We start from the raw sequence: 1,050,610 nt of genomic DNA on the forward strand, positions 1-1,050,610 counted from the left end.
TCTGTGGGTCCACAGCCAGATGTCTGGTGGTGGACCTGGGGCTGCTGTTGGTCAAGAGGGACAGCCATCAGGGAGAAGAACTGGACACAGAGTGAAGAAGAGCAATGACAAGGTGGGACCTGGTGTCACCTCAGAGGCTATTTGTCACTACATCTAACCATGACAACCCTTGGTTTGCTCTAACCTAGAACTGTAAGGGAAGGGGATTCTGGGAAATATGATCCCAACTGACCAAGTCTGCAAACTACACACTGTCACTTTAGCAAGCTAGCAGCTTCTTCACTGACACAGCTCGGCCAGCAACTGGCCCAGCACCAGGACAGAAAAGATACTGAGTGAATGGACAGACAAAAAGGCTGAAAAACATCTTTCCACTGATGGGAGCAAGTTTTACTGCCCTGGAAATTGGAAGAGAGTAGAAAGCTACTAAGAGTTTTCCTGCCAGGATGGGATATAAGACATCTTTTCTTATCAAAGGAGAATTTAGGTGGACTCAGTTCAGTCTTCACTCTGAACTGAGGTATGATGTTAATTTTATGCTCGTTTCCCAATGCACTTTGATATAGCCAGATTTTTTTAACCTTTTTTTTTCAAGAAGGCAGAAGCACATGCATATTTAAAGAGTTCTTTTAACATACAGTTATCTGTGGAGAAATTACCTTAAAACAAATTTTGAAGACTCTACACTGTTAAAATGTACAAATTCATTATCAGTGTTACTTAGAATAGCTCCTTGGAAGGGATCAAATGTTTATTAGACTCAATGAATGTATGCTCGAGTGATTTATTTTCTCTACCTTTATTCACTTCTTTAAAGAAAGTGCTGAGTGGTATAATATTTCAAGGTCTTAACCACTTTTTATCTTGGAAAAACAAAAAAAGACAGAAAATGTTTGTCATTCCAGGAGCATAATCGGTTGAGCCGGCACACAATGACATAGTTAATTCACCAACGGAATTTGTTGCCATAGCTCCAGTGAGGGACAGGGTAGATTAAACAATGGGCTTTTTCACAAGTGCAGCTTTCACCCCAACCTGCCTGTCCCAGCACAACAGGCCATCCTAGCGCCTGTCCGGAGCACAGCAATTGTCAATGAACAACAGCCAAGAGGGGACAAGAGGAGGCTTGTGGTGCATAAAGCAAGAGCGCCCAGCAACTTGGATGTCTGCTTATCCAAAAACTGGGACGCTGCTAGTTCCTCCGGGTTTATCTTCGAGCACAGGGCACAGAGAGCGGGCTTGACCTTTGGTCAAGTGCTCTGGGCACAAGAAACGAAAATCTCACCCTCTGACTCAGAGGCCCCCAGAGAAGAGGGAGAGGAGATCAGGAGCAGACATGGTGGGCCACCAGGGACGCACCATGAAAGAGGAGACCCGCGACAATTGCACTCCCAAATTTTGGCGCAAGGTAATTTAGATGCTTTCTTACTGATTTGGTTTCATTTTGTTTTGTCACCTCTTTAAATATCAAAGGAGGTTCAAAAAGCAAAGTCCTATGTCTCTAAGAGTGTATTGGACCTGTGCTAATTCATCAAGTCACACTAAAAATGGAAACATTATTCTCTCCAACTTAAAGTGATCAAAATGAAATATTGTGGTCGCTATTTGCTTATCTCCTTACTGAGTCTGCAAGCTCTCTGAATAGAGTTGGATGACAGGAACAAATTCTGTTTCTTAAAAAAAGAAAAGTCAAATAAATATGAGAAAATGTAGGTGGTTCAAGGGAAGAATGATGCTGTGGGAGCCTGAGTTTTAACAAAATGTTCATTATGCTACTAGCCTATAAAATGAAAAATTCTCCTAATAGAAATGCCACAAAGTCCTGACAAGAACATCCATTTCTGAATTCCAAGCTATGCAGTCATCCCATGAGTGAGAACACTTCATATGGTTTTTGTTTTTGCTCTTGCTTTCTGGCGTCCAGGGGAATGTGCATTTTAAAACCAAGTGCTTTCTAGATGGAGAAAGTTTGGGCAGTGGGGCAAAATGCTAAGAGGGACTCCGGATGATGTGGAGAAGTGATTTAGGGCCATGGGAAGTTTCCCAGCGATGACGTAATTTCTCTGCTTAACAGCAAAGCCAGTGTGACACGGTCCCCTGAGAGTGGTTTATCAGGCATCAGGAGGATATCAGCCCTGCTATTTCCTGTCCCAGCATTCTTCAAAGGATCCTCCTTCAAAACCTTTCCATGCCCCTTGGAGCGGCTGTGGATGGCTGGTGTAAACATCATTTGCCTCACAAAGTAATCTGGGTCCACATCCGCCAGGCACTTGCATGCTAGACCATTTCCCCCTTCCCTGGTTGCTACCAAGTTATCTCAGATTTGGAGAAATTTGCATGTTGAAGACATGCATGAACTTCACCAGCTCACTTTATTGAGGGAATGGAGGAATTGGGGAGCATTTATTTAGTCACTCACCCATTCATCCATGTCTCATTCTAAAAATAGATTTGAAGGGATGTCAAAGGAATTCGATTCACAAGTCCTTGACTGGTGTAGAAATGGAAAAATGAGATGATCTGTCTAGGTTCCAGCCATGTAGAATTTAATCTGTGCAAATCTCACTCCATACTCCCATACCTTTTGTTAATTGAAAAGTAGACAAAGGCCTCTAATTTCATGGGTCTCCCAATAGCATCACTTTTTATCATAATAATAGCTAAAACTATTAATCCTAACTAGGTGGCAGGCCCTCCGCTAAGTACATTACATGCCTTATTTCCCTTGATTATGTTTAACAAAAAGGCTCAAACTCTGAACCCCTAGCCTATCCTGCTAATTTGTGCCCCAGTTCCTCCTAGTGAAATGGAATGGGTTTATTTAACCTTCTTGGGCAATCAAGATGAATTACATTATTAATTGGAACAATAATAGAGATGTGATTGCATTAACATTTTTTACCACGCTTGGCAGTTTTCAAAGTACTTTGCACATACCCGTTGACCTCGACTTCCGTAAATTCAACTTTCTGACCACTGGCACTTTTGTGCACCATACATTGATAACCCCCAAGCTGACATGTGACTGTTTCTGACCATTGCTAATGGTACTGCTTACCAGCCAACAGCTACAAGCATTGCCATCGAGCGTTGTAACCGGCAGGTGAGGATAATTAGGGATTCAATAATATTTTTGAGCTCTGTGAGCATGAAAATTTTCTTCAAACAAGAGAATTGATTATTCACGTCTCGCGTATTTAACTCTGATACTTATTTGGAAATAAGAGAATGCCCGAACATCATTTCGGCCTACCCCAAATCCTCAAAAGCAGATGAATTCAGTTGCTCAGTCGTACTAGCTGCATTTCAATTGCTCAACAGTCAACATGTGGCTAGCGGCTATATATATGGATAGCACAGATAAAGAATATTTCCATCATCACAGAAAGTTCTTTTGGATAACTCTGCTTTCAACCATAATGTCTCTTTTAGATCTGTTGACACATGTCCTCGAAATATATTGCAGCTCTGTTACAAGTAATACAGATTTTAAATTGTACAGTAAAATCTCATTCATTTGAAGTCTCCTCATTTGCATAGCACCAAGTTAACTTTGATCTGCAAATGAATAATATAGATAAGAGTCAAGGAAACTGTTAAACACACTTCAGAGACCAAAGATTTTTAAGCACCATCAAATAACTTCAGAAGCACTCACTTATATGCAAGCAATGGATATGATGATTACACATCATTTTTATTTATTCATTAAAACGGGGATCCCCTAGGGTGCCCTGGTAGGAAATAATGTGGTTAGCCCAGTTTTTCCTAGCATCCCTTCTGCTATTTTTAAATTCTCTGTAAAACCATTTTATACTACTCATTTACCTCCCTCTCTCCCTTTGATCACAAGGTAAATTGGTAGCATAAAATATTTTCACACTGAATTTGTTACTAGCTCAAGATACAATTCCAAATTCCTCGCTTCTTTCACTATATCCCGTGATTCCCTAGAATCACTCTGTTTCTGGGGGCGCTGTGTGGAGCCTGGCATATACTGGGGGTTCAATAAATATCTGCTGATTGGCTGACAAAGTCAGTTCTTTAAAGATGCCACTTAGTGAGGTGGATTCCGATTTTCTCATTTGATTCAAATGGAAAACTGCCTCCAGCTTCTTTTCTCCTTACAAGCCTTTGTTGCTAAAACTTCAAGGTGAGATCAGGGCTTCCTGTTTGTGAGAGATAGATTACTCCTGGGCATTCAAGTGGAGGGAAGAGTGGGATCTGGCCTGAGGATCTGGCAACTACTGGACATTAGTCCAGCCCTGCAGTCCTGAAACATTTTATTGGGCACATTTGCCAGGTACTGTGGTGGTTCGAGGTAATAGAATTTTGAGTTAAGAGAAGAATGGCACTTCTAAATGGTATTTCTAAATCCTCAGTTGAGGTGGTTTCTTCCAGCTTGCCTGGACTTTTCATACCAAGCAATAACAGCTTTTTAGCAAAAATAAAACCCAATTCCTCACTTTAGCAGTAAGCTTAAAAGAATATGATTTGTCACTTTCTTGTCTCCTTTAAGGAAAATTCCTTAGTCTGCAGACCATAAACAAAGAAAGAAAAGGTAATAAAAGCAGGTGTAAACGCGCATTAAAGAGTTTATTTGGAGGGAATTAAGCAATTTAGAATCCTCCAAATTTATCAAGTTTAGATATCTAAGCATTTTTTAAAGCCACTTAAAAGGAAAGCAAAGATTGCATTTTTACTTTTGCTTCCGAAGCATCATCAGGCCTTCCTTCCACTCATCTCTCTGTAATTCCTACACATTAACCCTAATATTACAGGAATAAGCATGCATTTGCACAGCCTTCAGCCAATTCAAAAATGTTTCTGTCTTCTTCAAAAATCTTATGGTGGGTTGATCCAAGGGCCACACATCCTCTTAACTCAATTGGCAGATACAAAATCTACTATAAGCTACTCTCTTGATAGTTTTCACACTGAAAATTATTGACAACTGGAGCACATGCTCCATCCCTGTTACATCTGAATCCGGGTCCCCAGTGTGCACTAAGCTGTGTGGACCAGAGCTCTTCTCCATCTACTGTGGCTCTCTAAGGCAAACCTGGGCAGTCCTGCATCTTCTAACTCCTCACTGGCTCGATGAAATAACGCAATTAGCATTCAAAAAGATGTGGAGGGCCACAGTGGCTCACCAGGCAGAGTTCTCCCCTGCCTTGCCGCAACCTGGGTTCCATTCCGGTGCCTGCCCATGGGAAAAAAAAAAAAAGATGTGGAGCAAGAGGCTGGACTTGTGTCTGTTGTGAAACCTGGTGTTTCCTTAGTCAGACCAGTGCCGAGAACTCGGGAATCTTACTGGTTTCACTGATTTTTTTATTCTCAGGGACTTAGAGCCAGCTTTCAACTACGATGGGGTAAAGAAAATGTTGGAACTGGCATAAATTTAATTTTGTCCTATTCTCACAATCAGACCTCATAGTGTGAAAACGTACACTTTGTTTCAATTCTGCCCAAGTTTATTAGAACATTTTAAAGTTCTCTGTCTTTTCATGAGCTGTAAATTCTGTGTGTATGTGTGTGTGTCTCTGTCTCTCTCTCACACACACATATGTGCACACATACACGAGTCAGGAGAAAAAGAATAACAAATCAGAAACTATGGTCCAGGACAAAGAGAAAAATAATAATTTTTCCAAATCTCTTTCCCTTAGTTACATCGTTTTGAGTCATAAATGAAAGCATAGAAGTTAAAAGATAATTTAATGATAATTGAAAGCAAAGATGTGTATGATTAGAATTTTTAACAGTACCATTATGTTTACTAAAAAAAAAAAATTTTTGATCTTTAAGAATTTGTCCTACTGGACAATATATTCTCAATCATCTTAGATACATGGCTCCTGACATAGTGTAGGTGCTTAGTAAATATTTGTTGAATGAAAGAGAGGAATTTAAATATAGCTGTTTAATCTATATCCTCCTTTGCCCAGGGAGGGTCCTGAGTTTGTCCATCTAGGGTCATCTTTAGGTCCTCCAGAAGATTGAATGAGTTTTAACCCAGCCTTGCAGGCATGGCTCCATGTTGAATCATGGATCAGGCAACTTCAACCTGATTCCAGCCTCTAAATTGATTGGCTTTATCATTAACACTGGCAACAAAGATGCTGTGATCATTAATTCTGTGCTGGTTTGAATCTGTGGTGGACCCCAGAAAAGCCATATCCTTTAATCCTCATTCAATATTGCTGGCTGGGAGATTTGTAATTACCCATGGATAATTACCAATTGTGGGTGGTAACTTTTGATTAGATGGTCTCCATCCACTCAAGGTGGGGTTGCTTATTGGAGCCCTTTAAGAGGGAACCATTACTAACACCAATCTTACTCAAACTTTTCAAAAAAATTGAGGAAAAAGGAATCTTCCTAACTCATTTTATGAAGCTAACATTTTAATACCAAATCACATGATCGTCTTGATTGATGCTGAAAAAGCATTTTACAAAATTCAGCATCCTTTTCTGATAAAAACACTCCAAAAGATAGGAATCAAAGGTAACTACTTCAATATGATAGAGGGAATATACGAAAAACTGATAGCCAGCATCGTACTCAATGGAGTGAGACTGAAAGCCTTCCCCCTAAGATCAGGTACAAGACAAGGATGCCCACTGTCACCACTATTATTCAACATTGTGTTAGAAATTCTAGCTAGAGCAATAAGGCAGGACAAATAAATAAAAACATATGAATTGGAAAGGAAGAAATAAAACTCTCATTATTTGCAGATGATAAGATACTATACTTGGAAGATTCTGAGAAATCTACAGCAAAGTTACTTTAGCTAATAAACAAATTCACAAGGTGGCGGGGTATAAAATTAATGTGCAAAAATCAGTAACATTTCTATACACAAACAATGACCTAGCTAAGGAGTCAGTTAAGGAAAAAATTCCATTCGAAATAGCAACTAAAAGAATCAAATACTTAGAAATGAACTTAACGAGGGACGTAAAGGACTTGTACACAGAAAAGTGCATAACATTGCTAAAAGAAATCAAAGGAGATCTAAATAGGTGAAAAGGCATTCCCTGCTCATGGATAGGGAGGCTAAGTATAGTTAAAATGCCAGTTCTCCCCAAATTGCTCTACAGATTCAACAGAGTACCAATCCAAACTCCAACAACCTACTCTGAAGATTTGGAAAAGCTAACTACCAAATTCATCTGGAAGGGAAAGAGACCCCGAATAGCTAAAAACATCCGAAAAAAGAAGAACGAAGTGAGAGGAATAACATTCCCTGACTTTAAAACATATTATAAATGTTTTATAATTTATAATTTAAACAACATGGTACTGGCACAAAGATAGAAGCATTGATCAATGGGATTGAATTGAGAGTGCAGAAATAGACCACCAAATCTATGGTCGACTGATTTTTGACAAGGCTCCCATTCCTCCCATAGTCTTTTCCAGAACGGGTGTGGAAGAACTGGATATCAATGGCCAAGAGCATTTTTCATGGGCAGGCACCGGGAATAGAACCCGAGTCTCTGGCATGGCAGGCAAGAACTCTGCCTGCTGAGCCACCATGGCCTGCCCTGGTCAACTGATTTTTAACAAGGCCCCAAATCCACTGAATTGGAACAAAATAGTCTTTTCAATAAATGGGCGTGGGAGACCTGGATATCAATAGCTAAAAGAATGAAAGAGGACCCCTATCTTACACCCGACACAAAAATGAACTCAAAGTGGATCAAACACCTAAATATGAGAACTAGCACCATAAAGCTTCCAGAAGAAAGTGTAGGGAAACATCTTCAAGATCTAGTAATAGGAGGTAGCTTCCTAAACTTTACACCCAAAACACAAGCAACAAAACAAAAAATAGATAAATGGGAACTCCTCAAAATCAAATGCTTCTACACTTCAAAAGACTGTCAAAAAAGTGAAGAGGCAGCCAACTCAATGGGAGAAAATATTTGGAAATCACATGTCAGACAGAAGTTTGATTTCCTGTATATACAAAGAAATCATACAACTCAACAACAAAAGAACAAACAATCCAATTATAAAATGGCCTAAAGATATGAATAGGCATTTTTCTGAGGAGCAAATACAGATGGCTCAAAAGCACATGAAGAGATGCTCATTTTCATTGGCTATAAGGAAAATGCAGATCAAAACTACGAGATACCACCTCACACCTCTAAGAATGGCTGCTATTAAACAAACAGGAAACTATAAATGTTGTAGAGGAAGTGGAGAAACTAGGACACTTATGCCCTGCTGGTGGGAATGTATAATGGTACAGCCACTATGGAAGACTAGGTTCCTTTGGAAACTAAATACTGAGTTGCCCTATGACCCAGCAATAGCACTACTTGGTATATACCCAGAAGAGCTGAAAGCAGCGACACAAACAGGCATTTGCACACCAATGTTCATAGCAGCATTATTCACAATTGCCAAAAGAAGGAAACAAACCAAATGCCCATCAACAGACAAGTGGATCAACAAAATGTGGTATATACATATGATGGAATATCATGCAGCAGTAAGACGAAATGACGTCCTGAAGCATGTGACAAGATGGATGGACCTTGAGGACGTAATGCTGAGCGAAATTAGTTAGACGCAAAAGGACAGATACTGCATGATTTCACTTTTATGACCAACACAAAAGTATAATCAGAGGCTCATAATATAATGAGAATATATTCTCTCTTGAGAATATTAATATAGAATATAGGGCACTTAGAGATACGTAGAAGCTAGAGATGGGTGAACCGTTAGCTAATGAGGTTGAACTCCAATGTAAGGGAATAGATAGGAGTGAAGGTGGTTCTGTAGTGGGTCTATAAATAATATTATCATATTGAAGATGAACAAGATTGAAAGGGATTGTATAGGCTTGCGTGTCTCACTGACTCACACTACAAATATGAAGGAGTTCTTGTAAGAATTACTTCAAAGATATGATTCTTGTATAAAAACTGTTTAAGTTCAGGGTACAGAGGGAAAACTGCTATTGCATGCTATGAGCTATGTTCAAAAGGAAACCATCCCCTCCCCCTACGTGGGACATGACATTCAGGGTCTCCCTGGTGACGTGGGAGAGGACTCCCAGGGATGAATCCAGACCTGGCACCAAGGGATCAACAATTCCATCCTCACCAAATGGGGGAAAAGAAGTGTAACTAATGAAGTATCAGTGGCAGAGAGAGGTCAAATAGAGTCGAGAGGCTACTCTGGAGGTTGCTCTTACGCAAGCTTCAGGTAGACCTTGCTACCTATCATAACCTGCCAACCCCCAACCAGGACCATTCCAGTTAATCCTAAAGAACATCTAGGGCAATTTATAAGATTCTACAAGGGTTCCATGTACTAGAGTAACCTTCCAGAAACCTACAACCTCCAGATGGGTCCCTGGTCTAGATAAATCCTGACACCTAGCCCAGCCTCTCCAGAAAATCAGATAATTCAATCTCCCTACCCCATATTAGTGACAGACCATCTCAATATCAAAAATTTTAAATTGCCATAGCCCAAACAACCCCAAAGAGACGGATGAAACTATAAAAGGTGATGGTAGAATAATACATAGAAGATAGTACTTAACAAATGAATATGAACGCTGAATCATTAAATTGATATCTCTTTTAGTCTCCAGTATTTTAGAGCAGTTAGAAGTAAAAACCTAAAATTGTGAAATTGTAATCCATTTCAAAGTCTGAAATATGTACTACAACTAATTGTGGTTCTGTGCTTGGAAATTTATAGCGTTTTGTATATATGTTATTGTTCACACACAAAAAAAGTCGATTGTGATGATAAAAAAGTATTTAAGCCCTCTAGCCTCCTATATTCTGGAGCAGCTAGAAGGAAAAATATGAGAGGATTGCAGGGTAGCCCATGACAAACTCTGGGATCTATATTGTGACCACTTTTTGAAGAGTACTTTGAAACCTATTGCTTTTTTATTTCTTTGCTTTGTATATATGCTATACTATACAATAAAAAAAGTCAAAAAAAAAAAAAAAGAAAGAAAGAAAAAAAAAAAAGAGGGAACCAGTGTGGAAAAAGCTTTAGAGCCCATGCAGCTAGAGACCTTTTGAGATGAAGAAGGAAAACACCCCCCCAGTGGAGCCTTATGAAACAAGAAGCCTGGAGAGAAAGCTAGCAGACCCCATGATTGCCATGTGACTTTGCACTTGAACAAGAAACCCTGAACTTCATTGGCCTTCATAAACCAAGGTATCTTTCCCTGGATGCCTTAGATTGAACATTTCTATAGCCTTGCTTTAATTTGGACATTTTAACGGCCTTAGAACACGTAAACTTGCAACTTAATAAATTCCCCCTTTTAAAAGCCATTCCCTTTCTGGCATATCTCATTCCGCAGCTTGCACAAACTCTACAAGTTTCTCTGCCCCAAACGCTGCCAGACTTCTAGGTTTGTGATGTCTGAAACCCAGGCCAGACCTACTTAGAAACATCACAGCAGATTCACCCTCCACTAACTCTTCCTCAGTCTCCCCAGGGATGGGCAAGAGCTGGACCAGCCTCCAAGAGGGATGGGTAAGACTTGTACACATATGTATCCCATAAATTCTTTTCCATGTGACTACCACAGCTTTCCTTAGTATGGCAATTGGAGGACTTTCTTCAATGACGTCCAAAGAATTCAAGACAAAAATGGAGAATTAATAAAAGAGCATGATATAGTTTTCTCCATTATACAAGCCAGGAGTTATAATCACCAAGAGGCACAATAGAAGCCTTCTTATCCTATGCAATAGGAGCCTGTAGTCAGTTAATTGAGAAAAAATGCTTATAATGGGAACTCGTTCAAAAAACGATAAATACATACATTAAACATTTTATTTCAATTTAAAATAAATATATTATTAATTTGCCAATCCATTGATTGAGCCACTGATTAGAGCTCTGTGTTGTCTATTTTTCATTAGTCAGACAAGTATGCATTGTCTATTATTTCCATTTTTGGTTTATTCTAAACGTAGTGAAAACTTTAAGGTACTTTCACAACACCCTCGGTGACGAATCCTAGATTTTTTTTTTTATGATTTTGTCCCCCCTCTCTTTTATAACCATAAAAAGAGTTCTTGCCCACACCTAATTTAAAGGCAATTTTTAAAAGCAACTTGCCTATATCTTGTCTTTTCAAAAATAATTATTTAGTTTACTCAAAAGCAACTCTTCTTCTTCTGCAATTTTATCAATTTGCATAGTATCTAATTAAATTATATAATTACAGCGACAAGTATAATGGGCATAAATAGGTTTGGGAAAAAGCTCAGTTAACTCTTGGAAAATGTATAAATCAACTGGTGGGAGCAAAGGTACCCAGGCATTGGGTAGATGCCTACTAGACTATGTAGCTCCTTTGCATGCATGGTGATTTTTTTTATGCAATGTTATTGAGATATATTCACATACCATATAATCATCCAAAGTATACAATCAGTGTCTCACAATATAATCTTATGGTTGCACATTCATCACCAAAATCAATTTTAGAATATTTTCATTACTCCAAAAATAAATAAATATATAAGAACACCCAAAACATTCCATACTCCTTATCCACCATTATTTGTTTGTTTTTTTCATACATATTTTCTTATTCATCTGCCCATCACCAGATAGAGGGAATATCAGTCATAAGGTTTTTTGTTTGTTAACAAAAGATATACTTTATGAATATGGTCACAGATAAAGTTGAAAAGGGATGGAAAAAGATTATATTGTGCAAAGCAAAGAGAAAGTTCACCTACTTAGTTTTTTTAATCAGATAACATTTTTTAATTGTAGTAAAATACTCATAACATACAATTTACCATCTTTAACAACAGTTAACCAACGAACAATTCAGTGGCATTAAGTTCATTCACAATATTGTGCAACCACCACCACTATTTAGTTCCAGAACTTTTTCATCTCCCCAAGTGGAAATTCCATACCTATTGAGCAATCATTTCCCATCTCCTGCCCCCCCGCCCCCCACCGCCCCTAGCACCCACTAATACTTACCTTTTAGTGTCCGGCTTTTTTCACTTATGATAATGTTTTCAAAGTTCATGTTGTGGCATGGATCAGAACTTCATTCCTTTCTTTTTTTTTTAAACATGGGCAGGCACTGGGACTCGAACCCAGGTTGCCGGCATGGCAGGATAGTTCGTTCCTTTTGGTGGCTAAATAATATTCCATTATATAGTTATACCATAATTTGTTTATTCTTCATCTGTTGATGGGCATTTGAGTTGTTTGCACCTTTTGGCTATTGTGAATACCGATGTTATGAACATTCATGTATGAATTTTTGTTTGAACTTCTGTTTTCAATTTCGTGGCTATATACCTAAAAGTGGAATTTATTGGGTTATATGGTAACTTTATGTTTAATTGTTTGAGAAACTGATAAACTGTTTTACACAGCATTTGCACCCTCTTGCATTCCTACCAGCCATGTGTGAGGGTTCCATTTGCTCCACATCCTCACCAACACTTGTTATTTTCCTTTTTTTTTAAATGGCCATTCTAGTGAGTATAAAGTGGTTTTAATTTACAGTTTCCTAATGACTAATGATGTTGAGCATATTTTCATGTGCTTGCTGGCCATTTGTATATCTTCTTTGGAGAAATGTGTTTTCAATTTTTAAATTGGGTTGCCTTTTTGTTGTTGCACTGTAAGAGTTATTTATATATTCTGTACACAAGTACCTTATCAGATATATGATTTGCAAATATTTTCTTCCATTATATGGATTTTCTTTTCACTCCCTAAAGAGTGTCCTCTGATATACAAGAATTTTTAATTTTGGTGAAATCCAATTGGACCTCTTTTTTCTTTTGTTGCTTATATTTTTGGTGTCTTACTAAAAAACTATTGCCCAATCCAAAGTTATAAAGATATACCCCTAAGCTTTATTCTAAAAGTTTTATAATTTTAGTTCCTACATTTAGGTTTTTTCTTCTTTTCCACTCATTATAATTTTTTTCAAAAATTATAGAATTTTAAAAATATTTTTATTGCTAAAACAAAACAACATACAAACATGAACATTCTTAACATATGATCATTCCATACTTGGTGTATAATCAGTGGCTTACAATATCGTCACATAGTTGTATATTCATTACCATGATCATTTCTTAGAATATTTGCATCACTCCAGAAAAAAATAAAAAGAAAAAACTCACACACACCACATCCCTTATCCCTCCCTCTCATTGAAAACACTTTTATTTCCAACTATCCAATATATTTTAACCTTTGTTCCCCCTATTTTTTTCTATACCCCTTACCACTCTGTTTCATTGATCACTAGCATTTCAATCTACCAAATTTATTTTAAAATCTGTTCACCCTATTATTTATTTACTTTTAATCCATATTTTTTACAAAGGAGCATCAAATACAAGGTTTTCACAATCACACAGTCACATTGTGAAAGCTATATTAGTATACAATCATCTTCAAGAAACATGGCTACTGGAACACAGCTCTACAGCTTCTGGCACTTCCTTTTAGCCTCTCTAATACACCTTAAACTAAAAAGGGGATGTCTATAAAACGCATAAGAATAACTTCCAGGATAACCTCTTGACTCTGTTTGAAATCTCTCAGCCACTGACACTTTATTTTGTCTCATTTCTCTCTTCCCACTTTTGGTCGAGAAGGTTTTCTCAATCCCTTGATGCTGAGTCCCAGCTCATTGTAGGATTTCTGTCCCAGGTTGCCAGGGAGGTTTACACCCCTGGGAGTCATGTCCCATGTAGAGAGGGGGACGGCAATGAGTGTGCTTGCCAGTGTTGGCTGAGAGAGAGAAAGGCCACATCTGAGCAACAAAAGAGGTTCTCTGGGGGTGACTCTTAGGACTAATTTTAAGTAGGCTTAGCTTATCCTTTCTTGGGGATAAGTTTCATCATATATCTATTTTGATGCCATGGAAGCTAGACTTTAAGGCAACAAGTATTAGGAGATCTAAAGGGAATCATTTCATAATAATCAAAGGGTCAACATTACAAGAAGATACAACCTAACATTGTATGCATCTAATTTCACAGCCTCACATTATATCAAACAAAAGTTAACAGAACTGAAAGAAGAAATAGACAAGTTCGATGTCATAACTGATTTTTTTTTTGTATGCTGTATGGCAGGGGTCACGTTTCATTCTTTTTCCATGTGAGTGTCCTCTTATTGCAGCACCATTTGTTGAATTTTTGCTCGTTTTGATTTTTTATTGTTTGTTTGTTGGGCCGGGAATCAAACCCAGGTCTCCCACATGGCAGGTGAGAATTCTACCACTGAACTACCATTGCACCCCCCTCCCCAGAATTGAATATTTTAAAACATTACTCTAAGTAACTGATAAAACAAGTAGATAAAGATCAGTAAGGGATAAAATATTTGAACAACACAATTAACTTGGCCAAATACACACATATAAATCCCTATATTCAACATTTGCACAATATACACTCCTTATAAGTGCACATGAAACACTTGCCAAAATAGACCATTTACCAAATTGATTATTCACCAATGTAGATCATATGCTATGCCATAATGCAAGTTTCAACAAATTTCGAAGGACTGAAATCAATGTATGGTGAATTTCAATTGGATTCTGAACATTGTTGCTGGGTACTATTGTATTCCTTTAAATTGTGTTAGGTTGTGTTGTGGCACACAGCTAAGTTACTTGGAATCACTTGAATCCTTTCAAGCTTTGCTTTTAAGCTTTTTAAGGACAAATTCAAAGCAGCCTTTAGTCTAGGAATACTTTATCCCCACTACTAAGATAATATCCTTCTGAAGATTCTCCAATAAGGAGACAAAATGTTTACATCTATATTTTAAGTGGTTATTAAATATGCAACCATCCAGCCATTAAGAAAAAGCACATCTCCAAAAATGACCTATAATAACTATACTGGACTCTTACATTGGATTATTCCTATAGAGTTGAATTAAGAGTAGCTTAGTAACTTATTAATTAGAACTTAGTTATGAGGTAGTGAAAGGACTATTTTTGCATAGCAAATTAATGTATGTTGGAATCCACAGTTTAAAAATGGTGGGTTCTTGGGTTTTCTATTTTAAGTTTTAGAGTTTAAAAAAATAAGACACACTAATAATCTAAACTATATTTCCACCTATAACATCTGGTCACCATGGCACTGGTTTGAACTCAGGGAACTCTGCCAGAGTTAGTACCTGAAAGATAGGTATTAAACACTAAGCCATGTACTTGGATTGGATTCTATAAAGTTCCATGAGTAAGACTCCAAATGTCAAAAGATCTAGTCTCAGGCTAATGAAACAAGATATTTACTGTTGGGGCCCATTTTATCCAAGTACCTCAAAGTGCCCAGTAAACGCTAATCAAATGGAAATTAAATTATATCCTCAGGACACAGGAAAGCATTGGTCTTTTAAAAACTCACAAGAAGACTCTAGAGCCAACTAGCAATTTACAGAGCAATATGTTAAACTATGCCATAGAAATATAATCAACAAAAACCAGACTGTGGGAAACTGCAGGACAAATGACCCAGTTTCTTCAACAACAAATTAAGGGAAAAAAAGAGAGATGGAAAGGGAAAGTTATAGGTTAATAGACTTAAAGGAGGTATCAATCAGTTACAATATCTGAACCTTGATTCAAACAAACTGTAAAGAAAAATTAAGACATTTATGAGACAATTAGAAATGTAAATGCTGTCTTGATATTTGATGACATTAAGGTATTGTGAATTTTTTAGGTATGATAATGGTATTGTGGTTATAGTTATTTTAAAGTGCTTATTTAGAGTTACTATGTTAGGGATCCCTGTGACAGGATTGAGGATTCACAAGGCGTGGTGCCACAGTGGCTCAGTGGCAGAGTTCTCACCTGCCATGCCAGAGACCCGGGTTCGATTCCCGGTGCCTGTCCATACAGAAAAAAAAAAGAGGACTCACAGAACTCAGCATATAATTACAGTCACAGCAAAAATGTATTATAGTAAAAGAATACAAAGCAAAATTACCAAAGGGAAAATGTACGTGAGGCAAAAGTCTGGAGGAAGCTAGGTATAAGCTTCCAAGAGTCCTCTCCCAGTGGGACTCACACAAAATATACTTAATTTCCCCAGCAATGTGTTGTGACAACATGTGTGAAATTTAATAATAAATTATGTTAAACATAAATATAATGAAACCATGTTTTAGCTTGTATTATGCAAGGGTGGAAAAAACAGCTAAAAGCCCAAGAGTGAACTGTCAGCTTCACAGGCTTCACTGTGTGGTCCCTCACTCCAGCACCCGCAATATGACAGCGCGAACTGCAACAGACAGAAAAAAAAATGATACACGGAGGACCAGCCCAAATCAGCAATACAGACCCACACATTTTCCCTCTAGCATATGAAGAAAATTGTTCATCACTGAATGGTGCCAACCTTGGTCTCCAAACAAAACATGTTCATGACTCATCATCAATAAAATATTCCCTAAAAGTGAATATGGCTTTTTGGTATGACATTTTGCGAATCCATCTCCACTCTCACACCCAATTCTCAATATGGCCAAAAACATAAGATGAAATCTCTGTGTGGGGACTAGAACAAAGCTTAGAGATGTACAAAGGACCAAAAGTCTCCTTGGTTCTGTAGTAAAATACACAGATCTTTCCTGCCAGACAATGGGAAAGCTTATCAACTCCATAAAGTATACCATCATCATCATTTAGCAGTGACTTAAAAGTATACTATAGTATTTAGTCACAGACTTCCTTTAAGATAACATTCTGATTAAATAAAAGAGTGTTATTTCTTACTATCTGTCATCTAGGTGCTAGGAGTCAAGCTCCTGAGCAAGTATTAAGGTCTCTGCTGAATTTTGTTGTTTTTTTTTGGGGGGGGGGGGGGAGGGAATGCATGGTCTGGGAATCGAACCCAGGTCTCCCCCATGACAGGTGAGCATTCCACCAGTGAACCACCTGTGCCCCCTCTGCTGACATTTTTATCTTCTTGAACACATCAATACCTAGGAAACTAACTATTGCAGAGACTATATAATAAATGTTAAAAACTGACAATGCCATAGATCCCAACAGTTGTTAAAAAAAAAAAAAAAAATTCTACCTGATGCCTTATCTACTTGTCAGAAGCATTCAGAGCACTCTTAGGACTTCTAAGAGGAAATGAAAAACATGGGTTAATCCTGCAGATTGAGGAACTTGGAGTTTACTTAAGGGAAATCACTACTGTTCCTCTTTGGACATAAAGTGTTAATGTAATAGTAATCAGAGCAGGATGGAAATATTTTTGCGTCTGTCTTCCATGCCTCAGGTCAACTACATTATTTACCTAGCACCTACTTTGTGGTAGGAGCTAATTTAATTTTTTTGAGATATAATTCATGTACCATAAAATTCACATTTTAAAGTGGTTTTTGGTATATTCACAAAGTTGTGCAAACGTCACCACTAACTCCAAAACATTCTCATCACCCCCGAAGAAATTCCATACCCATAAGCAATCTCTCCCCATTCCCCCTGCCCCCTAACATCCCCAACCCTAGGCAACCGCTAATCCACTATTATATGGATTTGCCTATTCTGGACATTTCATATAAATCTTTTGTGCCTGGCTTCATTCACTTAGCATATGTTTTCAAGGCTGGTATTAGTACTTCATTCCTTCTTTTCTAAAAAATGTTTATTAGGACTTCAGTATAGCCTCTACCCAGATGCCCAGATTTAATAACTTTTAACATTTTGCCACATTTGTTATATAATTCTATCTATCCATCATCTATCTATCTATTATTATTATCATCATCATCATTTTCTAAACATTTGTGTAGGTTGCATGCATCATAGTCCTTGAATATTTAATTCTTCCATGTTCTTTTCCTAAAAACAAGGATATTGTTAAGGTCAAGGTCAAGAAATTTAACATTGTCATTAAGCACAAAGTCTATATTCCAATTTTTTTCAATTGTCCCAATAATGTCCTTTTGGGTCTTTTCTCCTCTGTTATTAGATCCAGTCCATGATCACATATTGCATTTAATTGCCATTGTCTCTTTAGTGTCTCTCTCTCTTTTTAAAATGTGGTAACACATACACCACATAAAATTTCTCTTCTCAATTTGTGCATCCCAAGCATACAATTCAGTGGGATGAATACCATCATCACTATCCATTATCAAAACTTTTCCATCACTCCAAGCAGAAGCCCTGCCCCCATTATGCATTAACCCACAGTCCTCTTTCCACCCCCTGCCCCTGGTAACCAGTAGTCTACTTTCTGTCTCTATGGAATTGAATAGTCTAGTTATTTCATATAAGTGGAGTCATACGATATCTGCCCTTTTGTATCTAGCTTATTTCACACAAAATGATATCCTCAGCCCTGGCACCATGGGATCAATAATGCCATCCTGACCAAAAGGGGGGAAAGTGTAACAAATAAGGTATCAATGGCTTAGAGAGTTCAAATATAGTCGAGAAGCTACTCTGGAGGTCACTCTTATGCAAGCTTCAGGTAGACATTGCTACCTATCATAACTTGCCAAACCCAAGCTTCAGTTAGACATTGCTACCTATCATAACTTGCCAACCCCCAACCAAAACCATTCCTCCAACCCTAAAGAACACCTAGGGCATTATATAAGATTCTACAAAGATTCCATGCACTCGCGTAACTTCCCAGAAACCTACAACCTCCAGATGGGTCCCTGGACCAGATAAGTCCTAAAACCTAGAGGGCCCAGCCTCTCCAGAACATCAGCTAGTTCCATCTCCCAACCCCATATTATTGACAGCCCCTTCCAACATGAAAAAGTTAGAATGGCCATAGCCCAAATACCCCTAAAAAGTGGAACAAAGATCAAAGGTGATGGTGGAGTTACACAGAGAAGGTTGGGTTTAACAAATGAGTGAGTGCTGAATCAATATATTGCTATTTCTTTTAGTCTCCAGTACCTCAGAACAGCTAGAAGTAAAAATCTAAAATTATGGAACTGTAACCCACACCAAACTCTGAAATCTGTTCTACAACTAATTGCTGGGCTGGGCTTTGAAATTTATTGCTTTTTTTGTATATATGTTATTTTTCACAAAAAAGAAAGAAAAAAGTGTATTGTGATGATAAAAAAAGTATTTATTCCTTCTAACCTCCTATATTCTGGAGCAGCTAGAAGGAAAAATCTGAGATGATGGTATGGTAGCCCATGACAGACTCTGGGATCTGCCCTGTCACTACTTGTTGAAGAGTCCTTGGAAAACTATTGCTTTTTTCTTTCTTTGCTTTGTATATATGTTATATTATACTATTTAAAAAGTTAAAAAAAATGATATGCTCAAAATTCATCCATTTTGTAACAGGTATGAGAATTTCATTTCTTTTTGTGGCTGAATAATATTCTAATACATGTATATACCACATTTCCACATTTTGTTTTTCCATTTCTCTGTTGATAGACATTTGGGCTGCTTCTACCTTTTGGCTATTGTGAATAATGCTGCAAGAAATATTGGTGCACAAATATCTATTTGAGTCACTGTTTTCAATTCTTTTGCATATATACCTACAAGTGGAATTGCTGAGTCATATGGGACTTCCGTGTTTAATGATCTGAGGGACCATCAAACTGTTTTCCACAGAGGCTGCACCATTTTACATCCCCACCAGCAGTGTATGAGGATTCTTATTTCTCTACATTCTCCCTAGTACTTTTTATTTTCCATTTTTTTAGTAAGAACCGTTCTAGTGGTATGAGGTCGTGTCTCATTGTGGTTTTGATTTGCATTTCTCTAAAGGCTAATGATGTTGAACATCTTTTCATATGCTTGTCGGACATTTATGTATCTTTGGAGCAATATCTGTTCAAATCCTTTGCCCACTTTTAATTGTATTCGTCTCAAAGACCCATCTTTGTCCCAAAGCAGGCTTTCTCAATTTTGGCACTATTGACATTTTGTGCCAGAAAATTTTTTTTGTAATGGAGGGCTGTCCTATGCCTTGTAGGATGTGTAGCAGGATCCTTGGCCTCTGTCCACTAGATGACAGTAGCATCCCCTAAGTTGTAACAATCAAATATGTCTCCAGACATCGTAAAATAGCTCCTGGGGTGCAGGAAAAATTGCTCCCAGTTAACTAAAAGATCCTCTTAACTGAGCAGCTAAAAAACACTTACATGAAAACATTACTCAATTTTAGTGGCGTAGTGGAGGCAGACGCCAGTCTGAGTGGGCTGAAGATGATAAAAGAACGTGGATCCTGGGGGTGTGAACTCCTCTTCCCAAATCTCTGGTGGGTGACTGGGTTAACAGTACAAAAGAGAAAAATCAAGGTTTCAGATGAAATTCTGGTAACATTAGGAGATGAACAATGATTCGACACAATAACACAGAAGGAGTTGCACGATTGTAAACGAAAATATTGGAAGGGTGGTATATCTAGAACTAATAGAGAGTTTTCTGTGAGCTGCTTTCTGGGGAACAGAATCATCCTTGGCCCTTTGAGGCATGTGTGACTGTTTCATGGTCTTTCCTTGTTAGATGAGTCTCAGCTTCATTTTCTCACATTAGTCTCATCTCTCAGTGGGGATGTACACATCTGTCTCAATAATACATTGTTTGGTTGCAAGAAGCAGACCCACTAAGCTAGCTTTCTCAGTACGGTGATTTCTTTTTCTTTTTTTTTTGGAAGGCAAAAGAGTATCTAATGAGAATCCACAGAAAGCTGGAAAGTGGGGCTTTTCAAGAATGGGAACCCGGGCAGCTTTCAGAGGCCCTCAGAAGGGGTTGTTTGTGGACATAGTCACTATCTAATCCTCTACACACCACTCAGCTTTGACCCATTTGGTGTCTATCTCTTAGTTTTAATTCCTGAAAGAGGGAATATGAAAATCTGAGAAGCCATTGAACAGGCAGTGGCTTAGCTCTCTTAATCAGGTTGTCCCAACCCAATTCCCTGGGCAGTGAGGTGGGACAGTTTTCAGGGAGGGGGTGGAGTGGGGGCGAGGGAGAAACACAGAAATAGAAACCATATTATAGGTCCTTAAGCCATTCCACCCCCAGTAAAGAGATTTTTCCTGCTTTTTCTTCTTCTCAAACATTTCCCCCCACTTCCTCCAAAACCACACAACACACCTTGCAGAAATGGTTTTACTACTCTTTACCAGTTGAGCACATAGCTTTCACCACCATTAACCTAACTCTTTCAGTGCATATGGCTGTGATCTTGACCTCCAATAATCCTGACTTTAGAAAGGGGGTGGGGGACAGATGCATAATGGTTTCTCATTAATGATGACATGGTAGGCAGGCTTCATCTAAAGAGACGGGCTATTTTAACAAGAGAAATAATCTGCTGGGGAGCAGCCACCTGAATCCCCTTCATCCCGACCCGAATCCATTGGCATAACAGCCGGGAATAAACACCGCAGAATTGTCGGGAGATGGTACATCCCATTAGTTAATAAAGTGATGCCCTGCCTTCACAGTCTATTAATTAAGAAGGTAATCAGTGCTTGCTTCAAATTTGGTATTTGAAACTCAAAGGCAATAAAATAAAAACACTACCCAGATTTCTTTTGTCATAAAGAAATGAATAACAAATTAGGGTCACAGAGCTAGAGTAATCACATTTTGAATGATTTCTCTTGAGCATGTCTTTAATAACCTGTATTGTTCGGTAGGAAGAAGAAAGGCTGAGTTAATTATTCAGGAAAGTCTTCATTAAGGAGTTTTAGTCACATTAGTGTACTATTTCTCAACCTTGGTACTATTGATATTTTGGGCCAAATAATTCTTTGTTGTGGGGGGCTGTCCTGTGCATTGAATGTTGTTTATCAGCACCCCTGGTCTCTACCCACAGTAGTACCTTAGCCCCTCCCCTGCCCAACGCCCCCACCCCACCCCACCCCCACCCCCAGTCTCCAGCAAGGGCTGGCAGCCAAACATGCCTCCAGACATTGCCAAGTGTCCCCTGTGGGGCAAAATCACCCTCAGTTGAGAATCACTGCATTAAGCACTTACATTTCTTCTCACACCATTCTCCATCCTCTCCACCGCCCCCACCCCCACCCCTGGCGCCCTCCAGGGTTTGCTGTTTAAAACCCTTAGAAACAAACATTTCCTACCAGGGCCATTCACATTTTCTAGGAAATTGTTTGAAAAGAAATTGGCCAGATGAAAATTATGTGTCCAGATAACAGGAAGGACCCTTTGCATTTCTGTATTGAAAAGCAGCACACAAAAAGAACAAAGGTATCTATTTAAGGCACTCAGCCAAACACTTTACTTATATTAAATCTCCACAAAACCCTCAGGGGCATTATTAACCTTATTTTATTGTTGAGGAAATTGAGCATTAAAGAGGTTAAGTAATTTGCTCAAGAACATACAGTTTGAAATTCAGTAGTGGAGCCACAAGTTCGAGGGCAAAGTTTGTGTGTTTCTGCATATTGCCTCCATGTATATATTTACAGTGCCAAACAGCTAATAAAGTAAGGTAATCAGTTTTCATCTTTTTAAGAAACATATGCAACTTTTATTAAGGAGAGTTTCAGACATATACAAAATTAGACAAAACAGTATATTCCCATTTGTGCTGTTCATGTTCCCCTCACCCAGCTGTAACAATGACCAACTCATCACCAATCTTCCGTCTAGAGCTGCTTGACCTTGGCGCTATTGACATCTTGGGCTGGATTGTCCTTTCTCTTGCGTGTCACACACAAGACAAGACAACGTAAAAGCCAAGGTGTTCCTCATTAGACTGGTAAAAATACTTTGAGATTCAGTTTATTACTTACAGAGGCTGCGAAAGAAAGGGTGCCACCTTCCAGTGGTCCCCGTCCCACACACCAAAAAAGGGGAACACTGGAACTCCCATTGCCAAGGGGCCCATTGTAGATTGCAACTGATAGGCTTTCTATTCCTCAGCTCTACTCTGAAAGCCCCATATATCAACAGAACCCGGGAGGCCATGAGAAACCACCACATTACAGCCTCTCAGGGGAGATAGGGAGGCGAGAATGAGACATCATTGGAACAGTTCTTCACAGACTTCTCATCTTCTCACGTTCCAGGAGGATCACAAGGCTTTCTGCCGAGACTTAGATGAGCTGTGGTCCACGCCTTAAGTCATAGCCTGCATGACCTATGTGGACACGTTCAAGGTTATCAGGGTGCCAGGGCAGAGTTATTTTGTTACAGGGGAGGACTGTCCTGGGCAACGTAGGATGTTTAGAAGTATCTCTAGCCTCAACCCCTCTGTTCTTATTGGATATCATCAGAGAGCACAATCATCTTACAAGGGTTATTTTTTATAGCTTGAAACAACCAAAAATCAAATCAAGTTCGAAAGATGAATGGTAAAACCTCTTTGGATCCAACAGAGATAATAAAATAACTGATTTTCATGAGTGGAGTTGTAAAGTTGCCGTGATGAAAATTTCAAGAGGATTATTCCAAAAATGTTTTGAGCAATGGTATAGGCTAGGTATGTGGTAGGTATGCGACAGGTATGCGGCCTATGTTTTGAGCAATGAGTTCTAGGGACTGACATGGTTCAATGCTAAAGGTTTTGCTTCTTTTGAGTTCCTGTGGTCAAATGCTGGGGTGAGGTTACTCACATGTACTATTAACAAGCCATTTGACATAGTCTCTCACCTGGCACTAAGTAGACTAGGTATAGATGATTTCATGGGTGGGCAATGGTGGCGCAGTGACAAAGTTCTCGCCTGCCATGCTGGTAGACCCAAGTTCAATTCCTGGGGCCTACCCATGTAAAAAAAAATGTAAAATGATTTCTTCTGGATATTTTGAAGATTTTTTACCTAGCCAGCTTCTTGGGACACATTCATTGATTAGGTTTCTCTCTTCAAGTGCAAACAAAATAGAGATTCTTGAAAAACGGACAGCTTAATAGTTTTGGAGTAAAAATCCATTGTCTTAAAGTCTTTCATCATTTCTGCTTCACTACAGTGGCTCTGAGCTTTTTGAGGGGGGGGCAGGAAGGGAGTTTGAGTCTGAACTTGAAAAAATTCTGTTGCCACACCCCCAAGTCAATTAAACCAGAATCTTGGGGTGGGGGTGAGTGGAAACAAGCATCAGTGTTGAAAGCTTCTCAGGTGACTCGTACAACCAAGGCTGAGAACCTTACGATATGAAGCAGAGATGGTGATAAACTTTATTAAGATGTGAACTTAGTCCCTTAAAGTGTGTTAGGCTCTCTTTTTTCAAGAATGAGGTATTTGACATACTTGTGGGCTTCTGGAAAGATCACTTCTCACGAGTAATGCCCATGATTTTTCAGAGATTTACATTTCACTTATGGAGAAGAGAGCCTGGTGCCCCCACTTTTGCTTGTATTACAGAGGAAGAACCCATTCAGTGCTACGGTTTGGAGGATTTATTAGAGGATGTGGAGACATTATCTTGAACATGCATTTTGTGATGACATCTTCCACTGCTCTCTACTGAATGAGTCAAATATGAGATTTATAGGGGCTCGATAAAAGGCTTTATCTAGCCAGGTTGTTGTATTATTAAATGTCAAATAAAGTAAATGAAAAGCTTTCAACATGAAGGCTATCCAAAGATTGTAAAACAAGCAGAGCGTGGGAAATGTTGAAATGCCGAGGTAGCATGCAATGAGCAGGGGCTTTGAAGTCCGAGAGACCCAAGTTTGAAACTTGGCTCTGCCATCAGTTCTGTGACCTTGGGTAAATTACTTAACCTTTCTTATCTGTAAACTGGGCATGATGCCTGCCTAGTAGGGTTTCATAAATTATTAAGTATTAATTTTACAGTCAATGCATTGGCCAGAATATCTGGAGATGAGATACCAGGTCCAGCTCATGCTAAGGAAGGTATGATAGGCAGAATAATGTTCCTCCAAAATTGTCTATGTCCTAATCCCTGGAATCTGTGAATATTATAATTTACATGGCAAAGGAATTTTACAGGTGTGATTAGGTTAAAGATTTTGAGATGGGAGAAATTAGAGATTATACTGAATTATCCAGGTGGGTCGAATGTAATCACAAGGGTCCTTTTAAATGAAAGAGGGATGTAAAGAGTTAGAGAAGATGTGATGACTGAAATGGAGATTGGAGTCATACAATTGCTGGCTTTAAAGATGGAAGAAGGCCATGAGCCAAGTAATGCAGGCAATCTCTGAAAGCTGGAAAAGGCAAAAATAGATTCTCCCTCTGAGCCTTCAGGAGGAATGCAACCCTGCCAATACGTTGATTTTAGCCTGGTGAGATCCATTTCAGACTTCTGACCTCCAGAACTGCATGATAATAAATTTGTGTTGTTTTAGGACACTATGTTTGTAGTAATTTATTGTAGCAGGAATAGTGCACTAATACAGATTAAGCCAAAACCCTCTTGAGCACTCAAAGATTCTGAGTGAAGGTTTTACAAGATGAAGAGAAACTTTGGAGACCATGTCATTCAAAATCTATTAGGGTGAAGTCCAAGAATTATAATAGTTTACTTGTGAATGAATTTATCCAGCTCCAGCATCAGATGGTCTTAATTACTCGCTTCCCACTAAAGCCCATTGGTATCACATTCAGAAGGCCCCAAGTAAAATCCTGAGGCCCCTGCAGCAGTTGTTGCAGTACTGGTAAACTGTGCCTGGTGGGAAAGCAAGCAGGAAGAAAGCTGGTTATGATAGATCAGTAGCAAAGATAGACAACACTTTAGGAGTGTCTGAGAAAGTGTAAATTTGTTCAGCCATTCTGGAGGACAATTTGGTAAGTATCCAAAAAACATGTATCAAAAGCCTTAAAAATGCAAGTACTGTGACTCAGCAATTCAACCTGTAGGATCATTTATCCTAAAGAAGAAAACCTGGAAAATGTGCATCTCATTTGCCTGCTTAAAAAACCTTTCATGGTTCCTATGATTGCTTATAGAATAACATTTGGGGAGACAGGTGGGAGACAGGTGGGAGGTAGTACATCCACTTAGGAAGGATAATTAAGACTGGCAGATGTTTGTACTGGGGGACACTTGGTCTATCTTGAACTTGGTTAGACTATTAACCTCTAAAGTCCCTCAGCCACTTTTGCTACATTTGATCTTTTTCATTAAAATCACTAAAACTGTGATTGTGACTAACAGTTCCAATGTGAAGTCGGTGCCTGGCCTTGTCCTTTTATCATAAATGATCATCCAATTTTGTGGATTAAATAAATTAAAATGGCATACGTGCATGAAATTGAGCCATTAAGTTTAAAATTACCTATATTCTTATGCTTATTCACTGACATTCAGATAATATGCTTGGCACACAAAAGTTGTGGATCCAAATTATGCTCATATCCAAGTGAGGAACCTTTATTCATATGTTTTCTTGTTGTATTGTTGATTTCAGTCACGAGCCTGGACCCAGACCCCATCAAAGAGGGACCAAAATTCACACAGCATTCTTGAGTGTGATGGCGGCTGCATTTGGAGTTTTGATTAAACTGCACTACATGTGTGATTATTACTTGTAAACAGATGATTAGATATTAATTAGACAATAAGTGATTGTAAAGCACTTAGAAAATAAAAGTGTTTATAAATACCACCAAGAAATAGCAACAATAATCCTTTACTGACTACACAGCTGCTAATGTCAATAAGAATGATTTATTCCAGCTAAGGGCAACTTTAATTTATGCAAAAAGCTGCCATCATATCTGTTTTGCTGCAGCAAAACAAAATATGATACATTTACAACTGATTTGATCGCCAACATTTAGATAAATGTGTCTCATTTTAATAAAAAATATATCTCTTTTAGGACCTTCTCAAACTCAGGTACAACCATTAAAGTATGGTGTTCTTGAGTGCTGTGCTAGTTTGAAACTGTTGTGCACTCCAGAGAAGCCATGTTCTTTAATCCTAATTCAGTATTGTTGGGTGGGATCTTTTTTATTGTTTCCATAGAGATTGTGGGTGGAAACTTTTGATTAGGTGGTTTCCATGGAGATATGTCTCCACCCATTCAAGGTGGGTCCTTTATTAGAGTCCTTTAAGAGGGAACCATTTTAGATAAAGCTTCAGAGCTGACACAAACATTTGGAGATGCAGAAAGAAAACACTTCCGGAGAAGCTGTTTGAAACCAGGAGCCAAAGGATCAGGAGATGCAAGCCATGAGCCTTTCCAGATTGTTTGAGTCAAGGTACCTTTTCCTGGATGCCTTAGTTTGGGCATTTTTATGACCTTAGAACTGTAAACTTGTAACTTACTCAATTCCTTTTATAAAAGCCAACCCATACTGGTATATTGCATTTCTGGCAGCATTAACAAACTAAAGCAAGTGCTAAGAATTGGAGCTCCCCTATTGTCCATCTCTCTGACTTAGGTCAAATATTTATTTCTTTTAAAAGATAAGATATAAGATGACATTTCACTAGCAGTATTTTCATTAATGCAGTAGGTTTGTCATATCTGGCCTGTCTGGTTACTTCCCATAACCTTAAAACCAACTGTGCTTAGAATCAATACAGTTTGGTTAAATGAATGAGTGAATTCTTTTTTAGTTATTACAAAAGTTGGGCAGGGGGGAAATCCATCTTAAGAATAAAATAAAGTGCTTTTATTCTATCTTTTTTTTTCTTCAAAAAAAAGTTTTAAACTCTAAGACTTTCTATATCTGATCATTATTTTTTTTCCACTATTGACCTACCGGTGAGTCTAGGAATGCATGTATGCTAATTTTTTTGTCAAAAGTAAATTCAAATGCCAACAATGAGTCCAAGTCTATGATTGCACAGGTATGAAATGAATTGAATGAATGCAAGTGAAGAATGCTTCATGTAACATGAATTCAGTACAAAAGGGGTGAATGGGGTTATACTGGATGATAAGTTATGCATGAGTTAGCTCAGCCACCTTGTTAATAAAGGAAGTCTAACTATATCAAAGAGTGAGGCAGTGTAGTTTGGTGGGAAAGTGTTGTGCTTTGATTGAGGAGACCTGGGTTCAAGTGATGCTTCTACCACTTACTGTGTGACGTTGGTCAAGCCTTTTAATCTCTCTGAATCCTGTTTCCTTATTTGAAAATTGTCAGTACTGCATTAAAACTGCTATGACATAATTCAATGTGTAGAAGTACTGAATGATGAAATACTTAACAATGCAAAATATTTATAATGCCATTATTTTCCTGGAGTGGGCGAAAGGATTTATGCATGCTGTTATTACTTAATATGGTGAAGTTTTTTTCTGGACTAGTCAGCCTTTGGCCACATGTGGACAACTGGGAAAGTGGCTCCAGATAGAGCAATAAAAGCGATGAAATTCCATAGGTGGTAATAATGGTTTTCGGGAAGTCATAAATTCTGACAACTTTATTCTGTTTTCTCCATTTCCTTTCCTTCTGTGTAATGTATTTCCTGTTCAGTAAATCTGAGGCAGTGAGAAAATATGAATAAAAAAGGGAAGGGAAACATGGAAGAAAATAATACAGTCCAGAGTGGTGGTGAAGGGTTTGGAATGACGGAGGCTTTACATGTGCCTTTCTTGATAAATATTAAGAACAGTATAATACATAGGGCATACAAATTCTAGTTAAATAATTTAAAAAAATTGTAGGGTTGTCCTAACATTTTTATACAATGGATATGTAATGTCTAACAGCATGACTAGATTAAAGATATAAAAATAGAAGAGAAGGGGAAGGTATTTTTAAAGAAGAGAAAGCTTAAAATTACTGCCTACTTAAAAAATGGGCTAAAAGATATTTATATATGATCTTATGACTCATTTTTATCCACATATGATGAGGATATGGAAGGTAGTTTGCCATAAGAAACAGATCATATCAGAACTTTATTGTGGGGCCCTCAAATGGTGTCTTAATTTGAGATTCCTAAGAAGCAGACTCTGAGACTAGGATTCAAATGCAAGTAGTTTGGTTAGGAGGTGATTCCAAGAAACACCCATAGGGGGTTGGCAAGTGAGTCAAGGAAAGGAAAGCAAACACAACAGGGCGCACTGTCAGACAAGCTACCACTGTGGGCAGTTGGAACTTAATCCCACTGGGGGAACTCTGGGAGGGTGAGGGCCACAGGAACTGGGGTATTTTTGCACCAGCTCCTGTCAGTCATTGGTTGAGAGCTCTTGGGAGGTGTGGGCTGTGAATTCTCTGGCACTTCAGACCCACCTCATTGGTGGTGGTGGTGGTGGTGGTGGGAAGGGGTTTCCAATGGCTCTAGAAAGCCCTTAGGCAGGGAGCTGCAGGCAGCGACCCTTGGCAGTGGGCCAGGTGTTAACCACAATGGTAGGGCCTAAGGGGATATGGGCGGGGTTCTGACAGAATCTGCTATGTATAGATTATTTTAGTTCTTCCCAGCAGAACTTTGGCAATGGCATTTGCAACAATTTGGTATTATTGATGTAAAGACCGCTTGTAGGAAGAGCGATGACTACATGTCATTTGCAGGTCTCTTCCAAACGAAAGCAAACTCCTCCATGGCTTGCTTTCCTCACCTGCAAAATGGAACAACTGTATCTATTTGATCAGAAGTGATAGGGATAATAGGTAGTCTATAAGCACCTAGCCTAGTGCTAAGAATATAAGAAGTGCTCAATGCGGCCTAGAAATAATGATGGTTTTAGGAGCAGCACTGACCTAATGAGCTCTTGCAGAAGGTGTGCCTGACTTGCAGAGGTTACAAGGCTCCGGAGCCCTGTCCCGAAATGTTCCTGGGAAGTTTCTGAACAGTCTCCCCCTAATACATTTCTTCTGCCTCCCCTTACTGGGGAGACCTCTTTCCCCCAGCTTTGTTCCTCAGTTTCAGCTTTCTTGATTCCTCTCCCTGAGCTCCGTGCAGCTTTCTATTTGTTCTCTTGCTAACCATAGCCTGCCTGCCCCATCCCACCCCTGGACCCAACCCTTGACGTCTTTGAGGGTGGAGTGGTGCAGGGGAGTAACGTTTATTATTATTTTTTCTGATTATACAAGTTATATGTGCTTATTTGTGTATACTTGTTGGAGATACAAAAATATAAAAAAGAAGACAAAAATCTCCCATAATCCCGCAGTTTAACAATTTTGCTGTTACCATTTTGGTATATTTCCTTCCAGTGCTTTTTTCTATGCATGTACATATTACATAACTGGGATTATTTTTTAATCATATTGTGTAGCCTGCTTTTCTCACCTGACATCATAATGTTAACACGTTCCTATAACATTAGAATTTCCTCAGAAACATGACTCAGTGCTCCTATTGCTGTAAATTCTTTTTTGTCTTTTAAAAATAATTCTTCATTAAGCATCTGTGTACATGAATCTTGGTGTGCCTCTCTGATTATTTCTCAGGGGATAAATTCCCAAGTGGAACCATTGGGTCGTAAGGCATGAACATTTTAAAGGCTGCTAGCATATACTGACAAATATCCTTCGTGGAGTTTTAAACAATTTTAACATGTGTATAGATTTGCGTAACCATTACCATGGTTAGGATATAAAACACTTCTATCACCCTAAAAAAACCTCCCTCTTCCTATTCCTTTTTAGTCATTCTCCCCCAACCCATAACACCGTGAGGGTTGTGGAATATTTGTATATTCCGTGTGTGTGTGTGTGTGTGTGTGTGTGTGTGTGTGTGTGCATTGTGTGGAACTGATCATTCCTAGTTAATCATCTTGATAGCATTACAATGTCCCAAGTTAAAATAAGCCATTCAGGTATAATTAAGGGAAAATTCCCGAATCAGGTCGCAGTAGCAGCCACAAGTCACCACAGCAAGTGACTCTGGTAGAGACTCCTCTCAGAGTAGTGGCTGAAAAAAGTCTATTTCTGCCATCAGGACTGCAGGACATTCTGGGGTTCAAACAGAGAGAGGCAAGAAGAAGCCAAGACTAGGCTGAATGGAATTAGTAGAATGGAATTAGAGAGCTGACTCTCAAGGCAATTAAAGAGACCTCTGAATTGTGAGGTTCAAGGATTTGGGCTGAATATGTGTCAGGTGTGACTTGGATTTCGCACAGAGTGGTACTGACAGCTAAGGCTGCGCCTTGGGTGATGCAATGAAGATACTCATCTTAGGCAGAGATAGCATCTTGGTTCAGTGGTGGGGGTGGGGGTGATGAGAAAGGGAGGGAGAGCGCATCTGCCTCCTTTGAGTTAGAAAAGGAAAACAGCCTGGCTCTGGGAGAATATCCAGGATCTTTGGTAAGAGATGTTCACGAAAAACCTGGCTAGATATCTGGACTCTGCTAAATAAGCAGGTGAATGAGTGTGCCTCCCTCTCTAGAGAGGGAATTAAATGATCAGCAAGGATCCTGGTGGTCAGTTCAGTGGCCCAGAACACTGTGCAATTGGGGGGTGGTAGTTTGGAGCTCTTATGTACCCCAGAAAATGCCATGTTCTTTTAATCCATTCCTGTGGGTGCAGACCCATTGTGTGTTGGACCTTTTGATTAGGTTGTTTCAGTTGAAATGTGACTCACCCAATTAAAGGTGGGTCTTAATCCTTTATTAGAGTCCCCTATGAGAGGAGTTTTGGACAGAGAGAGAGGCACACATACACAGAGAAACACCCATAGAGCACTTGGAGAGAACAGGAGCTGAAAACATCAAAACTCAGGAGCAAAGGACCAGCAGACGCCAGCCATGTGCCTTGCTATCTGTCAGAGAAACCCCAGATGCCAGCGGCCTTTCTTCAGAGATGGTATCATCCTGTTGATGCTTTAATTGGGACATTTTCATGGCCTTAGAACTGTTAATTTGTAAACTAATAAATCCCTATTGTAAAAGCCAGCCCATTTCTGGTATATTTCATTCTGGCAGCTTTGGCAAGCTGAAGCAAGGGGTGACGTGCTTTCCAAAAGGAACAAGTGTCTCCAAGACACTGCTTCTCAAACTTAAGCATATCTCAGCAATGCCTGGAGGATTTGTCAAAACGGATTCCTGGGCTCCACCCCTGAGTTTCTGATTCAGTAGGTCTGGAATGGAAGTGAGAATTTCTAACAAGTTCTTAGGGATGCTGCTTCTGCTTTTCTAGGGACCACACTTTGAGAACCTCTGCTCTAAGGCAGAGACAGCATTGGGATTCGAATAACAATCTCACCCCCACATCACCCAGTGTGGCTGGGCATGGGGCTCTTATTTAACATTTGTACTGCAGGGCTCGGCTCAAGGTTGAAGGTCTTGGAAGAGCTACACCTGCAGCTTGTGGTGTTTTGTGCTTCCTGGAGGGCAAATGGGACAGGGAAAACCTAGCCCTTTTTCAGGTGACTCAAGCATCACTGGAATTCTTACCCTGCTGGAATTTTCTGAATAGGCAATAATGCTGTCAAGTGATGTCATTCTAATTTAAAGTGGCAGGCTCTATAACAGTCAAACTGTGAAAATCTCTACTGTGAAATCCTTTTTTTCTTCTTCTTTTAGGACTAGGTCTGTTTTCTTATTTGAGAAATAATAAAAATATCCCCTTACATTACTATAGCACATTCTAGCTTGTAAAGTGCTTTCACATGATATCTAATTTGTTCTCCCACAGTTTAGAGAGGGAGGCAGGATTGGTAATTTGGTCCCATCCTTTGGATCTCAAAGTATGGTCCCTGGACTTAGCACTGGGCCTGCACTTAATAAATGTTAGCAATTATCATGATTTCTATTGATGTTATTGACAGTGTGACATTTCACTAAATGAATTCCTTTGTAAGTTATTTTCTTTGAGTCTTCAGAATGCCCCTCTGAAAATATGGCTATTCCTGGACAATTTAGACATTAAGGCACATCAGTCTTTAATGCCCCTTCTCAGACAGTTCTTGGATTGCCAGGAGGATTTGGCTGAGATCTGGCTGCTTAGGAAATGGGTCTCAGGATTGGTAAAATGGGAGGCAGTGTATTGAAGAGCAAACTTGAGCAAGACTTCCTTCAGGAAGTTGGGAAGAGCTGGGGAGGGGTGTGTGGGGGGGAATGCCTGAGGGAGGAAGCAATTAGGGAGGGCAGCCAAAGGTGGGATGCAGGTTGTCAAAGACAAACTTCATCTGCTTTAAAGTTCTTCCTTAAAGCATCCCCAGAGGAAGCTCTAGGGCTATGCCGGGCCTCAGGGGGCTCTCTCAGCGCTCAGGTGGCAGTCCAGGAGTGAACTCTGAAGCCCACAGTGAATGCCCTGAGAGACCCTCCGAGGCCAGCTGGCAGCTGTGGGTACAGTGAGTTTGGGTTCAGAAGTGACTTTTGTCTTCAGGGCAACTCTTAATTTGGCAAATACTCTGACTATAGCACATTATACACTCATGCCAGGGTCATAGTCCTTTATTAGTGGAGGGCTGCTGTGTTCTTTCTCCAGCCCGTCTCGGGCCCTTCAGGAAGTGGTTTTATCTTATCTGGGTAGTGCAGCCCGGGTTCCTTGCCCAGGATGGACGGAGACCTTTGAAAGTGAATTAAACAGAAGAAACAAAAGCAGCAAGTTCAGACCCCTTGGGCACGGCCGGCCAGCCAATGGGACCCGGCCGCTCCCCGGCGGAGTGGTACTATGATGACAGTAGCCAACCAGCGCGCTCCATGCAAATGAGGATACTGTATCCCGCACCAGCCGCTCCAGTGCCGACTGGTTGTTATAGTGATAAACTGAGGCCTTGCCGCTGGGGTTCTCCCGTAGAGAAAGGGGTGCGGGGAAGGGGAGGGGACCCCTTTACTTTCCCCAGGGAAGACAAAATCAAAGAAAGAAGGGAAGAAGGAGTGAGATGGGGAGGGGAGGGGAAAATACGTGACAAAGAAAACATTCTGTCTGGGAGGAGGCTCACAGAGAGTGTAGAGCTGGAGGGAGCATTTACTGGCCATGCCAGTACTTACTGATGCTGAGTCAGAAACAGGTATCCCAAAATCCCTTTCCAATGAGCCTCCCTCAGAAACCATGGAGGAAATAGAGCACACATGCCCACAGCCTCGACTGGTAAGTAAAGACAAAGGATGCAAATGTATGCGTGGCTATGGCACAAAATTGTTCCTTATGCTCCCGCAGCCAGCGAGGAAAACGATGCTTAGAGGATTTTCATGTAAATGAAAATGGAGCTACCGCCTAATCCGTCTCAGCTGTTTATACTTAGCTTCTGTACCGGGCGCTGCTCTCAGCTTACAAAGCATTATTGTATTGGCTGGGTAGGAAACGGGCTGCTTGGGATGTGCCTTGTTTTTGTGTCTTGGGAGGAGGGAATGGCCTTTTTCCTTCGAGGTGGAGTCTTGTCTGAAGATAAAAATCCTGCAGTGTAATTTAAAAATGGAATTCTCTTCGCAAAGCTCAGGGAGAGTCCCTTGTTAAGTTTGAAATCCTAGCCTAGGAATGATTCTGTCCTCAACTGATTTGTGTGCCTAATGCCAGTTTGGGGAGAACGAAAACGAAATGGAAGCAAAACTTCCCCATTTATTTGAAAATTTAAAAGTAAATAAATAAAAGAGTCCCTCAGTGCTGTATTTGGAAACAATGTGCATTTTAAATGAATTGGAAAATTTTCCAGAGTCGGTTGTGAGGGTGTCTCTTCAGGTAGTGGAAACCTGGGGGAGCTACATTTATTCAGCAAGAAGCTGCATGCATTTAATAATGAAAGTGTGGAGCAGTGCAGTCAGAGGACCCATCCTCATGGGATGGAAGAGCTTCCTTTCATCTCAGTAACTGGCATCCCAAATTTGGTCAGTTTCCCTGCCACTGGCCATAATCCCTTAAGTAGATGTGGAAGTTGATTCTCACCCACCTCAGGTTGTGTCAAAACCAAAAATACCAAAGGGGTGGTGGGTTTTCTGGGGCCTAAAGTCTTGTGGAACTTGGGGAGCCCTCTCTTTAAACCCTCAAATCCATGAGATTCACTGTTAGAGCTGTCCTCTCTCTAGCGATTTCCCCAAACTTGGCCCAATTTATAAGGTGCAATATTTTGATTGGCTGTGGAGTCTGACCCTGGGAAGAGGTTTGTTTAGGATTTTGTGATAGGGTATTTTCTGTGACACCCCCCAAAATGAGGGCTCACAGATTCAAAGGCCAGCCCATTATGGGAATGTCATTTCTTAAAAAGCTTAATAAGAGTTCAAAGGCAGCCTTGGAACAACTTCCTAAAGAGCAAGGAAACGAAAGAAGTTCTATTAGAGCTCTAAGGGCTTTGGTTCTTCATGTCTCTATGTTTTCTTAAAATATATTTTGTTATGGGTAGTTTAATATTTACTACCCAGCATTTAAGCTACTTGCTGAAGGACATACATAATATAATATCTATGTTCTCATGGGATGCAAGTCATCCCAATAAGTTTGTTACTAAGGGATTCCTATGAGCCACTAAGAATCTCAGAATTTTTAGCACTGCGAAAATTTGAACCCTGAAAGTCTGTTTAAAGATCACCCAAAACATCTTTTATAGTAAATTCAATGTCCAAGTTTACATCACATACTTTAATGACGGAGGTAAAGGGCAGCGGAGAGAAGCTGTATCCAGCTCCAGCTAGTGTATATCATTTGTCTCTTGCATCTACTTCTTTCCCTTCAGTTTTCACGTCTTAGCTGTTTTGCTCCTTGGTTGTTTCTGCCTGAGAAATAGGGAGAGGAAATGAAGGAAAGGAAGCAAGTGCAAGTTGCTGTTCACTTTTACTTGTGATATCTCATTGGGTGGTAACTCTCAAGACCTATGCAAATCTGTCAGGGTTACATCCCGCCTCCATGCTCATTTTAGAAATGAGTAAACTGAGGTTCAGACAGGCAAGTGAATTCCTTAAGGTCACATGGCTACAAAAGTGCAGAGCTAGGATTTGAACCCAGAGCTCGACACCCCAAAACTGGATGGATCTTTCCCCTACAGCACACTGGCTCTTAAGTGAGATTAATTCCCTTCCTGTCTTTTTGGCAGTTATGGTTTAAGGTGTGTGCGCATCCGTGCAGGGACAGTAGGGATGTGCAGAAGTTAAACTGTGGAAGTGATTACTTTGATCTATTTTGATAGAACTTTCCCATGCCATCCATCATTATTATGGACTACTGAAAATTGATTCTGTTTAAATAGGGGCTGTAACCAATTTATAAACCACTACTTATTTTTTTCAGTACCTTTTCTCTTATCAGCAAACTTTATTTGACCAGGCCACTGTAAGGGTGTATTCTAAATTCGGATTTATACTTCAGAGCCCAACTTTCCTTTGTTAATGATTTCTCTTTAAGAACAAAAGCACGTCTTAACTACTCAACAATGTTTGTTGATGTAGAGAGAGTGAATGCAAGTGAAAATATTAAGTTGGCATTTCTAGTATGGTTTTCAGTGGTCTTTGTTGATTTTATAGTTGTATTAAGATCTTGACATCAACAGGGTATGGCTGCTGAATTGTTTAACTAATTTTGAAAAGCGCATGAAGGATTTGAAAGGGGCTTGCTTAGGGAGGCAGCGTCGCATTTAGATATTCTATCAGAGGCCAGTCTCCTTCTCCCAGTTGTTACCAAATTTGAATTCAGAGAGTTTAGAGGAAATGGGACTCAATAATGAAACATTGTCTTTAAAAGAATCTTAGCAATTACCAAAGCGGTTCTAATTGTGTTGGCTGAGGCACACATTGGCTCCCCAAGCTCACTCTAACTTTACCAGAGATATGGAAAAGGAAATTTCTGGATATAGAAAGGACCACAAAGGTTTGTTTCAAGGCCCCTAATGTGAACCTATGTCACTGAATGTTATTGTCTATAAATACGATTTTAATTTAAATCTCAGCAATTGTGTCACATGCTCTTTTAGCACAGCACGTGAGACAGGTGTGTTCAGTGTTTCTGTACCTGTGTCCACATGTGTTTGCCTATATTATTTACAGTGAAGGTTGTCCATTATGATGTGATACAATTCAGCCCACATTGACTGAGAACTTACTATGTGCTGAGCTCTGAGCCATCAAGCATTTTTTGGTCTAGACCTTCCAAGGAAGAGACAGATGCATAAACAGTTTCAATACAGTTTGATAAGGGCACAGCAGTCTGAGAGGTGTGTGACCAGATGCAGTGGTGGCAGAAGGGAGAGGGCAATACACTGCCTGAAGAACATGTCAAAGTTTACCAGGTATAGATGCTGAATAGAAACCCATCTTGTCAACACTATGTCCCTGGTCTCTAATACAGAGTTTAAAATTCCAAGGTGGTGAAGGTGTATGTGTGTGTGGAAACTGGCATACCTAAATAAACAGGACTTTAAAGCCATCTATATTTTAAATCCGTGTAAGGAGCAAGTTGATAATGATATTGTGGATATGATTGAATCAGGTTTCAAGGGGAAATTTTTCTGAAAGTTATAGATGTAGTATTTTCACTTGACTTATTTTTCGTTGGAGAAAAAGATAAGAAAGGTGGGGAGTAAGTAGAACAAAATAAAGCAGATTTTTAAAAATAGAAATAACAGAAAATGATCTAGATTTTATGATAGAGCTGGTATCTTAGGAATGTGGACTTATCACCCTTATCTCTTTTCCATGGTGCTTGGGTTTGAGATGTTTCTGAGAACTCTTTCCATGGTTATGATTCTTGGTCCTCAGTTAATTTTCAGTTCCTTACTATTTCCCTGCTTAAATGTGATGCAAGGTGACTCATAAGGTTGACAGTCAAGAACGGAAGCTGAGTGGCCTTGGGTGGTAGGATGTAACAGTCTTCCTTGGAGTATTAACTCTTGAGGGATGAGGACTCCTGGTAAGTGAGGACTAAGTTTTCATAGCTCCCCAAATTCTCAGACTATCCCAACAAATCCTCCATAAACTCTTTCTAATAAACCTCAGCCATCCCGAAGGGTGTTTGCTTGAGGGCTTAGTTAATGACCTTGGTTAAGCTATACTAGGTGTATGTTCTGCTGTCAGAAGGAAGTTGTAATTCTACTCAGTAATAGCTACTTCTGTGAAGATGAATGTGTCATGGATCAACTGAGATGGCCTTGAAAATAAGAAAAGAGGGCTGGTTCGATATGCCACGTTAGCAGGAGTTCGTTTCGGGCTTTACTTCAAAGTGGAGCAGTGCCAAGAGACTGCTGTCTTGCAGAAGGTACATTATGTCAGCTGGGAGGTAGGATGCTCACCCACTAGTGCTCTAAAAGATGATCACATTTCCAGAAGCATCAACGTCTTCCTTTACTAGTATCACCATCTATTTAGCCATTACAAGCAGTATACATTTTATTTATTTATTTTTTGTTGTTGTATTTTTATTTACATGGGCAGGCACCGGGAAACGAACCCGGGTCCTCTGCATGGCAGGCAAGCATTCTTGCCTGCTGAGCCACCGTGGCCCGCCCATACAAGCAGTATACATTTTAAAAGTGAGGCACTCTTAATGTGCTATGTAGGTGAAAATAAACAGACATGAGATTCCTTGGGCATTTACTGTGTTCAACTGGGAAATTCTGTCCAAGGCTATTATTAGATATCTTCCTGCTGGACTCGGTCCAAATGCAACATCCATTTCTTGCAGGTTGATGATGGTTAGACGTATTGAGCATGGAATCAATGGATTAGTTTCTTCCATTGTTTTAAGTTTGTGCTCTCACTAATCCCCACCTCCCCATTTGTTTAATGTTAAACTCCTTATGGAAGAGGTAAATCTAAATTAAATATAAAATATAAGTATGTTCTTTGCTTTATTTTGGTGTTAAAGCATATGGAAATCAAAAGGGTGCATATACCTTCATTCAGGCAGCGAGGGGTATTAAAAATATTCAGTGTTGCAGGGCTTTAGACGTAACAGGGAACTCGGTCCCCTACCTACCCCTACCGGGAGCCATAGTTAGCCAGGTGTTTAACAACTTCCATAATAGCAATGCACCAGGTGCTATGGAGAGAAAGAAAAGAAGCAAACCCACAGTCCTTGCCCTTAAAGATCATTTCCATTTAATAGAAGGTAGTAGTTTGGTATGTGGAAACATGCCAGGATACTGAAATCTCTTAAGAGAGCTTTTTTGTTAGTTTGATTTTAATATATTGGACTTTCTTAAAGGCTATATTTTATCCATTGATACTTCCTACAAGGGAGAACTCTGTTAACCTGATCCCCAAGTTTAAAAAGTCCCTACATTTGAAGAAAAGATGCAACTTGCTGATATCCAAATACATTTTGGACATGGAAAGGAATGTGTATTTTTACAGGGATTTTTTTAATGCAATTTAGATGAGATATATTCACATACCATATAATCATCCAAAGTGTACAATCAATGCTTCAACAGTATCATAATATAGTTGTGCATTCATCACCACAATCAATTTTTAAACATTTTCATTACTCCAAAATATACGTATAAGAATAAAAATAAAAAGGAAAAGGAAAAGGAATACCCAAAACATCCCATGCCCCTTATACCCAATATTATTTATTTATTGTCTTTATTTATTTCACATAAATAAAAGACGTACATTGGATAAAGGGAGTGTCAGCCACAAGGTTTTCACAATCACAAGGTCACACTGTAAAAGCTATATAGTTACACAATCATCTTCAAGAATCAAGGCTACTGGTATACAGTTCAACAGTTTCAGGTATTTCCTTCCAGCTATTCTAATCCACTAAAACTAAGAAGGGATAGCTATATAATGCATAAGAATAATCTCCAGAATGACCTCTGGACTCTGTTTGAAATTTCTTAGCCACTAAAACTTTATTTTCCTTCATTTTTCTTCCCCTTTGGTCACGAAGGCTTTCTCAATCCCACAATGCTGAGTCCAGGCTTATTCCCAGGAGTCATGTCTCATATTGCCAGGGAGATTTACACCCTTAGGAGTCAGTTCCCACATAGGAGGGAGGTCAGTGAGTTCATCTGCTGACTTTGACTTAGAGAGAGAGGCCACATCTGAGCAAGAAAAGAGGTTCTCTGGGGGTGACTCTTAGGCATAATTATAAGTAGGCTTAGCTCCTCCTCTGCATAAGTAAGTTTCATAAGGGTACAAGATTGAAAGCTGGGCCTATTAAATCGGTAGTCCCCAATGCTTGAGAGAATATCAGGAATTCCCCAGATGGGGAAGTTGAATATTCCCACATTTTCCCCCAAATCCCTAAAGGGGCTTTGCAAATACTTTTTAATTCTCTGCCCAAATTACTCTGGGATGTATCAGGGTATCATACTAACTTGTACAAACCAACAAGAGCTCACTCCCTATTCAAGGTTCCATGTAGTTATGGTGTTTGAATAAACTGACCATGTAAGATAAATTAGTGTGCTACAGAAAATATAAATTTTGTACCAGATAAACATCTCTTCCTTTGGTTTCACACAGTAGTTGAAGTTTTCAAAACCAATCAATATTATCCTTTACCCTTTATTCTGATTTACCTTAGTCCTAACTAGATCTGCTTCATTCACATCACAAATTGAAGTCTGATCTCTTTTTCAACTTTTTTAAAACAGCTGCTTATATGGGCTAAGGCCGACTTTCATAGCTGCAGAACTCTGGATCTGAGTCTCAGGTGTAACACAGATACCCAAAGTTTCAGGGACTGACCAGGTTATACACGAAGAGCTCAGCATCTCAGAATTTAGAAATAAGCATTACAACTCAGGAATAGATGTGCCTGCTGTAAGAGCTTACAATCTAAGAACCTTTACAACAAGCCTTCCACTTTGCAGGGATCTTAAGCCCCTATTGTGAGTGTCACAACACTCTGGCCTCCACAGCTGCACTGTCCAATAGAGATACAATGCGAATGACATGTGAAATTTAAAATAGTCTTGTAGCCACGGTTAAAAAAGTAAAATGAAAGAAATGAAATGAATTTTAATAATATATTTTATTTAACCCAATATATCCAATGTTTTATTTCAACATATAATTGATATAAAATTTATTAATGAGATATTTTACATTTTTTCTGCACACTGAGTCTGAAATCCAGTACATATATTGCGCTTGCAACACATCTCAGTTCAGCTTACAATATATATTCAATTTTTGCATAAGCCCCAATAATGTCCATCTGAGCCTTTTCTCCTCCTTTATTAGATCCAATCCAGCATCATGTATTGCCTTTTTTTTAAAAAAAAATGCAATTTTATTGAGATGTATATTCACATATCATATAATTATCCAAAGTGTACAATTAATGGTTTACCTTGTCATATAGCTGTGCATTCATCATCACAATCTATTTTTGAACATTTTCATTACTCCAAAAAGTTAAAATAATAATAAAAATAAAAGTAAAAAAGAACACCCAAAACATCCCATACCCCCTATTATTTATTTATTTTTGTCTTATTTTCTTACTCATCTGTCCACACAGTCGATAAAGGGAGTGTCAGCCACTAGATTTTCACAATCACATGGTCACACCTTAAAAGCTATATAGTTACACAGTTATCTTCAAGAATCGCGGCTATTGGGATTATAGTTTAACAGTTTCAGCTATTTCCCCCTAGCTACTCCAATACTCCACAAACCGAAAAGGAATATCTGTAAACTGCATAAGAATAACCTCCAGAATGACCTCTGGACTCTATTTGAAATCTCTCAGCCACTGAAACTTTGTTTCATTTCTCTTCCCCCTTTTGGTCAAGAAGGCTTTCTCCTTCCCACAATGCCAGGGCCAGACTAATCCCCAGGGGTCATACCCCACGTTGCCAGGGAGATTTAAACCCCTGGGAGTCATGTCCCATGTAGGGGGGGAGGGCAGTGAGTTCACCTGCAGAGTTGGCTGAGAGGAAGAGAGGCCATGGTAGGGACTTCTACCTGGAGGTGTCTTCTGGGGCTCATGAGGGAGTTCTGGGCTGGAGCTGTAGATCTGAGAGACATCAGCATGGAGGAGATGGTGCTGACATTAAGGGAGATTCTGAACTGAGAAGGAAGAGATTGGAAATAGTTGGCTAGCAAGAGTTCCTCAGGATAATCCTGCTATAGGATTAATTCTAGAAAATACCTGACCTGGAGCTATCCTATCAGGTTTTTAGAGGGGTGGGGGTGGAAATAGAAAAGTTATAATTAAAGCTATTAGAATCCTTCTTATATCTGTCTATCTCCACATGAAGTCAGGTTAAATTAATCTACTTTACCTCAGCATCTTTCCAGGAGAGAAGACCAAGGAACACCATTTAAAGGGCCTGTACGGTAAGAATCACAGAAAGAAAACAGAGGGATATTTCATGAATAGCCAGAAGATGGGAGTTGGGGGTGGGGGAAGAGCAAGGACAGGTTGAGTTCCATGGAGGGAATATCCCATAGAGCAAAATGCAGCAGAGCAATCAAATCAGATAAAAAAGGAAAAGTCTCCTTTGGATTTAGAAAGAAAAGGAGATGATGTTTCAATGGAGTGATGGGAGCAGAAGCCAGAAAGCAGTAGGTTGAGGAGACTCTAGGAGATGGGGAACTAGAAGCTTGCCTGTGAGGGGAAACAGAGTGTATAATACTCGGGGGTAGATAAACGAGGGTTTAGGATCCAGAGAGGCTAGCTTTTCTCCTTCTGTCCATCCTTCCATCCAAGATGTCAAAAATATGACTTGGCTTATTCTTTTAAGGTGGTAGCTCTTTAACAGTATGATAAAAGGAAAGCTATTCATGTATTTTAGGATCTCACAGCTTTATTGAGGCACTCTTCAATCAGGCAGCATCCCCTTCAGAAAGTAGAAGAGAGCTCCACCGAGGGGAAGGAAAGGGGGAGTTCAAATAGTGGGGACATGGAAGTAAGTGAGGAAATGTTCTGATTCACTGACATGAAGTTTCCATTTTACATGGGGAGGGGGGTGGCACTTACAAGGTCAGGAGCAGTTATACATTGATTCGTGTGCCATGTTTGTCCATTGTCTCTCTACTGGACCCAAACTAGTTTTATTACCAGGTTGTTGCTTATCAACAACCCTGTAGGGTAGGGTGTGTTCTCTTTTCTTGGAAAACCCCTGCAGCTCAGTTGGTTTTGTCTTCTGAACAAACCCTTGTGGGAAAGGGGTCTTCTCCCAGCAATGTCCAATGTAAGCCGCCATTTTATTTTACTTAAAAAGTGGAAGGATTGGTTTTAGGCAGGAAGAGAGAAGTCTCTTCCACTGTGGTAGTGAGGAAGGCTGTGGTAGTGAGGATGGATGGATTTGGATAAAAATAAGTTATGAGGGGAAGGGTATTGAAACTTGAAGACCTCTCTTAGCTGACAACCTTTATTTCCTCTGTGAAGGGAGAAAGAAGGTTATATGGTGAGTTGGTTTTGGCAGTCTCAGAAGTGTAGTGCTGGGATTTCCTGAAAGGTCAGGCCTAGACCTCAGTGTATTTCATCTCTAGAGGCCTCCAGCCTGCTGGAAGGGAGAGGTGGAAAAGGCTGGGTTGGCTCTTGATCAGATGTGGCAATGATGAGAGGAAATGAATCCATTCCTTTGTTTCCTCTGGGGCTCCACACCAATTTCCATCAAAGCAGATCCAGATCTGGAACCCTAGGATGAATTGGACTGGCACATAGCAAAAGGGCTGGTGACCAGGGAGGCAAATACCATGAAGCTTGGCAGGGCCCACAATTTCATTATAGTGTCAGTTTTGCTGTTGAATTATTGTGTGAGTTTAAGCAAGTTGCTTCTCTCTGGACCTCAATTCTATTACCCAGGATGGTTGGGAGACATGGCCTTCTCAAGATGTAAGAGTGTGATTCTAGTCCATGGTTTTGTGCTCTGTTTGACCTGAAGCTCCTGTCAAAAGTCAGAGTTACCCAATTCCTCACCTCATTTTGGTTTTATCCGTTTGTGGTAAAAACAGGTTGAGTGATCATATGGTAAGACACATTAGCTAAATATAAATGCCAAATATTCACAAAGCACTTTGGAATTTTCTTCTTCTTTTTTTTTTTTTGTATGCTGTACGGTGGGGTCACATTTCATTCTCTTTCCATGTGGGTATCCCATTATTGCAGCACCATTTGTTGAATTTTTGTTTGTTTGTTTTTGTTGGTTTCTTTGTTTGTTTGCTTGGGAAGTGCTTGGGCCGGGAATCAAAATCACTTTGGAATTTTGCGCAGATCATCTCTGTTGCCTTCTGTTTTATTGTTCAGATGCATTCTTCAGAAAGGCTGAACGAATGCAGAATCATATTTTGAATGTGCTACTCATTGTTTAAAGAAATCTGTGTTGTCTATTTTTAATGTGAACAACAGCCTCCCAATTTGTTTTATAACACTGAAGTTTGAAACTTTGGGTTTTCTTTGAGATGTGGCAGCACGGCATTGAGCTGTCTTTAACTGATGCTATCCATCTAATATTTGCAATGACATAGTCCAACAGTGGGTCAGGCCATAGTACTGAAACTCATGCTTCTTTAGCTGGTGCCTGCGCAAAGCGTCTCAGTGCCCCTTAGTGGAATAAATGTGGAAAAAGGATTTATTCTGACTGATCATCAGGGGCAGGATGAAAAGGAGAAAGCAAGGAAGGTAGGAACAAACTAAGTCATTGCAAGCTAGACCTATTTTCTTCCAATAATCTCCCAGGTAACAGCCTCTACCTTGCTAGGATCTGATTACCCGTTGCTGGTCCCAGACCATAGCATTATTGTTTTAACATTCCTACCTTCCTCTTTATCCCAGCATGAACCAGGCTGTATGGGAAGCTGGGGAAGCTGACCTTGCTTGGGGATAAAGAGACAGTTTAACACTCAACGATCTTGAAGGCAGACTTGAAAACACAGTGATTAGAAAATAAAGCAGTGAGCCCTGGTCGTGTGCGCCTGTGTAATAATGTGCAGGGCGCACAGGGCTGGCCCATTGAGCAGGATTCATTTTCATATAATCTCCCCCTCCTGCCAAAATCTTTGACTTGGTGTTTTTGTTTTCAACTCGTTAATTCATGCACGCTGAACCTGACATCAGTGTAAAAAGATGCTGAGGGTTATTTAAACTGGCATTTAAGCAAAATAACAACAATAATAATAGGTTAATAGAAGCATCATGAATGATATGTACTGCTTATTGCCAGTCAAATGATGTTGAAAGCTGTTCCTGGTACACGCCAGCTTCTGTGCCTCATCTCTAATGTGCCTAATATCGACTGTAGGCACAGTCACATAATAATAAATTCTATTGTAACTCCAGATTGTTTAGTTATAAGGTAATTGTGCTATACTGGATTCAAGGCTTGAGGTCCCAGTCACTCATTTTTCTCCATGGGCAGTTGGGGTATTGGGACAGCTCTTATACTGCACACTGCGTTAGGAACTGTGCTCAATGCTTTATATGTGTTATCTTATTTAACCAGGCTACAGACATGTGAAATAAGAATTACTAGTCCCCATTTTATAAGTAAGGAAACTGAGAATTAAGTAATTTCCCAGAGATCACATATTAACTGATGAAACTGAGATGTACAATTAGGCTTGGATGACTTCTAACGCTCCTTGTTTCCACTACATACAGTTCTCAAACATCAGGGAGCAAAAAGCCACCTGCTTAAGCTCCCAGATGATTAAGAAGCAAGATATACTTGGATGTACATTGAGAAATGCTTTATATAGCTCTCCCATGTCTAGAAAACATTTACTGCTTTCAGGAGTGGAAAAATATCTAATGTCTTCAATGTCTTGGCAAATATGGACATTAAAGGTAAATATTTTTGACTCAGCAGTTCCACCCTTAGGAAATTTGTACATCTGGGTACCAAAAGACAAGTATTACAATGTTCTTAGCAGCATTATTCACAATAACTCCAAACCAGACACTACCCAATTGCCCTTCAGAAGTAGAATGGATAACTGAACGGTAGTATATTCACAAAACATAATGCTATACAGCAACGAAAATGAAGAATCTAAAACCATCTGCAAAAATGTATAGGAATCTCACAAACATAATATCAAATGAAAGAAGCCAGACACACAAAAAATATGCACTACATAATTCCATTTATATGCAATATAAAAGCAGGCCAAGCTAATCTATGATGCTAAAAGCCAGGATATTGGAAGGGGTGCAGGGTGGGGGTGGCTTCTTGGGTGCTGGCAATGATCAGTTACTTGATCTGAATGCTGGGTGTGTTCAGTTTATGGAAGTTCATTGAGCTGTACACTTACGATATGTCTTCTTTTCTGTATGTACATTATTCTTTAATACAAGGTTTAAAGATATTCTGACCGTGTTAATAGAGAAACAGTATACTCTCCAAAGATTCTCCGTTTCCAAATAACACTGGTGATCCAATAGATAGCACTCTAGGGAATGGTATCAGATCCTACCTAACATTACACCTCTTGGCCTCTAACAGAGCTTCAATGTGCTTAGTTAGCCCTTCCAGAGGTCAGTATCCCCAGCCCCAAAGAGAGCCCAAGGAAGCAGCAGAAATAAATTTGCCATATTTCTTGGATCAGACCATCCCTAGTATGGTAATCTGTGAATTAAAACCTATGGTGCCCAATTTATATACTTTTTCTATCAATGGTCTGGTCTCCCAAGTCAGACAGTTTTTGGGCTAAGAAGGAAGTGGATGGAAATGGTTAGCTAGCTAGAGTGCCTCCTGATAATCCTGCTGCAGGCTAATTCTAAGAAATAACTGACCCTGAACCATCCTATCAGGTTTTTAGAAGAGCTATAGTTAAAGCTATTAGAATCCTCAGATATGCTTAGCACTAGCTGAAATCTGGTTAAATTAACCTACTTTATCCCAGAATCTTTCCAGAGTGGAACTCTGAGGAACACCATAGGAAGAGCCAATAGAGAAAGGACCACAGAAAGAAGACAGAAAATAGCTGGGAGTTCAGTGAGGGTAGGGGAGCAGTCAAGGGCAAAGCAGTCACCTCATTGGTAGTTACCCTACACAGTGTTCTCATAAAGCAATTGTTTTTATCAAAGTTGTCACCCGCTTTGTGGAATATATCTTCTATGGAACATCTTTCCTTTAGCGGCTCAGAAAAAAAGTCTTTTAATATTGAAATAGAATCTAGAAAATACCTCAAGCTGAGATATGTTAGAAATATCAGTACTTCCATCCAACTGTAGAGCAAACCTCCCACACTGCATAATTTGTTCTAATGCTTGTTTCTTCAAATCTTCAGCAATGTTTTCTATATGTCTTCTAAATATATTTGCTGACAAAGGGATGCATTTTAGTTTGACGTCAGTTTTTTTCTGTGCATTAGAGCAGCCAGTTTTCCTGTGGCATGAAGATCAAGTGTTTCCCCCAATGCTATGGGGGACTTTCGTTTTCTCTCATTTGAATTAAGAAAACAAACAAACAAACAAACAAAGGCATCTTCTGAGCAGTTATCATTACATAGAACGGCAGTTTGTGAAGTACTGGATTGAGTATCACGTGACTTGAAACACTGCTGAAAATATCTTAGAGGTTTGCCTTCGTGTTTGGGATGTTTCCTTTTAAATTTTCATGGGATCACAATAGCATCATACCACCATTAGCTAATATCCCAAGGTACGATATATTCTCAGGCTGAGGTTTAATGCCAGCAGATATTTCAAATGGTCTTCTGTGGGATAATTTGTGATTTAGCTGCCTTGTCAGATCTGATTAGGCCGCGTTGTTCACACCTTGTGATGTGGCTAATGCAGAGCTCACACAAGGAATAGAAGGGTCCACTCTGCCATTTTCTTTTTGTTTGCCTTATGCTTGCCTTATTAGTATTAGCTTTGATTTCTTATTTCTTAGCAGAAAATGTTTTAAGCAACTTGCTGATCTTGAGAGCATTGCTTTAGTTAGAACTAGATCATATAATACATAATGCACTTATCCAGGCACAGGAGAACTGCAATATATTGCAGTAAGCTGAAAGCAAATGAAAATGTCAGACAATCCAGGCTACCCTTCTCTGTTGTGCAACTCATGCTTTCCCTTTAAGACACCTCCCGTACTCTAAATTGACAGAGACGGGGTGCCAGTGTAAATCCATATATTAGGATGAGATTGTAAGTACAAGTTTTGCACCGAATGGATTATCCTGCCATCCCACTTTACAAAAAACAGGTCTAGATAGTCTAAATCTTATTCTTGGATGCAGTCATCAGGGAGAGAACTGCATCCCCCCCCCCCTTTTTTTTGCCCTGGCAGGCACCAGGAATTGAACCCGGGTCTCTGGCATGGCAGGCGAGAACTCTGCCTGCTGAGCCACCGTGACCCACCCAAGAATTGCATTTTTAGATTGCATGTTTAGCACCTTGTAGAAATGCTTTTTCTGAACTGCGTTTTGGTTCTGGGGTGCTGCCTTGCATGGAGGGCGAAATAGAAACACATGTAAAAAACTGAGGTTGTATTTACCACTGGGTTCCTGTTCAGTGTCGCTACAGCATCACCCTGCATGCCCTTTAATGAGGCACTGCAGGAGGAATTTCTCTCAGAAGTCAGCATCAGGAAATGCTGTGTTTCTCCTCGATAGCTATTTCATTTTTTGCTTAAGGACGGTATTGACTTTGTCTTCCTCTTTGCTTTGGCTGCTGGGAACACAAAACCATTTTTATAGTCTACCTCTCTGAAATATAGAGGACAACCATATGCATTCCTGTATGCTCATTTCTTCCCTGACCTTTTTTTTTTTTAAACAAACACGTATTCCCCACCCCCCCACCCCAGATCTTGCAACTATTATTTAAAATGTAAAATTTTTATTTTTAAAGTCATCTCAATTCCTCTGGGGGAAAGAGATGGGATGTGAATAAGATATGTGATTATTATTGATGTTCTTTATAAACTCCTTAAGCTCAGCTGTCTAAGAAAAATTGATTTAGGGTATGGGATTTTTTATCTGTAAGTGAAGATAATTTTTTTCTATTATTTATAGCATCTGTGCATTTCATTGATCTAAGATGCCATTAATTATAAGATACACTTCAATTTCAGAGATGTTCAATATGAGAAAAGGCCAACGCTGATTTTAAGAGAAGTTTGTAAGACCCCTCCCAGTGTAGATTTGTTATAATGTGGGGGGAATTTACAACCAATGAAGTCTAGTATTATTTATAGCACAGAGACTTTTCTAGCTATTTGAAATTCACAGCTGTGGGGCTCAGAAGGTGGCCGGGAGGGATGGTTTGGGGGTGCTCAGTGTCACCAAGATGCAGGTGTTTACACACTGTTTTCAAAAATGGACTTCTATGGGGGACGTTGCAAAATGTGCTATTTAAAAAGACATTTAAGATAATTTTTTAACTGCGCTATTGTTTTGCTGTTAGCTAACTTCAGTATGCTTAGTCTCAACAGTTTAAAAATGGGCAAAGGACAGCTTATTCTCGGAAGAAAATACAAATGGCTAATAAACATTTAAAAATGGTCAATCTTTCTCGTAATCAAAATAATGTGAACTGAAACAACAATGTGCCATTTTTGGGTCTATAAAATTGACAGAGATAATACTCCCTTCAAGTGAGATGGCAGCTAGATAGGCGCTTTCATACATTGTGATGGGAATATAAACAGTACAGCCTTTCTAGAAGGTAATTTACCAATACGTATTAAAATGCATTCAAATCCCTGATCTAAGTAATTCGGCTCCTAGGCATCTGTCCTAGGGAAATAATCAGAGGTTCGGGATTATGTTTAGAATGTTATTTATATTAGTAAAATATCAATGACTCTTAATATTCAAAAATAGAGAAATAGAAATATTTAGATAAATTATGGTTTATCTATTCAGTGGAATGTTTTACAGCTATCAGAACTAGTGAGGTTGGAGATTATGCCATGATATGTTAAAATAACCATGACATACCAAATGACAAAAACCGTCTTTGTGGTAAGATTCCAAAGTTGTTAATATGTATATATGACATATAAGAAAGCCTGAAAAGAAGTATAGAAAATGTTCTCAATGGCGAGTATGTTTTCCTCTCTGTATTTCTCCAAACTTTCTGTAATATATATTATGATGATGATAAGAAAAAGTTATGAAACATTGACAAGTATATTTATTTTCCTATAAAGTGAGTTTAGAACTTATTCTTGTCTTTATCAATAAGCATTCTCTCTCCAGTGATTTTTTCCCCCTTTTTTTTGATTGGAATGTTGTAGGTTTACAGAAACATCACACATAAAATACAGAGTTCCCATGTAATACCCTGTTATTAACACCTTACATTAGTGTGGTACATTTGTTACATTTTATGAAAAAACATAAAACGATGCTCTTTTTAAAAGAACAGTGTTTTTAAAATTTCCTCATTCAACAAATATTTCTTGAGGATCTTCTCTATGTCAGGTACATCCCTGGGAAGTAGAGATACAGCATTGAATATGACAGACCAAGTCCTTGCTTTCTTGGATTTTCCATGGTAGGGGCCAGAGACTAACCATAAACATGCAAGTTTCCTCATCTGCTGACTTGGAACTCTCTTCTACCTGCATTCATGCCTTTGATTGAATGAGTGAATCTAGTTAATGGCATAAAATATCATTTATATACTGATGGTACTGAAGGCCTTAGAGGGAAGGTCACGGAGAGAGAGGAAAAGTGGAAACCGCCTTGGAATTGGGTAGAAGTTGGAAGCATTATTTCTATAATGCTTGATAGAAAAAGCCTAGATTGCTTTGAAGAGAAACAATTGTTGGTAGAAATATGGATGCTAAAGGTACTTCCATTGAGGCCTTAGAAAGAAATGATGAATGTGTTACTGGAAACTGAAAGAAAGGTGATCTTTGTTTTTAAGTGGCAGAGAACTTAGTGAAATTGAGTTCTGATGTTTGATGGAAGGCAGAACTTGAAAGCTATGAACTTGGTATTTATCTCGAGAGATTTCCAAGCTAAGTGTGGAAGGTGCAACCTAGTTTCTCTTGTAGCTTATAATAAAGTATGAGAGGAAAGTGATAAGCTGAGAAATGAACTTTTAAGCACAAAGAAACCGGAAAATTCTGAACCTATCCAGAGAGTGTGTTCTGAGACTAGGACCAGAAGCAGCTCCATCAGGGGCTTCACTGAGTTTCTGGTAAGAAGTTCCTAGAGAGTAGGGGTCCATGTGAGGGTTTAAAAGGCAGCCATTTCAGAGGAAGTTGGGATTGGAAATGCAGTTATACAGGAAGAATGTGTGGAAAGTCCTTCTGTCTGTTGTTTTCGATACCTGCAACTCTGTGATTGGCCACCATTACCAGCAGTTTTATGCTAAGTTCTGATTGGTAGATTGGCTTGTTTTCTAATTGGTCCAGTTGTCAGCCAGTGATGCACGTTGTAGGAGCAGAGGTTCTATCAACCATTTTTTTTGCAGTCAAGTAATGTTTGCATTATATATTTTACATAGTGCCTAATAGCTTTTGTTTTAAGTAAATATTTGACAATGTCCAATTAGTGATTCTACAAATGATATGTTCCAGTATATATATACTGTCTTCCCCTCTAAAACGGCTGATGGGAATATACTGTAGTATAGTTTATATAACCAGAACTCATGTGACAAATAGACACCATGTGCACATATAATGACTGAGTGTTCTGTTATTTTAAATTAAGTAGAAGTTTTATTATGGCCTATCTCCAAGCACATTTGAGGTCCAGGCACTTGGCCAGGGCTTCTTAACCCTTCAGAATCCTCACTCTTCGTTGCTAAACGTAAAAATCACACGTTGGGTGTATGGATGGTTCAGTGGCAGAATGTTCTCCTTCCATGCTGGAGACCCGGATCCGATTCCTGGATCATGCACCAAAAAAAAAAAAAAAAAAAAAAAAAAAAAAAAATCACAAGTGCAACCTTGGCCCCAAATTTGGAATATGGTTTCCTGTGGGGGGAGCGTCTATCTTCTGATGCTCTCCATCAGTCCAAAAGTTTAACTTATGATCTGCATGTTAAAAAACCTGGGTTTTCTTTCCAAATAAGAAATTATGTTATAAAATTGAATAGGCCTTTTCAAACTAATACCTCCTCCCTTTCTAAAAGGGCCACCCTTCACCTTTGAGAATTGCTGCCCCAGAGCCAATTCTGTTCCTTCCCTTCTTCTCTCCTCCATTTAACCATCCTCCAAACATCTAGCATCATATTACACCCGTAGCATGTGCTAATCAACACTCGATGATGTGATCTAGAATCTAAGCTGAGGCTTGCCAGTAACTATATGTAAGGCATTTGATCTGCTTCACTAAGTCTGAGTGAAAATAATCACATACTATTTTATTTTTTCAATTAGTTGGAGCTCTACTTCTCTTATCATCAGGAAGTCCAGTATCTTTTTTTTTTTTTTGCGTCCTCTTCCTTCTACTTGTCTAAGAATCCTGAGAGTTTCCTCAGTTCAAAGGGAGTAAAAAAGGTAATTGAATCTGAGATCTATCACTACTGGTGCTTCTTGCTGCTACTTAGTGTCACTATTGAAGGCAAGTCCTGGACAGTTCAGTGGAGATAATGGTGTCTACTTCACAGAGTGTCGTACAAATTAAGTGAGCCCATACATTTCAAGTGCTTAGCATATAGATGAATACATGGCACTAAGTAGGCACTTAAATGAGTTAGCTTTTATGTTATGTGTTATTGGGCCTCAGTTTTATGTCTTTTGCAGAGCTGAGACGAGCCTCCCTCTGGCAAATGGTGAGGACCAGATGGAGGCCTTGGTCCCCTGGAGGCTGGGAGATGGCCTGGAAGCTGGTTTGCCCAGTCCCTGCCCCTCCCTGGATCCTTTGGCTCTTACTTGTCTGGCAGTTGGTTTGCCCCAACATGGAGGAAGCAGAACCTGAGTGGCAATGCAACTCCTTTGAAATCAAAAGACTTATTCTGGCTAAGAGAAGAAGGAGCTTTGTGCTATAATCTTGGGTGTCTGGGCTGAGGAAATTCTGTCTCAGGTCATGGGGCTGGTTAGTGGTAGCTGGGCCTTAACCAAGGTACGCCAGCTTGCAGAGCTTGACTCTCAGCCCAGGGGCTGTTCTGCTTTACTTAGGAAGGCAATTTCCTTGAGAGTAAGGCTGCAGCTGCCTTATTTTTGTATGCTCTTCATTCTAAGCACAGCGCTTTGTACATAACAAGAAATACTTCTTTGTATCAACTGTTGTTAAAGACACTTACATGCACACATATGCACATGAATATATGAACTCTCTCTGCCTTCCATCTCTTCTGAGCTCCTTTATTCACTATTTCTAGGCCACAATAATTAAGGACAAAACACACAGTACACATATACATTTTCTTCACCTTTGAGTAACTATTGTTTCTCTGCAACTTTCTAAATCTCTGCTTTAATTATCAGATTTCACATCGTCTAGGATACACCTTTCTTGGAAAATACACCTTATGTCTTTAATAAACTCAGTTACTAGCACATACAACATCTTCAAATAGTGATTTATTTTGGATCGTGTGAAACAGATTCACCATCCACATTTATTGAAGTATAATGAATCATTAATATAAGTTAATCCTTTGCCAGTGGGTGGTTAATCCATTCACCATTTGGGTTGTTTCCTGAAAGTTCATTCACTAGTCAGTTTGCTCGTTTTCTGGGGGAACTACATCATCCATTATTATATCACAATATATAGCATTATATGTTATGATATATAATAATGAATAATAATAGCAGTAGTAATAATTGCTACAATTTTTTGAGCCCCAGGCACTTTACATACATTATCTCTATTTTTCACAACACATCTGCAAGACAGGTACTATTATACCCAATTTAAAGATGAAACTGAGGTTCAAGTAAGTTAAGGAACTTGCTTTAAGAGCACACAAGGTCAAATACATTTCTTGACCTACCTACAGCTCCTGCTAGAAGGGCAATGACAGGTCACTCATGACCTCACTTGCCTCTCCTCCTCCCTACCCAGCCATACCTGGTGGGCTCCAGAGTTGGTGCCTGGCCCGATGCCAGCCAATCCTGGTTGGGGCCTGGTTTGAAAAGATGAGCTCAGCCAATCAGATTTTCCCTTGGGAATCTGAATTAGGAAACATGGAAAGAAGCAGAGTTGGTAGAAACAGGAGCTGGGTCTGAAAGGCTCAAACAATAGTTGTTGAAGGAGTATGGTGAAGGGAAGCCAAGGGAGGTTGAGGAGGCCATGATGGGCCGCATTCAAGCTTAAGTTATGGGGGAGTGGAAAGCAAGCAGAAACTCTAATGTAGTGGAAGGATATAGAGTAAATGGAGGTGGAACAGAAAGAAGCACATGCAGAGAGTGGCCGAGTTGGTGCAGAGTACTCTGGTACTCTGGTGGCCACGTTCTACTCGTTTCCTCCTTTTCCCTAATTTCTGTGCCAGAGTAGCTTTAAAATAAATCTTTTATCCCTTGCTCTAACTTCAGTGAGTGCCAGTTCCATTCAGCCAGAAGAGACAAATTAGAATACACAACCAGTAAGTTCTGAAAATTTGAACCCAGATCTGTCTTTGGAGCTACACAGCCTCTCCTCTTTGTCAGTGCATCCCTTTGCCACATTACAAATGCTGCTGGTCCACCATAGTCCACAAGGTCACCTTAATTTGTGTGAGAAAGAACTGATATGGACTCACATTTTCTTTCTTCTTTTAATATTTTTATTGAGATATCCTCATGCACCATACAGCCCATCCAAAGTATACAATCAGTGGCTCACAAACATCATCACATAGTTGTGTGTTCATCACCATGATCATTTTTAGAACATTTGCATCTCTCCAGAAAAAGAAATAAAAAGAAGAGAAAAGAACTCATATATCCCATAGCCCTTATCCCTCCCTCTCATTGACCACTAGTATTGCAATCTACCCAATTAATTTTTACCTCTGGGAATCATGTCCATGTAGCAGTGGGGAGGGCAGTGAGTTCACCCTCCGAGTTGCCTTAGAGAGAGCGGACTCATGTTTTCTGAATCCTTGTCCTAAGTCTTGGCCTGCTTCCAGAGCGCTGGAGGAGACAGTAGGGTGTAAGGAAGATTCGGGAAACTGGGAGGTCTCCAGACAACACCAAGTTAACGTGTTAAGGAACACCTGTCTCTGTCTCGAAGAAACAATCCATGCAGTGATATGAGTAATGTTTACAGTTACTAGTCAACTTCGGCTTTAAAAATAGCAAGGATAATATAGTGATGACTTGTGGTGATGATATAGTTCAAGGACTACAAATGGACAGGTCTGGATTGCATTTGCCCTGTTTACTAAAATACCCTTCACTTTTTCTTCCTCTGTCTGGAGAGAGTGAGGTTTTCATTTTAAGAGACTGGCTAAAAAATACAGGGCCACTTCCTGGGCGTGCTTCCAAGTAACTACATCTTTCTCACAGGGCTCTCCAGTGGCTCAGCCCAAGCTGCTCGGGCGGAGCCTCGCAGCTGTTGTTGGCTGTTGCAGCTACCTCAGGAGCAGTTCTCTTCAGCCCACTGGAATTGCTGTGATTTTAGGCCTTCCTGGGACACGGACCAGGCCCTTGGTCTTTGTACTGAAGAGACATCCAAGTCTATGATTGGCCAGGCTAGTGTGTGTGTGAAGCACTGGGGATGTTATGCCCTGTTTCTGACTATGGCATTCCTTCCGGGTATCCCAGTCTTTTGATGAGTCTGAATGTTTGAAGACGGACTTCACTGACTGTGAAATGTTCAAAGCTGAGCATTGTGACTTTCCAAGGGCACGCAGGTATATATCTTTTTTAAAATTTTTTTTTATTAATCAAAAAAAAGAAAAGAAATTAACACAACATTTAGAAATCATTCCATTCTACACATGCACTCAGTAATTCTTAGTATCATCACATAGATGTATGATCGTCATTTCTTAGTACATTTGCATCGATTTAGGAAAAGAACTAGCAAAACAGCAGAAAAAGATATAGAATGTTAATATAGAGAAGAGAATTAAAATAATAATACTAATAAAAATATATATATATAAAAAAGGAAAAAGAAAAAAGCAAAAACCAAAAGATACAAACAAACAAACAAAAAACCATATTTCAGGTGCAGCTTCATTCAGTGTTCCAACATAGTTACATTACACTTAGGTATTATTGTGCTGTCCATTTTTGAGTTTTTGTATCTAGTCCTGTTGCACAGTCTGTATCCCTTCAGCTCCAATTACCCATTATCTTACCCTGTTTCTAACTCCTGCTGGTCTCTGTTACCAATGATATATTCCAAGCTGATTCTCGAATGTCGGTTCACATCAGTGGGACCATACAGTATTTGTCCTTTAGTTTTGGGCTAGACTCACTCAGCATAATGTTCTCTAGGTCCATCCATGTTATTACATGCTTCATAAGTTTAGTCTGTCTTAAAGCTGCATAATGTTCCATCGTAGGTATACGCCACAGTTTGTTTAGCCACTCATCTGTTGATGGACATTTTGGCTGTTTCCATCTCTTTGCAATTGTAGATAATGCTGCTATAAACACTGGTGTGCAAATGTCCGTCTATGTCTTTGCCCTTAAGTCCTTTGAGTAGATACCTAGCAGTGGTATTGCTGGGTCGTAATCCATTCTGCCATTCTATGTCTTTTGATTGGGAAATTCAGTCTATTAACTTTTAGTGTTATTACTGTTTGGATAATATTTTCCTCTACCATTTTGGCTTTTGTATTATATATATCATATCTGATTTTCCTTCTTTCTACACTTTACTCCATACCTCTCTCTTCTGTCTTTTCGTATCTGACTCTAGTGCTCCCTTTAGTATTTCTTGCAGAGCTGGTCTCTTGGTCACAAATTCTCTCAGTGACTTTTTGTCTATAAATGTTTTAATTTCTCCTTCATTTTTGAAGGACAATTTTGCTGGATATAGAAGTCTTGGTTGGCAGTTTTTCTCTTTTAGTAATTTAAATATATCATCCCACTGTCTTCTAGCTTCCATGGTTTCTGCTGAGAAATCTACACATAGTCTTATTGGGTTTCCCTTGTATGTGACAGATTGTTTTTCTCTTGCTGCTTTCAAGATCCTCTCTTTCTCTTTGACCTCTGACATTCTAACTAGTAAGTGTCTTGGGGAACGCCTATTTGGGTCTATTCTCTTTGGGGTGCACTGCACTTCTTGGATCTGCAAATTTAGGTCTTTCATAAGAGTTGGGAAATTTTCAGTGATAATTTCTTCCATTAGTTTTTCTCCTCCTTTTCCCTTCTCTTCTCCTTCTGGGACACCCACAACACGTATGTTTGTGCGCTTCATATTGTCATTCAGTTCCCTGATCCCCTGCTCAAGTTTTTCCATTCTTTTCCCTATAGTTTCTGTTTCTTTTTGGAATTCAGATGTTCCATCCTCCAGTTCACTAATTGTAGCTTCTGTCTCTTTAGATCTACCATTGTAGGTATCCATTGTTTTTTCCATTTTTTCTTCTTTGTCCTTCACTCCCATAAGTTCTGTGATTTGTTTTTTCAGATTTTCTATTTCTTCTTTTTGTTCAGCCCATGTCTTCTTCATGTCCTCCCTCAATTTATTGATTTGGTTTTTGAAGAGTTTTTCCATTTCTGTTCGTATATTCAGCATTAGTTGTCTCAGCTCCTGTATCTCATTTGAACTATTGGTTTGTTCCTTTGACTGGGCCATATCTTCAATTTTCCGAGCATCATCCATTATTTTCTGCTGGTGTCTGGGCATTTGATCAGATTTCCCCGGGTGTGGGACCCAGCTGGTTGAAATGTTTTTCTGTGAAATCCCTGGGCTCTGTTTTTCTCTTCCTGCCCAGTAGGTGGCGCTCGTGGTGCTCATCTGTCTGCGGGGCCCACCAGTAAAAGATGCTATGGCTCCTTTAACTTGCCCATCCGAATCTCGCAGTCGGCCCGGAAACCGCGCGTGGAGGCGGGGGTCGCCGGCCGCCGCGGCTTGGGGGAGTGCCAGTCCAAATTGCCCAGCTGGCCCGAGACGCCAAGCGTGGCGGGAGGGCCCCGCTATCCAACGTTCCCAGTCAGACCGGGGAGCCACGTGCGTGGAGGGGACCCCAGTTGCCAGCCTCCCCGGCTGGGAAAACGCGCACCCCTCGGGTATCTCACCGCAGCGGATTCTCCCTGCCCGTTCAGCCGTTCCAGAATGGGGTTCGCTGTCTTTTTGGTCTCTGTCGTGGCTCCGGGAGCTGTTTCGTATTGTTTCTGTTTCTTTAGTTGCTTTTCTGGAGGAGGAACTAAGACCCGCGCGTCTTACTAAGCCGCCATCTTCTCCGGAAGTCGCAGGTATATATCTTAACCTTTTGAGTTTTAGCTTCCTTTTTTATGAAATAGGGGTAGTAATACTTTTTCCGTAGGGCGTCATGAAAAAAAACATAACTTACCCGGAGTACCTCATTGGTACCTGGCATAAAGTACACGCTAAAGAGCTCTTATTATTTCTGAAGCATCCGTCGAGAAAAGAGATTTCAACGATGGTGTCCCTGGCTTTATTTCTAACAGTATAATATTTCTCTGAAAGACTCTGTGGATACGTTCTACTTCTTCATCATGCCTCTGTGGCCAACGGAAATAAAACTTCAGGGGAAGTTGGTGGCAAAGGAAAATTAGTCAGAATATATTCCCTTTCTCTTTTTTCCTTCTAGACTCTGACTGCACCCGCCCCATTTGCAGATGAAACCAGCTGCCAGTGCCAAGCTCCCCACGAAAGACTGACCATTGCTCAGGCTCGCTTAGGAACACCAGGTGAGGATGTACTTGTTGTTCCTTTAATGGGCCCTGTCTTGACAGTTAACATATCCAAAAGGCCCAGCATTATTTGAGCACCATCTGTTTTCAATCAGGAGGTTGGGTTTACAGATTAAGTCACAGCACAGAAAGGTAAATATCAACATTGATACACTAGACCAACCAAAGTAACTAAATAAAAGGTGCAACAGAATACAGGAATTTGAGCCCCACCTCTGTACTAGTTCTACAGTCTTGGGCAAAGTGTGAAAACAATCTGAACCTGTTTCCCTAGGTGCAAAATGGGGATGGTGATACCTGCTTCACAAGGATTTTGTGAGAAATAGATTTGGTTAAAAGTTCAAAAGCATTTTGTTAACTGAAAAGGCTTATTCGAACCTAAGCTACTATAATAATTACCATTTGTAAAAGCTTGTGTGTGCTTTTTTAAAATAAACGTTTGTGTTTTTAAAGAGTTTCTCCAAGCATGTGTAAATTAAAGAGAGTGGGCTCTGCTATAAAAGTTTGTTCATTCATTCATTCACTCCTTTAGCACATATCAGAGGATGGATATAGACGAGATTTAAAAAGCATTATAAGGGACTCAAACAGATACTTGCATACCAATTTTCATGGAAGTATTATTCACAATGGCCAATAGGTGGAAATGCCTCAAGTGCCCATCACCAGATGAATGTATAAACAAAAGGTAGTATAGCCATACAATGAAATATTATTCAGCTGTAGAAAGGAATGAAGTTCTGATCCTGCTACAACATGGATGAACTTTGAAAACATTATGCTGAGTGAAATAAGTCAGGTACAAAAGGGCAAATATTGTATGATTCCACTTATATGACTTAGATTATACATATTTGTAGAGACAGAAAGTAGGTTACCATGAGCCAAGATGAGGGTGTGGTGGGAGTGGGCAAATGGGGAGTTATTACTTAATGGATTCATAGTGTCTGTTTCGGGTGATGAAAAAGTTTTAGTGATTGGTGGTGTTGATGGCAGCACAACATTGTCACTATAACTAATGCCACTGAATTGTATACTTAAAAATGGTTAAAATAACAAGTTTTATGATATATAAATGTTCTAGTTTGAATCTGTTATGTACCCCAGAAAGGATTATGTTCTTTTAATCCATTCTCATGGGGGCAGACCTGTTGTGGGTGGGACCTTTTGATTAGATTGTTTCTATGTAGATGTGACCCTTCCAATTCAAGGTGGGTCTTAATCCTTTACTGGAGTCATTTGAGAGAGCTGAGGGAGAGAGAGAGCTTAGAAATGTCCCGGGAGAAACAAGCAATGACCTACAGAATCCCAGAGACATTTTAGAGAAAAGGACTGACAGACATCGCCATATGTCTTTGCATATGACAGAGGAAACCTGATCCCATTGGCCTTTCTTCAGAAAGGTATCCTCTTGTTGATGCCTTAATTTGGACATTTCCATGGCCTTAGAATTGAACTTGTAACTTAATAAATCCCTATTGTTAAAAGCCAACTCATTTCTGGTATATTGCATTTCAGCAGCTTTAGCAAACCAAAACAAAAATATGTTACCACAATAAAAAATAAACAAACTATAAGGTATCACCTCCATTTCCCAAAATCTGTCACTGCAATTAAAGAGACAAGACATCTAGATATGAACTATAAAGCACCAGTAGCATGCATGCATGGGCTTAAGAGTTAAATACTGCCCCACATGATAAATGACAGTTTATTGAAGGGCAAATTCATTTGGCCTGGAGCAGACAGGCAAAGCTGCAGGGAGGTCACAGACTTTAGTATATATGTTTGGGAGAAGATTTATACTCTTTGGGCAGAATATGGAAGCGTATTCTGGGCAAGCAGAACAGGAGGTGAAGGCAAAGAAGCAGCGAGTTGTGTAGGAGTAAACGAGTGGTGTTTCTGTTGATTGGTATGGAGCAGGGCAGCTTTGAGCTATTTAAGATGATATAGTTCCCATGTTTATATAGATCTACTTCTAGATGTTTTATTCTGGTGTACTGATCTTTATTTCTATCTCTGACAGTACCTCACTGTCTTAGTTAACTTGCCTTTATTGAATGTCTTTAAACTGGGTAGAATGTAATAAGGAGGAGGGGTGATATGGGGTATAGGATATTTGGGGTTTTCCTTATTTCTATTTCTGGAGTAGTGCAAATGTTCTAAGATTGATCATGGTGATGAATGCACAACCATATGAAGGTATCTTGAACCATTGTATACTTTCGATGTATGGTATATGAACTCAATAAAATTACATCTGAAAAAAAAAAACCTAAAGGAAAGATGGCATAACACAATGATCCCACTCACCATTTCAGAAAGAACTACCAACCCAAACTTAATAGAACCTATGGAACAAAAGACAGTTTGCTTAGATAGTAATAATAACTAATATTTATTAGGTCCTTACTCTATATGAAGTTCTTTATATGTACTGGGTCATTTCACTATCACAACTCTGTGGTCAGTATTTTTAGGATTTCACAGGTGAGGAAATTAAGCCCAAGAGCATCAGAGCTAATAAGTGGCAGTGGTTCTCACTAGAGCGTGCATCAGCATCACCTGGAAGGCTTGTTAAGATGCAGATTGCTGGGCCCCACCATCAGGGTTTCTGATTCGTCCACCTAGGATTCGCCTCAAGAATTTGCATCTCTAACAAGTTCCCACGTGATGCGAATACTCTGGTGACCACACTTTGTAAACCACTGGTAAATCGTAAAGCTAGGGTTTGAACTCAAACTTGTTTTGGATTAGGGTTTGAGTACTTAACCACGACACTCTACTTTCTCTTCAAGAATAGCCTTTGAGAGGTGAAGTAAGGTGGAGGAAGGTGAGCTTCTTTTGAGAAAAGCCAGATGCTCGGGAGGTGGTTCAAGCCAGCTAAGCCTGTTGATCCCAAACTTTAGTGTGCAGAGAATCATCTGGTAGCATGATAAAGAAGTAGCTTCCTTGCTATCCATCCCCACCCCCAAATTTAGAACAAGTCCCTGGCATCTGTGTTTTTAGCCAACAGTGCACTTCATTCTGAAGATGGTGGTCTACAGACCACACACTGAGAAATGCTGACTGAGCAATAAATTCAAGGCGGGCAAATGAAAGTCCAGGTGGTTATGGAGAGAATAGATTTGACCTAAAATTAAAGGATGAGTTTCATGCTCATAACAAACAGTAAAGGACGCTACTTTTTTAGAGAAAGGAAAGGGAAATAGCATTTACTATATATCTGCTAGATACAATGCTTTTATTCTCACTTAGTTCTTACGAAGACCAGGTGAGATGGCTGTTATGATGTCCTTTTTACAGATGAGGAAAATAAGGCTTGGCAAACTTTAAAGTAACTGGTAAAATATCCTAGTCAACTGACTTGGTAGAGCTAGGATTCTACCTCAAGTCCCTTAACATCAAACTCATGCTTTGTCTACTGTAAGAGGCCACTTCCAAGACCACGGTAATGAAGCAAAACACACTCAGGCTTTGAATTGGAGCGTGGAAGGTGTGTGAACTAGACAGACAGGCAGTAGCTGTAATTATATGCATTGGCAGGACTGTCTGCCAGGTTCACTGCTGTTTTATTATGCTCTAGTGAAGTACTTGTCATGTAGTGTTTGCTCAATAAATATTTGTTGAGGGAATGAATAAGTGAATGAGTGAATGAATGAAAGCTTAACACAAGAAAAGAAGCTCGTCCTCTGGAAATGGAGAGAAGTATAATCTGGTCTGATGTTTTGAAGCATCGAACTAATTAGGTGAGATTGGATACCTGCATGTTGTCTAACCCCCAAGAAATTTAAACTCTGAAAATCAAGCTAGAATAAAATGATGGTGTGTTTTGAAATAGCTGTGTGGTGGGCTCTGGACAACTTGGGTCACTGCAGGAGGATAGAAATGGAGCAAAGGTAGACTCCTGGTCTTTAGAAGAGAAATTCTCCGCCTCTTAAGTGGTGGCACTGGGAAGTTATCCAAGAGAATTTGTGATGTTGAGGGGCTCCTGGCTGGGGAAATTTCTGTGAATAATTTCTTGATTTAGAACTTTGAACATCAGTGTTAAGATGTGATAAGAAGTTAATTCTTTGATTACCTGGAAGACACACATTGGTTTTAGGCCACTCTCTGATAACTGTTGTTATATTAGAGTGGTGTTTCTCAAACTTTATTGTGCTTAGAGTCACCTGGAGGGTTTGTTAAAATACAGACTGATCAGTTCCATGCCCAGAGTTTCTGATTCAGTAGATCTGGGGTGGGACCCCAGAATTTGCATTTCTAGTAAGTTCCCCAGTGATATTGATATTGTTGGTCCTGGGACCATGCTTGGAAAACCACTGCTTAAGAGAAACAGTTCACAGTGGTTGGAGGGAGTGACAAGGAGATCATCCAAATATTATAACTGTTGAAGAATCATGCTGTTAGTAAAGCTCAGAGTTAAAAAAAAATCTTGCTGCTTGACTATTATTTAAGAAGCAAAAATATCATTACTTGTTTTTTGAAGGGTTTGGTAATTGTCAAGAGAAGTAAGCACCCACCTTTTTGGTAATTGTGATACTGTCTTGAACATTCCATCAAAAGGCAAAACAGTTCCAACAAGTTTGGAACTTGTTGAGCATGTTAGATGTATATATTCATGTCTTTCATTAAATTGGGGAAGTTTTCGGCCTTTATCTCTTTGAATATTCTTTCTGTCCCTTTCTCCTTTCTCCTCCTTCTGGGACTCCCTGAATGCACATATGAGTTTGCTTGATGGTATCCCGTAGGTTCCTCAGGCTCTGTTGAAATTTCTTCGTTCTGCTCCTAAGACTGATCATTTGAGTTGTCTTTATTTTCAGGTTCATTGATTCTTTTTTCTGCCAGCTCCAATTTGCTATTGTGTCCCTCTAGGGAATTTTTAATTTCTGTTACTGTGGTCTTCAGCTGTGTTTTTTTCCTTTTCATAATTTTGTTTCTATATTCATATTCTCTTTGTGTTCATTTATCATTTTTCTGATTTCCTTTAGTTCCTTGTTCATGTTTTCCTTTAGCTCTTTGAGCACATTTAGGACCATTTTTTAAAAAGTCCTTGGTATGTCCCTGGTCTGCTCCTCCTCATTGATGGTTTCTAATGCTTTCATCTCCTTTGTCTAGTCCATTGCCTCCTGTTTCTTTGTATGTTTTGTAATCCTTGTTTAAACCTGGAAATTTTGATATTTTAAAACATTATTGCTGGAATTTAGACTCTGAGACATCTGTTCTTAAGCTTGTATCCAGCTAGTGCTGACAGAGCTTTTTTTGAATGCCAGGAGCTAACAAAAAAAATTAAGAAGAGGGGGGAAAAAACACTTTTCCAAATCTTTGCAGATTGATCTATGTGAGCGCTCTCTTTCAGGGCTTAGCCAAACAACAAGCTTAGAGGATAGCTTTGAGGCCAAAGTATAGGGGCCTCTCTGTCTTGGTCCCAGGAATTACCCTATTTACATGGATATGAATATCCATGTAAATGAATATCCATGCTTTCCTAGGAAGCAGTTTTCTCACAGTCCTGGGCTATATGTTCCACAGCCAACAAACTCTTGCCCTGGGCAGCCACAAATTGACTGCTTTCCCACAGCATTTTGTTGAAAATGTTTCCAGTGAATTCTTAGTTCTTCTAGTTATTTATGTGGACTTTGGTTCTGCCATGTATCAAGTTATTTCTTTCTCTTTTATTTTCCACTTTAATCCCTGCCCAGAACCTCCAGTCCTTCTTTTGCTTTTGGTTCTCTGGGTTTCCATATACATTGTAGTACTGAGGGAGAAGGTGTTCATGTATAGAGTTGTGGAGGTATGAGGCATTGGTAGTATCTAGAGTGACAACTGGGTGTGCCTTACAAAAGTGACCCTGCCATCATAGCCACATCTTTTTTTTTCCCACCTTATTCACTAGACTGAACACAACCCATTTATTATGATAATCCCTCCTTGTGTCAGGGCATTGGGAGACAAATGGTGAAATAATATTACTATTGCTACGTTAACCATGAATATATATGCGAAAGTAAACTTTGAAGGGATGACCCAGGAACAATAACTGGGAAGGAGTTTAAAATATACATTGGAAAGGTAGAAAAATATGAAGAAATCATTAATGGTTCCACTAGTGTCAAGCAAACAAGTTTGGGGTTGTGCTTAGGTTCAGAAATTGTGAAAAGCATTTTATTTTGTCACTGCAGAGGACTGAAAAATGGCATCCTGCTGTCTCATAAAGCAAAAGTTACCCCGAGCTTTTCTATTGTGAAATAAAAGAACCAACTTTAAGGCCAGAAAGGAAAAGGGAAAACCATTAATAAATTCATTGTAAACTAATTTATACCGAAGTGAATAACAAGAAGTATGTTTTATAAACTCACTAGCCATATTTTATGACTTAATATAATTGTCTATAATATGTTTCACATGCTTAAGTCTGTCCAAACAGGGGCTGGGGTATATATTACAAGAGAGGTAAAGACAAGCTCTGTTAACGTTTCTTAGCTCTTTGACGTTGGTTGTATGATATTGGGTGAAGTATATGATATTGGGTAAAGTGCTTGACTTTCTTTAACCTCCTTTGCCCCTCTCTAAAATGGGAATAATAAGTCTATTTTTCACTACCTACCTCATAGAATTGGTGCAAGGATTAAGTGAAATATCATATGTACTTTATAAATTATATGTATTTTTAAGGCACTGTTGAAATGTAGGTTGTTAATAGCCATAATCAAAGTTGAATAATCACCTTTCTATTGCCTGAATATGAAGCAAATACTAGTAAACACCATGATAACATGCCCCACAATAATGTGAATATAATGGAATTGGCACCTGTCTCCTGTCTGGCCACATGGTAGCTGTATGTTTAACTTTTCAATCAACTATCAAGCTATTTTCCAAAGTGAATGTACCATTTTACATTCTTACCAGGAGTGTATGAAAGTTCCAGTTGCTCAATGTCCTCACTGACACTTGGTTTGGTCAATATATATTTTTAAATTTTAGTCACTCTAGTGGGTGTAAAGTGGTGTCTCGTTGTGGTTTCAATTTGAATTTACTTAATGACTATGATGTTGAACATCTTTTCACATGCTTATTTGCTATCTATATATTAATTTCCCTTGATGAAATGTTTTCAAATATTTGTCCTCCTTTTTAATGAGTTGTCTATTGTTGAGTTTTAAGAGTTCTTTATGTATTCGTGCTATACCAGATATATATTTTTGCGAATAGTTTCTCCTAGTTCGACTCGTCTTTTCATTTTTGTAAAAATATCTTGTGAAGAGTAAACATCTTTAAGTTTTGAAAAAGTTCAGTTTATCAATTTTGTTTTATAGTTTTGTCCTTTTGGGGGCCCTATTTCAGACATTTTTGCCAAACCCAAGGTCACTAAGGTTTTCTCTTGTTTTCTTCTAGAAGTTTTACAATTTTAGCTCTTACCTTGAGGTCTCTGATACATATTGAATTAATTTTGGGTATATGATGTGAGGTTAGCATAGTCCCCTTCACAATTCCATTATTTGTGTTGAATGACTTAAAATAATTTGGAAAGTAAAACCCAAGAAGCTAGACTAATCAGATTTCCCCCACAATATTTGTACCCTGCTCCCTATTCATGTCCATGATCTGCAGCAAGTATTCAGCATCATTTTCATGTATGCATAATTTATTATATGTAAATGATTTGAAACACAGTTGTCAATGTGTTGTATATAAACATGCATTTTATTAGAAGATCACATTTACCTGATATACCTTATTCTGACCATTCAGGATAAACAGGAATTTATTTCAAATACTTTTCTTTTTTTACACAGATCTCACCGACTTATTGCTTTTCTTTTTTATAATTTTTTAAATTAACAAACCAAAACAACATACAAACACAAACATTCTTAACATACAAACATTCCATATATAGTGTACAATCAATGGCTCACAATATCATCACATAGTTGTATATTCCTCACCATGATCATTTTTTAGACCATTTGCATCACTCCAGAAAAAGAAATAAAAGAAAAAAGAAAAAACTCATACATACCATACCCCTTACCCCTCCCTCTCATTGACGTCTAGTATTTCCATCTACCCAGTAGATTTTAACCTTTGTTCCCCTATTTTTTTCTGTACCCCTTACCACTCCCTTTCATTGATGGCTAGTATTTCAATCTACTCAATTTTTTGTAACGTTTGTTCCCCCTATTATTTATTTATTTTCAATCCATATGTTTTACACATCAAATACTTTTTAAAAAATTTATAGTTATCTGTGGGTAGAAAGACTGTACTGCCATTGTATTCATTTTCTATGATGCGTAGCAAATTACCACAGATAGTGGCTTAAATTAACACACACACATTATTTCATAGTCTTCATGGGTCAGGAGTCTGAGCCCAGCTCAGCTAAGTTTTCTGTTCAGGGTCTCACAAGGCTGTGTGTAAGTTATCACCCAGGCCTTAGCTATCATCTGGAGACTTGCTTTGTGAGGGGTGTGCTTCCAAGCTCACTCAGGTTGTCAGAATTTATTTCCTTGTGACTATCAGATCAAGGGCCTGGATTCTTGCTAGTTGTTGAACAGAGGCCACACTGAGCCCCTAGATGCTGCTTACAGTTCCTTGTCATGTGCCCCCTTCCGTGGGTCCTCCTCACAACATGGCAGCTTGCTTCTTGAAAGCCACCAAGGAAAGAGAGGGAGTCTGCAAGCAATACAGAGCTTTATACCACGCAGCATAGTGACGGCAGTGACATGCATCACCTTGCCATATTCTGTTGGTTAGATGCAAGTCACAGGTCCTACCCACACTCTTGGGGAAGGAATTACACAAAAATGTGAATGCCAGCAGGAGAGGACCATTAAGAGCCATCTTAGAGTCTGCACACCGCCAGGAAATAGTTGAGCTGATCATTGTCAAAGCTCCAGCTTCACAGGCCAGTACTTCCCAACATAGATGTACCCGAGAATCTCCAAGTGCCTTAAAAGATGTCCAGAAAATCTCAAACAAAAGATTAAAACAAATAGACATACAAACTAACAAAAAGGCCATATTCGACTAAAAAATAAGTTTTATTATAGAGAATTTCAGGCCTACACAAAAGTAGAGCAATATACGAATCCTTGACATGTGTCACCCATCCCCAACAACCACCAGTCTTGGCCCATACATGCCCCCATCTGCCCTCTCCTAAATTATTTAGAAAAAAATTATAGACTTCCTATCATTTCATCTATAAATATTTCTGTATGTCTGTCTAAAAAATAAGGACTCTTTTTTAAACCAAACCACTATAGCGTAATCTCACCTTAAAGAAATTAACACTAATTCTTTAATATCAAATATCCAGTGTTCCAATTTCTACTTGTTTTATGTCCTCATTTTATTTATTTATGTATTTGTTTATTTATTGGCACAGGCAGGCACTGGGACTCGAACCCGGGTCTCTGGCATGGCAGGCGAGAACTCTGCCACTGAGCCACCATCACACTGCTCTATGTCCTCATTTTAAAAATGTAGTTTGTTTTAACCCCAATGCAAATAATGTCCACACATTACATTTGGTTGCTGTGTCTTTTAAATCTCTTTTAATCTATAGGTCCCCCTTCCATCTCTCTCTTTCTCTCTCTCTCTCTCTTTTTTTTAAAAGTTTATTTGTTGAAGAGGCTGGATTCTTTTTTTTTTTTCGCACAGTCTGGAAACTGCTGACACACTACAATTTTTAAAAGTGAGCTTATTGCAAAATCAACTCCACAAATACTCCTCAAAGATTTACTAAATGGCCTTTTTCTCAGTAATTATGTCATCTTCCTTTACTTTTTTCCTCCCTGCTTCCTGAATTCATTTCTCTTGATCACCTCTGAATCAATAACAAAAAGTTCTGCAGAACTGCCATCTGCTTTCCCCTGGGGTTCATATCTTAAAACAAATTTTCCTTGATTGAATTCAAATTGAATAAGAGCATTGAAACCAAGGATCCCTCATTAGACGGTTTGTTATTTCAAAGCGTTTTCTGTTTAATGTGCCTTATTTAGAATACAGTCTAATCCTGCAAAGGCAACTCTGTTTGTTCAAAATGGTATATAATTGGAAATAATTGTAATTCCCTATCTTGTTTTTCTATTAGAGAAATTTAATTTATTAAAAAATATTGTAACATCTGAATTTATTAATGTAATATCCTTTTTCTTTAAGTTCCAAATTAATGAGGTTGTACTATATCAAGAAATAATCACAATTTAAAATCTAAGCCTTAAAAATCAAGAGAAGCTCATGTTGATTTATTTCTTTTTAAAATTATTTTATTAGAGAAGTGGTAGGTTTATTGAAAAGTCATAAAATAGATAAAATACAGAGTTCCCATATACCACCCTATTATTAACATCTTGCATTAGTGTGATGTACTTGTTACAGTTCATCAAAGAACATTTTTCGAACTGTGCTATTATAATCCATTGTTTATAATAGTGTTCACTATGTTGTACGGTGCTGGTTTTTTTTAACGTTTTTATTCTAGTAACATATACAACCTAAAATTTCCCCTTTTAACCACATTCACATATGTAATTCAGGGCTGTTTATTACCTGCACAATGTTGTGCTACCATCACCACCATCCATTACTAAAACTCTAACTCTCAGCCCAAATAGAAACTCTGTACAACATTAACTCTCCATTCGCTACCCCCAGCCCAGCCCCTGATAATCTATTCTCCAGATTCTGACTCAATGAGTTTGCTTATAATTATTTCCTATCAGTGAGATCATACAGTAATTGTTCTTTTGTGTCTGGCTTATTTTGCTCAGCTGATGTCTTCAGGATTCATCCATGTTGTCGTATTTATCAGGACCTCATTCCTTTTTATGGCTGAATAACATTTCATTGTATCTACATTTTGTTTTTCCATTCATCGGTTGACGGACACTTGGGTTGCTTCTAACTTTTGGCAATTGTGAATAATGCTGCTGTGAATACCAGGGTGCAAATATCTGTTCGAGTCTGTGCTTTCAATTTGGGGGGTGGTGTATACATAGAAGTGGGATTGCTGGGTCCTATGGTAATTCTTTACTTAGCTTCCTAGGATGAACTGCCAAACTGTCTTCCATAGTGGCTGCACCATTTTACATTCCCACCAGCAATGAATGAGTGTTCCTCTTTTTCCACATCCTCTCTAACGCTTGTAACTTTCTGTTTAACAATTTTTTTTAATAAAATCAATATAGCACAGGAATGTATTTGAACTGCAAGAACCTAGTTTAAAAAGTCAATAGGAACCTTAGGCTTATAAAGAAAACCTAGCAATCCCTTTGCCTACCTGTCCCCACCCCTCGTTCTTGCTCTTTGTAACTGGTGCTCACCACTTGACACTCAACTTCCAAAATGTTGACAACCCTCATCCACTGCCATTCATTGTCTTTCTTGTTTTCTCCGTACTTGGAGGATTATGCCTTTTTTTTTCTTTCCTACATGGGCAGGCACCGGGAATCGAACCCGGGTCTCTGGCATGGCAGGTGAGCTCTCTGCCTGCTGAGCCACCATGGCCCGCCTGGATTATACCTTTTTAACTGTTTCTCTGTAATTTGGGGAGGGTGTGGAGATCAATGTGTGTGTTCAGTTTGCCACTTAAAAATTTTTATTAAAAAATTTTTTGTTAAAAAAGTTGTGGGTTTATAGAAGAATCATGCATAAAATACAGATTTCCATATGCTGCCCCACTACCAATGCTTGCATTGGTAAGGAAAATTTATTACAATTGATGATAGTGCTTTTTTTCTAATTCTATTTTTTTTAACAATAGTTAAATTTGTTACAATTGATGAAAAATTATTTAAGTGGTACTATTACCTATTGTTCATAGTTTACATACGGGTATTTTCCCCCCATATTTCCACTCTATTATTGTTTTTATCATGCATATCTTTATTTTATTACTCATCTACCCCTACTCTAGATAAAGGGGGTATCCATCATAAGGTTTTTACAATCACATGGTCACAAGATGAAAGCTGTGTAATTATATAGTCATTATGAAAGATCAAGGCTACTGGATTACAGTTCAACAATTTCAGATATTTCCATCTGGCTGTTCTAATACACTAGAAACTAAAAAGAAATACATATATAAGGCATCAATAGTCATAATCATTTGTTAAATCCTAACTTCTCAGTTATGCTTTCTCCCTCTCATTTGATCGTTCTCTCACTCTTCATGGATATCTGGACAATGACTATTCTAACTTCTTCATGCTGAAAAGGAGTGTTAGCCTTACGGGGTAGAGGAAGAAAACTGGTTGATGTTCTTGGAGTGACTGATACCTCTCAGTTTCAGGGCTTATCTGGCATAGAAATGATCTGGAGGCTGTAAGTTTCTGAGAAAATGAACTTAACAGGTAAAATTTTTATAGAGTCTTAGAGCCCAGGGTATTCTTTAGGATTTTCAGGAATACTGTTGTTTGGGACTTGGCAAACAATGGCAATTTACAATATCTGGCTGAAGTTTGTATGTGGTTCACAGTATCATCGTATAGCTGTGCATTCATCATCACAAGCAATTTTTGAACATTTTCATTACTTCAAAAAATTAAAAGTAAAAGTTAAAAAGAAAACCCAAAACATCCCCTGACCCCAGCCCCATATTATTTATTGATATTTTGTCTTTATTTTCTTACTCATCTGTCCATATACTCGATAAAGGGAGTGTCCATCACAGGGTTTTCACAATCACATGGTCATACCTTAAAAGTTATGTGGTTATACAGTTATCTTCAAGAATTAAGGTTATTGGATTACAGTTCAAACAATATCAGGCATTTCCCTAAAGTTACTCCAATACACCAAAAACTGAGAAGGGATATCTATATACTGCATAAGAATGATCTCCATAATGACCTCTAGGCTCTATTTGAAATCTCTTAGCCACTGAAACTTTATTTTATCTAATTTCTCTCTCACCCCTTTTGGTAAAGAAGGCTTTCTCAATCCCACTATGCCAGGGCCAGGCTCATTCCCAGGGATCATGTCCCACGTTGCCAGGGAGATTTACACCCTTGGGCGTCGCATCCCATGTAGTGGGGAGGGCAGTGAGTTCATCTGTGGAGTTGGCTTAGAGAGAGAGGCCACATCTGAGCAAGAAAAGAGGATCTCTGGGGGTGACTGTTAGGCATAATCATAAGTAGACTTAGCTTCTCCTTTGCAGCAATAAGTTTCATAAGGTCATGTCCCAAGCTCAACGGCCTGGCAGTCAACTTGGCAGTCCCCAGTGCTTGCAAGAATATCAGGAATTCCCCAGATGGGAAAGTTTAATATTTCCACTGTTTTCCCCAGTTCTTCAAGGGGACTTTGCAAATAAATTTTTATCTTCTGCTCAAATTACTCTGGGATGTATCAGGGCATCACAGTTAAGCTGTACAAACCAGCAAGCTCTCAGTCCCTATTCAGGTTTCCATGTAATTATGTTGTTTGAATAAGCTGACCATATAGGTTAATTTAGATGTTGTGCTACTGAAAACATAAATTTTACTGCATCTTTATTTTGTCTCACTTCTCTTCCCTTCCCCTTTTTGTTTAAGAAGGCATTGTCACTCTCATGATGCCAGTCCACACTCATCCCTGGAAGTCATGTCTCACATAGGGGTGGGTGTGGGGATGGGGGACTAAAGTGAGTTTATTTGCAGAATTTGTTAGTTTGTCATGTTTTACTGGTAGTCATCATTTTCCTTTATTAAGAACACTGCTGTGGCCACATACATCTCCTTCCTTCTTCTCAATACAAGAACAAAATATCTCTCTGTGGTTTGTAACAGTGGAGAAGAGGTGATGGGGCTTTTAGGGCAAGATCACTTTGATATAGGAAAGTACTTATTTCTCCTACCTTACCCTTTTTGGATCCTCTTCTTGGATTTTTGCTTTCCACTTTTGTCAAAGGTCCAGAAAGTTGTAAAAATTGGAAAAAATAAATGGAAATTTTCAGCAAAGGTAACAAGCAAATTCCAGACTATTAGGTTGCAACCTCCTTTTTCACCTACCCCCAAGTTAAAAAGAATAATCTTGTCACTTGCTTCATCTACTAGATTGATGAAATCTTTCAATGTCCCACCCCACCCCCTAAGCTCTGTCTCAGATTTAAAGGGGATGAATCTTGAGTCTGAGTCAGCCTGCAGTGTCGCCATTCCAGAGTGGTCCTCTAACTCCCAAGGGGCTGTGGTAAAGTGTGTCCCTCTTCCTCTTGGGATGGCACTGCCCAGGGCACTGCATGCCACTGGCACTGTGTGTCTGTTGGGGCCTCTTCACTCTGGATCTTTCTCCTTAGGAAGGACTATGGTGTTGGGTGTTCACCTCCAACCCTGAGTACCCATCCCATGTGCAACTCTTGCTCCCTGACTCTTGTCCCTAGCGGCATGTGTCCCCCATTTCTTAAGTTATGGAAGAAATTGGAGAGTAACCTTTGCACCATGATATGGTGACAAATGTTTAACAACCGGCCCGGGGTAGGGGGTGGGGAATAAGCCCTGCTTTATAGCTTCTGCCAATTTCCATTGTGTAAATATTCCTACTGTGGCTGATTTCAGGCTTGGAGTTTGGAAGAAAGGTATACAGTGGGCTCTTGTGAGCAATATGAGCAGATCCCAGGAACCCCTCTGCCGTTGGGCACTTGGGGGTCTTCATTCAAGGTTGCCAAACACAAGGATGAAGTTATTTGTCTTTTCTTCCGACTTCCTTAGCTACTCCTGCCTTGATATTCCTGCTGGGCTGGTTCTGTCACCTCTTTGGTTATGTCTGGTCTGTCTGAATCTGCCAGCTCAGACACTCCCCAAAGCCCTGTATTTGTCTTTCCTGTTCGCTAAAAAGGCACGTTTCGGTTTGATTGGAATTTTGTTATATATATATATATATATATATATATGATTTACTCTGCTTTGATGACCTCAGAAGAACCTCTTTTAAAAATTAATTTACAGGCAGAGTTCTTGCCTGCCATGCTGGAGACCCAGGTTCGATTCCTGGTACCTGTCCATGCAAAAAAAAAAAAAATTAATGCACTGAAATGAAACTGTTAATACATAGAGATCGTGTCTTATCTGGATAAACTTTCTTACAGTGCTGTACTGATAGAAGAAACAGGTAACTGGGATTCCTTATTCTGCTGTCCTGTTGATATTGTTTTCTTTCTTCCACAGTTGACAGGCCTGTCAGAGTATATGCAGATGGAATATTTGACCTCTTTCATTCCGGTCATGCAAGGGCACTGATGCAAGCAAAAACACTGTTCCCCAACAGCTACTTGTTGGTAGGAGGTAAGAAGTGTATTTTCTCTCTATCTGGAAAACTCCTTTATAATCTGCTTCCTGAAAAGGGCCCCCCCTCTGCATTCCATCTTTAAACCCTCAAATTGTTAATGTTTTCAGTTCAGCCCATATTGGCTCACTTGCTCACTGCCCGAAATTTAAAATGACATTTAAAAAACCATAAGGGAAATTATATCATGGCAAAGTACACCACTGATCCTCAGAAACAGAGAGACTAATAATATCACCAGGGGTTAACTGCTTCATGTTGTCCATTAATGCCTTTCTCCTTGTGTGTGTGAGGCATGATCCAATTTATGTTTTTAAAATTTTCGAGAGGGTTAGGAGAAAAGCAGTATTATTCTGAGTTTAAATCTCTGGGAGCCGAAGGGTTCAGGATAATTAAAAGGCAAGCAAGATTATTGTCTATTTCCTTTGCATGAACCACAGCAGTTAGGACGATTTTGTACTGAAAGTTGTGGCTTCTCACACTCCCAATTAATTGAATTTATGTGTAGCACTTTAAAGAAATGGATATTTCATGTAGTCGGGTCATCTTGATTCACAATGAAGGGACTGACTTACCTCATAAGTTTGAGGAGAGGGAAGGGTAGTTTGCTGCAGAGTGAAATTTTCCTCCTTTGGAATATGATAATGTAGAGGCAAAAGGTGAAGTTTTGTCTGTGAGGGGGTGTTCCATAAAAACACAGCTGCTTTGATAATCAGAAAAATTGATGTGGAGCCAAGAATTAAAGTAAAAGAGGAGGAGGAAAACTCTCACAAGGAGTCCTGAATTTATGAGCAACCATGGTAAGTGGGCCACAGGGTCATTACATCACTCTCAAGTGCAAGGAGCTGATGCATTTGAGGAGGAACCTTCTTGTGTGCTGGGTTCTGAGACAAGTGTTTCCTAGGGTTGCTGCTTATCTTCTGTAGTAGATTTACAAAGAAAAGCGAATGTCCCATCTATGGCTGTCACTTGCATGGGTCCTCCATGGAAGCTAAGAGCATGTTACCAGATACCTCAGGCATGCAGAGTGAGGTGGTGGTTTCACTTAGTTCACAGGTAATGCTTAAAACTAACATATCCACAGATCCCTGGTTCTCAACTCTGTTGGACCCAAAGCCCCTTCATACACAGCTATATTGAAAGTGGCAACTTAGCCAGTTGTGCCAGTGTGTTTAATGGCACTTCTACCACTCACTGAGGTAGCTGAAACAAGATATCCTCACACGTAACTAAAAAATGAGTAGGTAATACTTTAAGTGATGTAATGGAAAAATGAGTGGAAGGAAATTTATAGTAAAATAATATGTATTTAAATACGTAAATGTTCAGATGAAACTATAGTATAAGGTGATGCTTGTCTCTGTTTATAACGAATAAGCTTGGAATTAAGAAAAATAATCTCAGAAGCCATTTCAGACAAGTTTGGGAAAAGAAAAGGGCAGAGAAGTTGGAGAGACCCTAAAATAAAACTGACACGAAGAGATAGAACCAATTTCACTTGTATATGATCAGAAAAATAGGAGAGTTACCTTAATTGAAGGAAGAATAACATGCCGTGATCATCCATAGATCTTCAATGTGTAGAAAATAAGAAAATGTGATATTCTCACAAATGAGCTGGGCCAGGATAACTTGCCATGGTATGACGTGGGATGGGGTAAAGAGAAAGTATCACAAAACACTTTTTTCCTCTTGAAATCCCACCACATCTTGAGGCATGTGTTCACTTTGTAAACATATGGACCATGGAGACCATGTCCTTCAGTAGGTAACAGAGGCTAAAGTATGGATGGGAAATGAAAATACTACACAAGACTATAAGGAAGCAGTACGTAGACTTCTGGGGACACTCGACAGTATGAATAAAATCTATGGGCAACAGAAACAATAATAAAGAATTTCAATTGTTATTTTCTGCATAGACGTCTTATCATTGTCATTCTCTTATGTATGGGATGGCTGTACCATGGAATATTTTTCAGCCCATTTATCATTAAAATTCAGTGGCATCTTATATTTCATATGCTGCTCTTAAAAGATTTTATTTTGAAGCAAATTCCAACTTACCAGTCAGTTCTCCACTCCAATATTGGTTTAATAATATTTGATTCTGAGTCTGTTAAAAGGAGTCTCCAACTTCCTGCTACGGGCTGTGGCACTCAAGCCCCAGGATTGGTGTGTTTTTTGGAATGTGATTTCCCAAGCAGTGAACATCTTTTGGGAAAATTATGAAAAAAACAAAATGCCATGTTCCTTTGATGAACACAACAGTTGCCCTCCTCCAAAATTCAGCGTCTGTCACAGCTGTTCCCTAAATACTTTGTGATTGTATGTAAAATGTTAGGTTCTAGGTGCAAATGATTTTCCATAATTCTGCAGGGTCATTCAGAAATCCTATGGGTTGTAGGCAAATTTTGATAAATAATTACTATATGTAAACATGAATTTGATTAGCAATGTATCTCTTAATGAGACAAATGGGATCTCATTATTTGTGGATGTGTTTGTAGATAAATATAACTTATTGCTGGAATGTGACAAAGTTTAATGTGGATTATCTTCCTGTTCCTTGTTTTACATGTAAGTGCTGAAATATTTTTATTTATTTATTAAAAAATTAACAACAAGCAAAAACATTAACATATCATTCTGTTCTACATATATAATCAGTAATTCTCAATATCATCACATAGTTGCATATTCATCATTTCTTCGAACATTTACATCTATTCAGCAAAAGAAATAAAATAACAGAAAAAAAAAGATTATACGTACCATACCCCTTACCCCTCCCTTTCATTAATCACTAGCATTTCAATCTACTAAATTTATTTTAACATTTGTTCCCCCATCATTTATTTTTATTCCATATGTTTTACTCATCTGTTGACAAGGTACATAAAAGGAGCATCAGACACAAGGTTTTCACAATCACATACCACATTGTGAAAGCTATATCATTATACAATCATCCTCAAGAAACATGGCTACTGGAACACAGCTCTACATTTTCAGGCAGGTCCCTCTAGCCTCTCCCTTACATCTTGAATAACAAGGTGATATCTATTCAATGTGTAAGACTAACGTCCTGGATAACCTGTCGACTCTCTTTGGAATCTCTCAGCCATTGACACTTTGTCTCATTTCACTCTTTCCCCTTTTGGTCAAGAAGGTTTTCTCAATCCCTTGATGCTGAGTCTCAGCTCATTCTAGGGTTTTTCTCAATCCCTTGCTGCTGAGTCTCAGCTCATTATAGGATTTCTGTCTCACGTTGCCAGGAAGGTCCACACCCCTGGGAGTCATGTCCCACTTAGACAGGGGGAGGGCGGTGAGTTTGCTTGATGTGTTGGCTGGAGAGAGAGGCCACATCTGAGCAACAAAAGAGGCTCTCTTGGGGGTGACTCTTAGGCCTAAATTTTAAGTAGACTTGGCCTATCCTTTGTGGGGTTAAGTTTCATATGAACAAACCCCAAGACTGGGGCTCAGCCTATAGCTTTGGTTGTCTACACTGCTTGTGAGAATATCAAGAATTCAACCTGGGGAAATTGAATTTTTCCCCATTCTCACCATTCCCCGAAGGGGGCTTGCAAATACTTTTCCACTCACTGATCAAATCACTCCGGGATTCATCAGGGCATCACTCTGGACAAACCAACAAAATCTCATGTCCTACCCAAGATTCCAAGCACTCACGGTGTTCAACCAAGCCATCTACATAAGTTATATTAAGAAATGCTTAGTCAAAATATAAATTTTATACCAAATAAACATTTTTTGCTTTAATCTCACACATAAGTTGACATTTTAAAATATTAATTACCATCTATTTTCAGCACCCTGCAGTAATGACATTCCTATGTTCTTCTGCATGCAAAAACATTTTTAAAATTTGTACATTTAGTCACTATTATTATACACTCTAGGCATTTCCTAGATTATACTATCTCAGTCTTTATCATCTATCTTTCTTTCTGATTTCATTTATAGTGCTGAAATATTTTGTTCATACAAGTATATATGTAGGTGGGGACACACGGAGTTTTGTTATAGTGATGCCACTCAAACCTTTGAATTCCTTTTAAGTTAAGTGTCAAAAATCACAAAAATAATTTCTTAGTATTGTCATCAAAAATAACTTTTTTTCTGATTTTAATATTTTTATTGTAAAAACATAACAAATGAAAAAGAAAAAGCTCATATATACCATACCCTTTCCCCTCCCTCTCACTGACCACTTATGTTTCCATCTACCCAATTTATTTTAACCTTTGTTCCCCCTATTATCTGTTTATTTTTATCCATATTTTTTATTCATCTGTCCATACTCTGGATAAAAGAAATATCAGACACAAGGCTTTCAAAATCACACAGTCACATTGTAAAATTATACAATCAATTATACAGTGTTCAAGAAACATGGAAAACAAAACAAAAGAAACATGGCTACTGGAACACAACTCTACATTTTCAGGTACTTCCCTCTAGCCACTCCAATACACCTTAAACTAAAAAGGGATATCTATATAATGCGTAAGAATAAACTCCAGGATAACCTCTCAACTCTGAAACCTCTCAGCCACTGATGCTTTATTTTGTCTCATTTCTCTTCCCCCTTTTGGTCAAGATTTTTTCAATCCCTTGATGCCTGGTCCCAGCTCATCCCGGGATTAAAAATAACTTTTAATGATCTATCAAGTGACAATTTGTTAAGTTCCTTCTTCAAATCTGTTAGAAGCAGTGGGTTACAAATGACCTGCAAAGGATTTCTTACCAACCATTAGAATCATTCCCTTTTTCCCTTTCTGGGAAATATATCAAAAAGGCTTTACCAGGACTTATCAAATGACTCTTAATTATAACTCTTACTCTTTTACTTGAAAGAAACTTATTCGACAAGATACACTCAGAAAAGATTGGGAAAAGGGTATGTTGGTAATTTCATTACACCATTGCCAACATAATAATTGTTGATAAAATGCTTTTATCATGTGCTTTAAACTTTTTTTTAAAAAACAAAACTTTGGAGCTGTAATCTTAGCTTACTGAATTTGTAGGAAACACCATCTAACCTAATTGACAAAGCCAGTCCTCATTGTCAAACTTACTAAAAACTTAGGAATTTAAAAGAAGTCTGAGTTCACTTTTCAGTTCAAATAATTGTATTAATGTGTTTCCAGAAGCTTTATAAAAACCACTGAGAAATAGATTTATATAATGCATAAATTATATTCATTGTTTAAAATAGTATCAGTTGTGAAGATTAAAATGATGTAGAGCTAATATGTTATAAACAAAACAATAAATCAATGTGCTTAATTTTTAGTAATGTATTATAACTTACAGATAAAATTTTAAGATATTTAAAATGAGAATATGATTAAAAGACATGCTATTCCTTCTCTAAATATTGATGTATATATCAAATTCTAGTGTTTGGCTCTTGGAAATAAAATCAAATATAAAAATCAGAAATCATGTAATTATATTTATTACGTATCACAGCTAAACTTTTCCTATGTATTTAGTGATATAAAAGGTCATTTATTGTTAAAAAGTGATTGGCCTGATAGCATATAATTTTATTTTTATTATGAGGAGACAGAAAAAAGCATTTTATAAGATGAAATAAGACAGAGATTATCTGTAAATGGAATAAATATTGTGTGATGAGTTGATAAATGGTTTTTGAACTTCCTTTTTAAGTAAAGCATTTGAAATATGAAAAAGATAATATAAATATTTTATCCATATGTTTATACCAATATATACTGAAGATTTTGATAACTCCAGATAGTATTCCACTTATATTTCTAAGATGCGGTGGTACCAGCTTATACAGCTTTGGCTTTTTGACGTGATTTTGAAATGAATAGCTGGGAAAAAAAAATGCTTACTCTTAGCTATAAGAGAAAAGCCATTTTTAGGATTTAATATGCGTTTTAACAATAGCTGGAAAAATGCTTACTCTTAACTACATGAAAAAGCCACATTTGGCATTCAGAATTTCTTTCCAATGCTCCTTCTGCTTTGAATTCCTGGGTCTTATCCCTCAAAATCCGTGTGTTCCTTGTCAATAGTGAGGAGAAGGAAAAGGCAAAAATTGTTGGGCAAAAAGTTGCTTCATTCCTCCTTTGCCATAGTTAGTTTTCTAACATCAGGATTCCCCCATAACATTAATGTGTGTAAGACATGGAAAAATAAGAAGGTTTTATAGGGTCCTGTGCTTTGAATAGTCATTAAATGAGGTTTCTGTTTTGTTTAGCTGGACACTTAACTTTTCACCCCTTGCAATGCAATATAGTAAGGTTTGGAGTGGTGCTTTTCTTTAGTAAAGTGGGGTAAGAGTAGTTTTGGACACAGACTTTCTCAAGCCCATTAATTTTAGGAAAGGGTACCTTGGAAGTTGAACACCTGGAAATTGATTCCTTTAAAACTATTTGTGCTTGAATACTTCTCTAAAAGTCTTCGTGTATCCCCAGGGGTTTGTGTACCCTAGTTGGAAGATCTTTGCCTTAGACTGTCTTTCTTCAGTATCACAAACCAACTTAATGGCAGACAATTCTATTCTGAAGAAAAGGTAGGGAAATGGTTTCAGTTTGTTAAAGCTGTTGGAAGGCAATATACCAGAAATGGGTTGGCTTTTACAATGGGGATTTATAAGCTTACAAATTTACAATTCTAAGACCATGGAAATGTCCAAACAAAGGCATCAACAGGATACTACCTTCTCTGACGACTAGTTGCCAGCAAGCTTGGGCTCCTCTGTGAGACAGCAAGGCACATGGTCACGTCTGCTGGTCCTTCTGTCCCAGGTTTCGTTGTTTCTGTTTTGGGCTTCTCCTTCTGTAACTTTTCCTCTACATTCCTCTGGGTGTTTCTCTGAATTTCACCTCTTTTTTTGTTTTGTTTGTTCTTTGTTTTTTTGGTGTTTTTTTTTCTTTTTTTATTAATTTTTAAATTTTTAAAAAAATATAACAACAAACACAAACATTCTTAACTTATCCATTCTACATCTTAACGTTCCATTCTACATATATAATCAGCAATTTACAATATCATCACATAGTTGCATATTCATTATCATGATCATTTCTTAGAATATTTGCATCATGAATTTCACCTCTTTGCTTCTGTATGTGTTTTATCCTCTTGTAAAAGACTCCTGTAAGAGGATTAAGACCCACCTTGAATGAGGTGGGCCACATCTTAATTGAAATAACTTAATCAGAAGGTCCTATCTACGACAGGTCTGCACCCCCAGGAGTGGGTTAAAAGAACATGGTCTTTTCTGGGGTACATAATAACTTTAAACTACCACATAGACCTTCAAGAATAGTTATTCCATGCTGGCTGCAAGACTGTCTCTTGACAGTAGTGTGCAGTTGGCAATGAAACATTTAAATAATGAGTTGAAAGAGCCTGACGGATGAATTGTGGGCCCTCTTCCATCTTTGGGTAGGGATTGCACTGGAAGGAGTAGGGCTTTGCTTCTGAAACTCTGATCTGGGTACGTGTATGGACAGGTACCTGGTTGAGACCTTGATGGGAGAGATGATCTGGATCTGAAACAGTTTAAGAATAAGAGTCACTGAATACTCACCTCTGCCACCCACTGGAGGGAAATAAGAAGTAACAACAAACATACTACTACTATTGAAGATATGAATATTAGTCCAGAACCTTGGGTTTATGCTTGAAGGAATTTTTTTTAACTTTTTTATTGTAGTATCATATATACAACTCAAAAGTTCGCATTTTAACCACTTTCAAGTGTACGATTCAGTGGTGTTATTGTCACAAAATTGTGCTACCATCACCAACATTCATTACCCCAACTTTTTCATCATCTCAAATGGAAACTCTACACCCTCACCCCACCCCAGCCCCTGGAAGCCTGTTATCTATTATCTGTCTTTATTGTATTTTAATTCAAATTAAATATTCCTGTGAGACTCTATCCTGCCTGGCTGGTGGGACATTCAATCTTAGTCATTAATGGGCTTGCTTCACCTCCCCAGAGTCAAACAAGTATCCAACATGTTTACAGAAATGGGAGGGGGCTTCCAGTTTTTAGCCCATCATGTTTTTTTTTTTAATTTTTTTTATTGCATAATATAACATATATAAAAAGCAAAGAGAAAAAAGCAATAGTTTTCAAAGCATTCTTCAACAAGTAGCTATAGGACAGATCCCAGAGTTTGTCATGGGCTACCAGACTATCCTCTCAGATTTTTCCTTCTAGCTGCTCTAGAACATTGTGAAAAATAACATGTATACAAAAAAGCAATAAATTTCAAAGCACAGTGTGACAATTAGTTGTAGAACCAATGTCAGAGTTTGATATGGGTTACAATTCCACAATTTTAGGTTTTTACTTCTAGCTGCTCTAAGATACTGGTGACTAAAAGCAATATCAATATGATGATTCAGCATTCATACTCATTTGTTAAATCCTACCTTTTTTGTGTAACTCCACTATCAGCTTTAATCTTTCTCCCACTCTTTAGGGGTATTTGGGCTATGCCCATTCTAACTTTTCCATGCTGGAAGGGCTGTCAATAATAAGGAATAGGGAGATAACCCATCATGGTTTTTGTACTGCCCTCCCCATCTGAGTCCAATAATTGTTAGAAGGGTGGATCCATTGTGCCTTTGCAGGCTAGTCATCCACAGTCTGTGCCCAGGAGAGACCCCTAGTGCCTAGCACACCATATCCTGATCCCTCTTTAAGTTCTACCACTGGCTCCTGCTGCTCTTTGAGATCCACAGACTTTTTGGCCTCTTCCCTATTTGGAGGGAATCTTCTATCTCTTTGTCCTTCTCCTCATAGAACTCCCCACAAGGAGCTGTGGCTTTGGGCAGCAATGCAGGCTGCCTACTAGGAACTTGAGCTTCTTAGCTTCTGCAAGAGAGAGTTTATGAAGTGATCAGACTTCGAATAGAGATATGAATGAAGCTGATCTGGATGGGACTAAGGTAAATCAGAATACAGGGTAAAGGACGATATTCATCCATATTTTAAAACTTCAACTTGTGTGTGAGACTAAAGGAAGAGATGTTCATTTTGTGCAGAATTTATATTTTGGGTAGTACATTTCATAATTTAACTTGTATGGTCAGTTTAGTTGAACACCGTGGGTACATGGAATCTTGAATAGGGTGTGAGATTTTGTTGGTTTGTCCAGATTAGTGTGATACCCCAATATATCCCAGAATAATTGGGACAGTGAATAAAGAAGTATTTGCAAAGTACCCTTGGAGGGACTGGGGAGAAAGGAGGAAATATGCAACTCCCCCATCTGGAGAATTTCTGATATTTTCACAAGCAGTGGAGACAACCAATTCAATAGGCTGGGCCTTCAATCTTGGGGTTTTTACCTATGAAACTTATTTCTGCAAAGGATAGGCTAAGCCCACTTAAAATTAGGCCTAAGGGCCACTCCTGGAGAACCTCTTTTGTTGCTCAGATGTGACCTCTCTCTCTAAGCCAACTCGGTGGATAAACTCACTGCCTTCCCCGCCACTACATGGGACATGACTACAAGGGGTGTAAATCTCCCTGGCAATGTGGGACATAACTCTCTGGATGAGCCAGGCTCCAGCATCAGGTAGTATTTTTTTTTAATATTTTTATTGCAATACCTTAACACACACATACAGTCCATCTAAAGTATACAATCAATGGCTTACAATATCATCAAATGGTTGTGCATTCATCACCATGATCATCTTTAGAACATTTGCATCACTCCAGAGATAGAAAGACAAAAGAATTCATACATCCCATACCCCTTACCTCTCCCTCTCACTGACCACAAGTATATCAACCTATGCCATTTTTTTTTACCCCTTATCCCCCCAATTATTTGTCTTTCATCCTTATTTTTTTTTTCATCTGTTTACACCCTGGATAAAAGGAGCACCAGAAACAAGGTTTCCACAATCACACTGTCACATTGTAAAAGTTATATCTTTATACAATCATCTTTAAGACTCAAGGCTACTAGAACACAGCTCAACAGTTTCAGGTACTTCCTTCCATATACTGTAATATACCATAAACTAAAAAGGGATATCTGTATAATGCATAAGAATAACCTCCAAGATAACCTCTCAACTCTACTTGAAATCTCTCAGCCACTGACACTTTATTTTGTCTCATTTCTCTCTTCCATCTTTTGGTCAGGAAGGCTTACTCAAAGTCCCATGATGCCAGGTCCTGATGAATCTCGGGAGTTCTGTTCCACATTTCCAGGGAGATTTACACCCCTGAGAGTTGTGTCACACGTAGAGGAGAAGGCAGTGAGTTCACCTGCCAAGTTGGCTTAGAGAGGCCACATCTAAGCAACAGAAGAGGTTCTCTGTGGGTGATTCTTAGGCATAATTATAAGTTGGCTTAACTTCTCCTTTGCAGAAATAAGTTTCATAGGAGCGAACCCCAAGATCAGGGGCTCAGCCTATTGATTGGTTGTCCCCACTGCTTGTGAGGAGTTCCCCAGATAGACAAGCTTAATATTTCCCACTTTCTCTCCAGTCCCCCAAGGGGAATTTGCAAATAATTTTTTTTATTCTCTGCCTAAATTACTCTGGGATGTATCAGGGCATCATACTAACTTGTATAATCCAACAAGATCTCACACCCTATTCAAGATTCTGTGTAATTATGGTGTTCGAATAAAGTGACCATACCAGTTAAATTAGATAATGTGCTACCCAAAATATAAATTTTGCACCAAGTAAATATTTCTCCCTTTGGTCTCACACATAAGTTGAAGTTTTAAAATAAAGACAATATCGTTCTTTACCCTGTATTTTGATTTACCTCAGTCCTTTCCAGATCAGCTTCATTCATATCTCTAAGTCAAAGCCTGATCACTTTTTCAACTTTTTAAACAGTTCCTATATGGGGTAATGCTGACTTTCATACCATAAGAGCTCTAATTCTGAGTCTCAGGTGTCACATAAATAACTGAAGTTTCAGGAACGACCAGGTTATACCCAAATACTCAGTATCTCAGAATTCAAAAAAAACAGTTACAACTTCTGAATATATGTGACTGCTGTAAGAGCTTACAGTGTTAGGACCCTTTGCAATAGGCTTCAACCTGATAGCCTGTGCTCTCAACTTCATTTCTCCAAACTTGCGTGCTATAGTTAGTCCGTATGAGTGAGGCATGATAATATTTGTCTTTTTCTGACATATCATTCAACATACTGTCCTTAAGATTCATTCACATAGTTGCATGCTCTACAACCTCATTCCTTCTTGAAGCCGCTTAGTAGTCTGTTGTATGTATGCACCATAGTTCTCCCTTCCCTTCCTCAAATATTATATCCTTAGGCCACCTCCATCCATTGCGAATCACCGAACATAAACACCAGCGTGCAAATGTCCATTCGTGTCCCCACACTCGGTTCCTCCAGGTCTGTACTGAGCAGTGGGTTGCAGAGTCATATGGCAACCCCATCCCTAGCCTCCTGTGGAACCACCACACTACCCTCCAGAAGGGCTGCACCTCTCAGTTTCCCTACCAACAGTGGATAGGTACATCTCTTTCTCCGCATTTTCTCCAGCATTTCTTTCTCTCTGTTCATTTTCATTCTCACATCATAGTCCAACCTAAGTAAATAGCCATGCCTTCACCACCATAATCTGTATGAAGACATTTCCTTTTCTTCCTCAAAGAATCCATACTACTCCCCATATCTCCTGCTTGTTGATATTTAGTTTTGGCTTAATGCCTTTCTTACCATCAGGTAGTAGTTAAGTCCTAAAAGAACATTTTAAAAACCTTAAATCAATTTCTGTATTGTATATTTTGGTCCATATATAGTTCCTATCTGTGGAGTTAGAAGCCAAAGTAGTTGGTGAAGCAATACATAGTCATTATGGCCTTCCTGCCTACTTTCCTCTCGCTAGGCGTGATGAGTGATTCAAAGATAGGTAAGGTTTTTACTGAAGTTGTTCATAATATGCTTCAGAGGTTTTCAAGCATTATGTGCACCAGAATCATCCCTGAAGTTTCTCAAATATAGAGCTTCCTGGGCCCTATCCTAGATCCACTGAATCAAAATCTCAGGCAAATTTATTTTCAGCACGTTCCTTAGATGGTTGACAGTGTTTTAGTAATGTGAATTACTACAATAGAAAACATCTTAGGAAATATGAGTAGGAGACATATGCAGATGCATATGTATCTAGAGACATTAGTCGCTCATTTGCATGTATATTGTGGAAATGTGCCAGTAGATAAATATACGTCTATTATTTTAAATAATCATAAATATTTATTGTGTATCTATATAGCAGGCACTGTTAATTAATTTAACAAATATTTGTTTAAGAGCCTACCATGGGTCAAGTACTCTTCATCAGAGAATGAAACACACAAAAATCACTGCCTTCAAGGAACTTACACTTTAGTAGAACACCAACTCTAAACAAAATGAAATATGACAATTATGTGATGATGAGTGCTGTGCCAAGAAGTAAAGTGGGGAGGGTATGGGCACTGCCAGTGGTGGGGGTAGGATTACAATTTAGAATAGGGTGGTCAGGGAAGATGAAGGGCTAGAGGGAGTGAGCCCTGAGTATATTTGGAATACAGCTGTTCTGGATTTGGGGAACAGGAAATTCAAAGGCCCCGAATGAAGAGCAGCATCCCTGGTAGGTTCAGAGAACAACAAGGAAGCCAGGGACTGGGTCACAAGAGGGGATATTGTCATAGAGGTGAGGAGTGGGCGGAAGTGTGGGTCCTGTAGGGGCCTTGTAGGTTGTGGGAGGAGGAAGATGGAAAGGGTCTGAGCCCAGAATGACAATCTGACAAGTTTTAAGAGGATCATTCTGGCCAATGAGAACAGGCTGTCAGGGGTGGGCAAGGCTGGAATCAGGAGACCAGTTGGGAGGCCACTGAAGTTATCCATGGGAGAGCAGGTGAATAGGCCAGGATGGGAACAGTGGAGGTGGTGAGAAGAGCATGGCTTCTGGGTACATTTTGGAGGCGGAGCCAGCAGTTTTGCTGGTGGATTGAATGCAGGGTGTGGGAGGACAGAGGAACCCATGACGACTCCAAGGCTTAGGCCTGAGTATTTAGACGGATTGTATCGCCGAGAAGGCAGTTGGATATAGGGGTCTGGAGTTAAGGGGAAAGGTCCAGGCTGGAGATATACATTCGTGGAGTATTGCATATTTTAAGACCTGAGGCTGGGGGAGGTAACCAAGGGAGTGAGTGAAGACAGAGCAGAAGGGTGAGGGCTGAGGCCTGGGGCATTCCAATGTTTAGAGGTTGGGGAGATGAGGAGGAACCAGCAAATGAGGCTGATAAGGAAGAACTGGTGGGGTAAAAGAAGACCAGGAGAGAAGGGGGCTTGGAAGCCAAGTGCAGGAAGAGTTTCATGGAGGAGTTATTGGCTATGCCAAATGCCGCTGAGGGTCAAGTAAGATGCTAACTGAGAATTGACCATTAGATTTCATAATGTGGTACTATTGGTGACCTTGAAAGGAGCAATTTCAGTGGAGTGGTGATGGTGAGAGGTTGATTGGAGTGGACTCACAAGAGGATGGGAGGAGGGAAATTAGATATAATGAGTGTGAAATGCTCTTGAAGGGTTTTGCTGTAAAAGGATCAGTGAAAATAGAAAAAGGGGAAGTGACTCAAAAGAGAATTTTTCAAAGAGGGGATAAATAGCAGTGTGTCTGCATGCTGATGGGAATAACCTGGTACAGTGGGAAAATTTGATGATGCGGGGGAGAGACGGGTATTGCTGGAGCAGTGTTCTGGAGTTGACAAGAGGGACTTGGGATCGAGTACCCATGTAGAGCAGTTGGCCTTATATAGAAAGTATGATTGGTTATTTATGGTGACGGGAAGTGTAGAAGAGTAAATAAGTACAGATGCTGGTAGCTGGACAGATGTGCTAAATGCTTTGCATTATCTTCACAGCAACTCTATGGGGACACTGTTACCCCATTTTATAGGTGAGGAAATTGAGGCAGAGAGGTCACATAGACAAAAATTGCCAGATCCAGGATTCCTATCCGTGGTCCAGCCCAGGCAGTTTAGTTTCAGACGCCATCATCATCTGTCTCTTTATATGTGGAATTTTAAGAAAATGTATTTAGTGCCTGATCAGTTGAAGGCATCTTTAAGAACATTATGGTATGTAGTTTGAGGAAGTAAATATTACACGTCTACCATTTGACTCTCGGCACTTTCTTAAACAATAAACTTTATATTTTAGAACAGTTTTATATTTACAGAAAAATTATGAAGAGGGAACAAAGTTCTTATATACCCTTCATTAACATCTTATAATACTGTTAATTATACCTTTGCTACAATTAATGAAACAATGTTAATATGTTATGAACTAAAGCCCATACTTTATTCCAATTTCCTGAAGTCCTTTTTTTCTGTACTTCTAGACACTTTTTGTTGGTGTTGTTTGTTTGTTTGTCTTTGCATGGGCAGGCACCGGGAGTCAAACCTGGCTCTCCCGCATGGCAGGCGAAAACTCTGCCTGCTGAGCCACCGTGGCCCGCCCGTAAACACTTTTTAATGAGCAAACATGAAGGCCTCACATATACATACATACTCTTCTACTTCCTGTTTGTCCTGGCATCTCCTAGGCAAATGGGGATGCAGATAACATCTGCCTCCAACTTATTATGAAAATCTGAAAATACATGTATCAGGAACCAGGTGTGGGGACTTGTCTCAGAAGTAGTTGTTCAATACATTTGTTCCTTCCCTGACCCCTCACCTCACCAAGCACTAACTGCTTGGAGCAAAATGGTTCTTCCAAACAGAACCGGAGATTATTTCTTTGCCTGTCTTAGGAATTAGTTAGGTTGTGCCTTGTCCTGCCTTCAGTGTGTCATTGTGTCTTAGGAGAATCAGAAAATGTGGGTATCTCTGAGTAAGCCTGGGTTTTCCAAGGATGGGCTTCGGTCATCATTTGATTCCAACAGAATCATCACATTTCGGTTTTTAAAACATGGCTTCTACACTTAAACTTTGTGAATTTGTTGTATGGACATACAGCCTTAAAGGAAAAGCTCATCTTGGGGGGCAGTCAGGGTGGTTCTGACAACTGACAGCCAGACCCTCAGCAGTACTGGGAAAGAGGGATTGTGCCCGCAATGACATTTCTTTCTGATGTGTGGGAAACCTTAGAAAAGTTGCCTTTGCCAACTCAAGAATGTATTCTGGTTAGAATAGTGAATCATTTATTTTCTTGGTTTGTTTCAAATTATTTGAATACAAATCCTCAAAAATTCCTTTCTAAGGCAGATAGTGGAGCTGTGACCATCCCCATTACAAGGTTCAGGAGCCTGAGATCTAGAAAGGATAAGAAATGTGGGAAGGATGAACTGTGCTAGTTGGACCTTCTATTTTATGACTTTCTCCTCTTGATTGATGTGTACTGACTAGACCTCAATCCAGGGAACAAGAAGTATGTCTGTATATACATGTATGTCTGCACACATGCATGTGAATCACACTTGGGTTACTAAGTACAATGATCTAGTAAAGGAATTGGAACTGATTGTTCAAACCTTATATAATTCAGTTCTCCTGGTTCATTTCCTTTTTCTACCTTCTCTGTTCTTGTGGTCATTTTATTTCTGATGAGTAATTATCATTTAAGGATTGGATAGGGAAATAAGATACGAAAGTCACATTTGGTAGTGTGGAGAATTGTTTTAATAAAAGCCACAGTTGTAAGAGAATGCAGTTATCATTGGCACTAAAATGAAATTCCAAATTGCAGGTAGATTTTAGTTTGCTTCACTCTCCTGATCCTTTGTTCCTGTAAAAAAAAAAAAAAAAAAGAGGAGTTTGATTATGGCATGCACCTAGCAATGCTGTGCTCCTTTTGTCTTGCTGAAGAAGCCATGCGTGTACCAATGTGGCCGTGAGCCAGGTAAAAGCATCTAACACGTTTGCCTGTTGCAGTTTGCAGTGATGACCTCACCCACAAATTCAAAGGTTTCACCGTGATGAATGAAGAGGAGAGATATGAAGCTCTCAGACACTGTCGGTACGTTGATGAAGTCATCAGAGATGCTCCATGGACACTCACACCAGAGTTCCTGGAAAAACACAAGGTATTTCCCCTTCTTTTATGTTCTCTAAGTAGTAGGAGAGGGAGTCTAATCCTGTACTACAGCCTAGACCACAGAAAGCCCAAGGACTCTTCCAATTCCTAAAAGAGGTAACTTCAGGAACAATCATGTGGTATCACCACTCTTCCACCCAGCTCTGGGAGTTGGTATCTTCTCACTTCCTTGAGTACCGTCTGTATTTCTTCCTAACTGTGGGACTCTGAGCAATAGTTAACCATTCTCACCTGTAAAATGGGATGATAATGGCACATTCCTCATGGGGTTGTTTTGAAGATTTAATGAGATAATCCAAGTAAAGCACTTAGAACACTGTCTGGCCCATAGCAAGAGTTCCAAAAATGTTAGCCACCACCATCATCATCATCATCGTTGTCCTCTCCCCTCCTCCCCCCCTCCTCCTCATTATTGTTGGTGTTAATAAATCCACATGCATCACCTTTCATGGAACAGATGAACACGCATCTTGTCCAAAAAGTCAGGGGTTAGCCTTTAAAGAAAGAATTTTGTATATGATTTTGTGACCCCAAGAAACAGCTTACACTGACATAAGATTTTTATTAGTTGAAAACACCAAGAGTTCTTTTGATCTGCATCAGATTATGTGCTTTGTATCTCCCTACGAGCCCCATTGGGAGTTATTCTTTCCTTTTATAAGCAGTACAGAAAAATAAGATTAAGCTGTTCCCAGAGTTTTCTTTTCTATTTTTAAATTCACGATGTGAAAGAGAATGGAGAACACTGATAAATGTGCATGGGTAATAGCAGTGGAGACAATTTCCCAGCAAGAATAAAGAGAAAAAGGAAAAATTACAATATGATTATTTCCAGCAATCACCAACACATTTTTACTAAGCATCTATTGTATACTCAACTTATGTTAGGCATAGTGAGAGATACTAATAATGATAATGATGGACGCCTATTATTGACTGTGTACCATGTGCCCAGCACTGTGCTAAAAGCATTACTATTAATCTCATGGCTACCCTGAGAGGCAGCTGTTGTTCTTGTTATGCTGCTGCTGCTATGATGGTGATTATACATTAGAGAGGAGGGAGAACTAAATAAGAGTAGAATTAATAAAGTAGTCTGAGTAATAAAAATAGAATGACTAATAATAAACATTTACTGAATACTTACTGTGTAACTGTTGTTAGTTTAAGCATCCTTGCATTTATTACCATATATTATGTCACTTGATCCAGTGGTTCTCAATTGGGGGCAAGTTTTCCACACCTCCCTCCACCCTCCAGGGGACATTTGGCAATGTCTAGGGACATTTTTGGTTGTCACAACTAGAGGGGTGCTACAGACATCTAGTGGATAGAGGCCAGGGATGGTGCTAAGTATCCTACAATGTTTAGGACAGCCCCCGACAACAAAGAAGTATCCAGCCCAAAATGGCACTGGCACTGAGGTTGAGAAACCCTGATTGAATCCTTACCAACAACTTATGAATTATATAGCTAGTAATGATGGAGCAGGAATCATTCCCAGGCAACCTAAACTACCACTTTTAACTACTTCTCAAGGGGGAGTGAAAAGCCTCATTATAAAGGGCTTAGAAAGCCAGGCCAGGAGTTTTTACTTGATGTAGAGGGAGACAGGGAGCCAGTGAAGATCAGCAGGCATGCGGATAACAAAAAGAAAACTGTATATAAGGAGGAACTCCAAGTGGAAGTGGGATGGCTTGGAGAGGAGAGCTCTTCCAGGGTGGAAGGCCAGATATAAGTGGGTTGGAATTATCTAGATTGACAGGGACCTGTATTTGGTGTAATAGTGATGGAGAGGAAGTGATGGGCACATGTGAGCACACTCGTGCACACATGTCAGTGGAACATATGATCTATGTGGTGTGGGGAGGGAAAGAAGGCTGATTCCAAGGTTTTGAGCCTCTCTAACCTGGGGAGATGGAGGTATCGTTGGAAAAGGGCACCTGTTTCACAAGGATGAATTTAACTCTGGAGAGATTGACTTTGAAGTAGCAGCAAGAGAGGTGAAAGAAAAGAGCTGCAATGGGAGTTAAGAAAGCTAGTTTCCCAGCTGCCCACTTCCTACTCCCAAACCACTAATAAACCGTGTAACACTGGCCAAGTCTTAAACAGTTTTCTTGTTTCAGCGGCCTGTCACCCAATGGAAATAATAGTATATGCTCTCCCTACCTCACAAGGTGGTTGTGAAGATCAAATGGTAAAAGGAATGTGAAATTCATTTTTACCATATAGAACATGACCTAAGTGTGAGGGCCTGTTGTCCTGGGTGGGATGGGAAATGGAGAGTTGAGCTCCTCATCATAGCAGAGATGATTAAAATCTGAAGACTGAATGAGATCTCTGAAGGAGAAACTTTAGAGGGAGAAGAACAAACGGGAGGGGAAACCCTATCAGAGGTAGGAGAAGAAAGTGGGACCATCAAAGGAGAGAAAAACATTTGTTTTTCTAGCTCTATCTCATGGAAATGGAGACAGCTGGGGATACCTTTCAGTCAAGAATTCAGACCCACGATATAAGTTTGGCATAAAAGTGCCTGATTTCAAAAAGCATTTTGGGGGTACCAGTCTCCTTCAAATCCAAAAATGTGTGCACCGATCCTTGTAGTGACATCACTCCTCTCTTTCTTTAACAGATTGACTTTGTGGCCCACGATGACATTCCGTATTCCTCTGCTGGTTCTGATGACGTTTACAAGCATATAAAGGAAGCAGGTAAGGAGTTGTCCTCCTGTTTGCTTGCCTACCAAGTAATCAGGTTTATAAGATATATGTGCTGTAGGACTGCAGCACTTAGATACAGGGCCTTGGAATTTCAGGGGTCTCCCAAGCAGCTTCCACAACGCTGTGTTGGCATGTGCTGTGCCTCAGTCTCTACTCATGACTCAGATGCCATTTGGGCATTTATATAGGAATTCAACTAAGCAGCAAACTGTTCAACTTCAGGTTCGAGTCTTGACTTTAGGATCCATCTGACTAAAATCACAGGATCCTGTTGCTTAAAGGGCATTCATTTTCCTCACAATTAAGTCATTACAATGAAATAATTTTATACTCTCAAGAAAGTTCCTTCCAGAAGAAGACAGTTAACTGGCTAACGAAATGGACTCCTTATCTCCAAAGTCATCCCTGCCATATTTTTAGTGTCATTTTGTCACTTGATAGTAAGATCCTCAGGTACCACCAGCAGAGGCAAAAAGTAAATGGATAAACATTTGTGGAATCAGGTAAAGTATTTCCTTTCTGAAACTTTTTTTTTTAAAAGAACACTTTTTGTTTAATTGTGAAAAATAACATAACACAAAAAAGCAATAAATTTCCAAGTGCATTTTAAAAAGTAGTTATGCAATAGATTTTAAAGTTTGGTATGCGTTACAGTTCCATGATTTTTCGTTTTGTCTTCTAGTTGCTGCAAGACCTGGAGAACAAAAGAAATATCAATATATTGTTTCAGCAGTCATATTCATTGGTCAAATCCTATCTTCTCTATTATACTCTTCCTTCTCTTTTTCTTTGTGAAAAATAGCATATGTACCAAAAAAAGCAATAAATTTCAAAGTACATTGCAACAATTAGTTATAGAACAGATTTCAGGGTTTGGTATGGGTTACGGTTCCACAATTTTAGATTTTTACTTCTAGCTGTTCTAAGGTACTAGAGACTAAAAGACGTATGAATGTACTGATTCCCCACTCACACTCATTTGTTAAACCCGACCTTCTCTGTACAACTCCACCATCCCCTTTGATCTTTCTCCCACTCTTTAGGGGTATTTGGGCTATGCCCATTCTGACTTTTTCATGTTGGAAGGGGCTGTCCATACTATGGGATAGAGGGATGAAACTAGTTGATGTTCTAGAGAAGGTGGCTCCTCTGCATTTCAGGACTTATCTGGCCCAGGGACCCATCTGGAGGTTGTAAGTTTCTGGAAAGTTACCCTAATGCATGGAACCTTTGTAGAATCGTATATAATGCCCTAGGTGTTCTTTAGAATTGGCAGGAATGGTTTTGGTTGGGGTTTGGCACATTATTAATACTAGCAATGTCTAGCTGAAGCTTGTGTAAGAGTGACCTCTCGCATAGCCTCTCAACTCTATTTGAACTCTCTCAGCCACTGATACCTTGTTTGTTACACTTCTTTTTCCCCTTTTGGTCAGGATGGCATTGTTGATCCCACGGTGCCAGGGCCAGATTCATTCCTGGGTATCATCTCTCTTTCTGAAACTCTTAAGCAATGTCATGGAAGGCAGAGATTGTGCCTGACTTTGGAAGCTGTCACATTTGTCATGAAGCTTTTCTGTTAAGGTTAGGGAATTAAAGGGCAGCTGAAGACAGGGAGGCTCACTTTCATCACAGGCTCTGTGGAGTTAATTCCTTTATCAATATCAGTTATTCCTTCTCTTCCTGCACCCACACTGCTGATGGGTCTGGGGAAATGGCTGTTGGGGCATCATAACAGATGCGTGGTTTCTAGCTTCAGCATCTTCTCGGTGCTCCTTGGTAATCTTTTATCTAGTCTTTTCCCCCTTCATGCCCTTATTTCCCACAACCCCTGATATCCGTACTTCCTCCTACTGCATCCTGAGAAAGTGGGGGAAAGTTTTCCTTCCCAGGCTAACCTCTTTATCTGAACCTACCTTATCCCTTCCCTGAAGCCTAGCTTCTTTAATTATTCCTTCTCTTTGATATCTAAGGTTCTCACTCTCTAATTGTTACCTGCTTCCAAACATATGGAAGTCTACAAACACAACCAGACTACCCACATTTTTCCTTCTGCTGTCCTTCCTGCCTCTTTCTTGTTACTCACTTAGTCCTGCCCTTCCCTGCAATTTGCTGATTCACCTCCCTGACACTCCTCAGCTACCTGCACTCTGACTCTCACCCCACCCTTCCTAAGGTTTGTGATGATCTTTGAACCACCAATCCAATTGCCTCTTTTCAGTCCTCCTCTGGGCATATTGACTCTGCTGACCACTCTTTCTTAGATGCTCTTGTCCTTCTTCACTTCTGGACTGTCACTCCCTTCTACTTTTCTTTGGTCTTTCTGACCAATCCTCGGTTTAGTTAACAGGTTTCAATTCCTCAGTCCTACATAGCCTCTCCATCTCCCCAACCTCACTACCTTCCACCGGCCCTACACTTCAGGTACATGGAACCCCTCCCAGTTTCCAGAACATGCCCCAGCTTAGTGCCTTTGCTAAGCTGCTCTCTGGGCTTGGAATACCCTTCTCCTGAACTTCTGCTCCCTACTCAGAGCCCATACTGGACATCTCTCTTTCCCTGGGGCACTATTCAGCCCTCCCCTGCCCTCCTCAGACACATTTTACACATAGACCTCCTTTTCAGCTCTCCTCTCACAGCATCTTCATGGGTTCCTCGTGAGCATGCGCCTCACTAGAATGTAGTGCCACAAGAACAGGGACATCTTTCATCCATCTTTGAGTCCCTAGCAGTCCCTGGTACATTTTTAGTGCTCATTAAATGCTAGCTGGACAAAAGAGTGGTTATGGAGTGGGATAGTATATTAACTAGTGTTCTCTAGAGAAACAGAATCAGCAGGAGATATTTGTAAATATAAATTTTATAAAAGTGTGTCATGTAACTGTGGGGATGTAGAGTCCAGTGTCTGTAGGGCAGGCCACAAGCTGGCAGCTCCAATGAAGGTCCTCAATGAACTCTTAGGAGAGACTGGCTGGCTGAAGCAGGAAGAGTGATTATCTCTTCTGAATCTTCCTTGAAAGCCTTCTGGTGATTAGATTAAGCATCATTCATTGCAGAAGACACTGACTGCAAATGCAATCAGCTGTGGATGCAGCAGACGTAATCATGATTTAAGTCCATGAAATAGCCTCATAGCAACAGACAGGCCAGCCCTTGCCTGACTTGACTACCAGGTACCACCACCTGGCCAAGTTGACACATGAACTTGACCATGACAGATGGACAACTACCTTCATATGAAGCCTGTCTGCAAGGGCTCTTCCCTCCACAAGGTGAAGAGAGCAGCTTACCTAATTTGGGTACAATTTGGGACTTTTTTAGAATTTTTCATATTATTTAGATGTAAGAGGTGATATTTGGGTGTGAATTATATGGACCTTTGCATCCAATTTCTGTTTGCTTTCCAATGAAATTTTGGCCTCCCAGTCCCTCACACACCCCTTTATTGAAAGAGATGTTGACCACAAGTGCTAAATTACTCCAAAACATTGTAGCCTCACAGACCAGTAAAATCCCAGTGAAAGAGGCAAGGGCTCATCATTTCTCTTGTTTCAAAAATGACTATGATCTAAGTGAAAGATCTTTAATTATATCTATGAGTTTGTGTTTTTCTTGCTCTATCTTATGACAGGCAACAGAGCAAAACTCAAGTTATAAATGCTCTTTTGTGGCAAATGTATAATGAAAAATAGTTTCTGCTCCGCAGTCACCACCCAGCACTTGTCATTTTCCTAGGCTGAGACTATAAGTCAATGCCACAGGGTTTCAGATAATCACCTAAGAATTAAATAAATTCAATTGCTGGGATTTTAAAAATATCCTCTGAATTTATCAATTTGGAATACACTTAAAAAGATAAATGGGAAGAAGATAATTACTTCTATCTTCTTTTAGAGTCAGATGGCTTTTTGACCCTAAAAATGAAGATGTCTGAGTAAAGGGAGAGGGCGGATTACTTAGCGTCTCCATTTCTCTTCCTTCATCCAGCTACTTTCTATAGATCTCCCTTTAGCCTTTTTGCTGCATGAGAATCTTGGAGCAAGGAAGAGTTTGGGGAAGGGATGGACTGGGATTAGCATTTTAGCTAAAGATAAGTGCAGAAATAGATTTCTGATGACTTAGTCTGTTTTCTGCTATTTACTGTCTACCACATACCTTGTCTAGGTACCTGTTTTAGTTTGTAAAAGCCGCTGGAATGCAAATATACCAGAAACAGAATGGCTTTTAAAAAGCGGAATTTATTAAGTTGCAAGTTTATAGTTCTAAAGCCATGAAAATGTCCAAATTAAGGCAAGGCTGTAAAAATGTCCAAACTAAGGCATCCAGAGAAAGACACCTTGGCTCAAGAAAGCTGATGACATTCAGGGTTTCTCTCTCAGCTAGAAAGGCACATGGCATAGTCTGCTAGCTTTCTCTCCAGGCTTCTTCAACGACTTCCCCAGGGGCATTTTCTTTCTGTTCCTCCAGTGGTCTCTGGCTGTGTGGGCTCTGTTGGTTCTGAAGCTTTTTCCAAAATGGTTCCCTCTTAAAGGGCTCCAGTAAGCAACCCCACCTTGAATGGGTGGAGACACATCTCCATGGAAACCATCTAATCAAAAGTTACCACCCAAAACATCTCTATAGAAACAATCGAAAAGATCCCATCCAGCAATATTGAATGTGGATTAAAGGACATGGTTTTTCTAGGGTATATAATAGCTTCAAACCAGCATAGCTCCAGATATGCATCCATGCATACCTTCATACATGCATTAAACCATTATCTGGCAAGGTACAGACAATCTAGTTTAGTAAGTTATCATTTGCTTTACTTCGGGATTTCAAGAAGTTTACATCCCATGTTATACTAGGGCTGCCCCCATGGTTGACATGTGTCATCAGAATCATCTTCCCGGACCCCTGGAACTCTACTCATGGAGCTCCCATCTTCCCCAACCCTCAGCCTGCTGCTGTTATGGCCTTTTCCTGGTACTCAAAGACTTTCAGATTCTGGAGGTAGAATGGACTTTAAGAGATGCCAAAACCAGCATCCCACTCCCTCCTTGACATCACTGCCAGCTCTGGTAGAAATGATGCGTGTGCATATCTCACAATGGGGAATTCCCTGCCTCCTAAAGCAGCCAGTTCCCTCTTTGGAGAGTTTTGACTCTCATTTGTTAACCCATGAATCCTCCAAATGCATCCACAAAGCCAGGAATTGTCTTAGGGAAAATGGGAATGGGATAAAAATATGAACAAGACATAGCCTCCAACTTTGAGAAGAGAGCAGAGATGGATGTAAATAATTACAACATAATGTTAATAGGACTGTGATGGGCTTTATACAACAGGTAGGGAGGTGTGTTCAAAGGTGGGAGTGTACAAAGAAGTGTAGCCTGTTTGGAGGAAAGCAAAAGTGTTAATGAGTATAAGGTATGCAAAGGTAAGGACAGAAATGAACACTGGCAAGATGTGTTGGTTTAGACTTAATTCTGTATATAACATGGAGCCAGACACCACTCTGAGGCAGGAGAGTACCATGATCAGGTCTGTTGTTGGGAAAGGACCAAGTGGGGACCAAAAGTAATTTCTGTAGCTGAACTTGCTTAGGAATCCTATTTATAGATGATAGAAAAGAACATGCCTGGTATTCTAGGTTTGTACTTAGATTCTAAGGAGTAAATTTTTTGCTTTTTTCTCCTGGGGTTCTGTGCAAGTTTCTTGGGCCTATATTTTGGCCTGGCATAGGGTCAGCCATCTCCCCCTGCCTACCAGACCCCGAGCTGTAGCCCTCTGATGTTCAGCTACCTCCTCCATCTTTCCCCCTCCACCTCCTGCTTGTGCTCACCCCAGCCTCACTTCAGCCCTTACCTGTCCTTGCATCAGACACTGCAGGATTCCCTTCCCTGTGCTCCAGTGACCCACCTATAAGTCACGTTGATCTTAAATCTCTGCTACCATTTATGCACCTCTGTGGGTCCTCAGGAAATTTTAAAATACCCTCCATAAACACAGGCAGTGGAGGGGATCCATGTCAGGCTTGTCTCCCCATGTCAGCAAGGCCTCCACATGTTGGCATGGGATCTCTGTGAGGCAATTTCCTCCCAAAGTTCCTGCTGGGAAACAGGGTGCTGGCCCCTATGCTTTGATCTTTCTAAAGGGGTTTCTTCACTGTGCCTGTCCCTGGAGTTTGAACTTGAATGGGGGCAGGAGACAGGCCCCATTCACACCCTCTTGCTCCCCAGCTACATCTCCCTCCCCCTGAAGTGATGGAGCTCTGTCAGCACTTACAGGGCCTCAATTCAGCCATGAACCCTAGAAATGAAAAAAACCTTGGATAATACTTCAGAAAATTTTTCTGTACATGTAATGTGCTTATTTTTCCCAATGGTGTTTTTGTTGGTTCATATCCTTTTGGGGCCTTAGAAAAGGCTTCCTCTATGGCCAGGAGCATTGAACAAGAATAGGAGGTCAGAAATTCTCAAGTCTAATCTTGTTTTTTGTCTTTCTTTTTGAAATTTTACTTCATAGAGCATGTTTTCTTTCTTTTTTTTTTCATGCCTCTTTATTATTTATCTATACCCCTCCTCGGATAGAGGGAGTGTCAGTCACAAAGTTTTAACAATTATACAGTCACAAGATGAAAGCTATATGATTATACAATCATTATCAAAGATCAAGGCTGTTGGATTACAGTTCAACAATTTTAGGCATTTCCTTCTGGCTATTCTAATACATTAGAAACTAAAAGAAATATCTATATAATAAGTCAGTAGTCATACTCATTTGTTAAATCCTAACTTTTCAGTTACAACTCCTCCCTCCCATTTGATCATTCTCTCAATCTTCAGAGTTATCTGGGCAATGACAGATTTAATATCTTCGTGCTAAAAAGGGGCATCAGCCTTATGGGGTAGAGGAATGAAACCGGTTGATGTTCTTGGAGAGACTGGTACCTCTGGCTTTTAGGGCTTATCTGGCATGGGAGCCACCTGGAGGCTGTAAGTTTTTGTAAAAATGAACTTAATTGGTAAAACTTTTATAGAGTCTTAGATACAGCCCAGGTTATTCTTTAGGATTTTCAGGGATGCTATTGGTTGGGGTTTGGAAATTTGCAATATTTGGCTGAAGCTTGCATAACAGTAACCTCCAGAATGACCTCTCAACTCTATTTGAAATCTCTTAGCCACTGAAACTTTATTTTGTTTCACTTGTCTACCCTCTTTTGGTCAAGAATCTCCTTATGCCAGGGACAGGCTCATCACAGGGAGTCATGTCCCATATTGCCAGGGAGACTTATACCCCTAGGAGTCATGTCCTACTTAGGGAGGGGGAGGGTAGTGAGTTTATTTGCATGGTTTGGCTTCGAGAGAGAGGTCACATATGAGCAACAAAAGAGGTTCTCTGGGGGAGACTCTTAGGCATAATTATAAGTAGGCGTAGCTTCACTGTTACAAAAATAAATTTTATACGAGTAAGTCTCAGGATTGAGGGCTTATCTTGTTAAATTGGGAGTCCCTAATGCTTGAGAAAATACCAGGAATTCTCCACATGGGGAAGTTGAATAGTTCCACAGTTTTTCTTCAGTCCCTCAAGTGACTTTGCAAATACTTTTAATTTTCTGCCTCAAATACTCTGAAATGTATCGTGGTATTGAATTAACATGTACAGAATAACACCAATCTTGTTTTTTAAGGAGTCCCAGGAAAGATAACCCCATATACTTTAGACTTGGAATGCTGCTGACGAATACTGGGGTCAAAGCACACAAACTGGCCGATGTGTCAGTTCCATTGAGATGGCTTATGGCATGGAGGGATTAATACCTTTTTAAGTCTTTGTAAAATCTGAATGGTAAGGTAGCTTCTTCTTACCTAAAATTGTCATGAAGGACCTGGTATAGACCAGAGATTGTCAAACTGATGTGTTTCTACAGATCATCTGCAGGGTCTTGTTAAAATGGAGATTGTGATTCAGTAGATCTGATAAGTAGGGCTGAGGTTCCCATTTGTAATGAACTCCCAGGTTGTTAGATGCAGCAGGTCTGTAGACCTCACAAAAGGTGCAAGGATCTAGATCAGAGATTCTAGGTCAGCTGAACTACCCCCAGGGTTAATTGAATCACTGTTCCCTGGGGTGATAGTTCCTCAGCTGACTTGTAGTATAGGAACAAGTGCTTGGTGGTTGTTTTACTTCTGGGTAAGATCTAGTGAGCTAAGAAAATTTGCTGTCTCAGTTTGCCAGGTCTGCTGTGACAGATACTACACAATGGGTTGGCTTAAACAGTGGAAATTTATTGTCTCATGGTGTTTGGAGTCTAGAAATCTAAAATCAAGGTCTTGACAGGTCATTCTTCCTCACGCATTCTACAACATTCTGGTGCTGGCTTGCCACAGTGCTTGGGGTTCCTTGACTTCCATCTCTGCTTCCAGCACATGGCTTCTCCTTCTGGCTTCTACTTCTCCTGCTCAGTCATCTGTGTCTCTGTCTAGATTTCCTGTCCTCATTAGAACTTCAGTCATATGGATTAAGGCCTACTCTAATTTAATTTGGCCTCATCTAAATAGGATCTTTGAAGTTCCTATTCACAAATGAGCTCACATCTTAACTAATCATACCTTCAGAGGTCCTATTTACAAATTGGTTCACACCCACAGGAACACAGATTAAGATTTGAACATGTTTTTTGTGGGGAACAGGAGTGGGTCTCCAACAGTCTGCTCTTTGGACTCCAAAAGATATGTTCTTCACACATGAAGATACATTTACCCCATTCCAACATCCCAAAAGTCTTAGTCATTTCAGTAACAACTCTCTTTTTTTAAAATATTTTTATTGACAAAACAACAACCAAAAGCATTCTTAACATACAAACATTCCATAATGGTGTACAATCAATGGCTCACAATATCATCACATACTTGTATATTCATCATAATGGTCATTTTTAGTACATTCGTATCAATCCAGAAAAATAAATAAAAAGAAAAAAGGAAAAACTCATGCATACCATACCCCTCACCCCTCCCTCTCATTGACCACTAGTATTTTCATCTACTCAATATATTTTAACCTTTGTTCCCTCTATTTATTTTTTTAATCCATATTTTTTACTCATCTGTTCATACCCTAGATAAAGGGAACATCAGACACAGGTTTTCAAAATCACAGTCACATTGTAAACATCAGTAACAACTCTTAAATCCAAAGTCTTATCAAAATCAGTTATGGGTGTGGTGCAAAATTCCTCTTGGTCTGTGGACCCGTGAGACCTAGAAAACAAGTTATCTGCTTCCAAAATGCAGTAGTGGGACAGGCATAAGATAGACGTGCCCATTACAGAATGAGGAAATTTGAAAGAAAAAAGGGTCACAGGTCCATGCAAGTCTGAAACCCAGCAGGACAAGTGCCATTAGATTCCAAGGTCTAAGAGTCTCCATGGATTGATGCTTTATCCTCTGGGCCTGTTGGAGTTGTTTTCCTAATTTTAGGCATCACATGTCAAGTTCCAGTTGTTTAAGGTGTAGGAACGGATTCAATATTTTTCTTAACTCTAGGAAATAAAATATCCTTATTCTAGTTACCTTTTGTTGCATAACAAATTACCCCCAAATGTAACAATTTACAAGAGTCATTTTATCTTACTCATGATTTTGTGGGTCAGGATTTTAGCAAGGACTTGGCTGCGTGGATCTTGTTTGATGTTACTCAAATCGTTGTAGTTAGATATCATTGGGCTGCAGTCATTTGAAGGCTTGACTGGGCTCAGAGTCCCAGATGACCCACTTCAATGGCTAGCTGCTGTTGTTGGCTGTCAGCAAGAAACTCAGTTGGGTTGTCTGTCACTGGAACACCTATACATGGCCTCTCCATGTCTTGCTTGGGCTTCTCACAGCATGGTGGCTGGGTTCCAAGAGTGAGTGTTCTAAGGAAGGAGTATCCAGACAGCAAGCAGCCTTGGCAGAAGCTGCAAGGATTCTTCAGAACCAGTATTGGAAGTTGCACAGCATCACTTAAAACACATTCTTTTTGTCATAAGCAAGTCAATAAGGCAAGTTCACATTCAAGGGGCCATCTTTAATCCACAACAACTTCCATTTCTAAATTGAATAGTCAGGCAATATTTTTCTGGCCCTGGAGCACAGGCATAAGATTGTGTGTGGCTGTTCATATGCACAAGGGTCCTTCCCTGTGGTCTCTTAATCTGCTCTGCTAAGTCCTCACCAGAGGGAGAGTCATTGCGTAGATCTGTTTGGGTTCCAGGTAAAGAAGGATTCATTGTGGGAGAAAGATGCTCAGCAATGTTCTGAGCATCCATATTTGGCTTTTATACTCTAATTGTGGTTTATTTTGAAAGTGAAAAATCATGTCAAACAAAGCCAGAGATATCAAGGCTATGAATTAAGCTTTACAGCACTCTGCTGTGCTTGTCAGAGCCACATGTCAAAATCCCTAGCAAAGCTGGATGAAAAGATGGAGCTTAAATTAAATAGACTGTAAGGTCCACATTACTCATCATCATTCTAATATTGCCTACTACTGTTGAAAGTTTCCTTCATTAACATGTACTTTGCTGCTTCTTAAAATAGCTCCATAACCAAACGCTGCAAGTCTGAAAAGCATGATAAAAAAGGTTCTCTGATCATGCTCATTACTGAATATTTTTAGCAGAGCAATAATTAGGATTTGGAGGAAGCTGGGTGCCTCATTATATCAGCAGAGGGCTTGGCTTCTTTTAGAGACCTACCTCCCAACCAGCCAAAGCACATCTCTCCCCAACCCCAACCCCGCTTTCAGTTACTCAGCCATGGAGAGAGCTCATCCTCAAGCTTCGTAGAAAGGATGAGCTTATGTCACAAGTGTCTAAATGACTTGCTAAAATCTGTTAGCAGCTGGAAAAGCTTATTAACATTTCAGCAGGCAGGAGTGTGGGTGAAATAGCTGCCTGCTGAAAGATTGGCTAGACTCCTTACCAGAAAGCTCTCCATTGCTTCCACCAGGGTGGGGATGTAGTCCAGCTCAGGACCACTTAGGGTTCCTGTGTCCACCACAGGCCCCTGCACAGCTGGGTCAGTTTGGGTGCTATTTATATCCACAAGTTTAGATGTTTGCCTCCTCTGTGTTCCATTTGGTTTCTGATATTTGATTCTATCTTCATAGAAGGTAATAGAAGAAGTTTTTGGCCTAGTGAGTCCTCTGAGCCACATAACTTTAGAAATTAGATGCTTTGTCTCTTTAACATCAGCAGTGCCACCCTGCTGCTGATATGACCTGGGAATGTACAGATGGTATCAGAATAAAACCTCAAAGGGACACCATAACAGGGGCTGCAAGACTGAAAAGTTCAGATATGTCCATAGAACCCGAAAGGGTTAGATTTGGAAAGCTATTTAGAGATCAGCATATATCTAGTCATTCATTCAACAAATATTCCTAAATTACCTGCTTGTCACCCAGTGCAGAATATAAAAGAAGAGACAAGACAGGTACAGTTTCTTCTCTTGTGTGGCTTATAGTCAAGAGGAGAAGACAGTTATTGAACAAGTTGTTTTTATAAGGATTTGGAGTATTTGATGGAAAAGAGCAGAGGATCATGGGAGGGAATAACAAACAGGAGAGACCTAATCAGGAGATTGAGAGATTTCCTTGAAGAAGTGACACTAAAGCTGAAACCCAGTGCATGACCAAAAGTCTATGAAGTAGAGAATGTGTGGTGGTGGAAGAGGGGGGTGGGGGAGGGCAGCACTTTCAGAACATTGAATAAATCCGGTGTGGTTGAGGTGAGGCAGGGTTAGCCTGTTGCTCAGTTCCACAGACTATAATGAGAATGATGCCTTGGTTTAAGGAATGCAAAGGAGAGGGTCTGAGATGAGACTGGAGAGAAAGAAGCATAGGGAAGAGATAATGTGAGCTGTTGCAGAGCCAAGTTAAGAGTTTGAATCTAAATCCAGTAGAAGGACAGTGAAGGGTTTTGAGTGGGGCAACTGACTGGCATTTAGGAAGGTCATCCTGGCTTCTGCATGGAGGATGGGTTGAAGGAGACAGAAACAACATTGCTGGAGACCGGTCTTGTGGCTTTTGCTGTAATCTTCGAACAAGATGGTATTGGATTGGTTTAGGATGGGGGATGGAGCAAAGTGGATGAATTGGGGAGACGTTTAGGAAATAGATTGGTGATTAGAACTTGATTGGGTGTGAGGAGTGAGGGGGAGGAAAGCAGTGAGGGTGAGTCCCGTGTCATTTTGTCCAGCCACTTTGTTACCTGAGGAGACAGGTTAAGTCACTTGCCTTCAGAGGGTTTCAGTGACTTGCCCAAGTCTGCAAACTGAGGGCCCAGTTCCTCTGTCCCCAGGCTCTCTCATACTGTCCCATGCCTGATGTCTCTGACTGAGTAGGCATAATGATGTTAGGTGGAAGGATCTCAGTTGCCAGCACATCATTTCAGTTGACAACGGAAGTGTGAATGAAACCTGATTCATGTCTTTGTTAATGTTTGTGACTTCTTAGTAGTCCCGTATTGGTACACCCAAATACATGTTTGAGGACCTTGAAGAGGTTCTATTAGAACTTGGCATTCTCTGTGCTTGATTATTTTTGCTTGATCCGATGCATTCTGGATGAAAGGGCTTTTGAATGGTGAAACCACCATGCACAGTAGACTGTTCTTAGGGAGATAAAATTATCTAGCACCCCACTGGCATGTCTTTAGGTCAGAGACAACAGAAATAGTACACTCTTTCTCCTATTTCCTTTGCTATAATCTCTCACAGGCTTCTTTGGAGGCAGAAGCAGTAGTGCTATGATCTCATTCATTGACTCAGCTGTTATTCTCCATTCACTTATTCATTCAGTTTGCATTTATTGAATACCTCCCACATGCAAGACACAGGGGCAATGAGCTAGGTGCTGGGGATTCAGAGAAGTTAAGGTATGACCTGTGCTTTCAAAATGTTCCCTTTCTCCAAGGAGACAGATACAAAAAATACTTTTGTTAATGGGAGACAAGTTTACCTCCTCAATGTTGTGAATTCTGCCAGGTGATGTCGGAAGGACTTCCCAGGGGCATGATCTTGAAGCTGGACCTTGCAGGACGAGAAAGAACTCTGCAGCGGATGTGGGCAGGGAAGGGAGGTCCAGGGCAGAAAAGAAGAGCTTAGCATCAGCACATGCCAGGAGCCAGGAGTGTGGGTGGACATCATGGGGGGGGGGGGGGGCGAGTCCGGGCCAATGAGCAGGCAGAGTGTGTGGGAGGGAGGGAGCGTTCAAAAGCGAGGCTGAAAGAGGCGGCGTGACCAGACGTGAGGACCTCATGGCACACCTGGGCACTGCATCTTTGTCCAGGAAACAAGTGCCATTAAAGAAAACAGTTCAACCAGGGCTTTCTTAGTTTTTCCCTCTTTGTCTCCTCTTTACTATCTGCACAGGAATGTTTGTTCCAACGCAGAGGACAGAAGGCATCTCAACATCAGACATCATCACCAGAATTGTCCGCGATTATGATGTTTATGCCCGACGCAACCTCCAGAGGGGGTACACAGCCAAGGAGCTGAACGTCAGCTTTATCAATGTGAGTGCGCCCCCCTGTGCCCTCGGAGTGCCCCCGCTTCACCCCACCACTAACCACCCCCCCATCACTAATGTACACTGAGCACCTACTACGTGCCATGTGGGGTTCTAAACACTTTACATTTGTTGTCTCATGTAACCCACACAACAACCTAAGGATGTATTAGCCCCATTTTACAGATGAGGAAACCAATATCCAAAGTTAGCCGAGGAACACAGGCAGTGAGCTTGGCATTCTATAAAGGAGCTGCTTTACCTCCCTCCCCTCATGCCAACCTGCCCACGTAGAGTTCTCGGACCTGGATGAAGGGGTTCTAGGAGGGCTGCCCTTTGTGAAAGGCGAGAGTTGTCTTCTGCTGAAAGGAAGGAGGGCAGAGATAATGAGGAGCTAAACCTTGAGAAAACGCTTTCTTGTTTTAACATGAAAAAAATTTCATTTTACTAAGGCCTTATAGATGCTCATTAGAAACCTTAACAGCCGTTTTTTATCGTCCAAAGAAATTACAGCTGTTTAAATAAAGCCTAAAGTCTTTGGCTTCCTTTTGTATTTCTGCCGTATTGTTCTCACAGAGCTGCTGTTACTTTAATAATAGAGCAACTGTTAAAACAATCTTTAAAACAAGCAAAACAAGCTGTTAAAAAGCAAAGAGGTTGCTGGAGGTGAGGTTAGTGAGTCTGGACAACTGTATTTACCTGGGCTCCAAGGAGCTGACAACTTGATTAAAACAGGATGTCGCCATAATTCAGAATTTCTACCTGGAAAAAAAGATACTGTATGTTCAAAGGGTAAATTTTCTCCCAAACTAGATCCTTATAATTATGTGTGGCTATAATTATGAAGCAGCTTACACCATTGATCACTGATACTTTTGAAATAGGAGGCAGTGTTATTGAGTCAGTGATTATCAGTTGAGCTCATGAGTCAGGGAGTGTTGCGACTACAGGCTCTGTGATTTTGTACCAGCCAAGCCACAAACTGAAAAGTGCCAGGTTCGAATGGCATCAGAATGAAATGATTATTTGTCATCCTAGAACAAAACCCTGTTATTTAAAAAAATTTACCTGTTTCTTAAAATTGAATTCAGTCAACCATCTAAGCATGTTGAGCCATTTCCAAAAGTTTTGCTCACTCTCTTTAAATGGCCCTTAGATGAGTCACTTAGCTCAGGGACCCTGCAGTGCCCTGTGGACGTGCCTTGTGGCCTTTCTTAGGACAACAAATCTGGCTGCAGTTCAGAGGTGAAATCAAATGTGTGAGAGAGACGTGTATATATGAATCATGGAAGTTCACAGGAGGTAGGAATCTGATGGGGTTCGGTCACCCAGTCGAATTCTGATGTAGAGATGAGGAAGGCTGGACCCTAAACTGGCAAAGGTCCCTCAAGTGAAGGAGAGATGGAGACAACAGCAGCTCCCCTGTCTCCTGACTCCTAGTTCAGTGCTCATTCTACTATTCCATGGCTGCCCCTAAGAGCTGTACCTAAGAACCATTTCCAGTGCAGAAAGAATGGTAGAAGAGAATAATATATAGACAACAGCTAGCAATTACCGAGAGTATATCATGGGTTGATCTAAGTGTTTCACCTGGATTATCTCATTTAACCCTCATAATAAGCCTATGATGGCAGGTATAATGACTATAGCCAACATATATATGAGGGAACAGAAGCCCAGAGAGGTTGAACAACTCACTCAAGGTTACATGGTAAGTCATGGAGGGCAGAGCGACCTCCCGTAGCATGTCTGCACGCATCTATAGCTGAGGGCTAACGCACATAGCTCCCACCCCACCCTTGAGGCTTCAGTAAGGTATGGAAGGTTGAAATTAGGGAATCCTAACCCAGTTTTGCAATATTCCAGGTATCTCAAAAATTCTAATCTATGAAATGAGTTTTACTCCCATATACTAAAGAAAAGTTAAGGCTTTCCTCCTTTAGGAGAAAAGGTATCAATGATTTCATGAGAGAAGACCTTTGTCCCATGTTATTTTCATTTTCATGAAAATGAAATCATTTTCATGATTTTGATGCCCTCATCAGGTAATGCAGGTTAAATGCGGTTGTCATTTAATAGAACCAAAAACAGTTAACACATGTGGCGCCTTTACTAAATACCAGGCTTTGTACATGATCTAATTGTCACATCAGCCTTATGAGGTACGTATAATAATTACACTCATTTCACAGATTAGGACAAGTGGGGTTTAGAGGTGACACAGAGCTTGGCCAACACACATTGGCCTCTGGGCACATAGCTAGACAGCATTGCTACATAAAGGCTATAAATTCCAGTCCAGAGATGCTATCAGAACAAAAGCTTTCTCCATCACCAAAGAAGTAGATGCAGTTCAATCCCCTTAATGGAAAATATCATTACAATGAAAATTTCAGTATAACGGATGGGTTCTAAGCCTAGCCAGTGGCCCACTTATTTCAGGAAACATTGATTTTAATAATATCCCATTGTAATGGGGAACTCGGGCAGCCTCTGAGTTGCCATTCTGTGCAAAATTCACACTTTTGACTAAGTCCCAGAAGAACTGGGTGGGATATTTGCCCAATAGCTACCCATAATAAAGGGTAAATATATATATATATTTATTCCTCTCTTAAATATGTGACTTTAACTCATAGATGCTTAAAAGAAAGAGACCACTAAAAACTACCTTTCCTTCCCATTTACATATCCAAATTGGCTAACGACAAATGACTTTTCCTACAAAAAAATGTGCCTTCCCCTTACTCCAGCCTTTAGGAAATAGGAACATCCTGACTGTCCAGGTTAGGAAAAAGCACAACTCAAATGAAATGTGACTATCGGTGTGGATGATTGATCTCTCTTGTGCCCTCTTGGATAAATCTGTTTCTTTCTTCCTCAATTTTTGACCAGGAGAAGAAATACCGTTTCCAGAACCAGGTGGACAAAATGAAGGAAAAGGTCAAAAATGTGGAGGAAAGATCAAAAGAATTTGTTAACAGAGTGGAAGAAAAGAGTCATGACCTAATTCAGAAGTGGGAAGAGAAGTCAAGGGAATTCATTGGAAACTTCCTCGAACTGTTTGGCCCTGATGGAGCATGGGTATGTAATTATTTCACTTCATCCCACAATGACACACGTTTTCAGTTTATCCTGCTTTTCATCGAGCCACTCAAGGGTATCCCTTTTCTCAGTCCAATAAGTGACTTTCTTTTTGGGCATCAGCCTGAGTGACTTCAAGTCTGTGTCATTTCCTTATCTAGCTTGTACTTTTTACTCGCTAATATGGCACCCAACAAAACCTGAGACCAGTTCTGGTCTTTTTCCTGTATTTTATTCAGAGCTTAGAAGCCATTGGGGCCTTGTCAAATGTCTACTGTTGCAGGGGTTGGTTCCATAGTTCATGCTAGTTTCCCAGTTGGAGGCGATGCAAAGCTTGTGGAGGTGGGGGTGAAGGGGGTCAGTGGCAGCACAGAGCTTGGGTTGCAAGACAAGGAAAACAGACTCTTGGATCAATGACTAGCATTTGTGATTTGGGGAGGAGGCTGCAAAAGAAATGCTCTTGCCTCAGTCAGGTTCCGCTGTCAGAACTGATCAAAAGAGAGAGAAGAGGTGGGATTTTGCCTCTCATTGGTGCCCATCATATCCTGATTCCCCCCTGCTTTCCCATGGCATGCAAGTGTTGGGATAAGATGCAAGAGCCTTAGGAGACTGGGCCCAGTTCTTGCAGAGCATGGGGAGAGGCCACAGTGAGACCAAAAAACGTGCCAGGCACAGAATTTTGTTGGGACTTAGGAACAGGAGAGGTTTTTCCGGTGACGGCTGTTCTTGAAGTCAGCGCTCTGCAAAGGCAACAGAAATGTATGAAGCAATATATGATTTCAGAACAAGGCATTCCACATAGTACAAGAACTCTGAGTCTCTAGTAGAATCGTTAAAGGGGCCTAAGACCTGATGTTTACTAAGGCTAGTGCTTAAGACTAAGGTACAATCAGCCGTTGTTTATATCCGTAATTTTGCTCTTTCCCCTCTGATGAGATTGTTTACTTTCTTAACCTTTGTCCTTGGCTAAAACATGTTTGTTAGAGCTTTTAGGATGGGCCCTCTCAGGGACTGAGGCCATGATCTGTATCTTAAAAGTGAGAAAATAAAATGTGCAGAAGGTGTCCTGACCTAAATTTTACAGACAACTCTGAGTGATAACAATGGAAAGGAAAAAAGACAATTCTGGGAGCCAGCTTGTATTCCTTTGGTATTTCTTTTGTGCACGTACTTCCAAAGTAAATAACCAGTATTATTAGCTGAGTTGATTGGGGCCCCATGAAAGAGGTACTTTTAAAGCTAACTTTCCTTTTAAAACAGAAATAAGTGGTTCCATTTTATAATAGATTTCCTATTATGACATGAGAAGTCTCTAACTAAATCCACTTCGACTTTTTAATTTTACCAATGGGTTGTCAATGCCGCTTCTCTGCTCATTTGAGGTTGTTCATTATAGGGTTATCAGAAAGTAAAACACTCAATTAGGAATAGAAAAAGAACAATGTTGGGAAATTGGAAGAGATGCTTTGGTTAAAGCTTAAGTGGTCTCTAAGTGATTAGAGAGGTGGGTGCTATAGGCTACCCATGCCCTATCTGTTGGATCTCAGGAGTGTGGGAGAGTGTGCAAGGGGCTGCTTGAGCCCTCAATGGCTTCTAGAAAGAGATGGTTAAGAGGATAGGGACCAGAGGCTGGGCCCCTTTTTCATTTTCTCCAGGCCTATAAAAACTTTCGGATCAGGTCAGTTTAGTCCATGGGACATTTATTAATCATCTACTGTATGCATGGCACTGTGGAAGACACAAAGGCAAATAAAGGGCAGACCATTTTCTCTGGAATTCTATGGTCTTTATAACATGCAGGCTGAAATGTCCCATTAACCTAGTGTGCAGTGTAACATCCACATTTTCACAACTAGGTTTGGAGATTGAAGAAAGAGTGAGTGGCTTTTTAAAAAAACTGTTTATTTTGAAGTACTTTCAAATTTACAGGACCGTTAACAACAGCAAAAATTACAAATCCCACACAGAGAACTCCAACACACCCCACCCTCCAAATATCTGGATCCACCAATTTTAACATTTTGCCACATTTGCCATGTCATTCTGTCTATCCATCCATCTTTTTATCTATCTATATCAATCTGTTTTCTGAACACTTGAGTGTGGGTTGTATACATCATGCTCCTTGCCATGTCCCTTTCCTAAGAACAAGGATATGTAACTACCTTAAGTACAGTTTATCAAATTTAAGAAATTCAACATTGATATATAGCTTATAGTTTATTTTTCCTATGTCCCAATAATATCTCTTTGAACATTTTTACCTCCTTTGCAAGACACCATCCAGGACCATGTATTGAATTTAACTCCCACTGTCTCTTTGGTTGCTCTTTCTTTTTTTTTTAATTGTGGGAAAATATATACAACATAAACTTTTCCATCTCGATTTCTCCCAGGCATACCATTCAATGGGATTAATCTCATCCACAATATTTTGCTACCATCACCAATATAATAGTCATTATATTGCAGTATCCTCACTACCTTCCATTGCTAAAACTTTCCCATCTCCCCAAACAGAAACCCTGCACCCAGTATGCATTAACTTCCCATCTGCCCTACCTCCCACCCCTGGCAACCTTTACTCTACTTTCTTTCTCTATGAACTTGCATATTCTCTGATATTTTCTTAGTAGTTACCATGAGGCTTAAACTTAACATCCTACATCTGTAATAATCTCTTGCTTTGATACAAAACTAAATTCAATAATATACACACACTATGTGTCTATACTTTTCTGTCACCCCAGCTCTGTGTAGTTCTTGTCATAAACTACATGTTTATACATTAAGTCCCAAACCACAGATTTCTCATTACATTTTATGCATTTGCCCCTCAGATCATGGAAGAAGTAAAAAGTAGAGTTACAAACCAAAATTACAACAGCACTGGCATTTACCCATGTTGTTACCCTTCTTGGAAGATATGTATTTCTTCACGTGACTTCCATCTATTGTCTATTGTCCTTTCCTTTCACCCTGCAGAACTCTGTTTAGCATCTCTTGTAGAGCTGGTCTACTGGTGATGAACTCTATGAGCTTTTATTTACCTGGGACTCTCTTAACTTCTCCCTTATTTAAAAAAAATATTTTTGTTGAGAAATCTTCACACGTATACATTCAATACATGGTGTGCAATCAATAGCTCACAATATCATTACTTATATTCATCACCATGATAATTTTTTGCACATATACATCATATTTTGCATCAAATAAACATCTCTCTCTTTAGTCTCACACAGAAGTTGAAGTTTTAAAATATGGACCATATCATCCTTTACCTTGTATTCTGGTTCACCTTAGTCCTATCCAGATCAGCTTCATTCATATCTCTACTCGAAGTTTGATCACTTTTTCAACTTTTTAAACAGTTTGTGTATGGGGTACTGCAAACTCTCATAGCTTCAGAGTTCTATCTCCATCATTTTTGAAAGATAGTTTTCCCAGATATAGAATTCTTGTTTGGCAACTTTTTGCTTTCAGCACTTTAAATATGTCATCCCATTGTCTTATTACTTCCATGGTTTCTAATGAGGAATTGGTATTTAATCTTGAGGCTCCCTTGTACATGACATGTTACTTCTCTCTTACAGCTTTCAGATTTCTCTTTTTATCTTTGCCATTCGACAGTTTGATTATAATATGTCAATGTGGGCCTATTTATGTCTATCCTGCTTAGAGTTCAATGAGTGTCTTGGGTGTGATATTTATGCCTTTTATTAAATTTGGGAAATTTTCAGGTATTATTTCTTTTTAATCTTTTCTCTGCTCCTTTCTTTCTTTCTTCTCTTCTTGGGACTCCTGAAATGCATAATTGATGATGACCCACAGATTTTCTCAGGCTCTGTTCACTTTTCTTCATTCTTTCTGCTCCTTAGACTGAATGATTTAAATTGTCTTATCTTCAAGTTCTCTGATTCTTTCTTTAGCTGCTGTTGAACCCCTCTAGGGCATTTTTTCCCTCAGAATTTAGAATTAACAGTTACATCTCCTGAATATACGTGACTGCTATAAGAGCTTACATCAAGGACCCTTTACAAGAAACTCCAACCTGATAACCAATATTGACTTTAGTCCACAGAATTTTTATATTTTAGTTAATCCATATGATTGAGGCATGGTAATATTTGTCTTTTTGTTCCTGACATTTCATTCAACATACAGCTCTTAAGTTCATTCACCTAGTTGCATGTCTTACAACTTCATTCCTTCTTGCAGCCCCTCTAGGGCATTTTTAGTTTCTGTTACTGTGGTCTTTAACTCTATTTGGTTCATTTTCATTTCCTTATTGATATTCTCTTTGTGTCCATCTTTTATTTTCCTGATTTACTTTAATTATTTGTCCATGTTTTCCTTTAGCTCTTTAAGTATACATAGGACCTTTTTTTCTATAGCGCTTTTTAAAAAACCATTTTTATTGGGAAATCTTCACACACATACATTCCATGCATAATGTACAATCAGTGGCTCATAATAGCATCATATAGTTGTGTGTTTATCACCATGATAATTTTTTAGAACATTTGCGTCACTCCAGAAAAAGAAAGAAAAAGAAAAAGAAAACACTCATACATACCATACCCCTTACCCTTCCCTCTCATTGTCTATTAGTATTTCCATTTACCCAATTTATTTTACCCCTTATCCCCCCTATTATTTATTTATTTTGTATCCATGTACATATTTTGTATCTCATCTGTCCATACCATGGATAAAAGGAGCATCAGAAACAAGGTTTTCATAATCACACAGTCACACTGTAAAAATTGTATCTTTAAATAATCGTCTTCAAGAATCAAGGCTACTGGAACACAGCTCAGCAGTTTCAGGTACTTCCCTCCAGCCACTCCAATACACCATAAACTAAAACAGGATATCTATATAATACATAAGAATAACCTCCAGGATAACCTCTCAACTCTGTTTGAAATCTCTCAGCCCCTGAGACTTTATTTAATTTCTCTCTTCCCCCTTTTTGTCAAGAAGTCTTTCTTGTTCCCATGATGCCAGGTCCCTGCTCATCCTTAGATCAGATCCCATGTTGCCAGAGAAATTTACACCCCTGGGAGTCATGTCCCATGTAGGGGGTGGGGAGTTGGGCAGTAAATTCATCTGCCTAGTTGGTTTAGAGAGAGAGGCCACATCTGAGTAACAAAAGGGGTTCTCTGGAGGTGACTCTTAGGCCTAATTTTAAATAGGCTTAGCCTGTCCTTTGCAGGAATAAGCCTCGTAGGGCAAGCCCTATGAATGAGAGCTCAGCCTTTTGAATTTGTTGTCTCCACCACTTGCGAGAATATCAGAATACCCCAGGCAGGGTAGTTGAATGTTTCCTCCTTTCTTCCCAGTTCTCCAAGGTGACTTTGAAAATCCTTTTTTTATTCTCCTTATTTAAGATTCCATTAATTATGGTGCTCAACTAAACTGAGCATACAAGTTAAATTAGATAGTGTGCTACCCAAAATATAATTTTTGTACCAAATAAACATCTCTCCTTTTGGTCATACACAGAAGTTAAAGTTTGAAAATACGGGCCATATCATCCTTTACCCAGTATCCTGATTTACCTATCCAGATCAGCTTTCTTCATGTCTCTAGACGAAGTCTGATCACTTTTTCAGCTTTTTAAACAGTTGCTGAATGGGGTAATGCTGACTTTCATAGGTTCAGTGCTCTAATTCTGAGTCTCAGGTGTCATATAAATACCTGGAGTTTCAAGAAATGACCAGGTTATATACAAACAGCTCAATATCTCAGAATTTAGAAGTATCAGTTACAACTACTAAATATATATGACTGCTGTAAGAGTTTATAATCTAGGAACCTTTACAGTAGGCCCCAACCTGATAATCTATGCTCTCAACTTCAATTCTCTGAGTTTGTATATTATAGTTAGTACATATAAGTGAGGCATGATAATATTTGCCTTTTTGTTCCTGACATTTCATTCAACATACAGTCCTTAAGGTTCATTCACCTGGTTGCATGCCTCACAGCTTCATTCTTTCCTGCAGCTGCTCAGTAGTCCATTGTATGTGAACAGCTCAGTTCCCCCTTCCATTTCTCAGTAGTTGTACCCTTAGGCCACCTCCACCCATTTACTGCTAACACTGCTGTTCTGGACACTCTTTATACAAGAATCATAACTTTGAAGTAATTCTTACAAGAACTCATCCATATTTCTAGTGTGAGTCAGTGGGACACATAGGTCTATACAACGCCTTTCAATCTTGTTCACCTTCAATATGGTAATATTACTTCTAGACCCACTAGAGAACCACCTTCACTACTACCTATTCCCTTACATTGGAGTTCAACCTCATTAGCTAATAGTCCACCCATCTCTTGTCTCTTATGATGTCTTTACATTTAAAGTCTATTTTGTCTGATATTAGTATAGCTACTACTCTTTTCTTTTGGTTACAACTTGTATGGAAAATCTTTTTCCATCCTTTCACTTTCAATCTATTTGTATCCTTGTGTCTAAAATGAGTCTCTTGCAAGCAGCATATAGCTGGATTATGTTTCTTAATCCAAACTGCCAATCTGTATCTTTTAATTGGTAAATTTAGTCCGTTAACATTCAGTTATTAATGAAAAGGCATTTCTTGATTCTACCATCTTATGTTTTTTTATTTTATTTGTCAGATCTATATATTCTTTTCCCTCTTATTCTTTGTATTCTTTAAATCATCCTTAGTGGTACACTTCAATTCTGTGCCCTCCTCCAGACCTCCCTCTCTTGTCTTTTTTTTTCATCTGGCAGAACTCCTTTTAGTATTTCTTATAGGGCTGGTCTCTTGTTGACAAATTCTTTCAGGATCTCTTTGTCTGTGAAAGCTTTAATCTGTCCCTCAATTTTAAAGGACAGTTTGGCTGGGTACAGAATTCTTGGCTGGAAGTCTTTCTCTTTCAGGATCTTGAATATATCATAGCACACTGTCTTCTCGCCTCCAGGGTGCTAGTTGAGTAGTCTGAACTTAGTCTTATCTGACTTTCCTTGTATGTAGTAGATTGTTTTTCTCTTGCCACTTTCAGGATTTTCTGCTTCTCTTCAACAATTGACAGACTGATTAGTATGTGCCTTGGGGAAGGCCTATTTGGATTTATTCTGTTTGGAGTTCTTTGGGTTTCTTTGACTTGTATTTTATGTCCTTTAGAAGGGTTGGGAAGTTTTCCCCCATTATATCTTCAACTATTCTTCCTAGACTTTTACTCCTCTCTTCTCGTTTTGGGACACCAATGATTTTTATATTTTTATATTTGTGCACTGTGTTTTGTCCCTGACTTCCCATTGAGTTTTTTTCCATTTTTTTCCCATTTGCTGTTTTGAGTCTTCGAAGTCTTCTATATCACTTATTCTTTCTTTGTCTCTTCAAATCTAGTGTTGTATGCCTCTAGTATGTTTCTTATTTGGTCAACAGAGTCTTTAATCTCTGTGATTTCTGCTCTTTTTCTATTTATTCTTTCAAATTCCTCTTTGTGCTCTTCTGCTGTCTTCTTGATCTCCTTTCTGTCATTTGCTATCCCACTTGTTTTATTAAGTAGAGTTGTATGAACATCTTTGATTAGTTCCAATGCCTGTGTCTCTTCTGGTGTTTTAATTTGGCCATCAGGCAGGACTATATCTGTCTGCATTGTGACATGCTTAGTGATCTTCTGCTATCTTTGTGGCATGTAAATATCTTGATTGATTTACTCTGGGAGTTGATTTTTTTCAGTAGTCTAAGGCCTTATGTTTGTGAGATGATTGTACAGCAGGGAGCAGGGCATGGGGTGGAGCATTCAGTGCGATGATGTGTTTCAGGGCAGGTATAGGCGCAGGTTGGAGATGTTACGCTGATGCTTGTGAACATGGGTACCCAGTGGCCAGGGAGGATGTTGTTGTGCGGGTGCACTGTTCTGGAGGGCATAATCCTGGTGTGCACTGGTCTAAGGCACAGGGCCCTTTGTGCGCATGCATAGAGCTGTGGCAGCAGGTCAGCGTTATGCCTTCATGGATTGGGGGCAGAAGTGACCAGGCTGTGCAGGTTGGCACTTTCTCAGAGCTGGGAAGTGAGGCTGAGGCCTGTGTGCATGCATGGTTCTAGGACTGCTGTAAGATGCAGTTCCCAGAGCTGAATGACATGACTGGGGGCCTGTGTACATGCACACATCTGGAAGTGCGGTGAATGGATGGGCTGAGCTCTGGGAGGGCAGGGTGAGGCTGTGTGACATTGTGGGCAGGGGGCCAGGGTAGCCTAGGTATAGAGGTTAGTGCCCACAGCCCTTAGGTGCTGGCAACAGCCTGCAGGGAACAGGGAGGGGCTGGTAGTGCTATGGAGGGGTGCAGGAGATGTGGGTTGGGCTGCACTTGGGTTGGGGGTGGGGGCGCTTGGAGTGTGGGGAATGGGAGCGGGTGACGGGGTTCAGGTGCATGGAGTGTGGGGTGAGTTGCCAGTCACAACTGCACCCGTGAGGGTAGCACACCCAAGGAATATGGCCTGGCTGACTTCTAGTCCTGTGTATCTGTCTGTGTACTCCCGCAGGCTCCGTGCCTCCATGCCAGGCTCCAGCTTTCTGCGTCTCAGTTCCTCAGCCTCTGCAACCAAGGCTGCCCTGTGTGGTGCAGAAGGCTCCTCCAGGTCAGCCACACTTCCAAATTCCTGTCTCAGTCGCCCTCCTGTCCCTTCTCTAACTTTTCCTTGGAGCAGAGCCAATCTCAAGCTGCTCTAGTCAGCCACCTTCCTGGAAGTCCTCCCTCTGTTCATTTTTAAACAATTTTATTCACATGTCATACAATCCAACCTAAGCAAATATACATGCCTTCGACACCATGATCTATATGGAGACATTTCCCCCCCCATAGAATTCATACCCCTCCCCCATGCCCCCCACTTGACATTTAGTTTTGGCATAATGCCAAACATTCAGTGGAAGCATATTACAATGTTACTGTTGACTATAGACCCTAGCTTGCATTGATTGTACCTTTTCCTGTATACCATCCATTTTCAACACTTCACAATGTTGACATTCATTTGTTCTCCCTCATGTAAAATATTTTTTATATTTGTACATTTAATCACCATCATTGCATAGGAACATTTTTTTAAAAGTCTTTGTCTGGTATGTTCCAAATCTAGTCCTCCTCCTCATTGGTGGTTTCTAATACCTTAATCTTCTCCTTTGCCTGGATCATTGCTTCCTGGTTTTTTTTTTTTGTAATTTTTTTTTGTTGAAACCCAGACATTTTGAATTTTAAAGTATAATCACTGGGATTTAGACTCTCTGGTGTCTGTTCTTTAAGCTTGTATCCAGCTAGTGTTGTGTTAGAGCTTTCTGTGAATGCCTAGCACTAACACACACAAAGAAGGAAAATAAAACACCTTTTGAAGTCTTTGCAGATTCACCTGTGTGAGTGTTCTCCTTCAGGGTTTATTTTATATAGTGAATTTAGAGAATAGCCCCAGACCAAAGCATAGGATCCTCCCTGATCCTTTCGGAGCATGTATCTTGTTTTAGGCATGTGGGAGTGGCCCTAGGGGTTCCTCCATTTACATGGTTCTGAATATCCCGTCTCCCTTAAGGAATAGTTTTCTCGCTGTCCTGGGCACTGTACTATATGTCCTATAGCCAGCAATTCTTTACCCAGGCCGTATGAGTTGATGGCTCTCCCACAAGATTTTAGGGAGAGCGCTGTAAACTGTCTTTTACATTCAGGGCAAATTCTAAGACAGTTAATCCCTCAGGCTACCACCACCAGACAGATTGAGCCAGACATCTCAGTATGTTCACAAGGATTACTCTGTTCCCTCTAGAACTGGCACCAGGAATCTATCTGTACTGGTAGTGTGGGCTGACACGGTGAGGGGTTGGGGCAAGAGCTAGCCAGGACACCCCAGGAGCCTATTGCCTTTAAGTGACCTTTTTTTTGATTCAGTGCTTGCCTTGTTATTGTAGTCCTTTAACAGTTTTCTTGAGCTTTGAGAAATATGTTTCTGCTAGTTCTTGCTGGTTGTTGGAAACTTCTGTTGGGGATGGAGCCGTAGAGCATCTCACTCTGCCATCTTGACCAGGGCAGGCAGAGCTAGTGTTTTTTGTAATGCAATTTTACTGAGATATATTCACATACCCTATAATCATCCCAAGTGTACAGTCAGTGGTTCACAGTATCATGATACAGTTGTACATTCATCACCACAATCAATTTTTTTTGAGTGCTATATGGCGGGAGTTACATTTCATTCTTTTTTCATGTGAGTATCCTGTTATTGTATCACCATTTGCTGAATTGGTTTTTGTTTGGTTTTTGTTTGTTTGCTTGTTTGTTTTGTTTTGGGGAAGTGCATGGACTAGGAATCAAACCTGGGTCTCCCGCATGGTGCGTGTGAATTCTACCACTGAATTACCCTTACATCCCCACAATCAGTTTTTGAACATTTTCATTACTCCAAAAAAAAAATACAAGTAAGAATAAAAATAAAAAGAACACCTAAAACATCCCATGACCGTATCCCCCTGATTATTTATTTATTTTGGAATTTATTTTCTCACCCATCTGTCCATACCCTGAGTAAAAGGAGTGTCAGTCACAGGCTTTTTGTAATCTCATAGCAATACCATGAAAGCTATACAGTTTTACAGTCATCTTCAAAAATCAAGGCTGCTAAATTACAATAGATTCAGGTATTTCCCTCTGGCTATTAGAATACACAAAAAACTGAAAAGGGATATCTATATAATACATAAGAATAACCTCCAGAATGACCTCTCAACTCTATTTGAAATCTCTCAGCCACTGAAACTTAATAGTTTCATTTCTCTTCCCCCTTTGGTGCAATCCCGCAATGAGAGGGCCAGTCTCATCCCCGGGAGTCATGTCCCATGTTGCCAAGGAGATCTGTACCCCTGGGAGTCATGTCCCACGTAGGGGGGAGGGCAGTAAGTTCATCTGCCGAATTGGCTTAGAGAGTGGCCACATTTGAGCAACAAAAGAGGTTCTCTGGGGGTGACTCACAGACATAATTATAAGTAGGCTTAGCTTCTTCTTTGTAGGAATACATTTCATAAGGTCAAGTCCCAAGGTCGAGATCTTGGCCTATTGAATTGGGAGTCCCCAATGCTTGTGAGAATATCAGAAATTCTCCAGGTGGGTAAGTTTAACATTTCCACATTTTCCCCCAGTCCCTCAAGGGGACTGCAAATACTTCTTGATTTACTGCCCAGATTACTCTGGGATATATCAGGGCATCACACAAACCTGGATAAACCAACAAAATCTCATATCTTACTCAAGATTCCATGTACTTATGATGTCAACTAAATTGATCATACAAATTAAATTAAGTAATGTACTACCCAAAATATAAATTTTGCACCAAATAAACATCTCTCCCTTTGATCTCACATAGAAGTTGGGGTTTTAAACAGTCAATATCATCCTTTACTGTTTAGCTTGATTTGTCTTAGTCCTAACTATAAAAACTTCATTTATATCTCTAGTTGAAGTCTGACCTCTTTTTCAGCTTTTTAAACACTTGCTCTATGGGGTAATGCTGACTTTCATAGCTATAAAACTCAAGCTCTGAGTCTCAGGTATCACAGAGATACCCAAAGTTCTAGGGAACGACCAGGTTATACACAAAGAGTCAGCATCTTAGAATTTAGAAATAACAGTTACAACCCTGGAATAGATGTGATTGCTGTAAGAGCTTACAGTCTAGGAACCTTTACAGTAAGCCTTCTCCTAATAACCTATGCTCTCAAATTCAATTCTCTAAAGTTTTCACATTATAGTCAGTCCATATTAGTAAGGTGTTATAATGTTTGTCTTTTTATTTCTGGCTTATTTCCCTCAACATTCTGTCTTCAAGTTTCATTCACTTAGTTGCATGTCTCACGACTGCATTCCTTCTTGCAGTCACCCAGTATTCCATTGTATACACCACAGTTTGCCTTTCCTTTTATCAGTGTACCCTTAGGCCACCTGTATCCATTGCAAATCGTGAAGACTGCCACCATAAACACCAGTGTGCAGATGTCCATTCGTGTCCCTGCTTTCAGTTCTTCCAAGTAGATACCTAATAACGGGGTTGCGGGATTATATGGTAATCCTATATTTAGCCTCCTCTGGAGCCATCACACTGCCCTCTGGAGGGGCTGCACCATTCTACTTGCCTACCAACAGTGAATAGGTACATCTCTCTCTCCATGTTTTCTCCAGCACTTGTATCTTTTTCGTTATTTGTCTTTTTAAACATTTTTAATCGTGAAATATAACATATGTACAAAAAAGCAATAAATTCAAAGTACATTGTAACAAGTAGTTATAGAATAGATTTCAGAGTCTGGTACAGGTACAGCTCCACAATTTTAGTTTTTTCCTTTTAGCTGTTCCAAGACACTGGAGACTAAATATCAATATAATGATTCAGCAGTCATACTCGTTTGTTAAATCCTAACTTCTCTGTTATAACTCCTCCTTCTCCTTTGATCTTTCTCCCAATAGTTAGGGGTATTTGGGCTATGCCCATTCTAACTTTTTCTTGTTAGAAAGGGCTGCCAATATTATGAGATAAAGGGATTGAATTAGTTGATGTTCTTGGAGAGGTTGGTCCCTCTAGATTTCAGGACTTATCCGGCCTAGGAACCCATCTGGAGGTTGTAGTTTTCTGGAAAGTAATCATACCGCATGAAACTTCTGTAGAATCTCAGATAGAGCCCTAGGTATTCTTTAGGGTTGACAGGAATGGTTTTGGTTAGGGTTTGGCAAAAATAGCAGTATCTAGCTAAAGCTTGCATTAAGAGTAGCTTCCAGAATAGCCTCTCAACTCTCTTAGCCTCTGATACTTTCTTTTTTTTTTTTTTTTTTGCATGGGCAGGCACCTCTGATTCCTTATTTTATTGCACTTCTTTCCCCCCTTTTGGTCAGGAAGGTATTGTTGATCGCATGGTACCAGGTCCAGGCTCATCCCTGGGATTCATGTTCTCTGTTGCCAGGGAGACTTTCACCCCTGATGCCATATCACACATAGGGGCGAAGGTAATGATTTTATTTGCAGCATTGGGCTTAGAGAAAGAGAGGCCACATGTGAGCAACAAAAGAGGTTTTCTGAAAGTAACTCTTAGGCATAACTATAGGTAGGCTTAGCTTCTCTGATACATAAATAAACTTCACAAGAGCAAGCCCCATCAAGGACTTTGCCAATTTACTTGGGAATCCCTAAAGTTTGAGACAGTGTCAGGTTTCCCTGGTGGAAATTTTTTTTTTAACCTTTGATCATTCTGTTCTACATTTATAATCAGTAATTCACAATAACATCACTTAGTTGCATATTCATCATCATGATCATTTCTTGGAACATTTGCATCTATTCAGAAAAACAAATAAAAAGAAAACAGAAAAAATTTATATATATCATACCTCTTACCTCTCCCTTTCATTGATCACTAGCATTTCAAACTAAATTTATTTTAACATTTGTTCCCCCTATTATTTATTTTTATTCCATATGTTCTACTCGTCTGTTGACAAGGTAGATAAAAGGAGCATCAGACACAAGGTTTTCACAATCACACAGTCACATTGTGAAAGCTATATCATTATACAATCATTTCAAAGAACATGGCTACTGGAACACAGCTCTACATTTTCAGGCAGTTCCCTCCAATCTCTCCAATACATCTTGACTAACAAGGTGATATCTATTTAATGTGTAAGAATAACCTCCAGGATAACCTCTCAACTCTGTCTGGAATCTCTCAGTCATTGACACTTTGTCTCATTTCACTCTTCCCCCTTTTGGTTGAGAAGGTTTTCTCAATCCCTTGATGCTGAGTCTCAGCTCATTCTAGCATTTCTGTCCCACGTTGCCAGGAAGGTCCACACCCCTTGGAGTCATGTCCCATGTAGACAGTGAGGGTGGTGAGTTTGCTTGTTGTGTTAGCTGGAGAGGCCACATCTGAGCAGCAAAAGAGGCTCTCTTGGGGGTGACGCTTAGGCTTAATTTTAAGTAGACTTGACCTAGCCTTTGTGGGGTTAAGTTTCATATGAGCAAACCCCAAGATTGGGGGCTCAGCCTATAGCTTTGGTTATGGTGGTAAAGTTTAATAGTTTCATATTTTTTCTCCTGTCCCTCAAGGGACTTCGCCAGTTCTTTTTAATTATTTGTTCAGAGTTACAAGCCCTTATTCCCATTCTGGGCTCCATGTGTTTGGGTTGCTTAAATGAGCTATCCAGACAGGTTAAGTTCAAGTATGTGCTCCTATAGAAAATTTAGGCATTGGACAAAATAAACCTCTCTTCCTTTGGTCTTATATAGTAGGTGAACTTCTAAAATACAGACAGTACCCCTTGTGCTTGTTTGAAACTGTTATGTACCCGAGAAAAGCCATGTTCTTTAATCATTTTTCAATATTGCTAGGTAGGGGGCAGGCCACGGTGGCGCAGTGGCAGAGTTCTCACCTGCCATGCTGGGGACCCGGGTTCGATTCCCGGTGCCTGCCCATGTAAAAAAAAAATGAATATTGGTAGGTAAAATCTTGTTGATTAAGTTGTTTCCATGGAGATGTGACCCACCCAATTATGGGTGGGACCCACTGATTAGCTGGTTTCCATGGAGATGTGTCTCCACCCATTCAAGGTGGGGTTGATTATTGGTGGAACCATTTTGGAAAAAGCTTCAGTGCTCACACAACCAGAGACCTTTGGAGATGCAGAAGGAAAATGTTCCTGGGGAAGTCCTTTGAAACAAGAAGCCTGGAAAGAAAGCTAGCAGATATTACCATGTACCTTCCCAGCTGACAGAGGTGTTCTGGACCTATCAGCCTTTCTTTTTTTTTTTTTTATTAATTAAAAAAATTAACTAACACAACATTTAGAAATCATTCCATTCTACATATGCAATCAGTAATTCTTAATATCATCACATAGATGTATGATCATCATTTCTTAGTACATATGCATCGATTTAGAAAAAGAAATAGCAAGACAACAGAAAAAGAAATAAAATGATATAGAGAAAAAATAAAAATAAAAATAAAAAATACAAAAATATATAAGAAAAAAACAACTATAGCTCAGATGCAGCTTCATTCAGTGTTTTAACATAATTACATTACAATTAGGTAGTATTGTGCTGTCCATTTTTTTTTTTTTTAGAAATCATACCATTCTACATATGCAATCAGTAATTCTTAACATCATCACATAGATGCATGATCATCATTTCTTAGTACATTTGCATCGGTTTAGAAGAACTAGCAATATAACCGAAAAAGATATAGAATGTTAATATAGAGAAAAAAATAAAAGTAATAATAGTAAGAACAAAACAAAACAAAACAAAACAAAAACCTATAGCTCGGATGCAGCTTCATTCAGTGTTTTAACATGATTACTTTACAATTAGGTATTATTGTGCTGTCCATTTTTGAGCTTTTGTATCTAGTCCTATTGCACAGTCTGTATCCGATCAGCTCCAATTACCCATTATCTTACCATGTTTCTAACTCCTGCTGAACTCTGTTACCAATGACATATTCCAAGTTTATTTTTGAGTGTCGATTCACATCATTGGGACCATACAGTATTTGTCTTTTAGTTTTTGGCTAGACTCACTCAGCATAATGTTCTCTAGGTCAATCCATGTTATTACATGCTTCATAAGTTTATCCTGCCTTAAAGCTGCATAATATTCCATCGTATGTATATACCACAGTTTGTTTAGCCACTCGTCTGTTGATGGACATTTTGGCTGTTTCCATCTCTTTGCAATTGTAAATAACGCTGCTATAAACATTGGTGTGCAAATGTCCGTTTGAGTTTTTGCCCTTAATTCCTTTGAGTAGATTCCCAGCAATGGTATTGCTGGGTCGTATGGCAATTCTATATTCAGCTTTTTGAGGAACCGCCAAACTGCCTTCCACAGTGGTTACACCCTTTGACATTCCCACCAACAGTGGATAAGTGTGCCTCTTTCACCGCATCCTCTCCAGCACTTGTCATTTTCTGTTTTGTTGATAATGGCCATTCTGGTGGGTGTGAGATGATATCTCATTGTGGTTTTGATTTGCATTTCTCTAATGGCCAGGGACATTGAGCATCTCTTCATGTGCCTTTTGGCCATTTGTATTTCCTCCTCTGAGAGGTGTCTATTCAAGTCTTTTTCCCATTTTGTAATTGGGTTGGCTGTCTTTTTGTTGTTGAGTTGAACAATCTCATTATAAATTCTGTATACTAGACCTTTATCTGATATGTCGTTTCCAAATATTGATTCCCATTGTGTAGGCTGTCTTTCTACTTTCTTGATGAAGTTCTTTGATGCACAAAAGTGTTTAATTTTGAGGAGTTCCCATTTATTTATTTCCTTCTTCAGTGCTCTTGCTTTAGGTGTAAGGTCCATAAAACCGCCTCCAATTGTAAGATTCATAAGATATCTCCCTATATTTTCCTCTAATTTTTTTATGGTCTTAGACCTAATGTTTAGGTCTTTGATCCATTTTGAGCTAACTTTTGTGTAGGGAGTGAGATATGGGTCTTCTTTCATTCTTTTGCATATGGATATCCAGTTCTGTAGGCACCATTTATTGAAGAGACTGTTCTGTCCCAGGTGAGTTGGCTTGACTGCCTTATCAAAGATCAAATGTCCATAGATGAGAGGGTCTATATCTGAGCACTCTATTCGATTCCATTGGTCAATATATCTATCTTTATGCCAATACCATGCTGTTTTGACCACTGTGGCTTCATAATATGCCTTAAAGTCAGGCAGTGCAAGACCTCCAGCTTCGTTTTTTTTCCTTAAGATGTTTTTAGCAATTCGGGGCACCCTGCCCTTCCAGATAAATTTGCTTATTGGTTTTTCTAATTCTGAAAAATAAGTTGTTGGGATTTTGATTGGTATTGCATTGAATCTGTAAATCAATTTAGGTAGGATTGACATCTTAACTATATTTAGTCTTCCAATCCATGAACACGGTATGCCCTTCCATCTATTTAGGTCTTCTGTGATTTCTTTAGCAGTTTTTTGTAGTTTTCTTTATATAGGTTTTTTGTCTCTTTAGTTAAATTTATTCCTAGGTATTTTATTCTTTTAGTTGCAATTGTAAATGGGATTCGTTTCTTGATTTCCCCCTCCGCTTGTTCATTGCTAGTGTATAGAAATGCTACAGATTTTTGAATGTTGATCTTGTAACCTGCTACTTTGCTGTACTCATTTATTAGCTCTAGTAGTTTTGCTGTGGATTTTTCCGGGTTTTCGACGTATAGTATCATATCGTCTGCAAACAGTGATAGTTTTACTTCTTCCTTTCCAATTTTGATGCCTTGTATTTCTTTTTCTTGTCTAATTGCTCTGGCTAGAACCTCCAACACAATGTTGAATAATAGTGGTGACAGTGGACATCCTTGTCTTGTTCCTGATCTTAGGGGGAAAGTTTTCAATTTTTCCCCATTGAGGATGATATTAGCTGTGGGTTTTTCATATATTCCCTCTATCATTTTAAGGAAGTTCCCTTGTATTCTTATTGTTTGAAGTGTTTTCAACAGGAGAGGATGTTGAATCTTGTCAAATGCCTTCTCTGCATCAATTGAGATGATCATGTGATTTTTCTGCTTTGATTTGTTGATATGGTGTATTACATTAATTGATTTTCTTATGTTGAACCATCCTTGCATACCTGGGATGAATCCTACTTGGTCATGATGTATAATTCTTTTAATGTGTTGTTGGATACGATTTGCTAGAATTTTATTGAGGATTTTTGCATCTATATTCATTAGAGCGATTAGCCTGTAGTTTTCTTTTTTTGTAATATCTTTGCCTGGTTTTGGTATGAGGGTGATGTTGGCTTCATAGAATGAATTAGGTAGTTTCCCCTCCGCTTCGATTTTTTTGAAGAGTTTGAGGAGAGTTGGTACTAATTCTTTCTGGAATGTTTGATAGAATTCACATGTGAAGCCGTCTGGTCCTGGACTTTTCTTTTTAGGAAGCTTTTGAATGACTGATTCAATTTCTTTACTTGTGATTGGTTTGTTGAGGTCATCTATGTCTTCTTGAGTCAAAGTTGGTTGTTCATGTCTTTCCAGGAACCCGTCCATTTCCTCTAAATTGTTGTATTTATTAGCATAAAGTTGTTCATAGTATCCTGTTATTACCTCCTTTATTTCTGTGAGGTCAGTAGTTATGTCTCCTCTTCCATTTCTGATCTTATTTATTTGCATCCTCTCTCTTCTTCTTTTTGTCAATCTTGCTAAGGGCCCATCAATCTTATTGATTTTCTCATAGAACCAACTTCTGGCCTTATTGATTTTCTCTATTGTTTTCAATTTCATTTATTACTGCTCTGATCTTTGTTATTTCTTTCCTTTTGCTTGCTTTGGGATTAGTTTGCTGTTCTTTCTCCAGTTCTTCCAAATGGATAGTTAATTCCTGAATTTTTGCCTTTTCTTCTTTTCTGATATAGGCATTTAGGGCAATAAATTTCCCTCTTAGCACTGCCTTTGCTGCGTCCCATAAGTTTTGATATGTTGTGTTTTCATTTTCATTCGCCTCGAGGTATTTGCTAATTTCTCTAGCAATTTCTTCTTTGACCCAGTCGTTGTTTAGGAGTGTGTTGTTGAGCCTCCACGTATTTGTGAATTTTCTGGCACTCCGCCTATTATTGATTTCCAACTTCATTCCTTTATGATCCGAGAAAGTGTTGTTTATGATTTCAATCTTTTTAATTTTGTTAAGACTTGCTTTGTGACCCAGCATATGGTCTATCTTTGAGAATGATTCATGAGCACTTGAGAAAAAGGTGTATCCTGCTGTTGTGGGATGTAATGTCCTATAAATGTCTGTTAAGTCTAGCTCATTTATAGTAATATTCAGATTCTCTTTTTCTTTATTGATCCTCTGTCTAGATGTTCTGTCCATTGATGAGAGTGGTGAATTGAAGTCTCCAACTGTTATGGTATATGAGTCTATTTCCCTTTTCAGTGTTTGCAGTGTATTCCTCACGTATTTTTGGGCATTCTGGTTCGGTGCGTAAATATTTATGATTGTTATGTCTTCTTGTTTAATTGTTCCTTTTATTAGTATATAGTGTCCTTCTTTTTCTCTTTTAACTGCTTTACATTTGAAGTCTAATTTGTTGGATATTAGTGTAGCCACTCCTGCTCTTTTCTGGTTGTTATTTGCATGAAATATCTTTTCCCAACCTTTCAGTTTCAACCTATGTTTATCTTTGGGTCTAAGATGTGTTTCCTGTAGACAGCATATAGAAGGATCCTGGTTTTTAATCCTTTCTGCCCATCTATGTCTTTTGATTGGGGAATTCAGTCCATTGACATTTAGTGTTATTACTGTTTGGATAATATTTTCCTCTAACATTTTGCCTTTTGTATTATATATATCATATCTGATTTTCCTTCTTTCTACACTCTTCTCCATACCCCTCTCTTCTGTCTTTTTGTATCTGACTCTAGTGCTCCCTTTAGTATTTCTTGCAGAGCTGGTCTCTTGGTAACAAATTCTCTCAGTGACTTTTTGTCTGAGAATGTTTTAATTTCTCCCTCATTTTTGAAGGACAATTTTGCTGGATATAGGAGTCTTGGTTGGCAGTTTTTCTCTTTTAGTAATTTAAATATATCATCCCACTGTCTTCTAGCTTCCATGGTTTCTGCTGAGAAATCTACACATAGTCTTATTGGGTTTCCCTTGTATGTGATGGATTGTTTTTCTCTCGCTGCTTTCAAGATCCTCTCTTTCTCTTTGACCTCTGACATTCTAACTAGTAAGTGTCTTGGAGAACGCCTATTTGGGTCTAATCTCTTTGGGGTGTGCTGCACTTCTTGGATCTGTAATTTTAGGTCTTTCATAAGAGTTGGGAAATTTTCAGTGATAATTTCTTCCATTAGTTTTTCTCCTCCTTTTCCCTTCTCTTCTCCTTCTGGGACACCCACAACACGTATATTTGTGTGGTTCATATTGTCCTTGAGTTCCCTGATACCCTGTTCAAATTTTTCCATTCTTTTCCCGATAGTTTCTGTTTCTTTTTGGAATTCAGATGTTCCATCCTCCAAATCACTAATTCTATCTTCTGTCTCTTTAAATCTATCATTGTAGGTATCCATTGTTTTTTCCATCTTTTCTACTTTATCCTTCACTTCCATAAGTTCTGTGATTTGTTTTTTCAGTTTTTCTATTTCTTCTTTATGTTCAGCCCATGTCCTCTTCATGTCCTCCCTCAATTTATCGATTTCATTTTTGAAGAGGTTTTCCATTTCTGTTCGTATATTCAGCATTAGTTGTCTCAGCTCTTGTATCTCATTTGAACTATTGGTTTGTTCCTTTGACTGGGCCATATTCTCAATCTTCTGAGCGTGGACAGTTATCTTCTGCTGCTGGCGTCTGGGCATTTAGTCAGATTTCCCTGGGTGTCGGACCCAACAAGGTTGCAAGATTTTTCTGTGAAATCTCTGGGTTCTGTTTTTCTTATCCTGCCCAGTAGGTGGCGCTCGTGGCACACGTTTGTCTGTGGGTCCCACCAGTAAAAGGTGCTGTGGGTCCTTTAACTTTGGAAAACTCTCGCCGTCCGGGTGGTTCGCTAGCCGAAGCGGCTTCGAAGAGTGCCAGCCGGCCCGGGGTCCGAACGCGGGGAGGGTCGCTGGCCGCCGCAGCCCGGGAAAGCGCCCGTCCGAATTTCCTAGTCGGCCCGGGGTGCCAAGCGTAGCGGGAGGGCGCCAGCTGCAGCGGCCCACCCGGGAGAGTGCACGTTCCCGGGGAGTCACGGGTTTGGAAGGGCCCCCCCCCCCTCACCGTTCTCCGCGGCCTGGGGATTTCCGATCCAATTCTCTCAGTTGGTCCAGGGGGCCGCGCGTGGTGTGGGCGCCAGCCACCGTGGTTTGAGGGGACCTCCTGTCCAATTCTCCCAGCCGGCCCGGGAAGGGGGAAGGGAGTGACTCCGGCCGCTTGCCGCCCCGCCCGGTGAAGCCCGCGCCCCTCGGTGATCTCACCAGAGCAGGTTCTCTCAGCCAGCCAGTCGTTCCAGGATGGGGTGCGCTGTCTTTTTTGTCTCTGTCGTGGCTTTGGGAGCTGTTCTGTGTCGTTTCTACTCCCCTAGTAGCTGTCCTGGAAGAGAAACTAAGATCTGCGCGTCTTACTAAGCTGCCATCTTCTCCGGAAGTTCCTATCAGCCTTTCTTGAATCAAGGTGTCTTTGTCTGGATGCCTTAGTTTGGACTTTTAATGGTCTTAGAACTGTAAACCTGCAACTTAATACATTCCCTTTTTAAAAGCTGTTTCATTTTTGGTATATTGCATTCTGGTAGCTATTCCATTTCTGTTATATTGCATTCTGGCAGCTGTTCCATTTCTGGTATATTGTATTCTGGCAACTTTAGAAAACTGAAATACCCCTGTAGTCTGATTTACCTTAATCCTGATCTGATTGGCTTCATTCTTTTCTCTAATTGAAAGTATGCTCTCTTTTTTGGTTTATCAGTTGTTGTATGTGGCAATGCTGACCTTGAGAACTGTAGAACTCGTGGTGTGATGGTGGCTCAGGGGCAGAAGTCTCACCTCCCATGCCAGAGACCCGGGTTTGATTCCCTGAGCCTGCCCTTGCCAAAAAAAAAAAAAGGTTGATCATCAAATGACATAATTCTGTTCAAAAAAAGAATGGAACTGCAGAACTCATACTCTCATACTCTGAGTCTTAGGTGCCACACAGGTACCCAGAGTTCCAGGGAAATGCCAGGTTATACACATACAGCACAGCATCTCAGAATCTAGGAATAACAATTACCACTCTAGACTAAATGTGACTGCCATACAATTTAGACCCCAATTTTCTTATAAGTATTTTCTAAAAGAAACCATATAATATTCTTTTGTTTCTGGATTATTTTGTATCACATTATGCCCACAGGTTCATTCATCTGGTTGCATGCCTCATGACTTCATACCTTTTGTAGTCACCCAATATTGATCAAATGTATATACCACAGTTTGCTATTCTGCTTCTCAGTCAGTGTATGCTTTAGCCACCTCCATCCATTAGGCATCATGTATAATGTACAAAGTCAACAATCTATGTCTCATTCTAAGTTGTACAATTATCAAGACTCTCAATTTTAGACAATTTTCAGTGCTCCCATGAGAAAAATAACCAATAAACATGCCATCACCAAATGAAAAATCCAAACTTCCCCTTAACTTTTGTCCCACCCCACAATTATTTACCCCTGGTATTGTTGTGGTATTGTGGATGACTGCTTGTTAAACAAAGACCATAGCATGCAATAGTAGTTTTCTCTCTATACTCCTCTATTATTTACTCTTTGTACAAGATTCATACCTTTGAAGTAGTTCATGCAAGAACTTATTTATATTTTTGGTATTAATTGGTGGGCTATATGGCTCTATATAACCCCTTTCAATCATGTTCACCTTCAATATGATAATATTGCTTGTTCTAGTTTGCAAGCTGCTGGAATGCAATATACCAGAAATGGAACGGCTTTTAAAAAGGGAAGTTGCAAGTTTACATGTTATAAGGCTGTGAAAATGTCCAAATTAAAGCAAGGCTACAGAAATGTCCAATCTAAGGCATCCAGGAAAAGATACCTTGGTTCAAGAAGGCCGATGATATTCAGGATTTCTCTCTCAACTGGAAGGGCACATGGCGATGTCTGCTAGGTTTCTCTCCAGGCTTTTTGTTTCATGAAGCATCCCTGGGAGTGTTTTCCTTCTTCATCTCCAAAGGTCTCTGGCTGTGTGGGCTCTAAAACTTTTTCCAAAATGGTTCTGTCTTAAAGGGCTCCAGTAAGCAACCCCACCTTGAATGGGTAGAGACATCTATCTAATCAAAAGTTACCACCTACAACTGGGAGGGTCACATCTCCATGGGAACAATAAAAAAGTTCCCACCCAACAATATTGAATGAGGATTAAAGGGCATGGCTTTTCTGGGGTTCACAACAGATTCAAACTGAGGCTTTAGTTATAGACCCACTAATGAACTGCCTTCACTTCTATCCATTCCGTACAGTTAAGTTCAACCTTATTAGCTAACCTATCACTCATCTCTAGCTTTTGTGTATCTCTCAGTCCCCTATGTTCTATATTATAAACCTCTGAGTTTACCATTACCAAGGCCATAATAGCAAAATCATACAGTATCTATCCTTTTGTGTCTGGCTTATTTCACTCAGAATTAAGTCCGCAAGCTTCATCCATCTTGTCCTATGTGTTAGCACCTCATTTTGTCTTACTGTTGCAGAATATTTGATTTGTTAATGTGCTGTATTATATTTGATTGATTTTCTTGTGTTGAACCACCCTTGCATTCCTGGTATAAACCCAATTTGGTTGTGGTGTTCATTTCTTTTAATGTGTCATTGGATTTGATTTGCTAGTATTTTGTTGAGAATTTTTCAATCTGTGTTCATTAGGGAGATTGGCCTATAGTTTCCCTTATACCATCTTTACCCAGTTTTGTTATCAGAGTGATGTTAGCCTCATAAAATGTGTGTTCTAGTTTGCTAGCTGCCGGAATGCAATATACCAGAAACGGAATGGCTTTTAACAAGGGGAATTTAATAAGTTGCTAGTTTACAGTTCTAAGGCCGAGAAAAATGTCCCAATTAAAACAAGTCTATAGACATGTCCAATTTAAGGCATCCAGGGAACGATACCTTGGTTCAAGAAGGCCAACGACGTTCAATGTTTCTCTCTCAGCTGGAAGGGCACATGGCGAACATGGTGGCATCTGCTGGCTTTCACGTGGCTCTACCAAAAAGGGACTCTCTCCAAAATGTTTCCTCTTTTAAAGGATTCAGTAAGCAACTCCACCTTTCAGTGGGTGGAGACACACCTCCATGGAAATCTAATCAAAGGTTACCACCCACAATTGGGTGGGTCACATCTTCATGGAAACAATCAAAATGTTCCCACCCAGCAATATTTAATGAGGATCAAAGGGCATGGCTTTTCTGGGGTCCACCACAGATTCAGAATGGCAGAATGTGTTAGGTAGTGTTTCTTTTTCCTCAATTTTTTGGAAGAGTTTTAACAGAATTCACGTTAGTTGTTTTTGGAATGTTTGATAAAATTCCTCTGTGAAGCCATCTGGCCCTGGGCTTTTCTTTGTAGGAAGATTTTTGAGGACAAAATGAGTCTCTTTACTTGAGATTGGTTTTTTGAGATCTTTTATTCTATTCTTCATGAGTCAGTGTAGCTTGTTTATGTGTTTAGAATTTGTCCATTTAACTTGTCTAGTTTGTTGCAATATAGTTATTCACAGCATCCTGATATGATTTTTTTAATTTCTTCAGGGCCTATGATAGCGATCCCCCTCTCATTTCTGATTTTGTTTATTTGCGTCCTCCTTCTTTTTTTCTCTGTCAGCCTAGCTGATTTTCTCAAAGAACCAACTTTTGGTTATAGATTCTTTCTATTCCTTTTTTTATTATCTAATTCATTTAATTGTGCTTTAATCTTTCTTATTTCTCTTCTTTGATTTGCTTTGGGGTTATTTTGCTATTCTCTCTCTAGATCCTCCAGGTGAGCAGTTAAGTTCTCGATTTTTGTTCTTTCTTCTTTTTTTTAAAACTTTTTAATTGCTATATGTTATATATTTGCATACCATGTAATCATCAGAAACAGTGGTTCACAATATAATCATATAGGTGTGTATTTATCATCACAATCAACTTTTTCCTTTTTTGTGAAAAATAACATATACACAAAAAAGCAATAAATTTCAAAGCATACCACAACAATTAGTTGTAGAACAGATTTCAGAGTTTGGTATAGTTACAATTCCACATTTGTAAGTTTTTCTTTTTTTTTTTCTATGCTGTATGACCAGGGTCACATTTCATTCTTTTTCCATGTGAGTATCCCGTTATTGCAGCACCATTTGTGAACTGTTTCTTTTGTTTGTTTGTTTGTTCTTATTTGTTTTTTGGGGGGAAGTGCATGGGCCAGGAATTGAACCCAGGTCACCTGCATGGCAGGCAAGAATTCTACCACTGAACTACCCTCGTACCCCCCACATTTTAAAGTTTTTACTACTAGCTGCTCTAGGACACTGGACATTAAAAGAAATATCAATATAATGATTCAGCAATCATATTCATTTGTTAAACCCTACCTTTTCTGTATAACTTCACCATCACCTTTGACCTTTCTCCTACTCTGTAGGGATATTTGGGCTATGCCCATTCTAACTTCTTCATGTTGGAGGGGGCTGTCCATAATATGGAATGGGGGATGGAACTAGTTGATATTCTGGGGAGGCTGGCCCCTCTTTATCCAGGGACCCATCTGGAGGTTGTAGGTCTCTGGAAAGTTACCCTAGTGCATGGAACCCTTGTAGAATCTTATATAATGCCCTAGGTATTCTTTAGGGCTGGCAGGAAAGCTTTTGGTTGGAGTTTGGCAAGTTATGATAGGTAGCAATGCCTAACTGAAGCTTGTATAAGAGTGACCTCTAGAGTAGCCCCTTGGCTCTATTTGAACTCTCTCAGCCACTGATACCTTATTTATTACACTTCTTTTCTCCGTTTTGGTCAAGATGGCCTCGTTAATCCCACAGTGCCAGGGAGTCATCTCCCACACTGCCGGGGAGACTTTCATCCCTGGATGTCATGTCCTACATAGGGGAGAGGGCAACTTGCAAATTTGGGCTTAGAGAGAGGCCGCATCTGAGCAACAAAAGAGGTCCTCTGGAGGTTTCTCTTAGGCATACCTGTAGGTAGGCGAAGCTTCTTCGCTACATACATAAGCTTCCCAAGAGCAAGCCTCAAGATCAAGGACTTGGCCTATTGATGTGGGTGCCCCTAATGTTTGACATAGCACCCAGAATTTCTTTGGTGGTAAAGTTTAACAGTTGCGTATTGTTTCTCTCATCCCTCAAGGGACTTTGCCAATACTTTTTTGATTATCTACTTAATATACTCTGGGATGTATCCAGACATTACATTAAGCTATACACGATTTAGGGTCCTCATTCTTATTCTGGGCTCCTTGTGTTCGGATTGTTTAAATGATCTATTTAGGTTCTGAACAAAATAAACTTCTCTTCCTTTGGTCTTATAGAGTAGATGAAATTCTAAAATACAATGCCTTCCTTACCCCTGTATTCTGAATTACCTTAATCCCGATCTGATCAGCTTCATTCTCATCTTTAAATATGAGGCTATATATATATATATATATATATATATATATATATATATATATATAGCCTCTCAAAATCCAGAAATAAGAATTACCAATACAAACTACATGTGACTTTTATAAGAGTTTACAAGGTAGGCCCTGATTTTGTTTTCTAAATGAGACCATATAATATTTGCTCTTTTGTTTCTGGCTTATTTTGCCTCACCGAATGTCCCACATGTTCATTCATAATGTTGCATACCTCACAACTTTGTTCCTTTTGTAGTAGCACAAAATTTGCTCATATGTACATACCATTGTTCATCAATGTACTGCTCAGTGTGTCTTTCAGCCACCTCAATCCATTGGGCTTCATGTATAATGTCCAAAGTCAACAGTCTATCAACACTCTCCATTTTAGGTAATTTCATTGTTCCCAAGAGAAAGACAACCAATAAACACACCCTCACCAAATAGAAAATCCAAACCTCCCCCTAACTCTTGTTCCTCCTCCCATTATATACCCTTGGTATTGTTGCGGTACTGTTGATGTTTTCCTGTTCAACACAGCCCAGAGCATGCAATAGCAGTTTTCTCCCTATACCCTGAAATTATACACTTTTTGTACAAGATTCATACCTTTGAAGTAGTTCATGCAAAAACTTTTTAATATTTATTTTGTTAATCGGCAGGACACATGGGTCTGTACAACCCCTTTCAATCATGTTCAACTTCAATATGACAATATTACTTACAGACTCACTAGTGAACCACCTTCACGTCTATCTATTCCCTTACAACTTAATTCAACCTCATAGCTAACCGTTCATCCATCTCTAGCTCCCATGTATTTCTAGGTCCTCTATTCTGTATTATAAACCTCTGATTTTACATTTACCATGGTCATAAAAGTGGAATCGTGCACTATCTATCCTTTTGTGTCTGGCTTATTTTGCTCAGCATTATGTCCTCAAGGTTCATCCATTTTGTCTTGTGCTTCAGGATGTCATTTCATCTTACTGGTGCAGAATATTCCATCATATGTGTTCTAGTTTGCTAGCTGCTGGAATGCAATATGCCAGAAACAGAATGGCTTTTTAATAGGGGAATTTAATAAATTGCTAGTTTACAGTTCTAAGGCCAAGAAAATGTCCCAATTAAAACAAGCCTATAGAAATGTCCAATCAAAGGCATCCAGGGAAAGATACCTTGGTTCAAGAAGGCCGATGAAGTTCAGGGTTTCTCTCTCAAGTGAGAAGGCACATGGCAAACACAGTCAGGGCTTCTCTCTCAGCTGGAAGGGCACGTAGCGAACATGGTGTCATCTGCTAGCTTTCACTCCTGGTTTCCTGTTTCATGAAGCTCCCCGAGACTTGTTTTCCTTTTTCATCTCCAAAGGTGGCTGGCTGGTGAACTCTCTGCTTCATGGTGCTGTAGCATTCTCTGCTCTCTCCGAATCTCTTGCTTTCTCCAAAATGTTTCCTCCTTTATAGGATTCCCAGTAAACTAATCAAGACCCACCCAAATGGGTGGAGGCATGTCTCCACCTAATCCAGTGTTAACAACCACTCTTGATTGAGTCACATCTCCAGGGAGATGAACTAATTACAGATTCAAACATATAGTACTGAATAGGGATTAGAAGAAATGGCTGCCTTTACAAAATAGGATTAGGATTAAAACATGGCTGTTCTAGGGTACATACATCCTTTCAAACCCGCACAATATGTATATACCACATTTTGTTAATCCACTTGTCTGTTGCTGGGCACTTAAATTGTTTCCATCTTATGGCAATTGTGAATAATGCTGCTGTGAACATCTGTGTGCAAATATCTCTTTGTGTCACTGTTTTTAGTTCTTCTGGGTATATCCTGAGTAGTGGTATTGCTGGGTCATAGGGCAACTCAATATTTAGTTTTCTGAGAAACTGCCAGGGATGAGTCTGGTCTTGGCACCGTGGGGTCAACAATTCCATCCTGACCAAAAGAGGGAAAAGAAGTGTAGCTAATAAAGTATCAGCAGCAGAGAGAGTTCAAATAGAGTCGAGAGGCTACTCTGGAGGTTGCTCTTACACAAGCCTCAGTTAGACACTGCTACCTCTCAAAACTTGCCAAACTCCAACCAGGACCATTCCAGCCAATCCTAAAGAACACCTAGGGCAATATATAAGATTCCACAAGGATTCCATGCACTAGAGTAACTTTCCAGAAACCTACAACCTCCAGATGGGTCCCTGGACCAGAAAGTCCTGAAACCTAGAGGGCCCAGCCTCTCCAGAACATCAGATAGTTTCATCTCCCTACCCCGTATTATCGATTTCATATTTCCAACATGAAAAAGTTAGAATTGCCGTAGCCCAATAACCCTTAAAGAGATGGATAGAAAGATCAAAGGTGATAATGGAGTACAGGTAGCAGCTGTACCATTATATATTCTCACAAGCAGTGCATAATTGTCCCAATTTCTCTACATCTTCTCAAACATTTGTAGTTTCCTGTTTAATAGCAGCCATTCTTACAAGTGTGAGGTGGTATCTCATTGTGGTTTTGATCTGCATTTCCCTTATAGCCAATGAAAATGAGCATCTCTTCATGTGCTTTTTTTTTTTTACTTTTTTTTATTGTATAATATAACATATTATACATACAAAGTAGAGAAAGAAAAAAGCAATTGTTTTCAAAGCACCCTTCAACAAGTAGTTACAGCACATATCCCAGAGTTTGTCATGGGCTGCCATACGATCCTCTTAGATTTTTCCCTCCAGCTGCTCCAGAATATAGGAGACTAGAAAGAATAAATATTTTTTTTATCATCACAACTGACTTTTTCCCCCCTTTTTTGTGAAAAAATGGCATATATACAAAAACAATAAATTTCCAAGCGCAGCACCACATTAGTTGTAGAGCAGATTTCAGAGTTTGGCATGGGTTACAATTCCACAATTTTAGGTTTTTACTTCTACCTGCTCAATGATACTGGATACTAAAAGAGATATCAATTTAATGATTCAGCAATCATACTCATTTGTTGAATCCTATCTTCTCTGTATAACTTCACTATCACCTGTGTATATGTCCTTTACATCCGTAGTTAAGTTCATTCCTATAATTTCTTTTAGTTGCTATTTTGAATGGAATTTTTTTCTTGGGTCCTCAGGTCATTTCTTTTGTATAGAAACGTTACTGAGTTTTGCACATTAATTTTACATCCTGCCACCTTGCTGAATTTATTTATTAGCTCAATTATCTTTGTTGTAGATTTCTCAGAATTTTCCAAGTATAGTATCATGTCATCTGCAAATAATGAAAGTTTTGCTTCTTCTTTTCCAATTTGAATGCCTTTTATTTTTTTTTTTCCTGCCTGATTGTTTTAGCTAGAACTTCTAGTACAATACTGAATAATAGTGGTGACAGAGGGCATCCTTGTCTGATTCCTGATCTTAGGGGGAAAGCTTTCAGTCTCTCACCATTGAGTACAATGCTGGCTATGGGTTTTTCATATATGCTTTTTATCATATTGAGAATATGATACTTTTGAGTCTTACCTTTTGAAATGTTTTTATTAGAAGTGCATGTAGAATTTTGTTGAATGCTTTTTCAGCATCAATGGATATGATCATTTGATTTTTCTCTTTTGATTTGTTAATGTGCTGTATTACATTAACTGATTTCCTTGTGTTGAATCACTCTTGTGTTCATGGTATAATTCTTTCAGTGTGTCGTTGTGCTTGATTTGCTAATATTTTATTGAGAATTTTTGCATCTATGTTCATTAGGGAGATTGGCCTGTAGTTTTACTTTTTTATAGCATCTTTACCCAGTTTTAGTATTACAGTGATGTTAGCTTTATAAAATAATTTAGGTAGTGTTTCTTTTTCCTCAAATTTTTTGAAAAGTTTGAGCAGAATTGGTGTCAATTCTTTTTGGAATGTTTGATAAAATTCTCCTGTGAAGCCATCTGGCCCTGGGATTTTCTGTACAGGAGAATTTTTGAGGATTGATTGAATCTCTCTACTTGTGATTGGTTTGTTGAGATCTTCTATTTACAGTGTAGCTAGTTTATGTGTTTCTAGGAATGTTTCCATTTCATCTAAGTTGTCTAGTTTGTTGGCATATAGTTCTTCACAATATCCTGTTACGATTTTTAAAATTTCTTCAGAGTCTGAAGAAATGATCCCCTTCTCATTTCTCATTTTATTTGCAGAATTTCTTTTTTCCTTTGTCAGCCTTGCTAGTGGTCATCGTCTTTATTGATTTTCTCAAAGAACCAACTTTTAGTTTTATTGATTCTTTCTATTGTTCCTTTGTTCTCCCATTCATTTAATTCTGCTTTAATCTTTGTCATTTCACTTCTTCTATTTGCTTCGGGGTTAGTTTGCTGTTCTTTCTCAAGTTCTTCCAGGTGAGCAGTTAAGTCCTCGATTTTTGCATTTTCTTTCTTTCTTTTTTTAATATAGACATTTAGGGCAATAAGTTTACCTCTCAGCACAGACTGCCACATCCCATAGGTTCTGATATACTGTATTCTCATTTTCATTCATCTCCAGGTATTTACTGATTTCTCTAGCAATTTCTTCTTTGACCCACTGGTTGTTTAAGAGTGCTCTATAATCTCCATATATTATCTGAGAGGATGGTATGGTAACTGTTCTAGTTTGCTAGCTGCTGGAATGCAACACATCAGAGACGGATTGGCTTTTAATAAAAGGGGATTTATTTTGTTAGTTCTTCAGAGGAAGGGCAGCTAACTTTCCACTGAGGTTCTTTCTTATGTGAGAAGGCACAGGACAGTCTCTGCTGGCCTTCTCTCCAGGCCCCTGGGTTCCAGCAACTTTCCCCGGGGTGATTTCTTTCCCCAGGGTGATTTCCCCATCTCCAAAGGCCTGGGCTGAGCTGTGAGCACTGAGATGAGGTATGCTGAGCTGCCTACGTTGAGCTCTCTCATTTAAGCACCAGCCAATTAACTCAAACATCATTCATTGCAGCTGGCACGCCTCTTAGCTGACTGCAGATGTAATGAGCAACAGATGAGGTTCACGTATCATTGGCTCATGTCCACAGCAACAGAACTAGGCATGTTCACCTGGCCAAGTTGACAACTGAATCTAAATACCACAGTAACCCATGACAAAGTCTGGGATCTGTCCTGTAACTACTTGTTGAAGAGTGCTTTGAGAACAATTGCTTTTTTTCTTTTCTTTGTATATACGTTATACTATACAATAAAAAAGTTAAAAAAAAAAAAACTTTATACACAAAAAAATCTCCATATATTTGTGAAGATTTTCATTCTTTGGTGGTTATTGATTTCTGTCTTCATTCTATTTTGATCAGAGAAAGAGCTTTGAATAATTTCAGTGTTTTTAAATTTATAAAGACCTGCTTTGTGCCCCATCATATGATCTATCCTAGAGCATGTTCCATGAGCACTAGAGAAGAAGGTATATCCTGGTGTTTTCGGGTGTAAGGACCTAAATATATCTGTTAGGTCTAATTCATTTATCATATTGTTTAAGGCCTCTACTTCCTTGTTGATCCTCTGTCTAGTTGTTCTATCTATACAGGTGAGTGTTGTATTGAAGTCTCCTACTATTATTGTTGAAATACCTTTTGCTCCCTTCAGTTTTGCCAATGTCTGTCTCATGTACTTTGGAGCTCCTTGATTGGGAGCATAAACATTTATGATTGTTGTATCTTCTTGGTGAATTGACCCTTTTATTAATATATAGTGTCCTCCTTTGTCTCTTATGATGTCTTTACATTTAAAGTCTATTTTGTCCAATATTAGAATAGCTACTCTGTTTTCTTCTGGGTACAGCTTGCATGGAACATGTTTTTCCATCTTCTCACTTTCAAATCTATTTGTAGTCTTGGGTCTAAGATGAGTCTCTTGCAAGCAGCATATAGCTGGATTATGTTTCTTAAACCATTTTGCCAATCTGTATCTTTTACTTGGTATATTTAGTCTGTTAATATTCAGAGTTTTTCTGTAAAGGCATTTCTTGAATTCACCGTATTATCCTTTTGATTTTATTTGTCAGCTCTATATATTCTTGATCCTCTTTCTCTTTTTATCCTTTAAGTTACCCCTTCTGGTGCTCTTCAATTCCTTGCCCTCTCCAGAACTCCCTTGCCATTTTGTTTTTCCAGACAGCAGAAGTCCCTTTACTGTTTCTTGTAGAGCTGGTCTCTTGCTGACACATTCCCTCAGCATGTTTGTCTGTAAAAATTTTAATCTTGCCCTCGCTTTTGTAGGACAATTTGGCTGGGTACAGAATTCTTGCCTGAAAGTCTTTGTCTTTCAGTATCTTAAATATATCATGCCACTGCCTTCTCGCCTCCATGGTGCTAATTGAGTAGTCTGAACTTAGTCTTATGTGGTTTCCCTTGTATGTAGTACATTGTTTTTCTCTTGCCAGTGGGGGAGGGGTGCCAGCCTCTGCAGTTTGGGGACTTTACTTACAGTTCTGCTCTGTGATCTTGGCCTTTCCACCTATTCCAGACTGGTATATGATGTGTGTCTGGTCACAGAAGCCCCTCAAACAGTTGTTCCAGACAGTTCCTGGCTATTTACTAGCTGCTCTAGACAAGTAACTATATTCTACACCTTCCTAATTCACCAATTTGCCCTGCCTCACCAATGGAATTATATAAGCATTTATTTGCTTACAGGGGTCCAGATATGTGTCTCTGCCAATAAACCCTGCTAGCATAACTCAAAGGGCTGCATGCTTCCCCAACTTGAAGTAAGTAAAGGCAGGGAAAGGATATAATTTCATAGAAACCGCAGACCTGACTCATTTCAGGCCCCCAGTGAAGGTGAAATAGTAGCTAGAATTGTTCTAGGGGAGTCTTTGGTGACAGCGAGCTGTGGTGATTTTTACGAAATGAAACCCAGCTTAAAGACTGGAGGTTTTTCTTTTTTAAAACTTGCTATTAGTGTCAAAACTGTTATTAACGTTAATTTACTGTATCAGCCAGCCTTAGACATTACTTTTTTCTGTTGACATTAAAAGTACAGGAATAGTTACAAGGATGTTAAACGCTAAGATAAGTAATTTGCTTTTCATGAATTTGCTATTATTATAATAATTCTTTATTTGTGGATTGGGACTGGAACTTATTTCTTTAAATAGAGGTTCTGCCTTACCTGCAAATACAGTACCAATGCAAATAGTCCAAACTTGGAAAGGTAAAATAGAAGGATTTCAGGTACAAAATTTGGCATAATGGGGGTTGATATGAAGCATGTAGGTTATAGTGGGTACTGCATAAATGTTTCTGGATTGAGAAAATGTATGAATGACTGGAAGGTTGGATGTGTGATAAAGAGCTACTTAGAGAATCTTCCAGCATCTTCAAGGTATACGTTGAGGCCTAAATCTTCCAAATATATTACATACATACCAACATCCTTAGACTTTTATTGTTTATGGTTCTGGATACTGGAGTTGGTTGTAATCTGGTGTTTGGTGGATCAAAATCAGCATGCTTGGTTTGCTTGGCCTTCAACAATGTTTTTAACTTTCTTTCAGGGAGAGTATTAGCTCTCTAGTTTGCCACAATTCTACCATTCTCCATTGTTCTGTCCTCAAGCCTTATTCACACATTTATGCTTCCCACTGGGTCCCAGGGAGTTTTTGAGTTTGCTCCTCATGCTATAGAGTCTTTATGTTTGAAATACTCCATCTCTGGGTGGAAAGTGATGGTGAGGGCGGGCCGCGGTGGCTCAGCGGGCAAAGTGCTTGCCTACTATGCCGGAGGACCTCGGTTCGATTCCCGGCCCCAGCCCATGTAACAAAAACGGAGAAACAGAATACAATAAAACAAGAAAATGTTTAAAAATGTTTCCCTTTCTTCCTTCCTTCCTTCCTTCTATCCTTCATTCCTTCTCTCTGTCTTTCCTTTAAAAAAAAAAAAAAAAAAAAAAAAAAAAAAAGAAAGTGATGGTGAGAGTGATGGTGATTAATATTAATGTTGTTGTTACTATCTAGAAGTTGTGTAGCAGTTTTAACTCTTTTTCTGAAGTTCTTTCACATTGACTCTCTCCATTTTAGTCATTTAAGAGGAAGTACTAGAGTGTTTTATGGCTAAACAAAGGCTTGGATAAATTAAGAAGCTTTCTCATTTGGAGGTGCTGGGATAGAGCTTGGAGTCAGTGTTTTTTCCAAGATGGCCCTATAGCCTTCATGATCAGAATTTCTACAAGGTGTAGTCACTTTGTGTCACTCTGCTTTGGTCAGGGCATGGCATTGTGGAGAAACTGAAATCTACCAAACCTCTCTAAGGTGCTTCAGGTCAAGTTACCTAAATTCAGGACCAGTACTGTCTGCCTTCTACTCTACTGTTGTCTTCAGGCTTCCTAAGCAAACAATAATGCTGTCTGTGGCTGTATTAGTTATCTGTTGCTGTGTAACAAATTTTCCCAAAATTCAGTAACTTGAAACAACAAATGTTTATTCTCTCACATGGTTTCTCAGGGTCAGCAATGGGGGAGCAGCTTAGCTGGGTGGTTATGACCCAGGGTTTCTCATGAAGTCACGGTCAGGATGTCAGGTGGAGCTGCAGTCATCGAGTCTAAAGGTGCTGCTTCCAAGCTCACTCATGGGGTTGTTACCCGGAGGCCTTAGTTCCTCCTTGGCTACACATGGACCTCTCCACAGGAGTGTCTGAATGTCCTCAAGACATGGCAGCTGGCTTCCTCCAGAGTCTAGTGATAGAGAAGAAAAGAGTGCCCAAGACAAAGCCCACAGTTGTTTATCACCTAGTCTCAGAAGTGACATACCATCACCTCTGCCATATTGGTCCGGCAGACTACCACACTGGCTTCGGAGAATTTGAAGCAAGCAATATACTTCTCATTGCTATAACTGAAATTATTTGTTCCCACTTAGTCTGACTGGCGGGTCAGCAGAGCTCAATAGGTTAATTTCAATCTCATTGCCTATTATTCTACTTATTCAACTAGCATTTTTACTTATAACTAGTCTAGACCCATACTCAGAAGGCAGTCTATTACCCAACAGAGACTTGGTGTTACCTTTTTGGAAGGTGTGTCTCTGAAAGACAGGAGATTTAAAGCTTTCTTGCCATGTTGGAGAGGATGCTGTTAATCTTCAAAATGACACAATGTTGTAGTCAAGGGACCAGGGTCAGAAAATGCTGGAGCTGCTTTGAGGGTTTTGTTTTGTGGTAGAGCCTTCCTAACAAAATGTAAAAAAAATGTTTGAGTCTCCTGAGCAAACACATTCTCTATAAACACTAGTACCCCACCCATATATGCTATTTTTTAAAAAATTTATGTCATTTTGACTCAATGACTCAAAAAAAAAATCATTTCCTGTTTGAAATGAAGTGGGTCTGTTTTACTTTATCATATGAGTACCAGGAGAGAATGACCTAAGTTATGTGTAAGTTTTTAGTCATCTTGAACCAGTAAACTCTCCCCACTCCAATCCAATCAATCTGGTAGACCCCTATGCCAACCAGACAGGCGTTGGCCATCCAATACATGAGATTACCTTTGTAAAAAACCTGACAGTATGTTCATTTTTTTTTCAAAGATTACATTTACATAATGTGAGGGCCACTGCTAACTCTTAAAGCCATTTCAATTTTGAGAAAAGAAATATAAAAAGCAGTTTTGTTGACGGTGGTGCGATGGTAGCTCAGTGGCAGAATTCTCACCTGCCATGCCAGAAACCTGGGTTTGATTCCCAGTGCCTGCCCATGCAAAAAAAAAAAAAGCAATTTGTTCTGAATTAAATGTCCCACTTGAGAGTTTTTGATAGCTGAATTTAAAAAATTGTCTTCAAATAAATGCATAAGTAAAATGTGACTCATCATGAAACGCTTCTTACCATGGAAGTAGCTAATTACAAGAGAGGTGGTCAGGAATAGGGGCTCGCTTCCTAGCTGGATAGCCATGGACAAGTTCTTTTGCCTGTCCGGGCCTCAGGCACGGCATCTGTAATATAATAAGAGTTGCTGCCTCCTAGAGTTGTTGGGAGGATTCAGTTGGTGCACACTTGAAAGCCCCTAACACATCATCTGACCCCCTGGCCTATGTCAGGCAGGGTCTATAGGTTAGTTGTTATTGTTGATCAATTTGGCCAGAAGTGAAACAAAGACCCAAACTAGAAGGAACTAAGATTTGTTTTTTTCATTTCTTTCTGGCAGATATGCCAGAATATCTTTGTAATATGAAAGCTTTAAAAGGCATCTGTCAAGACATTTACTGCCTCTCTAGATATTTAAAACTTTTTAAAATGGAAAACTTTGTAGGAGGGAAATAAAAAATTACTTTGATGTGGACAGGACTATAAATGAGATTATTGTAGGGGGGACTTTATAAAAGGAAATCTCTTTAATACAGTAAAAGATTGAATTTAAATACCTTTTCTCTTTGAAAATTCCATGGTCTTCATTATTTTCTTCTGCTTCTAAAGTGCTTTTCTTCCCAGGAAGCTCATTACAAACTGTCTCCTGACCTGATGCAATTCGGCTCCTTTGCAGGGGAACCGCCCTTCCAAATGCACTAGAAACAGATCAGAGAACTAACACATCGAGGCACCGAGTTGTTTGGGGTGGCTATCACATTTCCCCAGGTGCTACACAATTGTTTATCATTAGGGATTCAAATTCTTTCATCTCCGTAGGCGGAGTATTCTCAGTTATGGGCTTGAGTCAAACTACAGTAGACAAGTTGTAGATTCTTTGGAAAGCAGGCTTCTAATGGAAATGCTGACATCCATTAACAGCAGGAGGGCTAATGGCTGCCACTAAAAATATACTTAAAGATTACAGTAATAAAAACAGATTTTAAAGTGCCTGCGAGAAGTTCAAGGATTTTTTTTTAACATTGCCGTTAATAGTAGGCCAGCGATCATTTTGGCATTTGATTTTGTCTCACAAATGGGCTGAATCTAAGTTAATGCTATTGTACTGTCTCATTTTTTTCTTTTTGATTTTGACTTGGAGTGGTGGTTATCTCGTGACAGAACTATCAGTGCCTTTACTGAAGGTCAATAATTGGTATGTTTGCAGAGAATTATAGAATTTTAAATATGGAAAGGATCTTAGCAATCAGCAAATTGTGTCTGCTAGAATAAAGTTGGGGCTTTAAAAAAAAACAACAGGCTAGAGCCTTTGAAGGAAAAATGAGTGCTTAAGGCCTTAGGTAATCTGTGGCAGTGCTTTGTATTTTCTCACCTGTGTTGTTCGTTGCCTTATCTCCTTGCTTTTGTTACCTAAGTTATAAAAGTAGGGTGTTTAGCATAGAAATATTAGAAAGAAAAGAAAAAAGGGAAAAGAGGACTAAAAATCACTTGCAGTCTCATCATACAGAACAGTTGCTGTTAATATTTCGGGGTCTCACCCCAATCTTCTTTCCATCTTCACATATATACTTCCTTTTCCAAAACTGGGATCACACAGGACATACTATTCTAAAATCATTTTTACATCATGACAGTTCATGAGTGTTTTCAGGTATTTCTTAAGAGCCTGATTTTCATCAGGACCTTAGTATATCATCTTAGAGCTGTAAAAGATTTCTTTAACCCACTTAGGGAGCTTGCAGTTTTTATTGGTTATGACATTGCAATGAATATCTGTCGGCACAATAAATACTTACATCTTTGACCGTCTCCTCAGGCAAAGTGTTTTTGTACCTATTGCCAAATTACACCCCAGAAAGGTACTACTATTTTGCCATGCCACCAGCTTTCTTAAGCCCTCACCAACACTGGCCATTACAAATTAAAAAAAAAAAAAAAAATCAGCAATCCGATGTGCTAATAAGAAGGTATCTCTTTTAGTCATTTGCATTTGTCTGGTTATTAATGATACTGAACATTTTAGACTTCATTTCTAAATGTTCATTTTTGAATTGTATGTATGTCTCTACCCATCTTTCTTTAGATAGTACTTATTTGAGAACAGTTTTATTGACATATAATTCACAGACCATATAATTCATCCATTTTAAAGTATACAATTCAGTGGTTTTCAGTAGAGTCATAAACATGTGTAATCACCATAGTTAATTTTAGATCACTTTCATCAATCAAAAAAAAGAAACGCTGTGTCCTTTAGCTATCCCCCACATGCCCATTTTTCTATTGAGGTTTTTTTTCACCTTTTTACTGACTCATAAGCTCTGCTTCTATACTAAGATCTATAACTTGTAATTAAATCTCAAGATTTCCCAGTTTTTCAAATGATTCAATCTTTTTTATTTTAAACTTTAAAATGCTGAGTACTTAGGAAATGAACAAACAAAAAACGTCAGAGGCAAGTAACATGGCAATGTAGGACATTCCCTGGAAAATCTTCCCTCAGAAACAGCTAATAAAAGGACAAATCCCAGGTGCTTGGAATTCTGGAGGATGACTGAAACTTGGAAAGGACTCCATAAATGCTGAATTGAAGAAAAAAGAAAAGAAAATACCGAAAAAGGTAGGAGATCTATGACCTGGATCTGCCAGTCTGGACCCCTTCCACTTACTTGGTCCCATGCAGCTCAAAAGTCACACACAGCCCAGATGCCTAGACACAGACCATAGAGCCACTCACGGTAGTGAGTTAGAACACCATGCACATCCAGGCACAGGGCCCTCGGTCCATAGAGACCCAGAGCAGCACACAAGCAGCTGGCGAGCACATGGATGCAAAAGGACCCCAGGAAATAAGAGAGACCATGGCAGAGCTGTTGGCAAGAGATCCAACACCCAACCCAGTCTCTCATTACTGTATCACCTAAACTACAAAATGGACTCTTCTGGACACTGAACTCCCCTCCTCTCCGGATCCCTGGGGCAGGATTCCCTAACAGTGAAGTAAGGTAGACAGAATAAGGCAGGATGGGTCCCAGAATTGGAAAGTATAATGAAGAAAAAGGTGCACTGAAGAAGGGATAGAAGTTAAATTACATGATCTGGGGAGAAATTTTTACTCAAAAACAAACAGAACAGATCAGGATTCCTGGAGAAGGAAAAAAGAAAAGAATCTTCTGGAGGTGAAACAACTGCACATAAAAGAGCAATGTAAAAACTTATGCCACATGTCCAGGGCAAGAATCAGGTAGAGAAGGCATGAGAAAATCTGAACATTTAAACTCAAGCTACTCTAAAGGTCCAGTATAAGTTGGACCAAGTGTTAAAGAAGAGCCTTAATAATGATGAATAATAAAACCCTAGGCAATAGAAACTGACCTTCAGAGTAACACAAAGTAATCAGATGCCCAGACATCAGCAAAAATTTACAAGCCATAGTAAGAAACAGGGAGATATGGCTCAATGGAATGAATTAAAATTTCAGAGGAGACACAGAATTTGGAGCAGCTAATCAAAGAAGTTCAAACAAATCTCTTAAATCAATTCAAAAGGAAGGAAAATCTGACTAAAGAAAAAGGATATTAGGATTAACAATGTGTGAGCAAAAATAAGAATTTGAAAGTACAAAAAGAAACATAACAGAAATTATGGGGATTAAAGGCACAATAGAAGAGAATAAAATACACTAGAGGCACACAATAGCAGATTTGAAAAGGCAGAAGGAAGAAACAGCAAACTCAAAGATAGGACAGTTGAAATCATACAATCAAGAGACATAGAGGAAAGACTAGAAAAAATTGAGCAGAGTCTATGGGACTTGAGTGACAGCATGAAGTATACCAACATATACATCATGGGAGTCCCAGAAGGAGAAGAAAAGGGAAAGGGGGGCAGAAAGAATATTGAGGAAATAAGAACTGAAAATTTCTCAACTCTTCTGAAAGTCATAAATATACCTGTCCAAGGAGTACAACATACTCTAAAACAGGATAAACCCTAATAGACCTACTCTGAGACACATTCTAATCAGAATTTCAAGTGCCAAAGATAAAGAGAGAATTATGAAAGCAGCAAGGGAAAAGCGATTCATCACATACAAGGGAAACACATTAAGGCTAAGTGCCGATTTCTCATCAGAAACCACGGACGTGAGAAGGCTGTGGTATGATATATTTAAGGTATTCAAAGAGAAAAACTGCCAGCCCGAATTCTTTATCTGTCAAAAACTGTCCTTCAAAAATGAGGGGGTATATAAAATATTCACAGATAAACAGAAACAATTTGTCACCAAGAGACCTGCTCTATAAGAAATGCTAAAAGGAGTTTTGCAGGTTGAAAGGAAAAGACAGAAACAAGTGGGGGAAGTGAAGATCTTCAGAAAGGCAACTAAAAGGGTAAATCCCAATAGTACTATATCCTCAATATATAACTCCACACTTTAATTCTGTAAGAGTTAAAGTACAATTGGATAAAAAATAGTAATATTTCCTGATAAGGGACATGCAAAATAAAAGGAGATAATGTGGGATAAAGGCAACATAAAGAGGCAAAACAGAGGGATATGGGAGTGTAGAGCCTGTATGCTATAGAGCTATGTTAGTATCTTTCAAATTAGTAGGTTATAGGTGTAATACAAACCCCAAGGTAACCATAAAGAAAGTATTTAAAATGTATACAGAAATGGAAATGAGAAAGGGATTTGTCAGATATGTCACAAAAGATTAATTGTACAGAAAAGGAGGCTGCAATAAAAGAAAAGAGAGACTAAAAAGATTTAATATGTGTGATAGTTTGAAGCGGTTATGTACCCCGAAAAGGGCATGTTCTTTCAATCCATTCCTATGGGTATGGACCTATTGTAGGTGGGACATTTTGGTTAGGTTGTTGCAACTCAGATGTGACCTACCTCATTCAACGTGGGTCTCAATCCTCTCACAGGCGTCCTTTATAAGAGAGAGAGAGAAAGAAGCTAAAAGAGATGAAATTAAGAGAAGTTTAGAGAAAAGGCCCAGGAGAAGTTAACAGAGGACCCACAGAAAAGGAATGTTCTTAGGTTTAAGAACATGTCTTTCCCATCTTGATTGAGGTGGTCCACACCTAAACTGAAGTAACCCTATCTGTGGTAGTTAGGTTCAGGTGTCAACTTGGCCAGGTGAGGGTTCCTAGTTCTGTTGCTGTGGACATGAGCCAATGGCATGTGAAGCTCATCTGTCACTGATTACATCTGCAGTCGGCTAGGAGGTGTGCCTGCTGCAATGAATGATGTTTGATTTAATTGCTCTTAAATGAGAGAGCACAACGTAGCACAGCCCAAGCAGCTCGGCATACCTCATCTCAGCACTTGCAGCTCAGCCCAGGCCTTTGGAGATGCAGAAAGGAATCACCCTGGGGAAAGTTGTTGGAACCCAGAGGCCTGGAGAGAAGGCCAGCAGAGATCATCCTGTGCCTTCCCATGTAAGAAAGAACCTCAGTGGAAAGTTAGCTGCCTTTCCTCTGAAGAATTAATTAAATAAATCCCCTTTTATTAAAAGCCAATCCATCTCTGTTGTGTTGCATTCCGGAAGCTAGCAAACTAGAACACCATCAGAGGTTACTTACAAACTTCATCATCAGTTACTTACAATGAGTTCACACCCACACTAATGGATTAGGTTTAAGAACATGTTTTTTTCTGGGGTACATACAGCTTCAAACCATCATAAGACATATAAAAAACAAAGGATAACATTGCTGAAGTACGTACTGCCTTTACAGTAATAACACTAAATGCAAATGTATTAAACTCCCCAGTCAAAAGACACAAATTGACAGAATGGATTTTAAAAAAAGGCATGAAGCAACTAGATAGTGTATACTTAGATCTAGAGACACATCAGTTGAAAGTGAAAGGATGGAAAAAAGATAGTCCATGAAAATAATAACAAAAAGAGAGCTGGGGTAGCTATGCTAATATTGGACAAAACAGACTTTAAGTCAAAAGCTGTTATAAAAGAGAAAATCCGCCAAGAAAAAATAACAATTATAAATATTCATACACCTAACCACTGTGCCCCAAAATGCATTAGGCAAACACTGGTGAAACAGAAAGGAAAAAAAGACACCTCAACAATAATAGTTGGAGACTTCTATTACACCCCTTTCATGACTAGACAGAACATCTGGACAGAAAATCAATAAGGAAACAAATAACTTGCATAATATGATAAATGAACCAGACCTGACATACATATATGGAACACTGTGTTCCCAAAACAGCAGGATACACATTCTTCTCAAGTGCCCATGGATCATTCTCCAGGATAGATCACATGATGGGTCACAAAACAAGTCTCAATACATGTAAAAACACTGAAATTATTCAAAGCATTTTCTCTGACCATAATGGAATGAAGTTGGAAATCAGTAACAGGCTGAGAACTATAAATTCCAAAAATATACGGAAGTTAAATACACTGTTAATCAATGGGTCAAAGAAGAAATTACAAGGGAAATAAGCAAATCCTGAGATGAATGAGAACAAGAACACAACATATCAAACCTTATGGGATGTAGTGAAAATTATCTAAAATTGACAGTGATAATGATTGTACAGCTAAGTGAGGCTACTGTGAAACACTGTTTATTTTGGATAGAATATATACTATATGAATATATCTCAACAAAATCTGTAGATTCAAAATAAACAGAAAGATTCAACTGCTAGGGAAAATGTGGAGAAAGAGGTATACCTATTCAATGTTGTAGGGTAGCAAAATGGGGCAGCCCCTCCAGAGGATAATGTAGTGGAGCCACAGGAGGTTAAATATAGGGTCGCCATATGAGTAGGCAATCCCATTACTGGCAATAGACTCGAAAGAACGGAAAGTAAGGACTCGAATAGACATTTGTACACTGATGTTTATAGCGACATTATTCATGATACCCAATGGATGGAGGTAGCCATAAGGTCCATTGACTGAGAAGCAGAAGAACGAACTGTAGTGTATACATATGATGGAACTGTGTGGCTACAAAAAGGAATGAAGTTATGAGGCATGCAATGAGGTGAATGAATCATAAGGCCATTATGTTGAGCAAAAAAAGCCAGAAACACAAGGACAAATATTGTGCAATCTCTTTTAGAAAATACTTACAAGAAAATTATGGCCCAGATTGTAAGCTCTTACATCAGTCACATTTAAGCATTAAGTGTCATTCTAAATTCTGAGATTCTGTGCTATATGTATGGCCTCGTATTTTCCTGGAACTGTGGGTACCTATATGACATGTAAGACTCAGAGTTGGAGTTCTACAGCTCTGAAAGCCAGCATTCCTACATACAGCAACTGTTAAAAGAAAGAGATCAGGCTTCGATTAGAGAGAAGAACAAAGCCAATCTAGTTGGGACTAAGGTAAATCAGAATATAGGATAAAGGATGATATTGTCTGTATTTTAGAACTTAGCCTACTGTATAGGACCAAAGGAAGAGAGGTTTACTCTGTCCCAAACCTAAATTTTCTGTAGCACACAATCTAACTTAACCTGTCTGGCCAGTTCAGTTAAACAATCTAAACACAGGGAGCCTAGAATGGAGAACGTGGTCTTGCAATTCTGTATAGCTTAATGTGATACCCGGATACATTCCAGAGTATGTTGGGCAGATAATTAAAAACTATTGGCAAAGACACTTGAGGGACAGGAGAAAAAATATGGAACTATTAAACTTTCCCACCTGGAAAATCCCTGATACTCTCTCAAACATCAGGGATTCCCTTGATCTTGAGGCTCACTTTTAGGAAACTTATTTCTGTAGTGGAGAAACTATACCCACCTAAAATTATACCTAAGAGTTACTTCCAGAGAACCTCTTCTGTTGCTCATATGTGACCTCTCTCTCTAAGACCAACTCTGCAACTTAAAATCATTACCTTCCTCCCTATGTATGACAAGACATCCAGGAGTATAAGTCCCCTGGCACCTTGGGATTAACAATGCCTGCCTGACCATAGGTGGGGAAAGAAGTGTAACAAAATAAGGTATCTGTGCTAAGAGATTTCAAATAGAGTTGAGAGGCTATTCTGGAGGCTACTCTTATGCAAGCTTCAGCGAGATATTGCTAATTGCCATGGTTTGCCAAACTCCAACTAACAGTATTCCTGTAAACCCTAAATAATACCCAGGGCTCTATCTGAGACTTCATAAAAGTTTCAGTAACTAAAGGCTAGATAAGCTCAGAAACCCAGAGTTACCAGTCTCTCCAGGAATATCAAGCAGTGGCAACCCCCTACCCCATAATGTCGACACCCCTTTTCAGCATGAAGAAGTTAGAACAGTCATTGCCCAAATACTCCAGAAGATTGGGAGAAGGATCAAAGGAGAAGGAAGAGTTACAATGGAGAAGATAGGATTAACAACTGAGTATGATGGCTGAATCACTGTATTGATATTTCTTTTTAGTCTCCAGTTTCTTAGAGCAGCTAGAAGGAAATGCCTGAAATGGTAGAACTGTAACTCACACCATACCTTGAAATTTGTTTTATAACTACTTGATGAAATGTTATTTGAAATTTATTACTTTTTTGTGCATATGTTATACTTCACAATAAAAGTATTTAAAAAAAAGCTTATGGGATATACTGTGAGCCACTGACTGTATAACTTTGGATGGTTTCTATGGTATGTGAACAGATCTCAATAAAACTGCATTTAAAACATTATGGGATATAGCAAAGGCAGTGTACAGAGGGGAATTTATAGCTTTAATTGCTTACATTAAAAAAGGAAAAAACTGACATCAAAGACCTAACTGCATACCTAGAGGACCTAGAAACAGAACAGCAAGCTAAACCCAAATCAAGTATAAGAAATAAAAAATATGAGAACACAGATAAACGAGAAAGAGAATAAAAATGGAGAGCACTAATAAAACCAAAAGTTGGTTCTTTGAAAAGATCAATAAAATTGACAGACCTTTAGACTGACCAAAAAAAAGGAAGAAGAATGCAAATAAAATCAGAATGAGAGGGAGGACATTACTATTGACCCCAGAAAAAGAAAAAGGGTCATAAGAGGATATGATGAACAACTGTATGCCAACAAATTAGACAACCTAGATGGTTGGAGAAATTCCTGGAAACATACAAGCAAAACCTACACAGACTCCAGAAGAAACAGAAGGTCTAAGCAGACCAATTCCAAATAAAGAGATTGAAGCAATCATCAAAAACCTCCCAATGAAGAAGAGCCCAGGACCAAATGGCTTCATAGGTGAATTCTACCAAACATTCCAAGAATGAATTCCCATTCTGCTCAAACTGTTCCCCTAAAATTGAAGAGTAGGTTACACTACCTAACTCATACTATGAGGCCAACAGCACCCTAATACTAAAACAGATAAAGATACAAGAAAAGAAAATTACATACCAATTTCTCTTATGAATATAGATGCAAAAATCCTCACCAAAATACTAGCAAACTGAATCCAACAGCACATTAAATTATACACCATAACCAAGTGAGAGTTATCCCAGATATGCAAAGGTGAATCAACATAAGAACATCAACCACTGTAATACACCTACATTAGCAGAACAAAGGGAAAAAGGCATCTGACGAAAGCCAGCATCCTTTCTTGATGGAAACACTTAGAAAAATAGAAAGAGAAGGAAACTTCAACATGATATAAGAGGCATATATGAAAAACCTACTGCTAACAACATACTCAATGCTAAAAGACTAAGATCAAGAATAAGCCAAGGATGCCTATTGACACCATTGTTATTCAACATTGTACCTGAAGTAACAGTCAGAGCAACTGGGCAAGAAAAAGAAATAATAGGCATTAAAAGTGGAAATTAAGAAGTAAAACTTTCACTACATTTAGATAACATGATCCTATACATAGAAAGTCATAAAAAGTCTACCACAAAGCTTCTGGAGCTAATAAATTCAGTGAAGTGGTGGGGTACATGAAAACACCTCCAAATCAATAGTATTTCTATATATGAGTAATGGGCAATCTGAGGAAGAAATCAAGAAAAAAATCCATTAACAATAGCAGCTAAAAGAATCAAATAACTAGGAATAAATTTAACCAAGAATGTAAAGGACTTATACAAAACTTTGCTAAAAGAAATCAAAGATCTACTTAAATGAAGGACATTACATACTCACCGATTGGAAGACTAAATATTATTCAGAAGTCAATTCTACCCAAAATGATTTACAGATTCAAAGCAATCCCAATAAAAATTCCAACAGCTTCTTTTGCAGGAGTGGAAAAGTCAATCAATAAATACCTTTGGAAAGGTAAGGGACCCTGAAAGCCAAAAATATATTGAAAAAAAGAAGAATGAAGTTGGATGATTCACACTTCCTGACTTTAAAACTTAGTATAAAGCTACAGTGTTCCAGACAGCATGGTACTACCACAAGGACAGACTTATAGACCAATGGAATCAAATTGACAGTTCAGAAATCAACCCTCACATCTATGATCAATTGATTTTTGTTTTTTGTTTTTCTTTTTAAATTTTTTTTAAAAATGTAACAAACAAATGCAAACATTCTTAACTTATGATCATTTCATTCTACATATATAATCAGTAATTCACAATATCATCACTTTAGTTGCATATTCATCATCATGATCATTTCTTAGAACATCTGCATCAATTCAGAAAAAGAAATAAAAAGACAACAGAAAAAAACTTCATACATACCATACCCCTTACCCCTCCCTTTCATTGATCACTAGCATTTCAATCTAAATTTATTTTAACATTTGTTCCCCCTGTTATTTATTTTTATGCCATGTGTTTTACTCGTTTGTTGATAAGGTAGATAAAGGAGCATCAGACACAAGGTTTTCACAATCACACAGTCACATTGTGAAAGCTATATCATTATACAATCATCTTCAGGAAACATGGCTACTGGGACACAGCTCTACATTTTCAGGCAGTTCCCTCCAGCCTCTCCATTACATCTTGACTAACAAGGTGATATCTACTTAATGCTTAAGAATAACCTCCAGGATAACCTCTCGGCTCTGTTTGGAATCTCTCAGCCATTGACACTTTATTTTGTCTCATTTCGCTCTTCCCCCTTTTGGTCGAGAAGGTTTTTTTCAATCCCTTGATGCTGAGTCTCAGCTCATTCTAGGATTTCTGTCCCATGTTGCCAGGAAGGTTCACACCCCTGGGAATCATGTCCCACAGAGACAGGGAGGGTGGTGAGTTTGCTTGTTGTGTTGGCTGGAGAGAGAGGCCACATCTGAGCAACAAAAGAGGTTCTCTTGGGGGTGACTCTTAGGCCTAATTGTAAGTAGGCTTGACCTATCCTTTGTGGGATTAAGTTTCATATGAACAAACCCCAAGATTGGGGGCTCAGCCTATCGCTTCGGTTGTCTGCACTGCTTGTGAGAATATTGAGAATTCAACTTGGGGAAGTTGAATTTTCCCCCTTTCTCACCATTCCCCGAAGGGGACTTTGCAAATACTTTTTTATTCACTGTTCAAATCACTCCTGGATTTATCAGGGCATCATTCTGGACAAACCAACAAAATCTCATGCCCTACTCAAGTCTCCATGTACTTATGGTGTTCAATTAAGCTGTCTACATAAGGTATATTAGGAAATGCACTAGTCAAAATGTAAATTTTGTACCAAATAATTTTTTGCTTTAGTCTCACATATAAGTTAAATTTTAAAAATATTAATTACTATCAATTTTCAACACCCTGCAGTAATGACATTCCTATGTTCTTCCTCATGCAAAAATATTTCTTAAATTTGTATATTTAGTCACTCTCATTATACACTCGAGGCATTCCTAGATCATACCATCTCAGCCTTTATCGTTTATCTTTCCTTCTGATTTCATTTGTGCCCCAAGCCCTCCTCCCTCTATCATTCTCACATTCAGCTTCATTCAGTGTTTTAACATAATTGTATTACAGTTAGGTAGTAGTGTGCTGTCCATTTCTGAGTTTTTACAATCAGTCCTGTTGCACAGTCTGTATCCTTTCAGCTCCAAATACCCAATATCTACCCTATTTCTATCTCCTGATGGTCTCTGCTACCAATGAAATTCTCCAAGTTTATTCACTAATATCAGTTCATATCAGTGAGACCATACAGTATTTGTCCTTTTGTTTCTGGCTAATCTCACTCAGCATAATGTCCTTAATGACCAATTGATTTCTGACAATGCTCCCAAGTTCACTCAATTGTGAAAGAGTAGACTCTTTAACACATGGAGCTGGGAGAACCAGATATCCATATGTAAAAGAATGATAGGGGACCCTTATCTCATACATATACAATAATTAACTCAAAATGGACCAAAGACCTAAATATAATAACCAGGACTATAAAAGTCCTAGAAGAAAATGTAGGGAAATACCTTGTATTAGGCAATGGTTTCTTAGCCTTTACACTCAAAGTACAAGCAATGAAAGTAAAAATAGATAAATAGGGACCTCATCAAAATTTAAAACTTTTGTGCATCAAAGGAATTTGTCAGAAAAGTGAAAGACAACCTACTCAATGGGAGAAAATATTTGGAAACCCCATATCCAATAAGGGTTAATATCCAGAATAAATAAAGCAATCTTACAACTTAACTATAAAAAGAAAAACAATCCATTTAAGAAATGGGCAAAAGCCTTGAATAGATATTTCTCCAAAAAGTATAAGCCAATGACCAAAAAGCACACAAAACAATGCTCAACATCACTGGCCATTAGGGAACTGCAAATCAAAACCACAATGAGATAATTAAAAACCCACTAGAATCGCTACTATTAAAAAACAAACGGAAAATTACAAGTGTTGGAGAGGATATATGGCCCTCTGTACTAGTGCCCAGTCCTCCCCCAGTCCCCGCATACCCCTCCTCATATCTCAGATTAGATATCGCCACCTCCTTTACCCTCTTCTTCCCCTTCTTCCTGTACAGTGCCTGGTACCCAGATGGTCTCAGTAATGGTTTGTAAAGTGAGTAACCCAAATGACAAGCAAAGTCTAACACGGTTATTATGAGAATTGTCTCTCTGAGACAGTTTAGGATCAAAAGATTAGACTGAGCTGCTAGGAGCTGAGGCTTGGCTACAAGCAATTGAATGAAATGAGGGCAAAGTCCAGGTTGCACAGACACTGTTCAGAAGTCGGTCGAACAGAGCATCCAGGGGCTGAGCAGTTGGCACAGGGCAGAATGCCAGGGAGGCTGGCAGTCCCGAGAGGCCAGGTAAGCAGGGGCTTAGGGCCAGGACAGGGTTTTCCTGAAGGCTGAAGGACAGCATCAGGAAAGGGTTCAGTTATGAAAGCACGGGACAACAGTCACCAAGGTCTCAAAGTGGAAAACCCATCTGACCTCTGAAACCCCGTCCCCCTGTAGTAGTCTTTCTCACACCAGTAAACAGCACCGCTGGGTTTTGAATTTCACAGGCCAAAAACTAGACTCACTTCAGTCCTCTTCCTCCCATACCCCACAATTCATCTGTGCCAGCAAGTCTTTTTGGCTGTACCTTCAAAATAGAGCCAGACCACATATTGTAATATGATGCCATTTATATGACTTTCTGGAAAAGGCAAAACTATAGGGGTAGAAGTCAAATCTGTTGCCAGAGGCTGGGGAAGGGGTGACTACAAAGGGCCATGCAGGAGTTGGTGGGCTGACAAAACTCGTCTGTACCTTGACTCTGGTGGTGGCTATATAACTGTGTAGGTTTATTAAAACTCACAGAACAGTACACTAAAAAGGGTGAATTTTATTGGAAGTTATACCTTAATAAATATATGGGGAAAAATATACTTGGAATCCAACCATGTCTCACTGTCTTCATCCTGGTCCAAACCATCATAATCTTGAATTCTTATCTCAATGGGCTCTTAACTGTTCTCCCTTCTCCTGCCTTGCTTCATGGTAGTCTCTTGCCAGCAAAGCAGCCAAACTGGAACTTTTAAAACAGAAGTCAAGAATTCGTTACTCATTTGCTCAGAACTATCCAGCGGTTTTTCTTCTCTTCAGACTAAAAGCCAGAGTTCTCACATGGCCACCAAGACCCTATGTGAAACAGCCCCGTTATTTCTCTGGCCTGATCTTTTCATAATATACTCCCCCCAATTCTGCTCCCCACCAATTCACTCTGCTGTAGCCACAGTGGCCTTCTTTGCTCTTCCTTGAAAATGCTGTGCATTTCCTCTGAGTAAAAGGCAAAGTTCTCACAACGGCCATCAAGACCCTACATAACACAGCCATCTGTCCTATCTCTGGTGATCTCCTTCTAATGCTCTTGGTCCTAGGAGCTGCCATAACAAAGTACCACAAACTGTGTGGCTTAAAGCAACAGAAACATCTTGTATCCTATTTCTGGAGGACAGAAATTTGAAATCAAGGTCTTGGACAGGACCAAGACATCTCTGAAACCCATAGGGGAGAATTCTTCCTTGCCTCTTAGCTTCTCATGGCCCCAGGCATTCCTTGGCTTATTGGTGGCCAATCTTCAAGCTCTGCTTCCATCTGCACATGGCCATCTTCCACTGTGTTTCTTCATCTCTTCAAAGGTCTGATTTACAAACAGATTTACACCCACAGGAATACAGATTAACACTTGAACATGTCTTTTGTGGAGGACATGATGCAATCCCCAAAACGTACCATAAACAGTCTTAGAAGACATGGAATGTAGTATAAGTCAATCTTTGTAGGCACATATGTATACACAGATACTTCTAGAACTATTTTTTGGGTATGGTTCTCCTTCCTGCCTTTCTTTTTCTTTTCACTGTCACCTCAGGTTGCTCAGTTAACAGATGTCTTCTCTCAAATTTCTCTTTAGAAGCAGATGTTCCAGGAGAGGAGTAGCCGGATGCTACAGGCCTTATCCCCGAAGCAGAGTCCTATGAACAGCCCAACCCGGAGCCGTTCTCCTTCTCGCTCCCCATCACCCACCTTCTCGTGGCTCCCGAACAAAACCTCTCCACCCTCCTCACCCAAAGCAGCCTCAGCCTCGATCAGCAGTATGAGTGAGGGGGATGAGGATGAAAAGTAAAGGCTGCTGGCAGACACCAAGAGCCACACCACACAGGGTGGGGGGGGGGGGGAGGGGGGTCACAGGGCATGCCTGGGTGGTTTTTGCAGGGTAGTAATCACAGAAGCTACAGCTAGGCAGGGAGACCCTGAACTCTGATAAAGGAAGATCTTGAGACAAGTTCTCCCTTAGTCTCCACTCAGCCCAAGACTTGGGCTCAATATGGGGGCAGGGGGGACTTCCAGCTGAACAACGTTCTTAGCATCAACTAGATGCTAAGAACTCACTTCATCCTGGTTAAGGGAAGAAGCCAAGTGCCCATGGGAGACTTGAACAGAGCAGGGTATTTTTTTGCTTCTGGTCCTTACATCCACCATACCAAGTAAACCAGCAGTGGAAGCGGCTAATCCCTCAACCTGCTACTTCAGGCCACATATGGGCCCCTGCACGTTGCCTCTCGCCACCCAAGCTCTGCCAGAATAAAGTTGTTTTCAATAGAGGTGGCAAAGTGCTTCTGAAAGAGTCAAAAAAAAATTCCAACCACCTCAGTCCAGTCATAGACCTGATGTTGCTACATATCAGTTCTCCAACAGATTTTGGAGATTGCTCATACACAAAGCCTTGCTATAGGCCAGATACAAAAGGTCATTTAATGTGAACGTAGCTTCTTATTCAAAGGACAGTTCTGCCGGAGAACGCCACATAAGGCCTAATGTGATCCAGGTTGTATGTTTTCATCATTGAATTGATTTCATTGTTTTCTAGAAATTACATTAATCTGTGAGAAATGCAATGAAGAAAAACATATATGCATATGTGTGTGTGTGTGTGTGTGTGTGTGTGTGTGTGTGTGTATTTGAGCAGAAGACAAATGTCTCCTGAAGCTATTCCTTAAAGAATGCTATTATGGGATGGCTTTTCCCATTTCTAGCCAGTTAACAGTTTCATAGACCTCAAGTACCATTTTGACATACCCAACCACATAGTATACTGATAGGGGTGCTACCTGCATGTATCTGTTCTATGTATGCTCTAAATATGCCACCCAGGGTGTATGCCATATGCAATATGAATATACAGTGGTGGTATTTTACAATATACTCCTCTCCCGCTTTCCACCCTAATACCCAGCTGAAATCCTTGGTCTAAGGAACCATCTGGTTTCCTTGTGACTTGGGCACTTTGTCAAAAACTCATCCCAGATTTCCACAGAAGAAATGTTTTATCCCAAGCAAGATATTAGTATGCTGTTCTCATGGCCTTCCCATAACACTTTTTTTGGATGAAGATTATGAAGAGTTTTATGCAGAACTCTGGGAACCTTGGTTATGATCGCAGTATCTGAAAATCTAGGTAGTATTGTACTTCTTCCTTTGTCCCAGGTTTGCCAAATATAATGAAGACTCAAAGCATTCCTCCTGAGTTATTTGAAATTAGTGCTCCCTAATTACATGTAGGAAATGAGCAAGAATTCCTTTCCACGTGAGTGCAAAAGGGAATTTAGAACCAAACTGGTAGGTAAAAATAGGCATTGCCTGGCTATTCCAGCAAAGCCAGAGACAGAGCTGGGGCCTGATGAGCAGAGGCCCAAACAGCAACTTGTGGGCAGAGCTCAACATCTCTTGTGACAGAAGCACTCCTTTCAAAAGCCTTGGGAACCAGCCATCTAGGTGTCAAGAGGGACAACCAGTGAAGGAAGGTGGCACGTCTTTCCCCTTGTATTAGGGTCGAACTACCTCCCTGCTCAGATGAGTGGCTGTTGAGAAGCAAAACTATGAGGCTAAGCTGGCCTGAAACCCTTGTTCCTTGGCACTTTCTCCAGAACTCTGTAAAGCATTCACCCAAGACAGACAACTGCCAGGAACATGGCACATGAGAAGAAAAGTTCTTTTGCAGTCAAGGCCCAGCACATTGCTCTGCAGAGAGAGGCAAAAACCCCATATTCTTCCACTGTGCCCACATGGTCTTCCAGCATGCATCCAGGACAGACGGTGCTGGTGTAGTCAGGCAGTTCATACTTGTAGCAGTGAAAGAATGAGGAGACCAACAGGGCAAGGAAAGGTAGTGAGAACAAGGGAATTAAAAAGAGAAGAGGCACCTGAAGAGCAGAAAAGTGTATTAAAAAATATCTTCTCTCTTAAACCATTGCAGGACCTTACTTTGTAGGTGAAACACTACCTTGGGGAGGCCTTTTATGTCCTTACCGTGGCCCAGGGTAGAATGATCCACTTTTTCCAATCCTGCTTGGGAGCAAATAGTGTGGGTTGACCTATCAGGCTGAATAGAGATTTGCAGACCTTACATGCCATACTGACAGGTGCCACCTATGTGACTCCGATTCAGTGCCAGCATTGTTGCCAATTATAGGAAATGACCAATGCCTGGGATATTCCAGGGATAGGCCAAAACAACTCACAAGGGGGTTCTGCTAAATCTCAGCCTGTTTCCCTCTAACCTCTGATGATACCTCCTCACCCCCCTAAGGCTACAAGTTACTGAGAAGGAATGAGGAAAGTCTCCAACCCCAACTTCTTGGCTATTTCCTAGTCTCTTCCAGCCCCAACTCCCCAGCTTTTGGAAGGAGATGGCATTGCTCTTGGTTTGGGCCAGTCAGTTTTAATGGTTGTGAGCAGTTAAGGCTGGAATGGGAGATACAATATGATACAAGCTTGGAGTGGTAAGCAGAGATAAAGATAAGCAAAAGATTCCTTTTGTCCTGGAAATGGAAGCTTCAGACTGAGAGGGGCTAGAGGACAATTATTTAGGCTTGTGGAAAAGGGTAGGTGATGAAAATAGGAGAAAATGAGGCTGAAGTAGGGGTGGGAGAGTAGTTTTCTTCTCCCTTTCCAATGCAAACTCACAGGGCTAACAAGTGAAGAAGGAAGTGTTTGTTTTATACAGATCCAAGGTGAGCGGATATGTATGCAGGATTTGAATTCCCTCCCTCTCTAGCTTCCTTCACTTTAGCTGCCACATCCTTCTTAGGGGTACCCTAAAATCAAATGTTCATCCCTCCACCAGCTAAGAAACCAGGGTGCAACCATAGCATCTAGTCACATCGGCCTGTTTCTGGCAAGACCAGCTCCTGCAGGCTGGGACTTTACACAGGCAGAGGAAAGCTCACCTCAAGAGGAACAAAACACAAGTCAGCCTTCTGATGCTACTCCAGGTGGAAGACACAACTGTGGGATTGAAATCTTGCTCTGTGCCTTAGGCTACTAGTTGCTGCGATTCCATCCTTTGAAGGAGGCCGGGAAAGACATAGGTTTGCTCTCCATCTTCAGGGCTTATTTTAGCACCCAGTCATACCCCAGGAAGAGGTAGAAGATGGCATCACTGGCTCAGCTGAATCAGATGAGCCCATGTCTAGCAGATGTTCATGTTTCTCAGCCATCTGGTCAGCACTAGTCTTGCCCACTGGACTTTTTTAAAAACGGATTAGCTCATGAGGCATTTGCAACACATACTACTCTCTAGATGAGCTTTTTTGTGTGTCACTGCAATGTGTCCAGGGACAAAGCCATAAGAAGTATATGCATACATATGAATATACTGTACATATAAGACAAGAATACGACAATGTGTCTGGGTTAAAGCACGACCTTATGCTCAAGCATTTGCTCTGGTGCTGAATAACACGAACTATTGAAATCAGCCCCCTCCTCACTCCTATCCCACGCCTGCTCTCAAATGGAATATGACATTCCCAACCCATTTACAAATAAACGGATGCAGAATTGCACTTTTGCTTGTCATGTTTCTTAAAAGTATGCTTCTGTGTTCCTATGTATACGCTCTAGCTCAGTGTGGAAAAACCCAGGCATAGTAGCAGCTGTTCTGGTCTACTGGCTGTCTCTCACCACCTGTGGCAGCAGCACTTTAGAAGGATCTGGTTCTGTGCAGGGCAACTTCTTGGAATTGCCCAAAGACTCACATCTGACCGATCACCTAGTGAGGAACAGACCCACCTGAATTGAAGCTCGACCACTAACTTGCTTTGTGACCTTGAACAAACCACTTTACATCTCTGGCCTCAGTGCTTGCTTCTGTAAAATGAGGGGGTTGAAGGAAATGGTTTCTGAGGCCTTATTTGCCTGTAAAATCTCTGAATTTATGAGACACCCTGAATTGCCCCCTAGTTTCTCCCAGTTATGCTGCTGTCACTGAAAGACCGTGAAAAGTGCTTACCTCTCATGAGTGGAAAGCTGGAGAAGTGCTCTTCCAGCTCCCTGGGCCTCCACACACTGACATCGTGGGTAGCTGGTTTCACGCCAAAGCCTCCACATCCTGGGTAGCACGATACAAGGCTCTTGCATCCCATCCACCTAACACTCTTCAAGTGTGCCTGAAATTTGGGAAGTGGCCATTTTTACTGCTTTTCCATCTTTGGGAAAAGCTCCTTTGATTAGCTGAGGCAGACGAGAGATAGAGGTGGAGGTAGTAAATGAGGATCCCAAATTGCACTCAAGCCCTCAATCAACAGAGTTCAGGAGCATCCATTAACTCCATTTGGAGAGGCTTAGCTCTTTGAAATGACAACACCTCTGATATTAGCTTAGGCTCTAGAAGAGATAAAGCCAGGCCTATAGTAAGCAGGGGAATTAATTTAAAAACGGAATACCTATTAACCCAGATAACTTGGCTTTGCCACACAGCTCAAGCATGTGTCTTGGCAAGCTGTATTTACAGCAAGTCACAGGGTTCTTCTTGACTTCCATGAAATCTCACAAGTATGCTCAAGGCAAAAACAATCAGCTCCAAGGTGGAATAAAACTCATGTTTAATAACCCTGATATTTGCCCAAAACTGAGTTAGCCTTTGTTATTAAACATAGCCCTGGGGAAAGAAAACCTGCATACCATCAAAAATGTTTATGCATACACAAACTGTACATACACAGTCCTCCTGTACTAGAGTCATTGGCTACTGGAGTTAAATGCTTAAGCAACTTTTCCAGGTATTCAGGAGAACCTAGTAGAAAAAAACACTCTCAAAGAAATACTTTTCAGATAGAGCTTGACAGTTCATAAGCACCAAAGTATATGCTGTGATCAAATTCTTTAAGAAAATATCAAGTAAGAACCAGTAAAATCTGAAAATATCATGAAGAGCATAAATAGCTTTCGGTGAGCTACCAAAGCCTCGGGAGCATGCTCCTTCCTTGAGGGCCATAACAGGTTTGGGGCACTGTGTGGAATAGTTTAAACTCTCCTAATTGGGCAGAAGCTGTTCCATGGATGAGTTGATCATACTAGATCTCACCCTAGATTCTTTGATTGCAGGATGGCTGGCTGGCCTCTCTCATCTGAATAACAAGACATTTGTTGTCATAAACTGTTATTTCATTACTGGTTTAAGACCTAGGAGAAGAGCAGTTTGCATATAGGCAGCTCCATTCCAGGTATTGGGCTAAGGTGACAATAATAATCTCTAACCTTAGAAACAATTATACTATTGTAATAAGCTGTTAAGAACTGTCAAAAGCTTCTGCATCAGTACTGCTGTTGAAATGAACGTGTTTATTTTGTTGAGGACTGGCAAATTCGGTTTGGACAAGAATGCCAGGGAACAATGAGTAGCATGAGCTCAGCGTAGAGTTTCCTGCACAGGAGGAAACTGTAAGGATGCTTAGTTGCTCCAAATCGATAAGGTCTTTTCTCCTTTTTAAGTATCAGTTTACCCATTAAACAGCACATCAAGAAAATTGCAAGGATTCTAGGCCTGCTCTGTGCCAGTCACCTGATGTGACTACATCAGTGGTTTTCAATCATGTCACAAATTAAAATCTCCTAGAGGACTCAAAAAATTACTTTTCAGAGACCCTCTGATGGGATGGACTTGAAGTGGGGGGAGGGCAGGACATGGAGATTCCCATGTAGAGGCAGGTTGAGAACCTCTGGGGTATGGTAAATACTTCAACTCGGGGGACAAAGTGAGGCTCTGAGAGTACCTGGATTCAATGAGGCTGGCTATCAATGGCTTTGTGCAGCAAAGGTGAGACATGAACAGGAAAATGCCTACATGATTTTGTTATTTTCTTATCCAAAGAGAGACTATTATATTGATGAAGATGTCATCAATGGGAGAGATTCCCATTGCATAAGGGATTCACTTTAAAACCTTTAGAAATTAATGTCAAGGTTGTTGTTAAGCACCCAGCCTGGTGACTTGAAAATGGGTGCTCAATGCTGTCTGATAAAGTACACTCCACGGAATGAAAAGGCTGTAAATAGCTGTGCTGTCCAGTTTCATAGCCACTAGCCATGTGTGGCCATTTAAATGTAATGAAAATGAAATAAAATTAAAAGTTATATCAGCTACATTTCATGTGTGCAGGTGGCTAGTGACAGCCATATTGGGCAGCACAGAGACAGTACAGAACATTTCCCTCCTCAAAGGGTTCTAGGGAAGGGTGTGGTCTACAGAAATCCTTCCCAGAGGCAACCCCTCCTTCACGATGCCTTATGATTTATTCATGTGATCAAAGTATAAATCTGTGTGGCAGTATGAAGTAAACATCTAAAAATATTATCAGCAGATAATCATTCGTAAACATGGCATTATAAAGTCATGCAGAAAGAATTTTGAAAAGAAGGAAAGCAAAGTAAAGATGTATACCAAAGTGCAATGCTCTGTAACAGCTCCATGGATTCATAGAACCTCGAGTTGGTCCCTTTATGAGTTGACTTTGAATGTACTTGAAGAATTTCAAAATAGGGCAGGAGGAGCTGCTACAGAAATGCTATCCTAAATCGTGAATTATGTGTTAGCACGGTGGCCAACATGATAAAATACAGGAGGATCATTTTTAAAAGTCTGACCAAGAGGTGCAATGATAGTTCAGTGGTAGAATTCTCGCCTGCCATGCAGGAGACCAGGGTTCAATTCCCGGCCCATGCACTCCCCCCCGCCCCCCCCCAAAAAAAGTCTGATTAAAACCAGGGCAAAATACATCATAACAGGAAAGCAGTTGGTTAGTAATTGCTTTCCATTTTAGGGTTTAAAAGTCTTCATAAAATATTAGATCTGGAAAGAACCTTGGAATTGATGTAGTCCAAACCTCTAAATTTAGAGATGAGGAAACTGAGGCTCAGATAACATCTAACTGGTTAGATTAGAATCATTCAAACCCAAGTTTTTCCCATCAGATTTTCTACAACTTTTGCTTACTGATGAACGTCCGAGATGACAGACATGAGATTTTCATGTTAATCAAGAAGGAAGGAGAGACAGGGAAAGAGGGAGAAAGGACACCCTCTCACCATTAAATGCTTAGTAAAAGAATGACATTGCTAATAACTGAAGACTAACATCTCTTAATTCAGGAAGCACACAACTGCAGCCTAATACCTTCACGTGCAATGGATTCTGGTATTGATGCTGCCCTGGTTCTTAAGAGATCACAGAACCAACAGTCCCTTAACTGGAAAATTAGTTTATCTTCTACATATTCCGTATGGTAGTAGCACCCTAACTTTTGCTTTTATAAGAATTCCTCTGGGACATTTGCTAAAATATAGATCCCAAGGCCCTAACCCTAAAGAATCTGAATCAGCAGAAGTGAGGTGGAGCCCAGGAATGTGCATTTCACTCACATACCAGGTAATTCTAGCATAGGTGGTCCGTAGCCAGGCCAATGGTAGTTTCTCCAGGACAGTCCTGGCTTACATCTTCCGTCCCAGGAGAATTATCAATAGTCCTTATTTTCACTTAAAAAAGTGTCCTGGTTTGAATGATAGATTACATGGTTCCCCTTCCCCTATCCATGGACCATATTTTTTAGTGAAAAACTGCTCTAAGGGTTTACTTTTAAGCAGCTCCCTTATTTTGCCCACAGAATGTTAAAAAAGAGAAAAAGGTAAACCCGATGTTCTCTGTCACAGAGCATCTAAATGACCAATTTTTCCTTCAATTGACTGTAAGAATTTAAGTAAGCCTCCCTGTTCATTTCTAACAACCGGCAAAGGTGCTTGGTGCTGTTAACTTACTGAACTTCAGAAACCCAGTGAGTAGAAGACGAAGCTTGCAGGAGAGAGTGAGGAGAATACAGACCAGAGGCCAGGAAAACAGCACACCGATGCACAGTGAATCAGGACTACCATTTTATTGTTCTGATTATTGTAGTACAGATTGTCCATGTGCTCCAGGAATAGAGTGCCTATGATAGACAACACGGATTGTTCCGGAAACTTACAGGAAACAGTATCTGTGCTACATGCTTCTCCAGTTACCGTCTTACAACCTCAACAACAGAAAAAGGCTTTTCTCCTTGAAAAGTGCAGTGACAAATTACCCCAAACCAAAGTCATCCTTCACTCATGACAGTGTGTACCAGTCAGGCCACAGGAACAGCACAGAAGACAAAGGGGCCAGGGCTCACTCTACAACTACAAGGCAGCTTGCCAACACTGGACACAGCCAACATTTATCGCCGTAACTAAGCTGACAGATGCACAAAATAAACCAGATCATATTCTGACTTATGAGTACAAACATTATAATGAACTTTTATTTCATGTATTTAGTTAATGTTTTTCTCTTATCAAATCACCTATCATTCCCAGTTTATATATTATTTTTATGAGTTAAGGAGTTATGATTGAAAAAAAAACCAGCAAAGCAAGTAACTTTACAGTTAATCTCAGTGTTAGAGATGTTCATGATGGTATGCTTTACTCTGCAATGGAGTTTCTTATTTGGTTCAAGCAATGCCTAAGTATTCACAGATACAGTGTTCTAAATTGGGGAAATAGTTAAATTTCACACACGTGTGTTCTTTTGTGAGGCGGTAAACAGATGGTGTGGTATGTATATAAATCTGAATTACAATCGCAAATGATTTTAACACCAAGGAACTCTGCAGAAATGAGAATCAGCTAGGATGCTAAAGTGAAATGTTACATTCTTTTCAAAAAAGCTGTCATGTTGTCCAGGGATTGACCCAAGCACAACCCCAGTTTTTAGAGTGTAGCATCCAGTTCTGGCACAGTGCAGCATAAGAAGAGACAACAGTTACTGTCAAGATGAGCATAAAGGAAACGGAGGCAGCAATTTAACTTGATTAGTTGAACAGTGAAAAAAATATCTACAATTTTAAGATATTCAGTGCTTTACTTTTTTGTAGGTAAACCTCTCTTTGGCCACTCAAAGTCAAAATGTATTTAGTTTGTTTAGTCTTCAAGTTCAAGGATGTAGACAATTTATGTGCAAATTCATGTTACTACAATAAAAGTTTTGTTTTGTTTTTTTAAAAAGTGCAAAGCAGGACACCAAAGGACTTTATGTGATGCTTTCTGCAGAATGAGTTACACATGCACCCAGAGAGAAAGGTAGCAGATCCCAGATCTTGAAAATCCCCTCGGTTTTTTGTTCTATGCTGGTTACAACAGCCGGGCAAACCTGCTTCCTGACAGCAACCGGCACCCGCGGCTGAGAAGCCTGGGACTCGGCCTGTCTGCTCTTCATTGGCAGGCAGTCTCAACCCTTTTCAGACCCCTAAGGTTACAGCCCTTAGCTGCATATATTCCAAAAATTTATTCTAATTAAACATGCGGGATATTAACCTCAGCATTCTTGTGCCTTTAAAGGCAGAAGTCAGTTCTTAATAAAAATATAGTGCCTTTTAGAATACTGTTTTAGGTTTCCCCCAGTTACAAAAACTAATGGTTCAAATGGCAAAAGGAAAATGGATTTTATAAGAAAAGGTGCCACAATATAAGATAACAATGTATACTCAACCTATTTTCAAGAACCCTTTTTTCATACCTTGTAAAACAGCATGGCTAAATAGTGAATCCCTTTAACTACCAATGAGAGGTGACTCATGCAATTGCCTTTTTAATGCCCAATACATTAAAAACAGAGCTAGAACTGAATGTCAAGGTTCTTTTTTTTTTGCCTCTCAAAAAGAATCCAAGGTAAGAATATTTTTAAACATGGAATAGAAGTTTGCCATTTTCAACCGATATGGAAGGGAACGTTGAATGTAAGAACACCTAAGCCAGTCATAAGTGCCACGGTTAGACACTACTTCACTAACCGTAGGGCAAACACACCGCTTAGTACAAATATGATGTTTGACATTGATGTTGTTTTGATCTATTCTGCAAGGTTGTGCAGAGAATTCTAATCAACAGGCCACCTAAAGGGTAGCAGGGAGTTTTAATTAAGGGAATGTTATTTTAAATGAAATTTTATTATTCCAAAGGGATTAAATTACAATGAAAAATAATCATCACTGAAAGACCAAGAAGCAAAATTATATAAAAAAATTACAGTGGATTTTTTCTCTATAAAAATTTAAGATATGGGAAATGAAAAGATCTTTATTTACCTACTAGACAAAGGAAATTTGGTTGTCATTTACCATGTAAAAGCTTAAAGGGCACGTAATCTGAGTAGGGATAAGGTTAAGGTTCACGTTTCTTGGGTCATCTTGTATTTCTGAGATGACAATACTTCTGAACTCTAGCTCTGGAGACTTAGACAAGAACCGTCAAATCTGAACGCACTGTGATAGAGGTGTAGAGTTCCATGGGGAATCTTAGAGGCTATTCCCTGAGACAGTCAAGGGTAATGAAAATGTAATTCTCTGAATATCAAAATATATATATACATATATATAATCAATTTGCTCTCTTTACTTTTCCCTTTAAATAAATTACCAAGAGAAAAAACAACAGTTAACCATTATAACCTAAACCTTTTTGCAAAGGTTCATTTTTAAAAAATGAGCATTTATTGAGAAGCCAGGTACAGGCAAGATGCTTTCACATATATTCTCTCTCTTAGTGTGTCTTCTTAAAATGGTAGCCTCTTTAAAGATTCATAAACAAACAAACAAACAAAAAAAAAACAGTTCTTCCAATTTAAACAAACTTAATGGAATCTACAATAATTGGTTAATAATTAGTTGCATTTAAAGAATGCAAGTGTAATTCTTTACTTTTGGAAACTATAACATGAAAAAGTTAAGCAAACAATGGAATCTTAAAATGATTAAAACTTTTAAAGAATGCAATTGCAATTCTGTACTTCTGGAAAACTATAATGTGAAAAACAAATCTAAAATACCTGTCTATGTAAATTAAAGCTTAAGCCATGGTATTCAAAATTAAAATGATTTACATACTCCACTACACTTTGTGTTTTTTAAGTAATTAACCTTCCTGAGACTGATTTTGTTCTCCTTAGTGTTTGCTTAACTAAAGTGCTTAATAAAATTTCTACAGAATATATTACCCTCACCATAGATGAATATTATTTTGAACTACAATCTGACAAAAACCTAACTACATTTAATTATGCTTGATTAATCCAAATGTCACTGAGAGATTTATAGAACACAGAAATATTTTCCAGGTTAAGTTCATACTCTTTTTCAACGAAAGCTTCCTGGATCTGGTATTATCCAATTTTACCATCTTAATCCTTTAAGATTTTTTTTAAAAATCCCATGAGAAATAGTCCCAATATTCCAAACTGGACCATGGGACTCCAGACATCAATCTCTTGTTTCTTATCATTTTCAAGAAATATGCAGACCTCCATAAAAGACTTAAATTGCCACTTCAGATTGGGAGGCAAGCTATTCCTGTAGAGTTGACAATACTGAAGGGAAAAGGATGGAGAGGTAGGAAGCCAATCCTACACCTTGGATGTCTTGACTCAAAGAAGTACAAATACCGTTAAGGACTTCTTAGTTACTGTAAGAATATTAATGAGAGGTGAGGGGTGTAGGCACTTAATAGCGAGTGTTAGAGACTTCCTTTCGGAGACTTATAGTAACCATACCCTAAGGTGCTTTTATTTATATGCAAATAAGCCCACTTAAAGGGTAACAAATTGACCCTACCTATGGGAATAATTAAACGCATCACCATCTCCTTTATCCTATCAGTTAAATCCCCTGATGCTGGGTCACTCAGCTCTACCGCCCCTCCCAGCCCCCACCCCAGGAACCAGGCAGGCAGGTGTGCAGACTGAAATGTCCTGCCACTGTTCCCTCTGAGGAAAGAGGGGCCTCAAAGGCAGCTGGTACCTGTCACAACCCCAGTCAAGGTTGCACCCAGCCTGGATCACAGGGAATTCACGTTCCTATTTTAGAAACAGACAGAAAGGCAGAAACAAAGGTTCCTCAAGAATTCCTTGACCACAATATTGTCAATTCCTTCATTTTCTGTGGGTGAACACAGGGAAGCCTTCTCTGATAATCCTCTCCTCCACCTCTAAAGTTTGGAAACATTCAACAAGGTCTCTCCTTCTGACAAGTTGCTATTTGAACTCCAGTATCATCACCCAGATACCAGTGGGATATTTTTATTTAAATAATGACTTCTGAAGCCCTAAAAAGGCCTATCTTGAACCTGCTGTAACTGTGGTCTTATTATACGGTAACAGCAGCCCACACCACTCAATGAGATTTGACTGCAAATGTTGGCTTCTCTCACCTGACCGCTGTTCCCTGTGGGGCAGCGAGACCGGGAAATGAACAGACGCAGTCTCCTCCTCTGTCTACCCAAAGCCACAGAGCAGGGGCCACGGCAGTCACCTGCAAAGCCAGGCACAGAATAAGAATACCTGCTTTCTCAATTCAGATCAACAAACACAATGGTGGCAAGGATTCTGGAATCACCAACACTTCCTCGACTAAGGCACACATCTGTCCATGATGAAAACATTTAGGTTTGGTGCCCAACACCCCCCACCCCAGCTTAATTTTTCTCCATAGCACTTATCTCCCGACCGTATTATAAATTTCTCTCCTTTGGTTTCTAGACTGTTTACTGCTACTTGAATGTTAGCTCCACGGGGCAGGAACCTGTCTACTCTGATCACTGCCATATTCCCAAGCGCTTAACAGTTTCTAACACATAGTCGACACTCAGTATTTTTTAAGTAGAGGGTTAAACACAGCTTTCCTTTCTATGACTCCTCTGTCTGCCACCTTCATTTCATCAGTCTGTCTTACCTGTTTAGGCACCCATATTCAATTCTTAACTTCACATCAAGGCAGAAACCAGGGCAAAGACTCTGTCTGAAGGCACAGCGTGGGGCGGCATTTTGGTGCATAAAGCAAGGCTGTCACTTGTGCTCCTCGATCATTATGCTGGAGCTCTCAAAGTGAGAAAGGTCTACTGCTAGTCATCCAGGGAAATGTGCTGGCCACTGACAAAAGGAAGCTTAAATCCAATAAGCATACCCAATAAAATCCCCAACCTGAATAAAGCGACATTACCTGTGATCTACCTGCAAATGCACTTGCTAAATATTAACCCATGTCCTTCTACAGCGGGTCCCAGACCTACAAAGCATTTCAGTGCATATTCATGAATGACAAAAATGATCCTGATGAGGTCTATTTCTTCATGAACCAAATCGTAACATGGTTGGATAAGACAGGTAAGAAAGGTGTCACAGTAAAGCTCTCGGAAGGATTAACACCCTCAGTTTGACAGCTCAACAGACAACCTGTTAATGAAAAAGTTTATGGTTCTCTTGACAACTCTGATTATGTGCTAGTTTGAAATATTCTGTTGCTTCTAATTAATTAAAAACTATCAATCGTTGATAACTTAAATTCATTAAAATTGTACATGTCCCCTACTTTCAAACGAGAAGGTATTGATATCTCCAATCAAAGAAATAGGAAGTTAAGTCATCTTTCCACACAGAACAATAAACAAAAATCCTTTATTGATTACGTTGTTAATGGTTCTTTCCTGCTATAGTAATATTGGTTCCTACTGTTTACTAACATAGAGATTATGAAAGACATTAGCTTTGAAGTTAATGTTTAAGCACTTGGACTGCTGAGTAAGAGGGCAGAATAAATGCACATTTACATAAGTACTCCTGCCCTCCAACACACACATCCAAAAATTGATGAAGGAACTGTCTATAGGGAAACTAGTAAAAGCTACAACCCCATACCATGGACTTTTGGGGAATGTTGATGAATGCAAGGAAGTTGGGGCTATTCAAAGAAAGAGTCTCATGTTTGGCAGGAATTTTCTCCTACTCTTAAGTAGGCCACAATTACTGGACAGTTAATGAGAAGGTTCCAACAGTCTCTACTAGTAATTTCTCAACTTGGAAAAACAAGGACTGGGAGCAAGAGAAGCTGACAGCACTCTGCACAGGCACATTCCAGACCCAGTGGGAAGGGAAGTTGGCTGAAGGCAGATGTCAGGCGTACTGTTTGTGTTCTTCCCACTAGCTTCCTAAACAGAAAGGAGAGCATGGAGCAGAAGCAGAGGAGAGAGACAGAAACTCAGGAGCCAATCACCCACAAATGCTGACTACATATAATCCAGCCAAGAGGGAGAAGTCTGGACCCTACCAAACTCCTGCTAGGGTGACATTTGGCAGAAATGGGGGAAATCCGAGAGAAGCCCCTCTCCCCCAATGGGACACAGACACACAAAGACACGCAGACACACACCCAGGGCAGATGATTCAACAGCATCCACAGAAGGCACTCAGAGACAATATACCCCACAGAGGCTTTGCTTCACTCATTTCCCCACATCAAAATAGCACAATAAAAAAACAAATAGTCTCCACAATTACAATCCATCAACATCTAATCTTACAGATCAAGTTCTAAGGTGATCATTCAAACACTTTCTATCTACAAAAGGAGGAGTCAAGGAGGCTTTATTTCTTCTTGGACAAACAGAACTGGTTTCACTCAAAGGCAAATAATAAGTAGATAAAGCCATCGTGATACCTGTGCAACAATATAAAAGTAAAACAACAAGAAGAAAAGGAATTAAAGCAGCAAGACAGCTCAATGTACTCTGGAAAATGGATGATTTCAGACACGAAGAAAATTTCCAAGAATGAAATAAGGAATCAAAAAGGACAACGTAACCCAAGGAAAATGCTGCCAGAGCTAATGAAAGAAACTGAGATAAAAAACAAAGCTGTAGGCAGTCAAGTATAGTTCAGTGGTAGAATTCTCACCTGCCCAGCAGGAGACCCAGGTGCAATTTCTGGACCATACACCACCGAAAAAAAAAAATAACCAGAAACAAACAAACAACAAAAAAGCTGTAACAGCAGTTGAAAGCCATATTAGGAGCATCAAGGCCTGGGATCACCACAACAGAAATCTGAGTCAATGAAATAGAGGCTGAGACTTGAAAAAAAAAAATCACTCAGCATGAAAAAAAGACAAGGAAGTGAAAGTGATCAAAGGAAAAATAAACGTGAAGGACATACCAGAGAGCCAAATAAGGGCAAATCCTCAAAAAAGACTACAGAATAAACCCATATGAAATACAGTGAGAACCGAATGTATCTAATGCTATGTACAGGAAAAGCTAAAGACAGCTGTCAAGCCTGGGACATACTGGAATGAAGTTACAGAATTTTAAGGAGAAATAAAGAATCACAAATGTCCAGGGCAAACAAGCAGATCACCTAAAAAAGGGAAAGCAAAATCTGTCTGACGTCAGTCCTCTCAGCACCACCTGTTACTAGAAGACAAGGTAATGTTGCAAATAATCAAGGGGGAAAGGATCTGAACCAGGAATCCGCCAGCCAGCCAAGTATTTTATAAGTAATGGCAACAGAAATACATTTGTAAATATGCAGGAGAATCTAACTAAGCTATAATCCAGTCCACCAAAAATAAAAGCACCAACTCTCCAATGTGGAATCTTTATATAAAAGGGCTAGCAATGAGCACTGAATTCATTCAAACATAGAATTAAGTCTAAATAACCATAGCAATTACCTACGGCTATACTCTTTAAGCTGCTTGTCTTTCAAGGTAAAAGCTGCCAGATCTATTCAATTACCTCCTCTTACTAACTATGCCAAAATGAAAACACACAAAAGACAACCTATTCTGAATGGAATTATCTTGTACTCTCTAAAATTTTGGTTTATATCTTACCCTTGAGAGTTAGAACACCCAAGAAATTCCTCAAAAGAGATAATGCTAATTACCGGGTATATTGTTGAGAGCACCAACCTAAGAAGGAGAAGACCCAACTACTCACTTTGGTTCTTCCATTTACCTGCCATGCCACTTTGGCAAACCACTAAACTGCTGTGGGACTCATATGAAAAAGAGAGATAATAATACCTACATGCTCCACCCCACCCCCAGCACTGTGAGCATCAAATGGGATGGGGTATGCTACAGTTCTTTGTAATCTCTCAGCAAGGCTACAAAACCATGTCACTGTTTGGATCAAAAGAAACCAATATTTTAAGGGGTCAAAACCAGATATTCAGAGACAAAGAAAGGATCAGATAGCTCCTGTGCATTCATCCTTCCTTCCATATCTCTGCATTTTAAAATTATTTCTTGCCACTATACTAAGGCAATCCACAGTTTCTGACCTGGATTATTTTGAACTTGGAAACAAGGAAGTCAAAGATTTTGAAAGATGTTGCCCCACTGCCCGAGGTAAATGCCTGTCAGTTTTCATCCTTTCATTCAATTAATACTTATTAAGCACCAACTATGTATCAGGAACATGATAGAGAAAACCAGACAGAGAAATACAGAGGAACAGGGAGCACTCACTTGATTTATCTGAAGTGGGGGCACTTTGTATTTATATTACAACCTGTGTGTATAAATTTGACCATCTGCTTATAAACACACCTAGCAAACAGCCAAAGAGATGTGCCTACGTTCAGAGAATCATGTACAGTTGGCAAAAAAAAAGGACAGAAAAATATCTGCTAAAGAAGCTGGTAAAACTGAGAATGCAAGATGTTTCGGAAACTTTTCTTGTGGTTGCTTTAGGAGCAAAGTTAAATTTTTAATGCAGAAAACAAAGACAGGAGAAACACCATTATACTGGGGTTACACAGATATGAGTAAGTCCAAGAACATATGAGTCAATGACTCTCACTAACTATTAAGACATTGAAATCATTTCTACTTTTGAAAAAGACTTGTAAAGGGAGGAATGTGATAAGATTTTCCCACATCCTATTTTCTATATTCAATCTCTTATAAGGTGTTTGTTGTTAGCGCATAACAATCAATGGGCATTCCTGACACAATATAAACACTGACGGAACTAGGCAGCAGGCTACCTGAATCTGCTGGCCCTCTCACCTCTAGAGTATATCACAGATGAAAATTGTAAATAAGTATAGTCAGAAATGGAGGCCTAGTAAGATACCAATATATTATCGAATGTTTATAAAGAAGCTAAGGCCTTTATTTTTACATCTTTCCCACGACAAGAAAATAATCATGTGGAACAGCCCCATCCCCACAACATGAACTTAGTCCTCAAACCAACAGGGGATATACCAAATTGTCATATTCTAGGAAGTATATTGGTATTCCTTTTACCTGAATAATTATATATGAGTTCTCTGATAGATACTTTTCAGGGTGGAAGAGAGATCTTTCTAAAGAGGAAGGAAAGTGCGATGAGCTCAGATAATATAAGTGAAATGAAAGAAAATCAAATCCAGTGGAACTAAAAGAAACAGATGTAATCACCCCATGCAGCTGGGCATAGCTATCTTATGACTGAAGAACAAGGAGTTCTTTGCAAGTCAAAAATTGCAAATCAGTGGGACTCAATACTTAAAAATTGGACTGAAATATTTATGAGAACATTAAAAGATGGGAGAAATTAGAGTAGATAATGTATATGAAAAATTGTAGTGAAGAGAAACACATCCTGTAGAGCCGTATAAGAATGCCAATTTTTATGGGGACTCTCAGACAGGTTCCATTTCTAAAGGTAAATATAATATGGTTCCTCTTTCCTTAATCCAAGTCCTTGCCTCTTCTGCCAAATTCCACTTCCAACTTTTAGCAAAAAGTATAAGATGGTTGAAAATCAGATTGAGCTGATAATTCTTAAACTGGCTAAAATTAATGAAAATGAAAATATAAGGACCTAGGCATTTAAAAAAATTATAAATAACTTTTCCTTTATATAGTCCATTTCACAACTAGTAAAGTGCATCAAACAGGAACTTCCAATTCCTTAGATGACTACAAAGGCATATGACAAAGATACAGTATTAGATGAAGCTTATACATAAGCTTTTAAAAACTCCATTTCCCACTCTTTACAAACTTAATATTGACCAGAAGGCAGTTTTTCACTTAAGATCTTTGTAAACCAAGCAGTTAAGTGAAAACTTCCAAGACAACTTTTGGAACACTTTAATCAACAGACTGGAAGTATACAAATGGATTTTCAAATAGAACCAGTGCTTCAAAGAATGTGCTCTAACACGAAAATGTCCATACCTCACAATGAGAACCAGCCAGATGGAGGAAGGTAAAAGATTAAATCAGAGTGTGGAGGCTGGATGCAGTGAGAGAGAAAGAGCTGAAGGAATGATTTATCAAAACAAGCTCAACTGATATCTTCAACTTCCAGAATCCCTGGGCCCTAACTGGTGATTTATGACAGACATGGTATTTGGTCACAAAGAACAACAGTGGGTATCTGCTATGTCTGAAATGGGGAGAGAGCACAGAACTCTGTGAAGATTGGAAACAAGTAACACTATGATAATACGGTATAGGGTATGAGGCTGTGAGAGCCCCAAGGGGGCTCTGTGCTCATTTGTGCCAGGCGCCAATCACAACACAGAGCAAGGTACCATGAAAAATTACTCAAGATACCAGTTTAGTGGAAGAGCTAGAGTAACTAAAGAAAGGGCTTCCAAGGAAAAGGTCCAGCTGACAGAGAAAATACATCTTCAAGCACTGGGATAACTAAGGTGCCAAACTCAGAGTAGGTAGAAGGAGTCTTCTATGGTTGACTTGCAGAAGTTAATCTTTCTTCACAGAGAGGACCAGAGCATTCAGTTCTCTAGACAGTTTTATTGGTCTTGACCTTGTCCCTACAAAGAAAATAAAAGTAATATCCATATGAATTTATGAGTTCCATCACCTCTATTTTACTCAGGACTTATACAGAGCATTTAGTTACAGTGACAATTCAAAAACCTTGCCTTATCTCAAGATTATTTGATGGTTTCTACAGAAAAAAAATTACCATTTAGTAACTTACATATACTTTAAAATAGTTCTTCACTCAGTTAAAAACCTGATTAGAAAAATGAGGAAATACTGCTAATGTATATAGGATTCCTCTTTTGGGGTGATGAAGAAGTTCTAAAATTAGATACTGATGAGGGCTGTGCAATTCTGTGAACATAATAAAAACTACTGAATGTTATAACTTTAAAAGGGTGAATTTTGTGGTATGTGAATTATATTTCAATAAAGCCATTACTAAAAAAATCTGATTGGAAAATATATTTTCTCAAAATCTCTCATATATAAACATCTAGGGAATTTACCACACCTACTAAATATTTTCCCCAAATCTTCACCAATTATCAAATTTATAAAATTTAACACTTTCGTCGGGCTAAGCATTTCAGAATTTTAAAACTTGCTTTCTGCCAAAATATGTCTAATAATGTATTAGAAATTAAGACTTATACCCTGTATATTAACAAATGATATTGAAACAATATTCAATTTGTTGTGTTTTTTCTTTTACAACCTAATTGGAACTTATTATTTCTGAAGACTGCTTTCTGCACTACTCAGATTATTCTACCTATCAGAGAAATAGTTTGAATTAACAGGTTATGTTGATGCCCAACATGCTATTTCACTTCTATACAGAGAAAATGGAATCAAGGGAAATTGAGCCAAGTGTTTTAGCTTAATCTTAGCTGGGGAGGGGATGAGGAGGGGGATATAGTTCATGATTTGAGATGAGGTGGCCAGTCCACCAATACTGTACAGAAGCCCATCACTACATTTCCACAGAAAAAAACAAATATCAGTATGAGATACCTTTATATCATTCAGTGGAAAAGACCAATGCTACTGCAATGGTACAAAAAAGCTATATAGAATATATTTGCCTATAAATACTTTTCTGTTACATTAAGAACCAAGGTTTTCAGCAAACCTGTGCCTAAACTATACTTCAATGATGCTTTTTTTTTTTTCATGGGCAGGCACCAGAAATCGAACCCGGGTCCTCTGGCATCGCAGGCAAGCATTCCTGCCTGCTGAGCCACCGTGGCCCGCCCTTCAATGATGCTTTTAAATGGAATTTACTTGGCTTTTATTTTCCTTTTTAAAAACTTGGTTTTAAAATATACTGCTTTTTGTTGGCTTGATGAGTGTATGATATAAATTGACATTTAAGAATCAAATTAATCTGTTAATTCAGCTATTCATCTGGCTATAACTGCCCTTACTTTGCTGCCTGGGATAGCTCGTTTATTATTTATCATTTTGCTCTGTTTCAGTTAAGAATTCTTTTACTTTAAATTTCTTGACTAGTTTTAGTAAAAAAAATTATGTTTAAGCTGTATTACCCCTCACCTTACTATCTCAGGCAATGTCCAAAATCTCCTCACAATTTGATCTAGTGAATAAAGCTGCTGTCTTCTTAAAGGGAAAGGACAGCAGAGGTGACCTTCTACTTCTGACTTAATCAAACTTTCATTTAAAAGTTAGTTTATTTTTGGAATTTTTTTCTATATGCAATTTCTAATTTAAATATGAATTATTTTGTGATGCTTAAAATTTCTCAGATTTGAGTATTTGCTTTAAAAAAAAAAAAAAAAACAAGGTTTTCAGGGTATGAAGAAATATATCCAAATAAAATATATGAAGGAGAAACACGTCAATGATAAAACAGAATAAAAAATTCAATGTGAACTTCTGATTTTTTTTAAAAAATAAATATTTTATAGGTCTGTCCGGAGAAAGGTCCTATAAAGGATATAATGAGCACTCCTGGCTTCCAACTAGATCTCTAATATTCATTAAAAGGAAATTATACTTTGACAGAAATAGCTGATTCCAGGACAGGGCAGGGGAAGTATAAGATGAACCTAGGATATCATCTTGAGGTGGAAAGCAAGGAGGCTTTAAAAAACTAATTTTGGCAATGGAATGTATAGGATCCAGCTCAAAATAGCTCCCATTGGCCAAAGGTGTACCAATCTAAGCATCAAAAAGAACAATTACCATTACATATAATAACATGGATGAATTTCACAGAAAGACAGACATGAACAAATACAACCATTTTTCCTTTTATGTTAAGTTCAAGAAGAGGCAAAACTTACTTATGGTGATAGAAGGGAAAATAACGGGTACTTTACATGGGAGAGGAAAAGAGTTTGAATAGAAAGGGGTCTTTTGGAGTGCTAGAGGAGGCAGAGATGTAAAAATTCATCATGCTACAAATAAGACTTGTATACTTTATGTATATATATATTAAAATAAAAATAATATGGACTCAATAAAAATAAATATGGACTGAAATATATCAAAGCAATGAAAATCTATAATATCCATAATAAGACTCAAAACAAAAGCCAGAAACTCATTTGTCACCATTTAAGGTAGCTTTTAAAGCAAAGTCATACCTTGAAAATTGGTAATTAAAAGGAAATACTTAAATTCTTATCCTTTGCCTTGACTGGAGGAACTTTGGTTCAAGGTACCCAAATGGCCTTAGTTAATGAGGAAGAGCTTTACTTTACAGGAGTATATCAGTTAATAATTGTCAAAAAAGTAGTATTTTTAAAAATATTGCCAAGCCACAAATACTAATAAAAGTATGTGTTCAGGTCAAAATGATCAACTGGTATAAAAACCATTAAGTGAATGGTGATGGGTAACTGTACATTCATACAGGGCCAAAATAATACCACACAGATTACTTCCTAGTTGAAAAGGAATAAGAAAGTCAACACCTAAACCACAGTCAATCTCAACATCACTAAGGATGGAGCAACTAAATATCATGGATCTCATAGTATAATTTTGCAACAGCACTTAAGAAGTATTCTAGGAAAAAAGTGCTTAATTTGAATCCACTGAATCTTTAGATCAACTTTCAGTTTACAAGAAATACAGGGAATGGGGAACAAACTAAATGACATTGCAAAGAAGAAAAACAAAAGGAGGTGGGACATTTTGCATGTCTCTCGAGAAAACAGAATTATTCTAGATTAAAAACAAGTTGAGATACAACCAGAAGTGTCATGTGATCCTTGAATGTACCCTGGTTTAGACAAATCAAATTAAAAAGAGAATTTTAATGACACGGAAATTTATCGATATGGAAAGGGGGTGACAGTTAAATGAAACAGGTTATAAAACGGTATGTTAGTATGATTTCGTTTTTTTAAAAAATAACAATGGTAGTATCTGGCTTGTGGGAATCCAGTGGCCTTTTTTTCTCTTTTTTTGCTTATATTTTATAATATTTTACACAGCACATCTGTTGCTTTTATATTAATAAAAGGTTATTTTAAAAATTGTATTGTGGTAACATATATACGTGTGTATATACACACACACACATAAAAATAAATAACTCAAAATTTCACCTTTTAACCACTTTTAAGTATATAATTTAGTGGTATTTAGTCACAGTGTTGCACAACCACCACTACCTCTTATTACTAAAACTTTTTCATCACCTGAACTGAAACCCATACTCATTAAGCACTGAAACCCATACTCATTAAGCAATAATTTCCCCCTCCCCTTGATAACTTCTAAGCTACTTTCTATCTCCGAATTTGCTTATTTTAGATACTTCATGTAAGTGGAATCATACAATATCTGTTCTCTGTGTCTGATTTACCTCACTCGACAATGTTTTCAAGGTTTATCCATGTTGTCGTATTTATCAGAACTTCATTTCTGATAAAATGTTATTTTCAGTTAAACAAATAAACAAAATCCTTACTGCTACTAGTAGAGTGTGAGCTTACAAGTAGCTAGAAGGAAAAAAAGTTAGAAACTAAAGATTGAATTATGTCCCTTATTACTATAAATCAGTGAAATTCACTATTCTGTGATTATTAATAATTTAACTTAATTTGTTTAATTTCCATCCACAAAATCTCTTTATAGAGTCTTCTGAAAATCTTTTACGGAAGACAACAAATTGAAAACTCAATTACTTTTTAAATAAAATTCATAGCAGGACAAGCCCTTGCTTCCTGCTGTTAAGACCGCTCACAGCTCTACAGTCCTAAAACAGAGGGTCTCCATTCAAAAGGCCACTCTGACTACCCAAGTTTTGCTAGACTTCCTGTCTGAGGTGAAAAATTTGTTTCAACCTATCTTTCCCTAAGGTTCACTTTGCTTTTCCATCGATAAATTTGCAAAGAACACACGGCTGAAAAATCTCAACTGTCTGACTGGTACATTCTGGAAGAAAAACAATGTTTTATAATAAAATTCAAAGTGGAAAATTACTGTTTAGCCCTGTATTTTGAAGCATCTCTGGGTTCTCTGCTAGGATTGCTCCAATCATCAGCTTCAGGTGTGGTCTTGTAATGGCGCCATGCTGACTTATTAAAGACTGGTAGTCTCTCAAATGATTCACTTGAAAGAGCCTATTGGAAAAATAAAAATATACAACAGAGGGCCACAGTGTTATTTTTCTCACGTGAAATACAAACTCAAAGTTTACTATTTAAAACATTACAAACTATAACATATTTGTGCAACTACATTAAAGTTACCTTTTGGTAGTTTACTTAGATTGGACAGGATAAAATTAAAGTATAGCTAAAGGAAACATTCTACTAATTCAAAACCAGTACTGAAGTATAAGGGGTAGAATAAAATATTTTAATTCAGTTAGTACTGCTTTGAAATACTCAACTGTCTTGACTGTAGGGCCTTAGCTCAAGTGCTATAATTCACAGGGCAACTGTTCTCCCAAAGGGCCCAGAAAGAAGTAAAGTTTCACACATACCAGAGTTACAAACATAAGCCCATAAAGTAATATCAAATATCACTTCACTTAGATGCACTGGCATCTAAAACAAATAGTCCAAATAACTGGTTGAATTATGGTATAACATATAGTAACATACTATAAAGGAATGAGTCAGTTCTATAAGAATTTGTATGGAAGGATCTCCAGGCCATATTGGGAAATACGAGAACGTCTTATGCTTATAAATGCAGAATCAACTCTAGAAGGATCCACCAGAAACTGGTACCCATGGGTACATCTGGGGAAGAGAACTGGGTGGCTGAGGGACAGTGGTGGGAGAAGCTTGGTTTCCCCTTCTGTAGCTTTTAAATTTTATGCTATGTGCCTATATTACCTATTCAAAAATACTCCAAATAATCTCGAGTTTAGAAATAAAAGTTCAACAACACTAATGAATGAGAAAAACTGTTATTACAGAGGACTTTGTTATTAGGTTGACCTTTTATATAACCATATTATGATTAGTGAATTCTTATAACTTTGGGAAAGTTAGGATGTTTTTAAAGCAAAAGACTAAAGATATCAGTTTATGAAAATCTTTTAGGATTAGTCCTTTCAATTTAAGCAATTTAATAAAATCACAACTTAATTAAATCACAATTTTAAAAGAATATTTTTGTTGTGAAATATATATACAAAAAAAAAGAAAGACGTAATAATTTCCAAAGTATACTTTAACAAGCAGCTACAGAACAGATTTCAGAGTTTGTTATTAGTTGCCATTCTACTACTTCAAATTTTTCCTTGTAGCTGCTCCAAAACACTGGAGGCCAAAAGAAATAACAACATAATGATTTAGCAGTCATACTGATTTGTTAAATCCAATTTTCTCTGTTATAACTCCTTTGATCTTTTTCCCAATCTAGAGGGATCTTCTGGCAATGCCCAGTCTGACTTTTTCATGCTCAGAAGAAGTGCTGGAACTGAAGGTTAGGAGGATCTAATTAGTTGATAATCTTGGAGAGGCTGGTCCCTCTGGATTTCAGCATTTATCTGGCCTAGGAACCCTATAGAAATTATAGGTTCCAGGAAAGCAAACTTAGTGCATGAAACTTTTATAGAGTCTCAATTTGAGTCCTAAGTGTTATTAAGAGTTAACAGGATGGTATTGGTTGAGGCTCACAAACCATGGCAGTTAGCACTATCTAACTGAAGCTTGTATAAGAGCAGCCTCCAGAATAAGCTCTCTATCTGATCTCTCTTAGCCACTGATGCCTTATTTTATTGCACTTCTCTTTCCCCTTTCCGTCAGGAAGGCACTGTCAATCCCATGGTGCCAGGGTCAGACTCATCCCTGGGGGTCATATCCCAAAGTCAGGGAGACCTTCACCCCTGAATGTCATGTCCCATGTAGTGGGGAGGGTAATAATTTTCCTTGCAGAGTTGGGCTTAAAAGAGAAAGAGAGAGGCCACATTAGAGCAACAAAAGGGTTTTCCTGGAAATAATTCTTAGGCTTCGTTACATGTAGTCTTAGCTTCTTCACTACAGAAGTAAGTTTTATAAGGGCAAGCCTCAAAATCAAGGGCTTGGCTTATTTTCTTGGGAGTCCCCAATGGTTGAGAGGATACATGGGGTTTCCCAGATGGGAAAATTTAATAGTTTCTTTTTTGTTGTTTTTCCTTTGGACCCCATCACAACTCTTTTAAAAAATATTTTTTAAACATTTTTTAATTGTGAAATATAACATATGTACAAAAAAAGGAATGAATTTCAAAGTACATTGTAACAAATAGTTACAGAACAGATTTCAGAGTTTGGTATAGGTTATAGTTCCACAATTTTAGGTTTTTCCTTCTAGCTGCTCCAAGACACTAAAGACTGAATGAAATATCAGTATGATGATTCAGCAGTCATACTCATTTGTTAAATCGTATCTTTGTTGTTATAACTCCTCCTTCTTTGATCCTTCTCCCAGTCTTGAGGGGTATTTGGGCTCTGCCCTTTCTAACTGTTTTCATGCTGGAAAGGGGCGTTGGTAATATGGAATAGAGGGATGGAACTAGGTGATATTCTTGGAGAAGCTGGTCCCTCTGGATTTCAGGACTTAACTGGCCTAGCAACCCACCTGGAGGTTGTAAGTTTCTGGAAAATAATCTCAGTATATGAAACTTCTTCAGAATATCAGATAAAGCCCTAGGTGTTCAGTAGCACTCTTAATTTTAGACAATTTTCATTAGTCTCTAGAGACAAAGAACTAACAAACACAACTTCACCAAACATCAAATCAAAACTACCCCTTATCTCTCGCCCTCAACAAATTGGTTATCCCTTGTAGTGCTGTGGTAGTTGATGTCTTCCTGTAAGCTAATGGCCATAACATGCAATTTTAGTTTACTCCCTATACCCCTGTACTATTACTGATTATTTGCCCAATATCCAACCTTTGAAACAGATCATGTGAGAACTTATTTATAATTATAGATTTAATCAGTGGATACATGGTACTATATATCCTCTTTCAATCTTTTTCACTTTCAATATGGTAATATTATCTATAACCCCATTAATTAGTTACCATCACTTCTATCTGTTCCCTTGCATCTAAGTTCAACCTCATTGGGTAGACTTTCCTCTATCTCTAGCTTCTGTGTACCTCTAGGCCTGCTATATTCTACACGTAACCTCTGAGATTACCTTTACCAGAGTCATGATAGCAGAATCATGCAGTGTCTATTCTTTTATGTCTGACTTACTTTGTTCAGTATTATGCCCTCAAGGTTCATCTCCACATTGTCATATGCTTCAGGGCCTCAATTTGTCTTACTGCTGCAGAATATTCCATTGTATGCATATACCACATTTTGTTTATCCACTCATCTGCTGATGGGCATTTGGATTGTTTCCATCTTTTGGCAATTGTGAACAGTGCCACTATGAACACTGGTGTGCAATTGTTCGTGTCACTGCCTTCAGCTCTTCTGAGTATATATCGAGTAGTGGTATTGCCGGGTCTTAGAGCAACTCAATATTTAGTTTTCTAAGGAATCGCCAAACTGTTTCCCATAGCAGCTGAACCATTATACATTCCCATCAACAGTGAATAACTGTTCCAATTCCTCTACATCCTCTCCAACATTTGTACTTCTCTGTTTGTTTAATAGCAGCCACTCTTACAGGTGTGAAGTGGTATCTCATTGTCACCTTAATTTGCATTTCTCTTATAGCTAATGAAGATGAGCACCTCTTCATGGGCTTTTTAGCCATCTGTATTTGCTCTTAGGAAAAGTGTCCATTCATATCCTTTGCCCATTTTGGAACTGGGCTGTATAATTTCCTTTGTGTACACAAGATATGAAGCCTTTATCCAGTATGTGGCTTCCAAATATTTTTTTCCACTGAGTTGGCTACCTCTTTACCTTTTTGACAGTCATTTGAGACACAGGAACTTCTGATTTTAATGAATTCCCATTTATTTTTCCTTTCACTGCTTGTGCTTTAGGTGTAAAGTTTAAGACACTACCTATTACTAGATTTTGAAGATGTTTCTCTATATTTTCTTCTAGAAGATTTATGGTATTGGCTCTTATATTTAAGTCTTTAATTCATTTTTAATTATTTTTCGTATAGGGTGTAAGGTAGGACTCTTTTATTCTTTTGGCTACTGAGATCCAGATCTCCAATGCCCATTTATTGAAGACTATTCTGTCCCAGTTCAGCGGATCTGGGGATCTTATCAAAGATCAATTGTCCATAGGTTTGTTGGTCTATCTTCACACTCTCATTCGATTCCATTGGTCGATACTTCTATCTTTGTGCCAGTACCATGCAATTTTGACCACTGTGGCTTTATAGTTAACCTTTAAAGTCAGGAAGTGGCAGTCCTCCCATTTCACTTTCCTTTTTAAGGATACTTTTAGCTATTTGAGGTCTCTTTCCTCTCCAAATAAATTTGATAACTAGCTTTTCCAAGTCTTCAAATAGGTTGCCGGGATTTTTCTTGTTATTGCATTGAATCTGTAGATCAATTTGCATAGAATTGATATCTTAATGACATTTAACTTTCCTGTCCATGAACATGTAATGTCTTTCCATCTATTTAGGTCATTTTTTAAAAATTTCTTTTAGCAATGTTGTGTAGTTCTCTGTGTCCAAGCCCTTGACATCCCTGGTTAGGCTTTTTCCTAGATAGCTAATTCTTTTGGTTATTTTGAAGGGAATTTTTTCCTTGTCTCCTCAGATAGGTCATCACCTGTGTATAGAAACTGATTTTTGCGCATTAATCTTGTATCCCACCACTTTACTGAGTTTATTAGCTCAAATAGCTTTGTCGAAGAGTTCTCAGGATTTTCCAAGTATAGGATCATCATCTGTAAATAATGAAAGTTGCACTTTTTCTTTTCCTATTTGGAAGCCTTTTATTTCTTTCTCCTTTCTAATTGCTCCAGCTAGGACTTCTAGCACAATGCTGCGTAATAGTGTTGACAATGGGCAGCCTTGTCTCCTGCCCAATCTTAGGGGGAATACTATCAATCTCTTACTCTTAAGTATAATGCTGGCTAGGGATTTTTCATAGGCCCTTTATGATACTGAGGTAGTTTCCTTTGAGTCCTACCCTTTTGAAATGTTTTTTATCGAAAAAGGATGTCAAGTTTTGTCAAATGCTTTTTCAGCATCAACTGATATGACCATATGATTTTTACCTTTAGATTTGTTAATGTGCTGTATTATGTTGACTGAATTTCTTGGGTTGGACCACCTTCATTCCTGGCATAAATCCCACTTGGTTGTGACCTATAGATCTTTTAATTGTCATTGGATTTGACGTGCTAATATTTTGTTGAGAATTTTTGCATCTCTGTTCATTGGGGAGGCTGATCTGTAGATTTCCTTTCTTGTAGCATCTTTATCTGGTTTCAGTATTAGAGTGATGCTAGCTTCATAAAACAAATTAGGCATTGTTCCTTTTTCCTCAATTTTTTGGAAGAGTTTGAGCAGGACTGGTATTCGTTCTGATAAAATCCCCCTGTAAAGCCATCTGGTCCTGGGCTTTTCTTTGTGGGAAGATTTTTGAGGGCTGACTGAATCTCTTTATTTGCAATTGGTTTGTCGAGATCTTCTATTTCTTCTCAATAGAGGTAGTTTGTGTGTTCTTAGGAATTTATACATTTCATCTAAGTTGTCTAGTTTGTAGGCATATAGTAGTTCATAGCATTCTATTATGATTTTTAAAATTTCTTCAGAATCCATGGTAATGACCCCCCTCTCATTTCTGATTTTGTTTATTTGCGTCCTCTCTTTTTTTCATTGTCAGCCTAGCTAGGGGTCCATCGATTTTATTGATTTTCTTAAAGAATCAACTTTTGGTTTTATTGATTCCTTCTATAGATTTTTTTTTCTCCAGTTCATTTATTTCTGCTTTAATCTTTGTTATTTCTCTTCTTTTATATGCTTTGGGGTTAGTTTGTTATCTAATTTCTCCAGGTGAGCAGTTAAATCCTCAATTTTTGCTCATTTTTTTAATATAGGCATTTAGGGCAATAAATTTCCCTCTCAGCACTGTCTTTGCTATATCCCAGTTCTAATATGCTTTATTCTCATTATCACTCATCTGCAGATATTTACTGATTTTCCTAGCAATTTCTTCTTTGACCCACTGATTATTTAACAATATGTTGTTTAATCTCCATATATTTGTTTAAGCTCTGGTTATTTGGTGATTATTAATTTCCAGCTTCATTCTGTTGTGGTCAGAAAAAGTGCTTCGGGTAATTTCAATCTTATTAAATTTATAAAGGCTTATTTTATGTCCCAGCATATGATCTATCCTGGGGAACATTTCATGTGCACTAGAGAAGAATGTATACCCTGGTGTTTTGGGATGTAATGATCTATATATGTCTATTAGGACAAATTCATTTATCACATTGTTTAGATTCTCTATTTCCTTGTTAATTCTCGGTCTGGTTGCTCTATGTATAATGGAGATTGGAGTATTGAAGTCTCCCACTATTATTTTGAAACTTCTATAGCTTCCTTCAGTTATGCCAATGTTTACCTCACATACTTTGGAGCTCCTTGATTGGGAGCATAAACATTTATGATCATCATTTCTTCTTGGTGAACTGTCCCTTTTATTAATATGTAATGTGCTTCTTTGTCTTTTTACGATGTCTTTACATTTAAAGTCTATTTTATCCGATATTAGTATAGCTACTCCTGCTTTCTTTTGGTTATGGCTCACGTAGAACATCTTTTTCCATCCTTTCACTTCCAATCTATTTGTGTCCTTGGGTCTAAGATGCATCTCTTATAAATAGTATATAGATGGATTATATTTTTTAATCCATTTTGCCAATACATACCTTTTAATTGGTGAGTTTAGAATGTTAATGTTAAAAGTTATTACTGTAAAAGCAGCTCTTGGATCTAACATCTATCCTTTGGTTTTAATTTATCAGATCTATATATTCTTTACCCTCTCTCTCTCTTTTTATCCTTTAAGTTACCCTTACTGGTACTCCTCAATTCTGTGCCCTCCTCTAGACCTCCCTCTCCAGTCTTTTTTTTTTCTTCAGCTGACAGGACTCCCTTTAGTAATTCTTAGAGGGCAGGTGGCTTGTTGACTAGTTCTCTAGTCAACAACTAGTTATCTTCGAAGATTATTAATCTCTCCCTCAATTTTGAAAGACAATTTGGGTTGTTGTTCAGTCAAGACAATTCTTGACTGAAAGCCTTTTTCATTCCGGATCTTAAGTATATCATACCTCTGCCCTCTTGCCTCCATTTGCCAGTTTGATTTGTCTGTTTCTTGGAGTAGGCCTATTTGGATTTATTCTATTTGGGATTTGCTGAGCTTCTTTGATTTGCTTATTTATGTCTTTTATAAGGGTTGGGAAGTGTTCCCCAATTATATCTTCAACTAACCTTCCCATGCCTTTATCTTCTCTTCTCCTTCTGGGATACCAATGATTCTTATATTGGTGTGCTTTTTGTTGTTCATCATTTCCCTGAGATCCAGTTCCATTTCTTCCATTTTTCTTGCCATCTGTTCTTCTGTGTGCTCTAGTTCAACTGTTCTGTCCTGTAGCTCACTTATTCTTCCTTCTGCTTCTTTGAATCTGCTATCATGTGTCTCTAGTATATTTCTAATTTGGTCTACTGTATCTTTCATCTCTGTGAGATCTGCCACTTTTCTATTTGATCTTTTGAATTCTTCTTTATGGTCTTCTAGTGTCTTCCTAATTTCTGTATAAAGATTCTTGAGTAGTTGTTCCATATTCTGTGTCTCCTCTATTGCTTTGATTTTGGTCATTTGGTTGAGCCATTTCTGCTTGGATTTTCATGTGCTTTGTGATTTTCTGTTGTGCTCTGGGCATATGACTTTCTTAATAAGGTTATTCTGCAAGTTGGTTTCCTTCACTCATCTGAAGTTTTGTATTTATTTGGTTTTACACTGAAAGTTTTCTATTGCAATTGGTTCCCCTGATCTCATGTAGGCAGTACAATTCAAGTTGAGGGTCTATTAAAAGCTAGGCAGGAGTGCACGGCAGTTCAGTGGCAGAATGCCCACCCACCATGTGGGAGACCTAGGCTCAATTTCCAGCCTGTGTATCCCCCAAGACAAAGAATACAATATGTATTTTTGAAAACACACCTCAGCAACAGCAGGCCCTGAAGTCAGAAGGAGAACATCCCAAGCTATATTGGGTATGAACTCAGACTGATGTCCACCGATAAGAAAAAATTTCAAATAATAAATAAAAATAGAAATATATAAAAATAAAAATAAAATAATTAGAACAATAAAACATAGAAGAAATACATTTAAAAAAACAAAACTGAGTTTGCCTGACTGCACTTACCACTTCTTCTCAGCAGGTGGCATTCCTGAGACACTGCCTCCCCTAAGGTCTGCCCCACCTCAAATGCAGTTGGGAAGATGGCATGTGCAGTACGGCAGTGGGATAGGGGAGCTGATCACAATGCCCAATGGATCCACCGTTCACCACATACAACAGGATAGATATTTGCAGGTGTTGCTGGCCCCAGAGCCACATGAGGAGGTTTCCCCAGCTAGCAGCTGAGGCAGGCAGAAGTGGAGTGATGGTCCACTCCCTTGGATTCACACTTCCCCAAGCACTGACACCTGCCCCCGGGGGGGGGGGGGGGGTCATGGCGATCAGATCCACCCTGCTCTGCTCATCCTAATCTCCCTGCTTCTCTTCTCCCTAAGAAATATTGAAGGCCCTCTTCAATCATTCACCCCAGCCCCATCCCCACCCTATGACTGCAATCCTGGTCATTTTTTCCCCATTCCCTGGTGAATCCAGCCTACCCTACTCCACCATCTTTCCAGAAGCACAATTTGTTTTTAAAAAGCAACATTTTAACTTTTATATCTCCATGTTTCTTATTCTGCTATACTTCTGCATAAAATCAAGGATAAGAGATAACATTTTTCACATGAAATGTAAGTAAATGTGAGCTCTATATAGGAGATGATAAAGTGTTATTCTTCATTTGTTTTGGGAAATTACAGCTTTAAAAAGTAAAGATTCCTTCATAGTAAGAGAAATAGAATGTAGTACCTTCAAATAAATTACAGCATCAGTACCCACTCCTTCCATGGAATAAAGTTTCAGATCTCCTTGAAAATATCTAGCATACAGACGAGAAATTGGCAAACCATAACCAAATCCAGCCTATTGAGAAAAGAAAATTAATACAATGAAACAGGCACACAAATGCTTACCCGTCTGGTATGAGGAGCATTCAGAGAAGATTAAAAATAAATTCGTGATTCAGATTTAAATCACATAAATTATTGATTCTTTATAATGACTGGTTATGCTCATCTACTGCAAGCAATCTTTTTGTTTTCACCCAACAAGACACTTTAGATGTATTTGGAAAGTAAAAGAAATGTTTCAAATTTTGATTATTTTTCATACCAAGTGAGATTTGATCTGGTAACAAAAATAGCCCACGTCATTTTAATGTTTTGAAATCAGATTTGCCTGCTCTTTGAAACAAAAAAAAAACTATAATTAGTAGCACAGGAGTTCAAATCTACCAATAAACAAGGCTAAAAACGTTGAAAAAGAAAATAATTTTCTGAGAGACTACTTCCCAGCGTTCTGGAAATGCTACAATATTTTGTTATATTGTAGTCCATATTATTTTAGAGACAAAAAAATCTAATACCCTCCCATATCTCTATATCACAAAACTCTCTGTGTTGGTAACAGGTTGCTATAAAAAACTAAACAAAAAAACAACACTCAGATATTTACAAGAACAAAAAGAACACTTGAGACTAATCTTTTGGGGTATGGGGGAAAGATGTCAATCCACGAAGCTTCATCAGTTCTGACAAAGTCTACTGGCAAAGTTAAGGAAGGAGGACAGTGGTCTGAACCAAGCTAAAACATGCAAAGAGTGATGATTGCATGGGTTTTGGGTGCAGACAGACCTAGGTTTAAATCCACTTCCTGTGGAACTCAGAGCTGTTTACTCAATCTCTGTGAGACTGCTTTCTAATTTGAAAATGTAATAAAAAGCTTGACTCAGAGTATCTACAAGGATTAAGTGATTTAATAAATGCAAAGGCTTAGCACAGTGTCTAACACATGAAAAAAACTAAATAAATGGACGATGGTATTATGGCTACTATGGAGCAGCAATTTTACCACATTACATGAATTTCTGCCATTTTCTAAGATCTCGACTTGATACCTTCCACAAGACAGGGCCTAATTTAAAGGGCTGGGTGTGTGAAAGTGTACCCTGTCATTTAAAGGCTTAGTACAGATTGAATGTGGCCAGTAGTAAAGATAAGATAACCCTTATGGTAGATTAAATTATCTATCCTAGGAAAAAAAACATATTCTTAATCTCATTCCTGTGGGTGTGAGCCTATTGTAAACAGGACCTTTAAAGTTGGGTGTGACCAAGTGAATCAGGATAGGTCTTAATCCTATTACTGGAGGCCTTACAGCGGAGGACACAGAAAGAAACCAAGGAGAAGCAGCCAGAAGCTGGAATTCAACCGAACCTGAAAGAAAAAGTAGAGTGGCTCCCCAGGTCACAGGGAAGGCCAAGGAAGCCAAGGATCCCTGGGAGCCAGCACCATACAGTCTTCAGCAAGAAAGTATCACCTTGCTGACACCTCAATTTTGGACTTCTAGCCTGAAAACCAAGAGCTAACAAATTCGTGATGTTTAAGCAAACCCATTGGGTGGTATTTGCTAGCAGACAGGCAAACCAAGACATCCATAGTAATGACTGAAGTAATCACAGCAAAGAAAACAGCATACTCTAGGACATCTGCCTCGTACATTTAAGCAAGGCACAGAGCCTTCCCTCATGTCTAACAGGGAACAGCAGAGGACATGGCAGCCCAACACAATGATGAGTATGAGGAAACGGGTAAGTTCAGAGTGCTATGGAACACAGAAGTGGAGCCTCTAATTTGGATTTGGTAAGGATCAGGAACGTTTTCCCAGAGTGTCAAGGGAACAACAGGAGTTAGCTAGGTGGACATTCCCCCAAAAAGAAAAGTTTCAAGGAACAGAGGTATAAAACTTTAAGCTGTTTGGTGAGGAAGTTATGTTTTCTAGTAGTGAAGATCCACATGCTCAACTTTACAGCTGAGGACATACTAACTGGGAGAGATACTAGTGGAAGCATTTCCTCAAAAGGAGAGGCAACATAGTACACTGAAAAGAACATAGACTTAGCCAATTCCAGTTGTGCTATTAATTAGCTCGGTGACCTTGAGCAAGGTACTAATCCTTTTAGGACTCCATTTTATTTCTTCACCTATAAAATGGGAGGCTGGACACAATTTTTTAAGGTCCCTTACTTCAACTCTTCATTAAAAATAGAAAAAAAGCTTTAACACTATTGTCTGGGTGCTATTTTAAGACCTAGAAAGACAATCCATTTTCCTTTTAAACAACTGGAGAAGGTTCTAGATTGTTTATAATGTCTTTTTTTTCCTTTGACATTTAAGTAGCTACCAGAGCCTGGTCATTAAAATTTGATATTTCATGAATTTTCTGGAATTCTATATAAATGACTTTCCCTCCATCTTCAACATGCTGAGTTAACAAACTGTCTGGAATAAATGATGCAAAGTGTTTGATTTTTATTCATACAAATAAAATATAATCTTACATGCTTATCAGTCAGGTAGGACTCTAAAATGAAACTTAATTCATACCCTGAACCATTTTGCACACTGATACATATGTTGCTATGTTTAATGACAAAGGGCCCAGTTGTTGTTTGTCAATTAGAAACACTCAGCAGGGGAAGAAAGTGTGGCCCTACCAGGATCTAAATGCTACCATGGTAACAAGAGGCTTTTCTCCTGGCCTTAATAGGGCTCTTCAGAGTTAAGACAGAAAGGGCTCTGAAAATGCATATAACACCTACATGTTTTGTGCGAATGTTATTTAATATAAAAATGTTCATGTTTTCATAATTTAACATTTTAATTATATAAACAAATTTGATGATGGAAGTTCAAAGGCTGAGTGATTTTGGCCAGGACTAAGCTGCAGCTATATACTTGATCCTGTTCCTTTGTTCATTTACTATTAAACTTCCATCCCCTCTAAGAGCACTAAGTGGTAAATGGTGCCCCGGTAGCAGTCTTGCCACAGTGATGTGCTTTTTCTCTGTATTTGGGAGCAACATCCCAAAACAGAGTTTCTTAAACATAAACTAGAGAAGAAATCTAAGTCCAAAGGATTCACAAAGAAAGTAGCATAGGCATAAAATTAAAATAAACTGTCACTCTTCCAAACCATTCAGGAAACATTCTAATTCAATGAGGCTAGTGCAACATTCTGGGGAATGAACCAGATCTCTCTGAGTCCCTTCCAGTGTCAAATTTAAGATGCTTACCAAAGGGGCGGCTCTTGTAGGCTCCAGGCTGGGTCTAGGAGCAGTTGAATACATGTAGTTAAAAAGACGATCTATTTTTCGAAGTGGAACACCACCACCTTGGTCACTTATCTGCAATGTACAAATTAAAAAACAAAACAAAACAAAACTAAAAAGTCAATCTATACCATCATCAAATAAAGTACATTATCAGATTGTTCTAAAAACTCCTAATGGCTCTGAACCCCCAATGAAATATGGTTCCTTTGTGAACAGCATGAAACAAAGAAAGCAAAGTAGTGCAGTAGAATCTAACAGGCTTGGTTTGGAGTCTTGTTCAGCCTCAGTTTCCTGAATAGTAATGGGGTTCTAAAGTTTAAACAGGCAACAAACCAAGGATCTAGCACAGTACTTACAAATAAGACACGTAATAAATATCAGTTTCTTTCCCTTTCCTGTGACTTTTCAATGTCTAGATATCATTAAATTAACTGATAATTAAAGTATAAATATAAATAAAGCAGTTACCTTAATGGATAAATCTTCTTTTCCCAAAGTAACAAGGGTCTTAACAGCTGGGTAGCCCTCTTTTCTATCTTCATATAATTCTACTGTTGCTCTCATTGAATTCTAAAATAAGAAGACCTTTTTTTTTTAGCATATCACTGACTTGCAAATCACACTTTTAAAAAAGAAAGTATAGGATTGCTTTCATACAACAATTCTTTTTGTGGGGCAAATATCAGTTGGGTATCTTTCTCCCACTCTAAATAGTTTAGCTAAACATGTGTTTGGAGCAAGGAAAAAAACATTCCTGACACTTAATTTCTCATCTAGTTTTAGCCCCATCTACCATGTTAAATATTTCTTTCCCTTTTTTTTTTTGCTTTTGCTTTAGGGTATTTAAATTATTCAAACTCTCTACCCAAGAGGAATGTTTTTATCACATGTGATGAGGCTGCAGAAACTGATTTTTGCACTTCAAATCCTATTTATCAGCCTGCATTTATAGAGCACCTTTCCTTTAAAGAAGACAGACTGAAAAGATTCATGCTTCCCATAAAAATTAATTGTTGGGCTGAAAAAAACATAGACTAAATCTCAGTTAAAAATTCTGAAAAAGCCACAGCTGTTGAAGAGCAAGTTCACAATTGAATGCCCATCTCAACCTTAAAGTGTTACATCAGTAACATTATAATTTTGGGAGGCAAATCAGCATCACTGATTTTTCAGGTGTTCAATTTAGGGTTTTACACACTGGAAGAAATGAAATTTTAGCTCAAATACCTTGTGCCTATAATACCACTACTGTAAATGCCACTAACTACTGGTTAACCAAAGCAATAGCTTAAACGGCAGAGAGTCCAAAGAGTCTTTTCCTTGTCCTTTTTGGTCCAGATCTTCCCCATCTCTCCCCTCTGCCTCTCAATTCTTCTGAATTGAATCAAATATGTAAAAGGTTCATAGCATCTTTCAGGATTAGAACAACCACTAATGCATCAGTACAGTTGTTCAGAAACAAATATGTATCGACATGTATTTAGTTTTATCTGGCTACTATTAATAAAGTCTTTGCCAGGTTTGGAAACTAAAAAGCTTCTCTAATCTCATAACAGAAGAAAAAAACAGTATGGAGTTTACATAAAATCACCAAAGTACAATTAAGTTTTAAAATCAGTATGTATTAACAAAAAACTATACTGTATACAGTAATTCTTCATCTCACAGTGTACAAATGATAAAACCCCACAGGATATCAGAAATAGAATTTTTAAAATGGTTATGCAAAACCTTTTTCTTATGCTAATCTAATGAATCCATTATGCCCTGAATTGAAGTAATTTAAAATGAAGACTTCTTTCTATGTTTTTAAATTTCACTTACCTTGAACAACTCAAATAGCATGTGGAACAGATGTGAGGGCACATAAACTACCTGAATAGGTTTGTCTGGAGCTTTGGCTGAAAACAGAGACAAAATCGTCAATGAATAAGGACCCAAACTAGAGGAAAGTCAAGAATGATTTTTGCATTCTATGTTCCCCAAGTACATAAAAAAAGAACTCTATAAAAGCCAATTTAAGTTTCCACCTCTGAAGAAGCAGGTCTACAAAAAGCATATGTTTTGGAACTGAGCAAATCTGGGTTGAAATCCCAACTCCTTCACTTACCAACTATATGACCTTGGACCAATTACTCAATCTCTTTGACATTCGATTTCTTCCTGTACAGAATTGGAATATTATGTCCTATATCACAATGTTTTCAGAGTTACATAAGATCATCTAAGTATCACCCAGTGTTTCTCAAGGGGGTGAGTGCCCCTGCCACTGGGCCCAGTGGTAAACCAGGGAAATGGGAAGCCACAAGAGAAAAGGGATACATTCCAGCAAATTAGCCTAAATAGCAATGCCAAAATTTTGTTAAATTACAACAAACAAGGCATACCATATAGCAAGATAAAAGGTTCATGTAACATTTTCTGCCAGCAGCTAGTACACAAACCCCCAGAGACCTACAGTCCTTTTCCATGTATCAGGTATCCTCTGAGGAAAATTTGAAAAACATCAAGCATTAAGAACAGCGTGGGGTATAGAGGTGCTCAAAAATGTACTTCCTCCTCTTTGTGACCCAAACCCACTTAAACTGAAACTACCTGAGCTTTCTCAAGTAGAATAGACATATCCTCCCATGTTATAATTTCAACTTAATCACTCTCACTAATAAGATAAATAATTAACGATTATATGAATTAGAGTTAACATTGGTTTGATATCTAACAATTTACAAACAGCTTTCACATATATTATCCAATTTAATCCTCATAACAACACTGCACAGTTTACAGAGTGGGCAACATTATTATAGGTGAGGAAACAGACCTTAGAGGGGACTTGCTCACAAGAACAGAAGAGGTGCTGAAATTGGACACCTGATCCAAAATCTTTGATTCTGAATCCTGAACCTTCTGATGATCAATTGGTTTTAAAATTACAATATATGCAAATGGCTGAAAACCTTTTCTGGGAGAAAAGAAAAACAACCCATCTCGCCCCCCAAGCCATTACTATTTCTGCATTGGTTCTTTCGGTTGATAATATTTACATTCTTTTCTGTAACCCTATTTAACTATTCTATACTTTGCCTATAGATTCTTTCAAAAAGCTGAAAATCGATGGTACTGGTCACATTATAATTAGGTAAATATCACTGCAGTGTGGCTATCACAGAATCCCTAGACAACATTTCCTTCCCTATAAATCCATTGACATGATTCATGTGACACTTAAAGGAGATCGCTCTCAGCTTAAAGTGAAATGGATTCTCTTTTTTTTTTTTGAGCATCTCTGATTGCTCAAAACCATGCTATGCTTTTTGGTTGCCCTAAGAACTGTCTTTCTTCCTATAGTTTTGTACTTTTCATGGAGTTTCTAACTACCTCTCCTTTTGGGTAACTGGAATGAGAAACATAAGGCTTTCTTCACCATATTATTAAGATCTTCCAGCTTCTTACTTATTATTTCATGGTATCCATTCCATTCTTCAGGACTTTTCAAATCAGGATTTACTGCTTTCCAAACACGCTGCATAGCCATCACCCTAAAATTGTTTTTGGATGAAGTTCTAGAATGTTTCACTATTTTATATCTATATTATATACACCATCAAGTAAGTCAGGAAACCCACCCCAGAAAGGTATGCAAAAAGAGATACATTTCTCAATCTTTACCCATATGACTCACTTGAGTAAAGGTTTGGCTAGATACAAAATTCTGGGTTCAAAATAATTTTCTCCTGGAATTCAGAAGGTCAGTCTTCTGGCAATGACAGTACAGCTGATGAGTTTAATGCCAGTCAGGTTTTTGTTTGTGCTTCTGGCTTTCTCCCAAGGTCTGATTCACCTTGGTCATAATATTTTTATTTAGGAATAAAGAACTGGATTGATCAGTTGAGGCAACTGGTTTTCACTTCCTCTGTGGGGCTCTCCCCTAAAAGAGAAGGTTGACTTGGAGTTCTGTGTACATGTGATCAAGACTTTACAGCAGTCTTTAGGATGAGCAGGTAGAAAGTTGGTCCCCCAAATGCTCAAATGAAGAGGGTTTTACTTGAAGATGCCAACACTCGCATGAACAATCCTAGCTTTACCCAGGTTGTCTCTTGAAGAGAGCACTTTAATTTTTATCCAGAGGAAAAGTCCTGTGGCTGTTTGTAGCCAAAGCACTGCCAGAGTCAAGCATTTCCCATTATCCCTCCAAGCTCTTTTACAGACCAGCTTTCAGTTAACTCCTGCCTTTTGGCTTTCCCTTCTCACCACTCAGATCTGTTCCCAGAGTACCATCATTCAAGGTTAATCTTAGGCAAATCAGGTGCCATCTCTATTGCAGCTTCTTCCTTTGTGGCTTCTTCTGTTCTGTTCTATTAATCACCATACTTCCAGCTGGTCAACCTCTTTCAGAAGTTAGGTTTGTGGTCCACAGTTGACACCCCCTGGTTTCCCTTGCTGTTTTTCTCTGTATTCTTTTACTGTCATTTTAATGGGGCCAAGGAGGAAGCTGAATGCTTAGTCTGTCTTGCACCAAAATGTATGATTAGTTATATAAACATCCTCCTGAATTCAACTTTCTCATGCCAAATTTCAAGAAAAACCTAATCTTAAAATACCTTTTTCAGTCTTTTCTCAGTTCAACCAACATTCTCTAGGGGTCATATGAAGCCATGCTCAATTATTTGTACTTTCTTTGGGAACAATATAGTTTAGATTTCTTTCCAGTCTTTTAATATTAAATGTTTTTGTCCATGAATCTTTCCTATTCCAGGGTCCAATGGCTTTAATAGGTCCAATGGAGCTATTAAGTAATTGTTCCTTAAGAGATGTTTGTTGACTTTCTAAAATTAGACACAATGAATTATGAATTTTCTATCTAAGGGCATAGTTTAAAATGTCAATGGAAAAAAATGGTCCAGGTTTTTCACGCTCAAGACTCAAGAAAAAATAGTCTCTATTTTGCAGTCATTGTTCCAAAAACCGTTAGTTGAAACAACATTTAATAAATAACAATATAAGACTACTTAGGATATAAGGAATTTTATTTTTACATAGTTCTATTAAAAAATGAAACTGTCAGCCAAGCAGAAAAAATACATTTCAGAGAAAAAGTTCCTGGGCATTTAAAGACAGCTAATCAATTTCCAAAGCCAATGGAAAAAGCTGTTAAATACAGTAGACAGTGTGGTTCAAGGTCAGACAGAATTGGATCAAGTCCTGACTCTGGCATTTAATAGCTGCATTAAGTTATTTAACCCATTCAGGTCTCAGCATTCCATCTCTGAAACGGGGACAGTGCATGCTTCACTGGGTTAATGTCAGGATTACATGAGATAATGGTAATAAATTAGTTTACACAGAGCCCTGCCACACAGTAAAGCACTCAATAAATGTTGGCTAGCAGTATAACTAATAATTTCTGAAGTATCAACAGAGTTACCAGAAATGGCTTTTTGATAGTTATACATAACTGCTTAACTGAAAATATCCAATATAGGTAAACTCGAGGTCAAACGTCCCAGAATAAACGCATACCTTTCCTATGAGCCCTTCTATGATCAAGTGTTCTAGTTTGCTAGCTGCCGGAATACAACATAACAGAAACGGAATGGCTTTTAAAAAGGGGAATTTAATAAATTGCTAGTCTACAGTTCTAAGGCTGAGAAAAATGTCTCAATTAAAGCAAGTCTATAGAAATGTCCACTCTAAGGCATCCATGGAAAGATACCTTGGTTCAAGAAGGTCGATGAAGTTCAGGGATTCTCTCTCAAGTGAGAAGGCACATGACGAACACAGTCAGGGCTTCTCTCTCGGCTGGAAGGGCACATGGCGAACACGGAGTCATCGGCTAACTTCCTCTCTTGGCTTCCTGTTTCATGAAGCTCTCTGGGAGGCATTTTCCTTCTTCATATCCAAAGGTCACTGGCTCATGGACTCTCTGCTTCGTGGTGCTGCAGCATCCTCTGCTCTCTCTGAATCTTTCATTCTCCAAAATGTTTCCTCTTTTATAGGACTCCAGCAACTTATGAAGACCCTCCCAAATGGGTGTTGTCACCCAATACAGCTTAACAACCACTCTTGATTAAATCACATCTCCAGGGAGATGATCTGATTACAGTTTCAAACATACAGCATTGAATAGGGATTATTCTACCTTTATAAAATGTGATTTTGATTAAAACATGGCTTTTCTAGGGTACATACATCCTTTCAATCCAGCACACCAAGTAAACACAGCATGAGCTGAAAATTTTTATGTTTCTCACCAAACCCATAGTATGAATCACCTCTTGACAAGAAAGCATAATCCAGCAATGATAGGGGCATGCAAATAGGTCTTATCCTTTCCAAGCCAAACCTGTCTTACAGTAGCCACTCTTTATTAAATGTCCACTATATGCCAGGTGCTATACTTGAGGCACTAGAGTCATTACCTCTATCCTTCCACTGTCCTGAACGGTGAGCTCACAGATGAGGACGCTGATTCTTACAGAGGCGAAGTGACTTGTCTAAGGTCCACATCTTTTAAGTGTCAGATTCGGGATTCCCACTGGCCGGCTAGCTACAAAGCTCACATCTTTCCCCTAAGCGATGCTGCCTTAACATAAGGATGCAGTTATGATAAAACCATCTCTGTCTTTGCAGAAACCAATCATAGGTTGCCACAGATGGCTAGTCAGAAATACTTTAAACCTGATACAAGATAAATAAAATACTGTTATTTTAACACTTCCGCTAAATGTTTTACAGAAAGGATCATAAAGGAAATTTACTATAGCTTTCCCCCAATATTGAGAATTCTAATGATTACTGGTGAAAACTGATGGTGTTCCAACAGTATGTTCTACATAATCCTAGTTTCTACTCTGTCAGGTACTTAGACAGGGAAAGAAAAAAATGTCAATTCAGAAACAAAAGATTTTGTCAAACTAATGGAACTTAAAGTCCCACGTATTAACAAATTGTTCTTTTGGATTAAAGACAGCCTCACTCATACTGAATTCCAGAGCATCAAGCAGCAAGTAGTGTCACTCGGACTAAATCCTGAAGGGGGATGCTATACTATATGCTAATTTACATTGGCTCTGAAAAGTAATCTATTAAGAATCTGGATCTGACATCTCCCTAGAAAACTAAGGAAGCTGTCATAAAGCAGGAAACACATATGCTCTCTTGTTATAAAGCACCAACGTCTACTTAAGGACCAACCTCCAATCTGTACCTCTTACACACAACTTTTTACAGCTAGAGCAATTTCTTAAACATGCTCTCAAAGAACTCTGGCATTCAAGAAATCATATACATATATATCAAGCAAAGCAACAGAAAACTAGGGGCTACCTATAACAAACAGTGTCCATCTATCTTTGTGGTAGCAAATGTGGCTTTAAAAATCACTCACGATGTAAAGCCTAAGAAACCACTGCCTAACACAAGGTCCTGAAAAACTTTCCTTATATTTTCATCTAGGAGTTTTACAGTTCTGGATCTTACATTTAGAACCTTGATACATTTTGAGTTTTGTGTTTTTTTTTGGTATGCTGTGAGGTAGAAGTGTGCCTTCTTTATTTTACAAATGGGCATTCAGTTTGACAAGCACCACTTCTTGAAGAGATTGTTCTTTCCCAATTAAGTGGTCTTTGCGCTCTGGTCAAAAATCAGTTGGAGGGTGCATGTGCAGTTCAGTGGTAGAATGTTTGCCTGCCATGCAGGAGACCTGTTCGATTCCTGGCCCATATACCACGAAAATAAAAATAAATAAGTTAGCCATAAATGTAAGTGTTGATTTCTGAGCTCTTAATTAAATTCCATTTGTTTATACATCTGTCCTTGTGCCTGTACCATGCTGTTTTGATGACTGTGGCTTTAAAATAAGTTTTAAGATAGGGAAGTGTGAGTCTTTCAACTTCATTCTTTTTCAAGATGGCTTTGGCTATTTGGGACCACTTATCCTTCCATGTAAATATGATGATTGTCTTTTCTATTTCTGCAAAGAAGACTTTTGGAATTTTCATGTGGATTGCGTTCAGTCTGTAAATTGCTTTAGGTAGAACTGACATCTTGACAATATTTGTCTTCCAATCCATGAACATGAAATGTCCTTCTATGCATTTAGGTGTTCTTTGATTTCTTTTAGCAATGTGGTATAGTTTTTTGTACACAAATGTTTCACATCCTTGGTTAGATTTAATCCTAGATATTTGATTCTCTTAGTTGCTATTGTAAATGGCTTTGTTTTCTTGGCTTCTTCTTCCTGTTGTTCATTACTAGTGTATAAAAACACCACTGATTTTGGGTTGCTGATCTTGTATCCCATCACTTCAATGAATTCATTAATTAGCTCTAGGAGCTCTGTTGTGGATTTCCCAATATCTCCTGTATATAGGATTATATGATCAGCAAACAGGGAGTGTTTTACCCCTTCCTTTACAAAACAATGCCTTTTATTTCCTTTTCTTGCCTAATTGCTCTGGCTAGAACTTCCAATATAGTGTTAAGTAACAGTGGTGACAGCAGGTATCCTTGTCTTGTTCCTGATCTTACAGGGAAAGCTTTCTTTCACTATTAAGTAGGAGGTTAGTTGTAGATTTTTCATAGATGCCCTTTATCAAGTCGAGGAAGTTTCCTTCTATTCCTAGTTTTCTAACTGTTTTTATCAAGAAGGGGTGTTGCATTGTGTCAAATACCTTTTCTGTGTCAACTGAGAAGATCACGTTTTTTTTTTTCCTGTTCTGTTCATGTGGTGCATTACATTAACTGATTTTCTTATGTTGCACCACGCTTACATACCTGGAATAAAGCCCACTTAATCATGATGTATAATACTTTTGAGGTGCTGCTGTATTTGGTTTGCTAGCATTTTTTGAAGATTTTTGCATCTATGCTCATAAGGAATATTGGTCTGTAATTTTCTCTTCTTATGGTATCTTTTCTGTCTTTGGTATTAAGAGTGGTATTGAACTCAAACTGAATTAGCGGATCTTCCCTCCTCTTCAATTTTTTTTGGAAGAATCTGAACAGGACTGGAGTTAATTCTCCTTGGGATGTTTGGTAAAATTCCCCTGTGAGACCATCTTGTCCTGGGCTTTTCTTTATTGGGAGATTTTAAATCACTGAATCAATCTCTTCACTAGTTATTTGTTTGTTGAGATCTTCTATTTCTCCTTATGTCAGTGCAGGTAGTTTGCCAAAGCAAAAACAACAAAAGTGAAAATAGATGGATCATCAAAATTAAAAACTCTTGTACCTCAATAGGTTTTATCATGAAAGTAAAACGACAACATATACAATGGGAAAAACATCCGGAAACCATATATACGATAAGGGTTTATTATCTAGAATAGATAAAGAAATCCTACAACTCAGCAGCAAGAAGAAAAACAACTCAATTTGAAAATAGGCAAGAGAGGGGGCCAAGATGGTGGCTTAGTAAGGTGTGTGCATCTTAGTTCCTCCTCCAGAACAACTACTAAATAACCAAAAATAGTGCAGAACAGCTCCTGGAGCCACGACAGAAACTGGACACACAGTGTACCCCAGTCTGGACTGGCTGGACCTGCTGCGAGACTCTGCTGCGGTGAGCTCCCCGAGCGGCGCACGCTTCCCCGGGCCGGAGCAGCTGGCAGCCGGCGGTGCCCCTCCCTCCCTCCTTCCCGGACCGGCTGGGAGTCTCAGGGCTGGGAGTCTCAGATCGGCGAATTTCCCAAGTCGCGGTGGCCAGCGACCAGCGCCCCTCCCTCCTTCCCGGACCAGCTGGGAATCTCCGATCAGCGAATTCCCCAAGCCGCAGAGGCCAGCGACTGGCGCCCCTCCCCCACAGGCGGCTTCCAGGTCTGGCGGGGGGTCTCAATCAGCGAATTCCCCAAGCCGTGGCGGCCGGTGACCGGCGCCCCTCCCCCACAGGTGGCTTCCTGGTCCGGCGGCGGGTCTCGATCAGCGAATTCCCCAAGCCGCGGCAGCCGGCGACCGGCGCCCCTCCCCCACAGGTGGCTTCCTGGTCCGGCGGCGGGTCTCGATCAGCGAATTCCCCAAGCCGCGGCAGCCGGCGACCGGCGCCCCTCCCCCACAGGTCGCTACCCGGAGGGAAAGGAAAGAGTCTCCAACAGTAGCGGGGCCTGAGTCCAACCAAACACCAACAGTGGCGTTAAAGGACAAATTCTGACTACTAGAAGTAGGCCCCCAGCTCAGGCGAAACTGATCAAGGCGGAAGTCGCCTATTGGGCTAACTGAAAAAGAGGAAAGGGGGCGAAACAGAGCGTTCTGCGGCTGTTTCTATGGAGGCTTGGTTGCCTCTGGGCTCAGCGCCGGGATTACACAAGTTGCAACTGCCCCAAATGCAGAAACAGGCTTCTTTCAGGGCTCTCTACCACCTGACCCTTCCACAGGGGAGGGGTGAAATGCAACTCAGGCGGAATCCCTCTCTCAAGGAATTCAGATCCCAGGACTTCGCAATTTGAAGCCATTAAAACTAGCCTACAACCTTTTCTCTGTCTCCACCATGCACACAGCAGGGAGAGCCTTTCAAAGTTAAAGGAGCCACAACATCTTTTGCTGGTGGGACCAGCAGACAGACAAGCACCACATACTGGGCAGGATAAGAAAAACAGAGCCCAGAGACTTCAAAGGAAAGTCTTGCAACCTGCTGGGTCTCACACTCAGGGAAATCTGATTAAATGTCCAGACACCAACAAAAAATAACAAATCACACCAGGAAAATTGAAGACATGGCCCAGTCAAAGGAACAAACCAATAGTTCAAATGAGATACAGGAGCTGAGACAACTAATTCTGAATATACGAACAGAAATGGAAAACCTCTTCAAAAACCAAATCAATAAATTGAGGGAGGACATGAATAAGGCAAGGGATGAACAAAAAGAAGAAATGGAAAGTCTGAAAAAAAATCACAGAACTTATGGGAATGAAAGATACAGTAGAAGAGATGAAAAAAACAATGGAAACCTACAATGGTAGATTTCAAGAGACAGAGGTTAGAATTAGCGAACTGGAGGATGGAACATCTGAAATCCAAAAAGAAACAGAAACTATAGGGAAAAGAAAGGAAAAATTTGAGCAGGGGCTAAGGGAATTGAATGATAATGTGAAGTGCACAAATATACATGTTGTGGGTGTCCCAGAAGGAGAAGAGAAGGGAAAAGGAGGAGAAAAACTAATGGAAGAAATTATCACTGAAAATTTCCCAACTCTTATGAAAGACCTAAAATTACAGATCCAAGAAGTGCAGCGCACCCCACAGAGAATACATCCAAATAGGCGTTCTCCAAGACACTTACTAGTTAGAATGTCAGAGCTCAAAGAGAAAGAGAGGATCTTGAAAGCATCAAGAGAAAAACAATCCATCACATACAAGGGAAACACAATAAGACTATGTGTAGATTTCTCAGCAGAAACCATGGAGGCAAGAAGACAGTGGGATGATATATTTAAATTACTAAAAGAGAAAAACTGCCAACCAAGACTTCTATATCCAGCAAAATTGTCCTTCAAAAATGAGGGAGAAATTAAAACATTTTCAGACAAAAAGTCACTGAGAGAATTTGTGACCAAGAGACCAGCTCTGCAAGAAATACTAAAGGGAGCACTAGAGTCAGATACGAAAAGACAGAAGAGAGAGGTGTGGAGAAGAGTGTAGAAAGAAGGAAAGTCAGATATGATATATATAATACAAAAGGCAAAATGGTAGAGGAAAATATTATCCAAACAGTAATAACCCTCAATGTTAATGGACTGAATTCCCCAATCAAAAGACATAGACTGGCAGAATGGATTAAAAAACAGGATCCTTCTATATGCTGTCTACAGGAAACACATCTTAGATCCAAAGATAAACACAGGCTGAAAGTGAAAGGTTGGGAAAAGATATTTCATGCAAATAACAACCAGAAAAGAGCAGGAGTAGCTATACTAATATCCAACAAATTAGACTTCAAATATAAAATAATTAAAAAAGACAAAGAAGGATACTATCTACTAATAAAAGGAACAATTAAACAAGAAGACATAACAATCATAAATATTTACGCACCGAATCAGAATGCCCCAAAATACGTGAGGAATACACTGCAAATACTGAAAAGGGAAATAGACACATCTACCATAATAGTTGGAGACTTCAATTCCCCACTCTCATCAATGGACAGAACATCTAGACAGAGGATCAATAAAGAAATAAAGAATCTGAATATTACTATAAATGAGCTAGACTTAACAGACATTTATAGGACATTATACCCCACAACAGCACGATACACCTTTTTTTCAAGTGCTCATGGATCATTCTCAAAGATAGACCATATGCTGGGTCACAAAGCAAGTCTCAACAAATTTAAAAAAATTGAAACCATACACAACATTTTCTCAGATCATAAAGGAATGAAGTTGGAAATCAACAATAGGCAGAGTGCCAGAAAATTCACAAATACGTGGAAGCTCAACAACACACTCTTAAACAACAAGTGGGTCAAGGAAGAAATTACAAGAGAAATTAGTAAATATCTCGAGGCGAATGAAAATGAAAACACAACATATCAAAACCTATGGGATGCAGCAAAGGCAGTGCTAAGCGGGAAATTTATTGCCCTAAATGCCTATATCAAAAAAGAAGAAAAGGCAAAAATGCAGGAATTAACTGTCCACTTGGAAGAACTGGAGAGAGAACAGCAAACTAATCCCAAAGCAAGCAAAAGGACAGAAATAACAAAGATTAGAGCAGAAATAAATGAAATTGAAAACATGAAAACAGGGAAAATCAATAAGACCAGAATTTGGTTCTATGAGAAAATCAACAAGATTGATGGGCCCTTAGCAAGACTGACAAAAAGAAAAAGAGAGAGGACTCAAATAAATAAGATCAGAAATGGAAGAGGAGACGTAACTACTGACCTCACAGAAATAAAGGAGGTAATAACAGGATACTATGAACAACTTTATGCTAATAAATACAACAATGTAGATGAAATGGACAAGTTCCTAGAAAGGCATGAACAACCAACTTTGACTCAAGAAGGAATAGATGACCTCAACAAACCAATCACAAGTAAAGAAATTGAATCAGTCATTCAAAAGCTTCCCAAAAAGTAAAGCCCAGGACCAGACGGCTTCACATGTGAATTCTATCAAACATTCCAGAAAGAATTAGTACCAACCCTGTTCAAACTCTTCAAAAAAATTGAAGTGGAGGGAAAACTACCTAATTCATTCTATGAAGCCAACATCACCCTCATACCAAAACCAGGCAAAGATATTACAAAAAAGAAAAACTACAGACCAATCTCTCTAATGAATATAGATGCAAAAATCCTCAATAAAATTCTAGCAAATCGAATCCAGCAACACATTAAAAGAATTATACATCATGATCAAGTAGGATTCATCCCAGGTATGCAAGGATGGTTCAACATAAGAAAATCAATTAATGTAATACACCATATCAACAAACCAAAGCAGAAAAATCACATGATCATCTCAATTGATGCAGAGAAGGCATTTGACAAGATTCAACATCCTTTCCTGTTGAAAACACTTCAAAGGATAGGAATACAAGGGAACTTCCTTAAAATGATAGAGGGAATATATGAAAAACCCACAGCTAATATCATCCTCAATGGGGAAAATTGAAAACTTTCCCCCTAAGATCAGGAAAAGACAAGGATGTACATTATCACCACTGTTATTCAACATCGTATTGGAGGTTCTAGCCAGAGCAATTAGACAAGAAAAAGAAATACAAGGCATCAAAATTGGAAAGGAAGAAGTAAAACTATCACTGTTTGCAGATGATATGATACCATACGTCGAAAACCCTGAAAAATACACAGCAAAACTACTAGAGCTAATAAATGAGTACAGCAAAGTAGCAGGTTACAAGATCAACATTCAAAAATCTGTAGTGTTTCTATACACTAGCAATGAACAAGCTGAGGGGGAAATCAAGAAACGAATTCCATTTACAATTGCAACTAAAAGAATAAAGTACTTAGGAATAAATTTAACTAAAGAGACAAAAGACCTATACAAAGAAAACTACAAAAAACTGTTAAAAGAAATCACAGAAGACCTAAATAGATGGAAGGGTACATACCGTGTTCATGGATTGGAAGACTAAATATAGTTAAGATGTCAATCCTACCTAAATTGATTTAAAGATTCAACGCAATACCAATCAAAATCCCAACAACTTATTTTTCGGAAATAGAAAAACCAATAAGCAAATTTATCTGGAAGGGCAGGGTGCCCCGAATTGCTAAAAGTATCTTGAGGAAAAAAAACGAAACTGGAAGTCTCATGCTGCCTGACTTTAAGGCATATTATGAAGCCACAGTGGTCAAAACAGCATGGTATTGGCATAAAGATAGATATATCGACCAATGGAATCGAATAGAGTGCTCAGATATAGACCCTCTCATCTATGGACATTTGATCTTTAATAAGGCAGTCAAGCCAACTCACCTGGGACAGAACAGTCTCTTCAATAAATGGTGCCTAGAGAACTGGATATCCATATGTAAAAGAATGAAAGAGGACCCGTATCTCACACCCTATACAAAAGTTAACTCAAAATGGATCAAAGATCTAAACATTAGGTCTAAGACCATAAAACAGAGGAAAATATAGGGAGATATCTTATGAATCTTACAACTGGAGGCGGTTTTATGGACCTTAAACCTAAAGCAAGAGCACTGAAGAAAGAAAGAAATAAATGGGAGCTCCTCAAAATTAAACACTTTTGTGCATCAAAGAACTTCATCAAGAAAGTAGAAAGACAGCCTACACAATGGGAGACAATATTTGGAAATGACATATCAGATAAAGGGCTAGTATCCAGAATTTATAAAGAGACTGTTCAACTCAACAACAAAAAGACAGCCAACCCAATTACAAAATGGGAAAAAGACTTGAACAGACACCTATCAGAAGAGGAAATACAAATGGCCAAAAGGCACATGAAGAGATGCTCAATGTCCCTGGCCATTAGAGAAATGCAAATCAAAACCACAATGAGATATCATCTCACACCCACCAGAATGGCCATTATCAACAATACAGAAAATGACAAGTGCTGGAGAGGATGCGGAGAAAGAGGCCCACTTATCCACTACTGGTGGGAATGTCAAATGGTGCAACCACTGTGGAAGGCAGTTTGGCGGTTCCTCAAAAAGCTGAATATAGAATTGCCATACGACCCAGCAATACCATTGCTAGGTATCTACTCAGAGGACTTAAGGGCAAAGACACAAACGGACATTTGCACACCAATGTTTACAGCAGCATTATTTACAATTGCAAAGAGATGGAAACAGCCAAAATGTCCATCAACAGACGAGTGGCTAAACAAACTGTGGTATATACATACGATGGAATATTATGCAGCTTTAAGACAGGATAAACTTATGAAGCATGTAATAACATGGATGGACCTAGAGAACATTATGCTGAGTGAGACTAGCCAAAAACTAAAGGACAAATACTGTATGGTCCCACTGATGTGAACTGACATTCGAGAATAAACTTGGAATATGTCATTGGTAACAGAGACCATCAGGAGATAGAAATAGGGTAAGATAATGGGTAATTGGAGCTGAAGGGATACAGACGGTGCAACAGGACTGGATACAAAAACTCAGAAATGGACAGCACAATACTACCTAATTGTAATGCAATTATGTTAAAACACTGAATGAAGCTGCATCTGAGGTATAGTTTTTTTTATTTTTTTAATTTATTTTTATTTTTATTTTTTCTCTCTATTATCATTTTATTTCTTTTTCTAAATCGATGCAAATGTACTAAGAAATGAATATGCATCTATGTGATGATATTAAGAATTATTGATTGAATATATAGAATGGAATGATTTCTAAATGTTGTGTTAGTTAATTTTTTTAATTAATAAAAAAATAATAAGAAATAAGAGGGGGAACAAATGTTAAAATAAATTCAGTTTGAAAGGCTAGTGGTAAATGAAAGCGAGGGGTAAGGGGTATGGTATGTATAGTTTTTTTTCTCTATTATCATTTTATTTCTTTTTCTGTTGTCTTTATTTCTTTTTCTAAATCGATGCAAATGTACTAAGAAATGATGAATATGCAACTATGTGATGATATTAAGAATTACTGATTGTATATGTAGAATGGAATGATATCTTAATGTTTTGTTTGTTAATTTTTTTAATTAATCAAAAAAGTTAAAAAAAAAATGGGCAAAAGACTTGATTTGCCATTTCTCTGAAGAAGACAGACAAATGACCAAAAGAACATAAAAAGATGCTCAACATAGTTGGCTAGTAGGGAAATGCAAATCAAAACCACAGTGAGATACCATTAAGATGCCATTTCACCCACACTTGTATGGTTACTATGAAAAAAAAATGGAAAATTACAAGTGTTGGAGAGGATGTGGAAAAATAGGAACATTCATTCACTACTGACAGGAAGGTAAACTGGTGCAGGTGCTGTGAAAAAAAGTTTGGCAGTTCCTCAGAAAGGTAAGTATAGAATTACCATATGACCCGGAAATCCCACTTTTAGGTAGATACCCAAAAGAAGTGAAAGCAGGGACTTAAACAGTTATTTCCACAATCATGTTCATAATTGGCACTGTCTATAACTGCCAAAAGATGGAAGCAACCCAAGTGTCCACCAACCAAAGGCTGGGTAAACAAAATGCACTATATGCACACAATGTAATATTATGAAGCCATAAAAAGGAATGAAGTTCTGATACATATGACAACATGGATGAACCATGAAGACATTATGTTGAATGAAACAAGCCAGACACAAAACGATAGATACTGTAGAATTTCACTGATAAAAAATAATTAGAATAAGCCAACTTAAAGAGTCAGAACCTAGAATATAGGTTCCCAGAGGATGGAGTGAGGGTAAGGCACAGGGAACTAAGGCTTAAAAGGTATAGGGTTTATATTTGGTACAATGGAAAACTTTTGGTAATAGACAGTAGTGATAATAGTGCAACCCTGTGAATGTAATTAACAGCACTGAAATATGTATCTGAACACAGTTAACGAGGACATTTTACATTTTTATATATGTTACTAGAATAATTATAAAAAAAAAATCCATGGAACTGCACAACCCAAACGGTGACCCCCTAAGTTAAATCATGGACTACGTGCTTTCACCAATTATAACAATGTATCACACCAATGCAAGGCGTTAATTATAGGGCACTATACAGAAATCCTATATTTTATGTACGATTATTCTGTAAACCCACAACTTCAATAAAAAAGGAAAGAAGAAGAAAAATCATTCATGAGATATTGGCAAAAATATTTGCAAAATCTTCTTATGGTGGGGTGAATTGCCCAGCATGACAGCCTGGCTGGTAATAAATATGCTGACACAGCTGGTACCATGGAATGAGCAAGAACAGGCTTACTGCTCTGGACTTCAGAATGAGTGAGGCTGCCATTAATGCAAAAGAGCAATTACTGCCTGCGAATTTACATTCCATTGTTTGACAAATATAAATCTGGACAGTTAGGTAAGGTGCAACTTAGTCAGTAGGAAGATATAGGATTTTAGCAATTGTCCTTCGACAGCAGACTAAAGTCTTTTTTCATTTTTATTTCATTATAAAAGAATTACATTTTTTGGCATATTTTAGGGAGGGAAATTGATGGTATATTTAATTCTAAATGCCCATACCCTAAGATTCAGTCATTCCGTTTCTAGGAATCTAACCTACAGAAATACTTTCATGTGTTCACAAATTTTCCCACCCTCCAAACACACACACTCACCTTTCATTGCTCATTATATTTAATATAGGAAAATTTGAAATCCTAAATGTCCACCCATAGGGAAATGGCTAAATAAATTATGGTAATCTATACTATGGATAATCTGTAAATGACATTAATACAAGCACAGATTTTCAAGGTGAAGCCAAAAACGCAAGCTATAGAACATGTATACTTTAAACCCCATTTATGTGAAGAAAGAAAACTCGGTATGGGACTGAAGGCGGTGCTTTCATTTTTTTGTTTGTTTTGCGATTTTTTTCTTTTTGTGTGTTTTTGTTTATTTGCTTTTTTTACTCTACATTTCAGTATAGTCTGTATTTTTACAATGAGCATGTCTTTTGTAACTTATAAAATTAAAAGTACAAGTTTAAAGGTAATGTAAACAAATACATAACCATATGAATAATACAAAAATGAGCTACAGTGCTCACTTCGGCAGCACATATACTAAAATTGGAACAATACAGAGAAGATTAGCATGGCCCCTCTGCAAGGATGACACTCAAATTTGTGAAGCATTCCATATTTTTAAAAAAAAAAAGAGCTACAAACCCACTCTCTAGGGAGCTGTTGTTTATATTTCGGTAATATAAATCCTTGAAAATATTTTCCAATGAAATTGTATGATTACAAACTTTCATAGCCTGCATTAAAAAAAATCAACTTCTCCCAGATATTATTCTTTGAAAGCATTATTTTTGCATGGCTGCATACTTTGCTATCGTCTTGGGTGTACCATATTTATTTAAATAATACTTTATTTTGGAAAAATTGGGTTTTTTTTCTATAAAACCACTCTGGTCACCATTCTTGTACATAAATCTATGCACATCTCTATTTTTTATATAATTTTTAATATTTTGTTATAAAAATTTTTCTGTGGCCAAATATGGCCATCATTTATTACTTTACCAGGCCAAAGAGAAAGAACAGTGTTAGCATTTTTGAGAAAGGCTGTACCAATTAAACTTACACCAGAAATGTGTAAGTGTTGGTAAGAGAGTATTTAAAGTATTAAAATGTTTTGATCATTGCTATTTTGAAAAACAAAAACAGGATTTATCTGTGTTTTTGTTTGTACTCTTTGATTAGTAAAGCTAAACATGCTTTCATTTGCTTATTAACTGCTCGCATTTGTTAGAGAACTGCTTGTTTATACCTCTGTGCATTTTTCACCTTTAGTACTTCTGTTCCAAGAACTCTGGAGACTAATGCATTAAACGTTCTTGAACAAAATTTCCTTGCAACAAAACACCTTGGTTAACTTTGTCTAAGGTATAGAGAAAGTTTTAAAAAGATATGAAAGATGAAAATGCAATAGAATTTTACACCTCACTGAAATACAGCTCAGGTATAATCACTTTTTTAGTCAGCATCTTTGTATTTAAGGTTAAAATTATTTTTCCCTTACCATTGAATTCTTCAATTTCCAGCTCTGGAGCTACCAGGTAATACTGTTCACAGAGCATCTTGGCTGTTTCATATGCATCTACAAGGAAAGAAAAAAAAGTTTAGTTGCTGCACTAACAGAGGCACAAATATGTTTATATGGTATATGAAGATAGATAAATATATAGAATAAAAAACAAGAAAAATTTCTAAACTGACAGATTTAGAATTAACCAACTATTGCCTTACAAAATTAGAGCCTTTTCTGGAATTGTCATGACCAAACCAAATTTTCTCCTTCCTTTAAGTTTTAATGACCTTAAATCTGTCTTAAAATTGAAAGTGTGAATTAATGACAGCACAGCTAGCCCTATAACAAAAGGCATATTTGTTTAACTTTTAAGTACTACCTAAAAAGCATTTTTCACAAAAATCTATTAACACCACAGAACCAAATTCAATTGTAGCCAAAAAGATACATGTTGTGATTTCAAAAATAATAATGCTGTCTTAGAACTTGCCAGAGTTATTTAAAAACTAAATATCAATAAGCATTTGTTGAATAAATGAGTGCTTCCATGAGCCATAAAATTTAAATTACTTGAGACACTACTATTGCTTAAAAATATCTTTTAAATTAGTTCAAGGTATCAGATTGGGGTTGATATTTACCATTAAAGTATGAGAAGCAACACTTTGCTTTTGAAAGGAAAAAAAAAGCCTAGGGTAACAAACTCAGGGCCATTACAGAAATAGCTGGAAGAGAGAATTTAGGGGGCTGCATCCCAAAGGATGGGGAACAAATTCATAAAGCAAAAGTCCATTCACAGATATTTCGTGGATGACTTTTCCCTTGAACTACAAAGTATTGGAGGTCTAAGTTTGTGTTACACTTGTTAATAACTCTCATACATTCAGTATAGTGTCTGTAGAGACAAGTATTCCATGGTTCAATAAAATTTAAAACTTTTTAAAAGCAGCTTTATTTAGATATAATTCACATACCATAAAATCTTCCCATTTAAAATGTTGAGAGTCGATGTTTTTTGTATATTCAAAGAGTTGTACAATCATGATCATAATCCAATTTTAGAACTTTTTTATTTTGGAGGGGGTGGTACATGGCCTGAGAATCAAACCCGGATTTCCAGCATGGAAGGTTAAGTATTCTACCACTGAACCATCCATGTGCACCCTCAAGTTTAGAACATTTTATCATCCCCCAATAAAACCCCAAGACAACAACTGGCGGTCACTACCCCCCCACCACGGCCCCCAGCCCTAGGCAAACACAGATCTACTTCCTGTCTCTGTAGATTTGCTAGTCTGGACATTTCACATAAATGGAATCACACAATAAATGGTCTTTTGTTACTGGAACCTTTCACTTAGCCTAATGTTTTCAAGTTTCATTCATACTGTAGCATGTATCAGTACTTCTGTTTTTATGGCCAAATAAAAGTCCATTGCATAGCTTAAATTTTAAGTATTCCCACCTAACAGTATTTTTCATAAAAATCTATGAGCTTACACATTTTGCTTACATAGTTAACATACATTTGGGTCATTTCCACTTTTTGGCTATTATGAACAAGCTTCTATGAGCATTCATGTATAAGATTTGCAAGGACATATGTTTTCAATTCTCTTGGGTATAGTCCTAGGAGGGAATTGCTGGGTCCTATGGTTACTCTTTTAACCTTCTGAGGAACAGCCAGACTCTTTTTCAGAGCAAGAGGATTTTTTTTTTAAGTTTCACCTTTGTACTTTCTAAAGAACAGATATTCGATTACTTGAAAATGCTTCATGGGCACATGCGAAATTTCTCAACAGGTTATCAGCTCTTTGTAGACAGTTTCATACTTCTTTTATATTCCTCACATCAATACTTTACATAAAGTAGACACTTAAGATTCAAGAGGTAAGAGTAAGAAGAGAAGGAAGGAAAGGAAGAAAGAAATAAGGGTAAAAAATAAGCCCCTCCTACGGAGGACGTGCCCAGAGCTCGTGGAGTACTTGGGCCACGTGCATTAAATTGGGAGGACTTCCGGAAAAGATGGCAGCTTAGTAAGACGCGTGGATCTTAGTTCCTCTTCCAGAACAGCTACTAGGGGAGTAGAAACGATACAGAACAGCTCCCGGAGCCACGACAGAGATAAAAAAGACAGCGTACCCCAACCTAGAATGGCTGATTGGCTGGGAGAAACCGCTCCGGTGAGATCGTGGAGGGGCGCGGGCTTCCCCGGGCCGGGGCGGCAAGCGGCCGGAGTCCCTCCCTTCCTCCTTCCCGGGCCAGCTGGGAGAAGTGGACAGGCAGTCCCCTCAAGCCGCGGCGGCTGGCGACCCCCCCCACGCGCGGGCCCCCAGACCAACTGGGAGAATTGGTTCAGAGACGCCCAGGCAGCAGAGAATGGTGACCGGGGTCCCTTCCAGACACGTGACTTCCCGGTCCGGCTGGGAACGGTGCACTCTCCCGGGCTGCGGCGGCTGGCGCCCTCCCGCCACGCTTGGCGCCCCGGGCCAACTAGGAGATTCGACAGGCGCTCTCCCAGGCTGCGGCCGCTGGCAACCCTTCCTGCGTTCGGATCCCCGGGCCGGCTGGCACTCTTCCAAGCCGCTTCGGCTGGCGAACCTCCCCCACAGCGAGAGTTTTCCAAAGTTAAAGGACCCACAGCACCTTTTACTGGTGGGACCCGCAGACAAACGTGTGCCACGAGCGCCACCTATTGGGCAGGATAAGAAAAATAGAACCCAGAGATTTCACAGAAAAATCTTTCAACCTGTTGGGTCCAACACCCAGGGAAATCTGACTAAATGCCCAGACGCCAGCAGAAGACAACGGATCACGCTCAGAAAATTGAAAATATGGCCCAGTCAAAGGAGCAAATCAATAGTTCAAATGAGATACAGGAGCTGAGACAACTAATGCTGAATATACGAACAGAAATGGAAAACCTCTTCAAAAACGAAATCGATAAATTGAGGGAGGACATGAAGAAGACATGGGCTGAACAAAAAGAAGAAATAGAAAAACTGAAAAAACAAATCACAGAGCTTATGGAAGTGAAGGATAAAGTAGAAAAGATGGAAAAAACAATGGATACCTACAATGATAGATTTAAAGAGACAGTAGATAGAATTAGTGATTTGGAGGATGGAACATCTGAAGTCCAAAAAGAAACAGAAACTATAGGGAAAAGAATGGAAAAATTTGAACAGGGGATCAGGGAACTCAAGGACAATATGAACCGCACAAATATACGTATTGTGGGTGTCCCAGAAGGAGAAGAGAAGGGAAAAGGAGGAGAAAAACTAATGGAAGAAATTATCACTGAAAATTTCCCAACTCTTATGAAAGACCAAAAATTACAGATCCAAGAAGTGTAGCGCACCCCAAAGAGAATAGACCCAAATAGGCATTCTTCAAGACACTTACTAGTTAGAATGTCAGAGCTCAAAGAGAAAGAGAGGATCTTGAAAGCAGCAAGAGAAAAACAATCCATCACATACAAGGGAAACACAATAAGACTATGTGTAGATTTCTCAGCAGAAACCATGGAGGCTAAAAGACAGTGGGATGATATATTTAAATTACTAAAAGAGAAAAACTGCCAACCAAGACTCCTATATCCAGCAAAATTGTTCTTCAAAAATGAGGGAGAAATTAAAACATTTTCAGACAAAAAGTCACTGAGAGAATTTGTGACCAAGAGACCAGCTCTGCAAGAAATACTAAAGGGAGCACTAGAGTCAGATACGAAAAGACAGAAGAGAGAGGTGTGGAGAAGAGTGTAGAAAGAAGGAAAGTCAGATATGATATATATAATACAAAAGGCAAAATGGTAGAGGAAAATATTACCCAAACAGTAATAACCCTCAATGTTAATGGACTGAATTCCCCAATCAAAAGACATAGATTGGCAGAATGGATTAAAAAACAGGATCCTTCTATATGCTGTCTACAGGAAACACATCTTAGATCCAAAGATAAACATAGGTTGAAAGTGAGAGGTTGGGAAAAGATATTTCATGCAAATAACAACCAGAAAAGAGCAGGAGTGGCTATACTAACATCCAACAAATTAGACTTCAAATGTAAAACAGTTAAAAGAGACAAAGAAGGACACTATCTACTAATAAAAGGAACAATTAAACAAGAAGACATAACAATCATAAATATTTATGCACCGAACCGGAATGCCCCTAAATACATCAGGAATACACTGCAAACACTGAAAAGGGAAATAGACACATCTACCATAATAGTTGGAGACTTCAATTCACCACTCTCATCAATGGACAGAACATCTAGACAGAGGATCAACAAAGAAATAGAGAATCTGAATATTACTATAAATGAGCTAGACTTAACAGACATTTATAGGACATTACATCCCACAACAGCAGGATACACCTTTTTCTCAAGTGCTCATGGATCATTCTCAAAGATAGACCATATGCTGGGTCACAAAGCAAGTCTCAACAAATTTGAAAAGATTGAAATCATACACAACACTTTCTCGGATCATAAAGGAATGAAGTTGGAAATCAATAATAGGCGGAGTGCCAGAAAATTCACAAATACGTGGAGGCTCAACAACACACTCTTAAACAACGAGTGGGTCAAAGAAGAAATAGCAAGAGAAATTAGTAAATACCTCAAGGCGAATGAAAACGAAAACACAACATATCAAAACTTATGGGACGCAGCAAAGGCAGTGCTAAGAGGGAAATTTATTGCTCTAAATGCCTATATCAGAAAAGAAGAAAAGGCAAAAATGCAGGAATTAACTGTCCACTTGGAAGAAATGGAGAAAGAACAGCAAACTAATCCCAGAGCAAGCAAAAGGACAGAAATAACAAAGATTAGAGCAGAAATAAATGAAATTGAAAACAGTAGAGAAAATCAATAAGACCAGAAGTTGGTTCTATGAGAAAATCAATAAGATTGATGGGCCCTTAGCAAGATTGACAAAAAGAAGAAGAGAGAGGATGCAAACAAATAAGATCAGAAATGGAAGAGGAGACATAACTACTGACCTCACAGAAATAAAGGAGGTAATAACAGGATACTATGAACAACTTTATGCTAATAAATACAACAATTTAGAGGAAATGGACGGGTTCCTGGAAAGACATGAACAATCAACTTTGACTCAAGAAGAAATAAATGACCTCAACAAACCAATCACAAGTAAAGAAATTGAATTAGTCATTCAAAAGCTTCCTAAAAAGAAAAGTCCAGGACCAGACGGCTTCACATGTGAATTCTACCAAACATTCCAGAAAGAATTAGTACCAACTCTCCTCAAACTCTTCAAAAAAATCGAAGTGGAGGGAAAACTACCTAATTCATTCCATGAAGCCAACATCACCCTCATACCAAAACCAGGCAAAGATATTACAAAAAAAGAAAACTACAGACCAATCTCTCTAATGAATATAGATGTAAAAATCCTCAATAAAATTCTAGCAAATCGTATCCAACAACACATTAAAAGAATTATACATCATGATCAAGTAGGATTCATCCCAGGTATGCAAGGATGGTTCAACATAAGAAAATCAATTAATGTAATACACCATATCAACAAATCAAAGCAGAAAAATCACATGATCATCTCAATTGATGCAGAGAAGGCATTTGACAAGATTCAACATTCTTTCCTGTTGAAAACACTTCAAAAGATAGGAATACAAGGGAACTTCCTTAAAATGATACAGGGAATATATGAACAACCCACAGCTAATATCATCCTCAATGGGGAAAAATTGAAAACTTTCCCCCTAAGATCAGGAACAAGACAAGGATGTCCACTATCACCACTATTATTCAACATTGTGTTGGAGGTTCTAGCCAGAGCAATTAGACAAGAAAAAGAAATACAAGGCATCAACATTGGAAAGGAAGAAGTAGAACTATCACTGTTTGCAGACAATATGATAGTATACGTCGAAAACCCGGAAAAATCCACAACAAAACTACTAGAGCTAATAAATGAGTACAGCAAAGTAGCAGGTTACAAGGTCAACATTCAAAAATCTGTAGCATTTCTATACACTAGTAATGAACAAGCTGAGGGGGAAATCAAGAAACGAATCCCATTTACAATTGCAACTAAAAGAATAAAATACCTAGGAATAAATTTAACTAAAGAGACAAAAAACCTATATAAAGAAAACTACAAAAAACTGCTAAAAGAAATCACAGAAGACCTAAATAGATGGAAGGGCATACCGTGTTCATGGATTGGAAGACTAAATATAGTTAAGATGTCAATCCTACCTAAATTGATTTACAGATTCAATGCAATACCAATCAAAATCCCAACAACTTATTTTTCAGAAATAGAAAAACCAATAAGCCAATTTATCTGGAAGGGCAGGGTGCCCCGAATTGCTAAAAACATCTTGAGGAAAAAAAACGAAGCTGGAGGTCTCGCGCTGCCTGACTTTAAGGCATATTATGAAGCCACAGTGGTCAAAACAGCATGGTATTGGCATAAAGATAGATATATCGACCAATGGAATCGAATAGAGTGCTCAGATATAGACCTTCTCATCTATGGACATTTGATCTTTGATAAGGCAGTCAAGCCAACTCACCTGGGACAGAACAGTCTCTTCAATAAATGGTGCCTAGAGAACTGGATATCCATATGCAAAAGAATGAAAGAAGACCCGTATCTCACACCCTATACAAAAGTTAACTCAAAATGCATCAAAGATCTAAACATTAGGTCTAAGACCATAAAACAGTTAGAGGAAAATGTAGGGAGATATCTTATGAAACTTACAATTGGAGGCGGTTTTATGGACCTTACACCTAAAGCAAGAGCACTGAAGAAGGAAATAAATAAATGGGAGCTCCTCAAAATTAAACACTTTTGTGCATCAAAGAACTTCATCAAGAAAGTAGAAAGACAGCCTACACAATGGGAGACAATATTTGGAAATGACATATCAGATAAAGGGCTAGTATCCAGAATTTATAAAGAGACTGTTCAACTCAACAACAAAAAGACAGCCAACCCAATTACAAAATGGGAAAAAGACTTGAACAGACACCTCTCAGAAGAGGAAATACAAATGGCCAAAAGGCACATGAAGAGATGCTCAATGTCCCTGGCCATTAGAGAAATGCAAATCAAAACCACAATGAGATATCATCTCACACCCACCAGAATGGCCATTATCAACAAAACAGAAAATGACAAGTGCTGGAGAGGATGCGGTGAAAGAGGCACACTTATCCACTGTTGGTGGGAATGTCAAAGGGTGCAACCACTGTGGAAGGCAGTTTGGCGGTTCCTCAAAAAGCTGAATATAGAATTGCCATACGACCCAGCAATACCATTGCTGGGTATCTACTCAAAGGACTTAACAGCAAAGACACAAACAGACATTTGCACACCAATGTTTACAGCAGCGTTATTTACAATTGCAAAGAGATGGAAACAGCCAAAATGTCCATCAACAGACAAGTGGCTAAACAAACTGTGGTATATACATACGATGGAATATTATGCAGCTTTAAGACAGAATAAACGTATGAAGCATGTAATAACCTGGATGGACCTAGAGAACATTATGCTGAGTGAGTCTAGCCAAAAACTAAAGGACAAATACTGTATTGTCCCAATGATGTGAACTGACATTCGAGAATAAACTTGGAATATGTCATTGGTAACAGAGTCCAGCAGGAGTTAGAAACAGGGTAAGATAATGGGTAATTGGAGCTGAAGGGATACAGACTGTGCAACAGGACTAGATACAAAAACTCAAAAATGGACAGCATAATAATACCTAATTGTAAAGTAATCATGTTAAAACACTGAATGAAGCTGCATCTGAGCTATAGGTGTTTTTTTTTTGTCTGTCTGTCTTTTTTTTGTACTATTATTATTATTTTTATTTTTTCTCTATATTAACATTCTATATCTTTTTGTGTTGTTTTGCTAGTTCTTCTAAATCAATGCAAATGTACTAAGAAATGATGATCATGCATCTATGTGATGATGTTAAGAATTACTGATTGCATATGTAGAATGGAATGATTTCTAAATGTTGGGTTAATTTCTTTTTTTTTCTTTAATTAATAATAAAAAAAAAGTAAAAAAAAATAAGCTCCAAATAATTTAAATATGTTAAAATTTGACAATATGAACCCCAAATAATACAAAGATAAGGTTAGGGTATGTTCAGACAGTAAGTTTTGATTCACTTAACTTGAATTGCTACCAAATTAAAAATTTAAATATTGCTTAGCCTCAGAGTAAGAATTCTAATTTATTAAACTCTTAGAATTAAATCACTATATAGAATCACCGAGATGTTAAAATGACTCCATGACAAGACGATTTAATGAGGAATAGCAATAAGAAGAGGAACGTTTTCTTAAAAGAATTGATTTTTTAAAGAAAATAGACATTTAATTAGGATTGAACTTAAAATCTAAAAAAGTTAAAATTTAGAATTATACCAAATTCAAAAGTTTTTTTAAACTTATAATAGGCCCCAACAAATACCTGTAAAGTACTCTTAAAAAGAAAAAAAAAAAAATCAGGACACTTTTCTTGGCTACACCACCAAACAATGCTACATCTCCACCTAGTGACATGATAACAGCAAGACGACCAAGAACTTACAAGGCCACTATTGTAGTTTGCTAGCTGCTGGAGTGCAATGTACCAGAAACAGAATGGCTTTTCAAAAGGGGAATTTAATAAGTTACAAGTTTACAGTTCTAACGCATGAAAATGTCCAAATTAAAGCAATTCTATAGAAATGTCCAATCTAAGGCATCCAGGGACAGATTTCTTGATTTAAGAATGTCAATGAAGTTTTTCTCTCTCAAGTGGAAAGGCACATGGCAAACATGGTCAGGGTTTCTCTCTCAACTGGAAGGGTACAGGGTGAACACGTATGGGGTCATCTGCTACCTTTCTCTCCTGGCTTCCTGTTTCATGAAGCTCCCTGGGAGGCATTTTTCTTCTTCATCCCCAAAGGTCACTGGCTGGTAGACTCTGCTTCTCATGGCTATGTCATTCTTTTCTGCTCTCTCTGAATCTCCCTTTTATAGGATTCCAGCAAAGTAATCAAGACCCACCTAGAGTGGATGGAAACATGTCTCCACCTAATCCAGCTTAGATGGCCACTTGTTTTTTTTAATTAATTTTCCAATTTTTTAAAAAAATATAAGACAAACTATTTTTTATTAATTTTAATTTTTTAAAAAAATAGAACAGCAAATAAATGCAAACATTCTTAACTTTTGATCATTCCGTTCTACATATACAATCAGTAATTCACAATATCATCACATAGTTGAATATTCAACATCATGATCATTTCTTAGAACATTTGCATCAGTTCAGAAAAGAACAGGGGGCACGTGCTGCTCATATGCCTTTTCTGGGGCACATATGGCTTCAAACCATCACAGGGTGTGTTCCCTCTTCTTCAATTTTTTTTTGGGGGGGAAGAATTTGAGCAGCACTGGTGTTAATTCTTCATGGAATGTTTGGTACAATTCCCCTGTGGAGCCATCTGGTCATGGACTTTTCTTTGTTGAGTGGTTTTTGATTATTGATTTACTCTCGTTACTCAGCAACTGGTTTGAGATCTCCTATTTCTTCCTCAGTCAGCAAAGGTAGTTTCTGTGTTTACAGAAATTTTTCCATTTCATCTCATTTCTCTAGTTTCTTGGCATACTGTTGTTCATAGTATTCTCTTATAACCCTTTTAATTTCCTTTTATTTCTTGGCTGGCAGTTGTTTTTCCTCAGTGATTTAAGTATTTCAACCCACTGCCTCCTACCCCTCATGGTTTCTGATGGGAAATCAGCACTTCACGTAATTGGGACTCCCTTATACACAACACATTATGTTTCTCTTGCAGCTTTCAGAACTCTCTTCTTGTCCTTTACATTTGACAGTTTGATTACCACGTGTCTAGGTGTATTTCTCTTCAAGTTGATCCTGTTTGGTGTTCAACGGGCTCCTTGGATGTGAATATTCACATCTTTTGCCAAGCTTGCGAGGTTTGCCGTCATTAGTTCTTTGAGTAATATTCCTTCAGTTCCTTTCTCTCCTTTTCCCTCTGGGACTCCCATAATGTATATACTGATATGCCTGATGGTATCCCACAGGTCTCTTAGGCTATTTTTGCTTTTTCTAATAGTTTTTTTCTTTCTGGTTCTCAGCCTGACTCCTTTCAATTGTCCTGTCTTTGAATTCACTGACTCTTTCTTCTGTTAGCTCTGATCTGCTGCTGAAACTATCTTGGGTAATTTTCATTTCAGTTATTGTGGTCTTCAATAGTTCTGTCTGGTTTCTTTTTAAAAACTTATATCCCATTGAGATTCTCATATTATTTATTGTTTTCCAGATATCATTTAGTACTTTCTCTGTATTCTCCTTCCTCTCCTTGGGAATAATGAAGATCATTTTTCAAGAACTCTTTGTCTGGTATGTTAATAGTCTGGTCTTCTTCGTTTACATTTTCTGGATTTTTATCCTCTTCCTTTGGATGACTGTGCTAGTTTCAAAGTATAATGTACCCAGAAAAGCCATGTTTTAATCCTGACCCAATTTTGCGGAGCCAACCATTTCTTTTCATCCTGATTCACCACCACAGGGCAGAAACTTTTGATTAGATTATCTCCACAGAGATGTGGTGTGCCCAACTGTGGGTGTAGCCTTATGATTAGATGGAGATGTGACTCCACCCATTCCAGGTGGGTCTTGATTAGTTCACTGGAATCCTTTAAAAGAGGAAAACATTTTGGAGAGAGCTTAGAGCTGACAGAGCAGAGCTGACACAGATGCCAACACCTGGAGAACAGAGACACAAATGTTTGGAGTAGCGTGGAGCCCAGCACACATCACGAGATGTTAAGCAAGCCAGAACCTGGAGAGAGCCAAGGGAAGCCAAGAGATGAAAGCCAGCCCTGGAGAAGTACAGTGAGGAACCCCCGGAGGAACAGAGGATGAAAGCAACAGAACATAGGCGCAAGAGACCAGCATATTGCAGCTATGTGTCTCCCCAGCTGACAAGCATCCCTGACCCATCTGCATTCCTTGAATAAGGGTTTCTTTCCCTGGATGCCTTAGTTTGGACACTTTCACTGCCTCAGAACTGTAAACTTGTAACTATTAAATTCCCCCTTTTAATAAGCCATTCCAGTTCTGGTATATTGCTTTCCAGCAGATTGCAAATGAAAACAACGGGCTATTATTTCCTGTTTCTTGGCTGTCATGTAATCTCTTAATTTTTTTTTTCAGTTAAGCATGGGCAGGCTCCAGGAATCTAACCCAGTCTCCAGCGTGACAGGTGGGAATTCTGCCACTGAGCCACCGCTGCACTGCCCTGCTGTGTAAACTTTTGTTGACACTGTACATTTTAATATTTTAAGCTGTTAACCCTGGGATTTTATCTCTGAGCTGTTTCTTGCGTTTGTATCCAGCTAGTTTTATGACAGAGATTTTTTTTAGTGCAAGTTGCTAGCAAAACCAAACAAACCAATGCAAAAAACACCTTCCACTGTCTTTTCAAATTATCTTTGGGTTGGCTGGTGCTCTCCTTCAGCATTCAGGCCTATTAAGGTTAGCCCAAGGCAAATGTAAAGTGCAAGGTTCTACCTGTCCTTTCTGGGCCTATTCTTATTAGTGGCTTTAGGAGTTCCCCTGTTTGTAGCAATCTGAATGCCATGTCCCATCTATCCTCTAGGAAATACAACTTCTTCCTCTTTCAGGTGCTTCACTACAGGACTTAAGCAGGTAAGACTTTGCACCAGGTCAACCAACTCAAATTGTTTCTTCCACAGCTTTTGCTGTCTCAAGCTGCTTTTGCCTGGAGGGCAAATTCTGGGAGGGGAGTGGGTATCAAGGAGGATTGGAGATCCCTGGGTCAGTCTTTCCAACTACAACAAGGCCAGGGACCCATAAAGGGAGCACTAGCTAGCACGGCTACTGCCCCGAGGAGGGGCTGAGGGAGGAGCCAGCAAGTGTGCCAAGAGCTTCTACTATGGCCTTTTAAGTTACATTTTCTTGGTTTGGTACTTGCCCAGTAAATGAAACCCTTTAACTATTTTCCATAGTTTTGAGGAAGGGTCTTTAAGGCTCCTCTACTGCTTTTGCCCAGAGCAGGTTGGAACAATGTCTGCCCACAGAGCCAGGCCCCCAGCAATCTGAAGTAGCTAATCAAAAGCAGTGATCCGTGCATTAGACTGTACACCTGGGGAACTTGGGGAACTTGGTCTTTATACCCCACCCTGGCACAAGCAAGCTGTACCAGGTGTGGGGGTTGAGTTCTTCACTCCTGCCTGACATGATTCTGGGGGATAGGTGATGGTAGCCACAGCTCAGAGAGCAGAATTCACTGCTATTTACTGCAATTTACCAGCCTCTTCCTCCCACTCTTCCCTGGATGCTACACAGTGCCCTACTAGATTGTGGAGTTCCAAAATAGCTGATTCAGACAATTCCTGCCTGTTTAGTAGTTGTTCTGGTGGAGGACCTGATTCTGCCATCTTCCCACACCTATAAATGTTTCTTGAACTAGGGAGCAGATCTCTGTTACTTGAAAACAGAAGAGTCCTAAGTGAGAGCACAAGAGATTTCTGAACTAGAATAATGACATGCTCTGAGGGTGCCATTTGTATGCTATTATTCTAAGCATTTAAGTTTGTACCTTTAAAATAATCCTACCACAGGACTTTCCATTCAAGTGCCTAGTTTCTTACAAAGAAGAGAGAGAAAAGAGTCACAATGGAAGGCACCTCCCAGAGGATAACAGGAACAGCTCTGCAACACTAATTCTAGCATTCACTACCATGAGTCTATAATTTGCAGATGTGTAAAGGTATATATTAACATGCTAAATAAGCAGGAGAAGGCATGCTTCAGGGTTCTGCACAATCAATTAATGTTACACAAGATGCACCTCACCTTTATACATTTATACAACTAGCTAGTCAAAAATAAAAATATTGTCCCTATCCTTCTATAGGAAAGTCTTCTGTAGTCTTTCTCAACAGATTTAAGTATGTGGATCATTGTCAGTTCATTAAGCCTTCTTAAGGCTGTAAAACACATGTCTACACACACACAGAGGTCATTTGGTTTGGACATATGGCTGTGTTTAAACCATGCAGGATCTTTGCAGCTAATAAACAGTAAAGCTAGCATTAAATCCCAGAATCCCTACTTTTTCTACATTAAGCTTTCTACAATAAAATGAAGAACATGCTTGCTATAGAGACACTTAGCAAATTAACTGAGAAATCTCAAAGGATTCAGAGAGCAGGTAAAAAGCTAGCACATTTCTGCAGGAAAAAAAACAGAGCTAGCACAAAAATACCAAGTACTCTAAAAAGAAGAAGGGGGCACTAAGAGTAAAAGAGAAGCTGACATTCATTTCTTCTTCTCCTTGACAACACTTGGGATTGGTAAGAAATGCTGGTAAAACCTAGGGCTTTTGAGACTTTATGATTGTTGCCCCTACACCATTTAGATGTACAGACTCCAGTGCCTTTTAGCTAAAAGACAGAAGAATTTCTGGGCCTTTTGACCATTGGTGGACTCTGATAAGCTCTGATAAGAGAACTTGCCTGTTCTCTATAAGGCTTATTTTAAGTTAGAGAGAGCTGCTGTATAAGAGTTGGGCCAATATGGAATGAAGCAGAAAGCTGTTAAAATGTGCTTAGGTTGACAGGGAGAAAAAAAATCTTTGGGTTCCCTCCTAAGGAATCCATTTCACTATGACAGGAAAGGTAACTGATTGAGGGTCAAAACTCCACTGAGGAAAAAAGATTACACACTTGGTTGGAAAAAACATTTGAATACACAAAGATTATCAGATACAGGAAAGACTCCTACAATATTGATACAGAGGGTAGGATAGAGGTTATGACTACCAGTTACTGAATTCATCCAGGAAGGTAGTATGTGATGGCTATTAGTGCTGGAGATGGGGAAATACACAAAAACTATGGATTTCAGAGACAAAGATTTATGCACAATATATGCAATTCAATACTGATTTGTAAATTCGGTATGGATTCAAACTATAAAACAATGTTCTGGCTGGGTCATGAAACAGGTCATTTTTATTCTCTTCTTTCCCACATTTTCTAAATTATCTTCAATAAGCAATTTTATGATTTTGGTAATATGGTATTAGCTCTCTTAACTGATCCAACTAGAAACAGGAGTAAGGTGATGAACAAAAATGCTGGAAAGTGGGAAATGTGATTAACATTAACTTAAAATGCACATTTGAATATATAATTTATTCATCTGCTAATCATTTCATAGAAGGTCAAAGTTCTTTTTTTTAATATGGATGTCTGGGGTTACAGATCCTCTTTCTGGGATAAATGCTACATCTATGAATTCCAATTCCTATTTCTTTAAAGTATAATAAACCTAAAGACACTTGTGAAGCAATCCGAGCACAGATTCTTCTATTCTTCTAAGACTATACCATCATCTAATAGTTATATGGTTTTACTAATCTATACTTAAAGAGACTTTATTTTATTGAATCTTAAACATTCAACTTGATTTTAATGAAAATAAGTCTTTTTTGGGGATATCTGTATTTCTTCAGTTTATCTAACATTTAAAAAAATTAGGTATTCACAACAGGTAGTATAACTTACACCAATGACTTAGGTACAAATAAGTGATCCTTACTAAGCATAAACTTCACCAGATGGAAGTATGAACGTATTATAGAAAATATGTACAAGCCAAGAATATTTAGTATTCTCAGTATAATTTATGAAGGGAATAAAGGATGCCATAAGAGTTGATTATGAGGGTGTTGCTTTACAGCGTTTATGTATTTTAGAATCTGAAACCATCCTCCACTGTTTTTCTTCCTTAAGGGAAGAGGCTGTTGAGAGATGAAAAACGTGTTTGAAAGATGCAGTGGGGAATGAGGAGTATACCAGTCTTCCTTCTTACTTCCTAAGTGTGGGGGCAGCACTGTGTGTGTGTATGTGTGTGTGTCTATGTGTTAGGGGAAGTGGGTTCTGAGTGGTAGAAGTGCATGGAGAAGTGAATCCAGATTTTAGTTACACCAAACAAGTGGTAGAATTTAACAACAGGATGTAGTAAACTTTTTTCAGAGTACAACAGTAGTTTCCTCGGGTATAAAGTAAAAAAGGGGAGGAGAAAGAGTGAAGATAAAGTGGGTGACTGAGCACAACAAGAGGGAGGAGAAAAGGGATTTCAAAACCCATGGTCATAACTCTGAACAAAAAGGACAAAGAAAGAAGGCATCTCTATGTGGTAGACTTTAGGCAAAAACTTCCATTTTTTTTTTTCCTTTCACATATTTATTAAACCACTTTGCATATAATTTTTGGCTTGTTTTGGTGCAAAGTTCTGTAAGAGGAGTGATGCAAAAGTATATGAGTAATTCCAGACCTTTAGAAATTTACACCCCAATTAGAGAGATCAACATAAGTACAGATAATGACAAAACCCAGTAACATGCAATAAGTACAAGAGCAATACAGACAGCAAGTGCTGTAAAATGACAGAATAGTTGCCTCAAGGGTCAAGTCACAGCAGATTCCTCATCCTAGTGTCCTACGACGCACATAAGTTCTGTGTAATCTCATTAACAGTTTCACAGAACCCCAATGCTAGTTGTACTGATTCTTGGTTAAAATCTTCCTAAACTTAGTGGAGAATATTACTTGTGAAGAAAAAATGAGATAACAATCAGTATGTTTTAAAAACTTGATTATGAAGAATTTCAAACATATTCAAAAGGAGAGGGCACAGGAGAATCAATCCCCACAAACTCATCATTAGCGCCTCAACAATTTTCAACATATCCCCAATCATTTTTTACCTCTCTCCTTTTATATAATTTGAAACAAATCCTACATGGCATTTTATATCACCTGTAAATATTTACAATAAATTTCTGGAAGTTAGGACTTTTAAAAAAACTTAACCATAATACCAATATCACACCTAAAAAAGTTAACAATATTTTTTTATGTCAAATATCCAAGGTTTAAATTTTCAATTGTCTTATAAATGCCCTAAATGGTTCTAAAAATATTTTATAATTTATGCCAGAAATAAAAGTACAAGGCACCAAGCTATTACAATCAATGGTATAAATTGAAAGCTAAAAGACTTGTAAGTATGATATCCAAAGGAACATTACCAATAAACTTTGTTTCTAGCTCTTAATGGTATGCTAGCACTGTTTTCAGGGGTGCTACATATATTAAATGATTTAACCTTATGATATAGGTGAATTCCCAATGGTGTCATTTTACGGATGAGAAAATCGAGGCAAAAAGAGGTACCATGGGTGAGCCACGGTGGCTCAGCAGGCAAGGACGCTTGCCTGACATGCCAGAGGACCCGGGTTCAATTCCTGGTGCCTGCCCATGTAAAAAAAAAAGAGGTACCATAACATGCCCATGATCACCCAGTTAACCCAAATGTCCAACAGCTGATGAACAGGTAAAGAAAATGTGGTCTATCCATATAATGGAGTATTATTCAGCTATAAAAAGGGAGGAAGTACTGATACCTGCTATAACATGGATTGATCCTTGAAAATATTATGCTAAGTGAAAGAAGCCAGTCACAGAAAACCACATATTATATAATTTCATTTCTATAAAATGTCCAGAATAGCAAATCTATAGAGACAGAAAGTAGATTAATGGTTGCCTAGGGCTGAATGGCAGGGGGAGGAATGAGGAATGACTGCTAATGGGTACCAGGTTTCTTTTTGGGGTAATAAAAATTATTCTAAAATTGAATTGTAGTGATAGCTGCACACAACTTTGAATATAATAAAATCCACTGAACTGTACATTTTTAAAGGCCAAACTGTATGGTATATGAATAAGACATCAATCAATAAAGCTATTTTTTAAAAATAAATTATCAAAAATTGACCAAACCAAGAGATATTTATTGTTCATCTATGCAGGCACTATAGTAAATCCTGACCTCAAATTGCTTACAGTTAAAAAGAAAAGACACACAGGAAATATATATTAATGTACTTTTGTTTTATGGCTTTTGTGCCTCTTCTGTAAGAGGTAGCTGACTATCTGAGCCTACTTTTCTGGTTCATAAATCATTAGACTAAGCTAAATGAACACATAAGCTTGACAAGACCAATTCCTCTCTTCTGCGCTCCTGCCCCCCACCTAGAGGTCTGCAGAGGCTATGATCAATCACAGGGTTGTCTTGCGAGAGAAACCTATAGGATTCTCAGGAAGCTGAGGTTGGGCCTAGTCACCTCATAACTGAAATAATTTGAGTAAATATTTTCTAACTAAACAGAGGCCAGCACAGCTTGATAATCCTAGACTAAGGTAAGGTCAATAGACATGGAACTTTCTCCCTAGTTTAGGAATGTCCAGGATAAACAAAGAGCTCAAGTTTTCCTTAGCCATGGCTGCTAAAAGTCTGGTCTGTTACCCCACTGGACTATGTTCTTGGTCCTCCAAACTCCAATAGCAGGGGTCACTCTGCTTGAGGTGGGCTTGAGAGCTTTACCAAGGAGACGAGGCCCTCCTCTGCCTCTTACTTAGCTGGCACAGTTTAGAAAAGTGTTAGCAACAGAGATTCTTGATGAAGACTGGGGAGACTCGTGGTCATGATAACTTGTATAGGGAATGTTTCGAGGAAGGAGATGAGAGCAAGAGGAGGAGATAGAATCTGGGGAAGGGGATACTTTGGAGAATGGCGGCCACATAGAGTAACCATAAAACTGGAGACCTGGGTTCAAGTCCCAGACCATGCACCAAAAAAAAAAAAAAAAAAAAGAGAGAGAGAGAGATTAGAAAATTGAAGAAGTACTGGAACCTGGTGGATCACTTACAACAGCAACAATTTTTGGAGCCAGCACTTATCTTAAATGAATAATGAGGGAACTCTGGTTCAAATTCAAAGTGCCCAGGTATCAGGGACTCATGATCATAGGGTGCTATTCTACCCTGAGTCTACAAGAACAGGCTCTAGCTCAATGGCCAATAAACCTGGGAAGTCCACATGTCATGTATATTCTAAAACCAGGGATGCATATCAGAAAGATGTTTAAATTCTACAAATATGTGAATCCAGCATAATTCTATAATAAGGACTCACAGTCTCTGAAATGCTCAGATAATAAGGACAATCAAAATTAAAAACCTTACTTAAGGTAACAAACTACTGTTTAAGATGGAACTACAAATAAAGTGTTAATCTATGAAATAGAAACTCACGTTTTGCGCATAACTAATCACACATCTTCTCCTGAATTGCTCAGAAAGAATGTGTCATATTTGGATCAAGTAGATTGGGACCAGCGTTGTCAGCAGACAATTTAACAATATAACCCTCTAATCAAGCTACTTCAGTTAATTAACAATCCTATTTGAACTACAATGAATAACATTATGTTGCTTTCCTTACCTTTCACTACATCAGCCACGCTACAAGTGGGATCAATACTTCCTATGTGTTTAGGATGAGCAGGATTAGGGTCTCCACCAAAAAGAAGTGCTAAACAAACACAAAAGAAAAAGAAGATTAAAAAAAAATAGTAAGCTAGGATGGTCAAACAGAGGAAATACAAGAGTTTTTAAGTTCTGAAAAGGTTTCTCATATTTGTAACAACCATTTTAGCACCCACAGCAACTTAGAGAAATAGAATACACAAATGATAAGATATGAAGTCTATCAGACAACAAAGGAGGAAGGGCACACTTTAAGACCAGTCAGTTGCAATTAGCAGGTTCTAGAACAGTGACACTTGCCAGATGCCCAACTTCTCCCCTACCCAGTATGACTTGGACAAAAAACTTATTTTCATCTTTAGCCAAGTTTGCCCGCCTTCTCCATACTATGCTATTTATTCCAACATTCACTAAATATTTAGAATATTGCAGTCTGCACCATTTGGATAGGTCTGCAAAATGTTTTCACTGTGAACTTTTCAAATGCCTCCATCATGGAGACTCATTTTCAGTGTAGTATGTACAGACAATATTTGTACAAGTGCATTCAAATAATTTCACAATACACAAAATTTGCAAAGTTTTACTTCTGAAAAAAAGCCTAAAGAAAAAGTTAATCTGAATATAAATGTTTTTAAGTGTGCTTATTTTTTAAGTCAAGCAAAATTGGGAAAAACTTAAGACTCCACAAGAGGATAATGCCTGTATAAAATTGGAAAATTTTTAACTGTGAAAAATGGCATTCATGGGCATTAGGCCAATACATAAAGTTCCAACCTAATAAGTGGAAGAAAAACAGAGGTATATGAGCTTAATCTACCACCAAAAACTGCATACATGTTTACATACATATTTAGATCAGAGAGAAATTTTAGTTATCTCAGTAGTTTAGTTAAATAGTATTTAGGTTCTTTTTTTCCTGTAAATTCTCAGATATTTCTATTTTTAAAAGTTATATACTTAGAACAAATCTGTATTTAATAGCTGCATAAAATTAGTTTATCCCAGTATATAAATCAGTAAAATAAAAATGCTCTGTCCACTTTCCAATTCATCAAAAGAGAATCAACTGGAATCCAGACATGTTGATGCTTTTTTGTAAAAATTATGATTTTTTTTTTTTTTTTGCATGGGCAAGCACCGGGAATTGAACCCAGGTCTCCGTCAATGAATAGCTTTTTATTAGATAGGATTTACTTAGGAAAAACGGAACTAGAAACGAAATTTTTACAGCTAAAAATGCAGGTCAGTAAATTAAAAGTGAAGCAACAGGAAAATATTTGGGAGGAATAACTCCAGTTACCTTTGCAAAATTGCAAAACCCAAACCCAACTTACTGTGCTGGTTAATAAGCATGCGGAAAGAGATGCGGTTGGTATAAAACCGATCCAAAAAATACTGGATATTACTGCTAATAAAAGGATCAAATCCATATTTCTCCTTGTATTCAATCACTCCCTGGGCCATTGTAGGAACCACATCATTATGTCTATTTCTGACTTTAATCAGGACTTGTAGAAAGCTGTGGGGAGGGAAACAAAAAGATTTGGTTTTTATATCTCATGAGCTCATGGACTGATGATGCAAAGATTTCCCAGCTCCATCCCCAGACTATTTATCTGCTGGTATTTTTATGGGTAGAGACGTTATTACCATTACATACTACAAGGAGGTACTCACAAGAAACTGAAGTTCTACACAAGTTCTTGCTTAAAATTTTCCTTCTATAGAAACTCTTCTTTCAGAGATAGGAAAAGTAAAAAGTTCTAGTAAAGAAAAAAATGCTCAAATATCTTTTTAGGAAGCAAATATCTTTTTGGATAAGTAATTGCATGTAATGCAGACTATAAATGTTTCTTGAATAAATAATTTAGACCATATCAATATTTTTTCTGACAACCTGGGGACAATCCACAAAAATCTCCAAAGATTTATTAATGGAGTCAAATCAATGAGGCTATATATTCCAAAATAATGCCAACTTTTTAAGAGTAAAATTTTAAAATAAATTTCTCACAGCAATTAAAATGTTGTGATGAAATATAGATAGAATAAAGGCAATTAAAACATACTTTTTCTAGTATTCTGGTATATTAGTGTAAAGACGCATGGGGTCTAAGAACGGTAACTAAGAACAAAAAGACAAGTCAAAGGACCCAAATAAAAATGAGCATACAGATAAAGTGACATTTCAAGTCCGTAGAGAATAATAAAATCAATAATCAAATTAATTGGGACAGCTGGCTAACAAATTAAATCACATCCTAATTTCAAATGTTAAACCAAAAAAATGGATTAAAATGTAAGAGAGTAAAATCATAAAAATGCTCAATGAAAGTCATGTAAATAAGTATATAATCTTGGGGTAAGGATGCCTATTCTAAGATTAATATCTGAGGTAGAAATCATGAAAAAACAGGTAACTATCTAGAATTTCATCAATTCTATAGGCATACACATTATAAAGTCAGAAAAACAAAGTGTAAACTGGGAAAAATATATATGCAAGCGTCATTATCCTTCATAAAGGAAAAGACAATCATCCTAACAGAAAACTAGGCAAAGAATCTTATAATAATGAAAAAATCGGCCAAAGAGGAAAAACAAAGGCCAGTAACTTCATTCTCACAAATATTAAAAGAAACAAATTAAAACAATGAGACACCAATTTTCCACGTATCAGACTGGCAAATAACTAATGTTAGCTACAGTATGGAAAAATAAGTCTTGATGCTTTGCCTGTGGAAACCTAACTTTAGATGCATCTCCCTGGGCATTTTAACAATGTGTATCAAAAGCCCAAAGAAAGTCATTCCATTTTCAGGAATTGACTGGAGGAAAATAAATGGGACAAGGAGACTAGACATATTTAAAAGCCGCTCTTTTAGAACAGTATTTATAGTAGCAAGAAAACTACAAACCTTTCCAAAGTTCAATGACAGGGGGTCGAATGCATGACCTGTCTATAGATAGACTGTGCTGGTTTGAAACTGTTATGTAACCCCAGAAAAGCCCATGTTCTTTTAATCCAATCTTGTGGGAGCAGTCCTATTGTTGGGTGGGAGCTTTTGCTTGGGTTGTTTCCATGGAGATATCACCCCACCCATTTAAGGTTGGTCTTGATCAGCTTACTGGAGTCCTTTAGAGGGAGACATTTTGCAGAAAGCCCAGACGCTTGAAGAGGGAAAGCGCTCCAGGAGATGCTAAACTAAGAGATGAATTCCAATTTACCCTGGGGAGCTAAGAGAGGACCCAGAGACACTTAAAGAGAGAGAAATGCCCTGGAGACAATAAGAGAAGTCCCACAGGACACAAAGAGAACCACTGGAATCAGAAGCTGAAAGCAACAAACCAGAGGCAGCCAGGTGCCTTTCCAGCTGACAGAGATGTTCCAGATGCCGGTAGCCTTTCTTCAGAGTTTAGGTATCATCTTGTTGATGTCTTAATTCGGACATTTTCATGACCTTAGTACTATAAATTTGCAACCTAATAAATCCCTTTTGCAAAGCTGATCCATTTCAGGAATACTGCATTCTGGCAGCTTTAGCAAACCAAAATATGGATTACTATGAGACTACTAATAATGGTAGAGATCTAGAATTAAGACTTTCCTTTTTTTTTGTAAAAGTATTTCATGCATATAAAAAAATTGTCTAAAAGTCACTTCTGGAGGACCTCTTTTGTTGCTCAGATGGCCTTACTCTCTCTAAGCCCAAATATGCAAGGGAAATCATCGTCCTCCCCACTACATGGGACATGACATCCAGGGATGAAAGTCTCCCTGGGAGCATGGGAGATGATTCCCAGGAATGAGCCTGGCCCTGGCCCTGTGGGATCAACAATTCCATGCTGACCAAAAGAGGGCAAAGAAGTGTAACAAACAAGGTATTAGTGGCTGAGAGAATTAAAACGGAGTCGAGAGGCTACTCTGGAGGCCACTCTTACACAAGCTTCAGTTAGACATTGCTACCTATCATAACTTGTCAAACCCAAGCTTCAGGTAGACATTGCTACCTATCATAACTTGCCAAACCCCAACCAAAACCATTCCTACCAACCCTAAAGAAAACCTAGGGCATTATATAAGATTCTACAAAGGTACCCTGCACTAGAATAACTTTCCAGGAACCTACAACCTCCAGATGGGCCCTTGGACCAGATAAATTCTGAAATGCAGAGGGGCCAGCCTTTCCACAACATCCCCTATCCCATATTATCAACAGCCCCTTTCAATATGAAAAAATTAGAATGGGCATAGCCCAAATACCCCCAGAGAGTGGAAGATTAAAGTTGATGGTGGGGTCATACAGAGAAGGTAGGGTTTAACAAATGAGTATGAGTGCTGAACCATTATATTGATATTTCTTTTAGTCTCCAGTATCTTAGAGCAGGTAGAATAAAAACCTAAAACTGTGGAATTGCAACCCATACCAAACTCTGAAATCTGTTCTACAACTAATTGTTGCAATGTACTTTGAAATTTATTGCTTTATTGAATATGTTATTTTTCACAAAAAAGAAAAAAAAAGAGGAAGAGGAGTATAACAGAAAAGACAGGATTTAACAAACGAGTATGACTGCTGAATCATTATATTGATACTTCTTTTCCTCTCTAGTGTCTTGGAGCAGTTAGAAGAAAAACCAAAAAATTGTGGAACTGTAACCCATACCAAACTTTAAAATCTGTTCTACAACTACTTGTTAAAATGTACTTTGAAATTTATTGTTTTTGTATATATGTTCTATTTCACAATTGAAAAAAAGTGAAAAAAATTAATGCCTAGGAAAAGTATGGGATGGAGGGAAACTGTTAACACTGGTTATAACCCTGGCAGTAAAAATTTGGGGTGGCTTTCTTTTTACTTATCTAAACAGTCATTTTTCTCAATGATGAAACAGCATTTCTGTAACAAATACATACATACAAAGATAATAAAGATGAATAAATCAACTCAAATTAGAAGGCCATAATTATCACAAGAAATTTTATAATGGAAAATTTGTTTTTTATGAATATTAATTGATAAATTAAATATTACTAAGGCAAAATAATTTATTGTACTAGAGAAGCACCTCAACTTATCTCACAGGAGGAGACTTGTCCTCAATGGTTCAATTCTCAGAATACGTCCTGATCTTCTGGTGCTCTTTAAAACTTTATCATTATGATAAACATGCTTGTTCTCTAGGCTATTTTCACTTTAATAAGCTGATTTCACTAATGGTGATTCCTATATAATCTATCACTGAACAAAAACCGCTATTACTCACTCATTTTTCACACTTTCCCTCATCAGGAGTATTGAGTTTTTCAAATCCCAACTATCTTGCTAGCTAAATGTACCTGGGCAAGTTACCAAACCTCACTGAATGAGAGCTATTATCATCATGATCTATCATACACTGTATTCAGCACTTGACAGTTTACAAAGCAGGCTCATGTCCATAAATCTCATCTAATTGATAACCTGTTCCACCAACTGACACAAGACTAAGGAAAGACACAGCAGAAATGTAATATTGCATACTTCCACAAATCTATATCTATGTAATTTGGAGCTATAGAGGTCAGTCAATCCTAACTTTTAGAATTTCAGCAAAATGAACTGTTACCAGTTAAAGACTTGAGAAAACAAAGTTCCTGGATTCAACCCATTTAATATCTTAATAGAACAACAGTGGCTTATCGAGGAAAATACTGCGTCTGGAGCTCTAATCCATTGCTTCCTTTCTATATTTCACAGATTCATTTGTAAAAATACCTAGCAAAGTACAAAACATGTCAGGGAATTTTTCCTCATTATAAAATTATAATTTACAACTAAACTTGCATTAGCCACTCTTAGCTCAAACTGGCAGTATGATACATTGTAAAGAGCAATGTACTAGGGAAAAGAAAACATGACTAATATATCCAGCTCTGCTAATAACTAATTTTACAATCATGAGAAAGTCATTCCACATCTCTGACCTCAGTTTCCTCATCTGTAAACTGACAGGGCTGGGTTAAAGGCCTCCTAAGGCTGCTTGGATAACCTGTTGTTTCTCTACTTCTTTTTGCAGAACACCTGAATGTGAGATATTCATTCTCACAACTGTATGGACTAGGCTAGGTTTATACTTAGAAATAAACTCCTCAGCAAAACAGGCCTGCCACTGATTATTTAGGGATCTCCACAGTAGACTATTTGCAGAAATGGTGTGAATTGTAACCAACTGAGTTCTGCCCCAATGTTATAGAAACTTATAAAGACTCAGTTCCAGAAGACTCAAAGAGACTAGTGGTTTGTGTGTGTGGAGCCTGGCCTAAAAGCAGTCTAAACCTCAGCACATCTTCCTTGACAGGCAGATGTACATGTGGCTGATTGAACAGAGGACTTTCCTAGTCCTAGCAGCCACACGTGATATACTTATAAACACCCAGCTTTTTTTTAGGACACATCAAATGCATCCTTGTAACATCTTTGTATTATTTCAATAAATAGCCTTCTTAGGTGGAAAAAAAAAGCCTGACAAATGCATTTACACATGTATACATGAAACAGAAGGAAATTAATGTGAAGGGTTTACTGAAAAACTACTGTCAGAGCTAGGGTGAGTGTTTCCTAGTTAAACAAAAATTAAAACCAGAAGTGATTTCTATCAGTATGAGAATTTAGTAGTCTTTGTATATAACAGCAGCAACAGAATTCGGGTTGTTATACAAAAAGTACACTTTTTTTTCCAAAATTAATCCATTATAGTTCTTTTGAGATTTTTAAGTTGGAAAGGACTGAATAGATAAATTCAGGCATATAGTAAGGACACTACATTCTTAAAACTACCACTAGGTGGAACATTTACTGCAATATTTATAGTGAATGCAGGGCTCACCTTGAAATCGTGAAGCATAATTTGGATTGTCATCAATCCTTTTGTACCATGTTAAATTCTTAACCTCAAAATTTTAAAAATGCAATATTGAGCTGTTACCCATAAAGAAACCTAATGCTTTCATGCATATTGTATTTCTTGGTTCCTAATGACATGAGTTCCATTTATCAGAACTTCTTTTAATTATGTACTTTTACCCTCAGGTAAGTTTGGCACTATACTTACTTATCCAAAACCCGCTGATCCTCAGGGCTCTTATTTTCATATTCTAAAAGCTCAAGGAAGCTCTGCATATACCTAAAAAAAGAATTATTGTGTTAGTTACCTACTCAGCATCCTTTTTTTTTAAACCTCTTTCAGCAGTGGCTTATCAAGGAAAATACTGCATCTAGAGCTTAACTCCAAATTTTCATTCAGGTACCCATTCCATGCCCGAACCCAATGCAGCCCAAGTGCTTTAGGGGAAGCTGATACCACTCAAAGCTCCTGGGTAGCTTGATTTTCTATGGCTAATCTCATTTCTCTTGCCACTAATTATCCAATCTAAACCTATCACTGTCCAGGTCGAAGCCTATAACTGCATCGCATTTCCCTGAACACAGGGTTTGGTAAGGAAGGGGCATATGCCTCAATTTAGGTCAGTAAAATAAGAGGGAAGATTCATTGGAGGTCTCTGGTAAAAAATTAACTTGCTCAGCTGCTATACAGTGTTTTATGTTGATGTGAAGCCTGGAACTGCTGCAGCTATTCTGCCCCCAGGAAGAAATCCAGCCTTAAAATAAAGCTGACACCATGGAAAGCAAGGCCTTGATAACCTCAGGAATCTAAGAATCAAACCAACACTGAAAGCTTATCCTATAACTAGGACCTTATAGCTGCATGAGCCAATTTATCGTTTGAGCCAGGTTTCACTATAATTTTTGCTACATGCAGCCAAACATATCCTAAATGATACAGCAAGTCTACAGTTTGATTAAAAAAAAAGTACATAAAAATTTATGTGACACTGAAGTATACTCTAAGAGCTTAGAAACTAGATAAAAACAAAGTTCCTTCTCAGAATTAAACTAATTTCATCGACATGTAATGCAGAAGACTGCCTTTTAGACCTTCAGAAACAGCCTCTAGATAAGGAACAGCTACATATCTCAATTAGGACCAGTATAAGAAATATCATGCACAACATGAAGATCTGGAGAATACAGGAAAACAGGGTCCACAGAGACATTATTATAGCAGCCACATCCAGACAGGACTTGTTGAATCTGGTGAGGATTCAGATATTCCCATTACTTAGTGGTATGGGCCTTAACATGTCCTGAAAGAATTATCCCTTTATTCTAATTAGTCTAACAATCAATTACAAGTAATCCCATTATCTAGCTCTGGATAGAGGAAGAAGATTCTGAAGTAACTAAAAACGACTGTTACTTATAAAAATAAACAGGAATGCCATTTAATTAAGCAGTCCCACATGAACTTTGTGACAATGCATTTGATACTAATGTGTGCTCATCCCCAGATATATACATATATTTAAGCCTCTGGACACATAAGGCTATGGATTAGATAGTGCTAAAATCATCGGGTAAAACCACTCTCAGACGCTAACGTCAGCAATCCCTTGGTGATGTCCTCTGCCCTGCCACATACAAGCAAAATTTTAGTGAGTCATCCCATCCCTTTCAGGGTTGCTCCTTTCTGAACAGGGTAATTCACTTTTAAAGTTTAAAAAGAAAAGTCATTCAAAGTTTAAACAGCAAAGTCGTAAGTAGAGAAGAATCAAAGATTATGCTGAGATGCCTAGGCTGAAAGTCAAGAGAGCAATGAGAAGACATTCTGACTGAGGGGGCAGAGGTGGGATTTACAGCCTGTTACATGTAAGACCTACTTTAAAAAAGATAAGGAAATGATGACTAAATACAATTTATGATCCTGAACTGGACTCCAAAAATCGGAGGGTAGAGGGTATGGGGGAGTGCTAAAAAGAATATTATGGGGCGGGCCACGGTGGCTCAGCAGGTAAGAGTGCTTGCCTGCCATGCCCGAGGACCCGGGTTCGATTCCCAGTGCCTGCCCATGTATATATATATATAAAAAAAAGAATATTATGTAGGACAATCCTCACTACAACGCTCTTTCCCCGCCCTCTCCCCTTAGTTACTATATGTCTCCTGTTAGAAAACCTCTAATGATGACCTTGAAGCACTAAGGATGTCTCATGCAAACAAGTACTCCTTCTGAAACAAATTATTAATTTAGGGTAGCAAATAACTGACTATTATAACAAAGTCACAGGCACTGTCCATCTGCTCCTCCTGGGCTCTAAGGACCCTGCACCTCACACAGTGAGGAGCTACTGCTTGCCTGGAAATGTGACTGGACACCACCTCTATAAGACCACTCACAAGACTGTTCTCAGATGATTTTTTCTTAGCCCCAAGAATGTATTACAACTAATATTATTGAGGAATGGCTATTCAATGTCCATTCTCTTTCAGAAGCCTGGTCTCCATTAGCCCTGTAAATATGAGCGAATTAATAGTTCCATTCTCCTTATATTTATCCACATTGTTCCTTTACTCTCAGCTGCTCTTCCTGTCAACTACACCTGTCAATTTGACCCACCCATCAAGGAACAGCACAAAAACCACAACTGACATCTTTGCTCCCCTCCTGTGTATTTCCACAGCATTTTCTCTGTACTTGAGAACACTTATCCCATGTGGCCTCCCAAACTCCTTGAGCCATGTCTTATTACCTCAGTTTTCTCCAAGTGACTACTACCTTTTATTCTAGAGTAGATATGCAAATGTTTCTTAAATATGTGCACATCCTCCTCTAAAAATGCCCAGGCAGGCTGTCCACTTTTACATCCTGCCACTTGCTGACCTCACCCTATTTACCTAGTTGGTAGTTCAGTCACAAATTCAACTTCCTCAATTAAATAACATATGCTTTAAGCTTTGGAGCTATAACTTTACATTACATTCAGCTAAGATTTTTCATACTTTTAAAAGGGCAAACGAAGCGCATCAGGTAGCTGATATTTTTCCAATCTGAGCTTCCCTTTTAAATGACTTAATGTGTTTTAATAAGGTACTACCTTCAAGGAACTCCTTTAAAAGGAATACAAAAGGGCCAAGACTGAGACTTGATAAAAGCAGCAAACATCCTCCTACTCAAAGGATTGCTGTTCCTTTATATTTTTCTGTACTTTTCCATTCCTTAAATAATGAGCATAAATCAAATTTAACCAGAAAAACAAAATTTGCAAAGTCAAGAAAGTATCTAGTAGAGTTTAGAAATACTTGCATCAGAACAACTTTAAGCTGAACAGTCTGCAATAAAAGAAGCAACACTTAGTTTCCTGAAAAACCCTGCTATGCCAAATGACTCATTCCCAGCTAGACAGTACATGTACTTTAAACAGAGAACAGTCCCAATGCCAAATATTCAGAGCATTAGTAGGAAGACCCACTTTAGGCCACTTTATTTACTTACCAACTCTGAACCAATCCCACCGAAGGCCGGTTAAGCAAGTTATCTGGTAGAAGATTCACTTCTCTCATTGTGTTAGCCAGTCGCACAGGAAGCTCCTTTCGCAGAAACATATATGATGTTTTCTCACATGCATTATCTCTCCCTATTAAGAGATGAAAAATGTTCCATGATTTTACAATCTAGCGCAAGTATCAAGGAGGTGCTCTAATGGTAGCATAGTTACTGGTTAGGAAAAGAAAAATAGTCTTGCAGTTTCTAGTTATTTTTTTTTCTCTGAAATAACAAGTTTAAGAAAACAATTTAATTAGAATTGAAAAAACAACATTTATTCCTTGAGAATCATTTTTTCCTTAACACAAATATGTTTCTAGTGTTACCAGCAATAATACAAAAGTGATCAAAGATAAAATCTGAATTTGTTTTCAAATAAACACTGTGGGGGAACTGCCAAGTACAAAAATACTAGTACATGTAAATCCACTCCAGTTCCTGGGGCTCCCCAAAGGCAACAGATCCATTCACTCCACACGAATGCACCTACTATGCGCCGACTATCTCCTAAGATTTTCTTCCAAAGTGTTTCTTTAGGGACCACAGTTCTACCACTCAGGGACGTAGCCACAGACCACCTGACCCCAACGGCAGGACTCTGACTGATACACAGGACTTGGATGTGTCAGAAAAACCAGCCCATGGGAGTGCTCAGAAGCAGAAAGATCTACTCTTAAGGAGGAGATCAGGGAGTCTTCTGGAAGTTACCCTGAACTGGTTGTGCATAAAGTTTATGTAGACAGGATACAGTGAGAGAAAAGGTATCTGGCCACCTGAAGCGGGAAACCTAAGGAAATCCTTGCTACCATGTGGCCAGAGTATTTCTAGGATTGGTCTTCCCCACAACTCCCAGCCCTGCTGTAAACCTGATGATAGCTGTAGGATGAGGAACATGACAGAAGGGACATGAACTTTGGGGTCAGAAATGTGTTCTCGTCCCATCTTCTCCATTTGGGGGCTGTGAAACTTTTGGTAAGCTCCTTAACCAATCTGAGTCTCAGTTGCCTTATCTGTAAAATGAGGATGAAAGTTTAATTTTTGTAAAGACTAAACCTAGAAAGGTACATGGAACCTGATACACAGCAAGTGTGCAATAAACATTAGTTCTTCTTCTACCCTCAGTGATACTTATGGGTCTATCCCATCTCCCTCACACCTCAATGACCTTCCTCATGCTCCATAGTCCCTGGAGGTCGTTCTCAAATGGGCAACATCAGGGCTGGGCCAGGCCCAGAAAGGGAGAAGCAGAGCTCATCTAACAATTTTTTTCCTCCACACTCTTATTCTTCCACATGATAAAGGCAGCAAATTAGGGATTCAGAGATAACAGAAACTTTTTAACACTTTCAGCCAATTTCTGCTTTGTTCCTTTCTTCTTTCCACTGAACAAGACTTGAAATAAAGAAACTCACTCTTGAAAGTCATCTGTAGAACCTTTCTTCACCATTGGTCCCTGTCTCCCTTTCTCCAGTTTCAAAAAAGTTAGAATAAAAGATTAAAGTCTTAAACAATCCAGCACTCATTTCCTTCATTCTAAGCGAATATACTGAAGGTCTGCAGTAAATCTTTAACTAATTATGATTCTGTCTTCGACTCTTAGCACTTTCAATTCACTGAATACCATATCCACTCCAAGTAAGGGGGTATATGTGAAATATCCCAGCAACACCAACTCTATGCACACTTATTTGGCCTTAGACTACTAACATTTTTTTAAGCACACCCCCAATTTTATTCCCTTTGTTCAACAGCCCAGGATGGGGGGTTAGACTACTAACATTTAAAATGACTGTTTATTTTGCTTCAGCTTATACATATTCTTAAAAGTTCTGTATACATATACTTTTTAAAGACAAGATCATTTTAAATGCACTAAAAATGCTGATATTTAAAAAGAATCTCAGTGAATCTCATGATAAAATGAAGGACCTATTATCTAATTAAAAATGTAAATCCAGATGTTCACATACCAGGAGAAATACTTTGCATCCTGGTTAAATATAACTTTTTTAAAGCACAAAAGAAATGCGAAGGTTCTTACCATGGGAGAAGGGAATTATGGGATGGGAAAGAAAAGGAAGATCCCTGTGGTGTTGAACGGAAACTGGAGTAGCAGTATGAAGGAATTATTTTAAAAACTATCTGACTTTTGTGGGTAGCGAAAGTTTACGAGTATACATTTCCAGGTTCACCGCAGCAAATCAGAAGTCCAAGGAAAGGGTGAAGAGGGAGAACGATGAGACACAACAGTTGACTTACAGTCGCAAAATGGCAAGTATCAGGTCCACCATCTATCTCTTCTCTGAAACCCAAGGGGCTGGATGGCTTCAGAATGTAAAGATTTTCAGGTTTTAGGAAGATAAAAAGGTATATATACCATACATTGTATAATATGGTATATTATATAGACACACTATATTAGCAATGAAATATGTGAACATTTACACTGAGATCAAGTATAGCCTCAAGTCAGTTCAGATCAGGTTTTGCCATGACATGACTTTTGGCACCAAACTCATGAAAAAAACATTCCATTTTTCGAGCTTTTTTGGACTTCAGAATTCAGATAAAGGTTTGTGGTTCTGTAGGTCAGTAATGACCAAGTTTGATGCTGGAGTTAAGATTCACCTGGGTTTGAATCTTGACTCAAGTACTTACAAGCTTTATGAACTTGGGCAAGCTTTTTCTTTTTTTTTTTTTTAAACACTTCCATGCCTCAAAGTAACCATCTACAAAATAAGAATAATATAGTACCCATTTTATGAAGGTTGGGGTGAGGATTGAAAAATGCTTAATATTTAACATTGACAAGTTCTTAAAACTTGGCAGGAAGGGCTCATTACATAGCTATTCCTAATGATAATGAAATGATAAAGTGGAACAGTCTGAGGTCATGTGGCACAAGATGAAATGGGCTGATACTGGTAAGCCCTGAGAGCATGACTGCATTTTAACTTCATGCAGTCTGTGCTCATGTAATGTTTCTACACAGTTACAAGAGGATCCAAGTATGTTCTCTATTCCTCCACTCAATATTTTAAAGTTAAAAAGTCTTGAAATGTTTATATTGGTAAACTCCGAACCATCTGGAAAATGCAAAACTAGGCAAGATTTCAGATAGCCAAGGTCAATTTCAGGAAGCATTTTATTCTAACCTTGGAGTAGCAGCCTTTTATAAACTAGTGTGAAAAAAAAAACACTTTATTTCTTCTGTCTCTATATCCCCATGGCATCCGCCACAGTGCCTCGCATATGGTAGCTTCTCAATTATTTATTGGAAGAAGAGATAATGCTTTTAAAAGCTTATAGTTTTAAAAACAGAGTAGCTGAAAAATCTCATTTTTTGTCTACTACATCCTAATTTAGCTTTAGGGACAAATTCTCTGTACTCAGATACTTTAATTACACATCAGCTTAAAAGGGAGATAAGACTTTTTAGTTAGCAAACTTAAAAATAAATACAAAAGGTCTGTTTTTTTTAACCTTTCTGTGGCTTTCCTCATTTCGTCTAAGTTAAAAAAATGTCATCCTATACACTGATGCTGGATACTCAGTTTAAACCAAAAGGGCTTTATGTATTACTTTAGCCTAGGTCATAACAACATTTTAAAAGTAAATTTACCAAAGAAAAATCTTTTGATCTTAATGGAATGTTCTCTCAAAAGAGTTCTGGTTTTATAAGTCATCTGGCATACTGAGTTTTCCAGGTATTTTTACAGTTATTTGATGTCATTATTTTACACTTACTTGACTTCGTACATTTCTTAAGTTTTATTTTCTATTTTTATTCTGCATTTCTCAATATACTTTACCTCATAAAAACTTACCAATTAATTCTTTCTCATTTATCAGTTTAGAAGATAAGGAAACAAAGAGTAAGGGGTTGGAAAATACTGACTTAGTGAATGAAAGTCACTGACTTAAATTTACTTGTATATTTCTTCAGTTTTTCTTCTTACTTTAATAACCCTTTATTCTCTTCCGTTTTCTGCTTGTTTTATATTTTACCCTTTCACTGGAAAGTTAAAGGCAATTACTACATTTGTAAAAGATATGATTTGCTTTGTTTAGAAAGATTACATTCACCAAGACATAGGACGAATAGACACAGAAATACAAATGACTTTCAATTTAATACAGCCCTCCCGAGCAAGGGTGGGACTATAAGATGGCCATTGACAAGCAACATCAGACTAGCCTTTTAGGAACAAGAGTACACAGATTTGTGATTCTTTATACCTAATTTTCATGGTGGCCATTATTTCTGGTGAGTCTTTAATCCTCTTTTCTGCTAATTTACAGTAAGCAGAAAAAATATTTCTTCACTTAATGAAGCAGCCTGTTAGAAAATATCTTATAATTAAAGCAGAGGATTGAGGACACATTTTGTTCTTTTCCCATCAATCAAGACAACACCCCCCTAAATGTCAAGCCATCTCTATGGGATACTTGAAGGCTACGTTCACGTTACAGCTTTAGCACTTGATGGGAAGCAAGGTGTCTTTTGAGGGTGGTAATAATGGGAACAGGGAGTGGAAAAGGAGAGCAATAAATGGAAAAATTATGGCACCCAATACCAACAGAATAATCAGCTCATTCTAATAATGCTACTTTTTCTAAATATTGTAAATTAAATATTGACACTTGCAATGTATTTTTCCCATTAATCATATTAGATGGGCAAAATATTATAACTGAGAAAATAATATTTTAGGGCTAGCTCTTTGACATTTTCTCAAGTTATAACATTTCAATATTTTGAAAACATTGAATTTTAGACACCTAAGTAATTAATTCTTAGATTTGCCAGGAATAAACAATAACTAATTGAATAGTACCTCAAAAGAAACAACCTGAAGTTTGAATACGGAGCTGTCAAATTATTGTGAATGTCCTTCCGAAGAATCCCTTATTTTTCTAGCTTCACTAATACTTTCAAAATGTTTTACTTCATGTCCAGAAGTAGTATTTCACTGCCTGAGAAGTTTGACAGTTTTCTTTACTTTGGGAAAACTCAAATTTTAAGAGCTCAAAATAGGTGGTAATTTTGGGTCCACCAAACTTGGGATTGCCTCCACTCTAGGCCAGACTGTGTGATTTGGTTATTATGAATAATAGTTAACCAAAAATTTCCGAGACGAAGAGTCAAAGACTGGGGATTTCATATACACTTTCTTCCCAATCAAATTCAATGTCTCAAAAAGATCCGGATATTACACTATTTCTTTTAACCTGGTGTGCTATTATGCTCACAGATGCTGTGGGGTCAGGAATTCAGATAGGACATAGGAGGGATGGTTTGTCTGGGTCCTCACAGCTGGGAAAACTTGAAGGCTGGGGGTGGGGAGGCAGTAACTAGACCAGGGGACTAGACTCACATGTCTGACCTTTAGGCCAGGATTACTTGACAATTAGGATAGCCTACTGGAGCACTGTTGAGCAGCCTCACCATTGGCTTGGCTGCCTCAAGCATGGCAGTTTTGAATTAGTTGGATTCTTACATGGTTTTAGTAGTCAAAGTGGAAACTACGCGGCCTTTTTATGACTCAGCCTCAGAAATCACATGGCTAGCTCACTTCTGCCACATTCAACTGGTTTAAGCAGCTCCAGTCTGCAATAGACTCAAGAGGAAGGAAATTAGATTCCCCTTTCTTGATGGAGAAGTGGCAAGGTCACACAGTAGAAAAGTATTGTCACACCCACCTTTGGAAAATATGATCTGCCATAAGATGTTAATGAGAAGCTGTAGTTGATTTATTTCTCAACTTACATTTTAAGGCACTTTTCTATTCCCTGAATTTGTTTCCTCTGAGGTTGTTTTTTCTCATTTATCTTAGTCTTTTTTTTTTTCTCACTGTAGGCTTTCCTCAGGTACCTGGTGATCCCTGGTTAGTCAGTTATGTTTGAAAGTAAGACTGACTGGCCCTGCAGGACTTCAGGAGGAGTGAGCTCCCCAAATACCTGCTTGCATGGGGCTTTTCTGTGGGGTCCTACACCATACCAGCTTCCCTGATCAGGTGTCTTTAGTGAAGAACCTTTTTGCCTAGGGGTAACTGCCCACCTACTAAAGTTTTAACAGTCAGGGTAGAGGATAACCCTTCTACTTATAGACTTACAGTTACTTATTCCATTTTCATCTAGCCAGCCCTGTCATTTCTGCCCTCTAACCATCATACTGCAGTACTCAGGTGCGAGCCCCTCCTGGGCTCTGCTGTACATGGTAGCAGTCTTCTTTGCCACAGTGACTCCTGAGTATGTTCTAGACCTGCACTGTCCACTATGGGAGCTGTTCTAGTTTGCTGGCTGCCAGAATGCAACACACCAGAGACAGATTGGCTTTTAACAAAAGGGGATTTATTTTGTTGGTTCTTCAGAGGAAAGGCAGCTAACTTTCCACTGAGGTTCTTTCTTACGTGGAAGGCACAAGATGGTCTCTGCTGCTCTTCTCTCCAGGCCCCTGGGTTCCGACAACTTTCCCCGGGGTGACTTCTTTCTGCATCTCCAAAGGCCTGGGCTGAGCTGCTGGTGCTGAGATGAGGAATGCCGAGCTGCTTATGTAATTAGCAACAGATGAGGTTCACGTACCATTGGCTTGTGTCTGCAGCAACAGAACTAGGTATGCTCACCTGGCCAAGTTGACAACTGAATCTAACTAACACATGTCCACCCCTTGTCAACTTGGCAACTTCAAGCATCACCTTAAACAGGTGCAAAAAATTCTGTTCTTGCTGTGGACCTGTGAATCTCAAAACAAGTTGTCTGGTGCCAAGATGCAAAGGAGGATATTCACAGGATATAGGTTGTCATTTCCATAGGGAGAAATTGGAAGAAACACAGATGTAAAACCTGCAGGGTAAGCGCCGTGGGATCTCAAAGTCTGAAAGTCATTTATCCTTCGGCTTTAGAAAGTGGCAGTCCCACCCCTTCCAAGGGCCTATGCAGTGGCCCACCTCTTTCCAAATCAACCTCGGGGAACATCAAGGAGACCACCTCTGGGCTCCCCTCTCTCCAGGCATCAGGGCCACCCCTGGGCTTTCTGCCATTTCTGGGGCACACGCTCAACCCCTGCACATGGTGGCAGCCAGGCTCTCCCAGTCCCCCAAGGAGCGTGCTATGCCTTTTTTAAGGCCCAAGGCTGCACAACTCTTCCACTGCAATGAGAGGGGAGACTCATCCTCGCCCTTCAGGGTAAACTCACCCTCTCCATGTATATGGGTGGGTCCACTCTCCTGGCCGAGGTTTCTTGGCTTCAGACCCGAGCTTCCATGGTTCTTACTCTGCAAACTCCAATTTTTCCCTTTTGTGTCCTCCTTTGCCAAGGTTGGCAGTGGTTCCATTTACACCAACAGTCTCTTCAAGCCCTCCAGGACTTCTCCATCATTCTCTTCACGGTTCCTCCAAAATCTTCCCTTTAGCCATCCCAAAACTGTTCCAACATATCTGGTATTTGCAAACCGCAGCAGCACCCCACTCTCCGGTACCAAATCTGTTCTAGTTAGCTAGCTGCCAGAATGCAACACACCAGAGACAGATTGGCTTTTAATAAAAGGGGATTTATTTTGTTGGTTCTTCAGAGGAAAGGCAGCTAACTTTCCACTGAGGTTCTTTCTTACGTAGAAGGCACAACTTTCCGACAACTTTCCCCGGGGTGACTTCTTTCTGCATCTCCAAAGGCCTGGGCTGAGCTGCTGGTGCTGAGATGAGGAATGCCGAGCTGCTTATGTAATTAGCAACAGATGAGGTTCACGTACCATTGGCCTGTGTCCAGCAACAGAACTAGGTATGCTCACCTGGCCAAGTTGACAACTGAATCTAACTAACACAGGAGCCATGAGGGGAAATTTGAGTATTTATTTATCTGTATGCTGTATGGCAGGGTCACATTTTATTTTTTCCATGTGAGTATCCCGTTATTAAAGCACCATTTGTTGAATTTTTGTTTGTTTGTTTTTGTTGGTTTCTTTGAGAAGTGCATGGGCCAGAAATCGAACCCGGGTCTCCCACATGGAAGACGAGAATTCTACCACTGAACTACCCTCGCACCCCCAGTATTTGATTTTTATAATTATACTAATGATAAATTCCCCAAGTGAGATAACTGTATCATGGTTGGCAGGAGAATGTTCTTATGCTTAGGACACACATATTTAAATATCTAGACGTAAAGAGTCACGATGTCTGCAATTTATTTTCAAATGGTTCAGCAAAAAAATGTGTTTTTTGAGAGAAAGAAATAGAGAGAAAGGGAGGGAGACAGAAAGAGCAATGGAGGGGGTGAGAGAAAACAAATATAGCAAGATAACTGGTAAATCTAGAGGCACAGTATACATGGGTGATACTCACTGTATTACTTTTTAAACTTCTCTTAAGGTTTGAAATTTTTCCAAATAAAGGTTGAGGGGTAGGCATGGAAGGCATTGAAAACAACCTAAATATCCAACAATAAGGGAAGAGTAAAATAAATTACATTACTGTATATTTACACGGGGAGACATGCAGTCATTAAAAATGGTGTTTTAAAGAAAGCACAGTCTTTGAAGAAAGTCTTCCTATAACTAGAGTCATTCTATTATTTTAAAATGGAAAAAAATCTCCAATAGAACATGCTGCTATATGCAAATCCTTCTAATGGGGTCTAAAACCCATGGCACCCACATGTAATAATTTTTTTTTTTTTTTTACATGAGCAGGCACCGGGAATCAAACCCGGGTTTCTGGCATGGCAGGAGAGAACTCTGCCACTGAGCCACTGTTGCCCACCCTCCCACATGTAATGATTTTCATCCTTACAGGAAATGATGAAATTCATAGGTCGTGACAGTTCTTAACTAAGGTAGTTGGGAGTTACTGACTCCTTCCCTGAAGGACACACATCTGTGCTGAGAGAAAACGAGTTGTGTGCACTAGCACCTTGATCCTCTCTCTTTAGAATTTCTGTTTGCTTGCTCTTTTGAACTCTATATCTTCATAAGCAGTGAGAACCCGGCCTCTTTGTATTCCAAATAAAACCAAAGCGAGTTGTAAATGGATTTCATCCTAGGCCCAGAATTTGTGCCCTCTGCTTGGGCAACCTCTCTGTTGTTGCCCTTATTCCTGAGGTCTATGTCCAGGATTCCTCAGATAATGGAAGATTCCATCAGCACAATACCTGACACATTGTAGGTAGTTAATAAGCATTTTCTGATTTGAACTGAAAATTAAAGTATCTAGTAAGTTTAAATATAAACTTATGGTAGCAAATAAATGCAAGGATTTAAGACAACAATTGCTGATAAAGGTCAATTCCTCTTACAGATCATTTCATTCCACATATTTGGTTAAGGATATTCGAATTCTTAAACTTAAGGAAGAACCAAAAGTTAGGTAGGAAAGAGAAAATAAAGTAGCAGTAGCAGTCAATACAATGTGCTGGGCCAGAGAGTAAAAAGAGTAGCCACATATCAGAACTGACATAACAAAGAGAGCTTTGACCAGCCAGACCATGCGCATAACAATTGTAGTAAAAGCCACCATGCAGATCCATATCAACCTAATTCTAGATGTGGGTTTAAGATCTAATCCTGGTGGGGACAACCAAATCAATAGGCCAAGCCCTCAATCTTGGAGTTTGCCCCTATGAAATTTATCCCGGCAAAGGAAAGGCTAAGCCTACTTAAAATTAGGCCTAAGAATCACCCCCAGAGAACCTCTTTTGTTGCTCAGATGTGGCTCCTCTCTCTCAGCCAACATGGAAAGCAAACTCACTGCTCTTTCCCCTCTACATGGGGCATGACTCCCAGGGCAATTCTAGGATGAGCTGGGACTCAGCATCAAGGGATTAAGAAGACCTTCTTGACCAAAAGGGGGAAGAGAGAAATGAGACAAAATAAGTGTCCGTGGCTGGGAGATTTCAAACAGTCGAGAGGTTATCCTGGAGGTTATTCTTTTGCATTATATAGATATCCCCTTTTTAGTTTATGGTGTATTAGAGTAGCTACAGGGAAGTAAAGTAAACTTTACTGAAACTGTAAAGTTGTGTTCCAGTAGCCATGTATCCTGAAGATGATTGTATAATGATATAACTTTTGCAATGTGACTATGTGATTGGGAAAACCTTGTGTCTGATGCTCCCTTTATCTAAAGTATGGACAGATGAGTAAAAAATATAGATAAGAAATAATAATAGGGGGAACAAAAGGTTAAAATAAATTGAGTAGATTGAAATACTTGTGGTCAATGAGAGGGAGGGGTAAGGGGTATGGTATGTATGAGTTTTTTCCTTTTTTCTTTTTATTTCTTTTGCTGGAGAAATGCAAATGTTCAAAAAATGATCATGGTGATGAATACACAACTATGAGATGATACTGTGAGCCACTGATTAAAACTATGTCAAGAATGTTTGTTATGTACAATAAATATCTTAAAATATCTAAAAAGATCTAATCCTGGCAAGTAACAGGATGCCTTGCTGTCATGGAAGCAAGAATACTTAAGTAAAGGTCAACCTGTATCCATCTTAAAAGTTAATTGAACGTGTTTTTTGGTATTTAAAAATAAATAAATAAAATTTAAAAATTTTTTAAAAAGTTAATTGAGGCAAAATGTTTAGCTAGCCAGTAAAGTGAATGAAGGGAGTCCAAAACCAGTCAAGCTCAAAGCATAAATGAGTGAAAGTGCTATGTTTCTTGAAAAATGATCAGTTAATATGGCTGAGACCTTCTGCCAACAAACTTAACGACAACTAATCTTCAAAGATAAGAGCTCCCTACCCAGCTTTTCTTCTTAGCAGAAAGCTAATTTCATCCAGGACATGCTGTGTCACCAACTTCCCATAATAAAAACACAACCGGCATTTACTGAACACCTAATATGCACCATGCATGGTGCTGCACTTTCTCAGTTTCAACACTGCAACAACCCTATGATCAGATGCTCTCATCTCTATTTTACAGATATGGACACCGAAGCATGGTAGGCTTAAGTGATATGTCCAAGGGCACACTGCTGGTAGGTACCAGAATTTAAGACTTGAGTACCAGTCTGTAATACTTCTCATATTCCCAGAGACAACAGACAGACTAATAAGGAGTGGGCTTCAGAATAAGAATAATTTAACATTTCACTCTATAGTAGTCCAAGAATAACTTTTTCTTTCACTATCTGCCAGACAAGCTCTAGACATAAAGGACTGTCTTGTTTTGTTGTAAGTAAATGGAATGGGTATAAACCTGATAGCTCTGAAATTATAAAACTAGATATTCTAGTTTGCTAGCTGCCAGAATGCAATATACCTGAAACAGAATTGACTTTTTAAAAGGGGAATTTAATAAGTTGCAAGTTTACAGTTCTAAGGCTGAGAAAATGTCCCAATTAAAGCAAGTCTATAGAAATGTCCAATCTAAGGCATCCAGGGAAAGATACCTTGATTCAAGAAGGCCAATGTAGTTCAGGATTTCTCGCTCAAGTTAGAAGGCACATGGTGAACACAGTCACGGTTTCTCTCTCAGCTGGAAAGGCACATGGCGAATACAGCATCATCTGCTAGCTTTCTCTCTTAGTTTCCTGTCTCATGAAGCTCCCCAGAAGGCATTTTCCTTCTTCATCTCCAAAGGTCATTGCCTGGTGGACTCTCTGCTTCTCGTAGCTATGTCATTCTTTTATGCTCTCTCTGAATTTCCCTCATTCTCCAAAATGTTTCCTCTTTTATAGGATTCCAATAAACTAATCAAGACCCACCCGAATGGGTGGAGACACATCTCTACCTAATCCATCTTAACAACCACTCTTGATTGAATTACATTTCCAGGGAGATGATCTAATTATAGTTTCAAACATGTAGCGCTGAATAGGGGTTAGAAGAAACGGCAGCCTTTACAAAATCAGATTAAGGTTAAAACATGGCTTTCCTAGGGTACATACATCCTTTCAAACCAGAACACCAGATTATGTTTGGTATGAAGAATTACATTAGGGGCAATGGTATATTATGTTGAATTGAAAAGAGCATAGGCTTTAGAGCTCAATCTACCTGAATTTTAACCATGGTTTTGCCCCAAACCTTGCTTAGGGAAGATACTTAAACTTCACTGAAGTTTCAGCTTTTTCATCCAAGAAATGGAAGCATCCGTTTTACCTGGATGTTGTAAGAATTATAGCTAAATCTTCCTACTACTCTGTCTAGCAAAAAATGATGTGCAAATGTAATGTCTTCACCTCTTAGAAAGAATAATTTCTGGTTAGCTTTGGAAGAGGTGTTAAGTTAACAACTAGCTCATGGTTTGGACAGCTTCTTCATTACTCAGTGTGGACACCAAGGGCCCAGGCTTCCCCTCTACACTAAAAATAAGTTACTGTATGTAGCCACCTACGTGATGTGGCAAAAGTTAAAAGTCAACAAACCCCCTCAGGAAGGAAAACAATGTACAGACAGTAATGTAAACTACTTATTTTATAAAACATTAAAACTTCTCTCCCCGATATGTTGATAACAAATCACCAAACCCTTGTTTTATGAAACCTTGCTGAAATTCTGTTCTCATACCCTATAGAATGCTCTTGTCTTGAATACTTATAAATTGTTCCTTTCACCCCCTGCCTTTGCAGAGCATGCTTTCATAATTTCCAATGGTTGCCACCAGGAAAGATTTTCTCCTGTTCATAAGTCCTAATAAAACTCATGTTTAACTCTGTGCCAGATGTGTTCTTTGGTATAGGGCTGCATGGACCCAAGCCCTTCAAGAACTGAGCTGGAACAATTGGTGAGCCAGCCAGAAGATCAAAAAGCCACCAGTACCAGCCAGGAGACCAAAGAGCAGCTGGCCACAGCAGGCATGAGTCCTAGAAAGGGAGAATTAGTGGGGAAAAATCCAAAATTCGCATATATTGTCCATGTGGAGAGGGGTAGCTGCCCCCCTAAACAAATAAGGACCACTGAGAGAATATGAGGATGCCCTGAAAACTCTGGTGGGCTTGTTGTTTTACAACAGATAGCAGGACAACTACATTTTTAAAAAAAATAAAAAAACAAAACCACCAAGTAGCAGTGGCCATAGCCTAGTCCCTTTTAGGAGTCTTTCACAGAGCCACAAAGGTAGACCAGGTGGCAAAAGCAACAGGCCACCATCCAAAGGAGGAATTAAAACTAAAAAGAAATACATACCTTGCCCAGGTAGAAATGGAGGCCTCTCCAACTGATCACCTGTACTGAGTGAATGGTCAGTTAGAAACTCTTACATGCAAATCTGCTTGAGTCAGAAGCAGTAAGTTGCCTCCAGCTCAAGTTGGAAGGATTTTAGCTACTCTGGGACAGGACCCCAAAGCTTAGGACATCACAGACTCCTCCTCAGAAGAGGAGAAATGGGAAGTAGAGGAAGCTAAAGAGTCCCAACAAATATGCCCCTTAAGATAACAAAAATAGAAAGTGTCACAAGATCAACCCCCTGGCATTCAGCAATTCCAACCTCCTAAATAAAAATTACACATTACTATGAAAGATACTTCTGCTGAATTGGTGATTTAGGGCAGCAGTATACACAAAAAGTAGGTAGTCCCTACCCAATTGGCTTCTGAGGGTGTGGAACACCGAAGCAGAGAGTAGTGCCTTCTGGAGTAGATAGCAATAAATTGGTGTCTATTCTCTTTTCTACAACAACGCTTGTACACCACTTCAGCTGATGCAAAACCACCTTGTTATTAGTATGGCTAATTGACAGGTGTAAAGCTGCATGGCCTAATGAAAGGGATATAGCATACAATATCACACACACACTGGCAAAATATGAAGGAGCTACAAAATATCTTAGGAAGCTAGGAATAAAACACACAATTTATGCAACAGCTTTCAAAGTTCCTGATACTGAAGCATTTACTGCAAAAATGAAAAACACTGTATTACATACTACCCCCAACAATTACTATGAGCCTCTTGCATCTAGCCTAAGTCCGCTAGTAAGGCAGCCCATTTCCTTTGATGCTCAAGCTAGAACTGACCTCAGAGATTAGGAGAGGCTATGGGAAAAGGGTGTGGGAGTAAAGGCAATGAAAAAGGCTCCCCATGAGCATGACGGCCCTAATCAGGCATCCTGCAAGCAGATATGGGCAGATCTCATTGCTGCAGGCACAGAAAGAAAGGCTATAGATAGGCAACCTAATACAGTCCCAATAAAATTATGAAGCAAACTGCCTAAGGACCAAATATTTACTAATGTGAGCTCCCAAGCTTCTGAAGGAAAAAAGTCAGAAAACAAACAAGCAAACAAACAAAAAACCACCATTCAAAGCCTGAGCCTGGGAGCCCTTCGCTCCCTTGAAGAGGCTTGGCAGCCCCTTTCCCTCTTCCGTAGGGGGGATGTCTAGATCCCCAGGTACAGGTAAGACCAATAGCCAGGGAACCTGGGGATAGGAGACCACATGTAGAATTAACCAGCAGCAAGCGTTGGCAATAGAAAATACGGGAGCTAAAAGTACCTTAATCTATGGGAATGTAGCCTGATTCCAAGGGCCAGTATGGGCTATAGACCGCTATGGGGAGAAAATGATCCAAGCAAAGCCACACATTCTAACTTTACAAATTAGGAGACTGCTCCCCCACAAGTATATATGGCATATATTTTCCGTATACCAAAATACATTTTAAACAGTAATCGTCTACAAAATACCATGCTGCAAACCACTATAAAGGAATTCTGCCTCTGGTGTAAAGTAATTAAAGCAGTACTGACAGAACAAGCTAAACCATCCTCTTTAAAAGTACCCCTGCCTCAGAGTGTTGTAGTTATAAAACAATATAAACTTCCAGGAGGGCACCAAGAAATCTCATCCACTATAAAAAAGTTGAAGCAGATTGGGATAATAAGGCCCACCCATAGCCCTTTCAATAGTCCTGTATAACCAATATAAAAAACCTAATGAAATGTGGTGTATGATGGTAAATTATCAGGAGTTAAGCAAAGTAACACCACCACTGCATGCTGCAGTCCCAAACATTACTAGTTTATTACAAAAAATTAGTACCCAATTGCGTCAATATCATTTTGTATTGGATTTTGCTAATGCTTTCTTTAGTATCTTTCCCACAAAAATCAAGCCTTCACTTGAAGAAGGCAACAACGGACTTTAACTGAGCTTCGCCAAGGTTATGTACGTCGTCTGACCATCTGCCACGACTGGTCTCATGGCAAAGGATTTGGCTAAGTGAAAAAGTCCCACAAGTATAACTCTATTTCACTATATTAATGATGTCACATCAACCAGTAAAGCTCTTTCAAAATCACAACAACAAAAAAAACTCAAGCTCAAAACTCAAACCTTAAGAGGTGGGGACAGGCAGTCAATCATGGCAAGCTGCAAAGCCGTGGCTGCTCTGTCAAATTCTTAAGTGTTGTTTGGCCAAGAAAGACAAAAACCATATCTTCTGCTGTAACTAATAAAGTGCAATGAAATCCTGAAACCTAGAGGGGCCAGCCTTTCCTGAACATCAGCTAGTTTCATCTCCTTACCCTTTACTATTGATAGCTCTTTCAATACGAAAAAGTTAGAATGGGCATAGTCCAAGTACCCCTAAAGAGCGGGAGAAACATCAAAGGTGATGATGGAATTATACAAAGAAGGTAGGGTTTAACAAACAAGTATGACTGCTGAATCATTATATTGATATTTCTTTTAATCTCCAGTATCTTGGAGAAGCTCAAAGTAAAAACCTAAAATTGTGGAATTGCAACCCAAACCAAACTCTGAAATCTGTTCTACAACTAATTGTTGTGCTGTGTTTTGAAATTTATCGCTTTTTTGTATATATGTAATTTTTTGCAAGAAAGAAAAAAATGTCTATTGTGATGATAAAAAATATATTCTTTCTAGCCTCCAATATTCTGGAGCAGCTAGAGGGAAAAATCTGAGATGGCATGGTAACCCATGACAAACTCCGGGATCTGTCCTGTAACTACTTGGTGAAGAATGCTTTGAAAACTACTGCTTTTTTCTTTCTTTGCTTTGTATATATGGTATATCATACAATCTTAAAAGTTCAAAAAAACAAAGGGCAACGTTTCCCCACATCTCAAATGCCAAAACAACTAATGGCTTTTTGAGGTTGTTGGGGTATTGGAGTACTTTTGTTCCTCACTTAGCACATACGTTAAAACTTTAAGTTTCAACTAAGAAAGCCAGTAACTAAGTAACTTTCTTTCAACTAAGAAAGCTGGGAGTAAGATACCTCCCAGCAGGCTGCTTTTAAAAAGGCAAAAAGGGCATTTGGCACAGCACAGGCACTGGGGGGCATAAATCCATACTTGCCCAACCAATTGGATGTAGCCAGCACTATTATTCTAGGTAGGGTCTGTGACAAAAGCAACATTCTAAATGAATGCCCCTGGCTTTTAGTCATAAAAAAGGGCAAAACTGAGATACAATCCCCTGGGAAAGCAACTGTATGCTGCATATTAATGCCTTACTGCAAGTAAAGGGACTGACGCGAAGGTGCCTGGTCACCTTAAAAAACAGCCATCCCTATTCAAAGACAAATAACCAACATAACTTCTAAGCCATGCTCTGGCAGTGTCCAACTTAGCATACTGACCAAATGAAGAGCCTATATGCTATAGGGCAACATTTTCAATACCAGTCCCTGAGTTCAAAAATGCACAAAAGTCTTAGACCAGTGTCCTATATAGAAAATTCAACAGCTAAAGTCATTGCACCTAAAATAGCTGTTAAAATGCCCACTTATAAAAGGCATGGGTACCATTCCCAAGTCTACTTAGCAAGCTGATGAATCTGCTAGCAGGCAGTCTCCCACATGAACAACTGTGGTAGTACAACCCAGTACTGACACTATATGGGGGGAGACTGGCACTATGCAAAGCAGTCAACGGGCTAAGTTAAAAGCAGTATAGATAGTAATAGTGCATGAACAAGGAGACATGCAATCTATCTGTACCGACAGCTGGGCTGTTTACAAAAGCCTTATGACCTGGACAGCAACCTAGAAACAAAAACAATAAGCAGTTATAGGTTGTCCCCTCTGGGGACTAAAATTGTAAAAAGACATCTGAGATGCCGGCCAACAATAAAGCTGTCTATTGTGGCCCTCCTCCCACTACCAACACGCTACCAGGGAATGTGGAAGCAAATACATTCACACGGGTTCAGAGCAGCACCGCTGAAATCAGGGAAGCAGTGGTTTAGCTTCATCAGAACAGTGGAAACCAAGAGTATCAAACCCTGTGGCATTTGGCCCAGCAGTTACAGCTGCCAGTCACGTGTCAGAAGCTAGTGGACATCACTAAAAAGTGTCCTTCGGGCAGGCCACGGTGGCTCAATGGCAGAGTTCTGGCCTGCCATGCTGGTGACCCGGGTGAGATTCCGGGTACCTGCCCACGTGAAAAAAAAAAATGCACTTCATGCTCCCTGAGTCAATGATGTAGGCTACCACATCAGATGGAACACATTGGCCGGTCACAAATCCTAGTGACCCAGTAGCAAATAGATTACATCAGTCCCTTTTGCTCTCAAAGGGGGTAAGTTATGCTTTTACTGACATGGGACATGGCTACAAGACTGTTGTTAGCTTTCCCAGTGGGGAAAGCTAGCCAACGGGCCACCATCTGATGTCAAAAAAGTGAGCACTCTGCATGAAGTGCCTACACAAACAGTAATTGGGGGCCCCCTTTCACTGGGCAAATAACCCAATCCTAGGCCATGAATCAAGACTCATGCCCTACAATCTCACAGGTACAGGCCTTAATACAAAATAGCTTGTTAAAAGAACAACTAAAAAATAATAAAAAGTCCTTGCAGCAGTGGATTAAAACTCTCTATCAGGCCTTAACTAGTTTGAATGCAACACTGCGGACTGCAGTACCTGCCCCTATTAAAACACTGACGTCTGAACCAATGCAGGCCCTAAAAATACAAGTCAAAGAGCCCACTGCTTTGCAGCCAAAAAGGAAAAATAATAATAATTTATTGTTGCCTGTGCCTCAAACCATACAAAATAGAGAAAATGAGGTGAATTAGCTTTAGTGCTGGCCTATGCAGCTGCATTAGTTAAAAATCCTAAGTCCCTGGGGAATAGGAGTCATCTAAAATATTGCAATAAAACTTCAATTTATATAAAAAAATACCTGTTAAAATCCTTATCACCAATTTGGGGCCTTCTATTCCCATGGGAACCTTAAGTATGACTATGTGGACCCTTCTTATACCCAAATTAACAATTAATGTAAGGAGAGGACTCTCAAAATTTATGGGGTGGGGCAGAATACCTGGTATTTCAAACTTCCCCACAATGTTCCTCTGCCTGGTACCTCATTATCAACTAATGAAACCCTAACACATATATTATTAAATCAGCAAGAATTACCCCTTATTGTTCCCCATAAACAGCTTTCTTTCCTCCCACAACACCCTAAAAAACACCTTCCTACAGTGGGCTTCAGCAGTAACTCATACCCACAATTCAACCCAATGTTGGGTTTACATGAACTTGCCATCTTTGGGTGCCACCAGCCTTCCTTGGACTGTGACCCCTGCAAACTGATCTGCGTGAAATACTGTGCTGGCATAGGAGAATTCAACACATCAGGAAATCTGGAAAAAATCTCATTTAAAACTGAAATCCAACTACCGTCCTACGACAAAACCAAGACCTATATCTTCTCCCTTTTATAGGATCAGGTGAACAAGTCCCAACCTGTGTTAAGCTATGCTGTATATGATGAATTTAAGGTAGCTAACAACAAAAGCTGTAACAATAAACCATATTATTCCATTTGTATGGAAGAACATAATGGAATTGGGTAGCCACCCCCCAAATTGTACAATTTTGCTATTAAGCGACAAAGCTTTTCTATTGGCAAATATTTCCAACCAATGTAGGGTATATCTTTCCCCTAAAAAATAGTTATACACCTCTGGGCAATATAGTTAGCCCTATTTACCCTACAACTGAACAGACTGTTGTACATGGGGACAAGCCTATGCTCCTGCTACCTTTTATGACTCTTTACCCCATACTCCTAGTAATTGAAAAATAGTTAAAACTAAAATAAAATGCACTCCCTAATAGTATTATCCTTTAGCCATTTTTACACCAAGTGGAACTGCAAGTTACTGAAAGACGTGGAACTGCAAGTTACTGAAAGACGTGTGGCAGCCTTAGCCAATCACACTGCCCAAGCACTTAGTCATTAAAAATTAACTAAATCCTTACTAAATAAAAAGACCACACAGCTTAGAAAAGTAATTTTACAAAGTAAAATAGCCTTAAATATCCTCACTACAGCACAAGGCGGCACCTATGCCTTAGTTAATGTGCAGAGCTGTATACATATTCCTAATCATTCACACAACGTTTCACAAGTTTTAAATCACATGCAAAACACATACATAATACTGATATTATTATCAGTAGACCTCTTGTCTAAAAGGTTTAAGTAGACCCCTTGTCTAAAAGGTTTAATTTCCTTTCTTGGCCATAGTAGCATCTCTTTGTAAAGTTGTTATTTCTGTGCGAGGGACTCCTAGTCTTTTGTTAAATATTTATGTAACATATGCTACATAGATACGTACGTTATTGTAGCATATGGATGCGATGTCTGTCCTATGGTCAACATAGACTGCTGCGTGGGGGTGGACTGTGGAGACCCAGGGCCCAAGCTACCCCTCCATAGTAAGTTATCGCACATAGCCACCTATGTGACCTGGGCAAAAGCTAAAAATCAACAAACCTCCTCAGGAAGGAAAAAAAGGTACAGATAATATCATAAACTATTTATAAAACATTAAAACTCTTTTTCCCTGATATGTCAATAATAAATCTCCAACTCCTGCGTCATGAAGCCCTGCTGAAACTGTTCCCATACCCTGTGGAATGTCCTTATCCTAAATCCTTATAAACTGTCCCCTGCACACACACCCTCCACTTTTGCAGAGTGCTACTTTCATATTTTTTGAACAGCCACCACTGAGAAAGATCTTCTCCTATTCATAAACCATAATAAAACTCATGTTTAATTCCATGCAAGATGTGTTCTTTAGTCTTTGGGCTGCATCAACCTAAGCCCATCGGGGTTGGAATACTTGGGCCCTCTCCTTTCTCGTGTGTAAAACTGGAGACGCTGGACAGCTGATTTCTAAGCTCAAGCTCCCACTAAATGAATCTAAGAGGATAAGATTTTAGTTTGTACCTCTAAACTTTAGATATTCTTCTTACATCAACCTTACCTAATAATGTAGGTTCGTGGAGTAAACAGCCAAGGAAAGAAGCATACACATTTACATTTGTTCTTCTATTTGTATTCTCTATCCAAAATGCCTCTGAAGTCCCTTGGTAAAGAAGACAATTGGGTTAACACCTCATGCATGCCCAGTAACCACCTTAAAGAAACCTCACCTATCACAAATCTTTAAGGGAGTGATAGGGGCAGCAGGAAAGCATGTCACAAACTTATAGGATTCATAAATTTTGGCTAGCTTACATACCTTTATACATTTGTCCCAGGTTCTCATTTACCTATAAACTCCTCAAAGGCAACAACTATATCTTGGCATTTTTCTAGGGCTCCTCAGTTTCCACTTCATTTCAAACCCAAAACATTCAACTAATGCTGAGGGCTTCTTAAACTCTTATTACCCTTTAGCATCTCAACAAACTCTATCTCCCAAATTAGTTTATATCTCTTAGTTTTGGACAAAAATTTTGCCTGATCAAACAGAGGTTCTTAACTTTGGAAACACAGTACAAACACCCGGAAAAAATACCACTGCCTAGACTCTACCCGAGATAGATAAATGGTTTGCAAAGGGTGCAGGCATCACTCGTTTTAGGAGTTCTCCAAGTGATTCTCACCAGCAGCCAGGACTAAGAACCACTGAGTAACATCTAATCAAGAAAATTCAACAGTGAAAAAATCAAAGCAGTCCCAGGCTCAGACAGTGGTTATTAAGCACACAAAACTGTTCTATTTACACATCTATTTTTAGTCTCTTTTCAAATTTGAGCTTTGTTCCAGTCTCAGGACACCGACCACAAACACATCATAGTCTGTAAGAGACTTTTAAACATTATCAACTACTTTTTTTCCTTTTCTCCTTTTGATGCTCCTAAATGGGGAAGATAAAAACTAAACAAATTTATGAAGGAAATGACTGTACTTCAGGATGTAGAAACTCTTGACAAGTAATGACAGTGCACTTGTCAATCCTTGCCTCCAGTTTGTTCTGTTCACATACTAGGCCCAATCCCTACAGTGAGGTTTAATGACCTTAACTGTATAATAGGTAACCTATTATATCTATCTCACTGCAGAGTGAGGTCCCAACCCAGGTGGTCAGAGACCGGGTTCTACCACATACTGTACATGTAGGTAATTTCTTACCTGCTCTAAACAGTTCCCTAATTTGTAAAGTGGAAATGACTTTTGTGGCAATTTAATGACACCAGTTTTTTGTATCAAGTACAGGTGAGTACTCAGTAAATGCTAGTTGAATTGACTGAATCGTTTGCAATTCCCACATTTTAATTTCCTTCTTAAACAGCTTTACTAATGCCAAGCTCAGGTAAAGAAGCTGGAACATGAGTTCATACGCTAGAGATGAGATGGTGGAAAATGTGCAAAGAGCACAAATCACAAGAAGCAGCACCCCTGTGTATGTGGGGCAGTTTCTAGAGAACAGGAGACGGAAAGCGAAGGACCTTTCTCCTAGAGGAGTTTGTTTCAAAAAAAAAAAAGTGTTCATTTGGGTACAATTACATGACCAGCATAAGAATGGTGAAATGGCAATTACCACTTTGCTTTCTATTTAATCTCAGAATCAAGAGGAGAAATTAACCAAATTTATACAAAGCCCAAAGTCAGGTATTAAGAAATACTGCTATCAAGCTTAAGGAATCCTTGTACTCTACCAGAAGAGATCCAAGGAAAGGTCAGATAGAAGCTTGAATATGCTCTGGTCTATGAAAATGTCACTATGGTTGGAAAAAAAGCTATGCATATTACAAATTTCAAAGAGCCCTGTTTTCTGGTCAATGACACATGGGGAAAACATCTCATTTCATGGTTTGGGAAAATATTAGCGATCTCAGAAATTTATTCTCAAAAGTAAAAATATTATTTACTGCTCTCTATGCCCTGGTAAGAAAGAAAGCAACCCTGGTACAGCTCAAATAGTTGACTGGAAACACAGGTCAAGTCTAAGAATGAAAATACAGTCATAGCTGCTTGGGTGATTTGCTGAAGGTTTTACTGAGGGAACATAAATATCAACTTGTGTAAACGTAATAGTTTGCTGTAAATTTCTGTGTCATTCATTTATCTCAGAGTAAAGATGAGACACTGACCAGGAATGGGGTTCTCCTTGAGAAATATGAAGGAGACCCACCATGGAACACCATCAAACCCAGGTCCAAAGGGAAATATGGAGGTAAACTTGTACCCCATGCCATAAAAGTGAAATTGGCTAATGGAAGATGTGGCAACCCGTGATCTGACAGTTTGCATGACAAAGGTGGAAAACCTCCAAACACTGGTAACTCATCCACAGTCCCCTTAGCATATTTTTTTATTATTAATTAAAGAAAAAAAGAAATTAACAACAGAAAAAGATATAGAATGTTAATATAGAGAAAAAAATAAAAATAATAATAGTTAAAAAAAAAGAAAAGGAAAAAGAAAAAAAGACAAACAAACAGACAGACAAAATAATATTTTATAGAAGTTGACTAATTTATCAAAAAGTGGGCAAATGTTTTCAGTTTTAAAGTAATAAGGAGCTGCCCTCACCAAATTTCAACATAAATTATAAGGCAAAAGTTAACAAAAGATATTCAATTAAAATAAGACGAGTTGTCCTATTGAATAGAATTCACAAATAGAAACTCTTCTGTGAACACAATGTATGCTAAACCAGAAACAAGAGAAATATTTGCGGTCTTAATAACTGTTGTGCAATGAGACAGTAGAATAGAGCAAAAGTGAGTTATCTACAAAACTCGGATCAGAAATAGCAATAAATTCCAGATAGATTTAATTACAATTTACAAATTCTGCTATAGATGATAAATCTTACTAAGCTAAAAGACAGCACTGCAAATCACCTAGGTGATACCAAATATATAAAAGCTCAGACTGTGCGCTAAATAAAACGGAAACCAATGTACAATATTAGCATATATAAATATATGGGCAAAAAACTGGAAGGGCTATCACAAAGATAGATGATAGAATTATAGGTGGTTTTCTTTCCAGGTGTCTTTAATTTTATAGTTTGATAATTACTTTACCAAAGAAGGGAATAAAGTGGGAAAATAATATTATACAGCACAATAACTTAATATGCAAAATATACACAAATAATTCATTCAAATAAATACCAGATTCCAGTCGCTAAATGGTCAAAGGCACTTTACACCCAACAAATGTAGAGAATCCACGGGGGTGGGGGATTGGGGATGGGGTGGACTTTTAGCTTCTATGTTACCTATTACACAATTAAAATCATTAAACCTCATTTTGGCAGGGTTGTGGAGAAACAAAATGTACACTTACACCTTGCTGACAGCCCTGTAAATTAAAGCTAGAAAATTCCTCCAAAACCTTTCACATGGTAATTCCACTCAGAGGCCTAAACTCTACAGGGTAACTACTAAGTACCTGGTGCTAACCCCAAAGTAACATCCCAGAGAGCCAAGGTTTAGTGTTGCTAACACACAGGAAAAACAGAGTTTCATCACCTAAATGAAAATCAAGAGCAAATCACTGTCCCACTTCTTTAAACAGGGAACTAAATTATCTTAGATCGGGGGTCAGCAACCTTTTCCATCAAGTGCCAGATCGTGAATGTTTTGGCTTTGCAGGCCACACAATCTTTCGCAACGACTCATCTCTGCTATTGCAGAGAGACAGAAGCCACAGACTATATATAATCAAAGGGGGTGTGGTGACTGTGTTTCAAGAAAATAGATGATTTGTCTTAGATCATGGCATTGCTAAAATAAACGGATTTACCCAATTCCAAAATCAGATTATCACAGAAGTTTTAAAAAAAAGCAGGAAGGGCAACGGTGGCTCAGTGGTCGAGTTTTCGCCTGTCAAGCCGGAGACCCAGGTTTGCTTCCTGGTGCCTGTCCAAGTAAAAAAATAAAAAAGTGAATTCCCATACAATATAAGGAAAAGAAGAAGCCATGATAGTTTCTGATTCCACCCAATAACAAAACCAAGGTTTCCCAAATTTTGGCACAGTCTGTTCAACTTTCCAAAAGCTTAAGGAAAGGAAACCACCCAGTCATCAACAGATCAAAAGCGTGGCTGTCTCCTCACTTCAAAAGCACACAAAACTTTTTGAAGTGTGGCAAAGACGCAGAAGCTATACTTTCAGTGCCTCAGAGCAAATCCAGAGGCTGATAAATCAGGTTATGCTGAAATTCAGTGCAATCAGATCTTAAAGGTCCCAAAGTTCAATTTAATTCTTTCTTTAAATTTAAATATTGAGAAAATGCAGTAAACCAAATTAGTTATCTTTACCTAAATTGTCTTTTCTCTCTTTAATTCTGAATATTTGGCTTCCAGTCTGCAAACAGAGTAGTCTAATTCTTGGCAATATTTTATAGTAGAAAAATCTTACCGCTTAGTACAGGAAAGGTGTGTCATGTACATATATAAAGGTTCAAAACAAACACACGGAAACAGAAAGCAACTGTTTTCCCTTTTTCCTAACAAGGCTTAAAGAAACCTCCTCATCTTTTCCAGGAGCAAAACCATTGTTCTCCCCAGTAGTAATCAGGCTTCAGGGAGCACAATGATTTAAAAAACTGAGACTTTGCAAAGAACAGTCATGTGGAACTAAAGTCAACTTCTCAGTGGGTACTGGAAACTTAAAATACTTTCTAAAGGAAAAAAGAAGGCAGCTGAGCCCTTAAACCTCAAGAATAGTAAGAACAGGGAAACTAGCTGCTGCCTTATAATAGCTAGAGACTCCAAGGTTCACAGGCAGAGGCTGTGTGATTATGGCAGAAATCAAAATATGGGGTTCTGTGAAAGGCAGTGTGGTTGTCAGACAACCTGCTGATTTGGGAGCTGCTACATTTAATTGTGGTGACACTATGGAAGTTTAAACTTCTATAACAACTGCCTAAGTTAACATAATGCTTAACAACCTTTACATGGGGTCAGGCATGCCGTCAGCCATCAACACTACGTATCAGCAAACTAAGTTGATGAAGCTAGGGGAGGTTTCAAAGAGGTAAGCTTTGACCTCGGGAAAGAGAATTTGGAATAAAATGAAATGAGGGAGGACCAAATACTTCATACAAATGCAGCTGTGCAAAAGACAGGTGCAAAATAATTGGGAAATAAAACAAATAGGAAATAAGTCTGCAGAGAGGGGATAAGAGTGGTTAATGAAAGAGCCAGAATGGAGAGGGTGAAACTGAAAGATGAAAAGCAAGTCCAAATGAAAATATGAATCATTTCCTACCAAGTCATTCATCATTCAGAAGGTTCTATCTTTAATTTATCTGAGAACACTTCAAATTTTCCTTTCCTTATATCACTACAAGAACTTTTAATTCATAACAACTACAGAACAAGAAGTCAAAACTCTTACAAATATACAAGGAACCACCATAACATTAACTGTCATTGAAAGATAATAAATAGGTCCAAAACAGAGATTAGGGCTACAGAAAAAAATGGAGCAAGGCATGTAACAGTTATATCAAGACATAAAAGTAAATCAACAGGGGGGCCTAGATTATAAGCTTTTAGAGCAGACACATTAAGTCCGGAGTGGTGATTATTATTTCTGGATTTTGAGAGGTTGTTTTATATATATAACCTGGTATTTAGAGATAAGAACAAAGCCGAATAGGTTGGGGTTAAAGTAATTCAGAACATAGGGGTAAAGAAGACAGTGTCCATATTTTAGAACCACACATACTCTTTGAGACCAATGGAAGAAAGGTTTATTTGATCTGGAACTGAAATTTTCGGTAGCGCATCATCTAATTCAACCTATCTGTACAGCTCATTTGAACAACTGAAACACAGGGAGCATAGAATAAGAAAAGAGCTCCTTTAATCCTGTATAGATTATTATAATGCCTGGAAACATCCTAGAGTATATTAACCACATAATCGAAAAGTATTGGCAAAGTCCCCTGAGGGATGGGAGAAAGACTATGGAACTATTAAACCTTAACATCAGGGAATCCCCTGATACTGTGTCAAACCTTAGGAATACCCAAATCAATAGGCCCTGCCCTCGATCATGAGGCTTACTCTTGTGAAGCTTATGCAGGTAGCAGAGAAGCTTAGACTACCTATAGGCATGCCTAAGAGTTACTTCTGGAGGACCTCTGTTGCTGCTCAGATGTGGCCTCAGTCTCTCTAAGCCCAACTCTCCAAGTGAAATCATTGCCCTCCCCTCTATGTGGGACATGACATCCAGGGGTGGAAGTCTCCCTGGCAATGTGGGAGAGGACTCCCAGGGATGAATCCAGACCTGGCACCATGGGATCAACAATTTCATTCTGACCAAAAGGGGGAAATAAAGCGTAATTAATAAAGTATCAGTGGTAGAGAGAGTTCAAATAGAGTTGAGAGGCTACTCTGGAGGTTGCTCTTATGCAAGCTTCAGGTAGACCTTGCTCCCTATCATAACCTGCCACCCCCAACCAGGACCATTTCAGCCAATCCTAAAGAACACCCAGGGCAATATATAAGATTCCACAAGGGTTCCAAGCACTAGAGTAACTTTCCAGGAACCTACAACCTCCAGATGGGTCCCTGGTCCAGAGAAGTCCTTAAACAGCCCAGCCTCTTCAGAACATCAGATAGTTTCATCTCCCTACCCCATATTAGTGACAGACCCTTCCAATATCAAAAATTTAGAGTTGCCAACCCCCAAACAACCCCAATGAGAGGTGTGGAAGGATCAAAGATGATGGTGGAATTATACATAGAAGATAGGACCTAACAAATGAATATGAATTCTGAATCATTAAATTGTTATCTCTTTTAGTCTCCAGTATTTTACAGCAGTTAGAAGTAAAAACCTAAAATTGTGAAATTGTAACCCATGTCAAAGCCTGAAATATGTTCTACAACTAATTGTGGTGCTATGCTTCGAAATTTATAGCTTTTTTTGTATATGTTATTATTCACAAAAAAGAAGGGGAAAAAAGTCGATTGTGATGATAAGAAAGTATTTAAGCCCTCTAGCCTCCTATATTCTGGAGTAGCTTGAAGGAAAAAGAAGAGAGGATCATATGGTAGCCCATGACAAACTCTGGGATCTATTCTGTAACCACTTTTTGAAGAGTGCATTGAAAACTACTGCTTTTTCATTTCTTTGCTTTGTATGTACGTTATACTATACAATAAAAAAAGTTTTGAAAAAATCTATATTCATGAAAAAAAATGTAAATCAACAGGGCAGGCAATAGTGATTCAGTGGCACAGTTTTCACCTGCCATGATGAAGACTCAGGTTCAATCCCCAGTGCCTGCCCATGTCAAAAAAAAAAAAGTAAATCAACAAATATTTATTTTGAAGATTGAAAACTGATGTTTCCATTACCTCTAGTAAGTAATTAATATATACTATTTAAAGCTACACCATCCAACAGAAATTAATGCATGCCACATAACTAATTTTAATTTTATTAGCCATATGAACACGAAAAAGAAACAGGTGACACTAATTTTAATAATTTATTTAACCCAATATATCCAAAATGTTGTTTGAATATGAATCAATATAAAAAAGTGTTAAGATATTTTAACTTTTTTTTATACTGTCTTCAAAATCTGGTGTATATTTTATACTTACGAGCATATCTCAATTTGGAAACTAAATCTCCATCAGAAATAAGTGACTTGTAATTATGTTTCATAAAATTTACAGATTCTTGTACCTAAATTATTCTAAACATACTTAGAAGTTTTTCATTGAACTGAATGGAGTATCAGTTTTCTTTTTCTTTTCTTTCTTTTTGGGCATGGGCAGGTTCTGGGAATTGAACCCAGGTCTCCAGCATGGAAGGCGAGAATTCTGCCACTGAGCCACCACTGCACCACCCTAGTTTTATAATTTAAATTAATTCAGTTTCTTAGCCACACCAGCCTTATTTCGTGCTCAATAGGCACAGGTGGCTAATAGCAACACACTAGACAGAGAAAGTCTAAAGAAACAAAGTAATAATTATAAAGATAACCACAGAAACAAACAATTCATATACATGTGTTAAAACAAATATGATATAAGCAAAGCAAATATACAATATGGTAGAAAATTTTAAGGTATTAAAAACCGAGAAAAATAAAATTACAGATGATGATGGGTTTGTCATATCAACAAACATAACTAGGTTCAACTTACCACATAAAAGAATAAGACTGACTCACAAGGAGAAACCCAACTGTTGGGAATTGAATCATGTTCCCCACAAAAGGCAGGTTCAGGTCCCAACCTCTGTCACTTGTGAGTATGAACCCTTTCGTAAACAGGACCTGTGAAGATGTGATTAGTTAAGGTGTGCCCACACTGAATGAGGGTCGGCCTCAATCCAATATGGTTTATAAACAAAGGAAACTGGACGCAGAAAGAGAAGTCACGCAGAGCAGCCAGAAGCTGGAAGTCAATAGAATATAGACGAGAAAGGAGAAAACACTATCATGAATGATAATTCAGACAACCATTTCTGATCACAATGCAACAAAACTGGAAATAAAATTAAAATGCAGAAAATAATCTGGAAATTTTTTAAGTCTCTCAACTCATTCATAGCTGGGGGGAAAAGGATCAAATATTATATATCAGCTGCTAAAGCAATGTTCAGCGTAATAACGGTAGTCTTAAATACTGAATTAAACAAAAAAGAAAAGAAATTATCTGATTCAAAAACTTGAACAACAAAATAAACCTGAGGAGCAACTAAAGGGACAATGACAATTAAAGGCAATATATGATTCTGGCCAGGATCTAACAAGGAAGGAGAAAAGGCTCAAAAGGACCTTACTGGGATATATTTAAAAATCAGAATATAGATTTTTAACCTTTATATCAGTGTTAAATTTCTTGAACATGAACTACACTCAAGGGGAATGCATAAGTAAATATCCTTGTTCTTAGGAAGTATTAAGTGTTAAAAGAGCATGATGTATTCAACCTACAGTCAAGTGTTCAGACAATGGATTAATAGATACATAGACAGACAGATACACTGGTGGATAGACAGAATGTTATGGTAAATGTGGGAAAATGAATCTGGGTATCTGGGGAGATAGGGGTATATAGGAGTTCTCTGTATGAGGTCTGGATTATTTTTCTAACTGTCCTATAAGTTTCAGAGTATTTCAAAATTAAAAGTTTAACATTTTAAATAAATAAATAAGCCTGTGGCAATCAGAGAGAGTAAAATAAAAGCAGACATTAATGAACCAGAAAACGAAAGTCATAAAACTAATAAATCTAACCATTAAACCATCAGCTAACCTAAAAAATGGTGGGGAGGGGGACACAAATACAAAAATAAGAAATAAAGGGGAAATAACCACAAAGGAAATTAAGACTGGTAAGAAACTACTAGTTTAGCTATGCAAACTGGGTTAAAAACTCCATGATTAGAGTAATTTCCTAGAAAAATATTTCAAAACAGACTCTAGAAGAGACAGAAAATCTACATAGATCAATAGGACAGAATAAAGAAAGCTGTCAAAGAGCAATATTCCCAAAAGATTTTATAGTAGGATTCTACCAAACCTTTAAAGAACAGATAATTCAAAAGATAAACTGGTCTGAACATAGAAAATAATTATTTTTCTGAAACAAGCGTGACACTGATAAGAACATCTAACAAAGACTGCATATACACACATCCACAGACAATTATCACAGGAATATCAGTATAATGAGCCCCAGTGTTCATCATATTATCCTCTCTACTTCCATATGTTTAAAATTCCCCATAAAAAGACTAAAATAAAAAAATTTTCACCCAAAGGCAAAAGAAAATTCTATCTACCATTTTTTACCTATTAAAAGTTTGACAACAGTGTTGAGAGCAGAGGCATTCTCAAAACATCCAGTGAGAGGGTAAAAAGGTAGCATCTAAGGAAAGCTATTCAACAACATTTATTGAAATTACATATGCACATACCCTTTGATACTGTAATCCTATATTTAGGCATTTTTCTTACATATACATTCACATATGCATGAAATGAAAATGCACACAATATGCGGTAGCAACAGTTGTGATAGAGACTGGAAATAGCCTACTATCCATCAGTAGGGAATTGGCCAATGAATTACAGAATGCCAATATAACCAAATTCCCAGGAACCATAAAAATGAAAAAGGTAGTTCTCCTCAGGTAAAGATATAAAAAGCTCTCTAAGGTATTAAGTTTAAAAAGCAAGGTACAGACAAAGGTATAATAAGCTATTGTTTATGCCAGGGAAAAAAAAGACTAGTGGATAGACTCAGGAAGCAGGCTTTTCGCTCTATGTTCCTTTTGTACCATTTGAGTTTTGAACCATATAACTGTAACCTTGGACCAAAAAAAAATTCTCATTTAAAATAAATTCCACCCTTTGACATGTAATATTGACATTAAAAACCATTAATCCATTGAGAACAGTTAATATTCTCTGTGCGGAAGGCCATATTTCAAAAAAGGACTCAGTTCAAAAAATTATTTTAAAGGGCATAGAGAAATACTGCACACAGAAGATCTAGATTCAGAAGACCATCAAATTAGAGGTTCTCAACCTGGTTATGCTGCTTTAATATCTGGGGATCTTCGAAAAAATCCCAACATCTGCACCCCAACCCAGACCAGCAACCTAAGAAATTCAGAGAATGGGGCCCAGGAATGAAAACCATTAGTCTAAATGCTTTAAAACTGTGGTTCACAACAGGGGGTGATTCTTATCCCAAGGGCATTTTGGCAATGACCAGAGAAATGTTTGTCACAACTAGGGGTGGGATGCTACTAGCATCTAGTAGGTAGAGGCCAGGAATGCTGCTAAACATCCTAAAACACACAGGACAGTCCCAGCAACAAAGAATTATCTGGCCCATACAACATCAATAGTGCTGAGGTCAATAAAATAAAATCATTGCTTCAGAAGTAACTTATCAGTTTTATTCTTTACTTTAAAACAAGGGAAAAAATATCTCTTTGTTTACTAAAGTGGGATACCATTAGCAATACGAAGCTATTTTAGTGGCTATAGAAACTATGATTTATTTATTGTTATATGGTTATAACAAATACTACCAACATAAAAAAGTTCTGTGTATTTTCTGTCTCTGGTCCCTGTCTAGTTACTCTAGTCAAAAGTTTCTATCTTGTTTGTAAGGGAGCTAGAGAGAAAGTCATAAAGTTCACAAGCTAGAGCCTGCAGGTCAAAGTGGTCCATTCATCTATTTTGTTTGAGCCACAGGTCTTTTAAAATATACTGAATTGATGCTGATCAGCTGCAGCTGAGGAGGGGCTGCCCTTCTGCAACATATACCTGGGAGTTTACTACAGTCTCCACCTGGCCAGCTTCCTTTACTCATTTTCCTGCTCCCCACTGGCCCTTTAAGCATTTGAGTTGATGCTCCCCCGCAGTGTTCCATCATAAAGGGGCAGGCGACCTCTTTACTCCTCTTCCTCCTCACCTTCAAAATATCCCCACATTCACTCACAAAACTCCCACAACAGTCGCTAAAACAGAATTTCTCTCAAGAGATACAGAAAGGGAGCGGTAGAGATGGGCTTTGCATGACAATTCCCCTGTTTTAGGTGTCTTGTCGATTAAAGACAGGCTGGTTGCCACCTGATTGATCACTGGGTTTTACAAACCAGGCTTGTGATCCAAGGAAATTCCACTATAGTTATATATATAGCTTTTCTGTGAGTTTCCTTATAAGGAAAACACTTAAATTATTAGGTTTCTCCCAATATCCTAGATTAGTGTAGGCTTCCACCCCTCCCAAAATAGGTCAGAAACCTTTTATGGGAAATATCTATCAAAAGATTTGTTCATTAAAAAAAAAAATGCCTCATTCCTTTTCCTTTGAAATTACAATCATATAGTTTAGGAGGTGTACTTTCGAGATTACCAGATACACTCCATACATTTCATTAATGAGGAAAATTAGCCCCAGTGAGGTTAAGTCACTTATCCAAGGTTATACCATGAGCTAGTGGCAGAGCCAGAATTAGAACATTTGTTTCCAGATACCAATCCCACAGGTTTTCCACGATAACACTATCCTCTCCTACCGTGGTGTTCCTACTCAAATAACATCCTTGCCAAGCCACCTATTAACATGAATAGACACTAGATGCTATTGAAATAACCCAAAATTCAGACAAGCTATTAGCACTATCATTTCCATTTTGAGGGTGGAAGGAAGGAACTAGAAGTTTCTGGGTTCCTTTTGTTCCTATTATTGTAAAAAAAAAAAAAAATAACCTGTCTCAGTTTACCCTAATGAAAGGCTGGTACCTTTAAAATCTTCTCCAAAACCACAAATTAGACATGGGGAAGAATGCCTATTTATAGCAACTGCTACATTTTCTTTCTAAACTCTGAAGTCAGGAAGCTGCCTCAAATTTCTACAAGTCCCCAAGTTGCCAGGAATGAAGAGTACAGTAGAGTAAAACGAATGAAAAGCTTTGGGGAGTGGAGTTTAAGATGCAAAGATCAACAATTCATTGAACTTTGTCTCTCAACATTCTTGAGCAAACTGGTTTCTTAAAAGTCAATTTGGTCTCAACTTTTGATTTTTGTAAGTATGGACATCACTCTTTGCATATCAGGTCTTCCCCAAATATTCTACCTACTCCACAATTTAGTTTGTATGCCCAGTTGACACCATCCCTTGATATTTACATAAATTCATTAATTAAACAGACACCCTCATTACTTTCCCTTGAGAGCTTAGGACATCTTTTAATGCTTGGTTTGATTCTCCCTCTGGGATGCCGAGCTCTAGTCTGAGACCCTGGGGCGCACATCTGTTTTACTTTCAGATGTTTCACAGTCAACTCCCTCGCATTCAGCAATGCGAGTTTTCGCCTCACGGTTGAAACTGAGCCACTCCGAGAAAACAATCTGGTTAACAGGAGCAGGTGGGATCTATTTCCCCTCGCACTTAGGCCTCAGGTAGTTTAGAGATCTGGTGTTCTGAGCTCCCACCTTAATCCGTGGAAGTGACCCACCAGCCCACCCGACAGGGGAGAAGGTGGGTTGTACATAAAAGGGGAGGCAGGACGAAAGGACTGGCAAAAAGACCGGGTTGTGGTAGACCCTGGTCTGACAGTACAAGCCCACATGTCCGCTCTTCCCCAGCATCTGAGGCGTCCACAGTCCAAGGCCTCTAACTGTTTTAACATAACAAGATGAAGACAACAGTTCGAGTATCACGGCTCCGGTCACACAGCAGGCACCTCAGAGAGGGGACAAAATGTTATTGCATAATTTATTCAACCTCCAGCCGTTTCTGAACAGTTTTTGCTCAACCAAAATTATACAAGAAGACAGTAAAAAGCCACCCACATTCCGCTCCAAAGTTTTAAGGGCAGTGATATTTGTGTAAGGTACATTCAAGCCAACGAAGGCAGGTTTGGGGAGTCCAGCCCGGGATGAGGGTCCTGGAACGGTTCTACTGTTAAGACCCCGGCCAGGTGTACGGGTGCCGGACTCTGCCCCTCCGCTCCCTGCAACCAGAGCCATCGAGAGAGGCCCCCCCCCACCCCCTACATCCCCGAGCCCTGTCGGCGTTTCCCACGGACTTGGCCCCGCGGCTGTGGGGCCCCACGGCGGCCAGGAGGACAGCGGCCCCCCACGTCCCGGCTGGCCTGGCCGGGCGCCCCGCACTCACCGAAGTCCAGGAACTGCTTGATGGAGAGCGGCGACGGGGAGAAGCGAGAGTATCGCTCGATCTGCTTCGGCACCGGCTGCTTCAGCAGCCACTGGAACAGCCGCATTCTCGCCGGGGTGGCTAGCAGACCCGCCGAGACGTCTCGGCGACCGCAAGTGTCAGTGCAACAGAGCGGCGAGGGTCAGGCACGTCCGCCAGGCGCGCAGCCCGACTCGAGCTTCGGCCTCGGCCCCTCGAGTGCAGCGGCCGAAGCAGCTCCGCGGCCGCCGCCGGCTGCCCGCGGCTTCCCCGGGCCCCGCCCAGAGGGCGGAGTCAGTCGCCGCACGTACGCAGCGCGCTAAGGGAGCCGGGGGCGCGAAGGGCGCGAAGGGCGCGCGGCCGTGCAACCGCACGCGCCTGGCGCTGATTGGCCGCCTCCACTTCGCCTTTCCTCCGGTTCGGGGCTGCGCGGCCTGCGCCTCTCTTCTTCCGTCCCCCTCCCTCCCTAGGTCCCGAACTCCGCCCCCGGCTGAGTCCTCCGTAGGCCAAAGGTGGCCTAGGTGCAGGGTTCCCTCGGAGTCTACACCCGGAATCGGATCCTACGCGTCGCGCAAGGCCCTTGACAACCAGCGCACCTCTTCCGGAGGCCTTGCTAGGGACCGGCTGACTGTTGCGCTTCAGGGTGTTAGTTGCATCTTGACACTTGAATGTTCATGTTCTGTTTATCCCTTAACTGTATTGGTTGTTTCTTGCCCTTCCACCCCTACCCACACCTTTGGTCAGGAGTAGATGTAAACTCACTGATTTAGATTCATGCCCCACCCCCCCACCCCCGCCACCTTTGAAAAGGATGAATTGTAAGGTCACCCACTCTGTTTTGTGGGCTCCCCTCTCCCCATGTAAGCCGCCCTGCCACCGTGACCCGCTCTCCCCACCCCACCCCCGCGCCAACGCATTTGAACGCGATTGTTAGGTCACCGACTCTCTGTCCCGAAGCTGTCGCGTTCCCCCGCCCCCCACGCCTACCCATTGCATCAACACCGTTGGATAGGCTTAATTGTTAGGTCAAGGGCTCTGTTTCATGCTCCCCTGGGCTCTCCCAGGCTGCCAACCTATCCCAACACCTTCAGACAGAATTAATTGGAGGATCACTGAGTCTCTTTTTTATGCCCACCCCCACACACCACCATTGGGCATGATCAACTCTAAGACCACTGACTCTGTTTTTTTTGTTTGTTTTTTTGTTTGTTTGTTTTTTCTTTTTTTATTAATCAAAAAAAAGAAAAGAAATTAACACAACATTTAGAAATCATTCCATTCTACACATGCACTCAGTAATTCTTAGTATCATCACATAGATGTATGATCATCATTTCTTAGTACATTTGCATCGATTTAGGAAAAGAACTAGCAAAACAACAGAAAAAGATATAGAATGTTAATATAGAGAAGAGAATTAAAATAATAATACTAATAAAATATATATATATAAAGGAAAATAAAAAACAAAAACAAAAGATACAAACAAACAAACAAACAAAAAACTATATTTCAGGTGCAGCTTCATTCAGTGTTCCAACATAGTTACATTACACTTAGGTATTATTGTGCTGTCCATTTTTGAGTTTTTGTATCTAGTCCTGTTGCACAGTCTGTATCCCTTCAGCTCCAATTACCCATTACCTTACCCTGTTTCTAACTCCTGCTGGTCTCTGTTACCAATGATATATTCCAAGCTGATTCTCGAATGTCGGTTCACATCAGTGGGACCATACAGTATTTGTCCTTTAGTTTTTGGCTAGACTCACTCAGCATAATGTTCTCTAGGTCCATCCATGTTATTACATGTTTCATAAGTTTAGTCTGTCTTAAAGCTGCATAATATTCCATCGTAGGTATACGCCACAGTTTGTTTAGCCACTCGTCTGTTGATGGACATTTTGGCTGTTTCCATCTCTTTGCAATTGTAGATAATGCTGCTATAAACACTGGTGTGCAAATGTCCGTCTGTGTCTTTGCCCTTAAGTCCTTTGAGTAGATACCTAGCAGTGGTATTGCTGGGTCGTAATCCATTCTGCCATTCTATGTCTTTTGATTGGGAAATTCAGTCCATTAACTTTTAGTGTTATTACTGTTTGGATAATATTTTCCTCTACCATTTTGGCTTTTGTATTATATATATCATATCTGATTTTCCTTCTTTCTACACTTTACTCCATACCTCTCTCTTCTGTCTTTTCATATCTGACTCTAGTGCTCCCTTTAGTATTTCTTGCAGAGCTGGTCTCTTGGTCACAAATTCTCTCAGTGACTTTTTGTCTATAAATTTTTTAATTTCTCCTTCATTTTTTTTTTTTTTTTTTTTTTTTTTAAAGGAAAGACAGAGAGAAGGAAGGAAGGATAGAAGGAAGGAAAGAAGGAAGAAAGGGAAACATCTTTTAAACATTTTCTTGTTTTTATTGTATTCTGTTTCTCCGTTTTTTGGTACATGGGCTGGGGCCGGGAATCGAACCGAGGTCCTCCGGCATAGCAGGCAAGCACTTTGCCCGCTGAGCCACCGCGGCCCGCCCAATTTCTCCTTCATTTTTGAAGGACAATTTTGCTGGATATAGGAGTCTTGGTTGGCAGTTTTTCTCTTTTAGTAATTTAAATATATCATCCCACTGTCTTCTAGCTTCCATGGTTTCTGCTGAGAAATCTACACATAGTCTTATTGGGTTTCCCTTGTATGTGACAGATTGTTTTTCTCTTGCTGCTTTCAAGATCCTCTCTTTCTCTTTGACCTCTGACATTCTAACTAGTAAGTGTCTTGGAGAACACCTATTTGGGTCTATTCTCTTTGGGGTGCGCTGCACTTCTTGGATCTGCAAATTTAGGTCTTTCATAAGAGTTGGGAAATTTTCAGTGATAATTTCTTCCATTAGTTTTTCTCCTCCTTTTCCCTTCTCTTCTCCTTCTGGGACACCCACAACACGTATGTTTGTGCGCTTCATATTGTCATTCAGTTCCCTGATCCCCTGCTCAAGTTTTTCCATTCTTTTCCCTATAGTTTCTGTTTCTTTTTGGAATTCAGATGTTCCATCCTCCAGTTCACTAATTGTAGCTTCTGTCTCTTTAGATCTACCATTGTAGGTATCCATTGTTTTTTCCATTTTTTCTTCTTTGTCCTTCACTCCCATAAGTTCTGTGATTTGTTTTTTCAGATTTTCTATTTCTTCTTTTTGTTCAGCCCATGTCTTCTTCATGTCCTCCCTCAATTTATTGATTTGGTTTTTGAAGAGTTTTTCCATTTCTGTTCGTATATTCAGCATTAGTTGTCTCAGCTCCTGTATCTCATTTGAACTATTGGTTTGTTCCTTTGACTGGGCCATATCTTCAATTTTCCGAGCGTCATCCATTATTTTCTGCTGGTGTCTGGGCATTTGATCAGATTTCCCCGGGTGTGGGACCCGGCTGGTTGAAAGGTTTTTCTGTGAAATCTCTGGGCTCTGTTTTTCTTTTCCTGCCCAGTAGGTGGCGCTCGTGGCGCTCGTCTGTCTGCGGGGCCCACCAGTAAAAGATGCTGTGGCTCCTTTAAATTGCCAATCCGAATCTCGCAGTCGGCCCGAGAAACCGCGCATGGAGGGGGGGGGTCGCCGGCCGCCGAGGCTTGGGGGAGTGCCGGTCCAAATTGCCCAGCTGGCCCGAGACGCCAAGCGTGGCAGGAGGGCCCCGCTATCCAACGTTCCCAGTCAGACCGGGGAGCCACGTGCGTGGAGGGGACCCCAGTCGCCAGCCGCCCCGGCGGGGAAAACGCGCGCCCCTCGGGTATCTCACCGCAGCGGATTCTCCCTGCCCGTTCAGCCGTTCCAGAATGGGGTACGCTGTCTTTTTGGTCTCTGTCGTGGCTCCGGGAGCTGTTTTGTATTGTTTCTGTTTCTTTAGTTGCTTTTCTGGAAGAGGAACTAAGGCCCGCGTGTCTTACTAAGCCGCCATCTCCTCCGGAAGTCCCACTGACTCTGTTTTGTGACCCCCCCATACACATACCGTTGGACAGGATCAATGCAAAGCCACTGATATTCTCATACACCACCATAGGACAGAATTAATCGTCAACTCCCTGACTCTGTTTGGTGCTTTACAACCACCACCACTACCTTTGGACACAATTCTACTCTTATACCATGTTGAGTATTTGTCTGCCTAAGAGTGATCTTGAGGCAGAATGATTGAGGACTGATCTACTTGGGGCCTAGTGAAAAAATTTTAAATTGATATGTATATATATATCAGTATATACTAGGCCCCAAGTAATCTACTTCATTCCTAAATTCAAAGTTTTCTTTCAAATAAATAGTAATTTTTCAATCTTGAGAAAAAAAAGAGTGAACTTGAACTCAGGGCTCAGCAAATGAAATATTTTATTGCTTGATGTGAATGTATGAACTACTGCTTGCTTTAAGAATTTCCACCAAACCTTGACTTTATTTCTGATAATGTGTAAACATCACCTAAAAGGAAAAGTAGAATTTTTTAAAATTTTAATTCTTTTTTTAAGAATTTACCTTTTTAAGAAAAGGTCAAAATGTAACTGGAAACCACTCCTTTGGTCTGATTGGACTGGTTTTCTCCAGTGAATGAGGTTTTGGGTGTGTAGCTATTTAGCATTGGTGCCTTTATTGGGTATTCATGCACCCAATTCTATGCTTAATAAGCAGTTGTATTTCCACTCTCTGGATTAAAAAAAGTAATGCATGTACCCAAAGACATCCAGTGGTCTTCCTGAATTTGCAAATTTTCCAGTACATCTTGAGCAAGTTGTTGGTGGTATGTAGATTACCATGTTTTTTCCATTCAAATCAAAGCCTAAAAGATACATACCAACAACTAGTTTAATAGGGAGCCTTACCAGCAAAACAAAGAAATTCTGTAGGTGTGCAAGGGCAGAGAAAAAGAATATCTGCAGCCTGCATTTCATCCAATGATTTTCTCAGATGTTACCAAGAGGTGGCATTTAATTGGTGGCAGTTGTGGTAGTTGGTAAGCAGGAAGTTCTATTTGGTGAAAGGGAAGTTTTCCCAACCTAAGCAGCAAAGCCCTGCTATTCTTTCTGAGCTTGCAAATCAAGCCTTTCACTCCTTCATTTTCTACTGCACAAAATGCAACTTTATGTCTATGTATCTTGCTGATTTGATTACTTGAACTTTCCTGTGCCTAATTATATCCATGCTTTTCCAAAAAGTGGCAAAGTCCTAGAAGTTGGGAACAGTATGAGAGAGCCTGTTATAATGAAAACTGTGCTCGGCCAGTGCTCAGATGGCACAGTCCTAACCTTGGTTCTATCATCAACTAGCCGTGTGACTCAGACAAGTCACCTAGCCTTTCTTTTTTTTTTTATTAATTAAAGAAAAAAAAAGAAATTAACCCAACATTTAGAAATCATTCCATTCTACATATGCAATCAGTAATTCTTAATATCATCACATAAATGCATGATCATCATTTCTTAGTACATTTGCATCGATTTAGAAGAACTAGCAAAACAACAGAAAAAGATATAGAATGTTAATATAGAGAAAAAAATAAAAATAATAATAGTACAAAAAAAGGACAAACAAACAAACAGACAGACAAAAAAAAAACCTATAGCTCAGATGCAGCTTCATTCAGTGTTTTAACATGATTACTTTACAATTAGGTATTATTGTGCTGTCCATTTTTGAGTTTTTGTATCTAGTCCTGTTGCACAGTCTGTATCCCTTCAGCTCCAATTACCCATTATCTTACCCTGTTTCTAACTCCTGCTGAACTCTGTTACCAATGACATATTCCAAGTTTATTCTCGAATGTCAATTCACATCATTGGGACCATACAGTATTTGTCTTTTAGTTTTTGGCTAGACTCACTCAGCATAATGTTCTCTAGGTCCATCCATGTTATTACATGCTTCATAAGTTTAGTCTGTCTTAAAGCTGCATAATATTCCATCGTAGGTATACACCACAGTTTGTTTAGCCACTCCTCTGTTGATGGAGATTTTGACTGTTTCCATCTCTTTGCAATTGTAAATAATGCTGCTATAAACATTGGTGTGCAAATGTCCGTTTGTGTCTTTGCCCTTAAGTCCTTTGAGTAGATACCTAGCAATGGTATTGCTGGGTCGTATGGCAATTCTATATTCAGCTTTTTGAGGAACCGCCAAACTGCCTTCCACAGTGGTTGCACTGTTTGACATTCCCACCAACAGTGGATAAGTGTGCCTCTTTCTCCGCATCCTCTCCTCACCTAGCCTTTCTGTGTCCCATTTACTTCTTATGTCTGTCTGATTTCTCTCACGGGCATTTGTGACAAGCCAATAAAATAAATCACATCCAATATAAACACAAGATATTGTTACGCCTCTTTTGTACAGCAACATATGTTTTTACATGATAGATTTAGCTTCTGGCAAAGTCCAGAAGCTAAATCAAGTGGGTTGATTTCACTGTGGGTTGTCGTGTCTTGAAAGAAATAGAACTTGATGAACTTTTTTTTAATATCGTGATCTAGCACAGGCCCCACTCCCAGTGGTTCTCAAAGTGAGGTTTCTGGATCAACAGCTTTTGTATCACCTGGGAGTTTGTTAGAAACGTAAGTTCTTGGACCACACTTTAGACCTACTGAATCAGTAACTCTGGGAAGGGGGCCTAGCAATCTGTTTTAACAAGCTATGTGGGTTTTAGAGATATGTCTACAAATTCTTCAGTGTTCCTGCCCTTAAGAGGTAGAGCTTAATTCTCCTCCCCTTGAGTGTGGGTTAGACTTAGTACTCACTTCTAACAGAGTATGGCAGAAATAATGAGATATCACTTCAGATATTAGGCAATAAAAGGACTTCAGTCCTACAAAATACCTGGCCAGTACTCCTCAAGGAGTGCTGTCGAGGTCATAAAAAACAAGGGAAGTCTGACAAAATGTCCCAGTCAAGAGGAGCCTAAAGAGATACAAATAGGGCCATGGTGGCTGAGCAGGCAAGAATGCTGTCCTGCCATGCCAGAGGACCTGGGTTCAATTCCTGGTGCCTGCCCATGTTAAAAAAAAAAGAGAGAGAGAGAGAGATACAAATAAAAGTAATATGGTATCCTAGTTGGAAGTCTAGAACAGAAAAAAAGATGTTAGGTAAAAACTAAGGGATCAAGAATAAAGTATGGGTTTTTGTTAATAACAAGTATGAATATTGGTTTATTAATTGTGACAAATATAGCATACTAATGTAAAATGTCAAAAGTAGGGGAAACTGGGTACAAGGTATATGGGAACTTTCTGTACTATCTTCTCAATTTTTCTGTAAATCTAAAGCTTCTAAAAAACTAAAAACTATTTTTTTAAACAGATTGTGACTTCCATCTCGCCGCCCTCTCTCTCCCTCTCTTGGCTCATTGGCTCCTGGGGAAGCCACTGCCATGTTGTGAGGCAGCCCTGTGAAGAGCCCACCAGGGTGAGCTTCGAAGCAGATCCTTCTCCAGTTGAGCCTGAGGTGACTCTAGCTCTTGCTGACACCTTATTGCCATGAGAATCCCTGACAGAACTATTTAGCTAAGCACTCCTGAACTCCTGAGTCACTGCAGAAAGGTTTGTGGTTTGTTGTAATAAATGTTTGTTGTTTCCAGCTGCTAAGTTCTGGGGCAATTGTTACACAGCAATCGTGAACTGATATACAAGCCCTTCAGGTAATTCTGATGTATACTCAAGTGTGAGAACCACTGTCCTACCTTATACACTCTAACCCAGCTCCCTATTTCTTCTAGCTCATGCCTCAGATCTCAGCATAATTGTCATTTAAACATCAAGGGAGGCCTTCCCTGATCTTAAAGAAGATTTGTTCCCCCTGCTATCTGGTTTTCTGATTCCTTAACACCTCTCAGTGTAACACTCAAAATACTCTGTTATAATTTGAGTAATGCTATCTTCCCCAGGAGACTTAAACCCTGTGAAGGTTGGAAGCAAGTCTGTCTTGGTCTCTCACTAGTGCCTGGCATAAGTACCAGTCAAATTTTAAGTGCACAATGAATATTTATTAAATAATTGAAAACCAACAAAAGTAACCACAAAAACTACCCCAGATAGCTGCTTCTCAGCAGCTCTCAATGGCAAAAGCAGTAGTTTTCTGAGTAATTCAAGCAATAATGGGCATTTAATCAAATTGTATATATTATAAGGCCATAACTGAAAGTTTAAAATGGATTGAAACAGATGATGAAAAAAAATAATTCTTGGTTATCTCATTGTTGATTAGTAGTTGGTAGATCTTGTCATAAAATGCCTCCATCATCACTTGACTTGGCTATGAAATCCTGCTCACCCTGTCTTTTCCTCCTTCTCCGTTAACTTCCAAATGAGATTTATTGAGCACCTACGGTATGCTATGCGAAAGTAACCATGTTGTTTCTCTACAGTAAATCTGATGAGCTGATAGCCTCATTTTAAAGGTGAATGGGGTGGGGTGCAAGAGTAGTTCAAAGGTAGAATTCTCATCTGCCATATGGGAGACCCAGGTTCGATTCCTGGTCCATGTACTTCCCAAACAAACAAGCAAACAAACAAACGAAAAACCAACCAAACAAACAAAAATTCAACAAATGCTGGTGCGATAAGGGGATACTCACATGGAAAAAGAATAAAATGTAACCCTCATACAGCAAACAAACAAACAAAAAAGATGTCTGAACTAAGACACAGAAAAAGGATAAAATGATATGTTTAACTGCACATGAAGATTAACCAAAGAATGAATGGGTACTAAATCAGCAGAATGGCTTTTTAAAATATTTTTATTGATAAATTTTTACACACATACATTCTATACATGGTGTACAATCAGTGGCTCACAATATCATCTCATAGTTGTGTGTTCATCACCATGATCATGTTTTAGAACATTTGCATCACTCCAGAAGAAGAAATAAAAAGAAAAAACGCATACATACCGTACCCCTTACCCTCCCTCTCATTGACCACTGTTATTTCCATCTACCCAATTTATTTTATCTTTTGTCCCCCCTATTATTTATTTTTATCCATATTTTTTACTCATCTGTCCCTACCCTGGATAAAAGGATCATTAGACACAAGGTTTTCATAATCACATAGTCACATTGTACAACCTTTATCATTATATAATCGTCTTTAAGAATCAAGGCTACTGGAATGCAGCTCAACAGTTTCAAGTACTTTCCTCCAGCCACTTCAATACACGATAAACTAAAAAGGGATACCTATACAATGCATAAGAATAACCTCCAGGATAACCTCTCAACTCTGTTTTAAATGTCTCAGCCACTGAAACTTTATTTTGTCTCATTTCTCTCTTCCCCTTCTTGGTGAAAAAGGCTTTCTCAATTCCATGATGCTGGGTTCTGGCTTCCCGGGATTTCTGTCCTATGTTGTCAAGGAGATTTACACCCCTGGAAGTCATATCTCACATAGGGAGGAGGGCAGTGAGTTCAGCTGCTGAGTTGGCTTAGAGAGAGAGGCCACATCTGAGCAACAAAAGAGGTCTCTGGGGGTGACTTTAAAAAAAATTTTTTATTGTATAATATACCAAGTACTCTTCACAAGTAGTTAGAGAACAAATCCCAGAGTTTGTCATAGGCTACCATACCATCATCTCAGATTTTTCCTTCTAGCTGCTCCAGAACATGGGAGGCTGGAAAGAATATTATTTTTATCATCACAATCGACTTTTTTGTGTGTGAAAAATAACATATACAAAAAAAAGCAATAAATTTCAAAGCATAGATCTACAATTAGTTGTAGAACAGATTTCAGAGTTTGGTGTGGGTTACAATTTCACAATTTTAGGTTTTTACTTTAGCTGCTCTAAGATACGGGAGACTAAAAGAAATATCAATTTAATGATTCGATAATCGTATTCATTCGTTAAACCCTACCTTCTCTGTATAACTCCATCATCACCTTTGATCTTTCTGTCCCACTCTTTAAGCGTATTTGACTATGGCCATTCTGACTTTTTCATGTTGGAAAGGGCTGTCAGTAATATGGGGTAGAGAGATGGAACTAACTTGATGTTCTGGAGAGGCTGGGCCCTCTAGGTTTCAGGACTTACGTGGTCCAGAGACCCTTCTAGAGGTTGTAGGTTTCTGGAAAGTTACCCTAGTGTATGGAACCTTTGTAGAATTTTATATATTGCCCTAGGTGTTCTTTAGGATTGGCAGGAATGGTTTGATTGGAGTTTGGCAAGTTATGATAGGTAGCAATGTCTAACTGAAACTTGCATAAGAGTGACTTCCAGAGTTGTTCTCTGGGGGTGACTTTTAGGCCTAATTTTAAATAGCCTTAGCCTATCCTTTGCAGGAATGAGATTCATAGGCATGAACCCCAAGATTGAGGGCTCAGCCTATGGATTTGATTGTCCCCACTGCTTGCAAGAATATCAGAAATTCTCCAAATGGGGAAAGATGAATATTTCCTCCTTTCTCTCCAGTTCCACAAGGGGTCTTTACAAATACTTCTTTACTCACTGCCCAGATTACTCTGGGATACATTGGTGCATCACACTAACCTGGACAAACCAACAAAATCTCACACCCTACTCAAGATTCCATGTACTTATGGTGTGCAACTAAACTGACCATACAAGTTAAATTAGGAAAATGCACTACCCAAACTATAAATTTGCAACAAATAAAAATCTCTCCCCTTGATCTCACACAGAAGTTGAAGTTTTAAAACATGGATATCATCCTTTACCCTGTATTCTGATTTACATTAGTCCTATCCAGATCAGCTTCATTCATATCTCTATTCGAAGTCTGATCACTTTTTCAACAGTTCCTGTATGGGGTACTACTGACTTTCATAGCTTCAGAGCTCTAACTCTGAGTCTCAGGTGTCACATAAATACCATAAACTTCTGGGAATGACAGGGTTATAAACAGCTCATATCTCAGAATTTAGATAAAAGAGTTACAACTCCTGAATATATATGACTGCTGTAAGAGGTTACAATCTAGGACCCTTTACATTAGGCCTTGTCATGGTCAGGTTCATGTGTCAACTTGGCCAAGTGGTGGTACCTGTTTGTCTGGTTGGGCAAGTGCTGGCCTGTCTGTTGTGATAAGGACATTTCATAGAATAAAATCATGATCATGTCAGCTGCATCCACAGCTGATTCCATTTGTAATCTGCCAAAGGGGAGTGTCTTCTGCAATGAATGATGCTTAATCTAATCACTGGAAGCCTTTTAAGGAGGATTCAGAAGAGACAGGTTCCATTCCTGCTTTGGCTGGCGAGCCTCTCCTGTGGAGTTCATCCAGACCCTCCATCGGAATCACAGCCTGCCCTGCGGATTTTGGACTCTGTGTTCCCACGGTCATGTGAGACACTTTTATAAATTTTATATTTGCGAGTGTTCCCTGTTGATTCTGTTTCTCTAAAGAACCCTAACTAATACAGGCCTCAACCTGATAACCCATGTTCTCGACTTTAGTTCACTGAGTTTTTATATTATAGTTAGTCCATATGATTGAGGCATAATAATATTTGTCTTTTTGTTCCTGACATTTCATTCAACATACAGTCCTTAAGGCTCATACACCTAGTTGCGTGCCTCACAACTTCATTCCTTCTTGTGGCTGCTCAGTAGTCCATTGTATGTATACAGCATAGTTCCCCCTTCCATTCCTCAGTCGTTGTATCCTTAAGCCACCTCCATCCACTTTGGATCATGAACACTGCCGCCATAAACACCAGTGTGCAAATGTCCATTCATGTCCCCACACTCACTTTCTCCAGGTATATACTGAGCAATGGGGTTTCAGGATCATATAGCAATCCCACCCCATCCTCCTGTGGAACCAATCCAACCTAAGCATACAGACATGCCTTACTACCATAATCTATATGAAGACATCTTTTTTTTCTACAAAGAATTCATACTCCTCCGCTATGCTGCCCCCCCCCCACCTGTTGACATTTAGTTTTGGCACAATGCCTTTGTTACATTCAATGGAAGCATATTACAAGGTTACTGTTGACTATAGACCCTAGCTTGCACTGATTGTACTTTTTCCCATATACGATCTCTTTTCAGCACCCTGCAATGTTGACATTCATTTGTTCTCCCTCAGGCAAAAATGTTTTTTTATTTGTACATTTAATCACCGTCATTATCCACTCTGGACATTCCTAAATTATACCGTCTCAGTCTTTAACCTTTATCTTTCCTTCTGGTTTTCTACATGACCCTGGCCTTTCTCCCTCAATCATACTTACTTTCAGCTTCATTCAGTTTACTTATATTATTGTGCTACAATCAGGTAGTATTGTGCTATCCATTTCTGAATTTTTACAATCAGTCCTGTTGCATAATCTGCATTCCTTCAGCACCAGTTGCCCAATCTCTATCCTATTTCTATCTCCTGATAACCCGTATTCTTAACTTCAATTCTCAAAGTTCACTCATTAATGTTAGTTCATGTTAGTGAAACCAAACAGTATTTGTGCTTTTGTTTCTGGCTAATTTCACTCAGCATAATGTCCTCAAGGTCCATTCACGTTGTTACCTGCTTCATGACTTTATTCTGTCTTGCAGCTGTGTAATATTCCATCATATGTATATACCACAGCTTGTTTAGCCACTTGACTGCTGATGGACATTTGGGCTGTTTCCAGCTCTTGGCAATTGTGAATAATGCTGCTATAAACATTGGTGTGAAAATGTCTGTTTGTGTTCTTGCCCTCATGTCCTCTGAAGAGATACCTAGCAATGGGATTGCTGGATCATATGGCAATTCTATACTTCTTCCTGAAGAACCACCAAACTGAGCAGTTGTACCATTTTACATTCCCACCAATACTGGATTAGTGTACCTCTTTCTCCACATCCCCTCCAGCACTTGTCATTTTCTGTTTTTTTGATAATGGCCATTCTAGTGGGTGTCAGATGATATCTTATTGTGGTTTTGATTTGCATTTCCCTAATCGCCAATGAAGTTGAGCATCTTTTCATGTGCCTTTTGGCCATTTGTATTTCTCTTCTGAGAAGTGTCTGTCCATTTTTTAATTGGGTTGTTTGTCTTTTTGTTATTGAGTTGAAGAATCTCTTTATATATTCTGGATACTAAACCCTTATCTGATATGTGGTTTCCAAATATTGTCTCCCATTGAGTAGGCTGCCTTTTTAATTTCCTGACAAAGTTCTTTGATGCACAAAAGTGTTTAATTTTAAGGAGTTCACATTTATCTATTTCTTTCTTCAATGCTCATGCTTTGGATGTAAGATCTAGGAAACCACCTCTTATTACAAGATTTATAAGATATTTCTCTACATTTTCTTCTAAATGTTTAATGGCCTTAGCTCTAATATTTAGGTCTTTGGTCCATGTTGAGTTAATTTTTGTATAGGGTGTGAGATATGGATCCTCAGAATGGATTTTTTATAGTGAGACTCAGATATTGCTGAGAATTAAAAGTAACTCTGGAAGGACAACTTGTTTTTGTCCCTTCTGCCTGGTATATATTCAGTAAATATAAATGTTCAGTAATTTAAAATTACATATATTAAATATTCAGTACTTAAAAAACTGATTTGCTTAAGATGCACAACATATAAATGGCAAAGTCTGGATTTGAATCCAGGTCTCCAGACTGTCAGTTTTATGTTCTTTCATAATACTTGCTAGCCTTTTAATTTTAAGAGTGGGTTAGTTGGAAAATGAGAGTGTTATGATGAATAAACTAGGTTTATATGTTTAATCAAATATGTGTGTGGTCTGAAGTTGTAGCTCTATTCTCCCAAGTGATTAGATTCTTGGTTTCTTTGACAAACTCATTTGCTTGGTCCAAACCCTCTTAATGGGTCAGGAAACCTCTGTCAGCTGGGTAGACATGTGGCTGGCATCTGCTGGTCCCTTGCTCCTGGGCTCCATTGCTTTCAGCCTCTGTTTCTGTAGAGGTTCCTCACTTTGTTTCTCCAGGGCTGAATTTCATCTTCTAGCCTCCCTTGGCTCTCTCCAGGTTCTGTCTAGCTTAGCATCTCATGACGACATCTGCTGGGCTCCAAGCATCCCCAGACATCTGTGTCTCTGTTCTCCATGTATCCATATCTGTGTCAGCTCTGCTGTGAAGTTTCTGTCAGCTCTGAGGCTTCTGTTGTTTCTTTAGGTTCTGTTGTTTCCGTCAGCTCTGAAGTTTCTTTACAAAATGTTTCCTCTTTTAAAGGATTCCAGTAAACTAATCAAAACCCACCTGGAATGGGTGGGGTTCACATCTCCATGTAATCAAAGGCCACATCCACAACTGGACGTGCCACTCTCTGTGGACATAATTTAATCAAAGTTACTGCCCTACAATATTGGATTAGGATTAAAAAGAAGTAGCTGCTCCCACAAGATTGGATCAGGAGTAAAACATGGCTCTTCTGAGGTAAATAATAGATTCAAACCGGCACACTTGCCCTTATGAAATCTATTTCTGTAATGGCAAAGCTAGGCCTACTTATAACTATGCCTAAGAGTTACCCCCAGAAAACTTCTTTTGTTGCCCAGAGGTGGCCTCTCTCGCTAAGCCAAACTCTGCATATAAACTCACTAGCTTCCCCACTACATGAGACATGACTCCCAGTGATGTAGGTCTCCCTGGCAATGTGGGCCAGGACTCCCAGGGTTGAGTCTGGCCCTGGCATAATGAGATTGATAATGTCTTTTTTACTAAAACGGGGAAGAGAGATGAAACAAAATAAAATTGCAGTGCTAAAAGAGTCAAATAGAGTCAAGAGGTCATTCTGGAGGTTACTGTTATGCAAGCTTCAGCCAGATATTGCAAATTGCCATGGTATGCCAAGCCCCAACCAATAGTATTCCTGAAAACCCTGAAGAATACCCGGGGCTCTAAGACTCTATAAAAGTTTTATCTGTTAAGTTTATTTTTCAGAAATTTAAAGCCTCCAAATGGCTCCTGTGCCAGATAAGCCCTGAAAGCCAGAGGTACCAGTCTTTTCAAGAACATCAACCAGTTTCATTCCACTACCCCATAAAGTCAATACCTCTTTTCAGCATGAAGAAGTTATAATGGTCATTGCCCAGATATACCTGAAGATTGAGAGAATGATCAAATGAGAGGGAGGAGGTATAACTGAGAAGTCAGGGTTTAACAAATGATTATGACTACTAACTTATTATATAAATATATCTTTTTAGTTTTTAGTGTATTTGAATAGCCAGAAGGAAATACCTGAAATTGTTGAACTGCAATCCATTAGCATTGATCTTTCATAATGATTGTGTAACTAGAAAGCCTTTATCTTGTGAACATGTGATTGTAAAAGCCTCATGACTGACACTCCCTTTATCCACTGTATGGGTAGATAAGTGATTAAAAAAAAGACATGCATGCAAAAATAATAATTATAGCCTGGGAATATGGGGAAAAAACAATATAAACTATGGACAATAGTTGATAGTACCACTTTAATAATCTTTCATCAATTGTAACAAATGTTATTACTGTTAAAAAATAGTAGAATTACAAAAAGAGTGCTAATCAATTGTAACAAATTTTCCTCACCAATACAAGTGTTGGTGGTGAGGAGGTATATGGGAATCCTGTATTTTATACATGATTGTTCTGTAAACCCAAAACTTCTCTAATAAAAATTTTCAAAAAAGATACGTGGCACAATCTAAATACTAATGAACTTAATTCTGAGTGCTAGCTGTGACTCTTGGTTCAGTGTTGGGCACATGACCCTATTCATGAGGAGACATTTCCTGGGGTTCCTGTGAAAGAAACTTGTTTGCTATTCTTAGGAAACTCTTAGAAGTACATCTCTCCATCACTCTCTCTCTTTTCTTGCTGTCTTTCTACCTCTTGTCCATCTCTGAATGTACACAAGGAAGCATGTGGCACGAGGAGTAGTTAGTTAACCACTATCTGTGACCAGGAAGCCAAGCAGAAATCAGAAGAAACTGGGTCCATGATGACTTAGTCCAGTGGCTAAATCAAACCAACCTGGACAGGCCAAGACATTTCCTTAACGTTTTATGTCAGCTTGAGTGGATTCATGGTGCTTGGAGGCAAAAGCATGCTAACTTTTGCACCAAGCGTTCTGAAGACAACTTGTACTTACACACTTCTCAGATAAGGACAAAACCCCAATACCAGCTGCTGTTGGGCATCTTTCTGGCTCTGCACATCGGGACTCAAAATCCAGATTTAATATGATTAAAAAAAAAAAGTAATGTTTCTTGTACCCAAGTGTTAACGAAACAAAATCACCTCCTATAATATCCAGAAGGAAAACAATAATGAAGTATGGTTAAGTAAATCATGGAAGATATACTCAGTGATTCATTATACTGTCATTAAAAATTCATTATCTGAAGTCAATAAGGAGAACATGGAAAACGCAGATGCCATAATAAGTGGAAAAGGGCAAGGTACCAAATTATGTATTGAATTTAAGCTCAATCATGAAGAGATCACCAAAACTTTTTCATAAAAAAAAATGTGGAAGGAAATAGAGGAAAATTCCAACAACTCAACAATCACAAAAGAATGCTTTGAATGATATCATGGTTAGACTGACATTTAGGAAAGCCTTGAAGTTCGTAGGTGGGAAAGTGTGCAAACAATATGAACCAACGATAGGTATTCAATTCTCCTTTACCGCAAAAAGATAAAGGTTAATTAGACAGAGACATTTCAGAATCAACTGCTCTTCTATTTTTTATCCAAACCTTGATCTTATCTGCTTCTATTAATATTTACTTAGTCACCATAATTAACTGAGCGTGAAGCATTATTTGCAGTGGACTCTGACATCTAAGCTGCCACCTTTTATCTGCAAAACTTGGCATTTCTTACATCAACAAAGCTAGTAAAACCTTCATCCATCCAAGCTGTTTGCCACAGTGCTCTCTGGCCCCCACCCCCAGCCATCACGGCTATCTACCGACAGTGACAGCGAACTCACCTCACGTCAGTAGCTAAGGTTTCCTAAGATTTCTATCAGGGAACATTGTGTAACTACCTGGAGGGTCTCATTCCTAGGCCACTGGAGTCTTATTGTCAGCCCCAATTTTTCACTATCCCCATCCCTCTATTTACCCCAAGTTTCTGGAGGCTTGAAAGCTTTGACAAAAAGAAAAACTTCTGCTCTAGGATAATCTATCCCTTGTATTATCTGATATATGAGACAACAATGAATTAATGATACCAAAGGAACAGGACTGGGGTCAAGCTCCTCCCACAATTTGAAATGTGCCATAGAATAAAAAAGGCCAGGTTTCAAAATCTGAAGATATTCAATCTTGTTAGAACTGCTAGAGCTGCACTGCCCGGTAAGGTACTACTCACCACATGTGGCGACTGAGCACTTAAAATGTGGCCAGTCCAAAATGAGATGTCCTGGAAATGTAGAATTCACACCAGCTTTTGAAGATTTAGTATGAAAAAAGAATGTAGATTATCTCACAAGTAATTTTTACATTGATTACATATTGAAATAACATTTTAGATATATTGGTTAAGTAAACTGCATGACAATTTACTTTCATCTGTTTCGTTCAACTCTTTTAAGTGTGGCTTCAAGAAAACGTAAAATTACCTTTGTGGCTCACATTTGGGGCTCACATTATATTTCTGTTGGGCAGCACTGTGCTAGATATATTGCAAGGTGTCCCTTATACTCCTGTTTATGTGGGACAGTAGCTAACATTTGTTTCTGGAGCTCTTTGTGTCAGGGCTTTGCAAGGTACACTTATCTCTTTTAATCCTCATATCCATCCTGTACAGCCCACATGATTATACCCTTTTATAGATGAGAAAACCGAGGCTCAAGGAAGTTTAGTAACTTGTCCCAGGTGAGCCACAAAGTTTGGAACAACCAGTAAATTCAACTCTGGATTATTGTTCAAGGTGTTATCCAGTTGCCAAGGCTTTTTTCTCTCAGCCATGATTTGAAGTCCTATGAAGCACAGGAAATGATGCAAAAAAAATGGAAGTAGACATGTTCTTTAAAATTGGAATTTTAATTGCATAGACAAGATTTATTCAATAAATAAAACTATACCTCCCTAGTTCTTGATGCCGAGTTTACAAACAAATGGCTGGTGATGAGTGACATAGAATTGCCTTCCTTTTTATCTAACCAGAACTCGGAAAGAGTTTTAATGGTGCTGGTTGAAGATCTAGACTTTCCCCACAGAAAAACAAAAGATTCCTATAAGTATTTGCCTATGGTTTTAGATGCAGCAAGAAGAAAAGTTTGCTAGTATTATGGATTGAATTTGGAAACATGATCTTTGGAGATGTTATTACTTAACTTGAGGCCAAACTGGTTGGGTGAGCCCTAATCCAATATGATTGGTGTCCTCCTAAGAAGGAGAGAGGAGACACAAGACATGGAGGAACACCATGTGATGATTGAGATGGAATTTGAGGATAAGGTGAAAAACAGCAGAGGAATGAATGGGAACAGGATGGGATGCTTTTGCCTCAGTCCCTTGGGGGAAGAGAACACCCTAGCTAACATCTGGGTGATACATAAATCAGAATTATTGGTGAAAGCACCTAGGTGAGAGCCTGCTTTAAATGCTTAAAATGGGTTCTTACATTAATATTTCCAGAGTTCTGTGTATCAAGATCAAAATGCCACCCACCATCTATGGGGATCATAGATACAAGCATGCCTTAGTTTGGTTTCTCCACAAAGAAGACCGTGCGCAAGTCACTTATTTGAGAGATGATGCCAGAAAATACCACCAGGGGAGTAAGGGAAACAGCCCATAAAGGCCTTGTTATCATGCAAGTTGCCATGAGTAAGTGGAGCCTCATTCCACCTGGGAACTCTTGGAAACAGCATAGACACACATCTCAGAGTTATTCTCCCCAAGAGGCAAGGGAGCTGGGATAGTTGTACACCAATTCCCATCAGTCATTGGCTAAGGATTGCTCCTGGGCAGGGGGAGGCAATTCCCTAGCACTCTGGCCTGCTGTGTGTACTACCCAGAATTTTATCATTCTCTGGCTCTTATTGCACATATATGTATGCTTATATTATTTCATTTTGATTGTTGTGAATTTCACAAAAAGAGTATTGTGCTGTTGGAAGGCTTCCGGAACTAGCTTTTTTCACTCAGTATTATGTTACAAAGATTCACTTTATGTTATGTGTGTATCCATAGGACATTTAAGTTGTTTCTAATTTTCTTTTGTTTTCTTCTCTTCTTTCTTTCTTTCTCTTTTTTCTTTTTTCTTCTCTCTCGTTCACTCACTCACTCGCTCGCTCGCTACTACAAACAGTAAATAATTCTGCTATGAACATTTTTGGACAAATTTATATACCTAGGAACGGAATGGTTGAATAGTAAGGTATGAGAATGTTTAACTCTACAAGACAATGCAAATTGTTTTCCAAACTGATTAAACCAACTTATGTTCCCACGGATAAACAAAAGATTTTGTTAATCCACCATCCTCTTTAAGACTTGGTTTGTCAGATGGTTTCATCTAATGCTCCAGTTCTTGGTGTGGATGTTGGATTTGTGAATGTTCATAATCAATCAATTTTTCTAAAAAAGACAGCCATGCATGGGCCAGTGTATCCTGAGCCCAGGATTGTTATTGATTCATTTCTATGCAACTGTGGACCCCTTTCCCAAATGACAGAATCCTAGATGCTGAACAATCTCTATAAATGTGTACAAATATATGAGCCCAATTAGGGCTCGAAGAGCAAATCTTGTTCTAGGTACAATTCTGAGCTGGGCAGCATCTGCTTCCATGTTAGTACTTCTTTCTCCAGAGAACCTTTCCTTTATGCTGCATCCACCTGACCAATCCCTGCCTACTGGGCCTGAAAAGTTCTCCTTGCTTCAATAGTTTTCCTTCCCCCTTCCCCAGAAAACATAATTGTTTGGTGCCACATTCCTTCAAGACACTACTCTTTTCTGGGACTGATTCCAAGTGCAAACTTTAGGCACCGTAGCAAAGAGATTGGGTTGACAATTTTGATTGGGTGGGCCTTTTGGCAATCCTTGTGGTACCAGGAAGGTCATCGTCCATCCCCATTAAGGTGTTGGATTAGCCCTATGCACTGGTCATCCCTACTTGGTCATCCCACCAGATTAAGCAGTTCTGCTATTTAACAACTGTGTGGTTGTAGGCAAGTTTTCTAACTTCTCTGAGCTTTGGCTTTCTCATCTGGAGAATGGGAGTAACAAAGCCTCCTTCAAAAGTTTGTTGTGAGAACTGGAGATGGTACCCTTCCAGCCCCAGTAAACTTTTCATTATGGGGGCTGCTGCTTTTGTTTCAAAATACTCAAGTATGGGTGCATGGGTGGTTCAGTGGTAGAATGCTTGGCTTCCATGTGGGAGACGCAGATTCGATTCCCAGACAATGCACCCCCCCCCCCAAAAAAAGTGTGACAGTATAACATAGGAAGACATCTGACCTCAGAGTGCCAGGCTTTGCACCTGCCACTGACTAGTTTTGTGAGTTCGTAAAATGAGAGGGCTGGGCTTCAGTTGATCTTTAAAAGGGAGATCATGTCTATGAGAAGAGCTCTGACTACAATGCTAAATTATTTATCAATGCCAATATAGTCATCCTTGACATTGTTCCTCAAGTGCTAACTTATTCAGTAGATCCTGAGGGAAGAGTTGGGACAAGTACTTTCTCAGGAAGTGAGGGGAAATCATTTTATTTTACTTGAGGGAATATTTTCTAAATTTGAAGGGCAAAGGAAATAGTGAAGAGAATGGGGCAATAACAACCCCCAGATTTACAAACAGAAGCTATGTTTGTGCTCAAAACATTATAAAGAACTCTGATTTACTCACTGATTACTCCAATTATCTTTTCACCACCCTACAAAGTAAGTTTATTGCATGAGTCAGCTGTATTCTGTTTCTCTTTGTATACTCCTTATATAACCTTCTCTTCTTTCATTTCTTGCCCTCAAAATGACTTCATTCTTTCGCTGTATTTTTTTTTTCTCTTGGCATTCCTGCTGTTGCACTGGTTTCAGTGAGAAAATTGCTCTGGTCTGTGTTAAGTTTGATGTGGCAGCATAACTTGAGGAACAGCTCTCTCCATTCCTATACCATGTTGCCTCGTAGGGTAGAAGGTTGGACTCCTATGTATACCTCATAGTCATGGTCGAAGAACTCCATCTGTTTTAGGCCTAAGTGGAATTTCAGGAGACCGTAAAAATACAGGAAAATTTTCTCTTGCCACTGTTTAAACCTTCAACCTGAATCAACTCTCATTGTTTCTGATATTCTTCCTGGCCTCTCATGAGGTTAGGAGACTAACCTAGAACCTCGCCTTATACCTTTCCATGAACCCACCTACCTAGTTAATGCCCTATTGTCCTTTGTCTGCTCACAGGACTGGCTGTGTCTCTGATGAAGAAATACTGTATACATATTGGACAAGAAGCAGCTGGAATGAAGTGTTGATTAACTGAGACCCCCTGGAGATAAAAAATGTCTCCAACAACACTGAGAGAATGAAAAGAAGAAAGAGATGAGTGAGTGAGCTCATGGTTCAAGTTGCAGAATGACCAAGACCTGAGACAGAGATGGCAGCTAGAGAAGGCTAGAGAGCTAAGAGGAAGAACGAGTGACTGAGGAGCAATTCTGGCCACAGGAGACAAGTGTACAAGGAGGCATGGCTAAGGTCCAGGGGGCCTGGAGTTCTGTCCACCACCTACATTGTTTTTCTGGGAGGACAGTGTGTGTATATATGCATGTCATTGGTGGTGGCAGTAGTGCATGTATTTCAGCCTCTTCCCAACAGAGTTTCCCATTTGACCTCTCATTGCCATGTAGCTTTTTCTGAAGACCCTGTTCTTATTAACACCTGTCAGCAACACTCGGAGGAGTTGAGAATTCCTAGGTTCTGTCCCCATTTCCCTGCCATACCAACTTCATTCTAAAGTGACCAACAATCTTCAATCCAAGGGATACTTTTTGGTCCTTCTTCTCTTTTCTCTTTTCGTTTTTTAATTAATTTTCTTGTTGTGGTAATGTGTATATAATACAAAATTTCCCATTGACAATTTTTAAGTGTACAGTAGTATAAATTACATTTGTAAGGTTGTGCTACCCTCACCACCAACCATTACCAAGACTTTTTCATGACGCCAGTAACTCTGCGCCCATTAAACAATAACTCCACCTAACCTCTCCCCCTGGCCTCTGTTAACTTCTAATCAACTTTCTGCCTCAATGAATTTGCTTATTCTAGATAGTCCATACAAGTGGAATCACACAATATTTGTCTTTTTGTGCCTGCCTTATTTCACTTAACATGATGTCTTCAAGGTTCATCCATGTTGTAGCATGCATCAGAACTTCATTCCTTTTTTGGGTCAAATAATGTTCCATTGTTATGTATATGCAATATTTTTGTTTATACACTCATGGACACAGGTTGTTTCCAGCTTTTGGCAATTGTGATTAATGCTACTATGAATACTGGTGTACAACTATATTTGTTTGAGTTCCTGCTTGCAGGTCGTTATTTTTCTTGAGGTCATGGTCACTTCTCCTTGTTGACAAATACTCTTTCTTTGAATTCGGTGACTCCATGCCCCCTCCTCGGTTTTTTCTCCTTCCTCTTTTTCAGACTTCTGCTACTTTGCTTCATCTTAGAATTCCTTAGGGCTATTTCCTAGACCTTCTTCTGACTTGCTTCTTTCTTCTTAGGCAATCTCCACTATCCCCATGCTTCATTTACCACTTAAATTCTGGCTCCCAAATATGAATGTCCTGTCCCTGCATATTCAAATGCCACTAACTAAGTTGTTTAAACTAAGAACCTAAGAATCATCTCTGGCACCTCCCTCTCTCTCACTTCTCACATTCCATCAAACATCAGGTCTTTGGAATTTATGTCCGAATAGCTCTTGAATCCTTCTGCTTATCTCCATCCCAACTGCCACTTGCCTGGGCAGGGCTACTATTAATTCTCACCTAGACTACTATTAATGCTGGCTTCTCAGCATCTTTTCTTGCCCCCCCCCTTTCATTCTTTCATCCACTGCAGCCTGAGTGATCTTTTAAAATGTAAATGTTTTTATTTGCCAAATGTAGCACCCCTTCGATGACCAATATGGCCCTGCTTGATCTAGCTGCTACTTCATCTCTCTATCTCCTCTTGTACAACTCTAGCTCTTATTCCGTCTGTTCCAGCAATACTGGATTTACTTCAATTCATGAAAATGCAATGCTTTGCCTGCCAACAGCTTTTGGCTATGCTCTTCTTTCTGTCCAAAATGCCCTTTCCACCCCTACCAACCTGAGATAGCTAACTCCTACTCATCCTTAGAGTCTGTCTTAAACATCACTTCCTCAAGAAAACCCTCTCTGTCCATCTAGATAGACTGGGTTCCCCTTTTAATCACTCTCATGGCACCATGAAGTACTATTTCATAGCGCATTGCATACTTGTAGTCAATGGTTTAATGCCAGTCTTCTTCTCATGGCTATATGTTGCATAATGGCAGGGCCCGTGTCTGTTTTTCTTTCACTGAGGTCTCCATTCCCAGTGCAGTGTACAGCTACTAGCAGGCTTCTCGATAAAACTATGTACAGTGACTGACTCTCTGAACATTCTCACCAAACTATTCTTGTTGAATTGTAAATACCCTATTGAGTTTCCTCTATATTCCTGCTGTACCAAATTATCCCCAAATTAGTGGCTTAAAACAACACAAATTTATTCTCTTACAGTTCTGGAAGTTAGAAATCCTAAAATCAAGATGCCAGCAGGGAGGCTTTCCTTCTGGAGTCTCTCGGGCAGAATCCATTTCCTTGCCCTTTCCAGCTTCTGGACACTTCCACACCATTCTAACCTCTGCTTCTGTCATCCCAGCTCCTTCTGTCACTCTGACTCTCCTACCTCCCTCTTATAAGTACTCTGGTGATTACGTTGAGCTCACCAGGATAATCCAGGATAATCTTCCCCATTTCAAGATCCTTTACTTAATCACATCTACTAAGTCCCTTTTGCCATGTAAATAATATTCACAAATTCCAGGGACTAGGATGTGGACATCTTTGAGGGGTCATCCTTCAGACTACCAGACCCCCACTCCTCAGACAGTAAATTTTTCTTGCAAAGTTTCTGGAACAAATTCTGAACTTTCCTACAAAATACACACCATACATACTCCATGTACATTATGATACTAGCCACATTATAACTCTCCTCCTGGATTCTCTTGTAATTAGTTTCCATTTGTCTTTCCTCGATTGTGTACATAGACTACACAGTGTGTCTGCATACACACAATCCTCAGGTGTGCTTAGAATATTCTTCTGGATTCCTGCGTCCTTGGTGAGGAAGACAGAAAGGGAATGAAGCCCAACAAAGCAGCTGAAGCGACCTTGGCTTGCTTGATATCTGCCATGCAGACCTCAAATCTACCATCCAAGCTGTTGCTTTTCTGAGCATGGCTCAGAGGATGGTCACAAAGTATCTCAGGCAGAAGAGTCTTAGCCAGAAACTGCGATTGAACATTTTCAGATACGTTTGTAATCTGTGAAACAATGTTCAGAAAGTGCACAAATGGGCGTGGAAGAACAAAGGATTTCCTAATACAAATCATATGCATCTTAAGCATTTAGATTTACTTGACATGAATGAGACTAAAAGAACCCTTATCCTCAAAGTACTACCTATGGACCACCGTACATGTCCACCTCAGAATTAGGGTGGGTGGAAACACTCTGCACTAGATATTGTCTTGTCTTGTTTTACACTTCCATCACGTGCTTTTTCCAGCCGTTATGGAAATGAAACAGAAGACATTTGCTGCTGACAGCACTGAATGTACTAAGGGAGTGGGAGGTTGGGAGAGTGGTGAATCTCTTGTTCCCAACAGGCACAATCTACTCCCCCTGCAGTAACCAATTCTCAGTTCTTTAACCCTTACTCCCTTCTATAAATTTTCACTTTGCAGATATTGTGTCATTTTCCAAGTTCTGATTATTTTACCAGTATAAGTTTTCCACCGGGGCAAGAAGGAGCCTGAAACATTTTCCTACACTCTTTTTACTTTTATTAAAATAAAAACTATCTTGAAAAGCTCTAGGCAAGTTCTATATCCTCTGTCTCTGAGGGATAGACATATCTTTGGTTTGATCTAGTCATAATATTTTAGAGCTTGCAAGGAATTTAGAAGATCAAGATAATTTGGTCCACCCCCTCATTTTGTAGATGAAAAAGCTGAGGCCTAGACAAGGGCATACCCATCCCTGCTGTTGACAGTTTCATAAGGCCATAAGAAGTATCAACAAAGATGCTACATATTCAGTTGATAACAATCATAGAGACAGTTGACAAACAATAAGTTTAGTCTTCACTGTTTCAAGGTTTTGTGATAATTAGACCTGAGCTAAGCCAAAGTTTAAACATTCTATGAAAGAAAAGCTTAGAAAGCAATTCATAGGTGTCAAAAGATTATAGAATGTATCATTTACCAATTTCTAAGAGCAAACTGTTCAAAGGACACTTGTTTTTATTTATACGCAGCTATACTTCTGATTTAAAAATAGTGAATCATTAAAACGGGCCTTGCAAAACCTCAATTTAGAATCATTTTGTTAATTATTTAGTTTTCATCGTATTCTCAGACATTGTAAAATTATTTCTTTTAAACAATGAGGCTCAGACTTTTCATTAATCCAGCCTGAGCATCCCTTCGACTGACTCTGAATTCGAAGGGTTTAACTGCAGGGCTTCAAAAGGGAACCAGAAATTGTGTGGCAAGGCTGACTTTCCTCCAGAGGACCTGCCTTTACTCACCTTCAGTGATCTTTGGACGCTTTTGCTTTGATGAGCGAGGAGGACAGAGTGTTCGGGAATTTGTTTTTCCCACCAATACTAATGTAGTACTTCTAATAGCAAACCCTATTTTTACAAATAATTCTGTCAGATGAGAACTGACAACTAGGTAAGTAATTGCAAAGCCCCGGGAGCAGCCCTTTGTCCCTCCTGACTGCAGCCCACACACGACTGTCCCAGCGAGTATCCATCACCAGCTCTCTGGGAAACAGTGCATGTGACAGGATCTGGTTTAAACTCTGAGCCCCTAGGAAGGCATTCAAGAAAGTTCCCTTACTTTTTTGTTAATTGCAAAATAAAAACTGATTCTAACAGAGAGTTCTTTCCCTGGTTTAGGGCAGAGTTTGTTCTCTGAAAAGTACCTTCTTTCTTTGGATTGGGTCCCTGTATTGAAAAGATATTTTCACATTGCCTATGATTTTATCGCACTCCTCCTTCCCTTGAATCTACGGTTGCCAGATAAAATACAGAATACCTAGTTAAATTTGAATTTCAAATGAACAACAAATACTTTTTAGTGTAAGTATGTCCCATGTACTACTTGGGACACAGACATACTAAAAAAATCATTAATTACCTGAAATTCAAATATACCTGGGTTTCCTGCCTTTATTTATGATGATGATGATGATAATGATGCTAATCTGGCAACTCTACTTGAATCTGTTCTTCTAACTTGGTTTTGTTCTTGTTCCTAAAGTTTTATTTTAATGGGACTTCTTCCCAATTTCATTCTCCTCTTAACAGTTTTTCCTTTACCTTCTGCTTATGTTGGGGGGGGATGCGTTAGATTTTAGTGATTTGGGATTGCAGTGGGAAGGCTTCTATATAAAAGGGCTCAGAGCCACAGACCTTTTCTGAAACTCTACTCTCAGAAAGGACTCCTGTAAGTTAAGAACTATTGGTTCTCTCTGGTAATTCTAAAACACCCCTAGGAGACATTAACACAATAAGTGACTAATACCTTAATAGAAAAGCCAATAATGATTTTAAAATTCCATCCATCTCCATCTGCTTTTTTAAATAAGCTTCTTCTTTTTAAATTATTCTTTCTAAAAAAAATTTTTTGCAGCTTTATTGAGACATATTCACACACCATATAAGCCATCTGAAGTATACAATCACTGGCTCACAGTATCATCATATAGTTGTGCATACAACCCCATGATTGATTTTAGAACATTTTCATTACTCCAGAAAAGGAAAAAAAATAAAAAGGAAAACCCAAATCCTCCCATACTTCTTATCCTCCCCTATTATTGATCTATAGTATTGGTGTAGCACATTTGTTACCGTTGATGAAAGAGTATCAAAATATCACTGTTTATAGTCCATAGTTTTCAATAGTACATTTTCCCCATAAACCTCTCTATTATTTGCTCCTAAAAGTAAAATACATTTGTTCTAGGTCATGAAAGAACTTTTTTTGTGTTTGTACAGTTAATCACGGGCATTGTCCACCACAAATTCACTGTGTTATACAGTCCCATGTTTTAGCTTCCAGCTTTCCTTCTGGTGACGTACATGACTCTAAACTCCCCCTTCCCACCACAGTCACACACCATTCAGTACTGCTAATTATTCTCACAATACTGTGCTACCTTCCCCTCTGTCCATTTCCAAATGTTTACGTTCAACCTAGTTAAGCATTCTGCACATATTAAGCAACCACTCCCCATTCTTTAGCTTCATTCTATATCCTGGTAACCTATATTCTATATTTTATGACTCTGAGTTTCCATATTATAATTAGCTCATATCAGTGAGCTCATACACTATTTGTCCTTTTGTGTCTAACTTATTTCACTCAACATAATGTCTTCAAGGTTCATCCATGTTGTCAGGACTTGCTTCAGGACTTCATTCCTTCTTACTGCTTAATAATGTTCCATTATACATTTATATCACATTTTGTTTATCCATTCATCTGTTGAAGGACACTTGGGTTGTCTCCATCTTTTGGCAATTGTGAATAGTGCCGCTATGAACATTGGAGTGCAGATGTTTGTTCCTGTCCCTGCTTTCAGCTCTTTTGGATATATACGAAGTAGCAGGATTGCCAGGTCATAAGGCAGCTCTGTACTTAGCTTCCTAAAGAACCGCCAAACTGCTCTCCAGAGTGGCTGTAAACGTTCTTTTGAATTATACCATACAAACAGAAGTGTGCCCAATTAGCAAGTACACAGCTGGATGAATCAAAGGGAGCATACCCAAGTTACCAGCACACAGATCAAGAAATACAACATTACTGGCTCCGCAGAAGCTCCCCTCATGATCCTCCCCATTTATTTCCCTTTGCCCAAGATAACCACTATCCTGATCTCTACAAATAGCCCATCTGCTTTTAAAAAGATTCTAGAGTAATTAAGGGAAAAAAAAGTTTTTGAGAACCTTTCCTTCTGACAGGATCTTTTAAATCAGAAAAGAATTTGACAACGCCTACCAAGGTGACTGGCTCACAGTAGAAGAGCACACACAGGTTTTGCTGATTCGGTTGACTGAGGGCCTCAGGCTTGCCTTGTGAGAAGTGCTGAGGAAAGAAAAGAGCAGGAGGGAAAGAAGTGTGGAAGTGCTGAAAAAAACATCAGCCACTTTGCAGTCTTGTCAAAGGATAACCTTGCATATTTATTGCAGGTCTTTTCATTGATGATGCATTTTTTCTCCTTCACTGTGTTGACAACATGATCTGTAGGTTCATATTTGAATCCAGCTCAAAGTATACATTTTTGTTGTTATCGTGCGCAGAGCACAAACTGCTTATTTTCTTCCCGGGTGAGACAATACTTTATTGCCAATATGTATGAGATGAGAATAAACAGTTGTGCTTGTTAATGCTTGCTCCCACATTCGTTAGCGGAGAATTCTGAACTCAAGGAAATTTAGATTCACTTCATTTTAAACCTGTAGATTTGATCCATTGGACTTTTTTTTTTTTTATTTTTTTAATTTTTTTTTTTTTAAAGAGAGAGGGAGGAAGGGAAGGAAAGACAGAGAGAAGGAAGGAAGGATGGAAGGAAGGAAGGGAGGAAGAAAGGGAAACATCTTTAAACATTTTCTTGTTTTATTGTATTTTGTTTATTTGTTTGTTTTTTACATGGGCTGGGGCCGGGAATCGAACCGAGGTCCTCCGGCATGGCAGGCAAGCACTTTGCCCGCTGAGCCACCGCGGCCCGCCCCCATTGGACTTTTTGATTATGTGCTTTCCCAAGAGGATCACCAAACGTTTCCAAGAACAAATGACAAAGCTGTAAGCATTGTGATCAGGGAAATGGATAAAACTGTTATTTTAAACCACAAATGCTACTGACTGGGGCTGGGTTGAACAATCTTTTTACAGTCTCAAAGCCAAGAGAATATGATATGCCAGCCTTTGATGTTGGATGGTAGGCAGATATGCCAGGTGCCTTGAAAACAGAAAAAGCATTGTCATATTATGCTAAGGGTTATTTATTTAGATCAGTGGTCTCAACCCTACAGACCCAATGAGCCCTTTTATAACACATATTTAGTAGCCCCCCTTATTAACCTGAGATGAAATTCATACCTCCACACATAATTTTGAAACTTAATAAAATGCTCCACCAGGAAGAGAAATAAAGGGAAAGTGATTTATAATAAAGTAACATGTGCCACAAAATGTAAAGCCCCCAGCATGGCAACATAGAGGACAAAATAAAGTCTCAGATGCTTATACTAATCATGCCATCACTGTGAGGGTGACAGCCAGAAATGCAGGCAGACACATGTTGCTCTGACATCCCAACATGGTGAGCAACTCTTAGAAAGTTATGAGCAAAACTGAATGCTAGCATCCTTCAATTTTTACAGTTGTTGCATTCGTGGAAAATTAGGTGGATATTTTCACCTACATGAAAGTCATGCAGAACATGGGACAATTTCCCATTCTAGTCTCTGTGTGTCCCACCCTTTAAATACCAGTAGTGCCCCCCAATCATGTGACAACCCCCCCAAAAATGTCTCCATTGATTTCTAAAACGGCCTCCCACTCTGTGGACAATATCACCTCCTATTTAGAATTTCTGATTTAGAGTGAAATATTTTATTTGCAGAAGCACTTTTAAAATATCAAAATACATAATTGATAAAAGAATCCACATTCTCAGTGACTACCCAATTTGTGAGTCACATTCCTTTGCATTTTTTAAAAAATAAACTGATCTTTTATTTTACAATCCCACCGAAAAGGAGTTTCCCAGGTCTGAGCTAGTAAGATCATCCAGAGGGTCAATATATAAAATGACGTAGTAACTTTTTCTTAGAATTACTTATGCAGTACTTTAGTCATTAAAATAACAGATTGACAAAAGGACAAGCAAAGAGCAAAGCCCTCCAGCACGTCTCATCAAGAAATGCAATTTATTGAGAAAATATGCATTACAGATCCAGGATAGCAATAAATATTATAATTATTGCTTTGTTCCATTTTTGCAGTTATTATGTTTAATTGTATTTTTCAAAAATGTTCAGTCAGCGTGAAAATTCTTCATTAGAGAGAAATATAAATAAAATATCCTACAAACGCCATCACTGGCAGTCTATAGAACACTGTCTTCAGGTGGGGTTTCCTGAGTCATGGTGCCACTGATTTGCTGGCACCAGCTGGTACTGGTTCCAAAGAGCCAACTATGAGTCTCTTCCCAATACTACAGGCTATGATGTAAAGCCAGTAGGTTGCAATCAACCATGATGGGAATATTCATACCATGAAAACTGGCAAATGCCACATACCACCCCCCACCCCCCAAATCCCACTTTCGGAGAGCCGGTTGCTAAATATTAACCAGATACCACTGCATTGAGCTGGCTTATAGGAAGGAATATCCTGTTACAGAAGTATAAAAAAAGACTCTGTTACAAACCTTTTGGGAAAAGATAAGTCCAAATTGTGCTCTCTAATGTTTGAGCAAATTCTGGTTAGGTGCTAAATTATGGCTTATAAATGCCAAAGGAACCTAAACTAAGCAGAAACATTCATTCACTTATTAATTCAAATGTCAATTTAGTATCAACTATACATAAAACAGCCTCTTTACATCCTTCCCAGAACAAGACAAACTAGAAAATAAACAAGTACGTAATTTGCAATGTACTGATGTAGATGCTGCCAGTTCAAAAGAGATCATTAAACATCGACGGTAATGTTTTCAATTTTATTAAAAGGATACTAACATGTAATAAACACCATGCCAGATGTACAGATATTAACTGGTGTAATCCTCACAACCACTCTGTAAGGTTGGGAGACAATACTGAGAATTATTTACCTCTACAAATGGCAATTTCATAAGATTCCACCTAATATTATTTTTTCCATTTTACTGATAAGGAAACCGAGATCCCAATATATCATGTAATTGCCACTGTTAAACAGTAAACTACAGAGCCAGGATTCCTTGCAGAGCCCCTGTGCTTCCAACCACACAAACTTTCTTCTGCCAAAAAAAATGATTGCTAAACTCATTGAATATGTTGCATGTACAGAAAGAAATCCTCAAATTGAACTGTAAATAACTCACAGTAAAAGAAATTAACAACGTGTTTTGCCAGATAACTAAACGTTGACTTCCTGGGTTTCTTAATCATGCATTTTAGAAATAATCATTAATTGTTGATAGCTTTTAGAGACAAAAACATTTTAATATAGATTGCAACCATTGTTCAACTTCTGCTTAAGAAATTAATGTTTAATTTCTACTTAACAAATGACTTTTTAAAAATGCTATGCTATTACTAGTACAAACTGTCAAAGTTCTTATATTCATAGTTGTGATTCACAAGCCAATAGAATGATCAGTGTTTCAGAAAAGAATTACAGTTGTATATGCTTGAACCAGAGGGTATGAAACAGGAACGTCACCATCTTTTTTTATTACAACCTACAATAAAATCGTGACATATAAACATATGCACACATATAATTGAAACAACAGCTTCATGAAAATTGTGACTCTTGAGATGTGCATGTTTTGGTTTGCTAAAGCTGCCAAAATGCAGTATACCAGAAATGGACTGGCTTTTAACAATGGGAATTTATTAGTTTACAAGTTACAATTCTAAGGCCATGAGAATGTCCAAATTAAGGCATCAACAGGAGGATACCTTCTCTAAAGAAAGGCTGCCAGCATCTGGGACACCTCTGTCACATGGGAAAGCACATGGCTGGTACCTGCTGGACCTTCTCTCCTGGGTTTCATTGTTTTCACCTTCTGGCTTCAGTGGCTTTGTCTCTCAGCAACTTCAGGGGTTTTCTGTCCAAACTTCTCTGGGTTTCTCTCTCTGAGCTCTCTGGGCTTTTCCTGTGTCCTTTATTCTCTCATAAAGGACTCCAGTAAATGGATTAAGATCCACATTGTATGGGATGGGTCACATCTCAAGTGAAATATTAACAAAAGGTCCTACCCACAATAGGTCTGCACCCACAAGAATGGATTAAAAGAACACTGCCCCCCAAAAAAAGAACATTGGCTTTTCTGGTATACATAATAGCCTCAAACTACACAGTGCATACATTGATATTTTCTCCTCTATTTCATTTTTAAATGATGGACACTTTTTTTTTTTTTGCATGGGCAGGCACTGGGAATTGATGACCACTTCTTAGTACATCACAACTCACTAAAGTATTGCAACCCACAGCTTAAAAAATACTGCCTTAGAGACCTCATCTACATTCCCCGTATGTTATTGCTTTCCCTCTGGTTTACTCTGTTCTTTTCATTTAGAATTTTGGCCCCTGACTTACCAGCTTCCTTTATTCTTCAATAGATATTTACAAATCACTTGCTATGTGCCAGACACTGTGCCAGGTGCTGGGGATGCAATGGCTTTATATTCACATCCTGGGATCCCTAATCCAATAGGATTACTGTTTCGATCATGATTAAGTACCTGTCAATGAGTTTACCACCCAGTGGTCGAACCAACATCTATTCAATCAACACACAAATAAATGAAAACTGTGATTAGTGCTACAAAGGAAAGGTATCAAGATAGGATTTTAACCCAGTCAGGGAAGACTTCCTTGAAGAAGTGGAGCCTGAGCTGAGTCGTAAAGATATTTTCTGTTCTAGTCTATTCAGGTCTAGCCCAGTTTCATTTTAAAATGCTGGCCATTTACTCATCATCCCCAGCCCTAGGCAATCACGAGTCTACTTTCCATCTCTATAAATTTGCCTATTCTGGATGTTTAATATACATGGAATCATACAATATGTGGTCTTCTGTGTCTGGCTTCTTTCATTTAGCAGAGTGTTTTCAAAGTTCATCCATGTTGTAGCATTTATGGCCAAATAATATTCCATAATATGGATGTACCATATTTTGCTTATCTATCCATCAGTTGATGGACATTTGGGTTGCTTCCATAGCTATGAACATTCATGTACAAGTTTTTACATGGACATATGGTTTAATTTTTACTGGGTATAAGCTTGGGAGTGAGATTAGTGGTCGTGTGGTAACTCGGTGTTTTGCCTTTTAAGGAACTGCCAGAATATTTTCCACAGTCACTGCATCATTTTACATTCCCACCATAAGGGAATTCCAATTTTTCCATATCATAACCAGTACTTTTTATCTGACTTGGTGATTCTAGCCATCCTAGTGGGTATGGAGTAGTATTTTATTGTGGTTTTGATTTGCATTTCCCTGGTGGCTAATGATGTTGAACATCTTTTTTTTTGTATGCTGTATGGTGGGGGTCACATTTCACTTTTTTTCCATGTGACTATCCCACAATTACAGCACCATTTATTGAAATTTTTTTTTCGGGGGGAGTTGGAGGGAAGTGCACCGGCCAGGAATCGAACCCAGGTCTCCCGCATGGCAGGCAGGAATTCTACCACTGAACTACCCTTGCCCCTCCCCCACCACACCATTTGTTTTGGGGAATTTGCTATTTTCTTTGGGGAATTATCTATTCATATCATTTGCCCATTGTTATGGATTGAATTGTGTCCCTGAAAATAGATATGTTGAAGTCCTAATCCCCCCATACCTGAGAATATGACCGTATTTGGAAATGGGGTCATTGAAAATGGAATTAGTTAAGTTAAAATGAGGTCAGACTATAGTAGAGTGGGCCCTTAATCCAATATGACTGGCGTCTTTATAAGAAGGGGAGAAGAGACACAGACTGACAGGGGAGAATGTCAGGTCATGACTGAGGCAGAGATTGAAGTGCTACACCACTGAGCCAATGAAAACCAAGGATTTCCAATAAATATTAGAAGATGGAAGTAGCAAGGAAGGATTCTCCCTATAGGTTTCAGATGGTGCATGGCTCTGCTTACACCTTGATTTTGGACTTCTAGCCTCCAGAACTGTGAACGATAAATTTCTGCTGTTTCAAGCCACCAAGTTCATGGTACTTTATTACAGCAGCCCTAGGAAACTAAGACATCTATGCTTTAGTTGGGTTATTTATCTTTTTATTATTGAGTTATAAGAGTTCTTTATATATTCTGGATACAAGTCTCTTATCAGATATATGATTTGCAAATATTTTCTCCCATTCTGTGGGTTATCTTCTCACTTTCTTGATGGTGTCCTTTGAAACTCAAATTTTTTAATCTGATAAAGTTTCAACCCCCTATCTTATACCATACTTCCCTGATCTCCTCAATCATCACCTCATTTCACCTCCACAATGACCTTGACATCACCTGAAGCTGTTTGAATCCTGCTTTCTTAAATCTCAATATTCTCTTCCGAGTCCAACCTCTCATTCTTCTAGCTTCTACCTTGTTTCAGCACATCTGCTCTGAAAACTCTCTAAGACCTCCCCAATCTTCAGTCCTTGGTTTTCTCCATTTGCCACACCTATCCTTTCCCAACTTTCTCATCTTCCACTTTTCTCTTATCCAACCAAGACCTTAAATAAACAATGCTGCAAACTCTCCATCCCCAGCATATTCTACTTCTTTGCCTTGTTCCCTTTTTGCTACACTTGTTCTGCAATCTCCAACTATTTATCAATCCAATCATCTGCCTCCTTTTCTACCGCTACTAATAGCAGTGTTGAAAAAGTCATGCAACCATATGCACTGGTAACACTCCTGAATCGTGTTCTCCAACATTAGCTCTCAAACCTGACCTACAATCATTTTGTTGACCTGCTTTAGCTTCCTCTCCCATTCCTTGATGTCAAATCTACTACTCCCCACCTCACTCATGCCATTCACACCACACTGTCCCTTGAACAAGCTGAGATCACTTGAGTCTTCTTGGCGCTTACTGTTTCCTTCTCAAACATTCAGCTACTGGATCCTTGAATGGCTAGAAACGTCTCATCATTCAGGTCTCAAGTCAAAGGTCATCTGTTGAGAGAGGCCTTCCCATCCACTCTGTGTAGTGTTGTTCCCTTCTTCCATCACAATCACATTATGCTGATTTATGTTCTTGACCTGTCTTATCTGTCTGGAAAATTCTTAGTCATGCTTCTAAAACCCTCTCATAAGGCCCTGCATTGAGCTCTCATGCCCATGTAGAACTCTCTTACAGGGTTGCTGTTGTTTGTTAAATACAAGCCTATGTTCCCTTCCAATTCCAATTCCTCGTAGATAGGTGTGACATCTTATTCCCCTTTGTCTCCCTCAGCATGCCTTTTACAGGGCAAGTCCTCAATATTCGGGGAAGAGAGGTGCAGAAACCCCTTATGCATGAAGTGAGGGATCTATCTGAGAGCGAGAGTGTTGTTTCAGGACTATTCTCATGGCCAGAATGAGTCTCAATGCAAAGAGTAGTGGGTGTTGACTGTTGGAACTGGGGCCAGTGTACATGAAAACAGTGAATGCTGAGGGTTATGAGTAGGGCACCACAGCGTTCACTACAGATAGAGTATGCAGGCTTGAGCATGGTGTTTTAGTTCATTTTGGTGCTTTTTAAAAAGTGGTTTTAGTGATTTCCATTTATAGTTAAAACTCTCCTTAAAGTTGACTTTATACCTACCATTTTTTAGCAGGTACACTTTTCACTTGCATGCACTTGCCCCCATATGCCCAGGGGCTGTGCTCATGCTGTTGCCAGCACATCCTTCTTCTCTCCCTCCTCCTTCCTAGAGGTTGTGCCTGGTTAACAGCAGGGCCAAATCCTCAGTGCCCAAGCTGCTTATTCTGGTATGACCTGTTGTCTGATTTTGGTGAATGTGGTTCAGGAAAGGCAAAAAGACGGCCTGGGCTGGTATTACAGCAGAAGGGACTGATGCCTTCAAAGCATTCCTACAAACAATCTGATCCAGTTTTATACTTGTAGAGCATGTTCCCCAGGCAAAGAACAAAAGACCAAATGCACTTAGTCACTCTAGAAGGGAAACTGGCAGTTTGTCTTCCAAGAGGACTTGGCCTCCTCCTCTCCTCCTCCTCCCAGACTCTTGAAATGAAGTCTTCTTTCCTGAGCAAGTTTCAAAGTCCAAAGAATGATTGTAAGGTTTCTAACAGGCAGTTTATGGCACAAAAACACTTGGTGGAGGAAACAATAGCAAAGTCAATGCTACCTTGACTTTTCCATGTGGTTATATAATAAAAGGCCAAACTGCTGTCTCATACAGACCTGTGAGAAGGCCAGGCAAACAGCTCCGCACACATCTGTGCCCTTCGTGGCTTGGAGGGTGAAGGAAGGAATGCCCTTCTGGATGGCTGAATGATCGGAACTGGGGAGTCCCTGCGCCTCTGCGCACCTTAATGAGGACTTAAAAAGGCACCACTTCTTCTAGGATCGTGTAGCCCAGGCGGGGACCCACAGCTTGGCAAGTGGGCTGTGGGCTGTATTTCAGCTCCCACTCGGCTCCCTCTGCCAGGGGTTTGTGAGTGGGACATATTACACACAGTGCACCTTGGAACCCCATCTAAGGACTAGTGGAATCTTTCCCCACCCCCACGGGGGACTGTCACAGGCCACTCCATTCCGGTTGGTCTACAGTTTCCTCTTTATCTCTAAGCGCTTGGCTCAAGACTCCAAAAGATTATTCTTTCCACTTCAGAGGACAGCTTCTAACTCCGGCCTCAACTGGATCCCTTTAAAAATTACCTGGAAATCCCTCCCTCTTCATTTTGGTTATTTGACCTATATTATTTGATTAGCCATATCAGCCTTTCCCCTGGACAATGCTATACTGCTTACATCCTCTGCAAAGTGGCACCTATTTGTGTCAGGGTGTCTGGGGAGGTACACTAACTTTTTTTTTTCTTTTTGTAAGTGAAAAGAAAATAAGCTTAAAGAGAGGGGCATGTCAGATTTGCATACGTAGGGGAATTTGCATAAGAAGCCCAGGTGCCTTCTGGGAGGAGAGTAACCAAGACCCAGGCTCAGAGATACAGTTCTCAAACCTGTGGTATAGATCCAGATGACTCTAATGGAGGACCACAGCAGAAAATGAGACAGGAGATAGGGAGATTGGGGTTGATCCCTGCACTGGATAGCACTGTTGAAGGAAAGCAGGTGTGTCCAGGGGGCAACAAACACCAGACATGTGCTAACTCAGTTCTCCTGGTAGCAAACTACCCCTCTCAGGAAGAAGTTGTATGAGCAAATCTAGAGAGCTGTGACTTTCAGGGTCTGGCCACATTCGGGGTAGACACCCTGACTGAGAATGGAATGCCCTGGCTAGGTGTAACACTGTAGTTATCTCCCCAGCAAGGTCAAGGACACTGTGTTCAGGGGAGGGTCAGCACGTGGAAGTTTCCTGGGAGTGCCAGCCTTCAATAGTCTCCAGCCTGATGATAGGATGACATACATGGTCACATGCAAGTTCACTGCAGAAATCTTCCTATGGTGATTGCCATTCCAGCAGTAGACAGAAAAAATTCAGGACAGGAGCTTTGGAAATAAGTAAGCTTTGTGGGGGGTTGGGGGGCATTCCTGGGGATCAAAATTAAAAGGCCTCATCTCAGGAAGGAGAGGAGGATATACCAGAGATAGGGGTCTGAGGCATTTAGTTAACATTTACAGGAAATATGACTTCATTGGCTTCTCATGCTGTGGAAGTGAGACATATATATCAGTTCTTTTGATTCCATTATGAAACATGACATCACACCATGCTGCAATTGTTGCATGTCCTTTGATACTCCTGGGAGGGTGGTACTCTCAACATCTTAAAGAGCCTTTCTCTCCAGGTCTTTCTCCTTTCTATCTGAACTTTTTTCTGTATTAAAAGTTTACTATGTATTGGAACTTCTGGGGCCTCAAACCTCAATTTCAAATCCTATTGCTAGATGAACCCCTGCACCAAGGTATCCTACAAGAGTTCCAAATACATCATCAACTCCCCTGGAGTAGTCCCTCCTTGAAGATTTTCTGTTTTGATTGGTGGCCTACCACCTTCACCTCTTAGGATCATCCTTTCCTCTGCCTCTTCCCACGCCCACACAGTGAACTACCAGTCCCACAGATCATCTCCTCAACGGTCTCCACGTGTCCTTCCTTCTTATTTGCTCTGGTCCAAGTCCTTATCATCTATCTCTCTGGACTATTACTACTACTTCTAACGGCCTCCAATTTCATTCCTCTGAAATCTAGAATTTTCTTTCTAGAATGAAAATCCAGTCATATTATTCTTATATGAGTCAGAATTTGTAGCCGGTAGCAGAAGTGGCTACAGTGACTTTGAGCAGAAAGGGTTTTAAGTGGAAGGACTGGAGGCACAGGCTTGAAGCCAATTCTTTAAGAACAACTCCCAGAACAACACTGCAGAGCTGTCCTACCTGCTCTGTCTGCAGGGAACCTGAGAGTGAGGAAGCTGCCCTCTCAGCAGCTGGTCCAGGATCGTCAACCTCAGATGTATTCTGGGGATCAGAAAGTTATGACTGCAGATTTACTGTAACCTGCACCCAAAAATAGAGGCTCCCCAAGATGCTCTCTTCCCCTTAAATTTGTTCTGAATCATGATCACATCTGATTGGTGAAAGTTAAGTTACACAGCTGCAAGGGAGTCTGAGAAATGTAGTTTGCAGATTTCTAGACACTGCTATACATAAAGACACACTGAGAAGATGCAGAATAATCATTTCTATCAGAATCCCCCTGTTTGAAAACCCATGACATAGTAACGGTTTCCAAACCATTTGGTAGACGTGGAGACATCATGAGATGTTCTTGAACCTCCTTGCATGCCACTCGTTTACTGTGGACTGAAAAAAAATTCTAACTTCAATATATGCGTTCACCTATTTTTCAAACATGGAAGCAATTGTGATTTTTAAAAATCACCTAAAAGTCCTTACAAACACCCTGTTTCTCACCCACATACCCCTCTCCTCTGCCTAGAATGGGAGTACTGTCTACCTCCTCTCTTGCCAATTCCTATTCATCATTTCATATAGCCATGGCTTCCACCTCCGCTGGCCCACCTCCACTGGCCTGGTAAGTGATTTTCTCTAATTCCCTTACGCTGCAGTAGATAATTCTCATCTGTTCTCCTCATAATATCCTGGGAAGTTAGAATAACGATAATAAAATAAAAGCTAACTTTTATTGGCTTGCTTTGTGCCAAGTCCCATGAGGTATGTACTTTTATTACCCCATTTTACAGATGAGAACACTGGGGGCAAACAGAGGTTGCATAACCTGCCCAAGGTCATACGTGTGTTAGTGGCAGAGCTAGACACTGCCTAAGCAGACTGGCTCCAGAGATCATGCTCTTGGCCAATATCTCATTTCCTCTCATCCTATCCACTATTGTACTTCCCACCCTGCAATCCATATCTATCTGTCTAATCTATATCTACCCACCTACCTATCTAGATACAGATATTTTCATTTGTTAGTCATTCTCCTCCACAAATAACCAGTGTCTTTCTATGATGTTAGAATGAAAGAAAAAAAAAGTCGAAAGTCTATCTTTCCTTCCCAATATACTGTCCAAATCCCTTGATCCTTCCTTCTCTCATCCTCCACCGTCTGTTAACACAAGGACTGTTTTCTCTGTCAGCAGAGAATACCAGACTAAATTACAGAGCAGGCTATGAAATTGCTACCCTCAGCTCCCTTCTTTGCCTGTTTTCTATAAAATAGATTCTTTCTGTTGGTTATATAAATATAAGACAGAACCCACCACTTCTTCGAAATCACGTGGGGAAATGTACCATCAGCTCTGAGCTCTGCCAGAGCAGACCTCCTGGCCAGGATCCACCAAGGACTCCTCAGGAAAGGATGGGTTTCCTGGGAACTCCAGCCCACGCATCAGCATTCTAGTGTGAACATTTAGGAGAGCGAAATTAGGGATGGCTGGATGTTTCCCTAGGAATCAGAAGGTATTTCCATCTGTCTGTCTTTGCCTTCCTTGTTAATTACCCTAACACAGACCACACCGGCCTTTGTTTCCTTTGCCTCAGTACCAAGGAGGCTCAGCATACACTTACCAACATCCTCACCATGTAAGCTAGCTGCACATTCCTTCTCCTGGGTGTCAGTCACACACCTTTGACACCCTGCAAGTGCCAACTTACACTCGTCCCTCTTCTTGCTCTGCTCAAACGTCTTTCTTCTTTTTCTACTTTAAATGTCTCATACGGTCAACCCATATGTTTGGACTCATAAACCAGGCATTTTCTTTTCCTTCTTCAAGGTAACTTATAAAAGAAACCTTCTGTAAACATCTCTTAAGTATGTTGTCTGTGCCCCTGTTTGAGATATCCTGCCAGCCCCTACAGTGCCCTTCCAAAGGCTTGTATCCTTTGTAGAAACAGCCAGGGAACAAATCGGGGTCAGGCCTGATGGTTTTGCAAATATCTCTTGCAAAATTTACACATCTGCAACCATCTTTTCTTCCAGTAAGCAGGCTATTTTATCAAGGCACGTCATCTTCAGGAGAGGTAGGAAAGCACATCAAATATGCTTAAGGAGTGACATTAGTATCTCAGTATTGTTTTAAAACATCTGAAGTCCCATTCAGCCAAAATGACCCAGTATACTGCAACCATCTTACAGATTTGTCAGTTCAATCTAGGGAGATGGTGGGATATTGTCAAAACAGTGTTGCGTAAGCCCTCTGAGGAAAGCCAAAAATAAAAATAAAACTGTAAAAAGTCAGTGTGAGTTATAGAAATATTATAGAGTCAATGAGACCTGGCATTTACTCCTCAGCTAATGTCCATGCTGAGCAGCACATCTACAAAAGCCAAAGAGAATCTGAGTTTAGAACACTGGATCTCAGCCTTGTTTGCACATTGGAATCACCAGGGTATTTTAAAAAAAATCTTGATGTCCAGGCCATACCCCAGACCAGTTAAATAAGAATCTTTGGGAATGGGTACCAGGGATTGCTAAATTTTAAAGCTCCCCAGAGATTCCAATATACAGCCACGTTTGAAGTCCACAAATAGAACATTTGGCCCTTGCTCACTACTGCTAAGGCCCAACTCTCCGGTTGCCCACTCATCTATCAAAGCTACACTAAAGGTGGAAACTCAAGGTAGAGCTAATGCTCAGGTGAGGGCTAAAGGTTACCAGACAACAGAGCGAAAGTGGGACAGCTGAGAAACAAACAGAGAATAGAGACCTGAGTGCATATTAACTGGCAGTTTGTGATGTCCTTACTATCCCTGATCCAAAAAGGGATGTTGGATTTACCAATATGATGTGTTGCCAGCTGATATTCAATTGAAAATAGAAAAAAAACATTCTAACCTCTATATGTATATTCATATATATGGGACCCAAAGACGCTTCTGAAGTACTGGTCATGTTCTATTTCTTGAGCTGGGTGCTAGTCACACAGATGTATTAAGATCATGAAAATATGCCCACCTGTACATTTACAATATGTGCGATTTTATATTTGTGCATTGTGCTTTAGGAAAAAGTTTTAAAAAGAGAGATCCTACATTGGTCATTGAAAAAAGGTCTTAGATGCTGTCAAAAATCAAAAGCCCATCAGCTTGCTTAATGTAATGAGTTTGATAATAACTCCAAATTAGAAACAATTGAAAGAATAGGGACTTGGTTAAATAAATAAAGTCTCAGCCATACAATGGAATACTGTGCAGCTATTAAAATTTTATGTTTTAAAAGACTTTCAGGATGATGGCGGCTCAGTGGCAGAATTCTCGCCTGCCATGCTGGAGAACCAGGTTCGATTCCTGGAGCCTGCCCATGACAAAAAAACAAAAACAAAACAAAACTGTCAGGATGTGGGAAATTGCTCACACTCTATTTTGAAGTTTAAAATTGGGTTATAAAACATTTTTATACATATATTACCTATAACTATAAATTTTGCTATGCATACAGCTTTCTGAAATAAACAAACTTACTGGGCATATTTGAGAAAGAAAGACAGACAGGCACTGTGTATCTAGGACCTGAATTCCAGTCCCAACTCAGCTATTTACTAATAATTGCACTTGGCCAAATTGCTCAGCTTTTTTTAAAAACAGCTTTATTGAGATATAATTCACATATCATATGCTTCATTCATTTGAGTGGACAATTTGATGGTTCTTAGAATATTCAGAGTTGTTCATCCATCAACTCAATCCAAAGTTACACCATTTCATCACCCCAAAGAGAAACCCTGCAAACATTATCGTGACTGGCTTCTTTAACTTAGCTTAATGTTTTTAAGGGTCATCCATGTTACAGCATGGATCAGAACTTCATTCCTTTTTATGGCTGAACAATATTCCATTGTGTGGATAGACCACATTTTGCTTATCCATTCATCAGTGGATAGACATTTGGGTTATTTCCATTTTGGGGCTATTATGAATGAAGTTGCGATGAATATTTGGGTACAGGTCTTTGTGTAGACATATGTTTTCACTTCTCTTGAGTATATACCTGGGAGTAGAACTGCTGGGGATACGTAACTCGATGCTTAACCTTTTGAGGAACTGCCAAACTGTTCTCCACAGCAGTTGTACAACTTCACATTCCCACCAGAAGCATATGAGGGTTCAAATTTCTCCACATCCTCACCAACACTTGTTATTGCATGTTCTAGTTTGCAAGCTGCCAATATGTGAAAAACCAGAAATGGAATGGCTTTTAAAAAGGGGAATTATTAAGTTGCAAGTTTACATGGTCTAAGGCTGTGAAAATGTCCAAATTAAGAAAAGCTTATAAAAATGTCCAAATCTAAGGCATCCAGGAAAAGATACCTTGGTTCAAGAAGGCCGGTGTAGTTCAGGGTGTCTCTCTCAGCTGGAAGGCCACATGGTGAAGTCTGCTAGCTTTCTCTCCCGGCTTCTTGTTTCATGAAGCTCCCCCAGGGGTGTTTTCCTTCTTCATCACCAAAGGTCTCTGGCTGCGTGGGCTCTCAATCTTTTTCCAAAATTGTTCTCTCTTAAGGGGCTCCAGTAAGCAACCCCACCTTGAAAGGTTGGAGACACACCTCCATGGAAACAATCTAATGAAAAGTTACCACCCACAATTGGGTGGGTCACATCTCCATGGAAACAAAGAAGTTCCTACTCAGCAACACTGAATGAGGGCTTTTCTGGGGTTCACAACAGATTGAAAACTGACACATTGGGGGACTTTTTTATTATAGCCACTCTAGGGTTATGGAATGGTGTTTCATATGGTTTGATTTGCATTTCCCTGGTGGCTAACGATGCTGAGAATCTTTTTATGTGCTTATTGGTTATTTTCTTAGGAGAAATGCCTATTCAGATCCTTTGCCCAGATATTTTTTTTAACTTTTTTTAATTGTGAAATATAACATATATACAAAAAAGCAATAAATTACAAAGTACATTGCAAAAAGTAGTTAAAGAACAGATTTCAGAGTTTGGTATGGGTTATAGTTCCACAATTTTAGGTTTTTCCTTCTAGCTGCTACAAGATACTGGAGACTAAAAGAAATATCAACATAATGATTCAGCAGTCATATTCATTTAGTTAAATCCTATCTTCTCTGTTATGATGCCTCCTCCTTTGATCTTTCTCCCGATCTTTAGGGGTATTTGAACTATGCCCATTCTAACTTTTCATGTTGGAAGGGACTGTTGATAATATGGGATGGGGGATGGAACTAGTTGATGTTCTGGAGAGGCCAGCCCCTCTGAGTTTCGGGACTTATATGGCCTAGGATCTCATCTGGATGTTGTAGGTTTCTGGGAAGTAATCATAGTGTTTGAAAACATTGTAGACTCTCAGATAAAGCCCTAGGTGTTCTTTAGGCTTGACAGGAATGGTTTTGGAAGCCATGGTAAACAGCCTCAGCTCCACTTTTTTTTTCTCTCTCACTTTTTTATTGTAAAATATAACATATATACAAAACAAGCAAAGAAAAAATCAATAATTTTCAAAGTACATTTCAATAAATAGTTAAAGAACAGATCACAAAGTTTGTCATGGGCTACCATTCCACTACCTCAGATTTTTCTTCTAGCTGCTCCAAAACATTGGAGGCTAGAAGGAATATTAATATAGTGATTCAGCAGTCACACCTGTTTGTTAAATCCTATTTTCTCTGTTATACTTTCTCCTTCTCCTTTGATTCTTCTTCCAATTGGTAAGGATCTTTAGGCAATGTCCCTTCTGACTTTTTCATATTGAGAAGGGGTGTCCACACTAAAGGATAGGGGGATGTAATAAATTGATAAGCTTGAAGAGGTTTGTCCCTCTGGGTTTCACGATTTATATGACCTAGGAACCCTCTGGGAATTATAGGTTCCAGGAGAGCATGAAACCTTTATAGAGTCTCAGTTCCAGCCCTAGGTGTTCTTAAGAGTTAACAGGAGTGATATTGGCTGGGATTTAGCAGACCATGGTAATTAGCACCATCTAACTGAAGCTTGCAGAAGAGCGGCCTCCAGAATAGCCTCTCAACTCTATTTGAACTCTCTCAGCCACTGATACCTTATTTTGTTACAATTCTTTCTCCCCATTTGGTCAGGAAGGCATTGTCAATCCCATGATGCTAGGGCCAGACTCATCCGTGGGAGTCATATCCCACGTTACCAGGGAGACTTTCACCCCTGGATGGTAGTGGGGAGGGTAATGATTTTCCCTGCAGAGTTGGGCTTAAAGACAAAAAGGTCACATCTGAGCAACAAAAGAGGTCTTCTTGAAGTAACTCAGGCATAACTATAGATAGTCTTAGCTTCTCCACTACATAAATAAGCTTCACAAGAGCAAGCCTTAAGATCAAGGGCTTGGCCTACTGACTTGGAAGTCTCTAATGTTTGAGACAGTATCAGGGGTTTCACCAGTGGTAAAGCTTAATAGTTCCCTATTTTTTCTCCCATCCCACAAGGGACTCTGCCAATGCTTTTAAATTATCTGCTCAACATACTCTGGGATGTATCTTGGCATTACATTAAGCTATACAGAAACACAGGGCCTTGTTCCTGTTCTGGATGCCAAAAGTTTGAATTGTTTAAATACGCTATCTAGACAGGTCAATTTAGATTATGCCTTACAGAAAATTTTGTTTCTAGACATAAAAGACCTCTCTGCCTTCAGTCTCATATAGTAGCTTAAAGTCCAGAGTAAATATACTATCATATTTTACCCTGCTTTTAAGGCCCTTTAATTGATTGACTCAGTCCCTCTGAGATTACCTAAATAAAAATAAATAAATAATAGGGGGGATAAGGGGTATTGGATGTCCTTTTTAATTTTAATTTTTATTTTTTTTGGAGTAATTAAAATGTTCAAAATTGATTGTGGTGGTAAATACACAACTATATGATGATACTGTGAACCACTGATTGTATACTTTGGATAATTATATAGTATGTGACTATATCTCAATAAAATTGCATTAAAAAAAGAGGGAGGGTTAAGGGGTATGGGATGTATGGGGTTTTTGTTCCTTTTTCTGGAGTAATGCAAATGTTCTAAAAATATCATGGTGATGGATAAACAACTATGTGATGATATTGTGAACCACTGATGGTATGTTTTGGATGGATTGTATGGTGTGTGAAGATATCTCAATAAATTACATAACAAAAGATCATCACAGGGTTAGATCACACAACTGTGTAAATGTATGAGAAAACACAGAAATGTACACTTTAAAATGGGTGAATTACATGGTATGTGAAATATAGCTCAATAAAACTGTTTTTTTTAAATAAAAAAGTGGGTTAATTCCACGCTTTGGTGATCTAATTAAAAAAAAATAGATGTGGGCTTCTTCTTCAAAAAAGTCAGTTTATGAATGTGTTTTACTAGGCCTGGGAAGACAGAACAGAAGCTATAGCGCATGAGAAACATGGTGCCAACTTATGCTAAGCCTTGCACAGTTCCGTTCTCTCAGGTAGAAGTATACTCAGGTAGAGTATACTGAGTATACTGATACTCAGGTAGAAGTATCAGTAATTTCTCCATGGCTTCATTACTGCCTCTGTGCCATAGACCAATTAATGTTTAGATGCCTCAGCCAGCCACCAGAGGAAGAACACAATCTGTGCTAAGAGCCCAGGAAGATCCTCAGGCCTGTAAGAGGGTTTTATGATGCAAAACCTGGTGCCGCCTAAGAAAAACCATGTCACCTCCAACCTGCTCTCTGTCTTCTGTGTACTCAAGTAGCTCTGGCCGGCAGGCAGCTGTTAGAGCTCAGCAACAGAGACAAATAAGTAGGTGGTGAGGTGTTTTTGTTTATTTTTTTAAATAAAATGTGTGGCGAGGGCTAGAGTGTCCCAGCAGTTTGGAGCAGGGTGAGATCATTCTGAGCTGGAACAGTTTAGACAAGGCCCTGGAGGAAGGGAGGATGAGCAAAAACATGGCTGCAAATGGGCACGCATCAGCATCAAGAACAAACAAAGAGTTGGAGGAGGTAAGAGACAGGGTTGACTAGAGCAGAGAGGGTTCTGGAAAGTTTGGGCAGATATGGAAGGGTGGGTGCAGGTCAGGAAAGCTCCTGCAGGAGAGGTGGAGGAAGGTGGACTGGATGCAAGCAAACCATGGCCTCCACAGTAGGGTGTGCACACCTCAGGCTGTGTTCAAGATGATCCATTGGGGTGGGGGAAGAAAATGTTATAACTTCTTTTAATTTTAAGTCCAAAGAATAAGAAAATAAGCCTAACTACATAAGTAATATATGGACTGATGCCACCCGCATCTGTAGACCAGACAGCCACAAGACAAGAACCTGGCTCAAGTTATCTCGAAAACAGAGTGAAAGTTCCTCAATGGGGGTGGGGGGTGGGGATGATGAGCCCCATCATTTGCTTTCATAATTTTGCAACACATCGCAGTAATCCTACAGCAAATGGTGGGATTAGAATTTGAGCTGAGACCTCCTTGACTCTAAATCCCACATTTTTGCCACTGCACTATGTGCCTAGGGTCTTGGGCATGAGCCAAGTGGAATCAGAGAACTGAAGACAAATTTCACATACTTTCCAATTTTGCTCTAAAGGCTCCTCCCAGGAAGTGATGGTCAAAGAGCCACTGGGAAGGTACTCTGAACTTTCTCAAATCATTCCAGAAGCCACATAGATTCCCACAGCACCAATTTCTAAAGTCAAAACCTAGGCCGGGTAACATGCCAGGGACACAGATCTGAGACAAGATTTAAAATCCTATGAAAATGGCTTTTATCTATTCTTGCCCATTCTTCCCCATCCCCTGAGAACATGCAAATCCAGAAATAATTTACTGAGCACTTCCTATGTGCCAGATTCTGCATTCAGCATTGGGTAGATCTACATGAAATTTACAGTATGGGAAGAGAGGTAGACATTAAAAAATAATAATGAAAAATATAGATAAGGTTATGACAGGGGATTCAAGGAGGTTTCAGAGAGAAAGCAGAGGAGACCTAGTTTGAGACTGGGGTGTGGGGAGTGTCAAAATGTCTAAAGCAATGAATCCCCCAGCGAGGAATAGTACTAGTGTCAGTAGACCTAATGTCTAACCCAAAGCATGTATTGTTGGCGCCTTCAGGCATGAGAAGAGCTGGGTCCTGCTTATACTGTGCTTGGTATATCGTTTTTAAGGAGGGTGTTACTTCACTGTGATGTTTATAGTGGTTCGAATTCTTAATCCTTTGCAGTCTATTTGAAAACATATAAATAAAATAAACACACCATATGGTTCTAAGCTTATTTTTTCCCCTAGGAATAAACTCGATTTAAGCTTTCTGTCAGCCGGCTGTTCCAACTATCACAGTCTAATGATTAAAACCCATGTATTTTATGCTGCCAGTCGGTAAAATGGCAGGGGGTATGCTCAGATTATACTGTTTAAAGGCTGTAAAGCTTCCTTATCTCCTGGTTACAAAAATGTTTGCCTTTTGGTTGACTAACTGATTTTGAGGCTCACTTGTAACAGTGCTAATTCAGGTTGGAAATCATTAAACAAAATGAAAGCTCCTGGTTTAAGATACTGCCATCAGAAAACAAAACACTTCTTGCTATTGAGTGCTCATCAGTTTCTCACTCCTATTAAAAATAATTCTTTTCCTACGTGGAAGCCCAGACCAGGCGTTTATTAAACAGGCTCAAAACACTTGCCAGTCATCACCTCGTTAATCCTCACACTCTTCCCTGTTAAACAGGGACAAGTGTCATTATGCCACACTGGGCCAAGATGGGAAAGAGTGCAGTTCGGTGGGCAATTATAGGTCTTAAGGGAACAAACAGGGCACTCAATTCCCACTGAAGTATCAAAGTTGAATCACAGAATAATAGAGTATTAAGCCTGGAATTTTCCATAAAGATGGAGAGGCAGGGTTTAAAAGCAAGTGCCCTGGAGGTAGCTAGGGCTCTGCTCAAATAGACGCTCTGATTGTTAGCCTCTTATGGAAGATTTTGAACCCCTTTATGCCCTGTTTTCTCATCCATGAAAGGGAACTAGTGAAAGTATCTGCTTCACAGTATGATTGTGAGGATTAAATGAGATCGTGCATGTGAAGTGCTTAGCAAAACACTCCATAAATGGTAGGTTATAATTAGGATCAAGTTCAATTCCCCAGGAATTTTAGAGATGAAGATACTGAAGTCAGAGAGGTTGTATGATTTGCCCCTGACCCCAGGGTTAGTTCGGGGCTAGTGAAGGTAGGAGAGACAATCTAAACCTTATCTTTCAAGTGACAAATTAACAATGATAACCAGTCCCATAGACAATGTCTTCTTAATTGAATAAAAAAGCCCTATACACCACCTGACAGCCTAGGGCAGAGCCATCCCTCTCTCCACCCACACCCCTTTGTACTAACCTAAGAGTCAGAAGAACTTGCATGAGTCGCCTCATCTTTTTAGGCTTCTGTTCACACTCTTGAAAATGAGGGGTTGGCTTGGCTAAATCCACATAGGGTCCTCTACAAATGCATGCAAACTTTGTTGAAAGGGATCCAAGGCTTTCATGGTGGACTCTGAGACCCAAAGAAAGTAAAAACTATTACAAATTCTCAGGTCTCTCTGACTGTGAAATTCTGTGGCTCTTAGAGTCAATAATGGCCCAGCTGGGCTATCTTTATTGAATACACCTGCTTTCTGAGCAACACCCTTTTTCAGCATTGAACATTCCAAAGCAGCATCACATTTTATTTCACAACAAAACCCAAAGCAGGCATTCTGGCTCTGCTTTTGTAGAACTCAGGATACAGAGAAAAGACGCGGCTTTCAAGGAATCACACAGCCATTTAGTGAAGCCAGACCTCTGCAATCCTTGAAATAGAGGGATAAAGGCATGGTAAGGGTTTTAGGAATAAAGAAAATGAATTTCCTATCATGGTGTGAAGGAATGGCAAAAACAGTCTGAATAAATTTTCCCAGGAGTAAAGAGGAAGTGGATAATGCAAATTATGTCAGTTGGGAGCTCTAGGAAGGAGATGGTGAGGCAGGGTTAGGAATGCAAAGTATCTTTTTTTGGGGGACAGGGAGAGTAGCACCTGTGAAAAATAAAGGGAAAGAAGCAGGACTGGTTAGGGGAAATCTTCTGAGCACAGTGCAGCTTTGACACCTGTGAAAGGGAAGGTGCGTGTGGGGCACAGAGAGCCAAATTGGGCAGGGAGAGTTTCAGACCACAAGGTGGTCATGTAGGTCCAACAGAGTCTCTGCCAAACCCATGGGGGCTTCTGAGCAGGACTGCCCAATTTGAGGAGTCCCTCATTTGACAGAAATGACTAGGCCCAAGAATCCCTGCCACACTCAGTCATTGGCTGGGCACTGCCCAGGAAAAGTGTGGCTTCCAGTCAAGAACCAACATGGAAGCTGACAGGTAACTGCACTCATTACAGCTGAGCGGCAAGTTCTTTCTTAAAGGGAGATCTGGGCCATGCACTTCCATAGCATCACTCGATTCATTTTTGGTGCTTTGGGAACCAAATGAAAGGCAGGTATCTCTGATTCCAGTGGAAATAAGGGCCATTTGGTCAAATATCAGCAGAAGATTTCATTAATTACCAGAGTAATGTGTTACCAGGTACCAGGTACCAGGTACTGCCCAACAAAGGCCAATTATTTGACTAACTGGCAAGTCTTTGATAAGGAAGATGTATCTGAAAACTGCAAACATCACGAATGGATAACTCTAAATAATGCTTAACCCAAACTCTGATTTCCATGGAAACGCCATAGGGCACAGCTGCCTGATTTGTACATCTGAAGTCTGGCGCCTGATCTTACATCTCTTTCCAAGAAAGAGATTTGTCTTTGGATCAGATCCCAGGTGATTGGTGATCTTTCACCCTCTCCTCAGACAGTTTTGTTTCTATGGTTGGAGAGTACCAGATCTTGAGCAAGTCTCTTTGGAGAGCACCTTATAACTACTCTCCATTGCCTGAAAAGTTTCTGTGAGAGGCCTTAAGTTGTGGCTCAGCTCTGGCTCCTGCTTGTCACTCTGGGTCATGGGGAAAGGCAGAGAGACTAACAGGGGCCAGGATGCCTGTCAGTTAGAATAAGTTTGGCTGCAATTAACAGGAAACCCTGATGCAAACTGACTTAATCGATAAGGAAATCTCTTACCTTACATAGCAAGAAGTCCAACTCAGGTGGACCCAGGTGTAATGCAGCCTCTCCTTGCTATACTTGTTGACTTGTTCTGAGGCTGATTCCTCTCATGAGCACAAGATGGCTGTCTGGATGGCAGTTTGAGCTATGTGCTTCCCTGCTGATAAAGAATGGCAGGGGGGAAAGGAAGCCTCAAGGGCTTTTCTTTATCCTGACTAGGCCAGCCTGGGTCATTGCCATGTGCTGTTTGGCTTAGATTAATCAGGATTCCCCTCTTGAGTTGGAGGTGTGGTAGATACCATGACAAAAAGGGAAATGGATGTAGGATGGGCAATCAACAGTGTCCACTACAATTCCCATGCAGAACCATTCTTCAAAAGAGTCTTTATAATATTCGGCAAGTACCCATGCCTGGGAATGTCTGGTAATAGCAGATCTACTGACCTCAAGAATTTGCATATCAAAAACCACAAACGAATTTCCATATCTATCAGAGATTTGAAATGATCACTGGGGTAAAAGTTGCTATGACTTTTTAAAGCACACAAAGATTAAAAACCTCATTTTCAGCCCTACTAGATATCCATCACCAGGCTTCTCAGCAGGGTGAGGTACCAGCTTCCCATAGGAAAGGATTCTAGGGCTAGGTCCTAAATGATGAATGAGGTGGGGGCAGGGATAATCCATCCAGGCTGCAGGGATAGTATTAAAAGACCCAGAAGCACAAGGGCAAACTATATTTGGGGAAAAGAAAACACCTTATGTAGCTGGAATGAAGGGTGTTTAAGAAGATGGGAGGACATGAGTTGGTAAAAGCTTGTCAACAGCATTAATGCTAAATTAAGAATATCATTGAATATCACTGGCCAGACATCAGTATGTATATGGGGCCAAAATTAATAGTAGCACTGGAAAGCAGTTAGATTTCAAAATGCCTAGATTTTTTAGGCCTTCATTGAGGCTCTGCTCATTCACACAATCTTTTGGCTGGATATATGCCCATTCTTAGGTTACAGACCAAAAACCACTCAAGCAATCTTGGCCATCAGTGTGCTTCTGGCCAGAGAGTCACAGCCTTGCTTTATAATACCAGGGCTATAGCTCATTATATACCAAAGATTGTCATAAAGTTTCAAATCCAAATTCATTTGTTTAAAAATGAGGATAAATTGAGCTGGCTGCCATGGACTCAGCTGAACAGTGTTATCTAGTGTCATAAGTACTAAGGGGCAGAAATGTTCTTCTGGAATAGTAGCATGGAGCAATTGGAAACTTTTCCTACCTTTCTGGCTATGCTGTTCTTGGCAGTATAGCCTCTAAGCCTAACTCTCTGGCCTTTCCAGAGATTCTGAAAGCTATTTAACATTTTGAATAAACCCCTTAAAATAGCAATAGTGGGTTCTGATGTCGGCAACTAAGAACCCTGATGGATTCAGAAAAACAAATGTTAAAAATTCATCCAACGACTTCCTGGAAGATGGCAGCTTAGTAAGACGCGCGGATCTTAGTTTCTTCTCCAGGACAGCTACTAGGGGAGTAGAAACGATACAGAAAGCGCCCAAAGCCACAACAGAGATAAAAAAGACAGGGTACCCCATCCTGGAACGGCTGGCTGGCTGAGAGAAGCAGCTCGAGTGAGATCACCAAGGCGCGCGGGCCTCACCGGGTGGGGCGGCAAGCGGCCGGAGTCACTCCCTTCCCCCTTCCAGGGCCGGCTGGGAGAATTGGAGAGGCGGTCCCCTGAAACCACGGCGGCTGGCGCCCACACCACGCGCGGCCCCCCGGACCACTGAGAGAATTGGATCGGAAATCCCCAGGCCGCGGAGAATGGTGACGGGTAGGGGAGGCCCCTTCCAAACCCGTGACTCCCGGGGAACGTGCACTCTCCCGGGCGGGCCACTGCCGCTGGCGCCCTTCCGCCACGCTTGTCGCCTGGGCGACTAGGAAATTCGGATGGGCGCTTACCCGGGCTGCGGCGGCCAGCAACCCTCCCCCCATTCGGACCCCGGGCCGGCTCGAACCCTTCCAAGCCGCTTCGGCTAGCGAACCTCCCGGACGGCGAGAGTTTTCCAAAGTTAAAGGTCCCACAGCACCTTTTACTGGTGGGACCCGCAGACAAACGTGTGCCACGAGCACCACCTACTGGGCAGGATAAGAAAAACAGAACCCAGAGATTTCACAGAAAAATCTTCCAAACTTTTGGATCCAATACCCAGGGAAATCTGTCTAAATGCGCAGACGCCAACAGAAGATAATGGATCACGCTCAAATAATTGAAAATATGGCCCAGTCAAAGGAACAAACCAATAGTTCAAATGAGATACAGGAGCTGAGACAACTAATGCTGAATATACGAACAGAAATGGAAAACCTCTTCAAAAACGAAATCGATAAATTGAGGGAGGACATGAAGAAGACATGGGCTGAACATAAAGAAGAAATAGAAAAACTGAAAAAACAAATCACAGAACTTATGAAAGTGAAGGACAAAGTAGAAAAGATAGAAAAAACAATGGATACCTACAATGATAGATTCAAAGAGACAGAAGATAGAATTAGTGATTTGGAGGATGGAACATCTGAATTCCAAAAAGAAACAGAAACTATCGGGAAAAGAATGGAAAAATTTGAACAGGGTATCAGGGAACTCAAGGACAATATGAAGCGCCAAAATATACGTGTTGTGGGTGTCCCAGAAGGAGAAGAGAAGGGAAAAGGAGGAGAAAAACTAATGGAAGAAATTTTCACTGAAAATTTCCCAACTCTTATGAAAGACCTAAAATTACAGATCCAAGAAGTGCAGCGCACCCCAAAGAGATTAGACCCAAATAGGCGTTCTCCAAGACACTTACTAGTTAGAATGTCAGAGGTCAAAGAGAAAGAGAGGATCTTGAAAGCAGCAAGAGAAAAACAATCCATCACATACAAGGGAAACGCAATAAGACTATGTGTAGATTTCTCAGCAGAAACCATGGAGGCTAAAAGACAGTGGGATGATATATTTAAATTACTAAAAGAGAAAAACTGCCAACCAAGACTCCTATATCCAGCAAAATTGTCCTTCAAAAATGAGGGAGAAATTAAAACATTCTCAGACAAAAAGTCACTGAGAGAATTTGTGACCAAGAGACCAGCTCTGCAAGAAATACTAAAGGGAGCACTAGAGTCAGAACCAAAAAGACAGAAGAGAGAGGTATGGAGAAGAGTGTAGAAAGAAGGAAAGTCAGATATGATATATATATAATACAAAAGGCAAAATGGCAGAGGAAAATATTATCCAAAGAGTAATAACACTAAATGTTAATGGACTGAATACCCCAATCAAAAGACATAGATTGGCAGAATGGATTAAAAAACAGGATCCTTCTATATGCTGTCTACAGGAAACACATCTTAGACCCAAAGATAAACATAGGTTGAAAGTGAAAGGTTGGGAAAAGATATTTCATGCAAATAACAACCAGAAAAGAGCAGGAGTGGCTATACTAATATCCAACAAGTTAGACTTCAAATGTAAAACAGTTAAAAGAGACAAAGAAGGACACTCTCTACTAATAAAAGGAACAATTAAACAAGAAGACATAACAATCATAAATATTTATGCACCGAACCAGAATGCCCCAAAATACGTGAGGAATACACTGCAAACACTGAAAAGGGAAATAGACACAAATACCATAATAGTTGGAGACTTCAATTCCCCACTCTCATCAATGGACAGAACATCTAGACAGAGGATCAATAAAGAAATAGAGAATCTGAATATTACTATAAATGAGCTAGACTTAACAGACATTTATAGGACATTACATCCCACAACAGCAGGATACACCTTTTTCTCAAGTGCTCATGGATCATTCTCAAAGATAGACCATATGCTGGGTCACAAAGCAAGTCTTAACAAATTTAAAAAGACTGAAATCATACACAACACTTTCTCGGATCATAAAGGAATGAAGTTGGAAATCAATAATAGGCAGAATGCCAGAAAATTCAAAAATACATGGAGGCTCAACAACACACTCTTAAACAACGAGTGGGTCAAAGAAGAAATTGCAAGAGAAATTAGTAAATACCTGGAGGCAAATGAAAATGAAAACACAACATATCAAAACTTATGGGATGCAGCAAAGGCAGTGCTAAGAGGGAAATTTATTGCCCTAAATGCCTATATCAGAAAAGAAGAAAAGGCAAAAATGCAGGAATTAACGGTTCACTGGGAAGAACTGGAGAAAGAACAGCAAACTAATCCCAAAGCAAGCAAAAGGAAAGAAATAACAAAGATCAGAGCAGAAATAAATGAAATTGAAAATATGAAAACAGTAGAGAAAATCAATAAGACCAGAAGTTGGTTCTATGAGAAAATCAATAAGATTGATGGGCCCCTATCAAGATTGACAAAAAGAAGAAGAGAGAGGATGCAAATAAATAAGATCAGAAATGGAAGAGGAGACATAACTACTGACCTCACAGAAATAAAGGAGGTAATAACAGGATACTATGAACAACTTTACGCTAATAAATACAACAATTTAGAGGAAATGGACGGGTTCCTGGAAAGACATGAACAACCAACTTTGACTCAAGAAGACATAGATGACCTCAACAAACCAATCACAAGTAAAGAAATTGAATTAGTCATTCAAAAGCTTCCTAAAAAGAAAAGTCCAGGACCAGATGGCTTCACATGTGAATTCTACCAAACGTTCCAGAAAGAATTAGTACCAATTCTCCTCAAACTCTTCAAAAAAATCGAAGTGGAGGGAAAACTGCCTAATTCATTCTATGAAGCCAACATCACCCTCATACCAAAACCAGGCAAAGATATTACAAAAAAAGAAAACTACAGACCTATCTCTCTAATGAATACAGATGCAAAAATCCTCAATAAAATTCTAGCAAATCGTATCCAACAACACATTAAAAGAATTATACATCATGACCAAGTAGGATTCATCCCAGGTATGCAAGGATGGTTCAACATAAGAAAATCAATTAATGTAATACACCATATCAACAAATCAAAGCAGAAAAATCACATGATCATCTCAATTGATGCAGAGAAGGCATTTGACAAGATTCAACATCCTTTCCTGTTGAAAACACTTCAAAAGATAGGAATACAAGGGAACTTCCTTAAAATGATAGAGGGAATATATGAAAAACCCACAGCTAATATCATCCTCAATGGGGAAAAATGGAAAACTTTCCCCCTAAGATCAGGAACAAGACAAGGATGTCCACTATCACCACTATTATTCAACATTGTGTTGGAGGTTCTAGCCAGAGCAATTAGACAAGAAAAAGAAATACAAGGCATCAAAATTGGAAAGGAAGAAGTAAAACTATCACTGTTTGCAGACGATATGATACTATACGTCGAAAACCCGGAAAAATCCACAACAAAACTACTAGAGCTAATAAATGAGTACAGCAAAGTAGCAGGTTACAAGATCAACATTAAAAATTCTGTAGCATTTCTATACACTAGTAATGAACAAGCTGAGGGGGAAATCAAGAAACGAATCCCATTTACAATTGCAACTAAAAGAATAAAATACCTAGGAATAAATTTAACTAAAGAGACAAAAAACCTATATAAAGAAAACTACAAAAAACTGCTAAAAGAAATCACAGAAGACCTAAATAGATGGAAGGGCATACCGTGTTCATGGATTGGAAGACTAAATACAGTTAAGATGTCAATCCTACCTAAATTGATTTACAGATTCAATGCAATACCAATCAAAATCCCAACAACTTATTTTTCAGAAATAGAAAAACCAATAAGCAAATTTATCTGGAAGGGCCGGGTGCCCCGAATTGCTAAAAACATCTTGAGGAAAAAAAACGAAGCTGGAGGTCTCGCGCTGCCTGACTTTAAGGCATATTATGAAGCCACAGTGGTCAAAACAGCATGGTATTGGCATAAAGATAGATATATTGACCAATGGAATCGAATAGAGTGCTCAGATATAGACCCTCTCATCTATGGACATTTGATCTTTGATAAGGCAGTCAAGCCAACTCACCTGGGACAGAGCAGTCTCTTCAATAAATGGTGCCTAGAGAACTGGATATCCATATGCAAAAGAATGAAAGAAGACCCATCTCTCACACCCTATACAAAAGTTAACTCAAAATGGATCAAAGATCTAAACATTAGGTCTAAGACCATAAAACAGTTAGAGGAAAATGTTGGGAGATATCTTATGGATCTTACAACTGGAGGAGGTTTTATGGACCTTAAACCTAAAGCAAGAGCACTGAAGAAGGAAATAAATAAATGGGAACTCCTCAAAATTAAACACTTTTGTGCATCAAAGAACTTCATCAAGAAAGTAGAAAGACAGCCTTCACAATGGGAGACAATATTTGGAAATGATATATCAGATAAAGGTCTAGTATCCAGAATTTATAAAGAGATTGTTCATCTCAACAACAAAAAGACAGCCAACCCAATTACAAAATGGGAAAAAGACTTGAACAGACACCTCTCAGAAGAGGAAATACGGATGGCCAAGAGGCACATGAAGAGATGCTCAATGTCCCTGGCCATTAGAGAAATGCAAATCAAAACCACAATGAGATATCATCTCACACCCACCAGAATGGCCATTATCAACAAAACAGAAAATGACAAGTGCTGGAGAGGATGCGGAGAAAGAGGCACACTTATCCACTGTTGGTGGGAATGTCAAAGGGTGCAACCACTGTGGAAGGCAGTTTGGCGGTTCCTCAAAAAGCTGAATATAGAATTGCCATACGACCCAGCAATACCATTGCTAGGTATCTACTCAAAGGACTTAAGGGCAAAGACACAAACGGACATTTGCACACCAATGTTTATAGCAGCATTATTTACAATTGCAAAGAGTTGGAAACAGCCAAAATCTCCATCAACAGAAGAGTGGCTAAACAAACTGTGGTATATACATACGATGGAATATTATGCAGCTTTAAGACAAGATAAACTTATGAACCATGTAATAACATGGATGGGCCTAGAGAATATTATGCTGAGTGAATCCAGCCAAAAACTAAAGGACAAATACTGTATGGTCCCACTGATGTGAACGGACATTCGAGAATAAACTTGAAATATGTCATTGGTAACAGAGTTCAGCAGGAGTTAGAAGCAGGGTAAGACAATGGGTAATTGAAGCTGAAGGGATACAGACTGTGCAACAGGACTAGATACAAAAACTCAAAAATGGACAGCACAATAATACCTAATTGTAAAGTAATCATGTTAAAACACTGAATGAAGCTGCATCTGAGCTATAGGTTTTTGTTTTGTTATGTTTTGTTTTGTTTTGATTTTACTATTATTACTTTTATTTTTTTCTCTATATTAACATTCTATATCTTTTTCGGTTATGTTGCTAGTTCTTCTAAACCAATGCAAATGTACTAAGAAATGATGATCATGCATCTATGTGATGATGTTAAGAATTAATGATTGCATATGTAGAATGGTATGATCTCTAAATGTTGGGTTAATTTCTTTTTTTCCGTTAATTAAAAAAAAAAAAAAAGAGAAGGGGTAATTGGAGCTGAAGGGATACAGACTGTACAACGGGACTGGATATAAAAACTCAGAAATGGACAGCACAATACTACCCAATTGTAATGCAATTATGTTAAAACACTGAATGAAGCTGCATGTGAGGTATAGGTTTTTTGTTTTTGTTTTTTTTTTTCTTTCTATTATTGTTTTAATTCTTATTCTGTTGTCTTTTTATTTCTTTTTCTAAATCGATGCAAATGTACTAAGAAATGATGAATATGCAACTATGTGATGTTATTAAGAATTACTGATTGTACATGTAGATTGGAATGATTTCTAATTGTTTTGTTAATTCTTTTTTTAATTAATAAAAAAAAAAATTCATCCAATAATGTTGCCATGTTCCCAAAAGTTTGAGAACTGATGTCTCAGAATAATTTTTCAAGATACAAGTAACTCTGCAAATTCTTGCAAAATAAGAATGCTGTCAGGTCTTCTGCATGTGCATTTACTTCCAAGAATGTCAATAATCTTCAGAATGAAGAATGTTAATAGGCAAGGGATCTGTTAAAACAGAGATTTCTATTTTGCAAACACATTTCTGGCTGTTTCCTCTGTGGTGTAACTAAAAACCTAATTAGTGGATGCCTGGCATAAGATGAACCTCAAACTTGGACCTTTCCCTTTATAAATGCCATTATCTCTTACTGTGAATTTTATAATTGTGAGGCTAAAACACCATGTAAAATCTACTTACTGTAATCAGAAATCTCCAGAAGCCTTGACACAGTGTTTTGTATACTGGACTGGCAGGATGAAAACTATTTATAGTGATTAGAAATCTCCCTAGAAGGGTGAGGGAATAGAAATGTCATTGAAAACAAAAATGTCACATGCATGAATATTGCAACAGAGTGACAAAATCTGCCCACTTCCTTCCATTATGTAATGGACAATGGTAACTATTATACAATTAGTTCACTCTTTTTAATCTCAAAGGGGAAAACAGATGGTGCCATGAATTTCAGGGTTACTGGAATTTGGATAAACTCCCTCTCTAATGAAATTTCAACTTACTTTAACAAGAACTACTTAGAGACTCATAACGTCAGTCATGCATTTATATTTTATTTTTATGCTGAGGCTTCCTTAAAGAAAATCTGTACCTCAAACAAATATGACATGAAGGTGCACATCAAATCCAGAGACTTCCACCACATGAGTGTTGGCATTTGAGAATATATGAGCTATTCATTTTTATGTTTGTTTTTTTTTTGCCCCACATTTACTTTGCCACTGGGGTGTCAGGCTTTGTCTTCCAATTCAAGTGAGGGCCACTAGCATCATCTAGAATGCAATGCTTAAGCCCTTATCTGCAAGGACTAGTAGAAGTCAACTTATTCCTTCTGTCTTGCTTTTCTCTTATATGATAGGAATCCCTCGGGATTTTTCGTGTACCAGTCTGCAAATTCCTGCCTCTTTTTTGTGAGACCCAGCACTCATAACAACTTCTTGGCCAATTGGACATCAGTTGCCTACCAGACTACCAGACCAAGGCAACATTGCAGCTGATAAGACCACTTACCTCACCATAGCTGCCAAAGAAGTGTAGACTAAGATGCTAGGTGATGTGAGAAAGAACAAAGCCAGTGGCCAGGGCTCTTTGGGCCCATCCACATGGCCACTTTACTAAGCTAAACCTGTCCTAAGGAGGACTATACTAGGACAAGTTAATTGGTGCCCCACATCCCCAGACCCAGGAATACTGCTTCTGACTCCAAACTATAGCCAGCCCACTGCTCCACTCTCCCCATCCCCCATAGTAACTGCATTGCAGAGTCCTGTTGCCATTTCCTGCTCTTACTGTTTGTTCTTTGTCATTTAGGTCCCCTTTAACAGATTTCATCACTACATTTCAGGGGAAGGCTTGATGTTGACAGTCCCTTCTCTTCCAGAAGGCTCTCGGCCTTCTTATGCAAAATTTCCCCAGGAGCCTGCCAGCAACTTTTAAGCCCTGCATATCGTGAGTTTGCTGAAGGAGGAATTACCTCTCTCTCGCTCTCTCTCTCTCAGGATGAGGTGGGATGGAATTAGGGTCAGGTAGTACTATCAAGGTGAAAAGACTTAGAATATTCTTCACCACAATTTTCTCCACAGGCAGTGGATTTGCCACCTCTGAAAACAATGACCTTCATTCAGTAATCCAATCTTTCTCACCCCTATTTGTCTTTAGAGCGAGTCAACTGTCCATGCATTTTAATAAAGCATAATTGCCCCTAAACACAGGGGAAGACCGGTTGGGTCCAGGTTTTGCAGTGAGGCATCACGTTAAGCCTTAAAATCCATCACCCTCCAGAATTCCTTGATATTCCTCAGTAGAGAATGTGCTACGTTTTGAAGGCGCTGTAACCATTTGCAGAATGTGTTTCTGTGTGCGTGTGTCTGTGTCTGTGTATGTGTGTGTGTGTGTGTGTGTGTGTGTGGTAGGTGGGTACACATAACTCAACTGTGGGCAGGAAGAAAGATGCAAAGGCTGAGAACCAGGTTGGTGACCTTTGGGTGACCTCCAGGAGCAGAGGACCAAGTTCTGAGTATTCAGTGGAACATTCCAAGGTCACCCAGACACTGACTGATACATTATACCTTCCTGAAAGATAATAGCATTTCCCAGAGACAAACAATAGCTAACTGTCAAATGTCTATCCACAGGTTTCAAAGATGTGATCTAGATTTGAAAATCCATCCAAGATAGGATTATACTTGGTGACACTCTCCCAACCAAAAACATTTATCAAGAGCTTCCTATGTGCTAGGCATGGTGTTAGGTGTTAACAATTTCATGTCATTTGAACCATCCAACATGCTGTGATTATAGTTTTAAAAATTCTGTGAATGAGAGAGCTGAAATTCAAAAGCGCTTCCCCCAAATCAAATGGCTCCTTAGTGAAAAGTATGGATTTCAAATCCAGGTCAGGCTGCTAGCTAAGAGATGTGTGCCTACTACAACATGAGACTGCAGCACCTAGAATTTTCTGCTTCCTTCCTTGACCCTTTGCAATGGAGGTGCTGGCAGCCTTAGTGGATGGATAAACAAGGATGATGGGTGACCTGTGTGCATGACTAACTATGGTAAGGAAAATGGGCAGAAAAATGGCCAGACCAGTAAATAGATGAGCAATGTAATGGAGAAATGGAGGAGTCAACTCCAGCACATTCCCAGTTGTGGCATAGCTATAAAAATCTGGAAAATGTTTGCTTTACGATACCAAATTTAAGAATAACTCTTATCTCCCTTTTCTGTCTAAAAGGCCCAGGGCTGGTTCATTAGTGGACTTGAACAATGAGTTCAGGGTCAAAAGAAGATTCCTGGGTAATTCAATTTGGTATGCATGTGGTGTGGCAGATTATATTCTTGTTCTCCAATTCCTCTCACTAGAAGTAGAGTATATTTCCCCACTCCACTGACATTGAGCTTGGCCATATGACATGCTTTGGTCAATGGGATGTTGGGTCTTGCAGCATCTACTACCAGTTGGTAGATGCAAGCAGAGGTTTGAATTGTGCCTTGGCAGTTGGTCTTGTTCTTTTGTACTTCTGTCATGAGCATAACATGGCCGAGGTAGCCTGATTGCCCAAAGAGGCTGAGATATTTGGAGTAGACGTAGACCTAGCTTGCACCTTAGAACCAAACCCAGTCAAAGCTAGCTTAGATAAACAAATCTCCAGATGTGCAAGTGAAAAGAAATGATTGTTGTTTCAACATAATTGATGGGTTTGGGAATGTTTTGCTGTACATCATAATTAGGCTGACAGATGCATGTGGATATATGGGTATAAGCACTCCTTGGCAGTAAGTATCTAAGAACCATGCATTTACATACATGAAAAGATAGTGAAAGGGAATACTAAGGGAATATCTCCTGCTTGGCTTTTAATTTTTTTAAAACTAAACTGTAGAACAGCTGTTTTTACAATGCCAATGTTGTGACTGAGATACTTCTAAAGGTACTTCTAAAGGTACTGAGATACTTCCAATGGATGACACATAAAAACCCAGTTTCCTCCTGGATATCATGTGTAACTAGAAGTCGCAATGATGTAGAGACAGCTGTGGTGGATCTAGAAAGGATTGGCTATGGGATCAGACTAATGGTGTGCTGTAACAGGCTTGTACCAGCTTGCAGGAGCTGCTTGTTACAGTTTCAGGAATTTTTCAAGCCATCTGTTAAACACAGTCACTGTGCTGGTTTGAAAGGATATATGGACCCTAGAAAAGCCATGTTTTAATCTAAATCCCATATCATAAAGGCAGAATAATCCCTATTCAATACTGTATGTTTGAACCTCTAATTAGATCATCTCCCTGGAGGTATGATTTAATCAAGAGTGGTTGTTAAAATGGATTAGGTCAAGGTATGTCTCCACTCATTTGAGTGGGTCTTGATTAGTTCCTGAAGTCCTATAAAAGAGGAAACATTTTGCAGGATGGGAGATTTGGAGAGAGCAGAGAATGCTGCAGCACCATGAAGCAGAGAGTCCACGAGCCAGCAATTTTGGAGATGAAGAATGAAAATGCCTCCCGGGGAGCTTCATGAAACAGGAAGCCAGAAGAGAAAGCTAGCACTTGACACTGTACTCACCATGTGCCCTTCCAGCTGGGAGAGAAACTGTGACAGTGTTCACCATGTGCCTTCTCACTTGAGAGAGAGAGACCCTAAACTTCATCGGCCTTCTTGAACCAAGGTGTCTTTCCCTGGATGCCTTTGATTGGACATTTCTATAGACTTGTTTTAATTGGAACATTTTCTCGGCCTTAGAACTGTAAACTAGCAACTTATTAAATTCCTCTTTTAAAAGCCATTCCATTTCTGGTACATTGCATTCGGGCAGCTAGCAAACTAGAACAATCACTATTAAAAATTAAATTATATAGACTTACACTTGAACAAGTTTATTAAAAACAAATGTAATAAGTATTCAAAACCCATTACTTCCTTATTATTTCACTACATGTCACTATTATCTATGTGCTTTAGTTTATTTATGTCTATTGGACCTGTGTACCATAAAATGGGATGTTACTCTACTTCTCTCCCTAACTCCAAGTACAGTGATGTCATGTTGGTAACTTGAGACTGGATACTATGGGAGTATTTACACCATGGAAAACAGCAAACGCTAAAAATCAGAGTTCGATTTATGTGTTGTCGATTTAAGAAATTAAGGAAGAAAATGGTAATAACAGATTAAACTTTAAAGTGTGTCATGTCTGTAGCCACTACATTGTGGATAGCACAAACAATTTAAGAAACTATTCTTACAGTATTCAGAAACTATTAGTCAATTCAGCAAAAAAGCCACTCATGTTATTGAAGAATAAAATTCTTTCTTGTTTTACTCATTAAAGTAAGTGAAAATACCAACCAACATTTCTGTAGGAACTATACTCATTCATCACGTGTAACCAGAGGTTGGCTACAAATACAAGAGTTTGGCAAAAATCAATGAATGCACTGGAATCAACTGGCTTATGGAATTTACATTAAGAATATTGTACATATTATTGGTAAATTGTGTGTTATACATCCTTTATATCAGTGAAATTTATAATACATTTATGTACATGCGTGTGTATTTTTTTGAGAACTGGTTGTTAAACATTTACCAGCAAACCACTGGGTTAGACCAGCTTAGATTTATATCACAGCTCTGTCAACTGAGTGACCTTGAACAAGACATTTAGTCTCTCAGAGTTTCAATTTTCTCATCTCTTTATAAGAATGACAATGCATCCTAATGATCTCATGGAATTGGTAAAACATTCTAATGAGTCTGGAAGTGAGGGCCATTTGTAAATCACACAAATCCACTTATGGGTTATGATTATTGCAGGCTATGTAAACTTGGGCAAGTTACCTAACTTTTCTGAACCTCATTTTCTTGTAAAATGGAGACATTGTCTACATCACCAAGTAGTTGAAGCTATTGAGTGAGATGACAACATATGTAAAAGTGTTTTGTGAACTGTGAGGAGCTATTTATTTAGAGTGAGGTGTAACAATGGTCCTTTGACCAGCAAGGTTCTGTCCCCAGCCTCAATCCTGCGCCACCTGTATTCAGCCCTGATCCTTCAAAGACCAATTCAAATGCTACCTCCTCTCTGAAATCCTCTGCTCACTGTCAGGGGTAAGCTGGATCCCAGCCCTGCATCTCATCCCCTCCATACCGGTGACTACTGGAACTCACCCTGAAGCTCAACCCTGTCCTGTTACTAGAGAGGATCCTGTGGTGCTGCTCTTGTAAGAGGTCACCTGACTGTGGTTACATCTAAGTTGGTGACTCCCGGGCTTCTTCCCTGTTCCCAGATACTGCCTGGGTATGGCTCCCCACCCCCCACCCCAGGCTGACCCCAAACCCAGCTCCTGTCATGGGAGTCACTAACCTCTAACCCTAAATTTACCTTAACCCCTAACTGCTAACCCTAATCCAAACCTCTAACACTAACTTTAACTTTAAATCCTGAAGTAATGGTGACCTAAACTCTTATTGCTAATCCAAACACCAAACTCAATCCACAACTCTAACTCCAATTTTCTACCCTAACCATAAAATCAACCCTCACAAATAATTCTAACCCCAACCCTAATCCCAAATTCTAACCCTTTAACCTGATCCCTAACACCCAGTCTCTCTGTCTAGGATGCTCAGCTCACCTGCTGCAATTACTTCTCCATGTTCCCACCCAGGTCCAGTTGCTTTTCTAAAGCAGGAACTGCTAGGTCCCGAATTTGTTAGGCCAGGCTGGGCCAACCAGATGGAAACTCTTTCATCTACACTTGGAGGTTCTTTAAGTGACTGAACTACATCTCCCTCCCTACTCCATCCTACTCTCAGGAATGGGTCATTCCCCAGTCCAATCCTGAAATAAGATACTAAACTTCAGTTATTTGGGAATTTAAAAAAATGCTTCTTTCAATAATGTTAGGAAAACTAGGCAGCCTGCTCAGCCACTTAACTCTGGGGCTTGCTTGCTCTGTTACCTAATGCCTTATTTAAACTTTGGCAAGTTACTTAACTTTATGCCTTGGCTTCCTCATCTATAAAACGGGTATAATAATAATACCTTTCTCATAGGGTGGTTGCAAGGATTAAATAAGCCAATACATAAAGCACTTAGAACACTGCCTAGCACCATGGTAACCACTTAATAAGTGTTTGCTTTTGTTAACATTTTTATGACTCTTACCAAAGAAAAAGTATACATTTTTCCTCTTCAGACTCCCACTTACTTTGATAATGGGGGGGGGGGGGGCCGAAATATGCTTATTTTAGAAATTTTACAAAGAACAGAAAAGTACAAAGAAGAAGAAGAAAATAACCCACATCCAGCCAATTACTTACATTTTGAGGACAAAGGATAATTTGACTCTGTTAAGAGTCTGCATTTTAGTAGATTTTCAATTGCTGCAGCCATGCCCAGCCAAGCAAAGCTGTGCTTTGATTTTATTTTTCTCTTGGCACGCAGCTATAATTCCAGGCATAGCATGAGGTCTCTGTGTGTTTGTCTTTTCCCTAGGTTGGAAGCTCCTGAAGGAGAGGAACAGTGTCTTTTTAATCTCTGTATCCCCATAACGTCCAGCACTGAGCCAGGCCAGAAATGGTGCTCTCTAAATGACCATATGCATGCTTTCCAGCAACTGTACCAGTTTGGAATCCTGTTTCACAGCCTTTTGCTCAGAAATGCAAGTTTCCAATAGAACTATCCTTGAAGTTAAATGTAAGGAGAAAAGAAACTGCCTGTGGGATTTAGTGGCATTCTGTCGCACCTCTTCTCACAGATCTGAAAAAAGGCTGTTGGCTAATTTCAAATGTTCTTTCCACATGGTACATGCTTCATTGCAGTAGTGATTTTCCACTTGCAGGTACAAAAACGAAAAGCAGACTGGCTAAAGCCATGCCCTCACAGAAACATGGCATTTGTTCTGAGCTTATTCTTTCAGCTAGCCAAAGACCTGCCAAAGACCACAAACTAATGGAGGATTCTTTTGGAACAAAGGTAACTGTACTCAAATAGACATTGTTCCCTCTTAAGGAAGCTTACCAAGTGGCAGCAAGTGCCATCTAAACAGTAAAATGAGAAAAAGGAAACTCAAGGATGAATGTGACACAGCACATGGTTTCTTAAAAATTGTTTTTGAGAAAATTTTGGAAGGAGCAAGAAAGAAGAATGGATGGACTTGTCAATTTCAGCTGACAATTCTGCTTTCCATCTCAGCCCACGCCTACCCTCCCCTTTTCTTTTGATGTTCTTTTTAGTTGGCCTAATGCTTGCAGCAGAGAATTGATCTAAAAGAGCTTTTCCCTTTCCAGAGAGGTGTTCTTGTACAAAACCAATATATTCTTACTGGAAGTGAAGTAGGGAACAGACCCAATAAAAGAATGAATGTGCAAGCTTACAATCCAAAAGAAGAACTGGCTCTTTCCGCAAATTATGAGCTGCTTTTAAAACACACAGGGTGTCAGCAGAGGCAGAAAATATATGTATGTGTATCAAAGATAAGCTTGCGTATTATATAAATCTAGGCATCTGCCTCTAAACGCTGGTAATTAAGAAGTAGAAGAAAGTAATCAAAGCTTAACTCTGTATACCAAGAGCCAGGAAAGTGCCAGGGCTGTTTCGTCACTGGTATTTTTCCTCCCCCATAATAGATTATCTTCCCTCTTCCACAAGCATTTTACAAGGCTATGTTTAGAACAGACGTCAAAACTGAGAAACCAACTCACAAAGCAAGAGTTTCCCAAGGGTGTCATCTTGTGGTGCTTCTATATATTACATCGCTTCTAACTGATACAGACACAGCTAGAAAAAAGAAGCAAGCAACCTGAAATCAGTTCTTTAAGGATTTAAAAACTTGAACCTTAGGAACCTGGCATTGGATCGTGTGTGGCAAATATCAAACACACAGGTGTTGAGAAATGGTTAAATTTAAAAATGCTGCCACAAGATGGAAATCATTAATTAGGAAACAAAGTCTTGGGTTGGTTCAACACTCAGCTGATTTCATGAGTTAGCACATCCTGGTCCATGTTACATTTTTGTATCGAACCATGAAAATACTTAACAAAAGGCCACTGGGAAGAGGTTCATGAAAATGCAACTTCTAGAGGAAGATTTAGAATCACTGCATTTCAGAAAAAGAATCCCCTCAGACATGGGCTTCTTAACCTGGGGTCCAAGGTCCTGCTTTAGGGACAGTGAACTTCTTGAAATTGAGCATAAAACGAGGTGTGTTTGCATATGAAAGAATTTTAATGCAGACAGGATCCATACTTTTAATCCAATTCTCAAGAGGGTCCATGACCTAAAAAAAGATTAAGAACTAATCTTGAGATCCCAGCCTAACTTCATGCCATGTATACAATTCTGTCCAGAGTTGCTGCCTTCATAGATTCAATTACTCTCAGTTTGATCTTTACAGTTTTAGAGACATCATTACTTTGAGGCAGTTTTTTCAGAGCCAAAATTGCTTCTAAAGCATTTAGAAGTTAAATATTGAATTGGACTTGCTTTTCTGTTAGTGGGTTAACACTGTTAGTTCTCCTTGCCGCCCTACCGCAAGATAGTCTAATCCTTTTCCAATTGCCGTCCCTTCACATACTTGATGCTAGCTCGGCTGTACTTTCTCCACCCCACCACTTAAACTTCCCCTTTTCCGGGGTAAACGTACCCAGCCCCAACACTTTCATTTGCCATAGTTTTTAGATCCTTCATTTCCTAGGTACCCTCTTCCCTTTTTGAGACAATACTTTGAAAACTGGATGTACAAAACTGAACACACTATGCTCAGTGACAGCCCCCTCCACCCACAGGCCACCTGACTTGAACTTACTCAAAACACCTGGGGATTCTTTGTTATTTATGCACCTATCTTGTCTTTCCTCCGTTCTGGTTTAAAGATCATCCCTCCTTAATAAAGAAGAATTTATTTGAAAAACCAGAAAACAAACTACAAGTTATGCGATTCTTTCTCCCTGACATTTGCTCATATCACTTCACTCACTCCAAGCAGATCTATCCTTTCCTTATTTTATTTCTGGTTCAAATATAGCATAAAAGCTTCTTCTGTTGCTATCATTAGCATTTTTTTCAAATCCAAGCTTATTCTAGTCTTTGAATTTCCATTCTGATAAATTTATGACATGTTTTATGTTTAACCTTTAATGGTGTCAGGTTTTTGTACATATTCCTTTGAAACCAAAGCTATTGAAAGAGCCCTCTCTGCAACATCAATAGTTTCTTTAGATGCTGTCCCATTTTCTCTCTTTCCCAGCTTTCTTTGTGGTTAAATATTATGAACAGATTTTCTCTTGCTAGTTTTTATCTTTTGGACCCTCTCGCCATGAGCTCATGCCCATCTTTTTTGTGAAGTTTTGAAATCTTCTTTCCCAAACTCTGGAGACATGACTAAGGATCCTTTTTTTTGGCTATGTCAAATTTTTCTATTACCTGGTCATTTTCTCTTGTTTGCCATCATTCTCACTATCACCTCACCAATGATAATTACTATTAGCGTCAGTTTCCCACATCACTTAAGAAGAACAATAAGGAACAAAAGATGAACAAGCAGACAGTGGCAAGTAATCAAGACCAGAGATGAAGTCAGGAAGAAACTAATAGAAAAGTCAGTACAAGAAGGAATTTTATGAACTCTAACTGTGAATCACAGCTTTTATCTTGGACTTTGATGCAATGCTGGCAGGGGTGGATTTCCAGAGATCAGAACTTGGTCCCAATAGTCAGCAAAGGAGTAACAGAAAATGTACAAGGCAAGTGTGGATGGAAGCTCTTCTCTCGTTCTTATCTTGGGTAAACTAATTAGGGGATTACCAGCAACAAATCTCCTGCAACCTCATGAACTGGAGAACCTGGAGTTCTCACAATCCCTTGGCCAGGATGGTCCCAGAAATCTGGCCTGGCTGAGCACAAAGGCTGAAGGCATCAGTGCCTAGCACTGAAGGACTGAGGACTACCTCAGACAAAGCCTGCCCTTCTAGCTTCAGAAAAGCAGACCCACTGAAGTGCCTGCTGCCTGCAGAGTTTATGTCAGGTGGATGAACAATACCCACCCTCCCTAGCAGGCACTGTAGGTGTTCTGCCTACTTATCTAACTAAAGGATATCAGGAAAACAATGAACCTCAATATAGAGATAGAAATTGTAAAAGGAACCAAACAGAAATACTGGAGTTGAAGACCACAATAACGGAAATGAAAAATTCTCTGGAGGATTTCAATAGTAGATTCGAGCTACCAAAAGACAGAATCAGTGAACTCAGAGACAAGATAATTGAAATGATTTAGGCTGGGCAGAAGAAAGAAAAAAAGAACGAATAAAAAGGCAATAAAGTCTAAGAGACTTTTAGGACACCATCAAGCATACACATTATGAGAGTCTCAGAGAAGAAAGAGAGAAAGGGGCAGAAGGAATATTCAAAGAAATAATGGCAGAAAACTTCCCAAATTTAATGAAAGACATGAATATGCACATTAAAGAATTCTAACAAACCCCAAACAGAATGAATTAAAAAAGAACCATGCCCAGACACATAGTAATCAAACTGCAGAATGCCAAGGACCAGGAGAGAGTTCTAAGAGCTGCAACATAAATGTGTTATGTACAAGATGTCTCAGTAACTTTAAGTACTGATTTCTCATCAAAAACCATGGAGGTAAGAAGGCAGTGGGATGGAATATTTAAAGTGCTGAAAGAAAACAAATGCTAATCAAGAATTTTATAGTGGGTGAGACTGTCTTTCAAAAATGAAGGCGAGATTATGATACTCCCAGATAAATAAAAGCTGAGGGAGCTCACCACCACTAGAACCACTAGACCAACCCTACAAGCAATGCTAAAGGAAGTTCTTCAGACTGAAAGGAAAGAACACTAGACAGAGGATTGACGTGGCATAAAGAAAGAAAGACCTCGGGCAAAGGTAACCACGCGGGTAATTATAAATGCCATTATATTTTTTGGTATGTAACTCCACTTTTTACTTCTTACAGCTTCTACAATGAAGATACATGAAAAGTAGAGATAAATCTATGGTTTGGGATATACAATGTATATAGATATAATGCATAACAAGTATAACAAGAAGGTGGGGGGACAGAGGGGTAGAGGAACAGTGTATGTATATGCTTTTAAAATTAAGTGGGCATCAAAATATATCAGAGGGTGCGTGGGTGGTTCAGTAGTAGAAGGCCCACTTTCCATGCAGGAGACCCAGGTTTGATTCTTGGACCATGCACCCCCCCCTCCCAAAAAAGACATTGAAAATTAAAGACCAAATAGCAAAATGGCATAAAAGTCCTGCATAGTTACTAGTAAATGGATTAACTCTCCAGTCAAAAAGCAGAGATTGGGGAGTGGAAGGGTGGTTCAGCGGTAGAATTCTCGCCTGCCAAGTGGAAGACTCGGGTTAGATTCCTGGCTTTTGTACTTTCCATACAAAGAAACCAATAAAAACAAACAATTCAACAAAGGGTGCCGCAATAATGGGATACTCACATGGAAAAAGAATGAAATGTGACCCCGCCATACAGCATACAAAAAAAAAAAAAAAAAAGCAGAGACTGGCAGAAAGGATAAAAAAGCATGAACCAACTATAGGTTATTTACAAAAGACTCACTTTAAATTCAAAGACATAAGTAGGTTGAAAGTGAAAGGACGGAAAAATAAATACCTTGCAAGTGGTAACAAAAAGAAAGCTGGAGTAGCTATACTATTATGAGATAAAATAGACTTGAAGTCAAAAACTGTTATACTGTATTCTAGAAGAGGGGTCAACTCAACAAGAAGACATAACAATTATAAATATATATGCATCTAATGGAAGAGTCCCAAAATATATGAAGCAAACATTGATAGATTTGAAGGGAGAAATAGATGGTTCTACATTAAAAGTAGGATACTTCAATATATCACTTTCAGTAAGGGATAGAACATCTAGTAGAAGATTAATAAGTAAATGGAAGACTTTAATGATAGTCTAAACCAACTCCACCTAACATATATATATATATATATATATATATAGAAAACCTCACCCAACAGCAGCAGAATATGCATTCTTCTCTAGTGTAGCTGGATCATTCTCTAGGTTGGACTATATATTAGGTCATGAAACAAGTCTCAATAAATTAAAAAATTATGGAATCATGCAATCTATCTTTGTCACCCACAATGGAATGAATCTAGAAATGAATAACAGAAAAAAAAAACTGGAAAATTCACACGTGGAAATTAAACAATGCACTCTTAAACAACCAATGGGTTGAAGAAGACACCACTAGAGAAATTAGGAAATATTTTGAGACAAATGAAAACAAAAACACAAGTAAACCAAACTTATGGGAAGCAGCAAAAGTAGGGCTGAGAGGGAAGTTTATAACTACAAATGCCCACATTAAAAAAGGAGAAAGATGTCAAATCAGAGGCCGAATCTCACAACTGGAGGATCCAGAAAAAGAAGAGCAAATTAAACCCAAAGTGAGCAGAAGAAAAGAAATAAAGATGAGTGAAGATAAATGAAACAATTTCAAAAAATAGAGAGAACCAGCAAACCAAAAGTTGGTTCTCTGAAAAGATCAATAAAATTGACAAACCTTTAGCTAGATGGAGAAAGTCTTTCATATCTGAAAGGGAATATTACACCAACCCCACAGAAATAAAAAGGATGTTTACAGGATGCTGTAAACAACTGTACACCAACAGGTTAAATAAACTAGATGAAATGGGCAAATTCCTAGAAACCCACAAACTACCTACACTGACTCAAGAGGAAATAGAAGATCTCAACAGACCAATAACAAGTAAAGAGATCGAATCAATAATTAAAAACCTCCCAAAAAAGAAAACCCCAAGACTAGATGGTTTCACCTGGTGAATTTTACCAAACATTGCAAGAAGAATGAACACTAATCCTGCTCAAACTCTTCCAAAAAACAGAGGAAGGAACACTTCCTAACCCGTTCTATGGGCCAACATCACCCTCATACCAAAGCCAGATAAAGATACCACAAGAAACGAAAATTAAACACCAATATTTCTTATGAATGTAGATGCAAAAATCCTCAACAAAATACTAGCAAATTGAATCCAACAGCACATTAAAAGAATTATGCATCATGATCAGGTGGGATTTATCCCAAGTATGCAACGGTGGTTTGGCATAAGAAAATCAATTAATATAATATACCACATTAACAGAATGAAGGAATTGAATTTATGCCGAAAAGGCATTTGACAAAATCCAGCACCTCTTCTTGATAAAAATACTCAGAAAACTAGTAATAGAAGTAAACTTCCTCAACATGATAAACGGCATCATTGAAAAACTCACAGGTATAGATACACAATAGATAGATAGATAGATAGATAGATAGATAGATAGATAGATAGATAGATAGATAGACAGATAGATAGATAGATAGACAGATAGATAGACAAACAGAAAGAATGATATGGCAAAGGTGGCAAAATATTAAAATTGGTGGATCTGGGTATCTGGAGGTCTAGGGGCATGTTGGAGTTCCATTTATGGGGTTTGTATTATTTTTACAATTATTCTGTAAGTTTGAAATTATTTCAAAATAAAAAGTCAAAACAAAAACCCATTCAACAATCAATGTTGAAAACTGAAAGCTTTCCCTCTAAGATCAAGAACAAGACAAGGATGCCCACTGTCACCATTGTTATTCAACATTATACTTGACATTCTATTTGGCAAGAAAAAAGAAATAAAAGTCATTTGAATTGGACATGAAGAAGTGAAACTTTCCCTATTTTGGGATGACATGATCCTAAATACAGAAAATCCTGAAAAATCCACAACAAAGCTACTAGAGCTAGTAAATAAATTCAGCAAACTGACAGGGTACAAGATCAATGTGAAAAAAACTCAGTGGTGTTTCTATATACTAGCAATGAACAATCTGAAGGAGGAAATCAAGAAAATATTCCATTACTAATAGCAACTAAAAGAATCAAATGTCTATGAATAAATTTAATCAAACATGTAAAAGACTTGTACACAGAATACCATAAAATATTGCTGAAAGAAATCAAAGAGAACCTAAATAAATGGAAGGATATTCTGCATTCATAGATTGGAAGAGTAAATATATTGTCAAGATGTCAATCCTACCCAGAGAGATTTACAGGTTCAGTGCAACCCCAATCAAAAGCCAAACATCCTTCTTTGCAGAAATGGAAAAGCCAATCATCAAATTTATATAAAAAGGTAAGGAGCCCTGAATAGCCAAAAACATCTTGAAAAAGAAGAATGAAGTTGGAGGACTCACACTTTCCAATTTTAAAATGTATTACAAAGCTACAGTCATCAAAACAGCATGGTACTGGCACAAGGACTGCCATATAAACCAATGGAATAGAATTGAGAGTTCAGAAATAATTCCTCACACTTATGGCCAATTGAGTTTTGACAAGGGTGCCAAGTCTACTCGATGGGGAAAGAATAGTCTCTTCAACAAATGGTGCTGGGAAAACTGGATATCCAAATACAAAAGAGGTGGACCCCTGCCTTGCACCATATACAAAAATTTACTCAAAATGGATCAAAGATCTACATATAAGAAGCAAAACTATAAAATTTCTAGAAGAAAACATGGGGAAGCATTTTGGGACTTTGTGTTAAGCAATGCTTTCTTAAACGTTACAACAAAAGCACGAACAACAAAAGAAAAAATAAATAAATGGGACTTCCTCAAAATTAAAAACTTTTGCGCATCACAGGACTTCATCATGAAAGTGAAAAGACAACCAACAGAATGGAAGAAAATATTTGGATTTGTATCCAATGAGGGTTTAATATCCAGAATATATAAAAAAAACCTACAACTCAACAACAAAAAGACAACCCATTTTAAAAAACGGGCAAAAGACTTGAGTAAACATCTCTCCTAAGAAGATATACAAATGGCCAATAAACACATGAAAAGATGCTCATCATAATTAGCCATTAGGGAAATGCAAACCAAACCACAATGAAATACTACTTCATACCTACTAGAATGGCTACTATTTAAACAAAACAAAAATTAACAGGTATTAGAGAGGATGTGGAGGCAGAGGGAGATTGCTTCTTCTGGTAACAGAAGCCCCTTGGTCATGTGGAACTAACTGCCTTTTCCCTGACTTTGTGTGTTCCCTGTCCCACTGAAGACAAGGGTCAGCATGTCATCAAAGCCTGACTAATCATAATGCTCCATCTCACCAGCTACTAGAGGTTGGTGAATGACCCAAGTAGAGCCAAACAGATTCTTCCCTGGAATCTTATCTTTCTGTTCCACCCTTGCTTGCTTCCTTCCAATCATCCATCTGTCCATCTATCTATGTATAGTGGAAGACAGAAGGTTCTCTTCTCTGTGGGGTCAACTAAGTTAGGATTCTTGAGTTTTGCAATCTCCCTCTACCACGTGAAGGAATAGCTAGGAGATAAAAAGACCAACACACAGAGAGAAACAGAGCTGAAATGGAAAGGGGGAGTGGCAGATGATCCCTATGATGTCATTTGTCTCTGAGACAAGCTCGACCTCAGGATTTGCCAGTTTCCAGAGGCAATAAATCCTCCTTCTTGCCGAAACTGGCTTGAATTTCTATTACTTGCACTAAAAATGGCATAGTGCAAAAGGACTGACTGACAGAAAACACACACTCAGACCCATGCTAACCTACCCTTTCCCTCCCATGAGAGTCACCACCACTTTCTCCCAGTCTCTATCTTAACCAACTGCTTTCAGAGAAAGCTGTAATCTCATATGCCCCCAGAGAAATGCTCCATTATTGTGTAATTTTAACATTCTAAATGCTAGTGTAGAATATGAGAAGGAGCAATTCTAAGCTTAAAAATGAATTTAGATCAGTATATTATTAAAGATTGTATTTTAATTTCCATTTTAATACATTCTTTAATAATATTCATAATATATAAGGACAAAGTTTGACTTTTCCCCATTTAACAAGTGATGCATGCTGCTTAATTTATTTTAAATTAAGTATGCAAGAAAGAGCATGGTTTATCTACAAATTCAAAATGACATATTAATATTGTGTTTGGAGACCAAGTGTGTATTAATATGTAGATTGAAATTTAACTGTGTGTTACAGCCCTCCAAACTGCTTCCATGACCTGATATTTGGAATTCTTGAATTTTGCACTTTAAAAAATCAATTACTTTATTATTATAATTTTCATGTTTTGTTTCTAAAAGAGGAGACATGAGTGCTTTCTGGCTGCTATATGCAAATACTTCTCCAGAAATAACCCACTGTGGGTTTGGATAATTTTATTCCCAATAAAGGAAAAGCCAAATTGGATAAAAAAATTTTTTTTTTACTTTTGCTTTGAAGAACAAGAGTTATCTTGATGTACTAAGAAATGATAATATAAATGTACCTTATAGGTCTGAGATGAAAATTCAGAATTATTGTTTTTATGTATCTCATTAGCTCATTCTATTTAAATCATGTTCCTGATGTGCCCTCTCTTAAACCAACAACCCACTGTGAGAGTAAATTAAATAACAGGATAAAAAAGAATTGAAAACTGTAAAATGTTTTCAATTTCAAAAAAAAAAAAACAACAACAACAACAAAACACAAACCCCATAGCAGGTAAGGTAGTTGGCTGAGTGATAAAGCCAAGTGCCTGATGCCTGAACAGGCCCAGCTGCTCCTCACTGACTGTCACACACACCTAATTGATACTTGGAGGGTTTTATGGTTGGAAGTAAAGCAGATTCCTACATCGCTTTTAAAATCATACATCTCAAAATACTTTTACAAACCCCTGGGTAAGGGGGTTAAGTATCAAAATTGAAGTTGGAAATCTTGGATTCATATCCATCTTGCAGCAACTCTGTGACCTTAGGCCAGTCATGTTCTTTTTCTGCTGCTCAGTTTATTTACATATAAAGGAGGAATTTTAAAGAGCCCAAACTCGTTATCATGTTAAGCTAGGTCAAGGACATGTCACTAAAGCAGTGGTTTTCAAAGTGTAGCCTCCAAATCAGCATTCTTGACCTGGGTATTTGTGAGAAATACAAATTCTCAGACCCCATACCAGATCTACAGAATCAGAAACTTTGGGCCTGGAGCCCAGGAATCTGGGTTTTAACAAGTCCTCCATGACATGTGAGAACCTGCACTAAGCATAAGGCAATTCCTCCAGCCAACAGTTTCAATTTCATGCCTAGTTCTCGTATCTCTCATGGACCTGCTTATACTTAGAGTTATCGTGAGGATAAAATCCTAGGTGGATGTGGAAATGCTTCTGCAAACCCCTATAAAGACATAAAAGATTCGTTTCTTTGGAGAAATGCTAGTCAGAGAATTTCACAACTGATTCTGCATGAACTCTGCATGATGAGTCCAGTACAGGGACAATTCCAAAAGGCAATGCTCCAAAGGACTCTTTTCTTCTGCGGTATTTGGGAAGCACTTGTATTTGTATATGTAAAGGAGGATGAGACAGGGGGTCAAAAGCTTGCTAGACTAGAATGCATGCCTGAGGATCTGGCTACAGGAATATATTCTTAGTTTGCTGTAGAGCAGCACTGTCCAATAAAACTTTCTGTGATGATGGAAATGTTTTATAATCTATGCTAACCTGCACTGTCTAATATTATAGCCATTAACCACAAGTAGCTACTGAGTATTTGACAATATGGCTAGTGCAACCAAGGAACAGGATTTACATTTTTATTTCATTTTAATTAAAATGTTTAGTTTTAATTACATTGTTTAATAAAATATAAACTGCCACATGTGCTAGTGGTTACCATATTGGGCAGTCCAACTCTAGAAAATTGCTTCAATCCTGAAGAAATGGCAATCCATATCTTAACACTAGAAGTTGTATGGAGGAGCAACCAAACTCATATCCTTTATCCCCATTTCTCCTGATCTTTCCGATCCCATAGACATTTCACAAATCTTCCTGGAGGCAAGATCCACTGGAAGTTGTTGAAAGCTAGCAAAAGCTCTCTGCTCTTGCATCCCACAAACCCCTGGGTAAGAGGGTTAAGTAGAGAAAAAAAGACTAGCTGAAAACCTTGAAAATGTTTGAACTGAGATAAACATTCAGGAGAATATCTGGCTGATGAATACTCACAATGAATCATTGAGTTCCATTTCCCAGATGTTACAGGTAGGGTTGCCAAATAAAATTAAGTATGTCCAATGAAATTTGAGTGTCAGATTAACAAGAAACACTTTTTTAGTGTATGTTCCAAATATTGCACAGGACATACTATGCTTAAAAAAGTATTCCTTGATTATCTGAAATTCAAATTTAATTGGGCTATCTTTTTTCTTATTTGCTATATCTGGGGACCCTAATTACAGATTATTTATCAGTGACATTGACCTTGACTCCTCCAATGGAAAATTTGATTAAAATGTCCTCTATCCATGACCAGAGGAAGCAGATTTGACCTTATCTGGGCCAGAAAGAGCACCTGTTTTTTATAGGCAACTTTTGGAGGAATATCAGCTGAGAAAATCAATGTAACAAATGACTAAAAAGACAGACTTGTGCTAGCATTCACATGGTCACAGTTATTTCTCAGCGAATGAATCCATCCTCCACAGACAGGTTTGTGATGGGAAATGGGAGGCAGCCCAGAGAGCCTAATTTAGCCAAAGATAATTATGGATTTGGGGCATGACCCCAGATACTAGGACTGTATCAGGAAGAAATGGTATCTTTGGGTCATGCTGCAATGCTCTTCCTTCCATCCCTAATTACTTAATCCCTTAATCACCTCTGTGAGTGATGTCATCTGTAGATATTTTTAAAAATGAGAAAGACCCAGATTCTTTCCTTATGACTACACTTATGATTTTGCTTTGCTTCAAAAAAAACAAACAGAAACAATCTGGCAACTAGAATATTGCTAGTTCTCAGGAAGCCTTAATAATATATTTCCAACAACCCTATAATTTCAAGATGTAATCAAATAGAGGTGCCTATATATCTCCACTTGCTCTTGCCCTTACTCTCTGCCATAACTCTCTTCTTTTGGTATTGATAAGAAACCAGTTCTTCAGACCACCAGGCTCATCCTTGATATAATTAAGAAGGTATTATTTTACACTTACTTATTAAGTAGATATTTGATTAAATCATTTTTAAATAAAGGAAGGGATTTTTTAAATAGGCACGCCTTCCCCAGGAATAGCAAAGAAAGCAAGGATGGCAAGGATGGTATTTTTATGAAGTAAATGTCATTCTAGGAGGCAGGTTGGGTCTTATAAAAGCCAGGCTCTCCTGTTTCCATGAATGTCCAGGTCAAAGAGTAATGATGGTGGTTTTCTCTTTTTAAAGAAGGATTTAATATAACAAATATAACCAGCAGGTTTTAAAACGAATCTTAATAACATTGTGTCTAGACCATCACCTTTGATATTTTCCTATTTTCTCTATTGCTTAAAATACCCACAAAGATATATATTTAGTTTGGAGAGCTGGTGATTTAGGAACAAATGGGCCTCTAGCAAGAGATTAGGTGATGCAATTGCTCTCTTCTCCCTCCTCCCCCCTCTCACAGTGTCCTTCTCCGTCTTTCCTACCAATTTGACTAAGAAAGGGTATCAGGTCTGGGAGAATGTTGGCATTCTGCCCTGAGAATCTGAGTATTTGTACTGGCTTCTCTAAGAATAGCTCAGGTTTTCATTTGGAAATACATCACTCATCCTGGAGGGCTGCCATGTGATTGGCACAGACTGGTTCTCAACATGTGGGTGGTCCCTGCCCCAGCACCATCCAGCATCACCCGGGAAATTAAAAATGCAAATTCTCAGGGCCCACTCAGACCAACCTGGATGACGTTGTGTTACCTGAGTAGCCTAACCTTTCTGTTTTTCCTTTTTTTAACCTTTCATACTTCTCTTTCTTTCTTCAGAAGCAGAGCACCCTTCTTCCCAGCATATTAATTTCTTTTCCCAAAAAAGTAGAACAATGGTTCTCAAAGTGTGGTTCCAGGACCAGAAGCATCAGCCTTACCTGGGAATTTGTTTCAGATGTGGAGCAGGTCCCACCCACCCATTCACCCAGATTTATTGAATCAGAAACTCTGAGGGTAAGGCTCAGCAATTTGTAATTTAACAAGCCCCTCAGTAATTCTGATACACCCTCACTGAGAAACGAGATGGCGTAGTCCCTGCTGTTGAGCCTATCCTGTTCTGAGAAGCCAAATAGTGACCACAGGCTTGCTAAAACCAGCCAAATGAGTAGTTTACAAGCCCATGGGGTTTTATTCCTTAATCGGTCTGCCTTGTCCTCAAAAAGGTATTAAAACAAGCAGTAAATGCTGCTCACAGTGTTACTTTGTAGATATAAATCAGTGTTTTACAAGAGGGTTCATTTCGGGGAGGTGCTTCCACAGGCGATTGGGATCTGTGTGGATGGAGCGGCGAGTTAGAGTCATGGATTTGAAAATGCCTCCTGTCCCTTAATGTAGACAGATGAATTAGGGTATTTTATAGAATTGGTGGAACAATCTGCCAATATTTGGATTTACACCCATTTTTACAGTTTCTCATTTGAGAGTCCATTCATTTAAATATCACTGGGGAGAGATTTAAACTCTCAGACTTTAATTTAAAAGGTTAATGCTAATTTAGTTTTTCAATGGATTTATACACTGATGCAGATGGAGGGGTATTATTTCAAGTATAGTGACTATGAAGCTATGATTTTATCCACAGGCTCTCCCCCTCCAAGCCCTCCTTCATATTCCTGTAAGAGTAATTGTGCTAAACCACAGGCCCAATCATAGCATTTTCCCCAATGGTGGTCCCCCAATATTTATCAAATTAACTTCATACTTCTCATCTGGCATTCAAGACTGAAGCTATAGTTATTAGGTTGAACCATATGAAATTGCCATTTCAATGGGGCAAAAATGGTCAAATATCTGCAATTTCATCTGGTTCAATGTAATATTATCTACTTCATTTATAATTTCCTAAATTTCTCTATAGACTTTTTCTCTTCCATATCGTAAGATTAAAGCTTCTTGTAATTTGAATGCTTAACCTTGAAATTACCAGCCTTAACTGTAGATAAAAATCTCAGAAAGATAAAATTAAGAGAAAATGTTCCCTCTCCTCCTACAGTTCAAAGGTGCAGACACTATTGTGTGACACAAAGCCAGTTTAGTGTCATAAAATTAGAATTGGGAACATTCACTCAAGTATTCATCCCACTCTCCTGGCCAGTGTGGAGCCTTTCTTTAGAATGTGGGAGCACTTAATGCTTTTTGTTTCCAGCTTTGGGCATTAGCAACTCTGAGATAACAGGAAAAGTTCTATTGCGTACACAAGCGTGGGCGTGCACACACACCTTCCCAGCCTTCTCCCATCCTTGCCTATGGGTGCTTACATAAGAGCTCTGGCTTTGCCCTCTCATTCCAATGGGAAAGGGCAGAAGGAAAAGGGCAGTTACATAGAACAGAAAATAAAAGCTATGATCCTTTGGAATGGTGTTGTAAAAAAGAAAACCTTAGCTTTTAAGATACTTGGATTTCCGAGCTTGGTGGTCTACAACTCTGATTGGCATCTTCTTTGATCATGCGTTGCTCTGGTAATAAAAATACTTAAATTGTCATCCTCTTTTTTCTGTAAGGTAACAAATATTCTTGTGAGATTTCTTTGTTAAGTGGAAGAAGAGTTTTAAAATTTTTTTCTCCCTTAAGCACCAAGGAGTCTTAAAGCCCACAACCCTGTTGGACTCATTCAAATAGTGGAGTCTTTTTTCTCATTTAAATTAGCGAGAAGATCCATGATATGGGGCCAACCTGTCATTTCAGTCTTATCCTTCACTTCCCCTCTGCACATACTCCAAGCTTCAGCTCCTCTTCTGTGCTTATCATCCTATACCATTCCTCTGCTTGTCTATTTCTTGGCGTGGAACGTACTCCTCCCACCCTCATCCAAGCCAGGATCCAAGCCAAGGTCATCTCTTCTGTGAGGCTTCCCCCAATTCCAGCCATTAACACTGATCTTTAACGGTATTTGCCATAGTCTCCTCGACATGGTTATTTGTAAGTGGACTTTAAGCCCACTGAGGACAGAGAATGTGCCTTACTCTTCCTCCAAGTACCTTAGCAAAAGGCACATAAGCAAGCTGTCAACAATTTGACAGCTTGAAGAAGTCTCCTACAATTGATACTAAGGGTCATTTTGATCTAATTAACCTCTTAAAACCCCAAACCACGCTTCTTCTGTACTGTGGAAGATACCTTTAGACCACACCTTCATACCTTGAAGATTCTAGGGTCCGATTCACTGTCACTCTCTCCAACACTACGCTATTAAGAATTCTCAGTGATTTCGGTATCAACACAGATCATCGTTCCAATAGCCAGACTTTCAGGTCCTTGACCTCCTCCCCTCCAATGGAGCATGTCCTCCACCCACCACAGGCAGCCACTCTCACGGTTTCACCCTAGGCCTTGTCATTACCAATAACTGCAAATTCTCTATAATCTCAACTTCAAACATCACACTCTCCAAACAATACCAACAAAATAATTGTGGTTTCTCAAACAGTATGAGGAAGACACAGCCACAAACAACACTTCCTTAAAATAACTCCTTTCTTTCTCCTCTTCTTACTTCCAGGAGAAGCTCTGACTTTTCTGTATAGGAGCAGCTTAGAGACAAGAGTACCCTGCTTGGAAGGAGGAAGTGCATTACAGGATTTATCCTGAAGCTCTATTTGCATAGCACTTGGCACAATTCTAAAAGAACACCACTTTTCCCTATCAAAGAATGCTCCCCCCATAGAGATGATGGGGGTGGAGGGCTAAAGCTCCCCAAGCTGCCTCCCACCCTCCACACTGACTTTTTACCCAAGTCTTACAATAAACTCTTCAGAAAACTCGCCACAAACAGTCTGAAAAATTTCTCCCACCAGCCCTAGGTCTCATTTCTTTTCCTTCTGCCCTTTCCCATTGGAATGAGAGGGCAAAGCCAGAGCTCTTATGTAAGCACCCATAGGCAAGGATGGGAGAAGGCTGGGAAGGTGTGTGTGCACGCCCACGCTTGTGTATGCAATAGAACTTTTCCTGTTATCTCAGAGTTGCTAATGCCCAAAGCTGGAAACAAAAAGCATTAAGTGCTCCCACATTCTAAAGAAAGGCTCCAACCAGCCAATAGAAACATCCTCTCAGAGTTTACTAAGAGATGGGACAACCCTTTTCCAGTCTATATAAGGAGAGGAAAGAAGGGAGTTGAGTGTTTCCGGTGAGAGGCTGCCTGGAAAGGGGAGGAGAGGGGAGAACCCCCAAAGAATTACTCAAGGAGGATGGGGAGATCTGCACGAAGGGAAGGTTGCCATCTAGTTCCCTGCCAGAACGGTGATGAGCTGCACAAATCCACAGGCCCACCCTGGAGTCTTGGGAACTGCTTATGAGAGAACTCTTGGGAGAGGTGGGTTCTATGTGAACCTGGAGTCTGGTGCCCCCTTGTGGTAGAGAAATATCTGACTGTGAGAGGATTAAAAGGTACTGAGGAGCAAGCAGTGACTAGCTTGGAAAGAAAATGGGAACATCACTCCCACTTTAATCCCAGACCTCAAAGCCTTCAGAGTGTGAAAAAGGACCTCAGCAATTTTCAAGATGCCTGTGGTGGCACACAGGGCTTAGAGGGCTGTCCAGGAGAAGGGATACAGACCCTGGAGAAAGGGTTGGGAGTCAGCATAGCTGCTCTTCTCTGAGGGAGGCCTCGAAGAAGGAAGAGATAAGGAGCAGCTGGACATTGCAACCTCGGAAAAAGAACAGCCCCCTGCATGGAGACCCCCACCTCAGCAGATCAGACCTGGGAAAGGACCATTTCTTTCTCCTTTCTCTCCTCTTTGCCCCCAAGACCAGAGGATATGATATGGAAATTGTAATTGGGGCTGGTCAGCTTTACCAACTAAGAGAGTCCAAAAAGTTATGACATCTGCCTAGGGTGTCATTAAAGAATAAGAAAAGAGACTTGGCGTTACAGGGTTGAAAGCAGAGATTGGAAAAAATGAAATTGTTTCACATATTCACTCTACCACCAAGTTGAGACCCTTCAACAAGTTAGTTACATGGCTCCAGACACAAAGCATGGGCTTCAGAAGTAGACAAGAGAGGGGGCTCAAATATCTACTTGATTACCTAGGGCAAGTCCCACTTGGGCCTCTTTTCTTTGTTTGTAAATGAGGATAATACCTAAAGAACTTTAAAAGGTTGTTTAAAAGATTCGAGGCAGTGTGTAAAAATTAACAGAAACCACTACTATTAATTTATGCACTTGTTTACACGTGTAGGGACATGTTTCACCCAGTTTCTGTTGACAAAAGACTTTAGTCTATGTCAAAAGAAAAGTAAACAGAATTAGTCAAATAGAAATTGAAAATAAGGAACAGGAATGCTGAAGTGTAACCACAAATATAAACTCAATGATTTGAGCTTCAACTTCGGTTTTGAGTTTCCTGGCAGCCAAGGTAAAAAGAGAAACCTGAGAACTTGCACAACTCTAGCTATCAGAAAGAATGAAAGATACTGCATTCTGAGAGTAGACAAAGGTTATCCTGGCTCCAAGTTTCATAAACAATGTCTCAGGTGGAATTTTTCTGCATTGGCTTGCAAATTACCTGAAACCTTGATTCTTCTTTACCATGGGTTTCCAAAGTGTTAGAATTAGTGACACTGTATTTGGGACTGGGACAAATAACTGAAGGTGGATGACCCAGATTCCACTTCAGATCACATAGGTATTCTGCAGCAATGACTATCCTATAATTCTTCAGATTCTTTCAGATAAGATCTCCCTAATACATTCATCACGAGCTCATCCAAAGGACATCTAGAATCACACCCAAAGAAATGTTTTTATTTATATCTCATGTAGAGTCTTTCAACTGAGGACAGATTTAAGCAGAAGTATAAATGTAGTTTAGAGAAAATAGCTAAATTCAAAAGATTCGTCTCTTTTCCCAGATCCAATTCTGGCCTAAAGGTCACACCACTCTACCTTCAAAGGCCATCGTCACATGAAGTAAATAGCCTTTGCCAAAAGTACCATGGGTGAGCTTGCCTACCGCAAGCCCACAGGCATCTCAACTAATCTGCATTTGCTGACACGGGTTTCCAGGAAAGATGCCAAAATAAGATCCTGTCCTCCCTCACCTGTACTTGAATCCCCACATAGGTTTTGCTTTTACCATATGGTAATTATTTCCAAATCACAAGTGCAAACACTCACTCTGATTGGAAAATTAGCAGATTCCAAACTCAGGTAATTTGTCCCTAATGAGGAACTTGTTGAACTGAATTTAACAATTAACACACACACCCTTTGCTGCCTGTGGCTATGTCAGTGAAGCCAGAAAGAAGAAAGGGCAAGCCAAGGGCCAAGGCATAGCAGGACTCAGGGCACAAGATGAAGGCTAGAATGCAGAATGTGTGTAATAGGGCTATAGGAACATCAGGAAGTTGACTGTTCAGATGGATGTATATATAGCCAATTTCAAATATTTGCCAAAGTAGAGAGAATAATATAATAAACTGCCATATACCCATCATCAGGTCCTACAATGATCAACTCATGCCTAATTTATGCTCGAGGAGCTAGCGACCCAGAAGATGGATGCAAAGGAGTGAAAAGAGTGAAAGAGCTGGTGGTGCTTCTCTCTCTAGCTCCCTCAGGTCCCAACTTTAATCCTGGGATGGGTAGCATCATCCTTGTAGTCACATTGCACATGGCAGCGCAGAGTCTGGCAAAGGTGATACTTGTTTTACAATCTCTACTACCCGCCTTGCTCCACAGCCAGAGGCCACTTGATCTCCACCTGCAGATCCCAGCCCGGGTGACCTCAAGTAGTAAGGATTCCAGAGAGCTCAGGCCCACCACTTGGAATCAGCATCATCACTCTCACTCCAACTGTGTGCTCTGATGATCAGCAGCTGCCTTGTCTCAAGAAATGGTACCTAGTTCATGCCTGAGGCGCTTCTCTATAATCTGCATTGTTCCTTCCTCCCTCCAAAACTGCTCTGTACCAGGACTCCCAGGGGTGTAAATCTCCCTGGCAATGTGGGACAGAAATCCTAGAATGAGCTGAGACTTGGCATCAAGGGATTGAGAAAATCTTCTCAACCAAAAGCAGGGAGAGAGAAATGAGACAAAATAAAGTGTCAGTGGCTAAGAGATTTCAAACAGAGTCGAGAGGTTACCCTGGAGATTATTCTTACACATTTTATAGATATCCCCTTTTTAGTTTAAGGTGTATTAGAGAGGCTAGAGGAAAGTGCCAGAAACTGTAGAGCTGTGTTCCAGCAGCCATGTTTCTTGAAGATGAGTGTATAATGATAGAGCTTTTGCAATGTGACTGTGCGATTGTGAAAACCTTTTGTCTGATGCTCCTTTTATGTACGATATTGACAGATGAGTAAAAAATATGGACTAAAAATAAATAAATAATAGGGGGAACAAGTGTTAAAATAAATTGGGTAGATTGAAATACTAGTGAACAATGAAAGGGAGTGGTAAGGGGTATAGAAAAAAATAGGGGGAACTAAGGTTAAAATCTATTGAGTAGATGGAAACACTAGTGGTCAATGAGAGGGAGGAGTAAAGGCTATGATATGTGTGAGTTTTTTTTTTTCTTTTTATCTCTTTTTCTGAAATGATGCAAATGTTCTAAAAAATGATCATGGTAATGAACATACTACTATGTGATGATACTGTGAGCCATTGATTGTACACCATACATGGAATGATTGTATATTAAGAATGCTCATGTTTATATGTCGTTTTGGTTTGATAATACAAAATAAATTTTAAAAGAGTGAAAAAAAAGAAGTTATATGAGAGTCAGATATTAAAGAGATCACAAAATTGTAAAAAAATAACCTGCTCTGTCCAAACCAGTAGCCCCAAGCCACGTGTGGCTACTGAGCACCTGAAATGTGGCTAAGAGTGACTAAGGAGCTAATTTTTAAATTTTATTTAATTTTAATTAAAATTAAAAACTGGTATTTACTGGAAAACTTCAAAGTATTTCTGGAATGTGAATTTACTTCCTCAGCTGTAAATTTTAGAAAATCCAAACACAGATCAAGTATTTCTCATGAAAATTTAGCATCCGAATTGAGACATGCTGGAATTATATGGAATTTAAAGATAGTAAGAATAAAAGAATGTTAAATGTGTTATTAAGAATGTTTTAATATTGGTTGCATGTGGAAATGATGCTATTTAGGATATTTTGGACTAAATAAAATCTTTCATTAAAAGTAATTTCACTGAAAAGAAAAGTAATTTCACTGTTTTCCTTGTTAAAATGTTGCTACCAGAATATGTACAGTCACATGTGGGGCTCACATTATGCTCCAATTGGACAGCACTGCTCTAGGACTAAGGTCTTCCCTTCAACTTGCCAGTCTCCTCAAGGAGTATGATTCCATTCCCATCCTCCCACACGTGGCAAAGGCCCCAATTCTGCATACTGGAGCTCTCTGGGGCCAGCTGCTTTCCCAACACCGCCTCACTACCAGTGCACTGCCATTAAGTTCTGAAGATTGGTGTGTAGAAAGCTAATTTCAGATGAAAAATAAGGACATCACCTAGTTCACAGGAACTTTGCCTTGTTCAAATACTTTGAAGTAAGGTAGGGTCCCTTATGAAGATACTAGCTGGCTATGTTTTGTGAATAAACTTTTCGTTCATTTTAGTATCATGAATGAAAAGTGATGTTTTAAGGACCTTTGTTAAATGAAAGCTTTTTACCTGAAAACAGGTTCAATATCCTCATTAGTTGATGGATGGTCTCCTTCACAAGTGGCAACACCTTTGAATTGCAGGTTCCAGGAAAGTGATTTAGTTGTGTGAAAGATGAAGGGATGCTGGGATGGACATAATTCCTGCACGTTAAAAAAAATAGTCTGCTTTAAGTTACAAAATGAGAGTTTTTCCACTATATATAAAAGTAAAGTTCTGCATATTTACTTTTCCTAATGATCAACTAACATTTATGATTGACTGAAAACTGCCATAGCAGTCCATTAAACAGTCTGAAAGACAGAATGAACTAGCCCAAATAGTACTAAAACCCCAGATACTCTCAAAGGTCCAGAATTTTAATTTTTAGACTTGAATGTCTAAAACTTTAAAAATAATAGTTGTTAAATATTGTGGGGGGGTTTCTTCCCTTTAACTATTTGACAGATGAGGAGAGCGTGCAAACAAACATAATAAATATTCAGTTATCTAGTAAGGCTGATTCAACAAATATTCTAATAAATAAAGATTACCACATAAACCATTAGAATAAATAAAAGGACAACAAAATATATTTGATGCAAAAGGGATACCAAAAACAAAACTACGTTTCTTTGATAATTTAAAATGTATTTTATTATCTTACATCAGGATCATCAAGAAAAATCAACGATTAGTAAAACTCAAAATGGGGTTTAAAAGAAAATTTCAATTTTGCTAGAACTTTTCAGAAATATTATGGGCATGGAAACATGACAATATTATAAAATTTCAATTTTGCTAGAACTTTTTAGAAATCTTATGGGTATGGAGACATGACAATATTATAATGACAAGTTAAAACTTAACTATTTCAATTCATAGGAAAAAAAGACCAAAAACAGTGTGCCACAGTAGTAAGTGCAATAATTTTATCTGGATCGTGAGATTATGTTTGACTTTATCTTTACAACTTTGAGTTTTGCACATTTTCTATATGGAACAAGTATAACCTTTATAATGAGAAAAACATGTTCATTTTTCTTTTTTATATTTTTAAGAGAAAGTTACTCTTATAGGTAGAACACTGACCTCCCAAAGACATCCAAATTCTATCCATGGAACTGAAAATATGTTACTTTATATGGTAAAAGGGAATTAAGGCTGCAGATGGAATAAAGGTTTATAATCCAGAGGCCTTAAATAGGGAGACAGTCCTAGAAAATCTGGGTGTACCCAATGTAGTGACAAGGATCCTTCAAGTGCAAGACGAGAACTCAGCCCAACTTCACTGACTTGGAAGGAGGAAGGGGTCACGACCTAAGGAATACCTCCCTCATACCAGGGTGCAGTATTAGGAAACTCACTAGGACAGATCTCAATCATGTCCTGTAATATATGACCATCAGTTATAAATATATTGATATCCATCTATATGACTCTTGAATCTCTCTCAACTAGTTTCAAACTACAGCAGAGATGTCAGTTACTACCTCCTCTCAAACACCAACATATAGCTAAATGACAGACTGCCATGTGTTGTGGCGTCTCTCCAAGAGATTACCGGGGACTGGCCTATTGTCCTGCCCTCAGTGGGGCAATGGTGAGAGCAGTATGGTAAAGAAAGGACTCTGATCCCAGGAGGCTTGGGTCCAAATCCAGGTTCTGACACTTCTTAGCTGGGGGACGATGAGCAAATTACTTAACCTCTAAATGCTTTGCTCCTCATCTATAACTGCAACTTCATTAAATGGTTCTTGTAAGGACTGAGTTAAAACATAAAAGCAGAGGGAACGGTCCCAGCACATCCTTTAGTAAGAACATAAAGGAAAAAATTCTTCTATTTTACAGGCTAGGTGTTTTTCAAAACGAAATTAAAGCAACTACATACATTTTTACTAAAGAGGAAAGAATGAAATCCTAGATATGAAGGATTACTTCACTACATTTTATGGAAAAAAGATAATTAACTACCTGAAACATGACAAAGATTCTATCAAAATAGTACTATCCCTTACCAGTAGGAATAAACTTGGCTTTGTCTACTCAACAGATGCCTTGGTGATATTTTGGGGAACCAACAATAAATCAATAAATCAAAGGACACTATTGGTATTAGTTGGGAGATGGGAAAGGTGGGAACAGGACCCTGGAGATAGCCGGTCCAAGCAAGGAACCTAAGGTGTTTCTGTTACTTTTCAGAAATAAACAGAAGTTTCTTAGTAAAATATGGTGGTTTTATTCAAGAGTTTGTCAAAACAGAAATATAGAATGGAATAATAGCATTTTCATTTTAAATGATTACTTATAAATAAATCAAATATTTCTTTGTACATACACAACCAGGACTTCATGGGTTGGCCAATGTATTTCTCTTGGAATCTTATTCTATCATCTCTTTGGGCTATGTACCGATCTCTGATTTGTAATAGGGTTATAAGCCACTAACACCTTGAGCCTTCTGCTATTTGCCATTCTTTCTCTGGGGTACTCATATTTATTTACATATTATTCATTTTTCTACTGAGACTTTATGTCACTGCCCGGCTGCGTTATATTGCTCAAGGATAAAACAAGATGAGATTCAGATGAGACCCTGAAGTAATTTATTTTTTATCGGTGTCTGTATTCTCCCCATCCCACCAAGGGCCTGACATAGTATGAGGCACGAGGGAAGTCCTCCCTACCTAGCTGTTTGAATAAACAGAAGTCTGGGACTTTATTTCCATGGTGATGCTCTTTCCTCTTCATTGGTGTGGCAACTGCATCTAACTACCAACCTTGGTGGGGATTGTTAGCAGGAAATAAACAAAGACCACCAAACAATAACCTGAAACAACTGAATTTATTTGCTTGTCTGGGAAGGGAAATCCACATAAATCAAGCGCAAGTTCAGCCAGTGTAACGTGCAGTACTTGAAAGGACTAAGATATAGGGAAAGAGGAAGGCAGTAGCCAAGTATGGCAAGATGCTGAGTTCACCTCTTTGGCTGGCTTCTAAGGGCAAGTGTAACCTCTTCTTTGATCTGGTCACTGCACTTCTCAAAAATACAGGCTCCCTTCTCAAAGAGGCCTAGACTGGGTTACATACAGCTCTAACGGGCTCAGTGTCACTTGGTTGGAAAATGTGATGTGTTTGCTTGAAGTTCGGTGAATCTTTAACAGGATTGGTAGCATGTTAGTATAGCCAGGTTAATCAAGTAAGATCACCAATTAACTGTCTTTTCACAAATGTCTTTGGGAACTAGCAAACCAAATTTCCCTTTTCTTTAGGGCAAAAGGCAAAGACAAGAGTACCTAGAAATTCAAATTTTATACTGTTCTTCAAAGTTGCAAGACAGCAAAATTTGAGAAGCATAGCAAAGTTCTGGGATCTTTTGAGTCACATTCAAACAAGAAAGAAGAAAAAAGAGACGGAGTAAGAGACTGCTGAACAAGTAACAACAAGCAAAGGGAAGAGAAAAAAAGAGGAGAGGGTTTCCATTAAGTATCTATCAAGGTGACAACATTACAAGCAAACAAAGATGCTTTTCAAATGTGCAGGTGTTCACCTGTTTGCAAACAAGCTAGAATTCTAAGAAATATAAATAATTTTATAAAGAGAGAGAAACGAGATGTCCCATAAGTGCTAGTGACCAGTGAGGTGCAGATGCTGGGCTCTGCAAGGGGCACTGAATGCAGATGGAACCTTCTAAAGGGTTAGGGACTCTCACCCAAGCATACCTGCCACCAACTCCATCCGCACAACTGGAGGTCTCTGATGTTATGGACCCGTCAATGGTGGCATCTTTCTGTAGCTTAAAAACAACTTTTTTTCAAAATGGATCTTAAAAAATGAATTTGATACATTGTGCATAAATTTTTTAAACTAAAAAATTATATACATATATATCAAACTATATTTTTCTGAAAGATGTTCCTAGTAGTTTTTAGGTTACGTCAGTATATAGGATTTTTAGTACATACTGAGGAAGCATTTTTAAAAACAGTGACTTAGGCACCACACATAGCTCATTAAATGACTTCCTTGCTTTCATTTTAAAATCATAGGGTTGTGCTTCTTTATCATGTTTGTATATCCAGCAACATAAACTACTGACATAGTAAAAAACAAAAATGAAGTAAAAACTCTATTTCTTTGTTTCAATGCTCTAGTATTTTTTTTAAAAAAAGAGGAAAGAAACAATGTGAGACTCAAGACTTTGGAGTGGGCAGCTTGCCTCCCTTCATTTTACCTTTGGCCTGGCTGCCTGTATGCTGAGGCTGAAGCTGCAGTGGCTGAGCTGCTGGAGCTGCTGACACAGCCACCGGAAGCTGCACAATTCTCAATTGGTATACCTGCTGCTGCTGCTGTGGAAAGGCAGGGAAGAACTGGAGTCGCCGCTGAGGAAGGCTTTGCCGGGGTCTCTTCTGGGCAGAGCCAGGCTGAGACAACATGGTTGGCTGGGACTGCACAAAAGTCCCTATTCCGGCGACGTTAAGAAGAACAGCTGGCTGAGAGGATAAGGCCTGCCCCTGACTGGCAGAGCATTGTTGAGGACGCTGTACCCCTGACTGTTGAGGAATAAAAGCTGTTGGTTGCCAAAGTGGTTGTTGTGGAGCTAGATGAGAGAGCTGCTGCGGCTGCTGTGGCAGAGTGTTCAAAATAAATGAACCTTTTGGTAGCTGGAGCAGAGTTAAGGGCCTGAGATTGGAAGTATTTTTTAAGACAAGGGAAATGCTTCCTTGAGAGGCTGGCTGCGCTGCCGCTGGCTGCGCTGCCCCTGCCACTGCATTTGGTAGGGTACCTCCTGAAGGTAGAAGATTGATTCCTACAGGAGTTGTGGCAGCAGGGGTACAGCTCAGCACAGGGTTTGACCCACTCACGAAAGTCTGTGTTCCACCAACTGAGCCCACTACATTGACCAAGTTCAGTCCAGCAGAGCTGCCCATGACCTGGGTGTTCGTGGCTCTCTGTGACGAGCTGGCAGGTGGCTGGGTGGCTGGAGAAGGCATGCTGGCTTGACTGGGATTCACTGACAACTTCAAAGATGTGGTGGCTCAGAAGCAGGAGGAATTGGAGATTTAAAACAGCTGCTTGCCTGTTTTGCAGTAAAACTGTTACTTGAGGAACGAGTTGCTGAGCTTGAGGGAAGTCTGGTGGGTGGCAGACGACGTCTCACTCCCTTTCCTGATACTGAAGACTTAACTGACACACATTCCTTCCCTAAAGAAGGGTGGTTCAGACTGGCTGAGCCACTGGAGGTGTGTGGCATCTTGGCTGGACTTTTGGCTTCCTTCTGGACCAATTCCTGGTACTGACTGAGTTAACACTCAAAATCAGTCTTTGGTCCTATCATGAACCAATCTGAATGGTCATCTGTGGAGTAGTGGCAGGGAGGTATCTGGCTACCACTGTCATCATCTTCTGTATATGGCTGTATTTTCCCAGAGATAAGTGGGTCATCAAGTGACTGCGTGACGGTCAGCTTTGGTTTCTGATACTGATTGCCAGCTTCACACTCAAATTCATAATCATCTTTTAGATCATGGGCTGGCCAGACTGTCAGTTGTGAGTCCTCAGATATGACAGAGTTTTCCACCTTAACATATTGCTCCACATCCACTTCCGAAGGTATGGCCAAATTACAGGGACTTTCTTTCCACATATCTACACAGTTTTCTGCTTTAGAGATTTTGAGGTGGTAATGCTCACCTGCATTTCCTTCTTCACTTTGTTGGGAAGAAGTCGCCAATAGTTGAGGAGGAGGTGGACAGTGAGACAGCTCCTGCTGCCGATTCAGAGAGGTCCAAGAATACCTCTTGAAATTCTGTTTCATTGGGGGAGTGTTCATCTTTTGCTTGTTATACAGCAGTTTGTTTGCAGTGCAGGCTACGGATACCGAAGGATCAAGACACAGAGGTTCAGCTGTAGCTAAGATCACTTGGCTCTCAAGCAGAAGTTTGTCTTCCTGGTTCCATTTATGGTTATCACTTGTTATTGAATTCACATCACTAAGTAAAGTCTGCATTGTTGGATGTAAGAGAATATGTCTACTTTGGTAACCAGGAGATTTCCTATTACTGCACTGCCAATAGTCACGTATTTCTGCTACGACACATCCAGAATGAAACATATTAACGTGAGATTTTTCTAGGAGATCAACCAAAACAGGAGGCAGTTCTTCTGCATCCAAGTATTCAAGCAATTCCTCTTGTTTATAAGGCACCTGAATTGTCTCAGTATCTGATCCATTTCTTCCCCTGATTACAAGGGTATACCCCCCATTTCCTGGGTAGAGGTTAACAACTAAACATGGCAATTTCTCTTGCTCAACAAGCTCCTCTAACAAGCTCACATTGCTTTTTAAATTCTGGGCAACCTCGGGCTCTTTTTCACATTTCTCAACACATATGTCACAAAGTTTTTGAGATATAGATTTTTTCCCACTAGATAAGTCTTTCCTTTCAGGAGGTCTCTGTTGGGGACGTTCAATGACATTTTCAGTATGATCCAAAGCTAGTTCTAAAGCTCGTTCCATTGTAGGATAAACTAAGGGGCCTAAAAGACAAATAATACGTGTCGATGAAGTGGGTGATAACCATGTCTTTAATACGACCACGTATAACACTAAATATGCCTCAACTCCACAGTGAAAAGGAAGGACTGGTTTTACTACAGATACCGAGTAACCCGTCCCCAAAGAAACACCACAGAATAATCTCACTAGCTTTGGAAAACACCTGTACCTGGGCGGGCAGCGGCCGCGATGGGTCTGGTGACCGAGCCTCGTGACAGGGCCTAGCGAAGGAGCCCGAGCTGGGCCGGAGGCGTCCTGGTGTAGCGTTCTAGTCCCCACAGCGCCGTCAGTGCATCTTGCACGCAGCACGCCCGCCACAGCGCGTCGGCCGCATGTCGGCCGCACACAGCACGTCGGCCGCACACAGCACGTCGGCCGCACGCAGCTTGCTTTGCCCGTACTCAGCAGGACACCGAGGCTTCCTGCTCCTCTATCATCTGAGGCTCGAGATCCCCAGCCTGCACATCTGTTGCAAGCCCGCGCTCTGACTGGTGGGCTGGGCCAGGCCTTTTGTTTTCAATTTCATATTAGAACCCTACGCATAAGGGCACAAGCACACAAAGAAAAAAAATAAATGCATTGTTTGTATAGTTTTAATGTATGCTAATTTCTGAGGAATGCCATTGTTGGGAATCATATGGAAGCTTATTATTGGTTTTTTTGGACCTTACCAAGAATTCTTCACTGTTTTAGGAACTTCCTGTCATCGTGGCAGGACTACACCTGGTATCTATCACCCATTCAGCACACCCGAATGAGTCCACATTTATCGCTTCTGCATTGGCGGGAACTATATTTTGGGTGCAAACATCTGACTTCTTCATTGGATTGTCCCAGTGATCTCCTGCCGAAGCGTTTTCCTCTTATGCATAATTAGGTTCCTTTTATATCCTTACTAGTAGAGCTAGGCATTTTGGTGTATTTCATTTTTTGTAATGTGGTAGGTATGGACTGCAGTTCAGGATAGTAAAGGTTCCTTAAAGTCTTAGTTTTGAAAGGTGATGTGGGTCTGGTAGGGTTGAGAACGTCTTTTGTGATGAATCATTTTAAATGATTCAATAACTGGCGACCATAGCTAAGGTCCTAAATGATGGATTTGGAGTGATATGATCGTGTCTTAGATAATTTATGGGCCATTGTTTTCCATTGTTTATGTGCCTTGAATTCTGCCAGCCATCTCTGAAAGGTTTTAAAAAAGAATCTTCTGGGCAGGCCATGGTGTCTCAGTGGCAGAGTTCTCACCTGCCATGCTGGAGATCTGGGTTCGATTTCTGGAGCCAGCCCATGCCAAAAGGAAAAAAAAAATCTCTTGTTTAGATCTTACTTAATATGACATTCATAGTAAAGTTCCAGTCGTGATAAGAGTCCAGGGTATATTGGTGAAACCCTGAATTACAGACTGCTTTAAAATAAATGTGGACTTATTGCTAATGCCAGTTATCATTTTACATATTACAATAGATACAGCACATTGAAGTAGGATTAAAATTCCTTGACTAGTAGAATTTCTTATAGATGACCCTCCTACTGGACTGGAGAAGAATGATTTTCTACTAGTATATCCATTGTCTTTGTGCAAATGAAAACTTCTGGAGTACTTCAAGGGGGCTTGAAAACAGTTTAGTTTCTCAACTCTTTAAGCATACTTCCCTGACTGTTTTCTTCCTCCACATGCCCATATTTAGACTATGAAGAACTTGATAATTAAATAGTAATTTGCTATCCAATAATCCAAATATCCAACTTTAATAAAGCCTGACTTCATGAGATCCTAGCTGCATACATTCCAGTAGTTGAGGATGAATTTGAGCTCTGATCCACTTTCAAACATGACATTCTTCCAACTTGAATACGTGAACTTAGCTGCCTACCAGATTCTTCCAGATATCACACATCCCCTTCACTTTGGGCCTCAGGGATTTGCATTTGAAAAAGTGTTAATTCCATAACAGTATTCCATTTGGGTAGAGAAACTAATTAGAAAGGGAAAGCTCTGCTTACTATTTATCTGAATTGGAGATTTTGTTGAATGTGACATGTAAGGATGTAGAAGGGCCCTCAGGGGAGTAGAGCTGTGTCCTGGGGAGGTTATAGCTTGAAAAGAGAAAGATGTCTAAGGCTTCTGCTGGCTGCTCCTAGCCTATAGATTAGACCTCCTAGCTTCCTAGCCTGGCAGAGGTGCAGGGCTGGGCCTAAGGAAGAGAAAGTGTGCTGTCTAGGGCATAAAATTCAAGGAGATGTTCACTCACTCTCAGGGAGGTATGAGTCCCCCTGCAGGGTCCAGACCCTTGGTACCTCATTTGCCTCACCTTAGTCCCAGACCACCAAACAAGGCCCTTCAACACCTGGAACCTATCTAGTCCCCAGACTCATTTCTCTCCTCTCTTTCACATGCCACAGACAGGCCCAGTCTTCTCTTGCCTCCATACCTTCCTCGAGGCCTATGCCTGCTTTTTCACCTGCTGATCTCCATTTATCACCTCAAATATCACTTCCTAACCTCCTCAAAGCATGCCTCTTTCCCTCTTTGATGCTGCCAGCCATGTATGCCTTATGCCTTATTAGAGCCAGGCATCATAATGAAATGGAATTAAGTGTTTGCACTGTCTCTCCATGCCCAGCCTCTGAAGTCTCTGAGGGAAGAAACTATGTCTTTTCTATCTTTGTTTAGTCACCAAATTGGTCAGTGTTTAGCACATTATAGGCACTCTGGAATGAATGCATGAATGAATGAATGAGTAACTCCAAGCTTCAACTAATAGAACTCTTGTGAAGTCAATTTTATCCCTTTTTAAAGATGAGGAAGGTTCCCTGGGACAGGTCACCTGACCCCTGTGTTATAGTATGCCAGGGTTTCTCAAGCTATGCACTATTGACATTTGCTGTTGGGGGCTGTCCTGTGCATTGTAAGATGTTTACCACTATCCCTGGCCTCTACCTGCTAGATGCCAATAGCACGCTACCCTCAGTTGTAAGAACTGAACATGTCTCCAGACTTCCAATTGTCCCCTTTGGTGGGGGCAAAACCACCCCCCATTATAGAACCACTATACTACCCTGACTTGCAAACCATGAGTGTTACCTCAGTGCAGCCCCTTAGCTAAGGTCCCAGGTTTATCTTGCTTTGTAGAGAGATAAATCTGTCAACCAGTGATAGGAAGGAATAGATGTTCAATTGTTGCTTTGACCTTGCCTCAGGTTGTGTTCCTCCAGAAGCAGACCCTGAGACAAGGACTTGAGCACAAGTAGTTTATTTGGGAGGTAATCCCAAGAACCACTGGCAAGGGAAAGGGCAACGGACACTGGGAATGGAAAGAAGAAAACATAAAGTGTGTTCGCGAGCAGAAGCCTGCTGTGGATAACTAGTCCCTGCTGGAGACCTCTAGGACACAGTGCAGAACAAGGCCCAGAGTTGTTCTTCCCTGGAGATGAAGAGACTGAGGCAATCATCCTTCAACTTACATCTCGCATTGGCTGAGGACTGCTGCCCCTGACACTTCTGCCTGCCATGAAGAGGGCCACAGATGCTGATGCGGCCCAAGGATGCCCTCAGAGAGTTGCAAATGCTTGCAGGAAGACTCTGTCCCTGTGTCCAGAATGGTGAGTGCCAAGGGGAGAAGGGCAGGCACCAGCAGCATTTGTCACACCAAAGGCTGAAGATAAGTGGGAGAAGTTGTCCATTCCTTCTTAATCATGTAGGAAAATGAGCTCTGTTATATATCTGGGCATTCAGAGAAGGGAAATTGTACTCCATCCAAGTGAAATGGGAGATTTCATGTGAGTTTACTTTTTAGCAATTACAGCCAAGAAGGCCAAAAATGGAGGGTGTGACCTACTCCGTACTCTCCAAGGGAGGGCCTCAAGGCTGCTGGGACCCCAGCTGCCTTGGACGAGGTTCTGAACCCGGATGTGTGTGTATTCCAGCACGCATTAGTTGACCTGGCAATGCTTATCATGACTTGGCCATCCCCTTCATTTGAGCTGCCTAATTGCATGGCCCTCCCACAAGATGAGTTTTATTTCTAATTATATTCTGAGTGCATACCCTCCCTGAGCCTTCCAAACACGTTAATGAGCACGCCGACTGATTATAAGGACTCTGACTGCAGCCCACCCTGTCAGCAGCTCAGGGGAGACTAGCACATGCTGAGAAAAATGCATGGCTGCACGAGATAGGCTAGAGGAAAAGAGAATTGAATTAATTGCAAAATAATTGTCCTAATTTCCAGGCAGCGAACTGGTTGGTTCTATACCCATCAAGGGTCAAGCATGGATTATTTTTATTAACATAAAAATTTATTCCATACAGTAAAATTCAGCCTCTTCAGCGTACAGTTCTGTGAAAGCTGACAAATGCATACAGTTGGGCAATCAACATATAGAACTGCTCCATTTCCCCCCAAAATTCCCTCAGGCCCCATAGGAATCAGCACCTTTTCCCATCTAGAACCCCTGGCAGCCATTAATATCTTCTGTCCCTATAGTGTTGCCTTTTCCAGAATGTCACATGAGTGACAGATCATACAGAATACAGGCCCTAGGGAACTGGCTTCCTTCCCTATACAGTGAAGATTCATCCAAGTCGTGGGGTGTAATAGTAGTCTGTTCCATTTTAGTGCCGAGTATGGTTCCATTGTATCGATGGACCTGAGTTTGTGACCCATTATCCATACACCACATGAAGGACGTTTGGGTTGCTTCCCTTTTTAGGCAATTATGCATAAAGTTGCTATAAGCATTCACAAACAGAGATTTTCTGTGAAATAACTTTTCATTTCACTGGGGAAATATCCAGTAGTGGCAATATTGTTTCATATGGTAAGTAGATGTTTAATTTTATAAGAAACTGCCAAATTGCTTTCCAAAGAGGCTGTACCATTTGTATTCTAAGAACAACGTACGAGAGATTCTGGCGTTTCATATGTTTTTCAGCACTTGGTATTGACATGTTTGTTTTGTTTTAAACCATTCCAATAGTATATCTCACTGTGGGTTTTAAATTTGTTTCTTTTAGTAACATATATACAATCTAGAATTTCCCCTTTTAACCACATTCAGATATATAATTCAAGGTGTTAATTACATTTACACCATCATCCATCATCCACTACCATAACTTTTCCATATATCTTTTCATGAGGTTATAAGCCATGCATTTGTTTGATGAAGTGTTTGTTTAAATCTTATATATTGCTGTATATATTCATTATGTATTGTAGATACATATCCTTTATCAGATATGTGTTTTGCCAACATTTTCTCCCATGAATGTAGTCCATCTTTTCATTCTTTTAACAATGTCTTTTAAAGAGATGAAATTCTTAATTTTAATGAATTTCAATTTATCAATTTTTTTTACGGATTATTCTTTTTTTTTTTTTTTTTTCATGGGCAGGCACCAGGAATCAAACCTAGGTCTCCAGCATGGCAGGCGAGAACTCTGCCTGCTGAGCCACTGTGGCCTATGGATTGTTCTTTTGATGTCTAAATCTTTGCATACCCCGAAGTCACAAAGGTATTTTCCTATATTTTCATCTAGAAGTTTTACAGTTTCAGGTCTATGATCCCCCTTTGAGTTCATTTTGTATAAGGTGTGAGTTAAGGATCCATCTTGCACATGGGTGCCCAACTCTTCCAGCACCATTTTTGAAGAGACTATCTTTTCTCCATTGAACTGCATTTGTGCTTTGTAAAAAACCAATTAACCATATATGTGAGGGCCTATTTCTGGATTCTCAATTTTGTTCCACTGATCTATTTGACTATGTTTGTATCACTATCAGTTCTTAATTACTGTAGCTTCGTAATAAGTTTTGAAATCAGAGAGTGATATTGCTCCAACTTTGTTTTGGCTTTCCTAATTCCTTTGCCTTTAGAAGTTTTAGAATCATCTTGTTGATTTCTCCAGAACATGGGGCCCAAACCTGTTTTCACCAATTATCTGTGCCCTTTGAGCAAGTTATTTAACTCTTCCATGTCTCTGTTTTTTTTTTTAATTAAAATAATTTTTTAAACATACATACAAACATGAACATTCTTACCATATGATCATTCTGTTCTACATATATAATCAGTAATTGACAATATCATCGCATAGTCGTATATTCATCACCATGATCATATCTTAGAACATTTGCATCAATTAAGAAAAAGAGATAAAAAGAAAAAAGCAAAACTCACGCATACCATACCCCTTACCCCTCCCTCTCATTGACTACCAGTATCTCCATCTACCCAATGTATTTTAGCCTTTGTTTCCCCTATTTTTTTATACCCCTTAACACTCCCTTTCATTGATCACTAGCATTTCAATCTACTAAAGTCATTTTAACATTTGTTCCCCTATTATTTATTTATTTTTAATCCATATGTTTTACTCATCTGTCCATACCACAGATAAAAGGAGCATCAGACACAAGGTTTTCACAATCACACAGTCACATTGTGTAAACTATACCATTATACAATCATCTTCAAGAAACACGGCTACTGGAATACAACTACATTTTCAGGTGATTTCCTCCAGCCTCTCCAATATATCTTAACTAAAAAGTTGATATCTATATAATGCATAAGAATAACCTCCAGGATAACCTCTCGACTCTGTTTGAATATGCCTCTGTTTTTTAATTTATAATTGGGATGATGATGAGAAAGCATAATTCACTTAGTTGTTTTGAAGCTTAAATGGCATAGTATATAAAAAGTATGTTCAGAGAACAATGCCTGGTACATAGTAAGAACCCAAACGTTAACCTTTATTTCCATTACTACTGCTTTTTGTGATTGCCTGAGAAAACTTTTATTTTGTTTCCTGGGACAATGGTGAACAAGTGAAAATTTAAGAGGAAGATTCCGGTTTTTTCTAACATGTGAACTGCAGCCATGGTGAGGACACTAGACTGGCTCAGGGTGAGATTGCGGCAGGAAACACATTCTAAAATGATTGTAGTACCCTGAGAGCAACCACTGATAGTCAGTGTTAGTGAAGATATGGTGAAATACTTGAGTATTCCTCAGGTAAATTGAACAGGACTTAATTGGTTGTAGGAATTAAAAACAAGAAGAGTTGAATATGACTCAGAGTTGCTGACTTGAAAAGATGGAGTGAATTCTGGTCTTGGTGTCTTACATAATTCTTTTTTTTTTTTTTTTTTGGTCTCAATTGTAGAAAATGGGGATTGGTGACATTCTTTGGACTGTAAAATGCCATGAAGGCAAGGACTGCTCTTATTCACTGCTGCTTTCTCTGGGCATGTACATTGCCTTGCACATAACTAGGTACTTGTGCTAGACCGGATAATGGCCCTCTAAGGATGTCCATGTCCTAATCCCAGAACCTGCAAATTTGTTAACTTACATAGCAAAAGGGACACTGCGGGTGTGATTAAATTAAGTTCCTTGACATGGTGAGTATCCAGATGTACTCAGTGGATTATCCAGATGTACTCAGTGTAATCACAAGGGTCCTTATAAGGGAAAGAGGGAGGCAGGAGAGTCAGAGTCAGAGAAAGAGAGAGATCTGAAAATGCTATGCTGCTGGCTTGGAAGATGCAGGAAGTGTTGTGAGCCAAGGAATGCAGGCGGTCTTGGGAAGCTACAAAAGACAAGGAGATGGATTCTCCCCTAGAGCCTCTAGTAGGAATGCAGCCTTGTCCACATCTTGATTTTAGCCTAATGGGACCCACTTTGGACTTCTGACCTCCTGGACTGTAAGGTAATAAATTTGCATTGTTTTAAGCCACTAAGTTTGTGGTAATTTGTTACAGCTGTAATAAAAAATGGATATATGTGTTATGTGATGGATGGTTCCAAGAACTAGGAAGGGCCTTCATTCTGCTGCTTGCAGTTCACTGAACCACTGAGTTTGCAGCACTCCCTAGCTCTGTCTAAAGAGGAATGCTTGATTGTCAAGTTTCTGATTGAAATTGAGGGGGAAAGCATGCAAGCAGACTTTTCCAGAGCATCTAATAGCATCCCTCTTTAATTTTTATAAAATGCTTTGTTTCCAAGATTTCAAATCTCAGAAACAAATAAATAAGAGGTACAGGGTCCTTTGGGGTGCCAACAAACCTAACAGTAGCTGAGCCAACATAAAGGTAGGAACTCGGGCTCTGAAGCCAAAAAGGCCTGTTTCAGATTCCCGGATCTTTCCCAGTTATGCGAACGTTGATGAGTTTTAAAACCTTTCTGAATCTCCATTTCCTCTATGTGAAACTGGGAATCTGAGAATAGACTCCGAGAGGATTACGGCATGTAAACCATCAGTACACAGTAGCACTCAATAAATGTTAGCCATTGTCATTCTGTAAAGTTGAGAGCAGGTAATCTCAGTTTACATTAACATCTCAGTTTACACAATCATCACAGGGTTATCCTTGTCTCTGGTTTACATACTGGGCAGGGAGATGGAGGAGCTGAGTGTAAGCTGTGATTTGAAGTCAGAGAAGAGTTCGCAGTGGGTGTGCTGGGAAAGTGACAGGCTGATAGGCCTGCAGAAATGGAATGCTCGTTCCCACCCACCCAGAGCTCTGAGGGGAACAAAAGGAGTTGGCAGGTTCCTCCTCCTCCTCCTCTTCATCCTCTTCCATCCCATTAGCAGTGGCCTTGGAGAACCACACCTGTAAACAACCCTGTTAACAAGAGCTGCATCTTGATTTTGAGTTTTCCCAAAAGACAAGCTTTATCTTTCCCTTTAAATTAAATGGCATACATATGTTACCACAACTTTTTTTAAGTGCTGCCTAGAAACCCTTGGACTTCCTAACATGTGTATGAAAAAGTGAAGATATTCTAGCAATGAGTTTTCTGCTTTTATCTGTTTTCCCCCCTTCTAATTCATCCCAAGGTGAGGGACCCATTCAACTGAGGCTTACAGTCTATTAGAACATCAGGTAGTAAACCTTCAAAATTCTGAAAAGAGGAAAATCACAAGAAAATGAACAGGTCTGGAATTTATTCATATCCATAAACTCATACTGGAAACAACATTCAGCATGAGGATCTGGAGGCAAAATAAGATCTGCACTATCTCTCAAAGACTCAGTTACATTCACTACACCATACCTGCTGAGACAGGAAAGTGGACTAGTGCAACCATGTAAAAGATTTCCAAGGACAAGGGTTAGAGCCCAAAATGGTTTTCATTATCCACAATACTCTAGTGTCTAAACCAATCCACATATTGCATGGTTTTATAAGAATTATCAAATGTAGCTCAGAAAATTAACTTATATTTATATATTTAATAGAATATAATATTTATATATTTAAAATTATATTTAGCACTCTGAAAAATAAAATATCTATATAAATGTGTGTATATATTACAGTTTTATGTAGCTATAGTAAAATTTTACATGTATTATTTAATAGTGTACATATATATAAGGTAAATACACACATATAAGATACATATAAACGTGTAAGAGAAAATAGCAGGCCTTGGTGTACATATAATTCTAATATTTATGTAATTTAATTATTTATATATTAAAATTATGCATATATTGAAGCTTGCTATTTTACCTTATGCAAAGGAGTTCCTGTAGACAAAATACCTCCTATTTAGTCACCCAACATTTTGGAAAGAGTAAAAACTTAAAATATATTTGAAAGGAAAAATATCATATCATCAGATCCATTTTAATAAGGCTGACTAATGTTACTAAGTATATAACACTCTCTAATACTAAATTACAGTCAGAATGTATTGCTCAGAAGAGATAATCCCAACTATAATTTTAGTTTTGTCAGATACAAAAGCTGGATATGCTTCCTGGCCTACATTTTTTCTGGAAAGATTGTTCATTATCCATTCATCTGGCTCAGAGAGTCAGTGCCTTTTACCATCACCATTTTGATAACAATCTGGTTTTTACAAGGCCAAGGTATAAAGGTGTCATCTCTTCTAAGAGCCTCTCACATCTGGTGCGATGCTTAAACTCTAAGTGCAACTCAAGTGTTACCCTCCCCTACTCTCTTCAAAGGTGACGTCTTCCTATTATATTTGGAAAAAAAGGGGGTTTGTAGTCAGTCTGCTCCCAAGTCATCTACCTGACACCTACTTCGTGAGCTCCTGCTCTGGGCCACCACCTGCAGTTGTGTCTCCCTCCAAGAGGAGATGCTGTGACTGAGCAGTGGGAAATGATATGGGATAGGCCACACTTCTGTAGTGCCCTGCCATTGAAACCGCTACAGCACCTTATGATAATACATTTAAGGTTTTATTGACTGATTTGGGGGTAACTTAATGACATTACAAGGTAGGAAAAACAATTTAACTGAGTGCTTTTGTAATGCAAAGGAAAAGAACAAAGGACATTAAATACTTCATCAGGGAGGGTGGGGTCCTTTTGAAAGCAAATCCCAGTTCTCAGACTTGCTCCCCAGTCTCTGGGCCTACTCTCCTCTCACCCTTCCAAAGACAGAAAGAGCTCTCTTCTTCAAATGTGTTCAGTATACGTTTTCACTCCACCTTAGGGAAAATCCCCTCCCTACCCTCATTTATATCATCTGAGGTATATCACCTTCTTTAGTGGATATTATTTGTGCTCCAGCCAAATCCGTTTGGAGCCCTTTTACAGTTTCTGCAGAATTTGGCTTCTGTATGCTTTTTTTTTCAGTTGATTGTTTTAGTATTATAATTTTTAAGGCAGATGTTTAAAAAATTGTTTTTAGTCACACAGCATACAATCCATCCAAAGTGTACAACAAATGGCTCTCAGTATAATCACAGTTGGGCTTTCATCACCACAATCAATCAAAGAGCATTCTTATCTTCTGTATGCTTTTGCTTCTAATGGGCCATACCTGAGACTCTTTTTTTGGAACAGTACTCTTGGGCTACTAGAACTGCTTTGAAAGGTCAGAAATAGCCAAGGACAGACAGGCACAGAAGCATGAAAGCCCAACTTTCTGACCTTAAGATAGGACAAACTGAGAGGCATAACACACTTTAGAGCTCTCTTGCAGGATCAGGCCAAGGTTGGGTCTGTGCCTCATATCATACCTTGGCTTCCTCCCCTTCCTTGCCCCACTTTTCCATCCCTTTGCAGATCTTCCTTGGGAGTACTTACTTACAAATCACTAGCACACAAATCATCACCTCTGGGTCCACTTCTGGGGGACCTACCTGTGGTGATTTGAAGCTGTATGTACCCTCAGAAAGGCATGTCTTAAATTTAATCAATTCCTGTGGGTGTGGACCCATTATAAATAGGGTATTTTAACAAGGCTACTTCAGTTAAAGTGTGACCCACCTCAATTAGGATGGGTCTTAATCCTCTTTTGGAGCCCTTTATAAATAGGATGAATACAGAGAGAGAGAGAGAAAAGCCACAGAAGCAAGAAGCTGAAAGCAACGAAACCCTGAAAAGAAGGAGAGACCAGCAGATGCTGCAATGTACCTTGACATGTGACGTAAGAGTCCAGGATCACCTGCAGCCAGTTTTCAGGAAGAAAGCATCGTCTTGATTTGGACATTTTCACAGCCTCAAAATTCTAAGCTTATAAAAACTAATAAATTCCCATTGTTAAAAGCTGACCCATTTCATGGTCTCTGCATCAAGTATCCTAGGAAATTAAAACACCACCTAAAGCACGTTTCTACATATTGTAAAAGGCTTCATAATTCTTGAGCAGTATATTCCTAAAGTCCAGCAGAACAGTCCAAGTTCTCTCATGTAATAAATATGTCAAATCCTCTTGAGGTCTCTGTCCATCAGGATGGGATGAAATCAGCCTCTTTATTTTTCCAGCCCCCAGTGGGTAAATTCTGGGCGAAATAAAACCTGTTGCAAGGGCAGAAATTAATTCCCATCAACAAATCAATAATAGGATTTATTAAATTAATTCCCAGCAATAAATCAATAATAGGACTTATTAAATCCTATTAAAGAGGACAAACTTTCCCAAAGGCAATACAACTTGCAAGGTTGTATTCTACTCAAAATTAACATATTATATAATTAGACCAAGCAGATTCCACTCCCTTCTTTCACTTCCTGCCCAGATGCCAGCTGTGGAGCAAGTTGCTACAATGGCACATCATTGGAACTCAGGTTCAGGACGCAACAGAAACTTTCAGCAAATGATCTCTTTGTTACTTACATAGCACAAACTGTCCAAAAGAGCAGGGGAAGAAATCCCGGTCATGGTGGGTCTCCTGGGATGGCAGAAAACTGCTCAGGTTGGGTGGGTAGATAGCAGCTCTGCTTTAAGTTGGAAAAGAGAGACCACTCCATACAGTTTGATTGTGGTTTTTATATGCCTCCGGGGGAGGGGTCCTGCCACTCAGTATTCCCGTTCTGATAAGCATCTGGGGCTGCTTGTTCTGTTTTCAGGGTTTAAGATCTGGCCGGGCCTTTGTATTAGACTTAACCTCTCCCCCAGGTTGTGGAATGGCTCACAAGAGAAAAGGAGGGGAGGGTAGCAGAAGGCCAGAGGGTGACCGCTTAGCCTGTGTGCATGACTTCAGCAGAGAAGGAGGTGGGGAATAGGTGAGGTCTGGGCAATGGCAGCTTAACAGGTGTCTGTAACTTCCCTAACACCAATAGTACATAGGAAACTAGCTCAGTACAAGCCCTTGTAGAAGAACAAGCTGTCTACTTTGGGGGGCACTTTTAGTGGTGCAAAGACTAAGCAGAGAGTTTGAAATTAACCATTTTCTTTTCTTTGGTTCAGTGGTTCTCAAAGTGTGGTGCCAGGACTACAAACATCAGCATTATTTGGGAACTGGTTAGAAATACAGTGCTCCTGCTCCATCCTAGACCTACTGAATCAGAAACCCTGGGGGTAGGGGAGGGGTCCAGCATTCTGTATTTTAATAAGTCCCCCAATGATTCTGACACACACTCAAGTTTGAGAGCCATTGCATTTGTTAAATCAGGCATCTTCTGTCTTTAATTTCTGTAAACAGAAAGGGGGCATCCAAATAATGTAGGAGATCCCTAACTAGCGTAATGCCCTGAGATTAGGATTGAGGGTTACGGGGTTGTTGTTCTTCCATCTGCATAAGCAACTCAAGGCAGCTCTAAACTAAACCCAAGCAGACCCAAGAGTACTTTGTGATCTGGTGGTAGGGGACATGGTAACAATGGTAACATTTTACAAAGGAGAAGACTAATTGGAATAGTAAATTGCTTTTGCCTCCCAAGGAGTGGTCTGTGGTAACTTTTCAGGTTCCAGAAAATAACATTTTAACCATTAAAATTTATCATCTCACTATAACGAATTTATGCTCTATCCGGGGCTCTCAAACTCTTTGTAAAGTTCCAAGTGGTTTGAGGACAGGGCAAGTTTCTGAGAAAGGAATATGGACTCCTAAGATTGCAGGTATAAAAAGGCTACCTTTCGTAGGAGCAGAATAATAGAAAAGGTGGGGCTGGGCTAGGGGTGGGAAGCTCAATACCAAGAGGGATAGGAGGGATGGGGAATGTGGTCCAGCAATGTAGAAATGGAGTTTTAAATTAAGACCCATTCTTTAAATAAAAAAAAAAAAAAAACTTTTTATTCTAGTAACATATGCAACCCCAAATTTCCCAGTTTAGCCACTTTCAAGTATACAATTCAGTGGTATTAATTGCATATAAAAACTATCATTGGGTGGGCCACGGTGGCTCAGCAGGCAAGAATGCTTGCCTGCCATGCCAGAGGACCTGGGTTCGACTCCCAGTGCCTGCCCATGTTAAAAAAACAAACAAACTATCATTTAAATCACCTCTGGAAGTACAACCATGTAGAATTCATTTAAAAAAAAAGGTAAAACATTTTGGCTCCTAGACAAATGGCTTTTTATTCTAGATGTAGAAAAGTACACTTTTAGTTTTTTTTTTTTTTTTTTCACAAGTTCTGGATTTTTTCTTCATCATCTCTTTGCTCTTTCTGATCTGCTAGGTACTTTCCTTGACTTTTCCAGCTAGAGACATATGCATGTCTCAGATCACCCCATGCTTCTCTAAGCACAGCTTTTTTTTTTTTAGAGAAGTTAAAAGTTTACAGAAAAATCACGCAGAAAATACATAGTTCCCATATACACACTCTATTATTAACACCGTGTGTTAGTGTGGTACATTTGTTACAATTGGATAGAATATTATTTTAATTGTACTATTAACTATAGTCCATGGTGTACATTAGGGTTCATTGTGTTGCACAGTCTGTTGCGGCGTGGGGCTTGCCTTGCCCGACCGCACTGGGGTCTCGTCCTCGGGTGCGGTTCGGCTGGAGAGCGGCGTCAGCCGAAACCACGGGGCTCGAAGGTCTGGAGGGCGCGCGAGCACAATAAACCGAGAGCAAAGAAGATTTGCAGCAGTTTATTGCAGGGGTAGCTCGCGGAACCTAGCTGGCTGGCAAGGCTTACAGGCTAGGCTCCCCAGAGGGGGAAGCACAGGGTATATATAGGGTTGGTGAAGGGGCGGTAACATAGGCGGGGAAACTTTGACGGACGGCTAGTATGGAGTATGTGGATTGGTTAAGGGGGTGTGAACATGGGCCAATGAAATAGCTTGAAGATGTTGCTAGGCAGAGAGCGAGAGGACGAAGGTTGGGCCAATCGGAGAGTGAGAAGACAGTGGTGCGATGTGAGGTCAGCAGTTGCTAGGTGGAGGGTTAGATTAGCAGGGCTTGCAAGATCGAGAGATGTTTGGACATGTCAGGGCATGTCGAGGCAAATAAGAGGAGACAGTTTTTGAATATATGCAGCAACAGTCCTACATTTTTTTTAAAATTTTTATTCTAGTAACATATGTACAAACTAAAATTTCCCCTTTCAGCCACATTCAAATATATAATTCAGTGCTGTTGATTACATTCACAATATTGTGCTACCATCACCACCATCCATCACCAAAACTTTTCCATCACCCCAAATAACAACTCTATGCAATTTAAGCATTAACTACCCCTTCCACTCCAGCCCCTGGTAACCTGTACTCTAGTTCATCACTCTGTGAATTTGCTTAATCTATTCATTTTATATCAACCTAAGCACAACTTTTGAGGTCATTGGTGATGAAAAAACAAGAAAGACTTTGAGACATAGTAAGTATTAAGGTGAGGGCGCAATAGGTAAACCTGATCCAACACAGCACTCTTGGGGGGTGGAGCTTTCAGATTAACTATCAAAGAATAATTCAGAGGCAATTGAAGTATTCAGAATTTACTAGTGTGTGGGAAATAAACAAGGAGACTCTCAGACCAAAAACAAGGGTGGTGCTTATAAAAGCAAAGCTGGTGTAATTACATTAATTGATTTTCTTATGTTGACCCACCCTTGTATACCTGGGATAAAATCCACTTGATCACAGTGTATAATTCTTTTTATGTGCTGTTGGATTTGATATGCAAGCATTTTGCTGAGAATTTTTGCATCTGTATTCATAAGAGAAATTAGTCTATAATTATTTCTTGTAGTATTTTCTCTGACTTTGGCATGAGGGTAATGCTGGCCTCATAGAACTAATTAGATAGTGTTCCCTCCTCTTCAATTTTTTGAAAGAGTTTAATAAGGGTTTGTATTAATTCTTCTTGTAATGATTGTTATAATTCACCTGTGAAACCATTTGGTCCTACCTTTTCTTTGTTGGAGGTTTTTGATGACTGATTTAATCTGTTAACTTGTAATTGGTCTCTTGAATCTTCAATTTCTTCTTGAGTCAATGTAGGTTATTCATGTGTTTCTAGGAATTTGCCCATTTGTTTAATTTGTTGGCATACAAATGTTCATAGTATCTTCTTACGATTCTTTTTATTTCTGTGTGATTAGTGGTCATGTCCCCGCTCTCATTACTGATTTTTATTTATTTGCATCTTCTTTTTTACCTTATCATATGTGCTGGTTTGAAAGGAAGTATGCCCCCTAGAAAAGCCATGTTTTAATCAAAATATCATCTCATAAAATTAGAATAATCTCTATTCAATACTGTATGTTTGAAACTGTAATCAGATCATCTCCCTGGATGATGTGATTTAGTCAAGAACGGTTGTTAAACTGGATTAGGGGATGACATGTCTCCACCCATTTGGGTGGGTCTTGATTGCTTTATTGGAGTCCTATAAAAGAGGAAATATTTTGGAGAATGAGAGATTGAGAGAGAGCAGAATGACATAGCCACAAGAAGCAGAGTCCTCCAGCCAGTGACCTTTGGAGATGAAGAAGGAAAATGCCTGCCGGGGAGCTTCACAAAACAGGAAGCCAGGAGGGAAGACGCTAGCAGATGATGCCGTGTTCGCCATGTGCCCTTCCAGATGAGAGAGGCACCCTGATGGTGTTCACCATGTGCCTTTCCAAATGAGAGAGAAACCCTGAACGTCATCGGCCTTCCTGAACCAAGGTATCGTTCCCTGGATGCCTTTGATTGGACATTTCTATAGACTTGTTTTAATTGGGACATTTTCTCAGTCTTAGAACTGTAAACTAGTAACTCATTAAATTCCCCTTTTTAAAAGCCATTCCGTTTCTGGTATATTGCATTCCGGCAGCTAGCAAACTAGAACATCATACTAGTTAAGTGTTTGTGAATTTTACTGATCTTTTCAAAGGGCCAACTTTGGTTTTGTTAATTCTCTCTATTGTTGTTTACTTTCTATTTCATTTATTTCTGCTCTAGTCTTTGTTATTTCTTTCCTTCTGCTTACTTTGGAATTAGTTTACTATTCTTTTTCTGTTTCCTCCAAGTGTTCAGTTAGATCTTTGATTTTACCTCTTTCTTCTTTTTCAATGTAAGAGTTTAGGGCTATAAAGTTCCCTCTTAGCACTGCCTTCACTGTATCTCATAGGTTTTCATATGTTGTGATCTTATTTTCATTGATCTCAAGATGTTTACTGATTTCCCTTGAAATTTCTTATTTAACCTACTGATAGTTTAAGAATGTTTTGATTAGCTTCCATATATTTTTGAATTTTACTGTTCTCTACATGTTGTTGATGTCCAGCTCCATTCTATTATGGTCAGAGAAAGTGCTTTGCATGATTTCAATCTTTTTAAATTTATTGAGACTTGTTTTGTAACCCAACATGTAGTCTTTCCTGGAAAAAAATCCATGCACACTTGAGAAAAAATATATATCCTGCTATTTGGGGTGAAATGTTCTGTATATATCTGGTAGGTCTAGTACATTTATCACATTATTCAAGATCTCTGTTTCCTTATTGATCTTCTGTCTGAATGTTCTATCTATTGATGAAAGTGGTATAATGAAGTCTTCAACTATTATTGTAGAGGTGTCTGTTTCTCCCTTCAGTTTGCCAGTGTTGGCCTTGTGTACTTTGGGGCACCATGGTTAAATGCATAAATATTTATGATTGTTATATCTTCCTGGTGGATTGCCCCTTTCATTAATATATAGTACCCTCCTTTGTCTCTTATAGCAGTTTTGCATTTAAAGTTTATTTTGTCCAATATTAGTATAGCTACCCCTGTTCTTTTTGGTTACTATGTGCAGTGGCATGTATTTTTCCAAACTTTCACATTCAACCTATTTGTGTCTTTGAGTTTAAAGTGAGTCTCTTGTAAACAGCATTAGATCATGCTTTTTTTTATTCCATTCTACCAATCTGAGTCTTTTGATTGAGGATTTTAATCCATTAACATTTAATGTTATTACTGTAAAGGCAGAACTTACTTCAGTCTTTTTTATCCTTTGGTTTTCATATGCTATATATATATATTTTTTGTTCTCTCTTTTTATCTCTTTAGTTACCCTTACTGTAATCTTTATTTCTTCACACTACTCCAAGCCACTCTCTCCTGTCTTTTTTTTTTTTTCAGCCTGATGCACACCCTTTAACATTTCTTGTAGGGCATCCTTGTTAATCAAGTCTCTCAGTTTCTGTTTATTTGTGAATATTTTTAAGTCTCCGTCAATTTTGAAGGACAGTTTTGCTGGATAAAAAATTCTTGGCTGGCAGTTTTCCTCTTTCAGTACCTTAAATATACCATACCACTGCCTTCTCAATTCCATGATATCTGATGAGACATCAGCACTAGTCTTATTGCAGATCTTGTATGTGATGAATTATTTTTCTCTTGTTGCTTTCAGAATTCTATCTTTATATTTGGCATTTGATATTCTGATTAGTTTGTGTCTCAGAGTAAGTTTGTTGGGATTTATTCTGTTTGAAGTACATTGTGCTTCTTGGACATATATAGTTATGTCTTACATAAGAGTTGGGAAATTTGGGGCCATTATTTCCTCAGATATTCTTTTTGCCCCTTTCCCCCACTCTTCTCCTCCTGGGACACACATGACATCCATGTTTGTGCGTTTTGTGCTGTCATTCAAATCCTGAGACCCTCCTCAAATTTTTCCATTCTTTTCTTTGTCTGTAAGACTTCGATTGTCCTGTCATCTACTTTGCTGATTCTTTCTTCTGCCTGTTGTATGCTTCTAGTGTTTTTAAAATCTCTTTTACTGTGCCTTTCATCCCCATAAGTTCTGTTATGTTTCTTTTTATACTTTCAAATTCTTCTTTATGTGTACACATTGTCTCCTTAATATCCCTTATGTCTTTAGTCATATTTTCCTTCATCTCCTTGAATTAATTTAGGAAATTTGTTTGAACATCTTTGATTAGTTGTTCCAAATTCTGTCTCTCCTCAGAAATTTTACTTTTTCCCTTGAATGGGACATATCTTCCCATTTCTTAGTACAGCTTGTAATTTTTTGCTGATGTTTAGGCATCTGAATATCCCAAAAGGGAAACACCACATGATCATCTTGATTGATACAGAGAAGGTGATTTTCAAAATCCAGCATCTTTTCTTAATAAAAATACTTTGAAAATAAGGAATAGAAGGGAGTTTCCTCAACATGCTAAAGGGCACATATGAAAAACCCAGAGCTAACATTGTACTCAATGGTGAAAGACTGAAAGCTTTCCCTCTAAGACCTGGAACAAGACACAGATACCCATTGTAATCACTGTTACTCATTAAGCTGAAATTTCAAGCCAAAGCAGTTAGGAAAGAAAAAGAAATTAAAGGCATACAAATAAAAAAGGAAGAAGTAAAACTTTCTCTATTTGCAGATGACATGATCCTATATATAGAATGTCCCAGAAAATCTACAAAAAAACAAAAAACAAAAGATACCAGACCTAAGAAACAAGTTCAACAAAGTTGTGGGATAAAAGAACATCAACCCAAAATCAGTTGTGTTTCTATAAACTGGTAATGAGCAATCTGAGGAGGAAATCAAGAAAAATAATCCATTTATAATAGCAACTAAAAGAATCAAATACTGAGGAATAAATTTAACCAAGGATATGAAGGACTTGCACCCAGAAAACTACAAAACATTGCTAAAACAAATCAAAGAAGACCTAAACAAATGGAAGAACATTCTGTGTTCATGAATTGGAAGACTAAATATTGTTAAGATATCAAGTCTACCCAAGTTGATTTACAGATTCAACGTGATCCCAATAAAAATTCCAAAAGTCTGCTTTGCAGAAACAGAAAATCCAATTACCACATTTCTTTGTTAGGCTAATGGGCTCTAAATAGCCAAAAATATCTTGAAAAAGGATAACAAAAGTTGGAGGATTCACATTTACTAATGTTAAACATATTACAAAGCTACAGTGATCAAAACAGCGTGTTACTGGCATAAAGATAGATATATTGACCAATAGAATTGAATTGAGAGTTCAGAAATAGAACCCTACATCTATGGCCAGTTGTTTTTTGACAAGGCTCTCACAGTCCACTCAATTGGATAAGAGTAGTCTCTTCAACAAATGGTATCGGGAGAACTGGATATCCATATGCAAAAGAATGAAAAAGAACCCCTATCTCAAACCATATACAGAAATTAACTCAGAATGGATTAAAGACCTAAATATAAGAACCAGGATTATAAAATTCCTGGAAGAAAATGTAGGGAAGCATCTTCAAGATCTTGTGGTAGGCAATGGTTTCATAGACTATACATCCAAGGCACAAGCAATGAAAGAAAAAAAAAGATAAATTGGAACTCCTCAAAATTAAAAAGTTTTGTGCATCAAAAGAATTTGTCACAAAAGTGGAAAGACAACCTACTCAATGGGAGAAAATATTTGGAAACCACAAATCTGATAAGGGTTTACTATCCAAAATACATAAAGAAATCCTACAACTCAACAATAAAAAGGCAAACATCCTGTACCGATTTGAAGCTTTTATATGTACCCTCAGAAAAGCCAAGTTCATTAATCCTTATTCAGTATTGCTGGGTGGGATCTTTTTTATTGTTTCCATGGAGATGTGACTCACCCAATTGTAGGTGGTAACTTTTAATTAGATGGTTTTCATGGAGATGTTGTTTCCACCCATTCATGATGGGGTTGCTTACTAGAGCCCTTAAAGAGGGAACCATTTTGGAAAGTGCTGACAGAACCAACAGAGCCCACACAGTCAGAGACATTTGCAGAGTAAAAAAAAAAAAATAGCCACCAGGGAGGCCTTATGAAGTGAGAAGAGAAAGCTAGTAGACATCGCCTTGTGCTTTACTAGCTGAAAGAGTTGAAAGAACCCAAAGATCCCAGCAAATGCCAACCACATGACTTCCTAGTGACAGAGCTGTTCAGAACGGCATCAGCCCTTTTTGAGTGAGGATAATCTCTTGTTGGTGCCTTAATTTGGACATTTTCATGGCCCTTAGAACAGTAAACTTGCAACTTAATAAATTTCCTTTTAAAAGCCATTCCATTTCAGGTATATTGCATTCTAGGAGCTTACAAACTAAAAGACCACCCAGTTAAACATGGGCAAAAGACTTGAATAGACATTTTTCCAAAGAGAAAATACAAATACATGAAAAGTGTTATTAGCAAAGTATTACTAGTAATTAGCTAGTAATTACTAGCTAAACGTTTCTAGCAATTAGGGAAATGCAAATCAAAACCATAATGAGATATCATTTCATAGCCACTAGAATGGCTAGTATTAAAAAATCAGAAAACTACTAGTGTTAGAGAGGATATGGAGAAATAGGAACACTCATTCATTGCTGGTAGAAATATAAAATGGTGCAGCCACTGTGAAAGATGGTCTGGCAGTTCCTCAGAAGCTAAGTTTAGAATTACCATATAATCCCACATCCTGCTACTAGGTATATACCCAGAAGAATTGAAAGCAGGGACTTGAACAGATATTTGCTCACTGATGTTCAGAGCAGCATTATTCACAATTGGTAAAATATGGACATGACCCAAGTATCCATAAACTGATGAAAAGATAAACAAAATGTAGTATAAACCCACAATGGAATATTATTCAGCCATAAAAGGAATGAAGTTCTAATGCATGTGACAACATGGATGAACCTTGAGGACATGATGTTGAGTAAAATACACCAGACACAAAAGACAAATATTGTATGATCTAACCATTATGAATTAATTTTAGTAAGCAAACCCAAAGAGTTAGAATCTAAAGTATAAATTACCAGAAAATAGATTGGGGTTAGAGAATGGCGGGAGTTGATGCTTAACTTGTACAGAATTCCTATTTAGGTTAATGGTAAAGGTATAGAAAAATGATGGTGATGGTAGCACATTATTGTGAGTGCAATCAACAACACTGAACTATAGAGGTAAATGTGGTTAAAAGGGAAAATTTTAGAATGTAATATGTTATTAGAATAAAAATTAAAAGTAAAACATAAGAAGCACACTATACAACACAGTGACCCCTAAAGTATAAGAATGTTCTTTCATGAATTATAACAAATGTACGATACTGATGTAAAAGTAGTGATAATAGGGTAGTATATGGAAAAATAAACCAAATGTAAATTATGGATGATAGATAATAGTATGATTTTAATAATCTTTCAGTTGTAACAAAGGTAACTACTATTAAAAATAGTATAATTGTTTTTAAAATACTATTCTTTCATCAGTTGTAACAAATATTCCACACTAATGCAAAGTGTTGGCAGTGAGGTGATATATGGGAATCCTATATATTATGCATGATTTTTTTGTGAAACCACAATTTCTCTAATAAAAAAAAAGCAAAACTGGAAAGTTTCACAAAAGAATGATTGATTGAACAAGGCCAAGCTTCTCAGTTGAAGACTGGTTTATTGTAATGAATCAGGGCCCAGACTAATTACTGAACCCCTGTGGTTTTTAGGAACTTGTTGACACATCAAGTCTGTTAGGTTGACCGCAGGTAGCACAATTGAGTCATAGGCTGCAAAGAGTTGCCATTTCCTCAAGTCATTTTGTGGCTGATTCAGACCAGTTTTCCAGTTCCTTTTAGTGAGGTCCTGACCATACGCTATCTTGCAATTTCTCATACCCTCCAGGCTCAAGATTCCGCAAACAGTCAATCATATTAAACCCAAGTTTTGTCACTGTGATTAGGAATGTTTCCATAATTGAAAGTTGATGGTTCTTATCTGAAGGGAAAGGACATTAAGTGGGCAATGTAGAAAATAATGTTTCACTATTTGAACACATTCATTGTCATGTTCAACTTCTTTATGTAGGACACAGTGAAAAACATAGAACCTTCTACAAAGGATTTACCAATTTTGAGGAAAATATCTATTTCTTCACTTATATTGTACAATGTTTCTGTTCACTGGGTTTATTTTTTCCTGTCAGATCTCCTAGACAAGGGGTTGGCAAATTATGGCCTGTGCCTTTTTGTAAATGAAGTTTTATTGGAACACAGCCATACCCATTAATTTATGTATTGTCTATGACTGCTTTCACTCTACAAAGGCAGAGCCGAGTAGTTGTGATAGAAATTGTATGGCCTACAAAATCTATTTACTACCTGGTCCTTTGCAGATAAAGTTTGCTGACCCTGTCCTAGACCATAAACAGTGCAAATAATAAACTTTATTGTGATAGTCTCTTGTGTGCCTTGAAAACTTGTATTTCCTATACTGAATGCAGTATTCAGTCAATAAGAAGAAGCACTGAGCATAAGAGAACTGGACAGGTAATAGCTAATTCTCGGGTTGGTTTTCTCTACGCAAGTGGTTCAAATCTGCCCAGAATGCAGAATTGCCCAGAATGCAGAATTGCTACAATAATAGCTAAAACATTATTTAAAATGACCTCCAATAATACAAAGAACTATTGCTATGTTTGTTATTGTTTTTTAATTTTATTTTATAGTGCCAGGCTTCAGGGTGTTAGAGGAAATTTAAATATTGGAGAAATTGACCTCTTCTCTTGGTTTTTGAAATTCCTTAGTGATCATTTATAGGCTTTAAGGTGGTTCTTTTAAAAGAATTTCTCTGAAGATACTTTTCAGAGGAGAGGTTAGGCTGCTCCCCCAAAGTTGCTTAATCCACAGCCCTGCGGGTGTGAATTTATTTTAAATAGAACCTGTTGAAAGTGTTATTTTTAGTTAAGGTGTGGCCAACTGAATCAGGATACATTTAAATCCATATTACTGGAGGCTTTATAAAAAGAGGAAACCAGAAGGACAAGTTGGAGAGAGCTGTACAGGAAGAAGCCAGAAGTCAGTAGAAACCAGAAGAGCCCACAAAAGGAGAGCACATCATCATTTGATGGGAGTCAAAGACGCAAGCCAAGGAACACAAGGATTGCACGCAGCCAGCACCAGAACACTCCAGATTCTGGGAGAAAGCAAGTCTTGCCAATATCTTGATTTGGGACTTCTTCTAGCCTCAAAACTGTTAGCCAATAAATCCTTGTTGTATAAGACAACCCACTGTATGGTATCTGTCATAGCAGTTGGGCAAACAAAGACAACTAATCTTCCAAAAATGTTCTTCTGGCTCCTTGCTGCCCTCAGGTCTTCCATGATCTGGCCCCTACCTGCCTTTCCAGACTCATCTATTCCCATTGTGTAATAGTTATGCCAAGTAGCTTATGCTTTTGGAATACACTATGCTCCTATGCCTCCATGCCCCTTCATGTGTACCTTTTTCCCCTAACAGCTTTTTTGACATACAATTCCCATACCAGACAATTCACCTATTTGAAGTGTACAAGTCAATGGTCTTGGTATATTCACAGAGATGTGATCATCATCACAATTGATTCTACAACATTTCTGTTACCCCTAAAAGAAACATACGCATTAGCAGACATGACCCATTTCTCCCCAGCACTCATTCCCAGCCCTAGGCAACCACTAACCTACTTTCTCTCTCTATGGATTTGCCTTTTATGGACATTTCATATAAATTAAATCATACAATATTTGGCCTTTTGTGTCTGGCTTCTTTACTTTAATGTTGAGATATGTATCAGTACTTTGTTACTTTTTATTGATGAAGAATATTTCATTGTATGAGTAGACCACATTTTATTTATCCAATCAGTTGATGGACATTTGGATTGTTACCACTGCTTGGCTGTTATGAAGAATGCTGCTATGAACATTCATGTACAAATTTTTGTATGACCATATATTTTCAATTCTCTTGGATATAACTAGGAGAAGAATTGTTAGGTCATATAGTAACTCCATGTGTAACCTTTTGCCAAGCTATTTACCAAAGTAGCTGCACAATTGTTTGTCTTTTATAATACCAGTTTTATTCATACACTATACAATCCATCCTAAATGTACAATCAATTGCTCATAGTATAAGCACATAGTTATGCGTTAATCACTACAGTCAGTATGAGAACATTCTCATTTCTTCTGAAGGAAAAAAATCCCATCCCCCTTTATCCCCTTATTATTGACCCTTAGCTTTGGTATAGTGCTTTGCTACAATTAATGAAAGAATATTACTATGTTACCATTAACTATAGACTTTAGTCCACATTAATTGAATTTTTCCCATATAACACCCTATTATCAACGCCTTGTAATAGTGATGTACATTTGTTCTAGTTCATGTAAGAACTCCCTTATATTTATACATTTAACCACCATCATTGCCACTCTGGGTTTTGCTAAGTTATACAGTCCTGTTTTTAGCCTCTAGCTTTCCCTCTGGTGACAACATATACAACTCTAGCATTCCTCTTTCAACCATACTTACACTCTACTTTGTTAATTACACTTACAGTATTGTGCTACCATCAAATCATATTGAGTTATACAGTTTTACATTACTGCCAATGTTGTGAGGTTTCAAGTTTCTCTACCACCTTGCCAACCCTTGTTATTATCAACCTTTTTTATTCTGGTGGGTGTGAAGTGGTACCTCATTATGGTTTTGATTTGCATTTCCCTGATGACTAATGATGTTGAGCATCTTTTCATATGGTAATTGTTCATTTGTATATCTTCTTTGGATAATGTGTAGCTTTTTGTTTTATTCTCTTCCTTGACTTGAACTGTCCTTCCTCCACTTCAGTTTCCATCCCTGCTTTACCAGGAAAACTTCTACTTATCTTTAAAACCTTGCTTAATCATAATCTTCTCTCTGAGACCTTCCTTGACTCTTTTAGGCAGCACTATTCCCTGTCTCCTTTGGGACACTCTTGTATGCTCTATATATTGGTGGTTGGGTGGTATATGGGAATCCTATATGTTATGCATGAATGTTCTGTAAACCTACAACTTCTCTAATTAAAAAAAAACAGAATTATTGGCTATACTTGGAAATGCTCTGCTCCACTGAGATCAGGAACAGATCTCCCTATTGCTGGTTACCTCATACTAGGAGGATCTGCTCCTTCTTTGCATAGTATGTCAGATTTCCCTAACATTTAGGACAAAGAGCCTCTAGATTCTTTAAGTTCAGAATGCAATTGATAAGAACCTCAGAAAAGGTTGGAAGAAAGCGAACTGGAAAATCCATCATTTCAGCAAAACTTAAGAATTGGCTGATGAAGGATAAAAGCCAAACTTTTTTTTTTTACATGGGTAGGCACCAGGAATCGAACCTGGGTCCTCTGGCATGGCAGGCAAGCATTCTTGCCTGCTGAGCCACCGTGGCCCACCCCCTTTTTTTTTAATTTTATTTTTTAAAAAGCCAACATTTAATTAAAGGATTTCCAAATGCCCATCATGGTTACAAATTGCTATTTGTTAAATTTCTCTCCCCCCTCCCCCAATTTGCTGCATTTGCAGGATCCCTCCTAAATATTATATTGTATTCTCTGTAGCAACTGTTAATTAAAAGTCACCTATGGTGTTTTGATTTGATTATGGGCACCATCATAGCACAATCTAAATAGGAAGGATTATGTTTGTTTCTGTGGTATGAGAAACATAGTGGTTTTTAATTGCTTTTTTGAATTAGCTTATTTGGAAATCATTTCAGACTTGCAAAATGTTGTAAAAATAAAAATAGTACAAAGAAACCTGAATACCCTTTACCCACATTCATTTATATGCTCTCTCCCTGTCTCTCTGTCTCTCTGTCTCTCTGTCTCATACATACACACACACACACACACACACACACACACACACACACACACACCTTCATTTTTATCTGCATTCCTTTCTATGTAATGCATCTTTTTTCAGGCTGTTTTTAAACAATTGGATTGTGATGCATGTCGTAGTTTTCTTCATGCTTCTCATGATTGGGATTCAGTGAGCTTTTTGGATTTGTGGTATGTACCTTTCAAGAAATTTGAAAAATTTTTGGCCATTATTCTTTAAATATTTTTTTGGCCCCCTCCATCTGAGACTCCAAATACATGTGTATTAGGGCACTTGAAAATATCCCACAGCTTATTTATGCATTGTTCAATTTTGTTCCAGTCTTTCTCCTCTCTGTGTTTTATTTTGGGTATTCTGCTATGTCTTCGCGTTCATTAAGTTTCTCTTCCACAGGGTCTAATCTGCTGGTAATCCTATCCAGTATATTTTTATCTCTAGAACTTCAATTATAGTGGTTTTTTAAAAATGTTTTTCATGTCTCTCCTTAATGTGCTCATGCTTTCTTCTATCTTCTGGAATATATGGAATATATTTATGATGGCTATTTTAATGTCATCTTCTAATTCTATAATGTGGGCCATTCCTGTGTCTGTTTCTATTGATTGACTTTTTCCTTCATCACGGGTAGTACTTTTCTGCTTCTTTGCATACCTGGTAATTTTTCCACTGTATGCTAGACATTGTACATGTTGTTAGGCGCTGCATTTTTGGTAGTTTTTGTTTTTTAGAGATTTGCTCTGGGGTGAGTTAAGTTTCTTGGAAACAGTTTGATTCATTTAAGCCTTGCTTTTAAGCTTTGTTAGGCTGTATCAGATCAGGGCAGCCTTTACTCTAGGGCTAGATTGACACCACTATTGAGGTAACATCCTTCTAAGTACTCTACCTAATGCTCTGTATGTTATGAAGGTTCTCAAATCTGTCTGTTGGAAAGATGATGTCCAAGAACTGTTCCACTTGATCCTTTGTGGTGATTATTTACCTTGCCTCAATTAGACTCCTTACACACATGTGCTGATCGATACCAGGCTGAAGATCCCAGTGAAAGCCTCTGCAGATCTCCATAGTTCTCTACCTGGACAGCGTTCTCTCTGGTACTCTATGCTGCATAATCTAGACACCTTGGTCTCTCCAAATTCTCAACTCTGCCCCTCAACTCAGGGAGACTGGAGACTCTGTTTGGGTTTTCCCTCCCTGTACTGCAACCTGGAAATTCTCTCCAGGAAGTATTCTGAGGCAACTGTAGGGTTTACTTTGTTTCTTTTCTCTGAGGGATCTTTATCCTGTGCTGGCTATTGTTCAACATCTAAAACTGTTGCTTCATACAGTTTATCCGATTTTTTTTAGTTGTTTAACATTAGGAGAATAAATCTGGTCCCTGTTACTCCAGTAATCTATGGTCCATATTCCAGTTTTGTTAGTTGATCTAATAATCTCTTTATGGCATTTTTACTTTCACTCCAGTATAGAGTTTACTCAAGGGTCAGGTATCACATTTAGTTGTCATGTCTTTTTAGCCTCCTTTAATCTGGAACATTTCTAAAGCCTTTCTTTGTCTTTTATGTCATTAATATTCGAGAAGAATACTGCCCCTCCCCTTTACCTTGTGATTGGGCCTGTCTGATGTTTTTTCATGATTAGATTCAGGTTATATATTCTCAGTTGAAATACCACATAGATGATGTTGTATCCTTTACTGGATACCATATCTGGAGCTATACAATAACCAACTCTCCTTCACTGGTGATGTTAATTTTAGTCACTTTGTCAAGGAGTTGTCCAATTTATTTACTGGATAATTTTTTTTTCCACCTTAGCAGCTAATGAGCAACCTGTGGGGGGACATTTAAAGACCATGCAAATACCCTGCTCTTCATCAAAATTTCCACTAGATTTAATATCCATTGATGATTATTACCTGATACAATCTTTATATCATGGTTGTGAAATGATAATTCTACAGCTCTAGCACTCCCTCCACATTGACCAATCAGCCCTTGGCATTCTTCTGTAAGCTAGTAGAAGAACCCTCTAGAGTCTGTGATTATTTGTTACACAGCAAAAGCTAAGTGACATATTAGAGAAGATAATCCTCAAAATATCCCACGTTATATAGGTAAAATGGGTATCATTTTCCCCATTTGAGCCCTCAACCTTGGGATTCACCCCTATGAAACTTATTCCTGCAAAGGATAGGCTAAACCTAATTAAAATTATGCTTAAGAGTCACTCCCAGGGAAACTGTTTTGTTGCTCATTTTTAAATGTGGATGTGAGAATCAGAGAAACCAAGGGATTTATTCATAGTCATATAGCAAGTAGGTGGAAAAGCAAGAATTCAGAACCTAGGTCTTTAGTATTTGATTCCAGGGCCCCTTCCACCACATCTCTAAGTAAAGTTGACTTGAAGAATGGAGCTCAGAGCATTCTTATGAGAGTCACATGCTCAGTCAATGCTCCTATTGCAAATGGTTGCTGAGTTGCAGGCTCCAGTTGGGTCACCTAAAATTGCAACTGCTTTCAGCCTTCCTTCCTGGAAATCAACAAACTTGGGGCAGAGAGCAGAATCGGTATGGGCTATACTGCATGTGTCATTATAATTGTTTGCAGTAGTAGCCAATTTATTTTCCATTCCTGAGGCAATAACCAATTGAAGCAATGTGGGCAGTTAATAAAAGTAATTTGGGGATGGGGTGTAAGGGTAGTTCAGTGGTAGAATTCTTGCCTGCCATGGGGGAGACCCGGGTTCAATCCTGGTCCCTGCACTTCCAACAAGCAAACAAAAAGCAAAAAAAATAAACAAACAAAAATTGAACAAATGGTGTACAATAACGAAATACTCCCATGAAAAAAGAATGAAATGTGACTCCCACCATACAGCATTCAAAAATAAATACAATAATTTTTGCAGTGAATAAGGAAGTGTTTGCAAAGTCCCCTTGGGGGACTGGGGAGAAAAGGGGAAATATTCAGCTTCCCCATTTGGAGAATTTCTGATATTCTCGAAAGGAGTGGGGACAACCAAATCAATAGGCTGAGCCCTCAATCTTAGGGTTTATGCCTATGAAACATTCCTGCAAAGGATAGGCTAAACCTAATTAAAATTATGTCGAAGAGTCACCCCCAGAGAACCTCTTTTCTTGCTCAGATGTGGCCTCTTTAAGCCAACTCTGCAGGTGAATTCACTGCCCTCCCTCCTACGTGGGACAGGCATAAATCTCCCTGGCAATGTGGTACAGAACTCCTGAGATTTGCCAGGATCTGTCATCATGAGATTAAGAAAGTCTTCTTGACTAAAAATGGGAAGAGAGAAATAAGAAAAAGTAAAGTTTCAGTGGCTGAGAGGTTTCATAGTCGAGAGATTATTCTGCAGGCTATTCTTGCATTATATAAATATCCCTTTTTAGTTTATGGTGTATTGGAGTGGCTAGAGGGAAGTACCTGAAAATGTTGAGCTGCGTTGTAGTAGCCTTATTTCTTGAAGACGATTGTATAACTATATAACTTTTACAATGTGACTGTGTGATTGTAAAACCTTGTGTCTGATGCTCCTTTTATCCAGGATATGGACAGATGAGTAAAAAAAATATTAAAATAAACAAATATTAGGAGGGATAAAGGGGTAAAATACATTTGGTAGATTGAAATACTAGTTAGTCGTCAATGAGGGGGGTAAAGGGCATGGTATATAGCACTTTTTTCTTTTTATTTTTCTGGAGTGATGCAAATGTTCTAAATATCGTGGTGATAAATACACAACTATGTGATGATTTTGTGAGCCACTGATTGTACATCATGTATGGACTGTGTGAAGATTTGTCAATAAAAATATTTTTAAAAAAATAACCAATCGAGTTCAACTCACAATTTTTTACAAAATGAAAAGCATTTTTGTGTTCTTTCCAGTTAAGAACTATCTGCTTCACTTTAAAAGAATAACAACCAAACAAAATAAGAACTACAGAATTGTAATTAAGGTCAAGCATTTGATAAAGTGGAGTTGGTATTTCTTTTCTTTTTTTTTTTTTTCTAACATGGGCAGGCACCGGGAAATGAATCCGGGTCCTCTGGCACCGCAGGCAAGCATTCCTGCCTGCTGAGCCACTGTGGCCCGAGTTGGTATTTCTTAATGTCTTCCTAAAGAGGAAAAAAATCATTAAAAAGAAATATAAAGACTCCTCTGAGCTGCCATTAAAGGACTCAAATTTCCTTTAATTTAGGAAATACCAATAATCACATTAGTTCAGAATTGAAAAATATTAATCACTGAAATACTTATTAAAATACAGAGTCCTGGACTCTACCATAGACCTGCTCAATAATAACATCCAGAGGAAGAACCTGGGAATTTATTTTTAACAGGCAATCAGGTGATTCTCATGCTCAACTAAGTTTGCATTTAGCTAATGCAGAAGCAAAGAGGAGTTATATGTTGTGGTTTTAAAAATAGTTAGCTCTAGTCCTGATGCTTTAAGAAAATCATGTGATTTCCTCGGTCCTCAGTCTTCTCACATGTAAAACGAGGACATTGGACCTGATGCTGTCTAGAGGAGGCAGATTGATCTAGTAAAAGACACTGAAGCTTCAAAGTGGCGGTTCTCAATCCTGGCCACACATTGCAATCCCCTGGGAAACTGCTGAAAGTAACCAATGCCCAGGCATCACCGCAGACCAATTAAAATAGAATCTCTGGGGGTTGGTTCCAGGTTTTGGTATTTTTAAAGAATCTCCCCAGGTGACTTTAATGAATAGCCATGGTTGCGCACCACCGCTTCAAAGGCTGACTCCAACCATGATAGGCAGGATGGTTTTGATTAGTTTCCCTGAGCCTGAATCCTTGTCTGTGAAATGGGAATCATATCACCTACCTTACATGGCCCATAGCTAATATTTATTGAGGGCCTACTGTTATGATTCTAAGGTCTTTTCCCACCTTAAATCACCTGCTATGACTCAGGAGAAAAACTCTCTAATGAATGAAAGACATTCAAAACAGCCCTTGCTGCCAACAATATCACCATCCAGAATGAGAAGGGCCAGTAAACAGTTTTGAGATGGGGATTGAGGAAGTTCATTGAAGATATCACTCAGAGAAAGCAGTTCTTTCTAAATGAATTCCAGGACAGTTTCCTTGGCCCTAATGTTAGGTCTGTGGAGTTCCAAAGAAAACTCACCTGCTGATTGGCATGTCGGGCAAAAACAGCAGTAGTGGGGACCTGAACTGGTCTTGAATTACTGTTTTCAAATTGGCTGGCCTATTGTTTGCTGGCCACATTCTTTGATCATCATCAACAGGCTGTTGGGGATTACGATGGCAGAGAAACCATGAAAGGAAACAGCTGGCTTAAAGACACCAAGAGACAGAATATGGCTTTCAGAGTTTAGAAAAGAAAAGGCTGTTCTTAAACAGTTGGATTTAGAATTTTAATTTCTGGTTAGCTCTATAGTTTTATTGTTCATAGCTTCCCAGGGGTAATATCCTTGCCATACACTGAATCTCGCAGGCTGGCTTAGCTGGCCCCAACCAGCTCATGTGGTATATGTACAGTAGTCTCTTCCTGGATGGTAGTTTTTCCTCAACTCCATGAAAAACTTGTAAGGTCAGTAAAGATGTATTCCTGGACCCACAAGTTCCTTTTGTTTCTTTAGTGTGAGTCTCCTTCTCACCTACCTCAAGACACGCCTGTTTTCTCTCTTTCCACCTCACCCTACATTTCCCAAACAGGAATGATTTGAAGCTCATTTGTTATTTTTAGGAGGTTCAAGGATCTTCTGAAATCCATCCATTGGAACCCTGCTGGCAAAGGTCTATACCTCAGGTTGACCTGTGCACATGCCTCCATGAAGGTTTTTGGGGATTCCAGTCCTGACTCTAGGGTGTCCAGGCAACCTCTAGACCTGTTAAAGCATGCAGGATCCCAGTGAGCCCTCCAACAGATGAGGTTCCAAGGGTGTCCTCAGGCTTTCTCTGCAAAGCTGAATATTTTGTTGATATAGCAAGTGGCCACAATTACTGATGGGACAAAGTGACATGAGTTGAAATGCTGAGACAGAGGTAGATATCCTGCTGCTGAATTTCCAGGCTGGCACCACAAGCAGTGGTGAGACCACACGCTCCTCCTGTTCATGCTATGTCCTTCTAAGAAAGAGCAAAGAGAGGCCTGGAACTGCAAACCAAGTTGCTAAACCACAAGGCTTACATGCCCAGAAGACAAATTCAGGCACAAGGAAATTCCTGAAGCTTGTCCCAAGTTAACCCCTGCAAGTTTGGGAAAATCTAGTGTGTACGCATGTCTGGATGACTCTAGGGCAGTCCAATTTGTACAATGTTGTCCTTCATGGCCCCCCCACAGCCCCACCCCCAGAGTCAATCCTTGGTTCCAGATTGGCTCCCCATTTACCCACAAGCTCCAAGGTTTTGGGCCGCCTGACATCCCCATTTCTTTCTTATCTGGGCCTCTCGCCTCCTGGGCCCTAATGTAGAGCAGAGCGGTTTCCCAAATAGTCTCCTTTCCTTGTTATTTTTCATTCAAGCACAAAACAATTTACAAGGTAATTGAGCATTTTCACTGTTAGCAGTCACCAGGAAACACATAGACATTTCAAATTATTCAAGAACTTATAAAGAAAACTGGTTGTTTTTCTGGTTTTTGCTAAAATGGGAGTCACCTGTCTTAGGAGTAAATCCCACCCAAAGACCAGCCTGATAACGTTGTCCCCTTCCCTCAGGGAGAGCGTTTCCACACCTTTCCTTCCATCCCTGTCCATGCAGATGTGGGCCTGATAGGTGACGTATTAGGACAAAGAATCATTGGTATTCGCTTGTACCGAACCTTCAAGTCCTGACAAATTCAATTCAGTCTTTTTTTTTTTTTTTGGCTTTTAGATGAAACTTCAACTTGCATCTTCAGCTTTAATGATTCCTTCCTTGTTTATACGGAAAAAATCAACTTGAACTACAACCTCTCCCTTTAATGCTCTTTGGAAACTTCCATAGCAGGCTCCGCACGCCTCTGCTCAAGAGAGGGGGAACACATTCTTAGAATTGGTTTTCTCCGGGTCTATATCCCTCTTCTTGAACAGAACAAGGCTGAATGTTTTCATTCATTCTACCCCAGAGGGAAGAGGAGAACCAAAACCTGATAACATTATTATTGGTAAATGGGAACTACATTGCCTTAATGAAATCACCTTGTGCCAAATTAGTTTTCCTGTACTAAAGCAATCTATACTTAAGAAAAATTTGTTTAGTTATTTTTAGAAAGGTTTTTATAAAAAATATTTTTATTAATAAAATAACACACAAACACACAAACATTTTTAACATACAAGCATTCCATACATGGCATACATTCAATGGCTCACAATATCATCACACAGTAGTGTATTCATTGCCATGATAATTTTTTTTAACACTTGCATCACTCCAGAAAAAGAAATAGCAAAAGAAAAAAGAAAAAACTCAAACATACCATACCCCTTATCCCTTCCTCTCACTGACCACTAGTATTTCCATCTACCCAATTTATTTTAACCTTTGTTTCCCCTATTACTTGTTTTTTTAATCCATAATTTTTACTCATTTGTCCATACCCTAGTTAAAAGGAGCATCAGATAAGAGGTTTTCGCAATCACACAGTCACATTGTAAAAACCATATCATTATACAAACATCTTCAAGAAACAAGGCTACTGGAACACTGCTCTAAAGTTCAGGCACTTCCCTCCAGCCACTCCAATGCACCATAAACTAAAAAGGTGTTATCTATATAATGGGTAAGAATAACCTTCAGGACAACACCTCAACTCTGAAATCTCTCAGCCACTGACACTTTATTTTGTCTCATCTCTCTCTTCCCCCTTTTGGTCAAGAAGGTTTTCTCAATTCCTTGATGCTGGGTCCCATCTCCTCCTGGGATTTCAGTCCCACGTTGCCAGGGAGGTTTACACCCCTGGGAGTCATGTGCCACATAGGGGGGGAAGGCAGTGAGTTCACCTGCAAAGTTGGCTTAGAGAGAGAGAGGTCACATCTTAGCAACAAAAGAGGTTCTCTGGGGGTGACTCTTAGACTATAATTCTAAGTGGCTTAACCCATCTTTTGCAGGAATAAATTTCATAGGAGCAACCCCCAAGATCAAGGGCTAGGCTATTGATTTAGTTGTCCCCACTGCCTGCTAGAATATCAGAAATTCTACAAATGGGGAAATTGACTATTTTCCCCTTTCTCCCCATTCCCCCAAGGGGATTTTGCAAATACTTCTTTATTCACTGTCCAAATTTCTCTGGGATTTATTGGAGCATCACATTAACCTGGACAAACCAACAAAATCTCATGCCCTGTTTAAGATTCCATGTACTTATGGTGTTAACTAAACTGACTACACAAGTTAAATTGGGAAATGTACTACCCAAAATATGAATTTTGCACCAAATAAACATCTCTCCTTTTAGTCTCACACAGAAGTTAAAGTTTTAAAACACGCATGATATCATCCTTTACTCAGTCTTTTGATATACCTTTAGTTGTATCCAGATCAGCTTCATTCATATTTCTACTCGATGTCTGATCACTTTTCCAACTTTTAAAACAGTTTCTGTATGGGGTAGTGCTGACTTTCATAACTTCAGAGCTCTAACTCTGAGTCTCAGGTGTCACATAAATACCCGAAGTTCCTGGGAAAGACCATGTTATATAGAAAGAGCTCAGTATTTCAGAATTTAGAATGAACAGTTACACCTCCTGAATATATGTGACTGCTGTAAAAGCTTAGAATCTAGGACCCTGTACAATAAGCCCCAACCTGATAACCCATGCTCTCGACTTTAGTTCACCGAATTTTTATATTACAGTTAGTCCTTATGATTGAGGCATGATAATATTTGTCTTTTTGTTCCTGATATTTCATTCAACATACAGCTCCTAAGATTCATTCATCTAGTTGCATACATCACAGCTTCATTCCTTCTTGTGGCTACTCGGTAGTCCATTGTATGCATACACCACAGTTCTCCCTTCCATTCCTCGGTCGTTGTACCCTTAGGCCACCTCCATTCATTGTGGATCATGAACACCGCTGCCAGAAAGACCAGTGTGTAAAAACGCCAGTGTGTAAATGTCCATTCATGTCCTCACATTCAGTTTCTCCAGGTATGCACTGAGCAACTGGCTTTCAGGATCATACGGCAACCCCACCCTTAGCCTCCTGTGGAACCAGCACACTGCCTCCAAGGGCTAGACCTCTCATTTCCCTACCAACAGTGAATAGGTACATCTCTCTTTCCACATTTTCTCTAGCACTTGTTTCTCTGTTCATTTTTAAACAGTTTTGTTCACACATCGTACAATCCAGCCTAACTGCATAGACATGACTTTGCTACCATACCATATCTGAAGACATTTCCTTTTCTTCCACACAGAATCCATACCCCTTTCCCAATGCCTCCACCTGTTGACATTCAGTTTTGGCATAATGCCTTTCTTACATTCAGTTGGAAGCAGTTACTGATTTAAGCTACTGACCCTAGCTTACATTGATTGTACTTTTCCCCATATACTATTTTCAATACCCTGCGATACTGACATTCATTTGTTCTCCCTCATGCAAAAAGATTTTTAATTTGTATATTTAATCACCATCATTGTACACTCTAGCCTTTCCTACATTGTATCATGTCAGTCTGTATCCTCTATCTTTCCTTCTGGTTTCATATGTGCCCCCAGTCCTCCCTCTATCATACTCACATTCAGCTTCATTCAGCGTCCTTACATTATTGTACTATAATCAGGTAGGATTGTGCTATCCATTTCTGAATTTTTACAAATCAGTCCTGCTGCACAATCTGTATTCCCTCAGCACCAACTGCCCAATCTCTTTTCTATTTCTATCTCCTGATAACCTGTGTTCTTAATTTTAATTCTCCGAGTTCGCTCATTAATGTTAGTTCATATTAGTGAGACCATATAGCATTTAATTTCACTCAGCATAATGCCCTCAAGGTCCATACATGCTGTTAGATGCTTCATGACTTTATTCTGTCTTACAGCTGCATAATATTCCCTTGTATGTATATACCACAGCTTGTTTAGCCACTCATCCATTGATGGACATTTGGGCTGTTTCCATCTGTTGGAAATTATAAATAATGCTGCAATAAACATTGGTGTGCAAGTGTCTGTTTGTGTCCTTGTCCTCATGTCCTCTGAAGAGATACCTAGCAGTTGCTAGATCATATGGCAATTCTGTACTTAGCTTCCTGAGGAACCGCCAAACTGCCTTCCACAGCAGTTGTACCATTTTACATTCCCACCAACAGTGGATAAGTGTGCCTCTTTCTCCACATCCTCTCCAGCACTTGTCATTTTCTGTTTTATTTATAATGACCATTCTAGAGGGTCAGATGATATCTCATTGTGGTTTTGATTTGCATTTCCCTAATAGCCAGGGAAGTTGAGCATCTTTTCATGTGCCATTTAAGCCAGTTGTATTTCCTCTTCTGAAAACTGTCTGTTCATATCCTTTGCCCATTTTTAAATTGGGTTGTTTGTCTTTTTGTTGTTGAGTTGAAGAATCTCTTTATATATTCTGGATACTAGACCCATATCTGATATGTGGTTTCCAAGCATTGTCACCCATTGTGCAGGCAGCCTTTTTACTTTCTTGACAGAGTTCTTTGATGTACAAAAGTGTTTAATTTTGAGGAGTTCTCATTTATCTACTTCTTTCTTCAGTGCTTGTGCTTTGGGTATAAGATCTAGGAAACCACCTCCTATTACAATGTTTATAATATATTTTCCTCTAAAAGTTTTATGGTCTTGGCTCTAATGTTTAAGTCCTTGATCCATTTTGAGTTAATTTTTATATAAGGTATGAGATATGGATCCTCTTTCATTCTTCTGCATATGGATATCTAGTTCTCCAAGGACCATTTATTGAAAAGGCTGCTCTGTCCCAGGTGAGTTGGCTTGATTGCATTACCAAAGATCAGCTGTCTGTAGATGAGAGGGTCTATATCTGAACACTCTATTCCATTCCATTGGTCAGTATATCCATCTTTATGTCAGTACCATGCTGTTTTGACCATGGTAGCTTCATAATATGCTTTAAAGTCAGGTAGTGTGAAACCTCCCACTTCATTTTTCTTTCACAAGATATTTTTAGCTATTTGGGGTACCCTTCCTTTCCAAATAAATTTGGTTATTGGTTTTTCTATTTCTGAAAAGTAACTTTTTGGGATTTTAATTGGTATTAAATCAATTTGGGTAGAATTGACATCTTAACTATATTTAGTATTACAATCCATGAATACGGTATGGCCCTTCCATTTATTTAGGTCTCCCATGATATCTTTTAGCAATTTCTTGTAGTTTTCTGTGTATAAGTCTTTTGTATCCTTAGTTAAATTTGCTGCTAAATATTTGATTCTTTTGTTTGCTATTGTAAGTGGAATTTTTTACTTGATTTCTTCCTCAGATTGTTCATTACTAGTGATAGAAACACTACTGATTTGGGGGTGTTGATCTTGTATCCTGCCACTTTGCTGTACTCATTTATTAGCTCTAGTAGTTTTGCTGTGGATTTAGTGGGGCTTTTTTTTACATTTGAAGTTATATCAAGGAAGTGATTTTGCTATTACCTGGTTTAATTGTTAGTAATCAGCTGCCAGATTAGAAATAATGTTTAGCTAATTGGTTAATAATGTTTAGCTAATTGGTTATCTTCATAGTTGAAAAGGCTAGAGTTGCCGTTAACTGAGATGGAGAAGACTGCTGGGTGGTTTTGTATTGTGTAAACTTAGCCAAATCAGAATTACACTTCCTAGAATTCCCTTTTCTGTATGGTTCTGGTTTAAGGTTGACCAAAAGAGAAATTTTCATGAGAGCTAGAAGGCAGAAATGAAGCAGCTGCCATTACTCTCTGAAGGTCCGTACAGGGTTCCAGGCACCACAGCAGCTCACACACGTTATCACTGATCCACTGACTCAGATAGAGGGGGCAGCAGCTGGGCCCACAGCTCTTCCAGCTCCTACTAGATCTCCTTCTTCAGCTTCTCTGAGTCTTGGGCCAGGTACGTGTATAGTTCTGTGGCAAAAGGCTCCAGCTCCTTCTGTAGGTAACCTACATTGTTAAGGTTAGAGGCAGGATCCAGACTATCCTTGAAGGTTCCAGTTGGTCCTTGCTCTCTCTTGCTTCATGCCCAGAGTTTCTTCCCTCTGCCTGTTCTACTGACCTACAGTGATATGGGGCTCATCTCCAGATGAGGCAATGACTGTCTATGTAACTTCTTCACCAGCTTCCTTTTGTGATCCTTGGCTAGTGACTTTTCTCTGTTCCTCCAAACATCCTCTTTGAACCCTTTGCTTCTTTAAATTCTCCCACAACTCTGGAAAGTCTGCTCCCTATAAATAAATAGCTTATTCCATATCACTCATATGATTCAGCTTCCCTGATCAAATCCCCCCGGTATACTCCCAGAGGAGCAAGTTTGGGTAGAAGATCAGTTTGGATGTGTTAAATTTTAAATTCTGTTAGGCATCTAGGGGGGGATTTTGAATAGGAGTTTGATGTTATGCATCTGGAATTCAGGGGGAAGGTCCAGCCTAGAGATATAAATTTGGGAACCATCAGTGTATAGATGGTAATTGAAGCCATGAGACTAGATGTGATCATCGAAGGACTCACTGTAAATAGAGAAAAGTGTAAGAACCAACTCCAGGGGTGCTCTGACATTAAAAATAATAATAATAAGGTGCAGAGAACACACACTGAAAGAACAAATACTGAACGATGACCAAAGAAAAAATATTAAAATTAGCAAAAGTTTTCAATTTTTGAATAAACCCAGAAACTTAGGAAATGATTAGTGATTGTTTATCAGGCACATGTGTAAGAAAAATATATATTTGCTAGTTTTTTTTAAAATCTACTTTCTAAATATCAAACAATGTTTTTGTTTGCATCTCTCCCACTGACTAGGGACTCCATTTATCAATCACCTCCAATGACAGATTTAGAGAATTTGCAAAACAATTCAGGAGCAATCATAACTGCAATTGTGGCAAAAGCAAAAATAAAATAAAAATTTAAAATTACATCTATCCTTTGATCTGTCCTGGAAATTGAAGTATGAAGTGTTTTGTGGTTTGGGAATCGCTACTTCATTTCTCCAAGCCTGGTTTTGTGATACCATAGTGCTGCGGTTCTTAACTGGGGGCAATTTTGCCCCCCAAGGGACATTTATTCATGTCTGGAGACATTTTTTGGTTCTCACAATTTGGCAGCTGGTGGCATTTAGTGGATGGTGGCCAGGGATGCTGGTCAACATCCTATAATGCACAGGGCAGCCACATTGGCACACACACACAACAAAGAATTATCCAGCCCAATATGTGAATAGTGCTGAAATTGAGAAATCCTGACTTAGGGCACGGCAACTTATCTCAGGGAGTAGCGTGAGGGTCTCAAAAAAAAATCAAAAGCAGAACAAACTCCAATTTTATATATTTTTCAGAAAAGTCATAAAAGGGAAAGGGGCAAGTGGAAGAAAAGATAGGAGAATAGAGTTCACAATAAGGGAAAAGATAAATATGTTGCGTAACACTGACGGGCTCTGAGAAATCTGTAGAGTTCGATAACCTCCTAGCAATAGGTGTGGGGACATTGAATGATGCAGATTTGCTGGGGTAAGTTATTTTCACTCAATCTCAGAGAGTACAGGGTTTCCTAGGATTTGCTTTACTGTATCTGGGTCCTAATAGTGGAAGAAACACATTTCTCAGGGCAAGTGATGGAGGGTTAACCCAGGGATAAGACCAACATACACTGTACCTTAAGCTTCCCCAGCCTTTGCTCCCTCAACTTCCAAGTTCCCTGGCTAATCCTTCTAATTAGCCGCAGCAAGGGAGAGGTGGCAAATTCCATTGCTGTGGCAACACATGATCCTTCCAGGAAACCCACCAGGAGGCTCCTCAGGGAGTGATTCACTAGTGGCCCTCAGTACTCCTTGCTCTGCTTCTCTGTCTTACTAGGATGGAATGCTTTCAGCTCCTTGTGGCTTCTGTGCTAATTACCTTTGTGCAGAAGCTGACAACATTAAAACTCCAACAGGGTAACATGAGCCCTGAAGAAAAGCTAGCCCCTGTACCAGTTGACTTAACCTTGCTCATTCTCCCAATGTCTTCATTCCTTCCATTACCTCTAAGTAGATGATCCTTCCATTATCTTTAAATGGATAACTGAAAGTTATACATAGTCTGCCCTTACCATAAAAACCAAGGCGTTAGCTGCCAGGAATGCTCCAGGTTCCACTTAAAAGTTGCCCATTAGGACTGGAGATGTTTAAGCACTTTCCAACCCAGATGCATTGGTAAAAGTACTTGTGTTTGCTGTTGCAGGTTGCGTTCCTTGGGAAGCAGACACTGAGATGGAGGTTAGCATGCAAGGTGTTCATTAAATCGTGCCCTTGGGATCAACAACCATGGAAGGGAAGGGAAGGGAAGGGAAGGAAAGGAAGTAGGACTGAGTAGAGGGAGAAGAACAGCTGTGGCACAGACTCGGCGACAGCCACAGTCAATGTCAGGGGAGCTCTGGAGCTGCAACAGCCCCACAGAGTTGTCCCAAGTGGGCAACAGAGAGCTGGGCCTCCATACTGCTGCACAGTTCCATTGCTGGATGTGAGCCATCCACGGAAGGGGTGAGTCTGTGGTCTAGTTCTCTGCAGCTGAGGCAGTCCCTAAAAAGCTGATAGCTGAAGGCAGGTGCCAACAGAACTGCCAGGTGCTGAGCCAAATCCTCCATTAAAATGCAATCTGGGTAGTGCATAACCTTCACTACCACATTAACTCTTTTAGTGAAGAACCGGATTTGGAGACAGGGAGTCATAATTGAGGCTCTGTTTTTTCATTCCTTTTTTTTTCCCATTTATTTATGCAGAAATATTTCAGTGCTGTATTAGTTTTCTAGTGCTATCATATTAAATTACCACAAACACAGTGACTTCAAATAACACACATTTATTATCTTATAGTACTGGAGATGAGAAATCCAAAATGGGCCAGCATGTCTACCTTCTTTCTGGAGGCTCAAGGGGAGAATCTATTCCCACGTCTTTCCAAGCTTCTAGAGGCTACCTGCATTCCTAGATCATGGCTACTTCTTAAGCCAGAAGCATAGCATCTTCAAATCTCTCTCTCTCTCTCTTTCTGACTATGACACTCCTGCCTTAAATATTCCCTTATAAGGACCATTGATTGACATTTAGGTCATCCAGGTAATCCAAGATAATCCATCCCATCAACTCACCCCCTTAACATGATCAAATCTGCAAAGTTCCTTTTGCCCTGCAAAGTGATAAGTTCTCAGGTTCCCCAGATTCAAACATATATATCACTACAGGGCCATTATTCTGCTTATCACAAGTACCTACTTCATGCAAAGAATTGTGTATGTCCAGGTAACCAGCAGGGAACAATAGCATTCCTGGCTCTTATGGCAGCTTACAGTTAAAAGAATAACACCATCCCCACTCCTCCTACTGACTGAGGAAACAATGATTGAGGATTATGTACAACCCAAAGACCAGAAATCACTCCATCTTTTCAAGTCAGCAACTCTGAGTCAAATTCAACTCTTTCCTTGTTTTAAACTCCAGCAACCAATTAGTTATCAAGTCCTGTTCAATTTACCTGAGGAATACAATATTTCACCATATCTTCACTAACATTGACTATCATTGGTTGCTCTCAGGGTACTGCAATCACTTTATAATGTGTTTCCTGCCACAATCTTACCCTGAGCCAGTCCAGTGTCCGCACCATGGCTGCAGTCAATATGCTAGAAAAAAAAGCTACTTTTCCTCTGAAAACTTTCGCTCATTCCTCCATTGTTCCAGGAAACAAAACAAAAGGTTTCTCAGGCAATCTCAAAAGGCGGTAGTAAGGGAAATAAAATTAACGTTTGGGTTCTTACTACGTACCAGGCATTGTTCTCTGGACATACTTTTTATGTACCATGCCGTTTAAGCTTCAAAACAACTAAGTGAATTATGCTTTCTCATCATCATCATCCCACTTATAAGTTAAAAAAACAGAGGCATAGAAGAGTTAAATAACTTGCTCAAAGGGCACAGATAGTTGGTGGAAATCAGGTTTGGGCCTCATGGTCTGGAGAAATCAACAAGATGATTCTAAAAAACTTCTAAAGGTAAAGGAAACTAGGAAAGCCAGAACAAAGTTGGAGCAATATCACTTTCTGATTTCAAAACTTATTATAAAGCTACAGTAATTAAGACAATGTGATGGTAACGCAAACATAGTCAAGTACATGAGTGAAACAAAATTGAGAATCCAGAAATAGGCCCTCACATATATGGCTAATTGGTTTTTTGTTTTTTGTTTTTTTTTATTAATTAACGGAAAAAAGGAAATTAACCCAACATTTAGAAATCATACCATTCTACATATGCAATCAGTAATTCTTAACATCATCACATAGATGCATGATCATCGTTTCTTAGTACATTTGCATCGGTTTAGAAGAACTAGCAACACAACAGAAAAAGATATAGAATGTTAATATAGAGAAAAAAATAAAAGTAATAATAATAGTAAAACAAACAAACAAACAAACAAAAACAAAACAAAAAAAACCTATAGCTCAGATGCAGCTTCATTCAGTGTTTTAACATGATTACTTTACAATTAGGTAGTATTGTGCTGTCCATTTTTGAGTTTTTGTATCTAGTCCTGTTGCACAGTCTGTATCCCTTCAGCTCCAATTACCCATTATCTTACCCTGTTTCTAACTCCTGCTGGACTCTGTTACCAATGACATATTCCAAGTTTATTCTCGAATGTCCGTTCACATCAGTGGGACCATACACTATTTGTCCTTTAGTTTTTGGCTAGTCTCACTCAGCATAATGTTCTCTAGGTCCATCCATGTTATTACATGCTTCATAAGTTTATCCTGTCTTAAAGCTGCATAATATTCCATCGTATGTATATACCACAGTTTGTTTAGCCATTCTTCTGTTGATGGACATTTTGGCTGTTTCCATCTCTTTGCAATTGTAAATAATGCTGCTATAAACATTGGTGTGCAAATGTCCGTTTGTGTCTTTGCCCTTAAGTCCTTTGAGTAGATACCTAGCAATGGTATTGCTGGGTCGTATGGCAATTCTATATTCAGCTTTTTGAGGAACCGCCAAACTGCCTTCCACAGTGGTTGCACCATTTGACATTCCCACCAACAGTGGATAAGTGTGCCTCTTTCTCCGCATCCTCTCCAGCACTTGTCATTTTCTGTTTTGTTGATAATGGCCATTCTGGTGGGTGTGAGATGATATCTCATTGTGGTTTTGATTTGCATTTCTCTAATGGCCAGGGACATTGAGCATCTCTTCATGTGCCTTTTGGCCATTTGCATTTCCTCTTCTGAGAGGTGTCTGTTCAAGTCTTTTTCCCATTTTGTAATTGGGTTGGCTGTCTTTTTGTTGTTGAGTTGAACAATCTCTTTATAAATTCTGGATACTAGACCTTTATCTGATATGTCATTTCCAAATATTGTCTCCCATTGTGTAGGCTGTCTTTCTACTTTCTTGATGAAGTTCTTTGATGCACAAAAGTGTTTAATTTTGAGGAGCTCCCATTTATTTATTTCCTTCTTCAGTGCTCTTGCTTTAGGTTTAAGATCCATAAAACCACCTCCAATTGTAAGTTTCATAAGATATCTCCCTACATTTTCCTCTAACTGTTTTATGGTCTTAGATCTAATGTTTAGATCTTTGATCCATTTTGAGTTAACTTTTGTATAGGGTGTGAGATATGGGTCTTCTTTCATTCTTTTGCATATGGATATCCAGTTCTCTAGGCACCATTTATTGAAGAGACTGTTCTGTCCCAGGTGAGTTGGCTTGACTGCCTTATCAAAGATCAAATGTCCATAGATTAGAGGGTCTATATCTGAGCAATCTATTCGATTCCATTGGTCGATATATCTATCTTTATGCCAATACCATGCTGTTTTGACCACTGTGGCTTCATAATATGCCTTAAAGTCAGGCAGAGCGAGACCTCCAGCTTAGTTTTTTTCCCTCAAGATGTTTTTAGCAATTCGGGGCACCCTGCCCTTCCAGATAAATTTGCTTATTGGTTTTTCTATTTCTGAAAAATAAGTTGTTGGGATTTTGATTGGTATTGCATTGAATCTGTAGATCAGTTTAGGTAGGATTGACATCTTAACTATATTTAGTCTTCCAATCCATGAACACGGTATGCCCTTCCATCTATTTAGGTCCTCTGTGATTTCTTTTAGCAGTTTTTTGTAGTTTTCTTTATATAGGTTTTTTTGTCTCTTTAGTTAAATTTATTCCTAGGTATTTTATTCTTTTAGTTGCAATTGTAAATGGGATTCGTTTCTTGATTTCCCCCTCAGCTTGTTCATTACTAGTGTATAGAAATGCTACAGATTTTTGAATGTTGATCTTGTAGCCTGCTACTTTGCTGTACTCATTTATTAGCTCTAGTTTTGTTGTGGATTTTTCAGGGTTTTCAACGTGTAGTATCATATCGTCTGCAAACAGTGATAGTTTTACTTCTTCCTTTCCAATTTTGATGCCTTGTATTTCTTTTTCTTGTCTAATTGCTCTGGCTAGAACCTCCAACACAATGTTGAATAATAGCGGTGATAGTGGACATCCTTGTCTTGTTCCTGATCTTAGGGGGAAAGTTTTCAATTTTTCCCCATTGAGGATGATATTAGCTGTGGGTTTTTCATATATTCCCTCTATCATTTTAAGGAAGTTCCCTTGTATTCCTATCTTTTGAAGTGTTTTCAACAGGAAAGGATGTTGAATCTTGTCAAATGCCTTCTCTGCATCAATTGAGATGATCATGTGATTTTTCTGCTTTGATTTGTTGATATGGTGTATTACATTAATTGATTTTCTTATGTTGAACCATACTTGCATACCTGGGATGAATCTTACTTGGTCATGATGCATAATTCTTTTAATGTGTTGTTGGATACAATTTGCTAGAATTTTATTGAGGATTTTTGCATCTATATTCATTAGAGAGATTGGTCTGTAGTTTTCTTTTTTTGTAATATCTTTGCCTGGTTTTGGTATGAGGGTGATGTTGGCTTCATAGAATGAATTAGGTAGTTTTCCCTCCACTTTGATTTTTTTGAAGAGTTTGAGGAGAGTTGGTACTAATTCTTTCTGGAATGTTTGATAGAATTCACATGTGAAGCCGTCTGGTCTTGGACTTTTCTTTTTAGGAAGCTTTTGAATGACTAATTCAATTTCTTTACTTGTGATTGGTTTGTTGAGGTCATCTATTTCTTCTTGATCAAAGTTGGTTGTTCATGTCTTTCCAGGAACCCGTCCATTTCATCTAAATTGTTGTATTTATTAGCGTAAAGTTGTTCATAGTATCCTGTTATTACCTCCTTTATTTCTGTGAGGTCAGTAGTTATGTCTCCTCTTCCATTTCTGATCTTATTTATTTGCGTCCTCTCTCTTCTTCTTTTTGTCAATCTTGCTAAGGGCCCATCAATCTTATTGATTTTCTCATAGAACCAACTTCTGGTCTTATTGATTTTCTCTATTGTTTTCATGTTTTCAATTTCATTTATTTCTGCTCTAATCTTTGTTATTTCTTTCCTTTTGCTTGCTTTGGGATTAGTTTGCTGCTCTTTCTCCAGTTCTTCCAAGTGGACAGTTAATTCCTGCATTTTTGCCTTTTCTTCTTTTCTGATATAGGCATTTAGGGCAATAAATTTCCCTCTTAGCACTGCCTTTGCTGCATCCCATAAGTTGTGATATGTTGTGTTTTCATTTTCATTCGCCTCGAGGTATTTACTAATTTCTCTTGCAATTTCTTCTTTGACCCACTTGTTGTTTAAGAGTGTGTTGTTGAGCCTCCATGTATTTGTGAATTTTCTGGGACTCCGCCTATTATTGATTTCCAACTTCATTCCTTTATGATCCGAGAAAGTGTTGTGTATGATTTCAATCTTTTTAAATTTGTTAAGACTTGCTTTGTGACCCAGCATATGGTCTATCTTTGAGAATGATCCATGAGCACTTGAGAAAAAGGTGTATCCTGCTGTTGTGGGATGTAATGTCCTATAAATGTCTGTTAAGTCTAGCTCATTTATAGTAATATTCAGATTCTCTATTTCTTTATTGATCCTCTGTCTAGATGTTCTGTCCATTGATGAGAGTGGTGAATTGAAGTCCCCAACTATTATGGTATATGTGTCTATTTCCCTTTTCAGTGTTTGCAGTGTATTCCTCACGTATTTTGGGGCATCCTGGTTCGGTGCGTAAATATTTATGATTGTTATGTCTTCTTGTTTAATTGTTCCTTTTATTAGTAGAGAGTGTCCTTCTTTGTCTCTTTTAACTGTTTTACATTTGAAGTGTAATTTGTTGGATATTAATATAGCCACTCCTGCTCTTTTCTGGTAGTTATTTGCAGGAAATATCTTTTCCCAACCTTTCACTTTCAACCTATGTTTATCTTTGGGTCTAAGATGTGTTTCCTGTAGACAGCATATAGAAGGATCCTGTTTTTTAATCCATTCTGCCAGTCTATGTCTTTTGATTGGGGAATTCAGTCCATTAACATTTAGTGTTATTACTGTTTGGATAATATTTTCCTCTAACATTTTGCCTTTTGTATTATATATATCACATCTGATTTTCCTTCTTTCTACACTCTTCTCCACACCTCTCTCTTCTGTCTTTTCATATCTGACTCTAGTGCTCCCTTTAGTATTTCTTGCAGAGCTGGTCTCTTGGTCACAAATTCTCTCAGTGACTTTTTGTCTGACAATGTTTTAATTTCTCCCTCATTTTTTGTCTGACAATGTTTTAATTTCTCCCTCATTTTTGAAGGACAATTTTGCTGGATATAGGAGTCTTGGTTGGCAGTTTTTCTCTTTTAGTAACTTAAATATATCATCCCACTGTCTTCTAGCTTCCATGGTTTCTGCTGAGAAATCTACACATAGTCTTATTGGGTTTCCCTTGTATGTGATGGATTGTTTTTCTCTTGCTGCTTTCAAGATCCTCTCTTTCTCTTTGACCTCTGACATTCTAACTAGTACGTGTCTTGGAGAACACCTATTTGGGTCTAATCTCTTTGGGGTGCGCTGCACTTCTTGGATCTGTAATTTTAGGTCTTTCATAAGAGTTGGGAAATTTTCAGTGATAATTTCTTCCATTAGTTTTTCTCCTCCTTTTCCCTTCTCTTTTCCTTCTGGGACACCCACAACACGTATATTTGTGTGGTTCATATTGTCCTTGAGTTCCCTGATACCCTGTTCAAATTTTTCCATTCTTTTCCCGATAGTTTCTGTTTCTTTTTGGAATTCAGATGTTCCATCCTCCAAATCACTAATTCTATCTTCTGTCTCTTTAAATCTATCATTGTAGGTATCCATTGTTTTTTCCATCTTTTCTACTTTATCCTTCACTTCCATAAGCTCTGTGATTTGTTTTTTCAGTTTTTCTATTTCTTCTTTTTGTTCAGCCCATGTCTTCTTCATGTCCTCCCTCAATTTATCGATTTCATTTTTGAAGAGGTTTTCCATTTCTGTTCGTATATTCAGCATTAATTGTCTCAGTTCCTGTATCTCATTTGAACTATCGGTTTGTTCCTTTGACTGGGCCATATTTTCAATTTTCTGAGCGTGATCCGTTATCTTCTTCTGGCGTCTGGGCATTTAGTCAGATTTCCCTGGGTGTTGGACCCAACAGGTTGAAAGATTTTTCTGTGAAATCTCTGGGTTCTGTTTTTCTTATCCTGCCCAGTAGGTGGCGCTCGTGGCACACGTTTGTCTGCGGGTCCCACCAGTAAAAGGTGCTGTAGGTCCTTTAACTTTGGAAAACTCTCGCCGTGGGGGAGGTTCGCCAGCCGAAGCGGCTTGGAAGAGTGCCAGCCGGCCCGGGGGTCCAAACGCCGGGAGGGTCACTGGCCACCGCAGCCCGGAAGAGCGCCCGTCCGAATTTCCTAGTCGGCCCGGGGCGCCAAGCGTGGTGGGAGGGCGCCAGCCGCTGCAGCCCGCCCGGGAGAGTGCACGTTCCCAGCCAGACCAGGGAGTCACGTGTTTGGAAGGGACCCCCCCCCGGTCACCATTCTCCACGGTCTGGGGATTTCCGATCCAATTCTCTCAGTTGGTCCAGGGGGCCTCGCGTGGTGGGGGCGCCAGCCACCGTGGCTTGAGGGGACCGCCTGCCCAATTCTGCCAGCTGGCCTGGGAAGGAGGAAGGAAGGGACTCCGGCTGCTTGCCGCCCTGCCCGGGAAAGCCCGCGCCCCTCGGTGATCTCACCGGAGCTGGTTCTCCCAGACAGTCAGCTGTTCCAGGATGGGGTACGCTGTCTTTTGATCTCTGTCGTGGCTCTGGGAGCTGTTCTGTATCGTTTCTACTCCCCTAGTAGCTGTTCTGGAGGAGGAAAGGTGAGGGTGGCAAGGCTGTCGAGGACGGTGGCGGAGGAGCCAGTGAAGGCGGAAGAGGGCACGGTGGTGGTTGGAGAGCCACTGGAGTAGGAGGAGAAAGGGAAGGATAAGATGGCAGATGGAGTGCCGCCGGAGCAGAAGGGGAAAGAGAAGGGCAAGATGGCGGCGGGAGCGCCGCCTGCGGAGAAAGAGGAAGAGGAGGGCTAGATGGTGGCGGGAGCGCCGGTGGAGAAAGAGGAAGAGGAGGGCTAGATGGCGGTGGGAGCACCGGCGGAGAAGGGGGAAGAGGAGGGCTAGATGGCGGCAGGAGCGCCGGCGGAGAAAGAGGAAGAGGAGGGCTGAATGGCGGCGAGAGCGCCAGCAGAGAAAGAGGAAGATGAGGGCTAGATGGCGGTGGGAGCGCCGCCAGCGGAGAAAGAGGAAGAGGAGGGCTGGATGGCGGCGGGAGTGCCGGTGGAGAAAGGGGAAGAGGAGGGCTGCTAATTGGTTTTTTACAAAGTACAAAGGCAATTCAATGGAGAAAGGACAGTCTCTTCAAAAAATGGTGCTAGAATGCTTGGACACCCATGCACAAAATTGATCCTTCACTCACACCTCAAATGTTATACAAAAATAAACTTAAAGGGGATTACAGACCTGAAACTATAAAACTTCTAGGAGAAAACAGGAAAATATCTTTGTGACCTTGGGTTATGCCAAGATTCAGACCCCAAAAGAACAATCCATAAAGAAAAAGTGATAAATTAGAATTCATTAAAGTTAAAAATTTCATCTCTTTAAAAGACACTGTTAAAAGAATGAAAAGATAGACTACATTCATGAGAAAAAATATTAGCAAAACATGTATTTGATAAAGGCTATGTATCTAGAATACATAACGAATATATATAGCAATATATGATTTAAACAGACACTTCATCAAACATAAATGCATGGCATATAACCTCATGAAAAGATACGTTGTTAGTCATTAGGGAAATGCAAATTAAAACCACCATGAGGGTGATGGAAAAGTTTATGGTAATGGATGATGGTGATGGTAACACAACATCGTAAATGTAATTAACACTCTGAATTATATATCTGAATGTGGTTAAAAGGGGGAAATTCCACATTGTATACACGTTACTAAAAGAAACAAATTTAAAACCCACAATGAGATGTACTACTGGAAGGGGTTTAAAACAAACAAACTTGTCAATACCAAGTGCCGAAAAACATGCGAAAAACCAGGATCTCTCATACGTTGTTCTTAGAATACAAACAGTTCAGCCTCTTTGGAAAACAGTTTGGCAGTTTCTTAAAAAATTAAACATCTACTTACCATATGAAACAATATTGCCACTCCTGGATATTTCCCCAGTGAAATGAAAAGTTATTTCACAGAAAACCTCTGTTTGTGAATGCTTATAGCAACTTTATGCATAATTGCCTAAAAAGGGAAGCAACCCAAACGTCCTTCATGTGGTGTATGGATAATGGGTCACAAACTCAGGTCCATCGATACAATGGAACCATACTCGGCACTAAAATGGAACAGACTACTATTACACCCCACGACTTGGATGAATCTTCACTGTATAGGGAAGGAAGCCAGTTCCCTAGGGCCTGTAGTCTGTATGATCTGTCACTCATGTGACATTCTGGAAAAGGCAACACTATAGGGACAGAAGATATTAATGGCTGCCAAGGGTTCTAGATGGGAAAAGGTGCTGATTCCTATGGGGCCTGAGGGAATTTTGGGGGGAAATGGAGCAGTTCTATATGTTGATTGCCCAACTGTATGCATTTGTCAGCTTTCACAGAACTGTACGCTGAAGAGGCTGAATTTTACTGTATGGAATAAATTTTTATGTTAATAAAAATAATCCATGCTTGACCCTTGATGGGTATAGAACCAACCAGTTCGCTGCCTGGAAATTAGGACAATTATTTTGTAATTAATTCAATTCTCTTTTCCTCTAGCCTATCTCGTGCAGCCATGCGTTTTTCTCAGCATGTGCTAGTCTCCCCTGAGCTGCTGACAGGGCGGGCTGCAGTCAGAGTCCTTATAATCAGTCGGCGTGCTCATTAATGTGTTTGGAAGGCTCAGGGAGGGTATGCGCTCAGAATATAATTAGAAATAAAACTCATCTTGTGGGAGGGCCATGCAATTAGGCAGCTCAAATGAAGGGGATGGCCAAGTCATGATAAGCATTGCCAGGCCAACTAATGCGTGCTGGAATACACACACATCCGGGTTCAGAACCTCGTCCAAGGCAGCTGGGGTCCCAGCAGCCTTGAGGCCCTCCCTTGGAGAGTACGGAGTAGGTCACACCCTCCATTTTTGGCCTTCTTGGCTGTAATTGCTAAAAAGTAAACTCACATGAAATCTCCCATTTCACTTGGATGGAGTACAATTTCCCTTCCCTGAATGCCCAGATATATAACAGAGCTCATTTTTCTACATGATTAAGAAGGAATGGACAACTTCTCCCACTTACCTTCAGCCCTTGGTGTGACAAATGCTGCTGGTGCCTGCCCTTCTCCCCTTGGCACTCACCATTCTGGACACAGGGACAGAGTCTTCCTGCAAGCATTTGCAACTCTCTGAGGGCATCCTTGGGCCGCATCAGCATCTGTGGCCCTCTTCATGGCAGGCAGAAGTGTCAGGGGCAGCAGTCCTCAGCCAATGCAAGATGTAAGTTGAAGGATGATTGCCTCAGTCTCTTCGTCTCCAGGGAAGAACAACTCTGAGCCTTGTTCTGCACTGTGTCCTAGAGGTCTCCAGCAGGGACTAGTTATTCACAGTAGGCTTCTACTCGCGAACACACTTTATGTTTTCTTCTTTCCAGTCCCAGTGTCCGTTGCCCTTTCCCTTGCCAATGGTTCTTGGGATTACCTCCCAAATAAACTACTTGTGCTCAAGTCCTTGTCTCAGGGTCATTGCTTCTGGGAGAACCCAACCTAAGGCAAGGTTAAAGCAACAATTGAACGTCAATTCCATCCCATCACTGGTTGGCAGTTTGCCTCTCTGCATAAAGATATGTGTGAGCCAAAGCTAAGGGGATGCATTGTGACAGTATTCACAGCATGAAAACTACCCATTAAAAATAGGCAAATATATTGAATAGACACTTCATCATCAAAAATATATGGTTGGAAAATAAGGTCATGAAAATATACTCAAAATCATTAGTCACTAGGAAGGGCCAATTTAAATCACAATGGGAAACCCTAGATACCTATTAAAATGGTTTAAAACAAAACAAACCTGACAGCACCAACTGTTGACAGGGATGGCGAGCAACTAGAATCTCATATATGGCTGTTGGGAATACAAACAACAGGCAGGCAGCAGGTGGTAAGGGGTCTCATTTACAAACTGGACTACGGTGAGGAAAGTGAGGCACCCAGGGCCTGGACCCTGCAGGGCTCACACATCCCTGAGAGTGAGTGAACATTTTCTTGAATGTTATGCCCTAGACACTGTACTTGCCTCTCCTTAGGCCCGGTCCTGTGCCTTTGCCAGGATAGGAAGTTAGGAAGTCTAACCTGCAGGCTAGGAGCAGCCAGCAGAAGCCTTAGACTTCCTTCTCTTTACTATAACTGGCCTTGAACACAGCTCTACTACCCCAATGGCTCTTCTGCATCCTCAGCCACTTCTTACCCAACTTAATCTCCAGCTCAGGTAAATAGTAAAGCACAACTTTCCCTTTGTAATTAGTTTCTCTACCCAAAATGAATACTGTTAGGGTAGAGACTTTGCAGACTTTACAATTTCCCGAGATCAGAAAGTGAAGGAGCTCATGGTTTGTGACGTCTGGAAGAGTCTGGTAGGCAACCAAGTTCATTTACTTATTCAAGTCGGAAGAATAAGGTCCTGCTTGAATGAGGATCAGAGCTCAAATTTATCCTCAATTACTGGAAAGTATGCAGCTAGGATCTCATGAATTCAGGTTTTATTCAAGTTGGATATTTGGATTATTGGGTAGCAAAATATTATTTAGTTATGAAGTCCTTCATAGCCTAAATTTAGCCATTGGAAATAAAAAGACAGTCAGGGAAGGATGCTTAAAAGAGCTGGGAAGCTAAATAGTGCTCAAAAAGTTCCTTGAAGGGTTCCAGAAGTTTACATTTGCACAAAGACAACAGATATATGAGTAAAAAATCATACTCCTCTATTCCTGAAGGAGGATCTTAAGAAACTCTGTTAGTGAAGGAATTTTTAATCCTACTTCAATATGCTGTATCTATTGCATTATATAATAATCATAATTGGTATTAGTCATAAGTCCACATTTATTTTAAGGTATTCTGCAATTCAGGGTTTCACCAATGTACCTTGGACTCTTATCAGACTGAGACCTTCCTATAAACAACATAGTGTAGATCTAAACAACAAGAGATTCCTTTTTTAAAAGTATCAAAAAGGGCTGAAGATTTCAAGGCACATAAACAATGGAATGCAATGGCACATAAATTTATCTAAGACTTGATCTCCAAATCCATCATTAGGACCTTAGCTACGGTCTTTAGTTATCAAATCATTGAAAATTTAATGTCATCAAGCAACAGATGTTTTCAATCCTACCAGACCCACATCACCTTTCACAACTAAGATGTTAACGAACCTTTACTATCCTGAACTGCAGTCCATACACAAAATAAATTACCTACCACATAACAATAAATAAATAAATAAATAAAAAATAAATAAAATCGCCCTAACTCTACTAGTAGGAACATAAAAGGAAGCTAATTATACATGAGAGGAAACCACTTTGGCACGATATTACTGGAAGATCCAATGAAGAAGTCATATGCTTGCACCCAAAATATAGTTCCCAGGTATGCAGGAGCTACAAATGCAGCTTCATTCCGGTGGGCTGAATGGGTGATAGATACCAGGTACAGTCCTGCCGTGATAACAGGGGATTCCCAAAACAGTGAACAATTCTTGGTAAATTCCCAACAAAACCAATAATAAGCTTCTATATATTTTCCCAACAATGGTATTCCTCGGAAATTAGCATACATTAAAAGTATGCAAACAATGCATCTATTTTTTTCGTGTCCTTGCATCTATTTTTTTTGTGTGTGTCCAATACATCTAATTTTTTCTTGTGTCCTTGTGTGTAAGTTTTTAGTATGCAGTTGAAAAGAAAAAGCCCAGCCCCAACCCGCCAGTCTGAGTGCAGACGCGAAACCAGATGTACAGGCTCGAAATCTCAAGCCTCAGGTGTCAGATGAGCAAGCAGCTCGGGGCTGTGCTATATACGGGCAACGCGTGCTTCATGCGACCAACGTGCTGCGTGCATGCGGATGACGTGCTGTGACGTCTCACTGTGGCGGGCGTGCTGCGTGCAAGACGCCTGAAGGGCGCCTTGCGTTCTAGAACACCGTGAAGTGTTCTGCTCAGCTACGGTTCCTTCACGAGGTCCTGTCCCGAGGCTCTGTCACCAGACCGATTGCGGCCGCTGCCCTCCCAGGTACAGGTGTTTTCCAAAACTGATGAGATTATTCTGTGGTGTTTCTTTGGGGGCGGGTTACTCAGTGTCCATAGTGAAACCAGGCCTGCCTTTTCACTGTGGAGTTCAGGGCATATTTAATACTATATGCGTTCACATTAAAGACGCGGTCATCTCCCGCTTCATCAGCACGCATTGTTTTTCTCTTCTTTTAGGCCCCTTAGTTTATCCTACAATGGAACAAGCTTTAGAACTAGCTTTGGATCGTGCCGATGATATCATTGAAAGTGTCCAACAGAGACCTCCCGAGAGGAAGGACTTACCTAGTGGGAAAAAATCTGTATCTCAAAAACTTTATGACATATATATTGGGGAATGTGAAAAAGAGCCCGAGGTTACCCAGGATTTAAGAAGCAATGTGAACTTGTTAGAGAAGCTTCTTGAGCAAGAGAAATTGCCATGTTTAGTTGTCAACCTCTACCCAGGAAATGAGGGATATTCTCTGATGATTAGAGGAAAACATGGATCAGATTCTGAGACAATTCAGGTGCCTTATGAACAAGGGGAATTGCTTGAATACTTGGATGCAGAAGAACTGCCTCCTGTTTTGGCTGATCTCCTAGAAAAATCTCACATTAATATGTTTCATTCTGGATGTGTCGTAGCAGAAATACGTGACTATCGACAGTGCAGTAGTAGGGAAACTCCTGGTTACCAAAGTAGACATATTCTCTTACGTCCAACAATGCAGACTTTACTTAGTGATGTGAATTCAATAACAAGTGATAACCATAAATGGAACCAGGAAGACAAACTTCTGCTTGAGAGCCAAGTGATCTTAGCTACAGCTGAACCTCTGTGTCTTGATCCTTCGGTATCCGTAGCCTGCACTGCAAACAAACTGCTGTATAACAAGCAAAAGATGAACACTCCCCCAATGAAACAGAATTTCAAGAGGTATTCTTGGACCTCTCTGAATCGGCAGCAGGAGCTGTCTCACTGTCCACCTCCTCCTCAACTATTGGCGACTTCTTCCCAACAAAGTGAAGAAGGAAATGCAGGTGAGCATTACCACCTCAAAATCTCTAAAGCAGAAAACTGTGTAGATATGTGGAAAGAAAGTCCCTGTAATTTGGCCATACCTTCGGAAGAGGATGTGGAGCAATATGTTAAGGTGGAAAACTCTGTCATATCTGAGGACTCACAACTGACAGTCTGGCCAGCCCATGATCTAAAAGATGATTATGAATTTGAGTGTGAAGCTGGCAGTCAGTATGAGAAAGCAAAGTTGACCATCATGCAGTCACTTAATGATCCGTTTATCTCTGGTAAAACAGAGCCATGGACGGAAGATGAAGACTGTGGTAGCCTGATACCTCCCTGCCACTCCTTCATAGATGACCATTCAGATTGGTTCATGATGGGATCAAAGGCTGATTTTGAGTGTGGACTCAGTCAGTACCAGGAATTGGTTCAGAAGGAAGCCAAAAGTCCAGCCAAGATGCCACACAGCTCCAGTGGCTCAGCCAGTCTGAACCACCCTTCGCTAAGGAAGAAACGTGTGTCAGTTAAGTCTTCAGTAACAGGGAAGGGAGTGAAACGTCGTCGACAACCCACCAGACTTCCCTCAAGCTCAGCAACTCGTTCCTCAAGTACCAGTTTTACTGCAAAACAAGCAAGCAGCTGTTTTAAATCTCCAATTCCTCCTGCTTCTGAGCCACCACATCTTTCTTGGAAGCTGCCAGTGAATCCCAGTCAAGCCAGCATGCCTTCTCCAGCCACCCAGCCACCTGCCAGCTCATCACAGAGAGCCACAAACACCCAGGTCATGGGCAGCTCTGCTGGACTGAACTTGGTCAGTGTAGTGGGCTCAGTTGGTGGAACACAGACTTTCGTGAGTGGGTCAAACCCTGTACTGAGCTGTACCCCTGCTGCCACAACTCCTGTGGGGATCAGTCTGCTACCCTCAGGAGGTCCCCTACCAAATGCAGTGGCAGGGGCAGCGCAGCCAGCAGCAGCACAGCCAGGGGCAGCACAGCCAGGGGCAGCACAGCCAGGGGCAGTACAGCCATCTTCTCAAGGAAGCATTTCCCTTGTCTTAAAAAATACTTCCAATCTCAGGCCCTTAACTCTGATCCAGCTACCAAGAGGTTCATTCATTTTGAACACTCTGCCACAGCAGCCGCAGCAGCTCTCTCATCTAGCTCCACAACAACCACTTCAACAACCAACAGCTTTTGTTCTTCAACAGCCAGGGGTACAGCATCCTCAGCAAGGCTCTGCCAGTCAAGGACAGGCCGTATCCTCCCAACCAGCTGTTCTTCTTAACTTCACCGGAGTAGGGACTTTTGTGCAGTCCCAGCCAGCCGTGTTGTCTCAGCCTGGCTCTTCCCAGAAGAGACCCCAGCAAAGCCTTCCTCAGCCGCGACTCCAGTTCTGCCCTGCCTTTCCACAGCAGCAGCAGCAGGTACACCAGTTGAGAATTGTGCAGCTTCCGGTGGCTGCGTCGGCGGCAGCAGCAGCTCCAGCAGCTCAACCACTGCAGCTGCAGCCTCAGCATACAGGCAGCCAGGCCAAAGGTAAAATGAAGGGAGGCAAGCTGCCCACTCCAAAGTCTTGAGTCTCACATTGTTTCTTTCTGCTTTTTTTTATAAACAAAAAAGCATAGAATTGAAGGGATTTTTTATAGAGTTTTTACTTCATTTTTATTTTTTTACTATGTCAGTTGTTTACATTGCTAGATATACAGTGTTGGTACAGAAGCACAGCCCTATGAATTTAAAGTAAAAGCAGGGAAGTCATTTAATGAACTAGGGGTGGTGCCTAAGTCACTGCTTTTTAAAAATGGTTTCGCAGTGTGCTCTAAAAATAGTATATAATGAAGTGACCTAAAAACTACTGGGAACATCTTTCAGAAAAAAATGTAGTTTGGTACTTGTTTGTTTAGTGTAAAAGATTTGTGCAGTGTGTCAAATACAATTTTAAAAATCCTTTCTGAATAAAAAAGTTTATTTTTTAACTACAGAAAAGTGCCACCATTCACACTTAACACCTAGTACATCAGAGACCTCCAGTTGTGCAGATAGAGTTGGTGAGAGGTATGTTTGGGTGAGAGTCTCTAACCTTTTAGAAGGTCCATCTGCATTCAGTGCCCCTTGCAGAGCCCAGCATCTGCTCCTCACTGGTCACTAGCACTTATAGGACATCTCATTTCTCTCTCTTTAGAAAATTATTTACATTTCTTAGAACTCTAGCTTGTTTGCAAACAGGTGAACACCTGTACAGTTGAAAAACATTTTTGTTTGCTTGCTTTTCCCCCCCATGGGCAGGCATCGGGACTCGAACCCAGGTCTCCGGCATGGCAAGTGAGAACTCTGCCTGCTAAGCCACCGTTGCCCACCCTGTTTGCTTGCTTTTAATGCTGTGACCTCGTTATATCCTTAATGAAAACCCCCTCCTTTTTCTTCCTTCCCATTGGTTGTTCTTACTTGTTCAGCAGTCTCCTACTCTTTCATTTCTTTTTTCTTGTTCTTGTTTCAGTGGGACTCAAAAGATCCTAGAAGTTTGCTGTGCCTCTCATATTTTTCTCTCTTGCAACTTTGAAGAACAACATAAAATTTGAATTTCTAAGTACGCTTGTCTCTGCCTTTTGTCCTAAAGAAAAGGGAAATTTGGTTTGGTAGTTTCCAAAGACATTAGTGAAGAGACCGTTAACTGGTGATCTTACTTAATTAACCTGGCTATACTAACATGCTACCAATCCTGTTAAAGATTCACCGAACTTCAAACGAACACATCACATTTTCCAACCAAGTGACACAGCCCGTTAGAGCTGTATGTAACCCAGCCTGGGCCTCTTTGAGAAGGGAGCCTCCACTTTTGAGAAGTGCAGTGACCAGTTGCAAAGCAGTTACACTTGCCCTTAGAAGCCAGCCAAAAAGGTGAACTCAGCATCTTGCCATACTTGGCTACTGCCCCCCTCTTTCCCTATATCTTAGTCCTTTCGAGTACTGCACAATACACTGGCTGAACTTGCACTTGATTCATGTAGCTCTCCCTTCCCAGACAAGCAAATAAATTCAGTTGTGTTTCAAATTATTGTTTGGTGGTCTTTGTTTATTTTCTTCTAACAGTCTCCAGCAAGGTTGATGCTTTGTTGGAACTGCCGCACTGATGAAGAGGAAAGAGCATCACCCTGCAAAAATGTCCCAGACTTCTGTTTGAATAAACAGCTAGGTAGGGAGGACTTCCCTCCTGCCTCATACCTTGTCAGGCCCTAGGTGGGATGGGGAGGGTACAGACACGGCTGTAAGTAAATTACTTCTGGGTCTCTACCTCATTTGAATCTCATCTTGTTTTATCCTTCAGCAATTTAACCTAGATGGGCAGTATGATAAAGTCTCAATAGAAAGATGAATAATATGTAAGTAAGCATGAATATCCAATAGAGAGAATTGTAAATAGCAGAAGGCTTGAGATGTTAGTTTTTTGTTTTGTTTTGTTTTTTTGCATGGGCAGGCACCGGGAATCAAACCCGGGTCTCCGGCATGGCAGGCGAGAACTCTGCCTGCTGAGCCACTGTGGCCCACCCAGGATGTTAGTTCTTTATAACCCTATCACAGAGATCAGGACACAGCCCAAGATGGAGTATTACTGAATGCTCACTCCCCCAAATATTACCAAGGCATCTGTTGAGTACACAAAGCTGAGTTTATTCTTACTGATAAGGGACAGTACTACCTTGACAGAGTCTTAGTCATGTTTCAGGCAGTTAATTATCTTTTTTCATAAAATCTAGTAGAATAATCCTTCATAGCCAGGATTTCATACTTTTCTCTTCAGCAAAATACAGTTTTGTTTTTACTACAAAATCAGTTGCTTCAATTTCATTTCAAAAGACACTTAGGCTGTAAAATTGAGGAATTTTTTCCTCTGTGTTCTTACTATGTGCTGGGCCCCATTCTCTCTGCTTTACGTGTTTACCTTGCTTACTCCTTACAAGAACCATGTAAGGAAGTTTCAATTATAGAGGAGGAACCAAGTATTGGGAAGTTAAGAAATTTGCTAATTGTCCCCCAGCTAATAAGTGTCAGAGCCTGGATTTGGACCCAAGCCTCCTGGGATCAGAGTCCATGTTCTTTACCACACTGCTCTCACCAGTGCCCCACTGAGGGGTGCCTGGACCATGAGTCAGATGGGGTTGGAGCAGAGTGGGGAATAGAACTTCCCCTGAGCTCAACTTCTCATGGGACCTCTGGCTGCCTTCCCTTCACAGAAGGGCACATAACTTCTTTTTTTTTTTTAGAAATCATACCATTCTACATATGCAATCAGTAATTCTTAACATCATCACATAGATGCATGATCATCGTTTCTTAGTACATTTGCATCGGTTTAGAAGAACTACCAACACAACCGAAAAAGATATAGAATGTTAATATAGAGAAAAAAAATAAAAGTAATAATAATAGTAAAAAAAAAAAAAACCCTATAGCTCAGATGCAGCTTCATTCAGTGTTTTAACATGATTACTTTACAATTAGGTATTATTGTGCTGTCCATTTTTGAGTTTTTGTATCTAGTCCTGTTGCACAGTCTGTATCCCTTCAGCTCCAATTACCCATTATCTTACCCTGTTTCTAACTCCTGCTGGACTCTGTTACCAATGACATATTCCAAGTTTATTCTCGAATGTCGGTTCACATCAGTGGGACCATACAGTATTTGTCCTTTAGTTTTTGGCTAGACTCACTCAGCATAATGTTCTCTAGGTCCATCCATGTTATTACATGCTTCATAAGTTTATCCTGTCTTAAAGCTGCATAATATTCCATCGTATGTATATACCACAGTTTGTTTAGCCACTCTTCTGTTGATGGACATTTTGGCTGTTTCCATCTCTTTGCAATTGTAAATAACGCTGCTATAAACATTGGTGTGCAAATGTCCGTTTGTGTCTTTGAAGGGCACATAACTTCTAATGGATTCTGTGAAGAATCAGGAAGGGTCTGAGATTTTACTTTGTATGCAAGCTGAAGAGGCCTGCAGTTTCTGGATGCTGGCAGAAAACACAACCTTGTGTCAGAGACAAAGAACTTGATTGCTCGTGGCACACTAGGCAGCATGAGCTTCATGTTTGCACCACCTCCCCTTGCCCTCCAGGTCCCATGGGGGTGACACAGAGGTGGGCCCAGGTGGATGCTGCTCATGCAGTGGATGTGTCTCATAGCTGAGGAACTCGGAGCTTAGAAATACAGTCTTTTAAAAGGGACAGCAAGCAAATCTGCCCAATGTTTGCTCTAGAGGGAGACATTATCCTTATAATACTGGTCAACAACAAATTCACCCTCAGCTCCACACAGAGACACTATATCATCCCCAAAATACTACATTTTCCAAACTTCCTTGAATAGTTAGCCCAGAATAAAAGCTGCCAGTACCTCTGCTCACACATGCAAAAACATGGCATAAATACAATATGGAAGGAATAAAAGTAAGTATATCAGTCACTTCAGTAAATGTGAATGGACTCAATTCTATTCAAAGATGAAGAATGTCAAAATGAGTTTTTAAAAAACTCAGCTAAATGGTAATTTCTAAGAAATAAAGCGATAGCAGGCAAAGGGGTAGCAAGCAAATGCCATTCAAAAACAAATGGCATCCATCAACAGACGAGTGGCTAAACAAACTGTGGTATATACATACGATGGAATATTATGCAGCTTTAAGACAGGATAAACTTATGAAGCATGTAATAACATGGATGGACCTAGAGAACATTATGCTGAGTGAGTCTAGCCAAAAACTAAAAGACAAATACTGTATGGTCCCAATGATGTGAATCGACATTCAAGAATAAACTTGGAATATGTCATTGGTAACAGAGTCCAGCAGGAGTTAGAAACAGGGCAAGATAATGGGTAATTGGAGCTGAAGGGATACAGACTGTGCAACAGGACTAGATACAAAAACTCAAAAATGGACAGCACAATAATACCTAATTGTAAAGTAATCATGTTAAAACACTGAATGAAGCTGCATCTGAGCTATAGGGTTTTTTTTACTATTATTATTACTTTTATTTTTTTTCTCTATATTAACATTCTATATCTTTTTCTGTTGTGTTGCTAGTTCTTCTAAACCGATGCAAATGTACTAAGAAACGATGATCATGCATCTATGTGATGATGTTAAGAATTACTGATTGCATATGTAGAATGGTATGATTTCTAAATGTTGGGTTAATTTCTTTTTTTCCGTTAATTAATAATAAAAAAAAAAACAAATGGCAAAAGACTCAGTATTTTTTTTTTTTAAGACTCAGTATTTTTATAAATGGCTATATTATCAGGACAGGAGAATTTTAAGATGCAAGAACCTACATAGGCTGAAGAAGGACATTATTTAATGACAGAAGATACTAATTTAAGAAAAGAAGCAATTGTCATGAACTTGTATGTTTGAAACAACATAGCAGCTAAATATATAAAGAAGAAAGTCCAGGACTTGTTATTAAAGGATACAGGTTGGGAAGAGAGGAATAAGCTTGAAAAGAAGGGTGAGAAGGAATGGCCAAAGACATAGAGTAAAATCAGGAAGATGAGAAATGGTAACAGAATCCCTTGTACCCTGGGAATAATCCCTGACCCCAGCAACAGTGGTCAAACTGACTTTCCACCCAGGGTCAAAGAAGATAATGCCTGGTGGTCGCACTCCCTTCCCCTCGGGTAGTCTGACAGAGATGCACCCCTTTTCATACAACCCTCCGTTCCTCTACAACTGCAATCTGTAACACATTGTAATTGAGATGCACAGTGCAAAATTTGGTTATTTTATCTAAATGGGAATTCTGTAGGCTTGAAGTGTTGTTAAGATAGGAGCAGCTCACCAACAGCCAATTCTCCAAGATTGAAGTCGGGTGGAAAACTGGGCATATTTGAGGGGGCCATCTTTATGTAAGAGTTGTGCGGGGTCAGGAGATAGCCACTTTAGAACACTGCTCTGTGTAAAAAAGGAATAAAACATTTCTTTCTCAAAAAAAAAAAAAAAAGAAAGAAATGAGCAGCTGTCCAATGTATGGGTAACAAAAGTATGAGGAAATAAAGAGTACCCATTATTTCTCTTTAAAAGATGCATTTGACTTCCTGAGACTTAAAAAGTAAGCCCAGGTTAAGGTCATTCAGAATGCAGGGATAAGGAAGACATTGTCTGTATTTAAGAAACTCATCTACTCTTTGAGACCAAAGGAAGAAAGGTTTATTTTGTCCAGAACCTAAATTTTCTGTAGCACATAATCTAATTCAACCTGTCTGGATCGATCATTTAAACAATACAAACACAGGGAGTCCAGACTACAAATGAGGGCCTTTAATCCTGTATAGCTTAATGTAATGCCTGGATACATCCCAGAGTATATTAAGCAGATAATCAAAAGTATTGGCAGGCGATGCAACCGTGGTTCAGTGGCAAGAATTCTTACCTGTCAAGCTGCAGACCCAGGTTCGATTCCCATTGCCTGCCCATATAATTGGCAAATTCCCTTGAGGGATGGGAGAAAAATGTGGAACTATTAAACTTTACCACCAGAGAAACCCCTGATACTGTGTCAAACATTAGGGATACCCAAATCAATAGGGCAAGCCCTTGATCTTAATGCTTGCTCTCGTGAAGCTTACGTATGTAGCAGAGAAACTTAGCCTACCTATAGGTATGCCTAAAAGTTACTTCTGGAGGACCTCTTTTGTAGCTCAGATATGGCCTCTCTCTCTCTAAGCTCAAATATGCAAGTGAAACCATTGCCCTCCTCCCTACATGGGTGATGACGTACAGCGGTGAAAGTCTACCTGGCAGCGTGGAAGATGACTCCCAGGGACAAGCCTGGCTCTGGCACCATGTGATCAACAATGCCATCCTGACCAAAAGGGGGAAAAGACATATAACAAATAAGGTATCAGTGGCTGAGAGAGTTCAAATAGAGTTGAGAGACTATTCTGGAGGTCACACTCTTACGGAAGCTTCAGTTAGACATTGCTACCTATCATAGCTTGCCAAACCCCAACCAAAACCTTTCCTGCCAATCTTAAAGAACACCTAGAGTGTTATATAAGATCCTACAAAGGTGCCATGCATTAGGGTAACTTTCCAGAAATCTGCAACCTCCAGATGGGTCCCTGGACCAGATAACTCCTGAAATGGAGAGGGGCCAGCCTCTCCAGAACATCAACTAGTTCCAACCCCCATCCCATATTATCAACAGCCCCTTCCAAAATGAAAAAGTTAGAATGGGCATAGCCCCCTAAAGAGTGGGATAAAGACCAAAGGTGATGTGGAGTTGTACAGAGAAGGTCAGGTTCAACAAATCAGTATGATTGCTGAATCATTATATTGATATTTCTTTTAGGCTCCAGTGTCTTAGAGCAGCTAGAAGTAAAAACCTAAACTTTTGAAATTGTAACCTATATCAAACTCTGAAATCTGTTCTACAACTATTTGTTGTGATGTGCTTTGAAATTTATTGCTATTTTGTATATATGTTATTTTTCACAAAAAAGAAAAAATATTATTAGGTTTAGCTATAACATTTTAATCAGGTATTAGTTCAGGGATGGTCAGCTAGTGGTCTAATAGGAAGCCCACATTCCAGAGGAGACAACTAGAGTTTATTCTGTTTTCTGTAATATCAAGAGTAATAGCCTACTCCCTGCTAATCAGAAATCGGAATATCAGAAACAAATCTCTGGTGTTTACTAGTATTGGTTGGCATAATGAATGTTATATATTGAAAATTAAAAGTGGTGAAATTAAAAAAAATTTTTTTTAAGTAAGACCATGTGTTAAGGCAATGTAATGTATCTTACCCTCTAAAAATCCCTTTTACTCTATTGACTAATTAGGGCTCTATACTTACTGTCAAATTTTAGCAATAATTTTAGGGAGTTTTATCTAATATCTAAAGGAAATATGACTATTTAATATTGGCAAATACAGGTCAAATCCCATTTCTGTGTTCTGATTATATATATTTTTTCACATATATTTTTTCCACAAACATAATGTGCCTTCTTCAGCTTTTGCTCCAACAAAAACAGTGATGCCCCTGAATATACAGGTTGCCATGGTGATATCCTTTGCTACTTCTGACTCATAGATATGCCTCCATTTCACAACTTAGGAAGCTCCAAGTCACCCAACTAGGTTATTTCCATAGAGTATTTCTTTCTGGAAATTTGGATGGTAAGACTTTTTTTTTCTTTTTCTCCTTGTCCCAGCACAAGCACAAGATCTATTTAACATTAGACTACACCAAAACATCTTTCCTCTGATCAGCCATTCCCTAACCAAGTTTGTACATTTAGCCTCTCCCTTCCCTCAGGGTTGGTAAGGAGTAGGTCTTATTACCAAAGGGGATCAGTCCTAGAGGTGGTAGAGAGCCAGTAGCCCCACATGGCTAGCCACTGTCCTTACCAGGCTGGAAGTAGGGTGAGGCAAGTGAGGCACTCACTCCCAGTCTTATGCAAGTGCAAGGTCAAATGTTTATTTTAAAAGTTGATATTTTGTTCATCATGTTTTTTTTGCGTTAATTTTCATTTCTAAAAATATCACATTAAAATATTTTTATCTTGATTACTGAATTATTTGGCACCCTTTTACATTTTGCACAAGTGCCTCGCTCTCCTCACCCTAGTCCCAAGCCCAGATCCTTTCCATCAGGTTCCCCTATCCCTCATGCAAACAGACCTTAATGGGCCCACTCCTCAAATCATCAATTCATATCCATTCTGAATCCTTCCTGGGTATCCAGTTTAGGCCCCCAGCTACACATAGATTATTGCTACTTAGTTTTATCATATTGTTCACTAATTTCTGTATTTGGCTACTTTTCTTAGACAATTGTTTCATAAACAATTTTCCTTGTTTCTGGGTTGCCTTCATTATGTTTTTTAACAGTTGTGAGCTGATCCATTCAGTTAATGCACATTAAGCTACTTAACTATTCCTCTGTTATTGGATATTAGATTACTTTTAATTTCTAGCTATAGCAGTATAACAAAGGAGAAAAGGAGTTTATTATTTAAAAACCATGCTTAGGAGGTGGACATGGGAAAATAAATCTCTATATAGGCTGCTGCCTTTGTGAATGAGAAAGAAAATAACTTGATTAGATGGCTCCTGTTTACTGGAGCCCATTAATGAGTCTTAGGATTTGTAAAGGAGCTGGGTGTTGGGATAGAGACTTGAGGGAGGTAAATTGCTCTGTATACTTAAATGGTTTTTTGGGTTTTTTTTTTTTTTGGTTGTTTTAGGGTTTGGGTTTGGGGTTTTTTATTTGTTTGCTTTTATTGTGTTTTTCCAATGGGCTTCAGAGAAAAAAAGAATGAGGGTTGAGCAACTTGGCAGGAAACTGGAGTCCAAGTTGGAAGAAGTAGTGGAGGGGTGTTTTTAAAGAGAGATCTAGGATGTTGAATTAAAGGTAGATCTATGGAGCTACAATGTAGACCCCTTGCTATTACTTCCAGATTCTCAGTGAAAGTCTACCATAGTGTCAAAAGCTGACTCAAAGGCTGGAGGGAACTGCCTGAAAATGTGGAGCTGTGCTCCAGTGGCCATGTTTCTTGAAGATAATTGTATATGATATGGCTGTCTCAGTGTGACCGTGTGGTTGTGAGAGCCTTGTGTCTGATGCTCCTTTTGTCTACCTTATTGACAGACAAGTAAAACATATGGATTAAAAATAAATAAATAATAGGGGAAAAATAAAAAAAATTAAAAACTGACTCAAAGATAATTATAGTTAGTCAATAACACACTATTTTACGTGCATATAAGAGAAACCATTAATAGATCAGTTACATTTAACAAAGGCAAAGACAGGATATATATAGGAAAAATGGGAAAAAGGAGAGAAGAAACTGCAGACACTTAAAAATGATTAACTTTATTGTCCTTTCCTTGGGCAAGATGCTGATCAGCTAGCAGCAAGCAAAGAGAGCAGTGTTATGTCTACCAGCCAATGACCACCAGAACACACTTAATGTCAAAAAAAATAAAATAGCATTGTGGGGAAGGGACAAGTGATAAGGGGTACTTTTGATTTGATAGTTGGTGACATTGTGTTTGTCGGTCCTTTGTCATTACGGACCAATGTAAATTGTCTAAAATTGAGAGTGCTGCTGATTGTAAAACCAAGCGAGGATACTTTGAGGCATGGTTTATTTATTTTGGACATTATCCATGATGACCAATATATGGAGGGAGTTGACGGATATGTTGACTCAGAAGCACAATGTCAAACAGTGATACATTTATATGACGAAATATGGTGTGGCTACAAAAAGGAAGGACGTTGTGAGGCACACAGCAAACTGAATAAACCTTGTGGACAATGTGTTGTGCAAAATAAACCAGAAAAAAAAAAAAGAATAAATATGCTAAGGTCTCTCTCAGAAAATACTTACAAGAAAATGGGAGCCTGAATTGTAAGACCTTATAGCAGCCACACTTAGTCTGAAGTTGTAAATGTATTTCTAGATTTCGAGACACTGAGCTATATGTGTATCAGCTGGTATTTCCCTGGAACTTTGAGTAACTCTCTGGCACCTAAGACCCAGAAATGGAGTGCTGCAACCCTGAAAGTTAGCATAGCTATGTATAATAACAGTTAAAGTAACCAAAGGAGAGATCAGGCCTCAATTAGAGTTTAAAACAAAGCCAATCTGGCTGGGTCTGTGGTAAATTAGAATAGAGAGTAGAAGACGATGATGGTGTATTTACTCTAGACCTTCAGCTACTGTATGAGACCAAAGGCAGAGAGATTTATTGTGTTTAGAACCCAAATTTTTAGCAGTACATAATCTAATCACCCTCTCTGGATAGTTCATGTAAACAACCCAAACTCCTGGAGTCCAGAACGGGAGCGAGGCCTTGTAATTCTGTATAGCTTAATACAGTACCAGGATACATCTCAGACTATGGTGGACTGATAATGAGAAAGTGTTAGTAGAGTCTCTTGAGGGTCTGAAGGGAAAATGCATATATATATTTAATAGTTCCATATATATATGGAACTATTAAAATTTTCCATCTAGGAAACCCCGGGTACCCTCTCAACCACTGGGGACTCCCAAGAAAATCAGTCAAGCCCTGGATTTTGAGGCTTGCCCTCATGAAACTTATTTCTGTAGGGAAGAAGCTAAGACTACCCATAACGAGGCCTAAAAGTTGTTTCCAGGAAGCCTTTTTGTTGCTCAGGTGTGTGTGTCTCTCTCTCTAAGCCCAACTCTGCAAGGAAACTAGTTGCCCTTTCCCCCAGTGGTACAAGCCATTCAGGGGTGAAAATCTCCCTAAAAATGTGGGGTATAATTCCCAGGAGATGAGTCTGGCCCTGGCATCATGGGATAGACAATGCTTTCCTGACCAAAAGGGGGAAAAGAATTGTAATAAGTAAGGTATCAGTGGCTGAGAGAGTTCAAATACAGTCAAGAGGCTACTCTGGAGGCTACTCTGATGCAAATGTCAGCTAGATATTGCTATTTATCATGGTTTGCCAACCCCCCCCCAACCAAAACAATTCCTGCCAACCCTAAAGAACACCTAGGGCACTATCTGAAATTCTACACAGGTTCCACACACTCTGATTACTTTCCAGAAACCTACAACCTCTAGATGGGTTCCTAGGCCAGATAAGTCCTGAAATGCAGAGGGGCCATCCTCTCCAGAACATCAACTAGTTCCATCCCCCATCCCATATTATCAACAACCCTTTCCAACATGAAAAAGTTAGAATGGGCATAGCCCAACTATCCCTAAAGATTGGGAGAAGGATCAAAGGAGAAGGAGGAGTTATAACAGAGAAGATAGTATTTAACAAATGGGTATAACTGCTGAATCATATTGATATTCCTTTTAGTCTTCAATGTCTTGGAGCAGCTAGAAGGAATAACCTAAAATTGTAGAAGTGTAACCCATACCAAACTCTGGAATCTGTTCTGTAACTAATTGTTGCTTTGTGCTTTGAAATTTATTGCTTTATTTGTACATATTTTATTTTTCACAATAAAAAAAAATAAGGCATCAGTGGCCAGGAGAGATCAAATGGAGTTAATAGGCTACTCTGGAGGCTGTGCTTATGCAAGCTTCAGATAGATAGTGCTGATTGCCATGTATTTCTATTTTTTTTTTTTTTACACGGGCAGGCACCGGGAAGCAAACCCGGGTCCTCTGGCATGTCAGGCAAGCATTCTTCCCTGCTGAGCTACCGTGGCCTGCCCTGCCATGTATTTCTAAACCCCAAACAACATCACACCTGTTGACCCTTAAGAATACTTAGGACTCGAACTGAATTTCAGTAAAGGTTTCATGCACTACATTTGCTTCCCTGGGACATATAATTCCTGGAGTATTCCTAAGTCAGATAAATCCTGAAATTCAGAGGGACTAGCCTCTCCAAAACTATCAATTAATTTTATACCACTATCCTTTAGTGTAGACACACCTTCTCAAAATGAGGACGTCAGAATGGCATTATCCAAAGATCCCTATAGATTGGGAGAGGGTTTAAGGGAGAAGGAGGAAGTATAATGGAGAAAATGGGATTTAACAGACAAGTATGACTGTTAAATCACTATAATGATGTTCCTTCTGGCCTCCAGTGTTTTGGAGCAGCTATAAAGAGGGATCTGAGATGGTAGAATGGTAGCCCATGACAAACCCTGGGATCTGTTCTATAACTACTTGTTGAAGTGTGCTTTGAAAATTACTGCTTTTTTTCTTTCTTTTCTTTGTATATATGCTATATTTTGCAATAAAAAGTTAAAAATAAATAAATAAAATAATTAGATTTGTTAAGTTGCTACAGCAAATAAGAACTCACTCCAAAAGAACCAAGGGGGTATTTCAAAGGAAAGGGAGAGCCCTCTTACAGGATGTGGGTATGTGTTGACGGATTCTAAGGAGAGTTTAAGGAAGCAGGAGCAAGTTCTGAATCAAATGTTGTCAAAAAACAAAGGTAATGTAGTTATTGGGTACCTTAATTTTTATTTGAGATGTGGGGAGATTAAGATAGGGCTAGAATGATCTACTGCAAAGGTATGATTCTTGTAAAAAGAGTATATAAGTTCGGGGTATGGGGAAAAACTGCTATTGCATGCTATGCACTACGATTAACAGGAAAACATCAACAGTACCACAGCAACACCAGGGGTAAATAAAGGGAGAAGATACAAGAATTAATGTGAGATTTGGATTTTCTATTTGGTTAGGGTGTGTATATTGATTATATTTCTCTTGGGAACATTGAACTTATCTAAAATTGTAAGTGTTGATGGACTGTTGACTTTGGACATTATACATGATGCCCAATGAATGGAAGTGGCTGAAGGATGATGCACTGACTGAGAAGTAGATTGGCAATGATGGTGTATACATATGATCAAATAGTGTGCTTTTATAAGAAGGAACAAAACTGTGAGGCATGCAACATTGTGAATGAACCTGTGGGATATTTGGTGAGGCAAAATAAGCCAGAAATAGAACAGCATATATTGTATGTCTCCCTTAGAAAATGCTTATAAGAAAACAGGGGCCTAAATTGTAAGCTCTTATAGCAGTCACATTTAGTCCAGAGTGGTAATTGTTATTTCTGGATTTTGAGAGGCTGTTTTATATATGTATAACCTGGTATTTAGAGATAAGAATGAAACCAGTCAGGTCAGGATTAAAGTAATTAAGAACATGGGAAAGGAAGACATTGTCTGTATTTTAGAACCACATCTTTTCTTTGAGACCAAAGGAAGAAAGATTTATTTTGTCCAGAACCTAAATTTTCTGTAGCACATAATCTAACTCAACCTGTCTGGATAGATCATTTAAATACTCCAAACTCAGGGACTCCAGAATAAGAATGGGGCCCTTAAATTCTGTACAGCTTAAGGTAATGCCTGGATACATCCCAGAGTATATTAAGCAGATAATCAAAAAGTATTGGCAAAGTCTCTTGAGGGATGGGAGAAAAAAATATGGAACTATTAAACTTTACCACTGGAGAAACCCCTGATACTGTGTCAAGCATTAGGGATACCCAAATCAATAAGCCCTTGATCTTGAGGTTTGTTCTTGTGAAGCTTATGTGTGTAGCATAGAAGTTTAGCCTACCTATAGGTATGCCTAAAAGTTACTTCTGGAGGACCTCTTTTTTTGCTCAGATATGGCCTCTCTCTCTCTCTAAGCCCAAATATGCAAGTGAAACCATTGCCCTCCCCCCTACATTGGACATGACATCCAGGGGTGAAAGTCTACCTAATGGCATGGGAGATGACTCCCAGGGATGAGCCTGGTTCTGGCACCATCGGATCAACAATGCCATCCTGACTAAAAGCAGGAAAAGAAGTATAACAAATTAGGTATCAGTGGTTGAGAGAGTTCAAATAGAGTTGAGAGACTATTTTGGAGGTCACACTCTTACACAAGCTTCAGTTAGACATTGTTACCAATCATAGCTTGCCAAACCCCAACCAAAACCTTTCCTACCAATCCTAAAGAATGCCTAGGGCATTATAAGATTCTACAAAGGTGCCATGCATTAGGGTAACTTTCCAGAAATCTGCAATCTCCAGATGGGTCCCTGGACCAGATAGGTCCTGAAATGGAGAGGGGCCAGCCTCTCCAGGACATCAACTAGTTCCATCCCCCTATCCCATGTTTTCGACAGCCCCTTACAACATGAAAAAGTTAGAATGGATATATCCTATCCCAAATATCCCACTAAAGAGTGTGAGAAAGATCGAAGGTGATGGTGGAGTTATACAGAGAAAGTGAGGTTTAACAAATGAGTATGCTTGCTAAATCATTATATTGATATTTCTTTTGGGCCCCAGTGTCTTAGAGCAGCTAGAAGTAAAAATCTAAAATTGTGAAATTGTAACCCGTACCAAACTCTGAAATCAGTTTTACAACTATTTGTTGTGATGCGCTTTGAAATTTATTGCTATTTTGCATATATGTTATTTTTCAAAAAACAAGTCAGTTGTGATGATAAAAAAGATTATCAGTTTCAAAACTACATCTACAATAGAAGGGACAAAAAGGTCAAACCTAAAACAATATATTTGAAGAGACAGAAGAAAGAATTAGTGAATTAGAGGACTGGAAATCTGAAATCTGGCACACAAAAGAAAATATAGGGAAAAACATGAGCAGGGTCTCAGTGAATTGAGTGACAACCGAAAATGCATGAATAATATGTGTTGTGGGTTTCCAGAAGGAGAAGAGAAGGGAAAAGGAGGAAAAAGACTAATGAAGGAAATAATCACTGAAAAATTCCCATCTCTTAAGAAAGACATAAATTACAGATCCAAGAAGTGCAGCATACCCAAACAGAATAGATCTGAATAGACACATGCCAAGACACTTATTAATCAGATTGTCAAATATCAAAGAGAAAGAGAGAAATTTGAGAGTAGCAAGAGAAAAGCAATACACCACATACAAGGGAAGCCCAATAAGACTGTGTGTAGATTTCTCAGCAGAAACCTTGGAGGCAAGAAGGCAGTGGCATGATATACTTAAGATTATAAATGAGAAAAACTGCCAACGAAGAAGTCTGTATCCAACAAAGCTGTCCTTCAAAAATGAGGGGGAGATTAAAATATTTTCAGACAATCACCGAGAGAAATTGTGACTAGGAGACTGGCTCTGCAAGAAATTCTAAAGGGAGCACTACAGGCAGATAGGAAAAGGTAGGAAACAGAAGTCTGGAGAAGGGTGTAGAAATGAAGACTATCAGTAAAGTTAAACAGAGAAAAAAAATTAGATATGACCTATAAAATCCAAAAGACAAATGGTAGAAGAAACTACTGCCTTTACAGCAATAACGTTAAATGTTAATGGATTAAACTCCCCAATCAAAAGACATAGATTGGATGGGCCATGGTGGCTCAGCAGGCAGAGTTCTAGTCTACCATGGCAGAGACCTGAGTTTGATTCCCGGTGCCTGCCTATGCAAAAAAAGAAAAAGAAAAGGAAAGACATAGACTGGCAGAATGGATTGAAAAACAGAACCCATCTAGATGCTGTCTATAGGAGACTCATTTTAGACCCAAGGACAAAAATAGGTTGAAAGTAAAATGTTGGGAAAAGATGTTTCATGCAAACAACAATAAAAAAAGAACAGGAGTAGCTATACTAATATCAGCTAAATTAGACTTCAAATGCAAAGCAGTTAAAGGAGACAAAGAGGGACACTTTGTATTAATGAAAGGAACAATTCAACAAGAAGACATAAAAATCATAAATACTTATGCATCAAGCCAGATTGCTCCAAAGTATATGGGGCAAAGACTAACAACACCGAAGGGAGAAATAGACACCTCTACCATAATAGTTGGAGACTTCAATTCCCCACTCTCATCAATGGATAGAGCATCTAGACAGAGGATCAATAAAGAAACAGAAAATTTGAATAATATGATAAATGAACTAGACTTAACAGACATTTACAGAACATTACGCCCCACAACAGTCAGATACACATTTTTCTCAAGTGCTCATGGATCATGCTCAAGGATAGACCATATTCTGCAACATAAAGCAACTCTCAATAAATTTAAAAAGATTGAAATCATACAAAACACTTTCTTGGATCATAATGGAATGAAGGTGGAAATCAATAACAGGCAGAGGGCCAGAAAATTCACAAATATATGGAAACTAAACAACACACTCTAAAACAATCAGTGGATCAAGGAAGAAATTACAAGAGAAATCAATAATATCTCAAGAAAAATAAAGATGAAAACACAACATATCAAAATTTATGGGCTGCAGCAAAGGCAGTGCTAAGAGGGAAATTTATTACCTCAAATACCCATATTAAAAAAGGAGAAAATAGCAAAAATTGAGGAATTAACCGTTCACTTGGAAGAACTAGAGAAAGAACAGCAAACTAACCCCAAAGAAAGCAAAAGGAAAGAAATAACAAAGATTAGAGCAGAAATACATGAAATTGAGAACATGAAAACAATCGAGAAAATCAACAAAACCAGAAGTTGGTTCTTTGAGAAAATCAATGAAATCAATGGACTCTTAGCTAGGTTAACAAAAAAACAAAAAAGACAATGCAAATAAATAAATTCAGAAATGGAAGAAGAGATATAACCACTGACTCAGCAGAAATAAGGGAGGTAATGAGAGGATACTATGAGCAACTATATGCTAATAAACTGGACATCGTACATGAAATGGACAGCTTCCTAGAAAGGCATGAACAAACAACATTGACTCAAGAACAAATAGACATCCTCAACAAACCAATCACAAGTAAAGAGACTGAATTAGTCAAGAAGCTCCCAAAAAAGAAAAGTCCAAGACCAGATGGTTTCACATGTGAATTCTAGCAAACATTCAAGAAAGAATTAGTACTAAACCTGCTCAAACTTTTCAAAAAAATTAAAGAGGAGGGAAAGCTACCTAATACATTCTATGAAGCCAACATCATCCTGATATCAAAGCCAGACAAAGATACTACAAGAAAAGAAAATTACAGACCAATCTCTCTACTGAATATAGATGCAAAAATCCTCAATGAAATACTTGCAAATCGAATCCAGCAGCACATTGAAAGAATTATACACCATGATCAAGTGGGATTTATTCCAGGTATGCAAGGCTGGCTCACCATAAGAAAAGCTATTAATGTACTATAACATATCAACAAATCAAAGCATAAAAAGCACATATCATCTTGATTGATGCAGAAAAGGCATTTGACAAAATTCAACATTCTTTCTTGATGAAAACAATTCAAAGGATAGGAATAAAAGGAAACCTCCTCAACATGAAAAGCTCACAGCTAACGTCATCCTCAATGGAGAAAGACTGAAAGCTTTCCTTCTAAGATCAGGAACAAGAGAAGGATGCCCACTGTCACCATTGTTATTCAACATTGTGCTGGAAGTTCTAGCCATAGCAATTAGACAAGAAAAAGAAATAAAAGGCCCAAATTGGAGAGGAAGTAAAATTCTCACTGTTTGCAGATGACATGATACTATATGTCAAAAATCCCCAAAACTCTTATAGCAAAGCTATTAGAGCTAATAAACTGAGTACAGCAAAGTGACAGGGTACAGGATCAATCCCCCCCAAATCAGTAGTGTTTCCATACACTAGTAATGAGCAATCTGAGAAGGAAATCAAGAAAAAAATTCCATTTACAATAGCAAACAAAAGAATCAAATATTTAGAAATAAATTTAACTAAGGATACAAAAGACCTATACACAGAAAACTACAAGAAATTTCTAAAAGAAATCATGGAAGACCTAAATAAATGAAAAGGGATATGATGCTCATGGATTGGAAGACTAAATATAGTTAAGATATCAATTCTACTCAAATTGATTTATAGATTCAATGCAATACCAATTAAAATCCCAAAAACTTACTTTGCAGAAATAGAAAAAACAATAACCAAATTTATTTGGAAGGGAAGGGTGCCTAAAAATATCTTGAGAAAGAAAAATGAAGTGGGAGGTCTCCTACTACCTGACTTTAAAGCATATCATGAAGCAACTATGGTCAAAACAGCACAGTAATGGCATATACTGACCAATGGAGTCAAATAAAGTGTTCAGAAATAGACCCTCTCTTCTATGGACAATTAATCTTTGATAAGGCAGTTAAGCCACACCACCTGGGACAGAGCAGCCTCTTCAATAAATGGTACTTAGAGAAGTAGATATCCATATGCAAAAGAATGAAAGAGGATCCATATCTCACACCTTATACAAAAATTAAACTCAAAATGGATCAAAAACCTAAACATTAGAGCTAAGACCATAAAACTTTTAGAAGAAAATGTAGGGAAATATCTTATAAAACTTGTAATAAGAGGTGGTTTCCTAGATCTTACACTCAAAGCACAAGCATTGAAGAAAGAAATAGATAAATGGGAACTCCCCAAAATTGAACACTTTTGTGCATCAAAGACCTTTGTCAAGAAACTAAAAAGGCAGCCTGCACAATGGGAGACAATATTTGGGAAAACATATCAGATATGGGTCTAGTATCCAGAATATATAAAAATATATTCTTCAACTCAACAACAAAAAGACAACCCAATTAAGAAATGGGCAAAAGACATGAACAGACACTTCTCAGAAGAGGAAATACAAATGGCTAAAAGGCACATAAAAAGATGCTCCACTTCACTGGCTATTAGGGAAATACAAATCAAAACCACAATGAGATATCATCTGACACCCACTAGAATGGCCATTATCAAAAAAACACAGAAAACAACAAGTGCTTGGAGAGGATGTGGAGAAAGAGACACCCTTATCCCGCGTTGGTGGGAATGTAACATGGTACAACCCCTCTGAAAGGCAGTTTGGCAGTTTCTCAAGAAGCTAAATATAGAATTGCCATATGATCCAGCAATCCCATTACTAGGTATATATTCAGAGGACCTTAGGGCAATAACACAGACATTTGCACACCAATGTTTATAGCAGTATTATTTATGATTGCCAAGAGATGGAAACAGCCAAATGTCCATCAATGAATGAGTGGCTAAACAAGCTATGGTATATACTTACTATGAAATATTGTGCAGCTGTAAGACAGAATAAAGTCATGCAGCATGTAACAACATGGATGAACCTTGAAGACATTATGCTGAGTGAAATTAGCCAGAAACAGAAGGACAAATACTGTATGGTCTCACTAATATGAACTAACATTAATGAATGAACATTGAGAACTGAAGTTAAGAATACAGGTTATCACCATAAGTACATGGAATCTTGAATAGGGCATGAGATTTTGTTGGTTTGTTCAGGTTAGTGTGATGCCCTGATAAATCCCAGAGTGATTTTGATAGTGAATAAAGAAGTATTTGCAAAGAATGGGGAGAAAGGGGAAAATATTCAACTTTCCCATTTGTAGAATTTCTGATATTCTCGCAAGCAGTGGGGACAATGTGATTTCATTGATTTATAGGCTGAGCCCATGATCTTGGGGTTTGCCCCTATAAAACTTATTCCTGCAAAGGATAGGCTAAGCCTACTTAAAATAGGCCTAAAAGTCACCCCAAGAGAACTTCTTTTGTTGCTCAGTTGTGGCCTCTCTATATAAGCCAACATGGCAAGTGAACTCACTGCTCTCGCCCACTATGTGGGACATGACTCCCAGGTGTGTAAATCTCCCTGGCAATCTGGGACAGAAATCCTGAGATGAGCCAGGACCTGGTATCAAGAGATTAAGAAAACCTCTTGGCAAAAAGGGGAAGAAAGAAATGAGAAAAAATGGAGTGTCAGTGGCTGAGAAATTTTAAACAGAGTTGGGAGGTTACCCTGGAGGTTATTCTTATGCATTATATAGATATCCCTTTTTAGTTTATGGTGTATTGGAGTGGCTGGAGGGAAGTACCTGAAATTGTAGAGCTGTGTTCCAGTAGCCTTGTTTCTTGAAGATGATGGTATAATGATACAGCCTTCACAATGTGACTGTGGATTGCAGAAACCTTGTGTCTGATGCTGCTTTTCTCTAGGGTATGGACAGATGAGTAAAAAATATGGATTAAAAAATAAATAATAGAGGGGACAAAGGTTAAAATAAATTGGGTAGATGGAAATACTAGTGGTCAGTAAGAGGAAGGGATAAGGGGTATGGTATGTTTGAGTTTTTTCTTATATCTTTTTCTGGAGTGATACAAATGTTTAAAAAAATGATCATGGTGATGAATATACAACTATGTGATATATTGTGAGCCATTGACTATATACCATGTATGAAGTGTTTGTATGTTAAGAATATTTGTATGTTTGTGTGTTAAGTTTTATCAATAAAAATATTTTTAAAAAGGAACATAGGTTATTAGAAGATAGAAATCAGGTAGAGATTGGGTAATTGGTGCTGAAGGAATACAGATTGTGCAACAGGACTGACTGGAAAAATTCAGAAATGGACAGCACAATACTACCTGATTGTAGCACAATAATATAAGTACAATGAATGAAGCTGAATATGAGTATATGATTGAGGGGGAAGGGCTGGAGAAACGTTGGAAACCAGAAGGAAAGATAGAGGATAAAGACTGAGATGGTATAATTTCAGAATGCCTAGAGTGGACAATGATGGTGATTAAATGTACAAATAAAAAAACTTTTTGCATGAGGGACAACAAATGAATGTCAACATTATAGGGGTTTATTTATTTATTTATTTATTTATTTTATTAACAGAAAGAAAGAAAAAAGGAAAAAAAAAGAAATTAACAACATTTAGAAATCATACTGTTCTACATATGCACTCAGTAATTCTTAACATCATCACATAGATGCATGATCATCGTTTCTTAGTACATTTGCATTGGTTTAGAGGAACTACAACACAACAGAAAAAGATATAAAATGTTAATATAGAGAAAAGAAATAAAAGTAGTAATAATAATAAAAACAAACAAACAAAAAATCCCTATAGCTCAGATGCAGCTTCATTCAGTGTTTTAACATGATTACTTTACAATTAGGTATTATTGTGCTGTCCATTTTTGAGTTTTTGTATCTAGTCCTGTTGCACAGTCTGTATCCCTTCCGCTCCAATTACCCATTATCTTATCCTGTTTCTAACTCCTGCTGGACTCTGTTACCAATGACATATTCCAAGTTTATTCTCGAATGTCCGTTCACATCAGTGGGACCATACAGTATTTGTCCTTTAGTTTTTGGCTGGACTCACTCAGCATAATATTCTCTAGGTCCATCCATGTTATTACATGCTTCATAAGTTTATCTTGTCTTAAAGCTGCATAATATTCCATCGTATGTATATACCACAGTTTATTTAGCCATTCTTCTGTTGATGGACATTTTGGCTGTTTCCATCTCTTTGCAATTGTAAATAACGCTGCTATAAACATTGGTGTGCAAATGTCCGTTTGTGTCTTTGCCCTTAAGTCCTTTGAGTAGATACCTAACAATGGTATTGCTGGGTCGTATGGCAATTCTATATTCAGCTTTTTGAGGAACCGCCAAACTGCCTTCCACAGTGGTTGCACCATTTGACATTCCCACCAACAGTGGATAAGTGTGCCTCTTTCTCCACATCCTCTCCAGCACTTGTCATTTTCTGTTTTGTTCATAATGGCCATTCTGGTGGGTGTGAGATGATATCTCATTGTAGTTTTGATTTGCATTTCTCTAATGGCCAGGGACATTGAGCATTTCTTCATGTGCCTCTTGGCCATCCGTATTTCCTCTTCTGGTAGGTGTCTGTTCAAGTCTTTTTCCCATTTTGTAATTGGGTTGGCTGTCTTTTTGTTGTTGAGTTGAACAATCTCTTTATATATTCTGGATACTAGACCTTTATCTGATATGTCATTTCCAAATATTATCTCCCATTGTGTAGGCTGTCTTTCTACTTTCTTGATGAAGTTCTTTGATGCACAAAAGTGTTTAATTTTGAGGAGCTCCCATTTCTTTCTTTCTTTCTTCAGTGCTCTTGCTTTAGGTGTAAGGTCCATAAAACCGCCTCCAGTTGTAAGATTCATAAGATATCTCCCTACATTTTCCTCTAACTGTTTTATGGTCTTAGACCTAATGTTTAGATCTTTGATCCATTTTGAGTTAACTTTTGTATAAGGTGTGAGATGCGGGTCGTCTTTCATTCTTTTACATATGGATATCCAGTTCTCTAGGCACCATTTATTGAAGAGACTGTTCTGTCCCAGGTGAGTTGGCTTGACTGCCTTATCAAAGATCAAATGTCCATAGATGAGAGGGTCTATATCTGAGCACTCTATTCGATTCCATTGGTCAATATATCTATCTTTATGCCAATACCATGCTGTTTTGACCACTGTGGCTTCATAATATGCCTTAAAGTCCGGCATCGCGAGACCTCCAGCTTCGTTTTTTTTCCTCAAGATGTTTTTAGCAATTCGGGGCACCCTGCCCTTCCAGATAAATTTGCTTATTGGTTTTTCTAATTCTGAAAAATAAGTTGTTGGGATTTTGATTGGTATTGCATTGAATCTGTAGATCAGTTTAGGTAGGATTGACATCTTAACTATATTTAGTCTTCCAATCCATGAACACGGTATGCCCTTCCATCTATTTAGGTCTTCTGTGATTTCTTTTAGCAGCTTTTTGTAGTTTTCTTTATATAGGTTTTTTGTCTCTTTGGTTAAATTTATTCCTAGGTATTTTATTCTTTTATTTGCGATTGTAAATGGGATTCGTTTCTTGATTTCCCCCTCAGCTTGTTCATTACTAGTGTATAGAAAAGCTACAGATTTTTGAATGTTGATCTTGTAGCCTGCTACTTTGCTGTACTCATTTATTAGCTCTAGTAGTTTTGTTGTGGATTTTTCCGGGTTTTCAACGTATAGTATCATATCGTCTGCAAACAGTGATAGTTTTACTTCTTCCTTTCCAATTTTGATGCCTTGTATTTCTTTTTCTTGTCTAATTGCTTTGGCTAGAACTTCTAACACAATGTTGAATAATAGTGGTGATAGTGGACATCCTTGTCTTGTTCCTGATCTTGGGAAAGTTTTCAATTTTTCCCCATTGAGGATGATATTAGCTGTGGGTTTTTCATATATTCCCTCTATCATTTTAAGGAAGTTCCCTTGTATCCCTATCTTTTGAAGTGTTTTCAACAGGAAAGGATGTTGAATCTTGTCAAATGCCTTCTCTGCATCAATTGAGATGATCATGTGATTTTTCTGCTTTGATTTGTTGATATGGTGTATTACATTAATTGATTTTCTTATGTTGAACCATCCTTGCATACCTGGGATGAATCCTACTTGGTCATGATGCATAATTCTTTTAATGTGTTGTTGGATACGATTTGCTAGAATTTTATTGAGGATTTTTGCATCTATATTCATTAGAGAGATTGTTCTGTAGTTTTCTTTTTTTGTAATATCTTTGCCTGGTTTTGGTATGAGGGTGATGTTGGCTTCATAGAATGAATTAGGTAGTTTTCCCTCCACTTCGATTATTTTGAAGAGTTTGAGGAGAGTTGGTACTAATTCCTTCTGGAATGTTTGATAGAATTCACATGTGAAGCCGTCTGGTCCTGGACTTTTCTTTTTAGGGAGCTTTTGAATGACTAATTCAATCTCTTTACTTGTGATTGGTTTGTTGAGGTCATCTATTTCTTCTTGAGTCAAAGTTGGTTGTTCATGTCTTTCCAGGAACCCGTCCATTTCATCTAAATTGTTGTATTTATTAGCGTAAAGTTGTTCATAGTACCCTGTTATTACCTCCTTTATTTCTGTGAGGTCAGTAGTTATGTCTCCTCTCCCATTTCTGATCTTATTTATTTGCATCCTCTCTCTTCTTCTTTTTGTCAATCTTGCTAAGGGCCCATCAATCTTATTGATTTTCTCATAGAACCAACTTCTGGTCTTATTGATTTTCTCTATTGTTTTCATGTTTTCAATTTCATTTATTTCTGCTCTAATCTTTGTTATTTCTTTCCTTTTGCTTGCTTTGGGATTAGTTTGCTGTTCTTTCTCCAGTTCTTCCAAGTGAACAGTTAATTCCTGCATTTTTGCCTTTTCTTCTTTTCTGATAAAGGCATTTAGGGCAATAAATTTCCCTCTTAGCACTGCCTTTGCTGCGTCCCATAAGTTTTGATATGTTGTGTTTTCATTTTCATTCGCCTCAAGGTATTTACTAATTTCTCTTGCAATTTCTTCTTTGACCCACTTGTTGTTTAAGAGTGTGATGTTGAGCCTCCACGTATTTGTGAATTTTCTGGCACTCCGCCTATTATTGATTTCCAACTTCATTCCTTTATGATCCGAGAAAGTGTTGTGTATGATTTCAATCTTTTTAAATTTGTTAAGACTTGCTTTGTGACCCAGCATATGGTCTATCTTTGAGAATGATCCATGAGCACTTGAGAAAAAGGTGTATCCTGCTGTTGTGGGATGTAATGTCCTATAGATGTCTGTTAAGTCTAGCTCCTTTATAGTAATATTCAGATTCTCTATTTCTTTATTGATCCTCTGTCTAGATGTTCTGTCCATTGATGAGAGTGGTGAATTGAAGTCTCCAACTATTATGGTAGATGTGTCTATTTCCCTTTTCAGTGCTTGCAGTGTATTCCTGATGTATTTAGGGGCATTCCGGTTCGGTGCATAAATATTTATGATTGTTATGTCTTCTTGTTTAATTGTTCCTTTTATTAGTAGAGAGTGCCCTTCTTTGTCTCTTTTAACTGTTTTACATTTGAAGTGTAATTTGTTGGATATTAGTATAGCCACTCCTGCTCTTTTCTGGTTGTTATTTGCATGAAATATCTTTTCCCAACCTCTCACTTTCAACCTATATTTATCTTTGGGTCTAAGATGTGTTTCCTGTAGACAGCATATAGAAGGATCCTGTTTTTTAATCCATTCTGCCAATCTATGTCTTTTGATTGGGGAATTCAGTCCATTAACATTTAGAGTTATTACTGTTTGGATAATATTTTCCTCTACCATTTTGCCTTTTGTATTATATATATCATATCTGACTTTCCTTCTTTCTTCTCCATGTCTCTCTCTTCTGTCTTTTTGTATCTGACTCTAGTGCTCCCTTTAGTATTTCTTGCAGAGCTGGTCTCTTGGTCACAAATTCTCTCAGTGACTTTTTGTCTGAGAATGTTTTAATTTCTCCCTCATTTTTGAAGGACAATTTTGGTGGATATAGGAGTCTTGGTTGGCAGTTTTTCTCTTTTAGTAACTTAAATATATCATCCCACTGTCTTCTAGCTTCCATGGTTTCTGCTGAGAAATCTACACATAGTCTTATTGGGTTTCCCTTGTATGTGATGGATTGCTTCTCTCTCGCTGCTTTCAAGATCCTCTCTTTCTCTTTGACCTCTGACATTCTAACTAATAAGTGTCTTGGGGAACGCCTATTTGGGTCTAATCTCTTAGGGGTGTGCTGCACTTCTTGGATCTGTAATTTTAGGTCTTTCATAAGAGTTGGGAAATTTTCAGTGATAATTTCTTCCATTAGTTTTTCTCCTCCTTTTCCCTTCTCTTCTCCTTCTGGGACACCCACAACACGTATATTTGTGCGGTTCATATTGTCCTTGAGTTCCCTGATACCCTGTTCGAATTTTTCCATTCTTTTCCGGATAGTTTCTGTTTCTTTTTGGAATTCAGATGTTGTATCCTCCAAATCACTAATTCTATCTTCTGTCTCTAAATCTATCATTGTAGGTATCCATTGTTTTTTCCATCTTTTCTACTTTATCCTTCACTTCCATAAGCTCTGTGATTTGTTTTTTCAGTTTTACTATTTCTTCTTTATGTTCAGCCCATGTCTTCTTCATGTCCTCCCTCAATTTATTGATTTCGCTTTTGAAGAGGTTTTCCATTTCTGTTCGTATATTCAGCATTAGTTGTTTCATCTCCTGTATTTCATTTGAACTATTGGTTTGTTCCTTTGACTGGGCCATATTTTCAATTTTCTGAGCGTGATCCGTTATCTTCTGCTGGCGTCTGGGCATTTAGTCAGATTTCCCTGAGTGTTGGACCCCACAGGTTGTAATATTTTTCTGTGAAAACATTATACAGTTTTGAAAACAACTGGTATATGGGAAACACTACAATCAATGCAAGCTAGGGTCTGTAGTCAACAGTATCATTGTAAAATTCTTCCACTGAATGTAACATTCAGTGGCATTATGCCAAAACTAAATGTCAACAGGTAGGGGCATGGGGGAGGGGTATGGATTCTTTGTAGAAGAAAGGAGATATCTTCATATAAATTACGGTAGTGAAGGTATGTCAATACATTTAGGTTAGATTGTATGATGTATGAATAAAACTGTTTTAAAATGAACATAGAGAAACAAGTGCTAGAGGAAATGCAGAGAAATAGATGTACCTATTCATTGTCAGTAGGGAAACTGAGAGGCACAGCTCCTTGGAGGGCAGTGTGGTGGTTCCGAAGGAGGCTAGGGGTGGGGTTGCCACATGATCCTGAAACCCCATTGTTCAGTATATACCTGGAGAAACTGAGTGTGGGGACATGAATGAACACACACTGGTATTTATGGTGGCAGTGTTCAAGATTCACAGTGGATGGAGGTGGCCTAAGGGTACAACGGCTGAGGAAGAGAAGGGGGATCTATGGTACATACATACATACATACATACAATGGACTACTGAGCTGCCGCAAGAAGGAATGGAGTTGTGAAGCATGCAATTAGGTGAGTAAAGTGTTAGGAACAAAATGACAAACATTATTATGCCTCAATCATATGGACTAACTATAACATAAAAACTTGGTAAACTAAAGAGTATGGGTTATCAGGTTGGGGCCTATTGTAAAGGGTCCTACATTGTAAGCTCCTACAGCAGTCACATATACTCAGGAGGTGTAACTGTTATTTCTAAATTCTGAGATACTGAGCTGTTTGTATAGAACCTGGTCATTCCCAGAAACTTCAGGTATTTATCTGACACCTGGGACTCAGAGTCAGAGCTCTGAAGCTCTGTACCCCATAGAGGAACTGTTTAAAAGGTGATCAGACCTCAAGTAGAGATATGAATGAAGCTGATCTGGATAGGACTAATGTAAATCAGAATACAGGGTAAAGGATGATATTGTCCATATTTTAAAACTTCAACTTCTGTGTGAGACCAAAGGGAGAGATGTTTATTGAGCACAAAATTTATATTTTGGGTAGTGCATTTACTAATTTAACTTGTGTGGTCAGTTTAGTTGAACACCATAAGTACATGGAATCTTGGATAGGGCGTGAGATTTTGTTGGTTTGTCCAGGTTAGTGTGATGCCCCGATAAATCCCAGAGTAATTTAGGCAGTGAATAAAGAATTACTTGCAAAGTCCCCTTGAGGGACTGGGGAGATAGGAGGGAATATTCAACTTCCCCATTTGTAGAATATCTGATATTCTTGCAAGCAGTGGGGACAACCAAATCAATAGGCCGAGCCTTCAATCTTGGGGTTTGCCCCTATGAAACTTATTCCTGCAAAGGATAAGCTAAGCCTACTTAAAATTAGACCTAAGAGTCACACCCAGAGAACTTCTTTTGTTGCTCAGTTGTGGTCTCTCTCTCTCTAAGCCAACTCAGCAGGTGAACTTATTGCCCTCACCCCCTACATGGGACATGACTCCCAGGTGTGTAAATCTCCCTGGCAACATGGGACAGAAATCCGGAGATGAGCCGGGACCCAGCATCAAAGGATCGAGAAAGACTTCTTGATCAAAAGGGGGAAGAGAGAAATGAGACAATGTAAAGTTTCAGTGGCTGAGAGATTCCAAACAGAGTTGGGAGGTTACCCTGGAGGTTATTCTTATGCATTATATAGATATCCCTTTTTAATTTATGGTGTATTGGAGAGGCTAGAGGGAAATACCTTAAGTTGTTAAGCTGTGTTTCAGTAGACTTGGTTCTTGAAGATGATTAAATAAAGATATAACTTTTGCAATGTGATTGTGTGGTCGTGAAAATCTTGTGTCTGATGGTCCTCTTATTCAGGGTATGGACAGATGAGTAAAAAATATGGATAAAAATTAAACGAATAATGGGGGAAGAGGGTAAAATACACTGGGTAAATGGAAATACTTGTGGTCAATGAGAGGGAGGGGTAAGGTGTATGGTATATATGAGTTTTTTCTTTTTATATCTTTTTCTGGAATGATGCAAATGTTCTAAAATATGATCATGGTGATGAATACATAACTATGTGATGATATTGTGAGTCATTGATTGTACACCATGTATGGAATGTATGTGTGTGAAGATGTCAATAAAATATATTTTTTAATTAAATCTAAGTTAAATAAATTTACTAACTTCCATGTCAAAAAATTGTTAAAATTTTATTAATAAGTATTAGTATGCTACCTAAAAATTTCTGCTATATAACCTGCAATATGATATTGAGTTTGCTAAAAAAAAAAACTAGATTATAACTGAATTTATTTGACATTGTTTTATATTTTAAATCAACATTCAAACTCATATTTTCATTCTTATTAAGTAAATAATAATGAAACCTTAAAAAAAGGGGGGGGGGCTAGAATTGTCATTGATAAAAGAGCAGCAGTGAGTCCTGTTTGTCAAAAGTGTTTGGGGTGGGGGGTCGTTTAATGATTCTCCTGGTTGAGGAGTTGCCGTATTCTGTCTGGTTCCGAACATAGTCATACAGTGGCCTTCTCTGGATGTTATTTATTTTCATTGAGTGCTATTTATGTTCAGTTGGGAACATCTGCTAGCTGCCAACAGGGCTATTTTTCATTTACTCAGAACTTTGCTTTGTCCAAGGGCAGATAAAATCAGCCCACAGGATATTAATCTCTAGAGTCCAGGTCCACCCAAATCAGGATAATCTGCCCTAGGATGGCTGGATTGGTTATCAAAGAGATAAGTTTAGTTTTTCTTGGGTGCTCCAGGAGATCCTGAGAGTTTTTTCCAAAATGGTTGAGACAGTTTTTGCTCTGCGCATGTCAGTGCCCTTTGATATAGCACCAGCATTTCAGTTATGCCATTTCCCTAACCCAGTTTTTCTCAATGGATGCAAATGTTGGGTCTTAGCTTCATTTCTTTCCAAATGGAGAGCCTGACATCAGAGCTTGCATGCAGGTAGTTCACTGTGGGGAGTGATCCCTTTTGGCATGTGTGGCTCAACTACACCGGGGACCACCTGAGGGCCTGTATAAGAGGCACCTTGGAATAGTCCACCCTAAAGACTGGAGAGGGGAGGATTTATCCACAGGTCTCAGCCCTCATGGCCAAGGACTGCCCCTAACACTAATGCCTTTATCTTTCAGGCCAGTGGATTTGCCAGAAGAAATGAACAGACCCCATAGGTGTCCCCTGCCTAGGAGATTTGAATATTTAATCAGTATTTGAAGAACCACTGAATAAATGAAAAAATGCTCTGGTATTTGGCCCCTGAGAGTTTTCAGTGACATGTATGATAACCTCATTAGCAGGATCAGGTCCCAAATAGGTTTAGTCATGTTGATACAGTGAACAACCTTACACTTGACATGACTTTGTATGGCTCTACCTCAACACCCCTTGCTTCTTGGAACTTTCACTTGTTAGTGATTCTTACATTTTCAGAATAAATTCCAAGCACCATATCCTTTCCTCCCACTGTTATGCATACTTTATGGCTAATAAAGAGATCAAGGATGAATAAGTCTATGAGAAATGAAGTGCAATTCCTGGCAACACCTTGCAGGTTTTCTATCCTGTGTCCCAAGCCCTGAGGGTGTGGGCTAAGCTGGAGGTTTGTCTAACTCTCCTGGGAAGTAGACCCCTGAAGGCCTTTCTGTCCTTGGGGGTGTCAGACAAGTGCATTCCCCCACAGACCAAAGTCACTCTCAGCTCTATAATGTGAGGGAGAGTAAAGAAAAGGTTTATCCTGCTCTTATGCCACTGTATAGGATACACACCCTCTTGGGCATCATCATCTGGAGAATGTACCTCTTGTCTTCAGTAGTGTAACTCCAACAAAACTCTAGACAGTAAAGCTTAAGCATTCAACAGATTAAGAAAGACTGGCCAAAATGAAAAGGAGCCCAAAGTATAATGATTGAAACTGGTATTATACATAAATAGCTGGACCAGTTTTTCTCTTGTTCAAAACCCTATTCTTTTGGAAGCAATTTTCTTCCACTTCAAACTCCCTCATTATATACCCTTTCATTCAAAAATGTTAATTCTCCCTCTTCTTGTAATTTAACCATCCGCTAATCATTTCTGAGATGGAAACACATATTCCTAAGTGGAACTTTTTTGTAGAGCTGAATTAAGCAGTCTGTGAGTTTGTTTCTCCTGATTCTTATATAATGGTTAATAGAATTTCAAAAAAAGAACTTTTTCAAAGTCTGAAAAACTATCCATAATAATGTTTTTGTGTAAACTAAACTTTTTTTTTGGCCAGATGGAGGTTTATATCTCAGGAATTAAAGTGAAAAAAATGTACAACATAATACAAATATGTTAACCCAAAAGGACATTTACATAAATGATTTAACGGTTGATAAAAATGTAATGCTCAAAAATGGACCAAAAACCTAAATATAAGAGCTAAAACTATAAAATTCTTAGAAGAAAACATAGGGGAAAATATTCATGACCTTGGATTTGGCAGTGGTTTCTTATATGTGACACAAAAAGCATAGGCAATGAAAGAAAAAAATAGATAAATTGGACTTCATCAAAATTTTAAAATTTTGTGCATCAAAGGACACTATCAAGAAAATGAAAAGACAACACAGAGAATGGGAGAAAATATTCTCAAATCATGTATCTGATAAGGGATTAATAACGATAATATATAAAGACCTCCTATAACTGAATAGAAAAACAAAACCAAAAAAATCCAATTTAAAAATGGGCAAAGGATTGAATAGACATTTCTGCAAAGAAGACATACAAATGGCTGATAAGTATATGAAAAGATGCTCAACATCATTAGTCATTAGGAAATGCAAATCAAAACCACAGTGAGATACCAGGTCCCACCTACTAGAATGGCTATAATTAAATTTAAAAAAAAAAGAAAATAACAAGTATTGGCAAGGATATAAAACTGGAACCCTTGAACATTGCGGGTAGCTATGTAAAATGGTTCAGTCACTGTGAAAAACAGCTTGTTCCTCAAAAAGTTAAACACAGAATTATCATATGACCCAGCAATTCCATCCCTAGGGATATACCTAAAAGGACTGAAAACAGGGACTCAGATAAATACTTGTATACCAACGCACATAGAAGCATTATTCACAATAGCCCAAAGATGGAAACAACCCAAGTTTCCATTGACAGAAGAATGAGTAAGCAAAATGTGGTATATGCAATCAATAGAATATTATTAAGCCAGAAAAAGGAATGAAGCTCTGATACATGCTACAATATGGATGAATCTTGAAAAAATTATGCTAAATGAAAGAAGCTAGTCTCAAAAGGACAAATAGTGGAGGATTCCACTTAAGGAGATATCTAGAATAGGCAAATTCATGGAGCCAGAAAGTAAATTAGATGTTGCTAAGGGCTGAGGGAGGTGGAGTGAATTGAGAGTCATGGCTTAATAGGTACAGAATTTCTGCTTGTGATGGTGGAAGTTTCTGGAAATAGTGGTGATGGTAGCACAACATTGTGAATGTACTTAATGCCACTGAATTGTACCCTTAATACATTTTAATGCAGTTCAATTCTCTTTTCAAGTAAAAAAATAAAACAACAGAGATATATATTCTAGCCTTGGGTGTTCTGGTTGCTAGCTAAGCAACCCTGGGCAAATCACATGTGTCAGCATCTTCCACCAAATGAGTCCATTTATAACAAAATTGATAGAAATTGGATCAAAAAACAAGAAGAAAATAGTAAAGTTTTATTTGGAAAAGAGAATATCAATGTAATGGGACATTGAAGAAGACAGATATTCTCTCTGTGCTTTTCTCTGTCTAATCTTCTCTAGAGCACAAGGGATGATCTAATCAGAGTGATTTATGGACTTAAAAATCACCCTCACAAGGATGTCAGCAGTGAGTAATACCAGCAAAGGCTTTCCTGTGTATGAACTTGAGAGGTAAACCAGGAATTGGTTCCAAATTATATATCCTTTATAAATTTGAAATAGAATCTACATATCGTCAACTGTTCTTACTGAGACCAATATCATCCTTCATGACTCTGAAGCAGCAATGTTAAAGAATGGAGAGTTTTGGTGAACCTCCACTCTTCTGCCCTCACACACACACAAAATAACTTCAAGACTATAGAATATATATTATAAATAAATAATAGGGGGAATAAATGTTAAAATAAATTTAGTAGATTGAAATGCTAGTGATCAATGAAAGGGAGTGGTAAGGGAAAAAATAGGGGAAACAAAGGCTAAAATATATTGGGTAAATGGAAATACTAGCAGTCGATGAGAGGGAGGGGTAAGGGGTATGGTATACATCAGTTTTTTTCTTTTTATTTCTTTTTTTGAATTGATGCAAATGTTCTAAGAAATGATCATGGTGATGAATATATAACTATGTGATGATGTTGTGAGTTACTGATTATATACCAAGAACGGAATGATCATATGGTAGAAATGTTCGTGTTTGTATGTTGTTATGTTTAAAAAAAAGAAAAAGAAAAAAGAGTAGCAGGTACATAGGGCTGTCCCCATGTACAATGTCCAATCCAGTTAAGGGGCAAGTAGGGCCAACCATTTTGCTAACAGATGATAGGTCCCAAGCTCAATATCTCTATACCCTGCCATTGGAAGAGGCTGCCATTTTCCAAGGGGATGGTCAAATTACAAAACTCATTAGGCAACGACTTCATGTCCTTGTACCCTTCAATTCACTCCATGCAGACAGGTGCCACTTTGTGGATAGTGTCAGTCTCAGCAGTGAGTCATCCTACACCATCAAATACTGAATACCCAAGTACAGGCTGGGATTTGTTGACTTGTTCTCGAACCAGAGAGTATATATATAGGAATAGGAGACAGCCTTCGGGTTGATGTGGAGAAAAAGAAGGATTTTTTCCAAACTTGCCACTGGTGTGTGTTCTGCCAGGTTAGCATTACATCCCACATTGTTTGGTTGGCAGGAGAGACAGTTGAAGGGAAGTCAGTGGCACTGGACGACGGCAACCTATGTGTAACAACAGAAGCCCACTCTAGAAATGTGTTTCCCACAGTACTAGGAGTGAAAAGAAAGATGTCTGTGGGAACAATAAGGGGCAAATCATGGCAATCTAACAGCATGCCTGCTAAATTTCTATTGATGGATAAAAGGGTCCCTGGTGAAGGTATGTTGTGGGGGGGCTTCAGAAGGAAAAAAAAAAAAGACTATAGAATGCATGGTGTGGTAAATCACATAGATGACTCAATTCTTCACCCATCCCTGTATCCCCCCGGTCATTGCCATATGATGTTGTCGTGTTTTCCTGCTGTAGTGCTCAGCCAGGTGCAGGGCCAGCTATATGATATGCAGAGCTCAGTGCAAAATGAAAATGTGGGACATTTTGTTAACAACAATAAATGAGGGCTATTAAGTGTACTAAAATAAAAATGTTTTTTTCTTTCTTCTACAGTCTCTTTCAACCTGTCATAGTGTTTTCTATTTGTTATTTAATGTCATGCTAAGTAAAGTAAAATTAGAATCTTAAATTCTTAGCATGAATTTTACTGTTCATCTTTATATTGTGTGAGAACTGGGACACCTGTGCAAAGTGCTTGAGGCTGGGACACGTGTGCAAAGAAGAACATGCCACTCTCTTCCCTGTGCTAAGGATTCCTAGAGTGTGGAAACAGTAGCATATTTATCTTTGAACCCCCTGTGTTAGGTGTGTTGCCTGGTACATAATGAGTAATAAATATATATTTAAAGGAGGAAGAAAGGGAGCAAGGAAGAAAATGAGTTTTAAAAAGCAGTTCTTCCTGCAAGAATGTAGAGAAATTAGAATGTTCATACACTGATTGTAGGAATGTAAAATGGTGCAGCCACTGTGGCAAAGTGTTGGGGGGTTCCTCATATGTTACCATATGAATCAGCAATTCCACTCCTAGGTAAATACCCAAGAGAATTTAAAACATATGTTCCTGCAAAAACTTGTACACAAATGTTCTTAGCAGCACTGTTCTTAACAGCAAAAAGTGAAAACAACCCCAACGTCCATCCATAAATGAACTGATAAATGAAGTGTGGTAAAGCTATACAATGGGATATTATTTAGCCATAAAAAGGAATGAAATTCTGATGCATTCTACAACATGGATGAACCTTCAAGACACTGTGCTAAGTGGAAGAAGCTAGACACAAAAGGCCACATATTGTATATACATTTATATGAAATGTCCAGAATAGACAAGTATATACAGACAGAAAGTAGATTAGTAGTTGCTGGGGATTAGAAGGAAGTGGGGGTTGGGGGGCTGGGAGGTGACTGTTAATGGGTAAGGAGTTGTTTATTTTTTTCAGGGAGGTGAAAATGTTCTAAAATTGACTGTGGTGATGGTTGTTAGAGAGGATGGGTGGTATTGCTGAGGAATGTGTTCGGATATCCATGAAAGGATACCGTCTGCTTCCTTGGTACCCACACAAAGGTTTTATCTGGAAGTGGATGTGGAGTTAACTGGTAACATGTGACCAATATGTTACTGTAAAGTTTTATGCCCCCTTAAAGGTCTGCAGCTACCTGGTTACTTTGACCCTTAACTAGGCTGTGGTTTTAGAAGCAGCAACCTTCCCTCTCTGCCCGTCTTTTGCTTCATCACAAGAAAGTTTTCCTTTGTGGCTAGAGGAGGCAAGTCTGGGGTGGGAGGGTGAGACTTGATTCCTGTTTCATTGTTACCACCTTAAATGTTGGTGTTCTCCAAAGATCCGTCCCTTTACACCAGGATTTCTCAACTTCAGAACTTCTGACATTTGAGGCGGGATACTTCTTTGTTTTGGGAAGGTGACCTGTGCATTTAGCAGCATCCCTGGCCTCTACATATTAGATGTCAGTAGCATCCCCCTACCCAGGTTGTGATAAACAAAAATGTCTCCTGACAATGCCAAATTGCCCCAGTTATGAATCACTGTCTTACATGCTTTCCCTTGGAAATGTCAATCTCATTACTTTAACATCTAACTCCATGAAAGTGACTCCCCAATCTACACTTGTAATCCTAAACTTCCCTCCAAACACTGATTCTACATTTTCACTTTTCTGGTTCCTATTTCTACCTGGATGTTCTTCTGACACATGGAATTCACTATGTCCTTAACTGAGCTCATCATCTTCCCTCCCAAACTGAGTTCCCTATCTCAGTATGTGGCACCTAGGTTAGCCAGTTTCAGTCTGCAGAATGTGAACTAGAAAAGGATCCCCAACTGAGGAGGTGGGTGAGGGCTGAAACCCAGACACACTCTGCTCACCAAGTCAAGCTCTATGGAAGAAGGGACACTTTTTTCTACACTGTACAAAGGTACTGTAATGGCTAACTGCAGCCCTGGGGCACCACTATCACCCTAGGTACTCAGTGTGGCCACTTGGGTATAGTTGGCCCATTATTTTCTTCCTCAATGACTTTCCCTACTCCATGTTCACCATCATCCCTGAATGTCAAAATCATATTTTTCCCTGAAGATACAATGCAAATGTTGCCACCTCCATAAACCTCTGAACCACTTCCTCTCCTGCACTCCCACCAAATTTGTCAGCTCTTTTCCGTCTGAATTTTCAAAGCACATTGTCATACCTTTATTGTGGCATTTACTCCTTTCTACTTGGTACCTAGCTACTTCAGTACAAGTTGCCATTACTAGACTAAACTCCTTGAGATAGGATCTACATCTTATTCATATTTAGTTGCCTGAAAATGTCTAGTTCAGTGCCTTAAGCATAGAAATATGCTTGCTGAGTTACTGGATGATGGATTGATTGTGGTTGGCTGGGTGAAGGGCATTATTTCACCCATTGGATTGACACCTAATGTAGTCAGGACGTGTGCATCAAGCAGTCAGATACCCCATAGAAACTCGGTTATTGTTCCAGGTATGGCTCAAAAAACACATACAATGCACAGCACTCAATGAAAAACACTGCATAATTTCACAGCCATGGAGCTTAAATGAAAAACTCCTCTTGAATCCTTACAAATATAACCCAGATGAAGCCTCGATGGCTGTCAGAGATTAAAGTAAACTTGGCTAAAACTCCAAGTTTCACGGACAATGAAGGTTTACAGCCCTTCCCACAATTTCTGCAAATTCCTAACTCTCTACTTCATAGTCCTGATTTGTTGTCCCCGTGTGTATTCTTGATTTCTTTCCTTGTCAAAGTTCAGACTCTTTACCAGTCCGATGCACAGGATCCTTTATCTCCATCACAAGCATTTTGTGAATTTAGAAATTTACTAAAGATATGGGAGTTACACAATACATCCCATAACTTTTTTTACTTTTCTCTTCCGCCTCCACCTCTGGTTGAAAACACAAATTCTTTTCCTTGTCTCATGCTGGGAAGTTCTGTTTGCAAGCAGGGCCCTTGCAGTCTCAGCCTCTACTCTAAGCAGACTTATTTAAAAATTTATGAAGGAAGAAAGGAAGGAAGGGGGTGGGGATTAGGATCGTCTAAGAGGAATTTTTATGCCAGCTGTTTAGATAATACCATTTTCTTTCTGTTGAATTTTGTAAATGTTCATAATAGGTTAAAGTTTGAAGTTCTCTGAGTAGGAGAAAAATTTAGCAACAGCCTTCAGTCCACTGACTGTAGATTTCCTCCAAATCCTTGGCTGCCTTACCAGAGTGAAGCAGTCCTCTTCTCAAGTTTACATTCAATTATAATTGCAACAGTCATTTGATTAAGCTCCCCCTTTGTCATTGTCTTTTCTTGGCAACATTTCCTTGGCTCAGCTTGCTTGCTACAGGCCACGTGTGAATCACAGAGAATTTGTGCTTAACTGTGGTGAAACCATAGGCAGTTTTTGTTTATTCCCAGAATCCATTCCAAAACAGCTGTTAAATGTTCATCCTTGACTTTTGTCATCATATATCAGAGAATTTTAACAGCAGCACCTTCTGTTTTTAATTCTCCTGATGAAAAAAAGAACTCCCCAAGTGTGTAGGTGCTAGTTAATGACTTATTTCCTCTCATTTCCTTAATCAGGAAATTTCATAGTTCAGCAGCGGCAGGGTTCCCATTAACATGGTTTTGACCTAAGCCAAGCTGTGGGAAACACTTAACCATGAAAACAGCTTGTTTTGCAAGCAACTGTATATTCTGAACCCAGACGGACCAGACCAGGAGCTTCTATTTGACACAGTGGTAGAGAAAGCAAGTACATTTTTCATGGCTGGAGATGGTTCCTTCTCTAGTAGAATCAATCTGTCGATTGCATGAATTGGCTGGTAGGATTTGCTTTTGGAGATTTCCTTCTGTAAAACTGGCATTGAATGATGGACACATTCAATATCTTATGTTATGAAAGAGCACTCAGAAAAATCTAGATGAATCGTGCCTTATCTTGGTGCAAGGTATTTCTTAGATTAGAATCATTGCTTCAAGGCTAACAGCATACCAAAATGGCCATTTTTCTCTAACAGAGCCGTGTTTAAATTGCTTTTTACCATGGGTTTTCAAACCGTAGCTATCATTGGGATAACCTGAAGAGAGCTTTGAGAGAAATACTAATAACTAAATGCTACCCCTAAAGATTCTGATTCATTGGTCTGTGAAGGCTGGTGTTGGTGTTTTTAAAATACTCTCTAGGAGATTCTAATATACAGCCAGGATTAGAACCCCCTTTGTGAATATCACAACTACAGACAGACTTTGAGACCAAATACATTTTGTATGGTGAGTATACACATTGCAATAAGTCAACTACTTTTATAATCGCCTGCCTTTTAACTAGAATTTGTCCTTCTATCAGAGATAAATTAACCCATGACAAATCATCTCTGGCAAACCTCACACTTGCTTCTGTGCACTCGTTCTCACCCTCTCTTTCTCTCAGCTAAGGGAGATACAAATCTAATTTTCAGTCTCCCCCATCTTTTAAAGACCAAAAACCTCCCAGGCCAGTTCAGACTGCCCCTAGTGGATCTGCTTGCATAACACACATATCATCCCCTGTTAGAGTAAGTTATGGTTCTCCCTTTTCTTCAACAACTTATGGGGGTGGGGGGTGGGGTCACCAAAATGTGAAATATAATGAGGAAACTCTTAATATCCCAATTTGCCAAATGGTCTTTGTCCAGTATTCTCCATTTCAGGAAATGGCCCCCAAATCTACCTCCTTATTAAACAAGTAACTAGTACTCTTCTTTCCTTTCTCTCACCTCAAATTTGGTCAGTTCAACCTCCAAGACATAACTCACATTCACCTACCTTTCACCTCCATGGCCACCTCTGTGTTCCAGGCTATCATCACCTCCCACCTTCATACTGCAATGGCCTCCCAACTTCAGTCCCCACACTCAGCAGCCCAAGCAATCCTTTTATATAGTGGTTTATAAACCACTTTTCTGCTTAAGGCCATTACTTTTTTTTTTTTTTGTATGTTGCATGGTGGGGTCACATTTCATTATTTTTCCATGTGAATATCCCATTATTGCACCACCATTTTTTTTAATTGAATTTTTTTTTTGTTTGGTTTGGTTTGTTTGGGAAGTGCATGGGCTGAGAATTGAACCCGAGTCTCCGTCATGGCAGGCGAGAATTCTACCACTGAACCACCTGTTTACCCCCATTACATTTTAAATTGTGTAAAATCAAAACTCCTCAGTATGGCCTACAAGGCCCTCCATGACATCACTGCGGCCACCTATGCCTAAACCATTGCTTAGGCCCCTCCCCCACTTCTTCAGCTGGCTCCCACCAGGCTGCTCTCCCACCCATTCATGGAGCATGACAAGCTCACCCTTGCTCAGGGCCTTTGCTCTGGCTGCCCCCTCAGCCTGCAACACCCTTTCTCTAGCTCCTTGCTTGGCTGACTCCCCCTTGTCCTTCTGGAATCAGTATAGTGGCCCCTCTTCAAAGAGGCCTTCCCTGACTATTTTATCTCTGTCATAGCATTTCTTTCCTCTTAGTAGTTATCTAGTTCTGTAACTATTTAATAGACCTAGTTGTCAGTTTCCTGTCTCCCCCACTGAAATAGAAGATTCAGGAGTATAAAGACTTTGTCTTATTAATTCCCAACACATAATAGAATATCTAGCACATGGTAGGGACACAACAAATATTTATTGGATCAATGAAGAAGTAACCAGGAAGAGGAGCAGAAGGAACGGACTGAACTATACATATCTGAGACAACCCATCTTGCATTAACTAAAGATTGAGTATAGCTTTTGATAAAAGGAATGTCAGCTTTTACTTAATATGTCTAATATGCCCATTAGCTATTGCTGACACGTTTGTCACAATAGTTATTTTCTTAATGTGTATCACTTAGGGCTCTAGTTATGAGTACAGAAAACAGCATAAGCTAAACTTAACCAAAATGAAAGAATCCATTATAAGGCTGCTTGTCTGCATCATGGAACATACTGGCAGGCAACAAGTGGAGACAGGGGCTAGTATCAAGAAACACAAATTGTTGGGAAGCTGGGGAATATGCCATCTCTGTCTTTCACATCTGCTTTTCTCTTCACAACTATTTCATTCTCTGCAATTCAGCTTCTGCACACCTGCCACTCACAGTTTCTGAGTTTTTACATCTCTGCTCTCCTAGAACTCATACAGACTGTCAAGCTCAGAGAATTGAACCTCCAAATTTCCTGAGAAAAAGATTCTGATTGACCTAGCTTGGGTTAGGTGTTAAACCCTGAACAAATATCTGTGACCAATGAGATGCGAATAAATGTACAAAGACCACCTCCCAGCATTCTTACCTTGAAAAATGCTGATGGGGTGATTGGAGGGACAATTCCTAATGACAGGGAATCACTGGCTTTTTGGCCAGGTACATACCCCAAATAAGTATCCTCTAGAGGATTTGAGTTGAGTTATCTTCTGGGGTATGTGCATCTTCCCATCTACCTGGGCAACTTTTCTCTCTTACCCCTGATAATTCATTTATATCCAGAGGATCCCAGGTTTGGCCTCATTCTTTTATTCCCAGTGGCTGACAAGTATTGAATTGCCACCTTATGAGAAAGAAAGAAGGGAAGAAGATAAATCCTCTCATGGCACAGAAAGAGGAGAATTAGATCAAGGAAAGAATAAGTATATATTAAGCATCAAAGTGTGATGGATTATTTCTAAGAGGAGAATTTGATCAAGAAAAAAATAAGTACACAGTAACATGAAAGCTTGATAGTATATTTAAGTTGTTACCTTTGATTCATCTTTGTCAAACCAAATGACTCAGCCACCAAGAAATTCTTTTGTGATATGATCAATCTTACTTTCTGGCTAATAGGCCAAGTTCAAATGATGATATATTTTGAAATGTTGCATTGGTGGAGCAGCCTGTTTCTCTGCCCTTATGCTCAGGTTTATGTATCTTCAAATCAATAGAGACAGACCCATCACTATGGTTGAATAAAAATAGGTAGTTGAATTTGAGTGTAGGATTTTAAGTTTTGATGGAACAATGTTGTGCAAGATAGAACAATAGGTATATATATATTTTTTTGCTACAAAAGCATATTTAACCATACAGAGAAACATAACTTCACTTTGTATAGGATGCTCCTCCTAATATGTTTCCTACATGCTGATGGTTACAATTCCTGCCAGGTATACCCACCCAAGATGAAACTTGGGAAATGCTTGAGGGAGATTGCTGCCCAGGGAGCTCTTGAGAAGAGAAACATACTCCATTTTACAGAGGTTAGAAACAATAATGTAAAGTCTGGTAACAAGGCTAACAGTGGAGGAAATTTATTGGTGTAATCACCCTTCCATTGCCTAAGGGGCCACCCCCAAGTAATTAAAGTTATATGAATGGCTGCCTTAGAAAAATTTCCCTCGATCCAAAGTGATATACTAAATAGTTATACTAAATGGTTTCCTTCTGACACCCAATGTCACCATCATAAATGGGGGCAAAAATGGACTAAATGCATAACATAAATGATCTTTTAAATAATGTGGTCCACCTTTGAGGATTGCATGTGTAAGTGACCCCTAATTCATTACTAAACCAACAGCTGTGTTTTGGACTACCATGAGTATCTGCAACACAGATCCCACACTCATAGAAACACATGGATGTTACTTACTATTGGCAATTGGCAGGAAACTCAATCACAAATGCACACCAATTTGAACAAGGAGGTCCATGCAACTGCTTACCAAACAAATTGGCATATATTTTGGCCATAGCAATATATAAGTTGACAAATGTATCCTCACATTAGGCTTGCGTCCAATAATAGGTATATTTTTTAGAAAGCCTTCCCTAAAGGCAATATAATAATATTGGTTAATATTCTGGTTTTATAGATTAATGATTCAAACTCTGGTTTCTGCCTCTTTACTAGCTGTGTGATTGTCAACAAAATATTTTTTATTTTCTACTTAAATGGGAATGTTAATAGTACTTGCTGGGTAAGACTTGGGTAAGGTTTAACTCATAAAATGGATTGTAGCAGTTAGCAATTGTGCTTGAATGTGAGAAATGGAACCCCTGACTAAAAAATGGCTTCAGCAGATCAGGTGATTTTTTTTTCCTCACTCAACAAGAAGCCCAGAAGTAGGTAGTCCCTGGTCTTGGTTAAGGGTCTCAAGGAATTCAGAGCCAAGGTGTCTATAGTTCCTGTGACCTTTCTGTCATGATCCCAAACTGGCTGTTGAATCCTCAGCCATCATGTCCATATTCCTAGCAGAGGGAAAGAAGAATAGGTGGTGACTGAATCAAGAAAGCTAAAACTGGGCCTAAGCACCATGTTGTAGAAGTGAAGTAGTAGCTGGGCTGCTCTTGGGCCCCTTGCTGTTTTGGTCTCCCTGTCAGGCTTCCTACCATCTTCCTAGTGGAAAAATAAGAAAAGATGTCTGAACCAAAGATGAAAATGACAAGCCTATTGAAATACCATCAAAAGAAAATGAAACAGTTCTGCTGTCCATGGTTATGGTCCAGTTTCCAGGGGTATGTGGTCTGTGCTACAGGAATCCCAGTGTCTCAGTATATGAGAGGTGTCCAGCTAGTAGAAGGAATTCTGCATACACCTGATGCCAGCTGGGGAAATCTGGTATACATTGTCAACTATCCCAAAGATAACAAAAGAAAAAATGAAACCGATGCTTCATCAGCAGTGAAAGTGAAAAGTGCAGTCCAGAAAAACATCTGATTTAATAGTGTTGAGCCTTCCATGGAAAACAACTGAAAAGGATCTAAAAGAATATTTTAGTACCTGTGGAGAAGTTCTTATGGTGCAGGTCAAGAAAGATATTAAAACTGGTCATTCAAAAGGGTTTGGCTTTAATAGGCTGAGTCCCCAATCTTGGGGCTTGTTCATATGAAACTTAACCCCACAAAGGATAGGCTAATCCTACTTAAAATTATGCCTAAGACATGAGATTTTGTAGGTTTGTCCAGAGTGATGCTCTGATAAATCCCAGAGTGAATTGAACAGTGAATAAAAAAGTATTTGCCAAGTCCCTTTGGAGGAATGGCGAGAAAGGGGGAAAATTCAACTTCCCAAGTGGAGAACTCCTGATATTCTCACAGTGAGGACAACCAAAGCAATAGGCAATGTGGGACAGAAATCCTAGAATGAGCTGGGACTCAGCACCAAGGGATTGAGAAAACCTTCTCAACCGAAAGGGGGAAGAGAGAAATGAGACAAAATAAAGTGTCAATGGCTGAGAGATTCCAAACAGAGTAGAGAGGTTATCCTGGAAGTTATTCTTATGCATTAAATAGATATCACCTTGTTAGTCAAGATGTAATGGAGAGGTTGGAGGGAACTGCCTGAAAATGTAGAGCTGTGTTCCAGTAGCCATGTTTCTTGAAGATGATTGTATAATGATATAGCTTTTGCAATGTGACTGCGTGATTGTGAAAACCTTGTGTCTGATGCTTCTTTTATCTATCTTATGGGCAGATGAGTAAAACATATGGATTAAAAATAAATAAATAATAGGTGGAAGAAATGTTAAAATAAATTCAGTAGATTGAAATGCTAGTGATCAATGAAAGGGAAGGGTAAGGGGTATGGTATGTATGAATTTTTTTCTGTTGTCTTTTTATTTCTTTTTCTGAATTGATGCAAATGTTCTAAGAAATGATCATGGTGATGAATATACAACTATGTGATGATATTGTGAGTTATTGATTATTTAACAAGAATGGAATGATCATATGGTAAGAATGTTTGTGTTTGTATGTGGTTATGTTTCATAAATAAAAAATATATATTTTACTACTACCCATTCAAAGAAAACCTTACAATGCTACTGAAGAATATAATGAAGACATGAATATCTGTGGAAATAGATGATGTGTTTATATAAGGAGATTCAATATAAAGATGTCATTGATTCCTATATCAAACTACATGTAATACAACTTCAATAAACATATCAAGGAGATTTTTTTAAAAAGGGCTTGGCTTTGTTCATTTTACAGAATATGAAACCCAAGTGAAAGTAATGTCACAGCACATGTGATAGATGGATGATGGTGTAATTGTAAACTTCCTAATTCTAAGCAAAGCCCAGATGAGCCTTTGAGAAGCAGAAAGGTGTTCACTGGGTGTTGTACAGAGGACATGACTGCTGATGAGTTGCTGTAGTTCTTTTGCCAGTATGGAGAAGTGGTAGATGTCTTTATCCCCAAACCATTTAGGGCTTTTGCCTTTGTTATATTTGCAGATGATCAGATTCACCAGCCTTTTTGTGGAGAAGATTTGATCATTAAAGGAATCAGTGTACAAATATCCAATGCTGAGCCAAAGTTCAATATCAGTAGACAGAAAGAAGTGGAAGATTTGGTGATAAGCCAGGTGGCTTTGGGAATCAAGGTTGATTTGTTAACAGTAGAGGGGGTGGAGCTGGATTTTGAAATAATCAAGGTAGTAATATGGGTGGAGGGATGAACTCTGGAGCTTTCTGCATTAATCCAGTAATGATAGCTGCAGCCCAGGCAGCATTGCAGAGCAGCTGGGGTATGAAAGGGATGTTAGCCCGGCAGCAGAACCAGTCAGGCCTATCAGCTAATAATCAAAGCCAAGGCAACATGCAGAGGGAGCCAAATCAGGCCTTTGGTTCTGGAAATAACTCTTATAGTGGCTTTAATTCAGGTACATCATTTGGCTGGGGTCAGCATCAAATGTGGGGTCAGGCAGTAGTTTTAATGGAGGCTTTGGCTTAAGCATGGATTCCAAATCTTCTGGCTGGGGAATGTAGATGCGGATTGTGATTGATTGGTATAGACTGGTGGGAATTCCATTTTTCTTAATTCATGGTAAGTGTATTGTAAAATACATATGTATTAAAATTTTCCAGAATTGGTTTGTGCAGTGTGGAGTATATTCAGTAGTATTTTTCACATTTTTTCTTTAGAAAAAGGAAGCACTAGAAGAATTTTATAAGTTTTGTCACATGAAGAGCTGAACTATTGAGTGGTTGAAAGTGAACTGCTGTTTGCCTGTTTGGTGAACCAACACACAATTGATATCAAAAGGTTTCTTCTGTAATATTTTATCTCTGGATTTTTCAAGTGAATCCTTTGCATGTTCCAAATGGAAACCATTGATTAGAACTACTCTGTTTTCTCCTTGTTTTAAGTTGAACCCCACCATATGGATTTTTCCTTCGGAAAATCTCTTTTTTTTGAAGATCATAGTGTCAAAATATTTGGTTGTTTTGTTTTTGTTTTTTAACACTTGTCTCCCCTCATATAGAAAAGTACATGAAGACTTCATTTATTCTCTGCAGTTCATCTCATTTCAAATGTTTATGGAAATATGAAAAAGTTAGAATGGGCCTAGCTCAAATACCCACAAAGAGTGGGAGAAAGATCAAAGGTGATGGTGGAGTTATACAGAAAAGGTAAGTGTTCTAGTTTGCTAACTGCCAGAATGCAATATACCAGAACTGGAACAGGGGGATTTAACAAGTTGCTAGTTTACAGTTCTAAGGCCATGGTAATGTCCAAAAGCAAGTCTATAGAAATGTCCAATCTAAGGCATCCAGGGAAAGATACCTTGATTCAAGAAGGCCAATGAAGTTCAGGGTTTCTCTCTCCACTGGAAAGCATGTGACGAACAGAGTGACGTCTACTAGCTTCCTCTCTGGGCTTCTTGCTTCATGAAGCTCCCTGGGGTGTTCTCCTTCTTCATCTGCAAAGGTTGCTGGCTGGTGGAGATAACTTAAGTTTCCAACCTACAGTACTGAATAGGGATTAGAAGAAACGATTGCTCCCACAAGATTGATTAGGATTAAAACATGGTTTTTCATATTTGCAAATCCCCTTGGGGAAATGGTAAGAAAGGGGGAAAATTCAACTTCCCCAAGTGGAGGATTCTTGATATTCTCATAAGCAGTGGGGACAACCAAAGCAATAGGCTGAGCCCCAATCTTGGGGTTTGTTCATATGAAACTTAACCCCACAAAATATAGGCTAAGCCTTCTTAAAATTAGGCCTAAGAGTCACCCGCAAGAGAACCTCTTTTGTTGTTCAGATGTGGCCTCTTTCTCTCAGCTAACACGACAAGCAAACTCACTGCCCCCCACCTCTCTATGTGGGACATGATTCCCAGGGGTGTGGACCTTCCTGGCAACGTGGGACAGAAATCCTAGAATGAGCTGGGACTCAACACCAAGGAATTGAGAAAACCTTCTCAACCAAATGGGGAAAGAGAGAAATGAGACAAAATAAAGTGTCAATGGCTGAGAGATTCCAAACAGAGTTGAGAGGTTATCCTGGAAGTTATTATTTTTTTTTCTTTTTTTTTTATATTTTTTATACTGGCAGCTGTGAGGGAAAGTGGGAGAGAAAGACAGGGAGGGAAGGAGAGGGAAGGAAGGAGAGGGAAGAACAGAAAGGGAGACAGACAGACAGACAGAAGGTGGGACAGAGGGACTGAGAGAGGAAATGAGACAGTCAAAAAGAGAAGCAGCTACAGACAGGCAGAGATAGGGGAAAGATGCACAGGGGGAGAAAGATAGAGGATGGAAGTTATTCTTATGCATTAAATAGATATCACCTTGTTAGTCAAGATGCAATGGAGAGGTTGGAGGGAACTGCCTGAAAATGTAGAGCTGTGTTCCAGTAGCCATGTTTCTTGAAGATGATTGTATAATGATATAGCTTTCGCAATGTGACTGCTTGATTGTGAAAACCTTGTGTCTGATGCATCTTTTATCTACCTTATGGACTGATGAATAAAATATATGGATTAAAAATAAATAAATAATGGGGGAACAAATGTTAAAATAAATTTAGTAGACTGAAATGCTAGTGACAATGAAAGGGAGAGGAAGGGTTATGGTATGTATGAATTTTTTTCTGTTTTCTTTTTATTTCTTTTTCTGAATTGATGCAAATTTTCTAAGAAATGATCAAGATGATGAATATACAACTATGTGATAAAAAAGAATGTTAATATTGTATGTTGATTGGTTTTATTAATAAAAATTAACAAACAAACATGGCTTTTCTAGGGTACATAAATCCTTTCAAACCAGCACAGTAGGGTTTAACAAACAAGTATGATTGCTAAATCATTATATTGATAATTCTTTTCGTCTCTAGTATCTTAGAGCAGCTAGAAGTAAAAACCTAAAATTGTGGAATTGTAACCCATACCAAACTCTGAAATCTGTTCTACAACGAATTGTGGTGCTGTCCTTTGAAATTTATTGCTTTCTTGTATATAGTTATTTTTCACAGAAAAGAAAGAAAAGTCGATTGTGATGATCAAAAATATTTACTCCTTTTAGCCTCCTATAATCTGGAGCAGCTTGAAGGAAAAATCTGAGATGATGGTACGGTCGCCCATGACAAACTCTGAGATCTGTCCACTAACTACTTGCTGAAGAGTGCTTTGAAAACTATTGCTTTTTTCTTTCCCTGCTTTGTATATATGTTATACTATACAATTTTAGAAGTGTAAAAAAAATATTTATGGAAGAAGCACTTCACTAAAAGTAGTGCTGTAAATATCCTGCTGTAGGAATACTTCTGTCTACATGCTTTCTCATTCAAGAATTCAACATCATGCTGTACAGGCTGTGTCTTTGACTGGATGTTCCATTTTTATCCTCTACTCTTTATTTCATGGAGTCATATCAACGCTATGAGTACAAAGCTGTGATATGGAATCAGAAGGCTGTTTGAACTTTTGAAACTTTGTGTGGGATTGATGGAAGGCTAGTATGAGTGAGAAAAAGGAGAGAGCGTGTGCAGAGACTTGGTGGTACATAATGGATATTTTTTAAATTGGTGAGATTTTTTTCTCAGTCCTGTGACTTTGATGAGAGAGTGTGCAGAGAGCAATGATAGCATATGATGTATGAACTTTTTTTGCATTCAAAGGACAGCCACATCTATTGGAAAACTTTAAGTGAGTTTTATTAAGTAACCCGTTAGTTGAATGCGTTAAGTGAAAGCGAACTTGCATTTCCCCTCTCCCTTTGTCAACCGCCATGAATGCTGTATGGTGTGTGCTCTTCTGTTACTGACATGTAAGTGTGGCAATGTGAGCCGAAGCTGATGGGGTGAGAACATGGACTGAGCCTGTGGTGTGCTTTGCAGGAGGAGTAGGTGAATACGGAGTTCACCAGTGAGCTCAGGGTGTCTAAAAGAAGGGTGTAAGTTCTAATGTCTGTTAATACCCATAAGAATGCTGTTTGCTGCCGTTCTGTGTCCTGTGCTTGGCTGCTTTTAATAAGAGTTGTCAATATTGGAACTTCTTAAATAAAACTGATTTAAATAAAAACAAAAAAGAAAGCAAAAGCTATTGCACAGCGGTACGACGGTGGCGCAGCGGCTTCATTCTCGCCTGCCATGCTGGAGGCCGCGGTTGGATTCCTGGTGCCTTCCCATGTGAAAACAAACAAACAAACAAACAAACAACAACAAAAAAAACTATTGTAGATGCTTAAGTCAGGGAAGGCAAACTGCTGTAAGAAATAAGCCCTGCTCACCAGTGGATTAACCCCATAATAGTTATATATATATAACTGTCTCTCCCCTATAAGTTAATTACTCAGCGCTCTGGTATATTGAGTGCTGAACCTGGAATCAGGACAACTGTGTTTAAATCCTAGCTTGAACCCTTATTCTCTTCTCTGAGCCACAGTTTCTTTATAAACATGGGAAGGGTTAAATCTGCCTCACAAGTTTGCTGTGTGGATTAATTGAGACAATGAGCTCAAATGGGCCAAAAGCATTATTTAACACATACTAAGTACACATTATATATATTAAAACAGAATCTCAAGTGGAAACAACCCAAATGTCCATTAAATGGATAAACAAAATGTGGTATATTTATACAATGGAATATTTTTTTGGCACAAAAAAGGAATGAAATACTGACTCATGCTACATGGATGAACCTTGAAAACATTATGCTAAGAGAAAGAAGCCAGACACAAAAGGACAAATATTGTATGATTCCATTTATATGAAATATCCAGAGTAGGCAAATCAATAGAAATAGAAAGTAGGTTAGTGGTTGTCTAGGGCCAAAGGGAGAGGCAAATGGAGGGTTAATGGGTACAGGGTTTCTTTGTGAGGTAATGAAAAGGTTTGGTTTTTTTTCTTTTGAACGATTTTATCCACACACCATACAATCCATCCTATCTGTACAATCAATGGCTCCTGGTATAATCACATTTACCACCACATCTTTATAAGAACATTTCTATTTCACCTGAAAAGAAAGAAAAAGAAAATCCCATACCCCCCTCCCTTATATCCCCCTCTTATTGACATTTAGCTTTGGTATAGCGCCTCTGTCACAATGAAAGAATATTACAATGTTGCTGTTAACTATAGACCTTAGTTTGCATTCATTGCATTTTTCCCATATACCACCCCATTATTAACACCTTATAATAATGACATACATTTGTTATAGTTCACATAAAAACTTTCTTATATTTGTACAATTAGCCACCATCACTGTCCACTCCAGGTTTTGCTAAGGTATACAGTCCTGGCTTTATCCTCTAGCTTTCCTTTTGCTGTCATAATGCTCCTAACCTTCCTCTTTCAACCATACTCACACTCAGTTTTGTTCATTATACTTACAACCACACAGGATTCTGCTATCCATTACTGAACCTTTGCAATCAACCTCATTAAACAGATGAAAAGGTTTTTAAATTGACTGTGATGATGGTTGCACAACCCTGTGAATATACTAAAAAACACTGTGCTGGTTTGAAAGGATGTATGTCCCCTAGAAAAGCCATGTTTTAATCCTAATCCCATTTTGTAAAGGCAGCCGTTTCTTCTAATCCCTATTAAGTACTGTATGTTTGAAACTGCAATTAGATCATCTTCCTGGAGATGTGATTTAATCAAGAGTGGTTGTTAAACTGGATTAGGTAGAGGCGTGTCTCCACCCATTCGGGTGGGTCTTCATTGGTTTACTGGAGTCCTATAAAAGAGGAAACATTTTGGAGAATGGGAGAGATTCAGAGAGAGCAGAGCAGAACGACATAGCCACGAGAAGCAGAGTCCACCAGCCAGCGACCTTGGAGATAAAGAAGGAAAATACCTCCCAGGGAGTTTCATGAAACAGGAAGCCAGGAGAAGAAGCTAGCAGATGATGCTGTGTTTGCCATGTGCCCTTCCAGATGAGAGAGAAACTCTGACTGTGCTCACCATGTGCCCTTCCACTTGAGAGAGAAACCTTGAACTTCATCAGCCTTCTTGAACCAAGGTATCTTTCCCTGGATACCTTAGATTGGACATTTCTATAGACTTGTTTTAAATTGGGATATTTTCTCGGCCTTAGAATGGTAAACTTGCAACTTATTAAATTCCCCTTTTTAAAAGCCATTCTGTTTCTAGTATATTGCATTCCAGCAGCTAGCAAACTACAACAGACCCTTTTTTACCCACCAGTTATAAGCCAAGAATATGGATATTTGAAGACTTTCTCTGCAGAGAGGGGGGCTAAACAGAGGAGAGAGCCCTTTCCCAGTGAGATTAGGACATGGAAACAGGAAATGGAGGAGAAAATGGCAAGTAGAGGGTTCCAGAGAGCCTAGGCTATGTGTGTATAATGCCGGGCAGCCTGCCCAATAGATAATTAGAGAACAATAGATCTTAGTTGTCACCAATGTCCGTAGTCAGGTAAGTTTCCTCCTCTCATGACAGAGGTCCTAAAAACTTTCCTTCCTTTCTCTCTAACAATGATTCCTTTATGTTTTCCAACAATATTTTTAGGATGATATTACAGTTCATTGACGATTAAAGGCTTAAATTTGTTTAAAATGGCAAGAGAGCTTCAGTTTTTATTTTGTTGGACTTTGGTTTCTCCTCAACTGGCATCATCTGCCAGCTTTCTCTCCTGGCTTCCTGTTTCATGAAGCTCCCCAGGAGGCATTTTCCTTCTTCATCTCCAAAGGTCACTGGCTGGTGGACTCTGCTTCTCGTTGCTACGTCATTTTGCTCTGCTCTTTCTGAATTTCTCTTTCATTCTCCAAAATGTTTCCCTTTTTTATAGGACTCCAGAAACTTATCAAGACCCACCCAAATGTATGGAGACATGTCATCACCTAATCTGGCTTAACCACCACTCTTGATTAAATCACATCTCCAGGGAGATGATCTGATTCCAGTTTCAAACATACAGTATTGCATAGGGATTATTCTGCATTTATGAAATGGGATTTTGATTAAAACATGGCTTTTCTAGGGGACATACATCCTTTCAAACCAGCACAGGGTCCCAAGGTCTACATATGGGGAGGAATACCTTGCCATGTGCTGCAATCCGACTGTACTTTGGGTAATAAAACAGATGGCCCTTTTTGCTCATTTATATTTATCCTCTCTGCACCCAGAAGTGGAAGGATAGCAGAGATGATGGGGAGGATCTGGATACCAAAGCATGGGCAATTGGAACATTATTGAAAATTTTATTTTCAATTCTTAAAAACGTGGGTTCTGGAAATCACAGACAGGCGAGCTAGATGCTGATCCCCAGCACTGGTTTTGAGTGAATTAATAGTTGATCATCAGGAGTTAACATGGGGTTGTTCCTAATAGGTTCTGCATGGACTGATACAATGAACACCAGGAACTACTTTTCCTAGGGTAAGGAACTGGGCGGGGGGGGGGAGTGCTAAGCCCTAGTACTACTTCTTCCACTGACATGTTACCTGGCCTCAAACAGGTAATTTCATTCTCTTGTCCTCATTTTCCTCACCTATAAAATAAAGTTTTGGCATTGTCTCTCTCCAAGGTTTCTTCCAACTCTAGGATTCCAAGGTACACATTTGAAGTCATGTCAACTAATTTTCTTTCTTTGAGGAAAAGCATTTCTAGGCTGATCAATTAGGAAAATGCTGTAGGTTTCATGCCATCGGATAATAGTAGATAGAGGCCATTGCTTAGGTGCTTAAAGAACTACCTCCATATCCGGAATGAGATCCAAAGTGGTAAGTCCCAAATTTCTCTTATTGACCCTAGACAACATTTTTAATAATTATTTTTTATCAGCAATGTGAAGGAATGCATATCAAAATTTCTAAGAGAGTTGGAGTAGCTATGTTAAGCAGATGAGCCTGGTGCTGGCACTATGGGATCAACAATACCATCCTGACGAAAAGGGGGAAAAGAAATGTAACAAGTAAGATATCAGTGGCTGAGAGAGTTCAAATAGAGTCAAGTGGCTACTCTGGAGGTCACTCTTATGCATGTTCCAGTTAGAATTGCTACCTACAATACTTGCCAAACCCCAACCAAAACCATTCCTGCCAATCCGAAAGAATACCTAGGTCAATATATAAGATTCTACAAAGGTTCCATGCACTAGGGTAACTTTCCAAAACCTACAACCTCCAGATGGGTCCCTGGACCAGATAAGTCCTGAAACGCAGGACTTCCAGAACATCAGCTAGTTCCATCCCCTTATCCCATATAATGGACAGCCTCTTTCAATATGAAAAAGTTAGAACGGGCATAGCCCAAATACCCTTAAAGAGTGGGAGAAAGATCAAAGGTGATGGTGGAGTTATACAGAGAAGGTCGGGTTTAACAAATGAGTATGTATGCTGAATCATCATACTGATATTTCTTTTAGCCTCCAGTACCTTAGAGAAATAAAAACCTAAAATTGTGAAATAGTAATCCATACCAAACTCTGAAATCTGTTCTACAACTAATTGTTGTGATGTACTTTGAAATTTATTGCTTGTATGTATGTATGTTAAAGAGAAAGAGGAGTATAACAGAGAAGATAGGATTTAACAAATGAGTATGACTGCTGAGTCATTATATTGATATTCCAGTATCTTGGAGCAGCTAGAACTAAAAACAAACAATCGTGGAACTGTGACCCATACCAAAGTTGAAAATCTGTTCTATAACTACTTGTGAAAATGTGCTTGGAAATTTATCGCCTTTTTGTATATGTTATATTTCACAATTTAAAAAATTTCATAAAAATCAGATGAAGTAAATCTGAAGGCAAAAAAATTACAGAAATAAATCTAATAATAAAGCTTCAAAATATGTTTGGTAAAAATGAACATAATTAAAGGAAGAAACAGATAATCTCACAACCATTGTTGGAGACTTCAACACCGAACGCTCAACAAGACAAAGGACAGCTAAACAACACTTTCAACCAATTTGAACTAATTGATATTTGTGAAATACTACATGCAACAAGTGCCAGTGTACATATTCTTTTCGAGTGTACATAGTCTGTTCATCAGGAAACACCATATGCTGAGCCACAAAACAAGTCTCGGTACATTTTAAAAGAATGAAATATGGACTATATTCTCTGACCAAAGTGGGATTAAAGTACAAGTCAATGACAATAAGATAACTAGGAAAAACTCAAACAACACTTTTTTTGTTGTTTTTTGTTTGAAACTGAAGAGTATTTTATTATTTCTCAAAGTAAATGAAGTAATATTTTTTACAGCATTTTTGCATGGGTCTTTAAATCTGCAAGACAATAACTACAAAGTAAAAGTTGAAATTAAGTTGTTTTATAGCAATAGTTTTATTAAATTAAGAAAAATATATGCCTATTTAAATAAGAAGATGAGAAATAAAAATTTATATGCAACCCAGGTGGATTTGATTTATGATAAACATTTGACTTGAGGTGAAAACAGTCCCAACTTAGAACTGCTGCCATCAATCTGGACTATTTAAACTGCAGCTAGATTTTTGTTTATTTTAGGTTTGTTTGTTTTTACTTTTTTTATTATATAATATAACATATATATAAAGCAAAGAAAGAAAAAAGCAATAATTTTCAAAGCACTCTTCAACAAGTAGTTACAGGACAGATCCCAGAGGCATATCAAATTTTTAAGGTTAGTGCAGACACTTTGGATTAACCCTGGCATTTTCAAGAGCTTTTCATGGACAGGTGCAAAGATTTAGTCAAAGGATGCTCATTGGAGTGGCAAAAATTGGAAATAACCTAAATGTAGACCTTGGATGGAATGGGAGGTAGGTCTCGGTATGATAGCTATTAAAGGTGTTGATGTAGAATATTTAATACCTTCATAAGATGCTCACAATATAGGGTTAGTTGTTTGGTTTTTTTTTTTAAGTGAATTTTATTTTGCTATACCTTATTTGTAAAACTATTTATAACATAAGGCTGGGTGGAAATATCAAACTGATAGCCATATGGTTATTTTTGGGGTAGTAAAATCACAGGCCATGTAACCATATATATTTTTATCATCTGCACTTAAAATTTTTTCAACAAAAAATTTATGTCTTTTATAATCAAATGCACAACATGTAAGAGACCTAAGTGGAAGAAATGTTAAGATGTATCCTTATTTTTTTAGGGGGTATCTTTAAAACCTTTAAAATCTTCTCACTAGTCACAATAGCCAAACAGTGGAAACAACACAAATATCCATTGTGCTGGTTTGAAAGGATGTATGTACCCTTGAAAAGCCATGTTTTAATCAAAATCCCATTCCGTAAAGGCAGAATAATCCCTATTCAATATCGTATGTAATTAGATCATCTCCGTGGAGTTGAAACCTTATCAAGAGTGGTTGTTAAACTGGATTAGGGGAGGCGTGTCTCCACCCATTTGGGTGGGTCTTGATTGGTTTACTGGCATCCTATAAAAGAGGAAACATTTTGGAGAAAACTACAGATTCAGAGAGAGCAAAGAAGAATGACATAGCCACAAGAAGCAGAGAGCCCACAAGCCAGCGAACTTTAGAGATGAAGAAGGAAAACGCCCCCCGGAGAGCTTCATGAAACAGGAAGCCAGGAGAGAAAGCTAGCAGATGACGCTGTGCTCACCATGTGCTCTTCCAGCTGAGAGAGAAACTGTGACTGTGTTCGCCATGTGCCTTTTCACTTGAGAGAGAAACCCTGAACTTCATCGGCCTTCTTGAACCAAGGTATGTTTTCCTGGATGCCTTAGATTGACACTTCTATAGACTTGCTTTAATTGGGACATTTTCTCGGCCTTAGAACAGAAAACTAGCAACTTATTAAATTCCCCTTTTAAAAGCCATTCCATCCCTGGTATATTACATTCCGGCAGCTGGCAAACTAGAACATCCATCAGTAGATGAAGGGATAAACAAAAGGTGGTCTATCCATACAATGGAATAGTATGCAATCATAAACAGGAATGAAGTTTTGATATGTGCTACAACATGGACAAACCTTGAAAACATAATAAGTGAAAAAAGCAAGACACAAAAGGTCACATATTATATGATTCTATTTACATGAAATGTTCAGAGTACGCAAATCTATAGAGATGGAAAGTAGGTTAGGGGTTGCCAAGGACTGGGGAGGGAGGAATGGAGAATAGCTGCTTATGGCTCTGAGGTTTTATTTTAGAGTGATGGAAATGTTTTGGAACTAGATACAGGTAGTGTTTGCACAATGTGGTGAATGCACTGAATGCCACGGAATTGTTCACTCTAAAATGGTTAATTTTATGTTAGTGAATTTCACCTCAATTCTTTTAAATCTTGTCTTCTAAATAACTTTTTATTTCTAAATAACTTTTAAGCTTCTTAAGATAAGAAGTCAAATCAATCCCACAGACAAACCCACCAAAGGGTATCAGGTTAAACATACTAGAATATATGTACAATGGAGAAAAATGGAAAACAAATTGTACATGTCCATTATTGGTCTTAAAAATTTATGGAATATCTTTATAATTATGGAATACTGCATAGTCTTGTAAAAGGACATGGACCCAGAGAGGTCTTGTTAATGTATAACAATTACATTAGTCAGTGTCCTCCAGGAAAAAAAAAAGAATCAACAGGAGATGGAATGGATGGATAGAGATATTTATTATAGGAATTGGGTCATGTGACCATGTGGATTGGTGAGTCTGAATTCTGCAGAGCAGGTCGCAAGTTGGAAACTCCTATGAAAGTGGAGTGGTATTCCACAGGAGAAGCTAGCTGACTCAAGTAGAGATACACATTCTTTCTAATTTTTGAAATTCTCAGTTTTCACTTTAAGTACTCCGATTGATTGGCTGAGGAGACTCTTCTCATTGCTAAGGGCAACTCCTTTGTTGATTGTAGATGTAATCAACTGACCAAGGATGTATACTCACCAACAAAATACCTTCAGGCCAGTATTTGCTTGACCAACTGGATACTATAACCCAGCCACATTGATAGATGAGATTAACCATTACAATGATATAGTATCAAGTTTAAAAAGCAAGTTGCTTAACTCTTTGCATAAAATATTACCTGCATTATTGGAATGATTTCTAATTGTTTTGTTAATTCTTTTTTTTAATTAATAAAAAAAAATATTACCTGCATTGAATTATATTTTGAACGTGGTTAAAAAGGAAAATTTTAGATTGTATATATGACACAAGAATAAAAATTTTAAAAACAAAGCAAAAACCATAGGATTGTGCAATACATACATTGAACCCTAACGTAAACCAGGGACTATAGTTAATAGTATAATTATAAAAATGTTCTCTCATCAGTTGTAATAAATATACCACACTGTTGCAAGGTGTTCATAATAGAGTGGTATATGGTAACTCTGTATTTTATGCATGACTTTTCTGTAAACTTACAACTTTTCTAATGCAAAAAATGTTTTAAAGTTTGTAAGGTTACAAACCTAAAGGAACAACTGTCAAAAGTAATAAACAATAAATCTCATTGGACAACAAACAATTGTCAAATCAGGTCAAAACAAATCAATGAAATTTACCACATTTAGTTTAAAAGACAGGTTGCATAAATATAGAATTGGGGGCACCTGGATTACTAGCACTAGATGGCAGGACAACCAGGTGACCTTTAAAATCCCTTCCAGATCTGAGATTCTGTGCTCTCATCCTGGGATCAAATACTGTGTTTGAGAGAGAAACTGCTCTAGTTTTTAAAATGAACTACTTTGTCAAGTGTATGAGTTTCCTATTGCTGCTATAACAAATTTTCTCAAACTTAGTGGCTTAATGCAACACCAATTTATAATCTGAATAGTATTGTGGGTCAGAAGTCTGGCACGGGTCCCACTGCACTAAAATCAGTGTGTCAGCAGGGCTGTGTTCCTGTCTGTAGGCTCTAGGGGAGAATCTGTTTCCTTGTCTTTTCCAGCTTCTAGAGTTCTTTAGCTCACAGCTCCTTCTTCTTCCTCCAAAGCTAGCAATAGCAAGCTTTTTTCAAGTACTTTTTCCATTACATCTCTCTGACCTCTTTTTCTGCCTTTCTCTTCCGCTTTTAAGAACGCTTGTGATTACATTCTGTTGACCAGGATAATCTCCCCATCTCAAGGCACTTAACTTAATCATATCTAGAAAGTCCCTTTTGCCAAGTAAGGTAAGTTGTTCACAGGTTCCAGGAATTAGCATGTGGACTTTTTGGGGATGGAAGGGGCATTATTCTGCCTACCATGAGGTGCCAGTTTGAAAATGTTATGTACCCCAGAAAAGCCATGTTTTATTCCTGAATCAGTCTTGTGGAGGCAGCCGTTTCTTTTAATCCTGTTTCAATACTGCTGGATGGAAATTTTGACTAGATTATCTCCACAGAGAGGTGATGTGCACAATTGTGGGTGTGACCCTTTGATTAGATGGAGATGTGAGCTCAGGAGCAAGGGACCAGCAGCTGCCAGCTGCCTGACTCCCCAGCTGACAGAGGTGTTCCTGACCCATCAACCTTCCTTGAAATAAGGTATCTTTCCCTGGACATTTTTATAGGCTTAGAACTGTACATTTGTAACTTATTAAATCCCCTTTATAAATGCCATTCTATTTCTAGTCTATCACATTGCGGCAGCTTGCAAACTAACACACAGGCTAAACGTCTGATCTCTTTCTCTGAACTTTGGGTTGAATTCTGAGATTAAAGGGCCATTTCTATCTTGTAGGACAAATCCGCCAATTCCTGGAGCAAATTTTTGCTGTTAGCCTATCTCCTTCCAGGCTCTTTGTTCAACATCTTGGAGTTTCTTTAATTAGGAATGGAATGAGAGTTCCTCGATATACACAGAGGCCCTCACCTCACAGATAACAATGACTTGTCTCCATTGTTAGCACTATTCTCTGCCATCACTGGCAGAAGTAACTCTATTGGTTTCTTTCCTAGAACCTAAATTTTTTCAAGGGGAATAGCATCTTTTTTTTTTTTTTTTTTTTTTTTTTTAGGGCACCAGGGACCAACAATCACCAGCTGCCAAAAATTATGCTTCTGAAATCTCTTGATGTTGATTCCACATGAAGAGCAGCCGAATCACCCTATGTGTGCCATTCATGAAAGAAGACCCTTTTTAGCATCTATTTTTAATTAAACATTTGTATTGTGAAATATAACACATATACAAAAAAGTGATAAATTTCAAAGTACAGCTTAACAAGTAGTTATAGAACACATTTCATAGTATGGGCTATAGTTCCACAATTTCAGGTATTTCCTTCTGAATGCTCTAATGTCCTAGAAACTAAAAAGAAATATCTATATAATGATTCAGTAGTCATAATCATCTGTTAAATCCCAACTTCTCTGTTACACCTCCTCCCTCTCATTTGGTAATTCTCTCAGTCTTCAGGGATCTTTGGGCAATGACTATTCTAACTTCTTTATGTTGAAGAAGGGTGTCAACATTATGTGGTAGGGGGATGCAACCAGTAGATGTTTTTGGACAGACTGTTTCCTCTAAGTTTTAGGGCTTATCTGGAATAGGAACAGTCTGGTGGTTTGAAGTTTCTGAAAAGTAAACTTAATAAGTAAAACTTTCATAGAGTCTTAGATAGAGCCCTGGTCTTCTTTAGGGTTTTTCAGGCATACTTTTGGCTAAAGCTTGGCATACCATTGCAATACGTAATATCTGGCTGAAGCTTACATAAGAGTAACCTCCAGAATAACCTCTTGACTCTATCTGAAATCTCTAAGCCACTGAAAACTTATTTTATTACATTCCTAGAACCTAAATTTACAAGTAAGTGTTCTTTTCACAGGTCAAATTTGGCAAGCCACTCAAGGACCTGTTGTAAAACTGTCCATAAAATTATCCCTGCAATGTTCCAAAATAATAGTAAACATGAAGATACCTCTTCTCTTATTGCTCAACCCACTGTTTAAACTTGTTGCCTAGTGAAAAAAAGGAAGTGAGAGCAGATATTTTGATCTGGCATACTGCCACATTCCTGGCTCATGAATGCAAAGAGAAGGAAGACCCAGAACCTGCCTTCAAATATATTTGAATTTGGTTGACAACAGTGTAGGTGGAGGATGAAGTAGGAAGAACTAGTGCACCTCAGAATCGTAACTCCAGATGCCTTCAAAATCGCCTGGTGTCCCTGGCATGTACCTCTTCATATCCCTCTCCAGATTTTTCATAACTTCAGCATTGTTTGTGTGCATTGTTCCAAGGACAGTTTCTGTGGTTCCCTCTTCTTCCCTCTACCTCTGTCTTTCGGTGAGGAATACTTGTTTTTCAAGTGACCTTTTCCTGGCCCTGCTCAGCCCCATAATCAGTAGTCCATTTCTTCTGTTTCCAGCTGCCCTGGGGTTAAATACAAATGTCTGTTATATTAACAGGAAGAAAATGGAACTGAAAGAAAGTTTGCCTAATTTGTAAAGTAAAAATGAGATTCGATCTCAGTAGCTTATGTATTATTCTTGAAAGGACTGGGTTTTACATCGATCATCTTTTCCGTGGCAGTCAAGTGTGGAATGTGGCAAAGTTAGAAATGTAATTGTGTAGACATAAAAAATTGCATCTTTATAACCGTCATTGGGACACTTTTCTCAAGATGCTATCTCAGAGTCCTTCGGAGCAATAACTGTACCTATTGAGAATATAACAGAAGCAACTTAAATGTTATGCCTCGTCTAGTTCTGGTAAGGCTAATGTGCTTCAGAGCAAGTCTATTGCTCATGACATAAGGTACTCTCAGAGAGGTTGGAAACGCTTCAAGACCATTAAAATAAAATGCCAGTCATTCCTGCTGTTCAAATATTCTTCAACTTCTAAATTAAGGCACCTAAGAATGTAATTGTGTTATTCTCTCTGATAGCTGGAATCTATCTAAGCCAAATGCCTGGGAATTATGGACTATTGGGGGGCTACAGGAGTCCAGAAGACAAATGAGGTGGATAAAACATGTTATTTTTGTACTGGCACGTTCAACATTTGTACTCCGTTATCGTTTATGTGTTAAAATGTATTCAAAGACTAAAGTGCTTCAAGTGTCTCTCCTTCACTGAATTGAAAAAAAAAAAGATTGGGGAAATGCATAAACCACCTTGGGATCTAAACCTAGAAATCTGAAAGAGAGAGAAAGAATCACATACCTTTACCCGGAATTATTTTCCCCACTAAATTTTCTCTAGAGTCGATTGTCCTTTTTTTTAAAATATTTTTTGATTGTCCATTTTTGAATCAGGAAGCTGTCATCTTGATAAAGCAGTTCCCCCACAACTCACAATTCTCTCCAAGATCAGCAAGTGAGACCACAGTCTGAAAAAGGCATGCTGGATCAGAAAAGGGCAATTTTAAAAGCAAATGCTGTGAAAGATGAGGCTTCCCTATCACACGGGGAAATTATGTCTGTTTAATGCCTGCCTTAGGAGGGGTACACTTTAGGTTCAGGGACCCCATTGGCACATCAGGGCTTTGACTGGGACACGGTGCCAATTCGAGCTGTCACAGTACAGGGAGGGTAAAAAGCCCAAATCAGTTTCTATTCTTTAATAGAAAGCAATACTGTAGTTTAAATTAGCAAGGCGCTGCTGAACCACTATTTAAAATGCATTTGCACTGACATCCCAAGAATGGATTTTTTTCCTTGTTTAATTGCACTGTCAGTGTGGAGCACTTTCACTTAAAACCACTCTGAGGTAGACCTTTTAATAGAAAGTGACAATTTAAATTGCCATGATAGCAACGTAAATGGTGCTTAAAGTCGTTACTAAACTGATGTCGCAGTTGGCTCCAGACCAGTTTGTTAAAGATGAAGAAAAGGTATTGGGGGAAGGGAAGAAAGTAACTAAATGGTGAATCACTAATTCCTTTTATGTTCATTGTAATGACATTAGCTGTGATGAAGTCATCTGGCTCCCAATGGATGCAATGTGCATTTCTATTGAACTCCACATCCTTCCCTTCTAATAGCACCCTGCTTAATGCCTGCTTCGAAGGACTTGCTCCAGTCCATGGCACTTATTCCTCTGCAGTGACTTTGTTTTCTTGCCTTCACTCTCATGGTCTAAAGAGAGAGAAGCTGTGGATTTCATTGGCGGGTTTGAGTTCTGAAACGTAAGGGCTAAATTTACCTAGTGCCTTTCTTTATTCTTCCTTAAAGAAGCCAGAGATTCTGTTGGCACTCCTTGGAAATTACTGTTGCAAGTCTTCAAAAAGCGCTGTCCCCAGAGCTGAATGTCATGTGAGTGGAGACCAAGGTCACCTGAGGGGTACCACTGACCACATGTGATTGGTTTCCCCAAACCAAATGGCTTGCCATTCTTGTGTGGCAGCATCGGGGGCCCGGCGGGTAGGGGGCATCATAAAATCTCAAGCAGTCCTGAATCTGTGAACCTGGAAAGGAGCTCAGAAGTAGGTTTAGGTTCAGTTGGGCGCACTGGAAAAAGTAGGAGTAAGAGTCGGTGGGGTTGGGGGGTATGGAAGAGGAACAAAGAAACCTGTGAGACCGAGTGCCCACTCATTCACCTTCACAGTCTCTTGCTCATCTGTCTTGGATCTGAAACATATCCCCTTAAAAATTAATCATTCAAATTTTTAGGATTGGGTTCACGGTAGGGAAACAGCTTCACATTTTAAACTGAAAATGTTATAGTTAGTGTGGGGTTTCTGAATTGTTTCTTGACAACACACAATATAAGGGCTCTGCGAATGACTCTACACCCTCCAAATTTTCCCCAAACCAGACATTACAATTTCTGAAATTACCTTCGCTCAAAATCAGAGGTGACCATGATGATTATCAGGGGCATGACATTAGGGTCCTAACTTTGGGGTCTAGGGATGGGCTCCAGGAAGACCACCCAAAGAGGCAGATTTTGTGTGTATGTGTGTTTTTGTGTATTCGTGTAGATGGGCATTCCTGAGGAAAGAGCTCACTTCATTTCATCATACTTTCAAAGGAGTTTGCCAGCCAGAAGTAAAGAACCACTAATCCAATCTTACTTTACTAAAAGCTAGAGAACAGAGGCCCAGAGAGGGGGTTGATAAGCAAAGGACACACTGACAGCTATTGGCTGGCTTCCAGAACTCTGTCTCTGATTCTCAGTCTCAAACTACCTTTTTAATTTTTGATCTTCACAATTCTTCCTCCTTTTGTAAAACAATGGATACTGCAATGTTGCACTTTTCTGAAAGCTGCTTTCCAGACAACCTCAACTGTCCCTGGCATAGGCAAAAGAGGCCTCAGAGCCACTGAAATTACTGTCACAACACAACACTCATGCACTTTGGTCTGTGAAAGAAGCCCCAAGAGATCTTCAAAAACACCACTCCTTTATTCAACAAATATTTGTTGACCTAAATACTTATGGATGCTTTATTTATACATAATTCTAACAAGTTTTGTCATCTGATTTCACAAATAATGACAAGAAGTTAGATGAAGGAGGACTCCAAAAGGCAGAGCTATTGATCCAGAATTGTGAAATATTCACTTACAGAAAAGGGAGAGCAGGAATAGCCAGGGATGTACAGCCGAGAATGATGACTGTGAGTCTTGAAGCAAACATATTCTGTTTGTGAACACAGGGTTGAGCAGAGTACATTTTGGAGAGCTCTTCCTTTAAAGGAATAAAAAAAGAATAAAGTTCCAATACATGTGACAACATGGATGAACCTTAAAAACATGCGAAGTGAAAGAAGCCAGGCATAAAAGATCATGTATTATGATTTATATATCCATTTATAATCCATTGATAAAACATTTCCAGAATAAGCAAATTCATAGAGACAGAAAGTATATTATGGTTGCTTAGGGGTGAGGAGGATGGGGAGATAGAAAGAATGATAGCTTAAGGGTACAGAGTTCCTTTTACAGGGGATGAAAATATTCTAAAATTGGCTTTGGAGATGGTTGTATAACTCTGTGAGGATACTAAAAATCATTGGATGGCACACTTTAAATATGTGAGTTGTATGGTATATGAATTGTATCTTAATAAAGCTGTTATTAAAATAACATACACCACGTGAATGCTTAAAGCCTAAGTTTTAGCCCTTATGAAAAGACTGATTTCCCTTCAGAGTCAAATTTCAAAGCCTGACAGCTCTTGGAGAGGGGGTAACACATCAATTCAGTTCACACTGGGCTCTTAGTGATGTCTGCTTTTGTTGTAGTAAAGAAAAAAAAAAGCTACAGGAAAATCAGTCGGAGAGCACAGAAAATATGACCAGAGGCAAAAGAGCTAAGAAGAAAAAGAAAAGGAAGATAATTCTAGCAACAGGGATTTGGGGAGGATGTGTGATACGTATAACCGTGCTGTGTTTTGACATAGTGTAAATAAGCATGTTTTGCTTTGAAAGACTGAGTTTTATTGAAGGAAACCAAGTCCTGGTGTCCAGAAAATGGGGTAGTCAGTCTCGTGTGTTTAAGGGTCAAAGAGGAGAAACTGCTGAGGAGAGGTGCAGAAGACAATATAAAAGTCTTAAGAGAGGGTATGAGAAGGTATGTCCCCCTCCATTCCCCTTAGGGGCTATAGAATGAGTTCTCTGATGCTGTTGAGATTCCCAGGCTGGGAAAAGAGAAAATAGTAGTGAGTTTCACAAAGTGGGGGTTCTTGGGCCAACCTGGGCACTTCTGGGGCATTAGGTCACTGGAGGGGACCAACTTGTGACTGTGACCTATGGGTCAACTGCCCTGGTTGAGCAGATCATGGAGGAATGATGGGAACAGGGCTTGGGAACTTCGTAACAGCAACACCAGCAGCACTAGTTAGAAGGCATGGGGGACCAGTGCTCCACATGATGCTGGGAGGGAACAAGGACCAACCAGAGCAGTGCCAGCACCTGGTAGACAGTCAGCTGGAGTCTCCCATTTGGACTGTGTAAGCCCCATATTGTCCTCAGACCCCCTAGAGAGGCATGGAGGAGCCCAAGAGATTGATACTAGATATCTTGCCCACCTGGCACTTGTAAACCTGGATCTATTTTAATTTAACTTGGAAAAATAGAAGAGATGTGATGTGCTTTAACTCTGAAGTTTGTGATGCAGTTCACACTGGTTGCAATGATAAGAAGCTCTAAAAATTGAACAGAACTTTGAATTTATGAAGTATTTGCATAAGCATTATTTCATGTGGTCCTCACAAAAGTCCTGTGAAATAGGCAGGCAGATTGACGTCATTCTTCCCACTTAGCAGATGGGGAAACAGACTTAATGAACTGAAATAAATTGCCCGATATCATATACTTAATAAGTGGTGGAGCTCTGGCTCCAGTCTGGGGTTTTGACTCTTGGTCTTGTAGCCTATTATGCCATAATGTCTATCAATATAAAGGGGATACATGGGCCCCCAAGTAAACTTCAGATTTTGTCCTGGTGCTGGCTTCGAAGGAATGCTAACTGTCCAGAACTTTATTCCTAAGTAACATGAGCAGTCTCATAATAGTTCTCTTTGCCTGTAGGCTCTCCCCCAGGCAGTTTGACCCGAGTCACTTCTCTTGCATTGGTAGGGGCACTTTCCCTCCATGCAAGCTGGTCTCTGGGGTGAGGTTGGCCCAGTCCCGTTCCACACATGAAATGCCTCCTATTTGGATCTCTTTGCCCCCTGACCAAATCCTGCCACCTTCCTTTCCCATGCCACTCACTTCTGAACTCACCACTTCACATAAAAGTGGTTGCTACACTTTGCTTGTTGGGATGTGTTTCAGTTTGCAAAAGCTGCCAGAATGCAAGCTACGAGAAACGGATTGGCTTTTACAATGGACATTTATTAACTTACAATGTACAGGCCTTAGGCTGTGAAAATGTCCAAAATAAGACATCAACGGGACAATACCTAGACTCTAAAGACAGGCTGCTGGCATCTGGGATGCCTCTGTCATATGGTCAGTGTCTGCTGGTCCTTCACTCCTGGGTTTCATTGCTTTCAGTTTCTGGTTCCAGTGGCTTCCTCTTTGAGCTTCTGTGAGTCCTCTCTTAGCTTCTCCAGGGCTTTGCTCTATGAGCTTCTCTTCATTTCATCTCTTAGCTTCTGTGTGTGTTTTATCTTCTTATAAAGTGCTCTAGTAGGGGGATTAGGTCCACCTTGAATGGGGTGAGTCACATCTCAATTGAAAAAACCTAATAAAAGGTTGGGGGGCCTGATAGCAACATAAGAAGATATATCAAGTGAGCAGTTGGGTGTACAGGTCTGGAGTTCTGGAGATAGGTCCAGGCTGGAGAAATGAATTAGAGAGCTAGCATATTGGTATTTAAAGCTATGAGACATTAAATGAGATCACCTAGAAATTGTGAGTATATACAAAGAGGTCTAAGGACTAAGCTTCAACACTTGGAAGTTGGGAAGATGAGGAGGAACCAACGAATAAAATAAGAAAGAATGACCAAAAGGAGAAAACAAAAGAGGTGAGTGATGTATTGTGGAGGCCAAGGAAAAAAGTATTTCAATGAGAAAGTGAACAATGTGGCAAATGCTGCCACTAAGGACTGAGAAGTGATCACTGGACTTAGCAATGGGACTTGGGGCATTTTGGTAAAAAGGACCAAACCTAATGGAATGGGTTCATAGGAGAATTAAAGTAGAGAAATTGGAGACAGAGAGTAGAAACAACTCTTTCGTGAATATTATTATTTAAGATGGAAGAAATAACAGCATGTTGTGCGCTGACATGAATGGTCCAATAAATAAAGAAAAAAATGATGATGCAGTACAGAGGTGGATTGCCACAGCCATGTCCTTGAAAGAAGATAGAATCTAGTGCACAGATGGATGGGTTGTTCTTGGCCAGGAGCATACACAAGTCATCCATGCTCTTGGAGACAGCGTAGAGCATATAAGTGCAGATGCAGAGATGCAGGTGGGAGGGTAGCTGTGGTGCTGGGAATTTGTAGTTCTCTTCTAAATATTTCCTTTTTTTTTTATTGAAGTAGGAAGCAAGGTCGTCAGCTAAGAGTGTGAAGATAGGGGAAGAGATGTTGAAAGTTTGGGGAGAAAATTTTTTAAATATCCACTGCTTAATTTTGCTTGAATTTCTACGAGCTGGGGGCAAGCTCTTTATTCAGTAGTTAGAGCCCTGGAGTGAACTAAAGGTTTAAGTTCACAGTGAGATCAGTGTTCACAGATGGCAGGGAAAAGGAGAGCACACAGGACCTCAAGGTGCCTGCAGCAAAACAGGAGGTACCCTGAGCAGACAAAAGGTTCATCAGGTAGGGACTGGAGATGGCAGTTATTTACCATGGGGGCAGAAATGGAGCCCATCGTGAAGTTTGTCAGTACCTCCAGAAAACAAAAGATGAAGAACACTCCCTCCATCTTGCCCATTTGCTCCCTTCAAATGGAACATAGGATGTAGTCTAGTAGGTCGGAAAGAAATGTTAATTCGCAGGGTCCCTGTAGCTCTGGATGGTATGCCCAGCTCTTCTGTTAACAAAGGTGAAAATGGCAGTGGGGGTGGGTGGGTGGGGGGGAAATGCTATGCAGGAGAGAAGAATATCCTGTTCTCACTTCTCCAGGAGCTCCTTGTGTACTGAAACAATGGTTCTCAAGTGTTGGATTAGCAGCAGCAACTTCACCTGGGAAATTGTTAGAAACACAAATTCTTGGGCCCTACCCAAGATCTACTAAATCAGAAATTCTGAGGGTGCAGCCCAGCAAGTTGTGCCTTAACAAGGCCATTCTGATATACACCAAAGTTTGAGAAATACTGCTTTAAGGAAGCCTGGGAAAAGTTTCCATCTACTCTTATCCAGTACTGCCACCTATTGGGCAAGCTTTTCAGATACTGTGACGTTAATATAAACACACAAGGAATTTCCTTTTATTTTATTTTTCTATATTTAGACCACGTCATCAATTAGAAGAAAAAAAAAAAACCTCTAAAGACTCTTGATCTTATGCAAACACTAAATTTACATGGCTGAATTAATATCTTTATACCTTCATATTTTGTTTTTTCATAAAACATTTTGTGCACACTTTCCATGTATTAGCCCAATGGAATATCTAGTCACCATTTTTATTGTAACATTTAGTATCCCATCATAATGAAATTACATAGTCACAGTGACCACATATTTCAAGGTAAAAATCTGGACACATGGTCTGACTGAGCATAAATAAACAGATGGAGACATGATCTAATATTTGGAATTAATATTATCCTAGACAATCTTAGAAGTTTGTTATCATATCACAAATTACTCAGTCATACCATATATGGTTTTATATTTCTTCTCTTTTTTCAGTTTTTAGTAGTTGCAATTAATAAAGCAATAAGTATCTTTGTACAATAAACTAAGGTGGTTTTGTCCCTAGTAATTTCTTTGGGATTACCGTCTCTAAAATAAAATTTCTAGTCCCTAAAGTTATAACTTCACAGCTTCAGTTAAAATAATTTTTAAAAACTACCAACAATACAAATACATAAGGAAAGAATTGGTAAATTGTGGTTAAGTCATCACATTTGCTGTTGTGCAGCCATCATAAATTATGTTTACAACAAGCTTATAACAGCTGATAGTCATGGAATTTTGTCAAGGTTCCTGGCTTCCCAGCATCTTTGGAACACTCCTCCTATGTTGCTCATGCCTCCTTGATAGAAGCCAGAAAATTTGTTTTCTCAGCTTCCCTTGCAGATAGATTCATGCATGACCTAGTATTCATCCACTAGGCACATTCGAGTAAGACTTAGATTCAAAAGTGAGTAATCTGCAACAAAAAGACAAACAACCCAATTTAAAAATGGGCAAAGGATGGCGGGCCACGGTGGCTCAGCAGGCAGAGTTCTCGCCTGTCATGCTGGAGACCTGGATTTGAGTCCCAGGGCCTGCCCATGCAAAAAAAAAAAAAAAAAAAAAAAAGGCAAAGGACTTTAATGAACATTTCCCCAAAGAAGATATACAAAAGCCAATGAGCACACAAAAAGATGCCTAACAGCATTAGCCATTAGGGAAATACAAATCAAAATCACCAAGAGATACACCCCATGCCTGTTAGGATAGCTGTTATTTACAAAACGGAAAATAACAAGTGTTGACAAGAAAATGGAGAAATAGGAACCATCGTGCATTGCTGGTAGGAATGTAAAATGGTGCAATCACTGTGACAAACAGCTTAGCAGTTCCTCAGAAAGTTAAGTACAGAATTACCACATGACCCAGCAATTCCACTTTTAGGCATACACCCTAAGGACTTGAAAACAGGGACTCGAACAGATATCTATACCCCAATTTTCACAGCAACATTATTCAGAATAATCTAAAGATGGAAGCAACCCAAGTGTCTATCAATGGATGAATGGATAAACAAAATATGGGATATTATTTGATCATAAAAAGGAGTGAGTCTCTGGCCCATGTACCTCCCAGAAAATAAGTAAAACACACAAACACAAAATTCAACAAAATGGTGCTGCAATAACAGCATACTCATATGGAAAAGGAATGAAATGTGACCCCTACCATGTAGCATACAAAAAAAAGGAATGAAATTCTGATACATGCTATAACATGGATGAACCATGGAGGTATCATGCTAAGTGAAACAAGCCAGAACAAAAAGACAAATATTATATGATCTCACTTATGTGAAATAGTGGAATTGGCAAATTCATAGAGATGGAAAATAGAGTACAGGTTACCAGGGGTCGGGTGGGGGTGGAGGGGAAATGGGGTTAATGGATGCAGAGTTTTTATTTGGGGTGATGGGAGAGTTCCGGTCATAGTGGTGGTAAGTAGTGCAACATCGTGGATGTGATTCTTACCACTGAATGGTATGCTTGGAAGGAGCTGAGAGGGGAAAAGGTATGCTGTATATGTTTCCACAACTTTTTTAAAAAGAACAACCGCAGAGATGATGACAATTAAATATAACCTATGATTCTGGACTGGATCTAACAATGAAAGAGAAAAGGCTCAAAAGGACGTTATGGGGACACATGAAAGGACTGGACTATAGACTTGAAAACTGTACAATTGTATAATTATGTGATTTAACATAACCTTGTTCTCAGGAAATGTAGGAAAAAAAGTTCATGGATCTGGGTATTTCGGTGGAGGGCATGAGGCAGCTCCCAGTATTGGCCTTGTATTATTTTTGCAACTGTCTTGCAAGTTTGAGATTATTTTCAAATAAAAACTACTTGTTTAAAATCAGCAGAAAGCTGCTACCGTTCCCATGGCTGAAGGGAAAACAGGAAGAGCTTATGTTGCCAGAACCCAGTATCCAGAGCCATCTGATAAGAACTAGAACCACAGCAGAGGCTATCCAGCAGGAGCTGGGGTGGAGGCACAGGGGAAACAGGGCCACAGCCTGGGGTGCAGGCAAAAATATCAGTCAACATTTGACTTTGATCAAAGATGCATGTTGTAATCTCTACTACCACTACAGCCCAGCCATTTTAATCCTAGGTAAAAGCCCTAGAGACAGTTGCGAAAACATGCATCAAAAGAGACGTGCAAGAATGTTCACAGCAGCGGGATTTGACATAGCCCCGAAAGTCAACAGAGAATGGTTACGTAAATTGTAATATATTCATCCAATGGAACAGGATAGAATCAGGGGTTTCCACAGAGTCTCTGTAAGTGCAGTTGTTTGAATATCTTTCCCAGCACTGCCACTAGAATAACCGAACAGACTTGCCTCACTCCGTTTAAGATTAAAAGATTAAAAATTCCAGAAGAATGAGTCACTCTCACATAGTTTAGACCACATGCTGGCCCTTGGCTCTACTGCAGAGATTAGAGGAAGGATCTGGCAGATGGAGCCTTCAGGGCCTCTTTAGCTTCTGTAGTTCTGCCAGACGCTCGATTTATCATTCCACCTAGATTATACACACCTAGGGAATTCCCCAGAAGTAATTTTTGCGGGCTGTTAGGAAGGACCAGTGAATGCTGGGTGGCGGCCCCCACCCTGAAACAGCCCATCCCTTCGGTTGCTTAATATTCACGTAACTTTGCTTCTCACATATACACTTCCAAATATTCTGAGGCCTAAATTAATATTATGCTCCGGCATATGACAGAAAATGTCTTCACACTCTCCAAAGAGAAACATCCCAAAGTCTCCCCAGTTTCTTCATCTAGCTCCAAAATAAGGATCTTTGGATTGGGTCTGTTCTTCTAACGCCATCACAATTCTGTAACCTATGGGCTAAGTAGCAAGTTTAACCATCTTCATTTATATTGAGGAGGACAAAGTCAAAGAGATGGGAAATGCGTTAAAATGCGTACACATATTCGACAAGAAAAAAATTTGAGTATGGGCAACAGTCTTTGTTTTTGCAACTGGCCATGAGGTTTTCCTCCTCCGTTCTGTGATCCTAATTCCTCTTGCCTTGCTCGTGTGGGGTGTCTCCACACTAAATCCCTGAGGGTCTATGCCTGTCTGTGGAGGGGTCCCATATTCTCCATTAACCCCCTGAGCTCCACCCATCCTCTGCCCTGCCCCCATAGTATGATAGCATTCTATTTTTCACTGATAATAAGGGTCAATTCGTCAAGCCACCATCTTAATCCCCTCACTTTTGCTTTCACATGGTAACATTGGGAAGAGGCAAGGAGTTTGTGTACCAGACGGGCCCAGCGGCTTTCCTAGATCATAATGACCTGGTTGAAACCAATGGCTCCTTCTCACCCCAGAGTAAGAGGCTGCACTGTGACCTCAATTTCTTACACGCCCTCCCAGTGCTGTCAGCATGGGACAGCTGATGTTCTTAGAACTGGTATGTAGCTCCTCTGAGGAGCTGGCACCCAAGCTCAGATCCATCCCCCCACCTCCCAAAATGCTGCTCTCATAGGAGCCCTACCAAAAAAAAAAAAGCGGGGGGGGGGGGGAGAATCTGTTAATAAATATATGAAAAGATTTTTCAACCTCACTAGCAACCTGGGAATGCCAACTAAAACAAGATATGCCCGTTCACCTACTAGCCTGGAAAACATGGCATGTGGACAAGGTGTAGGGTAAACAGGCACTTTCTTACTGAAAGAAGCATTAATTGGCACGACCACTTTGGTGGGCAATTTGGCAGTGTCTCCAAGATTTAAAAATGGGCATATCATGTGACGCAGAATTTCCCCTCTTAGGTGTCCAGCCTAGAGAAGCCCCCTCTGGCTTAGCGGGGGAAACGAATGCTCATTACAGCACTGTTCATAATAGGGAAACCCTGGAAACAACCTAGAGGCTTTCAATAGGAAAGTACATAGGCAAAATGTGGTCTTCTCATCTAATAGCTAAGAGCGAACTTGAGCCATATGTACCCACAGAAATCTCAAAACTGGATGAGATAATTGAGTGAAAAAAAGCCAGGAATGAAAAAGTCAACAATATCACAGGAGAACATCATTTTTATAAAAACAAAAATGTGCACGTTTATATAATTTTTTAAGGTCTGGAAAGATTTACTCCAAACTCATAACAGGTTGTGGGGGCGGGGGGCTGAAGAGGGACCTGGGTCAATTCAAACAGAACTCTATTTTTAAACTGTTATGCATTTATTTTCACAAGGAGAATGTGTTTGTGTTTTTCTCTTATAACTGAAAATTATTTATGAAAAAATAATGCACGTTAAACTGGAAGGACGCTCATCTGAACATGCTCACTGACCCAGTGTGCAAAAGAGTCCTGCCTTTTGTGACATCCTCTTTTCAGAACTACAAAGCAAGTGGCTCTAGAAGCTTCCAGGAGTACGCCGCTGGAGAGGCAAGGTCTAAACAGGCTAAACAGGCAGACCCAGTAGAAAGTCTTCACTAAGTTTTCGCAAGCCAAATTCAAATAGGAAAACTTCTGGAGCTCTTTTTTTTATTATTTTTTTAATCAGTCAAGACGTGTGAGTCAGCACTGGCCCCTGGATTAGTTATCTCTTGCAGCAGAACTGGATGGCCTGAAACAAGAACATTCACTTAAAGATAATTTCTGTGGGTCAGGAATCTGGGCGCAGCTTAGCTGGGCCTCTGGCTCAGTGTCCCTCGCAGGCAGCCTCAAGGTGTCAGCTGGGGCTGCGGTGATCTCAAGGCTCCACTGGGGAAGGATCTGCTTCCAAGCTTGCTCACATGATTGCTGGCAGGATTCCGTTTCTCACAGGCTGTTGGACTGAGGGCCTCAGTTCCTCCCCGGCTGCTGGCCGGACGCCACCCTCAGTTCCTTGCCACGTAGACCTATCCACATGTTAGCTGAGAACACGGCAGCTGGCCTCATCAGGGCAAGCCAGTAAAAGGCACCAGAGAAAGATACTGAGCGATCGTGACAGGAGGCACAGGCCTTTGTAATCTAATCACAGAAGTAAGGCCTCGTCACTTTCATCTTGTTCTCTGCACTGGAAGCAAGTTGCTGGGTGCAGCCCACACTCTGGAGGAGGGAATTCCACAGGGGCAGGGCGTGAATACCAGGAGACATCTTTGAGCCCTGCTTCAGAAGCTGCGTACCACAGCCCCCAAGGGAATTCTGGGCTCTGTTTCTGGTGTGTTGAAATGCGGCAGATGGAGGTGGGGGTTGGGAGAGGAAGAAAGAGAGGGCCCCAGGAATGGAGGAAATAGTATCCCAAAGAGACCTGAAAGAGAATTCCTGATGTTTTTATAAAAAAAATTAGTAAATCCAGTAGGTGTCACCCTTTGCTATGAACATGTCCCCATCCCCTTGAGAATAGCAGTTTGTGATACCCTGGCAATAAAGGGATCTTAGGAGCCGATCAAATATTTTTGTTAATGGGAATTACCACATATACCATATTGATGACTGATTTTCAAAGAAGAATAATAAGATATTTTGGCATCCTAAGTGATTTCTATGATTTTCTTTTAAAAATTTCATGTAGACTTAGTTTTGTATGGTGACAAATGATATATAACTGCATGTAAAACTTTTGCATATAAGCCAGGATCTGAGTATTACTGGCTAGGAAAGCAGTCATTTTAAGTTAAGGACACCTCAACTCAGCATCATGACTGATAAAATCGTGTATCTTGTTGCCATTTGTGGCTAACAAAATACTGTACTTCCAGAAAAATGGCCATACCATTCCCAATGCATCAATTGCCTCACTTTTAAATGTTTCTTCATATGGATAGATTCTCTAGATTATTATAATATTAAGAGCAATCTAGCAGTGTTTTTCAGCCTTTAGGATGAGACTTACTAGCGGGTCACAAGATCAACTTGATGTGCCTTCCCATGTGACAGTGAAACCCCGGACGTGATCAGCCTTTCGTGAGTGAAGGTATCCTCTTGCCACTGCCTTAATTTGGACATTTTCATGGCCTTAGAACTATAAATTTATAACTGCTAATGGCAGCATTAGCAAACTGAAACTGTGTAAAATATATTTCTTCTTAGAGGCCACAGTAAAAAAAAAATTGCAACGCACTGATAACAGTAATTTCTTATCACATCGGAATATTCTGCATGTTCCCTCCACTTAGACATTAAAGCCTGTGGGTGAGAAGGAGCTTACACCCTGTGCCGGTTGGAATCTGTTGCGTACCCCAGAAAAGCCAATTTTGATATCCTGGGCTTCCAGAAAGGGAGACCCAAGAGAACAGTGTCCCATATGAGGATTTAACCAAATATGGAAGCAGTCAGCCATTACAGAAAAAAACAGGATTGGAGATGGAGTTATGCAGGAAGGACTTGTAGAAACTTCTTTTGTCTGATGGGCACAATCTGAGCATATTGCATGGAAAGCCAACAAGAGTGTTGTGGGATCTGTATAAATGGAACCATTGCCAGTCTGGACTAAAAGTCTCAGAAAAGGGACAAAGTGAAGGTAAAATGTCTTCAGAGGCAGCACCATAGAAGATAAGGTCTGAAGACAACAGACCTTGGGTCAGGAGAGCAGACCCACCCAAGTACTTGGAGAGGGTGAGTTTGCCCCGAAGGCAGAGGATGGGCCTTCCACCTCGTTGCAGTGGAAGAGTAGTGCCACCTCAGGCCTTGGAGAGGGTGAAGCACATTCCTTGGGGTTTAGGGAGAGCCTGGCTGCCACCACATGGAGGGGTTGAGTATGTGCCCCGGAGATGGCAGAGAGCCCGGGTGCAGCCCCGATGCTTGGAGAGGGTGGAGCCAAGTAAAAGGTGGTCTCCCCAATGTCCCCTAAGGGTTGCATTCAGAGAGAAGCAAGCTGCCACGTAGGCCCTTGGAAAGGATGTGATTGCTGCTTTCTAAAACCCTGAGGAGAAATGACCTCAGATTTTGAAATCTAAGGAAGTTTCCCTTGCAGGTTTTCGAAACTGCTTGGGTCCTATGACCCCTGTGTTCCTTCCAATTCCTCCCTCTGGAAATAGAGGTATTTATCCTATGACTGTCCCGCATTTGTACATTCTGATTTTTACAGGTCCAGAGTCAGAGAAGAATTTTGCCTGTAGCTGATTTCGAGAAGATTTTGTACTGTTTCTGACTTTATCTCGTATTTGTGCTGTAACTGAAATGGTTTAAGGCTTTTTGATAATGGTACGGAATGACTGTATTTTGCATTTGGAAAGAACATGTCTTTTTGAGGTCCAAAGGGTGGAATGTGCAGATTTGACTATGTTGTGTATCCCAGAAAAGTGAAGTTCTTTAATCTTCATTCAATATTGCTGGGTGGGAGCTTTTTTATTGTTTCCATGGAGATGTATTTCCACATTCAAGGTGGGGTTGCTTACTGAAGCCCTTTAAGAGGAAACCATTTTGGAAAAAGCTTCAGCGCAACCAGAACCAACAGAGTCCACACAGCCAGAGACCTTTGGAGATGAAGAAGGAAAACACACCCAGGGGAGCTTCATGAAACAAGAAGCTGGGAGAGAAAGGTAGCAGATGTTGCCATTTGCCCTCCCAGCTGAGAAAGAAACCACGAACTTCATCGGCCTTTCTTGAGTGAAGCTAACCTTTTGTTGGTGCCTTAATTTAGACATTTTCATGAACTTAGAACTGTAAACTTGCAACTTAATAAATTCCCCCTTTTCAAAAGCCATTCCATTTCTGCTGTGTTGCATTTCAGCAGCTTACTAACAAGAACACACCCTTTCAAGGCAGTTTCCAGGCATTTGGATAAAAACTGCAAACTGATTACATGTACCTAAATCCTTTCCAAATGCGTGGAAATAATAAGAAAAAAAACTTTAAAAAAATATTTATGTATAACACCACTAGAAAGCAAAATACTGAAAACGAGAAGTTTTGAGGAATTCCTGAAGAAAAAAAACAGGACATGGGATCAAATCTGTGATCCAAACAAACCCAAGAGGGGACTAAGGAAGCAAGATATTCAGAGGCAGTGGATATAGTGAGGGATTCATGGAGCAATCATCTGCGTGGTTATTTAAAGGCTCTCTCTCAAATCTCTGTCATGAATTCTCTATACCCAGGGGCTTGTGCTGAGCACTGGACAGTAGGAACCTTTACTGTCTGCCTAAAACCAACAAACACCAAGAGAGAGAGGCAGCCAAGCATCCCCACTCCACTCCTGCCCCATAATTCTAGAAACAAGCTCCAATATCAGAACCAGAATCCACAGCCAGACAAGTGGGAATTCTCAAACACAAATGTGAGCAAACAAAAATCACAAAACATCTGAGGAAATCTAATGCCATGAAAGACAGGCACTGAGCTCACCCAGCACAAGAAACACCAGAGGAAATGCACATGGAGGGATCGTTTTGTTTGTGGGTTTTTCCATACCTCTCCTTCATCTCAAGGATGAGATAGTAGAAGGAGGGTTTTAAAAAGTCATTAAAAGCAGAGCAGAAGACATGTATTTCAGTATGAACCTTTCAACAATGTTTCAGTATGAAACAAGATCCATAGAAGGGTCTGATGGCTTTGTGACAATTTCACCCAGCCCTCATAGTACCATGATGGTCTCTTCCATTGTCCATCTCCACTTTTGGGACCTAAAGCTTTCTCCTCCCCCATCCAGCAAGGGAACTGGGAAGAGGAGACGGGAACATTGATGGAGAATAGAAATATGGTCCTCGAATCGTGGCCTTTCAGTTCTACCAGCTGGACACAGGTATGCAAATGAGTGGAACTGGTGAGGGACAACACTCCAAGCTCTTGTTTAGGCTCCAAATATCTTGGATTGTAAAGAACCAATTTGTGTGTCTGCCTGACTGAGATTGTGGGCATGCTGCCCCTTTTATACTCCAATCACCCACAAACTCTTCTTTTCCCCCAAGTAGAAGACAAAGAGAGGGAAAATGGATGCATGGGATAGTTATCGATGACCCTGTCTCTTCCCCAAGAAGATAACAGGCACAGAACCTGGATTACATTTTGGGGTGCTACAAGCCATCTTTGGGGTCTTAAGGTGTAGTATTCCATTGCACTTCAGATTAAAACTTTCGTTTTAGGCCCAAACAATAAAACGTTTTCACTGTGAGTGTTGGACTGTCAAAAAAATGAACAGGAGTCACTCAGATCCAAGCCATGATAGATCTGACTCTAACCCCAGAGAGCTCAAGAGAGGGACATCATGAAGTCTGGAGTCACAGTGGCAAATTGTGGGAGACTCTGCTGTTTGGAACTGCATACCAGAGAGAGAACCAAGCATATTTGGCATACTATCAGTCTACCAAATTAAGGAAGTCTGAAGTTGTAAATCAGAGGCCATTGCAAACCTAAGCCCCCAAAATGTCCAGTTTCTTAAGAAATTGAAGCCATTCTTGGATGAGGTCAGGGTGTCTGGGACTACATGCCTGTATTCTTTCAGGGCCCAAGGAGCCTCCACCAGAGCCACTGCCACCCACCCACCCCTGGGTATAGCAGCCTCTGTGTGAGGCTTGTGACAATTACAGGCTTTGAAATCACTGGTGTAGAATACTTGCCACCAGAAACATAATGAATTAGTGAGAAGTACCTCTTAAGATATCAGATTAAAAGATTTTGACCTATGATCAGAGGTGCCATTTTGGTTAAAGGGTAGATGCCCCAAGAACTGAGCATCACTTAAGTGGCTCCTGTGTTTGGAGTGTTCGTGGACCCAAGGTCACCAAAATTGTTCTTTTTTTTTTTTTTTTTTCATATTTGCTTCACAGCCCCAGAGAGAATGGCAGAAAAGGACAATTGCTGCAATTCCACTTTATTGACACTTGGTGGTGAGAAGGGAAAAGGTGTGCTACCTCTTTGTTAGGTTATTACAGCAGACATCTGCTGGGGGAAGAAGCGAGCAAAGCTAGAAGGTCCAGAAGCACCAGGAGCAGAGGTTCCTAACCTCAGCTTCACAGTGAGTCACCTGGGGAACATTATGAAAAATACTGATGCCTGGGCCCCTCCTTCAGAGATTCACGTTCACTCGGCCCGAGCTGGGTCCCAGGCAGAGAAACTTTTCAAATGCTCCCAGGTGAGTCTAATGTACAGCTAGAGTTGAGAGCTACTGAGCTAGATTAAGGGCCTGGAATCCCAATTTACTGTCAAGATTCATTAACTACACTTAGACTTCATCACAATCTGACTTTTCATTGTCGGTGAAGCTAACTTGAGGAGGAGAAAAAGGCTACCTTATATGTTTCCCAAAACTAAGGTTACATAATAAAACTCAGACTGAAGATTCTGCAGTAGATCTAGGGGAGATCCCAGATAAGCAAGATCCAAGTGATTTAGATAAGCAGGGCTCCCCCTCCCAAGAGTTTAGTTGCAAGACTGCACCCAAAATTTGTTTTCAATTGAACAAGAAGAACCACAAGGGTGGTATTTTGGCTTGCTAAAACTGCCAGCATGCAATACACCAGAAATGGATTGACTTTTATAAAGGGGATTTATGAAATTACAAGTTAAAATTCTCAGGCCATGAAAATGTTCAAATTAAGGCACTAAAAAGAGGATAACTTCACTCAGGAAAGCCCAATCAAATCCAGGGTTTCTCTGTCAAATGGGAAGGCACATGGTGATGTCTGCTGGCCCTTTGCTCCTGGGTTTCATTGCTTTCAGCTCATGGTTCCAGTAGCCTCCTCTCTGAGCTTCTGCCTGTCTCCAAGCATCTCCAACCCCCCGTCACTTGGTTTCATCTCTCTCTGCCCTCTCTGTTGGCTCTGAGCTCTCTCTCTGTTTTCTGCCTTTTATTCTGTTCATACAGGGCTCCAGTAAAAGGATTGAGACCCACCCTGAGTGGGTGGGGTCACATCTCCATCTAATCAAAAAGTCCCACCCACAACTGGAAACAACCTAATCAAAAGGTCCCACCCAAACAATAGGTCTGTCCCCACAAGATTGGTTAAGGATTAAAAGAACATGGCTTTTCTGGGGGTACATAACAGTTTCAAATCAGCATAGGGGTGACAGTGATTATATGGCCACTCATGCCCTGGCATTTCGGAAACTCAGGCATTTCATTTGTGAAATGAAACCTAAAATGCTACCTCTGAATATCTGGGAAGTTCTATATGACCTGGGTTTGCTGTGAGTTGTAAAGAAAGAAGGTGAGGCTTCGGCAGCCTGCAAACATGAAGATACCTGCTCAGTGCACATGTTCCCGTTTTCATATTACATAGGACAAAATTTTTGGAGTGTTCTGCCACTCCCTAGCTCTAAGGTTTGTGAGAAGGAAACATGATGAACTCATACTCAGCCTGGCAAGGTCCCCAGGATGTCAAAAATTAATTAAACTCGCCCCAGCAGGAAAGGACAGAGACGTTACCTCTGGGTGTCACTATTGAATATTGGGATTCTCTTTACAGAGACCTCCAAATAGTCCTTGGGGAAAGTGGAGCAGGGACAAAACATTTTTGTAGTGTGAGTATTCACATTCTTTCCTCACTGTGCTCAATTTCTAAGGGAGAAAGATTCTTCTTCATGTTAGAGTTCTTGGGTTTTCCTTGTATTGAGGAGAATCCACAGGAAAACACAAGGAAGAGATAAAAAGGTAAAGAACCTGGAGATAGAGAGTTGGGAGAAGAAGGGGCAAAGGAAAACAAAAGAATCCATATGGACTAGATATTAGTGGGGATTTGAGAGGGCTGGAAAATGAGAGTGGGAGAGAGATTTTCAGAGACCTAAAGCTAAGCTGTAGTGTATTAGGAAGGCGCCAGTGGGAAGAAAGAATATTTATGATGTTAGGTAGGTATTAAAAATACATTTCCTCTTTGGTTTTTCTCAAAAGACTAAAGCTGTAAATTACTTGTCATGGATTTTGGCTGCTGACCTAGATTTCTTTGGACGGATGCTTTGCAATAAATGACTCACAAGAGGCCCTGACTTATAAGACTTTTAAGAGTAGATGTAATAAACAGAAGATGACTTAAAATTGAGCATAATTAATATCTGGAGAAAGAAGAGAGGCTATCGCAATCATAAAACAAGAATGGACTATTAAGAAAGTCATTAAAGATTTGGAAAACAAAAATTTGAATGTAAAAAAACAGATTTTTTTTTTGAGTGATTTTCTTGGAACACAATGCAAAAAGGGGCTGGAAGGAAGATGAATGTAAAAGAAAAGAGAAGGCTCGCGCTGAGAGGTAAACTGCTAGGGCGCAGGTAGGTGGTGGAGGTGGGGGGCCCCCCCGGCGTGGGCGAGTCCCCAGTCGCCACCCGTGGAGCCCATGGAGCGCGCGGATGGTCACCGTGCAGCACCTGCCGGAAATGGCCGGAATTTGGGGAGCGCGGGGAGGGAGAGTGTGAACATGGCAACACCCTGACGCCCCCCCCCCCACCAGCCCGGTGCCCAGCCCCGGGCTGCAGCACCCAAAGCCCCCACGGAGTCTGCAGCTGGGACAGGAACAACGACGGCGGCACCAGCCCTGCCAGTGGGTCCGCACGCTCTGAGCTAGAAAAGAATCGACCAGCTCATCTGTGTCCGTGTGTAGAAGGCTTAAAAGTGCTGATTCCGCTCGAAGCACTTTTAACATCTGATAATGCACCAGTATGCCCAAGACTTGGTTGGCTCAACAAAGCCAAAGCCCGCATCAAGAAAAGTGAAGAACCCTAAAGGGAGAGCCAGCGCCAGCTCCAAGACTTGGCACATGAACAGAGATTTTTAAATCAGCGAGGGGAACAGCTGCAGGATCTTCCCAAGATGGATGGAATACAAATGGACGGCACTGGATCAAGTCTTCAGATAGTTCTCATGCAGAGCGAGAGGAAACTGAACTGCATTTGAAAGCAGGGAGTTCTCTCATGGAGAAGGGGACAGTATATATCGGTCCCACCAGCATCAGTGACATGGAGGACCACAGCTTCCTGCAGAGTACTGGGTTACCTCCAGCCCAGCATCAAACTTTCTTTCACTTCCTAGTACCCAGCAGGATGTAACAGAAAGCCACTTCAATTCAAGCAGTCTCTTCAGTTGTGTTCATGAAACAGTCTCCTCTTTAAAACTCAACAAGACAAAACTACGCTTGAAGAAGAGGATCAGAAGAGCTGATTTAAGCAAACAGTTAGCAAAATATTTGGGCTGGAGCTTCCCCAGCAAGGACAAATACTCATATTGGAAAAATCACAATTTCTAATGGCAGCAGAAAACTCATGTGTAATCTCCTCGGTTTTATTTCCTTGATTGAAAAGAGGACGTTGGAGAATCCATCCCCTTTTGCTTTTCTAGTTGGCTCACACCACATTGAGGAAGCACATTAAAGGATATGGCTCTGAACCCTTCCTCAGCTTTAGGGTCGTTAAAACAAACAAACAAAAAAAAAACCTACAGTAGTGACAAGACACAATAAACAAGCATTAATCTTGTATAGCTACAGCTGTTGTAACTCAGCCTGGGACAGCTTATCATGAAAATTGTGGTGGGGGAGGGAGAAGAAGAAGGCGAGGGATGGGGAGGGGAAGGAGGGAAGGAGCTCATTTCCTGCTCTACAAAAGGTGAGACACCCATGAAGCCTGTTGAAAGGGATCATCAGACAGCCGAGTTTTCTGGTGGATTCCATGCTAAGCAAGCTAAACCTTATCCTGCATTGTCATACATTGTTAGTACTAGGGCACCAAACTGCCATTCCCTAGGCCCTGGGCAGCACAGGGCAGTCCATGCATGACAGCTATGCCATCCAAGACCTATGAGTACAGATTGGGGTGGAGATGGGGGGTGGCCAAAGGGGAAAGCACCACGTGCCTCTGCGCGCATTAACCAGGAGAGCTATGCACACAGAGAAGCAGGCCAGGGGGCTGAGCCACGGCAGCATTTTTATTTCAAGTTTTGATCACTGCTTGTAGGTGTCGAAAACCAAATCTACAACTTTTTAAACTTGTCCATAAAAAAAAAAACATAGATGTCTTTTATAGTGGAAAAATCACATGGGCAATTATCTATTTTGATGCAACATTTGATAATGATAAAACACCTCACACCTCATTCTCTTTATAATGCACAAGATGAATGAGGTCTAGATTAGGTAGAAAAAAGTTCAATGCCAATTTTTTATTTTATTTTAGAATCATTATCCTTTACCAGCTTTTAACCATCTGATACCTGTAACAGGTGCTATCATAGTTAACATAGTTAAGGTCAGCACTTGTCTCATTTTAATGTAAAGATTTGCTTGCATTTTCCTCCAGGCAGTCTCTGTGCTTCTTTACAGTCTCACTCTGCAGGTGCTATTGTTGCTCTTTGAATATTTTCAGAAATGTTATTTTCCTTTAAAGTGAAATTTCTAGCCTCCACTGTGGTGCCATGTATTCCCTTTGTCTTTTAAACTCCAAGGTTCCCCTCTGGCCCTCTCCCTTACCCCAGGGAAGCCTTCTGGGATAACTTACCAGCTGCTGTTTGAACTTTGTATACTTTAAATACTTTAACTTCCCTTATGAGGCAGGTTAGATAGGGAAGGAAAGAACCAATGAAAAGTGCAGTTCATCAATCCCTTATTAGCAAAACCAGAGAGGGAAGGGCTCTTCCAAGTCTTTATAATGCAGGAATCCCAACCTCAGAGCACTTCTCCTTTGGAGAACACTGGAGCTCTCCCCCTTCCAGTACATACCTTCACTATGCATTGAACTTTTTGGCAGTACACACTGACTAGTCCCTGGATTCTTTGGCTGTATACACTGACTAGTCCTTGGATTCTTTCCTGTGGCTGAGTCAAGAACACTCACCGCGTCAGCCCCTGATCAAGGTCTGGACTTCTTAGAGAACTCCTGGGGCTCTCCAATGTTATATAGTTTTTTTTTTTAATGTTCCAAAAATATTTAATTTCTGTGTACCAGGTTCATAAAGAATACCTTATAAGAACAAACAGGGTGAAATTTTTAAAAGAGATTATTGTGTGAGCATATGTATGAAGGCTATAATTCTTTTTAATTAAGCATCTTCTGATATATAAAACAAGAACAAGATAAGATTTACTTTTTTTAACAGTATTACTTGGTGACATATTAAATATTTATTACTATACATTAAATCTATAAGAACCAGTTTAATATACTTCTATGGTAACTTTACTATTTTAATTTTAAAGACAAGAAGAAAATCAAAACCTCTGAACTTATAATTTTCAACGTGAAAGAATCAAAGAATGGTTGTAATTTAAAACAGTATCGATAAAGCAAATTCTCCTGATTATTAATGGATGCTACTGAAACGGAATAAAGTATAAAAATCTTATTTTGTTCTTAATTTAAAGTTGCCAGTGAAATCAATTATAAATATTTATTCTGAAAGATGCTACTATGAACTCAGGATGCACATTCAAATATTGATAATGACTATTCAAAATTAAATTTACAGAATACCTAAAAAATGGGTTTAATAAAAACCTGCAGGCAGATTTACAATATTCATTTGCGATGATTTTTTTAAAGACTTAGAAGGCCACGGTTTTAATTCTAGCTTTAAAATCATCTCCCTTAAGTGTTTTCAATTGTCCCATGGCCATAAACCAAACAACGAAATAATTTCAAACAATCACTGATAATATTTAGGCAAAAATTCTCATGTGTCAGTACTTTCAATGTTGTATACACCAAATTATAGAACAAAGACAACTATAAAGAAGATACAGTCACTATTTTCATTAACAGCACAACTGTATAACAGTAAGCCAAGTTTATATTCAACCATCAAGTGTGGTTCTCCCATTACTTCACTTTGTGATGGATCGTTAAGAATATCTTCAAATCCAATAGTCTCATCTTTACCCCTCAAAATGTCCAGTGAAAAGTTTGAGCTAGGACGAAATGGAAGCTGCTGAACCTGCTACACTGCTTTGAATTCCATCTGTAATTTTAGTGGAGCAAACAGACCCTGGATGTTTCTCAGTGTGGAAAAATTCACTTTATCTTGGTTGAGCTGGAAATTCTTTTCTGATAATTCAAGATGATGACTGGGCAAAAGTTCATTTTCACACAAGAAAATCCTTTCCAAAGAAGATCTTGACTTTCCAAAGGGCCACTTACTGAAAGTTCAATAACTGGAACACCGTCCTTTAGCTGAGATCCAAGTCCTCCGGCATTCCTCTTCAGCCCACTGTGCTTACCGCCTTGCCATCACAGTTACTTTTGGAAAACGCTTTATGATTTTCATGACTTATTGCTGATTTTAATGGGTTGCTAATTTCATTCCTATAGTTTTAGTTTATATTTTAGATAGAGAAGGAAGAAGGAAAAAAAAAGACAACAATATTTAGCAAAAATAGTTGAGAGAGAACAAGGACAAATCCAGAAGTATCAGCATTGATCTAATGAAAGTACCAGAGGAGCAAAAGAAAGAAGCGATGAAAATTTCCCAGAGGTAGAAAAAAAAGATCAGTTTTCATATCTACAGGGAAGGAGGGAGGAGGGAGTGACACCAAGACCCATAACAAAGTTCCTCACTCAGGTCAGCACCTGACAAATGCAATGCCAAGTAGGATAAACTTTAAAATATAATTTTGACTAGTGCATTTCCTAATATAAATTATGTGGACAGTTTAATTGAACATCATAAGTACATGGAACCTTGAGTAGGGCATGAGATTTTGTAGGTTTGTCCAGAGTGATATCCCGATAAATCCCAGAGTGATGTGAACAGTGAATAAAAAAGGATTTGCAAAGTCCCTTTGGGGGAATGGCGAGAAAGGGGGAAAATTCAACTTCCCCATGTGGAGAATCCCTGATATATCACAAGCAGCGGGGACAACCAAATCAATAGGCCAAGCCCTCAATTTTGGAGATGGTTCATATGAAACTTCTCCCTGCAGAGGATAGGCTAAGCCCACTCAAAATTAGGCCTAAGAGTCACCCCCAGAGAACCTCCTTTGTTGCTCAGATGTGGCCTCTCTCTCTCAGCCAACACTACAAGTAAGCCCACTGCCCTCCCCCTCTCTACATGGGACACAAGTCCCAGGGGTGTAAACCTTCCTGGCAACGTGGGACAGAAATCCTAGAATGAGCTGGGACTCAGCATCAAGGGATTGTGAAAACCTTCTCGACCAAAAGGGAGAAGAGTGAAATGAGACTAAATAAAGTGTCAATGGCTGAGAGATTCCAAACAGAGCAGAGAGGTTATCCTAGAGGTTATTCTTATGCATTACACAGATATCACCTTTTTAGTTAAGGTATATTGGAGAGGCTGCAGGGAAATGCTTGAAAATGTAGAGCTGTGTTCTAGTAGCCATGTTTCTTGAAGATGATTGTATAATGACATAGTTTTTGCAATGTGACTGTGTGATTGTGAAAACCTTGTGTCTGATGCTCCTTTAATCTACGGTATGGACAGATGAGTAAAACATATGGATTAAAAATAAATAAATAACAGGGGGAACAAATGTTAAAATAAATTTGGTAGATTGAAATGCTCATGATCAATGAAAGGGAGTGGTAAGGGGCATAGAAAAAACAGGAACAAAGGCTAAAATATATTGGGTAGATGGAAATACTAGTAGTCAATAAGAGGGAGGGGTAAGGGGTATGGTGTGTATTAGTTTTTTTTTTCCTTATTTCTTTTTCTGAATTGATGCAAATGTTCTAAGAAATGATCATGGTGATGAATATACAACTATGTGATAATATTGTGAATTATTGATTATATACCAAGAATGGAATGATCATATGGTAAGAATGTTCGTGCTTATATGTTGTTATGTTTAAAAAAATGTTTTAATTAAATATATATTTATAATTATATATTTATCACACACACACATATATATATAGTGGTGAACTATTACAGCATCAAGGATAAAGAAAGAAATTCTTAAAATTTCCAAAGAAGAATGATAGATTGCCTTCAAAAGAAGTAGAGTAAAGTTGTCATCAGAATTCTCATCAATACCTCTAAATGCTATAAGACAATATAGCTTCAACTATTAAGAATGAGAGCAGAATAAAGACATAGTCAGACATGGAAGAACTCAAAGTTTACTTCCCAAAACTCTTTTCAGGAATTTAGAGGTTGTGTTTCAGTGGGTGAGACAACCTCTATTTAAAGCAACAGCAAATACAAGCCAGGAAAATAACACAGAATTCAAGGGTAGCAACTACACCAACAGACCTGAAGAGAAGCCACACTAGATTGGAACAGGGGAAGGAAGCTCCCTGCGAAAAATTTTTGTGAATAAAATCCAGCCAACCAAATGCCACATCAAAATAAAGAACTCAAAACTGGCACTGCAATGGTAAAATGACCGACAGAAAACATTATATCCATACAAATATAGAATTAACATTAAACAACTTTGGAAATATGATTCTAGAATGGAATGCAAATTGCAAACATCTTGATGAAGAAAAAGTAATAGAGTAACCAACAAACAATAAAAGGTAGATTTTCTATTTCTGGCAATAGTGGACTAACTTTTTGCATACTAACTCTCTCACCAAGGCAATCAGAAAAATCAGGCAAGATCTTTTTAAAAACCTGTTTGAAGGTATCAGAGATCTACCAATGCAATGAGGACTTGAGAACCAATATCCAAAAGAGATGAGAAGCACATAAAGATGGAACCAACGTTTCTTCCACTCAAGGCATTAACTGAGTCTAAAGAAGCAGGTGAAAGGCTGAAAAGCTTTGCAAAAAGTGAAAGCAGGGGTGTAAGGGTAATCCAGTGGTAGAATTCTTGCCTTCCATGCAGGAGACCGGGGTTTGATTTCCCGCCCATGCACGTCCCAAAAACAAACAAGCAAACAAACAAACAAAAATTCAACAAATAGTGCTGCAATAACAGGATACTCATATGGAAAAAAAGTGAAATGTGACCCCAGCCATACAGCATACCAAAAAAAACAGTGATGGCACACAGACTGAGAAGCCAAACAGTGCTTCCAACAGTCACAAAAGGATAGGGGGAAATTTGAGTTTAGGGTCAACCAGGAAAGAGGATCTTGATAAGTACCCCATGCTTTCAGCTGGATTTTCTGAATGGCCAGATACTAAGAATAAGGAAAATTCAGAAATACAATCAGCCCTCAAAAAGACTTATTCCTATCATAAAATTACCTTACTCCCTGGTTAGATTGAGGTGTACTAATCTAAACGGAACTGCCATCCTGTATTTACTTTAAAATACATTGTACAAGAAAATGATTCTTTTCATACACAATGGCAGACATTCAATGAAAAATTATTTTAAAATTTCAGGTCAGGATGGAGTAAGGACAGAAACAACCAAAAACACGGTAAAAATATGAAAGAAAGGTTTACAAAACACTGGACATTAACCAATGGGAGACAGTGATTGGGAGGGCTGGGGAGAAAACAAGGTGAGCCCTAGGATTGCCCCTAGTTTGCTGCCTTGAAAAAGTTTCCAGGCCACAGTTCACGGGAGGGGAACTCAGCATAGCCTAATAGACTCCATGAGTTGTGCAAAAGAGGCTGAGATTCTTGGGAGATCAAAGTAGCTAGAATCTGAAGGAATGAATATTGGAGAGAAGAGCATGCAAAGAGAGAAAATTTCAGATAACCACAGAAGGCCCCCTTGAGTTTTCAATAGAGTACTAACTAGCACAAGCACATTAGGAACTTCTCCAAAGATGGGGAAAGAACCATCTGAAATAAGAGAGAATTTTACTCAGAGTTTACAAAGGGCCAAGAATACTGTCTCTTCCTACTAGCCAGACTGAAAAAAAAAATAATTCCTAGGGAATTGGGTAAAGTACTAAAAGAATCTTGGGGCTAATTAGCCTTACACTAAAACACTACTCATGCCTTGAAAAAAATCTTAAAAGCAAAACCTCAAAGGATCAAATTGTTTCCAAGTAACTTTACCCTGTCCCAGAACAAAGTTCAAGAATATTTATAGGGGGTTCATTTCCCAGAGCATGCACAACCCCCCCCCAAAGAATATTTACAGGAATATAAAATTATCTAGGACTCAATAAGGTAAAGTTCACAATATCTGCTATCCAGTAAAAAATTATCAGTCATGCAAAGAAATAGGAAAAAGTCACCTGTAAGAGGGGGAAAAAAGTCAATCAATCAAAACTAAACCCAAAATGGCACAGATATTAGAATTAGAAGACAAGAACATTACAAGACTTGTAACAATATTTCATATGTTAAAAAAAAGACACCAGTTTTCATACTTAAAATAATACAGGCATGGAAGACAGTACAGAAATATTTTTAGAATATTAAAAGAATAAAAAGTCAACCTAGAATTTATACCAAGTGGAAATGTCTTTCAAAAATGAAAGGAACTGGGGGCATGCAAGGGTAGTTCAATGGCAGAATTCTGGCCTGCCATGGAGGAGACATGGATTCAATTCCCAGGCCATGCACCTTCAAAAAATAAAATCAATAAATGGTGCTGAAATAACAGGATACTCACATGGAAATAAATGAAATATGACCCCCACCATACAGCATAACAAAAAGAAAAAAGAAAGGAACCAAGGAAACCCCTGATACTCCCAAGAAAATAGGCCAAGCCCTTCATCATGAGACTTGCTCTTGTGAAACCTATTTCTATAGTGGAGAAGATAAGTCTACCTAAAATTATATCTAAGAATTACTTTCAAAAAACCTCTTTTGTTGGTCAGAGTTGGTCAAATGCAACTCTGCAAGTAAAATCATTACCCTCCCTACTTCATGGGACATGACATCCAGGGGTGAAAGTCTCCCTGGCAATGTCGGACATGATTCCCAGGGCCTGGCCCAGCAACATGGGATACATAACACCTTCTTGACCAAAAGGAGGAAAGGAAATGTAATAAAAGAAGGTATCCGTGAGAGTTCAAATAGAGTTGAGAGGCTATTCTGGAGGCTACCCCTGGCTCACTTCAGGGCAATACGGCTAATTATCAGGGATTGCCAACCCACAACCAAAATCATTCCTGTCAAGCCTAAACAACACCTAGGTCTTCATCTGAGATTTGACAAAAATTCCAGGCACAATGATAACTTTCAAGACAGCTACAAACTCCATATGGGTTCTTAGTAAGATAAGCCTTGAAAGCCAAAAGAGACACCCTATCCAACAACATCCACTAGTTCCATTTCCCTACCCAACATTATCAACAGCTCAATCCAACGCGAAAAAGTTAGACTCAGTATAGCCGAAATACCCGTAAAGATTGGGAAAATGATTAAAAGAGAGGGAGGAGTTATAACAGAAAATATAGGATTTCGGAAATGAGTATGACTGCTGAATCATTATATTGATATTTCTTTCAGTCTCCAGTATCTTGGAGCAGCTAGAAGGAAATACCTGAAACGGTGGAAGTGTAACTCATACTGAACTCTGAAATCTGTTCTATAACTTCTTGTTACCATGTTCTTTCAAATTCATGGCTTTCTGTATATATGTCCTATTTCACAATAAAAAATGCTTGAAAAAAATGAAAGGAAATTTTTTTTTTTTTTTTGCCTACGATACCAAAATATGTTAAAGGAAGTCCTTCAGGCAGGAGGAAAATGATAACATACGGATCTATCCACAAGAAAATTAAGAATTCCAGAAATGGCAACCACATTGGGTAAGTATATTATATTCTTTAATTATTTAAAAAAATTTAAAAAGATAAATTGAGTTTAAACAAAAATAAACTTATGGGCAGTTATGGCATACGTAAAATTAAAATGTATGAAAAGAATAGGACAAAGGCCCAAAGGGGTGGAAAGGAAATAGGGTATACTGTTGTAAGGGTCTTATGCTATAAGTGGAGTGGCATAATATAATTTGAAGGCAGACTCTGTCAAGTTAAAGACGCAGATTTTGAACTCTAAACCAGCCACTGACATAACAAATCAAAGGATTACAGCTCAGGAGCACGTAAAATGGAATCATAGAAAATATACAATCCAAAAGAAGGCAGATAAAGACACGAAAGGGAAAAAAGAACATGGGGGAAAATTAAGAACGAACAAAAGATGATATATTTAAACGTAACCATATAAATAATTACATTAAATGTAAATTGTCTAAACACTACAGTTGAAAGGAAGAGGTGGTCAGATTGGATTCTATTGTTTTACTTTCCACATTCTATTTACAGTTTAAGACGAACTTTAATCCCCAAATCACATATCCACACACCCATTTCCTTTTAGATGGTTTCACTTAAACTTAAATGTGTGGTTTGTTCAACAAATATTTACCATGTCTCTTACATGTAACACACAGGAACAGCTTTTAATCCAAATTCATTGACACCCCCAACATTTTTTGTCATTATCAATACAGGTATCTAAACAATCCGGAACATATTTTTGATACTAGCAGTAGTCAGCACCCACAGTGCTTCAAGCATTAACACAATTTGCAACACTATCCACGGTACCTGCTACTTTAACCTATTTAAACTGCAGTTCTCTCACTAAGCAAGTGGAGAAAGCACGTCATTTATGTTTCTCCTCCTTGAAGTTAGGTTTCAGACACACATACCCTTCCACAGCAACCTGACACTTCTTGCCACGCTTTCATCTTGTAAACCTGAATTCTACTTTGACTAGTCTAGGTTTATGCTAACTGGCAGTGGCTTGATAAGGGAAAACAAGAATCGTGCTGCATCTGTCCTCCTGTAAACTGAAAATCTAATGGGTGTATGTATATTAAATATATCCTTACAAACGTCCAGGGCATGTTTACCACCTGGAATTCTTTTACTTACTATGTGGGTATTCTCAATCGTGATGTTTAACGAAGACAAGAGAGGAGGGTTGTTGATTTAAGACCAGTTTGAGAACCACTAAAATTAATTGTTATCTTTGTCTTTCTGGCGGCTGTGGAAGCTTCATGTTTTCTTTGGACATGATAGACGTCTTAGCTCTTGAACTACAACTTTAATGCTATACGCATGTTGCCGTTTTCCTAACACTGGTATGCTCCGTACATCCACCGTTCCACTGGAATGATTTATTCCATTCATATTAATTTTTGTTACAAATCTAAGTGATGAAGCAGCTTCTGGGTAGCTGGGTCCAGATTCTACTTCCAGGTTAAATATTCTGTTTCCGTGATTTGTCAGTGGAGACCGCCATCTTGCCCCGCAGCCGAACGCAGCGGCGCGTACGCACACATGTCCGGCGACGCCGTGCGTCACTTCCTGGAGCCCACTTTCGATTTGAGAAAGGCCAACCCACAGCGGGCTACGGTGGCTCAGCAGGCAGAGGTTGCGCCTGCCATTTCGGAGACCCGGGTTCGATTCCTGGTGACTACCCATGCAAAAAAATAAAAAAATTTTAAAAAGGCAAACCCAACCATATGTCGCCTACGAAATAAAACAGAACACCGTAAACGTAAATACAGAGTCATAAATAGCTTAAACATAAACGAACGGAAAAAGATATCCCATGCGAATACTGATAAGAAATCTGGGGTGGCTGTATTAATATCAGACAAAGTAGACTTCAGAGCCAGGAGAAAAAGACAGATGCACAATTATAGCCGTCGATTTCCATATCCTTCTCTTGCAATACTTGATAGAAGAGGCCGGCGGAGCATGGAGGCGCGCAGCGCGCCGCGGCGGGCAGGCGATCCAGGCTGGGACAGGCTGCTGGCCGCGGGGGCTGGAGGGCGCGATGCGGCCAGCTGGAGACTTGGACCCCTGCGACCAAGGTCTGCTGAGAACAGACCCAGTACCGGGGGAAGGAGAAGATGCTGCTGCCACAATCAGTGCCACAGAGGCCCTGTCGGAGGAGGAGCAAGGAAGAGCTCAAAAGAGAACTTGTAAAGAAAGGTAGAAGAGGAAATCCAGACTCTGTCTCAAGTGTCAGCAGCAAGAGAGAAGCACCCAGCAGAGATATAAGCGGAAACTCGGTATCAACTCATTACAGGACCTAAATTAGCAGAACATCGCCAAAGGGTGCCAAGATGGGACAGCAGCATCTACACACAGGAAGGCATCTGAAACCTCGTCTCGGGCTGGACAGAAGGCTTCAGCTGCTTTTTCATCTACTGGATCAGTTCATCGCCAAAAAGCCGGAAGATGTAATAAAAACTCACTCAAATCATTCGAAGAAAAGGTTGGAAACTTAAAGTCCAAAGTAGGGGGGACCAAGCCTGCTGGCGGTGATTTTGGAGAAGTCTTCAATTCGACTGCAAATGCTAGCGCCACGGCCATGGAACCTCTCACAGAGCAGATACAGGAGAGCCTGTGAGGTTCCTTCCCTTTTCCTTCTACCCACTGCCAGATGCTGCAGGCGCACTCCAAACACGTTCATTACCACGCCTTTATACCAGATGTGCTTTGATTTAGCTTTACATATTCCTTTGACCAACAGGAGGCAAAAAACCTTTTTTTTTTTTTGGGGGGGGGGGAGCAGGCACCGGGAATCGAACCCCAGTCTCGGGCATGGCAGGCGAGAACCCTGCCTGCTGAGACACCGTGGCCCGCCCGCTAAAAAAAAAAAAAAAAAAAAAACACTTTTAAAAGAAATATCACCTCTATTGTTGGGAAACACTCTTCAACGTGCATATGAGGCCCTTTACTTAGGAAACGTCGTTGTAAAACCGCTTGTACCATCCGGGAAGACTCGCTAGAATGATCTTAGAAGGTGCCACGTTATCACAGTTTCTTTCCTAGTTTATAAAGATGCTTTGGATTTGGGAGGCCAGTTTGATCTTTGCCTTCTATAAAATTTTCCTTTTTCCTCTTTGAACCTCTATATGTTTGATTGCTACCTAGAATTTTTCTTGTAATTTTCCTGAGTTCTTTTAGTGAAGTTTTGATGTAATTTTCTTTACCTCCAAGGGAAGAACTACCAGCTACAAAAAGTATTTTTGAATAAGCTCTGTTTTGGTATGAGGTACACATCTTGGGTGTCGCAGACACTGAGCTAAGTAAACCAGCTCTGTGTCCAATTTGTTATGCTTATAGGTGCTGATAGGTACAATGATAATGAAATACTCGGTGACTTGAAAATAGAATCCCCACATCTTTTGTTTAATATCACGTGTGGCAGGAGCCATTTCTGTGTATCTGTTATTATGGCACTCATATTAATGCCGTATATTGAGGTGACAGTTCTCCCCAAATAGAGCTACAGAATCCAATCAAAATCCCAGCAGAATTGTTTGAATATATGCACAAACTGATTCTAAAATTTTTGTGGAAAATCAAAGGATCTAGAGTAGCCAAATAAAATAATACAAAGCTGGAGTAGTCACGCTTACAGACTTATTGTAAGGTTACTTCAAGATTTACTATAAGGCTGTAGTCTCCAGGACAATGTGGATTGGCGAGGGATAGGTCGAGGAATGGGACAAAATTGAGAGTACAGAAAGAAAACCACTTAGGTACAGCCAATACTGATTTGTGACAAAGGTACAAACTCAATCCAATGAAGCAAAGAGAGTCTTTTCAACAAATGGTATTGGAACAAATGGACATTCTATTTTTTGCATAAAAAAAATGAGAAGAAGAAGAAAACTGAACTTCAACCTAAACCTTTCAACGTATGCAAAAATTAACTCAAAATGGATCATACATTTAAATCTAACTGTAAAACATGACACCTCTAGAATAAAACAGAGAAAATCTTCTTAAACTGCAGTCGGGCAAAGGGTTCTTAGGTAGGTCATCAAAAGCATAATCCACAAAAGAAAAAAAATGGAACTATTGGGCTTCAAAGTTTAAAGCTTCTTATCTGTGAAAGGCACTGTCAAGACCATGAGAAAACAAGGTACACACAAGAAGAAAATGTTACAAATCATCTCTCTGACAAAGGACTTGTAGCTAACATACATAAAGAAACTCATAATGTAACAGTAAGAAAGCGAAAAGCAAGAAGATTTTTAAATGGGCAAAGTACATTAACTGACACCTAACCAAAGAGAATATATGAATGGTAAATGAGCATATGAAGAGAGATGCTCCGTATTGCTAGTCATTATGGAAATGCACATTGGAGCCACAATGAGATAGCATTACGTACATTTCAGAATGGCTTCAAAAAGAAAACTGGCAAGACCAAGGGCTGACAAGGATGCAGACTTACTGGGTCTCTCATACATTGCTAATGGGAATACAAAATGGTACAGCCACTCTAGGAAACAGCTCGGTAGCTGCTAATAAAGTTAGAAATACACTTATCGCGTTACTCAGCTAACCCATTCCTAGGTATTCACCCTAAATAAATGACAACTTATATTCACCCAGAAACCTGTACAGGAATGCTTATAGCACCTCTGTTCACAATTGTCAAAACTGGAAACAACCCAAATGTCTTTCATTTAGAAATGATTTGTGGTATATCCTTATAATGTGATACCACTCAGCAGTAAAAAATAGACAATGGATGCACACAACAACATAGATGAATCTCGAAGGCACTACGCTTTGTAGTAAAAGAAGAGTAAAAGAACCCACGCTCAAAAGGTCACATACTATACGATTACATTTACATGATATTCTGGAAAAGAGAAAATCATAGCGATGGAGAACAACAAATGACTGATTGACAGAGGTTAAGGGTGGAGTGAAGATGTGATGAAAAACGGGCACATTAAGGAGATTTGGTGGGATAGTGCAATCTTTCTGTACCCGGATTGTGGTGGCAGTTACACAAATCTATACGTTTGTTGAAACTCACAGCTCTGTACACCAAAATAAAGAGATAAGTTAATTCAATCGAAGAGCCAGTTTTAGTGGATGTTAACTTTGCAAAGCTTCATAGACCTGTACACTAGAAAGGTCAATTTTACATTATGTTGTTTTGAAAATAAAGTAAAATGGGAAAAAAATACAATGAGATTCCACCACATACCTTCCAGAATTGCTAAAGTGAGAAAGACGGACCATCACAGCCGTTGGGGACGATGTGTGAAAATTGGACCTCTTAAATGCTGCTGGTGGAGTTGTTAGATGGTTACATCCACTTTGGAAAAGAAGGTTTGGCTGTGTCTAAAATGTTAAACATAAACCTATTGTACAAACCAGTCTTTCCACGTAGGTACTTACCCAAAAGAAGTGAAAGCTTATGCCCACACAAAGGCTGTACATGAATGTTCATAGCAGCCTGATTTCTAATAGTCCAAAGCTGCAAACAACTCAAATATCCATCAGTAGGGAATGGATAAATAAATTGTGGCATAGGCATACCATGGACTACCACCCAGCAATTAAAAGGAGTGAGCTATTCATACATGCAGCAATATAGAGGAATCTCAAGATAATCATGCTGAGTGAAAGACCCCAGACAAAAAGAGTACATACCGTATGTGCCCGTTTGAATCTGTTGTGTACCCCCGAAAAGCCATGCCCTTTAATCTTGATTGGATATTGCTGGGTGGGATCTTTTTTATTAAGTTGCTTCTATGGTGATGTGACCCACCCAATTGTGGGTGGGACCTGTCGATTAGGTGGTTTCCATGGGGATGTATCTCCACCCACTCAAGGTGGGGTTGCTCACTAGAGTCCTTTAAGAGGGGAACCACTTTGAAAAAAGCGGCAGAGCCCCCACAGCCAGAGACCGTTGGAGACGCAGAGGGAAAATGCCCCTGGGGAAGCCTTATGAAACAAGAAGCCAGGAGAGAAAGCTAGCAGATTTTGCCATATGCCTTCCTAGCTGACAGAGGTGTTCCGGGTGGCATTAGCCTTTCTTGAGTGACGGCAACCTCTTGTTGGTGTCTCAATTCGGACGTTTTTTCCACCTTGGAACTATAAACATGCAACTTAATACATTCCCTTCATAAAAAGCCATTCTGCTTCTAGTATATTGCATTCCGGCGGCTTTAGCAAACCAATACATTGTATCTTTCCATTTATATAAAATTCTAGAAAATGCAATTTGTCTATAGTAGCAGAAAGTAGATCAGTATTTTCCTGGGATGAGTGAGAGGGCCAGAGAGCAGAGGAACGGATTACAAAAGGCAGAAGAACATTTAGAATGGGAATAGCCCAAATAACCCTAAAGAGTGGGAGAAAGACGATAGGCGATGGTGGAGTTATACAGAGAAGGTAGGGTTTTAACAAATGAGTATAAGTGTTGAATCACTATACGGACATTTCTTTTAGGCTCCAGTACCTTAGAGAAGCTAGAAGTAGAAGCCTAAACTTGTGGAATGGTAACCCATACCAAACTCTGAAATCTGTTCTACCACTAATTGTTGTGATATACTTGGAAATTTATGGCTTTTTTCTACATACGCTTTTTTTTTCCCCACAAAAAAAGAAAAAACAAGAGAGAAGGAGGAGCATAACAGAGAAGATAGGATTTAACAAATGAGTATGACTGCTGAATCATTATATTGATATTTCTTTCAGTCTCCAGTATCTTGGAGCAGCTAGAAGGAAATACCTGAAACGGTGGAAGTGTAACTCATACCGAACTCTGAAATCTGTTCTATAACTTCTTGTTACCATGTTCTTTCAAATTCATGGCTTTCTGTATATATGTCCTATTTCACAATAAAAAATGCTTGAAAAAATGAAAGGAAATTTTTTTTTTTTTTTTTTTTTTGCCTACGATACCAAAATATGTTAAAGGAAGTCCTTCAGGCAGGAGGAAAATGATAACATACGGATCTATCCACAAGAAAATTAAGAATTCCAGAAATGGCAACCACATTGGGTAAGTATATTATATTCTTTAATTATTTAAAAAAATTTAAAAAGATAAATTGAGTTTAAACAAAAATAAACTTATGGGCAGTTATGGCATACGTAAAATTAAAATGTATGAAAAGAATAGGACAAAGGCCCAAAGGGGTGGAAAGGAAATAGGGTATACTGTTGTAAGGGTCTTATGCTATAAGTGGAGTGGCATAATATAATTTGAAGGCAGACTCTGTCAAGTTAAAGACGCAGATTTTGAACTCTAAACCAGCCACTGACATAACAAATCAAAGGATTACAGCTCAGGAGCACGTAAAATGGAATCATAGAAAATATACAATCCAAAAGAAGGCAGATAAAGACACGAAAGGGAAAAAAGAACATGCGGGAAAATTAAGAACGAACAAAAGATGATATATTTAAACGTAACCATATAAATAATTACATTAAATGTAAATTGTCTAAACACTACAGTTGAAAGGAAGAGGTGGTCAGATTGGATTCTATTGTTTTACTTTCCACATTCTATTTACAGTTTAAGACGAACTTTAATCCCCAAATCACATATCCACACACCCATTTCCTTTTAGATGGTTTCACTTAAACTTAAATGTGTGGTTTGTTCAACAAATATTTACCATGTCTCTTACATGTAACACACAGGAACAGCTTTTAATCCAAATTCATTGACACCCCCAACATTTTTTGTCATTATCAATACAGGTATCTAAACAATCCGGAACATATTTTTGATACTAGCAGTAGTCAGCACCCACAGTGCTTCAAGCATTAACACAATTTGCAACACTATCCACGGTACCTGCTACTTTAACCTATTTAAACTGCAGTTCTCTCACTAAGCAAGTGGAGAAAGCACGTCATTTATGTTTCTCCTCCTTGAAGTTAGGTTTCAGACACACATACCCTTCCACAGCAACCTGACACTTCTTGCCACGCTTTCATCTTGTAAACCTGAATTCTACTTTGACTAGTCTAGGTTTATGCTAACTGGCAGTGGCTTGATAAGGGAAAACAAGAATCGTGCTGCATCTGTCCTCCTGTAAACTGAAAATCTAATGGGTGTATGTATATTAAATATATCCTTACAAACGTCCAGGGCATGTTTACCACCTGGAATTCTTTTACTTACTATGTGGGTATTCTCAATCGTGATGTTTAACGAAGACAAGAGAGGAGGGTTGTTGATTTAAGACCAGTTTGAGAACCACTAAAATTAATTGTTATCTTTGTCTTTCTGGCGGCTGTGGAAGCTTCATGTTTTCTTTGGACATGATAGACGTCTTAGCTCTTGAACTACAACTTTAATGCTATACGCATGTTGCCGTTTTCCTAACACTGGTATGCTCCGTGCATCCACCGTTCCACTGGAATGATTTATTCCATTCATATTAATTTTTGTTACAAATCTAAGTGATGAAGCAGCTTCTGGGTAGCTGGGTCCAGATTCTACTTCCAGGTTAAATATTCTGTTTCCGTGATTTGTCAGTGGAGACCGCCATCTTGCCCCGCAGCCGAACGCAGCGGCGCGTACGCACACATGTCCGGCGACGCCGTGCGTCACTTCCTGGAGCCCACTTTCGATTTGAGAAAGGCCAACCCGCAGCGGGCTACGGTGGCTCAGCAGGCAGAGGTTGCGCCTGCCATTTCGGAGACCCGGGTTCGATTCCTGGTGACTACCCATGCAAAAAAATAAAAAAATTTTAAAAAGGCAAACCCAACCATATGTCGCCTACGAAATAAAACAGAACACCGTAAACGTAAATACAGAGTCATAAATAGCTTAAACATAAACGAACGGAAAAAGATATCCCATGCGAATACTGATAAGAAATCTGGGGTGGCTGTATTAATATCAGACAAAGTAGACTTCAGAGCCAGGAGAAAAAGACAGATGCACAATTATAGCCGTCGATTTCCATATCCTTCTCTTGCAATACTTGATAGAAGAGGCCGGCGGAGCATGGAGGCGCGCAGCGCGCCGCGGCGGGCAGGCGATCCAGGCTGGGACAGGCTGCTGGCCGCGGGGGCTGGAGGGCGCGATGCGGCCAGCTGGAGACTTGGACCCCTGCGACCAAGGTCTGCTGAGAACAGACCCAGTACCGGGGGAAGGAGAAGATGCTGCTGCCACAATCAGTGCCACAGAGGCCCTGTCGGAGGAGGAGCAAGGAAGAGCTCAAAAGAGAACTTGTAAAGAAAGGTAGAAGAGGAAATCCAGACTCTGTCTCAAGTGTCAGCAGCAAGAGAGAAGCACCCAGCAGAGATATAAGCGGAAACTCGGTATCAACTCATTACAGGACCTAAATTAGCAGAACATCGCCAAAGGGTGCCAAGATGGGACAGCAGCATCTACACACAGGAAGGCATCTGAAACCTCGTCTCGGGCTGGACAGAAGGCTTCAGCTGCTTTTTCATCTACTGGATCAGTTCATCGCCAAAAAGCCGGAAGATGTAATAAAAACTCACTCAAATCATTCGAAGAAAAGGTTGGAAACTTAAAGTCCAAAGTAGGGGGGACCAAGCCTGCTGGCGGTGATTTTGGAGAAGTCTTCAATTCGACTGCAAATGCTAGCGCCACGGCCATGGAACCTCTCACAGAGCAGATACAGGAGAGCCTGTGAGGTTCCTTCCCTTTTCCTTCTACCCACTGCCAGATGCTGCAGGCGCACTCCAAACACGTTCATTACCACGCCTTTATACCAGATGTGCTTTGATTTAGCTTTACATATTCCTTTGACCAACAGGAGGCAAAAAACCTTTTTTTTTTTTTGGGGGGGGGGGAGCAGGCACCGGGAATCGAACCCCAGTCTCGGGCATGGCAGGCGAGAACCCTGCCTGCTGAGACACCGTGGCCCGCCCGCTAAAAAAAAAAAAAAAAAAAAAAACACTTTTAAAAGAAATATCACCTCTATTGTTGGGAAACACTCTTCAACGTGCATATGAGGCCCTTTACTTAGGAAACGTCGTTGTAAAACCGCTTGTACCATCCGGGAAGTCTCGCTAGAATGATCTTAGAAGGTGCCACGTTATCACAGTTTCTTTCCTAGTTTATAAAGATGCTTTGGATTTGGGAGGCCAGTTTGATCTTTGCCTTCTATAAAATTTTCCTTTTTCCTCTTTGAACCTCTATATGTTTGATTGCTACCTAGAATTTTCCTTGTAATTTTCCTGAGTTCTTTTAGTGAAGTTTTGATGTAATTTTCTTTACCTCCAAGGGAAGAACTACCAGCTACAAAAAGTATTTTTGAATAAGCTCTGTTTTGGTATGAGGTACACATCTTGGGTGTCGCAGACACTGAGCTAAGTAAACCAGCTCTGTGTCCAATTTGTTATGCTTATAGGTGCTGATAGGTACAATGATAATGAAATACTCGGTGACTTGAAAATAGAATCCCCACATCTTTTGTTTAATATCACGTGTGGCAGGAGCCATTTCTGTGTATCTGTTATTATGGCACTCATATTAATGCCGTATATTGAGGTGACAGTTCTCCCCAAATAGAGCTACAGAATCCAATCAAAATCCCAGCAGAATTGTTTGAATATATGCACAAACTGATTCTAAAATTTTTGTGGAAAATCAAAGGATCTAGAGTAGCCAAATAAAATAATACAAAGCTGGAGTAGTCACGCTTACAGACTTATTGTAAGGTTACTTCAAGATTTACTATAAGGCTGTAGTCTCCAGGACAATGTGGATTGGCGAGGGATAGGTCGAGGAATGGGACAAAATTGAGAGTACAGAAAGAAAACCACTTAGGTACAGCCAATACTGATTTGTGACAAAGGTACAAACTCAATCCAATGAAGCAAAGAGAGTCTTTTCAACAAATGGTATTGGAACAAATGGACATTCTATTTTTTGCATAAAAAAAATGAGAAGAAGAAGAAAACTGAACTTCAACCTAAACCTTTCAACGTATGCAAAAATTAACTCAAAATGGATCATACATTTAAATCTAACTGTAAAACATGACACCTCTAGAATAAAACAGAGAAAATCTTCTTAAACTGCAGTCGGGCAAAGGGTTCTTAGGTAGGTCATCAAAAGCATAATCCACAAAAGAAAAAAAATGGAACTATTGGGCTTCAAAGTTTAAAGCTTCTTATCTGTGAAAGGCACTGTCAAGACCATGAGAAAACAAGGTACACACAAGAAGAAAATGTTACAAATCATCTCTCTGACAAAGGACTTGTAGCTAACATACATAAAGAAACTCATAATGTAACAGTAAGAAAGCGAAAAGCAAGAAGATTTTTAAATGGGCAAAGTACATTAACTGACACCTAACCAAAGAGAATATATGAATGGTAAATGAGCATATGAAGAGAGATGCTCCGTATTGCTAGTCATTATGGAAATGCACATTGGAGCCACAATGAGATAGCATTACGTACATTTCAGAATGGCTTCAAAAAGAAAACTGGCAAGACCAAGGGCTGACAAGGATGCAGACTTACTGGGTCTCTCATACATTGCTAATGGGAATACAAAATGGTACAGCCACTCTAGGAAACAGCTCGGTAGCTGCTAATAAAGTTAGAAATACACTTATCGCGTTACTCAGCTAACCCATTCCTAGGTATTCACCCTAAATAAATGACAACTTATATTCACCCAGAAACCTGTACAGGAATGCTTATAGCACCTCTGTTCACAATTGTCAAAACTGGAAACAACCCAAATGTCTTTCATTTAGAAATGATTTGTGGTATATCCTTATAATGTGATACCACTCAGCAGTAAAAAATAGACAATGGATGCACACAACAACATAGATGAATCTCGAAGGCACTACGCTTTGTAGTAAAAGAAGAGTAAAAGAACCCACGCTCAAAAGGTCACATACTATACGATTACATTTACATGATATTCTGGAAAAGAGAAAATCATAGCGATGGAGAACAACAAATGACTGATTGACAGAGGTTAAGGGTGGAGTGAAGATGTGATGAAAAACGGGCACATTAAGGAGATTTGGTGGGATAGTGCAATCTTTCTGTACCCGGATTGTGGTGGCAGTTACACAAATCTATACGTTTGTTGAAACTCACAGCTCTGTACACCAAAATAAAGAGATAAGTTAATTCAATCGAAGAGCCAGTTTTAGTGGATGTTAACTTTGCAAAGCTTCATAGACCTGTACACTAGAAAGGTCAATTTTACATTATGTTGTTTTGAAAATAAAGTAAAATGGGAAAAAAATACAATGAGATTCCACCACATACCTTCCAGAATTGCTAAAGTGAGAAAGACGGACCATCACAGCCGTTGGGGACGATGTGTGAAAATTGGACCTCTTAAATGCTGCTGGTGGAGTTGTTAGATGGTTACATCCACTTTGGAAAAGAAGGTTTGGCTGTGTCTAAAATGTTAAACATAAACCTATTGTACAAACCAGTCTTTCCACGTAGGTACTTACCCAAAAGAAGTGAAAGCTTATGCCCACACAAAGGCTGTACATGAATGTTCATAGCAGCCTGATTTCTAATAGTCCAAAGCTGCAAACAACTCAAATATCCATCAGTAGGGAATGGATAAATAAATTGTGGCATAGGCATACCATGGACTACCACCCAGCAATTAAAAGGAGTGAGCTATTCATACATGCAGCAATATAGAGGAATCTCAAGATAATCATGCTGAGTGAAAGACCCCAGACAAAAAGAGTACATACCGTATGTGCCCGTTTGAATCTGTTGTGTACCCCCGAAAAGCCATGCCCTTTAATCTTGATTGGATATTGCTGGGTGGGATCTTTTTTATTAAGTTGCTTCTATGGTGATGTGACCCACCCAATTGTGGGTGGGACCTGTCGATTAGGTGGTTTCCATGGGGATGTATCTCCACCCACTCAAGGTGGGGTTGCTCACTAGAGTCCTTTAAGAGGGGAACCACTTTGAAAAAAGCGGCAGAGCCCCCACAGCCAGAGACCGTTGGAGACGCAGAGGGAAAATGCCCCTGGGGAAGCCTTATGAAACAAGAAGCCAGGAGAGAAAGCTAGCAGATTTTGCCATATGCCTTCCTAGCTGACAGAGGTGTTCCGGGTGGCATTAGCCTTTCTTGAGTGACGGCAACCTCTTGTTGGTGTCTCAATTCGGACGTTTTTTCCACCTTGGAACTGTAAACATGCAACTTAATACATTCCCTTCATAAAAAGCCATTCTGCTTCTAGTATATTGCATTCCGGCGGCTTTAGCAAACCAATACATTGTATCTTTCCATTTATATAAAATTCTAGAAAATGCAATTTGTCTATAGTAGCAGAAAGTAGATCAGTATTTTCCTGGGATGAGTGAGAGGGCCAGAGAGCAGAGGAACGGATTACAAAAGGCAGAAGAACATTTAGAATGGGAATAGCCCAAATAACCCTAAAGAGTGGGAGAAAGACGATAGGCGATGGTGGAGTTATACAGAGAAGGTAGGGTTTTAACAAATGAGTATAAGTGTTGAATCACTATACGGACATTTCTTTTAGGCTCCAGTACCTTAGAGAAGCTAGAAGTAGAAGCCTAAACTTGTGGAATGGTAACCCATACCAAACTCTGAAATCTGTTCTACCACTAATTGTTGTGATATACTTGGAAATTTATGGCTTTTTTCTACATACGCTTTTTTTTTCCCCACAAAAAAAGAAAAAACAAGAGAGAAGGAGGAGCATAACAGAGAAGATAGGATTTAACAAATGAGTATGACTGCTGAATCATTATATTGATATTTCTTTCAGTCTCCAGTATCTTGGAGCAGCTAGAAGGAAATACCTGAAACGGTGGAAGTGTAACTCATACAGAACTCTGAAATCTGTTCTATAACTTCTTGTTACCATGTTCTTTCAAATTCATGGCTTTCTGTATATATGTCCTATTTCACAATAAAAAATGCTTGAAAAAATGAAAGGAAATTTTTTTTTTTTTTTTTTTGCCTACGATACCAAAATATGTTAAAGGAAGTCCTTCAGGCAGGAGGAAAATGATAACATACGGATCTATCCACAAGAAAATTAAGAATTCCAGAAATGGCAACCACATTGGGTAAGTATATTATATTCTTTAATTATTTAAAAAAATTTAAAAAGATAAATTGAGTTTAAACAAAAATAAACTTATGGGCAGTTATGGCATACGTAAAATTAAAATGTATGAAAAGAATAGGACAAAGGCCCAAAGGGGTGGAAAGGAAATAGGGTATACTGTTGTAAGGGTCTTATGCTATAAGTGGAGTGGCATAATATAATTTGAAGGCAGACTCTGTCAAGTTAAAGACGCAGATTTTGAACTCTAAACCAGCCACTGACATAACAAATCAAAGGATTACAGCTCAGGAGCACGTAAAATGGAATCATAGAAAATATACAATCCAAAAGAAGGCAGATAAAGACACGAAAGGGAAAAAAGAACATGGGGGAAAATTAAGAACGAACAAAAGATGATATATTTAAACGTAACCATATAAATAATTACATTAAATGTAAATTGTCTAAACACTACAGTTGAAAGGAAGAGGTGGTCAGATTGGATTCTATTGTTTTACTTTCCACATTCTATTTACAGTTTAAGACGAACTTTAATCCCCAAATCACATATCCACACACCCATTTCCTTTTAGATGGTTTCACTTAAACTTAAATGTGTGGTTTGTTCAACAAATATTTACCATGTCTCTTACATGTAACACACAGGAACAGCTTTTAATCCAAATTCATTGACACCCCCAACATTTTTTGTCATTATCAATACAGGTATCTAAACAATCCGGAACATATTTTTGATACTAGCAGTAGTCAGCACCCACAGTGCTTCAAGCATTAACACAATTTGCAACACTATCCACGGTACCTGCTACTTTAACCTATTTAAACTGCAGTTCTCTCACTAAGCAAGTGGAGAAAGCACGTCATTTATGTTTCTCCTCCTTGAAGTTAGGTTTCAGACACACATACCCTTCCACAGCAACCTGACACTTCTTGCCACGCTTTCATCTTGTAAACCTGAATTCTACTTTGACTAGTCTAGGTTTATGCTAACTGGCAGTGGCTTGATAAGGGAAAACAAGAATCGTGCTGCATCTGTCCTCCTGTAAACTGAAAATCTAATGGGTGTATGTATATTAAATATATCCTTACAAACGTCCAGGGCATGTTTACCACCTGGAATTCTTTTACTTACTATGTGGGTATTCTCAATCGTGATGTTTAACGAAGACAAGAGAGGAGGGTTGTTGATTTAAGACCAGTTTGAGAACCACTAAAATTAATTGTTATCTTTGTCTTTCTGGCGGCTGTGGAAGCTTCATGTTTTCTTTGGACATGATAGACGTCTTAGCTCTTGAACTACAACTTTAATGCTATACGCATGTTGCCGTTTTCCTAACACTGGTATGCTCCGTGCATCCACCGTTCCACTGGAATGATTTATTCCATTCATATTAATTTTTGTTACAAATCTAAGTGATGAAGCAGCTTCTGGGTAGCTGGGTCCAGATTCTACTTCCAGGTTAAATATTCTGTTTCCGTGATTTGTCAGTGGAGACCGCCATCTTGCCCCGCAGCCGAACGCAGCGGCGCGTACGCACACATGTCCGGCGACGCCGTGCGTCACTTCCTGGAGCCCACTTTCGATTTGAGAAAGGCCAACCCGCAGCGGGCTACGGTGGCTCAGCAGGCAGAGGTTGCGCCTGCCATTTCGGAGACCCGGGTTCGATTCCTGGTGACTACCCATGCAAAAAAATAAAAAAAATTTAAAAAGGCAAACCCAACCATATGTCGCCTACGAAATAAAACAGAACACCGTAAACGTAAATACAGAGTCATAAATAGCTTAAACATAAACGAACGGAAAAAGATATCCCATGCGAATACTGATAAGAAATCTGGGGTGGCTGTATTAATATCAGACAAAGTAGACTTCAGAGCCAGGAGAAAAAGACAGATGCACAATTATAGCCGTCGATTTCCATATCCTTCTCTTGCAATACTTGATAGAAGAGGTCGGCGGAGCATGGAGGCGCGCAGCGCGCCGCGGCGGGCAGGCGATCCAGGCTGGGACAGGCTGCTGGCCGCGGGGGCTGGAGGGCGCGATGCGGCCAGCTGGAGACTTGGACCCCTGCGACCAAGGTCTGCTGAGAACAGACCCAGTACCGGGGGAAGGAGAAGATGCTGCTGCCACAATCAGTGCCACAGAGGCCCTGTCGGAGGAGGAGCAAGGAAGAGCTCAAAAGAGAACTTGTAAAGAAAGGTAGAAGAGGAAATCCAGACTCTGTCTCAAGTGTCAGCAGCAAGAGAGAAGCACCCAGCAGAGATATAAGCGGAAACTCGGTATCAACTCATTACAGGACCTAAATTAGCAGAACATCGCCAAAGGGTGCCAAGATGGGACAGCAGCATCTACACACAGGAAGGCATCTGAAACCTCGTCTCGGGCTGGACAGAAGGCTTCAGCTGCTTTTTCATCTACTGGATCAGTTCATCGCCAAAAAGCCGGAAGATGTAATAAAAACTCACTCAAATCATTCGAAGAAAAGGTTGGAAACTTAAAGTCCAAAGTAGGGGGGACCAAGCCTGCTGGCGGTGATTTTGGAGAAGTCTTCAATTCGACTGCAAATGCTAGCGCCACGGCCATGGAACCTCTCACAGAGCAGATACAGGAGAGCCTGTGAGGTTCCTTCCCTTTTCCTTCTACCCACTGCCAGATGCTGCAGGCGCACTCCAAACACGTTCATTACCACGCCTTTATACCAGATGTGCTTTGATTTAGCTTTACATATTCCTTTGACCAACAGGAGGCAAAAAACCTTTTTTTTTTTTGGGGGGGGGGGGGAGCAGGCACCGGGAATCGAACCCCAGTCTCGGGCATGGCAGGCGAGAACCCTGCCTGCTGAGACACCGTGGCCCGCCCGCTAAAAAAAAAAAAAAAAAAAAAACACTTTTAAAAGAAATATCACCTCTATTGTTGGGAAACACTCTTCAACGTGCATATGAGGCCCTTTACTTAGGAAACGTCGTTGTAAAACCGCTTGTACCATCCGGGAAGACTCGCTAGAATGATCTTAGAAGGTGCCACGTTATCACAGTTTCTTTCCTAGTTTATAAAGATGCTTTGGATTTGGGAGGCCAGTTTGATCTTTGCCTTCTATAAAATTTTCCTTTTTCCTCTTTGAACCTCTATATGTTTGATTGCTACCTAGAATTTTTCTTGTAATTTTCCTGAGTTCTTTTAGTGAAGTTTTGATGTAATTTTCTTTACCTCCAAGGGAAGAACTACCAGCTACAAAAAGTATTTTTGAATAAGCTCTGTTTTGGTATGAGGTACACATCTTGGGTGTCGCAGACACTGAGCTAAGTAAACCAGCTCTGTGTCCAATTTGTTATGCTTATAGGTGCTGATAGGTACAATGATAATGAAATACTCGGTGACTTGAAATAGAATCCCCACATCTTTTGTTTAATATCACGTGTGGCAGGAGCCATTTCTGTGTATCTGTTATTATGGCACTCATATTAATGCCGTATATTGAGGTGACAGTTCTCCCCAAATAGAGCTACAGAATCCAATCAAAATCCCAGCAGAATTGTTTGAATATATGCACAAACTGATTCTAAAATTTTTGTGGAAAATCAAAGGATCTAGAGTAGCCAAATAAAATAATACAAAGCTGGAGTAGTCACGCTTACAGACTTATTGTAAGGTTACTTCAAGATTTACTATAAGGCTGTAGTCTCCAGGACAATGTGGATTGGCGAGGGATAGGTCGAGGAATGGGACAAAATTGAGAGTACAGAAAGAAAACCACTTAGGTACAGCCAATACTGATTTGTGACAAAGGTACAAACTCAATCCAATGAAGCAAAGAGAGTCTTTTCAACAAATGGTATTGGAACAAATGGACATTCTATTTTTTGCATAAAAAAAATGAGAAGAAGAAGAAAACTGAACTTCAACCTAAACCTTTCAACGTATGCAAAAATTAACTCAAAATGGATCATACATTTAAATCTAACTGTAAAACATGACACCTCTAGAATAAAACAGAGAAAATCTTCTTAAACTGCAGTCGGGCAAAGGGTTCTTAGGTAGGTCATCAAAAGCATAATCCACAAAAGAAAAAAAATGGAACTATTGGGCTTCAAAGTTTAAAGCTTCTTATCTGTGAAAGGCACTGTCAAGACCATGAGAAAACAAGGTACACACAAGAAGAAAATGTTACAAATCATCTCTCTGACAAAGGACTTGTAGCTAACATACATAAAGAAACTCATAATGTAACAGTAAGAAAGCGAAAAGCAAGAAGATTTTTAAATGGGCAAAGTACATTAACTGACACCTAACCAAAGAGAATATATGAATGGTAAATGAGCATATGAAGAGAGATGCTCCGTATTGCTAGTCATTATGGAAATGCACATTGGAGCCACAATGAGATAGCATTACGTACATTTCAGAATGGCTTCAAAAAGAAAACTGGCAAGACCAAGGGCTGACAAGGATGCAGACTTACTGGGTCTCTCATACATTGCTAATGGGAATACAAAATGGTACAGCCACTCTAGGAAACAGCTCGGTAGCTGCTAATAAAGTTAGAAATACACTTATCGCGTTACTCAGCTAACCCATTCCTAGGTATTCACCCTAAATAAATGACAACTTATATTCACCCAGAAACCTGTACAGGAATGCTTATAGCACCTCTGTTCACAATTGTCAAAACTGGAAACAACCCAAATGTCTTTCATTTAGAAATGATTTGTGGTATATCCTTATAATGTGATACCACTCAGCAGTAAAAAATAGACAATGGATGCACACAACAACATAGATGAATCTCGAAGGCACTACGCTTTGTAGTAAAAGAAGAGTAAAAGAACCCACGCTCAAAAGGTCACATACTATACGATTACATTTACATGATATTCTGGAAAAGAGAAAATCATAGCGATGGAGAACAACAAATGACTGATTGACAGAGGTTAAGGGTGGAGTGAAGATGTGATGAAAAACGGGCACATTAAGGAGATTTGGTGGGATAGTGCAATCTTTCTGTACCCGGATTGTGGTGGCAGTTACACAAATCTATACGTTTGTTGAAACTCACAGCTCTGTACACCAAAATAAAGAGATAAGTTAATTCAATCGAAGAGCCAGTTTTAGTGGATGTTAACTTTGCAAAGCTTCATAGACCTGTACACTAGAAAGGTCAATTTTACATTATGTTGTTTTGAAAATAAAGTAAAATGGGAAAAAAATACAATGAGATTCCACCACATACCTTCCAGAATTGCTAAAGTGAGAAAGACGGACCATCACAGCCGTTGGGGACGATGTGTGAAAATTGGACCTCTTAAATGCTGCTGGTGGAGTTGTTAGATGGTTACATCCACTTTGGAAAAGAAGGTTTGGCTGTGTCTAAAATGTTAAACATAAACCTATTGTACAAACCAGTCTTTCCACGTAGGTACTTACCCAAAAGAAGTGAAAGCTTATGCCCACACAAAGGCTGTACATGAATGTTCATAGCAGCCTGATTTCTAATAGTCCAAAGCTGCAAACAACTCAAATATCCATCAGTAGGGAATGGATAAATAAATTGTGGCATAGGCATACCATGGACTACCACCCAGCAATTAAAAGGAGTGAGCTATTCATACATGCAGCAATATAGAGGAATCTCAAGATAATCATGCTGAGTGAAAGACCCCAGACAAAAAGAGTACATACCGTATGTGCCCGTTTGAATCTGTTGTGTACCCCCGAAAAGCCATGCCCTTTAATCTTGATTGGATATTGCTGGGTGGGATCTTTTTTATTAAGTTGCTTCTATGGTGATGTGACCCACCCAATTGTGGGTGGGACCTGTCAATTAGGTGGTTTCCATGGGGATGTATCTCCACCCACTCAAGGTGGGGTTGCTCACTAGAGTCCTTTAAGAGGGGAACCACTTTGAAAAAAGCGGCAGAGCCCCCACAGCCAGAGACCGTTGGAGACGCAGAGGGAAAATGCCCCTGGGGAAGCCTTATGAAACAAGAAGCCAGGAGAGAAAGCTAGCAGATTTTGCCATATGCCTTCCTAGCTGACAGAGGTGTTCCGGGTGGCATTAGCCTTTCTTGAGTGACGGCAACCTCTTGTTGGTGTCTCAATTCGGACGTTTTTTCCACCTTGGAACTGTAAACATGCAACTTAATACATTCCCTTCATAAAAAGCCATTCTGCTTCTAGTATATTGCATTCCGGCGGCTTTAGCAAACCAATACATTGTATCTTTCCATTTATATAAAATTCTAGAAAATGCAATTTGTCTATAGTAGCAGAAAGTAGATCAGTATTTTCCTGGGATGAGTGAGAGGGCCAGAGAGCAGAGGAACGGATTACAAAAGGCAGAAGAACATTTAGAATGGGAATAGCCCAAATAACCCTAAAGAGTGGGAGAAAGACGATAGGCGATGGTGGAGTTATACAGAGAAGGTAGGGTTTTAACAAATGAGTATAAGTGTTGAATCACTATACGGACATTTCTTTTAGGCTCCAGTACCTTAGAGAAGCTAGAAGTAGAAGCCTAAACTTGTGGAATGGTAACCCATACCAAACTCTGAAATCTGTTCTACCACTAATTGTTGTGATATACTTGGAAATTTATGGCTTTTTTCTACATACGCTTTTTTTTTCCCCACAAAAAAAGAAAAAACAAGAGAGAAGGAGGAGCATAACAGAGAAGATAGGATTTAACAAATGAGTATGACTGCTGAATCATTATATTGATATTTCTTTCAGTCTCCAGTATCTTGGAGCAGCTAGAAGGAAATACCTGAAACGGTGGAAGTGTAACTCATACCGAACTCTGAAATCTGTTCTATAACTTCTTGTTACCATGTTCTTTCAAATTCATGGCTTTCTGTATATATGTCCTATTTCACAATAAAAAATGCTTGAAAAAATGAAAGGAAATTTTTTTTTTTTTTTTTTTTTGCCTACGATACCAAAATATGTTAAAGGAAGTCCTTCAGGCAGGAGGAAAATGATAACATACGGATCTATCCACAAGAAAATTAAGAATTCCAGAAATGGCAACCACATTGGGTAAGTATATTATACTCTTTAGTTATTTAAAAAAATTTAAAAAGATAATTTGAGTTTAAACAAAAATAAACTTATGGGCAGTTATGGCATACGTAAAATTAAAATGTATGAAAAGAATAGGACAAAGGCCCAAAGGGGTGGAAAGGAAGTAGGGTATACTGTTGTAAGGGTCTTATGCTATAAGTGGAGTGGCATAATATAATTTGAAGGCAGACTCTGTCAAGTTTAAGACGCAGATTTTGAACTCTAAACCAGCCACTGACATAACAAATCAAAGGATTACAGCTCAGGAGCACGTAAAATGGAATCATAGAAAACATACAATCCAAAAGAAGGCAGATAAAGACACGAAAGGGAAAAAAGAACATGGGGGAAAATTAAGAACGAACAAAAGATGATATATTTAAACGTAACCATATAAATAATTACATTAAATGTAAATTGTCTAAACACTACAGTTGAAAGGAAGAGGTGGTCAGATTGGATTCTATTGTTTTACTTTCCACATTCTATTTACAGTTTAAGACGAACTTTAATCCCCAAATCACATATCCACACACCCATTTCCTTTTAGATGGTTTCACTTAAACTTAAATGTGTGGTTTGTTCAACAAATATTTACCATGTCTCTTACATGTAACACACAGGAACAGCTTTTAATCCAAATTCATTGACACCCCCAACATTTTTTGTCATTATCAATACAGGTATCTAAACAATCCGGAACATATTTTTGATACTAGCAGTAGTCAGCACCCACAGTGCTTCAAGCATTAACACAATTTGCAACACTATCCACGGTACCTGCTACTTTAACCTATTTAAACTGCAGTTCTCTCACTAAGCAAGTGGAGAAAGCACGTCATTTATGTTTCTCCTCCTTGAAGTTAGGTTTCAGACACACATACCCTTCCACAGCAACCTGACACTTCTTGCCACGCTTTCATCTTGTAAACCTGAATTCTACTTTGACTAGTCTAGGTTTATGCTAACTGGCAGTGGCTTGATAAGGGAAAACAAGAATCGTGCTGCATCTGTCCTCCTGTAAACTGAAAATCTAATGGGTGTATGTATATTAAATATATCCTTACAAACGTCCAGGGCATGTTTACCACCTGGAATTCTTTTACTTACTATGTGGGTATTCTCAATCGTGATGTTTAACGAAGACAAGAGAGGAGGGTTGTTGATTTAAGACCAGTTTGAGAACCACTAAAATTAATTGTTATCTTTGTCTTTCTGGCGGCTGTGGAAGCTTCATGTTTTCTTTGGACATGATAGACGTCTTAGCTCTTGAACTACAACTTTAATGCTATACGCATGTTGCCGTTTTCCTAACACTGGTATGCTCCGTGCATCCACCGTTCCACTGGAATGATTTATTCCATTCATATTAATTTTTGTTACAAATCTAAGTGATGAAGCAGCTTCTGGGTAGCTGGGTCCAGATTCTACTTCCAGGTTAAATATTCTGTTTCCGTGATTTGTCAGTGGAGACCGCCATCTTGCCCCGCAGCCGAACGCAGCGGCGCGTACGCACACATGTCCGGCGACGCCGTGCGTCACTTCCTGGAGCCCACTTTCGATTTGAGAAAGGCCAACCCGCGGCGGGCTACGGTGGCTCAGCAGGCAGAGGTTGCGCCTGCCATTTCGGAGACCGGGGTTTGATTCCCGGTGACTGCCCGTGCAAAAAAATAAAAAAATTTTAAAAAGGCAAACCCAACCATATGTCGCCTACGAAATAAAACAGAACACCACACACCCTATTCCTTTTAGATGGTTTCACTTAAATGCGTGGTTTGTTCAACAAATATTTACCATGTCTCTTACATGTAACACACAGGAACAGCTTTTAATCCAAATTCATTGACACCCCCAACATTTTTTGTCATTATCAATACAGGTATCTAAACAATCCGGAACATATTTTTGATACTAGCAGTAGTCAGCACCCACAGTGCTTCAAGCATTAACACAATTTGCAACACTATCCACGGTACCTGCTACTTTAACCTATTTAAACTGCAGTTCTCTCACTAAGCAAGTGGAGAAAGCACGTCATTTATGTTTCTCCTCCTTGAAGTTAGGTTTCAGACACACATACCCTTCCACAGCAACCTGACACTTCTTGCCACGCTTTCATCTTGTAAACCTGAATTCTACTTTGACTAGTCTAGGTTTATGCTAACTGGCAGTGGCTTGATAAGGGAAAACAAGAATCGTGCTGCATCTGTCCTCCTGTAAACTGAAAATCTAATGGGTGTATGTATATTAAATATATCCTTACAAACGTCCAGGGCATGTTTACCACCTGGAATTCTTTTACTTACTATGTGGGTATTCTCAATCGTGATGTTTAACGAAGACAAGAGAGGAGGGTTGTTGATTTAAGACCAGTTTGAGAACCACTAAAATTAATTGTTATCTTTGTCTTTCTGGCGGCTGTGGAAGCTTCATGTTTTCTTTGGACATGATAGACGTCTTAGCTCTTGAACTACAACTTTAATGCTATACGCATGTTGCCGTTTTCCTAACACTGGTATGCTCCGTGCATCCACCGTTCCACTGGAATGATTTATTCCATTCATATTAATTTTTGTTACAAATCTAAGTGATGAAGCAGCTTCTGGGTAGCTGGGTCCAGATTCTACTTCCAGGTTAAATATTCTGTTTCCGTGATTTGTCAGTGGAGACCGCCATCTTGCCCCGCAGCCGAACGCAGCGGCGCGTACGCACACATGTCCGGCGACGCCGTGCGTCACTTCCTGGAGCCCACTTTCGATTTGAGAAAGGCCAACCCGCGGCGGGCTACGGTGGCTCAGCAGGCAGAGGTTGCGCCTGCCATTTCGGAGACCGGGGTTTGATTCCCGGTGACTGCCCGTGCAAAAAAATAAAAAAATTTTAAAAAGGCAAACCCAACCATATGTCGCCTACGAAATAAAACAGAACACCACACACCCTATTCCTTTTAGATGGTTTCACTTAAATGCGTGGTTTGTTCAACAAATATTTACCATGTCTCTTACATGTAACACACAGGAACAGCTTTTAATCCAAATTCATTGACACCCCCAACATTTTTTGTCATTATCAATACAGGTATCTAAACACCTAGATACATCATAGTAAACCACACGGATTAAAACAAATGGGGGTTGGTGGTGGTGCTGATTATCTTACATGGAGCAATAGTTAGACCAAAAGCAAGAATGGATCCAGAAAACAATATAATCAAAGTAACAATGAACCTTGAATTCTCCCCTAAAAATATCTGAATTAAAGATCACAGAAATGAATTTTAGACTACCAACAACTGAGAAAACTTTCCATCCATGGACATGTAATAAAGGAAACTCTAACGTGTGTCCTGGCAGAACAAAAATGCTAACAGAGAGAAGATCAGAGATGCAGGAAGAACATCAAAACCAGTACATATGGGCCGTGCAATGGTGGCTCAGTTGCAGAATTCTCACTTTCCATGCCAGAGACCCATGTTCAATTCCCAAAGCCTGCCCATGTAAAACAAAGAAACAAAAAGAATCAGTACATAAATGGGTAAAAATGAACATTGACTTATATAATAAAAACAATAATATCTTGGATGGTTTTAAACAATGAGAACTAAAATATATAACAGTTAAATTTAAGTTCGGGAAATTTGATGGTTAATTTCATGTGTCAACTTGGCTAGATTATGGTGCCCAGTTGTTTGGTCAAGCAAGCACTAGCCTGATACTATAAGGGTATTTCTTAGGTGGATTTGCATCTATATTCAGTTCATTATACTATGGCTGATTGCATCTACAGTCAACAAATATTGTCCTCAGCAATGTGGGGAGTCTCCTCATCCAATCAATTGTAGGTCTTCAAAGCCAGAATTGAGAATTTTAGAAACCAGAAAGAATTTCTGCCTCTTTTTCACCAACTAGCCTCTCCTGGGGAAGTCAACTTCATCTTCATCCACATTACCAGTTTATGACCGCCCTACAAAATTCAGATTTGTCTGTCGGGCCTGGATGAGACAGAGGTCACATGCTTGCTGCAGAGATACAGCAAAGCTATCTCTGTGGGAATAGGCACCTAATGTCCTGAAAAGGCTTAAGTGTTGCAAAGCTGCTTGAGCCTGGGTGGAAGGAGGCCTTGGGAAACATGTATAACTTTTGACTCATCCAGTCACAAGGAAGCAGATGGTTCAGCTCGTGCTTCCTCTCCCACATTCTTTACTTACTTTTTTTTTTTTTTTTTTTTTTGCATGGGCAGCACTGGGAATTGAACCCAGGTCTCCGGTATGGCAGGCAAGAACTCTGCCCGCTGAGCCACTGTGGCCCACCCTTTCGTTACTTTTTTGACTTTCTTTACCTCACAGCCCTATAAAATAAACTGTGCTGAACCTCTTGGGGTTTTTGAGTGTCTGTCTGAGCTCAGAGTCCCAGCTGGTCCCAGTTTTAACTATATCTTTGTGTGTTACGTTTCTTTCTCAATTCCCCGTCACCTCCCTTCAGTTCCAACTCTGAGCTGTGCTGGTCGTGGCATTTGCCAATTCCCCATAGTTGCATGAAGCCAATTCCTATATACGCTGGTTTGAAAAGATGTATGTATCCCAGAAAAGACACGTTTTTTTAATTTTTATTTTTTAGAACTTTTTTTATTAATAAAACCAATCCACATACAACACGAACATTCTTAATATATAAACATTCCATTCTTTGTGTCCAATAAGTGGCTCACAATATCATCACATAGCTGTATATTCATCACTATGATAATTTCTCAGAACATTTTCATCACTCTGGAAAAAGAAATAAAAGAAAAAAGAAAAAAACTCATACGTAACATACCCCTTACCCCTCCCTCTCATTGACCACTAGTATTTCCCTCTACCCAATTTATTTTAACATTTGTTCCCCCTATTATTTATTTATTTTTAATCCATATTTTTTACTCATCTGTCCATACCATAGATAAAAGGAGCATCAGAACAAGGTTTTCACAATCACGCAGTCACTTTGTGATCATCTTAAAGAAACATGGCTACTGGAACACAGCTCTACAGTTTCAGGTACTTTCCTCTAGCCTCTCTAATACACCTTAAACTAAAAAGGGGATATGTATATAATGCATAAGAATCACCTCCAGGATACCCTCTCAACTCTGTTTGAAATCTCTCAACCATTAACACTTAATTTGTCTCATTTGTCTCTTCCCCTGAAAAGCCATGTGTTAATCCTAATCCTATTTTGTAAAGGCAGCCATTTCTTCTAATCCCTATTCAGTGCTATATATTTGAAATTTTAATTAGATCATCTCCCTGGAGATGTGACACAATCAAGAGTGGTTGTTAAGCTGATTAGGCAGAGAAGTGTCTCTACCCATTCCAGGTGGGTCTTGATTAGTTTACTGGAATCCTATAAAAGAGGAAATATTAGGGAGAAAGGCGGTAGATACAGAGAAAACAGAGAAGAACAATATAGCCATGAGAAGCAGAGAGTCTACCAGCCAGCAACCTTTGGAGATGAAGAAGGAAAACACCTCCCAGAGAGCTTCATGAAACAGGAAGCCAGGAGAGAAAGCTAGCAGATGATGCTGTATTCGCCATGTGCCCTTCCAGCTGAGAGAGAAACTCTGTGTTCACCATGTGCCTTCTCACTTGAGAGAGAAACTCTGAACTTCATCGGCCTTCTTGAACCAAGGTATGTTTTCCTGGATGGATGCCTTTGATTGGACATTTTTATAGACTTGTTTTAACTGGGACATTTTCTCGGCCTTAGAACTGTAAACTAGCAAATTATTAAACTCCCCTTTTTCAAAGCCACTCTGTTTCTGGTATATTGCATTCCAGCAGCTAGCAAACTAGAACACTATAATAAATCTATATATCTATATCTTGTCAATTCTGTTTCTCAGGGGAACCCTGAGTAACACAGGGGCTAGTTAAGGTGTTCTATGGTCATTACATTTTCTCAGAGCCGTGTAAAAGTACCAGCTAACATTCGACTGTGAGAAGTTAGGGAACCATGATATAATATCTGGGGTAACCACTATTCAAATAGTAATAGGAATTTCTTTTACTTGCAGATGAACAGTGTGCACTGTGGGTAGATTGTAAATGGTATCATTGGGGTAAGAGTGTTATATGACAAAGAGACTGTCAATCTTCTTTCCTATCCCCCATCTGTATCTCATGCAGTTCGCTTAGAGTAGGTGCTCAATAAATGTTTATTGACTCAATGAACACGGGACACAGGTAATTACAACCTCCATGAGTTTTGTTTTGTTTTTTGCCTTACATTTTTCTTTTATTCATTTTTTTCTGGACAATTTCAGACATGCAGAAAGGAGGAAGAATGGTATAATAAATTCCATATACCCAACACTCAGCCACAACAACCATGGACCCATGGCAGGCCTGCTCCACTCATTTGCCCACTCCTGTATTATTATTATTTTTTAAATAAATATTTTATTGTCAACCTTAAACTAATATACAAACATTCTTGACATACAAACATTCTATACATGGTGTACAATCAAGGGCTCACAATATCATCATATAATTGTGTATTCATCACCATGATCATTTTTTTTGGACATTTGCATCTCTCCAGCAAAAGAAATAAAAAAGAAGAAACTCATACATGACACACCCCTTACCCCTCTCTCTCATTGACCACTAGTATTTCAATCTATTCAATTTATTTTAACCTTTGTTCCCGTATTATTTATTTTTATATCCATATTTTGTACTCATCTGTCCATACCCTTTATAAAAGGAGCATCAGACACAAGGTTTTCACAATCACACAGTCACATTGTCAACATTATATCATTATACAATCATCTTCAAGAAACATTCCATGAGTTACGAAAGTCCTTTCTCTTAGTTTTCAGAAGGAAAAAGAAATGTTGCAGCCACTTTGAAAAACAATCTGGCAATGCCTCAAAATGTTAAACATGGTCATTATGCTGAATGAAATAACCCAGACACAAAACGCCAAATATTGTATGATCTCACTTATATGAAGCATCTAGAATGAGCAGATTCATACAGACAGAAAGTAGATGAGAGTTTACAGGAAGGTGGGTAGTGAAAAATAAGAGTTATTGTTTAATGGGGACAGAGTTTCTGATTGGGTGATGGAAAAGTTTTGATACTTGATGGTGATGATGGGAGCATATATTGTGAATGTGACTAATATCACTGAATTGCAAGCTTAAACATGGTTAAAATGAGAAATGTTATGTCACATATATGTCACCACAATACTTTTAAAGTTTAACATAGAGTTTACCACATGACCTAGCAATTCCATTGCCAAGAGAAATGAAACCACACATCAATGCAAAAACTTGTCCATGACTAGTCACAGAAGCATTAAAAGAGAACCAAGACTGGCATCACTCTACTTGTAACACTTAAGTTCGAAAATAGTAAAACAACATCTATAAACTAGAAAAGAAAAGGGACTGTGACCAAAAGTTTATCCACTGCCCCCGCCAACTAAGATATCATCTGTCACAAGGCAAAAATAATTGTTTGGGGGCGGTGGTGAGAGGGTAGTTCAGTGGTAGAATTCTCACCTACCATGCGGGAGACCCAGATTTGATTCCAGGACCCTGCACTTCTCCAAAACAAACAAACAAACAAATTCAAAAAATGGTGCTGCAATAACAGGATACTTACATGGAAAAAGAATGAAATGTGACCCCCACCATACAGCATACGAAATGATAATAATGATAATCATAAAATAAAAAATAAAAATATTAATAATAATTGTTTGGGGGTAGTCAAGGCATCAGAGAGAATATATATACCCACATACCAGATATAAGGGAAGAAACATGAGGTGTACATCACTCTAATGACAATTTATTTGGCACAGAGATGTCAAAGGAGGAAAACTGAAATGGACATGTAAAAGCAATAGCTATAAATTGCTAGACACGTCTAAACAGATCATGATAATGTGACTGAGAACGTCATGCAAGAGATAAGAAAGGATTGTTGAAATCATCCAAGTGCGTTAAAGGAGACAAAAATAGATGCTGTGTAAAAGGTATAATCACGAAGAAGATATATCAAACATCTATGTAACGAAAAACCAGAGAAGCCAAATACATAAAGCCAAACTTGAAAAACAAGAAAACGGCATAAAAACACCAGCATGGTGGGAAACTTTAGCATATTTTTAAAAAATTAAAAAAATCAAGTAGTCAAAAAATAGCAAGGATATACAAGATTTGAATAACATAGTCAACAAGCTTAATTTTGCCTATAAATTTATACTTATAAATGGAGAGATATGCATTATACTAACACGTCCATGCTATTTTTCCAAAAAAAAGAGAAAAACTTTATTATGCTCTTGCTCAAAAAGTAAACAAAGAAAATCCAAACAATGTAGAGATTTGTACAGGCCATACTTTGAATCCAAACCAATAAAATTAGAAATCAACACGAAAGACATTAATTTAAAAATTGACTACTTGGAAATTAAATGCTACTGTGAAGAAGAAATCAAAACTGATATGTAAGACCATCTAGAGAATTATGAGAGGGAGCAATTCCTGTGCCAAAGGAAACGTACAGCCTTCAAAGACTGCATTTAAAAAGCAATAGCTAAACTTCTGTGTTTTAGCTTCCGAGGCTGCTCATACCACGAAATGCGGCGGGTTAAACAATGGGAATTTATTCACTTACGATTTTGAGGCTGGAAAAAAGTCCAAATCAAGGTGTCTGAAGGTGATGCTTTTTTCCCGGGACTGTGGCATTCTGGGCTGGCTGCCAGCGAACTTAGGTCCTTAACTTGTCACATGGCAAGGCACGTGGTGGCATCTCCTGGCCTCTCCCTTCTCTTCCGGTTCCACTGGGTTTCAGCCTCTCTCTCTCTCTCTCACTCTCTCTCTCTCTCTCTCTCTCTCTCTCTCTCTCTCTCTCTCTCTCTCTCTCTCTCTCTCTCTCTCTCTCTCTCTCTCTCTCTCTCGTCTGAATTTCATTCTGCTTAATAAGATTAAGGCTCATCTAGATTGAAGTGGGGCCACAGTTTAACTGAAGCAACCTCTTCAAAAGGCCCTACATACAATGGATTCACACCCACAGAAATGGATTAAATTTAAGAACATGTTTTTCTGGGGTACACACAGCTGGCAAGCCAGCACACACCGAAGGCCTGATTAAAGAAAAAATGAGAGAAAACAAAATATACAACGCTCAGGATGAGAATGGTGATATAACCAGAAAGGCAAGAGATTAAAATAATTACAAGAGAATATTACGTGCATCTCGCTGGCAATAAACTGAAAATGTAGCAAAGTGGTTCTGAACCTTGGCTGCATGTTGTAATCACCTGCGAGCTTGAAAAAAAATACTGATGCCTGAGTTCCACGCCCAGACATTCTAATGTAATTGCTCTCAGGTGTGGCCTGGGAATTGTAAGGGCTCCCCGACAGGATTCTGGTTTTCATCCAAAATTCAAAACCACTAAATTCCTCCCACAGAGCCTGGACGCTCAAAGTGTGATCCTCTGACAGGCAGCTTGCCAGAGAGCTTGTTAGCATTTCAGAATCTTCGGCCCCACCCCAGGCCCCGGACTCCGAGTACGCATTTTTACAATACCTGCTCCCCAGGTGATTTTTATGAACATTAATATATGAGAAGGACAGATCTACGGAAAATGGATGGTCTCCAAGGGAAATATAGACAACAAAATTTATTTAAGAAGAAAAACGGATGGACCAATGAATGTAGAAGCGATCAGAAAAGTAAAGACCGCTCATTTATAAAGAGGCCTTAGACCCAAAAGCTTTCACAACTGTGTTCTATCTAGTCTCTAAAAATCAGATAACACCTGTGATTTTTTTTAACCCCTGTGATTTTTAAACCGTTCCAGATTATAGAAAAGTTACCAAATTAATCTTATGGAGCTAGTGTTAGATTAAAATTCAAACCCGATAGTTCAAAACAAGAAATTTCTGGAATTATGAACAAAAATACAAAAATTCTGAATAAAATGCTAGCCAATTTAAGCAATAATATATTTAAAGGAGAATAAAAATGCCTAAGTAGAATACTTTTAGTCTAGAAATACAAGTATGGTTTTACTTTAGAAAATCTACCAATGTAATTCAATGTACTTTAACGCCAACAAATTAAAAGAGATAATCATATTGATAGGTAGCTGAAAGCCATTTGATAATATTAGTCATTCCTAATAAGATCTCTAAGTAAATAATAATGGAAAGAAACTAATCTCAGTAAAGGCTGTTTTCCAAAACCAGCATAATAGTCAATGGTTAAATAAAGTACTGCTATTAAAATCAAAGGCGACACAGGCAGGTTTGCTATCACCACTATGTGTATATTACTCAGCCTTGTTTTAGAAGCCCTATCTAACACGAGACAAAAAAAGAAAATAATTGACATCTTTTTGTTTTATGATCACTCACAGATTCAAGAGTACTAAGGCACAGTCAAACTTGGGAAGATAATGTGGTAAATTAGGGTACATGAAAGATATATAAAAATAAACAGCTTTTCTCTGTACTCTGGCAGTATTTAGGTAGTTACAGAAACTACAAAGTACTTAGGAAAAGTATAGGACTTATAAGAAGAATGTAATAAAATTTTATTAAAGAAAGTAAAACAAGACCAGAACAAGTGGAGAAACATGGATGTGAAGACAATATGATAAAAATGTCACACTCAAAAAAAAAAAGTCAGGCTCAATTTAATATAGAATATTTATAGCAATTTGAATAAAAATCCCCATGGGTCTTTCATGGGAAACACGGTAAAATTATTTTAAATGTCAAGAAGACTATGAAAAAGAATGGAACCAAAGAGGGATTTACCTTCTAGATACTAAAGTTAATCACAGATTACTGTGTGTAAAACAATATGGTTTTAGCACAGGAATAACAAATAGGTCTGTAAAAGGAATAGACTCCAGAAATAAATCCGAAGAGATATATGAACTTAACGCAAGTGTCATTTCAATTCATGGAGGTAAAGGATGACAATAAATGGTACTAGAATAACTGGCTCTCTGTCCAAGAGAAGAAAGAAACTAACCTCTACCAAGCAGCATATACCAATAAAAATCCAAATAAAATTTTAAAAACTATAAAAATATCAGAAGAAAATCTAGGAGTATATTTGTAAAAATCTTGGGGGGTAGAAAACACCTTTTTGAGCAAGGCAGGAAATCCCAGATATCATAAGGAAAAGCAAACATATTTGATTACACAAATATGAAAAGCTTTTGTTTATCTAAAGATAACATAAGGAAAAGTACATGGCAGTATTAAATGTTCAAGGAGCATGATATATACAACCTCCTCTCAAATGTTTAGAAAATAGATGTATTGATAGACCAAAGATCAATTTAAGAGAGAGAGGGAGAGGGATAGGGAGATGGGTGGATGGATGGATGGGTGGATGGATGGATGGATAGAATGATATGGCAAATGTGGCAAAATGTTAAAGTTGGTGGATCTAGGTATCTGGATGGGGGGTAGGTCGGAGTTCTCTGTGTGAGTTTTGTATTAATGTGCAACTGTCTCAATTAGAGATAACAAAACGGGGCCAAGGTAAATCAGAATACAAGGGTAAAGAAAGACATTATATTTTAGAACTTCCCTACTGTATGAGCCCAAAGGAAGAGAGGTTTATTTTATCCATAACCTAAATTTTCTGTAGCACATAATCTAACTCAACCTGTCCAGATAGCTAATTTAAACAACCCAAACACATGGAGTCCAGAATGGGAACGAGGCCTTGTAATTCTGTATAGTTTAATGTAATGCCTGTATACATCCCAGAGTATGTTGAGCAGATGATTTTAAAGTATTAGCCAAGTCCCTTGAGGAACAGGAGAAAAAATATGGAACTATAAAACTTTACCATCAAGGAAACCCCTTATACTGTCTCAAATATTAGGGACTCCCAAGTCAATAGGCCAAGCCCTTGATCTTGAGGCTTGCTCTTCTGAAGCTTATTTATGTAGCAGAGAAGCTAAGCCTGCATATAGTTATGCCTAAGAGCAACTTCCAGAGGACCTCTTTTGTTCCACAGGTATGGCCTCTCTCTCTTTAAGCCCAACTTTAAGTAAAATCATTACCCTCCCCCCTACGTGGGACATGACACCCAAAGGTGAAAGTCTCCCTGGCAACATGGGATATGACACCCAGGGATGAGCCTGGCCTTGGCACCATGGATAGACAATGCCTTTCTGACCAAAAGGGGGGAAAGAACTGTACCAAATAAGGTATCAGTGGCTGAAAGAGTTCAAATAGAGTCAAGAGGCTATTTCGGAGGGTACTCTCACACAAGCGTCAGCTAGATATTGCTACTTATTGTGTTTTGCCAAACCCCAACCAAAACCATTCCTACCAACCCTAAAGAACACCTATGGCTTTACCTGAGATTCTACAAAGGTCCCATGCACTAGGATTACTTTCCAGAAATCTACTACCTCCAGTTGGTTTCCTAGGCCAGATAAGCCCTGAAATGCTGAGGGCCAGCCTCTCCAGAACATCAATTCGTTCCACCCCCCTATCCCATGTTATCGACAGCCCCTTCCAACATGGAAAAGATAGAATGGGCATAGCCCAAATACCACTAAAGAGTGGGAGAAAGATCAGAGGAGAACGTGGAGTTATAACAGAGATGATAGGATTTAACAAATGAACATGACTGCTAAATCATTATACTGATATTTCTTTTAGTCTCCGTGTCTTGGAGTGGCTAAAAGTAAAAACCTAAAATTGTGGAATTGTAACACATGCCAAATTCTGAAATCTGTTCCACAACTAATTGTTGCAGTATGCTTGAAATTTGTTGCTTTTTTGTATATAGGCTATGTATCACAACAAAAATAGATAAATAAATACTTACTGGAAAAATAAATAAAAATAACCCTGTGATAGATGATGTCTGTGGTGAATAGTACAAATATAAGAACGTTCTTTCATGAAATATAACAAATGTATGACACTATTACAAGGTGTTAATAATAGGTTAATAGTAGGGCATTTGGAAAAAAATACACCTAATACAAAATATGGACTATAGTGATATTTTAGGATATTTTAGGATTCTTTAAATATAAAGAAATCTATAGGGACAGAATTAGATTAGTTGTTATGTCGGGCTGGAGAAGGATAGAGGGATAGAGAGGTGACTGCTAAGGGTGTGGGGTTTTTCTTTTTGGAGTAATGAAAATGTTCCAAAGTTGATTGTGGTGATAATGCACAATTCAGTGATTATGCTAAGAGCCACTGTTCTAGTTTGCTGGCTGCCAGAATGCGATAATGGCTTTTTAAAAAGGGGAATTTAATAAGTTGTAAGTTTACAGTTCTGAGGCTGAAAAAATGTCCCACTTAAAGTAAGTCTATAAAAATGTCCAAATTAGGGCACCAACAAGAGGTTACCTTTACTCAAGAAAGGCTGACGAAGTCAGGGTTTCTCTCTCAACTGGAAAGCCCCATGGTGAACATGGCAACGTCTGCTACCTTCCTCTCCAGGCCTCTTGCTTCATGAAGCTGCTCCAGGGGCATATTCCTTCTTCATCTCCAAAGGTCTCTGGCTGCGTGGGCTCTGGTAGTTGCATTGGCACTAAAAGGGACTCTCTCCAAAATGTTTCCTCTTTTAAAGGACTCCAGTCAAGGCCCACCTGGAATGCATAGTGTCACATTTCCCTCTAATCAAAAGTTAATACCCACAATAGGGTGAGTCACATCTCCATAAGGACAATCAAAAAGCTCCCAGTCATCAACACTGAATGAGGATTAAAGGACATGACTTTTCTGGAGTCCACCACAGATTCAAGCTGGCACATTCACTGATTGCACACCTTGGATGGTTTGTATAGTATATGAATATATCTCAATAAAACTGCTTTAAAAATAATAGCATATACAATAACAAGATAAACCATTGACTAGAAAAATGCTCAACCAATGTATTAGAAAGTTGATAGGCCTAATGTGCAGAAGATCCCAAATAGAAAAGGGGGCACAGGATTTGAACAGGCAGTTGCAGAAAAAAACTCAAAGGGTCATCAGACACTTGAAAGTATCACTTTACTAAGAGACAGCTCAAAACAAATCAAATTTGATTGCATATTCTTTTTTTTTTTAAAGCTGTGAAATTGGCTATAATATCCAAGTAAGACAGAGGGGAATGGACCCTCCTATATATTGCTGTGGGTGTGTGAATTGTTACAATCCTTCAACCTTCAACATTCAACACATATTTATTCAGCACCTCCTATGCACTGTGCTGTTCTAAGTGACCAGCGATAAACAGACAAAATTCCCTGCGCTCCTGGAAGTTACATTCTGGCAGAAAATAATTTGGTAATATCTAGTAAAATTTTCAAAATAGCACATATCCTTTCACTTGGCAGTTGCATCTTGGGAGAATCCATCCTACAGAAATCAAAGCACAGGTATGTAAGAATTATAGATATGCACAAGGAGAGTTACTCCAGCATTCTTATAGTGGCAGAAAATTGGAAACAACCTAAATGTCCATCAATAGGGGAGTGGTTGAATAAATTATGGCAGGTCCCATCTGTGGAATGTTATTCAGCTATTAAAGATAATGACACAGAGCTCAGTCTATTGTCCCAGATGGATGGACAATATATTAAGTGACTTGTAGAGCTATGCATTCTCATTTGGGTCAAAATTTTGAAATTCCCCAGAGCATTCTCTCACTCTCTTTATATAAATATGTATCTTTGTACAGGTTTGTAAGAGCATGGAGGAAAGGTATAGAGGAACATAAATACAGAAAGTTAATTATGGTTATCTCAAGGAAGTTGGCTTAGAAGAAGTGAGGGGGTGAGAGCATTTCGTTTGTCTTTATACCTCTTTTGTATCGTAAAGCATCTGTTATAATAACATACATTTTGCAATTGAAAAATTAAAATTAAATCTCAATAAGGATATCTTATGAAGGATAATGATGTTTTGGGTAATGGGACTGAGGAAACTTTCCATTCTTCTTTGTACCATCCTGAATTTTCCAAGTTCTCTACAAAATGCATTTTTTTAAAGTATGTGCATTACAATATTCTAAGTACATTGAACAAAACTGAGTGTGAGTGTGGTTTGAAAGAGGAAAGCTAGGGGTATGTATGACACCAGAAGTAAAAATAGAAGATAAACACTGTATAACTTAGTGAAACCTAAACTGGACAGTGATGGTGATTAATTGTACAAATATAAGAATGTTTTTACATGCGGGAGAACAAACGAATGTCAACATTGCAAGGGGTTGAAAATGGGATGGTATATGGAAAAATACAATCAATGCAAATTAGGGTCTATAGTTAATGGTATCATTGTAATATGTTTCCATTAAATGTAACAAAGATGAACATCAGTGAGAGGAGAAATAAGGGAGGGGTATGGAATTCTTGGTGTTGTTGTTTCCATTTTATTTATTTTTTGTTCTTTATTCATTTTTTCCCTCTTCTTTGTGGAAGAAATGGAAACGTCCTTATATAGAATGTGGTGGTGAATGCATAACTATGTGATTATTCCGGGAGCCACTGTTTGTTTACTTAGGATGGATTGTTCGGGGTGTGAATAAAACTGCTTAATAAATAAACAGAAAGATGCAAGTGCTGGAGAAGTTGTGGAGAGAGATGTACCTATTCACTGTTGGTGGGGAAGTAGAATGGTGCAGCCTCTCTGGAGGGCAGTGTGGTGGTTGCACAGGAGGCTAAGTATAGGGTTGACATAAGATCCTGCAATCCCATTATTAGGTATCTACTTGGAAGAACTGAAAGCAGGGACATGAATGGACATTTGCATACTGGTGTTTATGGAGGCATTATTCATGATTTGCAATGGATGGAGGTGGCCTAAGGGTACATCAATTGATGAACGGAAGGGCGAACTGTAGTGTATACATGCAATGGAATATTGAGCAGCTGCAAAAAGGAATGCAGTTGTGAGGCATGCAACTAAGTGAATGAAACTTGAGGACAGTATGTTGAGTGAAATAAACAAGAACGAAAAAGACAAATATAACACCTCACTAATATGGACTAACCATAATGTGCAAACTCTGAGAATTGAATTCGAGAGCATAGGTTATCAGGGGAAGGCTTATTGTAAAGGTTCCTAGATTATAAAATCTTACAGCAGTCACATGTGTTCCTGAGTTGTAATAGTCTTTTCTAAATTCTGATAGGCAGAGCTCTTTGTGTATAACTTTGTCGTTTCCTGGAACTTTAGATATCTGTGTGACACCTGAGGCTCAGAGCTAGAGTTCTGCAGCTATAAAAGTCAACATTACTCCATACAGCAACTGTTTAAAAAGCTGAAAAAGAGATCAGACTTCAATTAGAGATATTAATGGAGCTGATTTGGCTAGGACTAAGGTAAAACAGACTAAGGGTAAAGGATGATATTAACTATGTTTTAAAACTTCAACTTCTGTGTGAGACCAAAGGAAGAGATGTTTATTTGGTGCAAAATTGGTATTTCCTGTAGCACACTGTGCTGGTTTGAAAGGATGTATGTACCCTAGAAAAGTCATGTTTTAATCTAAATCCCATTTCATAAAGGTAGAATAATCCCTATTCAATACTGTATGTTTGAATCTGTAATTAGATCATCTCCCTGGAGATGTGATTTAATCAAGAGTGGTTGTTAAGCTGGATTAGGTGATGACATGTCTCCACCCATTTAGGTGGGTCTTGATTAGTTTCTGAAGTCTTATAAAAGAGGAAACATTTTGGAGAATGGGAGATTCAGAGAGAGCAGAGCAGAATGACATAGCCACGAGAAGCAGAGTCCATCAACCAGCAACCTTTGGAGATGAAGAAGGAAAATGCCTCCCGGGGAGCTTCGTGAAAGGAAGCCAGGAGAGAAAGCTAGCAGATGATGCCGTGTTCACCACATGCCTTTCCAGATGAGAGAGAAACCCTGACTGTGTTCGCCATATGCCCTTCTCACTTGAGAGAGAAACCCCGAACTTCATCGGTCTTCTTGAACCAAAGTATCTTTCCCTGGATGCCTTAAGTTGGACATGTCTATAGACTTGTTTTAACTGGGACATTTTCTCAGCCTTAGAACTGTAAACTAGCAACTTATTAAATTCCCCTTTTTAAAAGCCAGTACATTCCAGAGTAATCTGAGCAGAAAAATTTAAAAAAGTATTAGCAAAGCCCTCTAGGAAAGACTGGGGGGGGGGGGGAATTTGGAAATATTAAACTTCCCCATCTTGGGAGAGATATTCTCCCAAGCATGGGGGACTCTCAATTTAATAGGCCAAGCCCTTGACCTTGTCGCTTGCCCTTATAAAACTTATTCCTGTAAAGGAGAAACTAAGACTACTTATAATTATGCCTAAGAGTCACTCCCAGAGAACCTCTTTTGTTGCTCAGATGTGGCCTTTCCCTTTAAGCCAATTCCACAAGTGAGCTCACTGCTTTCTCCCCTACATGAGACATTACTCCCAGAGGTGCAAATCTCCCTGGCAATGTGGTACATGACTCAAGGAGACGAGTCCGGCCTTGGCATTGAGGGAGTGAGAAAGCCTTCTTGATCAAAAGGGGAAAGAGAAATGAACAAAATAAAGTTTCAGTGACTGAGAGATTTCAAATAGAGTCAATCGGTCATTCTGGAGGTTATTCTTATGTAGTATATAGACATCCCTTTTCCGTTTTTGGTGTATTGGAGTAGCTAGAGGGAAATACCTGAAACTAATGAACTGTAATTCAACAGCCTGATTCTTGAAGATGATTGAAATACTATAGAGCTTTTAAGGTCTGACCATGTGATTGTGGAAACCTTGTGACTGACACTCCCTTTATCCAGTGTATGGTTGGATAAATATGAAAAAAAAAGGCAAAAATAAATAAATAATAGGGGGTATGTGGGGTGTATGGAATGTTTTGGGTGTTCTTTTTCACTTTTTAAAATTTTTATTATTTTTTTGAGTAATGAAAATGTTCAAAAATTGATTGTGATGATGAATGCATAGCTATATGATGATGCAAAAGAGGAAGCTAAGCTTACTTATAAATTATGTCTAAGCATCACCCCCAGAGAACCTCTTTTTTGCTCAGATGTGTCCTCTCTCTCTAAGCCATCTCTACAGGTGAACTCACTGTCCTCCCTACTACGCAGGAAATGACTCCCAGGGGTGTAAATCTCCCTGGCAAGGTGGGACATGCCTCCCAGGGATGATCTTGGCCCTGGTATCATGGAATTGAGAAAGACTTATGGACCAAAAGGGGGAAGAGAAATGAAACATAATGAAGTTTCAGTGGTTGAGAGATTTCAAACAGAGAGGTCACTCTGGAGGTTATTCTTATTCAGTATATAGATTCCTTTTTTAGTTTTTAGTGCATTAGAATAGCTAGAAGGAAATACCTGAAACTGTTGAACTGTAATTCAGTAGCCTTGATTCTTGAAGATGATTATATAACTATAGAGCTTTTATGGTGTGTGCTGGTTTGAATCTATTATATACCCCCCAAAAAACATACTTCAATCCTGACCTAATCTTGTGGGGGCAGCCCTTTCTTTTAATCCTAATTCAATACTGTAGGTTGGAATCTTTTGTTTAGATTCTCTCCATGGAGTTGTGACACACCCAATTGTATTAACTTTTGATTAGATGGAGATGTAACTCCAGCCATTCCAGGTGGGTCTTGATTAGTTGACTGGAATCCTTTAAAAGAGGAAGCATTTTGGAGAGAGTCAGAAACAACACAGCCTACAGAAACTACAGAAGCCTCAGAGCTGACAGAAAGTTCACAGCAACTCTGATAGATTCGGACATGTGGAGAACAGAGACATGGATGTTTGGAGATGCTTGGAGCCCAGCAGACATTGCCATGAGATGTTAAGCAAGCCAGAACCTGGAGAGAGCCAAGGGGAGCCTAGATGAAAGCCAGCCCTAGGGAAGTAAAGTGAGGAACCCCCACAGGAACAGAGGCTGAAAGCAATGGAGCCCAGGAGCAAGGGACCAGCAGATGCCAGCCACGTGACTACCAAGCTGACAGAGGTGTTCCAGATGCATCAGCCTTTCTTTAATTAAGGTATCTTTCCCTGGGTGTCTTAGTTTGGACATTTCCATAGGCTTAGAACTGTAAACTCGTAATTCATTAAATTCCCTTTTTAAAAGCCATTCCATCTCTGGTATATCACATTCCGGCAGCTTTCAAACTAACACATGGTGTGACCGTGTGATTGTGAAAACCTTGTGACTGACACTCCTTTATCCAGTGTATGAGTAAGAAAATAGAGACAAAAAAAAAATAGAGGGAGGATAAAGGGTATGGAATGTTTTGAGCGTCTTTTTAATTTTTATTCTTTTTTTTTTTTGAGTAATGAAAATGTTCAATAAGTGATTGTGATGAATGCACGACTATATGATGATATCGTGAACCAACTGATTGTATACTTGGGATGATTTTATGGTATGTGAATATATCTCAATTAGAAAAAAGTATGTGAATTAAAAAAACTTAAAAGGCAACCAGTAGAAATGGAAAAATGACATTTGAAAAGAAAATCATTGAACACAGAATTGTTACTGTGGTCACAAGATGGAAAAAATATGGCTATGGACTAATATGGGAAAAGCACGAAGACAAACAATCCCTTTACCAAAGTAGGTGGTATTGTGGGTGATCATTTTTCCAATTTTTGTTATGAAAACATGCAATAAAAAGTTGCATGGTTTTCATTTTTTTAACCTTTTTTTAATTGTATAATACAACATATATACAAAAGCAAAAGTTTTCAAAGCACTCTTCAACAAGTAGTTGAAGATCCCAGAGTTTGTTATGGGCGACCATACCATCATCTCAGATTTTTCCTTCTAGCTGCTCCAGAATATAGGAGGCTAGAAGGAATAAATATTTTTTTATCATCACAATTGCCTTTTTTGTGAAAAATGATATATATACAACAAAGCAATAAATTTCAAAGCACAGCACAATTAGTTGTAGAACAGATTTCAGAGTTTGATATGGGTTACAATTCCACAATTTTAGGTTTTCATTTCTAGCTGCTCTAAGATACTGGAGACTAAAATAAATATCAATTTAATGATTCATGGTTTTCGTCTTTGAATAGTAATTTTGCTATTTAAAAATTATTTTTTGGAGGAAAAAATAAAGCATACTGCCTTGGGAGAAAAAGGCATTAAACTTTTGAAAGTTTGTCACAACCACCATTCAACGAGGGAGGAGAGAAGGTCAATGGGAGAAAGACTGACACAAATATGAAGACTGGAGGTAAAAAAAAAAAAAAAAAAGTTCACATTTTGCTGGTATGCTAATGCGCAAGGGCAACCCAGAATTGGACTTATTTTATTACAATAACACAAGGGAACCCTTCTCTGCCTTTCCCCTCCCAGGCTGTTGAGGATGCTGCAGCCATCCCCTACTATGTGCTCCATTTCTCTGGTGGGAGACCAACCTGTCTCTCCATTGCCCACCTGGAGGAATGTAAAGTAGGCCCATGCTGTCAGGTGACTGGATGCATTAGTCAAGGCCTTGATTGGAGGGAAATAGGTAGAGCCATTTTGGCCCCCTGGTCTCCTGATCCAGCTTTATTCTTATTTAGTCACACAATTTGTGGTTTCTTGTGTCCATTTTCAATATGGTTAGAACCCAGAATGGAGGAAAGCCATGATTAGCACTTCCAATCCCCAAGAGATGGCTTTGCAATAGCCCTCATTTCAAAGAATCTCAGGCAAAAGGGATTATGTATTTAGTCAAACACAAGCATAAAGGAAAAGCAGAAACTTGTTTCTCTTGGAAAACAAAATAACATTGTCTAGTTAATTATTCAATTTTAGTCAATGTGTTCAGAAATTTCTGTGGTAATTCACAGTGAAATGCCGTTTAGAATTCCTAAATAGTTTTCTGTAGCATAGTGTCCTAGTGGCTCTGTAATATTGACAGGTCACTATGACACCAGATCCTTTGTGTTCACTATTACAAGCAATAGAAGTAACATGGGAGACCAAGTGGGTAGGGAAAACAAAGCAAGGAAAACAATTTTTAATTTTGACCTCAAACTTAAATAATAGACTAAGTATTTCCATCTGGGATGTCATGAAAATAATTTTAAGATCTGAGTAGGTACAGATGTTATACTTCTGTGCAACGATAACTTTCGTTGGCACCAGAAGTGCTGAACTACTCAAGGGGTCACATCACTTGCAGTTTATAAAGTATTGGGGAGTATTAGTTGTGTAAGTTAAGCCTCATTTCCATGTGTCTGTGTGTATGTCTTGTCTATAGCCAACACTCCACTAGGGTAACTTAAAACAAAATAGGAATTTATTTACAACAATAGCAAAGATGTCAAAATAACAGGAACAATATATAACAAATCCAAGAATTATTTTGTGAAAAAGGCAAACAATATATACATGATGAAACAAAAGTTAAAACAAAATCCATAAGGGCAAACTTAATTTTGACCTTATCTAAACAGATGCAGAATGTTGCCAAAATGTTTTCAAATATGAATTACTTAAGTAAACCTGGGGCAATGAAAAACAACACACACTCACACAGAAACCTTTCAGCCCTTCTCTCTTACTTGCTAAACCCTTCCTCTGAATTCTTTTTACCTTTGAGGAATGTAACTTATAGAGGCCAAATAAGATTTATGATTCAGGCTATTTACATGTACACAAAGGGGTATAATTCTTGACTGGCAGGCCCACACTTTAAGAAGGGTAAACAAAGGGGTAAATTATCTGGGTCCTATTTCACCTTCACTGCTTATTTCTGGTGTTTTTTTAAAATTGTTTTTTGTCTATCATGCAAAATGTGGCACTGGTAATTTTTTAAGTTCCTCAAGTGCTCTAAACAGTGTTTCCCAACTTGTGCATGCGCCAGAATCACTTGGAGAAAGTGTTACAACACAGATCCCTGGGTCCCATCTCCAATTTCAGAATCGTTGGGTCTGGGGTGGGACTGATAATTTGCATTTCTAACAAGTTTCCAGGTGATGCTGGTTCAGCTCTACTCAGGTCACACTTTGAAAACCACTGCTCTGAAATAACACTCCTTTTAAGACTTTGGTTATGGTTTTCCTTATGTGAATCCTAGATTTTATGGGAAATAAAGGAAATGGTTAATGCCGAGATTTCCAGAGAACAGGGCAGCGCAGACTGGTTGGAACCACAGGCCAAGCTAGGTATTATCTGTCAGGCATTTTACTACAATTAATTTTTTCAGCGTGCTATAGTTTTATCTGATTTATGGCCCTGGACATTAACTGATGCACCATGTTCTAGCAATCATTTAATGCATTTTGCCTTATTGGGAAAACACATAGTTGAAGAGCTGCAGAGTCTCATTTTATGAATCAAAGATAGCTCAAACGTGTCATCTTATTCTCTCTTGGCTCCCGATAACTGACTTAAGTTTCCCATTTTTACTATGACAATCACCTATTCTCTAGTATGCTAGTGTCTACTACAGCCCTCCAAACTGAGCACAAGGAGGTACTCCAGGGCAAGGTCTTCTGCTGTGGAGCTGGAGACCATCCCCACAGATTAAATGTGCTTCAGATTTATACTGAAATGAACTTTAAGTGCTCTGCTCTCAAAAACCACTTTATGCATGGGAGCTTTATCTCCAGGGAACTGAGGATGCTAGTAAAACAAATCCTTTATGGAGATAAAAGAAAAAAAGTGAATTTCAGGGACATGCTCATCAAAGAGTCACCAATTACTTCTTAACTTCTCTGAAATATCACTTGCAAATTCACAGGCCTGAAATATTATCAGTATTTGCATCCACGTTACAAAATTCAAAGCAATCAAGCATTTTGCATTCCATTGCTGTATAAAGTGAATTAAATGAAAATAATCCACTGCTTTTGCTGTTTATTAGGTTTACAAAAACTGTACATTTTTTTCTTAAGAAAAAGCATTAACTTAGTACTGGTATCAAATAGACTAAATATTCATTAACAGGAAAATATTCTGATTTTTATTTTTGCACGTTATTCTCAAATACACAATTACAGTAATGTCACACATCCCTATATGATTTTCTTTTTATGTATTTTACTTTTTTTTTTACAAATTGTACAGAGCAAGGGACATACAATATTTAATAGGATATTTCTACAGAACAATAACTTATTTTATGTCCTTGTAAAAATCTGTACCTCTTTAAAACATTTAACTGAAACATCTGTTTTTTAGCTTTGCTAATCAAAAGTGTTTTAAGAATTAAAACTAGGTTATAACTAATGTCAGTACATAACAGTGACTACAATTTCATTTTCTCTTTATACAGACAAATACATTTTATCATATTCACTTGACCAAACCCTTAAATACCTTTTAAAGGTTTCATATTGTGCTTTAAAAAGAAAAGAACTGTGTATGATTCCAGACTATATAAGAGAAATATAAAGTGTGTAAAGTGTTGTTCTTTATCTTTCAGTTTATTTAAAAAAATATAGTTGAATGACCAATTATTTATATTTTCTGTATTAATCTTACAGGATGTTTTAAAATTCTTAAATTTCCACTTTCACTTAAGTGTTTTCTTTTACATTGTTTCAGGGAAAAATAAAAACTAAGGGAGATTTTAAAGGTTCTCACAAAAAAACGGACAGAGCTTTCAAGAATAGTACTGCAGGGCAATGAATGACACAACTGTAAGTTACTTATTTAAAAAAAAAAAGGCATGTTATGGGGGTCAAGAGGGTACAGGAATTCCAAAACCCATCCTGTGGCTCTGACTGCTATTTAGGACAGAGTTCCTACTAGCCTAAAGACTTAGAACAAGACTAACTCAATCTAGCACTTCAGAGGCTTGCCAAACACCAAATACTTAGAATTCTAGCCCTATAATTATAACTCCTGAATACAAATATTCATATCAAGGAGAGAGATGAAAGGTAAAATCTTGACAGCAAGGAAGGGATGGAGCACCATAGTGGAGTGGCAAGGTAGCTAACGAGTAGGAAGAAAATTTCTAATCTCCTACGACATGCCAGATACATAAGTGCCAAGAGCCAACATAAGGGACCCCCAAAAGTATTTTCTGTTCTCCAATACCCATATTAATATAACTAAATTCTAATTAACTGAATTAACTTTATAAATTTATGACTGATTTGTTTTAAAAATGTCAACTTTCAATGAAAAACAAACTGTGAAAGACTTGGTGATATTCCAAATAAGGCCTCAGATTAAACACACTTTTATCTTCTAATCAAAAACCAACATGAGTGTTACTTTTTTTTTAACGTTTACTAACTGTAACTGTCTAAGAAATAACTAAGCAGGCTGAACTTGCCAAGTGTTAAGTGGTAATTAGCACCCATTCTGGTACATGGGGCCATTGCTTCCCCCTTACATGGTGAGACAGAGAAGTCTCTCATGCGCTTCTCAGGGTAAAACGGGGGAGTTAAATCTGGGTAATCAGCTTTTCAGAAAAATATAAAGGCATGAAGCTGAAATTGTATGAAAAAATTCTATCTAGAAACATCTTAACTTCTATTTTTCAATTACCAAAGATATTTAAAAGAAAATACCTTTATTCTTTAAAAATACTAGTGTCCTTATTTTCCTTCTATTTCTTCACCTGAGTAGTCTCTCTGAAGAGCACGATTTACAAAACGCTCTCTCATGCATCCCTGGATCTTTCATGTTATTGTAAATTTAATACTTTTCATTATAGATTTTAAACAACTACTACTTGGGGTTGTGTGTATAAATATGTAAAATAAGCAATACACACAGATACATGTCATATATATGTGTATAGATATATATAAGTCAGGGTACATTTACATATATAAAGTTGCAAAAGATCCTATGAGCCATGAATTACCTCTAGGAGAGTCCGAAATTCAGTCCTCAGTAAGTTTCATTTATAGCACACAACCATTCCAAGACAAAGCAGCACAGAAAGAATAATAAAAAAATACAACAGGAAAAGCAAAAATTTTCAAAAAAAAGGGTCACTAAAAGTTTGCTATGCTGACAAAAGATGTAAATACTCAAAGGAAAGCCAAAAGAAATATATTTTGTCTGTTAAACAGAAAGAAAATTAAACACGAACCCGGCACTGTTCTTTACTCAGCAATGCTAGGGATACAAAAGCTCAAATGGAAACTTACAATGTCATGTGGTTTGAAAATATCAAGCAAGATAAGTAAATGACTTCCATGTCAAGATAATTAGACCTGACCGTAAAATCTCCCATTTGTATTAGTAGATGTCTCTGACGATTTTATTGTGAGAAATTTGTGAAAAAAATGAGTCAACACGAATACTTTCAGAGTTACCAATCTACAGTTACCTTAACTTTAAGTTAAATGGTCTTAGAAGAAGAGTACCATCAACCATCAAGGTATGCAAGGTAAATATTTAAATAAATATAAAACCTCTAAGATAGAAAGATTCAGTATAGAATCAGGGATTACTTTATTAAAAGCAACTTGCTTGTTGCCACTTTTCCCCATTTATTAAACAAACTGAATAGAATTCAGAACACACTATTGAACAAAATGTAAAAAAAAAAGTTAACTAGAAGCAATAATTCTATTTGTACACAGCGTAAATCAATATACAGTATTGTATGTGAACGAGACTGATAGGCTTTAAAATGAAATTTCTGCTTCAAGGCCAATATCTCTACAAAAGTCTGCAGAAGAATTGTTAGGGCAGGCCAACTTCTTTATGATGTCGCATTATGTGCTGATTCTTTTCTGAAGGTCTTCGGAACCCTTTCTTGCAGTACTCACAGCGGTGAGGATAGTCTTTCGTATGAATGGAAATAACATGTCGTTTAAAGCCTGAGGCATCCGTAGTGCTATACTCACAGTATTCACACTGATATACTTTCCTGCCACTGTGAGTCTTCATATGCTTTTTAAGCTCGTTCTGTTGCCTAAATCCTTTTCTACATCTCTTACACCTAAATGGAAGATCTTTTGTGTGAACTGAGAGAATATGGCGACTTAGAACAAATGGATCTGCAATCTTAAAGTCACAATGTCTACACTGGTGCATTTTTTTACCCTTGTGGGCAGCCACGTGTTTCTTGAGTTCTGAAGGCCTGTGAAAGCCTTTATCACACATGTCACACTTGTGCGGGTAGTCCTTTGTGTGAACTGAAATTATGTGTCGTTTCAAATCACTTGAGTTCGAACTCTTGTGGTCACAATGCAAACACTGGTGTGTTTTGCTTTCTTGGTGGATAAGAGCATGTTGCTGCACCTCTTTGGTATCTGAGAAAGTCAGAAGACAAATGTCACACTTGAATGGCATTTCTTTACTATGCTTAGTTTTTACGTGAGTTTTCAAGTTAGAGGAGTCTGCGGATCTATATTCGCAGTACTGGCATTGGTACGGCTTTTCCCCGGTGTGGATTCGCATGTGCTTTTTGAGTTCTGAAGGATGACGAAAACCTTTGCCACATTCCACACAAATATGAGGAAAGTTCTTGCTGTGGACTGCCAAAAGGTGACGATTCAATAACCCTTGTTCAGCAGTCTCGTATTCACAGAATTTACACTTGTGCATTTTGTTGGCTCCTTTTTCCTTATGCACCATTTTGTGGGTAAACAAAGCCCCAGCATGAGAGAAATGCTTCCCACACTCATCACATTCAATGGCCTTCTCTGCCTTGCTGGTCAGCTTGTGGCTCTCTAGGTGGTTGTGTAAACTTATCTTCTTATTGGTAGTGTAATCACAGTCAGTACAGCGGTATTTCTTCTTGGTGAGGTGTTCAGGATGGTTTTTCATGTGCCTCTTCAAGAAACCTCTCGACTTAAACTTCTTCCCACAAATCATGCAAGGATAGACTGTCAAGGGGTGTCCATCAGGGCCAATAATTATTGCTAAGAAAAGGAAAAGATAGGAGCATGAGTTATCAAAGTTTGGTCTTATTTTCTTCAAGAATTTAAATTGCATATTCTGAACATTATTGGGCAAGCACTTCTAAGTTAGGCTGTTTGCTACTTAACATTCCTTTAATTATTTTTTCAACATAAGAGATATAGCAAGCTAGTCATAAAGAGAACCTGGTGTGGAAATTTCATTCACTATTACTGTACCAATCTTACTCCCTCCAGTTTAAAAAAATAAGTTAATAAATATGTAACGTCTTTCAACTAATGATTTAAGCTATAATGATTTAGAAATCTGTGGAAAATCATTCATAAAAAATAAAGTTTTTAATCAAATTTTTTGCTTTGATTATTCAAAACAGCCATAATTTATGTTAATTTACATTAAAGCCTAATATACCCACAAAAATTTTAAAATGCAAATCAGTATACAGGAGTAGATAAGAAAGTCACAGGACTGAAACAACTGTCCCACTGCTCTGTAAATTACGCTGGCTTTATGCTGATCCAGTGAGATTCCTTAAATTTATTAATTTAGTTTTAGTTATTGCTCATAACATATTTGAGGGATTTCTTTTCACGTCCACCGAAGATCACCTGAGTTTTAATTTTCTTTTATTGTGTTTGAGCCATTGCCTGTTTCTTTTTATCCAAGGAAATCATTCATGAATATCACTGAATTCTTAAAATTGTATTTTCAAATCCAATACACAAAAGCTACTAAAAATGCCACCACAATCCCTCTGTGGATACATACTAGAGCTTAAAAGTGCGCAGAGAATGCTGCGCAGGGAACTTGTGTGCCCTCACCTGTTTGGTACTGCCTGGAATCAGGTCTTCTCCTTTTCTTTGGTTTTTGTTTAGCCAGCCTGCCGAGCCCAGCAGACTCATCTATGTGCAAGAGGGCACTTGCAGTGCCATTCCGGTTTTCAATTCCATCAGAATTATTACCTAACAATGTGCATTAAAAAACAAAATTATACAGTATTATAAATTATAAAGAATTAGGGATTCTTTATTAACTGCAACAATGAAAAATAAGCCATGATACTCATGAATGACAGAAATTCTCCATTTTATATAATGGGTTTTATAAACATGTTTATAGTAAGGAAATGCCTAGCTTCCAAATCTAAAAAAACACGTCAGTATTTTGCCCCATGGACTCCCTTGCGGTCTCCCAAAATTGTAAAGTCATAGGCCAGATATAATCAAGATAAAAAGTTTCAGCTTGAAAGCCTGTGTACTTCTTGCAGTACTTCCTTCTATGTAATATAACATGAAGGAAATTCCTGTTAAAAATAAAGACAAAAAGTAGACTTTATAATCTTCCTCTACTCTTATTGAAATCAAATAACCATTACAGGGTATTGGTATTTCAGATTTCTGAAACCTAAGATCACAAAAACATTTTTTAAGTCATGAATTCATGTTCAAGAACCAACCAGCTCAATCCTAAGAGGCGTTATACTGACTTACCATAAGCTGCTGCCCATGCTATTGGCATGAAGGTTTTAATTTCATTGTCATCCATTTGTTGTTCGTGGGCCGCTGCAGCTGCTGCAGCTGCAGCAGCATCTTCCTCTCCTACGATCACTTCCATATAAACTTCATCGGCGATTTCGGCAACATCTAAGCAGAAAATTGTAAAATTTTTGTGACAAGGTTTACAGAAATCATAAGGATGATGTTTTGATTTGAATTCAATTAAAATTCACACAGAAAGAGGGTTCAAATGTCACATACCTAGAACACTGCTTTCACATAATAAGTACTCAATAAATACTTGCTGAATGAAACATTAATTTCTTGGCTTTCACTAGAATTTTATTTTAAAGCAACATTCTAAGCATACATGAAGAATCACTGATGTTTTCCCTTAGAATATGGCAGCATAATAATCTCTATAATAATTCTACTTGCTTCCTTCAAATAGTGTCTGCATACAAAAGAAAAAGAACTTACAGAAACAAAATTTTCTCCCACAAAAAGGCCACCTACTTACTTAAATCTTCATCTTCTTGCTGAGAGTCATTTACAGTCATATAGACCATCTTTTCCCTTGGAACACGAATACCGCTATTCTGATCAAGTAGTTCAACTCCATGGTCATTCTCAGGCTCACTCTCCACAATGTCTACTGTTCCACCTATCAGGGAAAATGACAGTCCCAAGGATTTATTTGAAAATTTCATTTCCATCTGCTTCACTTATTACTTTTGACAAATGTTTATATTACTACATTGGAATTTTTTATTAAAAGTTATCTGATCATGGTAATGAATGCACTGCTATGTGGTAATATTCTGAGCCATTGACTGTATGCCATGGAAGGACTGTATGTATGTGAAGATTTCTCAAAAAAAATATTTAAAAAAAAAAGTTATCTTCAGAAAATTGCAAATATTTTCAAACTAAACAACCCAAAAGTAATCAGGTTGAAGAATTCGGATCAGAATATATAATATGCTGAAGGTTTTCTTTTACCTAAGTCATCCTCTCCAGGGTCAGCTTTGAAAATGTAAACTTTGATAACCTCAGGGCAAGTGCCATCCACTTTACAGGGATCAATTTCTGATTCTGCATCCATGGTCATTCCAGAGGAACCATCATGTTCTATTTTACCAGCATCATCCACTAAAAAAGGCAGGAAATACATCAAAAAATAGTAACAGCATATATTTCAGTAAAATATTGCTATTTTCCAAAGTCCTTTCCACAAATACAACCTCTAATTTGGTTCACGTAAAATTGGATGCTTTTTACCTAGACAAAGAGAAGAGTCAATAAATATATTTCTAAAGACTTCTCAAGTTGATATCACAAATTAAGGCAAAAACACTCCACAAACAGAAAGCCTGTAGTAGTCTAGAAAACTAATCGAAATAATGAAAAAATATACTTAGCCTTTTGTAAATCCATAAAATACAAGCATTACTAATTTTAAAATATTTTTATAATATTAAAATAACCTGGAAAGAGTATTTTGGCAGTAAAATCAGGAAACACAAGTCTTAATAGGACTTGAATATTATATGATCTTATCTATTTCCATTAAAATAGTGCGTTTAAAAATTATCAAAATGTGATTGCTACATCATTAAGAAGCAGACAAGTTCCTCTCAATATGTATTCTGTGTATCTCCAAATAACTGTGGAAACTGCTATGTAATTCATCCCTGTATTGGAAATTCATATTATGTATTAAAATATAAAGAAAGTTGGTAATAAAGAAACCTATTCAACTTCAAACATTATATATAGGTATATATACACATACATGCCGAAAGATACCCTACAAAAAGATGGCCAATGTAAATTCTAATTTAATCTTAAAACTACACACTTTACATATATACAGTATATACATACCCATAATACATATACAAGACACATTCACTTTAGTTTATGACAGTAATGAGCCTAGGTCCATGCTGGCAAATACAGCAATATATAAAGTCAAACAGACTGTCATATACTCATTGCCCTCCTTAATAAAGGTAGACTGTGCTATGTTAAAAAGAACTGAGAAAAAGGAGAGAACATAGCCATGTGATAAGAGGCAAGGATATAAGCCAGGAAACCCCAAGGAGTGCCAGCAGCCAGCATCAGACTGTTACAGGGCTTGGGAAGAAAGCATTGCCTTCCTCTTGCCTTGATTTTGGACTTCTAGCCTTAAAACTGGTCTGGGGATCAGCCAGATCAGTTGTATGCACAACACAGCTTTGGATGTACAGAAACAGTTATAGCAGGCTTGAGCTTTATCCCACTCTAGCACAGTCCTTGAAATAACTTTTGCTTTAAAAAAAAAAAAAAGAGACAAGAGGGAAGAGGGGCCTGCCCCAACCAAGATAGCACGGAGTGAGATGCTTCAGGGATTCATCCTTGAACAGAAACTGAACAACCAGCAAGAACTATCAGAAACATTTCTCAAAGCTCCAGAAAACAGGTAAGGGACTGCAATAACTGGGTAAGCACCAAATCAAGAAAAAGGCTACTTAAAAGTGGTAAGATCTCATAGTCTCCAGGGTGGCCCCTCCGCAACCTCTCACCAGCTCAGCACAAAGCTGGTCTGTGCTCCCAATGAGGATCCCTGGTCCCAGTTTCAGAAGCAGCAGAGTAACTCTCAGACATATACTAGAAGCATGTATATCTGGCCCAATCTGGTAGCCTGAGGGACTCCCCATCCCAAAATTTGCCCTGCAAGTAGATGTCAGTTCAGAGAGCTCTCTTATAGTAGGCTGTGGGAGAGCAGTCAAATTGTGCTGCCTGGGGCAAGGGATTACTGGCTGTAGGACATATAGTGCAGTGCCCAAGACCATGAGAAAACTGTTTCCTAGGGAAAAGCGGATATTCAGAACTGTGTACGTGTGGTAAATCCTAGGGCCACACGGTATCCCAAGATAAGAAGTATCCCAGAAAGGATCAGGAAGGTCCCTATGCTTTGGCATGGAGCTATTCTCTAAACTTACTGTAAGGATAAACCCTGAAGAATATTTGCACAAGTCAATCTGCAATGACTGGGGAAGGTATTTTCTTTCATCTTTCCTCCTTTTTTTTTCTAGTTACCTCCTGGCATTCAAGAAGAACTCTATCATAACAGCAGATGTATACGAGCTTAAAACATTGCAGAGTCTAAATTTCAGTCATAAAACACTAAAATATCAAAATGTCCAAACTTCATAAAAGATTACAAAACAAACACAGAAGCAGGAAGCAATGGTCGAGGCAAAGGAGAAGATTAAAGCATTAGAAATCACCAATGAGGAGGACCATACCTGGAATATACCATAAAAAACTTTAAAAAAATAGTCCTAAATATGCTCAAAGAGTTAAAGGAATACATGAACAAAGAACTAAAGGAAATCATGAAAATGACAGATGAACACAAAGAGAATATCAACAGTGATATGAAAAGGAACCAAAGAGAGCTGAAAATCACAAGGGATTCAATACAGCAGACTGGAGCTAGCAGAAGAAAGAATCAGAAAACTTAAAGATAAGACAAATGAAATTATTCAGTTTGAGGAACAGAATGAAGAAAGAAGAAAAGAGCCTGAGGAGCCCATGTGACATCATCATGCATACTAATATATGCATTGTGGGAGTCACAGAAGGACAAGAAAGAAAGGGGCAAAGAGAATATTCAAAGAAATAATGGTTGGAAGCTTTCCAAATTTAATGAAAGACATGAATATACACATTCAGGATACTCAAAAAACTCTGAAAAGGATATACCCAAATAGATCCACGCCATGCCATATTATAATTAGACTATCAAATGCCAAAGATAAAGAGAAAATTCTGAAAGCTGTAAGAGAGAGGCAACATATCACATATATGGGAACCTCAATAGGATCAAGTACTGATTTTTCATCACAGGAAATCAGGGAGGCAAGAAGGCAGTGGGATGACATTTATTTTAAAATAAAAAAATAAAAGCCAACCAAGAATTCCGTATCTGGTAAAACTGTCTTTCAAAAATGAGGGAGATTCCCAGCCCATGCACTTCCCAAGAACAAACAAACAAGCAAAGAAACAAACAAAAATTCAACAAATGGTGCTGCAATAACGGGATAGTCACATGGAAAAAGAATGAAATGTGACCCCCCCCCACTATACAGCATACAAAAAAAAAAAGAGGGAGAGGTTAAGACACTCCCAGATAAGCAAAAGCTGTAGACCATGATCTGTAGACTGGCCCTTCAAGAGTTGCTAAGTTCTGGGTGGGCCACGGTGGCTCAGCAGGCAAGAATGCTTGCCTGCCATGCCCAAGGACCCAGGTTCGATTCCCGGTGCCTGCCCATGTTAAAAAAAAAAAAAAAAAAAAAGAGTTACTAAGTTCTGCAGGTTGAAAGCAAAGGACAATAGACAATGGATTGAAATTTTGTGAAGAAATAAAGATCTCCAGGGACAGTAACAATATGGGTAAATATAATTCCCAGTACTATTGTGTTTTTTGTTTGTAACTCTACTTTTTAGTTCCTACAGGATGTAAAAGGCAAATGCATAAAATGTAATGGTGTTTTTGTTTGTATGTTAAGTTTTCTCAATAAAAATATATTTTTAAAAATGTAATGGTAAGTCAGTGGTCTTGGACTCATGTATAAACATGTGATTTTTGATACGATGTACATGAAGGCAGGGGGACAGAGGGAACTTTAGGAACATAGTGTGTGCATGTTCCTGAAGTGAAGTAGGTACCAAAGCAAATGAGAATGTTATAGGTTTAGGATGTTGAATGTAAGCCCTAGGGTAACTACAAAAAAAAAAATCAGAGAAAATGCAAGCTCACAGAGAGACAGAATTTAGAGTGCAGGTTGCCAGGGGGAGAGGGGCAAGGGCAATGGGGAGCTCATGCATAATGGGTGTAAGGTTTCTTGTTTGGGGAAGATAGGAAAGTTTTAGTAATAGAAAGTGATGAGGGTACTGCAAAATTGTGAAAGTGATTAATCCCAGTGAATGGTATGCTTGGGAGTGGCTGAGACTATAAAGTTTAGGTTGTATATATGTTCCCACACTTAAGAAAAAGAAAGTGCAACTAAAGAGACAATTTAACAATTAAATGCAATACATGATCCTAGAAGGGATCTAGCAAGGGAGGAGAAAAAGTTCAAAGGGACATCACTGGGTCATAAGAAAACACTGGAATATAGACTGTAAGCTTTATATCAATGTTAAATTTCTTGAACTTGATAACCCCATTTAGGATGGTTACATAAGCAAATATCCTTGGTCTTAGGTAATGTATACAGTAATACTAAATGTCCAAGGAGTGTGTTATATACAACCTACACTTAAGTGTTTAGAAAATGGATTGATAGATTAGAAAGATGAATGGAGAGATAGGTGGATAGATTATCATTCAAATGTAGCAAAATGTTAACACTGGTGGATTTGGGTCTTGGTAAGGGAGGGGAAGAGTGTGTTGGAGTTCTCTAAATGGGTTTGCATTATTTTTGTAACTGTCCTGTAAGTCTGGATGTATTATAAGATAAAAAGTAAAAAAAAAAACAAACCAGTAGCCTTTTTTTGCAGAAATGGAAAAGCCAAACTACAAATTCATAAGAATTGATAAGAAGCCCCAAATAGCCAAAATCATCTTGATAAAGAACAAAGTTGGAAGGCTCACACTTCCCAATTTTAAAATTTACTACTAAATTACAGTAATCAAAACACTATGGTACTGGCATAAGGACAGAGGTATACTCCAATAGAACAGAACTGAGAGTCTAAAAATAAACCCTCACATCTACAGTGAACTGATTTTTGACAAGGGTGCCAAGTTCATTCAATGAAGAAAAAACAGTCTCTTCAATGAATGCTCTGGAAAAACTGGATTTCCACATGCAAAAGAATGAGATTAGACCCCACCTCACAGCATATACAAAAATTCACTCAAAGTGGATCAATGACTTGAACATAAAAACTAAAACCATAAAATTCTTAAGACTATAAAATAGAATAAAATTTTTTAGACCTTGGAATTTTGAAATGGATTCTTCAATATGACACCAAAAGCAAGAGCCTCAACAACAAAAATAAATTGGACTTCATCAAAATTAAAACAACCTCAACAATGGGAGAAAATATTTGGAAATCATATATCTGATAAAGGTTTAGTATTCAAATATAAAAATCTGCTAAAGCTCAACAACAAAAAGACAAACCCAATTTAAAAGTGGGTGAAGGTCTGGGATCTGTCCTGTAACTACTTGTTGAAGAGTGCTTCGAAAACCACTGCTTTTTTCTTTCTCTGCTTTGTATATATTTATATTATACAATACAAATTTTTTTTTTAAAGTGGGTAAAAGACTTGAATAGATGTTTCGCCATAGAAGATATTCAAATGACCAATAAGCATATGAAAATATTGAAAAAGAACAAAGTTGGAGGACTCCCACTTCTCAATTTCAAAACTTATTATAAAACTACAGTAATGAGGATGGTGTGATACTGGCATTAAGAACAGATATACAGATCCATGGAACGGAATTGAGAATCCAGAAATAAATCCTTACATTTAGTCAAGTGATTTTTAACAAAGTGTCAAGACCACTCAATGGGTAAAGAATAGTCTCTTCAACAAATGGTGCTGAGTCAATCTTGATGTAAAGGATGGATTTGTGCCCTTACCCCACTCTATATACAAAAATTAATTCAATATGGATCAAAAACCTAAATTTAAGAGCTAAAACTATTAAATGCTAAAAAGGAAACATAAATAAAAATCTTTGTGACCTTGGATTAGGCAAGTTTCTTAAATATGGACAGGAAAAGCATAAGCAACAAAAGAAAATATAGATAAATGGGACAGCAACAAAATTAAAAACTTTTGTGTATCAAAGAACATCATCAAGAAAACAAAAAGACAACCCATGGAATTGGAGAAAATACTTGCAATCATATGTTTGATAAGAGACTTGTTTCTATGAAATATAGAGAACACTCTCAACTCAGTAATAAAAATAACCCAATTAAAATATGGGCACAACAAACTCTTGAGAATTGAATTTGAAAGCACAGGTTATCAGACAAAGACCTATTGTAAAGGTCCCTAGATTGTAAGCTCTTACAACAGTTACATCTATTCCAGAGTTGTTACTGATATTTCTAAATTCTCAGGTGCTAAGCTCTTTGTGCATAACCTGGTCGATCCCTGGAACTTAGAATATTTGTGTGACACCTGAGACTCAGAGCTAGAACTGTGTAGCTACGAAAAATCAACATTACCCCATAAAGCAACTGCTAAAAACAATGAAAAAGTGATCAGACTTCAATTAGAGATATGAATGATGCTGATCTGGGTAGGACTAAGGTAAAGCAGTCTAAAGGGTAAAGGATGATATTGACTATATTTTAAAACTTCCAACTTCTATGTGAGACCAAAGGAAGAGATGTTTATTTGGTGCAAAATTTATATTTTCTGTTTCCTGGCTCTAATTTTACCGATATGGGTCTTATCTTTCACTGCCTCCCTGTCTCAGAGAAGGAGACACAGTTTTCCTCTCTAGGACTCACTGAACAGCCCTGGACCCCTAACCCTTCCCATCTCTGAACCTTGCAGCTCGCCCTTCCTTTCTCTATCTTCATTCTCTCTATGTCCAATGGTTTACTTCCTAAAAGCCTATAAATACGCTTAATACATTTTCACCATCCAGTCAACCCTCAAAAGCTATACACTTGACTCTTCTGTCCTGTCATGGCAAAAATGGCAATTCACACAAACCAGTTCACCTATTACACTTCCGTTAATTTCTCAACATCTCTATCTCCTCTCCACCCGCCCATGCTTTACTGAGCTATTGATATACCAAGAACCTCCTAATTAATTGCCCAATGAAAAAGCCTGCTCTCTCCCCAGTGGCTGACACTTCTAGAAATCTCTTTATCCTTGACAGTGCTGAAAACACAGTCTAAAGGTTTTTCTTTTCCTTCTCTTCCCAAAACCCTCTAACGTTCATGGGTTTTCTCCTGTGCCTACTTCTCAAATACCCAAGGGATCCATCCATAATTAACACACTTATTCTACAAGCACTCTCTGGGGACTGCCATCCATCTCCATAGAAAATACTACCTATATCCATCCTCTTGTTCCAAATTTCTTCCTCTAGACACAATCTCTCTCAGAAGCATCAAATTCTTTTTTTCAAGTGTCTGGAAAAAATATCCACCAGACTGTCCTTAGCAAGCATTTGAACTTTTAATAGGTCCTAAATCATTTGCTTCCCTACCAAATCTAAAATCTATACTTCCTTTTCTCGGTTAATGGCATGACCAGCCACCCTATCTCCCAATGTGGAAATCTTGGGGGTTATTCTTGAATTATCTTTCTCCTTCATATCTCCATATCTCCATCCCTGGTCTATCTGTCACCAAATCTTGTCCATTTTACTTTCTAATCTCTCTCAAATTCAGCCTTCCCCCCACTATCCATTACTATTAAGGTATTTAAGATCTTCTTTTATCTCACATGAACTATCTCAAATATCTCTCTGCTACTAATCTCTTCCTCACCCACTCTTATTCCACATTACTACCAGGATTACCATCCTAAAATAATTTTAAAATAGAAAAGGATATGTATTTTTCAATATTAGATTGTCAAAAACAAAAAGGAAAATAATACCTTGTGTTGGTTAGAGTATGGGGAAATGGACCTTTTCATAAAACATAGTGAGAGGAGTTACATTAAGCAAAATACTGAAGCAATAAATACTAGAACTACAAATGTGTATACCTTTTGATCCAGCAATTCTATTTCTAGAAGTTTATTCTATGGAATTAAACAGAAAAGTACACAAAGATATACAAGTGCATCCTGAAGTTCCCATCATTGCCAGAAAAGACCAGGCACTTTTTTACACACTATAAATTTGCCTAACCTTGCCCTTCTTCATTCTGTAAAACTAGAACTCATCCTTGAGCTCAAAAATCAGCTACTCCATCCTCTGTCTCCACAGCAATTTATTCACAACGCTGCATCACATCTGCAACCACAGCAGACTATAAGCTCTCCAAGAACAGTGGATTTATGTATGCTATTTATTTGGCACATATCCATTTCTACACTACGTAAAATGATGTCTGACACTTAGCAGGAGTTCAATAAATAAATGTCAGATGAGATGAAGGAGTTTTATTCCTCTTAAACAAAGAGGTCTGATTTTCAAAATCTCAGCAAGTGTTAAAAGGTAACACTAGAGGACCCCATACATGTTATGTTAAATTTTGTTATTAAACAGGTATGTAAACAAAGCAAATAGCCTTGTAAATTTATATAAACAAATAGTCTATGAGTCTTTATTTAGTTACTTGAAGTTTAATTCCTAAAAACATAAAAATTTCCATACTGGGTCTGAAGTATAGTCTATCTAACTTACAATTTTATTTCTGAAAGTGGTGCCAAGAAATATGCCATAAGAAGGCATAGCTGTCCTCCCAGATATTAAATTAAACAGAGTTGTGTTTCAAAACACCTTACTTTTCTTCAATAATCTAATATGAATCTATCATACTTGAAATCATATTCTGAAATTATTTATATCTCAATATTGTGCTGGTTTGAAGTTGTTATGCCCAAAAAAGGCCATGTTCATTTAATCCATTCCTGTGGGTACAGACCTGTTGTGGGTTGGACCTTCTGATTAGGTTGTTTCAACTGAGATGTGACCCACCCAATTCAAGGTGGCTCTTAATCCTTTACTGGAGCCCTTTATGAGAGGATAAAAGGACAGAAAATAGCCAAGAGAGCTCAGAGAAACACCGAGAGAAGTTTGGAGGGAGAGTTGAGAGTAAAAAGCCCCAGAAGAGATAAGAGAGGACCCACAGAAACTCAGACAAAAAGGCACTGAAGCCAGAAGCTAAACCCGAGAGAGAAAACAGCAGACACCAGCTACAGGCCTTCCAATGTGAGAAGTATTCCAGATGCCAGTAGCCTTTCTTCAGAGAAAGTATCTTTCACTTGATGCCTTAACTTGGACATTTTCAATCTAGTTTATAGATTTGTAAACTAATAAACCCCCTTTGTAAAAAGGCACCCTATTTCTGGTACATTGCATTCCAGCAGCTTTAGCAAACCGAAACAAATATGCCAGAGCTCTTTTCCATACTATTATGTAAGTAGTATTTTACATATTATATAAGTAGAGTAAGAATGTATTATGTAGATAGTACCATGCATCGATATATGACATATAAGTAGTTTGGTCACACTTTTCTTCCCAAGTTGAACCCCTTTTAAATTTTAGGAAGGTTCCTAATTCTAATCAAGGCTAGTCACAGCCTAATCATACCCTTCATGATTTCACAAAGTTCAGTTCTAGCTTTTAGCCTTTACCTTTCTAGATGAAGAAATCTCATCTTTCTCTTTCATTCACATAGAAAAAACTTTTTAATCTGCACCATTTTACTTTTCTTAATTTTGAGTTATCATATAGGATCCAAACTGAAATAACAATACAGGTAGGTTTATGAGATTTACTTTCAATTTATAGAAGTTTTAGTCAAGAAAATATCACCCTTGATATAAGTTAGAAAAGACAGCCTTCAAAAGCACCTCTGACAATCACTGTATTCCAAGACTTACAGGAAATCATAAGGAAGTCCTCACAGTTGCCTTTGTCATCATCTTGTTGGTCCACAGGGATCCCGTTGGCATCTATGACTGCTTCAGAGGCACAGTCTGCTACCAATACTTCTTCTGAAACTACGTCAGTTGTCAGAGGATCAGTGACGATTTCTGCTTCTACTACGTTATCATGAACCACATGTTCAACATGTCCAACATCAGGCACATGTATAGACTCACTCGTCAAGACATGTTCTGGCATGGACATTGAGGCTGAAGTAATGTCAGAAGCTAAAACATCATCTGGGACTGTGCAATGTGCTAAAGAAACTTCTTCAGCCACATCTGAGTCCAGTACTTGCTCAGGAATGATGACAGTTTCAGATACATCTGCTTCTTCCATGATATCTGGGCACTGAACATCTTCTATAACAACGTCCTCAATAACATCTTGGATTACAACCGAATCTGGGTCATCAGGAACAAAGTTATGTACAGTTATGTCTGAATCCACAACATCTGAAACAAAAACAGTTTCTTGCACTTCCACAACAATTTGATCACCATCCATGTGTGTAGCATCAGCTCCTTAAAAAAATAAAAAATTAAAATGACAAATTTCAAGTAGGAATGCATGACTAGCTCAAATAAAGTAAATATTATTTCGTTTCTACCAGGAAAACAGACTAACGCCTCCATTTTTCTCAAACATTAAGATGGATTAAAAAAAAAAGAGGAAATCTATTTTTGAATGACATTAGAAATAAAAATTTTTAACACAGGAACTTTTTTTTCACTCATTCCAAATCAGTTAATCAAGAAATACTAGGAAAGTAAAACAACCGAGGCAGTCAGAAGAAAAATATTCATCAAGGAAAAATTCTAAGTACATTAAAATCAAACCCATATGCTTAGGTGCCTAAGGGATGATTATAAAATTCAAGTAAGTAATACAGCTTCAGGTAGCAAGTATATTCTTTCATTATGTCTGCTTTACATTTCTTTTCGTTCTTGTCCCGTCTCCATCCTCCAGCCATATTTTTTCTTTTTTCCATCTTTCCCATGTATTTTTTTTACCTCCCATTATTTCCCGTTCTGTCTTCATATCCTTTCCCCTTTGTTCTGATGCAACATCCCACCAATATCCTCCATCAATAATATGGAAATTTAGAAATTGTCCTCTGAATCTAGGACTTAGAAGGATTAAGTTATAAATGAAAAGAGAGAGAGAAGGCCAAGGCTGAGAACAATTGGTTGAAGAACCTCTGTGGACAGATAAAATGAATAAAACTGCAACTGCTCTGGTACGGTGGAAGGTGAGGGTAGTTGGAGAAGGGCCTGTCACAATTTCACCAGGGTCTAACCTCCTCCCTGCCCCCCCAGTTCCCAACCAATAAAGCACTTCCTTCAGAATATAAGAAACTCTAATCCAGTCTACTCTGCAGTTAAGGAATGAAAGTAGAGGGCTGAGCCAATTGAAGCCCAGTGAGATTAAATTACTTAACCAAGATCACATGGTTTACACAGCATATGGTGCTCAGTAAATATTATTCTGAATGAATGCCACAAATGCGAACCGAAATCATATGTCCTTACCAAAAATATAAAATAAGAAAAAAAAAAGTCCAGTATCTTGGCTCCTGGTCCAGAAAAAAAGCAGTTTTATAAAATCTTACCTAAAAAACTATTCAATTAGTGCTTCTTGTTATGACTCAGCTCAGGCTTAGTTCAAACAGTTGCCTAACTGGATGACTGTGTAAGACTGGCCAGGCCCTCAGAGAAACACTGACTTCAACAAATAAAAAGGCTCAACAGGGCCAAAGAAGATTCAAAATTGTAGGCAGTCTTTAAAGTCACTTAATACCTATTTTAATTACATCTAAAAATAATAATGAAAGAATTATGTTTGCTTTCATACTATAGAACTTCTATAAAATGCTTTGTACTTATTTGCTTTTAATATCTGCAAGATTAGTATCAGGCAATAGGTCACTATAATCTCAAGCTTGCAGACATAAATAAGAAAGCATTTAGTGGCAAGAGCATGGTTAAAAGGTCTAAACCAGAGAGCAGGGTTTGGACACTTATTAGTTTTGTGACCTTGGGCAAGTCATTTAATCTCTGAGTTTCAGTTTCCTCATAAGTAAAATGAGGACAGTAGTATCTGCCATGCACACCTCACAGGACTGTTGTGATGCTCAAATGGGAATATATAGAAGTTTCTGAAAAACTGTAATGAGAGGTTTCATTATTATTATGACATATAAAAACGGAGGTCTGGCAGATTAAGTGACTTGCTCAAAGATAAACAAATACCATAAGTGTTAACAATCAGGACTAAAATACAACAGCCTTCCAATCTACCACTTAGCCCAAGTCCCATTCTTGCTTGTGGCAAGAATAAGCTAGTAGATATCGTGACTTTTTCTCTCAAGGGCTTTAGTCTTTTCTTTCAAGTACATTAATTATACGTATTCCAATGAAGAATGAATTAGAATTTTGCATTTACCATTATCACAATGAAATTACCAAACAAGACTTTAAAGACTATCCCACAGTCTTTTTATGTGTAATAAAATCATACATGCCCTCTAGATTTAGAGATAAAAGAAATCTGAGAATTAAAAATCACTTATTTAATTTCTTGATCAAATTAATTGCTGTCTCTTTAACATACTGCAATACGATCACTTAAAGTCCAATGAAAAAGTCATTCACATTATATTTATAAGGGTAGCTAACTAATGTGATATAAAACTACTTCACATCAAAAAACCTAGTGTAATCACTTTATAATGTTAAGTAATTGGAACCATGGGTAATCTGAAATTGTGAACATTTTTTAAAAATTATTAGGCCTTTCATAAACATAATTCTCCTTCTGCAGAGGTTAAGACTGCTGAAGCAAAGGCTCCTTTTGAGAACTTGTGAGAGATGGGATTGTAAAAGAAGATCAGGGTCAGAATGTGGGTTTATACTTTATCTGCTGGGTAACGGAGAACCAGAAATGACATGATACATGAGTTATTTTAGGATGAATACTCTGATTGATGGGCTAGATAAAGAAAGTGACTAAGGTTAGGGAAAACAGCTTAAAAGTTACTTGAGACTAAAAATGAGATGATACAGCTTCTCTATATGGTAGGAAGTCAAACGAAGAGAAGCAGCTATAAACAAGGGACATTTTCAAAGGAAGAATAAGGTTTAGTGGTATAACTGGGAATGACAAGAATAAATGAAGATAACATTAAGATTTTGATATTGCTGTTGTTATTGACAAGAAGATGAAAATTGGCTGTGAGGGAGCCCTATTTTTGAGGAAACAGTATATTTTGATAGGAATGAGAAACTTAAGTGTGAATATCAATGTGAGAATCCATCAATTTGTCCTCTTGATAACAACTCCAAATTTGGTATTTGGGAAGTGGAATAAACCCAAGTAGTCATACCTGTTGCATCGAAAAATGAGTTTGGCCCTTGTGGTTGCAATTCAAGTCCATCTTCATCCATGGCCTTTAATTTTCATCAGTCACAGCTCCTAAATCAGGGAATACAGTAAACCAAACATTAACTTTTTATATTATATATTTAAAATGTCATCATATTTATATTTCTGAAACACTCAAATTACATGATTGATGAACATTTATCAATAACTTATCAATCTATGGGAGAAAACAGTTGCAAATCATGTATTTGATAAGGTTTTACTATACAGAGCATATAAAGAACTCCTACGACACAACAACAAAAAGACAACCCAATTAACAAATGGGCAAAGGACTTGAATAGACAACTCTCCAAAGAAGATAAACAAATGGCCAAAAGCACATGAAAACATAGATGCTCAACATCAATAGGCATCAGGGAAATGCAAATCAAAACCATAATGAGATACCACCTCATACCCAATAGGATGATTATTATTTTAAAAATGGAAAATAGGCATTGAAGAGAATACAGAGAAACTGGAACTCTTGTGCTGGTGGGAATGTAAAACAGTATAGCCACTGTAGAAAAGTTTGGTGGTTCCTCAGAAAGTAAAAAACTACCCTATAACCTGGCAATCCCATTTCTTGGTATATCCCCAGAGAATGGAAAACAGTGACTCAAATAAATATTTGTACACTAATGTTCACAGCAGTAATTCACATTAGAGAAAAGATAGAAACAACCCCAGTGTCCATCAACAGATGATGTTCTGATACACATTACAACACACATGAACCTTGAAAACATTATGCAATTCAAAGAGGCCAGACAGAAAAAAACAAATATTTTATGATTCCATCTACATGAAACGTCCAGAATAGGCACATTCATAGAGACAAAAAGTAAATTAGAGGTTACGAGGGGCTGGAGGGAAGGGGGATGAAGAGTTATTGATGAATGGCTAGGAAGTTTCTGGTTTGGGTGATAAAAAATTTTAGTAATAGACGGTGGTGATGGTAGCACAACACTGTAAATGTTATTAATGCCCTGAACTGTATACTTTAAAATGGTCAAAATGGCAATTTTATGGTATATACATTTGTTAACAAAATAAAAAAAAATTAAAAACGAATCTATTTGCTCCTTTTATGCAGGGTATGGACAGATGAGTAAAAAATATATAGATAAAAAAATAAATAAATAATAGGGGGAATAATGGGGTAAAATGAATTGGGTAGATTGAACTACTTGTGGTCAATGAGAGGGAGGGCAAAGGGGTATAGGATATGGGAGTTTTTTCTTTTTATTTATTTTTCTGGAGTGAGCAAATGTTCTAAATATTCTAAAAATGATAGTGATGAATGCCCAACTATGTGATGATATTGTGAGCCACTGATTTTACACCATATATATGGACTGTATATGTGTGATTTGTCGATAAAAATCTATTTTTTAAAAAACATATCTATCTAAAACAAAAGGGAACCTAAGTGATTTCCAATGATATATGAGCATTCTATATAACAAAACAATGCAGATAAATCAAAACAAGTCCATTTTGCCTAGACTTTTTTTTGAGGTATTGCTTACATACAGTAAAGGGCACATATCCTGCTAGAATTTTCACATATGCATAAATCTGTATAATCACTACCCAGAACAAAATACAGAATATTTCCAGCACCCTAGCACTCTTGTCTTCTCTCAGTCAATATATCCCATGCCCCACAAGGACAACTGGTTTTCTTAATGTTCAACTTAAACATACTCTGCAGCTTACTGGGGGAAATTTTTGTAAGATTTTCATATTACTTCACTAAATTTAATAGAGTCTGCTCTTTTCCAACCGATACAGTATAACAATAGTAAAATTTAAAGTGCACAATGGTAGTATACACCCTTTGGAGTTTCTGCCTAACTCACAATGACCTCTTTTATCTGAGATCATATGATCTAGAGAAGTAAATTCCCACAGTATACGTATTATCTCTTGGCTGTAATTGTTTGGCACTAAGTTTAAAATGGTAAAGTTCATCTTTGAGTACAGTAAAATCAAAGTTTCATCCCTAAGAATCTGAAACCATGAGAAAGAGTCTGTCTCTCTCTCTCTCTCTCTGTTTTTTTTTTTCTCCTGGGGGCCTTTCAAAATTATAACAGAGGAACATGGGAACCAAGGAGGGCCATTTTCCAACTTTGGCTTAGCCTAGTGGGACAAAGTTTACAAATGAAAAATGAAACTAATCCAGTGAATACTCTAAGAAACACAGTACAGGGAGAAGGAAGGGGAGGTTTACCAATAGCTTTTTAGCTCCTAGCTCTAGACCCTTCTGAAGTTCAGCTACATTCCTGCCTTGGGTTTTGTAAGACACCCCAATGACCTTAATTCTCCTTTTTCTATTTAAGCAGAAAACTTGCAACAAAAAGAACCTTAAAATAACAGAGTTCCTAAGTACTATTTCAAAAGAGCATACATCAGGGATTGCGGTATACTCATGTTGCCAAATACTGCAAAAATCTCCTAATTGGTGTCCCTATCTGTACTTTCTCACTTTCTAATCTACCCTAAACAGTGCTATTAGACACATCTTTCTTTCACCTTTATCATAGTTTTCTTTGCTGATAAGTACTGTATGCTTCTTATTAAAATTTCAAATAACAGCAGTAAAAGTCATTTTTCTAAAACATATTTTAGGTGATGTCATTCCTCTTTTCAAAACTGTTTAATGGGGCAGGCCACAGTGGCTCAGTGGCAGAGCTCTCTCCTGCCATGCCGGAGACCCAGGTTCGATTCCCAGGGCCTGCCCATGTTAAAAAGAAAACAAAACCTGTTTAATGGCTCCCTATTACTTCCAAATAAAGTTCGAACTTCTTAGTCTGCCATCTCCTAAGATCTGGCCCCAAATTACCTCTCCATCATTATCTCCCATGGCTTTCCTTTAAGCATACCGCTACCACCATACATGTACACGCACATGGGCTCTTCAGTCAAACAAAAATATCCAAGGTACCCTAAGACAGCAACTCTATATTTAGTCTGGCTTCCTTCTACCTGGAATACGTTTCCTGTATTATCCACAGTCTATTCTCAAAATCACCTTCCCCACAAAACAAGAAAAAAATGGAAACAATCTTTCCTTATCCCCTTCTCTTAAACTTGTTTGCCATATATTATGGATATTTATATATGTCTTATTTTCAGATTCTAAATTTTATATACAGGCCTTGAAGAAATATCCATGAGAAACCCAATTAACATGTGTATAATTAAACAAGTGGATGTTCAACATGTCAAGTCTGAGACTTACTCAACTGACTTTCAAGAAATAGTATGTTTCATGTTATTTATTCAAACGGCTTAAAATTAAGGACCATAATGGCTAAATTAACAAACAACAACAAAACTTTAAACTTAAAAATGGAAAGTGTACTTGTTCTGAGTTATTTCCCACTGCCCTCTCCCCACCAAAATCACTTCTGACTATGGAATTCTTTTTTCCCCTTTAAAAATATAATAATAATAAATGAAATTATAAAATGATAAATGTAAATTAATCTTCAAAGCATAATGTAATATTACATGAAATTGAGTCCGTAAAGAAGGCAATAAATGTGATTTGTTAAGATATGCAAGGGCTCTTTTAATTTCCTTATATAAACCCAATCTTATCAGCTCTAAGAATTATCATCCTGCAGAATAATTTTTCTCTTCTTGGTGTTCGTCTTACATGGCTTTTCTATTAGAGTTTGGTAGATAATCAATTCCCTCAATTTTGAAATTCTCTCTTTCCTCAGTTTAACTAATTGAAATTCGAATTCTCTTCCTACTTTCCTCACTGCTGGCTACTCTGCCTCCCCTCACCCCTTACTGAAGTCTTGCTCAAAGGTGTGTACACAGTCTTCTTCTCTTCTATGCTGACAATTTTTGCTACTGCTTGCATGAGGATGAGTTCCAAAATTAGGTAGGGGCCTAAAACCAGAATGCCTGCTGAATATTTTCATGTGGATAAAATCCAGCTTTCTCTTGACATGACTACTATGAGTTTAACCTTTTTCCCTGCATATAGTCAGGCTGCCAGATCTTGTCAATTCCTTTTCCACAACTTCTCAGATCTCTTTCTTTGTATTTCCATTGTCACCATCCATTCTTAGATTCGTATTCCCTGATCCTTGAGTGATAAAACTAGCCTCTATACTGTCCTTGCTCCTTTCTCCCACGCCCATAAAAGATTACAAGGAACCCTATAACATGCAAGAGCTGGTGCCAAGTACCAAGGTATTCCTGCAGTCTGCAGGTAGATTACTCCTCCTAAAGCACTGCTTAGAAAACTTCCACAGTTCTTCAATAATCGGGGTGCTCTAAATATTAACCCAAGCTACCATAACAGACTTATTTTCTATTCACCGCAATATGTCATATCATATGTATTTCCTAACAAATATTCTGGTTTACATGGAGGCTGGCCACTCACCTTACTTATTTTTTTTTAAACTTTTTTTATTGTATAGTATAACATATATACAAAGCAAAGAAATAAAAAAGCAATAGTTTTCAAAGCTCTCTTCAACAAGTGGTTACAGGACAGCCCAGAGTTTGTCATGGGCTACCATACAACCCTCTCAGATTTTTCCTTCTAGCTGCTCCAGAATATAGGAGGCTAGAGGACTTAAATACTTTCTTATCAATACAATCGACTTTTTTTCCCTTCTTTTTCTGTGAATAACATACATACAAAAAAAGTTATAAATTTCAACGCACAGCACCATAATTAGTTGTAGAACATATTTCAGACTTTGACATGGCTTATAGTTTCACAATTTTAGGTTTTTACATCTAGCTGCTCTAAAATACTGGAGACTAAAAGAGGTATCAATTTAATGATTCAGCATTCGTATTCACTTGTTAAGTCCTATCTTCTATGTATAATCCCACCATCACCCTTGATCTTTCCATACCTCTTTTTGGGGTTGTTTGGGCTATGGCAATTCTAAATTTTTGATACTGGAAGGGTCTGTCACTAATATGGTGTAGGGAGATGGAACTATCTGATGGTTCTGGAGAGGCTGGGCTAGGTATTGGACTTATCTGGACCAGGGACCCAAATGGAGGTTGTAGGTTTTCAGAAAGTTTCTCAAGTGCATGGAACCCTTGTGGAATCTTATATATTGCTTTAGGTGTTCTTTAGGATTTGCTGGAATGGTCCTGGTTGGGGGTTGACAGGTTATGATAGGTAGCAAGGTCTACCTGAAGCTTGTGTAAGAGCAGCCTCCAGTGTAGCCTCTTGACTCTATCTGAACTCTCTCTGCCACTGATACTTTATTAAGTACACTTCTTTTTCTCATTTTAGTCAGGATGGAATTGTTGATCCCATGGTGCCAGGTCTGGATTCATCCCTGGGAGTCATCGCCCACATTGCTAGGGAGACTTTCACCCCTGGATGTCATGTCCCACGTAGAGGGGAGGGCAATGATTTCACTTGCAGAGTTGGGCTTAGAGAGACTGAGGCCACATCTGAGCAACAACAGAGGTCCTCCAGAAGTAACTCTTAGGCATGCCTATAGGTAGTCTAAGCTTCTCCACTACCTACATAAGCTTCAGAAGAGTAAGCCTCATGATTGAGGGCATGGCCTATTGATTTGGGTATCCTTAAAGTTTGACACTATCAGGGGATTCCTTGAAAGTAAGGTTTAATCACTCACCTTATTTTGACTTAAGTGAACAATAATTGTTCAACAAACAATTATTTTGACTGGTTATTTTCCCTTTTTAATAATGAAGACACAAAGTATGAGAGCAGTGCCAGGTTCAAAGTAAATGTTAGCTGTTGAAAAAATAAGAATTAAAAAAAAACCTGAAATAGGTACTTTCAAAGCAGAGATGACTAACTACATCTCATCTCAGCAACCCCTCTGGGGTTAGAACTATTAATTCCCTCTGACAATAAGAATGAAATCATGATATTAGATGGAATCTGCTCAGAAGATTTCTTAGGATTTTGATAAAGGGTGGGAAAAACATGCACTGATTGTTTAATTCAAATTGTTCATGACTTTGCAGCAGGAACCAAGCCTAGAGACAGGTTGAATCTGAAGACAAATAAGCAGAATTTGTTCAGAGAACCAAGAATCTAACAATTTGAATGATTAGTACTAACATTTAGCCTGTCTGTCAAACGCTCTCAAAACATTTCTGGGGCCCTACCACCTCAAAATCAGTAAAATATTCCCTTCCCAGCTGCCAAGAATCTTGACTCTGAAAATGCCTGTAGAATCCAAAGTTGAAAAACCTAGTTTTAAAGGAAATAAATGGCTCAAAGAAATCCAGGAAATTTATAAAACTTACTTCCATTCTTCAAAATAGAGTAAATGAATAAAAAATATTGTACCAAGTTAAGAGGTAGAGCAATAACATTTTACCTATCATAATTAGTAATAATGAATATAACTTGCATCTGTTTTATATCTCAATGCCTAGGCATATTCATGATCTCCCTCTTGGGCAACGTTTCAACAGGGTGCTTCTGTATTCACTTTGCTTTTTGTAGCTAATATAGCATACAAAAATCATTTTTCTGCTTTTGATCTCCCAGACACTTGATGCCTTTTAAGTTTATGATTTTTTATTTTAGTTCTTCTCCCTAAGTCACGCTCAGAGAACCAAATTTTATTATAAATGGTAGATAGAATTGCTCAAGCTGCAGGAAAGGCAAATTGAAGTAAATCTGTCTATAACACATTGTTTTCTTAGGGGAAATAGTAACTGGTAAAAATTTACGTTTAAAGCCAAATTAATATCTTTCCTCTAAAGTTACATTTCTTTCCCAATCCTTTTCAACATTGTTAAATGTTAACCATCATCTCTCCAGATACCTAGTTTTTAAATCCTGGGTCCTACTTCATTGCTCTATTTCAGCTCTCAAATTAAATTTGCCTCAAGTTCCTTGTGGGATGGGAGAAAAAATATGAAACTATTAAACTTTACCACTGGGAAAATCCCGGATACTGCGTCAAACAGTAGGGACACCCACATCAATAGGCCAAGCCCTTAATCTTGAGGCTTACTCTAGTGAAGCCTATGTATGTAGTGGAAAAACTTAGCCTACCCTATAGGGGTGCCTAAGAGTCACCTCCAGAGGGCCTCTTTTGAGGCTCAGATGTGGCCTTTCTCTCTCTAAGCCCAACTCTGCAAGTGAAACCATTACCCTACCCCCTTACATGGGACGTGACATCCAGGGGTGAAAGTCTCCCAGAGGGCGTGAGAGATGACTCCCAGGGATGAGTCTGACCCTGGCACCGTGGGATCAACAACGCCATTCTGACCAAAAGGGGGAAAAGAAGTGTAACAAATAAGGTATCAGTGGCTGAGAGAGTTCAAATAGAGTTGAGAGGCTACTCTGTAGGTTGCTCTTATGCAAACTTCAGTTACCCAAAATAAATGGAAATATATTCTATGCTCCTAGATTATAAGATTTAATATAATTTAGGATGTCAGTACTACCCTAAGTGATTTACAAATTCAACACAAAACAAATCAAAATTCTAACAACTTTTCTTGAAGATTAAAAATATACCAGATGCATACAACAGGAGATATGAAAAGACAGAAGAAAAAAATCAGTGAACTAAAAAAAAGGACAATTGAACTCATACAGTCAGAAGAATAGATAAAGAAAACAATAGAAAAAATTGAGAGTGTCTATGACCTTGTGTGAGCACATGAAGCATACAAACATATGCAATATGGATGTCCCAAAAAGAGAAAAGAAAGGAAAAGGGACAGAAAGAATATTTGAGGAAATAATGGCTGAAAATTTCCTGTCTCTTATGAAAGATATAAATATACATGTCCAAGAAGCTTAAGGTACTCCAAACAGAATAAGCCCTAAGAGATCTATTCCAAGACACATACTAACCAGACACATACTTAGTGTGTGTGTTAGTATGTGTTGGTTAGACACATACTAACCAGAATGTCAAATGTCAAAAACAGAAAATTCTGAAACTCACAAGAGAAAAGTGATTTATCACATACAAGAAAGGGATCCTCAAAAATACTAAGTGCCAATTTCTTATGAGAAACCATGTAGGAAAGAAGGCAGTGATATATTTAAGATACTGAAAGAGGAAACTACCAGCTAAAAATTCTTTATCTGGAAAAACGGTCCTTCAAAATGAGGGAGAGTTTACAAAATTCACAGATAAACAGAAATTGTGAAAGTTCATCAACAAAAGATCTACCCTACCAAAAAAAAAAAAGGAGTGCTTCAGGCTGAAAGGAAAAAGACAAGAGAGAATGGCTTAGAGTAGTGTGGTAGTGTGAAGAAGTGAAGATCTTCAGTAAAAGTAACTAAAAAAGTAAATGCAAAACCCAGTAGTGCTGTATCCTCAGCATATAACTACTGTTTAATTCCTGTAAGAGTCAGAATACAATTGAACAGGAAAAATTCCTATTTCCTGATAGTGGACACGCAAAATATAAAGAGGTAATGTAGGGCAAAAATCAATATACAGAGGGGAAATGGAGGGATATGGAAGCAGAGGACATATATGGTATTGAAGCTAAACTGGTGCCATTTCAAATTATTAGGTTATAAATGTAAGCTATGTAATTAAAACCACAGGGTAACCACAAAGAAAATATTTTAAAACCATTTACAAACAGAAATGAGAAAGGGATGGCACAGATACATCATAAAAGATCAACTATACAGAAAACAAGGCTGCATCAAAGGAAAAGAGAGAAAAGGTATGACGTAAAAACAAAAGGACAAAATGGCTGAAGTAAGTACTACTGTTAAGTACTGAATGATAATGGATTACAGTCCCCAACAAAAGACAGATTGGTGGAATGAATAAAAAAGCATGATTCAACTATATGTTGTTTACAAGAGACTCACCTTACAACCAACAACATGAACAGGTTAAAACTGAAAGGATGAAAAAAGAATCCATGCAAATAGTAACCAAAAAAGAGGTGGGGCAGCTATACTAATATCAGACACAACAGACTTTAAATCCAAAGCTTTTATAAGAGACAAAAAAGGATATTATATATTAATAAAAGGGTAAATCCACCAAGAAGAAACATAAACTATAAATATTTATACAACTAACAATGGTGCTCCAAAATGGATGAGGTAAAAATTGGCAAAACTGAAAGGAGAAAAAATACCCCTACAATAATTGTTCAAGATTTCAATACACCATTCTCATCATTAGAACATCTAGACAGAAGATAAATAAGGAAACAGAAAACATGAATAATATGATAAATGAATTAGACCTAAAATGCATATACAGAACACTGTACCCCCAAATAGCAGGATATACATTCTTCTCAGGTACACATTGATCATTCTCCATAATAGAACACACAATGGGGTCACAAAACAAGTTTCAATAAACTTTAAAAGATGAAATCAATCAGAATACAGGGTAAAGGATGATACTGTCCATATTTAAAAACTTCAACATCTGTATGAGACCAAGGGTAGAGATATTTATTTGGTGCAAAATTTATATTTTGGATAATACATTACCTAATTAACTTGTATGACCAGTTTAGTTGAATGTCAAAAGTACACAGAATCTTGAATAGGGTGTGAGATTTTGTTGGTTTGTACAGGTTAGTGTGATGCCCTCATATATCCCAGAGTAATTTGGGCAATGAATAAAGTATTTGCAGAGTCCCCTTGTGGGATTGGGGAGAAAGAAGGAAACATTCAACCTCCCCATCTGGAGAATTTCTGATATTCTCGCAAGCAGTGGGGACAACCAAATCAATAGGCTGAACCCTCAATCATGGGGTTCACCCCTATGAAACTTATTCCTGCAAAGGATAGGATAAGCCTACTTAAAATTATGTCTAAGAGTCACCCCCAGAGAACCTCTTTTGTTGCTCAGATGTGGCCTCTCTTGCTAAGCCAACTCGGCAGGTGAACTCACTAGCTTCCCCACTATATAGGACATAACTGCCAGGGGTGTAAACCTCCCTGGCAACATGGGACAGAACTCCTGGGATGAACCAGGACATCTTATTCCCAGGTATCATGGGAATAAGAAAGCCTTCTTGACCAAAAGGGGGAAGAGAGAAATGAGAAAAAATAAAGTTTCAGTGGCTGAGAGATTCAAACAGGATCAAGAGGTAACCCTGGAAGTTATCCTTATATATATAGATATCCCTTTTTAGTTTATGGTATGTTAGAGTGGCTGGAGGGAAGTACCTGAAACTGCTGAGCTGTGTTCCAGCAGCCTTGGTTCTTGAAGAAGACTGTATAAAGATACAACTTTTACAATGCAATTGTGAAAACCCTGTGTCTGATACCCCTTTTATCCAGGGTATGGACAGATGATTTAAAAAAATACAGATAAAAAAAATAATAAATAATAAATAAAGGGGGTAAAATAAATTGGGTAGATTGAAATACCAGTGGTCAATGAGAGGGAGGGGGGAGGGGTATGGGATATACGTGTTTTTTCTTTTTTCTTTTTCTGGAGTGAGCCAACGTTCTAAAAATGATCATGGTGATGAGTACACAACTATGTGCTGATATTGTGAGCCACTGATTGTACACCATGTATGGACCGTATGTCTGTGAAGATGTCAATAAAAATATTTATTTAAAAAAAAAGATAAAATCATATAAAGCATGTTATCTGACCACAATGGAATGGAGTTGGATATCAACAGCAGGCAGAAAACTGGAAAATCAACAAATATATGGAAGTTAAATAACATACTGTCAAGCAATCAGTGGGTCAAAGAAGAAATTACAAAGGATAAATACCTTGAGACGAATAAAAACAAGAACACATGTCAAAACTTATGGGATACAGCAAAGGCAGTATGCAGAGGGAAATTTATATTCCTAAATGCTTACATTAAAAAAGAAAGAGATAAAATCAAAGACCTAACTGTACACCTGGAGGAACTAGAAAAAGAACAGCAAACTAATCCCAAAACAAGCAGATGGAACAAAATAACCAAAACTAGAGCAGAGATAGGTGAAATTGACAATTAAAAAAAAAAACAGTAGAGTTAACAAAACCAAAAGCTGGGTCTTTTAAAACTTTAATAAAACTGACAAACCCTTAGCTAGACTGACAAAGAAAAAAAAGACAGAAGACACAAATAAATAAAATAAGAAATGGGATGGGGGACATTACTACATACCTTACAAAAATAAAATGGATCATAAGAGGATAACTATGAATAACTATATGCCAACAAATTAGACCACATAGATGAAATGGACAAATTTCTAAAAACACAGATAACCTACACTGACATGAAAAAATAGACAATCTCAAGAAACCAATTACAAGTAAAGAAATTGAATTAAATCATCAAAGACCTCCCAATAAAGAAAAGTCCAAGACCAAATGGTTTCACAGGTAAATTCTACCAATCATTCCAAGAATGAATACTAATCCTGCTAAGATCAAGTTACTACAAGAAAATGACAGACTAATTTCTCTTATGAATGTATATGAAAAATCATTAACAAAATACTAGCAAATCAAATCCAACAGCACATTAGCAGAATTATAAACCATGATCAAGTGGGATTTATCCCTCATATGCAAGGGTGGTTCAACATAAGAAAATCAATTAATGTAATTAACCACATTAACAAAATGAAGGGAAAAAAGCATATGATCATCTTAATTGACAGAAAAAGGCATCTGACAAAATTCAGCATCCTTTCTTGATAAAAACACTTGGAAAAATAAGACCAGAAGGAAACTTACTCAACATGATAAAGGGCATAGATGAAAAACCCCATAGTAAACATCACACTCAATGGCAAAAATACTAAAAGTTTCCCTCTAAGATCTGAAACAAGACAAAGATGCCCACTGTCACCACTGTTGTACAACATTCTACTGGAGTTCTAGCCAGAGCAAATAGGAATGAAAAAGAAAGAGGTATGGAAATTGAAAGAAAGAAGCAAAATTTTTCCTTTTGCAGATGACACGATCTTACATATAGAAAGTCCCAAAAAGTCCACAACAAAGCTATTATAGAGCTAATAAATTCAGTAAAGTGGCAGGGTTCAAGATCACTACAAAAAAATTGGTAGTGTTTCCTTACACTAATAATGAGCAATCTGAGGAGGAATCAAGAAAAAAGTTCCATTTACAATAGCAACTAAAATAAAATATCTAGGAAGAAATTAAACCAAGGATGTAAACTTAACCAAGAATATATAGAAAACTATAAAACTTTGGTAAAAGAAATCAAAGAAGATCTAAATAAATGGAAGGACATTCCATGCTCACAGACTGAAAGACTAATTATCATTAAAATGTAAATCCTACCCAAAATGATTTACAGATTCAATCCAATCTCTCTGAAAATTCTAACAGCCAGGGTATGCAACTGTGGCTCAGTGGCAGAGTTCTTGTCTGCCATGCCAGAGATCCAGGTTCGATTCCTGGAGCCTGCCCATGTTAAAAAAAAAAAAAAAAAGGGAAAAAAATTCCAAGTCTACTTCGCAGAAATGGAAAAGCCAATCATCAAATTTATCTGGAAAGGTAAAGGGCCCTGAATAGCAAAAAACCTCTTCAAAAGAACGGTTTGGAGACTCATACTTCCTGACTTTAAAAGTTATTACAAAGCTACAGTGGTCAAAACAGCATGACACTAGCATAAAGATAGATACACTGACTGTGTTGGTTTGAAAGGACTTACGTACCTTAGAAAAGACATGTTTTAAACCTTATCAACCTTGTAAGAGCAACTGTTTTTCTAATCCCTATTCAATACTAAGGTTGGAGTCTTGATTAGGTTATCTCCATGGAGATGTGACTCAATCAGCTGTGAGTATTAAACTTGATTAGATGGAAAAAAGAAAAAGAAAACAACAACAAAAAAGTAAAATAAACTTGATTAGATGGAGATGCATCTCTACCCATTCTATGTGGGTCTTGATTAGTTTACTGGAATCCTTTAAAAGAGGAAGCATTTTGGAGAAAGCTTCAGAATGACATAGCCATGGGAGGCAGAGAGTCCACCAACCAGTGACTTTTGGAGATGAAGAAGGAAAATACCTCCCAGGGTGCTTCATGAAACAAGAGGCCTGGAGAGAAAGCCAGCAGATACCACCATGTTTGCCATGTGCCCTTGCAGCTGAGAGAGAAATGCTGAACATCACGGCCTTCTTGACTCAAGGTATCTTTACCTGGATGCCTTAGATTGGACATTTCTATAGACTTGTTTTATTTATTTATTTATCTATCTATTTATTTATTTTTTAACATGGGCAGGCACCGGGAATCGAATCCGGGTCCTCTGGCATGGCAGGCAAGCATTCTCGCCTGCTGAACCACCGTGGCCCGCCCTAGACTTGTTTTAATTGGGACATTTTCTCAGCCTTAGAACTGTAAACTAGCAACTTATTAAATTCCCCTTTTTAAAAGCCAGCCCATTTCTGGTATATCACATTCTGGCAGCTAGCAAACTAGAACACTGAGCAATATAATCAACAACATGGTTGAACCTTGAACACATCATGTTGAGGGAAATAAGCCAAGCACAAAAGGATAGACAGATATTGTATGATCTCACTGATGATGTAATTAGCAAAAGTAAAACTAATATAGTCAGAATCTAGAGTATAGTTTTACCAAGGGCTGGGTTTGGGATAGGGAATGGGGGGGGGTTAATATTTAAATTGTACAGAATTTCTATTGGAGTTGACTGTAAAGTTTTGGTAATGGAAGATGGTGATGGTTGCACAACATAGTAAATGTAATGAATACCACTGAATTGTAGACTTGAGATACTTTGTGTGTTTTAGTTTCCTAGGCTGCTGAAAGCAGATATCATGAAATGAGTTGGCTTAACAATAGGAATTTACTGGCTTACAACTTTAAGGCTGAGAAAAATGTCTAATCCAAATCAAGGCATCATCAAGGTGATACTTCCTTCCTGAAGACTGACTGCCAGTGATCCTTGACTTCTCTGCCACATGGCAAGGCACATGGCAAGGCACATGGCATCTGCTAGTTCCTCCCTTCTCTTCCAGGTTTCACTGCTTTCAGCTTCCTACATCCGTATGCCTTCTGCCCCATCTGTATTCGTTCATTTAAAAACAGACTCCAGTAAAAGGATTAAGACCCACCCAGGGCCATGCCTTAACTGAACTAACCTCATCAAAAGGTTCTACTTACAACAGGCTCGCTACCCATAGGAATGGATTAACATTAAGAACATGATTTTCTGGGGTACATACAATTTCAAACTACCACACTCCACCCTCTAGTATTCAAAAAGACATTTTCTTTCTATATGCAAAATACATTTATTTTATCAAAATATTCCAAAAGCCTTAAGTCATTTCAGAAACAATGCTAAATATAAAGTCTCAAAAAACTGGTTACAGGCATGATTTGTCCTGGTACACAATTCCCCTCAGCCTGTAGACCTGTGAAACTTAGAGAACAAGTTATCTGCTTTCAATATACAAGGAGGGTTAGGCATAGGATAAACATTATCATTCCCATAGGGAGAAATTAGAAACAAAACAGGCATCACAAACATTCAGAAACCCTGTAGGGCATACTCCATTAGATTTCAAGGTTTGAGAGTCATCTATGGAAGGATGTTTTCTACTCTGGGCCTGATTGAGCGGTAGCCACACCCTTTCCAAGTGCTTGAACAGAGGCTATGCTCTTCCCAAACCTCATACCCATCGTCAAGCATCGGGTGATGGCCAGACTCCACAATCCCCAAGGCATCTGAGAAAACTGGAGTGGTAATCCTCTTCCTAAATAATGGGGTGGAAAGCAGTCCTCTTCAAGTAAGAGAATACTCACCCTTTTCCATACATATGGGTGGACTTGCTCTCTCACCTGAGATATATCTTTGGTCCTGATCTCAACTTCCATGGTTCTATCTTTGAAATGATTTTTCCTCCAATCTGTCCCTTTCAGTCCAGGCTGGCAGTGGTTCTGTTCATACAAATCTTGCAACAAACTATGTCAGTTTGACATGTAGTACACAGGGGTCCAAACCATCAGAAAGTATGACTTTCCACAGATCTTTTCTGGATAACTGCATTTCCAATCCTGACTTGCACTGAAATGGCCAACTGGATCCACACTCATTTAAATCCTCAATTAGAGCACGATTTTCTGGTTTCTGGAAGCTCAGAATTTTCCAAACTATCAATTTCTGGTTTCTTTGTGCCCAAGAATTCAGTTCTCAGTTTATCCCTTTCCTCTCACATTTTATTATAAGCTGCAAGAAGAAACCAGGCTGCACTTTCCACACTGGAAATCTCTTCAGCTAAATCACTGAAGCTCATCACTTTTCAAATTCCATCTGACATCAAAATTCAATTTTGCCAAGTTCTTTGTCACTTTAAAACAAGGATTGCCTTTCTTCTAGTTTGCAATGACACATTTATCATTTCTAAGGCCTTATCAAAAGTACTTTTAGTATTCATATTTCTACCAACAGTCTCTTCAAAACAACCTAGGCCTTTTCTATCAAGCACCTCACAATTTTTCCAGGCTCTACCCATTACCCAATTAGATTGTATTTGCAACAGCAGCACCCCACTCTTCTGGTACCCAAATCTGTTTTAGTTTCCTAGGCTGCTGAGAGTAGATACCACAAAATGAGTTGACCTAACAATGGGGATTTAGTAGCTTACAGTTTTGAGGCTGAGAAAAATGTCCAAATCAAGGCATTATTAAGGTGATGCTCTCTTCCTGAAAAGACTGGCTGCCAGCCATACCTTACTCCTCTGCCACAGGGCACATGGTAGCATCTGCTAGTATCTCCCTTTTCTTCAAGGTTTCGTCGCTTTCAGCTTCTTGCTTCAGTAGCATTCTCCCTCTGTGTATTCATCCCTTTATAAAACACTCCAGTAAGACAGTTAAGACTTGCCCTGGGCCACATCTTAACTGAAGTAACCTCATCAAAAGATTCTATTTACAATAAGTTTACACCCACAGTAATGGATTAACTTTAAGAACATAATTTTCTGGGATACATACAGTTCCAAACCACCATATTATGTTAAACATATGTTACCAAAATAAAAATTTTTAAAAAAGAAAACAACCTAATTTACAAAATTGAGAATTGAACATTTCTCCAAAGATACACAAATGGCCAAAAACACATGAATAGATACTCAATATCACTAGCCAACAGTGAAATGCAAATCAAAACAAGATTATCTCATACCCACTAGAATGGCTATAATGAAAACAAAAACAAAACCAAAAACAAAAAAAAACGCTGGCCAGGATGAGAAGAAATAGGAAACCTTGTACACTGTGGTTGGAATGTAAAGTGTTACAGTTGCTGTGGAGAACAATACGGCAATTCATTAAAAAGTTAAACACAAAATTACATGAAAAAAACCAAAACTACCACATGATCCGACAATCCCACTTCTACTTATAAACCCCAAAGAATGGAAAAGGGAGCCTTAAAAACCTATTTGTACACCAACATTCATAACAGCATTATTCACAATAGCCAAAAGGTAGAAACAACCCAAAAATCCATCCACAAGTGAACGGAAAACAAAATGTGGTCTATGCATACCATGTAATGTTATTCAGCTGTAAGAAAGGAATGAAGTTTTGGCACATGGTACAACACGGAAGAACCCTGAAGACATGTTGAGTGAAATAAGCCAGAAACAGAAGGACAGAAATTGTATGATTCTACTTAATTTCAAATAACTAGAAAATGTAAATTCATAAAGAAAGAAAGTAGAATATGTGTTACCCAGGCAAGGGGAGGGGGAATGAGGAGATAATGCATAATGGGTACAGAGTTTCTGTTTGGGGTGATGGCAAAAAAAATTTAATGAATGGTAGTAGTGATAGCATAGTACTGTGAATGTAACTAATGCCACTGAATAACATGCTTGGGAGTGGTTTAGAGACATGCTTGGGACATGCTTGGGAGTGGTTTAGAGAAATGCTTGGGAGTGGTTTAGATAGGAAATTTTATGTTGTGTATATGTTACCACAATTTAAAAAGGAGAGAGAAAAAGAGTAAAGAAACAATGACAATGAAATACAATACATGATCCTGGACTGGATCTAATAATCAAGGAGAAAATGCCCAAAAGGACATTACTTGGACAACTGAAAAAAACTAGAACATAGCAAGCTTTATATCAGTGTAAAATTTTCTGAACTTGATAATGGTACTTAATATGATTACACACTGTAAATATCCTTGTTCTTAGGAAATATATGTAGAATTATTGTCTTAAAAGAGCATGATATATGCAAGCTACTATACAATGTTTAGAAAACAGATGATAGAGACACAGACAGAACATACAAATGAGGCAAAATGCTAAAAGTTGGTAAATGTGATGGATATCTGGGTAGGGTATATATTTTAGTTATATCTGTTTGTTTTATTACATTTGCAACCTTTCTGTAAATTTGAGATTTAAAAATAAAACATTAAAAAAAATACATGCAATCTCAAACTCAGTCTACTGTTACACTATGAATTTTGGGATAGGGGAATGATTTCAGCATCACTTTATAGTAAAAAGTATGTATTAAATGTAAGGAAAATAAGATAAAGCACTACAAGCATTCCCATAGTCAGCATTAAGACAAGGATGCTTATTAATATTATTATTATTTAGCATTGTATGGGAAACTGCTAGCCAACGCAAAAAGGTAAATGAAATGCAAGATATAATTAATATTATTGGAAAGAAACTTTCTATTTACTTATGACATATCTAGGAAATTGACCGTAAAACTATTAGTATTAATTCATAAATACTATACTTGAAGCCAAACACTTTCTTATGTTAACATTTGAGAAAGGAAAATCCCCTTTATGAGAGTAATTGAAAAAAAAAAAAAAAGAACTGAGTGGGATCTTTTAAAAAGACAAAGGCAAATAAATGGAGAAACTAATCATGTTCTTGAATATGTTGGAGCAGTAGCATCAATTCTCCCTTAACTAATCTCAACATTTGATCAAAATCCTAAAATAAATCTTATATATGAAGGTCTACTTTTGGATTCTATTAAGTTCCACTGATCAATCTGGCTTTGCGCCCACTGCTTTAATCACTGTAGCTTTATAATAAGCTTTGATATGTGGCAATTTAAGCCTTCCACCTTTTTTCCCCAAGACTGCCTTTGCTATTTCTGGCCCTTTGTACTTCCATATAAATTTGAAAACTAGCTCTGCATATCAATTTAGGAAGAACTGACATCTTTACAACACTGATACTTCCAATCCATGAATATCCTATGTTTCCATTAATTCAGGTTCTCTTTCATTTTTCTTACTAATGTTTAACTAAAGATCTTAGTATGCATTCTTGGATTTATTTCAAGGTATTAGATGTTCCTGATCTTATTATAAGTTTTTCTGACTTTCAAACTGTTGCTAGCATAAAGACACAATTGTTGCATATAGAACTTATACCTAGCAACTTGCTAAATTTATTAATTCTAATATAATTTTCTCATTTCTTTTAGATTTTCTATATATATAATCACATTGTCTGCAAACAATAACAATTTTATACCTTCCTTTTCAATCCTCATATAACTTTTAATTCCTTTTTCCAACTTTACTGTGCTGGCTAGGGCCTCCACTACCGCACAGCACAATGTCTTGTTCCTGATCTCAGAAGAAAAACTCTTGGCAAGTCACCATTATGCATGATTTCTTGTCAGTACTCTTTTATCAGGTTAAAGAAATTTCATTTTATTCCTAGCTTACTGTTTAATTTCACCAAATGATTTCTGTGCAGGTATTGGGATGATTATGTAATTTTTATTCTGCATTCTGCTAACATCCTAATATAGTGAATTATATTGATTGATTGTTCAATGTTAAACTAACCTGGGTTAATTCCTGGAATAAATCTATCTTAGTCATGATTTATTACCTTTTAAAATATAATTTGGTTTTATATAATTAGTTATGCTGGCTTCATGACACAAGTTTAAAAGTGAGTCCCAGTACAAATACATTGATTTAAATTTAAATAAATTGATTAAAATGTGTAATTTTTGCACATTTTCTCTCCCTCACTTCTGGCTTAAGGGAGTACTTTCCAATGGGGAGCAATCCAAAGAGGCTGCTTGTGGCTTCATATCAGTTCCCTGGGGGCTCTGCCTCACCACCCTGAAGGCTGAGGAGATCACTGTTTCATCACCATTGTCCAATACCACTGTGCACTAGGACTGACAAACTCTGGATTAACAAACATTTAAATTTTAAACTCAGGCATACATAGAATAGTTTTTATTACAACGAGCATTAATCACTTAGCAAGAAGCTACAAAGGCAAATGTGTTTTCCAAGCTTTTAAAAGAACTCAGCTTTAGAATTTTGTGTGGTAATGTGCAATGCAGCAACCTACCTTTAAGTAAATTATGAATTCAGTTATATTTCAGTGTTTTGTTTTGTATGATACTCATCTTTCCTTTCAGTAATGACTGATCTGATCAACCAAGGACAATTCTTTGTTCTGTTACTAAAAGTCTATTTTACAATTAGGAATTATAAAAAACTAAGGGAACGTATTTAATCTAGGAATACCTAGAGTGTACAATGATAGTGACTAAATGTACAAATTAAAAAATGTTTTTGCAGGGGGGCCACGGTGGCTCAGCAGGCAGAGTTCTCATCTGCCATGCCAGAGACCCAGGTTCGATTCCTGGTGCCTGCCCACGCAAAACAAACAAACAAAAAAACCAAACAAACAAAAAAAAGCATGAGGAAGAACAAAGGAATGACAACATTGCAGGGTGTTAAAAATAGATGGTCACTCATATTATAAAACTTCAACTTCCGCATGAGATTGAAGCAAAAAATATTTGGTACAAAATTTGTTATTCTGAATAGGTCATTTCCTAATACAACTTATATGGACAGGTTAACTGAACATCATAAGTACATGGAACCTTGCATGGGGCACGAGACTTTGTAGGTTTGACAAGGTTAGTGTGATGCCCCGATAAATCCCAGAGTGATCTGAACAGTGAATAAAGAAGTATTTGCAAAATCCCCCTGAGGGACTGAGGAGATAGAAAGGAAAATCTAACTTCCCCATTTGGAGAATTCCTGATATTCTCACAAGCAGTGGGGACAACCAAATCAACAGGCCAAGCCCTCAATCTTGGGGTTTGTTCATATGAAACTTATCCCCACAAAGGATAGGCTAAGCCTACTTAAAATTAGGCCTAAGAGTCACCCCCAGAGAACCTCTTGTATTGCTCAGATATGGACTATCTCTCTCTCAGCCAACACAGCAAGGAAACTCTCTGCCCTTCCCCTCTCTATGTGGGGACATGACTCCCAGGGGTGTAAACCTCCCTGGCAACATGGGACAGAAATCCTAGAATGAGCTGGGACTCGGCATCAAGGGATTGAGAAAATCTTCTTGGCCGAAAGGGGGAAGAGAGAAATGAGACAAAATAAAATGTTAGTGGCTGAGAGATTTCAAACAGAGTCAAGAGGTTATCGTGGAGGTTATTCTTATGTATAAATATCCCCTTTTTAGTTTAAGGTATATTAGAGAGGCTAGAGGAAAGTGCCTGAAACTAGAGAGCTGTGTTTCAGTAGCCGTGTTTCTTAAAGATGACTGTATAATGATACAGCTTTCACAATGTGACTGTGTGATTGTGAAAAACTTGTGTCTGATGCTCCTTTTTCCTACAGTATGGACATATGAGTAAAAAATATGGATTAAAAATAAATAAATAATAGGGGGAACAAATGTTAAAATAAATTGAGTAGACTGAAATACTAGCAATCAATGAAAGGGAGTAGTAAGGGGTATAGAAAAAAAATAGGGGGAACAAACGCTAAAATATACTGGGTAGATGGAAATACTAGTGGTCATTGAGAGGGAGGGATAAGGGGTATGGCATGTATGAGTTTTTCTTTTTTCTTTTTATTTCCTTTTCTGGAGTGATGCAAATGTTCTAAGAAATGTTCATGGTAATGAATATACAACTATGTGATGACATTGTGAGCCACTGATTACACCAAGTATGGAATGTTCATATGGTAAGAATGCTCGTGTTTTTATGTTGTTTTGTTTGGTCAATAAAAATATTAAAAAATTTAAAAAATTAAAAAAAAGGGAACATCTGTAAGTGTTTTGCTTTGTTTTTTAGTCTTAATAATGTTTTTCAAAGTAAGAATATACATCTTGAGATACTGCTGTGGTGTCATATAACTGTATTTTGACAAACTTGTATTGCCACTCTTGCATATGGATGGGTATTGAGAATCAATAAAAGGAAAGTTTATCTGATTTAAAAAAAAAGTGATTCACCTGTCTTCTCTTACTTTTATGTGTATAATAAGTGATAAATGAATTTGTAAAAATACTGGTTGTGGAGAAAAATTTTATATATAAATGATGAAGAATTATATCAGAGATCCCATTACAAAATTTTAAAAGATGGGATTTTAAATAAAAATGTAGAGAAGTGATTCCTGTTTTCCTAGTTTAGTCACTTTGACCTAATTGACATAAAATTGAAATAATTCATCTCTGAAGCCATTTGGGCCTGGAGTTTTCTTTTTGGGAAAGTTTCTAATTATGGATTTAAGTTCTTTAAAACATACAACGAATCAAAGTTTTCATTTCTTCTTGTACCTGATTTGCTTAGTTCTCTTTAAGAATTTTTCTATTTCATCTAAACTGTAAAACATATACGCATAATATTGTTCATAATATCTTGATATTACTTTTTTAATGTCCAAAGGTATTAATTAGTGAAATTGGTAATTTGTGCCATCTTTTTTTTGTCCTTGATCAGTCTTTTTTTGTTGTTTTGAAGTCTTTTCAAATAATCAATTTGGGGTTTTTTACTGACCTTTTTCTACTGTACATTTTTTTTTTACAGCTTATTGATTTCTGTGCCTTCTACTATCTTTAGATGCTTAAATCATTAACTTTCAGTCTTTACTAATTTATATATTTCATGCTATATATTTCCAGTCTAAGCAGTGCTTCAGCTATGTCCTATGAATATTTATGCCACATATAAAGTGAAATAATTCACTTTAAAATATTTTCTAATTTTACCATTGACCATTGACCCACAAGCTTATTTAGAAATGTAGAGTTTAATATCTAGAAATTTGGAGAAATTTCTACTTTATGATAACCGAAGTCCATTGTGATCAGAGAAACTATTTATGATTTCCATCCTATTTCTATGAATTCCATTCTATTCCCATCCTATATGATTTGCATTTGTTAAGGCTTACTTTATGACCCATCATATGGTCTCTTTCTGTAAAGGTTCCAAGCTGACTTGAAAAAAACATATACATGGCCATTCAGTGCAATGTTCTATAATGTCAATTAGGTCAAAGTGGCTAAACTCACTTAAATCTTCAATAGCCTTACTAATTTTTTTCTGCTCATTCTATCCATTACTCAGATGTCTTAAAATCTCCAACTGTGATATTCAATTTACCCACCTCTCCTTTTAGGTCTGTACGGTTTTCTTCATATATTTTGAGACTATATTACTAGATATATACAAATTTAGGATTTCTGTCGTATCCTTGAATTATCCCCTTTATCTCTATGAAATATACTCCTAGCAATATTCATTAACATAAAGTAAACTGTACCTGGTATCAGTATAGTTACAGTAGGTTATTTTTGCAGGGTATATATTTCTTCTCTCCTTTTACTTTCAATCTTTCTATGTCCTTTATTTACGGTATGTCTCAACAAATTCTCATCCCAGTTTTTAGTAGTTTAACTTTAAATGGTTGTTTTCTACATTACATTTCCTCAGAAAATACATCCCTGTGCTTTATGCTGTCCTTTCGTCTCATTGTTATTCAGTGGAATATTTTTTAAAAGGTAGTATGTTCTTTACAAAAGACAGACCTATAACTTAAAACAGAAAAGTTGAAAAGTATAGAATAATGAACCAGGCATATGTTAACCAAAGTGCTATGTAGGTATATTAACATTTGAGAAAATAGTTTTTATTACAAGAAGCATTGTTAGGAAAGAACTATATGATTTCTTAATTATAAAAGAGGAAAATTGCCATTAAGATGTAACTAGTCCTGAACCTAGATGCACCCAACAAACATGTTTGCATATATGCGTTGGTGTAGGGATGTATACACAAGAAAAGTGAGTTGTTCAGCAATGGTTCCTGGTACTCACCCCCTACCCTCGAGACTGGCAACTTCTGGTGGGCCTGGTTCCTGACCACTGGCTGTTGCACACTGGGAAAGTCAGAGAAGCCCTCCCACTCAGGAAGCAGAGGGGGACATGGCACAGTTCTGAACCAACTGTTGGCCAGCAAAATCGTACCTTGGGTTCCGCAGCCTAAGCCCTTTCCAGACAGGCACCCTTGGCACCGAAGGTACCACTGATGCCACAGACAATCTGCAGAGAGAGATTCACGTAGCCACGGCTCCCAGCACTGATCCCTCACTCTCAAAGACAGCAGTGTCTGTTGACCTGCCCAGCGGGCTGCTGAGAACTGGGAGAGCCAGGGAAGTCTTCCCTCATGGAACAGAGGGGGATGTGGCACAGTTCTGATACAACTGCTGACTGGCAAAATTGCACCTCAGGGTCCCACACACTAGGCCCTTTCCAGACAGGTTCCCACAGCTTCTGGAGCACCATTATTCCCACAGACAGAGAAACTGCTTAGTAACACACTCAGCTGTGGTACCATCACCCATACCTGAACTTCGAGGCTAGCAGCTTCTGCACAGACCAGATACTGCCCAGTGGGCTGCTGTGGCCTGGGAAAGTTGGGGAAACCCTCCCACTCGAAAACAGAGGGGGAACACAGAACAATTTGGATCCAATTGTTGGACATCAAAATTGTTCCTATGTTACACATTAAGTAGATATCACCTTGTTGTTCAAGATGTAGTGGAGAGGCTGGAGGGAATTGCCTGAAAATGTAGTGCTGTGTTCCAGTAGCCATGTTTCTTGATGATGCTTGAACAATGATATAGCTTTCACAATGAGACTCTGTGAATGTGAAAACCTTATGTCTGATGCTCCTTTTAGCTACTATATCAACAGAAGAGTAGAACATATGGAATAAAAAGAAATAATAGGGGGAACAAATGTTAAAATAAATTCAGTTTGAAATAGTGGTAAATGAAAGCGAGGGGTAAGGGGTATGGCACATATAGTTTTTTTTTTTCTCTATTATCATTTTATTTCTTTTTCTGTTGTCTTTTTATTTCTTTTTCTAAATTGATGCAAATGTACTAAGAAATGATGAATATGCAACTATGTGATGATATTAAGAATTACTGATTGTATATGTAGAATGGAATGATATCTAAATGTTTTGTTTGTTAATTTTTTTTAATTAATAAAAAAAGTTAAAAAAAAAAAAATTGTTCCTATGGTCCTGCACCCTTAGCCCCCTTCCAGACAGGTGCCCGCAGTGCCATTGTTTCCACCCACTTCAGAAGGAGAGGGGAAAGAGAGCTAAAAAATAACTTACCTCTGTAGGGCCATGGGGAATAGGTAACCGAAGATCGCCATCTGCTGGTCATGCTGGGAAGCTGCTTTCCTGACCTTCTCCCCAGGACCCTTTGGAACTGGTCTGCACACCCTGGATGGGACCCTGGCCCTGTTATGGCTGGGAAATACTGACCAACCAAGTGCCAGAGAGGAGCTTTAACACAAATCCAATCAACAGAAAAAAATCTTAGGACAAGAGAGGGAAACTAACCTTCAGAATAATTTCACCAACATAATCAGATGCCCAGATACCAGCAAAAAATTACAAGACATACTAAGAAACAAGAAGCTATGGCCTAGCCAAAGGAACAAATTAAAAAGTCAGATAAGATATTTGGAACAACTAATTGAAAATGCTCAAACAAATCTCCTAAATCAATATAAACGGTGGGCTAAAGAGATAAAGTATATTAAGATGACACTGGGAGAGCATAAAGAAGAATTTGAAAGCATACAAAGAAATATAACATATCTTCTGGGAATGAAAGAAACAACAGATGAAATTAGAAATAAACTAGAGATACAAGACAGCATATCTGAAGTGGCAGAAGAATCAGCAAGCTAGAAGACAGAACATCTGAATTTGAATACACAAAAGAAAAGATGGAAACAGAATGGAAAAATTTGAGCAGGGTCTCAGGGAAATGAATGAAAACACAAAGCTCATGAATATATGCATTGTGGGTGTCCAGAAGGAGCAGAGAAGGCTAAGGGCCAGAAAGAATATGTGAAGAAATAATGGCCAAAAATTGTCCAGCCCTTACAGAATAAATATCCAAATCTAAGACGCTCAATACACTTCAAACAGAAGAAATTCTAACAGATCCATTCCAAGACACATACTAATCAAAACGTCAACTGCCAAAGATAAAGAGAGAAATCTGAAAGCAGAAAAAGAAAAACAATTCATTACTTAAAAGGAACCACGATAAGATGAAGCACCAATTACTCATCAAAAACCAAAGAAACAAGAAAGCAGTGGTATGATATATTTAAGGCACCGAAAGAGAAAAACCACCAGTCAAGAATTCCTTATCCAGCAAAACGGTCCTTCAAAATTAAGGAAGAGTTTAAATATTCACAGGTAAAGAGAAGCTAAGAGAGTTCATTAATAAGAACCCTGCCCTACAAGAAATACTAAAGGGAGTTCTGTGGGCTGAAAAGAAAAGACAGGAAAGAGAGGCTCGCAGCAAAGTGCAGAAATGAAGATTATCAGGAAGGTAACTGAAAGGATAAAGAGAAAGAAGGAAAAAAAAAAAAGAGATGATATATGTAGTTTGCTAAAGCTACCGGAATGCGGTGCCAGACACAGAACGGCTTTTAAAAAGGAGAATTTATAAAATTGCATGTTTATAGTTCTAAGGCTGTGAAAATGACCAAATTAAGGCATTAAGGGAAAGATACCTTAACTCCAAAGAAAGGGTTGATGAAACTCAGGGTTTCTCTCTCAGCTGGGAGGGTACACGGCGATGCCTGCTAGCGTTCTCTCCCAGTCTCTTGTTTCACGAAGCTCCACCAGGAGCGTCTTCCTTCTTCAGCTCCAAAGGTCTCTGGCTGTGTGGAGTCTTGGTTCTGGTTGCTCTGTCAGTTCTGGTCACTCCAAAGCTTCTTCCAAAACGGTCCCCTCTTAAAGGGCTCCAGTAAGCAACCCCACCTTGAATGGGTGGAGACATCTCCATGGAAAGCATCTAATCCAAAGTTACCACCCACAATTGGGTGGGTCACATCTCAGTGAAAACAACCCGAAAGATCTTACCCAGCAATACTGAATGAAGATTAAAGGATATGGCTTTTCTGGCGTATATAATAGCTTCAAACTGGCACATTCTACCCTTTAGACCCCCAAAAGACATGTTCTTTCCAAATACAAAATATATCCATTCCATGCCAATATCAGAAAACCTTAAACCATTTCAGTAAAAATACAAATAAAATACAAAGCCAGAAACAGCACAAAATATCATCAAAGTCAGCAACAGGCACAGACTGTCCTAAGGCAAAATTCTCCTCCGGCTCTGGATCTGTAAAACTCACAAGTTATCTGCTACCAATGTAAAAAGGAGGGACAGTCATAGGCTACACATCTCCATTTCCACGGGGAGAAATTAGAAGGAACATAGGGGTCATCGGACCCATACAGTTTCTAAAACCTGCAGGGCAAACTTCATTAGATGCCAAAGTCTGACAGTCATTTATCCTCGGGGCTTTGGAAAGCAGCAGTCCCATCCTTTCCAAGGGCCTAGGCAGCTGCCTGCCTCTCTCCGAACGCAACCTTAGGGAACATCAGGGAGACCACCTTTTTCTCAACTCCACCCTCTCCAGGTATCAGGGCCTGCACCTGGGCTCTCTGTTATCTCCAGGTCACATACCCAATGCCTCCAGAACAATGTTGCAGCAGACAGGTTCTCCAGAATCCTCAAAGAATGTGCTCCACCCTCTCCAGGGCCTGAGGCGGTACAATTCTTCCACTACAAGGAGGGGGAAGGCCTACCGTCTGCCTTTGGAGCAAACTCACCCTTTCCAAGTGTTTTTTTTGGGGGGGGTCTGCTCTCCTGGCTCCTGATTTCTTGACTTCAGACCTTATCTTGCATAGTTCTGTCTCTGAAGTTATTTTTCCACCTATGTGTCCCTTTTCTTACCCTCTTAGTCGAGACCGGCAGTGGTTCTGTTTACATAGGTTCCACAACACCCTTGTTGGTTTCCTATGCAATAGGCTGGGATCATGCCCATCAGACAAAGTGCTTTCCACAGATCTGTCCTGGATAACTCCACCTCAAATCTTCACTTGTCCTGTAATAGCTGACTGCTTCCATGTTTGGTCAAATCCTCACTTGGGACCCTATTCACTGGTGTCTCACTTTCTGGAAGCCCAGAATTTTCCAGAACACAAATTTCTGGTTTCTTTATACCCAAGAGTTCAGTTCTCAGCTTATGTCTTTCCTGTAGCATTTCACTATAAGATTCAAGGAGCAGCCATACTGTATTTTCCACATTTAGTTTGGAAACAACTTCTGCTAAATATCCAAGTTCATCACTCTCAAATTCTGCCTTCCATCTACAAAGAATGCCTTCCTTCAACTTTGGAATGACATGCTTATCATTTCTGTCTAAAGCCTCTGTGAGAGGTATTTCTTGAGTCCTTCAACCAAGAGTCTCTTCAAAGCATTCTAGGCCTTCTCTATCTAGCCCCAGACAACTCTTCTAGAATCTGCCCCTTATCCATTTAAAAAGCCGCACCATCATGTTTGGTATTTGCAAACCACAGCACCCCATTTCTCTGGTACCAAATCTGTTCTAGTTTGCTAAAGCTGTCAGAAAGCGATATACCAGAAACAGAATGGCTTTTAAAAGGGGGAATTTATTAAGTTTCAAGCTTACAGTTCTAAGGCTGTGAAAATGTTCAAATTAAGGCATCAGCCCTTTCTTTTGTTAACTCCAAACAAAGGGCCAATGAAGTTCAGGGTTTCTCTCTCAGCTGGGAAGGAATATGGTGATGTCTGCTAGCTTTCTCTCTCAGCTTCTTGTTTCATGAAGGTCCCCTGGGGGCGTTTCCCTTCTTCATCTCCAAAGGTCTCTGGCTATGTGAACTCTGTTAGTTCAGGTTGCTCCATCGGTTCTGGTGGCTCTAAAGCTTTTTCTAAAATGGTTCCCTCTAAAAGGGCTCCAGGAAGCAACCCCAAGTTGAATGGGTGGAGGAGATACATCTCCATGGAAACCATCTAATCAAAAGTTACCACCCACAAGTGGGTGGGTCACACCTCCATTGAAACAATCAGAAAGCTCTCACTCAGCAGTACTGAATGAGGATTAAAGTACATGGCTGTTCTGGGGTACATAATAGATTCAAACCAGCACAATGTATAAAAGCCAAAGGATAAAATGGGTGAAGTAAGTACTGCTTTTTATAGTCATAACATTGAATATTAATGGATTAAATGTTCCAAAAGACACAGACTGGCAGAATGGATTAAGGAATATGATCCATCTATATGTTGTCTAAAAGAGACTTACCTTAGACCCAAGAATACAAACAGGTTAAAAGTGAAAAGCTGGAAAAACATATTCCACACAAACAGTAAACAAAAAATGCTGGGTTAGCTATACTGGTATCACTCAAAATAAACTTCAAATACAAAAACGTTGTAAGAGACAATAAAGGACATTATATAGTAATAAAAGTGGCAGTCCACCAAGAAGAAATAACAATCACAAATATTTTGTAGCTAACCAGGGTCCCAAAAATACATGAGCCAAACAGTGGTAAAGCAGAAAGGAGATATAGATGTCTCTACAATAATAGTTGGAGACTTCAATACACTACTCTCATCAATACACAGAACATCTAGACAGAAGTTCAATAAGGAAACAAAGATTTTGAATAAAATTATAAATGAACTAGAGCTAACAGCCACTTACAGAATATTATATCCCCAAAAAACAGTAGGATACACATTCTTCTCAAGTGCCCATGGATCATTCTCTAGAATAAACCACATGATGGAACACAATACAAGTCTCAATAAATTTTAAAAGATTGAAATGATACAGAGCACGTTCTCTGATCATAATGAAATGAAGCTAGAAATCAAATATAGGCAGAAAACAAGAAAAGTCACAAAAATATAGAGGTTAAACAACATATTCTTAAGCAATAGGTCAAAGAAGAAATTGCAAGAAAAATTAGTAAATATCTCAAGACAAATGAAAAGAATAAAACATATCAAAATTTATGTGATTAAAAAAAATTATGGAAGCAAAGGCAAGGTTGAGAGGGAAGTTAAGAGCTGTAAACACTTACATTAAAAAGAAAGAAAGAGGATGCATGGGTGGTTCAGTGGTAGAATGCTTGCCTTCCATGCGGGAGACCAGGGTTCTATTCCCAGACCACGTACCTGAACAAAAGAAAAAAAAAGGAAGAAAGAAAGAACTAAGAAGTAAAAATTAACTGCTCAACTGGAGGAACTAGAAAAAGAACAGCAAACTAATACCAAAGCAAGCAGAAGAAAAGAAATGACAAAGATTAGACTGGAGCAGAAATAAATGAAATATAGAACAAAAACAAAAAAAACAGAACCAACAAAAACCAAAAGTTGGTTCTCTAAGATAAATAAAATCAACAAACCTTTAGTTAGAATGAGAAAGGAAAAAAAAGAGAGAAGATGCAAATAAAATTAGAAAAGAAGGGGGACATTACTATAGCCCCACAGGAATAAAAAAGTTAATAAGAGGATACTCTGAACAAATCTGACAACTTAGGTGAAATGAAGAACTCCCTAGAAACATATGAGCAACCTAAACTGTCTACAGAAGAAACAGAAGACCTTGAAAAGCCAATCACAAGTAAAGACATTGAATTAGTCATCAAAAATTTACCAACAACAACAAAAAAGCCCAGGACCAGATGGCTTCCCAGGTGAATTTAACCAATTATTCCAGGAAAAATAAATACCAATTCTGCTCAACCTCTTGCAAAAATTGAACAGTAGGGAACACCACCTAACACAGAAGCTCTCTCTAAGACCATAACAAGACAAGGATGCATGTTGTCACCAGTGTTATTCAACACTGCTAGAAGTTCTAGCAAGAGGAATCAGGCAAGAAAAAGAAATGAAAGGCATCCAGATTGGAAAGAAAGAAGTAAAACTTTCACTATTTGAAGACAGCATAATCCTGTATTTAGAAAGTCTTGAAAAATACAAGAGAGCTATTAGAATTAATAAGCAAGTTCAACCAAGTGGCAGGATACAAGATCACCATGCAAAAATTGGTAGTGTTTCTATAAACTAGTAATAAGCTATCTGAGGAGATAATCAAGGGAAAAATTCCATTTACAATAGCAAATAAAAGAATCAAATATCTAGGAATAAACTTAACCAAGGATGTAAATTATTTGTACACAGAAAACTACAAAACATTGCTCAAAGAAATCAAGGACCTAAATAAATGGAAAGACATCCATGCTCATGGATTAAAAGGCTAAACTCCATTAAGATGTCAATCCTACCCAAGTTGATCTACAGATACAATGCAATCCCAATCAAAATTCCAACAGCCAACTTTGCAGAAATAGAAAAGTTAATTATCAAATTTATTTGGAAGGCTAAGGCCCCTCCAACAGTCAAAAATATATTGAAAAATAAGAATGAAGTGGGATGACTCACACTTCCTGACATTAAAGCATATTATAAATCCACAGTTGTCAAAACAGCATGGTACTGGCATAAAGATACACATGCTGATCAATAAAATCTAATTGAGAATAAAGCAATAGAGCCTCAGATCTATAACAAACTGATTTTTGAGAAAGCTTCCAACTCCACTCAACTGGGACAGACAGTCTCTTCAATAAATAGTGCTGTGAGAACTGGATAGCCATACCCAAAAGAATGAAAGAGAACCCCTATCTCACACCCTATACAAAAATTAACTCAAAATGGATCAAAGACCTAAATATAAAAGCCAATACATAAAACTTCTAGAAGAAAACATAGGGAAACATCTTCAAGATCTACTGATGGACGGTAGTTTCTTAAACTTTAAACTCAAAGCACAAGCAATGAAAGAAAATAATAGATAAATGGGACCGCCTCAAAACTGAATACATTTGTGCTTCAAAGGACTTTGTCAAAAGTGTAAAAAGACAGCCTATTCAATGGGAGAAAAGTATTTGGAAACCACATATCTGATAGGGATTTAATATTCAAAAAAAAAAAGAAATCCCACACCTCAACAATAAAAAGACAAACAACCTAATTTAAAAATTGGCAAAAGACATTAATAGACATTTCTCCAAAGAGTAAATTCAAATGGATAGAAAGCATATGAAAAGATGCTCATCTTCACTAGCTATCAGGGAAATGCGTATCAAAGTAGGTATTTCACACCTACTAAAATAGCCACCATTAAAAAGAAAACGACTTGCCTGCCACGCAGGAGACCCAGGTTCGATTCCCAGTGCCTGCCTATGCAAAACAAAACAAAACAAGTGTTGGAGAAGATGTATGTGGAGAAATAGGAACACTTATTCACTCCTGGTGGGAATGTAGAACAGTCAAACCACTGTGGAAGACAGTGTGACATTTCCTCAGAAAGTTAAGTACAGTACTCCCAAATGATCCGGCAATCCCACTACTAGGTACATACTCAGAAGAATTGAAAGTGGGGACACAAACACACATCTGTACATGGATGCTCATAGCAGCATTATTCACAGTGGTAAAAAGATGGAAACAACCCAAGCATCCATCAAATGATAATGGATAAACAAAATGTGGTATATACATATGATGGAATATTATTCAGCAGTAAGAAGGAATGAAGCCCTGATGCATGTAACATGACTCAACCTTGAGGACATTATGTTGAGTGAAATAAAGCGTACACAAAAGGAAAAATATCGTATCAGTTCACTGATCAAAAAAATAATTAGAAGAAGCAGAATCTAGCATACAGGCTACCAGAAGACAGGGTGGATACAGGAAATACGGAGTTAAGGCTTAAAAGATGCAGAGTTTCTATTTGGGATGATGGAAAAGTTTTGGTATGGATAATGGTGAACATAATTAAGAGCACTGGATTATGTATTTAAAAGTGATTAAAAGGGGGAAATTTTAGGTTGTATGTTACTAGAATAAATTTTATTTTTGTAAATCTATGGAACTGCACAACAAAAACAGTGAACCCTAAGTTAAACCATGAGCTATAGTTAATAGTACAATTACAAATATTAGCTTTTATCAATTGTAACAAATGTGCCACACCAGTGAAGGTGTTAATAGAGCAGTATTTGGGAACTCAGTATTTTATGCATGACTGTTCTCTAAAACAGCCAGGAGGTACCATTTATACCTAAAATATTGGGGGGAAATTACAAAGTCTAATATTTGGGCAATGATATGAAGAAAAAGGCACATATACAGCTGGTGAGTGTCAACTCAAACACCATTTAACAATTTGGTAACACCAGTAAAGGTGACAATTCATAGAATCATCAAGGTAGCAATTTTACTTCTATTTTAATCCCCAAATAGAAGAACCACATACAATGATGTTTACAGCAGTACTGTCTGAAGTTGCACAAAACTGTAAACAAGCTTTTGGTCCCTCCAGAGAAAGGGATAAACAAGCCACAGTACACACATTGAAATACAAGCAAAATGAATGAACCAGATCAGTAGTTTTCAAGCTTCTTGGTCTCAGGATCCTTTTACATTCATAAATAGAGGACCCCCAAAAGCTTTTGCTTACGTGGGTTATAGCTACAAATATTTACCATATTAGAAATTAATACAAAACCTTAAAAAACATTTCATTCAAAATAAATACTAAAACTACTATATACACAGAAATATTTATTTTAAAACATTTTTCAAAACAAAAAAAGTTTTGTAAAGGGGGCATTGTTTCACATTTTTGCAAATCTCTTTAATGTCTAGCTTAATAGACGACAGCTGGATTCCCTCAACTGCTTCTGCATTCAATCTATTACATCACGTTATGAAGACTTCAGAAAACACTACTTGTGCACTATATTCATACAATGCACAGGAGAATGAGAGTGAGAGAAACAAATAGCAGAATTATTATACAAGTAGTTTTGACCCTGTGAACCCCCCGAGAGACTCAGGGATCCCCAAGAATCACTGGACCATATTTTGAGAACTATTGAAATAGATTCACATGTAACATGGGATCTATCTCTGTAACATGGGTAGATCTCTGTAACATGGGTAAATCTCTAAAACACACTCCTACTTTAAAAAAAAAAAACCATAAAATGACATACAAAGTATATTATCGAGCAATACTTGATATTAATTTGGGTATATATATATACAAGGATAATGGTTACTTCTGGTAAAAAAAAAAAAAACAGGGATGGGATACAGTCAGGGGCACCCTTTAACTAGATCATTAAGATTTTGTTTCGTTAAACAAAAGGTATGAAACAAACACAGAACAAAATACTAAGATTTGTTAAATTTGGGTGATATTTGCTTCTCAGTAGTTTCAAAGTTTAAAATTTTTTGATGTATTTTTTAAAAGCCAAACAGCTATATATACACTTCAAGTTGACAAGGTTTCCCTAAAGTATACCTCCCTTTGAGTAAACTATAGACACCTGGATTTTATAAAATGTTGTTTAGAAAAATAATCTAACAGGACTTAGAATGGACTGGCTATATTCCAATCTGTTAAGGTATGCTTGTGTGTGCTTGGCGTAGGGGGATGGTTACTGAGCTCCTGCGGCTTGATATGGACATGGTGTGTCTTAATATTTACACCCTTTGGTCAAAAAACACACTGACTGGATATTTGATTTCAACTGGAAAACTATTCAACTACATACAATTCTTTGCACCCAATAACTGAGACAACTGTTTTTGGAGATGATCAGGTACCAGGTACAACTCAAGAACATGTCTCTACAGTTACAGTTTAGGAAAGAAGTTAAAAATATAAATTCACAGTTAAAATACGATAGATTAAATACTAAATTAGAGTTTTCTGCGTTGCTCTGTGGAACAGAGAAGAAAGAATGAGCCTGGAAAAACAATGGTGCCACTTAGAAAAGGAAAGCAAGAAACAACTGTTGTTTCAGAGGTAATGGGTCAGAAAAGACTTTCAATAAAAATTATTGGGCATCTAGTATATGGTGGATAAATTTGATGTCAACCACGTTAAGTGTAGGGTGTCAATAAGACACCTGGGTGGAGATGGTAGTTAGGCAACTAGAGATGTTACAAGAGAGTCAGAACAGCACGTTAAAGAACACAGAAGCGAGGGGAAGAGATTCCAGAAAAAAAAAGAAGAGGACTGACCTCGAGGGAAATCCCACATGTGATGGAAAGAAGAATCACAGAAGACAGAGAAGGTACAGAGAGTTTCTGAAACAGAGAGCCAATTCATGAGGCACACCCATTAACATGCTGTGGGATCATGTCCCAATTGGGGAAATAGTGGACTTAGGAATAAGTGGGATGAAAAAATAAAAGTACTGGTGAAAGGGAAGACAGGTGAGGTTTTTTTTAAAGATGAACCAACTTAGGAACAGTCATAAGGAAAGGGAAAGGAGCCAGCAAGAGAGTCAGAGGATAATGATGCAAGAGACAATATCGCTGACAGAGGTGCATCCCAAAGGAGGCAGGACAGGATGATGAGCACAGGCAGAGCAGCTGGGCTTGGCAGGAGGACAGTTCTTCCTAGAGCAAGAGAAAGGAAGGAAAATCGAGGTAGAGACAGAGGCAAAAGCATCAAGTGGGAGGAAGGGAAAAGCAATTGCTTCCATCAGATGACCATCTATCCTTAGTTAAGTGAAAGATTAGGTCATCTTTCCTGGGGGCGAAGAATTTCAAGGATGGGGATTGAGAAATTTGAGAGAGAGAGAGAGAGAGAGAGAGAGAAAAAGGTTTGGAAGTGCCAGTGTGCACAAACACAAATAATACAAAAAAGTTCACCCAGAAACAACACAAGCCCAAACAGGGTTAGAGAGAAAGCATTTACAAAAAGTGTTGGGAGCTTGTTTTTGTAAAAATCTGCATCTGAAAAGTACACATAAATTAAACACTAACACTTCATTTATCCAACATGGGTATTTCACCAGTTTTCCAGATCACGGAAGGCAAACATTTTCTGTTTGATCATTTCTGATGTAAATCCTTCTAAACTACATGCTTACCTGCCTTCTTAATTACAACTTGAGTCTAATTTAATCTTAATCTTGAACATCCATTGTCATCGTAACAAACATCCACTGCTGCTAAACTGCACAGTAATATAGCTCTTCTATGAGCTTCCCAGCTGTCAAGATATAAAGCAACTGTTCTTTCTCCAGTTTATGTTTAACTTTAATACCTCAACAACCATAGACTGCCTTAGCAACTTACTTCTATTCCTCCTGCAGGACAGAAGCTTGTTTCTCAAGCTTTTCTAAACCATGGCCCTTTTAGGATAAACATGAGAATCTCTAGTTCCCTCAGGTTTTCTCATGGAGCGTCACTGCTATGGCTTATTGTAGTCTAGGAAAATGGAAAAACTGAAACAAGTTCTTAGTGAACATCTATGCTACCTAGAGGTTTGGATCTTAAAATTCTAGGGAACAACTTCCCCACATGTTCCACAGAACTTGTACATCGAGGACAGTCAAATCTTTTTTGAGTGCATGGTCCGGGAATCGAAGCCGGGACTACCGCATGAAAGGTGGGCATTCTAACAACTGAACTACCCGTGCACCCTTCCAGGACGATCAGATCTTAAACAAAACATGAGCTGGAAGGCTTGGCTTAGCATAGAGCCTTAGTTACCTTCTTAAACAAAAAGGTGGTTTCTTTCACCAGGGGAAAGTACACCAGTTGTAAAAATCGATCTCAAGTTCGCTGCCCTTTTTTGGAATCACTCTTCTAGTCTACTTTTCAAAATTGACTTCTTAAAAAACTACCGTGGGGGGGGGGGGGGGGCTGGGGAGACAACCATGGCAGTATTTATCGGATTCATTCCTCATTTTTGTGAAGTAACCCTCAGTACTATTCCTATAATTTTCAACAACAGTAAATGAAACAACAATAACAAAAAAACCTATTCATTTACTATAGAAATTATAATACTTCTAAGTAAAAGATTATTTGGGGTAAGATGTTAGGAACAAAAAAGCAGCAGCAGTCTAGTAAAGATGGATCATTCAAAAAAGCATCAAGTCTTGCTTAATCTCTGAGCATTCTTGTTAATATTACTTGTAGTGAAAACACTGATCAGTTTACTACTCACTGTCATTACTTCTCAACTTTGAAACTTTTCTAGTCCAATGGCTAGAGCCAATACGGCTAAATGAATATAAAGCACTGCTCCAGCGTGTTTGAGGACTCTCCTGCTGCCTCCCAAATGGAAGCGCCCCTCCACCTGGTAAGCTCTTTCACAATCTACCTGAATTGCTAACACACCCCTACCTATACCACTCACTCCAGCCAAATTGTAAATACTTGTTTTCTAAAACAGCTTCATTCTTGAAATGCCCTTTCCCCACCCCCTCCATCCTTCAGTAACGTTCTCAAAATGCCACCTACTTCAGAAACCCTTTCTTGTTGCTCCAAAAGGAAAACTTGCCTTCCAGTGAAATCCCAGTAATTGGTTGTACTTCTCCCGCAGCATTTAATTCATTTCACCTTGTCTCATCTAATCTCTGGACCACAAACTTCTTGCAGCCACCGTCTGAGTTATTAAGAACCTTCTTAATTTTTCTTAACACCTAGCACAGCGGGTCGCTAACCTTGGGCTCTGACTTTCCCAGGAAAGTTGTATAACGTGCAATCAAAAGTACCTTTGATATTGGAATGTGGCTAAAAGGAGAAATTTAAGCTTGTGTATACGCGTCACTAGAAAATGATGTTTTAAAAACCATAGGACTGTACAACACAGTGAATTCCCGCGTAAATCTTGGACTACAGTTAATCGTATAATTATAATAGTTTCATCAATTATAACAAAGGTACCACACTAATGAGAAGTGTTAATAATGGTTAATAACACAACTGTGCGTGTGAGAGGTGTTATATAGAACTCTATTCTCTGTATAATCTTCTGTAAAACTACAACCTCTGTAATAAAATTTTTTTTAATTACTTTAAGGGATGGAACTCAACCTTAAAATTTTTCAAATAACACAGAGAATGTAAATACCATAAGTATATGAACAAAAATATACTGCATATTATGTTGTCCTTCAATAAGAAAATGAAAAACTTCCCACCCTTTTCTTACCCCACAAAAAAAGTAAATAGCATCCAAAACATTAATAAAGCTTTCCAAGAAAGTTGTTTCCTAATAAACGAGAACAAAAAGGCTCCTTCAAAATTTTATTTCTCCGTTTTCATGCAGTACAATATGCACTTCTTTTCCTATTGAACAAAAGAGTGGTGAGAAATTCGTTCCCATAAAATTTCATTTTTATTCCTTTATTCAGGTACTCGAGGTGGTAATCAATGATTGCTGGAAAACAACCGCATCAAGGGCACCCTAACAGTCACGTATGCCTTTATTTAAGTAAAAAATAATATTCCTCAGAGTCCTCTCTGCAGTGGTGAGGCCAGATGCCTGAACTGCCACCCGCCGGGACAGCCCACGGGTGGGCTACAAACGGAGGAACAGGAACGCGGAGAAGCGAACTGGAAAGGGACTCAACACCCGGACGGCGGTAGCCGCCTGCGGCAGCAAGTTAAAAATGCAGCGGAAGCAGCAGCCAGTCACGGGGCTGAGGAAGGCAGGGCAGGAAGGTGGCGCTGCCTCAGAGCGCCTGGAGCTCGAGCGCTCATCATGGCGGCAAGGGCAATGGCCGCAATGGGGAGCGAGCACGCCCCCTCCGCGCGCTCACGCCGTCGCGCCGGGCCTCCGGGACCCGTCACCGGTGCCGCTCCCGCCGCCGCCTCCCGCTCTCCCACCCCCCCTCACGGGCTGTAGCGGAATTTTCTCTCCCGACACCGCCTTCAAAATGGCGGCTCCCCCTCCCGGCAATCCCCTCAGTCGTCCCCTGCAGCAGGCGCCGAGTCGCCGCCATCTTGTCCCCCCGTCCCTCCCCCCCTCGCCGATATTTACATAGCGAAAATCGGCCCGGCCGGCCTGCGGCCTTCACCTCACGCCTGCCGCCTTCGCCTCCACGCCAGGCCTCAACCCCGCGCGGTGCCCCGAGCCGGCCGCTGGGCCGACCCCGGGTCCGCCAGCCGCCTTCCGGGCCTCCGGGCGACCCTCCCCCACCACTCGCCCGCTTACGGAGCGCGCTTCTGCCGCCGCTCCGGGCAGCCGGGCTCCTCCTCGGGCCTAACTGCGGCCTCCTCGGGGCCTGCTCGGCGCCGCGCGCCACGCCATCCGGCCTAGCGCGGGAGGGGGCCTCACGGGCCGCCGACCAGGCCGAAACCAGGCCGCCGCGCGCGCGCGCTAGGCCCCACGGCCGCGGCGGCGGCCGGGACTCACCGGACGGGAGTGCGGGCGGTCGGCGACGGTGGCGGGTGCTGCAGGCCGGCCTTTCTCTGGAGCACTGGGCCGGGCTCCGGCTGGTGGGGCGGGCGGAGGGAGGGAGGAGGGGCCGAGCTCGGAGCTGACAAAAAGCGGCCCAGCTCCCCGGCACGGGCCCGCCGTCAGTACGTCACGTCACCGCCCGGGAGAGAGACCCAGGAAAATGCGGAAGGATAGACGGGCCCCCACCTTCGCCCGGTGGGTCCCCCTGGCGCCCTGGGTGGGCGCCACTCACGCCCTGCGACCCGGGAAAGTAGTGGCCTCGCTGTGGTGGGGTCTCCGGCGGCCAGAGTTTCCGTGACAGCGCCCCCCTTCTTTCCACCTCCTCTGCGCTCCCGCCCGCCGCCGCCGCCGCCACACACGCACCTCGGCCGTAAAGCCCGCGCGGGGCCGCCGCCCGCCGACCCCGCGAAAAGGCAGGCGGCCTGCACCCGGCGCGGCCCTGTCGCACCCCTAGCATCTCCCTTGGGCCGCGGCCGCCCCCCGGGGCCTCCTGGGAGACCTACCTCCTCCCCGCGTCCGTCCTGGCCGAGGCGCCTGCTCGAGTTGTTTGCAGGCCCACAGACCCCCTCCCGCAGTAAATGTTTTCTTCATCCCGGTGGCTGGTGAAGAAGATAAATTTAGTAACCCTCCTTGTCCCCTGCCTTCTCTTAAAAAAAAAAAAATGTTTGAAATAAAATGAAAATGGGCTTGCCAGTCTAAATGAGTGTGTGGGCAAAAGGAGGGGGAGAAGAGTTATCCTAGAGCAACTACCAAACCGTTTATTTTTTTAATTAAGCAGTAAGAAACTCTGATTTTATTCGTTTGCAAATGAAATAAGGGAAAGTGTTACAGTTTGAAAGTGGTTTCGCGCATTTCAATGAACAAGAATTTTTAATGTATAGTATATTTCTATGTATTTTAGAGTTTGAGAGCCTATGAAATAAGCTTTAAATAATTGTTTAATAAATAATGAATTTTCCACATTCATTAATAAACATACAGAGAGTAGCAGAATTGCATATGAGTTTCGTTTTTTACAAACTGGTTAAACAAGACTTTAAAAGTTTGAAGGACTTTCGAGAATGAAGGGAAAAATGGGTTTGATTAAACAAACAGCATTTATCAGCTCCAAAACATGTATTTTGCCTTCTCATTAGTTTAAATGTTTATGCAATCTTTCCATACTGAACTTCGGACCCAACCTATGTTTAAAACTTACTAGTAAAAAGTTAAATAGTGTGGTCTTACACTACGTTAATTTGGATTCTGGCATGCTTTACTTTTCAATACGGCACTAAATTAAGTTAAAGACATTTCTGAACAATAAAGAAGAAAAAAATTTATAAGGTAAATAGCATACTATGTGAAATCCCTTTAGATACAGAGGCCATGTACTTTAGTTTCCTATTATTACTCTTTTTAAAATTCCCAGAATGTAAATTGTCCTTTCTCATATCTTACACCCAGGACAATCTTTCAAAAAGGAGAAACAAATGTACAGTAAGAAATCTGAGAACATATCAGATAATAATTTTCCTCTCAAGGTTTTAGCTTTTTTTTCTCAAATGATTAAACTTTGTTTCAAAAATGATAAATGATATTGATATAGCCTGTACTCACAGAAAGGTAAATAAAACAATATTTTTTCAAATAAAAAGGATGAGAAATAGCTTGTGTACCCATGTTAATAAAATTTAAAAAAATTGATAACCTATGTTCAAATACTTTCTAAAGGCCTCTGTTTAATGCTATGCTATTGCAAGAATGGTGTCTCACATCAACATCGTCTGTGCAATTGTAAGCAGCATGTTCAGAACACAAAAAACTGAAGTCAGCATTCTTGTTAGTTCTTCCACAATTACCATCAGATACTTGTACGTCCACCAGTATAAAGCATTTAAAAAAGAGAGTCCAAGGTAGTACAAGGGGAAAAGATGTTTCCTCAGTTTAAAAGATCAAAAGTAGTTTAAATATTATTAATGGCCCTTTTTCACTACTTTTCATACCTATAAAGATTGTTAACTTTGGTGGGAAAAAAGGAAAGGATGGCCTAGTTCTATTAGTTACAAAGTTCCAGAAAGATTATTCTATAAATGATTGTACAGATAAGACAAATTATATATTTTTTGTAGTTTTCACATAAGGGAAAGTAATGTGTACCTCAAGTTTATTTATGAAAGCCTATAAAGAACTATACGATAAAATATTTTATTAGATGTACACAATTAGTATTATAAAATACTCATGATAAAGTGAAGACATCAGGTGTGAGCAGCAGAGATCAGATATCACTTGATAGAAAATACAAAATGTCATTTATGAAAGTATACACAATAGGACCTTAAACACACCAAAGATCACTGAAAGCATTTGGAAATTAAGTACTAGGTGACTGGGCCCCTGACACCTTGCATTTAAAAGGCCTACTGCATCCTATTTTATGTTGATAGTTTGATCATTATTTTCATTTTAGAGGCCTAAAGAATTCTGGGTACGGGGGTAACAGAAATGTGATGCTTGCCTTTGGGGAACTCCAAAGAAGGAGGCTGTGTATGGCAGAATAAGAACATTCTAAAGTGCTTTCATTTTCTCACTTAAACACACAATAAAGGAAATTTATTTAGGGATACTGAGAGCAGGACATTTCAAAAGCATATGCTATGAGCACAAAATAGCTGGTTTCAAAGCAAAGGAATTTTGATTATGTGCTGAAATTTATTTGTTCCTTCAGAGCCATTAATGTATATCAGAGACTTAAAAGCATCTACTCAAGGTTTTGACAGTGTTTTAATAACTTAACTGAAAATCCCTGACATGTTTTTGGTCCTTGAACCATTAACAACACAAGGCCTTTCAATCTATTTTCCAGAGAAAGATTAGGCAGAAAAGCTGTTGATTGTTGCTTCACATCACTCACTCATGGGGAATCCAAATAGGAAACAATAAATTACTGACTTATGAGGAAATATATACCTTTATGAATAAAATTGTGGTAATTCATTATTTTATATCTCAAAGGTTAGAAAATATTTATCTTTTCTTAGAAAGGCCCTAGTTTTGTTGCGCTATGCATGCATGCCCTGTAAAAATAAACCATTTATATTCCTCATACTTAATTATTCTTAGCATGAGCAAGTTGCATGTTCTGTAAGAATTTAGTTGCTGCAATTAATACCAAATAAGACTTTTTAATCTGAATCTCTAAGCCACACATCCTCCCTAAGGAAACTAGTTTTTTAATAATTAAACAATGACTGGCAAGTGATTTTCAAGCAGTATTTTTCACAGGAGTCATTAGGTGAATAAGACACTGTTTGATTCCTGAAAATCACCAGCAGCCAGATTCTAGTTCATGGATTATAAATCCCAGAACACAGCAAACTAGCACAACTAAAAAGGTGAAATAAATACACAAAACCTAGAAACAATATCGCAGTATGAATGAGCATTACCAGTGCCCAGATTGGGTCCTCTATATACAATTTTCCACTAAAAGAAACCAGGATTCCTTAGAGAAATGGTCCGGTCCTGGGCTGGAGCAGAAAAGTACAAGATAAGCCAGGAACATCTCCTCATACCAGAAAGACATATCAAAGCTTACTGGGGGTGTGGTAAAAGATCTCAGGAGCCAGTATGAAGAGGTTCCAGCTAGCTAAAGATGAGACAATTTGAATGTCAAAAGATTATTAATTACTATGGATTGAAACACATCAAATATATTCAAATTCATGAGTTTATAATGAGACAAAAACGATTAATTAGTGGTGATGGTTACCCAACTTAAGGATATTCTAAAATTTTCTGACCTGTACACTTTAAAAGGGTGATGTATTAGTCGCGGTTCGCCAGAGAAACAGAACGAACAGGAGAGACACGCCCTTAGTTGAGTGTAGATGTAGATCAGACACAGCTGCAATCAACTGACTGATGATTAATAAACCAGCCTTCAGGCCAGTACTTGCCTGACCAGACAACTGGGCATCATCACCTGGTGAAGCTGACACCAGAGCCTAACCATCTCAGTGAATTTTTTGATGTGTGAATTACATCTCAATAAAAATCATGCTCACTTTTGGAGAATGCTAGGGAACCTACTCATTATTTTGAAAACTAGTAAAGAGAAAGAATCAAGCACTTATCCTATATGACTGTTCCTCAGGCTAACTAAATACGTGATGGAAGGAATTTTCTTTTAATAGAAGTATTTCAACTAATACATAAAGACTTCATAGGACACCATTTTGAAGCCCCTGACAAATTAATGGATCTAGGTAACAATCATCAATGGTTGCCAACAAGAAAGACAACCAGATATATGCCTCATGTTGGAAATATACAGTGCCCCTAGCCAAAAAATCAAACCTGAATCTGACTGATCCTCTTTGTCTAACTACCAATTTACAGGAAATACAGGGACAGAGAAACATATAAATGATACCACAGGATACAGCTGACAAAATTCAAACTGTGTGGAAACTCTGGAGGAGAGATGATCTGTTTTCTTCAACAAAAAAATTGTTTAAAAAAAACAAGAAGGAGAGAAAACTTTTAGATTAGAAAAGACTACCACCATCCATTACCAAAATATTTTCATCATTCTAAACAGGAACCCTGTACACCTTAACTTTCCATTCCCTATCCCCACCCTGTCCCCTGGTAACCTATATTCTAGATTCTGATGGTATGAGTTTGCTTATTCTAATTGTTTCAAAACAGTGAGATCATACAATGTTTGTCCTTTTGTGTCTGGCTGATTTCACTCAATATGTCTCCTAGGTTCATCTATGTTGTTGCATATACCAAGACTTCATTCCTTTTTATGGCTGAATAATTTTCTATTGTATGTATATACCACACTTCCTTTATCCATTCATTGCTTGGTGGACACTTGGGTTGCTTCCTTCTTTTGGCAATTGTGACTAATGGTGCTATGAATACTGATGTGCAAATATCTATTCAAGTACCTTCTTTCAATTACTTTGGGTATATACCTAGGGGTGGGATTGTCAGGTCATATGGTAGTTCTATACTTAGCTTTCTGAGGAACTGCCAAACTATCTTCCACAGCAGCTGCACCATTTTACATTGCCACCAGCAACGAATGAATGTTCCTATTTCTCTACATCCTCTCCAACACTTATTTTCTGCTTTTTAAATAGAAGCCATTCTAATGGCTGTGAAAAAGTATCTTATTATGGTTTTCTTTTTAAAGTAGTCACTGTTTATTAATTGACCATATTACAAAAATAATCATAGTTGACACCTTAGTTCATCCTTCTAATAAGTCTATTGATCTGGTCTTCCCTCTTGCCAGCATCTCCCTCTACAAAATGGGTGGTGTTTTTCTTCATTCTACCTCTGGGAAAAGATAATTTAAAGGGTCAGAGGAAGTTGCTTGCTTCTTTGAAGCATTTCTCAACATATAATCTCATGAATCAGGTCCCCCATGCAGAAGATACCATATTTACCAAGAGATAGTACAATCAAAGAGTCATCTGTCAAGGCAATCCACTTCTTATTGATTTTGCCATAACCACACTTAGAGATCAGTTCATTCACTGACTTTCAGGTTTGGGTACCCCCATGCAACATGTTTCCACAATTTTCAGCATGTTAATTGAGGATTTGTTGAGCTTAACAAAGGTGCTATTAAAGATTTGAGGAAGGTGAAGAAGCTGCAACACTTTTCAGAACTTTGGGTTCACACAATCAATACCTGTAATTCTGATGACAAATGCCAATTTGGGTTCCGCTGGTACATAGAAGTTGCCAGCTTTTCTTGCCATTCTAGCTATTTGAATCTTGGTTCTGTACATCTGCCTATATTCTTTGTGATAGTGCTTAGCTTTTTCATAAATAAGCTTCCTCCCTGCCTTTTGAAGCATCTTTTGGGCAAACTTCTTTCTCAAGCTCTTGATCTTCAGTTTGGCAAAATTCCTTTGCTTTTTCTTAAGGATTTCTGACACAGCCAGAACCTTCTTCTCTTTGACACCTGTTCTAGTTTGCTAGCTGCCAGAATGCAACACACCAGAGATGGATTGGCTTTTAATAAAAGGGGATTTATTTCATTAGTTCTTCAGAGGAAAGGCAGCTAACTTTCAACTGAGGTTCTTTCTTACGTGGGAAGGCACAGGGTGATCTCTGCTGGCCCTCTCTCTAGGCCTCTGGGTTCCAACAACTTTCCCCAGGGTGTTTTCTTTCTGCATCTCCAAAGGCCTGGGCTGAGCTGCGAGTGCTGAGATGAGGTATGCTAAGCTGCTTTTGCTGTGCTACATTGAGCTTTCTAATTTAAGCACCAGCTAATTAAATCAAACATCATTCATTACAGCAGGCACACCTCTTAGCCTACTGCAGACGTAATGAGCCACAGATGAGGTTCACATACCAATGGCTCATGTCCACAGCAACAGAACTAGGTACCTTCACCTGGCCAAGTTGACAACTGAATCTAACTACCACAACACCCATTATGATTCCAGCCAGAAAAGATGACTCATTGTAGTTTTAATTTGCATTTCCCTGATGGCTAATGATGTTGAACATTTTTCATGTGCTTTCTGGCCATTTTATATCTTCTTTGGAGAGATGCCTATTCAAGTCTTTATCCCATTTATAGGATGGGTTATTTTGTCTTTTGTTGTTAAGTTGAAGGATTTCTTTATATATTCTGGATATTAAGTCCTTATTGGATATGTATGGTGCGTCAGGGTATTCTAGAGAAACAGAACCAACAGGCGAGATCTGTAAATATGAGATTTATTAAGGTGTCTCATGCAACCATGGGAATGGAAAAGTCCAAAATCTGTAGGGAGGCTGTGAAGCTGATGGCTCCAATGAGGGTTTGGACAAACTCCTCAGGAGAGGATCATTGTCTGAAGAAGCAGTGAAAAAGTCTCTCTTCTTCCTTAAAAACCTTCAAATGTTTGGATTAAATCTTTGTGGGTGACACACCTTAGTTGATCACAGATGTAATCACCCACAGATGCCATAACAACTGAATGATGACTTAATACACCAGACTTCAGGGTTATCATCCAGCCACGAAATATCCTTGCAGCAACCATCAGGCCACTGCTTGCCTGACCAGACAGCTGGGTATAATTATTTGACCAAGGTGACACCAGAACCTAACCCTAACATATGGTTTCCAAATATTTTTTCACATTGTGTAGGTTGTTGTTTTACTTTCACAATAGAGCCCTTTGAGAAACAAAAGTTTTTTAATTTAAATGAGGTTCCATTTATCTATTTTTTTTCTTTTGATTCTTTTGATTAGGGTGTAAAGTCTAAGAAACCATTGTCTAACACAGGTCCTGAAGATGCTTCCCTAAATTTTCGTCTAGGAGTCTGATAGGTCTAGATAGGTCTAGCTCTTACCTTAAGGTCTTTGACACGTTTTGAGTTGATTTTTGTACGTGGTGTGAGTAGGGATCCTCCTTTTTTTTTTTTTTCACAAATGGAGATCCAATTTTCCATTTGTTAAACCACCATTTCCCAGTTGAGTGGTCTTGTCAAAAATCAGTTGGCCATAAATGTGAGGGTTGACTTCTGAGCCCTCAATTCTATTCCACTGATGGTGTTTTTAAACTGCATTGAATTTGTAGATTAACGTGGGAAAAACTGGTATCTTTATTGAGTCTTTCCATCCATGAATATACTATGCCTCTTCATTAAATTTTTTCTTCTAATATATCCTTCAATAATTCCTTGTGATTTTCTTCATAAAAGTTGCCAACATCTTTGGTTAGATTTATTTCTAGGTACTTTATAGGTTTTATTGGTAATATGACTGAAGGGTTTTGGTCTATGGTGTTTTCTACTTGGTATTGCTGATGTATAGAAACAACATATGTCCATAATCCCTTATCCAAAACCCTTTGGGTGAAATGTGTTTCCAAATTCAGTTTTGTTTTTTTTTTAATTTTAGAAAGAAATATCCTGTATTTATCATGTATTATGTAAGACTACCACAGTCTAGGAAAGTACTCTAGAATCAAACACATTAATATTTCTGCAATGAAATTTATGAGCATTCCATTAAGTGAGCTAAATTAGTACTGTAAATAGACTCAGATAGAGTTTTGCTGCCAAAAGTGTGCTAAATCAAATGTGCTAGAAAATACTTTTGGTTTCAGAGCTGTGTTTTTCATTATTTTTAGAATGGTAGCTAAGGAACTGTGAGCCTGTATTAATTGTTGCATATTGATGCTGTATCATGCAACCTTGCTGATTTCTTTTATTAGTTGCAAAACTTGTACATCCCCTTCATTTTTTTTGTATGCTGTATAGTGGGGGTCACACTTCATTATTTTTTCCATGTGAGTATCCCATTATTGCAGCACCACTTGTTGAATTTTTGTTTGTTTGTTTTTGTTGATTGCTTTTGTTGTTTTGTTTTGTTTTTGTTTGGGGTGATCTTTGTTTTGTTTTTTGGGGGGGTAAGTGCATGGGTCAGGAATCAAACCCAGGTCTCCCGCATGGCAAGTGAGAATTCTACCACTGAACTACTCTTGTACCCCCCATTCCCTTCATTTTTTTGAAGACAGTCATATCCCTAGTGTTTCAGCTTGCTAAAGCTATCAAAATGCAATATACCACAAATGGGTTGCTTTTACAATGGGGATTTATTAAGTCAAAATTTACAGTTCTTAGACTATGAAAACGTCAAAATTAAAGCATCAACATGATGGTACCTTCTCTAAAGAAAGGCTGCTAGCATCTGGGACACATTTGTCATGTAGGAGGGCATATAGCCAGTATCTGTTGGTCCTTCTTCCCAGGTTTCCTTGCTTTCAGCTTCTGGATTCAGTGCTTCCTCTCTCAGCTTCTGTGGGTGTGTCCTTGTCTTTCAGCTTCTCTGGGAGCTTCTCTGAGCTCTCTAGTTCTTTTTTTTCTGTCTTATATCCTCTCATAAAGGTCTCCAGTAAGAGTATTAAGACCCACCTTGAATGGGCTGGGTCACATTTCAATTGAAATAACCTAGTCAAAAGGTCCTACCCACAATAAGTCTGCATCCACAGGAATGGATTAAAAGAACATGACATTTTCTGGGGTAAATAACAGCTTCAAACTAACACAGCCAACAAATAAGAAAATTTCAATTTTCAAAAGAAAATTCTTTTCACTTTTTTTTTTTTGTTTGTTTGTTTGTTTTTGTTTTTCATGTATGTCTATTGGTTGGTTGGTTGGCTTGATTGCATTGGCCAGGAAAATATTGAATGAAAGTAATAATGATGGACATTCTTAACTTCTTTCTGAATTTAACTTAAACTACCCCTAAAATTTCATCTTTAAGCACAATTTGGGGATTAGCTTTTTGGTAGCTAAATTTTGTCAAGATAGGGAACATTTCCTTCATCCTTAGTTTGCTAAGAACTTTTATCAGAAATTAATGTAGAATCAAGATAATCATACTTTTTCTCCTTTAATCTAGTCATGTAAGGATTTGCCATATCAGCTTTCCTCAAGTTAAACCATCCATGCATTTTTGGGATAAACTCTACTTGGTGATAATCCTTGTAATATACTGCTGCATTCAACTTGCTCACCTATATTTATGATTCTCACACCTATATCTATAAGTAATATTAGCTTATTATTTTCCTTCCAGGTAAGACCTTTTTCCAGTTTTGACATAAAGATTAAATTAGCCTCTTAACTAAATTGGGTAGTGTGCTGGTTTGAAACTATTATGTACTCCAGAAAAGTCATGTTTTAATTATGATCCAATCTTGTGGGAGCAGCTGTTTCTTTTAATCATGATTCAATATTGTAGGGCAGAAACTTTTTATTGATTATCTCCACAGAGATGTGATGCACCCTATTGTGAGTGTACTCTTTTGATTAGATAGAGATATGACTCCACCCATTCAAAGTGGGTCTTGATTACTTTACTAGAGTTCTTTAAAGGGGGAAACATTTTTAAGAAACCTCACATCCATATGCTAAGAGAACAGTTGTTTCAGAGCTGATAGAGACATGGATGTTTGTAGATGCTTGGAGTGCCCACAAACAGCAGATGCCTAGACACAGGCAGAGAGCCCAACAGACGTCACCATGTGCCTTCCCATGAGATGCTAAGCAAGCCAGAACCTGGAGAAAGCCAAAAGAAACCAAGAGATGAAAGCCAGCCCCGAAGAAGCAAAATGAGGAACCTCAACAGGAACAGAGACTGAAAGCATTGGAGCTCAGGACCAAGGGACCAGCTGAAGCCAGCCGCATGCCATCCCAGCTGACAGAGGTGTTTCAGAAGGCATCAGCCTTTCTTGAGTGAAGGTAACCTCTTGTTGGTGCCTTAATTTGGACATTTTCTTGGCCTCAGAACTGTAAACTTGTAACTTATTAAATTCGCTTTGTAAGAGCCATTTAATTTCTGATAGATTGCATTCCAGGAGCTTAACAGACTAATACAGGTAGTATTCTCTTTTATTATTAATATTGTTATTGTTATTCAAGTTGTTAAAGATTTTCTGTTCCCTTGTAGGTTGGGTAAAAACTCTCCTATAAAACCCTCTGAACCTGACTGTATTTTTCTGTATATTTTAAGAGATCAGATCTCTTTACTATTGCTTCAATGCATTAATGGTTATGGGTCTGATTTCTATTTCCTCTTAAATTCATTTAGGAAATTTATATTTTTCTAGAAAATTGACTACTTTGTTGTGAGTTTTCAAATGTATTTGTATGAAGAGATTCATTATATTCTCCTGCGAATTTTTGAATCTCTACCATTTCTGTCATCATGTCCCCTTTTTCGTTACTACGGTTGTCTATTATGATTTCTATTTTTCCGTGTCTTGCAAGTGATTTGCCTATTTTTAAATTATTTTCAATTAATTAATTTTTAGTCTTGTTAATCATCTATTTTTCTTTGCTTATAAAATTTTGCTTATATATATATTGTCTTCTTCCTTCAATTTTGAGTTTATTAATATGTATTTTATATCAGACTGCAAATTGCCTCTCAACTTCTTTCCCCTCTTCCTTCATAGTAATATATTTAATTGGACACATGGCTTTGCAGCTAAAAAACACATTTCCCAGGGCTCTTTGTCAGTACCTGTCACCATATGACCAAGTTCTGACCAATGAGATGAGAAAAGAGGGATTGGGTACCTCTTCATTGTCTTGCATGTAAAACAATTATGTGCATGCCCTTGGGCTCTTTTCCACTTTCTGATGGCCACAGGTAATGACAACCTGATACAGCTGCTTTGGATGTGTCTGTGAAAGATGTATGTTGAGTTTGACAAGGTTGTCTACCAGTCCTGGACCATCTACCTACTGCAGAAAGAAAATAGAGTTTTTGTGGGAAGAAAACAGAGTTCCGTCTTATTTAAGTTTCAATATTTTAGGGTCTCATTGAAAAAATTGCTTAGCCAGTACCCTAACATCTTCTTTTTCTGTACAATTAGCTCATTAATTACTGATATTTTTCTTGTCTGATATATGCATTGAAATCTTTAATTTCTCTCTAAATACCACTTTAGCTATAGCACATAAGCTTTGATAGGTTCTGTTTTGTTTCTGTTCAGTTCAAAATATTTTATAATTTTCAATTTGGTTTCTTCTTAAACCCAAAGTTTTTTAAAATTTCCCTGCTGTAAGCAGGGGAAGGTTATACTTTCGTTATATTATTTATCAAATTTTATTGCTTGAAGCCAGAGAATGCATCAGTGCTGCTCAAACTATCTTATGTGAAAGACCAGATTTTCTTTTTCCAATCTACTGCTCACTGACGCTATTGTAAAATATAATAAAATAAATTACTAGAAAAACAAAATGAAAAATGGACATATATAATGGAAGTCTGAATTTTTTGCTATCAGATTCAGCAGACAAAATTACTCTGTCAAAAGTATAAACGTTTTCAAACACTTACTCTCAATTTTTTTCTTCACAGATGAGTAACAGAGAGTTCATTGGCTGGCATCTCTCCACAAACCATGCTTTGAGTAGCGTGTATAATATAATACATAACTACCTTACATAACGACCCTTCAATTAACATTTGCCAAAGCAGCTGTTGAAAATTATATCATATTTTGAACAATAATCCTTTTTCATGAGATAATGACTTTTTCACCCCAAACACATTAAATAAATATGCTAAAAGAAGTAATTCAACACACAGTTGAAGACAAATTATTCTCAACAATTACAGGACATAAGAATTCCTAATAAGAGAATATCGTATGGAACAAATCTGAATTGTACCGTGTGTTTGAATGAACCGCAAAGATTTTTTTGTTGGTCTGTTTTTGTGCATACAGACACCACACAAACAGAAACGAATGCCCCAAATTGAGAACAAAACAAGCAGCAGCAGTTGACAGAACTGTGGAGAGTTTTGTAAGTTTCAGTAAATGAGACAAGTCAAGAATACAGCAGGATTCTGACCGAGGAAAATTAAGGTTCAATAAAGTCTGAGTTGTGCATACAAAACTGTTGGCCATGGAGCCCCACTTTATGATAATAACATCATATTGAAGATGAAGAAATACTGGGAAATGAAGGATGAGATTCACATTTCCAACAAGCTCCCGGCTGCTGCTGCTGCTGCTGCTGGTCTGAGCAGCAGAGGTTTCTGAGATCCTGCAGAGCTGTTGTTTCTCCTGCTGACTCTGCATGGCATCTGTGTAACTGATAATCATGTATCACATGTGCCTGCCGGCATGGCTGCCAGAGAGACAGCTGGGACTGGGAAATGGCAGAAACCATTCCAGCAGGTGACCCATATAAGGGGGCTGTCCTCGTGGCAGCCAATGGCTTAGATTCCTTCCCTGTGCATTTTGTGGCCCAGGAGGATGGAGTAGGGCAAGGGTACAACAGCTATTCTGAGCAATACTATCACCCATGTCCAAGCCCTGAGGAGCTCCAACATTCAGGAGAGATGAAATTATGAGAGATGATAGATATGGAGAACAGAAAATGAAGCACCAACATACAACAACTTGATGTTCGTAGCTGAGAACAGTGGAAATAAAAGACATATAGCAATGAAAGCCATTTTAGAAAAATATTTTCCTAAGCTTAAGCAAGATCTTTATCTGCAGACCAAAGAGCTCACCACATTTCGGGGAAAATTAACTACCTACACATAGACATATTTGGCAATGATTTTAACGACAATGTAAAAATCCTGCATTTTTAACGGGAGAAAACAAGTCACTTATTAATGGCTTACCTTGTGTTGGGCACGTTACTTGGTGCTTAAAGTGAATTCTCTCATTTAAACCTCATACTGTCCCAATAAAGTGGTGGTGCTGGCCTTTAAGTTGACTGGATTCAGGAACTCACATGATTTTGCCAGGATCTCTTTGCCCTCCATCTGCGTCTGCTGTTTCATTCTAGGTGGTAGCCTGAGTCTCTCCTACTGCAAACAGGCTTCCTCCTCTGGTCTCACATCATCCCAGCTCAGGTACCCCAGAAGAAAGAGGGAAAGAACCTCTCTTCTGGTCTTGGCATATAAAGATTGCTGGATGTCTCTATGTTATGTGCTCACACTTGCATTCATCACAGTGGCCAGGAGAAAGGAGTAGGTAATTAATTAGCCAACGGCTGGAGGTACTATGTTTGTGCCAGAATTATATGGTTGGAGAGGAAAAATAGAAGGCCAAATAAAAGAGAGGAAGGATAGTTTGGCTAAGAAATGCAAAGGGTTCACTCCAAGGAGGGTCTATTGGTTGCCCCACTTTACAGATGATGGCACTAAGGACTAGAGAGGTCAAGTAACTTGCTCAAGATCACACATCTAGTAAGTGGGCCAGCCATGACTCAATCCAAGGCTGTCGAACCCCAGAGTCTTAAGTACAATGCTATAAGGAAACAATCAGTTGGTTTTCAGACTTCTCTGCAATATTATCTTTCAGAAGAAAATGGAGCAACAGCTAGAATTTTTAGAGGAAAAGATTGTAAGTGAAGATACGTATAGGCTGTCAAATTCTCTTTCATAATAATAGATAACAAATATTTAACACACAGCCTGCGGCAGGCACTGTTCTAAGGTCATTTACCTCTGGAACAACCAGAGGTTGTCCAGTAAGACAGGAGCTCTTATTATCCTCATTTTGCAGCTGTGAAAACTGAAACCCAGGGAAGCTAACTTATCTAAGAGTCAGGATGGAGCCCCAACTCTGAACCACGCTTCTACACAGCTAGGGTTCAAAACCATATCATCAATAGCCACTTCTCAAAAAACACTTAGTAAAAATATATGGCAGGATAACGAGATCAAAAATGGGAAAATCATGTGTGAAAACTAAAAAGTCAATTTTTCAAAGTCTAAATGATTAATCTGTATTTAAAATCTAAGATTTTATTAACAAAGAAGTCAGAGGAAAGTGAAAGTGTGTTCAACTTGGCAGAATTAGGAGGAATTCAAAGGTTACCATTTCATTTTTTAAATTCTGATAATTTAAGAAATCTAGGCTTAAAAATGGAAAACTGTTTTTGTTCTGTCTAAATATTTCATTTATCACTTATCCAAATAAGGAGTTGGTGCCCTAGAATCCTCGAAAGGTAAACAGTTTTTTTTCTTAAAAGCTTTAGAATTTTAAAAGTAGAATTCTCCAATTTAAAGTGTAAAGTTTTAAGCCTAATTACAGAATTGTGCACTCTCCCCACTATCAAATACCAGAGCAATTTTGTGACTCCCAGAAGAAACCTGTACACACTAGCATTCACACCCTCATTCTCCTCCACCCATCTAAGCAACCACTAATCTACTTTTTGTCTTTATATACTAGCCTTTTCTAGACATTTAACAGAAATGGAATCATATAATATTTGTCCTTTTATGTCTTCCTTATTTCACTCAACATGATGTCTTCAAGGTGTCATTCATGTTGTTGTGTGTATTGGGACTTAATTCTTTCTTACTGATGAATAGTATTCCATTGAGTGTCTATACAACATTTTGTTTCTCCATTCATCGGTTGATGGACACTTGGTTTGCTTCCATCTTTTAGCAATTGTGAATAATGCTGCTGTGAACATCGGTGGGAAAGCATCTGTTCAAGTTCATGCTTTAAATTCTTTTGGATATATATCTAGAAGTTTGCTGGGTCATATGGCAATTCTGTTTTTAACTTTTTGAGGAAATGCCAAATTGTCTTTCACAATAGCTGCACCGCTTTACATTCCCATCAACAACGAATGAGTGTTCCTATTTCTCCACAACCTCTTCAACACTTGTAATTTTCTGTTTTTTAAATAGTAGCCATTCCAGTGTGTGTGAAATGGTATCTCATTGTGGTTTTAATTTGCATTTTCCTAGTAGGCTAATGATGTTGAGAGTCTCCTCAGGTGTTTTTTGGTCATTTATATATCTTCTTTGGAGGACTAGTCAAGTCTTTTGCCCATTTTATAGTTGGTTGTTTGTCTTTTTGATGTCGAGTTGGAAGGATTTCCTTATATATTATGAATATTAAGTCCTTATTGGATATGTGGTCTCCAAATATTTTTCCCATAGTGTCAGTTGTCTTTTCAATTTTGCGGTAAAGTCTTTTTACCGAGAGTGCACAATTTTAATTCTCGTGAGGTTCCACTAATCTATTTTTTATTTTGTTTATTGTCCTTTGGGTGTAAAGTCTAAGAAACCATTGCCTAACACAAGGTCCTGAAGATGCTACCCTATGTTTTTTTCTAGGAGTTTTTTTAGTTTTTTAATGTTTTTTTAGTTCTGGCTCTTATATTTAGGTTTGATCCATTTTCAGTTGCTTTTTGTATATCATGTGAGGTAGGGGTCTATATTCATTCTTTTTGCTTATGGAAATCCAGTATCGGCAGCACCATTTGTTGAACAGACTATTCTTTCCCAATTAAGTGGACTTGACACCTTTGTCAAAAATTAATTGACTGTAAATTTGAGGGCTGACTTTTGAACCCTCAATTTTATTCCATTGGTCTAATTATCTGTCCTTATATCAGTACCACACTGTTTTTATTATTGTGACTTTCTAATATGTTTTAAGATGGGAAGTGTGAGCCCTCCAACTTCATTCTTCTTTTTCAAAATGGTTTTGGCTATTGGAAGCCCCTTACCAATCGATATAAATTGGCATTTCCATTTCTGTAAGGAAGGCTGTTGGAATATTGATTGTGATTGTGTTGAATCTGTAAATTGTTTTGGATAGAATTGACATCTTAACAATGTTTAGTCTTTCAAGCCATGAACACAGAATGTCTTTCCATCTATTTAGGCCTTCTTTTAACAATACTTTGTAGTTTCCTGGGTACAGTCCGTGGTTAGATTTATTCCTAACAGATAGATTCTTTCAATCTGTAAATTGCTTTGGATAGAATTGACATCTTAACAATATTTAGTTTTCCAAGCCATGAACACGAAATGTCTTTCCATTTATTTAGACCTTTTTAAAATTTCTTTTAACAATATTTTATGGTTTTCTGTGTATAATCCTTGGTTAGATTTATCCTATCAAATAGATTCTCTTAGTTGCTATTGTAAATGGAATTTTTTTCTTGACTTTGTCTTCTGATTGCTCATTATTAGAAATACTACTTGTTTTGGGGAGTTGATCTTGTATCCTGCCACTTTGATAAGTCATTTATTAACTCTAGTAGCTTTGTGTGGGTTTTTCAGGATTTTCTCTATATAGGATCATGTCATCTGCAAATAGGGAAAATTTTATTTTTTTCATTTCCAATTTGGATGCCTTTTATTTCTTTTACTTGCCTAATTGCTCTGGCTAGAACTTCCAATACAATGTTGAATAACAGTGGGGCAGTAGGCATCCTTGTTTGATTCCTGATCCTAGAGGAAAACTTTCCATCTTTCATCATTAAGTAGGATATTTGCTGTAGACTTTTCTTATATGCCCTTTATCCTGTTGAGGAAGCTTCCTCCTATTCCTATTTTTCTAAGTTTTTTTTTTTTTTTTTAACACGGGTAGGCACCGGGAATTGAACCCAGGTCTCTGGCATGTCAGGTGAGAACTCTGCCACTGAGCCACCATGGCCTGCCCTCTAAGTGTTTTTATTAAGAAGGGGTGCTGGATTTTGTCAAATGTCTTTGCTGTATCAATTGAGATGATCATATGTTTTTTTTTCCCATCATTCTGTTAATGTTGTGTATTACATTATATGATTTTCCTGTGTTGTATCACTCTTACCTACCTGGGATAAATCCCACTTAAACATGGTATATAATTATTTTAATATGTTGTTGGATTCTGTTTGCTAGGCTTTTTTTTGTTTTTGAGGATTTTTACATCAATGATCATAAGAGATATTTGTCTGTAATTTTCTTTTCTTGTGGTATCTTTATCTGGCTTTAGTATGAGGGTGATGTTGACCTCATAAAATGAGTTAGGGTCTACGTGGGGGACTGGTGTGCAGTGGCAACATACAACAACGTCCTTGCTTGTGTATACAGCCTTTTGCTTATACAGGTTGCCCTAAGGGACCTTGGAAAGAGCCCTTTCTTGTTGATGGTCCTGTCTGACCTCCTGTCATACCCAATCTAGGCTCCAAACTGGTATGTGACATGCCTTTAGAAAGCCCCAGGATACACTGACCAGGGTCCTCATTGGCCCAGTTATCATATCCATCCACACCAAGCTTCAAAACCAGGAGCATGTGATCAAGGCATTATGCAGTGCCAAGTTCAAAAGTTCCCTGGTTGTCAGAAAATACATATCTCCAAGAAATGGAGCTTTACAAAGTTTAATGCTGATGAATTAGAAGACAAGGTGGCTGAGAAATGCCTCATCCCAGATAGTTGTGGGGTCAAATATATCCCCAATCATGGCCCCTTGGACAAATGGTGGGCCGTGAAATCGTGAAAGCTTTGCCAGAACTGCCCTTGCCTGATTTGTACTCACCAAAAAATTACTTCTTGGCCATCAGAAAAAAGAGTTAGGGAGTGTTCCCTCCTCTTCAATTTTTTTTGGAAGAGTTTGAGCAAAATTAGTGTTGTTTCTTCCTGAAATGTGTGATAAAATTCCCCTGTGATCCCATCTGTTTCTGGGCTTCTTTTGTTGGGAGGTTTTTGATCACTGACTCAATCTCTCTACTTATAATTGACTTGTTGAGATCTTCTATTTCTTCCTGAGTCAGTGTAGGTAGTCCATGTGTTTCTAGGAATTTGTCCATTTCATCGAGGTTATCTAATTTGTTGATGTACAATTTATTCATAATATCCTCTTATACTCCTTTTTATTTCTGTGGGGTTGGTAATAATGTCTGCTTTTCTTTTCTTTTCTTTTTTTTTTTTAGTTATATGTGTCCTCTCTCTTTTTTCTCTGTCAGTCTAGCTAAAGGTTTGTCAATTTTATTGATCTTTTCAAATAACCAACTTTGGTTTTGTTGATTCTCTCTATTGTTTTCTTTTATTCTCTATTTCATTTATCCCCACTCTAATCTTTGATATGTTCTTCCTTCTGCTTGCTTTGGGTTTAGTTTGCTCTTCTTTTTCTACATCCTACAGTCTTTTAGATGAGGTCTCTGATTTGTGATCTTTCTTCGTTTTTAATGTAACCATTTAGAACTGTAAATCTCCTTGTCAGCACTGACTTTGCTGCATCCCATAAGTTTTGGTATGTTGTTATATTTTCATCTTCATTTGCCTCAATATATTTCCTAGTTTCCCTTGTGATTTCTTATCTGAGAGATTAGTTGTTTAAGAGTATGTTATTTAATTTCCACATATTTGTGAACTTTCCAGTTCTCCTTCCATTATTCATTTCTAGCATCATTCCATTGCAGAATACAGACTATCCTGAAGAATGATCCATGCGCACTGGAGAATTGTATTTTGATGCTTTTGAGTGAAGTGTTCTATATGTCTAGTTGGTTTAGAGTATCATTAAAGTCTTCTATTTCCTTACTGATCTTCTGTCTAGATGTTTTATCCATTATTGAAAGTAATACTGAAGTCTCCTATTATTAATGTAGAACCATTTATTTCTCTCTCGAAATCTGTTAAAATTAGCTTCATATATTTTTGGGTTCTGTTGTTAGGTACATATATATTTATAATTGCAATGTCTTCTTGCTTAATTGACCCCTTTATCAGTATATAATGTTCTTCTTTGCCTCTTATGACAGTTTTTAACTTATAATCTATGTCTGACATTGCTACCTATCATAACTTGCCAAAACCCAACCAAAACCATTCCAGTCAATTCTAAGGAACACCCAGGGCAATATATTAAATTCCACAAATGTTCCATGCACTAGGGTTACTTTCCAGAAACCTACAACCTCCAGATGAGTCCCTGGTCCAGATAAGTCCTGAAACCTAGAGGGCCCAGTCTCTCGAGAACATCAGTTAGTTTCATATCCCTACCCCATATTAGTGACAGCCCCTTCCTTCCAACATGAATAAGTTAGGATTGCCATAGCCCAAATACCCCTAAAGAGTGGGACAGAAAGATCAAAAGTGATGGTGGAATTATACAGAGAAGGTACGGTTTAATAGAAGAATATGACTGCTGAATCATTACATTGATATTTCTTTTAGTCTCCAGTATCTTAGAGCAGCTAGAAGTAAAATACTAAAATTGTGGAATTGTAACCTATACCAACTAATTGTTGTGCTGTGCTTTGAAATTTATTGCTTTTTTGTATATATGTTATTTTTCACACACACAAAAAATGATTGTGATCATAAAAAATATTTATCCTTTCTAGCCTCCAATGTTCTGCAGCAACCAGAAGGAAAAATCTGAGATGATGGTATGGTAGCTCATGACAAACCCTGGGATCTGTCCTGACTTGTTGAAGAGTGCTTTGAAAACTATTGCTTTTTTCTTTCTTTGCTTTGTATATATGTTATATTATAGAATAAAGAAAGTTTAAAAAAAAATCCATGTCTGACCATAAACCTACAGAATAAGTTCTGCGTAAGTTCAATGGGCACTTAAGACTGAAAAACAAAGCAGGCCACTCCATATAGCAAAATAGTAACAGTTTATTAGGGAATTTACAAACTGGGAAGCTGTTCCTAGGTGGCCAGAGGATGTTCAGAGCAGTGCTCCGCCCTACCTAGGGAGTTACAGGAGGTTATATTGGCAAGAATAAGGAAGACACAGAGTTGAGATTTGCAAGATCATAAACATATTTACGATCTTAAACTTAGAACATACACTTTAAGATGCACCTACAGGGCTTGTGTTTGTTTGTTTGTTTTGTCTTATCTGGTCATTTATGGCTTCTATGATTTAAGGCTTCACACTCCATGCCTCAAAAGACCCACTTTTATTTTCTACACACCCCTCTTCCAGGAATATCCCTGAGCAGTAACTGAGGGGCACCTCTGAAGCACAATCCACAACAATATGACACATATACTAATACAAATGCCTGCTAATGTCGAGATGAAAATCAGTGAGGACCCTGGCTGCAGCGCCTGGGTGAAGTTGCCCTGTGGACATCATGTCTGACCTACCGATGAAACTCCTGCGCAGGAAGATCAAGAAGCGGAACTTAAAGTTGCACAGCTACAGTGGGTCTCAGATGTGAACCTACAGAGACCCAAAATGGAAATGTCTCTGAAGAAACTGTGGAAGCTGGAAAAGTTAAGAAGTCCCTACAACAATCTATGAATGTGGACTTGTCAGAAGCCCAAAATGGAGACATACCTAGTTGTTCTTGTTTGTAAGCTGCCGGAATGTGATATACCAGAAGTGGAATAGCTTTTAAAAGGAGAAATTTATTAAGTTGCAAGTTTGCAGTTCTAAGGATGTGAAAATGTCCAAATTAAAGCAAGTCTATAGAAATGTCCAATTTAAGGCATCTAGGGAAAGATACCTTGGTTCAAGAAGGCCGATAATGTTCAGGGTTTCTCTCTCAACTGGAAAGGCACATGGCAAACATGGCAGCATCTGCCAGTTTTCTATCCTGGCTTTTTGTTTCATGAAGCTCCCCTGGAGTCATTTTCCTTCTGCACCTCCAAAGGTCTCTGGCTGTGCGGGCTTTGTAGCTCTTTCCAAAATTGTTCTCTCTTAAAGGGCTCCAGGAAGCAACCCCACCTTGAATGGATGGAGCCACACCTCCATGGAAATCATGTAATGAAAAGTTACCACCCACAATTGGGTGGGTCACAGCTCCAGGAGAACAATCAAAATGCTCCCACCCAGCAATATTGAATGAGGATCAAAGGACATGGCTTTTCTGGGGTCCACAGCAGATTCACACTGGCACAGTAGTGAAACACTGAAAAATGTTAAAGTTAAAAAAAAAACAACAAAGAAATCTACTGTATTAACCAACGGGGAAGCAGCCACACAGCCAATTCAGAAATAAAAGAGAAAGATTGTAGAAAATGCTGGGTCTGATGCAAAAAAAAAAAAAGCAAAAACCAAAGATAAAGTAGAGTCTGAAGAAGAAAATGCCAGAGCTCCTAACGAAACAGGAAATAGCATGAAGAAGCCAAATGATGAAGATGACGATGAAGTGCCCAGCTTGCTCCTGGGACTGACAGGAGCTTTTGAGGATACTTTAGTCGCATCCCTAACTAATCTTATCAGTGAAAAAACTCTGAAGGCGATAAAAGAAATGGGCTTTACAAACATGACTGAAATTCAACATAAAAGTGCCAGACCGCTTCTGGAAGGCAGAGATCGTCTAGCAGCTCCAAAACAGGCAGCAGCAAAACCCTGGCATTTCTCATCTCTGCTGTTGAACTCATTGTTAAGTTAAAAATTCTTGCCCAGATTAGAAATAAATAAATAATAGGGGGGAATGAATGTTAACATAAATTTAGTAGATTGAAATGCTTGTGATCAATGAATGGGAGGGGTAAGGGGTATGGTATGTATGAAATTTTTTTCTGTTCTCTATTTCTTTTTCTGAATTCATGCAAATGATCTAAGAAATGATCATGATGATGAATATACAACTATGTGATGATATTGTGAGCTATTGATTATGTTTCAAGAATGGAATGATCAGATGGTAAGAATGTTTGTGTTTGTATGTTGGTATGTTTAATAAATAAATTTTTTAAAACATGAAAAAAAGAAAAGAAAAAAAATTCTTGCCCAGGAATGGAACAGGGGTCCTTATTCTCTCATCTTCTAGGGAACTAGCCAAGGAAACTTTTGGTGTACTTAAGGAGCTAATGATTCACCATGTTCACACATAAGGCTTGATAATGGGTGGTAATAACAGATCTGCTCAAGCACAGAAGCTTGCTAATGGGATCAACATCATTGTGGCCATGCCAGGTCAAATCCTGGACTGTATGCAGAATACCCCAGGGTTTATGTATAAAAACCTATATAGTCTGGAATAGAATGTGAGTTGAAGAAATACATAAATAATAGAATAGGTGATATACAGATATGAAAAATATTGTAGAATAAGAATAAAATTGGAAGCCTATCTTAAGAATAAACTTTCTGCAGTGTAAACACGCTGATTTTATACTAGTTTTAAAAAACAGTGAAAATATAGAATGATGAAAAACAAAACCTACAGTGTCTGGTTATCGATGAGGCTGATTGTATCTTGGATGTTGGTTTTAAAGAGGAATTAAAGCAAATTATTAAACTTCTGCCAATACGCAGACAGACCATGCTTTTTTCTGCCCCGCAAACTCTAAAAGCTGAAGACCTGGCAAGAATTTCTCCGAAAAAGGAGCCATTGTATGTTGGTATTGATGATGACAAAACTAATGCAACAGTGGATGATCTTGAGCAGGGATATGTTGTTTGCCCCTCCAAAAAGAGACTCCTTCTGCTCTTTACATTTCTTAATAAGAACTGAAAAAAGAAAATGATGGCATTCTTTTCATCCTGTAAGTCCGTGAAATACCACTACTGAGTTGCTGAACTGCATTGATTTTCCTGTCTTGGCCATTCACGGAAGGCAGAAGCAAAATAAGCAAACAACCACCTTCTTCTAGTTCTGCAATGAAGATTCAGGGATACTGTTGTGTGTGGACGTGGAAGATTGAGGACTGGATATTCCTAAAGTTGACTGGATTGTTCAGTATGATCCTTCAGATAATCCTAAGGAATTTAGTCATCATGTGGGTAGAACAGCCAGAGGCCTAAAGGGAACAGGACACGCCTTGACTCATTTTGCGCCCAAAAGAATTTTGTTTCCTTCATTACTTGAAGCGATCCAAGTTTCCTTTAAGTGAACTTGAGTTTTCCTGGTCCAAGATTTCTGACATTCAGTCTCAGCTTGAGAAATTGATCGAAAAGAACTACTTCCTTCATAGGTCAGCTCAGGAAGCATGAAAGTCATACATTCGATAGCATATGATTCCCAGTCTCTGAAACAAATCCATAATGTGAATAACTTAAATTTGCCTCAGGTTGCTCTGTCATTCAGTTTCAAGGTATCACCTTTTGTTTATCTGAATGTGTTCAGATAAATATCATCACAGTAATGATGGCAAACAGAGAAAGAGAGAAGGAGGTCAGATTCAGCTGCCAGAAAGCCAGGAAAATCGAGAAGTCCAAAATCTTCAAAACCATTAGCAAGAAATCATCTGACAGCAGGCAGTTCTCTCACTAAAGACACACCTTCCTCTCATCTTGAATAGCTTTGTCCTGAAATGGATTTTTTTCCCTTGCTCTAACAAAGGAACTTATTTCTATGATTTGTACTCTTAACTAGTAAGAGTATTGATTAACTTTTTATTTCTAACAGATCTCTTTCTTATTTTTTGGATAGAAAACCATCCAGTTTTTCTTGGTTGCCCAAAGGCATAGCAAGGGATATTTTGATCTTTGTTGACATGATACAGTATTTTAATTTATAATCTTTTTTTCCACAAAATTTATGTAATTTTTACTTGAAGTCTTTCTGTACTTTTCTTTCCTGGTGCCTAAAAAGTCTTGGCTTATTTCCTGGCTTTGGTTGTTTCTTGGATTTTCACAGCAGTTCTTGATCCTTCCTGGAATTGCGACAGTATTAAAAGGCAGAGAGCTTTGGGAAATAACTTGCAAACACTTGAGGTTAAAGATAGTATCAATTTTTATATACTGCCTGCTATTTGAATTAAGCACTCCCTGCAGCCTATACATTTGGGGAGAAAGTCTGGGTTTTTTGAGCTTCAGTTATACCAACATAGTTGTAATCTACTGTTCTGTCTTTGTTAACTTTGCAAAGACCCTCAAAAAATAAATTAATTAATTAAAAAAAAAAAAAGATTGGGGGGCAGGCCACGGTGGCTCAGCAGGCAAAAATGCTTGCCTGCCATGCCCGAGGACCCGGGTTCGCTTCCCGGTGCCGGCCCATGTTAAAAAAAAAAAAAAAAAATTGGGATACATTCAAATTTATTAATTTCAAGGTGGTTTGGATTTTTTTTTTTTTTGGCAGGCTCCAGAAATCGAAACCGGGTCTCCAGCTCGGCAGGCAAGAATTCTGCCACTGAGCCACCGTTGCACCACCTTTGTGGTTTGAATTTTGATACTTCTTTTGACTTTCTGGAGTATTTAAACAGCGAGACCGCATATCAGTAAACTCATAGCAAGGCCATCAAATAGTTATTGCTCAGTGAACATTCATGATAGTGTCTTTGTGAAAAAAGTTACCTCTGTCAGAATTCATGAAACAAAAATAGATCGGCAGTGAAAGCTGAAAATGAGGGAAGGTCAGAGAAAACAGTAAAGCCAGTGCTTTAGTCAGATGGGTTTTCTACTATAGGAGCACTTGACTTCTAGTGGTGGGGTACTGTTTTGTAGCAATTCAAAACCAGAGTTATTAACATCATTTTGCTGTTGTGCTAAGTAATGTTTATGAAGTCCCATGAAACATAAGTACACTGAGAACGTCAAGTGGAGGGCAAACAGCCTTATAAGTAGCATTCCCACAGGAAAAGAAGAGAGCTAGGCTTCGCCTCTGGACATGTCCACCAGCACCAGGCTGGCCCTGTCCTCATGGGGATCAGACTTGAGATGCTGGGCTCCTAACTCCTGGCTTTTAATAACTTTCCATCCAGTATCTTCTTTTGTTTGTTTCAGAAATAGTCATGTTTCAAAAAATACACAAAAGCAAAATGACAAATATTTAATCACTGAATATAATACTGTTGATATTTGAGTATCTAACTATCCAGTTTTTTTTCTAGGCATACTAAAACATTAAGCTTTTTTTTTTTTTTTTTGCATGGGCAAGCACCGGGAACCAAACCCGAGTCTCCAGTAGAGCAGGTGAGAATTCTGCCTGCTGAGCCACCATCGCATGCCCTACTTTAACTTTTTCTAAAAAATATTTTTATTAATAAAACAACATACAAACACACAAACATTATTAACATACAAACATTCCATACATGGTGTACAATGGCTCACAATATCATCACATAGTTGTATATTTATCACCATGATCATTTTTTGCATCACTCCAGAAAAAGAAATAAAAAAGGAAAAACTCATACATAGCATACCCTTTACCCCTCTCTCTCATTGACCACTAGTATTTCCATCTACCTGATTTATTTTAACCTTTGTTCCCCCCATTATTTGTTTATTTTTTATCCATATTTTTTACTCATCTGTCCATACTCTAGTTAAAAAGAGTATCAGATGTGGCCTCTCTCTCCAGCCAACACAACAAGCAAACTCGCTGCCCTCTCCCTGTCTACATGGGGCATGACTCCCAGGGGTGTGGACCTTCCTGGCAACGTGGGACAGAAATCCTAGAATGAGCTGGGTCTCAGCATCAAGGGATTGAGAAAACCTTCTCCACCAAAAGGGGGAAGAGTGAAATGAGATAAAATAAAGTGTCAATGGCTGAGAGAGTCCAAACAGAGTTGAGAGGATATCCTGGAGGTTATTCTTACACATTAAGTAGATATCACCTTGTTATCCAAGATGTAATGGAGAGGCTGGAGGGAACTGCCTGAAAATGTAGAGCAGTGTTTCAGTAGCCATGTTTCTTGAAGATGATTGTATAATGATATAGCTTTCACAATGTGACTGTGTGATTGTGAAAATCTTGTGTCTGATGCTCCTATTATCTACCTTATCAACAGATGAGTAAACATACGGAATAAAAATAAATAATAGGGGGAAAAATGTTAAAATAAATTTGATTGAAATGCTGGTGATCGATGAAAGGGAGGGGTAAGAGATATGGTATGTATGGATTTTTTTCTGTTGTCTTTTTATTTCTTTTTCTGAATTGACGCAAATGTTCTAAGAAATGATCATGATGATGAATGTGCAACTATGTGATGATATTGTGAATTACTGATTATATATGTAGAATGGAATGATCATAAGTTAAGAATGTTTGTGTTTGCTTGTTGTTATATATTTTTTATTTAAAAATTAATAAAGAAAAAAAGAGCATCAGACACAGGTTTTCACAATCACACAGTCACATTGTAAAAGCTATATCATTATACAGTCATCTTCAAGAATCAAGGCTACTGGAACACAGCTCTACATTTTCAGGCACTTTCCTCTAGCCAGTCCAATACACCATAAACTAAAAAGGGGATATCTATATAATGTGTAAGAATAACCTCCAGGATAACCTCTCAATTGTGTTTGAAATCTCCCAGCCACTGACACTTTATTTTGTCTCATTTCTCGCTTCCCCCTTTTGGTCAAGAAGGCTTTCTCAATCCCTTGATGCAAGTCCCGTCTCATCCCGGCGTTTCTGTCCCACATGACCAGGGAGGTTTACACCCCTGGGACATAGAGGGGGGAGGGCAGTGAGTTCACCCGCCAAGTTGGCCTAGAGAAAGAGGCCGCATTTGAACGACAAATGAGGTTCTCCGGGGGTGACTCTTAGGCCTGATTTTAAGTAGGCTTAGCCTATCCTTTGTAGGAATAAATTTCATATTGGTGATCCCAAGACCAAGGGCTTGGCCCGTTGATTTGATTGTCCCCCCTTCCCCCTTTTTTTTTTAACTGATAATTTTATTTATTTGTAACTTAGGGGGTTAGATTTTTTTTTTAATTTTTTCGACTTACTTTTTTTTTATACCAAAAGTGAAGTTATCCTCTACCTATTACTTTGTAATAACCAGCATATTTCATAACTTGTTTATTTTCCCATAACATTAAATAATTACATCAATTTGCTTTTAAAAAGAAAGGAAAATTAGTAAAGCAGATACCCAAATCCTACCCTGTTAAGTTAAAAGGCAATATTGTCCAAGGCATTTCATCTCCAGCAGAAGTCAGGAACTGTCTACACACCCAGCAGTCATTCAATTGACCATTTCAGTTGCCCATTTCAAGAGATCATCTCCTTCTGTTGTAGAAACAAAAACATTAACCTAGTGACAAAGTACAAGATGTTTAGTAGGAGATAACATGGGGAGGACATGACTCTTCAGTATTGTGCAAACTACAGGTACGCCTCATGACAAGATAGTTCAGAACATTGGTTTCTGCTCCTGGGAAGAATACCAAACTTCAGCTCCCAAGGGTTCTATTACATCAGGTAAGACATTTCATAAAAAAGCCTGTGTATTAAGCCATAATAAGAGCACAACTTCTTCCCTGGCTTCTAGAGAGGAGGCTGTCTATAAAATGAAACAACAGGGACCTTCTACATATAAAATCGGAATCAAAGTTACTATTAATTCCTTTCCCCAAGGAGTAAGAATACATTTTTTGTGTAAGCCCACTAAATTTGGTGGGTGCCTTTGGATATGGCCTGTGGCAACCTCAATACAAGTCCTTGTTCTTTTATAATTGGACAAATACCTTCTTCTGTTGTTACTTCTATTCTTTTTGCCGAGGGAGTGAAAATTGGGGTCTTGAAATGTTCCTATGTTGAGGTTTGGCCAGTTGTCAGTGCACTATTTATTAGCCTAATTGCTTCCTATAAATAAGGTTCCCACCCATGCTATGGTTGGAAATAATTATCTTAGCTGGTGTTTTAAAATATCATTCTTCCTTTCTATCAGGCCAGCAGCCTAGAGGTTGTACAGCAGATGAAAATGCCAAGCAATTTCTCTTTCTTGCGTCCAGTGCTGGCCTTGGCAACCTGCTTTGGTCGATGTCAATGTGTTGTGTGTACCCATGTATATAGGAAAGTTTCGAGTCCTTGTATTGTTGATGCTTGATTTGCTCCTGGACCTCCAAAAGCCTGAAGGATGCCTGAAGCAGTAACTACACAGGTTAGTGTGTACTTTTGCCATCTCACAGAGGAAGGGGTCTTATATAGCCTATTGACCAGCAATGCCTGGCCTGTGTTCCCCACAGTATCTGCCCCATATTAAGAGGTAGGAAGTGCCTCTGTTGAGCTCATGTTGGATAAGACTCACAGGCCTTAAGTACATGACTATATTTGAAAGGGAGAGGTAACATTTTACCTTATTCCCACATAGTCTTATCTCTCTTAAGTTCTGGTTTACAATGTAGCCAATCTGCTTGGTCATGGTTTTCATCAACTCATCTAATTTTTTTTAACCCATCTAATTTTAACCAAGGTGTCAGCTTCCAAATTGTCCAGAGGTGTGTATGAAATATGGGCTCGAACATTCCATATTGTTATTTTGCCATTTGAATTTTGTGCCCTAACCGGCTATCTTCCCACGGGACTTTACCCCATATGTCCTTACCAGCTATGGTCCATTTCTCCTATTGCCATTGTCCCATCTAGAGAGTCAGACCATGATGCACAGCTAAGCTGTCAGTGCACATGGAAATCGGCATAGGATCCTAGACTATAACCATTCAAACAGCTAGTAGTGCTGCCCACTGATTGCTCTGACATTCTCCTTCATCCATCTGTGTGGTGACTGTACTTATATGAATTGCTTTTGTGTGCCACTGGGTCCTTTTCCTCTGCAGGAACCATCAGTATACCAGACATCTTCCAATGCGGCTCCTACACCCTCTATTATTGGTGCTACTTTTTCTATCAATGGATGGTATGGGGGAGTTTGTATTCTCTACATACGTAACCGGACCTAATAATTTATGTAACTCAGTGAGCAAGTATGGAGAGAATTCCAATGTTATAAATAAGCATGCCATTTTAAGCCACTGTATTTATGGTAATTTGTTACAGCAGTAATAGGAAGCTAAGACGCATCTTTTCCAAAATGTTTTGCCTTTTTCTAAATGTTATATACATAGAATTATACATTATAACCTTTGGTCTGGCTGTTTTCAGTTGGAAAAATACATTTTTAAGATTCATCTATGTTGTGGTGTTAATCAATGGAGCTTTCCTTTTTCGTTGCTGACTAGTATTCCACTGTGCGCAGGTAACACAGTTTGTTTATCCGTTCACCTGTTGAAGGACATCTTGATTGTTTCCAATATTTAGCAATTATAAATAAACCTGCTGTAGATATGTGCACAGAAGATTTTATGTACACATATATTTTCAATTCACGTGGCTATAAAAGAAAACCCATAGGTATTCATAGCTTTTAGGGCATGGAAATGTCAATTTAAATATCATTACCAGGGAAACAGATTATTAAGTAATACAGCTAAAAAGAATTACAGGCCATTTAAGGCCAAGATTACTTTCACAGAACAAGGCAAAGGCTTGGTTTCCAAATGTTTTATAAGACCCCTTTGTTAGAAGTAACATTTCCAAGGACATTTTAAGAGACTAGAAAATCATTTTTTTCTGTTGATGGAATTTTTTTATAACTCTGTTAGGAGGACCTGTATGTTCAAGATCAAATGCTGGAATTTCATTACTTAGAACTGAGAAAAACAAAGACAGATTCAAGAAGCTTAAAACTTATTATGAAAAAATTTATTAATTAAATAATAAAAATAAAACAAACATGAAAATGAAAGAGGCAAAATAGGATTATAAACAATCGGAATATAGGTATGTAATGTTTTCCATCTACAATATGAATAGAAAAAATGACAATAAATATTTGAGTTTCTGAATTGTTATATTAGCAGTCCATTTACCCCAATCCTCAGTGTTATTTGCTATGGAATTTTATCAAATAATTTCATGAAATCATTAAGATGTACCTGTTTTATCCAAAAGATGTGCAGTGACCTCGCTGATACACCAATGGTGTTTTGTCTAAACAAAGAAAAATATAAGTCATTCAAGTGCAAAAGTGGCAAATTTTGTCCCCAAAGGGAGAAAAGGGACAAAACCACAGAGGAGTAATTCAGAGTTGCAACACGAAGTGCAAAATCAGGTATAAATCACATGATGTCCAAGAGGTCTGCAAAACCTCTTGGTGATTTTCAAAAAAGTGTATAACAAATACTTGTCAGGGTCTGGGATTTCCCCCTAATTATAAACTAGCAAGTTAGTCTGTTACCATTTCATGGATGCTAGTAGCACAAGAGGCATGAACATCAGTATATTTGAATTGGTTCCCCATGTCCCCAAGTCCCACAAAAGGCCATGCAGAGGAGACCAATTGAATGCTATACAGACAATGTGTTTTTGCATCACAGTTGAGGAACACTGGCCTTGGGGAATTCACATCTTTTATAATGAGTCTGCTCTTTGTCCCAGAAGGAGATATTAATTCATCCCTCAAGGCAGCTGGCTCTCTACAATTATAGCCCTAAGAAATTGTCCAGGTGAAGAGTAGTCAAAGGCTTGCTTTCTTGGCATACCCACAAGAACACTCAGAAATGCTCAAGGCCTTGGAAGACTACATATCCTAACAACATTATACCCAGAGAGAAAACACCTCATTTCTCCTTCCACATGAAGTAGACAAGTTGTACTGCCCAAAGTTTTGCCTCTAGGAATATTTACCTTTACCACTGTCTTTTAGGGACTAGAATACAGGTATCATCCACTTTTAGCTGCTGACAGCAAATGCCTGTGATTTTTCCATTAACTGTTTATAGGGAATTCTAGAGAAAGCCATAAATGTAGTTAAGGGAGTAGTAAAGCTGTAGAAGCAAGATGCGATTCTCAACCCCCTCTTCATGCAGTTTACTTGTGCTTTCTGACCAGCATGACCCTGTCTCATATATAGCATTGTCATTTTATAATGGAAAACTGCTATGCACACCCAATTTCAAATTTCCATAATCATATAACACCTAGTTCCTGATGGTCATTTCGAATGGCAAACCTCACATTCCTTCCACCTTCCAGCTCTCCTGCCGATGCTTTCCATTGAGTGAACACACCCAGAAGCTGAAAAGCCATGAAATCCGTTGTTATAGTACCCTTATGGGGCATACAGCATGTGGAGAAGGGTGGAGCTTGAATCTGCAAGGTCAAATGGAAGATATCCAGCATAACCCATAAATGGCATTGATGTAATTGGTGTGATATTCTAAAACACTGAACTTTTCTTGGTAAAGTTCCAAGCAAAATAACACACAATCCTCTTAATTCATACAGTAGTTCCATTCCTGGAAAATTCCGTGTACATTAAAACCATGCAAAAAATATTGCAGCAGTAACATACTAATTTGGAATCACATAGAGAAGGTGTGCGTGGCTTCTCTGACATGCAAATTTGTGAAAGCATTCCATATTTAAAAAAATTAATTTCAAAAACAAAATTTACCTTGAGTTTACACGTAAAATGGAATTATGTTTAGTCTCAGGTACGTTTTTTAAACATTTTTATTGTGGTAACTATATACAACGCAAAATTTTCCATTTTAATGACTTTCAAGCATAAAATTCAGTGATATCAATTACATTTACAATGTTATGGTACGGTCACCACCACCCATTATCAAAATTTTTTTATCATTCCAAACAGAAACTTTGTACACATTAAGCAATAGCTCCCATTCTCTACCCCCACCCCAGCCCCTGGTAATTTATAATCTACTTCTGCCTTTATATATTTGCTTATTCTAGGCATTTCATATAAAGGAAATCTTGCAATGTTTGTTCTTTTCTTCTGGCTCATTTCACTCAACTTTATGTCTTCATGGTTCTTTCATATGGTAGCATGTATCAAAACTAAATTCCTTTTTATGATTTGTTCCCGTTTGAATCTATTATGTGCCCCAGAAAAGCCATGTTTTAATCCTGATCCAATCTTATGGGAGCAGCCATTTCTTTTAATCCTGATTCAATACCGTAGGTTGGAAATTTTTGATTAGATTATCTCCATGGAGATCTGACACACCCAATTGTGGGTATGAACTTTTGATTAGATGGAGATGTGACTCTACCCATTCCAGGTGGTCTTGATTAGTTTACTGGAGTCCTTTAAAAGAGGAAACATTTTGGAAAGAGCAGAGCTGACACAGATGCCAACACTTGGAGTATAAGACACAGATGTTTGGAGATGCTTGGAGGCCAGCAGATATTGCCATGAGATATTAAGCAAGCCAGAACTTGGAGAGAGCCAAGGGGAGCCAAGAGATGAAAGCCAGCACTGGAGAAGCAAAGTGAGGAACCCCCACAGGAAGAAAGGCTGAAAGCAATGGCGCCCAGTAGCAAGGGACCAGCATGACTTCCCAGTTGACTGAGGTGTTCTAGACGTATCTGCCTTTCTTGAATTAAGGTATCTTCACCTGGATGCCTTAGTTCGGACATTTGCATAGACTTAGAACTGTAAACTTGTAACTTATTAAATTCCCTTTTTAAAAGCCGCTCCAGGGTGCACAGGTGGTTCAGTGAGAGTGCACAGTTGGCTCAGTGGTAGAATGCTCGCCTTCTGTGCAGGAGATCTGGGTTCGATTCCTGGACCATGCACCTCCCCCCAAAGAAAAGCCGTTCCATTTCTGGTATATCACATTCTGGCAGCTTGCAAACTAATACGTGGTTGAATAATATTCCATTTCATTTATCCAATAATCTGTTGATGGACATTTGGGTTGCTTCCAGTCTTTGGTCATTATGAATAATGCTGCAATGAACACTTGTGTTCAAACATCTGTTCAAGTCCCTGTTTTCAATTCTTTGGGGTATATATCTAGAAATGGGATTTCTGATTCATATGGTAATTCTATGTTAACTTTCTGAGGAAACTCCAACTGTTTTTCATAGCAGCTGTACCATTTTATATTTCCAGCAGAAACGTACCAGGGTTCCTATTTCTCTACATCCTTAACAGCACTTGTTACTCTCTGTATTTTCATTAATGGCCATTCTAGTGTGTGTGACATGGTAGCTCATCATGGACTTGGTTTGCATCTCCCTAACGGCTAATGATGTTGAACTTCTGTTCATGTGCTTGCTGGCCATTTGTATATCTTGTCTGGAGAAAAGTCTATTCAAGTCCTTTGCTGAATATTATTTGGGTTGTTTGTCTTTTGTTGTTGACTTGTAAGATTTCTTTATATATTCTGGATATTAAACTCTTATTAGACATATTATTTCCAAATATTTCTTCCATTCTGTAGGTTGTCTATTCACTCTTTTGATAATGTCCTTTGATGCACAAAAGTTTTTTAACTTTTAATTTTGATGAGGTCCAATTTATCTGTTTTTAGTTTTTAATTTTTTTAGTTTTTTAAAACTTTTTTATTGTATAATCTAACATATATACAAAGCAAAGAAAAAAAAGCAATAGTTTTCAAAGTACTCTTTAACAAGTAGTTACAGGACAGATCCCAGAGTTTGCAATGGGCTACCATACCATCATTTCAGATTTTTCCTTCTAGCTGCTTCAGAACATAGAAAGCTAGAAGGAATAAATTTTTTTTATCATTACAATAGACTTTTGTGTGTCTGTGAAAAATGACATATATATAAAAAAGCAATAAATTTCAAAGCACAACACAACAATTAGTTGTAGAACAAATTTCAGAGTTTGATATGGGTTGCAAGTCCACAATTTTAGGTTTTTACTTCTAGCTGCTCTAAGATACTGGAGACTAACTGAAATATCAACTAAATGATTCAGCAATCATATTCTTTTGTTAAATCCTACCTTCTCTGTGTAACTCCACCATCACCTTTGATCTTTCTATCTGTCTCTGTAGGGTTATTTGGACTATGGCCATTCTAACTTTTTCATGTTGGAAGGGGCTGTCAGTAATATTGGGTAGGAAGATGGAACTAGCTGATGTCCTCGAGAGGCTGGGCCCTCTAGGTTTCAGGACTTATTTGGTCCAAGGACTTATCTGGAGGTTGTAGGTTTCTGGAAAGTTACCCTGTGGTAGTTAGATTCAGTTGTCAACTTGGCCAGGTGAAGGCATCTAGTTTGTTGCTGTGGACATGAGCCAGTGGTACATGAACCTCATCTGTTGCTAATTACATCTGCAGTTGGCTAGGAGGCGGGCCTGCAGCAACGAATGACATTTGACTTAATTGGCTGGTGCTTAAATGAGAGAGCACAACGTAGCACAGCCAAAGCAGCTTGGCATTCCTCATCTCAGCACTTGCAGCCCAGCCCAGGCCTTTGGAGATGCAGAAAGAAATCATCCCAGGGAGAGTTGTTGGAACCCAGGGGCCTGGAGAGAAGGCCAGCAGAGACCATCCTGTGCCCTCCCATGTAAGAAAGAACCTCAGTGGAAAGTTAGCTGCCTTTCCTCTGAAGAACTAACAAAATAAATCCCCTTTTATTAAAAGCCAATCCGTCTCTGTGTGTTGCATTCCGGCAGCTAGCAAACTAGAACATACCCTAATGCATGGAACGTTTGAGGATTCTTATATATTGTTCTAGGTGTTCTTTATGATTGGCAGGAATGGTTTTGGTTGGGGTTTGGCAAGTTATGATAGGTAGCAATGTCTAACTGAAGCTGGAGTAAGAATGACCTCCGGAATAGCGTCTCGAATCTATTTGAACTCTCTCAGCCACTGATGCTTCATTAGTTACACTTCTTTTCCTCCTTTCAGTCAGGATGGAATTGTTGATCCCATGGTGCCAGGGCCAGACTCATCCCTGGGAATCATGTCCCACACCACCAGGGAGACTTTCACCCCTGGATGTCATGTCCCACAAGGCAGGGAGGGCAATGATTTCACTTACAGAGTTGGGCTTAGAGAGAGTGAGGCCACATCTGAGCAACAGCAGAGGTCCTCCAGAAGTAACTCTTAGGCATACCTATAGGTAGGCTAAGTTTCTCCTCTACCTACATAAGCTTCACAAGATTAAGCCTCAAGATCAAGTGCTTGGCCTATTGATTTGGGTGTCCCTAATGTTTGACACAGTATCAGGGGATTCCCTGATGGTAAAGTTTAATAGTCCCATATTTTTTCTCCCATCCCTCAAGGGACTTTGCCAATATTTTTTGATTATCTGCTTTATATATTCTAGGATGTATCTAGGCATTACATTAAGCTATACAGGACTAAAGGCCCTCATTCTTACTCTGGGCTCCCTGTGTTCAAATTGTACAAATGAGCTATACAGACAGGTTGAGTTAGATTATGTGCTACAGAAAATGTAGGTTCTGAACAAAATAAATCTGTCTTAATTTGATCTCAAAGAGTAGGTGCAGTTTTAAAATATAGACAATGTCTATAATTTTTTTCTTTTGTTCTCATGCTTTTGGTGCCTTATCTAAGAATCCATTGCCTAATACTAGGTCCTGAAGATTGCCCTCTATGTTTTCTTCTAAGAGTTTTATGGTTTAACTCTGATATTTAGGTCTTTAATCCTACAAATAGGTTTTATATACATGAATGTCTAGGGGAATATTTCAGTTTGCTAGAGCTGCCAGAATGCAATATACCAGAAATGGATTGGCTTTTACAAAGGGGATTTATTAAGTTATAAAATTATACTTCTAAAGCCATGAAAATGTCTGAATTAAGGCATCAACAAGATAATACCTGAACTCTGAAGATAGGCTGCAGGCATCTGCAACACTCTGTCAGCTGGGAAGACATGTGGTTGGTGTCTGCTAGTCCTTGCTCTCAGTTTGTTGCCTCAGCTTCTGATACCAGCAGCTTTCTCTCTATGTCCTGCGGCTTTTCTCTTAGTGTCTCCAGAATGTTTCTCTCTCTAAGCATCTGTGGGACCTCTCTTAGCTTCTCCAGGGCAAACTGGATTTCACCTCTTAGCTTAGCATTTCCCAGGGCATTTTTCTGTCTCCAAGTGTCTGTGTTCTGATTTCCATAGCTGTCTCCAAAATGTCTCTCTCTTAAAGGATTTCAGTAAACAGATTAAGACCCACCTTGAATGAGCAGAGTCACACCTCCATGGAAACAACCTAATCAAAAGGTCCCACCCAACAATAGGTCTGCCCGCACAAGATTGGACTTTAAAAACATGGATTTTCTGGGGTACATAGAAGATTCAAACCAGCACAGGGGATAACTAAAAATTGCATAAGATGTAGGAAAATTCTTCCTTGCAGGAGTGTCACAAGCTATGAAGGACATGTGACATTCTGGCCTCTTATCTTCTAAATGCCGGTGGGGCCCTACCAGGAGATTCCAATCCATCACTTTAACAATCAGAACAGCTCCACGTTTTTTCTTCAGAACACACCCTTGGGTGATACTTTCTGCAGTAAGACCCACCCTCCTAAAGTAAAAGATTCAACTTTGCACAATTTGAGAACTACTTAGTGGCTGGTGCAACACTAAATGTAAGAAATGATTTCAATATTTGTGAGTCCATGTTCATTCCAACATGCAGAACTATCTGACCTACCCCCCAAAAACTTACTGCCATTTCTGATGATTTATAATTGTGAATTAAATTTTCTGATTTCATAGAAATAAGAAATGAGTGGATATGAAGCTATTATTGAAATAAAAATTTACAAATAACCACAGTTCATGTCATTTGATATTAAACTATAATATTTTTACATTTTAATTTATACATTTTAATTAATACATGGTCATTATATAAAAATTTTTAATGCTGATGCAAAAAATAAAAATAAAATACCACATTCTGTGAGAATGATAGAGAGAGAAGGGCTGGGGGCACATATGAAACTGGAAGGAAAGATAGACGAAAAAGACTGAGATGGTATAATTTACAAATGCTTAAAGTATACAATGATGGTGATTAATACAAATTAAAAAATGTTTTTGCATGAGGAAGAACAAAGGAACGTCAATATTGCAGGGTGTTGAAAATAGATGGTTATTCATATTTCAAAACTTCAACTTCTGTGTGAGACTAAAAGGAGAAATGTTTATTTGGCGCAAAATTTATATTTTGAATAGTGCATTTCCTAATTTAACTTGTATGGTCAGTTTAATTGAACACCATAAGTACATGGAACCTTGAATAGGGCATAAGATTTTATTGATTTGTCCAGGTTAGTGTAACACCTGGATAAATCCCAGAGTGATGTGAACAGTGAATAAAGAAATATTTGCAAAGTTGCCTTGGGGGAATGGGGACAAGGGGGGAAATTCAACTTTACCATTTGAAGAATTCCTAATATTCTCACAAGCAGTGGGGACAACCAAATCAATAGGGTTGAGCCCTTGATCTTGGGGTTCACCCCTATGAAACTTATCCCTGCAAAGAATAGGGTAAGCCTACTTAAAATTAGGCCTAAGAGTCACCCCAAGAGAGCCTCTTTTGTTGCTCAGATGTGGCCTCTCTCTTTCTCTCAGCCAACATGGCAAGCGAACTCACTGCCCTCCCCCTGCACATGGGACATGACTCCCAGGGGTGCAAACCTTCCTGGCAACATGGGATAGAAATCCTGAGATGAGCTGGGACTCGGCATCAAGGGATTGAGAAAACCTTCTCAACCAAAAGGGGAAAGAGAAATGAGAAAAAATAAAGTGTCAGTGGCTGAGAGATTTCAGAGTCAAGAGGTTATTCTGGAAGTTATTCTTATGCACTATATAGATATACCCTTTTTAGTTTATGGTGTATTGGAGTGACTAGAGGGAGGTACCTGAAGCTGTAGAGCTGTGCTCCAGTAACCATGTTTCTTGAAGATGATTGTATAATGACATAACTTTTACAATGTGACTGTATGATTGTGAAAGCCTTGTGTCTGATGCTCCTTTTATCTATAGTATGGACAGATGAATAAAAAAATATGGATAAAAAATAAACAAATAATGGGGGAACAAAGGTTAAAATAAATTGAGTAGATTGAAATACTAGTGGTCAATGAGAGGGAGGAGTAAGGGGTATGGTATGTGTGAATTTTTTCTTTTTTCTTTTTTATTTCTTTTGCTGGAGAAACGCAAATGATCATAGTGATGAATACACAAGTATGTGATAATATTGTGAGCCATTGATTGTACACCATGTATGGAATGTTTGCATGTCAAGAATGTTTGTATGTTTGCTTGTTAAGGTTTACAATAAAATTTTTTTAAAAATTAAAAAAAAGAGAAGCAGAAGGCTTATCAGGTGTCCTGCACAAAGATTCTTTCCAAGGGCACCGTGAGAACAGATAAACACAGACTCAAGTCTGCAGGGGAGTACAGGGCCAGTTCCAGAAACTGGAATAAATTGTGCCTCTGGGGCAGGAGGGGCACTTGCCTTTTCTTCTCCACCTTTTGTGCCTTTGATTCTTGTACAAGGGCATGCATTCTTTACTCGAATAAAACAAAATGTGTAAAAAAAAAATACCACATTCTGTGGTAGACAGAATAATGTCCCACCCCCAAAGATATACACATCCTAATCCCTGGAATCTTTTATAAAGAAAAGGGACTTTGCAGATGTGATTAAATTAAGGTTTTGAGATGGGGATATTATCCTGCATTATCCAGATTGACCTAATGGAATCACAATGGTCCTTATAAAAGGGAAAGAGGAGGGTCAGAAGGCAGAGAAGGTGAAGTTTTTTTTTATGTAAAATCTTTTTTTTAGACAAAGTACTTGGATGGTTAAGAAAAACTTTTTATAATTTTTCATTAAGAACAGACTAGCAATCAAAGTGAAGTGTTTTTGTTTTTTTGTTTTTACTTTTTTTATTGTATATTACAAATACAAAGCAAAAAAAGAAAAAAGCAATAGTTTTCAAAGTACTCTTCAACAAGCAGTTACAGGACAGATCCCAGAGATTTTTCCTTCTAGCTGCTCCAGAATATAGGAGACTGGAAGGAATAAAAATTTGTTTATCATCACAATTGACTTCTTTTTCTTTTTTATTAAAAATAACATATTTTAAAAAGCAATAAATTTCAAAGTACAGCACAACAATTAGTTGTAGAACAGATGTCAGAGTTTGATATGGGTTGCAATTCCACAATTTTAGGTTTTTATTTCTAGCTGATCTAAGGTACTGAAGGCTTAAAGAAATATTAATATACTGATTCAATGCTCATACTCATTTGTTAAACCCAACCATATTGGTATAACTCCACCATCACCTTTGATCCTTCTCTCCCACTTCAGGATTATTTGGGCTATGGCCATTTTAAATTTTTCATGTTGGAAGGGGCTGTCAATAATATGGGGTAGGGAGATGGAACTAGCTGATGTTCTGAAGAGGCTGGGCCCTCTAGGTTTCAGGACTTATTTGGTCCAGGACACATCTGGAGGTTGTAGGTTTCTGGAAAGTTACCCTAGTGCGTGGAACCTTTGTAGAATCCTATATATTGCCCTAGGTGTTCTTTATGATTGGCAGGAATGGTTTTGGTTGGGGTTTGGCAAGTTATGATAGTAGCAATGTCTACCTGAAGCTTGTATAAGAGTGACCTCCAGAGTAGTCTCTCGACTCTATTTGAACTCTCCCAGCCACTGATACTTTATTAGTTACACTTCTCTTCCCCATTTTGGTAAGGATGAAATTGTTGCTCACACAGTGCCAGGACCAGACTCATCCCTGAGAGTCAGATCCCACATCACCAGGGAGACTTTCATCCCTGGATGTCATGTCTCATATAGCAGGGAGGGCAGTGATTTCACTTACAGAGTTGGGCTTAGATAGAGTGAAGCCACATCTGAGCAACAGCAGAGGTCCTCCAGAAGTAACTCTTAGACATACTTATAGGTAGTTTAAGCTTCTCCACTACCTACATAAGCTTCACAAGATTAAGCCTCAAGATCAAGTGCTTGGCCTATTGATTTGGGTGTCCCTAATGTTTGACACAGTATCAGGGGATTCCCTGATGGTAAAGTTTAATAGTCCCATATTTTTTCTCCCATCCCTCAAAGGACTTTGCCAATACTTTTTGATTATCTGCTTAATATATTCTAGGATGCATCTAGGCATTACATTAAGCTATACAGGACTAAAGGCCCTCATTCTTACTCTGGGTTCCCTGTGTTTCAATTGTTCAAATGAGCTATACAGACAGGTTGAGTTAGATTATGTGCTACAGAAAATGTAGGTTCTGGACAAAATAAATCTGTCTTCATTTGATCTCAAAGAGTAGGTCGGTTCTAAAATATAGACACTGTCTTCCTTACCCCTGTGTTCTGAATTACTTTAAACCTGACCTGGTTGGCTTTGTTCTTATCTCTGAATACCAGGTTATAGAGATATAAAACAGCCTCTCAAAATCTAGAAATGATAATTACCACTCCAGACTAAGTGTGTCTGCTATAAGAGCTTACAATCTAGCCCCTGTTTTCTTATAAGCATTTTCTAAAGGAGACCATACAATAATTATTCTTTCGTTTCTAGCTTATTTTGCCTCACCAAATGTCCCACAGGTTCATTCACATAGTTGCATGTCTCACGACTTTGTTCCTTTTTGTAGAACCACAAAATTTGATCATATGTATCCACCATCATTCACCACACTACTTCTCAGTCAGTGCATCCTGCAACCACCTGCATTCATCAGGCATCATTGTCCCCAAGAGAATGATAACGAATAAGCACACCCTCACCAAATAGGAAATCTAAACCTCCCCTTAACTCTCATCCCTCCCCCCATTATTTACCTCTGCTGTTGCTGTCATGCTGTTTTCCTGTGAAACATAGCCCATAGCATGCAGTAGCAGTTTTCCCCCTGTACCCTGGACTTAAACACTCTTTGTACACAAATGATACCTTTGAAGTAGTTCTTACAAGAACTAATTTATATTCCTAGTGTTAATCACTGGGACACATAGGTCTATACAACCTCTTTCAATCTTGTTCACCTTCAATATGTTAATATTACTTATAGACCCACTAGAGAACCACCTTCACTCCTATCTATTCCCTTACACTGGAGTTCGACCTCATTAGCTAACCATTCACTCATCTCTAGCTTCTGTGTATCTCTCAGACCCCTATATTCTGTATTATAAGCCCCTGATTTTACCTTTACCATGGTCATAAAAGTGAAGTCATACATTATCTATCTTTTTGTGTTTTGCTTATTTCACTGAGAATTATATCCTCAAGGCTCATCCATCTTGTCATGTGCTTCAGGAAGTCATAACATTCCATCTTATGTATATACCACATTTTGTTGATCCACGATTCTGTTGATGGGATTGTTTTAACCATTGGGCGATTGTGAATAATGCTGCTATGAACATTGGTGTGCAAATGTCTGTTTGTGTCACTGCTTTCAGCTCTTCTGGGTATATACCAAGTAGTGCTATTGCTACTTCACAGGGCAACTTGATATTTAGTTTCCTAAGGAACCGTCAAACTGCCGTCCATAGTGGCTGTACCATTATACATGCCCACCAGCAGTGCATAAGTGTCCCAATTTTTTCACATCCTCTCCAACATGTGTAGTTTCCTGTTGGTTTAATAAGCAGCGATTCTTATAGGTATGAGGTGGTATCTCATTGTAGTCTTGATTTGCATTTTCAAGGTGAAGTTTAATGGAAGCAAAGATTGGAGGGATGTAGCTGTGAATCAAGGAATGTCAGCAGCCACTAGAAAATGGAATAAGCAAGGAATGGGTTCTCCCTTGGAGACCACAGAAGGAACCAATCCTTTCAACACCTTGATTTTAGCTCTCAAAGATTCATTTTGGATTTCTGACCTTCAAAACTGTATGAGAAAAAACTCATGTTGTTGTAATCCCCTAAATTTGTGGTGTTTGATTATGGCAGCAATAGGAAACTGTTTTAGTTTCCTAACTGCTAAGATAAATACCATACAGTGGGCTGGTTTAACAATCGGAATTCATTGGCTGACAGTTTCAGACACTAGACGGCTTGTTTCTGTGGTTGGTATCTTCTGGCTGGCCAGCAATCTTTGGGGCTCCTTGGCTTTTCTGTCACAAGGCAATACACATGGTGATGTCTTCTCCTCTCTCTTCCAAGTTCTGTTGACTTCCAGCATCTGGCTGCTCCTTGTGGCTTCCCTCGCCATCTGACTTTCACTCTGTTTATAAAGGACTCCAGTAATCTGGATTAAAGCCTAACCTCATTAAATTGGGTCACCCCTTAACTGAAGTAACATCTTGAAGAGATCTTATTTACAACGGCTCCACACCCACCAGAATGTGGACCAGGTCCAAGAACATGTCTAAACTGGGGTACACAGTTCAATCCACCACAGAAAGTAATACACATTTCCACCACCCAGAGTTTCACCACTGCTAACACTTACTATTTTTACTTCCAGATAGTTTCCTATACAATTATACACACAAACGCATATATGTGTGCGTGTGTGCATGTTCATATGTTTTGCCAGAATGGATCATAATTGTACATACCATTTTATAACCTGCTTTTCTGAGTCAGCAAACCCCACCATTCCATTTTATCAAATACCTACGCTCTATTCAAAATTTCCCAAAGGGCACGAAAATGCCCTTAATATATGTTTGATCCAAACCAGTCTGTTTCAGGACTAAACATTGCATCTAACTGTTAGGTCTCTTTTGTTATGATGTTGACTATTGAAAAGATTATCTTATAGTTGTTCTGAGGTATGTGCCACCTTCTGGTTTTATTTAGTTGCTACCTCTTGGGAGTGTTCAATTTCTTCTTCTATCTTCTATATGTCCTGTGATTTTTTTTTTTTTAACATGGGCAGGCACCGGGAATCGAACCTGGGTCCTCGGGCATGGCAGGCAAGCATTCTTACCTGCTGAGCCACCGTGGCCCGCCCTGTCCTGTGATGTTTTTATTAAACATTTTTACTAGAATATTCTATAGGTATTTGTGTTGAATCACATGAGAAGACACTTAATATATGCTTCATTCTTTAATGATGTTAAGATTGACTAATAGATGAAGGTGAAAACTGGCTAATCTCTCCATTTTACAGTTAAATTTTTGCCCTGAAACTATGATATGACTAGTTCATATTTACTTTTGCATTTAAAAAATATCCAGTTCCCATCAGCCATTTTAATGTCAGTTGATCACATTATGACAATGATAATTTCATTGAAATTTGTGAAATGCTGTGTTTTGAAATCTATCATCCCGTCTATATTTATTAACTTGCATTCATTTGTGAAGTAGAGCTTTCGTTTGTCTTTTGTGATTACTTGGTTACCTGAAATACATATTCTACTGAAAAGGCAGAATAAAATGCTTAATTCTTTCTCATTAATTGCCAATTTCCATAGAAAGTAGTTGATCTAATAGCTGCTTCAAATGACAACAAATATTTTTTTCATACTTTTAAGAATCATTATGAAACATCAGATTCTCAAAGATTGTTTCAATTCATTGCTATCATCAGTCTTGTTAATTCTCTAAATGCCATAACTGTAGCCAGTGGAACGTGGCCTCGGTGATGTTTGAGAACTGGATGGTGTTCTGTTTTTTTTTAAACATGGGCAGGCACTGGGAACTAACCCGGGTCTCCACCATGGCAGGCGAGAACTCTGCCAGTGAGCCACTGTTGTCCGCCCTGGATGTATTTTTAGCATAGAAAAATACCTTGCTCCTGCTCCAGACCTGGAATAAATCTGAATGAGATCACAACTAAGTACTAGGAGTGTTCATTATCACTGGTGTAACAGTTATTTTAGGCCCTTTCAGTGGACAGAACTAGAAAAACCACACATATTTGTGGCTGACAGACCCTAGGGTAGCCCCATGAACACTTCCTCTTGATGTTCATGCCCTTGGATGATCCTTTCCCCCAGAAATGATGACTTGTTTCTAATCTATAGAACTTGGCAATGTGAAAGGATATACGTGATTATATGTATGTGATTAAGTCACAAAAGACTATAACACCCATCTTGCAAAAAGACTTTCTCCCTCACTGGCTTTAGAGAAGTCAGCTCACGTTGTGTACCGCCTATGGACAGGGCCACATGGCAATAAACTGAGGGCATCTTCTGGCTGATGACTAACAAGAAACTGAGAACCTCAGTCTAGTAGACTGCAAGGAACTTAGAAGTGGATCTTTCCCCACTCTTGTCTCACATGAGACCACAGTCCTGGCCAACTCCTTGATTGAAGGTTTATGAGACCCTGAAGCAGAGCATCTAGCTAAACCATGCTCAGACTCCTGATTGACAGAAAGTATAAGAAAATAGTTGTGTCTTGTTTTAAGCTTTTAAGTTTGTAGTAATATTGCTATGTAGCAATTGGTAACTAATATAATATTTAATCATGGGTTTGTACTAATATTGTTTTCACTTAATTTCTTGGATATTATAATAGATTGTCTTTTCTCTTATAGTGAAAAATCTTGATTTTTAACATCATAAATATACTTTCTTATTTATTTTAACCAATAAAATAAATAAGATAGTTTCAAAATACCAATAATTATATTTTTAAAAATAATGGAACTACTGGGCTTATCCCCTGGATGACCACATTGTGAATAAATAATACTAAATTGTGAATAAAAAACTGAGGATAAGGGATCCCTCTTCTTTATATTCTTCTATTCTTCCCCCTCTGTGAAGGGTAACATTTATTGATCCATATTTATTCTCTTAGAGACTTATTCATTTAAGTATACTATGTCTATGAAAGCCCTTCATAGTAATTTGAGCCCTGTGATTCCTTTAAATTGTTATTGCAAATTGTGATAATATTTCCTGTTACCATAATGCTTTATATTTTTGTTTGTATGTTTGTTTTATATGCTGTATGGCGGGGTCACATTTCATTACTTTTCCATGTGAGTAGCCCATTATAGCAGCACCATTTGTTGAATTTTGTTTGTTTGTTTTTGGAGATTTCTTTGTTTTGTTTGTTTGGGAAGTGCATGGGCCAGGAATGGAACCCGGGTCTCCCACATGGCAAGGAAGAATTCTACCACTGAACTACACTCATACTTTATGTTTTAAAAAGAACTTTTACATGTATAACTTTCACTAATAAATTTTGGACTAGGATTCAATTTACAGAAATTTGATTTAAGCAAAATTATCATACAAATTATCTACTTTCCAATAACAATTGGCTCCAAATGAGACAAACCCCTGTGTGTGGTTTTTTAATTTTTATTTTGAAATACTTTCAAACTTACAGGACACTTACACAAATAATACAAACCCCATAAAGACAACATCAAAATACCCCTACCCTAACCCAGATAATGATACTCATCAATTTCAACATTTTGCTACATTTGCCATGTTCTTTTTGCCATGTACATAAAATTTGTCTGTCTGTACGTATGTGTTTTAGTTTGTTAAGCTGCTGGAATGCAAAATACCAGAAATGGAGTGGCTTTTTATGAAGGGAATTTATTAAGTTGCAAGTTTACAGTTCTAAGGCTATAAAGATGTCCAAACTAAGGCACCAGCAAGAGGTTACCTTCACTCAAGAAGGGCCGATGCTTCCCAGAACCCCTCTGTCACCTGGGAAGGCACCTGGCAGGCATTTTCTGGGGTCTTTGGCTTTTGGACACCTCTGTAAGCTGGGAGGGCACATGGCAACATCTGCTAGCTTTTTCTCCTCATTTCATAAGTCTTCCCGGGGGGTGTTTTCCTTCTGTACCTCCAAAGTTCTCTGGCTATGTGGGCTCTATTGGCACTAAAGCTTTTTCCAAAATGGTTCCCTCGTAAAGGAATCTATTAGGCAACTCCACCTTGAATGAGAGGAAACACACCTCCATGGAACTACCTAATCGAAAGATACCACCCATAGTTGGGTGGGTCACATCTCCATGGAAACAATCACAGAAATCCCACCCAGCAATATTGAATGAGGATTAAAGGACATGGCATTTCTGGGGTACATAACAGTTTCAAACCGGCACATTCCACCAAAAAGACATGTTCTTTCCAAATGCAAAATACATTTATTCCATCACAATATCACAAAGCCTGAAACCATTTCAGTAAAAATACAAATACAATACAGAGTCAGAAACAGTACAAAATCTCAACAAAGTCAGCTAAAGACATGGTCTGTCCTAAGGCAAATTTCTCATCTGGCTGTGGAGCTATAAAACTCAGAACAAATTATCTGTTGACAATATATCAAGGAGAGACAGTCATAGGATACATATTCCCATTTCTACAGGGAGAAATTGGAAGGAGAACAGGGGTCACTGGACCCAAACACTTCCAAAAACCTGCAGGGCAAACTCCATTAGATTGCAGAATCTGAGAGTCATTTATCCTCAGGGTTTTAGAAAGCTGTAGTCCCACCCTTTCTAAAGGCCTATGCAGCAGCCCGGCTCTCTCCAAATGCTGGGGTGAGAATCGCAACCTTGAATGACATTGGGGAACCACCTGTTTCTTGGTTCCACCCTCTCCAAGCATCAGGGCAACACCTGGGCTCTTTGCCATCTTCAGGACACATGCTCAACCCTTCCAGAACAATGTGGTGGCAGCAAGGCTCTCCCTAATCCCCAAGGAATGTGCTGCACCCTCTCCAAGGCCTGCGGCACAGAAATTCCTGCCCTCTGCCTTTGGGGCAAACTCACCCTTTCCAAATCCTTAGGTGGGTCTGCTGTCCTGGCCCAAGGCTTTTTGGCTTCAGACCTTAGCTTCCATGGTTCTGCCTTGGAAGTAATTTTTCCTTCAATTTGTCCCTATTATATCCCTTTTATTCCAGACTGGCAGTGGTTGCATTCTTATACAGATCCCACAGCACTCTTGATGGTTTTCTATGTAGTAGGCAGGGATCATGCCCATAAGACAATAGGATTTTCCACAAGTCCTTCCTGGATAACTCCATCTCCAATCCTGGCTTTTTCTGAAATGGCTGACTGGTTCCATGTTTGGTTAAATCCTCATGTGGGGCACTATTCTCTGAGGTCTCACTTTCTAGAAGCCCCAAATTTTCCAGACTATCAATTTCTGGTTTCTCTGTACCCAAGAGTTCAATTCTCAGCTTATCTCATTTCTGTCGCATCTCACTATAAGCTGCAAGGAGAAACCAGGTCACACTTTCCACGTTTAATTTGGAAATCTCTGCTAAATATCCAAGTTCGTAGCTTTTAAATCTGCCTTCCATTCAAAACCAGTAGTCAATTTTGCTAGATTCTTTGCCACTTTAAAACAAGGATCTCCTTCCTTCCAGTTTGCAATATCATATGCATTATTTCTGTCTAAGGTTTATCAGCGGTATCTTTAGAGTCCACATTTTTACCGACAGTCTCTTCTGAGCATTCTAGGCCTTCCCTATCAAGCTTCTCACAATTCTTCCAGAATCTTCCCCTTATCCATTTAAAAAGCCTTTCCAATATGTTTGGTATTTGCACACCACATCACCCCACTTCTCTGGTACCAAAATCTGTTTAAGTTTGTTAAGCTGCTGGAATGCAATATACCGGAAATAGAATGGCTTTTTCAAAAAGGGATTTATTATGTTGCAAGTTTGCACTTCTAAGCCTATAAAAATGTCCAAATTAAGGCACCAGTAAGAGGTTACTATCACTCAAGAAAGGCTGAGGCTGTCTGGAACCCCTCTATCAGCTGGGAAGGCACCTGGCAACATCTGCCAGCTTTTTCTTCTCGTTTCATAAGGCTTCCCCAGGGGTGTTTTCCTTCTGCATCTCCAAAGATCTCTGGCTGTGTGGCCTCTGTTGGCTCTGAAGATTTTTCTAAATGGTTTCCTCTTAAAGAATTCTAGTAAACAACCCCACCTTGAATGGGAGGAGACAAATCTCCATGGAAACTACCTAATCAAAAGATACTACCCACAGTTGTGTGGGTCACGTCTCCATGGAAACAAAGAGAGCCACCCAGCAATACTGAATGAGGATTAAAGAAAATGGCTTTTCTGGGGTACACAACAGCTTCAAATAAGCCCAGTATATATATCAATCAATTCATTTTCTGAACACTTGAGTGTAGGTTCTATACATCATGCTCCTTGAACACTTAATACTGCCATGTACATGTCCTAACAGCAAAGTTATTCACATATGTAACCACCTTAAATGCAGATATTAAGTTCAGGAAATTTAATATTGCTATAAAGCTTACAGTCTACATTCCAATTTTTTCCTTACCATAATGTCCCTTTAAGCTTTTCCTCCTCCTTTACTAGATCCCATCCAGGATCATGTATTGCACTTAATTGTCATTGTCTTTTTAGGTGCTCTTTCTTTCTTTTTTAATTGCAGAAACATATATACAGCATAAACTTTCCCATGTCAACCATTCCAAAGCATGCCATTTGTTTTAGTTTACTAATACTGCCAGAATGCAGTATACCAGAAATGGGTTGGCTTTTATAAAGGGGATTTTTAAAGTTACAAGTTTATAGTTCTAAGGCCATAAAAATGCCTAGACTAAGGCATCCAGAGAAAGATACCTTGACTCAAGACAGGCCAATCTTCGAAGGCATGTGGTTGGAATCTGCTGGTCCCTTCGTTTCTGGTTTCAAACAGCTTCCCCAGGGGCATTTTCTTTCTGCATCTCCAAAGGTCTCTGTCTCTGTCGGATCTGAGTTTATTCTAAAATAGTTCCCTATTAAAGAACTCGAGTGAGTAGATTAAGACCCACCTTGAATGGGCAGAGACACACTTCCATGGAAAACACCTAATCAAAATTTCCCACTCCCAAGTAGGTGGGTCACATCTCCATGGGAACAACTTAATCAAAAGATCCCACCCTACAATATAAAATCAGAATTAAAGAACAGGGCTTTTCTGGGTACACAACAGTTTCAAACCTGCACACCATTCAATGGAATTAATCACAATTACAGTATTGTGGAACCCTCACCACTTCTCATTACTAAAATTTTCCCAAGTCCCCAAACAGAAACCCTATTCCCATTATGCTTAACCTCTCCATTGCCCTGGGCCCCCACAATAGGCAACCTGTACTCTAATTTCTGTCTCTGTAAGCTTGCATATTCTCCAATATTTTCTTTGTGGTTACCATGGGTCTTAAATTTGACATCCGAAATCTATAACAATCTTATTTGCTTTGATACCAACTTAACTTCAATAGCATACACACACTATGTTCCTTTACCCTGCTGTTACCCCACCTTTATGTAGCTTTTGTCACAAACTACATGTTTATACATTATGAGTTCCAAACCACTGGTTTATCATTACATTTTATGCATTTGCTCTTTAAATCCTGTAGGAAGTAAAAAAGTTGAGTTATAAACCAAAACTACAATAGTACTGGCATTTATACTTATGTATGTCATTACCCTCACTGGAGATCTTTATTTCTTTATGCAGCTTCAATCTATTGTCTATTATTCTTTCCTTTCAACCTGAAGAACTACCATTAGCATCTCCTGTAAGGCTCATCTACTGGTAACAAGCTCCCTCAACTTTTGCTTATTTGGGAATATCTTAATCTCTCCCTCATGTTTGGAAGATAGCTTCACCAGATATAAAATTTTTGGTTGGCAATTGTTTTCTTTCAGCACTTTAAGTATCTTATCCCACTGCCTTCTTTTCTCCATGGTTTCTGGTAAATTTATTTGGGATCCCTTGTGACTTTCAGAATTCTCTCTATCTTTGGCATTTGACAGTTTGATTACAACATGTTTATTTGGATTTATTCTATTTAGAGTTTGTTGAGCATCTTGGATGTGTATATTTGTGTCTTTTTGAACCTTTCAGCCATTATGTCTTTGAATATTCTCTCTGCCCCTTTCTCTCTTTCTTTTCATTCTAGGGCTCCCACAATATGTATATTGGTATGCTTGATAGTGTCCCACAGGTTACACAGACCCTGTTCATTTTTCTTCATTATTGCCTTTTTGTGCTCCTCAAACTGAATGATTTCCATTGTCCTATAGTCAAGTTCTCTGGTGCCTTCTTCTACAAGCTCAAAGCCACTGTTGAACCCTTCTAGGTAATTATAAATTTCTGTTAGGGTGGTGTGTTAGTTAGATTCAGTTGTGAACTTGGCCAGGTGAGCATACCTAGTTTTGTTGCTGCGGACATAAGCCAAAGGTACGTGAACGTCATCTGTTGCTGATTACATCTGCAGTCGGCTAGGATGCGTGTCTGCTGCAATGAGTGATGTTTAACTTAATTGGCTAGTGCTTAAATTAAAGAATGCAACATAGCACAGCTTAAGCAGCTCGGCATTCCTCATCTCAGCACTTGCAGCTCAGCCCAGGCCTTTGGAGATGCAGAAAGAAGTCACCCCGGGGAAAGTTGTTGGAACCCAGGGGCCTGGAGAGAAGACCAGCAGAGACCATCCTGTGCCTTCTACGTAAGAAAGAATCTCAGTGGAAAGTTAGCTGCCTTTCCTCTGAAGAACTAACAAAATAAATCCCCTTTTATTAAAAGCCAGTCCGTCTCTGTGTGTTGCATTCCGGCAGCTAGCAAACTAGAACAGGTGGTCTTCAGCTCTGTTTGGCTCCTTTTCTTAATTTCCTCCACTCCCTTGATATTCTCTTTGTGTTCAGTGATCATTTTCCTGATTTCCTTTAGTTCTTTGTCCATGTTTCCCTTCAGCTCTTTGAGCATATTTAGGACCTTATTTTATACATACATTTTTTATGAAACATTCATAAGAAGGTTACATACATCATATCCCTTTATCACATAATACTTCAATGTATATTTCCTAAGAACAGGCTATTCACTTACATAACTATGGTACACATAATTTAATATCAATATCATACTTTGTTCTAATTTACATTTTATATTCCAATTTTGTCAATTGTCCCAATTGTCTGATACAGTACATATTTTCCAGTATAGGAGCCAGTCAAAAATCACATATTTAGTTGTCAAATTTCTGGTCTTCTTTTTTTAAAAAAATATTTCTATTGACAAATCTTCACACACATATGGTCAATACATGGTGTACAATCAATGGCTCACAATATCATTACATAGTTGTGTATTCATCACCGTGATCATTTTTAGAGCGTTTGCATTACTCCAGAAAAGGAAATAAAAAGAAAAAAGGAAAAACTCATACATATTATTTAGGACCATTTTTAAAAAGTTTTTGTCTGGAATGTACCAATCTGATCCTCCTCATGGATAGTTTCTAATGCTTTAATCAGTCACTTTTGCCTTGGCCATCGCTTCCTGTTTCTTTGTGTGTTTTATAACCTTTTATTAATACCTAGACATTTTGATAGTTCAATGTGTCATCACTGGAATTGATACCATAGATTGACCTGTATGCCTGTTTGAAACTATTATGTACTCCAGAAAAGCCATGTTTTAATCCTGATCCAATCTTGTAGGGGCAGCTGTTTCTTTTAATCCTGATTCAATATTGTAGGGTGGAAACTTTTGATTAGATTATCTTCACTGAGATGTGGCGTGCCCAATTGCGGATGTGGCCTTTTGAACAGATGGATATGTGACTTCACCCACTCAAGGTGGATCTTGATTAGTCTTACTCGAATCCATTAAAAAGAGAAATATTTTTGAGAAACCTCAGATGCAGACACAGACACAGACATTTGGAAATGCAGATGAAGACGCTTGGAGAACAGTTGCTTCAGACGTGACAGGATCACAGATGTTTGGTGATGCTTGAAGTGCTGACAGTGACAGCAGATGCCTAGATACAGGCAGAGACCAGCAAACATTGCTATGTGCCTTCCCATGAGATGCTACGCAAGCCAGAATGCAGAATTGTGTCCTAGAGAAACAAAATGAAGACCCACAGATGCTTAGAGAGGAAACCACTAGCATAAGATGCTGGAAGCGACAGAAACAGGAACAAGGACCAGCCAGATGCCAGACAGAGGTGTTCCAGATGGTATCAACCTTTCTCGAATGAAGGTAACCTCTTGTTGGTGCCTTAATTTGGACATTTTCATGGTCTTAGAATTGTAACTTGCAACTTATTAAATTCCCTTTTTAAAAGCTGTTCCATCTGGTATAATGCATTCCAGCATATTTAACAAACTAATACAACCTGTGTAAGTGCTCTACTTAAGGGCCTACCACATACTGAGTTTGGATAATAGCTCCAGGCCAAAGCATAGGAGCTTCTCTTCTCCTTTCTGTGCATGCATCTTGTCTGGGGTAACCTGTGTGGCCCTAAGAATTGCCCCATTTACATGGTTCCAAATGTCCCCTTCTCTCTAGAAAACAGTTTCCTCACAGTCTTGGGTACTGCACTGTATATCCTACAGCCAACAATTTCTTGCCCCAGGCAGTACAACTTGACTGCTCTCCCAAAGCTTTCTGTAGGAATGCTCTGTGAGCTGCCTTCTATGTGGAGGGCAAATTCTGGGATGGCAAACCATTCAGGCCACCACCAGACAGACTGGGCCAGGCATACATGTTTTCAGAATATACAGGTGTTCCTCTACTATCTCTGGAACTAGGACCAGGGATCCACACTAAGATAACAAGCTTGCTCTTTTTTTAAAATAAATATTTTTATTAACAAATCTTCACAGACATATGGTTCACAATATCATCACATAGTTATATGTCAATCATCAAGAAAAACTCATACTATGGACAATATCATCCTTTACCCTGTATTCTGATCTACCTTGGGTAGAACTTACAATGGCTAAGTTCTCCTAACCAAAAATATCATCCCCCACAAAAAAAGAGACTAATTTATTTGAGTCAAAAAATTTTCAAGTTCAGCCTCATGTGTTCCTTAAATCTCTTTTCTACAGAATGAAACTGGCTTCTCAGGATCAGTACCACATTGAAGAGGCTGAGAGAATCTTGAGGAAAGAGTCTGTGTTTTATTTTTATCTCTGTGCCCTGTCTAGAACCTGACATATTAGCTCAATTAATGTTAAATAAATTAGTGGATAATCAGAAGGAGAAAGGGATGGTGGTATAGAAGAAGGGAGGGAGGGAAGAAGGAAGGAGTGCAAAGGATCCAATGAGACGGCTTTAAGAGGCTTTAAGTTACTCTGAAATATATTTAAATATCTTAAAAGGAATAAAGAAATACAAAGCAATGAAGCAGTGAAGGAAGTTAACCAAATCTTAGTGTAAGCTACAGATTTCCATTAATCAATGAAAATAACAGGTACTGATAGGATATAAATCTAGAAATTAGGATTATGTGGATTGTGGGTAGAACCCTGTATTAGTCAGGTTCCCTGGGGAACAGAACCATACACAATGAAAATATTATGAACTTTTTAAAATAGAAATTAGCTCATACAACTGTGGGAATTGGCAAGTCTGAATTCAGTGGGACAGGTCACGAGCTGGGAATTTTGATGAAGGTTTTCAACTAATTCTCTATGGAGAGCTGGCTGGCTGGAGGAGAGATAGAAATTTTTCTTTCTAACTACTGAAATCATCAGCTCTCCTTTTAAGGTTTTCAAATGATTGGATGAGATTTCTCTTATTGCTGAAAGAAATCTCCTCAGTTGATTGTAGATGTAATCAGCCATAGATACAGTCAATTTACTGATTATTTAAATCCACAAAATATCCTCACAGTAACAATCAGGCCAGTGCTTACTTAACCAAACAACTGAACACAATAAACTAGCCAAGTTAATAAATGAACTTAAACATTACAAACACCTATTTAAAATTTTTGAAATCCATATCATTGCATCTATAAATAGGTGATTAGTTTGGATTTTTAGGTCATGAGAAACTGGAGCTCCACAGGTCAGATCTTATAACCTAGCTAGTCTTAGGCTAGTAAGCAAACACTGTCAAAAGAGAAGGTAATTGTCTCTGAAGTGATATGGGCTCAATGGGGACAATACAGTCACCCACTGAATGTTTTGGAAATGTGTGAGGACTTTTTTGACATTGGGGTGAAGCTGCAAAACATCAATGATAAAGAGAATCTTAAAACCCGTAAGAGAAAAAGGATATTACTACTAAGAAATAAAAATTAGATAATTAGCAGACTGTGTATCAGCCAACAATTAATGTCAGAAGAAAATAGAAGGGAAGGAGGGGCCCAGGAAGCGGCGAGCGCACTAGGTAGAATAGCTACGGGTGTGGGGGTGGCAGAGGTGCTGCAGCCAAAGCCAGAGGCTGAAACAAAGGTGATGATACAAGTATGTGGATATTTTTGTGAAAACTCCAATGCAAATGAAAAGAAATCCTTCAAGGAACAATTTCTACAACAATGAGTCTGCAGAGTCATCTGTATGCACAATATGGAATGTTCTCAGCCCAGAGATAGCTGAATGGTTGCTGTGTTGACAAAGAGTGATTACCAGCTGTAGGGCCTTGTGTCAAGACAACAGTTTTTATACCAGACGTTCCCTGGTGTTTAAGAAGCAAGCCTCTACAGAACCAGAAGCAAAGAAAGGAAGCAGTCTGACTTTTTCTTAATTAAATTGACTGCATAAGAGAGTTGATTTATAGGAACAAAAACACAGTGAAATAATAAAATCATTTGGCATCACTGAACTTACATCATATTGAGGAGCTTACTTCCATAGTTGATTTAGAACCGTCATTGGTGCTCATTTATACCTTGAACTATAAGCATGAATGAATTCTGGCTGTGTTTCAGTTGCTGTATTGAAGAACAGCCTCAGCCTAGAAGGTGATGGCGGACTGACTGAAGTATTATCAGAGAGCCTACAAACTTTGTACACACGGCCTGTGCAGGATCAGGGGCCCTGTTAAGGGAAATGAATTCAGTTACCTCTATCCAGAACAAATGCAGTCCAAGGGAGGCTTTGAAGGCAGGATGTCTGTCAACGTGCAGATGCAACTAGTGGACACCAAAGCAGGAGAGCCCCGGGGCTCTTTTCCAAAGTCTGATGGCATCTTATGCACCACCCTCTTGTGATTACTCCAGTGACTCACTACCATTCTGCTCTGAAGACACTATTGTCAGATGAATACTGCATTTTCTTCAGCCGGCATGCATGCATTTGGATTTATGGACAGAGTTCTCTGGACTGTTGCTTAATTTTCAGTATTTGAGTTGATATGGTTCTGATCTTAGCATGAACTTTTCTGTGAATACTAGCACCATTTGAAATATATATTTTTTCATTTTAAACATTTCTCTTTCTACTTCCCACCCTTCGCCTTATGATTTTATTGGTGAGCAAGAGCCTACTATTATCTGTTAACTTGTCACCATATCATGTATGTATATTTTGGAAGATATGAGACCCACAAGCACAATAATCATTTTTATTCATTTTAAACTTCAGCAGAGTAGATATCTGTATGCTTTATGAAGTTGTTTTGTACGGGAACCCACAGGGGCTAGAAATTAAAATTCATTTGCTGCCAGGGGCTGATGATACTTCTGCTATTAGAGAAAGTTTAGCTGGGGTACCAAGTCACATCAGTTTCTCTCAAAAAGATAACTTTTAGTTATTTTAGAAGTATGAATTTTGGTCTGTTTGATTAGAATTGCAATGAAAAAAAAGCTTGCATTCATAAGGCATTCATCCTGCTGTAAATGTTCCTTATATTTATTTTGGGAGCAAGGACATGTGATTGCAGACAGGTGTGGTTATGTATTTGAGTGTTGTGATAATACTTTCATCTAGTCTGATTCTGAGCAGCATTATTTTATTAGCTGTTTAATTTCTTTGTGTACTCATTCTTTTTATTTTTACTTGCTTTTATTTTTGTTTAATATTATGGTATCCAGTCGTTTGCAGTGGTAGTTTGTTGAACTTCAGGCTTCTACTACAAGCTGTGATACTTCCAGAGGCACTGGCCTTTTTGTATCCTACATATTTGGGGGCCATGGAAGATGCCAAGAACAGCACACTGACCTTGCCTGAATCATTGCCAGTGAAAACAATTTGGATGGTCACTTTTTATGTTATTGTAAGAAGCCTTTGATCAGGTTCCAAAATATGTTCATCCTTTCACAAATTGTGAACAGTGACTTTTAATATTACACCAGTTCAAACATATCTGTAAATGTTCCTCCTTCCTTATAAGAGTTGTGTTAAACCAGAGCCAGAGGTGCATGTTCTCATTAAAATGCTTAAATCATATGTCTAATTCAGCCATGTCTAACTTTGACAAGATTAACATTTCTTGCAGCAAAGTGGGCTGAGTTGAGAACTTACCTAGAGAGCTATAAGGAAGTAGGTAAACAAATATAGAAACAGCAATTGTTTTCTCTTCTGCTTTCTTTTATCCCATTCCCTTCACCTTGGTCTGAGGATATTGTGAAACAGGCAACTGAATAAATGTTAGGTTTTATATAGACAAAACATGAAAGCATTTCTCCCCCAGTGCTTTTGAGGTTGACTTACCCAGTACAGTGGGCCTCCAGATTACTCTTTCCTTGTATTTCTGCAATGTTCAGCCTTCAGAGGTGTGAGAACCAAGCCCAGAGATAGAAAAAGCATTTGAATCTTAAGAGTCACACACTTAGTAATCAAAATAGGTATTTTGTAGCAATAACTTCTAAACTTTAATTCATTTGTTATCAGTAATTCACTATTTGGACATTGTACTCTTGTCATTCTGCCCAGCCAGAATCAGTTTCCTGCCAGTGACAGTGCTGTAGGTAAGCTCTTTAAAGGACAGGCTGCATTTTATTGGCATTGTCGGCTGATGCTATTTAGTTTATTTCCATTTTGACTTTTAAAATTAGTGCATTTTTTTTAACTTGTCATATGACTTCTGGAACAACAATGAAGGGACTATGGTCCCTTTTTCCCAACTCATGGTTTTATTTTATTTTTTCCATTCTGCTATCTTTTTTGCTTTTCCAAGGACCAAATATTCCCGTCAGCACTGAAGTTTTATCTCCCTGCTAAGCCGAAGGCAGGACTCTTCAGCCTATAACTGTTCTGCATCTGCCACTAACTTTACAAGCACAAAAAGCACCTGCTACTGTAGGTGCTGTATACAAGAGCACCTGCTAAGAGCTCCGGGGAAGGTGCCAATCAGTGTAAGAAAGAAGAAAATGAGAAGGGGGGTGAAGATATTAACCTTGGACATATATTGTTAGGAAAGATTGAGGATATTTGAGTGTGAAAGAGTGGGGGGAGAGACAGATTTCCTCCATGCATAAATTGGACTGTAAATCTTGGGAGGTCATTTTCCCCCATAGCAATGTATCTCATTTTTAAATGAAAGCTAATTATATAAAAAGGATTTTCCTACTCAACATTCATTAGGCTATTTATACTTTCCTGAAATACATGATAACTGTTAAGCCAGAAAAACTGAAGATTTAACTAATCACATGGATTCTGCTAACAGTGATCTGCATTCTATGAGAGGTACTTTTCCATAATGTAAGCGTGAAGTGGTGCCAATGAACATAAAGAAAAAACGCAACTATAGTGATTTGATTTCAGCATTTCCATGCAGCATTATCACTGGGCTTTTAAAAATCTTTTGTTAGTATATTAGCTTTCACTTTTGTTATTAAATTATGGAAATGTCATTATAGAGAGCAAGTTTGCCTTCATTTTGTTTAAAATGATGTCTGCTCAGTGCCCAGAAGGTAAAATTGATGTACTTTTATAATATAAGTATACTTTTTTTGTACATTGTATTCATTTTTGAATAAAGTGAGTTCAATGTTGGCTTTTAGATATTAAAAAATATATATTGATTTTGATTCATAAATGTTTTCTTTCAATCCTGGAAAAACAAAGAAGAAAGTAGAATATTTGCAAGGTGAAAAGGGAAAATTATTGGGAACCCAGGATCTTATGCCCAGCTAAATTATCATGCTGGAGGAAAAGCAAAATAGAGACATTAACAGACACACAAAAAAGTAAAGAGGTTACTAACACACTGTGCCTAAAATAAATATGGATATACTGACTTATGGAGTCAGCCAAAATGGATTAAGCCCAGTGAAGCCTATCTATTCTTATAACACCTAAGATCTCTCCCTTTAAGGCCAGAGAAATTAGAGGGAATCATAAAGAGAGAGCTTAAGAAGGGAATTCTTTAATTCTGAGTATGAATCAGCACAAACCCCAGGATCACTTCTGAGCTGAGTATGCATAGGACAAACCTAAAGAAATGTAGCAAAGACTTTGAAACTGATCTATGATATAAAATACTGCCCAAATTAAACCCAAACTGAAGTATTTGTGAGAGAAATCCAAAGTAGTATAGCAAAGGCTTCAGGAACCAAACTGACATTGGAATTACTACCCACAGATGGTGAGACAGACTCTATAGTCCGAACATAGCTGGGTTAATTGCCTGCTTTTAAAAGATCACCATTCAACAGAAAATGTTATCAGGATGCAGATTATTACAACATAATATTCAGAATGTCTAGTATATAATTCAAAATTACTTAATATACAAAGAACCAGAAAAATGAAACTAATTTTCAAAGGAAATGACATTCAACAGATTCCCAATCCAAGATTACTCGATGTTGAAATTATCAAAGTCTTTATAGGAACTGTTATAATTATACTCTGTGAGGTAAAGGTAATGAAAAGGACACCATTCCTTGAAAGGAATGAAAGATAGAAGTTCACAACACAGTAAAAACAAACTGAAATAAAAGAATCTAATGGAAATTGTAAAGGATAAAAATACAATCTATGAAATAAAAATTCACTAATGGGCTCAATAGCAGAAGTAGATAACACAATAAAGAGTCAATAAGCTTGAAGAGGGCGGGCCACGTTGGCTCAGCAGGCAAGAACACTTGCCGGCCATGCCAGAGGACCCGGGTTTGATTCCCGGTGCCTGCCCATGTTAAAAAATAATAATAATAAAAAATAAGCTTGAAGATGGATCTACAGAAATTATCCAATCTGAAGAATGGAAAGAAAAAATATTGAAAAAAATTAACAGTCTCAGGGACTTGGAAAAAAATATCAAAAGGTCTAACATTTGTGGCACTGGAGTGTCAGGAGAGCAGAAAGAAATCGGTGCAGAAAAAATATTTGAAGAAATAATTGCTGACACAGGGCAGTACATAAGCTGCTGAGGAGTGCTGATTACAAAGGGGCACCAAGGAAGAGCTTACAAAATGGAGAATGGGGAGGGAATGGCAGCAAATAGCCAGGCAGAAACTATCTGAATCAACCTTTGGGGGACCCAGGGGACAGGGGAGGACATTTCAACACTCAGGTCAAAGCAGGATGAAGAGACTGAGAAAACATGGGCAGAGACTGTAATTCTGGCCATGGTTCCTGATGCTTATCCCCCACTGTTGAAGGAAGCAGCAGCAGGTGACTAGATCCTTGCCTGGGGAACAGCTATGGACTGGGATGACTATAGGAGCCCTACACCCCAAGTAAAGAGGGAACACTCATTTTTAAAACTTTTTTATTGTATAATATAACATATATAGAAAGCAAAGAAAGAAAAAAGCAATAGTGTTCAAGGAACTCTTCAATAAGTAGTTACAGGACAGAGTCAAGAATTTGTCGTGGGCTACCATACCATCCTCTCAGATTTTTCCTTCTAGCTACTTCAGAACATTGGAGGCTAGAAGGAATATATATATGTTTTATCATCACCTTTTTGTGAAAAATAACATATATACAAAAAAGCAATAAATTCCAATGTACTTGGAGGGTTCTGGGAAGATGGCGGGATAGGATAGGTTGACTTCACCCCTGCTCCAAGAACAGCTAGAGAAGGGACAGGAAGGTGACTAAGACAGCAATCCCAGGGTGTAAGTGACCAGTGAGGGTCTTCTACACCACATAGGGAGGTCCTCATTACAAAAGCTGGAGAATTGAGATGCAGAAAACTGGAAACCATCCAGCTCATACAAACAGCCTAACATGCCCCTTTCGAAATGGAAGCCCAGAGTCCTCAGGAGTACACAGATGGGGCAACCAGGATTAGGAATGCTCTACCTCTGTGTCCTCCACACTGCACCCTGCTTCTGTGCTCCAAGTTCAACCTGAGCTGTGCCACATGCCCATGGCCTCCACACCATACCTCTACAACACCACGACACACACCCCATGCTCAAAGGCACCAGCATAGCATCCCCAACCTCTGCCTATATCTGCATTGCAACACATCACCACACGGTTTATGCCCTGCCCTGCCCCCTGCATCCTGCTCCACATTCATCCTGCAAATACAAAGCTTTAAACTACTGAAGGAAATCAACTTACAAAGTAAACAACCCAGATATTTATGTGCCATGAAAACAACAGAGGATCACTAAGCCTATCGAGACCAGACAGATATAGCCCAGCCTAGTGACCAAATTAAAATACTGGAGGAGACACAACTAATCAAAGATGTTCATATAACTCTACAAAATAAAATGGATGGGATGGCTAAAGACATAAAGGAGGTAAAGGAGACACTAAAAGAGCATAAAGAAGAACTTGAAAGAATAAATAGAAAAATAGCAGATATCACAGAAATTAAAGATACTGTATTTTTACCAAAAAAAAAATAAACATGAGACACACAACAGTAGATTTGAAGAGGCAGAGGAAAGAATAGTGAACTAGAGGACAGGACACAAACACTCAAAACAGTAAATGGTAAAAAAAGATGGAAAAATTTGAATTGGCTTTCAGGGAAATGACAGACAAAGCAAAGTGCACAACTATAAGAATCATTGGTGTCCCAGAAGGAGAAGAGAAGAGTAAAGGACTGGGAAGATTAGTTGAGGATATAATGCGGGAAAACTTCCCAACCCTTATAAAGGACATGAATATGCAAGTCAAAGAAGCCCAACAGACTCCAAATAGAATAAATCCAAATTGGCCTTCCCTAAGACACATACTAATCAATCTGTCAAATGTTGAAGAGAATCAGAAAATCCTGAAAGCAGCAAGAGAAAAATAATCTGCATACAAGGGAAACCACATAAGACTGAATTCAGACTACTCAACTGGCACTATGGAAGCAAGAAGGCAGGATTTCAGCCTCAATCCTGAAAGAGAAAGACTTCCAGCCAAGAATTCTATACCAGCCAAATTGTCCTTCAAAACTGAGGGAGAAATTAAAATTTTCACAGACAAACAAATACTGAAAGAATTTGTCAACAAGAGACCAGCCCTACAAGAAATACTAGAGGGAGTTCTGCCAGTTGAAAAAAAAAAAAAGACAGGAGAGGGACGTTTAGAGGAGGGCACAGAATTGAAGAGTACCAGTAAGGGTAATTTAAAGGATAAAAAGAGATATAAAGAAAAGAATATATAGATCTGACAAATAAAATCCAAAGGATAAGATGGTGGATTCAAGAAACACCTTTTCAGTAATAAATTTGAATGTTAACAAACTAAACCTACCAATTGAAAGATACAGATTGGCAGAATGGATTAAGAAATATAATCCAGGAGAAGCCTTGAGAAGCCACCATGTGCACTGCCGTATGACAGAAAAGCCAAAGCTCATCGGCAGCCAGCCCCAGAGCACCAGCCAAGAATTCAGGAGAAAGCATTGCTTTTCTGACACTTTGATTTTGGACTTCTAGCCTCAAAACCTTGGGTGCTTTCTTAGAAAACATCCTTATCCTGGACAAAAAGGCAAGAAGGGAGAAAAAGGGAGCAGAAGCATACTAAGACCAGTACAACTCCTTGATCATATTAGGGCAGGAGCCTTTTAAGATCAGTTGGGTTGGGCAGGATACCCTCTGCTACCTTCTCAATAAAAAGCCCTTCACCTCTGGACAAGTCATCAGCACAAGTGACTTACAAGATCCTTTTGTGGCTCCTCCAACCAACTACCCTTGGTTCCCGTGTCTTTCCTACTTTTTACATGGCTTCTTCTCCTGGTATTTGATGCTATTTGGGTCTCTCATCCCATTCTCATATCTCTCTCAGCTCCAGTACTCCATCACCACTGCCTAGCATTTCTGCCCTGGATGCCTCCATGTACTGACTGGCCAGCTGCTCCAGTCAGTCCTCAGATGCTAGGCCAGGAACTCTAATGTGTTAGCTTCTAGGAGAAATCTCGTAGGTACTGATTATGTGTGGATTATTTACAGTTCAAAACATTATTCTTAACCAGGGATAAGGATGACATAGAAGATTCATCATTCAATCATCATAAGTCCATTGTGTATTTCTTAGAGTTGGACATATAACAACTAATAATATAGATATCATCTCTTGTCTTATGGAGATATTTCCGTGAGAAATATAGTCAAGTAAACAGGCAAATAATTCCATGAGAAGAGCTAGATTACGTGACAAAAAGGGCTCTATAAGTATTCAGAGGAGATCATGATTTTTCAATTCATTAGAATGTTAAAACAAGTTAATTGATTTTGATTTGTTTAGTTTACCTTCCTGTCTTCGAATTATCCAAATTATAACATATTTTTTCAAGTGTTAAAATGAGGTAAAGGTAGAATTTGGAAAGCTTATTCAATAATAGGAACCGAACCAAAACATTTTTTCCTTAAATTACCCAGTCATTCCAAGCAAAATAATTTTGATCATGAAAAAATATGCTGATAATTTTTATTCTACAAAGCTCTTTGTATTTTATGCTTTGTATAACTAGTATAGATTCTGGAGAAAAATATTTCAGTAGAACTGAAGATATTTAGTGTTCTAGTTTGCTAGCTGCCGGAATGCAATATACCAGAAACAGAATGGCCTTTAAAAAGGGGAATTTAATAGGTTGCTAGTTTACAGTTTTAAGGCTGAGAAAATGTCCCAGTTACAGCGAGTCTATAGAAATGTCCAATCTAAGGCATCCAGGGAAAGAAACCTCAATTCAAGAAGGCCAATGAAGTTCAGGGTTTCTCTCTCAAGTGGAAGGGCACATGGTGAATATGGTCAGGATTCCTCTCTCATCTCGAAGGGCACATGGAGAGCATGGTTTCATCTGCTAGCTTCTTCTCCTGGCTTCCTGTTTCATGAAGCTCCCCAGGAGGCATCTTCCTTCTTCATCTCCAAAGGTCGCTGGCTGGTGGACTCTGCTTCTCATGGCTACATCATTCTGCTCTGCTGTCTCTGAATCTCCTTCTTTTTCCAAAATGTTCCCTCTCTTATAGGACTCCAGAAACTAATCAAAACCCACCCAAATGGATGGAAACATGCCTCCAGATAATCCATTTTAAGAACCACTCTTGATCAAATCTCATCTCCAAGGAGATGATGTAATTACAGTTTCAAACATACAATGTTGTATAGGGATTAGAAGAAACAGCTTCCTTTACAAAATGGAATTAGGATTAAAACATGGCTTTTCTAGGGTACATACATCATTTCAAACTAGCACATTTTGTATAGGTAAAAAAGAGATGAAAATAGGAAAGCAAAAGGCAAACTGAAAAAAAGGAAAAGCAAAAAGCAAAACCAATAAACATGTTATTCCATGTCATTCTATTGATTAACAACCAAAATTTCACAACTGTTCAATCCTTCCCTTCTTAACCCATAACCCCAGTGCTGTGGGTTACACCATTAATGTTCTAATACCATTCTTAAATGCATCTGTATGTGCATCTCACCATTTCCATTCTATCTGTAAAATGGACAACTTAAAACCTACTTCACAAGGTTGTTGTGAGGGTCAAATAAGATATTGTGTATGAAGACACTGCAAAATCATGCAGTGCTGTGAATATAAAAAAAGAAATATAATCCAGATATACCCTACTTATAAGAGACTCATCTTAGACACAAGGGTACAAATAGATTGAAAGAGAAAGGATGGAAAAAGATGTTCCATGCAAATTGTAACCAAAAGAAAGCAGGAGTAGCCATACTAATATCAGATAAAATAGACTTTACATAAAGAGACAAAGAAGGACACCATATGTTAATAAAAGGGACAATTCACCAAGAAGAAATACCAATCATAAATGTTTATGCTCCTGATCGAGGTGCTCCAAAGTACATGAGACAGACATTGGCAAAACTGAAGGGAGCAACAGATGTTTCAGCAATATTAGTAGGAGACTTCAATGCACCACTCTCCTCTATATAGAGAACAACCAGAAAGAGGATCAACAAGGAATTAGATAAATGAATTAGACCTAACAAACATATATAGGTCATTACACCCCCCAAACACCAGGATATACATTCTTCTCTAGTGCTCATGGAACACTCCCCAAGATAGACCATATACTGGATCACAAAACAGGTCTTTATAAATTACAAAACATGAAAATTATTCAAAGCACCTTCTCTGATTACAATGGAATGAAACTGGCTATCAATCATCACCAAAGAACAAGAACTTTCACAAACATATGGAGATTAAATAACACACTCTTAAACAATCAGTGGGTCAAAGAAGAAATTACTAGAGAAATCAGTAGCTTTCTGGAGACAAATGAAAATGAGAATATAACATATCAGAACTTATGGGATGCAGAAGAGGCTGTGCTGAGAGGGAAATGTATAGCCCTACATGCTTATATTAAAAAACAAGAAAGAGCAAAACTTGTGGACTTAACTGCTCACCTGTGGGAACTTGAGAAGGAACAGCAAACTAACCCCAATGCAAATAAAGGAAGAGAAACAACAAAGATTAGAGCAAAGTTAAATGAATGGGAGAACAAAAGAACAATAGAGAGAATCAATAAAGATAAAAGTTGTTTCTTTGAGAAAATCAATAAACTTGATGGGCCTGCTAAGGCAGTCAAGCCAACTCACCTGGGACAGAACAGTCTCTTCAATAAATGGTGCCTAGAGAACTGGATATCCATATGCAAAAGAATGAAAGAGGACCCATATCTCACACCCTATACAAAAATTAACTCAAAACGGATCAAAGACCTAAACATTTGATCTAAGACCATAAAACTGTTAGAAGAAAATGTAGGGAAAAATCTTATAAATCTTATACTAGCAGGTGGTTTCCTAGACCTTATACCCAAAGCACAAGCATTGAAGAAAGAAAGAAAGAAATGGGAACTCCTCAAAATTAACACTTTTGTGCATCAAAGAACTTCATCAAGAAAGTAGAAAGACAGCCTACACAACGGGAGACAATATTTGGAAATGATATATCAGATAAAGTTCTAGTATCCAGAACATATAAAGAGATTGTTCAACTCAACAACAAAAAGACAGACAACCCAATTACAAAATGGGCAAAAGACCTAAACAGACACTTTTCAGAAGAGGAAATACAAATGGCCAAAAGGCACATGAAAAGATGCTCAACTTCACTGGCTATTAGGGAAATGCAAATCAAAACCACAATGAGATATCATCTCACACCCAACAGAATGGCCATTATCAATAAAACAGAAAATGACAAGTGCTGGAGAGGATGTGGAGAAAGAAGCACACTTATCCACTGTTGGTGGGAATGTCAAATGGTACAACCACTGTGGAAGGCAGTTTGGCGGTTCCTCAGGAAGCTAAATATACAATTGCCATATGACCCGGCAATACCATTGTTAGTTATCTACTCAGAGGATATGAGGGCAAGGACACAAACAGTCATTTGCACACTAATGTTTATAGCAGCATTGTTTACAATTGCGAAGAGATGGAAACAGCCAAAATGTCCATCCACAGACGAGTGGCTAAACAAACCTTGTGGTATATACATATGATGGAATATTATGCAGCTGTAAGTCAGAATAAAGTTATGAAGTATGTAACAACATGGATGGACCTTAAGGACATTATTCTGAGTGAGATTAGCCAGAAACAAACGGACAAATACTGTATGGTCTCACTGATATGAACTGACATTAGTGAATAAACTTGGAGAATTTCATTGGTAACAGAGACCATCAGGAGATAGAAATAGGGTAAGATATTGGGTAATTGGAGCTGAAGGGATACAGATTGTGCAACAGGGCTGAATGTAAAAACTCAGAAATGGATAGCACAATACTACCTAACTGTAATACAATTATGTTAAAACACTGAATGAAGCTGAATGTGAGAATGATAGAGGGAGGAGGGCTGGGGGCACAAATGAAATCAGAAGGAAAGATAGATGATAAAGGCTGAGATGATATAATCTAGGAATGCCTAGAGTGTATAATGATAGTGACTAAATGTACAAATTTAAAAAAATGTTTTTGCATGAGGAAGAACAAAGGAATGTCATTACTGCAGGGTGTTGAAAATAAATGGTAATTAATATTAAAAAATTTTAACTTCTGTGTGAAACTAAAGAAAAAATGTTTATTTGGTACAAAATTTATATTTTAACTAGTGCATTTCCTAATATAACTTATGTAGACAGCTTAATGAACACCATAAGTACATGGAACCTTGAGTAGGGCATGGGATTTTGTTGATTTTTCCAGAGTGATGCCCTGATAAATCCCAGAGTGATTTGAACACTGAATAAAACAGTATTTGCAAAGTCCCCTTCGGGGAATGGTGAGAAAGGGGGAAAATTCAACTTCCTCAAGTTGAATTCTGGATATTCTCACAAGCACTGGGGACAACCAAAGCAATAAGCTGAGTCCCCAATCTTGGTGTTTGTTCATATGAAACTTAACCTTACAAAGGATAGGTCAAACCTACTTAAAATTAGGCCTAAGAGTCACCCCCAGGAGAACCTCTTTTGCTGCTCAGATGTGGCCTCTCTCTCCAGCCAACACAACAAGCAAACTCACTGCCCTCCCCATGTCTAAATGGGGCATGACTCCCAGGGGTGTGGACCTTCCTGGCAACGTGGGACAGAAATCCTAGAATGAGCTGGGACTCAGCATCAAGGGATTGAGAAAACCTTCTCCACCAAAAGGGGGAAGAGTGAAATGAGACAAAATAAAGTGCCAATGGCTGAGAAATTCCAGACAGAGTTGAGAGTTTATCCTGCAGGTTATTATTATGCATTAAATAGATATCACCTTGTTAGTCAAGATGTAATGGAGAGGCTGGAGGGAACTGCCTGAAAATGTACAGCTGTGTTCCAGTAGCCATGTTTCTTGAAGATGATTGTATAATGATATAGCTTTCACAATGTGACTGTGTGATTGTGAAAACCTTGTTTCTGATGCTCCTTTTATCTACCTTATCAACAGACGAGTAAAACGTATGGCATAAAAATAAATAATAGGGGGAACAAATGTTAAAATAAATTTAGATTGAAATGCTAGTGATCAATGAAAGGGAGGGGTAAGGGGTATGGTAAGTATGAATTTTTTTTCTGTTGTCTTTTTATTTATTTTTCTGAATTAATGCAAATGTTCTAAGAAATGATCATGATGATGAATATGCAACTATGTGATGATACTGTGAATTACTGTTTATATATGTAGAATGGAATGATCGTAAGTTAAGAAAGTTTGTGTTTGTTTTTATATATTTTTTAAATTAATTTAAAAAAAGAGAAAAAAATTGATGAGCCACTAGCAAGGCTGATAAAGAAAAAAAGAGAGGATGCAAATAAACAAAATCAGAAATGAGATGGGGGTCATTACCACAGAGCTTGAAGAAATAAAGAATCATAAGATGATACTATAAACAACTATATGCCAACAAACTACACAACTTAGATGAAATGGACAAATTCCTGGAAACACAGAAAAGCTATGCTCACTCAGAAAGAAATAGATGTCAACAAACCAATCACAAATAAAGCGATTCAGTCAGTCATCAAAAATCTTTCCACAGAGTTCCTGATATTCTTGTAAGCAGTAAGGAGAACCAAATCAATAGGCAAAGACCTCAATCTTGGGGTTTGCCCCTATGAAATTTCCTCCTGCAAAGGACAGACTAAGTCTAAAAATTAGGCCTAAGAGTCACCCCAGAGACCCTCTTTTGCTGCTCAGATGTGGCCTCTCTCTCTAAGCCAACTCAGCATGTGAACTCACTGCCTTCCCCCCTACGTGGGACATGACTCACAGGGGTGTAAATCCCCCTAGCAGCATGGTGCAGAAAGCCTAGGATAAGCCAGGACTTGGCATCAAGAGATCGAGAGAACCTTCTCGACTGAAAGGGGGAAGAGAGAAATGAGACAAAATAAAGTTTCTGTGGCTGAGAGATTTCAAACAGAATTGAGAGGTTATCTTGGAGGTTATTATTATGCACTACATAGATGTCCCTTTTAGTTTGTGGTGTGTTGGAGTAGCTGGAGGGAAGTGCCTGAAGCTGTTGAGCTTCTAGATTCTTGAAGACAATTGTATAGGGATGTAGCATTTACAGTGAGGGCCTGTTTTATTTAGATGCTTTGGGCTTGTAGGAGGTGTAGGCTTTGCTTAACGGGGCACAAAACTTTCTGGGAAGGAGTGTGATTGTGAGAGTCTTATGTCTGATGCTCCTTATGTCTGGGGTGGTGGACAGATGAGTAAAAAATATGGATTAAATAAATAAATAATAGGGAGGACAAAGAGTAAAATAAATTGGGTAGATGGAAACACTAGCGGTCAATGCGAGGGGGAGTGAGGGGTATGGTATGTATGAGTTTTTTCTTTTTTCTTTTTATTTCATTTGTTGGAGTGATGCAAATGTTCAAAAAAGGATCATGGTGATGAATATACGACTATGTGATGATATTGTGATATACTGATTGTACACCATGTATGGAATGTTTTAATGTCAAGAATATATATTTGTATGTTAAGTTTTTACAATAAAAAATTTCTTACAAAGAAAAGCCCAGGTCCAAATGGCTTCATGGGAGAATTTTATCAAATGTTCCAAAAAGAACTAATACCAATTCTGCTCAAACTTTTCCAAAAAAATTGAGGAAAAAAGAATACTACCTAACCCATTTTATAAAGCTAAAATCACTTTAATACCCAAACCTGGTAAAGATGCTATATGAAAGGAAAACTACAGGTCAATTTCCCTAATAGACATAGATGCCAAATTTCTCAATAGAATACTGGCAAATCGAATCCAACAACACATTAAAAGAATTATACACGACGACCAAGTGGGGTTTATACCAGGAATGCAAGGATGGTTCAACACAATAAAATCAATTAATGTAATACAGCACATTAATGAATTGGAAGGGAAAAATCACATGATTATCTGGATTGATGCTGAGAAAGCATTCAACAAAATTCAACATCCTTTTCTGATAAAAACATTTCAAAGGATAGGAATCAAAGGTATCTTCCTCAATATGATAAAGGGCATGTATGAAAAACCCATAGCCAGCATTGTACTCAATGGAGAGAGACTGAAAGATTTCCCCCTAAGATTGGGAATGAGACAAGGATGCTCTCTGTCACCATTATCATTCAACATTGTACTAGAAGGACTAGCTAGGGCAATCAGGTAGGGAAAATTTTTTTTCAACTCACAGTGCAATAATTAGTTGTACAACAGATTTCAGAGTTTGTATAGGTTACAATTCCACAATTTTTGGCTTTTACTTCTAGCCTCTCTAAAATACTGGGGACTAAAAGAAATATCAATACAATGATTCAGCAATCATATTTGTTTGTTAAACCCTACCTTCTCTGTATAGCTCCACCATCACCTTTGATCTTTCTCCCACTCTTTAGGTGTATTTGGGCTATTTCCATTCTAAAATTTTCATGTTGGAAGGGCTGTCAATAACAAGGGGTAGAGAGATGGAACTAGCTGATGTTCTGGAAAGGCTGGCCCCTCGAGGTTTCAGGACTTATCTGGTCCAGGGACCTATCTGGAAGTTGTAGGTTTCTGGAAAGTTACTCTAGTGCATGGACACTTTGTAGAATCTTATATATTATACTAGGTGTTCTTTAGGGTTTGCTGGAATGGTTTTGGTTGGGGTTTGGAAAGTTATGATAGGTACCATGTCTAACTGAAGTTTGGATAAGAGTAATCTACAGAGTAGCCTCTCAACTCCATTTGAAATCTCTCAGCCACTAATACCTTATTTGTTACACTTCTTTTCCCCTTTTGGTCAGGATGGCATTGTTGATCCCATGGTGCCAGGGCTAGACTCATCTCTGAGAGTCATCTCCCATGCTGCCAGGGAGACTTTCTCTCTGGATATCATAGAGGACACTCACTCTTAAACTTAAAAGATGGCCATTTCCTTCCCTCATTCCCAGTCTCACTTGACTAATGCTTGTGAACATGCTCACTTCTATCCTTCCCTTACTATATATCAGCCCTTGCAGTATTAAACTTCTCATCAAATTTATTTCATCCAGACTAGAAGTCTCCTTCTGTGCCCCATTAAGCAAAGCCTACACCTCCTAACAAGTCCAAAGTATCTAAATAAAACAGGTCCTCACCCCTCAACACCCCTTAAGATTAAGGGGTGACTACCTCTGTGACACCTAAGACTCATAGTTGGAGTTCTGCAGCTATGATAAAAGAGATCAAGAAGACACAAGAAAGAATATTTGTGGAAGAAAAGGAAATGTCTTCCTATGGATTATGGTGGTGAAAGCATGTCTATACACTTAGGTTAGATTGTATGATGTGTGAATAAAACTATTTAAAAATGAACAGAAGGAAACAAGTGCTAGAGAAAATGCAGAGAAAGAGACATACCTATTCACTGTTGGTAGGGAAATGAGTGGTGCAGCCCCTTAGAGGGCAGTGTGGTGGTTCCACAGGAGGCTAGGGGTGGGGTTGCCATATGACCCTGAAACCCCATTGCTCAGTACATGCCTGGAGGAAATGAGTGTGGGGGCATGAATGGACATTTGCACACTGGTGATTCTGGCGGCAGTGTTCCAGATCCACAGTGGATGCGGGTGGTCTAAGGGTACAACGACTGAGGAATAGAAGGGGGAACTATGGTGTATACATGCAATGGACTACTGAGCTCCGTGAGAAGGGATGAACTTGAATTAGGTATATGAACCTTAAGGACTATGTTGAATGAAATGTCAGGAACAAAAACACAAATATTATCATGCCTCAATCATATGGACTAACTATAATATAAAACTCAGTGATCTGAATTTGAGAACATGGGTTATCAGGTTGGGGCCTAATGTAAAGGGTCCTAGATTGTAAACTCTTACTGCTCTTACAGCAGTTACATATATTCAGGAGTTGTAGTTGTTATTTCTAAATTCTGAGATACTGAGCTGTTTGTTTATAACCTGATCATCCCCAGAAACTTTGGATATTTATGTGACATCTAACGCTAGAGTTAGAGCTCTGAAGCTGTAAAAGTCAGCAGTACTCCATACAAGAACTGTTTAAAAAGTTGAAAAAGTGATCAGACTTCAAATAGAAATATGAATGAAGCTGATCTGGATAGGGCTAAGGTAAATCAGAATACAGGGTAAAGGATGATTTGTCCATATTTTAAAACTTAAACTTCTGTGTGAGACCAAAGAGAGAAATGTTTACTTGGTGCAAAATTTATATTTTGGGTAGTGCATTTCATAATTTAACTTGCATGGTCAGTTTAGTTGAACACCATAAACACATGAAATCTTGAATGGGGCGTGACATAGTTAGTTTGTCCAGGTTAGTGTGATGCCCCAATATATCCCAGAGTAATTTGAGCAATGAATAAAGAAGTATTTACAAGGTCCCCTTGGGGAGAAAGGAGGAAATATTCAACTTCCCCCTTTGGAGAATTTCTGATATTCTTGCAAGCAGTGGGGACAACCGAATCAAAAGGCTGAGCCCTTGATCTTGAGGTTTGCCATTGTGAAAGTTTTCTGCAAAGGACAGGCTAAGCCTACTTAAAATTAGGCCTAAGAGTCACCCCCAGAGAACCTCTTTTGTTGCTCAGATGTGGCCTCTCTTTCTAAGCCAATGCGGGAAGTGAACTCATTGCCCTCCCCCCTACGTGGGACACAATTCCCAGGAGTGTGAATGTCCCTGGTAACGTGGGAGAGAAATCCCGGGATGAGCTGGGACGTGGCATCTTATCAAAAGTCACTACCCACAATCGGATGAGTCACATCTCCATGGAAACAGTAAAAAAGATTCCACCCAGCAATACTGAATGAGGATTAAAGGACATGGCTTTTCTGGGGTACACAACAGATTCAAATCAGCACATGGCATATAGATGGAAAACTGCTATTGCATGCTATGGGCTATATTTAACAGGATAACATTAATGGTACCACAGCAATACCAGGGGTAAGTAATGGGAGGGGGGGACAAGAGTTAAAGAGAGGGTTGAATTTTCTACTTGGGGAGGGTAGGTTTATCGGTTATTTTTCTTTTGGGAGCAATGAAAATTGTCTAAAATTGAGAGTGTGGATAGACTGATGACTTTGGACATTCTAAATGATGCCCAATGGATGGAAGCAGCTGAAAGAAACACTGACTCAGAAGTAGAATGGTGAACGGTGGTGTATATATATGATTGAATATTGTGCAGCTTTAGAAAGGAACAAAGTTGTGAGACATGAAACATTGTGAATAAACCTGTGGAACATTATGTGATGCAAAATAAGTCAGAAACAAAACAGCAAATACTGTATGGTCTCATTTAGAAAATACTTACAAGAAAATTGGGACCTAGATTGTAAGCTCTTACAGCAGTCACATTTAGCCCTGAGCAGTAATAGTTATTTTGAGATTTTGAGAGGATATGCTATATATATATAACCTGGTATTTCTTTGGACCCTCACTACCTGTGTGACACCTAAGACTCAGAGTAAGAGTTCTGCAGGTCTGAAAGTCAGCATTTCCATATGCAACAACTGTTAAAGAAATTGAAAAAGAAATCAGACTTCAAATAGATGTAAGAATCTATGTAAGAAAACATCAGGTTGGGATTAAGGTAATTCAAGAATATAGGGGAAAGGAAGACATTGTCTGTATTTTAGAATTTCACCTACTCTAGAAGAAATGGTTATTTTGTTCAGAACCTAAATTTTCTGTAGCACATAATCTAAGTCAACCTTTCTGGATGGATCATTTAAACAACCCAAACACATGAAGCCCAGAATGGGAATGAGGGTCTCTAATTCTGTATAGCTTAATGTAATGCCTAGATGCATCCCTGAGCATGTTAAACAGATAATAAAAAAGTATTGGCAATGTATCTTGAAGGATGGGAGAAAAAATATGAAACTATTAAACTTTACCACCAGGGGAACCCCTAATACTGTCTCAAACATTAGGGAATCCCAAGTCAATAGGACAAACCTTTGATCTTGAGGCTTGCTCTTGTGAAGCTTATTTATATAGCAGAAGAGCTTAGCCTACCTATAGTTATGCCTAGGAGTTACTTCCAGAAGGTCTCTTTTGTTGCTCAGATATGGTCTCTCCCTCTCTAAGCTCAATTCTGCAACTGAAATCATTACCCTTCCCACTATATGGGATATGACATCCAGGGGTGAAGGTCTGTATAGCAACATTGAATATGACTTCCAGTGATGAGCTTGGCCCTGGAACTGAGGGATCAACAATGTTGTCCTGACAAAAAGAGGGGAAAGAAGTGTAAAAAATAAGGCATCAGTGGCTGAGAGTTTCAAATAGGGTCGAGAGGCTACTCTGACGCATGCTTCAGTTAGACACTGCTACCTAACATAAGTTGCCAAACCCCAACCAAAACCATTCCTTCCAATCCTAAAGAGCAACTAGGTCATTATATAAGATTCTGCAAAGATTTCATGTACTAGAGTAACTTTCCAGAAACCTACAACTAATATCAGACAAAATAGACTTTAATTGCAAAATTGTTATAAGAAACAAAAATACATTAATAAAAGGGGAAATCTACCAAGAAGAAATAACAATCACAAATATTTATGCACATAACCAAGGCACCCAAAAGTACGTGAGGCAAACACTGGCAAAACTGAAGTCAGTAATAAAAGTCTCTACAGTAATTGTGGGAAATTTCAACACACCACTCTCTTCAATAGGTAGAACATCTAAACAGAGGATCAATAAGGAAACAGAGAAGCTAAATAATATGATAAACGAACAAGACCTAACAGACATATATTGAATACTGCACCCAAAAATATCAGAATATACATTCTTCTCAAGTGTTCATGGAACAATCTCCAGTATAGACCATATGCTCTGTTACAAAATAGGTCTTTAATAAATTTAAAAAGATTGAAATTATACAAACTCTATCTCTGATCATAATGGAATGAAGCTGGAAATCATAACAATCAGAGAACTGAAAATTTTACAAATATATGGAGGTTAAACAACATACTCTTACACAATCAATGGGTCAAAGGAGAAATTGCAAGGGAAATCAGTAAATATTTCAAGATGAATGAAAACCAGAACACATATAAAATTTATGAGTTGCAGGGTAGGCAGTGCTGAGAGGGAAATTTATAGCCCTAAATGCTTACATTGAAAAGGAAAAAAGAGCTAAAACCAAAGTCCTAAATGAACAACTGAAGAAAGTAGAGAAAGAACAACAAACTAATCCCAAAGCAAGAATAAGGAAAGACTCTCTCACTAAGTCGTTGCAGTTAAATGAACTCATTGCCCTCCCCCGCTACATGGGACATGACTCCCAGGAGTGTAAATCTCCCTGGCAATGTGGGACAGAAATCCCAGGATGAGCCAGGACCTGGCATCAAGGGATTGAAAAAACCTTCTTGACCATACGGGGAAAGAGAGAAATGAGATAAAATAAAGCATCAGTGGCTGAGAAATTTCAAACAGAGTTGAGAGGTTATCCTTATGCATTATATAGATATCCCTTTTTAGTTTATGACGTTTTGGAGTGGCTATAGGGAAGTACCTGAAACTGTAGAGCTGTGTTCCAGTAGCCTTGGTTGTTGAAGACAGCTGAGAAAAGATATAACTTTTACAATGTGATTGTGTGATTGTGAAAATCTTGTGTCTGATGATCCTTTTATCCAGGGTATGGACAGATGAGTAAAAAATATGGATAAAAAATAAATAAATAATGGGGGGGAGAGGGTAAAATAAATTGGGTAGATGGAAATACTTGTGGTCAATGAGAGGGAGGGGTAAGGTGTATGGGATGTGTGAGATTTTTCTTTCTTTTTCTGGAGTGATGCAAATGTTCTAGAAAATGATCATGGTGATGAATACACAACTACGTGATGATATTGTGAGCCATTGATTGTATACCATGTATGGAATGTTCATATGTTAAGAATGTTTGTATGTTAAGTTTTATCAATAAAAGTATTTTTTAAAAAGAAGGAAAGAAATAATAAAGATTAGAGCAGAGGTAAATGAAATGGAAAACAAACAAACAACAAAACGGAGAACCAATAAAACAAAAAATCGGTCCTATGTGTTCAATGAAATCGACAAACCCTTAGCTAGATATTTGATTCTTTTAGTTGCTGTTGTAAATGGAATTTTTTCTTGATTATCACCTCAGATAGCTCATTAATAGTGTATAGATAGCCACTGATTTTTTGTGTGTTGTTCTTGTATCCCACCACTTTGCTGAACTAGTTTATAAGCTATGGTCACTTTGTCTTAGTTTTGGGGGGACTTTCTATATATAGAATCATTTAATCTGCAAACAGTGAAAAATTTACTTCTTAATATATAATTTGGATGCCTTTGCTTTGCCTAATTGTGCTATCTAGAACTTCTAGTACAATGTTGAATAACAATGGTGACAGTGGGCATCCTTGTCTTGTTCCCAATATTAGAGGGAAAGTTTTCCGTCTCTCACCATTGAGTATTACGTTAGCTGTGATATATGCCTTTTATCATGTTGAGGAAGTTTCCTTTGATTCCTACCTTTCAAAGTGTTTTATAAACTCAATATGTTGGATTTTGTCAAATTCCTTTTCTGCATCAATTGAGGTGATCATGTGGTTTTACCCTTTTGATTTGTTAATGTGTGGCATTACATTAATTCATTTTCTTGTGTGGAACCACTCTTGCATACCTGAGATAAACCCACTTGGTCATGGTACATAATTATTTTAATGTAATGCTGGATTTGATTTGCAAGTATTCTGTTGAGGATTTTTTTTTAATTAGGGTAGTTGTAGATTTAAAGAAATATCATGCAGAATATACAGAGTTCCCATACACCTCCCCCCCACACACACACATACAGTTTACCCTACTGTTAACACTTTTCATTAGTGTGGCACCTTTGTTACAACTGATGAAAGAATATCACTATAATTGTACTAACTATAGTCCATAGTCTACATTAGGGCTCACTATTGGTGTTCTACAAAATTTTAAAATTTTAAAAATTTTATCCTACTAACATGTATACAACTTAAATTTCCCCTTCAAAACACATTCAAATATATAATTCAGTGTTGTTAATTACATTCACAATGTTGTCCTACCATCACCAACATCCGGTTTTATGGTGTGTGTTGCCACAATGGTGCGTCATGGGAACACAGCTGCAGGACACAACAGAAACTTTCAGTGAATGATCCTTTTATTACTTGCACAGTATAGAGTCCAGAAAAGTCAACTAATCTGTCACTTACACAACACAGAGTCCAAAAGAGCAGAGGAAGAAGTCCTATCATGGCCTGTCTCACAGGGTGGCCAAAAACTACTCTGGGTTGGGGTTGATAGATGGCAGCACTATATGCCCCCACCCCCACCCCGTTCACATTGGATAAGAGAAAAATTTATACTCTTTGAGTGTGGTTTTTCTCCACCTTGGGGGAAAAGGGCCCTGCCACTGATAATTCCTGTTCAGATGAGCATCCAGAACTGCTTGTTCCCAGTTTCTGGCTTTAAGGTCTCGCTGGAACATTCATTAGATTTAACTACCCCAGGTTGTGGAATGTAATATAATTGAAAAAGAGGTGGGGGGCTGCTTAAAAGGTATCTGAGATTTCTCTACCAATTATCAAAACTTTTCCATCACCCCAAACAGAAATTCTGTACCAATTAAGTATTAATTCCCTACTCTCTAACCCCCACCCTGGCCCCTGATAACCTGTATTCTAGTCTCTGAACTTTTATTCTAATTAATTTGTATCAGTGAGAGCATACCGTATTTGATCCTTTGCATCTGGTTCATTTTATATAACATAATGTCTTCATGTTACTCATGCTGTCACATGTATCAGAACTTTATTCCTTTTTATGAGTGAATAATATTCCACCGTGTGTACATACATTCTGTTTATCTATTCATCTATTGATGGGCATTTGGGTCGTTTCTATCTTTTACCTTGCCCAGTTTTTAATTTGGTTGTTTGTATTTTCATTCTTGCATTGTAAAAGTTCTTTATATATACTGGATATTAAGCCTTTTTCTTATACATGGTTTGAAATGATTCACTCCCATTCTGTTATTTTTCACTTTATGTCCTCGGATGCACAAAAATTTTAATTTTGACGAAATCAACTTTATCTACTGTTTTCTTTATTGCTCATGCTTTTGATGTCATATCTAGGAACCCATTGTCCAATTCCAGGTCATGAAGATTTCCCCCTATATTATCTTCTAAGAGTTTTAAAGTTTTAGCTTTTATATTTAGATGCTTCATCCAGTTTCAGTTGATATTTTATTTGGTGTTAGGTAGGGGTCAAACTTCATTCTTCTGCATGTGGATATCCAGTTTTCCCAACACCATTTGTTGGAGAGACTATTCTTTCTCCACTGCATGTACTTAGTACCCTTGTCAAAAATCAATTGGCTAGAGCAGCTAGAAGTAAAAACCTAAAATTGTGGAATTGTAACCCATACCAAACTCTGAAATCTGCTCTACAACTAACTGCTGTGATGTTTTGAAATTTACTGCTTTTCGTGTGTATATGTTATTTTTCACAAAAAAAAAGAAAAAAAAATTTCTTCTAGCCTCCAGTGTTTTGGAGCAGCTAGTAGGAAAAATCTGAAATAGTGGAATGGCAACCCATAACAAACTCTAAAATCTGTTCTGTAACTACTTGTTGAAGTGTACTTTGAAAATTATTGTTTTTTCTTTCTTTACTTTGTACATATATTATATTGAACAATAAAAAAACATTTAAAAAATCAATTGGCCATGGATGTTTATGTCTATTTCTGGACTTTCAGTTCTGTCCCATGATTTATTTGTCAGTTTTGATGCCAGTACCACACTGTTTTGATTACTATGGTTTTGTAGTACAATTTGAAGCCAGGAAATGTGAATCCTCCAACAATGTTCTTCTTTTAAAAAATTGCTTTGGTTTTGGTGCCCCTTGCAGTTCCACATGAATTTGAGGATCAGATTTTCCATTTCTGCAAAAAGGCTTTTGGGATTTTAATATGGATTGAATTTATGTGTTGCATTAGGTAATATTGACACATTAACAGTATTAACTCTTCCAGTTTAAAAACATGGGGTGTCTTTCCATTTATTTAGGTCCTTTTAAATACTTTCAGCAGTGCTTTGTAGTTTTCAGTACACAAGTCTTCTGCATCCTTGGTTATATTGTATCCCTAGATCTTTTATTTATTTTGGATGCTATTGTAAATGGAATTGTTTTCTTAACTTCCTCTTTGGATTGCTCATTACTAGTGTATAGGAGCACAATTGAGTCAATTCTGTACTTCACTGCTTTGCTGCCAACAGATTTCCTTCTAGAGTCAGTGTGCATTTACAAGGACTTGTCTATTTCACCCAGGTTAATTTCATTTGTTTTCATACAGTTGTTCATAATATCTTCATATATCCCTTCTTATTTCTTTGTGTGCTGGTTTGAAGCTTTTGTGTATCCCAGAAAAGTCACATTCTTTAATCCTCATCCAATATTGTTGGGCGGGATCTTTTTTTATTGTTTCTATGGAGACATGACCCAGCCAATTGTGGGTGGTACCTTCTGATTGGGTGATCTTCACGGAGATGTGTCTCCACCCATTCAAGGTGGGGTGCTTACTGGAGTTGTTTAAGAGGGAACCATTTTGGAAAAAGCTTCAGAGCCAATAAAGCCCGCACAGCCAGACTTTTGGAGATGCAGAAGGAAAAGACACCCGGGGAATCCTTATGAAAGGAGAAGCAAGAGAGAAAGCTAGCAGACTTCACCATGTGCCTTCCCAGCTGACAGAGGTGTTGCAGATGGCATCAGCCTTTCCTGAGTGTAGGTAACCTCTTGTTGGTGCCTTAATTTGGACATTTTTATGGCCTTAAACTGTAAACTTGCAACTTAATAAATTCCCTTTATAAAATCCATTCCATTTCTGGTATATTGCATTCTGGCAACTTTAATAAACAAAACACTTTGGTTCAGTAGCAATATCTCCCCTTTCACTTCTGATTTCAATTATTTGCATCCCCTCTTTTTTGTCAGTCTAGCTAATGGTTTGTTGATTTTATTGATCTTTTCAAAGAACCAACTTTTGGCTTTGTTGATTCTATTATTTTCTTTTACTCTTAATGTCATTTATCCATTCTAATATTCGTCATTTTCTTCCTTCTGCTCACTTTGGATTTAAGTTTACCATTCTTTTTCTAGTTGGTGTGCTGTTAGGTCTCTGAGTTGAATCTTTTCTTTTTTTTCTTTTGGCATGCGCAGGGTCTGGGAATCAAACCCAGGGTTTTCTTCTTTTTTAAACATAACCATTGAATGTTATAAATTTCCCTGAGCACTGCCTTTGCTACATTTCATAAGTTTAAGTTTTGATATGTTGTGGTCTCATTTTCATTTGTCTCAAGATATTACCAGATTTCCCTTATGATTTCTTCTTTGACCCACTGTTTGAATGTATTAATTTCCATATATTTGTGGATTTTCCAGTTCTCCATCTGTTATTGATTTCTAACTTCATTCCATTATGCTCAGAGATGTTTTGTACAATTTGTTTTTTAAAATTTATTGAGACTTTATGACTTCACATGTGGTCTATCCTAGAGCACTGTGCACTTGAAAAGAATGTGTATTCTGCTGTTTAGTGGTGCAGTGTTCTGTACATATTTGTTAGGTCTAGTTCATTTATCATATTATTCAATTTGTTTCTCTACTGAACTTCTGTGTATATGTTCTATCTTTTGATGAAAGTGGTGTATTGAAATCTCCAACTTTTATTGTAGAGGTGCCTATTTCTCCCTTCAAGTTTGCCTCTTGCCAGTGTTTGCCTCATGTATTTTGGGACATTGTGGTTAGGGGCATAAATTATTATAATTTCTGTTTCTTTTTTGGTATATTGACCCTTTTATTAATGTATAGTAGCCGTCTTTGTCCCCTTAACAGATTTTGACTTAAACTCTATTTTGTCTGATATTAGTGAAGCTACCCCAGCTCTCTTCTGGTTACTATTTGCATTTGCACCCCTTCACTTTCAACCTATTTGCATCTTTGGGTTCAAAGTTAGACTCAGGAAACAATATAGATGGACTGTGCTTTTCTTTTTTTTTTTAATAAAAATTCAGCCTATCTGTGTCTTTTGACTGGGAAGTTTAAACCATTAACATTCAGTTTTTAATGGTAAGACAGGACTTACTTTAGACATTTTGTCCTTTGTTTTTTATGTCATATCTATTTTGTCTCTTTTTCTTTATTGCAGACTCCTTGTGTGTACAGATGATCATTTGTGAGGTAATTAATTGATCCCTTTCTCATTCTGCTTATATATATATATAATATATATATCCTTTGTTGTTTGACAACTTATTAAATATACTATATTTGTACCTTATTCTCTAGTTTTTAAAATCATTCACACATGGACTTAGTGAAAATGTATTTTATAGAAAACCATCTGCAAAACTAAAAGAGAAAAATCTAAATGAAAATAAGGGTGCACATATTGCATACACAGATAAATGCTGAAATGTTATGAACTGTTTTAATTTAATCTGTAATCTGTGCTTAATGAAGGTCATCATGAACTATTAGATGGCCTTTTTTTCTTAATCTGACATCAGACTTTGACTTCAGAAGTGTTAATGTTGAGTTGCAGATGCAAAAATATCTATTAACAAAACATTTAATCTAACAGTGTTTGAGAAACAAGACAAAATAAAGAAGTGTTTTCCTTTTACAGATACTTCTCTAAACCTATTCTCTATGCATTCTCTCACCCATTCAGATAATTAGTAGTGCAAACTGATGAGACAAAGAATCAATTCCTTCCAAAAACAAACTGGTACCTATTTACAAAACATGCAAAGGGAGAATTTTAAGTATGTGTTACTGCAGAACTGGTTAAAGGTGAGTACAATTGAGCAACAGAATATATCTTTACTTCTGCAAAACTAGGTCCTTCCTCCTCCTTTCTGGAAGAATTACATTCTCAGGACGTGGACTATAAAACAGCATACAACACAAAGAAGTTTGCAAATTCTTTATATTTCCAGCTGTTGAGACAAATATTTTTGAAAGCTGAGGTTATTTCCAGCAGTGAAACTAGAGCCAGCTATTAAGCCAGAATGCTACAGTAATTGAATACATGATCATTTCTCTTTTAGCACGTTCTTTATTCTATTCTAGAAGTGTAGACATCTATTTAGTTTATCTGTCATCTTAACAAAACTGCATCTACAACAGTCATGTCATCTAAAGTTCCTTCAGTTGATGTATTTATATTTGAAATGACATATCTTATGCTGTCATGATGAGGATTACAAATGGCAGCACGTACTCACCATGCAACACAGGTATGTAATCATTTCTGACCAGTTGTCCATTTTGGCGAACAGCATTTTCATTCATGGAGCACTCTTTTTAGCCAACTGCACAGATTTCATTTTGAGGGGTTGGAGGATGCCTTTTTAAATCCAGAAAATCTAGTGGTCTTTCACAGTTCTTTATTTTGTCTTGTTTCTCAACAAGGTGGTGTTTTTAATGCCAGAGGTTTAAAGGGAGTTGACTGAATAAGGTCAAAATCTCCTGGTCTTCAGATACGTCCTGAAACCTAGAGGGCCCAGCCTCTCCAGAACATCAGATAGTTCCATCTCCCTACCCCATACTAGTGACAGACCCTTCTAACATGAAAAAATTAGGATGGCCATAGCCCAAACTCCCCTAAAGAGAGGGATAGAAAGATCAAAGGTGATAGTGGAGCTATACAGAGAAAGCAAGGCTTAACAAATGAATGGCTGCTGAATCATTAAATTGATATCTCTTTTAGTCTCCAGTATCTTAGAGCAGCTAGAAGTAAAAGCCTAAAAACATGGAATTGTAACCCATGTAAAACTCTACAACTAATTGTGATGTTGTGCTTTGAAATGTATTGCTTTTTTTTGTATATATGTTATTTTTCACACACAAAAAAGAAAAAAAGTCAATTGTGGAGATAAAAAAAATGTATTCCTTCTAGCCTCCTATATTCTGGAGCAGGTAGAAGGAAAAATCTGAGCGGGTCATGTGGTGGCCCATGACAGACTCTGTAATCTGTGCTATAACTTCTTGTTGAGGTGTGCTTTGAAAACTATTGCTTTTTTCTTTGTTTTGTTTATATGTTGAATTATACAATAAAAACGTTAAAAAAAAGATTCTGCTGGTCTTGAAAATGGAACATCTTCATTATTTTTGCTACAACAATCTTTTCTGGAACCTGCATTATTAACTAGCATTTGAAACTCCATCTTGAAATCCTTGTTCCATGTCAGCATTTGGTGGTGCTACATTTAATTTTCCTGGGACACTCATTCACTAATACCTTCAGTGTATTCCAATTCATACAGTTCGACTAACTTCTGCCATCTCAGCAGTAGGGGGAGAAGGAAACGCTGCCCTATTCACCAAATGTGTACCAACTACAGTTTGCTATTTGGCATTATCTGCTTCTGTGCTTCATACTAAATCCCTTAACTTGCGCCAATGTGTATGTATTGGATTCAGAGCCCCTGGGTCAGCTGGAGGGTTCCTAACAAGGGCCACTCTCTGCCAGTTCCTGGGGTGTTCAGGTGGGTGCTCTCAGAAGCTGTTGGCCAAGCGCACAAAGGCTCCAAGGCAAAGCACCAGCCAGAGTGGCCCACAGACAGCTGGGAGAGACCTGTATATATTCTTTAATACTTTCTTTGGGGTTACCCTGGGGCTTGTTTTAAACAGCCTAAGTCTGTAGCTTACTAGTTTGAAAAACTACCAACCTAAATTCAATAGCATACATATTCTCTGCTCCCACATTCCTTCACTTTCCCTTTTTGTTGTTTTTGTCACCAAGCACCTCTTTATATTCTGCATGTCTGTTATAAGGAAATATGATTATTTCTTATTTGGTTCTATTTTAACTCTTATAGGAAATAAAGTTGGGTTATATACCGAGGATATGGTACTATGGGATTTTGCACTTACCCATTTAGTTAGCTTTACTGAAGATCTTTACTTCTTTATACTGCTCCAAACCACTCTCTCCTGTCTTCCTATCAACATAAAGAACTCTCTTCAGCAATTCTCATAGGGCAGTTCTTTTGGGGATGAACTCGCAATTTTTGTTTATCCATGAATGTCTTAAACTCTCCCTCACTTTTGAAGGACAGTTTTGCCAGACAAAGAATTTGGGGCTGGCAGTTTTTCTTTCAATACCTTAAATATATCATCCTGCTGCCTTCTCACCTTCATGATTTCTGATGTGAAATCTGCACTTGGTCTTACTGAGGAGCTCTTATATTTAACAAATTGCTTTTCTTTTGCTACTTTAAGATTTCTGTTTTTGGCATTTAACATTTTGATTTGTATGTGTCTTAGAGTAGCTCTATTGGGGTTTATCCTGTTTGGATTACATTGTGTTTCTCAGTCACATATATTTATGTCCTTCTTAAGAGCTGGGATATTTTTTATCATTTCCTCAAATAGTCTTTCTGCCCCTTTTCCTTTCATTTCCCCTTCTGGGACTCCCATGATGCACATGTTGGTATGCTTCATGCTGTCACACAGGTCCCTGATAGTTGCTCAGTTTCTTCCTCTTCTTTTCTGTATTTGTTTTTCCCAATGCATGATTTTGGTTGTCTTGTCTTCCAGTTTGCTGATTCTTGCTTCTGCCCATTCAAATCTGCCGTTGTATGCCTCTAGTGTATTTGGAATCTCCATTATTGTTTTTCATGCCTGTAAGTTGTTTCTTTTAAACTAATTCAACTTTTTTCACAATTGTCATTAATATCCTTTAACTCTGTATCCACATTTAGTTTATTTCTATCCATATTTTCAGTTTCATGAATTGAAATTTGTGTGAATTCCTTCGATTAGTTGTTCCAGTCTGTTTCCTCCGAAGTTGTAATTTGTTCCCTCGAATGAAACATGTCTTCCTTTTGCTGAGTACGGCTTGTGATTTTTTGCTGGATGTCCGGGTACTAATCATTTTGATATGCTAACCCTGAAAGTCAATTTCTTCCTCTTACCTAGGGTTTTATTGTAGATTGGCTGTGTTAGGACTCTTCTCCAACACTTGGTCCAGTTTATACACCTTTAAAGCAGGCTGTGTTTAATTGTTCAATAAATCTTCTAAACTTGTTTCCTACCTTGGACACGCTGTGCAACTTTTAAGATTGCCCTTTATTGAGCAATTGTTTCACCTTCAAGTGAAAACCCCTTTTCTGTATTCCTTCTCCAGTAATTCTGAGCTGTTGTTTCTGTGCAGATTTCCCCCCACAATGGCTATGATTTACCCAACTGCTCTCCCATGTCCAGTCTCCTTTTCATTACAATTTTCAGTCCTGAAAATTTACACCAATTGTTTTCCTTTTTTTTCTGCCTCTGGTAACTTCCATGTTAGGGTATCCTGTCCCAGAGAACCAGAGGGAGTCAGCATTCAAAACTGTCCATTTTTCTGTTTAGGCATTTGAACAATTAAAAGCAGGTTTTATGTGCGACCACTTGAAGACAGTTCTGCCATAGATCTCGTTTCCTGGGGGATCCTGCTTGCTGACGGCTTGGTTCTCTGTGCCTGAAGGTGCCTGGGGTCCTAACTCACTGCTATGAGTGTCTCTGTGGTCCACAACCAGAGGTGTGAAGTGCTCAGACTAGTATTTTTAAGTGTGGGGGTGGGTTTTTAGACTTGCACATCTGAGTCAGTCTCCAACTTTCTTTTTTGGTGTTATTTTTTTTCCCTTCAATTTCCAGTATTTGTGGTCTTTCTCTGGTCCTACTATCCTACTGATTTCCAAGACAAGTGAGATTGGCTCTATTATGAGCTGTTCCTGAGAAAAAACTTTTCCAGGGATGTCTTAACATCGCCATCTTGATGGTATCACTCTACTGTCTCCTTTTTCTATGTTCTGGAATAGTTTAAATAGCACAGGAATTATCTATTGCTTGAAATTTGGCAGAATATGTGTTTGTATAGACTTTTTAGAAGAATTTCTAAATAACCTTTACAGTTTCTTGATTATCAATCTTTTAAGGGTATCTTTTTTTGGTAATTAAACTTTTTTTTACCTATTTCCAGAAAAACATCTATTTCACTGGAATCTTCACCCTATCAAGTTTTTGTAGATCTGGGATTTCAGAAGTTTTATGAAGAGCATAGCTGTGTACTCTTAGAAAAAAAAGAGTTATTTTTCCTCTGCAAAAAAAAAAAATCCAAAAAGCAAAAACACACTCACATTAGATTTGGAGATTACATACAAGTTGATATAGAGAGGAGAGTTTTCTAGATAAGAATGGAAATCTGAATAACGTGACAGACTGTCTTCATGTTCTCCATTTATGTGAGACTAACATTACAATTTTTCATAGAGCTGTATGTAGCATTCTCTTACAATACTTTGTAATAACCTGTTACAGGTGATTCTCAACTAGGTATATCTTGTGCTGAGAATCACTGCAGATTTAAAGTTCTACAAAAACAAGACCCACTGTTTTCACCTCTGTGGATACTCACTACGTTAAGCACAGTGCTTGCCAAATAACATGTTGAAATCCATGTGGATATTTGAAATTAATTACAATAGACTTCTAGTTTCAGCTCTGATACGAGATTAGTTACAAAATATTAGTCATCTATTGTAAAGCTTTGGGTCTTACATGATTCCAGAATTTCTGGTAAAGATATTTACAAAATACTTGAGGACATAGTAGATATAAAATTAATGTTCAGATTAGAACCTTGCTTTATTTAAATATGTTCCTCATGCTACAAAACACAACCCTTTCAAAGTCAACCAAGTATGTAATTTACATAATTATGCTTCCTCAAAACTTAAAAACTTAAGCAGTAACAACACATAGCCATAGCTTCTAAACTCCTACAAGGCAGATTCAGTGCCCCAAAGAGCAAAATATAATGACTGTGGCATCAAATTCTATCTAAAGAAAAAATTTTTTTGTATGCTGTTATGGTAGGGGTCATATTTCATTCTTTTTCCATGTGACTATCCCATTATTGCAGCACCATTGGTTGAGTTTTTTTTTTAACATGGGCAGGCACCGGGAATCGAACCCAGGTCCTCTGGCATGGCAGGGGAACATTCTTGCCTGCTGAGCCACCGTGGCCCACCCCATTTGTTGATTTTTTTTTTGGAAGTGCACAGGCCAGAAATCAAACCTGGTTCTCCCGCATGTCAGGCGAGAATTCTACCACTAAACTGCCCCGGCACCTTTCAAATCCCATTTTTAATGCAAATTTTAGAAAAGCAAAATAAAAAGTGCCATCCAGACTACCAAAATTCTAAGATTCTTTTTTTTTTTTTTTTTTTTTAATATAGCTACTTCTCAACCATGGGGAGATTTTAAGAATCTCTGTGGGGCATCTATTCCACCTCAAACCAATTAGGTCAGAATCTCTGTGGGGCATCTATTTCTTTAAAGTATCCTCAGCAATTCTAATATCAGCCAGAGTTTAGAGCCACTATTGTAACAGAATCTCTTATGAAGCAAAAAATAATAATTAAAAATAAAAAAACACAGCACAGGAAAAATGCAGGAACATGGAGAATAAGTTAAATATGAGAAGGCTTATCCTTTGCCTTCTAACATGTTTAACCTCTTGAGAGTTCCAAAGATTATTAGTATTAGAAACTATCATAACCACGTCAATTAAACAGTTAAGAAAGAACATAAAATAAAGCCTGGGAAGCTTTGCTAGTCATCTAGAATTATTTGGTCTAACAGTATTTGATATGAAGACTGTATGTTTCAGGAGTAACCAGTGCAGAACTAACCCCAGGATATCAGGGAGAGAGAGTAGAATTGACTATAGTTTCCTGTGTTACAGTCCAAGACCTGAGAAAGAGGAAAAATAAGGTTTGCCCAATAAACAAGCACTCATGCTCTAAAGGAGAATTTAACTTAAGCCTATTAATTTCCTTTTCACTCTAAATTTCAGAGATAAAGCAACATATAAAATGGGGCAGAAGAGAAGTTGGTCTTCAAGGAGAATTTGTGTCCAAGTTTTTACTGGTGCAGAAATCCTTTAAGCCTGGAACTACTCAAAGACGAATCATGAAAAAATAAGAAGAAAAACTTTATTTTAAACAGGTTCAGCAGTAGGCATGCTACAGCAAAAGCTGACTGTAGCAAACAATTTCATTTCAAACCTGCACTGATGTATAAATTAGACATTATTTGGGAATGATTCACTTCTATTAAAATGTAGATTAAATCCAATATCATGCCAATTTTTACATTTATTGTAGATTCCATTTGATTATTAGAGGTTAAATTTTCATAACCTAATAATGAGAACAATGAGCTGTGAAATTAATTCCCCAGTATTGTTTTGAAAATATACTCCTATGTTGTTAAGAGAAATTCCAATTTGATCCAAATGTATTTAACTGGGATTCTTCAGTCATCATCTACTGTTGGCTTGATTGTCACACCTCTTCTTATCTGGCCCCAACCAATTAAACTGCAAAATGAAAATAAAAGAAACCATGAATTTTACATCCATTTTATCATCATTACCCATAAATCAAAATATACTAGTTTAACTTGCCTCTTCTAAGTTTAAAGTTGTTCCCATAACCTGGATCCTCTATAACAAAAGCCTACATTACTTTCCGAGATACCTAGAACTGGTTAGATGGGCTGTGGCCAGCATGAATGACAGGAAAATCCAGCAAAAGGTTCCTACCATAAATATGCTTATCTTTACTGTAACAAAATATACCTACCTCTTCAAAACCACCAAACAAGAACTCTTCAGGCCCACCAAAGAAACCATGCTGTTTCACAAACCACCTCAGTCTGATTTCTTAAAAAAAAAACACCTAATCCTCTATCTTTTTCTCCTTGAAAAGAAAAAAATCTTTTGCTACCTTTCAGAGCACCTCAACAGAACACAATGGCTTTATCATGATCTTAGCTAGTAAATAAAAATAAGAGAAGAACTAGAGGAACATATAGTCTAAAAGCAGATTACTCTCAACAGAAGAGTGACCTATGTTCTCTCTTTCAATGTCTGTTCAACTTAATGAACAGGCTGGCTTGCTATCTCAACTGCAGTTTCTAGAACAAAATCCATTTAAACATGAGTTAAAAAAGAAAAATCACAATTCTAAAAAAATATAATGATCACTCAGATGCTCCCTTTTTCCTCTAAGAGTTTAACATATTTGCCAACTTTCAAGCAAAGCCTGAAAATTCATTTGGATAGAAGTCCCTTAAAATATTAGTGGGCAAAGAAAACAAAACAAAAATATTGATGGGCAGACACAAAAATACCCTTTGTTAGAAACTCTGGTCTAATCTAGGAAATATACCGTTCAAACTAAGTGATAATAATACACTCCTTGTTCAGGATTATGAAAATGTATTATTTAAATCTATTTAAAAATATATTTAAAAATCAGTATTCCATAAGAGCAAACAGTATAATCACACAAAAGAGGGAACTCAAAGGGCATAAATCACTACAAAGCAGGATTATTTACTTAAAAAACTAAAAGTTTAATTATTTTTAAACTGGAGAACAGTAAGTCAGATAAATCTTCTAAACAGAAAGTGATGAGCAATCATTATGGAGCACTATATTCAGGGAAGGCTTAATCAGGGAAGTAGGAAGGAACAGAGAGCCAAGGGTGGTTTGCAAAATTATAGGGACAATCAAGACATAGAATAGCTAACTTAGAGGGTTTATATTAAACAAAGAAAAAAGAGAGGTTAAACAAACTGCAGACTTCCAGAAAGTTCTTGAATAGCAGAGAGAAGTAGTGAGAAGCACTACTACATTTACTGAGCACAGCATGATGAAAACCAACTTCAGCCAGGTTCTATATAACAAAAAGAGGAAACCCAGTTTTTTGAAATAACATTTAAGTGTGAAATGAAGATGGTATGGGCTACAATGAGGTCGCAAAGAATGGAAAGGAAGGGATAGACTCATTAATTAACCCAGGCAAGAGCAATAAAAAAAAGTCAGGAGTCAAAGTTCTAAGTCTGTTTCTTAGCTCTGTCTAAAGGGCATAGAAGCAACGGCACTCTAGAAGCAATGAGACACCTAGCCCCAGATTTTCATTTTCAAATAGTATCGTCCACTAAAAGAAACGAGGATTCCAGAGAAATTGTCGATTCTAGAATTGGGGCAGGGAAGATACAAAATGAGACTGGAAAAAAAAAAGAGAGAGAGAGAGACTGGAACATCTTGTGACAGAAAGGAAAGAAGTACTCAAAAAATTAATAGAGGTATGTCAAATGATACAGGCGCCAGCTTGAAGGTACTGCACTGCTGGCTAAATCTTGGAAAATATGAGCATCAAAATAAGTAAGAACAATAATGGATCACAACTTATTGAATAAAACAGGACCTCTACAAGTTCACATTGTAACTACATAGGAAAATAAATAATGGGGAAGATAAAATGCCAAATGATAAATGTTAAGTAATGGAATTGGAAAAACAAAATTACCATTTTGTAATCATCAATCACATTCAATTCAAGCAGGAATTGTCAGTAGATGCTAAATCTAGGAATGGAGGTTAAAGTATTTGATGAGGAGCAGGCTATCTGCAGAATCTCCAAGGGTCTCCCTACAGACTACTTATTAGTTTCAAGGATTAAAAGGTTAACTATGCAGCAGAGAAACTGGACAATACATCATATATGGCCAAACCGAACACCTCACCAATATGGAGCAGTTGAATATCATTTGCCTCTGGATATAATAACCTGAGGATATATGTAATTTGAATCTAATTTTAGGAAACAAACCTAAATTGGGGGACTTTCTATGAAGTATTCTTTATATTCTTCAAAATTATCAATGACAAAGAAAGGCTGAGGAAGTTCCACATTAGAGATCAGAGAGACAGGAAAACTAAATGCACTGCATGATCCTAGACTGATGGGAGAATCATGCTATAGGACATTTTTTTTTAAATTTTTATAAATACAACATACAACCACGTACATTTTTAACATACAAACATTCTATACATGGTGTACAATCAATGGCTCACAATATCATCACATAGCTGTATATTCACCACCATGATCATTTTTTATAACATTTGCATCACTCCAGAAAAAGAAATAAAAGGAAAATAGAAGAAACTCATACATACCATACCCCCTACCCCTCCCTCTCATTGACCAACAGTATTTCTATCTATCCAATATATCTTTTTTAATTTCAACATTTGTTTCCCCCATTAATTTATTTATTTTTAATCCATATGTTTTACTCATCTGTCTATACTGTAGATAAAAGAAGCATCAGACACAAGGTTTTCACAATCACACAGTATAGGACATTATTGAAACAAGCAAAAAAACTGGAATATGGACTATAAATTTCATTATTTACAATGTTAAATTTCTTGAAGTGGGTATAAGAGATTATCTCAATTTTTAAGAAATAACTTAAGTACTAACAGGTCAAGGGGCATGATATGTGCAATTTATTCCTCAAATGGTTGAGAAAAATTACTATATATATAAAGAATCTGGGTAAAGGGTATAGAGCAGTTCTCTGTACAATTCTTGAAATTTTCCTGTTAAATTTGAAATTATTTCAAAATTTAAAAATTTTTAAAAATCAAGAGCTGAAATACTAGACCAAATTCACTGGTTTTTACATGGTTATGTCTGAGGTAAAAGGCAGCCAATACAAATCAGGGCTAGAAATAAATATTTCAAAGTCATCCAAATAAGTAGATGAGTATTAAGGCCATAAGAACTATTATACTTAAGGAAAAGTGTTTGTGTGTTTGTGTATGTGCTCATGTGCCAAGAAGGACACGCAAGGAAACACTATGTCTTTTTCATTAGAAAGACGCTAAAGCTAATAAATAAACTTACCGCCAGTGTTTCTCAACTCTTCGGCTAAGGGCTATTTTTTCTCCTACTTCTGTGCACACAGGATTAGTCAAAACAATCTTGCCCAGATCGGCCTTGACTGCACTAACTCTTCCACCTGTTGACAGGGATCCTATGTTCACCATGAGCACTTCATTCTTAGACAGCTTTTGCACCTAGGGAAATAAATTAGAGAAAAATAAACACCAAAATCAGCCAAAAACTTTCCAAAAATGAGTGGGAAATTACTAAATATTTTTGGAAATAAGTGAACCATAAAAGAAAAAATTCCACAGAAATTCATTATAATGGGATTTGAAATATATGTAGTCTAAATGTGGCAAATGAAGGTTTACTTGGTACCCACTGAATTTACATAAGAACTACCTTTAAAATAAGCTACATACTAAAGTATAAAATCTCTTAAAATTCCTGGTGGGGTGGGGAGAAGCACGACAGGAGAAAAGTTATATACGAATTAACAATGTGGATTCTGGTGATCCAATTCCACTCCTGTACCCTAAGCTGCTTGCAGAAACTCTTCAAGCCTCTGGAAAATTGGGTAACATCTAGCACGCATGGTTGTTTTAAGGATTAAGTGAATTATTAGCTGCTATTCTCGTTATTTTCTCCACTTAAAGCCTAATTCCCAAGTTCAGATAACTGTATTTAATGGCTTTATATTTTTATTAAAAGCCAGATAATGCAAAAAAAGTCCTTATTAAAGGAATTCTGGAAAGCATAACAAACATGGAAGTTTTATGAGCATGTGGCTCACACTCAAAATCTTTCCTTAAAGCTTTTTCATAAAAATAACTTCCCTGATGCACCAAGGTAAACTTTAGTTAAGACCTGAAGAAAACTGGGGAAAAGAATTTTAATTGAGGGTGGGCGTTACACAGATTTAGTTTTAGTTTATTATAGCACTATGCTATCTGAATTTCTCATAAGACTTTTATAACTTTATAATTACAAAACCCAGTGTTATAACAAATAAGATGCAATTTTATAACTCTTCTACCACTTTTTTCTCATTCCTAGTTTAAGATACTTTAAATACCTATGTCAATATATATAGCTTATCTCATTCTTTTTCAAGTGGCACATTTCCACAATGCAAGAAAATTCTGATAAATGTTTTGCTATTAAATAATAACACTGCAGTGAAATGTGCTGGGATGGGATTGTCATATTTAAAATGTTAATAAATATCACCAAATACATCTTCCCAAAACAATTACCAAATTACATTTTTTCAATAAGCATATGACTGATTTCCCTACATTCTTGCTAACAGAGGTTTATCAGCAAATTCCATCTTTGTCAACCTAATCATACCGAGCTTCTTTTAAAAGGTATGTGTACATTAGGAAAATTATGTCTTTGTCATGTGTGACACAAATATGTTTTCCCTAATTTTCTTACTATTTGCCATACAGAAGTTTTTTATTTTCAGGAAGTCAAATTTACTCAACTCTTAATCATTTTTAAATGTACAATTAAGTGGCACTAAAAACATTCACAATATCTGCTACCATCACATTATCTAATTCCAGAACATTTTCATCAACTCAAACAGAAGCTCTGTACCCATTAAGCAATCACTCCACATTCTTTCTTCCCCACTCCCTAGTAACCTTTAATCTACTCTCTGTCTCTATGAATTTGACTACTCTAGATATCTCATAAAACTGGAATTATATTTGTCCTTCAGTGGCATTTACCATTTCACTTAACATAGTTTTTAAGGTTCATCCACATTATAACATGCATCAGAACTTCACTTCTTTTAATGACTGAATGATATTCCACATTAAATATTTACCATATTGTGTTTATCCATTCATCTGTTGATGGATACTTACACTGTTTCCACCTTTTGGCTATTATAAATAACGCTCTTTTGAACACTGATGTACAAATTATTCACCTTTCCTTTTTTCGTAATCTCATATTAACCATACAGAATAAAACTGAAAAGTGGCTGTAACATCAGTTTATTCCTTTTTTGAAACAGGAATTGTATAAAGCATTCACCTTTGCTGCTTTCTTATCACCTTCAGTGCGGACACCCAGAAGCCGTCTAAGGAGGAAATAGGAAATTTCCAGTTCTGTGAAGATCTCAGGTAGAGCTCCAACTGCACCAAGCACCTGTCCCACCATTCTGTCAGCCCGGCACAAAGTGGGGTCAATTTTTGTTCCAACTCCTAAAGTAAAATAAGATTACTCCAACGTTTTATTTCTTAAAATACCTATACAGTTAATTGCTAACTCCCCAAATTAGATAAGTACAATATATATCTATACATTTTAACACACACTTAAATTGTCATACTCATGCAACAGCTATATTGGTGTGACAAAATGCCTATTACATCTGAAGGAGCAGAATGGTAAACTCAGGTTAGTTGGGTAAGTGAGACAGAAATTCTCTTGATTTAAATTATAAACTGAGGTCAAACAGGGATAACAGCTTAATTTAAAAATGAGTCTGAATTTCCTTAGTGAAGGATGAAATGATACAAAATTCATGAGCACTTTGCAGAGTATATGTCTGTCATTTTCCCCTTAGAAGGCTAATCAAAAAGATATCTTTAAAAAGTTTCACGTGAGTCCTGGGGCCTACTTCAAAATATTTTAGCTATGTAACTTGAGGGGGCTGGAGAGAATAAGATATAAAGATAAAACAAGATTGGTAAAATATTGCTAACTGTTGAAGTTGAAGTTGGGTGGTGGTACATGGAGATTGTCATTACACCATCCTCTGTACTTTTATGTTTGAAAACTTCTATAAGTTAAATTTTAAAGGCCATTCAAGTTTCCCTGTTGAGAAAAAATTTAAAAATTAACCAGACAAAATCATGGACAATAAACTCTTGTCAGGACAGAATGGAATGATGCATTACATATAGTCAAAAACCAGAGACCCAAAGACAAAACTACTTTTTCATCAAACACTCTCTTTTTTAATCTAAAGCACCTCTGACTAATTCTCATTGGATCTTGCTTTTCCCTGGATATGCAGTAATGTACTAAGTTGTAAGGGACTAGAAAATTCCATAAATTATTCCTGCAATTCCCACCAAATGAAAACTATCATCCTGCATTATCACACCAGTATAAATATGGTCTGACATGATTCAGTTGCATTTGCGTATAGCTTTGCATTTACAAAAATATATATATGAAAAGCAACTACTTCCTACCCCCAAACTGTGCAGATTAAAAATATAAGATAAAGATAATGGAATGAGAGGCTTCAGGGCTCCCTCCTTTTCCCCAGAGAAGTTATGAAAAGCCAGTAAGAACAGGCTGAAATAACTTTCTCAAAACTCCAGAAAATAGTTAAAGGACTGCAATAACTGGGCATGCAACAAATCAAGAAAAAGGGTTCTTAAAAGCAGTAGGATCTCTTAGCGTCCTACTAGCCCATCACTAGCTAGGCACAGAATCAGCCCATGCTCCCAGTATGGATCCCTGGTTCCAGTTTTAGGGAGAACAGAGTAATCCTCATGCACATACCGGGATCAAGTATGTATGGTCCAATCTGGTGGTGGCCTGAGGCATTCACTATCCCAGAAATTGCTCTGCTTATAGAAGGCAACTCAGAGAGCTTGCCTATAGAACACTTGGGAAGAGTAGTCAAGTTGTACTGCCCGGGACAAGGAATAGCTGGCTGTAGGACATGCAGTGCAGTTCACAAGAACAAGAAGAAATTGGTTCCTAGTAAATAGGAGATATTCCTATCTGTGTAAAAGGGGAAATTCCCAGGGCCACATGTGTATGACCAAGACAAGATGCATGCCCAGAAAGGATCAGAGAGAATCCTAGGCTTTGGCCTGGAGCTATTTCTTAAATTCTTTGTTATGTATAAGCTCTGAAGGAGAGCACCTGACCTGCAGATGGGTCAATCTGCAAAGATTGGGAAAGGTGTTTTCTTTTTTCCCTTATTTCTTTTTGTTAGCACCTAGCATTCAAGGAAAGTTTGAAAACTAACTGGATACAAGCCTAAGGAACAGATTCCTTAGGGTATAAATTCTAGCTAAATACTAAAATGTCCAGTTCAACAATAGACAACAAAACATAAAAAGTAACAGGAGGGCGGGTCACGGTGGCTCAGTAGGCAGTGTTTTCGCCTGCCATGCCAGAGACCGGGGTTCAATTCCCGGTGCCTGCCCATGTAAAAAAAAAATAATAATAACAGGAAATGATGGTCCAGGCAAAGGAAAAGATTAAAAGCATTACAAACCATCAGTGAGGAGGACAAGACCTGGGACATTCCAGACAAAGACTTAAAAAATGGCTTGAAATATGCTCAAAGAGCTAAAGGACAATATGGACAAAGAACTGAAGGAAATCAGGAAAATGATAGATGAACACAAAGAGAACATGAAGAGACGAAAATTAGGAAAGGTAAAATATGAAGAAAGAGATGGAAATTAAGAAAAGGAATCAAACAAGAGCCGAAAATCATAGTAACAGAAATTTAAAATTTCCTAGAGGGATTCAACAGCAGATTGGAGTTGGCAGAAGAATCAGAGACCCTGAAGACAACATAGCTGAAATCATTCACTCTGAGAAGAATGAAAAAAAATGAACTAGTCTGAGGATTCTGTGGGATACCATCAAGCATACCAATCTAAGGAAAGCGAGAAATGAGCAGAGAAAAAATCCCCAAAAAAGAAGACTGGGGGATGCAAGGATAGTTGAGTGGTAGAATTCTCATCTGCCATGCAAGAGACCCAGGTTCAATTCCCGGCCAATGTACTTCCCAAACAAACAGAAAAAACAAACAAAAATTCAACAAATGGTGCTGCAATAAGGTGATACTCACATGGAAAAAGAATGAAATGTGACCCCCATTATAAATCACACATACACACACACAAAGAATGACTGAAACATTCCCAAATTTAACGAAAGACATGAATATACACATCCAACATGCCTTATTATAATCAAACTGTAGAATGACAAAGAGAAAAGGAGAATTCTGAAAGCAGCAGAAGAGAAGCAACAAGTCACACACAGGGAAACCTCAAGTAGATTAAGTTCCAATTTTTCATCAGAAACCACTGAAGCAAGGTAGTGGGAGGCCATCTTTAAAGGGCTAAAAGAAAAAAATGCCAATCAAGAATTCTGTATCTGGTGGCGAAACTGTGTTTCGAAAACCAGGAAAGAATTAAGACATTCTCAGATAAACAAAAGTTAACAGATTGAGTCACCATTAGACCAGCTATACAAGAAATGCAAAGAAAGTTCCACAGGCTGAAAGAACACTAGATAGTTGACTAACGCTACATGAAGAACTAAAGATCTCTAGAGAAAGTAATGACATGGGTAAATATGAATACAGTACTACTTGTTTTTGGTTTGTAATTTTTTTTTTTTACCTCCTAACAGAGCTAATAAGCAAATGCAATGATAAATCAGTGGTTTGGACTCATAATTTACAAAAATGTAACTTGTAACAAGAACTACATAAAGATGGGGGATGGAGGGTTATAGGAACACAGTAGGTATATACTTCATTAAGGTGGCATCAAAGCAAAGCAGATTGTTAGGATATTAACTATAACCATCATGGTAACCACAAAGAAAATACCAGAAAATATGAATACCAGAGAATATGCAGAAAGTAGACTACAGGCTACCAGGAGTGGGGAGCAGGGGGAATGGGGAGTTAATGCAAAATGAGTATAGGGATTCTGTTTGAGGTGATACAAAATTTCTAACAATGGAAGATGGAAAATACTACAACACTGTGAATGTGATAAATCCCACTGAGGAGAGATTGAGATGGGAAGGTTTATGTTGCATCTATGTTTGCACAATTAAAAAATAAAAGAAAGAAAATGACAGGAACTTTTAGAGAAGATGGTAGAGTAGGGAGCTTCAGGACTCAGTCCTTCCACCAAAACAGCTATTAAACAAGCATGAACTGTCTGAAACAACTGTTTTCAGGCTCTAAGGGCCAGAAGAACACTGTAAGGCATCCACAAAAGAGCAGGAGAAAGATAAACTATGCTAAAGAACAGTGAGTTTCTCTCACTGCTCAGTGGCTGATGGTGCCTAATTCCCACTCTTGCAGTGGGACTGGGGTCTGGTCCCTAGCTAGCACGTTGGGAACAGAAAGGGATACAAAAATCCTCTTCCCCAAGACAGGGTTGGGCACAGAGGATTACTGAGGATGGCTTTTGATTAGCCCCAGCTCTGAGTAAGTATTTCAATCTGCCCCAAACGCAGGGAGTGGCGGCCACTGTTTCAACCTCACCCTAGACTGAGGAGGATGCAATGGAGATTTAAAGACAGAGCCTACTGAAAGCTCTCGGAGACAGCTCAACAGCCACATCTGCTGGGAAAGCCACGAAAGTACGGATCTGGGAAACCATCAAAAAGGTTTTTGTTTCCCTTCTTGATCCTGTCCCCAGGGCACTTTGGAGCTGGTAAGTGGCCCATTTCATGGGTCCCTGACCTGGTTTTGACTGGGAAACACTGACTTGAGAAATTGCTCTCAGGGTGACCCTCTTTCAAGAATTTGCCCTCCAAGCAAAAGCAGCAAGAGAAAAAGGAATGTAAAAAATATATAGAGGCAAAACAAAAACAAACAGAACAGATCAAGATTCCCAGAGAAGGAAGAGAGGAAAGGAAACTTTCTCCTGGATGTGAAACCACTGCACAAAAACTACAATCCTAATAACTGTAGCACATATCCAGGGCAAGTATCAGATGAAGAAAAATTGAAAAAAATCTGATTGGTTAAACGTGGGCTATTCTAAAGGTATAAAATAAGGCGGACTAAGCATCAAAAAAGACCCTTAACATTAAGCATAACAACAATAAAACCCTAGGCAATAGAAAGAAACCGACCTTCACAGAAAACTCATCAAGATACGCAGATGCCTAGACATCACAGAAAATTACAAGCAAAACCAAGAAATAAGTTAAGGGAACAAATCAAAAGAGTACACACATTATTTGTAAAAACTAATCAAAAATATTCAAACAAACCTTCCAAATCAATTCAAAGAGATGAAGGAAAATATGGCTAAAGAGAAATGATAGTAAAATGATGAATTATAAAAAGAAACATAACAGTATGATATTGCAAACCACTGATTACACACTTTGGATGATTACATGGTATATGAACGTACAATATATAGCAATAAAAAAATAAATGAATGCCACTGCAATAATTGTAATTTTTCTGTTTTGTACTACATTTTCCTATAATCTAACAATGGTTTTATTACATAATAAGATTTTAAAAAACAAATGATAACAAAAACCAAACAACTTTGATTCTAACATACAAGCAGTGATAATACAAGAAATCCTACTTTATTTAATATATTAAAAACTCAGCACTTCTTTTTGTGTTGTCTGGGGAAAAAAGAACATGACAAAGGACGTCTGGGAAGATAGTGGAGTACAGTAAGCAGTATTCATGCCTGCTCTGTAGGACATGATAAGGGATAGGAAAAAAATGACCAGGACTGTGGTCTTAGAGGTGAGTGACAGAAAAGGGTCTTCAATATTTCATAGGGAGGAGCGAGGCAGGGATCTTGGGATGAGATCAGGGTGGATGTGACAGGCATGACATCCAATGGGGGTGGGGAGCAGGAACAGAAAAGTACAGATCTGAGGGAACTGACCACCCCTACTCTGCTCTAGCCTGTCTGAGCTGGTGGCTAGGGAAACCTCCCCAGGCAGCCCTGCAGTCAGCAGCATGAGTCCAGAGGCATACTTCACCATCCACCAGGAAAAGCCAAGCCTCAAGATGCTGGGAACAGTCACCTGGCTGGGTGCTGCGAACAGCCATCAGGTCAGGTGCAGTGAACAGCAGATCCACTGGGCACTGCAATCAGCTACTCCCCAGGGAACTGTGATCAGATCCACCAACCCACGTGCACTAACTAAGCAGCACAACCCACCTCCCAGCAGATCACTTCAGCTGGGGAGGGGTGGGCCTGAGGAGAGGAGGGGCCTCAGGAGTGCCACCCGCTGGGAAGAAGTGGTAAGTGCAGTGTGGAAAACTGCCTAGTTTTTTTCTAACTATATTTTCTCTGTATTTTTTCTTATTAGCATTACTCTTTATTTGTTATTTATATATTTTTTCATTTTTGCTTATTTTGATATATATACATTAGAAATTTTTTTCCTCTCTCTTCTGTGGGCACCAATCTGAGTTCACTTCCAATATATTTTGGGGTGTATCCTTCAGACTTTGTGGTCTACTACCATGGAGGTGTGGTATTTTCATTTTTTAAATACATTTTTAATTTTATTTATTTATTTACTTGGAGTGAATGGGCTGGGGATCAAGCCTGGGTCACTCATGTGGCAGGTGGGTGTTCTGCGACTGAACTACCCATGTATTCCTGGTTAGCTTTTAATAGACCCTCAAGTAGAATTTAACACCTTACATGAAATCCGGGCCTTGGTTTGGCAGGGAATTACTAACAAACCAAGTACAAAAGGAAAACTTCACAAAACTTTAGACGAGTGAAGGAAACCAACTTGCAAAATAACCTTAAGATAATCAAATGCCCCAAACACAACATAAAATCACAAAAGCATGTGAAGATCCAGGCAAAAATGGCCCAGACAAATGACAAAATCAAAACACCAGAGGGAACACAGAATATTTAATTACACAAGGACAACTATAAATTAATAGAGGCTATCAGGAGGACAGTAGAAAAGTATAAGGAAGTATTCGAAAGATTGAATAGAAAAATAGATCTCAGAGATGAACAATATAGTAGGCCAAATGAGAAGTATACTAGAGACACATAATAGCAGATTAGGATAGTACATATTAATAAAAGGGACAATTCACCAAGAGGAAATAATGATCATAAATGTTTATGTGCCCAATCATGGAGCTCCAAAATACATAACGCAAACACTGGCAAAACTGAAGGGAGCTACAGATGTATCAACAAGAATAGTGGGAGACTTCAAAACCCCACTCTCCACTAGAGATAGAATAACCAGACAGAGGATCAAAAAAGGAAATAGAGAACCTAAACAATGTGATTAAAGAATCAGACCTAATAGACACATATAGATCGTTACACACCAAAACACCAGAATATACACTGTTCTCTAGTGCTCATGGACTGTCCTTCAGTATAGATAATATTTTGGGACAGAAAATCAGTTTTTGTAAATTCAATAAGATTGAAATTATCCAAAGGACTTTCTCTGACGACAACAGAATGAAGCTGGAAATTAATAACTACAAAAAAATCAGAGCTTTCACAAATATATGGAGATAAAGCAACACACTTAAATAATCAGTGGGTTAAAGAAGAAATTGCTAGAAAAGCTGCTAAATATCTGGAGATGACTGCTAATGAGAACAGAACATATCAGAACTTATAGAATGCAGCAAAGGCAATGCTGATAGGGAAATTTATTGCCCTAAATGCCTATATAAAAAAAACATGAATGATAAGGACACCCAAATCAATAGAGCTCACAAGAGCTCAACAAGAGTCCTGCCCTACAAGTAATACTAAAGGGAGCCCTGCAGGCTGAAACGAAATGATTACCAATAAGGATAAATAGAGAGAGAAAAAAATATATACAACATATAAAAAGCAATGGATAAAATGACTGAAGTAAATATTGTCTTTACAATAATAACACTGAATGATAATGGATTTAACTTCCCAATCAAAAGACACAGATTGGCAGAATGGATAAAAATGCATGATCCAACTATATGCTGTTTAACAGAGACTCAGCTTAGAACTCAAAGACACAAATAGGCTGAATGTGAAAGGTTCACAAAAGACATTCTATAACCCTCTCATCTATGGACATTTGATCTTTGATAAGGCAGTCAAGCCAACTCACCTGGGACAGAACAGTCTCTTCAATAAATGGTGCCTAGAGAACTGGATATCCATATGCAAAAGAATGAAAGAAGACCCATGTCTCACACCCTATACAAAAGTTAACTCAAAATGGATCAAAGATCTAAACATTAGGTCTAAGACCATAAAACAGTTAGAGGAAAATGTTGGGAGATATCTTATGAATCTTACAACTGGAGGCGGTTTTATGGACCTTAAACCTAAAGCAAGAACACTGAAGAAGGAAATAAATAAATGGGAGCTCCTCAAAATTAAACACTTTTGTGCATCAAAGAACTTCATCAAGAAAGTAGAAAGACAGCCTACACAATGGGAGACAATATTTGGAAATGACATATCAGATAAAGGTCTAGTATCCAGAATTTATAAAGAGATTGTTCAACTCAACAACAAAAAGACAGCCAACCCAATTACAAAATGGGAAAAAGACTTGAACAGACACCTCTCAGAAGAGGAAATACAAATGGCCAAAAGGCACATGAAGAGATGCTCAATGTCCCTGACCATTAGAGAAATGCAAATCAAAACCACAATGAGATACCACCTCACACCCACCAGAATGGCCATTATCAACAAAACAGAAAATGACAAGTGCTGGAGAGGATGCGGAGAAAGAGGCACACTTATCCACTGTTGGTGGGAATGTCAAATGGTGCAACCACTGTGGAAGGCAGTTTGGCGGTTCCTCAAAAAGCTGAATATAGAATTGCCATACGACCCAGCAATACCATTGCTGGGTATCTACTCAAAGGACTTAAGGGCAAAGACACAAACGGACATTTGCACACCAATGTTTATAGCAGTGCTATTTACAATTGCAAAGAGATGGAAACAGCCAAAATCTCCATCAACAGAAGAGTGGCTAAACAAACTGTGGTATATACATACGATGGAATATTATGCAGCTTTAAGACAGGATAAACTTATGAAGCATGTAATAACATGGATGGACCTAGAGAACATTATGCTGAGTGAGTCTAGCCAAAAACTAAAGGACAAATACTGTATGGTCCCACTGATGTGAACCGACATTCGAGAATAAACTTGGAATATGTCATTGGTAACAGAGTCCAGCAGGAGTTAGAAACAGGGTAAGATAATGGGTAATTGGAGCTGAAGGGATACAGACTGTGCAACAGGACTAGATACAAAAACTCAAAAATGGACAGCACAATAATACCTAATTGTAAAGTAATCATGTTAAAACACTGAATGAAGCTGCATCTGAGTTATAGGTTTTTTTTTTGTTTTTTTTTGTTTTTGTCGGTCTGGTTGTTTGTCTTTTTTTTTTTTTTACTATTATTATTACTTTTATTTTTCTTCTCTATATTAATATTCTATATCTTTTTCTGTTGTGTTGCTAGTTCTTCTAAACCGATGCAAATGTACTAAGAAACGATGATCATGCATCTATGTGATGATGTTAAGAATTACTGATTGCATATGTAGAATGGTATGATTTCTAAATGTTGGGTTAATTTCTTTTTTTCCATTAATTAATAATAAAAAAAGACATTCTATACAAACAGTAATCAAAAGAGTTGGGGTGGCTATATTAAATATTAGATAAAATAAGACATTAAATGCAAAGTGTTATAGGAGACAAAGAAGGATACTATATGTTAATAAAAGGAGCAGTTCACTAAAAAGAAATAAAAATCATAATTATTTATGCACCTAACCATGGTGCCCGAAAATACAGGAGGCAAACATTGGCAAAACTGAAGCATGAAACAGACATCTCCACATAGCTGGAGACTTCAATACACCACTCTCATCAATACACAGAACATCTAGATAGATAATCAATAAGGAAACAGAGATACTGAATAATATATCAAATGAACTAGATCTAATAGACATACAGAACACTGTACCCCAAAACAGCAGGATAAACATTCTTCTCAAATGCACATGGATCATTCTCTGCAACAGACTACATATTGGGTAACAAAACAAGTCTCAATAAACTTAAAAAGACTGAAGTCATGCAAAGCACTTTCTCTGACCATAATGGAAAGAAGGTGGAAAGAAACAACAGGTGGAGAACTAAAAAATTCAAATACATAGAAATTAAACACTCTTAATCCGTGGGTCAAAGAAGAAATTGCAGGGGAAATCAATAATCAATCTTGAGATGAATGCAAACAAGAACATAACATATCAAAACTTATAGATCCAGCAAGGGCAGGGTTGAGAGGGAAATTTAGAGCCCTAAAGGTTTACATTAAAAAAGAACTAAAATTAAAGATCTAACTATGCACTTGGTAGAACTAGAAAAAGAACAAGAAACTAATTTGAAAGTGAGCAGAAGGAAAGGAATAACAAAGAATAGAGCAGAAATACATAAAATGAGAATAAAAAAACAATAGAGAGAATCAACAAAACCAAAAATTGGCTCTTTGAGAAGATCAATAAAATTGACAAACCTTTAGCTACACTGACAAAGAAAAAAGAGAGGACACAATTAATGAAAATAAGAAATGAAAAGGGGAATATCATTACTGACCCTGCTAAAATAAAAGTGACTATAAATGGATACTATGAACAATTTTGCACGCCAATAAATTAGATACGCTAGGTGAAATGGACAAATTCTTGGAAATACACAAGTACCTCCACTGACTAAAGAAGAAACAGAAGATCAAGAAGAAACAGAAGATCTCAATGAACCAATTATGGATGATAGATAATTGTATGATTTTAATAATCTTTCACCAATTCTAACAAAGGTAACTATTATTTAAAAAATTAGCTCAATTATTTTTAAAAAATGCTATCACAAATTATAACAAATGTTCCACACCAATGCAAGGTCTTAGTAGTAGGGTGGGGTTGGGTATCCTGTATTTTATTCATGATTGTTTTATAAACCCACAATAAAAGAGAGAGAGAGAATGACAAGTAAATGTGATATGATACTGGATGAGCTCTAAGAATGGAGGAGATAAGGCTTAAGGTGACATTATTGGGATGTAAAAAAAAAAGGGAACTTTATTCAATTCTTGAACTTGATAACTGCCCCTAAGGTGCTTACATAAGTAAATAAAGCCTTATTCATAGGAAATGTATATGGAAGTATTTATTATATGTTCAAGAAGTATGTGTGCAACCTGTACTCAAATATTTGAAGATATAAATAGATATAGATACAGTGTGAAATGGCAAAGAAGACAAAATGTTAAAATTGGTGGGTCTGGGAGTGGTGGGAATACAATGGAGTTCTATAAATGGGGTTTGTATCAATTTTGTAACTGTACTAAGTCTGAAATTATTTCAAAATATTTTAAGAATTTTCTAAAAAGTATACAGTAGGTATGCTGAATGTTTGCTCATAAAACACTGTTATTGCTAAAAAGGAGTTACTCTATATACTAAATGACAATGTATTCTTTATACTTCAAAACAGTTTTACAAATACATGAAAATATTTTAAAACCTAAAATCAATAACTTAACTGTATGAATGTTCCCCCACTCCATTTTATTAAAACATCTAATTAAAAATTTACCATTAACATTATCTTTTCAGGTAATAGATTTGCCACAAAAAGTATCATGAATATCCAGAAATTAAAAAGCTCAGGGACAAGTGTGCATGGGTGGTTCAGTGGTAGAATGCTCGCCTTCCATGCAGGAGACCTGGGTTCAATTTCCAGACCACCCAACTGCCCCCCCGCCCCCCCCCCCCAAAAAAAGTACAGGGACAAATGCTTACCAATAAGACCCCCTGGAGCAGCATACTGAAGATCATTATGTTCTGCAAAAAGTGATACAATTTTGGAAAAGATTGGTTTACACATGAGTTTTCCTTCACTATCTTTGGAAACAATACCAGGTCTGACTTCTATCTCCTGGCCCACCTGTAAATAGATAAATTAGCTATTAGAAATATTTGGGATAACACAATTAACTTTTCATATTAAAAAGACCACAAAACTGAAAGGGCAATCTTCTATTTCAAAGATCACTGTTAAAGAAAAAAAATCTGGAGGAAATCTTTAAAACCAGAACCATCCATAACACAGAATAATGTGGATTTGGTACTACATGGTACATGGCCACATGTTTCTTTCAAACTTAATCATTATATGAATGATAATTTTTAAGATGTATGAAAATATAGACTGTTCAATCATGTTAATAAAATATTGATTAAAAATAAAAGAAACAGGGCCACAATGGCTCAGCAGGCAGAGTTCTAGCCTACCATGCCAGAGACCCGGGTTAGATTCCCCATGCCTGCCCATGCAAATAAAAAAAATGAAAGAAACAAAACAATAGTACTTTATCTGTTACTAATTATTTAATACACAAGCTTATCACCATATAAAATGTGCTCCACATTCACAAGGAGCCTATAAATGTAGAAATAAGACATTCAAAAGACATAATAGTAAACAAAGAAATTTGTATCAAGCACTAGATGCCACGAAAAATATTTTAACTTTGTATCATCATGATTAAGGCAATGCTAAAAGCCCAAACCAAAAACCCAAAGCCAAATCCAGTTTACCTTTAATACTCCTTTCAGAATACTACCACCAGCTACACCCCCCTTAAGGTCATCAACCTCACAGCCAGGTTTGTTGACATCAAAGGACCTAATAACTAAAAGAAAGTAGAACAAATTAAAATCAATTCTTTTCATTTTAATTTCAGAAGGAATATTTCTTCCTAAGTTAACTTTCCTAAAATAGTAGCCATATAGGATTTATACCATAGGGTGACTTTATGACAAAACTTAATATTATTACTTTAGTACTTATTGTAGCTTTAGTTATGGTGGAAAAATGGAAATAACTTAGGAATCCATTAATTGGTGGCATGGCATGGTATATCCATACTACCAAGTATCACAAAGATATTAAAAAAGAATCTTAGAGCTATATGTAATGATCTGGAAGGATGACCGTCATATACTGGTAAGAATAAATTAAACTAGCTACAAAAATAGCATGCATAACTGCAGGGAGAATGTATAATGGTACAGCCGCTATGGAAGACGGTTTGGCGGTTCCTTAGGAAACTAAATAGCGAGTTGTCCTATGACCCAGCAATAGCACTACTTGGTATACACCCAGAAGAGCTGAAAGCAGTGACACAAACAGACATTTGCACACTGATGTTCAAAAGCAGCATTATTCACAATCGCCAAAAGATGGAAACAATCCAAATGCCCATCAACAAACAAGTGGATTAACAAAATGTGGTATATACATACGATGGAATATTATGCAGCAGTAAGACGAAATGACGTCCTGAAGCACATGACAAGAGGGATGAGCCTTGAGGACATAATGCTGAGTGAAACAAGCCAAACACAAAAGGATAGATACTGTATGACTCCACTTGTATGACCACTGTAAAGGTCAAATCAGAGGCTTATAATACAGAATAATAGGGGACTGAGAGATACACAGAAGCTAGAGATGGGTGCATGGGTAACTAATGAGGTTGAACTCAAATGTAAGGGAATAGATAGATGTGAAGGTGGTTCTCTAGTGGGTGTATAAGTAATATCACCACACTGAAGGTGAACAAGACCAAAAGGGTTGTATAGATCTATGTGTCCCACAGATTAACACTAGAAATATAAATGGATTCTTGCAGGAACTGCTTCAAGGGTGTGACTTGTGTACAGGGAGTAGTTGTATCCTGGATGCAGGGGTGGGGGGCTGCTGTTGCATGCTGTGGGCTGTGTTTAGGAGGAAAATATCAGCAGTACCACAGCAACAGCAGAGGTAAATAATGGGGGGAGGGACAAGAGTTAAGGGGAGGTTAAGAGTTCCTATTTGATGAGGGTGTGTTTATTGGTTATCTTCTCTTGGGAACAATGAAATTATCTAACATTGAGAGTGTTGATTGACTACGGACTTTGGGCATTATACATGATGCCAATGAATGCAGGTGGCTGAAGAATGCACTAACTGAGAAATAGATTGGTGAACGATGATGGATACATATGACCGAATATTGTGCTTCTATAAAAAGGACAAAGTTGTGAGGCATGCAACGATGTGAATGAACCTGTGGGACATTTGGTGAGGCAAAATAAACCAGAAATGAAAGAACAAATATTGTATGGTCTCCTTTAGAAACTACTTATAAGAAAATAGGGGAAAGATAAAAATAATAATTACAACAACAAAATAAATTAAAAAAAAGAAAACGGGACTAGATTGTAAGCTCTTATAGCAGACACATTTAGTCTGCAGTGGTAATTATTATTTCTGGATTTGGAGAGACTGTTTTATATTTTATAAACTGATATCTAGATATAAGAATGGAGCCTATCAGGTCAGGATTAAGGTAATTCAGAATACAGGGGTAAAGGAAGACTGTCTATATTTTAGAACTGCACCTACTCTTTGAGACCAAAGGAAGAAAGATTTATTTTGTCCAGAACCTTAATTTTCTGTAGCACATAATCTAACTCAACCTGTCTGGATAGCTCATTTGAACAACTGAAACACAGGGAGCCCAGAATAAGAATGAGGGCCTTTAATCCTGTATAGTTTAATCTAATGCCTGTATACTTCCTAGAATATTAAGCAGATAATGAAAAGGTACTGGCAAAGCCCCTTGAGGGATGGGAGAAAAAATATGGAACTATTAAACTCTGCCATCATGGAATCTCCTGATACTGTGTCAAACACTGGGGACACCCAAATCAATGGGCCAAGCCTTTGATCTTGAGGCTTACTGCTGTGAAGCTTATGTAGGTAGTGGAAAAGTTTAGCCTATCTATAGGTATGTCTAAGAGTTACTTCAGGAGGACCTCTTTGGTTGCCCAAATATGGCCTCATTCCATTCTCTCCAAGTCCAACCCTGAAAGTGAAATCACTGCCCTCCCCGCTACGTGGGACATGACATCCAGGGGTGAAAGTCTCCCTGGCGGTGTGGGAGATGACTCCTGGGGATGAGTCCAGCCCTGGCACTGTGGGATCAACAATTCCATCCTGACCAAAAGGGGGAAAAGAAGTGTAACTAATAAAGTATCAGTGGCTGGGAGGGTTCAAACAGAGTCGAGAGACTACTCTGGAGGTCACTCTTATGCAAGCTTCAGTTACACATTGTTACCTATCATAACTTGCCAAACCCCAACCAAAACTATTACAGCCAATCCTAACACCTAGGGCAATATATAAGATTCTACAAAGGTTCCATGCACTAGGGTAACTTTCCAGAAACCTGCAACCTCCAGATGGGTTCCCGGACCAGATAAGCCCTGAAACTTCAAGAGGCCAGCCTCTCCAGAACATCAGCTAGTTCCATCTTCCTACCCATATTACTGTCAGCCCCATCCAACATGAAGGGCGCAGCCCAAATACCCCTAATGAGTGGCAGAGAAAGATCAAACGTAATGGTGGAGTTATACAGAGAGGGTAGGGTTTAACAAATGAATATGATTGCTAAATCATTAAATTGATATTTTAGTTTCTAGTATCTTAGAGCAGCTAGAAGAAAAAACCTAAAATTGTGTAATTATAACCCATACCAAACTCTGAAATCTGTTCTACAACTAATTGGTGTGCTGTGCTTTGAAATTTATTGCTTTTTTGTATTTATGTTATTTATCACAAAAAAGATTTCAAAAAGTCGATTTTAACGATAAAAAATATTTAATCCTTCTGGCCTCCTAAACTCTGGAGCAGTTAGAAGGAAAAATCTGAGATGAAGGTATGGTAGCCCATGACAAACTCTTGGATCTGTCCTGTAACTACTTGTTGAAGAGTACTTTAAAAATTATTCCTTTTTTCTTTCTTTACTTTGTATATATGTTATATTATACAATAATAAAAGTTTAAAAGAAAGACCTGCTATATCATTTATTGGTTAAAAAAATAGCATGCATAGAATGATCTCACCTGCTTAAAGAAAAAATAGAACAGTAAATTCATGTATATATTTACATATGATAATACAAACAAAGAAGAGTGGAATATACATACCAATTGTCAACTTGAGTACTTTAAGGCTAAGGGGCTAGAAATGGGAGGCAAGGAGATTTTGGACTACTGTAATAAAAATCTAGTTTTAAAAATACAAAAGAACTCTAGGACTATGTAACCTACACTTACGTGCTGAAAGCTCTGACCCTTTACAAGGGAGTACATTACAATTACTCAAGAGAACACTTCCCACAAATCAGAGGACTGGATGAGGGCCCAGAGAGGCTCACATGTCTGTCCTCAAAAGGCTTTTGTATCCCTGCATAAGAACTACAAAGCTTAGATGATCAATTTTTTACCAATATTGGTACTATAAACTTAAATTTAAGATGAAAGGAACATGAAAATTTTCATCAATAGTACACTGAAATCATCTGTGTGGAAATTCTAATATCCTATTCTTGACTAAACACTGCAGTTCCATAGAGACTAGTATATTATTCTTTCTTGATCAGATAACATACCATATGCTGAGCACAAAAATGTTAACAGTTCCTATTTCATCCAGTAACATATTCTAGCATTGCCCTTACAATGTTGGAATTAATTCATTTCAATTTATATGTAAATTTTAACTTAAATCCACTGAGTTTAAAATGGAACACTGCCCCTGGATTTCCTAAATCTATTTCCTTTTTTTTTTTAATTCAAAACTGCTTTACAGGGATTATAATTTATTATCACTTCTGTGCAAAGGGGAATCACCAACATGGAAAACACAAATTAAAAGGCAAATTCTATCACTTACCAATAAGTCGGGGTTCCGAAGTAAAGTCTCTTGGGGGTACTGGAATTTTCTTTACTATGTACTCACAGACAACTTCAATATTGTATTTCAGCTGAGCAGAAATAGGAATAATAGGAGCTCCTTCTGCTACTGTACCTGTATGTCAAAATTCAGAAAGATCAAATGCTTCAGTTTTATAAATCATATTCTACAAATCGGTCACATAAAATACGTAAGATTACTAAAATTGATGCCTAAATAGCCCCATACAAATGCCAGCAACAGGTGTAAAGTGATAATTCTGTTTAGAAAGATAATAATAGTCTTAAGTTTGTTTTTATTCCTGAAAATGAATACTATTCCCTTTCAGGGCAAAATTGTTAAATTATATTAATAGACATATTTAATAGTAAAATGGTAAAACTATTTAAAGGAATAAGATACTAGCACTACTGGGAAAGAATACTAATTGAAAAGATTTCCAAGAACGTGTAATTAACCTCCCAATAAACGTCAAGATAAAATTACAGACTCTTTGCTAATCAAAACAGCTGGCACATAGAATATTTGCTCCTTGTTAATTATACGTCGAATATGTTGGCTAAAGAAACGAACCAAACATAATGAGATTTTTATAAAAATGACTTATTATTTTTCATTAAGAGAACTGGGTTCAGAGGAAGTCAATCTTTCTAAGAAGAAAAACAAGGCCAAGTATCAAGCAAGGTGACAGGATACCAAGGCTGTGTTGGTACACCTCATCCCCACCCATGGAGGCACTGGCATTGTCTTGGTCCCTGTGCCTGCAATGCTGCTGCCGATGGCAGGTATTGATGACTGCTACTAATTGACCAGGGGCTGCACGATCACCCTGGGCACCTTTGCCAAGGCCACTTTCAATGGCATATCCAAGACTTACAGCTACTTCAACCCCTACCTCTGGAAAAGAGACTATGTTCACCAAGTCTACCTATCAGAAATCCATCAACTATCTTGTAAAGACTCAGGCCAGAGACTCTGTGCAGAGGACCCAGACCACACTGTGGGTACCACATAGGTTTGTTTGTGTTTTGGGCATATGGTCCAGGAACTGAACCCGGGTCTTCCACATGAAAGGCGAGCATTCGACCACTGAACCACCCGTGCACCCCACATAGGGTTTTTAATCAAGAAAAATAGTGAATTAATGAGGCATGGGGAGAGATGACCAAGATTAAGAACCAATCAAATGTCAACATCATGCCTTCACTAAAATGAAAAACACTATGCTTTCAGAGAAAGGAACACAATAAAGTTTAAATAAATCACCGTCAGCTACAATTCTAGAAACAGCTACTCAGTAAGAACAATGTCAGGTTAACTTATTTAAACATTCCTTTTTTAATTCATTTTACTATCACTGGGGAGGATGTTTTTAAAAGCCTGACTAATAAAAGCTTCCAGGATACAACTTTGATTCCAACTTTCAGCCAGCAAAAAAAAAATGTACTTTGGTATATCAAATTAAGAAACATATATTTCACTACTTACATCAGGTGGCTAACAAGTAGTAGCCAGAGATATAAGGCTTAAGGTCCATAAATTGATTCTATTGATAATCTACTATATCAAAAGTTAACCTAACATCTGGTATCTAGATTAAAGACCTCTCAAAGCGGTATTACAGCTTCTTACCTTGTACAAATGCAAGGATCTGTTCGTATTGTTCTTTAGCCTGACTTTCTTTTACCAGATCAATTTTATTTTGTAAAATCAAAATATGCTTCAGTTTCATGATTTCTATAGCAGCCAGGTGTTCAGAAGTTTGAGGTTGAGGACAAGATTCATTACCAGCTAGATGACGAAAAATGAAAGAGGCATAAGAATTAGCTGAAATATCCAGGATAGACAAATCCTTAGAGACAAAAAGCAGATTAGTGGTTGCCAATGCTGAAGAAAGGGAGAAATAGGGAATTAATGCTTAATGGGTACAGAATTTCCTTTTGGGTTAATGGAAAAGCTTTGAAACTAAACCGTTGTGACAGCTATACAAAACTGTGAATGCACTTAATGCCACTGAATTGTACATTTTAAACAGGTAAAAAATGGTAAATTTTGTTATATTTGATACTACCACCACAGTAAAAAGAATTCACTGGCATCTAATAAAGGAGACTTTGGATGTTCTAGCCCTACTCAAAGGAGAAGTGCTCGAAATCACTGCCAAGTGTCCACCTTTTGCCTCTGATTCATTTTCTGTGCCTGAATTCTCTGGATCCTCCCGTTCTTTTTTTTTTTTTTGGATCCTCCCGTTCTTTTGGCTCCCACTTCTAGTCCTAAGCGAAAAGCCTGAAATCAACAAATTTGGCTTCTTAGGGTTTACCCTCAGCTTTTATTCAGGCTTGCTCTATCCTGCCTCAGAGATGTTCCAGCCCATCCAAGGTCCAGAAAAGTAGGAAGTAGTTAAAAGATAAAGACACCTAACACAGTCTATGAATTATTACCATCAGAAGCTATTCCTAAACAAAGGTGTGAGGAACACTACTGGTGAAGTTAACCAACAGTGTATTATAAAGAAATAGGCATGTTTTGATTAGCACTCCAATGATCATCCTCCCTGAATTGTGATGTTCAGTTGTCCTGTACTAAATCCACTGTCATGCCTTTGGAAAATTATACCCCATAGCAATGAAATCTCTTGACAACTCACAAAAGGAAGCAAAATCCGAGCCTTGAAAACCACCATGCAGGACCAGACTTCAGTACTCTGTATGAGATTTGTATCTAAATAAATCTATTACTGGTCAATGTTGCAGTCGGCAGCTCAGGAACATAACATACCTATGCTTTTATACATAAACTTGAAGCTAAAATGATAAATCACCTCATGTGATGTTAATGGGAAAAAATGGATCGCCTTCTTTTTCTCTTTTTTTTTTGGGGGGTGGGGGAGAATATTACCATAAAAATTTTCGCAAGCCATTAGCCCCAGGTCCATCTTGCTTAGTATTTTATGAAAGGTGGCAGACAGCGATGTCATCCTGGATCATCTTTTAGTTCCCATTTATGTCACCCTTAGTAGGTAATGGATATGACCCTTAAAGGCCCCAATTTCCCTTTAAATAGACCATCTTGGATTTGCTACATAATGATTTGTCCAAACACACTCCAATGTTGTTTACCTATCAACAGAAGAGCTGCATCCATCACTGCTGCACCATTCAGCATAGTAGCCATCAAAATATCGTGGCCAGGACAGTCAACAAAGGAAACATGTCTAGCAATTAAGAAATAACAATGAGCCTTAAAGTCAATCAATACTTAAACACGCAAGTCATAAATTTCCTGAAGTTAATCACTTAGGAAATAATTCTTATTGCTGTAAAGCAAAGTGGTTACAGGGCTTGTTACTTTCAAAATTTGGAAATAAGATTACCAGCTGAGAGTAAAATCACTGCAGAGCACTACAATGAAAACGAAATTAGCTATGTATAGAAATAACTTACCTGGAGTCAGAAAGTCCCAAATCCAATCAAAATAATAATGGTACAGAGTATATACTGGGAATGCCATTGATTTGAAAGCTAAAACCTAATAAACTGTAAAAACTATGTCAACAAAATTGTCATCCGAAAAAATAATTTGCCAGAAATATCTCTAGCATCTTGAAAAATTGGACTCGCCAATCTGAAGTGGAGAGACAACATTCTTTTAATAAAAAACTACAGCAGAATCATTCTTAATTTTTAAAACTGTATGCTCACAATGCCGTGATTTAAAATGGGTCGGCAACCTACCGCACTTAGGCCAATCTGACCTAAGACCACACCCATTCACTGGCCTATCAGCTACATTTGCTTTAGTGGTACAATGGCAGAACTGAGTAGTTGCAACAGAGAGCCTACACTCTACAAGGCCAAAAATATTTACTCTCTGACCCTTTAGAGAAAAGTTTGCTGATCCCTAATCAGAGCCAGGACTAGGGTGAGGCAAGCGAAGAACTGCTATCAGGTACAAAATTTAAGGGGATGACAAAAAAAACTCAGTGATCAAGATAAGTATCTTGTTCAATATTTTAAAAAATTAAAGTTAACATTAAAAAAATCCATGATGGGGGGGCAAGGGTAGTTCAGTGGTAGAATTCTAGCCTGCCATGCGGGAGACCCCAGTTCGAGTCCAGGTCCATGCACTTCCCAAAATACAAACTAACAAACAAGCAAAAAAAAAAAAAAAATCAACAAATGGTGCTGCAGTAACGGGATGGATACTCACATGGAAAAATAATGAAATGTAACCCCACCATACAGCATACAAAAAAAAAACCTCCATGGTGATAAACTTTAAATGAAGACAGGATCAGTAACAATGCCACACCAAGTCAAGAGGAAATACAAATACTGAAGGAAAAGGAAAAAATCACTAATATTGATCCAGTCTTTAAAATTTGATAGAGTATTCATTGCGAATTTTTTGGCATTAATTTCCAAAATGTACTGCACGAAGGGAGATGACCCCTAGCGATGAGTCTGGCCCTAGTACCATGGGATCAACAATGCCATACTGACCAAAAGGGGGGAAAAGAAGTGAACAAATAAATAAGGTATTAGTGGCTTAGAGAGTTCAGTTGAGAGCCTACTCTGAAGATAACTCTTACACAAGCTTCAGCTAGATATTGCTACCATCATAACTTGACAAACTCCAACCAAAACCATTCCTGCCAATCCTAAAGAATACCTAAGGCAGGCGGGCGGGCCACGGTGGTTCAGCAGGCAAGAATGCTTGCCTGCCATGCCAGAGGACCCGGGTTCGATTTCTGGTGCCTGCCCATGTAAAAAAAAAAAAAGAATACCTAAGGCATCATGTAAGATTCTACAAATATTCCATACACTAGGATAACTTTCCAGAAACTTACAACCTCCAGATGGGTCCCTGGACTAGATAAGTACTGTAATACAGAGGGGCCAGCCTTTCCAGAACATCAATTAGTTCCATCCCTCCATCCCATATTATTGACAGCCTCTTCCAACATGAAAAAGTTAGAACGGCCACAGCCCAAATACCCCTAAAGAGTGAGAAAAAGATCAAAGGTGATGGTGGAGTTATACAGAGAAGGTCAGGTTTAACAAATCAGTATGAGTACTGAATCAATATACTGGTATCTCTTTTAGTCTCCAGTACATTATAGCAGCTAGAAATAAAAACCTAAAATTGTGGAATTGTAACTCATGCCAAACTCTAAAATCTGTCCTACAACTAACTGTTGTGATGTACTTTGAAATTTACTACTTTTTTGTATATATGTCACTTTTCACAAAAAAGGAAATAAAAAGAGAAGAGTATAACAGAGAAGACAGGATTTAACAAATGAATATGGCTGCTGAATCAATATATTCATATTTCTTTAGGTCTCCAGTGTCTTGGAGCAGCTAGAAGAAAAAACTGAAAAATCGTGGAACTGTAACCCATACCAAATTTTAAAATCTGTTGTATACCTACTTGTTAAAATGTACTTGGAAATATACTGATTTTTTTGTATATATTTTCTACAATAAAAAAAAACATTTATATATATATATATATATATATATATATATACATGTATATATTCCATGAAAATAGTGTATTTTGATTACTAAGTTTCTTGGTATCCCTCTTAAATTTGCACCTGAGGCAAGAATCTCACTTGATTCTTCCTAGTCCCAACGCTGCCCCAATCTAAAATTTCCTTGTAAGGCATCCTCAACCCCCATAAACATTACTCAGTAGATGTCAGCATTCTCTGATGAAGACCCAGGACGAGCAATCGTATTCAGAAAATATATGGGGAACAAACCAATGTGTTTAAAAGACAATACAAAAATGGCTTTGTGGATAGGTCAAGTCTACTTAAAATTCAGGCCTAAGAGTCACCCCCAAGAGAGCCTCTTTTGTTGCTCAGATGTGGCCTCTCTCCAGCCAACATGACGAGCAGTCTCACCACCCTCCCCCTTTCTACATGGGACATGACTCCCAGGGGTGTAGACCTTCCTGGCAATGTGGGACAGAGATCCTGGAATGAGCTGAGACTCAGCATCAAGGGACTGAGAAAAACCCTAGAATGAGCTGAGAATTAACATCAAGGGATTGAGAGAACCTTCTCGATCAAAGGGGGAAGAGTGAACTGAGACTAAGTATCAATGGCTGAGAGATTCCAGAGTCGAGAGGTTATCTTGGAGGTTATTCTTATGCATTAAGTAGATATCACCTTGTTGTTCAAGATGTAGTGGAGAGGCTGGAGGGAACTGCCTGAAAATGTAGAGCTGTGTTCCAGTAGCCATGTTTCTTGATGATGATTGAACAATGATATAGCTTTCACAATGAGACTCTGTGAATGTTAAAATCTTGTGTCTGATGCTCCTTTTAGCTACTATATCAACAGAAGAGTAGAACATATGGAACAAAAATAAATAATAGGGGGGAACAAATGTTAAAATAAATTTAGTTTGAAATGCTAGTGGTAAATGAAAGCGAGGGGTAAGGGGTATGGTATGTATAATCTTTTTTTTCTCTGTTATCGTTTTATTTCTTTTTCTGTTGTCTTTTTATTTCTTTTTCTAAATTGATGCAAATGTTCTAAGAAATGATGAATATGCAACTATGTGATGATATTAAGAATTACTGATTGTATATGTAGAATGGAATGATATCTTAATGTTTTATTTGTTAATTATTTTTAATTAATAAAAAGTTAAAAAAAAAGGTTTTGTTCCTCTCCCATCTAAGAAACAGAAATAATGCTATTTAAAACAAAAAGAATCCGTCAAACCTACTACCATTCTATTCTGCTTATGTGATTAGTTTTTCTTTGGAGAACTTGTATGTAAGCATTTTAACTCAGGTTTAAAGGTTTGACTTTTCAAATTATCTTCTTTCAGGCAATAAAAACAAAATGGAAAAATAAAACCATTCAGCAATTAGGCTCAAATCATTGTTTAATATCTCAAATACTTAAAAAAAGCACAAGACAATAAAACATGCAGTATGATGTGTAAAGCACAAAAGAGGTCACCTGACTAATTTGAAGTTCCCTTTGGTCCCTGGAATATCTGTAGGAAATTCATCAGGTGTACTACTTCCACAGGATTTATAACATTCTGGCCGAGGACAACTTGGGTCATCAAGTTTATAAATCTAAAAGTTTCGATTAAAAAAAAGTTCAGATTTGTTATCTGCATATTCAACAAGTGAGATTAAATGCTTTCTAGTTCACAGCATATAGCTTACCTTAGCATTAGCATACCCAAGCTTGATCGTAATATTTCTTTCTAATTCATTTTTGAACCTGACAGTGTGAACTCCAGAAATGGCTTTCACAACTGTGGATTTCCCATGAGCTACATGACCAATTGTACCTATTGATAAAATATAAAAAAAATTAACGAACGTGCACCCAACTACACCAAATATTTCTCCAAATGGTGTTAAGGTAGTAAACTCAAAGCCATAACTGTAAATAGCAATGTAAAATCAACAGACTTCAATTTTTCCTCCTACATATCCTTTCCTACAAAAGCTTGTCTGACAGAGGACTGGAGAACTTTCCAGTGATTGACAACCTTGTCCAAAAACCATATTCAGCATTATAAAAACAATTAATCTCATGTTATTAATTACAGAAAAGACTGCCTTCATTTAAAATAAACTTACTAAAATGTATATAAAACCTTATATAGCAAAAAACAGAGTCAAGTAAATAGGCATGAAAAAACTTGACAGAACAAAAAGGAATCTAAGAAAACAACCCAAGTTTAATTACAATAATGCTGTATAGGATTACAGGATGACATACATTCTATAACTTTTCAAAGGCTTCATGGTAGAATCATACTTGTAACTAGGTTTATACTATGCTCTTGATACAGGTTTTCAAATATTCAAAATTTACATTCAGTCAACATAACTTCTGTAAAGTTCTAAGGGTGCCAATTAAGGAAAAAAGCGTACTCTACTTAATTACAGCTTATATGTCAAACAAGACTTTCATAAAGCCTGCACACGCAATAACCCTCTGTGACAAGTACAGTCATGTTTTCACCTCTTTCTTAAAAGTCTGCTACATATGACTCAATACTGCCTCTACTTAACTTTTAACATGTCTGTATTTTTCCTTTTTATGTAGTCTGTGAGCTAGGAACAGCTTTCGTGTTTCAAAAAACCGTAGCAGATGCTTTGCTCATAAGGCTCAATATGTATTTCTTGATTACCTTCTATAAGTCAGTTAATCACACAAAGGGAGAAATTAAAACGATTTGTCAGCGATCAATCGAGTCAGGATTCCAAGTTATTCTTACCTATATTAATTGTGGCTTGTCTGCTGATAACCTCGTGAGAAAGTGGAGTCAACTTGGTAACATCCTGCAACGAAACATTTTAAAACACTACACATAAGACAATCCAGGCCTTTTCCTTTGACTTGACATTTGCTATTTATAAATCGACATCAACTGTACAGCTCTCTATTTCTGAAACACCTTTTCCCCCATACAAGCAATCCTATTCCGACTAGGAAGTGTTAAGAGCCCTTCTTTTTTTAAAAAACAAACAAACAAACAAACAAACAAAACGAAGAGCACACCTCCACTCACTACAGATTTGGAGGCCCGAGGCCCCCACCGCTGGAAGCACTAGCACCGAGGACAGCGTAAAGGCTCCCTTCCCAGAGCGCCAAAGACGAAAACTTTCATGACATATTACACAGTAACTTTCCAGCCGAATCATTCACGAGCTCTTGTTCCCACGAGGGCACGCCTCGTCCAACACGCGGACTGGCCGCGGTGCAGGTGGCGGTGCGAACGTGCATCAGGGCCACCGACTCCGGGGCTCCTTCCTAATACAAGCTGCCGACGGCCCACCATCACCTCGTCCCAGTGCCTCTCAGAAGGCTCGGCCAACCCCCATTCCCGAACCCCCTGCACGTCCCACCCAAGCGAAACCTCACCAAAGTGGCGAGATCCTGGCGAGAAAGGTGCGGCTGCCCCAAAGTAACACCGGCCTCGCCTCCCGCCATCTTAACCGGAGAGGAAGGAAGTTGCCCTGGCTCCCGCCTGACCAAACGCAGGCCCCTTCGTGGGGGCGTGGCAGCGGGGACGGGGAAGGCAGGCGAGGGCCTGGGTCTGGAGAAGGCGTCTACCAGTCCAGCAGGGGACTCACAGCTTAGGCTTCTCTCCGCTTTGCCTCAGTCATGCAGGTCTGTTTATTAAGAAGCAGACTGCAAGTTTTCGGAATCTATAAGTCGCAAACCTATTGTAATTTTTGCAGGCAAGGACGAAGGCAGCCCCAGAATAGTACGCCCTGAGAAGCGGATGATGCAATCCGACACGCGCGCTGGCTTGGGATAATTCATTTCCGTTTCCGGGGGGTTTGGCCGAAAAAGTGACGCGGAACCTGGGAATTTTACCTGGGGTGTGAGAGCGAAGGAGGAAATGACCTTGTTTTACCGATTCCCATAATTTAATGAGACGAGGTCAGCTCAGGGTTCGCATCCGCCTTTGACGGGATTTGGCCGTGAGGAGGCAGCGTGTTGAGTCAGCCACGCTCACGGCGCGGGGCGTACCCTGCGAGTCGCGGGGAGGGCGCCCTCGCGCGGATGTTGGGAGTAGCGCTCAGAAGCGCGGGGATGGCAAAAGCAAAAACGTAGCTCGTTCCCAAGAAGAGCTTTCTAGGGCCTGGGAGGCTGTCCCTGGTGGCGCTAGATTGCACTCCAAATGGATATAGCTTAAGAGGAAAGCTAGATGTCACAAGAGCGCCTAAAGTTAGACATTTTGTGTGTGTGTGTGCTGTTTTTTTAAAGCAGTTCTAAGAAAACCTGCTTCTTTAATGTAAAGATTTTTAAAAGATTTTTGAAACTTTCTTAACCTTTTTTTAGTCGTTCTTTAAAACGCTTTTTTTAAAAAAAGTTGTAAATTTTATCTCATGTATTTCTGTACTTGACAAATTTTGTCATAAACAGGTATTCATTTCTAACCACAAAAAATGTAAAAAGAGGTAAATATGAACTTTGATTATCTGTATTCATTGTGTACTTAAGATTAAAATATCATATTTTAGGTACATAAATTTACATAAAATGAGAACGTATACTTCAATGAATACATCCGTTGGTTAAGTAATGGTGGAAACTGTACAATATGTTGTATTGGGATGGAAGTATTTAGTTCCTATTTGTCTTACATTCTGAATGGTTATACCAATGGTCTTAGTTTCCCAGGATGGCCATTACCATAGTATCACAAATTGGGTGGCTTAAAACAACAGAAATGTGTTGGCTCACAGTTCTGGAGGCTAAAACTATGAAATCATGTTATTGGTAGGGCCATGGTTCAATTTAAATCCATGTTTTATGCCCCTACTAGTTTCTGGCGGTGGTTTGTTGCTAATCCACGTTGTTCTACCCTCTGTCTCTGTCTGTCTATATCTGTATTTCCCCTTATAAGGACACAAGTCACATTGGATTGGGGCCCATCTTAATCGAGTTTGACCTCATCTTAGCTGATAACATTTTCAAATACCTTATTTACAAATAGGATAACATACATTCACAGGTCTGGGGGTTAGAACTTAGCCTAACTTACTAGAGGACACAATTCCATCCAGCCAACTAAGAAAACCCATTGAGGTGTTGAAAATGTTCTGGAATGAGAGAGTGGGGATAATAACACAAACTGAATATACTGAAAAGCACTGAATTAAACACTGAAAGGGTGAATTTTATGTTAGGTGAATTATATATCTCAATAAGAAAATAAATCCCATTAATAATAAAACAATTCAATAATATACTTCATTATCAGAAACTTTTATTGGAAGTAGGAACATCACAGGAACATTAATACATTTGTTAATAAAAATAATAGTTAACATTTATTCACACCTACATAACAAGTACTTTATTTATTCCTCACAATAATGAAATGAGGTAGATACTGTTATTTACATTGTACAGGTGAGGGAACTGAGTACCAGAAAGATTAGATAATATATCCAAGATTCCAAAGATAGTAACTAGTAAAGCTGGGATTCATAGCCAATTATGAATATATTCTCTTTTTTTATCCACTTTATTGGGATAAAATTCACATACCATAAAATTTACCTTTTAAAAAATCATCTGTTTTAAGTACGAGTTTCAGTAAATTTACAAAGTTATGCAACCATCACTGCAATCCAGTTTTAGAATGTTTACATCAACTTGAAGAGAGCCCTAGTGTCCATTTTCAGTCAGTCCTTGTTCCCACCCCTAGCCCCAGTCCACCACTAATCAACTTTCTGTCTGTATAGTTTTTTTCTGGATATTTCATGTCAATGCGATCATACAATATGTGATCTTTTTCACCTGGTTTCTTTCACTTAGCATAGTGATTTTGAGGTTCATTCATGTTATTGCATGTTACCAGTAGTTCATTCATTTTATTGCTGAATGTAATTGCATTGTATGGACATACCACATTTTGTTTATCCATTCACCAGCTGAATATTTGGATTGTTTCCACTTTTTTGGCTGTTATGAATAAAGCTACTAAGAACATTCGTGTTCAAGTTTTTACGAGGATATATATTTTCATTTCTCCTGGCAAGTATCTAGGGCAGTTGCTGACTCCTATGGTAAATCTATGTTTAACATTTTGAGAAACAGACAGTCTTTTTCCAAAGTGTCTGCATCATTTTACATTCCCACCACCAAAGTATGAGAGCTCCAGTTCCTCCACATACTTGCAAACACATTATTACCTGTCTTTTTTATTATAGCCATTCTAATGTGTGTGGTTTTAATTTGCATTTCCCTAATGACTAATGATGTTAAGCATCTTTTCATGTACTTATTAGCCATTCATATCTCTTCTTTGGTAAAAATGTCTATTCAAATCCTTTGCTCATTTTTTAATTGGCTTATTTTCCATTTGAGTTGCAAGAGTTCTTTATATAGTCTAGATACAACTTCTTTATCAGATATATAATTTGCATACATTTTTTCCCAGGTTGTAGCTTGTCTTTTCATTTTCTTAATGGTGTCTTTGAAGAGTAAAAGCTTTAAATTTTTATGTAGTCCAATTCATTACTTTTTTCTTTTATGGATCATTCTTTTCGTGTCATATATAAACACTTGGCCTAACTAAGGTCACAAAAATGTCCTTTTATGTTTTCTTCTTAAATGTTTGTACTTTTTGCTCTTATATTTAGATCTATGATCCATTGTGGGTTAATTTTTGTTTAAGGTGTGAGGTGAGGTGGAGTTTCTTTTTATAGGTGATAAACAAATATTAATATATTTCCATCAGTGACTGATAAAAACAACTAGAAAAGAATGGACAAAACAAAGATGATTTGAACAACAAAATTAACAAGCTTGATCTATATAATACACATATACACACCATATATACACATATTTGTGTATGTATAAAATATACATATATGTAGATATATAGTGAACTAAGGAATACACATTATTTTCAAGGAAAATAACACATTTATGAAGAGGAAGCATAGTCTATATTTCAAAGGCATTCTTAAATAAGAGCACCAGATCTTTGAAAAAAAATGTAGTATTAGACACCAGTAAGAAAATGATGATCCCAAAACACATTTGAATATTTTTAAATGCACATTTAAGCAATTTAAAATAGTTCACATGAGCAGAAAAAATATCATAATAAAATTATAAAATGGTTAAAACTGAGTGATATTGAACTACTTTTTATGCACCTTGTCTTTTATTTTCTTACATAAACTTTTAAAAATGTTTTTAATTATGAAAAATAACATATATACAAAAAAGCAATACATTTCCAAGTATATTTTAACAAGTAGTTATACAACAGATTTTAAAGTTTTGTATGTATAACAGGTCCACGATTTTTCATTTTTTTCTTCTAGCTGCTCCAAGACACTGGAGACCAAAAGAAATATGAATATATTGATTCAGCAGTCATATTCATTTGTTAAATCCTATCTTCACTACTATATACTACCTTCTCTTTTTTTTCTTTTTTGTGAAAATAACATATATAATAAAGCAATAAATTTCAAAGCACATCACAATAATTACTTGTAGAACAGATTTCAGAGTTTGGTATGGGTTACAATGCCACAATTTTAGGTTTTTATTTTTAGCTGCTCTAAGGTACTAGAGACTAAAAGAGATATCAATATACTGATTCAGCACTCATACTCATTTGTTAAACCCGACCTTCTCCGTATAACTCCATCATCACCTTTGATCTTTCTCTCACTCTTTAGGAGGATTTGGGCTATGCCGATTTTAACTTTTTCATATTGGAAGGGGCTGTCGATAATATGAGATGGGGGATGGAACTAGTCAATGTTCTGGAAAGACTGGCCCCTCTGCATTTCAGGACTTAGGTAGTTCAGGGACCTATCTGAAGGTTGTAGATTTCTGGAAAGTTACCCTAGTGCATGGAACCTTTGTAGAATCTTATATAATAGGTGTTCTTTAGGATTAGCAGGAATGGTTTTGGTTGGGGTTTGGCAAGTTATGATAGTAGCAATATCTAACTGAAGCTTGTATAAGAGTGACCTCCAAAGTAGCCTCTTGGCTCTATTTGAGCTCTCTCTACCACTGATACCTTATTTGTTACACTTCATTTCCCCCTTTTGGTCAGAATGGCATTGTTGATCCCGCGGTGCCAGGGCCAGACTCATCCCTGGAGATCATCTCCCATACTGCCAGGGAGACTTTCACCCCTGGATGTCATGTCCCACATGGGTGGGGGGAGGGGCAGTGGTTTTATTGCAGAGTTGGGCTTAGAGAGAGGCCATAACTGAGCAACAAAAGAGGTTCTCTGGAGGTGGCTCTTAGGCATACCTATAGGTAGGTTAAGCTTCTCTGCTACATACATAAGCTTCACAAGAGCAAGCATCAAGATCAAGGGCTTGGCCTATTGATTTGAGTGTCCCTAATGTTTGACACAGTATCCGGGGTTCCCCAGTGGTAAAGCTTAATAGTTCCATATTGTTTCTCCCATCCCTCAAGGGACTTTGCCAGTACCCTCTGATTATCTGCTTAATACACTCTAGGATATATGCAGGCATTACATTAAACTATACAGGATTAAAGGCCCTCATTCTTATTCTGGGCTCCCTGTGTTTGGATTGCTTAAATGATCTATCCAGACAGGTTGAGTTAGATGATGTGCTACAGAAAATTTAGGTTCCAGAAAAAAGAAGCTTTTCTTCTTTTGGTCTCAAAGAGTAGGTGATGTTCTAAAATACAGGCAATGTCATGTGTCCCACCAATTAACACTACAAATATAAATAAATTATTGCATGAACTATTGCAAAGGTAAAAAAAAAAATACAGGCAATGTCTTCCTTATCCCTGTATTTTGAATTACCTTAATCCTGACTGGATCGGCTTTGGTCTTATCTCTTAATTTCAGGTTATATGTATATAAAACAATCCAAAAATAACCATTACCACTCCAGACTAAATGTGACTGCTATAAGAGCTTGCAGTGCAGGCCTCAGTTTTTTAAATTTTTATTTATTTATAACTTTTTTTTTTAATTAATAAAACCAATCAACATACAACACCAACATGCTTTTTCGGTTACTTTTTTTTTTTTTTTTAACATGGCAGGTGAGAACTCTGCCACTGAGCCACCGTGGCCCACCCAATAGGAACATTCTTAATGTATGAACATTCCATACTTTGTGTGCAATCAATGGCTCACAATAACATAGTTGTATATTCATCACTATGATCATTTCTCAGAACATTTACATTACTCTAGAAAAAGAAATTAAAAGAAAAAAGAAAAAACTCATATGTAGCATACCTCTTACCCCTCCCTCTCATTGACCACTAATATTTCCCTCTACCCAATTTATTTTAACATTTGTTCCCCCTATTATTTATTTATTTTTAATCCATATTTTTAACTCATCTGTCTATACCATAGATAAAAGGAGCATCAGAACAAGGGTTTCACAATCACAGTCACTTTGTGAAAGCTATATCATTATACAATTATCTTAAAGAAACATGGCTACTAGAACATAGCTCTACATTTTCAGGTACTTTCCTCTAGCCTCTCTAATACACCTTAAACTAAAAAGGAGTTATCTAAATAAAGCGTAAGAATAACCTCCAGGATAACCTCTTGACTCTATTTGAAATCTCTCAGCCACTGATACTTTATTCGTCTCATTTCTCTCTTCCCCCTTTCAGTCGAGAATTTTTTCTCAGTCCCTTGATGCTGAGTCCCAGCTCATTCTAGGATTTCTATCCCACGTTGCCAGGGAGGTTTACACCCCTGGGAGTCAGTTTTCTTGTAAGTATTTTCTAAATGAGATTATGCAATATTTGCTCTTTTTTTCTGGCTTATTTTGCCTCACCAAATGTCCCACATGTTCATTCACCTCGTTGAATGCCTGACAACTTCGTTCCTTTTTGTAGCAACACAATGTTCGATCATATGTATACACTGTCGTTCGCCAATCTACTTCTCAGTCAGTGCATCTTTCAGCCATCTCCATCTACTGGGCCTCATATCTAATGTCTCCAATAAATACACCCTTGCCAAATAGAAAATTCAAACCTCCCCCTTACTCTTGTCCCTTGCCCCATTATGTACCCCTGGTATTCCTGCAGTATGATATTGAACTACTTTTTCAGATGGTATGATGCAGCAAAAACAACACTTATAAGGAAATATATGGCCTTAAACCCATATGCTTGAAAAAAATTGAAAATTAAATTTAAGAACTTAGAAAAAGAGGGCGGGCCACGGTAACTCAGCAGGCAGAGTTCTCGCTTGCCATGCCGGAGACCCGGTTGGATTCCCAGTGCCTGCCCGTAAATTAGCAAAAGGAAAGAAGAAAAATAAGAAATCTAAACAAAGAAATAGAAAACAAAGGAAAAAAAGGAATCAAGGATGTTAGAGACTAATAGAATAAGCAAGCCCCTGTTCACAATGATTCATTATAAGAAAAGAAAGGCACAATAGAGTGAAGAGGCTATTCTGGAGGCTATTCTTATGCAAGCTTCAGCTAGATATTGCTAATTATCACAGCTTGCCAACCCTCGACCAAAACCATTCCTGTTAACCCTAAAGAACACCTAGAGCTCTATCTGAGATTCTACTAAATTTTCACACCTAAAATTACTTTCCAGAAATCTACAACCTCCAGATGGGTTCCTAGGCCAGATAAATTCTGAAACCAGGACGCCAGCCTCTCCAGAAATCAACTAGTGCCATTCTCTTATCCCATATTATCTACAACCCTTTCCAACTTGAGAAAGTTAGAATGGGCATAGCCCAGATGTCCCTAAAGATTGGGAGAAGGATCAAAGGAGGAGGAGGAGTTATAACAGAAAAGATAAGATTTAACAAATGAGTATACCTGCTTAATCATTATATTGATATTTCTTTCAGTCTCTAGTGTCTTGGAGCAGCTAGAAGGAAATACCTAAAATTGTGGAACTGTAACCCATACCAGACTCTGAAATCTAACTACTTGTTACAATACTTTGAAATGTATTGCTTTTTTGTATATATATTATATTATACAATAAAAATGTTTTTTACTTTATTTCCTGTTAATATTTTTATTATGACAACAAACATGCAAATATTCTTTTCTTTTAATTGACAAAACATAACATACAAACACGAACATTCTTAACATAAGAACATTCCATTCTTGGTATGTAATCAATGGCTCACAATATCATCATATAGTTGTATATTCATCACCATAATCATTTTTTTAGCATTTGCATCTCTCCAGTAAAAGAAAGAAAAAAGCAAAAAGAAAAAACTCATACATACCATACTCCTTACCCCTTCCTCTCATTGACCGCTAGTATTTCCATCTACCCAATATATTTGAACCTTTGTTCCCCCTACTTTTTTTCTATACCCCTTACCACTCCCTTTCATTGATCACTGGTATTTCAATCTACTCAATTTATCTTAACATTTGTTCCCCCTATTATTTGTTTATTTCTTATCCATATTTTTTACTCATCTGTCCATACCGTAGATAAAAGCATTAGACACAAGATTTTCACAATCACGCTGTCACACTGCAAAAGCTATATCATACGATCATTTTCAAGAAACGTGGCTACTGGAACACAGCTCTACAGTTTCAGGTACTTTGAAATTTATTGCTTTTTTGTATATATGTTATATTACACAACAAAAATGTTTTTAAAAAGACAGAAGGCACAGAAAACAACAGTGACAATTAATATATACAGATATAGACACAGGACACTATGGACATATGCAATAAATTTGAAAACTTTGACGATATGGAGAAATTTGAGAGAAAATAAATTTACCATAAGTGACAAGAATTCCAGGTGGATTAAAGTCCTAAGTGTGAAAAGCAACACTTTCCAATTTTAGAAGTAAAATATAAAGGATATTTTTAGGTAATAATTTGGGGCAAGATTTCTTGAAGACACAGAAAGCACAAATAATAAGGAAAAATATGTACCTTATTCACATGTTTTTTTCTGACAGTACTATGAGGTGAGGGTTTTTGGTTTTTTTTTTTTTTTTGTATGCTGTATGGTGAGGCTCACATTTCATTCTTTTTCCACATGAGTATCCCCTTATTGCAGCACCATTTGTTGAATTTTTGTTTGTTTGGGTTTTTTTGTTTGTTTGTTTGGGGAGTACATGGGCTGGGAATTGAACCTGGGTCTCCCACATGGCAGGTGAGAATTCTACCACTGAACTATCCTTGCACAACCCATCTACCTCCAGGTGACTTTTTTTTTTTTTTTTTTTTTTTTTTTTGCATGGGCAGGCACCAGGAATCGAACCCAGGCCTCTGGTGTGGCAGGCGAGAACTCTGCCACTGAGCCACCATGGCCCACCTCCAGGTGAGGTTTTAAATTAATCTTTTTGCATATGGATATCCAACATGCCAGCATCACTTATTCAAAAGGCTATCCTTTTTCTATTGAATTGCCTTGGCACCTTTGTCAAAATCAGTTGACTATAAATGTAAGGGTTTATTTCTGGGTTCTCAATTCTATTCCATCGATGTAGAGGTTTTTCCTTTTGCTAATGCCACACTGTCTTGATTTCTATAGTTTTGTAGTATGTTTTGAAATTGGGAAGTATAAGTCCTCTAACTATGTTCTTTCTCAAAATCCTTTTGGCTATTCTAGGGCCTTTGCATTTCACATACATTTTAGGACCAGCTTGTCCATTTCTGCAGAAAAAACTTGCTGGGATTTTGATAGGGACTGTTTTGAATCTTTGGCTCAACGTGCGGAGAATGGCTATCTTAACAATATCAAAACATCCAATTCCACAGTGCTATATTGCCTCACTCTAGGTATTGGCAGGCTAACATCCTTCATCATGGCAGCTCTTCCTCTACTCTCAAGTCACTGGCCAGCCTGAACTTCAGCTCTCCTTGCAGCCAGGCCTGAGCCCCGCTATTCATGTATGAAATTGTTACTCTGCTTTTCCTTCAACTACCCCCACCCAAAGCTGAGGAGGTCAGAACTGACTCACCTGAGGTCCCTTTCTGCCCTATATTTAAAAAGAAATTTTTACCCAAGGTAGTTACGTGACTGCTTTTTTTTCTTTTCTTTTAAGAACTTACTTAGAACCATTAAATGAGTTCAGAGCCCATATTCAATCCTGTCTCTATCCTTAACCACAGTCCCCAAACCCTAAAGTTGTGCTTCTGGCAAGAGCAATCACTGGGGGCTTTTCCCACTTCTTTCATCACACAAACACCATATAGCAGTTCTTCATTACCACCACTCACCTAAACCTTGGCGCCCATGCTCAGGATATGTGTGTGTTTGTGTGTACATCATCTGAAATGCAGTACTTATGAGCATGTGGCTTGAACCTTGAGGCTTCTAAAAGTATAGTGCTATGTTTCCTTGGTTCATAAAGAGCATAACAATATTTACCTTTCAGAGGACTTGCTCTTCTTAATGTTTTCGTTTACAAGGGGCCATTATCTACACTGCATTTCAAAGTAAATGTATTCAGGTACAGCGGGATCTTAACTTCATCTTTTACTGATAGTGGATGTTTAGCAACTTTCAGTATTTCCCTATCTGGCTGCTAGCACACCATATTCTTTGTTTTATTCTTATCTCACTGGCTACTCCCTCTCTGACTACTATCTTCTTCCCAACTTTGGAAGGCCCTGGGCCAAATTCTTCCTCTATTTACACTCAGCCCGTTGGTAATCTCATAAATACCTCATGAATATGTGGCTTGCATTTTGAGGTTTCTGAAGCATAGTGTTACTTTTCATTGATTCATAAAGAGCACAAACATGATTAACTCTTTTTGTGGGGAGCATGAGGGGTTGTTCTATCTAACATTTTCATTTACAAGGGGACATTATTTACACTCTGCTTCGAAGTAATACATTCATTTAAAATGGTGACATTCATTGCATCTTTCATTGATAGTGGATGTTTAGCGACTTAAAGCGTATTTTTAGCCTATCTAGTATGCCACACTCTTTGTCTGGTCTCCTTAAGCAGTTCCCTATTTTCTCCCAGATGACCCCCTAACAGTCGTATGTCCCAGGGCCCAGTCTCTATTCTCCCCTACCTCCTCAAACCTGCTCCTCTTGCAGTCTTTCCCATCTCAAGAAATTACAACTCCATCTTTCCAGTTGCTCAGGCCAGAAACCTTGGCGTCATTCTTGACTCCTGCCTTTATACCTACTTTCGGGAAGTCCTGTTGGCTCTACCTTCAAAATGTTTCCACAGTCTGGACGCTTCTCGCCATCTCCACTGTGATTAGCTTCCTTTTGTATCTGCCTAAATTCTATTATTGAACATAGCAGCCTGAATGAGTTAAATCATATTGCTCCCCTTCTCAAAAACCTTGCAATGGTTTCCCATTTCTCAAAGACCAAGGTCCATACAATGGCTTACAAGGCTTTACACAATGGGTCCCTCATCTCCTTCAAGTTGATGTTCAAGTGACACCTTCTAGCCCAATCATCCCAGTTAAAATTGAAACACCCACACGCACATTGCTACTTCCCTTACTCTCTTCTTGAGACTCCTACTCTTCCTACTCTTACTCTCATAACAGGTTATGTCATTTGCTTATTTATTTTGTTTATAGCCTGACTCCCCCCTCACCAGAATGCAATCTCTAAGAGGGCAAGGATTTTTGTGTTTTTTCACTGATAGCTCCCCAGGGCTTAGAAGAGGACTTGGCACATAGTGGGAACTCATAGATGCTGATGGAATGAATAAGTAAACCAGCGCAGTAGATTTAAAATGAATAATTTATGGAATTAAGTATAAATTAAAATGGGACGGTGTAAAGATCATTTAATATGTTAATCAGCATAATAATATGGTACAGGGTAAAGAACACAAGATGAGAGGCAATGGAAGCACTAGCTGGCACAGTCTACGCTCAGCAGCCTTCCTGATCTTTTGTTTCTCTTCCCTCTCCCCTCCTTTTGTCCTACCCTGCAATTCTATACTGCGATCCTACTGAATTATGAGCAGTTCTCTAAATGTCCCTTGCTGCCTCTCCCTGGCCTGCAATGCACTGCTCTGCGGGTACCCTTTACTCTCCTCCTTTCCCCCTCTCTTTCCCTTTGGACTGAACTTAGAGGTCACCACCCCTGAGAAGCCTTCCTTGAATTGGCCTAGGTTAGGTCCCCTCTTTTGTGCTCACTCACAATGGCAACCCATGTTGCCATAATGCATTGAGGGATGTGGGGGAGGGGCTCTGAGACCAAACCTGAATGGTTCTGGATCCTCAATGACTGGCAGGCATCAGAAGGAAAGCAGTTATTCTAATAACTGCCAGTGGATATTTGTTTGCTAAGGCTTTAAGGGTGGAAGGGAATCGTGTTGAGAAGCTTCTTTCCAGGAGGAATCACGTTGTTCAGTCCTCTTAGTCATGTAGATATGTCAAGTTATCAATTAATTTTCCTTGAGGTAGCTCCCCATTTTGGTGAAATAATACGAATGTAAATACTTCAGACACATTCTGTTTTGTGTGTGTGTGTGTGTGTGTGTGTGTGTGTGTGTGTGTGTGTGTGTGTGGGAGGGGGGTACCACTTGAAGGTTTTCCTGTGTGTGTGTACTCTCATTCTTTTTGGATGTTTAGGGATTTTGATTTCTCCCACCTGGACCAGAGAGTTGGGTTTTGGGCTCACGGGATTGGGGAAGAGAAGAGATGAGAGAAACAACTGATATGCCTAAGAGGGGGTTTCTACCAATAGGACTACAAACATGATTTAGCGATGGACAGTACAGAAATCCCTATGTAGGGACCTCTAGAACCATGACCTGTTTAAAGAGTTGCTTTTCTGTTCTGCATCAGAGTTGCCTGGTGATAGCTTTAGTTTTTTGCTTTCGCTAAGGAACTGGAAGGAGAGTCACGTTCATGAACAGGGAAGAAGTAGATGGGCTGGAGAAATGTGGAGAGATGTTGACAAACCCGAAGGCCAGAGGCAATAGGAGAGAAGCCAAGAGGAGGCATTCCAAGGGAGAAGTGACCAGCGATGACCAAGATGTGTAAGCATTAGCCAGGAATCCTCTAACATTCATGAAGGTACCAATTTACCGTTAGTCATACAACAGAAGGGCTCAAGTTATTCTATTTGGCTGTTAGAACATGAACTTAAAAGGCTGGAAAATTGGGGACTCTGAGGTTACACGGTCTGTGATAGGGAACAGGAGTTTGCTGAAGATATTACTCTTTGGTGCCCAGAGATTGGGGCTAGTTTCATGAAAAGGAATTATCAAGGTAACTACCACATATTGTGGATTTCTGAAAAGCCTCAACTTCCGTTTTTTTAAGAAAAAAAAAGGAAATGGGAGGGAACATACGGTATCCTATAATCCTCAGTATCTCTGATAAGACCCTTCCTCCATCACTACCACTCCCAGTGCTTAACTTAGAGTATGCCTCTGGATAGCCACTGCTGCTGAATAGATAGTGGATTTGAGGAATGTGTATTCTCAAATACTTAGGCTAGAGGGCTAGGGAAAGATAGCTTCCATCTGTTCGGTGGGGCTCTACCAGTGTGAAAGGATGTACTTAAAGTATTTAGGAGCCCCCACTGCTTTCCGGAAATTGGTGGGGAAAGTGATTGGAGACAGGAAATACCTAGAAGGGTTTATTTAAATGATATGGTTTTACTATTCTTGGTCTGTCCTACGTACGACACCCTTCTGCAAAACACTTTTTCTTTCAAATGAGAGTGTGAGCAGCATCATTGATTTAAGGATAGCTTTTGGGGAGTGGTGGTCTGTACATTTTAAATGTAGAGATTGATTGTAAGACACATCCCAGTTTCAGAAAACAGTCAAGTTTCAAAATAAAGAGCATTTTCAACTATATGATGATATTAAGAATTACTGATTGTACATGTAGAATGGAATGATTTCTAAATGTTTTGTTATTTTTTTAATTAATAAAAAAATAAAGCGCATTTTAAGTCACAGTGTAATGCCATGTATGTAATGTCATAATAAGGGGTACACACTGACCACCATGGCTCATGGCATCACTCGGTATCCTTAAACTTGCTCCAAGGACCACAATCATCCTTCGCAGCTCCTACTTGAATTAGGAACAGAAGCATCTCTTCTATTAGGTCAATGACACACTATGTCATGCATAGCTCAATATGTATTTCTGTCAAAAACTAATTTACAAAGAGTAAAAATTCAACGCTTTATTTTAACGTCCAAGATGAAGGTGTGAAAATTCAAATGTCCACAAAGTATACAATTTTTAAGTTTACTGTATGGTTTACAGTGGTGGTTTTTTTCTAAAGGCTTATTTTATGGTTTAAATCGGAGATTTTACTTTCCAGTTTTCCAAACGATTAAGGTGCTCCTCTTTATTTTTCCCACGAAGTAAGTAGTCTACTTCAGCAAAACAGTACACAGTGTGCTATTTTAGCCTCTTGGGAAACATGGCATGTTAAAGTTTGCTAGAAAGAGATGATTGCTTTTAGCTTCACATCTCATTGAAAGTTCATCTGGATAGTGGTCTGATGAGAAAATGGCGGCGGGGGCTGAGGGTGGGGGAAACAGAAATACTATGATACCTCAGTTTAGGATCACTAACAGGCAATGGATACCCTAATTTAAGGCTAATTTGCAGGACCACCGGCCTCCAACTGTTTATTTTTGTTATCGCCTCTTTTTCCACAGGGATTTCACAATCATACATTGAAAAACAGTTCTATGCTGTAATTTTATATTTCTAGATCAGGAAAATGTGATATTCAGAAAGCATTAACCAGAATTCGATAGCTGATTGGTTGAAAACATCACTGTCCTCTGAATGTTCTTGCCATCTTATTCTGACGCAAATAGATACCGAGCAGCTTTTTTAGATCCGGCATTTCTGTGTGGTGCAGACATGCCATTTTCTATGAATTTTCCCACCTCTGGGAAATGTATGTCGGAAACGTGTAATTGTCGTGTAATAAACTAAGTGAACCTATGACGCAACAATCCACTGCAAGTTGCCTTACAAAAATGATGTCATTTCGCGCAGATGTAGTCACTTTAATAACGCAGTTATTTGTAAAGCTCCCTCCACGTTGTCCCCGGTTCCCCAACCCCCTCCGTGTCGAAGATGCAGACAGACATTTTCCAAGCTTCCCAACTCTCACTTGGTTGCGGGCGGGGCGCACCGCAGTGGCTCGGCCCATCGCTCGTGCAGGCGGCCAGAGACCGCTGCCAGGGCACGAGCCCAGCCGAGCATCCTTTGCCCCGACGGCGGGGCCGCGACGACGGCAAGGCACCGGGCTGGGCCCGCGGCTGCAGCCCTGGCCCGCCTAATTTCCTCGGCTGGGGACCGCCGTCTGGGCGGGCCACTAGCCGGGACTTGGCGGGCCGGACCGCGCGGGACGCCGCGGGCGCGGGACAGCCCTCCCCCAACCCGGCTCCCGCTCCCGCGGCGCCGGAAGTGACGTGAGCCCAGCCGGCGCTGGGCTGAAAGATGGCGGTACTGGCGCTCGACCAGGGGCAAGGTAAACACCCGCTGGGCTGCGGCCCCCGCGCCCGCGCTCAGCGCCTGGGCCCCCTGGAGGCGCCGGCGGGGGCCGAAGGCGCCACCCCTGCCCACTCGCCACCACCCCTCCCCGGTTCCCAGCCTAGCCTCCGCCCTCCCCGCGTGGCGGACTTCCGCGACGCGAGGACAGAGCACAGAGCCCCCTCTTGGACGGCCCCGCCTCCCTCGGGCGGCTCCCGTGGCCCGCAGGGGGCGCGCGGCCTGGAGCGGCCCCTGGCTCGTGGCCTCACACGCCCCGCCCCTTGCCCGCCCCTTTCCCGCCTTCCTCCACCCCCGGCGTGGGTGATCGTGAGGCTCGGCGCGCTTCGGAGCAGACGCTTGGAGACGCCGTCGTCGACGCCGCCACCGTCTTGCTTCAGCCGCTGCCCCCGACCCCCCAACCCTCTCCTCCGCCCGCAACCCCGACTCAGCCCTCCCTCCGAGCCCTGCTAGGCCCTCGGCGTTGGCGAGGCTGGGCCCGGCCCCGACGCCGCGCCGCCTCTCGCCGAGTCCGACCGGTTCGACTTGCGACTCAGCGCTGTCTTCTTTCCCAGGACTGGTTCCGAGGGGGCCGCAGGCGCGCAGACTCGCCCCTCGCGGGAGCGCCCGGGTCCAACCCGGGAGCGGCTCCTTGTAGAGGTGCGAGGAGCCTGCCTTGTGCCATCCCGGAGCTCCGACCATCTACCGAGCGTCCCGTTTCTTCCTGATGCTTGCTGCCGTCCAGTAGAGGCTGGACAGGACCCCCGAGGTGCGTACCCGCCCCTGCACGGCCGGCCGGGGTGGGGGGGTGGGGAGCACGAGCTTCGTTCGCGGTCCCGTGCTAGGCACGGATTCGGTGGCCTCTGCGGAGTCTCACCCAGATCCTCACAGACCTGAGTCTAAAAACATTTGGTAGACGCCCGTACCTAATCTGTCTTTTGAGTTTACTTAAATTGTTTGAAATTTAATTTTTTTTCAGAGAGAGAGAGAGAGAGAGAGAGAAAAGAAGCATAATTCAGCCATTTTTTGCAGCACACAGCTGCAGGTACCATGATTATTTTTTCCCTAATCCGTTTCGCTCCTTTAAAAATTCTATTTCTGCCTGAAATAAAACTATGCGAAATTCGAGGCATGAAACCTGGAATCAGAAGGTCTGGGTTCGACCGTGTGATTCTAAGAAAACCCCTTACAGAGTCTGGGTTTCCTTATCTATGAAATCTAGTCAGTAGTATCCACATCACAGGGTAGTGAGGACTATATGAGGTCATACGTGTGAAAATAATCTCTAGCCATAAAACGTTATAAAAATGCAAGGCAATTTTCAAAGTAATCTTTGCCAGAGTGTTTAATGGTGTAGTGGCTAACTGTTGCTGCTTTAAAAAAAAATCTATGTTATAACTATACGCAATAAGGACAGAAGAGCAAAGCATTACTGTGAATCGACTAGATATGTATTAGTCTCTTTGCTTTGCCTTCCACCTATGAAATGTTAACTGCTTATTTAAATAACGGTATTCTTTAATTCAAATTTAACATGACTAGTGCTTTGCTGTTCATCTTTCTAGGCCACTCTTGCCGTTTTTCTTACTCAGAATATTTATTTAGCACCTTACATTTGTCTAGTTTTTTATATTTTCCGATGTAATTTCACCTTTGTTAATCTGATTAAATTCTAATTTAGAAAATGCTTTTTAGGTGTACTCTAATTCTATTGGCTGTCTTTCTTATCTAGGGAACAGGATGCCTGAATATCTCTACTGATTTTGAAAGTTGTTTTTGAAGAGCTTTTAAATGCATTCATTTTTGTAATTCTTAATAAATCTGGAAATGTGTAAAGATTGCAACTTTTTGGCACTTAATGTTTATATAATTGAATTCTCAAATTGTAATTATTGCAGTACTTAGTAGGTGCTTAGATTCACAGTTAATCAGTGGTAAAGGATATTAATTTGCTCCCTTTATTGTTGATTAACTTGGGGAGAAAACAGGATAGTAAATATTTCTGGTTTGAAAATTGAGTTTATTTGCAGGATTTTATATTACATATGTGTAATAGATCAGTATGGACTCATTCTGTACTTGGATGTCAAAAATGTAGCATCATTTGACTTTAAAAAATGGTGCACAAAATGTGAAAGAGAACATCTTTTAATATACCATTAATTTTAGCTAACATGGTTTTCTGAGTAGTTAGACGTTTTATTAAATTTATAATTCTCTAGTCCAATGCTAGTTGTCTTTTGGACCACACATTTGTTAAAGACAGAATAATGTAAGGCAGGCAGGATTAAAATAGCAAAAGGAAGAGCCTCCTTTCATTAATATGGTAGCTTTTATACATTGATTTATCACTTGTTTTGAAGATAAAATTTTGGCAAATCACTGCTTTATTAGGAATTTCAAGGTTTGACCTTCTCTCTGCCTCGATTTGGGTTATCTGGGGCTAAAGTCTTGGAACCAGGACCAGCTCTATGGGTGTTCATAAGGGTCCCACGTTGGATTAATAACCCGCATTTAAAACTGGCATCACACAATAAAAAGGTGAATGGTGAAGTTACTCATAATTTAAACAATACTGGTAATTTAAAATGTTATTTTTTTTTTTACTTTAAAATGACATTAACCAATTAAAGACATCATTACAAGTTGAGCAATACCACTGAAGAAAGGAAAAACTCCGTATTTTAGTACTTTTAATGACATTTTTTCCCTCCTTTTTGAACAAGGGGCCCATGTTTTGTTTTTGCTTTGGACCCTGCAAATTATTTAGCTGACCTTACTTGGAACAGTTTTTAAGCTTGCCTTTTCCTCTTATAAATGTTTTGAGAATGAATGATGTTAAATGTGAGGAGAATGAATCTATACCTTATGGGAGGGTGTAATAATGTATTATATATTTTCTCTGAATCGGAGTGCTGTAGGAAAGAGAGATGAAAGTTATTGATGAAACAGTATACTACAGTGGATAAGTCCAAAGTCTCTGAAGTCAGTCAGACCCCATCTCCACCACTTATGAATCACAGCCTTGGGCAAGTTATTTAACCTATATGAGCTTTTATTTCCTTGTCTTTAAATCAGGGTTGGTAACAATATCAAGGTTTATGAGTATTAAATCTTGATCCAGCATTTTTATTAAGCACTTACTATGAGCTAAACACTCTTCTGGGTGCTGCGAGTACATACAGCAGTCAATGAAACAATACCAAAACATCTTGAAGCAGAGAGTAAATAAGTAGAATAGATAGCATATATCACCATTTAATATTCTGCGGAGAAAAATAAAGCAGAGACAGAGGATGGGGATTTTCTGGTTGATGGGGTGGGATTTGCAATTTTAAATCGGGTGCTTAGCACTGAGATGACACAAGTAAAGAAAGACCTGAAGGGAGCCATCAGGAATAGCAAATGCAGAGGCCTGAAGGTGAGAATGTGGCTAGTTTGCTGGTAACAGCAGCAAAGAGGCCAGTATATCTGGGGCAGGGTGAACACAGGAAAGAGAAATAGCAGGTAATTATTATTGCCATTTAGGGAATCATTGGACAGACTCCCACAGTAAATCTTTGCCATGGGTATATGTTGTATTGCTGCTGGTCCAAAAGTTGAAGACCCTTTTTAGAATTAGAAAATGTAACTTCGGAATAAAAAAAAATTATTAGAAAAGACAAGGAATTTTCTCAGCTTTTCTGTTTTCAATGTTAGCCCTTAAAGCTCCTCTGGCTGAATCGTGAAAGCAAATAACGGATTTAAAAAAAAAGTATCCTTTGTCTGTAAGATCCTTGAATATAGTGATTGTACATCATGGACTTCGAAATCTGTATCGAATATTTAGCTTAGTTATATAATTCCTGTGGAGAACTAAAATGCTAACATTACAGTATTTTTGATTTCATGTTAGGATATAACTTAAAAGATTTGGAGTTTTATTCCCCAGTAGAGGCTTTTCCTAGAATTCTCACTGGATCTGATCTCTAAAGGCTAGGGAAGCTGTTTTCCATGACATCACTCTTGGACTACTTGAAGTGAGGAATAAGCAGAGAAATATTATATTGGATAAAAATCGTCTGATGAAAAATAGCATTGAAGTTTTTTTTTCTTATGAAGTTTCTTGTATTATAGGATGACTAAATGCTAAACATACCTGAAAAGTGAAGTAATTTGGATAATAGGTGCCAACCTGGAGGCTTGAGAACCCAGAGCTTTCATAATATCTTAGTTAAATGGTCATTTCGCAATTTGGTAGAGTTATAAAAATATTTTGATGGACAAGGAAGAATTTCCAGTATTAAAGTGAACTTATGCAGTCTTTCCTCCCATATTAAACAGAGTTGTTTCTCATTTTGATTAGTGTATCTGAGGGCAAAACGTGTGCTTGTGGACTGTTTTCAATTTTTTTTTTCCTTTTAGATTGGCACATTGAGAAGTTGACCACTTTGAGATTTTTAATTTTTTACTTTATCCATTATAGAAATTGTGAGAAATTTTATGACTCAGAAATTCATTCTATTTTTATCTGTAGTAAGCCTTGCATTCTCTTTAATAAGCAAGTATAGCATTTTCTGCATAGTCATCAGTTTTGGTAGGATGATAACAGTTTGGGGATGAAGCTAGAATGAAATAATTTAATTTTTTCATTGAAAATCTGTATATTATTGCGACTTCTGAGGATCTAGCTTTTGTACTGAATAGTTTAGGGTTCTGTATGAATTTTCAAGTAGCTGTGGGAGGAATGTGAAGCATTAAATTATTGCTTATGGCATAAACATGGAGGTTAGTTAATTTTGAATCATATTCTACTGCTTAGAGTTTTTTTTTTTTGCCTTCATATCTGAATGGCAGCCTTCTAACTGAAAAGGAAACATTTAATTTATTTGCCTTTAATTTCCTGTCCAACTTTACCCCCACCAGACTTCTTACTTTACTGGTCACTAGAGAGTTTGGACTGTTAGAAATGTCTGTGATATAAATAGCAGTAATAGTCTTCCAGGGCAGAGGTAGGAAGAGGTTGTTTTGTGTATGTATGTATGTATGTGTGTGTGTGTGTTGCCATTTATCTCTTACCACCTTCAGTGGTACTTAATTCTTTTGTTCTCAGGACTTCTTCATACATTTAAAAATTATTGGGTTCTTAAAGAGCTTGTGTTTTATGAGGGTTATATCTACTTATATCTACCATATTAGAAATTAAAACTGGGAGATTTTTAAAATACTTATAGTTCATTTTAGAAAGTAATAATCCCATTACACTTTTAGCATTTTTTTTAAAAAAATAGCTATTTTCCCAAACAATAAAAACTTAGTGAAAAGAGTGGCAGTGTTTTTTGTTTTTGCAAATCTCTTTAATGTCTGGTTTAATAAAAGACAGTGGGCTTCTCATTGGTTTCTGCATTCGGTCTGTTGAAATATCCTACATCATGTAGCCTCTGGAAAACTGTACATTCATGAGAGAATAGTGAGAAAAACAAAGAACTTTTTCTATTCTTATGAAAATAATTTTGACCACCGAAGCCCTTTTAGGGGACTGGGACCTTACCTGGGACCTCAGTCCCTGAACCACACTGAGAATTACTGCACTAGGTAATCATTCTTATATATAGAAAATGCAACTCTTTCTTTTTTCTTTGGTCAGTGCCAAGCTTACAAAACAAGACACACACTTAAATATTTCTATCCTAGTAGTGTAAGTAATGCTTGCCATTTAATCTAATTGAGGTTGGTTACCCTTTTGAAAAAAACCTACTGTTTGAAATTCTGAAGGCCAAGTGTAGAAGTTTACCATGTATGTATACAGGATTATAAACCATCATTTTCCTTAATCTGATGATGCATTTTGAAAAGTGAGGATATAGAATTTCTGTACATTAAACATTTATCAAAGACCCTTAAAGGATTTTTCCCCATCACTCATTGATTTATAAAGTTCTTATTAAGTTTTCTGTTAGTTTTACAGTGATTACTTATAATTATTCTTCCCTTAAATTGGTATAATTCTGTATTTAGAGATTCTTATGCTTAAAATTTTGTGTTTTTCTTTTTGTATTCTTCCTACACTTTTTCTAGTTTTATTTACTTATGTGTTTTATGTGTGTTTTTGTTTTAAGTTAAGCCTCATTCTAAGTCATTCTTTTTCTTTTCTTTGTAGCTTCCAGGGTATGGATTGGGAACAAGTTGGTTATGTTTCACGTGTTCGTTTGTAAGTTTGGTTGTTTGATGCCTTAAACATTGATGTAGATCAGAAATACAGAATATATAAAAATATGGAAATACAATGCAACGCAGTATGTAATTTAAAATTTTCTAGTAGCCACAGCAAAAAAAAAAAAGAGGCTATGTGACGATATTGTGAATTACTGATTATATATGTAGAACGGAATGATCATATGTTAATAATGTTTGCGTTTCTTGTCATTTTTAAAAAAAATTTTAAAAAAGATGTAATGAAAAAAGGTAATGAGACAGGTGAGATTAATTTTATTTAACCCAATATATCCAAAATATTATTTTGACACACAATCAATATAAAAGTATATAATGAGATACTTTACATGTTTCATACTAAGTCTTCAAACTTTGGTAATTGACACTCAGCTCTTACCTCAGTTTGTACTAGTCACATTTCAAGTTCTGAATAGCCCCATGGCTAGTGTTTTCCATTTTGAACAGCACAAGTATAGAGAGTAGGTCTGTCCTCTGGTACATCCAGAAAAACCTAAGCAAGCTATTATTAAAGCTAGAAAATCGTATTTGTGCAAAAAGAGAAAAAATGGGAAAGAGTGCCGTTGCGAAATGAAGTCCAGTGTTTCGACTACCAGTACATCTCCTGATCTCTTATATCCTGCATTGTAATAAACCGTGGGGAGGAGTGGGGTCTGTAAAGAGGATATTGCAGGGCCTCAAATCCCTGTGGTCTTATGGGTGATAAGAGGCATTCGGCCAGAATTGGATGAGGGAAGCCAGTTGCTCTGGGCTAGATGGTTTACCTATGTTAATTCATTTAGTTAGCACCCAATTCAGTAAGATGATGATGATGATGAATAATATAGAATATATGGGTAGAAACCCAGGTCAGGAAGTTAAAGTTCTCCAGGTCACACAGGTGCTAAGTACTAGTAAGTCTGCTGATTTCAAAGGCTTTGCTCTTTTCAACCATACTGTTTTGTATGTTCTGTAAATCAGATTCTAGACTTAACTGTATTTCTAAAGTTATGTGATCTTGAATAAAAAGTCAGTTAATCTCTGGAACTTAGGTTTTTTATCTGTAAGTTGGCCTGGATCCTAAGAGACTTGATACTGAGAAGGTAGTCTAGGATTAGAAGTACTTTTGCTAGGGAGAAGGATTTCTCAGAAGTTAACCAGACCGTTAAATGGTTAGGTTTATTATATTGGCTCCATTAGCACCAAGCAAAAGGGTTGAGTACTTAAGGGCCCTGTACTGTTTTAAATGCTTTACATGTATTAACTCATTTAATCCTCACAGCAACCTATGAGGTAAGTTCTATTAATATTAGTATCCCCATTTCACAGATGAAGACTTTAGAGCACAGAGAAGCTAAGTAGCTTGTTCCAATGTCATGTAGCTAATAAGAGGTAGAACTGGGATGCAAACCTAGGCATCTGGCTCCTAACCTGTACTCTTTTTTTTTTTTTTTTTGGTGTTTTAAGCATTTAATATGTCAGGCACTGTATTGAATGGGTGATTTACAGTAATGTGAACAAAATTGACATGATCTCTGCCCTCATGAGGCATTTAGTTAACCCCATTTCAGAGGAAATTTATATCATTTACAGTCTTAAGCATTTTGTTGTAGACAATGGATACCAATACAAGTGGCCTAAAAGGGTTATTGTAGCCTTTAAATGTTCCCATATTAAAGCCAAGAATTAGTTTAGCACTGAGAAAATGTAGTTTCAGAGTATACCCAAGTAAACATAATCTTATCTAATAAAATTGTTGCAGTATAACATACATTTACATAATGTTTAATTATGTGCAAGTAAAGATTTTTTAAACTTTTGAAATATGGCTCATATAGCTTAATTGTTACCATTTTGATATGTAAAAAATATACTCTATTTATATTCCAAGAATCTGGAATAATTTACCAAAATAATTATCTTTGAAATTATTTTCCAAAGTACACTTTCAAATCTGTGTGCTACACTATAGAATATTTTTGAAGAATAATAACATATATATTTTGCATAAACATATTTAAAAGTCACAATAGCATATTTTATAGACTTAATTTTAATAATAGTTTAATATCACAAAAAGGAAGCTTAAATGAAAATAAAATTCAAAGCTTATTAATCAGTTTTAAAAATATACAGATATATAAATTTAGTAAGCATAGTCAAATAGTTAATAAAAAGGTAATGCCCTCACACCAGTTTCTAAACTTTACATTGTTAATTATATAAAAAAGGGAAGGGCAGGCCACGGTGGCTCACTGGCAGAGTTCTTGCCTGCCATGCCAAAGACCCAGGTTTGATTCCTGGTGCCTGCCCATGTTAAAAAAAAAAAAAAAAGAAGGGAAATAAATTCTGAGTGCTTATAATTCTGTCTATATTTTTATCTGAAAAACTTATATGAGTTATTTTCTTTAGGTGCTGTGAAATAGTTTCTTCTTTTCGGGCTTTAAAACTGCTGTTTTTGGCAATTAGATCCACGGTCAGACGAACCATAATTCCTCTATTCAAACTCTCAGCAATAGCTCTGTTCTGATACCACGTCAAGAAGTAGGTTTAGGTATTGTTTATGCCCAACTCTCTGTATTACTCTCCTTTAGAGCCGTTTCCTAGCCTTGCCTGATGGAAGCCAGTTGATACAAATCCAAACTTCCAGACTGTTCCTGGAAATTCTACTTCAGTGCGTCTAGAGATGCGCAGACTTCTGCGATTTAACAAGTGTCCTGAAAAGTCTTAGGAGCAGGCAAGTTTAAGAAACACAGCTCTAGGTTTTCGTAAGCTCCACGATTCTTGCCTGAGGGTTTCCTAACCTGTACTCTTAACTCACTGCTTCTGTCTAAAGACCATATTGTATTGCTCAGTTAATCCTTGAGTATTTCATTGTTTTTTAGTTATTTACATGCATCCCATAAAAGTATAAGATACTGCTGTTGCTCTAAAGCTGGTAGTCTTATTGGTAGATGCACTAAGATTTTTTGTGTAGATAAGAAATTACTGTATATGTCTCTGCTATCACAAATTAGTTTTAAGAAATCAGTTTAGATCAAGTAAACATCAATGCCTTGCTGAGACTATAAAAGCAGCAATAGTTTATTTACTCTTTATATAAGTGGGTGTAAACATCTGTAAAATCATATGAAGAACAGGAGAATAAATGAGAATTTTATCCTAAAAACAATTTGAGGTCATCATGTTAAATGCCCTCATTTTACAGATGCAGAGATAAGACCAGGAAAGTTTGAATAATGTAATAGAAGTATAGCTATTTCTGTTTTAAAATTTTATTAGTTATGTATGTGTTGGGAATGTTTGTGTTTCTTGTAATTTTTTTAATTAATAAAAAATAAAAAAATTTTATTAGTTAGAGCCCTTGGTTATTAGTAGGAAAACTCAATTCCTATTATAAAGTAGGAATTTGTTTCAAGTATATGCGCATTTCTCTCAGAACCCAAGAGTAGAAATAGAGCCTGGGCCTAAGGACTGAAAAAAAATGCAAGCCTTACGGAGCATTCCCTGTCCTCTCGTTTTGGCTTCTGCCTGCACAGCTGCTTTATTCTTCTTTTTCAGTTGACTGGCTTTCCCTGATACTCAGCCCACATAGCAGGCAGAAGTTGGTGTCCACAGCTGCTCTTTGACATGTTCCAGTTTCAGTTATACACAGTCAGCGCATGTCTCCCTTTCTCTCTTTCTCTCTCCTCACCACTTCTAAATTTTTGACAAATGGGTGTTCATCGTGATTCTTATTTCCCACCTAGTTCTGACCATATGTGACTGGGGTCAGGATTACAGTGGAAGCTTGCCTGCTAGAAATCTACCTTGGTAGCCTGGGAGTCCAGAGTAAGAGCTGTTGGGTGCTCAGGCAGGAGCTGTCCTTAAATCTTTGGTAAACTGCAAGTCAGAAGACCCCAATCTTTTTTCCCCGTTTCTTGGCCCTTGTGATGTTTCCACTGTAGTAAGTATCTGAACCTGAATAGCGATGTTTTGTTGTTGTTGTTTTTGATAGAGCCTCATATCTCCTTTTCAAAATTTCCTTTAGATGGGGTATTTTTCAGAAAGGTGAATGTTAGCTGTTTGAGATATTTTCAGATGTCTGTGATAACTGTTAAATAAAGAAGGTTGCTTTGACAAGAAGTGAAATATATGGTGTTTTAGGCACTGTCAAAATAACAGATTAATGAAACACAAAGCAGTCCTAGTCTCAAGTATATGAACGTTAACGTTTAGCCTTCTATTATTAAATCTCCATTACGTGTGACCAGTGTATCTTGACAGTCTATCATTGGTGTCCATGATGACCTTGAGAAGGAAAACAAAATTCCAGGATTTTCATCTAGTTTGGTTTGTTGTGTTTTTTTCTAACTATTTTGAAAATTGATAATTAGTGTGATGTTGATAGCCCTCTACTAACCAGAATGCTTGATTAATCAGAACACTACACTATGTAGTGTTCCTTTTATTCCCAGTACTACGTATTTGTGTACAGATGCCTTCTATCACTTGGAAAATTCTAAGCTCATTTTACCTTTAAAAATAATTCAGATAAACAAGACCAAATGAATAACTTACTTTAATCTTGAATGTATTAGTAAAGTAGTTCTGTCAAGCATTGATAACAGTGTCTAAAATAGATATTAAATTTATTTTTTTAATTATAGACAGTCTTGTCTACAATTGAAATAAAATGAAAGTAGATCGCCTTTTTACTGTAATTTTTTTATTAGAGAAGTTACAGGTTTACAGAAAAATCGTGCAGAAAGTAGAGTTCCCATAGATTGCTTTTTTTGGGGGGGAGGGGGTGCATGGTCCAGAAATTGAATCTGGGTCTCCCACAGGGAAGGCGAGCATTCTACCATTGAACCATCTGTATACCCCCCCACCCCATAGATTGCTTTTTAATTAATGCAGTTAATACAAATTTAATATTAATTTCATCTTGGGCACACTATGCTGTTTTAGATAAGTGAACATATATGTTATAATTAATAGGACTTAAAGCCAGGTCAGGGACAAATGGATGACTCTATACCTGGAATGCCTCTTGATAAGATGGCGAATACAAAAGAAGGAACTGATTGGGTGGAGGGAAGAATTGTGATTCTGTTTCAGACATGGATTTTGAGATCCCTGTGGGGCATCCAGAATAAATGTGTAATAGGCAATTTGACTATCTAATAGAACTGGCATGAGAATAGAGATTTGATATAGATTGTCAGAGTATTAGAAATAGGTATTAGTAGAAACCATGGGTTTAGATGAAATCATTTAAGGAGAGTATATTGTTTAGATGATCAGAGAAAGGGGACAAGACCAGAACTCTGGGGTTCACCAGTGTTTAAGGGTAGCTGAAGAGAAATGAGCTCAAGAAGGAGATTGAGAAATGAACAGTCCAAGAGCAGGAAGAGAATTAGGGGAAAATGGTCTCGTGAAGCTGAAAGAAGAAGCCAAGGAAGTAAATTATGTTGCAAAAGAATCGAGAGAAAAAGGGACTAGAATGTAACTATTGGATTTGGCAATTAGGGACTCTTTCGATTTTTATAATGAACTCTTTTTTTTTAAACAATAATGCACTTTCATTGCAGATAAATTAGAAAACAGATCAGCAAAAAGGAAAAAGAAAAAAGTAAAACCACCTGATACTCTGCCATCCAAAGATAGCCATTTTTAACATTTTGGTATATTATCCTTTCAGACATTTTTCTTATTTATTAACATGTTTTTTTGAGTTGATCTTATACTGGGATAACTGCTGAGTAAATGGTTTATATGTCAAAATATTTATGAAAAAAATAGTAAAAGCTAGAGATAGATTATAAGAGTGGAGAACTAGTGCCTTCAGCAGCCATGGAAGCTGCCTTTTCTGCTCAATTACTAAGGGCTCCACCAAATCCAAGATACAGAGCGAATTCCTGAAAGCACATACCTACACATCTACCATAGTGCTTGTCCTTCTATTAAGTAATGAAGGAGGCATTGGTAATTAAAGTGGTGATTGGCAGTGACAGCCTCCCTGTTGAAGGAGGTAGAACATGTGACTGCAGTCGACTACAGTGTCAGTGCTATAACGTATTCCATCGAAAGACCCAACCAGGGAAAGGAAAGAATAGGAGACTGGGTCCCGACATTATCACCAACAGGGTTCAGAGCCATAGATGCTGGCTGCCACATCCTTTGATTGTCCTCTTCTAGGCTGGCACAGTTTGTGGGTAGCGTTTCACCAAATAACTCAAGCATATGGCTCCAAGTCAAGTAGTTCAAGGTGTTCTAGTTAATGCTTGAAAAATGGCTGTAGTATTCCAGAGACTTTTCCTCAGTTTTGGAATATTTCTCATCTTGCATCAGTGTGTATCAGTGGGTAATGGTCTTATAACTGTTGAAAGGAAAAAAATGCCCAGAGGCACTGACAGTCTACCTGAGATTGAGGGACCATAAGTTTGTAATAATACCAGTCAGCTTAGTTTTGGGTTAGGACAGTTATGAAGGACAGGCAAAGGAGTAAGGGAAATGAAGGCCCTGGCAAGAGAATCCTTACTTTGAAGTACTAGGAGGTCTAAGTTGGACAGGTACAGAGTTAGATGATAGACCAAGTGAAAAGAGGAGGAAGAGGGTAAGTCACAAAGCAGGACGCTGATAGTTAAGATTTCAGATATAGACCAGTATGAAGTTTGGGAGTAGGATTTTCAACTGGAGTAAGAGGGAAAGTTGCAGAAATCATGGTGGTTAGGGAACTTTGACTCGGGTTTTGGAGGGGTGATCTTATGAGAACATTGAAGAGGCAAAGAAGATGATTAATGGCCGGGTGCTAAGGTTGTCAACTAAAGTGGGAGAGTGATTGATCAAGAGGTCTGTGTATGATAAGTCATAAGGAGGAATAAAGGTGGGTTTTTGTCTGAGCGAAAGGGCAAGTTTTAGAAAATAGCTAAGAGAAGGTTTAGAAGGTAGGTGTGTATAAGTTACAGAGGAGTTTTTCCTCAAGATGGGTGGGGCTGGGAATAGGGATAGGAGGCAGGAGGCCTGGAAGTTGTAATTTTATTTAAATTACGGAGTAGAGGGACCATTTTGTGTCCAATGTGAGCATGTAGGGGGTTTGTTTACACTGGAACAAGGTTCCACAGGGCTCAGTGGAAAGGGTTGGGAGGGAATTGGAGGATGGGAAGGGTGGGTCATTGGGGAGGAAGCTAGTAGCTGCGTGAAGATGAGAGGTGAGAGAGGATATATGGTCTGGGATGAGGGAGTCAGGTTTGTGTGAAAAGAAGAGAATTACTTTGCTTCGTAAATAGTCTAATAGAGTGAATTAGTTTATTTTGCTTTATTTAAGAGATCTAATTATACTAAATTAGCTTTATTTCTCTGATATGCAAATATGTGATTTAATTTCATTTTTAAATGATGTATATTTAAAATATTATATATTTTAAATATATAAGCAACACATAACCATTATTTTTAACAGTAAAGTTAATGGGGTAAGTAAAAGGGAAAAGAAAAGCTCAAAATCTCCTGAAGTCCCCTTAGTCAGAGACACCATTTTGGTATATATTCCTCGAGACTTTTTCTCATACGTGATTTTTAAAAATGTGCTCAATATACTGCAGTTGCCTGCTTTTTTTCACATAACAATATCTAATAAATATCCTTTATCATAAGAGGTGGACTATTGAATACTTTCCAATTTTTATTATAAAGCTATGAAGAAAAAAACATGTATGTACAGTTTTGCATATTTATCTGATTATTTCCTTTGGATAATTTTTTAGAAGGAGGTTTTGAGGTCAGCAGTGTCTCTTTTCTCATAATTTAGTATTTGGCTGTGAGATCTGTTTTGTGTTGCTAGTTTGGGGTCATATTTAAGTATATTTCACGAACGGTTTAAAATCAGTAGGATAAGTATATATGGTTTTTAAGTTAACAATTTACCATTGTTTGATAGATATTTAATATATTTTTTCCCCCCAGATAGTGAAGCCAAAAACATTAGTCTGCAGACTTTTTTTTTCTTTTGGGTGCATGGTCTGGGAATCGAACCTGGGTCTCCCGCACATAGGGCAAGCATTCTACCACTGAACTACCCGTAGTCTGCAAATTTTTATGTTGTCTTTTCCCAAAGGGCTTGTACATTTAGGACTTAGGCAGTGAAATTGAGATAATTATAGAAATTGTTTAAGCTCTAAGTTAATCGTGTCTTCAGAATGCATGGAAATGATTAACACAGTTTTCTTTGATTACTTTTTTTCCAGGTGATTCATGGCAGGGGACGTGGAAGGATTTTGTTCCTCCATCCATGACACCAGTGTCTCTGCTGGGTTCAGAGCACTGTATGAGGAAGGATTGCTACTTGATGTTACTCTGGTCATTGAAGATCATCAGTTCCAGGCCCATAAAGCACTCCTGGCCACCCAGAGTGATTACTTCAGGATAATGTTTACTGCTGACATGAGAGAGCGAGATCAGGACAAAATTCATTTAAAAGGTCTTACTGCTACAGGTTTCAGCCACGTCCTTCAGTTTATGTACTATGGAACCATAGAACTGAGTATGAATACCGTTCATGAGATTCTTCAGGCTGCCATGTATGTCCAACTTATAGAAGTGGTGAAGTTCTGCTGCTCTTTTCTCTTAGCGAAAATCTGCTTAGAAAATTGTGCAGAAATTATGAGACTCTTAGATGATTTTGGTGTAAACATCGAGGGAGTCAGGGAGAAGTTGGACGCCTTTCTGCTAGACAACTTTGTGCCACTCATGTCCAGGCCTGACTTCCTGTCCTATCTAAGCTTTGAGAAGCTCATGTCGTATTTGGATAATGATCATCTGAGCAGGTTCCCAGAGATAGAGCTGTACGAGGCTGTGCAGTCTTGGTTGCGGCATGATAGAAGACGCTGGAGACATACCGATACCATCATTCAGAACATCAGGTTTTGTTTGATGACACCATCCAGTGTTTTTGAGAAGGTTAGTGCATTTGAAAATAATAGACAGGACTCATCATTTAGTTAAGGCAATATGTCTTTATAGATAAGATTCCAAGACTGGTCAGGAGCCAAAAAGAGAATAGTTTATAAGAATAGTTTATGTGTGAGAAACCTAATTTGTTGTAGTTTATGCATTTAGGTTTTTAAAAACACATTTTGTGGGTTAAATACGAACCAGGTAGGTAGTAGCATAGTTTCATTTTCAAGTACTTTAAAAGTTGAAGGGTAATTAACCCAAAATATTACAAGTTGGCTTCAGCTTTTCTTTTCGCAAAGTAATAAAATTTGAACTGGGTCAGGTTAGCTTTTTTTTTTGTAAAAATGAATTTGAATAATACATGCTGAAATTGGAGTTAAGTTTTTTAGTTCTGAGTAATGTACATTAATACAATTTCTTATTCCTCTAAAATGTTGTAAGGTGATATAAAATAGCTCTTGAAAGCCAGTAGGCACTAGTAGTGATTTTTTTTTCCTATTTTCACCCTAGTTCTGTTCCCCCCCCATTTCACTGTGAATACTAACTAAAGTTGACCATGCAAACATCTTTTATATATCTGAAACATTGTTGGCCTTTGTAAACCAATAGACTATAAACACTGTCTACACTGATCAGATATCCCTGTACAGATTTTACCATTTCCATAGGTCTGCTATCTTAAAAATAGTCTTTTTTCGAGATAGCCTTGGCCTTTTTACATGTAAGCATTTTCATTTTTATATCAGTCTCACTAGTGATCCTTTCTTGCCCAAAGGAAAGAAAGTAGGTTCAGTAATTGCTTAACTTAATTGGTTTCTAATCACATGGTTACCTCTGGGGCTCTGTTTACCTCTTACATCTTTTCTTCTTTCCAGAAAGCACATATAAAGCTTTGGTAGACACCCTTTATGTTAAGCAGTTCCTCAGCTTTAGTTATCAGACGTGGTGACAAAAATAGAATATCTATAGTGGAAGGTTGTTTACACCATTTGAAAAAGAAACAAATTTGTGCCTTTGAGTAGGTACCCAGCAGCTTGGCATCCCCCCACCCCCACCTCAAAATGCTGTGAAATGTCAACTTATAATTTTCACAGAGAAGTCAGTTTTATGGGATATGATCTTTATACTAGCTGTGTATTGATTTGGCAGAAGTAACTGAAACTAAAGAGTATATTTCTTAATTATTCTTTGTTTAGTGATAATCAGCCACACATCAACTGTGTAAATCATTTGTACCTGATTTTTTTTTTCCTTACTATTGTTTTTATTGCTCTCTTTCCCTGGGGAGCCCTGTTTTGTCTTTATACATTTAATGCAAATTCTTTTCTGATAGGAAAACAAACAAAAAACCTGTAACTTCAGTCTAGATGAAAGTACTTATGGAATAGAAAATAGTATTTCCCCTCTTGTAGGACAGTGTGATGGATACTTGATAACAGTGAATAATTTTTAAGTGCTAATTGGCAGAGCTTTTTTATATTACAATTATCAGATCAAGGTAGAAGATAGTGACAGTGGCAGAAAGTGAATACTATTGGATAATTTTGTAAATTGTATAAAATAATTCTGGTACCTCTGATGGTTAACTTTTTTGGGGGGGGTGGGGGTGCATGGGCCGGGAATCGAACCCGGATCTCTCCTGAACCACCCGTGCATTCCCTGATGGATCAGTTTTGCACATACAGCTTGGGGAGTGTTTATTGCCTATTGGCCAGGTATTGGGAGTCTCATCAGAATAAAAATGTTAAGGCTTCCTTCTTGAGCTAATTTCTTAGGAAATTTTAATAAAGATCTAGCTACAGAGAAATCTCTCGATTTTTTTGTAGTGTGTTATAAATAGTTCAGTTTTTAGTAATCCTGGTGAGATAAATATGGAAGGTACTCAGTACTCTTGCCTTAGCAGTGTGTGAGATTTTAATGTTTATCAAAGGAATCCATGATTTTCTAAGTATTGAGAAATACTGAGTTAGGCAGATTTGGGGCTTACTTTATAAATCTCTAGAAGCAAAACTTTAAAAACCAACGTAGAAAAATGGAATGGGAAAGAGAATTCAGACTTATATACCATACTATTTTGAACTCCTTGAAAATAGGGCCCATCTTTATTTCCTGTACTGCAAGTCTCAAACATGAACATTTTAATATCCACTGTATATGCACAGCACCACAGAGTACACATGTAACATAAAGACGATGTTACATCTTTGCTGGTTGTTTTTAGTAAGAGAATCTACCTGGGGAAAAGTCTAGGCAGTTTTCTGTTGTGGTTTTATTCCATTGGCTGAAATTTAGAAAAATAGAGTTTTAATATGTACTTTTTATTTTTAGCTTTAAATTTTTTTTTGTGGTAAACCATTGTGGCTTTATTTAGCATTTTCTGAATGAAATAATGGTTAGTGTCTTTTTTTTTTTAAATTTTACAGGCCATACCCCTTACTGATCCCTTTCATTGATCACTAGCATTTCAAACTAAATCTATTTTAACATTTGTTCCCCCTATTATTTATTTTTATTCCATATGTTCCTCTCATCTGTTGACAAGGTAGATAAAAGGAGCATCAGACACAAGGTTTTCACAATCACACAGTCACATTGTGAAAGCTATATCATTATACAATCATCATCAAGAAACATGGCTACTGGAACACAGCTCCACATTTTCAGGCAGTTCCCTCCAGCCTCTCCATTACATCTTGGATAACAAGGTGATATCTACTTAATGCATAAGAATAACCTCCAGGATAACCTCTCTACTCTGTTTGGAATCTCCCAGCCATTGACACTTAGTCTCATTTCGCTCTTCCCCCCTTTGGTTGAAAAAGTTTTCTCAAACCCTTGATGCTGGGTCTCAGCTCATTCTAGAGTTTTTCTCAATCCCTTGATGCTGAATCTCAGCTCATTCTGGGATTTCTGCCCCACGTTGCCAGGAAGGTCCGCAATCCTGGGAGTCATATCCCATGTAGACAGGGGGAGGGTGGTGAGTCTTCTTGCTGTGTTGGCTGGAGACAAAGAGGCCACATCTGAGCAACAAAAGAGGTTCTCTTGGGGGTAACTCTTAGGCTTAATTTTAAGTAGGCTTGACCTATCCCCTGTGGGGTTAAGCTTCATATGAACAAACCCCAAGACTGGGGGCTCAGCCTATAGCTTTGGTTGTCCACACTGCTTGTGAGAATATCAAGAATTCAACTTGGGAAAGTTGAGTTTTCCCCCGTTCTCACCATTCCCCGAAGGGGACTTTGCAAATACTTTTCCACTCACTGATCAAATCACTCTGGGATTCATCAGGGCATCACCTGGACAAACCAACAAAATCTCATGTCCTATACAAAGTTCCATGTACTTAAGGTGTTCAATCAACTATCTACATAAGTTATATTAGGAGACGCACTAGTCAAAGTATAGATTTGTAACAAATAATGTTTTTTGCTTTAGTCTCACACATTAGTTGAATTTTAAAATATTAAGTACCATCTATTTTCAGCACACTGCAGTAATGACATTCTTTTGTTCTTCCTCATGCAAAAACATTTTTTAAATTTGTACATTTAGTCACTATCATTATACACTCTAGGCATTCCTAGATTATACCATCTCAATCTTTATCATCTATCTTTCTTTGTGATTTCATTTATGCCCCAGCCCTCCTCCCGCTATCATTCTCATATGCAGCTTCATTCAGTGTTTTAACATAATTGTATTACAGTTAGGTAATATTGTGCTGTCCATTTCTGAGTTTTTATATTCAGTCCTGTTGCACAATCTGTATCCCTTCAGCTCCAATTACCCAATATCTTACCCTATTTCTATCTCCTGATGGTCTCTGTTACCAAGGAAATATTCCAAGTTTATTCACTAATGTCAGTTCATATCAGTGAGACCATACAGTATTTGTTCTTTTGTTTCTGGCTAATCACACTCAGCATAATGTCCTTAAGGTCCATTCACGTTGTTAGATACTTCATAACTTTATTCTGTCTTACAGCTGCATAATATTCCATCTTATGTAAATGTCACAGTTTGTTTAGCCAACTGTTGATGGACATTTTGGCTGTTTCCATCTCTTGGTAATTGTTAATAATGCTGCTAAAAATATTGGTGTGTAAATGTCCATTTGTCTCCTTGGCCTCGTGTCCTTTGTAAGAGACGGCATATAGATGGGTCCTGTTTTTTAATCCATTCTGCCAGACTGTGACTTTTGATTGGAGAGTTTAATCCATTAACATTCAGTGTTATTACTGCATGGGTAGTACTTTCTTCTACTATTTTGCCTTCTGGATTTTATATGTCATATCTAATTTTCCTTCTTTTTACCTTTACTCATAGTCTTCCTTTCTAAACTCTTCTCCACACCTCTCTCTTCTGTCTTTGTATCCGTCTCTAGTGTTCCCTTTAGTATTTCTTGCAGAGATGGTCTTTTGGTCACAAATTCTCTCAGTGATTTTTTGTCTGAAAATGTTTTAATTTCTCCCTCATTTTTGAAGGACAGTTTTGCTGGATATAGAATTCTTGGTTGGCAGTTTTTCTCTTTTAATAATTTAAATATATTATCCCACTGTCTTCTTGCCTCCATGGTTTCTGCTGAGAGATCTGCGCATAGTCTTATTGGGCTTCCCTTGTATGTGATGGATTGCTTTTCTCTTGCTGCTTTCAAGATCCTCTCTTTCTCTTTGACCTCTGACATTCTGATTATTAAATGTCTTGGAGTATGTCTATTTGGATCTATTCTCTTTGGGGTACGCTGCACTTCTTGGATCTGTAATTTTAAGTCTTTCATAAGAGTTGGGAAATTTTCAGTGATAATTTCCTCCATTAGTTTTTCTCCTCCTTTTCCCTTCTCTTCTCCTTCTGGGACACCCACAACATGTATATTTATGCACTTCATATTGTCTTTTAATTCCCTGAGTTCCTGCTCATATTTTTCCATTTTTTTTCCTATAGTTTCTGTTTCTTGTCAGATTTCAGATGTTCCATCCTCCAGTTCAGAAATCCTATGTTCTGTCTCTTGAAATCTACCATTGTAGGTTTCCATTGTTTTTTTCATCTCTTCTACTGTGTCTTTCATTCCCATAAGTTCTGTGATTTGTTTTTTCAGACTTTCAGTTTCTTCTTTTTGTTCTTTCCTTGCCTTCTTTATATCCTCCCTCAATTCATTGATTTGGTTTTTGGTGAGGTTTTCCATGTCTGTTCATACATTCTGAATTAATTGTTTCAGCTCCTGTATGTCATTTGAATTGTTGGTTTGTTCCTTTGGCTGGGCCATATTTTCAATTTTCCTAGTGTGATTTGTTATTTTTTGCTGGTGTCTAGGCATTTAATTACCTTAATTAGTTTATTCTGGAGATTGCTTTCACTTCTTTTATCTAGGGTTTTCTTGCTGGATGAATTTGTTGTCTATCTGTTCTTTGACATTCCGTTCAGCTTTATCTGGACCTTTAGCTTAAGTTTTGTTTAACAGAGGAGAGTTTTTCAGTTCTTGTTTTCTTGTTTCTTGCCTTGCTTGTGTGGTGCCTTTCCCCCCCCCACACTTAGAGGGTCTCCTTAGATATTATAGACCTCAGCCAGATTTTCCTAGACCAAACTGGCCTCCTATCAGGAGGAAAGAGTCACCTGCATTGGTTTTCCCTGAGGGTGAGACCCAGCAGGTTGAAAGACTTTCCTGTGAAGTCTCTGGACTCTGTTTTTCTTATCCCACCCAGTATGTGATGCTTGTCTGACTGCAGGTCCCACCAGCATAAGATGATGTGGTACCTTTAACTTTGGCAGACTCTCCCTGCTGGGGGCGTGGTGGAGAGAGAGAAGAGGTTGTAGGCTGGTTTTAATGGCTTCAAATTACCAAGCCCTGGTGTCTGAATTCCTTGATGGAGGGATTCCACCTGGGTGGGGCTTCACCCCTCCCCTGGGGAAGGCACAAGCTCCAGATAAGCCCCCAAAAGAGCTCACTTCTGCCTATGTGTGGGACAGTTGCAGCCTGAAAAGTTCTGCCACTGTATCCAGAGGCAGTCAAGCCTTTGTAGATACACAGCCACAAAAACCTGTTTCCTTCTTTTTTTTCCCCCTTTTTCTGTCAGTCCTGCCCCCTTGGTGCTGGGGCAAAAATGAGCAACCTCTGCTTTGATCAGGTTCACCTAAGCTGGGGGCCTATTTTTAGTAGTCAGAATTTGTTAATTAATTCCACAATTGGTGTTTGATTGTGCTCAGTCCCTGCTGCTGGTAAAGTCTTTTCCTTTCCCCTCTGGGAAGTGGCCTGTGGGGGAGGGGAGCTGGCCGCCACAGGTTTGGGAACTCACGGTTCTGGGGGGTGCTCACAGCCAGTCCAGCTGGTCCAGACTAGGGTACGCTGTGTGTTCAGTCACTATCGTGGCTCCGGGAGTTGTTCTGTACTGTTTCTGGTTATTTAGTAGTTGTTCTAGAGGACGAACTAAAATGCACACTGTTGTTAAGCCACCATCTTGACCCGGAAGTCTCTAGCTTTAAATTTTTAAAAAACTTTCTGTTATGAGATTTTCTAAACATTGAAAGGGGATGGTAGAATGATCACCCAGAAATTTCCTTGTAGGTTACTAGTTGTTAACATTTTGCCATATTTGCTTTAGCTAGCTGAACAGGTGGAGGGTATGTATGTTTGTATATATAATTTGTTTTGTTTCTTGTTTAACCATTTTAAAGAAAGTTGTAGACATAATACTTCACCCCTAAATATTTCAGCAAATGTCTCATCTCTCAAGAGTAAGGATATTCTCTTACATAACCATAATACCATTGTTACACTAAGAAAATTAGCAGCAATTCCTTAATGTCATGTAATGTCTAGTCCATTTTATGATTTTCTCAGTTGTCTTAAATCTTTTTTTAGCTGTTTTTCATGAACCAGAATTTAATCAGAGTTCACACAGCACATATCAATCTCTCTCAATCCATAATTGTCTTTCCTTTTTTACATTGTCATGAAGATGTTCAAAGGTAGAAAAAGTTGAAAGAATAGTGTAACAAGCATCTGGTAGCTAGAGTCATGAACCGTTAATAACATTTTGCCATATTTGTTTTAGATAGATATTTTTGTTTTCTAAACTTTTGAAAATAAATTGCAAGCATCATGCCACCTTACCCTTAAATATTTAAGTATGCCTCTTCTAAGGATAGACTTCCTTCATAACAACAGTACCATTCCATGTAGGGAAATTAACAATAAGACTCTAATATTATCTAATAGCTAGTCCATGTTCAAATTTTTCCACTTGTCCCCCAGAATGTACCAGAATCAAGTTAAGGTTTACTGCTTTTAGTTATCATGTCTGTTTAGTCTTAATCTAAAATAAACCCTCACCTTTTTTTTTTTTTATTTCTGAGGAAAGACCAGACCATTGGTAATCTCATAGTGTGTCCCACATTCTGGATTATTTGAATATACTTCCTTGCGTTGGTGTCAACTTCGTTCTTCTATTCCTTTTGTTTTGTGTTAGCATATCTACTTTATAGCATTGTGTTTTATTATTACTATGAGATAATTAAGACATTTTAGGAAGAATTATAGGAGAAGTATTGTAATGGCAGAGGAAAACTTAGAAAATCACATAACTCTTTGATCCAATTTCAGACTTTTTTGTATTAAGAAGCTTATGTAGCCCAGTCATATGGCTAAAATCATCAAGAATTTTATTCACACTATTTTGTTTATTTCTTTTAGATTTGTAAAATCCTCACGCACCCCCCCTTTTTTTTAATTTAGAGCCCTTTCATTTCTATTTGTTGGAATTAAAACTAGCTAAAATAGTAAAACTGAAAGGTTATTTCTTATAAAAAGTTAGTGTATATCTATGACTCTGGAACTGCGCTGTCCAATATGGTTACCACTTGTGGCTATTGAACACTTGAAATATGGGTATTCTGAGTTGAGATTTTAAAGTCTGAAATGACAAAAGAGATGTATATTACTTCATTATATTATGTGTTGAAATGATAGTACTTTGGGTTGAATAAAAGATATTATTACATAATTTTACCTTTTTAAATTTTTTAATTTAGCTAGTGGAAAATTTTAAATTATATCTTTGGCTCGCATGTGTGGCTCAGATTTTATTTCTATTATACAGCGCTGCTCTAGAAGTTCAGGAAATAAGTTGTTCATTAGAAACTCTCTGCATATGCATACATAGTCTTACATATGTAACCCCTCTCCTTGATTTCAGCCTTTTGAAATGCTACTTACACTTACTGTTAAATGCACTTAACTAGTCAGTGAAGTTGATGATAAAGATACCTGTTGTTTGAGTACAGCATCTCTTTTTCAGGAGCCTTTTCCTGGCCTCAGGAAAATAAAAAGCTACTGTGCAAATTTTCGTGAAGGAACCCATGGAGATTTTAATTCTTCCTTTGGCAGTAACAATCAGATCTGAGCAGTGGCTTCAGAATAAGGGGAACGGGGTGTTCTGCCTCTTCCTGAGGAAGAGCCCCCACTGACTGCAGGGACTTATAGCTGTGCCGAAACCTTTGAGTTTAATCTTTTGCATTATCTTTTCCCCTAGTCCTCTACTGTACTTGCTCCCTAGCTGAAAACAGATCATCTTAACTTAACTCTAAGTACTTTCTGGGACCCATTATCAGGGAGACCAGGGCTTCCACATTTCCTCACTGAGTTATTTAGAGGTAGTAATAGTATTTATCTGAAATACCTTATAAATATATAAATGCCTTATATATATATTTATATATATATATGTTTATATATATAGAAATACCTTATATATATACGAGGTATGCACTGAGTGCTGTCTATGTAAGTAGAGTTTACATATTATTTCCATTTTATAGATAAGAAAACAGGCTCAGAAAGCTAGGACTCTTATTCTAGAACAAATGGCACCATCCAGACTGGAACCCAGGTTTGCTTGCCTCTTGGTCCAGGGGCTTCCTATTGCAGCTGTTAGGTACAGGAAGCATGCAGTTAACCTGTGGCTCAGCCTGCATCACTGGGAAGTTAGAGTTGTGAAAATTCTAATAGAGTGTTTGCATGAATGAAACGTTATAGCCTAATTTAATGGCACTGAAAAAAATACAAGGTCTGGGGACCTTGTATTTTCCAGTTGTGGTACAATAGTAATAGAGCACTATTACTATTTGGTACTATTGCCACTTTGTATATTTGGCAAAATATGAATTATACTTGACTTTTTTGTATGGAAAAAATCTTTTTAGCAAAATTTTCACTAATCAAATATGAAAAATTTTGAAGGATCTTGTCTTTTGATGTAAGTTTTAAAGACTTCCTATGATTCATTTTTTTTATCTATAGCGGATTCCTAGTTTTAAAACTAGACTATAATTTCAGTTTTTGCTTATGTAAATATCTGTGGCATGTTTTTTTTACTAGCTGTGATGGTCTTTGCAGAGATAAGGCCTGATGTTTGTCATTCTGACTTTCAGTGATGTGAAGATTTAAATAGTTTTAAACTTGGCTCTTTTTAGTCTTTTGGTTTTAAAAAAAGTTACTGCATTATTGAAAACGGTTTATGAAGTAAATGTATATTTGGCAAAATATGAATTATACTTGACTTTTTTGTATGGAAAAAATCTTTTTAGCAAAATTGTTATTCATTAAAATACCCGTATGCTGATTCTTTAGTACAGTGACATTTTAATATTTTTGAACCCAGGGCATCTTCAGTGTCATAAATATACATAAGGTAAGACCCAGCATACCAATTATTCCCTTAGAAATTGTATTAATATGTAAAGTATCTTCAGAATTATCATAATAAAAATCTTTCATTTTTTTCAAAGGGAAAGGATAAAAATCTAAAATCCTATTAAAAAAACCCACATCAGATCAGCTTTGTATTTAAAATTTTATAGTTGGTTTTTCATTGGCTGTTTATTAAGGAAGCAGATTAAAGTTTTAATTCCCAAGTTTATTATTTATCCAGAAAACTTCATGTGTCATAGGTAAACATTGCTCAAGAATCTTCCGAAGTTAGTCTGATTAAGCCTTTTATTTGGCTTTCCTTCTGTTCTACCATTTTTATAGATAAAGTTTAGATATTAAATTTATAGTTGGGATTTTTTTCATAAATAGAAGGAAAAATTCCCCATAAATTGTGAATTCTAGAAGTTAGTTGTGCCATGTAAACACTAATGTAATCAGATAATAAAAAGATGGCCTTAAAATCTTTTTTAAAAAATTACATTCTCTTCTATGTTTTAGGGCTTATGTACTGTTACTTAACTTTTAATAGTGCTCTATTACTATTGTACCACAATTGGAAGGAAATTAGACTTTCTGAGTATACTTATTTTTTGAATTAAAAGTTTTTCACTTTACAGAAAAGTTGAAGGGGTAGAGGGACTAACCACTATCCCTTGTTGTGTTGAAACTCTATTAGCATGGTGTCCTGAGGGGCTTCCCTCCCTGGTCACATTACTTTTGAGGTTCAGTTTAATATTTTAGCCTCTTGCTTGCTTAGAGAAGAGAATGGGTAAATCCTTATTAAAATTTACCTTTGCCACTTGGTATTTGACTATGATTATAGTACTCCTGAAAGGATTTGTGTTTAGCATTAACTGATTTTTTCATAGCCTTATCCTTAGTCCTGAACTCAATTTTTTTGGACCTAGGGATTAATTAAGAGCATTTTACATTTGGCTTTTTGGTGATGATTTGAGTTTTACATAAATCAGTATAAGCTTAATTTTTTAGCATGATTTTATAAATAAAGACTTCTTATAGCAGGGTAGATGATTTGCAATACAACATACAAAGACTGCTCCACGTTTTACTGAATGTAGAAATTACATAAAATGTAGCTGTGATTCCTAAAAGGCATAAATTTGTTTTAGAGCTAACGTTAAAGTGAAGCTCAATTAGAGTAAATGCGTTGTTTCTGGATTTTCTTTTGAGAAGATTGGATCACAGTGGAGAAGGGACAATAAAAACTGACAATCAGGACTCAGTCTTCTACACGATATCTTACACTCACCATTCTGAGAATTAAATAAGCCTTTTTGGGCATGAGAAGGGCCAGAGAGGTGTCTGCTTATATAACTAACTTCTTTTATACAGGGGGAAATACTTAAACAGGCTTGGCCAAGGTCACACAGTGACTTGGGAGCAGTGTCAAGGCCAAGCACAAGACCTGTGATCCTGAGTTCAGGGACTGTTCTTCTCCCGCCTGACACTGATGGATAAATAAATAAAAGTATAAGTGTGTTGGGCATTTTAAAACAAGTTTCTAAAGGTTAAACAGCTGATAATATCTTAAATTGGCTGACTGAAATTCTAAAATAATTTTAGACTGTAGTCAGGTTTAGTAGATTTTTTAAAATTCCAGATTTTTAATCAAAGGTAGTAAGCGCTGTGAAAATGCCCATTTTAATTTCATTGCAAATTACATTTGAATTCTCAAAATGAAGAGTGGTATATACACATTACCTTTACTAACTTGAGTTTAGTAAGTTATGCAACATTTTGACGGTGAGTGAAGAAATAGATAGAATTTTTGCCCAGTGGAAATGGGCTAGCTTTTATTTCTTTTACTTAACATATTTTCAGGAACCACATTCAGAATTAATCATTTTTCTCCTTTGCTAACTACATGCATATGTGCATGCATGCAGTTACATTAAACTAAAAAGATGAGAGGAGCAAATGGGCAATTTAAATTTTCGAACCACGTTTTTAAAAGGTAATGTATACTTTCTGGCATTTGGTATTCAAGATAAGGCAAAATGCTTTCATAATATATTTTTTTAAGTATCAAAGCAGGAAAAGTGAAAAAGAATGATTATATTTTTTCTAAGTTTTAAAACAAGACAGCTTTTTACTCCTGTGAAAGGATAAGGAAAATAACTCAGATCATGAGAGAAATGTCATTCTTTCCTTATCTCTTTCTTTGGTGAGCACCTGATACATAGGTAAACTGTTTCATGAATGGGAGAAATGCTTTTCCTATGAAAAGATGAGCTGCATATTTCTTTTTGGATGGCTCCCTTTGTTAATGATATGATTCCATTCACATGGAAAGTTTCATCCCCATGCTTTTTGTTTTAAAACAGTGTATCTGTAATTACTTTGTTCAAGGATTATCAGTGGTATTAGTTTCCCATTACTATAATGAAAGAAGAAATTGTGCTCATTTGATATTCTGTGGTTTTAGAGGAGAATTGCAACAAGTAGTAGCAAAGCAAGGCAGATCTAGAACTTCCTGCCATGGCAAAGAGAAGTGGGAGCTACATTTCTTGGTCACAAGATGTTATATGGAACAATTAGCTATCTCAAAAACAGTAAAAATTGGATAAGGATATATAGCTTTGATTTGGACTTTAACATAGATTTGAAAGGGCTCTGGTAAACTCTTTGGAACCCAGGTTTCAAAGGAGCACAATAGCACCAATGAGGAGAGAACAAGAGAACCAGAATATCGGGTGTAAAACGAAAAACAAGAAAATTATTAAGAGCAGTCAAGTAGGACCAATTGGTGGAATCTTCAAGAGCCTGGGAGGCCGTCAGAGACCATCTAGCCTCATCTTTGGGGTGATGTTGGAATTCTCTCCAGAACTCCTGACAGGTAGTCACCCACTTAAAATACCTCTAGTGACGGCATGCTTGCTGATGTCAAAGGCAGATCCATGACTTTGGGAAAAAGTGTACCCTTAATCATTTTTCTGATTAGGAGAGAGATACATGATCCCTGTAAAACCAGATACAGACCTATGTAGAAGCTAAAAAGGGCAAATACCTCAAGAGCTTGCTGGTAACTATGTTGTCCATGTATACAGATGTTTTGTCCGGCATATACTGACTGTGAAACAGTCTGTTCTTATTTTTTGAGAATATATATATGCTCCTGCAGTTTTTCTCATTTAACATTCTGAACATTTGTGTTAGTGCAAATGGATTAACCTCATTATTTTTAATGATGGTATAACCAGAGTTTATCCTGTGTCTTATTGATAAATTTTAGAGTTTCCAGTTTTTGTGCCATTATAAATAGTAATACAGTGGGCATCTGTTACCTTGACAGTTTTAATTTCAAAGCTTCTCCTTATACTGGCCTAAAATCTTCCAAACTTCCACTTACTGATTCTGAAAACAGTTGCCATCTTTCTTCCGAGTCTTCTCTTGGGTTGAAATATTGCTCATCTGTTTGACCATTCTTCCTGTGATTTTGGATCCTTTCACCATCTTTTGGACATGGTCGTGTAGTGATGGAACTGAACAGTAGGTCTCAGTTGTGGTTTCACCTGAATAGAGAGGGTGGGACTGGCTGTTCTTTTAATCCAGTCCACAGTTTTATCCAGTTAAAGCCTTATATTTGGAGTTTGTAGATTGTTTCAGCAACTGATTAAAGCTGTGGACTCTCCACCACCCCACCTTACCCCCCAGATGTACTAATACACACTTATTGCTGCAATTTCAGGTGATTCATGGGTCCCTGGTGTTTTCTCCTTCCTTTATGATTAGATTTTGTTGATTACTTTGCTGAAGTCATGGGTTCTCTCTCTACCAGTGCTGTTACATTGTCTAAATTTATACAAGAAACAGTGTTGGTGTTGGCATTACTTAGTGAGTCTGTGCTGCCTCCTAGTGTTTAGCACATTCTTATTCTGAAGTACTATATATTTTTTAACAATCCAGGATCAATTTCAAGCTATCCAATCTGTAGTTCAGAAATTTGTCTGGCTAGGGCCTCTCCCATACTTTGCTGTTCCACACAGATTACAGAATGCAATTAAGCTACCTTATCTGCAGAGGCTCTCATTATAACAGGACATGATTTCAGAGATCAAATGACTTGAACTCATAATAACTAGATGTTTTTTTTTTCTTAGCCATTTTAAATTTCTTCCTAGTAATTGTATTTGACGTTCAGATTGAAAGAATAAAACATTCTTAGCTTGAGAATGGAAATAAAATAGGAGTGAGGACACTTGTTAATATTACATTACCCTGCGGTGATTGGGGGCTCGGGGAGGGACTTCACTGTTTGCTGTACCTCTTTTTACTTTGACCTCTGAAGTAAATATTCAATATTGGGTACTTTGTAAACCCATACTTCATTCTAAGGCTTTAGCCTTATAATATTCTTTTTTTTTAATTAATTAAAAAAAATTAACAAAACATTTAGAAATCATTCCGTTCTACATGTACAATCAGTAATTCTTAATATCATCATATAGTTGCATATTCATCATTTCTTAGTACATTTGCATCGATTTAGAAAAAGAAATAAAAAGACAACAGAATAAGAATTAAAGCGATAATAGAAAAAAAACCTATACCTCACATGCAGCTTCATTGAATGTTTTAACATAATTGCATTACAATTAGGTAGTATTGTGCTGTCCATTTCTGAGTTTTTATATCCAGTCCTGTTGCACAGTCTGTATCCCTTCAGCTCCAATTAGCCCTTCTCTCTCTTTTTTTTTTTTAATTAACGGAAAAAATGAAATTAACCCAACATTTAGAAATCATACCATTCTACATATGCAATCAGTAATTCTTAACATCATCACATAGATGCATGATCATCGTTTCTTAGTACATTTGCATCGGTTTAGAAGAACTAGCAACACAACTGAAAAAGATATAGAATGTTAATATAGAGAAAAAAAATAAAAGTAATAATAGTAAAAACAAAACAAAACAAAACAAAACAAAAACCTATAGCTCAGATGCAGCTTCATTCAGTGTTTTAACATGATTACTTTACAATTAGGTATTATTGTGCTGTCCATTTTTGAGTTTTTGTATCTAGTCCTGTTGCACAGTCTGTATCCCTTCAGCTCCAATTGCCCATCATCTTACCCTGTTTCTACCTCCTGCTGGACTCTGTTACCAATGACATATTCCAAATTTATTCTCGAATGTCCGTTCACATCAGTGGGACCATACAGTATTTGTCCTTTAGTTTTTGGCTAGACTCACTCAGCATAATGTTCTCTAGGTCCATCCATGTTATTACATGCTTCATAAGTTTATCCTGTCTTAAAGCTGCATAATATTCCATCGTATGTATATACCACAGTTTGTTTAGCCACTCTTCTGTTGATGGAGATTTTGGCTGTTTCCATCTCTTTGCAATTGTAAATAGCGCTGCTATAAACATTGGTGTGCAAATGTCCGTTTGTGTCTTTGCCCTTAAGTCCTTTGAGTAGATACCCAGCAATGGTATTGCTGGGTCGTATGGCAATTCTATATTCAGCTTTTTGAGGAACCGCCAAACTGCCTTCCACAGTGGTTGCACCATTTGACATTCCCACCAACAGTGGATAAGTGTGCCTCTTTCTCCGCATCCTCTCCAGCACTTGTCATTTTCTGTTTTGTTGATAATGGCCATTCTGGTGGGTGTGAGGTGGTATCTCATTGTGGTTTTGATTTGCATTTCTCTAATGGTCAGGGACATTGAGCATCTCTTCATGTGCCTTTTGGCCATTTGTATTTCCTCTTCTGAGAGGTGTCTGTTCAAGTCTTTTTCCCATTTTGTAATTGGGTTGGCTGTCTTTTTGTTGTTGAGTTGAACAATCTCTTTATAAATTCTGGATACTAGACCTTTATCTGATATGTCATTTGCAAATATTGTCTCCCATTGTGTAGGCTGTCTTTCTACTTTCTTGATGAAGTTCTTTGATGCACAAAAGTGTTTAATTTTGAGGAGCTCCCATTTATTTATTTCCTTCTTCAGTGTTCTTGCTTTAGGTTTAAGGTCCATAAAACCGCCTCCAGTTGTAAGATTCATAAGATATCTCCCAACATTTTCCTCTAACTGTTTTATGGTCTTAGACCTAATGTTTAGATCTTTGATCCATTTTGAGTTAACTTTTGTATAGGGTGTGAGACATGGGTCTTCTTTCATTCTTTTGCATATGGATATCCAGTTCTCTAGGCACCATTTATTGAAGAGACTGTTCTGTCCCAGGTGAGTTGGCTTGACTGCCTTATCAAAGATCAAATGTCCATAGATGAGAGGGTCTATATCTGAGCACTCTATTCAATTCCATTGGTCGATATATCTATCTTTATGCCAATACCATGCTGTTTTGACCACTGTGGCATGATAATATGCCTTAAAGTCAGGCAGCGCGAGACCTCCAGCTTCGTTTTTTTTCCTCAAGATGTTTTTAGCAATTCGGGGCACCCTGCCCTTCCAGATAAATTTGCTTATTGGTTTTTCTATTTCTGAAAAACAAGTTGTTGGGATTTTGATTGGTATTGCATTGAATCTGTAAATCAATTTAGGTAGGATTGACATCTTAACTATATGTAGTCTTCCAATCCATGAACACGGTATGCCCTTCCATCTATTTAGGTCTTCTGTGATTTCTTTTAACAGTTTTTTGTATTTTTCTTTATATAGTTTTTTTGTCTCTTTAGTTAAATTTATTCCTAGGTATTTTATTCTTTTAGTTGCAATTGTAAATGGGATTCGTTTCTTGATTTCCCCCTCAGCTTGTTCATTACTAGTGTATAGAAATGCTACAGATTTTTGAATGTTGATCTTGTAACCTGCTACTTTGCTGTACTCATTTATTAGCTCTAGTAGTTTTGTTGTGGATTTTTCCGGGTTTTCGACGTATAGTATCATATCGTCTGCAAACAGTGATAGTTTTACTTCTTCCTTTCCAATTTTGATGACTTGTGTTTCTTTTTCTTGTCTAATTGCTCTGGCGAGAACCTCCAGCACAATGTTGAATAATAGTGGTGATAGTGGACATCCTTGTCTTGTTCCTGATCTTAGGGGGAAAGTTTTCAATTTTTCCCCATTGAGGATGATATTAGCTGTGGGTTTTTCATATATTCCCTCTATCATTTTAAGGAAGTTCCCTTGTATTCCTATCTTTTGAAGTGTTTTCAACAGGAAAGGATGTTGAATCTTGTCAAATGCCTTCTCTGCATCAATTGAGATGATCATGTGATTTTTCTGCTTTGATTTGTTGATATGGTGTATTACATTAATTGATTTTCTTATGTTGAACCATCCTTGCATACCTGGGATGAATCCTACTTGATCATGATGTATAATTCTTTTAATGTGTTGTTGGATACGATTTGCTAGAATTTTATTGAGGATTTTTGCATCTATATTCATTAGAGAGATTGGTCTGTAGTTTTCTTTTTTTGTAATATCTTTGCCTGGTTTTGGTATGAGGGTGATGTTGGCTTTATAGAATGAATTAGGTAATTTTCCCTCCACTTCAATTTTTTTGAAGAGTTTGAGGAGAGTTGGTACTAATTCTTTCTGGAATGTTTGGTAGAATTCACATGTAAAGCCATCTGGTCCTGGACTTTTCTTTTTAGGAAGCTTTTGAATGACTAATTCAATTTCTTTACTTGTGATTGGTTTGTTGAGGTCATCTGTTTCTTCTTGAGTCAAAGTTGGTTGTTCATGTCTTTCCAGGAACCCGTCCATTTCATCTAAATTGTTGTATTTATTAGCGTAAAGTTGTTCATAGTATCCTGTTATTACCTCCTTTATTTCTGTGAGGTCAGTAGTTATGTCTCCTCTTCCATTTCTGATCTTATTTATTTGCATCCTCTCTCTTCTTCTTTTTGTCAGTCTTGCTAAGGGCCCATCAATCTTATTGATTTTCTCATAGAACCAACTTCTGGCCTTATTGATTTTCTCTATTGTTTTCATGTTTTCAATTTCATTTATTTCTGCTCTGATCTTTATTATTTCTTTCCTTTTGCTTGCTTTGGGATTAGTTTGCTGTTCTTTCTCCAGTTCTTCCAAGTGAACAGTTAATTCCCTCATTTTTGCCTTTTCTTCTTTTCTGATCTAGGCATTTAGGGCAATAAATTTCCCTCTTAGCACTGCCTTTGCTGCATCCCATAAGTTTTGATATGTTGTGTTTTCATTTTCATTTGCCTCGAGGTATTTACTAATTTCTCTTGCAATTTCTTCTTTGACCCACTCGTTGTTTAAGAGTGTGTTGTTGAGCCTCCACGTATTTGTGAATTTTCTGGCACTCCACCTATTATTGATTTCCAACTTCATTCCTTTATGATCCGAGAAAGTGTTGTGTATGATTTCAATCTTTTTAAATTTGTTAAGACTTGCTTTGTGACCCAGCATATGGTCTATCTTTGAGAATGATCCATGAGCACTTGAGAAAAAGGTGTATCCTGCTGTTGTGGGATGTAATGTCCTATAAATGTCTGTTAAGTCTAGCTCCTTTATAGTAATATTCAGATTGTCTATTTCTTTATTGATCCTCTGTCTAGATGTTCTGTCCATTGATGAGAGTGGGGAATTGAAGTCTCCAACTATTATGGTATATGTGTCTATTTCCTTTTTCAGTGTTTGCAGTGTATTCCTCACGTATTTTGGGGCATTCTGGTTCGGTGCGTAAATATTTATGATTGTTATGTCTTCTTGTTTAATTATTCCTTTTATTAGTATATAGTGTCCTTCTTTGTCTCTTTTAACTGTTTTACATTTGAAGTCTAACTTGGTGGATATTAGTATAGCCACTCCTGCTATTTTCTGGTTGTTATTTGCATGAAATATCTTTTCCCAACCTTTCACTTTCAACCTATGTTTATCTTTGGGTCTAAGATGTGTTTCCTGTAGACAGCATATAGAAGGATCCTGTTTTTTAATCCATTCTGCCAGTCTATGTCTTTTGATTGGGGAATTCAGTCCATTGACATTTAGTGTTATAACTGTTTGGATAATATTTTCCTCTACCATTTTGCCTTTTGTATTATATATATCATATCTGACTTTCCTTCTTTCTACACTCTTCTCCATATCTCTCTCTTCTGTCTTTTTGTATCTGACTCTAGTGCTCCCTTTAGTATTTCTTGCAGAGCTGGTCTCTTGGTCACAAATTCTCTCAGTGACTTTTTGTCTGAGAATGTTTTAATTTCTCCCTCATTTTTGAAGGACAATTTTGCTGTATATAGGAGTCTTGGTTGGCAGTTTTTCTCTTTTAGTAATTTAAATATATCATCCCACTGTCTTCTAGCCTCCATGGTTTCTGCTGAGAAATCTACACATAGTCTTATTGGGTTTCCCTTGTATGTGATGGATTGTTTTTCTCTTGCTGCTTTCAAGATCCTCTCTTTCTCTTTGACCTCTGACATTCTAACTAGTAAGTGTCTTGGAGAACGCCTATTTGGGTCTAATCTCTTTGGGGTGCGCTGCACTTCTTGGATCTGTAATTTCAGGTCTTTCGTAAGAGTTGGGAAATTTTCAGTGATAATTTCTTCCATTAGTTTTTCTCCTCCTTTTCCCTTCTCTTCTCCTTCTGGGACACCCACAACACGTATATTTGTGCGGTTCATATTGTCCTTGAGTTCCCTGATCCCCTGTTCAAATTTTTCCATTCTTTTCCTGATAGTTTCTGTTTGTTTTTGGAATTCAGATGTTCCATCCTCCAAATCACTAATTCTATCTTCTGTCTCTTTGAATCTATCATTGTAGGTATCTATTGTTTTTTCCATCTTTTCTACTTTGTCCTTCACTTCCATAAGTTCTGTGATTTGTTTCTTCAGTTTTTCTATTTCTTCTTTATGTTCAGCCCATGTCTTCTTCATGTCCTCCCTGAATTTATCAATTTTGTTTTTGAAGAGGTTTTCCATTTCTGTTCGTATATTCAGCATTAGTTGTCTCAGCTCCTGTATCTCATTTGAACTATTGATTTGTTCCTTTGACTGGGCCATATTTTCAATTTTTTGAGCGTGATCCGTTATCTTCTGCTGGCGTCTGCGCATTTAGACAGATTTCCCTGGGTGTTGGATCCAAAAGTTTGGAAGATTTTTCTGTGAAATCTCTGGGTTCTGTTTTTCTTATCCTGCCCAGTAGGTGGCGCTCGTGGCACACGTTTGTCTGCGGGTCCCACCAGTAAAAGGTGCTGTGGGTCCTTTAACTTTGGAAAACTCTCGCCATCCGGGAGGTTCACTAGCCGAAGCAGCTTGGAAGAGTGCCAGCCGGCCCGGGCTCCGAACGCGGGGAGGGTCGCTGGCCACCGCAGCCCGGGAAAGCGCCCGTCCGAATTTCCTAGTCGGCCCAGGGCGCCAAACGTGGCGGGAGGGCACCAACTGCAGCGGCCCGCCCGGGAGTGTGCACCATTCCCGGGGAGTCACGGGTTTGGAAGGCCCCCCCCGTCACCGTTCTCCGCGGCCTGGGGATTTCCGATCCAATTCTCTCAGTTGGTCCGGGGGGGCCTTGTGTGGTGTGGGCGCTAGCCGCCGCGGTTTGAGGGGACCGCCTGTCCAATTCTCCCAGCCGGCCCGGGAAGGGGGAAGGGAGTGACTCCGGCCGCTTGCCGCCCTGCCCAGTGAAGCCCGCACCCCTCAGCGATCTCACCAGAGCGGGTTCTCTCAGCCAGCCAACCGTTCCAGGTTGGGGTACGCTGTCTTTTTTATCTCTGTCGTGGCTTTGGGAGCTGTTCTGTATCGTTTCTACTCCCCTAGAAGCTGTTCTGGAGGAGAAACTAAGATCCGCGCGTCTTACTAAGCCGCCATCTTCTCCAGAAGTCAATATTCTTACAGCTTCATTTCACTCTTTAAAAATTTGTTTTATGTGCCTTTTTTTAAACCATGTGTTATAAATGATTTCCTTTTTTAAAACGTTTTTTATTGTGAAATATATATACAAAGAAAAAGCAATAATTTTCAAAGTACACTTCAACAGTTAGTTACAAAACAGATTTCAGTTTGTTATGAGTTACCACTCCATTATTTCAGATGTTTCTTTCTAGCTGCTCCAAAACACTGGAGGCTAAAATATCAATATAGTGATTCAACAGTCATATTTATTTGTTAAATCCTATCTTCTCTGTTATAATTCCTCCTCCTTTGATCCTTCTTCGAGTCTATAGAGATCTTTAGGCAATGCCCATTCTGACTTTTCATGTCGAGAAGGGGTGTCAACACTAGAAGATAGGGGGATGTAATTAGTCGATAATCTTGAAGAGACTGGTCCCTCTGGGTTTTAGGATTTATCTGACCTAGGAACCCTCTGGAAATTATAGGTTCCAGAAAAGCATACTTAGTGCCTGAAAGTTTTATAGAATCTCATAGCCCTAGGTGTTCTTAAAAGTTAACAGGAGTGATGTTGGTTGGGGGTTAGCAAACCGTGGCAATTAGCACTGTTGAACTGAAGCTTGCATAAGAGTAGCCACCAGAATATGATCTTGACTCTATTTGATCTCTCTTAGCCACTGAAGCCTTATTTTATTACACTTTTCCCCCCTTTTGGTCAGGAAGGTGTTGTTGATCCCAAGGTGCCAGGGCCGGGACTCATCCCCAGGAGTCACGCCCCATGTTGTCAGGGAGACTTTTACCCCTGGATGTCATGTCCCATGTAGAGAGGAGGGTAATGATTTCCTTGGAGAGTTGGGCTTAGAGAGGGAGGCCACATCTGAGCAATGAAAGAGGTTTCTTGGAAGCAACTATTAGGCCTCATTATACGTAGTCTTAGCTTCTCCACTACAGAAATAAGTTTCATAAGGGCAAGCTTCAAAATCAAGAGCTTAGCCTATTTTCTTAGGACTTTTCAGTGGTTGAGAGGGTACCCAGGGTTTCCCAGATGGAAGAGTATAATAGTTACATTTTTTTTTCCTTTGGACTATCAAGGGACTCTACCAATACTTTTCAGTTAATCAGCTTACCAGAATCTGAGAAGTTTCCAGGTATTACACTAAGCTATATAGAATTACAAGGCCTCATTCCTCCTGTTCTGGATTCCAGGAGTTTGGGTTGTTTAAATGAGCTATCCAGACAGATTGATTTAGATTGTGTGTTACAGAAAATTTAGGTTCTAGACATGTAACCTCTCTCTGCCTTGGGTCTCATACAGCAGATGAAGGTTTAGAGTACGTAAATACACTTATCTTTTACCCTGTATTCTGATTTACCTTAGTCCCAGCCAGGATGGCTTTGTTTTTATATCTAATTGAGATGTCTGTTCTCTTTTTCAGTTACTTTAACTGTTATTGTATATAGCTGTGCTAACTTCAGGGCTGCAGCACTCCATTTCTGGGCCTTTGAGTTATTCCAAGTTCCAGGGGAAATTCCAGCTGATACAGAAAGCTCAGTGTCTCAGAATTTAGAAATATACTTACAACTTGGTGTGGCTGCTATAAGGGCTTGCAGTCTCGGCTCCCGTTTTCTTATATGTGTTTTTTGAAAGAGACTTTAGCATATTTGTTCTTGTTTCTGGCTTATTTTGCACAGCACTTTGTCCCCAAGGTTTATTCAGTTCATTGCCTGCCTCTCCACATCCTTCCTTTTTGTAGCTGTACCATATTCCATCATGTAGATGTATCACAGTTTGCCATTCAGCTTCACAGTCATTCTTTGGCTCCCTCTATCTATTGGCATAATGGAAAATGTCTGAAATAAACCATGTCTTACGGGATCCTCACTTGGTTGTGCAGTCAGCAGCACTGTAAATTGTTTCTTAACATCTGCATTCCAGAAAATTCTCTGCAGCCATGTCCTTTTTTTTTTTTTTTTAGATACTTACCCCTTTCTGTCCCCTCATCAGTGTATTTTCCAGTTATGCCATTGGTATTACGCCTTTGAGAGCCTGCAAGTCTTCTTGAGCTTCCTTACAGTTTTTGATCTTGGAATCCACCCTAATTTTTCTTTGAAAAACTTGAACTCTGTCTGTCCAATATGTGCAGCATTCCTCTTTCTTGATTTCCAAATAACATGGCAACTTTCTCTAAAGGTTTCTCCTATTTGCACTTTCCCTATCAAGTTTTACTGGGGAAGATTAGGTTCAAAGAAACAGTTTCTCATTTCTTTTCTGCTTTCTGACAGAATTTTTGCACAGACTGAAAAAAAGCATCAGAATCACCAAGTTAAACTGAGTGACTTGCACTGTTATCCCCCTAGTCAGTAGTAATAGCTACTATTTTTTACATACTATCACTTGACAGGTACCTTATTAAGTCCTTTCCACATAGATTTTCTCACTTGACTCCTACCATCAGGTTATGAGGTGTAGGTGCTTTTGTTCTCCCTATAATACAAGGAAACAAGCTTGAGAATGTTGAGTTACATGCCTCAGATCATATAGCTTGTGAGTGGCAAAGTCAGATATTTCCTGAATTGGATTCTCAGTCACTCACTATACTGGACTACTTGACATGGTGCTTAATTACTATGTCAGACAAGATTCTATTACTTCAAAACCTGTGTAGTGCTCAGACCACTGGCTGTGCACAGTAGGCACTTAAATATTTAATTTGAGGTTATGTTTCTCCTTGATTTCTAGGATATTGCCTCTTAGCTCCTACAAGTGAGTAAGAAAAAGACTAGAAAAAATGGGTAAGGCACACTATTAGGCAATTCATAGAAGAAATTAATGGAAAATGAAAATATGAAAAGATGCTCATTTTTACTAATCATCAAATATACTTTTGATGGTTTTAGGAGGCCTACTGTTTAAATGGCAAGAACTCTGTTTTTCTGTTTAGAACTATGATATGTGACAAACAAAGAATGCAAAAATGTTTGTGAAATTCCAGAGATAATTAATTATTAACACAAGAAAGCACACACGAAATTTTATTTATTTTTATTTGTTTTGCAGTGATGGTCACATTTCATTCTTTTCCATATGAATATCCTGTTACTGCAGCACCGTTTGTTGAACTTGCTTTTTTTTTTTTTTTTTTTTTGGAGTGCATGGCCTGAGAATTGAACCCACGTCTCCTGCATGGCAAGCAAGAATTCTACCACTGAACTACCTGTGCAGCCCCACAAAATTTTATTTAATAGGGATAATACCAGAGTACTGTTGCTTTTTAAAAACTGAGTATATTGTGAACATCATTCCATGTTAATATATACTCAGTGATGTTATCCTTAATGGCTGTCTACCATTCCATTGTTTCTCATAAGAAATTGAATTCAGTTTGTTTCCTTTGTTCTTTACTTTAACATTTTATATGTTAAAAGTAGTAAAGGTTAAGCTCTCAGATCTTCCTCAGATTTTTGCTTTATTCTTATGTCATTATTCTCTATTGAAATTTGTTTACCATTAGTCATTACTTGCTTTGATTTCTCCCACAGTTGTTATTTCGCTTGTCTTGGAAGAATTGGGCTGGATGCCCAATCATTGTGGCACATATGATTGATTCTTTTTATTGATATAGGGACAACTATACCGTCTTTGGTTTGAGAGGTGTCATTAGGCTCATTTTTTGGATGCATAAAATATTTTTTTATTTATTAGAGAAGTGGGTTTACAGACCAATCATACTTAAAATACAGGATTCCCCTACACCACCCCACCACCAACACCTTGCATTAGTGTGAGAAATTTGTTACAATTGTTGATAGCATATTTTTATAATTATTAATAATAGTCAATGGTTTAAATTAGGGTACACTTTGTGTCTTTTAGTTCCATGGATTTTAAAAATTTTATTCTCACCATATATGCAATCTAACATTTTCTCTTTTAATACTATTCAAATACATATATATGTCAGTGCTGTTAATCGTATCCACAATGTTGTGCTAATACCACCACCGTCCATTACCAAAACATTTCCGTCATTCCAAATAGAAGCTCTGAACATTTTTTTAAACTTTTCTTTACTGTATAATATATATACAAAGCTAAGAAATAAAAAAAGCAAGTTTTCAAAGCACTCTTCAACAAGTAGTTACAGGACAGATCCCAGAGTTTGTCATGGGCTACAGTACCATCACTGCAGATTTTTCCTTCTAGCTGCTCCAGAACATTGGAGGCTAGAAGGAGTAAATATTTTTTTTTTATCATCACAATCAGCTTTTTTTCTTTTTTGTGAAAAATAACATATATTCAAAAAAACAATAAATTTCTAAGCGCAGTATAACAATTAGTTGTAAAACAGATTTCAGAGTTTGGTATGGGTTACAATTCTACAATCTTAAGTTTTTACTTCTAGCTGCTCTAAGTTACTGGAGACTAAAAGAAATATCAGTATAATGATTCAGCAGTCATACTTGTTTGTTAAACATTCTCTGTATAACTCCATCACTTTTGATCTTTCTGTCCCACTCTTTAGGGATATTTGGGCTATACATACCCATTCTAACTTTTTCATGTTGGAACAGGCTGACAATAGTATGGGTAGGGAGATGGAACTAGCTGATGGTCTGGAAAGGTTGGCCCTTCTAGGTTTCAGGGCTTATCTGGTCCAGGGACCCATCTGGGGGTTGTAGGTTTCTGGAAAGTTACCCTAAGTGCATGGAACCTTTGTAGAATCTTATATATTGCCCTAGGTGTTCTTTAGGATTGGCTGACATGGTTTTGGTTGAGATTTGGCAATGTATGATAGGTAGTAATGTTTAACTGAACCGTGCATAAGAGTGACCTCCAGAGTAGCCTCTTGACTCTATTTGAACTCTCTCAGCCACTGATACCTTATTTGTTACACTTCTTTTCCCCTTTTGGTCAGGATGGCATTGTTGATCCCATAGTGCCAGAGCCAAGTTCATCCCTGGGAGTCATCTCCCATGCTGCCAGGGAGACTTTCACCCCTGGATGTCATGTCCCACCTAAGAACTCTACATTTTAAGCCTTAACTTCCCCATCCCCTGGTAACCTATATTCTAGATTCTGACTGTGTGAATCAGAATTGCCTGTTCTAATTGTTTCAGATCAGTGAAATCATATAATATTTTTGCGTTTGTATCTAGCTTAAAAATATGGAATGCTTCACAAATTTGTGTACTATCCTTGTTCAGGGACCCATGCTAATCTCTGTATTGTTCCAATGTTAGTATATTTACAACTGAAGCAAGCACATAAAGTGTTTTTAATGAATATGTCATTTAAAGGTTTTTCTAAAGAATAATGGAGACTGTGTTGTAACATATTCGAAATTGCATGAGCTTTGAGGTAGATTGTCCTGGTTTAAGGTTCGTATCCTAGCTCTTCTGGTTTGAATCAGATAAACAACTTGAGCAAATCACTTAACATTTTAAGCCTCAGTTTTCTTATCAGGAAAACAGGGACGGTTATTGCTATCTCGTAGGAGGAGTAATTTAACATGAAATGCATGTGTAAAACACCCAGTGCAATAATAATGTCAGTTTTTCCCTTTTATGTAATTAGACGAGGTTCTCAACCTTTTTTGTGTGTGTGCTGCTTACCCCTTTGTTAGTCTGGTGGAGCCCTTGGAAGGACCCCTTCTCCAAAGAATGATTTTAAATGCATAAAATAAAATGTGTAGGATTTTAAAGGAAACCAGTTATATTGAAATACAGTTATCAAAATACTTTAAAAGACAAATTTGTGATGCTTTTTGTTTTAGATATTTTTTTTGGGCTAAGGTAGAAAATAAAGGAATGAATGGGTAAAAGAGAGCGACAGGAAAGAGGAAAGAAAAGTGAGGGGAAAGGAAGGGGAAAAAAGCTTATAAATATATATGTCTGGTCTTGACTCTGTCCCAAGCCATCATCTCAGATTTCCAACCAGTTCCTAGACATTTCCACCTCAGCATCCTATCCTACCAGCAACTCAAATTCATCACCAGTGAGGTTGAATACCTCTCTCAAACTAGTTTGTCTTCCCTGTTTCCCTTAATGATAACTGCATTCTATCACCTGAATCTAAATCCTGAACTCACATTTGAGTCCTCATGTTTTCACCCTTTGCCTACTTTAAACCAGTCAGGGAATTCTGTAGATTTTATCTCTATAGTATCTCATTTATATACCATCCAAATTTAAGACCCTTTTATCTCATCCTTGCCATGTTATGATACACCCTTTTTTGCTTGGTCTTTGACTTCTTGCCTCTCACAGAGTTTCCCTTGAGTCTTTGGGGCCACTTCACTTGATTCTCCAACTAAAATTCTGTAGCATTCACAGATATGCCGTACAACTTCACCCTAATTGTTAACTCTCATTTACTTATCGGTAAATTTGTATTTGTTTTCATTTCCCCAAATATATTCTAAGTTCTTTGAGGAAATAGACATCTTACACTTAAATCTCCTTATAGCACCTCAGACAATACTTAAAAGTGTATCATAAGATCTCGGAAACAGATTAATCATAACTAGATAGTTCTCGTTCCATAAAGAAAAGGGAAAAATTCCCAGACCATGCACCCCCCCTCCCCCCTAAAAGGGAAAAATGTTGACCTATTCTTGTTAACTGAATTATTACTGTAGGAATTGATGATGTCACACCAAGTGTCTATGTCAAAAACCTACAGGGAAAAAAAAACCTGGGAATTTTGTATATATTTAAATTTTCACTGTTTTCCCAAAATTATTCAGTCATGGTAGTTTTTACTTGTGGTTAAAAAAAAAAAAAACCAACACACGGACGTGGTTTTCTCTAGTGTGTGATGCATATTTGTCCTCTTATCCCCCCCACTTGTAGCCCATGACCTGACACAATAGCTATTTAAATATATTTTGTTAAGTGAATTTCCTCATGCCTGGAAGTAACCATTTGTGTGTGAAAAATAACTTGTGTACTTTAAAAAGTTTGGGACTGTGCATAGATTATTACAAATACAAATTATAAATGCAAATATAAAAGTTTTATTTAAGAAAAATCATGTGATCTTAACAGGAAAAAAATTTTTAGTAAAGTGTGACTAAAATAATAAATTAATCATTTTAGTGGACTTTAATACTTTGTTTGCCACTGATGCTTTTTCCTTCGGTTAAATTCTTTTACTTGTATTCTTAGGTTAAGACATCAGAATTTTATAGATACTCCCGACAGCTGCGGTATGAAGTTGACCAAGCGTTGAATTACTTTCAGAATGTTCACCAGCAACCTTTGATGGAAACAAAATCTAGCCGTATCCGTTCTGCCAAACCCCAAACTACAGTATTCCGAGGAATGATTGGACATAGCATGGTAAACAGTAAAATACTACTCTTAAAGAAACCGAGAGTCTGGTGGGAGCTAGAAGGCCCACAAGTACCTCTACGACCAGATTGCCTGGCTATTGTCAATAACTTTGTGTTTCTCTTGGGTGGGGAAGAACTGGGGCCAGATGGTGAATTCCATGCTTCTTCTAAAGTGTTCAGGTATGACCCAAGACAAAACTCTTGGCTGCGGATGGCAGACATGTCTGTACCACGTTCCGAATTTGCAGTTGGTGTTATTGGGAAGTTCATTTATGCTGTAGCAGGAAGAACCAGAGATGAGACCTTCTATTCAACCGAGAGATATGACATCACTAGTGACAAGTGGGAATTCGTGGATCCTTATCCAGTTAACAAGTATGGACATGAGGGGACAGTGCTCAATAACAAGCTGTTTATCACCGGTGGAATCACCTCATCTTCTACTTCCAAACAAGTGTGTGTGTTTGACCCTAGTAAGGAAGGGACTGTGGAACAACGGACCAGGAGAACTCAAGTAGTTACCAACTGTTGGGAGAATAAGAGCAAAATGAATTACGCAAGATGCTTTCACAAGATGATTTCTTACAATGGCAAGCTTTATGTCTTTGGGGGTGTCTGTGTGATCTTGAGGGCCTCTTTTGAATCTCAGGGATGTCCTTCCACAGAGATGTACAACCCTGAGACTGATCAGTGGACCATCTTGGCATCCATGCCTATCGGTAGAAGTGGCCATGGTGTGACTGTGCTGGACAAACAAATAATGGTTCTTGGAGGCCTTTGCTATAACGGTCATTACAGTGATTCCATTCTCACTTTTGATCCGGAAGAAAATAAATGGAAGGAAGACGAGTACCCTCGGATGCCCTGCAAGCTGGATGGTTTACAAGTATGCAACCTGCATTTTCCTGAATATGTACTGGACGAGGTTAGACGTTGCAACTAAGGACACCGTCCTTGCTAAAAAAGGCAAATAAAACATCTGTTTGTGATATAGTAGTTAACTTAAAAGCATAAAGAAAAGCCTCACCAGTTTTACTATCAAAGCCATTGGTCTGATATTGTAAGAAGTTTTCATTTTGTGCTAGCATCCTTTTTTTTTCTTTCCTTTTTTTCTTTTGTAGTGGCCTCAAACTCATGCAATAAGTTAATTCTAAGTGCTAGCTCTTGAAACTACTTCCAAAAGCAGTTTAATAGAATGATCCACTTATCTGGGAAGTTGATTTTATGCTTTCAACATTGTCCGTGTAGGATTCATGAATCTTCTAAGAGAAGACCCGATAAGTGTTAGTGGATGTGATTTCAGTTTCTATCTCTATCTGAAATCTTTTTGGACATTTTTTCAGTGTTTTTCAGTCTACTAGACTTTTTGGTTTTATTATTTAGAAGTTTAAAACTCTTGACCTTTTTTGCATGGCTTTTTGTTGAAAATGCAAAAATATAAATTTTCTACTAAATTAACTTTTATATTCAAAACACTATTTCTAAGCTGCCTTCTCTTATCTGCATTGTGTTAGTGGAAGTATATCCATACTTGCATACATCCTATAAATATATAAGGCACATCCCCTTTTTTGTGTTGTTAGGATTCTATATTTTTAAGCTAGTGCACTTGCACACACAATTCGTCATATTTGTTGAATTTTAGATGTAACATCTTTTCTCGTATTAATATTTTTAGAAAGTTAAAATGACTGGAGTCCTCATTTGGTATCAAAGTAGCCTATCTTCAGTCCATACAGATTCAGTAATATTTTAACTATCCTTATATTCCTGAAACATGTATGGATTTAAGAAAACTAACATTTTATATTTTATTTTCAAAAATAAGCATTAATGTTTCTTATCGATGTTATGTCTTTTCCTTTTTAAAATGTTTTTTTGTTGCAGTCTGTTTAATGTCGCCCTGTTTTTAGTGAGAATTGGAGTGGCATATGACAAGCCCTGACCCTGCAGCGTGCAAGCACTTTCAAAGAGAATTTAGGTAATATCCGACTCCTAAATAAAGAACCCCCCTTGAAAGTAAGTGCAACTCCCATTCTTTGCATTAGTTAAGGCTGCTGCATCTGTTATTGAATGGAAGGTAGCAATCCTTAGAAAATTTGAGCTCAGTTTTTGACTTAGAGGTAAGGAAAAGAATTATAATCCTACTGGTCATGTCTACTTGTTTATTTAATACAAAGTACCCAATGGCACTGGGTATGTAAGCCCTCAGCTTTTGTTTTACTTACTGAAAGCTACTAGCATTGAAGGATACTAACCCCAAAGTTCAGAATGGATCAAGAATAGTCATTTAAAAGCATTTATAAAAAGTGTTTAGGATTAACTGCACCTTTCAGCTCTTTGAACTTAAAGTCAAAAATATAGCTGACAAAATTAAGTAATAACCTGGGAGCAGATCATTCACATTGATGCCATACTGTCATGAGTACAGGCTGTCTGATACAGACTAGACGTAAACTGGCAGAACTTGCCAGGTTGGTGCAATATTGCAATGCCTTCTATATGGCTATTGTATAAATTTTCTAGTTTCACTTTTTTTTTTTTTTTTTTTTTTTGCTGCTGCCACCACTGAACTGAACATAAAATGAAAAAGTGAAGTCATGGAAATGTGAAGATTTTTTTTTTTCAATTCAATTAGTATTATGAAGTTAAAGCTGATTTAAAAACTTCAAAACTGGAGGCATTGGATTTTAAGAAACAGTCAGGTATACAACTAGGTTTTGAAAAAGAAAAAAATATCATTGGTTTTAGAAATCAAGGTAATAATTATATTCTTTTTTATAAGAAATTTAATTTTTATTAAATGGACCCATCTACTTTCAGTTTCTAAACATGAAATTTGACATTTTGTTTCCCATGGTCATATGGATAAAGGTCTTTTCTACATTTTAAAAATATCTTTGTTTTACTTTTGCAAACTAGGAATTAGGTTAGCGATTTGTGTGTTTTTTTTTTTAAATATGTTGATTTGGTGTTTATGTGTGCTGTTTTGCTTTAGAGAAAATAGCATCTTCATTATTTTCCTCTTTGATATCTTTTGCTGGAAAAGACTGAAAGATTCATCAGACAGGGTACTCATAATCAAAGGCTTTTACACTCCAGTGGTGGTTCTCTCTTAATGCTAGAATATGACTTCATCGTCCTGGATAGGATAAGATCTGGGCAAACAATGGAACATTCTTGGTCTTACATTTTAAAGATAAAAGGCCAAGGTCAAAGTTCAATTTTGTAAACTTGTGAAATCTTAACTTGAACTAACTCTGGGTTCAGCTTCATGTAAGTCATGTCTGACCTGATGTTAGCTGTAATCTGTTTTGAGCTTTAAGAATAGTTGCTATTTGCTTGGGTTCTGAATGTATGAAAAAACTCTTCTGTTTATACATAGTTCTAATTTAGGTTATTTTAAGTCCATGATTAACTTACATTCCCTTTTAAAATTATGGTTTAATTGCTAAAAGAGATTTATTTTTGTTATACTAAACTATGGAAAATTTTTTCATAGAATTTTTTCAAGTTTATTTTTTGTGTGCTTTATTTGGCACCATTTTTCTTTATATACATTGTATGTGCTCAAAATAATAGTGTTTAAAAATTCAGCAGAAGATCTGAAACTACAGTATAACTGTTGTCCTTTTTTTATGTGTTACTTTTTGCTTTATATTTTTAAATGCCAGACTTTACAAAAATAACTGATCTTCATTAATTGCATCTTAATTGGAAATGTTTGTTCTTTTTCCTTCCATGTCTTTGACCATCTAAGTTTTGATTTTAATCTACTTAAAGAAAATCCTTGCACTACAACATTTTCATAAATTCTCACATTGAAGGTTTTGTATTAAAAGAAATACTACTGGTTTTTAAAAAGCAAAGCTTAATTAATAGAAATATTAGTTTTTCTTGAGACAGCTTTCGCTGTGTCCTCATTACTCTGCTCTATGTGAGTGTTACTATAATAATTTGTGAAATATTGACTGAGCCCTTCATTTATCCTTTCTAAAGCAGCACCTTTGGACACCTCATTTTGGGAAGCCTGCTTGAGTCATAGTAAAGGACACAAAGTTGTGTTTGGGAGAAGTGGTAAAAATGGAGAGTTTTGTCTTAATTACATGAAACTAAGCTTTAAAATATTTTATAACAAATTATTTGAGCTGCATAAACTAAACATGTCAAATGTTCAGTGGGACTATTTTTATATATGTATATGTGGTGGTAGGTCATAACATTTCAGTTTATAATATAAATTGTTATTTCAGTTTATAAGCTATCTCTCAGAAAAGACTAGCTCTTCTGAGAATACATAATTTAAAGTTTTAGACTGAAGTAAAACACAACATAGATAATAGTGTAAATTAGATATAATTGAGGGCTATATGGCAGTAAAACTGCTAGTGCCAGTTTTCTTGTTTGCCTATTACACAGTTTTGATCTTTTTTTGTACTCTGAACATTTTTAGGGATCATAAGTTCAATTGGATTAGAGTGGTTTGGGAATAAATATCTTCTAAAAAATAAAAGTCCTGAAAAATTAGTTTATCAAGAGCTTATAAAGTCAAATATTCAATAGACATAGACTGGAATAGATAAACTCATGGAAATCAGATCCTTTCAGTATACCAGTATAACGTCAATATTACACACGTAACATTGAGAGAATGCCATCAGCTTTGTTCCCCCATAATATTCTTGGATTTTCTTTTTACATCTTTGGGGACAATTACATTAAATACTTTATTAATCAGTGTACCAGTAAGGATTGGATGTTTGCTTTCTGAAGGAATGTTCCAGTGAGGTGATCAGAGAGGTTATTTTCTACCTAACTTGTATATGCCCTATACCTCTTGGGCATACTTTGTCTATAGAAAAATATTTTGACCTTTTAGGTACATTTTGGGCCAGTAGTCAAGTAATCCTTGGGCCAATATAAAAATATTAGAATAATTTAAGGTTTACCTTTTATACCTGTTTTGAAAGCCTTTACATTTTTGTCAGGTAATTTTTCCCAAGCCGTGGATATAATCTATTCAAACATGTTTATGCTATCCATTCTGTTTTTAAATTGAAAAAAATGTTAAAAGTGTTTATGAAGAAAAGTTTAAATAAAATATTTTTCATCTTTAAAATATACTTTATCTCTATTATTTACTACCTTTATGTAATCTATCACTTTCAAAGTCACCAATGACTTGATTAGCAGTATACATTTTGTTTTCCTTCAACATGCCAAGGACGTGCTATGAGAATATGATTTCTACCGATGCTTTCAGCCACAGATTCAAATGAGGGCCCTGGAATGAAATTGTTTATACTCTTATATGCAGTGACAATTTTATAATGAAGCCAAATAATTGAAATTCCTCTAACAGAGTTTTGCAGGACTGAAATACAGAATTGAGAAAAGGCATTTACAAGTCTCAAACTCTAATGTGCTGATTTTTTAAAATTGTCGTTAGCATTTTTTACTTATTTTTCTTAAAGGCATTTCTGAAGTTAGGCAGAAATGAATCTGCTGCATCCCAAGGACTTATATATATATAGGCGCATGCCTTCTTTAAAATGAGCTCCTAAGAAACCTCAGAGGGATTCCTAACCTGCTAGATCCTGTACTCAAGCCACTGTTCTAGCGTCATCTCGCTCCATCACTTCCTACTCTCCTTTCTGAAGTCACATCAAATTATTTGCCTTTCCTTCCCCTCCCCTGCTTGTCACAATCCACTTATTTTGCAAAGTCCAACTTAAATCCTCTCCTCTTCTCAGGAAACCTGTTATCTCCCCCCATTGAATTAACTGCCTCTTCTGCACTCAACACATTTATAGCTCTTAGTGCATTTCATTTGCATAATAGTTGCATATAACTTTCTCTGCAACTAGATTATAGCTTGCTTGAATGAAAAGACCTTATACCTGCCTTCTACACACTAGGCACCAAGCTAAATGTTTATTCTATATGAGTTCCAGGCAGATGCTATAGTATAGAAGAGGGAGATATTACCATTCTCCGGGGGTTTTGGCTCTTCTTTCTTCTCAGTCTATATTCCCTGCACAGTCTTGCTACACTGATGACATCACCTACAACTTTAATTCTGATACCTGTCAAATCTCTCTTTCTCAACCCAAAGTTCCAGCCATCTCCCAACATCTCATGTGTTTTATTGGAATTTCAAACTGAATAGGTGCAAACCTGAATACATTATTTCTCCCCACCAAAAGAAAAAAACTGCCTTCCCCTTGTCCTGTATTTTCCGTATTAAGCAGCTCCACCACTGCCTGGTTTGTTCAAGTCAGAAACCTGGGAATTGTCTACCAATAGTTCCCTCTTAATCCAAACATTTTAGTTCATTGAGTCCCATCAACTTCTTGTCTCCGAACTTCACTCTCATTTTATTTTTTAATATTGAGAAATCTCCACACACAGTCCATCCATAGTGTACAATCACTGGCTCATATCATCACATAGTTGTGTATTCATCATGATCATTTTCAGAACATCTGCATCACTCCAGACAAATAAAAGAAAAAACTCATACATCTCATGCCTCTCACCCCTTCCTCTTATTGACCACCAGTATTTTGATCTACCCATATTTTTTTACCCTTTATCCCCCCTATTATTTATTTATTTTGATCCTTTTTTTTTAATTCTTCTGTCTATATCCTGGATAAAAGGAGCATGACACAAGGTTTTCACAATCACACAGTCACATTGTAAAAGCTATATAGTTATGCAGTTGTCTTCAGGAATCAAGGCTACTGGAACACAGTTCAACAGTTTCAGGTACTTCCCTTTAGCCACTCCAATACACCATAAACTAAAAAAAGGGTACCTATATAATGCATAAGAATTATCTCCAGAATAACTTCTTGACTCTGAAATCTCTCAGCCACTGAAACTTGATCTTATTTCTCTCTTCCTCCTTTTGGTCAAGAAGGCTTTCTCAGTCCATGATACTGGGTCCCACCTCATCCCTGGAGTCCTGTCCCACGTTGCCAGGAAGATTTACACCCCCAGGAGTCATGTTCCATTAGGGGCTTCCTTCTCTTCATCAATACTGTCCTACTTCAGGCCTCATCATTCTTACTGAATTCCTTCTGAAGCTTTCTTTCTGATCCTTTACCTCCACAATGCATTTTCTACAATGCTGACAGAGGTAAATCTGGTCCTGACATTTCATGTTCGACAGCCTTTAATAATACCCCTTCACCGTGAGACTAAAATCCAAATTCGCTAGCATGCCATACAAGGTCCTTGAGGATTTGCTCCCTTTGTACCTGCTCAGCTCCATTTATACCATGTGCTCTAACTATGCAAGCTACTTGGAGTTCTCTGAATATAGCATTTTTCCAAGCCTCTGTGCCTTTTTACATGCTCTTCTCCTTTCCCTTTTTTGGCTTTCAAGAAGTCATCGTGGCCTCTGTCAAGTCTTTTTTAATCCTTGGGTTAGGTTAATTCTGTTCCCTTGGTTTTAACCCTAGCACCTTGTGGATACCTAGACTACACCTTCTCTGACACCTGATTATAATTGTCTCTTAATTGTACTCTTTGAGGGCAGATTCTGTGTCTTTTTCCTAACAATCTGACAATGTCTGACACATGGTAAGCCCTCCTTGAGAAAAGTAAAACTCATAAACTTGTTATCAATAAAACGTTCCTGGGGAGGAGGAACAACTGTTTTAGAGGGTCTGATTATCCACCAAAATTGAGTAACCTGGGGACTTCTCTCCATTCATTTCCAGTACCACGTTTCCCATATCTAGAAGGTTGATCCATACAGTTATCACAGTTGTCAACACATACCTCTTCCCTTAACATCTATCATCTTTATGATCCAGGCTGAAAATTTCAAGTAAAATAGAACACAGGATGTTCTGGGGGGAGGGGGTTGAATGCTCAGGGATCACAGTAATCTTGGGAAACACTACGTATCATTTTCTTACAGAATCTCAACAAATATTAGCATCTTAAAACCTCTGAGAAATCCTGCTATTAGAAACTTTTGGGATTTTCTTTAGCTCAGTATAAGCCAAACTTGACCACTGTGCTTGTTTTCATAGCACATCTATTAATATTCTTTGAATTTGATCCCTGAATTTTCTTGAAAAAGCTGGGCTAGGAATAATTTGAAAGAAAATTGCAGAGGATCACTCATTCAGGTAATTAAGTAAAAATTTAGGACTTCTCCCTGCAGGTCCAGTTAGTTTCCAGGCTGAAGTCACAACATTTTCCCAAGGTGACATTAGCCTGGGGGTATCACATTCCAAGGATTGTCTCACCTCTTCCCCCAGAAGTAGGATGAATTTGTATAATTTATTTGTACAACTTGTATGATTTAAGGAGCAGAACTTCCAGAATGGCTGAGTAAGGAACTCAGCAAATCCTCTCCCTAAAAAGCAATGATAAAACTGAACAAATTTGTCAAAAATAATGATCTAAAGACTATAGACCTTGACCAAAGGAAGACAACACATTTTTAGAAGCATTTATTCAAGAAAATCTACTGGACCTCAATAAGGATAGTGGGAGGTTTGTGATGTTTTAACCTGGGGTTGCTCCCATCCCACCTCCCCCTCCCTCAGCTCTGTGGTGCAAAAGTTCTACTAGGGCCGTCAGAGGGGGCTGACTTTATTTAAAGTGTGGAAAATTATTTCATGGCAAGCTGTCAGATAAGGCCAACACTGCAGCTAGCCTGAAGTCTCAGTACTAACGGGGGTTAGCAATAGACGACTGGCAGACAAAATTTAACAAGGAGATTTTGGGGATGAGATGGCCAAAGTGGGTCTGGAAAAGATCCAGTTTATCCCTGGTTACTCTGGAAGGCTGTGCATAAAGCTTCATGCACCTAAGAAGAGACCAAAGAGCGCCCTGGTGTGCTACTTGTCTCTGGCTGAATATGAGACCTTGCAAACAGGGGAAAAAAAAAGCATAACTTGGGAACTGCCCCAATTTTGAATGTATTCCCCAAGCCACACAAATTCATCAGCAAAAGGTGGAACCCACAAAATGTTAAAGCACAATTTCTGATCAATCATTGGCTGACCACTAAGCCATGTTGACTCAGGTGATCCCTGGGAATCCTGGCTTAAAAGTAAAAGAATAAAAACAAAAGCAGGAGAGACATCAGTGGCTGCACATTGAATGGGGGAGTGGGGGCAGACTCCACAGAGTCCAGGAAAATTACTAAACAAAACCCCCAAAACCACTACCCCTGGACTTGGGGGAGAAGGGCCAGAATCCAGAGTTGCTACAATATATTATCTAAAACGTCCAGTTTTCAATAAAAGATGAGACATGCCAACGAAACAGGAAAATGTGACCCATACACAGGAAAAAAGCAGTCAATAAAAAACTCTCTGTGGGATTGGAGTGCAATTGAGATCATAGTGTAATTATAGTTTTGTATCGTATAATTTCATATGGAATTTTATTGTAAACAATTTTGCAAGTCATTGAAATTTCTTTGAAAATATTTTTCGTGATTACTTAGCAGTCCATAATATGGCTATAGCATAATTTAACTTATCTAACCATGCCCCTATTGTGAGACTATATTTTTAAAGTTCCTTTTTTATTATGTATCTAGTATCCACACTTGTGATTATTTCCTTAATCTACTTTCCTAAAAGTGGAATTTTGCGATAAAAATAAGAACTATTTGAAGTCCCTTATAGGCATTCCTAGATTAAGCTCTAGGAAAGTTGTATAATATTACATCTCCATCAGTGCAGTGAATATGAATTTATCACCACACACTCATTAGCACTGGGTGTTATACTTGAAGAAATAAATCATTAGCAATCTAATAGGTGAAAATGGTATTTTAATTTCTAGTTCTTTGATTATAGTGTTGAGTAATTTTTTTTCACTTCTGTTTGCCATGTGTGTTTTTCAGTGGTAATTGGGTGTTTCATTATGGATTTTTAAGGATTCTTCATCAATCTGTATGCTTTGTCATACTTGAGTATACTAGTCAAAACAATGACGAGGTCTCTAATTTTGTGGTGATTTTTAAAAATTGTATAATCAAGTTTCATACATTGTAGAAATCAGAATTTAAATAAAGCAAAAAGGATAGGAATTCTGATGGAGCATGGTGACTAATGATCAAATACATTTGAGAGATAGGAGAAACTGATAAAAGACGGTGACAAAGTCATGGTATACATACAGATTAGAAAGAAAACCTATTCAAAAGTTAGAACATTTTACTTAGATCTGTGGTATGAGAATTTTATTTGTAGTGAAACATACATTCAGATTTATTGACTATCTATTGAGTGGGGCTAGTGGGAGTGAAGTCAGGTGAAAATGGGAAAAACCCCAGTAAAATCCACTCTGCTTCCAATCTAATGAAACATAAAGAAATGAAACTCAAGGCAGAAAAAGGTACTAAATTTAGAGGAAAAAGCAGGATGCTGTGGGAGCTTAGACAGTCACAGTTACTGTTGAGAATCAGGAAAAGTTTCCTGGAGGAATTAACATTTCTACTTGATCTTGGAGATTTTGATTTCACTAGGTAGAGAATATCAAAAAGGGTTTTCAAGAGCAGATGTGCAAAAGCACAGGGAGGTCACATGAGCAGGAGATTCTAATCTTATGTTAAACACTATCAATCTTCTGTTCAATGTATAATGACTGGTACTGGTAGAAATAATCAACACAAAACGGCATCGTAAAATATGTTATGAATGAGAAAATGGCTGAAAATTCGTTTTAATCCATTAAAAAGTTTTAACTCTGAGACTTAAAAACTGAACATAAGCAAATTAGACTTGGTAAAAATAATCCACGTACTGTAACTGGCAATGGTAAAACTTCACACAATTACATCTGTAGTCTTAGGTTGGGCTCCCCTGGAAGCTGACCCTGAGACAAAAATTAGAGTACAGGTAATTTAGTTGCGAGGTCATTCCAGGAAGCACAGCAGGGTAGGGAGGAAATAAGGCAGGGATACGAATGAAGCCAGTAATCAAGCAAATTTCCATTGGGGGCAATGTGTAAGTCAGAAAGACCATGTAGGACATTCCCTAGTCATCCCATGAGAGGGTTGAGGAAGCTGGGGTATCTATCCTTCAACTCCCATGTGTCATTAGCTCAGGGTTGTTCCATGGACTTTAACTCCCAGCAGTTCTGGCCAAGGTTGGGCCAAAACCCTCAAGTGGCGAGTTGCAGTCATTTGCACTTGTATGCCAACCACTACCCTCCTGTCCTGAGTGGTGAGTTACAAGGGTAGGGCACCACTACTATCTGCTGCATTTGTTATTGACTAAAAACTACTGAAAGAGTCACATCTTGACAAAATTTAGGCCTGTGGAATATACAAGGGAAATTGTCTTGTTAGAAATAATTCCATAAAAGCAAACTCACTTGTAAGAAGTTAAACTGACGTGGACAAATTTTAGAACAAATCTTCATGGTGACATTTATATGAATGAGAAATTTTCAGATGAAAGTAATTTCAGTAAAATAACATGAAAAAATACCAGAAACATTTTATCTGCATTACATAGAAATTGATATCAAGAAATTAAATTGGTTTGAATTGGCTCAGGAAAATGTTCTTAATAAAATTTCATGAATGTTCATATAATTCTGATTAAAATGTTTGTGCTCATAAACGTGGAGTCACAGTGTCCTTGGGTTCAAAAATAAGGGAGGGTCGAAACATCCTGTTCTTGAGTTACTAGAGGCAAAAAATGAAGAGGATCTCTGCCAGGGAAAATTGCACAGGTAAATGTAGAATGGAAAAGCATATGGAATGCTTTGGGAATGATGAATTCCTCACTGATAGCTATGGAAGCAGATGACAAGCAAAAAAAAAAAAAAAATAGGAATATTCTGTGGATGTACGAATTTCTTTGTTATAAGAGGATCAAAGAAAAAAATTGGGATGTTATAGCCCCCAGTGAAACTCCTCCCAATTTTCCACTAAAATAACCCAGGACCTTGCTGGAAAAGACTAAAAACCTATTGAAAGAATGAGAGTTTAACAGACGATATAAGCATCCTTGACAAATATTTTAAGGCAAATGGAGTTAGGCTGAGAAAAACATATTCATACTTCACCGTATAGAACAGTCAGGCTTCCCTTCATGAAAGAAAGCACTGGAGAAAGATTTTTTTTTTTTTTTTGCATGGGCAGGCACCGGGAATCAAACCCGGGTCTCCGGCATGGCAGGAGAGAATTCTGCCTGCTGAGCCACTGTGCCCCGCCCCCCCCGCCCCCCCCCCGAGCCACCATGGCCTGCCCAAGAAAGATTTTTAAATGGTACACTGTTCCTGCTCCATCTGTGTCCTGACTCCAAAAGTCAGGCCTTTACTAGCCAGACGACTGGGCATCCCTTCCCCTCAATTCCAAGGAGCTATACAGTGAGGCATGCAATTTTGTTCCTGAGGTTTTCCCCGTCCTCATCTACCCACTGTCTTTTTATATTGAGACAGAACAATCCCAGTAATCAACAGAGCATGAATTAAAAGCAGATTAGTCATAGTATAAAGCATATACTCCCCGTAACTCACTTATTGTAGGTGGACACAGATAGGAAGATGTTTCACATACCAGAGTGCCAGAGAACAAGATGATGAGGGGAGGAAGGAGATATCACCAGAGTACAAAAGAGGTACATTAAGAGAAAGCCTATTAGAAACTGAAATGTGAACTGAAAACTATCCATCAACTTGCCCACTTTCCAGCAGCAGATTTATCAAGGGAGTGAAACCACTACCCAAGTGGATAGAAGTTGGGACTATAAAGGCAGCCCACATACTCTTGACACACAAAGAGTCTGAAAGGGTGTTATTTGTGTATGAATAAAGCACAAAAGAAAACATCAGGTCTAAGAACAAATACTATGGGATAAAAAATAATTGGAAAACTCAGAGAAAGGAAATACTTCTGAAAATTATCTGCTTCCAGATCAAGAAGAAAAATTCAAATATTTGACATTTTCAGAAGATTGCAAATATTCATGACCCTGTGCATGAGAGGCAAAACTGCATAGGTAGATTAAAAAGCCAAAGTTTGAAAGGCCAATGACTCAAAGACTGTAAGAAAATTCCAAAAGCAAAAGCAGAAGATCCATATTATAGTCAATAAGGAATAGAAACAATGTAGAAAATTCACTTGCTGATATGAAAGACAAACTTATGATGTTTTCCCAGAAGGCAGATTAAAGTGACAGATTCCGGTCTTTACCAAATGCTTAGTGAACACCTACTATGTGCCAGTCTCTTTGCTAATGGGATGGATATGAATGACTACCCTTATACTCTCATGAGACAGCCACTGAACACTTAAACACAAATGGATACATACCTGTAAATTGTGATGGGTAGCCCAAATGCAAACTACTGCTATGATGAAGATCACCCAGGAGAAACCAGTTCTAACTGGGTGGTTAGGGAAAGTCTCTCTAAAGAAGGAACATATAGCTAGGGATATAAAAGATGAGTAAGGGATGGCTGAGAAAAAGGAAGCAGAAATGTGAGGCCCTGCAGCAGAAAAGAGCTTGGTGCAGCCAAGACATTAAAAGAGGGCCAGGGCAGCTGGTTTGAGGTCAGGAAGGCAAGGAATATGGTGCAAGATTTGACAGAAGAGGTACTAGGGTCAGATCATATGGGGTCGCTTAAGGCAAAGTGAGGAGTTTGTATTTTATTCTAAGGGAAATGGAAAGTTATTGAACGGTTCTAAGTAGATGACTGATATGATCTGACTTAATGTTTTAAAAGGGCATTTGGTTCCAGAAAGGAGTTAAGGATGGAACTGGGAAGCCATGGCTGTGTGAAGGGTAATTATGACTTGAAGAACTGAGGTGACTGACAATGCAGACAAAAATGAATGGAGTTAGGACATGCGCTGGAGGTGAAGACTGGTAGATCTTGGTGATAGATTGGGTTTAGGAGGTGCTGGACAGGGGGTGGCCCAAAGCAACTCCTGAGTTCCAACTTGAGCACAGGGCATACACTGATACCATTAATTGAGAAAGGAAATATAGGTAGAAGGGCAATTTGTGGAAGGAATAGCAGTGTGGGTTTAGGCACATTAGGTTTCAGATGCTCATGAGGTGCGGAAGAGAGAAAATGTCAAAAAAGTAGCTAGATATGTAAGTCTAGATGAAGCTCAGAAGAGATGTCAGACTGGAGAGAAACACTGGACAGTCATCCACTATTATAGATAATACTTACTTATTTTGGTTTTAATGTATGTTTTCTTTATGGCAATATTCAAACGGTTGGTAGAATATTATAATGAATCTCCATGTACTCATCATAGTACAAATATATTGCCAAGAGAACTGTAGGCATCCAAAAGAGAAAGAGAAAGATCCCAGCTCCCTCTGATTACTTCAGCCTCAGTTTCCCCCTCTGCAAAAAGGGAATATTGTAACCTACCTCACTCTGAGGTAAAATGAGATTAACCATGTCAATGGCTTGCAGTAACCAGTGTTGGCAACTAATATTTTGTTATTGTTGAGTGGACAATACTGGTCTAATATTGAAGAAAGAAAAGATATCAAGGTTAGTGGGTAAAAACAAAAGTTTGTAAACTTAGGAGATAGTGTTCAAATCTATGACCTCTTAAGGAGAGATAAACAAGAGATGCAGCTGGCAAAAGTGGCAAGTTTTGTAATTCTTGTAAAGGCAAGACAAGCCAAGGGCACAGCAGGAGTCTAACCAATCTGAATTGTGCATACACGACTCCTAGGTTCCCTGGTGTGGAGCACCACTTTGTGATGATAGCCTCATATTGGGAGGGAAAAATCACATGAAAATGAAGCAAGTAGTAAGTAGAGTCAGAGCATTATACAATCTGGTTAGTTCAAACTCAGAAGAAAGTCTGGTGAGGAGTTCAGGAAGGTTTTTGCTGTAAAATGACTTCATGAGGAGGGAAAAAATGGATTATTAATAAAAGGATTGTGCTCTGGAGCAGAGCTTCTTAAACTTTAATGTGCACACAAATCACCCAGAGATGATGTGAACATGCTCATTGTGATTCAGTGAGTCAAGGATGCAATCTGAGATTCACATTTCCAACAAGCTCCCAGATGCTGCTGCTGCTGCTGGTCTGAGCAGCAGGGGTTTCTGGGATCCTGCAGAGCTGTTGCTTCTCATGCTGACTCTACGTGACATCTATGTAACTGATAATCATGTATTACATGTGCTTGCCGGCATGGCTGCCAGAGAGACAGCTGGGACTGGGAAATGGCAGAAACCATTCCAGCAAGTGACCCATATTAAGAGGCTGTCCTTGTGGCAGCCAGTGGCTTAGATCCCTCCCCTGTGCCTTTTATGGCCCAGGATGACAGAGTAGGGCAAGGGGACAACAGCTATTCTGAGTAATACTATCACCCAAGTCCAAGCCCTGAGGAACTTCAACCTCAGGAGAGAAAATTATGAGAGATGATAGATACGGAGAACAGAGAATGAAGCACCAACATACAACAACTTGATGTTCCTAGCTGAGAACAGTGGAAATAAAAGACATGTAGCAATGAAAGCCATTTTAGAAAAATATTTTCCTAAGCTTAAGCAAGATCTTTATCTGCAGACCAAAGAGCTCACCACATTTCGGGGAAAATTAACTACCTACACATAGACATATTTGACAATGATTTTAACAACAATGTAAAAATCCTGCATTTTTAACAGGAGAAAACAAGTCACTTATTAATGGCTTACCTTGTGTTGGGCACGTTACTTGGTGCTTAAAGTGAATTCTCTCATTTAAACCTCATACTGTCCCAATAAAGTGGTGGTGCTGGCCTTTAAGTTGACTGGATTCAGGAACTCACATGATTTTGCCAGGATCTCTTTGCCCTCCATCTGCGTCTGCTGTTTCATTCTAGGTGGTAGCCTGAGTCTCTCCTACTGCAAACAGGCTTCCTCCTCTGGTCTCACATCATCCCAGCTCAGGTCCCCCAGAAGAAAGAGGGAAAGAACCTCTCTTCTGGTCTTGGCATATAAAGATTGCTGGATGTCTCTATGTTATGTGCTCACACTTGGATTCATCACAGTGGCCAGGAGAAAGGAGTAGGTAATTAATTAGCCAACGGCTGGAGGTACTATGTTTGTGCCAGAATTATATGGTTGGAGAGGAAAAATAGAAGGCCAAATAAAAGAGAGGAAGGATAGTTTGGCTAAGAAATGCAAAGGGTTCACTCCAAGGAGGGTCTATTGGTTGCCCCACTTTACAGATGATGGCACTAAGGACTAGAGAGGTCAAGTAACTTGCTCAAGATCAAACATGTCGTAAATGGGCCAGCCATGACTCAATCCAAGGTAGTTAAACCCCAGAGCTCTTAAGTACGATGCTACAAGGAAACAGTTGATTTTCAGACTTCTCTGCAATATTATCTTTCAGAAGAAATGGAGCAACAGCTAGAATTTTTTGGAGGAAAAGACTGTAATTAAAGATATGAACATGTTGCCAAATTATCTTTCACAGTCATAGCTAACAAATAGTTAACCCACAGCCTGTGGCAGGCACTGTTCTAAGAGCTTTATATATATTGAGTCATTTACTCCTTGAACAACCCTATAAGACAGTAGCTCTTAATATCCTCATTTTGTAGATGCAAAAAAACTAAAGCCCAGGGAAATTAGGTAACTTATCCAAGAGCAGGGATGGAGTCCCAAGTATGAATCACACTTCTACACAAAGTATCATCAATGCCCCCTTCTCAAACAAAATTTAATAAAAATATACAGCAGAATGACAAGATATTTTTAACAAAAGAGTTCAAAAAATAGGAAAATTGTGTGGGGAAATAGTCATTTTAAAAAAAACAGAAACTGATGTTTATTTTCTGTCAACCTTATTTCCATTTTCTGTTTAAAAGCCTGTGGAAGAACAGCTTAAGACCACTTGGTGGTTTTCCATTCAGTTGCCTGAGCCATGGGAGCTGCAGAACAGTGTTCAGCTGCAGGCTGAGCATGCCAGTCTTCAGTTGGGAATGCTGAATAGGCATGGAGGGCCCCTGTCTGCCTTCAGACCAGTCTGCTCTCTTGGGTTGAACAGCAGTAAATTCAGGAGCTGGGCAGTCCATTTACCGTGAACTTCCTCCTTGGTCACAGCCTTGTCAGCAGTGGGCGGCTCCTCCTTTCCAATCTCTTCAGGATCTCGGTAGAAGTAGAGATCAGGCATGACCTCCCACAGGTGCTCACAGGAGATGGTGCCATGCCTGAAAAGAACTTCGCTGGCCAGCACTCTCCACATCAGACCTGCTGAGTGAGCTCCCTTGTTGTTTCATGGAAAGGCGATGTCCACAAGGCGCAGAAGGGAATCTGTATTACACAGAGCAATGGTCGACAGGAGAGCATAAGAGGCCTCTGTGAGAGGCTGGTGGTCAGTCCTGGGATCATTCACCATCAGCAGACGGGGCTCCCGGAAGGCTGCCTGGATCTGGTGAGTGAACGTTCCAGGAGTGAAGCACCTGGCATCAGCAGTAATTCCTGTGACAGCAACACACTTCAGCACAGGCCGCTGGTTGGTTTTCTTGAAGGACACGCCACTGACAACAGCTGGTTTTTCAATGGCAACAATAGCGTGAGCTGCTAACAGAAGTTTCTCCCAGGTCCTCTTCTTCAGATTTATGATGTAGATGCAATCACTTTTCCTTTTAGAGATGTACAGTTCCATTTGGATATCAAGCTTGGTGCCAGCAAAGTGGGTTCTTGTTGCAAGGAATTTGTTGCAAGAGGAATTCCTCTCTCATCTGCAGGATTTCCAGTGCTTCAGACATTATGAAATTTTCTCTTTAAGTTATGATGGGAACCCAGGGCAACACTGTACAGATCCATCTCTGGGTAGCACAGAAAGCTATATAGTCTATTTTTTAGTCTAAACAATTAATCTGTATTTAAATTTAAGATTTTTATTAACGAAGAGAAGTCAGAGGAAAGTAAAAGTGAGCTCAACTTGGCTGAATCAGGAGGAACTCAAAGGTTACCATATCTTTTTAAAATTCTGACAATTTAAGAAATATAGGGACAGAATGCTTTTTCTTATTGCTGTTCTATTTGACTATGTTATTTAGCAGTTTTCCTAATAGAGTTGGTGTTATAGAATCTGCTAAAGGAAAATAATAAGATTTTTTTAAAACAGTAAACATTAAGTGGGTTTCTTTGGTAATATCATTAATTCACTAATTCAAACTTGTTTGATATGTTTCAATCCATTACAATTATCCTTATATTTGCTCAAATTATCCCAATTGTGGCTGGTGGGAACTTTTAACATTAGCTCCTGAGTCATGCTGCCATAACCTAGTCGTTTTTGATAGCATTTTGCTGTCAGAATACCTTGTATGTGTCCTTCCTCAGACCCAAAGAATTACTGCTAAAGGAGTACATATGCCTTCCAAAGCAATGAAGATAAAAGCAAAGAAGATAGTCATAAGAGGAAAAAAGTCATTGAAACAAAGAAATGGCAAAGACACATTGAAATAGCATACAAAAAATGACACATAATGAATGTAATTGCTATAATGATAAATACACATGGAATCTATTCTATTTAAAAATAAAAATTTACAAACTGGATAAAAAAATCAATTATGTTATTTAAAAGAATTACACAATGGCACAAAAAGATGAATGTTAGCGAAGGGGGAAATATACAAAACAAACACAAATTAAGGGAAGCCAAAGATCAAAATTTTTATGTTAGTAGAATCTGGAAAAAACAATAAACATAGTAAAGGGGCATTTGAAATTTGTAAAGCCAAAATATGAAAGATAAAAAATCACTTTAATATGATTGATGTGTCCTATTTAACAGCTTCCTGGAAAGAAACATGTATAACAGTCAATATACCTTTTTCTCAGTGCCCATGGAACATTTACAAAAATTGAATATATAGCTGTACTAACAGTGGCACGTAAACAGGGTTTAATTGCTAAAAAGACTCACAGGACCTAAAATGATGAAGTTCATTACAGGAAAAGGACACAATATAGCAACAGCATGAAAATCAGGGTATACATCATAGCATATGACTCACTGCAAGGGGTCTGGAAAGGCCAGGTGCAGGCTCCTATTGTCCTTTCTCTGTCACGGGCCAGGCCAGATGTCTCCCAGATCAGGAACCACTGATGTGTGTACAGAAGACTTCGGAACCAGGGAGACTAAAATGAAGTCTTGGCTGAGGTTGTTAATATTGTGCTTGTCACCCAGGCATATCCCTGCCCCATAACCAGCAGAGTCTGTGGGGAGGGGTGTGTGAGAGAGTCAAGAGGGTGGTTGTCACATACATACCAAGTGCAATTCTTCAGTCTCATTGTTATCAATAAACAATGCTGACAACCTAGGTCATCCTGCCCTGAAACTCTTTGGACTCATGGGCATACAGAGACACTATTAATCAATATGTTTCATGCATTCACTAGCGGTCAATGTCATGCCTGAGCTTTAACCAAACAGCTCCAACTAATTTCAGGTCTGCTGTGATTAACCTTCGCAGCACAATAGCAAAATACTAAATATATCTCAATTTCCAGGAAGCTTGAAACCACACAACTCTTACTATGGACAACAATTCAAAACTAAACAAATATGACCAATAAAAAATAATAAAAATGCAAAGTAAAACAAGGTATTTTTTTAGACTATAAATCTGATGAAAATTAATAAGAATGTTAATATGCAAATGTCAGTATAGCTCCAGGGGAAACAGACCCCTTCATTCACTGCTCCTGGAAACATAGATTTGTAGACCCTTTCTCAGGTACATCTTGGTAATCTATCAAAATTCTTAAAAACATACATTCCCTTTGCCCAACAATGATATATATATATATAATATATATCATAAATGGTATATATATCATAAATGATGCACACACACACACACATACCATTTCATCCTGAGGAAATAACTGAGGATATGGGTTGACAAGGATGTTTATTTTACTACATTGGATGATAGCAAAAAGTTGTAAACACACAAAATGTCCAGAAATGTGGGGACTATTTCAGTAAGTTATATCCACATGCAGTTATTCAAAATAATTTTGTAGTGGTCTATTTGTGGCAGGTCCTGTTAGTTCCATGTCTAAAATACTTTCCTCTATTTTTCTATGCCAACAGAACCCAGATATTGTTCAGGGAAGCAATGTACACTACTACACATACAAAATCATGACAATCCTAGTCCTACTTTCCCAGCTTCCCTTGCAGCTAGTGGGGGCCATGTATTCCAGTTCTGGTGAGTGAGATGTAAGTGGAAGACTACTCCCCAGTATCCTTTTCCTGATAAAAGGGACAGATGCTAAGGATGCCAGCAATCATCACTGCAGACCTTCTGTTAAGTGAGAAAAATTAACTCCTATTTGTTAAAGAAGGGTTGGTTGGGTGTCAGTTATCTGGAGCCCAAAGTGTCCCTAACTGTGGAGATACTGTGATGTGCTGTCCAGATCCCCCTTCAGAATTGCCAGGTACTGGGAGTGCTACAGGCTGACAGCCTTCATCTGTCAGCTATTTCCGGAACTACACTCAATTAAAGTCAGCTGCTTTGCCCAATGTCCTGCCCCCTCCTCCCAGGCAGCTCACATCAAATAACACAGGCACGTAAAGGCCCAGCTTTCCTTCTTCAATTCAGGACAACTCTGCAGGAACCTCCCAGCTCCAGATCTGGAGCCCTTGTTGCTAATGTACCATTGCCTAACTTTCCCTTCTGCCTAATCCTATTGCATCCCATTCCCTCATAGATGTTGATCCCAAAAGCCCTCCCTAATAAACTTCCTATACACAAATCTCTGTCTCAGACTCTGTTTCCTTTGGAACCACACACACAACACTACTGACACATTTATTCACATGAAAAGATGTTCAAAATATATTGCTAAATGACTACACAATAAGTAATAAAATTGTATACATGGTGTGTTCTTATTACACAGATTACATATCTGCATAGAAAAATTCTGCAAAAGAATACACTAGTATCCTAACAGCAGACCTTGTAGTTACGACAATATGCTAGACTAGATATCTAGTCTAGATAGAAAATCTCCTTCTAGTTCAGAACACACTAAGTGCCAAAAAAAATGAAACTATTTTTAATACATAGGGTAGTGAAGAAAAAGTAAGAGTACTCCTAGGAGGGCAAAAATGATAAGAAAGTATGACTCCACAAGATTTACTCTGTATGTATCTGTTGATTTCTATGGCCTAGAGCCAAGTTTTAATGAGCCATTCCTGTGGGGGAGAGGAGAAAAAGCCTAGAGCCCAAGCAGTCTAAGAGGTTAGATTAGAGATCCTTGCACAAAGGCATGAGAGCCAAAGGGCAACACTCTCAGAAAATTCAACTGGAAAAAGTCCACTCTGCTGATGGAGCTGATAGAAGTAAACTCCCCGACAATAGCCAAGCACAAGGAACTCTCACATGGGTTTGGCCCAGATCCAAACTTGAATCTCTGTGACCACAAGCTAAAACCCTATGCCAAAAACTGAGTTCCAAGTTGGCCTTGGTAGTGCCCCCAGAAATCTGTGAGAAAAAAAAAGTTTTCTTTGGAGGAATGTACTTTACAAAATTCAAAGAATTGCCATAAAGTTACAAATTCATCATTTTAAGAAATTCAACAAACCCATGAGGAGACAAGCCATTAGAAACATCAAACTACAAAATCAGATGCAGATAGATGAGTTCTGCCCTAATCAAGATGACTGAATGAGACACTTGAGGGTTCTGTCCCCCTACAGAAGCTTTTAATAACAAGCAAGAACTGGCAGAAACATCTTTCTAAAAGCTTCAGAAAACAGTTAAAGATTGTCATAACAGGGCAAATGTGAAATCAAGAAACAAGCCAGTTAAAAGTAGGATCACGTGGAGCCATGGCTGGCCTCTCCTCCATGCTCTAACTGTTTGACACAGAGCTGGCCCAATGCTACCAGTGCAGATCCCTAGGGTCAGTTCTGGAGGGAGCAGAGTAGCCCTTGTTCACATACTGAAAGTATGTCCAGTATGTCTGGTGGTGACCTGAGGGACTCAGAACTTACCTTGTATGTAGAAAGCAGCTCATCAAGCTCTCCTACAGAATGCTGGGGGAAAGCAGTTAAGTTGTGTTGCCTGGGGCAAGGGATTGTGGGCTGTATGATATACATTGTAGTATTCGGAACCTTTAGGAAACTGTTTCCTAGGGATGAGGGGGCATTCAAATCCGTGTAAAAGGAAACTATAGACAAAGAACTAAGGAAATCAGGAAAATGATGAACACAGAGAATATCAATAGAGAGATGGAAATTATGAAAAGGAACTAAACTGAGCTGAATACCACAGTAACAGAATTAAAAATTCCCCAGAGGAGTTCAACAGTGGATTGGAGCTGGCAGAAGAAAGAATCAGTGAACTTGAAAGTAAGAAAATTGAAATCATTCAGTTTGAGAAGCAGAAAGAGAAAAGTGAACAGAGCCTGATAAAACTGTGGGACACCGTCAAACATACCAATATACTCATTGTGGAAGTCCCAGAAGGAAAAGAAAGAAGGAAAGGGGCAGAAAGAATATTCAAAGACACAGTGGCTGAAAACTTACCAAATTTAATGAAAAATTGTGAATATACACATCCAAGATACACAACAAACTCAAAACAGGATAAATCCAAATAGACCCACACTGTGCCATGTTATAATGAAACTGTCAAATGCCAAATATAAAGAGAGGATTCTGAAAGCTGCAAGAGAAGAACAATGTGTCACATACAAGGGAGCCTCAAGAAGATTAAGTGCCAATTTTCATGAGAAACTATGGAGTCCAGAAGGCAGTGGGAATACATATTTAAAGTTCTGAAAAGAAAAAATTACCAGCCAAGAATTCCATATCCAGCAAAACTGTCTTTCAAAAATGAGAGCGGGATTAAGACATTCCCAGATAAACTAAAGCTGAGGAGTTCGTTACCACTGGGCCAACCCAACAAGAAATGGTAAAGGGAGGATCTGAGGGTTGAAAGGAAAGGACTAACTAGACAATTGACTGAAGCCACTTGAGGAAATAAAGATCTCTGGTAAGATAATGACATGGGTAAATAAAATTCCAGTGCTATTATGTTTTTTATTCATAATTCCACCTTTTACTTTCTACAGGATCTAAAAGGCAAATGCATAAAATGTACTGATGAATCAATGGTTTTAGAGTCAATGTATAAATATGCAATTTGTGATAAGAATTTCATAAAGTGGGAGGAAGTGGGGTATAGGAACATAGTATATGTATGCTATTGAAGTGAAGTCATAATAAAAACAAATGAGATTGTTTTAGATATAGGATGTTAAATTTAAGCCCCATGATAACCACAAAGAAAATATCAGAAAATGTGCAAATTCATGGAGACAGAAAGTGAAGTACAGATTACCAGGGGTGGGGGCACGGGCAATAAGGAGTTAATACAAAATGAGTGTAGGGTTTCTGTTTGGGATAAAGAGAAAGTGACAATAATGGAAAGTATTAAGGGTGCTGCAACATTGTGAATGTGACTAATCCTACTGAATGGTATGTTGTGAGGGGTTAGAATGGGAATTTTTATGTCGTATATATGTTTCCACAGTTTACAAAAAGAAAGAGAAACTAAAGAGAGAATGATGAGTAAATGCAATACATGATATTGGATGGGCTCTAAGAATGAAGGAGAAAAGGCTCAAAAGGATATTATTGGGACTTAAGAAGAAAATGGAATATAGAATTCAAGCTTTATATATATATATTTAATGTTTTGCAAGCTTTATATTAATGTTAAATTTCTTGAATTTGATAATTGCACTTAAGGTAATGTTCTAGTTTGCTAGCTGCCAGAATGCAATATACCAGAAATGGAATGACTTTTAAAAAAGGGGAATTTAATAAGTTGCTAGTTTACAGTTGTAAGGCCGAAGAAATTTTCCAATTAAAACAAGTCTATAGATATGTCCAGTTGAAGGCACCCAGGGAAAGATACCCTGGTTCAAGAAGGCCAATGGAGTTCAGGGTTTCTCTCTCAAGTGGAAGGGCATATGGTGAACAGAGTCAGAGTTTCTCTCTCATCTGGAAAGGCGCATGGCAAACACGGTCAGGGTTCCTCTCTCATCTGGAAGGGTACATGGCAGACACTGCGTCATCTGCTAGCTTCTTCTCCTGGCTTCCTGTTTCATGAAGCTCCCAGGGAGGCATTTTCCTTCCTCATCTCCAAAGGTCGCTGGCTGGTGGACTCTCCTTCTCATGGCTATGTCATTCTGCTCTGCTCTATCTGAATCTCCTTCATTCTCCAAAATGTTTCCTCTTTTATAGGACTCCAGAAACTCCTCAAGACCCACCCAAATGGGTGGAGACACGTCGTCACCTAATCCAGTTTAACAACCACTCTTGATTAAATCCCATCTCTAGGGAGATGATCTGATTACAGTTTCAAACATACAATGCTGAATAGGGATTAGAAGAAATGGCTGCCTTTACAAAATGGGATTAGGATTAAAACATGGCTTTTCTAGGGTATATACATCACTTCAAAACAGCACAGGTAATTACATAAGTAAATATCTGTGTTTGTAGGAAATGTACATGGAAGTATTATGTGTTCATGGAGTACCATGTATGCAAACTGCTCTAAAAAGTTCAGTGAGTGTGGTGCAACGGTGGCTCAGTGGCAGAATTCTCGCCTGTCATGCCAGAGACATGGGTTCGATTCCAGGAGCCTGCCCACGCCCCCCAAAAGTTCAGGGAATAGCTACTTAGCTAGCTAGCTAGATCAACAGATTGTTCTATCGGTCATTTGATTGATAGATAGAATGATACAGCAAAGGTGGCAAAATGTTAAAATTCATGGTGCTGGGTATCTGCGGGTAGGGGTATGTTGGAGATCTCTGTATAGAATTTGTATTGTTATTTTTTAAAAGCTTTTTTTTTGCATGGGAATCGAACCTGGGTCTCTGGCATGGCAGGTGAGAACTCTGAGCCACTGTGGCCCGCCCTATATTATTTTTGTAAGTCTAAAATTACTTCAAAATAAAAAGTTAAAAGACTGGATAAACTTTACACCCAAAGCACAAGCAACAAAAGAAAAAAATAGATAAATGGGAACTCCTCAAAATCAAATGCTTTTGTGCCTCAAAAGACTGACGAAAAGTGAAGAGGCAGCCAACTCAATGGGAGGAAGCATTTTGGAAATCACACAATGGATAAAGGTTTGATATCCTGTATACATAAATAAATCATACAGCTCAACAACAAAAGAACAAGCAACCCAATTATAAAGTGAGCTAAAGTTATGAATAGATATTTTTCTGAAGAGCAAATACAGATGGCTAAAAAGCACATGAAGAGATGATCATTTTCATTAGCTATAAGGGAAATGCAGATCAAGACTACAGTGAGATACCTCCTCACACCTGTAACAATGGCTGCTATTAAATAAACAAGAAACTACTAATGTTGGAGAGGATGTGGAGAAATTGGGATACTTAAGCACTGCTGGTAGGAATATATAATGGTACAGCTACTATGGAAGACAGTCTGGTGGTTCCTCAGAAAACTAAATATCAAGTTGCCCTATGACCCAGCCATAGCATTATTTGGTATATACCCAGAAGAGCTGAAAGCAGTGACACAAACAGATTTTCACACGGATGTTCATAGCAGCACAATTCAAAATCGGTAAAAGATGGAAACAATCCAAGTGCCTATCAACAGATGAGTGGGTTGACAAAATGTGGTATATACACACGATGGAATATTATGCAGCAGTAAGAAGAAATGACGTCTTGAACCACATGACAAGACAAATGAGCCTTGAGGACATAATGCTGTGTGAAATAAGCCAGAAACAAAAGAACAGATACCGTATGATTCCACTTTTATGACCATGATAAAGGTAAAGTCAGAGGCTTATAATACAAAATATAGGGGACCTAGAGATACACAGAAGCTTGAGATAGGTGAATAGTTTACCGATGAGGTTGAATTTAATTGTAAGGGAATACATAGACGTGAAGGCGGTTCACTAGTGGGTCTATAAGTAATATTACCATATTGAAGGTGAACATGATTGAAAGGGGTTCTATAGACTTATGTGTCCCACCAATTAACACTACAAATATAAATAAGTTCATGCATGAACTACTGCAAAGGTATGAATCTTGTACAAAGAGTGTATAATTTCGGGGTATAGGGAGAAAACTGCTAGTGCATGCTATGGGCTATGTTGAACAGGAAAACATCAACAGTAATGCAGCAATACCAAGGATATATAATGGGGAGAGGGACAAGAGTTAGGGGGAGGTTTGGATTTTCTATTTGGTGAGGGTATGTTTACAGACCAATCTCTTTAATGAATACAGATGCAAAAATCCTCAACAAAATACTTGCAAATCGAATCCAGCAGAATATTAAAAGAATTATACACCATGACCAAGTGGGATTTATTCCAGATATGCAAGGCTGGTACAACACAAGAAAATCAATTAATATAATACACCACATCAACAAATCAAAACAGAAAAGCCACATTATCATCTCGATTGATGCAGAAAAGGCATTAACAAAACTCAACATCCTTTCTTGATGAAAACACTTAAAAGGATAGGAAATAGAAGGGAACTTCCTCAACATGATATGAAAAACCCACAACTAACATCATACTCAATGGGGAAAGAATGAAAGCTTTCCCTCTAAGATCAGGAACAAGACAAGGATGCCTACTGTCACCATTGTTATTCAACATTGTGCTGGAAGTTCTAGACAGAGCAATTAGATAAGAAAAGGAAATGAAAGACATCCAAATTAGAAAGGAAGAAGTAAAACTCTTACTGTTTGCAGGTGACATGATACTATGTATTGAAAACCCCCCAAAATCTACAACAAAGCTACTAGAGCTAATAAATGAGTACAGCAAAGTGGCAAGGTACAAGATCAACATGCAATATCAGTAGTAGTGTCTCTATACACTAGTGGTGAGCAATCTGAGGAGGAAATCAAGAAAAAAATTCATTTAAAATAGCAACTAAAACAATCAAATATTTAGGAATAAATTTAACAAAGGATACAAAAGATCTATACACAGAAAACTACAAGAAGTTACTAAAAGAAATCATGGAAGACCTAGATAAACACAAGGGCATACTGTGTTCATGGATTGGAAGACTAAATAAAGTTAAGATGTCAATTCTACCCAAATTGATTTATAGATTCAATGCAATACCTATTACAATCCCAATAACTTATATTGAAGAAATAGAAAAACTAAGAACCAAATTTATTTGGAAGGGCAGCGTGCACCAAAGAGCTAAAAGTATCTTGAGAAAGAAAAATGAAGTGGAATGTCTCACACTACCTGACTTTCAAGCCTAATACGAAGCTACAGTGGTCAAAACAACATAGTACTGTCATAAAAATAGATACACCAACCAGTGGAATAGAATTCAGTGTTCAAAAATAGACCCTCTCATCTATGGACAATTGATCTTTGATAAGGTGGTCAAGCCAACCCACCTGGGACAGAACAGCCTCTTCAATAAATGGTGCTTGAAGAACTAGATATCCATATTCAAAAGAATGAAAGAGGATCCATATCTCACACCCTATACAAAAATTAACGCAAAATGGACCAAAGACCTAAACATTAGAGCTATGGCCATAAAACTTTTAGAAGAAAATGTAGGGAAATATCTTACAAGTCTTATAATAGGAGGTGGTTTCCTAGAGCTTACACCCAAAGCAGGAGCATTGAAAAAAGAAATAGATAAATAGGAACTCCTCAATATTAAACACTTTAGTGCATCAAAGAATATTTTCATGAAAGTAAAAAGGCAGCCTACACAATGATAGACAGTATTTGGAAACCATATATCATATAAGGCTTTAATATCCAAAATACATAGATTCTTCAACTCAACAACAAAAAGGTAAACAACCCAAATAATAAATGGGCAAAAGATATGAACAGACACTTCTCATAAGAGAAAATACAAGTGGCTAAAAGGCACAGAAAAAGATACTCAATTCTACTGGCTATTAGGGAAATGCAAATCAAAACCATAATGAGATATCATCACACACCCACAGCCCAACTCTGCAAATAAAGCCATTGCCTTCCCCATTACGTGGAACATGACATCCAGAGGTGAAAATCTCCCTGGTGGCATGGGAGATGACTCCCAGGGATGAGTCTGGCCCTGGCACCATGGGATCAACAATGCTATCCTGACAAAAAGGAGGAAAAGAAGTGGAACAAATAAGGTATCAATGGCTGAAAGAGTTCAAATAGATTTGAGGGGCTACTCTGGAAGTCACTCTTATACACGCTTCAGTTAGACATTGCTACCTATCATAATTTGCCAAACCTCAAACAAAACCAATCCTCCCAATCCTAAAGAACACCTAGGACATTATATAAGATTCTACAAATGTTCCATGCACTAGCATACCATTCCAGAAACCTACAACCTCCAGATGGGTCCCTGGACCAGGTAAATCCTGAAATGTCGACGGGGCCAACCTCTCCAGAACATCAACTGGTTCCATCATCTTATCCCATATTATCGATGGCCCCTTCTAACATGAAAAAGTTAGAATGGGCACAGCCCAAATATCCCTAAAGAGTGGGAGAAAAATCAAAGGCGATGGTGAAGTTATACAGAGAATGTAGGGTTTAACAAATGAGTATGAGTGCTGAATCATTATATTGATATTTCTTTTAGTCTATATTACTTTAGAGCAGCTAGAAGCTAAAACCTAAAATTGTGGAATTGTAACCCACACCAAACTCTCAAATCTGTTCTACAACTAATTGTAGCAATATAGTTTGAAATTTATTGCTTTTTTTGTATATATGTTATTTTTCAAAAAAAAAAAAGAAAAAAGAGAAGGAGGAGTATAACAGAGAAGATAGGATTTAACAAATGAGTATGACTGCTGAATCATTATATTGTTATTTCTTTTGGTCTACAGTGTCTTGGAGCAGTTAGAAGAAAAAAAAATCATGGAACTATAATCCATACCAAACTTTAAAATCTATTCTACAACTACTTGTTAAAATGTACTTGGATGACAGACCCTTCCAATGTGAAAAAGTTAGAATGACCATAGCCCAAACATCCCTAAAGAGAGGGATAGAAAGATCAAAGCTATATTTGAGGGGTTACTCTGGAAGTCACTCTTATACATGCTTCAGTTACACATTGCTACCTATCATAATTTGCCAAACCCTAAACAAAACTAATCCTACCAATCCTAAAGAATACCTAGGACATTATATAAGATTCTACAAATAGAATCTATACAGAAAAGATAGGATTTAACAAATGAATATGATTACTGAATCATTAAATTGATAGCTCTTTTAGTCTCCCGTATCTTAGAGCAGCTAGATGTAAAAACCTAAAATTGTGGAATTGTAACCCATGTGAAACTCTCATATATGTTCTACAACTAATTGTGGTGCTGTGCTTTGAAATTTATTGCTATTTTGCATATATGTTATTTTTCACAAAAAATAAAAAAGTCAATTGCAGTGCTAAAAATATATTTAAGCCTTTTAGCCTCCTATATTCTGGAGCAGCTAGAAGGAAAAATCTGAGAGGATCATATGATAGCCTATGACAAACCCTGGGATGTGTTCTGTAACTACTTGTTGAAGAGTGCTTTGAAAACTATTGCTTTTTTATTTCTTTGCTTTGTATATATGTTATACTATAAAATTAAAAAGTTTAGAAAAATGTACTTGGAAATTTATTGCTTTTTTGTACATATGTTATATTTCACAATAAAAAAAATATTGGCAAAGTCCCTTGAGGGATGGTTGAAAAAACATGGAAAATATGGAACTATTTCACCACCAGTGAAACCCCTGATGCTACGTCAAACATTAGGGTTACCCAAATCACTAAGCCAAGCCCTTGATCTTGAGACTTGCTCTTGTGTAGCTTATGTATGTAGCAGAGAAGCTCAGCCTACCTATAGGTATGCCTAAGAGTTACTTCCGGAGGACCTCTTTTGCTCGGATGTGACCTTTCTCCCTCTAAGCCCAACTCTGCAAGTGAAACCATCGCCCTCCTTCAATGTGGGACATGACATCCAGGGGTGAAAGTCTCCCTCACAGCTTGGTATATGACTTCCAGAGATGAGCTTGGCCCTGGCACTGTGGGATCAACAATGCCATCCTGACCAAAAGGGACAAAAGAAGTATAACCAATAAGATATCAGTGGCTGAGAGTAAAATAGAGTTGAGAGGTTACTCTGGAGATCACTCTTAAGTAAGCTTTAGTTAGACATTGCTACCTATCATAGTTAACCAAACCCCAACCAAAACCATTCCTGCCAATGGCATTATATGAGATTCTACAGAGGTTCCATGCATTAGGTTTGCTTTTCAGAAGCCCATAACTTCCAGATTGGTCCGTAGACCAGATAAGTCCTGAAATGCAGAGGGGCCAGCCTCTCCAGAACATCAACTGGTTCCATCACCCTATCCCATATTATTGATAGTCCCTTCCAACATGAAATAGGTAGAATGGGCATAGCCCAAATACTCCTAGAAAGTGGGAGAAAGATCAAAGGTGGTGGTGGAGTTATACAGAGAAGGTAGGGTTTAACAAAGGAGTATGAGTACTGAATCATTACACTGATATTTCTTTTAGTCTCCAGTGTCTTGGAACAGCTAGTAGTAAAAACCTAAAATTGTGGAACTGTAACCCATGTGAAACTCTGATATATGTTCTACAACTAATTGTGGTGCTGAGCTTTGAAATTAATTGCTTTTTTGCATATATGTTATTTTTCACAAAAAAGAAAAAAGTCAACTGTGATGATAAATGTACAGCTATATGATGATATTGTGAAACACTGATTATATACTTTGGATAATTACATGGTATGTGAATATATATCAATTAAATTGCATGAAAATTAAAAAAAAGGGAAATGGCCTTGACTAGGCATTTCCCCAAAGGAGATATATAAATGGCCAATACATAAATGAAAAGATACTCAATTTCATTAGTTATTAGGGAAATGCAAATGAAAACCACAATGAGATATCACTTCATTCCCATTAGAATGGCTATTGACAAAAATGGACAATAATAAGGGTTGATGAGGATGTAGAAAAATTGGAACCCTTTGTGTATCGCTGGTGGGAATGTAAAATCGTGTAGCTGCACAGACCCCTAGAAGAGAGCCATGCTAGCAGTTCTGGATGTCAGAAATGCTGCTGTGCTCCAACGACAGGTCCACAGCGGGCTTCCGGGAGTGGATGAGGCTGTCACCCGCACTGACACAGAGCAAGAGGGTAAATGCTACTTTATATTATTTGGAGTCATTTATTTACTTACGGATACAGACCTAAATGTAGAAGTGTTTGCAGTCCTGGGTAAAACCTCTTTACACGTTGCTAGACAAGTCTCCGTAGGACCCAACCACTTGGTAGTCCACCAGTGAGGTGTGTCTCCTTCCCCTCATTGGATTTTTAAAGTAGCTTCTTGCTGGTTGATTTAAAAAGAGTGCGGTAGGCCTAGGGCTCTATTGGAAATTCTGCAGAGATTTCATGCATTGTGATGCTTTCTGGAGGTCTGTGGATGGGTTCCTGGGGTAGACGGGTCCTGGGGCCCCACGAGGCCAGCCTCTCCAGAACATAGACTAGTTCTATTCCCCATGCCATATTATCGACAGCCCTTTCCAACATGAAAAAGTCAGAATGGGCATGGCCCAAGTACCCTAGGGATTGAGAGAAGGATGGGGGGAGGGTAGAGTTGTGGTAGAGACGGTGAGATTTGGCAGATAAGTGTGACTGCTGAATCTTTGTATTGATGATTCTTCTGGTCTTTGGTGTCTTGGAGTGGCTAGAGGGAAAGGCTTGCAATTATGGAGCTGTGACTTATGCCAGACTCTGAAATCTCTTCTATAACTAATTGTTGTGATGTGCTTTGGGATTTGTTGTTTTTGTATATATGTTATTTTTCACAATGAAAAATAAATAGATAAATAAACTTAAAAATTGTGTAGCCATCGTGGAAAACAGTTTGGCAGTTCAAAAAGTTAAACATAGAATTACCCTAAGTCCCTGCAATTCTACTCCTAGGTATATACCAAAAGAAATGAAGGCAGAGACTCAGAGATTTTTGTATGCCAATGTTCATAGCAACATTATACACAATAGACAAAAGGTAGAAACAACTCAAGGGTCCATTAGCAGATGATGGGATAAGTGAAATGAGGTATATACATACAATGGAATATTATTCAGCCATAAAAGGAAAGAAGTTCTGATTCATGGGACAGCATGGATAAACCTTGAAAACATTACACCAAGTGAAATAAGCCAGAAACTAAAGGATAAATATTGTATTATTCCACTTATGTGAGGTATCTAGAATGAGCACATTCATAGAGACAGAAAGTAGATGAGAGGTTAGCAGGGGCTGGGAAGGGGGAAATGGGGGCTATTGGTTAATGGATACAGAATATGAACACAATAGCTATTGGAAAGGGTAAAGTGTAACTACTAAGAGGCATGGGGAGTTTTTTGATGTAATTGAACTGTTATATATCTTGTTTGTAGAGGTGGTTTCCCAACTTATGCATTTGTCAAAACTCATAGAGCTGTATACTAAAAATGGTGAAATTTATTATATGCAAATAAAATCTCAGCAAATCTGACTTTTAAAAAAGAAGGAATAATGGCCAACACAGACATACTTCGGATATATTGTGATTGCAGTTTCAGTTCCAGACCACCACAATAAAGCGAATATCAAAATGAAGTGAGTCACAAAACTTTTTTGGTTTCCCAGTACATGTAAAAGCCATGTTTACACTATGTAGTCTATTAAGTGTGCAACAGCATTATGTCTAAAATAATAGTATACGTACCTTAATTAAAATGTAACATAGAGACACGAAGTGAGAATATGCTGTTGGAAAAATAGTGCTGATAGACTTGCTTAACGCAGGGTTGCCACAAACCTTCAATTTGTAAAAAAGTAGGCCTTGACTAGTTTTATCACCTCGGGTACCTCCCATCAGTCTATACTTTTATCACATGTAAAATACTAGTAGCCAAGAATCCAAAGCCAATACCTACTGTGCCTTGTCCCTTTCCTGCTGCAATCACATAAACTCAGAATTCTTTAAAATTTAGTTTCAAATAATTATAGATTTACAGGAAGTTGCAAAATAGTAGTTTACCATGTACCCTTCCCCCAGTTTCCCCCAGTGATGACATTTTCTATACCTATGGTACAATATCAAAACCAGGAAATGTCATTGTTAAATTACTGTTAATTACACACATCTGTTTTTTACTGTTTTTAAACCTGCATTCGTGTATGTGTATACAGCCCTATAGAACTTATCTGGTGTACAGATTTCAAGACACAGAACTGCTCCATCATCACAAAGGAACTCTTTCATGCTAAATCTTTGTATTTGCCTTCAGTCCCCACCCCATCCATCCCTCATCCCTATTCCCTGGCAACCACTAATTTGTTCTCCATCTCTATAGTTTTGTTATTTCAAGAATGTTATATAAATGGAATCATACAGTATATAACCTTAAAATTAAAAAAATTATTCTAGTAACATGTTTACAACCTAAAATTTCCCCCTTTTAGCCACATTCAAATATGTAATTCAGTGGTGTTAATCACATTTACAGTGTTGTACTACCATCACCACCTTCCATTACCAAACATTTCCATCTCCCAAAATAGAAACTGCACATTTTAAGCTTTAACTCCATTTTTCTTACCCCTACTCTACCCCCGGGTAATCTACATTCTAGATTCTGACTCTATGAGTTTGCTTATTCTAATTATTTCTTATCAGTGAAATCAAAACAATATTTGTACCAGTCTCTCCAAGAACATCAACCATTCCTCTATTCCTCTATGCCATAAGGTCAACACTTCTTTCCAGCATGAAGAAGTTAAAATGGTAATTGCCCAGATCTCCCTGAAGATTGAGAGAATGATCAGATGAGAGGGAAGAGGTATAACTGAGAAATTAGAATTTAATAAATGACAGTGACAACTGGCTCAATAGATAGATATTTATTTTTAGTGTCTAGTGTTTTAGAATAACCAGAAGAAAATACCTCAAGTTGTTGGACTGTAAGCCAGTAGCCCTAATTTTTGATAATGATTGTATAACTATATTGCAAAAAAAACTTCAGTTACCCATATTTGTATGATTCTCCTTCTAGATGTTTTCCTTTGTTCCACTGATACTACACTGTCTTAGTAAACCTACCTCTATTGCAAGTCTTAAAAATGGGTAGAGTGCAATACTAGTGGTCAATATCAGGGAGGGGTAAGGGGTATGAGATGTTGGGGATTTTCTGTTTTCTTTTTATTTCTTTTTCTGGAGTAATGCCAATGTTCTAAGAATACTCATGATGATGAGTGCACAACTATGTGTGATACAGTGAACCACTGATTGTGTACTTTAGATGGATTGTATGATGTGTGAATATATCTCAATAAAATTACATTAAAAAACAATATTTGTCCTTTTGTGTCTGGCTTATTACACTCAACATGATGTAGTCAAGGTTCATTCATGTTGTCACATGTACCAGAACATTATTTCTTTTTATAGCTGAATAATATTCCATTGTATGTATATACCACATTTTGTTTATCCATTCATCAGTAGATGGACAGTTGGGTTGCTTCTGTCTTTTTGCAATTGTGAATAATTCCGCTATGAACATCAGTGTGAAAATATCTGTTTGAGTCCCTGCTTTCAATTCTTTTGGGTATATACCCAGATGTGGGATTGCAGGGTCATGTATTAATTCTATATTTAACTTTCTGAGGAACTGCCAAACTTCTTTCACAGTGGTTACAGTATATAATCTCTTGAGATTCATTTTTTTACTTTTTTTTTCATTTTTTGAGAATAATGCCCCTCTGGTCCACACAGATGGTTCCATGTATCAATACTCCATTTCTTTTCATTACTAAGTAGTATACCATTGAATGGATGTACCAAGGCTTGTTCAACCACTCACCTATTGAAGAACATGTGGGTTGTTTCTAGTATTTTGCTATTATCAATAAAGTTGCTATGAATATTCATGTATAGGTTTTTGTTTAGACATAAGTTTTCATTTCTCTGGAAGAAATGCCCAACAGTATGATTATTAGGTTGTATAGTTAGTGCATGTTTAGTTTTGTTGGAAACTGCTAAACTATTTTCAGAGTGGCTGTAGCATTTTACATTTCCATCAGCAATAGATGAGTGATCCAGTTTCTTTGAATCTTCACCTGCATTTTGGGTTATCTCTATTTCTTTATTTTAACCATTCTGATGGGTGTGTGGTGATATTTCATTGTGCTTTTAATTTCACTAATGATACTGAACATCTTTCCATATGCTTATTTACCATCTGTATATCCTTTTCAGTGAAATGCCTGTTGATCTCTTTTGCACATTTTCCAATTGGATTGTTTGTTCTTTTACTGTTTATTCCTCTGTCAATACCATACTGTCTTGATTATTGTAGCTATACAGTAAGTCTTAAATCATATAGAGTGATTCATCCCACCTTATTCCTATTTTATGAAGTTGTTTAAGCTATTCTAGTTCCTTTGCCTTTCCATATAGATTTAGAATAAACTTGTCTATACATACAAAAAAATTTTCCTGGGATTTTGACAGGAATTGTAATAAATCTATATATCAATTTGAGGAAAATTGACATCTTTACTATATTGAGTCTGCCAATATATGAACATAGTATGTCCCTCCATTTATTTATATCTTGTGTGATTTCCTTCATAAGCATTTTACAATTTTCAGCATACAAATATGGTACATGTTCTGTTAGATTCATACCCAGGTATTTCATGTTTTTTACTATTTTTTATTTTTTGTGCTTTTAATTTTGGTTTTCATATGGTCATTGCTAGTGTGTAGGCATATGATTGACTTGTGTGTGTTCATCTTGTATCCTATGACCTTGCCAAACTCATTAGTTGTACAAACTTTTCTGTAGATTCCTTGGGATTTTTTTGGTAGACAATTATGTCATTTGCAAATAAGGGAAGTTTTCTTTCTTTCTTTCCAATATGTATGCATCTAATTTTCTTTTTCTGCTTCATTGCACTGGCTAGGACTTCTAGTACTATGTTGAATAAGAGTGGTAGGAGTGGACATCCTTGTCTCGTGAATAATCTTAGGGGAAAATAACTCAGTCTTTCACCATTGACTATGATTTTACTTATGTCAAAATCACATAGATGTCCTTCATCAAGTTGAGGAAGATCCCCTCTATTCCTAATTTGCTGAGAGATTTTATTATGAATGGGTGTTGAACTTTGTCAAATGCTTTTTCTGTATCAGTTTATATAATTGTGCGATTATTCTCCTTCAGCCTGTTGAGATGGTGGATTACACTGATTGATTTTTTTTATTAATTAAAAAAATTTTTTTTAAATACCAAAAAATACCAAATGCAAATATTCTTAACTTTTGATCATTCTGTTCTACATATATAATCAGTAATTCACAATATCATCACATAGTTGCATATTCATCATCATGATCATTTCTTGGAACATTTGCATCTATTCAGAAAAAAAAAGAAAAAGAAAAAGAAAACAGAAAAAAATTCATACATACTATACCTTTTACCCCTCCCTTTCATTGATCACTAGCATTTCAGTCTAAATTTATTTTAACATTTGTTCCTACTATTATTTATTTTTATTCCATATGTTTTACTCGTCTGTTGATAAGGCAGATAAATGGAGCATCAGACACAAGGTTTTCACAATCACATGGTTACATTGTAAAAGCTATATCATTATACAATCATTTTCAAGAAACATGGCTACTGGAACACAAATCCACATTTTCAGGCAGTTCCCTCCAGCCTCTCCATTGCATCTTGACTAACAAGGTGAAATCTATTTAATGGGTAAGAATAACCTCCAGGATAACCTCTCGACTCTGTCTGGAATCTCTCAGCCATTGACACTTTATTTTGTCTCATTTCACTCTTCCCCCTTTTGGTTGAGAAGGTTTTCTCAATCCCTTGAGGCTGAGTCTCAGCTAATTCTAGGATTTCTATCCCACATTGCCAGGAAGGTCCACACCTCTGGGAGTCATGTCCCACGTAGACAGGGGGAGGGTGGTGAGTCTGCTTGTTGTGTTGGCTACAGAGGCCACATCTGAGCAACAAAAGAGGTTCTCTTGGGGGTGACTCTTAGGCCTAATTTTAAGTAGGCTTGACCTATCCTTTGTGGGATTGTTTCATATGAACAAACCCCAAGGTTGGAGGCTCAGCCTATAGCTTTGGTTGTCCACACTGTTTGTGAGAATATCCAGAATTCAACTTGGAGAAGTTGAATTTTCTCCCTTTCTCACCATTCCCCAAAGGAGTCTTCACAAATACTGCTTTATTCACTGTTCAACTCACTTTGGGATTTATCCGGGCATCACTTTGGACAAACCAACAAAACCTCATGTCCTATTCAAGGTTCCATGTACTTACGGTGTTCAATTAAGCTGTCTACACAAGTTATATTAGGAAATGCACTAGTCAAAATATAAATTGTGTAACAAATAAACATTTTTTGCTTTAGTCTCACACATAAGTTAAAATTTTAAAATATTAATTACCATCTATTTTCAGCACCCTGCAGTAATGACATTCCTTTGTTCTTCCTCATGCAAAAACATTTTTAAAATTTGTACATTTAGTTACTATCATTATACACTCTAGGCATTCCTAGATTATACCATCTCAGTCTTTATCGTCTATCTTTCTGATTTCATTTGTGCCCCCAGCCCTCCTCCCTCTATCATTCTCACATTCAGCTTCATTCAGTGTTTTAACATAATTGTATTACAGCTAGGTAGTATTGTGCTGTCCATTTCTGAGTTTTTACATTCAGTCCTGTTGCACAATCTGTATCCCTTCAGCTCCAGTTACCCAATATCTTACCCTATTTCTATCTCCTGATGGTTTCTGTTACCAATGAAATTCTCCAAGTTTATTCAATAATGTCAGTTCATATCAGTGAGATCATACAGTATTTGTCCTTTTGTTTCTGGCTAATCTCACTCAGCATAATGTCCTTAAGGTCCATCCATGTTGTTACATACTTCATAACTTTATTCTGTCTTACGGCTGCATAATATTCCATCATATGTATATACCACAGTTTGTTTAGCCATTCGTCTGTTGATGGGAATGTCTTGGCTGTTTCCATCTCTTCGCAATTGTAAATACTGCTGCTTTAAACTTTGGTTTGCAAATGTCTGTTTATGTCCTTGCCCACATGTCCTCTGAGTAGATACCTAGCAATGGTATTCCCGGCTCATATGGCAACTGTATATTTAGCTTTTTGAGGAACCGCCAAACTGCCTTCCATGGCAGTTGTACCATTTGACATTCCCACCAACAGTGGATAAGTGTGCCTCTTTCTCCACATCCTCTCCAGCACTTGTCATTTTCTGTTTTATTGATAATGGCCATTCTGGTGGGTGTGAGATGATATCTCATTGTGGTTTTGATTTGCATTTCTCTAATAGCCAGGGAAGTTGAGCATCTTTTCATGTGCCTTTTGGCCATTTGTATTTCCTCTTCTGAGAAGTGTCTGTTCAAGTCTTTTACCCATTTTGTAATTGGGTTGTCTGTCTTTTTGTTGTTGAGTTGAACAATCTCTTTATAAATTCTGGATACTAGACCTTTATCTGATAACATCATTTCCAAATATTGTTTCCCATTGTGTAAGCTGTCTTTTTTTTTTTTTTTTGATTAAGTTCTTTGATGCGCAAAAGTGTTTAATTTTGAGGAGTTCCCATTGATTTCTTTCTTTCTTCAATGCTCTTGCTTTGGGTGTAAGGTCTAGGAAACTGCCTCCTAATATAAGATTTATAAGATATTTCCCTACATTTTCTACTAACAGTTTTATGGTCTTAGATCTAATGTTTAGGTCTTTGATCCATTTTGAGTTAATTTTTGTATAAGGTGTGAGATATGGGTCCTCTTTCATTCTTTTGCATATGGATATCCAGTTCTCTAGGCACCATTTATTGAAGAGACTGTTCTGTCCCAGGTGAGTTGGCTTGACTGGCTTATCAAAGGTCAGTTGTCCACAGATGAGAGGGTCTACATCTGAACACTCTATTCTATTCCATTGGTCAGTATCTCTATCTTTATGCCAGTACCATGCTGTTTTGACCATTGTAGCTTCATAATATGCCTTAAAGTCAGGTAGCGTGAGACCTCTGACTCATTTTTTTTTCCTCAGGATACTTTTAGGTATTTGGGGCACCCTGCCCTTCCAGATAAATTTGGTTATTGGTTTTTCTGTTTCCGAAAAATAAGTTTTGGGGATTTTAATTGGTATTGCATTTACTCTGTAAATCAATTTAGGTAGAATTGACATCTTAACTATATCTAATCTTCCAATCCATGAACACGGTATGCCCTTCCATCTATTTAAGTCTTCTGTGATTTCTTTTAACAATTTCTTGTAGTTTTCTTTGTATAGTTCTTTTGTCTCTTTAGTTAAATTTATTCTTAAATATTTTATTATTTTGGTTGCAATTGTAAATGGAATTCTTTTATTGATTTCCCCCTCAGATTTTTCATTACTAGTGTATAGAAACACTACAGATTTTTGAGTGTTGATCTTGAAACCTGCCACTTTGCTGTGCTCATTTATTAGCTGTAGCAGTTTTGCTGTGGATTTTTCGGGGCTTTTGACATATAGTATCATATCATCTGCAAACACTGAGAGTTTTACTTCTTCCTTTCCAATGCTGATGCCTTGTATTTCTTTTTCTTGTCTGACTGCTCTAGCTAGAACTTCCAACACAATGTTGAATAACAGTGGTGATAGTAGACATCCTTGTCTTGTTCCTGATCTTAGGGGGAAAGTTTTCAGTTTTTCCCCATTGAGGATGATATTAGCTGTGGATTTTTCAAATATTCCCTTTATCATGTTGAGGATGTTCCCTTCTATTCCTATCCTTTGAAGTGTTTTCAACAGGAAAGGATGTTGAATTTTGTCAAATGCCTTTTCTTCATCAATCGAGATGATCATGTGGTTTTTCTGCTTTGATTTGTTCATATGGTGTAGTACATTAATTGATTTTCCTATGTTGAACCATCCTTGCATACCTGGGATGAGTCCTGCTTGGTCATGATGTATAATGTGTTGCTGGATTCAGTTTGCTAGAATTTTGTTGAGGATTTTTGCATCTATATTCATTAGAGAGATTGGTTTGTAGTTTTCTTTTTTTGTAATATCTTTGCTTGGTTTTGGTATGAGGGTGATGTTGGCTTCTTAGATGAGTTAGGTAACTTTCCCTCCTCTTCAATTTTTTTGAAGAGTTTGAGCAGGATTGGTAGTAATTCTTTCTGGAATGTTTGGTGGAATTCACATGTGAAGCCATCTGGTCCTGAACTTTTCATTTTGGGGAGCTTCTTAATGACTGATTCAATGTCTTTACTTGTGATTGGTTTGTTGAGGTCATCTATTTCTTCTCAAATCAAAGTTGGTTGTTCATGTCTTTCTAGAAAGTTGTCCATTTCATCTATATTGTTGCATTTATTGGCATAAAGTTGTTCATAGTATCCTGTCATTACTTCCTTTATTTTTGTGGGGTCAGTGGTTATGTCTCCTCTTCCATTACTGATCTTATTTATTTGCATCCTCTCTCTTCTTCTTTTTGTCAATCTTGCTAAGGGTCCATCAATCTTATTGATTTTCTCATAGAACCAGCTTCTGGTTTTGTTGATTTTCTCAATTGTTTTCCTGTTCTCAATTTCATTCGTTTCTGCTCTAATCTTCATTATTTCTTTCCTTTTGCTTGCTTTGGGGTTAGTTTGCTGTTCTTTCTCTACTTCTTCCAAGTGGACAGTTAATTCCTTGATTTTTGCCCTTTCATCTTTTTTGATATAGGCATTTAGGGCAATAAATTTTCCTCTTAGCACTGCCTTTGCTGCATCCCATAAGTTTTGATATGTTGTGTTTTCATTTTCATTTGCCTCAAGATATTTACTGATTTCTCTTGTAATTTCTTGCTTGACCCACTGGTTGTTTAAGAGTATGTTGTTGAGCCTCCATATATTTGTGAATTTTCTGGCACTCTGCCTATTATTTATTCCCAACTTTATTCCTTTATAATCTGAGAAAGTGTTTTGTATGAAATCAATCTTTTTTAATTTATTGAGACTTGCTTTGTGACCCAGCATATGGTCTATCCTTGAGAATGATCTATGAGCACTTGAGAAAAAGTTGTATCCTGCTGTTGTGGAGTGTAGTGTTCTATAAATGTCTGTTAAGTCTAGCTCACTTATTGTATTATTCAAATTCTCTGTTTCTTTATTGATCCGCTGTCTAGATGTTCTGTCCATTGATGAGAGTGGGGAATTGAAGTCTCCAACTGTTATGGTAGATGTGTCTATTTCTCTTTTCAGTGTTTCCCTCATGTATTTTGGAGCATTCTGTTTTGGTGCATAAATATTTATGATTGTTATGTCTTCTTGTTGAATTGTTCCTTTTAATAATACATAGTGTCCTTCTTTGTCTCCTTTAACTGTTTTACATTTGAAGTCTAGTTTGTTGGATATTAGTATAGCTACTCCTGCTCTTTTCTGATTGTTATTTGCATGAAATATCTTTTCCCAACCTTTCACTTTCAACCTATGTTTATCCTTAGGTCTAAGATGTGTTTCCTGTAGCCAGCATATAGATGGGTCTTGTTTTTTAATCCATTCTGCCGGTCTATGTCTTTTGACTGGGGAATTTAATCCATTAACATTTAGTGTTATTGCTGTACAGGTAGTACTTTCTTCTACCATTTTGCCTTTTGGATTTTATATGTTGTATCTAATTTTTCTTCTTTTACCTTTACTGATACTCTTCATTTCTACACTCTTCTGCACACCTCTCTCTCCTGTCTTTTCATATCTGCCTCTAGTGCTCCCTTTAGTATTTCTTGCAGAGCCAGACTCTTGGTCACAAATTCTCTCAGTGATTTTTTGTCTGAAAATGTTTTAATTTCTCCCTCATTTTTGAAGGACAATTTTGCTGAATATAGAATTCTTGGTTGGCAGTTTTTCACTTTTAGTAATTTAAATATATCATCCCACTGTCTTCTTGCCTCCATGGTTTCTGCTGAGAAATCTATGCATAGTCTTATTGGGCTTTCCTTCTATAGGATGGATTGCTTTTCTCCTGCTGCTTTCAAGATCCTCTCTTTCTCTTTGACATCTGACATTCTGATTACTAAGTGTCTTGGAGTATATCTATTTGGATCTATTCTGTTTGGAGTACGCTGCACTTCTTGGATCTGTAATTTAAGTCTTTCATAAGAGTTGGGAATTTTTCAGTGATAATTTCTTACATTAGTTTGTCTCCTCCTTTTCCCTTCTGTTCTCCTGGGACACCCACAACACGTTTATCCATGCACTTCATATTGTCATTCAATTCCCTTAGTCCCAGCTCATATTTTTCCATTTTTTCCCTATATTTTGTTTTGCTTGTCAGATTTCAGATGTTCTGCCCTCCAGTTCACTAATCCTATCTTCTGCCTCTTGAAATCTACATTGTAGGTTTCCATTGTTTTTTCATCTCTTCTACTGTGCCTTTCATTCCCGTAAGTTCTGTGATTTGTTTTTTCAGATTTTTGATTTCTTCTTTTTGTTCATTCCTTGCCTTCTTTATATCCTCCCTCAATTCATTGATTTGATTTTTGATGAGGTTTTTCCATGTCTGTTAGTGCATTCGGAATTAATTGTTTCAACTCCTGTATCTCATTTGAATTGTTGGTTTGTTCCTTTGACTGGGCCATAGCTTCAATTTTCCTAGTGTGATTTGTTTTTTTTGCTGGCGCCTAGGCATTTAATTACCTTAATTAGTTTATTCTGGAGATGTTTTCACTTCTTTTACCTAGGGTTTTCTTGCTGGATGAATTTGTTTTCTGTCTACTCTTTGACATTCAGTTCAGCTTCTTCTGGACCATGAGCTTAGGTTTTGCTTAACAGAGGAGAATTTTTCAGTTCTTGTTTCCTTGTTTCTTGCCCTGCCTGTATGGTGCCTTTTCCCCCTACCCTTAGGAGGGTCTACTTAGGTATTATAGACCCCAGCCAGATTTTCCCAGACCAAACTGGCCTCCTGTCAGGAGGAAAGAGTCACCTGAGTCAGTTTTCCCTGAAGGTGAGACCCAGCAGGTTGAAAGACTTTCCTGTGAAGTCTCTGGACTCTGTTTTTCTTATTCTGGCCAGTATGTGATGTTTGTTTGCCTGCAGGTCCCACCAGCATAAGATGATGCAGTACCTTTAACTTTGGCGGTCTCTCCCTGCTGGGGTCATGGTGGAGACAGAGGAGAGGTTGTAGGCTGGTTTTAATGGCTTCAAATTACCAAGCCATGGTGTCTGAATTCCTTGATGGAGGGATTCCACCTGGGTGGGGCTTCACCCCTCCCCTGGGGAAGGCACAGGCTCCAGATAAGCCCCCAAAAGAGCTCACTTCTGCCTATGCCTGGGGCAGTTGCAGCCTGAGAAGCCCTGCCGCTGTATCCAAAGGCAGTCAAGGCTTTGTAGAAACACAGCCACATAAACCTCTGTTTTTTTTTTTTTTTTTTCTTTTTCCATCAGCCCTGTCCCCTTGGCACCGGGGCAAAAATCAGCAAGCTCCACTTTGACCAGGTTCACCTGAGGTGGAGGCCTATTTTTAGTAGTCAGAATTTGTGAATTAATTTCACACTTGAAGCTTCGTTGTGCTCAGCCCCTGGTGCTCATAAAGTCCCTTTCCTTTCCCCTCTGGGAAGCCACCTGTGGGGGAGGGGCACCAGCTGCTGCGGCTTGGGGAACTCACGGTTCTGTGGGGGCTCACAGCCAGTCTAGCTGGTTCAGACTGGGGTACGCTGTGTATCAACCAGTCACTGACATGGCCCCAGGAGCTGTTTTGTACTGTTCCTGGTTTTTTAGTAGTTGTTCTGGAGGATGGACTAAATCCCACACCTCGCTAAGCCACCATCTTGGCACCTCCCATCCACTGAGTGATTTTTAAAATATTTATCCAGTCTTGCAACCATGAATAAACCTCACTTGGTCATGGTGTGTTAATCTTTTTATATATTTCTGTATTCGATTTGCTGGGTTTTTTTTTTTTTTGAGAATATTTGTGTATAAATTCATGAGCAATTTAAGTCTGCAGTTTTCTTTTTTTTTTGTACTGTCTTTAGTATGGTTTTAGTATTAGGGTAATACTGGCTTCATAAAATAAGTTGGGAAGTATTGCCTCCTCTTCAGTTTTCTGAAATCGTGTGTGCTGAACTGGTGCAAAAACTCATAGAATTTTAAAACTAGCAAACACTCTTGAAATCACCAAGCACTGGCTGGAACCTTGCTTTGCCTATAGAGACACTAGAGTCCCTAATTTTTTTCTCTCCAGGTAGCTAAAATCAATGTAGGTTTCTATTCCTTGGAGCGTTAGAAAAGGAATAAAATGACTATCTTGACACAGAGTGAAAGAAGATAGTTTGTTCAGAAGTAGCTGAAAAGACATTTCCAAACAAAGCTAACATTTGCTCTCTCAGTTCCACTATAAAACTGGGAAATGACAAATTAATTCAAATGTTGAGGAAAGAATGAAACAAAGCAGTGAAGGCTGGTAAATCTTAGGTTAGTTTTCCCCCAAAAGCAGACCCTCAGGCAAGGATTCCAGGGCAAATAGTTTATTCAGAAGGTGCAAAAAAAAGTCAGTAGGTGATTTTCTATTATGACCTTGGTAAAGGTAAACTCAGAGGTTTATAATATAGATTATAGGGGACCCAGAGATGCACAGAAGTTAGAGATGGGTGTATGGTTAGCTAATGAGGTTGAACTTAAATGTAACAGAATGGATAGAAGTGAATGCAGTTAATTAGCAGGTTTATAAGTAATATTGCTATATTGAAGGTGAACATGATTGAAAGGGATTGTATTGAGCCATGTATCCCACCGATTAATGCTACAAATATAAATAAGTTCTTGCATGAACTGCTTCAAAGGTATGATTCTTGTACACAGAGGGTATAAGTTCGGAGTGTAGGGGGATAACTACTATTGCATGCTGTGGTCTATAATTAACAGGAAGACATCAACAGTACCACAGAAATACCAGGGGTAAATAATTGGGCAGGGGGAAGGACAAGAGTTACGGGAAGATTTGGATTTTCTATTTGGTGAGGGTGTGTTTATTGGTTATTTTTCTCTTTGGAGCAATGGAAATTGTCTAAAATTGAAAATGTTGATGATTGTACAACTAAGTGAGGATAGTGTGAAGCATGGATTGTTGACTTTGGACATTATACATGATTCCCAATGGATGGAGGTGGCTGAAGGATACATTGACTGAAAAGTAGAATGGCGAATTGTGGTGTATACATATGATGGAATATTGTGCAGCTACAGAAAGGAACGAAATCGTGAGGCATGCAACAAGGTAAATGACCCTTGGGGACACTATGTGGTGCAAAATAAGCCAGAAAAAAAGAATAAATATTGTATGGTCCCTTTTAGAAAATACTTCTAAGAAAATTGGGGCCTACATTGTAAGTTCTTATAGCAGTCACATTTAGTCAGGAGCTGTAATTGTTATTTCTAGATTTTGTGAGGCTATATTATATATGTATAACCTGGTATTTTCTTGGAACTCTGGGTACCTGTGTGACACCTAAGACTAAGAATAGAGGTTCTGCAGGTCTGAAAGTCAGCATTGCCACTTACAACAACTGTTAAAGTACTGAAAAAAAGAGCAGGCTTCAATTAGAGATAACAATGAAGCCGATCGGGTTGAGACTAAGGTAAATCAGAATACAGGGGTAAGGATGACATTGTATTTTAGAAGTTCATCTACTGTATGAGACCAAAGGAAGAGGAATTTATTTTGTCCAAAACCTAAATTTGCTGTAACATATAATTTAATTCAACCTGTCTGGATAGCTCATTTAAAAAACCCAAACACATGGAGCCCAGAATGAGAATGAGAGCTTGTCATTCTGTATAGCTTAATGTAATACCCAGATACATCCCACAGTATGTTGGGCAGTGTGTTAGTCAGGGTTCTCTAGAGAAACAGAACCAACAGGAGAGATCTGTAATTATGAGATTTATAAAGGTGTCTCACGCAACTGTGGGAATGGAAGAGTCCAAAATCCAGTGGGCAACCTGTGAAGCTGGTGAGTCTGATGAAGGGTCTGGACGAAATCCACAGGAGAGGCTCACTGGCTGAAGAAGCAGTGAAAGAGTCTCTCTTCTTCCTTATAACCTTCAACTGTTTGGATTATTTCATTGTGGGAGACATAAGCTTTAGTTGATTGCAGATGTAATCAGCCACAGATGCAATCAACTGATGATTTAATTCACCAGCCTTCTGGTTTATCAGCCAGCCATGAAACAAATATGTGCAGTAATGGTCAGGCCAGTGCTTGCCTGACCAGACAACTGTGCCTTGGTACTTGGCCAAGATGACTCCAGAACCTAACCATCAAAGGCAGATTATTTAAAAGTATCGGCAAAGTCCCTTGAGGGATAGAAGAAAAACTATGGAACTATTAAGCTTTACCACCAGAGAAACCCTGGATACTGTCTCAAATATTAGGGATTCCCAAGTCAATAGGGCAAGCCCTTGATCTTGAGGTTTGCTCATGTGAAGCTTATTTCTGTAGTGGAGAAGCTAAGCCTATATATAGTTATGCCTAAGAGTTACTTTGAGAAAACCTCTTTTGTTGCTCAGGCGTCACCTCTCTCTCTATATATAAGCTGAACTCTGCAAGGAAAATCATGACTCTCCCTGCTAGATGGAACATAACATCCAGGGGCCAAAGTCTTATTGGCAATGTGGGGCATGACTCCCAGCGACGAGCCTGGCCCTGGCACTGTGGGATCAACAATGCTTTCCTGACCAAAAGGAGGAAAAGAATTGTAATAAAATAAGGTATCAGTGGTGAAGAGAGTTCAAATAGAATTGAGGTGCTGTTCTAGAGGCCACTGTTATGCAAGCTTCAGCTAGATATTGCTAATTACCACGGCTTGCCAAACCCCAACCCAAACCATTCCTGTTAACCCTAAAGAACACCTAGGGCTCTATCTGAGATTCTACAAATGTTTCACATGCTAAGATTACTTTCCAGAAACCTACATCCTCCAGATGGATCCCTCAGCCAGATAAATTCTGAAACCAGGGGGCCAGCCTCTCTAAGAACATCAACTAGTTCTAGCTCCCTATCCTATATTATCAAAACCTCTTTCCAACATGAAAAAGTTAGAATGGGGAGAGCCCAAATACCCCTAAAGATCTGGAGAAGGATCAAAGGAGAAGGAGGAGTTATAACAGAGAAGATAGTATTTAACAAATGAGTATGACCACTGAATCATTATAGTGATATTTCTTTTAGTCTCCAGGGTCTTAGAGCAGCTAAAAGGAAAAATCTGAAATTGTGGAAGTGTAACCTATACCAAACTCTGAAATCTGTCCTATAACTACTTGTTACAATGTACCTTGAAATTTCTTGCTTTTTTATATATGCTATGTTTCACAATAAAAAATGTTTTTAAAAAAGTCAGTAGGAGGAATGGGGTAATGAGAAGGAAGGCAAGGCAGCCAATAAATTGTATGTTATTAAGTCAGTTACCACTTTGGGTGAATAGAGCTTAATTATGCTTGGGGAAATTCTGAGCTCCAGTATATAAATCACAACACACACAGACACACAAACACACACATACCTACCTCAATTATTCCACCAAGAGGAGAAGGAGTTGGTATTTACATACCAACTTCCTTCAGGCATCGAATGAGAGCTACTCTTGAGGGGCATTAATTTCTGGTCTTCTACAAAAGCACCAAGGAGGGCTCCAGCAGCAAGAGAATGCCCAAAACAAAGAATTCAGGGCCTGGTAAATTGCAAGTCAGGCTATGTGCACTGAAGTGGTAAAGGTGAAGGGATTTGTAGCACACCTAACAGCACCTGACAACCTGGGAGGGGAATTAAGTTTTGGAGACATACTGTGATAAGTTACCTTTCAGGGAAAGGTTTGGGTGATTTTATTTTATTTATTATTATTATTTTTTGTCATGGGCAGGCTCTGAGAATTGAGCCCGGGTCTCTGGCATGGCAGGTGAGAATTCTGCCACTGAGCCACCATTGCACTGCCCTGGATGATTTTAGAAGGGGAATATGGATATCATGATTTAGTTTATTTCAAAATGTAGAAAAATATTCCTGGAGTGACACTAAAATTTTTGTTGAAAACAATATTCCTTTTTATACTGTGCTTTCAGAAATAATCTGTGAAGGCAAAAAGAGACTGGCAGTACATATTCCTTGCATGGAACATGTTTATTCACGTTAATAAAAACCCGAGTATCTATCATTTGATCCTATTTACTTTAGCATGGTAAAGAATTACATTAACTTGTTTGTCCTAAATGAAAAAGTGCCCTAAATGAGAAAAAAGTAATGGACTGCATGCTGAGAATAACCTAAGGATTAATACTTAAGGTTTCTCAAGAGATGATGTCATAATAAAACTCCCTGAGACAGATAGTATAATGGAATTAGTCATAAATTTCCAGAAATGCTGATCCAATATCTTTTAGCACTGGAGGTTCTTTATTTATAGAAGGTTGTAATAATTATTGACCCAAAATATGCTTAGGCTGTTTGATTCTTCCTTAATATTCCATAACAGAATGGTATAACTTTTGGTATTTATTTTTCATTCTAGTCTATAACCATTTTATCCTGGTATTTTCATTTTTAGAATTTTATCATATCTCTGCAAATTTTGGAGAATAAAATTTGACAGGTTTATTTTAATGCCAAAGATTGTCATAATTTAATATTACCAAGGACAAATGAATATTCACTTTTCCAAAAATAAAGAAGGAAATGACTTTCTCTTTGGAGAACTTTAAAAAATGGTACACATGAATATTTTAAGTTTAATGTCATTTCTATGAATCATAGCCGAATATAATACTGTAAATTTATAGACTAGGGTTGAAAATTTTCAGTTTTGGGACTATCTCCACTCGTTCACATTCTTTCACATCTTCATGGTCCACAAATCTGAGCAATTCACCTCATTTCCAAGAAAAGATTTAATAGTAGAGGTGAAGTAATTTTATAAACACAGTATATATTTCACTAGTACATTATGAAAATAAGCCACAAAACAACTTTAAATTAAATCACACTTAACATAATTTAGCCAAGTACTGTTTATCCAGAGGACACCTTGATGTTAGACTCTAAGCAAATCAACATTTTCTTTAAGTTGTCAATATTATTCTAAAAATATTTAGCATTAGTTAGGGAGACATCATTATAGGTTCAAATAAAAGTTATAAAGAGCACCAAGTCATAGACTCTTAGGATTTTGCCTCCTATTTTACTTAAGGCTCTGGTTATTTAGAAATATGTAATGAAATTTCTTCTTCTTTTAAAATATCCTTTATTGCTGAGTTCCTGAAAACTCTTTCTATGAAATTTGCAATCACTGTCACTGGTGCTTGGTAATGTACCATTGCTAAAATCAGCCTTCAAAAATTGACAGAGGTTTCTATACAAGTGGTTATGCAGTGAATTACCTCTTCAAGAAAGTACTGCTAACTACTTCTATGCTATTATCAGGAGTCCCTTTGCCAGTTAAATTATTTCACACATAAAGCCTATACCTCTGGAGATGGCTCCTGAGTTGGAAACCAAGCCAATGTTCTTGCTTGAACACTTGTCCCTCAAGAAGAGTCTATCAGTTGCCTGAAATGATGAAAGTCCTTAAAAATTACTTCATATTTTATAGTCTCCTATTCAGGAATGTAATTCGTTGAATTACTATTTTTGCTATTGTTGTTAATAATAAAGCATGGGTACCTAGTTCTGACTAGCAATTTACAGGAAATACAAAGTACAGAGGAACATATTAAACTTCACAGAAATTAAATCAACAAAATCCAGATCATGGGAAATGCTACAGGATGAATGATCCAATTTTGTCAATAAATTGTAAGGGGAAAAGGAGGTGGGGCGACACCTACATATTAAAAATAAACAAATGCACTCCTGAACATCAACTAGTTCTATCCCCCTATTCCATATTATTGATAGCTCCTTCCAATATGAAAGTTAGAATTGGAATAGCCTAAATACCCCTAAAGAGTGGGAGAAAGACCAAAGGTGATGGTGAAGTTATACAGAGAAGGTAGGGTTTAATAAATGAGTATGATTGCTGAATCATTATATTGATATTTCTTTTGTAATATTAGAGCAGCTAGAAGTAAAAACCTAAAATTGTGGAATTGTAACTGATACCAAAATCTGAAATCTGTTCTACAACTAATTGTTGCGATTATTAAATTTACTGTTTTTTTGTATATGTTATTTTTCACAAAAAAGAAAAAAAGAGGAGTGTAACAGAGAAAATACGGTTTAACAAATGAGTATGACTGCTAAATCGTTATATTGATGTTTCTTTTGGTTGCCAATGTCTTGGAGCAGCTAGAAGAAAAAATGAAAAGATCGTGGAACTGTAGCCCATACCAAACTTTAAAATCTATTCTATAACTACTTGTTAAAATGTACTTGGAAATTTATTGCTTTTTGTATATATGTTATATTTCACAATAAAAAAGTTTAAAAAATAGGCAAATAACATAAATATAATAGGTATAATTAAGCCTTAGCGTTTATGGAGGCATGCTTATGCAATGAAACTATAAAGTAATGGAGTGATTTCAGTGAAAGTCAGGAATATGGTTACTTTTAGGGGAGGAGGACCAGGTGGAGGGTTTTTGAGGTATTTTTCTGTGGTTCTTTCTTCTGATATGGATGGTTGTTACAAAGCTGTCTTGCCTTGTAATAATTCCTTAAGCTCTACGTTGCTTTTATATGGCTTTCTATAGATGTGTTATTGTTCTAGTTTGCTAGCTGCTGGAATGCAACACACCAGAAGCAGATTGGCTTTTAATAAAAGGGGATTTATTTTTTTAGTTCTTCAGTGGAAAGGCAGTTAACTTTCCACTGAGGTTCTTTCTTATGTGGAAGGCACAGAATGGTCTCTGCTGGTCTTCTCTCCAGGCCCCTGGGTTCCAACAACTTTCCCCGGGGGTGACTTCTTTCTGCATCTCCAAAGGCCTGGGCTGAGCTGCGAGTGCTGAGATGAGGAATGCCGAGCTGCTTGGGCTGTGCTATGTTGCGCTCTCTCATTTAAGCACCAGCCAGTTAAGTCAAACGTCCTTCATTGCAGCAGGCACGCCTCCTAGCCGACTGCAGATGCAATTGGCAACAGATGAGGTTCACGTACCATTGGCTCATGTCCGCAACAACAAAACTAGGTATACTCACCTGGCCAAGTTGACAACTGACTCTAACTACCACAGTTATATTTAACAATTAAAAAGTTTCAAAACGAAACAAGAACCTACTTTGTAGGCTTGGAAAAGTTAGTTGTTAAATTTATTTGGAAGGGAAAGGGGCATCAAATAGTCAAAAGCAGCCTTAAAATGATGAATGAAGTGGGAGAACTTAAATTTCCTCACTTTAAAGTTTATTATAAAGCCACAGTGGTCAAAACAGCATGGTATTGGAGCAAAAACAGACACTGATAAATGGAATAGAATTGAGAGTTCAGAGCTAGACCCTCAGATCTATGATCAATTGATTTTTGACAAGGCTCCCCAAGACCACTGAAGTAGGACAGAATAGTCTCTTCAGTATTCGGGGCTGGGAGAACTGGATATCTATATCCAAAGGCATGAAAGAGGACTTCGACCTCATACTCTATACAAAAATTAACTGAAAGTGGATAAAAGACCTAAAATACAAGAGCCAGTACTATAAAACTCCTTGAAGAAAATACAGGGAAACATCTTCCAGGCCTAGTGATAGGAGGTACATTATTAGACCTTACACCCAAAGCAACAAAGGAAAAAATAGATAAATGGTAACTCCTCAAGACTGATCACTTTTGTGCTTCAAAGGACTTTGTCAAAAAGATGAAGAGGCAGCCAATTCAATGGAAGAGAATGTTTGGTAACCATATATGTATAAGGTTTGATATCCAGTGTATATAAAGAAATCTTACTAATCAGCAATAAAAGAACAAACAACCTAATTATAAAATGTGCAAAAGATATGAATAGACTTTTTTTCCAAAAAGGAAATACAAATGGCTATTAATCACATGAAAAAATATTCATCTTCATTAGCTATTAGGGAAATGCAAATCAAAACCACAATAAGATATCCTATCACACCTATAAGAATGGCTGCTATTAAACAAGCAGTAAACTGCAAATGTTGGAGAGGATGTGGAGAAATAGGCATACTTATTCACTGCTGGTGGAAATGTAAGATGGTACAGCTACTGTGGAAGACAATTTGGCAGTTCCTCAGAAAACTAATGTCGAGTTTCCCTATGACCCACCAATTCTGCTACTTGGTATATACCCAGAAGATCTAAAAGCGGGGACATGAACAGACATTTGTACACCAATGTTCATAGCTGCACTACTCACAATTGCCAAAAGAAGGAAACAATCCAAGAGTCCATCCACAGATGCATGGATAAACAAAACATGGTATATACATATGATGAAGTATTATGCAGCAGTAAGAAGGAATGAAGTACTGAAGTATGTGACAGTATGGATGAACCTTGACATGATGCTGAATGAAATAAGTCAGACACAAAATGACAGATATTGTATGATTTCACGAATATGAACTAACTAGAACATGTAAACTCAGTTTTACAATGTAGAATATACGGGACCTGGAGACAGGAGCTAGAGAAGGGGGAGTGCGTACCTGAGCCAGTTTGAAAGAATTATGTACCCCAGAAAAGGCATGTTTTAATCCTGATCCAATCTTGTGGGAGCAACCATCCCTATTCAGTTCTGTAGGTTGGAATCTTTTGATTAGATTTTCTCCAGGGAGATGTGACGCATCCAATTGTGGGTACTAAATTTGATTAGCTGGAAATGTAACTCCACCCATTCCAGGTGGGTCTTGATTAGTTTACTGGAATCCTTTAAAAGAGGAAAACATTTTGGAGAGAACTCAGAGCAGATAGAACCTATAGAAGCGAAAGAAACAAGAGAAACAACAGAAGCCTCAGGGCCAACAGAAACCTCATTAGCAGAGCTGACACAGATGCCAACATGTGGAGAACAGAGACATGGATGTCTGGAGATGCTTGGAACCCAGCAGACATTGCCATGAGATGTTAAGCAAGCCAGAATCCGGAGAGAGCCAAGGGAAGCCAAGAGATGAAAGCCAGCCCTGGAGAACTAAAGTGAGGAATCTCCACAGGAAAAGAGGCTTGAAAGCAACAGAACCCAGGAGCAAGGGACCAGCAGATGCCAGCCACGTGACTACCCAGCTGACAGAGGTGTTCCTGATCCATCGGCTTTTCTTGAGTAAAGGTAACCTCTTGTGGGTGCCTTAATTGTGCACTTTCACTTCCTTAGAACTGTAAATTTGTAACTTATTAAGTCCCCCTTAATAAAAGGCTTTCCATTTCTGGATAAACTGCATTCTGGCAACTCACAAACTAGCAGAGTACCTAATATGTACAGAATTGCTAATGAGGTTGAACTTAAATGTTTGGGAATGGATAGAGGTGATGGTAGCTGGTTATTGGGATTATAAGTAATAGTGATATAATGTAGGTGAATTTTATTGAAAGTGGTTGTTTAAAGTCATATATGTAAGTTATTGCAGGAACTTAAATTTACATTTACATTTTTAAAATTATTTATTTCTTACTGATGTGTATCATATACTCACATACCATGTAATCATCCAAAGTGTACAATCAGTGGTTCACAATATCATCATATACTTGTGCATTCATTACAATAGAATTTTTTTGTGAAAAATAACATACACAAAAAGCAATAAATTTCAAAACACATCACAACAATTAGCTGTAGAACAGATTTCAGATTTGGTATAGGTTATAATTCCACAATATTATAGGTGTTTTACGTACATTATCTCATTCACTCCTCACAATGTTCTGAACTATGCCTGAATATATTTCCATTTTTCAGAGAAGCTCAAGGCCTAGAGAGGTTTAATAACTAGTTTAATACATGTAATAAGTGGTGCAGCCCATTTTCAAACACAAGTCTAAGTGACCCCTACGTAAACTATGGATAATAGTTTTAGTACTACTTTAATAATCTTTCATCAATTGTAACAAATGTAACTACTGTTAAAAAATAGAATTACAAAAAAGTGTTATCATGAACTGTACAAATTTTCCACACCAATGCAAGTGTTGGTTGTGGGGTGGTATAGGGGATTCCTGTATTTTATGCATGATTGTTCTGCAAACCCACGACTTTTCTAATAAAAAAAAATAAGTTAAAAATGTAAAATAGTTCAACCATGAATTATATAAAAACTACTAGACTCACACCCTTTCCCCCCCATTTTCTAATCATCAGTGGCAACCATTTCAGTTTTTAAAAAACTGATTCTTTTGTTTACTACCCCCATATCTCTAAATTACAAGTTTCTTGATTTTTCAGTTTGGGACATTATCTATTGACTTCCCATTGTGAAAGATAAGGATTAAACTTTTCTCTCATTCCCTATCCATCCACACAACTACACATACAGATTTCCCATCCTTAAACGGTTTGTTTCTCATATGGTCATCATTTAGGTTACATCAATAAATATAAATGCTACTCACTGCTCTAATGGGTGATATATTATGATTAATCTTCCTTTCCTTTACGACTTTTTGTTTCTTCCTGAAGTTGAAATTGTCCTTTTTTTTCTGTCTGGTTTCCTAAGTATATATCTTCAGACTCTCTCTCAGTTGGGTAAATCTTGCATATTCACTTATTAGGTTTACTATTTCATCCTAAGAAGTCTCTTCTGGAGCCATCTGACCTGCTGTAGTCTGTACTTGTTCCTCTAGGTCTGCCCCGTAGATGCGATTTTTGGATTTCCTTTCCCCATCATCTTAGGGATTCCCTTCACCTGTCTTGTGTTGGATTTCCTGTCTCTTGGATCGCATGTTCATCTTCTTTCTTTGTTTATACTCTTGTTTTGGTGAAGCAATGTCCTCCAGAGTTTCTTGAGGAAGACATATATATGAGGTAAAGTCTTTGTAATCTTCCATGTCTGAAAATGCCTTTATCTACCCTACATCCAATTGATATTTTGGCTGGTTTTAGAATTCTAGGTAGGAAATTATTTTCCTTACAATTTTTTTTAATTAATTAAAGAATAAAAAGAAATTAACACAACATTTAGAAATCATTCCATTCTACATATGCAATCAGTAATTCTTAACATCATCACAAAGATGCGTGATCATCATTTCAAAGTACATTTGTATCGATTTAGGAAAAGAACTAGCAAAACAACAGAAAAAGATATAGAATGTTAATATAGAGAAGAAAAATAAAGATAATAATAATAGTAAAAAAAAGAAAAAGAAAAGGAAAAAGAAAAAAAGACAAACAAACAAACAGACAGACAAAAAAGAAACCTATAGCTCAGATGCAGCTTCATTCAGTGTTTTAACATGATTACTTTACACTTAGGTATTATTGTGCTGTCCATTTTTGAGTTTTTGTATCTAGTCCTGTTGCACAGTCTGTATCCCTTCAGCTCCAATTACCCATTATCTTACCCTGTTTCTAACTCCTGCTGGACTCTGTTACCAATGACATATTCCAAGTTTATTCTCGAATGTCGGTTCACATCAGTGGGACCATACACTATTTGTCCTTTAGTTTTTGGCTAGACTCACTCAGCATAATATTCTCTAGGTCCATCCATGTTATTACATGCTTCATAAGTTTATTCTGTCTTAAAGCTGCATAATATTCCATCGTATGTATATACCACAGTTTGTTTAGCCACTCGTCTGTTGATGGACATTTTGGCTGTTTCCATCTCTTTGCAATTGTAAATAACGCTGCTATAAACATTGGTGTGCAAATGTCCGTTTTTGGCTTTGCCCTTAAGTCCTTTGAGTAGATACCCAGCAATGGTATTGCTGGGTCGTATGGCAATTCTATATTCAGCTTTTTGAGGAACCGCCAAACTGCCTTCCACAGTGGTTGCACCATTTGACATTCCCACCAACAGTGGATAAGTGTGCCTCTTTCTCCACATCCTCTCCAGCACTTGTCATTTTCTGTTTTGTTGATAATGGCCATTCTGGTGGGTGTGAGATGATATCTCATTGTGGTTTTGATTTGCATTTCTCTAATGGCCAGGGACATTGAGCATCTCTTCATGTGCCTTTTGGCCATTTGTATTTCCTCTTCTGATAGGTGTCTGTTCAAGTCTTTTTCCCATTTTGTAATTGGGTTGGCTGTCTTTTTGTTGTTGAGTTGAACAATCTCTTTATAAATTCTGGATACTAGACCTTTATCTGATATGTCATTTCCAAATATTGTCTCCCATTGTGTAGGCTGTCTTTCTACTTTCTTGATGAAGTTCTTTGATGCACAAAAGTGTTTAATTTTGAGGAGCTCCCATTTATTTATTTCCTTCTTCAGTGCTCTTGCTTTAGGTTTAAGGTCCATAAAACTGCCTACAATTGTAAGTTTCATAAGATATCTCCCTACATTTTCCTCTAACTGTTTTATGGTCTTAGACCTAATGTTTAGATCTTTGATCCATTTTGAGTTAACTTTTGTATAGGGTGTGAGACATGGGTCTTCTTTCATTCTTTTGCGTATGGATATCCATTTCTCTAGGCACCATTTATTGAAGAGGCTGTTCTGTCCCAGGTGAGTTGGCTTGACTGCCTTATCAAAGATCAAATGTCCATAGATGAGAGGGTCTATATCTGAGGACTCTATTCGATTCCATTGGTCAATATATCTATCTTTATGCCAATACCATGCTGTTTTGACCACTGTGGCATCATAATATGCCTTAAAGTCAGGCAGCGCGAGACCTCCAGCTTCGTTTTTTTTCCTCAAGATGTTTTTAGCAATTCGGGGCACCCTGCCCTTCCAGATAAATTTGCTTATTGGTTTTTCTATTTCTGAAAAACAAGTTGTTGGGATTTTGATTGGTATTGCATTGAATCTGTAAATCGATTTAGGTACGATTGACATCTTAACTATATTTAGTCTTCCAATCCATGAACACGGTATGCCCTTCCATCTATTTAGGTCTTCTGTGATTTCTTTTAACAGTTTTTTGTATTTTTCTTTATATAGTTTTTTTGTCTCTTTAGTTAAATTTATTCCTAGGTATTTTATTCTTTTAGTTGCAATTGTAAATGGGATTCGTTTCTTGATTTCCCCCTCAGCTTGTTCATTACTAGTGTATAGAAATGCTACAGATTTTTGAATGTTGATCTTGTAACCTGCTACTTTGCTGTACTCATTTATTAGCTCTAGTCGTTTTGTTGTGGATTTTTCTGGGTTTTCAACGTATAGTATCATATCGTCTGCAAGCAGTGATAGTTTTACTTCTTCCTTTCCAATTTTGATGACTTGTGTTTCTTTTTCTTGTCTAATTGCTCTGGCGAGAACCTCCAGCACAATGTTGAATAATAGTGGTGATAGTGGACATCCTTGTCTCGTTCCTGATCTTAGGGGGAAAGTTTTCAATTTTTCCCCATTGAGGATGATATTAGCTGTGGGTTTTTCATATATTCCCTCTATCATTTTAAGGAAGTTCCCTTGTATTCCTATCTTTTGAAGTGTTTTCAACAGGAAAGGATGTTGAATCTTGTCAAATGCCTTCTCTGCATCAATTGAGATGATCATGTGATTTTTCTGCTTTGATTTGTTGATATGGTGTATTACATTAATTGATTTTCTTATGTTGAACCATCCTTGCATACCTGGGATGAATCCTACTTGATCATGATGTATAATTCTTTTAATGTGTTGTTGGATATGATTTGCTAGAATTTTATTGAGGATTTTTGCATCTATATTCATTAGAGAGATTGGTCTGTAGTTTTCTTTTTTTGTAATATCTTTGCCTGGTTTTGGTATGAGGGTGATGTTGGCTTCATAGAATGAATTAGGTAGTTTTCCCTCCACTTCGATTTTTTTGAAGAGTGTGAGGAGAGTTGGTACTAATTCTTTCTGGAATGTTTGATAGAATTCACATGTGAAGCCGTCTGGTCCTGGACTTTTCTTTTTAGGAAGCTTTTGAATGACTGATTCAATTTCTTTACTTGTGATTGGTTTGTTGAGGTCATCTATTTCTTCTTGAGTCAAAGTTGGTTGTTCATGTCTTTCCAGGAACCCATCCATTTCATCTAAATTGTTGTATTTATTAGCGTAAAGTTGTTCATAGTATCCTGTTATTACCTCCTTTATTTCTGTGAGGTCAGTAGTTATGTCTCCTCTTCCATTTCTGATCTTATTTATTTGCATCCTCTCTCTTCTTCTTTTTGTCAGTCTTGCTAAGGGCCCATCAATCTTATTGATTTTCTCATAGAACCAACTTCTGGTCTTATTGATTTTCTCTATTGTTTTCATGTTTTCAATTTCATTTATTTCTGCTCTAATCTTTGTTATTTCTTTCCTTTTGCTTGCTTTGGGATTAGTTTGCTGTTCTTTCTCCAGTTCTTCCAAGTGGACAGTTAATTCCCGAATTTTTGCCTTTTCTTCTTTTCTGATATAGGCATTTAGGGCAATAAATTTCCCTCAGCACTGCCTTTGCTGCGTCCCATAAGTTTTGATATGTTGTGTTTTCGTTTTCATTCACCTCGAGGTATTTACTAATTTCTCTTGCAATTTCTTCTTTGACCCACTTGTTGTTTAAGAGTGTGTTGTTGAGCCTCCACGTATTTGTGAATTTTCTGGCACTCCGCCTACTATTGATTTCCAACTTCATTCCTTTATGATCCGAGAAAGTGTTGTGTATGATTTCAATCTTTTTAAATTTGTTAAGACTTGCTTTGTGACCCAGCATATGGTCTATCTTTGAGAATGATCCATGAGCACTTGAGAAAAAGGTGTATCCTGCTGTTGTGGGATGTAATGTCCTATAAATGTCTGTTAAGTCTAGCTCATTTATAGTAATATTCAGATTGTCTATTTCTTTATTGATTCTCTGTCTAGATGTTCTGTCCATTGATGAGAGTGGTGAATTGAAGTCTCCAACTATTATGGTATATGTGTCTATTTCCCTTTTCAGTGTTTGCAGTGTATTCCTCACGTATTTAGGGGCATTCCGTTTCGGTGCATAAATATTTATGATTGTTATGTCTTCTTGTTTAATTGTTCCTTTTATTAGTAGATAGTGTCCTTCTTTGTCTCTTTTAACTGTTTTACATTTGAAGTCTAACTTGTTGGATATTAGTATAGCCACTCCTGCTCTTTTCTGGTTGTTATTTGCATGAAATATCTTTTCCCAACCTTTCACTTTCAACCTATGTTTATCTTTGGGTCTAAGATGTGTTTCCTGTAGACAGCATATAGAAGGATCCTGTTTTTTAATCCATTCTGCCATTCTATGTCTTTTGATTGGGGAATTCAGTCCATTAACATTTAGTGTTATTACTGTTTGGATAATATTTTCCTCTACCATTTTGCCTTTTGTGTTATATATATCATATCTGACTTTCCTTCTTTCTACACTCTTCTCCATACCTCTCTCTTCTGTCTTTTTGTATCTGACTCTAGTGCTCCCTTTAGTATTTCTTGCAGAGCTGGTCTCTTGGTCACAAATTCTCTCGGTGACTTTTTGTCTGAGAATGTTTTAATTTCTCCCTCATTTTTGAAGGGCAATTTTGCTGGATATAGGAGTCTTGGTTGGCAGTTTTTCTCTTTTAGTAATTTAAATATATCATCCCACAGTCGTCTAGCTTCCATGGTTTCTGCTGAGAAATCTACACATAGTCTTATTGGGTTTCCCTTGTATGTGATGGATTGTTTTTTTCTTGCTGCTTTCAAGATCCTCTCTTTCTCTTTGACCTCTGACATTCTAACTAGTAAGTGTCTTGGAGAACGCCTGTTTGGGTCTAATCTCTTTGGGGTGCGCTGCACTTCTTGGATCTGTAATTTTAGGTCTTTCATAAGAGTTGGGAAATTTTCAGTGATAATTTCTTCCATTAGTTTTTCTCCTCCTTTTCCTTTCTCTTCTCCTTCTGGGACACCCACAACATGTATATTTGTGCGCTTCATATTGTCCTTCAGTTCCCTGATCCCCTGTTCAAATTCTTCCATTCTTTTCCCTATAGTTTCTGTTTCTTTTTGGAATTCAGATGTTCCATCCTCTAAATCACTAATTCTATCTTCTGTCTCTTTAAATCTATCATTGTAGGTATCCATTGTTTTTTCCATCTTTTCTACTTTGTCCTTCACTTTCATAAGTTCTGTGATTTGTTTTTTCAGTTTTTCTATTTCTTCTTTTTGTTCAGCCCATGTCTTCTTCATGTCCTCCCTGAATTTATCGATTTCGTTTTTGAAGAGGTTTTCCATTTCTGTTCGTATATTCAGCATTAGTTGTTTTAGCTCCTGTGTCTCATTTGAACTATTGGTTTGTTCCTTTGACTGGGCCATATTTTCACTTTTCTGAGCGTGATCCGTTATCTTCTGCTGGTATCTGGGCATTTAATCAGATTTCCCTGGGTGTTGGACCCCACAGGTTGAAAGATTTTTCTGTGAAATCTCTGGGTTCTGTTTTTCTTATCCTACCCAGTAGGTGGCGCTCGTGGCACTCGTTTGTGTGCAGGTCCCACCAGTAAAAGGTGCTGTGGGTCCTTTAACTTTGGAAAACTCTCGCTGTGGGGGAGGTTCGCCAGCCGAAGCGGCTTGGAGGAGTGCCAATCCGAATCTCCCAGCCGGCCCGGGGATCCAAACGCGGGGAGGGTCGCCGGCCGCTCCAGCCCGGGAGAGCGCCCGTCCAAATTTCCCAGCTGGGCCCGGGGCACCAAGCGTAGCAGGAGGGCGCCAGCCGCCGCGGCCCGGGTTAGTGCACCGTTCCCAGCTGGACCGGGAAGCCACGTGTTTGGAAGGGACCCTGGTCACCGTTCTCCGCGGCCTGGGGATCTCCGATCCAATTCTCCCAGCTGGTCCGGGGGGCCGTGCGTGGTGGGGGCGCCAGCTGCCGCGGGTTGAGGGGACCGCCTGTCCAATTCTCCCAGCCGGCCCGGGAAGGAGGGAGGGAGGGACTCTGGCTGGCTGCCACCCCGGCCCGGGGAAGCCCGCGCCCCTTGGCGATCTCACCGGTGTGATTTCTCCCAGCCAGTCAGCTGTTCCAGGATGGGGTACCCTGTCTTCTTGATCTCTGTCGTGGCTCCAGGAGCTGTTCTGTATCGTTTCTACTCCCCTAGTAGCTGTTCTGGAGAAGGAACTCTTCCTTACAATTTTGAAGGCTTTGCTTTATTGTCTTCTAGCTTCCATTGTTGCATTTGAGAAGTCTGAAGCCATTCTCATCTTGATCCTTGATGTGAAATCAGTTTCTCCTCTCTGGAAAAGTATAGAACCTTTTCTTTGTCCCCAATATTCTAAAATATCTCAGTGAAACTTTGTGGTTCTGCTTTATTCCTGGGGCAGTTCCTTAACTTTTAATTCAAACCTCTACATTGAGGTTTTAAAATCCAAGACCTACCCCTTTTATGTTCTTATTTTATATATAACTATATCATGCTGTTCTTATTTAATGGATACAGTAGCTTTCATCTCTTACTAGTCATAGTTTTTTAAGCTTTTAATTTTCATATTATTTCCTTCATTTTCCCCCTCTGTTTATGCCTCTGTATTTATGTCTGAAACTTTCCTCAGATTTCTGGTAATGCTCAGGTGTCTGCTCACTTTTCAGTGGGACACTAAACAGCAAATTGAAAGTTCTTTGTAGTTGGGTAGGGCTGGTTTACTATAGGCTTCCCTGTCTGGCTGGGCCATTAGTTGGAGAACTCTTTCCCCCCATATCAGTATTTTGAAGTCTTTTCCCTTGTCGGTTAGACTCCCCAGAGAGACAAAGACTCTTCCAAACTTTCTGGAAAGTTCAACCCTAGCTACCAGCATTCTGAGTGCCTGGTAAGGGAGAAGGCAGGGGTCTTCACATTTTATGTTAACTTACATTGATTTCCTATTTTCAGTACAGTACCTTGCCCTTTAGCTACACATTATGTCTTCGAGTCTAGAGAACTTTTATTTCACCATGTCCAAAGAAAAAATCTCTACTCTTGTACCCAAGTGAAGTAGGGGCAGTTGCATGACTATGGGGTAAGAAAGAGATGTGGTGTTCTAATTGCTTCTTTAACAGATATGCAATCAATTCTTTCATCTTTACCCCTCATTTCCAAGGGTAACTTGTTGATGCCAATTACTGAAGTAAACTAGTCTGCTCCTTAAAAGCTTGCCTTAAAACCAGTTTAGGATTCAGATCTGCTAAGTCAATCAAGACTCATTCACAAGCTTTCAAGCTGCCCAAACTTTGCTGCTATTTTCCCTGATATCTCTATCATTGAAAGTTTATGCCTTTAAAAAAAATCTCTTTACTGTTATTTTAATGAGGCTTGAGGGGAGAGCAGAGACAGATGTTCAACTCACATTTTTTTCCCTGTCATTTTTTTTTATTGAGAAAGGAAAATAGATAAGTACATTTTACGATATTTTAAAAAGCATATGATGTTGGTGTTTGCAGTTGGAGATGGGGTGTTCTAAGCAGCAGGGAGTTGGCATGTGAGCTGAGACCTGAAGGAGAGGAGTCGGTGTCATGTGACATCTAGGAGGACTCACCCATGCAAAGGCCCTGAGGCTGGACGGGTCCTGGCACGTTGGAGAACTTCGAGGAGGCCCGTATTGCTCGAGTGGAGGGGCAAGAAGGAGGGCGGGAGGGACCAGCGGAGGGCCTGGGGACCACAGGAGGAGGAGGGCTTTCCCTCCAAGGAGAAAGAGCCTGGGCAGAGGTTGGGGGGGGGGGCGGGTCAGGCCCGACCTGGTGCTCACGGGCTCCTGCTGGCCGTTGCAGGGGGAACAGCCTGGAGGAGGACCTGGAAACCAGGACAGAGATTGTTCAAGGGGTCCAGGAGGAGGAAGCAGGGAGCAGCTGGCGATTTCTGCATCTGTCACGAAGACAGACCTAGTAGGTCAACCCACATTTTTAACCAGAAAGTTCTCCTACAAGTATTTTCATTCTCTCTCTCTCAAATGGCTCCTTCTCTCTTAATTCTCTCCCATCTCAAACAACAACACTATGAAGGGAAAGAATTTTTCTAATCTCCATTTATGTAAAGATTGGAGGGATGGAGGAATGGTGGAGGGAAAGAGAGACCTGGATTTGGCTTCTCCAAAGTTCATACTTTATATGCCACTCTGCCTCCATGAAGTGGATAAACAAACATCAATATAGAACTCATCACTCTGAAGAAGGAACAGCTGGAAAGCAATATGAAATGCATATGAACAACTATAAAAATGGTTAAAATCTAATTTAATACAAATATTTTTTCTTAGGATATAATTCAACAGAATGAAATAACAATATGAATTTTCAGTTATGAGAAAATAAATGGTAGACTAGTGTTCTAGTTTGCTAGCTGCCAGAATGCAACACACCAGAGATGGATTGGCTTTTAATAAAGGGGGATTTATTTTGTTAGTTCTTCAGAGGAAAGGCAGCTAACTTTCCACTGAGGTTCTTTCTTACATGGGAAGGCATAGGATGGTCTCTGCTGGCCTTCTCTCCAGGCCCCTGGGTTCCAACAACTTTCCCCAGGGCGACTTCTTTCTGCATCTCCAAAGGCCTGGGCTGAGCTGTGAATGCTGAGATGAGGTATGCTGAGTTGCTTGGGCTGTGCTAAGTTGTGCTGTCTCATTTAAGCACCAGCCAATTAACTCAAACATCATTCATTGCAGCAGGCACACCTCCTAGCCGACTGCAGATGTAATCAGCAACAGATGAGGTTCATGTACAGTTGGCTCATGTCCACAGCAACATGAAAAACTATTTTGGTTTTCTAAAAATGTCCTCATTTCACTCCTTTTTAAATATATCAGTACCATGCTGGAGACCCGGGTTTGATTCCCAGTGCCTACCTATGTGAAAAAAAAAAATCAAAACCAAAAAAAATTATTGCTTTTAAATATATGAGTTAGGTAGGCCTCAAATTCTAGACTGACAGTTCTTTTCTCATCTCCATTTATGTAAAGATTGGAGGGATGGAGGAATGGTGGAGGGAAACTAGGCACGTTCACCTGGCCAAGCTGACAACTGAATCTAACTACCACAAGTAGTTATTCCAAAATCCTCCCATTACAAAAACCATAGATTTCCAAGATAATGTACAAAAATATCTTTTAAAAAGCATAGTTGAGCTTGTAAGAAAGAAAGTGCTTAAGAGTGAAAAATAAAGAGGGAACTAAAAACTAGTTTGGTAAATGACTGATGCCCTGAGCAATTTGTTAATACCAACAACAACCCGAAGACAGTAGAACAATAACTTCAGATTGCTAAGAGAAAAGAACTGTCAGTCTAGAATTTGAGGCCTACCTAACTCATATATTTAAAAGCAATAGTTTTTTTTGTTTTTGATTTTGTTTTTTCACATAGGTAGGCACTGGGAATCAAACCCGGGTCTCCAGCATAGTACTAGTATATTTAAACAGGAGTGAAATGAGGACATTTTTCGAAAACCAAAAATTGAAAGAGTTATGGCTCTCATATAAGGAACTTTTAAGAGCATATATCTGGATAAAGAAAACAATCCCAGAAGGAAAGTATGATATTTATAAAACAATAATAATGTCTAATTTGGAGGTTAAAAATAAGATAATGCTAAGATACTAGAAAACAATTACTTCTAAGATAAGCAGACAGCGATTGCTATTCTAAGGCCCTTCAATAATCTGAGGGGAGGGCAGAGCTATTGATTAACTTTAGCCTTTTATTAAGTACACACATTGAAAACTTAAGAGTAATCACTAAGAATAGAGATAGAGTGTATAACTTTCAAAATAGTGGTTAGAAGAAAGTGGAATTGAAAGAGCAATCTGAAAGAAAACAGGAAAAGGGGGAAAAGATACAAAAAGCAGGAGAAAAAGCACAAAACAAAATGGCAGAAGTAATTCCAAGTCTATCAGCAATTAATTAAAATCACAATAATATGCAAAGGAACTAAACTCACCAGTTAAAAGAAAGACATCCGCAAATTGGATTAAAACAAAACAAAACAAAACAAAAAGTCCAGATATTTATTGTATCCTAGAGAAAACCTAAAACACAAAGACATGGTATATCAGAATTATTAATGTTAATGCTTAAACAAACAACCTCCAAGATCTCTGTGGTTTAACACAAAAGTTATTTCTTGCTCACATCACAGTTTGTCCTCTGATCAGTTACATAGGAACCTGGGATCTTTCAATTCCACTGTGACAGAGAGAGAGACAGAGACAGAGCGAGAGAGAGAGAATGAATGTGAGAATAGAAGGAAAAAACCTTAGAAGTGCATACATCACTTTTTTCCACACTCTTCTGAACAGAATTAGGTTCAAATGGCTCCAATATAACTCAAGAAAAGCTGGGAAAATCCTCTATTCCAAGGAAATGAAATTAGTGAGCATCTAGCCAGTCTCTGACACATGTAAAGGTTGAAAATAAAAATATGGAAAAAAACATCCCAGGCAAACACTAACCAGAAGAAAGCTAGAGTGGCTGTGTTCATATCGGACAAAATAGTTAGTATTCAAGGTAAATTGCATTATTAGGAATAGAGACAGTATCTACATAAAGATCACATTTTAAATTCACCAGGAAGATATGCTAATTCTGAAATGATATATGTACCTAATATCTTCAAATAATATAGAGCAAAACTTGACAGAATTATGAGGAGAAACTGACAAGTTTACTACCATAGTGGGAAATACTAACTTATACCTTTCTCAGCAAACAGACCAAAGATTAGTAGCATATAGAAAATATAAACAACACAATTAACAAGCTCAATCAAAAGGGCATGTGTAGAACCTTATACCCAACCATACAGATGCACAGTTTTCTTAAGTGTGTAAGAAACATTTATGAAAACTGATTGACCATGTACTTGGCTGCAAAGCAAGTCTCAACAAGTTAGAAACAACTCAAATATTCAACAATATGGGTTTAAGTAAATTATGCCTCATGAACCCAATGGGTTACCATGAGGCCCCTAATAATAATTATTTTAAAATGGACTATGTTTAATATTACATAACATATAATATTAAGTGAAATCTAAAAAATCTATGCATTCTCATTTGTAAGCTGCTGGAATGCAATATACCAGAACTGGAATGGCTTTTTTTTTTTTTTTTTTTGGTGGGAGCAACAGTTTCTTTTAATCCCTATTCAGCACTGTAGGCTGGAGACTTGATTAGATTATCTCCACAGCGATGTGACTTGCCCAGTTGTGGGTGTTAACCTTGGATTAGAGGGAGATGTGACTCCACCCATTCCAGGGGGGTGGTCTTGATTAGTTTACTGGAATCCTTTAAAAGAGGAAGCATTTTGGAGAAAGAGACATACACAGGAGAATGACAGCAGGGCCATGAGGCCAAGAGCCCATGCAGACAGAGACTTTGGAGATGAACACCCCTGGGGGAGCTTCATGAAGCAAGAAGCCTGGAGAGAAAGCTAGCAAAGTTCGCCATGTTTGCCATGTGTCTTTCCAGCTGAGAGAGAAACCCTGAACTTCATCGGCCTTTCTTTTTTTTTTTAATTTATTTATTAATTAAAAAAATAAAGAAACAAAATAAAACAACATACATAATCAGTAATTCACAATATCATAACTTAGTTGCATATCCATCATTTCTTAGAACATTTGCATTAATTCAGAAAAAGAAATAAAAAGACAATAGAAAAAGAAATAAAACGAACACAGGAAAGAAAAAAAAAATTATACCTACCATACCCCTTACCCCTCGCTTTCATTGATCACTAGCATTTCAAACTAAATTTATTTTAGCATTTGTTCCCCCTATTATTTATTTTTATTCCATATGTTCTACTCCTTTGTTGACAAGGTAGATAAAAGGAGCATCAGACACAAGGTTTTCACAATCACACAGTCACACTGTGACAGCTGTGTAATTATTCAATCATTCTTAAGAAACGTCGCTACTGGAACACAGCTCCACATTTTCAGGCAGTTCCCTCCAGCCTCTCCACTACATCTTGACTAACAAGGTGATATCTACTTAATGCGTAAGAATAACCTCCAGGATAACCTCTTGACTCTGTTTGGAATCTCTCAGCCATTGACACTTTGTCTCATTTCTCTCTTCCCCCTTTTGGTCAAGAAGGTTTTCTCAATCCCTTGATGCTAAATCTCAGTGCATTCTAGGGTTTTTCTCAATCCCTTGATGCTGAGTCTCCATTCATTCCAAGATCTCTGTCCCATGTTGCCAGGAAGGTCCACACCCCTGGGAGTAATGTCTCACATAGAGAGGGATAGGGTGGTGAGACTGCTCGTTGTGTTGGCTGGAGAGAGAGGCCACATCTGAGCAACAAAAGAGGCTCTCTTGGGGGTGATTCTTAGGCCTAAATTTTAAGTAGATTTGACCTATCCTTTGCGGGGTTAAGTTGCATATGAACAAACCCCAAGACTAGGGGCTCTGCCTATAGCTTTGGTGGTTCACACTGCTTGTGAGAATATCAAGAATTCAACTTGGGGAAGTTGAATTTCTCCCCGTTCTCACCACTCCCCGAAGGGGGCTTTGCAGATACTTTTCCACTCACTGATCGAATCATTCTGGAATTCATGAGGTCATCGGCCTTTCTTGAGTGGAGGTAACCTCTTGTTGGTGCCTTAATTTGGACATTTAAATTACTTTTATTGTACACAACAAACAAACATTCACAAATAGAAACATTCTCGCCATGTAAACATTCTATACATGGCCTTAGAACTGTAAACCTTTAATTTATAAATCCCCTTTATAAAAGCCAACTCATCTCTGGTATATTGCATTCTGGCAGCATCAGCAAACTAAAATAGTCTCTTTAAATGTTAACAGCGTGTCCTTCCTTTGTTCCTTTCCTCCATCCTGCTACCTGAAATGTTACTTAGCTTTGTTATTCCGTGTACTATAAGTGGACTGAGTTTGACATGCATTTGATTGGCTGAGGACTGTTTCCCTACTTAAGGACTGAATATGTGTGACTCATGAGGAAAAATATGTGTTTTTATATTAAACTAGTGTCTAGTACTAGCTCTGAGAACAAGGGGGATCGTCTATCTTTTTTGGATATCAAATGAGGAGGTATTAATATTAAAGAGTGTATATTTATGTTAAATACATTCTAGTGGGATCATACACATTTACTCCAATATTCTTTATCATTTAAGATAATATTTTAGCAGAGGATGAGATTCTTTCATAGGCTGCTTTGCCTGAGTTAAATGAGCAATCAATCTATACATTTTAAATGTTAAGCAGCATTTTTTGTATTTTTAAATGAACAAATAATTGCATTTGGATTAATTGATACAGCCTCTAGTAAGGTTTGATATGGTCCAATAGTTTGGATCATAGCAAATATTAATAATTTGTTCTATACCAGGAATGAGAATTTATCAATTCAAAACAAAACTGATAAATATTACTCCAAACAATCTTCATACTTGAAAAATATCTGAAGTACAACATTAAAGCAGATGGAACATTCTGTCCCAGGTGCTTACAATGCTCAATAATGATTAGGTATGCTATATCACTCTGACTCTAGCAACAAATTCATTATTTTTATTATAATTTAGAATAGGTCATTCACAAGCTGTTCCTACCACAGCAACAAATTCATTATTATTTTTATTATAATTCAGAATAGGTCATTCACAAGCTGTTCTGTAAAAACAACATGCAGCTAAAAAAAAAAAAGCCACTTGAGGCTGACTCAAAAGCAGGCTTTTATTCTGCGAATTCTATTATTTATGCTAAGTATGGCTGGTTCAGATATTTTTAAAAATGAAAGAAAATTAAAATGGAATAAAAGTTCCAGGAACTAATTTACTCATCATTTCTTGAACAATACTATATACCACTAGATCAAGCGCATCTAATCAAAGTCATTTATTCAGAGTGAAATTCTATCAGTAAAAAATATTTGCAGCTATGGTAATGCAGAAACAACTTAAAAATCGGTCATGGGAGGGCCATGGTGGCTCAGCAGGTAAGAATGCTTGCCTGCCAAGCCCGAGAACCCAGGTTCGATTCCCGCTGCCTGCCCATGTTAAAAAAAAAAAAAAAATCGGTCACATATTTGGTTAAGAGAGTATACTGAGGGGCTTGTTTATGTTTCATTTTCCTTTAATACTCATAGTGATCACTTATAGACAGGCAAGCAGATTGTTAAATAACTTTGCTATTTTGTCAATTAGCTATACATTAAAAGGATGAAGGATTAGTAGTAATACATAACTCCTGAGACCAGGCAAATAATTCCTTTTGTTCTTCTTCCATTTCCTCATCTGACACGGATTCTTGAACCTTCACAATATCAAAATCTGAGGTGGAGATGATGATTGTCTGTTTCTTTGTACTTGATGCATCCTTTTGTGGTTCCTAGGTAGAATTATTAAAAAAAAAAGCAGAAAAGTGTTTTATATTTGGTTATTATTGCTTTCTATTTTGATATTTGACTGTTTATATTTAGGCTCACCTCTTCCCCAATTTACAGCATTTTTTTTTTACAATTACGAAGCAATACATGAATAGTGTTCATTGTAAATATTCTCACAGTGTAGGAGTAGACTGAGACAGACTTTATATAGCACAGCTTTTTATAAGTTAATGGAAATTGCTTCCATATTGAGAAAAGACCATTAGATGTGCTCAATTAACAGTGTCAACATAACAGACAATAGTTTTTTCCCAATGCTTCCTGATGTGGAGCCAAAGCAACTGGTCTTTATCAGAATAGCTAATAATATTGTTTAAGAATTTTAAAAATATGTTACTATGACAAAAGTAACTTTATACTACCAAAGGTATATATCAAAGGTGTTTAATCTTTAAACCTGTAGAATAGGAAAATTCTACTTATGGAAGTAGAATTTCTCAGCAATTGTACTTACAGGCAATTTGAATAGTTTCCAAAACAATGAATTCAGTACAAATTAAACTTACTGTTACTACAGAAGCATTTTTTTCTTTATTCATCTTATAAGCTTTTCTCATCTTTTCAACTTTCAAAAGAGCTTTCTTGGATCGACGACCCAAATGTTTAATCTGACTTTTCTGCTTAGAGGTCTGATATAAAGGTGAGATATTTGAGGAGGGTGAAGAACACCTAGAATTTTTTTGTATTATAGACGGAAAAGTTGCAGAAAATAAACGTAAATGTAAGGCAAGGTCCAAATTTTATTAAAGCATTCTCTAACAAATATATCAAAGACTTCAGTACTGGGAGCAATATTGCACTTAATCTTTTAGGCCAAAGATATCATTTCTGCTTGAGTTACTTAGTATAGTTTTTTATTTAATTTTTTTATTTTGAAATAATTTCAAACTTACAGGACAGTTGCAAAAATAATACAAAATTCATACAGAGAACACCAACATATTCCCACCCAGATGTTCAACTCTAACAACTTTTAACATTTTGCCAATTTGCCATTTTCTTCCTTTCCTCCTTCCTTCCCTCCCTCCCTTTCTATTTATCTATCTTTCTAAACATTTGAAAGTAGGTTATATATATTATGCTTCTTGCATACAATACTTCCATTAGCATAGTTCTTTATCTGTCACTTATGAAGGCTTATAGATGATGATATTGACAATGATGACAATGATGAAAATTATAACACCTGATATCAACTTTAAATCAGCTTTCCTGGAAAACACTGTGTTCTAGTCATTTGAATCTTTTTTAAAAGCCATATACTAATACAAAAAATACTTGAATTTCATAATGGCCGAAAACACAAGCTGTTTTTTATTAGTGTTGGGATCAGACAGTTGGTTCCCTGCCCATATCTCCTTGGCCTTACCATTGCAGGGCATGTAGGCCCAAATTCCAACTGCCAGCATCTGCATCACTCAATTTGAGAGCTTTCTTTGAAAACAAGAGCCCATGTGCAAGCAAGGCCAAAAGTGCCTGAGAATGAACACCTTCCCTAAGCAACCCTTAACCAATGACTGATGAGTGTTGGTATATAAATACTCCAACTCCCTTGCCTGTTGTGGGGTAACTCTGAGTTGCATATTTTACACTGCCTTTGGCATTTCCAGGAGGAATTAAGCTCCTGCTACCCACAGTGGTAATTTGCTTGAAAACACACCCTGTTTTGGCTTCCTTTTCTTCCCTTTTTCATTTCTCCAGCCTCCATCAGTGTTTCCTGAAATCATCTCTTAGATAAACTACTTGTACTTGAATCCCCATCTCAGGGTTTGCTTCTGGGAGATCCCAAACTAAGAATGTATTCACAAAAGCCTTTATGAAAGTACATTTTCCTCTCCAATTAATTTAGAATGTGTCTACTCATTTGGCTCTTAAGTTACTCATTCTTGGATAATCACTAGAATGAATCCAAATAGCAGGGAGCCTGAGGTTACATGTGGTAGCAGAGAAAATTACATTACTTATTTGATCTTGGTGGTGATAGGGTCAAGTTACATATTCAGTTCTTATATGGATGAGTTAGAGAAAATCTATTTCATGATGACAGACTGCACCCTTAATGAGGCCATATGATCATAAAATAAATGGGCTAATTTTTGTTATTGGGTCAGCACCACTCATCTCTACTCCTGGAAAAAAGAAACTGTGTTTGCCCAACAGAGGGTCATCAGTCTTCATGTACTAAGGGAGTATTTTTCATTTTAAATATGAGTATGTGAAAATAAATTACCAACAGGTCTTTTTCAGTCTTATTATCTCTTTCTGTTTCTTAAGAAATAAAGCATAATTTGTAAATAAGATAGATTAGGTGAGACGTGGTAATGGAAAGAAATGTATAAAATTGGAGCAGTTTTTTTCTGTCTATGTTGTTTCAGATAGATCACAAGACAGTCTTATTTTGCTACAGTGTGCCTTTCTATAATGTGAATTGGCGCCTATGCTATCAGTAAAGAAGGGAATGATATCAGTGTAATTCATATGTAATTTATCCTAGCAAGGGGAGACAGAATAGAATTAAGCTTTCAGCAGAAAAGGAAAAAACCCTCAGCTCAATGGTGCATGGGCAACAGGAGTCTTTTTAAAATTGTATTTACGAAAATAAAAATTAGCACCTGCACCTATGGTTTTCTCTCCAAAGGACCCCCCCTCCCACTCCTTCACTCTCCCCCACCTCTGCCCCAGCTTGGGTGGCTCTTGGTTCTTGGCATGTCCACTTAAAAGGCTCATGGCTCCACTTCCATCTGCATTGTCTCGGTGCCTACTACTTGCTCTAATTAGAGTTGCCAGCATTTCTACTCTATTGCTGTACATTTTTTAATATTTGCTGTGGCAGGCTCTAGTTATACCGAACTGCCTGTCTGGTGGTCCAAGTTATCTCCCCAGGTACCAATTGTTCTTTTTGTTAGTGCTTTGTTCGCAAAGTTGCATACATTTTGAGTGTTCTATCCTGACCCTATTTTCCCCGTATGCCCTATTATTATCTTTAACAAGCTGTTTGGTAGACTGTGGACATTTTCAGAAAGCCCCTAGTATTGTAACCCCAATGAAGGATTACTTTTACCTAACTTCAGAAACAATCTGTAGCTGGTGCTGATGCATCGCTTCTGTTTGTGGTTTCTGTAATAGATACTTTAGTTCTTTTTGTAGTCGGTTTGAGATTACTCCAGACTCTGCATAATCAACTATGTCATACATTATCATTGTCCTGGGAAAGTTTTCGAGGCTTAGTCTTCTCCAGCAGTTATTTCTGCCACCAGAACGTGCAGGGGTCTCATCTAGGAGACTAGAATACTGGATGGGAAAAATAATTGAGAATGATTTGTGGTGGTCACATAACACTGTGAATATACTAAATTCCATGGAATTGTTCGCTTTAAGATGGTTTATTTTGTGTTATGTGAATTTCATCTCAATTTTTTTAAAGAAAAGAATAAGTGCTTGGTAAAGAAAAAAGAATGATTGGTTATGGGTGCTCTAAAATGTTTTTAGACACATTTTCCAAGGTTCCACTTAAATGTCACTTCATCCAAAAAAACATTCCTTGACCTCATCTCTGAATTTTACCAACATCTCTCTTCTATGTCTTATTACTGACCATCTAATGCTTTAGTATCTGTGTATGTCTTATCTCTCCTACTGGAAGGCAGGATCCTTGTACACACTATCATGCACATAGTACCACACTCACTAAGTACTGATTTAATGAATAAACACTTTATGGAAAATATAACTAAGATAAATTACACTTGGTATGAGCCTAAAATTAATGATAATAACTATGTGTTCTGCATACCTGATAGCGCTCGTTATGACATGCTTGGGTTGAGAGAACCATTTGTACAAGCCCTTTTAGAAAGAATGAGTTCATCTCTGGTGCTAGTGGTGAATTTCGCTATTTTCATTTGGAGTATTTATAGAAATCCCACTTTTCCCTTTTTCAATTAAAAATAGTATCAAGTTAGGAATTTAAAAATACAAATATAATCAAGCCAACATTATGAATATTCACTTAGGAGAGAGGAATAAGACAGGAGAAGCTATAATGCTAGGAAAAGCAACAACACCTAGCATTTAGGGCATATACCACACACACACATGCACATACACACAGGCAGTACTTGAATTGCACTGTTTTGGCATGCATGAATTTCAATTACCACTATTTAGTCAAATAATACCAGTCCCCCAACAACATGGTTCAAATTTCAGTTACCACGGTATATTAACTGTGAGTAATTGCATAAAGTAAAAACTTTGCTGCTAGCACTTCAGTCCACAGATGGCTATGGTAAATAACAGATGTGCATCATGATCAGTGACCAATCATGTTACTTCTTTCAAAGTCTGTTGATGATTGGTCATCGTGCATCTGTTAGTTCACACACAGACAGCAAAATGTCTAGTTATGTTGACTCTTTATTCCCCATTGATAAAACCATGTGACATTTTGCAAAAGAGGATAATCAAAAGAGGGAATTGGCTAGCAAAGAAATGAAAAGTGGTAATGCTGGAAGTGACGTCCAAATCAAATGTACACAAGATTCTAGAAAAAAATAGGTGACCATGAGAATGTTGACATTGCCATCATTCAAAAGGCTGTGGATATGCAGCCAGAGGAACTTGGTGAAGGTGAACTTATCAACATAAATGAGGAAAATAGGTGTGACAAAAAGGATGACACTGTCCCAGAGGAAGTGACACTGGAAAAAACAACAACAAAAAGCCTCCACATTAAAGGAACTCTTAGAGATATTTCACAACATTGAAAGTGCAAAGGAAGCTGATTCTAACTGACAATTTGGCGACGCATAGAAAAGAGGCTCATTCCCTATCATAAGGTATATGACAAGAAGAAGGAAAGGACTGTTCAAACTACTCTTGATAAGTTGTTTTTTAACAGCTTTATTGAGATTTATATACCATATAATTAACCCACAAAGTTTATAATTCAATGATTTTGAGTATATTCACAGTTGCTAAGTTCTTTACAAAGAAATAAAAGACTGTAATTTTACTACTTTTTTCCATTTTTATATAACAAACAGTAAGAGAGTTTTTAACATTTTGGCAAAAAAATTTTAAGGTCACAGAACAGTCACAACTTCTCCCAATGATTATTAGGATGGCTTTGTGTGATTTCAGCTTATTCAGTCATTTATATGGTCCTGCTCTACCATGCAAAGTAAGGACTGCAAAGTGAGAACAAAAATATTTTATTTCCTGAGATTGCAGTAGTAAAATGGATAAGTATCCCAGAGCTATCTATGATCTACTCTGCCAGTTATTAGTTGTGTGACTTGGTCAAAAATTTTTTTAAATATCCTTAAGCCTTGTTTTTCTCATCTGTAAAAAGGGTCACCTAATTTATAGACTTGAAGATTAAAAGAGATAATATGCATATAAGGAGTTAAAAACAGTGCCTTGACTATAAAAGGGATCAATAAATGTCAGCAATCATATCTTTCTCTTCTAATATGTCTATCTGGGTGTTCTAGTTTGCTAGCTGCTAGAATGCAATATACCAGAAACAGAATGGCTTTTAAAAAGGGAAATTTAATAAGTTTCTAATTTACAGTTCTAAGGCCGAGAAAATGTCCCAATTAAAGCAAGTCTATAGAAATGTCCAATCTAAGGCATCCAGGTAAAGACACCTTCGTTCAAGAAGGTCAGTGAAGTTCAGGGTTTCTCTCTCAAGTGGAAGGGCACATGGCGAACACAGTCAGAGTTTTTCTCTCAGCTGGAAGGGCACATGGCGAGCAAGGCGTCATCTGCTAGCTTTCTCTCCTGGCTTCCTGTTTCATGAAGCTCCTCAGGAAGCATTTCCCCTCTTCATCTCCAAAGGTTGCTGGCTTGTGGGCTCTTTGCTTCTCTTGGCTGTGTCATTCTTCTTTGCTCTCTCTGAATCTCCCTCATTCTCCAAAATGTTTCCTCTTTCATAGGACTCCAGAAACTTCTCAAGACCCACCCAAATGGGTGGAGACATGTCGTCACCTAATCCAGTTTAACAACCACTCTGGATTAAATCACATCTCCAGGGAGATGATATGATTACAGTTTCAAACATACAGTATTGAATAGGGATTTTTCTGCCATTTTACGAAATGGGATTTTGATTAAAACATGGCTTTTCTAGGGGATATACATCCTTTCAAACCATCACACTGGGGATTCTCCTCTACGACACCAATCTTTGATATGTTCACAGTCTGCAAGTATGTGACCTTAGAAAAGATAGTAGGCATTCCCAGCTTACTTATTTCCTGGTTCAATTCCCTAATCTCATAGACTAAGGTTCTAAAAGAAAGAAAACACAATTGAGAATCGCTAAGGCACCGTATTAATTTCATGTTTCACACTGAAGCAAGTGAACAGTTATAGCCATATATTATTATAAGTATGAATTTTGAGATCCCTTGTTTCTTTACAATTTGTAAAATGGGGGTAATAATAGTACCCCTCTTACAGTTGTGAGAATAAAAGAAGTTAGTATTACATATGCATTTGCTATGATTATTGTTCAGCCTAGTTTCAGTTTCCTGATCCAGCACTGCTCTTCATTCAGTTATGCAAACTAGAAACCTAGGAACCATACTAGGCACCTTCCTTTAGCTTATCTCCCTGTCTGTCACCAAGGACCAATGCTTTTATTCTCTAATTATCTCATGTCTCCAGCCACACAGCCCAAAACTAAGCTATTGCCATCTCTCCTAGGATACTGCAGGAGCCTCCCTACTAGGAAAAGGCTCTTGCAGCTCTCTATTTCATTCTTTACACCGAAGTCAGAGTGATGTCTTCACTCATTAGATTGCATTGACTTATTTCGTAAAACACTGCGCTGGCTTCTCATTGCACATTGAATAAAGAAAAAAAAAAAGAACAGCTTATTATGGTCTAAAGGCCTTGCATAATGGATCTAGCCCTCCAGCCTGGCTGTGTACCACAATCTTCTGTGCTTTCTCTCTTCTCCAGCCCCACAGATTTGCTTTCAGGCCCTGGCATATCCTCCTGCTAAGAGCCTTTGCCTGGAGTGTGCCACCTGTTCACCCCCAGACCTCAGCTCAGTCAGCACTGCCTCAGGGAGACTGTGACACACATTGTTGACTGCCTGCCCAGCAACCACTCCCTACCTCTTCCTTACTAATGGAGGCCCAATATATTTTTCAGGTATGGAATAGCAATATGTTCAGGGAAGGAGGGCCCCAGCACATTAACCATGATTATTCTAAGTCAATTGTGGGAAATCATGCCATTTTCCTTAATCAGGGATTGGTTTAGGGGGAGCATATGATCTAGTTCTAGCCAATGGGACCTGAGGAGAAGTTTGTTGGGGGCTCAAGGGAAAGATTTTCTTTCTTAAGATAAAGAGAGAAAGATGCTTGGAGTACCCCATCTTCCTGCCTTTGAATGTAATTGAGTGTGTGGCAGGTATCTTGTTACCATGTTGGAAAAGCCAAGAGAAGTGTACAGAAGCTGACCCAAAACCATGATATCCCTAAGTTGCTGAATTAGCTAGCCCAGGAACCACCTCTCTGGGGACTTGAACATGGGATGATAAGTGTCCTTTGTTGTTTAAGGCTTTTGTAGTTGAGAATATCCTGCTACTTATAGCAGAAAGCATCCATATGAAAACAGAACCCTCCCTTACTAGGTCAAGTCCCTGCCCGGTACCGTCTTAGCATTATGTAACTCTTTTTTATTTAAATAAAATTCCCATAACATAAAATTCACCATCTTAACCATTTTAAACAATACAATTCAGCGGTTTTAATATATTTACACTGTTGCAAAACCATCACTACTAATTCCAGAATATTTCCATCATCCTAAAAAGAAACTCTGTACCTATTAGTAGTCATTCTCTAAACTCCCCTAACTCCAGTCCCTGGCACACAATAATCTATTTTCTGTCTCTATGGATTTGCCTATTTTGGACATTTCACACAATACAATCATACAATTGCACAATATGTGGCCTTTTGTATCTGGCTTTTTTCACTTAGTATAATGTTTTTAAGGGTCATCCATATTGTAGCATGTAACATCAGAACTTCATTTCTTTGCAGAGCTGAGTAATATTCCATGTACTTATTTACCATATTTTGTTTATCCATTCATCAGCATGATGCATTTATTGAATTTATGATTTTTTACATTTATTTTCATGATATCTGATTAATATATGTCTCTTAAATTACATTCTTAAGCTCCATGAGAGCCAAAACCATGTAATTTTTCCCTCGTTGTATTTCCAGCATCTGCCAAAATCTGAGACATAGTAGATACTCCATAAAAATTTGTTTAATCATTAAATTATAAAAGTAATCTTATTTCACAAAGGATTTGAAGTAGCTACTGGTTTTGTATAGGGGATGTGATAATTTTTTATACAACATCTTTAATAGGTGAGGAGAAATTATAGTATATAGATTTTATTGTATCCCTTATTTAGAATTTATACCAATGTAAGTAAAAGCAGGAACACTGACAGTAGAATCTGAAAATCTGGGTATGTCACTCCCAAGTCTACTACTTACTGTGAACTTGAACGAGTCATTTAATGTCTGACTTCAGTTTTCTCATATATACATTGGGGATAATAAAACCTATCTCATAGGGTTCTTGTGAGGATTAAATGTAATATGTGTGAAAGCACTTTGCATGTTGTAAAGTACCATAGAAATATAATAGTGTTATTCAGTAATTTAAAGGCAGCTCAGGGAAATTAGTTTTTCAATTCATAGAATCTATAGAATTTTTGGAAGTAATAAAAAATATAAGTTTTGTATTTATGTCAGAAACCAAAGGGCACCTTGAAGGATATAGCTGTGCAAAAGTTGGTGCATGTGTATGAGCCAATAAAAATATCCCAGATGAGTGTCGCCATATGAGTAGGCAATCCCTTTACTGGGAATACACTCTAAAGAACTGAAAGCAGGAACTCAAATAGACATTTGTACACTGATGTTTATGGCGACATTATTCATGATACCCAATGGGTGGAGGTGGCCTTAGGGTACATTGACTGAGAAGCAGAAGGGCAACTTGTGGGTTATACATATGATGGAATATTGTGCAGCTACAGAATGGAACAAAGTCATGGGGCATGCAATGAGGTGAATGAACCATGAAGACATTATGTTAAGCAAAATAAGCCAGAAGCAAAAGGGCAAATATTGTATGGTCTCTCTTGGAAAATACTCATAAGAAGATTGGGGCCTAGATTCTAAGTCTTATAATAGTCACGTTTATTCCTAAGAACAGTCACATTTATTCCTGACCTTTAAGTGTTAATTCTAAATTCTGAGATGCTGTGCTATATGTGTATAGCCTGATATTTTCCTAGAACTTTGGGTACCTAAGTTTGGGTACCTGGAACTTTTGTGACACCTAAGACTTTCTGCAGCTCTGAAAGTCAACATTCCTACATACAGCAGCTATTAAAGAAGCTGAAAAAGAGATTAAGATTCAATTAGAGAAAAGCACAAAGCCGATCTGGCTGGGACTAAGCTAAAAGAATATAGGGTAAAGGATAATATTATCTGTATTTTAGAACTTCACCTACTGTATGAGACAGTAGGAAGAGAGATTTACTTTGTCCAAAACCTAAATTTGCTGTGGGACACAAGTTAACTTAACCTGTCTGGCTGGTTAAGTTAAACAACCTAAACACATGGAGCCTTGAGCTGGGAATGAGGTCTTGAAATCTGTATAGCTTAATATAATACCCAGATACATTCCAGAGTATATTGGGCATATAATTAAAAAGTATTGGCAAAGTCCTTTGAGGGACTGAAGAAAAAATATGGAGCTATTAGACTTGCTCACCTGGGAAATCCCTGATATGCTCTTAAAACATTAGGAACTCTAGAGGGTGCAAGGGTAGTTCAGTGGTAGAATTCTCACCTACCATGTGGGAGACCAGGGTCTGATTCCCAGTCCATGCACTTCCCAAAGAACAAACAAACAAGCAAAACGAACAAACAAAATCCAACAAATGGTGCTGTAATAACGAGATACTCACATGGAGAAATAATGAAATGTGACCCCACCATACAGCATACAAAAAACAAACAAAAATCAAACATTAGGGACCTCCAAGTTAATAGGTTGATCTTGAGGCTTGCTCTTATGAAACATATATGTAACAGAGAAGCTAAGCCTACCTATAATAATGCCTAAGAGTTACTTCCAGAGAACCTCTTTTGATGCTTAGACATGGCCTATCTCTCTATAAATCCAACTCTGCAAGGAAAATCATTACTCTCCCCAAGTGGGGGACATGACATCCAGGATGTAAGTCTCCCTGGTAACATGGGACATAACTCCCAGGGATGGGCCTGGCCCTGGCACCATGAGGGGAAAGAAATGTAACAAAATAAGGTATCAGTGGCTAAGAGATTTCAAATAGAATTGAGAGGCTATTCTGGAGGTCATTCTTATGCAAGCTTCAGCTTGATATTGCTAATTGCCATGGTGTGCCAAGCCCAACAACCAATATTCCTATAAACCCTAAAGAATGCCCAGGGCTCTATCTGAGACTCTATAAAAGTTTCACTCACTAAGTATATTTTTCAGAAATCTATAACCTCCAGATGGTTCCCAAGCCAAAAAAGCCCTGAAACCCAGAGTTACCAGTCTCTTCAAGAGCATCACCCAGTTGCATCCCTATACCCCGAATGTTGACACGCCTTTTCAACATGAAGAAGTTAGAATTGTCATTGCCGAAATATTGCTAGAGAATAGGAGAAGGATCAAAGGAGAAGAAGGAGTTATATCAGAGAAAATAGGATTTAACAAATGAGCATGACTACCGAATCATTATATTGATACTTCATTTTAGTCTCCAGTGTCTTAGAGCAGCTAGAAGGAAACACCTGAAATGGTGGCACTTTAACCCATACCATCCTTTAAATTTGTTCTAAAACTACTTGTTAAAATGTACTTTGACCATTCACCCTCCAAAAAATGTACTTTGAAATGTATTGCTTTTTTGTACATGTTATATTTGATGATAAAAATGTTAAAATAAAAAACACCAACAGAAAATAACAAGTTTTAGAGAGGATGCAGAGAAATAAGAACAATCATTCTGTAACTATTTTATATTTTAAGTCATAAGAAAAGAAGAATATCCCAGATGAGAAAAAGTGCTTTGGGCAGTATTAATTTAGTCATTATGAGACTAAACTAGTGCAACATTTCCCAAAATCTGTTTCTCTTGATACCTAGTCTTGACCTCCATTTTATTTAAAATCTTTCCTTATCTCCTTGTTCAATTCTTGGAGTCCCCTGACGGCCTACTGCTACTAGTGTGGCAGAAACTGCTAATTCCTTATCTGACAGTCCCCTTCTTGACAGAACACTGATTTCATTTAGGGCGGCAGTGCCTAGATAAATATTTGCTTAGCTTCTCTTGCAAGTAGGGGTGGCCATATGAAACAGTTCTGGTCAATGAGATGTATATGGAAGTCCACAGGAGGGTGATCCTTCCTAAAGCAAAACCTTCTTTCCTTTCCCTTCCTTCCTGCCTGGACCACGAATATGAAATCGGATCTTGTAGCTATGAGGGACAAGTGTCAGGATGAAAGTCACCACTATGGCAAGGTTGAATGGTGATACAGACAGAGCCCTGAATCCTTAATGGCATTGCTGACTCTCTATACCTGCCCCAACTGCCTACTTCTAAACTTCTTCATGACCAAACAAGATAAACTCTTATTGCGTAAGCTCCAATTAGTTGAGTTTTCTCTATCTTGCCACTGAACCCATTCCTAACCAAGACATCATCACCTGTGGACTGCTTGTTATACTGTATCTTAGATTCAGTGCTAATTTGTCACCCTCTTGAATGGTACTGACTGCCTAAACCCTCCTTTTCGTCTTCAATCAAATACATTTTAGGTCAAATATAACATTTTCCTAAAGTCGTTCTTATTATATAGAAGTACTGTGACTTGTTCTAAAAAAAAATGCATGATCCAGCAGCATATTAAAAGGATTATTCAGGGTGGGCCATGGTGGCTCAGCAGACAGAGTTCTCTCCTGCCATGCTGGAGACCCAGGTTCACTTCCCAGTGTCTGCCCATGCAAAAAAAAAAAAAAAAAAAATTATTCACCAAGACCAAGTACAATTTATCCCAGGAATGTAAGGGCGGTTCAACATAAGAAAATCAATCAATGTAATATACATTAATAGAATGAAAAAAGAAAAGGCACACGATCTTCTTGACTGATGCAGAAAAAGCATTTGACAAAAGTGAGCATCCTTTCATGATAAATACACTAAAAGGGCATTTATGAAAAACGCTAAGCTAACTTCAATGGTGAAAAACTGAAAGTTTTCTACCTGATATCAGAAATAAAATAAAGATGATCACTTTTGCCAATTCTATTCGATGTTGCACTGGAAGTTCTAGCCAGAGCAATTAGGCAAGATAGAGAAATAAAAGGTATCCAAACTGGAAAGGAAGAAGTAAAACTATCTTTATTTGTAGATCAAGTGATCTTATATATAGAAAATCCTAAAGAATACACAAAAAGACTATTAGAACTAATAAGTGATTTCAGCAAAGTTTCAGGATACAAGATCAACACCCAAAAATCAGTAACAAACCAATCCAACAATGAAATTAAGAAACAGAAATGGAAAAACACATCCTAAAATTCATATAAAATTTCAAGGAACTCTGAATAGCCAAAATAATTTTGAAAAAGAAGATAGAAGATTCACACTTCCCAATTTCAAAACTTACCACAAAGCAATAGTAATCAACAAGGTATGGTACTGACATAAGGGTAGACATGTAGATCAATGGAAGAATTAAGGACCCCCAAATAAACCCTCACTTCACTCCAATGGTCAACTGATTTTTTTTTTACAAGACTGCCAAGACTATTCAATGGGAGAAAAGACAGTCTCTTTAACAAATGGTGCATGGAAAACTGGATACCCACATGCAAAATAATTAAGATGTACCCTTACCTTGCACCATATACAAAAATTAACTAAAAATGAATCAAAGACATAAATAAAAGAGCTAAAACTATAAGGCTCTTGGAAGAAAATACAGGGTAAGTCTTCATGACCTTGGATTTGGCAAAGATTTTTTTTATATGACACCAAAAGTACAGGTGACAAAAAAAATAGCTAAAGTGGACTTGTCAAAATTAATAATTTTTGTATATCAAAGGACATAATCAAGAGAGTGAAAAGAAAACACAGAGAATGGGAGAAAATAGTTGCAAAATCATATATCCAATAAGAATTTAATATTCAGAATATATAAAGAACTCCTACAGAACTTAACAATAAAAGACAAACAGCCCATTTTGAAAAATGGGCATAAGACTTAAAGAGACATTTCTCCAAAGAATATATACAAATGGCCAATAAGCACATGAAAAGATGTTCAATCTCTTTTGTTATTAGGGAAATGCAAATCCAAACCACAATGAGATACCACTTCAACCCCCCTAGGATGACTATTAAAAAAACAGAAAATGGCAAGTGTTGGCGAGGATGTAGAGAAATTGGAACCCTTGTATATTGCTTAAGGGAGTGTAAAATGGTGCAGCCACTTGGGAAAACAGTTTGGCAGTCCCTTAAAAAAATTAAACATAGACTACCGTACGACCCAGCAATTCTACTCTTAGGTATATACTCAAGAGAATTGAAAACAGGGACTCAAACAGATACTGGTACACCAACGTTCATGGTACCATTATTCACAATAGCCAAAAGGTGGAAACAACCCAAGTGTCCATTTTCCGAAGAATGGATGAATGTGGTATATATATATAATGGAATATTATCCAGCTGTAAAAACGAATGAAGTTCTAATACATGCTACTACATTATGTTAACTGAAAGAAGCCAGATACAAAAGGCTATATATTATATGATTCTGTTTATATGAAATATCTAGGCTAGGCAAATTCAAATAGGCAGAAAACAGATTAGCGGTTGACAGGGCCTGGGGAAATAGGGGTGGGGGAAGGAATGGGTAGTGAGTGCTTAATGAGCATGAGGTTTCCTTTGGGGGAGATAAAAAGGTTCTGGAACTAGGTGGTGGTGATAGTCGCACACCACGGTAAATGTGCTTAGTGTCACCTAATTGCAAACTTTAAAATGGAAAATTTTATGTTGTGTATATTTTACAACAAAAAATGTATGATAATTTCTTCTTAGAGGATAGAATTAGGAAGGCTTTTTGTTTGTTTTCCACATCTGTATCTAAAGTCCTTACCTGCATGTAATCTTGCATGGTGACAATATCTATTTCATCAGTTATTTTGAACCTCTGGAAAAGACGTTCATCTTCTATAATTTGACCATAAAATTTCTTTTCCCCCATTATTTTGCAAGCATCAACTACTGCCTATAAAGAGAATATGAAACAAAGTTTAGAAATAGTACTATATAGCAATAATTATCAGCACACAGTTTATATATTTTTCTGATAAATACATCAAACTTGCTCTTTTTTTTTCTAGCAGCTTGCTATTCAATAGAAAGACTGCATTTATAAAGAGAAGATTATATAGGGCTTTTTAAACCACTTAAAATTGATTTCTATTGCCATATCTATGTAGTTTTAAAGGGTAGCCAGAGGAATAGCTGAGTCTACAATCCTCAGAAGACCACAGTTTTGTTTAGTTTTTAAAAATCTTTTTTCCCTTAAAAAAAACAACATGAAAAAGAAACGTATAATGTCATTCATGTTCAATACAGAGAAAACTTATCTGATGATTAAATGGGTTGCCCTACGAACAGCAATGAAAGGTATTGCTGGGACTAACTCTTCTTTTGTGTTAGCTAATATATCACCCCCAAGAGGAAACAGATATGAGGTCTTTAGTACGTTTCAGATTGCTTAGGCCTCTCTCTCCCTCAGATTTCATTCTCAGTACCAAAGAGTATCAAACAAAGGGTTTTTTTTTCCTTCTGCCAAATGAACATTTTATATTCAAGGAAAGCACCTAAAAGGGGAGAGATAGAAGAATCACAGAAAATATAGAGGTTTAAATCTCATCTGGCTCTGTTTGCATCACACCCTACTTCCAACCTATAGCTATCCGTGTGCTAAGAGCTATACATAGACTGTGAGTAGAGTAGTGACTTAAGCACTTTCCATCCTCTTTCTCTTTCCCACCCCTCAAAAGTTATGCTGACTCTTCTAACATATATTATAATATGTATCTGTGCTTCTGGCCACAAAGCATATGCTTAAGTTGAAGGAACCTGGTGTAGATGAAGTCTTTGACTCCAGGTCAGTTTCTCTTTTTCCTTCATATCTGAGAATGTGATATTTGTGAAATTATGGGAACTTTGTGTTGGAATGCTGATACAAGTTGATATCAGCAGAGGTTGAGGCAGGACTGAAACCCAGAACCTCTGTTCCTTACTTAATACACAATATAACAGCAAGCCTGAATGTATTTTCTATTACAATTCTCACTTTTGTTATCCCGAATATTCCTTTATTTATTTTTAAACTACAAAGCTTAGAAAATCACAAAGTTGGGTAGATTGAAATGCTGGTGGCTGATGAGAGAGAGGGGTAAAGGGTATGGGATGAATGAGTTTTTTCTTTTTTCTTTTTATTTCTTTTTCCGGAGTGATGCAGATGTTCTAAAAATTGTCATGGTGATGAATACACAACTATGCGATGATATTGTGAGCCACTAATTGTACATTGTGGATGGACTGTATGTGTGCGAGGATTTCTCAATAAAGATATTTTTTTAAAAAAGATCACAGACACAAACGGAAACTGAAAAGGAAGAAAACATTCAAATGGTTGTAATTTTATTCCTATTACATTTGAATTGAAGGGACAGAAACAGTTTACTAAAACTGTGACGCTGAGCCTTTCTTTTCTTTTGTTTTTTTTTTTACATGGGCAGGCACCGGGAAGCAAACCTGAGTCCTCTGGCATCGCAGGCAAGCATTCCTGCCTGCTGAGCCACCATGGCCCACTGAGCCTTTCTTTAGGTGGATTATTTTTACTTTCAGTTTCATTAGTTTATTTATACACTATGCATCAAAAGAAAAAGCAGTATTGATAAGTATCTACAGTATGCTTTCATGCAATTAATGTCTCATGGATTCTAATAACAATCCCCACAGTGGCATCAAAGGTACACTGACCAGGTATGAGAACCAAATTTCTGCTTTATGAATTTTTTTTAGGTATAACTGTCTTTTTAGGTATAATGATCTTTTTACTTTGGCTCAGTTCCTCCTTACTCTACCTTACTTAGCCATCACCAATCTCTAATCTCTCTAAGCCCCAGTTTCTTTATTTGTAAAATGCTTCAGCTATATGGCTCAGCTGTTTATAGCCCCTTCCTGTCCCTCAGCAAAAGACAGATATGCCTACTTGTGAGAGAGGTTTGGAAAAATATTGCCATCCAATGGCCAAGATGTAGATACTCCCTTTCCCGGACATCTGTCATTTATGGCCAGATTCAGGAAAGCCCTTCTGAATAGATAGGAAGGGATGCTTAAAGAGAAGGTGGTAATAAACTGGTATCCCTGCAATGGAACAGAATTTCTTAGTTTGGAGCAGTTTAATTATATAAAGGCTCAGAATAAATAAAACCACCACCACTGCTGGTACTGTTTCAAACTCTAAATGTGTACAGTATAGTATCTATGTTAAAAAGTTTATGAAAATTAAATGAGATACCGTACACGAAATGTTTATCATACTTGATTGAACATGCTCAATAAGTGTAGTAGCAACTATTAATGAAATAGTTATTCCTTTTTACATAAATGCCCAACCTTCAAAAAGAACAGGGATTTTCAACTTAAAATAACAGTTGCTGAATGTTAACATTTAAGAATTTTCAATTACCCAGAGGTGTTCCAGGTCATATTGCAGGGTGGTGGCGTTATATTAGGGCAATGCTTATCAAAGTGTAAGGTTCCTAGGATCACTTGGGTGTCTTATTAAAATGCAAATGCTAATTCAGTACGTCTTGGATTTGGCCTGAGATTCTGCATTTCTATCACAGTCCTAGGGCATGCCAATGCTGAAGGTCTGGAGACCACACTTTGAGTAGCAAGGCTTTAGAATATTCTCTGATGGACCAAAGGAAGTGACAACCTTCTGTAAATAAGCACTGCTGAGAAAACAGATCATCAAAGTAGATAACTAAAACCAGATCTCTTTCTTCCACACCTACACCACCTACAGCAAGGACCAGCTCACGAAGCAGATGCTTGATAAATATTTGTTGAAGAACTCAATCAAAGGAATTCCTGGACCAATAGTAAGTCTGGTCCAACTGGAGATGTATGACCGAAAGGAAAGTTGATGGGTATAATAATTAATAATAATAGCATCATCTAACATTAATAAATACTCACTATATGCTAGGATTTTGTGAGCCTTAGCTCATTTAACCCTCATCAACACATGATGTAGGAACCATCATAAGGAAACTGGGGCTTGGAGAGGTTAAATAACTTGTCTCAAAGCCTCAGCTGACAGGTAGTGGAGTCCAGTATTTGAAGCCAAATCTGTCTGCCCCATAGCCTGGGCTCTTAAGCTCTATGCAAAAAAGAATCTCAACTGCATGTTGCCTCACATCTCCAAAATACAACCACAGAAAGCCACCCTCCCAAATGGGAGACGAGGAAGCACTAGAAGTGGTTATGTACAGTCCTGGCACCACATTTAAAAGTGGATCTAAAACAAATTCTATTTTCATTAGTTCTGTTGTCCTAAATTCTCTTGCATACCATATGTTAATCTGCTCTTGCTTCTGATCTTGTTACTCTTGTGAGTGGGGGGGGGGGTGTCACAAATCATTTTAGTGCTTTCCTTGATTCTAAGAGATCACTGATCACAATATAACATTTAAGAGCAGCTTCCTCATATTTTGAGAAAAAGAAATATTACCACCTTAAATGTAGATATCATTTTTTAGATTCTTTCTTATTTCCGAAATGTTAAAATGTAGGAAAATTCAACAAATTAAGTCAAAATGGATGAGACCTAAATGTAAGAGTTAAAACTGAAAAACTCTTAGAAGAAACACCGGAGTAAATCTTTGTGACCTTAGATTAGGCAATGAATTCTTAGATTTGACACCTAAAGCACAAGCAATAAAAGAAAACATACATAAATTGAACTTCATCAAAATTAAAAACTTTTGGGGTCCAAAAGACACTACAAAGAAAGTGAAAAGACAGCCCACAGAATGAGAGAAATTATTTGCAAATCATATATCTGATAAGGGCCTGATATCCAGAATAAAGAAAATAAAAATACAAATAACTAAATTTAAAAATGGACACAGGATTTAAATACTTCTCCAAAGAAGATATACAAATGGATAATAAACACATGAAAAGATATTCAACATCATCCATCATTAGGGAAATGCAAGACGAAATCAACATGAGATACTACTTCACACCAGTAAGATGGCTATATTAAAAAACATGAACAATAACAAGTGTTGATGAGAATGCTGAGAAATTGAAACTCTCATGTATTGCTGGTGGGAATGTAAACTGGAGCAGCCACTGTGAAAAACAATTTGGTGGTGCCTCAAAGTGTTAAGCATAGAGTTACCATATGATCCAGAATTCCAATCCCAGGTATATATCCAAGAGAACTGAAAACATGCCCATGCAAAAACTTGTACATGAATGTTCATAGCAGCACTACTCATACTAGCCAAAAAGTGGAAATAAACAAAATGCTCATCAGCCAGTGAATGGGTAACTACAATGTGGTATAAACAAACAATGGAATATTATTTGACAATGAAAAGGACTAAGTATTGATGCATGCTACAACATGACCCTTGAAAACATTACGCTCGGTGAAAGAAGTGAGACACGAAAGGCCCTACCTTTGCATGATTCCATTTATATGAAATGCCCAGTCTAGTCAAGTATACAGAGATATCTTAGTGGTTGCTAAGAGCTGGGTGGGGTGAAAGGTGTTTCTTCTTGAAGGGAGGATGAAATGTTCTGTAATTAGATAGTGGTGACTGATGCACAACTTTTGTGAATATACTAAAAAACACTAAATTGTATACTTTAAAAGGATGAACTTTACAGTATATAAATTATATGTCAATAAAGCTGTTATGTTTAAAAAATGTGTGGAAAATACATTTTAGAACCAAGGAAAGACGATATAGATTCATTTGGAGCTTGCCTTATTCCAAAAAGGATTTGAACCAGCTGAGAGATAGATCACTTTTTTTCATTTATATATTTTTATTTGGAAATGTTTTATCAGTATAGTGAAATTAAATATAAGAGATACCAGATTATCATTAGTTTTTAATAAAAAAGAGAGACATGGAAATTATTTACATGATAGAAGACTCCAAAACTTCAGTGGAATAGGCAGCTTCACATGATGAGATTTCAATTTGTGATCTATTTCATTCTACATACTTCCCAAGAATGTCAATATTTCTAAATAAGAAATAATCCTTGTCATCTAGAACTACTTTGGTGCCTCCATATTCTGGGAGAAGAACTTGATCTCCAACTTTCACACTAACTGGTTGAATGTCTCCACTCTTTCCTTTAGATCCCAATCCAATAGCTACTACCGTTGTTTGCAATACTTTTCCTTGAGATTTTTTCTGGAAGCATAAGTCCTCCATTGGTTACAGTTTTGGCTGCACTCTTTTCAAACAATACTCTGTCAAAGGATAGATCATTTTTAAACCTCACCAAAGAGCAAGGAAGGCAATCCTTAGCTGATTCTCTCTTTTTTAAAGCAGCTTTATTTAGATATAATTCACATACCATATGTATATTTGACATATGTATACACCCATGAAACCATTACCACAATCAAAATAATGAACATATCCCTCACACCCCAATGTTTCCTCCTGCCCTAGTAATCTTTCCTTCCTTCCCTTTTCCCCATCCCCAGGCAACTTACTAATCTGCATTTTATCACTATAGATTAGTTTGTATTTTCTAGAATTTTATATAAACGGTATCATTCAGTATTCCTCCTTTTTTGGTCTGGTTTCTCTCAGCATAGTTATCTCGAGATTCATCCACAGTTGTGTGTAACAATAGTCTGTTCCTTTCTATTGCTGAGTAGTATTCCATCTATTGATCGACGTTTGGGTTATTTCCAGTTTTGGGTGATTACAAATAAAGAATATACAATGCATATATATATACAGGACTTCATATCATTTTTCTTGGGTAAATACCTGTGAGTGGAATGACTGAGTCCTATGGTAGATGTTTGTTTAACTTTTTAAGAAACTGCCAAATTGTTTTCTAAAGTAATTGTGATATTTTACACCCCCACCAGCATTGAAGGAGAGTTCCAATTCTTCTAGAGTCTTACCAATACTTGGAATAATCAGTCTTTTTAATTTTAGCCATTCTAGTGGGTGTGTAGTGGTGTATCATTCTGGCTTTAACTTGCATTTCCTTAATGACTGATGATGTTGAGCATCTTTTCCTGAGTTTATTTGCCATCCACATATCTTCTTTGGTGAAGTGCTTATTCAAATTTTCTACATGTTTTTTTAAAATGGAGTAGTTTTCCTATTATTGAGTTGTAATGATTATTTGTGCATGCTGGATCAAGTCTTGTGTCAAATATATGTTATGCAAAGATTTTTTCCCAGTCTAGGCCTTACCCTTTCTTTCTTTCTTTCTTTCTTTTTTGTATGCTGTATGGCAGGGCCACATTTCATTATTTTTCCATGTGAGTATCCCAGACATTTTCATTTTTATAAGAGTCTTTTAAAGAGTAAAAGTTCTTAATTTTGTTAAAATTCTATTTGTTGATTTTTTTCTTTTATAGTTCATGCTTTTCATATACTGCTTAAGAAATCTTTGCCAAACCCAAAATCACTAAGATTTTCTCCAGTGTTTTCTTCCCAAGGTTTTACAGTTTTAGCTCTTACATTTAGGTGCATTATATATTAAGGTTAATGTTTGTGTGGAGTGTGAGGTAAGGGTAAATATTCCTCTTTTTTTTTCTTTCCTGTATGGCTATCCAGTTATTTTAGCACCATTTGAAATGCCTCAGCACCTTTGACAAAAATCAGTTGATCATCTATGTGCAGGCTTATTTCTGAATTCTCTATTCTATTCCATTGATCTATAGATTTCTCCTTATGCCATTACTATACCACCTTTATGCCATTACTATACCATTACTATACTATACAGATGACTGTAACTTTGTAAGTCTTACAAAAAGGTTGTGTTAAGTCCTCAAACTTTTTTCTTCTTCAAAGTTGTTTAGGCTATTCTATATTTTTTCATTTGTTTTGCTTTTTGTTTTTTATGAACCATGAGAAATACAGTTGGAAATAAGAATGAGGGAAAAGATGGAACAACAAAAATCTATGAAACTCCCCTCCTTCATAAGTGAACTCAGATTAAGCATCTAATGGACTACAACTGACTCATTTCTTTCATATCAAGGAATAAGTTACCTTATAGATGATGAACAGTTTGACAGACACAGTATCTAAATTTAAAGAAAAAAGAGTTGAATAAACTTATAGTGATAAACTATTCACTTTTGAAAGTTCTCTATCAACAAATGTAACCGTTTTTTTCTGAAGCTGAACTAAAGGGAAAGGGAACTCTACATTGTTTTCTTCAAGTTGAGTAGATTCTGGTTATTTAAAACTCATTATAACACTTGGTGAAATACTAAAGCTGAATACTACTAACATGTTTTTATTTATTTTTCAATCATGTTTTATAATATGAAGAAACAAACTAAAAAAATATACCTGTGTGTGTATTTTCATGGGAAAAAACGAAGGATATAGCAAACTAACAGCGATTATCTCAAAAGAGTGAAAGTTGTAGCACAGAGAAGAGAGGTATGTTTTCTTATTTGTATTTCTGGGCTATTTTCATTTTTATTCACCAGTTTATTTGTCATTTAAACAAAAATTTAGGTTATTAGATAGTGTTTTAATATACACACAGTGATTTGTAGTCACTGTGTCTAAAGTTCTCATTTATTCAAGCCTGGGGATGAAAAGGGCTGGCAGGAGCAGATCCAGGACAATTTTTGTTCTTGGAAAAGCCGCATTATATAACCTCAAAAAAATAAATAATTGTTGACATTTTATGGGGACAACTAAGTTTATTCTATAGATAAATGTGACATGAATTTATCCCTCAAATTGTTTAGGGTAAACACATACTTACACATTTGAAGTCAATCTTAACATTACTAATGTGAAATTTTCTCTGATACAGCCTGAGACACAGAGAACAGCAATCCCTTTTCCTTGACTCTTTAGACAGTCAATGCTGCACATGCTGGATCTTATCAGAAACTGCCAGGCTGTGTGGTCTTCTACCCTGCATACAGGCTAGCACTGATGATTTAAGATGGGTCATATTTTTCATGTAATATAGTTCCAAAAGGGGAAGACTGCTGTGGTTACAGAAAAAACAACCTTTGATGTATAGTTTATACAAGGCTAAATATGAGAATGTACACTTTTTTGTACTCAATTATAGTCATGTATAAGGGTCAAAGAAGTAAAACCTATGCTCTAGATCCTTGCTATTAAAAGTGTGGCCCATACAAACGGAATCCAAAAATATATTAAGGGATTATACATTATGACCAAGTGAGATTTATTCTGGGAATGCAAGAGTGGTTCAACATAAGAAAATCAATCTATGTAGTATATCACATAAACAGAATGAAGAAAAAAATGGTCATTTCAGTTGTCTTAGAAAAAGTATTTGATAAAACCCAACACTGTTCATGATAAAAACACTCAGGAAGTTAAGAATAGAAGGGTACTTACTCAACATGATAAAGAGCACTTATGAAAACTCACAGTAAACATCATACTCAATGGTGAAAGACTGACAGCCTTCCTGCTAAGATCAGGAACAAAACAAGGATGACCACTGTCACTACTGTTTTTCAACATTTTACTGGAAGTTCTAGCTAGAGCAATCAGGAAAGAGAAAGGAACAAAAGGATCCTCCCCCCCCGCCCCCAAAAAAGTGGTACATAGACCAGCAACACTAGCAGCACTGGAAGCTCCTTGGAAATGCAGAATGACAAGCTCCAGCAATTGTATTTTTTTTGGCATGGGCAGGCACCGGGAATCCAATGCGGGTCTCCAGCATGGCAGGTGAGAACTCTGCCTGCTGAGCCACCGTGGCCTGCTCAGCAATTGTACTTTAACAAGATCTACAAGTGATTCCTCTGTTGTAGGAACAATTATGATGAATATTTATGAAACGTAAACATATGATGAGAATTCATGTAAAAAGGAATAAATATTTTAAAAGTTCATTTTTCATAGTATAGTCCAGCACATTTTTTCTTAAATACACTATGAGAATTAAGGAAATAATGCTAAAATTCTATTTAAAAAATTGTATCAAACATTCTACATAATTTAAAAGCTCGGATCAACAGGCCATTTTAGTCCATTATTAACAAACCAAAATTTTAAATCAAAGAAAATGAATAGATATTCCCTAGGGTCTCTTATAAGCACTTCATTCCAAATATTTTTTAGCTAGTAAATAAAACACTTGGAAACTAGGGCATTTAAAGAAAAACATTACCTGTCTGGTGGGCTGTTTAAGAGTGAGATAGTCTGTATAATTTGAATGCAATTCAGAAGCTACATATACGTTAAGAAGCTAAGTTAGCATAAAATGTATATTATGAAATATCACCTCACTTGATGGCTTTAATATTTTTTTTCCACTAAAATACTTGTATCCATGACCTTCGGTATGAAGAAAAATTTTAAACACGATGAAAGGTGGAAATATCTCACCACTAAATCTGAAATAAAGACCAAAAATTAGTCATTTGGCATCAGTTCCTTTTCCTCCTTGTAGTTAAGATAGCTCAGATAATTACTTACACGTAGGGTAAAGGTTAGGCCAAAGCATATAAAGGCCTGGCAACAAAATGGATTACAGAGGGTGAAACATAAATACTTCTGTGTGCTCACAACTATTCACCTATGTTTACACTGGACACATGCTGGGAGAAGAGAGATACTCTCAAAACAACTTTTGTCAAGAGTCATGCCTCAGTTTCTCTTCTTTTTTCTTGTTGTTGTTATTTGTTTTTAAAACAAAATGAGTTTTCTCTTTTTTCTTTCTTTCGCTGGATAGATGCAAATGTTCAAAAAAATTATCATAGTGATGAATATACAACTATGTGATGATATTGTGAGCCACTGATTATAACCATGGCAAGAATGCTTGTATGTCAAGAATGTTTATATGTAAAGAATGCTTGTATGTTTGTTCGTTATTTGTAATAAAAATATTTTTTTAATTATATATGACACATTATATTTCTAATTTTTTCTTTGCTGACTAAATTTATTTCGGTTCAATTATTTGCCTGTTTTATCTAGCTATCTGATTAGCAAGTATTTCATCTTAATTCATTATAAGTGTCTGATAACCACAATAATGCAAAATTTTTCATTTATATTTTCTAAACAAGGTTCTATAGGACCTATAGCTGATACTATTAAAAAGTGCCTCAACCAGAATGTTTGTAGGAAGCTTTTTTTGCAGATGATATCACAATTAATATTGAAGACCATAAGTTGGATAATGTTCATTCACTTTTCTGAAAATTATTTCTACAATGAAAGCTTCCAGGCTCATACATGGATAAGACTGGACTAGAGAAAAAGTTGACTTGAAAACATTTTTTGAGATTTATTAGATGTTATATAAACACTGTAAATTTTTTTTTGCCATATTCCAATTGACAAAGACAAAGAAATATGTGCATAAGTGATAAACATACCTAGCAAACAGAGATGCTGCCATATCAAAAACTGTCTGGTAACAGATACGGGTTTTCTACTTAGGTTAATGAAAATATTATAAAATTAGTACAATGGTTGCATCACTCTGTGTTATACTGAAAACCACTGAATTGTATGCTTTTTTTGAAAAGGGTGAATTTTATAGTATGTGACATATATCTCAATAAAGCTACTATATATTTTTATCGAGAAATATCCACAAATATATAGTCCAAAGATATTACACAATCAGTGACTCACAATATAATCACATAGTTGTGTATTCTTCACCATGGTCATTTTTAGAACATACTGCATCACTCCAGAAAAAGAAATAAAAAGAAAAAAGAACTCATACATCCCACACCCATCACCCCGTGCCTCTCACTGACCCACAGTATTTCAATTTACCTAATTTTTACCCTTTATCTCCCTTTATTATTTATTTATTTTTTATCCTTCTTATTTTTTTAAGTTATCTGTCCGTACCCTGGATAAAAGAAGCATCAGACACAAGGTTTTCACAATCACGCAGTCACACTGTCAAAGCTATATAGTTATAGTCGTCTTCAAAAATCAAGGCTACTGAACACAGTTCAACAGTTTCAGGTGCTTCCCTCCAGCCATTCCAATACACCATAAACTAAAAAGGGATATCTATATAATGAGTAAGAATAACCTCCAGGATAACCTCCCAACTCTGTCTGAAATCTCTCAGCTACTGAGACTTTATTTTGTCTAATTTCTTTCTTTCCCCTTTTAGTCAAGAAGGCTTTCTCATTTCCATAATACTGGGGATCCTGAGAGTCAGGTCCCACAATGCCAGGGAGATTTACACCCCTGGGAGTCATGTCCCATGTAGGGGGGATGGCAGATCACCTGCCAAGTTGGTTTAGAGAGAGAGGTCACATCTGAGTAACAAGAGGTTCTCTGGGGGTAACTCTTAGATGCTTCAGTTTCTTCACATAAAAAATGTAATTAGTAACAGTACATTTACTTTACAATTATATCTTGAGAAGTTATGAGGATTCTAAAAAATAAATTTCTAAGATTTCTTCTAATTAACTTAGTACTTCTTGAAGTAAATCAAGATAGAAACATTACCTGAATCTGACCTTACACTTCATGCTAGGATCTTTAACAAGCTCAGCCTCTAAAGGGCTCACCTTCTTCAGTATTTCATGTGTCACACAACGTTCCTGAAATAGATGGTGGTGCTGTGAACAGAGTGGTAGCATGGTAAAGAGAATAGTACACTGAAGTTCTGAAGACCTAGGTTCGAGTCTTGACTCTACCACTTAACATCTGCATAGCCTTGAGTCAGTTACTTAATGTTTTACCTCCACTTCCCAAGTTTGGGTATGTGTCCCGCCTGGAGATCCCAGGCGCTATTCTCTCCCCATGACAGCACTTTTTACAATATATTGTTATTACCCATAAACTTGTCTCCTAGTAGACTGTAAGCTTCACGAAGGTAGGGACAGTATCTTTCTGGTTTACCATTGTATCCCCAGCATATAGTATAGAGTCACCTAGTATAGTTGATGTTGTATGAATCACTATAAAATGATGATAACAGTCAAAGTTACAAGCTTTTAAGCACCTTTTATTTACCAGATACTTTGTTAGGAGCTTTATATACAGAACCTCATTTAATCCTTATACCTCAGCAATATTATTAGAATGTTATCATTACCATTTTATAAATGAGAATGCTGAGGCTCAGGCAGTTTTACTAATTCATCCAAAGACATACATTTAGTAAATGGGGGAGCTGGGATTCAAACTAAGATCTGCTTGACTCTAAAACTCCCACTCTTTCTTCCATACAATTCCACCCAATCTTTTTTTTTTAAACATTTTTTATTGTGAAATATAACATGTATATATAAAAAAGCAATAAATTTCAAAGTACACTGTAACAAGCAGTTATAAAACAGATTTCAAAGTTTGGTATGGGTTACTGTTCCACAATTTTAGGTTTTTCCTTCTAGCTGCTCCAAGACACTGGAGACTGAAAGAAATATCAATATAACGATTCAGTAGTCATACGTATTTGTTAAATTCTATCTTCTCTGTTAGAACTCCTCCTTCTCCTTTGATCCTTCTCCCAATCTTTAGGGGCCTTTAGGTTCTGCCCATTCTAACTTTTTCATGTTGGAAAGGGGTGTTGATAATATGGGATGAGGGATGGAACTAGTTGATGTTCTTGGAAAGGCTGGCCCCTCTGAATTTCAGGACTTATCTGGCCCAAGAATCCAACTGGACGCTGTAGATTTCTGGAAAGTAATGTTAGTATGTGAAACTTTTGTAGAATCTTAAAGCCCTAGATGTTCTTTGGGGATGACAGGAATGGTTTTGGCTGGGGGTTGGCAAAGCATGGTAACTAGCAATATTTAGCTAGTTACTTGCATAAGAGTAGCCTCCAGAATAGTCTCTTGACTCTATTTGATCTCTCTTAGCCACTGATACCTTATTTTATTATATTTCATTTACCCCTTTTGATCAGGAAGGCATTGTCAATCCACGGTGGCAGGGCCAGGCTCATCCCTGGAAGTCACGTTCCATATTGCCAGGGAGATATTGGCCGCTGGATGTCATGTCCCATGTAGTGGGGAGGGTAATGATTTTCCTTGCAGAGTTGGACTTAGAGAGAGAGGCCACATCTGAGCAACAAAAGAGGTTCTCTGGAAGTAACTCTTAGGCATAACTATAGGTAGGATTAGCTTAGCAAGCCTCAAGATCAAGGGCTTTTCCTATGAATCTGGGAGTCCCTAATGTTTGAGAGAGTATCAGGGATTTCCCAGATGGGAAAATCTAATAGTTCCATATTTTTTCTCCAGTCCCTCAAGGGACACTGCCAATACTTTGTAATTATCTGCCCAACGTATTCTGGAATGTATCTGGGTACTACATTAAGCTATACAGAATTACCAGCCCTCATTTCCATTCTGGTCCACCCAATCTTTAGTCCTATGATAATCACCTAAAAATGTACACTTTAAAAATGACAAAGTGTTATTAAAGTAAGGTAGTAACATGAAGAGTTAGGATAACAGATGAAAAAAGAATTAATTTCCTTATTTCTGTTGCTAAAAGTGTCAACATTTACAATGAAACAAATGTATGATAGTTAAATACAAGCTCCATATGCAAAGATGATGGAAGATGCACCTGAAATAATAGTTTACTTGGGTGGGTTTTCTCTGAGGTATTCTACTTTTCCTGACATCAGAAATAGGTCTGTAGGTCAGATTGTTAAGAAATGTACACATTGCACAGACTTCATGATTTTTCAGATCTGCAAAAATTCCCTTGACATGACTATCACCATTAACAGGCTACCAGAATTATGGGTTATCTTTTTAAGAGACTATTTGGTACTATATCAAGGATGGCTGAGGTTGCCAGAGTTGTCTCTGTGTGTGTGTGTGGGGGGGGGGGGGGCGTGTGAATTATTTTTTTACTAAAATAGGATTATGTTATTAATATTGTTCTGCATTTGCCTTTTTCACTTACAAGGTTTAACACTATGAAAGCACCAGCATTTATTTAACCAGCACCCTACTGATGAACATCATATGTTTTCTTTCCAGTTACAAACAATGCTACAATGAAATTGTACATATGCTGTAGAATGGATTCCTAGAAATTAAATTGCTGGGTAGAAGGTGTGCTGGTTTGAATCTGTTGTGTACCCCAGAAAAACCAAGTTCTTTAATCCTCATTCTGTATTGCTGGGTGGGAGCTTTTTTATTGTTTCCACAGAGATGTGACCCACCCAATTGTGGGTGGTAACTTTTGATTAGATGGTTTCCACAGACATGTGTCTCCACCCATTCAAGGTGTGGCTGCTTAAAGGAGCCCTTTAAGAGGGAACCATTTTGGAAAAAGTTTTAGAGCTGAGAGAGCTACCAGAAACAATAGAGCCAGAGACCTTTGGAGCAGAAGGAAAATGTCCCTGGGGAAGCCTTATGAAATGAGGAGAGAAAGCTAGCAAACGTCACCATGTGCCTTTCTAGCTGAGAGAGAAACCCTGCATGTCATTGGCCTTCTTGAACCAAGGTATCTTTCCCTGGATGCCTTAATTTGGACATTTTTATAGGCTTAGAATTGTAAACTTGCAGCTTAATAAATTCCCCTTTTTAAAAACCGTTCCACTTCAGGTTTATTGCATTCTGGCAGACTGCAAACTAAAACAGAAGGTAAGGGCACTTTTAATTCAGAGATTTTTATTGTTGGAAGATCATTGCCTCATACCCTCAAATAAGGAATACATTGTTTGTTTTTTTAACTAGTATATTATTTTCAGAAAAAGAAATAACAGTAAGCCATGTTATAAATATACCCCAGAGGGCAGGCCACAGTGGCTCAGAGGCAGAGTTCTCACCTGCCATGCTGGAGACCTAGGTTCGATTCCCGGTGCCTACCCATGTTAAAAAAAAAATACATCCCAGAAACCCCATGTAATATTATTAGATCCAAACAGAAAAGATAAAGAAGTCAATATATTCTGTTTTTAATTAACAGATCTTTTAGCATGATAATTAAATCTGTCAGAGAAAATGAAAGCAAAATACATACTGCTGCACAAACTGCATGTTTTAGGAGTTGAAATATTACTTTGTCCACGTGAGACAACCAAGCTCTCTGTATCACTTGAGCTGAGGTATCTTCATCAATTCTGAGGAGGGGGAAATGTTAAGATGTATAAAGTTGTTTTCATTTTTCTGAAATCTTGGGGAACTCTGAATTTATGCTTCCTCCTCAGGTACCACCCCATACCCCCCACTTGAAGACTAACCTGACAAGGAACATTTGGATGTGGTCATTTTCAGAATCTAGTCAGAACTGGTTATTGGCAGAATCTAGTCAGAATTGGGATATGAAATACTAGAGAGTATTTCCCTTGAGATTAAAAAGCACCTTGGCTAAAACTTTATCATCAAAAAGCATATTATAAATTAAAAGTGTGAGGAGACAACCACGGTTTCTAAAAATCTCTATGACTCAAAATTCTGCTCATGGTCGGTTGTTAATAACATTGTCCAACTAGTTCAAGTGCTATGAAAATGGAATATGGAATGGTTTAAATTACAGTAGGCCTAATTTTCTTCTGGTTGCAGATGACCATGCTCTAGAAAAACAAACTCCCTTCTTTGAATTTTTGCTTGAACTAGGCTCATTCCGGTTAGGTCAGAGAATTATGCTACTTTTGATGGTGTCCCGGTACTGGTAGATTGTTGGGGTTTTCCTCTCTAGTACCTTCCCCACACTCCTGTTCCCTGCCACCCCCATCATTATCTTTTATGAGACTATGTGTGAAGAGAGGGACTCCTGCATAATGTCACCATTTCCTGGCAAAATGCAGACTACACAATGTAGAGTAGAAAGGATCTGTAGTGTAGAAGGAACCTTTGAATTATAGCTGATGCCATTTATTAGCTGTGTAACCTTCTGCAACCTCTCCTGGTTGTTGCTTCTTCACTTACATACAATATAATACGACTGCTTCAGAAGTTTGTATCAGGATCAAAAGAGATGTGTGTTAACATGCTTTGTAAACTATAAAATACTACAATTATAATAATTATTCAACTTGAAAGTAATTTAAAAACAGAAAAATCTCTAATTTACAAAATAAGAAGTGTTTGAAGTTAGCTGAGTAAATAATGTATGGAAGACTTCTGGGAAGATGGCCAAATAGAGTAGCTCAAGATTAGCCCTGCTCCACAGAAAAGTTAGAGAAGGGACAGGAGGGCAAGTGAGGCGGTGATTCAGGAGTGCGGCTGACCTGGGAGAGCCTTCTGTACCACATAGGGTGGTCCTGGTTGCAGCGGCTGAGGAATTGAGAGGTAGAAAGCTGCAGCCTGGCGCACCGCCCTCGGGAGTGCACGAACGGGAGCCGGGGACTAGGAAGCAAGCTAAGCTAGGCCGCATTCCTTGGGTTTGCTACACTCACCGGCGGAGCCCTGTGCCCAGCAACTCACCCCACACCCCCGTCACCCACTCCCATTCCCCGCGCTCCAGGAGCCCCCCACTTCACCAGCCCCCAGAGCATGTACCTGCCCCACACACCCACTCCAAGTGCAGCCCAACCCACCTCTCCTGCACCCCTCCATAGTGCTACTTCCCCTTCCCTGTTCCCTGCAGGCTGTTGCCAGCACATAAAGGCTGCGGGCACTAACCTCCATACCCATGCTACACCTGCTCCCCTGCCCATAGTGTCGCACAGCCTCACCCCCCCGCCCAGCTCTGCGCATCAGTTTACAGCACTCCTAGGACCGTGCATGTACAAGGGCCCCCAATCACATCATTCAGCTCTGGAACCGCACTTTATAGCTGTCCTAGAATTGTGCATGCACATGGTCCTCAGGCACACTTCACAGCTCTCAGAAAGTGCTGGCCTGTGCAGCTGGATCACATCTGCCCCCAATCCATGAAGGCATAATGGGGACCTGCTGCCACAGCTCTATGCATGCACACAAACGGCCGTGTGCCTTAGACCAGCACACACCAGGGTTATGTCCCCCAGACCGGTGCACCCGCACAGCTACATCCTCCCTGGCCACTGGGCACCCATGTTCACAAGCATCAGCATAAAATCCCCAACCTGCGCCTAAAGCTGCCCTGAAACAAATCACCGCACTGAATACCCCACACCGTACCCTACTCCCTGCTATACGACCATCATGCAAACACAAGGCCTTACACTACTGAAAGAAATCAACTTCCAAAGTAAATCAATCAAGATATTTACATGCCACGAAGACAGCAGATCACTAAGCACATCACAATGCAGATATAGCCCTGCCTAATGACCAAATTAAAACACCAGAGGAGACACAGATGTTGGAAGAACTAATCAAAGATGTTCATACAACTCTATTTAATAAAATATGTGGGATAGCAAATGACGTAAAGGATATCAAGAAGACAGTAGAAAAGCATAAAGAGGAAATTGAAAGAATAAATAGAAAAATAGTGTATATCTCAGAGATTAAAGGCTCTGTTGACCAAATAAATACTGTATGGAAACTATCAAGTTGTGGAAAACGACAGAAGTCAAAAGATGGGTACTCACCGTTGTACTGCCTTTGTCTTTGCAACATTTGTCGAATGTATTTTGTGGCCTTTTCCTGAGTGTTGATGATCTGATTTTAGAGCTCTAATAACTGATACACCTGAGGAATCATTCATTTTCCCTACAAAGAAGTAATCTGAAAATACATAAATTAAGCCTTTGGGGTCATAATTTATATTATTACATCGTTTGGACTAGACTTAAGCGCCATATGATTGTTGTGCTATTTCCAGAACTCTTTAAAAAGAAAGGCATTATGGATCTTTTAATGTTGCTAACAGTTTACATCCTTTTTGTACTAAAAATATTATGTGGTATATGGGAGAGACAGGTGGATTTATCAACAGTCTTCTAACTTGTCTCCCTGTATCCAGTCTCTTCTTCCTCCTATTCCTCCTCCACACTGCAGCTGGAGTTAACTTTTTAGAGCAGTAATCTAACTTTATCTCTCCCCAACTTAAAATCATTCAGTGATGCTGTATTTCCCCCAAGCTAAAGTCCAAACTCCTTAGAATGACATTCAAGTCTTTTCACAATCTGGTTCCATTCTCTCTTCCAAATCTTGAAATACCAACTTTCATCAGCCTCCCTCTCTATACTCCAAGGAAACACTAACTTTTTGTTAAAATCAGTCAATGTTTTATTTCTCTGTACCTCTGATTATACCATTTCCTTTACTGGGAATGATCAGCAAATATTAATTCATTCTTCAAGACCTAGCTGACTGAGGCCTCTTCTCTGAAGTTTCCCACCTTCTTTTTTTTACAGAACTATTCACTCCTCTCCCCAAGGCCCCATAACACATTATATCTAATTCTTCTACATTACTTCTTATATTGCATTATAATTTGTTTCTTGGTTGTCAGCTCAACAGCCTTGTTGAGAACAGGAATCACCTTGGTAACTGTAGAATCCCCAGTGCCTAGCACAGTGGAGGGTTTTACAGGCTTGTGTGAAAACTTTCATCCTGGTTTTATCACCACATAGCTGTTAGACTTTGGGGAAGTCACTTAACCTCAGTGGTTCAGTTCCCTCCTTGGTAAAGTGAGAAGATATATACTAAATTATCTGAATGCATTTCCCACTTCTAACTTCCCATCTTTTGAAGTACTACTTCAAATTGGATGCCGCTCTCAACTTCTTAATCACTGCTTAGTTTCTTCTACTAAACCAGGGGTTCTTTATCTTTCCTTTTGCCATGGACCCCTATGAACAGACCCCCTTCTAAGAATTATGTTTTTAAAATGCATAAAATGAAATACATAGGATTACAAACGACTCCAATTATATTCAAACAGTTGTCAAAATATTTTTTAAAAATCATGATATGGTAATATGTATTTTCTTTGTTCATGCATTGAATAAAATGGAAGGTCTAACAACTACTTACTTTTGACATAGTTAGGAGCACAAATGATATTTCGATGTATTTACCTTGACTGTAATGTGATATCAAAACGTCTGTGTTTCTACTGATGACAAAAGTCACAGGCACTGCTCCCACTGCTGTGGTTTGTTGCCTATGCCATAATTAAAAGAAATGCTAAAGTTCAGGTAGAGGTTAGTGAAAATAAAGTTATAATTTTTTTCCCATTCAACTTCTTAATGCCCGCTGAATTTAAGAACTCCTGCACTAAGCTATCACTATGCTTTATACTTTTATATGTAAGACATTACATTACCTGTACAGAGCCTTCAGAATCTAGTTAATATTTTTCCTTAGGGATGGGGATGGAAATGGCTTGGAATACACAACTCTCCTGAAAATTTTGAGAAAAGCAGCCTTTAATTTTTGAGAGCCAGGCCTTCGTGTTACTCCTTCTTGACAGCATCCAATTTAACCCTCCCCATAATCAACCAAAGCCCAAATCCTATATCTTTCTAACACCTTCTTAATGAGATGCCCCAATGTTCCCCAAAGTGTGCATTCTCCCTGGTGGTAATGAGAAATAAACCCAACTTGTTGAACTACAGGCATGTTCCTACTGAACTTTGGCTGGAGGGCAATGACGTGCCACTGCAGAACTCCCAAAATTTACCTGATGCCTGTTCGGATGGGGCTCACACTTCCAATGGAGTTTGGATGTGAAATACAGAATGAAATAGGAAATACCCCATTATGAGACAGTATAACAATTGTTTAGGGTAGATAAACAAACTAGACCACTGGACTTGGATTCTGGCTTCCTACTTTCCATCTATATGGCCTTGTGCAAGTTACTTCTCTGTGCCTCAGTTCCTCCTCTAAAAATTGGGAATAATAATCGTGTCCTCCTATGTGAGTTGTTGCACAGATTAAATGAACATGTGTAAGGGGCTTAGGTCAGAGCTGGGCATCTAGTGTTTTCTATTCTTGTTAATAAAATAACTATTGCCCATATTACTTATTTCTACTAGGAGTAAGGGACAAACATTTGATTTCCAGTGAAAGGATCACGCCTGAGTATATTAAAGAGGAAAAAAAAAAGAGTGCCTTTCACGACTAAGGGGCTTAGCAAATTAGTTTAAAATCTTAGAAATGTCAGGCCCACTGAAAATCTGAAAACCTTTGTGAGGTAAATCCAGGCCCTGAGGTGGGCGGCTTCCGGCTGCGAAGGTTTGGATGCTGCCTGAGGTCCGCGGAGCGCCCCCTCCCGGTGGCCTCAGAGAACAGGACTCCAGATCCACACGCTGAGCGCCCAATGGCGGCAGCGGCGAAGGCTGACTCCCGGCACCTTCCTCTGCGCTATACCGCGTGCCTCCCACGCTGAGCCGGTGCTTTCCTGCTGCCTAGCAACAGGCGGCGCAGAGGCGGAGCCTCGAGGAGGGCGGGGCTTGGGTTCTCTCGCTGCCGGGCTGCGACGCGCTGCGGCTCAGCAACGCCGCTTCCAGTCCAGCGTGGTGGGACTAAGCCTTCTTCGAATCAAGTTGGCTGTATTGCTGTCACCCGCACCCTGGCCCGTCCGCGGTCGGGGAAGGCCGGCCCTGACGGGCCGCCGTAGCTGCCTTTCCGTAGTGGGCGGAGCTGAGTCCGGAGTGACCCCGCCGGAACCACCGCTGCCAGCGAAATGTTCAAGGTGAGAGCGCGGAGCTGGGTCGTAACTGTCACCGCCCCCTCCCGGCCACCCACAGTCTTCCCCGCACTCTCTTGGGTCTCTCTGGGAACCAGGCCGTCTCCGCTGGCTCCGACGATTTTCCCGCCTCCGGGCCAGCTGTATCCTAACCCAGGGTTCATTCACTAGCCCTCACAGGGCTATAGGCTACTGGGTGGAGGTGGCGACCGCATCCGGGCGCGTGTGGGACGTCCTAGGCCCTGCCGGAGCAGGGGCGCTAGCAGCACGCGAGACCCCGGGGTGGGCCGACACTGCCCTCTAAGTCATGCCCTCGTGAATAAAACACTTTGAAAGGTTAAAAGTATTTCCCCTTTTCCTCTCTTCGGCTAGTGCTTTTTGGGGACCGTGGGTAGGGTGAGGCTAGCTCAGGGCACTATGGGGTTGGGCTTTGGTTGCCTGGCAGGGTCAGGTTTCAGAACTAGGTGCGGAGTGAGGGGAGAGCGGGTTTCGGGTCACCTTGGGAGAAGGTGCTGCAGGGTGTGGGGGAGGCTGGCATGGGATTCGTTCGGTGAGGAGAGAAGCTGGAACTTTCACTTCACTCCCCACTGAACGTTGTTTACTGTAGACAAGTCGATCGCCTACTTTAACTTTTATGAACTCGTGCCCTTTGGAAGAAATCGACTTCTACAGAGAAGAGTTTGTTTTGCAAATCTCCATTTTAATGTAAAGTCATTATTTTCTGTCTTGCAAAACAGATAGGCTACCAAAGATTAGTCTATAAAATTGAATCTTCCAGAAGTATAGTATCTACAAAACATTACTAACGAAATCTCATAATTGTACTCCTCATTTCAAAGTTTTGAGCTCCCGAGATGTGCTTTGGGCACAGGAGTAAAAGCTATAAAATCAGAGCACGGATTCTTTCTTACAGTCCTGGCATTGCCACTTTCTAGCCATATGATCTTGGGCAAGTGACTTAACCTCTTTGTGCTCATTCCCTTATGGGTGAAATTGGGGTAATAGCATCAACCTCATAGTGTTGCTACAAGGAGTAAGCTAGTATGTGTTAAGAACTTGGAAGAGGCCCTGGTACATAAAAGTGCTATCTAATTATTTGTTTTTATTTTGTTTTGAGGCAGCTCACAGTTTAGTGAGGAAAACAGATCCATAGCAACTTTTCATTCACTTGGTAACTTTATATTGAGCACTTATTATGTGCTAGTAACTTAGCTTGGTTTTTGGGTTACAACAGCGAAGGATATGCTGTGATCAGTTTGCTTTATGGGTACCAACCATGCCCTGTGGGAGTAAAAAGGAGAGCAGGATCTGCTTTGCCTAACCACGGATTCATCTGAACCTGTGTTCCTCAGTCACCCAGAGTCTGGATAGAATTGTGGGGACCCCTGAACTTGGATGGAGAAAAATGAAATTTTCTTTTTACTAACCTCTAACTGAAATATGGCATTTCCTTCAGTTATAAACATGGATAAATGTTTCAGTTATTTACTACTGGATAACGAAACTATTCAAACCAGCCTTAAGACAGCAATGGTTTATTATTTCTCACGAATCTGTGGGTTGCCTGGGCAGTTATGCTGGTGTCTCTCAGTGGCTGAATTTAGCTCGTGGCTGGACTGAAAGGTGGGTCTCACATGCCTGGGGCCTTGGTGCCCCTCCACGCACCTAACTTGGGCTTTCTCACATGGATAATGGGTTCCAAGAGGGCAAGTTTCAGTGTGCACTTTTCAAGCCTCTGTTTGAAGCACATTTGCTGATGTCACATGGCTAAGCCCAGACTTGATGTGGTGGGGGTCTACCCAGGACATAGTTAAGAGGAGGTGTGCTTCATTGAAGGTCATTATTTAACAAGTTACTACCAGAATAAACCGCAGTAGTATTAACAGTGCCTTCTACCAATAAAAGTCACAGCACCAATGCAAGTCACAGGTATTTTCACATCACATTACAATTCTTGCACATCATATTATATGCTCCTCCCTAGTTCCACGTTATGGTAGTTATAGGACCCACTGCTAGATCTTTTTATTTAATGTGCTAATAAAGAAGCACATATTATTATATCAGAAATTTGGGCTTAAAATATTTTCATAAATATATCAATATAATTAGCATTTTATTTTAAGCAATTAGAAGTGTTATTTTGAGGTCCATAGCGCTTACCAGACTGCCAAAGAGATCCATGGCACAAAAAGGGCAGGGAAGCCCTGGGGACTTCAAGGAAGGCTTCACAGAAGAGATTTAAATTTAGCTTTGAAATGCAAGTAGGAGTTCTTCAGGTGGATGAGCTGGGAAACATCCATCAGCAATAGGACTCCATTGATAAAGTGCCAGTAGCTCAGTTCTGCCCTGTCAAGGGAGAGATACAGAGGACTGAAATTATTTCAGGGAAATGTAGTTTGAGAAGAAAAGATCACAACAAACCTTGGAGGACTCCAAAATGTAAGGAGTAGGCAGAGGAAGAGGGGGGTCCAGAGATGTAGATGCAGAAAAGAGTGATGTTTAGAAAATAAAAGGAGGAGAGTTTCAAGGAGGAGGACAAACTAAGTTAGGATGCTTTCAGCTGGGAAAACCTGACTGCTTAAATAGGAAGGAAAATTATTGCACAGAGTCCTAAGGGAGGATGACCTCCAGGCTTGCTTCAGTGGTCAACAGTGTCTTCAAGAATCTGGTCTCTTCTCTTGTCTTTCCATAATAAGGTTGGTTGTCTTTTGGTTGTAAGATGACTGCTGGTAACATACATTCTTCATTCATCAGAGCAAGAGAGAGAGGGCAGAACTCCCCCAAGTTAAATTATGCCCTTCCTTTTATCTGACTGAACCAGCTTAGATCAGGTGTCTGCCCCAGAACCAATAACAAATGGTAGGGGAATGCCGTATTCTAATATGCTTAGGCTAATCAGGATCAACTCCTCAGGAATGGATCACTTATGTTAATTACGTGGGAGAGAAATGGATTAATGAAAACAATGGAGTTCTTTTAGGAAGGAAGAGGTGGGATGGAGGCAAGGTATGCAACCAGTAATGCCCACTGCAGAGAGATGCGTTAGATGAGTTCAGAGAAGTATCCATTGATTTGGGTACTTTGGAAAGCTTTCATGATCTCTATACGAGTAGATTTACTAATGGAGGTGAGAGCTAGATTAACATAGGTCGGTGACTGAGAGATGAATAAATGGACATCATGATGGTTGATAAGTTTGACTGTCGAGGGAAGGAGAGAGAGAGAGAATATGGTAACTAGAGGGAAATGTGGGGTCAAAGTTCTTAGTTGTTTTTTGTGATTGTTAAGATTTTCAAGATTTGTCTAGGGAGGAGTGTGTAAAGAGGGAGGTTTTATAAGGGAGAAATCCTCAGCTTTAAAAGGACAAGAGATTTTTCTCCTGTGAAAGAAGGTTGGGAGCAATTTTACTGTCTTAGGTGGGAAGTCGCCATCCTCTTTAGGTTACATTTTGGAAACTCAAGATTGGGGTTCTTTGTGTTTAGTTTAGTTGTACTGACATTTATATACTGAAATGTATTTTCTATTATAAATCTTTCCTTTTAGTTCTCTTTTATGTTACCGTTAAATAATTCTACTACTGAGGTATTTATTTGGACTTACGTGTATAGCTAGATAATGTTATTTGTGAATTTTATTTCAGGATAGCAAGAGTGTACAAAATATTTGTCACAAAATGGAGGTGTTCAGTCTAGTATAGTTAAGACTGGTGCTTCTCAAATTTATTGTGCATGTGACTCATGTTAAAATGCAGATTGTGATTCAGTAGGTCTGGGATGGGGCCTCAAATTTTCCATTTTTTAGTAAGCTCCCAGATAATGCAGATGTTGCTGATCCCCTGATGACACTTTGAATAGCAACAGTTTAGGCACATTGGTAGATGAATGGCCTCTTGTTTTTTCAAGGTGGGTAGTTTTATGATTATGATGGGAAGAGGCAGCTGAGCAAGGAACAAAAAAGATAGGCGAGAGGCTTTGAGGGCTGTGCTACCACAGGTCTTTGCTGATTTGTGTCACTGCAGCCCAGACCTGGCGACAGAACAAATGGTAGGATTGATCTGGGTTTGGAAGTTAACAGACTGGTTCAACTGAGGCTGGAGGGCAGTGGAGTTGATGGTATTGGTGTCCGTGGGAAAAATACAGCGGGTGTGACTAGTTTTGCACATATTTAATAAAAATATTTAAACTCCATTGTTTTGATTGAGGTATTCACTTTCAGGTCAGTAGGGGGCATTAGTGGATTAGAAAACATTTGAAAAACTGCCCAGCATTTGCATTCTATTGTAGAAAGCAAATTTTCTGTTCTTGCAGTGTGCTGCTGCAGGAAGCTTGAATATTGAATACATAACACCAAGTCCCCTGATTTACATTACTAGGTTTTAGCCATTACACAAATGTTTATCACGGTTCAACTGTGGGCTGGTTGCTGACTAGTACAAGTGAAAAGACCCAGGCCTTGATCTGGGAGAGAGTTCCAAAATTTGGCTGAACATCAGAATTATTTGAGGAGATAAATGGTTTCCATGGTCCTAACCATGGCTCTGATTTAGTTTTCAGGTGGCATTCAGGGACCTGTGCTTTTAATAAAGCTTCCCAAGTGATTGTGAAACCTCTTTTTGAGGAGCTCACAATTTGGTTAGTGCCACAGACATAAACAGTCAATTACAATGCAGTGGGATGAGTGTTGTGAAGGTATGTGTAAAAGGTGTTGGGGAAATATAGAGCAGTGGGTCTCAACTATGACTGCACTTTAGAATTACTTGGGGAACATTTAAAAGTCCCAATGTCTGGGCTGTACCCTGGATCGATTAAATCAGAATCTCTAGGGTCGGGAGCTAGGCATCTAGTTTTTAGAATGCTCTGGTAATTACAACATGCAGCCCATTGATCAGAACCTCGGACTTATAGGAAAGAGCACCAGTAGGGGGCATCAGAAAATTTTATAGAGAAGAAAATGCTTGAGCCGAACTTTGAAGCTAAGCAAACAAGTTTAAAAGGGCATTTGAAGGTGGGAAGAGAAGCACATGCAAGGACACAGAAGTAGGAGAGTTCCACACAATGTTAAGACGTTGAACTTCACTGCGTGGCCTTGGGAGAGGTAAAGTTCTCTGTAGCTGTTTTCTCATCTGCAAAATTAGGATAAGACTAGCACCAATCTCAAATTGTTGTGTGGATTAAATTAATACCCATATCTGGAGTGATGAAAAAGTTCTTGTAATGTATGGTGGTGATAGTAGCACAATATTGTGAATTAGTATCACAGAAGTATATGTCTGAAAGTGATTAAAATGGGAAATTTTGTGTTTCGTATGTACTACAATAATTTTTTTTAATTAATACCCAAAGTTTAGAAAATTGCTCTGTTCAAAGTAAGTGCTTGATAAATGTAAGATGTTATTAACTATCAATTGGTGTCTCATAGGAGATTGCTAAGATAGTGTTATGGTAGGGGATAATATTGGGGCTTTCTACAGGTATTTTTTATTTCTAAACTTGGTAGTCAATTGCATATGATGGAGGAGGGAGAAGGAGAAGTCAAGGATGCTGCCCAGGTGTTTGGCTTGAGAAATTGAATGGCTATTAGAACTATTCTTTGAGATGAGGAGGTGAAAGACGGGCTAGTTTTGTTTGAGGGGAAGCAATAGTTTGGGTTTGAACAATTTAGATTTGTTGAAGTACCTGTGGACATTCAGAGGCTGACATAGAACACAAGGGTATAGAGCTTTCATGAGAGAGAGATATGGGCTGGATATTGAGGAATCATCAAATGGTTTATGCTAATTGAAACCTCGAGGGCAGGAAAATGGCCTGATGAAAGCTTGCCTGAGTCAATTCCTTCCTGAAGGGCAGAGATATGACATATACTCAGAGCTTACCACTCAGACGAGCTGAGGTAAAAGTATCCTTGGTTATTAGGCATTATTACCTCATATGCTCTCTGTGGCTCTGTTATTTTCTGAAATTGTTTTTTTTTAAATATTTTTATTGAAATATCTTCATATACCATACAGTTCATCCAAAGTGTACAGTGTTCCACAGTACATCACATAGTGGTGTATCTATCACTATGATCATTTTTTTGGAACATTTGCATCACCCCAGAAAAAGAAATAAAGAGAAAAAAGAAAAGCCCATACATCCCATACCCTTTACCCATCCCTCTCATTGGTCACCAGTATTGCAATCTACTCAATTTTTTTTTACCCCTTACCCCCCCTATTATTTATTTATATTTTCTCCTTATTGTTTTACTCATCTGTCCATAGCCTCCATAAAGGAAGTGTCAACCACAAGGTTTTCACAATCACACAGTCACATTGTAAAGACTATATAGTTGTACAATTGTTTGCAAAAACCAAGGCTACTGGAATACAGTTCAGCAGTGTCAGGTACTTCCCTCTAGCCACTCCAATATATCATAAACTAAAAAGGAATATCTGTATGATATATAAGAATAACCTCCAGGATAACTGCTCAACTCTGTTTGAAATCTCTCAGCCACTGAAACTTTATTTTGTCTCTTTTTTCTCTTCCCATTTTGGGTCAAGAAAACTTTCTCAATACCATAATGCTGGGTCCTGGCTCATCCCTGGAAGTCAAGTCCCATGTTGACAGGAAGATTTATGCCCCTGGGATCATGTCCCACATAGGGAGGAGGGCTGTGAGTTCACCTACCAGACTGGCTTAGAGAGAAAGGCCACATCTGAGCAACAACAGAGGTTCTCTGAGGCATAATTATAAGTAGGCTTAACTTCTCCTTTGTGGGAATAAGTTTCATAGTGGCGAACCCCAAGATTGAGGGCTTGGCCTATTAAGTTGGTTGTACCCGATGCTTGCGAGAATATCAGGAATTCCCCAGGTGGGGAAGTTTAATATTTCCTCCTTTCTCCCCAGTGCCTCAAGGGTAGCTTTGCAAATACTTTTTTATTCTCTGTCCAGATTACTCTGGCTGTATCGCGGCATCACACTGACCTGTACAAACCAACGAGATCTCATTCCTTATTCGAGATTCCATGAAGTTATGGTGTTCAAATAAACTGACCATACCAGTTAAGTTAGATATTGTGCTATCAAAATATAAATTTTGCACCCAGATAAACATCTCTTCCTTTGGCCTCACTCAGAAGTTGAAGTTTTAAAATACAGTCAATATATCATCCTTTACCCTGTATTCTGAATTACCTTAGTCCTATCTAGATCAGCTTCATTCATATCTCTGGTTGAAGTCTGATCACTTTTTTAACTGTTTTGACCATTGCTGTATGGGGTAATGCTGACTTGTTTAGCTTCAGGGCTCTAACTCTTGAGTCTCAGGTATCATATGAATACTTAAAGTTCCAGGGAACAACCAGGTTGTATACAAATAGCTCAGCATCTCAGAATTTAGAAATAACAATTACAACTCCAAAATAGATGTGATTGCTATAAGAGCTTACAGTCTAGGAACCTTTACAGTAGGCCTTAACCTGATAGCCTATGCTCTCAATTTCAGTTCTCTCAGTTTGTATGTTATAGTTAGTTCATTTGAGCGAGGCATGATAATATTTGTCTTTTTGTTTCTGGCATTTCATTCAACATGCTGTCCTTAAGGTTCATTCACCTAATTGCATGCCTTACAACTTCATTCCTCCTTGCAGCTGCTCAGTTGTCCATTTTATGTGTACACCAGTTTCCCCTTCTATTCCTTAGGCCTCCTCCATCCATTGCAAATTGTGAACACTGCTGCCATAAACTCCAGTGTACAAATGTATTTTACTACACTGAAAAGGAAAATCGTCTGTAAATTGAAAAAGAAATATTGTAAAATTATTACACTTGAATATTATTTTAAATGCTGCATATTGTAAAAGAGAAAGATTTTTTCCCCCTTAAAATTTAAGCATCTCTGAGGGAATTTTTCTCTTTAGAGAATTATGGTGAACACATTTTTATTGATATAAAAACATATTTATGTGCATAATTGACTAGAGTTTTTTTCCTTTGTTGCCTCTCAAAGAGGTTGGTAAATACATCACATACGCATAAAAAAAAAAGACTTTCTGCCCTGCATGCTTCCTCAAAAAGTTAGACATAGGTTTATCATATGACTTAACAATTCCTCTCCTAGAATTGAAAGCAGTAACTCAAAAACAGATACTTGCACACCAATGTTTATAGCAGCATTATTCACAATAGCCAGAAAGTGGAAACAACCCAAGTGTCCATCAACAGATGAACATATAAAGAAAATATAGTCTATATGCACAATGGATATTATTCAACCATAAAAAGGAGTAAAGTTCTGATACATACTACTACATGAATGAACTTTGAAGTCATTGTATTGAGTGAAATAAGCAGACACAAAAGGTCAAATATTTTAAAATTCCACTTAATGAAATATTTAGAATAAGCAAATTAACAGAGACAGATAGTAAATTAGAAGTTCCCAGAAAATAAAAAAGTAAAGAAAAGAAACTAGATTAGAGGTTGCCAGGGGCTGGGGTAGGGCAGGTGCTGGGAAAGGGAAAGAGGGGCGTTATTGCTTAGTAGGTAAAGAGTTTCTGTTTTGGATGATGGAAAAAGTTTTAATAATGGATGGTGGTGATGTTAGCACATTGTAAAAGTAATTATAAATACCACTGACTTATACACTTAATAATGGTTGAAATGGCAATTTTTTTTTATTTTTAATTTTTAAAAAAATATAACAACAAACAGACACAAACATTTTTAACATATGGTCATTCTGTTCTACATATATAGTCAGTAATTCAAAATTACATCACAGTTGCATATTCATCATCATGATCATTTCTTAGAACATTTGCATCAATTCAGAAAAAGAAAAAGAAAAAAGAAAACAATTCATACATACCATACCCCTTACTCCTCCCTTTCACTAGCATTTCAGTCTCTTAAATTTATTTTAACATTTGTTCCCCCTATTATTTATTTTTATGCCGTATGTTGTCTCATCTGTTGATAAGGTAGATAAAGGGAGCATCAGACACAAGGTTTTCACAATCACACAGTCACATTGTGAAAGCTATATCATTATACAATCATCTTCAAGAAACAAGGCTACTGGAACACAGCTCTACATTTTCAGGCAGTTCTCTCCAGCCTCTCCATTACATCTTTTTTTTTTTAATTTTTAAATTTTTAAAAAAATATAACAACAAAGAACCACAAACATTCTTAACATATGATCATTCCGTTCTACATATATAATCAGTAATTGACAATATCATCACATAGTTGCATATTCATCATCATGATCATTTCTTAGAACATTTGCATCAATTCAGAAAAAGAAATAAAAAGACAACAGAAAAAAATTCATACATATCATACCCCTTACCCCTCCCTTTCATTGATCACTAGCATTTCAATCTCAGTTTATTTTAACATTTGTTCCCCCTATTATTTATTTTTATTCCATATGTTTTACTCGTCTGTTGATAAGGTAGATAAAAGGAGCATTAGACACAAGGTTTTCAAAATCACACAATCACATTGTGAAAGCTATATCATTATACAATCATCTTCAAGAAACATGGCTACTGGAACACATTTCCCTCCAGCCTCTGTTACATCTTGACTAATAAGGTGATATCTATTTAATGGGTAAGAATAACCTCCAGGATAACCTCTCAACTCTGTTTGGAATCTCTCAGCCATTGACACTTTGTCTCATTTCACTCTTCCCCCTTTTGGTCGAGAAGGTTTTCTCAATCCTTTGATGCTGAGTCCCAGCTCATTCTTGGATTTCTGTCCCATGTTGTCAGAAAGGTCCACACCCCTGGGAGTCATGTCCCATGTAGACAGGGGGAGGGCGGTGAGGTTGCTTTTTGTGTTGACTGGAGAGAGAGGCCACATCTGAGCAACAAAAGAGGTTCTCTTGGGGGTGACTCTTAGGCCTGATTTTAAGTAGGCTTGACCTATCCTTTGTGGGGTTAGGTTTCATATGAACAAACCCCAAAACTTTGGACTCAGCCTATTGCTTTGATTGTCCACACTGCTTGTGAGAATATCCAGAATTCAACTTGAGGAAGTTGAATTTTCCCCCTTTCTCACCATTCCCCGAAGGGGACTTTGCAAATACTGTTTTATTCAGTGTTGAAATCACTCTGGGATTTATCAGGGCATCACTCTGGAAAAATCAACAAAATCCCATGCCCTACTCAAGTTTCCATGTACTTATGGTGTTCATTAAGCTGTCTACATAAGTTATATTAGGAAATGTACTAGTCAAAATATAAATTTTGTACCAAATAAACATTTTTTGCTTTAGTCTCACACATAAGTTAAAATTTTAAAATATGAATTACTATCTATTTTCAACACCCTGCAGTAATGACATTCTTTGTTCTTCCTCATACAAAAACATTTTTAAATTTGTACATTTAGTCACTATCATTATACACTCTAGGCATTCCTAGATTATACCATCTCAGTCTTTATCGTCTGTCTTTCTTTCTGATGAAATGGCAATTTTAATGTTATATATATATATATGTTACCACACACACACAAAAAAGGAACGAAGGAAAGAAATTCCAAAATATATCTTTAGACTAAGAAAGAAAATTTTAAATTTGAGATAAACCGCTACATTTCTTTGAAAAGTCCTTTTAAATTGAAAATATGAGAATAATAAATATTATTTTTTCTTCTTTACCCCATTCCAACACTTCAGTCCTCATTCAGCTTGTTTTCTTTTGTGCTTGCTGAAACGAATCTCCCCTTCTATTAGAGGTGCTGGTTCATATGTTGTTTTGTGACATGGGCTATACTGGAGCAAGGAAGCAAAAAGTAATACAAGGTCTCCAGCAAGTCTCTAAATTGTCTGTTTATGGCTTGCCTCACTTGGCAAATATTGACTTTGTGCCTGTTTGTGGAGTCACACTGTTCAGGAGTAATGTTAAAGTTGCTCTGTGTAGTGCAAATATTTACTTTTCTTGTTTTTGTTCCTTATTTTTGCAGAGATTGTCACTAGGAATCCAGATTATCATTGGCTGAATTGAGCCTTGCAAATTTTTTTAAAAAGAATTTTGCAATTTTCTTCTGTAAAGAAGAATAAGGATGTGAATAATTGAGATGACAGTGAAGGCAGTTTTCATCAAATGAAATATGGGTCTAAGTGAATAGATTTTACTTTGACAGAATGGCTCTTCCCATTAGAAGATGTAGATTTTTTTTTAGTTGCTTGAAAATGTAAGAACATTTGAAAAGCAAGATGCTAAGTAAATGTTCCCGTATGATTTTTTTCTTACCTGTGTTCCCTTAACTCAGAAAAGAGTGAATGTATTTTAGGATGCCATTCCAATAGAGAAAAAAAGATGTGTTTTTGAGTTTTAGGTAAGCAGCGGTAAATTTCTGTTGAATTGAGGAAGCTCCAAAATAAGTTTAAGAGGTTGTAAATTACGTATCAGCTGTGTTCCAAGTCTGGGAAACCAGTACAGCCCAACTGGATGACTCTAAAGCTGCTTAAAGGAACAATTACCTCACTCTTTGGCTCTGAGGTTTCCTTCCTGTTTATCAGACAAGTTTATTATTTTTCTCCTATGAATGTAACAGAATCTGATAACTATTTTTGAAGACTAAGAAATGAAACAATTGCAGATAAAACATATTTTCTTTGCTTTGCTGACCTAATTTTGTGGTAAATTCTGTCCTCCAAAGATAAAATAGAAGTCGGTTTTCTGTGAGAAAAAGATAATGTTAATCCTGAAAACAGCCTCATATTTTTCCTTTACTTATCTTTTTAGATTATAGTCTGTTTATAGTGGATGAGAAAGAATTAGGAAATACCATTTACTCAAGTATATAACTGCAGAGTTGAAAGTTTCTCATAAACTAGTACTGTGTTTGTCATGGTTGGAAGATAATTTTTCTTCTTGTTTGAAGTCTGAGCTCTTAAAACATTGGCTGCGTAATGCTCTTTACTGTGAGACATACTGAAATGATTGTGGTTTCTGTCGTTAAACTTTAGTTTCTTTTGTTACCGCTCTTTACAGAGGCTACTCCTAGTGATACTGATTTTTTTTTTATGATAGTGTGGAATTGTTTATTGGCATATAAAGTTACCCATAAAATACTGTTAATTAAAAAAAATCAAATCCCAAAATAGTAGATATAGTATGATCCCATTTTTATAAAAAGCATAGCTATGTATACACAGAATCATAGATCAACATGTTAATAGTGATGGGATTATGGATGAAATCTTACTTTCTTTATAACTCTTGGTATTATCCAAGTAAAAAAAATCAGAGCATTTATTTGATTTATTATTTTCTGATTTAAAAATTATTTCCACTTGAAATAAATCAAGTAAACATTAAAACTACCTTTTTTCTGTCACAAAATTTCACTTGAACAACTACATTTGGTGTACAGTATTCAACTGGACAAGTATTAGAAAGAATCTGGTTTCTAAATGCAAATAAAAGTGTTGGGTAATCATTTTGATTCTGTTTCTGATTAAAGTGAGTCTCTAATAAATTGATCATTTTGATACTTTCATTTCTGTACCACATTTATTATTTCATTTTATTTTTTTGCCCATAATACCCATTAAACTTTTCTCCCTCCTCTTACTCTTTTTCCTACTCAGGATATGGGGAACAGACTAAACCTCAGTTTCTTATAACTGTTTTTTTAGCTGAAGACTTAGAAAGTTAAAAGACAGTGGACTGGTTTGCATGGATGTTTCAGTGGTAGAATGCTCACCTTCCACATGGGAGATCTGGGTTCGATTCCCAGACCATGCACACAACCCCCCCCCCCCCGAAAAAAAAAGACAGTGGACTTCTGGATGTAAAAAAATGCCAGAGGCTGCTACATTTAATACTTCCTTACATGAAGCAAGTTTGCAAATATGAAGTTTCCTCCCCCAAAACACCAAGATATTACCAAAATCCTAAAAATGTATTGATTATAAAACCATAATTGAGCATTTTTAAGATCACCTTAAAATTTTCCCTATTAAAATATGTAATTTGTATAAATAAGACATTTATAGATGATAATCTCTATAGAGCAGAAATATATTTCTGGATATCTTGAAAGTGTAATTGCACGTATTTTATACAACAATTTGCATTGTTGTGGGGAAATAGAAAATATTTTTGTATGTAAACTCCTTTTCCAAACTAAGAGTAGTTGACAGAAAATTTCGTAATGAGTCAGTTAAAGGAAAGAGAGAAAGAAAGAAAGAAAATAGGAAGAAAGACGGCAGATATTGCATATGGTTACCTATCTTTTTGTAACTTTAACTTTGTTGTTCATGGTAGTTTCAGTCCATTGACTCAAAAACCTTAGCATCATATTAAGAAGTCATAGTATCCCTTGTGTCTGATGCTCCTTTTATCTATGGTATGGACAGATGAGTGAAAAATATGAATTAAAAATAAATAAATAATAGGGGGAACAAATGTTAAAATATTGAGTGGATTGAAATGCTAGTGATCAATGAAAGGGAGTGGTAAGGGGCATAGAAAAAAATGGGGGGAACAAAGGTTAAAATATTATTGAGTAGATGGAAATACTAGTGGTCAATGAGAGGGGGAGGGGTAAGGGGTATGGTATGTATGCGTTTTTTCTTTTTTCTTTTTATTTCTTTTACTGGAGTGATGCAGATGTTCTAAAAAATGATCATGGTGGTGAATGTACTACTATGTGATGATATTGTGAGCCATTGATTGTACACCATATCTGGAATGTTTGTATGTTAAGAATGTTCGCGTTTGTATGTTGTTTTAGTTTGTTAATGAAAAAAAAGTCACAGTGTGACCTATAAAATGTAACAGCCCCAGGAAACTACTACATCATTACCCAATTTCTGTAAAGAGTCTAACAGAATAATGAGAGGTGTTGTATCTTAAATCTTAATCAAACAATACAGATCATTTGTAATAAGGGTTTTAATGAAGCACAGATCGGCTTTACATATTCTTTGGAAGCCCAAAAAGTTCGAGCATGTCTTATCACTCTTCATTTCAGATCTAGTAACATAAAAGCTGGGTTTTCTATAGGATTTCCATAAATTAGAGAAGCATGACATTGTAACACCATCAATAATTGTGTAATCACCTGACCAGCTCAAATTCGTTATCTGTGCTTTATATACTTTTCCTTTCTGGTTAAATCTGAGGAAGACCTTAATTGATCCAAGAGCCCCAGTTGCTACTTCAAGTGGCAAGATCACTGGTTTGGCATAGGTACCACCAATTGACCCATTGTTGAAAAGAGTAAATGTCCCTCCTGTAAGATTAGTGGTTGCAATCTAACCAGCAGAGCCCAATTTCTGGAGACAGTTCAATTCACTAGTGATCTCAAATACAGAGCAGATCTAAAAAAATTTTTACATTAGGGACAATCAACCCTTACTCAGTATCCATCACAACCCTATATTATGAGAAGCCATATATGTTATGTTCTGTCAGTTTTCATCCACAGAAGCATTAAGAATTGGAAATCCCAAGGAAGCAGCCTTTAAGAAGAAGTACATAAAGCAGAGTTTAATTCCACAAGCAAAAGTAGTGGGCTTTAATTGTTCTTGTAGCTTAACCAGTTCAGTAAGGTTGACCTTATCACAATACCCAAAATGGGGACTCTTCAGAATCAGAGTTGTCATCTTGACCATTGCTTTGTGAAAGCTTTTAATAGGTTCTTTTCTGTCTTTGCCTGTGAATACTTGAAGTTTTTTTTTCCCCATATTTTTAAAATGTTTTTTTATTTATTAATTTAAAAAATTAACAACAAACAAAACAGTAAGATATCATTCCATTCTACATATATAATCAGTAATTCTTAATATCATCACATAGTTGCATATTCATCATTTCTTAGAACATTTGCATCAATTCAGAAAAAGAAATAAAAAGACAACAGAAAAAGAAATAAAACGATAACAGAGAAAAAAAAGATTATACATACCATACCCCTTACCCCTCGCTTTCATTTATCACTAGCATTTCAAACTAAATTTATTTTAACATTTGTTCCCCCTATTATTTATTTTTATTCCATATGTTCTACTCTTCTGTTGATATGGTAGATAAAAGGAGCATCGGACACAAGGTTTTCACAATCACAGAGTCACATTGTGAAAGCTATATCATTGTTCAATCATCCTCAAGAAACATGGCTACTGGAACACAGCTCTACATTTTCAGACAGTTCCCTCCAGCCTCTCTAATACTTGAAGTTTTGATGTTGGTATAGGATCAGTCCTGTCTTTTGGTGTTGCTGGAAAGGTGGTATAATTTCAACTTTTGGTGAAAAAGGTAATATAGCTCCTGTCTGCTTTACCAAATAGTTGACAGTATCTTCTTTAAGTATTCTGTCATCTTTTCCTGAGCCGACAACTTCACCCAGCTTAATACTGTTTTCCTTTGCAAGGCAGTGAACTGCAGGAGTTGCCAGTGTTTTTGACCCTTTATCTCTTGGTGTGTGTTTTCATCATGGGACATGGCAAGTGTTTCAACATCTTCAACATCTTCTTCTGAATCTTTTGAAGCTTCCATTACTTTATCTACTAATGGCTTCTCCACATAGGCAATCTCTTCTAGATTATAATTGAGTTTTTTAATGACTCCATCATAACGACTACTGATGGTAACAGAAGCTTTATCACTTTGAACTTCACAGTTGCTAAAATTGAGAAACTGTATCTCCTTTTTTCACATACTGTTCTTTGATGATTTCTCTAATCCCTTTTCCAGTGTCTGAGAGTCTGAATTGAACAATCTGTCCATGTAGAGCTGCAGTTGTTTCCAGGAATTAATGTGGATGACTATACTTTAATTAAGGATAACTGAAGAAACACAAATTTTGACTTCAAAACATGAACATTACAACATGTTTGAAAAAAAGGAATACAAATCTCTGAGAGAAAATGTCAAATTTAGGACATGAAGTAGAAACAGTAAAGAAAACGTTGGAGTTTTTTTTTTTTATATGGGCAGGCACTGGGAATCGAACCTGGGTCCTCTGGCATGGCAGGCGAGCACTCTTGCCTGCTGAGCCACCATCGCCCGCCCTTTTTAAAAAAAATTTATTAATTAAAAAAAATTAAGAACAAAAACATTAACTTATAATTCTGTTCTACATATATATTCAGTAATTCTCAATATCATCACATAGTTGCATATTCATCATTTCTTAGAACATTTGCATCAATTCAGAAAAAGAAATAAAAAGACAACAGAAAAAGAAATGAAACAATAACAGAAAAAAAAAGATTATACATATCATACCCCTTACCCCTCACTTTCATTTATAACTAGCATTTCAAACTAAATTTATTTTAACATTTGTTCCCCCTATTATTTATTTTTATTCCATATGTTCTACTTGTCTGTTGACAAGGTAGATAAAAGGAGCATCAGACACAAGGTTTTCACAATCACACAGTCACACTGTGAAAGCTGTATCATTATTCAGTCATCACCAAGAAACATGGCTACTGGAACACAGCTCTACATTTTCAGGCAGTTCCCTCCAGCCTCTCCATTACATCTTGAATAACAAGGTGATATCTACTTAATGCATAAGAATGACCTCCAGGACAACCTCTCGACTCTGTTTGGAATCTCTCAGCCATTGACGCTTTGTCTCATTTCCCTCTTCCCCCGTTTGGTGAGAAGGTTTTCTCAATTCCTTGATGTTAAGTCTCAGCTCATTCTAGGGTTTTTCTCAATCCCTTGATGCTGAGTCTCCGCTCATTCCAAGATCTCTGTCCCACGTTGCCAGGAAGGTCCACACCCCTGGGAGTCATGTCCCACGTAGACAGGGGGAGGGTGGTGAGTTTGCTTGTTGTGTTGGCTGGAGAGAGAGGCCACATCTGAGCAAGGGTTGGAGTTTTAATAGCCAATTTTCCTCAGAGTATCTTGGAAACCAATTTCTAGAAATGTTCAGGATACTTATCTGCTCTTAGCCCTTATATGGGAATAAATATCTCAAAAACACTTTGCTAATGGGGTACGTGCTGACCCCCTGGTAGGCTCCCATGCCCCTCAACTCCTTGCTTGGTCACTTGTTCCCCCTGTCTGGAGGAGGGCACTCTATAGACTCTGTGCCCACTGACCCCCTTCCCTGCATCCCTGAGTCCGCCGTGGCTGATACTGATTGTTAACATCAGTTTCGTCACTTTGCTAAAATAAAGGACTAAGTACATAAACTTACTGATGGTTGATTCTGCCTTCTCTCCGAAGTTGTTTCCCAGAATTTCCCAGTTGTGGTTCATTATTCCTTTTACTGTCTTACTACTGTCCCTTGTCTGTTAGCGCACTTATCAAAGCTGTTGTAATTATCTGTTACCCGATTTATTAGACTCTGGGGGCAGGGACCACATCTTTTTGTCTTTGAAGGTTATCTTCATTGTTTCATTATAGGGGTGCTTTGCTGCTGTTGTCTTAGCTCTGAAATAAGGTCAGAAGTAACACAGTGGAGTTGGAGAAGAGAGGTATTTGAGAAATGAGTGGGAAGAAACTCACAATTGGAGGTAATGAGTAAGGGAGAGGGAGGAGTTTGATTTCAGATTTCAGTTTGTGTGACTTATGGCTTGTAGGACCATTGATGAGAGAGGGAATCTCAGAGAAATGAAAAGCAGGTTTCTGGAGAAGGATAAGTACATTTTTGGGATATGTTGAATTTGAAGTACTCTTTGAAAAGCCAGATGAAGATTTCCATTAGGGAATTAGGCATACAGACCTGAGGCTTGGGGAGAGGGCAGGAATGCAGGTACTGGTTTGGGTGTCTGTAGCCATACCTGTGGGAGATGAAGACTTAGGTTTAAGTGAAATTTTTGCCCTTAGCAAGAAGAGGAGATGGTTAAAGATTACTCTGAGATTCATATCCTTGAAGAGACAGATTTAGGAAGAGAAGGCCAGAAAGGAGAGCAAGAGAGTACCTAGAGAGCTTATAGAGTAAGGTTACAGTCGAATCTTGGAAGTCAAAGGAACATGGTGGAGAGGTCACCATTTTCAGGATGCCACAAAAATGCCTGATGTCCTTTGGGGTTTAAATCACTGGGAGGCTATTGGTGGCTGTGGGTAAAAGAGTTTTAGGTGTGTTGAGTAGAAGAAAGGAGGGGATAAACTAGAGTCAACAAATAGAGTATCTTTTTAGCTTTGTGTTGAAGTATGACATACAAAAAAGTGCCCAGATCATAAGTGAATTTCTACAAACTGAACATACTTGTGTATCTAGCACTCTAGCCATCCTGATGTCCCTGCTAATCAGAACCCATATTACTAAGGCTATCCACTATTTTAGTTAGAGAAGGAATTAAGGGTGGAGGATATCGGTTGCATTTTGTTTAAAATGAGAGAGATTATCTTGAAAAAAGAAATCCCATAACTTCTGTACTGGGTAGCCAGTCACTTTGTTTCTCTTTGTTTAAGACTATTTTTTTTAAACACTTTTTTTTAATTGTGAAATATAACATATATACAAAAAAAAAAAAAAGAAAAAGCAATACTTTTCATAATGTACTCTAACAAGCAGCTACAAAACAAATTTCATAGTTTGGTATAGGTTACCATTTCACAGGTTCGGGTTTTTCCTTCTAGCTGCTCTAAAACCCTGGCGGCAAAAGAAATATTGATATAGTGTTTCAGCAGTCATACTCATTTGTTAAATCCAGTCTTCTCTGTTATAATTCCTCCTTGTCTTTTTATCCTTCTCCTACTCTAGAAGGATCTTTGGGCTATATCCTTTCTAACTTTTTCATATTGAAAAGGGGTATTGATAATATAGGATATGGGAATGAAATTAGTTGATATTCTTGGAGATGCTGGCCCCTCTGGATTTCAGGACTCATCTAGCCTAGGAACCCTCTGGAGGTAATGGGTTTCCGGAAAGGAAATTTAGTACATGAAACTTTTAGAGTCTCAGAGCCCTAGGTGTTCTTTAGGGTTAATAGGCATGATGTTGGTTGGGTTTTGGCAAACCATGGCAATTAGTAGCAGTATGTAGCTGAAGTTTAAATAAGAGTAGTCTCCAGAATAGTCTCCTGACTCTATTTGAACTCTCTTAGCACAGATATCTTGTTTTTTACCTTTCTTTTCCCCTTTTTGGTCCAGAAGGCATTATTGATCCCACGGAGCTGGGGTTAGGATTATGCCTGGGAATTTGGACCCACATTGTCAGGGAGACTTTCACTCCTCAATATCTTGTCCCCCATAGAGGGGAAGGTAGATTTTTCTTGTAGAGTTGGGCTTAGGGAGAGAGAGAGGCCACATCTAAGCAACTAAAGAGGTTTCCTGGGAGTAACTCTTAGGCATAATTATAGGTAGTTTTAGTTTCTCAACTATAGAAATAAATTTCATAAGGGTAAGCCTCAAAATATAGGGCTTGGCCTATTTTCTTGGGAGTCCCTAATGTTTGGGAGAGCACCAGGGGTTTTCCAGATGGAAAAGTCTAATAATTCCATATTTTTTCCTTCAGTCCCTCAAGGCATTCTACCAATACTTTTTAATTATCAGCCCACCATAATCTGGGATGTCTCCAGGTATTACATTAAGCTATGCAGAATTGCAAGGCCTCATTCCCCTTGTAGTCTCCATGTGTTTGAATTATTCAAATGAGCTCTCCAGACACGTTTAGATTGTGTGTTACAGAAAATTTAGATTCTAGACACAATAAACTGCTCTGCCTTTGGTCTCATATAGTAGGTGAAGTTCTAGAATACATGCACTATCATCTTTTGCCTGTATTCTGATTTACCTTAGTCCCAACTAGATTGACTTCATTTTTATCTCTAATTGAGGAGGCCTGATCTCTTTTTTGGTTACTTTAAGTGTTATTGTATGTAGCATTGCTGACTTTCAGAGCTGCACAGCTCAGCTCTGAATCTTAAGTGTCACAGAGCCACTCAAAGTTCCAGGGAAATACCAGCTTATACACATATAAGTCTGTGTCTCAGAATCTAGAAATACAACTTCAGACTAAATATGGCTGCTATAAGAGCTTATGACCTAGGCTACAATTTTCTTATAAGTATTTTCTGAAAGAGACCATAGCATGTTTGTTCTTTTGTTATTTTGCATAACATATTGTCCTCAAAATTCATTCGTTTCATTGCGTGCCTCACAATGTCATTCCTTTTTGTGCCACACAGTATCACAGTTTGCCTTTCAGCTTCTCAGTCATTATACTGTTCAGCCCCTTCCATCCATTAGGCATCATGGTTAATATTCAAAATATATCATGTTTTACAGTATCCTCACTTTGTTGAACAACCAGCAGCACTCTCAATTTTAGACAATTTTCATTGGTCCAAAGAGACAAAGAACCAATAAACTCAGCCTCACCAAATATCAAATCAAAGCCTCCCCTAATCTCTTGTCCCCTCGCCTCCCCAATTACTTACCCCTGGTATTGCTGTGGTACTATTGTTGCCTTCCTGTTAACTATAGGCTATAACATGCAATACTAATTTTCCCCCTATAGCCCTCTACTATTGACTCTTTCTGCAAGCTCAAACCTTTGAAGGAGTTCATGTAAGAACTTATTTATAATTGTAGAATTAATCAGAGGGATACATGGCACTGTACATCCCCTTTCAATCCTATTCACCTTCAATATAGCAGTGTTATTTATAACCCCACTAAATAGCTACCATCACTTCTATCCATTCCCTTACATTTAAGTTCATTGTCATTGGGTAATCGTTCCCTTGTGTTCAAGACTATTTCATTTTTCAAGCGTTTTAAAAACTAAATGCTTTGAGTGTTTATACCAAATTAAGTTGAATAGCTGTCCCCCAAGCATCTGCTTGTAGAATAATGGCTTTCTAAGCATGGCTGATCATGGGAATCGATTTTTAGGTCCTTCTTTGATTTATTCAGCCAGACATTCTGAAATCTATGCTTTTGAAAAGCTCACCAGGTGATTCTGAAAATTCTTGTGTACACAGGGCTGCAAAGTGAGGCTTACAGTTTATCAATAATGAAACTTTCTTTAAAATAAGAGAGACCATATACTGGATTCTCCAAAGATCTTAGAAAGAAAGTAAGTTGTTAGGGATTTGAGCCTCACCATTTATGAGAGTCCTTGAATAGTTCTGAGGGTGTCTTATTTAGCTTGAAGAATTTGTTTTTAAAGTAATTTTTCAGAAAGTTTTCCTGGAGCTACAGAATTTTGGACAGTGTACTTTTATTTTCAAAACAAGGACAGTAGAGCCTTTCTGGGTACCTATTATGATCTGAGTGTATATGACCTCACCAGATTCATATCTTGGGTTCACTGTGTCCAAGAATCTGCCCTTGCTGCTGGAGCTAAAGGATAAACTCAATCTTAGGCCTCAGTCTTTTTGAGTAAACTAATAAGCTTCATGAAAGCTCTGTAAGTACAGGGAGTGACCATGTCTGGTTTAAGTGTTGTGTCCTGTTTAGCACAGTGCCTAACATGGAGTAGGTGTACAGGAAATATTTGTTGTTGAAATAAATTTGAGTTGACCCCTTCTAATTTTTATATCATATATAACCCCACTGACCTGGCCAGATTTGTTTTGCTATCAATTTTTGGCAACTTTTAGTGACAATAAGAGTAAGAAGAGAATGTTAGGACCCTACCAAACCAAATGCTGATGCTGGTGCTTAGTCTCATTGACCAATTAAGCAGAGGCACAAGGGAACTTTCTAGGGTAGCAGAAATTATCTGTATCTTGATTGGGGTATGGGTTACACAGGATCTACATATTATGTAAATGTGTAAGCCCCCTGTTGATTATGTAAAACAAATAAAACTTGAAAGACTAAGAGAGTCCAAAGGCCCAAAATATAGCTTGTACCTTGACCAGAGAAAATACAAGGTATGTTGTTGGGAAATGGAATAGGATCAGAAAGAAAGGTTTAGCCATGTGAGCCTGGAAACTCAATGGTAGGCCCCTTGGAGTTTGTGGGCCTTTTACCCTAGCTCCTCCTATGGATTTTCATCATATAGTTCATAACCACCTAATTCCTTACTAAGGTCAAATGATACCCAGCATGTCTGATTCCTTCCTAGAAGTGACCCTTTGCCTACAGTTCCCACTCATATTTTGACATCACCTTAACATAGTTTAGTGTGCTGGAGTCCGTGGGTTTTTGTTTTGTTTTTAGGTATAATCTACATATGATGAAATATACAGATTTTTAATTGTACAGATCTTAGTTGTGTAATTTAAATTTTTTTGTCTTTTTTTTCAGGGGTACATTGGCTGGGAATCAAACCTGGGTCTCCCGCATGGCAGATGAGCATTGTACCACTGAACCATCTATGCACCCACAATTTAAGTTTTGACAAATGTATAGATCCTGTGTAACCCATACCCCAATCAAGATACAGATAATTTCTGCTACCCTAGAAAGTTCCCTTGTGCCTCTACTTAATAAATCCACTCCCTGTTCTTAAGCCCTAGGCAACTGCTGTTCATGTTTCTATCACTATATATTAGGTTTGAGGCCATGGGTTTTAAAACATACAGACTTTCTTAATGTCAGGATGGTGAGAGATCAGGAAATAATATTTATTCAAGTAAGTCAAGGGGGTTGGGGATTTTGACACCCCCCCCCCCCACACACAGGGGATAATTGACAATATTTGGAGACGTTTTTGACTTATGACTGGAAGGAGGGTGCTACTGGCATCCAGGGGGTAGAGTCCAGGGATGCTGCTAAATATCTTAGAATGCACAGGACACAACAAAGAATTATCTGGCCTTAAGTGTCAGTTGTGCCAATTTTGAGAAACCATAAAGTAAGTTGTGTGTTCTCTGTTAAGAGAGAATTGTGGTCCTTGGGAATGTTAGCATGTGGGTCTCCCAGGTCTCCTGGGGTGAGATTTGTTTTTGCTTGTTTTGTGTGTTAGTTGAGAGCCTGCAGGAGGCTGAACAGGCAGCAGTGGGGGTGGGCTTTCTTTTGTGTTAATACCCTTCAGGCCACAGAGCTTACAGGGGCATGGGGGTGGGTTTGAGGAAAAAAACTAATAGATAAAGAAGAAGAAAACTTAGGCAATAAAGGGGGCAGACTTAGAGAAAAATGAAAATGTAGAAACTAATCAAGAATTCATCAATTTTAGTGACTAAATGTACAAATTTTAAAAATGTTTTTACATGAGGAAGGACAAAGGAATGTCATTACTGCAGGGTGATGAAAATAGATGATAATTAATCTTTTAAAATTTCAACTTATGTGTGAGACTAAAGCAAAAAATGTTTATTTGGTATAAAATTTATATTTTGACTAGTACATTTCCTAATATAACTTATGTAGATAATTGATTAAACACCATAAGTACTTGGAATCTCAGATAGGACATGAGATTTTGTTGGTTTGTCCAGAGTGATGCCCCGATGAATCCCAGAGTGATTCGATCAGTGAATAAAAAAGTATTTGCAAAGCCCCCTTCGGGGAATGGTGAGAACGGGGAGAAATTCAACTTCCCCAAGTTGAATTCTTGATATTCTCACAAGCAGTGTGGACAACCAAAGCTATAGGCTGAGCCCCCAGTTTTGGAGTTTGTTCATATGAAACTTAACCCCACAAAGGATAGGTCAAGCCTACTTAAAATTAAGCCTTAGAGTCACCCCCAAGAGAGCCTCTTTTGTTGCTCAGTTGTGGCCTCTCTCTCCAGCCAACACAACAAGCAAACTCATCACCCTCCCCCTGTCTACGTGGGACATGACTCCTAGGGGTGTGGATCTTCCTGGCAACGTGGGACAGAGATCCCAGAATGAGCTGAGACTCAGCATCAAGAGATTGAGAAAACCTTCTCGATCAAAAGGGGGAAGAGTGAAATGAGGCAAAATGTCAATGGCTGAGAGATTCCAAACAGTCGACAGGTTATCCTGGAGGTTATTCTCATGCATTAAGTAGATATCACCTTGTTATCCAAGATGTAATGGAGAGGCTGGAGGGAACTGCCTGAAAATGTAGAGCTGTGTTCCAGTAGCCATGTTTCTTGAGGATGACTGAATAATGATATAGCTTTCACAATGTGACTGTGATTGTGAAAACCTTGTGTCTGATGCTCCTTTTATCTACCTTGTCAACAGACGAGTAGAACATATGGAATAAAAATAAATAATAGGGGGAACAAATGTTAAAAAAAAGAATTCTTCAAAATGTTAAGTTAAAAAAGTAATCGAATTGAGATTTAAGATAGAAGATGAAAGTGAGAATAATCATTAAGAAAATAAAATATGCTGGAGAGGATGCGGAGAAAGAGGCACACTTATCCACTGTTGGTGGGAATGTCAAATGGTGCAACCACTGTGGAAGGCAGTTTGGCGGTTCCTCAAAAAGCTGAATATAGAATTGCCATACGACCCAGCAATACCATTGCTAGGTATCTACTCAAAGGACTTAAGGGCAAAGACACAAACGGACATTTGCACACCAATGTTTATAGCAGCGTTATTTACAATTGCAAAGAGATGGAAACAGCCAAAATGTCCATCAACAGAAGAATGGCTAAACAAACTGTGGTATATACATACGATGGAATATTATGCAGCTTTAAGACAAGATAAAGTTATGAAGCATGTAATAACATGGATGGACCTAGAGAACATTATGATGAGTGAGTCCAGCCAAAAACTAAAGGACAAATAGTGTATGGTCCCACTGATGTGAACGGACATTCGAGAATAAACTTGGAATATGTCATTGGTAACAGAGTCCAGCAGGAGTTAGAAACAGGGTAAGATAATGGGTAATTGGAGCTGAAGGGATACAGACTGTGCAACAGGACTAGATACAAAAACTCAAAAATGGACAGCACAATAATACCTAATTGTAAAGTAATCATGTTAAAACACTGAATGAAGCTGCATCTGAGCTATAGGTTTTTTTTGTTTTGTTTCGTTTTTTTTACTATTATTATTACTTTTATTTCTTTTCTCTATATTAACATTCTATATCTTTTTCTGTTGTGTTGCTAGTTCCTCTAAACCGATGCAAATGTACTAAGAAACGATGATCATGCATCTATGTGATGATGTTAAGAATTACTGAGTGCATATGTAGAATGGTATGATTTCTAAATGTTGTGTTAATTTCTTTTTTTTCTTTCCGTTAATAATAAAAAAATAAAATAAAATATGAATGAAAAGATAAAAGTGGGTACATGGATGGTTCAGTGGTACAGTATTCGCCTGCCAAGTGGAAGACCAAGTTTCGATTCCTGGCCCATGCATCACCCCGCCCTCCCCCACCAAAAAAAGATAAAAGGCCATGAGATGAAAAATGAAATATGTGAAAAGTAAATAGGATTAAGGATTGAAAATAGGAATCAAGAACAAAAAAGGCTAAGATAAAGTAATATGCAAAATAAGTATTAAGATAGGGGAAATTTGAAACCGAAATGCTTAGAGGTTAGAGTGCTAGATGGAGGTGAGAAAAGGAAGGTGGGAACCAGCTAGAGCAGATAAAGAAGGGGAGTCTGAAACAAAGTCCTGGGGTAGATCTTGCTGTCCTCATTGGGAAGTCCTCATTTAAAGCAGTGTTGTTGGTCAGGGGCAGACCTAGAGGGCAGAGAGCTATGGGATCACCCCTGTAGTTACCAGCAGCCTTATATGCCCACACCTGGGGGGCAGGGATGGCACTCCTTCATGGATGCTGCCCAGAACTTGTGGGTGACACAAGCCTTAGGTGACCTGGCCTTTTTAAAAGAGCTGTGGTTTATTAATTGAAAATGTGAATTTGAAAAGGGAAAGCTTCCAAAAGTTTATTTAAATTATAGGAAGAATTTTCACTTTGTGAATTGAATCACTAGATGAGATCATTAAAAACTCCTTCCCTTGTTGGTGGTGGTGGTGCTGGTGGTATGTGTGTGCGTGTGTGACAATTTTGTAATTTTCAATTCATTTAACTGCACTTAAAATGCTATCCATAGCATTTTCTTTGTTATTTCTAAGATGTATATATATTATGTTATTTGACTCAAAAGGCTAAGCAGTTGCCCACTGTCTTTTGAAAATTAAGATGAAGTTAACCGGGAATTTTAAAACCATGAGAACACTTTTTTTTTTAGGTTCCAGTTTTCTCAACATTTCAAGAATACATTTATTTCTTTAAAAGTGCAATAAGCCTTTCAGGGCAGGAGTGGCTGAGATGACTAATATTCACCTTTTGCACATTCATTTTGTAGCATTGGGTGGAAGACTTATGATGACTTCTCTGTTTCAGGTAATTCAGAGGTTGGTGGGACCGGCCAGCCTGAGTATGCTCACCTTCAAAGTTTATGCATCACCCAAAAAAGACTCAACTCACAAAAATTCCATGAAAGTTGATGAGGTAACACACTGTTCATGTTGTAAAATATTTTAAAAGTCTGATTTAGTTACCATATTGGGAAGTTATGACAGTTCAGAAAATATTTTAAAAGAGGAAGTATATTTCCTTATAGTTTGTTTTTCTTTGTGGGAACCTACTAAACTATGACTATTCAACAAGTAAACTTTAATAGTAGTGCTAAGGACATAATTAATGACTATTATATAGTTTTTAATGGGGAATCTGTTATGTCCCTGTAGATTCTAAGCACAACTGGCTTTTCCACATGACCTGCCTGATTCTAGACTGCTTATCAAAACCAGAAATATTTGCATTTTTCTGTTTTTAAAAAATGAAAGACTGGACTAATTTTGCTTCTTAGCTGGATTAAAGGCTCATACACAGATGCTTAATAAATGCTAAACAAATAAAATAAGAAATCCTCTCTCCATTGTTCACATTTTTTTTCTATTATCCCTACTGATTATCTTGATAGTCAGTTTCTTTTGACTTTCAATAAAGTGATATAATTATCTACCATCATGATGAAAAAGTTTTGATAACAGATAGTAGTGAAGGTTGTATAACTTTGTGAGTATAGTTAATGCCACTGAATTGTACAGTTAAAAATGGTTAAAATGGCAAGTTTTTATTTGTTACCACTATAAAATTTAGAGAAAGAACAAACACATACACGCCATCTACCATCAGTCACACAGGATTACTTGAATTGTGTTTATATAAAACTAATTAGCTTATCTTTTGCCCTTTATTCTCTTCTTCTCAGGCCTTGGGATAGCAGCATTTTAAAAAGTTGTTTTTATTTTTTTAAATATTTGTATTGAGAAATATCCACACACGTACAGTCCAACCATATTATACAATCAGTGACTCATAATATCATCACATAGTTGTATATTCTTCACTATGACCATTTTAAAAATATTTGCATCACTACAGAAAAAGAAATAAAAAGAAAAAAAGAACTCATACATTCCATACCTTTTACCCTTCCCTCTCATTGGCCCAGAGTATTTCAATCTACCCAATTTTTTTTTATCTATCTCCCCCTATTATTTATTTATTACTCATCTGTCCATATCCTGGATAAAAGGAGCATCACACACAAGGTTTTCACAATCACAGAGTCACATTGTAAAAGTTATATAGTTATACAGTCATTTTTAAGAATCAAGGCTAATTGGAACACAGTTCAACAGTTTCAGGTACTTCCCTTTAGCCACTCCAATACACCATAAACTAAAAAGGAATATCTATATAATTTGTAAGGATAACCTCCCAACTCTGCTTGAAATCTGTCAGCCACTGAGACTTTATTTTGTCTCATTTCTCTCTTTCCTCCTTTGGTCAAGAAGGCTTTCTCATTCTGATGATGTCGGTCCCAGCTCATCCCTCAGAGTCCTGTCCCACATTGGTAGGGAGATTTACACCCCTGGGAGTCTATTCCATGTAGGGGGGAGGGCAGTGAGTTCACCTGCCAAGTTGGCTTAGAGAGAGAGTCTACGTCTGAGCAACAAAAGAGGCTCTTTGGTGGTGACTCTTAGGTGTAATTATCAGTAGACATAGCCTCTCCTTTGCAGGAATGACCTTCATAGAGGCGAGCAACAAGATTGAGGGCTCAGCCTATTGAATTGGTTGTCCCCACTGCTTGCGAGAATATCAGGAATTCCCCAAATGGGGAAGTTGAATATTTTCTCCTTTCTCCCCAGTCCCCCAAGATAACTTTACAAATACTTTTTTATTCTCAATAGCAGCATTTTTGAGGGTGAAGAAAGCAGTCAGTAGAGGCTGTAGAAAGTTTCTTCTCTGGATGGGGAGCAAACCTGTCATTCTGCTTTGATTAGCACCAAACTGATCATTTGAACTAAGTAACATACTCTTCCTACCCACATCTCAGAGTAGTAGAATCCTTTTCCCAAACTAAATCTAAGGTGGAATACCAAACACCAGTATAATATTAAGCACCAGTATAAAATGGATAAAGGAGAGCTACTTTGTTTGATATGGAGGATGGGAGGGGAGTGCATAGCTTTGCCTACTTGTCCTTGTCCTTATTGATTCCGTTAGTATACAGCAAGGAAATAAGTAAGTTGCAAAATTTGTCTAAAGCAAGGTTCAGGGAACAAGTAACCCTTAGGGTCTCTGGCATTCATGAATTATTAGAAATATTATGCCTAAGATATGATAGATAATTTATTGTTCTCTCATAACTATATATCCTTTTTACCTCTATTGTGTTTTTTCTGGGGTGGGGGCCAGTGCATGGTCTGGAAATATATACCCTTTTTAAAAATTCTGTTTTGTTTTGTTTGCTTTTTAATTTATGCAGCTTTCACTCTACTCAGTTCCAGAGGGTCAGTCTAAATATGTGGAGGAGCCAAGGACCCAGCTTGAAGAAAGTATTTCACAGCTCCGACAGTATTGCGAGCCATATGCAAATTGGTGCCAGGTACAGTTCTTCTGCAAATGGAGTAAACTCATTTCTCTTTAGAATCAATAGTGAAAACTCTGTGCTTGCTGTGTATTTTTGGGAAAAGACAAATTAAAGGGCCCAACTTAAAAGAGTACCCAAATTTCAAATGTTAACCAGCACTGACTCAGGTGGGGCAGGAATAGGAAAATGCCCTTGCTTCCTGGTGGCAGCTGTTGCCTTGGCACTGAAGAAAATTTCCCTCTGAGTAGATAGCATGTGCCAGTTTGGTTAGAGAGAGGAGGGGTGTGGTAACTATCTTGTTAGCTGTAGCTATGAAAACATTATTGTCTGCCAAGAGAGACTATGGGGCTGAAACTCTAGTTAATGTAAAAGGATACCATATAGACATTTTTTTAAAAATATATTTTTATTGAGATAGCTTCATGCACATACAGTCCAACCAAAGTATACAATCAGTGGCTCACAATATTATCACATAGTTGTGTATTCGTCACCATGATCATTCTTAGAATATTTGCATCACTTTAGAAAAAGAAATAAAGAAAAAAAACCCGTACATCCCATCCCCTTTCCCCTCCCTCTCATTGACCACTAGTATTGCAATTTACCCAATTTTTTTTACCCCTAATACATCCCCCCATTATTTATTTATATTTTGTCCTTGTTTTTTTACTCACTTGTCCATAGCCTGGATAAAGGGAGCATCACAATCACACCGTCACGTTATAAAAGGTAAATAGTTATACAGTCGTCTTCAAGAATCAAGGCTACTGGAGAACGGTTCAACAGTTTCAGGTACTTCCCTGTAGCCACTCCAATATACCACAAACTAAAAAGAGATATCTATATAATGCTATAAGAATAACCTCCAGGATAACCTCTTAACTCTGTTTGAAATGCCTCAGCCACTGAAACTTTATTTTGCCTCATTTCTCTCTTCCCCCCTTTCAGTCAAGAAGGCTTTCTCAATCCCATGATGCCGGGTCCCGGCTCATCCCTGAGAATCAAGTACCATGTTGCCAGAGAGAGTTACACCCCTGGGAGTCATGTCCCATATAGGGGGAAGGGCAGTGAGTTCACCTGCCAAGATAGCTTAGAGAGAGAGGCCGCATCTGAGCAACAAGAGGTTCCCTGGGGGCAGGGGTGACTGTTAGGCATAATTATAAGTAGGCTTCTTATAGACATTAAAATCAAATTTGGGAAGATTTTCCTCCCCCCGAAGATTCTACAATTAGTGCTGCTTTAAACAGATATGGTTATTGAATATTTTGAATACTATAAAACGGTGATACTGAACTGTTTTCCCCTAATGGACAAAGAACTACATCTAGAGATTGTCCTCTTGGTGGTTAAGATAAGGTCAACACAAAAGGGGAAAAATAAATGAAACAAAATAAAATTTCAGTGGCTGAGAGATTTCAAATAGAATTTAAGTCTTTCTGGAGGTTAGTCTCATGCAGTATATAGATAGCTGTTTTCAGTTTTTGGTGTATTGAAATAGCTAGATGGAAATACCTGAAACTGTTGAACTGTAATCCAATAGGCTTAATACTTGAAGATGATTGAATTACTGTAGAGCTTTTAAGGTGTGAACATATGAATATGAAAACCTTATGACTGATAAACCTTATTCAGTGTATGGACAGATGAGTAAGAAAAAAAAGAAAAAGAAATAAATAAACAATAGGGGAATATGGGGATTATGAGATGTTTTGGGTATTCTTTTTTACTTTTTAAAAATTTTCATTCTTATTCTTAATTGTTTTTGGAGTAAAGAAAATGTTCAAAAATCGATGTGATGAATGTACATCTTTATAATGATACTGTAAGCCACTGATTATACACTTTAGATGATTATATCTCAATAAAAAATCATTGAAGGGGGCAGTGCAATGGTGGCTCAGTGGCAGAATTCTCACCTGCTGTGCCAGAGACCCAGGTTCAATTCCCAGAGCCTGCCCATGCCCCCCCCAAAAAAATCATTGAAGGAATAAAAGGTCAGCAAATACTTTTTTTTCTATGGAATGAAGTATTCTAAATAGAAATACCTCTAATACTTCTAATTCCTGGATCCCTTTTCTAATTAGCAATTGCTGTCCCCTCTCTTCAAGGACTAATTTAATTTTTCTTCATAGTAAAAAGAATAAACTAGCAAGAGAGGCAGGCATTCACTTGAAACTTTGATTTGTAGCTTTTCTTTTATTTTATGGGCTTGAAAAACAATAATAGATTTTAAGGGCACTATATGCAGTTTTTAAAAAATGTTCTTTAGGGTGAGCCACGGTGGCTCAGCAGGCAAGAATGCTTGCCTGCCATGCCAGAGGACCTGGGTTCGATTCCTGGTGCCTGACCATGTTAAAAAAAAAATGTTCTTTATGTCTGTTCCCAAATTCAGCATTTATTATTTAAGACCATTTAAAAATATTAGTATAAGGGGTGCAAGAGTAGTTCAATGGTAGAATTCTCGCCTGCCATGCAGGAGACCCAGGTTCGATTCCCAGCCCATGCTTCCGAACAAACAAACAAGCAAACAAACAAATGAAAAACCAAACAAACAAACAAACAAATTAAACAAATGGTGCTGCAGTAAGGGGATACTCACATGGAAAAAGAATGAAATGTGACTCTGCCATACAGCATACAAAAAAAAAACCTAGGATAACTTATTCTGACTTGAACTGAATTAAATAAAACAAATTCTTTTCCAAGTGGCAGTTGGTTTTGCTACCTTCTAATACCCCTGTATCTTTTTTCAGTTCTTCATAGTAGACTTAGTTCTTGGTTTTCTTTAGGATCATTTGACGTTCATGTACAAATCCTTTTTTGTGGTTAAGAGAATGTTGACACTTCATTTGCTTCAGAATTATTGTAAGTGTCTCTCCAAACTTGAATACAGGCTACCTTGTCTCATTAAACCTGGTCATTCCTGCTTCAAATGGGCAGTTTTTAAATATAGCCTTTAAAATAATAGTCTTTTAGCAAATTAAGAAATAGACTTAATAGGAAAGACACAGATTTAATCACATGGGGAAAGGATTGCCACATTAATTATTAAGGAATAGACTTTTGGTATATTTTCTTCTATTTTAATAGAACATTGAAAAAGCTGAGTTGTTGAAACCACTCCACTTGGAATATTTGCCTTCTGTGGCAATAGTAAGTCATTCTTGCTATTCTTACCGAGCAGTTTGCAGTGAGGGGGAAATTTTTAAAAGGAACAGAATGATAGTATATCCCTTTGTTCAAAAAGTATTAATAATATGATAATTTATTCAGTAACAACAAGAATATTTGTTTTGTTACTTTACTAATTAGCAATTCCTACACATTCATTTTCTTTTCACCTTTTTAGGAAATGTACTCCCAAACTAAGCCCAGGATGCAAAGTATCGTTCAGCAGGGCGTAGGTAAGTTGATTTTTAATGAGCATAATCAACTACATCATTAACATAGGACTCTTTATTTAACTGGAATTCCCTGGAGATCTTCAGGAGATCTGTGAATTCCTTAACATTGTATTCAGAATTTTAGATCTATGTGGATTCTTCTTTAGAGAGAATCTATTGCTTTCATCAGATTTCGGAGATCTAGTATCTGCAAACAGGACCATCTGCTTCAACAGGAAAGTAAGTCTATTCAAGATCGTTAGGCTTACTAGGCTAGTGAGGGCAGATACACTGGATTTTCTTTAAAGAAACCTACTTCCAAGTAAAACAGTACAACATACAAACATGAACAGGTTTTCAAAATTAGAATAGCTCAATAACTGATTTTCTATGTTTGTTAGTTATTGTACATGAAAAAATTTGGATTTGCACTCCTCTGAATATCTGGTATAGAAGTTTAGAGGCAGAAGGGAACTGGATTGGTTTACCTTGGAAAGGCCTTATTGCATAATTAACAGTATTTTTTTATTTTTTCATTTGGTTTTATTGTCCTTTATTTTTTCACATGTGAACCACTTCTCACATATACTCATAAACTGGGTTCACAGTCAGTGTTCTAACTAATTACAGTCAGGAACTGGTAAATTAATAGAGACACTGATAATATTTAATTCTCTTTATTGAGCATCTCAGCAAATCAAAATATTGTTTTGTCAAGGGTTTATTTCCACAATGGAATAGAATAAACATAAGTACACCTTATTTCTTTGCTAAGATCATTATAATGTCTTCATGTGCTAATATTCTTGGAACTATCAGAGAAATAGATTTTTTTTCATTTGAAAACAGACATATTGATAGCCTACCAGTTCTCTAAACTATGAATGCATATTAAGAAATAACATCTCAATTTTATTAATTTAATAAACACTTATTTAGTGCTTGTCAGGTATTACGTGCTTTAAAAATATTAGTTTATTTAACCCTTGTAACAACTCTTACAAGTACTATTATTATCTCCATTTTTCACCTCAGGAAAATAAGGAACTCCTGATGTAGTCTTTTATTTGTACATGTGTAACTGAGGTGTCCTCTTCATTGTCACCTATCATTTCCTACTGTTTTATAGCAGTAGATGTTATTTGCAATATTAGTCATTTTTATTTTTTTTTCTTCTGGATTTGTAATTACTAAAAAGGCTCTTAAGAAGAAAACATTCCTTTATTAGTTGTGTTGTTGTCTGCCAAGGTGATCAGTCCATTTCCTAGTAGCCACAACTGAGACATGCTACTAGAAGCTGTGCTTCAGCTTCAGTAGTCTTAAAACATTTCTTCTTTCCCACTTCTTTGTCATTAACTCACTTCAGCTCAGCTCACCAAAGCCATCCTAGTGTCCTACTGTCAACCAGTCTGTGTGCACATCTGGAACTGGTAGGCAAAAATAAAGGAAAGTAGAAAGTTGCGTAAAATGAGACAGACAGGAAAATGGAAATTAAAAACTAGGTCAAAGGCAAAATAAGTGAAAGATCACACAGGATACACATCAAACATAACGTAAGCCATATAACCATAAATTAGTATTGAAAATGATCACCACATTTCCCAAAGAATGTATGGAAAGGAAAACTGGCATGCATCTGGTATTATCTGGGAGAGAGAATTACTTAGTATTCCAGTTTATTAGTTCATAAGTTGCCATTGTGCCAATCATTGAAGATTGAGGTTGATTGAGACAGTGGTCAAAATCACAGATGAAGAGAAGGAGGGAATTTAGTTTAATAGAGACTGGGGATATGGGAAAGCCAGGATTTTTGAGATGAATCTTGAAGAAGTAGTGTTAGCCACACTAAAATGTGGGAATGGGACTGAGGTAGAATTCCATACAGAGGACACAGCATGATCAAGGCTTAGAGATATGACTTGGTATTGTGTGTGTGAGGAACCATAAACAGATAGGAAGCAGTAAAGATGAGGTTGAGAGAGAGAGAGAGAGGAAGGTTTTTATAAGTCACTACTTAGGCAAAATTCATTTAATTCATTCAGTATTCATTAGCTCCTAGCATAAATAAATATTTGTTAAATGAACATCCACCATCTCAGCAGTAGCTGACAGAAGATAACTTAGAAGTCTCAATAGTCCACCATCAAGGAGCTTACATTTTCCTTGAGGAGACATAAAACATGTACCCCCAAAATTACTAGGTGCTATATATAGCTCTGGGTACCAGATGGGACTTCAGAGGTGGAAGAGAGAGCTGAGTTGATAAATTTAGGAAAGGCTTTTCTGAGGAAATAGAATATAAACTGATGCTTATTTGGTGAGATTGGCTCAGTGGAGAGGAGAGAAGAGAGGTGGCATCATGCAAGTAAAGGCATAAGGTGTGCTCAGACATGACGAATAGGTTCATGTGTTGTATTTGTTTTTATTTGTTTTATCACTTTCAAAGCTGACTTTCCCCAATGTACTTATACTACAAGTTTCCTTCATTATCCAGATATTCTGTTCTTGAGTTCAAATAGTGAGTTCAGATGTTACTTTTCTGAGTATTGTGTATTTGGTTCCTGAGTTTCAGAGAGCAAGCAGCAGTGCTTCAGATAGTAGACAGATCTATCCAAAGATTTATCCAAACCTATTCTCTTCCTGTGTTTGGACAGTAAAAGTTTGGATAGTGAGGGATGCTTGTATTTCTTTATCTCTTTATGTGAGTAGTTGATTTAGATCTTTTGCCTCCAGGAATATGAAGGTAATCTAACATTAATTTATTTTTAGTAGTTGACAGACCAAAAGAACTTGAAAATTGGACACTTGCTATGTGACTAGTAAATCATGTTTATATATCATATAAAAAGAATATGGGTCATGGTGGCTCAGCAGGCAGAGTTCTCACCTGCTATGCTGGAGACCCAGGTTCACTTCCCCGTGCCTGCCCATACGGAAAAAAAAAAGAATGTGTTGGAAAAATTTTTATTAGCAGAAAACAAGGAATACATTATTTGAGAAGCGTTCAATACTGGATATATATTTTGTTTATAATGAGCAATTTAAAGAACTGTTTCCCTGTCTGAATCTATTGTAGACAGCTATGAATATCTCCAAAATGCACCTCCTGGATTTTTTCCAAGACTCGGTGTAATTGGTTTTGCTGGACTTGTTGGACTCCTTTTGGCTAGAGGTAGGTATAATTTGGTGGTTTTTTAAACAGTCAAATTTATGAGGTATAATTTGCAGAAAATAAAATTCCCCCCTTTGAAGTATACAGATAGATGAGTTTTAGCAAATGAATATAGTCTCGTAACCACCACCATAATCAAAATATGAAATTGTACCATCATCCCCCCCCCCAAATTCCCATGTACCCCTGTGTAGTCATTTTCCTTGGAATACTCCTAGCTCTTGGCAACCATTGATCTTTTTCCCTATAGTTTTGCCTTTTCTAGGAATATTACGTAAATGGAATCATAAAGTTTGTAGTCTTTTGTGGTCTGGCTTCTTTCGTTCAACATAATGTTTTTACAGTTCATCCATGTTGTAGTATGTATGGGTATTTCATTCCTTTTTATTGCCAAACAGTACTCCATTATGTGAATATACCACAATTTGTTTATTCATTTATCATGTGGTGAATATTTGGGTTGTTTACAGTTTGGGGCTGTTATTGAATAAAGCTGCTATGCATATTCACTTGCAAGTCTTTTATGAACATATGTTTTTCTTTCTCTTTGATAAACACCTAAAAATGCAATTTCTGGGTCTTAAGGTCAGTGTTGGTTTAACTGCCAACTGTTTTCCAGTTTGGCTGTACTGTTTTGCATTCCCACTAGGAGGTTTAAGAGTTTCAGTTACTCTACATCCTTGCTAACACTTCATGTTATCGGTCTTTCTAAGTTTATCTCATTGTGCTTTTAATTTTCATTACCCTAGTAATGATACTGGACATCTTTTTATGTGCCTATTGGCCACTTATATATCTTTTTGTTGAAGTGTGTTCAAATCTTTTACCTATTTTTAAATTGGATTGTCTTTTTATTATTGAGCTGTAAGAGTTCTTTATATATTCTTGATACAAGTTTTATTAGGTATGTATGTGTTTTGGAAATACGTTTTCCAAAATGTGGTTTGTCTATTTTCTTAACAGTATCTTGCAAAGAACAGAAATTTTTAATTTTGATGAACTCTAAATTTTTTTTTCTTTTCAAATATTTACCCATATATTTACCGTTTCCTGAACTTTTTCTTCATGTAGCTCTCAGTTTCCATACTCTCATTTCCCTTCAGCCTGAAGAACTTTCTCTAACATTTTATTGCACAGGTCTGTTGTGGTTATACACTGTCTGTTGTGACTATTTGAAATACTTCCTCTTCACTTTTTTTTTATTCAACATAACAATATACAAACACAAACATTCTTACTATATAATCATTCCATTCTTAATATATAACCAGTAACTCACAATATCATCACATAGTTGCATATTCATCATCATGATCATTTCTTAGAACATTTGCATCAATTCAGAAAAAGAAATAAAAAGACAACAGAAACAAATTCATACATACCATACTCCTTACCCCTCCCTTTCATTGATCACTAGCATTTAAATCTACTGAATTTATTTTAACATTTGTTTCCCTATTATTTATTTATTTTTAATCCATATGTTTATCTCATCTGTCGATAAGATAGATAAAAGGAGCATCAGACACAAGGTTTCCACAATCACACAGTCACATTGTGAAAGCTCTATCATTATACAATCATCTTCAAGAAACATGGCTACTGGAACTCAGCTCTATATTTTCAGGCAGGTCCCTCCAGCCTCTCCATTACACCTTAACTAAAAGGGTGATATCTATTTAATGCATAAGAATAACCTCTAGGGTAATCTCTCAACTCTGTTTGGAATCTCAGCCATTGGCACTTTATTTTTGTCTCATTTTGTTCTTCCCATTTTTGGTTGAGAATGTTTTCTCAATCCCTTAATGCTGAGTCCCAGCTCATTCTAGGATTTCTATCCCATGTTGCCAGGAAGGTCCACACCCCTGGGAGTCATGTCTCACATAGAGAGGGGGAAGGCAGTGAGTTTGCTTGTCGTGTGGCTGAGAAAGAGAGGCCACATCTGAGCAACAAAAGAGGTAAGTAGGCTTAGCCTATCCTTTGTGGGGTTAAGTTTCATATGAACAAACCCCCAGATTGAGGGCTCCACCTATTGCTTTGGTTGTTCCCACTGCTTGTGAGAATATCAAGAATTCTCCACTTGGGGGAGTTGAGTTTTCCCCCTTTCTCGCCATTCCCCCAAGGGGGCTTTGCAAATACTTTTTTATTCACTGTTCACATCACTCTGGGATCTATCGGGGCCTCACTCTGAACAAACCTACAAAATCTCATGCCCTACTCAAGGTTCCATGTACTTATGATGTTCAATTAAGCTGTCCACATAAGTTATATTAGGAAATGCACTAGTCAAAATATAAATTTTGTACCAAATATTTTTTGCTTTAGTCTCACACATAAGTTAAAGTTTTAAAATATTAATTGCCATCTATTTTCAACACCCTGCAATGTTGGCATTCCTTTATTCTTCCTCATGCAAAACATTTTTAAATTTCTACATTTAGTCACTATCATTATACACTCTAGGCATTCCTAGATAATACCATCTCAGTCTTTACCATCTATCTTTCCTTCTGATTTCATTTGTGCCTCTAGGCCTCCTCCTTCTATCATTCTCACATTCAGCTCCATTCAGTGTTCTAACATTATTGTGCTACAATCAGGTAGTATTGTGCTATCCATTTCTGAATTTTTAACAATCAGTCCCATTGCACAATATGTATCCCTTCAGCTCCAATTACCCAATATCTACCCTATTTCTATCTCCTGATGACCTCTGTTCTTAACTGAAATTCTCCAAGTTCATTCATTAATCTTAGTTCATATCAGTGAGACCATGCAATATTTCTCCTTTTGTTTCTGACTAATCTCAGCATAATGTCCTTAAGGTCCATCCATGTTGTTACATACTTCGTAACTTTATTCTGTCTTACAGCTGCATAATATTCCATCATATGTATATACCACAGCTTGTTTAGCTACTCGTCTGTTGATGGACATTTGGGCTTTTTCCATCTCTTGGCAATTGTACATAATGCTGCTATTAACATTGGTATGCAAATGTCCGTTTGTGTCCTTGCCCTCATGTCCCCTAAATAGATACCTAACAATGGTATTGCCAGGTCATATGGCAATTCTGTACTTAGCTGATGAAGTCTAATTTATTAGGTTTTTATTTTGTGGTACCTCTTTTTCTGTGTGTGTTCTGAGAGTTCTTTGCCTAATTATATATTACAAAGATTTTTTCCCTATGTTCTAGAAATGTTATAGTTTTAGGTTTTACATTTAGATCAAACTTCAAATGAATTTTTATATATGGTGTGAAGGGTTGAGGTCATGCATTTTCTGCAATTATTGCAGCACCTTTTCTTGAAAAGACTTTTTCCCCATTGAAATACCTAGGCACATTTGTCAAAAATCATCTGTCTATTTCTTTTTGTAAGCACTTAATAGTAAATTTTAGCAAATGCTATTAATACTTAAAGAATTTGTAGTTCACTTCCATATGTTATAAATTATAGAATATAATCTGACTGTTACAGGAAGTTTTTTTTTTTATTAATTAACGGAATAAAAAGAAATTAACCCAACATTTAGAAATCATACCATTCTACATATGCAATCAGTAATTCTTAACATCATCACATAGATGCATTATCATCATTTCTTAGTACATTTGCATCGGTTTAGAGGAACTAGCAACACAACAGAAAAAGATATAGAATGTTAATATAGAGAAAAGAAATAAAAGTAATAATAATAGTAAAAAAAACGAAACAAAACAAAAAAAACCTATAGCTCAGATGCAGCTTCATTCAGTGTTTTAACATGATTACTTTACAATTAGGTATTATTGTGCTGTCCATTTTTGAGTTTTTGTATCTAGTCCTGTTGCACAGTCTGTATCCCTTCAGCTCCAATTACCCATTATCTTACCCTGTTTCTAACTCCTGCTGGACTCTGTTACCAATGACATATTCCAAGTTTATTCTCGAATGTCCGTTCACATCAGTGGGACCATACACTATTTGTCCTTTAGTTTTTGGCTGGACTCACTCATCATAATGTTCTCTAGGTCCATCCATGTTATTACATGCTTCATAACTTTATCTTGTCTTAAAGCTGCATAATATTCCATCGTATGTATATACCACAGTTTGTTTAGCCATTCTTCTGTTGATGGACATTTTGGCTGTTTCCATCTCTTTGCAATTGTAAATAACGCTGCTATAAACATTGGTGTGCAAATGTCCGTTTGTGTCTTTGCCCTTAAGTCCTTTGAGTAGATTCCCAGCAATGGTATTGCTGGGTCGTATGGCAATTCTATATTCAGCTTTTTGAGGAACCGCCAAACTGCCTTCCACAGTGGTTGCACCATTTGACATTCCCACCAACAGTGGATAAGTGTGCCTCTTTCTCCGCATCCTCTCCAGCACTTGTCATTTTCTGTTTTGTTGATAATGGCCATTCTGGTGGGTGTGAGATGATATCTCATTGTGGTTTTGATTTGCATTTCTCTAATGGCCAGGGACATTGAGCATCTCTTCATGTGCCTTTTGGCCATTTGTATTTCCTCTTCTGAGAGGTGTCTGTTCAAGTCTTTTTCCCATTTTGTAATTGGGTTGGCTTTCTTTTTGTTGTTGAGTTGAACAATCTCTTTATAAATTCTGGATACTAGACCTTTATCTGATATGTCATTTCCAAATATTGTCTCCCATTGTGTAGGCTTTCTACTTTCTTGATGAAGTTCTTTGATGCACAAAAGTGTTTAATTTTGAGGAGCTCCCATTTATTTATTTCCTTCTTCAGTGCTCTTGCTTTAGGTTTAAGGTCCATAAAACCGCCTCCAATTGTAAGTTTCATAAGATATCTCCCTACATTTTCCTCTAACTGTTTTATGGTCTTAGACCTAATGTTTAGATCTTTGATCCATTTTGAGTTAACTTTTGTATAAGGTGTGAGATATGGGTCTTCTTTCATTCTTTTGCATATGGATATCCAGTTCTCTAGGCACCATTTATTGAAGAGACTGTTCTGTCCCAGGTGAGTTGGCTTGACTGCCTTATCAAAGATCAAATGTCCATAGATGAGAGGGTCTATATCTGAGCACTCTATTCGATTCCGTTGGTCGATGTATCTGTCTTTATGCCAATACCATGCTGTTTTGACCACTGTGGCTTCATAATATGCCTTAAAGTCAGGCAGCGCGAGACCTCCAGCTTCGTTTTTTTTCCGCAAGATGTTTTTAGCAATTTGGGGCACCCTGCCCTTCCAGATAAATTTGCTTATTGGTTTTTCTATTTCTGAAAAATAAGTTGTTGGGATTTTGATTGGTATTGCATTGAATCTGTAGATCAGTTTAGGTAGGATTGACATCTTAATTATATTTCGTCTTCCAATCCATGAACACGGTATGCCCTTCCATCTGTTTAGGACTTCTGTGATTTCTTTTAGCAGTTTTTTGTAGTTTTCTTTATATAGGTTTTTGTCTCTTTAGTTAAATTTATTCCTAGGTATTTTATTCTTTTAGTTGCGATTGTAAATGGGATTCGTTTCTTGATTTCCCCCTCAGCTTGTTCATTACTAGTGTATAGAAATGCTACAGATTTTTGAATGTTGATCTTGTAACCTGCTACTTTGCTGTACTCATTTATTAGCTCTAGTAGTTTTGTTGTGGATTTTTCCGGGTTTTCGACATATAGTATCATATTGTCTGCAAACAGTGGTAGTTTTACTTCTTCCTTTCCAATTTTGATGCCTTGTATTTCATTTTCTTGTCTAATTGCTCTGGCTAGAACCTCCAACACAGTGTTGACTAATAGTGGTGATAGTGGACATCCTTGTCTTGTTCCTGATCATAGGGGGAAAGTTTTCAATTTTTCCCCATTGAGGATGATATTAGCTGTGGGTTTTTCATATATTCCCTCTATCATTTTAAGGAAGTTCCCTTGTATTCCTATCTTTTGAAGTGTTTTCAACAGGAAAGGATGTTGAATCTTGTCAAATGCCTTCTCTGCATCAGTTGAGATGATCATGTGATTTTTCTGCTTTGATTTGTTGATATGGTGTATTACATTAATTGATTTTCTTATGTTGAACCATCCTTGCATACCTGGTCATGATGTATAATTCTTTTAATGTGTTGTTGGATACGATTTGCTAGAATTTTATTGAGGATTTTTGCATCTATATTCATTAGAGAGATTGGTCTGTACTTTTCTTTTTTTGTAATATCTTTGCCTGGTTTTGGTATGAGGGTGGTATTGGCTTCATAGAATGAATTAGGTAGTTTTCCCTCCACTTCGATTTTTTTGAAGAGTGTGAGGAGAGTTGGTACTAATTCTTTCTGGAATGTTTGATAGAATTCACATGTGAAGCCGTCTGGTCCTGGACTTTTCTTTTTAGGAAGCTTTTGAATGACTAATTCAATTTCTTTACTTGTGATTGGTTTGTTGAGGTCATCTATTTCTTCTTGAGCGAAAGTTGGTTGTTCATGTCTTTCCAGGAACCCGTCCATTTCATCTAAATTGTTGTATTTATTAGCGTAAAGTTGTTCATAGTATCCTGTTATTACCTCCTTTATTTCTGTGAGGTCAGTAGTTATGTCTCCTCTTCCATTTCTGATCTTATTTATTTGCATCCTCTCTCTTCTTCTTTTTGTCAATCTTGCTAAGGGCCCATCAATCTTATTGATTTTCTCATAGAACCATCTTCTGGTCTTATTGATTTTCTCTATTGTTTTCATGTTTTCAATTTCATTTATTTCTGCTCTAATCTTTGTTATTTCTTTCCTTTTGCTTGCTTTGGGATTAGTTTGCTGTTCTTTCTCCAGTTCTTCCAAGTGGACAGTTAATTCCCGAATTTTTGCCTTTTCTTCTTTTCTGATATAGGCATTTAGGGCAATAAATTTCCCTCTTAGCACTGCCTTTGCTGCGTCCCATAAGTTTTGATATGTTGTGTTTTCATTTTCATTCGCCTCAAGGTATTTACTAATTTCTCTTGCAATTTCTTCTTTGACCCACTTGTTGTTTAAGAGTGTGTTGTTGAGCCTCCACGTATTTGTGAATTTTCTGGCACTCCGCCTACTATTGATTTCCAACTTCATTCCTTTATGATCCGAGAAAGTGTTGTGTATGATTTCAATCTTTTTAAATTTGTTAAGACTTGCTTTGTGACCCAGCATATGGCCTATCTTTGAGAATGATCCATGAGCACTTGAGAAAAAGGTGTATCCTGCTGTTGTGGGATGTAATGTCCTATAAATGTCTGTTAAGTCTAGCTCATTTATAGTAATATTCAGATTGTCTATTTCTTTATTGATCATCTGTCTAGATGTTCTGTCCATTGATGAGAGTGGTGAATTGAAGTCTCCAACTATTATGGTATATGTGTCTATTTCCCTTTTCAGTGTTTGCAGTGTATTCCTCACGTATTTTGGGGCATTCTGGTTCGGTGCGTAAATATTTATGATTGTTATGTCTTCTTGTTTAATTGTTCCTTTTATTAGTAGATAGTGTCATTCTTTGTCTCTTTTAACTGTTTTACATTTGAAGTCTAATTTGTTGGATATTAGTATAGCCACTCCTGCTCTTTTCTGGTTGTTATTTGCATGAAATATCTTTTCCCAACCTTTCACTTTCAACCTATGTTTATCTTTGGGTCTAAGATGTGTTTCCTGTAGACAGCATATAGAAGGATGCTGTGTTTTAATCCATTCTGCCATTCTATGTCTTTTGATTGGGGAATTCAGTCCATTAACATTTAGTGTTATTACTGTTTGGATAATATTTTCCTCTACCATTTTGCCTTTTGTGTTATATATATCATATCTGACTTTCCTTCTTTCTACACTCTTCTCCATACCTCTCTCTTCTATCTTTTTGTATCTGACTCTAGTGCTCCCTTTAGTATTTCTTGCAGAGCTGGTCTCTTGGTCACAAATTCTCTCAGTGACTTTTTGTCTGACAATGTTTTAATTTCTCCCTCATTTTTGAAGGGCAATTTTGCTGGATATAGGGGTCTTGGTTGGCAGTTTTTCTCTTTTAGTAATTTAAATATATCATCCCACAGTCGTCTAGCTTCCATGGTTTCTGCTGAGAAATCTACACTTAGTCTTATTGGGTTTCCCTTGTATATGATGGATTGTTTTTTTCTTGCTGCTTTCAAGATCCTCTCTTTCTCTTTGACCTCTGACATTCTAACTAGTAAGTGTCTTGGATAACGCCTGTTTGGGTCTAATCTCTTTAGGGTGCACTGCACTTCTTGGATCTGTAATTTTAGGTCTTTCATAAGAGTTGGGAAATTTTCAGTGATAATTTCTTCCATTAGTTTTTCTCCTCCTTTTCCCTTCTCTTCTCCTTCTGGGACACCCACAACACGTATATTTGTGCGCTTCATATTGTCCTTGAGTTCCCTGATACCCTGTTCAAATTTTTCCATTCTTTTCCCGATAGTTTCTGTTTCTTTTTGGAATTCAGATGTTCCATCTGAATTTTTTAGATATATTTGTGCAGTTCATATTGTCCTTGAGTTCCCTGATACCCTGTTCAAATTTTTCCATTCTTTTCCCGATAGTTTCTGTTTCTTTTTGGAATTCAGATGTTCCATCCTCCAAATCACTAATTATATCTTCTGTCTCTTTAAATCTATCATTGTAGGTATCCATTGTTTTTTCCATCTTTTCTACTTTATCCTTCACTTCCATAAGTTCTGTGATTTGTTTTTTCAGTTTTTCTATTTCTTCTTTTTGTTCAGCCCATGTCTTCTTCATGTCCTCCCTGAATTTATCGATTTTGTTTTTGAAGAGGTTTTCCATTTCTGTTCGTATATTCAGCATTAGTTGTTTTAGCTACTGTGTCTCATTTGAACTATTGGTTTGTTCCTTTGACTGGGCCATATTTTCAATTTTCTGAGCGTGATCCGTTATCTTCTGCTGGGGTCTGGACATTTAGTCAGATTTCCCTGGGTGTTGGACCCAACAGGTTGAAAGATTTTTCCTGTGGAATCTCTGGGTTCTGTTTTTCTTATCCTGCCCAGTAGGTGGTGCTCGTGGTACACGTTTGTCTGCGGGTTCCTCCAGTAAAAGGTGCTGTGGGTCCTTTAACTTTGAAAAACTCTCGCCATGGGGGAGGTTCGCCAGCCAAAGCGGCTTGGAAGAGTGCCAGCCGGCCCGGGGGTCCTAACGCGGGGAGGGTCGCCGGCCGCCACAGCCCGGGAGAGCGCCCGACCGAATTTCCTAGTCGGCCCGGGGTGCCAAGCGTGGCAGGAGGGCGCCAGCCGCCGCAGCCCAGGAGAATGCACCGTTCCCAGCCGGACCGGGGAGTCATGTGTTTGGAAGGGACCCCCCCGGTCACCATTCTCCGCAGTCTGGGGATTTCTGACCCAACTCTCTCAGTTGGTCCGGGGGGCTTCGCGTGGTGGGGGCGCCAGCCGCCACGGACCGAGGGGACCGCCTGCCCAATTCTGCCAGCTGGCCCGGGAAGGAGGAAGGGAGGGACTCCGGCCGCTTGCCGTCCCGCCCGGGAAAGCCCACGCCCCTCGGCGATCTCACCGGAGCTGGTTCTCCCAGACAGTCAGCCGTTCCAGGATGGGGTACGCTGTCCCTTTGATCTCCGTCGTGGCTCCGAGAGCTGCTCTGTATCGTCTCCACTCCCCCAGTAGCTGTTCTGGAGGAGGAAAGGTGAGGGTGGCAAGGTTGTCGAGGACGGTGGCGGAGGAGCTGGTGAAGGCAGAAGAGGGCACGGTGGTGGTTGGAGAGCCAATGGAGCAGGAGGAGAAAGGGAAGGATAAGATTGCGGATGGAGCGCCGCCGGAGCTGAAGGGGAAAGAGAAGGGCAAGATGACGGCAGAAGCCCCGCCGGCGGAGAAGGGGGAAGAAGAGGGCTGGCTGTCTGGTGGCGGGAGCGCCGCTGGTGCAGAAAGAGGGAGAGGAGGGCTGGCTGTCTGGCGGCGGGAGCGCCGCCGGCGGAGAAAGAGGGAGAGGAGGGCTGGCTGGCCGGCGGCGGGAGCGCCGCCGGCTGAGAAAGAGCTATAGGAAGTTTTTTATATTCAAAAAGTATTATTAAATAGTGTGTTGTTTTGTATTTTTTATTTTTAAAGCAAAAAATCTTATTTTGAAAAACTTCAAATGTAAACAGAAGTACAGAGAACAGTGAAATGTCTGCCCATGTACTCATCACCCAACTGTAACAGTAATTTTTATTCAATCTTGTTTCTTCTATATCCCCCTCACTCTCCTGCCTCACCCCAAGGACAGTGGATTATTTTGAAGTAAATTACTATATCATATCATTTAATCTTTACGTTTTTCAATATGTATCTCTAAAAGATAAAACTCCTTTTTTTGAAAAACATTAACATTATCACCCCCTGCCAAGTTAACAGTATTTCCTAGATATCATCTGTTCTAGTTTGCTAGCTGCCGGAAAGCAATATCCCAGAAATGGAATGGCTTTTAAAAAGTGAAATTTAATGAGTTGCTAGTTTACAGTTCCAAGGCCAAGAATATGTCCCAATTAAAAAAAGTTTATAGAAATGTCCAATCTAAGGTATCCAGGGAAAGATACCTTGGTTCAAGAAGGCCAATGAAGTTCAGGGTTTCTCTCTCAAGTGAGAAGGCACATGGCGAACACAGTTTTTCTCTCATCTGGAAAGGCACGTGGTGAACACAGTCAGGGTTCCTCTTTCATCTGGAAGGGCACATGGCGTCATCTCCTAGCTTCTTCTCCTGGGTTCCTGTTTCATGACGCTCCCTGGTAGGCGTTTTCCTTCTTTATCTCCAAAGATCGCTGGCTGGTGGACTCTGCTTCTCGTGGCTGTGTCGTTCTGCTCTGCTCTGTCTGAATTTCTCTTCATTCTCCAAAATGTTTCCTCTTTTATAGGACTCCAGAAACTCATCAAGACCCACCCAAATGGGTGGAGACATGTCGTCCCCTAATCCAGTTTAACAGCCACTCTTGATTAAATCACATCTCCAGGGAGACGATCCGACTATAGCTTCAAACATACAGTATTGAATAGGGATTATTCTGCTTTTACAAAACTGGATTTAGATTAAAGCATGGCTTTTCTACGGTCCATACATCCTTTTAAACAAGCACATCATCAAAATCTAAATGGGATTCAATTTTTTTTTCTCCTTCCATTCCCATGCCTCCAATTTATCAGTTGAAAAAGCAGATACTTTTTCCTGTAGAGTTTTTGAGATTTTGGATTTCACTGACTGCATTACCATGTTATCATTTAACATATTTTTTGTCCTCTGTATTTTCTGTAAACTAGCAGTTACAGTTAGAGTTCATCTAATTCAGGTTTGATTTTTGTCAAGAATATTCCCTCAGTGGGGCAGTATGCTTCTATCAGGATGCACATGATGTCTGGTGGTTTCTTTTTTTTATGTGATATTAGCAGCTACTGATGATTATTGCCTAGAGCCATTGTTCTAGTTTGCTAGTTGCCAGAATGCAAAATACCAGAAACAGAATGGCTTTTAAAAAGGGGAATTTAAAAAGTTTCTAGTTTACAGTTCTAAGGCTGAGAAAATGTCCCAATTAAAGTAAGTCTATAAAATGTCCTATCTAAGGCATCCAGGAAAAGATACCTTGGTTCAAGAAGGCTGATGAATTTCAGGGTTTCTCTCTCAAGTGAGAAGACAAATGGCAGACACAGTCGGAGTTTGTCTCTCATCTGGAAAGGCTCATGGTGAGTACAGCGTCATTTGCTAGCTTTCTCTCCTGACTTCCTGTTTCATGAAGCTCCCCAGGAGGCATTTTCATTCATCTCCAAAGCACTGGCTGATGGACTCTCTGCTTCTTGGTGCTGTAGCATTCTCTGCTCTCTCAATCTCTCATTCTCCAAAATGTTTCCTCTTTTATAGGACTCCAGTAAACCAATCAAGACCCACCCAAATGGGTGGAGACATGTCATCATCTAATCCAGTTTAACCACCACTCTTGATTGGGTTACATCTTCAGGGAGATGATCTAATTACAGATTCAAATATACAATATTGAATAGGGATTATTCTGCCTTTACGAAGTGGGATTTTGATTAAAACATGGCTTTTCAAGGGTACATATATCCTTTCAAACCAGCACAGCCATTAACCACTCAGCTTTGCAAAATGGTAATATTCTAAATCTGTCATTCTTCTTTTGTTATCTACAATACTTCCTAGAGCTCCCCATCAACTGTTTTGTTTCCCTGAGTATAGTTCATAAGGGAGAGACAGAATATGTGTTTGGGTCATTCCTTTCATTTACCAGTTTTCAGAATAATGAGTTAGTTCTTGAATGTGGCCTTCTGAATGTATAATTGACATGGTTGTTTTTCCAGTATGTTTTCTTTTAAGCACATATAGAAATTGTATACTCTTGGTAATTCCTGGATATGTGAAAAAAAATTAGTTAATCCTTTGGCAGGTACATTTTCTTGATCAAATTGCTTTTGTTCTTTGGTACACAGAGAGAGAACTTTTGTTAACCAAAATCTGTCACACCTGAGAAACTGTATCTAAATGTTTACCTATTAAGATAAGGTAAATAATCACAGTATATAGAACCGTAATTTAATAGAGATTTTATTAGTTTTTTGATATACTATGGCTTCTGTCAGTAATGATGTAAAGCTTTTAAAAATACTTATAATGAAAAGCTAACAAATGTCAACTTAAAAATATTACTGTATTCTGCTAGATTACAAAACATTGTCAATAAATGATAAAATACTTCAATATAGTGAGATTAATTTGTTAAGAACAACTTGAAATTTTCACCTATCGTAATGTAAATGTTTAAGTTATAAAATGCAGTCATTACAAAAATTCCTAATACAGAAAGTTTATGCCCCCTATAATCAGACCTCCCATATAAGATATCCATAAAAATAGTTTGGTATGCATTCCTTCAATGAAAAAAAATCTTTTTCTATATGTGCATTATTATTTTAGAACCTGGAGAAATGCTAATTTTGAGGCTGCTTTCCTAATTTGTGGAATGAACTCATGTAATCATTTTTACACCCTTCTCCCATTTTTTGCAGAATGTATAAGAATTAAATTTAGAGTTCATTTTTAGTAATCAGTTTGTGAAATAGTTGAACCAACTTTTTCCCCCAAACTTCTTTCCCCTAACCTTCTTTCTCCTCAGTTCAGCAAAGCTGTTCAGAAAAGTATTATCTAAAAGTCTTATTTAGATAGTGTTTGGAATTTATGAAGATCCTCAGGCTGTTTGGGCTGCTGTCAAGGAGACTGGAATATGGAATAGAGTAAGATGAGCTTCCCCATTGCCTCTCCACAGTTAGAGCATGTGGGGGGGGGGAGTCTTTCAGACCCAAAGAAGCCTCCTGTGCTGTGCAGACCTCCTGCCTACGCTGTTGAGTATTTGTCCCCTGCACAGCACTAGGTGACCCAGCCAGAGGAGGACTGGGTTGTGTTCTCCTGGGCAGGACAGCTGCATGAGGACACTCACTACTCCAGGTGCTATTCCTTTGTGTGTTTTGTTTATTTGTTCTCCCTCCCTCTTTTTCCTTTTCCTGGGAAGGCTCAGTCATATTAAAATAATTTGAGACTTTAACTCTTTTTCAAAAATGTACACACATGTTCCTGCACACACTCATACTCATGCATACATCACATACACTTATCTAGCAACAGGTAATTTCCCATAGATGCTGGGTAGAGAAGGGCCTGAGGTGAACAATGTCAGAGGTTGCATTAAGCAAGATGAGTGGGATGGCAGGTGTGTTTATGAGCAGCCAGAGTGGTGAGCAGGCTCCCTGAGGTGGCTGGCAGCAGCAGGATATGCCACCTCAGTTGATGAGGATGATCATAACTGGTGATGACTCCCACACTGTGAGTGGGTGATTATTCAGAGGAAGTGGGCCCAGCTAGGCCACTCAAGTGTGGTAGGTGGTTACTGGCAACTATTGTGTACTAGTTGCTCTCCCCAGTACTGACAACCAGTAGTTCCCTATGACAATGCTGGTTGTTACAGCTCACACCACTGACTTCTTTGGACGTGTGGGCATGTAGATGGAAGTGGGGCAGATGACTGCACTTCTCTCCTGAGGTTCTAGGGCCCCCAGCTTTTTGTGTGAAGCAGCAGAAGGTGGTGGCCCAAGAGCTGCTGCTTATCAGATTTACTCTTCTTTACCTGGTCCTCACTTGTGCAAGCTGCCCAGGCTCTGAAAGCTTCAGGTGTGCAGGTGGTGGGGGAGTGGGGTCCCAGGGATATAACAGGCTTTTCTCTTCTAGGATAATGATATCCCTTAAATCAAGGAAATAGGTCAGGGAGAGAATCATTAGTTTATTAGTAGCCTAGGTTGATACCATTTGTATTCTCTTTAATATTTGGGGATTTGTCTGATGAAACTAAGAGTTTAAAGCCATAAAGAGCACTTACGTGATTGTAGCTGTGTATTATTAACAAACATTGCACTAGCAACTATACAGGTCCCATGTTTGAAACACTGTGCCTCTCAATGGAGTCTCTTCCTAGTGTCACGTCCATGTGTATTCTATTTTATCCTTTATCAGTGTTAATCTCATTTTCAAGGTTTCTCCAAGCTCTCCATCCTCCTGTCTATTCTACTGAAGCCCTTTTAACCCAGAGTTCTACATCCTCCTACCATGTGGACTGAGGTATCAACACAACTGTTGTCTTAGACTTGTGTTCTGGATGCTGTCTTGGTTTTGAGACCCCCCCCACCCCCACTCCCGTTTCTGGTTCCATGTTGTCTTCTCCTTGGTTTACCCTACCATATTGTATATGCTTAAGTAACTTTCAAAAGAGCGTATGATGGCTCGTTATCTGCCGGCGGCGCTCCCGCCGCCATCCAGCCCTCCTCTTCCTCTTTCTCCGCCAGCGCTCCCGCCACCATCTAGCCCTCCTCTTCCTCTTTCTCCACTGGCGCTCCCGCCGCCATCTAGCTCTCCTCTTCCTCTTTCTCCGCCTGCAGCACTCCCGCCGCCATTCAGCCCTCCTCTTCCTCTTTCTCCGCCAGCGCTCCCACCGCCATCTAGCCCTCCTCTTCCTCTTTCTCCGCCGGCGGCGCTCCTGCCGCCATCTTGCCCTTCTCTTTCCCCTTCTGCTCCAGCAGCGCTCCATCCGCCATCTTATCCTTCCCTTTCTCCTCCTACTCCAGCGGCTCTCCAACCACCACCGTGCCCTCTTCCGCCTTCACGGGCTCCTCCGCCACTGTCCTCGACAGCCTTGCCACCCTCACCTTTCCTCCTCCAGAACAGCTACTAGGGGAGTAGGAACGATACAGAACAGCTCCCAGAGCCACGACAGAGATCAAAAAGATAGCGTACCCCATCCTGGAACAGCTGACTGTCTGGGAGAACCAGCTCCGGTGAGATCGCCAAGGGGCGCGGGCTTTCCCGGGCTGGACGGCAAGTGGCCGGAGACCCTCACTTCCTCCTTCCCGGGCCAGCTGGCAGAATTGGGCAGGCGGTCCTCTCAAGCCGCGGCAGCTGGCGCCCCCACCACGCGAGGCCCCCCAGACCAACTGAGAGAATTGGATCGGAAATCCCCAGAACACGGAGAACGGTGACCAGGGGGGTCCCTTCCAAACACGTGACTCCCCGGTCCGGCTGGGAACGGTGCATTCTCCCGGGCTGCGGCGGCTGGCGCCCTCCCGCCACACTTGGCACCCCGGGCCAACTAGGAAATTCGGACGAGCGCTCTCCCGGGATGCGGCGGCCGGTGACCCTCCCCACGTTCGGACCCCCAGGCCGGCTGGCACTCTTCCAAGCTGCTTCGGCTGGCGAACCTCCCCCACGGCGAGAGTTTTCCAAAGTTAATGGACCCACAGCACCTTTTACTGGTGGGACCCACAGAGAAATGTGTGCCACGAGCCCCACCTACTGGACAGGATAAGAAAAACAGAACCCAGAGATTTCACAGAAAAAATCTTTCAATCTGTTGGGTCCAACACCCAGGGAAATCTGACTAAATGCCCAGATGCCAGCAGCAGATAATGGATCACATTCAGAAAATTGAAAATATGGCCCAGTCAAAGGAACAAACCACTAGTTCAAATGAGATACAGGAGCTGAGACAACTAATGCTGAATATACGAACAGAAATGGAAAACCTCTTCAAAAACGAAATCGATAAATTAAGGGAGGACATGAAGAAGACATGGGCTGAACAAAAAGAAGAAATAGAAAAACTGAAAAAACAAATCACAGAACTTATGGAAGTGAAGGATAAAGTAGAAAAGATGGAAAATCAATGGATACCTACAATGATAGATTTAAAGAGACAGAAGATAGAATTAGTGATTTGGAGGATGGAACATCTGAATTCCAAAAAGAAATAGAAACTATCCGGAAAAGAATGGAAAAATTTGAACAGGGGATCAGGGAACTCAAGGACAATATGAACGGCACAAATATACATGTTGTGGGTGTCCCAGAAGGAGAAGAGAAGGGAAAAGGAGGAGAAAAACTAATGGAAGAAATTATCACTGAAAATTTCCCAACTCTTATGAAAGACCTAAAATTACAGATCCAAGAAGTGCAGTGCACCCCAAAGAGATTAGACCCAAATAGGTGTTCTCCAAGACACTTACTAGTTAGAATATCAGAGGTCAAAGAGAAAGAGAGGATCTTGAAAGCAGCAAGAGAAAAACAACCCATCACATACAAGGGAAACCCAATAAGACTATGTGTAGTTTTCTCAGCAGAAACCATGGAAGCTAGAAGACAGTGGGATGATATATTTAAATTACTAAAAGAGAAAAACTGCCAACCAAGACTCCTATATCCACCAAAATTGTCCTTCAAAAATGAGGGAGAAATTAAAACATTCTCAGACAAAAAGTCACTGAGAGAATTTGTGACCAAGAGACCAGCTCTGCAAGAAATACTAAAGGGAGCACTAGAGTCAGATACAAAAAGACAGAAGAGAGAGACATGGAGAAGAGTGTAGAAAGAAGGAAAGTCAGATATGATATATATAATACAAAAGGCAAAATGGTAGAGGAAAATATCCAAACAGTAATAACACTAAATGTTAATGGACTGAATTCCCCAATCAAAAGACATAGACTGGCAGAATGGATTAAAACACAGCATCCTTCTATATGCTGTCTACAGGAAACACATCTTAGACCCAAAGATAAACATAGGTTGAAAGTGAAAGGTTGGGAAAAGATATTTCATGCAAATAACAACCAGAAAAGAGCAGGAGTGGCTATACTAATATCCAACAAATTAGACTTCAAATGTAAAACAGTTAAAAGAGACAAAGAAGGACACTATCTACTAATAAAAGGAACAATTAAACAAGAAGACATAACAATCATAAATATTTACGCACCGAACCAGAATGCCCCAAAATACGTGAGGAATACACTGCAAACACTGAAAAGGAAATAGACACATATACCATAATAGTTGGAGACTTCAATTCACCACTCTCATCAATGGACAGAACATCTAGACAGAGGATCAATAAAGAAATAGAGAATCTGAATATTACTATAAAAGACCTAGACTTAACAGACATTTATAGGACATTACATCCCACAACAGCAGGATACACCTTTTTCTCAAGTGCTCATGGATCATTCTCAAAGATAGGCCATATGCTGGGTCACAAAGCAAGTCTTAACAAATTTAAAAAGATTGAAATCATACACAACACTTTCTCGGATCATAAAGGAATGAAGTTGGAAATCAATAGTAGGCGGAGTGCCAGAAAATTCACAAATACGTGGAGGCTCAACAACACACTCTTAAACAACAAGTGGGTCAAAGAAGAAATTGCAAGAGAAATTAGTAAATACCTTGAGGCGAATGAAAATGAAAACACAACATATCAAAACTTATGGGACGCAGCAAAGGCAGTGCTAAGAGGGAAATTTATTGCCCTAAATGCCTATATCAGAAAAGAAGAAAAGGCAAAAATTCGGGAATTAACTGTCCACTTGGAAGAACTGGAGAAAGAACAGCAAACTAATCCCAAAGCAAGCAAAAGGAAAGAAATAACAAAGATTAGAGCAGAAATAAATGAAATTGAAAACATGAAAACAATAGAGAAAATCAATAAGGCCAGAAGTTGGTTCTATGAGAAAATCAATAAGATTGATGGGCCCTTAGCAAGATTGACAAAAAGAAGAAGAGAGAGGATGCAAATAAATAAGATCAGAAATGGAAGAGGAGACATAACTACTGACCTCACAGAAATAAAGGAGGTAATAACAGGATACTATGAACAACTTTACGCTAATAAATACAACAATTTAGATGAAATGGATGGGTTCCTGGAAAGACATGAACAACCAACTTTCACTCAAGAAGAAATAGATGACCTCAACAAACCAATCACAAGTAAAGAAATTGAATTAGTCATTCAAAAGCTTCCTAAAAAGAAAAGTCCAGGACCAGACGGCTTCACATGTGAATTCTATCAAACATTCCAGAAAGAATTAGTACCAACTCTCCTCACACTCTTCAAAAAAATCGAAGTGGAGGGAAAACTACCTAATTCATTCTATGAAGCCAATACCACCCTCATACCAAAACCAGGCAAAGATATTACAAAAAAAGAAAAGTACAGACCAATCTCTCTAATGAATATAGATGCAAAAATCCTCAATAAAATTCTAGCAAATCGTATCCAACAACACATTAAAAGAATTATACATCATGACCAGGTATGCAAGGATGGTTCAACATAAGAAAATCAATTAATGTAATACACCATATCAACAAATCAAAGCAGAAAAATCACATGATCATCTCAACTGATGCAGAGAAGGCATTTGACAAGATTCAACATCCTTTCCTGTTGAAAACACTTCAAAAGATAGGAATACAAGGGAACTTCCTTAAAATGATAGAGGGAATATATGAAAAACCCACAGCTAATATCATCCTCAATGGGGAAAAATTGAAAACTTTCCCCCTATGATCAGGAACAAGACAAGGATGTCCACTATCACCACTATTAGTCAACACTGTGTTGGAGGTTCTAGCCAGAGCAATTAGACAAGAAAATGAAATACAAGGCATCAAAATTGGAAAGGAAGAAGTAAAACTATCACTGTTTGCAGACAATATGATACTATACGTCGAAAACCCGGAAAAATCCACAACAAAACTACTAGAGCTAATAAATGAGTACAGCAAAGTAGCAGGTTACAAGATCAACATTCAAAAATCTGTAGCATTTCTATACACTAGCAATGAACAAGCTGAGGGGGAAATCAAGAAACGAATCCCATTTACAATCGCAACTAAAAGAATAAAATACCTAGGAATAAATTTAACTAAAGAGACAAAAACCTATATAAAGAAAACTACAAAAAACTGCTAAAAGAAATCACAGAAGACCTAAACAGATGGAAGGGTATACTGCGTTCATGGATTGGAAGACTAAATATAGTTAAAATGTCAATCCTACCTAAATTGATTTACAGATTCAATGCAATACCAATCAAAATCCCAACAACTGGGCGGGCCGCGGTGGCTCAGCGGGCAAGAGTGCTTGCCTGCCGTGCCGAAGGACCCCGGTTCGATTCCCGGCCCCAGCCCATGTAAAAAACAAACAAACAAACAAAATATAATAAAACAAGAAAATGTTTAAAAATGTTTCCCTTTCTTCCTCCCTTCCTTCCTTCCATCCTTCCTTCCTTCTCTGTCTTTCCTTCCTTTAAAAAAAAAAAAAATCCCAACAACTTATTTTTCAGAAATAGAAAAACCAATAAGCAAATTTATCTGAAAGGGCAGGGTGCCCCGAATTGCTAAAAACATCTTGAGGAAAAAAAACGAAGCTGGAGGTCTCGCGCTGCCTGACTTTAAGGCATATTATGAAGCCGCAGTGGGCAAAACAGCATCGTATTGGCATAAAGATAGATATATCGACCAATGGAATCGAATAGAGTGCTCAGATATAGACCCTCTCATCTATGGACATTTGATCTTTGATAAGGCAGTCAAGCCAACTCACCTGGGACAGAACAGTCTCTTCAATAAATGGTGCCTAGAGAACTGGATATCCATATGCAAAAGAATGAAAGAAGACCCATGTCTCACACCCTATACAAAAGTTAACTCAAAATGGATCAAAGATCTAAACATTAGGTCTAAGACCATAAAACAGTTAGAGGAAAATGTAGGGAGATATCTTATGAAACTTACAATTGGAGGCGGTTTTATGGACCTTAAACCTAAAGCAAGAGCACTGAAGAAGGAAATAAATAAATGGGAGCTCCTCAAAATTAAACACTTTTGTGCATCAAAGAACTTCATCAAGAAAGTAGAAAGACAGCCTACACAATGGGAGACAATATTTGGAAACGACATATCAGATAAAGGTCTAGTATCCAGAATTTATAAAGAGATTGTTCAACTCAACAACAAAAAGAAAGCCAACCCAATTACAAAATGGGAAAAAGACTTGAACAGACACCTACCAGAAGAGGAAATACAAGTGGCCAAAAGGCACATAAAGAGATGCTCAGTGTCCCTGGCCATTAGAGAAATGCAAATCAAAACCACAATGAGATATCATCTCACACCCACCAGAATGGCCATTATCAACAAAACAGAAAATGACAAGTGCTGGAGAGGATGTGGAGAAAGAGGCACACTTATCCACTGTTGGTGGGAATGTGAAATGGTGCAACCACTGTGGAAGGCAGTTTGGCGGTTCCTCAAAAAGCTGAATATAGAATTGCCATACGACCCAGCAATACCATTGCTAGGTATCTACTCAAAGGACTTAAGGGCAAAGACACAAACGGACATTTGCACACCAATGTTTATAGCAGCGTTATTTACAATTGCAAAGAGATGGAAACAGCCAAAATGTCCATCAACAGAAGAATGGCTAAACAAACTGGTATATACATACGATGGAATATTATGCAGCTTTAAGACCAGATAAAGTTATGAAGCATGTAATAACATGGATGGACCTAGAGAACATTATGCTGAGTGAGTCTAGCCAAAAACTAAAGAACAAATACTGTATGGTCCCACTGATGTGAACGGACATTCGAGAATAAACTTGGAATATGTCATTGGTAACAGAGTCCAGCAGGAGTTAGAAACAGGGTAAGATAATGGGTAATTGGAGCTGAAGGGATACAGACTGTGCAACAGGACTAGATACAAAAACTCAAAAATGGACAGCACAATAATACCTAATTGTAAAGTAATCATGTTAAAACACTGAATGAAGCTGCATCTGAGCTATAGGTTTTTTTTTTTTTTTAACTATTATTATTACTTTTATTTCTTTTCTCTATATTAACATTCTATATCTTTTTCAGTTGTGTTGCTAGTTCCTCTAAACCGATGCAAATGTACTAAGAAACGATGATCATGCATCTATGTGATGATGTTAAGAATTACTGATTGCATATGTAGAATGGTATGATTTCTAAATGTTGGGTTAATTTCTTTTTTTTCCGTTAATTAATAAAAAAAAAAAAGAGCATATGATGGAGGTAAACTTTCTAAGTCCTCACATGTCTGAAAATTACTTTCTACCCTCATGCCACCTAATAATTTGGTTGGGAGTAGAATTTATTTTCCATCAAGACTTTGAAAGCGCTATCTTCTAGCATCTGGTATTTCAGATATGAGAGTTGATAACCAGTCTGATGATTGTTTCTTTTTGAGTGATCCAATTTTTTCATCTTTTTTGCAGTAACATATACAACTCAACATTTCCCATTTTTACCATTTTCAAGTATACAATTCAATAGCATGAATTACGTTCACAATATTGTGCTACCATCACCTGTATCATTATCCCAAGTTTTTCATCACATCAAACAGAAACTCTACCCACATTTAGCAATAACCCCTCCCTGTCCCCAGTCCCTGATAACTTATTGTTCTAGTTTGCTAGCTGCCGGAATGCAGTATACCAGAAACAGAATGGCTTTTTAAAAGGGGAATTTAATAAGTTGCTACTTTACAGTTCTAAGGCCAAGAAAATATCCCAATTAAAACAGCTCTATGGAAATGTCCAATCAATGGCATCCAGGGAAAGATACCTTGGTTCTAGAAGGCTGATGAAGTTCAGCATTTCTCTCTCAAATGAAAAGGCACATGGCGAACACAGTCAGGGCTTCTCTGCTGGAAGGTCACATGGTAAGCACAGCGTCATCTGCTGGCTTTCTCTCCTGACTTCCGGTGTCATGAAGCTCCCCGGGAGGCGTTTTCCTTCTTCATCTCCAAAGGTCGCTGGCTTATGGACCTTCTGCTTCGTGGTGCTGCAGCATTCTCTGCTCTCTCCAAATCTCTTTCACTCTCCAAAATGTTTCCTCTTTTATAGGACTCCAGAAACTTGTCAAGACCCACCCAAATGAGTGGAGACATGTCATCACCTAATCCAGTTTAACAACCACTCTTGATTAAATCACATCATCCAGGGAGATGATCTGATTACAGTTTCAAACATACAGTATTGAATAGGGATTATTCTGCCTTTATGAAATGGGATTTAGATTAAAACATGGTTTTTCTAGGGGACATACATCCTTTCAAACCATCACACTTATAATCTACTATCTGTCTCTATGAAATTTGCTTCTTCTAGTTATTTCATAATAGTGAGATTATATAATGCATGTCTTTTTGTGTCTGGCTTATTTCATTCAACATAATGTCTTATAGGTTCATCCATGTTGTAGCATGCATAATTCCTTCTTATGGCTGAATTATATTCCTTTGTGTGTATATACCATATTTTGTTTATCCATTCATCTGTTGATGGACACTTAGGTTGCTTTCACCTTTTGGTTGTGAATAAATGCTACTACAAACACTGGTGTACAGATACCTGTTTGAGTTCCTGCTTTCAGTTCTTTTGGGTATATACCAATAAGTGGGATTGCCAGACCCCCCAGTTGAAATTCTCTTTTCAACTTTCCAAGGAACCACCAAACTAATTTCCACAGTGGCTGCACTGTTTTACAATGCCACCAGCAATATATAAGAGTTCCTGTTTCTCCACGTCCTTGTCAACACTTACTATTTTCTGTTGTTTTTTTCCAAATAATCGCCATCCTAGTGGGTGTGAAGTGGTATTTCATTGTGGTTTTGGTTTGCATTTCCCTGATGACCAATGACATTGAGCATCTTGTTGTCTAAGTGATTCACTTTTTTTTTTTTTGTTCCTGGAAACTTTGAGGATCATCTCTTAATGTTTAGTGTTCTAAATTTCCATGATGCTGTGACTAAATACAGATCTTTTCATTCATTGGTTGGGCATTTTGGTGGCTTACAGCCTTCAGCTCTAAGAAGATATCTTATACTCTTTCAAAATTTACTCCCATTGTATTTCCTTCCTTAATTAATGATCAGAGTGTCTAAAATTGACCGTGTATGTCTCTTTTCTTGATTATTTTATTCCTTTTGAATTTTTTTTACCTCTGTGATTTCCAAGAACTTTTTCTTGTTCCCTGAATATTCCTTTTTCACAGGATTCTTTTTCTTTTAATGTAGTAGGTTCTTGCATTTATTTGATAATACTTAATAACAGGTGTAGTTTTGCTTTTAAGATCTATTTCCTGCGGTATTATTTTTTCTTCTTGCTTGTCTTAATCTCTCTCTTTTATATTGCAAGCTTTCCTCAGATGTCTGGCGATCCTTAGTTGTCCAGTCGTGTTTAGGAATAGACAGTTAAATGCTAGTATGAACTCTTGGAGCATAGATAGGCTTGCTGACAGACAGTCTGTACCGCAGGGTAAGCTGGATGGGAACAGACTTTGTATGGGTAGGGGGTACCTACACTCAGTGCTAGCGTGAGCAGAACTTTACTCTCGGGCATTAATACATATAAACACACAAATGCACGCACACGCACACACACCAGCTATGTTGGTTCTTAGCAGAAAATCCATGGTGCTTTTTTAGAGATTACCCCTCTTTCCCCTCACCCTACACCCACACACACACACTCACCTTTTTGGGATGCCTGGAAGTGACTTACTAGCCAAGGGCAGTTTTGCACTGAGATGGCATTGGGGCAAGAGGGGGTCAGCTAGTCCATGCACAGGACTTGTGCTTGATGCCGTTTTGATCCCTGGTTGCTCTCCCTACCCTCCACAGTACCTGCCATCCCTGGATCTGGAGCCTTCCTGGGGCTGCATGGGACAGATATGCTCCCTTCTTGGCTGCAATCGCCCCTCAAGACATCAAGGCTGTGCATTCTCTTTTTTCCCTCCACTTTCTGTTTTCTGAAAATTTATTGCTATTTCTGAAAACATTGCTATTTCATGCAGCCAGTGACTCCTCTGCCCATGTTCTCTTCATTGTGGATTTATTATCTGTGTTTTATCCTTACATTATTATTTTAGTGAAGAAGGAGAGAAGAGGAATGTTTACATTTAATATTTAAATAGCAAGCCAGTTTGCTATAAAAGACCATAAACTTTAGAAACCAAAACAGTGTTTCTTTTCAAAAGTTTGTCTTCTGCTCCTATAGAAATTGTGATTCTCTTGAAAACGTTGTACCTAGTGCATTTCTTTATATGAAATGTCCAGAATAGGCAAGACCATAGAGACAGAAATTAGATGTATGATTGTCTAGGGCTGACAGGATAAAGATTGGAAGATTACCTAGGAGTGTGGGGTTTCTTTCAGCAGTGATAAAAATGTTCTAAAATCAATCGTAGTATTGGTTGTATAACTTTGGGAATATACTAATAGTCACTGAATTATACTCTTCAACTGGGTTAATTGTATGATATGTGAATTCTGTCTCAATAAACTGTAAAAAATGGTGGTCCTTATTGGTGAGCATGATGTTATTTGTCACATTCTCTGTCAATTTAGAACCAAAGAAGTCTTATTCAGTATTAAATGTACCAGGTAAATTGTGATGGTAAGGATAATGAATCGTCTGATGATGTGTACAATTTTTTATTTAACAGGTTCAAAAATAAAGAAGCTGATCTATCCGCCTGGTTTCATGGGATTAGCTGCCTCAATCTATTATCCACAACAAGCTATTGTATTTGCCCAGGTAAATTAGACCCAGTAAACTAGGATGTCCCTTCTTTTTGCTTGTATGTGTAGATTTTACTGCTTAATTTTATTTTATCTTACAGTTTTTATACCAGACTAAAATTTATTTGCACATATAGATGAACTATGGCAAATTTAAATCTGTTTTTCTCCACTACATACTTTAGTTCTGATCCTTTTTTCATTGTCAGTGTTCAGAGAACGCATGCCAATTTGGATATTAATCAAAGAAAATTTAAGATATTTTTGCATATTTACATGAAAGTATAGAGACCCAAATTCCAAAACTGATAACCTGTGGGTCATTCTTAGTTGTGGGTGTTATCAGATCCCAGCCTTCCCTCCTTGGGCATGCATTCACAGACTGTGCTGTAGCCCTATAAGCCTTCTCTCTGGTCCTGACACCAACTTGGTTTTCTTTGCTGGTGACTTCAGGGCATGCAGTCCCTTCTGCGGGGAATGCCCTTCTTGGGTTTCTCAGATGGCTGTTTGGTTATTTTTTACCTTCAGGCCCCAGCTTAGTGGTATCTTGGCAAATAAGTGTAACATAGCAGTAGACAATATGGGTAAAGCAAGACCAGCGGCTCTCAAAATGTTGTCTCTACAGATGAGTAAAAAGTATGGATTAAAAATAAATAAATAATAGGGGGAACAAATATAAAATAAATTGGTAGATGGAAATACTAGTGGTCAATAAGCGGGTATGGAATGTATGAGTTTTTTTCTTCTTTTTGTTTCTTTTTCTGGAGTGATGCAAATGTTCTAAGAAATGATCATGGTGATGAATATACAAGTATGTGATGATATTGTGAGCCACTGGTTGTATACCATGTATGGAATGTTTGTATGTTAAGAATGCTTGTGTTTGTATGTTGTTTATCAATAAAAATATTTTTAAAATGTGGTCTCTAGACCTACAGCATTAACACCACCAGGGTACTTGTTAGAAATGCAAATTCTCAGCAACACACAATACACACACACACACACACGTAACACACACACACACACACACACATACACACATACACACACTAAATCAGATACTCTGAGGGTGAGGGCCAGCAGTGTTTTAGCAAGCCCTTCAGATGATTTCAACGCCCACAGTGTTTGGAAACCACTGAGGTACTCCAGTAGGTAGTCTGAAGTGGGTGGTGTCTGGCAGTTAGTAGGACTCCATACATAGACTCTCGGAAAACTGGCAAGAGCAAGGCAGGCTGTAGGTTTTGAGGTCCTGGGAAGCTTATGGAGATAGGGACTTAGTTGCTGGAAGTGCCGTATCACATGAAGAATCAGTCCCAGGAGGAGACAGTGGTGCAATCACCAGAATTAGGCTCTGAGGGTATTGAGCCAGACTCACCTGACACTGATCTTCCTGAATTCCTCGTGACAGAATTGAGTTCAGAGTCTTTCAGTTGTAGGTGGGAGTGCAGCAGCCCTAGCTGTGAGGAATTGATGACTTTGGTGGCTACTGCCAATGAGATCTTGCCAACATGGGCTTGACATTGTTTATTACAGTCCTGAAGGCAGGTCGTTCCTGTCCCTGCTCCAGCCCCACTTCAGGAACAGTGAATAATATCTGCCTGCTTTAGAAAATATAAATAATTAAACATCATCTCAGTCCTTTGTGACTTAAACAGTAAATAGATAGGGTGGGAAGGATTGGCTTGGCTGTTGGTTTAGAAGCATATGTACCTACCACCCTTCCCCTGCCCCCATGTGGGTATCTTTATTTTTTCTTTTTTTACGTTATATTCCACAGCATATGTTGCAAAATAACTTTTGTATTCACAACCAAGACAGTAGGATGTAGATCTGAGTTGCATACTTATTTATTTTTAAAGTCAGTGGGAAGGAGTTTTCCTTTTATTGTGTACCTAGAATAAGCCAGAACAAAACAATTAGCTGTATTTTCACTAGATGTAAAATATAAATGATTGAAAGAGACCTTCTGCTATTGTTTTAAGTGTCATTTGGTTCCCATTTCAAGCTTCAATTTTCTTTTTTATGAAGACTGTGGCCTTGGACTAACCATTAATCACTTATGTTCTATTTTCTGTTCAGTAGTGGTTACATAAAAATACAGTAAGAAAACCCTTTTATATTCCTCTCAGAAATTTAAAACACTGAAAACAGTATCACATATATGGTGATATTCGATGTCTACTGATGGACCTGAGAATTGTATCATGTATTTTAAGAACAGTTGGAGCAACTGGAAGAATGAAACTTGTAAGAAATCAGCATATTGCAAAGGCCACTGCATTTACTAGCAAGGTGACATTAGACAAGTCACTTGGCCTCCGAATGTTTCTTCATGATCTTTGCCTACTTACCTTGCAGAGTTTTTATACAGAGTAGAGATAATTTATGTTAAAGTGCTTTGTAAATTAAAATGCTATGCAAAGAATTTACTGTAAAAATTAGGGAAAAAATAATAACCGCTTTCAGAAATTGGAAAGCGTTTATGTGGAAGAGCAATCAATCAACATTTTTTTTGTCATAAGTGGGACCAATGAATGCCAATCACTGAGGCTTTTTTTTTTTGAAAGGTCATTACTTTAAAAAGAAGTTACCAACAAATAAAGCCACGTGGCCAAAGATGGACATGCACAGTTTTTATTTTTTGTTGTGGTAACAGATTTACAACATAAAATTTGCCATTTTAATCATTTTTATGTGCACAATTCAGCATTAATTAAATTTACCATGTAGTGCAACCATCACTTCCATCTATTACAAAATGAGTGCATTTTAAGGTAGTAAGCTCCCTGACCTGGAAGTATTAACAGACCCTGGGTCATACCTCTCAGAATGTTCTCTAAAGGAGTCTTAATTTGATTATCTCCAAAATCTCTATATAAACTTGAAGACTGTGTTTTTTGGGGGCCTAAGGAAACAGAGCATCTTCACTGGGTTTACCTTTTTTAAAATCTGAGCTTAAAATGAATGATATTTTAACTTAGCAAACGTGAATTGATTGGCTGTTACATACAGGGCAGGTGCTAGATGTAGTAGGTAGAAGCCTTCCCTCTGTGTCTGATTTTCAGGAATTTCCCATATCAGTAACGATCTACCTTTTTTTGTGAAATTTTGAAAGTTTAGAATATATGCCTATAATTTATAGCAAGTTATTTTTAAAAGATAACAAAAAACAACCAGACTGTTTTTTCTTCTTCTGTCATTCTCACTATCTTTTTATATTGCATGGTTTTAATATGTATGTCCCATGACTTACTGCAGTAGTTATGTGCTCAAATACATTTCCTTTGGGAAAAAAATTCTCTTCTTTACTATCATGCATGGAATAGTAATTGATCTTTTAAATTTTGTTTCAAGGTCAGTGGGGAGAAATTATATGACTGGAGTCTACGAGGATATATAGTCATGGAAGATTTATGGAAGGAGAACTTTCAAAAGGTGAAAGCTTTTTCATTATCTTCCTTTTGGCTTAAATACATGGTTTCTCTAGGGTTTTGTAAAATTCCAGGTAAGCCTGCTGTTTATTTTATCTTGCTTTTTTCCGTTTGTTGTTAATTATTCCTCCAGTTCAGTTTTTCTGGTGACCATTATCTGAGGAGTGATAAAACTTCTGAGCATTAGGTTGTCATCAACAGGGCAGAATAAGTAGTGACTATAAAATGCATTCCATTATAGCCTTAGCCCATAATTTCTACTCTATTTTATATTTTATCTGTTCAAAGTATAGTATATTATATGAAAGTTTTATCAAAGCTGAATTCAAAGGGAATTATACATACTATGCTCCCAGGTAAAAGATAAGTCACCAAGATCCTTTCTCTAGCCTTTTTGGCCCAGCTAAGGGTATGAGCCATGGTATGTTGGAGACAGCCACCAGCCACAGGCCACCTTCTCTCAGCTATCTGGTGGATGAATGGCAGAGGAAGGAGTTTGTGTAATTGTAAGGGCATGCCATCTTCCATCTCTTTGAGCAGCCATTTAGCTGATTAAATGTTGTCTATGTTTGCTGGATCATTCTCCCCTGATAAGGGAGAATGACTACAGAACAAGGTATCATGTCTCCTCTAAGGTGAGGGAGTACACAGCCAGCTAAGGAAGAATTATGGTTCTTATACTGACAGATACCTTCTAGGTTATAGATTAAAGAAAGTTAATTTTGACTCAAAATTATTTCAAATAAAAATACTTCAAATATATAAATATATATATCTTAAAATTAAAATCCAGACTTTTAATTAAAAGTAATTAAAATTTAAATCCAGAATTTTGTACTGGAATTTGAAAGTACCATTATAGAATAATTTTCCAGTGAAATCTTAAAACTGATTTTTATACGGGTGGTTTCTAAAGAAATTTGTCTCTAGTTAGCCTATTTAAATTAGCTCTGGAATAGGAAGTTCTATATTAATATCAAGTATCCTTTGGCAATCCCTTTTAAAAAATAAATGCTTAGATTTTTTTTCATATCTCTGACATTTTCTTTGGAGACCTTCCTTCCTGTTTAAAAAATTCCTTAACAAGCTCATGCTGAATTTTATATGGGAAAGGAAATCGCAGGTTAGGGAAACTATACATAACCCTTGAAAGAAATGTGGAAAGTGAGACTAAATCAGCCTTAATTCTGAGTGCTCACTGTGGAGGGACTACAGAAAGATACACACCAAAGCTAGGGGAGGGGAGGTATGGGATGGAGGGAGGGATGGAGGCTGCAGGTTGTGGGAGCCTTTCACTTGGAAACAGCTTTCTCTGAGAATTCAGCCCAGTGCAAAAACAATGAACTGTGGTAGGAATGCAGATTTAAAAGGGTAGCATTTTGTGGTTATTTGAAAATGTTAGTTATTAAAGTTACTCAAATTTATATGCAGGTCTTTTGGGGGTAGATAGTAAGGATTTCTAATTAGCTCAAGGTTGGTTTGAATATCTTTGTAGTCCTCTGTGCCCCCCCCGCCCCCGCAACCAATTCTCAAAAGTGATTGAGAGAGAGATCCAAGATGGCGTCTTAGTAAGGTACATGCGTCTTAGTTCCTCCGACTCCAAATCAACTAATAGGTGAACAGAAACAGTACAGAACAGCTCCCGGGGCTACAGCAGGGAATGGACACACAGCGTAACCCAGTCTGGGCTGGTTAGTCTGACTGCGAAACTCGGCTGCGGTGAGTGAGATCCCTGAGCGGCGGGCGATCTCCTGAGCAGCCGCAGCTGCGGCGGTCCGAGCTAATCCCTCCCTCCTTCCTGGGCTGGCTGAGAGACGCGGAGAGACAAGCTTCCCAGCCAAGGCGGCCGGCGCCACACTTTTGCGGGCGGCTTCGAGTCTCGGCTTCGAGTCCGCGACTACGAATCTCGGATTAGAGGGCTATCCAAAGTCTGGGCTGGCAAGTCTGACTGCGAGACTTGGCTGCAGCGAGACCCCCGAGCGGCCGCAGCTGCGGCGGTCCGAGCTAATCCCTCCCTCCTTCCCGGGCTGGCTGAGAGACTCGGAGAGACAAGCTTCCCAGCCAAGGTGGCCGGCGCCACACTTTTGCGGGCGGCTTCAAGTCTCGGCTTCGAGTCCGCAGCTACGAGTCTCAGATCAGAGGGCTATCCAAAGTCTGGGCTGGCAAGTCTGGCTGCGACTCTTGGCTGCGGCGAGACCCCCGAGCAGCGTGCGATATGCCGAGCAGCCGCAGCTGCGGCGGTCCAAGCTAATCCCTCCCTCCTTCCCGGGCCGGCTGAGAGTATCGGAGAAGCAAGTTTCCCAAGCCAAGGCAGGCAGCGCCCTTCTTTTGCGGGCAGCTTCGAGTCTCGGCTTTGAGTCCGCGGCTACGAATCTCAGATCAGAGGGCTATCCAAAGTCTGGGCTGGCTAGACTGACTGCGAGACTCGGCTGCGGTGAGACCCCCCAAGCGGCGCGCGATTTCCCGATCAGCGGCAGCTGCGGTGGTCCGAGCTACTCCCTCCCTCCTTTCCGGGCCAGCTGAGAGTATTGGAGAAGCAAGTTTCCCAAGCCGAGGCAGGCGGCACCCCTCTTTTGCGGGCGGCTTCGAGTCTCTGCTTCGAGTCCGTGGATACGAGTCTCGGATAGGAGGGCTATCCAAGCCGCGGTAGCCCCCCGCCACGGGAGGCTTCCTGGTCCGGTGGGGAATCCCCCAGGCCTGCTGCGGCCCGCAACCAGCCACAGGGTCCCCTCAAGCCGCGGCAGCTGACGCCCCCACCACGCGCGGCCCCTGAACCAACGGAGAGAATTGGATCCGAAATCCCCAGGCCATGGAGATCGGTGAGTGGGGGAGACCCATTCCAAACACTTGAGACAAATGTGTGCCACGTGCGCCACGTACTGGGCAAGATAAGAAAAACAGATCCCAGAGATTTCACAGAAAAATCTTACAACCTTGCTGGATCCAACACCCAGAGAAATCTGAATAAATGCCCAGACGTCAGCAGCAGAAGATAACTGTCCACGCTCAAAAGACTGAGAATATGGCTCAGTCAAAGGAACAAACCAATAGCTCAAATGAGACACAAGAGCTGAGACAACTAATGCTGAATATACGAACAGAAATGGAAAACCTCTTCAAAAACGAAATCGATAAATTGAGGGAGGACATGAAGAGGACATGGGCTGAACATAAAGAAGAAATAGAAAAACTGAAAAAACAAATCGCAGAACTTATGGAAGTGAAGGATAAAGTAGCAAACATAGAAAAAATAATGGATAGCTACAATGATAGATTTAAAGAGACAGAAGATAGAATTAGTGATTTGGAGGATGGAACATCTGAATTCCAAAAAGAAACAGAAACTATAGGGAAAAGAATGGAAAAATTTGAACAGGGGATCAGGGAACTCAAGGACAATATGAACCACACAAATATACGTGTTGTGGGTGTCCCCGAAGGAGAAGAGAAGGGAAAAGGAGGAGAAAAACTAATGGAAGAAATTATCACTGAAAATTTCCCAACTCTTATGAAAGACCTAAAATTACAGATCCAAGAAGTGCAGCGCACCCCAAAGAGATTAGACCCAAATAGGCGTTCTCCAAGACACTTACTACTTAGAATGTCAGAGGTCAAAGAGAAAGAGAGGATCTTGAAAGCAGCAAGAGAAAAACAATCCATCACATACAAGGGAAACCCAATAAGACTATGTGTAGATTTCTCAGCAGAAACCATGGAAGCTAGAAGACAGTGGGATGATATATTTAAAATACTAAAAGAGAAAAACTGCCAACCAAGACTCCTATATCCAGCAAAATTATCCTTCAAAAATGAGGGAGAAATTAAAACATTCTCAGACAAAAAGTCACTGAAAGAATTTGTGACCAAGAGACCAGCTCTGCAAGAAATACTAAAGGGAGCACTAGAGTCAGATACAAAAAGACAGAAGAGAGAGATATGGAAAAGAGTGTAGAAAGAAGGAAAATCAGATATGATATATATAATACAAAAGGCAAAATGTTAGAGGAAAATATTATCCAAACAGTAATAACACTAAATGTCAATGGACTGAATTCCCCAATCAAAAGACATAGATTGGCAGAATGGATTAAAAAACAGGATCCTTCTATATACTGTCTACAGGAAACACATCTTAGACCCAAAGATAAACATAGGTTGAAAGTGAAAGGTTGGGAAAAGATATTTCATGCAAATAACAACCAGAAAAGAGCAGGAGTGGCTATACTAATATCCAACAAATTAGACTTCAAATGTAAAACAGTTAAAAGAGACAAAGAAGGACACTATATACTAATAAAAGGAACAATTAAACAAGAAGACATAACAATCATAAATATTTACGCACCGAACCAGAATGCCCCAAAATATGTGAAGAATACACTGCAAACACTGAAAAGGGAAATAGACTCATATACCATAATAGTTGGAGACTTCAACTCACCACTCTCATCAAGGGACAGAACATCTAGACAGAGGATCAACAAAGAAATAGAGAATCTGAATATTACTATAAATGAACTAGACTTAATAGACATTTATAGGACATTACATCCCACAACAGCAGGATACACCTTTTTCTCAAGTGCTCATGGATCATTCTCAAAGATAGACCATATGCTGGGTCACAAAGCAAGTCTTAACAAATTTAAAAAGATTGAAATCTTACACAACACTTTCTCGGACCATAAAGGAATGATGTTGGAAATCAATAGTAGGCAGAGTGCCAGAAAATTCACAAATACGTGGAGGCTCAACAACACACTCCTAAACAACGAGTGGGTCAAAGAAGAAATTGCTAGAGAAATTAGCAAATACCTTGAGGTGAATGAAAATGAAAACACAACATATCAAAACTTATGGGACGCAGCAAAGGCAGTGCTAAGAGGGAAATTTATTGCTCTAAATGCCTATATCAGAAAAGAAGAAAAGGCAAAAATCCAGGAATTAACTATCCATTTGGAAGAACTGGAGAAAGAACAGCAAGCTAATCCCAAAGCAAGCAAAAGGAAAGAAATAACAAAGATTAGAGCACAAATAAATGAAATTGAAAACATGAAAACAATAGAGAAAATCAATAAGGCCAGAAGTTGGTTCTATGAGAAAATCAATAAGATTGATGGGCCCTTATCAAGATTGACAAAAAGAAGAAGAGAGAGGATGCAAATAAATAAGATCAGAAATGGAAGAGGAGACATAACTACTGACTTCACAGAAATAAAGGAGGTAATAACAGGATACTATGAACAACTTTACGCTAATAAATACAACAATTTAGATGAAATGGACGGGTTCCTGGAAAGACATGAACAACCAACTTTGACTCAAGAAGAGATAGATGACCTCAACAAACCAATCACAAGTAAAGAAATTGAATCAGTCATTCAAAAGCTTCCTAAAAAGAAAAGTCCAGGACCAGACGGCTTCACATGTGAATTCTATCAAACATTCCAGAAAGAATTAGTACCAACTCTCCTCAAACTCTTCAAAAAAATCGAAGTGGAGGGAAAACTACCTAATTCATTCTATGACGCCAACATTACCCTCATACCAAAACCAGGCAAAGATATTACAAAAAAAGAAAACTACAGGCCGATCTCTCTAATGAATATAGATGCAAAAATCCTCAATAAAATTCTAGCAAATCGTATCCAACAACACATTAAAAGAATTATTCATCATGACCAAGCAGGATTCATCCCAGGTATGCAAGGATGGTTCAACATAAGAAAATCAATTAATGTAATACACCATATCAACAAATCAAAGCAGAAAAATCACATGATCATCTCAATTGATGCAGAGAAGGCATTTGACAAGATTCAACATCCTTTCCTGTTGAAAACACTTCAAAGTATAGGAATACAAGGGAACTTCCTTAAAATGATAGAGGGAATATATGAAAAACCCACAGCTAATATCATCCTCAATGGGGAAAAGTTGAAAACTTTCCCCCTAAGATCAGGAACAAGACAAGGATGTCCACTATCACCACTATTATTCAACATTGTGTTGGAGGTTCTAGCCAGAGCAATTAGACAAGAAAAAGAAATACAAGGCATCAAAATTGGAAAGGAAGAAGTAAAGCTATCACTGTTTGCAGACAATATGATAATATACATCGAAAACCCGGAAAAATCCACAACAAAACTACTAGAGCTAATAAATGAGTACAGCAAAGTAGCAGGTTACAAGATCAACATTCAAAAATCTGTAGCATTTCTATACACTAGCAATGAACAAGCGGAGGGGGAAATCAAGAAACGAATCCCATTTATAATTGCAACTAAAAGAATAAAATACCTAGGAATAAATTTAACTAAAGAGACAAAAAACCTATATAAAGAAAACTACAAAAAACTGCTAAAAGAAATCACAGAAGACCTAAACAGATGGAAGGGCATACCGTGTTCATGGATTGGAAGTTAAATATAGTTAAGATGTCAATCCTACCTAAATTGATTTACAGATTCAATGCAATACCAATCAAAATCCCAACAACTTATTTTTCAGAAATAGAAAAACCAATAAGCAAATTTATCTGGAAGGGCAGGGTGCCCCGAATTGCTAAAAACATCTTGAGGAACAAAAACGAAGCTGGAGGTCTTGCACTGCCTGACTTTAAGGCATATTATGAAGCCACGGTGGTCAAAACAGCATGGTATTGGCATAAAGATAGATATATCGACCAATGGAATCGAATAGAGTGCTCAGATATAGACCCTCTCATCTATGGACATTTGATCTTTGATAAGGCAGTCAAGCCAACTCACCTGGGACAGAGCAGTCTCTTCAATAAATGGTGCCTAGAGAACTGGATATCCATATGCAAAAGAATGAAAGAAGACCCATATCTCACACCCTGCTCAAAAGTTAACTCAAAATGGATCAAAGATCTAAACATTAGGTCTAAGACCATAGAACAGTTAGAGGAAAATGTAGGGAGATATCTTATGAATCTTACAATTGGAGGCGGTTTTATGGACCTTACACCTAAAGCAAGAGCACTGAAGAAGGAAATAAATAAATGGGAGCTCCTCAAAATTAAACACTTTTGTGCATCAAAGAACTTCATCAAGAAAGTAGAAAGACAGCCTACACAATGGGAATCAATATTTGGAAACGACATATCAGATAAAGGTCTAGTATCCAGAATTTATAATGAGATTGTTCAGCTCAACAACAAAAAGATAGCCAACCCAATTACAAAATGGTAAAAAGACTTGAATAGACACCTCTCAGAGGAGGAAATACAAATGGCCAAAAGACACATGAAGAGATGCTCAATGTCCCTGGCCATTAGAGAAATGCAAATCAAAACCACAATGAGATATCATCTCACACCCACCAGAATGGCCATTATCAACAAAACAGAAAATGACAAGTGCTGGAGAGGATGCGGAGAAAGAGGCACACTTATCCACTGTTGGTGGGAATGTCAAATGGTGCAACCACTGTGGAAAGCAGTTTGGCGGTTCCTCAAAAAGCTGAATATAGAATTGCCATACGACCCAGCAATACCATTGCTGGGAATCTACTCAAAGGAATTAAAGGCAAAAACTCAAACAGACATTTGCACACCAATGTTTATAGCAGCGTTATTTACAATTGCAAAGAGATGGAAACAGCCAAAATGTCCTTCAACAGACGAGTGGCTAAACAAACTGTGGTATATACATACGATGGAATATTATGCAGCTTTAAGGCAGGATAAAGTTATGAAGCATGTAATAACATGGATGGACCTAGAGAACATTATGCTGAGTGAGTCTAGCCAAAAACTAAAAGACAAATACTGTATGGTCCCAATGATGTGAATCGACACTCGAGTATAAACTTGGAATATGTCATTGGTAACAGAGTTCAGCAGGAGTTAGAAACAGGGTAAGATAATGGGTAATTGGAGCTGATGGAATACAGACTGTGCAATAGGACTAGATACAAAAACTCAAAAATGGACAGCACAATAATACCTAATTGTAAAGTAATCATGTTAAAATACTGAACGAAGCTGCATCCGAGCTATAGGTTCTTGTTTTGTTTTGTTTGTTTTGTTCTTATTATTATTACTTTTATTTTTTTCTCTATATTAACATTCTGTATTTTTTTCTGTTATACTGCTAGTTCTTCTAAACCGATGCAAATGTACTAAGAAATGATGATCATGCATCTATGTGATGATGTTAAAAATTACTGATTGCATATGTAGAATGGTATGATGACTAAAAAAAAATGGTCAGCACAATACTGCCTAATTGTAATGTAATTATGTTGGAATGCTGAATGAAGCTGCATCTGATCTATAGTTTTTTTTTGTTTTTTTTCTTTCTCTTATATATTTTTGTACTTTTTATTTTTATTTGTGTTTTCTCTGTGTTATCACTTTATTTCTTTTTCTGTTGTCGTGCTATTTCTTTCTCTAAATCGATGCATATGTACTGAGAAATGATGACCATACACCTATGTGATGATATTAAGAATTACTGATTGCATATGTAGAATGGATTGATTTCTAATGTTGTTAATTTTTTTTAATTAATAAAAAAAAAAGTGATTGAGAATTTAAAATGCTCTTCAGTTCGTTTCCTCTCAAAATACAGTTTTCCTGTCAGCTTTCCTTTCTCAATGGAAGGTAATAAAATTTACGTTGATTGACTCAACATTTAGCACAAGTTCTAAATGAAAAATGGCAGAAGTCCCTATTAATTCAAGATTAGATATACTTAAATTTCAGGAATTATTTGATAGTAAGGTGCATTGTTTTATTGCCCTCCCCCCATTGTTTGATTTTGTGGGTTTCAGGGTTTTCCTGCTATTATTTTGATTTTTGTTGGTTTAATGACATCAAAGATTTAAGCTACCCTGTAACAGGAATCTTTTAGGGCCCTCGAGCTGAGTATATTATCGAGTAATTTGTAATCTAATAAGGGAAATGAGGAAAGTTGCACAACCAAAATATAAGACAAAACGTGATAAGTGCCATAGAAAAGCACAGAAAAAAACATAAGAGAGTTTTGGATGAAGAAGAGAGCCTGTCTCTTTGAAGGGAATTGAGGGAACACTTCAAGAAGGAGATTTTTTTATTTGTTAGCTTATTTGGAAATTAATTTTTGAGCCAAACTTCAATTACCAGTCTTAATTAGGTACAATCTAATTCATAATTGTTTATACCATAAAGGTGTGCCAGAAATAGACAAGCTTTTGATTGTAAGTGGTCAAAGAAATCAGGGGATATTATGTTTAAAACAAGGCCTGAAGTTGTTGGTTTTTTTACATTTTTAACTTTTTTTATTATATAGTATAACATATATACAAATTAAAGAAATAAAAAAACAATAGTTTGCAAAGCACTCTTCCAGAGTTTGTCACGTGCTACCGTATGATCCTCTCAGATTTTTTCTTCTAGCTGCTCCAGAATATAGGAGGCTAAAAGGCTTAAATATTTTATCAGAGTTGACTTTTTTCCTTCTTTTTTTGTGAAAAATAACATTTATACAAAAACCTGTAAATTTCAAAGCACAGCACCACAATTAGTTGTAGAATGTATTTCAGAGTTTGACATGGGTTACTATTCCACAGTTTTAGGTTTTTACTTCTACCTGCTCTAAAATACTGGAGACTAAAAGAGATATCAATTTAATGATTATAAGTTGTATTCTCATTTTCATTCATCTCCAGATAGCTACTGATTTCTCTAGCAATTTCTTCTTTGACCCACTGGTTGTATAAGAGTGTGTTATTTAATCTCCATATATGTGTGAATGTTCTCATTCTTTGGTGGTTATTGAGATCCAGCTTCATCCCATTGTGATCAGAGAAAGTGCTTTCAATAATTTCAATATTTTTAAATTTATAAAGACCTATTTTGTGCCCCAGCATATGATCTATCCTGGAAAATGTTCCATGAGCACTAGAGAAGAATGTGTATTCTTGTCCTTTGGGGTGCAATGGCCTATATAAGTCTGTTAGGTCTAATTCATTTGTCAAGTTATTTAACTTCTCTATTTCGTTGTTGATTTTCTGTGTGGTTGTTCAATCTTTAGAGGAGGGTGGTGTATTGAAGTCTCCTACTATTATTGTTGAAACATCTATCGCTCCCTTCAGTTTTGCCAATGTCTGTCTTATGTACTTTGAAGCTCCTTGATTGAGAGCATAAACATTTATGATTGTTATATCTTCTTCGTGAATTGACCCTTTAATTAGCATATAGTGTCCTTCTTTGTCTCTTATGATGTCTTTACATTTAAAGTCTATTTTTTCTGATATTAGTATAGCTACTCCTACTTTCTTTTGGTTACAACTTGCGTGGAAGATCTTTTTCCATCCTTTCACTTTTAATCTATTTATATATTCAATCTATTTGTATACTTGTGTCTAAGATGAGTCTCTTGTAAGCAACATATAGCTGGATTATGTTTCTTAATCCATTCTGCCAATCTGTATCTTTTAATTGGTAAATTTAGTCTGTTAACATTCAAAGTTATTACTGAAAAGGCGTTTCTTGATTCTACCATCTTATCTTTTTTATTTTATTTGTCAGATCTATATATTCTTTTCCTTCTTTCTCTTTTTATTATTTAATTTACTCTTAGTGTTACTCTTCACTTCCGTGCCCTCCTCTAGACCTCCCTCTCCTATCTTTTTTTTTTCAACTGGCAGAACTCCTTTTAGTATTTCTTATAGGGCCGGTCTCTGGTTGACAGATTCTTTCAGGACTTGTTTGTCTGTGAAAACTTTAATCTCTTCCTCAATTTGAAGGACAGTTTGGCTGGTATAGAATTCTTGGCTGGACGTCTTTCTTTTTTAGGATCCTAAATATATCATACCACTGCCTTCTCGCCTCCCAGGTACTAGTTGAATAGTCTGAAGTCAGTCTTATTTGGTTTCCCTTGTATGTAGTAGGTTGTTTTTCTCTTGCTGCTTTCAGGATTTTCTGCTTCTCTTCAACATTTGACTGACTGATTAGTATGTGTCTTGGGGAAGGCCTATTAGAATTCATTCTGTTTATACTTTGTTGGGCTTCTTTGACTTGTATATTTATGTCCTTTATGAAGGTTGGGAAGTTTTCCCCCATTATATCCTCAACTACTCTTCCTAGACCTTTATTCCTCTCTTCTCCTTCTGGGACACCAGTGATTCTTAATATTTGTGCGCTTTGTTTTGTCTATCATTTCCCTGAGATACAAATCAAAATTTTCCATCCTTTTTGTCATTTGCTATTTTAAGTCTTCAGTCAGTTATCCTGTCCCCTATATCACTTATTCTTTCTTCTGTCTCTTCAAATCTGGTGTTGTGTGCCTCTAGTATGTTTTTTATTTGGTCAGCGGAGTCTTTAATCTCTGTGATATCGCTGTTTTTCTATGTATTCTTTCAAATTCTTCTTTGTGCTCTTTTACTGTCTTCTTGATCTTCTTTATGTCATTTGCTACTCCACTAATTTTATTTAGTAGAGTTGTATGAATATCTTTGATTAGTTGTTCCAGTGTGTGTCTCCTCTGGTATTTTAATTTGGCCATTAGGCAGGGCTATATCTGTCTGCATTGTGGTATGCTTAGTGATCCTCTGTTGTCTTTGTGGCATGTAAATATCTTGATTGATTTACTTTGGAAGTTGATTTCTTTCAGTAGTCTAATGCCTTGTGTTTGCGGGATAGATGTACAACAGGGAGCAGGGTACAGGGTGGGGCACTCAGTGTGGTGATTTGTTTCAGGACACTTGTAAGCACAGGTTGGGTATGTTATACTGATGCTTGTGAACATGGGTGCTGAGCAGCCAGGGAGGATGTAGCTGTGCGGGTACACCAGTCTGGGTTGCATAACCCTGGTGTGCGCTGGTCTAAGGCATGGGGCCCTTTGTGTGTATGCATAGAGCTGTGGCAGCAGGTCAGCATTATGCCTTCATGGATTGGGGGCAGTGTGACCCAGCTGTGCAGGTCAGTACTTTCTCAGAGCTGGGAAGTGTGTCTGAGGGCTGTGTGCATGCACAGTCTTAGGACTGCTGTAAGCTGAGGTTCCCAGAGTTGAATGATGTGATTGGGGGCCCGTGCACATGTGTGGGTCTCGGAGTGCCATAAACTGATTTGCAGAGCTCAGGGGGAGCATGGTGGGGCTATGCAACACTAACAGATAAGTAGATAGACAGCTTGACAGATGGATAGATAGAATGATACGACAAATGTGGCAACATGTTAAAATTGGTGAATCTGGGAATCTGGGGTGGGGGTATATTTGGAGCACTTCAAAGGCAAATAATTTCAGTTGGGGGAGAATCATTATATTGTTGGATTTTAAACTGTACACGTATTATATATCATTTAAAAAAACCCTACATCAACCCATGATGATGATATTTCTCAACACACCCATCTTCTCTTCACAGTTCTGACAGGGGGTTCATTTTAGTGGAAGCAGATAAAGTTCTCTCAAGTGAACTGTGGTGATGACAGAACTGAAAGACCATCTCATGCAAACTTTAGTGGTAGAAGACTCAGTGCAAACACTTAGAATTAATTCCTAAAAGGGGGAAGGAATGTGGCAGAAGAGTAAAATGCCACAGACTTGTTTGTTTTCTAAACATTTGAGAATAGGCTGTATATGTCATTCTTGAACACTTAATACTTCCATATACATTTCCTAATAACCCTTTGCCTATTTTTATTTGGGTCGTTTGTCTTTTTGTTGTTGAGTTGTAAGAGTTCTTTATATATTCTGGATATTAAGCCCTTATCAGATACATGGTTTCTAAATATGTTCTCCCATTCTGTTGGTTTTGTGTGGTCAACTTGGCCAAGTGAAGGCACTTAATTCTGTTGCTGAGGGCAGGAGCCAATGGTACATGAACCTCATCTGTTGCTAATTACATCTGCAGTCAGCTAGGAGGCGTGCCTGCTGCAATGAATGATGTTTGACTTAATTGGATGGTGCTTAAATGAGAGAGCACAATGTATCACAGCCCAAGCAGCTCAGCATACCTCATCTCAGCACTTGCAGCTCACCCCAGGCCCTTGGAGAGGAAGAAAGAAATCACCCCAGGGAACGTTGTTGGAACGCAGAGGCCTAGAGAGAAGGCCAGTAGAGACCATCCTGTGCCTTCCCACGTAAGAAAGAACCTCAGTAGAAAGTTGGCTGCCTTTCCTCTGAAGAACTAAGAAAATAAATCCCCTTTTATTAAAAACCAATCTGTCTCTGGTGTGTTGCATTCCGGCAGCTAGCAAACTAGAATAGATTTGGTACCAGAAGTGGGGTGCTGCTGCAGTTTGCAAATACCAGATATGTTGGAACCATTTTTTGGATGGCTAAGGGAAAGATTTTGGAGGAACTGTGAAGAGAATGATGGAGAAGTCCTGGAATGCTAGAACAGACTGTTGGTGTAAACGGAACCACTGCCAATCTGGACAAAGGGGGACACAGAGGGACAAATTGGAGTTTGCAGAGTGAGAACCATGGATGCTCGGGTCTGAAGCCAAGAAACCTCGGCCAGGAGAGTGGACCCACCCATATACATGGAGAGGGTGAGTTTGCCCTGAGGGCAGAGGATGAGTCTCCCCTCTTGTTGCAGTGGAAGAGTTGTGCAGCCTCAGGCCTTGGAAAAGGTGTAGCACGCTCCTTGGAGGACTGGGGAGAGCCTGGCTGCCACCATATGGAGTGGTTGAGTGTGTGCCCCAGAAATGGCAGAGAGCCCAGGTGTGGCCGTGATGGCCGTGAGAGAGTGGAGCCAAGAAAAAGGTGGTCTCCTCAGTGTTCCCTGAGGTTGATTTGGAAAGAGGCAGGCCACTGCATAGGCCCTTGGAAGGGGTGGTGCTGCCACTTTCTAAAGCCAAAGGATAAATGACTTTCAGACTTTGAAATTCCATGGCACTTGCCCTGCAGGTTTTACATCTGTGCTTCTTCCAGTTTCTCCCTATGGAAATGAAAACCTGTATCCTGTGACTATCCTCCTTTGCATATTGGCAACAGACAATTTGTTTTGAGATTCACAGGTCCGCAGCCAGAAGAGAATTTTTTTCTTGCACCTTAATATTGTTTAAGGTGATGCATGTAGTTGCCAAGTTGACAAGGGGTGGACATGTGGTAGTTAGATTCATTTGTTAACTTAGCCAGGTGAAGGCACCTAGTTCTGTTGCTGTGGACAGGAGCCAATGGTACCTGAACCTCATCTGTTGCTAATTACATCTGCAGTTGGCTAGGAGGCGGGCCTGCTGTAATGAATGACGTTTGACTTAATTGGCTGGTGCTTAAATGAGAGAGCTCAACATAGCACATCCCAAGCAGCTCAGCATACCTCATCTCAGCACTCGTAGCTCAGCCCAGGCCCTTGGAGAGGAAGAAAGAAATCACCCCGGGGAACGTTGTTGGAACCCAGAGGCCTAGAGAGAAGGCCAGTAGAGACCATCCTATGCCTTCCCACATAAGAAAGAACCTCAGTAGAAAGTTGGCTGCCTTTCCTCTGAAGAACTAAGAAAATAAATCCCCTTTTATTAAAAGCCAATCTGTCTCTGGTGTGTTGCATTCTGGCAGCTAGCAAATAGAACATTTTGCTTCTCTTTTTTGGTGTTAGTAGCTGTTGATGCTCAATGCCTAGTTGAGGATTGCAAAATGGTGGTATTCTGTCATTTCATTTTCATGTATTAGGTAGAATAATTTAATAAGGAACCACTTCCCCTTTTCTACTGTTTTGTTACCCAGTAATAGTTTGAATAGGTAAGACAGGATAAATGCTTGATTTTTTTTCTTTTGTTTATCAGTTTTTAAAATAATGAATTAGTTCCCGCTCAACCTCAGAAGGTCACCATTTAAAAAATATCATTATGAATTTGTAGATTTAAACGCATTTGATACATTTCAATCCTTTGCAGCTCTTATCAAAGTTCTAATTGTCCCATCTTCAGCTAATAGAAGTTGGCTCTGAATAGTTTTGACATGGCCCAAGTAATCTGGTATAGTTTCCTTGCTGTCTAGCACGTCAGGATGTTCCCAGAATTTCCCATTGTGGTTTAATTTAGGTTTCCTGATTATTGATGAGATTGAGCATCTTTCCACGTTTATTGGTTTCTTCTTGAAATGCTAGTTCATGTCTCTTGCCATTTTTTGTATGGGTTGTTTCTCTTTTTCCTGTTGATTTATAAGGGTTCTTAACATTTTTTCTAGATACTAATATCTTTGGTCATATGTTTGCAGATGTCTTCTCCCAGTTTGGAATTTGTCTTTTCAGTTTTGGTGTTTTTTGGTAATCAGAAGTTCTTAATGTAATTGAATGTGTTGATCTTTTGAATTATGGTTTTTATACTTGACTGTAGTAACTTAATAAAAGCATGGACATATTTATTGGTTGTCCGTGGCTAATACAAAACCCTTTCAAAGTATTCCCAGCCCAGTCTGAGTATCAAGATAGAGGCTAGTTGTAGATGTCAGCTCTGGTTCACAGGTGACTCTTTTAGAATTGTCTTATAATTAGCTGCATTCAGCAGTTTGCCTCAGTAAATGTCATAGTTTAGTTTTTTCAGTAGGTTTTTTTGTTTGTTTGAGGCATGCTTTTCAATAGGTTTTTAAAAAATGTAACAAGTTACTAGCAAAGAAATGTAGAAGGACTGTTAAAGGACAGCAATAACTTAAGAGAAAAATCCTAGTAATCCTTTAAAGGGCAACAAAATACATAAAGAAACATAAACCTGTCACCAGCATGAAACTGAGCAGAACTTCTAAAGCTGAGTGTTTAATAGTTTTCTTCAGGCCCTTGCTGGCTCAGCAGGAAAACGAAAGGGAAGCAGCAGCCACCACCCTGAGTAAACATGCCCTGCTTTCTCTTCCTACATTCGTTAACTCCTCACCTCACTAAATACACACAGTGTTGACTAGAAGTAAGTTATGTGATTTAAAAATGATCGTCTTGTTTTTAGAAAATCATACCCTTTTGATATCAGATGCAGCATGGCGAGGTGGACTCTAGAACTGGATTGGTAGGGCCCTATCCCAGCCCTGTCTCTCTTACAAGCCTTGAAACCTCTGGGATATGGAGGTAGTACTTTATTGGACTGTTCTAAGGATTAAACGAGTTCATCCTTGTGAGGAACACCCCAGATGAACAGTTTAGCACATGATCGCCACCCACCAATGTGCATGTGACACTGCACATTTTCACTTTCTGTCCGAGAAGATAATATCTGCTAATGGAAAACAGGATTATGACATTTATACTTCTTAGTCAAGAGTCTTTATACCAGTGTTTTAGCTTCCTATTGCTGCCGTGATAAATAGCTACAAATTTATTCTCTGAAGAGTCTATAGGGCAGAAGTCTACTACTAAATCAGGATGTTTGCAGGCCTACATTCCTTTCTGGAGGCTCTAGGGAAGAATCTGTTTCCTGTGCCTTCAGGTTGTTGACAGAGTTTAGTAACTTGTGGTTGTGGGGCCAAGGTTTGTTTTTTCGCTGGCTGTCAGCTGAGGGTATTTGGCCAGCTTCCCAGTTGCAGTATTCCTGGGCTCATAGCCTGTTCCTCCATCTTCAAAACCAACAAAGGCAGGTTGAAGCCTTTTCACAGTCCATCTCTCTGACCCCCACTTCTGCCTCCCTCTCAGACTTGAGGAACTCATGTGATTAGTTTGGATCCCCCTCAGATAATCCAGGATAATCTCCCTATTTTAAGGTCAGCTGATTAGCACCCTTAATTCTATCAGCTGCCTAATTCCCCTTTGCCATGTAAGGTAACACAGGTACAGGTTCCAGGATTAGGATGCAGATATCTTCCACAGACCATTATTCTGCCTACCACATCCGGTGAACTGGAATTCCTCTTGGGGTCTTTAACAGGTCCTTTATCCTTACCCTTTATTTCCTCATCATGTAAGTTGAGTGACCGACTTTATATGATAGTTAACATTTATTGAGTGCTTGCTATGAGTTTGGCCTTGTGTGCTAAGCTCTTTGCACTATTCTCATTTAATTCTCACAAATAGTCTGTGGGGCATTTCCTGTTATTGTCCCCATTTTACAAATGAGGAAACTGCATTTTGGGGGATTAATTAGCTGATCAAAAGAATTCAACTAGTGAGGGGCTCAGAATTTCAGTGAGCAGCTATACATCAAAGACTTGGCTAGAAGTCCCCCTTCCAGGGTAGTACATAGTAATTAGAAACAAATGGTTCGATTGAAGAACTATATCGTTTGAATTTCCTGATAGAAATTGCCATTCATGCTTGTGAATGTGGCAAGAAAAGAAATTTAAAAACCAAAGCCAGGTATGTATTAACATTGGATTATAAAGAAAATGACTGAGTTATAAAATATTTTAACTGAAACTGTTTTTAAAAATTAATTTCTGGCTTGTCCTAAACCAGAAACTGACTTTTGAAGTCAGAATGTTTATTTTCTGAGCTCATGGTGGTCTCTGCCAAGAGAGGTCTGCTTTGTTAATAAGGATGGATGGGCTTAATATTTCTTTGGTGAGATAATTGCCTGTCATGTTTTGTTATACTATAAGTGATTTGTAACCAAAGAAGAAAATTTTCCTATTTTCTTTTTGGTTACAAAAAAAGCATGGTTGTTTTGCGCAATCAAAAGAATGTTTTTATGTGCTCATTTTATTAGTGGCTGAAAGATCAAAAATCTTATGAACTTAAAATCTCACAGTTTTTGAGATTGATATGCTGGTATGTGTGTATATATGAATATCACCATAAGTGCTTTGCAAGCATTATGTTAAGGTAATTCAGATCTAAAATATATTTAACTTGGTGGAGAACAATATTTTTATGCCACATGCAATTCTTAGACATGGTTATCTCTCTTTCCTTCATAAGCCTTTTTTAAAACCTCTTCTTGTTTTTCATTTATCACACAGCCAAACCGGTTTTTGTACTCATCAGACCTATAACTTTGCCCCATTCCATTTGTTTATTCAACAGATATTTAAATACTTTGTGCTAGGAGGCCCTAGGGACATTGTATGCTCACAAATTCAAACAGATTATATTCTTACATTATTGAAAGATTCAAACATTAAAGAAATAATTGTTTAAGGGAGTGTATGAGTGCTATGAAAGTGAATAAAAGGTTCTAACCCAAATTGAATGGCAGCATAGAAGGAAAAGCCTTGATTTAAAGGATGAATAGCATTTAACTAGGCAAAAAATTGGGATTGACCATTCTAGGTCAAGGGATACATTTTGTAAAGGTCCTTTCCCAGGAAAGAGATTGGGGCAAGTTCAAGCAATAGCAAGAAGGCTGCTGGGCTTATGGCGTGATGTGGGAGTGGGCAAGTGGCTATGGAAAAGGAGGTAGAAGGAGGTACAGGTGTGGGCATTCAGTCCTACAGAGCTCTATTCAGAGCGACAGATAGACCTGGGTGTCATATGACCTACCAAGCCATACCTCTGGCCATGTTCCCCAGAACGCCATCATCAAGTAGATGTAGTATATAGGTATGTTGACCATATAATTTATCATCCAAACTGGGGCAGTCTTAAGAGTGAAAGAGTGTTCATTGTGCTGGAACAATGGGTGTAAACTGGTATAGCTTGGGCAAGCCAGGATATATGGCTACCATATGAAGAGACCATTCTTCAACCACTCCAGTATGTCCCAAAGTTGCCTAGAGACCATGCTCTGAAATTATAAGGTTAGTCACATGTTCCTGCTTTCTCCCTTTCCCCCACTCCCTCACCCATGGATACCTCTGAGAGATGAGAGATGGCTACTAGTGTGGAACTTGTACCACTTCTCTACCACAGACTTACAGCTCCACTGCCTGTTCATCTGCAGCCAGCCCAGTGTTTTACAGATTGCTGTCTCATGAAAGTACAGATCTTTGTCATAAATCAGGTCTCATTAATATGTTTTCAAAATTAGCATCTTCAAAATATATAAGAAATGAACTTTTCCCACATCACTTCTCATAGGTGACATGACCTAATTATATGTTCCCAAATGGCAGCCAGGCAGAATGGGTGTGGCCCAATTATAATATCTTTTCAGAGTAAACATGTTTTGTGAATTGGCCCTTATGGTGGATGATGCATGGAGTGGAGTACCTAAAGGAACCATTCCCATAGGTGTAAGGCTTCGTGCATAACTGCAGTTGAAGATTTCTCTGACAAGGGCAATGGCATGAAGTATTAAATCTTCCTCTTTCCTGGAAATAAATCTTTACACTATTGATTTGATGTTTTTGTAGAGTCAGCTTTTAGCTGAATCTGTTTAGTGAGAATTAACAGAGCTTTAGTTCCTTCTGACCTCTATGCTCAAGTAATTCTCTACAGGAGGGCCCTTGGGGAAGCTGTAGGAATTCTTTCAGTTTACTGAGAAGTGGGTCACTTTGAATTATTTCTCCAACATCAAATTAGTATAATAATAATAATAATCTGTGTATTCAGCCAAATGCTGAGGATGGACACTTTGAGAAGTTTCACTATTTCTTTTCAAACTGCATTAATACTCTTATTTTTGTTTTGTAAGTCAGGAAATGTGAAGAATTCACCTGGAAATAAGTAGGATACTTCTTGCTCTGCCGGTTTTAATCAGGTAAAGAACAAGCAAACTCTGTGGTTATTTTTAGCATTGCTAGGGCCAACTGGAAATGACTTGTCTTTACATAACTTTAGTGTGGCAATTTCAAGTGGATGTAGAAACATAAACGTCAGGATGATATTTAATTCCACCTTTAATTTACTTTAATAGTAAATGCTGTGACTTATTTAACTGTTTGTTCCAGAGAATTACGTAGAGTTTTTTTTAGACTAGCTAGATCTGGACAGTTGGTATTTTTCTACAAGTCTATTTCAAACAATTGAAAAGTGCCATTATTTCTTAGGTTATTTTTTTTCAAACAACACTTATTATGGTAAACACACTTGTCTTTATCTAATAGGTATTCAATAAACATTTGTTGAATGCATGACTATTATAGAGAACCTCAAGATTATATAGAGATATTAACTTAAGTGACATAGGGAATTCATAGTTATAATTATTCCTTCTTTAAAGATTCAGTAACCTGAGGCTAGAAATTTAGGATATCAGATGAAGTCAGAAAATCAACAAGATTTCTTTTGGTCTTATGTTCAGTTTACCATTTATTTTCATTCATTTGTTCATTTTTTACTTATTTAGTCCCTGCTAAGTAGAAAACACTAGTTATTAATATTGTTTTGTGTGTATATTAAAATTGTATAGTAGCACTTGTGACTTCCATGTAATTAGAAAATTATATTAAATTTGGAAACAACCTAAATATTCAACCTAAGGAAACATGAGCACAGTTATTGTTAAATATAATAATTTTTTTAAAAAAGGTAATATTGATACATTTTTAGAGGGAAAAAAGACCAGGAGATACAACTAAAATTTAATTGTATATCTTTACAGGTAGTAGGATGACTTTTATGTTTTTCCTTCTTTATAACTTGCTATTTTTTCAAATTTTCTGCAATGACTATGAATTTTTTTTTATAATCAAAAAATATTTTTTAAATAAGTGTTATGTTTATTGTAAACCATGGTTGCCATTTAAAATTCATGAAAACCATGCTTTTGAGGGTGTTTTTTCACAAGCTGTATCTATTTTTGGAGACCCAAAGAGTCATATGATCTTAGAATTTCTAAGAGGTCATCTGGGTGATGAATATACAACTATGTGATGATATTGTAAGCCATTGATTGTATACTTTAGATGGACTATATGGTGCATTTATATATCTCAGTAGAAATATGTATTAAAAAAAGAGGTCATCTGGCCCAATCCCAGTTTCAGGCATAAATCCCGTGTAGCCTGGTATGGTCCCATTTTTATAGCTCTACTGTTAGGCAGCCATCTTGGAATAGTTCTGATTTTTTTTTTTGGTTCTGATTTTTAAGAAAGCTATTTCTTATACTTATCAAAACTGTATCTCCGTGTAACTCTTGGATAGTGGTCTTAATCCTGCTTTAAGGATCAGTAAGAAACAAATCCAGTTTCTCTTTCACATCACATAATAGCCCTTTATATAGTAACTCAAAGGCAGTAGTTCTCAAATTTTGCTATACAAATGAATCACTTTGGGAGCTTGTTAAAATGCAGAGGCCTAGACCCCATCCCAGAATCAGCATCTTTAGAAAGTGGGGCCTGATGTACATTGGATAAACTAATAGAAAGGAGACTAAAGGGTGAGCAGCCAGAAATCTGCATGTGTCCTCTAGAGACTCGACATTGAATGGTTCTATTTCTCTGCATGGAGAATGAGAGGTTGAACAAAGTGAAATTATGTAAATATCTTATTTTTCAAAAATATTCTGGACCAGATCTCATCATTCTATATATGCAACCTAATTTCCTTCTTCATTTTTATTTATTTATTTTTAAACATTTTTTATTGTGAAATGTAATATGTATATGTACAAAAAAACAATAAATTTCAAAGTACATTGTAACAAGTAGTTACAGAACAGATTTCAGAGTTTGGTATCGGTTATGTTCCACAATTTTAGGTTTTTCCTTCTGGCTGCTCTAAGACACTGCAGACTAAAAGAAATATCAGTATAATGATTCAGCAGTCATACTCATTTGTTAAATCCTATTTTTTTTGTTATAACTCCTCCTTCTCCTTTGATCCTTCTCCCAATCTTTAGGCGTTTGGGGGCTTTGCCCATTCTAACTTTTTCATACTGGAAAGGGGTGTCGATAATATGGGATGGGAGGGTGGAACTGGTTGATATTCTAACAATATAGAATATTGTTCTCAACTATTCTAGAAGAGACTGGCCCCTCTGAGTTTCAGGACTTATCTGGCCTAGGAAGCCATCTGGAGGTTGTAGGTTCCTGGAAAGTAATCTCAATGTGTGAAACTTTTGTAGACTCTCAGATAGAGCCCTACATGTTCTTCAGGGGTAACAGGAATTATTTTAATTGGGATTTGGCAAACCATGGTAATAAGCAATATCTAGCTGAAGCTTGTGTAAGAGTAGCCTCCAAAATAGCCTCTTGACTCTATTTGAACTCTCTCAGCCGCTGATACCTTATTTGGTACAATTCTTTTCCCCCTTTTGGTCAGGAAGGCATTGTCGATCCTACAGTGCCAGGGCCAGGCTCATCCTTAAGAGCCATGTCCCGAGCAAAAGAAGCAGCACAAGAGAACTAGAATTTATAATTTTATGTAGAAAATAATTTTTAAAAGACCCTGAAATCACTAAATCATATTTATTGGTAAAGGGGGGAAATAAGGCATCTAAAGGTATTTGGTTGAAACAAATTGTGATTTGGGCATAATGCTGGTAACATTATTTCTGAATTCTAGTAATTTTTCTCCATATCAGGGACATAAGAAGATGAAGAAATATGTATTAATTACAGTTACATTCTTAGTCAAAATGGACAACTTTTCAAAAAAAAAAAAGAGTGATGTCCCACGTTGCCAGGGAGACTTTCACCCTTGTCCTTCTTCATTTAAAAAAATCTTTATTGGATATGTAGTTTTTAATTATGAAAGTGATACATGTTTTTTTGTAAAAAAAAAAAATTCTTTTAGATAAGTATTTTTAAAGTCTGTCTTACCCTCCACTTCTTTCCTGGAGGTAATTTCTATTAATAGTTTGGTATATTATTCTAGACTTTTTTCCTCTCTGTGGGTATATGTTTACGTGTATGTGTGTGAATACATCCATCCATGCGTTTGGTTTTTTGACAAATTGGAATCATATTCCTCATATTGTTTTGCAAGTACACTGAAAAAAACCCGTGAGGGCACATAATCACAATTTTATTATCACACCTAAGGAAATTAACACTAATTCTTTAATATCATCTAATATCCAGTTTGTGTTCAGATTTTCCCAATTGTCTCCTTAATAACATTTTTCAGGATCCAGACAAGGTCTGCCTGTTGCATTTGGCTGATAGGTCTCTTATGTCTCTTTTAAACTGAAGCAGTTCTCTCTCCCTCATTTTCCCCTTGCCTTTTTTTTTTTTTTGTCTGTCAAATTTTATCAAAAAACCTTGCTTATTTGTCTCTCAAATTTTCCATGTTCTGGATGTAGCTGAGGGCATCCATTTAGTGTCATGAATTCTGTTTTTCTTTTGGTTCCTCTCCTCTCTGCATGACCCATAAACTGATGGTTAAATCTGAAAACTTAAGCAGACATAGGTTCAAATTTTGGATGGTAAGAATATTTCATAGACTGTGCTCTATTTAGCCAATATGTTGAAATAATTAACTTGCTTTTTTCACTTAATATTTTGTATTTATCTTTCCTTGTCAGTAATTACAGATCTACTTCATTCCTTTTTTTTGTAGCTGCTTACTGATTTCCTAGGATGGACTACCACGATCTACTTAATACTTACTAATATAAGTTGTTTCTGGTTTTGAGTTAACAATGCAGTAAATCTATTCAATTCTTAGAGAAGCCCTAAACAGATTAATAAATTGAGATAGAAAAGGTAGGCTAGTTATTTACATGTTTATTTGAAGAAGCTTTGGTTTTATTTTAAAAGATCAAGTGAGTAGTCACTAGTCTCTAAATATTTATAAACCTCTAACTGCTAAGTATATTTATTATATATTGGGGAAAAAAATCTAGAAATACTCTGGTTTGTCTGTCTTTGGTGTCTGTTTGGATTCTTTCATTCCGGAAAAGAATGATGGTGGTGATGTGAGGAAGGGTATATACTACCAGACTGACAATGATGAAATCATGCTCTCCAGTGATGGGATAGAAATGGAATTGTTTATTCTGTGGAAGGAGAGAAGGATGGTGTGTGCTGTGGTATTTAGGCATTTATTCATCCAGCTATCTATTTATTATGCTTAGATACACAGTTGGTTGAGACTGTGAGTGTAGTATTGATGGAATAAAAACCTCTCTGATTTTTAGTTTACCTATCTGTAACATGGAAATAATCACAATTTCTCTAGTTCATTATGATCCTATGGTAACGTGATGGTAATGTACATATTTTACATAGTTTCTCTATTTAAATCTAAAGAATTTTTAAAATGCAAAATTTTCGAGTTACTTAAAAAAATTTTTTTGGCACATTTCACTTATGTTTTTCTTTTCTTTCCTTTAGTTATAGGTAAACATTGGAAACGCCATACAGTAAATCAGTATTTCTACAGAAAAAATGGTGGAGAAGTCAGTACTGAATGTAATAATTTCTTCACAAAAAACTATACTAGCCCTCTCTGTTATCTTGGATGATGCCATGTTACAAGTGGACTAATCAAGAATCTTTTCACCTAGAGATTAATGTACAAGCCTTAGAACTCCTTGTTCTTATGTTGCTATTTATGTACATAATTAAAATCTCAAGTAAAAAACAAACTTGTCTTGCTTTCTTTTCTGCTATTATTGAGTGATGTTTTAAGTTTGTCTTGTGCTTGTGTGTGTGGTATGTGTGTATGTGTTGTGTATGTGTGTGTGTCTCCATGTGTATGGGTGTGTGTGTTAAAGACAACAGTTAACTCTTCTCGGAGTAGTGTCAGCTAGCCAAGGAGCAAGGCGGTCTGCAGAGTCCAAGCCCTGCAACACCAAGTAGAGTGGAGAAGAACGGCTCTAGAGCTGAGAAATGTTTCAATAACCAGCACAAGAAACCAAACTTGTAGGTAATAGTTTGCCTGAAGCTGTCAGACAAAAGAAAACAGTGATCCTTTGTCACTTGTTATGTGCCCTCCCTTCCTCATTTTATAGATCTTCTGGTTCTTGATGCCATTGGGAGGTTCAGAATGAAGTAATGTTTGTTGTCTGCCACTGGATGAATGCATGTGTGGTTGTGCGTATTTGTTCTCTGTATGTACGGTATATATGCCCTGTTTTCTCCTCCGTTTTGGCCCCGAATGCACAGTTCATTGAATTCTGCATTCCCAGTACTGGTGGGAACAGCCGGAACCTCTTTTGACTTGTCAGCCTTCCACGAAGGAACAGTAGGTGAAAGAAAACTTAGAATTTCCAAATTCTAAGCAGACTTAGGAATTACAAATCTTTGTGTTCTTGCATTTTCAGTTTAATTCCTAATTGTTGACCATACCGAATTGATAACACTTGGTAATATAGCAGTGTACAAAGGGAACATGGACATGTTAATGTTACATATGTTTCTCATAGCCAAAGTGGCAGGAGTAGTGCCAACATTGCTATGAGTTGAAAGAAATTTGTCCCTAGAATAATCCCCCCAGTCACCCAGAAATCTTATTTCTTTCATGCTGAAATACTTTGTGTTACTATACTAGTTACCCTAATATATTAAAGTTGTATCTAAATTATAATATTTTATTGTAAGTATGGTATCATCATTTCAGGTTTTTTCCATTTGGCTTGGCTTCCTACATTATCTTCAGAGAGTGGGAGTTCCATGAATTTTCTTGTTCTTGAGATTGCTTGATTTAGAGAAGATTAAGTAGAAATGGCCTTCATCTCAGCATGTTCTGGAGATCATTAATCAGTAAGTAGGTATTTGATGCCTCCTAACTGTAAGACATCACTTCCCATTTTGAATCCTTTAGTCAACATTGAAACGTTGCTTTAAAACCTCTTAACTCTTCAGTGTGGGGGGAGGGGTAGGCATCACAGAGCCTTCTAGTAGAGTCTGCCCTGTGTTTAGTACAGTAGGGAAATCACTTCCCAACCAGGATACCTCAGTTGCCCTTTCAACTATTTTCAATTTGTAGATGATAGTCTAAAGATCTTTTCCTGTTGTGTCCTGTTTGTACCCAGTGCTACCTTCTTTTTGTACTTAATACTTTGTGTCTTCCATGTGTCTTGAACTGTAGGGAATGTAAAATAGGCATATTATAATATCTTTTAGTTTTCTAGGCCTTTATACTTTTCGAAGCACTATATTATATCTTATTCCTGACTTTAGTAAGTTTGTACTCTGTTTTTCCTCTGTCCCAGGGTAATACTCTTTACTTACAATTATACTTCTTATTCCATTTCTTTATGACCATTTCTCCTTATAAAAATGTGAATTTCAAGCCAGTTTCTTATTTGCAATTTAATCAACATATCTTACTTTAAATAACTTAAAGAACTTTGGAGGGTGCATTATCCACCATACAGAGTGATTTAAGCTCATCTGAAGATATCAACGTGGTGTGGTCTGTCCTGTGGTAATATAGTAGTTGGATTCCACCCCCCCAAAAAAGATTTTTTTTCAAAAGTCAAGATTTAAAAGCAGTTACTTTACTGGAAACAAAAAGAACTTGGGATACTAAAAATTGTCTTCATCAATCTCATCACCTTTATCACCCCTTGGGACAAACTTTGAGTCTGCTGAGTCCACCAAGGCAGTGGAATGGCATATTCCTAGGCCATTGGAGCAGGAGATTTTGTTCTATGTGCAGTGCTGGGTCCTGGTCCAGTGGTGGCCCATGTAATGTAAAGCAGTTTCCTTACTGGATCAATCACGTTATATCTAAATGGCCTAAAGAAAATTCAAACTATAGGCAAAATGCCTGTGTTCAAATATACAGAAAGAAAAATGTGACTTGTTCCAGGTTAAATAGCAAATCAAACAGAATTAGGCCATAATCTGAGTATTACTGGTTTTTATTAGTGTAAGACAATAATCCATATTCCTTAGGTTTGGCAGAAAAAAAGACAGGAATTATGTTCTCCTTGTCTTGTCTTAATTAATGCACTTTGAACTCATGTTTGGGAAAGGCCTAATATTTAGAGAACAGTTTTTCAGCAGTATCCATGCTTATTGTATGAGCTGAATGATTTACTGTGAATTTAAAAGTTTTCACTTTTTAATTCATTGTAAAAACCACCGTCAGGAGGACCAGAAATATATTTGTGGGACTAACTAAACTTTCACTGACAACTCCATTTTTTAAAAAATATTTTTATTGAGTTATCTTCACATACAGTCTATCCAAAGTATACAGTCAGTGGCTCACAATATCATCACATAGTTGTGTATTCATCACCATGATCATTTTTAGAATACTTGCATCACTCCATAAAAAGAAATAAAAAGAAAAACTCATGTATCCCATGCCCCTTACCCCTCCCTCTCATTGACCACAAGTATTTCAATCTACCCAATTTTTTTTACCTCTTATCTCCCCCCCCCATTATTAAGTTAGTTTTTGTCCTTATTTTTTATTTGTCTATGATATTGACATTTTAATTCAAAGGCAAGCATTTGAAGAAATAGTTTACTTCACCACTGGTTAGGAGAAACTTGCTTGAATTTCTGGTTTTCACTCTGTAAATCTCCTGTCTTATGTTTTGTTTCCCTTCTGATAGGTTCAAGTTTCAAGTTAATAATTAGCCAGCACACAGCACTAAAGGTGCAATTAGGTCAAACTCCAGACTTGACCAAAGTTCAGGCTCATTTGTATTTATGAAATGGTAGCCAAGGAAATTTCTGGGTGGAGAAAAGCTTGCTTTCATAAGCAAGCATGTCAGTACTTCACATTTTGTTCACTGAGCAGTGCTGAATAAGTCACCTGTATTTCACATTTAGGAGCCTTTATCTTTTTGCTTTCTTAAATAATAAAGACATTTACTATCCCATTTTCCAAGTACAGAGGAAGGTTCAGGGGTTGATCCAGGGGTTCAGTAGGGTCATTAAGGCTCTTGCCATCTCTTCACTCTGCTGACTGTTCTCTTATGGCTGCAAGGTGACCAAAGTAACTCAAAGGAATAACATCACACAGTGAGTGTTCACAGCCAGGAAGGGGCAGTTTCTCCTCCCTCATGTCTTTTTTCTTAAACTTTTTATTTTGAAGTAATTTCAGACTTAACAGGACAGTTGCAATAATAATACAAACCCATACAGATGAGAAGTTAATGCTTAATCAGTACAGAATTTCTGTCTGAGGTGACTGAAAAGTTTTAGTAATGGATGGTGGTGGTGGTAGCACAACATTGTGAATGTAATTAACACTACTAAATTATATACCTGAATGTGATTAAAACAAACAAAATAAAACAACAACAACAAAAACATACAGAGAACTCCAATATACCCCCCTTCTCAGATATACACATCCTCCTAAATGAACATTTTTAGACATTTGCCATATCATTTGGTCTATTAAACACATTTGAGAGTAGGTTATATACATCATACCCCTTGAGCACATACTTCCTTGTATATTTCCTAAGAAACAGGATATTCACTTATGTGAGCACCTTAAGTACAGTTATCAAGTGCAAGAAATTTAACATTGATATAAAGCTTATAGTCTACATTTCAGTTTTTTCATTTGTCGCAATAATGGCCTTTTGGGCTTTTTCTCCTCCATAATTAGATCTAGTCCAAGATCTTGTATTGCATTTAATTGTCATTCTCTTTAGTGACTCTTTTTCAATTGCGAAAACATGCATACAACATAATTTTCCCATTTCACCCACTCTGAAGCATACCATTCCATGGGATTAATCACATTCATAGTGTTGTGCTATTCTCACCACTGTCTATTACCAGAACTTACCCATCATCCCAAACAGGAACCCTTCACCCATTATCCATTGAGTCCCCATTCCCTTTACCCCTATCCCTTGTAACCCATTTCTCCTTTCTGTCTCTATGTGTTTGCAAATTCTAGATATTTCATAGAAGAGAAATCATGTAATATTTGTCCCTTTGTGTTTGAGTTATTTCACTCAATGTGTCATTGTCAAGAATCATCCAGAAGTAGTATGTATCAGGACTTCATTCCTTTTTAAGGCTGAATAATATTCCATGGTATGTGTATTCCTCATTTTGTTTATCCATTCATCTGCTGATGGACGTTGGGGTCTTTATTTTTTTACTCACCTGTAGAGTTTCATTGCTGGGCTTTAGCATGGCTCTGCAAGGCAAAAAATAGCAATAGAAGTGACTCTTCACACTACACCCCTCCTACCTGTCAAATAGTTCTAAAATTCAATATTCATATAGTCAGCCTGTAAACCCGCTCCTCTCAGGTTTACCTTGTAAAACTCCCCCTTCAACGCTGCCTTGTCTATGGGGAGGTAGGGGACAGGGGAAATAAAAAGTCATAGGCAATGATGGAGAAAAATACAGTATTCAAAGACTGCTCCCCACATTCAAAAGCAAACTCATGGTGAATCCTTCAGATGCCCAATGACATAGTACTGGGAGTTGGTTAGGAGTAACCCCCAAATTTGAATATTGAAGGAGAAATTATTTTAAATACTTTATTCACTATAGGAAAAATAGCAGCTTTTAAATGTCAGTCATCTAATTTATCTTCCATATCTCTTCTAAATTATGAGAAAATGGCCTCCAAGTAATTATGGCGTCTGAACACACACATTGCTTTCTCCTGAAAACCCAAGAAGACAAGAAGAAAGGGATTTTTGAATAGGCATTAGCACACAAGGAAAGGAGGGGGACAGGATACAATGGGATTCTTGGTTTTTTGTTTTGCAACAGACTTAGCAGAACTGTTTCTCTTGAAACTCTGTGCCTATATAACATTGACACAAATATAAACAAAGACAAATTTTAAAAAAAAATTGTAAGAAAAGCAAGGAAAAATTAAAACTTTCGTATTTATGTTGTAAACTTTGGCTCCATGTGTCCACTGAGGCCCTTCCTACAATTAATGCATTAATTATATATTTCTCACCATTTAAAAAAAGTTTAGGTTACAAGTGTGTCTTTTGTGTGTATGACAGTTTGTTGGTCATATTTCTGAGTCGTTTTCTGAATCGTTTATTAGGAATTCAACTCTCAATTATATTATTGCTGAAGAAGGAAGCTCTGATCTGCTTTGGAGGGTGTTTCTCAGTACTGGAAATCATATGGTTTGTGAGGAGAAGATGAGACCACTTAGTATATGGTTAACTTGGCCATTGGACTTCTCCAGAACCATAAAGGGACAGTGGTGCTTCCGGGGCCTCTCCTGCTTCAGACACTGCATTTGCCTCCTGTGTGAGGGTAGGGAGGAGCACATGTACTCCTTTCTTTTCCTCCTCTCCATCTCATCCTACAAATTCTGGCCTTGTTTTCTACTCTTCACTTTTTGTTACTTACTGGCTCTCTGTGGCTCACTGACCTCCAGATGCTTAACTTTTATCTAATACATTTCTTTGTGTGATTGCTGTTTTCCCATGGGATACCTGTTCTTATTACTCATTTCTAGACAGGATGTGAGAGTCAGGGAAAGCTTGTACACTTTCAAAAACGTTCACCTTGTTTATATTCCTATTAAATTCACCATTGCGCTTACCTTTCTGTAGAACTAAATTTCCAGGCATGAAAATCATTTCTCTCTGAACTCCTGGCTCACTTTCTAGATTTCTTTTTTTAAAATTTTTATTAATAAAACCAATAAACGTACAATATGAACATTCTTTTTTTCATCACATAGTTGTATGTTCATGATCATGATCATTTCTTAGAACATTTGCATCAATTCAGAAAAAGAAATAAAAAGGAAACAGAAATTGATACATACCATACCCCTTACCCCTCCCTTTCATTGATCACTACCATTTCAATCTACTAAATTTATTTTAACATTTGTTCCCCATATTATTTATTTATTTCTAAACCTTATGTTTTACTCATCTGTCCATAAGGTAGATAAAAGAAGCATCAGACACAAGGTTTTCACAGTTACACAGTCATAATACGAAAGCTATATCATTATACAATCATCTTCAAGAAACACGGCTACTGGAACACAAGCTTTACATTTTCAGGCAGTTCCCTCCAGCCTCTCTGTTACACCTTAACTAAAAAGGTGATATCTATTTAATTCGTAAGAATAACCTCCAGGATAACCTCTTGACTCTCTTTGGAATCTCTCAGCCATTGAAACTTTATTCCGTCTCATTTCTCTCTTCCCCCTTTTGGTCAAGAAGGTTTTCTCAATCCCTTGGTGCTGAATGCCAGTTCATTCTAGGATTTATGTCCCACGTTGCCAGGAAGGTCCATACCCCTGGGAGTCATGTCCTAAGTAGAGAGGGGGAGGGCAGTGAGTTTGCTTGTCATGTTTGCTGAGAGAGAGGCCACATCTGAGCAACAGAAGAGGTTCTCTTGGGGGTGACTCTTAGGCCTGATTTTAAGTAGGCTTAGCCTATCCTTTGTGGGGTTAAGTTTCATATGAACAAACCCCAAGATTGGGGACTCAGCCTATGGCTTTGGTTGTCCCCACTGCTTGTGAGAATATCAAGAATTCTCCACTTGAGGAAGTTGAATTTTCCTGCTTTCTCACCATTCTCCCAAGGGGACTTTGCAAATACTTTTTTATTCACTGTTCAAATCCTTCTGGGATTTATTGAGGCATCACTCTGGACAAACCTACAAAATCTCATGCCTTACTCAAGGTTCCATGTACTTATGGTGTTGAATTAAGCTGTCCACATAAGTTATATTACAAAATGTACTAGTCAAAATATAAATTTTGTACCAAATAAACATTTTTTGCTTTAGTCTAACACATAAGTTAAAGTTTTAAAGTATTAATTACCATCTATTTTCAACGCTCTGCATTTTTGACATTCCTTTTGTTCTCCCTCATGCAAAGCATTTTTAAATTTGTACATTTAATCACTATCATTATACACTCTAGGCATTCCTAGATGATACCATTTCAATCTTTATCGTATATCTTTCCTTCTGATTTCATTTGTGCCCCCAGGCCTCCTCCCTCAATCATTCTCACATTCAGCTTAATTCAGTGTTCTAACATTATTGTATTACAGTTAGGTAGTATTGAGCTATCCATTTCTGAATTTTTACAATCAGTCCCATTGCACCATTCGTATCCCTTCAGTTCCAATTACCCAATATTTACCCTATTTCTAACTCTTGATGACCTCTGTTCTTAACTGAAATTATCCAACTTCATTCATTAATGTTAGTTCATATCAGTGAGACCATACAGTATTTGTCCTTTTGTTTCTGGCTAATCTTTCTCAGTATAATGTCCTTATGGTCCATTCATGTTGTTATATACTTCATAACTTTATTCTGTCTTACAGCTGCTTGATATTCATCATATATATATATATATATATACCACAGCTTGTTTAGCCACTTGTCCATTGATGGACATTTGGGCTGTTTCCATCTCTTGGCAATTGTTAATAATGCTACTATAAACATTGATGTGCAAATGTCCGTTTGTGTTTTACCCTCATGTCCTCTGAGTAGATACCTAGCAATGGTATTGCCAGGTCATATGACAATTCTATACTTAGCTTCCTGAGGACCCACCAAACTGCCTTACACAGTGGTTGTACCATTTGACACTCTCACCAACAGTGGATAAGCGTGCCTCTTTCTCCACATCTTCTCCAGTACTTGTTGTTTTCTGTTTTATTGAAAATGGCCATTCTGGTAGGTGTGAGATGATATCTCATTGTGGTTTTGATTTGCATTTCCCTAATAGCCAGGGAAGTTGAGCATCTTTTCATGTGCCTTTTGGCCATTTGTATTTCCTCTTCTGAGAACTGTCTGTTCAAGTCTTTTTCCCATTTTGTAATTGGATTGGCTTTCTTTTTGTTGTTGAGTTGAACAATCTCTTTATATATTCTGGATACTAGAACTTTATCTGATATGTCATTTCCAAATATTGTCTCCCATTGTGTAGGCTGTCTTTTTATTTTCTTGACGAAGTTCTTTGATGCACAAAAGTGTTTAATTTTGAGAGTTCCCATTTCTTTCTTTCTTTCTTCAATGCTCGTGTTTTGGGTGTAAGGTCTAGGAAACCGCCTCCTATTATAAAATGTTTCCCTACATTTTCTACCAACAGTTTTATGGTCTTAGATCTAACATTTAGGTCTTTGATCCATTTTGAGTTAATTTTTGTATAGGGTATGAGATATGGATCGTCTTTCATTCTTTTGCATGTGGATATCCAGTTCTCTAGGCACCATTTATTGAAGAGACTGTTCTGTCCCAAGTGAGTTGGCTTGACTACCTTATCAAAGATCAATTGTCCATAGATGAGAGGGTCTATATCTGAACACTATTCGATTCCACTGGTCAGTATATCTATCTTTATGCCAGTACAGTGCTGTTTTTAACACTGTAGCTTTGTAATACACCTTAAAGTCAGGTAATGTGAGACCTCTGACTTCATTTTTCTTTCTCAGGATACTTTTAGCTATTTGGGGCCCCCTGCCCTTCCAAATAAATTTGGTTACTGTTTTTCTGTTTCTAAAAAGTAAGTTTTTTGGTATTTTAATTAGTATTGCATTGAATCTGCAAATCAATTTAGGTAGAATTGACATCTTAGTATATTTAGTCTTCCAGTCTATGAACACAGTATGCCCTTCCATTTCTTTAGGTCTTCTGTGATTTCTTTTAACAAGTTCTTATAGTTTTCTCTGTATAGGTCTTCTGTCTCTTATTACTTCCTTTATTTCTGTTGTATCAGTGGTTATGTCTCCTCTTACTTTTCTGATTTTATTTATTTGCATCCTCTCTCTCCTTCTTTTTGTCTACCTTGCTAAGGGTCCATCAATCTTATTGATTTTCTTATAAAACCAACTTCTGGTTTTGTTGATTTTCTCAATTGTTTTCATGTTCTCAATTTCATTTATTTCTGCTCTAATCTTCATTATTTCTTTCCTTTTGCTTACTTTGCAGTTAGTTTGCTGTTCTTTCTCTAGTTCTTCCAAGTGGACAGCTAATTCCTCGATTTTTGCTCTTTCTTCTTTTTTGATATAGGCATTTAGGGCAATAAATTTCCCTCTTAGCACTGCCTTTGCTGCGTCCCATGAATTTTGATATGTCATGTTTTCATTTTCATTTGCCTCGAGATATTTACTGATTTCTCTTGTCATTTCTTCCTTGACCCACTACTTTAAGAGTGTGTTGTTGAGCCTCCATTTATTTGTGAATTTTCTGGCACTCTGCCTATCATTTATTTCCAACTTCATTCCTTTATGATCTGAGAAAGTGTTTTGTATGATTTCAATCTTTCTAAGTTGAGATTTGCTTTGTGACCCAGCATATGGTCTATCCTTGAGAATGATCCATGAGCACTTGAGAAAAAGGTATATACTGCTCTTGTGGTGTGTAATGTTCTGTAAATGTCTGTTAAGTCTAGGTCATTTAGTGTATTATTCAAATTCTCGTTTCTTTATTGATCCTCTGTCTAGATGTTCTGTCCATTGATGAGAGTGTTGAATTGAAGTCTCCAACTATTATGGTAGAGGTGTCTGTTTCTCTTTTCAGTGTTTGCCTCATGTATTTTGGAGCATTTTGGCTCAGTGGATAAATATTTATGATTGTTATGTCTTCTTGTTGAGTTGTTCCTTTTATTAATACATAGTGTCCTTCTTTGTCTGTTGTAACTGTTTTCCATTTGAAGTCTAATTTGTTGGATATTAGTATAGCTACTCCTGCTCTTTTCTGACTGTTATTTGCGTGGAATATCTTTTCCCAACCTTTCACTTTCAACCTATGTTTATCCTTGGGTCTAAGATGTGTTTCCTGTAGCCAGCATATTGATGGGTCCTGTTTTTTTTAATGCATTCTGCCAGTCTATCTCTTTTGATTGGGAGTTTAATCCATTAACATTTACTGTTATGACTGTACCGGTAGCACTTTCTTCTACCATTTTGCCTTTGGGATTTTATATATCCTATTTACTTTTCCTTCTTTTTACCTTTACTGATAGTCTTCATTTCTACACTCTTCTCCACACCTCTCCTTCCTGTCTTTTCATATCTGCCTCTAGTGCTCCCTTTAGTATTTCTTGCAGAGCCAGACTCTTGGTCACAAATTCTCTCAGTGATTTTTTTGTCTGAAAATGTTTTAATTTCCCCCTAATTTTTGAAGGACAATTTTGGTGGATATAGAATTCTTGGTTGGCAGTTTTTCTCTTTTAGTAATTTAAATATATCATCCCACTGTCTTCTTGCCTCCATGGTTTCTGCTGAGAAATCTACACATAGTCTTATTGGGCTTCCCTTGTATGTGATGGATTACTTTTCTCTTGCTGCTTTCAAGATTCTTTCTCTTTGACATCTGACATTCTGATTAGTAAGTGTCTTGTAGTACATCTATTTGGATCTGTTCTGTTTGGGGTATGCTGCACTTCTTGGATCTGTAATTTTAAGTCTTTCATAAGAGTTGGGAAATTTTCAGTGATAATTTCCTCCATTAGTTTTTCTCCTCCTTTTCCCTTCTCTTCTCCTTCTGGACACCACAACACGTATATTTATGCAGTTCCTGTTGTCATTCAATTCCCTGAGTCCCTGATCATATTTTTCCATCCTTTTCCCTATATTTTCTTTTTCTTGTCGGATTTCAGATGTTCCGTCCTCCAGTTTACTAATCCTATCTTCTGCGTCTTGAAATCTGACATTGTAGTTTTCCATTGTTTTTTCATCTCTTCTGCTGTGCCTTTCGTTCCCAAAAGTTCTGTGATTTGTTTTTTCAGACTTTTGATTTCTTCTTTTTGTTCATTCCTTGCCTTCTTTATATTCTCCCTCAATTCATTGATTTGGTTTTTGATGAGGTTTTCCATGTCTGTTCGAACATTCTGAATTAATTGTTTCAGCTCCTGTATTGCATTTGAATTGTTGGTTTGTTCCTTTCACTGGGCCATATCTTCAATTTTCTTAGTATGATTCGTTATTTGTCACTGGCATCTAGGCATTTAATTACCTTAAGTAGTTTATTCTGCAGTTTGTTTTCACTTTTTTTACCTAGGATTTTCTTGCTGAATGACTTTGTTGTCTATGTGTTCTTTGACATTCAGTTCAACTTATTCTGGACCTCTAGCTTAGGTTTTGTTTAACAGATCAGAATTTTTCAGTTCTTGTTCTCTTGTTTCTTACCCCTCCTGTCTGGTGCCTTTTTCCCCCCTTAGGTAGGTCTACTTATGTATTATAGACCCCAGCCGGATTTTCCCAGACCAAACTGGCCTCCTGTTAGGAGGAAAGAGTCACCTACGTCAGTTTTCCCTGGGGGTGAGACCCAGCAGATTGAAAGGGTTTCCTATGAAGCCTCTGAGCTCTCCGTTTTTCCTATCCTGCCCAGTATGTGGCAGTTGTCTGCCTGCAGGTCCCACAAGTATAACGTGATGCTGTACCTTTAACTTCAGCAGACTCTCGGTGCTGGGGGCGTTGTGGAGACAGAGGAGAGGTTGTAGTCTGGTTTTAATTGCTCCACCCTCCGGACCCTGGGGTCTGAACTCCTTGAGAGAGGGATTCCACCTGAACTAGGCCCCGCCCCTTTTCTGGGGAAGGCACAGGCTCCAGCCAAACACTCAAATGAGCTTAATTCTGCCTGTGCCTGGGGCAGTGGAGCCAGAGAAGCCATGCAGCTATATCCAAAGAGCAGTCAAGCCATAGAAACACAGCCACCAAAATGAAAGAGAAAAATCCTTTTTAGAGCAGAACCCCCATTCCTCTGGTTTGCTAGTCAAGAACTTAAGTTGGTATGTTACTCTGTGTATCTCCAGGTCCTATGTGCCCCCTCCTTTCCTTCAGGGCCCAGACCTTTTCGTTCCTGGGCAAAAACCAGCAACCTCTGCTTTTACTCGAGGTTCACCTGAACCTGTGGCCTACTTTTAGTAGTCAGAATTTATTAATTAATTCCACAATTGGAGTTTGGTTGTGCTTAGCCTGTGCTCTTGGTAAACTCTCTTTCCTTTCCCCTCTGGGAAGCAGCCTGTGGAGGAGGGGTGCCGGTTGCTGGGGCTTGGGGAACTCACGGTTCTGGGGTGGCTTGCAGCTGGTCCAGCTAGTCCAGACTGGTGTACCCTGTGTGTCTGGTCACTGACATGGCCCCAGCAATTGTTCTGTACTGTTCCTAGTTATTTATTAGCTGCTCTGTAGGACAAACTTAATTCAACACCTTGCTAAGCTGCAGTCTTGGCACCTCTCCCCTCTAGATTTCTTAAAGCCTTATGTATGTTCTACTCTTGTTGTTTCACATATGACTGCTCTAGTAGACTATAATTTCCTTGAGACCAGGATAAGCGTCTTTTTATTCTTAGTGTTCCCACAGCACTGACCTCAAGGTCTCATGCAAAGGAGCAGCTGAAATGTTTGTTGAAAGCACAACCTAGCCACTGTTTTATTTATTTATTTATTTTTAGGCACATGGTCCGGGAATTGAACCCCAGTCTCCCGCATAGAAGGTGAGCATTCTACCATTGAACCACCCGTGCACCCCTAAGCAATGGCTTTACGCTTTTTGTGTACACTAACACTAACTTTTTTAGGTAGTGTGATGGTTAATTTAATGTGTCATCTTGGCTATGTTTTGGTGTCCAGTTGTTTGGTCAAGCAAGTACTGGCCTGATTTTTACTTTGAGGGTATTTTGAAGATGGGTAATTATTTATAGTCAATTGGTTGCATCTATAGTCAACAAAGGAAATTGTCCTCAACAATGAGGAGAGTCTCCTCATCTAATTAGGTAGAGATCTTAAAGCCAGAACTGATGATTTCAGAAGTTGAAAGAATAATTTCTATCTCTTCTTCAGCCAGCCATCTTCTCCTGAGTAATTCAACATCACCTTCACTGGAGTTTACGAGTTATTACTTCTGGGGAATTTAACTTCCCCTTCATGTAGCTCCCAACTTATGTCCTGTCCTATGGAATTTGGCCTTACCAATGCCCTCAGTTGTATGAACCAATTCCTATAATAAATCTCTTGATAATTTGCATATGTACTTATGGATACATAGATATGTCTCCTGTTGGTTCTTTTTCTCTGGAGAACCCTGACTAATATACTCATGCAGTGGTTTTACACTTTTCATGTACACTTTTTTTTTTTTTTACATGGGCAGGCACTCGGAATCAAACCTGGGTCTCTGACATGACAGACGAGAACTCTACCTGCTCAGCCACCATGGCCCACCCTGTACACTAATTTTTTTATGTAAGGAAGAAGAGTAGTCAGAGGAAACATGCCTGGTAAAACAAGGAATCTTGGTTTCGGGTGAGTGTTTTTACTAAGTTAAGAACTAACTCATGCTTTCTCTGTGTGATCACCATTTTTCCCTTGAAATGCCAGCAAGGGTTAGCCTAGGGTTGGTCTTTTGGGGCAACCTTGATGTATTACTCTAGTTCATTCATTAATGTTATTATATATAGAAAACATTTAATATCTTATTTTCAAGTACAAGTAGGAATATGACCATCTGGCTAAGTAAAAGTAGTGCCAGTTGAGATACTGCAGGTCATGCTTTAATTAATAGACATGTTTAATGTTGAGTTAGTATCATTTTGCACAATATGGTATGCCACTGTCCTTTAAGTATTTCTTAAATAGCTTAAAACATTCACCATACAATATTTTCCGTAATAATATACTTAAATTTTTATTCATAGTTAGGATAAACTTCACCTCACTGAAATAATTACAGATTCAGAATATTAATATATGCCAATTTTTAGTGTTTACATAAGTAAACTTCATATTAGAGCTTGAGTGAGTAGCATGGGCCTCTGTGAAGAAACAAGTTAATATAGCAGGCCTGAGACTGCTGTCAAGAAAGTCCAGCTTGCAAGGTTGACCCTGAAGAAACACAGTTTATAAAATGTTCCCTATGCTGATCAGGCTGGGTCTCTAAACTGTGCTGTATCAGATTACATAGATTGTGTGTGCAAGCAATGTGATATGGGGGATACTGCTTTCCATATGGAAGTATGAAATTTTGCTAGTTGCTAGGCAGAGGATGCGTACGTGACCAGCCCCCAATAAAAACCTTGGGTGCTTAGTCTCTAATGGGCTTCCCTGTGCAGAAGCGTTGCACACATGTGGCTGCATTTTTGCTGTAATAAATCATAGCCAGGAATGTGTATGACCATATTATGCGTCCTGTGAGTCCTTTTAGTGAATCATTTGTTTGATTTATGTTATGCCATCTTCCTTTCAGCTTTAGAGTAAAAACATAAATAATAGGACTATTATATTTATATTAAATATTTCCAGGTCGCGAGACATTTGAAACAACAGTTTTATTCATCTTCCTTAAGCAAAGAGAAAGTAGTTTTTGAAAGCCATTAGAAAACTCTATAAGCTCCCTTGTTTAGACCAAATTAGTGATTGGATTTTTTTATACTCACAATAGAACCTTTCTTCCTTCCCTCACGCTATGGAAGCAAGCTGTTTGGACTGGTTCAGAAGTAAATAGGTCATAAACTGCACTCCATTCAAAAGTGACGTGCTTATGAAAGCATTTATTTGTCCTACAGAGAGAGCACTGGCTTATTTCAAATATTCTTCTCAGCCTAGATCAGAATGCTAAAGAGCACACATTGCACATTTTGTATTAAATACAATGGTTTGTTTGTTTTTTCATGGTACCATAAATATTTCCCTGGGAAAACACTTAGTGAATAGATAAGACTTTTAGAAGACTTTTTGGAATCTTAGACATAAATGTTAGAGTTAAAACTCTCAGAAGAAACCACAGCAGTAAATCTTTGTGACCTTGGGTTAGGCAATGGTTTCTTAGATGCAACACTACCAGCACAAGTAACAAATGAAAAAATAGATCAGTTGAACTACATCAAAATTTTGTGCAGCAAACAATACCATCAAGAAAGCAAAAAGACAGCCCACCGAATGGGAGAAAATATTTGCACATCATATATTTGATAAGAGATTTATATATAAAGAACTTTAAAATTCAACAATAAAAAGGCAAGTCAATTTAAAAATGGAATTTAAATAAACATATTCCCAAAGGAGATGGGCCAACACACATGAAAAGATGTTCAATGTCGTTCGTTAGCCATTAGAGAAATGCAAATGCAAACCACAATGAGATACCACTTCACACCCACTAGGATGGCTTAAATAAAAAAAAAAAAGACAGACAATAACACATTTTAACAAGGATATGGAGAAAATAGTTCGCAGCTCCTCAAAATGTTTAAAGTTACCATAATACTCAATAATTCCACACCTAGGTTTATACCCAAGAGAAATGGAAACATTTATATATTGTGTATAAAAATGTAATAATTTATACACAAATATTTATAGCAGCATTGTTCATATTAGCCAAATAGGAGAAACAACCAAAGTACCCATCAACTGTTGAATGGATAAACAAAATGGGGTACATCTGTAAATGGAATAATATTGAACCATAAAAAGGAATGAACTCTTTTTCTGCTTCAGTGCTACAACATCATGAGCCTCGAAAACATTATGCTAAGGGAGAGAAGCCAGTCACAAAAGGCCATGTATTGTTTATATGAAATTTCCAGAATAGGCAAATCTATAGAGATGGAAAGTATATTAGTGGTTTCTTAGGGAGTGGGGCTAGATCAGTCAGGGTGCAGCTAATGAAACAGCCAAGAGGAGATACATATTAAGAGGTTTATCTCAAGGAATTGGCTTAGGAAATTATGGGGGTTGGCTGAGCAAATCCAAAACTCATAGGGCAGGGCATCAGAAAAGGTAGGCTAGAACTCTTGGGCATGAACTGAAGCTGCAGTCCACAGGTGGAATTTCTTCTTTAAGGAAATCTCAGTTCTGCAATTAAAGCCTTTCAACTAATTGAATCAGGTCTACCCAGAGTATCTAGGATAATCTCCCTTACTTAAAGTCAACTGATTGTGGAATTTTATCACATCTAAAAAGTATCTTTACAGCAACACCTAGATTTTTTATAACATTTTTATTATGAAACATATATACAAAAAGCAATAAATTTCAAAGCACACCACAACAATTAGTTATAGAACAGATTTCAGAGTTCGGTATGGGTTACTGTTCCACAATTTTAGGTTTTTCCTTCCAGCTGGAGACTAACAGAAATGTCAGTGTAATGATTCAGCAGTCATACTCAATTGTTAAATCCTATCTTCTTTGTTATTACTTCTCCTTCCCTTTGATCCTTCTCCCAGTCTTTAAGGGGTATTTGGGCTCTGCCAATTCTAACTTTTTCATGTTGGAAAGGGGTGTTGATAATATGGGATAGGGAGATGGAACTAGTTGATATTTTAGGATAGACTGTCCGCCCTGGGTTTCAGGATTTATGTGGCCTAGGAACCCATCTGGAGGTTATATGTTTCTGGAAAGTAATCTTAGTAGGTGAAATTTTATAGAATCTCAGTAGAGCCCTAGTTGTTCTTTAGGATTAATAGGAATGGTTTTTTGTGGGGTTTTTTTTTAATAATTCAGTCATCACAATTATTTGTTAAATCTTAATTTCTTGATTATAATTTCTCCCTTTTGTTTTTGATCATTCCTCAATTTTGAGAGATATCTGAGCAAGGACCATTCTAACTTCTTCATGCTCAAAAGGGTGTCAGCATTATGGGGTCAAGGAATGAAACTTGTTATTCCTGAAGAGATTGGTATCTCTGGGTTTCAGGGCTTAACTGGTTTAGGAGCAATCCAGTCCAATTTCTTTGCGGCAGGGGACAAAAATGTTCTAAAATTAGATTGTGTGATGGTTACACAACTCTGTGAACATGTCAAAAGACCATTGTATATTTTGAATATGTGAATTGTATGATATGTGAATTTTATCTCAATAAGGATGCATTGTCATAAACTGAACTCGTCACTGACACCCAGTCTGTACCATACAGTATTACATTTATACCATGTAGTCTCTAAAATGAGAATGAGGAAATTTCTCAAAATATAGTCAAAATGTACTTAGGGACTTCAAGTGGTATTGGCTTATTTAATTTCATTAGCCTATTTCTAGGAAGCCGATGATATTTAGAGATAAATTTATATGATAAAAATGTGAGGTAGAGTTGATGAATTTATTTTTTTCCAATGAACTAATACAACTGCCAAAAGCAATTAAAATCTGATCTTGAATCAGAGAAAAGTGATGCCTGTGTCCTTTTCAGGAAAGTAGCCCAGATCCCAGAACTGTGGTACCTACCTGGCTGTGTGCCCTAATATGCTCTGAGGATGTCTGGCCCTACTTTCAGACTGTGAGAAGAGAGAACAGCAGCCAGTGAGCTGGAATGTTCAACCCCCTTGGTGATTCCCAATTCCTGGTTTATTCCCTTCTTCTCTTAGCATGATTCTCTGGTTTTGGTACCAATCAGAAGTGGTGGGGTCTCTGCCCAATGCACACAAATGACCAATTCCTGAAACACCGGAGTTTCGAAGAGAAAAAGAGTGTATTGCTAGGTGCGAAGCAGGAAATCAGATGGGCTATCAGCCTAAAAATCTGTTTCCTTGAACTGCAGTAACTCTGATAGTTTTATAGTATCAATAGATGGACAGGTTTTAGGATAATGAGCACAATAGCTCAGGATGACATGGTGAGAAATGATCTAATTATTGAGCACATGCAGATTGAGTACATGCTTGTCCACAGAACGTATATAAGAAATGGTGGACTTCCGGAGAAGATGGCGGCTTAGTAAGATGCGCGGGTCTTAGTTCCTCCTCCAGAACAGCAACTAAAGAAACAGAAACAATACGAAACAGCTCCCGGAGCCACGACAGAGACCAAAAAGACAGCATACCCCATTCTGGAATGGCTGAACGGGCAGGGAGAATCCGCTGTGGTGAGATACCCGAGGAGCGTGCGTTTTCCCAGCCGGGGCGGCTGGCGACTGGGGTCCCCTCCACGCACGTGGCTCCCCGGTCTGACTGGGAACATTGGATAGCGGGGCCCTCCTGCCACGCTTGGCGTCTCGGGCCAGCTGGGCAATTTGGACCGGCACTCCCCCAAGCCGTGGCGGCCGGTGACCCCCCCTCCACGCGCGGTTTCCCAGGCTGACTGCGAGATTCGGATTGGCAAGTTAAAGGAGCCACAGCATCTTTTACTGGTGGGACCCGCAGACAGACGAGCGCCACGAGCGCGACCTACTGGGCAGGAAAAGAAAAAAAGAGCCCAGAGATTTCACAGAAAAACCTTTCAACCAGCCAGGTCCCACACCCAGGGAAATCTGATCAAATGCCCAGACACCAGCAGAAAATAATGGATGACACTTGGAAAATTGAAGATATGGCCCAGTCAAAGGAACAAACCAATAGTTCAAATGAGATACAGGAGCTGAGACAACTAATGCTGAATATACGAACAGAAATGGAAAAACTCTTCAAAAACCAAATCAATAAATTGAGGGAGGACATGAAGAAGACATGGGCTGAACAAAAAGAAGAAATAGAAAATCTGAAAAAACAAATCACAGAACTTATGGGAGTGAAGGACAAAGAAGAAAAAATGGAAAAAACAATGGATACCTACAATGGTAGATCAAAAGAGACAGAAGCTACAATTAGTGAACTGGAGGATGGAACATCTGAATTCCAAAAAGAAACAGAAACTATAGGGAAAAGAATGGAAAAACTTGAGCAAGGGATCAGGGAACTGAATGACAATATGAAGCGCACAAATATACGTGTTGTGGGTGTCCCAGAAGGAGAAGAGAAGGGAAAAGGAGGAGAAAAACTAATGGAAGAAATTATCACTGAAAATTTCCCAACTCTTATGAAAGACCTAAAATTACAGATCCAAGAAGTGCAGCGCACCCCAAAGAGAATAGACCCAAATAGGCGTTCTCCAAGACACTTACTAGTTAGAATGTCAGAGGTCAAAGGGAAAGAGAGGATCTTGAAAGCAGCAAGAGAAAAACAATCTGTCACATACAAGGGAAACCCAATAAGACTATGTGTAGATTTCTCAGCAGAAACCATGGAAGCTAGAAGACAGTGGGATGATATATTTAAATTACTAAAAGAGAAAAACTGCCAACCAAGACTCCTATATCCAGCAAAATTGTCCTTCAAAAATGAAGGAGAAATTAAAACATTTATAGACAAAAAGTCACTGAGAGAATTTGTGACCAAGAGACCAGCTCCGCAAGAAATACTAAAGGGAGCACTAGAGTCAGATACGAAAAGACAGGAGAGAGAGGTATGGAGTAAAGTGTAGAAAGAAGGAAAATCAGATATGATATATATAATACAAAAGCCAAAATGGTAGAGGAAAATATTATCCAAACAGTAATAACACTAAAAGTTAATGGACTGAATTTCCCAATCAAAAGACATAGACTGGCAGAATGGATTATGACCCAGTAATACCACTGCTAGGTATCTACTCAAAGGACTTAAGGGCAAAGACACAGACGGACATTTGCACACCAGTGTTTATAGCAGCATTATCTACAGTTGCAAAGAGATGGAAACAGCCAAAATGTCCATCAACAGACGAGTGGCTAAACAAACTGTGGCGTATACCTACGATGGAATATTATGCAGCTTTAAGACAGACTAAACTTATGAAGCATGTAATAACATGGATGGACCTAGAGAACATTATGCTGAGTGAGTCTAGCCAAAAACTAAAGGACAAATACTGTATGGTCCCACTGATGTGAACGGACATTCGAGAATAAACTTGGAATATATCATTGGTAACAGAGACCAGCAGGAGTTAGAAACAGGGTAAGATAATGGGTAATTGGAGCTGAAGGGATACAGACTGTGCAACAGGACTAGATACAAAAACTCAAAAATGGACAGCACAATAATACCTAAGTATAATGTAACTAGGTTGGAACACTGAATGAAGCTGCACCTGAAATATGGTTTTTTGTTTGTTTGTTTGTGTGTTTGTATCTTTTGTTTTTGTTTTTTTTCTTTTTCCTTTTTATATATATATATATTATTAGTATTATTATTTTAATTCTCTTCTCTATATTAACATTCTATATCTTTTCTGCTGTTTTGCTAGTTCTTTTCCTAAATCGATGCCAATGTACTAAGAAATGATGATCATACATCTATGTGATGATACTAAGAATTACTGAGTGCATGTGTAGAATGAAATGATTTCTAAATGTGTTAATTTCTTTTCTTTTTTTTGATTAATAAAAAAATTAGAAAAAAAAAGAAATGGTGGCTTTAATATGATGGTGGGAGTAAGTTTTAGTGTTATAATGAGGTATAGATCACTTTTAGGTTAATGTTTAAACTACTGCACATGTAGGTGGGCGAATTTTGGTTAGATCCAGCTCCATTTAGCAAGATAGTTTTGGACTTGGGGTCGGTTAGTTCTGGACTGACTAAGACCCTTCATTAGTAAACATTAGGGGCTGTCTTTAGTGATCATAAGACTCCAAAGTTCACAAACAGGATAAGGGGGTACAAGTGGGGGTTAGTCACAAGGTTCTTACAATCACAAGATAAAGGCTATATAGTTAGACAATCATTATCAGAGTTTAAGATAGCTGGATTACAGTTCAGAAATTTCAGGTATTTTCCTCTAGCTATCCTAATATATTAGAAAGGCAATAGAAATATCTATCTAATGATTCAGTAATCATAATTATTTGTTAAATCCTAATTTCTCAGTTACAATTTGTCACAGTTGACACATTCACCCAGAGGCAGGGGCAGTTGGAACTGGTGAGGCCAGAACGGCGGGGGCACATCTACAAGCCTTTCCTTGCCCTTGTTCCTTCTGCTGGGAATGCTCTTGCCTTAGCCCAGTGGATCTCAGTCAGATGCTTCTGCCCTGAAACGGACACTTGACAATGTCTGGAAACATTTTTGGTTGTCATGGCTTGGGTCGAGGTGGTGCTACTGGCATCTTGTGGGTAGAGGGCCAGAGATGTTGCCAAAAACACCCTACAATGCGCAGGAGAGCCTCCTCCCCTCCCCCTTCACACACAACAAAGAATTATCTGCCCCCAAATATCTGTAATGCCAGGTGTGAGAAACCCTGGTCTAGACATTTGCAAATCTAGGTCATTATCATCCAGGTCTTAATCTCAGTTGACCGTTGGTTGGATGGTGTTCTAGTTTGCTAGCTGCCAGAATGCAGTATACCAGAAACGGAATGGCTTTTAAAAGGAGAATTTAGTAAGTTGCTCGTTTACAGTTCTAAGGCCAAGAAAATGTCCCAATTAAACATGTCTATAGAAATGTCCAATCTAAGGCATCCAGGGAAAGATACCTTGGTTCAGAAGGCTGATGAAGTTCAGGGTTTCTCTCTCATCTGGAAAGGCACATGATGAACATGGTCAGGGTTCCTCTCTCATCTGGAAGGGCACATGGCGAACATGGAGTCATCTGCTAGCTGCTTCTCCTGGCTTCCTGTTTCATGAAGCTCCCCAGGAGGCATTTTCTTTCTTCATCTCCAAAGGTCGCTGGCCTGTGGGCTCTCTGCTTCTCATGACTATGTCATTCTTCTCTGCTCTCTCTGAATCTTCTTCATTCTCCAAAATGTTTCCTCTTTTATAGAACTCCACGAACTTATCAAGACCCACTCAAATGGGTGGAGACATGTCACCTACTCCAGCTTAACAGCCACTCTTGATTGGGTTACATCTCCAGGGAGATGATCTAATTACAGATCCAAACATACAGTATTGAATAGGGATTTTTCTGCCTTTATGAAATGGAATTTTGATTAAAACATGGCTTTTCTAGGGGACATACATACTTTCAAACCAGCACAGATGACTTCTGACTAGCCAGCAAAAGGCAGTTTATTTTCCTTGTAGCACTATCACCATATTATCTTTGTTTATTTGTCTATCTTTTATCTATACCATCTTACCCCCATAATACACTAATGACCAACATAAATTCCATAAAGCTGCAAAGATTATAGAGAATTCATTCTTCCTCAACACAGTATTCTCAACTCCTCACATAGTACTCGGGACATAGTGAGATGCAATAAATAGTTGTTTCATCAATGAACGAAAAGGATTTAACCTATGGCATATCAGCCTCTTCCATGCTCACCAGGGCATGCCAGCTTCTCTTAGTCCTGAGGCCTCTGGCCTCTTATAGCCTCCCCCAGTTGCTTCGCCTTGCATTTGACAGCAGGGACAGTGGCGAGAAGGGGATAAGAGAGGAGAATGGAACTCACCTGCACCCCTCTGGGGGAAGCCTGCAGGGGTCAGGTATGAGAAGTCTCTGGAATTATTCCATTACCCTGTTTCTGCATTCACAATTGAAGGGTAGGGGAAAGGAAGGATTCATGTGAAATAAAAAAGCTAAATGGCTACGTCCCTCGGTCTGAGGCCGCTCATCCTGTACTACTTGGTTCTGTGTTCTTGTAACGTAGAAATTTGTGCTATAAAGTGAAAAACTGTAGTGATGTATAATGGATTAGACTCCAAAGGACAAATGAAATCCTCTAATTTTACATTTGCAAAAGTAATTTTATGAAAATATAAAAAATTATCAAAGTGTATTTGTACAGTCAAATAAATTAGCAAGGTTTTCTCCATTTTACACTCAAGTAGTTGAAAATTACATGACAAGAAGCAGTATACTGTATTTCACAGTGAATGCTTACTGCGTAGTTTGTAGTTCTTGAACTAATATCACTATTTTCCATCTCAGACTTTATACAAATATTGTTCCATTTTCAATGACAAACTTTTAAATTTCTCATCTGACAAACCTAAGTTTTAAGCTTAGTGCACTTTTCCTGCGACACAGGAAGAGCTGTGCAGATGGCAAAATTCTATAAAGAAAATGCTCCTGATTATTCAAATCAAAGACACCCCCCACCACCTTAAAATATACTTAATTGGTTTATTTTCTCACTTTCTTTAGGCTGGTAAAATTTTAATATTTTCCAATAAATTGTCATTTAAAACGCAGCAGTTTCTACGGGGACAGATGTTGCTTTTAATTGTGTTTTTGAAAACAAATTTATAAGGTACTATATAAAAACTGAGCAAAATGAGAAAAAAAAAAAGCTAAATGGGGAAGGATGGGATAAATGGAGCTTCTGTGTTTCTGGCCACCCAACACTGGAAAAGAAAGGAACTAACATTTATTGACCATCAACTTGGTGCAGGACACAATAATTTTGTTTAATCCTTTTAATAATTCTGGGATGAGGATACTAAAATCTGGCACAATTAAGTAACATATCTAAGTCCACATAACTAGAGTGTGGCAGATTTGAGATTTAAATGAAGGATTGTCCAATACCAGACCCCGTATATTTTTCCTATGAGCCAACCTGCTCATTTTACCATGTTAAGTACTTTGAGGGAGGCTGGAAAAAATGGACCCTGTCCTCAAACGATCTTCTAAATGGATGTGTTGGGGATGAGGCAGGCAGGTTCACAAATTAGCATATTAAAATTGTAACTTCTGAATGGATATGTCGGGGATGAAACAGGCAGGTACACAGATTCGCATATTAAAATTGTAACTTGTATGACCTTTTCACCAGCATGACGGTACAAGTGAGGTCACTTCCCTTTGTGAGAAGACCAGCACATTGACAATTGTATTAAATCTGCAGTGATTGCCCACAGGAAATTAGGTGTAAAGTCTGAGTGACTCTTAGGCAAAGACATGGACATATTCCAAAGCTATGAGTGTTTATGGTTTAAGGCTGGTTTTATTATTGGCCCCAGAGCCATTGCTATCTGCCACGAATACTTTTTATTTCAATTTATATAATTGTTCAAACACCCACATACCCAAATTCACAGTCAGTCTAACATTTCTCTCATTTTTTTAAAAGCTTTTTATTTGAAATATTTTCAAACTTTAGGGCAGTTACAAAAATAATACAACCCCCATACAGAGAACTCTAAAATACCTCTACTCCCCCCCAACCTCAATATGCAGATCCACCAATTTTAACGTTTTGCCACATTTGCAGTATCATTCTATCTATCCATAATCTACCTGTTGATGTGTCTGTATGTATTTATTAATCCATTTTATGAACACTTGAATGTAGATTGTATACCTCATGTTCCTTAAACACTTAATACTGCTATGTACTTTTCCTAAGAACAAGGATATTCACTTATGTAAACACCTTAAGTGGAGTTATCAAGTTCATATGGAATTTGTCATTCTCTTTAGTTGCTCTTTCTTTATTTCTTTTGTAATTTTGTGAACATATATATAAATAAACTTCCCCATCTCAACCACTCCCAAGCATACTGTTCAGTGGAATTGATCACATTCACAATGTTGCTGTCCCCTCACTACCTTCCAGTACTAAAACTTTCCCATCTCCCCACACAGAACACCTATACACATTATGCATTAATTCCCTATTCCCCTTGCCCCACCACCTGTGGCAACCTGTATTCTAACTTCTATCTCTATGGGAGCTTGGATATTCTCTGACATTTTCTTTGTAGTTACCATGGGGCTTAAATGTAAGTTCCTACATCTATAACAAACTTGTTTGCTTTGGTACCATTTTAGCTTCAATAGTAGAACTTTATGTAGTTCTTGTTAAAAGTTATATTTTATACATTGAATCTAAAACCACTGATTTATCATCATATTTTATACATTTGCCTTTTAGATCCCATAGGAAGTAAAGAGTGGAGTTACAAACCCAAAATACAATAGTAATGGCATTGATATTTAGTCACATCATTATCCTTAACTGGAGATCTTCGTTTCATCATGGGACTTCAATCTATTGTCTATTGTCCTTTCCTTTCAACCTTGAGAACTTTCTTTAGCATCTCATATAGGGTCAGTCTAGTTGTGACAAACTCCCTCAGCTTTTGTTTATCTAGGAATGTCTTAATCTTTCCCTCATTTTTTTTAAAGCTAGAGATTTATTCTTATTTTGTGATTAATACATCTTCAAATTGGTTATGACACTATCCCATACTGCATACCATTCACAAAGTACCAAAGTTTTAAACCAGACTGAAGCATAAGACAGAAAGAACAAAGACACATGCATGTCATCCTTGACACATACATATCATCCTTAACAATTTACTCTAGTGTTCTAGCTTGTTAAACTGCTGGAATGCAATATACCAGAAGTGGGTTGGCTTTTATAAAGGAAATTTATTAAGTCACAAATTTATAGTCCTAAGGCCATAAGAATGTCCAAACTAAGGCATCCAGGGAAAGATACCTTGACTCAAGAAAGGCCAGTGGGTCCAGAACACCTCTGTCAGCTGCTGGTCCTTTGGCTTCTTGTTTCAAACAGCTTACCCAGGGGCATTTTCTCTCTGCATCTCCAAATGTCTTGGTCTTGTGTTGGCTCTGTCAGCTCTGAAGCTCTTTCCAAAATGGTTCCCTCTTAAAGGACTCCAGTAAGTGACCCACTTTGAATAGGTAGAGGCATATCTCCATGGAAACCACCAAAAAGTCCCACCCACAATTGGGTGGGTCATATTTCCATGTAAAATAACTTAATCAAAAAGATCCCACCCAACAATATTGAATGAGGATTAAAGAATATGGCTGTTCTGAGGTACACAACAGTTTCAAACTGGCACATCTAGTCATGCCTCTGTTTTGACCTTTGTACATGTCTTTCTCCTAGGGAAAGTGTCAGAATAATGCATGGATTGGTTCTCCCTCATTTTTTGTGTGTGTGTACTATATGGTGGGGTCACATTTCATTATTTTTCCACATGAGTACCCATTATGCAGCACTATTTGTGGAATTTTTGTTTGTTTGTTTGTTTTGCTTGGTTTTGTTTGTTTGTTTTTTTTGGGGGGAGTACATGGACCAGGAATTGAACCCTGGACTCCTGCATGGCAGACAAGAATTCTACCATTGAACTACCCTTGCACCCCATCCCTCATTTTTGAAAGGTGGTTTTTCCAGGTATAGAATTCTTGATTGATGTTCTCTTTGTGTTCATCTATCATTTTCCTGATTTCCTTTTGTTCTTTGTCCATGTTTTCCTTTAGCTCTATGAGCATATTTAGGATAATTTTTTTAAAAGCCTGTTTGGTAAATCCCAGGTCTGGTCATCCTCAATGATGGTTTCTAACACTTTAAACTTCTTTGCCTGGGTCATTGTTTCCTGTTTCTTTACATGTTTTATAATCTTTTGTTGAATGGACATTTTGATATTTTAATGTGTTATCGCTAGAATTTAGACTAAGGTGTCTGTTCTTTAAGTTTGTATCCAGCTACTGTTATGACTTTAGCTGTCCTCAAATGCCAGGAGCTAACCAAAAAAAGAAGAGGAAGAGAAAGAAGGAAAAAAAGAAAATATCTTTCCCAGTCTTTGCAGAGTGACCTGTGTAAGTGCTTTGCTTCAAGCTTTATCCATATAATGAGTTAGAAAATAGCTCCAGGCCAAAGCATAGGGCCCTCCCTGATCCTTTCTACATGGATCTTGCCTTGGGCCTGTACTTGTGGCCCTAGGAATTCACCTATTTACATAGATAGGAATGTTCCCTCTTTCCTAGGAAACAGTTACCTCATGATCCTGGGAACTGCACTGTATGTACGAACAGCCAGCAATCCCTTGCTTCAGGCAGCACGACTTCTGTAGGAGAGCTTGGTGAGCTGCCTTCTATACCAGGGCAAGTTCTGGGATGGTGAGTCCCTCAGGACACCACCAGACAGGCTGTGCCAGAATACATGCTCCCAGTATTACTGGTGGGTTGCCTTGCTCTCTACAGAACCAGGACCAGGGATCTGTAGTTGAAGTGCGAGATAGCTCAGTGCCAAGCCTGTAAGGGGTAGAGAGGGGCCAGCCTGGGTACCCTGAGATCCTACCACTTTTTTTTTAAACAGCATATTTTACCCAGTTTTTACTCAGTTTACAACAGCCAGGATTCCAATTTAGTGCTATGTGATTTCAAAGTCACATAACAAAGTCAAATACTTTGGGGTCATATAAAAAACTAACAGCATGTCTATTTTGTGGGCAGGTTTTTTCCCTCTACCTTGAACTTTGAACATCTATATCTTAGTCGAGGAGTCGAAAAAGAGAATTTTCAGACTAGGATGACACTCTAGACTCATAGGTAGTTGTTTCTTAAGCTTGCAGAAATAGCTATTCGTAGCTTGTCTTGGATGAAAGTCGCTCTTTTTTTCTTCTTTTGAACTCTGTCAGCCACTGATACCTTATTAGTTACACTTCTTTTCCCCCTTTTGGTGAGGATGACATTGTCAATCCCACTGTGCCAGGGCCAGGCTCATCCCTGGGAGTCATCTCCCACACTGCCAGGGAGACTTTCATCCCTTAATGTCATGTCCCATGTAGGGAGGAGGGCAATGATTTCACTTACAGAGTTGGGCTTACAGAGAGAGAGGCCACATCTGAGTAACAAAAGTGGTTCTCCAGAACTAAGGCTATGCTGATCCTACCACTTTTTTTTTTTGTATGCTGTATGGTAGAGGTCACATTTCATTCTTTTTCCATGTGAGTATCCCCTTAGTGCAGCACCGTTTGCTGAAGTTTTTTGTTTGGTTGGTTTTTTGTTTGTTTGATTGTTTGTTTGTTTGTTTGGGAAGTACATGGGGTGGGAATTGAACCTGGGTCTCCCACATGGCAGGCAAGAATTCTACCACTGAACTGCCTTTGCGCTCCCACTATCCTACCACTTTTAAGTGGCCTTTTTCTTGATTTGGCACTCACTCTGGTACTGCAGTCCATTGTTTTTTGGACCTTTGAGAAAGATGTTTCCCCTGGTTCTTGTTGTTTGTTCAAAGATTCTGTGGGAGAACAGAGCCCTGAAGTGTCTCACTCCACCATGTTGAGCAGGGCCTATTTTTCTCTCCTTTGAAGCCCCCCATCAAATTGTATCTAAGAACCCCAGGATTCATGGGCTGAATGAGTCAGACCTAAATGAAAGACAACCCCTGTGATCATTACCACCTTGTCACTACTGAAGATTAGTCATAGCAAGGGGTAGAGCGATGTTCCAGGGTTACCACTCTTAATACTTATACAGCTGATTTATACTCATGGACCCAGCCATTGTCCCAAAGTGAATCCCCATGCCAAGGTAGTTCTAGTTTTAGGCACATACCACCAAACCTGCTGTGCCAGATTATATATATCAAAAATGGTCACAGCATTATTTCTGGCTCCACATGTTCTTTTAGAACCCTGCCATCCCTCCCACCAAAAGGCAGACTATAAATACTTTCCCCTTTCATATGGACCAACCCTAATGACTTCCTTCTGACAAGTCAGATGAGGTAGAAGTGATGCAGCATGACTTCTGAGGTTAGGTTACAAAAGGTGATGTAACCTAACCTAGTTGTCTCTCTGGATGTGCTCACCCTGGAAACACAGCCATCATGCTGTGAGGAAATCCATGTCACATGGGGAGCCCACAGGTAGCTTACAGCTGATGACAGCCCGCATCAACGGAGAGATGTAAATGAGCAAGCCCACAGATGATTTTAGCCCCCAGCATTCTAGTCTCCCAGCTGAGACATTGTGGAGCAGTAATAACCAGTCCCTGTTATGCCATGATGGAATGGAGGACTCACAGAATCTGAGAGTATAATAAATGGATTTTTTTTGCCTCTGAGTTTTGAGATAATTTGTCATGCAGCCATAGTAACTAGAACTCTCACCCTCCACCTGTGAGAGCATCAGCCCAGACACTAGTGCAGATGCCCCCTTCCTTGTTTTTAAAAGTCTAGTCAAAGGTCAATCTTTGCGAAATTCTGACGCTTCCTAGGAAGAATTCATCTATTTGCCCTCTGTTCTGACATAGTGTTCATCATATTGTGTCTGCCTCCCAGGTAGACTGTTAGCTCTCTTGGAAGACCGAGCTTTTATTGCAATTTCTCTCTCCACAGGAACCTTCTATGTGGTAATGACCATGGTATCTTAGGTATACACTGCATGAACCATAGAATAAAAATTCAAACCTCTTGTGCAGTATGAGATATTTTCAGTAGCTTTGTCTATGTAAATATGTACCTGGGTGTGTATGTATGTATTTTTCTTTAAAACTATTCCTATGTTTCCTGTTATTTATGAATATAACCAAGAAGATATGGAACCCATACCAGAAACTGAACACAGAAGAAGCTTTAGGGATGGCACAGTTTTACCTCTTCCTTGGAAGACTTCAATGAAAGAGCTACAGGACAGAAATCACATGCATGGAATGTGAACAGCTTCCCTTTCCTATCATGTGCTGATCAGAACCTTTGGTTTGAAAGTTCAACCCATGATCCTCCTCACATACTTCCCCCTCCTGTGGCTTCCGGTTGCTTTAGCTCGGCCAGCAGAGTAAAGTATGGCAGAAATTCCTAAGACTTAGGTTTCCCCTTCCACATGCTTTTTGTGGTAGTCCCGGACTTAGTAACACCTATTCTGGAGTGCCAAAGGTGCCTGACTCCTTGGCTTGATGGAAAGAATGCTGAACCAGGAAATAGAAGGCCTGGATTCATGTTCCATTTCTGTGCCTCACTGGCTTTGTAGCCTTGGCAAGTCATTTTACTCCCAGGTTCCACTCTTCACTCACCCCCAAAATATCTTCATGCATTCTAGCTGTTACAAATGCATTCTATGGGCAGTGCAAAGGTGGCTCAGTGGCAGAATTCTCGCCTGCCATGCTGGAGACCTGGGTTAGATTCCTAGTGTCTGCCAATGCAAAAAAAAAAAAAAAGCATTCTGAATTATATACTTATAGGATGCATGCACGCCTCCCCTTCTCCCCAGATTAAGACTATTAGCCATTCATTCACTTATTGTGAATTAGTTTAATCAGATTGCAAGGGGGTGTTAGACTATTTTGCTATATGGAGAAGGCAGGCCTAGAAGAGCTCAGGAGTGAAAGGGGTAGATAGAGCAAGGAGAATCTTTGTTAAGCAATATGGCACTTCACTGGCTTCTAGGAGCAAGGAAGAGTCAGGAGCTGGGAGATTGCCAGTAAAGTTAAACTACCTTTCTAGTTATACAGGAATATAATCATGAAAACAGTCTAAGCTGGGGTGCCTTTGTGAGGTAGAGGATGGGTACATTTCCTAGACTAAGCTTGATGGCTTGGTGTTGGGAAGAGGGGTTGGGGCTGAGACCTCTCACCTAGTTCTGTATTTTCTAAGACTATAGCTGTATCTCAGTTAGGAGTGAATTCAGCTGTAAGTATTAGAGGCCCTGAAATAGTGACTAAATAAGACTATTTCACATATGAAAGGAGTTTAGAAGTAAGCAGTCCAGGGCTGGTATGGCAGCTGCATGGTCATAAGGGACCCAGGCACTTTGTGGCTTTCCACTCTGCCATCCCTTGGGTATGAGCTGAATCCTTATGGTCTAAAGTAGCTGCTGGAGCTCCAGCCATCACATCCTGGTTCCCAGCAAAAGAGTGGAAGGAGAAGAAGGCGCATGTGCCACCACCCCTCTAAGACTTCCCAGAAATTTCATTCAAACCTTCAGTTTACTCATTGGCCATAACTTAACCTAACTGCAATGGAGTCAGACAAATGTAGTCTTTTAGCTGGGAAGTGATGTGCCAAAAAAAAAAAAAATGGGATTCTTTTAATTTGAGAGAGAATTGGAGTGTAGATATTTGGTTGGCAGCTAGAACCTCCACCACGCCAGCCTAAAAGTTGGTGGCGATCATTGTCACTAGGAAATCCAATTCATTCAGCCACACATTCCATTAGCATTTATTATGCAGTCATAATGCAACAACCACTTTTACTTTAACTCATTTTGATGAGTTAAATTCTGACTGACCAAGCCAGTCGGAATTTAATCTTCCCAGCAGAGGTCATTGACTTTGGCATGAGCATGCATATCAAGCGAGCCAGTCAGGACTCTCCATGGGACTTTTTTCTGCCAGGTGCCTCAGGAAATAATATTTCTACCTCCTAGGGTTACTAAATTGAGAACCTAAAAGTATGGAACTGCTGGTGAGTGCCTGTTGGAGGAAACTGGGCATACTTGAAGCTAAAACTCAGAGTCAAGCAGAATAAAGGGATGGAAAGACTAGGGCCTCGTGACTGTTTATTCTTAGATCCAGTCATAACCAGAACCAGCTCCTCCTTGGACTTTCCAGTTGTTTGGACCAAACATTCCCTTTTTGCTTAGGCTGCTTTGGGTTGGTTTCTGTCCACTTGCAACCACAGGTCCTGTCTAGACAGTATTTTTCATGAGACAGAAGTTACTGTGCAAAGGAATGTAGGGTATTGTCTTTGCCTTCCATAGTCATCAATTCCCATTTTAACCTGCAAATGGGAGAAAACTATCTAAATTATCAGTGCAGGAGGTTTCATCCATTTCCCAAATTTGGGCCTTCTCATACTTTATTAGTACTGTTCCTGCTGCATGTAAGATTTGTGCCCTTACTCAGACCTCACATGCTTGTGCTCTTAAAATAGATATGACCTTCTGTAGAAGGGGAAATCTCGGTCATATCTTGGGGGGGGGGGGGAGGTCATGACATTTTAGGCAACGCTGAGAACCCAGAAAATATGGAATGCCGCGTGAGTATCTATTGTTTCAAACTGAAGGGAACTGTTTCCCTGAAAGGAAAAATGTTTGATTTAGTACTAAGAATAGAGCAAGAGAAACATCTGCCTAGTGCCTTCAGCTGAGAAATGAATTTCATTAGAGTCACAGTTATTGTCTATTGTTCCCATTGGTTGTTCTGAGATCTGAATTTCACTTCAATTCTCACAGTCGGCATTATTATTTCCCTTTGTGTAACTTTTGGGAAAAAATTCAGTTATGAATTAGATTTTGTTTTTAGTTCCCAGCAAAGAGAGACCTTTTTTAAATGCAGTGAGAACAGACTTGGAACAGAATGCTTAAATCACAATGGAATATCCTTTAAGAGTACTTTTGAGTCCTCTGCTTTTTATTGTTTCAAACTCTGAAATTTCATGACTTTTCCCTTCCTAATTTAGAAGGGAGTGCACCTGCTGCCTAAACCCTTTGACTTCCTTTAGCTCAGCCTTCCTCTTTTGGTTTTAACCCAGAGATATGTAAATCTTAATCTGTTTGTGGATTTAGAAACGTAGGTCATTCCTGGCTACGTGGAACAGAAATCCAAGAATGAGCTGGGACTCAGCATCAAAGGATTGAGAAAACCTTCTCAACCAAAAAGGGGAAGAGTGAAATGAGACAAAATAAAATGTCAATTGCTGAGAGATTCCAAACAGAGTGGAGAGGTTATTCTGGAGGTTATTCTTACGCATTAAATAGATATCACCTTTTTAGTTAAGGTATAACAGAGAGGTTGGAGGGAACTGCCTGAAAATGTAGGGCTGTGTTCCAGTAGCCATGTTTCTTGAAGATGATTGTATAGTGATATAGCTTTCGCAATGTGACTGTGTGATTGTGAAAACCTTGTGTCTGGTGCTCCTTTTATCTACCTTTCGAAAGACGAGTAAAACATACAGTAGAAAAAGAAATAATAGGGGGAACACTGTCTACGTGGTACATGACTCCCAGGGGAGTGGACCTTCCTGGAAATGTGGGACAGAAATCCTAGAATGAGCTGAGACTCAGCATCAAAGAACTGAGAAAATCTCAACCAAAAGGGGGAAGAGTGAAATGAGACAAAGTATCAATGGCTGAGAGATTCCAAACAGAGTCGAGAGGTTATCCTGGAGGTTATTCTTACACATTAAGTAGATATCACCTTGTTATTCAAGATGTAATGGAGAGGCTGGAGGGAACTGCCTGAAAATGTAGAGCTGTGTTCCAGTAGCCATGTTTCTTGAAGATGATTGTATGATGATATAGCTTTCACAATGTGACTGTGTGATTGTGAAAACCTTGTGTCTGATGCTCCTTTTATCTACCTTGTCAACAGACGAGTAGAACATATGGAATAAAAATAAATAATAGGGGGAACAAATGTTAAAATAAATTTAGTTTGAAATGCTAGTGATCAGTGAAAGGGAGGGGTAAGGGGTATGGTATGTACAATTTTTTTTTCTGTTTTCGTTTTATTTCTTTTTCTGAATAGATGCAAATGTTCCAAGAAATGATCATGATGATGAATATGCAACTAAGTAATGGTATTGCGAATTACTGATTATATATGTAGAACGAAATGATCAAAATAAGAATGTTTGCATTTATTTGGTGGGTTTTTTTGGGAATTTAAAAAAAAATAAAAAAATTATAAAAAAGTAAAAAATAAATAATAGGGGGAACAAATGTTAAAATAAATTAAGTAGATTGAAATACTAGTGATCAATGAAAGGGAGGGATAAGGTATGGTATGTATGAATTTTTTTCTGTTTTTCTTTTTCTGAATTGATGCAAATGTTCTAAGAAATGATCGCGATGATGAATATACAACAATGTGATGATATTGTGAATTACTGATTATATATGTAGAACGGAATGATCATATGGTAAGAGTGTGTTTGTTATATTATTTTTTCTGATTTTTTAATTAATTTTTAAAAAAATATTATAAGAAAGAAACACAAATATTCTTAACATATGCTCATTCCATTCTACATATATGATGAGTAATTCACAATATCATCACATAGTTGCATATTCACCATCATGATCATTTCTTAGAACATTTGCATGAATTCAGAAAAAGAAATAAAAAGACAACAGAAAAATAAAACGAAAACAGAAAAAAAAAATTTTACATACCATACCCCTTACTTCTCCCTTTCACTGATCACTAGCATTTCAAACTAAATTTATTTTAACATTTGTTCCCCCTATTATTTATTTTTATTCCATATGTTCTACTCGTCTGTTGACAAGGTAGATAAAAGGAGCATCAGACACAAGGTTTTCACAATCACACAGTCACATTATAAAAGCTATATCATTATACAATCATCATCTAGAAATGGCTACTGGAACACAGCTCTACGTGTTCAAGCAGTTCCCTCCAGCCTCTCCATTACATCTTGGATAACAAGGTGATATCTACTTAATGCATAAGAATAACCTCCAGGACAACCTCTCGACTCTGTTTGGAATCTCTCAGCCATTGACACTTTGTCTCATTTCACTCTTCCCCCTTTTGGTTGAGAAGGTTTTCTCAATCCCTTGATGCTGTCTCAGCTCATTCTAGAGTTTTCCTCAATCCCTTGATGCTGAGTCTCAGCTCATTCTAGAGTTTTCCTCAATCCCTTGATGCTGAGTCTCAGCTCATTCTAGGATCTCTATCCCACGTTGCCAGGAAGGTCCACACCCCTGGGAGGCATGTCCCACGTAGACAGGGGGAGGGTGGTGAGTTTGCTTGTTGTGTTGGCTGGAGAGAGAGGCCACATCTGAGCAACAAAAGAGGTTCTCTTAGGGGTGACTCTTAGGCCTAATTTTAAATAGGCTTGACCTATCCTTTGTGGGGTTAAGTTTCATATGAAGAAACCCCAAGAATGGGGGCTCAGCCTATAGCTTTGGGTGTCCAAACTGCTTGCGAGAATATCAAGAATTCGACTTGGAGAGATTGAATTTTCCCCCGTTCTCACCATTTCCCGAAGGGGACTTGGCAAATACTATTCCACTCACTGATCAACTCATTCTGGGATTCATCACTCTGGACAAACCAACAAAATCTCATGTCCTACCCAAGGTTCCATGTACTTATATTGTTCAACCAACTGTCTACATAAATTATATTAGGAGATGCACTAGTCAAAATATGAATTTTGTACCAAATAAACATTTTTTGCTTTAGTCTCACACATAAGTTGAAATTTTAAAATTTTAATTACCATCTATTTTCAGCACCCTGCACTAATGACATTCCTTTGTTCTTCCTCATGCAAAAACATTTTTTTAATTTGTGCATTTAGTCACTATCATTATACACTCTAGGCATTCCTAGATTATACCACCTCAATCTTTATCGTCTATCTTTCTTTGTGATTTCATTTGTGCCCCCAGCCCTCCTCCCTCTATCATTCTCACATTCAGGTTCATTCAGTGATTTAACATAATTGCATTACAGTTAGGTAGTATTGTGCTGTCCATTTCTGAGTTTTTATATTCAGTCCTGTTGCACAATCTATATCCCCTCAGCTCCAATTACCCAATATCTTACCCTATTTCTATTGTTGTTCTATTTTTTAAAAATTTAAAAATTAATAAAAAAGTAAAAAAAACTTAGGTCAGGAAATGTTTTTTGGCAGACACTGAGGGAAAAAGAATGGAGTCAAATTGATATCAAATTGAGATTATCAAAACAAAGTTATAGCAAAGTCAGAGCAATGAGCCTTTCCTTTTGAGGTCAAGCTCTTAAAAATTATTTTTATTTCAACCTAAGATTTTTACTGCTTTATCCTGTTTTTGGCTTCTTCTCGTTAAACCTCTTTTTCCTTTACTAGAATGAATTCTCAGGGATAAAGAGGAGTTCTCTGTCCTCTCTCCAATCTCTTCTATTGTCAGAAAGTTAAAATAAAACTGGATAGTGATCAAAGTCCCTGCATGCTCACCATTACATAAATATTTTTAAGGCTAAAATTATGTGTGTTTTTGTTCAGCTGGTGCTATCAATAAGTTGGACATCAGGCTCTGCTATGCTATACCTTTACACCAAATTGTTGATTTTTAAGGCAAAAAGGGGGGAGGGGACTACCTCTCAAGAGTCTACTTTTGAACATTTTCTTTGTCCAAAGTCCAAACTCATAGCCTAACTGGTGGAGGTGAGCTAAACCTACATAACATCTTTCTAGTTTTTTCTCCCAAACATCTGAAAGAATGGAAAGATTAAATGGAGTTATTTGGTGCCCAGATTTTTTGGAGTAGGAAACTCTCTAAGGACATATCTTGGGGTGGAGGACACTAAACTAAAGAGGATAGAGCCAATGCTGTGGAACCCAGTTACCTCAAGAAATTCCTTCCCTTTTCCAAGCAGCTGCCTTGCTTTGTAAGCAGCCTCCGAAAGAGTAGTTCTTGCCCTTGGCCAAACATTAGAATCACCTGGGGGCAATTTTAAAACTTCTGCTGCCCTGGCTGCACCTGAGACAAATTACATCAGCATCTCAGCCATCATCATTTTTGTAAAGTTCCCCAAGTTTGAGAGCCACTGTACATAAGAGAAAGAGTATATTTCTACTGCTTCCCCTGCCCCAGCATACCGATTTAAAATTTTTAACATTTTATTAAAGAATAGTGCGCAAACTTTCATTTCAAAGCTGAAGTATCACTATATTTATGGTCTGAAAAATAAAAGAACAAAGATCTTTCAAGGAGCAAATGACTAAAATATATGTACTGCAAATCAGTATGTCTCCAAGTTTAATTTCCATGAAAAAATCATTTCCTCCATCTTAAAAATATTTGCCCTAAATATGGCTTATGCATTATTTCTCACATTTGTATGAAACTTTATACTTCAGAGAGCTTGAGTCTGCTTTCATTTGGGATGTCCACTTTTAGATTCCCACACAATTTTGCTTCTAGTGGTTCTGGTAAGAATTGAATGCTTGTGAGGCACTGGAATGTTTACCCTTTCAATTCTTTATAACAGTCTGCCTCCTGGTTGCCTACCTTTGATGTTAACTGGCTAACCCTGTAGTTCATTTCCTGTTGTTTGCAACTTTAGAATTAAACACATAAATGAAGTCAAAGAAATTGAAAGACTTAGGTCAGCTATCCCGTTAAGGGCAGCAGCTGTGGTTCTTGAAGGTCACAGTCAACCCCACTCGTAACCCCCACCATGCAAACAAGGCCTCCCCTGCGTAGGCTGATGTTCTTAAGGCTGGGCTTAAGTTTTTTTCTATGCTGAATCACTCATTTTGCTGCTTGGGAAATGTATTTGACCAAATTCAAGTGGAGAATTTGACCCAGTTGATTTAGTATGTAAGGCCTTGTCCTTGAATGCCCTGTGTCCCTGAAATACAGGGAAGGGTGAATCATAAGTAACGTGGTACCAATTTGCTTGTTGGTTGGTGGGAGGAGGTGAAGAGGAGGAGTTCGAGGCAATTTGATTTCTTCTTCAGAATTTGGAGTCAGAGGTACTTGCTTTCCTCTCAGTGTATATTCCCATTCAAGATTCCAAGGTCATTAACCTGAAGAGATACTCACAAATTTGTTGTGCATATTATACAGTGCAGACTGTGTATTATGCACAGTTGTTTCTTAGGCAATCAGAGTGACTTATTCACTTATTAGAAAAAATTCTGGTTTTATTATTATTTCTGCCATAAGAAAATAATTGAATAAGTCTTATCTGGGCCCCCATTATGCATATATAATGGGAGGCAGGAAAAAAAAACCCAACAAGATCTGCTATCAAGCCATTTAGGAACTAGTTGGGGAGAAGAACTACACTTGTGATATAATAAATAATGTAAGGCAGTCCGTAAGTGTTCCAAGTGGGGACTGATCTCTTTGGGCTGGGAGCTTGAGCTGGGAGTTCAAGGACAGAGAACAGAGTTAGGAATTCCAGGAAGGAGAAACATCCCGAACCTGTTGTACTATTTTTCTGGGTGTGTGGCACTGATTCCCACAGGCCTTGGCTGCATTTTTCAGCAGGTACACATTCAAGGCAAGTCAGATGGCTACAGCTTGGGAACTAGAATATGGTGGGAGCTGTAAAATCCTGGGGAGGACTCTGGTTGGCTGAGTGCACCCAGCCCTGGGCCAGTTCATGGGGGGCTTGGTATTGTGCTTGATAGTCTTACAGGGCCCTCAGGACCATTCAGGGTGGTAGAATTCTGCTAGTGAACAAAAGGCAAAAGGCAGGAAATGGGGTGGGGGTGGGGGGCAGGCAGGGCAAAGCCTACAGTCACTATAGGCTACAATATTTGGAATTTTATTTGCCTCCCAAACAGCAAACTAAAAATATGGACTGTTACATCCAAAACCAGCAGCTAAAGCTCTGTGTGGTCCTCTGCAGTGTCTACAGGATTCTGTATTAGGGTTATTGTCATACCAACACCTATAAAAACACTTTCAAAAATGTTCAGTATGTGGCTCACCTCTCTTCCCAGCCTCGCAGCATGTTTTCTCTATTTCTCACAACTCTATTTCCTGCTCTCTTCTTACCCTGCTTGCAAATCATGTGATTATATTTTGAAATGCTTTCTCTTTCTTCTCATCTTCCTTTTCCTTTAGACTTTTCACCATGTCCTGTTTTGGACTTTTTCTAAAACAAAAAACTAACAATGAAAAACTTTCCTAAAAATTGTCAGGATGTTGTGTGCAACATACACTGGGGAAAATGTGGGCTCTTACCCCCGGGGTCACCCCAGACTTCACTCAAGAAGAGTATAGTGGGAACATGTAGATTGTGATGATGATGTGATTCTGTTACGAAAAGAAGGAAGTTGGGCAGGAATCCAACAGCGTAAGCCAGAACTGTCTTTAGAAAGAGATCTTACGTATTAACAAAAAGGTTTTTTTTCCAGTCAGAATAAATAACACCGTGCTACAATTTTAGTCCTTAAAACATATTTGACATACTATTCTCACACTATGCATGTGTGTTCTATATTCTTTTTTGTTTATTTTCACCACTCAAATAGCAAAGGCAAAAGTTTATCTGAGATCTGAAGATAATGTTTTCTTAACAGGAAATGAAACTGTTGGTGTCCCACAAAGCAGACTAGCTAGCTGATTTGATGAAGAAATCATGCTGATTCATCAGAAGAAAACTGTCTTCTGTGAAATCAACGGAACATTTGTAAACATTTTAAAAATCAAATACTCTTTTTGAAAAAAGTCAAATTGCCTTATAGACAAAGTCATATAATGGTGTGATCTACAATTTAAAATATATTTTGAGAATTTCTGACTTGGTGCTAATTAGAAAACATGCAAGACACAGACATTTAACATTTTCAGTAAGGCTGATGTAGTTGGAAATGGGATGAGAAGTCACTAGAAAATTTTAAGAATCAAGTAATGTCAGGCTTCTTATTTTTTGAGAGTCTGTATTTTTTGTGAACTGTTTTTATTTAACCCAATTAGAAAGTTGCATAGCTTTACAGTGTCAAAGGTTTTGTGTTTCTGTTTTTTTAAATAACTACTTCGTTTTTACCTAAGTATTCCAAATTATTTTTAAATTATCACTTGTAATTCTTGCGATAGATGCTTTATAACTTTGCTCTCTTTATACCCATGACTTTCTCTATGATAGAAACAGGAAAACATTCCCAGGTTCCCTTACAGCTAAGGGTTGCCTATGTACACATCTTGGCCAATGAAATGAAGGTAGAAGTGTTTGGAGAAGGCTTTTTCAGAATTAAAAAAAGCAGAGAAAAAGCTGTTGTTTTTGCCCTCTGCCTTTCCCTTTCCCTGTGTAGAAAACGGAAACCTTGCTTAGAGGTGCAGGAGGTGACATTTAAACAAGTACTGAGGAGGAGGAGGAGTTAATTCTGTGATGGGGAACAGAGATCTTCAAAGAAAGATGGTGCTGTGCCAAGAAATTATATTTAATAAAGAATGATTGAAGGACATGATATCTGATATGTCTTTCTTGATCTTTTTTTTTTTTTACATGGGCAGGCACCAGGAATCGAACCTGGGTCCTCTGGCATGGCAGGCAAGCGTTCTTGCCACTGAGCCACCATGGCTCACCCTGTCTTTCTTATATCATCAAAAGTTGGCTCACAACTTGGCAAGTGAACTCACTCCCCCTGCACATGGGACATGACTCCCAGGGGTGTAAATCTCCCTGGCAATGTGGGACAGGGTCCTGGAATAAGCCAGGACCCAGCATCATGGAACTGAGAAAGCCTTCTTGACCAAAAGGGGGAAGAGAGAAATGAGACAAAATAAAGTCTCAGTGGCTGAGAGATTTCAAACTGAGTCAAGAAGTTATCCTGGAGGTTATTCGTAGGCATTATATAGATATCTGTTTTTAGTTTATGGTGTATTAGAGTAGCTAGAGAGAAGTAGCTGTGTTCCAGTAGCCTTGATTCTTGAAGACGGTTGTATAATGATATAGCTTTTACAGTGTGACTCTGTGATTGTGAAAACTTTGTGTCCGATGCTCCTTTTATAAATAAGGAAAAATAAATAGAAAAATAATGGGGGGGGGGATAAGGGGTAAAAAAATGGGTAGATTGAAATACTAGTGGTCAATGAAAGGGACGGGTGAGGGATATGGGATGTATGAGTTTTTCCTTTTTATTTCTTTTTCGGGAGTGATGCAAATGTTCTAAAAATAATCATGGTGATGACTACACAACTACGTGACAATTTCGTGAGCCATTCTTTGTATACTGTGGATGGATTGTATGTGTGTGAAGATTTCTCAATAAAAATGTATTTAAAGATATATAAAATTCTTGCTTTAATAAAAATTCCATAAACAGTGAAAAAAAAAAAGCCACTCAGTGGATGCGAGGGTATTCTAGCTCCAGCGGGCAGAGTTAAGGCCATAATTTGGTGAATTGAAACAACAAAGTGACTGCTTTCAACTCCAAGTTAGCTGAAAATTTTTAACAAATGGAGCTTTCTAACAATGCTTTGAGCTACTGTGTAGATAGTAATTTCCCATTACTGAATGTGTTCAAGCAGATGCTGACTGACCCTCAACCAGGAACAGTAGAAATGGGAGTCCACATTAGTGTAGTGATTGTGCTATTTCAGTTTCATTCAGACATTTTTGGTCACATGTTCCCTGAAAGAGTTTTGAACAACTCTGCATCCCCTTGCATATGTTATTTTGTCTTTTATCCATCTTTAATTTTCTCTCGTATCTTTCAAGTTGATGTCTAATTTCTGTAAAATCTTAGGTGAAATAGTTGCAAAGAATGTAATTTCTGGTGTACTGTATATTATACATGTGCTTTAAATGTCTCTGTATTGCTTCAAAATCTTGGTATAGCTCATTTAGCTCAATTAATAGAAAGTACCTGCCCTATGACCTAATGGCAAAACCAGTCTTCACTGTCAAACCAATCAGCCAAATCAAACTACATTTTTTTATTTTTATTTTTTTAATTTGCATGGGCAGGCACCAGGAATTGAACCTGGGTCTCCAGCACAGCAGATGAGAACTCTGCCTGCTAAGCCACCATGGCCCACCCAGATCAAACTAACTTTTAAAGAATTATGCAAAACATTAGCCCTCTCTGCTCAGCAAACAATGATGGGCCTAAAACACTTGATTCTTGCCCTCATGGAGCTTGAGATCTAATAGGGGAGACAAATCTTAAGCAAAGAATTGTACGAATAAGCAGCAAATTACAACTGGGAAAAGTGCAGTTGAGGCACAGGGTGTTAGTAGAATGTACAATAGGAGGATAGTGACCTGGGACGGCTTTCCTAGGAAGTGACTTTTGAATCAAGAGCTAAAGAAGAGTAGTAGTTAATTAGGTGAAGGGGAATGGAGATCTTCAAAGAAATTCAGGCTTCGTTTTTCAATTCAAATGAATATGAAATACCATCTCATTTCTATTTCTAATATTTAAATAAGGCAGTTTGTCACTTGAATAAAATAAGTTGTCAGACCTATCAATATATATTTTTAACATAGCCCTCCTTGTTTTAGGTCTTAAGAAAGGAAATTATCCCAAACCTAGTCTGGAATCGAGCTTTTATGTCTGATGTAACATACTGTCTCTTTTGGGAAGTAATAAGCATTCCTGATAAAGTGCTTGAGTAATTTCCTTTTGGAAAGTTATGGTTATCCCCAGCTGACTCACACTCTATTGTATAGTTCCTTTATTTTACCACTTATCTCTCTAACAAGAGTGCAGTCTTTCAGTTGGCTTGCTCAGGAGCCTCCTTCTTTGGCCCATAAGGATGACATTGTCTGTATTTTAGAACTTCACCTACTGTATGAAACCAAAGGAAGAGAGGTTTATTTTGTCCAAAACCTAAATTTTCTGTAGCACACAATCTAATGCAGCCTCTCTGTATAGACCATTAAAAAAACCAAACACATGGAGCCCAGAATGGGCATGAGGGCTTGTAATTCTTATGGCTTAAGGTAATACCCAATACATCCCAGAGTATGTTGAGCAGATAATTAAAAAGTATTAGAAAAGTCACTTGAGGGACTTCCTGGAAGATGGCGGCTTAGTAAGACACGCGGATCTTAGTTTCTTCTCCAGGACACCTACTAGGGGAGTAGAAACGATACAGAAAGCGCCCAAAGCCACAACAGAGATAAAAAAGACAGCGTACCCCATCCTGGAACGGCTGGCTGGCTGAGAGAAGCAGCTCGGGTGAGATCGCCGAGGCGCGCGGGCCTTACCGGGCGGGGTGGCAAGCGGCCGGAGTTACTCCCTTCCCCCTTCCCGGGCTGGCTGGGAGAATTGGAGAGGTGGTCCCCTGAAACCAAGGCGACTGGCGCCCACACCACGCGCAGCCCCCGGACCAACTGAGAGAATTGGATCGGAAACCCCCAGGCCGCGGAGAACGGTGACGGGTGGGGGAGGCCCCTTCCAAACCCGTGACTCCCAGGGAACGTGCACTCTCTCGGGCGGGCCGCTGCCGCTGGCGCCCTCCCGCCACGCTTGTTGCCCAGGGCCGACTAGGAAATTCGGACGGGCTCTTTCCCTGGCTGCGGCGACCAGCAACCCTCCCTGCGTTCGGACCCTGGGTCGGCTCAAGCCGCTTCGGCTAGCGAACCCCCAGGACGGCGAGAGTTTTCCAAAGTTTAAGGTCCCACAGCACCTTTTACTGGTGGGACCCGCAGACAAACGGGTGCCACGAGCGCCACCTACTGGGCAGGATAAGAAAAACAGAACCCAGAGATTTCACAGAAAAATATTACAACCTTGCTGGGTCCAACACCAAGAGAAATCTGAATAAATGCCCAGACGCCAGCAGCAGAAGATAACTGTCCACGCTCAAAAGATTGAGAATATGGCTCAGTCAAAGGAACAAACCAATAGCTCAAATGAGACACAAGAGCTGAGACAACTAATGCTGAATATACGAACAGAAATGGAAAACCTCTTCAAAAATGAAATCGATAAATTGAGGGAGGACATGAAGAGGACATGGGCTGAACATAAAGAAGAAATAGAAAAACTGAAAAAACAAATCGCAGAACTTATGGAAGTGAAGGATAAAGTAGCAAACGTAGAAAAAATAATGGATAGCTACAATGATAGATTTAAAGAGACAGAAGATAGAATTAGTGATTTGGAGGATGGAACATCTGAATTCCAAAAAGAAACAGAAACTATAGGGAAAAGAATGGAAAAATTTGAACAGGGTATCAGGGAACTCAAGGACAATATGAACCGCACAAATATACGTGTTGTGGGTGTCCCCGAAGGAGAAGAGAAGGGAAAAGGAGGAGAAAAACTAATGGAAGAAATTATCACTGAAAATTTCCCAACTCTTATGAAAGACCTAAAATTACAGATCCAAGAAGTGCAGTGCACCCCAAAGAGATTAGACCCAAATAGGCGTTCTCCAAGACACTTACTAGTTAGAATGTCAGAGGTCAAAGAGAAAGAGAAGATCTTGAAAGCAGCAAGAGAAAAACAATCCATTACATACAAGGGAAACCCAATAAGACTTTGTGTAGATTTCTCAGCAGAAACCATGGAAGCTAGAAGACAGTGGGATGATATATTTAAAATACTAAAAGAGAAAAACTGCCAACCAAGACTCCTATATCCAGCAAAATTATCCTTCAAAAATGAGGGAGAAATTAAAACATTCTCAGACAAAAAGTCACTGAGAGAATTTGTGACCAAGAGACCAGCTCTGCAAGAAATACTAAAGGGAGCACTAGAGTCAGATACAAAAAGACAGAAGAGAGAGATATGGAAAAGAGTGTAGAAAGAAGGAAAATCAGATATGATATATATAATACAAAAGGCAAAATGTTAGAGGAAAATATTATCCAAACAGTAATAACACTAAATGTCAATGGACTGAATTCCCCAATCAAAAGACATAGATTGGCAGAATGGATTAAAAAACAGGATCCTTCGATATGCTGTCTACAGGAAACACATCTTAGACCCAAAGATAAACATAGGTTGAAAGTGAAAGGTTGGGAAAAGATATTTCATGCAAATAACAACCAGAAAAGAGCAGGAGTGGCTATACTAATATCCAACAAATTAGACTTCAAATGTAAAACAGTTAAAAGAGACAAAGAAGGACACTATATACTAATAAAAGGAACAATTAAACAAGAAGACATAACAATCATAAATATTTACGCACCGAATCAGAATGCCCCAAAATACGTGAGGAATATACTGCAAACACTGAAAAGGGAAATAGACTCATATACCATAATAGTTGGAGACTTCAACTCACCACTCTCATCAAGGGACAGAACATCTAGACAGAGGATCAACAAAGAAATAGAGAATCTGAATATTACTATAAATGAACTAGACTTAATAGACATTTATAGGACATTACATCCCACAACAGCAGGATACACCTTTTTCTCAAGTGCTCATGGATCATTCTCAAAGATAGACCATATGCTGGGTCACAAAGCAAGTCTTAACAAATTTAAAAAGATTGAAATCTTACACAACACTTTCTCAGACCATAAAGGAATGATGTTGGAAATCAATAATAGGCAGAGTGCCAGAAAATTCACAAATACGTGGAGGCTCAACAACACACTCCTAAACAACGACTGGATCAAAGAAGAAATTGCAAGAGAAATTAGCAAATACCTCGAGGCGAATGAAAATGAAAACACAACATATCAAAACTTATGGGATGCAGCAAAGGCAGTGCTAAGAGGGAAATTTATTGCTCTAAATGCCTATATCAGAAAAGAAGAAAAGGCAAAAATTCAGGAATTAACTATCCATTTGGAAGAACTGGAGAAAGAACAGCAAGCTAACCCCAAAGCAAGCAAAAGGAAAGAAATAACAAAGATTAGAGCACAAATAAATGAAATTGAAAACATGAAAACAATAGAGAAAATCAATAAGGCCAGAAGTTGGTTCTATGAGAAAATCAATAAGATTGATGGGCCCTTAGCAAGATTGACAAAAAGAAGAAGAGAGAGGATGCAAATAAATAAGATCAGAAATGGAAGAGGAGACATAACTACTGACCTCACAGAAATAAAGGAGGTAATAACAGGATACTATGAACAACTTTACGCTAATAAATACAACAATTTAGAGGAAATGGACGGGTTCCTGGAAAGACATGAACAACCAACTTTGACTCAAGAAGACATAGATGACCTCAACAAACCAATCACAAGTAAAGAAATTGAAGCAGTCATTCAAAAGCTTCCTAAAAAGAAAAGTCCAGGACCAGATGGCTTCACATGTGAATTCTACCAAACGTTCCAGAAAGAATTAGTACCAACTCCCCTCACACTCTTCAAAAAAATCGAAGTGGAGGGAAAACTACCTAATTCATTCTATGAAGCCAACATCACCCTCATACCAAAACCAGGCAAAGATATTACAAAAAAAGAAAACTACAGACCAATCTCTCTAATGAATACAGATGCAAAAATCCTCAATAAAATTCTAGCAAATCGTATCCAACAGCACATTAAAAGAATTATACATCATGACCAAGTAGGATTCATCCCAGGTATGCAAGGATGGTTCAACATAAGAAAATCAATTAATGTAATACACCATATCAACAAATCAAAGCAGAAAAATCACATGATCATCTCAATTGATGCAGAGAAGGCATTCGACAAGATTCAACAGCCTTTCCTGTTGAAAACACTTCAAAAGATAGGAATACAAGGGAACTTCCTTAAAATGATAGAGGGAATATATGAAAAACCCACAGCTAATATCATCCTCAATGGGGAAAAATTGAAAACTTTCCCCCTAAGATCAGGAACAAGACAAGGATGTCCACTATCACCACTATTATTCAACATTGTGTTGGAGGTTCTAGCCAGAGCAATTAGACAAGAAAAAGAAATACAAGGCATCAAAATTGGAAAGGAAGAAGTAAAACTATCACTGTTTGCAGACGATATGATACTATACGTCGAAAACCCAGAAAAATCCACAACAAAACTACTAGAGCTAATAAATGAGTACAGCAAAGTAGCAGGTTACAAGATCAACATTCAAAAATCTGTAGCATTTCTATACACTAGTAATGAACAAGCTGAGGGGGAAATCAAGAAACGAATCCCATTTACAATTGCAACTAAAAGAATAAAATACCTAGGAATAAACTTAACTAAAGAGACAAAAAACCTATATAAAGAAAACTACAAAAAACTGCTAAAAGAAATCACAGAAGACCTAAATAGATGGAAGGGCATACCGTGTTCATGGATTGGAAGACTAAATATAGTTAAGATGTCAATCCTACCTAAATTGATTTACAGATTCAATGCAATACCAATCAAAATCCCAACAACTTATTTTTCAGAAATAGAAAAACCAATAATCAAATTTATCTGGAAGGGCAGGGTGCCCCGAATTGCTAAAAACGTCTTGAGGAAAAAAAACGAAGCTGGAGGTCTCGCGCTGCCTGACTTTAAGGCATATTATGAAGCCACAGTGGTCAAAACAGCATGGTATTGGCATAAAGATAGATATATCGACCAATGGAATCGAATAGAGTGCTCAGATATAGACCCTCTCATCTATGGACATTTGATCTTTGATAAGGCAGTCAAGCCAACTCACCTGGGACAGAGCAGTCTCTTCAATAAATGGTGCCTAGAGAACTGGATATCCATATGCAAAAGAATGAAAGAAGACCCATCTCTCACACCCTATACAAAAGTTAACTCAAAATGGATCAAAGATCTAAACATTAGGTCTAAGACCATAAAACAGTTAGAGGAAAATGTTGGGAGATATCTTATGGATCTTACAACTGGAGGCGGTTTTATGGACCTTAAACCTAAAGCAAGAGCACTGAAGAAGGAAATAAATAAATGGGAACTCCTCAAAATTAAACACTTTTGTGCATCAAAGAACTTCATCAAGAAAGTAGAAAGACAGCCTTCACAATGGGAGACAATATTTGGAAATGATATATCAGATAAAGGTCTAGTATCCAGAATTTATAAAGAGATTGTTCATCTCAACAACAAAAAGACAGCCAACCCAATTACAAAATGGGAAAAAGACTTGAACAGACACCTCTCAGAAGAGGAAATACGGATGGCCAAGAGGCACATGAAGAGATGCTCAATGTCCCTGGCCATTAGAGAAATGCAAATCAAAACCACAATGAGATATCATCTCACACCCACCAGAATGGCCATTATCAACAAAACAGAAAATGACAAGTGCTGGAGAGGATGCGGAGAAAGAGGCACACTTATCCACTGTTGGTGGGAATGTCAAATGGTGCAACCACTGTGGAAGGCAGTTTGGCAGTTCCTCAAAAAGCTGAATATAGAATTGCCATACGACCCAGCAATACCATTGCTAGGTATCTACTCAAAGGACTTAAGGGCAAAGACACAAACGGACATTTGCACACCAATGTTTATAGCAGCATTATTTACAATTGCAAAGAGATGGAAACAGCCAAAATCTCCATCAACAGAAGAGTGGCTAAACAAACTGTGGTATATACATACGATGGAATATTATGCAGCTTTAAGACAAGATAAACTTATGAACCATGTAATAACATGGATGGACCTAGAGAATATTATGCTGAGTGAATCCAGCCAAAAACTAAAGGACAAATACTGTATGGTCCCACTGATGTGAACGGACATTCGAGAATAAACTTGAAATATGTCATTGGTAACAGAGTTCAGCAGGAGTTAGAAACAGGGTAAGACAATGGGTAATTGAAGCTGAAGGGATACAGACTGTGCAACAGGACTAGATACAAAAACTCAAAAATGGACAGCACAATAATACCTAATTGTAAAGTAATCATGTTAAAACACTGAATGAAGCTGCATCTGAGCTATAGGTTTTTGTTTTGTTTTGTGTTGTTTTGTTTTGATTTTACTATTATTACTTTTATTTTTTTCTCTATATTAACATTCTATATCTTTTTCGGTTATGTTGCTAGTTCTTCTAAACCAATGCAAATGTACTAAGAAATGATGATCATGCATCTATGTGATCATGTTAAGAATTAATGATTGCATGTGTAGAATGGTATGATCTCTAAATGTTGGGTTAATTTCTTTTTTTCCGTTAATTAAAAAAAAAAAAAAAGAGAAGGGATAATTGGAGATGAAGGGATACAGACTGTACAACGGTACTGGATATAAAAACTCAGAAATGGACAGCACAATACTACCCAATTGTAATGCAATTATGTTAAAACACTGAATGAAGCTGCATGTGAGGTATAGGTTTTTTGTTTTTGTTTTTTTTTGTTTTTTTTCTTTCTATTATTGTTTTAATTCTTATTCTGTTGTCTTTTTATTTCTTTTTCTAAATCGATGCAAATGTACTAAGAAATGATGAATATGCAACTATGTGATGTTATTAAGAATTACTGATTGTACATGTAGATTGGAATGATTTCTAATTGTTTTGTTAATTCTTTTTTTAATTAATAAAAAAAAAAAAAGAAAAGTCACTTGAGGGACTGGAGAAGAAAATATAGAACTATTAAACTTTACCACCAGGGAAACTCCTGATACTGTCTCAAACATTAGGAACACCCAAGTCAGTAGGCCAATCCCTTGATCTTGAGGCTTGTTCTTGTAAAGCTTATTTCTGTAGAGGAGCAGCTAAGCCTACCTATAGTTATGCCTAAGAGTTACCTCCAGGAAACCTCTTTTGTTGCTCAGATGTGGACCCTCTCTCTCTCTAAGCCCAACTCTGCAAGGAAAATCATTACCCTCCCCACTACATAGGACATGACATCCTGGAGTGAAAATCTCCCTTGCAACGTGGGACATGATTCCCAGGGAGGGGCCTGGCCTTGGCACTGTGGGATTGACAGCGCCTTCCTGACCATAAGGGAGAAAGGAAATTTAACAAAATAAGGTACCAGTGGCTAAGAGAGTTCAAATAGAGTCGAGAGGCTATTCTGGAGGCCATCTTACATAAGCTTTAGTTAGATATTACTAATTACTACAGTTTACCAAACCCCAACCAACACCATTCCTGCTAACCCTAAAGAACACCTAGGCCTCTGAGATTCTACGAAAGTTTCATGACTAAGATTACATTCCAGAAGCCTACAACTCCAGACAGGTTCCTAAGCCAGATAAGTCCTGAGACCCAGAGGGGCCAGCCTCTAGAAGAACATCAACTAGTTCCATCCCTCTATTCCATATTGTTGGCACTCCTTTCCAATATGAAGAAGTTAAAATAGGCAGAGCCCAATACTCCTAAAGATTGGGAGAAGGATCAAAGGAGAAGGAGGAGTTATAACAGACAAGATAGGATTTAACAAATGAGTATGACTGTTGAATCATATATATTCATATTTCTTTCAGTCTCCAGTGTCTTGGAGCAGCTAGAAGGAAGAACCTAGAATTGTGAAATTGTAACCCATACCAGACTCTGAAATCTGTTCGATAACTACTTGTTACGATGTACTTTGAAATGTATTGCTTTTTTTGTATATATATTTCACAATAAAAAATGTTTAAAAAAACCTTGGCCCATGCTCCTAAGCAATCTTAGAAGCTGCTTAACTCTCAGGGAAGCTCTTCCCTTAGGACCTGAGCTTTCCTGAGTTATTCTTTGGTTTGGTGCTCAGAGGTTTTTACAGGGCACTCTGCTAAGATTCAGGGGTGGGTGAGGGGTACACCTTTCTTTAGTAAGATGGGAGAAGGGCAATTATGAAAGGGGATATGGGCAAGGGGGACCGCGTATGACCTCTTAACCTCAGGGGCATTCTCAGACATATCATTTCTGGAAAGAGTATATATGGAAGTCAAGGTTTGGAAACTGAGTCCCTTAAAACTCAGTTACCTGGAAAGTTCTTATATACCACAAGTAACAAATATTTCCTAGTTTGAAGGCTCTGAACTAGATGACTCCTATATGCTTTGGGCCAGAGGCATATATAAACAATTGTAGACAATGACTCGGTGATCATGTCGGGTAATTAATTCCAAGGGCTCTGGGATGGACATCCCTGGGGCAGCGTCCTGCATCTGGCCATGTTTCCCCAAAGCCCACCCTTCTCAGTGGCTCCTTTGAGGTCAGAGTGATTATTATTCAGTGGTTATTGTTCCAGGAAGATCATGTGGTACTTATTAAAAATAGTCTGTAAGATGAGTAGAACATATGGAATAAAAATAAATAATAGGGGGAAGAAATGTTAAAATAAATTTAGTTTGAAATGCTAGTGATCAATGAGGGGGAAGGGTAAGGGGTATAGTATGTATAATTTTTTTTTCTGTTTTCGTTTTCTTTTTCTGAATTGATGCAAATGTTCTAAGAAATTAGCATGATGATGAATATGCAACTATGTGATGATATTGTGAATTACTGATTATATATGTAGAACGGAATGATCAAAATAGGAATGTTTGCGTTTGGTGTTTTTTGGTATTTAAAAAAATAAAATAAAAAATTATAAAAAGAAAAAAAAAAGTCTGTAAAAGGCAGGCTGCGATGAATAAGACTAGGAAAAAACAGATGAATTCTGAATATGTCCCCTAGGGGTTGGAGCGTATGAAACCTATGGGTTTGTTTTAAAAGTTCAATCTCAAATAATTATAGTTTTGAACCAGAATGATTATGTATATCTCCTTGGAAGAAAGGCATAATCTTCAAAAGAATACTTTTGGTTTTGTCTTTATCACTTGCAAATGTCAACTTTAAATTCCCACTTTCTTTTTTGGGGGTTCCAAATCTAAAGGGGAGATCATTCGTTTCTACAAGTCATTACCAGGAAATACCTAGGTTTGGAAACATATACTTTGCTTTTCCCCACTGAGTTATAGTTAGAAACAATAATAAACTTCATGAAATTCAAACGTAAGACAATACACCGGAAAAATACTAACACAATAACCTGGGTTGCAAAACTTGTTTAGCAAGTTCAGCTGGTGGTTAATTAGAACCTGCTTCAAAACCTTTTAAAACACAGACTGGGATGTAAACCACAGGCACCACCACCTAGATTTATCCCTCAGCAGCTTTCTCTTCCCTGCCTTCCTGAATTTCAGTGGGAACGTAGTCCCTAGGGTTTGTCTGGTAAGACCACGATGTCAGTGTCAGACCATGGCCCAACCTTTGCCCTCCCAATAGGACAGTAGGCGGGCAGACCCTGCTTGGCAGTTCTTACACACAGCGTATCTTTAAGTTGTTTTAGCCCCTCTGGGAGTTGGGATGGTGTTGGGGAGGGGGGCTGGGGGTTGTAAGAATTTCCCTCAGTGTTTCACATTTTAAGTCTGATACAGAGGAGTTTAAGTGACATTGTTCTGGACAAAAGAGCACAAAGAGAGGTTAAAGACAGAAGAGGAAAAGTTAGAAATACTGTCTGACATTTGACTTGCCTGTAAAGAGAAGAATGAACTGGCTGAACGTTCTGGAACATTAGCTCCATATTCAATCTTAAGAAGTTCCTCAGGATTACCGCTATTATTTCTTTTGTCCGGGCTTGTTTAGAGTAATTGTCAGCTAACACCCTGTTGGTGGATAACCATCTGTGAGATTTGCAGGAAACAAGGCCGGGGCATAATTATAACATAATGCTATAACAACATTGCACAAGACTGCCTTAGTACTATATGCCAGAGTACTTAGCGACCATCTCGCTGACAGGCATTTGGATGGTGATTACTGTTGGATCACGTCCGGCAATCAGGCTTGAAGCCAGAGAAACTGGAAAATGATTTTTGTGTTTTTCTACTCCTTGGAGGCCCATGTGGAAAATTTAGGAGAGAATATTGTTGTTTCTAGTAACAGAACTCATATAGAGTTCAAGGAAGGGAAAATGAAGCCGGATGCCACTTGTCTTGCCTTGATGGAGATTTCAGTGGACAAGTCGAATTTTCTTGCAGAGCTGGCTAAGAAGTGTTGAGGCAGGGAGTGGTTGATAGGAAGCACACACCCACATTGGCTCCTCAACACCTAATCTAAGCACAGGCAAGACCTTTTCAGGGTTACAAGGAAACAGGCTTAGCCCCAAAGCCACACCAGTATGTATTGACCGAAGGCCACCATATATGATTAAACTAGACACTGAGTTGTAGCTTGTGAGATGTATCTGGAGTCCCTCTGCCCAACTCAAATCTCAACCCCATTGTCTTCTGGCTGTATAATATAGAATAAGCTGCGTCACCTTCTATCTTCCCCATACACAAAAGGGTGGCTTTGTTTTAAGGATTAAATGACATAATCTGTATAAAACACCTGGGATATAGAAGGCACTCTATAATTATTAGCTTTCTTTTTTTTCCAGTTAAATTGTAACTCTCAAAATGGGTATCTGTTACAAGTAAAGAAAGACCTTCCAGGAAGAAGAAGAAGAAAAAAATGACATTACAGTTGATTTCTGTCTGTCAGTTTCTCCCTAATACTGGGGCTGGTTTATTCAATTCATTTAATAAATGTTTATTAAGTGCCCACTATGTGCCATGCATGCAATGAGGCCTTGAGAATATAAAGATTATGGGGCATGGTGCCTGCTCCCAAGATGCCACGGTCAAGTGAGGCAAACACTTTTTTTCTCACGGTTATGCCACAAGGATAAATAAGTGTGAGGTCAAATAGTATAGATCAACTGCTTAGAGAAGTGGCAGGAGTGTAGTAGAGAAAGCACATTTGTGGTTGACAACAAAGACCTGCTACACTCTGTGCATGCATCCAAATTTCTTTAACCTCTCTGAGCCTCCATTTCTTCTGTTGAGACTGTATTTTTAAAGCCCCTTTTCCTTTTTAAGTACTCCTAGCTTATGGGTCTCCCTTGAAAAACAAATATAGGACTCTTCTTATGCCCCCACCCCCATCTACACTTCCTGTTTGGGGTCAGGGTTCTCATTAGAATGTACCATCCTTTGAGAGGCTCTCTCTTCTAAAACTACTGGCCACAAGAGTTTGTGGGCTTTCATTATCAATAGACCAGTTTGTCCAGTGGTGTGCTGGAGTCAGCTCCTGCTGGATCCAGAGAGCCTATTGTTAAATAAATATTCAGGAATTTTGCAAGGCAGTCATTAAACCATTGATAGCTTGACATCAGGCTCGGTGGGAGTCTTTACACCATGGAAATCAGCAAACAGGACAAATCAAGACTCCCTTCCCCCATCATTCCCTCCCATACAGCTGGTTTACCAGCACAGCACTTTAATACTTTACAAGACTGTGTGGAGGTTCATGAAATAACAAAATCATAGTGTCTGGCACATAGTAGATTCTCAACATAAGGCCATTCTAAACATGGCACATATAATACATTAATAATGTACATCCTGTTTGCCCATGTTCATAATCTTATTTGGGCCTCACAACAACTCTTTGGGGTAAGTTTATTTTTATCCCATTCTATAAATGAAGAAGAGCCAGGATCTAAAATTTTTTTTTTTTTTTTTTACTCAAAGTCAAGCACTTTTTCCACCGGACCCAAATAGCCTCTAGAACATTTCCCTGCAAACAGGGATCTTTGTGGATTCAGCTGTTTCGAAACCACTTTTTTTCATTGATTCACTGGATGAAAGAAAGCGGTGGGTTTGCTGTCTTTGCAGTGTAAGCAACTGAGGTGGAAGAAAGCAGCCCTGGGTCACAGTTGGTGTTCACGGACCATTTGGCAGCTTCTGGGCACCCTCCCTGAACCGAATGAACTGTTGGGCCTGTAGCCAGAGGTGAATGCCACCATTCTCGGCCCCCATTTGAAAGGCCCTCCCTGTTGTGTCCATGTCATCAAAATAGAAAGCTGTGAACACCACCTGTCCCCCAATAAATGTTGCCCCTGAGAACCTCTGAAGCCCGGAATTACCTAGCCATTTAATGTTCTGTCTGGGGTAGGAAAAGTACAAGATGAGCCGGGGACATCTTAAAAGCAAGGAAGAAAACAAAGGCTCCTGGGTTGTGTTCAAAGGAGCCAACTTGAAAAAGCTCTCACTGGACAAATAAGGGAAATCTGAGCTTCGGTAATAATGACAATGCATTGAACCCCAGGAAATGTTAAAAGTCCATGAGTTAATAATGACACTTGAAGAATCAAATCAAAACAAACCTAATTAGAAGATGCTAGGGAACCCAATTCATTATTTTGAAAACTAGTAAAAGAGAAGAATCAAGCATTTATTCTGTCTTTTCTGGGTGAACTGTACCTCAGGGTAACAAAATACGAGATGGGGGGAATTCTCTTTATAGAAGTATTTTAGCTAATAAATAAAAAAGATTAATAGAATTTCACCATTTTGCAACTCCTAATGAATTAATGGACTGAGGAATGGATACTAGCAGCTGCTAGCATCAGAAAAAGAGAGACGATCAGACATATGCTTCTTGATGGTTTAAAAAAAAATCACCTATTAAGTATCCTCGCCAAAAAAAAAAAAAATCAAACCTGAATCTAATCAAGTTGGGGCCCCAATAGGTAAAGTCTTACCTCTAACAACTTGGCACTTGTTTAACCAAACAGAAGCAGGCAGTATTGCATATTAGTTATGGCAGTTTATCTCAAACTTGAGATAACCTCTTAAAGGGTTTGGGAGAGATTATTTTTATTATATTACTTATGATAAATATACAACTGGATATGAACATTTTATGTTCATAACTTCGATACAACTAAAGCCACTATAAACTTACAAGTCAAATACAAACAAGACTACCAAACTAATAAAATTCAAATGAATGACAGTGATTTAATGTGAGGAAAGATGTTTTGCTGAAAGGAAATTGCTGCTTGCAAAGGAGCTTGCTGCTGACTGCCACGGTGGATGTTCTTTGGCTTCAGCACCACATGGAAAGGGATAACACAATTCTCCCACCATTTTTCTTTTAAAACTGGAAAATGTTCTTTTTTGTGCACTGTGATGTGACTTCATTTGGTCTTTGCTTGGCAAGAGCTCATAGTTAACGACTTGGTGTCAAGGTGAGCAGAAACAAACCTAGATGGTTGTACTTATAATTGCTAGCAGGATTCAAGGTCAATGGATTTCAGCTTTGACTTTGCTTTGGCATTCACATGAAAATATAATCAAATTAAGTCTTTTAGGATGGGCATTGTTATTTTTAAAAAGCTTCCCAGGTGATTCTACTGTGCAACCAGAACTGAGAACCACTGATATGGAGGACCCAGAAAAGGGTTATAGTGATTTTTCTTTACAGAGTATAATCCAAAAGCAACACAAAAGTAAACTTTTCTTATAGAGAATTTGAGACCTTCTGAGAGCATGGCAGTGAACCTCCAGGGGTTTGAGACTCTTAGTTGGAGAATTTGTCTGGAGTTTGAGTGCCAAACCTAGTTGTGTGCCCTTGGGCAACTTAACTTCTGAGGTTTAGTTTTTCATTATAAAAAGAAACTAATAATAGTACCTTCCTCAAAGGGTAGTTGTGAGAATTAGATGAGATAATGTATATAAAGCATTAAAACATGATGCCTGGCTCCTAGTGAAGCTTAGTAAATGTTAGCTCTTATTATGAGCTATTATGTTGATAACCATGTGGAAGCTATTAAAACATTTGCTGGGCAGCTGTGAACCACAAGAAAGAGGTGATGGGGGAATGGAGCACAGGGAGAACATGGGGAGGAGCATTTGGTGGCCTCTGATGGGGGGTGGCACAAAGGCAATGATGATGGGGTGGGTTCATTAAGGGTGTGGGGACTGGCTGTCAGTCTGAGCTGTAGGTAACAGCTGACTGCCTTTAAGCCTGGACTGGAAGCACAAGGAAAAGGGATGAAGCCGGAGCATAGGATCACTTTGTGGTGACAGCCCACCAGAAGAGATGATGAAGAAGCAAGAAAACAAAGGTTGTGCCCATTAAGTAAACAGAGACTTCTAGGAGCAGGTATGACCATCTGCATATTCTGAAAGGGAGGCCAAGCCTGCTACAGTCAGAGAGGAAGCGGCTTTCCTCCTCAGAGATGGTGGCTGGCTTCCCAGGGCACGGCTAGCTTCATCAGTTGCTGCTGAGCAGCCACTTAGCTCAAGGAGCAGTGATAAGTACCATCTTTTCTAGGTCCTGGCAGGTACCCAGTGGAAAGGAAATGTACAGGATGGGGTAGAGTGGATTTAGGGCATTAATACATCATTAGGTTTCTTCTGCATTTCTGTGAGAGAAAAAAAAAAGCCTCTCTATTTTCCCTAGAAAGGCTGACCAGTGGCATCTAAGCAGTTGATGATCTTAGGCTCTGATTTGAATCAAGACAGAACATAACTCTGCCATCAAGCCTGTAATCAGACCAGTAGCAGGGTGCCATAACTCTGTGCACGGGCAAACCCAGCAACTTCCGGCTTTAATAGTATAACAATTTTTTTTTATTTTATAAGTTTTAGGGACATAATAGGCCTAGCAAATAACATAGTTATTATATTTCTTTAATCACAGAGAAACACCCCCCCACCCCCGTGAAAGACAAACTGGACTCGTGTTTGTAAACTACAGCATTTTATTCGGGACAGCCAAGTTTTGCTGCAGCAAAGGAAGCCAGAACAGAAGTAGTTTCAGGGTTCTAGGGATGACAAAGGATTTTTATAGATATAGAAATGAAATTAGCTTGACTTCTACTGAATGGGCCAGGATTTGTCCATTTTATAGGATAGCTGCTTTGGTGGGTATTTTACATTTCAAAAGATAAAGAGTAAACTCGGAGGGCATGGATTTTTTTTTTATTTTTGGCTCTGAAGGGGCTCAGGGTTTTCTCTGTACAACTTAATCAATCCCCCCTCCTCACACACCTTTTGGTCATTCCCTTTTAGGAGGGGTTGACCAAAGATGTTGTTAGTCTTTTGTTCACCACTAAAATTCTTTCATGTTTCATCGCTGATTTCACAAGTTTGCTCAAATTCGAGATTTTCATTGTCCTATTCATGCTGGCTTTGTATTATCAGTTGTATTATCTGTAGATTAGTGGCTGTGTAATTGGCTTTTGAGAGTGAAGAGTTCTGGTAATGAATAAGGGATATTATGAATATGATTAAGAGGATAACAAGTGCCCCTATTAGGACATCTCAGACCCAAAGTCCCCATGACCCTAGAAGCCAACAAAAAGAGACTCAGATCAATCAGTTTCAGGAGTTAGGTAAGCTGATTTGACTGTTTCTCTGGCATGGGCTTCTGCTGTTACTACCTCTTGGTAAACATCCTCTTGATTGTCATATACAGATACACAGCATCGGGTCCCCGCTGTACATACGCACCTCCTTAGAAAGCTAGCATATAATCTAATGCTAATCAATTTTGTACAAAGCTAATTGTAAAATGTTAATCGTTTTGCAAAGTTCCAATATGTTGTTAAGTAGTGAGCTGATGGCATGCCCTAGGTGGGAGATAGATTTCTGTAACTCTAAAGCGACCTTTTCTAATACCATCTGTAATCTTACAGTGTTTCTTTCAACACAGTAGATACCTGCCTCAATGACAAGGGAAACAGGCCAAGAACAGAACACTCCATGAGTTTAACCTGGGCTGTGGATTTTTCCATGATCCATTTAGGGCTGTCTCTAGTCTGGCAATAGTCTCTTCATGAGTTTTTATAGTATGGAAAGAAGTCATAACAGCCCTCATGTTTCTAATTTTCCCTTTTGGAAGCTTATGATAAATAGCCATTTGGGGAACAGCAGAAGCTATATAAAAGGAACCAACCCAATTTACAGGTCGTACTTTGCATGTCTTGCATCCACATACAAAATAATATCCTTAAAGAGCTTAGTAAGGGTACCTATTGCCTTTAAGGAAATGGGATATTTACATTTAGAGCTAATTGGGTATAAATTCCAAAAGAAGATTCATTACCATCATCGTCTTCATTATCATCTGATATCTTAGTCCCATTTAACCAACAATTTCCTTTGCCTGACCGTTCAGCCGACCAGAAATTTGTGCCTTAAGTAGAATAAGTTCTCATGTTTCTAAAAACCTTGGGGTACTAGAAGGACAGAGGAATTGTGTTCAAGGTAGGAGGACATGGAACAGAAATAGGGTTAAGGGGAGACAAAAGAAAATCATGGTGAAGGTAAAGTATTATTGGGGATGGAAATTGAGCATTGTGAGGGATAGAGGAGGAATAAGAGAACATTTAGATAGATGAAAAGGAAGAAACAGAACAAGATAAGGAAATTCAGGCATGTCTTAATCTGATCTTGGTTGTCATCCACTTCTTCTGGCATCTTAGGCAGAAGCTGTCTACATCAGTTGTTGTCTGTTAGTGGAATCATTGTGTCAATTTTCGCTTGAGACCCAAAATGGGAGTGATCTTTCAAGACCTTGAAGCATGTTTTCGTTGTGACAGGTGGAATCAGCGGTCAATCCCCTATAGTCTTACTGCTGTAGTGGTGGTCAGTAATGATAAAGTCCTTTCCATCTAGGTTTTAAAGCAGCTTTTCATTGATGTCTCTTCCATACGTCAAGTCTCTGGGTTGAAGGTTATGTAGAGTAAACCATAGAGGAGTCTCAGGAAAGGCAGCCTAGGTCTGCAAATGGTGCAACTGAATATATATGCTATTAATTCCTTACAATTAGTTATTTCACATTTTAGTAGTTTGGTGGCCAGTAAAGTAGAAGAAATAATAAGCCTCATGGGTCTTCCCATTTTGATTTCGTAGGGGGTTAGCCAGTGTTTTCCCCATGAGCCAGATCTTATGGACATCAATATTAAGAGAAGAACCCTAGGCCAAGGTCGAGAGAGGGATTCTTATATAGTTTAGCTAATTTAAGTTTTAAGATACCATTTATATTCATTCTACCTCCTCTGACAATTGAGGATGGTAGGGACAGTGAAGCTTTTGGTTGATGGGTGAAACCTGCAAAGTTCCTTGATTATAGTTCCAGTGAATTGGGAGCCTCTATCACTTGAGAGAATAGCAGGAATTTCCCAGTTAGGGAAAACAAAGTTCAGTAGTTTTTATAGCTACTGTTAGGACAGTAACCTTGTGACAAGGAAAAACCTCTCTTCAGCCAGAAAACAGACATATGATAAAAAGGACATATTCATATCCCATAGAAGGGAATAGCTGTATAAAGTTCATTTGAAGATGTTCAAAAGGGCCCTTTTGGTCAAGGTATTTGACCCTGTATTTGGCACCTTTACACTTTTACTAGGGTTATGTTAATTGACAGGTAGAACATAATTTATATACTTGACTTGTTTCTTGTTTAAAGTACCTTTTTCTTTTCTTTTCTATTTTTGCTGAAGAGGAAGCTCTAACTTGTATTTGACTGCAAGCACTTTCAAAGATGCATCAGAGTATAACAATGTAACCCACAAGAAAATGTGGTTGTTCTTGTAGCATGTAGCTTTCTTTTTAAGAATAACTGAAATTATGATCAACACTATACTGTTATCTAATAGCATGTAGATCAGTATGAGGACATATGGACAGTGAGAACACTGTCAAATCTCTAGGAATTTTATATAATCTCAATATTTATATGAATAACACTTTACCCATACAAATTTAACTAACAGAAGGTTAGAAAATCCATTTTAATTTGACATCACTTTCCACGCAACTCATAACATATCAGATGTTAAAAAGTTGTCAGGTTTGAACGTTTTGTTAAATAGGAAATGGGTCACTGTGAAACAATATTTGGTTCCCTATTTAATCAAAGCGACAATAAACAGGGTAAAAAGGAGTTATGATTGTAAAAAAAAGAGAAAGACTTAGCTCTCTTAAAAGTGAGAATTGTTTTCTAAAGTAATAAAGGATGTTGAGGAATGATATATAATCTCTAAATATTTGTATTAATAACATGGTTAGAAAATTCTTTTGAATTTGGCAACACTTCCCATGCAGCTCATAATATTTGATATGTCAAAAAGTTGTCAGGTTTAAAAATACGGATAAATATTTTCAAATATTGATAAATATCAATAATAGTAAATATTATTTTGACAAGCAGAATCTTTGCCTTCTAGGCAGATTACTCATATAGTTAGCTACACTTATTTTCTTTAACAAAGTACAACCTGCATACTTTACATATCTGTATACCTTAAAAAAAGATCTTTGAAACTATCTCCCAACATCCTACAAAACAGTTATTCTTAAAATAGCTTGTCAAAATAACTCAATTTGGTTAAACACAAATTTGCATTTTTCATCATCTTAAAGATCTAGTAGATATAATGCTAGCTTATTTTATCAGTAAACCTGTAGAAATTTGCAAAGAATAAACACAAATAGAATAAAATTGTCCTTGTATTGCACTTAACATGGATGATTCAGAAGACACAGTTGTTTTTAACTAACAATATAATACTAGTTCCATTTATCAAAGGCTTGTCTGAATTATGTGAACTTGAATTTTTTTAAAATACATTTGGTCTTAGTTCTACAAATACTCTTTTTACATTGAAAGTATTAGAATTTCAGTTTCCTTAACTTCTGGGACTTCAGGAGTATTAATTTATAACTTATAGTTCTTGTTTATCTTTAAGCAATTTGATTAGAGCTCTTTTTTCTGGTAGCACAATATTTTATTTTTAAATATTTTTACATTTTTATTGTTAAATATAACATATATACAAAGAAAAGAAAAAAAAGCAATGATTTTTCAAAGTACACTTCAATAAGTAGATACAGAACAGATTTCAGAGTTTGTTATGGGTTACCAGTCCACTATTTCAGATTTTTCCTTCTGGCCTGGAGGCCAGAAGAATTTTTTTCTTTTTCATAAAAAATAACATATATTCAAAAAAGCAATAAATTTCAAAGCACATCGCAACAATTAGTTATAGAACAGATTTCAGAATTTGGTACGGGTTACAATTCCACAATTTCAGGTTTTTACTACTAGCTGTTCCAAGACATGGGTGACTAAAAGAAATAGCAATATGATGATTTTCTTTTAAAAAAAAGAACTCTTTTAAGAATTTTTATTTGTTAGTTTGGTATTACCATGCAGAGGTAGGAAAATATACATGAAAAAAACCAGACAGATACAAATAGAGTTTATAGCTTCAATTAAAATTTTTTCAACCATGAATCAGACATAAAACAGAAATAAAAAACTCACTAGTTTATAAAAAAGAGCTGACTTTCTCTACTCGCTCCACTCATTATTTTTTTCTGAATTTTTGTTCTTGGCAGTTGGGACATGTTGAGGTTCTTTATTTAATATGAGAGCTAAAGCTTTCCCATCCTAATTTATGGAGACTTTTAAGATTCCCTTTGCCCTGATGTGTAATCTTTTGTAAACTTTGTCCTATTTCTCAGGCCTATTTGACTCTTAGATTGATTGTGGAAAGAGGAATCTTTTAAATCCCTTTTTGTGTCAGTCCAATGAGGATTTAGCATCTGTGGTTCTGACCAACTTGTATATAAGCTGATATAGGTCAAATAGCCCTAGATCACACACGCCTAAAAGAATTCTAAGTTCTTCTCTGAATATTTGCTGGTCTTATTTGGGGAATCTTAAATTATAGCTCTTAATTTTGTTCAGGTCCAAGGTTTAAATTACACTCTAGCAGGCAGCCAGATTCCATAGAAGGCTTAATCTTTAAAGGAGTCTGGACTAGACTTGAGGGGTGAAGGTGAGGGTGGGGTGATGTCAAGAGGAACTGGTTAGGGCAACTATGGGGGAAGGGCTGGGTACCAGAAGATGGGGAGGTATAGGTTTGGTTTGGAGTTTTTTTCTTCTGTTTTTGGCCTTTTCTTTTCCTAATGAACCTTTAAGTGAAGCTGTTGTGGAAGCAGATTGTCCATGTACCAATCTTGGATCCCCTTTTTCTTTTCTTTAAGGCACCTCTCAACTGTATGATTTTGTTCCTATAAAGTTTCTCAAAGTGATCACTACAGAGTTAAATCGTCCTTTGTCAGATCCACTCATGAACAAAAAAAATCACAGGTCCATAATGTGAGTATATATAAGAAGCAGGATTTTTAGCAGATGGAGAAGGAGATTTAGAGCAGAAGACCCCCATTATGCTATGGTCAGATGAAATATCTCTTGGGTCCTGGGCCTTTAGGCTCAGCCACTCCGATTCCTTTCTGACCTTAGCAGGATCCCCCCGTGGGTGAAGTTCCAGACGGGTGTCTGGAACTGGACACAGGCAGCATAATAGGTAGGAAAGGAGGCTTATTATATTACACAGGAGCAAGAGGACTGACAGCCTGCTTGCCATGTGACTCAGGGTGGGAGTTGGCTTAGCAGGCTGCAGGGATTCCCAAACCCTGTCTCCCAGAGTAACAAGAAAATGAGAGAGCTGGTGGGAGAAACGGAATAAAATTTCAGCAAATGGAAGGTCTGAACGATAGAATAGAAACCAAACCTAAACCAAAGATACCTAAACGAAAATCACGAACAAAAGAGAATTGAAGTCGACGCAAAATGCAGAGTTCATAAATAGGAAGGGGTTACCTGGGGTGGGGGTGGGGGGTGGTGTCTCTGTAATCGTACCACCCAAAAGGGTCTTTCGTGGATGCCTCACCTGCTCCACCTGGCTGGTCTCCAGAGCCCGCGGCCCCAGAGGGCACCTTCTATATCTCGGTGGGACCTCCAAACTTATGAAAGACAAACGGGGCCGAGTTTGCAGACTATAGCATTTTGTTCGGGATACCGAAGTTTTACTGCAACAGAAGAAGCCAAAACAGAAGGAGCTTTGGGTTTCTAGGGACGGTAAAGGATTTTTTTTATAGGCACAGAAAGGAAATTAGTTTGACTCCTACCGATTGGACCAAAGTTTGTCCATCGTACGGGGGCGGGTTTAGGGCTGGTGGGCTTCATTTTGTATTGGGTTAAAGGTGATGAACTAGGGGCTTGATTGGCTATATGGGTCAGCTACCTTAGTGGGGATTTCAAATTTCAAAAGATAAGGAGGAAACTCCAGAGGGCATTGGAGTTGTTTAGTTTGGCTCTGAAGGCGCCCAAGGCATTCTCTATACAATTTTATCACCCCTATATCCTTATGTAATTATTGGCAAGTCCTTAGGCCTGAAATTTTGTTCTTCTCAAATGATTATGTCAGGCATACTATTTTAATAAAATAGTAATTTTAAAGTTATCTTTAGAGGGATGTTGCTTATACTGATTTTCTTTTCTAGGTTTATCATTGTTTCTTCCTTCCTTTCATAAAATTCCCTGGTAACATTTCTTTACATACTGGAAATTTCAAGCCTTACATAGCTGCTTTATAGTTAAATCTTTAAAGAGGAATCTTTGTAATTGAGTTCTGGAACATGCAGTGGGCTGATGCTGTGGTGTTTCAGCTTTTAAATTTTAAACTTAAGGGACTTCTCTACAGTTGGATACAAAAATGTCATAGAAGCCTTCATCTTAACATCGGGCATTTATGGCTAGGCTCTAAGAAAGGGTGAAAACACAAAGAGTTTTATTGTAACTTGCTTGGTTAATTTAATTTATTCATATATTTAACCACAGTCAGCATGTAATTGTTTTCCTCTAGGAGGCATATTTTCCAAAACACAATTTTCAA

At 38.4% G+C, this 1,050,610-nt stretch overlaps 9 protein-coding genes, 2 non-coding genes and 15 pseudogenes across 35 annotated transcripts; 13 read left to right on the forward strand and 13 right to left on the reverse strand.

The window, feature by feature from the left end:
- Window positions 1-1,289: 1,289 nt before the first annotated feature.
- PCYT1B (phosphate cytidylyltransferase 1B, choline) lies at window positions 1,290-160,603 on the forward strand. Of its 5 annotated transcripts, none has more exons than XM_077144971.1 (9): window positions 1,290-1,408; window positions 58,279-58,378; window positions 73,537-73,653; window positions 89,614-89,765; window positions 92,409-92,487; window positions 105,897-106,039; window positions 108,928-109,116; window positions 117,645-117,740; window positions 159,912-160,603. In XM_077144971.1, exons 1-9 carry the CDS (start codon window positions 1,337-1,339, stop codon window positions 160,122-160,124), a joined length of 1,161 nt encoding a protein of 386 aa, XP_077001086.1. In that variant the 5' UTR covers window positions 1,290-1,336; the 3' UTR covers window positions 160,125-160,603. The 5 variants fall into 5 exon arrangements, with proteins under 5 accessions (XP_077001086.1, XP_077001085.1, XP_077001088.1 ...); XM_077144970.1 differs by lacking the exon at window positions 1,290-1,408 and adding an exon at window positions 33,556-33,906; XM_077144972.1 differs by lacking the exon at window positions 1,290-1,408 and adding an exon at window positions 36,839-37,027.
- A 17,645-nt stretch (window positions 160,604-178,248) lies between these two features.
- Window positions 178,249-546,416, reverse strand: PDK3 (pyruvate dehydrogenase kinase 3). 2 transcript variants are annotated; one of them, XM_077144969.1, is made up of 12 exons: window positions 546,398-546,416; window positions 243,826-243,967; window positions 240,547-240,618; window positions 234,786-234,970; window positions 233,405-233,494; window positions 214,975-215,052; window positions 197,613-197,689; window positions 196,257-196,358; window positions 195,750-195,860; window positions 192,425-192,538; window positions 183,367-183,506; window positions 178,249-178,952 (listed from the first exon to the last, which is right to left on the reverse strand). In XM_077144969.1, exons 2-12 carry the CDS (start codon window positions 243,933-243,935, stop codon window positions 178,922-178,924), a joined length of 1,110 nt encoding a protein of 369 aa, XP_077001084.1. In that variant the 5' UTR covers window positions 243,936-243,967; window positions 546,398-546,416; the 3' UTR covers window positions 178,249-178,921. The 2 variants fall into 2 exon arrangements, with proteins under 2 accessions (XP_077001084.1, XP_077001083.1); XM_077144968.1 differs by lacking the exon at window positions 546,398-546,416 and adding an exon at window positions 277,734-278,029.
- LOC143672215 (U6 spliceosomal RNA) lies at window positions 213,987-214,093 on the forward strand. The gene has a single exon (XR_013169684.1). It is a non-coding gene; the product is annotated as a U6 spliceosomal RNA (small nuclear RNA).
- LOC143670818 (transcription factor SPT20 homolog) lies at window positions 368,973-371,262 on the reverse strand. Its single transcript, XM_077145814.1, is given in 3 exon segments — window positions 368,973-369,093; window positions 369,186-369,774; window positions 369,777-371,262. Coding segments are annotated over 3 exon segments (2,196 nt in total).
- Window positions 425,775-428,304, forward strand: LOC143670430 (transcription factor SPT20 homolog). The gene is made up of 2 exons (XM_077145216.1): window positions 425,775-427,532; window positions 427,593-428,304. Exons 1-2 carry the CDS (start codon window positions 425,775-425,777, stop codon window positions 428,157-428,159), a joined length of 2,325 nt encoding a protein of 774 aa, XP_077001331.1. The 3' UTR covers window positions 428,160-428,304.
- LOC143672119 (TAR DNA-binding protein 43 pseudogene) lies at window positions 470,030-472,377 on the forward strand (annotated as a pseudogene).
- LOC143672370 (U11 spliceosomal RNA) lies at window positions 485,806-485,931 on the reverse strand (annotated as a pseudogene).
- LOC143672120 (max-interacting protein 1 pseudogene) lies at window positions 507,322-508,017 on the forward strand (annotated as a pseudogene).
- Window positions 510,397-511,185, reverse strand: LOC143670796 (proteasome maturation protein pseudogene; annotated as a pseudogene).
- On the forward strand, window positions 518,636-519,214 carry LOC143672121 (tumor protein D52 pseudogene; annotated as a pseudogene).
- LOC143672122 (tumor protein D52 pseudogene) lies at window positions 525,672-526,250 on the forward strand (annotated as a pseudogene).
- LOC143672123 (tumor protein D52 pseudogene) lies at window positions 532,706-533,284 on the forward strand (annotated as a pseudogene).
- Window positions 546,417-559,001: 12,585 nt separating the features above from the next.
- On the reverse strand, window positions 559,002-619,201 carry ZFX (zinc finger protein X-linked). Of its 7 annotated transcripts, none has more exons than XM_077145196.1 (8): window positions 619,086-619,201; window positions 580,090-580,178; window positions 576,659-577,228; window positions 567,058-567,207; window positions 566,576-566,719; window positions 566,050-566,202; window positions 565,381-565,521; window positions 559,002-564,561 (listed from the first exon to the last, which is right to left on the reverse strand). In XM_077145196.1, the coding sequence occupies exons 2-8, from the start codon at window positions 580,148-580,150 to the stop codon at window positions 563,378-563,380; spliced, it is 2,403 nt and encodes an 800-aa protein (XP_077001311.1). In that variant the 5' UTR covers window positions 580,151-580,178; window positions 619,086-619,201; the 3' UTR covers window positions 559,002-563,377. The 7 variants fall into 7 exon arrangements, with proteins under 7 accessions (XP_077001311.1, XP_077001308.1, XP_077001314.1 ...); XM_077145193.1 differs by lacking the exon at window positions 619,086-619,201 and adding an exon at window positions 618,538-618,875; XM_077145199.1 differs by lacking the exon at window positions 619,086-619,201 and adding an exon at window positions 618,337-618,360.
- Window positions 619,202-623,825: 4,624 nt separating this feature from the next.
- On the reverse strand, window positions 623,826-624,548 carry LOC143670590 (large ribosomal subunit protein uL30 pseudogene; annotated as a pseudogene).
- An 11,323-nt stretch (window positions 624,549-635,871) lies between these two features.
- Window positions 635,872-636,000, forward strand: LOC143672353 (small nucleolar RNA SNORA70). Its single transcript, XR_013169807.1, has one exon. It is a non-coding gene; the product is annotated as a small nucleolar RNA SNORA70 (small nucleolar RNA).
- Window positions 636,001-638,958: 2,958 nt separating this feature from the next.
- LOC143670840 (ATP-dependent RNA helicase DDX18-like) lies at window positions 638,959-642,051 on the forward strand (annotated as a pseudogene).
- Window positions 642,052-672,931: 30,880 nt separating this feature from the next.
- Window positions 672,932-673,239, forward strand: LOC143672124 (CDC42 small effector protein 2-A pseudogene; annotated as a pseudogene).
- A 26,165-nt stretch (window positions 673,240-699,404) lies between these two features.
- Window positions 699,405-700,560, reverse strand: LOC143671167 (mitochondrial fission factor-like; annotated as a pseudogene).
- A 4,826-nt stretch (window positions 700,561-705,386) lies between these two features.
- EIF2S3 (eukaryotic translation initiation factor 2 subunit gamma) lies at window positions 705,387-736,829 on the reverse strand. The gene is made up of 12 exons (XM_077145938.1): window positions 736,702-736,829; window positions 736,055-736,118; window positions 734,988-735,115; window positions 734,773-734,894; window positions 730,907-731,001; window positions 729,420-729,578; window positions 727,767-727,901; window positions 723,580-723,674; window positions 722,782-722,926; window positions 711,212-711,381; window positions 709,178-709,350; window positions 705,387-705,786 (listed from the first exon to the last, which is right to left on the reverse strand). The coding sequence occupies exons 1-12, from the start codon at window positions 736,768-736,770 to the stop codon at window positions 705,723-705,725; spliced, it is 1,419 nt and encodes a 472-aa protein (XP_077002053.1). The 5' UTR covers window positions 736,771-736,829; the 3' UTR covers window positions 705,387-705,722.
- Window positions 736,830-751,683: 14,854 nt separating this feature from the next.
- On the forward strand, window positions 751,684-799,796 carry KLHL15 (kelch like family member 15). Of its 5 annotated transcripts, XM_077145944.1 has the most exons (6): window positions 751,684-751,748; window positions 752,323-752,516; window positions 752,727-752,792; window positions 757,887-757,937; window positions 766,168-766,879; window positions 794,526-799,796. In XM_077145944.1, exons 5-6 carry the CDS (start codon window positions 766,175-766,177, stop codon window positions 795,633-795,635), a joined length of 1,815 nt encoding a protein of 604 aa, XP_077002059.1. In that variant the 5' UTR covers window positions 751,684-751,748; window positions 752,323-752,516; window positions 752,727-752,792; window positions 757,887-757,937; window positions 766,168-766,174; the 3' UTR covers window positions 795,636-799,796. The 5 variants fall into 5 exon arrangements, with proteins under 5 accessions (XP_077002059.1, XP_077002060.1, XP_077002058.1 ...); XM_077145945.1 differs by lacking the exon at window positions 757,887-757,937; XM_077145943.1 differs by lacking the exon at window positions 752,727-752,792.
- LOC143672324 (U6 spliceosomal RNA) lies at window positions 792,519-792,619 on the reverse strand (annotated as a pseudogene).
- Window positions 799,797-811,537: 11,741 nt separating the features above from the next.
- LOC143671619 (small ribosomal subunit protein uS2 pseudogene) lies at window positions 811,538-812,424 on the reverse strand (annotated as a pseudogene).
- A 51,461-nt stretch (window positions 812,425-863,885) lies between these two features.
- Window positions 863,886-898,877, reverse strand: CXHXorf58 (chromosome X CXorf58 homolog). 7 transcript variants are annotated; one of them, XM_077146393.1, is made up of 11 exons: window positions 898,650-898,877; window positions 897,786-897,863; window positions 897,538-897,623; window positions 896,104-896,239; window positions 893,604-893,703; window positions 890,124-890,236; window positions 887,917-888,028; window positions 878,465-878,596; window positions 867,280-867,509; window positions 864,725-864,887; window positions 863,886-864,160 (listed from the first exon to the last, which is right to left on the reverse strand). In XM_077146393.1, exons 4-11 carry the CDS (start codon window positions 896,217-896,219, stop codon window positions 863,984-863,986), a joined length of 1,143 nt encoding a protein of 380 aa, XP_077002508.1. In that variant the 5' UTR covers window positions 896,220-896,239; window positions 897,538-897,623; window positions 897,786-897,863; window positions 898,650-898,877; the 3' UTR covers window positions 863,886-863,983. The 7 variants fall into 7 exon arrangements, with proteins under 7 accessions (XP_077002508.1, XP_077002512.1, XP_077002506.1 ...); XM_077146397.1 differs by lacking the exon at window positions 897,786-897,863 and having other exon boundaries at window positions 890,124-890,218; XM_077146391.1 differs by lacking the exon at window positions 897,786-897,863.
- On the forward strand, window positions 898,701-987,053 carry APOO (apolipoprotein O). Of its 4 annotated transcripts, none has more exons than XM_077146399.1 (10): window positions 898,705-899,159; window positions 925,318-925,425; window positions 927,755-927,874; window positions 931,212-931,266; window positions 934,322-934,417; window positions 946,001-946,057; window positions 959,258-959,349; window positions 962,691-962,771; window positions 982,215-982,280; window positions 986,800-987,053. In XM_077146399.1, exons 1-9 carry the CDS (start codon window positions 899,151-899,153, stop codon window positions 982,248-982,250), a joined length of 654 nt encoding a protein of 217 aa, XP_077002514.1. In that variant the 5' UTR covers window positions 898,705-899,150; the 3' UTR covers window positions 982,251-982,280; window positions 986,800-987,053. The 4 variants fall into 4 exon arrangements, with proteins under 4 accessions (XP_077002515.1, XP_077002514.1, XP_077002517.1 ...); XM_077146401.1 differs by lacking the exon at window positions 898,705-899,159 and adding an exon at window positions 904,122-904,250; XM_077146400.1 differs by lacking the exon at window positions 982,215-982,280 and having other exon boundaries at window positions 898,701-899,159.
- Window positions 913,133-913,775, reverse strand: LOC143671030 (lipoamide acyltransferase component of branched-chain alpha-keto acid dehydrogenase complex, mitochondrial pseudogene; annotated as a pseudogene).
- Window positions 914,313-916,388, reverse strand: LOC143671031 (lipoamide acyltransferase component of branched-chain alpha-keto acid dehydrogenase complex, mitochondrial-like; annotated as a pseudogene).
- Window positions 987,054-1,050,610: the final 63,557 nt, after the last annotated feature.

The sequence above is a fragment of the Tamandua tetradactyla genome, chromosome X (genome assembly GCF_023851605.1).
Source record: "Tamandua tetradactyla isolate mTamTet1 chromosome X, mTamTet1.pri, whole genome shotgun sequence".
Lineage (NCBI taxonomy): Eukaryota > Metazoa > Chordata > Mammalia > Pilosa > Myrmecophagidae > Tamandua > Tamandua tetradactyla.

Bases quoted from the DNA above. Each gene is read 5' to 3' on its own strand.
- PCYT1B (XM_077144970.1), top strand. From the start codon at position 33,793: ATGCCAGTACTTACTGATGCTGAGTCAGAAACAGGTATCCCAAAATCC. The intron at 58,379-73,536 runs GTGAGGATGTAC...TTTCTTCCACAG, and splicing joins GGCTCGCTTAGGAACACCAG to TTGACAGGCCTGTCAGAGTA. The intron at 106,040-108,927 runs GTGAGTGCGCCC...ATTTTTGACCAG, and splicing joins TGAACGTCAGCTTTATCAAT to GAGAAGAAATACCGTTTCCA.
- PDK3 (XM_077144968.1), bottom strand. From the start codon at position 277,839: ATGCGGCTGTTCCAGTGGCTGCTGAAGCAGCCGGTGCCGAAGCAGATC. The intron at 233,495-234,785 runs GTAAGTTGGGTT...GTGTTTGTTTAG, and splicing joins CATGCTTATTAACCAGCACA to CACTTCTTTTTGGTGGAGAC. The intron at 196,359-197,612 runs GTAAGTGAAATT...TTCTTATTTTAG, and splicing joins TGCTATTTGAGTTGTTCAAG to AATTCAATGAGAGCAACAGT.
- LOC143670430 (XM_077145216.1), top strand. From the start codon at position 425,775: ATGGAACAAGCTTTAGAACTAGCTTTGGATCGTGCCGATGATATCATT. The intron at 427,533-427,592 runs GCAGGGGCAGCG...GGGGCAGCACAG, and splicing joins GTCCCCTACCAAATGCAGTG to CCAGGGGCAGTACAGCCATC.
- ZFX (XM_077145196.1), bottom strand. From the start codon at position 580,150: ATGGATGAAGATGGACTTGAATTGCAACCACAAGGGCCAAACTCATTT. The intron at 566,720-567,057 runs GTAAAAGAAAAC...TTTCCCTGATAG, and splicing joins CCCTGGAGAGGATGACTTAG to GTGGAACAGTAGACATTGTG. The intron at 566,203-566,575 runs GTAAGTAGGTGG...TTTTCTGCTTAG, and splicing joins GCAAGAAGATGAAGATTTAA to ATGTTGCCGAAATCGCCGAT.
- EIF2S3 (XM_077145938.1), bottom strand. From the start codon at position 736,770: ATGGCGGGAGGCGAGGCCGGTGTTACTTTGGGGCAGCCGCACCTTTCT. The intron at 731,002-734,772 runs GTGACCTCTTTT...CTTAATTGCTAG, and splicing joins GGGAACTTCAAATTAGTCAG to ACATGTTTCCTTTGTTGACT. The intron at 709,351-711,211 runs GTGAATGCTTTA...TTATTTCCCTAG, and splicing joins GTGATAAGAAAGCAGCAAAG to GTGCAAAAGCTGTCTAAGAA.
- KLHL15 (XM_077145944.1), top strand. From the start codon at position 766,175: ATGGCAGGGGACGTGGAAGGATTTTGTTCCTCCATCCATGACACCAGT. The intron at 766,880-794,525 runs GTTAGTGCATTT...TTGTATTCTTAG, and splicing joins CATCCAGTGTTTTTGAGAAG to GTTAAGACATCAGAATTTTA.
- CXHXorf58 (XM_077146391.1), bottom strand. From the start codon at position 896,219: ATGAATGATTCCTCAGGTGTATCAGTTATTAGAGCTCTAAAATCAGAT. The intron at 893,704-896,103 runs GTGAGTACCCAT...CCCCCTCCTCAG, and splicing joins AAGACAAAGGCAGTACAACG to AATTGATGAAGATACCTCAG. The intron at 864,161-864,724 runs GTAAGTTTAATT...AATTCTACCTAG, and splicing joins AAAATGCTTCTGTAGTAACA to GAACCACAAAAGGATGCATC.
- APOO (XM_077146399.1), top strand. The intron at 934,418-946,000 runs GTAGGTATAATT...TTCTCTCTCAAG, and splicing joins TGGACTCCTTTTGGCTAGAG to TGAGAAGACAAATGGCAGAC. The intron at 962,772-982,214 runs GTGAAAGCTTTT...TTGTTTTGTAAG, and splicing joins GGAAGGAGAACTTTCAAAAG to TCAGGAAATGTGAAGAATTC.